We start from the raw sequence: 1153433 nt of genomic DNA on the forward strand, positions 1-1153433 counted from the left end.
CCCTGCTGAGCAAGGAGCCCGATGTGGGACTCAATCCCAGGACTCTGGGATCATGACCCGGGCCGAAGGCAGCCACTTAACCAACTGAGCCACCCAAGCGTCCCTCCTTGAGGAATTTATATAAAATTGAGCACTGGGTGTCACACGCAATTGTGTGTGACCTTTATAAGAATTGAGGAATTCTTATAAAATTGAATCTTTGTAAGAACAAGAATGCAGCTCTAGAAGCAATTTAAATCCCACTTTTTTTTTCTTTAACCACCAATCCCCAGACCCTCCCCTATTCATCTCAAAAGGCCTGCAGAGGTCATAAAAGATGTGGTCTTAGGAAACCAGTGTCCTTCTTGGAGGAACTTGCATCCTTTCCATGGGCCCCTGAGATGTCAATATTCTCTCTGGTTGCCCCTAAGAACTCTTAACTAGGCCCATCTCTTTGAAGTGCAAACTTCAGGGAGTTTATTCTTATCAAAAGAAAAACTGGGGGGGGGTAGGGAAAAGCCTATTTGGAAGACTTAGATGAATTTTCTCAAGTGTCTTGCCCACAAATATTAGTAAAAAAACTTTTGCCTTCTCAGCAGTTAATTTAACTTATTCCAGCTTCCAGGAACATAATTTGGACTCAACTGTTCTTTCAAAAACTAGTGACTTTTGTATTGTACCTGGCTCATGGCTAAAATTTTACAACAAAAGCCATAAGATCTCTGTTGGGTCTGCCTGTGTTTTTATGTACACTTGTGTATGTGTGTATGTATGAGATCAACGTGTGACATTTTTCTACCTCTGGATGGTATGGCTAAAATTAATTTGGAAAAGAGCTCCATTTAATTGGCTTCAAGAAAAATAAGCACTTATCAAATTAAGTATCCCTAAAACTCAGAAGTACAAAAATGAACCCAAATGTTTTTCAAGTTCACATGATCGAAGATAAATCTTCAGTAAATAAAAGCTAGTTTGTGGGTTTAATTAAAACAAACCTGTCTTTAGAGCTGTCAGCAACAAATATTAAACTCTTGTTCTACCTAGTTGTCCTGAAGGTCAAATAAGCTCATGTTATCCCTGTAACAGAATTTTTCAGCGAGAGAGAGAATTTAGGATGATGGTTAGCTGTTTAATGGCGCATGGAATTTTCATGAGTAATCTAAGCTTAATTACTAAGAAAAAGTGAATAAAGTAGATGTAAATAAAAGCTTATAAATGAACTTTTCTATTATTATGTTCAGCTAGCCAACATATAGTACATCATTAGTTTTTGATGTAGCGTTCAACAATTCATTAGTTGCGTGTGACACCCAGTGCTCATCACAACACTTGCCCTCCTTAATACCCATCACCCGGTTACCCCATCCCCCCATCCCCCTCCCTTCTGTAACCCTCAATTTGGTTCCCAGAGTCCAGAGTCTCTCATGGTTTGTCTCCCTCTCTGATTTCTCCCTCTTCAGTCTTCCCTCCCTTCCCCTGTGGTCCTCTGTGCTATTCCTTATGTTCCACATAGGAGTGAAACCATATGATAACTGTCTTTCTCTGCTTGACTTACTTCACTTAGCATAATTCCCTCCAGTTCCATCCATGTCGATGCACATGGTAGGTATTCATCCTTCCTGATGGCTGAGTAATATTCCATTATACATATATACTGCATCTTCTTTATCCATTCATCTCGGCTCCTTCCAGTTTGGCTATTGTGGATATTACTGCTATGAACATTGGGGTGCATGTGCCCCTTCTTTTCACTACATCTGTATCTTTGGGGTAAACACCTAGTAGTGCAATTGCTGGGTCATAGGGCAGCTCTATTTTTAATTTTTTGAGGAACATCCACAATGTTTTCCAAAGTGGCTGTACCAACTTGCATTCCCACCAACAGTGTAAGAGAGTTCCCCTTTCTCCACAACCTCTCCAACATTTGCTGTCTCTTGCCCTGTCAATTTTTGCCATTCTAATTGGTGTAAGGTGGTATCTCACTGTGGTTTTGATTTGAATTTCCCTGATGGCTAATGATGATGAACATTTTTTCATGTGTCTGTTAGCCATTTGTAGGTCTTCTTTGGAGAACTGTCCATGTCTTCTGCCCATTTTTTGACTTGATTATTTGTTTTTTGGGTGTTGAGTTTGAGAAGTTCTTTATAGATCTTGGATACCAGTTCCTTATCTGTAATGTCATTTGCAAATATCTTCTCCCATTCTGTGGGTTGCCTCTTAGTTTTGTTGACTGTTTCCTTTGCTGTGCAGAAGGTTTTTATCTTGATGAAGTCCCAAAAGTTCATTTTTGCTTTTGTTTCCCTTGCCTTTAGAGATGGGTCTTGAAAGAAGTTGCTGTAATGTACTTTTCAACAATAATTGTGCTTTATGGTAGGTGCTTTTAAAAATGTTTTCTAAACTTGTTGGTTACTTAAAAACTTAAAGTCATGCTGAGAGAAGTTAAATGATAGGTATTCATTGAATGTTGACTGCAAACAATTGTTAAACATGGGTTGGTCTACTTCGGGCTTCCGATTTACAGAGGAACTAAAGATATTTGTGCCCACGTTGGTAAACATGCCATACATTTCTAGAAGTGTATACTTCCAGGAATTAGGAAATGTTTTTATAAATTTGCCAGTAACACACAGTTCACAATTGTTTACCTAATCCTTACTAGAAATTAGGGTTTTTAAGGGTTAAGAATTCAAATATATGTAAATTAAAACTAGTAGAAATAAGGGAAACATCTCTGTATGCCAGGAAAGTAGAATGTTTTTTTAAGCAAAAAAAGTGTGAGGGATGGAGGTGCATTTCTGTTCAAAGTAAATTTGTCCCAAAGTAAATTTGGTTATTTCAGAATAGGAAAAAGGCAAATAAAGGGCGAAATGAATGGATTTAGAAAGTTGGGTGAATGGATTTAGAAAGTTGGGAAGAAAGAGAAGGAAATGGGTGGGGTAGGGAGAGAGAATCATACCTTGCATGGTCAAGCTGGCTCAAATTGAATGAATTAGTTACAAGTTTGTTTTTTTTTTTTAATAAGCTTTACTATGAATAGTGTACTTATGTAAAACTCAACCTTAAATTTTCTTTCATCCACTGAAAATAAAACTTTTCTTGGGCTATTGGTCTGCTCCTGGTAAGAGATTGTGAAGGGTTTTTCTTTACCTTTCAGGTTAATTGCCTGGACAGCAAAGATTTTGTGTCTTAACAAAATAAGTGAATGTGCTTTTATGTTGTCCTTACCAGGTCTTTGTTTACTTCAGAAAACCCATTCATCCTCAATATTCAAAGAACTAAGTTTTGTTCACAACCTAGGTAAGCTTCCATGTTTGCCCTTAAGATCTTCTCTTTTACTTTGGTTAAATAATTAGGTATTATTTCATAATAGTCTGTGATCCTATTTAGTCAAATGTTCAAACTCTGACATTTCGACAACTTCCCCAAATCAAATTCTAAGTCTTTTTTTTTTTTTTTAAACCTCAAAGTAGCTTTGAGATTTCCCACAGGGTCACTAAAAAAAAATCTCAAAGGACTTGTCTCTCATTTGGTAAAATGTTAAACTAATTAGGTTTATTTGACATGTTAAGTTACATGGGACGTGTTCTCAAATAAGAAGTGATGCTAAGCCTTCTTAGCTTATATTTGTATAGATGCATGTTCTTAATTCAAGTCTTCTAGAAATTTATGAAATTCCTAGAAATCTGGTATGTTCTGGTATAATTTTATCAGTCATAATTCTAGTTATCTCAAAATGTTGGAAGGGGAGGGGCACCTGGGTGGCTCAGTCGTTAAGTGTCTGCCTTCGGCTCAGGTCATGATCCAAGGGTTCTGAGATCAAGCCCCGCATCGGGCTCCCTGCTCAGTGGGAAGCCTGCTTCTCCCTCTCCCACTCCCCCTGCTTGTGTTCCCGCTCTCACTGGGTCTCTGTCAAATAAATAAAATCTTTAAAAAAAAAAATGTTGGAAGGGGAGCAGAAAGTCTTTGGCAAAATATTATTTTAGGCTAATTTTTAAGAAATAGCAGACCTAGAAAAATCTCTGAAAACTGAGTAGAAATTACCCTTTTCTAAGAAACATATACATTTATAGGTAAAATCTCCAATTGTAAGAGGGTCTTCCTCTTTGTACCAGAAGAGGAGGTCTTTAAATCTCTGGAAACTCTTATCAATGGAGAAGGGAAAGACTTAAAACTGCATAACAACCTACCCTTGTTTTCCATGCTCTTCATGGTAACCTCCCATAACTGGCCCTCCCCAACAACATTTTTTTTTTTTTTGTCTTCAACTGGAGATGCTATTTAAGGTGGTGGGTTGGGCCATTTCAGGGAGCCACTCAGTTTTCCCAAGTATCTCCCATTTATACAGGTTGTTACTAAACTTCTGTTTGTTTCTCTTCTGCCAATCTGTCTCTTACCATAGGGTAGTCTCAGACAAAAACCTAGAAGGAAATGTAGAGGGAAAATTATTTTTCCTCTCACTCAGTGATGTGTCACAGAAACAAAATTTCCTTGTCAATCCCATTATAACAAACTCTCATCAGATTTGTAACCATGGGCATTTTTAAGTCGTTTTGGTCATTTACAGATACTCTTGTACTTTTATGGTTTTGCAAAAGTAAGATTCATGGGAAGGACTTTACTAAGTGCCCTTGACCACTGACCCTACTGATAAGTCACAAAGTGTCACATGTTGGGTGATTACTTCACAAAAGACTCCACCTGACATCAGGTCCTGTGCAAAAGCTGGAGACCTCAAAATAAAATTGACTAGTAAAAGAGGAGTAGCCAACATCAAAGTAGACCGCTTCCTTCCAACTCATTGGATCAAGGACATTTCTTTGCCTTCCTTCTTCCCTCTTTGACAGTATTTTCCTAATTTTTATACCATGAAGATCTTTAGGATTCTTTTGTTCATCTTTCATCCTGCTCTGGACTGGAAAGATAATGCCATTGTTCACTAATCTCAGGCCATTCCCAAGGGGGGTAATCCAACCTCCAAATGACTGTTAGATCTGCCACAATGCTGGTGATCCTGTGGTTCTGTCAGAAACTTCCCCCTGATTTCCAATGCCTCAGTTTCTCTGGAACAAACTCAGCCCCCTCTTGATCACATCAGACTCCCTAACACTAGGTGTCCATTTCCCTGTCCCTAGTTAACCTCACATCTCAAAAAACTTGCTTCTGGGCTCTGTACTAAGAAAGGGACAAGGCAAGGATAACAGAAATAAAACCACTTTTTGGTCTATAGACCTTTAAATTTTATTGGCCTCCATAGCGGTTACATTTCCAGTCCTGAGCCACAGACTCAAATGAATTACCAGGAGGCATTCATGATTCAACATTCACTTCCCTTGGCAGACCCCTACTCCTTTGGCTAGGAGTACGTACAGATGATGCTAGCATTAGGAACCTCTCCTTACCTCTTGAAGATACTGCAGAACCTGCTTCTCAAAAAATAGCTGCCCAACAAAAATTCCTAGACTCTGGCAAAAGCTGTTTTTTTTTTTGCTTTGTAAACAGTACAGTTTTATACAAATATAAAGTTATGCACCTTCAAAAGCTATCACTCCAATAAAGACACTTATTCAATTAAACATCTTTAAAAAATTTTTAATAACGTATAAATACATTCCACAAAATAATCTGCTGGTTAAAAGACACCAACAAAGTTTATAGAACCTACAACAGAATTTATAGACTCCTACAACTGCTTGTAGATTGTGACATATATTAAGAAATACCATTAATACAAAGGCATGATTTATAATATCCCCATTATAGCGAGAAAAAAAATAGATTCATACAATAAAATGTCTTTTAGGCACTTATTATGCCAAGTATTTAAATGATTATTCTATGACATAAGAATAATACTCTTGTAGTGATAAAAGATAGATTTCATTAGGCCAAGGCCCACTGAAGAGCTTCCAGGAAGTTCTAAAGTAAAATCTGGCTTTCCCTTCCAAAAAATAAATAGAACAGCAGCAATCTCTAAGGAATCCCCCAACCATAAACTGTGAAAATTCCATTTACATTAATTGGGCCTTAAGGACATGAGTTATTACAAATAAAAATAAAATTTACAAACTAGTTAACCACTGGCCCAAATTTGTTTTTTACCTGCCTGTGAGTGACTAAGATAAGACGTTTTGTCGCGAAGTATACGTTAAGGTGTAAAATTAACAATTATCTCTAACTTACACGTGAGCCAAAGTGCTCACTCTTCCCATGGAAGCAAAACTTTCTTCTGACAATAATCTACAGAAATAATATGTACACACCTAGATTTCTGAGACAGACCGAGATCATCCTCCTATATTCTACGGATCCAAATGCAAAGGTCTCCATTACGTATGTACATGAACGCACTTTCAGTAATTTGGGATATACGGACATTACAGGACTACGTGCGTACATGTATAAACCAGGAACCAATTTTGACAATGTTCCTGGCCACACCATACTTTCAAGCCCCAAAATGCCAGAAAGAGAATAAAAACTTGATATGAAAACTAAACTTTCCATTTTTTTTAAAGTAAATTTTAAACCGGAAAAACAAACCCAACACTCCTCTTTGCAATATGTACTGAGTTCCAAAAGCCTCAGAGTCAAGAATCTCTTCAGCTGTTCCCCAGTGCAACAGGACACATGAGCTTGCTCTCACTCTCTTCAGGAAGTCTGCTCATCTCCGGTGTTTTGTTTTAAAAACTGCTCTCCGAGATAAGATGTAGCCATGTTGGTCGAATTCTTCCTGCTGCCCACTTTGCACCTGATGTAACCTTACAGGTCGGCACCTTATAGCACCACACCCATGATAACCACAACCACTTCGCTCTGAAGGAGAGGAGTGCGCTGAAGGCGAATATCACCCACAGCACTGGACAGGCAGTAACCAAAAAATCCTTGATTCAGCCTCGGAAACAGGTTTACTCTCTTGAGCGGATGCCTTCCTGGACTGAAACAGTGGCTTTTTCCATCTTCATCCATGTGATTCCACCAACGCAGACCAACCATGAGTCTACCTGTGACATTTTCCATCTTCATCCATGTGATTCCACCAACGCAGACCAACCATGAGTCTACCTGTGACATTCTTGACAGCCCAAAAGTCACACAACAAGATAATTGTCACCATACAGGCAATAAAGCCGCTGCTGAACAATTCACAAAGAAGATAGACTACAACTGCACTGACTCGAAAGAGTAAATGGAAAAATGATGCCACTGGGTGTCTGATCTTGGATTTTTTTGGTCTGTTAGTGGTCTCCTCTTCTGCATCAAACAGGGAAACATCCTCCGTGTCATCATTACCAACCTGCTGCAACATGACGGCCCTGCACCAGCCCCACTTCTGGGAGCCACCCAAAGCTGTTCTTGATAATAGGATAGTTTTTGATTATCTCTTAGCAGAGCCAGGAGGAGTCTGTGCTATGGCCAGCACCACTTGATTCACTTAGGTGGACTCTTCCGGCAAAGCCAAGGCTCAGCTATACAAGATCACTGAACCAGCCAGTTGTCTTTAAGGGACTCCTTCAACGAAGGTTTCTCTTTCACTTGATTCTGATTGGTTTGGATCTTGGGGACCATGGTCCCAAACTACACTCTAGATTGTGGGGATTATCCTCCTTATAATCTTATAATAATCATAGTAGTCGCCCTGGTGAGCTGTATTAAGAATACTGTCTTTATGCTTATCAATTGACCATGGAAATTGAGCTAGCCAGCCCAGAAGAGCATGGCTGAGAGTCTTCATTTCTTATTCCTTTTGTTGTTCAAATAAGACCAATGATATCCACTTGCCATTTCCCTCCTACATGGGACAAGACACGGGAGATGTTTGTCCTCAGCTCCACGGGATGTGCACTCCATCTAATGATGTTTTTGATTGAGGGGGAAAAAAAAAAAAAGGAAAATAATGCTTAAGTGACACGGTGGATGAGCAATGCTTTCTGTGGATGATCCTGATTGAGAGAGGTAAAAGTAAAAGGATTTCTATCTAAAATAGTACTGGAGGAATGAAATGGATCATCTCACACATATACCCTCAGAAGTATGAAACTGAAGAACTGAGAGACTGATTCCCTGTAAATTCCTGATTTACAGCAGACCAAGACTTATCTCCTGACCAGTGAACACCCACCAAGACTCTCTCCCCATCCTCAAGCCAATGAACTTAGTGCTTAGACTCTGGCTGGACTTCCTCCTCTTTGTACTCCTTGCCCATACATATGTCCTGCCCCAAGCCCTCAGTGGACTTGCCAGTAGCTTGCTACAGCATGCATTTCCAAATTGCAATTCCTCTGCTATTCCTGAAAAAAACTCAATTTCTGGTAATTTGAGTTTGCCTCAGTGTACCTATTTAGGGTGACAAAGTTATAGAAGTCAAATTCGAACTAGCTTGAACAAAATACAAAATTCACTTATAGACACAACTGGGAAGTACAGGGCTGGAACTAGGATTCAAGAACAGCTGACTGGTTTGAAAAATCAGCCCTTCGCAGTGCCAGACTCATGCGGTCCAACTTAGCCAATGTAGCAGACGATAGCTCTTCTCTTCCTGACATCGGTTTGGCCAATCTGAGTATCTGGGAGAGACAGAGTATAAGAGTCCCCAAAGGATGGGATGGAGGCATGCTATGTCAAGGTAAATAACACAGTCAAAAAACTAAGAGCCTACTGGAAAAGTGAAGAGTAAATACATTGCTGTATTTCACAATGTTGTTGCTATGGGAGCCCAGAAGAATGAGGGACCAAATCTTTGTTTTAAAAAGTCAACCTGGGGCACCTGAGTGACTCAGTTGGTTAGGTGACTGCCTTCGGCTCAGGTCGTGATCCCGGGGTTCTGGGATCGAGCCCCACATTGGGCTCCCTGCTCCGTGGGAAGCCTGCTTCTCCCTCTCCCACTCCCTCTGCTTGTGTTCCCTCTCTTGCTGTGTCTCTGTCAAATAAATAAATAAAATCTTAAAAAACAACAACCAAAAAACTAACCAACCAACCAAGAGTCAATCTTCCATGATTAATATACGTGTTACATCATCTGAGTAAATCCACAGAATCCTTAGACCTTTATACCTCATTTCTCTTCAGCACAGCATCTCCTCATAAAAACTCTACAGCTTTTTAAAAATTTTTATTTATTTGACAGAGAGAGACACAGCGAGAGGGGGAACACAAGCAGGGGGAGCGGGAGAAGGAGAAGCAGGCTTCCCGCCGAGCAGGGAGCTTGATGTGGGGCTCGATCCCAGGACCCTAGGATCATGACCCGAGCCAAAGACAGACGCTTAATGACAGAGCCACCCAGGCACCCCCAAACTCTACAGTTTGACCTTCTACCTCCTACTTTCACTCCCAATAGCCACTCCTTCATCTTGAGAAGACTTATTCTAACTTTTAAATGAACAGTATTTTCTAGTTAGAATACTTGCCCAAAATAGGTTGAGATTTTTCAATTGTGTTCCTGTATGCATTATCATCATTAAGATTTCAAATGGGGAGGCGGTGGGACAGGTGAGAAGAAGCAGGAAAATTAAATTCCAGTTTAAAAAGCAAACTTCAGGCATCCTCATTCTGAAATGCCTTTTAAGTACATGCAAAATTTCAGATACTTAAACTGGAGGACACTTAAAAATATTTAAATATTGAGACATTCCTTCATAGAATCCTGAAGAGGAAAAAATACAAGTGAAAAGCCCTGGGGCGCCTGGGTGGCTCAGTTGGTTAAGCGACTGCCTTCGGCTCAGGTCATGATCCTGGAGTCCCGGGATCGAGTCCCGCATCGGGCTCCCTGCTCGGCAGGGAGTCTGCTTCTCCCTCTGACCCTCCCCCATCTCATGCTCAATCTCTCTCTGTCTCATTCTCTCTCTCAAATAAATAAATAAAATCTTAAAAAAAAAAAAAAAAAAAAGAAAAGCCCTGATATTAAAAATAAACATAACTAAACATGCATAAAGGTTGACTCATTCAGGTAAATTCCTCAGAGGCCAATTGGTATTTCCATGGCTGGGGACAACAGAAAAAAAAAAACAAACTATTTTTGAGGACGCCCAAAGCCGATTACCTATGACCAGCACAGAAACATAAAAGGTGAACATAGGCTTTTAAAAAGGAACTTTGGTTTCCAAAGAAAACATCTTTTTAGGTGTATCAGAAGTATTTAGGAAAAATAGGTTGTACATCAATGCTGATCTCAACTCAGGAAGGGAAACAAGTCATTTAAAATGCACTATTCGTGGCTCCCTTAAAAAGGGGGAAAGGTTCTGAGGAGGGAGGGATTCAAACCCCACATTGGGCACCCACTGCACTGGGGCCCTGCACCAGGAAGATGAGCTCTCATCATGTCTGGCTTTGGAAATCAGCAGGACTTCACTTGGAGAGCCAGAAGGCTATAGGAAACGGAGGCATAGAAATTTTCACCAGCAATGGAAGCACTGGCAGGAGCCGTTTTCCCTGTCCTCCTTCAGTGTAGCTGGCCTCATGCTGGCAGCTACAGTTCTGACATTCTTTATCTACGTTGCTAGCACCACTCACCCAGCTTCAGTGTTCCCCTGCTGACTTGCCACACCCAACCCATCTGCACAGCAAGGGCCCCCCAGTGCTGCGCCCACCCCACCATGCCCAGCCAACAGCTTCAGCTTAGACCAGTGCCCCTTCAAATTGTCTCCTGCCCCAAGGAGGAAGAGGCCAGCCCCACCACCAGCATGCCCACAACAGCTGCAGCCAAGTTTTGCAGCCAGTCACACCAGGGCTAACCCCACCCACTAGCATGCCTGCAGCAGCTGCAGCAAAGCCCCTCAGCCAGCTGCGCTGGGGGCCAGCCCTGCCCACCAGTGCACCCACAGCAGTCATGGCCCGGCCACAACAGGAGAGTGCATGCAGTCTCTGCAGTAGATATCCCTGGAGCACCTTGTCCTGGGGGCTGGGGGATTGCATTTCTGGGACCCATAGGATGCCTTCTACCTAAGACCACGGACTTCAAGACCAGGAGATGTGGTTGATTTACTTAATAGATAGCAACAAACCCAGGGAGTCAGACAAAATGAGGAGATAGGAATATGCTCCAAATGAAAGAACAAGACAAAAACCTCAGAAAAAGAATGAAATGAAGTGGTGATAAGCAATAAAGAGTTAAAAATAATGGTCATTAAAGATGCTCACTCACCATGGGAGAAGAGTGAATGAACTCAGGGAGAACTTCAACAGAGATAGAAAGTATTAAGAAGAACTAATCAGAACCGAAGAATAACAGCAATGAAGAATAAGCTCAAAGGACTCAACAGTAGACTAAAGGGCTCAGAAGAATGGATCAGAGATCTGGAAGACAGGGTGTGGAAATCATCCAAACTGAACAGCAAAAGGAAAAAAAAAATTAAAATGAGGATAGGTTAAGAGAGACCTCAGGGAGAACATCGAGTGTACCAACATTTGCACTATTGCAGTACTGCATTATGTAGGGGTCCTGGAAGGAAAGTCAGAAAGGGGAAGAAAACTTGTTTTAAGAAATAGTAGCTGAAAACTTCCCTAACTTTGGGAAGAAAACAGACATCCAGGTCCAGGAACAGAGCTCAAGAGAAGAGAAACCCAAAAAAGTTCACACCAAGACACATAATAATGATGTCAAAAAATTAATATATAGAGAATCCTAAAAGAAGCAAGAGAAAAGCAAGTAGTTACATATAAGCTAACACCCTAAGACTATGAGCTCATTTTTCAGCAGAAGCTCTGCAGCTACAAGTGGCAGGATATACTCAAAGTGCTGAAAGAAAAAACTTACAACCCAAAATACTCTACCCAGCAAAGTTATCACTTGAAACTGAAGGAGTTTCCTAGACAAACAAAAAAACTAAAGGAGTTCATTCACCACTAAACTGGCCCTACAAAAAATGTTAAGAGAACTTCTTTAAGCAAAAAAGGCTGTAAATAGAAGTGAGAAAATTATGAAAGAATAAATTTCCCTGGTAAAAACAAACATATAGTGAAGGTAGTAGATCAACTGCTTATAAAGCGAGTGAGCAGTAAAGTCAACGATATCTATAATAATAAGGCAGGGGATACACAATATATTTAAAATATGGATGTAAAATAGGACAATACATACATAAATCATGGAGATGAGGGAGTAAAATTGTAGCGCTTTTAGTATGTTTTGGAATTAAGCAAACTTCAACTTAAAAAAAGACTGCTATATACATAGGGTGTTATCTAGGAATCTCATGGTAACCACAAACCAAAAACCTCTAATAGATACCTAAAAAATAAAGAGAAAGGAATCCAAGCATAACGCTAAAGGCTATCAATACTTTTATCAGACAAGATGGACTTTAAAACAAAGACTCTATCAGGAAGCAAAGAAGGGTAGTACATAATGACAAAGTGAGCAATACAACAAGAGGATGCGACAATTGCAAATATCTCTGCACCCAACAGAGGAACACCTAAATATATAAAGGAAATATTAACAGACATAAAGGGAGAAAATGTGGGTAATAATAGTAGGGGAGTTCAACATCATTTACATCAATGCACGGGTCATCCAGACAGAAAATCAACAAGGAAACAGTGGCTATTAATGACACACTAGATCAAATGGATTTAACAGAAAATACAGAACATTCCATCCCAAAACAGCACAATACACCTTTTTTTCAAGTGCACATGGGGTTCTCCAGGACAGATAACATGTCAGGCCACAAAACAAGTCTCAAAAAATTTAAGATATGGAAATCATATGGAGTCTCTTTTTTAACCACAATGCTCTAAAACTAAAATAAAAAAAAAACTAGAAAAAATACAAACACATGAAGTTAAACAACATGCTACTAAACAACCAATGGGTCAATGAAGAAATCGAAAAGGCAGTATTAAAAACACCTGAAGACAAATGAAAACGGAAACACAAAGTTCCAAAATCTTTGGGACAGAGCAAAAACAGTTCAAAGAGGGAAGTTTATAGCAATTTAGGCCTACCTCAACAAACAAGAAAAATCTCGAATAAACCTGATTGTACACATAAAGGAGCTAGAAAAAGCAGCCCCAAATTAGAAGGAAATATTACCTATCAAAGCAGAAATAAATGAAATGGAGACTAAAAAACAATGAAATGATCCATGGAACTAAGAGTTGGTTCTTTGAAAAGATAAACAAAATTGACCAAAGCTAAACAAAATTGATCAAACTTTAGGCAGATGCATGAAACACACACACACACACACCCTTAACAGAACTCAAAATCAGAAATGAAAGAGAAGTTACAACCTAAGTACAAACAACAGAAATATAAAAGATTGCATGAGACTATGAAAAATTATACATCAACAAATTGGACAACCTAGAAGAAATGGATAAATTCCTAGAGACATACAATCTTTCAAGACTGAATCAGAAAGAAATGAAAAATCTGAACAGACCAATTAGTAGTAATGCAACTGAATGCATAATAAAAATCAAAACCAAAACCCAACAAAAAAAAGCCAAAGACCAGAACTGTTCATGGTTGGATTCTACCAAACATTTAAAAAGTTATTATCCGGTCTTCCCAAACTACTCAAAAAAAAAAAAAGAGGAACACTTCCAAATTCATTCATTACCCTGATACCAAAACCAGACAAAAGCACTACAAAAAAAGTTACACACCAACATCCCTGATGAACACAGATGCAAAAATCCTCAACAAAATAATAGCAAGCCAAATTCAACATTATACTCAAAGATTCATTCACCACAATCCAGTGGGATTTATTTCAAGGATGTGGGGATGTTTCAGTAGTCGCCAATCAATGTGATACATCACATTCACAAAATGAAGACTAAAAATCATACAATCATCTCAGTAGCTTCCAAAAAAAAATCTTTGACAAAATTGAGCATTCATTTATGATTAAAAAAAAACAAACTTAACAAAGTGGATATAGAGGAAACATACCTCAACATACTAAAAGCCTACACATAACAAACCCGGAGCTGACATCATACTCAATGGTGAAAAGCTGAAAGCTTTTCCTCTAAGATCAGGAACAAAACAAGGATGTTCACTCTCATCACTTTGATTCAACACAGTGCTGGAAGTCCTAGTCACAGCCATCAGTCAACAAAAAGAAATAAAAGGCATCCAAACCGGTAAGGAAGAAGTAAAACTGTCACTATTTGCATTTAACATGATACTATACATAGAAAACCCTAAAGACGCCACAAAAAAGAAAACAAAAACCAAAAACCTATTAGAACTAATAAAGGAATTCAGTAAACTTGCAGAATATAAAATTAACATACAAAGAAATGTGTTGCATTTCTATACACTAATAATCAAAGGGAAATTAAGAAAACAATTCCATTTATAATTGCATCAAAAAGAATAAAATATCTAGGAATAAATTTAACCAAGGAAGTGAAAGACTTGTACTCTGAAAACTCTAAGACAATGATGAAAGAAATTAAAGACATAAACAGAAAGATAGCCCATGCTCGTGGATTGGAAGAATTAATCTTATTAAAATGTCCATCTTGGGGGCACCTGGGTGGCTCAGTCGTTTAAGCGTCTGCCTTCAGCTCAGGTCACAATCTCAGGGTCCTGGGACCGAGCCCTTTATCGGGAGTCTGCTTCTCCCTCTCACTCTCCCTTGGTGTTTCTCTCTCTCTCTCGCTCTTTTTCAAATAAATAAATAATAAATTTAAAAAAATGCATCTTACTCAAAGCAATCTACAGATTCAATGCAACCCCTTTGAAACACCAATAGCATTTTTCACAGAACTAGAATAACACTAAAATTTGTATGGAATCACATAAAACTCCAATTAGCCAAAGCAATCATAAGAATAACAAAGAGGAAAGCATCACACACCCATTTCAAACTATAACTACAAAACTGTGGTAATCAAAACACTATGGTCCTGGCACAAAAACAGGCCGCACAGACCAATGGAACAGAACTGTAAGCCCAGAAATAAACCCATGCTTAGATGGTCAATTAATTTACGACAAAAAGAGGCAAGAATATACAATGCGGAAAAGACCATCTTTTCAATAAATGGTGCTGAGATAACTGGACAGCTGAATGCAAAGGAATAAATCTGGACCATACACAAAAATAAATTCAAAATGGATTAAAGACCTAAATCTAAGACCTGAAACCATACAACTCCTAAAAGAAAACAGGCAGTAAACTCTTAGACAATAGTCTTAGCAATATATCTATTAATCTGCCTCCACAGGCAAGAGCGACAAAAGCAAAAACAACTGGGACTACATCAAACTAAAAAGCTTTTGCACAGTGAAGGAAACCATCAACAGCACAAAAAGATAGCATCTGAATGGGAGAAGGTATTTGCCAATGATATACCTGGTAAGGGTTAATATCCAAAATATATAAAGAACTCCTACAACTCAAATCACTACAATTTGATTAAAAATGGGCCGAGGACCTGAAAAGAAAAATATTTTCTCAGAGAAGACATACAAGATGGCCACGAGACACATGAAAAGATGCTCAACGTCACTGATCATCAGGGAAATGCAAGTCAAAACCACAATGAGAGATCACTTTACATCTATCAGACTGGCCAAAGTCAAAAAGACAAGACGTAACAAGTGTTGGTGAGGACGTGGACAAAAAGGGACCCTCATGTACAGTTAGTGAGAATGTCAACTGGTGCAGCCAGTATGGAAAACAGGAGGAGGTTTTCTCAAAAAATTAAAAATAGAAATACCATATGATCCAGCAACTACAATTCTGGTTACTCAAAGTAGACGAAAACAGACTAATTCAAAAACATATGTGCACCCCTATGTTCATGGCAGCATTATTTACAATGGTCAAGGAATGAAAACAACCTAAGTGTCCAGTGACTGATGAATGGATAAAGAAGATGGGTATACATATACAATGCAGTAGTACTCATCAAGAAAAAAAGAATGAAATCTTGCTATTTGTGACCACATAGTTGGACATAGAGGATATTAGGCTAAGTGAAATAAACAAGATAAATACAAATACCGTAGGAGTGCACTTATATATGGCATCTAAGAAATAAATGAACACAACAAAAAATAAACAGACTCATAAATATGGAGAACAAATTGGAGGTTGCTGGAGGGGATGGTGGTGGGAGAATGGGCCAAGTAGATGAAGGGGATTTACAAGTGGAAATTTCCAGTTATAAAATAAATTAAGTCATGGGGATGTAAAGTATAGCAGAAGAATACAGTCAATATTGTAGTAACTGTGTATGGTGATCAATGGTAACTACACATCGCAGTGAGCATTTTGTAACGTATACAGATGTCCAATCACTATTCGTACAACTGAACAGCATGAAATGTCAACTATTGTTCAATTGAAATAAATATCCCTTAAAAGAATCCATTTAATCATTAGTCTCAGAAAAAACAAAAACAAAAACAAAAACAAAAATGGGGGAAATTAGCTGGAATCTTGGCTAGCATAAACACAATATGATGAAATTATATAATGAACACATCCTAGAACATAATAAAAGTTTAGAAAAGTTGTAAACAACTTAGCACTTCCTCTATGGGAGACCCCTGTCTGGTTTCTTTTGAGTTGTCTTCGTTTGTCAAATGTGTATATAATTATTGTGTATTTCAATGCGCAGACGATCTAAAATCTGCCAGAAGAGCTAGGGGAAAACTCCAATACAGACAAGGCACAGAAACCTTTGAAGGGACTGAGTGGGGAGGTATTATAATAGGGCTGGTATCCGGCTGCTTGAGGAAAATGGAGAAATCTGCAAACATTTGATGGTTCACAGCTTAAAAATGCAAAGAAGGTATAGGACCCTAAGGTTTTTCCTAGGATTAACAGAAAGCAAGCATACTTCCTTGGGTAAATATGGTTGTTTTGAGCTAGTATCGGAAGAAAACCTGCTTGCTAGGAGTCTCCAGGGGGTGTATTGTTTCTGCCTGAGAACACAAAGGTGTCTTTTAGAATAAGCAAAACCGAGTTTGGTTTGGCGTGTGTATCATCATTCTAAGAGCTGTGGCCCTTTAAATCCTGCTCTCCTGTGTACAAACTTAGTTTAATGTTAGTTTCACTTAATAAAGATTTTTTACTTTTATAGAAAAACTGTAACAGAATGGATGATGGGCTAGATTCACCCTCCAATTTTTTATGCTCAGTGGAGCCATAATTTAACCCTGCCAGTTCTCGTTGCATACTGAGCATCTCCACCAAAACACCCATTATCCCAGAGGCAAGGAGGGAACAAAACAAAACAAAACAACTTTCTGCAGAGGCTCTACCCAAGACACGACTGTCCCTGTTGAGGGGACTGCCTTTTGCAGGAGAAAACAGAGTATTTACCATTAGTATCTGAACATCTCACCTACACAGAAATGAGAAGGTCAAAGTGACCACACTACACGGGAATCCTCCCATTATAAAGGGATTACAGGATCCCTTTGAAGTAGCATCTTCTCAGAAGTTTGCTTATAAATTAAATAACAAAGGAAAGCGTTGCTGATCAAATACCCATTAGTATTTTAGGTTTGTGTTTGTCATACATTCTAAGTATTTTAAAATAGATATTTAACCTAAAAGGTTACCCTAAAATCTTGTCTAAACCACTCACCTGGTAGCTCCTAACCAACAGGCTGAGTACCTAGAAAGAAACGCCGCCTTAGCCATACCAGGCTGGCAAAGCCCGAATCTATCACATTCACTGGGACTTAAGAATAGGGATGAGCATTTCAAAAATTGAGCCTTCAAAAGACATTTATTTTAATTTTTTAAAAATGCAATCCAATGAGCAATACCTCTCATTTTTTTTTTAAAGATTTTATTTATTTATTTGACAGCGAGAGACACAGCGAGAGAAGGAACACAAGCAGGGGGAGTGGGAGAGGGAGAAGCAGGCTTCCTGCAGAGCAAGGAGCCCGATGCGGGGCTCGATCCCAGGATCCTGGGATCATGACCTGAGCCGAAGGCAGATGCTTAACAACTGAGCCACCCAGGTGCCCCAATACCTCTCATATTTAAAGCTTGCCTTCAAGAAATACTTAGATAGGAAAAAGCCTGGAGCAGAGATCAGCAAACATTTTACGTAGAGGGCCAGATCGCAAATATTTTAGGCTTTGCAGGCAGTACGGTCCCTGCCACAAATGTTTAACTCCGTCATTGTGTGACAGCAACCACAGACGATATGTAAATGAACGAACGGCTGTGTCCCAATAAAACTTTATTTATAAACCATGGAATGTGAATTTCATGTAAGTTTAAGGTGTCTGGTAGCACATTCTTTTTGATTTGTCCGACCATTTAAAACTGTGGAAACCATTCTTAGCTTGCCGGATTCATAAAAAACAGGCTGTGGGTCGGGTTGGACCAGGGGCCAGAGTTTGCCAACACCAGGCGCGGGTGCGTGCACGCGCGCGCGCGCACACACACACACACACACACACACACACACACACACTTCAAACTCTTTCTATAAACAAAGGCTGACATCAGAAAACTGTACCCACCCACGAGGGAGAAATGGGGTTGTAACTCCTTTTATTAACTGAAGGCTATATTAACTCCAGGGCTGGGGGATGGAAGGAATAAGTATTTGTTGAAAACCTAGCACGGTGACAGGTGCGATCCTTAAGCCTTTCCGATTTTATCCGAACAACACTAGGAGAGGTTACTTAAACACGTACGCTTTTCCTAGAGGGGGAAAGAGACTCAGAGAGATGAACTGCTTTGCCTAGACCTGGTTCCCAGGGAGGATTTGAACCTGGGTCCGTCTTCAGAAAACATGTAGTTTTCCAGGGAGGAGTGGAGCTGATGGGGAAGATGGGAGGAGAAGAGCTGCCCTGAGAAGATGGGGAAAATAACAAACAAAACAAAACCAAACCAAACCTCAGCAAGCAGGAGCTTTGGGGCTGCCGGGAACAGAGCTGGCTTGGGCTGGAGCATGGATCAGAGAGTGAGCATTCACTGTTCTGCTACGTAGCAGCCCCAGAGACCACCCCCCCATCAACCCAAACTGACTGGACAGTGTGACCCCAGATGGGCCCATGGTGCTGGGGCTAGCTGTCCTGAAGCGGACCGCTAAAAATTGAATTTAATTAGGGCCAGACCATACAGCAAATCAGCCCCCAGACAAGAGCTACAGCTTTACCACTGCTGTTCCAAGAGACAGTGTTTATATGGACTTCTGGCATTTCTTTTTTTCCCCCTTTTAACAAATACATAATCCCTGTGTAGACACTTGAGAAAAATATAAATAAGGACTATGAATTAAAAATTGTCCATCCAAATAATCACAGTTCACATTTTTGGGTAATATCCTTTAAGTTTTTCCGGCCTTTTATCTACAGGTTTTGAAGTGGGGACTACATTATTCACACGGCTTTTTGCGCCAAACGTATCGCAGACATGTTTCTATGTCATTTCCCAAAGGCAAATCTACAAGATGCCCAAGATGCCCCCCAGAACAAAGCAGAAGACCGTAATCAAAAAGGCTTGTGCAAATCTTCGCTGTGTTGGCGCCCCAGGTGTTAACGATACTTATCAGACCAGAGCGAGGTTTGCAAAGAGCTCCAGTGGAGAAACCTGTTCACGTTGCCAGAGAATCTCAAACTTACATAATCACGGGATCCTTCTGGAACATAACATTTGGGAAATTGATATTCTACAGAATATCCTTGGTCAAAAGCTGTTCTACATCATTTCTAATGGTGCCTAATATTCTGTTATTTAAATGATCCATTATGAACTATTATAAACAATACCACCATGTCCAGTTCTGCAACTAAATCTCTGCACACATTCATGGTAATTCCTTGGACATGCAATTGCTTTGTCAAGGATGTGAACATTATAGTTTTCTTTTTTCAGAAATGGGTATTGTCATTAAAATTTTCTTTGGTTCACGTAAGAACTTGAATGCTACTTTCCCTTTAACTTTACTTCATTAGTAATTAATACTGAGACACTGAATCAGGCAAGTCTCTACTAGATGCTTAATATTCCATGTCTACACTAAGACCAACATGAAAAAGCAATTGAAACTCTCATATACTCCTGGTGAAAATACAAATTGGTACTTTGCAAAACCGTTGGCACACTTGACGTGTTAGTTTTCTAGCTGTATAACCAATTACCACAAACTTAGTGGCTTAAAACAAAACCGTTGTTAACTCACAGTTCTGTAGATCCGTCTGACACAGGGTGGCTGGGTTATCTGCTCCCGCACAAGGCTGAAATGGAGGTGTTCGGAGGACTGAGTCCTTAGCTGGAGCCCTCGGGGAGAGGTCCACATTCTAGCTCCTTCAGGTTGTTGGCAAAATTCAGGTCCTTGAGGTCCTGTTTCCTTACTGGTGGCCAGTTGAGAGCCACCCTCAGTTCCTAGAGGCCACCCTGCAGGCCTTGTAGTGGACCCCCGGATCATCAAGCCAGGAACAATGCAGCAAGGATCCCTTATGCCTCAAACCTCTCTGATGCTCTCTTCTGCTCCCAGCAGCAGAGGAACTCTCTGCATTTAAAGTGGCTGGTGTGATGAGGCCCACCTGGCTATCTCTCTATCATAAAACCCACCTGGATAATATCCCTGTCATTAAGGCATGGAATCTGGCTGGGGGGGAGGGGGGGCACGTTTGGTATTCTGCCTGCCTCCTTCTATGACTGAGTTCCAGTCCCAGATACATACCCAACAGAAATGCATACATAATGTTCTCCAAAATGCATGCACAGGAGGCTAAGAGAAACACAACTCATAGTAGCCAAAATCTGGAGAAATTCTTTAACAACAGTAACGGTGTCTTTTTATAATTGAATATACAAATGAGCATGAACAAACTGCCACTACTTAGAGTAACCCAAATGAACCTCTCGCACACAGTGTGGAGTAACCAGGTCAGTGTTTATGGGACTAAGTGGAGGCAAACCTAACCCAGCCCAGGAAGTCACAGAAAGCTTCCCGGGGAAGGTACAGCTTTCACCGCAAAGAATTAGAGGGAGTGATGGGGGAAGAGAGGGCAGGACTGGCTCTACAATTGAAAGAATAATAGGAACCGAAGTAACATAGCTGTAAAAATTATGAGCAGATGGGTATAATGAATGACAGCAAAGTGGGGGTGGGCGGGAAATGACGTGCCTAGAGAAGTGGACAAGCATCAGAACATGGAGAACCTTGCAGGCCACATTAAGAAGACTGACCTCGGGGCGCTGGGTGGCTTAGTTGGTTGAGCATCTGACTCTCGATTTTGGCTCAGGTCATGATCTCAGGGTGTTGAGATCGAGCCCCATGTTGGCTCCACGCTGGGTATGTAGCCTGCTTAATATTCTCTCTCTCCCTCTGCCCCTTCCCCACTCCGTCTCCTGTGCTCTCTCTCTAAAAAAAAACAAAGAAGAAGACTGACCTTAATCCTGTTGCTGATGGCGACACGGGAGGTCCTTACAAAAGGAAGGATATGGACATATTTACAGCTGGGATCATGACACTGCAAAGTGGAAGGTGAAATTTCAAGAGGAAAATGAGGACACTAGGTTAGTTAGGAGGCTGTTCAAGGAGTACAGGTTAAGAGATGGGAACCTGAGTTGCTGGAGTGAAGAGGGGCAGGGACAATATTAGAAGCGTAGATGCCTTGTATCCACCTCTCTTCCCAAAATCTCTTCTTAAAGCCTTGTGAACGTTTTTGTAGTTTTGAATCCTATTAGCTCTCAGAAGACATATGCCAATCTGAATTCCCACTGGCAATATGCCCATCTCCCTCAATTCTTGACAGAATGGGTGCTTTTAAAAAAATTTCACCACTTGCATAGGCAAATAACTGTACCTCACTATTTTATATTGTATTTTTGATCGAAAGCATTAACATTTTTAAAATGTTCATTGACTGTCATTTTGTAAACTATCAATTCATGTCACTTGTTAGATTTTTCTAAATGTGTTCATTTCTTCATACTGACTTGTAAGAAGTTACACGTTAACGATGCTAACCCTTTTGAAGTGCATTTTTCCATATCCACACCTTTTGATTTTGTTTAGGCTAATTTTTCATTTATAATAGTTTCATACGATTAAGTAGTCAAATCTATTCATTTTTCTATTATTAGTTTCTACCTTTAGGTTTACGCATTTGAGTTCTTACCCAATCATGATTCGTGAGTCTTTACCTATATTTTCTTTAGGGGCTTTAGTCATTTTATTTAAATCTTTAATTGATATAGGATTTACGTTGGTATATAGTATACTGTATCTTAATTTTTTTGCAGATAATCATTTGGCTAAGCAAAATGGATAATTCATGCTTTCCCTGTTGATTTGGAATGCCACTCTTATAAAATACATTAAATCCTTGTGTCTTCAAAACTGGCTGTAATTCATGGTAGGCCAAATTCCCCTACATCACTTGTCTTTTACAAAATATTCTCAACTGTTCTTGCAAGTAAGAGTTAAATTAGCTTCATATAGTGAACTGAAATGTTTCTCGCCGTTTTCTATGCTCTATGTTCTAACAGTGTAAAATCTTAAAGGAGATATTGGTTCCTTAAAGGTTTGAAAGATTTTGCTTATAAGATTTTCCAGGTGCTGAAATTCTCTGACATTTGTCAACTTCTTTTACAGTTTTTGGTCCGTATAATTGTACCACCCATTAAACTGTTCTTTGGGGTGCCTGGCTGGCTCAGTCCATAGAGCATGTGACTCTTGATCTCAGGGTTGAGCCCCACATTGGGTGCAGAGATTACCTAAAAATAACATCTTAAAAAAAAAACAGGCAAACCTTCTTTTACTAAAAGAGCCATTTAATCAAAATGTCCAAAAAAATATTAACGTGTTATACCTATAGCTAATTTCTCTTTTCATTCATAATAGGAATTCAGATTTTTTCTTGTTTGGCTTTGTCAAAAGTGTCTATTTTATTGGTCTTTTCAAAGATCCACCTCTGGGGTTAAATATCAATCCCATTTTAATTTTATTCTCTCCTCATGCTTTTCCTAGATTTTTTTTTCTTTTCACTTTTTGGCTTCTGAATTGATTGTTTGGTTTATTTTTATTTTGTTCATGGATTTAAGCATATAAGGCTCTAAGTTTTACTTGAGGTAGCGTTTTGGGTTTTTTTTTTTTTTTTTGGATATATAATTTCCCCTATTTTTATTGTCTTAAACTGTGATTATAATTTGTATTTTCTCTTTGATCTATGAATTGACAGTATTTTAATTTCCACTATTTTAAAAAAATTATCCTTTTGCTATGAATTGCTCACTTTATTGCCTGGCGGTCAGAAAATGTAGTCTACAATGTGTGACTTATAGTCTTATTATCTCCTATCTTTTTGTCCAAGTTCCATGGATGTTTGAAAAGAATATGCGTATTATAAAAATACTTTTTCTCTTCCTTGGGTAAAACAGCGATTTTCCTGAAATCTTCCTGCTGTATTTTTGCATTTTTTGCTTTGCATATTTTGATGGACTGTCACTAGGCACTGTTAGATCTTCAATAGAGAACGCACCCATAGAAAGTAATTTTTTCCTTAAATTCTATTCTTTCCTGATATCATTATGACTACTCTTGAATTGTTTTGTGGACCCTTTGCCTTGTTTGTCTTTACCGATCACTCTGTTTAACCAATGTCGTTTCATTTTCAGGTGAGCGTCTAGTGAAATGCATGGGCGGGCGTGCACACACACACAGGACTTCAGCTTTTGATCCAAACTGAAAATCTAACTTTAAATAAGGACATTTCGGTGACGCGTGGATTCCATTTTTCTTCTTATGTTGTCTGTTTCTTGTGTCTCCCTTCTTTTGCTGTGCACTGATCCAGGCTGCCTTGTTTGTTTTCACTTTCTACAAACTGTGGAAGACTTGACTATACTTCCCCTTTACGTCTTTCGCTTCCCGATTATTCCTCCCCTTACCCAACCAGATGTCTATCTTCACCATTTGCATGTAACGGCTCTCAAAAGCCACCAATAACTTCAGATTCCTAAATGCAGTGAACACTTCCCTTTTCTCTAGCACTAGTCTTACTACACCCTCCCCGTGACATTCAACACAACTGATTACTCTGCCCTCCCCCTCTGCCCCTTATTCTATGACCCTGCCCTTTTCCAGATTTTGTCTATCTGGATATTGTTGTCTTTCTGTCCTCCCCTCCTCCCTCTTTCTTCTCTCTCCCCCTCCGCCCCCTCCCCACTAGGCGCTAACCCTCCCCTTCCCATCTATATTCTACCACCGGTTATTTCATCCGCTGTGCCTTCAGTTACTATCAAATATGACTGATTTCTAAATCTCCAGTCCAGATCACTTTTTTGAGCCCTAAACTAATATATACCATCATTCTCTTGACGTTTCTGTGCGATGTCTGATGGACACATCACCCTGACATGTCCAAACATGAGTCCACGACTTTTCCCTCATGCTGACCCTCTCTTTTCCTCCATCTGATCAAATTGCATTAACAGTGACCTGCTTGTTGCTCAGGCCATAAGCTGAGGGCCATTACTGGATCTTTCTATCCTTTACCCCTGACCCCTAACATTACTAAGTCCAAATGATTCTGCCTCTGATGTATTTTTTTGGAATTGGTTGCCTCTTCCCACCACCACTGCTAACAACTTGGTCCAAATGACCATCACCTCCTGCTTGGACAAATACAAAGGCCTCCTTGCTAGTCTCCCAGCTCCATTCTTGCCTCCCTAAAATCCATTTTCCACCCAGCACCAGAAAGAGCTTGCTGAAATACATATCTGAATATAGCATTCTTCTGCTTTAAACCTTCCCAAAGATTCCTTTGCCTTTAGAATCAAAATCAAAGACCATAAAATAACCTGAAGTACAAGGCCCCCCGCATAATCTGGCCCCTGCCAAGCACCCCAAGTTCCCATTCCTTTCCTTCTCTCTGTTTAATTCCAGCCACCCCACCTTCCTTGGGTTCCTCCAAAGTCCTGGTCACATTCTGCTGAATTCGTCCCACTTGGTCTCCTCATTCCTCCACCTTTGCAGGCCTGGCTCCTCCATGTCATCCAGGTCCCAGCTCAAATGTTTAAGGACCCTCAAGGAGACTCAGTCTAAAGTCGCCTTTCCCCCACACCTAAGTCATGTGACTATTTTCATCATGCTTATCACTATCTGAAATTATACGGAAAATTTGTTTACTTGTTTATGTGTCTCCATCCACTGGCGTATAGACCCCCTGAATGCATAAAGCTTGTCTGTTTTTCTTCAGCTTTGTGTCCTCAGTGACAACCATGGCTGGCATTAATAGGCGCTCAATAAAATGGGTCAAATGAAAATGACTCGATCAATCCTGCTGCCCCGATGCAGGCATAGAATGATGGAGGACTGGATTCAGCAGATCCAATGCTGTCTATACCACGTATCAGATGTGTCTTTTAGCAAGTTATCTGACCCTCAGTTTCTTCATCTGAAATACGTGGATAACAAAAGCATCTACTGTAAGGGGATGTACAGAGCTGCTGTATGCATTAAATGAGAAGAAAGACCTAAACACTTGGCACTGTGACTGGCATATAGTAAGTGCTTAATAAATTGTAGCTAGCTGGTATATATCTGTATAAATTACTCACACACACACACACACACACACGCACACACATTTGGGTGTTCACCTTCATTTGGTTTAATGGTTCTACTGTCCTGCCTTTGAAACCTCAACTTGTGTGTTCTTATCAATATCGTACCTCAGGAGGAGAATCTGAGTCCTTAACATCCTCTGCTCAGTTCCTAGCCCCCACCCCAGCACGGTTATGAGCTTTTATAAACCTCTTTAAATGATTTACCTGAAAATATATTTCTCTCCAGTATCATACAGCGGTTTCAAGCAGCCTACATTCCATCTACTTCCTCAGAGGTCTGTCTGTGAATAGTAAATACACACAGGTCTATATAAATATCGCACGTGTTGAAAGACGTAGAGTAAAATCACCTTTGGACTTACCATAAAAAAATCCTGTGAGCCCAGGTTAAAGAAGCAACCCCCATTACAGCAAGATACGCCCCTTTTACAACACATAATGGCAGGGACAATTCAATCTTTGTCATTTATTACTTTTATTTGGACAACATATATACATATGTACAAAATACCTACTGTCAGAATCCTCTTTTATAATTTCATTTGATTTACAAAAACGGGACAGCAAAATAACTTAGGTCACTAATACTGTACAAAAATAAAACTGATTAAACAGTTGTAAAGATCAGTATCTTACAGTGTTACAGATCATTCACCTGTTGTGAAAGAACATCTCAATCTATCCAGAGTGATGAGCGCTGTGCTAAATCTACCTGCAAACTGACAACTAATCAATTTCTGTAATATGGCTACCAAATATAATTCTCAAAAGAAGCATGATGTAGAGCTAGACCTTAAAGCCAGGGCATCATTCCATAGTGGTGAAGGGCTTTCTTCTTCCCTAACCAAGGAGAGGAGTTATCTTAACTCTAAAACTATTAAATTTTCCAGAATATGACAACTACTTACAGTATTAGATAAAACAACTCTTCTTTCTCTTTAAACACCTGCAATAGTCTTTCAAAAAATTCAGTTTGGTTAAAAAAGTAAACAAAAATTACTATCCTGCATTTGGATTTTTATAAGGTAAATCCATGGTCTTTTTAATATAAAAAGTAATTGCTTCATAGTTTTAGTGTTCAATGAACTCTAGTAGTCCTATTTGAACCATATCTTGATAGAGTACATCTAATTAGAATGCTGGTTCCTGTTTTGTGACATTTTAAAACAGGATTTATCACGAAGAATAAAAAGCCTTGAGTTTATACGTTACGTTACTCTAACATATAAGAGAATATCAAATGTGTGTTCAACAACTTGAAAAGGCAAGTAACAACTTTTTTTGGGGAAGTAAATGGTGCATTGTTTTTTTTTTTTTTTTTTTAAACAAGTTGCTGCGTTTATATCCATCTAAGTAAGTGCTGAACAAAAGCCACATATAGATTTACTCCTGAAACTACAAAGATTGTCTTTCACTGACTTTGCTTGGTTTTCCTTCATTTCTTTCTGTGAGGGGAAGATGAGTTTGTCCAAGTTAGTGGGTTGCTAGGCAACCCCAAACTCCTCACTCACTAAAAGGCAGCGTGCAGAGGATCACAAGCAGGACCGTTCCATGAGCTCAGTAAGAAATAGACAGCCTAACCTATTTCGTATGGAAGAACAGATGTCCTTAAAACTTATTTTGGACACAGAAATTAAAATTTGGTTTAAAATAAGCGTTTCAAAAATCTGAAACAGAGGTAGAAAGTGTTCTTTATTTTTCCTGACATGTTTTCCCGTGAGAAAACACTTTCCCTTTTATCTCAATGGACTGTTCCCAGTCCCTAATGTTAAAAGCAGTTCTCTTTATAGAACTACTAATACGACTACGTTGGTTAAACAAACAAAAAAGAAAAACACCGTGCTAGTGATGGCTATCGTATTGGAAGTCGGAGTCAGCCGTGCCCCACGTCTGCTGTGGGAGCCCACACTGGTTCTGAACCTGGCAACGCGCATGTGTCAGGTGAAGTAACGAGTTCACTGACGGGGAGGCACCCTAAGTTTACCCGACACAGCTTACAGCACATGTATAAACGAGAGTGCACCATAGCTCCCTGTTTTAAATAGCAGATAAAATTGCCAGAAAGCATTATTTCTGACAAAAGAAAATGTAAACATTTCTCCCACGATCACTGCTGACTCCCTTTACTTGAGGTTTCTTCTTCGCTATGAAAACAGTTCATTTTTTTCTGACCACGTGCAGGCCAAAATTAAGTTTTCAGGTAAATGGCATTTTATGGATGTAGTGGTTTAGGCCATTGTAGACACCTGGATACAAGATATATAGTGGTGAGGCTTCTGATGTCAAAGATACAGTGATGTGTCTTCATTCACACGCATTCCGTGTGCCTTCGTTCTCCAAAAGGGACAATTTCGAAGTCACCTTGGAAATCATCATGGTATTTTCCCTTGGGACTCACTACTTAACAGGGATACATTTTTCTTTTCATGTGTCAGCTTCCTTTTCCTTTTTACATAACTCTTGCACCTGTCAGTGGGAGTTTGGAGGAACACGGGAAGGAGACCAACACACTTTTTCTTCACAAAGTCGGTGTTTCCAGAGAAGTTACTGTTACGCACCCATTCAAATAAAACCCAACAGAGTCAAAACCCTCTCCGTTCGTGGCATTAGAACAGTAAGGTGATGTTAACTAAAAGGATCGGAAAATTTGGAAAAGTTAATAGAGTTAAAATTCTGTTTGTTCTTTTTGAATTTTTTTAAAAAAATACTACCCTCCTTCTCCTTCAGCATCTGTCACATATATTCTGCCCTCCCATCTCTGCCATGATTTCATAGGGAAAAGTGTATACTACATAAAAAAAAAAAAAAAAAAAGCAGATTATAACGTGGTTCCAAACAGAATGTCTGCTTCTATCCTTAAAGCACGTATTTAACTTATTCATCCTCTGCATTAGAAAATAAAAGTGCAGCTTATGTTCAAAAAGTACAATTCATACAAAGCAAGGTTTAAAAGTTCTGTACTTAGTGTAACCTTTTAGAGGTTTGCCTTGATTAGTATAAATTCAGACTGCTTACCCATTGACTATAAGTAACTTTGTTTTCAAGTCTTTAGATGACAGATCATGCTGGAGTAGATGTGCTCTTGCTTGCATAAAGACAGCTGTGCTATGGCGTGTTTTTTGTTGGTTTTTGTGGGTTTTTTGTTTTTTTGTGTTTTTTTTTTTTTGTTTTTGTTTTTTATCTCAAAGGTTAACGTGATTCAAGAGAGTGGTTTTGCTAAAGAAACCGAAGCACACTCGTCATTTACACCGAAAAGGTAAGAAAACAATTCTGAGAGACAGCAAGCAGAAAGGGCCCCGAATCACCGTGTGACGCCACAGGTCCGCTCACCGGGTCAGACGTATGTACACCAGTGTTGAAGCTGTAAAATTCCACGCGCCCCCCTCCCCGCCGCCGCCGCCGCCGGCTTGGCCTGGCCTCCCTCCCCCCACCCCACCCCCAACCCCCCAAAAAAATAAAGGAGAGAGAGAGAAAAAGAAAGTATTCGCCTTCCCTCCAACAGTCAGAGACGGTTCCGAGCTGCCTCTGCACGGGGACCAAGTGTGGACTTTGATCTCAGGCTACGATGTGCTTTTTAGAAAACGCTGCGGGCGCAGGAACGCGGCGGCGGCCGGGGGGCCGGGGGGCAGGGGGGCAGCGGGCAGGGCCCCGCGGGCCCGCAGCGCGCCCCCTCGCGGCCGGCCGCGTCCCCGGGCGCCGGGAGCAGTTCGGGCGGGCGGGCGCGGCCGGCGCCTCACAAGGGGTGCGCCAGCGCCTTTTTCGAGCGCTTGATCATACTGGGGTGGAACTCGGTGTGGCGCCGGGCGTGCTTGGTGAGGTGGTCGCTCCTCATGAAGCGCTTCTCGCACAGCGGGCAGCGGAACTGCTTCTCGCCCGTGTGCGTCCGGTAGTGGCGCGTCAGCTCGTCCGAGCGCGAGAACTTTTTAAGGCAGTCTGGCCACGTGCAGGGGAAGGGCCGCTCACCTGCGGGGAGGGGGGCGAGACAGGACGCGGGTGAGACAGCAGGGTCGCAGGACGCGCCAACCATCCCCGGGACCCGCACGACACGGCCCCGCAGGCGAGGCCCGTGGGCTGAGGGCGTGTCCCCCCCACCCCCAGCACCCCCGCATCCCTGGGCTGGCGTCCTGACCCCCGGGACCTCAGGACGGGACTGCATGTGGGGACAGAGTGTTCGCAGAGGACACCGAGGGAGGCCTCGGAGGGAACCCGCGCTGCGGACTCCTTCCTCTTGGACTCTCGCCTCCCACGCTGAGAAACACATTTCGGTCCCCCCCCCCCCCACCTCCCAGTGGCACCTAACAGACTAACAGATACCATGAGGAAGTTTCCCAGAATCATGTTCTCCAAGCAAAGGAACTTGCTCCTTTATACCCAGTGGATCCCCGAGAGCCTTGGCAATTATCATCATCACCGGGGGGTGGGGAGGTGGGGGGCTTATTCTACATGGCGGCTGGTTGCACAGCTTCTCCCAGAGAGTCAGGAACCTCGGCCCTTTGCTGGATTTGCTGGCGCCGCAGGACTGAGGCAGCGAGTCCAACCGACCTCTCACCTGGAGCAGGTGTTTCCCCTCGAGCTCCCGAGTGCTGTGGCCACCGAGCCTCCGTCAGGGCCGGTCTGGTGACAGGGAGGCCGGCACCCGACAAGAAAGCCTGCTTGTTCCTGAGCATCTTGGTAACAAACACTTTTAGAGACATGGAATGTGCTTCCCTGTTGAAGGCCATATTTTATAAGTCATATTGTCTTCATTTTTATTATTACTATTATTATTCTTAATCTCTATGCCCAACGCAGGGCTCAAACCCCGGGATCAAGAGTCCCATCCTCTTCCGGCTTAGCCAGTCAGGCGCCCCCAGTCATAGTGTCTTATACTAAAAAATACATTTGTTCCCTCTGCCTCATAATAATCCTTTAGATATCTGAGGAGAGCTATCCTGTCTTTCTCTAGTCTGTTCACACTAAGCAGTCCCAGCTTCTTCCATATGTCTCATAAAAGAATTAGCATGATTCTCAAATAGTAAGAGCTAAGGGCTTCACAGTGCACTATCCGGCCGATTTCTCACAGGACGCCCCATGGAGGTGGCCCATTTCACAGATGAGGAAACAGGCTTAGCGCTTCCTGGTGTTTCCAGCAGCCCCTCCTTTGCGGTCGCTCTCCTCAGACTCAGCATATTGTCTCCATGTCCCACTTCATTAAAATGCAGCTAAGCCTCACCCTCCAGACGTGATCAGGTTAGCACTGGGGGCCTCCTGGCCCCTGCCGGGGCGGGACAGCGCCCGTGGCCACGTTTGCCGGACCCACACACAAGCTGAAAGGCACCATGAGCTGTTTAAGATGAGAGAGTCTTGGGTGCCCCTCTTGTGAGCGCCTGCCTGCCTACTTCCCACCTCGTTCAAGCACAGCCCAAAGCAGCTGCTACACAGACCCAGGGCACACGGGTCCTGCCTTCCACAGAACTCTCCAGACACCCCTTTGGTAGGTGTGAGGAGTGCATGTTTTCTCACTCCCGTCCCCACCTTCCTGGAACCCAGAGACTCAAAAGGCTGAGGGCTGTCCAGTGTGACGCGTCTGAGTCATCCAAATATTATTCATCCTTTCCCCCCGGCTTCTCCTACCCTGTGCCAGAGATGGAGAAATGCTGATAATAACAACAACACCAAGCCCATGTCATCTCCGTGACAGTCCACACATGGCTAAGGTTTTATCCGCTATTCTCTCAGCAGCGTAACGGTCATCACGCCCTGAACAATCCCCTCCTGGGATGAGGACAGTATCATGTCTGATTTTTGTGCTACTTATATCGCCAAGCATTTAGTAAATGCCTAAGTGTGTGTGCGTGTGTGTGTGCGTGTGTGTGTATGTACAGCTGAGTTCACTCACATGACCAAAGCCTGCTCGGAAGTTCCCAGATCACTGGGGAAGGCAGCTCCTGCCTCTTCCAGAATTACACTGCAGCCAAAGTCCTCTTAATCCCAGTGAAAGGTTTATGGGAGAAATGTTCTCTTAAACATGTGATGTTAAAAAATACAATGAAGGGTTAGAATTCATACAGCGATGAATTATAAAACCAAACCAAAGCAAAGCAAGCCAAACAGAACAACCCTCAGTGCTCTCTCCGTACTGGAGCCGTATCTCCACTGCTTTGTGATTTGGTGGTGAGAAAAGTGACGAAAAGGAAAGGCTCAGTGTTTTCTCGGTGCTTGTCAGGACTAAAACTCATCAGAGGGATTTTTCTTGGAGGAGTGGTAATGTGGTTTAGCTTACTCACTGGCACATGTTTCTTTCAAGTGAGTCACGAGAGGAGGTTAATTTATTGGAATGGATCTGTGTCCACTGCGGGAAAAATGGATCAGAAGACCACTCTGCTATGCTCTGGATTGGAAAAAGAAAGAAGTCACTCCCTCTGTTTTAAAAAGATGCCTTTATGGAAGGGATAGTCAATGGAAAATGAGCACGAAGCCTAAATCAGCTGTGCGTACAGAACTATTAAGTATTTATGCTTACGATTTATGTATGTTTCAAGTGAATTCACCTTCAGTCTGGCTTATGGCTGTCTTGTCTTCACTGCTTCTCATGCCTGTCACCGTGTGATTGTTCTCTTGCTTCTAACCCAGATGCTGCCATTGACGTCGAATCTTTATCCCTGTTTCAGAGAAGAGCGGGCCACCTACTGAGCCCAGAGCAAATCCGAGCCAACACAGCAGCCTTTGTTAGACTCACGTAACTTGTATAATTCCACCTTACAATTCCTAAGCATTTAAAAAAAGACCTACTTGGAAGTGAATTCTTAGTGTAGAAGCTCCAGGATCATTTTGATTCTTCTTGGATCCTTTGGAAAAACATTAGGAGCTTTGAGTCAGTGATTTAAATCAGGGGTTTAGCAAACTACAGCCCACAGGCCAAATCTGACCTGCCATCTATTTTTGTAAAGTCTGCGAGCTTAAAATGGTATAAACAGCATTCTTACTTTGGTTTTTACCAAATAGTTGGGGGGAGAAAGTTGGCTGACCCATGATCTCGCCCTGAAGATTTGAACTTGTACCTGATGTACACCAGAGTTTGCAAATCCAGATGGCTTCAGGAGCCAGACACATAGTGAAGATGGGTGAAATGCCAGGTGCATTTGATCACGGGTTGTAATGGAGTCATGGCCAACCGGATACTGCTCTGCTCCCTCACAGGCATTCAGATTCAACACCGTATAAAGCATTGTGCCGGCCAAACAATGTGTGTGTGCAGGAAGCCTGGATTCTTCTTGGGGACTTAGAATTTGTAGCCCTTTGAGACCACCCACCTCTTTAACCCACTGAAGAGTCTGCATACAACCTACTTGGGGATACATTTCGGCATGTTCGTTAATAATAGACACATAATAAGGCATTATCTAAAAAATGATACATGTTTTGTACCTAAGAAAGTATGGAATGGAGAAATCCTATGTAGAGAAGGAACACAATTTAAGGCTGAATGGGACCAGAGATCGTGGGCAGAGGAGGAAAAGAGGGGTCTTGGAGAAGCTGTGGCTGGCCCTTCATCCTACAGCCAAGGGGAAACCAAGTCAGGCCTTTCAGCTCCGGGCTAAAGCCCACAAAAGAACAGTTAACCTTCTTCGCACCGAACAAATCACAGGGCACAGCAACTATCAATTAAAGAATCTTTAAACTTGTCTTTAGTATTAATGAGAGCGTTACCGTCCTCCAGGGGAGGGGGCGGGGGAAGAACAGGCATGTACTCGTGTTTTATTTCTGGCCTTTATAGGAAAACATACCCAGAGGCAGAGACACAATAAACTCTTGCTTTACTGGAGCAGAGCTGTTAACGGCACAAGTTCCTCCGCCTTCTCCTTATTTATACACCGCTCCCCTCCCCTTCCGGCAACGAGCTAAGCACCTCTCGCTGACAGCCTCGGCTTCCAGTATAAAATTAACTGGATCAAACCGGCTACTGAATACCGCACCTGGTGTGTAAGAGACTCTCTTTGCAGAGACAGGTCAGGCCTCCAGAAGTCTCCTGGGCCTCCGAGGGGTTCAAGAGGAGCGGAGTAGAGCCCGCGGGCTATGCGCTTGCCTACTTAGTACAAAGGACAGCTCATTGCTTTCAAGAAGGAGCCTCCACTCTACTCCGTGATTAGCCGACATCACCAAGTGGTGAGTTCTCCATACAGAGGGAGAAAGAGGACAGTGTGGGCATTGCCAGCTGGTGATACTCAGCCTTGTCCAGGCTTCCTTGAGTTCAGACAGACTGTCATTGAGATACTGGCCCAGGGTCTGGGAGACCTATGGTCTCAACACACCTGCTTTCCCACCTGGCTTTTCTCCCCTTGCCTTCCACAGTTCCATGGAAGAGCCTAAAATGGGCTAAACTTAATCAAGGTAGGAAGGTTAAAAATACAAACTCTGAACCTCCCATGGCTTCCAGCAAAAGTAACTCCATCTCGTAAAACAGATCTAAGGGTGTGAGGCCTCCTTTGCCGAACAGAACTCCAAAAATGCCAATTAGGAATCACAGCTTCTTGCAGATGGACAAAATCAGGGCCGCTTCTTGAGGATAAAATAGTGGGGTTTGATCGTAAAAAAGCAACTAGGATTCCAGAGATAAAAGGATAATCTGATATTACAAAATCATATTGATATGATTCCCTCTTTTAACAGACTAATATACCCACCCCCCCCTACACATTTTCCCTTGAAAAATGCAAAATAGTGTTTGATAAAACTCAACATCCAGCCCTAATAAAAGCTTTTAGGAAAATAGAAGAAAAATTCCTTAACAGGCTAGAAAAATATAGATCCGAAACCTTTCCCCAGCAAGGTCAATAGTAAAATAAAGGTAGCATTCTATTAAAGTCAAGCTCGAGGCATGAATGGACACTGTCCCCATCGCTATCGCTACTTAATGTTGTTCAGGAAATGTTAGTGAGTGCAATTAGATAACAAAATAAGAAGTAAATCACTGGTAGGGGAAGGTGATAAAAGAATTATCTGCAGTTGATACAACTTCCTATCTGGAAAATTGAAGAGAAATACCTAAAAAAACTAATATAATTTTTAAAAATGCATTCTCAGGTATAAATACACAAAAGAGCAATGGTTTTCTTATATGCTAACCACCGCCAGTCAGGGTGAGCCTAGAGATAAAGGTTCAGGACCTGCATGAAGAAAATCATCAGACCCTGATATAAAAGAAAATGAATAAATGGAACACTTGCCATGTTCTTGGATGATAAGACTCAGTGGTGTGAATATGGCAATGCTGTACAAATTTGTCGATGAAATTAACACATACCATAGAAATTCTTTTTTCTTTAACTTGACAAAACTATTCTGAAGTGATTTTGGAAGAATAAATACACTTGACTTGCCAAGAAAATTTTGCAATAGAACAACAGTAAGTGAACACTTGTGATACCAGTTATTACAATGTATGATTAAAGCTGCAATAATTAAGATAGTGCGAGACCGGCACAGGAAAAGACAACTCGGTGGAACAGAGTCAAGTCTGAAAATAAACCCAAGACTCGATAGGGATGGGGTGTTTCAAATTAGTGAAGAAATGAATGTGTAATTCAGTAAATGGCATAGACATCTGAAAAATTAAATCTGGATCTCTACCTTATACCATTCCCTTCAATAAATCCCAGAGGAGCTATATACATAAATGTAAAAAATAAAACCACAGAGGTGAGAGAAAATATAGGTGACTGTTTTTAGAACCCTGGAGTGGGGAGAGACTGTCTAAACATGAAACTAAAGGCAAAATCCTATTGGAAGAATAGTTGTGAAACACATAAAAAAATTTTAAACCTCTGCATAGTAAAAATATACGTAAGTGAAAAAGTGTAAGAGTCAGATGGTGAACTAATAAAGGAAATTGCAGCATAAGACAAAAGGTTAAAATCTGTAATACAAAAAGGACACTTACAAATCAAAATTAATAACCCAATTTAATAAAATTGGGCAAGGATGCAAATAGGTAATTTGTAAAATAAGAAATACTAATGGCCAATAAATAAATATATGAAAATATATTTAATCTCACAAGTAATCAAAACAGGCCAATTAAGACACTAATGAAATATATACCAGGCTGGTAAAAATGTTAAAAACTATGTGCACATGGAGCATCTGCGTGGCTCAGTCGGTTGAGCATCTGACTCTTGATCTCAGGGTCATGAGTTCAAGCCCCCTGTTGGGCTCCATGCCGGGCGTGGAGCCTACTTAAAAAAGAAAGAAAGAAAAAAGTTTGTACATAGATCCATCATTGGTGGAGGCATGAGGAAACAGACCTCTACTGCATAGGTGGGACTTATAATTGATCTAGGGCTATCTGGCAAGATAATCGTCTAGGAATTATTTTTGGTAATAATTAGATAGGAACACAAAAGTGTACAGGGATACCAGCATTGTTCATAAAAGCTAAAATTTGGTAACAACTTAACTAACAATAGAGAACCAGTTTGATACATTGTAGTGTATCCATACAGTGGAATAATGTGTACTTGTTACAAAGGTACTAGATTGTTACAGAATGAAATGGAAAAATGTTAGCAATATACCACTATGTGAAAAGAGCAGTGTAAGATCGACTGTATATGTATGTATGTGCAACATCTATGGAGAGAAAAAATCCTGCAAGAATATATATAAAATATGAACAGTAGCCATCTACAGGTGGGGGTGGGGATAAAGAGTAACACTTTCTTTCTGTAATTTTCCTGTATTTTCTGATTTTTTTAAAAACAGTTAAGTACAAATTTCTTTTATGAGAACAAGAGTCTTACACAAAACAAAGGAAACTGATGCATTTGAGTTTAAACTTTTCCACATATGGGTTGATCGCTGACCAAGAATATATTCTACGTGGAGAATGGGGGGCCAGGTATTTACTTTCTATTGAGAAATAACACTCTGGTGTCCAAGACCAAAGAAAGGAGTATCATTCTGTTTCCTTCTCAAATTGTTAGAAAGTAAGAAACTTTCAGAACATACTTCATCTCTTTCCTCACTCCTCCTTCACCCCTCCCCTCCTACTTCTTCTGTATATGAAAGGAAAATGGCCCCTACAAGGACAGACAGAAATCTCCCTTCAGAGTTACACAGGCAATAATGGCAAGGCTGCCCCACCGAGGGGTGAGTTCCCTGGGAAGCAGGGAAGTGCGTGCAGAGGTGCAAAGCCCAGGGTGCAATACAGCGTTCATGGATGAGGCTGGTGGGACACATAGCTACACAGACCAGCCCCGACCCTAGGACTTCAGCATCCCTACCCCGTTGTCCATTATCATCGGTCCTTGTTCCTATAGGAGAGCAACGCTGACCTTCAGGTACAGAATGTGAGCCTTTGCTCTCTTCTTTTTCATGTCCATGACCCTCATGGAGCACCATGCACTTGACAAAGGAGGTATGCAGGCCATCCTTGGGAGCAGACAATTCTACACTTCCCTGCATAAACCGTTCCAGTTAACTATGACCTCAAAAACCAAGAAATCAAAAGTCAAAAGAAAAATCAAAAGTCTTCTGTTTGCCAGAAATATTGCGACCTGCACATGCAGATGCTCTGAAAAAATAAAAACATTTTATCGGCTCTGGAAGAATCATCCTGCCTCAATGTCATCCCCATTATATTGCCACTTGCTCTTGGCCCCTCTCTGAACCTCTTTTGTGATTTGGTTTCTTTTTATATTTTATTTGTTGATACAACAGAGTCAGTTCAGAGTTTGAATGTGTGATTTTACTTCCTGGCCCCTGTGTTTATCTGTGGAAGGCAGCTTGTCCCATTCTTTAGGTTCTGAGCGGGGAAGTGGGGGCGTGTCTGTAACATCTGTCACGGAGCACTGGACGTTGGTGTCTAGGAAGCAAGCCTCTCTGAATATTGTTTGTGTGTCCCCGACCTCAGCTGATCTGGGGAGTTAGCTCATGTGCTGGGACCTCAGAAGGAGAGACGGGGGACACCAGATTCTGGACTCTGGGTTCTCAACCTAGCGAGAGAAAAGTCCTGATGTCTCAGTCATATGGCCCCATCGCAGCAACTCTGATTTGGTAGAGGTGGAGTGACCTCTCCACAAGCACACAGCTAGGTCTGGGCTCAGATTAGCTGACTCCCATGCCCACGCTCTTCCTGTCCATCCCAGACTACGCTGCTTCTGCCCAGTTGTTTGTGGGAAAGAGAAATAATAAATGAACTTGCTAAACATTGAGCAGGATATAAATGTTTAATGGCAAAACTATCCTGAGAACATAGATTCTCTGAATCTTTGCATTTTGGGTGACTTTGATAACCATCAAATTAAAACCTGTCAAGCCTGGCAGATAAAGCCAACTCAGAGGGCAGACGACTTGTCCAAGGACACGCTTGGATGAGAACCGGTTTTCAAATGCCTCCTTCAGTTTGGAGCATGAGACAAGATTAGATGAGAAAGAAGACAAAGGCCCTAACTCATTGGGGTTATAGCCTCATAGCCTCCTACCACAGGTTTCTCTCATTCTCTTACTCCCGGGTTCTTCTTCCCAGATGGATTGGCTTCGGGAGGGCATTTACAGTTTAAAACAGATTGTGCTGCTGAGCTTTAGAGTTTTAAAAATGGAAAGCAGAGCACGGAAGTCCTTAAACTTGAAGTCTCTTGATTGGCCCGCGCTTCCTACCGAGACCTGAGCTACAGAGAGACTAGAGGGGCTGAGTTTAGAGAACATGCGTAGAGGTCCCTAAGAAATGCCCTGCGTTCTGTACTGTCCTGTTAGTAACAGGTGTGGGCAGTCCCAGGGGATGGCCACTGTTGCCTAGCCTAGAGCCTGCACCAGCCCCTCTGGGGAAGTTCCATCCCCCCCCCGCCCAACACACCAGGGCACCTGACTGACTGAGTCAGGCAGCCACACTGGAGGAGGGTGTCTGAGCATGCCTCGCAGCCTCACCTTTCCAAATGTAGGGTGGGGAAAGGGACTGGGTGCTCTTGAGCCCAGGACCACACGGCTGGGAGAATGCCCCAGGGGTCCTGAGTCACAGACTGCAAGGTTCTACCACCTGGAGCCACTGTCCAGAGGCCCTCTTGAGCAGAGGATGCCAGCACACGAGGACCAAGACCTAAGCTAGTGCATGACACCCCAGGGGAGACCATCAAGGTCAAAGGATAGTGTGCAACATCAACAGGCTTCCCATGATGCCAAAAAGAAAAGAGGTGGACTTCTTGCCTACCAAATACTAGATCATTCCCAGGAGAAAGAAAGGTAAAGGGAGGGGGAGAGAGAACTCTGATTTTGCAAACATTTACCTAAAGAAGAATACAATTCAATAGAAAAGCGACAGAGAGACCTTAACAGGACTCAAGATAAAATTTCTCCATCAACAGCCCAAAGTGATGGGGGTGGGGGGCGAGGGGGGAGGAACACAGGGCATGCTCAAGAACTCAGCTCTGGTTACAGACATTTACATCTTTGCACACCCCAGGCTTATGGCTGGGAAATTTGTGCCCGATGCACACGGTTGCTTTACAAGGGCCACTGAGACTTCTGGCCTCCTTTGCAAACACAAGGATCACCTTTCCATTTGCACACTTAGGTACAATTATATGTAGCATCCGCAGCCCCCACTCTGGACAACCGTGATCCACAGAGCTGACGCCTTTGGCTCGGATCAAGCAATGGGCAAAAGACAAAAGTACAGGAGACGACACTGCTGTCTGGTTTGAAAAATGCCTGCTCTGCCTGCCAGCCGGGCTGTGGCCCTCACAGTGGCTCAGAGTGACTGGTGATGCTTCTCCAGCACGTGGTGTCAGCATTTGCCCTCTGGGCTCAACCTCCTTACACCGCTGGACCCAGTGTAAGGTTGTGATGACCACACGCCATGTGGGCCACCGTCAAATAGTATTTCAAGCTTTAATGGGATGAGCCATGGATTCCTATGGCCTGGTGTTTGTCACCAAAGACCACAAAGCTTGACAGGGCTGGCTGTCCGACCTTCCGCAAGCAGCCCCCCGCCTGGCCCCCCCAGCCCTCCTAGGGCAGGCATTCCCGGGCGGGCATTTGCCATGTGGAAGCCGGCAGGACATCGAGGAGAAATGACTCAGGTTGGAGGGGCAGAGCCCATGTTTCTTTACGCCGGGAACCCCCGCTTCAGAGGGATAATGCTCACTAGACAAGCATTTAGGGGCTGGCCACGGGGACGATTTGTAACACGACCGAGGAAAAGCTGGCTGTTTTGTTGTCATTCTGCTTATTTTCATGAAAACGGCAGTGGTACAAAACTACTGTAGAATTATGGCAGCACAGGAGTTTAAGTCATTTTTCTGTGTTTTTGTAAGTTATTTTTAAGAGCTAATTTTTGCCTCACAATTTATTAGGGTGTTGTTGTTGGGCATGACGCACACCGAATGGACTCCGGAATCCCAACGGGAACTGTCCTATAAACAGCCCATCTTTGCAAAGATGAGGCCTTTCTCTGTTCACACCCAGGGTGACAAACATTCATGTAAACACAATTCATTTCTCTGGGCATTAAAATGGACAGACAACTGGAATTAAGACCATGTGAATGGTGCTGCTTATCACACTGTTGTTGTTAACCTCATCCCATGAGAGGCTTTGGGTACTGGCTTCTAGAATGTCCACTGAAGAGGTATGAGGTATGAGCCTGAGCACAAGAAATGCATGTTGAAATCATCTATCTTCTGCCAAGACCATTTAGTACATGCACTGGTGGCCTATCTTTTAGGATGAACTCCAGAGATAGCTCTGAGTCCTTTCTCTTCAAAGAGGAGGGGGGGGAAATGTCGTCATACTAATCTGTCTCTCATTTTGTCAAACCTCTGCTTTTTGGAACATCTTGTCTATAGTTCTACGTGGGCAGATAGAGGGGGTATCCGCTGGCTTTGCCGGTCTAGCATCCATTGCTTCTTTTGGGTAATAAATAGCACGCTTGAATTTCCTTGTGGAAATTACCCCTTCCCCACTCTGAGTCTATGTAATTCTCGGGGGGAGAGGTGACCCCAGACCCCAAGCCCAGAGGTTCGATATGACCTAGCCATGCCACAGTGACTGAGTTGTGGGACAGGCACAAACTTCTAATTCAGTTATGAAGACTGAAGCCCGAGACTTTTGCCGGAATCATTAGGAAAGGAGAACTTTCTTTCCTTGCTGAATTGGCAGGCTGGGAGTCGGCCGCTGCCGCGGTCACCTTACCACCATCCAGAGACAGGCTGCCCACGAATGAAGCCAAAGCAAAGGACAGCAGAGCCGAGCCAGGGAGAGAGCCACACTCCAAGTCCCCGAATCCAGAGCTACCTCGGATGGGTGGGTAATTTGAACCAATAAAGTTCTATTTTTTTACTGAGCCGGTCCAAGTTTGGATTCAGTTGCTTGCAACCAAGAGTCCTGACTAACACAGCTGTGGACCCAGAACTGGCGTCTTTTTCGATGGGAAGGAAGCAGGTTCTGAATAGCTCTTGGAAAATATAGGATAGGTTTGGTCAGAGTCCAAGATTGCTGTAGATATTCTTAACCAAGGTTCATCAAAACCAGCCACGCACCAGAGTTAGAACACAAGAGCAGAGAACAAAGGGCCCGTGGCTTTGGGGCCAAGTCCAGGAGAGGCATGCAAGACAGGGTGTCTTCCCACTGGTGGACCCCAAGGGGTCCAGGTCAACAACAATTCATGCATAACTCCAGGTAGTTAGAAACACACTAGGAAAATTCCAGAGTAACATTGGACTAAGATAACTGACTCCAAGTTAAATTCCTCCCATAAAATAAGAGTACTTTCCTATCTCATAGGACTTCCATGAGTTTGTATGTGACAATGTACGTAAACCATTTGGCTTAGAAGTTGGCATGTAATAAATGCTGGATGTTATTGCTATTTCTATTATTATTATCACTACTAATATTAATGATTTTCCATTATTACTATTATTCACAATGTTCACAATGCCTGCTTTCAACATCTAGCACAGCCCTCGGCCTGTAACAGTCACTCAATAAATAAATATTCTTTCAAGGAATGAGCTGTTGCTGGACTGCTCCATCATTGTAAACAAAAATTCTAGGATCCTCAAGGGCTTCTGGGCAACACCTATAAATTATTTTTAATTATAATTCTTGGTGTATGGGGACACTGTCCGAAATGCTTTAAACGCCTCATCTGAATTAGTCTCAGAACAACTTCAGTTGAGTCACTGAACTCCATTTTACAGATGGGAACACTGAGGCTCAAAGAGTTTTCACCATAGGAGGTGGCAGAGGCGGGACTGGAGCCCCACCGAAGCCCAAGCTCCGACTGCTCTTGCTACTGAAACAAAGGCCTCCCCTGGAGATGCCCTGCCTGCGACCTCCTTAGAGTGGGCTGGCCTCCCCATCACACACTCTTCTGACTGCCTCACCAAAGCTGGTCCCCTGCAAGGGAAAGCTGGGGAAACCTTCTTTTCCCTCCCTTTGAAACAAGATGATCTATAACATTCTTTCCAGTTCTGAAATGTCTGCAAAGCTTTTGTCAGTTGCCTGCCCCGCCGGTTCCCACTTTGGTTCCAGTTGACTCTGGGATGCACTCACTTCCAAAACGACAGAGACTCGCCTTGGAAAAATGTTCACACTTTGTTTGATATAAAATACTGCTGCCTGCATTTCAAATCCTTGCCATTAATTTTGCAGGGCTTAAGCTCCTCTCTCTTTATTTTCATCCATGTAAATAATGTCCTCGATTTTTAAAAAGGCTCAATCAGGGATGAATTCCACTCTCCTGTTCAAATTTGTGATCATTCTCCATTTTATTTATAAAAAAAACAAAAACAAAAACGCGAACACCCAGTGGCCCCAGGCTTAGCCCGTGAGCTAGCTGGTTCTTGCAGCTCTAGAATCCTTGGATTTCAGATCCAGATGTTCATTCACAGCTCAGGAGTCCAGAGGCTAACAGACCTCCGGAGGCACCCAGATTCAAAGGGAAGCCTGTGGGTGCGCCTTCGTAAACGCGGGTTCGGAGCACAAACAGAGATGAATGCCTTGGAAGATCCCACACATAAAAAATGGATGCACCTCACTCCCTTGGCGGGGGGCATTCTCCATGAATAACAATGTGAGTCCTATTATTTGCTGAGGGGATTGCTTGAGGCCAGGGTAAGACAAACGTTTACTCTTGGCCTTAATGCACCAAAAAGGTATTAAAGTTTCAGGAGGGCTCCAGGAAGGGTGGGGTAGGAAATCTCCCTGGCACTTGGCCTTGGGCTGGTTCACAGTAAGCTGCTCCCATAATAAAAGGGCAGAGGTCCCCGGGATGACTCCACCTCTGCCCTTTTGCTTGGTTAATTTGGTTACTGCGAAGCAGCTCTTTAAACCAGGGTTTTAAGAATGTTAACCATAGATTGGAATTCTTGGGAGACCGTGGGGGTGGGGGGTGGGGAAAGAATTCAGATCAAAGAATTGCAAAGAATTCACAATGAGGGAAGGTGTCTACGTGGGCCGAGCTCGGGCCTTTAGCACGTCTTCAACAGCCCTTCAGAGTCTGGGGCGCCCTCTTGTGTTGACCTCCTCTACAGGCAAAATGATGGATGTGATAACCCTTCAAGGTCACTTCCAAGCTCCAAATTCTCGTGATACGGACAGCTGCCGCCACCAAGGGCTCCGATCTAGGCCTAGGCCTGTGACTAGCTTCCCAACAAAAAGTGGGGCGGAGCGAAACCCAGGATTGCTCAGAGACCACTGCAGAGGATCCCATTTCTTTCCTTTTAACCATCTGTGGGGTTTTTTTTCCCTTCCTGTCGCCCCTCCTTTTTGCATGTTGCATAGAAACAGAAAGTGCCTTTGTACCAATTACTAGGCACTAATTTACGTTCTTCAGTAGGCGCTGGGCTTGCTGGAGAAACATCAGGATAAGGTGGGAGGGTCGGATGTGGGGGAGGCCTGGAGGGCTGCAAGCTCTTTCTCCAAGCCTGAGAACAGCCAAGGGGAGGAGAAAAAAACAACCCGAAAAATTTGGAAGTCAAGACTAACGAAAACGACAAAGCTGGTTCTGTCTTGTTTGTTTGTTTAAATCAAGAATGCTAGTGACCCTAAGGCATTCAGAAATCACATTGATGGCCTAGAAAGCCGACTCTAACCAGCACACACCAGGTTGTTTCAGAGGCTCCTGGAAGAGTGAATACTGGAACCCATCCACCCACTTTTCTTCCCAATGAACTTCTTAAGAAAGACCATTGTCAGCCGCTTTCTCAATAGGTCATATGATAGTTCTCCCTGGGAAGTTCGAGCTGGGAGTTTCCCACAGACATTGCAGAATGACTAGTTCTTGGGATAAGCGTCAACAATTGAGACAAGAATGTAAATCTGACCCTTATGTTCAGAATCCAAGTATTCATTTCCCTCAGGTTACATCTTTGCATCTGAAGGTAATGGGGTGTTGCCATCAAAACAGCTCTACATTTGCTCCACGACCTCCTCCCCAACCCCAGGCCCCAGTTGTCCCCTCCCCTCTCCTCACCACTCTTCCAAGATCCGAGGGGGAAAGAGGGGAATAATGTTTTCATCCTGTAGTTCTACTCTGCATGTATCTTCTGTCGTGAAACAGCCTTGCCAGCAGCCGAAGATTGTCTAAGGCAACCCCACTTTGTCTCTGTGAGAATAGGGGAAGTGAGGAAGAGGAGCCACGAGTCCTACCTCGGAGACTGGCAACAAAGAGCAGCTGGGTCCCCTGAGAGGCCTAATTCCCCAGGGCTGATCCCAGCAGCCAGCTGGGGCTTGGGCAGCTGGGGCCATCATTCTTCGGAGTAGAGGGGGTTTTAGCCTCTTGTCTGTAACCCAGAAGCACTCCCTTCTTCCATCCTTGTGACCTTAGAAACCTCACATCCTCTACAGCTAGAGGCCATTTGCAGCTCTTTGCCTTCTTCTCGAATGCAGATTGTCGTTCCCCCCCCCAACAAGACACCATGCATGAGGTGGTGTTTAGACCGTCTCACTGGGGAGTGGGGTGGATATTGCCCCAAGGGGGCAAAAATCTGATCTTTGGCAGGTGAAAAAAGTCTTAGCTATCGCCGTGGTTTGTGGTCTTTAAAAGGGGTACATATACAAATAGCTCTACAGTATTCCCGTGGCATTAAAATGTCATGGGAGGGAAGGACAATTATGGGGAAAAAATGTCTGAAGTCTCCTTAGGGGAGAGAAAACGGGGGGTGGGGGGGTGGAATAAAGTAGAAAAACAATTACCTGTGCGAGCAAGCCCCACTCAGGCTAAGCTGTAAATCTATTTTGGATGAACCGTGTCAGGTTATGAAATACAACAATCCACATCACTTGGGGAGCCCTATGGAAAAAAGAACAGGGCAGAGAGAATGTCTCCTCAAGGACCCACACGCAGGGCCTCCCTTCTACTTAGGAAGAGAAGAGAAAGTGGCGGAGACTGGACACCGGCTAATGAATAGCCTGCTTGGAGACCACTTGTGAGCTGAGGCCCCCAGTCTGGGGCCTGCAGCCAAAGCGAGACCTTGCCCTGTCCCTGAACCCCTGCCTCCCAGGTAACGGAATGGGTCCTTTCTCACACCTCTGAGGGTCACTAGACTCTCCTGAATCAAACAGTGGACTCTAAAGCTTTTTGCAGTAATTAAAGGAGAGGAGTACAAGAGGCTCAGGGCAGGCCTGGCACCTGTATTAGCAAAATTTTAAACCTTTGGTCTCAGGGAGGGAACATCCTGGCTGAATGGACATTTCTAAAGAGGCCAGAAAACCTGTTTCCAGGGTTAGAGGAGACCTTCCACGGTGAGGGCCCTCCAGATCCCTTCTGCCACATAGTCTCAAGTATCCAGGGAAATGTGCAAGCAGGGGAAGAAGAAACGGAAGCAATCACTCTTGGGGGTTTTGCAACCCTGTGTCTCCTTAATTTTACACAAACGTCCTTATGCTCTGTTTAAAAAAAAAAAAAAGCGTTGTTTTTAAAACTTTTTCTGTGGAACTGGAGTGATATAACCAGTGTCCTCAACCTCAACCCCGTTGTCCCCACTTGGGGAGAGCTGACTTGAGCCCTTCTAAAAAGAAAGAAAAATGTGACTTGGCACGGGAGTAAAGCCTAGGGTCTCTATCATTGGGATGTCAGCCTAGCATGAGTCTACACCAGCTGGCTCTGAAGAGTTTGATCTGGAATTTGGATGTCGTTGTTTCCTTCCCCCAAAGATACACCCGCCCCCGTATATACATAACTGTGCAAGGTGACCACATAGTCAGCAAACAGGATAAACTTTTTTCTTTTTTTTTTTAGTGCTCATGGGGGGTTGAGGAGATGTTGGTGTGGCAGGAGGCCTGCAGAGTGAGCATGTATTTGTGGAGCCAGTTTGGGGTACATGCTCTGAGGTGGGGGAGGAGTGTGTGGGTGTGGATGTGGGGGCTGTGAGGGGACCTCTGTGTGCACGTGCACACGGGCACGTAGGTGATGGTGGTGATGTGGGCGTGGGTCTGTGGGGGGTGTGACAGGATAAACTTCAAACTGCTTGCATTTAAAAAATATATATATATGTTCCATGTGTTTTCAAGCAAAGTACTGTAATGGGTCTAATTGTTAAGCTGAAACGTTACCATAAATACCCTCTAAAGTGTCCCAAAAGTCTGGAAATGAGAAAGAATGTATGTGTGGCATTTTTCAGATTAACCGTAGATCCGTTGCTTAAAGGTTAGAAGCACATTACTGGGGAAGAATATCTGACCCAGAGGCTGAAGAAAAGCAAATTGAGCATAGTATTATAAAATGCAAACTGACGTACTACTTAAAAATAAGTTTATCCTGGTTCCTGATTTGGAGGAATCCCGCTCTATTACACACAAACTGTAAGATCCAGAATTTCCTGAGGGCTTTCTGTACGTGGAATCCTATATTAGGTGCTTTGTGTATGTTATTTAATCTTTGCACAAGAACCTATGAGGAGGTTCAGTGATAATAGCCTACCCAGTGGATTAAGAAACTGAGGGTCAAACGAAGAGGGGGTAGTAAACTTACATGCCAACAGAGATGATGTAAATGATTAAAATAATAAAGGACACTGCCCTGTAAAAAATGATCAGTTCAAGCCAGTTGTTGCTGGGTAGGAATTCAGGCCCAGTACTGCCCAATCGATCGATTTTTCCAGAGAAGCCAGAACTCTGGATTCGTGCCGAATCTTCAGATTTTCAGATGTTGGTAACTAATTACATTTTCTATTAACTCTGTGTTGGCCATGCCAAACAGATTTGTGAAGCCGACCCAGCGGCAGGCCTCTAGTTTGCAAACTTGGAATTGAAGTACCTTGAAGTTTCTCCCACCTGGGAAACAAGAGGACAAAGGAGAACCCAACTCAAAATCATTGTTTTCTCTTAGGACACGACAGACGTAGCAGCACTGGCTTAAATGCAATTTTGTTTAAATGACTCAACTTCTTAAAGCCCCTCGGTCTACGGTCTACGGAAGTGGGCGCTGGAGGAGGCTCTAGGAGATGAGCAAGCAGCAGGAAGGACTCTTATTGGGCCATACTGAGCAGGGGGGTGTGGCTGGAATTTAGCTGTTAAAATCTTCACAGAATACAGACATTCCAAAGGCTATCTCAGGTCCACCTTCTGGATTTAATACCAGCAAAAAGAAAAACAACAACAGCAACAACAACAACAACAACAACAACAACAAACCCCAGGAAGCTCCTTACCTCATCTCCCCCCCTCCCCAAGACAATCTACCTTGAAGCCGAATCTGCAACTTCCAAATGCACAAGACCTCTAAGTCTCTTATTTAAAGAGGATCCTTGACACATACCTTCTTCAGTAGGAGTGTGCTTCCCACAATATTTACAGAGGCCAAGGTTTTTGTTCAACCGTGTCCTGGTGTTACAGAGCCCCCAAACATAAACAAGACACCTGCTATCACCCTATCACTAGTTTCAAAAGACTGACTGTAGCATTTAAAATGGGATTAACGTTTCCCTCGGGTTTCCACTCCTGCCTGTGTAAAAGGTTCTCCAGAGCAGCTGAGCCGGCTTGCCTTATGGAGAATTAAAGAGCACCACGCATGCACGCACACATAAGCAGCCATTTCTATAAATGCCCGAGAAAAATCACTCAGCTGAATGGTTCAGAACTCCAGGAATCTTTTTTCTAAGACAGAAAGACTCCGGTAGCTCCCACAGAAACCCTGCAGGCCTCCCGGGCCGCCCGACCAGGCAGCTCCCTGAAGGAGAAAGTGCCTTTGCTCAAGGTGGCAGTGAGTGTCATTGTGAGCCACTGAACTTGGGGAACATGGCTGACAAGGCCAGGCCCGCCCAACAGCTGCTGGTGAGTAACACCCTCGGGTTAATACACCCCTGCTTACCCCGGGGGAGTCACGCTAAAGGTCAAATCCCCCAATTCGGGCACACATTTGCCTTCCGATGGCCTTACAGATGCAAACTTCCAGCTCTGCTGTTTGAGGGCAGCTTTAGATGACACCCCCAAACAGAACCTGATCGTGCATTAACCACGCAGGAAACTCCATTGCAGTCCTGGGCCAGCAGGCGCCTCCACAAGAAGCACTGTCCAAAGGAAATAAAATCCGAAATGCAGTTACGTGGCCTTGCTTTTCAAAAGCAAAACCAAACCAAACCAACCAATGATCATTTTAAAACCACAGGCCCTGGGCCTCATCTTAAAAGTACCTACAATCACACCCCAAAAAGACAATACTTGGCAAAGGAACTCCAACGGCCTCTTCAATACGGTGTCAGAGGGTGGAAGGAAAATAAGTTCCATGAAAGGATCAGGTCCTGTGCTTCTTATCAGAATAGCAGTTGTAGAAGAGCCTTACTAAAGATGGTGAGATAGCAGGGCCCAGCCCTTTCCAACTTTTTCTCAGTTATGTTAAACAGAACCAACAGAATTGGCTGACCAAGGTCTCTGTAAGCCTCCAAAGCCCGTTTTTATACTGCATATGTCTTCCTGGCCACATTCCTTGGGCCAACGCTGGCCTTTTGGTCTCCCTGGGAGAGACCCTTCCAGGAGGTCTCCAGGCCCACGTTCTCTACCGAGCGTTGACCTCAGGCAAGGACCACACCTCCCCGCTAACTATTCAGGGTAGAGGGTGCCACCAATCATGTGTGTGTGTGGGGGGCGGGGGGAATCTGCCTTGGAATCGCATTAAAAAGGCTAACTAGTCATGAAGTTAACCCACCAACCATCACTTGATCAAATTCCTCTGCCGCCTGAACCAGTGTTATTTTAAACCTCCCTGGGGACTCTTGGCCAAATTTAAAACCACCTTGGCAAGCCCTGAAAAGTAGCAAGCATACAGCTAAACGAGTCCTTAGTCATCCCTAAAAGGTTCCACGTGAAGTGTGCCGCTTCGCCCCAGGTTTTGGCCATTTCGCTGCAATCCCTCAAGAGAATCAAATAAAAGATACGCCATCTGACCTCCCCAATGCAGCACCTGCCCAGGTGGGGTGGCCCCACGGTCGCGGGGTGCGGGAGTCCTGGGGGCGGGGCGGGGCGGGCCGGGGTGGGGGGTGCGGCACCACTCCCCGCGCAGCCACGCACGGGCGCTGGCACTCCGCGTTCACTCTGCCTGCCAGGTTCATGCTCTCCATGGCTTCTAGAGACTGGAGACAATTAAGGAGAGAGGGAGCGTTCCGTCTCTACACGGCTCAATCATTTAAAGAGTTAAAACAGCATCTTATCCAAAATGTTGGCACCCCTGAGGCCGAGCGTGGTGTCCTTAACGCCCAGAAAGACTGCCCGGCCAAAGGTTAACTAACCCCAGAGCTCGGTGGGAGAGGGAGACGCCGCTAACCTGTATGCACTCTGTAATGGGCTTTGAGATGGGAGGATTTTCCATAGACTTTCCCACAGCCACTGTAGGGGCACTTGTGCCTCTTTTCGGAGGCGTGTTTCCCCTTCGCAGCCACTCCAGGGTGGAGGAGGGAGAGCGGGCTGGGCGCGCTGCCAGGATCCTGTCTCTCCTCCGGGCTGTGAGAAGGACTCGACCCAGATTCGGTGGTCACGTCGCTGTCGGATCCCATATCCTCATCCGGACTCTCCAGACTGTCGCTGCACACCGAGGGGGTCTGGATGGGTCGGTACTTGTTCAGGTCCAACAAGCTCTTGGCGATGGTGACCAGCGTGCAGTAATCCTTCCAGGTGTCCCCCGGGTCACCGTGCTCCTTGGTCACCTCGCGCTCAGGTAGTCGCAGTCGCTCGGTGTCCGGAGCGCCCCCATGCTCCGGCACCGCAGCGCGGTTCGAAATAGAAACCAGACACTGGGCAGCCACGAAGTCCATGTAGGCGGCCGCGGACATGGTGCGGGCGACAGCAGCCCCGGCGGCGCGGCCAAACTTGGCGGTGGCTGCGGAGGTTCGGCTCGCCCTGCCCTGGCCTCGGACGACGAGCGCGGCGCGGCGCGGCGGCCAAGGGGGCGGGGGCGCGGGGCGCTTCCGACTCGCAGGAGCGCGAGGCGACCTCAGCCCCTCATCTTTACGTAACCGGCAGCGCCTCCGCACGCAGCATCCACGGCCCCGGGCTCCGCCGCGCTGCCGCCGCTCGCCGCCGCCCGCGCCCCGCGCCCGGCGCGATCCCCCCGACGAGCGCGCCGGCCGCTCCGAGCCGGCTCCCTTGGAAAGACGCCACACGTGGCGGCCGCAAGTTTATTCGCTTGAAAACGCCCCCGAGGCGCTGGGAGAGGAAACTGCAAGAGAGGTACACGCCCTCGGCCGCCTCTCCGTCGAGCCAAAGCCCCAGGACATTCACCCGACCACCCCGACGCGGGTGGCGAGGGCCGGACCGAGCGCCAGGTCTAAGAGACACTTTTCCCCCAGTCCACCGACGCCTTCTGAGCCCCTGCTTTTGCCGGTCCGCACCGTTCCGGCATTCTCTTGCTCAGTAACAATTTCGCAGAATCCCATCACGTCACGATCCAAACCCCCTCCAATTGGCCAGTGGGGAGGGTGATTCAACTCTGTTTACTTTCTCCCCCTGCCAGTCAGAACGGCCTTTCGGTGGAGAGGTGCGTCTAGAACTGAGGCGTGCGGCCAATCCGACTGTTCCGTTTCGCTGCCTCGTGCTACCCCTACAGCCTCGAACGCTGACATTTAAAAGGGTAACAGCCGGGAGGCTGCAAGGGAGTCGCGGCTCATCCTCGGGAGCGCCTCTCGGTCCGGTAGCCGCTCCGGGCCTCCTGGCTCGCGTTCCCGCCCGCGGAGCCGTGGGGACACACCTTCCCCAGTCACTTGCGTTCGTTCTCGTGACAAAAGAAAACTTCAGGTTCGGTTTTCCAGCTTGCAAACAGTTAAGTGACTTCCTGCAAACGCTAGAGTCCCAGCAACCAGCCTTCCAATCAAAAGTAAGTTGGTTGATGTCACTGACATTGGCCCAGCCAATCAGAAGGGCGTTCCGAAAGCAAGCGCTCCACATTTGTAAACGCCAAGAGCTGTAGTGAAACTGGACACATCCTTGTGTTTTGTGTGGCTGGTAGTAAAAGTGACATATGTATGGAAGGGCAGGGGTGATGAGTAAATAAAATGCGAGTCAATACCTTAAGAAAAAAACAAACCTAAACTGAATATGTCAGGCCAAGTTGCCCAAGAATAAACACAAATGAGAAAGCATCATTTCATTTTTTTTCAGTTTGGGGATGCAGCATACTTCGGGGCAGATTTTTAATAATCCTTCTATCTAGTGCATTGACTATGACTAATTCATCAGAAAAATGTAGAGCTCGTAAAAGTTCCTATTAAACCAGACTTTTTTAATGGCTCACTATTCCTACAGGGAAACACCCCATCTTTGCTTCTGTGATAACTTTTCATTCCTCTCCTTCCCTAGTGCAATTTATTCTAGGCAAGTTATTTTAGTTCTGTTTTGAAGCTACTGTAACCCACCTTCAATTAAATGGAGACAAAAATTTGTATGATTTTTTAATTTTTTTACACTTTAACAAACATAGTTTTTATTTTTATTTTTAAAAAAGATTTTATTTATTTATTTGACACAGAGAGAGACAGCGAGAGAGGGAGCACAAGCAGGGGGAGTGGGAGAAGGAGAAGCAGGCTTCCCGCTGAGCAGAGAGCCCGATGCGGGGCTTGATCCCAGGACCCTAGGATCATGACCTGAGCCGAAGGCAGATGCTTAACCAACTGAGCCACCCAGGCACCCCAACAAACAAAATTTTTGAAAAGAGAGAGTGACTGATAAAAGGTTAATTCTTCTGGAAGATGTAACAATTCAGGATATGCATATGCATATTAATAGGCACAAATATATAAAGCAAACATTCATGAAAATAAAAAGAAAATAAACAAATGCAAAATGTGTATGATTTTTAAAAAGACACCATTTTCTTTCCACTGACCCCCAGATGGATTTCAGGGCTTGTTTCCCTTCCCTTATTTTACAGATGTGAAGACTGAGACACAGAGATGTGACTTGTCTATCTTATCAGGTAGATAGTGACAGAGCTCAATTCAAACCATAAATCTAATGATTCCAAGCCCTTTGGGCTTTACAACAACCAAACTCTTTGATTTTGTGAAATATTAACTGTGCTAAATAGATTCTTAAGAACTGGAACAAGCCAGAGATCCTTAGCTATTGAATATTGTGGCATTATTTGATCAATGATTAGCATGGGTCTTGGAGTCTGATTAACTCATTTTGTCTCTCCCTCTGAATGAATGATGGGTTGTTTTCCAACATGATAGCTGAGAAAAGAATCTAGGGCTAATGTCTCTTGCGAACGGTGGACACAATTGGTTAAAAATACATTGATTTTCCTAATTGGGTGTGAGAGGTACCTACCTCTATGTGATGCAGACCCGCTGAGGTCCAGCCATGGCCCCCACTGGCTGTTAGCCTTTGGTTACGGTTTGGGAAAGTTACACCAATTTCCCGGTCTTTAGAGAGGTCTTTAGAGTTCCAAATGAGCCCTCTCAGTTTGAAGGCCAGTATAGTTCATTTTGACTTTGCCTTTGAAGTGGTACAGGAAGATACAGCCGTAGGTTGACTATATGGAAAAGCGAAGTATGGAAAAGGGGTGGCGGTCAACTGAGAATATTATTATCACCATCACCATCATGGTAAAGTAGGTACATCATGGTATGTAAAAGTGAAGCCGTCTTAAAGTTCTTGTATGCCTTAATTTTAGAAAAGAATTCACTGAAGCACAGGGGAGTTTGCCTACTTCATAATTTTTCTGGGACAAACTCTGTCCCCACGGATACATGATCATTTAGAAATTGCACCTTTGCTTGCTTCTTTAAGGTCCAGCACAAATACCAATGGGATCTCTCCAGGGTCTCTGTGATCACCTCCTGCACAGTCTCTTGAACTTGCATTGCAACGCGCATTGCACTGGGCACCTCCAGATTGCCCTAGAGTTAATTAACATTGGGGTATTCTAGAAAAGAAGGGAAATCTGTATCTTTCCTTGGACATTGTAATCCAGGAACTTGAATGAATCAATCATCATAGGTGTTTTTAAAAATATAAACTTTCCCCTCCCTTCCTTCTTGCCCTCTTCTCTTTTATTAATTACCTTTAATTTAATTTTGTTTGGACTGCACATAAACCCTGAATTCTTCCAACTCATTCATTTCACAGTTACAGAAGAAAGTAATAAAAGAAAACCGAGATTTCATGCACACGAGTTTCTCTCACATATTTATAAATGTATCTGCTGCTTGACTTGATTTAGAATAGCTTTTTAAACCCAGAAATTCTAGAACTATAGAATACCTTCCCCTTTATCTCTTTTGCCACTCATTCCTTCTCCAGATCCTTATGTTTCAGTCAGGGAGCTAGGCCTGGGGGAGTACAGAAATGAAAAGACAGTCTATCCTCGATGAGACTTATATGTTAAAAACAAATTATATATACCACAAAATAACATATATCACAAGTAATAATTGCTACATCAGGATTTTGTGTGTGTGTAACAACAAGCTCCCCTTGCTCTATTGGGATGTGTGTTATAATAGTTCTTTGATTAAAATCAGCTTACACTGTTTTGCCAGCATGTAGTTGTCCCAATTAAATTCTGGCAACATAAATTATCCCAAATTAATATGAATCATTCCTAATTACAATGAATAATTTACCAGTAAAGTATATATTATGCCACATAAATATGAGAGGTCTGTTTTCCCCCAATTTATGTAAATACACATTTCAAATCCACACAAACCAACTGGGAGGAGCATGGGAATTCAGACTGTAACTGTGCTTCTAGATTATAAGTATGTGTTTTCCTCTCTAAATTCTGTCTAAGGCTTGGCTTTATTATCCAAGTTCTCAAGAACAACCGTTTATGGGCCTGTAGCTAGAAGTCTTATTTTCTGTGCATCCTAAAATAATTATCATTATCACCTCTAGAAGAGGTAGTGCCTACCCTGAGCTGATTCTTTGAGCATGTGTTTAGGCCAGCTTGGGGCAGAGAAGGGGCCTCCTGGGCCTGAGATGAGCAGCATGACCCTAGGCACCCTCTTAGAGTTATTTCCTTATCTGTGAATGAAGGGCATTAGATGAATACATCTCCCTAGTCCCTTACAAACTCCAAATACTCTTGGGATTCCCCCCACCACCCCCCCCCAAAAAAAATCATAGGAAAAAAACTGAGCAAGACTTGGGTTCTTTAAACACCATCTCATCTGCTGTGCATCTACAAACAGGTCTTTATGGCAATGAAGGTCAGAATGTCTTAAATCAATATTTAAGGATAGCAGGCACAATATAAACTTGTCCGGAATCCCTTAAATCCTTTCTTCCTTAATTTCATAGTCTTGCTTTTTCTCTCTTCAAGCTAGCTTGTGCAAATTTTCCACCCTAACCCCAGCAGAGGTATCTCCAGGCGAATGCAGCCCATTCCCAGTCCCCTTCCCTGGAGATTTTAATCCAAACTGAACCCTGCGCAGAGTTTCCCCAACTCTCTGGGTGGAGCTTACCACCTGGGGCTTAATCTAAAAAACTTATTGCCCAATCTCATCTTTGCCCAAGACCCGGAGAGGTTTAGGTTAGAACTCTGGCTTTTCTCACTATTTCCTGCTGGGAGGCGTGGACGGTGCTGGGCAGAGCTGCCAGCCTCCAGGCGGGAAGGAAGGAGGAGAACAGATGGCCCACTGGGGGTAGGGGATCACGTGTCGGACCTCACTCTGGGCTGGATCCAGACTTCTTTCAGGACCCAGGTCCTTCGGCTTCAGCGAGTTCACCTAGGCACACAGCATATATCTGGGGGCAAAGTAGCGTTCACTTTAGTGAAAGCTGGGGAATTAGGGGAAAGTGGTGAGTTTGGGGAGGAGGAGGCGGGCCGCTTAAGGGATCGGGGCTCCCAGCAAAGGCAGTGTTCTGGATTTGAAATACAATCAGGTAAAGACCTATCTGCCAAAACGCCTGTGGCCATAACGTCAGTTAACACGCAGGGCCTGCGGGGGGGGGGGGCCTCCGGCCCGCGCGAAAACTTGCACAACGCCCTACTTTGCTCTCGCTGCACTTAGCAGCCTTCCGCAAAAACTCCAGGCCTCTCCTTTGCCGAGCAGAAAGGCCACACGTTCATGCATATGCAGGAGGATAAGTTTAGCTAGCAGCCCCCCGCGCGCGGAGAGGCCCTGCGCGGCGCACCGTGCATCACCCGCGCTCGGGGGCGGGCGCTCAGCTCCCGCCGCCGACTGGCGGGCGGCGCGCCCCGGCCTGGCATCGCCCTTTTAAAAAGTCTTCCGCAGGCGGCCGCCGCAGCAGCAGCCGGAGGAGCCGAGTTCATCTGAGGACAGCCCCAGTTCTCAGAAATCCCTTCCCTGCTGGAACATCAAGCTCCCTTTACTGCAGTTGAACAAACTGCCCTAGATTGGGGGATGAGGAACCCGCCCCAAACTCGTGCAAGGAGCTCCGGGCGCCCGCGCCCACGTGAGCTAACCTTGAAATTAGCCCCCGCACCCCGGCGGGAGGTGGGGAAGGCTGGCGGGGGTGAGAGTGGGCGGGGGCCGGCTGTTGGCCCCTAGAGGCCCGAGCCCCAGGGTTTGCGTCCTCCGCTGGCGTGTACCGCCCCCACCACCCTGTTTCATAACTCTATTGGGTTGCATTTTTTTTGTTCTTTTTAACTCTTCGGAGTAGCATAGGGGTGTGTGCGTGTGTGTGTGTGTTGGCGGGGGTTGGGGAGTGGATAGAGGCACCTTCCCCATCCCCCGCGCCCGCGAAGAGGAGGAAAACCTGCCCTGCGGTCTCCCCTGGGATCACTGCGGAGTAGGGTGTCGGGATGACATCAGCTTCTAAACATAGCCCGCACCGCACCCCAACTCTGAGCGCTGCGAGCAGGGCTGGGGCGGGAGCAAGGGGAGCGCAGGGAGGCGGGTGCTGCTGTCCGCGGGCTGGGCGGGCCGGCCGGCGAAGCTGTGCGGGAGGAGATGACTTTGCAGGAATCCTGCTCGCAGGAGTTTGCAAGCAGTCTCACCCGCGATGGTCGGGCTATGGGGTTAGGAAACATTCCTGCCATTCCGCGCTCTCTCCTGCCCCACAAAAGCCACAGACACACGTGCGCACGCACGCAGCCCCGGGATCTAAGGTGTCTTTATTTATATAAATCAACCCAACCCCCAGCCGTAGCGCCCCGGTGGGTCTGCCCGGGGGCATCCACGCCCTCCAGCCTCGCGCCTGCCTTGGGGTTAAGCCCGCGAGGGGGTCGGCGCGGCCCTCCCGGTGAGTCAGATGGGCTGTGTTTCCTGTGGTTGTTGTGGAACAGTTTGTCCTTTTTACCAACCCCCCCCCCCGCCCGGTCTCCACCCCCTTGGTAAATATAGCGCTCACGTTTCATCATCTCTTTGTCCAACGAGCGCCAGACACCCCGGCCCGCGGCCCCCGCCGCCTCCCTCCTCCTCCCGGCTCGCGGTTACCTCGCATAACCCCGCGCGGGCAGGCGGCGGGCAGCAGCTTGCCCCGCGGCCCCCGCCAGCCCGGCACCCCATCGCTTCCCGGGGCGGTACACTCCCACCCCCCCTCCTGTCCCCACCCCTGCTGCCAATTCCCGCTCAAGTTGTGCCCCCAAGCCGCCGTCCCACCCCTCTGGTCCGCTGTCCTGGGGACCGGGTCAGGATCTGTGTAGGTGCTGGGAGGTAGACACCCCTTCTTCCCAGCCCCAGGCGTCACCCCGCGCTCTGGCCAGTACTGGGTCCTCCACTTACTCAACCTCCCCTCTCCCAAGGCCACCCCTTGTTCCCCTCCTGAGCGCAGGTGACGAGCTGCTGAGACAGTCTGATTCACAGACAGCTAAAGCAGCGACGCGTACTTGGGGGTGGGCGCTTCATGAACGTCTCCTTCCCACCCGCTCACCCCAGAGGGGAGTGGGCTGGAGGGGCGGGAAAAGCGAGGTGGGTGGATAACAGCCGAGAAGTGCGTGCTTACCCTTCCCTCTCTCCCTTCCCCTCCCTGTTTCATTTGCACACACACAGCCACCCACCGGGGACCGGAGGCGGCTGGTGTTCTCTGAACGCAGGGAACTGGCTCTCTCTGTGGTCTCCTGTTTACTTCCCTCCTCCTCTTCCCCCCCTTCCTCCTCGCCCCCACCACCCCTCGCTGCCTCCCGCCCCCGAGCAGCTGGGAAACCTGCAGCAAAACACTGCAGTCATGAGATTTCCCTGGACCCGAGCTGTGGCCTGGGTTTGCCCTGCCCTGCCCTGCCCTGCCTTGCCCTTCCCTGCCTTGCCCTGCCCTGCCTTGCCCTGCCCTGCCTTGCCCTGCCCTGCCTTGCCCTGTGTCCACTTGGGGCACTTGGTCCTGGAAAGAAAGGCTCTTGGGGCTCCCCATCCAGGAAGGTGGGAGAGGTGACAGCCTCCCCCCTCGCTCCCTTTTCCTCTCCCCTCCCCCCGCCTCTGGCACCAGATACCATCCTGTGGGGGCCCTGCCTGGCTGCCTTTTTGGCCAGGGCTCTGGGCCACCCCCATGAGCGGCCACCTGTCCGGGGAGGGGTAGTGAGAGAACCGGCAGTGTGTAAGGACTCTGTATCCAGGATGCTGCGGGGCTGGCTTATTTGCCATCACAACCTGTCCTGCTCATGCCAGGGTGCCCGAAGTTCCCTGCCGACCAAGGTTTTCAGGCAGAGCCCCCAAAACCTGCTCCCAGGGACACACCCTCTCCTTATGGAGTCTGGCAAAACCTTCCCTTGCAAAGCTTGCTTCCCAGCAGGGAAGAATTCAGCCTCTCTTCCTAAGTAAGCTGAATGAACAAAGAGCTCTGAGGAGGCCTGGAGGGTGAGCTCTGGGGGCCGCCCGCCTGAAGTTCCCCCCCATTTAAAAACCACCTCTTCACCACAGCTCTCGGCTCCACTACCATGGTTACCAGCTCCTTGTCCTTCGGCAGCACAAACGTTGCACAGAGGCGGAAACAAACAGGGGCATTTGAAGGGTTCTTTTAAATCTCCCAAACACAGCCTTCGTGTTCGGGTAGTGGAGAAGAGAGAATGCAAGTCCTGACAGTTCCCTGGTTGCCTTCCGACCCCATGACCCTGAATCAGTCCCTCACCCTAATTGGCCTCTCAGCTGTCAGAGGAGGGAGAGGAGCTGACTGAGCTACTAGAGAGTGGAATTCAGAACAGAACAGGTCCACCCACGCTGGTGAATCTTACTCAAGTCAGACTCTTCTCCCCTCTCCACCCAGCCTTAACCCCCCAGCTGCTACCCCCAGCAGACTACGCCAGCCCCTTCTGAGGCATCTCTTGTGGATTCGCTCTCCTTCCAGGAGATTCTAGCGCCTGCCTCAGAGTCCTCCACTTCCATCCCACCCCTGGTCATGTTTTCGGGGAATTTAGCAGCCTTGCGGAATAATGACCTATCTGGAACCCCAGTCCCTACACTGCAACCCTTTCCCCCTCCACCTTGGAACTTTGTCATGTGGATACCCTGGACCTTCTTTACCCTCTAAATAACAGCACCACCTCTGCTCTTTTCATCTCAAGCCGCCCTGTGCCTGACCAACACATCTCTCCCTTCCACCTTATTTATTCTAATAACTGCACTTGGATCATCCTTTGACCTTATTTTGACCTTCAACCTACTTTTTCACTGTTCATCGTCGCCCTTATAGTCTCACATCCCTCCTCTCCAGCTTAGATTTCGTGGTCTCTGTCACTATATCATCCATACACCCCTCACTGTCTTCTTCCTGGGACCATCCACCTGGCAAAACCCTGATTCTGTCCAGCTTCACACACTGGACAGAACCAACAGGGCTGTCACCACTAACTTTACGATCATAAATCTCAAGTGGGCTCTCAACACTGCCCTTCTGCCTTTCCCTACTCTGTTTACTCTCTCACACTCTGAATGACACTGCACCTTCTGTCCTCAGCTATCCCACACCTCTCCCCTTCCTCGCTCTGAGCTGAAAACCTTGCTGCTTAATCTCTGACAAAATAAAAGCCGCCTCATCTTCCCAGCACCATAGCTTCCATCCCACCCGCCTCTCTGCCCTGACCCTGCCTTCCTTCCTCTCACACGGAGGTAGTATCCCTGCCCTTATCTACAGCAGACCCTTCCACTTGGAACCACCGTCCCTCTCTGTCTCGACTATTAATGACTCCTCCTGGAATTATCCCCTCATCTCCTGCTCATCAGTTGTCCCCCTCTCCTAAATAATTCATGTGGACCCAAAAACATGGTGCACTCCCTCCTTTTTTTTAAGAGAGAGAGAGTATCCATGCCCAAGCAGCAGGGGGGGTGGGGCAGAGGGAGAGGGAGAGAGAGAATCTTAAATAGCAGGCTTCATGCTCAGTACAGAGCCCAATGTGGGGCTCGATCTCATGACCCTGAGACCACGACCTGAGCCGAAATCAGGAGTCCAATGGCTAACCAACTGAGGTTCCCAGGTGCCCCCTTCCTTTCTTATTATGTCTTTGTACGTATCTCCTTAGCCCCAAATTCCCCTCCATTATTACTCCTTTTGCCACTTTCTCTTGGCTGCAAACATCTCAAAGTTGCCTGCGTGTCTACACCTCCTATTCTCTCTTGATCTCATGCCAATCTGACTTTCACCATCCTTTTGCCATCAAAACTGCTATTGTCAAGGTCACGAATGAGCTCCATTCTCCCAAATCCATTGGCTAGGCATTTCATTTCCTGCAACTTAAAGCAAAGAAGACTAAGGAGTGGGCAGTAAAGTAAGAGGAAAGTAGAAAAAATATGCCATCTTAGAAGCAAAGGGAAGACATTGTTTCAGGGAAAAGAGTTTAATTCTTCATCTCCTTTGCTGGTTTCAGTTCTCCTGACCTTTGGATCTTTTCTACACCTACACTCGCTCTCTTGGCGATGTAATCCTTACCTTCTAGCTGCCAATGACTCTCAATTTTTTTTTTTAAGATTTTATTTATTGATTTTTGAGAGAGAAAGAGCAAGCACACGAGCTGGGGGGAAGGGGCAGAGGGAGAAGCAGACTCCCTGCTGAGCAGGGAACCTGATGCGGGGACTCAATCCCAGAACCCTGGGATCACGACCTGAGCCGAAGGCAGATGCTTAACCGACTGAGCCACCCAGGCAGCCCTGCCTTTCAGATTTTTATCTTCAGTCTAGACCTCACTCCTGAATTCCACACTTGACTATCCAACTGTCTATTCATCATTTCCACTTGAATATCTAGCAGCCATCTCAAACTTAACATATTCAAACAGAACTATTGGCTCCCCACAATGGCTCCTTCCCATCTTTGTTAAAGGCATTCCTGTGCTTCTGGTTGCTCAGGCCAGAAACCGAAGAGTTATCCTTCATTCTGCTCTTTAATCTATACCCCACGGCTAAGCCATCAGGAATCCTGTCAGCTGTATTTTCCAAATATATCCAGAACCTGGCACTTGTCACTTTCACGACCACCTTCGTCTCTCGGGTTGCCTTCTAGCTGCTCTCCGAGCTCCCGCCGAGCCCTGGCTTCTTTTTTTCTCAACCCAACTGCCAGAGAGCTCTCCTTGACATCCGTGTCAGGTCACGTCACTCCTCTGCTCAGACCTCCGCAGTGCTTCCCATCTCACTCGGAGTAACTATCCAAGTCCTTATCTGTGCTCTTTCTTCTACCTGGAACCTCTTCTCCAAGCGGGTTCTGCATGGGGCACCTGGGTGGCTCAGTCAGTTGAGCGTCTGCCTTTGGCTCAGGTCATGATCCTGGGGTCCTGGGATGGAGCCTCACGTGGGGCTCCCTGCTCAGCGGGAAGCCTGCTTCTCCCTCTCCCTCTACCCCAACCCCACGGCTCGTGCTCTCTCTCTCTCTCTCAAATGAATAAATAAAATCTATAAAAAACAAAAGAGGGTCTGCATGGCTCACTCCCTCACCCTCTTCAAGTCTTTGCTCCCCTGTCCCCTTCTAAAAGTGGTCTACCTACCCTGCCTGTTCTATTTAGAGAACCGTGATTGCTCATTCCCACATTTTCTTTTTTTCCCATGGCACTTATATTCTGACATGCTACACAGTCTGCTTACTTATGACCTTTGTCGTTTATTGTCTGTCTCCTGCTAAATACAAACTGGTGTGTTGGCCCTTGTATTTTTTTTTTTAAAGATTTTATTTATTTATTTATTTATTTGAGAGAGAGAGAGAGAGCATGAGTCCGGGGCAGAGACAGGGAGAGGGAGAAGCAGACTCCCTGCTGAGCAGGGAGCCCGATGCGGGACTCGATCCCGGGACTCCAGGATCATGACCTGAGCCGAAGGCAGTCGCTTTACCAACTGAGCCACCCAGGCGCCCCCTTGTATTTTATTTTTATTATTTTTTATTTTTTGGCTGATGTAGTCTTCGTGCCTAGAACAGTGCCTGGCAGACAATAAACTTTCAGTAAAATTTGCTGAGTGTTGAGTAAACGGGGGATCAACAACTACAGTTTTTTTTTGAATGCTGCCTATGTGCCAGGCACTCCAACGTGCACTGTGTGGTCTTGGCACTCCTGGATGACAGATGAAGAAATTAAGGTTTAGAGACGGCAAATGACAAAGCCAAGCTCCCACCGTAGCCAAGCTAGGATTTGAGCTCAGGACTCTTGAGTCCAGAGCTCATGTTCCTAAGCTCTCCATTATTGTGCCCCGCAAATAAGCAAGCCGTAAGACCAAGAGTGAGTTCCTTCTGCTGTGGCTGCAGTCCAGCTGTGGACAAGCACATTGGCTTGTGACATCTCCAGAGGTCACCTGTGTGTGGGGAAGCAAGATGGGTCCCCCAGGTTCCTTCCCCTACTCCAGACTCATGCTGAAGGAAAGGTGAGGGTGATGGGCAAGGACATGACCCTGTATTTGGCTTGCCCTAGAGTATTTTGGCTACTTGTGAAAACGTTGGGCATATTTGTAGAAAAGAGACAGCATGCTGCAATAGATTTGTTTCTTGCTCACAATATATTTTAAACAAGGATTGGTTGGGGTCTCTATTAATTTAAGACCCAGGTTGATGGAACAGCCACCATTTGGAACATTCAAGTCATGATTTCTACTTACATCTCCTATGTCACGTTCCCAGCCATAAGGAGAACAGAAAGCAAAATCTTTCTAGGTGCCCAGAAGGCCAAGAGCTAGAAATATTTCTTGGGTCTATGTCCAGTATGACTGAGTAAGCTTTTATTGGACCGATCCTCTTAGAGATGACAGTGATAAACTCTGGACAAAAATGTAAAAAACAATTACGTGAGGTCCCTGGAGAGTGAACAAAAGCAGGCAGATAGTGGAAGGGAGTTGGCATATGGAAGACAGAAATGACATGAAGAGAATGTCCTGTTTATTACGGCTTTTGAACTGAGGGTAGATCCTAATTCGTACCATTTAAAATGGTTAAAATAGAGGCAGCTGGGTGGCTCAATGGGTTAAGCCTCTGCCTTCGGCTCAGGTCATGATGGTGGGATCCTGGGAATGAGCGTTGCATCGGACTCCCTGCTCAGCGGGGAGTTTTCTTCTCCCTCTCCCTCTGCCCCTCCCTCCCACTCAGTCTTTCTCTCTCAAATAAATAAATAAATAAAATCTTTAAAAATAAAATAAAATAAAATGGATAAAATATTGATAGAAAGCTAACAGCTTTATTAGCTTGAAGAGCCACAGGATAAGTTTTGGGGTGCTCACATGCTGGAAAGTAAGGGAATAAATTCCAGAAAAGAGCTAGAGAGGAAGGGTTCCAAATTCTGGGCATAATAAACTCTGTCCAAATCTCAGGCTGATCCCATATGGATGCATAAGACGACATAAGTGAACCTAGTCACAAACATCTCTACATTTTTTTTAGAGAGAGAGTGCATGCGCACAAGCCTGGGGGGAGGAACAGAGAGAGAGAGAGAGAATCATAAGCAGACTCCACGCTTAGCGCAGAGCCCACCGTGGGTCTCGATCTCATGACCCTGAGATCACGACCTGAGCCAAAATCAAGAGTCAGACACTAGACTGAGCCACCCAGGTGTTCTGCCTCTCTACATTTAGGAAAAATAAAAGTGAGATCAGGCTGTACTTTTTAAAATCTCATTTTCAGCTAACAATTTTCTGTGAAATTTTTCCATACTCCGCATTACATTCTTCTACCTTATTATTTAAAAAGATAATTTATCTTTTGAATAAGTAAACATTCACATGGTTCAGTTAAAAAAGTATAAAAGGCTATATAAGAAAAATCTCTTTCTCAACCCTGCCCCTTTTGTTGTTACCTTTTTCAGAAGCAACCAAATATTACCCTCCCACGCCCTCACCTGCCCTTTTTTGGGGATAAAATCCTTCCTGAGATATTTTATGTATATCCAAGCAAATACATAACTCTTGCTCACATTATACACAAATGGTTAATATCAAGACAGTGCTCTGTGGCTTACTTTATTTTTTAAAAGGATTTATTTATTTGTTTTAGAAAGAGAGAGAGAGCATGAGCAGGAGGGACTGAGGGAGAAAGAGAGAGAATCTCAAGCAGACTCTGCACTGAGCACGGAGCCTGAGGAGGGGCTCCATCTTATGACCCTGAGATCAGGACCTGAGCAGAAACCAAGAGTCTGATGTTCAACTGACTGCGCCATCTAGGCACCCCTGTACCTTACTTTATTAACCTCATAATGTGTTTTGACGATCACTACAGATCAATATATATATATTCCTCATGTTTAAGGGCTGCCATAGAATTCTGATATAAGGGACGCCTGGATGGCTCAGTTGGTTAAGCATCTGCCTTCGGTTCAGGTCATGATCATGATCCCAGGGCACTGAGCCCCGCGATGAGCTCCTCGTTCAGCAGGGAGCCTGCTTCTCCCTCTGCCTGCCGACCTCTGCTTGTGCTCTCTCTCTCTCTCTCTGACAAATAAAATCTTAAAAAAAAAGGAATTCTGATATAAATGTACCTTAATTTATTTAACAAGTCCCCTGCTGCTCAGCATTTAGGTTACTGTGAGTCTTTTGGAATTTCAAGAATTATTACCATAAATAACCTTCTTTCACATTGGGACAATGCAGCCGTAGGATAAAGTTCTTGAAATGAAGTGCCGGATTAAAAGATACCTGCATTTGTAATTTTGGGAGATGTCAAACAGCTTCCCCCGACTTTGTACAAGTAAGTGTACAGAAGTGCCTGTTATTCCACATCCTCGTCAACGAGTTGGTTGAAAACATGTTTGATCTTTGCCAATGTGATTGATAAAAATGATATTTCAGGGGGCTTTTAATTTTCAACCTCTCGCTATAGGTGGGGTTGAGTATCTTTTCACATGATGGAGAGCTTTTGATATTTCTTTTTTTATCCATAGCTATTACCCCTTTTCTTTAAAACCATAAGCTTTCTCCCTAAAGACTCTTTCTATATTAGGACATTAGCCTTCTATCTGTGAGTATGGATCACAGATATTTTCCCCAACCTGTCACTTGCTTTTTAACTTTACTTATTGTGTTTGTGCCACGCAGGGGTTTTTATGTTATTATTGTTGTATTTTTCAGTTTTCCATACTTCTAGATGTTATTTCATAATTAGAAAGCCCTTCCATATTATGATGAAATAATTGTCTCATGGCTTCCTCTCATGTGTTTATGATCTTACTGATCTATTAAAAATTTTTTCTGGTGTCATTTGTGAAGCATGTACCCCGTTTTAATTTTTTTCCAAGTGATATTCAGTTGTTCTGGTCCCACGTGTTGATTTTATTTTTTTACGTGTACAGTCTTGTCATCTCAAAATACGGTTTTTCTTCTTCTTTTCTGAGCTTTATGCCTTTTCTTTTTTTTTTTTTTTTTTTTTACCTCATCGTACTTACCAAAACCTCTAGCAAAATGTTGGCTAAAGTAGGGAGAGTGGCTATCTTTGCCTTGTTCTTGATCTTACACGTGAGCAAATAGGTAAATGATGGGCCGGCTCTGCATTGCCAGATTACTCTCCACAAAGTTGATACCAATTTCAACTGCTCTGCCGTGCTTGGAGTTGCCTAGGAAACCGTAACCATTAAGTATGATGTTAGCTGTAGGTTGAAGATGCCCTTTATCACATTTAGAAAGTACCCTTCTATTCCTAGTTTGCTGAGGGTTTTTATCATAAATTTTGACAAGTGCTTTTTCTGTATGTATGGGGATGATCGTATGTTTTATTTTTTGGTTTTTTTTGGCCTTTATTCTGTTAATGTAGTGAATTACATTAATTTATTTTTGACCCTGAAGTCAACCTTGCATTTCTGGAGTAAACCCTACTTGGTCATGACTTATTATCCTTTTTATATATTGCTTGATTCTATTTGCTAATACTTGGTTAAGGAATTTTATATTATGTTCATGAGGGATATTGATCTGTAACTGCCTTTCTTGTAGCATCCTTGCTATGTATTGATTTGAGATACCGCTTTAGCCGTATACTAAATTTCTGTTCATTTTCGAGTCCATTTCTGGGTTTTTATATTATATTCTGTTCCATTATTATTTGCCTTTCTTATCTTATTCTTGTTAATGGGTGCATTGTTGGATATTTAGGGATTAGGTTATTTCCAGTGTCCTGCTATTACAGAAAACACTGTAATGAACAGTATTTTGGCTAGATCTTTTCCGACTCCTTGATTATACCCTTAGTGTAAATCCTTAGAAGTTGAATAACTGGGTCAGTGGATAGATGGAAGCAGAGAAGTATACAAATGCTTTCTTCCTTCGTGCCTTCCAGTGGCCCCTCCCATCCCACTCATGCCTCCCATTGACTGAACTTAAGCAGAAGCAAGATGGCAAAGAAATCTGGAAAAGTCGTTTGCAGGATCCAGCTCCAACTGAGACAGAACAGCAGGGCCAGTATCCAAGGACATTGGATCTGTGCAGCTCTAAGGAGCCCCGTCCTTAGAGAAGCCCCCTGCTGTCCCTGTCTTGAAATGTGAAATACTTTCCGAGCAAGGGGCCTTGCATTTTTGTTTTGCACGGGCCTTGCAAATTATGTGATTGGTCCTGCCAAGCAGAGCACGGAGGGACAAGAATGGAGCTGAGAGGAAAATGCCAGGGCTGCTACATTGCCAAATTGCTCTTCACAAAGTTTATGCCAGTTTGAGTTACTTGCCAATGTAGGGAGTTGCCTGGGAAACCACAAATTCGTTATGGTGTTGATAAGGAAGTTCGCAAGAATTCCCCTCAACAGTCTCTAGCAGTAGCAAAAACAAGAGCAGATAAGTCAACAAATTGGTCCTCGGCTCTTCCAACTCAGGGAGTCTGATTAGAAACCCTCCCTGTGCTCCAATGTGTCATTTCCCCCCCACACCCCTAAAGGAGGAAATGGATCTGACTGGTGAGTATATATATTGGTTGTCACGAAATTCATATATTATTGCTTTGTTTTTGTATATCTGGTCTATCCTTAAATTTATCTTTTATTGTTCTTTCTATAACTTACTGGTGCAGAGGAAATGATGGGTCAGTCAGCAGCACTTGGGGGTCGGGTTTCTAGACCTGCTTGTGGAAGCAGACAGCAGTCCTCACATTGGCTCTGAAGAACCCACCAACAGAAAGGGAATGGGGAAGCTGTTCAGAGAAGGGTCTTGAGATTTGGGGAGGGTAGTTACATTACAGCGAGGATCAGAGTGTGGCCCTGTCCCTGGGGAGGTAGGGAGGTGACCCTGAGAGGAAGAAGAGGCAAATCATAGGGAGCCCAGACCTGTGTTCCAGCCCTTTAGGGATCAAGAAGAGCCCACTTTGGGGGGGCGCCTGGGTGGCTCAGATGGTTAAGTGGCTGCCTTCGGCTCAGGTCATGATCCCAGAGTCCTGGGATGGAGCCTGCTTCTCCCTCTCTCTCTGCCTCTCACCCTGCTTATGGTCTCTCTCTCTCTGTATCTCTGTGTCTCAAATGAATAAATAAAATCTTTAAAAAAAAAAAAAGAAGAGCCTACTTTGGGATAAGGCCCTTTCAGATATCCCTACCCTATGCCTACCACCATTGTTGAAAACGTCCTTCTTAACGACCTATTTCCTGAGTTAAAGCCCAGAGGTAACTTGCTGCAGTTACTCATGAAGGAAGCAGTTCATTCATTCATTCATTCATTCTTCAATAGATTGGGCCTCCACTATATGCCAGCACTGGATTGGTAGTAGGGATATAATGCTGACTAGGACACCCAGGACCCCGCCTTCTCAGTCCTACAGCCCACAAGGGGAGGAAACTAATCAGTTGCAATACAGTGTGATTAGCGCTGGGCCAGGGGAATTAAAGGGTGCTATGAAAGAAAATATAACATGGGTCCCTCACCCTGTCAGAGCATCAGGGAGGGACAGAGAACAAAGCTGAGGGGGAGTTAGGTAGGAAGGTGGGTCAATGGCTAAAGGGATGTTCTAGGAAAGGGAATAGCAAGTATAGAGTCCAGAGGTGAGAGATTAAGCTCCTATAAGAAACTGAAAGAAGCGGTGGGGGGTGGGAGGGATGGGGTGGCTGGGTGATGGACATTGGGGAGGGTATGTGCTATGGTGAGCACTGTGAATTGTGTAAGACCGATGAATCACAGACCTGTACCCCTGAAACAAATAACACATTATATGTTAAAAAAGAAAAAAAAGAAAGAAAAAGAAGATAGTAGGAAGGGAAAAATGAAGGGGGGGAAATCGGAGGGGGAGACGAACCATGAGAGACTATGGACTCTGAGAAACAAACTGAGGGTTCTGGTGGGGGGGATGGATTAGCCTGGTGATGGGTATTAAAGAGGGCACGTATTGAATGGAACACTGGGTGTCATATGCAAACAATGAATCATGGAACACTACATCAAATAAATAAATAAATAAATTAATTAATTAATTAAAAAAAAAAAAGTAGGGGGAAAAAAAAGAAACTGAAAGAAGTTCAGCATGGGGAGGCCCCACTGGGAAAGAGGGTGTGAGTCACTTCTTCACGGGCTTTGAATATCCATAGGGCCTTGATCCTAAGGGCAACAGCAAGCCCTTCAGGTCTTTAGCCTGGAAGGAGACATAGATTTGTACTTTAAGAATACCTCTCTGTTTACAGAGTGAGTCCGAGGTGTCCGTGGAGCTGTCCAGCAGACATCTGGAGGACTCCTCACCTTGAATTACTTCATTACAGATTAACAACCAAGCTTGCAAATTACTAAGGGGATAAGATACAAGTACCTTTGCTTTGCTCAAGGAGGAAGGATGAAGCAAAAGCCTTGAACGGTCTCCAACCTTGAAATCACATGTCAACTGAGAACTCCCCTTCTCCTTGTTGCGCCAAACTCCCTGCACCTTCTCTAGAGCGTTCATCTCACTTGCTACTGCTAAGTTGTCCATTTACCCATCAGTGTCTCTTATTGGATTACAAGCTGGAGGCAGGATCGGGGTTCAATTCATCTTTGGCTTTCTAGTGCCTCCTAGGATTCCCTGAACAGAGTATACTCATCTCCCACTCAGTGACTTTAAAATGGACTAAAAATTCTGCTACTAAGTGAAAAGCTGTTATGTGAAAAAACAAACAAACCTCTATTCATTTTAGTGGGAAAAACTGTGTTGTATCCCATCCTGAGATGCCAACAATTTTCACAGGTAGAACAATATATCCATTGAACAATGGCAACAAATTAAAGACTAAGCACAATTTGGGGCACCTGGGGGGCTCAGTCAGTAGAGCACGTGACTCTTGATCTTGGGGTCTTGAGTTTGAGCTCCATGTTGGGTGTAGAGATTACTTACTTAAAAAAAAATAAGCACAGGGGCCCATGGGTGGTGGCTCAGTCATTAAGCGTCTGCCTTCGGCTCAGGTCATGATCCCAGGGTCCTGGGATAGAGCCCCGTATTGGGCTCTCTGCTCGGCAGGAAGCCTGCTTCTCCCTCTCCCTCTCCCCCTGCTTATGTTCCCTCTCTCGCTGTGTCTCTCTCTGTCAAATAAATAAAATAAAATCTTTTAAAAAATTAAAAAATAAGCACAATTTGGAAGTTTAATCAATACAGTTTCTACAGAAAACCAATGTATTAAAACTTTCTTGTACTTTTTTTTTTTTTTTAAACTTTTGGTGACTTCTGCATTCACACTGGGTTAAAAATAAAATGACGGCCCAGAAAAATATTTCCAGGGTAACATAAAAGTTAAACATGCGTGTGCTTGGGAATACATGGAAATAGTGTGTGCACCCACAGGACACAGAGTCATAGATGCTGCCCTTCCTCAGTCCTCTCATGGGGCATATGTACACACAACAAAATGTTTTGGGTTCATAACAACATGGCTTACAATTCAAATTTGTTCCAAGTAATATTCCCTGCAATAAACTGTTGTGTCAAGAAAATTGGTGAGTGGTCTTTGTCTGAAACCCCGATGAAGAAATAGTACTTGTTCATTATTTAGTGAGTTTTTGAGTAAAAGAGTTATTATACATATATATAAGAGAAAGAAGTCACAAGTGGTATGACTTTCAAGAGGTGTTACAGTGAAAAGTTGCTAATGCATAAAAGAAAGATGCATGAAGGATGAATGAATGGATGGATGCATGGTAAGGCCCTCTGGTATGGTCAGAAGGAACCCTTATTGTGTGAGACAAGCCTGAGAACACTGGGGAGCACACAATGATAGTGGAGCTGATGAGAAACCCAAGCAGAAGCCAGTGTAGAAAGCAATATTCTGGAAGAATGCTAGCTACCCTTTATTGATCATTTGGTATATGCTATGTGTAATGACAAAATGATCTCTCCTGGAGACCTTGGCTTTGCAGAGAGCCCAAGCATATGGTCTAATTTTCTCACCCTCAGGACCTTGCTCTGCATGCCAGCCCAGAAGGCCTTCATCTGGTCTGGGTGGCAAACTTGAGCATGGAGTCCCTTCAAGTTTCCAGTCCACTCTGTGGAAAGATCCTCATTTGTTTTGACCACTGGGAATTCTCTCTTCTTCCGCAAGGTGACACCATGGCCTGTACTCTGTGTGGACTTGGAAACCAGCTGAGCCGCCATGTTGATTCTAGTCTGTCAGGTTGGCCTGGATGCTGCAGCTTCCTTGGTCCAGGGCTGCATTGGGCAGTTAGCACACGGCAGGCATGACTTTCCTCCTCCTCACACCCAGCAAAACCATCACCCTTCACCTCTGCTCCTACTGCCTCAACTTAAAACAATCTGGAATAGAGAACTGTTTCTTGCATTTACCATCTACCTGGCATATGCATTCCTTGAAATGTAGGTATCTTATTCTCTCCTTTCTTCCCCTTCCTCCTCCTCAGGTTTTGCATTTGCTTCTCTGGTTTCCATACATGACTTTATATTTTCACGGTGTGTCCATTTTGCTCTCTCTGCCCTGTCCCAGTGCTCCATTTGTTCTGATCTCTCTTTCTTTCCCCTGTATTTCTGCGAATTTATCCTCTCTGTAGCTTCCCACTAATATATGTGAAGATCAGCAAGAGGTTTTCGTCCCACAGACCAATGGAAAAACTGTAGGGAGCTCTGAGCGAGAGCATTATGTGCACAGAAGCGGAAGAACATAATAAATTGCAAAAACAATTTCAGCATTATCAGATCTTAAATCTCAGGAGACGGTGGCCATTGAAATCCCATACATCTAACTTCAATTTTATTCAAGGTTTTCTTAAGCTCTCAGTTCTAAGGCATTCTATTAAACAAGTCTGTGTTTCCGGCAGCTCAGAGATTAGCAGGAGTTGGGGCAAAGACTGTGTAGAAAGTGAACGCAAGTGTTCTCCAAGGGGTCTGCAATGATTATAGGAACCTTCCTCAGTTGTCTTCAGCCAGCTCTTGGTTTCCAGCTTCTTGAGTCTGGTGTTTATAGTTGAAAAGGTTGTGACTTCTCCCATGGAGGCACCTTCTGTGTTGCAAGGTCTATAACAGGGTTTTGGATTTGACTGGAGACTAAGAGAAATCAACGGACCTGAGAAAGTTGTATCTTGGCGTTAGGCTGATTTCAATAAATTATAAAGGGAACTGGCCATGCTGAGTGAGGCCACCCATTCAGCCCAAGTTATATGAACAGGGGTTTAAGATGTCAGCGCTCTCATGGTTCACATTACCGTGTGGATCTCGATGGAAATTTTACTCAACACAACCACTTAAAGGGGAATATCATGTCTGAGTTATTTTGAAAAGGCAGAGTGTCTTCTCTTAACACTTTTATACTTGCGGTGTTTTCTAAGCAGCTCTGTCACCTGAAATGGAGGCAAACATTATCGCTCTCATGTCATGGGTGAAGAGATGGTGCATAGGCATTAATCGACTCTCACCTTGCAGGGCAATGGCTGAGTCATTCAGGGTCACGGGTCTCCTTTCTGCTGCTTATTCTATAGGACAGCATCACCTCGTGGTCAGCGAGTTAAGTCCTGGGCTCCCCTATGGATGGAGGCAGTCTGTTGGTGACCTTGAGTGACTTTCACATTCTCTCTGGATGCCTGTTTTCTTGCTGGGAGTCTAGATAACACACCCATACGTCTGATTGTATCTTTTTTTTTTTTTTTTTTAATTAGGAATGACAGATTGCCAGTGAATCAGAGGTGAGGGAGTGAAATCCCATACATCTAACTTAAATTTTATTCAAGGCTTTCTTAGGCATTCTATTAAACAAGTCTGTGTTTCCAGCAGCTCAGAGAGTAGCAGGAGTTAGGGTAAAGACAGTGTAGAAAGCAAATATAAGTGTTCTCCTAGGGGTCTGCAATGATTATAGGAATCTTCCTTTGGATCACTGAGCAATTATCTTCAGCCAGCTCTTGGTTTCCAGCTTCTTGAGTCTGGTGTTTATAGTTGAAAAGGTTTGTGACTTCTCCCATGCACAGAATATCCAGGTTAGGAAGGACCTAGAAAGGGCAGTTGGCTTAATGGTCCTGAGATTTTGCCTTATAGGAGAACTCATGAAGGAGTTCAAGATTACAGCTTTCTGAGGCCCATCCCCCTGAAATGGAAAACACCAATATGAGGACCAGGATTCTGTATTTAAAAAAATCACTCCAGGTAGTCTGGTGCAGGTTTAGAAACCGTGGCTTACGTGGAACCATTTCCAGTGCCTGGGGCAGGACGCACGCTCTGGAGCTGCTGAGGGGATAGATGAACACTTCAAATAAATAGGCCATGGATGAGAAAAGCAACCCCCTTCAAAGCAATTGAGTGGGGAGGAGGTGCTGGGAACCCCTGGACTCCATTTTTACCAGTAAGTCCTTGAGCTTAAGTATGGAAGCTGGAAAAAGCCCCTTCTGGAGCGGGCTCAGTGTGAGCCAGCTCACACTTGACCTTGGGCAAGCCATGGCCCATCTCCTGGCCTCAGTTTCCTGTCTGTAACATGGGAGTGTGGGCTTGTTGATCTCTAAGTTGCTTCTACGACACCTGGGCACTTACCTATTGCCCTTTTTGATGCGGACATGCTGCAATTCTAAATGTTCTCCATTATTTTAATTTTTCAATAGAATGCTTTATGGACCCAGTGCTTGTTGCGTTGAACCTGTTTTCAGTCTTCCCTTGCCCCCCAGAGCAGTGCGACTGCCCACAGAACTCAGAGCATTCCAAGATGATTCTTTGCCCTCTTAGGCTGGAAGAGCAACCCCCAAGAAGGTGAGATCTAGGGAAGAGAGACAGACGTCTAGATTGCAAAGGCATGTGGAAGAAAAGGTGGTTTGGTTGGGAGGGAGGGACGTATCCTACCAGACATCTCTGCTCCAGGGGAGGGTAATTCCACCTGCTGCCTGCTACTTCAGAAGGGGACCAGAGAAGGCTCCATCAACTGGCAAAGACTGAGCGTTTTCCAGTGGTCATGCTCACCTTGCCCTGAGTCTTGGCCGCTGCTGGCAGGGGAGACATGTAACAGTTATTGTAGCTGGGGCGGGTGTTGGCTGCTCAGGCTCCAGCCTGGCCCACGACAGGAGGCTCAGCAAGGCGAGGCTGCATGAGGAGTTGCATCTCGCCGGCCAGAAATGATCAAGTGTTCACCACGACTGGAAAGGAACCAAAAGCGAAGAGTTTTGGTAAGAGAGCCAATGCCGAGGAGCCAAGTAATAAGTTTTATTGGGCTGTTGTTAGGGTCAATTAAATTCAGTGGAGGGACATTTACTGAGTACCTCCTATGGGTCAGAAACTGAGCAAGGCTTTAGGAATTCAAAGATAAACAGGGCATGGTCCCTTCTTTAGGTGTTTATAATCTGGTAAAGAAGTTCTCTAGAGGAAGAGATATCATGTGTCTTTCTAGCGGTGACAACACAGCGGGGGGGGGGGGGGGTGGGGGTGGAGCTTACAGGGTCTCAGGAAACAGGAGAGAAAGGCAGAGGAGGTGACATCTGAGTAGGACTTTGCTAGAAGAAGGGAGTAGACAGGCTTCTTGGCCGAGGAGACAAAATTAGCAAAGACAAGAAGGTGTGTAAGAGCATGGTGCCTTTGGGAATGGAGAGCAGGTTGGAGGCGTGAAGGGCAAGAGGTACACACAGGGGAGAGGGGGTTGGAGAGGGACAGTTTCAGATTTCAGACCTACCTAGGGAGCTGGGCTTAGTCTGTGTGTGGATGTGCGAGTGTGTGCGTGTGTGTGTGTGTGTGTGTGTAAGGGCTTTAGCAAGTGGATTTGTGTTTAAGAAATACTGTCCTAGAGGAAACATGGAGCACGAGTGGGCAGAGGGCAGGAATGGAGCCAGGGGACATATCAGGAAGTTAGTGAGGAGAAAGGCAGGGGTAGAGAGGACAGGTCATCTTGTGTCTGGATGTGGCCAGTATGTGAAAGGGAGGTGCGAAGAATCATTCTTGGTTTTCTGGCTTGATCAAGGGACTCCAGAGTTGCTGCTGCCCCCCACCCTGCCTCGGCCCCTTCTCCAAGTCTGTATCACTTGGGCTGGTGGCATCCTTTTCTCTGCTTCTCTAACAGTCATTCCAGATAACTTGGAAACTGGTGGCTGAGTGACACACTTTAAGAAACAGGGAGTTCTTAGAGGTGCCCCTCGGAGGAAAGTACTTAAAAATAAACTTTGGCAAAACTCTTTTAAGAACTGTGTATTATTTAGGACTATTAATCTTGAAAACAAATACATTCATATAAAGGTGAACCATTACCCGCATACTGAAACGTACAACCAAATTAGAAATGCACAACTCTGTGATGGATCCCAGAGCAAACCTCAGTGTGACCATCACGCTGGGCTGGCGATGTGGGCAATGCTACCAGTACCCCAGAAGGAAGCCCCCTTCACCCCATCAGCCACCTTCTCTTGTTCAGACACCCTCCCCTCTGCCTCGCCCCCCCCCCACCAAACCCAGGAGAACCACATCCTCATGAAAGCACTAGAAAAGAAACCACACATTTACAAATGAATTAAATAAATAAACAAATAACAAAGCCCATCTTCCTTATTTTCCCTTTTCCAGTGTAGCTTAGTTTCTCCTCATCTTAGTCTGACTGACTTGGGGGCGGGGGGTTGGTTCCTGAAATGGTCGTTTGGTTCCGTCCCTACACTAGTAACAGAACCATGATCCGGGCCGTCCCCTTGTCTGCGTCTGTATGAGCTGAGCTGCTGTCTTCATCAATTAGTCATCTCTGTCACTTTTCATAGCTTATATAGCTGTGAGTTTACAGAAAGTCCATTTATCTTGACAGAGGCATTCGCTCTTGTGTCAACAATGGTGAGTACAGCCCGGACCATTTTCAGGGAGGGAGGGAGGAGGAGAAAGGATGAATCGTTGTGCCTGGACTCTTCACATTTCCTTACTTTAGGTTCTGGGTGTCTTTATAGGCTTGAGGAGCTATGTATCCATCACCCTTTCTAGAGCGGCTCCTTCTTCAACTGGCCCTTAGGCTCACAGGCTTCAGCCCATTCTGGTAGCCACGCGTCCATTCATCACAGGAGGGAGTTGTGTGTGGAAAGAGGGTCTACCTAGAGGAAAAAGTGGATGGCCCAGATGTTTGATCCACTGGGGTGAGCTCAGGAGAGGCGCTCGGGCAACCGAGCCAGGCATGAGGGGGATTTGGGAAGACCCACCAATTGGCAAGGAGCCATCAGCCTCCTTCTCCCTTTGCCATCCCGAAGGCAGGGTGGGGGCCAACCTCTCCAAGTTCACCTCAAGGTTTACGAGGGTCAGCATGTTTGTGCTGGCCTTGACATTTTCACAAATTGCTCCTGGTTGTTTTTATTAGTTTTAGTCCAGCTGCTTCTCCAAGGCCCTTCTGGCAGCCGGGCCTTCCAGGCCAGCTTGGGCTTGGACTCTCTCCTTAATTGACTCAAGTCATGAAAAGGTACCATCTGCTTTGAACCCTTGCCTGTTCCAATGCCGGACAAATCCCAGGCAGGCACCATAGGAAAAGCAGTAATGAGGCTCACACCTCCAAGTGGACGGCGCCCCTCCGCCCCCCACCTCCCACCTCTGTCTGGTCAGGTGTTAAGTGCAGAGGTGAAGTGCAAGCCCAAGGTGGGGGACAGGGCTGATAAGTAAACAGGGCCCTAGAATGTCCTTCCTCCTGGGTCCTAAGTGACGCCAGCCTTGGGAAGAGATTTCACAGCAATCCTGTCAAAACTCCGCAGTTAATAGCATCATGATGACCTAAATAAATTCACAGATATCAGTTACTGCCTGTGTTTTCACTTCACACAGACCCTCCCCAGAGGTGCCTCAGCTGGGGAAGTACTTGGGAAAAGGCCTCAGGGAGAATTTTCCTGTGAAGCTATTAGTTTTATCCCACTTCCTAGAGAGAAAATAAGAAAAAAACCAAAAACCAAAACAAAAAACAAAACCGAAGGAGGGTTAGGAAGGAGGGCCACGGTCACCATGATGTAGCTGATGTGTAATTGCTGTTGAAACGCTTTCTCGTTTCCTATTTATTATTTAAAAGAGATACCAAGGGCAGTGTGAACGGAGCAAAATATTTATTGACTTTCGAGAACCGTCCCCCAATAGTGACTTTTTAAAAAACTTACATCAACTGTAGTGTGAAATTGACTTCTCTCTCCTCCAGTACAGTGTGTCATCAGAGTGTCTTTCTTTGATAAATTTTGATACTTGAAAATAGACCCAAGTTCAAGCATACCTCAGAAAGTGATATGTTAAAGAGGGGCTCCAGTAGGCTGCCATTTGTTTATCGGGAGAGACGAGTCACTACCAGAAATCAGAGAGCAGCATGTTTACCACAGCTTGGAAAGATGGACTCAGAATGTACCCCTAGTGCAGGGCATGGTAGATGGGGAGTGGTGGGCAGAGGGAGGGAGAAGCCATAAAGCAAAACAGTTTAAGAGCCGTATCAACCAAAAGCTATGTGTAGACCTTGTTTGGATCCTGATTTGGACAAACCCAACTAACTATAAAACAAACAGACAAACAAAACCTGAGACAATTGGGGGAAATAAGACAGTGACTGGATATTTGATGACCTTAAGAAATTATTTTTTTAAATGGCATTGCGATGTTTTTTTTTTAAAAGTTATCTTCTTATCTTTTAGAGATATGTACTGAAGTATTTACAGATGAAATGATATAATGTCTGAAATTTGTTTCAAAATAACCCAAAGGGTCAGGGTGGGGGTTAAGTGTATGGCAAGGGAGGGGAGGCAAGAGATGAAATAAAATTGGCCTTGAACTGGTAACTGTTGAAGATAAGAGATGCTTACAAGAGTTCTGGGTTTATTGTATTATTTTCTCTACTTCTCTATGATGAATATTTCCGTGATGCAAAGTTACAAGTGAAGGACTTCAATGACTCTTGTCTCTGTTAGCTTTTCTTTATAGGGGAAGGAAAAGGTAGTAAGAATCCCCTCTCCAATGGGGCATACAATTTTTACCTTTGTTAAATTTATAATCAAAGAAATCCCAATGGGCTCTTTCTAATCTTCTGAATCTTTGATTATATGATTCTGTAAAATTGTGATGAATTGACGTACTAGTCACAATAATCACCAGTGCTGTCCCCACACTGGGGTTGGAGAGAGGCAGAAAAGCAAGGGACTACTTCCCACTGGGAAATAGCTGGTTTTTTACTTGCACGAAGTCAGGGACCTGGTCTGAATGGTTATAATGGGGTGGGGTGATGTGGGACAAGACAATGCTAGGGTTTGGGCACTTCTATAAATGTGGGTGGGGAGAGTAGTTACGGTTTGTGTGATACAGCTCATTTAAATTTAAATTAAATTTTATTTTATTTTTTAAGATTTTATCTATTTTTTTGAGAGGGAGGAGAGAGCATGAGTGGGGTGGAGGGGCAGAAGCAGAGGGAGAAGCAGACTCCCTGCTGAGCTCGGAGCCCCACTCTGGGCTTGACCCCAGAACCCTGAGATCATGACCTGAGCTGAAGGTAGATGCTTAACCGACTGAGCCACCCACCCCCTCCTTTTTTTTAAGATCTGATAAAACTCATTTTAAAGAAACTGTATCCTAGACGCAAAAATAACTTATACCTTAGAGTGGATTTCCAAAGCTATCACCACTGTATTTGTTATCTGTGCCGTGTAACAAATTCCCCAATGTTCAGTGGCTGAAAACCACTAACGTTTATTATCTTACGGTTTCTCTGTAAGGTGGTTCTGGCTCTGAGTCTCTCTTGAGGCTGCAGTCAGGCATTGTCTGGGGCTGTCCTCATTTGAGGGCTTAAGGGAGGATCTGCTTCTGCTTGCATTCACGAGGCTGTTGGCAGGCCTCAAATCTGTTTCCAAATTCACACCTGTGGGTCTCTCCGCAAGGCTGCCTCATGATGTGGCAGCCAGCTTCTCCTAGAGCAAGTAAACCAAGAGAACATGAGAGAGAGCATCACGCGGAAGCCACAGTCTTTTTGTAACATAATCGTGGAAGTGGTAACTCATCACTTTTGCTGTATTCCATTATTTATAAGTGAGTCACTAAATCCAGCAAGGGTGACCAGCTCATCCTCATTCTCCTGGGAGCTTTCCTACGTTAACACCGAATGTGCCATATCTTGGGAATCCCCTTGGTGCTGGGCAAACCAGAAGGACTTGTCACCCCGAATCTAGTCTATGCTCAGGGGAGGGAATTCCACAAGGGCATGAAGACCAAAGGGTGGGGATCACTGAGAGTCACCTTGGAGGCTGGCTACCATAGCAACATTTCTCAGATTTACTTCTCTTCATTACTGAAAAGTCAGGCCTATGAGCCACTTTGTGATTTATAAAATATAAGTCTCAGTTTTTAAATGACAGAATGAGTCATGTTAAAGTGAATGGAATAAATATATAAACCAAATTTAGAAACAGAACTTCATTTGAGGTGGGTTAATGAGATTTATTATATCCATATATACTTTTTTTCCTATCTAGTCATTATTTCAAGGCAAATATTTTTTTTTTTTAAAGATTTTATTTATTTATTTATTTGAGAGAGAGAGAGTGAGAGAGAGAAAGAGCACAAGAGGGGGGAGCGGGAGAGGGAGAAGCAGACTCCCTGCTGAGCAGGGAGCCCGATGCGGGACTCGATCCCGGGACTCCAGGATCATGACCTGAGCCGAAGGCAGTCGCTTAACCAACTGAGCCACCCAGGCGCCCTCAAGGCAAATATTGAAGTGGGTATACCAGTTCCGTCTTTTGCTTTGATTTCTAGGATTTCTGGCTAGATTTATGACCTAATTTTTAAAGAAAAGTTAACTTTTGAACTATAAAATATGCTTTATTTTAGACTATTTAGAATCTATAGAAGAATGATATGAAGCAGAAAGAAAAACAACTGAAGATTTTTGCTTATTTCTGTATATGTTGGTGCTTTGTGTTTAATCTTGTAGTACATTTTCTATCTTTTCACAAATTCTTGATTCATGTGCTTTTTTTTTAGGGCTACCGTAGTTTTCTAAATAAGGTGATGCATCATGATTTTCTTTACATTTTCTCTATGGCTGGATATTTTAATTATTTTGAATTTTGGAGCATTTTGTAACAATTTTAACCCATGTTTGACCATTTTGACTCTCAGAAGAAAAGTCCATTCATTCATTCATTCATTCAAGTGATCATTATTTATGAAGCACCTACTATGCATCATGGTGAGGACTGGTGACCTAATAGGATGAGGAGTCTGAGAGAGGGGACTGACCTGGCAGCAGATAGCCCCCATTCCCCTCTGCTAAGTCATCCTCTATATAGGGCAGACTTTGCCTTTGTTGAGGGCCTTGTCATCATTCAGTCTTGCCCATCACTGGGTGGGTAGGTCTGCCCTATTCTGCAATTCAGTATTACAAAGCTCATTATTGCTACACCCCAAAGCCACATCTTCCCACCCAGTCTTTATGACTCATGTCTTAGTCAGTTCAGGCTGCTATAACAAAAAATATCATAAACTGGGTGGCTTAAACAACAAACACCTATTTCTTACAGGGCTGGAGGCTGGGAAGCCCAAGGACAGGGTCCAGCATGGTCAGGTTCTGATTAGGGCCCCATCCTGGTTTGCAGATGGCTGACTCTCCCTATGTTCTCACACAGTGGAGAGCAGATCTGCTCTCGTGTCTCTTCTTATAAAGACACCAATCCATCATGAGGGTGGAGCCCCTCCCAAGGCCTCATCTCCAAATACCATCCCACTGGGGGTTAGAGTTTCAACATGTGAATTTGGGGGACACACATTCAGTCCACTGAACTGTAATAAAGATGGTCCTTTCGTCTTTTTCTGCCTGACTCCTGTGATGGTTCCAAACTTGGGTGAGGAAAGGACTTCCTCAAGTATCAGTGGCTAAGGTCCAGTGTTTGGGGGTGGGGGTGGGGCTGATCTGGCCGTAAGGCCGAGGGACAAGCAGATAGTTTCTTTCGTTCAGGCCTTTACCAGTTTTCACGGAACAAATTGTTTCCTTTCTTTGTGCACCTGCATCCCAGCCCGGCCTGGCCTTTCCTGTGGGGGATGCGGCTCCCTTCCCTGCATGAGGTGAACCCTCTGCTGTTTTAGCTGCTGACAGACCCTTTTTTCCAGCCTCCTCCATCTGGTAACTGGCGGGGGAGCAGAACTTTAGGAATGGAGAGCAAGAAGAGAGGGCAGAAGTACTCCAAATAGTAGCCTTCCAGGCGGTACCCAGCCTCATCCTTCTCAAATGCAAACTGACCCTTCTTCAACCAAGCAGACGCACTGAGAAGCAAGTTTCATTAGAATGAAATCTCTCTCAGGAGGCAGCTTGGTTCCTCAGCAAATAAAACTCTTCATGAGCCAACCCCAACAGCTGACCAGGCCAGTCTGAATACATACATACATACATACATTTATATAAAATACATACATGCTAAATAAATGCAATAAAGCTATATATAATATATACGATAACATACAATAATGCTGTATTTACACACATCTTAGGATTTAACGCTACAGATGGATACGTATACACACAAAGAAGCATGTGAACACACACACACTTGCCGCATATAACAGAACAACATTGCCCCCAAGCCTTTAAGTTCTAAGTCAATAAACACAAGGAAGGGACTGTTTCCATGCTTCTGCCGTCCTCAGGGTTAGCTCTTTGAATCACGCCTCTCTTCCAACTAGGGATTTAAATTCCTTGGAAAGACAGTATATGGAGGGCAAGAAGTCAAGGACCTGGTCCTTCTTCTGACCCAATCCCTGGCTGTGTGACCTGGAGACGCACCCTCCTGCTTTGCTGCCTGAATTTCAGGGCAGTTAGTGGGGTAGAGGGTTTCTGTGTATTGGCTTTCTAGCTCCTTCTGTAGGTGTATACAAGTAGCCAATGATTTGTCAGTGGCCAGAGGAAGATATGACGGGAGAGAGAGGTGGTGAGGTTTGAAGAGACAGGAAATAGGGTAGCCCTCATCCACCGGAGAGTGGTAGAGTATGCAATTGGGAAAGGATGGGGATCCAGACATTTCAGCTGAATGCATCGCGTATCTCATTAACTGTTGCAAGAATGATGTAGATGACTGTAGTCCATTTTTGCGCCCTTTAAAAGAAAGGTTTTATAGGTGTCACAGTGCCGGGTACTTTATTGGGGGATGTGAGGACCACAGTGGTGGACCAGCTATTGACCCCTCCCCGTGTCTCGCCAACAACTCTGGCAAGGGAGCTTGCCTGCAGGCTCTGGGGAAATCGCTGCCTGCAAGTGGGACCGGCCAGATGCCATGGCACTTGATAAACTGGAAAACGATATCTCAACCTTTCTATTTAAGTCAAGTATTTACCAGACACATTCTTTCAGGAGAGCCCCCATATGATTCATGTTTGGTTCTCTCACCTGGCCTCTCCCACAGAAGGTATGATAAATATTTATTGAATGTATTGGCATATGTTATTTATAAAACCCTTTGCTTGGATTGTGGTTAGGGAGGTAGGGACAAATTTAGAGAAGCTTTTGTGCTCACTACAACTCCGGGCCAGAAAGGCATGACTCGAGATGCTCAATCTGGGTTTAAGTATTTACCTTGGTCCCCCGTATTTTTTGTTTTCTAGTTCTTCCTCACTCAAGCACTTCCCCTCCCTTCCCCCCACGCCCACCTGCAGGCTGTCACCTGCTTTGGAGGCCTCAGAGATCAGCTCACGAGAGTTTGCCCTGACACACACACACACACACACACACACACACACACAGTGATTTCTGCTCTAGATACTGACTTTTTGGTATTTCCTGCTGGAGCTCTGTCTGGGTGGAGTTCCATTTGGAAGTGCCAGAGTTTTCCTGTTTGTGCAGTTGATTTTCAAAACCTTAAATAAACTCTGTTGTGATGTGTTCAGAATCATAACAACTCAACAGCTATTTATTAAGTACCTACTACGAGGCTGGCGCTCTTCAAGGGGCTGGGTAGCCGGTGGTGACCTCAGGAGACACCACGTTCAGAGAGCTTTCGGTCAGGTCCAGGACACTGATTAGTAAACAGGCACTTGCCCTCCACGTGGTGAGGGCCATGAAGGATAAAGTCCAGGGTGCTGGGATGAGAGGTGGGGTGCAAATAGCAGGGGCAGCGAACCCAGGCTCAGCCTGACAGGGCTTGGGGGGGCGTTGTGGGTATGCCAGCAGAGAGCCAAATCCAGCTAAACTGCACCCAAAATATGAGAAACTAAATTTTGCAGAATCTTTTCTCATTTATCTGCAAGTCGATGACTCCCCTTCGTTTGCAAGGAAACTTTCCCGAGCCTTTTTTTTCAATAGCTTGAGGATCTCAACTCCCTCTGCATCTGCTGCAAGTTAACACAGGGGCACCCCGTCTCCTGAAGTCAGAGACAGGGACCCAGACAGCCTGCTGGAGCGGAGGGAAGGCCTGGGGCTGGGTGAAATGTTGCATTTCCTGCTCAGGAGGAACAGGGAGAGGTGGGGTCAGGCGGGGAAAGTGAAGGGCTCCCAAGCTTCCAACAACTCGGGTCTTTATAGGGAAAAACTTCATTATTTCAAGTGAAGTGAATTTTAGGCATGTCCGGCAGGCCCATCTCTAGTCAAACACCAGGTAGGCAACAAAAGTATATTCCAGAGCCACTGGATGTAAATGACTTGTGTAGTTTCTCTTTTTAGAGTTCTCCGGGCCATTGTTCCCCTCCATTCGTGCAAATAATAAAGACCAACTTCTTGCCAAAAGAAAAAAAATAGGGTGTGGGATGGAAAACAATACAAAGGATTCTGTGTGTCTGGCCAGACGGAGTTCCCTGTGATTAGTCTTGGATCTAACTTTTGATCTCTTGGTCAGGCAATAAAATGACTATTTATTTAATTTTAAAAGAACTTTTTAAAGGTGTGATTTACATGCAATAAAACGCACCCATTTTAAGTATAGCATTCTGTGGGTTCTGACAAATGTGTGCCTGAATGCCATGTCTCCACCACAAAGACAGGGACCTTGTGTAACCCCCCAAGTTCCCTTAGGGCTTTCTGCAGTTACCCCGGCCCCAGGCAACCAGTGACCCACTTTCTGTCACCAAAGGTTAATTTGGCCTGCTTCAGAATTTCCAATAAATGGAATCACACCGTAGTATTCTTTTGTGTCTAGCTATTTCAACCGGGATCATGTTTTTGAGATTCATTCTTGTTGTTCATATATCCTCAGTTCATTCCTTTTTATTTAAAAGGCCGATTTTTTTGAAGGAGCCAACAAATGTTCCATGGACCACTCAGGAAGAGGAGCAGATCGAGGAGGTCCCTCCGGTCTACAAGTTGTATCAACTTGCCGAAAGTGTAGACCCGAGGACTGCGTCAGGTTGGTCCAGATCACATTTAAGAAGCAGCCAGACACGTGAATTTCTGAGCTGCAGGAGCCCAGGAGGACAGGGAGTGATGAAGCCTCAGTGAATGACAGGACGTATGAGAGAGAATGACAGGACTATTTGTTCGGTTCCGTTATGAGCTCAGCAAAATGTGACAATCCTGGGAAATATAAATATGTATTGCTGTATTTATATGTGCGTTTGTCTCAGGAGAGCCGGCAGGAGTGGTGGGTGGCAGAGTGGGGTCCTGCAGGACTGGAGTGGGCAGAGATTACCGGGTAAAGTGTAGGCCATGGCAGTTGTGTAGCCGATACATAAGAAGTACAATGAGAGCTAATATTTCCTGAGCACTCCCTAGGCACCTGGCACTGTGCACCGTTCCTTATACTCACTGCATCCTATGAGGCAAATGCCTTTGTCTCTGCCCGTGTCCCTTATCATATTCTTTTTAAAAGGATTTTATTTATTTATTTGATGGGGGGTGGGGGGCGACAAGCAGGGGGAGCAGCAGAGGGAGAGGGAGAAGCAGACTCCCTGCTGAGTAGAGAGCCCGATGCGGGACTCGATCCCAGGACCCCGGGATCATGACCTGAGCTGAAGGCAGACGCTTACCGACTGAGCCACCCAGGCACTCCCCCTTCCCATATTCCTGCGAGCTGTGTGCCCCCAGCAGCCAGTGTGGTGGTGGCTCCGTGTTGGGGGATAGTCCTTGAGCCACTGGAACTACCTTGCATCCCAGCCTGGAGAGCAGAAGTGCCTGGGACCTACAGGTAACCAAACAGGGCAGGGGACAAGCACCCCAGATCCCTGTGTCACCAACCTTATCTCTAGTTCTCTGGTCCATGGCATTTTGCTTGACTCAGCATTGCTTGGCCTCCTTCCCTTCCCTTTTTCTCAACTTTTTTTTTTTTTTTTTTTTTGAGAGAAGGAGAGAGGGCAGCAGGGGCAGAAAGAGAATCATAAGCAGTCTCCATGCCCAGCGTGGAGGGGCCAGTCACTGGGCTCAATCTCATGACCCTGAGATCACGACCTGAGCTGAGAGAGCGAAGAGTCCAACGCTTAAGGGACGGAGCCACCCAGGTGTCCCTACTCAACTTCTGAAGCAGTGGTTCCTGGGGCTTCTTCCTAATAAATCACGTTCACGTGAATCCTCCTTTCGGGGTCTGCTGCTGGGGACCCCAACCTTAGACAAAGTACTGTTGCTACAGTTGTTTTACAAATAATGAAACTGAGATTCTCTCTCTCTCTTTCTCTCTCTCTCTCTCACACACACACACACACCCAGCTAGATCTGTCAGACAAAAATCTGAACTTCACTTTCTTAGGCAGCTTTCCCTGACTCCCCATCCACTGGAAGTTCCCTGCTTATGTTCTCAGGATCATCCTTTGTAGCGCCAATTTCCAGTTCTCAGTTTGCAATGATCTGTTTGATTATTTCACCCGTGACCATTTCCCTTGCTAGACTGTAGGTTCCAGGAGGTCAGCACCCTATCCCCACCCTATCCCCACCTATCCCCAGCACCCTAGCAGAGTTTCTAGAACACAGTAATTGCTCAATAAATTTTTACTGAACGAATGATTTGAAGTTTCTTTAATTTTCTCACAGGTGCTCACTGGCCTTCCGGATACTCCTCAGCCTCTGCATGGGCCAGAAATGCATAATATATAACCCACAGGGGTGACACAAGGCCTCCCACCCACTTCCATTCTTCTGGGTATTTAGGGCAAGGTGACATTACTTTGCTCCGGGGGGACCGAAATTTAGCATCAACTATGGAGCTGAATCCAGAGGTGAGCCTGGAAGGCTGGGTAAAATTTGAATGGATTATTAGCAGGAAATTTGAATACTATTTTAATGAAATATGATGCCATTTAAGTACATACACTTTGTGAACTAAATGCACATTCTTGGATCCCTGTCCTCATCAAAAGCACACTTAGTTCCCGAGTTCTCATTAGGAAGCTGATAAGCATCCTATTTCTTTCTATTCCAGCAATGATGATTCCCCAGCTATATAAAATTTACAAACTGCTTTGGAAGCATCTGTGGAGAAAGGTGCCATATGAATGTATGAGATTATTGAAATAGATGCTGATTGAGAGATTTCCCAGGTGGATAGTTAAAATATACCCGGGCACCCACATACACTCATACCCCACACTCAGAGTACTTTCCGCTCTGATCAGCAGGGATAAATTTTCCTACTTGACAGTTGACTGTAAATCAAGAAGTGTGTTTTAATACTCACCAGCTTTCTGCTGCCGTGTGCGGCTGTCTCAGGCAATCCTTCAACTCCCGGGACACAGGACCTGAAGGATCGTGGCACTTTCCCTTCATTGCTCATGGAGAGGTGGTGCTCAGCAGTAAGGTAAATACCGGCATGCTGTACGTGAGCGCTGAATATAAATAAGTCAGGATAGCCTTAGAAAAGCTCACCTCTGGATCCACCATTTTTCTTATCAATAGGTAATGGAATAAGAAATCATGAGTTTCCCAGGTTTTTACCAACTCAAAACAAAATACTTTTGTAACAGTATAAAAGCTGGAGAGTATGTGACAGTCAATAAATGCTGAGTAAATAATTTTGAAGGTAAACACATGCCCTTATTTCCACAAACCCTGATTACTGGACTAGATAACTGAACTTGCTCCTCTTGACTTTATCCCTCATAATCCTGCCCATTAATGTTTGCTTGGAGGAGTTCAAATAAACCAGGCTCTTCCACACCCCAGTACCTTTGCACATGCTACCTTTTGTGCCTGGACTGGAATGCTTTCCATTAATCTAGTTTAGACATAATTCACTCTCTTGAGTCCTCAGGTTATAAGCCTTGACCGCAGCCATTCTGATGGCACTGAATTATCCAGACTTACATTATTGTGGAGTTGGGGGTATGAGGTTTTGAAGTCATTCCTCTTCCCAGAATGTGGTTGTGATTATACCTAGTGACTAAAATTTTCAGGTCTTTTGCCCATTTCCAGACTTGGGGTATATTGGTGCTTATCTTACCCTTGAAGTTATGTGGTTATGTGTGCCCTTTTAATTTGCTTTGCCCAATGAAAGGTAAACAGAACTGAGCCCCTTTGGGGAAGAAGCTTTCAGAGGAAGAAGCATTAAGAGCTGATCACGCTGTCTTCCCCTCAACACAGTGACTGGCAGTGTGAGAGGTATCTGGGGGATTGTTCACCAGTCTGGGGTCTTGGGTAAGGGTCCAGCTGATTCACAATGGGCACGTGGTGTGAGCAAGCAGTCAACCATGGTTGTGTTGTACCAGCTCGATTCAAAGGTTATTTGAATAATTAATTACATCAATAAAGTGGTATGATAGCACAACCTGTCCTATCCAGACTGTAAGTTCCTTGCGGGCAGCACCTGTGCACAAGTGACCTTTCTGTCCCCGAGAGAACATAGCACAATGCCCCCTGGACATTCGAAAACTTTTGCTGATTGAGTATATATACTGAGATAAGGTACACATAGGAGACTGGAGAGTAGGACTTGGTGTCAGGACTTCAACCTGAGACGCTGGCCTCTGGAAATCCTAAAGAAATGCACCAGATGATTCCAACAGTATTCCACTAAGATCTTCACAAGCGAGGAGGCAGAAGAGCATAATGATAGGAACCTGGGCTCTCACGCTGGACTGGCCTGGGTTTAAGGGCAAACTCCACCAGGTACTTGGCTGCATGACTGTGAGCCCATTATTTCAGCTGTTTGAGTCGGGAATAACATCACTACCTACTATATAGGATTATTGTGGGGATTAAATGAGGGAACGTATGTAAAGCGCCTGGCACATAATGAATGGACAACCAACGTCATTCTCTTAGGCTCTCCTCCCATCAAATGTGTGTGGGTTGTATGAAATCTTGCTTAATTCTCTGGGAACTACTTCCCTTCATTTACTCCCTCTGAGATCTTGGTCACTTGCCTAGTCCTTGAATTTATTTAGCTTGGTCTACCTCAGATCCCTGGGGTTTTGCTTTTACTGCCCCATGCACACTCTGGTATTCTGAGAAATTCCATCTGCAACTGGCTGGAGTTGGCAGTTGCACTTGGCAAAGGACTCCAGTGGTGGTGGGGTGGGGTGGGGGGGCGGAATTTTAGTGACCTGCTGTCTGCTGCCAAAATTTTAAACAGGGCCCTCGACGTGGTGGGTATAGTCAGGGAGGTGATCCTTGTGGGGCAGAAAGAATTGAGGGTGTCATGGTGACCAGTTCCAAGGAAGCCCCACCTTGGGCCCTGGCTCTCATAGCAGATGATTCTTCTATTGAACCCTGGGATCCTATCCAGGATGGTAGCAGGGACATCTGTGAATTTATCAGTGACTGACTCCTTCCGTAGGTTGGGGCTTTGTTTTTTTTTTTTTTTTTTTTTAAGATTTTATTTATTTGTGAGAGAGACAATGAGAGACAGAGAGCATGAGAGGGAGGAGGGTCAGAGGGAGAAGCAGACTCCCTGTTGAGCAGGGAGCCTGATGTGGGACTCGATCCCGAGACTCCAGGATCATAACCTGAGCCGAAGGCAGTCACTTAACCAACTGAGCCACCCAGGCGCCCAGGTTGGGGCTTTGTATGGTGCCCGAGGGCTTGTGTTTTCTTGAACTCCCAGCCTAGTGAGCCTTGTGTTTTCAGGTTCATGTGTTGTCCCCGACTGAGTCCTTGAGACTACCTCTGTCCACGTCCCCCTACCCCGCCTCCCCATGAGGCAGCGGCAGGGTGAGGTAGCATGTCCAACCACCCCAAAGGTGCTTGTGTAACTTGTTTTTCAAAGTCTTGGCAGGAGCCGCAGTGCTGAAGTGAGAAATGGTGTTTACATTCTAGAAGAGCAATCCCGAGAAATGTCCTGCATCAGGGCTGTTCCCAACCAATCCCTGCTCCCTAGCAGCTTCTTTCTCTCTGGGATGGCTTGGGACCTAGAAGGAAGGAGCCTGAGCGTGAAGAGGGTAGGCTATGAGGAAGCATTCATCAAGCCCCAGGGCTCTGCCGCCCCCTTGTAAGCTGCCCTCCCTTGAAAGGCGAGGAGGCATCTTGAGAACAAGGCTTTTGTTACCCCAGTGTTTGGTGCAGCGGCTCGCACTGAGCGCCGTGCTAGGTGCCCGTGCTCAGTAGACATTCATTAAGTCAATCATGGTGCAAATGTGTAGGCAAGAAAACATTTGAGAGGACACACTGGTGGAAGTTCTAAACTGATTCCAGTTACCAGCTTTCTCCGAACGGTACTTCCACTACTAATGACAATCATTACTGTTTATTATCTAGTCGATGCCATGCAAAGGCGTATATGATTTCCTCAAATTCTACAACAGTCAATAGTTCTACAAAATAGGTAGTCCTTGTTCCCCTTCATAGCCAAGGAGGGGACACAGACTCATGGGCACAAAGTGTGGGGATCTTGCCCGAGGGTCACGGACAGTAAACAACCAGGATTCAAAGCCTCTGGCCAGCACCAAAGCCCCCGCTTTTCCACTTTCCATTTTTCCACACTGCCCCTCACCCCTGCTGGCTTCTGCCTCCTGCAGCAGCACAAGAAAGAGGGACCTCCAAGTCCCCCCCCCCCCCCCAGCACTGCCATTCCCCTGCTGTGGGCAGCTATGCATTCTTGTCGTCATTCCTTCCTCTAGCAAATGGGCTTGAATTCAGCATGAAAAGCACACCGGGGAAGCAGCCCCATTCCAGACGTCTGCACTTAATACTGAGGAACACCCAGCCATATTCAGGCTTTCTGCTATCTCTGTCTCCAGAAACCCTCCCCCCCCCCAACATCCTTCCCTCCCTTGCCACCTTCACAGTGTGGACACACACGATTTCCCTCTTTTCTTCCTCTTCTGATTGGCTTCGAGGCTAGGTTTTCCCTTCACTAGAAAAATCCTGCTACAGCTATTATTCTATGGACGGTCCCTGGTACCATATACGCACTAATTAAATATTTACTGAATCGCATGCTAACTTCCAGACGAAAGAAGAAAAAACGGGGATCCAGAAGAAAACGGAAAAGCTTAGAAGGTGGGGTTGGGGGTGCAGCAGCCCCCCCCCCCCCTACAGATGCAGCGGGGCGGATTCAGAGTTAATGCTGTCTTTTGATTACAGTAACATCCAAACAGGCAGAAAAGCTCCAGTCAAAGCCAGAGCAGAAGTGAACACGCAGGGGCTTGTTTTCTTGGAAATGTTCAGCTGTAATTACTCTCCCCAAAGAAATATCCAAACAACTTCCTTGACCCGCTGGGGGGAGTGGGGGGAAGAAGGAACGATCGGGCGGAGGAGCAGCTCTGCGGCCTCGGGCTCCCGGGGCGGGCGTGCGTGCGCGGGAGCCTGCGGTGCGCATGTGCGCGCGGCGGCACCTCGGGGACCGGCCGCGGGGCGCCTTTGACAGCCGCTCTATTCAAACGCCGGCCGTGGGTTGGCGGCCCGGTGCCTGCCGCCGCCGCGGCAGAGATCATGCTGTTGATTTTGTTTTACAGAGAGGCAGCCCAGCCTGTTGTGCAGAGTACAGAATGTTCTCTCCTGTGAACTGAGCTTGAACTTCTCCAGCCCACTTTGTCTGAGGAATCACACAAGACACAGAGGGGAAAAGGCAGGGAAGATAACCCCCGAATTGTTGAAATCCTTGTGTTCTCTCTGGTTTTGGCCCAGATCGGTTGCTTTTCACTACGCATCATGAAAAATCCCAAGCATTACAGTTCTTGGAAGAACAAAAGGCCTGTGATGTCCTTTGTCTAACCAGGGCACGGGCTTCAACATTGGAAATTAACAAGTCTGTCACTCTCTCTCCTTTGATACTTTTCTTTCTCATTTCTTATTTTCTTTCCTCCCTTTTTCTTCCTCCTCTCTTCCCTTCCTTCCCATCCCCCCCTCCCTCCCTCTCACCATCTCTCTCTCTCTCTCCCTCCCTCTGGTTTTCTTTCTTCCCTTTAAGGCATTAAAGGAACAAGGACAACAAAAGCCATTTTTCCTGTAAGGGAGAGAAAGGCTGCCTGTGCCTGTAACTTCTGTTTCAGTTGTTCAGGCTATCATGATTTTACAAATAGTGTTCCCCAATTTGTTGTATGGCCTGAGAGAATTGACAGCGAGGGCTTTGGGTTGATGGCCTTCATTAAATCACCCACTTGAGAAGCTGCCAATGCTTGGTAGAGTGGTTTGAAATTTCTCTTTGAAAACAATCTTTGCCTCGTCTTAGGGCCCACTCTCCAGTTTGGAGGCACTCTGATCAACAGTTGAGGGGGTCTGCTTGGAGGATCTGAGCATGAGACCTCTATAGGACAGGCAGTTTTCCAACTTATTATTTTTAATAGCAATGGATTCCTTTCTTTGTACTCTTATTTACCCCAAACTCACTGGTAAGGCAGAAGAGCACAACCTTGTGTGAGTCATGGATTTGAAGTGTGAGCTGGGGGTCTGAGTCGCCCACTTGTGAGTGTACATATGATACTGGGCAAGCCGTGTCTTTTAAAACTCGCCTGGTGAGAGGGGCACAAAGCTGGTCTCGTGTACACGTACATCATTTGTAAGTGTCGAGTGCGATACTGGGACATCACCGGAAGAGATTCTCCTCTTGAGTTTGCAGGTGTATCGCCTGCCTCTTAACTGGGGACCCACCGTCTGATGGATCTTGCTCACTGATGGAAACTGCGAGATTCCTATAAGAGGGTCTACTGAGATGGTTCCAGTTCCCTGGACAGTCCATGTGACTTTATGACCTTTTTTATTTTTTTTAAAGCTAACATGCCATCAGAATATTGGTTAATTCATTCATTCATTCCATAAAATGCTACTGAATACTGGCAATGTTTAAGTTACTGGGTGGGATCGAGATAAGGATCTCCCTTATTGGGAGATAAGGAAGACATATTCATTGCCATCAAAGAGTTTATTGTCCAGCGGGAGAGGCAGAAATACACACATACATACACATATAATACTTAAGTATTCCTTATAATACGAATGAGGTCAATACATGTTCAATGGAGGGACAAGTTATAAAATGTGAAGGTAGAGTATTAGAGGAACAAGATGAGGATTCTAATAAGTGAAAGTTGAGCCAAGTGCAGTCTAGAGAGCAGAATACAGAAATCACAAAAATAGATGGTCTTTGTGGTTAATAGGATTGTGTAGTATATTTGGGTATCAATGAGTAGTTCTTTTGGCTGAGCAGTTGACGCTTGAGGATGTAGGAAGGAACAAAAAAATACATTGAGCCTAGATTGGGGATGTCTACTTCCCCCTCTTATGCCTCATTCTTCCTGAGTTTGTATGAAGCCTCAGAATCCTACCCAACACAATTCTCTAAGAAGCCACCATCAATCAGTCAGTCTTTGGCACTTGAAATAAAACCACTTGTCAGAGTCAGGGAAGATGGCAGAGTAGAAGGATCCCGAGGTTACACCCTCCCAGAGATACACCAAGGCAATAACTACACATACTGCAATTCACTCTAAAAACCACCTGAAGATTGGAAGAACACATCTTCCACAGCTGGAGTCATAAAGAGAAGGCCATATCAAAATGTCGGGAGAAAAAGAGATGCAGTTGGGAACCAAACACCCAGCACACCTACCTGCAAAGTGGGAAGGAAAACACAAGCACGGAGGAGGGAGGGGATCAAGCCCTAGGGTCCTGTGTTGAGAAGATGAGTACCCATCTGGCTTTGAAAATCAATAGTAGAGGGGCGCCTGGGTGGCTCAGTCGTTAAGCGTCTGCCTTCGGCTCAGGTCATGGTCCCAGGGTCCTGGGATCGAGCCCCACATGGGGCTCCCCGCTCAGCGGGAGGCCTGCTTCTCTCTCTCCCACTCCCCCTGATTGTGTTCCCTCTCTCGCTGTGTCTCTATCAAATAAATAAATAAAATCTTAAAAAAAAAAAAAAAAAAAGATGAAAATCAATAGTAGAGCTTAACTCTGGGGAGACAGAGGGCTATAGGAAACCCAGTCCCCACCCTTAAAGAGCCAGCAGGCTTTATTGCCCAGCCCGAGATTCAGCACAAAAGTAGCAGTTTAAAAAATGCCTGGGTTATACATAAGGAGATTCGTTGGCTAATTTTAGGATCTGTGCCAGAGGGACAGGGATCTGTAGGAGCTTTCTGTAGGAACGGAAGTGTTGGTGAGTGCCATTTTCTTGCCCTCCTTTAGCATAGATAGCTGAAAATTTGTAGGAGCCAGCTCTGACACTCTCCATTTACCTGGCTAGCACTGCTCACCCCGCCCTGCTTGTCCCTTGTGGATCCACCCTGGCAGGCTCCCCTCCGAAGCTGCTCCCACCCTGCCACATCTGGTGGGCAGCCTCAGTCGGGTCTGATGCCCCTCCAAAGCAGAATACCCATTCCTTTCAAGTACATGTGGAATATTCTCTGGGGTAGATCACATGCTAGGCCACAAAACAAGTCTCAATACGTTTAAGACTGAAATCACGTCAAGCATCTTTTCTGATTCCAACAGTATGAAATGGGAAATCAATTGCAAGAAAAAAAAATCTGGAAAAACACAAACACACAGAGGCTAAACAACATGTTACTAAACAAACAATGGGTCAATAGAGAAATCCAAGAGGAAACAAATAATATCAGGAGACAAAAGAAAATGCAAACACTACAGCTCAAAATCTTTGGGACACAGCAAAAGCAGTTCTAAGAGGGAAGTTTATAGAAGAAACAAGAAAAACCTAAAATAAATAATCTAACTTTATGTCTAAAGACCAACAACAACAAAAAAGAATAAACAAAACCCAAAGTTAGTAGGAGGAAGGAAAAAGAGAAGTCAGAGGGGAAACAAATGAACTAGAGAGTTAAAAAAAAAAAAAAAAAGAAATGGAGCTAAGAGGTGGTTCTTTGAAAAGATAAAGTTGACAAACCTTTAGCCAAATTCATCAGGAAGAAAGGAGAGGACTTGAATAAAGAAAATCAGGAATGAAGGAGAACTTACAATTGACACCAAAGAAACACAAAGGAGGATGAGAGACTACTACAGAAAATTATATGCCAATAAATTGGACAACCAGAAGAAATGGATAAATCCCTAGAAGTATACAATCTTCTAAGACTGAATACTGAAGAAATATAAAATCTGAACAGACAAAATTCTATCAGTAATCAAAAAACTCAACACACAGAAGTCCAGGACCAAGTAGCTTCATAGGTGAATTCTAGCAAACATTTAGAGAAAAGTTAATATCTATCCTTCTCAAGCTATTCCAAAAATTAGAAGAGGAGGGAATGCTTTTGAATTCATCCTATGTGGCCAGCATTACCCTGATACTGATCCTATAAGCACTACAAAAAAAGAAAATTACAGACCAACATCCTGGATGAATATAGATACAAAAATCTTCAACAAATTATTAGCAAACCAAATTAGAAAGTACATCAAAAGGATTATTCACCACGATCAAATGGGATTATCCCAGGAATACAAGGATGGTTTGTATCCACAAACCAATCATCATGATCCACCACATTAACAAAACGAAGGATAAAAATCATATGATCATCTCAATAGGTGCAGGAAAAGCATTTGACAAAATTTAACATCCATTCATGATAAAAGACTCTCAACAAAGTGGTACAAAAAACCCATACCTCAACATAATAAAGGCCATGCTGACAAACCCACAGCTAACAAGGTACTCAATGGTGAAAAGCTGAAATCTTTTCTTCTAAAATCAAGAGCAAGACAGGGTGTCCACTCTCACCACTTTTATTTAACAGTATGGAAGTCCTATCCACACCAATCAAATAAAAAAAGAAATAAAAGGCATCTAAATTGGTAAGGAAGGAGTAAAACTGACACTATTTGCAGATGATATGGTGTTCTACTTAGAAAACCCTAAAGACTCCAGCAAAAACTATTAAAACTAATAAATGAATTCAGTAAAGTTGCAGGATACAAAATTAATATACAGGAATCTGTTGTTTCTATACACCAATAACGTAATAGCAGAAAGGGAAATGAGAAAACAAATCCCATTTACAATCGCATCAAAAAGAGTAAAAAACCTAGAAATAAACTTAACCAAGTACATGAAAGATCTGTACTCTGAAAACTATAAGGCACTGATGAAAGAGATTAAATGTGACACAAATAAATGGAAAGGTATACCATGCTTGTGGATTGGAAGAATTAATATTGTTAAAATGTCCATACTACCCAAAGCAATCTATAGATTCAGTGCAATCCCTATTAAAATACCAATAGTATTTTTCACAGAACTGGAACAAAAAAATCCTAAAGTGTATATGGAACCACAAGGAAAGCTTTTTACCTTTCTTTTTATAAAGAGCAGATGATACACTGAGTTTCCGATAGGCTAAATTTGAGGGGAAAGAGAATGGAGAGAATTCCAGCCATCATTTGGAAATAAAGATCTGGAGTTAAGAGCTAAAAAAGTATTTCAAAATTCAGCCACACAGAGGAACCAATGGAAGTGCTGAGAGTAGATGTTATCACCTAGAAAGAGAGCTATGCAGGTCATTTACAGGCCTGTGGGGGGGAAAAGGGCCCGGTTAGACCTTGAGAGGTACTTATATTAATGAACACCAGAGGAAGAGCATTCTAGAAATAATTCAAATTCCTAACAATATGGGGGACCATCTAGTTCTCCACTCCTGTATCTGATTTTTCTTTAATACAGAACAATGACTGGGGGTGCTTGGCTGGCTCAGTTGATAGAGCGTACAACTCTTGATCTCAGGGCCGTGAGTTCGAGACTCATAGGATAGAGTTTACTTAATTAAAAAAAAAAAAAAAGTTGGGATGCCTGGGTGGCTCAGTTGGTTGGTCCAACTCTTGATTTCGGTTCAGGTCATGATCTCAGGGTCGTGGGATCAAGCCCCACATTGGGCTCCACACTCAGTGGGCAGTCTGCTTGGGATTCTCTCTCTCCCTCTCCCTCTGCCCCTCCCCCCACTTGCATGTGTGCTCTCTCTAAATAAACAGTCTTAAAAAAAAAAAAAAAAAGAACGATGACTTCTTTAATACAGAATCTGTCTGGTGCCTGTCTGAGAATGAAAGAAAATAGGTAATTTTCTCCTGCATATCTTTTAAGGCAGTATTTCAACTCTTGATGGTTGACCATGACCCACAGTGAGAAATACAAGTTGCATACGCATATAGAATTATGTATCTAAGACAAAGGGCTTTTTGAAACAATATCTACCTATTTCTTCTACAACTGATGCTATTTTCTATTCTATTCTATTCCAGTAAGAAAAAAAAAATGCTAGCTGGGTCCCACGGAGTTGATATCACAAGAGACACTGGGATTAAGGGCCGTGGTTTCTGGAAGTCCACTCTCCCTCTAGCGGTTAGCATCTTTCAGGAGTGACCAGAGCTTGTTAGTCTTAGCTCAGCCTGAAGACCCATGCAGAAGAACTTAACTCCGTCTCCAAAGGCCCCTCTTTCTGGAGGAATTTTTAGCTTTCGGAGGAAGTCTAGGTGAGTTCTACCCAAAGGGCTGCTTATGTTGTTCCCAGATGCAAATAATAATAATGACAGGCATTGAATCAAGCACTTTACATACATTATTAACCATTCTCATAACAAGCCTCTGAGGGAAATGTAATTATTACCTCCATTATACAGATGAGAAATATCAGAGCTAAGAGAGAATTTGCCCATGATCTGCCCGTGAATGGAAAACTGAGATTCAAACTCAGCTGGCTTGCCGAATGGTCACAATAAGCTGTATCTTCCTTGGTTTACTCGATGTCATCCCCCTCAGTCCCTCAGCAAGGCTGGGTCTGTTTTCACAGTACTCTTTATTTCTTCTCTCAGTGTGGCTTCCGTGCCTTTAAAAATTTCTTGAATATAACTGAGTATCTGACATGCATTCGAGAAGCAGAGGCAGGAAAAGAAGACAGCCAGAGAGAAAGGGTAAGGGAGCTGTGGGGCAGGTTGATGAATGCCCTTTTGAGGCTGGGCTGGAAAAGGCTGTCTGAAGGGGTAGAGGACAGGCCCTCATCACCTTGACCTCCCTGCCTGTCTTTGCCCTGACCATCCTCCACCCCCACATCTCCACCAGGCTTATCTCTCCCAAACAGCTGTCATCATCACTCTCCTATCTGGTGCTTCTGCTGACACGGCCCACTCACCCTGACCCGAACTGAAACCCTTCCTCTCTCCCTTCAATGCCAATGCAGGGTCTCCTCTTTACGTGGCCATCCCAGACTTGGAACTGGCCCTGCCCTACCTACCGTCCTCACTCCTGACCCATGACTTCCCCCTATGCAGCTCAGCCTGGCAGGTTTTCTCTCTGCCCCTGGATGCATGGGGCTTGTCCGATCTCAGTGCCCAGGGTCATGTTGGGTCCCTGCCTGGAATGCACCTCTTCCTTCCCCCTCTATCTCTACCCATCCTTGAAGACTCTGTTCCGATCTGGCCTCTGCCCTGATGGCTTCCCCTGATCTCTTCTTTTATCTTAGCCTCTTTGCTTTTGTATCCTCCACTGAGGAATATTACCAAACACTGTAGAATATTTAAATGGTCCCTGTTTCTACCCTCAACCAAATTCATTCACTCATTCATTTATTTATTTTTAAAGATTTACTTATTTTATTTTTTTTAAAGATTTTATTTATTTATTTGTCAGAGAGAGAGAGTAAAGCAGGGGGAGCAGCAGAGGGAGAAGCAGGCTCCCCACCAAGCAGGGAACCCGATGCAGGACTCGATCCCAGGACCCTGGATCATGACCTGAGCTGAAGGCAGACACTTCACCGACTGAGGCACCTAGGTGTCCCAAGATTTACTTATTTTAGAGGGAGACAGAGTGAGTGCATGTGTGAGCAGTGGGAGGGGGGGAGGGAGTCTCAAGCAGACTCCCTGCTGAGGAGCCGGACACGGGGCTCAATCTCACGACCCTGAGATCATGAACTGAGCTGAAACCTAAGAGTCAGACACTTAACCAGTTCAGCCACCCAGGCACCCCTTCACTCATTCATTTTAAAATTATTGATTGAATTGCCTATTAAGTTTTAGATGCAGGAAAATCTATGACAGTGAAGGTAAGAAGAGGTATCATGACTCCAGGATTCGCAAACAGGGCCAGCTCAGTGCAGGGAAGAGCTATAGGATCAGGGTTGGACCCCCCATGTTCAAAGAGGAGGGGGCATGTGACAGAGGGTGGGCTAGTGAGAGAATTGTACTGTCCCGGTCACAGATACTGATTCAGAGATGGTGTGCCCCTGGCTAGGCCAGTGGGAAATCAGTCCCAGGTTCTTGCTTGAACTATCTGGGGATGCTAAGCTGGTGGAACATGAGCCAGGAGCTTCTAGCAATTATTACTGCCCCCACTTGTAGGGTGCCTGTCTGAAGGTGAAACCGACATGGAGGACATCCGAGTTGAGGGATTCTGGATGACACCTTTTAAGCACTTGGATCCAACCACTACTGTACCAGAAAGCCATTAAAATCTTTCTTGCTTAGGCTGGTTTCTGTTGAGATTCAGTAATGTGCCATTCCAAGAGCTCTAACTATTATGGTGCATCCTTTGGGATCCATGGTCCGTAGTGATGTACAAGCGGAGAACAGCTCACGGCATAGCTCCCTGGCATCTGCCCTTGAACTGCTCACCGGCTCTAACTAGCCTAGCTTCATTCCCATTCCAGCTCAGATTGGGTTGAGGGTCAGATTAAAGTGAGTCAATTGACTTCACACAGCTCTCTCATAGAGGAGCACCACCTTCTCCCCAGCATCAGATCCTTCCCATGGCTCCTGGCCCGGCGCTAAGAGCCTTCAACTGCTGAGTGAATTCCTGGAGCTACTGTGCTGCCTCGTGTTGGCCCACTGGTGTCAATAGTTGGGTTTATATCTCTGCAAATGGTAGAGGTGATCCTCTATCATCTGATAGGCTAGGCATATCTCGAAATGTGATGGGATCCTCATGTTGAGCAAGAGTTATAGAAATGAGCCTGTAAGTCTACAGGGGGCTTATAAACTATAAGTGGCGGTGATACAGTGAGAACCAGGAAAGAAAAAGAGTAGTCTTCATTTTAGTAATGCCTGTGGGTGAGTGCTGGCTACTGGGGGTGTGCTTTATCTGTTCTCTGAGAAGGTCTTATCAATCGATCAGCATATATTTAATAAGCACCAACTAGAAATTAGAGCCAGACCTTGCCAGGCATCCTCCATAGCTCTAAGCCAATATCTGCCTAATAGACACCTTTGGTGATTAATAATGCTTTATAGCCTCGACGTTATGTAGAGACAAAGATCGAACACAAGGAGAACAAACTCTTGGCTCCCAACACAGTGCTCATCTCCACCCCTGGGTCAAGGGATGACTAAGTACTCCTGAGAATATTTTCACAGAGCAGGTTATACTTTGCACTAAATCACTGCCTTACCTTCAGTGTCCTGAGGCCGCCCAAGCGGACTTCCCGTGCCTGTGTCTAATCTCTGGCCAAGGTCACACGTGGACACACCCTTGGCTGAGGCCCGAGTTGGAGCTTCTCCAGCTGAAGGTGTCTCTCTTGCTTAAGTGCTTCTGCCTGGTGAATAGTTGGAACATTTCAGGCGCCCTTTCTGGCCCCTTTTAGGTAAGGTCTTCTGCAGTCCAGTCATAAAATAATGGTCTTCTGCAAAGGAGTCCAATAAATAGCTCCTGTTAGAGGTACGTTCAGAAGTAAGGCCACCCACCGGTCTGCATGTGAGATGGTGGGTAATGGGCAATCCTACCAGAGACTATGATTTAATTAAAACCTGTTAGGAGTAGGACTTCCCATTCAGCTCGGTCCTATTAAGAAAGCTCAGACTCCCTTCAGAGACAGAACACCACCTCCCCTCCCGCCAAGATCCAGGGAATCACTAGACTTTAAAGATCTGGTAACAGCTGTATTTTTCCTATAGCCGAGAGTTGGGAAGTATTTCACCCACGTGCTTTCCTTCACTGAAGCTGGGTAGTCATTGGTTTTGGGGCACATGCTAATGCAGTGGGTCTCCTGGGCAGCGGCTCTCAGCCTGGAGGTCACATTAGAAAACTGGGGATTTTAGGGGTGCCTGGCTGGCTCAGTCAGAACATGCGACTCTTGGTCTCAGGGTTCTAAGTTTGAGCCGCACATTGGTTGTGGAGATTACTTAAAAAATAAAATCTTAAAAAAAAAAAAAAAGAAACCCGGGGATTTAAAAAACTACTCATGTCTGCCCCACCCCCTCCCTACCCCACCGAGAGTCTGAGTTATGTGGTCTGGGGTGCATCTGGCATCAGGATTGAAAAATCTTGCCAGCTATTTATAATGTGCTGTAGTTGTGTGATCTGACCATGCGCAGAAGAAAAAAGAAAAGGCTAAATCCAGCGTTTGTTTATAAAGGTTATCATTGCTTAGGATTTACTTTTTATATGCCACAGAATATGACTTTGTATTAAAGAAATTGGGAAAAAAACTTTTTTTTTTTTTTTTGACTATAGTTGGGGGGAGGAAAAGTCTCCACCTTGCACGTCCCATAGGATTGTGGTGAAGCCCTACGTGAGCTTATGCAGTAGCGGGGGTGGGGGGGAGAGGGGCAGTGCTCTGTAAACCAGGATTTGCAGCCTTGCACACTTTCCCGGGGTGGGGATGGGGTCAGGCAGCTAATGCTGGAGGAGATGAGCAGGATACAGAACAACAAGGAGCTATAGGCCTGCCGTGAGACAGGAGTCCTACCAGCTCAAGGCGTGACATTGACTCAGGGGTGGCTGATTGGCGCCATTTTTTTTTTGAGAAGACATACATAAGGATTTGTTTACCAAATCTCTCACTTTTAAGAACACTGTCTGGGCACCTGGGTGGCTCAGTCTGTTAAGCGTCTGACTCTTGATTTCGGTTTGGTTCATGATCTCAGAGTGGTGAGGTTGAGCCCAATGTGGGGCTCTGCACTCAGTGGGGAGTCTGCTGGAGATTCTCTCCTTCTCCCTCCCCCTCTGCTCCTTCTCGAGCTCTCTCAAAATAAAAAAATAAATCTTAGAAAAAAAAAACAAAACCACTGAGTGCTAAAAAGCACATCTGGGGAGTAGACACATGGATCCCATACTGTCTTTAAAAGTCACCTTAGTTCCTTCCCATACTCACAAGACAGCTTGTAATCCTGTCTCAAGTGTGGAGACACACTGAAATTCTTCAAATAAAAAAGAAACATCAAAAAATTCCAAGAGTAATCAGCGTCCTTGATTCTGTCCTCTTTAGTTTGTAGACACACACACTGAGGCCCAAAAAGTTAGAGGGATATGCCCAGGGTCACATGGTCAAGTAGTGGTTACAAGACATTATTGAACATTCTTGATCTAACTCAAACATCTAGTCCCTACTTGTTTCTTCTCAACAGAATTCCAGTTTGGGCATCTGTCCTTCCCAATGTGACTTAGGGATACCCAATGTGACACCATTTCCAGCACCAGGGTAGATCCTGGTTAGTCTAATGTAAAGCATTCTCCTGGTAACTGCTATAGATCCAGTGGTGACTATGGCCTACGGTGGCCCAGGCAGACTGAAGGGGAGGACTTGTGTCCCACGCTTGGGGGAGAAGACTCTCTTTCCTGCACGTCGCCTCCGTTCCCAGTGGGAGCCATCAGGGGTCTATCTGATGCAGGTGTCCAAGCACAATCAGAGCACTGAACTTCTAATAAGTGAAGTGTCCTCATTGTACGACTCGATTACCCCACCATTCCCAGCAGGCGAGGCGACTCCACTGGGCATCTGGAAAAGGGAACATTTCTAACTTTTCCAGGCTGCCGTGTAGAGCTGGTCAGTAGCCACAGAACTGCGCTGGGGGAATTTCTGTGGCTGTCTTCAGCAGGTGAACCTTAGGCTGGTCCCCAGGGCTGTGAATGGCATCTGCATGTGGAAAATGAGATAGGAGAGGAAGAAAGTACCTGAACTAGCCAAGATATTTCAGGTGTAAGAAATAGATGATGCATTTCAAGCTGCCTAAATAATAAAAGAACTATATTGGCTCAAGTAAATAAAAAGTCCTTGGGTGTGTGACTCAATCTATAGGCTCAAATGATGTCATTAGGACCTTGCCTCTAGTCACTTCTTGCCTGTCCTATCACCCACATTGGCTTTATTCTCACATTCCACATGGGCTTAGTTGAGAGCCAACAACTCTAGACACAACTTCACCCCGGCCCAAGACCAGCGGAAAGGAGGTGAACCCCTTCCTGTCTCAGGGCCCTGGTGGATCGCAGGGCTCTCATTGGCTCTGGTGGATCACATGGCCATTTCTGCACCAGTCGCTGCGGTGGTGGTCTCAAGGGCCAGGCCTGAGTTGCGGGTCTCTCTCTCCCTGGAAAGAATGTTGACTGTGAAGGGCAGCAGATCCCCAGAGGAAAATTACTGTTCTGTCAACCAGAAGACAGGCAAATCAGTGCTGGCTGCCTAGCTCAGTAACTAGAAGCTTTTCCAAATGTGTAGGTTTTGTTGGGTTTATATTGTGCACAGAGCAGAGAATTTGAAATCAGAGGAGGTCTCAGCCCACAGAAGTTCACTGGGGAGGGATTCCCTTATGCAGTTTGCCTCTGGGGTCCTTCTGAGGATCGAATGAGATCCTGTAGAGCAAAGTACTTTCTAAAATGTTAAAGGCTAAACCCAAATGAGGGATTGTTGTTGTTTGTCATTACTGTTGCTGTCTTTTCTGAGTTTCCCCCACTCATGCTCTGAATATGATGTAATGCGATTTCAGGCAAGACAGAAGGAGTAAATGCTTCAGTAGCAGCTAGAAGGAATTTGGCCAAGGTGGCTGTAAGCCTACACGACATCTTTCAGAGAATCAGAAATAGACCCCTCCTTCCACCTCTGGGTGATGCAGTTCCCAGGGAACATGGCTTGACAAATGGGTAGAATCTTTGTGCAAAGAAAAAATGACCCCTTCCCCTAGGTAGACACACCCGCATGCTAGCTGGCATGGCTTGGTGAGCGGAAAACATACTGGATTTCGGCTGTTGCTGCCCCCTTGGCAGGAAGGTGACCAGGCAGGGGTGGGGAGTTCTATGCAGTGCACAACCTGCACAGCTGTACTCTGTGGCCCTGACGTTGGTGATGAACCATCGAGCAGATTGAACTCCGGAAGCCTAACTCCTCCTTTTCCTGGCAAAGTTCGTCTAAGCCTTTAAGACCATTTATCATCTTCCTCTTTTCTGAGCATTTTCACTTCATGCTGAATGCAGCAGTCTGGGCTCTTTTAGTTAATTACCCACTGGCGATTCAGAATCGGCCGGCCTTTTCAGATGCTCACTGCACACCATTCCAACGGCAGGGAAGCGACTCCTTCCTTTCTAACCACGCTGATGAGTGATGGTGCAGAGCGTGGCTCTAAATGAACCCTTTAAAATGAACACAGTGCAATCGGCACTCCACAGTCGGCTGTCGCTGGAAAGTCAGACGCCGATTTCTCTGAAACGCCCAGGAAGAAGGGATGAAAAGCACAGGCAGCTTCACCTAGACTGACCACCACTGTTTGCTGTTCTAAATCCCTCTGGCAACAGCAACTCCAGAAAGAAATGATTTGAACTAGATCCAGAGCCCAGGATGTGATACAGTAGCTTTTGTGTTAGAGAGTCTTCCTCTTCTTAAAAGATTATCCTTCTCTTGTGTGACAGATGGATAGTGAGAGCCAACAGGAACTTGCAATGTTGTCGCCCCTTTTGCTTCATCCTTGGCATCTTCTGGGACATCTGAAATGGTAGAGACTTCTCAACATGACGTGAGCCAGGATTAACCCATCGCCATGACGCCAGGGCTGTGGTTTAGTGAACCGAGTCTCAGCGCAAAGTGCACCTGGGTCTCTTTGGTCTGGAGAGCACCCACCTTTGCCTGACACCGCTGTTCTTCCTTCATCCCTCTTCTGGGACCCAGAAAAGAGTCTGCTACTTACCTGCAATTTCCTGTATCCCTGCTTTTACTTCCTGCTCCCTCCCAGTTGGTGGTTTTTCTGATTGTCCTCTGCTCCCCATAGATCCATTCTCTGCCTTTCTTGCCCCTGCTGGGCTCCTTGCTCCCAGGTTTCTAGTCGGGAGGCACGGCGGGTGACTGGAAGGTGTCCATCTGTTTCCTGTGGGGACACTAACTGATGCAGCCTTCATCCTCGCCACTCTTCTGGAGTATCTCCCCGGATGGTCACCAGGGACACCAAGAGAACTCCCCAGCCCATCTCTTTAGCCACCTGCGCCCGGGTTAATTCTTCTTCTTGATCCTCGTCCCTCCTTTAGTCTCCTGGAGGCTATTCCATCCTCCTTCCCTTCTACCTTTCTGCTCACTGTTGGACGAGAACCATCATAGTCGTTTCTTAAGTGGGCCCTCTTATTTCCACTCCATCCTGCCTCATCTAGAATATCAGCGATAAAAAAATAACCTCCCTAGATACAGGCCTCCAGTTATGAAGTGAATAAATCACAGGGATGAAAGGTACGGCATTGGAAATATAGCCAGTGGTATTGTGGTAGAGTTGTAGAGGAAGATGATAAATGGTCTTAAAGGCTTAGACGAACTTTGCCAGGAAAAGGAGGAGTTAGGCTTCCGGAGTTCAATCTGCTCGATGGTTCATCACCAACGTCAGGGCCACAGAGTACAGCTGTGTAGGTTGTGCACTGCATAGAACTCCCCACCCCTGCCTGGTCACCTTCCTGCCAAGGGGGCAGCAACAGCCGAAATCCCGTATGTTTTCCGCTCACCAAGCCATGCCAGCTAGCATGCGGGTGTGTCTACCTAGGGGAAGGGGTCATTTTTTCTTTGCACAAATGGCAGCCACACTCGCCATGAGCACAGCGTGACATAGAGAAATGCTCTATCACTGTTGTACACCTGAAACTCATGTAACAATGTGTTACATTAGTAACATACAACTGTACTTTTAAAGATTTTATTTATTTGAGAGAGAGAGAGAGAGAGAGCAGGGGGAGAGGGGCAGAGAGGGACAAAGAGTTTCAAGCAGACTCTCTGCTGAGCGCCGAGCCCGATGTGGGACTCAGTTCCAGGACGCTGAGCTCACGACATGAGCTGAAACCAAGAGTTGGCTGCTTAACTGACTGTGTCACCCAGGCGCCCCCATACAACTCTGTTTTTAAAAAATCTTCCCCAAACACCTAAAACCAATTTATGGAGCAGTCTCACTCAGGATAGGGAAGTTCCGGGGGTGCCCGGGTGGCTCGGTTGGTTAAGCATCTGCCTTCGGCTCAGGTCATGATCCCAGGGTCCTGGAAGCCTGCATCAGGCTCCTTGCTCGGTGGAGAGCCTGCTTCTCCTTCTCCCTCTCTCTCTCTCAAATAAATAAATAATCTTTATTTAAAAAAAAAAAAGGATAGGGAGATTCCTGATAGCCTCCCTTTACCCCTTTTGACGAGTCCTCCACCCTGCTCCGTCCTGCTCTGAGCCCTGAACGAATCAAAGAGCTCCCTCGCCCGCTACCTTCCCGTTGGGTTCAGCCAGTCGGGAAGCACTGGCAGGAAAGCAGAGGACAGGAGGGAGAGGAGGTTGGGGTATCTCTCTCCTGGGCTGCCTCCCCAGTGGGCAGAGGGTTGGCAGTGGCCATGCATCTCTCGCATAGACCACGGCTGCTGTCAGATGGCCCCCCTACCATAGCTCCTTCTCCCCTTCAGGTCTTGGGCGGATAAGGTCTCCCCACTGGCTGCTAGCCTTCACCTGTTCACCCCTTTGTACATAGTCCTGTCCTATTAAACTCTCCTGAATGACCTTCATTTGAGGGTGACTTCTGCTTCCTGCTAGGACCCCAACTGACTGTTCTGGGGCCCCAATCACCGCCTTCAGCCAAATCCAGTAGACTCCCCCTTCTTGTCACGTCGGGAGCTCGTACAGCATTCTGGTCACCCCAATTTATTACAGCTTAGCCCAGTCTGGTTAGAAATTTAATCTCCTCTCTAATTTAACTCTCATTTCTTGGCCTCCCCTCAAGGATAGGGACAGGAGGAGGAAGGCGTGGTAGAGCCTTTCATGTCTTCTCCTTCTACCAGGCGTTCAGTAGATGTTGGGGGAGGAGGAAGAGGGAAAAATCTGTTTCCCCGTCTAGCTACTGAGACAGTTTTGTCTTTCTTGTCCATAAAAAGTCACTGGCTGACACCGAGGGCCCGGTGAGGCTGTCTAAGGGGCAAGAGTCCAAATGCTGATTCTTCCAGGATGGGTGAGGTTATTTTGTGGTAACAAGCCACCCCTGAATCTGAATAACTCAGATCAGCAAAGCCTGACTTCTCTCTATGCTGCATGTCCACCCCCATCAGTGGACGCTCTGCTCACCAGATCCCTCAGGGACTCAGGCTGATGGGCAGCCCGTCTCCAACATCGGTGCTCGACCAGCAGGACAAGCACTCACAGAAGGTCCTGCCTCAGGACTGAAATGTCCGAGCCGGAAGTGACTTACACTTGCACGCACGTCACTGGCCGGAACTAGTCACATGACTCCGCTCAATTGGAAAGGGGCCAGGAAATGCAAACTTTCCACCTGCCCAGAAGGGGTGGTCTGAGATACTCGCGAACAGTACGGATACTACCACCGGGCACATGCGTGAGTTCTTCAGAAGATTCTGCCTGGCCTTGTTCTCTGGCAGGGGACATCAGGACTCCAGCCTGCACACGGCTGACCCCTGCCTCCCATCGCTGAAGGCGCACTCCCTGGCACACTGCTTCCGGGTCTCTACTCCTCACAGGCAACCCCCCGGGAGATAACTGACAAGCTATCTGAAGCTCAGCTGCTATGTTTTTTTAAACAAAATTATTGTGCTCAAATATGCTTACCATGAAATTTACCAATTGCATTATTTTAATGTATACAATTTAGTAATACTTACTACATTCACAGTGTTGTGCAACCATCACCACTACCTCATTCCAGAACATTTCCATCCCCCCAAAAGGAAACCCTATACCCATTAAGCAGTTACTTTTTATTTCTACCCTCTTTCCAGTCCTGGCAATCCTTAATTTGCTTTCTATGAAATTGCCTATTCTGGATATTACATATAAATGGAATCATATGATCTAGGTCTTTGAGCACAGCTACTCTCTGAGGTGTCCCCGTGACCCATGGGAATCTCATCCACCATAGTTGTACCAAACACTGGCCAGGCAGGTGCCCCACAGATGCTTCCTCTTTCCACCTGTCACTCTGGGTTCCTTCTTCCTGGCTCAGAGGGAGAGAAGCACCCTGATTGTCTAAGCAGGGAATGGACTGTTCTCAGCCCCTCCGGGTGCATCTTCATGGGAATCCCTTCCTGACACAGGTAGGGGGTGGGATGGAGAAGGCACATCCCCGATGCACAGAGAAAAAGCCACTGTATTCACTGGCCAGTGTCTCCTGATTCCCACTGCCTCCCTGGCAGAAAGTGCTTACCTAGCTTGAAGTGGGCAGATTACAGTGGAAGCACAGATAATAAGTCCTGGGGGAGTGTGGCATCTGGCCCCATTTTCCCCCTCTATTCCTGACCATATGTGCTATTTAGCTGCTGTCGTTTTCACCAGCAGGCCCCAGTGCCAACCTGCCACAGGAAGGTCCTATTTGATGTCTCCTTACACATCATTTTGATAATGTTCCTCCCCCACGCAGCAGCTTTCCATGTCTCTCTCTTATGAATGGATCAATCCCAAACTCTTGACTTGGCATTCAAGGCTCTTGACAAATTAGTTCCAATTTAGCTTTCTTTCCCACTGCCCCCAACACAAAACTCCTTTCAGGCTGGCCTTCTCAACTCACTGCCTCCAGAATGGGCTTGCTCCGTTTGGGTTGGGGTCCTTTACTCTGCCATCCCCACCTGGAATGTGCTTTCTTTCTTCCTGGATGGGAGGCTCTTTGCATTGTCTCTTCGCGGCCTTCCTGGGCCTCCAGCCTCTTCTTCTCTTGTGGGGTTGGGGCGCGGGGTGAGTTCACTGACCCACTGATTGTGGTCAGCATGAAGGCTGACCCACCCATCCCCTCATGCCATGTGTCTTCAATAAGGGAAACCAGCAGAGCCAGACAGTAGGGGGATTAGCCAAGGCCACAGAACCCAAACCTTTTTCCTGGCTGGTGAGTGCGAGTTTAGGAATGAGTGAGGAAGGGGACTCTGGATAGCTCCTCCATCTTCCAGGGACACCTGCCCGGGTTCACGCAGGGACTGGGCATCAAGAAGAGATGGCCCTACATGTTCTGCTTGGGGTCCTTTCAGGTTGAGCCCGAAGTACATTCGGTTGTGGCCAGGTTTGGGGGGAGGGATGGGGGAAAGGGAGAGCAGGGAGGGAGCAAGAAAGGCAAATTGGGGAGGGAAGATAAGGCAGAAACAGAGAGAAAGGGCAAGTAAATGTAGGGGAAGGGTGGGGGATTTAGGATTTAGGTATCCCAAACCTTGGTGAGAAATGGGATCTTTCTCATCTTGCTGAAGGGACGAGACCGTGGTCATTGGCTCCTACTGTTTCTAGGTTTTTCCCCACTCCTCCTCCCCTCACCCAGGACACACCATCATCCTGTTCTCAAGCCACCTGCCTTAACAGTCCAAAGCAGCCCCAGCCCAGAGTGTATTCCTTCTTGGCAAAGTCCTCCCTGTGCTGTGCCCAGCTTTGTTTTTGTGTTTCTGGTTTAGTTTAGATCAGTGGGAGAAGCTGACTTGTGCCTTGGAAGAATTATTCCAGGAGCTGGACAAATGCCCAGAGGGACAGAGCCATGGTCATAACCCCAGTGCCGCCTGACCTTTCTCAGGATGGCCTAGAGCCACCCGGACACCAGAAGTTTCCCTCGGCCGTGCAGGCACCTGGAAGAGGGCAGGCCCACTGCCTGCTGCTCCAGGCCCTGAGGGTATTCTTCTTCCTTTTTGGGTGCCCAGCTAGGCCCTCCCTAGCTCCGGCCAGACCAGCAACATTCTGTTGAAGAACTCTGACTCTTGCAAATCCTTGCTCCCTTAAAAGTGAAGGCAGAGCCTATGGGCACAAGGAGTTATCCAGAAAGTTGGTAATACTGGAGCTTTGCTAAAGCCTGACGTGGCGTGAGTCCAGGTGAGGGGTCCCGCTGCTGAACTCTGCTGTGTCCACCCTTAGCTCCGTGTGCATTCTCCTTCGTGAAGACATCGCTCCTGGACGATTGCATCAACTCTGGAAAGACGCCTGGCCTGCAGACTCTCCCCTCCATTCGATCTGTGGCTGTAGGATTCATTTTGCTAAAGGCCGTCTCTTAGCTTGTCATTCTTCCCCTCAAAAACCTTGAGTGGCTCCCACTGCCCATGGAATGAATAACCGATTTGTGCCATCAGGCTTTTTTTTTTTTTTTTTTTTTTAAAGATTTTATTTATTTATTTGACAGAGAGAGAGACAGCGAGAGAGGGAACACAAGCAGGGGGAGTGGGAGAGGGAGAAGCAGGCTTCCCGCCGAGCAGGGAGCCCGATGCGGGGCTCGATCCCAGGACCCTGAGATCATGACCTGAGCCAAAGGCAGTCGCTTAACCAACTGAGCCACCCAGGCGCCCCGCCATCAGGCTTTTTGTGCTTCCTCCAGAGAATACAAACGATAAGCTTTGCCGCTCCTCCCTGGGGGCAGGCCTGGGAGCTGCGGAGCAGTGAGGATCAATATGCCGGGATCCTGTCACCTGCCCGTCTCCTAGTTCCAGTCCCAGGGGATGCCGCTTGGAGTGTTGGTCCTGGGATGATCCTGCCTCTTTAGCCAAACATCCTTTACACTTGGGGTTCCTTCTTATCCTAGGCTTGCCATCAGGTCTTCTAATAATATTTGCTTACACGATCTGGAAAAGGAAGGTTCTAGATGAATCTCCAGGTTTGCAGGTAACAAGAAGCCGGTGATGCCGAGTTCTTGGCTTGCAGGCTCTCTCACTTTTCCTCCCTGACCCATGGCAGATGTGACTAATCCATTTCTGCCCTTGGAGCCCAGCTGAGGCCTCAAAGTGCCTCTGAACGCTACTCTGGCAGCCAGTACCCATCGATTGAATTTGGCAACTGAGAGGGAAACCTATTTGCTATCCCTACACACACTTCTTCCAGTGAATGAAACTCTAAACCTTCTCAAGATTGGATGTAAGAAGACAAACAGGCCACTAAAGTGGACTCACCGTGGCAAGGGCAGGGCTCATGATTGTGTGATAATTACATTGAGATTTAACCGAAGTTTTTTTTTTTTTTTTCCTCATTCCGTGGTACCCCTAGCCCTTCCCTGAATTCAGGCTAAAGACATTCTGCTTTTATTCTCTTAGAGAGCGAATGACTCAGCAAAAATGCAGAGAGAGCTAAGAGTCTAAACAGACTTTTGAAACTCCTGGCAGAGATGGTAATTCAAGGGGGGGGGGGGGGGAGAAAAAAACAAGAAAAGCATTTGACGTTCAAAAGCTTAAGTTTTGGAGTTTCAAAAGGATGGCTCCAAAGGGGAGCTCAGGGCACTGGGAACACAGGAGGAGTAGAAAAAGAAATGAAAGCAGGCAAACAGGGAAAAGCAGCCCCGGAATGGAGGTTGGAGACTGGGGAGGAGAGATTCTGGGGAGCAGGGAGTCTCTGACAAGGGCTCCTGGGGCCTGCAAGTCCCTGGGTCACGTCTGGAGGAATAATGGCTCCCCAGCAAGGCTTGGGAAATTGAGGCCAAAGGGGACCTGTACCCCTCTTTCCTGGGGTGAGCCCAAGGAAGGGCCCAGCATGGTGTGGAAGGTGGAGAGCCTCAGACAAACCCTCTGGGTTTCTTGAAGCCCAGGGGAGTGTGAGAAGCACAGGCAGGATCCCGAGCTTCTGAGAGCCCCGAGGATGCAGCAAAGAGAGAGGGAGGGGACACAAGGAGGAACCAGAATAACAGGGCAGAAGACAGTGAGGGTGGGGACCCCTCTGTGATACCAGCGTGGTAGATGATGACACAGAGGGCCCAGGAACCCCACTTCCCCTGGCATCTGGGGACACATGAGGAAACAATCATCTACAGGGATCCTAAGTTTGGGGAGACAAAATTTCTGCTATTGAGCAGAATAGGAGCTGAAAAGGAAACTTCAGTTTAATCATAGGAAAGCAAAGAAAGTTACTTCGTGGGCACATTTTAGCTGATATTTGTATGCACTGCACATGGAAAGGCGCTCCCCAGGGGTGCCTGGGTGGCTCAGGCGCTTAAGCATCTGCCTTTGGTTCATGTCATGATCTCGGGGTCTTGGGATGGAGCCCCGCATCAGGCTCCCTGCTCAGCGGGGGGCGGGGGGGGGCGGCTTCTCCCTCTCCCCCCAATCGTGCTCGCTCTCTAATAACTAAATGAATTAATAAAAAAGAAAGGCATTTCCCAGACTGTAATTAGGAGGTGACGTTTTCTGGCTCTTGACTGTGGCCTGGGAAGTGTATTGGTCGTCCCTTCTTGGAAGCATCCAGTTCCCTGACAGGCCCCCCCAATATCTGGAGTAGTGGGTGGGGATCTGGACAGTGCACTCCAAAAAGGACCTACAGTCTGGAAGAAGATTCAGGGTGGGTGGTCCTGAGAGAAGGAGGAAGCTGGTGGGGTGGTGCTGACATGCATCGCAGCTGTGTGATTATGACTGAGGCCTAGAAAGCACGTGGCTAATAGGAGGTCTCATCAGAATCATCAGGGGTGAGGGCTGGGCCCCCTGGGTTGTGTGTGAAGTCCCAGAGCACTAAAGATCATGAGCTGGACCAACTACACAGGATTGGAGGGAAGATATTGTGGAATCACAGAAGAGAATAGATTCTGGGCCTATTAGACCTGTAAGAATATAAATAATAAAAATAAAAGTAATTTCAAAGAAAGGGTTAGTTTAGAGTTTCTTAACCTCAGCACTATTGGCATTGTGAATCAGGTAATCCTTTGTTGTCCTGTGCATTGTAAGAGGTCTAGCAGCATCCTTGGCCTCTACCTACTAGAGGACGGGAGCACCTTGACCCCTGCCCCAACCCCAGTTGTTCAGATGTTGCCATATGTCTCCTGCCGGGGGAGGGGGGAGGGAAATCACCCCCAGTCGAGAACACTGGGTTAGTTTCACATTCTCAAAGGATGCATATGGAATGGGGTCATGCAAAAGGGAAGTGGGGTCTTCGTAGTCAAGTCAGTCTGGAAATGCTGAGTGAAAATGAGCTAAACAGAGCATTGTTTGTAGGACTTCCCAGGCCTGCAAGATGCCAACGGACACATTAAATCTCCAAGGGGGAGCGTGTCAGATTAGCACGCATTCAGTACACACTGGGCTTCGCTACGTTAGACACATTCAGGCCTATAAAACAGGAATGTTAATAAATACGTCCTTAGCACTTTACAGATGAAGTGTCTGCCCAATAGATTTTGTTTTTGCCTTTTCACAATCATCTGAGGTCAGTCTAATTATTCCTTCATTTATTTTTTAAGATTTTATTTATTTGACAGAGAGAGACACAGCCAGAGAGGGAACACAAGCAGGGGGAGTAGGAGAAGGAGAAGCAGGTTTCCCTCGGAGCAGAGAGTCTGATGTGGGGTTTGATCCCAGGACCCTGGGATCATGACCTGAGCTGAAGGCAGACGCTTATCGACAGAGCCACCCAGGTGCCCCTAATTATTCCTTCTTATGGGAGAACCAGGACTCAGAGAATTAAAGTATTTTTCCATGGCCACACAACCAAACATGGGGAGACCGGTTTTTAGATTCTCCATTCCATGTTCTTAGTACGGTTCCAGACTGCCTCATGGGCACACCCGGTGCTTCTGAAATTCACTTTCTGCCACAAAGTTTCTCCTCGCTCTCGGGGACACGGACAATCTTCTATTTAGAGTTCTCTCGAGAGACATTGTTCACTGGGTCTGCATTTACAGAGGCAAATGGGAGGCTCAATGGGAAAATATTGGCTATCTTTGGTACAAGGCAGTTTCTTTTGTTTTACAATTCTTAAGTAAAACTTTTTTCTTCTTTCTGAAAATGAAAAGTCTGTCGTTGCATTGTTTTATGTTTTCCTTGCTTGCCAGGAAGCTCAGATCCAAAATTTCTATCTTGTCTGACAGTGTTCTTTCTTCTTGGTTCTATTATTATTTACAGCATATACTTTTATACATTTTGTATGCAGCCTCAAACACATATAATAAATGGAAACTTTGCAAAATATTCACCCCTCAAAAAAAAAAAAACAAAAAACAAACCAACCCTCAATGCTTAAAAATGGTCCCATCTGCTTTTATTTTGTAATCATGGTGAAATGCCTATGTGTGGATCGCAGCCAGAAGGGGTTACATTTGGGTGAAAGATAAGTGGCCATCCCTATGGGTTTCATCTAAGTGATGTATCATCTGATAGGAGAATCTGGGTTTACAAAGCCTTTGCATAATCATTATCTTATTTGATCTCATCAACCAGCCTGAGAGTCAGAACAGGTATCACTAATTACTATTCTCATCTGACTGCTGATGAGTAAACAAACCCAGGCTCAAATATTTTTAGAGGACTTATTTTTTGCTTTCTAATGTTTCTGGCCCAGAGTAGCTAATGGAAGAATTCAGAGGTAGAGCTGGGTCTTTGGTCTCCACGTGGGATGTTGGACCTGAGCAGCGGTGGCAAATCTGTAGTACCTGTAATTGACGCATCCCCCGCCCCCCCCCCAACTACCCCCACATACAAGCCCAGGGTCCAAGAGGTGGCAGTACAGATCTGATCTAAGCTCTCTTCCCATTGAGCTCAACCATTGACGGAGTCCTCCCCACAGTGCCCCAAACATGCATTACCAGTAACACAATGCAAGATATCCCACGATGGACATATTTTAGAATTCTGTGAAACTCAAAGATCCTCAAAGTGTATGACTATACACAAGACTAGAAAGATGAGATTATAGGGGCACCCGGGTGGCTCATTCAGAGAGTCTGCCAGAGATTCTTTCCCTCTGCCCAGCGCCCCCACCCCTGCGCGTGAGCACACGTGTGCTAAGATGAATAAGTAAATCTTAAAAAAGGAAACCTGAGATTATAAGACATGATGGATTTTGTCTGTCGCATCGTCATGGCCATTTGAAATGTAGCAGTATATGAGTCAGCTAGTCTAGCCGCCATAATGAAATACCACAGCCGGGGGGGGGCGGGCTGGGGTGGGGGGTTGAACAACAGAGACTTAATTCTCACCGTTCTGGGGGCCAGAAGTCCGAGTCCAAGGTGCTGACTAATTTGGTTTCTGGACAACCCTCTTCCTGGCCTGCAGATGGGCCACTTCCTCACTGTGCGCTCCCTTGGCCGGTCCTGGGTGTGGGCTCGGAGTGAGCACGAGAGAGCGAGCACCCGAGAACGAGAAAGCTGGAGGCCGCTCTTCCTCTTTTATAAGGGCCACAGTCCTACTGCATTAGGGCCCCAGCTTTGTGAGCTAATTTAGCCTTAATGACCTGAGCCAGGCCCCCTCTCCAAATATGGTCACAAGGGGGAGGGGGAGGGCGGCAGCCCATGAATTTGGTGAGGGGGCACAATTCAGTCCACAGCAAGCAGACGTGTCATTTGGGAGTAAGCTTAATTCCCAAGGTTTAGTCCAGTTTGGATGGGGCGAACTTTTAAATCAGCCATTACTAATGGGCTAAAAATAGCATGCACGAAACACCTGGAGCAAATACTAGACCTTTTACAAGGTTCGGTCGCTTCAGCTGTAACTGCACTGAATTCCCTTTCAGCTGATGTTCGGAGTCCTGCACTCACGGTCACTTCAAATCTGGCTCTAGGTCCCAAATTGGAACACGGGCTGGCAGCCCAGGACCGTAGGTAGAGACAGCTGTTCTGAGGAAGAGGGAAAAATGTCTTGCAGTTTTAGAGAATGGCTCCAGCAGAACCCAGTTCTCTGTCTTCACGGACACCATGATCGCAGGGCTTTTGGTTTAAAAAAAAAAAAATCATGATCTTCTCTGAAGTGTCACCTTTTGTCTGACTTGCAGTATAAATTAAGGGCAATTAAAATCAACACCCTCCTCGGTGCATGGGGTGGTTTTTCAGTAAATTTGCTTCCTTTGCTATCTGGTCACGGATGATGTGAGGTCTCTGTCATCTTGGGTGAATAAAATAGTGACATCCCAGCTTCGTGCTCTTCATCTAAGGGTGATGTGTTATTTAAGGCCATGCTCCTATTCTTTTTGACTCCATTTCCTTCATTTCCTATGAACTTGCTAGAAGGATGGCCCAATGATAAAGGAATCTTCGGATCATTGATTGACAATCATGCACCATCCTCTTTCCCATCTCTCTCTCTCTCAAGGATAAGGGATCCAGAGCCTCGCATGATAAAGCCACAAAAGGAACCAAATTATGCTGAGCAAAAAATAAATTCTTTTCCTGAGAATTTCCCAGGAGTTTGGGTATTTTTGACTCTTGCTCACTAAATATGGAAAGATTGAGACACCACGAGAAGCAGGGGAGCTGTTCTGCTTTTTTTAGTCCTTCTGTTAAGAAATCATTTCATGTCTTTGATGCCGTGTTTACAGTGCCTCAGAAGTCCCCTCCCTGTAGAAAAGTCAGAGCCCTCTGCATGGTCACAGTTTCTGGAGATGTTCTCTGGCTTTTATTTTTGTATAAAGGATAAAGCTCCACAAATGATCATTTCTATTTCCTGGTGGTCTGATGGCTGCCCAACATAGGGAAATTAAGCAAATGGCATCTTTTATCTTGAAGGAGTGTTCTCTTTGCCTCCCATTCAGCACTGGCTCCCAGTGTTCTCTGAATTCATTCAGTGGGTGTGTCAGTGGAACTGCCGGGTGGGGGGCAGGAAGTACTTGGGTACCAGGGCTAGGGAGGGAATTTTGTACTGCCCTCGTCATGTGTAGGATGCCTTTCTGCGAAGGAACAGATAGATCGGGAACTTCAGTTAACGGGGGTTTATTTTAAGGATACGATTGTGGAAGTCAAGAAGAGGGGCAATGGCTCAGCTTCCCTGAACATGAATGCATTTTTCAAGGAGCATTAAGACTCATTCAGAGTTTTAGTGCTTTGATGGTAGTATTGGTCCAAGAGCAACCTGGGAACCGGCCATCCTGCTGGCTCTGTGTCACATCTTCCCCTGGTGTCATTATGAGTTTCTCTATTTTTTGTGGTCCATGCACAATGGTCTTTAGAATTAAGGGTTTGGTCAGATTCTTCTCCTTGTTCTTCCTGTTTCGCTAAGAGTTCAGAATTGGCCTTGTATTTTCTGTCGGGTTATCTCTCCCTTAGGGTTGTGAGCAACCACTGATGTTCATTGTCTGGATATATCAATTCATTACTGTTGAAAATTGGTCGTATTCTGATTTTATCATTCTTTATTGGCCGGGAGACAGCTATGGAGAGAAACTTTCCATGTCAACCGTTTGGTTGTCCTGACATACAGTTCCTTCAGAAAGCAGAGTAAATGCTTGATTCTGTCCTACTTATTAGTTTTCAAGATTTCCCTGAGTAGCCTATGGAGATGTTCTGCATTCCTATAGAGTCGTATTTTTAACTGTGTTCATGGACTATCTAGACCTTACCAGTGTTCAGGACTGCACAGGGAAAAACAAGACCCTTTTAGAAGAACTTCTTGTGCACTGTTAGTGCAAATGTCAATCGTTGGAACCACTTTGAAAGGCCATTTGGACAAAATCTAGAAAAGATGAAAGTATGTTTGCTCCAACCCAGCAATTTTTTTTCTAGAGAAACTCTTAATGTTGCAGGCATACAACATTATTTATAATAGTAGGTATAAAAAAACCCACCTTAAATGTCCATCAAAAGGAGAATGACTAAATAAATTATTATATATTCAAGTGATAAAACAGATCAATATATAGCAATATAGATTTCAAAAACATAATATTGAATAAAAAACAGACTATAGAATGAATATGGTATAACCTATCATTTGTGTAAGATTAAAATCTACAAAACAATACTGTGTGCTGTTTATGGCTACATAAATAGATTGTAACAGTAATAAAACATGAACAAAACCCTTCTTTCTCTGAGCTCCCTGGGAAGAGAGAACTGTACTTTGTAAATGGAACTGTTTTTATATTATTTTCCTCTGTTTCTCTGCCCATTGCCCTGCCTTGCCTTCCGGTTTTCCCCTAGGATTTAGATTTGATTGACTAGTCTGATTGATATTTCCACTTGGACTCATCCTTGCCAAGGCATGCCGGGAAATGAGTGCTGGGTAGCGAGGCACCTTGGGGGTGCTTGGTAGCGAGGCACCTTGGGGGTTCTGGGTAGCGAGGCACCTTGGGGGTGCTGGGTAGCGAGGCACCTTGGGGGTTCTGGGTAGCGAGGCCGCGGTGGTTTCTGCAACCTTCCAGAGGAAGACTATTTCTTGTGTAAACATGTCAGATCTGTAAAAAGTACAGGAAATCAGCTCCCGAAATTGTGAAATATCAGTTGCACGACTCCGTGCTCTGTGACAGTATAAAGTGCAAATTTTCATCATCGTAGGAGCCACGAACAAAGAGAAACAGAGCCCTGGGCGGTATGAGGCAGGAGCCACAGTGTTTGGGGTTGGGAGAAACAGTCTTGCGGTCTGAGAAACGAGACTGTGGGTTACGGGATGCAAGCTCGCTTTTTTGTTAAAATTGTTTTGGAAAATGTTTTTTTTGTTTTTTGTTTTTTGTTTTGGTTGAATTTTTATTGGGGAAAAACGCACTGTTTAAAAATGGTTAAACATTTAAGGATTGGGAGATTTCACATTAAAAAAAAAAAATCCAGATTTTGGGCTCTCTTGAAAAATCCGAAGGTTGGGCACCTCGGGGCCCGCTGTGTGGTGTGGTAGGGAGCCGTCCCCTGTAGGGGGAGCATGCGCTCTCCTGCTAACTGCGGTCCCCTTATTTCTGTCCCCTGCCTGCTCTATTATCAGATCAGTAATGCCTACTTTAGGGCAGCAGATAAGGGCATTTGCATTTCTCCCCTTGCCACAGTTTCCTTCCTTCAAACATTTTAGTCATGGGTTTCACCATATTCAAATGGAAACCAAGAGCCCTTGCAAGTCCGGGGCGGGGCGGGGGGGGGGGGGGAGTGCCTAGGGCCCCACCACCTTCCTCAGGCCTTGTTCTCTTTGGGGGTTGGGCAATGTGACTCGATTAAAACGCGAGTCGGAAGATCCTCGAGACCCTGGTTCCTCATTGGCAGGACTGTGGCCTTAGTGCTTGCTCTTGGTCCTACATGGCCACGAAAGATAGCAGAGTGCACCAGACTGCCAAAAATACATTGTACAATTCTGAATGCAGACCGCACTCTATTATTTATAACACCCACAGCAACGATTCCTAAAGAACTCAGTCTAATTAAGAATTCCTGCTCATTATCTAGTGAGAAAATAGATGGGGATGACTCCCAGACTCCATCCCTGCCTATGGCATGGGGTGGGGGTGGGAGGGCGAGGGCTCCCCAGATGGGAGAAAGAGAGGCTCAACGGCAGGTTCAAATAGGTCATTTAATCAAAAGGACTCATTTCCTCAGGGCAACCTCGCAGAAAACTGCGTGCTCAGTGCCGTGGGCAGAAGTGGGTTCAGATGAGTCAGTGTGGATTGAGACTCAAATATAATAGCCACTGCCGGCCTAAACAGAACACATGCAAACCCTAGCTGGGATGTTTCCATCAGGAGGACACGTGCATGACGTGAGCCAGGGGATGTCGGGAAGGGGTGACCTGAGGGATACCCACCACCACCACCGCCGCCATTTTGCAAAATTCACTTTCCATCTCTGCTTCCTTACCTGCCTGATGTCCCATCGCTAGAGAGCCATATCTTGGTATTCAGACACGTCCCTAGGCATGGTCTCTTTTTATATAAATATCTTTGGGAGAAGCTTTAAAAAAGCTTTTTAAAATAGGGTTACTGTCTGTACCAGCCTCTTCCTTACCCATGAGTTCATGCCCAAGCTGACATATCAGTGGTCACCAACAGTGGGGCTCCTCCAACTCCAGATTTATTGGTCTCTGTAGTAGTTCTCAGTGTATGTTCCTAGGACACCTGCGGGTCCTGAGGTGGGTCTGTGAAGTCAGAACTATTTTCATAGTAATATGAAGACAGTATTTGCCTTTTAAACTCTCAGTTTTCCAGAGGCTACAGGACATGTGATATTACAACAGATCGAATCAGAAGCAGACAGGAGGATCCAGCTGTCTTCTAATAAGTCAGACGCTGAAGAGCTTTGCAAACACACAAAACAATGCCATTCTCCTTGCTAGTTTTTTTGATTGTTTATTTTGGAGCTCTTTGGAATTGTCTATAATTTTGAGGAGCGCAAAGCATCCTGAGATCAAAATATTTGAGAACCGCTGTCATGCGCAGTGCCTAGCCATCTTCATTGGGATGTGGGCTGAGTTGCTTTTTCTCTGAGATAGCTAGCTGAGAAAGGCCCTGGGCATGGGAGTCAGGTGGGGAGAAAGGTGGGTTCTACCCATTGAGGACAGACTTAGACCCAAGAAGGTAGCAGGAGGGGCCTCAGGGAGAGGAGAGGGCATGGAGAGGGGAGTCGGGAAGTGCTAGGAACAAAAGTTTCTCCACGCCCAGGACTGGGAGTCGGATATTATGGTGTAGTGGTGGGAACCAAGACCTGCTTTGGAAGACTCGTTTTAGCAAAACCACTTAGGAATGGTGTGATCTGGGCAGGGTATTCCTCTTCGTTGGCTCTTGGTTGGACCAAATCAAGATTTTCAACCTAGTATGATGATAAAATCGTAGATAGTAATACATAGAGCAGTAATGAAAGATAAAATAACAGACAAAAGAGCAAAGTTTAGAAATATTGATTTAATAAAAAATTAAGGCATATTGGCATTGTTTCCTATCATAAGGCTGCTCTACTTATCTGAGTTCTGATGTGCTTTCTTGAATGGGAGCACAGTGAGCCCAGAATGGGTTTGCCCAGGAACTGTAAGTCACCACAGCTGAGGAGAGAGGCAAAGAGCCATTGAAACTAGATGATTTAGTAGGGTTCTCTTTCAGCTTAAAGTCTCTAGAGGTCTAACACAGGGTTTGGTGGCTCTCCTGTTGGCATGTGTCATCAAAGAACAGAGGAGAGACCACTTGGAAGGAGGGTCAAGAGTTACCAGACTTTCTGGCCACAAGGACCTGGGATTTCTCAACTCTGTCACCTGATATTTGTGTGTTCTTGAGCAAGAGATAGAATCTCTTTGTAAAAATGGGATAATACTGCCCACCATCTAGGGCTGTCATATGTCATATGCAATTTGACATATGTCAAATTGGCTGGCTCGTAGCCAGCAGTCGATAAAACCATTGGGTGAGAGTCGATAAAACCATTGGGGGAGCAGCACATGCTCGTGTTACCTAAGTATCACCCCATAGGTTGCTCACCAATTGTAAAGGTGGAATATAACTTTACGTTGGAGAGATCTAGTGGTCAGACCGGGCACCACTGTTCCTAGTGGAAATACGTGGCATTATGTGCCTCCAGGGGTGAGGCAAAAGTATGTAAAATACTTGTGATGTGTTCTTGCCAAATATGTTTAAGCTGAATCTGCTAAAACCTTTAGACCAAACTTCCAGTGTGTGGGAAATAAAGGGTAGAGAGGAGCATGAACAGGACACGAGGAAATAATCACACACATTCAGAATGTGGGGCATTCTGCAGGACAATTAGCCTGGACTCTTTAAAATCAATGTCATGAAATATAAGTGTGTGCTAGGGGAGCATTCTAGACTAAAAGGCTAAAGACATCGGTCAACCAAATGCAGTGATTTGGAAAATAAAAGTTGGCCACAGAAGTAAATTTAGAAACAATCGGGGAAATTTGAACATGAACTGGATATTAGGTGACATTAAGGATTATTGCTAATTTTCTCAGGCACGATAATGGTATTGTGGTTATGGAGGAGAATATCATTTTTCTTAGGAGATAAATTTTGAAGTATGCAGAAGTGAAGTGTCCCAGTTATCACAACTTACTTTCCTATAGCTTTGGAAAAAATATATATAGAGATAAAGCAAATAGAGCAAAATGTCAAGAATCATTGCACGTAGGCAGAGGGTATAAAAGTGTTCATCATCCTATTCTTTCAACGGCTCTGTATGTTTGAGAATTTTCATAATTAAGAGGGAAAAAAGAGAGAGGGGGACTCAGGAGTTGGTACTAGACTTCCCGCTAAGAGATGGTAATCGTTGTATTACCTGTTTGTGGACCAGCAGCCCATACTGGTTAAAAAAAAAAAAAAAAAAAAGGAGATAAAGCCTGTTCACTTAGACTTTACAATGTGACAGAGAGGAAATCTAGCTATATGTCAGTCCCTTAAAGTCACAATGAGAAGTCCCTGTGCTGGGATGGGGGCGACTTTTTGGGCAGCAGATAGTCCTCCCTGAGGTGGAGGCGGGGAGCCTGATCTCAAGACCGATTGAGGTAATTGACAGGACTATTAACTAATCTTCATTTGTAGGTGGAGTTTACAGTGGGAGAATCTTTGGTTTGCAGGAGACTTGGAGATGTGCAGGCTGTTCGCGTTGCCTTCATCGGAAATAGGTTGACTTATTTAATTCAGGATCTTATGGTCTCGAGTTCAGTGCATAGGCTCAGCAACTGTGGAGGAGGACAGGTGGGAGCCTGCCGTTTGCATCATGGCTCATCCAGCTGTCAGCCCGATTTCTTCTGCAGACAGATGTTTGAGAATGACTGTGTATGCTTTTTGTTTTGCCAGGCTGTGTGAAGTCTCAGAGCTTTAGACCTGGAGAGACGTTTGATTCTTAACCTGGAGCTCGTAGATTCTTCCTTTGGTGACTGTGCATGGGCTTCCGGGATTCCGTGGATGCCTTTCAACAGTCTCCTGTATCAACCTTTCTTCCCTGGGAAAGGTTCCTATCTTTCAACAGATTCCAATAAGTGGTTATAACTTGAGAAATTTAAGAGCCACTGATCTGGTCCAACCTCTACACCCCACATAGCAGACAGAAAAAAAATGAGAGAACAAATTAGGAAAAAAAAAAACAGTTATTGAAATTTTTGGAATGTCTGTATACTTTAAAGAACTGACCTGGTTTTCTGACACTGCAGACTGAGCTAATGGGCCAGTAAAATCGGTTGAATGAAATAGAGCCACTGGGGAAATTTTGCTGTCAGCATAGAAACCCCAAATAGCAGAGACAAGTCTGGTTGAAATCCCCAAGAAGGCAACATAATTTGGGAGCAGCCTCTGCAGTCTCTAGAAGCCAGTGACATGGGGGAGATCAGTTGGATTCTTTTGCATGAATTACATTTGAGCTCTGAGAAAGAGAATATAATGGAGAAATATTAATGTCGACAAATTCTGTTGCTCCACCCACTTTCTTCTCCACCTGGCCCCTCCAACCCATTTTTAAAAAATGTGGGTCCCTTGGCAGAACTGAGTTCTGGCAGAACTGAGAACCAAGAAAGCTCAGTTTTCTTTCTGAAACAGAGAATGTCCTCTATTTGATGAAGCATTGTTGTGCTTACCCAATAAGCAAGATAAAAACAGAAAAGATTCTTTAAATTAAACATTGAGAGTGATAGGGGCATATCAAGGAGTTCGAGAATCGTTATAACCAAGCCATTTAAGTACTTTTATCTTATTTTTATTTTTAATTTTTAAATTCAAGTATAATTAACCTGGTTTTAAGTTAGTTTCAGGTGTACAATATCATGATTCAGCAATTCTAGACAGGACTCAGTACTCATCACGGTAAGTGATCCCTCTCACCTGTTTCACCCACCCTCCCCTCTGGTGACCACCAGTTTGTTCTCTATACCATTAAAGGAATATTTGAAAGGCTCCAAGGGCCTGGGTGCCAGATGGAGGGTCTGGTGTGTCCTGAAGCTGCCTCTGTCCCTGTTGTGAGTGGCTCCTGGTCATGCAGGAAGCTTCCCTCTGCCTCCCATCTCATTTCTGCCATCTTCCCTAGCTGTCAGCAACTCCTGAGCATCCAGTGACCCAGTGGATCTCCCTGTTAGCAGCATCTTCCCACAACTGCACTGACTTTCATGCCAAGTTCAAAATGTCCTTTACGGGACATCTGTTGGACTTTATATACGTTTCTCCTAGATTGGGAGGTCACTGAGGGCATATTCAGACATGCCACAATGGGGAAAAATACCTTGGTGGGCCAAGTGTCTATGACCATGGTCTCCAAAATACCTTTCAGCCTAGATCCAGTACTCTAGAAAAGGTCCCATCTGTCTTCTACCTCAGACTTATTCCCACTTCCCACAGCTTGGCCAAAGAACCATCATCATTCATATGTTCAGCCATTCAACTCATCACTCGTTTGTTTTGTAATTCATTTATGTGTCCACTCATGTATCTGGTAAATGTTGACTGGCTCACAAGTGGAATATACGATTTCTCACCCCCCTCCCCAACACCCAGCAGAATATTTCTAGGATCCACATTTGAGAAACAAAATCTCAGAGTCATCTTCCATGTTCCCCTTTCCATTGGGCCGTTTCTATCCTCACCCTATTGTGTGTGTCCTACTTGATTTCTCCTGCTGCATTTAACTCCATCCATGGCCCTTTAACCCCATCAGCAAGTCCTGCCCCTCTTCCACTTTGGCTTCTATCATTTCCCCTTCCGGGTCATCTTTACCTCTCACCCAGATCAAATTTTCTGGACTTGCCCTGTCCTTTTATGACATGTTGACATATCTGTAGCCATATTGAATTACTTACCTGTTTTCTGGTGCTTTCTTGTCTCTTCATTCCATTGTGACTTTTTTTTTGATCATGCTATACTTTTTGCCTGTAATCCTTCCACCTCTCTCCCTTCTCTGCCTTTCAAAATCCCACTCATCCTTTAAGGCTGAGATATTTGAGCTCAAAGGTCTGTCACCCCTCCTGAGAACTCCCCCTGCCCCAAACTTTCCTTCAACCCTGCTCTCCAGTTATTGCAAATTTGATTGCATATTTCAAAAAGCACACTCTGTGCTCCAGAAGGCTTTGTTTATGTAATTTATTCCTGGTGCCTTGAAAACTCTGATTTGTATAGTGACATATCTGTTTCGGTTGGACTGGGAGCTCGCTGAGGTCAGAGACTGTCTATTCGTTTATTTCCTGATTCATTCCATGTGCAGGCACTGAACTAGGCACCAGACACTGCGTGAAGGTGCTCATGGTTTATCTGGAGAGACAAACAAGTCAACCTACCACCATCAAGTAGGGTGACAATTGACGGAGGATACATGTAAGGCTTGACACATGGTCAAGAAAGGAGAGTTTATTATGGTGAATTAGAGAAGGCTTCACGCAGGTAGAGCTGGTTGAGTTCTGACTTGAAGGATATATTGCCTTATTTCATTAATTCCGAGTACACATTTTCCCCCCACATTTTGAAACCAGAATGTGTCTTTTGATCATGTATACATATAATGTGGCAGTGTTGCTTTTCCACCCCAACACCGATACTAATTTGGCAGTGTGTCTTATGGTCTGTGGCAGCTTAGTATTAAGATAGGGTACTTAGATTCTTGTAGTTGCACATAACAGATACCAACCTGATTTTAAATAAAAGTGTGTGTATGGAAGGTGTGTGAGTTCCCTATTGCTGCTCTAAGAAATCACCACAAATGCAGCGGCTTTCAACAACACAAATTTATTCTCTTACAGTTCTGGAGATCAGAAGTAAAAATGAGTCTTGAGGGGCTAAGATCAAGATGTCAGCAGGTCTGGTTCCTTCTAGAGACCAGGCGAGGAATCCATTCCTTGTCTTCTTCAGCTTCTAGAGGCTGCCTGCATTCATTCCTCAGCACCTGGTCCCTTCCCTCATCTTCAGCATAAATCACTTCAATCTTTTCTTCCCTTGTCACAACACCTGCTCTCTGACTCTGACCCTCCTCCTCCCTCTTATAAAGACCTTTGTAATTACATTGGGTCTACCTGGATAATCCAAGATTATCTGCCTATCTCAACAACCTTAATTTATCACATCTGCAAAGTCTCTTTTGCCATATATGGTAACAGGTCCTGGGGGTGAGGATGTGGGCATCTTTGGGAGGTCATTACTTAGCTTACAACATGGGGAATTTATTTAAAGGATACTGATATGCTTTTAAACCCCAATGACGGGACTATGGTTATGTCTCAGAAGGAGTCTAGAATTTCTGTTTCCCGTATCTGCTCCTGTCTCTGTGTCTGTATTCCTTTCTCATGGCAGACTGATTTTCTCTGCAACTCAGCTATCTGCAGGAACCTGATTGTCAAGAATTCCTGAGCCTGTAAGTTATGGTTTCACTATCCAGAGACTGCCACCCCCATTTTTGTTCCAAATTCCTAAGGAAAAAGCTCTGACTGGCACTCTTGGGTCCATGTTACCCTTTGCCAAAGATCTAGCCAAAACTGTGGTGGTAGGCAAAGGGTACAGCTCTTCCACAATGTACAAAATGGCTGCCAGCAAGGAAGCATCTCAAGGGATGCTCAGCTGGGTATACACTAGAACACAGTCTTCCATAAAGGATGACTAGTTGTTCACCAGGGAATTGAGTAAGAGGGTGACATTTCAAATAAAATGTGCTGGCACTCGGTCAAGTGTTTTTCCAAGAGTGAGTCTCCATGAAATATTTGTTGAATTAGGTTGAGTTGTAAAACTTCTTCAGTGTCTTCATCCGTGGAGTTTTATTACCTCTTGCCTGGAATCCTGTAGTCAGTCCCACGGCACTTCTCCCTCCCCGGCCAGGTCACATTTTTGCCCAGAATTCTTTAGTCACTTTGAGAATAAAGTCCAAACTCCAATCTGGATTCATGTGTAAAATGATGAGCACTCCCCCGCCCCCGCATCTGGGACAGGAGAATAATAATGCTGATTTCATAGATGTGTTGAGAAGATGAAGTGGATATAAAGGATTGTGATACTTTCCCACGAATCTCCAGTGTGAGTCCTCTGACCTGATCAGGTTGGCTTCTAACTGTTTTCCAAGCAGGCCTTAATTATTCTCATGGCTACAGCTTTGTTTTCCTACAGCCTTGGAAATAAACGCCCGCTTCTCACCTCCTGTCTTCCCCAGCCCCCTCTATTCTGTTAGGCCCTGCTAGGCTACAGATGTTCATTCTTTACTCTTAACTGAAAAGCAACTCTTGTTTGTTCTATGCAGTCTCAGAGCGGATTATGTAGTCCAGGTTCCTCCCCAAATGTGGGAAACCATCCACACACTGCCTTCCTGGCGGCCATTTTGCTTCCACATGAACACTTTCAGTGTTGATGAGCTAAATTTGGGCCGCTCATCCCGATTTCTTCAACAGCTCTAATTAAATAACTACACCATGTAATTATCTTTTTAGTCATGACAGTCTTGCCCTTTTAATAAAATTTTCAGTTCTTCCAGGGGAACAAAGTAGCTGCTCAAAAGACATTGGTTGTATTTCTGCCTAAAATGACAATTTCACGACATTAGTAGTTAAACTATTGCTACCACTTTTCTTTTCTTTCAAATTTACCATTCCTTGGAGGAGACATGTTGCCTTTCCAGGGCTTGTGATTATTGTGATGATGTCTAGAACAGATGTCTGAGCAGAAAGAAGGCAAAGGTGTCTGTTGATCCTCGAACCAACTTTTCTTGGGCCACTTTAGAGTGTTCTTCAACAATATTTGAATTTTTGGAAAAAAAAAAAAGAAAAACTTCTGCAACACAACTTCTACTCCTTCCTCTGTATTCTTTCAATCTTTACTATTCACATACGAATATATCCACATCTATATCCCTGGTTTAATTTTGACAAAAATTGGGATTAGACCCTATATGTTGCTCTGCATTTCCTTTTAAAAAGACTTGACAAGCAGAGAAAGACAATTATCATATGGTTTCACTTATATGTGGAATATAAGCAATAGCACGGAGGACCATAGGGGTGGGGAGGGAAAACTGAAGGGGGAGAAATCAGAGAGGGAGATGAACCACGAGAGACTACGGACTCTGGGGAAACAAACTGAGGGTTTCAGAGGGGAGGGGTGTGGGAGGGATGGGGTAGCCAAGTGATGGGTATTGAGGAGGGCACGTGTTGTGATGAGCACTGGGTGTTAACACGCAACTAATTAATTGTTGAACGTTGCATCAAAAACCAATGCTGTACTATACAGTGGCTAACTGAACATAATAGAAAAATAAAAAAAAAAAATAAAAAGACTTGACAATATACCAATGGCACCTTCTCATGTCAATATACAAAGATTTAATTATTGTTAATGGCTCCACGGTATGACATAATTGGTCTATTTTTTTCTCCTACTGATCAGTACATATATTGTTTCCAACTGATTCCTCAATTCTAATTTCTCTACTTTGAAAGATATTAAAAAGATAAATGACCACCACACCCTTACTCATAAATTCACCTAGTATTAAGGGTTGAATTTTGTCTCCCCCACTGTTTCTATGTTGAAATCCTAGCCCCTTGAACCTCAGAATGTGAACTTTGGTTAATAGGGTCATTCCAGATATAACTAGTTCAGATGAGATTGCACTGGAATAGAGTGAGTGCCATAAAAGAGTAAATTTGGACACAGCACACAGGGGGAGTGTGTGATGCTTCTATAAGCCAAGGAATGCCAAAGATTGCCAGAAAATCACCAGAAGCTAGGAGAGAGGCATTGAATAGATTCTCACAGCCCTCAGAAGGAACCAGCCCTGCCAACACTTTGATCTTGGACTTCTGGCTTCCAGGACTATAAGACAAAAAATTTCTGTTATGTAAGCCACCTAATTTGTGGTATTTTTTTTAAGGTAGCCCTGGCAAACTAAACTAGTCTTCAATAAAATTGGTGTTTAGTGCATGAGATGAAGAATACTGTTGCAACGGTTCATGATTTTGAGTAAAGGCCTTTCTACTGTGACTGTATTGTGTCATAAGATAATGACTATGATATAGCACAAGGCTTCTGAGAGATACTGAAACTATAAGAAAGTAGTGTGGCGATTGTTGGGCAGAGACCAAGGTAACAACCAGAGATCAGGGGAGGGAAAAAAAGGAGTAATTCCTGAGAACTTTCCACTGTTAAGGATGTGTAATCTAGGCCTTTATACAACAAGCCGTGTTCTGGCTCTTAATCAAATAGGGTAATGTCAACAAGTAAGTAATGACAAATTACTTTTAAATCTAAATTAACTTTTAAATTTAGCCCTAGAGAATTCATCTTTTTCAACCTTCATCAATCTCTCCTTCAAGGAAGCTCTATGCAGCTCTAAATCTGAGATTTTGATAGCAAAGGATGGTGGGCCTGATTTTCCAAGAAATCTGAGGGCACGTGGTTGAAGATTGTGTGTTACATAAATGTGCATATTTATAAACATGATACATTCCTATGCCAGCCATTCCATTTTCAAAAAATTGACTAGACAGAGCCAATGGGAACGGTACAGATGAAGAGACTAGTTGGAGCAAAGCCTCATTCACAAAACTGGGGTCAATGCTGGAGATTCCATGGAGCTGCCTGGGAGTTCTAACCAGGATGAAGCACTGTAACATTTGAAGGCTGGTCAAATTAGTGTTCCCCTTACCTGAAATTCCTCCTTGTGTCTTATTAAACCCTCCCTGTTCCTTAGACACATCCCAGGGTAGCCTTTTCCACAGGCTACCAGTTTGCAACTTCTGCTCTGCAAGTTAACTGATGGGGCCGTAGGCAATTATCTCTGCATACCCCAACCCTTCTTGGCATGAAGATGGTGGAGATCAAGTGATGGCAAATAAATGCACAAGGAAACCCAAGTCATGTTTTAAACTACTGAGTTTTTTTCTTTTTATTGCAAAACATTTGTTACAGAAATTTCAGAAAGTTTTTCCCATGGTATCTGCCAACTTCTGCTTCGAATTATGTATCTAAACAAACAAGCTCAAAGTGCATTGTGAATCCAATAATAGACCTTTAAAAAAGAACAATTCCTCTAAGGATTTATATATATTTATAATGTCGATAGATATGCCAACTGTGGTCTATCCACACACAAAGAAGGAAAAGATGTATATATATATTTAACAAACCCAATTTCAAAATTGTTGTATTTATAGGAATTCATTTAAAAATGATATTTGAATAATTTCCCCCATTATAAACTATGGTTAGAATGCTTACAAATGAGAGTCTAAGTCCTAGATTATGAAATGACTATGAGTACAGTATACTGTGTGGACTGTTTTGCACAGCAGAAACAGCAATATAAACTCAAGTTAGACGCTGTAGTGACAAGAAGCAGATAAGCCTTGATACAATGCTATGGTACTCTTCTTCCATATGTCCCTCACAAAGATCCTGCCTTTGGGTCCAGAAAGATGCAGCTAGCAAATACACATGCATCTCTCACTCAGGAGAGCAGGAATAACCCTGAATAGGGTGAGTTCCTCTCCGCCCCCACCTCCGTTCTCGGTGTATTTCTTGTATACACTCACTAAGTCAGGATCAAGAACATGATCCTGGTTGGCCCTAAATCAGAGGTCCCAAACTATTGCTATTGGGACTGAATGCTGTTGGCAGACATGTTTGTTTGGCTAGCAGAGTGTTTACAAATCAGAATGTGAATGTTTTTGTCGTGGGACACGCGTTCTCTCATGCCCTACAAACCCTACCTCTTCCTGTTGTCTTTCCTGAGTCCAATGGGCACATTTGTGTCTTGGATCCAGCCCCTGCATGTACTTGAGCTTGCAGCCCCCCCATCTAGATGCAGATGGATGGTTCTTATGATACGTGGGGAGCTGGGGTGAAGACATGAGGGACTCTCTTGGGGTTCAGACAGGCAAAGAATTGGACGGGTCCGACACAAACACCAGCTGAGTTTGGGGTAAGGGGTAGAGTGCGGGGAGGGAGGAGCCTAGGTTAGTGGGAAGACGAGGGCTGGACAAAGTCTGAAAGCTTGACTTTTTCCAAGGGGCCACTGTTTCAGATTACTGCACCAGGCTCCGTGGGGTACTGAGGTCATAGGACCAAGGGTCTGTGGGTCTGGCAAAAAGCATGTTGTGCTGGGTTAAGAGAAAGGAAGAAAGTTAAGGGGGTGAAGAAGGCTGCACATCCAGGTGCAAAGCTGAACTTCCCTCTGTGACCCAATGCTCTGGGCAGCCTGCCTGTTCCTGAGGAACGCCTGGGTCAAGGTTGGTCCCGATGCTCTGCAGATAGCCCACGGACTTGTGGCCCTACATGCCCTTTTCACTTCCCAGCACATAAACACTGTGCAAACAGGCAAGGGGCTGAGGCCTAAGGGGGCTGGCAGACGAGGGAACTTAGGGAAGGGAAAATTCACCTCACTCTTACTGCCAGGTGGATTACGTGGCCACCAAAATCCTTTCTTGGACGGACATATAGAAATCGTCGTGTCTTGATGTCATTAGCAGCGACCAGTACAAGGAACTCATCAGAGAAAAGGTAACAAAATGATCTTCTCGAGTGAATTAAAAAAGAAAAGGAAAAAAAATCTTGTTTTCCTTAAATCAGAACCAAGCCCTGCTTTGGTTGACTCTGATCTGGGGAAAGAGAATGTTTGACATGGAAAGGGAAGAGAAAGCTTAGGCCAGCACAGGCTGAGAGAAGTTTTCTCTCCAGGTTGGAAGAGTAGTCATTTATAAGACTATGCAAAGTGGCTCCTCTCTTTTCCAAATGTTGAATAAATGGCTTCTGATAATGACATGGTGGTTTCTTTAAAGGGCAAGCTCTTCAGAGTCACCCAGTTCTTGATCAGACCCCCAGTCACCCACCCCTCACTCTCCCCCGGACCAGGCTCACGCACAAGGTAGAAAAGCCACCAGGTAGGAGGGAAGTCACGTGCATCATTGGGCCACTCATTCATAATGATCTGTGGCTTTCTGCACTGTCCGAATGGACTTCTCACTCTCCTCTCTGGTTTTGCAATTTGCACCCAGTGGCCCTAAAGAATCAGAAACGTGTCTTTCCTATATCACAGATGCACCAACACCTGCATGGGTGTTAGCCAGTCATCTCTGGGTCCCCTAGCTACACACCCTGTGGTTAATACTTTATTTCATATTATTTGTTCGGAGCTTAAAAAAAGATTAAAAAAAAACCCTTGGTTATTTTTTAGTTTTTAATTTTTAAAAATCGAACATAATCCCCAAACAGTGTAAGAAGCCCAATGACGTGAGCGAATTCCTAGCTGGGTTAAGCGTTACAGCAGGCAATAGTCAAATGTTAAGTGCCTTTAAAAAGTCAAAAGAAACGCATAAAGCAGTGCATGCATTTTGTTGCCACAAAATTAAGACTGGATTTGGAGAGGGATTACTTCGTTTAAGTTACATTGCTATTGTTAAAGAATAGTGAGTCATAATGCAATATCTAGAACATATATAACCACCTACACAGTAGCATCACTTTATCTAGAAACAAACATATCAGTTACTAAATGAACATATCTATAAAATACTGTACACTGCTTCTGCAGGGGGTTAGCAGATGTAAACAAACAGCTAATTCAACTGGAGTTTAAAATATTATTTTAAGTTCATTTGTCAGAGTCTTTCGCATCACATGCCAGTTCGTCTTTCGCAAAACACAACTCGCCTACCACAGCTCACGGGGCTGGTTAGAGGATGTACATCGGCTTATACAAGTATTTCCTCATGGGCTAGAGGACTGTGAAAACCATAAAGCAGATCGGGAACAAAAGTGCTCATTTTGCGAGGATGCTGAATAACATGGAATTGGGAACATACTTAATCCTTGCAACATGTGCTTCTTTATTGAATGTTACAGATTGGTCAATGATTATAAAGTTGTCCTGTAACGTTCATTAATACAACCACATGCTACAACTATGCTGGGTGAAACATGGGTTACATATATGTGTACATGTGTTTTATAATACAGCATTGCTCGACACATCAAATGGTACAGTCTACAGATAGCACATGATGGATGACTGGATAATACTGATTACCAAGATAGAAGTTAAACAGCCCAAACACTCGGGAAGATTGGACTGTGTAGCCTCAGAAAGTCGAATTAATGTACTATCCAGTTATCTACCATAATATTATCTATAGAAACCATCTTTTAGAATATATTTGAAACATTCAGAAGAAACACACTGTGTGTTTTTACAAGTATATTTTTCCCATTGGATTATTCATATATATATGTGTGTGTGCGTGTATATATATATATTTATATATTTTTTAAAGGGGGACTTTCAAAGTGCTAAATATATATCCTAGACCTGGAAGCTTAGACTTAAAAGGAAAGCCAGTTCTGGTAAAGTGCTGTATTCTGCCTGCTAATACGCCTTCTGGCTTGGAGAAATATACGAACTAGCCATGACAATTGTGTCCAAGATTTCCAGCTCCTCATTCAAATCCATCCAGGAGGAAGTTTCTAACTATAAGTATGTGGGTCAATCAGGGAATTTCCATGGCCATTTTCATAAAACACCCTTGATTTTTTTTTTTTTCAAAAGGAACAAGCGACTTAGAACGAATCATTATGTATAGTAGCATGTAAAAATTGGCACCTCAGAAGCAGATGATGGAACCAAAGCGATTACTTCTGTGAGCTCTCTATGACTTTATTTACGTTCCTCAATAATGTGCTGCTCATGAGCTGCTTAATTCACAGAGACAGGTAATTAACGTCTCCTTGATCAGGGACAGGATGGAATAAATGAGCTGAACATAAGCTTGACTGCACAAGGCCACTGAATCAAGGCCACAGTGGGGTGCAGAGAACCCAGAAATGGGAAGAAATGGGTTGAAAGAGAATACACACGTATGTGCATAGGAAAGAAATGGCTCACGAGAATTGCACGGTTTACATTTAACGTCATTTAGATTTGGCTTATATATTTTGCACACTTCATGAAAGATGTAAGAGCTTCGTTTTCCTGTACAACCAAAGAACCAGGCAGTCACAAGGTCAGGACTGGTAAGGACTGCGTTTCCCTGGTCCTGTTCTGTTCTCTCCAGAAATCGTGATGAATGGAAACACTTGTGCACATAATTTCTTTCCCTCATTTTCCGTCCGGTCCAGAATGGGGCCCTAGAGGTGCTGTGATGTCCTGCTCTGTGGTCAAAGAATAATGGCTTCACCTCCTCCTTGGATTCCTCTACAGACTCACTCAGAGAGCCTTCTGGCTTTTTAAATCATCAAACATTAGGATACAAGGACATCAAACTAGCAAAATATAATCTAAGGGACGAAAAGAACAAAATCCTGGTTCCAACTCTGGTGCTGAGACTTGGCCTTCCTGAGAATCACAGAGAAATGGTCTCAAATGTAAAGTGCCTATTACAACTGTATTAATTATGAACAAACATGGTTCCTCTTCCTCATTATCAAGCAACATGGAACCAGGGGTACATGAACCCTTTCAAGTTACATTGCAACTCTGCATGTATGTATATTTTTTTTCTGGGGAGGGGGCCCAGAGCTTTCATAAGATTCTCACTGAGATGCATGACTCAAGGAAGTAAAAGGGCAACTGATTTATTCTCAGACCAAAGGCATGTTTGCTGAAAGGGAAACAGTCAATGTGGGGCTCAATAAAAAATGTAAGCATTTCTAGAGCAATTACACATGAGGGAGTCTGGTTGCTTATGTCCGATTCACCCAAATACCAAAGAGTGAAAAGGAATTCTTTAATTCTTTATATGTGGCCTCATAACTATTTCTATATCCAAAAGGCTTGTTCAGAGGGGCAGAGGGGTTAATAAAAAAACAAAAACAAACTTAAAGGCTAGAGCTTTTGTCCACGTTATTTACTTGATTTCACATTATGAGAAAATCTGGAGCTCACAATGACAACTCAACAGGAGAACCACATAGTATTTTGGGGGCCAAGAACATTAGGTCATTGTCCTTAAAGATTTTATTCTTTTGAAAATCAGTGACGCAAGTAGGAATCGGAAGATTTGAGGGTCAATATTTCTTTGTTCTCCTTCAAATCCAGATTCTGACCTAGTAGTGGACATCTGTATTAAAGAGTCCGTAATACTATCTGGTTTAGAATCACATGTCTAATTCAGATTGTACTTAGCGTAATCAACTTTGTGCGGAAGAAACCAGACTAAATAAGATGTCATTGCAGCAAGTGTTTCCGGACAGAAAACAAGCAGAGGGCAGGAAGCCAGTCATTTTGGCAACTTTAGTTTGGTACAAGGAAGAGTTAAGGTCACAGGGATTTAAAAAAAAACATAATTTCAACATCTGTCAAAAATCCAACATGACCGAATGAACTCTTTCAATGGAACTCCTTGAATATGAAAATATCCTGATTATACCTCGCGGTGATAGAAAAGAAATCTTAAGAAAGCTCTATTTATGCCTGTTTATATACTATATATAAACATGTCTCCATGTGAATGCATATATATGTATATAAGCAGCATATACTATAGAAGTCTTTATGTAGTTTATTTGCTTTCTACTTGAGTCTACTGTATCATTTTTATAGCTCTGTATATAAGAAAAATATTCATGGTATGCCTGCAACTGATGGCTTTGGGTTGATACCAAATTCCCAGTCAATTCTCAGGTTATTTATGATTTGAAACTTCCTTAAAAAGTACTTTGGAACATTTCCATAAAAAAGATACCAGCCCTTGAAAAACTCCAATGAAATTTATGCTGAGCTCAGATTAAACGGCAAAACTCTAGGTATGAAAATATCCATGTGTGAGCAGATCTTCATATACAAAATGGTCATGTGATGAGTGGTGTGAAGAATTTCCAGGTACATCTTGGAGATGTTCAGAAGACATGGTGGAGCCATGCAAATGATGACAATCACACAGCAGCATGACACATGACACGGATGGTGAGAACGTAACAGTATACCACATGGCAATTTTAGGTGACTTCTGCCCACTGCATATATTTTTTTCTTTTAGTTCACTATCACATATTCAGTGAGTGACTTGATTGATGACAGGTGAGATACAAAATAAATTAAAAAATATAAAATTATTTAATTACATTCATCCTGAGCTTGCTCGACTATACTCGAATGCCCACTGTATATAATAAACCACTTGACATTTGTTTTTAGCCTCAATTCTTCTTTCATTTTGATTGCAATACAAAAAGGCATTTCTTTTCCCTTTATTTTCTTCAAGAAAGATAAACAGTTGTGGCACCAGAAGTGAATATATAAGAGACAGGTGAACTATGACTGTTACCTTGTTTTTTCTTTATAATGATCAATTACAGAAGTGTTGGCATGAGAAGGATGTGGGACGTTAGGTAGAACTGCTTGCTGCCGGCTTATACTGAATAAAAAGGATGCTCTTCATCAGTCACCAGTGATGGAGCCAATGTGAAAAGAAAACAGAATTGAAGTTTAGAATATCTCATTTGTATGCTGGCTACTTTATTTTATCTTATTTTGCAATTTAGCCCTGTATCCTAAAACTCTTGATAATGGTCAGAAATGGAAAGATGCCTCCTGGCATGGAGAGTGCTCGAAACCCCTTCATTCCCAGAGCTCATGGCTTTCTGAAGTCACCAGACATACACATTCACCACAGCCCTTCTTCTCCCTCTCTTCCCTCCCTACCCATCAAGAGTGAACGTGACTTAAAGCCCCTGTGTTTGGCACTGGGCTAGGCAAAGTGCTTTCTCAATCTGTGGCCCAGAAGTCACCTTTGAGTTAACACCTCCCAAGGCATCGCTTGTTTTGCTCAGCTAAGAATAAAGCAGGTACGTTTCAAGGAAGGGGAACAGGTGGGGTTCGGGGAGAATTTTAGGGCTGGATTCTTGAGCCTCCTGCAATGCTTATTAAGAAGGTTTAGTTGTGCTTGCTTTCAAAGCTGTGGAAGGCAGATGTTCTGGACAGTCTCCTCATGGACAGGCTGTCCCCTCGTCCCTCCGGCTTGGAGGACTTACTCCTCTGGAAGGGATTTCGCAGGCTTGCTGTGTTCCGCTGCCTGTCGAGTCTGTCACTGATGGAGAAGCTCTTCCTGGTGTGTGCATATGGCACACTTGGCTCCTCTGCTGAGTAGCTGTTGGCACGCTCTATCTTGGGAACCGTGATGTTGTTGGACAGCGTTCTGTCCGAGTTATCACCCTCCTGGGAGGGTATCGTGATGGTGGCTCTCCGGCCTTTGGCCTCGTTCTCCTCGCTGTCAGAGCTGGGGTGACTCAGTTCTGCTTCTCGCTCGGGATGGCAGCAGGACGAATCCTCCACTTTGCCTCCAAGACCACCAGGGAAGGTGGCCCTGTCAGCAAGCGCTTGAGGGGCATTGACGCACCTTGTGTCGATACAGTCTGTAATACTTGTGTATTCTGCTGTTTTCACGGGCACCCCAAAATTGGCGTAGTAGCTCCTCGAAGGAGAAAACATAAAGCTATGAGATTTCACGATGGGGGCCTCTTCTAGAAGAAAGGGTGTGGTGGCTAGGTAGCGGCTGCTTTTGGAACGCTCAATGCTCTGGTACATTGGAGGCTCAGTGTCCCAGGGGTTTTGGCATTCTGGGAGGTGGGTGTAGTCTGAAGAAAAAGATCTAGTGTCCATGGAGGTGATGTCCTCAAAGTCAATGCTCCGGCTTGGAGGTCTGTCTGTGGGTGCAAGAGTTGCATAGGCACTACTTGAAGGAGCTGTGGAAGGTGCTGGAGCCGAAAAGCCGGGCTCACCCAGCCCAAGGATGTTCATGGAATTGTCCAGAGGGTCTATATCACAGTGCAGTTCATCCATGGCAGAGACATAGATGTCTATACACGAAGACGGTCTTCTGGAGTCAGGAACGATGGCCAAGGTGTTTGCAGGGGCTGCAGGAGCTTTGGACTCTTTTGCTACTGAGTGGGAGCTAGTAGCCCGGTGTAGGCTCAGGGACCTTTCTTTAAAAAGACTCTCCAACTTTTCTATACCACCTTTGTCTTTCATATTGACTGAATAGAAAGAATGGCTTCTCATACGGGGCATTAGGGTTGGAGAAGTTGGGGACATGGTCTCCTCACCTGCAGGGTCTATACTCTCTTGGAGCTTGAAGGTGTTCCCCTCCTGGCTGTTGAAGCTGCTCTGGCGCACGATGTAGGCGGCGTCTGTGCAGTCGGACGAGGTCCGGGAGCGGATTTTGTTGGACTCAGCCCGCTCCAGACCTGTCAGGCGCTCTAGGGCTGTGGCCATGCGCCCGATGAGGTCCTCGAGCTGTGCCAGCCGGATGTCCACGGTCTGGAGCGAGGCCTTCATGCAGTGCTCTCTCTCGTTGACTTCCTCCAGCCGCATGGACATGTTCTCCACCCTGGGAGAGAAACAGAATGAGGGTCACGCAAGGCCGGGTTCCTCTCTGGAGAATCTAAATCGTTTTGAGCTGGAAGAGGCCTGAGAGATGATCTAATCCAGTGGTATTTATCTACCAAACCCCTTTCCACTCAGTAAAATTTAATGCACAATCCCAATAAACACCAAAGTTGACTAGTTCTTATTGAAGTGGAGTGGGGCCACAGCACCTCATGACTTAGCTGGGAACTGGGGCGGGGTTTAATGAACTAACCAAGTATTAGGGCGTCGGCTTACTCAGTCACCACCAAAATGAGAATGTTGCCTTTTGATGGCTTTACTCAGAAGTGCACAACAGAATTTTAGAAGGCAGCTTTTCTTGTGGCAGTGTCCACGAGACTGAGGAAGACTTGGAGTATGGACTGGGGTTATTTTTACTCTGCATTTATTTATTTTTTAGAAGATTTTATTTATTTATTTATTTGACACAGAGAGAGAGAGAGAGAGTGTGCAAGCAGGGGGAGCAGCAGAGGGAGAGGGAGAAGCAGGCTCCCCGCTGAGCAGGGAACTGGACTTGGGGCTTGATCTCAGGACCCTGGGATCAGGACCCGAGCCAAAGGCAGAAGCTTAACCAACTGAGCCACCCAGGTGACCCTATTTTGCATTTATATAATAATCTTTCTTTTTGTTGTTGCTGTTCACAATAATCTTTTTAAAATTTAGCGCCTCCAAAGGAATTAATACAGTCCTGTCACTGAGGCACCTGGAGGTGATCTAATTTAACCCAAGACTTTCATTAATAAAGGAAAAGCAAACATCAAGGAATTTAACCAAGTTTATATAAAGTAATTTGTGGTAAACCCTAGAGTGTGTATCAACAAGTAAATTTTGCTACTCTTCTCTCTCTTTCTCTCTGTGTCTCTCTGGATAGCTGGTCACAGATGCCTTCTTTTACAGTTATTTCTAGATGTCTTCACCCTCCCCACTGGTAATTCTCAAGGGCGTGATCTGTCTCATATTCCTTTTTCCATTGCCATGCTGCCAGGTGTCACCAACAGTTCACCTAGACAATCGCGGTTATGAACTTGATTCCAATGGTCTAGTACGCTGCCTGGATATTTATTTACAAAGACAGAGTCCACATATTCAAAATAAAATTGTGGGGCGCTGGGGTGGCTCAGTCAGCTAAGCGACTGCCTTCGGCTCAGGTCATGATCCCAGGGTCCTGGGATGGAGCCCCGCATCGGGCTCCTTGCTCCGCGGGAAGCCTGCTTCTCCCTCTCCCACTCCCCCTGCTTGTGTTCCCTCTCTCGCTGTGTCTCTCTCTGTCGAATAAATAAAATCTTTAAAAAAATAAAAAAATAAAAAATAAATAAAAGTAAAATAAAATAAAATTGTGCCACAGCTTTCACTTGACTGGGAAAGGAGAAACGAGAGCCAAGCTTTGCTTTGACCTTCAACTTTCACTGTGAAATGCCCCAAGGCAAATCTTCGGGAGGCTCTACAGGAGATCCATTCACAACCTTTCTGGAGAGGCTGAAGATAAAGATACTTTTCCGATACTCCCAGTGTGCACAGTGAGGCCCTGACGGCTGACCCTTCAAAGGAACATGCCGGCGGGTATAGAATGTGCTTTATGAACAACGGAACAATGGTGGGAATTGGAGCTGGGTCCCCCCAGCTCTTGTGATGGGGGCAAGGGGGGTGGTGGCGGCAATATGTTAAAAGTAGCAACACCTCCATCAGAGAAGAATACACGTTTCAGTGCCCCAAGGAGGAATAAGAGGCATGTGGTTCCCCTCTCTGAGGACCTGAAGGTCTTTTTTTTTTTTTTTTTTAAGATTTTATTTATTTATTTGACAGAGAGAGAGAGAGAGCATAAGCAGGGGGGAGCGGCAGAGGGAGAGGGAGAAGAAGCAGGCTCCCCGCTGAGCAGGGAGCCCGATGCGGGACTTGATCCCAGGACTCTGGGATCCTGACCCAAGCTGAAGGCAGACGCTTAACCGACTGAGCCACCCAGGCGCCCCAGACCTTTAGGCTTTAAAAAACAAAAACAAAAACAAACAAACAAAACCACTCTTGTGGCCAGAGTGGGTGTGTGTGATTCTCTGGCCTCAGGCCACATTTCTGCCTCTATCAGCAATAGCCCTTCTACCCCCCAACTCCCTCCACCCACTCTGCTCTTTTATCTTTCAGGTTCCCTTCACCCAGCCAGAGGTCTGGACTGCCCTCATGAGCCCTGCCTTGGAGACTTGCTCCTGATGCTCCAGAACACAGCACTTTCCAGGGTCCGGGAACATTCCGCCACCACGCCCAGGTGTATTCCTAAAGGACTTGTAAATAGAGCAATTCTGTATCTGGCAAACGCAATGCTCTTCACCCAGCTAACGCAGCTGATTCAGGAGGAAAATAGAACTTTCCCCTGTTTCAGTTCATTTTGTGGTATAAACATAGCCTGAGAAACAAACTACTTAACAATAGTAAGTTTGTGTGTCTTATAGACTCACGATTCACTTTGTCACCATGTAGTCTATGCAATTTGGTTTTGCAAGTACTGCAGTTTCATTTTTTGCAATGCAATAAGCTTTGGGCAAGTGGGTAAAATACGTCCTCATTAAAGTCAGGAGCAGGAGAGATGCATTTTTGTAGAACGAGACTTTCCCTTTTGGATGCTCTAGGCACTGGGTCCTCCTAGTTGTTTAGTGTTGGCAGAGTCAAAAAGGGCAGGATCGTTTTCTTCCTCCCTCTTCTTCCTTTCCTGGAACCTGGTATATACAAGGTTGGTATGGAAAGAGCTAAAGATGCTCTTTTAGCATAACTGCCTGTGATCATGGGTCTGAACACTATAAAGTATCTCCCTGCTCTGTGGGGAGCTCCCTCCCTGCGTCCCACCTGCCTTCAGCCCAAGGATCCAACACTGCAGAGAAAAGTAGCAGATGAGAGGCAGAGCTAAGGCACCATGAGGCAATGAAGAATTAGGAGCCGGTCGTGGATAGTAAACAAGACAGAAACTAAGGAGCCCAGCGGGATGGGAAGAACAGAGAGGTGGTACAAGGGGAAAGAGGGTTTTCAAGGAAAGCAAAAAGGTGCCCAGGGGGAACCTCAAGAGCAAAGGAAAGGAGCATGGCCCCGGGGAATGGAACAGTGGGAGGTGGTGGGGAAGACAGCTAGAACAGGACCAAGGAGCTATTCTTCACCGAATCTCTCCTCAGTGGGTTCTCCTGTGGGCTCTGAGGTGTTTTGAAATGTAAGACTTGGGTGGGGGGGGGGGCAGGGAGAGGGGGGTATGGGCTGTTTCATTCATCTTCTCCCAGATTTCTGGATGTGTTTAACCACCAAACTGTATGATCATTTAGGTCATGAATATAACTGTAGAGGTTTAATACAGGAGTTATAAAGGAAGAAAAGATCTTGGAATCGAATTTACATAGGTTTTTTCGATAAACAGAGTGCCTCCCTTAATCTTAAAACATTTCTTTGAGAAGTGATTGTACATGGGTGTGCGTCACCGATATAAATAGGTGTGAGGGACAAACCGAGAGTTTTGGGTCACGATTACAGTCACTAGTTGCTGACTCTGGTCAAACCACTCAGGAGATAAAACGGAGGTAAGAATGGTAAGAATTTATGAATCAATAGGAAGTCTCAAGGAGAGAGATACAGGAAGTCACTAAGTAAGGAAAAAAAGAGGGACCATGGAAAGGAAGATGCTGTGCGGGAAGAACACTCTATTTTTCTTTCCCTTTTTCATGTCTCTGGGCTTCACAGGGCTTATTCAGCATCACTCAGGAGGCAAGCACAAGGGGGACACAACGGGGTCCTGGAAGGATGTGAGATGTCTCCTGTCCCTGGATGCCCAAGAAAGGGACAGCCAGGACCCCACCAGAGGGCACGAAATGGGTTGGTGAAAAGCCCAGGGAAGAAGACAGCCAGCCTGTAATGGCCAATATGATGAAGAAAAGGGCATTCACAAGAAGATGCCAATGACACAGAAAATTTCAGCTTCAAAATGCAATTTCTTAAGAACTGTTATTTTCTACAAGTTCATTTTCTTTCCTGATAACCTCAAAATGTGGTTAAAGGAAATGCAGTAAAAGAAAAACGAGGATTGGCAGGCCATGCCTGTTTTATTTATTTATTTATTTATTTGATAAAGAGAGAGAAAGAGAGAGAGGGCGCACAAGCAGGGGGAGCAGCAGAGGGAGAGGGAAAAGTCCCACATTGGGCTCTCTACTGGGCAGGGAGCCCAATGTGGGACTCAATCCCAGGACCCCGGGATCATGACCTGAGCCGAAGGCAGATGCCTAACCGACTGAGCCACCCAGGTGCCCCACCATGCCTGTTTTAAATCTCAAATAAAATAAGATGACAACTGAGAGGGAGGCAAATCCTAAGAGACTCTTAACTCTAGGGAACAAACTGAGGGTCGCTGGAGGGGAGGTGGGTGGGGGGCTGGGGTAACTGGGGGATGGGCAGTAAGGAGGGCACATGATGGAATGAGCGCTGGGTGTTATATGCAACTGACAAATCACTAAATTCTACCTCTGAAACTAATAATATACTATATGTTAATTAAATTGAATTTAAATTAAAAAATATTCCCCGGAGGGCTAGCAATAGGATGGCTACAGGAGGAAGGGCAAACACAATCCCATATCACACGAACCAATCACAGGGCCTCTTGTGGGGGGACAGGGTATGCTTACACAGGTTTTCAAATGAAAGGCAATGATGCAGAACAAATAAAGCAAACTCTTGCGTATCCACAGACTGGTATCTAATTTGTGAATTATTTAAGTCCCTTAGGGTCACCTTCCCTTCCCTTTGGGCCAGTCATCCTTCTCCTCGTCATTCTGGGAAGAAAAAGGGAGCGCAATTTAAATCCAACTCAGTCAGTGGAGATACCAAAGATCAGCACTGGAAAAAGATATGGTTGGGAGGTGGGTGAAGTTCTTTTTTGGCTTATACTGGTTTTTGTTACTTATAAGACTCATATATCCTAAGTTATTCTTGTCTCCCTTTGTTATGAAAATTAGAAGTTGAATACACTATTAATAGTCACATGACTATTCTTTTTTTTGGATCTAGGTGAAGAGCAAAAAGGGCACAAAGCCCTTTGGCTCAGGAAAGATAATGTTAGATAAATGATGCTAGAAACAATGTATATCCTATTTGCTTAAATTGTTCCTGGAGAGAAGAAAATTCAAACTGCAACTTCTTCTGACAAGTGGAACTTGACAGGTGGGGTGATGGGGAGGATGATCTGGAAGCTGTAAGTCAGGGGTCTGAGAGCTAAACGCCTACAGGGAGGGCAGATTGAGGAGGTAGGTGAAGTAGGGAAGGCTGTGAGGACAGAAGCAGGGATTCTGTGGCAGCCGAGGACATGCCCAGGCCAGAGGCATTCAGAATGGATTTTAACAATCACTGCGAGCCTAACCCAACGGCGCTCTGTGGGCAGATGTTGCCCACGAGCCACCAGGTTTAAATGAGTTAAAGAAACCAGAAAAGAACTTGCAGCTGTGATCACCAGAAAACGTAGGCAACCCTTAAAAACCAGTGGGAAAATAAAAAAGAAATGCCAGGAGACTGGAGATAGGAAAAGGTTTTTCTTATATGAGAAGTTCCTGAGTTCTAGGAATTATATGAGTTCGACGTAAATTCTAGACAGCATTATGGAATAGCTCAGTACCTTTTGAGTACTTTAAAAAGATAGGTGCAGGGGCGCCTGGGTGGCTCAGTCGTTAAGCGTCTGCCTTCAGCTCAGGTCGTGATCCCAGAGTCCTGGGATCGAGCCCCACATCGGGCTCCCTGCTCCGCGGGGAAGCCTGCTTCTCCCTCTCCTACTCTCCCTGCTTGTGTTCCCTCTCTCACTATGTCTCTCTCTGTCAAATAAATAAATAAAATCTTTAAAAAAAAAATAAAAAGATAGGTTCATTAACAGGAGACTTTATGGGCACAATATTCATCTTATCTTGATAATCCAGACCAATACAGTAACGCAGATGCATCATGTTTTGATGGAGTACATTATGATTTTAGCAGGGAGGTTGACACCCTGGGCTGAGGGGAGAAACGTGGATACCTGGCTGGTTATTAACCAAAGGGGAGGTGGTAGAACAGGGGCCAATGCTGTCATGGAAGCTATTTTTGGAGTCATGCCAATGTCTTGGTTCTGTCTTGAGATAAAATGAAAAAGATAAATATATATATAAAATGGGAAAAAGAAGGATTTTTCAGAATCGATTCTTATGAGGTGTTAATGATCTCCCGAATATTGTATTGCGCTCTTTAGATACCATTTGGGTACAAAAATATGACTTAGGAATGATGCATTTAAGTTGACAATTATGGAAGTATCTTTGTATTTCTAAAAAGGGTTCTGCAAGTAAAACTTATATAAATAAGTTATGTTTTACACGCAGTGGCAGGGAGAGGAGCGTGGGGCTCACTATGTAAAGAAACCTTTTTCCCAAGTCTTCTAGCAGGGCAGAGCCAGCTCTTAATTTTTCTGATCTCAAATCCCTGTATTGGGGCTGTCTAACATGAAGGGAGAATTATAGAATACCCTATATACTATGTGTATAGTTAATTATGTAAATTAAACATATGTACCTATCCAAATGTGTATGTATATTATCTATTATTATCTATCATTTATTATCTCTATTATTTATATATTTATTGAATGTAAATAGGACAGGTGATTTCACCTGACACTCCACTCAGAAAGGCGATGTCCTAGAGAATGCGTGAGACGGATAATATGGATCCTCTATTTCATTGGTTGATCTTTGTTCCCTGATGCACCTTGTGGTGTTTCTGTTTTGTGGAGTGCAATTCTAGTGTTTAAAGATTTATTTTTTGGTACACTTGCAAATCAAAACAAACCACCACCACCACCACCAACAACAACAAAAATCAAACCCCAAACACAGACAGAAGCAACAGAAGTAGGATGACGCCTGGGCTTAGATTCACTTCTCTGGCACCTGGGCTTGGTTGTGAACTTGTCCTGGTCCTCCAGCCCCCTGTTCCTCCAGAAAGCCAGCTCATGCGGAAGACAGAGGAAGGGGGTGCCTATGATCTGTCCAGAATTTCTGGGAATTGCTCACCTAGGTCATCATCCTTGAGGGCACAGCTCTGTAACCACCCCAAGAGGAAGAGGGTCTCGGGAAAGGGGTCTCCTGGAAGTGTTTGCAGGTGGGGGGTGAGAGGCTCAGGTGAAGGTGCTATATATAGTTCCTTCCTGTTTCTATCCAGTTCCAAGGAATTGGTGACATGGTCACAAAACGTTCACAGGTGCTGGTGTCTGTACGTCTCATTCCAGTTCCCCAGAGAGGTGAAGGCTTCCTTGCATCTCAACACTCCTTCCCCCTCCCTTTCTTTGCTCCCAGGTCTGTAGCTTTCTGAGGTCAAAAAGCATTGCAAAGTCTCTTGTACATATGCTTTGGAAATATGTTTGAGCAATAGGCAATGTGTCCATGTAGCACAATTTTCTGGAAAACACATGGCTATATGTCCATTAATAAATAGCTTTTTCAAGGCCTCAGAATGAGAGATTTTTAGATTTATAGCTCCTCTTCCTCTGTTTGCCAGAAAATTGCTTCACATCATATCACCCTAGAATGCTCTACTGTGCAATGACAGATGTGCATAGAATGTGTGCACAGCTTTAAACTTTGTTAATATTGGCTGAGTACCAATGGATACAATCACTCAATGGCATGTGTGTATATACCTGCTTATCTAGACTGCATTCTTTAAAGAAATGAAGAGCCAGGGACAGAAGAATGCCACTTGTGTAATTTCTACAGAGCCACTAGAAAGTGTACGAAGTGGGTGAGCAGATAAAATGTCATTTCTTGAAAACTCGAGGTCACTGACTCATATCTTAGAAGTCTAAATCATATCAACTGAAGGCATCAATATAATGCCTTTTCCCACTATTTATAATAGTGCCATCTTCATATCTCAAAGGCTTACAATTTAAAGTTACATCAATGCTTTGTAATAGTCTGCACGTTCTTTACCACAGTGGTTCCCAAATGCTGGGTTTTGAACATGCCAGCCCAGAATGAAGTTTTTATTAGTCTACAGCCAAATGAGAAAAATCAGAAAATGTAAATTCCTTTGCATTAAGCTAGATTTATTACATTTCCAGGATTCTCTTCTTTATATTTTAGGATTTTTTTTTTCTTATAGTCTTACTGGTCCACAAAACTATTTGGCCAGTGAGATCTAAAAGTATATCACCACTGGGTAGAAGAATCTGCTTCTCTTCCTTTGCTTTTATCTTGTTCTATAAAAAGAATAAAACAAAATAATTCTGAAAAAAATCCCTCACCCATTATTGTAACTAATTCACACGTCTCTCGCTGCTGTTGATTCAGAAGGCACTGGACACCCATATAAACCACATACGAGGACTGTTCTACTCCTCCTGAAAAGATGCCCAGAGATCTACATGAAACACCAACCTGCTGGAGACCCTTGCATTGGGCTGAGTCTCTCATGGTTGGTGTCTGGGCTGGAACATTCCAATTTCTAGTCTGAGCCAGCAAGCCCTGTCCTAGACTCAACAACCTAGTGTACAGGAGAGTGGGTGCTACTGCCTCCTGGAGAAGTCCAGGATCTATAAGTATGGGATTTTGGTCTGTAAATGCTTCAGACAATGTTCCATTCTCTCATAAGCTTAGACAATAAGAATAAACACAAGGGGGATCTCTGTTTTGGGGGACTGTGCAAACAAAAACAATCAATAAGGCATGCCACGACAAAAAACATCCTTGTGAGAGGCACGTGCCCATGGAACGTACCTTTCTGAAGTCACCCGTATCCTCTCATCATTGGACGAGTTGAATCGATCATCCTTTTCTCTGAAATATTCCTCTATGCACTGTTCTTCGAAATCGTGTACTTTCTTGAGCTCATCATCAGTTATGAACAGTTCTGTGGAAAAAAAGGGAGAGATATAAGACAGGAAGGATAAGCAATGGCATCAGATCTGTGGGCCTAATGACATTCCTCATTTAATCAAGGTTAAGAAAAGGGGCTGAGATTCTTTACGAAGTCGCAAGCTAAATCCAAACCCAGTTGGGCAACCTCTGTCACTGTCCTCCTCCCGTGCGTTAGACTCACTATGGAGCCCTGAAGTTGTCCTCAGTGTATCTGGTTCACTGCAGGGACTGGTTAGATTATACATACTGTAAGGCTGAGAAAGGAGCTAAATCAAAGAAAAAGCAGGTTACTCAAAAGTTCAATTTCTGGTTTGCGGAGTGAGGCAGACACCCACAGCTGAGGCTGGAAAGCCACATCCCCCCCCCCAGCGCCCTCTAAAGTTGGTAGCACCCACAGGACCCAGTTCGGCTCCAGAGAAAGAAGTCTGCTGCAGGGAGGGGTGGTGTGCTGGGAAGAGGTTCTGCTTTCCTGATAAACTATTCAGAGGTAGCTGCTTCTCTCTACATTGTCTCACCTTTCCCCCTCTTCCTGCCTTGAACATGAATGTGATGACTGGGAACACAGCAGCTATTTTGCTACCACGAGGTAAGACAGTGCAATAACGAATAGCGGAACCTAAAAACAGGACTCGGGGTCTTTGACTTCAGGGAGCCATTGCTGAGCTCTGGACCCTCTTCATTTTTTATTACTTGAGAAAAATAGAACTTTATTGATTTGTGTTGTTGTTAGTCTGGTTTTCTGTTACTATCAGGGAGAGTAATTCATTAGTGATACACTGTAGGAAGAGCCTAGTGGAAATTTGAACCTTTTTCCCTCGAAGCTTTCTATTTGCCTAGACTTGTGTTTTTGGTGGAAACAGTGAATTCTGGAATTCCTGGCCCTCTTCAACTCTCTAGTTTTAATGTCTAGAACGAAGTTGGGCATTGCTTTGTCAGGGAAGTTGTTAAAAGCTTCAGACTTCGAGAAGCAGTTGAGGAAGTGGCTTTGGTTTGAGCTTTAGAGCACTAGTGATCACCGAGAGGTACCTCCTGGGCCACAATCCCAGAGGCTTTGGTTCAGTAGATTTAGTATAGGCGGTCTATTTGACACACTTTGAGAAACCACAGGAGCTTGCTTGTACGGGGCTTGATTCTCAGTGGTTCTTAACTGTGGGTGGGGTAGTGAGGGACATTTAGGGACCTGCAGGAGCTACTGGTATTCAATGTGTGGAGGCCGGATGTGCTAAATCTTCTGCAACGTGTGGGACAATCCCACACACTGAAGAATTATTCCACCCCAAAGCCAATAGAGCCTCCTTTTAGAAACACTGGGTAGAATGTGGATGGTGGAGCGTTTTCTGTTTTTCCTTTGACTAATAGAGAGCAGGGCTGGTTTCCTCATGAAGTCATACATGACTTCCTAAGACTTGGGGAATGTTTAAGACCCCCAAAAAATGATAGCTCCAGAAATGATCATGGAGAATCAAACTTAGTCACCTGCAACCCAACTCAACCCAGGTAATGATGTCTGCCTTATATATAATGTAGCGTCGGGAGCACATTAATACGGTGCATATATTTTGTGGTGGGGCCTCTCTGGATGGCACGAAGTTTAGAACCTGTGAAGGTGCTAAAACAGCTCTGCCGGAGGACTGGTTTTATTCCCTAAGAAAGATGTGAGGCTACGAATGCTCCATTTCAGCCTCTCATGTCTTTTCAGCACTGTTTCCCATGGAAGCGCACCCTCCAGGGCCCTCCCGAGTGTTCAGAGCTGTCAGCAGTCTGCGGGATGCCAGAGGAACCAGGTGGGCACGGGGTCCTACATGACTGTCTGCAGGAGGTAGTAGGAATTCCTACTTTGTGGTGGCCCAGGGCTGTCACCCGAAGCTTACTCAGGCCATAGTCCCTCTCATCTGGGTCGCTCTCGTGTTTTCTCCATCGGCAACACAGATGCTGGAATATCATGGTCATGTGGCTAAAGATGATCAGAGGCGGGGGCAGAACTGGCCTTTCATGGAAAGTCATGATGAGCTGATACCTCTGAAACTTCCACACTTGGTTGGATATTGATTTTACCTCAAAGAATGTATTGCTGAAATAGAGATGAGAGAGAATCAAGTGAGAAGCTCCACTCCTTTCTGAGGCACCAGAGCCTGCCCTCCCCCAGCCTCCCACTCCATCCCCAGTCCTCTGAGGAAGGACCCACTTACTTAAACACCGCGATGAGCAGGTTGACCAGCAGGATGTTCGCCACTAAAAGGTAGCAGGCCATGATGGCCGGCACAATCCAGGCTCCCGTCTTGCAGGGAGGCAACTGGATTATTTTGCCATCCTCCCGGGTCTCATTCTGTCCACAGGGAGCTAAAAGAAGCAACAGAAGCAAGAAATGAGAAACCGTGGTTCTCTGATAAAAAAAAAAAAGGGGGGGGGACTGATTTGAATGAGAGAGGGTTTTTTTAGATGGAGGAAAAAGACAGCCATCTCAAAACAAACAGAAAAAAAACAAAAGAATTCTTAAAAAAGCCAAAATAGAAAAATGAAAGCTTTGTGAATATCCCAAGGGATACCAGAGGGGAGCTGGTTTGGTCTGTCTCCTGAGTTGTCACAGGACATGAAAGAGGTGTTAGGACCCCTGCTTGCTCATGCTGTCCCTTGCCCCCGACACTCACTGAAGGATACTTGCTGTCATGAGGAAGCCTGGTGAGGGCTTTCCTGGGGAGAGGCTAGGGGTCACTGCCCCAGCAAGTTACTTCCAAAATGTGCTATGGAGGTCGCAGCCTCCAGGCAGCTGTAAGAGCTATGGCAGGGGGATTATTGATTGGAATTAACACCAGGGCAGCAGTTAATTGCTGAGGGAAACAACCCAGGGGCTCCGAGCTAACGATCTGCTGTCTCAGCGTGGAAGGCATAAAACAGGGCAGCGCCTTGGGAAGTATTTGGAGGGCTTGTCGCTCAGTGCCCCTGATGGATGGCATTTCGCCGGGAGGCCAATGAGAGGTGAGCTGGGACCCTGAAGACCTTAGTTACCTGCCTTCTTCCAGTAGCACTTCCATTCCCAAAATGTGCTTTTCAAGGGCCCAGGGCACGAAACCCCACTGCACTGAATAAATGGGCAAGTGGGGAGGGGCGGGGGAAGAAATTTCTGGAGGTGGGGGTGAGGAGGGAGGTGATGTGTGGGACTGGGGAAGGGTGAGTAATGTGCTAATTAGGCCTGCTTGGAGTTTCCAGGTAAATTAGCGGAAAGGCAAATCCTTGACAGAGCTCCTTAGTGCTGCACAGAGAACGTGGCCGGGGAGTGAGATCACGCCCCGAGGTGAGCGGGGAGAGGTGAGGTCGCTCTCCCTCTCCAGCTGCCGGATGTTGGCCTTCGAAGGCGGCCTGTCTGTGCGAAGCGGGTGGGGCATGCAGTGGTCTCAACAGTCACTACAGGCAGCTTTTGAAGATCTGCCAGGAAGGTTTGCAATGTTGGCCCAGAATCTCGGCTGGAGTATCTGGCAAGGGAGGTCCATTCCCTTCTCAAGAGCTAACGTTGCTGTGCGGTGCACTCCATTATGGTTCGCAACCCTGGCTGCACTGGGGAGCTTTTAAACACGCCAATGCCCCGTTCCACTCCCAGACAACTGAATCCGAATCTCTGAGGGTGGCCCAGGCAAGGGTAGATATTTCTTTTAAAACTTCCCAGGTGCCACTCAGGAGAGTCCACTGAGCTAGACTCAGGCTGGCAAGCGTATGCTCTCAAGTCCAAAAATGCACGTTCTTAGCCTAAGAGGGGTTTAATAATGTCAGGACACTAAGAGCTTGTTTTTTATGGCCAGAAAAGATGCTTCCTTTGGATCAGCCTGCAAGGCGATTGTGTGCTGGAGTCAGGTGAGTTCCAACAGCAGGCATCGTTGTTATTGGAGGTTGGGGCACTAAACAAGAGAGTCCTCTGGAAGGCGCTGATCATTTACTCCCTTGGAAGGAAAACCCAGTGATGGAGGACACCACGTGTTTCAGGATGAAGTCTGAACCCTGACGGTGGCTGGCCCCGTGTCATCTCTTGCCACTTCCTACCCCTCCCTCAGCATACAAACTGGACTGAGTCTCTTGAGGTTCCTAGAAATGTCATGCTCTCTCTTCCTTCCTGATTTTCAGCCATGCTTCTTTTGCTTCCAGAAGGCCCCTCTGAAACCTCGCTCCCACTCCCATGCTCCACCCGGGTACATCCTGTTCAGTTTTCAATGTTCACTCTGGAGCTTTCTGGAGCCCACCCAGCTCACTTTCTGGCCCTTTCCAGCCAAGACTGGGGTACGTATTGACAGAGACTCTCTGCCTGGCTAAGCTCTGCTCAGGCTCTTTTTTCAGCTGGGCCTGGACTCTTGTCTCTTCATTGTCAGTTTCAGCAAGAATCCTGCTACGCCAGTTTGGCTAGAATTCCCACCCTTAATAACTCATCACCATCAATATCTGGTCCATTTTCTCATCCTCCACCATTCCCCAGCCTGTGTCTTGATCACCTTTGGCCAGCCCTCGCCAAGAAGCGGGTTTGGCTGGTAGGGCCAGATCCCCCTTACCCTGGTATTTCCTCTTCCTGATTTTCCATCTACTGACCTACCCATAGATTTCCAGTTTCCCTGGCTGCATTCAGAGCGGGGCCGATCTCTCTCTCCTATCGCGAACTGCCATTGTAGTAGCTCCGCCCTCTTGAATAAAATCTTCCTTGCCATCTTCCCCAGGAAATGCTGGTCCCGGTTCTTTACCTGGGATCCTCATAAGTGAAGGACAGTAGAGACTGGGGAAAGCATAGCATGTACCAGGCTCTGCTCTGGGCACCTCACGAGGGGTGACATGCCTTACCCAAGATCACACAGCTAATGAGGGATAATGCCAGAACCATTCAAACATTCATCCAAAAAATACTAAGTTCTTGCTACGGGCCAGCGCAACTGGAACTGGAGATGCGGTGATGAATGACGAAGTGAGTCCTGTCTTCTCTCTGGCCCCACAGCCTGTAAGTACTCTGATTTATCTCATGTGGCCTTTCCAAGGTAGTAATACATAATAATAGTAGTGACCACCTAGTGCATGCTTAAATATCAGGCCCTGTGCTATGAGCTTTACTTATATCACCTTATTTGAATCGTGACAACATTTTGACACAATAGATATACTTATCCTCATTTTACAGACGAAGAACGGAGGCTCAGAGAGCTTTAGGATCCCTGTCAGGATCTCAGAGACAGAAAGAACAGAGTCAGGAGGTCCATGAAAGCCTTCTTGACTACGCAGTTCCCACTATGCCTCTGAAGAAAGGGCCAACATAGGGTGGAGGGGAGTCTTTCTATTATAAACAAATGCAGACACAAGCTGATAGACATCGGAATTTTTTTTGTTTCCATCAACATGAATAATGGCCTGAGCTGTTCAGACGAGGTAACAAATGTATCGAACACTGAAATTCGGAGTGTGAAGAAAGAAATTTGATTCACATTATAGGTATCAGATGTAGGCACCCACGTTGCAAAGATTAAGATGCATGCCCTTTTGATTTCATCCTATAATATATGGGGAAAAGAAACTTTTTTTTTTTAAAGATTTTATTTATTTATTTGACAGAGAGAGACACAGTGAGAGAGGGAACACAAGCAGGGGGAGTGGGAGAGGGAGAAGCAAGCTTCCCGTGGAGCAGGGAGCCCGATGCGGGGCTCGATCCCAGGACCTGGGATCATGACCTGAGCCGAAGGCAGACGCTTAACGACTGAGCCACCCAGGCGCCCCGAAACATTTTTTTTTTTAATGTACACACTACCTTTTCCCCAAAGAGTAACAGAAATTTAAAATGAAACATTAAGCAGTGTTTGATACAATCAGCGTCATCCTTAAAAATATGATGAAGAAGGATATTTCTCCAAGATTGTCCCTTCCCCTCCTGTCTGAAGAAACATCTCAAAAGCTTATTCCAGATCACAGGCAATGGAATAAAGAGCTTAGCTGAGTGTATGACTACATTTATCCTATATTTTTTTTTAAAGAAAGGATTTTCAACTAAAAATCCATCTTGAGAAGATAACAGGACAAAGAGGATTTCGCCACCTCCTTTCGAAAATCCATACAGTTTGCCAGAGGATTTAGAATTCCATTAGCTCAGCTCCTATGGCTTACTCCAAGGATGAATTAGATTTAGATGGCTCTGCTCTTTTCTCACACAACGCTTTTTTTGGGCAAGATAACTAGAGATGCCTTCCTTCGTATGGCTACATCCTTCTAGAAGTTCCTGATCTAAACGTCTTAGATGGTGGTGGAGCCAGACAGGAGTTTTCTTTATGGAAGTGTGGGGCAACTTTTTGTTTCTTTCAAGAGGGCTACCATCTTGTCGCCCAGTAATGGAGAACAGGAAGAGCAGGCGTAATAGAAAACCAGGGAAGCTCCAACTTTGTAGAGTCAAAAGCACCACCTGCCTTTGACTTCTTTTGTGGGTCATTTCTTTTCCCTCCCCCTAGCCAAACTGCTAGGTAAGAAGCAAAGTAGTAGTGACGTAGCACAAAGGTAACCGTCAGGAAGGAGCGAGAGGAGGTCTCAGTTTCTCCATCTGTGAATGGAGGGACCAGGACCATGGCTATTCCCTACAGCATGGGACACACACAACTACTCAGGAAGTCCGAGACGATTTTAGAATACAGGGGCAGGGCACTAAATAACACTGAATCGGAGAGTGAGAAACTGATGACCTTTTCAAATCCGCTTTGATCTCCTTGACGCCATCACAGAGAATACGTCAGTTTGGGGATAATATTTCTGTAACACTTCCTTCGTGTTTGCTAAACTCCCTTGTTAGTGAAAATTGGGCAGGCTGAAGGCTCAAACAACTGGACAGAATTTCATAACAACGTGGCTGTCATTCTGTTTATTTTATGGTTATCTTCTGTTTCTATCAAATCATACTGATTTTTCAACTTATGGCCGTGACAATACATTTTCAAAAATAATTTAGGTTTGAAAAAGAAGCCAGTATCTCTAAAACCATCAAAGAGTAGAACGCATTTCTACAAAACAATGAATGGTTTATGTGACTAACAATTGAAAAATGCTGGACTAGATGATTTCCAAGCCCATCTAGCCCTGTTATTCTATTATTCTGTGTTTCTGTGACGAGGAGCAAAAGACCAGAATAACTCTCAGACTGGATCATCTATCCCTGGAGCTAACTGTAGGTCACTTGTTCTTTCCACTCCTGGCACAAAAGCAATCAAATAATTAGCACCCACTGCCTGACATGGAACCCAGCCACCATCGGGGAGTGGGGGGCACCAACGACAAAGGCTTTGACTCTTCAGGGTTTCTGGTCTACTTGCTATTTGCACACATGTTCAGCCTTGAGCTACTTAAAAAGCACTATTAAACTGAATACGCCTCATTTTTTCATCCGGTGAATTAGAAAGCAGAATGTCACAAGCCTAGGTAGGTCATGTGTGAGTTGTGGGTGGGGGCAGGGCATGCATTATGGGGAAAAATTCAATTCCCTCTGTTGTCTTGGTTCTGTGGTCTTGCTATTCTATACATGGTTTACCTGGAGACAAAACTGTCATTTTTTTGCTGTTATTTGAGAAGCTTCCTTGGTAATTCATTCTTTGGGATCGGTAATTAGTATCAGGAAGATTCTGGGCAAGTCTTGCTGGGGCAGGATGTAGCCTGTCACACATGTCCGTGAGTTTGTTGCCATGACACACTGGATCAACTGTATTAATAGCTCCAGTTTCTCTCCTCCCCCCATATCCAAGCTCCTTTGCCATACGATTTGGAAGTTTCTCTCACTAAGCAGGTAGAAATTATTTCTTTGCTCCTTGATTCTGGGTTTGCCCATGTGAGTGTCTTTGGCCAATGGGATATTAGCAAATGTGATCCATACAGAAGCTAGGAAAAACCCTTGAGTGTTTCTGTTTCCACTCTTCCACCCCAGTCATAACCATGAGGAACATGCCCTAGCTAGCTTGCTGGAGGATGAAACACATGGGCCTCTGATTCCAGTCATTTCTGTTGTTGGAGCTCAGGCTGTTCTGGATCAGCTGACAGCCAGCTGAGTCCCTGGCACGTGACCAAGCCCAGCCAAGACCAGGAGAACTGTCCAGCCAACTCACATCCTCCTGAGCTTGATACATGCTTACAGCTTTAAGCCACCACCTTCTGGGGTGGTGTGTCCCATAGCTTTATCAATAGGTAATGTCCATATCCATGGCCAACAGATAATGTCAATATATACCTGATACACACACTCAACTTCCTTTGCACTGCTCACAGCTAGGACAGGCAGCCTGCCTTTCAAGGTGGACAAAGCCCTAAGTTCTTCACTACCACCCCCTCCCCCCCGCCCCTCCCAGTTTGAGGCCATTCCCATCATTACCCAAAGAGGAGCAAATTCACTGAATGACCAATGACTAATCAGACTCTGTCTTTAGAACTTAAACTGAGGTGCAGGAACTTTAGGGAGAGGATGCCAGGACTTCACTGAAAGATCACTGGAGTCAGGCCAAAGTTAGATCATGTCAAAGGAAAGCAAGCCATCGGAAGAGAAGGAGCAGGAGTGAGGGGAGGAAGGAAAGGGGAGAGACAGGGAGATGACTGATTGACTGAGGCTGGAGGGAAGTGGTGAGAAAAGCAGACGAGAGCGGTCATGTCTTCAGAGTCTTGCTCCCCCAAACCACTTCCAGTTTCATTTCCAGTCAGCTCACGTCATGCTTTGTTTCCTGTCTTTGAATGTCTCTGAGGTTTCCTCTTATACACTGATGGTTGGTCTTTCTCCATTTATTCTAGTTTGAGTGGGTTTTGTTTTCTCACAATTACCATTTTTCTCTCATTGAGGACAGTCATTAACACCTTAGAGAGAATCAGCGTCTGGGGCTAGAAGTTTCATCAGAGGGGACAATGATCCAGAGCACTGGGAATTCATGGCAGTTAGGGAGGGGGCTCAGGGAAAGGTTTGGAAGGACAGAAATAAAAAGCATTTAACTTACAATTTTACTGAGGGCTCACCTCACTCCTTTTGATATTTGCCTAAAAAACTAGGATTAGATGAGCTTTTTTCTTCTTCAGACCAAAACAAAAGCCTGAGAAAAAGTCAAATAAATGATTTACTCTCCCAGATCTATGTGCCACCATCCATCCCCACTGTCATTCTTGACTGGGAGTTTCCTGTCCCAGCTCCTCATGTGGCAACAATATCCCCTCCCCTTCCATCACAGATGTGGGGAGCTTGAATCCATTCTCACTGCCTTAACCGGGGAAGGTTTCCCCAGTGGGTCCACCCCACCGTAGCCATCATGCCACAGGAATATGCTTCTTGTTTTTGTTTGAAAAGGGATTGCGTGATTTTTCAGAAACCCACACATCTATTCCATAAGGTGTCTGAAGAGGGAAGAGCCAGGCTCTTCTTCAAGAGGGAGTGTCTTATCAAAAGAACCAGCAATCTTCCTGCAGGGCTTTCTGTGCCGAGAAGGATCAGTCCAGAGAGCCGGACTGTTCATGTCTCTGTGTGGATGTACATCACGGACACGAAGCTAGGCCGGCTCCACAAAAATGATCCATGGCTCCCGCCGATTCCCATGGGATCGTGCCCCCGGAGTTACATGACTTCAAGGGAAACAATCAATGTGGCCCCTAATACTCAGTAAAGCATTTACAAGCAGACACGAGTTCCTGCTGACATTCTTTACGAATTCCCTGGTAAGCAACAACGCAAGAGACGCATTTATACTCACAGATCATGCGCCTGGCTCTGTGTGCTGGCACATTTCCCTCGTGTGGCCCGCGGTCCCTTCCTGCCCGGGCTCTGTTCACCGCACCCCCGCTCCTGTTACCTTAAGGCCAGGCTGCCCCCTGGTCTCTGTTTACTGTTAAAACGTGAGCTTTTCACACTGCTACGGGTGCTCCTCAAACAGCAGAGAATCCAGATCATAGTTGGTGCACGTTCTGCTTAAACTTAAACTCCCCGGGGGCGGGCTCACCGGTTCCCATCGCTTGCTTCCACGTTGTGAGTACTAGCCCAGCTGTATACTGCATCTAACAGCATTGTGATTCTGGTACACAGTTGGGGGCAGCACACCTACATATAGTAGATTAACAACTTTTTTCTCTCCCAGGGCAACACTGACGCACGCCCGTTACAATCAACACTTTCACCTTAAACGAGAGATCTGTTAAAAATAAGAAACTCGGGTGCGGGTCAAGTGGAGACGCAAGGTGGGGGGACAGAGAAGTGCAGGATGGGAAAAGCATTCTGCTGTTAATCATGGTTTGAATATTGTAAATGAGCACATTGGCGTACATTTCCCATTCGGGGATCTACCTGTAACGGATCCATCTTACTAAGTCATGTTCTGTAGTCCCTGGACACAAGGCACTGACCGTGGGTGGGCTCAGTCTGAGTCCTAGATTGGGTATTTTGCCATCTGTGTACTACTGAGTAGGTCAATTCCTGTATCTGAGCCTCAGTGTCCTCACGTCTAAGCCTGACGTCATTTAATAGTAGAAATAATATTAATAATGATGATGCACGTCCAGCTTCCCTCATCATTCATTCAAGCACTTACAGAGTCTCTAGCCTGTTCTGAGGGCTTAGGGTACACCAGCGATGGCACACCAGAGACCCCTGCCCTTCCACAGCCTGCGCCTGGAAAGGGGGCGTGGGGGGGCAGTGGGGGGGCAGAAAATAAACAATAGCATAATAAATGAGTAAACGAAGTGGTGTGTAGGTGATAAGCAATGTGGAAGAAAAAAGGGCAAGGCAAGGGCAGGGCAAGAAGGATCAGGAGGGCGTGTGGGTGGCTGGGAGCCATACTGAGAAGGAGATGTGGGAGCAGATGAGGGGGTTGGCCAAGAGGCTTTCTGGCCACAGGGTGCTTGAGGCAGCAGGCACAGCCCGTGCAAAGGCCCTGGGGTCGTCGCGTGCCTACTGCATTCTGTGAGCCACATGCGCGTTCTTGTGTGTGAAGTAGTGCAGGGGACTGGAGCTGAAGAAGAAGGAAGAGTACTGAGGGGTGGAGGGAGGGCATTATGTGGGGCATTGGGCAGGACCTCCCAGGATCCAGTCAGAGAGTGATAAGGTGCTATTACTTACTGTCATCCTTCTTGGCTCTAAAGAACCAGTAATTCCCCTTCACCCAGTTTAGCTCCTGCCTGATGGTTTCTTGTCCTACTAAATAAGCCCTCTCTTCATGGCTTCTGTTTTTTTCTCAACAGCTCCCTGATGCCCTTAAATGAAATCCGGACCAAACCCCTGTCCCCAGGTGGGAGGGCTGAAGCCGGCTGAATTTTGGTCCTGCGCACTCTGCAACAGGGACTCTCGGACTCCCCTCTGCAACCCCCTGCCAGAGAGCAACGGGGTGCTCATCAAAACCTGTGCCCACAATCCCACCCACGTGAAGAGCTGTCCTGCCTTTACTGACCAAACAGCCGCCTGCTTAGGGAGAGCTGATTTCTAATCCGACTTGAGCGAAATCACCTTTTCTAGACAGAAGAAACGTTCACGTTGTGAGCCTGGGGGAGGGAACAGGGTTCCCACCGATGGCTTCGGAACACAAACCCGCCTTTTCTGGTTGCAGCGAAACCCCTTAGCCGCAGCTGCTTAGTGCCAATGGCTGTACCCCCCAACAAGCTCAGGGACAGGCGGACCCCCTCGATTCCTCAAGTGTCTTAACCTTTCCTGGTGCAGGACTCCCAACCAAAAGCTGTGGCCAGCGGTTAGTCTGAAAAATGCGTGGACAGTTGTACTCAGCGGTGTGCGCAGCTCTCGCACGGTTTATGAAGAGAAAGGGTGGATTTAAGTTCACAGTTCCCAAAGACAGGAAGGTTGTGATTGCTTCTGTAAGTGAAAGAGAGGGTTTTGTAGCGACTGTATTTTCCTCTCAGACCTGGGTACTCCCCACCCCACCCACGGATGGGGCTGTTTTCGCAAATGAACTGCTGAGTTGACTGTTGCTTAGCGTGCTGGAGGATAAGATGACTTCACTTTGTCACTGCACAAAGCACAAACCACCACTGATGTGACAGCTAACCTGTATTTGTGTTTTTTTTAAAAACACGGCCACCCCATTTTTTAACAAGTTTATGCTTCTCGCAGCTCCACTCCAAATAACCCCGGGTGGTGGCATTTCCCGTAGCCAGACCTTCGGGAGAATCTGAACGTTAAATTACAAGCGGAGTTGGGCTTCCCCACTCTATCCCTTGCCTAACGATGAAGCAAAGGGTGTTCTCTGGGCTTTCTGGTGGACGAGCTTGTGGGCTACAAACGTGGGGAGTTTATAACTGAATGTTCTTTCTTTCCCCATATATTGTACACCACTGAGTCAAAGGAGAATGATGAACATGCAGGCTCTGTGCTGCCCGCTCGGTGATGACACATACACACGTGTGTGTGAGCGCAGCCACACCCGGGAACAGAGGAGTGAGGGGAGCTAAAAGAGAGTTGTGGGGTCAAGTTCAGCTTGACTGCTAAGTTAGCTAGCAAGATACAGAGGAGCCGATCCCCTGTGTGCATTAATGTCTGACCTGGCTACAATCAAAACCCAGTGAGAGATGCAGTGCTACTTAAGGCAAGAGAAAACCAATGTCCGATGGAATGAGAGCGATCATTGTTCCAGGGGGCCACAAGAGGATACGCCAACGTGCACAGACATAAGGCGGATGTTCATCTATGGCCTTTCAAAGAACAGGGTTGATATGGGTCTGATGAAACAAGTTTCAAACTCAGGTACAGCAAGGATTTAGAATTATATAGCAAACAAACTGTAGTTAGAACCATCTCGGAGATTCTATGTCAGATTCTATGCCAAATGCTTTCACATATATTAGCTCATTTAATCATCGTAATAACAAATACGTTTATAAAAAAGATATTAAGGTTACAGAGGCTGAATGTTAAGACAACATGGTGAAAATCCTCCAAGAAACACTTGAGGATTTCTCATCTGTTCATTTACTTTTTAAAATTCCATTTGACAATTAATAAAACACTTGCTATATCCCAGGAATTATTCTGCATGCTTTATAGATTTCAGCTCCTAAAAAAATATGAGAAAAAAAAATATAAGGTAGTGTCTTAGTGAGGTCAAACTGTCCTAACAAAATGCCACGGACTGGGGGGGCTTACACAACAGATATTAACTTCTCCCAACTCTGGAGGCTGGGAAGCCTAAGACCGAGGTGCCAGGTGAATCAGTTCTCCAGTGAGAGCCCTCTCTCTGGTTTGCAGATGGCCATTTTCTCATCGTGTCCTCAAATGGTAGAGAGGAAGCAAGCCTTCCCCTATCTCTTATTAAATGGGCACTAATCTCATCATGAGGGTCCCTCTCATCTCTAAACCTAATTACCTTCTGAGGGTCTCCTCACAGTCATGCTGGGGGTTAGGGATTCAACACATACATTTTGGGAGAAATAATTAAGTCCATAACAGGTAGGTACTATTATGTCCATTTTACAGATAAGTAAACTGAGACACAAATAGGAAGTCACTTGCTCAATGGCACATGGCTAGTAAGAGGCCTCAAGAGCCTGTATTCAAACCTAAGACATTCTATCATCTTAGCTACCATACTGTTTCATTTCTCTATGTTAAAGTTGAATGTCCAGACATCTTCATATAGACTTTCCTTGTGTTTCATTCTTTTGTCTGGGTCAGGGGCCCCAAAGGGTGATGTCCATAGGGAATACTCTGTATAAAGACTTCTGAGAGTAAGTTTGAGCATAAGTAATTTTTGGCCAACATGCTTACTTTAGAACCACATCTCTGTGGATAATACATTCAATGTAAATGGAAAATATAGATTGATCACCACAAATATAGTGCAAGAAATTACAAAGCCCAGTTTTCATTTTATTGACTGTCCACTGTTGCTTTTGGAAATGAGTAAACTGATATTTTTTTGCAAGAGGCATGAACAATTAGTTCCTGGCCAGGATGTGCCATTCATAGAGTGTTGGACAAGCTGCTTCATCTTGTAGGCTTGAAGACTCGATTTCAGTCCTCTTCAGGTCTCCCTTATCCAAGTCACCTGTGTAAACAGGCTGTTTTTAACCCCTGGACACAGAGATCTCCCCACTTCACTAGGAGGTGCAGATGGGCCCAAGCATAAGCACTGGGCTTAGGCATAGCTGTTCGCACCCACTGTGACTGATGGCTTCATTTAGCATCATGGTGTTGGGTTTGCAGTAGGATCTCTGTTGGGAAGAGGCCGAGGAAGGGCCTCAAATAATGTATGATCAATGAACAAAGCCAAATCTTGTTTTGCTGTGTGTCATGAACAATTAGCCTATTCCTTCACGTTACTAGGTGAGCGAAGGAACTGGTTATATCCATGGTTGCCATGGATATGCACTGCTCCAACTGATCCCAGATCACAATATGATGTGGAGTTGAGGAATATCAAGCAAAGGGATCCGGCTTTACCAACCGGTGGAAGTGTGGGAGCATCTGAGATCAATTGAGATGTTCACAGTCATGTTTTGTGCTTCAGGATCGGAGAGAATTGCCATCATTATGACAGGTATACAGGGCCCAGTGGGCAGAGCGGTGCCAATAATATATTCATTGTGGTGCTCTTTTCATTTAATTAATTAAGTTTTCATATGAATGCATGGATTTTTTGGGTACCTGTGCCTTGTTCAGGTCTGTCTCTAGTCTAAGTTGTATTTCCACACAACTGACCCAGAATATTGATCCATGAACAATGGTACTTAATTTGTTCTATTTTGAGATTTGAAGAGGTAAAACCAAGGAGGTTTCCATCTTTGTGTAAATTTGGCAGTCTGAATTACTTAGTGCTCAAGACTGGAGTTACTTTAGAGTCTGGAACCCTTCATTTGTGTAGAATCTTCTTGCTAGGCAATCCACAGCTAGCTTAATTTAACATATGGTATACATGTAAAAATAATGGAATTACATTTCTTAAAATTATGTAGTACAGATTTTTGTTGTTGTTGTTGTTGTTGCTAATTTGGATTCAGTTGGCAGTTCACATTAGTAAAGGTTTAGGTCATATTATGCAATGACATTGTAAAAAGTTAATTTGCCAGACAGGCAACATTTGGCTATTTTCTTTCTTCTCCGCCTAAGAGAATCCTGGTGTAAATTAAGTTGATTAAGTATTGGGCCATTCTGACATGACCACCTCACTGTTGGATATAGTAGATCCAAGCACCAAATGTCCATGGGATGTCCAGCAAGTCATTTAAGAGTAGAGAGAAGCCAGCCAATTGCAAATAAAGTACTGGATTCCAAATAGCTCCAGCACAGCAATGCTGCTTCCAGTCTCTCAACATTCTCCTCTTTTGCTCCATTGTCTTTTATTCTCTTTTATTTCCATGCTGATTTTTTGAAGAGATTCTGAGGTCAATTTTCTGTTCCCCCAGAATAAAAATGCCATTCGTTTTGAGCTGGCCAGAAGATCCAATGTCCCCCTCCTGCATGTCCTAACAAATGCAAAGCCCTTGACATCTGCTTTGAGGTTTGACAGGGAAAGCCTCTTCTCTCCAGATTCTCAAACTGTTGTGAAAGCTGATCTCCGTCAATGCTGCCATACTGCATCTAGAAACACTCGAGAGGCAGAGGGCCCTGGACCCATGCTCTGGACCCAGCAGGCTGGGTTCAAATCCCAGCTCTGCCATTTGTTAGCTGGGCAACCAATAGCAGGCCACTGAGGCTCTCTGGGCCTCACTTTCCTCTACTGTAAGTTGGGTGATAATCACACCTACCTCAAGAGCGTTGCTGCAAAGGGACATGAGTTGTTGATCCACAGAGAGCTTTAGATAGTGCCCAATACATAGTGAGCACTCAGTAAATGTCAGCCATTTCTGTAAGAGGCCCTCTGGCTGAGAGGGCCCCAGCCCAGGTTCCTGAGCCAGCTGCCAGGTCTCAAAGTCCAGCTCCAACTCTCGAGTAGCTGTGCACCTGAGGCAAGTTACTTATTAGGTCAAGCCATGTGACCGGTTTCTACAGAAATGGCAATGTCACAGGGTTCAATCTAGTATGTGCAAGATATTCTTTGTGTCTCAGTTCACTTGTCCATTAAAACCAGGGGCCATAACCCCACCTTCTAGGGTTATTATGGGGAGTAAAGGAGGGTGCATTCACAAACATGTGGGACAGCGCTTGATATATAGAGAGCCTCCTTAAGTATGTGCTCTTATTATTTGTGTCACATCTCACATCTCATTACCGCTTGACACAAACTGTCCCCAAGAAGAGCCTGCTTAGTAATCATTCTTTTTGCTTCTGTCACTCCACCTTTCTGGCTCTTGTGCAATGCCCGTCTTGTCCTTCAAGGCTTGGTCTCAGTCCGTCCAACTGCCCTGCCCCCACCCCCCCCCATTCCCTCCATTGCTACCACGCCTTCCAGCATTTGTATCTTACCAAGGACATGATGGTTTCCCATTAGCCACCTGTGTTTCCCGTGCTATCTTTGTCTTCTTCACATATTGACCCTAGGGTGTGAGGGTCTAGGGAGGACATGACATTTCTTCTACGTTGTGTCTTTCCAAGGGGTGATTATTTTCTATCTTTAGAAAAAATCCTTCCATTCTATCCAAGTGTGGGACCTCCTAGAGTCGTCCTATATATGTGTGTTTTTAAACAGACTTAAAAAATAATTAAAATAACTTTAGACTTATAGAAAAGTTGCAAAGCTAGTACGGAGAATTCCCAAATGCCCTTTACCCAGTGTCCTCTAATGTTAAAATCGTCTGCAACCATTTTACATTTGCCAAAACGAAGACATCTACATGGGTCCACTTCTATTAACCAAACTTCAGACTTGATCCAACATTTTACTTGTTTTCCACTAAAGTCCTTTCTCTCTCACAGAATCTTATTCAGGACCCTATGTTGCATTTGGTCATTCTGTCCCCTTAGTCTCCTCTGGTTTGTGACAGTTCTTAGTCTTCCTTGTTTTTCATGACCTTGACAGTCTTGAGGAATCCCAGTCCAGCATTTTGCAGAGTGTCACTTGATTTGAGTTTATCTGTTTTTTTTCCCCCTAATGATTAGACTGGGGTTATGGACTTTTGGGAGGAACACCAGAAACGTCAAATGTCCTTCTCATATTATTTTGGGAGTATATGATACCAACATGACTTCTCATTGGTGACGCCAACCTTGATACCTCTGTGGGTCTACAATTTCTACACAGAATTCTGCATGTTAAAGTTACTGAGAGACCAACCAAACACTCATAGTAAGTAGCTACATTGCCCAAATCATAGCATGTTGAAGCACTGAACAGGCTTGTTTGGTTGTTCTCAACCTTATCAGACCCAACACCTTTTTTTAAATAATAAATATTTTCAAATGCCTTGTTTACTATTCTGAGAAAAAAAATTTATAGATGTATAATTTATCTGTACTCATGATCAATGAGTACAGAAAAATCAACATAATGTCCTAATTTTAATATAAAGGGACAATACAAGGAAAATGACATGTAATAAAATAATAAACATTTCCATACATAAATGCTCAGGTCTGACTATTCTACAAGCCCTAGTGATGTGGTCAGATGCTTACACCTATATGAAGGCCATTCACAAATGAGACAGACACAAATGTACGGACTGATCAAGGACTCAAGGGCAATGAGCGGCACTGTCATTGGTGAGCTGATTTTCTCAAGGGGTAAACCACCCTCAGGAAAGCTCCAAAGCCAACAAAATAACCATCACCCTCAATTTTCATGGTGTTTCATTCCTGGGAAAATTCACTGCTTACGAAAACCATGCAAAAATATTGTGCCCTCAAAAGTACAATGGAGTTAGGCTCCGATAATCATAACCAGGTTTTCCACTTACATGTGTGTGTGCTGGAACAGTGCAAAGCTGTGTGGGGCAGAGAACAATGCTCGATTGTGGAAATGTCCTGTGCATTGTAGGACACGGGCCTTCCTCGGACTCCCCCTACCACATGCCAGTGGTGTACCCGAATCAGAGAGGGCAAACAGTCACACTCCTCGAATTTCAAGATAAAATTTCCAAACTATGGGGGCCATGTTGTCCCATTTAAGACCACCACTGATAGTCGATGTTCAATGGCTTCTATTCATACCTAGGAGCTGGGCTCGGGTCCGTGTAGCCAGCACAGGAGGGCAAAACTTAGCCTGGAAGTCAGGTCTGCCAGTTCCTAACCTGCATAATCTGGTGCTTGTTGAACCCCCAACAGGACCCACTGGTAACTCTTGGATTGACGCTGGTTGATCAAATCATGCAACTCACATCACCTACACACACACCTATGCACACACCTACACGCATGCCTACACGCACCCCACCATCATCACCACAACTCACCTAACCCTTCAAAGACTTTCCATTAAATATAGGAGAATATTCATTTCTTTACATTGACTGAAAAGGCCTTGCTCAACTTGACCCTCATTTGCCCCTTCAGCTTTATTTCATGTAATTTCTTCCCCCTTGCATGTTAAGCTTCTACCATGCTGGTCTCTCAGTTACTGGCAAGAGTTAATTCCTTCCTGCTACAGGGCCTTGGCACATACTATCCCCCACTCCCTGGCTCCTTTCCTACTTGTTGCCTGGCAAACTCCTTCTTACTCTGCATAGCATAGCTTAAAAGTCACTTATTCAGAAAGCCCTTCCCTGAGTCTCCTTGTTTAGATGTTCTAGTTTCTTCTATTTCTTGAACATACACTTATCAGAGCTTACGATTAAGTATTCGTGTAATTCTGTGTTTGAATCTGATGCCTCCACCAGGCTCCCCAAGAGGCAGGAGCTTCACTGGCCTTCCTCATTATTGTAGTCCCAGCACATAGCCTAGGGCCTGGAACAGAGGAGGTTCTAAATCTTTGCAAACTCACGAAGGGACAAATAATTGCATCAGGTGTGTAGAATGACTCTCGGGTTGGTTAGAAGGCAGACACAATAGGGCACACAAAATCACGGCTTTTCATGACGGGCAGTAGCAATGGAACCTTGGTTCTGCTTTGCGGGGAAGACAGAGAGGCATGCTATTTGAGACCATTTCTTTTGGCTTCATTGTTTCAATGGGCTTGGTTTCAAAAGGACACCATCGCATAGAGGAGGCTGGGAGGTACCTCTGTTTAGATAACTCAAAGCTCCTGCATCTATCTGGAGCTAGCTTCCCTGCTAGAAGGAACTGGAGGTTCAACTAATAGCTTTGCAAGCTTCGGCTTTATAAGACTCAACTCTACGGGTACCCCTGGTACACTTCTTCCTTCCCCGGGTATTACCAATATCATCCTATCTCTGAATAGTCCTTGATATCCTGCCTTTTAAAGTGCAAGTTTTGTTTCATTCTTCCCCAAACTTCAGTCCTTTGGGCATCGCTTTCATTAATTTGGCACATCTGCACATCACCAGTGCTATTATTTATTAATGTTTTTCTTTGAACCCATCACGCCCTGACATTGATGCAGATTTTAGTTTCAAAACACACACTAATATGCATGAACTCCTGTATTGCTGGGGCTTGTTATATTCATTTGGGAAGGACTGCTCTTTTTCTTCACCGTGTTCCTGTGGGGGAGGCACACCAAAGCAGACCTCCTTACTGTCCTTAATTTGCTAAGAATCCTGATGAACAGAGAGGTCTGCAGACTTGTTCAAGGTCACAGAGTTATCAGCGCTGACAGAACTGGGATTCAGAGTGTCTGGCTCCCGTCTCTGTCCTGGGCTGTCCCTGTCACATGAACTCAAACCATTCTTAACCGAGTTCTCCACACACACCAGGCACTCCATAAATGTGAATTGTGATGGGACTAATGATCACTCCTCAAAGCAGACTCTTCTGTCAGGCTTTTCCCCTGAGAATGTCGTATCCAGTACATGCTGCTGGTACCTGGGGAATCAACACCTTTTAGCTGGCTCTTCCCAATTTGTAAAATTTGGAGCCATCTGTGAGCCATGTCTCATTTACAAATGCTTCATTCTTCTTATTTACATTACTGGGATGTTCACAGTTTTGATGATGAATGCTATCCTCACATCCTCAGAGGACTCAGGTAAATCTCCTCTTGGGAGGGATGATGTATTTTTCATGTGAGTGTCTAATTCATCGTGATGGTGCTTCTGAGAGTAGTCAAGGCATCACCATTCCAGGGCCATAGGAAACCTTCAGTGAGGCCCCAGGATGGATCCAACACTGGAGGGAGCTCCCCTCCTGACTCTGGAAGCCACTGACTTCTGGAAGATTCCCTGCCCTCCTGTCAGCATAGGGTGGTGTGCTGTTTCCTAAACTATGGCAGAGCTGCCGATCCTGTTTTTAAATTCAGTCCATAATTTAGAATTAAGTCACACGCTGGATCCCAGGAATTCCACCATGACATGTTACACCGACTTGAGCTGCTTTCGACCTTAAACTCCAATCACACTGGTATTCTTTCTGATCCTCGCTGAATGCATCTACATAATTCCAACCGCATGGCATGGGTCCTTGCTGTTCCCTCTGACTGGAACATTCCCTCCCCAGTTCTTGCCAAACCTATTTTCATCATTCATGTTTCAACTCAATCTTATCTCTTCAAGGCCTTTCCCTGACCATCCTATGTGAAACTGCACCCTCAACTCCTCACACCAATGACCCCCTTGTCTATTACTTGGACTTACTTTCTTTATGGGATTTATTATGACCCCCAAATAGCTTATTTATTTGTTTACTAATGGCCCATCTCCCTCTTGCCCCCAGTAGGATATAAGTCCCACAAAAGAAGAGATCTCTTGCTTACTACTTTCTCTCCAGTGCCAACTAAGGCACTCGATAGGTTGTTGTTAAGTACATAAACTCAGGACTGGGGTCCAGTCCCCATAGTAAGATGCAGGGAAAAGGAAGGACTGTGGGATCAGCTGGCTGCAGCCTTCTGTTTTCATGGAGAAATAAGAACACAGACTTAGGAGTTCAACAGGCCTGGGCTCCAGCTCCACCTCTGTCTCCCTGGCCATGTGCCAGCAGCAAGTTATTTCATTTCGGCTCTTCATGCGCATCCGCAGTAAACCAGGATTCAGGACTCTGCTCCGGGATATCATGTGCCTGGGCCTGTGCCAACCCCGGTACTGGGATCTCAACAAATGTTAATTGACTTTCCTTCCCTTACAAATGCCAGAAGAAACCCATGAAGCTCATGACAGCCCTTGTAACGCACTTGACAGCTAATAAAGAACTCGGGCGTCCTTACGTTTGGTACAATCGACGTAAGTATAACTACCATACATTTTTCACAAAGCAGTGACATTTTCGATACTTGGTTATCTTATGCAGACTCCTGAGAGGGGGTAGAGCCTTAGATCCACTGAAAAGAAGCAAGTCTTTTAGTGCATGACCTATTTGAGAGAGGTGTCCCTCCCCTGTATATTCAATTACTTGCTGTATAATAGAACCGTATGCACCACACATAGTTTGGTAGCTGAACACTATGTTCCTCAGGTGGCATAAGTGACTTTGAAGTACCTGTCAGCAACTGGCTTTCCTGGAAGCGTACTGCAACTACTCAGTTCACAGTGACATTTTGCTTCGGAAGCCCTTGTTCAGAATATTAAAAAGGGCACGCAGCAGACTTCATTCCTTCGCTTCGAGGACTGTGATTTTGTAAAGTTGGACCCCGTGGTCTACTCAGGAGAGAGTCACTGGCTCCAGCAAATGTTTAAAGATGGTTTTGAAGTGGGTCCAGTGGTGCTCAAGTTGGTCAGTAACTATCACTATGGAGTCCGATCACGGGCAGTGTGGTTCTCCTTCCCGCTTCGTCCCAGATGATGATCTGGACTGATTGAACTGGACAATGTCACAGGACATCTGAGGTCACGCAAACCACTTTTTCTGTTAGTGCAGGATGGTGCTTTCCTGTTTTTTTAAAAAAAGTCATTGACTTTTCTCAGATATATACTTGGGAAGGGAAGAGTTGAAGTTTCCTAGACCTTGCCTAGATCAGCAACATTTTTGGTGAATTCTGAATGATCAGTCAGGCCTCTGGGTTCTTCTCATTCTTCACTGCAATGGCAGTTGGCTTTATTCTATCCAAAACTGGTGCCCAAGAGCAGGAGATGGGACCTACGGGTGCTTGCCAAAGGTGGTTTGTCACGTTGGTCATTGTGATGCCATCATTGCGTGATGTCCAACTTGGTCTTTGGTCTGAAGAGAATGAGCAGAGCAGAGGGGGATGTGGAACTCTGTAAGGGATGGCACATGGGGGCCAGTGCACTTTGTTCCTGGCTTCAGGTTGTGAGGACTCGGGATCTTTTTGGATTTGTTTTCGAGGACTTTGCAGATGTCGAGAGCAACTCTGTTGTGACATTTTTTTTTTTTTTTTTTGAGAAGCAATAAGAAGTTGAATTTTGGATTCTGATAGACAAGGTTTGCTCAAGCTCAGCACTACTGACATTTTGGGTTGGCTAATTCTTTCTTGGGAGGGCCATCCTGTGCATCCCAAGATGTGTAGTAGCATCCCTGGCCTCTATCATTAGATGCTGCTAGCCCCTCCAAGTTGTGACAACTGAAAATACTTCTAGGCAGCCGAATGTCCCCTCGGGGCAGGGGGCGGGGTGAAACTGCCCCTGGGGGAGAACCTGTGGGGTAGACCTTCGCTGTGGGAGATTGCATGGTCACATGAAAACTTGGAATATTCCAGCTTCTCTTGGCTGTCCTGGGGCTTTAAGACCTTTGAGTTTCCTGGAAAATAGATTTCTGATAGACCTGCAGACAGGCAAAGGAGGAACTAAAGGAAAAGGTTTGAGTGAGTGGTACCCGAATGCACTTGATTCCTCTTCTCTCTCTTCTTCCCTCTCGTCTGCACCTGTTAGTCTTCTTTTTTTTTTTTTTTAAGATTTTATTTATTTGACAGAGAGAAACACAGCGAAAGAGGGAACACAAGCAGGCGGAGTGGGAGAGGGAGAAGCAGGCTCCCCGGTGAGCAGGGAGCCCGATGCGGGGCTCGATCCCAGGACTCCGGGATCATGACCTGAGCTGAAGGCAGACGCTTAACGACTGAGCCACCCAGGCACCCCGCACCTGTTAGTCCTCTAGCAGTGAAGGGTGGGGGGGTGGCGCAGATGAGGGGCACCCTGGCTGAACTGGACAAGCTGGAGCTGGGGAGCCCAGTGCCTGCAGACTAAACGGGGAGGGCCTGAGGATTTTCGAACTTCAAGCCGGGCATCAGCGATTTACTGCCGGCAGGGTGAAAGACAGTTTCTGGAGGCAGGCCGGGCATTGGCCAGGGCCCTTGGCAAAACTGCCGTGTAGGCAAAGCTGTTTTTGCCACCACCTCTCTTTGTGAGCCTCGCCCACGCCCTGTCTCACTTTCTCTGCCCTCCAGGCACATGGTCGCCTGAGCCTGTGGGGTCCTCTGGCTGTTCAAAGTCGGCCTCCCCGGCCTGAGTCATCTGCTTTATTACCTGCCCCATTCTAACTCTCCTTACCCGGATGCTGATTTCAGCTACTTCGGGGGTTAAGATTAAAGACTCAAATACCTCACACTAAGCGGAGAAGAGTCAGTAGGTTTAACCTACTGATTCGTTGAAGCTTGCTACTCCCCTTCTAGAAGACACTTGGAAACAAAGGACTTTCCCGTGGCTCCTCTAGTTTCCCTGAAGTGAGCATCCTGCTTGTGTCTTTTCCCAGCCAGTCTCCCCGCCTGGCGAGCACAGCCTACACAATCCATAAACTGGAGAATTAACTTACACAGGGGCTCCACACAAGGTGAGCTGTGAGTTTCCCATCAAAAAAATGACCCAAATTCCTGAGCCTGGCCAACAAAGCCCTTTACAATCCCCCTTTCTCACCTCTTCTCCATTCATTCACTCAAACTTGGTGAAAAAGATGGGACACAGATCCTGGTACCCAACTCTCCAAAAATGCATATTGTCCAGTGGGGGCTACACAAAGCAAACCAGACAAAAATGATATAACGTCACGTGTTGGCCCAGGTTAGGTCAAGGAGGCCTGGGAGCACCGTGCAGGGGGTACTAACCCCAATGGCTGGTCCAGGGAGGCAGTCTCTCGGCTATCTCAGTATGCCTGTACTGGACACACCTTGTTACCTCTTTCTAGCTTTGTACCTGACAGTCCCTCTGTCTAAATGCCCTCCCCTCTCCTGTCTGGAAAACTCTTCATGATCCGGCTTATCTGCTACCCCCAGGAGAATTTCTCTGACCATACTTTGTCCTCTCTTGCTTTGCTTTGCTTTGCCATGTCTCCCCCTGCTCACCCTCAAATGTGTTCTTTTCTTTAGGCTTAAACATCCATTCTATGGAAATACGTATCATGGTGATTTGCAGTGATGTGTTTACTTGTCCGTCTTCCCCAGTACACTTTTTTCAAAGCTGAGGCAACGAAGTATATCTCTTTTTAACCCCCAGCTCCTAGCACAGTGCCTGGCACACAGAAAGTCTCAGTAAACGTCACTGTGTGAATGAGCTCATTCAAACTAGAATCTGGAAGATGTGATTACAGGTTGCCTGCTTTATTCTCTTTTATCTTACATCGTGAGATTTCTACACAGAAGAGTCCATAAAACATATATGTCTGGTATAAAATGAAAACCCATGTAACCACAACCCAGGTCAAGAAATTGCTCCCCTCTATTCTTAACTCCTCAGTGGGTGTCATCTACTCCAATTGAGTGTGTCACGAAGACAAGGACTCAAAATTCCATATCTGACCTGCAGTTATTGGGGTCTCCAGCAGAGCATGTCCTCAGCTTGAACCTCAGGCCCGAGATTCCAGATACCACAAACTTGGCTAAAAGCCAAGCAGTTCAGTCAAACATCACTTGGCAGACATGGCCTGAAATCTAGCCAGAGGAAGCTATTCGCTCCACTGGACAGTATCTTGTACGAGATCTTGAGCACCTTACTCTCCCCCTACATATCGAGGCTGCAGGTTTATTTGGACTCTGTCACATCTGAGAAAAAACAATGAACATGTGAGCCTATCTGCTAATAGTTAACCTGCGTGGAGATCGGTCTATTTTTTGGTGGCTGTTAATACGGATCAGCTAAAATCTGGCCATGTTATCAGAAGGGGTGTACTCTGCTCTGCTTTGAGTAGAAAGCAGCCATCTGCCTCACTGCATTTGGTCAGAACACTGTGCCTTTGGGAAGGACTGCAGTTCCAGGAGGCATGGCAACCCCCTTCCGCACAGCACAGCTCCAAGCTGCCAGGGCTCTCCGCACGGGGCTCATCCAGTCCCACTGCGGGGCCGCCCAGCCCTCTCTTCCTTCCCCAGCTGCCCTCAGCGAGCAAGGGCTGGCCGGCCTGCCTTCTTCCATTCCTCCTCTTTCCCTTTATCCCTCCCTTTCCCTTTCCCTTCCTTCCTTTCTTCCCTTCCTTACAGCTGTCCAGCAATAATTCCTACACAAAGACTAGAATAAGAACTTGTTCAGTAAATATTCCTTGAGCCTGGCTATAATTCTTTTCTTGAACATAAATTCAGCTAATTTCACTTTTCCTTTTGTGTGTGTGTGTGCGTGTGTGTGTGTGTTTGTGTGTGTGATGCATGAATCCACTATCACTGTATTTAACTTAACTCAAAACAATTTTGGGGGTAAAGCAGATAACAACCTTATCTCTTTCTATTCCTTGCTTCACGGGGTTTAATTTGTGCATGATTTTCTGAGCATCTACTATGGGACAGATACAATCTGAGAGGCTGAGGCTACAGCAGGGAGCGAGGCAGAGGTGGTCTCTTTTCTCATGGGGCTGGCATTTTAAAGGGTTTTTGTATTCTAGAACTGAGCTGTCCAATGTGGTAGCCACTAACAACATGCAGCTATTTAAATTAATTAAAATTAAATAAAATTTAATATTCACTGTCTTCGTACTGGCCACATTTCAAGGGCTCGCTAACAACACGTGACTAGCAACTAGGTACTGGACAGTGCCGATCTAGACCAGTCCCATCACTGCAGAAGACTCTACTGAACAAGGCTATTCTGGAGGAATTTGCCAGACCCACTACCAAGAAATCCCCATAGCAATACTATGAGATGATTTATTATGATACCAGATCACGATTCCTTTATATACAACCCACCCTTTGAAACATGGAGCTTATGCCCTGCATGTCTGGAGCCAGTGAGTTTATTTTTATTTTGAGCATCCTGTTTTACTTACAAGACAGCTAAATCAGTGTGGCGGAATAGCCTTTTGAAATACTCATTTTTTCCCTCTTGTCTTTCAAGCAGGTATTGGCTCTGTATCAGAGAAGGAGGGGCTGTAGGTCAGAATCCAGAAATAGCCTTTGAGTCTCTGGTTGCTTTTATGGTCCAAATGTACAAGCTCAGGACCTTTGAGCATTTGTAGAAGGGGCAACAGAAAGGAGGATTTGGGGAATAGGTAAAAATGTCTTGGCAGAAGCAGGACTGGAGGAGAGGAGAGAGAAATGTTTGTCTGTGCACATAGGTGAGGGGGCTTGAGAGGGAATGCCAACTTGCATGTGCATTGTGGGCTCAGGCTGCATGGTTTTCCTGGCCGTTCTCTTGTGGACAGCGGGATCCCAGAGGGATACAGTGTCTAGGATTTGGGACAGTGGGGAGACATCATAAATCCACTAGACCTGAAGGGTCAAACTGACTGGGATGATGGACATTTTAGCAGCTAACTGTGTGCTAATTCCACTACGTCCTGTCCCCACTCCCACCTTAACCCGCCTCTGGGAAGGTAATGAGGGTTGAGCCTCAGGTTGTGATTTTCCTCCGGCTTATGGGGATGCATGTTCAAAACAGAAATCAGTGGAGTTATAATAAAAAATAAAGCTGATTTCCTGGCAGCATCTGCATCTGTGGTCTGGGAGCCATACCCACGCCTCAAGCAGTGTGGTTTCCTTGTACACTAACTCAACAACCACAGACCTCATCCCCTTTGGTCTGTTGTACTTGATTTGGTAAGGTAACATTTCTCCTGGAAGAAATAAAGGCATAAAGCAGTGTCACCTTCTGTATTTGGATAAAACATCAAATAGGAAATTGATTCCATCCTGGAGCTCTGGTTTCACAAGTTCATCCATGGAAGTAAGGGGGAAGGAAGCCAAAGCCATTGCAGAACTGGATGGTTTCAATGAAGAGTTAGCAAACTATTGCCCACAGGCCAAATCTGGCTTGCCTCCTGTTTTGGTAAATAAAGTTTTATTGGAACACAGCCACACCCATTAGTTTATTTATTGTTGCGTTGTGGAGTTACAATGTAGACTGTATGGCTCTCAGTACCACCTGACCTTTTATAGAAAAAGTCTGCTGACCCTTTGGCTCAGATTATAACCTCCTGAAAGACTAAGACAGTGTCTATACATCTCCTGTTTCCTGGCAGGGCCTGCCTGGTGGAGGAGCAGGTGCAGAGCAGGGATCTGAGAAATATGGTGGAAAAGATTCTAAGACTGAAATAAACTTTCCTGCTTCAAGAATGACCTCCTTAATGGACTCCTGGATACATAATTCCTTGAGTTACAGCATCAACTTCAAGTGTTAAAGAAGGACAAGGTGGAAATCAGTCTCTGTCATCTGTAATGAAAGAGATAATCTTGTTGCCTTGTTACAACAGATGACCAGATTGACTGTCTGCTTTGTATATAATCTGGGTGCCCATGGTCTCCTGCTCTGCCCTGCAAGGCAGGGTCCTGAAGCCTCCAATACACATGGCCTGTGTGCCTTTCTTAGGTGGAGTTCTTCCAGGAGTGACCCTCTGCAAAGGATTCACATGAAAGTGATTTGTTAAGGCCGTGCTCCAAAAGAGAAACCAGACAGAAGAAAGGGGAGGAAACAGAATAAGTAGTGGGGAAAAAAAGAAAAAAAAAAAAACAAGGTGCAATTTCAGATGAAGTCCAAGCCTTAGCCTGATCCTTCTGGGATCTTTGGAGTACGAATTGCACTTCACATTCAAGAAGCGACTATGTAGTCCTAAAGATAGTAGCTTTTCCACTAAAGCCAAGAGTCAAGGGAACTGGGCTTTTATGCCCTGTCATCCTTTCTTCCCCAGCAGGCAGCATGAGAGTATGGAGGCCCTGGAGGTACAAAAACTCTCAGGCACTTTAGGCTCTTTGGGTGGTGAGGAGGCACCTGCAGCTCAAGGGTGAAGTTCATAGCTAAGAGCCCTTAGCATCAAAGCACACAGAAACCAGACGATACGAACAGAACTTTGGTAAAGGGGAAGCGGGGGGATCTGGGTAAGGGGACTAACAGTATTTGCTACTTGCCAGACTGCATGTCTTCTCCACAAATGCTTACATGTGATTTGGAATTATATGCCATTTTGAATCATCCATGCCATTTCTATGATATGGGCCCTCCAGTATATAGCAGAATCTTCTTCCTCTTTTCCCTCATCCTTTTCCTTTTTCTTCAAAAGAAATTTTGGAGGGGGAAACAAACAAACAAAAAAGCCACTTTTTGTTCAGGGTCTCCTTTGTTATGATTAAAAAGATAAAATGTTCAAAATTCACTTTAAGACTGTATTATTTCTCCTGTAACATCTCCAAGGGGAAATAAATCCCTGAAGTTCTCTACCCACTCTGTAGAATGGCATTTCTCTTATTTGACCCAAGTGTACAACTTTCATACTTCAATGGATCCTTGGCTTGAGTACACTGGGATTTGGGGACCCATGTCATATGCACTTTCTCTGCAGAGAGATTCATTTGGGGAGTTCACAGACTCCAGACATAGTTGCTTTCATCTTTCGGCGCAAAGAGTCCTCATCTTCCTGATCTGTCCTCAAATTACAGCTTTTCATTCACTCCCTCGATAAGTCTGGCTGCTCTTCTCTGGCTCAATGCATGTATGTCTTTCTTGAGAGACAGTGACCAGCACCATCCTCAGTGTCCAGGTACAGATTTGCCACAGCTCCAGATCAGGTAAAAATAGCCCCCCCCCTTTTTTTTGCTTTTAATGCTATTCTAGACAACGTTCAGCATCGCTTTGTGTTGAGTTATACACCACGCAGGTGTCTCCAGTATTCAATCTACAGTGATTACCTTTTCCTACCTGTAGTCAATTGCATCTGGCTAGAGGACAGACTATTATTGGTTTTTTGTTCGTTTTGATTTTTTTAATTTTTTAATTTTTTAAAAAATATTTTATTTTTGAGTAATCTCTACACCCAACATGGGGCTTGAACTCACAACTCCATTATCAAGAGTTGTATGCTCTTCCCACTAAGCCAGCCAGGTGCCCCAGACTATTACTGGTTTTTAATGACTATTTTCATCTTAAACATGCTCTTAGTAAACCTTTCTGCTACTTTTCTGCTGGCACAAAACATGAACTCTTTCTGTCCTTCACTGTTGGCTTAGTATTCAGCATTGCCAGAGACTAGTTTTTTCTCTGTATCTTACAGAATCCCCTTCTATTTTTGCATGTGCTAAAGAGGACAAATTCCACCAGAGTTTTAAAGAAAACCCTACTGATTTGCTTCTATGTGGAGGGATACATACTTTTTATATCTCTTGTCCCCAGTGATAAGTCATCTCCCCAGAGGTGACAAAATAGTCTCCACAGCTAGATGGGAAGCTAACTTTTCTCTCCCAAGTAAACTTTTTGGGAAATGGTTTAGAGCTTTTTTGAGAAAGTTTCAAAAATTTTAAATATATCCCATCTGCTGATGCTTTATTTTCCACGGGGTTATGTAGGACTGCTTGGAGTATTTGTGGTAGAGTAGAAAAAGCATGGGCTTTGGAGTCATGCAAACCTACCATGTACCAAAGGCACTCTGTTTTAACAGAGTTACAACTCTGTTACAACAGAGGCTGAAAATGGCCAGGACGGGCCAAGCACTACATTTAATTATAGGCAAGAAAAATGGAATACTCCAGGGTGAAAATAAGAGCTCATTCTTGTGAAAGGTAACGAATGATGATGCTTCCCTCGTATCACAGGCGACTGCTAATTTCAAAAGGAGGGCCTCCCCCAAGACAGGAGAATTCACCAAGCCATCTGGGGTGGTTCCTCTTTAGAATCTGGTTGTTCTGTGTCACTACATGAAGTTTCCACTTTCATCCATTGAGAGTATCAGAACGATTTGTCTTCAACACAATCTTGGAAACCTGAGCAAAAGTTGCTCTAGACTGCCTATGAGGCCAAGCTGCCATTAGGCTAATTTGGGCCCTTATACTACTAGGGCTCTAGTCTTTGGCTGCCTCAAAACTCTACATAGTTATTCCCATCCTACTTCTCTTACCTACCATCCTCGATTCCTACAGTGCAAGTTCCTCTGGTCAACTATCCTCCCCTATGCTCCTGTCCTCATGTGATGTTGGGCTCTCTGGCCACTGAATTTTCCCATTTCTCCCTTTCCTCCCTTTCCCCGGAGCCTTCTGGAACACCCTTGTCATTGAAACACACACTCCTCTACCTTCTCAGACTTCTACAAGCCCAGTCCCCATTCTCTTGCCTTAACTAAATCCCACTTTGCAGAAAGACACCCCTTCCCTGTAACCTCCTCAAATGAAAACTGCACATTCTTGTACATCCACCATTGCGGTTCCCATAAGTAATGTCTGCATTGTCACTGATACTTTGCCTCTTCCGACCTCTTGCTTTTCACTCTTGTACAAGAAGCCCTTTCTCCTTTGAGTTTCAGGTAATTCTGATCAAAGTCTTTCTGTCCGCTCTCTCTCCTGTCACTACAGACACTTCGATAGCTGCAGTGACAAACACAGAAGAACCTAGCTTCAAGATGCTTGACCTCAATTCCAGCATATCCTGGAATCCAGCATTCCTGGATTCTGGACCTTATCATTCTGGACCTTATCATTCTCCTAAGTTGTTCTACCTCTGCACTCCGAATACCAATTTATCATTCTCTGACCACAACATCTTGTCATCACACCTCTCAGGATCCTTAGTTCTCAAAGCACTTGGTGCTCAGGCCAGGACTCTCATCCTTTGATTGTTCCTTCTTCCTCCTAGGCACTTACCAATATTATACCTTAATTTTCTTCTCCTTCCATCTCAGACCTCCTAATGCATAACTTTAAACCCCTGTAAGCATCTTCAAAAGACCTAGTCTCCTTTCTTTCTGCCATACCGGCACAGCAGCGCCTCAATCTTGGATTAATCCAACTATTTGTTGTTCTCGATCTGGGCTGCTGAGTCTTGACTGAGAAAACAGAAAACCCAACTATGCAAATAGGTGGCCCTAAGCAATCCTTTGATGCGTACTTAGTGACTTCCCTGAGTGGTGATTACAAAACATTACTCTTTCTCTTAAAGCCCCGTTTCATTGATCCTCCTCCTGCCCTTGTCACCATCACATGGACACAACACCTCTCTCTCTCTCTTCCCTAGTAAATGCTTTGCCTTGCTGCTCATTTACTCTTTTTTAAAAAATTTTATTTTATTATGTTATGTTAATCACCATACATTAAATCATTAGTTTTTGATGTAGTGTTCCATGATTCATTGTTTGCGTATAACACCCAGTGCTCCATTCAGTACGTACCCTCTTTAACACCCATCACCAGGCTAACCCATCCTCCCACCTACCTCCCCCCTAGAACCCTCAGTTTGTTTCTCAGAGTCCATAGTCTCTAATGGTTCATCTCCCCCTCCAATTCCCCCCCCCTTCATTTTTCCCTTCCTACTATCTTCTTCTTTTTTAAAAATATATAATGTATTATTTGTTTCAGAGGTACAGGTCTGTGATTCATCAGCTGCTCATTTACTCTTAAATCACTGTAGTTTGTTTTTGCATTCACTCCTGAAATGAAAATTCTCTGGCCAACATTACCGCTGACTTCCTAAAGGTCTAGCTGAATGAACTTTTTCTAAATATTCAGCTAATTGTAGTTCTTTCTTGCTTTTGCTACTGTTGATTCCTCCACTCTACTGTTCTGCTCTGGCCTCCTCTCTCTACTTGTGCTCCCTGGCAAGCTCACCCACTTGCGTGGCTTTAACTGGAATTATATTTTTGATCCCCAGATCTGTATCTCCAGGCCAGGTCTTTCTACTTAGCTCCAGAGATCCACGCACAAAATAGCCTCCTTCATGGTTTTCCTGGAATTCCCATGGGAACCTCAAACTTAATCTGACCCCAACTGAATAAATCCACCTCTCCTCATAGTTCTTCTTCCTAGGTTCTCTATCTCACTAAATGACATCATTCTTTCAACTGAGCCAGAAACCTTAGAGTGACCTTCAACTTCTCCATCTCAAATCCTTATCCACTTCCCCATTACCACCCTGTGCACCATCTGACTTCTGCCCTGGTCCTTCTGATTTGATCTTCTTAAAGTCTCAGGCTGCCTATCTTCTCCATCCCAACTGCTACTGCATTAGCTAGTGCGCTCTCACCTCCCATCTTTATATTTTTGTTTGAGAGCTCTGATAAAACATGTCAGATCATGGTACTACGCTGAACATGGAGCATAAGTCTTCCAAGATCTACACTCCTCTCTCTTCAGACCCATCTGTCCCTGCTTCCTGCTTCCTGCCTCTCACCCTACAGTCAGCCATATTAAACTACCTGCTGCGCCTGGAACTGTCCATGCTGAGTCTCAGTTTGGAATGCCATTCTTCTCCTTTACACCCCCTGCTCCCATCTGCCCAGCAAATATCTGCTCATATTTCAGGTCTCAGCTCAACCTTCCCATTCTTTGCAAGACTTCATCTGTTGTGCCCCTAAGAACCGATTACTTTTCTTTGGGGGCTCCATCTCCACATATCTATTGTCAATGTCAGTTTGCCGCTATTGGACCGTAAACTTCCTCAAAGACAATATCTCTGACATGTGCATCTCTTTACCTCGTGCCTGGCTCATAGTAGGATCAAAATAAATATCCGCTGAATGAAGACTGAATGGATTAAAAATGGAGCCCAACCTATGAGCAAAGGCTAAATGAATATTGTGACAGTGAAACAAATGTTGATCACTATAGCGTACTGAATCATCACAAAGGCTTGTCTGCAGATAGCTCTGCTGTTTGTAAACTCACTAAGTCTCAGTTTGCATTAGCAAACAAGTTGGGTGGGTATTCTCTAGAATGTAAGCTGACTTCCAGGGACAGAAAAAAGGGGGTGGTGCCTTCTGCTGGCTTGCTTCCTTAGCAATCTGTGAAAACAAAACCCAGCAAAAACAATTCTCCATTTCCCAAAAGTTGGCCCTGGCTCAAGTTTTTCTTTTCCAAAATACTTTTTTTGGTCAGGCAACACTCCCCACGCTATGGCTGTTAGGCATTAGTGTGCTCGGAATCCATTAGAGAAGGTCAGTCCTGAATACCAAACAGCTGCAGAGCCCCGAGTTTCCAGGAGTCTAAGGATCGAAAGGCATAACAATAGCCAGCTTCTCTGTTCATGCTGTTCTAAGGTTTGCCATAAGCAGGTACATTTTAGAGACCTTGAGCTATCTTAACTTCCACACGTGAAGTGAGGAACAAATAATTTGAGACAGAAAAGTAATACGAGGCAATGTTTTAGCTTTACATGTACATACAGGCTCCTTGTTTCCTGACAAAAACAATGCTTCCGATCTAGTCAACATCACAGACACCTTAAGGGTATGAAAGAGCAAGGTTTTTGTTTGTTTGTTTTTTAAATAGCAAAACTTTTGTACTAAATAAAGAAATAAAATAGAGCAACACCAAACCAAACTGCAACAAAAGTAAGCCCTCTCACTCCAGGTTACATATTAATTTCAGATGGAAAGCCCTATAGACCGTAAGAGAAAAAAAAAAAAATTTGACCCATGCATTAAGCAGATTGGATAGTTAATTTGGACCAAGGGGAACAACCAAATAATATCAAGTGGTTATGGTAGAAAGTAAGTTTTGGACATTCTGCTTTCATATTAGTACCCAAACTTGTAAAAATACTCAGAGCAGCAGAAAGAAGGACTAAATTTAGACCCTGATTTAATGCATTCAAGAGCGTGATTCATTTTTCCCCTGTGCGGGTACAGCCTGGGTAATCTGAGTGTATGGCAGGAAACACAAGGATGCCCTGTGAATAAAGGGAAGTCTCATTCATTCAGAGGCTCAAGGAAGCTAGAGACACCCCATCTTCTCGGCCAACAAAGGTGTATATCTAGGTACCTCATCCACCATGGAACCACATTTCTCAACTGGAAAGAGGCCCTCTAATTTTAGCTTTGCCCTGGCCTTGGCATGAGTGTGCTGGAAATTTATTCTGTTGCTCCTTTTCTCTAAATGGTTTTTTCCTCACTCAGGCTCCAGTGGGATCCTGACCAGCTCTCAGATGCCACGCAACATGGGTCACCTTAATGAGACACTTAAAAGGATGTCATCATTTGGTAGCAATGCATTTAGGAAGCTGGGGCCCAAGTCACTGAACAGTAACCCATAGATTGGGCTGTAGAGGGCTGCTGTTATATATAACTTAAACATCAACCCAACGACAACGGCAAGGTCATTTCTCATTAGTTCATCAGGGTGCTAGGCAAAACATCCCGGCAGAGCAGACCATGACTGTCCCTTCCCAGTTTCATCATCCACTGCTGCCAATCACGATCTTGCACTCACATCTGCTCCTGACACAAAGCAAATCTTTTAGCCTCTACAGATCATTGAGACTCATGCCAGACTATCATTTGTGTTAATCTAACCTAGTTTAGAGGTGAAAACCCCCTAAACTATTTTGTGATTTTACAGTGACTCCATTCTTTCTTATTTCTTTGGCTTTCAGTCTTTAAGCACATTTGGAAAGTAACCTCAGAAGTCTCATTCCAGGTTTTTTGGCCTTACTGAAAGTCTCTGGGTTTAGGACAAACTACAAGAAAAAAAATGGGGAGTGTATATAAAAAATCTGTCGTTCAGTAACACTGCCTCCCGGAAGTGAGGGCATTATAGCTGTCCTCCCATCTGAGGTGGAAGACAGATGTTACTAACCCACCCCTTGGGTCCTGTTACCCATCCATGTACATTCATCCCAAGAAAGATTCTTTCCCCAAACATGAAATGGGTTCAGCAGTTTTGCAGTTCAAAACAGAAAGAGTTCGATATGGAGCACGTGCATCGCATTAGAAATGAGTCGCTCTGAGAAGGTGTGTGTGAATGAGCAGCACCGAAGAGGCCCCCACAGGGCCACATCCACAGGATGGGACTGGCAGACCCTGGGCAGGGCCGCGGGTCCAGGTGGACATGAGATCCCATCAGCCTGAACACATGCTTCACAAACCAGCCCAGACACGGCACAGAAAGGAGGCAAGACACCGTAGGGCAGCGTCAATGATTTGTACCTTTCTCAAATAGCTCGGTTCTTGGGTCTCCCAGGCAATTCTGTGTGGCTAGGTGGGGCAGTCACCTAATGGCCCTTGGGCCTGTCCAGTGCCATAACATGAAAATCAAATTATTTCCAAGATAGGGATGGATGTTCAATGACCTTGGCCAAATGTAATGACAGATTTGGGGGCAGCCTCCTATACCCATTTGAGAAAGGACAAATGCTCTTTAGCACTCTAAACAGCAAACTGGCTGATTTAGCTTAGAACAGTGGCTACCATTGCAGCCAATTTCGGAAAGTCAAGAAGGAAGGTAAGTGGGGGAAGGGTGTCACGAAGGTTGCATCCATCCAAGGCTGGGTCAGTTCTATATTGAGATTTGGGGTAGAAATTTATTCTCACACACATAGAGCACCACAGATCTAATGAACAATAAGGGATATCTATTTTCATACTTCACTCACACAAAACACCTCTCTTCCATCTCTGGGGGTGGGGGTGGGGTTCCAGTTCTAAACTACAATCAGCCCTTCTTTTAAAATAACAATAATAAATCCTCTTATTCAGCCAGATGGTGGTGTCTGTTGCACTAGGTTGGGCTCATAGTACAACATCAATAAATGGCCACTTGTAGAGGGACAGACAGAATCCCATTTATAAAACACACCTACACTTCCTGCATTCTCCCCTCCCAAAATGTTGCACTGTCAAAACACCCATGGGGGCTTAATCTCATTTTGGGGAAGAAAGGAAAACTAAAAAAGGCAAAATAATGTACGTGGAAAGCAATTTCTTGGGGGGAAATAATACATTTAATCTTTGAGGAGAATGATCATAGATGGGCTTTTAAGTTGTTTTGCCTTTAGGGACCATTTGAAAGGACGATCCCCAAAGGGTTTTCCCCAGGCCCTGGAAAGCTGTCTCGGTGAAGGCTGCACATTGCCAACCAAAGATCTTACAACCAGGAGATGGAGTTAAAATTCTTCCTCAGTGAGGTTGGCCAAGTTTCCTGAAATGAATATTTGTTCCAATTAGGTGTTCCAAAAAGGCTTCTTGCCTCAGATGACTCATTTTAAGAAAGGTAGTTGTTCAGAATCCATCACAGGAGGGAGAATGACATATTAATGTGTCCTGTTGCCAGTGTGCACATACTCCTCACAGGTCCAGAGGGCTCATGCTCTGTGGTGCTTGCTCCTTATTTCCTTGGTGTCAGTCCTACCTGGGGTTGGCTGGGGAGGAGGCGGGTCCTGACTGGTCTCTGCTGCTGTGCTTCACAAACTATACTCCCTGGTTATGTAACCCCGATCCATGACCACAGTCCAGGGCTCAGATGGCTGGCTTGTCAGCAAAAAACGTTTCAAAAATGTTAATTCGACAATGTTGGAGGGATGTTATTTCTAGAGCTAAACTCCTCGGGGAAAATGAGAAAGAGTTGCTTTAGGGATTTAGCTCTTCCATACTGGAAGGTACTTCTTTCCTGATGCTTTCTTCCCAAATAATTTCCCAAAGCCTGGCGCACCCTGACATTTGGTCCAAATAAAATGCTGGAATAGACTCCTCGGATACAACTACCTCCAAACTCTGTATAAGAGGGTGTTTATTATAGAGAATTGGCATCTATTAGGGCATGAAACATTGGGGGGCCTGCTGGTGCTCGCTCCTCACACTGAATCATTTCATGATATAGATACTTTTTTTTTTTCTGGCGTTTACAGCAAGCAACTCAGTTTATAACCTAAGGCATTTTCCATACTTCCAGGCAATGAATACTAGTTTCTTTTGAGTCTCAATAGCACATAATTTAAGACAGTGGGAAAAGGAGCTGAAGAATAGTTTCCATTGCAAGGAAAACACCATGCAGATGTTTGCCCTCTTGAATTCTGATGGCAAAATAGAGAATTGTTTATTTGTTCTGAAGTCAAACCCAAGGAATTTAGTTTTTACAGGCTGGGGGCTGGGGTAGGGTGGGGAGTAATGACATAATATTTTAATAATATTGAAATATTCAACACATGGCCCTAGGATTTAGAATCCCCAAATAATTTAGATCTTTTTATATGGTTCTTGATCAAATTTGGGACGTCAGATATCGATTTGTGTCACAGAAAGGACATACCTGCAGAAACACCTGAGGACTACTTTATGAAAATTGTATATTCGCCTTCTGTAATTGTTTTTTTTCTTCCAAGATAGCAAGCTAGGAATCGGTCCTCTATCTTGAGCCATTTATTGAGAACAAACAAATGAACTCGGAAAAGACATGACCCAATTGAAGTTCAATACCTGACTTTGGTGTATGAGAATCATAAACTTGCTTACGGTCTATCTGGTCCGCAAACACTTCCCCATAAATCATCCAATAGGGCATGTAGAAGATGTTCTTGGCCAATTTCCATGATGGCTCTTCATTGGGAAAGAGAATGGCTTGCCTGGCGACCCCAAAACTCATCAGTACCACCAGCATAATGATGACAAAGTACATCATGTCTATCATCTGGAAGGGTGGGGAAGCAGAGGGAGAAACAAAAGAAGATCCATATGACTGAATGTTCCTATGACACCAACATTGATGGAGACCTTTGAAGGAGGATCAGTTTTAATATTACTGCTAAGGGGTATACAGATAGACACCTGGGTCCAAGTAAGAAAGAGAACACTTGGTCTGTTGAAGCAATTTCCACAGAACTTTATCAGTAACTCAAAAATCATTTTTAAAAAAGCACACATAGTATGGGACCCCCTCATTTTTCATTGTTGTCTGTGCCACCTAGTCAAGAATAGGCATGGGAGTCACATGAAGCTCGGGTCTCGCTACGAATCCAGTACTAACTTTGTCTCTGTTCCTGGGAAGGGCAAATGTCCTCCTTGGGTCTCTTTCTTCTTAGCAAAATTGAAATTGGGATAATTGAACTATTTCAAGAACTATTGCAATGCTGTAAATTCCCTAAGTTGGAAGGGCTAATGAAGAGTTGGAATGCTCAAGAAAATAATCATTTGCGAACAAAGGAGGACAACCCAAATATCCATCATATACCTTCTTATTCTTGTGGCGCCACCTCATTGTCTGGTGTTCTACCACAAACCAGTCCCTCAGAGAACCATTCTTTCTGTATTTAATTCTCTTGTAGCATATCCTATCAGTTATGGATGGTGTTTTTGTGGGCAGTATAATCAGGTTGTCTAATGGCCCATTTCTGTGTCTGCTGTTGAAACGTTGGATTTTCATCTTGACATGTTTATAAAATTCTCTTGACTGCATTTGAGCACAACGTTCCTCTTGATTCCTTTCTTTTTTGCTTGTTTTCATGATACATATTATCTGGGATCTGTTTCTCATATGCCAAATTACTTTCCTTTTATCACCAAAAATAGATGGGGATGTAATAACTATTATTTTGCCTGGCCAGAACCCATTGCCTCCTTCTTTTAGAAGCAGTTCCCACCCATTTTGGCCACAAAGATAGGTGCCTTTTCCAGGCTAGGTTAATCATGGTACCTCACCCTCTGGCAACAGTGATAGGAGGTAGGCATGTGACATAAGACGGGCCAATCAGAATCTTTTCTTCGGATTTTTTTTCAACTGAAGCTGAGAGAGAGAAGCTCCCTTTCTTTTTCCGTAATGATATGAATTCAGAGTGTCTGAGGCTGAGGCTCCCACTAGTGAAACTGATGAGGAGTGAATGAAGCAGATATTCCAGACAGAGAGAGAGTATGTCCTGACAGTGGTTGAGGGCCTGATTGCAATAGCCCTTAAGGGCGGTTTCATTTTGCCCTTCTAGAAGTCAATATATCCCTCCTGTGCTTAAGCTAGTTGGAGACTGGCTTCTATCCCTCATATCAAACCATCTAATACAAAAGACGACCTTCTCTTGGATATCAAACTTCCTGAAGGGATACCCGTTCACGAAGAAACACTAATGATAATTTTATCAATGATGATAAAGGCTTTAAATTTGCTTTAAAATTTAATTTTAAAAGAATATATTCCACGGTGCCTGTTACTAGAATTAAAACACCAGAGCCTTCCTGTTTGTCTGAGGACACTGGGGGACTCAATATATTTTAGGTCAATTAATCAACCGTCAAGGCAACTTCCAAACCCAGCTGTCAAGTATCGTCTGACCTTGAGACTCAAGAGGAATCTCTCAAAACTTGACGTTCATTCATATTTGTTCACTGTTCTTAAAAATATACGCTACTTAGTTGGTTATTCCTTTCACAGCATAGCGGCCTCAGAACTCTCTTAAAAGTGAGTAAGCCAGCTGTGTTGAAACAGTTTTATAGGAAACATAGGCCTGTTGCTCATCCTCTATTTTGTAAAATTCTTTCATCCTTTATTTACAGAAAGTTTTATCAATGAAAAAACACTAATGGGTCCTTCATGTTGTGTATTTGGATTGATTAAAAGGTGGGTGGGAAGAGGAAGGTATGTACTCTTGAAATTTAGGAGCCAGTCTGACCCAAGCAAACTCAGCCAGTACACACAGCAACTGCTATAATTTAATTTCTCAGGGCTGTTTTCATTCAGATTGAGTCTGCTATCCACCCAAAGGGCCAAAACAACCAAAGACAAGAAAGATTCTTCCCGGGGTGCCTGGGTGGCTCAGTCGTGAAGTGTCTGCCTTCGGCTCAGGTCATGATCCCAGGGTCCTGGGATCGAGCCCCACATCGGGCTCCCTGCTCAGCGGGAAGCCTGCTTCTCCCTCTCCCACTCCCCCTGCTTGTGTTCCCTCTCTCACTGTCTCTCTCTCTGTAAAATAAATAAAATCTTAAAAAAAAAAAGAAAGATTCTTCCCACTCAACTTCATAGATTTCAAAAAAGTCTTCCACACAAATACTAAAATCTGCTAGAGTGCAGAAACAGAACATTATTAGTAAAAACTAGGGCTGGGGACCTCTGTTTTTATAGCTAAGTCATCCAGTTGGTTCAATATGAAGAGAGCTGATTCTGTCTCACTCCTGTAAATACCCATTGGTTGCCGAACAGGTGTTAGACCACCAGAGTTTTTATCTTGACTCTGCTAGTAAAAATAGCTTAGGTGGTCATGTGCAAGTTACTTAATCTTGTTTTTTTTTTTTTTTCTTCTTCATTTTCAAAATGCGGATAATAAAGACAATAACAATGCATGTTAATTTCATAAGGATTAAATGCGGTAATACGTGAAGCAATGTGGGTAGATCTCTGTAAATGTTAATGTATTGTTATTTTTAGCATTGGATGGTCAGCCTGTGAAATCAGACCCATACAAGCTGGAATCCTGCCTTTGTTCTTTGCCCAGTTTCAGTTTATTCAATTGCCAAACGAAGATACTAAAAGCCGTTTCATGGGGTTGTAGTGACGATGACATGTCTGACATGCTGTTTGGCACAGAGTAAATGATAGCTATTATTATTGTTGTTTTTATTCTGCATTATATAAGTGAGCTTAGTACTAGGCATTGCATTGAGTACTAGGAATTGCATTGAGAAGTGAAATATGGAGGAAAGGGGTCAGGATTCCAGTAACTGATCCTGGATTTAACGATCATTTGGAATCCTAGTGGATCAGCATTGTGTCCAGGTATCTTAGCAGCTGTCTGTCTATCCCTTACCACAGGCCACAGTGAGTTACTTGGCTGTTTAGTACCGAATAGGGGCTCTCCAATGTTGTGGGGCTTTCAGAATAATCACATCTGGGCATATTTTGTTAAGTTTCCTGCCTGGCAGTCCATCTGGCTCACTGATAAATTCTATAGGCATATTTTACCTACCTTCTGGATCAGTGACTCAATTATTGAACTAAGTATCTTAAAAGCTCCATGAAAGAGAACAAAGCCACCAAATACACTCATTTTCTACTTATTCTTGACTGATAAGTGAAGTCATTCATCAGTTGGAAGGTAGAGAAAATGCAGTACATCTCTCTTGCTCACTCCATAGTAAGGTTTCATTCAAGTCAAAACTGGGGATAATTATGCCATTATTAAAATGATAGACGGGGATTTTACAATAAGCTTGCTGTTTTAGTGTGACTTTAGATATTTCAAGTATTTCAATGCCACCCAACCTTTTTCAAGTAATATATTTGGCTGGCTTGAGACTTCAGATCTTATTTATTGAAGCAAAACAAGGCAACCAATCAATTAGAAAAAACAAGCCATCAGATTATGTAATTGTCTACTCTGGTGGTTCTCAACAGAGAGCAATTGCGTCCTCAGGGGACCTATGGAAATGTCTGGAGATGTTTTTGTTGTCATGAGTGTGTGTGTGTGTGTGTGTGTGTGTGTGCGCGCATCTACCCTACTGGCATTAGTGGGTAGAAGTCAGTGATGCTGTTAAATATCCTATGATGAATAGGATGGCCCCCACAACAAAGAATTATCTAATCTGAAATATCAGTAGGGTCCAGGTTGAGAAAACTTAGCCTAATTTTGCAGCTGTTATAATTCTTCACTTTCATTGGGTTCATTTGAAAATACATTTGAGAATCTCATGGAAGCTTGTCCTAACTGTCCAGGAAATTCATACACTCATGTATTTTTTATATATAAATTGGGTGGAGGGTCCACGAATCCTTTCTCCTAAATCTCTCCCAAAGACTCTAAGTTGAAAGTCTCTGCTTTTAGACATCCAAATCTTCACCACAATCTCAAATTCACTACTAAAACACAGAGAAGATTATTTAACAGGCTGTTCAACAGAGTAAGATACACATTTTTTTATCTAGTCAAAAATCCCAATTGAACTGGGATTCGGTTTTGGGTAAATAATTCAGGCTTGTTGAATTCAAATTTTCCTCTCTAGAATGGGCTTGGTGATATTTCCCTTAAGCAATACTGGTGTTATAAATCTCAAGCTCTTGTACAAAAGGGTTAAGAATAGAGCAGACTAACCAGGCTCACCAATCCCCCCACCCCTTTTTTATTATACTTTAACAAACATAAAACTGTTCGAACATAAATATATAAATATAACAGATGCCATTTATTAACTACCTACTGTGAGCCTACTATTAGCTATTTAGCATGTTATTTCTAATCATCACAACAACCTTGCAAGATACAACCTTGCATTTATTATAATTACTTTAAATGAGTAAACTAAGTCTTAAAGAGGTTAAATAAATTGCTCAAGGTCTCACAACCCCTTCCTTTTGGATTCAAATTCTCCTCTTGGCATGTGTTTGTCAGTGCTTTTGTAGGAAGAGTCTTGATTATTTAAGATTCATTTCAGTAGAGTTATATATGCACATACACACTAATAATAATAACAACAAATATTGATTTGCTGACCTAAAGGTCAGCAGCGATGATGTATATAGTAAAACTTGACTGAGAATGATAAAGGACATCTATTGACTAATGGTTGGTTTTCCACAGCTCACAAGTAGAAGTGGAGTGGAGGTTATTAGCCCAGAGGTTTTTCAGTAAGAGTTACCATGGTAGGAGGGAGGTATTTCGCTTTTCCACGTATGCCCTGTAAAGGTGAAGTAAGAGACACTTACTCAAATTCAACCTAGCTCAACTCAGCTAAAGTAGATTCTTTTTCTTTCCTTTGTGTAGGGAAAGGCATTTTTCAAGCACTTTATTAAAAAAAAGCAGCAGCAGCAATGTTACAAATTGAAAAATCTGTTAAAAATTTGGAGTGGACACCCACTCCTCCTCTAAGATCCAGCTAAAATGTAACCTCCATGGGAAGCCTTCCCTGACCTACACTGTCTTTTCTATGCTCCTTTATACTTTATATGCATCTCTATCACAGCATTCTCACACCGTATGGTAATTACTTCTCTTTCTCTCATCTTTGATCTCATGGAATGAGCTCCTTTATATACCCAACTCCTACTCCAATGCTTAGCACAAAATAGATGATCTGTGATTGTTTTTCAGTAAGTAAATGGGTGAGTGATGGTTGATTTTCCAGTGATGTATATAGATGTAGTCAAACTCCCAAACACTCAAAAGGAATGAAAAAAAATAAAGCACCCCCAGGGCCATCTCAGACCATCACAGCAGGCCCAAATGAATTATTTTCCTCTTCCTGTTATTGCCACTCCTCCTCTACAGATTTATAACGTGGAATCAGAGGACCCTGCTTACCATTTTTCCAATCATCATTACATATGGGCCCAAATACTTGTTCACGCCGAAGATGTCTAGTAGACGGATGTACCAATAAATGATGTTCACACAATAGATGACCCTCCCGTCACTCCTGAAGGGCTGGTCTTGGAGACGAAGGATCATTCCGACGGAGAACAAAAGGATGGCTATTAGGTCTGTGACATTCCAGTATTCCTGCAGCCACACCTTCACTTTCTGTAGCAACTTCCCTGGTTCTGACATCAGAATCTAAAAGGCAGGAAAGAGAATGGGCTTAGGTCTGATTTCAGTCTATGTTTTCAGTCCAGTTGGAAAATGCCTGGTCTGTCAGCTGACCTCAGTAGCTTGTTTTGTTTAGCTGGGTCTACTTGAATACGTGCATGCTAGGAATATACAACTGAGCTAAACTTAGGCCACGTAGATACAAACATTCCAGAGGCAAATATAAGCAAGAAGTTTGCTCCTTTGGGTTGCCTTACCATTCTAAGACACGCATTAGGGTTTTGCTATAAAATTACTGCTCCTAATATGCTGTAAATCTCTGAAATTCTGCTCCATCTCGGTGCCACCATATTGAGTTCCTCAGATCCCCAGGGAGGACTACTTCAGTCTTCTCTTCCCATCCAGAGAATTGCATCAATATCACCTCTATTTCTAAATACAATCTGATCCAACCACTTCTCACCACTACCCACTGCTGCCACTCTATTCTAAGTCCTATCACGTCAACCAGATGATTGCAACATCTTCTAACTGGTATCTCTGCCACCACTGTTGCCCACCCTTCCTCAATCCATTCTCTGAGCAGCACACAGAATGAGCTTTAAAAACTGAAGCCATGATCTGGGTGGTGATTACCCAGTTGTACAGGTAGACAGAAACTCATCAAGCTGGACCCTTACGAGTTGTTCCTTTTCTTACAGGTACATTATACCACATCTAAAAAAGCGAGAGACTTGAGAGATGCATGAGCAAGAATAACAACAACAAAAACTAAAGCACATTGTGGTAAGTGAATATTTGCATCGTCCGATGGCTTCTAATACAAATAGAGAAAGATCCAAACTCCTTCCTGTGGCCTCATTTCCCATCCCACCATATTCTTGCCATTCCACACCTGCAGACACAGTGGTTTACACTTCAGCATAACAAGTCCATTCTACACTCAGGATATTTGCACTTGTTCCTTCTCTTGGGCATTTTCTTCTCCCAGATTTTTACATGTTTGGCTCCGCCTCATCCTCAAGATCTCTGCTCTAATGTCCCCTTCTTAGGAAGACCTTCTTTGACTAGCCTACATGCAGGGGCCTCCCCATCCCCAACTAATATAATACCCTTATGTTTTGAAGATTTTATCACTATATGAAATCAACTTCTGTATGCATGTAAATATGTTGTATGTGTCTGTCTACCTAATTATCATCTCCACTAGACTGTAAACTCTGAGGGCAGACCCTTTGTTCCTCAGGGCCTGTGACGTAATAGATTCTCAATAAATGTTTGTTGACTGACTGCTACATAGACACCTACCTCACAGGAATTCTCCCCTCCCTCCTCTATCATAAGCTGCTGGGTGGGGCTCTGACTGACCTTAAATCTAAAGGGGCTTTTCTGCTGCCACACATAGGCTCTATGAAGTGCACAGTTGGATGGTGGGAGTTACCACCCGTCCCACAGCACAGCTTGCTGGGTGGATGTGAGGAGCCAGGAAGGCTAGGAGGGAGGCCTAGTGAGACTGATAGCTGGGCTACCTTCACGAATCCTCTGTGTTTACCCTGAGACTTCCGTCCCTTCGAGCCATCACCAGACCCCCTTTCCCAGCCCAGGACCTCCTCTCAAAGGAGAGGAAAGCAAGGACAGGGGGCAGATCTAATCTGCAGCTATTTATTTGAATCCTCGTGTCGCCTCTCCTGGCTTACCTTGGCCTGAAATATTAAGGAAGGGAGGTCTTAGGACGAGGGGTTGGAGTGCTGCCCAAGACACCAGAGCCAGCTGGTAGCCTCATGCTTCCTCGTCCGCAGTGCTGTATTCCTAAACCCTAGCCCATGGTTTCTTCAACTTGAGCATGCATCAGAATCACCTGGAGGGCTGGCGCAAGCAGATGGCTGTGCCCTACGTCTGGAGAGGCTGCTTCGGTGTGCCTGGCGTGGGGCTCGAGAGTTTACATTTCTAACGAGTTCCCAGGTAAAGCTGGTGACAACAGGTTGAGGGCCACTGTCCTACCCGTCAGGGATTTCCGCACCTGCTGCCGTCCTGGTGGCTTCTCACCGGGCTCCATCTTAAGGAGGAAAAACTCCGTGTGTGTGGGCAAAGGGGGGGATGGGAAATGACTTGGGAGTTTTTCTAACCCTGAGTCCACACTTTCCTACACCTAACTGGACAACACAGAGGTTGATAGCTTCATTTTTTAACCGGCGGAAATATTTTTGTGAAATCTCAACATAAAAGAGACGAGGGCTGAGCGGCTGCGGGGAAACAGAAGCAGAGACCCCGGCGCTGGAACTTCTCCAACAGGCCCTGAGGGGGCGTGGCGGCGGAGGGGGCGTGGCGGCGGAGGGGGCGTGGCGGCGGAGGGGGCGTGGCGGCGAGCCGCGGCCCCGCCGCGCCGTCGCGGGGTTGCGGGGAGGAGGGTCCGGGCGGGAGGACGTCCGCCCACGCGCGCTGTAAACAGGTCCGGGCTCTTGAGGGATCCCCGCGGCTTGCTTTGGTGACTGCGCGCAGAAGTATGTGGTGCTGGGAATGGGAGGGCCGCGTGTGAAACCACAAAGCCCTACTTGTATATGGGAAGGCCGGGAAGCCTACAGACTTTTCCACGTTTCCAGGATCTTGCGTGCCCGCGCGCTGCGGGAGGCGCGGAGGCGGGACCTGTGGGGTCCTCAGCCTCGGGGCGGTTGAGCATCTGGGCTGGGTCCAGGGACGCCGGGCGGGGGCGGCCGCCTCGCCAGGCCGAGAGGAACAGGTCGGACAGGAAGGTGGTCAGCGCCTCCCTGCTCGGCCTCCTCGGACGCCGGGACTCGGGGGCTGACCCCCTGCTGACCCGAGCCTGCAGAGCCCTGCCCTGTCCGCTGTTACATGCCGCCTCAGGAGAAATGGATATCCAGGCCGGGAGGTTCCTGGCAGCCCGCCTGCTTGGCAGCCTCTTCCAGAACAGTCCGTGGAGTACAGACTGCTCCCTGTCTTCTTCCAGTCTGGTCCCTGGAGGGATTCCAGTCTCCCTGCCCAAGACTTTTCCCTTTTCTGCTTATCATGGGGAAGGAACATGCATCAGGGCGTTAAGTCGCGGGAGAGGAGCTCCTACTGAGCAGCGCAGAGCCCTTAGCAGTAGGAGGCCTCAGTTCTCAGAGAGCGACGCAAAGACCACAGCAAATTGATTACAGTTGTTGAGTTCACAAATGGGAAGTCCACAGCCCTGGTCAGGAAGTAGAAGGCGCTGTGAATAGGAAGACCTAAGGGTAGACGATCAAGTAGAACAAGGCCAGGCAAGGCATCATCCATTAAAAAAAAAAAAAAACAAGAATAAAAAAAATCCAGTCTCATAGAATGGGACTAGTGTACCCCTCCAAACTCTCAGGATGGGGGCATGCCGATTAGAATTTAAGTATCCGCAAAGCAGTTTAAAAGCCCAAAAGAAGGGCTCTAAATATATTTGAAAAATTTTGGGGGGGTGATCCCCATATGATGGCATCTAATAGATTCTGCATCCCTTTTTTTCTGGAAGAGAACATTCGAGAGCTATAACCTAAGATACTGAGGGTCTTTTCACCTGTCTTGGTAATGAAGGCAAGGGTGAATTTATAAATTTGTAGGAATCCTTTTTTTCTGTGGAGCCCGATATCTATTTTCCCACTCACTGTAGTATAATGAGTAGGATTGTTCCAGAGCTCCTGAGGGTGCAGTGGACTTGACGGAGAGTAATTCTTCCAGAAAAGACCTTGCCTGCTGACTGTAGTTCCAGGGGGAAATGCAAAAGAATCATCACACAGCACGAGCCAGCCTTCCCTCCAGCCTAGGGAATGGGAATTTGTGGGGCACGTTGAGCAGGGTTGCAGAGCCCTCTGGTGGACCATTGCTGGAGCACATTCATTTTAGCAGCTCACATTCTGAAGGCCCCTGAGACTGGCTTTGACTTCAAGCAAGTCCTATGGGAGTGGGGTTACGATAGCTCCTTTTACAAGATGGGGATTAGGGGGAGAAGAGGGGTACCCACACCCTCAACCTGAAGGACAAGAAATCTCTTCATTTCACCTCAGTGATGCCTAGCGCTGGTGGAAAGGCTGGTGCTGAGCAGGTGCATAATAAATGTTGAGAAGGAATAAACCAGAGGATAAATTAATGAATGAGAGCATAGTTCCTCCTCCCAGACTGCTGAAACGCATTTGAAGAATCAGAGGTATTGGATGACAGTGTCCAAAGAGACCCAGAGTAAAGGGTTGCAGTGGGAGTTAAAAGTGGGAAAATGGAACAATTTGAGAAGTCCTGTTTATAGAGTTGACGAAAGAGAGGCGTAAACAGTGTCGAAGACAACTGGAGGGTTTCTTGGGGCAAGAGCTCTGTGGGCAAAAGCTAGAGCAAACCCTAAGCATACACGGAGTGGCAACCTCTAGACGCACACACTGTGATGCTTCCCCAGGTTGTCAGCGGCCCTCAAGGCCAAGTCTGTTATTTCTATGGCAGCATTAGACAACCCAGTTTCTGGCTTAATTTGGATCCCTAGCAGCCACCTCTCCCTTCCACCCACAAGTGTAACTAACCACCGTCTTTCTCCAATGTTCTCTTTTACAAAAGTAGTTACCTCTCTCATCTTTTCTATTCCCAGGGTGAATATATAGGAAATGACGATCCATTCCTGCGTGGAAGGCCAGCGCTCCATCTTCACTAACACGATATAGTTGAAGAGCATCAAGTATCCGATGTACGCCAGCTGTAAGGAAACACAATATATAGCACACTCTGGCTCCGAAGACCCAGGGGCCCTGCACTCGGGCAAGGCCACTGCCCCGCAGGACAGAACAAGGTCAGCAAGCAGGACGCAGAATTCATGACGGAATTAACCTCAAAGCTTTCAACTAGTCAAATAATAATTTAAAAAAGACTGTAATAATAGAAATCATATGATATGCTGTCTTCCTTTTGACCCTTACATGTGTCTCTGGGTCCCAGTACTTTGCTTATACCTCTGTGTCATGATGCATCATTTTGTTTCGCAATTACCCACTTTCTCGTGTCTTTCTGGCTAAAAAGGGAACCTCTTCTCTCAGGGCAGTTCTTGCTCATGCCTGAGCCTCAGGTTCCTGAACTAGGGCACACAGTGGATTTGTGCCTAATGGACGCCAGGTAGATTAAATGTCTGTAGGAAGGAAAGGAAGACACATTCTGTACTTGTAAACCAGTCAAACCAATGTAAAAATAGACTGGACTTTATCTCGAAGTCCCACTTGAATTCTTTTCTGATATCATGTCTTCTTCTTTTTTTTTTTTCCTCCTACCTTAATGTGTTTGGCTTGGTGGGACCCTGGGAGGGTTTTATCTATTTTCCATTGCATCACCTCCCCACCCTATCCAAGTTGGGATATTCCTCCCTGGTTTCTGCTTCTTCGAAAGAATACAAGAGAAGATAAAGCGATGTATAGAAAGGAATGGGTCTGTGTGGCCAGCCGTGGCTTGGAGTGGGGTATAATCCTCACGAGGCTCGAATCCTGGTTGAATGCTGACAGGACTGGCTGAAGTGCTAGGTGTCCGAGGAAAACTCAGGGCTCACGTTTGGTGACTGTCACTGGAAGATTCAGCTATGTCTCAACGAGTAGGGTGGAGTGGAGGAGGGCTGGTGAGGTTCTTGCACAGGGGACCGAGGAACCTTTGGAGAAAAAGGCCCCCTCAGGGAAATGGCATATAAGCTCAGCCTTTTATAGGCAATGCTTCGAGCTGACTAAGGCGCCTGCTGGCTTTGGGGGCCTTCGGGGCTGTGAGTGGGAACTGAGAGTGAGTTTATTCCTATCTGCACTCTTCAGAGCCCACATAGCAAAGAACAGGACACGGTGTGGGCAAAGAGGTTGAGGCCTTGGAGGTATGGTGTAGCTTTGGCGCCCTGGTGGGCAGCTTAGCAGGCGGAGAAAGGTGCAGCCGGGCTGGGAGACAGAAGGGGAACTGGCAGCCCTACAGAGCTAAAGACAAGCTGCATTCTCTGCTACTGGGGCCACTCACTCTCTCTCGTCCTTTCTTTCCTTTTTCAATAAAAGGGATACATAGATTCTTAATAGGAGTCAAAGGTATTTTTAAAGACCCTATTAACGTTGGTGCATTTACAGACACAACCCTATAATTTCTCATCTCTGGCAAGGTGAGCGGATGTCAGAGTTCCACGAGATTAGGTGCGGAAGCTGTGGAGAGGCCGGAGGGCCAGGAGGGCTCATTCTCCACCTCACGGATGCGCTTTTGTACGCCCACCCCTTCAGGGACTGTCATTCTGTTCCACACCTCAGGTCCCACTCCTCCCCTTCAGGATCATTAGCACCCTCTGCAAACCTCACTTGAGAAGTCAGCTCTACTTAAAATCACGTAGGATGGTGTTTAAAATCTAACTTGGTTCATGTGGTTCCTGTTTTCCATTATACACTGGCATCCCACTCTCTGGTCCCCGTGAGTATTTCTCAAGACACAGTGGACTTTGATGGCTAAACTCTAAAACATATTCTCAGCCTCCTTCCGGCCTGAAATCCTTCTTTCTGGTTGCTTCTTTTTGTTTGTTGGATCCCATTCCATTGCTTCTAGGAGAAACCAATCTCCTTAACTGCCCTGGTGTTTATTATTTTACCCAATTCATTGCAACACATTCCAAAGCATTATCTTCTCTTGTCACATGTAGGCGCAGTGAGACCCACACATTCTCCCAGAACCTCGGCATTTTAGCATTTAACTCCTCCAACCTGCCTCTGTCCTCCGAATACGGGTCTAGCGTATTCTTTTGGTGGAAGGAATGTACACACCCAAGTCCGTGAAATTGGGATTTAAATCCTAGCTCAGGTCCTTCCAAGCGGTATCATTTTGTGTAAATCACGTCACCTGCCTGGGCCTCCAATCCTGTGATGATAGCTGCTGACCTTACAGAGCTTTGGGGAGGATTGGGGGGAGAGTGGGGGGAACAATGTGTGTCTCCTTCCTGACAGTAGAGGCCCAATGAATGGTGGCTACTGTTATTATTTGCCTCTTTTTTTCAAGAAACTTCTATTCCTCTTGTCTCCTCTTAACCTCACTCCTTGCTTCCTTTTGATCCCATTAACTAGTCATACCTCTCCTTTTCTAAACTACCCTCCTTATTGTTTATGCTTCTTCCATGATCAGCCTGTTCTTTAGATCCCAGTTACTCTATAATGCTTTTCCTTCCATAATCAGGCTACAATATAACATTTTGGGACAACTCTCAAAATATGGACTTCCAAAAATACGGCTTTAAACGTGTTTAAATGGCACGACAGAGGACTGGCGGCTGTCTGGGAGGCGACCTATCTTAGAACTCACCAACATTCATGGGGTCTTTGCTGCAGATCACCTTAATGTGACATGCTTTCATGTTGTGTGTGTGTGTGTGTGTGTGTAGACACGTACACACATATCTTCTGTAAGCTTTAACAAGCTCTGTGTAGAATGTCAAAGCTTTGAACAGAAACATAACCTTATGACTCTTATTGAAGTCAGTGGGAATCCTATAAGGGTTTGTATTTTATTGGCTTCTATATTCTTTGTATAAATTTTCCATTGACCAAGATGCACAACTCCTAAACTATGCAATGCAAGCCCCACAGCCCGAGGCAGGTTGCGTGGATCCCTGGGGGGCCTTTGCCCACGGCTGCTGGAGAGTGGAGGGGACACGTGGCATTGAAATGGAGGAAGGAGTTTGTCCCTGCTGGAGGAGCCCAGAGCACGTCCCTTGCGCTCTGACTTGGGTCCTCTTTTATACCTTGAATTGGCATCCTCTCCAACTGGGCACTTGAAATGGCTTTCATCGCAAACCAGGTCTGGGAGCCAGTTGGATCCCTGCCTCCTTTCTTCTTGGAACAGAAGAGGACCCAACCTGCTCTTCCGGAAGCTTGCTAAGATATTAGAAGTGAGGTTATGCGGAATTGAGGTGTGTCCTATCTTTCAGAAACTTGGGAGCATAGAAGGGGATATTTTTTGAAATCAGAGTGGGAAATAATCTTACAGAAAAGAACACAACCGCAAGCCAAGGGGACCTTTGCTCTAAAGCTGAATTCTACTGTTAAGCCTCTCTGGGGACTTAAAAATTGGGTGCTCCTCGTCTCGGCGTACTTCCTTGAGGCCTGGGCTTTGCAAATGCATAAACGTGGATTTCTGAAAGTCATGTAAACACAACCGAACAGGACTGGGGCGTCCTGTCTACAGTCAGCTGTGCAGAAGGGAGCTGGACACACAGGCTCCCCTTCTCAGAGGCAGCTTCACGACCTGCGACTAATGATACAAGGAAAGCAGTGTGTCCCAAGCTTCCCGAACCACAGGACTCACTCGGGCAGCTTGTTAAACCTAGAGCCTCCTCATCTCCTCCTTGGAGATTTGATTTAATGGGTCTGTGATGGGGCCAGGATTTGCATTTCTAACAAGATTCTTTATCATCATAGAATTTTGGGAAAATACTGGGCTAAAAACTGAGCCCTCTGTCTGGGGCAGTGGTTCTCAACCCTGGCTACCCATTACAACTACCTAGGAGCTTTGAAATATCCCGATGCTTGGGCTGTGCCCCAGACCAATGATGTCAGAATCGCTGAGAAGAGAACCCAGGTGCCTTTACAAAAATAGATGAAGACAGAGATTAAATAGAACCCAGGTGTTTTTTTCTTTTTAAAGTACTCCAGGTGGTTCCAATGTGTAGCCGAAGACTGAAAACCACTGTCCAGGGCATTGGTTTAAAAGCATCCTTGGGGTGCCTGGGTGGCTCAGTCGTTGAGTGTCTGCCTTCGGCTCAGGTCATGATCCCGGCCGGGGTCCTGGGATGGAGGCCCGCATCGGGCTCCCTGCTCGGCGGGAGGCCTGCTTCTCCCTCTCCCACTCCCCCTGCTGTGTTCCCTCTCTCTCTGTCTCTCTGTCAAAATGAATAAATGAAATCTTAAAAAAACAACAACAACAACAATAAAAGCATCCTTGGCTAACAAATTGCTATAGCTGAATAAATGGGGACCAAGGGAATCAAGGAAATAAAGTTAATACTGAACAAAGATCAAGGGAAAAAAGAGATGTTTTGGAAGGATAAGAGAAGGGAGTCCTGTATTTGTAAAGGTGATAGATAATTCTCGATACTATTGCTTCTCCTGGTTCCTTTACGCTCTAGGTCAGGAGTTAGCAAACTTCTTCTGTAAACGACCAGAAAGTCAATTTTTGAGACTTTGTGGGTCTGGCAATCTTTATGGCAAGTAATTGACTCAACGCTTGTAGCACAAAAGCAGCCAGATTATAGGTAAACAAGTGAAATTGGTTGTGTTCCAATAAAACTTTATGGACACTGCAGTGTGAATTTCATATAATTTTCATGTGTCATAAAGTGTTCTTCCTTTGATTTTATTTTCAATTCTTTAAAAATGTAAAAACCATTTGTAGCTCACAGTCCACAATAATGGGCCTGGATTTGGGACTGGATTCGCCCTGTGGGAATGTAGTTTGCAGAGTCCTGTTCTAGGCGGGGACAATTGAGGCAGCCTGGTATAAGAGGAAGGACAGGAATGGGTGTAAAATGCAGTAAAATTATTATCTTGATAAAACTGTTAGTTTAAGGAAAGTATATGTAAAGCACTTACAACAGTGCCTCACAGTAGGTGTTCAAAGAATGGGATATTATCATTATTGAGTGGATGGATGAATAAAAAACACTATCACTGTGCAATGTGACTAGCCTCGGAATAAAAACAGTTACATTTATATTGTGCTTACATGTTCCAAGCACTGTTCTAAGTGCTTTACATATTTTAACACATTTAATCTTTCCTAAATCCTACAAATTAGGTACTATTATTATCCCTATCTTAAGGAATCTGGGCACAGAGTGCTCAAGTAGCTAGTTTGAGGTCACACAATAATACTGAGAGGCACAGACAGGATTTCTGTTCAGCCTGTCTTACCCCAAAGTCCATGCTGGTCACCACTAACTTGTTTACTGCAAGGTAAAAATCGTATATATGTAAAATACATAAAATTATTTTTGCAAGTCTTAATTCTTTCAGAGGAGTATTTTTTTGTAATATTCATATATTTGAGTTTTTACTTCACTGAAAAAATCTGATAATTATATTTTGATTATATCCTCTTCCAAGACCATAGTTGAAAGCAGTAGTTTTCAGCTGGTGGCAGCGTCAGCCCATAAGGGGACATGTGGCCATATCTGGAGACATTGTGGTTGTTACGCTCGGGGGCTGGAGACTGCTACTGGCATCTAGTGGACAGAGGCCAAGGCTGCTGCTGAACATGCCACGATGCATAGGACAGTCCTCCTTCACCAGGAATCATTCTGCCCAACACGTCAATAGTGCTGAGGTTCCGAAAGCCTGATTAAAAGCCGGCATTAAGTGTTAGCATACAGAACCACGCAGAACAAGACCTCAGCTAGTCATCTGAGTCATCTTGGCCTCAGACTCGGATTTTCCTTTGCTGACTCAGGTGACTGGTGCGTATGTAGCTGGTTGTGAGAAAGGCCAAAAATACAGACGCCCGTCCTTCCCCTGGGACAGTGCCACCGTGGCTGGGAGACCTGGGCCTGAGCTGACCTGGGCCCGAGCTGACCTTCGGCTTAAAATACCATGAAACGTAGAAGTAGAAAACCAACAGTCGAGCCATTTCTACCATATCCAGAGGCTATTTCAGGGACCGTCTTTCATCTCGAGGGCAGAAAACTCTTGTGTGGTGGGCACTGGACTGTCTTTACTGTGACTGTAGGTTACTGTGAGTGGTTTTTGCTGCTTTGGTTGGCATGTTGTTTAATTGTGTCTGAGCAAGAAAGGTTGTTTGATGACACTCCCAGGTTGGCAGTAGTCACACACTTAGACTACCCCCCCCTTTAGTGGTGTTACTTTTAACACTCTGCTCAGCCCTTACCTTTCACGTGTTCCCCAAACTCAGGATTGGCATCAAAAATGGGCAACTCTGATCCAGCGCTCATCCATCCAGAACACAGAAGTGTTTTAGAAAATGACATCTATTTTCCTGCTAGACTAGACTCATACTCATCTCACCTCTATTTCTGTCAGTTCTCACTTCTACCATTTCCTTTATTTTCTGCAAGGAGGAGAAACGCAGACACTGTGGAAGCTGCCTCGCAAATTCCACACATCTTGCAGAACATTGGGAAAAGCTTTCATTCCTGCCTGTGCGATCCTTACATTGTGACTCACAGAGGAAACCGGGTAGGTGCACGAGAACCTGACCTTGACTCTCTGTGGTCATCCATGAGGAAGACGAGAAAGGAAGATGCTTACCGTGTAGAACCAGAACTTCACGATGGGTGCGTTGTAGAATTCATAGATTTTCCTGCCCAGGGGGATTAGCCGGTGTCTGCTCTGAACTTCCTCTTCATCCTTCTTTCTGGAAGACTCCCCATTGTTTCGTCCCAACATGGCCTACAGTGGAAGAGAATCAATACCATCATGGCAGGGCTCTGGGGAACAGGCAGTTTAATGTGCTCATTTTACAAATCAGGAATGCATGCTCATAGAGCTAGAGAGTTTTGTCCAAGGTCCCCAGAGATTCAGAGGCTGTGCCTTCCCTAAGGGTGCATTTGCATTATATATAGAATCAAAGGTTTTTGCCTGGGATGGAAGGCCTTAGGGCTAGCTCTTGATTACTCTCTTTTCTTCTACCCTGGGAGCTCTGGAAGATGTCCATGATGGAAGATACCCAGAGTTCTGAGAGGGAGAAAAATTATAGCCCGGAAAGGCCAAGAATCTGTCTTTTCTTTCCAGCCCCTCTCCCCATATATGTAATGAGACAGGAAGATCTGGATATGAATTCTGTCTTCACTCATGCTAATGACTCTTAAGTAAAAAATACACTGGACCAGTAATACCTAACTTACCCAAATGTTATGAGTGTTCCAGAGGCTAAGTTATCTGAAGTGCCTAGGGCTTAGTTAGGTGAGAAACATCTCCTCAACCCTTAGGCATAAACCTTGGTTCCTTGATTTCAAACCCCATAAATCCTGAATTACTGCTGGTATTAGTTTCATGGCAATTCCTAGGCATACCACCTTCCTCTGTGTGGGACAGTCAGCCAAGTGGGACTAGGAGAAGCAGGGCCTGACCTGGAGAGGCCTCATCTCCAAGCTGTTGGAAGTTTCTTTACAAACAGAATTGTTTCCTTCTCACTCATGGCAACAGCAGCAGCAAAAACAGTGATTAAACATCACAAAAAAGGCAGAATTTGAGGAAAGGCAAATGCATGCCTGTCTGGGCAGCAAGTGACAGGATAAGTGTCCCAAAGATGGCTGAAGATCCTATTGGTGAAGAGTTCCAGACTTTGGGTCACTCAGAAGGATGACTGAATCCTCTCTTGGATACTCAGAATCCATGGCACCTTGGGAAAATCTTTTAACCTCTCTGAATTATCTTTAAATTGGAGGTAATAATAACATCTTTTATAGGATTGGTCCATAAATCAATAAGCATCTGGCACTTAATAAGTGCTCAGTATATTCTAGCTAGTGTTTACAATGAACTGAGACTTCCTTGGATATTCTTGACTGAAATGATCTAGTTGGGAATCTCTCACCAGAAAAAAGAAAAGTGTTATCAGGGGTCTAATATAGCATAATTTATTGGCTGTCCTTCCCTTCCTTCCTTCCTTCCTCACCCTCTCCCTCCTTCCTTCCCTTCCTTCCTTCCTTCCTTTTCTTCCTTCCTTCCTTCCTCTGTCTGTCTCTCTCTTTCTTTCTCTCTCTTTCTTTCTTTCTTCCTTCCTTCCTTCCTTCCTTCCTTCCTTTCTTTCTTTCATTAGGTTCCATGCCCAGCATGGAGCCCAACATGGGGCCCAAACTCACAACTCTGAGATCAAGACCTGAGCTGAGATCAAGAGTTGGATGCTTAACCGACTGAGCCACTCAGGTGTGCTGGCTTTAATTCTTTCAATATTACTCTAAAGCAAGGTTAGTTCTACAGTGTTTGGGAGATTTTATTTATTTTTATTATTTTATTTTATTTAAATTCAATTTGTTAACATATAGTGTATTATTAGTTTCAGAGGTAGAGTTCAGTGATTCATCAGTTGTGTGTAACACCCAGCGCTCATTCCATCAAGTGCCGTCCTTAATGCCCATCACCCAGTTACCCCATCCCCCACTTACCTCCCCTCCAGCAACCCTCAGTTTGTTCCCTATAGTTAAGGCTCTTATGTTTTACCTCCCTCTGTTTTTGTCTTATTTTATTTTTCCTTCCCTTCCCCTATGATCCGCTGTTTTGTTTCTTAAATTCCACATATGAATGAAATCATATAATAATTGTCTTTCTCTGATTGACTTATTTCACTTAGCATAATACCCTCTAGTGCCAACTATATTGTTGCAAATGGTAAGACTTTTTTTTTTTTTTTTTTTGAGGGAAATGAGATTTTTATTAAGTGTAAGAACACGGCAAATCCTTCTAACTGCTCAGAGACTGACAAGGATTTGGGACAAGAAAAAGGACTGGGATACAGGTTTACAGTTGAGAGATCTAACTATAGAAATAATTTGTTTATCTTGAATTTGAGAACAGATAATTCTGGTTTCAAACCACCTTACTCAAGACATACATATGTAAGTTTCAACTACTTTTGTCATTGCCTCAACTATCCACCTACTCAAATATATAACAATCACAGATGATGAACCTGTAATTAATGGGATTTCTGGAGAAGGTAACAAGGTAATTTCCATTCCTATATGGACTCTCTGGCTAGACAGTTACCTTGACTTAATGAATAGGTAAGATCCCATTTGATGGCCTATCCAAGTCTTCCTTTTGATCGGTGAGCTGGGTCAACCTTCATGATGGATATAGCACATTAAACTTCTATAAATACTGACCACTGACCTCAAGAAACTCTGAAGTTCCATGGTATTTATCCTTCTATAATTTATAATTTATGTAACATAATTATCCTGCTTCTGTTCTACTTCTTTATCTGCTCAATAATACAGTACCATTTGGGGACATAATAGGATGTTAGTAAAGGCAGCTTGGGGAGTTTTAGGCATCTTGGAGAGTGACATCTTGGGGTAACCTCTAGGGACAGCGGCTTCCCCAACAAAGTTGAAACAATGCCCTGGGTCCATGGACAGGCTGAGACTTTAGGAGGCAGAGTGCAAACACACTTATCTGGCAATGCGTAACACAAAAACAAAAACACCACAGCCTGTTTTGCCTTTATAATTCTTTTTTTTTTTTTTTTTTTTTTTTAAAGATTTTATTTATTTATTTGAGAGAGAGAGCACATGAGAGGGGGGAGGGTCAGAGGGAGGAGCAGACTCCCTGCAGAGCAGGGAGCCCGATGCAGGACTCGATCCCGGGACTCCAGGATCATGACCTGAGCCAAAGGCAGTCGCTTAACCAACTGAGCCACCCAGGCGCCCTTGCCTTTATAATTCTGATACATTCCCAAGTGAATGCTTTTTTTTAAAAGCTTTTCTTTTGTGGGTTTAAGGAAAGCATTTTTGAAATTTCATTAATTCCAGCCTAAGCAGCTTAACTCACTGATTTTCTTGATTTCTCTTCCCAGTAGCCAAACATTTCCTTTGACTACATTCCTTTAGCAGAATGTAATAGGGTCAAATACAGGCAAAACTGCACAATATGGATTGGAGAATTTTTTGCTGGCTGGACACAGATGTCAAGTCTGGGAAAGATCTATGAAAGGCTATCAAGATGAAACTGAGACTCATATTTTGTATATAACTTTGGAAGGGCCACGGGAAAACATCCCAGTCCAAGAAAGGAGATGTTGGCTAAACACGGACGTCCAGATATCGTTCCTATGAAAAGAGTGGAGGTGTCAACGGGCTGCATTCTCCAATCCTCCCTGGGGTGAGTGAAGACCAGTGATCCAGCAGTGACAGAATTGTCACTGGGGTCAAAGGAAGCTCCACCTTAAAGGTATCTGCTGTCCAGCCCTGACTTTATCAGCCCACAAGTCCCTTCTTCCATTCCTCCTAGTTCTTTCTGCCTGTGGGGAAGAAGGCCAGGCAGCACTGCTCATGGGCTGGCTTTCACTTGGGTTCTCAGTGAACAACAGCAGGGCTGACTCTCTGGGAAGCAGACTTTGGACCAGATCCTCAAAGCTCTACCCAGAGCAGGAGAAGGAGCTGCTTCCTTTGTTTTCTTGCTTGAGACCCAACCAGAAAGAATGCTGATTCAGCACCAGGCCGCCTTCATAGGATCCTTCCTGAGCCTTCAAGCCATGTTATACTTGACGTAGGAGGCCCATGCATTATTTTTGGATTCTTTCTGCTATATGGTAGACAGAACCAACTGAATACCTACATTTGAGACCAAGAAGGAATTCTCTGCATCCCTGAGCCTACAGGCCTCCAAGCATGACCAGTGGGATCTCCATGCCTGGGTTCTAATCCTGGCCTTGCAACTAATTAGCTGGGTAACTTTGGGCAATTTAACTTCTCTGAGTCTCAGCTTCCTCATCTGTAAAATGGGATGATAATAATAGTACCTACCTCATGGGATTGTGTGAGGATTCCATGAGTAAGCACACGTCAAACATTTGTCACTATCATCACAATATTTGCAAACATTTATCAAGGCTTACTGTGTGCCAGGCCCTGGTCTAGAGAATTTACATGTACACTTTTTAAACTGAAAAACCACCTGTGAGCTAGACAATGTTCTTATTCCCATGATAGAGGTTAAGCAACTGTGCCCCAGGTCCCACCATGAGTGGCAGGAGGCTCAGGGCAGGATTCTAGCTCCAGGGTGTATACTCTTTACCCCTCTACTGAAGTGTTCAGTAAAGATTTGGTATTATTACTACTAATGTTTCTGTTAATGCTTAAAATATCATTCCCTATCCTTGAAGGATTCAGAGGCCAACACTATGGTAAAATCTTTACAGAAGACAGTCATCTGATCCTATCACAGAGGCAAGCAGACTTGTCCACTCATTTTTATAAGAATCCTGAAATGGAAAACAAACTTAACTCTGTGAGTCAAACACTGTGAATGATTAATCAATCAAAAGAGTCGTCAGATGCCTATGCCCTGCTGTACTTGGGGTTGGGATTGTTTCCTTTAGGAAGGAAATATTGTTGATCTGGAAGAAAAACAATTCACAGGGTGGTCCCACTAGGATAATAATGCGAAGAGCCTTTTGTCACCCGGGCAAAACCAATTTTTGTTTTCTCTCCTTACAGGTTTTTTGGGTCATCACAGTCATGGTGGGGAAGGTGGGGGATATCAAGGAAGGCCTATGGAGTTGTTACTTGATGTCTCCAAAACTCTGAAGCCCTGTCTGTCCCTTTAATGGCATGTGATATTTTTAGACTTTGGGTACAATCCAGTAGCAGTCATGCTGCTCAGGCGGGGGCTGTGGGAAGCTGTCCCATGCCCAGCTGCCCCGTTCTCCCTGCAGAACAAAGCATCCACGTTCTATAATTATACCAGGGAGAGCTAATAAAAGCCTTCCATACAAACCTCAAAATTCAATTAATCCTGTGTTTGTGAGCCTGACCCTGAAGACAGAAAAAGGCGTAGCATCTGATCCCCAGCACAGTTCGAGCCCAGGGAAGCTGGCTCCTCCCACCACATAAATGCCTTTGCCTCCTTTGTAGGCGCAGACTGCCCTCTCACCTGCTTGTGTATAAAGCATTGCCTGTTTGGAAAGCTGAGGGTGCCTTGCTTTTGAATTTCCCTGGGTTGTCCTGTGCCACCGACTCTGGCTGAAGGATTTTGCACAGAAATAGGCCCTATGGTTATGCTATTTATGCACAGAGAAGACACTTTTATAATACCCGGTCTCAGTACTTCAACGAAGCACCTGGTTGGAGGGTGAGCTCGGGAGTGACTGAGACTTAAGCCGTAGCATCGGGACAAGTGGGTTAGGGTTGCTGCCCGTGGACCATGACCGTGTAGTTTTCCTTACTGTCAGTTCCATGTCCTCTTCATCTTTTTCCTTCGTGGGCTTCTCTGGCTCTTCCGGCTCCTTCTCTTGAAGGTGGATTTCCTGGGCCTGAGACATATAGGGCATGTCGTCTTTGTTCTTGAACTCCAAGCTGAGAATTGAAGGAGGAAGTAGAATTCCCAGAATTACCTAAAGTAATAATAATGATAATAATAATAATCACATTTAAAGGATTAAGATTAGGGCAGGTTTTTTTTTCAGAATCAGAGTGGCCTAGGGTGGGGGGGGGCGTGTACGCATGCGTGTGTGCTGTGTGTGCCCCAAGCGAGGACCTGCATATGTTACTGCCCAGGGGGTCACTCTTGCCCGTCTGAGAACTGTCACACACAGCGGTAGCTCAGCCCGATTTTGGAGAAACAGAGCATCTTGCTCAAATACATCTTACTCAGTTAACATCCACTTGGCATGGGGGAAACTGAGGAAAGTGACAGACCCTGCCCGAGGCAAAAGTGGGAAAGAACCCAGATTCTCCTTTAGCCATTAGCACTTGGCTTTGTGAAATCAATTCATACGTACGTCCGCTGGCATTTATTTGCTAACATGTCAAGTGGAGCTGATTATGCATCATCTTGTTATCCCTGTAAAAAATGCTGTCCCCAGTTCACCTTGAGAAAGTCCATGTGGGAAAGCATGTTTTCATTGCCGATGACTCCCCTGGCATCTGTTACTATAGCGCGCGCACACAGACACACACACCCGTGGGTTCAGTATTTGCCATGAGAACCCCCCTATACAAAGACTCCAGGAAGCTCAGCACTGTGTTCCTCTCATGTATAAACGACATGCTTCCACCTCCTTGTGATGCTAATAAATACATGGGCCCTTCTCCTGAGAGGACGATCTCATTCTGCCTTTGAATGATAATTCAGGCATGTGACTTGTGCCCTCTCGATCTTCTCCTGCCTCTCCTCTCAGTCACTAAACTGGTTCTGCTACACAAGGCTGCTGAATGCGAGCCTTCTTGAAGAAACCGCATCAAGGTGAGGGGCTCAGAGAGATCCCGAACAGTAAGTGAAAATGATCCTCAAGTAATGAGGCAGGGACAGCCTGTGCTTGAATGCCCACGGGGACTCCGGAGCAGCCAAGAGAAAAGGGAGGGTGGTGACCCTGAAGCTGGGGTGCCTGGCAGGCCTGGGAAGGCTCAGGTGGCATGCTGGCAGCCTTCAGGGGACATGACACCCTGTCCTCGGAGCTGAGAGCCAGGCTTGGCGGTCACTAGTGGTGTGGCTGTGGAGCGCCCACGACCCACGTCATGGAGTCCTTCTGTGACTCTGGGCCAAGAGCCCACGGGAAGGGTGGCATGGGGGAGGGGTGCTGGTTCCATCAGGGTGGCCTCAGCAAAATGCTCTGGTCTGATGGCCCTTCTGCTTTGGGCTGACCACAGAGTTACCTAGATCAGGTAGCTCCAGGTAATATGAGCTTGACTTCCGTTGTCAGAGCCACAAAGTCTAGACAGAGAAAGCATTTGCAAACACTCTTTCAATCTTTCCCTCCCATTTTTTTCTTTCTCTGTACTTCTTTCAGTTTAATGTCTTCCTTGTGAAACACTATAGAAAACAAAGAAGCAAAGCCACATGTCATCCTACGTCTTGTACTTTCGAGCCCATAGGTAACCACTACAAACAACTTATGGTGTATCCTTCCTGGTTACTTAACAAAATTATGTACAAATATAACTATGCACATACATGCTTAAAAAAACATATATGGACTCAGGCTCTATGTAACTGGTCTACAACTTGTTTTTCTTCACTTAAGAATAGATTGGGATGATCTAGCAACATCTTTACGTATAAATCCATCTCCTTTTTATTTCAGTTTAAAACATTTCTCAAGCATAGCTGCTAAGAGCCAGTGTCTCTATGACAAGGTACAAAGGAGGGCCAAGACATTCAGGCTCAGGCGGTGGTGACGGGTTGCCCAGTAAGGGGTTCTCGGTGCAGCATGGCTTATGCCAGAGCAAATCGTACCTCCTATAGCACCTCGGTGTGCCCATCACCTCTGGATCTTCTGCAAAATACTAACGCCTGGGCATGCCATCTCTAGAGGTTCTGACTTAGCAGAATTTGGGGTAGGCCCTAGTCTCTATATGAAAAAAAACAACCCACTCTAGAGACCCTAGAGAAGATTCTGATACATAGTTGGGGCTTAAAACCAGCCTCCTGAGACAAGAGAATGCCCAGTCCCACTGCAGACTTGGCTTGGTGAGCTCCAAACCAACCCTCTGGTCCTCCTAGCCAATGGGGCCTTCTGGGCGTGCTGACCTTGAGGCCTGAGTTCTTGCGCATCCGGAGCCGGCCCATCCACATATCTGTGAGCAGCATCTGGCTGCACGTGTGCGCAATGAAGTCGCGGTGCTTGGCGGCCACAGCTAGCTGCAGGCAGGTGGCGTTGCTCCAGTTCTTCAGTTCATACGTCAGCAGCTTCATGGCCAGCTGCTCATCCTGCTTGTAAGACTGGTCTAGGAGCTCCACAGCCAGCTGGCCGAAGTCCCTGGAAGACAGAATGCAAGGAGGTGTCTTTTGGCCATCTTGGAGACTTAGATGATGAAAGCGGGGACCCAGTGGCCAAGCCACGGGAGGTGGTTACTGTGCGGTCTCGTTGTTTTGTACAGGGTCTAGTCTGTTCTTTCGTTCAGCTAGTTGACATCGACTAAGCATCTACTATGTGCTGGGGGCGTAAGTCAAGCAGGACCTGGTCCTGGTACTCAAGGCCCCCAATTCAAGGCTATGGATGGGGGAGGCAGACCAAAAATACCAACGATTAGAGTGCAGTAGGTCTTCTTAATGGGACAGACCTCGGTTCATATTGGAGTTTTATCAACCCCAAAGTGTGTGATCTTGGACAAGTTATTTAATTCTCCCAGTCTCATTTTCTTCAGCTTTAAAATATGCACAGTAAGAGGACCTACCTCTTGAGGCAGTTGAGAGGATGAAATAAAAATCTATGTATCTCTGTGTACTTCTATATCTAGCACCGTGTGCCACAAATGCTAATTATTCGTGCCCACCCTCTGTGTGAGGCGATACTACCTCCACTTAAGGGTTTGGGTAGCTAGGACCCTCCAGCATTTGAGGCCCGCCTTCTCTCCTGGTCCCCCGACCACCCCGCCTGCTGGGCTGGCCAACCTGGAGTTGTGGTTCAGCTCCTGGGAGATGTCGTCCACCATGTCATTCTCCGAAGCCTCGTGAGCCATGGCTTTGCAGAGCTTACAGGCCACCAGGGCCTTGGCCATGGCCTCCTCACCATGCTGCCAGAAGAACAGGGCCATCTTCTGCCTCTTCATCAGGACGGCCCACACCATCAGCTCATGGAAAGGGAAAGGGAAGTGGTTGATCTCAGGGTCGTCCAAGTCAATGTCCACCTCTTCTTCTCGCTTCTTGGTGGTCTTTCTTCCTCGCCTTAAGGGGACATCATCCTGTAATTTTAAGGAAAAAACATAGAGGTGGAGTTAGAAATGAATCAGTTAAATTTTTAAAATAGTTATTTATTGTATATCTATTATGGGTCCTGTTCTGGGATTGACAGAGAAATGAACTAGCCTATCCTAGCTCCTATCCCAAAAGCCCTCATGCCTAACTTTAAAACAAGTTATAAAACAAGTTATAATGAGTGTATAAGCACAGCCCTATGGGAACATGCCAGTGTTATACTTAATTTTTTAAAATGGGTCATTCCCTTCCTCTCTTCTCTTCTCTTCTTTCTTTTTTTTCTTTCCTTCCTTCCTTTCTTCTTTCCTCCCTCCCTCCCTTCCTTCCTTCCTCCCTCCCTCCCTTCCTCCCTTCCTCCCTCCCTCCTTTCACTTTTGTCCATTTTTTTCCTACAGGTAAGGCTATTTGTGCCTCATGATGGATAGCGCTGCCCTTTTCTCTGAAAGGACAAGGACATCCTATTCTTGCAGGTGCATACACGACAATACCCACACAAACAAAATATGGAAAATGGGAAACAGATGATCTGTCTCCAGTTTCTACATACCTCTTAGGTGCATTTGTGAAGTATTTCTGGCCTTTGGATCTGTTGCCAGTTGTAAACACCCATGAATAGATTTCACTCACTGGAATTTATATGCTTCCTTGGTTTTCAAGTTAGTATTTCAAATAAGATTTATTTTCTTACTTGTAATGCTAATGCAACCTCATGGTGGAATTTTCAAAGCTACTGTAACTTGTCCCCCCCCCCTTCAATACTGGAAAAAAATTCCCTTCTTTATTTTAGAATCATGTACTAAGCCTTACCAATTAAATGAACATATATATGTATATACATATATATATTTAAAATGTAAAATAAAGAGAACAAATAATTGACATTAATAATTTGGGCATATACTTACCTCCATTCCCAGTAGTTTCAAGGCTTTGGGCTGTTTAAAAAAAATGTTATACATAAAGTTAGATCTTTCTTTATAGAGGTAAGAAAAGAATCCTATTATATCTTAACCAGGTAATAGAAGAACTCTCTTGTACCATACAGCATTTATTCATTTCACTAAATAAAACACCACAAGAGGAACCCATTTATAGAAATTCTAGGAGAATTAGGGATTTGGTGATTTTGGTGAATCACAGAGAATCAGAACTCCAGAGAGGCATAATGAGATTGCGAAGGGTAGAGCCTGCAGGTTTGTAATCTCTTTCATGGACCAAAATTTCTTCCATCTTTCCAGAAACGTCCTGGTTGGCTGACATCTCCATGACCTCCAGCACTTGGCTGAGCCATAAAATGTTCAGTCAAACCATAAGATGTTTCTCAAACCTCTGAAGGGCCTCTACTACCTGGAGACTTGGAATACTACGATTCAGTATGTGTTCAGAGGCTTCATGCCGGCCATCTCCCTATGTAGCTCTCCAGTAAAGCAAGGGTGTGTGGGGCTACGGAGGCATGTGCTGACCGTGGCAGAAGGTGCTCAATGACACGGAAAGTGTCAGCACATACAGTGGCATCATTGGTCATGCTGGGAATGTGCAAAATAGCCACAGGCCAAGACGGAGAGAGAAGGCAACTCAGCGAATTACAGAACTTGATTTATATCTAAGAAGTGGAGATACGAAATTACATCTCAGGGGTCAGGAATTCCAGTTCTGTGTTCTAAGCGTTACAGAATGGTTGAGTGCTATCTTGGAAGTTGTTCGGGTAACTAATAAGGTTACAGCACTTACCATTCCTCCAAATTTTATTTTGGAATAAAACAAAAGTAGGAATAGCCTGAACCTTGTCTCTCTCCCTTTCTTTCCCTTTTAGCTTCTAAAGTGACCACCAGTTTGAAATTTGTGTGATTTTTTTTTCTCCTTATTTATACTTTTTGGTGTTTTCAAAGTGGTCTTCGAGCCCCATCAAATACTTTCATCATCAGAAGATCAGCTGTGTTAAAAGTAGAAATCATGCCCACTACCAGCTAGAGTAACAGTTCTCAAAATGTGGTCCAGGAACCATGTGATCCTTTCTGGGGCTCTGTGAAGTCAAGGGTGTTTTCCTAAGACTACTAAGATGCTATTTGGTTTTGACACCGTGTTAACATTTTGCAGTGATGGTGCAAAGACAGTGGTGAGCAAACTGCTGAGGGCCTTAGCAGGAAAGAAGAAGGCAGGGACACCAAACTTTACTAGTTGTCATTAGATCCCACTGTTATGCATTTGAAGTTTAAAGACAAACAAAAAACCAGTTGTACTTAAGCCTTTGATGAGGCCTAAGAAAAAATATTAACTTTATTAAATCTCTACCCTCGATACTAAAAAATGTCTTTTGACTATTTTGAGGGATGAAATGGGAAATGTGCATAAAGCACTTCTGCTACATACTGAACCAGGACGGGTTGTCCTGAGGACAAACATGCAGTTATTTGGATTATGGCCACACTGTTTCATGGGCGATTGACTTGAAGGAACGACTGGCAGACAAACCATGGTTTACTTAGACTTGGACATTTGGCAGACATTTTTGGAAATGGCCGAAGTGAGGCTGTTGTTTCAAGGAAAATAACTGGTGGTATCTGTTGCCAATGACAAAATTTTCCAAGCAGAAATTAGAAAAAATTAGAATTTTTGAAAACTTGCATATCCTTTCCCCCACGACCTGGACAGTTTTTCAGAAGTTAAAGACTTTTCTGATGAAATTGGAGGTGATATTAATGAAGGTGAGTTTTTGAAATTGTTTAATGAAATGTGTCAACCATCAGATCTACATAACTCAACAAACCAGTATTCTACAATGACCAGTCTACCATGTTCCAAGATCCATATGAAGTGTAAGCTCAATCAATGCATTTTAAAGTAGCAGAGTATGAAAAGTTTATTGACGTTATTTCAGATTTTGTGTTGCAACTAATCTTTAAGAAATTGCGAACTGAGTTTTGATGTATGTAGCATCAAAAAAGAGTATCTATAATGATCTGTAAAGATTTTATTAAAATACTCCTTCCTTTATATACATATGTATATGAAACATATATGTCATATTTGTCACATATTTGTGTGAAGTCAGATTTTCTTTGTATATTTCAACCAAAACATCTGGCAGACTGAGTGCAGAAGTAGATATGAGAATCTAGCTTTCTTCCATTAAGCCAGATATTACAGAAATATGCAAAAAATGTAGAACAATGATACTCTTACCACCAATTTTTGTTTTTGAAAATATAGTTATTTTTCACAAACATGTCATTTATGTTAACATGTAATGGGCTTCTTACATTAATTTAAAATGAATTAATATTAATTAATAAATATTGTTAAGTCTTTAATTTCTAACACGATAATAGTGATCGATAGAACTCCCATAAATAAGAGCTTTTTGGGGTCGTCAATAATTTTTTAAAAGTATAAATAGATCCCAATACCAAAAACCTTGAAAACGACTGAGGTAGATAAGATTAATTTGAATTTAATTATTATTCCCTGATCATTAAGGCTCACTCCCAGTGCCAGTTTCTGATTTTAACTGGACCTAGTGAGGAAAAGAAAGGATGTATCACCCAATACATTGCTTTTTTTTTTTTTAATGGATTTGATGGCAGAAGGAAGAGGTGGGTGGGCCAGTTGCCTTCTTATCTGATCTCCCCCTTGGAGATAAGGAGGCCACCTCCCCAATGTGTCCCGCCCTAGTCCTCCCAGGAGTCCAGAAAAGGGAACTTGCTGCAAAACTTACCCTCTTGGGGCCAAAGAGATTGTGATAAAGCGTCCGGAAGCGCTTGCGCGTGTAGTTGCAGCGATAAGCCCCGCCCATCAGGTACTCGATCACCAGGCCGATGTCAATCAGGCTGATTCTATAGTCTGGGGGCAGGTTCCCCTATGAGGGAAGAACGAAACACACACACACACACACAAACAAATCCAAAAGACAGCGTGGTTTACTAGGGATTCGATGCCATGTGTTCTGTAACTATTTTAGAGTACAAAAAAATGAATTAAGAAACATATGAATGTAGTATTATGCTGGTTAATTAATTCACCTTAAAATAGATCCAACCGAAACCTGGATATTCTCGCTTGGAAAGAAGACATAAGTTAAATAAGAAGATGCAGTAATCGTCGGCAATAACAGAAAATCAAAATATTTATTCAAGTCTTCAGCTGGGGAGAAAAAAACACCAGTGTAGCAGAAAAAACACAAGGCTTGACATGGCAAATGCTCTGAGTCCCAGCCGCTAGCAACTCGGTTCCCCAAGCGTTCCCTGGGCCCCCTCCCAGCTCTGCTCTGCCTCTGACCCAGGCTTGTTACCACTCTCCTGCTGATCATTTACTTCTTCCCACTCACTAAATGAAGACTCCTTCCAGAAGATGATTGTTATTACCAGGACCTACATCAGGTGGGATATGCTTAGAGTTCCTTGGCAAAACCTCTATTAACAATGAAAAAAAAAATGAGCACTTTTTTCATAAAAGGAGAGTGGATGGATGTCAGGGTGAAGTCATTTATGAGCACCCCTTGTGGTTAAAGAGAAAGGAGGTGGCATGAGAAGAGATTTTATTGAGGGAATATTTGTTTTCCTGGAATTAAGGAGGTTTTGGATATTTTCTTTCAAAGAGAATAGTGTTTCTTAAACACTATTGTGTTTAAGAGAGTGATAGGGTAAGTTTTAGCTGCTTGCATATATACATGCAAAAACACAAGAGGTTTTAACATTGTCTACTCATTACTGGTTTCGACATCAAAAGGGCGCTCCGATGCTGTGTGAGATCTCTGCCACTTCACAGAAGCGGCTCATAGCCATGGTGGTGGCTTTCCACCTTTGGTGGCATCAGAATCACCTGGCGAACTTGGTGACAGCACAAAAGACTGGCTTCAATGTATGGGCTTCTACGAGCTTTATCAGCTCCCCAGGTGATTCTGAGATACGATGAAGTTTGTACTAAATAAGGTGGGTCAGGTGGGCTCACATGGCAGAATCGGAAAATTCATGGTGTATAAACATTGTCATTAGGAAATGAGCTTCACTTGTTTTTGCGGAACCAAGGGTACGTTTTCAGTTATCCTTACTCAGCTTTGCTATGGCCAACAGCATCCATTTGAAGGGGATTCAGGGTTAGAGGAGGCCCACTGTATCCTTCCATCAAACCTATAGCTTTGATGGTGTTATTGATCTTTGTATTCCCAGGTGCCTTTTTATAGTGACTGGTGTGTGGTAGGCATTCAGGATGTGAATGAGTAAAACAGTGCCATTCATTGATGTGGTTGGGATCAAGTCTCAGTTTCAGGTTTCTCAGTACTGTTTTCTTGTCAGTAACACAACTAACTAGCCACAGTCTATGAGTTGTCGTGTTTGGGATAGCCCCATGTCACTGTGGAAACTTGACTTGAAATACGCCGATCGCTCTGTCGGTATTTTCAGTGGGGTAGGAACGAAGGGATAGCAGTTCATGCACCAGCCTAAGCATAGGAGATCCTAGTGCTACCCTCTAGACTTGCTTGCTGCCCCTGACCAGTTCCTACCCATCAGGTTCTACCTCTCCCTTGGCTTGGGGCACAAAGCAGGCTCGGGGGACCTTATTTGAGCCAGCTGAGCACAATGGGACAGTGGGAAGGCGGTTGGTCGCATTTGTGGTGGAAGCACCTTGAGGCAGAGAACCCCTCCCATCCTTGAGCTTGGCTCATCAGAACCCCCGCCGAAACGTCCTTTCATAAAAATGGCCTTATTCTCCTGCCCGCCATGCTCAGAATTTCACAATCTCCTCTGAGGACCAGCTCATCAGTCTAATGGAACTGGCAAGGGGAAGCTCCCTGCGGGCCATCAGAAAAGGCCACCTGCCTGACCTCTTTATGCAAAGTGTGGCAAAAACAGAGAAAAGGGAACTTAGAGAAAGTTTGAAGATGGTAACTGTTCATGGATTGCCCTTTCCATAAACATGAAACAGTTTAAAAATATTCCTCATGCAACTGCTTTTCTCCACTGTTTGGGGGCAGGTGAACAAGGCTGCAAGTTTCTGTCTCGATGGGCTGTACCCGACGGTTAGGCAGGCCTCTTATTTCAAGAGTAGAGGAGCCTGAGAGGCTGGACACGCGTGGGTCGGCCTCCTCTCTTCTGCATTTGGCTCCCATAAGGATGACCTGCAGAGGAGGCCCTGCATTTGTGTTATTTTCCTGGGCACTGTGAGGCAGGCAGGGGAAAGAACACTGGCCGAGAATCAACTGCCCTGGGTTTCTTTCTGTCTGTCCTTCATAAATCAACCAGTTTCCCTCAGCCTCAGTTTTCTTCCCTGTACCAGGGGTGGAGCTCGATGGCCTCTATGGTCTATGATGCTCAAGTACCAGGTTGCAGAAACATCCCTACAAGATTTAGTGTGATGCTGTCGAAAAGCAGGATGGCAAGTCTACAAATTTGTGCCCATTTTCAATCCTGTAAGAATTTTCTAAATTTAAAACACACGAGTAACAGCGAACCTAACCCCTATAGATTTTCTTTTGAGACACCAATGTGTGAACATCAGTTTGAATTCTAAGAACAAGACACCAATATTGCCTGAAGACCAATAGTGAGTGGCGATAATTATGCTTTTGGATTGTCTAAAGGAGTGGGGGTTATCAGGAAAGTGATCATGGTAAAATGCAAAATAATAAAAATTTGAGAGGGGCAAAGAAAACGTTTTTTGCAAATGATTTTATTCATAAAGGGCTATTAGGTTTATATACTACCAAAGAAGATGCTGGAATCTTTTTTTGTAGGAACTTCTCATGTAAAGCTTATTTTGAAGTGACTTATACAGGATCTGGTCTCAAGCCAGAGAAGGGATTCAATGAACCTTCTGGGTTCTGCCCAGCTTGGAGCGAAGGCCTTAAAGGAACTGGCCTGCCTTCTGTTTGACCACAAGGGGACGATGTTCACCTGACCAAAGCCAATGGCGGTTCCACCAGCATTTACCTGCCTGTTCTGTTTTATATGTGTAAGAAAGCGATGTAAATGAATATAGCAGATTGGAGGATTTGGAAATCAGGAGAGAGTCAGAGTCAGATGCCCTTGTTAAAGTGATATCTGGAGGAGGGAGAGCTTACTTTACCAAGTAATGTGTTTGAAAGCCTGCAAGACTGATTGCTCTGTTTTGTTTTGTTTTGTTTTTTAACCCCCCAGAGGCTTTGAAAGCACAGAAATTAAGGGAAATTAGTTTCACAATTTTTACTAGGAAGAATGGAAATCTTTTGGGGAGGAAGAAATAGCTTTCATAAAATTAATAAAATCAGGTACAATTTGAGCCTTTTGTGATATCTCTGTCCTGGATGACTCTGAAGGGGTTGGGAGCACTGGGGTATGTCTGACGTGCCGGACTGACGGCCTTGGCCACCTGTGACCTTAGATGTCAAAGACGCAGAGAACAGCCTGCAGTATGACCCCGCAGTGGAAAGAGCACTGGGCTGCACTGTGGTCCTAGCTCTGCCTTTCTGTGACCCTGGGCAGATCATTTCTTTACTCTGTGCCTCAGTTTACACTCTGAAAACAGGCACTTTGGACAGAGTTACTTCGAAAGATCATGTCTATTTCTAAAGGTCCAATTGTCTGACCACTACCTGGAGGGCAGCTCTTATTTCTATGCTGCCCGGGCACTGGGCAAAGATTATTGTCCAGAGTGTGCAGGGTTGACGTAGTTTCTACTCATTGCCCCTGAAATGTGGTTAGTGGAGCTGAGGGCTCAGAGACAGGGACCGGTAAAGGGCTAGACAGGAATGGTGTTGTGCACATCACATCCACCTCCTTTGGAAAAAGCAGAGAGAGTGAACAGCACCTCACATACCACAGGTAATGTCCAAAAACCTTCTGGAGGAGTCTTCCTTCGCTTGGGTGCTTTTCAAATAGGAAGCCAACGACGACACTGGAGTAATGCTCCTTCTGTCATTTCTGTTCTTCCCTCCTCCCTCTTTTGGTAATTACTTTGGTAATTGGTAATGCCTGAACACTTATGTCCCCTTTCATGCCTCAACAACACATTGCAAGCCATGTGACTCAAACCATTTGATCCACAGAGTGAAACAGAGAACTTTGGCTCCATCAGTAAATACAAACTGACAACCTGAAAATGTTGTCCCCTTTTCTCATGCCATGAGCTACTTCTCTGAAGCTAAGTTTTAATCCATGCCATCCTAAAGATGACTTTTAATTAAAAGAGTAGTTTAAATGCATGTATTGGATCTGCTCTTCTGAATATACTCTTTTTCAGAAGTCAGCTCATGATATCACTATCAGATTTCAGCTGTTTAGGAAACACATTTTGTGGAAACTTATTAACAAGCCTTCAAAACAAAATTGCTTCCTTCCGGTGTATGTAGGGTGTAAAATGATTGCTGGTTGTTGGGTTTACCAAGGAAGGGTGGGCAAAAGTCTATTTTGGTGAAAGTTCAAGGAAAAGAGGACATTCCGCAATGTTCAGCTTGGTTATAGACCAGGCAATCTTTTAAAAAATAAAAATGCTTTTGCAAATCTGCATGAATTTGGCAGATGGGATTATCAAAATGTCCTTTCTTTATCCAAAGAGTGTCTTAAATTCTTCCCCCACCCTTTCATTCTGCCAAAGCTCTGGGTCTTAATTCCCATGTGAATGAATTTTAAACTATCATAACTTCACAGCTATTTCTATATAATACTCAACTATCACCCTCCCTTGGTGGGAGATGATAGTACAGGTCATCTGAAGTATTAGCACATTTAAGTTAAGAAAGAAAAACTAGTACTTTAAAACATATAGAGGCACAAATCGAGCAGACAGTTAGCTTCTAAAAATAGCAAGTTAGATTTCACGGAAAAGCAGACAGACTCGGGCTGCTCTGGATTAATGTCGCGTTGGTGCATCCAATGGATTTATGCAGGAAAGCAGTTCCAGGAACTGGGCTGGACTCTCTCATTTTAAATTTCTGATTGATGCTGTATAACCAACTTTTTACCTCCTTGCTCCTAGATTGTTCCCTTGAAATTACTAATTTGAGATTCAGTTCTCCAAACTCAGTTCTGTTGATATCAAGGGAGAGTAGGACTTGGAGATAATCATGCTGTTAACGTGGGACCGTTTGATGATTCCTAAATGCATTGCCTGGATTCCTAAGAGTTACTTGCATTTGATTTTCCAGATATATCATCGAACACTATGTTTAAGGTTCAGAACTATGATCCTAACATAGGAGTAGCATTTTGTACCAGGGCTCATCACTTACTGGTTAATATTTTTTTGTCACAGATCACATCAACTAATAGGTAACATAAAGTCCTACAATCATAAAGCACAAAGCACATGCTAATTATCAAGTTCCTTAATTTTGAAAATTGCTTAAACTGCCCAAGATTTTCTTAGCATTTTAAACCTAGCTTTTGTAGACTTTGCGTATCGCATTGGCCTAAATTTCTGGAAGTCATCTGAAACCACCTGAGGAAGATGAGAACCAATGTTAATTTCTCTCATTTACTTTTTTTTTTTTTAGGTTTTATTTTTTTATTTGAGAGAGAGAGAGCGAGAGAGAGCATGAGTGGGGGGAGAGGCAGATGGAGAGGGAGAAGCAGGCTCCCCGCTGAGCGGGGAGCCCAACTCGGGGCTCGATCCCAGGACCCTGAGATCATGACGTGAGCCGAAGGCAGTCACTTAACTAACTGAGCCACCTAGGCACCCCTCTCCCATTTACTTCTTGAGAAAACACAAAAACCCCTCATTTTTAGCTCCCTTCATCCATATTACATAAAACGTAGAGACTTCCAGCTCCTTTGGCTCCCATTGTTATACCTTTTTGTTGTCCAAGTCAGAGGCTCAGCTTTATCATAGAAGTAAACAGGAGTCTGCTTTTCCTGTTCCTCTCTCTTCCCAAGGGAAGAAACGAAAAACAGGCTGTCTGTTTCTCCCCACCTTATTGGCAGTCTCTTTTCCCAGGTAAAAGGATAAATTGTTCCTAAGCCAGTTCAGAACTATACTGGGTCATCTGTAATCACTTTTTCCAGTTACTAATTCAGTACCTAAGTGAATCCTTATGTATTTCTGTTCCAATATTTGGATCACACTTGAAAGAAAAATAAGACCAATCCTAATACTCCTTCCTCCCAAATCCTTACCATCCCATTCTTTCTCGTTAGTTTATATTACTTTTGAAGTACATCTTTAGCTAAGAAGTTTAAAAAAAAAACCTTACTTTAAAAATACATGCCTTCTAATGCAAGTGACATGAGCCAATGTAAGAGGCAGGCGAAGGGGATTTCAGAAGGGAGAAGATGATATTGCAAAGCAGAGCTGTACAAGGAAGAGAACCTAAGAGGAGGGATTTTGATCATTTATATTCAATGAAATCTAACTGCAAAAATCCCTTTGAAAATCAGGCAAGATATTGAGAAACTAGGGGATGAAGGTGAATCAGTGACTTTATTTGAAGGCTCAAATTGGCCACTGGCTGAGATTGAGGGACAAAGGCATAGTTGTCTCCTCAGCAAGCCTCACAATTCCTGCAGTGACACGGACTAGCTCAAGGTGATGGGGGAGGGGATAATATCTTCTTTATCATTTAAAAACTCTCAGGACATTTTATTGTACATGAGCGACAAATATCATGGCAAAGAATCCACATTAGATGTACACACTTAATCTTTTGAGATCCTTCCCCCTAGTTTCCAGGCAATTCTAAGCCAGGATAAATTACACAATATTGGAAGGCTTGAGGGTAAGGGAAAGGGCTCTGTTGAGGGCAGATGTGCTTCTGGCTCGAAATGGGGCCGATCAGGGAAAGAGGAGATCTTGGTAAAGTGGTGGTTGGGTTGGATGTGTAGATTGCACAGCGTTTGTTTCTCTTGCTTTGAAAGAACACCAGGCTTCACTCGCTCACACAGATGAAAAATCCTTCAGTAAGGTTGTGTAGAGACGAGAGGAAAGTTTCCAAGAGCCAACAGAAGGTTTTTGTTTGTTTTTTTTACCCTTTACTCATTACTGGTAAAGGTCTAGTTGGTTAGTAGGAACATTCTAAGCAGCCCCAGGACTTTTACTTGGCCTTTCCTGACGCATGGCATCAGGAAACACCTAAGGGAAGTTCTAGACAATGACTCCATATGAGATGAAGGAGTCGTACTCTATTTTTGACCTTACTTTGTAGCTTCCTCTGAGTAGGTCCTACAGGCTTTGGTGAGTGGTGGGTGGGTGTGGATACGTATGTGTAGGGGGTGGGAAAAGTGCCCCCATCTATTTCCTCCTTTGGAGTTAAAAACAGCAGTCTCTGGGAATGCTGTCAAGGATTTGGAATGAAGTTACCTCTGAGAGAGATCAAATGGAGCAAAAAAACAAGCACTTAGCTAAGATTAAACATAGCTTCCCTGCACCTCACTCGTCTCATCTATAAACGGGAATCATACTATATAATAATGATAATAAAAGAGTAATTCAACTTCATAGAATTGTCATGAAGATGAAACGAGCTGCGACATACAGCAGGCTTAGATTAGTGCCACGCACCTGGTCGTCACTAAAATTTTATTATTGTTAATCAAAGGATCTGAGTTTGAATTCTGCCTCTTCCCTAACCACGTACTACAGTTCTCACCTCCTTACATTTCAGCCTCTGTATCTGTAAAATGGGAACAATTCTCCTTGATCCAAACCTCTTGCCTTCCCGCCCCACCCCATCAATTAGATGATAACGTGAAAAAACCTACTGGAAAAAATAAAGTGTTAGAAGAATGGAATGCACACACGTGTTTTTGTCTCTGATGCCCTGAGACTTTTTGAGCTACGCTTCCTGTGCTCTGCATAACGTTAGAAGTGACAGTGACGCATGGCATCAGGAGCTAGGACATGAAGATACCTCCTATGGTTAGTCAGACAACATGGAAACTAGCCCCCCAAACAGTGAGGGGCATATGGAAGAAAACGGGCAATGGCAGAAATCCACGCAGCGTGGCGCAAAGCTATCCAAAAACATTACGCATTCTGCTATCCAAAAGCATTATGTCCCATGAAAGCGTCTAAAACCACAGAGACGGGAGGTAAAACCGCAGCTGCATTGTAAGCAGAGTCATCGTTAAAAGGCGACATACACACAGTGTCCTGAAATGAGGGAGCTCGGGGAGACAGGAACGCTCTGGCAGCTCATGCAAAACAGAGGCGCTTTCTAATCACAGGAAGCAGTCAAGACAGGGCCTCCGACCTGCAGTCGAGAGGGTTCTTACCTTTTTGACATCCCTGACCAAGTGGTACAATGTGTTTGAGGGCCCATGTCTCTGAAAACAATAAAGAAGAATCAAATGGTTTTGCTGGTCAGGGGCTCTCATTGGTAAGGCAAGAAGGATCTGGAAGGAAGGGTTCTGGCCGGTGGAGGGACAGTTCTTTAAGATGAACCTTGTTGTAGTTGCTCAGTTGTACCTGTCTTTTCTAAACCAACACGCTGGCAGATTTTTGGATTGTGGTTCCTCGAGAAAAAGCGTTTGAGATTCTAGGTTCAAACTTTGTAAAGGAGGTTGTCAACCTGTGGACAGCTGGGCCCAAACATCATGAAAGGGGCTAGTTTTGAGGCAGGGTGGAGATAAAAGGGGCCAATTTAGAGCACTGGAAATACACTTTGGCACATGGCTGATTGCAACCTGTTTATTACCCATAACAAATGAGAAATTGTCTAAAACAGGTTGGCAAAGTTTTCTGTGAATGGCCAAAGTGTCAATATTTTAGACTTTGTGGGTCATATACTTTTCACTGCAACCGTTCGACTCTGCCATTGTGCAAAAGCAGCTGGAGACAATATGTCAACAAGTGAGCCTGCCCGTGTATCAATAAAACTTTATTTATGGACACCAAAAGAGAATCAAATGTCATATAATTTTAATATGTCGCAAAATATCATTCTCCTATTGATTTTTTGCAATCATTAAAAAATGTTTAAAAAACCTTTTTAGCTTGCAGGCCATACAAGAACAGGCAGTGGGCTGGATTTGACTCTTTGGTAGCAGTTTGTTCAAATCTAGTCTAAAGAAAAAGCCACAGGCTCTTGGAAGGAAAAGAGAGGCTAATGTGAAATGACTTGCTATCCCTGTCATCTTTCGGGAATAGGAATGCTAGATAAAATACAGGATACCCAGTTAAATTTGAATTTCAGATAAATAAGAAATAATTTTTAGTATGAGTATATTCCAAATATTTCATGGGACATGCTCATATTAGAAATTACTCATTGTCTACCTGGGATTCAAATTTAACTGGGCATCCTGTATTTTTATTTGCAAAATCTGGTGACCCTATTGGAGAATATCAAATAGGGATGGCAAATCCTTCAGCAGTGTGGGAACAGATTCAGGTATGGAGACGAATCCTAAGTATCACCTCAACTCCCTGCCCATTCATGCGACATCCTTCTCAGAATTCTTTTTCCACTGAGGAATGCAGTCTGATATAGGGATTGAACACACAAACTCTGGAGTCAGAATGCCTGGCTCCACACCCGGCTCTGCTGCCTACCAGCTATGACCATGTGCAAGCTCCTTATTATTACTGAGACCATTTGCAGTCCCATAATCCTTCTTGACAGAGTTCTCTGGGGAACCACCACCAGTTGATTTGGGTGATGAAATCTATTGGCCTTTCTTGATCTAGAACTTTCCTACTTCCTTCTTTCCAATCATTGGAATAAATACATTACCTTGATTCTCTGATATGCAAGTCATTAAACTCTGTGTTTTATTTTATTTATTTTACTGAAAACCCCATTTTCCCTAGCTTTATTGAGATATAATTAAATAAGACATTGTGTAAGTTGAAGGTGTATGATGTGATTTGTTTATCACAATTAGGTTAGTTAACACATCCTTCACTTAACATAATTACCATTTTGTTGTTGATTATGGTGAAAACATTAAAGCTCTAATCTCACAGCAACTTTCAATTATACAATACGGTGTTGTTAACTATAGACTCCATGCTGTACGTTAGATCCCTGGAATTTATTAGTCTTGTAACTGAAAGTTTATACCCTTTGGCTAACATCTCCCATTTTCCCCACCCTTCAGCCCCAAATATTTTGAGGATCCTCCAAACTGTGTTTTTATAGCTGGCTCCCTTTTCAAATATTAGTTGACTGTATACGCATGTGTTTATTGCTGAGCTTCTGACTCTGTTCTATTGGTCTATGTGACTATTTTTATGCCAATACCATACTGTCTTGATTACTATAGCTTTGTGAAGTAGTTTGAAATCAGGAAAGGTGACACCTCTACCTTTGTTCTTTCTCAATATTGCTTTGGATATTTAGAGTCTTTTGTAGTTCCATGTGAATCTTAGGATTGTGTTTTCTATTTCCATGAAAAAATGCCACTGGCATTTTGAAAGGGATTGTATTGAATCTATAAAAGGCTTTGGGTGATATGGACAAGTTAACATTATTAACACTTCTAATCCATGAACATGGGATATCTTTCCATTTATTTGTGTCTTCTTCAATTTCTTTAATCAATGTCTTATAATTTTTGCTTTATAGATTTTTACTTCTTGGTGAAATTTATCTCTAAGTATTTTATAGTTTTTGATGCTTTCGTAAATGGGATTGTTTTATTCTCTTTTCAGATTGTTCATTGTTAGTGTATAGACATTCAACTCCTTTTCATATGTTGATTTTGTATCATGAAACTCTACTGGATTCATTTATTAGTTCTAACAGTTTTGTGTGTGTGTGTGTGTGTGAAGTCTTTAGGATTTTCTATATACAAAATCATGTTATCAGCAAAGACAATTTTACTTCTTCTTTTCCAAATTGGGTGCCTGTTTTTCCCTGCCTCCCTCCCTATTGAGATGATATGAGTTTTGTCTTTCATTCTATTAATGTGATGTGCATTTATTGATTTGCATATATTGAGCCATCCTTGCATTTAGGGATGGAATCCCATTTGGTCATGGTGTATGATCTTTTCAATGTGCTGTTGAATTTCAATTGCTAGTATTTGGTTGAGAATTTTTGTACCTATATTCATCAGGGATATTGGCCTGTAGTTTTATTTTCTTATAGTGTCTCACTTTGGTGTTGGTGTACTGCTGGCCTCCTAAAATAAATTTGGGAGTATTGCCTCTTCAAGTTTTTTGAAAAGTTGGACAAGAATTGGGGTTAGTTCTTTAAATGTTTGGTAAGATGCCCCTGTGAAGCCACCTACTCCTGGGCTTTTCTTGTCAGGAGGTTTTTGATTACTGATTCCATCTCCTTACTTGTTATTGGTCTGTTAAAATTTTTCTATTTCTTCATGATTCAGATTTGGTCAGTTGCATGTTTCTGGGAATTTATCCATTTCACCTAGGGCTAATTATTGATCTTTTGGTGGGGATAGAAACTGGGACCTCCTACTCTATCATTTTTAGTCTATTCGTACTGAAAGTGTCACTATGCAGAAGCAAGAAAAATCTGCGGAGGAAACAGACACCTGGAGCTGCTCTGCTAAACTGTTTTCTAGTTCCAGCAGCAGGAAGGAGAGAGAGCCAGTGTGGTACCACCTAACACCCACCACTGGCTGGAGGAAAGGTCAATAAGCTCTATCTCATTAGAGCTGTGGGTGGTGGACAGAGAAGCAGTTCCAAATGAGGGGAAGAATAACCTCTACGACGGAAGTGTTGGTTCAGTACTGGCTTTCTTCTTTACTTAGGAGTTTTGTGACCTTGAATAAACCAATTCACTTCTTGGCCTTTGTTTTCCTACCTGTAAAATGCAGGAAAACAATACCTACTCTTTCTTTTAATATTCCAAGTAAAAATTTATTGATCTTGATTAAGAAGTCTTACATATTTAATACTGCTTCTAATGTATCATAGGAATTACTTCCCAAAAATGCTAATCACAGCTGGACTGAAAGAGTATTTGGGAAATGTAGCAACGTTGTTTTTATGTAAGTATAAACCACATTATAGTCTACTGGAGATCCAAAGGGATGTGCCTTTGTGGAATTCAAAACAAAAGAACAAGCAGTGAATGCTATTGAGGTAGGTCCAGAACCTTTGGGAAGAAAGATTTCTTAACCTTCCTGAATTGTACTCTCCAAGCAGCCTGTTCCCTCTTGAAGTTTCCAATATCTACTCTTTAAACGTCATTGGATTTTAGTGAGTATCAGCTCCGAGCCAACATACTTAACTCACTGAATACTATAAACAACTTCCTAAATAGCTTTTCTTTATGATTACTCCTTGGTATCCCTAGTAAATGAAGTAGCAAATTATTACAAAACAACACAAAAAATATTTTGGGGTAACTCCAAGCAAGGGGTATTGTACATTTTATTCTATTATAGAGGAAAAGGAATGAATGTCATAGCTCTGAGGATAACAAGATGGTGCGAGATAGTTAATCGGTCTCCTTTGATACTTTGAATTAAATCAATTCTCCTCTGCTGATTGCCTCAAATGCCCTCTGGGCTTACAGCATACACTGTGTTCTAATTTTCAGAGCCTCGTGGGTTTGTGTAAGAATCTGAGAATGTTAGCTTTTGGTGTGATCGTGTAACTCTCCCCCTTAGATGCTGACAACTGAGCAGTTAAAACAAGTGGAATCTTGGTGACTTGGCATTGTTGTCTAAAGGTCTAAGGGAACATTTGTGAAAAATGATCCATGCATTTGGAGGGGAGGGAAGAGACTCACAGGCATGTGGGGGGCGGGCAGGAGAAGGTAAAACAAACAAACAAAAAAAACCACAGAGAAAATAAAAAGTGCCTTAGCTTGGTCCTACCGTATTGTACAATTCCTCTAGTCTGGAGATGGTGAGAAAGCGGTGCATGCTTACTCCATTCTCTATGAGTAATTTCACAAAATCCACTCTGTCCAGAACTAGGGCATCCAACATGGCTTGCTCCAAAGACCCCACCTGCAAATCAAGTCACTGAGTTAGTCTGCCCCAGGTTCTAGGGATGCAGTTCCTTGGTGTTCACCCGAACAGTTTAGACATGCCTTTGACATCTGGTAAACCTTCAGCACATCCAAGAACATGCTAGCAAGACTGTTCCCAACTCCACTTTTGGGACAGCCACAATCTCGCTTGTGTTTTGGGACCTGTCTTTGCAAATAGAATTCAAAGTTTTCTAGTTCCAAAAGCATTTCCTCCTTGACTCCTTTTTTCTCTTCTGGATCCTAGGAAGATGCAGGGTATACAAGAATTTTCCTTGTATTCTCTGACCAAACTTCTGCAGTACTAGTGAAGTGCCAAAATGGGTGCTTTGCTGTCCTCCTTTTCATCTTCCTGAGGCTCTGAATTAGATCCCTGCTACCTTGAAAAGAGGGACCCCAGCAAAAAATATACAGTAGGCCCTTCTTTATTTTAATTAAGTGTTAGACTACCTTGCTTCTGCCTCACCCATTTCTATGCAGAGATGCAGCAACTATTTGGGTTCTTTGGTCTGTTTACCAGGGTTTTATTCAATTCATTTCACGAAAATTTCCCAGTGTCTAGACTCCTTGACAAATCTTTCCACACTAGCCATCCACTAGCAGCACTAAATAAAGACAGGGGCTTCATGGGGGGTTGGGGGGGCAGCAGCTCTCTGCGGGAAAGACAGGGTTAAAGAAGACCTGTCCGTGCGGGTATTGCCCTTTAGTTATTCCAGCACAGAAATCAAATCTCAGACTGCTGGCTGCATCCTAGGGATCTAGGCACCAACCACCCAATAGCCAATTTTCCGAGTTTTTAATTTTGGTAGTGTCGGTCGAGGGAAACAAACCAAGAACAGTTATATAAAGCTTTGGTTCCCTCTCTGTGGTGCTTGGGAATAGGGAGGACCTGTGCTCAGCCACCAGGACCAGATGGTACCTGCACGCGGGAGCTTGCTAATCCTGCATCCTGAGGTGTGATGGGGCCATACGCTAGCATGGGGCACCGCCGCTCGGGCGCAGCAAACTCAGAGACAACCAGAAACAAACCGCTAGCTCTACACCTTCCTTCACTTGCACGAACACACTTTTGTCTTCTGTGTTTTCTCAGACGTATGGAAGAGATGGCATCATTTGCAGCTGAACGTTGCCATCAGAGGCCACCCGGAGATGGGAACTGTCTGGAATGTTTGCAGTTGTGCTTTGTCATGGCGTCAACCAGGTGGCAGTGTTTTCCTAAATATGAGAAAGGGGCCCGAGCCCGAGGAGGGCTACCAGGGAGGGAACATCTGCATCCTAGAGAAGAGGCAGCAGCTTCTCCAAGCTGCTCTCGGACGGAGACTTCTTAAGCAAATACCCTTGCCCAAGCAAGTGGGCTTTGCAGGGGTGGTGACATATACTCTACCGGCCACTGCTGCCCATAAATAAAGATCTGGCTGCGAGCGATGTCCACTCTGTTCCAGGCTAGAGCTAAGCTCAGCTGGTCTGGGGCCGAGGCATTTGTTCCTGTGCAGACAAGGAGGAGGAAAGAGTGGGAGAGAGAAAGCAACGATGAGTTATTATACCAAGAAGACCTACTCCACGATTCTCCCATCAACACCCCCTCTTCCTGAAGAGTAGACTCAGCTGGGCAACAGGGCTTCTCAGACAGGGCACTACTGGCATTTGGGGGCAGGATAATTCTCTCTTGTGGGGGCTGTCCTGCACATTGTGGATTATTTAGCAGCATCCCTGAACTCAACCCAGTAGATGCCCATGACACCCCGACCCAAGTCATGACAATCCAGAATGTCTCCAGACATTGCCAGATGCCTCCAGGAGGAAGGAAAGAGACAAAATCAGCTCACTGAAGACCACTGCTCAGCACTGTTGCTAGTCCACATGTGGCCCGTGGAGCTGAAGCTGCAGCAGCACCTGGGCGCTTGCTAGAAATGCAGATGCTCAGGCCCCACCCTAGATCTGCTAAATCAGAATCCGTATTTTAACAAGGTCTCAGATGGTTCATGCGCACATTCAAGTTTGAGAAGCAGGACTCTGTAACACGTGTTGTTTGTGCTGGCTGATCGCTGGTGCGAAGCGTTGTTCCAAATGTGTGTTGCACGGGGCTGTGCCCTCGTCAACTAGTGAGCCAGCTTGGCCAGTCTATGAAAAAGAGTTAAGATCTTTTAAGAGAAAGGCAAACAAGTGGCTTAGGGTTTTTTTTTTTTTTTTGATTGGTGGGTAGAAGCCACTGGAATAAATTTTCAGTTTCCTGTTATTCTCCAGACTCTGTGGCTAGATCTGTGTGGTTCACGGGTGGCTATTTAAATCTAAATTAATCAAAATGAAATACAACAAAAACTTTAATTCTCCCATCACACTAGCCACGTTTTGAATGCTCAGGAGCCGTATGTGGCTGGTGGTCTCTGACTTGGAGAGTGCAGATTCAGAACAGTTCCATCACCATCGAAGGTTCTGTTGGAAAGGGGCTGGTCTAGATCAATGCATCCTGTCAATAAATGTGACCTGCCAAGCAGCTGGGTGTGAGGCCTTAGAACGGCAGGTGGAGAGAACACTGGGCTACAGTCAGGGGACCCAAGTCTGCCATTTTACAGCTGTGTGACTTTGGTCCTCTCTGTATTACTGTTCTGTCACCTTGTGAAATGGGGACAATAAGAATGATCCTGTTTACTGGCTGGGATGGGAAACTAGAATGAGATCATATAAATGAATTCACATGTGAACTGGGTTTTTGCAGTTAACACCCTTGGTACCCTGACCAGGAGCCATCCCTAAATATTTGCCTGACCCCATGCTGCTAGATGTCCCACCAGCAGGGGAGCAGGGTATAGAGACAGCGCTCTTACCTGCCTCAGAGTTTTTGGACATCTACTGTGTGCTAGGCAACATATTAGGCACTTGCACATGTTATCATATGTAATGTCCCAAACAATCCTGGGAAATGGGTCTTATTGTCTCCGTTTGACAGATGAAGATACTGAGGTCCAGAGAGGTTAAAAACCAAACAGCTACTAACAGAAAGGAAACAGAAGAGGCATTTATCATGCCAGACGTGAGATTCAGCCCCAGTGTTTTCCCTTCATTCCACCTCTGCTGATTCCGATGTTTGTGAGGGAGGGGTGGCTAGCAAATGCTAGTACTACCCATCTTTCTGGATTCTTCAGCAGTGGAGGCTCGAAGCAATGAGCTGCAGATAGGGTTGCTGGTGATGAAGCAGGGATTCACAAAGTCTGTTGCACATTAGAATCACCCGGGCAGCTTTTAAAACATCCCTATGCCCAGATTGCACCCCAAAACAACCACATCCCATTGGTAGGGTGGGAGCCAGGTTTTGATAGCTTTAAAAATCTCCAGGTGTTTTCAATGTGCCCCAGAGCTTGGGAACCACTGTGCTACATGATTCCGTCTGCTGCCTCCCCTTGACTCTTCCTTCTTGGCTCTGAGACATTTAAAGTTAAGAACTGGGTGAGCAAAATGCTCTCTAGACAGCACCTCTCAAATTTGAGCATGCATAGGAATAACCCGGAGAGCTTTTTAAAACACAGAGTCTTGGGCCCTACCTCCAGAGAATCAGATTTAGTAGGTCTGGGGTGGGACCTAAGTTTCCGCATTTCTAATCTCCCAGGTGGTGCTGGTGCTGATGATCTGAGACTTTCATTTGAATAACAAAGACCCTAGAGAGCTGTGTGCCACTTTTTCCTCACAGGGCAGAGGGCATTTTGATTCTGGTGTCTACACATTGATGGGTTCGGTATAAACCACATACTTGTAGTAAATTAATTAGTGTTTGGGATGATGAATATTAATTCAGTTTACATAAGGATTTTTCTTTTAAAAATTATTTATCACCCCAGGTGATAACATCAGAAACCACAAACTAATATCAGGGTAACTGGTGTAAACAAGTGATAAATAGGAACATGTCAAAACGTACAGTCATCATTTTGATTTTTTTTTTTTTTTAAGGAAAGAAAGGGAAGGCTCACTGGGGATGCGTTTGGAAAGCTAGCACTTTATACTTTGCTCCCTTAGCAGCTCTATTGGTCATTGCTGACCTGTTGTAATGGTTTAATCATTCACTTTGCCATTGTATGCCACAAATTTGTATGTCACCCAGTCAAAAGTAGCAGCACAAATATGAACAAGAACAAAGCAGGAAGCAGCTATTGGGGTCAATGTGAGTTACCTGAATGTAATTACATTAAGTGTCAAGTGAAATCGCAAAGCCAGTGTGTCTTGACTTCTCAAAAATTGAAAATACATCACTCAAAAGTGATCCTGGGTGACAGTTTGGATCAGAGGTTCTCAACTTGGGTGACCAACCATCCCAGCTGCCCAGGAGAGTCAGGCTGTTAGCACTGTCAGTCCTGGAAGACCTGTCAGTCCTGCACCAACCTGGATGGCTGGTCACCCTATGTGACACTGTGGTTGCATGCTGGAATTTGCCTGAAGAGCTTGAAATATACTTGTGCTTGGGAGCCATCGCAGAGATTCTGGTTTCACTGGTCCTGGGCATTGCAGTTTTTAAAAGCTCCCCAAGAGCTTTTAAGAACAAGAGGTCCCTAACCTTATCTTCACATTAGAATCATGAAGACAAGGTGAAGAACCTTGAATCTAGATAATATATGATAATAACATAATATGATAGATAATATATCATTCACTTATTCCCCTGGTTATTCATTTATTTACACATTAAAAAAATCCAGATTTCATGCCTTCTCTTATGGCAGGCACTATGCCAGTCTGAGGACCAAGGTGAGTAGGACAGAGTCCATTGTCTTGAGAGGTTACATTCTAGAGGAAGAGCTAGGTCAGTAAGTAAATACATCATCTCATGCAGTCATTCATTTATCTGCTCAACAGATATTGAATACCTTCTATGGCAGGAATTGTTTTATCATTGAACATCCATCCAATGCTGAGGAAGATAGCTAAGGTCACTCTGTACAGAGCTTACTACTTACTTCTACCCATGGAGGGGCAGCACTCAGAAAGTAAAGGAATAAGCAAACAAAAATAAGGAACTGTGTACTTTCTGATTGTGTAAGTGCTGTGAAGGAGCAGAGTCTTTCCTGAGAGACGTGGGACCTGTGTCTAGAGGAACACTTTGAGTCATTCCAACTCAATGTGGCGACACCATTCTGGCTACCCAGCCTCACATGATCCAATCAGCTGGAGTGATCTGCTGGCCAGGATGCCCTCCTGAAACCAGGGCTGGATACGAAGCCATTGGATAACATCATAGATACAAGTCTGGGTGTCCTTTGGGGCATCTGGTTGGTCCTGTGAGGCAAAGAGAGGGTTGGAAAATGCCCTGAAGTATTGAAATGGGTCTGGGAATCCATGAAGATCCTGGTTTGGCCTAAGGGTACACCATCCATATGAAACTGTGGCCCTGGCTGATGCCAGATCCCAGGTGGGCATGGAGAAGGCCTTTTAAAGTACTGGCTTCAAGGTGGTACTGATAATGACCCGGGTAGGGGTGGAGCTGCTCTGTTAGGATAAATGGGCAGGAGACCTCCCTGAGAATAACATTTGAACTGGGACCTAAACAATTAGAAAAAGCCATCATGTGAAGATCTTGGCAGGGGGCAGGAGCGGGGGAGCATTCCAGGAAGAGGGAACATCAAATATAAAGGCCCTGATGTGGGAATGAATACAAATAGGTATAAGACATAAAAAAATAGAGTTTTAATATTTCCTCTTTTTGCAGGAGGTCAGGGAAGATTTAAGTGCATAGATAATAGTTTTAAGGGAGGGATTAGTTCACTAGGCAAATGAGATGAAGAAAAGCATTGTAGCAAAAGGAACAGCCTATGCAAGGATTGGGAGAGTTAAATAGCCCAGTGAGTTTGGGAAATTCATGGGAAGACACTGAGGGAGAATCAGTGCTTGAGGTATATGTGAGTTAGAAGCAGAGAGAGATGAAACCAGAATGGAAGGACTTGAACATGATGTTGGAGGAGTTTCCCTTTATTCTGAAGACGTGGGGAAACCACTGGAACACCTCATTTCAGAAATAATGCAGTCAAATGACATATGAGATAAAGGGCTAGTGTCCAAAATCTATAAAGAACTTATCAAACTCAACACCCAAAGAACAAATAATCCAATCAAGAAATGGGCAGAAGACATGAACAGACATTTCTGCAAAGAAGACATCCAAATGGCCAACAGACACAGGAAGAAGTGCTCAACATCACTCGGCATCAGGGAAATACAAATCAAAACCTCAATGAGATACCGCCTCACACCTGTCAGAATGGCTAAAATTAACAAGTCAGGAAACGACGGATGTTGGCGAGGATGCGAAGAAAGGGGAACCCTTCTACATTGTTGGTGGGAATGCAAGCTGGTGCAGCCACTCTGGAAAACAGTATGGAGGTTCCTCAGAAAGTTGAAAATAGAGCTGCCTTACAGTTGTTTGAACTGTACTTTGCCTTACAGAAAGTTGAAAATAGAGCAGCAATTGCACTACTGGGTATTCACCACAAAGATACAAATGTAGTGATCTGAAGGGTCACGGGCACCCCAATGTTTATAGCAGCAATGTCCACAATAGCCAAACTATGGAAAGAACCTACATGTCCATCGACAGATGAATGGATAAAGAAGATGTGGTGTATATATACACAATGGAATATTATGCAGCCATCAAAAAATGAAATCTTGCCATTTGCAACAATGTGGATGGAACTAGAGGGTATTATGCTAAGTGAAATAAGTCAATCAGAGAAAGACAATTATCATATGATCTCACTGATATGTGGAATTTGACAAACAAGGCAGAGGATCATAGGGGAAGGGAGGGAAAAATGAAACAAGATGAAACCGGAGGGGGAGACAAACCATAAGAGACTCTTAATCTCAGGAAACAAACTGAGGGTTGCTGGAGTGGTGGGGGGTGGGAGGGATGGGGTGGCTGGTGATGGACATTGGGGAGGGTATGTGCTATGGTGAGCTCTGTGACTTGTGTAAGACTGATGAATCACAGACCTGTACCCCTGGAACAAATAATACATTATATGTTAAAAAAAAAAAAAAGAAAAATAATGCAGTCAGATGCATTCTTAGAAAAATTCCTATGGCAGCAGTGTGAAGGGTAGGTAGGGAGGGACATTGGACTGGAGGGAGGAAGAGCAATATGGAAAGTTTTGCCATATTCTAGGAAAGGGATAATAATCTGAAGGGGCAGCTGTGATGGAGGGATATTTAGAAAGCACAGTTGATAGCTTTAGGTAAGAGATTTAAAGTGGGGAGCAAGAGAAGTCAAAAGTGGTCTCCTAACTCTAGGTTGGGAACCCAGGTACATAATGACCAACTGAGATTGGCAATGCAAGATAAAAACAAGTTTTGGGGGACAGCAAAATTGCATTCTTGAATATATTGAGCTTAAAATGCCTGTGGTATATCCATCCCAGTGGGAATGACCAGAGGCCACTGGATATTGAGATGTGGGGCAGAGGAAGGGTGAGTCTGGAGACAGAGATTTGGAAAATATTACCATGAAGGTGATAAGAAGAGAGCAGAGGATGGATCATTGAATAACACCAATATTTAAAAGCTATGAAAGTAAGGCAAATCTTTAGAAAGCAATCACACACAAACACATACAGAAAACAGAGAGATAGGAAGAGAACCTGGAGATCATGGTGCCCTAAACTATGGGAAGAGAGACTTTTAAGAAAGAGGGGGTGCTTATTAAGTCCAAAGCTGCAAAGACGGCAAGTAAAGAAGATAGGCTTTCCTTCTTTTTTTTTTTAAGATTACTTATTTTAGAAAGAGCGAGAGAGAGTGGGAGTGGGGTGGGGAGAAGGGGCAGAGGGCAAGGGAGAGAGAGAATCTCAAGCAGACTCCACACTTAGTGCAGAGCCCTGGATGCTGGGGCTAGATCCCAGGACCCCAAGATCATGACCTGAGCCAAAATCAAGAGCTGGACGCTTAACCAACTGAACCATCCAGGCGCCCCAATTGGCTTTCCTTCTTTACAGCTCTTTTTATTACAAGGGACCAGCTTATGTATCTATTAGTTTATTATTTATTTCCTTCTCCAGAGTGTAAACCTCAAGAGGCCAGGGAGTTAGTCTACTTTATTCACTGTTGTATTCTGAGTTCAGAACAGTGCCTGGCACATAATGGGTGCTCAATAACCATTTGTTGAATGAATGAATGAACCCCAAAGTGTGCATTGGATTTGGCAATTAAGAAGTCTTTGACGATGTTAGTGTGTGCACCTTTAGTAGAGTATGAGAATAAAAGCATGTCTGCAATCTCTTCCCTCAAGGAAAATGCAATCTAATAAGAATGGAGGTGGGATGGGTAAAGGGAGAGCTAGGACAAGTCTACAAATCACTCTATCAAAGAACAAAGTGGTTAAGTGCTATAGAAGCTATGTGCATAAGCCCAGAACATTTCCTTGTCAGCTATGTCACTTTGAGGAGGAAATAGCCTTTGATTCTAGTAGGGAAGGATGGTGGAGATTTGAACAAATGGAGTGTGTGGTAGGCTGAATGATGCCCCCACCCCTCAAAGTTGTGCATGTCCTGATCCTGGGAACCAGTGAAGATGTTACTTTATATGGCAAAGGAGACTTTGCAAATGTGATTAAGAATTTTGAGACAAGGAGGTTATACTGGTTTATCTGGTGGGCTCAATGCAATATAATCACAAGGGTCCTTATAAGGGGGAGACAAAGGGATTCAAAGTAGTCCTAGGACATGTGAAGATGAAAGCATCGGTCGGACCGATGCAAGCAAGGAGCCACAAGTCAAGGAATGTGGACAACCTCCAGAAGCTGAAAAAGGCAAGGAAATGATTCTCCCCTGAAGTTTCAGAAGGAATATAACCTTGCTGACACCTTAATTTTAGACTTCCAGCCTCTAAAATTTTAAGAGAATGAATTTTTTTTCTTTTGTTTTAAGCCACTAAGTTTGTGGTAATTTCTAAGTAAAAGAAAACTAACACTATTAGCCATTAAAAATACTATTGTAGGTAAACCATCAAGACAAGAAGGTAAAATGGAGTTGAGAAAGCACGAGTATTTAACATGTTGGCTGTAGTGCAGTGTAGGATTCTCAAACTTTAATGTGCATATGATTCATTTGGGAATCTTGCTTAAATGGTGACTCTGATTCAGTTGGTCTGGGGTGGGACTCCTATTTCTATTTCTTTAGACAGCACTCATTACTACTGCGAGCAATGATTAATCTTGTGCATGTACCCTTGCTCCCTTTTCTCTCCTCCACCATTCGATTTTAGAATATACCATTATATTTTTAGTGTTTCACTTGGTTCTGTTAAATATGCTTACATTTCTATTACTAATATTTGAATTGTCAGTCTTAAATTATATTCCTTATTTTAGGCAAAAGGTACAGATGTTATAATGAGTCAAAAAGCCTACCACCTCTACCTCCATCCTTTCTCCTCTTAATTGCTTTTTGTTGTTGTGTTATTTCTACCTTGGAAAGCAGGAAACACTTAAATTCCTTTCTGTTACTCAAAGTCCCATTTTTGTTTTTCTCTTAGTTCTGTTAGATTCTAGTATCAATGCTTACAATTAGTAATTTTGCCAGAATGTACCCAACCATCTCTTGGTTGGTAGGTTGCATCTTCTCTAGTAGTTTTTCCAAGAGGAACTCATGGGAACAATATTGTCAGAGTTCTAGAATGTTCTAAACTTTTTTTTTAAGTAGTCGTTATAGTTGAATGACATTGTCTCAGTATAAAAATCTGTTGATCTATTATCTCCTGGCATTGAATGTTACTGTGAAAAGGTCTGTAGACAACTTGATTTTTTAATCTCATGAAAGACTTGATCATTTTTGCCTGGTGGCCCAAAGTAGTCTTTATTTTTCTTTGAGGTTCAGTAACTTTACTAGGATGTTTCTAGGTGTTGAGGATTCTGAATCAGTTTAACCTGGCACAAGGTGGCCCTTTTAATATTTAGATCAAAGTTTCAAAACTTATTTGATGAAAAAATTCTTAAGTTATGTGTTCTGATCCATTACTTTGCTTTTCTTCTTTGGAGATACCAGTTATGCTTATGTTGGATCTCCATTTTCAGTCTTCTATAAATATAATTTCTCCTTAATCCTAATTAACTCTTTATTTATGTTTCAATTTTATTTCTGTTCACTTTCCTCATTTCTATCCTCTGTGCCCTGCACTAGGTTTTTCACAATGCATGTTTGATCTTGCACCCTTTCTCAAGTCTGCAATTTTGTGCTGATTTCAGTTTCCTCCTTGACTTCATTCCTGAGTGCTACGCACATTTTATCTCCTCTTGCTGCCTCACCTACTCTTACCTGAATTTTGGTATTCCAACTTGGAAGTATTACTTCATAGATTAAGTGCTTCACTGAGATTTAACTTTTTTTTTAAAGTTCATGGTAAAATATTTATTCATAACATTCATCTGTTCTCTGGAAACATTTTTATAGAGTATTCTTCTGTGCATACATTTTGCCCTTTTGTTATTTTTTTCTTAGAATGTATCTATATGCTAATTGCTTTTTTATTATTTATCATCTAGTGAGTTGGGTTATAATGGGCCCAGGATAGCTTTCCAGGCTACTTATTATTCACAACTGGAAGGCTTCTCAGCTCCCACAAAGACAAGCTCCTTGCTGCAAACAGGACTTAACTGTATAATTCTATATGTAGCCAACTGCCTCTATTTCTAGGTACAAAGTCAGGATCAGGGTTCACCATCGAACTCACTCTGGTTCTTGCACATGCTGTTCCAGGCAAAGGAGAGAACTTTGCACCTTACGGCCTTCCTCACATCTAGGAATTACATTTCCGTGCTTTCTGAGGATTGCTGCTGCTAGTTCCTCTCTCCTCAGCTTTTACTCTTTCCTCCCACAGAGCTCTTGCATTTACAAATATTTTGGAATATTTCCCAGTTTTTACCAAAAATAGAGTTTTCTTGTTTTTTTCCTTCCCTTTTCATTACTGGTTTTTGAAGCTTTCTAGAAGAAGAGACTGATGAATTTGTGTTGCCATGTTTGCACTGGACATCCTGAAGGATTCTGTAGGTAGAAGAGTGTTTTTGATCAGACCTTTTCATTAGTAGTGTTCCTCTAATTGAAGTATTGAGGATGGACAGGGATACGCCTATAAGAAGCAGGGAAGATCCTGTAAGAAGCCACTGCAATTAATCAGGTCAAATGTCCTGAAGGGTCTACTGGTGCTAAGCAAGGAGGAAAAGAAGGGATAGACGTATGAGATACTGTGGGGCAAAAATGCCCCCAATTAGTAAGAATTTGCTTGAACAAAGGGAGGAAAAATGTGATGGAGATTTCGAGGCTGGAGAACTCCACAGACACGGGCTGTATGAACATAACTGGGGAACTCAGGTAGAAATCAACTTTTTGGGGAAAGATGACTTTTTTTTTTAAATATATGTAGATTTCAAGATAATTTGTTTGAATTTGGGGTGCATAGTGACACCCAAGGGACCTGTCCAGTAGGCAATTAGAAAAGGGGGCAGGGAGGGAAGCGGGAGCTGGAGATATAACTGGAGGTCATTTGTACAGACATGATATTAAAGCCATGGTATTTTATAATTTTGACAGAGGGCAGAGTTGAGAAGTAAGAATGTCTGATGAAGGAGACAAAGGAGCAGTCAGAAATGTAGAACACTCAGTACCTCTGATACCAAGGAAAGGTAAAAATAAATACGATTACTGTCATTTATTGAAAGCCAATCGCATACTAGGTATTTTACATTTATTATCTCATTTAATACTCACAAAAACCCTGTACAGTGAATATCTTTATCCCCACTTTGAGGATCAGAAAACAGAGGCTCAGAGAGATGGAGTAACTTGTAGAACCAGGCTTTAAACTGAGGCCTTCTCTCAGGCTAGAAAAGAATTGCAGTAAGAAGGAGATAAAGTCGGGGCGCCTGAGTGGCTCAGTGGGTTGGGCGTCTGCGTTAGGCTCAGGTCATGATCCCAGGGTCCTGGGATGGAGCCCCACATCAGGCTCCCTGCTCAGTGGGGAGCCTGCTTCTTCCTCTCCCCGTGCCCTTCCCTGCCACGCTTGCTCTCTCTTGCTCTATCTCAAATAAATAAATAAAAATCTTTAAAAAAAAGGAGATAAACACTGTCAAAAGTTTCTGAATGTTCAAGAATAATAATAACCATTGGGATTGGAAGAGTATTTGGGGTCTTCAGGAGTACTGAAAGCTGTGTGAGAAAAGTGGACGGGGTCAAATGGGGAATACAAAACTTTGCAGAGTGAGCCAGTGAGCCCAGAAGTCAGAGTAGGTGGACGGTAAGGACAGTTGGTGGAAAGGCAGACCGCCTTTCAGAGCCGGGAGGTTAAGAAGGGAAAAGCAGATGCTTCCTGGAGGGTCTTGGTGGAGAGGGGCCAAGGTTTCCTGTGACAGAGAGCCTGACTATGTTGAGAGCGGAAGGGAAAGAGCAATCAGAGAGGGAAGTACAAGTATATGGTGGATGAGATCCTGAAGCCCGGAGGCCAGGGAGCAGTCAGCCAGCAAAGAAGAGATGTGAGGCTGAGTGGAGAAACTAATATTCCTGAGGGGGGGGGGAAAGGGAGCCTGGATGAAGCTAAATACTGAAAGTGAAGTAAGAGAGGTTACCACCTGCTGAGAGTGAGCAGGAGTGAGGAGCTGAAGAGAATGTTGGAACGTGGAGAACGTGCCACAGGCTGAGGCCTTAAGAAGGAGGGGGTCCACGTGAAGTAAGACCTCCCAACTATGACATAGCACCAAAGGCACATATTGCAGGGAATGTTTATTTAGGGACCTGAGATTCAGTGTTTGAGGAAAGATTTTTTTGTTTTGGTTTTATTTTTTTAATACCCTGAGGGTCACTAAATACTTCGGTGGCTTGTAAATGGAGTTGTGGACTCCCTTTGAGAGAGCTGCTAAATAAAAATGTCAGGTGTGTCATCTGACCTTGATAGTTCAAGTATGGTCCTGCGTGATGGACTGGGGTGGTGGAGGGGGCAGGATTTGCAGACCTTGCAATGTCCGTAGTGGTGCCATGATCGTCTGATCCGTAGGATGATGCCACCTATCTCTATATTAGTTGAGAAACATTTCTTTTTGTGGGGGTCTTTGGACCTTTCCGTGTTTTATCTGAGGAATCTTGTCTGGATTATATATGCATCCTAGGGATTCTGCTCATTTCCATCAATTTACTTTGTTTGTAGATGTTGCGCCGAAATGCGATAGGGTCTCAGTCAATGAAAACCTCACCATCCATTCATTTAAAGACATCACATTCTCTTCCTATATGAAAACCACAAAGGTGGAAAGGAACTAGCTGAAGGGCCCTGTCACGTGACTGGGTTGCTAGGAGACAGCTTCAGTGGTCCCCCAGAACAGAGCCGCCCACCTACCCCGGTGAGCCTCTCTTAGGGATGTGGCTGCTACATCGAGAAAAACCAAATTAAAGGCTTGAAACATGCACATAAAAAAGTAGATGAGGTCTGTGTATAATTTATTCTTTGCTCTATTTTCTTGCCCTGAATGATAACTATCTCCTTTTGGTAAAAAATAACTTTAGGTAGATTCCCAGGAGAAGGTTAAAAGGAATCAGGAAAAATTGGATTAACTTTAGCTGGAAGAAATTCACACTTGGTTTGTAAGAGACAAAACAGGCGCTGAGTGGAAAGAGCCCTTTGCAGGAGGATAGGGTTTTCTTTCTCGGTTTATCTTTAGGAAATAAGATAATAAAACTAATATTTCTTTCATGCTTAGCTTGTGACAGGCACTGCTTCTAAGTGCTCATGTATTAAATTCTCACAACAAACTATGAGGTGCCGTTACCCCCATTTTGCAAACAAGGAAACTGAAGCACAGAAACTTGTCCAAGGTAAGGTAGCCAGGAAGGGCCAGAGGCAAGCTTCAAACAAAGGCAGTCTGATTTTAGAGCTGAATTTTTTTCTTTTTTAATTCATAGGAACTTAGAAAATTTTACTGAACTCGTGATACAAACAAAGGGAAGTAGGCAAACAGGCTTTTGTGTTCTCTATCATAAAACAACCCACATTGCATGAATGAAGGAAGCCAGAATATTCTCTAATGCCCTATCATTAGGGCCAAAATTGATAAAATGAGATCTAAAATTCACTTATCAGCTTAATTATTTTTTATCTTTATTTTTTGTCAGCCAAGCCATTTGGGCTTGGAGATCGATCGATTGATTGATTTATCTGGTTTTATTATTTAAAAACATTTATAAGTGCATCTAAAATAGGATGCAGTTCAAAAGGTACAGTTTGTCAATAAACTTTAAGGAACTTATTGATTGGATACAATGATGTACACCTGTTTGGGCAATATGAGCCCTGTCTGGATATTCCTAGATCCTGTTTATTTGAAGGTTCTGATTTTCATGATTGATAAGATTTTTATTAAGTTTTTAAACTTAATGAAGTTTAAAGTGGGAATGCAAACTGGTGCAGCCACTGTGGAAAACTGTATGGAGGTTCCTCAAAAAATTAAAAATAGAACTACCCTATGATCCAGTAATCACACTATTGGGTATTTACCCAAAGAATACAAAAACACTAATTTGAAAGGATACATGCACCCTAATGCTTATTGTAGCATTATGTACAATAGCCAAATTATGGAAGGAGCTCAAGTGTCCATTGATAGATGAATGGATAAAGAAGATGTGGTATATATGTGATGGAACACGACTCAGCCATAAAAAGAATGAAATCTTGCCATTTGCAATGATACGGCAGGAGCTAGAGAGTATCATGCTAAATGAGGTAAGTCAGAGAAAGACAAATACTATAGGATTTCATTCATATGTGGAATTTAAGGATTAATAAGATTTTTTAAAAGTATCTATTTTATTTTATTTTTTGTTATCTTCTTAACTTTAAATTCCTCTGAAAAAGTAATTGGCATACTATTTATTTGTCTTTCTTCAGGCTGTTATTTGACATCACAAGTTGGCACTCTGAGAGGCATTTCAAATGTTGCCTCTATAATAAAATTTTCCTGAAAACTGGGGATCCCCTTGGTTTGCACCTTTTTAGTGTTTTATTTACTTTTTATTATGATGTGTACTTCTACCATATTTTAAGACTTTGAGGACTTGTACAACTTAAGATAATGCCTTGTAGGTGTTCTGGGGATTAACTTCTGATACTAAGACTGACGCATAGTGGCCTATTGAATGAGTTACTAGCCTGGCAGCAGCTTCTTGGTTCGATTCATATCTGTGTCAGGTTACCCTTTGGGGGTAGGGGTGGGGTAAGTGTGAAGTAGGGGCCCTAAGGACTTTTTTTGCATCGAAGAGAAAGGGCTTATTTAGTTCCTGTGGGGGCTTGGGGAGGTTACTTATCGTCAGACTTAGCTGCTTCTTACATAAAATGAGGTTAATAATATCTCCCTCCAGGGATTGCTTTGAAGGTTAAATAGAAATGTAGATGGAAAAACTGCTTTCTTAAATTAAAGCACTGTGCAAATATTTTCAGTATCTTACTATTCCCAACACTGAATTTGCCAGATTAATAATAATTTAATAAATCTATCCAGTTATAATGCCATCGGCAGGCAGATGCTCCTTGATGGAGAACAATTATCAGCCAGACTATTACTACAGTTTCTACTGTGGTCAATGTGAGTGATCAGGCGTCATTGAATTTTTTAAAAGGAATACTTACTACGTAGTAAAACAGGAATTCTCAGAATTAAGTGCTGACACTCCCTAAATTACCCAGGGCTTAGGCGCACGTCAGAATCGCTGCAGGGCTTGGGGAGTGGTCCTCTGATAGAGCTTGGGGAATCAATCAAATGCTACCTTCTACTGAGGTTTTCTCTTCAGACATTCCCTTAGGTGAGCGGAAGCTTGTAGGTGCTGATATAAACAAGAAGAGGTCCGTTTGTTACAACTCAGCAAGAGGCTGAGTTTAGATAGAAATGATCTCTTTGAAATGTAAGAATGGGCGATGGTTTTGTAGGAATGTAAACTGAGATACTGGGTGTTTTCCATATAATCTATAACCACATTCAATTAGGGAAGTGCCTCTGGCCCTTCCCCAGGCTGCCTGGTGTAACAGAACATCACTCCTGTGCATGACACTTGCTGCAACCTGCTGCGGGGTTCCTGCACCTTCTCTGGCCCGTCAGAGGTGACCTGAGGCTCTGCGGGGACTGACTTCTCTCAACCTTGTTCCCTGCCTGGAGTAAAAGCTGAACTCTTTCTCGCCTGGGTCCCTACATTTCCTAGACACTGAATCTAGCGGTGGGAGGAGGTGGTGATTAAACTTTGTTTTGTTTTTCTCGAGGTGGGAGGAGGTGGTGATTAAACTTTGTTTTGTTTTTCTCCAATTTATTGGGTCTGTGTTTTCTGTGTAAGGTCTCATTCACTTTGAAAAACAGTTCGTTTCATTTCAGAGTTAGGGTGCAAGACTTTTATGGACCAACACTCCACAAAAACCTTACAAAGTCTGCTTGTCTATGTGATGATATTTGCCAAGAGTTTCTACAGGAAATATTGCTACTATTTCTTTGTGTCCTAATAACATATGCAAGCAAAAAGGACAAATGAAATTATATGGCTTATGATTAATAACATTGTGGAGCACTATGCTATTTCCTTCCTTTTGCCAACCTAGCTAAATGGATGAGTCCTCTTTATTGTGCCCTTTCTGCAATAAAAGAAGCCAATACTTCACAATGTCTCCCATTAACATGTTAAAAAAATTTTTTATAAAAGTGTTCCTGTGTTATGCACAATATGCAAAACTGAGAAACGTTATCAACTTAAGACAGAGGGAATAAAAGGAAAAAAAATTCTACTGGGTTATCCTGCTTGCTTGTGATATGACAAAAATGAATTCATTTACATGGATGAGTAAGTAAAATATTTGCATCTTCCATATTGTGATTTTTAGCAGGATTATATAGAAATGTACACTCTGGAGTTCTGGCAAATTTTCTGGAATTACTGCATTGATGATTTCCTATCTTCTGTTCTCTCTTCCTTTGTCTTTAACTCATTCTGTCTCTTTCGTTGAGAACCAGGTAATCCATTTTGTACTTCATTTTTACTAAGGTTATACATGCACAGATTTTAGAGTCATCTATTCCAACAAGATTTGTTATAAAATCACAAATCTCATCATCCCAGGCCTCTTTACCCAGAGGCAAGCACTTCCCTTCTTGTAGCTGATTCTTTTGGTCCTCCACTGTAGCTAGTCTTTGAAGAACGAGATAGCTCCCAGCATTCACACTGAATCTGGGCTGCTCTTGCAACGGCATGTGCCCCTGGAATGCAGCAGAAATGACACGATGCCGATTCCAGGCTTGACTGAGTCTTAGGAAGACGGTCTGGTAGCTCCTGCTTTTGCCTGCTATGTTGGGTGCACAAGGTGTCCCCGAGTCTGGTCCTCCAGGGATTGCCAACACTTCCCTCCTGTGCTAGAGCGCCCGCTTCCCGTATTCCACGTCTCCTCTTTCGGTTGTTGTTGTTTTTGGTTTCCTCTTTCATTTTGGGAGTGCATACCCTCCAGCAATTTCCAAAGAAATAGTTCATGGGTAGTAAACGTTTGGATAACTCATGTCCGACAATGTCTATTCTACCTTCGCGAGTGGCTGGTAGATTACGCAGAGAATTCTAGATTGCAAATAAATGTTCTTCAGAATTCTTAAGGCATTGCACAATCGATTTCTACATTGTTGTTTAGAAGTCTAAAGCATTCTGGCTCCTTTGCATGAGACCTGTTTTTCTCTTTGGAAGCTCACAGGAGAATTTTATATATATGTACATATATGTATATATGTGTATCTATATAGGTATGTGCGTGTGTATATATGTATATATGTATGTATATGTTTTATATATGTATATATAAAATTATATATATTTATAATACCATATAATATTCTGTAATATAATTTATGAACTCTATAAATATTATATTAAAATATATTAAATATAATTTATAAATATAATATTTATAATATATTAAACTATATGTAATATAATATATATATGTATTTGGTTTCCCATGTTCTGCAATATTACAATACAACTTGATAGGGGTTTATTTTTACCATTGTTCTGGGCATTCAATGGGACCTTATAATCTAGAAATGTGTGTTCCAGAGTTCTGGGACATTTTCTGGAATTATTGCATTGATGATTATATAATCATCATATATATTTTCATATACATATTCACACATATTCATATATATTCACATATATTCTTAGATATTCACATATATTCACAGATATATACACATATACATATATAAGATGCCTACCATATGTCAAGCATTTTTCTAGGTGTTAGGATACAAAGACAAAGAAGACGTAATCCTTTTGCTCCAGAAACTTCCTATGGAAGGTGGGTCTGTAATCAGGATGATCACACTTCCCAGTTTACCTGGATATTCTTGGTTTATTCTAGTTTTTCTGGCATAATTATTAATACTGCTCACTTTCATGGCCAAAAAAGTCTCAGTTTGGAGATAAATTATCTGATAACCATTCCACAGAGTTGTTGCAAAGATTAGATGATAAAATTTATGTGAAAATGCTTTGTGAATTGTAAAACGTACAAATAACAGGATGAAAAGATTTAAGTTCTTTTATTTCTTTCTCCTACTGAGCCAAAAATGTCTACAATTGCTCTCTACCTTGCTCTCTGTTACTGCTCTAAGATCTACTTGGATTTGTAAGAAAATAAACTTGCCGGAAAATTAATTTCATTTTAAGGCAGCTTAGCACGTTCTCAACCAGTTTCAAGATGAAACTCCTGTTTGTGGATTGTTTTAGATCCTTACATGTATGCTTGAGGTTTATTTATTGGTTGCTTGTTGTTTGCAGATTTATGGGTCCTTTCGAATTTAACATTTTCTGATTCTGTTGCATTTTGGACATAGGGACATGCCAGTTCCCTAGGAATTTTTAAAGCCTATTTGAGAAGGAAAAGGTATAAAAATACTAGTTGTTAGGTGTTTACCATAAAGAAGGCAGAGTGCCTGCCCTCGAGGAGCTCCCAGTGTCAATGTCTCAGGTGTCCCTTATGTCCCTCCACATGACAGAGCTGTGATTTTCTTTTGCACAGGGAAGGGAACTGAGGCACATATATAGAGGTTAAGTAACCTAGTTAATAAATACCACAGCCAGGAAAGCGCTAGGATCTAAGTATATATCTAATCTGATTCTAAAGCCTGTTGATCATTCCTTCATGAGTTTAACAATAGTTTTTTTTTTTTTTTTTTTTTTTTTTAGTTTTTGAATACTGATGACGTGCGAGGCACTGTGTTGGTGTGTTCATGGCGGTGAGTAAAACAGAGCTGGTCTTTGTTCTCATATCTAGCTTGGCATCATCATCATCATCAGTCAGGCCATCATTTATTAAACAGATTTTTCCAGGTACTGGGTTCAATGCTTTACTTGCATTATCGATGAAAATGGTGACAACGGCTGTGAGAGAGAAATTATAATCCTTTGGGTTTTATAGATTAGGAAACCGAGCTTCAGTGAGGGGAAGCTGTTTGATCAACAGGGAAGAGTGATGGTTTGCATATGGGTGTCATTGTCACTATGATCAGGACCTTTGCTGGGCAGTCCTGCTGTGGCCGGTAGCCCACTGAGGGGCTGGGGTGGCAGTGCAGGAGCCCAGTGGGGAAAGCCTGGGGCAACTTGGCCTTTATGGAATCATTTTTTCTAAGGAATAGACTTTAGTCTTGGGAAAAAATGGTAAGAATGTAATTTCCTTGGGGCGCCTGGGTGGCTCAGTCGTTAAGCGTCTGCCTTCGGCTCAGGTCATGATCTCAGGGTCCTGGAATCAAGTCCTGCGTCAGGCTCCCTGCTCAGCGGGAAGCCTGCTTCTCCCTCTCCCACTCCCCCTGCTTGTGTTCCCTCTCTCGCTGTGTTTCTGTCAAATAAATAAATAAAATATTAAAAAAAAAGAAAGAATGTAATTTCCTTTAAAATTTTTGGCAGATAGACTCAAGTACAGACTATGAAAATTGAAAAAGGTAATAGTGATTATAATAATACATAATCATTGTGTAGTAAAAAATATTAATAAGCTATATATTTAGGTCTACCTGAAGTAAACCTTATGAGTATGGCTTGGGTGAATATCTGGACCCTAATTAGTATTCATTTGACCTAGTTTCTATTTTTTGCCTCCAGAATGAAGAATTTATTCCTGATATACAGATTTTGAGGCATTTGCATTTGAGGCAAATCTGACATACTTTGACCCTCAGTACTTCTTTTCATACAACTTCAGAGAAGTATATATATTTTTAGTTGCTTTTGGCTTACTGGCACTCTCCTTCTCTACTTCGTGGCTACAGAATCTTTTGAGGGGTGGGGGAGGGGACCCATAATTCTGTGACTTGGGTGGAGCTGAACCCCCCTCCCATTTCATGGTTACAGGCATTCTCCCGTGGCCTTTGCCACAGGGATGAATTCAGGGATGGGCACTGATCTAAGGCAAGCATCTGCAAGTCCTCCCTGGGTCCCTTCTGCTCTAGTTACCCACAATTTAACGGGGATTTACTTAGCTGGTTGGGTATGAGCCTCGCACTGCTGATGGCCATTCTATGCAACAGGTAAACAGACTCATGTCTGAGAGATGGAGGACAGACCCTGATAACATCATTTGAGCCCTGGATCCCACTTTGCCTGAACTCAGTTTACCCTTCAACTTCCATGTCATGTAAACCCACAAACCCATCTTATTTATTTTTGCTTGAGCTCATTTGAATTGTGTTTCTGTGACTTGTCACCAAAAAGCTTCCTGGTTGAAACCCTATTCCACTGGTGGTCTAATCTTTAAAAATAAAACAAGGGTCAGATCACACTGATTCTTGCCATCACATTTGGAGAAATTGTGGGCATTCTGGTTTCGTCACTAAGATATTGTGTGGGCAGCCAAGGTCATCTGGCAGCTAAGTGCTCAGAGAGTTTTAAGGAAGCAGATGTCTTGATCTATAAAGGGTTTGGGGGGCCCATGCCAGGACTCTACCTGCTTCTGGTCAATCTGCTCTGTGACATCTAAGTTAAAGATTTGACAAAAGGGGGCAAAATGAGCCATCAGGAAACAGGTGCCCATGGGGAAGCCTGATTGACAAGTCAAAGGACAGAAGGAAGACCAAACGTGGCCTCACGCAGAGAAGGATTGAACACTTTTGGAAAGAATCTTCATTGTAAAAATTACCTAGTGACTTTTGTCTCTAACTGATATATTTCACTGCTCTCCCTTGTGTACCTCCCCCCCATGCCCTTTTAAGCTTAAAATAAAGTGACCATGCCACACATTTTGACCTTGTCAATCTCTTTGGATAAAATTTCATCTACTTCCATTTGTGTAATATTTAATAACTATGGTAACTTTGCATCTCATATAAGTGATGAAAGTGTCAACATGAATGTCTCTCTCTCTTTTTTTTTTTTTGGCCATATTAAGGCTATCTAAACAATTCTAGGTTAAAAAAATATTATTAAAAGGAAAGCAATAAAAAAAAGGGAAAGCAATCATGCATATGTTGTTTTAAGCTGCCTACACACAAGAAAGAGGGATGGGACAGATTGAACATTTAATCAGAAATAATTTTTTATCCTCAAAGCAAGGCCATAATTAATTCCCATTAAATCTATTCATTAATCATCTGAGATCAAGCATGGTAGCTTCTCAGTAAACACTTCTGGATGCTAGTTGCTTTTGCGATCTACCGGGTACATAGAATTATCGGACATACACTACTTCAGAATAATGCCACAGTTTTGTTTTACTAGGATTAATTAAGTCATTTAAAAACTAAGATGAGTTATTTAGCAAGACTAATTGCCTTTTGATGTCAGGGCTAGTTTGTGATAATAATTGATTTTCTGGTTAATAGAGTCAGAGGGGCATGCACTCAGAAGTGGTTTCAAAACATTAAAATATATTGTTGTTTTTTTTTTATATTTTATCCGCTTCCATTTCAAGTTTAGTTGTTTGTAAAGGTATAATTTTAAAGGAAAATGGTTCAGAACATAGTGATTTTCATTGTTTTGTATGATCTAATCAACAGCATTCTTGAAAATGTTCTAAAGTTAGAACATACTGGCTCTTTGTTTGGCATTTCATTTTTTCAAACTCCTTCCCTCATAGTTTCAAGAAAATTACAGATGTGTATCTTAAAAAGAAGTTGTCGCCCTCCACTTACAAGTATCATAAGTAATTAATTAGTTTATTAATTATCGATAGGATTAATTTTGTCTGAAGAGCCGAAACATAAAAAAAAAGGGAAGAACTAGATAATTTTCTCTGAAATGACTGTGTAAGTCCATAGGGAAATTGGATTTCATACAAATTGCTTCGTATTAGTCCTGCATTCATATATCTCCTGCTTAGATTCCCCAGTGAGATTTCTAATCATTTCTTATAGTGATCAGCTATTATCCACGCCTATCTGATTTATATAGACACTTTAAATATTAAATACTGCCTGTACCTAGTCCAGTACTTTGATTACATATGTACCTGACTTTCACAGCTAATTCCATAAGATGCTTTCTCCTTTTTTGTCATTTTGACATGACATGAAAGGTTTTCTTGGTGACAGTATGTTTCCTGCTCAGCTCCAAAATATATGATAGCACAGCTATCCTAATTTTTCCTTAAAACCTTAAAAAAAAAACCATGAAAGTCTATACTTCATTCAGATTTTCTTAGTTTTAAACCTAATACTCTTTCTTTTTTTCTGCTTGAGGATCCCATCCAGGAAGCCACATTACATGTGGTCATTATGCCTCCTTAGGCTCCTCTAGTCTGTGACAATTTCTCAAACTACCTTTGTTTTTGATGACCTTGGCAGTTTTGAGGAGGAACATAGAGTTTTGCAGGCCCTTGGAGCTTTTAAAAAATGCTTTCCAGAAAAAAGAAGTAAGCAATAAATGTCTTTTCCTGTGCCACAGAAGAACGTCTTTACCAGTGCAGGTTAAACCCAAAGAAAAAGAATGTCTTGCTTATGGAGGATAGCGATCGCCAGCCACATACTCTACTTTAGTACATGCATAGAAATGAAAGGGTACACACCCCCATGATTTGACTTCTGAGGTGCACAAGAGAGGACTTAAAAATTGGAAGTAATTATACCCACAGAGAGGGTCAAGGGACCCTGCTATGAGCAGATGTTTTCTGGCTTTATGAGCCTGGAGCAGGGGGCGCTGAAGCAAGGGGCATGAGCACGTTGGCTAGGAAAAGGTGACTCAGAGCAGGTTGGTAAACACTGGATAGTTTACGAAGGTAAGTCTGGGGTTGTTTCCAGTGAAGCTTCTGGTTGCTATGACTTGGACAGGGCCAGGCTGAGAAGGAGGCAGACAGAGGGGAACTAGGTGACTTCCCTAGATTTTTTAGTACTTTTTCCCCTAGAACCACTCAAAGTGTCTGAAATCCAAAAATATTCATGGCACCAGGCCTCCTCTGAGTAGGGAAGTCTGATTTAGCAATAAAAATACAAGACTCCCAGTTAAGGTTGAATTTCAGATAAATAATAAACAGCTTTTTCAGTATAAGTATGTCCCAGGCAATGTTTGGGACATGCTTATGCTAAAAATGTATTTGTTGTTTATCTGAATAGTCAACATCCTGCATTTTCTCTGCATTTTCCTGGGGTCCCCTTGGGTATGTGTGGCGGGGGAGAGGAGAGAGCAGAAAAGGAGAAGCGTTGTAGGTTGGACAGTTTCTAGCCTCAGACCACCACTCTCGGAGAGCAGTTACCTTAACATGAAAGACAGATGTGATATCGTGTATTCTCAAAAGCTACCCCAGGTCAGCCTTTGAAGAACCTATGAGCCTCTAAGACCTCTGGAACGACATTCTTTTTATCTCCTTCTTTCTTCATTTTTGAACAGATACCCAATAAGTCTGTGTCCTATAAACAGTATTCTTTAATATATACAGATACTGAAGAAAATTGAACCCAATGGGATCAGAAACAAGGGGTCAGCAAAGGTAGAATTTCCCTATGGCCACCTGGTTCCTAACACATCCTTTTTTTTTTTTTTTCTTTGCGGGGCTCTGGATTTATGGACTAGTGTTTAGTCTCACGGCTTTCTCCCCCTCCTCCTATCTAATTTCTAGTTTTTTCAGATGATGGCAAGAATAAAAACTTGACTATAAAAAATCCCTCATGCATGGCATAATTGAAAACTAAGTATAATTGTAAAAGTTAAGTGTTAAACCACGTTACATGCCCTGGCACAATTTAAAAAAATACATAAGCATAATTTAACAAACTAAAGAATTTGAAACTGATAGAAGTATGCTCTTGGCCTCCAAGAAAGTCAGCAAAAGGATTAAGCTTGACATCCTTCACACATCAACTGGGTTAAAATCAGAGAGCATTTAAAAGCCTTTGCAAAATAGAGATGACACATCATAATCTTTTAATGGCAGAAATTCCCATTAGCATCAACTGTTGCATAAATAATATTCGTTATAGTGATTAGAAATGTTAATTTCTTAGAGCAATCATAATTTCCTTTAATCTACTATGGCAGTGTTTTTTAAACCCCAGGTTATGACCCATTAGTGGGTCATGAAATCAATTTAGTGGGATATAATCAGCATTAAAGAGAATAGAATAGAATAGAAAATATCCAATTTCATTGCATACAATGTAAATATAATTTCATGTGCTTTAACTTCAGCTTTCTAAAAACATAAGTATAACTACTTGGTTACAATATAAAATGTATTTCATATGGTCTGTCATGCAGTCAGGACACAATATATCCTATATTATAACAAATAAATTCTATGATCTAAAGGTGAAACACAAATTTAAGTCACAAATTGGTGAAAACAGAAGAAAATATTTACAGTAGAAGATATTGTGATGGCTTATATGTGTTTAACCAAATAACAGGGCCACTTCTCCATTTGCTGAGTTCTGGTTCAAGGTGATAAATGTGGAGTTCTACTTCTTATTATCAATGCAATTAGGGATGCCTTGGTGGTTTACATAAGTGAGGGCTATGGGGGCAGCCTCTCTCTACTACTTCCTGGTCAGCTTATCTTGGGCATGTAACTGAATTGTTCTGTGTCTCGATTTCCTTACTGATAAGATGAGCCTTGTAATGAACTGGTCATCAAATTTGTAAAGATTAAATGAATTTATACACAGAATGTATCTAACACAGCGTTTGGCACTTAGCAAGTCTTCAATAAGTGTTAGTTAGTGGCTTTATTACTTTTTCTTATTTTCGTGTAAGAATAGCCAGCATTAGAGAATTTCTTGCCTCAAACTTTTAATTTTCTCTCTGACAATCGGAGAACGGAGGCCAAAGTGTGCTTTGTGGTTCCTCCCACACATGGTCCCATGCATGAACTCTTCTTCATGTCTTTGTCAGTTCACTGGAATGAAATGCTTCAGAGCAAAGGTTCTCAACCCGGGACACATGATACACCTTGCAGCATTGTGAATTTCTGAGATGTGATTGGGATTTTGAACGAATGTGCAAATACACCTTTGGGGGATACATGGAGGGGATCAATGGCTGCTAGAGTCACGGGGGCCCATATGTGGTGCAGTGAAGAGTTAGATGGACCTAGATCTAAATTCAGGCTTATTAATTAGCATGGTAACCCTGAGTAAATTACTTAAATCTTGTAGCTCCACTTACCTGTCCGTAGAATGGGGATTAAAGATAGCTGCTACACAATACAGTTGCTGTAATAATTAACGTTCATAGTATTTGTAAAAAGCTTAGCATCAGGCATAATGGCTGCCACAGAATGGGTATTCAAGGAAGTATTAATAGTGGAAAAAGGGTAGGGAGACTGGAAAATAGAACACAATGGTTGCTATTCTGAATTTCAATTTTGGAATGTTAAGTCTACCACTGAATCATTAAGTAATCATTCATTCAGTAATCCATTCCTTCATTTATTCAACAAAAATTGACTGGATGCTGCCATGTGTAAGGGATTATGTGAGGTGCTGAGGTGTGTCTTATCCACGAATGGAAAAGACACATTCTCTGTCCTCACAGAGCTTACGATCCAGGAAGGCTTGCCAACAGGCAGTCACCAACCTTGTGATAAATGGGGCAGCAGGTAAAGTATGGGGCTCGGGAGAACGAGGGTGATATCTCGAACTCAGAACCACATTCAACAAGATTTGTGGTTTGGTTTCATCTTATAGTTCTAGTTTTCAGTTCAGTGCTTAAAAGAGATAACTTCCTTTTGTTTATTTAATGCTGAATGTTATGGGTCAAATGTATAGACCTATTAAGGGACATTAAGGGCAGAATTTGATCTGTGGAGCCCAGAGGAAACTGCTCTTCTCTTGAATATGGCTCCAAGGATGAGCATATGTAGTGAGACCTCTTGACAGCAAAGGGACTAGAGAACAGGACAAACATCCACCTTCAAGGAAAATCATAAAATCCAGGGCATTTCTATTTTTGCCTGGACTTCAAGGAAACTTAGAGCTAAATTTAATGTTCCATTACAACAAGTATAGTAGCCTATTTTTTTGTTTGTTTATTTCTTCCTCCTTTCCTCTCAATGATTTTGATTTTCCATTTTTAATGCATTATGATATCTCTATATCTATCTATCATCTATGCCATATTAAATGGTTTTTGAAAGTAGACAGGGTAATAATTGTTAAATAACTTCAGTAACTTAGTGTCTTACATATTACATTAGCCTTTTACTTTGTATATTTTTATGACTCAATGGACATGACCAAATTGTAATATATTTAAACTTTATGAAATTGAGTCATACTTTGACAGCTCTATCTATCACAGAAGAATTTCATAGCAGGAACAATGTCTTCCAGGAGAAGTCCTTATGTTATTAATAATTGGATGTCACAGTATCATTTGGGATTATATCTACTGTTAGGAGACAAAGTTGCTGTGTTAACCCATTTAAATTATTTTTGCACTCTCTCGACACAGAAAAACTCTTTTACCTTTGAGCAAAGCTGTCAGGATAGCTAAATCAATGTCCTGGTGTCCTTCTGATCCCATCCGAAATACCGTAATCTGCAATTTGAGACAAGGTGACCATTAGCAATGCATGTTTTTCCCCAAGAGAAATTCAGTCAAAGAGACCATATCTGAACACAGACTATCTTAATATCTACAAGGTAGATTCTTCACCACAGGGAAAGCAGACAGAGCCAGAATTCGGCTAGAGGGTTCTGCAGTTCATTAAGAGGAAGATGTCTCATAGCCTCCTAACAGAGACCACCTCACATAATTGCATTGATTATGTTTACAATGACGAGAAACAATGAAGGAAAATGTCCTCTTCTATCGTTTCAGTTTGAAAATTAAAACTTGCTGGATTTACAAAAAATGTGTAAGCTGTGATGTAAACTATGAGTTGAGAAATTGTTTAAAAGTAGCTAGTTTAGTATGCCCTTCAGTAAGTGGTCCTACCGTGTCTGTCTGTGTATGTGTGTGTGCGCATGTGTGTGTGTGTGTGTGTGTGCATGCGTACGATAAAACCATCACCACACTTACTCCTCAGCAATATTTACGAAGGGTTTCGACATTGTGATGACTCTAGATCCTTCAGTCCTCTCACTAACCTTGAACCCTCTTGAACCCTCTTACACTGCTGGTGGGAATGCAAGCTGGTGCAGCCACTCTGGAACACAATATGGAGGTTCCTCAAAAAGTTGCAAATAGAGCTACCATATGACCCAACAATTGCACTACTGGGTATTTACCCAAAGGATACAAACACAGTGATCCGAAGGGGCACGTGCACCCCAATGTTTATAGCAGCAATGTCCATAATAGCCAAACTATGGAAAGAGCCCAGATGTCCATCGACAGATGAATGGATAAAGAAGATGTGGTATATATACACAATGGAATATTATGCAGCCATCAAAAGGAATGAAATCTTGCCATTTGCAACTGTGACTAGAACTAGAGGGTATTATGCTCAGCGAAATATGTCAGTCAGAGAAAGGCAATTATCATATGATTTCACTCATATATGGAATTTAAGAAACAAAACAGATGAACATAAGGGAAGGGAAGGAAAAATGAAATAAGAGGAAAACAGAGAGGGAGACAAACCATAAGAGATGTTGAACTCTAGGGAACAAACTGAGGGTTGCTGGAGGGGAGGTTGGTGGGGGGATGGGATATCTGGGTGATGGGCATTAAGGAGGACACATGATAGAATGAGCACTGGGTGTTATATACAACTGATGAATCTCTAAATTCTACCTCTGAAACTGATAATACACTATATGTTAATAAAATTGAATTTAAATAAAAAAAAATAACCTTGAACTCCCTTGAAAATAACTTAGCAATTATTTCCAGGTTGTAAGAAGGGGAAAGCAGATAATACAATAACATCTTCCTTTTGGTAATCCAGGGGAGAAAAGTATTCTCCAGGAATGAATAACAAGAAGGAGAGTAAAGATAGAGCAATGAAGGATTAATACAAAGTCCCAAAATAATGTGGAACAATAACAAAGATCTCTTCTCCAAGTCAGAGGGAAGCCAAAAGGTTATTTGAATATCTACACGGAATTACTATTTTTCTCAGCTGCTTTAGGCTTCAGGTTTCTCTAGCTGTAAAATGAGAAAATAATAGTGCTTGCCTGTTTCCAACTACCTAGGAAGTAAACTTTATAGCATTTGCTAATGTATAATTCTAAGTTTTGCCAGTATGAGGGAGAGAATAGACAGACTCAGAGACTGTTAAACTATCAGTTGCCTTAGAAATCTAGTCCACTACCCGAAGTAACTTGCTTAAGGTCACAAAATGAGTTAGTTAGGAGAGTTGTGATTAGAACTCAAGAGCTCTCATGTTCTTGTCTTGTGCCTTAAACACAGGGACGAAGAGAGGGGAAGAAAGATCATACAAACATCTGATTTGTGAGCTGCTTAATTCTTTCGGATCCTGATTGTTTATGTCCTGAGGTCAGAATGTGCAATGAGTATAAAGCAGAGACTGTAGACTGAAATGCCTTCGTAGGCATTTGAACTTAAAAACATGAAAAATAGAGAGAGCCAAACAAAATCTATCTACACACTGTGTTTGGCTCATGGGCCAAAGTTGTGGTAAGGACCATTGGGTGGAGGCGTGCCCCAGCTCTGTTAGATTTGCACTGAAATCTGCTTCTGCATGGCTATAGGTTTGGCTGAAGGGCCAACAGAACATCCTCCCAAATGGCTATTGATGCCGCCACAAAATCTACTTGGAAGAAGAGAGGCATCTCTTCGCGGTTCTGAACTCAGGAACAGGTGCGTGAATTGGGAAGACAATCTGAGGTCCACAGGATTAAGAACCAGGGAGCAGAAGTGGAACTTGGCCAACCCTACAGATTAACTCTGAGCAGGCCAGCTATAGTCTGAAAGGTATCATTGTGTCCTTAGCTGGGAGCAAGCCTAGGAGAACCAGGATAATATGTGAGCTCATTGTTTTAGAAGAATTTAAAACTTAGGCATCAGAGTTCCTTAAACACGGGACCTACTTGTTCTGTAGATGCCTTCGTTTTATTGCCTGATTAGAGAACACATTTCTTATGCAAATTTTTCTGAGGCAGGAAATAGAAAAATTTACCCTGAAATATAACATTATTAAGCCTTCCTAGGAAGAGATTTGAGGAGGGGGGAAGGAAGGTGTAAAGTGTAGGGTTTCTAAAGGATTTGGGACAAGAGGCAGTGGAGACATAGATCTGTGTTTATTTTTTTTTAAGATTTATTTATTTATTTGAGAGAGAGAGAGGGAAGGAGCCGACGGGCAGGGAGAGAGAGAATCTCAAGCAGACTCAACGCTGAGTGCAGAGCTGGACACGGGGCTCGATCCAATGACCCTAAGATCAGGACCTGAGCCGAAATCGAGTTGGATGTTTAATGGATGGAACCACCCAGGAGCCACCCAGGCGCCCCCCTGTGTTTTTATTTGTCAAGGAGCCTGAAGTGGAATTGTATGCCAGGGCTTCATAGTTCTTCTGGGAAACTGATGTGGAGGGAATGGCTGTCCATCTGTCCATGCCTCTATTCAAGATGAGAAGGAAGTACTAAGAAGAGGCTGGAGGATCCAAAAACAAAATTTATCTCATAATTTTGCCTTGAGCTGACCTGAGATACCTATTCCCATCACTACTCTAAAACTTTTTTATTTGAAATTTAAAACATTTTAAAATCTCAATTACACCATGTATATAGCTAACCTCAGGGGGAAAAAGGTCAAATAAAATAAAATCAGAGCCATTCTACCAACCCCAAGTTTGGCAGAGATGCAGAAAATCAGGTATTCTTAAATATTCTTTGTGGGGCTGTGAATCAAAAGAATAGTTTTGGAGTATGATAGGTTGATAAAAAATTCATTGGTATTGATGTATGATTCTTTAACAACACTAATATTTTATTTAGGGCCTTTACAACTATGTTTGGAAATGAGGTTGGTACATGTCATCAATCTTGCTTCATTTTAGTATTAGAGTTGCACTAACTTTTCAGTATGAATTGGAAAGTCTTTTTTTATTTACTTATGCCCCAGAACTGTTTATATAACAAAAGAATAGATCGCTGATCACCTTTATAAATTTTCCAGCAATTATTGATCAATTTAGATTTTCTGCCTTTTCCTGAGTCAGTTTCATGTATTTTCCTGTGTAATCAAATATTTCATCTAGATTTTCAAGTTCATGGGTACACAGTTATATGCAGAATTTGCTCTCTTTTTTTTTTAAGGTTTTATTTATTTATTTGACAGAGAGAGAGACAGCGAGAGAGGGAACACAAGCAGGGGGAGTGGGAGGAGAAGCAGTCTTCCCGCTGAGCAGAGAGCCCCATGTGGGGCTCGATCCCAGGACCCCGGGATCATGACCTGAGCCAAAGGCAGATGCTTAACAACTAAGCCACCCGGCTGCCCCCAGAATTCTCTTATTATTTTAAAAATCTCCTTTATGTCTAGAATTACATGGATTTTTTTATTCTTTATTTTTAACTTAATCAAAATCATGATCATTTCAAAGAACCAGGTTTTCATTTTATTGATCAATATTATTATTTATAATTTGAAGTGATTATTTTCTGCTTTTATCATTATCCATTCATTTCTTCTGTTTTTGCTTCCTTAGCCATTCTTCTCCTAGAATTTTAAGTTGATGTGGTGGTCACGTTATTTTTATTCTTTCTTGTTTCCTAATAAATGCATTTAAGATTATGTATCTCACATGTTTTTATATGCATTATGTCATTTTCTTTCATTTTAAAATTGTTTTTAATATTAGAATGTGTGTGGTATTTGTAACATTTTGTAAACATGCTATTTTGCTTTAAAAAAAGTGTGTCTATTTGCTGGGTACAGAGTTTTAGGTACAGATTACACGTACTTTTTATTCAAATACTCTACATATTTACTTATTTCTGAGAGGCATGTTAAAATCTCCTATTATGAGTACACACTTCACAGTTACTCCTTCAAAGTAAATAGTCTTCGCTTTGCATGTTTTGAAGCTTTAAAAAAATGTATAGAGGTTCATGACAGTCTGTTCTTGGTGGGTTGCAGTTTTTATCAACATAAAATCTCTCCCCTTCCTATTTAATGTTGTTGCTTTGTATTATATTTTATATTAATATTTATAGTGATATAATTAATTAATATAATTATAATTAATATAATATTGATATTTATATTTTAATTGCCATGTATACTCTTATGGGGGATTAGAATGTGTCTGATGTATTATTTTATCTGTGCATTTGTGGGGGTTTTTTGGTCACTTTTTGGTGGTCATTTTGTTTCAGCTGTGTATCTTATAAACAGCAAGATACATTTTTTTTTTAACTGAATCAGAATATCTTTCTCTTAAAGGTAAAAAAGAATCCAGCTAGGTTTAATATGATTACTGATTTCTTTCATCTTTTTTTCCATCTTATTTTATGTTTTCTATTTTCTAGACTTTATCATTTCCCTTTTACCTTTCTTTTCCTTTAAAAATATATTTCCTCAGATAATATATGCACATGGCAAAAAAAAAAAAATCCCAACAACATCAAGAAATATGTGGTGAAAATGAAGGGTATCATTTCTCTCCCCAGTTTTCCAGCACCTCTCAACAAAGACAAGCAGTATGACCGGTTTTGGAGATGTTCTACGCATAAATAAACAGAAAGGCACACATCTCTCCCTTTTAACACGAGTGGTAGTGAGCTTTACACATTAGTATGCTTCACTTTTTTTCCTTGGCCATCTATCCTGGAGACCATTCCACTCAGCCGTGAAGAGTGCTTGCTTCATTGTTTGTTGACTGCCAAATGTTTCATTATATGCATGGACTATGATTTATTTAACCAGTCTTCTACTAATGAACATTGGGGTGGCTCCCTATCTCTGGTCATGATAAACACCATTGCAGGGAATGCACATGGAATGCACATGGCTGAGTCTATCTGTAGAACACTCCTATTTCCTGCCTTTGTTTATTCTGATCCTGTATGGTAATTGAAATAATTTTTAACGTCACAGTATATATATTTTTCTCCTAAAATAATTTGCAAGCTCTAATTTTTGTTTTTGTTTTTGTAAGTAGCCTCCACACCCAGCATGGAGCCCAATGCAAGGCTTGAACTCATGACCCTGAGATTAACACCTGAGCTGAGATCAAGAGTCAGATGCTTAACCAACTAAGCCACCCAGGTGCCCTTGCAAATTCTAGTCTCTATACCTGCTTTTAATATTCCAGAAACTACTCAAAATTTCTTGTCTCCTAGCATGGTATCTTTTTTCATCTTCTTCTGTGCTAAGCATTGATAGGGATTTGTTTCAAAAATATATATATTTTTTGTTATTTTTGCCTTTTTTTGTATTTGAGGGGCAGGAAGGGAGAGACGCACATACACTCATTCTATCAAATCTCATTAATGTAGCCTTTAATAGAAAAAAATTTTAATTATGTAGAAGTTATTTAGTTATTTTGATTGATTGATTTAGTAAATAAAGCTTGATTTTCCTTTATCATAAAATTGGTATTTTCAACATGTACCCTAAAAGTAACTCTTGGATTTGTTTGACATGGTTGCTTATTTTGTCAAAACGCTATGAAATATAGGAAGATTAAATGTTCTTCAAGATTTGGGGATGCCTGGGTGGCTCAGTTGGTTAAACGTCTGCCTTTGGCTCAGGTCACGATCCCAGGGTCCTGGGATCGAGCCCCACATCGGGATCCCTGCTTGGTGGGGAGCCTGCTTTTCCCTCTCCCACTTCCCCCTTCTTGTGTTCCCTCTCTCGCTATGTCTCTATCTGCCAAATAAATAAATAAAATCTTAAAAAAAAAAAAAGTTCTTCAAGATTTGAAAGAACAAACCTCAAATATTTTGTTAAAAAACACAATGTTCCCCCAAATTCAGGTTGACATTTTCTATCTTCAGCTCACTTGTGGACAAATGGCCTTAGCCCAGATGCAATTCTGATTCTCAGACTGAAGGGAGGCTAAGTCTTTCCAAATGACAAGATGCTCGTATTTTCCGCCCTTGAACTTGCCTGCCAAGCAGCTCTTCTGCTTACGTTCTCGCTCTCACTTTGCACCCCGTTCAAAGTTCGGGAGTCAGGGTGTCGTATCTGTCACCCGCACCCCCTGCAAACGAGGGAGTTGTGGAACACAGATTCATTGAGTGTCTCTGTGCCAGGCACCATGGAGATGCTGGGAACAGAGCAGTGAACAGAGCTGACAAACAATTCCTGCCTTCCCAGAGCCTACCTCCTTCTAGTGCATTCTACACAGGAGAGGCAGAGGGAAGTGAGTAAGTATATGGTATGTCCAGGTGCCTCACGGCCTCCTCCTCCTTCTCAGTCCTCACTGTCACCGCCATTATTCAGCCTGCAGACTTGGAACTATTCAGGAATTTCTTTACTGGTCCTCCCCATGCTGGTCCTTCCATTTCTATTCCCCATGCTGCTACCCAAGCAATCTTCCTGATTATATCACGCTCCTTTACTAAAATTTTTTAGTGGCTTCCATTGCTAAAAATGTTTAAAAAAAAAAAAGATTTTACTTACTTATTTGAGAGAAAGAGAGAGAGTGCGCGAGCATGAGTTGGGGAGGGGCAGAGGGAGAGGAAGAGGGAGAGGCAGACTCCCCACTGAGCAGGGGGCTTGAGGACAACAGGGCTGCATCCCAGTACCCTGAGATCACGATCTGAGCCGAAGTCAGATGCTTCACCGACTGAGCCACCCAGGCACCCCCATTGCTAAAAATTCTTAGCAGGGTATTCAAGGAATGCCAGTACCACACGCCTGTCTAGTTCTTTAGTTTTATCTCTTGCTGATGCATGGTCACAACTGCACCCTTGCTGCTACTCCCCCCACCACAGCCACAGCCCCAAACACCTCATGCCCCAGTTGTGCTGAGCAACTTGCTCCTTTAAGGACCCCCAGCGTTGTTTCTATCCTCTTAGCCTTTGTCTATTCAGTCCCCTTTTTTTTTTTTTTTTTTTTTTTGGAGTGCCCTTCCCTCTGCTTGCAGAACAAACCACAAGCCTTTCATCTGCCACGTGCCACTGAGGAAGCCTTTGTAGAACGGGGATAGAACCCTCACTTCTCCCTGTGCCTCTTGCACACTCTAGGAAGCTATCCAGCACTCTGCTTTAGCCCTCCCTTCCCCTTATTTGTACACGTCTCTGTCTCTGTATAAAAGAGAAGTCTGTTTGCAGACAGGATCACTAGCTTGTCCTTGCTCAGTATTGTTTGCTGAGCGGATGGATTGTTACCAAATCACTGTGTTAAGGAAACTGGTAAGTGAAAAAGTAGCACAGTTCACGTGGAATGCTAACAGCTAAAGTGAATGGCCACGTTAGGCTATACGCCAAGCGCATATTTCAAGTGTTAACTGTCAGTTTAATTAAGAGTCTACTGGACACTGTATTATTGCTAAGCACTTAGTCAAACATGTGATAGAAACTGGGCTGCCCGAGTTTTAGAAATTGTTTGAGGCTTATTATGAATGTGACGTTTTTGAGATACACGTAGCACCGATTAACCCAGAAGTATGTTTCACCAAAGTGTCTGAAACTTTGGTGCCATGTAGATTAAACCATGTATAGAAAAAGGTTCAAAGCAGGAATGTATTATAGAAAAATGACAAAATCCCAGAAGTATAAAAATGATTTGGGAGAAGTAATTTTATATTTGTAGATGGTCTGGTTCATCTTCTGGGCAACAAACAAGTATATTCACCACTTAAATAATAAAATGGAGTATATGTGGCTGAATTAATCATGGACTTTCCCCTTCTAAAACCCAGCAGGTCCTGGAGTGGAACAAGATGAAGGTACAGAAAAACATATTGGAAAAATTAAACTGACTCCTTTTCAAGGTGTCTATTAATTAGCTTAATTTGTGATTTGTATTTATGTGGGAGCTGGCAATCAGTCTGTGAAAATTGACATGGAGATTGAGGCAAGCTTTTGAAAATGAAAATAACCATGATATTAAGCTGAAAAATATCTGTAAGTTGCAAGGACACTTTGGCTCCATCTATCAAAAATAGAAAGGAACATTCCACAATCATTTCATGCTGTGTTAGCTATGTAAGAGACGATACCTGGGTTTGACAAGTTGTTTGGAACATGTCAGAGAATTTTAGAGAAACACTAAAGCTACACAATAGATAATCAGCAAAATTTTTATGATTCTGTAGGAATTTAGAAGAGTCCACCTATAATAATGTTAACCAATAGCTTTGAGGACATTAACATGCTACATCTGAAACTTCCTTAAAAGAACTGTCTCTGAAATGTTTCCTATTTACTCATTCAATTTCTTAATAAAATCTGGAGATGTGTCTCCTGAGGACAGGAGTAGGGAGAGAGGGAGATGATTAGACCCAGAAGTCATTCAATCATCACAACGTGATGACTTTTAAAAACCACCAGCAATTTGTTTCCTGAGATTAAGAATTCCTCATATCAGTGAGGTCATATGATACATGTCTTTCTCTGTTTGACTTATTTCGCTCAGCATAATACCCTCCAGTTCCATCCACGTCGTTGCAAATGGCAAGATCTTATTCCTTTTGATGGCTGCATAATATTCCATTGTGTATATATACCACATCTTCTTTATCCATTCATCTGTTGATGGACATCTTGGCTCTTTCCACAGTTTGGCTATTGTGGACATTGCTGCTATAAACATCGGGGTGCACGTAGCCTTTCAGGTCCCTACTTTTGTATCTTTGGGGTAAATACCCAGTAGTGCAATTGCTGGATCATATGGTAGCTCTATTTTCAACTTTTTGAGGATCTGCATGGAGCACTGGGTGTTATGCACAAACAATGAATCATGGAACACTATATCTAAAACTAATGATGTAATGTATGGGGATTAACATAACAATAAAAAAAATTAAAAAAAAAAAAAAAAAACCACCAGCAAGGGGGCGCCTGGGTGGCTCAGTCAGTAAAGTGGTGGACTCTTGATTTCAGCTCATGTCATGATCTCTGGGTTATGAGATTGAGCGCTGAGTGGGGCTTCTTGCTCAGCAAGAAGTCTGTTTGAAATTCTCTCCCTCTGCCCGCCCCCCTCCCCCGCTCGCGTGCATGCTCTCTCTCTAAAATAAATAAATCTTTAAGAAAATCACCAGCTAAGCAGACTAGTTCCCTGATGAAATATTAATATTCAAAATAATTTGAAACAATTGAGTGATGAATAGGAAATGCAAAAATCTATGTTCATCAAGATGCAGAATGATACAAGACCCCTAATAAGGATCTAAACAGGAATTGTGGTGGGTAACAAAAGGCCTTTGAGCAGACACTGGCTTCAGTTTTCACTTTGGCACAGCTAAAGGTCACTTGGGACAGGGAAGACAACGATGCAACTTGATGAATAGGATCCTATGCACCTAAAACATACTCCCATTTTATTTCCACCATCTGCGAAAAAGAACTCCCCTTGGTTGACAAAATTTTTTTCCTTTCTTTTTTTAAAGATTTATTTATTTGAGAAAGAGAGAGAGAGAGTGAGCAGGGGGAGGGGAAGAGGGATAGAATCTTCAAGCTGACTCTGTGTTGACCACGGGGCTGACACAGGGCTCAATCTCAGGACCCTGAGATCATGACCTGAGCCGAAATCAGGAGTTAGACACTTAACCGACTGAGCCACTTAGGCGTTCCTGGTTGACAAAGTTCTTAAATGTAATATTGTGCCAAAGGTGCTGGCTTGGAAATGCACATGCTGATTTATATGGAGGAGGGGAGGAAATCAGAGGAAATTCAAACACATCTGGAAATGAGCAAACCAAAGATCAGCAGAAAGTGAGTCAAAATTTTTGTGAGAAAATTAATACCAAGTAAGTATACTTATTTGTTATGGAGTTCCATATAAACTATATATTGACTCTCCGTGTAATATTTTTGGAAAAGATTCACAGTCTCATATTGAAGTGGCTGAATAAAAAGCAATGTTATGGAGATAGAAATTGGATGAATTACTGTAAGTCTAGGATGCCCTACTTTCAAAACACTCAGATGTATGAATTTACACATCGAATAAAATATGCAATTATTTGACTTTTGAAAGGATATTTTATTACACATTGGATTTGCCAGTGTATTGATTGATTTGATTTGCCAGTTTATTTTAAAGGTGTGTTCTCTCTACTTTTGGAACACAATTCAGTTTAGGTTGCTTTTAGTAGATTAAAGCACACCCACATTACCATAACGCCATGCTCTCTCAAGGGACCTTCATGCATGCACAACTGGGCAATTACCTGAGTGCCAGAGAATGGAGGAGGTTTTGCTCTTTTGACTCTAACCCTTGACTCCCCTTTCTCTTTTTCCCACTGTAATTAAGAACACTAGTGTTTGTTTCTCCCTTTAAGAAATACAATTCAGAGGTCAGAAGCCCACTGGTGCCAATATGAGAAATAATTTTTTTCTTATTATAGAAGCATCGCATGACCATGCATGACTGTCATGAAAAATTATAGAAAGTTTAGAAAAAGTCAAATGAGAAATAATTTCCAAAATCCCAAGTTCTACCCAAAGATAACTATTAATGATACCTTGGTATATTTCCTTCAAGTCTCCTTTTCTTTTTTCTCCCCATAGGCACAGTATATATATGTGTGTGTGTTGGGGGGTGGGCATATTTGTGAAGTACTAGTTTGTATTCTCATTTTCTTTTCCATTAGCCTGATAACTAAGCACTTTCCTGTATTATTGGGAACTCTTCTAAAAGCATAATGTCCAGTATCTATAGAATATTCTGTCCAATAGATGTGAATAGCTCACTTAATCAATACCTTCTTTGTTGGACATTTATATTGTGTCTAAATGTCTGATATAAATAACAGTGGGATGAATATCATTTAAAACCTGATCTGGGGCGCCTGGGTGGCTCAGTTGATTAAGCGACTGCCTTTGGCTCAGGTCATGATCCTGGAGTCCCAGGATCGAGTCCTGCATCCGGCTCCCTGCTCAGCGGGGAGTCTGCTTCTCCCTCTGACCCTCCCCCCTCTCATGTGCTCTCTCTCTATCATTCTCTCTCTCAAATAAATAAATAAAATCTTTAAAAAAAAAACAACAAACCTGATCTGTATGTGGCATTCTGTCCTTAGGATAGATTCCCAAAAGCTTGGATCCCTTGTCACAAATTGTCTCACAGCTAGAAATGAGTATTTCAGTACATAAGGGAGTTGAAGTAAAACAGAAACAGAAAGCAAAAACCCCCAAACCCAAAACAAAACAACAAAAAACACTCGTGTTGTTCTTAAACCAGATTTGCTGTAATGGCATCCAACCCAGTCAGTGAAGGTGCTGGACAGAGGGAGACAACTCTCACCAAGCTCGTTGTACAAAGGGGCAATGGGAAACCGGCACACTCCATGTTCACAGTGCAGCCTTCTGATCTGGAGACACAGGAGCTCTGAGCGGGATCAGCTCTTGTCTGCCATCTTTTTGCAACACTACCGACAACCGGCTCTTGTTTGTGGGAAAAGGGGTCTTGAAAAACAAAACGACCTCATCACTTTCTCCTACTTTCCCTTTCCTGATGTTTCCTTTAGCCCTTAGCTTGCTGCCTTGGTCTCAGGGCAGTGCTGGCTTAAATAACTGGAAGGTGCAAATGAAATCATTTGGTGAACATGAGCTTTGGAGACTTATTCTTTTTTTGTTTTTTTGCTCTTCAGCATGTTCAGTCATGTCACAGTAAGGAAATCGTTAAATATGAGTCAGGAACTCAACCAAGGCTTCCTGGATCATGACTGACATATCCTTCCCGGTCTGAGGAACACTTTGCGATCCTAAGGTGACACGTAGGGAGGACAGAAAAAGCAGCCCAGCTGATTTTGTGATGAGGGCAAAAAATGGGAACAGGCTAAATTCCTCATCTATTAATTCTTTGGAGAAATTTCAGCAGGGCTCTTTAGGGGGTTGGAACTATATGACAGCCTGTCATCTACTGTCTCCTGCTTTCAGTTCTTTTCCTGACAATTGACATTACCTCTTTCATTAGTTATATAACCATGTGATGTATCTCACCGGGTGCCAACATGACAGATCCTACAGGTCCAGCAATAACATTTCTAGAAGCTTCTTTATATATCTCATGGCTTTGGCTAGCAGAATCAAGAATATTTGTCATCTACCATCTTGTCAGCCATATACAGATGGGTGAAAATTCAATTTGACCTGAAGTATTATTTTCTGTCTCAGGAAGGGCATTATTGGATTCATGTGCGTTTTCTTATATATTTTTAAAAAAATAATTAGAAATCTCTCTAAGGAGAATATGTAGGACCACAGATGGTTCTCAAAGGCCAACACCATACGGGCTTCTTATTGGGGCTGTAATAACTTTTAGGGGTTATTTTGGTGACTTTATTTTTTTTCATCATTACAAGATAGCATTATATCTTTTTTCTGACTTCCCTATTATATTTATCAAGACACCACATATTTCTGTGATCTCCCACAGGAGAGAATGCCAGGAAAGCAACATAAAGTGCGACAGATGGTGGGGCTATCTTGTGACCCTTCTTAAGCCAGTCTAGTTCCCCCAGCAATGATCTTGTCAGTTGCCCGTGTTGGTAGACAGATGCCCTCGGTGCAGCCGTCTGGGCACCTGCCTGTGGGAATGCTTTCAGATTCCTGGGATTTCTTTGTACGGCTGACAGGATGAGGTTAGTTTCATACGGCAGATGTCACATGTCAAAAGGATCTTGGCCTAATCACCTCACTTCTCTGAATCTTGATTTTACCATCTACAAAAGAAATAATAGCTTTGACTAGGTGATCATTGGGGCTCTTTTTAGCCTTATAGAGATCACAGAATTTCTTTCTTCATGAACAAAATGGCAGAAAATCTGCACTGGGGGCATCTAATAGGTTTGGCTTCCTATCTGATACATTAATTCCCTCAAGAACATCCCTAAGAAGGGACCTTGGTTTTTGTGCATGGTACCATATGAAAACCTCGTGGGTTTTTTTTTTTTTTTTTTTGCTGTCTCACTCTCATCTGTTTATTAGCTTTGGGCAAATTACCTTTTTTTTATTATTGAGATGTAACTGACGTATAATGGCTTATACATTACAGGTGTATAGTGTGTTGATTTGATACATTTATATATTGCAATATGATCACCACTCTAGCATTAGCTAACGATATGATCCAGCAATCCCACTTCTGAGTATACATCCAAAAGAAAGGAAGACAGGATGTTAAAAAGATACCTGCATTCCTGTGTTCACTGCAGCATTATTCCCAATAGCCAAGATACAGAAGCAACCTAAGTGTCTGTCAACAGATGAGTGGATGATAACACACACACTGGAATATTATTCAGCCTTGAGAAAGAAGGAAATCCTGCCATTTGTGACAACATGGATGGGCCTTGAGGACATGATGCTAAGTGAGATAAGTCAGACAGAGAACGACAAAGACTGTATGATATCATTTACATTTGGAATCTAAAAAAGCCAAACTCATAGAAACAAATGACCATATTTAAAACATTCTCCTTTTAGGTCGTCGATCCACAGCACCATAATCTCTGTTCCATGCCCTGAATGCCATATTGGTGATACTTACACGCCCAGCTCTTGTGCCCCTGGAATTAGTGATAACCTTTCCTCTGTTCTGGAAAAAGCTGATACTCCCAGGGTAACAAACCCTTTACTGTGAACCCTGGGACTTCCTGGTCTAGCCCCTGAGTATGTTCTACACGCCCCCCACAGCCCTCCCGACGCCGACACAGTTTATGGTCTGGCTCAGAGAGGACAGGCTGTGTACGAGAGCCGAGCTTTAGAATCCTTCGGACTCAGAAGTGAATCACGCCAGCTGATAGATGGGCAACCTTAGGTTACTGCTGAGGTGCTCTTGCAAATCTCTGAGCTTCAGATTCTTTCTGTGCAAAGAGTAGGGATAGCTCCTTGTCTCAGAATTATTGCAAAACTTTCTGTGGGATCATCTTTTAAAATCATATAGCACAGTTTCTAGTATCTTGTATGGGCTTAATAATTGCTAATTCCCTTGCCATGTGCTAAGCTGGGCATGCTCCCTGGGCCTGCTCCCTCTCCCACGGCAGTTTGTCCTGTCTCTTCTTTGTCCTGTCTCTTCTCTCTGATGATGCGTCTGGTCCCTTCAGCTTTGCCTGACTATCTGCCCCTTGCCCTCTCAGGCACCGTTCAAGTATCATCTCTTGTGAGCCCATCTTGATTCAAGCAGCCTTCCCTGGGGTTAGGGGTCTGTCCTCTGTACTGACCCCTCTGTCACGGCACTGACACTATACTATAAACCATGTCACCATCTGTGACCGCAATACGACTAAGGTTGTTTGTTGTGTATTTACAACGTGCCAAACGCTGCGCAAAGCAGTTCACAGACAGACTTTGGCCGACCCACAAAAATCATCTATCATCTAGTTTCTATGATGATTCCCATTGCCCAGATGATGACTTGGAGGCCAGGGAGGTTAGATGCCATTTGGAAGGCCACGCGGTCAGGAAAAGTTGGGGTGCGTTCAGAGCCAGGCGGTCTGGTTTGAGGGCACGGTCTCCTGTTTTCTTGTCTCCCTCCTTCAATAGTCTCTGATTTCTTGGAAGGCGAGGGCCCTTCTTCCATCTCTACATTCCTGTTACCCAGTAGTGTGCTTGCCATGTTGTGGGTGTCCGATGAATGTGGAATGAATCCTTCATTCCAAGTTCAAATCTGGCCTGTGGTTTTCAGATGGGGACCATGCATGACAAAGGCTCTCTCCTTGACCAAAGTTTAGCCCGGCTTCTCTGAACCCTCTTCTCTACCAGGCTCCAACCTTTAGGCTTCCATGTTCACCTTAACATTGCCCTGTTTTAGCAAGAATCCTCCACCCTCAGTATCTGATCATTCTCCATATTTGGCCAAATTCCTTATCCTCCACCATCCCCCAGTGCTATCTGAGCACCCTGGCCTGCCTTTAGCAAGAACCTTGTTAGGTCTCTTTTGCAAGAATCCTCCTACTCTCTTAGTCATTTCCCATCCCCTCCCTCTACTCCTCCCTTTACTCCTTGACTATAAATTCCCACTCCCCTCCCTCTACTCCTCCCTCCCCCTCCCTCTACTCCTTGACTATAAATTCCCACTTTTCTTTTTCTATTCAGAGTTGGGCCCAATCTCTCTTTTCTGCTACAAACCCCAGTGCATAGCTCCTTGAATAAAGGCTTTCTTACTGTTTTTAACAAGTGTCAGAATATTTTTTTCTTTAACATATCTGAGATTGAACTGTCCTCACTGGATTCCAGAAAGGCAGGGCTGGGGTCTTAGATGCTCAGCCTCTGGGTTTGGGTGTCTATGTATCTCTGCATTGTCTGTCATCCAGCGACAAGTCAGGTTTCCACCTAATATTCATCCCCAGTCTCACCAGTAAAGACAAGATAAGCTCAGCCCTATATTCTAAGGGCACCCAGGTCCTAAAGGATTAGGACTCATTTCATGTGTACCCTTGTATGCTAATCAGAAGCAAAACTGATGCTGCCATTTGGTCAAGAATGTCCCCATGTGGTCATAAGAACCTATACTAAATTAAATTCATAGCCTGAGTGAGAGGGTAAAGAAAGAAAACCTTCTGAGTGGCTTTGTGGTTGAGTACACAAACCACATGATGGAAGGACCCCTGTTGGAAGGACATGTTGGGCCAATGTTGGGGTGTCCTGGAGTACGTGTCTGACCCAAGATAATCCTGAATTTTATGTGTTTGTTTGAATGAATGTATTCGAAAGCATCTGCAAGTGGAGATACAAGAAGGTATAATGATTCTTGCCTTAAACAATGGTAGTTAAGAGAGAAAATCACAAAGATCATCTACTGAGAGTCAGACCTTCTCTAGACCCTCCTCTCGTTTAAGTTTGCATGCCAGCCCAGGGCTGCTCTCCTCTCCTGGTTCCTGTGTGCTTGGCTGACGGTCCCAGGGGCAGAGAAAATCCCTTGTTTATGTACACAGTGTCCCGCCTGGGGACGCTGCCTTTTTTCTCTCTTCCTTTCTGCAGGTCTTGATTTCAATGTGTGCTCTCTCCACAGCTTTTTTCTATGGATGCTCGAGAAGAATAAGAAGCAAGAGCCTCCTTTGTTATATGACAAGAATGAAAATACAAAGGGAAACAAAAAGCAGCTCCGATAGGTTTTCCCCTTAAACCAGCCTGGCAAATTAAAAATAAAGCTGGCGGGAGAATGCAAGGCCTCCCCTGCATTTTCTGGCCCGACAATGGCAGGACATGACATTTGTTCAATGGCAAAAGGGAGTATGAGTCCAGGGCCCATCTACTGTCATATTCTACCAACCTACAGTGAACCTCGTTTTGAAGAGTTTTCTATTCTTTCAAACTCCGATGGGGTTGATTCGAGGAAAGCACAATTCAGTTTATCAGCTCCATTGTTTGCCTCCAAACCCAAGTAATCTCTTCTCCTTGGGCCAATATGGACACACAGCCTTGTATCCTTCCATTTTACAGTTGATTTCATTCACCTTGTTGCTCATTGCACAAGCCATAGCTGTTAACTATCCCAGGGTCAAATTCTTAGCATAATAAATTGAGGCCAAGGGGGTGTCTGGCCACCCCCTCCCCCCCCCCCAAAATATGCAGGCCAAGATGTTAGTACTATTGACTTCTCAGATCATGACTGTTTAGGAAGGATAACTTTTGTCCCAAGTAGAACAATTCTTTCCTCCCTGTCTCCCTAAGAGTTGGTTTACTGTTTCTTATCATATGTTCCAGGTCATATGCACATATGTCCAATGGGAAAACATTTGGGGAAGAAATAGAGATTCAAAGATGCTCAAAATCAGGATGCTGTGATGAGCACCATGAGAAAATCCTAACTAGGCTCAGGATATAAAGACGAAGGAGAAAGGTCATTTCTGGCTGGTGTGACCCAAGAAGACTTCAAGGAGGAGGCCAGGATTTGGTCTGAACATCGTGGGGTAGTTTGAATTTCAGTAGGGAAGTGTGGTGGTGGGAGGAGCAGGAAGAAGAAAATGGTAAGAGAAAATAAGATAAAAGTTAACATTAAAACATTACATACAAATATTCAGTTTGGCTGGAGCCCTGGGTGAAGGGAACGTGACTCATGAAGCAAGCCTAGAAGGGAAGGTTGAGGCCAAGCTATGAATGATCTTCAGGCCCTAAGGAATTTGGACAGAATTCAGTACACACGAGGCCTGGTGCCAAGCACCTTATACCTGTTACCTTGTTAATCCTCACATCAATCCTATGAGGCTCAGAGATTAAACTGATTACTCGGAGCACTTAGCTGGAACATGACTGTCAAGATTGGATCTCAGGTCTGTGCAGCTCTAAAGGCTGTACCCCTAGCTTCTCTAAGCCATCTTGCTGAAGTCAAACGCTATCAGGCACAAATTAATCTCGGGGTGGGGATTGGAGTTGGGGCCCAGCTTCAGAGCTGTTGCAGCAGGCTTGAGATGGATAACAAGGGCCTGGATTAGTAGGTGGCTGTATGATGGGGAGGAGGCACGCACGAGGGGCATCAAGGAGAATCCCAAGGTGGGCTGACCTTCAGGGGTCAAGAATCAGGGAGGAAGCAAAGATGATTTAGATTTTCAGCCTTGGTGCTGACAGCATGGGGCTGCTCTTAACAGAGACAGAAACCAGGATGATTTGGGGGAAGGTGAGGAGTTTATCCATCATTTCTATCCTTTTTGACTCAAAAGCTGAGCGGAGGCCCAGGGCTGACCCCGCCAGGCAGGGGGTGACTCGAACAGCGCTCTGCCCTGCATTGAAACCCAAACTATTAGAGTCTCTGCTGCCCACATGCAGTCCAGACCTCTGCGCTGGTGAGCAAAAAGAATGACCTCTTTGTTAAAGTGCCTCTCTCTAGAGCTACACCACAGCCCTGGGGAGGTTCTGAAGAGAGCCTCTGAATTTGGCAGACCTTAGAGGCTGTCAATAGCTTTTAAGGGTATTATTGCCCCAGAGCCATGTGTGTGTATGTGGAGAACCCCAAGACTAAGAAAACAGAATCTCTCATCAAATTGCTCTCTTTTGCTCTGCAAAATTAGAGGGAGGTTTTATACATACCCGCTTGCCTATCATGGCAATAGGAAGATATGTGCACACACGTGTGTGCGTGCGCACACACACACGCAGTGGTTTTTATGAGTCATGTGACCAGGGACATATTAAATATGCCAACCATTGTCCCAGAAGGCAACTTGGTACCAGCTTGAGTGTGTTTCTCTTGGATGGCAGAATGTACATTTTAACCAGCATTGCCCTTCCCACAAAGAACCCTCAGAAAAATGTTTGACTTTGTAATTACCATGTCAGTCAAATACCAGTATTTTTTCCACACACCGATTGTCCAGTTACACAATGATGTCTATCCTATTTAGAGACATAAAAGAATGAAGTGTGCCACAGAAGAGAATTTTCTAGTTAAGTATGGATTATCCCTTACTGCCAAGTGAAAACATGTTAATTCTCCTGGGTGGAATTTTCTACAACGAAATGGACACATTTGTCTTCTTAGACAACATTAAATACAATGAAAATTCACTTTTTTTTTTCTTCTGGCATGATTTAGTGGTGTTCTCGTTGACAAGAGAGGTAGGGCCATTTGGCCCTATCTAAATGGCCCAGCTTCTCACGTTTAGAGACCCTGTATCTGCTGTTTATAGATTCTGGACACTCGGTCTGACTAACCTTCTGACAGTGCTCATTCATTATGCCTCCCCACTTTCTGGCTGCAAAGGGCAGGACGACCAAGCTAAGCTGGAGCAGGAGCGTGGTGATTTCTACGGCATTTAGTGCCTATGACCATGTGGGATTTCGTGCACAGATTGTCTGATCTCAATGCTGACATTCAGATAAGTCTTTTTTTTTTTTCATTTCTTATTTCCTGGTTCACAGTAGTTGACATTTCTGTATAAGAGATCTTTCGATAAATTAGGTATTATCATTTTTTTTTTTTTTTAGCAGGCAAATTTTCTAATTAATTTTATTTCAGCTCCTCCGACTACTCCCTGCTTAGGGAGGAAGGATATTGAACATCTCTAGACTCTTAAGGGGAGCAGCTGCTAAGTGAAATCAGCACCTCTGCCTAAGGTGGGAACGGAAGTGAGCCCTTCCTGGTAATAACAGCCGCTAGGCTGTGCAGGCGCGTCTCTAAGCGTTCTGTACGTGTGACTCTCGTGGGTTCTTCCCGCAGACCCTCAGTGTCATCATTCCTGTGTTCCAGGAGAGATACCTGAGGCTAATTGAAAGTCACAGAGTTGGCATTCCCAGGCCGTGCTCTCAGACACGACCCGGTTGAAGACCTCCCCACTCATTCTGCCGGATGGCTCATTAGAATTTCCAGGCTTCTATGGAGGGACAGAAGCAGGAATGGCAGCCACACTGAGGGCACAGGTCGTGTTCCATCGTTGATGCCCATGGCCACTGCTTGCATGTAAGTAAAGATCTGCTGGAAGAAGGGGTGGGGCAGCAGAGCCCTGCAGGTGCCATAGGAGGCCTGATGGCTCTCAGGCCCCCTGACCAGCTGCCCTGTCACAGGAGCCTCATTTCCCCTTGTTGGGTGCCATGCAGTCATCTACTCAGTGGGCTGGAAGGAAAAGAAAAGCCCAGCAGAAAGAAATAATCATGGCAGTTGGCCCGTCTCCCTAGTGCTCTCTAAAGGTCTGAATTCATCTCCTATTTCCTGGAAAACCACCAACTCAGAGGAGAGGGTAAGAAGAACGTGATTACAAAGAAAGAGACACGGCTACCACCCAGCCTTGAACTTCCTCTCTACTGTTTTGGCAAGAGCACCTGTTGATTGGTTAGATCATCCAAACAGATTCTATCTATCACTGATCAGCAGCTCCTTTGGACGTTGCTTTTTTGAATAGAGAATTCCCTAGATGCCCAGCAGGAGAACTAGCATGGAATAAAGCAAGCTGCTGAAGAAAGTCAAATTCCCAAAAATAGGCACAGGAGGATGGCATGAAAAGGTGCATATTTTTAGCTAGCAATTATAAAGCTCCTGCATTTAATTGAGGTGACAGTGGTGCAAAGTAGAATGTAATTATTTTCTGTCCAGCACCTGTCTTTGAGTCTGCCGCTCTGCTATTCACTTCTGGACGTCGGTGAGAGATGCTTCTCTGCTTTTTTAACCTCTTCCTTATCAGCCCATTGCAACGAAACATCACATAGCTTGAAAGTTATGTATGCATAGACGCATGGGAACATTCAAGGAACAGTGAAATGCTGAGTCCCTCTCTCATACAAACCCTGCATTTCTTTTGGTTATATTTTCAGCCTCCTCCTCTCTTTCCCTCTTCATTCCTTCTCTCCCTTCCTTCTTCCCTTCCTTCCAAAAATATTAAGGCACTGTACAATATACACACATATAAATTTAAAGGCTCCTAGCTAATATGTGCATACACACATATTAATCATATTTAATATATTGTATTCTATATAAATATATTAATAATATAAGTAATAACTAATTATCAATAATTAATGTATACATATATACACATATTTACTGGGAGCCTTTAGTGAAAATATTAACTAGGAATCTTTAAATCTTAACTCTTTAAAATCTTTAAATTAAATCTTTAAATTAACCAGGGCATAGTCACCTCCACGGTGACCTACTTAGAGGCTACTAGTTGATATGTGTTAGAAATACACACACAGATATTACATATGATATATTCACGCATACCTACATATGCCTAGGAATATATCTCTATTATCTACATCTGTTTATATTTATGTACTGTGCCTGCCTTTGGGATCACTTGCTCTTTATCTCATGTTTTGGATAATTGAGTACATACAACTCAATCAACACTTTACTAAAGCTTAACGATACTGTGATTCTACAGAGATATTTATTTCTATGGAATAGGAATGATATAGATTAGGTAAAGCTCAGTCCCAAGTTTAGAACCTTAAAAACTGCAATGTTATTAGTTAAAAGAATATAGTTTTCACAAGATAAGAAGAATGTACCTAAGAGATATATATATATTTTTTCTGGCCATTGTGGTACAAAACAAGAAACAATAGGATATATTAACAGCTTAGTGAAGCTAAAGTTAGCCATGGGGAAAAATTATAAAATTATAAATTTACCATGGGGTAAAATGGACAATTCTAATTCCTTGAAAGGAAACCAGGTTTTATATTTATTTATCATCTAGAAAAGAAAAACCTAGTTTTTATTAGGTAGTAGAGTCTGTTTGAGAGCATGACACTACTGTGTCTCTTCATAATTATACTGTCAATCTGAAAGGGTAGGTAAGGCCAAGTTCATGGACACCATAACTCCATGAGCCTAAGACCTGATAGAAGTGAGACAGGCTGTCCCTAAAATAAATCAGGCAATAGGAAGATTTTTTTTTCAAAAGAAATATCATGTGAGTGACAAATCCTTTACTTACTCAAGACACTATCTTATCAAGTATCACTCACCAACTTTTAAAAAAGGCCACCTAGGATCAGTCGGTTAAGCATCCAACTCTTGATCTCAGCTCAGGATTTGATCTCAGGGTCATGAGTTCAAGCCCTGGGTTTGGCTCCACCCTGGGCATGGAGCCTATATAAAAAAAAAAAAGGAAAAAAAAGCCACCTAATGCATGACCACCATGTCACTAGGAACGAACAAGGAAGACAGCCCACAGCCACCAGCATCCCTGGTACTGCAAAGAAAGGAGGAGGCTCGTGAACATTTTCCAGGTTGCTGGGTGTTTTGAGTCTGTCTGTCAGGCTAGTTCAATTTCTCCAAGAATTCCCAGATGTGACAGGCAGTCAACAGCTTTGCTGGGTATGACAAGTTTCATTTCAAAGAGTCCAGCTTGTAATTTCAAGTAGGACAGCTGCTGTTAGAGGTCCAGTCAACTCAAGGTTTTGACCGCTTCCAAGCACTACTTCGTTGAACACACTCCACAATGACAGAACCACCCAGGCCAATGTGGCAAAGGCTGGGGGAAGGAACTCGAAAGTCCCTTAAAGCAAAAGGATATTTTAGCAGCTTTCTGAAACAAGCATTCTACATGTACCTTTTCATACTGAAGGATCCTAGACTTTCTGATATGCAAGAGGAAAGGAGGTATTTCTGGAACTGGGATGGAATCCAGGGGGAAGACTTCATCTTTATCACTCATAACTTACTTATGCTGACTTTGAAAGAATTTTGGATGCGCCTGCTTTCACTCCAGCTCAAATTTTAGTTGGGTTTTACCTACAGTTTTTAAATGATCGGGTTTTTACCTTTTACAAATATTTGACTAGATGTCAATCCCAAGAAGTTAAAAAAATGGCATTCCACGTTTTACACTGACACACATCTAATACACACATTATATAGACACATAAAACACATACACTAACTACACACATGGAATTTTCCAGAATCTTTCCTATTTCAAATATTCCACCCAGATGGTAGCTCACATCCAAGGCCATCTAGTCTAGATTTTAGTACTCAAACTATGGTTTCTGGACCCATATGATCCACTGTGTTCACTTGTTCTAAGAGTGACATTCAGATTGGATTTAGTAGATATTTTCTGAACACCTTCTCCAGTTGCAGGGTTGGTGTTTCAATTCAATATTTAGTGAAATCAGAGGACCTTTATTACGTGGGATATGGCATATTATTTTTTCCTGATTGGCCTCACCAATGCATGATGGAGGGATCGCAACACTCTTGACTGAAATATTTGATGCATAGAACATTTTAGAGAAATGAATTTTTATAAGTTTCAATATAGAATACTTATTATTGGGGTACCTGGGTGGTTCAGTCATTACGTGTCTGCCTTCGGCTCCGGTCATGATCCCAGGATCCTGGGATCGAGCCCCGCATCCGGCTCCCTGCTCAGCGGGAAGCCTGTTTCTCCCTCTCCCACTCCCCCTGTTTGTGTTCCCTCTCTCACTGTGTCTCTCTCTGTCAAATAAATAAATAAAATCTTTTAAAAAATTTTAAAAAGAATACTTATTATTATATAACATAATTTTGTTATGACTCTATTTTATCATAACATAACATGTTATAGATAATATAATAAAAGATAACCATATAATATTTTGGGCCACTTAATGGGCTCTGTGGCCTTGAGCATGTCATCTGTTTTACAAATGATGATACCGACAACACTATGAATCACTAAATTCTACCTCTGAAATGAATAATAGACTATATGTTAATTAAATGGAATTTAAATAAAAAGATTGCCTTCATAGGTTGTTGTGAGAAAAGTGAATTAATATGTATAACACAGCCAGAAAAGACCACGACATATTCTTGGAGAAACTGAACTAGCTTGAATAGATGGGCACAAAAAAAACCAAGCCACCTGGAAAATGTAAGTATTCAGTAAATGCTGCTGCTATTACTGTCATTTAAAGCCCTGATTTCCTCATCGGTACCTTGAATGGGTAGATTTAATCTTGATTGTCCCTAAAGTTTCTTTCTCTTGCTGTGGTGTCCTTTAACTTCCTAGGGAGTGACCCATATCCTAGATGAGTGGGCCATTGTAGCAAATAGAAGCATAAAAATAACTATTCTGTCTCTATGCTTTTTTTTTTTTTTTTTAAATAATGCCAGAATGATGAAATGATCAGCCCCAGGTAATTCCCCCCGGGGGCTTAACTATTTGGCTTAACTTTGAATGCTTTGGGAATCCAGAAGGAGAGACACCCCACTCAGCCTTCACAGAGAGCAGAACAGCTTGTCAATTGGTTGTTGTAGCTCCCTGGAGGTTCATTCTGACACGGCAATTTTATGTTATAAATTCAGGAGAATGTTTGGACAGGCTGAGGGCCAGTTGTTCCAGCAACTGCTACTGTAAATCCTTCATTCCCCAAGCAGGTGCTCTCTTTCTCAAGTGTCCTCCTATGCAGAAGAAACGCTGGTCCTGGGGGCTGTAAACTCCTTAAAATTAGGCTTTGAGCTAGCTGAGTATGGCCTCTCCTAAAAACGGTATTTTTTCCTTACGTTTCCCAGTATTTTGCCTCCACCCAACTTGAGGGCTATATTTTTTGCTTCCAAATGCATAGAAAAAGTATTAAAAAAAAATAATGGTGAGAGACGCAGCAGTTAAGAATATATGGGTGTTTTCGTTTGTTTGTTTTAGAGAACTGTCCAGAAAAGAAAAAAATACTATTCATCAGTAGTTCAATTTCAGGGGAGTTTTACAAAACGAACCACTTCTTTTTTTTTTTTTTTTTTAAAGATTTTATTTATTTATTTGACAGAGAGAGAGATAGCGAGAGCAGGAACACAAGCAGGGGGAGTGGGAGAGGGAGAAGCAGGCTTCCCGCCGAGCAGGGAGCCCGATGTGGGACTCGATCCCAGGACCCTGGGATCATGACCTGAGCCGAAGGCAGACGCTTAACGACTGAGCCACCCAGGCGCCCCAAAACGAACCACTTCTGATCAGGTGTAGATTTATTGGTAACACTGCTTGCAAAACAATTCAAAGGGAAAAGAAAGACAAAAAGAGAAATAGAGCCTACGTGAGAGGAGGCGTCAAGAGGGATTCTCTTTGGTGGTTCTAGTTGGTTTCTACCACCGTCCCTGACATAGCCTTTGCTGCACGTGAAGAATAACACCAAACCATGACTATTCAATAATAGGTCATTGTTTCGTTGGTCACTACCTGGTATGGAGGTAACCTTGCTGGTTGTCTTATACTCAGCAAACAGGAGACTTACAATGGGACTTTCTCCGGGGCCAACATTAGAGCCACATTCATGGAGAATGCAAATTCAATCAAGGTAAGACTGGTAGGAATACATCAGTGAAAGATTGCATTTATCAGTGATGTCAAGTCCAGCCTGGGTCTTCATATTTCTTTTTGTCACACGATTTCTTCTTGTCCTGTGGCTCCTTCACACGGACTGCATATGCAGGGGACAAAGGTTCTCTAGGAGGCTTTGACTAAGGTCAAATCCCGCCATGTCTAAAAATCCATGACACTCTCTAACTCGGCAAATCGCCCAACAAAATGTTTGGACGTTACATGAATTAAAATTAATTATATAAACTTCCCGAGTGAAAAGGGTCCAGTAGTAAGGGCCATTTCTGCATTATCATATTTAACAATCATCCTTTGTTCAAATGCTGGAATATTGTGCATTTTTCAGTAGGTGCTCATAAACAGCATTCATGTGCAATCTTAATGGTGAGGAAGGTTTTGTTAAGGTGACGTAGGATTGGCCTGCTACTAAATCCAAAGTGTTTTAAAGTGTTTCAGTAGAGTTCATAACACTGCTAATTCATAATATTGATAATAGGATGACCACAAAGTTAATTCTTGTCCAGGCAGACACCTTACAGAAAGCGGGTTTGAGAATCATGGCGGAGAGGGGAGGATTGGTAGCACTAACTCTGGTATCCTTATAACCAGATACCTGCTATTTTCTAAAAGTATGGGTAGCAGGGCTTAGGTACATGATCCATGTCTTTCCCTGAGTTTAAAACTCAACCTAATGTTTTTAGTGGGGGAATCCCACTATCAAATAATGAAAGATTTTACCTCAAAAATGTATGTTTATGAGTTACATGAAACAATGCAAGTGTTTTAATGCTAAATGAAAAATCTCGTTGTACAAATATATACATGATTACGACGGTGTGTAAAACAAATCTAAAAACTCACATATAGGAAAAAAAAACACCTTAGAAGGAAATTTAACAAAAGTCATTGTGCTTGTGGGGCTGTGGGCAATATTTTTCCTCCTTTTATTTTGTGGTAGTCTCTAAATTGATAATAAACATATTTTTAATCAGCACGCATTGCTTTTACAATGGAAAAAATGAACTGGATCAAAGCTACGTTCATACTCAGGTTCAAGATGATTGTTCCTGAGAGCTGTGAAATTAACCTCAAGTATGGAAGAAGATTCTGACCTTGTAAATGAATGACGGGACCCAAGAGAGGCAGTGCTGGCTGGGACCCAGAGGTCATTTAGATTGTGTATTCCATCTAATCAAGTCATTGGAAGGTGAGATTTTTAGGCTGGAGAGTTAAAAGCCAGTCCTTCTTACATTAGCCGAGAGAGGTGGAAAGTACTCAAGACGTTTATTCAAACAAGTCTGGATTCAAATCTTGAGGCTGTTACTTAACCCTACCTGTCACTTGGACAAATCATTTAAACTCTCTCAGCTTTAAAGAGGAAAGATGACAATAATACCTAGTTGTTAAGGTGGTTTTTGATTTAAACGAGAGAGGGAGAGAGAGAGAGAAGGGGAGATAGAGAGAGGGGGAGAGAGAGAGAGAAGGGGGGAGGGAATATGTATATTTTTCCTAGTATCTCATAAGCACCCAATAAATGGCAGCTTTTAAACATTATTATTTGAATCTCTTTGATTTCTCAGTGGTCCCCAGGCCAAAAGAATTTCAATGCCATTTCTCTCAGGTTTAGAAGAGAATGAAGATAATTACCAAAATCTCTGTCCTGCGTGCATCTTCCAATACTGAAGAGGGTAAATATTTAAGGTCATGGAATTTTTTATGGACGAGAGTTATTGTGATACCTGTCCTCCTCCGGTCTCCTCATTTTTTTTAAATTGCAAGATTCCTCAAAAACATTTTTTATTCTCACTCGTTTCTACTTCTCACAAGTGTCATTCTTTCTTGAATGCACTGCATTTGGGATTTTCTTCTATACCACCACTGAAACCACACTCCTCAAGGTCACCAGCGAAATCCATCTTGCTAAATCTGGTGGCTGATCTTTAATCCTGGTGGTACTTGATATATGAGCACAAGGCCATTCCCTCCTCTGTTCCATGTATTTGTTATTTCTTTACTATCTCTCCTCCACTGGCATGTAGGCTGTTTGAGGATCGGTACTGCTCTAACCCCAGCCCCGTGAATACTTCTGGGCACGTGGCAGACACTCAAGAAATGAATGAAAAACTGCAAACATAGTTTGTTGAACAGAAGAGTATTGCAGGTAACACAGAGACTCTAGCTTGCTCTGGGTGATTTAGAAGGGGACTCTAAATGGAATGTGAATGAGTGTTCCCACCTGAAGCCCACCCCGTGGACACCATGAGCATTTCCTGAATACATTCTGGACTTCTGTTCCATGCTCATCATTTATGGGCATGTGTGATGATTTGGCTTTAAAAAAAAAAAGATGCATTTCCTGCCTGGATTTTCCCGCAGTGAGCTTTCTGCATATGCCCATGATGATTTGTGTACCACGTGTGCTGTGCCTGGCATCTGCTCTGCTTCCCGCCCCTTTGTGTGCCCGTGCCCACAGGGCATCTGGGAGTTTGCCGGCGTGTTGTAAGGAGGTTGGAAAATTCTCCTCTCTGAGCTCTCTGGCTTCCCCTACTGGGGCTGAGAAAGCTACCAAGTACTGCTAGGCTGGCAGAGCGACAACATCACCCCACACAAGGAGCTAAAAGAGCTGCAGTGGGGATGGAGAACTTTGGAGGACCAATGAGAGAGGAAGACAGAGATTACGGCTCATGGATGGCAGATGGTGGAGGTCTGGTTAGAAATCAGGTTGTCGAGAAACATTTTGTCTTAGGCAGAGCTGGAACATTGGCATTTAATGCCACACAAGGGCCAATGACAGGTCCTGACAATCTTGGGCTCTACTGGTGTCAGGATGGGGTCCTCTCCTTCATCGTCCTGCCCCCGTTTTGGTCCATAATGGAACCTGCAAGTTGGCTCTCGTGAGTCCTGAGTTTGGGATGCCAGTGGGTGTGTTATCTGGGCACTGTGTCCTATTCCAGAGTATTCCACCATTGCAGGGGCATCTCTCTGTAGGTGCAAGGATTGAGGATGTGCATTGAGGCGCTGGAAATATAGGTATTAAGAGAGGAGATTTCCAGAGAGCCATGGAAAAGGAACTTGCTGTTCAAAGTGACTTCCTGACTTCACTGTTTCCAGAAAGCGCTCTCTCTGGCAGGAATGACTACTGTGTTTCCTGCCAGGGAATGTGCATGTTTTTGGCAATGTGAAATGGGAACATGGGTAGAAAGAATGAACGCATACAAGGAGCGGAAGAAAGATAAATGAGAAGCATTGTTGTCCAAGTCTTTGGAAAGTTACTCATCCTCCCTGATACTGTCTTTTTTTTTTTTTTTCCACAGAGAAAGTGTCATAGAGTGAGAAAAGCAAAAGCTTTGGAATTAGACACATCTGTGCTTGAATCCTGGCTGTTTCAGTTATGATATTGGCTTAGGCAAGAAACTTAATTTCTCAAGCCTTAGTTTCTTAATCTGTGAAATTGGAGAAATAACACCTATCACATAGTGTTATTTTGAGTTTTAAATGAAATATATGTGCAAAGTGCCTAGCATAGGGTCTGGAATAGAGTCCTCCCTAAATAGTAGTTGAAAAAAAAAAGGGCAGGGGGAGAAAATACAGCATCAGATATGGTAGACCTGGGCTTGCTTTATTTATCAATTTATTCGGCAGATATTTAAATCGAGCATCTGCTTTGTATCTAGAGACGTGTGACATGCTGGACAAGAACATGTCTTCCTAGAGGTTAAAAGTGCAGATAGACAAAAACACATGCAAATATGAATAAATGAGAGAAGTGCACCAAGTACCATCACAAAACAAACAGTAGTGTGAACGGGGGAACAGCTTTATATAGGGTGGTCAGGGAAGGCTTCCTGGAGGAGGGGAGGTTCAAGCTGAGAATGAAAAATGGTAAGAGCCAGCCATGTGAAGACTGGAGGGAAAGAGTTTCAGGCAGAAGGAAGGGTACAAGCCAACGTCCGAGACCAAAGAAACCCAAAGTTGCTGAGATGAGAGACCAGGGCCAGAGTAAGGAAAGAGACACACGTGTTAAGTATTGGCAGTCATTCCCAGGGAAAACTTCTCTTTAGGGTCTACTATTTCCCCCTGCCCCCCCCCCCAAATGCCACTTTGTAATAATGAGATTTCTCCTTTGGTTACGAGTCTGTCCTCTATGGGTTTGGAAACAAAATGATGCTCCTTTGTTGAAGTCAGGTGGTCTGCTTCTATTCGAATCATTGGCATTTGATTGTTAGTGTTGTTAGATGACAGAATGGTGTGCTTTTGTGAATGTTCTGTTGTTTTCCACGAGAACCACTGGCTCCATGGCACAAGTCGTCTGGCTCTCTCCACGGGGGGAGATGAAAGGACTCACACTCTGGGGCTGGCTGGAATCTCCTGGAGGAAGTTGTGTTTCTCCCCTGCCCCAGGGCCCTGTGGGGGTTAGCATGCTGCCAGGAAAACTCCAGCTTTATTTCTTGGGCCCCAAGTCAGCCTGCCTCCACCTGAGGCTGAGAGGGGCAAGCTCCCTCTCCTCTGGGCAGAAACTGCCCATCCTCCCCCTGGAACGAGGTTGGTGGGAAGCGGCAAGGGAACTTTATTTCATTCACACCAGATGTAGGGTGGTTATCTTTGTTTTTCTGTTTTTTTTTTTTTTTTTTTTTTTTTGTAGGCTTTAATTGACTTTATTTTTCTTGTATAAAGTATGTGGTGGCCACAGCGGGAGCCTGGGTCCTCTGCACGGAGACTCTGGTGTGTGGGTCATTATAAGATGGTCAGCAAATCTGATAGGGCGACTATCGGATGGTGAATGCAGTCTGTTTCCAGAGTCAGGGTGAGCTAGCTGTAAGTCTTGGGAATGGCGTCAGAAGTGGCCTCGGTGAAGTAGCCCAGGGTGGCAGTGCGGTCCCTGGCTGAGAGGGGCAGTCGTCTCTACCGACCCCCGTCAGTAGCTTCTCGGGCACAGGGGCTGAGGCAAGGCCAGTGCCCCTGGGGTCAGGGGTGAGGCGCCCCAGCACAGAGCCACAGCGGCTGGTCACCTTGCATGGGACAGTGTGGGGCTTGTCGATCTTGTTCCCCAAGTAGCCTCGCCACACTGGTAGATGGAAAGCTTGTCTGGAATCATGGCCCCACGGATGGCAGTGGCAACCTCTTTGGATCACTTAACACCCAGACCACCGTGTCCATAGTCATCTCCGATGGCAACAGATACCTTGAACCTGGTCCACTGGCCAGCACGGGTCTGCTTTTGCACCAGCATAGTCTTCAAAACCTCATCCTTGAGGGATGCCCCCAGGAAAAGTCAATGATCTCAGATTCCTTGATGGGCAGGGAGAAGAAACAGATCTCCTCCAGGGACTTGATCTTCATGTCCTTGACCAGGCAGCTCAGCTTGGTGACAGGCATCCATTTCTTGTCTTTGGCCTACAGAGAAGCCACTGTGGTCTCCCATTCCATCACCCCTGGGACCCCCAGGCCCACCCACAACCTCGGTGCCATCTGACACTTGGTGTTTTCTTGAGAAGAAGCAGGGCAGTTGTCTTTGAATGGATGGTGGGCAGTGGGTGGGAGGGTAGGAGGAGGCCCGATCACACCACTTACTAGCTGAGTGATCTCAAGTCAGTAAAAGCAGGGAGGATATTCTCTGTCTCTTAATGTTGTGGGGAAGATAAAATTACAAAGCAACTGGTAAATTAGGGATTAATTTACTCCTCCTCTTCTACTTCCTGCCTTTCCTTCTCTTCTCTTCTGTCCCTCCTCTGTTCCCTCCTTTCTGTCCTTGATCATTGACTGTCTCATCGCAGGCACGTGCAGAGCCCTCAGGATGGTAGTGAAGCCCCCACAGTCCTTCTGACCGCTTGTCAGAAGTCATGGCCAAGTGCTTGGAGAAGAATGTGATCACAGCACAGATGGTTCCCAACTTATGATGGTTCAATTTACAATTTTTCGGTTTGACTCTGGTGTGAAAGTGATTTGCATTCAGTAGAAACCGGGCTTCAAATTTTGAATTTGGATCATTCCAGGCTAGTGATATGTGTTAGGACACTTTCTTGTGATGCTGGGCAGTGGCAGCCGCAGCTCCTGGTCAACCCCGCAGTCATGAGTGTCAACAACCGATACACTGACAACCATTCTGTAGCCATACAGACATTCTGTTTTTCACGTTCAGTACGGTATTCCAGAAATTACATGAGATACCCAACACTTTACTATAAAATAGGCTTTGCGTTCGATGACTTTGTCTAACTGTAGGCTACCATGTTCTAAGCATGTGTTATGGTGGGCTCCACTAAGCTATGATGTTCAGTAGGTTAGCTGTATTAAATGCATTTTCGACTTAACAATATTTTCGTCTTATGATGGGTTTATCAGGACATAACCCCGCTGTGAGTTGAGGAAGATCTGAATTTAAAATCAAGTTGGTTGTGGCCAATTTCACCTAATTATGCTTTTTTCTCTGTTCCAGCCCCCCACTAGGCCTGTTCTTAATATATCATGACACTTCATTTGGTAGCATCTTTGGAAAATGAGGAGTTTCATATAAGTGAAACCTTAATTTGTTTTCCAGAAAACTTAAGCCCATCTCCTTGTGACAAATTATACCAGAACTTCTCTAGGCTCAAAGGCACAGAAGGAAATAGGATGTGTAAGTGGTATGGTGCAGAAGCAAGAATTTCCTTCTATGAGAAAGTCCCACCTGGAGAACTGTCCACATCTTTCACATTCAGGCCACGTCCCAGCCCAATGACACGAGCCTCCAGGGGTGGGATCCAGGTGCCTGTTGTTTTTAAAGCTCCGCAGGTGATTCTAACTCGTGGCCCATGTTGAAACCGCTGCTGTGTGGTTTCTTAACACCCTGAACCTCTATGTTTCTGTGGGTTATGTGTCTATGTTTCTATGAATTAAAAAGAGGGAGGAGGAGGAGCAGGAGAAGAAGGAGGAAACTACAATGGTGTGGCCACCAGAGGCCAATGCCATGGTCCACAAGGATGGGGGTAGGGAAGTGTGAGTCACGTCATTATGGAAATGAAGAAGACAGACCAGCTCCAGAGGGAGCCTGAGCTCTGGCCGCAGCTGATCACAAACCGTGGAAGTGGGCAGGAGAATAAAGAAAACGCAAGAGAGAAAAAGGCCAGATGAGAAAGAGAAAAAAAAGCAAATCCGATTTACAAGAAAGAAGGAGATTGGCAGGCAGGACATTTAAATTCTCTTTGAGGGAGAAAATAACTAAGTAAAGCAGATAAAAATCAAAGATAAATGATAGAGATGATAGTGGCAGTGATCATTTTTATGCAGTGTATGTTTGTCCTCCCCGATTAGGATAATTTTCTCCGGTCAAGGTTTAGGTTTGGTGAAGGCAGAAAATAAATTGGGAGAATGGTCTATTGGGCGACACATGATCAGCATCAGGCTAATGGCCCCAGGGCTGAAACCTTGGGATTTGATGAATGTATTCATTGCCTGGGCATCATACCTAATAAGAAGAAGCATAAATACTAGTATAGATGGAAATGTGGGTGAATGAGTTCAAATGACAGGAGGTACTGTATACACATTGATTAGCACGGAAGAGAGAGCAGAGAGTATCTGGCTCTTGGACACCTGGTTTACAAATAACCTGCGCTCGTCAATGGCCTCTCTAGCTCCTTCCCATTTAATTTCCCCTCGGCCCTCCTGCCAACACCGTGGGTCCAAACCACAACAAAACATACAGGTTTGAGTACATTCTGTGGGATTGAAGCAATGGAAGGAAATACGTTGGGAACCACCTGTGTCCTTTGGAGCTGTAGTTTTCAAACTGTAGTTCTACAGTCTTTGGTCAAATGAAGTGTTACTGGGAAGGGCTAGAGAACTCAGATAAATTTAAAACAGAGAAAGGGTAAGCCAGCGTCTGTTACGCTTTTTCTCCTTGCATTTGGCCATGAAGGAGATGCTGGAAGAAGCAGAGCTTAGAAAAGATGTGAATATGAGAGGTGACATGAGATTTCCAAATAAGACTGGACAATCTATGTGATAGCTCAGCCCTTCTGACCCCCCCCACCCCGTATTTCCCCCTTCACTTGTTATACTGCCTTAGAATCCCCTAATCAATAATTCCTTCGGTTCCAGGGTGCCTGGGTGGCTCAGTCGGTCAGACCTGCCTTTGGCTCAGGTCATGATCCCAGGGTCCTGGGGATTGAGCCCCGTGTTGGGCTCCCTTCTCAGTGGGGAGTCTGCTTCTCCCTCTGCCTCGACCCCTGCTCTTGCTCTCTCTCACTCTCTCTCTCAAATAAATAAATAAAATCTTAAAAAAAAATTCCTTCGGCTCCATATGCATCCTCCGTCAGAAGCTTAAGTTGGTTACAGAGACCAAAGGGCTCTCAGTCCCACATCCATGAATATGAATTCAATAATACTGGCCTCCAGATTCCCAGGTAAGCTCATCTGCAGTAAGATCATGGCATTGTACCAGTTGGGAGATGGGCAATGCTAGAGGAATGAGACGGGGAAATTCTATTCGGGTGTCCAAAGAGGCTTTGTTGGGGGCAGGGGGTGGGGTGGGCTCTGGGAGCAATGTTGCAGAGAAAGAGGGAACAGGTTCTAAAATGTTAATACATTAACAATTTTGTCGAGGGTCAATCCTGTCCCAGAGGAGGGGATGACAATCTTTTTCTTTGCAACTACACTTCTTGGTTTCCTGTTCTCAGTTTCATTATAGCAAACCAGAAGTTTGCTGTATTATTTACATGACTTTATGAGACAGTGGGTTCTGGGCTGTAAATAGATCTTTGGATCACAGCCCATTTACAAGCTGCTGGCTTCCTGAAATGCATGATTGACTGTTTATCATGGAAGAGATTACATCTACAAAAACTGTTAATGAGAAATATGGAGGTGCACACATTTCAACAGTGCTCAGAGGTTAAATGTTCATCCAGATGGGGTATCTCTGAGGGACTAGAAGGAATGTAAGGCAGTGTTTATGGCTCCTGTGATCCAAACTTAGTTGTTGCCATGAAAAGGCATCTACTACAGTGGTTCTTAACTCTCTGGAGTGATTCATCCCGGGGGAATCTGAGAATTGGATGCATTCTTCCCATAATATGCTTATATGTACAAAATTTTGCATATATTTTCAGGGGATTCACAGAACTTAATGAAGACTTATTGCTTTTCTTAGACATGAGGCTAAGAACTCTTACTCTATTGAATTCAGGGAAAACACTAGTCCATGTATTCCTTTTTGTGGATAGTAATATTCCTATTTGAGAATCGGCTGTAGGGTAGGGGTGGAGAACCCATCCCAGTGCTTCTAGAAACTAGTGCATTTAACATTTGAAAAGAGGATTCAAGAGCTTGTACAAAATACAGAAAGATGTATAAGGCATGGTGTTTCTCCTCAAGGAAAATTAGATTTGGTTAGATTGGAGTATAAAAGTAGTTGTGGCTGGAAAGGTAGACCAGATCCAGACCAGAAAGGGCCTTGAAAGCTACATTAAGGAGATGAAACTTAATTCTGAAGGCCAGTATGTTCCAACCTAATAGTCTTTCTGGTACAGTCCTCACTATTTCGCCATTTCTATATACCAACACTACAATCAGATTGTTTTCTTCAACTTGAGTCCCCTTTACAATTTGTGTTTATTTAGACTTACTATTCAAGGTTTTGTGTTTTGTTGTCATTATTTGTAATCTATATGCAAATTAATACATGCCTCTTAAAAATACTGATTTGCCTTCCTCCTGAAATAATCTCATATGCAATCAGTATTCCTCACTTTGGCAAACACTGCTAAGGACAGTGGGGGTTTCTGATTGGGGGGGAGGTTGTGTTAGGAGAGTTGCTCTTTAAGACGTGTCATTCCACAGTCAAGTGTCAGCTGGAACGGAGGGGCTGGTGGTGTGGCCAAGCAAAGCCCATTGGTCAAGGCAAACACGGTGAGACCCTGGCCTAGGAGGCAGAGTGGGAATACATACTGGAGGTAATATGTGAAGTCTCTGAAACTCAGTTTAGAAAGGCTATGTTAGAATTGACACTCAAGCCAATTGTTAGGTAAATTCTTTAGTAAGTCATCTCTTAAAGGGAATGCAATAATATGTTTATTTCTTGTATATTTATATTTTATTTACTGTACTGTTTTATTTTTCTCAGGAAAAGAGTATTTTCTGTGTTTTTCTATTGCCTCGAATCCACTGATAATGTTTGGTGACTATGGCTGGGAAAGGTCAGGGGCATTTCTGTTGGTTCTGAGAGAGTCTGAGACCTTGATAGTGAGAATGGAAGTCAAGTGGGCATTTTCTGTACACTTCTGTGGACTCCTCCATTTTGTTTCATTTTTCTGGTTAGCTGAAAAATAGATATAATTCTCACCCCATTGTTGTGCAGTTCAAATGACACAGGGATGCAACAGAACTTTGTCTATTATAAGGTGTTCTTCTACATTATATAAGATGAAAGATGTTAGCATCATTATTAGCTGTCCTGGCAAGGAATTGTGTAAATGACATTTCCTTCAAATTTCTTTTTTATTTCAGTGAATATTTTCCGGGAAGAACGTAGAGTAAGTCAATCTCCAAATGGGGGGCTTCTAGTTAGTCTCATTAAAATAGTATCCTGGACAAGAATAATTTCAGTTTGCCCTTGATGAGAAGTATCATGTGGCCTGGTCATCGTGCTTACATTTTCCTTGTAGGCATATGATGGCCGCTACATAGGGGCATAAAGGGCATTCCAGAAATACCAACCAACGGTGTATTCTTTTTGTTCCAGGAATCTTGAAGTCTAATAAATATTTGTTCAGATTACTCCAGAAATGAGAGAGAAATGGGTTCCTACTTCAAAGTCATTTTTAACATGGTCATACCTGGTATTTAGAATATGTTGACATATGGTGGGAAGTGCTCAGTCCTTGCAGAAAGATGCTCTTGGTTCAAGTTCTAAAGTTGCTACTAACTAGCTGCATGACTCTGGGCCTGTCACATAAGTCCTTGAGTTTTGGTTTCCCTCTATAACATGGAGATACTAATAGTGACCTTAGCAAGGTTCATTGTTGTATCAAATAAGATGACATGAAGATGATCTTTGTTAAATATGAAGCACTATATAGACATCATCACCACTGTCGGCATCATTGTTACAATGAAAGTATCTATTGAGTGTTTATTATGTTATCTGCATCCATTAACTTATTCAACTCTTATAATTAATCTCATAAATGCAATTATTATTATCTGGAGGAAAAAACAAAGGCATCTAGAGATTAAATAGTCTGTGGAATGCCATGCATTAAATAGCAAATCTGGGATTTGAAGCCAAGCAAATGGATTCTAAAACCTGCATCATCCTTATTCCTAGGAAGTGATATTCTAATCATCTAAAAGAGTTTCAGAACTTTCAAAAATCAACCTGCACCCCACTGTGTGTTGAGAACACAATATGGAGAACATTTTTAAGGGAGCAGTACTTCTTCTGCATCTTTTTCCCATGATCTCATTTAAAATATTTAGATTTAAATTATGTTAAGATGACATTTAGATGAATTTAAAAGGAGTTAGGTACAATTCAGCATCTATCTCAAAGAGCATTTCTATTTCTCTCCAAACATTGTGTTGGAGAGAACTGTTTTTTAAACTGGATACATGACTCTATGACTTTCAGCCATTTGGCCTAAAAAGCCTTTTCCTTTGCAGCTCGAAGAGTGTTCTTCCCTCATGACCTTAGGAGTCTACTGTGCTTGTTTGGGCATTGGTGTTCAACAGGGAAGACATTGGGAGGTTACGTCTGTGTTTCCTCTTGTCTGTACTCTCTGTCCATTAAGATGAGCAAAGAGGGGAGCTGGAATGTAAAGGTGGGATGACAAGTCTCTGAGGTCAAATTGTGCCTCACTGACAATTTTAGCGAGGACTACGAAAACACAAGGGCAAGAGTAGACATCTGTGCTTACACTCGAGTTAGTCTCTGTAGTTACTCATAGAATAAATGTAATTAGAGTGAGAAGTCATCCAGTGCTTCCTAGAAGCCACACACCATGCCAACATTCTTTACCCATGCTAGAATGCTGAATTCTCTCAGTAACTCAGGGCCATAGAGTAACTGGGGTCTTCAAGAACATTTCTTACACGATGCTGAGACCCTAACCTGCCAAGTAACACTCAGCCACCGGCCCATGGTATTAAGAGTCTGACAAGCATCAAATTTTCCAAGCAAGGAACATCTTGGACTTTGTGGTCCTTCCCTGGATATAATAGGCCTGTTGGCAAAAAGAGAAGAAACCTCTTTGTTTAGAAGTCATGTTTGCTTGGTTTTTATGAATCTGTGAAAAGATGGGTAGAAAGTTGCCCCTCAGTTTCCCAAATGTGGCAGAGATTGTGATGGAATATGAGCATACACGTTAACTATGTCCTCATAAGGAAACACATGTCCCTGCACTGAAGGTAGCAGTCTTGGGCCTCCAGAGTCTCATCGGTAGGGCACAGACAACACTCCTCTGTTGCCCTCCCTAGTATCTCTGGGAGATTCACCAGTTCTGGAGCCTGGGACTGTCAAACAAGAAAAGGAAGCCGTGTGAGTGACATCTGGATACTGCTCAGCCTCGTCCTCAGCAGGGTATGGATGGAGGGCATGTGAGACCCTCGGGCCAATCTTGATCTTTTGGTCTATTGTGATATTTGTCTCATTGTGTTCCTTTAACATTTTTTTAAAAAGATTTTTTTATTATTTATTTGACAGAGAGAGAAAGCACAAACATGGGGAGCAGAAGGGGGAGAAGCAGGCTTCCTGCTGAGCAGGGAGCCCGATGTGGGGCTCGATCCCAAGACCCTGAGATCATGACCTAAGCCGAAGGCTTTACTGACTGAGCCACCCAGGCGCCCCTCATTGTGTTTCTTAAAAAAAAAAAAAAAAAAAAAGGATCAAAGTATAATCTGTACCAAGAGGAGGAAGTATGGCCAATCCTAGAACACATGGGTATTATTAGCACTCCCCTTAAAGCGGATGGTCCTGGGGCTTCATGGAGTTAAGTCACTTGAATGATGAAGCCAGAATTGGGATCCCGGTTTGTCTGCTTCTAGAGCTTGCTAACCACCACATGAGCATACTGCCCATAACTGAAGCAGATGGTCCTGAATCAAACCTGAGTCCATAAACCAAATCTATGACTCCCTAAGGAGATGTAACACTGCATTAGTGGAGATTTTAAGGCAATTTAATGGATATTAAATACGTATCTCTCCTCTAATGTATATTCCTCTGAATTCATTCATTTGCTCGTCTATTAAATAAAGATTTATCGAGTGTTTGCTACGTATATGCTGTGCTACTGAGGGATAAGGGATGAGTGAGTGCAGGGAAAACAGAATAATGAATTAGACACAGATTCCGCTCTCAGGAGCTTACATGAGAAGCCAGAGATATACGTAAATGACTTAAGGTATAAATGATGAGCACCACAAGACAGTTGCAGATAAAGGAGTGCAGTGTATTCTAGGGGTGTGTGTGGGTGTGTGTGGGTGTGAACGCGTGCGTGCACACGTGTGCATTCATGGGCACGTATGTGTTGGCAATTGGTTATGGCGAATGAGAGAGCTCTAGGTTTGAACAAATGCAGGGAAGCAGGCAATAAAAAAATAACTGCAAGAAGACTGGTTTAGTTAGCATGAAAGGTCCATAAAAAAGTGGTGGAATTTAAGACCGGAAATAGAAGCAACGCGTTACACCTTCCATGCAGAGAGCGATGCCATTGGTTCTGTGCTTTGGTAGGAAGTAGCTGGCATTACTGAGCAGCAGGGGCCAGGAAACCACAGCTTGTGGCCACATTTGGCCCATGGGCTGTTTTTCGATGGCCAGTAAGTAGGGAATGGCTTTGAGATTTTGAAGCATTGTTTAAAAACAAATAAGCACATAAACAAAGAAACTATGTGACAGAGACATTCTGCAGCACACAAAACCTGAACGTTTGCCAACCCCTCGGCGTATAGAACAGATTGCTGGAGGGTACTGGATTAGGGGAGACCAAATTACTGGGGGACAGCAATAGTCTAGACAAGGAAGACGAGGAGGGTGTGGGTGACAGCGTGAAGTCTGGAAACTCAGGAGCCTGGAGGGAGACAAAGCTGGATATTTGTGCACTTGGGAGTTGTCTCAAAATGAGACCTGAAATTCGAATAGTGAATGAAAGGGGAAAGAGCCAAGGATTGATCTTTGATAAGTGTCTGTTTATAGAGTGGGGAGGAAGAAGAGGAACGAGCAAGCCCGCTGAGCTAATATCATTGCTTCCATTTGTTCCATTAGCACATGCTCTATGCCCTTGGCCGATCTTTGCCTCAAGGTGCCCTCCTCCAGTGAGAACGTGACGATACAGAGATGCTCCCGCTTCGGCTGCTAGGACAGAACAGGGAGCTACTCCTTCAGTTTCGCCTCTCAGGCTATGTGTCCATCATCTTCCAAATACAGCTCGATCCCAGGTCCCCTCTAATTCTCCCCAAGCTGCCTCTTCTCTGTGTCCCTGTGGCATCCCTGGAAGCTTCTTGATTGATGAGGTTTAAGGACAAATCAGTTTATTTCTCCCCTCCCCCCATACATCCTGAATTGATGGACCAGATAAGCGTCCTTAATAGTCTAGTTGCAAAGTTTGCTTCTACACTTTAGAATCACTACCACACAGGAGAGCTAGCTGTAGGAAAGGAAGCAGGACGCTCGTGTGGCCATACCATAAAGACTGTGACATGTACTGCAAAGGCCCCCAAGAGGCCACCAGGAGACTACCAAGGTTTATAGCAATTGTAGGGAGCAGGAGAAGCGACTGATGTCTCTGGAGGCCTATCTGAGTAAGAGCCAGACGACTCCACTTTGGGAGGGTATGGAGAAGCACCAGGCCCACGAGCAGAGGGGCGGGTAAGTGAGAGGACCCAGGCAAGCAAAGAGGGGAAACAGTCTGGACTCTCTGTGAGGCACAGGGCAGAGAAAACTGCACTCAGCTACACTCTGCCTCCATGGAGTTTGAACTCCGACGAGCAAATTATGGAGAAGCTTGGTGTTCAAGTTTGAGATGAATGAAGTGATGGTGGTGAGTGGAGGAGGGAGGGCAGCTGTGTTTGCAGGGATGTGTGTGTGGATTTTAAAGTCTTGGATTTGGGAGCAGCGTACGTTCTGGATGCAGCCATGATTCCCAGGTGTGACTGACAGGGGGCGGCAAGGTGGCCCCTGTGGGGACCAGCAGCTGAGAGAGGACAGCAGATGGGAGGAGACGTCAGCGTGGAAATGGAAGGTGGCAAATGAGTCTCTAGACTTTCTAGGAAATTTACAGGACTGCTGAAATGGGTAGTTCTGGTAAGTTTTCATGGTTGGCATTGGGGAAACTGTTAGCACGCGGTCAACAGGAAATCCGTCCTACATGCAGCAGGCTCCGGGGTTCATGCACCTCTTTGGAGCTGGAGGAAGTGTTTGAACTGAATCTCCTTGCGGGTACCAGCAGTCGTGGCTGTGAACCCCATCTGTGCCCTGGGTTCTCTATATATACAAGGTGGCCAGACTACCTGGGTCTATGGACACTCAAGGATTAGAGATGGAAACTTTCACACCAAACCTGGAAGGGGCTGAAGGTTCTCACAGAGGTCATGCGGATGCTTTCTGGACATGGGTCTTGCTTACTGGAATCAAGTCCTGTTTTCCTAAATGTTCAGTTTCTCAAACTCAGAAACTGCCTCCTTCCCCTGCTCCCCTCCCTCCTGGGAGTCTCAGTGAGCCTGCCACAGTCCTGGGCACAGGGACACCATCATGAGCAAGAGGGCTCCAGACCACGCCTGGAGGAGCTGAGGGTCTGGTCGGGGAACTGGCTGAGAGCGACTCACTCCAGCCCCTCCCTACCCTATCTGCCTCCCTGTGGTTGAACCTTTCAGGGTCTGGTCCTGGCAGCCCTCTGAAGGAGAAGTGCCCCGCCCCCCCGGAGTCCCCAAAGATAATCATTCCAGGATGCCCACGCAGACTTGAGGTGGTTCAAAGCCTGAGTGAGGCTTCTGCTCAGGTTTAAGCTGCTCTTTTAACTTCCCCTGTCAGCAGGCAGGCTCAAGTGACCTCTGAGGATAGTCTCTGCTTGCTGAGGTGGGCAGGGAATCCGCTCAGAGGGGGTTCAGTGAGACAATATCTGATAAGAGCGTTTCCCACAGCGATGAAATACCGCAGTGTTGAGTCCTGCCTCCTCATTTACTAATCAAGTCCGTTTGCATCTCCTCGTCTGTCAGGTGAGGATAATGATCCTACCTCTCTCCTTGGGACGTTTGTAAAGATGGCAGCAGTTAATACATGTAAAGATTTAGCATGCTGCCTGGCACATGGCAAGTACTCGTTAAATGTTAACTCATGTTATTTCTGTTCACTCTAACAGAAGGTCTCTGTGATGATGCCACATTTGCAAGACACTTGCACCAGATGTAAGAAATATTTCAGTAGTTATTGGAGGACACTTCAGAAGCTACAGAAGTTTCCAGCATTCCGTGGGCACGTCCCTCCCTTTTCTACCTGCATGGATTAGCATGTGAGCATAGCAGTCCTGTGTCACTAAGATATGTGACAATAAGCCCATCAGTGATTCCCTACTCCCAAGCAAAGGGAAGCCCTGAAGGGAAGTATTTTCCAGGAAGAAACCTATTTTCTCTCCTCAACTCATTTGGTGGAGGCAATCGGAAGCATTGGGGTGAGCTTCAAGAGGGTGCTGAGGCCCGGCTGCACACACTTCATTAAATCTGGGCAGAAAAAGTAGTGTCTTAGCTACTGAGGGGAGGAGGCTACAGGAGCCAATGGAAACTGAGGAACGTTGCGAGCTTGGCTGGAATAAAGAGCAGTTGGTGTGTGATTCAAGAAAATGTTTCGATGGACAAAGGGAATATGGAGGGGACTCTGCCACTCATGGGAAACACTATTTACATACCAATTCCTTCTTCTTCATGCACTCCATGAGGATGATGAACAGATGCTGGGCTTGGGTCCGAGTGTATGTGAAAGTCTTCTGGATGGTCACCAGCAGCTGGTCTCTCAGAGATTCATTGATAAGTCTGCAATTAGAAACAATGTCAACCACAGGTCAACCCAGCTCCTCTTCAGTACATGTTCCTGAGAAATATTCTAGAACACAGGAAAGCACTGTGGGGATTGATTTTAAACAGGAGTTATTTCTTCCTGTATTTTTCTGGCCACGGTTATTTCAACTGCGATAATTAAAAAAAAAAAGTGCACTTAAAAATAAATCCATTTTAATGTCTCAGAACCTAAAAGAGTAGTCAGAAGATGAATTTCGTTCTTTTTTTTCTTTTTCTCTTTTTTTCTTTTATATGGCATGTGTCTAATACCCTGTTCCTCAAATGCCGTTATCAAAGAAAGCCTTACTCATTAGCATCCTGGTAAAAATTTACTGCATTACTTATATGAAGATTTAAATTTCAACTTCATCTCTAATTGTGGGGGAAAAGCTTCCATCTCAGTAATTTGAGCACCAATGAGGAGCAATGGGACTTATGTTTCTTCTAAGACCATTTCCTGTAGGTGGTAACTTATCTGACCTATGATTCAGGTCATCATTTATGTCAAGCATTGGCTGTGTTACAGCCAAAAAGAGTCTGATTGACAGGAGGTCTAATATGGACTATTTCAGTAAGAGAGAGCTTTTGTGCTATAGAAGAATGAGGGAAAGCAAGGGAGGTACATGATACCCAACCACTGCCCTGTTGCCTCTCGAAGCCGAACCAGCTAACTTTTAACTCCGCCCTCACTAAATGACCTGGTGAGAACTGGGTTATCTTTATTAGCCATCAGGGGATGAAAAATCACTTTACTGTTCATAGATTCTGTCCAAAATCAGGAAGATAAAACTTCTTTCAAGGACCAGCGACAAAATTACCATACTTTGCCTAGCATTTTATGGTCTTATCATTTTTCCCCCATATTTGAAGAACCAGAAACTCTTATCTACAACAGTAAAATATAATTATTTCATTTGGTGCTCATGGGAACCCAGTAGGCAAAAGGTCTGTACAATTTAAAAGGGAAGGGTATTTTAGCTGGAAAGAGCCAGATGCTTAAGGTCATCAGCAATTAAGTGGCAGAGCTAAAACCAGAATCTAGGTCTTCTGATTCCTTGTCCAGTACTCTTTCGTTACACCACTGTCTCTCATTACACCAAGTGCACTATACCTTGGCCTCTCTTCCTCACTGTGGCTACTTGAGAAGCAAATTATAACATAGGCTTTAATGTGAAAGCATAATGAATTTTGTTGCTTCAAAGAAAGCAAGATGGGAGGCTTGAGGATATCCTTCTGTGCCCCAGGATTGTGTGAAGATCACCTGAACCCACTAGGTTGGACAATATGGTTCCCTAAGCTTTGAGGAGGGTGCATTCCTCATGACAGAATTATACCAAGGGTCCTGGAATGTCATGCAGCTCGATGGAGGATTGGGTTACACCTTCTGCCCTCCAGGAAGGTTTATATCATGAATAGTTAGAAAAAGAGAATGATCCAGATGACGTTGAAAAATAATACCAGATCCTCTCAAGATTACTAAATTATTCTGGACGACTCTGTGGCCTTAGGTGTAAACCAATCTGAAACCATTCATTCACTTACTCGTTCATTCAACAATTGCCTAGTGATGTCTATTTCGTGCCAGAGACTGTAGTGCCTGCCAGGGCTACAGGGATAGATGAGAGACACACTCTCCCAGCCTTCAAGAGCTTACACAATGGTGGAGTAGGAAGATTGGAACTAGCAATTTAACTGTGATTGGTAGTGGTAAAGAAGTAGAGAACTTGTGACAGTTGAATATAATCTAATCTAGGTGGTACATGGAAGACTCCTCTGAGGAAGTGCTGTTAATCTGAGACTTGAAGAATAAATGAGCATTAGCACAGGGGCGGGGGGGAAGCTAAGTAAGAGCATTCTTGGCAGATGAAATAGTGTGAAAAGATGAAAAGCCCAGTTTTGAGAAAATAAGGTCAGTATGCCTAGAACATGGAGAACAAAAGAAAGAGTGGAACAAGATGGCGCTGCAAAAGGGGTGAGTAAAGACAAGATCATGGGGGACTTTTGAGATGGTTAGAGACTTTGGATTTTATCCCACAGGTAGTGAGAAGCCGCTGGAGAGTGACATGATCCCATTTGTGTTGCCAAATTTCCTGAAGGGTCAAGACGTGAGCACTCTACTTGACAGGCAACCCATGTGGATGGGTGTAGAGGGTTTTGCAATATTGAGTATACATAAATGTTGTACATGATTAACAACACGAGAAGAGACTCTCCTCATTAGCCACTTGATAGATCCAATCATTCATCTGCAGGTGTTTAATTTTGATAACAGCTCGAGATTTGTTTTCCATTGCTAACCATCTGTAGTGAAATGCCAGTTCCCTGAGGTCATTAACTGTTTGAGGGATCTGTCTGTTATTTGTACGTCGTCTATCACTTTGTAAAAATTGAGAAATCATGTGAAACTTAGTTTATTGTGAGCTTTGTTAGTGAGGAGAGCTGAAAGACATTGAAGATGTCTTTATACTAAAAAGTATAAGATCTTTATTTTGCAACTGAATGAAGTTGTGCCTTTGGTTAAATCATTTAGCAACAAACACCCAGAATTCTACTTCTAGAAGTACAAGGATTCTCTAGATTGGTGTTTTCTAAAGTGTGGGGTGCCAATCACTGATAGAGCAGAGTGGTTTTAGGTGAGACAAAGATGATTTAGTCTTTCCAAAGCATTAAGTTATACTCATTAAACATTAAATAACTATTATTCTGGCTTTAGTTCTTTTACTATCCTGATTGCATCAAGAGGAAAATCACATTTTTGATGTTTCTTTGGTTTTATTAGCTCATGAGCATTTGTAAATCTCCCCCTTTTGGCAAAGAAATAACAGGTATTAGGTCCCATGCTTTTTGCAGAAAGAGTTTAAGAACTTTTAAAAGAAGATCCTGTAAAGCTTTGATGTGTTCAGAGCACATCATGGTTTAGGACATACAATGGGATCATATCATTTGATTTTCACATCAATCTGAGAGAGAAGTAGGTATTAATTCCATTTTGCAGAAGAGGAGGCTGTGGCCAAAGAGACCAAATGATTTGTACAAGACCGAATGAGGTTGATGATCTTGGTGCTTGAGCTGAGTCTGCTGAATTCAGCCTTCCATTGTGGTGCTGCTTTTCCTGTTTGAAACCTCTAAATATGTCTTTTAGTTTCCTAATCATCTGCACTGGAAGTAGAAATTTAAGTATATTTGTTTTAGGAAATTGCTCTTCCTTTTTGTGATAGAACATCTGAAGGGAATCTGAAGATACGGGGAAGAGTGAGGACAATGGCAAAGTGCATTTAGTATGTTGAAGATTCTATCGCTTCTGATTTCCTCACAAGTATTTGCTAAGCTGAATGAGATGTTTTCTGTTTGGCACAAAGACTTCCCCTGTCTTCTCTAAGGACCCTTTCTTACTTTGTGACCATATTCTGTAGGATATTGGGAAGCCTGCTTTCTTGAAATTATTGCTTTCCTAGCTCTTCCCGTTTTTTTTTTCCTGCACAACACTGGAAGGATTTAAAAATCTTGACCGTGATATTTAATCACCAGCAAAAAATAGAAATAAGCCCATTTTAGATTTCTTTTTATGGCACAAGAATAGTGACTGAGAATTTCTTGACATCAAAACATGGTCAGAGTATTATATAAAATTTTCGTTTTAGAATTGGGTCTTTGACAAAATGGTGCCTATTTACAGAAACTTAATTTGTGGCTCCATATGGACCAATGCTATTTTTGGTATACCTCAAATTAGAATGTTTCTTGATTTAGGAAGGGTAGTCATTGAAGTGAGGAAAATCTCCATACTATGGCATTTGTGTTTCCATTTAAATGCTGAACTTTGATCTGGAGCTTTTTGGATGAGTCACAGAAGTATCTGAAATAGGTCAACGTTCATCCAGTGCTCAGAGTAACCAAAGGAACTTCCCACACTTGGCTACTCTCATTCTGTTCAAAGGCTAGCAATACAACCCACGTGTGCACACTTTTCTCGGAATGACTTTAATTACCTGCCATATCAGAGTTTTGTTCCTCGATTTAAAAATTAGAAAATGCATTTAGAATTCAATGGGACGCGAAGAGCTAGACTTAGGTTAATGGCTTTCATCAAGGAGCGAAGCCCTTCTCCTGCCCTCCACACATGCTCTCAGTTCATTTATTCAGATACAATATGAGAAAATTTTACCTATATAAATAAAGATCATTAATAGTACCGCAATTTGGTACTTAAAAGACATCATTTCCCAGAGAATCTCTAATGCTCTAAAGAAAAATAAAATTTTGTCATTTGCTTCATGCCAAAGCAAATTACTACATGTAACCTCAGGAGACAGAAAGGTTACATGTCTTGCCTAAGGGTCACAGAGAATGGCATTTTTCTTCTCCTCATCCTCTCCCCCTCCTCCTCCTCCCATCCCCCTCCTCCTCCATTTCCTCCCTCTCCTCTTCCTCCTCCTTCTTCTCCTCCTTCTTCTTGGTTAGTAAAAGTTACCCCTTCCTCCCAAATGCTATGACTGTGGGGTCACAAGTAACAGCACGATTCTTCCCGGAGAGGGAACCCACATTGTGGATAAAAACCATCACAGTCACCAGGGTTAGGCTGCCTGGAACAAAGCTGTCACTTGCTAGCTATATGATCTCGTGTGAGCTGTTTAGTCTTTCCATGTCATGTTTTTCATGTATGTAAAATGAGAATTATAAGAGTGCTTATCTCATAGACTTGTGAATATTTAATGAGTTAATCTTTGTAGAGGGCCTGATGCGTAGCAAGGTCTATGCAAGCATTTGTGTTATTAAAACACAGTCCCACACAGCTCCTGGCTCACTGACATTCCTTCTTGTTCAGTAGCATGGCCAGTGGCTGGGGTCTTTGTGTGCAATACAGAGCTCTCTCCTGGGACCAACGGTGCTCTGCATCCTTGCTCAGCCCAACAGTACAAGGCCACTCCCAATCCAAGCTGGAGAAAGAACTTTCCCATTTCAGAGAGGCCAGGGATCACCAGTTCTTTCTTATGTTTGGGAAAGAGGGATACATAGCAGATTTAGGAGGCTTCATTATCTGTGAAACCTTGCAAACCCCCCATGCAGTCTTCTGCACATCTATTTATTTATTCATTCAAAGAACAATACTGGTGCCTACTATGGGCCAGGCACTCTGCTAGGGGTAGAGAGATGAACAATATTTAGTTCTAGCCTCAAGGAACTCATAGGGCTGCAAGCTACATATTTTGGTAATAATAGGTAACACACCCTCAAACTTAGTGATGTAACAGAGCATTTTTTTTTTTAATTGTGTTGATTTTGTGGGTCAGGAATTGAGGCAGAGCACAGTGGGGATGACTCATGGCTGCTCCGTGAGAGCTGGGTCCTCAGCTGGACAGGATGGAATGGCTGTATGTCTGGGGCTCCATTCTTCTCTACGTGGCATCTGTTGGGGATGCAAGGACTTCTTTGCTCCTTTGTCTGGTACCCAGCCTGGGATGGCTGAGAGAACTGAGGACTGGCTCATTGTTCTTTCTGGTGGTTGCACAGTGGATGGACTTTGTACACAGCAGCTGGCTTCTCTCAAATTGAGGATTCCAAGAGTGTGTTTGAAGAGGCCCAGGCAAAAACTTCAAGACTTCCTCTGATTTAACCTCACAAGTCCCAGAATGTCATTTCCTTACATTCAATTAATCAAGCATGTCTAAGAGTAGCCTGGGTTCAAGAGGAGGGAGGGACTCCATCTCTTGGTGGAAGGAAAGCAGGAATATACAGAGAAGGAATATATTGATGGTGGTCATCTTGGAGACCAGCAAATCCATCAAGGGATGAGACATTATAAAGCATCAGTCTTTTCCACAGTTTAATGATAAACAGCCTCAGCTGTCTTACTCTTTGCATTTTTTCTTTTAATAGCAGATTATGAAAATCACCATTTTCCTTAAAAGTGATAGTCTAACCACTCAGAAGTATTTTCAAAATGTTATTACTGATTTGAAGCATAGAACCTGCAAATATTTTCTCTTTTGCCTCAGCGGCCTATTTACATTTATTAGCATATACTATGTACCAGGTATTTCTTTTAAGCCTTGGGCATCGGCCGGAGCCTTTTTTCCATGGATACCATCATCATACTTTGTCCCTATTAAATGCAGCATGCAAGGGACATCTTCAGTCAAATGTGTGCATGCTTGGGTCAGCCTTAATGCCCAGCTTAAGTCACCACCAAAAACAGTGGGGTGTTTTCTTGGTGCCATCATCTTGCCTTGAGGTCTGTTTAGAGAAGAAAAGCAACAACAAGCACCTGCCAAAAGCTAGAGAGAAATTTTGACTTACTAATGTATTGTTCCAGTTTATTGGGGTGGGAGTGGCAGAGGGAGAAAGAGAGAGGGAATCTTAAGTAGGCTCCATGCCCAGCACAGGGCCCGATGAGGGGCTCGATCTCATGACCCCAAGATCATGACCTGAGATGAAATCAAGAGTCAGACGCTTAACTGACTGAGCCACACAGGCACCCCCAGTTTACATTATTCTTGATCTACCTTTGTTTGGGCCCTCCTCATATCTTACTCAGATGGTACCAATAGACTACTAATTGCTTTCTTTTCTATCCTCCTTTAATCCATTCCACATATTTGATTGAATGCTTGTTCTACAAAGCAAAGATGATTCCATCACATCCTTCTTAAAACCCTGCAGTAGCTTCTTACCACCAGTAAGATAACATTTCAACTTCTGATTTTTCTGGAGTTTGTATGTTGCTCATCTGAAAATTCAGCTGAGGGATTTGAACTTTGGAATAAATTAATTGATACAATTTAGGAGCCACCATTTTGTAGATGAAGAGTCTGGAACCTGCAGTGGGAAGTTAACTTGCTAAAGATTATATACCTGAAAGCATCAGAGCCAAACTTAGAGGACAAGAGAGTCAGGAAGGAAGAATCTTTGATAATGAACTACACTAACCTAAATATGTAGGCTCAACTCAGTGTGGTTATGTAAAGTTAGTGATTTGTTGTTTAATGACAAGATACAAGTGGAGATTTCTTCTGTTTTACCCCTGAGACAGGATGTTCTTTATCTTATGTGTGAGAAGACTGAGACTGAGTAACGTGGTTCCAAGGATCCAATATTTCCCCAGAATTACTCCCCAGCTTCTCAGATGCCCAAAGTTCCTTTTAATTAATTGAGAGGCCAACAAATATTTTGCTCAACAATTGGAAGCCCTAAGAGCAACTCTTAGGTTAAGTGATGTGAATGGGACCGAGGGAAGTGACCATTAGATGGGATGGGATGGGGAGGGACTTACTTTGCCCAGCTTTTTACTGAAGATCAACTCCAGATACAAATGCCTTCTATCAGCTAAGACCTGTGAAAATAGTACCTCTAATCTTGTCTTAATATGTAGCTTAGAAAAGTGGTTCACCTGGGCTTTTCCTAAGGGTTCTATCTAGTAATGCAAGGTAGTGAGAATGATCTTGGAGAAGCTGCCTGTAATCGGGAAGGATGCACACTTGTGGATGCAATCTGTTCAAAAAATTTCATTTACCACTACCCACAGAGGGAGCATTTCTTATTTTTGTTCACTTTCTCCTTATTTTTTTTTTTTACTTTTTTTAACTCCACTCTAGAATCTTGAGCTAGATATGGTAAAACAGAAGGCGCAGATACACATACAAAAGGAAACAGAAGGGGGGGTGATGTAGGGGGGTTGAGCGTTGTAAGGAGGGGCACTCAGTACCTATTATAAGATAAGATTTGGGCTGGGCATTTTATGTGTGGCATTTCATGAAGACAGATTAATCCAAGAAAATCCTAACTAGATTAACTCCTTGGATGCATGGATGATGACACGTGATATTACTTATGTATTCTCTTTTCTCAGTCTTCATCAGGGACCAAGGTGCTGAAGATAGAAGCTTTTCTACTATCCCCTTACCTTGATTCCCTTCACCCTTCTCTTTTCCCATAGCATATCACTTTCTAAAGTATTATACAATGTGCTTATTAAGTTAATTACTTATTATCTATCTGATCCTGCCAAAATGTAAGTTCTGTGACCACATTTTTGTCTATTTTCTCGACAGGTGTATTTTTGCCAGTGTCTAGAAGAGTGCCTGAAACATAGTAGGTTTTCAAAAAATATTTGTTGAGGGGTGCCTGGGTGGCTGGGTCAGTTAAGTGTTTGACTCTCGATTTCAGCTCAGGTCATGATCTCAGGGTTGTGACACTGAGCCCCACATCGGGCTCCATGCTCAGCGGGGTTCTGCTTGAGATTCTCTCTCTCCCTCTCCCTTAGCCCCTCCCCCAGCTCATGCGCTCTCTCACTCACTCTCACTCTAAAATAAATAAATCTTCAAAAAAATATCTGTTGAATGATTGAACACACAATGTCGGTTGGATGAAAGAATGTAATTTAAAAAACGAAGGGAACAATGTCCAATAACATTGAAAATCCGTCAGACGCTCAAGGGGTCCCCGAGTGGTGGAGCTCAGCTACATAAATACTACAGCTATGTTCTCCAATATGGGAGCTGTTAGCCACATGTGGCAATTCAAATTTAAATTAAGTACAGCTAAATAAATTTAAAATTCAAATCCTTAGTCACAGTAGCCACAGTTCAAGTGCTCAGTGGCTATCTGACTGGGCAGATAGAGGACATTTCCATCATCACAGAAAGTTCTATTGGAAAGCAGTGCTCTTGAGGCAGACAGGGCTGCCAAGCTCTTTACCTTGGGCAGAAACTAGCAGGACATGTAGGTGAAAAAATCCTCAGCAGTGTTGGCTGTGTCTCTGTAATTTCTCTCCTTTCCTTCTTTTGGGTATGAACATACCCAAGAGTGAAAACTGTTATGTGTTGCCAAAGCATACAGGGACGGCCACATGGTCAGGTAGCTTCTCTGCTGCCAAAATTAAAGGGGAAAACACATCCTCTGTGTTCATTCCAAGTGTAATCCCATCAATGACCATTGCATGTAGCCAGGCAGGAGGAATAGTGGGATTTTTATTGTTTTAGGTCCTCCATAAAAGACAGAATCAGAGCTGGACTTAGATGTATGAGCTTCTTGGGCAGGCAAAAGCATTGGCACCTCTTTAACCGACATATTTTAAAGGTTGGTCTAACATTTATTCAGAGGAGAAGTTCACCTGCATGTGAGAGAAGGGGGGAAGCTGGAAGCTGTTGTTAACAATCACTCAGCTCTGGGGCAAGCAAGCCTCCTGCAGTTACTGGTCTCATCTTCCGAGAGGCAATACGGTGTAGCTGCTAGGAGCGTAGTTTCCAGCCCCAATGTCCTTGGACAGACCACTCCCTAGTGGTGATGTCGAGCAAACTTCTTAATCTTTCTGTCCTCAATTTCCTTATTTATAAAATGGGAATAATTATCATAGCTACCCCAGAGAGTGGATGACAGACTGTATTTAGATCAGGTTCTTGCATGCAGAAGCTTTAAAAAATATTCAATTTTTCAAGTATGCTTTTGGGAAGAGGGTCAGAGGTGTGGGGGGAAAGGGTGAGGTAAATCTCAACTCTCTCTCAAAGTAATTTGTCAAAGATTCCTTCTAACCCCATAGTCTACTCTATGAGATGTGGGAGCAAGTATAATTTTATTTTTTTCAGATGGATTAGTGATGGACTAATTCCTCGCAGTTTTTAAATTATTCTTTCTTATAAATTATCCATGGACAACTGCTCAGTTAATCTGTCCCTCAGTCCAGCTTCAAACAGTACCCCACAACAAAGAGCCTCTTGTTTTTGATATCCTATGTATTATGCCTGTAGGGAAAGACTCATATTGTCAGACAGTTTAGACTGATGTGCTTCACAGTGTTGATGAAACATTGACTATTTCCCAGACATCTTTTAGGCAGATAAATTTCTTATTTTGCCCTTGGCTTCATAATTCAATGTGCTATTTGCTGACTGCCTGGTAGTGATATATGGGGTTATCTATAACACTTGGTCTTTACTCCAGAATAAAAGTAGCCATCCATGGCATGTTGACTGTACATTTCTTTCTTTGCATCATTGTTAATCCACCACAGAAATCTTTCCCCTGAGCCCATATGTGGCCTCAGACTCATTCTCAACACAACATTCTAGGACGCTGGTACCAACGGATTGTTGTTGACACTCAAGATGAAAACTATTTGTCATGCCTGCATTAGAGATAATAAAATCTTAAATATACTATAAAATGATGAATACCAAGGATATCACAGGATTGAAGAACTCCAAATTTTAGGTTTGTCTCCAAGACACTGAACTAGGACTTCCGTGAACTTAAAGGAATTGATTTTTTACTGCTTACTTTAGGGATCACTGCTTGTGGATACTTGATTTGCACTGAATATCTCCAGAAAACACAATAAATATGTATATCAACTCTAGGACAGTTGTCCAGCAATTATGACAGCTAAAGAGAAAGCTTACTGAAGCTGAGAGGAGACTTTTCTTGACAACAGTAGTACAGACGTGAGTTAACCTTGGAATGCTACTTTAATGCATCTTTAGTGTGTCTCTGGTGGAAGAAGCTTTTATAGCAGGTGGTCACTGCTGTATTCAGTTTTTATGAATCCTGTGGTCCATAATCAACAATGAGAATTGCATGGGGAATCTAATGGAAATCTATTAAGAACACTGCAAACATTATCTATTATTAATGATACCACCGGGTGAGATGTTAATCCACTCTATTTCTAGAAGCTGCAGGTTCTCGTGTCAGCCAGGATGATTCAAAATTCATCTCCTCTAAGGTAGAGGGATTAAATACCAGGGCATTTTATTATCTGAGGCTCCCTCAGATACATTTTAAACGTATTTGTGGATTTTAAAGTCCTCACGACTTCTTTTCACGAGAGAAAGAAGCTGTCTTGTAGAAGCGGGTAAGGAAATGTACATGTACACCTCCTGCTAAGACAGAGAAGCTTACGGCAGCAGTGGGGAGGACAAATCAGTTTGGTTGTCTGGTGAATGGAAGGTTCGTTGAGATGGCCCTAGGGAGAGGCTGGGGCCAGAATGCAAAGGGTCTTTAGTCCAAGCAAAGAAATGTGGACTTGACCTGTGGATTAATGGTCTTTAACTGGGTTCCACAAAGAAGCCCCTAGAATTTTGAGGAGGTGCTCCAAAGCTGCCTCAGAGCTGCCTTAGTGGGTGAGAGCCAGGCACAGAGAGGGAGGCTCTAGACCAGTGGCTCTCAAATTATGGTCCCTGGACCAACAGCATCCACATCTCCTGGGTACTTGTTGGAAGCACAAATCACCTGGCCAATTAGACCGAACTAGAAAATCTGAGATGGAGCCCAGCTATCTGATTTTTAATAAGCCCTCCAGGTGATTCTGATGCAAGATAAACACTTGAGAACCACTGGTCTAGGCCTTCCACCCCAGCTTCACCAGACTAAACATGTATGTATCTTGTCTGTCTCATATATTGCACTTCTGAGGTTTCATATGAGAAGGGACCCAAGGGCTTTCAAAGAGTGAAAATCAATGATACAGGCAAGTGGGAAATTGGGACTCTTAAAGGGTTGTCCCCTGCAACTATAGAGTCTAAGGAAAATGAGCCAGGACCTTCTAATGCTGAACATAGTGGCTGTGATGACTGCCAGTGGTGTCTCCAACAGCAGAGAGAGCCGTCATTCAAACTAGCACCATTTGGGGTCTAAATACGTCTACGTTTCTCTTTCTCTTTCCCTTTTGAAATTGGTCATCCATTTTGACCTAGTCAGAAAATCGTTTTCAAAAAAAAGAAGGAAGTGAACTGAACGCCCTTAAGAAATCCATGTAAATAAAAATATGAACAGAGAAATCTACCAGTCCTGTCAAAGTGAGTATTTCTGCGGCATAGCTTTCTCTTCAAGGGAGGGATTTTCAAGTCTAACAGATGTTTGGAACCAAGAACAGCTGTGATCAAGAAATAAATGAGGTGATTCATGCTAAATAAACTTTTCAAGTCAACTGGGTTCCAGAGACAAAAGTTGGCAGCAGGTACAAAGTGCTTGTGGTAAGAAGCTGGTGTGCCCAGCATGAGCATGACACGCAGAAAGTGAGGAAGCTCTTTCTGAAAACATCAGGGAAGTGTGAAGATAAAGCTCATTTGTATACATTTAAAAAGAGTTTCTGAAAGTGTGGTCCATGGACCACTCTGGTTGGAATCACCAGAATTTTTTGTTTTTTTAAGATTTATTATTTTAGAGAGCGAGCCAGTGAGCAGGGGGAGGGGCAGAGGAAGAGGGAGAAACAGAATCTCAAGTAGACTCCTTGCTGAGGGTGGAGCTCTATGGAGGGCTCGATCCCAAAACCCTGAGATTGTGACCTGAGCTGAAATCAAGAGTCTGATGCTTAACTGACTGAGCCACCCAGGCACCCCGGCATCACTGGGATTTTGGTTTCAAGGACAGTTTCCTGCACCCCAGCCCAGGTACACTGAATCAGGATTATTCAGGGGAATCTGTGTCTCCTAACGCATTCTCAGGCATCCTGAAGTGTGATAACTGCATGCCTATTTTCAGTGTTTTCTGTGTAACAGGTGGTCAAGAAGTTAGCTAAGCAAATCTCAGAGGAACGTAGCTAACCCATCCTTTGAAGTCTTCACTTGGCATTGATAGGCTGTCTAAAAGTCATGGGCAGTGGTTCTCCGAAAAGGATTGCTTTATCATAATGGATTACTCGGCTCTGTGTTTTTTTCTGATGTTTGCTGTTTATATTCAAGGCCACACTTTCCCAACTTGGAGCTGAGCAATTCTAAAGCAAATTTAATCAATGTGGAGAACTGACTGACCAATTGAGATCAGTAAAACTTTTCCCCTCACTAGTACTTTCTTCCATGAACGCTAGCTAGGTAATTGTTTTAAAGTCAATGCTTTGTTCTCTCCACGCTGACACAACATGGAGGGATCAAGTAGCTGTATTTTATTTTGAATAACTGAAGCTACTCCAGCCTTGTGGAACTTGGGAGACAATGACACAGGTATCTATATAGCAGTATCTTTAATACATTCCATGGAGGGAAAAACTGCAATGTAAAAATTGCAAAACTGTAATTAAATAATTACAGGCATTAGTGTATGTATATATATATATATATATATATATATATACACTAATTATATATATAATTAATTTTATTAAATTAATTTGTCATTTAAATTGATTTCATTAAATTAAAATATAGAAATTCAATATATAAATATATAATATAAAATATAATTAATATAATATTAATATGTAAAATATAATATTAATATATTAATATATTTAAATTATACTTATAATATATTCACATATTATATTAATATATTTTAATTAGTTATATAAATGTATAATTAATGTTATATGTTATAATATATACTTAAATATATATAAATTTGAGTATATATAAATTCAATGTAATAATATGTACACACACCTACAAACACACTATCTCATAAAATTATCTTTTACTGACTTTCCTTCAATACTATGCAGACTGATTCTTTGTTTTTCTATGTTGAGTTACGTAAAAGAGGGTCAGAGATTAGCTTTTTCTTGGTCATTCAGGCTGATCCTCAGTTTGGATCCAGTTTTTGAAAAGGAGAACAGGAGCAACAGAGTCACTATATTGCTATTTTGTGGGTAATTAACATACGCTGTTCCACTGAATAGATTCTTGGGAAGAATGCCACACTCAAGTACTTTGTCCTCTGGGCTCTTGAAACACTTTGTACGTTTATCGCAGCACACGTGACCTCCTAGTTATCTGTATTCAAGCCTGTGTTTTAATCTCCATTATAGACTCTCGGACAGGGCTGTGTCTTGCTCATTCTCCAGCAGGCCCATGCATAGAGTAGGCTAAATGTTAACTTAGAAAACAGTTTACAAAAACAACACTTTTTATAAATAAAGCCCCCAATAGCCTTTGTCTGCACAAGACATTTCCAACTTTCTTTCCTTCCTTCTGGGGAAGGAAACAGAATCAAGTTTTGACATGCTAATTTCTTATAGAAAATCTAGAAAAGAGACAAGGTAAGATGAAATTAATGGAAACTGAAATGGACACTTGAAGTCAGCATGCTTGATACTTGTTTCCTTCTTTCTCACTTGACATTTCAATTATGTCTAAATCATACTGGGATACAAACCACTGAGATCAATTACTTCCTTTCAGCAGATCTCATAGAGACAAATTGATAGAGCTGTGACATCCTTCATCCTTAGATGGGAATCTCACGCAGCAGAAGAAAGCATTAGTAACCATTGCATAGAGTGAAATGCCCTAGGGAATACAGACTACCACCTGGATTTCTAAAACGGCTAATTTTCTGGCGACTTCCTCCTGATTTTGGTCATTTTGATGTATACTTGGAGAGCAACACACTTTTGTTACATCTGTGCTAGGATACAGTGATATAATGTGAAGCCATGCAACATATTTTTCCTTATCCATCTCCACTTTGTCTTCCATTTATGCCTTTACCTCAGCTAATCAAAAAATGTAGGGACCTTTATTAAGCTCCCTTTAAACAGGGAAAATGAGATTTCTTTATTTGATTTATTTGATTTTTTAAAATCTATTCCTGTCCTCAAGATCAGGCCATTCCTCAGTATTTCTCCACAATATCTAATACAAATTCCACTGACACATAAGAATGGGAAGAGTCTACTGGTGTTTGGCCCCATTGATAACTTCCCAAAAGTTATCAACAGACTACTTAAGATCTTTAAGGCTTTCTGCTACCACAGGTTCTGCTTCTCGTCCTGGGCTCTCTAAAAGTGGTAAATCCATATAATAACTTATGGGGGAAAAGACACCAAAATAAATATAAGGCTCGGCAATAAAATCCAGATGAATGAGCTGCATCATCTCAGAATGCACATTCATTCAGATGTTTTTTCACGCTGACGTTTTTTCATCCGTGCGGCACTTTCTCACTGACTGGTAAATGAGGAGCTAGACCACGTTTCTCTGCAATCTGAAACTTAGATTATGAATTTTCAAGCAGTCTCTGACTTCGACTGCAGGCACCTATCACCTGAAAGGTATCCCTGACAATGGGTGATGTTGGTCGGCTTGCTCGGTCAGCAGCAAAAAGCAGAATGTCGGTATTTGAAAATGTAGGTAATCAAATCTAATGCCCCTTGGGTGGCATTAATCTGTTTCTGTTTGCAGTATTTAGTCATGCATGATTCAGAAAAGAAAATTTGATAAGATTTTTAAGGAATGAAATTAGTTAGGGAGAGTGACTTGTGACTCATTTTAAACTTCGACTGATGAGAAATAGAAACTCTAGTACAACAATAAGGGAAAGAGTTTGGCCATTTCTTCTGGGGGGCTTGTGCCATGGAGCAGAGACAGGAGAAGGCAAAGGTAAGAATTTAATTGCAAATGCCTCCTAGTTTATCCAAACCCATTTGTGTTGGGATAGATGCAGCCTGTCTTCCCCTACCTCAAGTAGTCTCATCTACAAAAGTTAATTAGTTTTGCCAATTATAGTTTGCTTCCAAAGTGATGCCCTTTCAAATTCATATTCTTGGAAGATGGTTAATAACAGGGAATATAAAGGCAAAATATCAAGTGCACAAAAGTTAAAATAGAAGGTGTGTAAATTTCATTCACTTCTTTAAGATTATAAAATGAAAAGCTTTAGAGCTGAATATACACATTTACGAGTCCTTGGACCTGTATTATTTATTTAACCACCTGTAAATGAGTTTAAAACATTTTAAAGCATATTTAAATTACCAAAATAACCAAAAAGTAAAAATCAATGATTCCAAACTCTGATTCAGGTTTTGTAAACAAGGTGTGTGTGTTTTCTATAATCAATTTTATATGTACAATTATATCCCTTTATTTATATAGGTTTGTTTATATGAACATATAGTTATACATTTATATTTATTTGTAGTGAAACATGTCCCAACTCTGTTTGACTTTTTGGGAATCAAAGAAGAAATTCTTGGTGAATGAAGTCTGGGATGGGTTCATCTTTTTTTTTTTTTTTTTTTTTTTAAAGCATAAAGAAAACACACTCCTGCAAAATAATGTTCTTTGGAAATGCTTTTTTAAATCGGCTGCACATGTGTGGCTAGACAACTTCTTAGTCAAGCTAAGTAAACATGATTAATTCTGGCAGTAATTCAGATGACACAGACAAATGTCATGAATTCACTGGATCAGGATAAATTTATAATTGCTTTCCTGGAGCAAGAGTTTACTTTTATCGTAACAGCCTATAAAATAAATAAATATAGATTCTTATATTTGGATTGGCAATAACAAAGCTTCTCTTGAAGTTTCTACTTTCTTAATCACGGTTTCTAAATGTTTCTTAAAATATTTAAAGTTTTAATTTCAATGATTCCCAAGGGAAGAAATTATATCTCAATTCTTTATCTTCACGCTAGTTAATTCTTTGATAATCAACCATGGTTTATATATTTGCACAGATCCCATATAGATTGTGCTTTTGCATATTTTGATCATAAAATAGTCAGAACTAAAACAAAACTTTGGTTTTAAAGCGAAAATTGCTAATTAAAGTTAAAAGGGCATGGTATTTCTGACTCTTAATTTGGGACTGGACTGGGGAAAGGAAAAAAAATCTACATGACACCTGAAACTAATATTATACTGTGTGTTAACTGGAATTTAAATAAAAACTTTAAAAAAACTTAAGAAAAAGAAAGGGGAAAGAGAAAAGGAACCCACGTTGGTCAGCCTGGACATTGGTTTACAACCAGGAATGCATTGATTTTATCTTTTTGGGAATGCATGAAATAATACAGAAAATTAAGAAATTATAAGCAAAGGGGAAGCTAAAGAGAACTTAAGTGCACTTATATTCAAACAACAGTATCATTGAAGTACTACATAAAAAGCATGAAGGCACATACCACAAAATCCATTTCAGCAAATTTTTATAATAGACCAGAAAAAATCCTGGCCTGGGATCACGGGCAAGCACATAATTGCTCTGTGTATCTCTGTCCCCTCGGTTAAATAATATAGAGACCCTGCCCCTCCGCCCAAGCTCTAAAATGTGTAATATTTCCCATGTATAAAAAACAGAATCAGGAAGAGCAACTAATCAAACACTAACATTTTCAAAGTATACAACCCACAATAAGGACAAAAAGGAGGCCCTGGGTCGAGACCTTCATTGTGTACAGACCTAGAAAACCTGAAATACTGAGATGAACAGCTCACTTTTCCAGGAATTTTCTGAAAAGGAAATGTGCATTCTGAATGCAACCTTGTATCTACTTTGTGGAAACACAATAAAATAATTACAAGCACTGGGAAGCCAAAAAGTAAGCCAAAGCAAAAAACTGTATAAATTCTTCAGTTATGTTTGAAAAAGGAATACGTTACTATATTTAAATTGAAGAGAACTATGGCTTAATTTTTAATAAAAGCAAAGCACAGTTGAGGATCCTGAGCTCTGGTTAGTAACCAACATGGAGGCATTTGGGCAAATGTTCTTTTCAGTTTTTTAGCTAGAGAATGGACCAATATTTACAATGAAAGGAGAAGATAAAAGTCATTTAAATTTGCCAGGAAGCAAACTCCAATTTCATGCTTAGGAATATCAGTTTTTTGTTTTTGTTTTTGTTTTCATATCAAAAGCTTTCATCAGGGGACCTGAAATCACTGTTACTGTTTGCAGTGTTACTTGGAGGGCCCGTGACTCTCCTATATTTAGGTCCATACACTTCCCCGGGCAGGGTGCCTGTGTTAATGGCTACCTGGCCATGACAGGTGGGGCAGGGAGTGTCCGGTAGTCCGCAAGCTCACCGGTCACTCACTATTATCATTACACGCTTGTCTACTTACTAGACTTCCTAGGAGCTATTTGAGGGTAGGAAGAGTTGGTGTGCTTTTTCCCATCTTGGTGCGTGGCCCCCAGTAGGCACTTTGTGTATGTTTGTAAAATGGGATGAATAAAAGATCTCATCTCCTTTGGGGCTCCTTTCTCTCACCAGGTTCATGGGTTAGGAGAATTGATTAGGTGAGGAAGTTCCTTATTTAAAAAGTTAATGACCAGGGGTGCCTGGCTGGCTCAGTCAGAAGAGCGGGCAACTCTTAATTTTGGGGTCATGACTTCGAGTCCCATGTTGGGTGTAGAGATTACTTAAATAAATAAAAACTTTTTAAAAAGTTAAAAAAATAAAAATTCAATGACTCCTCCTGAGTTTTCCTTCTTAAACTCATTCACACCTTGGGATGAATTACTTTGATCTAATAATATGCACGAGGGCTTGGATTTTACCATTCACTGGGTGGGACCTCAGATTGGCAGGGAAGGTTGGGAAGAGAAGTCCTCCTTGGGGTTGGGGCTTCGGACTGTTGAAAATAGCAGTAGGGGATAGACAGACCAAGGAAAATGCATGGGGGTGGGGGTGGAATCCAGTAAGAGTGTACAGAGTGGTTAGAGGCTCTGCTTTCTGAGCTGATCTAGAAGGATTTCACAGCACAGGCCACCCAAAGTTTTGGCAAAAATTTGGCCTTTGTAAACATACAGCAGTTTGGTGAAGCTGGTGTTTGGAAACTGAGCCTGGAAGCTGCACATCCCAGCTTCTCCCAAAGTACGCACATGAACCATAGAGTCCGGATTCACTGTGCTTTATGTGTTCGAACCCAGTCCCTGCTTCTCCTCAGTGGGAAGAGCAGAAGAGAGAAGAAATGAAGAGAAAGGATACCAAGTGCTATGACCCCTCCTTCCCTTTTGTCTTCCTTATTAGTCTAGTCTAGTGGGGCTTTCATAGAATTTCTCACTTCATAGGACATCTAGAATATATTCCCCTGCTCTTCCCCACCACCTTCCCAGACCAAACGTCTCCATCAACTGATACCATCTTCCTGAGCTTGGAACACAGCTTTGTACTCAAAGGTCTCTTATAGGGCCTGGCAAATTACCTACCCGCCTTCTTCTGAATATTTATGCCCAAATGCCAGGATGTCAGATGCCCGTCCACTCCCATCACAGACAACAACAGGCACGGGAGGGGTGTCTCGAAGGTACTCCAAGACAATCGAGATCACATTGGGTCCTCCTTCCACAATGAGTGCCACCACCGGAACTCCTTGACCGATTCCTGCATTAAAAAAGGAAAAAAAAAGGGAAAAAGAGAGAAAAGAACACAAAGCCAGCAAACCAAAGAAACAAAAAGGGAAACAAAAAGCACAAACTAAAATTACTGAGCACGGGGGAGATCACAACATATGAAGGGATAAAATGTGGAGCAAAAGTTGTACAGAAAATCCTTTCACAGAATCTTCCCACCAAAGTCTATCTGATTTTGCCCTCTCCTCAGAGTTCCCGGGGTGCTGGGGCCGGTGAAGGGACCCACTGCTGTACTTTACTGGAGGTGGGGTGCATAGGGTGAGGAAGGAGAGGAAGGAAGGTTAGTAGATCAAGCCTTGAGCCAGCAACCGAAAGACTGGAAGCCAAGTGTGACCTTAAGCAAGTCTCCTATGTACCCAGTGGTTCAGTTTCTTACGTGAAAAATGGGAATTTAAAGCAGGCCAGATCCCTGGTGTCATCACAGTGCTAAGAAAACATCTGAACGGTTCACTTTATTAAAGACTATCAAAATCAGCTGGGGGCATATATGTACTTGTTGAGTCAACTACTGGCTACATTAGGGGTCTATCTATATCTGACCATAAATGATCCGCTTGATTAAGGGTTCTTAACAGCATAACAGTCATGATAAAGAACCCAAGAGACATGGCATCTGCCATCTGCCGCCTGCCATTACTGCGTCCTTCACCACTGAGCAAGGCACCAGGCACATGGTGGGTGGTCCGGAAACAGTGGTTGAATTCAGTTGTTGAATTCTGGGGTGTCACAGACCTTTAAAAGTATTTAAGTTATTAATGGTAAGCTAGAAGACCTAAAAATTGCCCTAACATCAGTACTCATGTGGGGTTCAACCTAACATATTAAAGATGACTATTAAAAACGAATGTCCATGAGAGACACGATGAAAAAGAAATGAAGTTCATTTTCAAGTGACCTCTCAAGTGTCATCATGGTTCATTGGATAACATCTTGTGTTCATTTTGGTATCACGCTGCATTTTCTCGCTCTTCACCTTCCCAGAATAGTTAAGAAATTGAGCAGTACCATAAAAATGAGATGGTTTTGTACAGAGCAGTTATCTTAAAAAAGAAATAATCAAGATTCTGTACCACTTCTGTAAATACGAACTAAAAAAAAAAAAAAAAGCCTTTAGTCATCTCAGTTTTTCCCTTTCCCCTTCCTGCTGTGGTTTTTTTTCTTTTATCCAGAAACTGCTGCCCTGTGAGAAATAATAGTATGAGGTTTGGTTTCTTGCTCCATTAGTAAGAGATTGTATTTGACTTGGGGGCCCTGTTATCCTTCTACAGTATTATCAGTATCCTGGGGGCTTCTCTTTTCTAAGTCAGTGTTTTTGATGATTTGATTTTCGTCTTAAAGGAATGGCCCAAAATGTCAGTTACACAAAAATGGGTGCTGTTTTTAAATCAACATTTTAAAAATGTAAGAAAATGACAATTGTGGGTCCCAAGATTTCTTTTTGTGCTCCAGAGGGAATTAGAAGAGAGGGATGACCCGTGGTGCCATTCGATGTTTCTGTGGATGGAAAAGGTTTGAGAATTCCTCCTTCAAATCCAAGGGGAGGGAAGAGAAAGATCAGTGCTGCTCCGCTTTGGCTCAAAGGCCCTTAATGATTCAGACAAAATGTCCCTTTAAAACTCTATTTACATGTCTATGAAGGAGACATTTTCCCCACTGCTGATCATGAGGATTAAGTAAATTCTGTTGAAAGGCTCTTTGAAAATTAAGGGCTAACTTGAAATGTTAATACAGCACACTGCTTTTGGAAGAGAACTTGCTGACATAGGAAATACCCACCCCTACGTGGATTTGTATTTTAACATGCCTTGGAAAAGGGTCTCTTTTCCAATGTTTAAAATTATTTTATGAGGTATTTCCCAAAGAACTATGCTATTTAATTTTTCACTTTTCCTTGCGCTAGTACGTGCTATTGTATTGCTTCATATCAAGGAACAGTACGCTGTGTTTGCTGTTTTATACCAAATGATTTATTTAGACTCATTCTAGGATCTTCCAAGAGAGGCATTTGCCAAATTCTGATCTTGGGCACTGATTCTGTCAGTGGAATCTTTACTCCAAATCACAGACCAATAGTAATCCACTCAACGTTCTCATGGAGAAAGAAGTCTTAGAAGGGGCCTTCTAGAATTTCCAATCATCTACAATCTACCAGACAATAGGCAAGATGGCTGGAAACATCTCTTCCCTTTGAAAGGATACATAGGTGCAAAGGATCAATTTTCAGAGCATGACTTGAGAGCAATAAACTGTCAAATGATTTCATATCAATGTATTTATCAATGTACCAAATTGTTGTAACCCCTAGAAACAGAGAAACATTTTAGATGATCAAATTTCCTATATTTAGAATGAAGCCATTATCAATTACAAGGATGAGAACAACTATATTAACTCATATTATTATTATAATATTATGACCCAGTGCTAAAAATTGGATGAAGTATCAAGATAGAATCTCCCTTTTCAAAAGTCCTGAATATATCTGGTCTCCAAATTCTCTTCCATTTCCTACACTGATAATACATGGAAATTTGTTCCATAGACAACAAAAGCTCTTATAGTCTGAAATAATGTACTTTTGAATTTCTTAGTTATGGGAGGTAGAGAATGAGGCTATATCTAAAAATATCATGCTTTATGTAAACTAAACCTGCCAGAATATGATAACATTAAGTCTTCCTGTCAAGACACACACACACACACCCCACCTTTGTTTCTGAGAAAGGAAAATGATATCAAATAATCAGTGATGAACAAAAGCAGTGGTTCTTAGCCTATTTTTTGGAGACAAGGGTCTCTGAATACTTTTGTGAGTCTGATGAAAGCTAGTGACCCCTTCTCCAGAAAAATACACATATGGATAGTCAAAAAATGTGTCTATGCAATTTCAAGGGTTTATGGATCTTTGAGAGAGATTCATGAAAAACCTATGAATGGACCCTTACAGAACTCCACCCTAAATGAAGCACATTGTTACAGCTGCAAAGAGCATCAGCTTGCCTTATTTTATGAAGCTCACTGACACCTGTGAGAGAAGTTCTAGAATGGGTTTTCAAACGAAACTCTGTGCCCAAGGGAACTATATCATACTACTGCTGTCCAGTTAGATTGACTGGCTAAACTTCCACAGAAAACACTGTAGGATATCACCCTTCCCTTCATTCTCTCTCGTTTTTCTTTATTTCTTCTGTTCACACTTTAGTTCCTAAGTTACATTTTGGACACAGGATATTAAAAATACCCTAGAGAAAGTCACAAATATAAAAGTTAGACTCTGTAGTGTATGACCTCATTAGTAAAGAAAAAGCTTCTTAAATTATCAAGAACAGGACATTTTCTATTAATGACATAAAGAAAACATTTTTCTTTCTGGGATCCACTACATACTCAGCTCGATTCACATGGCTCACTACTATTTTCTTTATGCCCATAACAAAATTAATATAAATTCCTTTGAAGATAATCACAAATTTATACCATACTCAGCTAAACCTACTAGCCATTCACAAAAAAAAAAAAAAAAATAGTTCAGATTTATAGTTTTAAAAAACATAACCTCTATTATTCAGGAAACTTTTTTCATTTTATCTAAAGCCCTCAGGGACTTTTTTTTTTTTTTTTTTGTGAATACATTTCCTGTGCTTTTGGGGAAAAATAGGTTAATTCCTTAGTTGATCGCAATAATTTTTCATTTTCTACCATAACCAAAGGCTTTCAGTAGTTCTCAGAGATTTCCATTAGAATTTAATTTTAGAGTAATGTGGAGTTGCTTAAGCAGGAAGAGGCAAGATGCTTGCCACACGCTTGAGCTTTTGCAATGCTGGAGCTAGAAGCATAGTCTCCAAAACTGTGGGCTTGGGTAATGGATTTAACAGCTACATTCTAGAACATTCCAAGTTGAGCTAGGGCTTTCAAATTACAAACTGTACCCCCAATTCATTGTTCTTTGCAGAAGATAACCCCTTGGACTTTTGTTACATTTTGTTCTGACTGCTATGTCCTTTAGCTTGGGCTCCCAATGAGGCAGAAAGTGCCAAAATTGGCTTAAGCAAAAACTGGGTTGGGTGTTGTGAGGAAGGGAGGTGGCAGGAATAGGAGAAGGTCTTAAAATTCCAAAAGCCCTCCCGCCCCCCACCTTCTTTCTTTCTGCTGACTTGAGATCATAATCTATGATCAGTTCGGGCACTTGTGAAAACATTCAGTCTGTTTGTAGTGAAACACCTGGATAACATGAGCATTTTGATCAAACTAAATGAACACTTTGGTTTTATGTCAACATCACCATATATGATCTAAAATGACTATGGGCCTAAGGAATAATTTATTTTCTGTTGGGAAATGGTTCATATTTACATGAAGATGGAGCATAGAAGGTTGATCTTAGGTAGGTCATAATGATGTAGGCTAGAGATCATGTGATTATTATAGTAGAAGCCATTTGGAAAGGAGGGTTCAAACTTTCTGTGAGAGATGGCTTCCTGAAGATCTTAATGCATTCAAGACTGAGTCCATCAATGGTGGGTGGGCATTTCTGTCAAGTCCCTGAAATTGTGCCGCAATAACAACACAGTTAATTCACTGGCCTTGCCACCTCTGGGATTATGTGATTCTTGATGATTTGGAAGTTTGTGTGGAGAATTCACATGCATTGAAATTATGCATATGGTAGGACTTCACCAGTATATTTTATGTTTCACAATTTTAAAGTTACATAATTAAAATTGGCATAAAATTTTAAAGCATTGAACATGTCCCCTTCATCCAACTTCTCACTTCAATCATCTGGTCTTTGGTTCGATGGCTGGCTTCTACCAACAGAACACTGGTCACTATCTCCTGTATTTGGACTACAGAAGGAAGCCATAGAAACTCAGCAACTGCCTTAAGATTTTGCATTCTTCAAACAGAACCTTGCACAGACTTGGGGGACATTAGCAATTACTATAGTGATGGGAAGAGAAGCAGTAAGCTGTTTGCCTCATTTTAATGGATACCAATTTGCTACCTACTTGAGAAGTAATGGCTGAAGTTTGCATAATACAGAGCGTTCAACAGATAGAGATTCTTGATGCTCTTATCTATTTAGTGAATCTCTTCTATGTTCAGAGAAACTGTGGACAGATTGATAAAAAGTACGTAAATCTGGTAATCACTTGTGTTCAACTGACAACACTCGACACTATTCTTGTTTATTAAGTTTAAGGTGCTTCTTATCATTAGGAAGATTCATAACACTTGAATATTCAGGTACGACTATAGAATATTATTGTCCACAAAGAGAATATTTTAATATGCTGTACTTTGTGAAAGGGAACACAACTGGAAATAGTTGAGCTACCAAGGAACAGAGCAAGCCCAAGAAAATATCTAGGGAATGACATAAGAAAACATTTTTTCTTCTTCTGAAAAGATCTTTTCAGTCTCCTGTGGAAGCAGATGTTTTGGATATTGCCTTCATGTTTAGAGGTAAAATATACTATCTATTCAAGACGACACAACTATAACCGGAATGTGGCTGGCCTTATTTGGAAATGGGTAAGAAACCCAATTATCTGTTGGTGAATCTCGGTGATGTAACAATTGGTAAATGCCAAAACCTGCAAACCACTCCTGTGCGTCATTGTAATTACTATACCTTTTTGCCACTATAATTCTGCACCTAAATTGATGCTTAGGAAAGCATTTGGAGATATAAAGTACCACACAAACTCTTAGGCAGCAAAAATAAAGCCACACACAACAAGATGCTTCACTTCTGGATACTTATGGTTCTCGAGTGGGAAGGAAATTCCTGGAAAGATGGCTGGGGTCTTTCCCGGTGGTTGGGACTTCCCAACATATAAATTTCCAATTCCTTTTAGGACTAGGCAGGGGGAAAATAATGTGAATTTCTTAAATGTCCTTTCCTATTCACCAGTTCCTATGGCAATTCCCTTACTGATATTTAACGTAATGGGTCCCCTCCCTATACAATCCTTCCTGTTTACAGCTAATGCCAATAAGCCATGTGTATTTTATCTTGCCATTTAAAATCTCAGCAAATTTGGCTGGAGACAGGCGGTTGTTAAGACACTAAAGATACAGAGTTCGAATTGATGGGAAAGCCTCTCTCAGTGATAAATGACTGAGAGCTGATGGTGTAGCCTTTCTTTTCCTGGGGACAGAGAATGCAGAATCTATCAAATTAATATGGCAAAACCCTTCTTGTCCAGCTTGTTTTCAATACTGTTGCACTAATCTATTTTGTGCATTATCAATGCCACCAGTATTTTCATAGGAATGCTGTACTAGCTCCCACCAGCTGGCTTTCATTTTGGAGATAGTTTTGCTTCGATTTTCTGTCTGGCCATCAGAGGGCAAAGGACAGCCTGGGAGGGTGGATGAGTGGATTAAGTGAGGTATCCTGTAGACCAGCCACGGTACGCTGTGGCACGTGTACTAGAAATACCTGTCATGTCCTCCATGTCCACACTCCCCTGTCAGAGAATTGACCCGTTCACAGAAGGTTGGCCTTATTTGGCTTCTTTCAAAGCTGGTTGGACTAGAGGTGGATTGCAGACCTGCAGTGGGCCACATTTGCCTTCCTGGAATTAGAGTGGAAATCCCTAGGTCTGGAGTGAATAACCGGAAAGTGGGTTGGTGGGGAGTGAAGCTTCCATGAGCCGTGGCTCTTTTTTTAAAAGCCCATGCCAATGAATCATGAAGGGTGTTTAAGCAAGCAGAGAAGAGTGTATGCAGGGAGAAAGGAAGGGGCAGAGGGTACCCTGGAAAAGAGATTATGTGACCTGAGTGAGGGGAATGAAAGGGTGTGTGGTGTGTGTGTGTGTGTGAGAGAGAGAGAGAGACAGAGAGAGAGGGAGGGAGAGATTTATAATTAGTCATTATTTATAAAACACTTAGAGTTTGGCACTTGAGAACCATATTGTTAAGCAAGCACAAATATAAAGATTCTTATTTATATTTATTAAGCTTATAAAAGATTTCTACTTTAAATATATGTAAATATTCATGAGGATGAAAGAAAAATAAATGCATTTCATATGTTTAAATCAAAAGGATGCTCTGACAAATAACCTGAAACACGTTTTTCCAAAGTTTGAATGTTCTCTCACGCAGACCAATAATATGCTTAGGAAGACAAATTTTTTTATCTTGTATCCAAAAGGCTAAAACTTTCTGGTTTGGGGTAGGTGACTCTTTCTGGAGGGGGGTTAGGTGACTTCTTGTATTACTCCCCAAATGCCTTCTACCCTGGGCCTCTCCTCAACCAGCTTGGAAAGCCTTTCGAGTTCTGTGGGTTGGACAAAGATGTAGATGCCAAATAACAAAAACCCATAAACCAACTCCAAGTATATTATATGCTAATAAAGTAACTTGGCCTTTGACTTAGTCAATGGGAAACAGTTATTCCCTTATGGCCAACCAGCTCTGATTGAAATATCCTGCTATTAACATTCGCTTATTACCAGGACATGCAAGTAACATTCTCTGTGAATCGTTTCAATAGAAAGGGAACGGCCAATCCCAGGGGCTGTGGTGCAAGTATTATTTTCATAAAAGGAAAGAGCCAGTGTTTTCTTTGAGGCCATTGTTTGCGGGCTGAATGTCTTAATGTAACTGATCTAAGTCTACAAGAAAAGTCACCCAAACAAAGCTAGAGTCTTCTTACTTTCTACTCTGTTCAAAACCCCCACATCAAAAGGCATCCCTTGCCTTCTCAAATGTAAGGTAATCAGAGTGGTTCTAACTCATTTTACTTTATAATACTTTGCCTATCCTCCCCGATAAATGTGCCAGGATCTAGGTCCACGGCCCATACAAGTTCGTTTGGCTTCTGGGTGGAATTAGTAGGCAGCAGAGCAGGCCAGGGAATTATGGATTTAACAAAACATGGAAAGACCTGGCCCCCAGGGCAGGACAGAGGTGGGAGGAGAGGGAGACGGTAGGAAAGACCAATGTTGCGGGTAATGGCAAAATAGTGGCATGTGTATTAATTTGCCCTTCTAAAAAAACAAAAACAAAAACAAAAACAAAAACCTTTCTGTATTAGTTGAGACAGGCTGCAATTACTTCTTCCTGCCCCAGATGTGAAAAGGTCTTTTTTCTCTTTAGGGAATGTTCTTTTTGACTTACTCTCTGTGAGGAACTCATACTCATCCTGCAGTTCTCAGGTTCAAAGACAAGTCTTCCTGGGCCCCCTCCCCCTTGCCCCACAGGGCAGAATTAACCATTCTCACTTGTGTTTCCTCACAGCATTTGCTTTTTTTAAAAGCGCATGCCAATGAATATATTTTATAACTTTGTCCATCAATTACTCTGTTATAAATAAAAACATTCTCATAGCACCTTTCATCCCGAAGTTTTAGCTCATTAATGACATGTTTAGGCACCTCTTTTCTCTATTAGGTAGGTTTATCTTTGTATTCCCTGCACACCATACAGAGCTCTACACAGGGTAGATACTCACTAAAACTTGGGGTACAGAAGGAAGGCGGGAAGGCAGGGCACTGCATTACCATCAAGTATCTCCTGATTTCTTAAATGACAATATAATTATTTCCACATTAAGTTTTTGATGTTTTCTGACATAAGCAATTTCCCCCTCAATCAACTGGCCTGAGTTCCAGGGCACTGAGATCTGATCTAAATTCTCATGAAATCAGGAATTATTCCAAATGCCCGGTTTCTATGCTCACTGGTATGCTCATTCCTGTGGACTAGCAGAACTGCATCCTGATTTCCCTGCCTCCACAATGATCACCACCAGCTAGTTACCATCATAAACACAGTCTTCTCTATAGCCATCTTTAGTGGGTTCCCCCCGTTGCTCATAGACAAAATCTCACATCTTTCACGTGACAGGCAAGGCTCCTCATGTTCTGGTCCTAGCCTCCATCTGCAGCCTAATCTCCCTCCAGAACCTTCTGTTCACCCTAATTCTAGTCTCATCAGACTATCATCATGATCTGCCATCTAGGATTCCTAGACATCCTAATTTTTAGAGGGAAATATCTCTCCCTACTCCTGGTTTCATGAAGAAGAATGAGGTCTCCCAGTTTCTCCAGGGGCCCTGTGCCCAAAGCTGTGTGTGCTGGGGTGGGGGGTGAAGGCTCCTTGTGGGATGCTATCTGATTTGAGGGAGCCCCTAGGCCCACTTGACTAACAGACTTAAAGCCACATCTGCTAACTTGCCCGACAACAAAAACTGGTATTTTGAGTCCCGTCAAGTACTTTTTTTATTTCTCAAATTGTTCAGAATTTGGATGAGGAAGACAGGTGCTATGTATTGTGGTCCCTCAGAGAACCCCCAACTCCATCTTCAAAGTCCAGTCTAAATGTTACTAATTCCTGAGGCACTTCCTAGCTCCCTTGGGTAGTATTACTCATTCATTCCTTTGTAGTCCATTGTTGATTTGTTTTTCTTTTACATAGCTTTTGGCAGTTATTTTATTCTGTCTTGCTTTAAGGAAAATTTTACCCACTAGATTTTAAGTTTCTTGGGACAGGACCCTCTTAGGCAACATCCTGGTTTCCAAAGTGCTTCACACATAGAAGATAGTTTAAATACTTGTGAAATAAAACAAAATTAAAATGCACAATGTCTGGGGTCTAGACCTTGGGACCAGCACAGCTGAAGGGACAGGAATAAATTGGTGGTTATAAAGGGACTGAGTGCCTTATCGCAATACTATTGATGTGTCCGGCTGACAGAGATGATAACCATAAATGGTTCAAAAGTGGCCTCATGTTGGCTTTTCCTAGGCCTTAACTAACGGGACTCAGCAGTAGTCAGAGACCTAGAGAAGAAGAAGCTGAGTCACCCAGGTGGGTGCTCACATTTCACTTGGTCCATTTGGATTAGGTCTGGACGAGTCCAGATTCTTAGTGACTCAAAGAGCCAATTTGGTTCAGCTGTCTTGTACTTTTAAATTGAAGGCTCATTGTTTCTCAGAATTGCACCCAGCTGGAGTGACAACGTGTTCTGGTCATGGAGGGGGAAAGACGTAAATAGAGGTTTACATTCTTCCCTTTGCTGGAACAATATCCACGAAAGCTATTACTTCCTCCAGATGAAATGAATAGGGAACTACATGACTAAAATGGCAACCTAATTCTGTTCCCTCTGAGGTGATTGATATGATTCAGACACTAAGGTGCTGTAGGCTAGGAGTGACCTTCATTCACCACCAAGGTTATTAAAGTAACTGACTGCCCTATCATATATGAGACAAAGGGAGTGTTCTAATTATTTGGGATCTAGTAATGGCATTTAGTCCAATTTCTGACCAGCAGTTGGGAGAAATGATAAATTTATATTTATCTGGGCATCTTTTCTAAAAGACAGTGTGTCAAGTCTAATCAAATCTTTATTGTGACTAAATGCTCAGTGAGAAATATGAATGACAACGTCACAAAGAACCTTCTTTCCCCTGGTTTCAAGTTCCGGTGTGGATGGAGGTCTATTAGGGTAATGCATCTAGCCCCTTGTCCTTCCCTTACTCCTCTCCACATATAAAATTGAGCAACTTGATCGGTGGTGACTAATGTCTGGCCATGTTTCTCAGTTAGAATAAATCTACTCAAAGTCTTCCACTGAAGAGAATTTAGCTTCTTTCTTCCTTTTCCTCCACGGACCAGTGCCAGTCAGTGCTGTTAGTAAAGGTGTGTTTTGTAGACACAAATTTCTTCTCTGGTTGGCTGTCTGGAGGCTCAAGTGAGTAGGCAAACCCCTTTGGCTCTCACACTAAGTCATTATTTCCAACAACTTCACCATTAATAAAAATGATATTTTGATCTCCATCTGCCTGACTCTGGTGTCCAACTCTCAGTCAATTTCAATCTTGTCCCATCAAGGGTGATGTATAATTTATTGGGCTTTCTCAAGCTCCAACATCACGAATTACAATACTGTCATTTCTCTTTCTGGCCTTCGCTTTGCAGCAGAGCATCTAACAAACTTGAGCCTCTGGTTCAAACCTGTGAACGTGAAATTATTTTTCAAGTGCAAATATGGCCTTCTCTGAAAGACAGTTTTTTTATTTATGTTTTTATAGCTCCTCCAAGGGAAACAACAGTTAACAATACACTAAAAAAAACCTAGTTATAAATGGAGCCCAAACAAGGTCGCTTATGAATTTCTGAGTTGCAGCGAACGATCTCATGTAGTGAAGTCCGCTCAGCCAAAAGGCTGAAGGCAGTTTCTTTTTCTCTTAGGGGAAGGAGCAGGTGTTGAGCACCTACCAGAAATGGCAGCCTCCAGGCAGGTTGCACTGGCTGACTCAGTCTGCTCAACAACCCTATGATAGAGATATTACTATCCCCATTTTATAGTTAAATAAACTGAGGCCTAGAGAATAAACTGCCTATCTGAACTGGGTTTCCCAAACAGGGGCCTGTTAGGAAATGCAGAGTCTGGACACTGTACTCTTCTGGGTTATCTCTCACAGGGGTGACCGTATGATTTAGCATTCAAACACCAGGACACTCTTGCAAGGGAAGGGGCCATCAATCCTTAATAGTTTTCTTGGGATGACAGGTATAAGCCAGAACTATCTGGTCCGGGACAAACCAGTACATAGGATCACTCTAAGTTTCTCATGTCTTAGCGTCTCAAACTCGTTTCTGGAAGATTTTAAACATGGATGCCACCCTCAGATATTTAGAAAGGGGCCCGAGTCGGCTGGCTGTTCCTTTGCTACATCTCTTCCTGGCTTAATAAGGCCAAGACTCACTGCTGCCCCTCTGTGATTCCCTGGGATCAGGTTTCCAGCTCCTTCTAAACCACAGCTATTCATTATCAGAGATATTCCTTCCTGTGAGGTACTCAGAGGGATGAAGCTCCAGGGAAGGATTCGATCATTAAGCAAGGGAAAATAGCATCTACAATCTGGCAGCACTGCATAAATCCTGGAGGGGGAAAATATCGATTTAAAGTTTTTCTCATTCTAGCATATCCTTGATGGTGCCGAAAATAAATCACTTCTACTCTTCTCTCTTATAAATAAATGCCTCATTACATGCTATCACTTAAACACATTGGAGTGCTGGGATGAAGAATCGGCAGACAGTCATGGCCCAGGGGCATCCAATGGTACTTTGGGTCCTTAATCACTCACTCATTATCCTACTCTGTCATGTTTGTGTGAAACAGCCACTTGGCTTCTTCCTACTCTGCCACCAAGAATCCTTTGACTGCAATAGTAATCATCCTAGAAAGGGCATGACCCTAATGTTATATATAAGAAAGTGGCCCTCTAGGAACTGTTCTTAAAACCCTAATGCTAATGTACAAAGAACCAGTTTGTGCACTGAAAATTATCACCGAGAGGGGTGTGTAGAAATGCCCATGTCAAGTTCTTAGCTCTTCTGATCAGTGTCTGCTCTAACGCATGGCTTTTGAGTGTAGCATGCATCAGAATGACCCAAAGCTTCTAAGTAGGTCTAAAATGGGACTTGAGAATGTGCGTTTCTAACAAGTTCCCAAGTTCCTATTGCTGCTGGTCCACAGACTACACTTTGAGAACCACCGCCCCAGCATTAAGCTATAAGTAGAGGAGACTTCCGTCGATGAAAAGAAGTGAAATCCAAGATGTGTCCCCTGCAGTAACTTAAGATGAGAGCCCATGGAGTAGGACTGAAACACCCATGTTATGTTTCCAGCAGTCTATCTTAAAGTCCAAACTAGGAGTCAGCAAACTTTTTCTGCAAAAGGCCAGATAGTAAGTATTTTCAGCTTTGCAGGCCAGACAGCCTCTGTTGTAAGCCCTCAACTCTGCCACTGTGGCATGAAGGCAGCCATAGATGGTACACAGAAGAATGAGCATGGATGTGGCCGTGTTCCAATAAAGCTTTATTTACAAAGATAGATGGCATGCTGGATTTGGCTCACAGTCTGTAGTTTGCCAACCTTTGGGTCTAACTATTGTGATAAAAATGATTCCTATGAGGCAACATCTGTTAGTTGGCCAAGACTGAGTATGTCCATGATCAATGAGAAACTAACCAAGCTGGAAATCTGACCTTGTAAGCCAAGCAGTGACATCCAGTTTCGTTGTATACGATTGAGAAAACATGGCCGTTACTGGAAGATATTTGCTCGTCTTGTCGTTCAGCCACTAGAACCAACTATTTAAAGATGAACGGCTCCCCACTTTATCCTATTTCAGTAGGGGTCTCACTGTACTGCTGAATATTATTTACCTATATTGAATGTATTCTCTCCTTGGTACTTTGCCTAATAAGTTTCTGTGTAGCATGATCATTTGTTGAGTTACTAATTAATTCCCATTTTGTTTTCCATTTTTTCTCTTTCTCCTTATTTCCAAAAGGGCCCACTGGGCTGTCTTTCCTTAGGGAAAGTTGGCATTGTTGGCCTGAGGGTGAACTCACTGAATGGCTTTTGTTAAGAACCTGAGCTCACCAATGTCTTGAAGAGAAAGAGGAGAAGCCAAGTGTCTCTGATAGGGAGAAGTGGGAGCTGATGACACAGGAAGAAGGGACTCACAGCCTCCCTGACTGTCAGTTCCCACGTCTCTTCTGACTTGACCCAGTTGGCCATTCCTTCCTCTTGGAAATATGTCCTTCACTTGGCTTCCAGACAGCTCCCTCTCCTTACCTTGTGAGTTGCTCCTTCTTCATCTTTGCTGCTCCCCTCTCATTTCCCTGACCTCTGGTAGATGGACTGTCTTAGGAATCAGTTCTTGGTCCTCTGCTGTCCCCTACTGTCTCTCCTCACACACTCCCTGGATGATCCCACCCACCAGCATGGTCTCATACACTGGCTACACATGGACAACTTCCATATTTACATCTCCAGACCGAGTATCTCCACTGAAATTTAGTCTCGCACAACTGTGCTCCTCTCAACATTGCCACATGGGCTGTGAGATGCCTCAGATCGGACATGCCCAAAGGTAAGCTCCTCATATCATCTCATACCTGCCATTCCCATCCCCACAGCCTCAACACAGTCTTCTAGCTGGGCAGCCCCCCAAAATTGGAGTCATCCTAGACTCATCTTTTCCTTTTCACAACCTGTAGCTAATTTAATGGTAAATCTTGCCTGTTCTGCCTTCAAATTATAGCCTGAATGATATACTTCTCACCTCTTCAACTGCTACCACCCCTAGTCTAAGCACCACCAGCTTTTGCCTGGATTATTGCCATGGCCTCTTGACTGGTGTTTCTGCTTTCACACCCACTCCCTGGGAGGCCTACTCAACTCAGTAGGTAAGGTGATGCTGTTGAAACATACAAGAACACTTATTCCTTTGCTCAAAACTCTGCAAGCTACTATTTCATATAGGGAGAATGCAGAAGTCAAAGTTCTTACTGTCCTCACTGGATCTGGCCCTTGTTCCTTCCCCAGACTCCATTCCTGCTCCTCTCCTCCCTGTTCTATCCACATGGCCACGCAGGCCTCCTGATGTTTTCCAATCATGTTGCCTATATTCCTGCCTCAGGGCCTTTTCATTGCTGTGCCGGAAACGGTCTTCCCCAAGATGTCCCATAACTTGCTCCCTCACTTCCTAAGGTCCTCACTCAAATGTCTCCTTTCCAGCGAGGCCTTCACCTGTTTGTTTAAAATTGCAGCTCCTTCCTCCACTCCCTTTTTTGACTTACTTCTAATCTCCCTAACACTTATCACTATGTAATACGCTATATGTTTTGCTTATTTATTTCCTGTTTCCTTCCACCCAGATGCAAGCTCCAGGAGGGTGCAATGAGCATGGACACCTGGCCTGAAGGGGTTCGCTGTGAGGTGTACCCTGGGACTCTGCTCAGCACTGGAGCTCCCAAGCCTTCTGCCTGGTCTGGGAGGGACCACGCGGGCTGGGGCAGTTATGGCAGCAATGGTTACCTTGGCTGAGGGAAAGTACGAGGCCCCTTCCCAATTTCCCAGGTACGCTATCAGCCTGAGAGAGAGAGCAGGCAGGGGGAGAGAGAGGGAGAAGACGGGAAAGGAGGGAGGAAGGGGAGAGGTGGGAGGGGGGCAGAAAGAGGGGAGAGAGAGAGAGCACGAGAGGGGGAAGGAGAGAGAGACCTAATAAAGACTGAGATTGAATTCACCAAAACTAGATGGAAAGAGGGCTTGGAATTGGATTTATTTGAATTAAGGAAAATTTTTATTACATGACATTTCCTACATGCCTAAGTTTATGAGCCATAATTCATACTCACTACCACGGTTCTTATTACTTGAATAATGGAAAGAAGTAAGTCGACAGAACAAGACAAATCCTGCTCGGTGCATGCCATGAAAACTGAGTCCAGGGACAGAAATACAAGGGTGAGGAGAACTTTCTATCTCTCCCCCAACTCCTGATGTGGGCACGCCATGCTTAATTGTCTCTTTCAGAATCTCCCCCATGATTTCCTAATAAATTCTGATATGCACCTGAGCCAGTCCTCACTTCCTATGTGGAAGAAATGCTGCTAATGAGGAGAGGTTCAGCTCAGATTTGTTTGATGACCAGAAAAGCTGACTCTTCAGTCCTCACGCCCCCGGTTGAGCAAAGGCGCACCTGTTTTTTTTTTTCATCCTCCCTCGCTCCAGCAGGAATTGCCCACAGAACCCCGTGTGGATGCCAAGACGCCAAGGCTCATTAGCCAACAAGCGCTGTTGATTCCTCTGCCTGAGATTTAGGACCTCAGTGTTTCCCTGCAGGGCCGTGGCATGTGGAACTCCACGCAGCTTTTGAAATCTGGCATCCTTGTGGAACAGGGACAGCCTGTTCATTGAGGGGAAGAGCTGCTTGTTTGTTTCAGCTCTGGATGCCAAAAAAGAAAAGAAAAAAAATCAACTGTTTGCCTATTTGGCTGGTATTAGGGCATAACATCTCTATTTTCCTCTTTTTTTTTTTTTTTTTTTTCTTCCTTAGGGGTTAATATCTTTTGCTGAGGGTTCAAGGTTAAAAGATTTGTATTCTGTCACAATATCTGACAATTTTATTACTAACACCTTGGGAGCCCTATTTCTAGTCACTTTTCAAGCCTATCTGAAATCGACTTCACTTCCGTAGCCATCAGTTTCAATGGTTTGAAATGATCCAAATAATATTTGAAGGGAGAAGAATATTATTTTAAATTCTGGGAAGGGGCTTGGAGGGGTCCTATGACAAATTCCCTAGCCTTACAAGCAAATTAAAATCTCAGCCCACTTTTTTTTTTTAGACCCCTAGAGAATGAGATACCTTATTCTCTCTAAATATATCCCACTGTAAAATCGTTGATTATGGCAGAAAAGTACTCGGTCAGCACAAGTTCTGCCATTTATTTCATGTTTGCCTAACTTTCTAAAGTTAGCTATGCATTTCTACTGAATGGTTGATCCTAATCTAGACTGAAAAGCAGCCACGGGCAATTATCACTTTAAATAAGTGGGGGAAAATCAATACTTATTTCTTTTTCTGTGCAAATGGAAATAATGAAGCCACCATGGCATAGGCTGGTACAAAAATTACACATCCTTCAACTGAGTTCGTATGATGGCAACGATTTAACAAGAATCACGAGTCAACAGGAACACATTCAAATTTCTAGGACAAATGCTTTCATGCCCATGACAGTCGGAAGTCTTCACGATGGTCTTTGCCTGTACGTGTTCCTATTCGTTTCTCTTCCCTAAGTCTGTCTATGTGTTATTGCTTTATTACGTGTCCTTCCTTTGTAGCTTTCAACATCTAAGCTCCTCTATTACATTTTTACGTCAGGCTGGAAACCAGAGCTAAAAATAAGGCCAGAAAAACATGGACTGATGTTTACAATAAACATTTATTGAGCACCTACCTGCACGTACCAGGCACTGTGCTAGGGTTGCCGGATGACAAAGATGAGTAGGACTCAGGCTTTGCTCGCAAGGAGCTCACAATCTACAGGTGACGGAGGGGACGGTGCAGGCAGACAGATAAGCACTCTGCCGGAAGAGACAGAGCCTCTTACACAGAGACTTACACAGGGCACTGTGGCAACAGGAGTTATGGGGCAAATAATTGAGCCTACAAGAATCACAGTGTGCATGCGTGCATGTGTGTGTGTGTGTGTTATGATAAGATTTCACAGAAGAGAAGATTTTCAAGCGAGGCTTGGAATGTAGCTTTCTGTCAATAACTAGAGTTGGAAGAGGTTGGAATTTCAGCAAATGTCAAAACAGGAGGAAAACACATCTGACGAGGTATGTCGCTATATCATTTATAGGAAACTGCAAGTAGCTTGGAATGGGTGGAGCAGAAGATCCACATGCATGATGAAAGGAGAAACTAGAAAAACAACAGGTGAAAAGATACGGAAAGACACTCCTTTAGCAGTGAAACCGGGAAGAGGTTGGGTCGCATTAAGAAGGTCTATGTTATCATGAGAGTAGCCTATTAGATCTGACCAAAAACAGCAGATTTTGCTGACATTGAGACCAAAATGCCAACTATTTGCAATACAAATCTTTCGAATCTGAAAAGAGATCTCAGCGTGCTTCCTGGAATGTAAAAGCACCTAGGAGATCTTATCGGAATGGAATGGTGGACTGTTTACAGGAGCCGCCCCAGTCCCTGAACAAGTCATTCTAATGCATAAAGAAGCGCGTTCCCAACAGAGAAAAGGCTCCTAGCTTGAACTGGAAAGTAAGTCAGATAAACAAGATAGGCAGCTACCTAGAAACAGGTTTCGCTAACGTTAGTTCTACTCCCCCAACATTATTCGTTTGACTCCATTACTGTCTTGATTGACAAAGTGACTTTTTAGTACCAAGCATGACAAACATTTCAGTGACAGCCAACTTGTATCAGGCCATTTCAAGAGATGAAGAGAGGGCAGATGTTTACACTGCATTGTCTTCGTCACACAACCTATTCTTTTTAGAAGGAAAATTCTTTAAGAGGTAGGGAAAACTTCAAACAACATGTTCAGCTGAGAGCCTCTGAGAAATGGCTGGTCATTAGAGTCCAAAGTTAACGGGTCATGAATTTGATATTTGTATTTTGCATGGTCTTTTACTTGATTGGTTGAGTCTACAGGTAGTAGAAAGTCCAAACAGGTTAGAGCATCCACAGAAGGCAATGAAATGTCCCTGATACACATGTAACCCACCCAGAGGAAGTTTAACATCCTTTTCAAGTCATGTGGTTTGAACCCAGGGCTGTCAGTCTATGGGAATATAAATTCATTATTTCTTACTTCCAGGTCTCCCTGGATGAAGTTCTGCTATCACCCTTAATCCACGGAACTGTTATTGATCTCATGGAACAGTTATGGGCTCAATGATGGAAATTTTCATGTCATGGTTACCCCAATGCATTTGAAGATGGTGCAATGATCAAAAAAGATGCCAGTGATGACAATTGAACGTCCCTTTGCCTTCCCAGCCTCCTTCATATATTCTCAGGCATAGGATGACAAAGGGAAGTCCACGAGTCACATGAAGAAAGACTGTAGCCATGGGTACACGATCAGGAGCTTCTGTTTCTCTTCACCCCATCCTCCATGCCATCACCCTACTCTATTTCCTCCTCATTGTTGCTCCTGTGAATTCCTCCACCATCTTGCCACTAAGCACTGTCCTCTGCCCAAAGTTCTGTTGCTGATGAATTCCAAATGAACCAATGTCCTACCCGTGTGTGACATGGAGTTTGTGTTCAAATAGTTGTTGAATGAAGTAATGACCCCCAAACCCTCCAAGGTAACAAGATTTTAGGGAAGTGTCTTTTTGAATGATATAAGGCCTCCTTATGTGGGGTGAAAAGAGCAAGCGTTCTGGAATCACATCAGCCTGGCTTGTGCCACGCTGTGCCACTAACTGGATTTAGAACAAGGGCTTAAATTCTCTGTAATGCTGTGTCATCAACTATATAAAAGGAAGATAATAATCCCTACCTTGAAGGGTTGCTGTGAGTATTAAGAGACAGTACATATGAATGCCTAGCATAGTGCCTGGAACATACCAGGGCCTCAAGAAATGCTTATCTCCCTCCTCCCTGTCTTATTCTTATGTCGGATTTTAGGATGAGAAATAATAGCGAGTAACTAATCTCTGATGTGGCTGGAAGTCTTAGAAAGAGATAAGCAGCAGTCATAGGGAGAGAGAGTGTTAGGAATTTTTAAAGGAAACGAATGGTTTTATGGTTAGTTTTCTTGGTTGGGGTTTAAGAGGAGATTCATGTTGTCCATTAATTATACTTACCAATTGGGTCTAATTGGCAACTACCCCAAAATGAATAAAACAAGCGGGAGTCAAGAGAGAAAAACGGCAGGCATCCTGTCAAAAAATAAAATCTTTGAAATTTCTACAACCCGATGGTTGAATATACATTTCATTAAAGCAGATGGACTCACCCAACTTATAAATGTGTACATGTGATGGAAATCTAAGTTGCATATTCAGACTTTCACAAAGCATCAAACAGCCCTTTGTACCAGCTCTACCGTGTCTCATCACTCTTTCACTTGTTGGGGTCCTTCAAATCAGCGTCCCCTTTGCTGGAGAAAGCAACCCTTATTATTCTGTTTTAGCCTAGGTGACTGCTCTGGTGGTCAAAGAGTTAAACGAGGCACTCTGTGTTGAGTACTTGTAAGCATGCTTAGCCCTTAAGTAAATCCTCAAGAAACACTAGCTGTTGTTATAGTGATTCTAATAATAATCATGAATTTGGTTCTGTGTTTTCCAAGACTGAGCAGAACTGGATTGTCCCCTCTCTCCTTTTAAAAATGCTTTTCTGTTTTTTTGGGGGATATGCATCCTGTTTTCAGGTGATTGACTTACTTTTGACTTAAATGGAATATCCCCCACCCCCACCCCCCCACCCCCCTGCACCACTGGCTAATGTACTTAATTTCTTTTCCTTTTAAAGAGTAATTGAAACCAATGTTGACATGTCACTCAACATGCATATTATTTACTGAAAAGATTGCCCCATTTCTCACTCTTTTCTTTCTCTTATTGCCAAGAACATGACTAATTAGATACAGCCGTATATATATTATCTACCCATATCATCTATCTACTGCTTCCTTCCTTCCTTCGATGTATGTATGCATCTATCTATATACAGAAGAAGTCACCAAAGCCATTCCATTATAATAGGTTTCCTTACTAATTTGGCTATACTATCCCAAACTGGGAGGTAAATTTAATTGTAACCTCATGCCTCTGGAGTTGTTAATTGACTAAAGAAGCTAGCTTGGGTTGAGATGATTCAGTATCTCATTTCAAATCTAGGCCTCAGAGGAGAATCCCACAAACAGCTGTTTCTGCTCCTCTTTGTTCCTTCCCTAGAAACAACATGTACGGAAGCCCCCCCAGATCCTCAAGTTATGTCTTCTGGCCCTAGCTTCGTAGGATCAAGCCAGACTTCTAGAGCAGCCTCAACTGGGGGCGGTGGTTGGGCAGAGGGTAGCTGGTCGGTGAGAGACGCAGTAGGGTCTTACCCACTTTTATGGAATATTACTTGGTGAGTCCTCATTGCCCACAACCTGGCCAAGCTGCCTTGTCATAAAAATGTATTCAGTGGGGAAAAGACAAAGCAATATCCCTCCAAGCACAAAATGCAAAGGGTTGGTTCCTCTAGATTCTTAATAGGTTGTAAAATAATAAGCCAAGAGTAACTACTGTGTACTTTCCAGAAAGTTACCAATTAGCATGTTCCTGAGAACATAGATTCAACTTGGGAGCCTATGCCTCCCCAGGCCGCTCTACCACTGTGTACAACAATTAGACTGCTGGCTAAATACTGTGAGCAAAGCCCCAAATAGACAACAACACAAGCATCTGTTTACGGAACCAAGCACAAAACTGGCTTAGCTCTGTCTTCCCTGCAGAGTGAACAGCACCCTGGTATTTTCAGTTTGTTTTTTTTTTTCCTTCCAGTTACCAAACCCTAACGAACAAAAGTGAAAACGACATTTTAGTGAAGATAAACCAGATTTGTTGGAGATTTGTTGCATGGTTGAAAATGGAAATGTCTAGACATCTGGCATCTGTTGACTGTGACCCCAATTGTCTCATTATTTCCTTGATTACCCTTCTGGGCACGGTGGAAAAAGTGGTCTCAAAGGGGAAAATAGGGAAATAAAGGGCCAAGGATTGTGCTTCCAATGAGGTTGATGCCCTAAGTACGCTGCTTTCGTTCCTTGCTGAGGTGCATGGAGAAACTTTCCTAATTTGAGTTCTCTGGTGTGTTGGCGTTAAATAGAGTAAGAAAAGTACCTCCCAAACTAACACAGTGACTATGCTGAGCCGCAGACTAGAAGTGTAGTGTTTTGAGCTGAGATCTGTGCCAGCTAATGCACCATATGAAAAGAGGTAGGATGCGTGACTGTTTCCAATGGGGGGGCTTTCCTATCTGGAAAATGAGGCCAATGAACTAGGTGAAATATACATATATATATATATATAATAGTGTATATGTGTATAGTGTATATGTATATGGTTATACAGACCCCATGAGCATGAGTAGCTTTGCACCTGCCCTATCTGTATGTCTCTATATATGTAATTATATCCCAGTTATCATATATTATTCTATAGTTTATCTTTACATCCCCATCGAGGAGTATCTAGAAAAAGAAAACAATGAAACATACATGTCTTTTCCTTATGATTTTGTTATTTGCATTTCCTAAAAAACTAACCCAGTTCACGTGTAGACCTTGTTTATATTTGCAGCTAAAATAATGCAACCAGATAGGATAAACAATTTAATGAGAGTAGAACAAATTCAGTTAGACCTCATGCTAGGCCCTCAGTTTCTGGATGTTGAAAGCTTTTACCTACGCGGCTTGCAATCCATTGCTCACATTCTACCCCGCAAAATCTTACTTAAAATACCTCTGCTGAGTAGCCCCTTGAACATTCCACCTAGAAATACTCTTTGGCTGAATTCCTGTTGTATTTCATGTCACTAAAGGGCACTTAACACTTGCTGCTTATTGTAATGCAGCTCTTTGTCTCCTGAGTGGAAACAGCCTGCTGGTGGGGGCTCTGAGGCAGGCGGACTTCTTGGGTCGGCCTCTTCCTGCCAGTCTGACGTTGGGGCCATCACTTGACCTCAGTTTTCTTTTTGGTCAGTGGGGATAATAAATGGTACTCACTTCCTAGGGTTGTCATAAGGAGTAAATCATATTTCTTGCAAAGTGTTTAGAATAGCACTCAATTAAACACTAGTTATTGTTCACTTATTTGTAAAACTCGAAGTTCTTCGGGCGCACAACTATGCCTTATTTCTCTTGCAACCCCTGTGGTGCTTTGTAATGTTACAGGTGCACAAGGCAATACTGGCAGGGCCATGGAAATACCGTCAAGGGGAAATGTAACAGGCAGAGCAATCACTATTTATTGTAAATGACAGATATTTGCAGTTCTCATTTTGCTACATTTTGAAAAACTGAAGAACTTTAAGCCTGTGTTTTGGCTCCATAGGAAGCATCTTAAAGGGACAGTGGAATAAAGAATATTGTGGGAGCCACTTTTCCACAGTGAGCGCCACGGATGATCTCCAACACGATAAACGGTTGTTGAATGAGCCATTGTGTGACCCAGCTCCATCTCAGGGAGGAGGACCCTGGGAGAGGGGAGCTGGGTTTTGGGATGGCCAGGAGCATAATGAAGGGAAAATGAACAATTCCAACTTTGCTGAACTGTACTCACAGTAGAGATATAAAAGTAGGACATTTTCAGGAGCCCCATTATATTAGGATGTCTTGCTATGGCTAAGGCTTGGGAATAAATTTAGGTTGTTTTGTCATTCACTAAGTCCCAATAGGGAAGATTATTTTGCTTCTGATTTCAGCTACTGTCAAAGGTAGGCATCAAATCTGTTACATTGGTCTCATATATATATATTTTAATTTTATTTATTTGAGAGAGAGCAAGTGAGAGAGAGAGAGAGACCAGGAGCAGGGGGAGGGGCAGAGGGAGAGAGAGAGAAGCAGACTCCCCGCTGAGCAGGGATCCTGATGCGGGGCTGGATTCCAGGACCCCAAGATCATGACCTGAGCTGAAGGCAGACACTTAACCGACTCAGTCACCCAGGCACCCTGGACTCATAATTTTTATACACATCCTTTATATATGATTGGACAATATTATTTTCTATTATGTGTCCTTAACAAGCCTCTTCTCTTAGGTTTCCTGACTTGACTCTTTCCTCTTGTCTTAGAGGAAGCAGAGGATCGCCAGCAGGCTGAGTGAGTGAGAGAAAACATGGCGGGGCTGGCTCCTTACCCAGAGGTCAAGAATGATGTACATACACCTGAGGGAGGAAGATTCTGAACTTACATATTACATGGATAGGCTGACTACTTCCAAAGGTTGTCTTCTTCCCTCCTTCTCTCCCCCTGTCCATTTCTCTTCCCCTCCTTCCTTCCTTCCTTCCTTCCTCACATCCCCTTCCCTTTCCTCCTCTCCCGTCTCCTTCCCTCTTTCCTTCCTTCCACTACAAAAGCTGTATTTGCTCATTGTAAAAAAACAACATTGAGAAGTACTTAAAAGGTATACGTGGAACACATCAGTTCTCATCCTACCTCCCCCACCTCAGGTTTCACTCCCTAGAAGCTACGACTGATAATTATTCACCTGTCTCCTTTCAGATATTTTACAAGTATATACATATATATATATTTTCAAATTTTTATAAACATAAATGTAATCATAAACACACAGTTGTACTGTTTTACAACAGGCTTTTTCACTTAAGAAAAAAATACCCTTGGGTATCTTTCCATATGAGCCCAAACAGAGCTAGTACATTATTTATAACTTCAGAGTATTTCACTATATGTTAATATAAAATTTAATTAGTCACTTACTCGTGAATCTTTGGGTCAAAAATACTGTAATAAATATGAATAGAATTCTTAGAAGTAAAAATATATGACTAAAAGGTATGCACATTTAAAATTTAATAGGGGTAGCCAAATTGTCTTCCAAATAAGGTTGCCCATATTTGCACACACCATAATGCATATTTCTATGTATATTTCTTGACAGTAGATGTTTGTAAACTTTGTTTTTTGCCAACTGATAGGTTGAAAACATTTCATTGTCTTAATTTTCATTTCTTTAATTTTGAGTAAGGAAATTTGTACTTTCTTCCCTGTGATCTTCCTGTTGATATATTTTGCCCATTTTCTTAGAGAATTTTTCTTTTTCTTTGGATTTGATGTCCTTTGTTTATTATGGAAATTAGCCCTCTGTCATAGTTGTATCTAGTTGCTTTGCTTTGCCATTTGTTTTTTGAACTAGTATTTTCTTTTTTTTTTAATTTTTATTTATTTATTTTTTTTAAGATTTTATTTATTTGACAGAGAGAGAGACAGCGAGAGAGGGAACACAAGCAGGGGGAGTGGGAGAGGGAGAAGCAGGCTTCCCGCTGAGCAGGGAGCCCAATGCGGGGCTCGATCCCAGGACCCTGGTATCATGACCTAAGCTGAAGGCAGACGCTTAACGACTGAGCCACCCAGGTGCCCCTGAACTAGTATTTTCTAATGGGGCTTCTAAGCATTGAATTTGTTTTCTAAAGCAACTTAGCTTGTGTGAATGGATGAGTCATAACAGCTCCGAGTTTGGTATTATTAAAAGAAGGGAAAAGAAACAAGGGAAAATAACAGTTTCACATATGGAGTATCCAGAGAGGAAAGGTGAGGTTTGTTTTCAAATCACCTGCCTGTGGTTTCATTAAATCTGTAAGGCATTAGATCCTCGTACCTCTATTCATTTAGAAGGGAAATTCCAACTGTCTACAGCTCTACCTTTGGGGTTTTATTGAATAACACAAGCTAAAATCAAAAGAAAAACTAACTACGGTTGGATGAACAAGGACATGTGTATCTCGGTCTCTAAAACAAGGTGACCCAATTCACCATTTATTCCAAGAAGCTTCATGAATTAATCTTTTTATAACTGTCAGTGTCAGCAAATACTCTCAACTCTGTATTTACTGACATTCGAAACATTTTAAGAGCCCTTCAGCTGTATCTTGCCAAATTATTAATCACTTAGGGGTTATTAAAACATGGAATTGACATATTGGATAATTGGCATAAGAAAGATTTCAATCCCTGAGAAACTCATCTGCTCATCTGGCCTCCTCAAATGTTTCCTCAACAGAGTGGGGGGATATCTTATGCCCTAAGTCATCTCCTTTGTCCTTTTCTCTCAACAGGGCTGAAGTCCTGTTGGAACCTACGGCTTTGAGAGGCTGACCAATCTTCATCCTCCTGCCTATCACCAAGATTATGGTCATGTGTTGGTCACATGAGAATTATTTTCCAGGATTTATCTTTGAAGCATTTGTATCAAGAGTACAGCATTATGGAAACATGGAATCTTTCTTATTTATTTTTAATATTTTGGGATTTAAAATGTTACCAAATGATGTGCAACGAAATATGTGACTCCATTAAGGATCCATTATGGGATGCACATGCATTATGCATAGCACAGCATATGCAGTTACTTTGAGGCTTAGGGGATCTATCTGAGTTAGTTACCTTAAGATGTTAACAAAACCAGAATGGTCTAAGATAATCTATATAATTTTATACATCTTGTCTCAATCCAGTTTCAACAGATATTGCAATTTCCAGAGCCAGTGCAAGACTCTGCAACTACCGATCACTGAAAGACTCACAGGTAGAGAGTGAAAGAGTGTGGTATAAAGCATGCGCTACAGGAACTATTTATGGACAAGGCTCCCCAATGAACAAACTGGAACCATAATAGGCAAATCTCATTTATGAGTGGCAGATAGGTTTTTTCTCATGTGACAACTCTAGCCATTCCTTAACAATAATCCAGAACGCTAAGCTGAAAAGATATGGCAAAAACTGCTGGCTATATGCCGATCTCTCTTTTTCCCTTCCTTCATAGTGATGGGATTTTAGCTCCTGATGTATTTGTCCAGGAATAAAGACTACATTTTCAAATCCCCCTTTAGCTAGGTGTGAACGTGTGACCAAATATTGCCACATGGGATGGAAGTCAAAATGGTGTGTATGACTTCCTCATGGTGACTTTAAAGGGAAAGGGTATGACTTTTTCCCTTGCTCCTTTATCCTGATGCTTTCCGGCTAGAAGGTAGATGAGATGGACCATGAAGACAGGGATGGGAGGAGCAAAAGAAAGAAGGAAACTGAGTCCTCAATACTGTGAGGCCACTACATTAAATCTGGACACCTGTTCAGAATAACATGTACATAAGGAATAAACTCTTGTCTCCTTTAGGCGTCCAGTGTTTTGAGTCCCTGTTACAGCAGCAGAACCTGTGTCCTAATGAATGAAAAATGGTTCTGAGCTGAATCAAGGCTCAGTGGGAAAAGTCATGCTAGCTTTGCAATGCCCCAGCTATGGGCAAGGGACACAATGGGCTCCGGCCAACTCTAATCTCTTACTGTATGGAGAGCTAACCTACTCCAAAATGGAAGACTCTCAAAAAACCCTTTCATGTCACTCATACATTACAGCTTTCCTTGGCCATATGCCCGTCTCCCTCTCTGTGCTATTGTTAACCACTTCAGGCTTAACCTCTGTGTATTTGGTACAAATACAAAGAAATGAGACTGACTTAATAATCATAATAAAAATAAAATAAGTAATATGTGTAGTATTTAGGATATACCATTTATTTTTATGTAAATGACTTAAAAAAATCCTTTAAAATAGCCTCCTGGAAAACTATATGCTTATTTCAATGATGCTGTCATTACTAAAATATTTTTGGAATTTTTTTGAAGTTGTAAATCCATATGTTTCTTATAATAATAGGACTGGATCAAATCCCTTAAATTTCTTTCATGCCAAACCAGCAACTCTTTATTGAGCACTTACTATGCATAACATTGTTAGGTTGGGTGTCAGAGAGGTTGGTAATCAATTAAGGATCTCAATGGTACTCTTCAGACAATCCATGTTAAATTTCCTGGGTAAGATGACTTCACAATTCAACAACAAAATAATATATATAAGGGGTCTACTATAGTCCAGGGAAATGAGAAATATACACCAGAAATGGAATGTGAATTTTTAAAAAGCTCTGCTTCATGGAGTTTTATATCATGAATTTATTCATTCACTCAAGATTTATATTCCTGCCCTCCTCCCTTACTTCCCCCAAATTCTCAGTAATTTATAGATTAAAAATTAGAGTTCTGTTTGTATTCAATTTTGAACTCTTTATTCTACTAGAACCTTGATTTATTAAAATATGCCCTGTGCAATGCATTGTACTGAGTAGGCTGTCCGGGGGACTCTGGGTACAGAACCCCTCTCTGCCTCTGCCCCCGTATCAGTGAATAACTGTGGACTGGAGGATTTCTCTGAGTACCAGGGACTCTGACAGGAGAGCTCCTAGCGTTAAGCACATTTCTGGAGTCACTGAGCCTGAAACATAAAGCCGTGGTGCTCAGAGCAGGTGCTGCTGAATTGGAAATACTGATCTGATTTACTTCATGAGTCAGTTCTGCCTGTTAAGCAAGTCGGTGTGTCTCTTCAAATGAAAACCAGCTTCCTAATAGCCATTAGGGCAGAAAGGTCAACTCAAGTCCATTTACAGTTTTCAAATATGCCAAGAGCGTGGATTTAGACAATGAGTTTGGTACTCACCCCGCAGAGAACAGACACAGAGCAAATGAAGTCAGATAGGAGGAAGAACTTCCCAACAGCAAGTGATGTTAGGATTGGAAGGGCTGACATCCAGCCAATGCTGTTGGTTTAGGAAACCAACGTCTTCACCAGTTGTTAAAGATTTTAAATCTCACTGCTGGCTTGCTATGGCTGCCTCTTCTGTTGTCTTAGGTATGAGTATTGTGGGTGTGGTCTTGACAAATCAGGTGTGGGCTATTGGAAAGATTTGGGAAAAAAAAAAACAAACAAACCCAAACAAACAAAAAGAAAACTCAAGGAAACATACTTGGAGTAGCGTTTCCTGAGGGATGTGATTGGCCTTTGGGCCAGGCAGGTCTTCATGTGAAACTGTTCTGCCCAAGGCAGAATATTAACCTTCCTGCCTCCTCTCTTATGTCATTCAGGAGCACAAGAAATCATGTCAACCCCGAGGCCCCCTGGTATTTTTAAATGCCCCCTAGGGGAGGCAGGGTCACCCTACTCGTAAACCACTACAGCCATGTTTAAGAATTATCACCCAAAATGGTGGTAAAGGAAGTAGGATATCAATGATGCAGTCATGAGTACTTATTTCTGACAATGAAAATTTCATGGAAACAAAATGCTTTAAATTGATGTGTGTCATGTCATAGAGATGGGTTAATTTTTAAAATGAAATCCCTTAGGGGCGCCTGCGTGGCTCAGTCAGTTAAGTGGCTGTCATGGTCCCGGGGTCCTGGGATAGAGCCCCATGTTGGGCTCCCTGCTCAGCGGGGAGCCTGCTTCTCCCTCACCCTCTGCCTGCCACTCTGCCTACTCGTGCTCTCTCTCTATCTCTCTGTCAAAAATAAATGAATGAAATCTTTTAAACAAAATAAAATAAATAAAATAAAATCCCTTGGAGCCATGTGGACTTCACCGGTATTGACTCAATCTGTGCATTAGAATGTTCCTGTGGCTCAGGTATCCTATAACTCAGTGAAAAGGGGATATATTTGCTTCCACAGTAAGGCATAATTCATTAGGGATGACATCCTGTACTGTTGGAAGACATTATTCTCAGTATTATTTTTGTTAGTTTGGGTGAGTAAGCATACAATCATATATAAAGAGGTGTGTTGGCTTAGGGACTGCATAATAAAACATATATTTTTTCCTAGAGAATTCTAAATATCAGTATCTTCAAAGACCAAATGTGATTATGCTTTATGAATTCTGCCATCATTTCTTCCACTTGTTTACTCAGAAATACCAAGCCCATTTTAAGCTGCTGCTTTAGAAGAAGTACTACTCTCCGTGTCTTCATCAGACGAGGCTACACTCAAATGTCAGTCCTTACCCTGGGGCAGAGAAAATGTGGAGAATCAAATTCTCTTTCAAGCAAACCCCGACAGTAGCAAAAGTACTGGTTATGGAAATCTAAACCTACCCGGACACCCCCATTAATTAATATAGCAAAATAAACGTAGACTGGATTTAGTCTGACATAGGGACATAATCCCGTAGACTGGATTTAGTCTGACATAGATTTCACCTCATAGTATGGAGATGACAAAGTCAGAAATTTCTAGCCTCATAACGAAATTTCCTACAACCTATGTTGATGTTCACAATATAATTAGATATGCAGTCTGAATAAAACTTTGCATTTGGGCCAACCTAAAATAAAATTCAAACAACAAAGGAGTAACATTTTAATCAAATAGAGCCCAAAGATAACTAGATTCCTGTCCTCTCCCTTCAATCCCCTTTTTGAATAAAGTGGTAACTTACAAGAAGAAAATTTAAAGCGTGAGATATATTCTGGGCTGATTCACATTTAGCCCAAGTTCTAACACCTCCACCAAATACAGTAGTCAACAATCCTAACTGACAGTCACCATGATTGCTCTAGGACACCGGAATAGCTTGAATCTCTAAAGAAAGATTACATTTTCTCCATTATGCTCTATTTATTCAGGTAGGAGGAACAACTGCAGGGTAGAATATATTTTTGACAATATATAAAAAGACAAAAGAGTTTGCTGGCTATCGCTGTAATGGTTAAGATTTTAAATCAATTACTCTTTAACAAATCATGTTCACAGAGGATTGATGGTAAGTTCCAGAACATAATTTTGAGCCCTCATTTTTCCTCTTTGGACCTTTTCAGTAACTATAGACATATATGGTTCCTCCTTAATGAGCAGAGCCAGGTCTGATTTGTGGTATACTATATATATATATATATATCACTATATATATATATATATATATAGTGATGAATACCCTTGACTCTCATAGGCTTTAATGAGAGGGTCTGGGGGTCTGGTCTCAGGTTGGGACCCATGGCAGCCAGGCCCTGTCAACACAGGACATGGTTTCCCGCGGGGGGACCACTGTACCACCAAGAAGGCGGGAAGAGAACCAGTTGTTTCTGGATGGCCACGTGCCAGAATCCTTTCATATGTTGACTTGTATGTCAACTCATTTAATCAGGGTTCACAGATCCAGAAACAGAGTCTAAGAGAAATGCTTTAATACTGGAATATTTATGGATGAAATGATATGCCATCTGGATTTCCTTCAAAATTATCCAGAGAAGGATGTAGGTGGCTATATAGAGAGAGATTCTAAGCTTGGCCATGGGCTGGTAAATGTAGAGACTGGGTGACAGTCATGGTGGGTTATTATAATATTCTCCAACTTTTTTGTATGTGAAATTTTTTAATAATAAAAACGTACGCACAAGATACGCTTAGGATTTTAAAGTCCCACAAGGCTGCTTATATGCTACTTTCTAGAGCAGCTCCTTGGCAGTCTTTCAGCTCATATATATTTCCTGAGCAGCTACTATGTTCCCAGCAATGTGCTAAGTTGCCTCAATTTATGTGAATATGTGAACAGCAATAAAATAAATATGAGGAATTTTTGATTATGTACCTTTTTTTATTTAAATAGTTCGAACGTAGTATATGGTGCTTGGCAATATTCATGAAAGGTGTGGGTCACCTTTGATAATTCTCTTAATCACTTCCCTGCACCTCAGTCTGATCTTTGAGATGAATGACTTTATGTTCTTGTGAATGTCAGCCACACCATTGCTTTCATCCACAGACACTGATAACACTCCTGGGATATAGGTATATAGGTTTACAGAGTACATACAGCCTCACTCCCTTGCCTCTCTCTTCCTCTTACTTGCCAGGCAAAATCCCAACAGGCACTTAACCCATTTCTGTGTCTGTTCTACTACTCGAGCTGAACATGGCTGCAAAGAAAACACACAAGCCTAGTGATCCATGCCTCTCGAAATTCACAACCACAAATACCCGGTGGGACCAGGGTGCTGTGGGGTAATGCTACATTTCCCTGGTCCGGTCATTCTCCCTGTCTCTCCATTAACTATTGTTCCTTTTGCTCCCTAATCTCCTCTCCCTCCTCCCCTTCCACATTCTTTGCTGATGACCTCCCGTACTCTTTTCTTTATAAAGAAACTATCTACAGAGAAGTACCTGATCATCCCAGCAGAAAACGTTCCATCCTACCCACGTCTGTGCCCATATGCTCTGCCCTCCCTCCTGCTATGCAGGATGAAGCTGTCCACGTCCTACGGCCGAGCTCTTTATCTGTGCACTGAATCTCATCACCTCCCTCTCTCTTAGGGACTTCGTCCCAATTCCCCAGAGATCCCCCACTTTTTTTTCCTGCAAAAGCTTACCCCTCTGGGGCTCTCCCTAGCCCCCCTGTTTTAAGAATATACCAGTGTTGCTAAGAATGGCCTTGCAGCTTTCACTTGATGTGTCTACTCCTTACCCTGAATGCCCAATTCATTAGCAAGTCCTCTTGAGTTCTACCTGCACAATATATCTTAGGACCAATATTATATGATTTATATGAGGCACCTGGAACAGGTGAATTCGTAAAGATATCAAGTAGAATAGTGGTTATCCGGGGCTGAAGGGGGGGAGGAACAGGGAGTTAGAGTTTAATGGGGACAGAATTTCAGTGTGGGATGATGAAAACGTTCTGGGGATGGACGGTGGTGATGGTCGCACAACAATGTATATGGACTTAATACCACTGAACTGTATGCTTAAAAATGGTTCAAACGGTAACTTTTATGTTATGTATATTTTATATTTAAAAAAAAGCCCAGTTAAGAAAATATCTATGCTTATATTTGAATCCGACCACGTTTTACTTCCCCTATCGCTGCCATTCTATTTCAAACCGCTCATGCCCACCTGCATTATTGCAACGGCCTCCCAACACATCTCCCTGCTCGAAAGCTTGCCCCCCACCTCAGTCTGGTCTCTGCACACAGCAGCAGAGTGATGTTTTAAACCGGAAAGGAGATCCTGTAATTTGCCAGATCACAATTCTGTTAGAATAAAACCTAGCCCTCTACAAATGTCTTGCTCTTTCTTGAACACCCGGGGCTTTTGTCCCTACTTTCGCTCCCTTCCAGAATGTTCTCTCCACAGTGGGCTCCCTGACTTCATTGAGGTCTCTGCTTCCGTGTCACCTGCTCTACGCCAGCCTCTCGACGCGTAGGTGCGCATGCGTGCAAACCGCGCACGCAGGTCCAGTCCTCTACCTTCCCCTGCTCTCTTTTTCTTAACAGTTCTTTTCACTACCAGACATCATATATTTATTTGTTTCCTTATTTACCTATTACTCTACCCCTCTAGAGTTAAGGTCAATGAATTTCGTAGACCTCAGCCATGACTGGTCTGTAACAGCAGTTCAAGAAATACCTGCATCCTAAAAGGCATACTTGGAGCTGTTGGAGGCTGTGCGTGTTAAATGTGAAGTTTTGTAAGTGGCAGATGGAAGAGTGTTCCAAAGCAGGTCACTGCGCATGCCCAAAAGGGTTCTCCTTTAAAAACCAAGTCCTTCAGGGACCAGGGACAATACTTGAGAAGGGGCTGGTGACAGCAGGAATGAGTGGGGCACGGGGGAGAGACGAGATAATGGAGGCCAGGGTGCAGAGACAAATCAAAGGCACTGGTGCTTGTGATTCATTATCACTCATAATTGGCATTTTGATGAGAAAGGGTTGAAAGGTCTCCCGAACAGGATTCACTTAATATTTAAGGAAAGTATCCTTCAGACGATTATGTCATTTAAGTAAGAAACAGACGTGAAAGACTACCGTGGTAGGCAGGGCACCCCTAAGTGGTGAGGAGGAATGGCACTTTAGGAAAACGCTGAGCGCAGTCCCAGCACCCCTGGTGTCCTCCGAGGCGGAATGGGTGATGAGCCCTGTTAATTGTGGTGTGGTGTCTCATTTTTGAGAGACCACGCTGGGGCCCAAAATTGAGTTCCACCTTCGTGTTTTAGATTTCTTTAACTTTTGAAGAGGGAACTACAAAAGTAAATGAGGTTTTTAGAATCAGTTTTATTTTTAATAGGAAGAACCACATTACTGCTAATTGTGATATAATGAAAAGAAATAGTGTCCACCCTGGACAGTAGAGTTGCTGTTCCAAGGTACTGATCGGGGATTGATTGCATTACAGGTTTGTATTCTTACTTCCGCTGTTTCTTGTTATAACCGGGTCAACTTTACCCCTTGTTAGTCCTGTTCTGGAGGCTTCTGTGTTCTCAGTGGGCACTTTGCTGTTAACTAAATTGAGGCCTCAAGGTCCTGCTCTACTTTGGGAACTCCTTGGGACACTCCTTAAGCTCTGAACACCTTGTTGCCCCTTCCCTGCTTTTTGGGGTGAATGCAGCAAAAAGACAAGGAGACCTAATGACTCACGAGTGGCTCACTTGGAGGGTAATCTTGGTTTGCCTGGGACTGAGGGGACCCAGGGACATGGGACTTTCAATGAAGAGACAGTCTCAGGCACCTGGGACAAGTTGATCACCCTCTCAGGTTAAGCTTAGGGACAGAACCGGTGTAAAAGCTAACTCATGGCATCTTTCACTACAGCTTGTGAGCAAACTGCTGACCCTGACCCTTTTTACTTCCTGTGACCTCAGAGATCTCCTCTGGGTGTCTTTAACCTTTTCTTCCCATTTAATTATTTTTACTCAATGGGAGCCTGTGGGTTTCTGCAAATCCTCAAATAAGTATCTCGAAGCATGTAGGAAAATTATGTTTATAAATTATGATAATTCCAATGACCATGTGGTTCCCCTGCCCCCACCTCGTTCCAACTACTGTCATTTAACCCACTGGGGCTCATCCCTTACCCCAGACCTAATCCTGTTTGTGGACTTGGAGCAGTTCAAGAGTCTCTACCCTGCCTCTCTGACCTTGTGTATCAGCTCTGTACCCGGTGCATGCTTCTCCCCTACCTTTTTTACCCTAGACCCTTGACTGGGTCCCCACTTGTCAATGTTTTTGTGTGCTGCTACCTGCCTTGGTAATCTAGCAAGGGTTCACTGTCTCTATGAATGGCATGAGGCCTGTGCAGGGGGTCCCAGCAACTCCAGCATCCCTGACCAGCCTTGGCCCGCTCTCCGACTCCATGCTTCTGGGCTCTGTGCCTCACTGTGGCAAGGTCATTATATGGGGGCCTCTCCCCCCTCCCCCCCACTGCAGGGCTGTCCACACATATAGCACCTCTGGGAGCTTTACAGGAAGGTGCCCCTCCAGGCAGATAAATTACAAAAAGATGTTCCCTCTAGGATGACCAGTTAGAAAAAAAGCAACCTGTCCTTGGACAGCCTGTAAGGCACGGAGCTTGGCAGACAGAGCCTTGGAGGGGTTTTAACCCCCCTGGCACCCCTGAGCCGGGTGTATAACTTACACCACCACATACCTAGCTCTTCTCCTCACTACTAACCGGCCCGGCTGCCACCGGCGCCTAGCCCAATGCCAGGCTTTGCTGGTCTGGACAGGTTTCGCCTCATCAGCACCCTGAATCTGACCCTGAATTTGCTCTTTGTCTGTCCTGCTCCCGTCCTGCATCTTTCAGGTCACTCCCATTGAGGTTCTCATTCTTAACCTGATGGTGTATAAAAAGTCAAAATCTAATAGATATCACTCATAACATAACATTTGCCCTTTCTATCCACTATTGTAATACAATTCAATTTTAGTATTACGAAACCTACTACCTATTGGTTATAATGCTTTGTTACATTTGATCTCTGCCGATTTCTGGATAGATTTTCTAGTCTTTTCTATTTTTTTTTCTTTCCAAAAGATGTCTAGCTTGGGATAATCCTGTTTTCTCTTTCCAAAGACAGTTGGGGATTCTAGGATAGAAGACAGTTTCCTAATACAACTTGGACTTCAGGCCTAGGCCAAAATGTACTATTCCAGACATCTCTGTGAAAAAGATAAAATAGTAGTAGCTCCTAAAAGTTGGGACCACAACAGGTATAAGAAAGAGAAGTTGTGGTCTGATAGGGCGAACATTCCAGTTCTAAGGGAGGTGGCTCTGGCAGGCAAAACCCACCCCAGACAGTTACAGAGAAAAGAATAGAGAGCAACCATTTGGACAAGCTGAATCACAGCACACTGAGCTTTTGGAAACTTATCTAGCCAAAGAGAATCTTTTGTTATTTAGAATTGCAGGCTTTGAAAGTTGGATCAATTAGATCCAAGTTGTCCTGATGAGACATACAATTACCCCTAAAGTTTGAGCCTGCCACGGATCCTCCTCAAGGGTTACTTGGTGGAAACAAATTGAAATCACTGTGAGGAGAGATGGTAGATGACTTTCATACCTCTGTTACATTTAAATGCAAGCCACTTAGTGATTTGGGGAGCACTGCTGTTTTCACAGTGTTACCTTTTCATAGTTAATTGTGGGCACAATAAATACAGCATAGAACACATGAATACTTAAGAGGTAATTTCAGTATAACCGCCACAGATATGTATTATGTAGTGTGCATAAACATGCACATATATCTAAATATATATATATTTAAAGACAATGAATAAATACACACATAGAATTAAATATAAAATTAAAGTTTATGAAGATGTTTACACAGAGTACTTTTGTTTAGAGAATGCCAGTTGCCTTGAAATTCCTAACCATAGGCAGATCTATGCTAAGATCAAAACATATGTATATATAAAATTTCTGGCCAACAAAAGTAGCTTAACAAATAGAAACAATTTCTCTAGGGTGCCTTTCCTCCTTAGAGTACTGTGTAAAGGATGTAGGAAAAGTCTGGAAAGAAAAACATATCTGCTTGCATACACCCCAGATGGGGTTGAGTTTCTTGCATATGACAAATGAGCGCTAGGCCACTAATCACGCAATCCCTCATCTTATGTGTCCAGTCCTCCTCCCCCAGATGACTTCCTCAGGTTCTAACCACTGGCCCAGCAGACTCATAATGATCCCTGTTTGAAACTTGCTCAAGTTCTTATAATATTGCCACACGGTATACTTGTAGTTACTCACTTTCCACAGGCTTCCTATGAGGCCCGGCAGTGGGAACAGTAGCCTACTTACTTGTGTTTATCTTCTGGAGAGAAATATGCTTTTCCAGTTGTCTCCTCAGCTTCACTTCGGCTCCATATTTCCCGGTGGTCCCGTTGTCGGCCAGAATGAAGTGGGAATGCATGCTGTTGAGAACAGTGAGCTTGCTCATGGGATTGGACATGGTCTGATATGGCCGGACGACCTGCAGGATTTCAAAAGGAAGAGGCGGAAGTCAGAAGAAAAAGAGCAAAATATGAAAAGGAGAACCAGCCAGAGAGGAAACAGAGAGAAGGATAAATCAATTCTCCGCTACAGTGAAAACAGAGTTTACATCCTCCTCCTAATAGCACTGTAGGTAGCAAGTTTTATGGTCAATGTTCCCCAGTCACAGCAAGATTATACTTAAAGAGTAATGTGTTCATTTATATGCTGAGTTGATACAGAAGCTAGAGTTTGTACTCTCATCATACTCAAAAACTGACATGTGAAGGATTGTGTCATTGTGAGGTCGATCTTTCATTTGCTGATGAACCACAATTAATTTTAACATTTACTCATTTTGTTTTCTCTTTCTCTTCTCCACGATGTCCATACTCCAATGGGCACAGCAGAGCAATCATGGTTCTGGAGTAGGGTTGGGGAGGGGGTGGGGGCCAGGGTGATCTTTTCAGTCAAGCCCATTCAGTCATCTGAAGGTCTGTTAATTCAAAAATCAACACTGTTCTTATTAGACACCTTATTTAAGTGGAAATGTTGAATGTCAAACACGTGTCTCATGAGATGAGCGTGAATCAAAATGTTCATCTCTGTCTTTGTTTGTTGTTGCATTATTTTAATTTCGTGGTGAATTATACTACCCCAAACAGAGTAAGTCTTTCAGATTTTTGATATCAAAAGAAAAGCAAAACCTCTTGTGAGTTTGAGTTGCTAGTTCTAGTTGCTTTATAGACATTATCTGTATTCCTTGCAACAATCCTTGCAAGGTGGGTGCTCTCATGCTTATCTCATAGATGGAGAAACGGAACTGGAGGTAAAAAGGTTTTTCAAGAGTTTCTTACACACAAAATCAGAATTAACACCCAGGTCTGATTCCAAAATCTTTGCATGTCCCCCTCCCCACACTGCTTAGACACGATGGAAACAAGACGTTTTAGAAATCTACTCCTAAAATATTTAGGTAGAGACTTCACTCATGACTATGAAAAGGAATATTCAACAAGCTCACTGTTACAAAGTCCAGTACAGTTATCCCTGTACTGAATCATCAGAATTGACAAGACAGAAATAAATGCTACTGGGTTTTTATTTCTGTGCCTTTGTGCGGTGTGTACATTCATTATGGAGTTGAGATGCTCTCGTTCATGTTCAGTATGTAATAACTCACCATGAAAAGCTGTAGTAAGATTGGGTAGTTTGTTAAAGAAATTACAAAGTGATTTAGTAAGGGCAGTCTTTAATAGTACAGACCTCATAAAAGTCATTTTTTAGATCTTGATTCCAATTTCAAAATCCATTTCTATGTGCCTGGCACACAGAATCTACTCAATACATAGTGAATGAGTGAACAGGAAAACTTGAGACAGGCATGCTTTTGTTCAAAATTGGAAAAAAAAAAAAAAAGAGCCCTCTCTTTTCTGAATTGCTTGGGAGTTGACCTAATCTAAATTTAAAATGTATAATTTTGAGCTTTTGAAATATCCTTCATTCCTTTTAATGTATGTCTTATTTGTTAATGTAGCATTAATATAACATTAATTCATAGCTTCATCTTAGTTGACTCTTAGTGATAAAGGAAGCTCATAACTTTTTGATTATTGTTTCCAGTAATGGATGGGATTTTTTCCAGTAATGGAGCAGTATTCAATTACTCCTTTGTCTGGATGAGTGCATGAGAGTCCCCCAAAATACAGAGACAGTGGTTTGCTAACTCCATCCTGAGTTCTTTATCACTGGAAGAGTGGGTCGCTTGTGGTTGAAATTCCCATTTTGTTGTTACTCATTTTTGATCATAAAACATTCATTCTATAGCAGAGTGCAAGTTAATAAATATTAATGCTTTGTTGAAAGAGGCTTAGCAGGAGGACTTTCTCCTATCCTTAAAGTGCCTTGGCATTGTGCTTTTGGACAAAAGAAAATACTTTAGTTACTCTTCTCTATTTTCTGAGTAGGTCCCCAAGGCTCCATGCCAAGGAGGAGGAAGACCCAAAATATTTCTTTAAGAGGCAGGGACAGTGGATTTTCTAGAAGTTAAATGATGCATGACAGTGAATCCCGGACACTTGTTCTAGCTGAGACATAAGAACACATTTTCTAATTCCTGGGAACCTAATTAAAGACCATCAGTGAACTTGAAATTTTCAAATGAATAAGGTAATGAAAATAATTCTGGGCCAACTGACATACTTACCACAATCTGAGAATAACAGAACATCATTAAATCATCTAACTATATTCTATATGTTTCCTCCACCCCAGGATTCTAAGGACAGTGGGGCATCAGTCTTCTGAGTTTTGATCTTTTCTTGTGAAATATGGCACACCAGCTCTTTGGAAATACTGTTCCTTTGAATCAGTCATGGCAAGAGGGTCAAGTTTACAGTATCACTCATGAATTTTAATTTCTTCATCTTACTGCTCCCCATTTCGTTTGATCTTATATGAAGGTAAGTTAAAGGTGGTCATATTTGGCAGAGATTTTGTCTGCTGCATAATAGGGGATATACATCTGAAAAGTAAGTAAAATGCCCTAATTTATTTTCCTGTCATCACTGGAGGAAGATCTGCTGAATCCTTGAGAATCCTGAACATATGAGTCATGGAAATCTGTCTGAATCCCATTAGTTCTGTCAGTGGCTGTGTAAATCTGAGGCCCACATTTTTAATCTGTAAAAGGGATATGAGAACACCACTTACCTCATGGCGGTTAGATGAGATTATAGGTGCAAAGTACCTGGCACTTTGCCTGGTTCATGGCAGGCAATCTATAAATGTGAATTCCTTCTCAAGTTTGGCTTTATTTTACCAACTATAAACTGATTTTACCATTGCAAACTAGTGACCAAAATGACAAGATGACAGACTTATCACGGACTTTTTTTTCCACAAGAGATTTGAATCAATCAGTTTAAGTAAAGAAAAAAAAATTAGCAATCAGTTGGCAAAACACACGTGTTTTTACTCCATCACCTCCTCTCAGGCCACTTAAGAGGGCAATGCTCCGGAATTATTGGTGGATTAACTGCAAAGTTGGAAAGACCTTCCCAAATGCTTCAGGAGGAATGCGTGTTGGTCTAAATTGCCTACAAAATCCACTTAATATTCTTCATAACAAACATACCAGCAGTCTCTTCTTGTTTGAGTTATAATTTGCATATCTACAAAAGACTTGCTGATCTTCCTGTTAATGCTTCTCAAATAGGAAATAAAAAAAACAATGTCTTTGTGTCACATGAATACAAATGAATTCTTCCCTCTGACAAAATTTTAGAGGTAATGTATCCACTTGCATTGTTAAGAGCTCATAAAAAAGGGCTTTTTTTGGAAACGTGTGTGCGTGCGCGTGTGGGTGTGCGCGTGCGTGCGCGTGTGCGTGTGTGTGCACGTGAGTGCACAGCCACACAACTGTGACATGTTCAGGGCATGTAGGCATGTTAGACGGCTCTAGCATGTTTCTCAGCCACTGTTTTTTGAGAGAATCAAGCCCTAATGCCCATACATAATGGATCACCTCTCCTAAGAATATAGGATGGTCCAGGTTATGTATCATCTTTGAGGGAATTAAGAAGAGCGTCGCTCAAATAATTTTCCGTGTTCATATTTCAGATGTGGAATCTGGGTCGATGAAGGTTGAATAGCATCTGAGAGGTCTACATATCATGTGACCTTTCATGATTGGTAAAAACGGAATTATATGTACCTAGAAGGGAAATTTGCTTAGAAACAGATTTTAGATACCTTGAACTCTTCGGGTATCATGGGCCAGAATACTTCTAAGTAATGACATTTTGCCCCTTTCTTGTCCCTCAAGGGGAGATGGGAGAATTCTGCACTCTTTAATACATCTGCACCACTTTATACTGGCTGATTGGTAAAATTCTGGTTCCAAGGCCTCTGTCTATCTTGACTCTGAAACAAAGAGGCAATGAAGTAGAAGCTGCTTAAGAAATTAATGAAGGTGGGGGCGCCTGGGTGGCTCTGTCGGGTAAGAGCTGACTCTTGGTTTCAGCTCAGGTCGTGATCTCAGGGTTGTGGGATCGAGCCCCAAGTCGGGCTCTGCAATCAGTGGGGAGTCTGCTTCTCTCCCTCTCCCTCTGCCCCGCCCCCCACACTTTCTCTCTCTCTCTCTAAAGTAAATAAATAAAAATCTTAAAAAAAAAAAGAGATTAATGAAGGTGAAGGCCCTTGATGTACTTGTCGGGTCATTATCGTTGCCAGGAGGGGACTGATCTAGAGACACATGGAAAATCTGAACATTCTTTATGTGCTGGTGTTGGTGTGCTGCATTTTTTACCTATGGATGGGCTTAAGTGGATCATTTGGCAGCTGATCTAAGATACCTGCTTGAGTTTTCCTAGCTATTTTCATGCATGTTCTGGTCTCACTCAGGAGTACTTAGTGGGCAGTCAGGAGATTGGGGGGGTGGTTCTAGTTCCTCCAGCTACTAATTTGTGACCGTGGGCAAGTCTTTCAACTCATTCCTTCCTTCCTCTATTCACGCATAAGAAGTCAATCAGAGAAATACATGTATCATATGGCCTCACTGATATGGGAATTCTTAATCTCAGGAAACAAACTGAGGGTTGCTGGAGGGGTGGGGGGTGGGAGGGATGGGGTAGCTGGGTGATAGACATTGGGGAGGGTATCACAGACCTGTACCTCTGAAACAAATAATACATTATATGTTAAAAAAAAAAAAAGAAGAAGAAGAAGATAGCAGGAGGGGAAGATTGAAGGGGGGGAAATCGGAGGGGGAGACGAACCATGAGAGACAATGGACTCTGAAAAACAAACTGAGGGCTCTAGAGGGGAGGGGGGTGGGAGGATGGGTCAGCCTGGTGATGGGTATTAAAGAGGGCATGTTCTGCATGGAGCACTGGGTGTTATACACAAATAACGAATCATGGAACACTACATCAAAAACTAACGATGTAATGTATGGTGATTAACATAACATAAAAAAAAAAAAGAATGTCTTGAGGAAATGTATGTGATGAGTATTGTGCTGGCTTGAGGAGACATAATCTTGCATCTAGGTAGTCTTTCACTAAATGTTCAAGTTACACAGATTGAAAGAAACTTCTCGGACGGTAGTTTCTCATCTATAAAGTAGAGGACTTGACTAGTTTCTGAGGGCTTTCTACTTCTAAGATTGAGTCGGGACAGCCTGTGTTGAAAAGTACATTTGCTTCTTCCAAGTTAGTGCAGAAAAAGGCCACAAAGGTGGTTCACTCCTGTCCTGGGGTCTCTTCCCTTTTCTAGTGCTTTCTACAAGGCAAGGGCAAGTTGGTTCATCTGCAACTCCTTTCCTGAACAGAACTGAATTGAGCTAAATTGGGTTTTTGAGTCATCAATCACAGGCCTTTGGCAATCCCTGAACTTAGGACCCGGTGAGGTGTATATCAGTATGCCCCTGGCAAGTAGCAGGCTAGGGGAACACCAAATCATTCTTTCCCTCCTAATAGCACCATGGTTTTAATTTAGGCAGGAAGAAGATGAGGATTTATTGATCACTTAGTATATGCCAGGCACTATGATAAACACTTCCCCATGGATTAATCCGTTCCAAGCTTATTTTATAGGCAAAACTATCGATGCTCAGAGAAGTGAAGTCTTTTGGTCAAACATGTCCCACAAACACTCTTTCCTTTAAATCTACAGAGCACGTAGGTCTTAAACTCCTTTAGAGGCTGGGAGACATTTAGAGGGAAGACGAGCTGAGCACTAAAATCCCTGTGAGAGCTGATCAGATTATTTCCAGATGAGTCATCTAGAACTGTAGAGTATGCAGAGGTCAGGACAGGCAGAAGCAGGAGGCAAGATGGGGTTTGTACTTTGGAGAAAGAGACACAAAAAGGATGGGCAAGGTTCTCTTAGGATCAGTCATGCATTTCTGGGAGAGATGAGGGGATATTGCTGAGACGTGGGCAGCACCCTCTGTGTCTGAGAACAAGGAACAAGGGGACTGAGAGGAGGAGATGAAAACCGAACAGAGAAAGGCACCGTGTGTCCTCACAAGCTTAGCGAGGCCTGTGCCAGCAGAGGGACTGAGCAGGTTATTTCCCATTCAGCCAGCTCAGCTGCACATCTAGGTATAAAGCAGGGTCATATGAAGCCCAGATGCTGCCTCTGAGCCCAGCAATCCAAACAAGAAACCAGCAAACCCCTGCATCCATCCCAAAGAGTGCCCGGGTACCTCAGCTGCAAAATCCACGCTAAAATCCACCGGTGAACAATTATGTCTTTCTGCAGCATTCTGAAAACGTGTCCCACAACTCATGGGCTGGCAGAGGGTTACACTGTCCTCATTTCAGGCTCACCTCCCTTTGCCCCATCCTGAGGGAATCCATGGACTGTCCAGGTTAAGGACCTACTTACAGTGGAAAAAGGCCCTTAAGTTCTACAAGGGGTCACTCGCTTTAGAAATCACCACGTATCAGTGGGGTGGTTTTAAAATACGTTAGAAAATTCTTCGAAAATCTTCCCTTCCAGTCTGCAGTCTTCAGTGACTCACTTCTAAGAAAGAGAATAAAACAGAAGTGATGGTGTGTTGACTTGCAAAACTAGGTCATAAAAGGGTTCCTTTTAGCTCTCTTGGATCACTTACTCTGGGGGAAGCCAGCTGCCATCATAAAGCAGCCTTCTGGAGAGGTCCACATGGGGAGGAACTCCTACCAAGAGGAGCCATATGAATAAGTCATCTTGGAAGAAGGTACCGTATCTCCATTCGATCCTTTAGATGATGCAGCCCCAACTGATATCTTGACTGTGACCTTAAAAGAGACCCACGCCAGAACCACACAGATAAGCTGCTGATAAATTTCTGACCCACAGAAACTGTGACACAGTCAGTGTTGTGTCAAGCCATTAAGTTTTGGGGTAATTTGTTACACAGCAGTATATAACACAATAGTGTATTATTGCTATCTTGAGACTTCAAAATGTATTCTCTCCCCTCTATTCTGGATTCACTGGTGCATCGTGATTCTGTGACTTCTAATGCCTCCCTGCATCCTTCCTGTTCTCCCCTGGGGCTATCGCCATCCTCCACTCTCTCACTGCCCATGTCTGACCCCTCACACCATCCTTCCTCATTGGGCAGATGGCCTGACTCCCACACCTACACACCTGGCAGTCGGGTGATCCAAAGCAGGTTGTTCTCTGTGTCTCAGCGTCTCCTTAAGTCAATGGAGATTAATAATAATAATAACCACCTCATTGGAGGTACTGTAAATATTAGATGAGATATAAAACGCATGGCACAATGCACATATGAACTCAGATAAATGATCGCTGCTATGACTACGGAGAAGTCGTATTGCATCATAGGTAAGGATGTGGTCTTGGGAGCTGGATGGTGTAGGCTGAAATCCCAGCTAAGTGACTTATTAGTCATGTAACATTGGGCAACTCACTTAATCTTTCTGTGTTTAGTTTTACCATCAGAGACGCGGAAGGATGGCAGTGAGACTAAAAACAACTGAAGACACGGAAGGACAGCAGTGAGACTAAACAACTTCTGAATGCCATTATGAGAATTAAGTGAGCATCTATGATGTGTGCTGAAACGTATTAAGCTCAACAAAAGTGTTGCTATTTTGATTATTGTTGTTGTTATTTATTATTATTATTTCAGTGATAAATGATAAAACCTCCAGGCTGAAACTTCAATATCGTGCCACCAACCCTTTGCAATACATACTCTTTCCTCTTCTCCTTCAGTTATAAGGATACAGATGGTTCCTCTCTCCTTTAGCTCTGGACCCCATCACCTCAGGGCCACTCTAGGACTTATTTCATTGATTCTATTCTCACTATCCCTACTTTCTCCCCTATCATCAACACAGAAACAAACTCAAGTCCCTTCCTTCTTGGAGAAAAAGTCCTCAAATTACGGCTCCCTTCAGCTACTCACTTCTTGTCACAGCCAAACTACTAAAAGGTTGGTTTCTCCTGGCCATCTCTACTTTTTCACTTCTCCCTCTTTAACCCATTGAATTGTGACCTGCCCCTTCATCATTCTTCTGAGATCGTTTTGACTAGTGATGCCAATGATATCTGTTTTGATAAACAGAACAAACACTTCCAAGGGGTGCCTGGGTGGCTCAGTCATTAAGCGTCTGCCTTCGGCTCAGGTCATGGTCCCAGGGTCCTGGGATCGGGCCCCGCATGGGGCTCCCTGCTCCGCGGGAAGCCTGCTTCTCCCTCTCCCACTCCCCGTGCTTGTGCTCCCTCTCTCGCTGTGTCTCTCTCTGTCAAATAAGTAAAATCTTTAAAAAAAAAAAAAAGAACCAACACTTCCAAGTCCTCATCCTCCTCAGTCTCTCAGGTGTACCGGGCATTGCCCTTCACTCCATTCTTCTGAAGCACACTGTTGCCTTGGCTTCCACAACACTCTCTGGTTTTGTTTCTACCTCTTGGCCCTTTTTTTGTCTTCTTTGCATGCTGTTTTTCCTCTGCTCAACCATTAAATGTTGGATACCATCAGGATCCAGGTGTAGGCCTTCCTTTTCCTCACTCCACACATACTCCCCTGGCGAGCCCATCCACCACAATGGCTTTAATTGTCATCTATAGGCAGATGTCACCCGAGTCTGACTATATAGCCAGATCTTGCTCCTGAGAGTCCACCTCATAAACTTACTGTCCTGCTGGACATTTTCACATAGATCTCTCAAAGCAACTTTGAAATCAACATGTCCAAATCCAAACTCAACACCAGCTTCATTGAAACTGCATTCCCTATGTCACTAATGCAGCCCAGGATTGGAATGTGGTCCAGGGTTAGCTAGAGTTGGCTCCTATATGACTGTTAACAGACTTGGGTGAGTCCCCTTGTCTCTGAACTTCTCCTCTCACATCCTCTGGAAATATCTTATACAACCTAGTCATGGAAGTCCAATAAAGTCCATGCAAGAACAATTACCGGGAAGTTTTCTGAGCTTACAATATGAGGTCATACTTGGCTTGCTTTAGAAATAAGTGACAAATACACTGAGTTGATAACTACATGAGAATTATCAATCAGGTGCGTTATTAAACTTGATTTTTCTTGGCTTGAAATATAAAGATGGCATCAAAAGAATACTTTCCAATTAAATATAAGAACTCTTAAAGGTTATAAAATTCTGAGAATAAATCTACGGTTTAGGGGAAAATAGAAGATAAGATATCATTGAATGTCATGATAATTTAATAACCACATAAGATGATGTGTTGGAAATCTTCCCAAATACAATTTTCATCCTCAAGTGAAAATGAAAAGTGCTTTTTCTTATGATCATGCCTGAGTTTTTAATTTGGCATGTGTTTTGTTAGTCTAGATTTGGGAAATGACAAATTATAAAGGTTTTAGGAACTGCTCAATTACCTAAAACAATTCTGGTCAGACTGTTTTCCAAAGTAGGGAAATCTAAGGCTACAATGAGTCATGTAAAAATTGTAATTCAATGGAAGTTCTTTCCTGACTTTACAATGGGGATACTTTCATCATCTATCCAGATCAAGATTCTCTAGGGACAAAGAAAAGGGTTCTGGTCATTCTCATAGTCTATTTTTTAGTTCAGTTTACAGGCATGAGATATTTGCCAGTATCTCAACTAACAATAAAAACATCATTAAATATTTTCTTCTATATTACTTGGCAACCTACTAGTTAAGTGTATGAGCCTTGAAGATAGTGGATCTTGGTTTTAGCCCTTATTTGGTTTCCTTACATAATAATACCTCATAAGGCTAATATATACAATCTCAGAGAGCTTCCTCAAATAGGAGCTCAATGATTATAATTACTATTATTATGATTATGCTCATACAAGTTGTATAAAGATAGAGCATGTGTTTTTATAGTTCACTCAGAGATGAAGGAACAAACTCTTACAGAGTTTTAGGTCACAGGTAAGTACCTCATGTTCATGCAAAGTATTATATTAGTGGTTGACAAGAAACAAAGAAAACAACTGAATCTATTTCTGAGGAACTTTTACCTAAACTGGGGAAGAGGATGGTTGTAGGAGAATTATAATCAGAGATATGACATTATGGGTGAAGTTAGTCATGGAAGACATCTTAGTGGAAGTGAGCCTTGAGCTCAGTTTGACTGAAGAGTAGATTATGGGTTGTAAGAAAAGAACAGGGCAGTAGGAATCATACGGATAAATTACAGAGGAGTAGTAAAACTTGACAGTTGAACAATATTCATTTTCACGTGTAATGGCAAAACAAAAATTATTACCATCTCAGTATTCATAACATTATTTCTCACCAAATTCTGGTGTTTTGATCTATTAACTGGAGGTTTGATTGAATAAAGTAGAAGATATTTAAATTTAAAGAATCAAGGCTAGTTCATTACCCAGTTGGGTGGATCATGCGTCTCTCAAAGGGGTTACAGAAAAGTCTGTTCTCATTTCATTCTTCTTTATCCCCATATCCAACATGTAGAAGCTTCACCATCCACCTCCCACCTTGAGTTGCTACATAAGTAAATAGTTTTGTATTTAGATGGTTGATTAAAAAATGCCTTCATTATAGTTACTAAAGTATGATCAAACTTAGGGGCATGTGTGGAGATGAAATTGTGGTAAAGTTGTGAACTAGGTAAGATGTATCATTGCATTTTTTTTCCTGTAACATTAGTTTTCTGCATAGCCTGAATCTCGTCATGCCCAATCTGTCTTCATCGATATTTCCTGAGCACCTGCTACACGTGAGGCTCTAAGTTGAACTCTGAGAAGCCAAAGATACATGCCCTGTATCTTTAAAGTCTCACCTAAAGTCTAGCTAAGAGATAAGAGCTGAAGGGAGGTAGGTACTTCAGAATATCTAGAAGCAGACCCAAGGGAAAGTTAGTTTTTCTTTTTTATGTGTAGGACTAGTCTTTGCCTTTATAGTGCCCTTCCAAAGGGACAATCAATGCTAGGATGAACAGTAACTGCTGTGTCTACCACTTCTACCAATAAAGTAACTATAGAACTGAATTGAATGTTCAGTTTCTGAAAGTGCTCATCTCAGAGTCATCCCCACAGAAATAAAAGGATCTTTATATTCTATCAGTTTGGAAAAAATCTACTGTAATATAATATTAAGCATAAGAAACGGAGCCTTTCTTTGATCCTTATATTTTTATTTCAAGTAAGTGTCTTAGATTTCCCTTGACATTTATTTTGTCCCGCTTCAACCTTATTCTGGAATACAGACATAGACCAGACCAAAAATACAACTTTTTTTTTTTTTAAATGAATGCATTTTGATAGAACTCTGAAGTGGTAAAAATTTTTAATAATACGTTAGTTTTTTTTTCCTCTGCTACCTGATGTCTGATGCTCTAAGGTTTATTTTCTTGATGTTTATTACATGTAAGTTTGGTTATATAAAATGGAAGGAAAAGGACAGAAGGCGCTAAATTAGGCTATGAAAGTTCTTATAACTACTTAAGAAGTTTATCAGATAACACTTCTACTTCAATGATTTTTAGGGGGACTTTCAAATGTGACCACTAATATTGTATTCAAATACTTCTTTTTGTGACAACTTAGCACCATATTCCTTTTTAATTATAACAGAATAGTAAACACATATAAAAATTTCCCTCAAACTATGTCATCTACCCTGTACACCAAAAACAGCACTTTGGTCCAAGTAATTTACAACGTGAAAAACAAATTCCGTTGCTGTACAAGGGCCTGAGAAACCCTATGCATATCCCAACTCCCCAGTTTGACGGGGCGGGGGATGAGGGGCGGGCTGTACTAGAGTGGTTGAAATTCAATAGATTTCGGTCAAAGATTTATTAAGAAAGTAAAATACAACTGTTTTTCCTGTGCTCTTTACAATTTGTCAATGTCAATCTTTTTTTCGATGGTCTCTCTGCAGGTTCACTTGGATCTTTGTGGGCCACGGTTTACCTCTAAGAGCCCCCTGTTGAGCAGGGAGAAGGAATGTGCACATTTTACTGAACATGAGTGCTTCCTTTTGCCCTCTGCGTGGGGAACGAGACTATTTTTTTTATTGGGAAGTCAGACAATGCGACTAAGCCCCACTGGCATAGGCCTATGTAAGTTCCTATTGACATAAAACTGGGAACAAATATGGGTAGAAAGAAAATAAGAGTAAAAAGGAGAAGCGCAAGAGGAGGTGAAATCAGAGGAAAGGAGCTCAAACTGGAGGAAGATGAATCAGGGGTTATTCTTCCAACTCAGCAAGGCAAGTAAACGTAACATAAGTACTGTCTTTCTGCACTCACATAGAATTTACAAGACACACAAAATGACACAAAAAGGCAGTAGGTCAACATTCTCGGCAAATGTTTAGGCAATTGAGGTAATTATTTGGTTACTCTATCTTGAATGAAGAAATCTTCAGCTTCCATTTATTCATAGTTCATCTGAATAAGAAAGTTCCAAAGTGGCTTTTCCCCCCACCAAAAAAAAACTGACTAGGGCACCTGAGTGGCTCAGTTGGTTAAGTGACTGCCTTTGGCTCAGGTCATGATCCTGGAGTCCTGGGATCAAGTCCCGCATCGGGCTCCCTGCTCAGCAGGGTGTCTGCTTCTCCCTCTGACCCTCCCCTCTCTCATGCTCTCTCTATCTCATTCTCTCTCTCAAATAAATAAATAAAATCTTAAGAAAAAACTGAATAAATGTAACTTAGGTTTACAATAGAGATCCTGAAGCAATGAACATTTTAAAATGACTTCTGAATCATCACAACACTTTTAAATAATTAAGTCATTTATTAATAAAGTGCACTTGTAGTTCACCATCAACTTCAAAGCCAGCTTGGAATCTGAGGCAAGCATTAACCCAAATATATTTCATCAAAGACTAGTTCCAGATACTCTAAAAAAATTAGCAATGCTTGTTTTTCCAGTCAGTTCTATGTATCACTTTGGAAATTGCTGCTTGAGATAATCAATGATGTAAATCAGTGATATAAAACAGCCAGTAAATTTTAGTTAAGAGACTGTTACACTGATAAAATTAATATCTCTTATTTTCTTAATTTCTCTTAATTTCTTACTCCATGTTTTCTAGATAAATTAGTGTTTCTACAGGTAATTGTGTAGCATTGATAAGGACGCTTCTTATCCACTTAAAGATCCTGAAGGATTTAAAGAGTGTTTTATTGCATTTCATGATGTTTGATTTTTTTTTATTCAAAGTATTTTTGCATTGTATTAAAAACTGTAGAGACTGTGTTGGGTTAAGATAAGATGGTTTCACTGTATTGCTGCACAGTAGAAGAAGTTAAGACCAGTTAATTCTCCAGCTCTTTGAATTTTTGGCTCAGAGAGACCTCATGGAACTTGGAAAAACTACTGAGCACATTTGTTATACCCTACGGCAGGCCTTGATTGGGAAGGGAAGAGTATATTGACCTTATGTAGAGGTGCAATGATCAATAATTAATTATTAAAATTACCAGGGGAAAAAAGCAGTGAATAAAGTATGGCCATTATATATAGTTTAACTACAATTCCTATCAATTGGAATTTTGAGAAGTGTTATATAGGGGAAAAAGTCTGGTGGTTAGTAGGTGAGAAAACCCTCTAAAGGAGGTTGGGGATAACCTGTCTGTGGTAAACAAAACAAAACAAAACAAAACAAAAACAAGACTCTAGAAGAAACAGAAGGAAGATGATGACTCAGAAAAAATAAAATAAGTTCTCTCTGGCAAAAACTGACTGATCAATCAGTGTGTGGCTCTGGACCTGAGAGAAGGAAAGAGAGGTCGGCACCTTGTTGAATTTGTTACCTGGGGTTAATTAATCTCAACCGAACTGTGCCAACAACACTTGTAAGATTTGATGGGTGAGGAAAGACCACTGCTTGATTCAAACCAAGAGGGTAGTTAGTAAGTCTTACTTAGGATTTTTTCTGATCATAAGAATTGATGGAGTTTATATAGGTAGATTTTGGGAAATACATGGTCTTCAAATAAACTATTCCTCAGATAAATTTCATTTTGGGAGGTGGGGACCAAAAGAGTACTATAATATGTATATTTTGAATTCTAATTTTATTTTACTCTTTTGATAGCACCTTTAGGAGAAGTCACAGACAGGCGCAGTTTCTAGGACTTACATCTCTTCCAATCAGGTCCTCTTGGTTTTCCACAATTCCCCAGGGGGCGATGCCTATGGTACATATCTTCCCTCGAGACTTGGATGCATGGTCCTTTAAGGCATCTCCAACATGGCGAATAACACCTAAGAGAAAAAGAAGTATTACCCTTTCTTTTAAAGCAATTACTCTCCATTGTTCTAAAGGAAATTGTGATAAATGTGTCTCGCAAGATTAAATGCACTGAATATAAAATTTTGACACATTTCTACACAAATGTTCAGAAGAGAACATAAATCTGTGGCTCTAATGTCAGATACATTTGCGGGACTTGTATATGAACTCTAGCAATGCACTTCTTTTTTCTTTTCTTTTTTTTTTTTAAGATTTTATTTATTCATTTGACAGAGAGAGAGAGATAGTGAGAGCAGGACCACAAGCAGGGGGAGTGGGAGAGGGAGAAGCAGGCCTCCCGCTGAGCAGGGAGCCCGATGCAGGGCTCGATCCCTGAGATCATGGACCTGAGATCATGACCTGAGCTGAAGGCAGACGCCCAACAACTGAGCCACCCAGGTGCCCCTCTAGCAATGCATTTCTCATTCGACTTTAAGTTCTTTTTTTCCTAAGGAAAAAAAATTAAAAAGCATCCAATGTTTTAAAAAACAAAACAAAATAAATACAATTCTTTAAACTTAGGGAATCTTTTTCTTGTACTATAAGCATAATGATTTTAGTATGGCTAAGAACCAATACCATGAGTATATCCTATAAAAAGCACCGTATAGAATATTATACGAAATCTACACCAGAGTTTGTGTATGAGTTAGGGTCATTCAAATAGAGTAGTTACTTAGATCAGATTTTGTTAAACTTGATTTCATCTTCCTATTTATTGACACGTAATGAGGAGACCCTACTTGTAAAGAAAGCCTTGGCATATTCTATGGAAAATTTATGTTGAAAATATATAAATACAGCTTTTTAGCTTCATTATTCTAATTTGTTTTCCTCTTCTGTCATAATGACCTTCCCCATCACCGTGGCCTTCCTCACCAGTTAAAAGTGAAAAAACTCATTTATAAGATGGTAGGGAACCTATCTCTTATAGTTTAATAAAGACAAATTGCATTTAAAGAAGATGCAACTTCTAATCCATTAACCCCCCCTCTGAAGTAATCATTTTTATAGACGCAAAATATATTCTCTAAGAAAAGCTGTGTCCACTTATCACAATTCCACCCATTTCTCAAGGAAAAATTCACACCTAGTGCCATCTCCTATAGGAAAGCTGAGTTGGATTTGATTTTTTTCTCCCTTTGAGCAGGATTGCAGTTTGCGTATCTTGAATTGCTATGTTATGTAACATATTCTTCTGTGAGTCACAATCACACGTGAGGGTAAAACTCCTTGTGGGGCAGGTTGGGGGGCCGGCGTCTTACGTCACCTTTGCATGTCTGAGGTGCTAGCACAGAGTCAGGGCCCCAACACCGCACGGAACTAAGCACACAAAATGCACCCGGCAATTTAATCATGGGAGAGGAGACACATGTGTGAATCACGCCATTCTGAAATATTCATAAGATCAAACAGAAAGACCCTCCTTTAAAAAAAAAATCAAATAAAAGAGTGTAAACAGCACTAATCCATACTGAGCCATGCTGGCGGTGTTGATTAGAATATCAATTTCACTTGGGAGCTTTTCTAGGGGTCTTCTAAGATGAAGTAATGGTAAAAAAAAAAAAAAGCAAATACAAGAGTTAAGCTGGGAATATCAGTGTTCATCCCCCCCATTTATATGCAAAACTCCTTTCAGGGCCCATTAGGGACAAGTTTAACTTCATGGTATGCCCTCCATCATCCACAATCCTACCTTTACCTCTGACCTAATCTGAGACGCCACCATTAGAACCTCACTTTGGGTATTGGATTGAATGCTAGCCTGGGGCGAGGCAGAGATGAACTCTTTGGTTTACAGTATTCATGCTGTTACTTCTTCCTTTGATACTGGGTGCATTTCATAAAAGAAGAAAGGTAATAAAGAACGTTCCGAGTTCCCAGAAACAGAAGATTGTTAAGAGTTTCTTTTGAACCTTTAGAAACCTCCGAGTGGGTCTGTAGATGAGGTGCAGGGGAATGCCAGGAAAACACAAGACCAAATAATCACGCGTGAATGAGGTCGCTACACTGAATGAAAGCTGGAGCCTAAAGCCTGAACAGCCACTGAAAGATAATAGCTCTGTAGATATTTGATTATTACCAAATAAACAGTAAAGAGCTGACTGAGCAGGTCATTCTAAGATCATGTCAGTTTACAGACTGAGTTAGGAATCCACCGAACAATGATGAGCATGCGCAGTCTGCAGCGTTCGCTGCTGAAATGCGCTTACGGAGTCGCATGCTGGATGTTCACAAATTCTAGGTATTGGGGAGAATTCTGAGTGCAGGTCTTGCTCAAATATTACCCAAACTGCACACAAATGAATAAACAATCTTGAGATAACATCTTATTTAAAATTAGTTGGCTAGGGTCATGCCCAGACTGTTCCCCAGCTCCAAATGTGTGCGGGCTGCACACACTTAGAGCCTTGAACCAAGTTTAAATGAACTTACTGCAGTATTCCTGGTGCATTTCCAATCGGCACTTCTGACTCAGGCTGGGGAAATACGTCAAAGCAATTTAGAGGCATCCATTCCATTATCAGTTGCACATTAATAATCTGCTGCATGTAAGCATTTAACTGTAAGTGGGTTTGTGAGAATTGATTTGACAGCCTACCTGTATCACAATATAGAGAAACTCATTTGGCAGGAGAAAAAATTGTTTGGAAATCAGAGTGTGATGTGTCTTCTATTGGTGCAGAGTTGATTTAATAAATTATGTTAAATAATAAACACACAATACTCCAGACTTTGCTGTCACAATTTATGTTCCAGATGTAATGGGCATTTTACGAAAATTAAAGCTATTTGCCTCAAACTTAAAATCACTTAAAGATCAGACACAGAGCTTCCAATTTAGAGCAAAGGTTATTCTTTAAAAAATTACTGGATGCTTATCTGGCAACCTGAGGTATTGAAAATATCTGTGAAATTCCATTAGTCATGTTTACAAATTCTGTAGAGTCAAGTATTAAATAGCCCAACCTGTTTCGCAGGTGTGTGTAATTCTTCCTGGTTGAGAACTACCTGTATGGTTATCATGTTGGTCATGAAGGGCAGAAGTATCAGAGGATGGAGAACCAGTGAATATAGACACACGGGGATGAGAGATGAGGTGGGAGAATACAAATATACTTAGCTTTAGGAGAAAATGGTCTTAGTTACAACATTCTTGTGGCCTTAGGTTGCCTTTCTCTGTCCCACTTCCAATTACCTGTGTTAACCCCTCCCGTGAATATCCACGCTCCAGTTGTCATGGCCGCTTTGATGAGACCCTTCCCAAAGACTTGCTTGAGTTTTGGTTGGAGTTCAAAGTTCTGTAGGCCCCCGTGCACGGAGATGAGAAGCTTGGGAAGCTCCAGCTGCCATTCCTTGGTCATCAGGTGCAGAAGGAGATCAGGTTTTGTATCAAAGGATACTCGCACATACTGGAAGAAGAAGGGTCACCAGTTAGGGAGACAGGGCAGGGCTGCTAGGGGTGGGGGGGCCTTATCTTTACTGACTGGAACGTGCAGTACTTGAAGAAAACCTCTCATATGAAATCTGATTTTTGAAAAAAGGCAAATCATTTTCTTTACCAAGAGAGTCTTCATTTGATGAAGGGATTCACCATTTTTAAAGGTTTTCTTGAAATTGTGATTTATTACAAACTTTAAAATGGTTTGATTTTCTAAAATGCAATGCAAGCCAACTTTTCCCAGTTATACCAACTGGGCCTGAATATCACTGTTTCTGTGACCCTGATACTTTGAGCAGTTTTGAAAAATTCTGCAGTTCTACCTAATGTAATGAGAATTTTAAAGCAAGGTAACAACTGACTACATTTATTTAATCTATAATAACTGCATACTAAATATTTCTTAAAGAAGACAAGTGACAAAAGGCATGCCAATCATTCTTGTAGAATAATCGAAAAAAATTAAAGTGTATATCAGATTTCAAGGTATTAGCAGATGCACCTGGAAATAAGTATACTAAGTATATATAAATGAAATGCCATAAATACATACAATGATAAACATGTATATAATCACATACATACTTATTTAGGTCTCAGTTTAATTATATAAAGACTTCCATCTTTATCTGGAAACAATTAAATTACTGGGCAAATATATTTGAAAGCCTTTTGAAATGCATTGCTGAGTGGGCATGAAAAGAGCCAATATTCAGATTCCCAAACAAAGTAGAAGCTGGAACCTCAGGAGACAAGGAAGGACCAAAGCAGGCTTTGGACTTGAGGGTTTCTCCTAAACCCTGGCAGATGTGGGCACCTGCTTTACTGGCTTTATGCAGTACGGACAAATTTAATGGAGGAACCCCATGTAAGCTGGGATACTTCAAAGGGCTCCATTCTCAAGTGTAAGGAAGAAAAAAGGGAGCAAAAGTCTGATGTACAGAAGAAGAGAGCAAGGAAGCCTGCCTGCTTCTACCTTGGTTCTGAGTGGATGGGGAAAAAAATTCCCCTCTGATTATTTATAAACCAGGGGGCCCTCACAAAGGCTTTGATCCACATTCACACTATCAGTGTGGCTTGAAAAACACCAAAGTACTTGATTTAAAATGGTTCTGGCTGGGTAATGGCTCCAGATAATCAGCATAAGCAAATGCAAATCCTCTGTGGAGGAAAGAGCCCTCAATCCGGAGCTCAGATAGTTTCCATGGGAAAATAAACATTTCATAGAAAAAAAATAAAATCACGTCTTACATAAGGAAATCCAGCAGTATGAATGAGAACCAAAAGAAATAACAGGAAGCAGAATAAGATCCTCAAAGATACTGAAATATTCAGAGAATATAAAATAGCTATATTTAATATGTTAAAAACACAAATGAGATTATTGAATGTATCAGTAAGGAACAATAGGCTATGGGGAATGACTAATACTTTTTAAAATTATTATTAACATACAATGTATTATTTGTTTCAGGGGTACAGATCTGTGATTCATCAGTCTTACACAATTCACAGCGCTCCCCATAGCACATACCCTCCCCAATGTCCATCACCCAGCCACCCCATCCCTCCCACCCTCCTCCATCCAGCAACCCTCACATTGTTTCCTGAGATTAAGAGTCTCTTATGGTTTGTCTCCCTCTCTGGTTTCATCTTGTTTCATTTTTCCCTCCCTTCCCCTATGATCCTCTGTCTTGTTTGTCAAATTCCTCATATCAGTGAGATCATATAATTGTCTTTCTCTGATTCACTTATTTCGCTTAGCATAATACCCTCTAGTTCCATCCACGTCATTGCAAATGGCAAGATTTCATTTTTTTTTTAAAAGATTTTATTTATTTATTTGACAGAGAGAGACACAGCGAGAGAGGGAACACAAGCAGGAGGAGTGGGAGAGGGAGAGGGAGAAGCAGGCTTCCCGCGGAGCAGGGAGCCCGATGCGGGGCTCGATCCCAGGACGCTGGGATCGTGACCTGAGCCGAAGGCAGACGCTTAACGACTGAGCCACCCAGGCGCCCCAAGATTTCATTTTTTGATGGCTGCATAATATTCCATTGTATATATATACCACATCTTCTTTATCCATTTATCTGTTGATAGACATGTAGGCTCTTTCCATAGTTTGGCTATTGTGGACATTGCTGCTATAAACATTGGGGTGCCCATGCCCCTTCAGATCGCTACATTTGTATCTTTGGGGTAAATACCCAGTAGTGCAATTGCTGGGTCATAGGGTAGCTCTATTTTCAACTTTTTGAGGAACCTCCATACTGTTTTCCTGAGTGGCTGCACCAGTTCACATTCCCACCAACAGTGTAAGAGGATTCCCCTTTCTCCGCATCCTTGCCAACATCTGTCATTTTCTGACTTGTTAATTTTAGTCATTCTGACTGGTGTGAGGTGGTATGACCAATACTTTTGAAAAAGAATCAAAAGCAACTTCAAGAAATAAAAAAATAATAATTTAAAGAAAAATACAATAGAAAAATTAAGCTACAGATTAGACAACGCTAATGAATAGATCCAGAGAAATCGACCAGATGCAGCCTAGAAAGACAAAGGAATTAAAAACGGAAGCAAAATTGAAAACCTTGGAGAAGATGATCTGAATTCTAGATGGAAGTAAAAGAGATAATGGGCAAGAAGCAATACTCGAACAGATGCTGGCTAGGAATTTCTTAGAAATGTTGAAAGATACAGATTCTCAGATCCAGGAATGTCAATGAATCCCAAGCAGGATAAATAAAAACAAACACCACTCAGAGACACCTCACAGAGAACACCAAAGGGAAGGAAATAAAAAAACCTTCAAAAGCTGCCAGAAAATAAGACAAATCCCCTACAAAGAAACAGTCATTTAAGACAGAAGGTCTATTCCTCAACAGCAAAAATGGATGCCACAAGCCAGTGTCTTCAATGTGCCAAGGGGAACTGTCAGGGTAAAATTCTATATTCAGCGAAAATATATCTTCCAAAAATGAGAGCAAATTATAGACATTTTCAGACTACCCAAACTGAAAATTTATCTCTAGCAGACTTTCCTGAAGGAAATTTTAAAATACATATATAGCAGGGAGAAATTACATGATCCCAAATGGATAATCTGGGATACAAGAAAGAATCACAAACAAAGATATTAGCAAATACACGGTAAATCTAAAAAAGCACTGGGTGTAGAATATAAATGATGATAATGTCTAATTTATGGTGGGAAGGTACAGAACTAAAGCACTGGACAATACAGCATTTAACTGGGTGGAAGTTATCAGGATGAAAGCATTCTAAAGTCTGTATGTTGCGTGGGAGAGAAGAGAAAGGTACTGATTAACTCTGGAATTTGTTAGGTATTAATGTTGAGGTAGCGTAACCACAGAAAGAACAGAACAGCATGTAACCACACCAACATATGCTTTTGGATGTATAAACAAATAAGGTTATGCAGGAGGTGACAATTTATTGGAATATTTTTGGATCTAGGAGACCCCGTTGTTGCAAAAACCTCAGAAATTACGTCAATTCTTTTGTTAAAATGCTTTTTAAATATATTTAGTTGAAATGAGAGGCAAAGTAGAAGAAAAAATGAAAGCAGCTTGACAACATTAACTGCATCATCAAGAAATACCAAAGAGCTAAAGTTTCCTATATACGTGTATACTAGAAATCCAAAGAGGTGTTGGAATCTAATAAGCTGGTTCTGTGTTAATTTAATCTATGCAGCAACAATCAATTTCAGAATGGAAAGGGTAAGGGTTGGCAATTTTAGCTAAGTGCATTATACCAACAGAATTTAACTAGAGCTCACAAGATGAGAAGTGGCAAATTTTGTGCACAAACTTTCATGCAGAGGGCAAGAACTTTCCAATACGTATCCACAGAAATTTTCAATAACAATGTGCATTTTTGTGCCACGCAAGGAGCCTTGGGGCTGAAGAGTGGGCATTGCAGTGGTAGAAGCAAGCACAATGTTTCTTAAATAAAGGCTATGTTATTCTCTCTCTCTATTGTTAAATTTATTAACTCATTGAGTGACTCTAAGAAAAACATCTAGATAATAGATGCTATAAGATGAAAGAATAAAATGTTTTCTGTGCCTGTGCACTGTAGTTAAAATTTGGCGGCCCTGCTGAATTGAATTTATGACATTTTGACTAATTTCAGAAAGGGATATTTAGTGAAATAAATTAGGGCTGGGACTCCCAAGGCTTCCAAACTATACAAACCAAAAATGCTTAGTGTGGGAGATGGTAAAAAAAAAAAAAAAATTGCTTTTTAAGTGACTGTTCTCTCCTTTACCCTCTTATACCTTCAAAAAAGAAAAAAAGAACCCCAGGAAAGTGACCAAAAAAAAAAAAAAAAAAAAATCTACAGAATGTGTTAAAATTCCTTTTGAAGCAGCCTAATCTTTTTCCTAGTTAAGAAAAGCTTGCTCGTGATCACAGAACTCTTGTTACTCTGAGTGCTCTAGTAGGGAATGAATGACCTTGGATCACCTTGTCCCCAGCTCTGTCTTACAGATGGGGAAACAGAGGCACTTGCTGTCCAGTCTGTGTAAGGTCACATTGCTGGTGGGCCCTCTTCACATATTTCTCTCTGCTCTCAATTTCTTAATTCTATTGAGAACCGCCCCCCCCAAGCCCCAAACCAAGACCTTTTTGTATTTACTATGCCCCAGCACATACATTATCATGACTCCTCCCGGTAATGAGGAGGTTGGTATCATCCACATTTCACTGCTGGGGGACAGAAAGGATCCATCAGGTTCTCAAGTTCAACTGATAGTTAGTGGTAATGACAGGATCCATAGCCCAGGTTTGCTGACTCCAGAGTCCTTGCTCTTGACCTCAAAGTAAAAATGCCCCTCTCTTCTTCTCCTTTTCTTTCACCTATAAGCAGTCTCAAAGTTCTAATGATCCATCAGCCTCCAAAAGGCTTCTCAACCCCATACCCTCACCAAGACATCAACAGACAGAGTTCTTTCTCCCATTCCTTTTTGATCCCACTATTTCTCAGTTCCAAGTGTTACATTATATGTAAACTCTCATTCTGCCTGTCCTGGTCCTCCCTGCTTTGGCTTGACCCCACCTAGAGGTGTTTCCCCACTTCTCTCTGTATTTGGCTAATGCTGTTCCCTAAGTTGTAGGCTACCCAGTTCCTCCCTTTCTCGTCTACAGAAATCATTCTCATCTATCAAAGGCTTTTACTGACTTTTCCTGAGAATCCAAGCTCATATCGATGCAGCATAACTCTTGACCTAACCCAACTGGATTTTTTTTTCCCCCTGTTGTTTCTTGTACTTGTCAGTTCTATCTGCCCATGTCACAGGATCTTTGAGGGCAGGGACCATGTTTGACCTGATCGTGATTTTTGATAAAACCTTCATATTGGCTATGAAGTAGTCAATCCTAGAAATGGAATGGAACTTAGAAGTATCTTAGCAATCATGGGAACTAGAAATCATTAAGTTCAATTCTTCTGCTTTACAGGGAAAGACAGGGAGAGCCAGGGAAAGTGAGTGACTGGGACCTCCAAACTAGCTGTCTAATCATCAACCACTCATCTAGTTCATGATTAAAGCTACTGTTGCACTGGAAACTCTCGGTGGAGCCGTGTTTCTCAGAATTTAATGTACACAACTCACCTGGGGACCTTGTCAAAAATGCAGGTTCTGATCTAGTAGGCCTGGGGTGGGGCTCATGGTTTTGCATTTCTGACTAGCTCCCCAGGGACCGCATGAGAAGCAAAGATTACAACTCTTCCCCAGACCAAAGATTCTAAGCGGTGTCTTGTGTTTCTCATTGGGCCAAAGGATAGAAAGAACACTCAATATTTTACATGAAACTCACAGAGAGGAATGGGGGAGATACCGGAGGAATTACTTAGGCGACAATAAATAAGAAAACACAGCTATTTTCAGCTACCCAAATTATCTCCAATGACCTAAATCCCTTGGAGAATAAAAGGCAAGATTTTTTTTTTAAAGGAAGAATTTAAATGAATCCATTAATTGTTTTTGTTATTGTTATGGTTTAGTAACTCAAATGATTTGGGGGATAAGAGGCTAATTAAAACAAAGGGATAAAATGACATTTGACAATGATCTGAAGATGTCAATTTTTAAATTATATTCTTATACCCATAAAAAGCAGGTTAGTCAGGAACTCTCCAGATGCTTGTAATGTAACAGCTAACTCATGTGCCGAATCAGCAGCTTCAAGGTCATAAATGGCTGTCCCCAGAGCTAATAAGCGGTCAATGTGATTTGAAATTAGGAGCTATTTTGGTTGTCAAGATAAGCAGTTTTGACCGTCTACCTGTGAGCTCATTGATTGCTAAGGGATCACCTTACAAATAACAAGAAATCTTCCTGATGGGTATGCTACATTTTGTCACCTGGGCAGTACCCTGATGTGGCGAAGTGTGCTTCCATTTATAGATTTTCCAGTCATGAGCAGCATCACACTCTGGCATCAGGCACAGGCCCTGTGAGTCATTTGGCCAATTTGCACACCTTCTCTTATGAAATGGGGGTGATCCCGACCACCTCACAGGACACTGGGAGGACCAAACTGTGGAAAATCCCCTGGTATGGCAGAAAAACCAATACATGAAAATTGAATGAAGGTTACAAACACTCACCTTAGAAATGACTTCTGCGTACAACAGGATCCAAATAACTTGCCTTTAACTCTTTTGTGGATAGGTTAAAGGAGCACTTTGTTTCTCAGCTCTGAGTTATCTGGGGGAGTGACTGGTGCCGGTGTTTATCTATATAAAAGTACCTGTTGAGAGCAAAAATGCTACCTTTGCCCTGGGCTGCCTCACCCATCCTTCACCCTTAGTTCCTCAATTTATAATTTCTAGAGATAAACTGAGCTCGAATAAGTTGCCCATGCCTAGAATAATCTCCTTTTCCTTTCTATCCTTAGCGCCCCCGCTGGGTAGTGGAAAGCCTGTGTGATGAGCTAATGACATCCAGAACAGCACTTCAAGAATGTTCTATATAAAATAGGGATTCACTCTGGTTGAAATTGTCCTATTGGATCTGTTCTTAGGTGCTTTGGAGGCCAATGCATACAGCATGATTTTCACAAAGAACACACATTTTGAGTTCCAAACCACAAACTTGTGAGACTCTGATAGAAAACTAGGGATTTCTTCTGCTCAAATGGCACAGGGCTTCGGTAGCTGCTGCTTGAGTTTTTGTTCTGCCTGATGCTAAATGTCTTTCTGTGTAGCAGGTGACTTCACCGGAGGTTTTTCTAAAGCCACTCTTACTGCTTTGTCAGTAGAAACGTTACTATTCACTTATCAAAACAGGACTTGACTTTACCCATGGGCCTCCCTTTGTGGGTCACAGGTGTGTCAGAGACTAGACGATATGATTTTGACTTTATAACTAACCCAGGGTGGGCAAAAGCTCTGTGCGCGCGCGCGCGCGCATGTGTGGGTGACACAGAGAGAGAGAGAGAGAGAGAGAGAGAGATTGTCATTACAACTTAGGACAGGCTGGGGTTGTTTAATTAAAATATAATAAAAATTCTGGACTGGATTGGAACTCTGAACTTGAGAGTTGGTGGAATAATTTGGCTCTCATAATGAATGAGTCACCTCTTCAGCCCTAAATTTTTATTCCGGTAACTTTGCCCGGCTTTTTAAATGAAAATGTAAAAGAACTGCAGAATGATAAATCTGGCTACGCTCCTGGAAACGGTAAATCCTCTTCCTAATACTGTGAAGCTGTCTTTAATTCCTGGAAATTATCAGTTGGTATTTGTAAGTAGTGCTTGTTTGGAGTAATGGTAATAGCACTGCTAACTCTATTTGAATGCTTATTTTGAATGCTTTGCTTCCGAGGCTGTAGGGGGACATTCGGCCCATTTTCCTTTATGTTGAGAAATGTGATAAGCATCATTTCACTTTTTAAATTCTTTGTAGCCACATTTTTAAGTGAGTACTTTTAATTAAAACTGTGGCCAAGGATGACACGTCATATCAGACTGCTAAGACAATTTTGCTGGTACCAGCTTTCTAAGTCCCTGGAGTTTCTAGTTTTGCAGCAAGAGTTTAATACTTATGGTGGTTTCATGCACGTAAAAGTTCCCTAGAAGGAAACTACTTGGAGAGCAAATGTGTGGTGTCACTGGTGATCGCATTCCTAGTTTGTTGACCCACAAAACTTTGGAAATGAAAAATGCCATTGCAATTTAGTCTATATTGTTTTTGTGATTCCTCAGTGTTAGATACCAGGTACTTCCAGGTGACAGTTGCTGGCTGAGAAGCCAAAGCTAAAGGTTTAGAAATATCAAACTCCACTGAGCATATAAATAGGTCATAGGGGGGGTACTCTCTGCATTTTCTGCCGGAATTATTTAGCATAAAATTTTCGAGAGGCAAAGAGATGGGAATTTTCTAAAGGCAAGATGGGTTTCTTCCCTTCCTTTCCTTAGGTCTATGATTGGGACCAGAAATTTAAGTGATAAATTCTAGTTTTATTCTCAGTTTCAGAAGGGCCTCCCAAAGGTACTGCTAATTCAGTGGCCTAAAGATTAAAAGGTAGAAAGTAGGAATCAATGGAACAAATACCAAACCCCTCAAATACCTTACCATACTTATGGAAAGCTGCTTAGTTAGCCAATGTCTAGGGATTAGCTGTTTTATTTTGTGAAATGGGATTCATTTAGTTTCGTATTTGGTATGTGTCAGTCAGTGATGAAACCCAGATTAAATTTGCATAATTCAAAGAAAGACAATTTAAAAAAAGATCAAATTCAATCCCATAGCATTTTAAGAGTGTAAGATTGTAGATGACGTGCTGCCAACAGACTCCCTACCCTCAATCCTCCCACTGATAATTCTCAGAGTAGAAGGCTTTCATCCCGGCAGACTCGATGGTTAGAGCTTTAAGTGTGACAATGAGGCAGAGGAACAATTACCTAAATTATATAAAAACTATAATAAGGGGCTCAACCTGATCTAATAAACAGAGTGAATAGCAAGGGAAAACCTGAAGATAATTATATGAATGACTTGAGAGGTTTAAATACAAGTCCTTAATTAGGTTATACTTACCTGGTCCACAAGTCAGCTCAGCATTAATTGGAAGAGACGATTAGTAGCAAATAAGATTCTGTATAATCAAGTCCAGCACTGTCCCCTCTTCTAAAGAACTTACAGCCGTAGCCCCAGATAAGGAAGAGTCTTTGAGAGAGAGCCCAGGGTCTGCTGCGGGGCCATCTTGCGACTGCTCTCTAAGTCAGTTTTAAAAAGTCACCTAGAACTCACACTAATAAGACAATGTCTAACCCAGAGCTTTAGTATCTTACTATCTTCTTCCTTGGTCCTCATGTTCTAACTTTTATGAGGCACCTGAATGAACTGCCAGGTCCTCCAATAGCCCAGGAATGGCATTTGGGGCAGGCCAATTTGGTAGGACGTGGCTTAGTGCTGAGAAGAGAAGGGAGTGAGGATCCTTCACTCACTGTCAGCTACCAGGGTGTCTCCTGCCCGGGTCATGATTTCTTTGCAAAGTGAGAGAGATGCTGGATCCATTGCTACCACACTTTCCCAGGCTTGTCGAGCCTGGGAATTGAGGACAGAATACCACAAAGTGCTGGGGAAAGCTCAGAAAATGGTTCCATTAACCTAGGATGTAATTTTACAAAGACCTCCTCCTGCTCGTAGCTTTTGAGTTTAATTAACCTCATCAAATAATAGTAATTTTCTAATTCTACTGAAAAGTTTTCAAAGCCCTTACAAGACAGTGAGAAATATAATAGTAATTAGCTTCCCTTCAAAACATCTCCTATAGTCTATACCAAGCATACACGACAGAGAAGAAACAGAACTGATGGTGAGTCCTGAGGAACTTGGGTTCAAGAATTTATCTTTGTCATTACATAACCAAGTATCTCTCAGAAAAGAATTGAACTTCTCTGGGCTCCGGTCTTCTCGTCTATAAAACAGGTAGAGAGATTGAGATGATTTAGTCCTTTTTAAGCCTGGCTGAATAGAATAACCTGGCTCATTTTTAAAATACTTCAAATGCCCAGGTTCCATCTCAGACCAGCGAGGGAGACTCTCTGGCAATGATTCTTGGCCACGGGTATCTGTAGAAGTGCACGGGTCATTGTGATCCTCCAAGCAGAGAACCACTGCATCACTCCCTCCAGTGTCTTTGGTGACCAAAGCTCTGTGGTGTCCCTAGGTGAAGACACACGGACATAACGTTTCTGAGCAGATAAGGTTTCCCCATGGCCCACCACATTTTAATAAAGATTATCTTTTCTCCAACTGAACCTTCTACCATACTCCAGTGAATTCTGCCTCACATTGTGTCCAGACCACAATGGCATTTTGAAGACCCAAGTGCCTCATCTTGGGCGGTCTTGAAGGTAAAAATTAATGTTATGTATATATTTTTTTCTCTTTTTTTTTTTTAATAATAAAGGTCAAAATTAATCTGCCCTCTAGAGCTCTTTGCTCACTTTGCTAAAAATCATCTCAACTTCCAAATATTCTTGTCAGGAACAGGGATCAAAGACAGTAAGTTATTGACCTGTTTCCCTTCAATCGTGGTGAATATTTAACCCTGCCTTCCCCATCTGAAGACTAACATTCTTTAACAGACAGTAGTTGCTGATTTTTTCCTTTGTCCAAACTGCATGCCAGTTTGTTGGGGAGGGCAAGAAGTAAGGGAGGCCCAGGTTGGCACAAAACCACCACCCTGCCTGATAAAACCAGACATCTGACCTGTTGTCAGCTCCGCCCCTTGGTCTAGACAGGAGAATCAGAATCATTCAAGGCCAGGTATTCAAAGTGGACAAAATGCTCATTGTCTCTGAATAGCGGGGACTCTCACTAGCTAAATATTTGGTTGTACACACCCCCCAAAAAAAGAAAGAAAGAAGAAAAAGAAAGAAAGAAAGAAAGAAAGAAAGGGAAAGGAAAGGAAAGGAAAGGAAGGAAGGAAGGAAGGAAGGAAGGAAGGAAGGAAGGAAGGAAGAAAGAAAGAAAGAAAGGGAAAGGAAAGGAAAGGAAAGAAGGAAAGGAAAGGAAAGGAAAGGAAAGAAAGAAAGAAAAAGAAAGAAAGAAAAAGAAAGAAAGAAAGAAAGAAAGAAAGAAAGAAAGAAAGAAAGAAAGAAAGAAAGAAAGAAAACTGGTCCTCGTTTGGCTGATTAGACTCTGAAAGAAAGGTTTTTCCTCGTAGTGTCTGCTCTGAGACCATCGAGGACATGAGAGACCTAATCTCAGGGCCCACTTCACGGTCACACTGCTCAGAAAGGCAGTGCTTAGAGTTTAATGCTCTGCACTTGCTGTCTTGAAATCCTTAACAGTTTTATCCTTGAATCTGTGTTTTGTACATGAAGTCTGATGAAGTCTGATGGGACGGTAGAGCATGCACAGAGGGCTTGGGGCCTCAGTTCACATGTGGTCCACGGTCCCCATTTCCCACCTCCTCCTGCTGCCTCCCTGGGACAGGGGATCTCAGCCACCTGCTCTCATCTCTGGTGTCCCAGCCAGTCGAGCCTCTCCACCCCAATCTCGCCTGGGGAAGAAACAGGGTTTGTGCTCCATCATCACCCTCCATCACTGACTGGGACCTGGGTGCAGGCGAGGGGAGGGGCAGGGTTAGATGTATTTCCTGTAGCATTTCAGGACAGAGCAAGGAAGTAGCTCTCCCTGCCTTAGGCTAGTCATGCTGTGGAGTGTTTCCTAGGTGACTTGGTGGAAAGATTCACCCACAACAGATCCCGAGCACGTCCCACCACGGAGACAGCCATTCCCTGGATTGTTGCCTGTCTACTGTGAGTTGGGGCTGTCAGCCGTGGCAACGGGGGACTGCCTTCCCTGCCCCAGCTGGGGGCCTACATTTTCATTTTACACTGGGATCTAAAATCATGTAGCTGATCTTTCCTAACCTGATTGCCGACAGATAGTTCTGGGTTTTGTAGAGCTACGTGAGGCTTGGGGAGGGCTATCAAAGTTCGATGTCATATGTATTCACACTTCCAGAGGAGAGGGAAAGATTTGCCTCTTCAAGTTTTTCCTCTGCTGCTAAATGTCATAATATACATATATCATATATCAGCTGTGCGACGTGGGGCACAAAGCTCGCGGGCACCAAACACCCTATGACGTCACTGGGTGTACCACTCCACAATGATCATTGCCTAATAAGCCACTTCCTCATCTGTGGGACTTTCTCTCTTTTGGGGGCGCACTTCATTCTCAACATTATCATAGTCTCATCTCCAATGAAGAACTTTGGCCCCTCATGGGTCCATTTCCATCCCTTTGCTTTTTCTTTTCTTTCTTTCTTTCTTTCTTTTTTTTTTTTTGCAGCACTTTTCTTAAAGAATGAACTTACATGACTTTTAATTAATGCATGGTTCCAGAGGATCCCCAGTGTATATGGTTCAATCCCATACTGTGAATGGGAATTGTGCTGAGCTGGGGACTCTTAATGACTTTGTGTAGGGGAATACATCCCTTGGGTGGATGAGGACATTGCCAAATTTCCATTGCCCTTGGTTCTGCACAGGCCAAGACCCCACCCCATCACCTTTTCCCCCCAGGCCTTACAGGGGGTTGCTCATAGCATCCTCTTCTTCCCAATACACTGCTCAAAATTGTTTTTACTCTAATGTATAGCTCAGTATTGATTTTCTTAGGGGAAAACTATGAGAATAGCTCGGTCAGCCATTCGTGGTGAAGAAAATCCTGCAGGAGTGAGGGAATAGAGGGAAAGGGGAGGAGAGATGAAAGGGGAGAGAGGTGGCTTTTTTGCACATTTTTAGTCTGTGACTAGTGTGAAGTGACTTCCCTTGCATTTTGCAGTAAGCTTCTCTAAGCAAAATTTCCTCTCCAAACTCGGAAAACTTCGTGAGCCTCAGAGCAGTCACCTCCAACTGCCTCACCCTCAACTAACTCTCTCTGTTAGAAGCAAGCTTGTTGAAATATAGCATTTCTAGAATTTCCAAAAACATATGGTATACTTTCCTCCTGGAAAAAAATCTGTCGGCCAAGTAGGGAGAGGTTCATGATGAAAGCTGAAATTTAGAAGCAACAACTCTTAGAAGTAAAATCTGTATTATTTCCTAAAGCCTCCGTTCCAAACAAAACGCTTTTCATATGGAGCTCTTCTACTGAGAACTTTATTGAACACAGCTGCCTGGAGCAAAAGCACTCACTTTAGATGGCAAGATCTCTGTTAGAACAGTCTGGGTTGATCATTTCTACCTTGAATTAAAAGAATGCTAGTTACCAATAGAACCAAACAGAAACCTAAAGGTAAGATTTTTTTTTTCCCTTTTTTTTTCTTTTTTACCAAAGGAGACAGAAAAACATGCCCCAAGGGATGAGACCCAGAGAGTAACATAATAAACAGTGGATCACTATAGAAAGCTACTTGTTACTATTAATAATAACAATAGTCACCACATCCGATAATCATACTAATTATTTAAAAAATCCCGGGAGGAATTTTCTTTTCCCCATTCTATAGAGGAGAGCAGAGATGCATAGGGCCAAGGTCATCAGAGCCCCTTGCCCAGCCTGGATCTGGCAGAGGTGGGACTGAGCCCAAAGGCTCAATCTCCAGCTCTTCACCTCTCCTTTACAGGACGTGAGAAAGAATTTGGGAAGCGACTGAATGGGTTTCTGATTACCATGGCTTTGTTGGAATGGCCACCTCCTTGGAACTCAATGGTCCCAAAAGCATCCGTCGGGCTGAGTTGAGTGTGCTTGCTGATGGACCACTTCTCGGACTGGATGTCATTTCGGGAGAGGCGACTCTCATTTTTCTCATTCTGAAGAACGGAGATACTGGGAGTGAGGCCCACATGCTGGCCGATCAGACGCCCACAGCAACACCTGCGTCAGAGGAGGTCAAAGTGAATCCCTGTATCTGCCATTATTGGAACACCCACTTAGGGCAACCTGCCAGAGATGTCGACAGACCGTAGCCAGTCAGCTCTCAGGCAGAATCCCACAATGTGGCTATATCAGGCAAATAGTGAACTCAGGATTTACTGGACATACAAATTGTCTTTTCTGCTCCTCCTCATTTTCCTTTAGCTGGATAAGCTATAACATGCCTCCCAGCCTTCTCCACCCACCCCTTTCAGACCTGCCATATTGTTCTGGATCGGAACCTGTGAACAAAAGCCCTATAGATTTTTTTTTTAAGATTTTATTTATTTATTTGACAGAGAGAGACACAGTGAGAGAGGGAACACAAGCAGGGGGAGTAGGAGAGGGAGAAGCAGGCTTCCCCCTGAGCAGGGAGCCCGATGCGGGGCTCGATCCCAGGACCCTGGGATCATGACCTGAGCCGAAGGCAGACGCTTAATGACTGAGCCACCCAGGCGCCCCCCTATAGATTTTTCTACTTCTTACTCCTCCCATCTATCAAATCTTGCATGAAAGCCACTGCACAGCTTTGAAGGAAGAATCTTAACATGCACATTTAAATAAGAACGCTCACTCATATGTGAGTCACCTAACTTGTCTTTCCTCAATTGACATGCACTGTCAAATATCCAAGTCTGAGAATAAAAATCTACAGCTTAAGTGTTCCCAAAGAAACGATGAAAATATTATTCACAAGATATTTGAAAACAAAATTCACTCCTCACATCATGAAAATGTCCTTCATACTTTTCCACTACCACTATTATTAGTAATAATACCGATACATATCCTTCATACTTTACTTTTACCACTATTATAACTATTAATAATAATATTGATACACACTTCATACTTTACTAGTACCACTATTATAACTATTAATAATAATATTGATACACAGTTATCAGTTATTAAATACTAACGATGTCACATTCATTTTATGAGTAAAATATTGCAGTTTTGAAGGTTAGGAAATTTGCTCAAGGTTACACAGCTAGTCTATATGACTCTACAGCCTGTATTTTAAAATTGCTTGATTATGTTGCCTTTTCATAAAGGCATTTCCATATGTTACCACATCCCAAATGCTTCCTACTTTATACGCTGTTAATTTTTAAGGCAAAATCAGGGAGGTAAGTAGGATACTAAAGGTAAGGTGAGTAGGATACTAAAAATGTGCTTGGACGGGAATCTGAAGGTCAGCAGTCTAATTAGTAATCTGCTAGGAGTCTTTTATTTAAAAAGCTCTTTTTCATTTTAGCAGAGAATGTTGGTACAAACTAAGCATTTTGATGAAATGCTTAAAAGGGAACATCAGTAACCATACTAAAAATACATATAACCCACTTATAGACAGTGATTGATTCCTTCCCAATGGGTTGTCTGTTATTTTGTACAGGCTGTTAGAGAATTAACTGCAGGCATGGCATATTATGTGGGGTATACATATAATATTGCTGCAGAGATGTCCAGCAAAGATTAAAAGAAATGATCTTTAACGTTGGTTCCCTTGCAATGGAGAGTGATTACTATTGTAGTTTTGTTCCCGTAACTGCTACTCTGTGGTCTCACTTCATTATAGAAACGGCAAGATTACCTATGGGGGTCTTTGGTGCTGGGTATGATGTGAACACATTCTCTTTTATAAAATGCTCTTTCTATCCAGGATTTCTGAGCCTGAAAAAAAAAAAGAAGAAGAAGAAGAAAGGTGAACATAACCTCCAAGTATTTTTGCATAGGAAACAAAATTTCATAATCACGTAATAGACTAGTATCTCATAAACCGAACTGAAATTGTGGTTACTTCACACATAGACACTGCATATAACAAAATCAAGTGCTGCCAGAAGTTGTTGATTAGGTCAACATTATAATATCAAGTCAAAGAAAATGACCATAATAAAAAAAATGTTAGTGATGGAACCATATACAAATTCTTAATGATTTTTGAAGGCAGAAAAACAATGCTTTATGGAGGAAATGAAAAACACAGAGCAGTAGGTTTATATCCCTGTAAATAACAAATATTCAGTGCTGGGGGGAAATACATGTAAGTAAGCATGAAGTTCTCATGGCTAACACTTCCATTTGATTTTCCTTGTAGAAAGAAAGAGAAACTGGGGAGCCTGGGTGGCTCAGTCAGTTGAGCATCCAGCTCTTGATTTTGGCTCAGCTCATGATCTCAGGGTCGTGAGATCAAGCCCTGAGGCCAGCTCTGTGCTTATTGGGGAATGTGCTTGAGATTCTCTCTCTCCCTCTCACTCTGCCCCTCCTCCCACCTCTCTTGCTAAAAAAAAAGAAAGAAAGAAAGAAAGAAAGAAAGAAAGAAAGAGAAATGGTAAGAGAATTATACAATTCAAGAGCTCTAATCCATCATGATGCTTTTTCTAAGATCCTAATTAGCAGTGCTTAAATACAGAAGGAAAAAAAGGAAATGGAAGCATAAGGAAGATAAATGTCTTTATCATAGTCCAGAACTTCACAGGTAATGCCTTTGGAAGGAAGGAAGATAGCACTTTTTCTTTTCCTTTCTTTTCTCTTTTAATTCCACATGTCTTTAAGCACAGGAAGCACAGCTTCTTAGAATGGGCATTGTTGGGACTGTCCACCAGGAAGTCCGGCCACTGAGATTGGGTTCCCTGAAGGATAAAGGAAGCTCCCGCAAACTGTACCATCTTTGTTCCAAAGCACAGTGTACATCCCATAGCCGTTACCCCTTTCTTTGCCAGCTTTTGAAAAAGTAGATGAGCCTCCCATGAGATCCTACAAGCTACTCAGAAGATTCCTTTTCTAAGCATTTAAGACAGAAGTTGTTAGAGCATCCTGTAAAGTTATTTCCATATGGTATCATCTTTTCTTTAACACAGTATCAGGACTAAATTTATGCCCTTAAAATATACAGGGCCATAAAAAAAATAAAATAAATAAAATATACAGGGCCAAAGTGCAACTTAGCAGTTTACTTGGCCTCAGTGACCAGTGTTAACTGTTACAAGCCCCTATATGTTGGCTGTAATTAATACTGACTCTGCCAAGGACCCAAACATCTATATAAACTGTGTGAGGGTCTGGTTTGCTTTCAACCCTTAGTCTCCCACCTCTCTCCTCTCTCATGATGGAGTCTATGCAAGCCTGTAGCCCAGAAGGCAGAAGTGATCTCGTATGACAAAGAACATTGTCATAGTAGCAACATGAGGGATGCTTGCACTTCTCAGTGTTTATGCACTATCCATACAAAGAGGAGCACTTAGGCCGTCTCCGAGATCCCTGGGTCCAGGTGGCCCTCTGCACCCTCAAACCACAAAGGTAACGTTTGCCATTCTGTTTGTCAGCTGGGCATGAAGAAAGCCCCCGTGTGATTCACAAAGATTTTTCTTCTCAAATATATAGGAAAAGCTAGTGGCTGCATCTTAGCAACAGAAATGAGCTGAGCAGCGTAGATAACCAGGCTTTATCTTTGTGAAAAGCCTGTAAGTTAGACTATTCATAGGCTGTGATTTTTCCTAGACACTGAATACTTTCATTGATAACATCTCTTGGCAGAGAGACGGTAAAAATATTCCTCACTGGACATTTGAAACCAACTTTCCCTACACCTTGGGGAGCAGGAAAGGGAGAATGCACTTTCCTTTCTTCTTTGTGGCCCACTTTGGCTAGAATTCAGAAGGATCTTTTGGGGAAGGATCTGCAAATTTTGGGGAGTGCCAACCAATATTCCCTGAGAGAAAGAAGGCATGGCAGTATTACGGATAGAGTGAGAGGTTTGCCGTTAGAAAAAGTGGCATGAGTGGGACTCTATGGGCTGGACAAAGTCACATAATTTTTGTGGTCCTCAGTTTTTCTCATCTATAAAATGGGCACAATAATAATAATAGCTGACACACCAAGTTGTTATCATTATTATTTGGGTACCATGTTTCAATTCAAGAAAAGGGACCCGTGCTGGGTTGGTTTTGGTACTAAAAGTTCAGATGCAGGTTCACACAAGAGCACTATGAACCTGCTATAATAGACCTGACCCAGTTTGATTTCTCTTTGCATTGGGGATCATAGGCTCCAAGAAGGCCTAGTTGGCCACTAAAAATGGTATATAGATAAGTTATTTAATATCCCTGAGTCTTTTCTATAAAACGAGGATAATCATAGCCACCTCAGAACACTGTTGTATTTACCAAAGCACATGATTCAGGGAGAGCACCTGGAACTCAGTAGGCGCTCAATATTTAGCATTTACGAAGGGCTCCTCATGTGCCTGGAAATGTGCCATATATGTATTATCTCCATGGATCCTCATAAGGACCCCATGAGGGAGGTACTACTATTATATCCATTTTACCATTGAAGAAATGAGGCAGAGAGATGCAGCAAGTACATTTTAAAGCCAGAGTTTGAACTTGCATAGTCTGACTAGAGTTCACACTCTTACCCACTCTGCTAAACTGCCTTTCCAAATTACATATTATTAATATTAATACCATATTATTAATACTAAATACCCAGTGCCATCTGGGCATGCCTGGGAATGCCTTGGTTTTTGGACAGAGTTGGACTCCTAGAGGCATGCCTTAGACCCAGTTCATACTTGCATTTTTCCCTCCTCTTCCCTCCCTCCTGTCCCCACACATGGAGTAAAACATATTCTTCTGTGTTCTACCTCTCTCCTTAGGATAAAGGATTGGGGTGGGACATTAGGAAGACATTGTAATAGGAGCAAGAAGTAAAAGAAGGTGGATCATTATAAGAGCTCTAACAAAGAAATGTGATTCCAACAGGATTCCTAACTTGAGAATCTGGGGGACCATGACAGATGAATTAGACTTTCCAAGGACACCTTGATTATTTGTCTCACTCATGGATCCCAGTTTTGACTTGGAAGACCCTGGAAGTTTTAGTCAGAATTACTACATAGAGAGATTCCCAACTTGTTAGTTTTTAAAAATAAAGTAACTTGACTTGTTTCAGTTTAGCAACTTAATTACCTTCTTGAAGGTGAAAATCCTACCTCACTGTTAGTGAAAGGAATGAAGATCAATTTCCATTTCTTATTACCAGCAGATTAACCATTTCCCTTGCAAAGGCATGAAAAATTGGGAGGGGGTGGGGAAGGAATGTAATATAAAAAAATCTTTCCAACATTCATAATTGAATTGAATTCTCTCTGTTTTTGAGAGAAGTACAATACATAATAGAAAGAGTGCATGTATAACACATGAATTAGAAATTCTACAAAATATCATGCATAATTGATTATGCTCTACTGTGGGCTTTGCTGTATTGTGCTTTTATTCAGGTCTTCAGTGTGGGTAGATACTAGATTTTTAAAATTATTTTCTTGAAGAGGGCAAATTTGATGTATAATCATGGTTTAACTTGTTCCCCAAACTAATTCCCTTTTCTTTTGTCCAAAGGCTTTGAACTGCTCTGCGTGAGCTTCATCCTTGGCTTCAATATCCAAATAAGTTAGCTCAGAATGGCTATTCTTGTTGTTAGAAAGCATGAAATAGTTTTGACATGCCATGTTTCTTACTGACCCTTTAATTCTCTTCTAATGCAAAACTTCAATGGACAGGGTGCTCTCAAATCTTTTCTTTTTAAATATGCTTCAGAAGTCTCATGTACTCAGAAAAGATGGCTTCCATCAGACCTTAGAAAATCACTTTGTACATTCTTCTCTAAAGGTAGAACGGCCACATCACCATGACTGAGTTTGTGAAGGGCTATTTTCTTTCTTGTCTTTCTGCATTATCAGTCATGTGTGATGTGTAATAGGGAAGTGGTTTCAAAGGCTAATAATTAAAGGACTTCGTATTGAAAACAAAAATGAGGACATTCATATTTTGAACAAAGTATAATGATTACCCTCAAAGAATAAAGTACTAATTTTGCAAGTAAAATGTACAGTCAATAAAGGATACAAATGATAGAAACAGACAAACAAAAGCTGTAAGTATTGCCTCTGAAGGGAAAAAAAAATTAGGTTATTTCATTTAGTCAGGTTTCACTTCTTTTTCACAAAGATTCTGCTACAAACATTAGTTCCCCCAATTACTCTGATGCTTCGTACTCCCGGCTCCCCACCAGCTACAGGATCAAGAACTTCTCCAGGCAGGAATGGTTTACAAGTACATACATCGACTATGTACTAAATCTGTCTCCAGAAAGTCTTGGAAAGCGCTACTGCAATCCACCCTTTAGAAACATAACTTAACAGAACAACAACAACCCAGACCAGTAATCACAAGATTAGAGAGAGAAAAAAAGAATCCACTAAATCTATAGAACGAACCAAGTGAAGTTTCACTATGTTCCTTATTTTGAGACTCTCTTGTTTCAAATGTACACTCTATCTTAATCGGAACAAAACACCGAAGACCCAAAGGTACTGAACGCCTGTATTCCTTTTTGACTTTAGCTTTCCTTCAGCATCAACCTGGGCATTCCTTTGGTCTTCCCCCGATCCACTGCTGGGAGCTTGAACAAGAAGAAAACGAGCCAAAATCATTTTACCTGAGCACTGACTCTGGGTGGTGGCAAAGGCAGTCCCACGAGCAGGTCCTGTTGCTTTCATTTTGCTGTGTCTGGGGCTGGTCATCCCGTTAATAATGCTCTTATGACCGCCCACTGGAAAAAAAGCCACTTGCCCAGCTCTTCCCCCAAGAGACGTTTCAAGTAAGCAATGAACTTGGGCAGATTAGCCCCTTGGAATGTGCCGCTTTGGGATTAGCCTCACTAAGAATCCCATGGACATTCCCTTGCAGCCCTCAAACACTGCTTGATTTGAACATCTAATCTGACGCCAGAAGAAAAACAAATCCCCGGAGAGATCGGATTTAATTGGCACAAGTCCTGACAGGCTCTCCCCGCTTTCCTTTTTCCATTTTCAGAGAGAAGGTTTCTGAAAAGTGTGATAAGGTGTTCTGAGTTTTGCAAAGTTCAACTCGGGAAAGCAAACCCTTCTAAGGAAACTGTGTTAATGCTCCGAGTGGTTCGAACACACAAGGGGCATTGTTCCTGCCTCCCCAAAGAATGGAATGACAGTGTTTCTTTAAAGAGGAACTGCTCACAGCTCTGCACGTTTCACAAAGAATAGTTTGGTCCCTGAACATGAGCCCAAGCAGAATAAAGTGGGACTAGGCCAATGGCTTTCCACAACTTCTAAAGTGTCAATAAATGATAAAATTTGTCTGATTGCACTTCTCATCCTTGGCCCCTCCCTTGCAATTGCAAATGTGAGATCGGAAACCTACACTCTCCCGTTTCCCCGTGAAAAAGAGAGGAGTAGTGAGCATTCCAGAATACGGACTCGGACTGAAAGCAGCTCACACCAGGATGGTTTTTGACCTGCGGTGGCCCAACTGGGAGCTTCTGGCTCACACAAAAGGGGCTCTTTCAAACATCACCCAAGGGTGAGTTTTTCAGATAACAGTAGTTCTTACCTACGTAAGTGAACAAATTGGGAGGGAAAAGAGCTCCAATTTCAACAAGGCAAGAATACTTTGTAAAAAGTAAATATATAAGCATTTCATCTCCAAAGGACTGCTGTCTCCCCACCGACAGAAGTCAGAGCAGAGAGGGGGTATTTATGGTCAACCACCTGAGCTGTAAATCTTTGAGGGCAGGGCCACTTTGATCTTCATTTTTCCTGAAAATACCTAGTAGGCATTACATGAACGCTCGCAGGGAGTCATAGCATAACCAGAGGACTTATCCCAAACTTGGATGGAATCCTTCACCTTCTCCTTGCCTCTCTGCTGTTTCCAAGACTGATCTCCTTCAAACTCTGGTCTGTCACATACAGAGGTTCACCAGACACAAAAATCAATAAATTGCTTCAAATGACCTTCAACCGAGGAAGCAGTACATGCAAGTGGAACAGCAGATGGGAGCTTTAGCATTAAACACATGATGGAGAAGTCCCTGCACTTGTCTTCAGGAGTTTGGCTACAGAATGGTATGGAGTGACAGCCTCGATAATGTCCATCCCCACTTTTCATGTAGTGGGAACACTCCCATGCATTCTATTCTCAGGGAATCACCAGAGATGTGAGCATACAAAGATGTTCATTGCAGCTTTATTTATAATACAGAAAAATTGAAACAAAAGGCCATCAATGGGACGCTAATTAAACTATGGCACTTGCCATTTGATGATGATCAGAATCGAGTTTCAGAAGACTAATTACATAGAGAAATACGTATCTTCACGTTCTTATGTGTGAAAAGCGGGCATTAAATAGTAAGTGAATAATAACTAGATTTTTAAAATACCTACAGACATAATAGGTGGGAACTATACTAAAGCAGAGACTGTGGCTAATTTTTATTTTCTTCCTTTTGTTTTTCTGTATTTTCCTAAGTTTTTTTTCCTGTAATCATATATTTGTAGTCATAAAACTATATTCTTTGTGATCAGAAGGTTTCCTTAAGCTGTGAAGCTTAAGATAACAGGAAGCCACTGGGATGAGCAGTTCAGGAAGTGACTTAGGAAGAATTCAGCCAAAAGAGAGAGTGCCTGGCTGGTTTAGTCAGTAGAGTGTGCAACCCTTGATCTCTGGGTCATGAGTGTGAGCCCTACATTGGGTGTAGAGATTACTTTTAAAAATAGAGAAGGCTCAGTGGAGAACATGTGGAAAGAAAATTATATTCTATAATGTTCTGGGTGAGTCTTCTAGAGTCTGAAGGAGGGGTGGGGGAAGGGAACAGAGAAGAGAAGGAGAAAGACCAGATGTAGGAGGGAGAGAAGGGAGAGGAGGGGGAGAAGGAGGAAGGAGAAGAGGAGGACGGTTGGCGGGCAGGCAAGGACCTGAGAGACATGGGGCTGGTAGTCTGTAGGCTCTCTGTGTGACTAAATAAATTGGTTACAGATGATCCCTCCGATACAAGAAATACTTGAAAAATTCAGCTTTCTTCAACCTCCTTCCTCACCAGATACTACTTCAAGCCTTCATCTGACTTACTTTAAATCTTGAGTTCACTCACATTCATACTGAGCATTTTAAATACTGCCCCCATATTTTTCTTAATTCTATTCTCTCTAGTCTTACTCATTTTCCCCCCTTTTTGCTTACTTTTCCTTTATAGAGAGAAATATTTGACAGGGACAAGAATATGAGGCATCTTCCGTGAACTTTAGACCAAAGACAAAAAAATTATCACCAGAACCATGAGCAGTTTTGTTTAAGAGAAAGGGAGGCCCCAGGTAAAGTCAGACCGTGATGCTTTCACATGCGGTCACAGATGATCTTCAGGACCCTTTGATTCGAGAAGGTAATTAGTTCCAAAGAGACTTGTAGCTCTGGGCCACACCGTCCACATGGATCTTTTTAAAATCTTGTGCATCACCCAACAACGCAACTCCTGACAGGATATATTTCCAGCCTGTTTCAGCTGTAGTTTAGAGAGAATATAATTTGAATACTAACAAGAGGAAACCACAAGGGTAATGCTGACTCTGGTTGTTCTTTACATGGTGGCAGATTTACCTTATTCTCCTAATCCATCATTAAAGAAAAAAAAAATCACACTCGAATAGAATATACTAAAAACTTTCCACTGGTACCTAACTCAATTTTAAAAATGGAAATCAGATTTTCTACACGTAAAAACTAGGTTTTAAAATGGAAAAACGCATATTTCACTGTTATAAAGATGTCCAAAGCATTTTTTTTCTGTGATGTCCACATTTGATGACAACAGCGACAAAGAGCATGAAACAGAGGAGTCAGCAAACATTTTCTCTCAAGGGCCAGATGGCAAATCATTTAGGCTCTTTGTGGGCCATATAATCTCTGTTGTGCCATTTAACTCTGCTGTTGTAACACCAGAGAAGTCATGGGCGACACGCAACCCAACGAGCATGGCTGTGTTCCATTGAAACGGGCAGCGGGCTGGGACTGGTGTGTGCTGGTCAGCCCCTGGTATAGGAAAAGGGGGTCTGCATGATGGCGCTGCAGGGGAGGAGTGGTGGCCGAAGATCCAGGCTTTCATGGCACCATTCCTTGCAATTCCTGGCTCTTCCTTGAGCATGTCAGGCAAGTTCTCACCCAGGTGCCTTTGCTCTTATTTCTTCTACCTGGACAGCTTCATCCTCAGATATCCCACAACTTGCTCCCTGAGCACATTGGGGGCCGCTAAGAGGCTTTCCTCGACCAGCTGCCTCAAGGCACACTGTGTCTTTCTCACAGCCCTTCACAGTATGGGGCGGTATGGCACCTCCTTGCATCATTATTTGTCTATTGTCTCCGTCGGCCACTAGAATGTGAGTGCTTGAGGGCAGTGATTTCGTTTTGTGATTTCTGTTGCCCCAGCACCTAGAACTGTGTTTGGGACATCATAGGCATACATAAGGATGTAGGCACATCATTTGACATACTTGCACATCAGTTCCTCACCTGTAAGATGACAGCAGCAGATGGACTTGTGTTTCCTAAAGGGGGATTTTAGGGTAGTAACTTGATGGGCATTTTTAATAGTTGGGCTTATGTTAAAATATAATATACAAGCAGTGGTTAACCCTGCAACTTCACAAATGCTATTGCTTGGGGACTTACATTTTCCCTTTTGGGGTCGTGAAAAAATATTTAATAAATTAGAGTAAAAACCATTTGTAGGTAAGAGAAAAATGACGTATCACAAAACAGACTGAAGGTGGGGAAACACAGGACCAATCCTCTTAAATGTTCCTTGTTTTTATTCTAATGCCTGAAAATAAATATATGGTGGGTTCTAATAGTCAGAGTTGCAGTTGACCTATAAAGTGAAAAACAATGCCTGAGAAACATCATAAAGCTAGCTGCCACCAGCATGTTCTTCCTAAAATAATTGATTCGGCCGCCATCCCTTGGTCAGTTCCCTTCCATGGCTCCCCAACCCCAGCACCATCAGGTCACCATCAGGCATTTAAACCTTTAGGATCTGGTCCTGGATGTATCTTAGTCAAATCTTTCAATTTTCCTCCAAATCTTTGAACACATTATGCTCCAGTAAACTAAATTATTGATTGTTCTCCTGTGTACCAGGCTGTTCCAGACTTCTCAACCTTTTTTTTGTTTTTTTTGTTTTGTTTTGTTTTTTTGCTTTTTGTTTTCATTTGCTTTTATTTATTTATTTATTTATTTATTTATTTTTATTATGTTATGTTAGTCACCATACAATACATCATTAGTTTTTTTTTTTAATTTTTTTTTTAAGATTTTATTTATTTGCGAGAGAGACAATGAGAGACAGAGAGCATGAGAGGGAGGAGGGTCAGAGGGAGAAGCAGACTCCCCGCTGAGCAGGGAGCCCGATGTGGGACTCGATCCCGGGACTCTAGGATCATGACCTGAGCCGAAGGCAGTCGCTTAACCAACTGAGCCACCCAGGTGCCCAATACATCATTAGTTTTTGATGTAGTGTTCCATGATTCACTATTTGCATATTACACCCAGAGCTCATTGCAACACATGCCCTCCTTAATACCCATCACCGGGCTAACCCATCCCCCCACACCCCTCCCCTCTAAAACCCTCAGTTTGTTTCCCAGAGTCCATAGTCTCTCATGGTTCGTCTCCCCCTCCGATTTCCCCCCTTCATTTTTCCCTTCCTTCTCCTAATGTCCTCCATGCTATTCCTTATGTTCCACAAATAAGTGAAACCATATGATAATTGACTTTCTCTGCTTCACTTATTTCACTTAGCATAATCTCCTCCAGTCCCATCCCCGTTGATGCAAAAGTTGGGTATTCATCCTTTCTGATGGCTGAGTAATATTCCATTGTATATATGGACCACATCTTCTTTATCCAGTCATCTACTGAAGAGCATCTCAGCTCTTTCCACAGTTTGGCTATTGTGGACATTGCTGCTATGAACACTGGGGTGCATATGGCCCTTCTTTTCACTACATCTGTATCTTTGGGATAAATACCTAGTAGTGCAATTGCTGGGTCAGAGGGTTGCTCTATTTTTAATTTTTTGAGGAACCTCCACACTGTTTTCCAAAGTGACTGTACCAACTTGCAAAAATGGACAAGGCAAGAAACAACAAATGTTGGAGAGGTTGTGGAGAAAGGGGAACCCTCTTACACTGTTGATGGGAAGGCAAGTTGGTACAGCCATTCTGGAAACCAGTGTGGAGGCTCCTCAAAAAATTAAAAACATACTTCTCAACCTTTGAAGAAGCTGTCCCATTTGCCTGGAATGCTAAGTTCTAGCATCTGTACTTAGTAAGTGCCTCTTTGTTCTTCCAGACTCTGGACAAAATACCGTGTTCTCTACGAGGCTTGGCTGGCCAGTGCCAGACACAGTGAATCATCACAACTACCAGTCCACTTCTGTACCTTGCCCATACTTCCAGTAGGGGAAAAGTCATCCAAGGTCATAATGGTTTATTTTCACATCGAAATTTATAATCAACCATTGTCAATACTCAATGCTCTGGGTCTCTTACGGTGCTGCCTCACCTAGAACATGTCCCTTCTTCTTTCTATTTGTTACCCTGGTTTCTATGGGACTATGAATTCCTCATTTTTAATAAATCATCTTTGGGGGATTTGTGGACTGAAATTATTTGTACGGAAATTCACTTTATAGCCTCTACACTTAAATCATATACAACTTAACATAAAGCTAAATTGTATCTTATCACCAGATTGGGAAAAGATTCAATAAGTTATGCTTTACAATTAAAAATAAAACCCATTTTTTATCAATGGGTCATGCTGTATAAATTATAATGCATTCAGAATTCTTAGGTAGAGGTAACATGAATATATATATATATATATATATATATATATATATATATATGAATGTTAATCTCAAAGGCATTTTCATAAACCATTTAAAAATATACTTCCACGTTTCTTTGGAAAACTGTTTCTTCAGCATAAAGCAGCTAATCACTACTTGGCAATAACATATATTTATAAAGAATTGTACGGTTCACAGAATGCTTTCACAAATAGCATTTCATGAAATATTCACAGTAACTCTGTAAGGCAGGTATTATAAAATTCCATTACCCAAATAAAAAACCAGAGCTTACAGAGGTTACACATGAGCCATCAGCTTAGCCTGAGAGGCTCCAAGCCCCGTGATTCCTTTCACTAGGGTACAGAGAACCCTGCATCCTTTTACACTGTGACTGGTTTTAGGGGTGCTAAATGATCTTTTTCTTCTTCATAGTGGAATAAGTGCACTTTAATCATCCTGATCTTAATAAAATATACACACGGCATTCAGCCTAATAGACTGCTGAAGCAACGCATGATGATGTAGGTCTCTATTTCAAAAGCATCCTGGTTAGAGTCCAGGATTGACCATTTGTTTGAATGTAATAGCTGATTTCATACCTGGTCACATAAACACTTAAAAGCCACATACATACTCTTAGGGACTTTACTGCCTTCAGGGACCAAAAAACAGAACTACAGTAGTGCCGACCCTATTTCAAGGTAACGGTAGGATAAACTTCACCCAGAGAAGGAGAAACTACAAGAAAAAATTATGACCAACAAAACTATGAGAATGAGGTCTGACCCACTCCACAGGAGCCAGGAAGTTTAAAATGCTGAGTCATTTGTTAGAAATAGCTGTGTAATAGTATGGGTGCACAACCAGTGACAGGCTGGGGGGCTGGGGGGAGGGAGGGAGTGGTGGTTTCTATATTCCTGGAGGCTGCCCCCATGGGAAATACAACTTTATTTTCTGTCCAGTAAATGAGGAGTGGGGGCCAGGTGATGTCCTCCTCTACACTCTTAATTCTGTTTACTTTTCACTACTCATTCCTGCACTCTTCTTTGTCAGGAGCCAAAGAAAGAGGCTGTCGTGAAATGGAAACATTTTGTGTTAATGTAGAAATGGGGAATTTATGTGACAAACTGTATCATAGATTCAGAGGCTAGTCTCCATTTTGTTTACCTCTCTTGCCCTGGAAGGACCAAGATGTTGAGAAGAGGGTGAGGATGGATTCGTAGTTACACTTGTATTTGTATAGAGTTCCCACATCAGGATTCACTGCTAAGGAAACCAGGGTCCCTTTCCCTCTCCTTCCCTCCTGCTCTCTCTCTCTTTCTCTCTCTCGATATATAAATAAATACATAGATACATAAAATTTATGATATATCCAAATATATATTCATATTTCTGTATTTCCATTTTTATATTGATAATAAAGACATAATATATTCTATATTCTATGTTACTATTTTTATACTGTACTCATACTTTTATATTTGTTTTTAATTTTACATATTTTATTTATAAAATATATTTCATAACATTAAAGATATATTTATAAGATTATATAACATTTACATATACTTCTAAATATTTGTATATATACACATTTTTCAATTATTTTTAGTTCCTTTATCATCAGTCCTAGCTACTTTAAAGTCTTCTGGTTTATTTGAGATACTGATTTATCTTAATCAAGGAGTGATTTCAATTCTCAGGTCAAACTCTGTACCCTCACAAGGGACAGACTTAAATCTGGCTGTGGGATTTTATTTCTGAAGCCCTGATTTTCTTTATCTATTCAAAGCTCTTATAAGGCAGAGCCTGGTAGAAAAGTCTGACTGGTCAGGAGTCCTGAGATACACATCCCAGCCACGGCTTGTTGAAAACTACGCATGAGACCTTGGGGAAATGACTTCATCTTGGTGACCTCTTAGGTCATCCCCAGTTCTTAGAGCTGAGGATTCAGGGAATCAGAACCCAACAACTCTGCCCTCATTAGTGTGTAGAGAGTACGTGCAGAGGCATTTTGAAATGAGGTGTTTTTGTTTTAATTTTTACAAATTCTTGGAATCATTATTCTTTTGATAACAAACAAAAATGTAGCAGAGCACGAGGTTTTGTGCCTACCAAGACAAAGTACATAAGGAGATTTGAATTAATAAATAATCCCTGAAAGAATTCTCACTAGATGCCAACCATTCTTAAGAAAGCCCCTGGTGTAGCAATCTGGCACACACGGGAAGTTCTAATTCTGTTTCAATAAGATTCCAAGTATTATTAAGACATTATTACAATTAGTTAATAAGTTGACATTTCTAAGTTCGGTCACTGAGAGAGTTTTCAAGACCAGAACTTGGTGTTCTCTTGCTCTCCTCTACCACCAAATGATGAATCAAATCTTGGTGATCATTCAGGTCAGACTACGCAGAGACTGCCAATGATTGGTACTTCTTCTTTTTTTTAAAACCTAGCAATCAAGAATTATTTAACTGGAGAGGCTGAGATCAAATCAATCCCATTTTTATCATCAGAAGCAAGTTATAAGCAAACAGGTCCAGCGATGTAAATGCGAAGCTATTCCTATTACTCTCTGGAAATGAAAAATTAGTAGATATTAAGTTAATGCAGTGTAAATGTATTTCTGTCTGATAGCCGTCTTTCTCTGTCAAATTACTAGATTGTTAGGTAGGAAATAAAACCATCCACATAAATTCAGCCTCTGGTTATGTTGTACTGAAGTTTTAAGACAGTTCAAGGTCATTAGGCCTAGCTTCAAAATCCTGTCAATGTCTTCCCTTACATATTCACTACCAACCTAAGTTCTATCTTTTTGATTTATTCTTATCTTAGTATAATATAAAATCTCTGTGGAAGATTTTAGGTCCTGGAAGACACAGATACATGTATTAGTTTTCTCTAAATATATTGATTTAAATTTGATGCACATGGAAATGAACACAAATTCAAAAGTAGGTGTAAAAACAGTAGGTAATGAGAAATACAGATTTAATCTCCAATTTGTGTGCCATTGAATGGCAACGTGATTTTTTTTTTCTCCTCTATTTTCTTACCACCTCACCTTACTAATGTAGAGAATTCTCCTCTTTTTTTTTTTTTTTGGTTTTATTTATTTATGTGAGAGAGAGAGAGAGTGAGCACAGAGGGAGAGTGAGAGGGAGAAGCAGACTCCACACCGAGCAGGGAGCCCGAAGCGGAGCTCAATCCCAGAACCCTGAGATCATGATCTGAGCCCAAGGCAGATGCTTAACCGACTGAGCCACCCAGGCGCCCCAAGAATTCCCATCTTTGAATGTTTGATACCAAAATGAATTTCCGATAGCACTATTCTTCTGAAAGAAGTTATGCTAATAAATCTATTTCAAAAAACATACTGTGGGGGCACCTGGGTGGCTCAGTCGTTAAGTGTCTGCCTTCAGCTCAGGTCATGATCCCAGGGTCCTGGGATTGAGTCCCACATTGGGCTCTCTGCTCAGCAGGAGGCCTGCTTCTCCCTCTCCCACTCCCCCTGCTTGTGTTCCCTCTCTTGCCATCTCTCTCTCTGTCAAATAAATAAATAAAAACAAAACATACTGTGGTAGCTTCCTAATTTGTCCCCCCAGTTCACTGTCCATCCAGCAATAATCTTTTTTTCCCTCTTATTTAAGAGACTTTGTTAGAGCAGTTTTAGGTTTGAAGAAAAATTGAGCGGAAGTACAGAGAGTTCTCCTATATTCCCTCCCTCTCCTCTTCCCATGGTTTCCTTCTTATTTAACGTCTTGCATTGGTGTGCTACATTTGTTCCAACTTATGAACTGACATTGATACATTTTCATTCAGTTAAATCCACAGTTTATATCAGGGTTCCTGCTTTGTGTTGTACAGTTCTCTGAGTTTTGCCAAATGCATAGTAGCATGATTCTATCATTGTGGCATCATATGGAAGAGTTTTAGTGATGACCATTTAAAATAACGGATTAGTTGCGGCACCTGGGTGGCTCAGTTGGTTAAGCATCTGACTCTTGGTTTTGGCTCAGGTCATGATCTCGTGAGATCGAGCCCTGCATCAGGCCTTGCACTGGGCATGGAGCCTGCTTAAAATGCTCTCTCTCCCTCTGCCCTGCTCCCCCTACACACTCTCTCTCATCATCATCATCATCATAATAATAATAATAATATTAAAAATAATAATGAATTAGCTCATGGCATCCCATCTCCCTGGCCCCAAAAATCATCCAGTGATTTCTCACTACTTCTAGAAGAAAATTTAGATTCCTCAACTGGTCCCAAGCTTTGCATACTTTTCACATCCCCGCTCACTACCTGCAGCCACACCAACCTTCTTTCAGATCTGTGATTGCTCCAGATAAAGAGACAGAAGAGTAAAAATGTCATAATATAAGTTAGTCTTAAATTTGAATTAGTTTTTGAGGAACTATAAACAGATAATACTCATGACCTGAGTGGAGGAGGTTGTGGATGATTCGATGTTTCAAATGTAAATTTTCATAAGTAGCAATTCTCTACAGATTGATTTAATTTGATAATGTCATCTATCCTAAGATTCCTATTGGCACATGAAGGATACATGCGATAACTATTTTGGAAGTACAGTCAGGTCATTAATCACTGAGAAATCATGGAGCAGAAACCAAGTACCCTGTTTCACTGATCAACTTAAACTCCAAACCCTAAGTTTGCAAGAGATCTTCAGTCCTTTCTCCAACAGTTAGTAAAAAACTAACTCCTCTCTGGTGAACGATACCTTGTTTCTAGCTCATGATATAACTGCAAAGGAAAGTCATAAAACACACACACACTCACATGAAATTCCTGACTCTGGACTGCTATCCCTGTATTAAAATATGGTATGTGACCATTCATTAAAACTGTCACTTCAGGTAAAGGCATGTAATAGACTGTAGTACTAGTTGATTTTCACACACACACACACACTCACACACAATAATACTGTGTTTCTTCTGTTCAAATAGGTATTTCTTTTTCCTTTTCCTTTTTGAGTACCACGTGTCATACTGAGGTGTGCATTATTGTTAAATACTGAGTCTACCCGAGGTCACAATAAATGAAGAACAATGATGAAGTATAGGACACATATGAACACACACGTGTGTATGTATTTTGTCCCATCTCAAATCCCAGGGTAAGTTATTTGAAAGTGAATTATTATGAGAGAGGGCATGCATTTCACAAATGTACAAATCTAATACTCCACAAGAGAGAACCAGGTAGAGAAAACATTTCTCTATGCTAACAGTTCTAATGCAGAAGTCTTTAAACAACCATTAAGAATAAAATGTAAACAAAAGCTTAGTTGTGGACTTGCTAATTGTACTTCATTAAAGCTGATGCTACCTGGAGCTCTGACTCTTAACCATTGCATGGAGAATCTGAAAATGGGCCATCAGAGTTGCATTCACTTATTTTTTAATTAATTTACATCAGCATTCAAGAACATCTGTTGAACACTGACCACGTGCAAAACTGTTTTAGTTGCAGAGGAACTACAAAACTTTACAAAGACCCTGTATCTGCTTTTTGGTTTATGCTGTGTGCTAGAACAATGCTTCTCAAGAGATCTGCGGTGAAGGATCATTATTTTAAAAAACGTTCAATCCATTACAAACTGATAGTTTTGTAAAATGCCACGAAATGATGCACTGGGACTTTGTGGCTAATGGTAAACTGCTATAGGAATTTTGGAATGTTTATTCTCAGCTTTTGCACCTCTCTCGTCATTCACAAACAGGTTGTGGGCCAGCACCAGTTCACGGACCCGAAGGCCCCACCCAATGTGCAGCCCGCGAACCAGCAGCATCTGCAAGCATCCGGGAACTTGTTAGAAATGCAGATTCCTCGGCCCCACTCCAGACCCCTCGAACGTGCACCTGAGCTTTAGGAAGATCTCCAGGTGATTCCTTTACATTAAAGCTGGAAAAGCGCTGTTCTGAAGGGAAATCCATTAGATGGATGAAAAGCTACAATAGGGGTGCCTGGGTGGCTCAGTTGCGTAAGCATCTGACTCTTGGTTTTGGCTTAGGTCATGATCTCAGGGTCCTGAGACTGAGTCCCGCGTGGGCTCTGCGTCCAACGGGGGAGTCCGCTTGAGATTCTCTCTCTCCCCCTCTCTCTGCCCCTCCTCCCACTCGTGCTCTCTCTCTCCCAAATAATCCTAAAAAAGAAAGAAAGAAAGAAAGAAAGAAAGAAAGAAAGAAAGAAAGAAAGAAAGAAAGAAAGAAAGAAAGGAAGGAAGAAAAGCTACAATAACGTAAAAGAATAGCAATAGTAGCAGATTTATAGCCCTTACAATATGCATATATACACTGGTCTGATTATTTCCTTATGTTAACTAATTTGAACCTAACAAGCCTGTGAAGTAAGTGCTTTTATCGTGCTCGTTTTGCAGACAGGGACAATGAGGCAGTAGAAGTCAGGCTCCTTGTTCAATGTCACACAGCTAGGGAGCAGAAAGCAGGCACACGGACTAGCATAAGTGATGTAAGAGACATAGAGACAGACTGAGCGGGGATGTTCAGAGGAGGGAAGGGTCACTTTTGGCCAAGAGAGGAACTGGGGCTGGGTCTGGAGGACCGCTGGTTCTCTTAGCATCGGGGAGGCACTTAAATGATTTTTGTTGCATTTCTTTGAATTAATTGACTTTTGTCCTTCAATATTTCTCTAACTTCAGGGAGGTGATTTCAATTTAATGAGCTCTTCTTAGGCGTTCTACTTTTTAAGATATAGCTTTAATTTTCCTTTCCTCTCCTCTTCCCATCTCTACAATGGAAAGTGTTTGCTCCCCTGAGCTTACAAGCACTTTGTTCCTTCCCTGCCTGTTAATGCTTTCTATCCTTCTTGACGGTATGCAGTTATTCTATATCCTCGTGCTCATTTAGGGCTGGGGCCATTATCTACTTACCTTTTTACTCTTTTCCCTAACCCCAGTGCCTGGTACCTAATAGACCCTCAAGAAACATTTGTTAAAATAATGGATAATATTACACAGTTATCAAGAAAAAGATCAAGCGACTGTGGATGAAGCATGCTTTAAGATATTCATTAATGGAACACCTCGCTCTTCTATCTTCCTAACCTGTTCTGCACCAGTGGAACTGTTGAGCCTGAAATACTGGGCCAAATGTACCTGTCAGTCTTAAGGCTTCGCTACTGAAGTGGCTGAGTGATTACGCGGGGTCACGTGTCCGCGCATGCCGTGCATGCACCCAAGCACGTGGTGGTTTTTTTTTTTTATGTTGTTGGAATCTGGTAGACACACTCCAAGTTCTGCTTTCACCAATTCTACATTACAGAAAACATGCTGGAAAGCACTGAAAAGAGAGAAATATATTAAAATGTATCAAATCTCCACCCTTCCTTTGATTGGCATTATAGCTTATTTGCACATTCGAAGGACAGTGGGTCCATGCTATCATTCTTTTTTTTTTTTTTTTTTAAGATTTTATTTATTTATTCATGAGAGAGCGAGAGAGAAAGGCAGAGGGAGAAGCAGGCTCCCAAGGAGCAGGGAGCCCGATGTGGGACTCGATCCCAGGACCCTGAGATCATGACCTGAGCCGAAGGCAGACGTTTAACCATCTGAGCCACCCAGGCGCCCTCCATGCTATCATTCTTGAATGCATGGGCCTCCAAATCAATATTTTGGAAACCTTAGGAAGGCTTCTGATTGCCATGTTATTTTGAAGGTACACAAAGTCTTTTCTTAGTGTCAACAGATGTCATTATTTAAATTCAGCTGTTTGTTAAGTAGTATAATTGCCCATCGATTATGTTTTCCCACTGAATTTTAGATCATGTTATACCACTCCTTTGCTCAAAAATTTTCAAGTCTTACAAAATAGGGGCTGATGGTAGATGATCCGAAAAATAATTTTAGTCAGTGTCATTCAAAATAACAGAGATCAGGACTTTTATTTCTTAGGTAGCCTTTAAATGAGGGTCCTTGCTAGCTTCTGTTCTATCCAAAAAAGAAAGTTCTGCATTTTCTATGCTAAAAAAATGAAATTGCTCCACAAGAATCCCAAATGCCTGGATGTTAGTCGGTATTTGCAATGTGTGGAGTTCCGTGTGCCCTGGACAGGTTTAAATGATAAATGAGTCCATAGATTGAGGACAACATCCTGAAGTGCTTTGTTCAGCTTAATTCTATGGCCCCGTTTCTTTGTATTCTTAGATGCACAATTCCTACCCACATCTGTACTGCTCTGCCCATTATTTAACACTTCAGGCCTAATTGATGAGTTCCTCAAGACACTGTTACTATCAACTTGAGCTTTTGTGCCAGACATCAATACAAGTAATTTGGAGAATATCTACGTGAATGCTAAACCACTCAGTTAGTGATTCTGTTCTTACAGTCCTCTCTTACCTGGACTGCTCAGAAAGAGAGAGAGAGAGAGAGAAAGAGAGAGAGAGATGCAATGATAGCCTGCTTGTGTTTCTGATTATGACGAGGAAAGCACTCCATTGCCTCAGTTTCTCCTTTTGCAAACTTAAAGCATACTGCCTATCTCTTACTACCTCCCACGGTACTGTGGTCTGACTTGATAACATGCTGACAGCTTTGGATTCTCTTGAGTATCATATGAAGACTTATTAGCTACAGTGCTAGCTTGTTGTATGCAAAATAAAACATTCCGTTAAACTTTCTTTGTATAACAGGTGGCTGAATTTAAGCAGTTTTAAATGACATTCTTGTTTGTCTTATACCTAAATGTCAATTTTCTTTGGATTAAAAGGCACTCTATAAATTAACGTGACTAAAAAAAAAAAGTACACACACACACACACACCCAATGGGAATTTTTCTGAGCTTAAGTAACATGGAATTTGATTACACAGTGCTTTTTGGGGCTCAGCTACATCAGGCTGTAGACACCAGGCAGGCTGATTATGACTCAAGCATTGTTTCAACGTGATTTTGCAAAGGATTTCATTTAATGCAGATTAGTAACTTTATTAAGCTGTTGATAATTGAAGCCTCTTAGGTTTGATAAGTACCATCCAGCAAGGTAGATTAGTGGGGTTTAATTTGTTGCTCTCAAATAGCAAACAAAGACTTAGCAGAATAATTACATCTCCTCAGTGGGCTAATAAAAGGCGACATCACAATGGTGCTTTGGGCCATTTCTGCATTTCTGCAGTTTCCTTTGGAGCCCGGCCTTTAGAGTTCTGTGCATTTCTCTCAAGCGACACCCAAACCTACCACCTGTAAATCACTTCACTTCAAGAGCAATTACAGATGTAGTCACATGAAACGTGAGCCCTGAACTCAAATATTCACTTCAGAGCAGGCTGTCTTCTACCTTAGTCATAACTTTTCCCTAAAATTTTTCATCCATCCCCTTGTCCAGATTGTAAGTCCCTCGAGGGCAGAGGCCAGGTCTCTCATATGATTCCTTAGCAACTGGTACAGCATCTGACTGTTGTGACACTCAGTCTGTGCACCAAATTAAGGAATTATTTATTTTTTTTTAAAGATTTTATTTATTTATTTGACAGAGAGAGAGAGAGAACAAGTAGGCAGAGAGGCAGGCAGAGGCAGAGGGAGAAGCAGGCTTCCCGCTGAGCAGGGAGCCCGATGCGGGGCTCGATCCCAGGACCCTGGGACCATGACCTGAGCCGAAGGCAGCGGCTTAACCGACTGAGCCACCCAGGTGCCCCCAAATTAGGGAATTATTTTAAATAATTATAAAGTATGCTTGCAGGGGCGCCTGGGTGGCTCAGTCGTTAAGCGTCTGCCTTCGGCTCAGGTCATGATCCCAGCGTCCTGGGATCGAGCCCCTCATCGGGCTCCCTGCTCAGCGGGAAGCCTGCTTTTCCCTCTCCCACTCCCCCTGCTTGTGTTCCCTCTCTCGCTGTGTCTCTCTCTGTCAAATAAATAAATAAAATCTTTAAAAAAAAATAAATAAATAAAAAAAAAAATAAAGTATGCTTGCAAATAACATTATCACCAAACTTTCAAATTCCAGGAAGTTAGTCTTAGAGGGGGTGTCAAGTTGCTGTTTTAGCCAAAAGACTGAATCAACAGAGGAAAGAGATTGTATCAATGAGTGAAATGATGATTTATTATCTGATAGATTCTTGGCCACACAGAGCATTTAGCCCGAGTCAGCTGGCTAAACAGATTAACTTAGTGTGTTAACATGACCCAGTCCTGACTTCTGTTGATTTGGTGGCATGCGTGAAGAGAAAGAGTCCTTATTCCGCTGGACTGCTGGTCTACCATATTTCTAATGGGGTCACCAGCCAGACAGTGGAAAATGCTACATTGGGGAAGCTGACATAAATAACATTTCTTAACAGGAAATGCCAAAGCTGTTTGAAATGGCTGGAAATGAATTTCTAAAGTCAGTTTTTTTTTTTCTTTTTTTCCCCTCTTCTATCCCTGAATATTAGAACATCAGCAAGACTGCAGGTGTGGAGACTCAGGCCTCAGGGTCGGATACTGGATTTTTTCTCCATTGCCTTTTCAGGCAGTTTACTTTTTCAGAGTGACACCCCAAACCTCAAACTTGGCAAGCAATGCTAAGTATTCTGGGAGATACCACTTTCCTTAAAATTAATTTAAAACTCAATCCCACTTCCTTGTCTCCCACTTCATTCTCTAGATCGCATGAGGTCTACATTGAATTATTATAAAGTTATCCCTTAAAGATTCTACCAAGTGACTTAGCAAGGATGCTTGGCTGTAGGTCATGGAAACTCATTATGATAGCATAAAGAGCAAAGGAGAATGAAACCTGAGTGAGTAGTGACTTTTTTGCAGACTGCAGACCTTGTAAGCCATGGACCCAATTCCCAAAGGCAACATCCCTAGACATGTATGTTTCCTGTACCACAGAACAGAACAGAATGGTAAGAAACTTCAAAAGGATACATATGTAAGAGTGCTAAAGGCAGGAGTTAGAGTCAAGTGTTTACACCAGTATACTTCCTAGAGCTCTCAGTCAGTGCCTTTCTGTCCACATGTAGCCACTTTTATTATGATACTACCTCCTGGCCCAGCCCCACTGGTCAGAGCGGAACAGATCAGTGGACCAGTGATGGCGCCTGACTCCACAACAAAAAACTGTTAGGTGGGCCACTCCCTTTGACTTATGCATTAGCCCCCAAAGAGAAGCTGATCATTCGTATTCCTTTTCTTGGAAATCCGAACTTAGAGACTTGGAAAAAAATGAGCCAGGAACCATGGGGAACTAATGCAGGGAAGTCTTGAGGGAGAGAAAGTTCCAAAAAGGCAACAACACCTGTGGCTAAGTAGAAACTGGAGGAGGGGAACATATGCATCATCAGAGTCCTCTATAGGACCCGTGGAGTTAGAAGCAGAAATGCTGTGTCTGAGAGAGAAACCAGGTAGCCTACAGAAGACAGAGAGATGAAGGGAAAAGTCCTGCTTCCTGATCTTTTTCCCATTTCAATTCCAGTCGATTTCTATGCTCACAGTAATTTTTTCTCTCCTGAAGTAACTTAAGTGTATTCTTACTAGTGCAGCTAGGAGAGGTACCAGTAAAATCAAATAAGCCAAAAGATACCAAAAAAACCTTATTTCTTCATAGGTCACAGATCCAGCTCTCAAGGGCAGCATCTCATTTGATCTACCTGAGTGCCATGGCGGAAGAAACTGACATTCAGAGAGCGGATACGACTTGCTCAAGGTCACATCACTAGCAACTAGCAAAGCCAGGATTCAAGCCAACGATTCTGACCCAGACACATCATACTCACCGCTCTGTGTGGAAGGCAGAGTTGGCTGGCTTCTAAGATGAGAGTATTTTCATCTCTGGAAAGGGGTTAATTTGAAGGACAAGTACAAAAAAGCTGATACATTCTGTTTGTACCAGCGGCAGGATCCGAGTTGTTATTTTGCATTTGGAATCACAGTGTTCACTCTGACATCCATGGGTCTTGGCTGTCCCAACATTTCACTTAATGGGACGAATCTAAAGGAACGTGACTTTCAACATTTGGGCAGTTACTTTCTGGACTGTATTGGAAAACATAGTTTAAGGATCTCAAGAAATATAGGGACAGATATTTATAGTGAAATCCATCCCCTTTGGGCTCCATCCTTTGCCGTTGTTGACAACAAAGGGCTTCCCTGGGTGTCTTTCTGTATTCGGGCATGGTTTACAGTGATCTCTTGCAGGGACGGTGCCCAAATGCAAACTCATCAAGTTGCTTTCTGACAACTCGTTTTGTATGTTCTTTCTGTATTACAAAAGCTGTGCTGATTCAGTGAGGGCCTTCTGGGAAATAGTTATACAAGAAGAAGAAAATACCCATTACCTCTAATCCCGACTCCCACTCGGAGAGAACTCTGGTAACATGTTGGCATATGTTCTTGGTAGAAAAGTCTAGGATAGCCCAGAAGCCTGCAAGACAAATGTCTGATTTCCCCCTGGGACGCGGTGACCCAGGGAGAGCATGCAGAACTGAATTAACCATTCATCTGAGAATGTGCTGACCAGGCATGTGAGTGGCAGGACTAGCAATGGCCCCAGCATGGGACAAAGTGTGCATGTGAAATGTGAAGGTGTGCCTTCTTTCAGGAGAGATGCGGTATTCATACAAATACCCCAAATAGTTCCTATATACAGAAGACACATCTATACCTTTGTTTTTGCAACATCTTAACTGTGTTTGCTCTATGTCCCTGCTTCACAAGCTGGGGGACATGTATTCTTCTAATTTGAGTGATTCAAAAAAATCAGGGCAATCTGGGAGATAATCATAAGCATCCTTGACGTGTTAGAAAACAAGTTTAGGAATCAAGGATTTGAGGGGGAACTCCTGCTGAAAAATTATCCCAGGAGCTTGTGAAAAATGTGCATGCTGGTCTCTTGCTCATGGATTCTGCACCTGTCAGTAAGGTGCGGTCTCCAGCATCTCAGTTTTTAAGTAACAACCACAGACGATTCTGTGAACGACTCTCTGAGATACACTGCTAATGTTTCCTCTTGGTCACTGGCTGGGGTCTGAGTTCCTCAAAGTTGTCTACTTAGGATTCCTTGCAATGCACCAAACCCTCTTTTGCTGCCTTACTGTAGTCTTGTCATCCCGCTCCAATACTGTGACTGGAATTTTCTTGCAGGCCTCTCTGCCCTCAGCCCCCTCTCTCTCTTCCATCTTCCCTGGTACCATAGAAATATCTTCTGAAACCAGAGTTTCTCAACCCCGGTACTACTGGCATTTGAGGCTGAATAATTCTTTGTTGTGGGGTGCTGTCCTATCCTTGTAGGGGGCTTAGCAACATCCATGGCCTCTACCCACTAGAAAACAGTAGCATCCCCAACCCCAGTTACAACAACCACAGCTGTCTCCAGTCATTGCAAAATGTCCCTTTGGGGCAAAATTGACCTTGGTTGAAAACCACAGTTCGCAAACCTTAGGGAAGAATGGGCTGGTCTCCTCTATTGTATAAATGTTTTACCACGGTGTTCAAGCACCTGTGTGACTTATCTCCAAACCACACTTCCAGCCTTGTCTACTGTTAAACTCCTCAGTGACCCTCACTCTTCACCAAACTAAGCCATTCACACCTCTGTACATTTGCTTCTCCTTTTTCTCAGGCCTTGAGTATCCTTTTCTATTTCTGCTTGCTTTCCCAGGAAAACCTGACTCCTTCAAAGCTTAGCTCAAAATTCCTCTTCTCCAAAGTTTTTCTTGATTTTTTCCTAGTTATGTCAACTCCCTCCTTGAGTACCACATGTTCCCCTGTGCCTCTATTTAGAACTTACTCAAACTTGTCCTGCAACCAAAGTTTTGCCCATCTCTTTCCCTTGGATTGCAAAGACCAGACCTTATTTCTGCCCAGGTCACTATCACCTAGCATAGGGAAAGCACAAGTTGGCCCTTAATAATATCTGTGCAAATAAATAAAAATGTGACATATAAAGCCCACCAAAGAAAGTTAACATTTTTTTTTAAATCCATATGTTGTAACTGACTCGCCAGGAATAATGGAAATAAAACTAAATGTGTGTACTATAGACCTGCAGCATTATGCTTAGAGCCAGGGTATTAGCCATCAACATGTCAGAACAGTGAAGTGGCATTAAGTCCTTAACTAGACTTATGTGAAAACTAGTAAGAACAGGTGACCAAACTACCCATAAGCAGCGTCTATGAAGTAAAACCACACCCCGCCCCCAAACCAGCCCATAAGCCATTTTCACTTTAGTACTTTTCCTTTCCTTTAATAGATATAAATTATACCTCAAGTCATCTTTGAAAAGGACTGATTCAGGCAGGTGCTGTGTTAGTACCTTGGGTGGAATTGTTACAAAGAGAACTCCCGAGGAGTCCTAGGTTTTAGGAATTACTCTATTATTGGTTTAACAATTGCAGTAATTCACAGCAATTAACTTGTCTTACGTTTTCCCCTCACTGCCTTGTGCCCTTTCTTGCTGTTGCGTAACAGATGCATCCGGTCCACACCTACCATCCAGTCTCAGCCTCAGGTCTAAAGCACTTATTTCTACCACCTTAACTACCTGGAATTCAGAGGGAGATGGAGACCAGGGCTTCAGGGGGGGTGGGGTGGGGACTACTGAGGAAGAAATGATGGTGGTGGGAGAGGTCCTCTGAGAGCTTTTGTTTTCATTTATAAGGTGTCAACATTTATAACTGATAGTCTGGAGGAAATAAAACCAAAAACAAAGGTTAAGAGGCCCTTCCTTCCTCATGAAAATCTATAATTCTGCCTAGAGTTTACCAGTATGTCCTATGCCATTTGGATTTCTTTAAACACATCACCCGCGTCTAGCTGGTTGGGTTCCTGCTTAGAAAGAGAGAGGGCCGAGAACAGGAATTCAGGTGACTTAATTTAGGTTGGTCCAGGCCTTATTAAGTCCAAATTGTGGCCCATCTACATACGGTCTTCTTCCTAACTTCGGTGCTGAAGTTACAAAAGGAAAGTGGAAGACGATTTATGTTCTGGAAAGATCTTCGAAGAGCTCATTGTTCACTGACAAAATGATTCCTGACTATATTGTTCCTCATCTGAAGTGCTAATAAAACAGTGGGAAACAATATAAGGATCGTAAGTATAAAAAAGGCTTCCTGTTCTATTTTTAAAGAGCATTCTGGAATGGATACGTGATGCAAACCTTACAGGCATAATTTCACGCTATGACATTTATGTCAGTATAAAATGCCTTCTTTTGATGAGTTATTATAGAAGAGAGTTTCCCTGGAAATCTGGAATGACAAGAAGAAACTCGGTCAGGGAACTATAAGTTTCCTATGCCTGTAGTTATGAGTCTTATTTATGTCTCAGGGGAGTGAGGCACTCATACAAATCTTGTATTTTCTTGCCGTCTGGTTATCTGTTTTTCAACATCCGCTTTTTAAGTTATCAACCCACTTATTTCTTGTCACCAGATGCTGGTTTGGTCCATTTTACCTCTGTGCCGTAACACACGTATGTAGACTCACATGTGCGCGAAGACTTAAATTTGGTCTGAGGCAGAGATATTACGAGAGTCTATCAAACACCACGTATCTTTCCCATAACCATCACCCGATGAAAAATAATGTCAACAATTGTGCAACTGCAGTATGACAAGTGTGAATACCCTAATTGGTCAATTGGACCAGAATGATGAGTTGCTTTTTTTTTTTTTTTAAACCAATGTCACTTCTAATCTATTACAACAGTAATGAACAGCCGGGCAGCCTATTTCCCACGGATATCTTCAAAGCTCTACAGATTGCCATTTGAACCATTCTTTAATTGCATTTGGCACAGACTGTAGTATGCTCCATAGAACCAAGAAGGCGTATTAACTAGATTTGGCTATCCCTAAGTCACTATAATGATGAGGCTTTCTATGTCTGAAGGAAGCTTAGCTTCAGTCTTTACTATCAACTGTTGTAACCAACTAACACATAGTAGTTGCCTGAAAATCTGAATTTTTAAGACAATGTATTCACTTTTTAAGATTTTTTTATTGGGTTAATAGGCATTAAGAGTATTTTTTGCTTGTGTGTGTGTGTGTGTGTGTGTGTGTGTGTGGTTTGTCCAATCTTGGATATAAAATTTTCTGGATAATTAAGACAAAATTGGAAATACTTGATCCAATAGTATATATACTTTTCTCAAAAGTTTATCTTTTATTCATTAGGGGATCTTGTTTTTGAATTTATTTTGTCATTGACAGACACATATTTTGCTTTCACTTTGTCTATTGTCTTATCACCATTGCTAATGTATAATCCATACCATTTAAAAAAAATGTCTGTGATAATTGGGAGGGCTAGCTGTACAATATCCTCCTCCTGAGCCAGTGATGATTCCCTAACCATTTCCATTTGGCTACTTCAGCTCAGTAGACACACTGACTTGACTCCAGGGCGTAGAGAATAGCAAGGAGGCATGGCTCCCTTCAGGCTGACTTTCGTCTACGTTAAGAGGTGATGATGTACATTTGGAATAAGGTGATCATGTACATTTTAGAGTGCTCATTCACAGCACTTCTGATCAAACATGGAAGATTGAATATGTGCATTTTTCCTGGTTCCTCTCAAATATTCTCCTAAAATGACAGTAAAGGCATATCCCCCAAGGACAAGAGCATGGAGAAGAAGGTGGCAATTCATGATGGATGCCAACAGGATTTTGAAAGCTTTAAGTGGATGAGTGGTAACTGGTAGACCTGACTGGGATTGTTCTAAGATTAAGTGACTGGAAAGCGTGGCATAAGCCAACAAGAAACAGGCTGGTTCACGCGGCTGAATCTCAGATAGGCTCAGGGATGGAGGCAGCAGGTATTTTTGAAGGCTGAAAAGTGGTTAGATTGTAGGGTCAAATCCATATGAACAATTGGTTTAGTCTTTAAGACAAGCAGCCAAATTTCCTCTTCCACTCTACATAGCCAGGAAAATGACCCTTTTCTATACAGGTAGAAAACCAGAGGTTTATTCTTTTGAAAAGTTGAACCTCCTGAGGCACAGCTGAGAGAAGGCATAAGGCACCAGATTGGAAACAAAAAGATCAAGCAAAAGTCTTCAAAAGGGCCACTGAGAGCCCCCAGTTTCCTTGCCTCTCTCAGCTGCTAGAACATGAGGAACGCGGCTGAGTATCTTCCCCACGACCCCCGCCCACGCTTACCCCACCCTGCACACATCTTCAGGTACAACACTGGAGGACTTTTCTTTGGAAACACTAAAGAGCACCAAACAAGGACCTAATGGTCTTGGCTTTGGGGGCTCTCTCAACAAAATTTGGGGACCTTACTGAACAGGTCACCAGGTGGTAAGTCCTACCTCAGGACAAAGAATTCCCAGTTTACACTTCAGTGCCTCACTTTAAGATATAATAATAACCAAATGTTTCTAGGACTTGAGGAAAACCTCTAACATGAAAGACAGAGATTTAAAAAAAAAGTTTTGAAAAACTATATTTAGAAATTAACTCTTCGCGGGGGTAGAGGATTTACTGTTTTAGTCAAAAGCGTAGTATACATTACCAAAAGTGGAATGAACCAACAATATTCAATGTCTTTCAGAGAAAGAAGCCCCTATTACAGTAAGAATGTGAAACTAGGTATCTGTGAAATGCTAGGAATATCTAGAAACAGGATAATTCTCCTAGATCAACACTTTCTTCCTTTAAGTTAATGGGGTCAGACCTTGAGTTTTGTGATTAAAAATAAAGCCAATTTCTGGGATTTTAATACATTGGGAATATTTTTAGCTGATTTACTGACACTGTGCCACTTTTTATTTTTAAAATAATTGTCTTGAAAGAAATACTGTGGTTCGATTCAATTTTTGTTACTTCAGTTTTTTGTGCTTTTGGAATTTAAAAAAAAGTCTCAAATTAATACATTTTTCTTTCTACCTTGGAGTCAAGCTTTATACCTGCCTGTTTGACCTCAAAAAAAAAAAAAAAAAAAAAAAGAGGATCAACAAATTAGCCAATCTGCAAGCGTTTATGAAAAACTATCATGTTCAAGATTGGTTAAAACCAGTTCTAAGGGAATCTATACTTGAATGCAGTTTAAGGATTTTCAGTTAAAGAGGCTATTCTAATTCTTAATCAATATGAGGATGTAAGTGGTTAATACTGGCAATTATTATTTTAATCATACATATGCCACAGGTGGAAAAGGAAGTAATTTGAACAATAAAAAACTGCTATAGTTTCCTTGTTCCGTTTGTTACTTACCTGAACATGTCTGGGAACGTCACTTAGTGACATGACCAAATATGCTTTTAAATAAGATTGAGACAATATGCCAGCTGCTTAACTACTTGCGACATGAAATGGCATTTTGTTTTTTTTAAAGATTTAATTTATTTATTTGAGAGAAAGAGAGAGAGAGAGCGGGGGAGGGGCAGAGGGAGAAGCATGCCCGCTGCTGAGCGGAGAGCCCAACGTGGGGCTTGATCCCAGGACTCTGGGATCATGACTTGAGCTGAAGGCAGACATTTAACAGACTGAGCCACCCGGGCGCCCCCATGAGATGGCATTTTAAACAGGCACAAAGCACCATCCCTCTACAGCCTATTCTATAAAAGAGGCAACACCATGATCTCTTTCCCCAGAGCATGGTCTCCTGTACTGGATGGCTATTATATCAAGGTGCAGGTCCTGTCTGAGACAGCAGTAACACATTTGCTCACGAAACTACTCCCCTTAAGTCCTCCAAATTGGAAGGACCGCATAATGCAGAAATTTGCTTGGTGAGGTCACATGGACCATGCTCAGGGCTGGGGTCAGAGAGCTGGCTTCGTCACAAGGAACCTTGGGCAGAAACCAGAACACTCAGAGCCCCAATTTTCTCATGCATAAAAAGGAAGCCTGTTTGCTTCATAGGGCTTTTGCTAGGCTCAGATGAATACATGATGTGAATGGGTACTATACAAGAAACTCTTTCCCTAATGCTAAAGTACCATAAAGATACAAGTTATAATGATATGACTACTAATACAAATAATGGCATAACATAAATACCATGAAGCCCCATGGTGACCATCAACTTTTTAGTTGTATCTTGATAACTTTGGGATTGAAAGTATACCTCTTAGACTTGGAATGGTTAGGGCTCTGTAGTCTTATTTTTTGGAAAAGGAAAACTGAAATGTATGCACCTAGAGTCATGTTAGTGTGGTAGTAAAGCACCCCCCACCCCAAATCCCACACGTGGTCAGATTAAAGGGCTAATGGCAATTAAAGATCGACACACAGTGAATAAGATTAATATTAGAAAAGGATTACATCCAAAAAGATTTACATCAAAGGATTCTTTCTCTTTTCTCCCAAAGAAGGCCTGGGACATGAAAGAAGTCCTTATGCAAAGCATTTTAAGCCTCTCAGTTATTTTTAAAGAAGTGGAAAAATATGAGGAGGTAAGCACAATTTTTTTTCTACTGGAAAATAGCAGAAATTATAATACGCTTAAGGCATGACTCCACATACGGGAAATCATACTACACTGGAAGGCAATGGAACTGCGGGTTGCCAATAGAGGCTCTGAAGATGGTCATGGATGTCCAGGAACTTGAAAATCTTGTTTGGAAGAGTTAGAGGACAGCATGTACAGTAGATAGAATGAAAAGGTGTCTAAAGTCATCCCACCACCTTTCAACACCAACAAGTTTTTTTTTAAATGTGCTTCTTGTTGAGCTACAAGATACAAGTTTTCTTATATGGCATTATGTACAAATGCAGGAGACACATGTCTGTGTTTGTACATACACAGTCATCTAATTATGATGTGTAGCCAGAGAACACACACACATACACACACACATGCACATGCGTGGGGGTTCTGGGTTCTGGGTGCTTTTATCATAAACAATCAGGAATACGATCTAAGACCACAATAAAAAGTAAGATATGCAGACAACTACTAGAGGAAAAATTTGCTTTGCTTTGCTTAAAAGTTGGGAAGTAATTTCCCATTAAATTGCATGCCCCTAACTTATAAGCGAAGAAAGAGTATCATAGCGCCAGAATGGCAAAGAACTTTAGAGATCAAGGAGCCTGGGAAGGTGCAAGGACCTGTGATTTTTTTCCTTTCAGAGCTGTTCTGAAGCTCAAATGCAATGTCTGTGAAAACACTTTGGGGACTGTTACATAAGCCAACAAAAAGGCACATTTTCTGTGGAGCTGTCCAATGGCTCTGCCATCTGGGAGCAGAGTCAAACTTAGGACCCAGCCAAGGTTTGCCTGAGGCTATGGGGTAAATGGATACCTGGGTGAGCGGGACCCTGGGACATCACATGGGCTTTCTGGGACTGCTTCACCCTGGTTTGCTATATTCAGTGTTTATATCTCATGGAATATCTCTGTATATATCAAGGTCTATGCCTTTGGTCCAAAGACCAGGGTTACTCTCATCCCTTTCTATCAACAAATGTTCCTTGAGCACCTACCATGTCCCAGACACTGTTGTAGGCACCTAGTTGTACAGAGCTGATCAAGAGTATTGAAGATAAGAATAAAATACAAGGTTATGAGCACTTGCGAATTCTGTAAAGAATAGAAAATAAGGCACTGGGTGTCTCTGGGGCCCAGATCTCTGTTTGGGCTGTCACAGGAAATTGTCCCAGTATTACTAACAATTATGTAACACTTGACAGTTTGCTACATAAATGTTACTAGTATCATGACAATACCACTTCTCACAACAGACCTTCTTGAGGGCTCATGTCTCTAAGAAGCTTACATCTGATTGCCACACTGATTCTAACAGGACCTACTAAAGGACTTGGATGCTGCTGCTAGGTCTGTGAATATGAGGTGAGCAAAAGAGCACAAGTTTAAAAGTCAGACAACAGCTAGTTTGAGTGCTGGCTTTAATGGGTGCTGGGGCCAGGACCTGGGAAGATCCTTAACTCTTCAGAGCCTCTATTGGCAACCCGCAGAGATGACAAGGGTCCTTATTTATCAGGTGTACTGAACATCAGATGAGATCTTGTCCGTGAAAGCACTGGGCAAAGTGTCAAGTGCGATATAAGCATTAAGTAGTGGTATGACAATTCTGTATGCCATTCCAAACACACACAGATCTGTGCTCAGACTCTGCTGCATTTTATGTTCTTTATAGAATTCTCAAGTGTGCACCACCCCGAATTTTGTTCTCATGTTTCATGCATATTAACTTTTCAGAAGATTTTTTTAAGTCCTTAAAATTTCCTACCACTGGGCAGGACCACGCATCCCATTCCAACGATGCACATCTATCTACAAAATAGCTTACATCACTGAAAATCTAGAGGAGCATGTTAACTGGCCCAAGCTATCTGAAAGGAAACTATGTCACTAATAACTGCATAGAATCCCAACTTTTCTTTCTTTTCCTTCCCATCTGATATTTTCATTAGAATTAACCTAATACAACAAGCAGATCGATTAAAGGTGACCTGTGGCAACTCCCAATATCTATGACAAGACGAATGGATTACAGAAAATTCCCAGTATATGTGAGTGAAGAGAATTCCTTTAGATAATTTTCTACATTGTAGTACATTTTCAAACACCATTTTCAAGGAATTTCCTGTGCCACAAGCCATTTTGAGGGAAACGGCACTGAGAATATATTGTATAGAAGGACCTCAAAAATTAAATGATACTGATAATTTACAAAAAGAGACTACCAACTAACCCTCAAAACACCCCCAAAACCCAAGGGGTAATTGGCATAAGGAACACATCTGGAAGAGAGAGCAAATTTGACTAGAGACAGCACAAGTATTAGATAAGTCTTGGGTGCACAGTATGACTCTACAGTCTGGTAGAAAGTGGTGATTTAATCTTACAAATGTAGTCAGCGAAACTGATCACTGGAAGGCTGACACCCTTCAAAATATATTGAGGGTCTGGGTGAGTTTTCGACTTCAGCTACACATATTGATTACATTAAGCAGATAACCGCCAAATCTTTGATTTCTTTTATGAGATACAGTCACAGAAAATAAAGAACCAGATGCTAGAAGACAAAAGAATTCCAAAGTGAACGTGCATGAATTATTATACAAAAAAAGCAGTAATCAATTTGTGAACTTGTAGAGACAATGAGTACTTTCAATAACAAAAGAAACAAAAAAAATACAGCTGCTTAATCACGACTGAGGCTCACTGTGCAGTGAGATACTTTAACATTTATTAATAAAAGCCTCAAAATTCATTGTATATCACTCTTGGATTAGGTTAGGCAGATTTTAATTAAAAGATTACCTCTGACAAATAACAATAAAGACATTTATAGGGACTAATGCCTCGACCAAGAGATTTATGTCTTTTTAAAACCAATTTCTCTAGTTTACGGTAGTTTTTTATGTGACGGAGCAGTGCAAAGAATTGCCTCGCACCACGGAGCCCTTTAGAGCAAAGCAGACATTCTGACTAATCTTTTTGACAGGTGAGAAAACCAAGGTGCAGCAGGGATAGTGAATATCAGGGCTGGAACTAGATCCAGATTTTCCAACCATTCCTTGTAGAGATCTTTGACTATATTGGATAGTTGCTCCAAAAAGCTTGAAAAAGTCTAGGCTGAAGTTTTGAAGAGGAGATTGTTTTCCCAGAGGCAGGCTCCTAGAAAAAATTATAAAATCTATAGGTAGATGTCTCCACTTAGGAGAGGGCAGTGATTACATTTAGTGAAGGGAAGAAGCAGAGTATGGTAATGGATTGTAAATTAAGCAAACAATGGCTTCTAAATTATGCTCATGCCCTAGAAGACAAATCTCTATACTGCTGTGCACCAGCTCACTGGCCATTAATAGTATCTCTTGTGAAGGTCAAGGAGGGGCAGCCTGGTAAATTATAGCAAGGCTCAAGCTGTCTGGGCAGTTGTCATTAAACCATAGATAATTAACAGTTCAAGATAAAATAAAGCGTTAACTCCAATTTCTGGAGCTTTCCTAGCTCTGGAGATACCCCTGCCCGAATGAGATCCCTGACAAGTGCTAGGTGCTAAGCAACCCGTTAGTACAGTCTTTATTTTGGCCTTGTGGGAACCTAAACTCTCACTCAGCAACTCACTGGAAGTTTCAGAGTAAATGTTTTTGAAAGGTTTTCTTGGTTTTTCTCTACTTCTACCAATCTGAAAGCAGACGGAGGATAGCAGAAGCTTGGGATAGAATTTGAGCTGGACAAGTCTCTCGAAGCAAAACCCTTCCTGGGAATGAAGGCGATCCAAATGGCTCTGGGAAATGTGTGCCTAACTGGCGAGCTTGTTACCAACGTGGAGCTTGGACAACAGAAATCAACGTGCTCCGTAGGAAGCAGCCAGGGAAAAGAGCTGAAGCCAGGACCAGTGGCTGCCTAAAGTACTGAAAGAACCTGAAATGTGATGTTACAGACAGAAGGGAGCAGGGCATGGAAGCCTCTAGGAAAAGGCTGAGAGATATCTGTAGAACTGGGATGGAAAAGCAATAGAGCAGACCAAAGTGGAAAGAGGGAAAGAGAGCTTTCATTTTCTCAGATAACCCAAACGACCATCCTTGATTGTAAACTTGCACCACATTTTGTTATAGCCTTAAAAGATGACTTGCCATTCCTGCAGGTAATCCTACAGTTAGAGTTTATGTATGAAAACATGGTCTCTCCGGCAAATCTGACCATATCCTTCAAATAGATCCTCACTGCCTGAAGATTTGTGCCCAAACTTCTTATGGCTTTCTGAGCCCTTTTCGTCTCTATCCTTACTCATTTCTTACTTAGTCTCCCCTTCACACCTCACACTTGAGCCACAAAACTACATCTGAGATCCTGAGCTGCTTATATCGGTTTATGTCCCTTGGGTTTTTTTGTACTATACCCTCCACCCAAACCACCAAAGTTCTTGTCCCCTCCCCTGGCCTCTTAGGGATCTGCTGTTTGGAAAACTCAACTGAATCACGAGGCCGTCTATAAAGCTTTTTCTTACCTATATCTGAGGGAGACCTGATCACCCATTGTTTTGTGCCCCAAAGCACCCCACAGATGCCTAGACCATAGTAATGATTACACTTTATGGCATCTGCTTAACTGTTTATCTCCACCAGACTGTGAACTCCTCCAGGTTAGGAACCCTCTCTGCTTTATTACCATAGAAATAGTTCTTAGCACTGTGCTTGCATAGAGAAGTCACTTAATGTTTGAAGAATGAATGAATGAATGGGTCAATCAACCAACCACTGGATAAATGTATACTTGAAGACATTGGTCTTAATTATACTATTGTGGCATTATAATTGCTTTAAAGTATCCATAAAGAATGTAAGGACAGACACTGTATAAACCCTCATTATCCTTTCCTTTCTTGGACAAAAGAGACATTTTAGAGAATCTCAGGGTTGAAAGTGCCTTAAAAATAAATCCATCAAGATAGAAAAATCAAGTTCCAACTATGGGAATTATAACTTTAATGGCATAGATATAATCAAACATAGTAGAGGTCAAGAAATAGATCTCTAGAAAATCAAGTGAATGAGGTGCAAGTGTGGGTCATTGTTTAGAGACTTCTTGCAGAGATCAAGAAAGCTAAAAGAAAGAAAAAAAAAACAGTAACGGAGTTTGGAACTTATTTGGAATATAAATAAGGAATAAAAGAAAAAAATAGACCACAGCATTATAGAAATACATTATGAAAATTAAAAGAGAATCAAGTAATTACATACTTCACCTCAAAAGGCATATTCTATAACTTACAGCACAAAACTAGGAAGTATCCACAAATATCTTTTATTTATTTTTTTAAAGATTATTTATTTATTTCAGAGACAGAGAGAGAGCAGAGCTAGCGAGAATACGAGTTGGGGGGGGCGCGGGTTGGGCAGAGGGAGAAGCAGGCTCCCCACTGAGAACAGGGAGCCTGATGCAGGGCTCCATTCCAGGACCCTGGGATCCTGACCTGAGCTGAAGCCAACACTTAACGGACTGAACCACCCCGGTGCCCCTCCACAAATATCTATTAATAAGAATCTCTGGTCTTTTCCCACTTTAAGTGGATGGTTCCCTTGGACCAACCTTTACACACACACTCTTCCCATTTTTCTCCTAGCCAAAGTTACTACACAACCTGACGGTAGGGCAGGCCTTCTGCTTCCACCCTAAATCATGCTGATGGTCCAGACTCAAAGGACTGAAAATGATGAGAGCAGCATCAGCCTAGAGGAAGAATCTGTCTGGTCTCAGAGGCAGCTATAGTCAAAATACTTTCGTGAGGGCAATAGTTTCCTTCTGGGCCAGAGACACTTTGAACACTTATGTTTTGGAGGTTTATACAGAGCTTTCAAAACTGTGTTCTGTATTTGCAGTGGGATAGAGAGGGCAACTCACCCCGCCCCCTCATCTGTTTTCAAGAGAAATTCCTGATTGGTTTGCCTTAACACTGTGCTTTGTTTCAGCACTATTTCTATACTGCCTTGTTCCAGAAGGAACAGGAACAGCCTAAAATGAAAGGGGTATGGAAAAGAAAGAAAAAGTGGGGGGAGGACCTAAAATGTAAATAGGAAGTAGGTGAAAGTGCATAGGGTAATGACCTACACAACGGTTATAGGTGTGGCTGTGATCACAAAAAATTAAAACCAAGGGAAACACCCTTCATCACTAAACTCAGAGGGGACAGTAGATTAAGGACCCCTGAAGCATTTCCAAATAACAGAGAGCCAGTTCTTGGACAGAAAAATCCCCATGAGGCAGCTCCAAATATTGCCAAGTAACACGGAAGGCCAGACATTCTCGGAGGTACATTCCTTAATCTGATGGCTTATCTTGTGTGAGTAACTTATGAAGATATTACATTCACCTTTTCTATCTTGACAAGGTAGGTTAAATGTGACTTAGGTTAGCAACATGTCTATAGTGGTAAACCATTTTATGGAATTTGAAATACACTGTGGAAAGAATATACTCAGGAATTTTATTTTATATCCAGAAATAAATTCATTAAATACCTATAAAATTTAAGCATTCAAAAAAAATTGTTTACCTTGGGAGGAGCAGAAATACATGCAGCTATGAACAATCATGAGACTTGGACAATCGGAAGCATTAATGTTTTGATGTTATTTAATGGCCCAAAAGAATAGAGAGAAGTTGAGTTTTGTTTTCAAGTTATTAATTTCCAAATTATTAACAATTGATTAATGTCCCCCGAGGATGGCTTCTGATAGGAGAGGACACGAGAGCTCATAGGTAAAAGTGTTGTGTAAACTTTTAACCAGCGGATAAATGTCCATTGCCATCATTATGCATCTACTAAATATTGTGCTTGTTGCTACAATTAGGATGACACTGACTGCCACCTGTGGCCACACAAAGCAAGGTTTATGCGCTGACATTCTGGTTCTTTGGCGGTTGGGGTGCAGTCATATAGAACATGAGGGTCAACACTGAATATCATACAGCTGTAATTATATTACGTAACTCTCCTTTTACTAAGCCTGCTTCTCTGCAACGTGGCTAGCTGATAAGGATCCAAATTCACCACACCTGCAAATGAATGATACATAGGAAAGGCAGGATCAGAAAAGTCTGAAGTGCAAATACGCATTATCTTGCAAGGTCTGTCATGGCTGCCACTCTGGTTTAGGCAAGTCCCTTCATCTCTTCACGCCCCATACTCAGCAAAGCCATGGTTATGCTTGACCTTATCACTCTCAAGATCTGGGATGCGTCATCTCTTTTGTGCTTGATGCTTATTGTACTCATTTAATAAATGCTGATGATTGAATGGGAACCAATTAAGATTTATTTTGTTACTCTGAAGGCCAAAGCATTTTAATTTGGAGGAAGATAAGAGAGGGACACAGATTTCAGATTTTGTACAAGAGACACAAATTCTTTGCATCTGTTTGAGACAAGTTAGGGTCGCTTTGGTTTTCCTCCCAATCTTTCATCTATTATTTGAATAAGAATCATGTTAATTGCTTTTTTCTTCTTCCAGAGAAGCTACAATGAGCTAAACACAGGCCATTCACTCAGTGATTCAATTTTTGTGGACACACTCAGCCCCAGGCACCATGTGCAGGGTGCTGGGGATCCCTGAAGAATGTCACAGTGCTTGATGCCTAATACATCCTTGATGAATGAATGAATACATGAATGAATGAATGACCTCTGACTTGCACATAATACTGTTTTGGGGAAAAGAAAGTTGTTGGCTTGGATCTCATCAGAATAAGTCACAGAACCCTTTCCCAGAGCTCACAGTTGTGCCATAAATAGAGCGACATAACCCTATTCCTGCCTCTGGTTTATAGTCTGGTGTAAAGGTTGCCCCAGACACATACGATTCCATAATACAAGGATGTACTCTGCTGTAGATGTGAAAGAGAAGGCAAAGGGGACGGGGGATGTGAAGATGTTATCCATGTAGATGGCCGGGGGGGAAATTACGGCCAGAGCTCTTTCCCAGGAAATAATTCAGAAACCAAATCCAGTACAAAGGAAAGATGACTCCGTGTTGGTTTGTACCTTACTGTCCTTTCCTGTGTTGAAACATTAACATTTTCAGATATAATGGGTCTTTTTTCCAGGTCATGAAGCACAAACAATGTGCCGGAGGCCTGAACAAAGTTGGCTCATCAGCAGGGCTTTGCACTTAAAACAAAGATCAGAGTTTTCCTGGCTATTTAAATGAGAGTTGGGCATTAATACACAGAGAGAGATGACTGACAAGTTTGGTTGTGGGGATTAGCTTCATTGTATGGAAATGCCAAGTTGGCATCCCTACGCCAACATTCTCCATCTCGTAAAGTGTGAATGGTGGCTTCTGCCCACCTCTCTAAAAAAGATAATTTCCCTTAAAATACTCTGTTTAAAGTGTTCTTGGGATTTTTTTTTTTTTATGGAATTGGGTAAAAAGAAAGGGATCACAATTAGGAATCACGTATTTTTTTTTCTTGACAGGGGCACTGAAAGAAATTTTGTTGAGTTTATCACTAAAAAGTGAAAAAGAAAAATGCTGAATATGAAACACTGAGAGGTGATTTAAGTTAAATTTTACTGTAGAGTATTTTTTCACTTTATTGGCTAGGACTACTAGGATCTAATTTACCATAGTTTTGGCTGTATCTCTTGCAAATAGCGGGGTTCTCACATATAAGAGGTAATAAATGAGTTTATTTAACTGTTTTTAATTAAGCATTCATCGTGTGTACGTAAAAAGAGAAAGGAGAAAATGTTTTCTCTGAGGTAAAGAATTACATAGAATTTGAAGTTGTCATATATTTTCTTTTTTGTTTATTTGAAATTAATTAACACAAATAAAGATTAATTAATACAAATAAAGATTCCTTACTTTTCTGGCAAACATGACTATCCATAACACAGCCCCAAGCCATAATAATAATTGTTGATCGAATACTTGCCTAATAAGAAAAAAACTAAGAAAGTTTCTGAGAAGTTACTTCTGTCTAATCAAAGAAGCACAACTTAGATGTTGGTTCTGGACCCGCTCCTCTAATTCACTACCTTTACCAACAGGTGTGTGAACGTGGTTTCCAAAAGCATAGCAGATTAGAAGCAGTCTGGGGAGGGGTATGAAGAAGGGGGATAAGGAAGGATCTCAAAGGCAGATAAGAAGTAACTTCAGAAAACAGAGCAACCTGGGCTACCTAAGGATGAGGTAAATGGCCAACATATATTAATGGACGTGAAGCAGTGCTGACTTTCAGCATAAAATGTCACAAAATGATGCCCCTTTCAAGGAAGGACTAAATTGGATTTGTTGTACTGAGTTTGGGAAGACAGGGTAATCATTTAGAATATTTTCTCTTCAAAGGTGTTGAAGTAAAATTTTACTAACTTAATGACATCTTTAAAGAGGAGCAAAGGGGGTCTTCTCACTGAACATTCGCTTCTTCGGATATTAACAAAATCTGAAAGGAGCTTTTCTAAAATTTTTGTTTATATTCTGAAGCCTGAATTTCCTTATAGATGGGGAAGCTTTCTTTCTAATGGTCCCCAAGTCTCATCACATCTGCTTCACTCAGTGTGGTTTAATGCAGCAGGTAAGCAAACACTCAACGGTTCTGGCAGGTTTCAATATATGCGGGGGAGATGCCAGTAATCCTAAAAAGCCATCTCCTGGGCATCAATAATAAATAGATATGGCTCCTGCCAATCATTAATTATCCATTTTCCTCCACTAGAATGTCTAAGCCTACAAATGTAATGTAGGTCACATTCCGGAGTACTATTTCCAAATCTATGCCTTTCATAGCATTATTCCTGCAAGATGTTGCTTAATAGACATCTGAAGTTAAGTATGTCTGAGATTGTACACACTATAATCTCCTTCTGGAGATACCCAATACACAATACATATTAACATAACAAAAGAGCATAAATATTTCAGTAAAGAAAGCTGTTTAATTCTTAAGTCAACATTTTCAAAACTAATTAAAAGTCCCTCTTCCCTTTATGTAGAGACCAGTAGTAACTGCGAACGTCTTGCAGAAGATACCAAAGTACCTATGCTAGAATTTTCACTGTCATTAAAACCAACCGAGGGGAATGGCCTCTATTTAGCTGTAATTATGCCATTTTTCTCTCAATAAAGTGAATTTGATTACTCTGAGGAGTAACCTACCACCGTACAAAGAGACCAACAGATTTACTGCTATAAATAGATGCAACAGCACTTTGTGAATACCTGGAAATTAGACGTGCAATGAATAACCGTTTGTCATCTCTATAGCTAATAAATATGCTCAAGAGATAACCCATTATAAGAATTAAAAGGCAAGTCACATGATAGAAGATATTCGTAATACATCTAATCAATTAAGAGTTTGTATCAATAAATACAAATCAATAGTCCAGGTCCTCTAAAAAACCAACCCTGAGGGAAAGCTAATGAGATACTGCTTTATTGGAACATAAGAAGTCCAGGGCAGCAAGAGTGAGGGAGATAGGGAAGAGAGGTAGGGAAGAAGGGAAGGCACATACCTAGCTACCCAGAACTTGCTAGACTGCTCAGTCTCCCTATAAGACATAGGGACAGGACACAAATACCTAGGTCAGAAGAGTATATGGCAAGGAGGGAAGGGGAAGAATTTGTATGCCGGTTTTCTTCTAGCTCTGGTCTCTCATTGTCAAAGTACTCCGCACTAGGGCATTAACTGTTTTACATTTCTAGGTTAGGTCACCTGCCTTTCCAGGTAGCCCTAGGGAGGTGGTGGGAGACGTAGACTCTCCATAGTCTTATAGGTTGGGCTTGGGAGCCAGAACTGCTGTAGCTCCAGCATGGTGGGCATGAGGAAGACCATGCTAATGACCAGCTCCTCAGGCTGGGGGAGCCCTAAGCAGCCTGCGGCATAGGAAAGGAGACCACAGCACTGGCCACTTAGGCAGTCCGTTGAGCAAGCAGCTAAGGGTCCAAGAGTGGGGGTTAGAAGGACTGCGTTAATTGGGGGAGGGCATAGAAATTGGGTCCAACACACAATCTAATGAAAAGTTGGCAAAGTACTTGATGAGATCCTTTGAAGTAATCCAAATGGCCAATAAACATATTAAAATGTATTCAGGAAAATGAAAAGTGGAACCACAATGAAATACTGAAATACTGGTACATTCCCACCTAATGGCTGTAAGTAAAAAGACCAACAATATGACATATTGGTGATGAGGCAAGAATGAAATTCTTGAATGCTGGGCGGGGCATACATTGCTATAAGTTGGAGTGTAAACTGATAGAACGACCTCGAATTTCTTACTAATGTTGAATATATGCATACCCTAGGATCCAGCCATCCTGCTCCCAGGCAAATAGCAACAGGAACACATACACGTGTTCAGAAAAAAGACATGTAGATGAACGTGTATGGTATCATTAGTTAGAGTAGCCTTAAGCTGGAAACAATCCAAATTTCTATTCATTGTGGAAGAGATAAGTGAATTGTGGCATGCTCACACAATGAAATACTACGTGGCAGTGAGAAAGAATCAACTCCTCCTATGTGCACCCATGTGGGTGAATCTCATTAACATAATGTTAAGTGGAAATTCATATACCAAAGAATACCTTATTCCATACATATCTATGTGCAGATTGATGAAAGATTTTCTGAACTAGGACTCTGAAGAACCTACGCATCTTTCTCTTTGCATGCACTACATTCCTTTAGAATCTATTCTTGGCAAAAGGAATTTAATGCTGAATAAACACCACCTCTCCAAATCCTGTCCTCAGACACACACACATGTCCCCATGCATTACGTTATTATGGTAGACTTGGACAATCCAATGTGTTAGGCCTCAAAAAGAAGTTCAATTGGTGTGCTGAAAATGCACAGTTCTGTAAATTTCCTAAAAATTACTGCAGGACGCACCTAAAATAAATTAATTTAATGTTCTGTGAATTATACTTCGATAAAGCTATTCACAAAAGGAGTTTACATAACACAAAGTGAGTCTACATTTTTGCATCTGTGTGTTTTCTGCAGATACTCTACCTGCTGTTATTCGAAAATACATAATCCTTTCCTCTGATTACCATGTTTTCTACTCAGTCATGGCTTTCAGAACTTATTACAACTCCTTTAACTTAGCTTGTGGCTAAACCCTCACACACTGATACTCCACTGGTGAGAAAATTTCATTTCAAAAAATGGTTAAGGGAAGCGGCCAGCTCATTTTATTTGATTTTGGTTATTGCTGTGGAGCTAAGTGGTCTCACGCTTGTTTTCCCTCCACATATTGAGGCTGGACCTCCAAAGAGGTTCTTTTTCAAAAGGAGATCTTGCAGGTAAGTAGCAGGTTATATAGAACGTAATGTTTGGATGCTGAGGAAAGAGAAGAGACTCCGTAAGCACGTTGCACAGCTCATCGGCTATAAGCTCATCTGCCACAGGGCTCCTGATTGGCTTATCAGAAATCGTGCCCACACCGAGGGCAAAAGTGACTGGCCTTCCTGACTTTGGCTTCCTAAATGGCGTAGGCTAGCAGACCTATCAGAAACTACGGTGGGTCTCCGGGGACAATTCACTGCATCCTACAAATGGCTCGGTTGGTTCATTCCTTTGAAAAGCTGGGTAAACGAGCTGATGAAAACAAAGCCTAGAAAACCCGAAGGGAAACGTGACTTAAGGCAACTAAGTTTTCATCCCCATGGCATTTCACACTTTTCAGTACATGTTCATATTTACTACTGCAATTATGCAGGCTTGTCCTACGTTAAGATGATGGAAGGGGTACAAAGAGAAGATGAAATGTGTCGGGATTCCAAGCCAGGGTTGGAGCATTTGCTTCCTAGACTGCTGCAGGGGGTTCTTAAACATATTTAAGTTTTTTTTTCTCCCTGATAACATTAATTCATGTTAATTGTAGCCAACTATGGAACATGGAGAAAATACAAAGAAGAAGAAAAAAAACCCATCATCATCACTTGTCAGTGATGAGAATTGAGTCTCTTTTGCCCAAGAGATGACTGCAAAGTAATATAGCTGATATAAAGGGAAAGATGCTTCAGTTCTCAGGGTCGTGAGTTAGAAAAAAAATTTTTTTTTCAGTGTGTGCATAGATCCATATCTCCTATGAGTCCTTCTTGCCAGATGTCAAATCCACTTCCTGAGAATTTCCTTTAGGCAAGACCCTGGAAAGCTGGTAAGTCACTCTTCAAGTTTGATACCTCTAACCAGTTTATTGATCAAGCTGGGCCTAATAATGTGCAAGCACGGAAGTAACTTGATTTTACTTCTTTCCTTTAAACCAGTGGTTCTCATGAGAGACTATGGCCTCTGAGAAACAAACTGAGGGTTCTAGAGCGGAGGGGGGTGGGAGGATGGGTTAGCCTGGTGATGGGTATTAAAGAGGGCACGTACTGCATGGAGCACTGGGTGTTATACGCAAACAATGAATCATGGAACACTACATCAAAAACTAATGATGTAATGTATGGTGATTAACATAACATAATAAAAAACAAACAAAAAAACCAGTGGTTCTCATTGAAGAGTGATTCTGCACCCCACCTCAGAGAACATTTAACAGCCTGGAGACATTTTTGGGTGTCACTTCTGGGGACCAGGGGTGCTTGTGAACATCCTCCAATAACAGAAATAACCACTCCGGACATTCTGTTGAGTGTCCATTAATATCTTTTTTCCTTCCTTGATTCCTTTTCTTTTTCCTCCCAAAATTATAATCACACTGGCCATCCGCTTTCATACCCTATATCCTAAATATTTCCTTAAATCAGGAAACTTCAAAATATGATATTTAATGCTGCATAATACTCTATCATGTGATTTATTTATTCCTTCCTGATAATCATTCATTGTATTTCCAGTATTTCAACGTCATAAACAATGTTGGTATGAACATTTTTTTTTTTTAAAGATTTCATTTATTTATTTGAGAGAGAGAATGAGAGAGAGAGAGCACATGAGAGGGGGGAGGGTCAGAGGGAGAAGCAGACTCCCTGCCGAGCAGGGAGCCCGATGCGGGACTCGATCCCGGGACTCCAGGATCATGACCTGAGCCGAAGGCAATCGCTCAACCAACTGAGCCACCCAGGCGCCCTGGTATGAACATTTTTGACCATAAACCTATTTCCATGTCTCTAATGATTTTCTTTGGATGGATTCTTAGAAGTACAATTACTGAGTCAAACTAAATGAATGTTTTTAAAGCTTTTCCTCTTGTTGCCAAATTACTTTTTCAATTAACACTGCTCTCTCTGGCAGTGTATTAGAGTGCTCATCAGCCCCATGCTGTTTCCATCACTTCTTGCTCAGTTAAAATTTGACTAAATGCTAACACTAATACTTATATCTTATAGCTAGCTCTAATGTGACGTACAGGGTATTAAGTACTTTGGCAACCATTCTCTCAGCTGACTAATGGGAGGCAGGAAGTTTAGGTACCATTTCCCTCCCCTCCCAACCCCCCCACCAGACACACATAAGGAACTCTTTATTTCATTCATTCATTCATTCATTCATTCATTTCATTCAATGGCTTTGTTTTGATTACCACCCCTCCAGCAATTTTACAGCTGAGGATGAGGAAGAGGGTTTGAGCCAGCTTATGGCCACACATCTATGAAACAGAAGTCCTGGGATTTGAACCCAGCCATGCTGACATCACAGCCTGGACTCCTAACCCCTATTTACTCTGCATCTCTAACTCCCTCCCAAGGCACTCTTATTTTAAAGAAGCGATTTCCTCAAGGACACGCGGATTAAAAAAAGAAGACAAAATAAGATGAAGAAGGCTGAACCAGGATAAGAAGCCTACTTTCATTCTGTGCACTTTCTACTCAGTCATGAGGCCTCATTATCACTGAGATGACAACTGCTACTTTGTTATGTGAATTACTTGAATACAAACATGCACAGATTTGAGCTAATCAAGGATTTTGGCCTTCAGATTCTCCAATATTTGGCTAACAAGTGTTTCCCTACCTGCCCCTTTCCAGCAGATGGTGCTGTTTTTCCAACATTTAAATTTGCTACATAGCAACTTTTGATTTGAGCAGGCTTGCTTAAGGGTGTTCAATGAAGTCTACTTTGCATATGGATATTATTGAAATTGCTCACAAGCCCCAACTGAACCTGAAAATGAGAAGCATATTTCAAACACAAAACCAGTCTTTGCTCAGTATTGATGGAAAAATACGTTTTTGAGAGTGCTAAGGGCAAATAAATGATGAATCACCACCCGACAGCAATGACCTATTAAACCAGACCCTTTTCCTAGAGACACAAAGGTAAATGTTTTGGGGAGGCTATATAGGAATCCCGGGTGGGTCTCAAACAGAGCAGCTATAGAAAGATTAGGAGTCATTTTACAGATTCTATACTGTTTCTATGGTAGATATCACAGTACAAGTGTTGGTGGAATATGGATTAGATGGTGGGGAGAGGGGTGGTGGAGAGCAGCATCAGCAGTGTCTCATCTTCCAAAATAATTTAATGTTAAGATGGATGGAAAAGCACAATATCTCCTTTCAGCCAGCCCAATGGAGACAAATTTCTCACTGTCAATACAAGTTAGACATTCCCTTAAACACAATTAGGGCTTGGAGGAGAACAGCGCCTTTCCTGGGTTCAGAAATTGTTTACAATGTAGAAATGAAGCCAGACTGATTCCTCTCAAAAGAGCATCAGTTTCGGCGAGAGCTCAGTTTCAGTGAGGCATCTTATGATCTGCTCATAACTAGGAAATAAAAAGGTGTGTTTGAAAAAAATCCAAAACACCTCCAACCACCTTTAAAACGAAAGTACAATCTGCGTATCTCAACCAACTACTCTTAATCCACACAGAAAAGTCCATGTCTCAGGAAGACCGAAGACGATCCATAGGTTGCTGGTGAAGAGACTGATAATCAATGGTATGGACAAGAAGATGACCTATAATGGTTTCCTTCCCAAAATTGTAATTTGACAAGAAATGGAAATAAACTAAAAATCTGAGTTTGTGTGACCTTCATTCAGAGTGCGGTGTCCCCAAGACTCAAGTGAGACAGAGCAGCATTTGTAAAGTATTTCAGGTCCAGCCCAAACTAACATACTTGTGAAGTTATCTGTATTTATTTGTAAAGATTTAGGGCTATATAAATCAGAGATACTAACATATGAAGCCTAATCTTTTGCAGAATCTCAAGACTGCATGTGATTCCATGGAGAGATTCACCAAAAAATGAAAAAGTAGGCTCTCCCAAAAAGAAGTGGCATTGGAAAAGGAGGCAGGATGATACCAAAGGTAAACTTTCTTTTTTAGATCTTAAAACGTCCCAGAAAAAAGCCACAACTTTTTCTTCACCTATTACTCCTTCAAAGAAACACGACAGCACTTTCTAATTCAACTCACAACCCAGTCCGGGGCTTTAATAATAGAAGTTAACAAGCAGAACCACTTCTCTATGCCCATTATTTGAAATTTGCTATAATTTACTTAGTCTTCTGCGTATCTATCTGATGCACTTGGCTGTGTTGGTCCTGCACGCACTGTAACTGGTAGGAAATCATCTCGGGGCTGGGTGTGCATAGGGAAGGTATCTTAAAGACTGCATTTTCAAAGGTGTCTGCAACCTTGCAGATTTGAGATCACAGATATCCACAACGCAGAACATGTCAGCTAGATCTTCCAATCAGAGGAGACCTGTGTTGACAACTCTCCCCATGGCAGGCATTGGGTTTAATCAGAAAATTTCCAGCTTAAAGGTTGAATGCTAGCCTCAAAATGCACCATATAGAAGGAAATTCCATTTCAAATAACATGCAACTTTATTCTAGAATTCTCCATGACTGTCACAATTGAAGGGCTCAGTCTTACTGATCATGGTTTTATATTACACGTTATTACCAACATACTGAAATGTTTTTCTGTTTATCATCACTGTAACTGAATTTATTGCCCTCTAGTGCTCTTTTCATGGGAAGCTTTCATGGAAAGTTCTCTTATGCAGAAGCCAGAGGGAGAGTGTCTCCTTACCTTTTATGGAAATTTACATTTCCTTTCATAGTATTTTGGTGTTTTTTTTTTAAGATTTTTTTATTCATTTATTTGACAGAGAGAGACACAGTGAGGGAGGGAACACAAGCAGGGGGAGTGGGAGGGGGAGAAGCAGGCTTCCCGCTGAGCAGGCTTCCCGATGCGGGGCTCAATCCCAGGACCCTGGGATCATGACCTGAGCCGAAGGCAGACGCTTAACGACTGAGCCACCCAGGCGCCCCCATACTATTATGTTCTGCCATGGGGAGGTAAAAACACGTTAAGCTACAGATAAGGCGCTATTGAATGCTCCCTGAATGACACTGGCAAACGCCATCCACAAAGCAATTGTCCGACAGCTATGGAGAAATTTCAGGAAATTCACAGCATCAGAAAAGGTAAAGAAGTTTTATTGCAACTAGCAAAGGCCTAAAGGCATCCAAATCTTCCAGTTTAATTCTGTAAATTAGAAAAGTACATTAGGGTTTTCTGAGAGAGAGAGAGAGAGAATATGTTTTATTACATCCTTCCTTGTGTTGCCAGCTTCCAATGACTGGGTTAATGATCTTTGCTATTCACAAGTATTTTCTGAATATTTTTCTCCCATATTCTTTCTTCTTTCAGTGTTTCTCCAAGGTTGGGACACAAAGAGTCTGAAGTTCCCATTTACAAAAAAGGGAGATGTGGCAAAATCACAGCAGCTTATAGGTCCTGCCAGCAGGAATGATTTAGGGCAAAACTCTGAGACCAGCACAATCAACCAGGTCTCTCTTTTGCTTTTGGGTATCACCCACTGCCCCCTAAATTTAAGCTGCCTCCTCCCCATTTTCAGGTCAGGAGCAGCTTCTTCACCTCTCATGAATTACTAGTTTCTAATAGCATTTATAGGCAGCATTTATTTTTTATTAATAACTTCTCTGAGAAATCTCTTATTTCCAAGATAATGAGCATACTGCCTGGAAGTGTAGAAGCTATTTTAGAGACCTTCATTCTTTCTGAGTTCTCATGACTTCAAACTAATTGCCCCCATCTTTGCAGGCCATCTGAATATTTAGCTAGTAAGGCAATATGGGAAGAGCATGGGTTTTGGGGTCAGAGAGAGAGATCTGGGATCAGTTGCCATTTCTGTAACTTACTAGGTATGTGAAAAGGGAAGCTTTAATGTCTTGGAGGCTCAGTTTCCTCATCTATGGACTGCCAGGATTGCAAGCTAATGCTTTGTGAGAAGCATCTGGCCTTGTCTGAACAGACCATGTCCCTCACTCCTTTTAAAAAAATTGCCTTCTCTCTTCAATTTATGCTAAAAGAGTGATCCTAGGGACAGTCAGACGTAATGCAGGTGATCTGGACCCTCTGGCCACATTGACAGAGCAACATGGACACGTGATCCCAAGGGAACCCATCTAGGGATTAAGTACAGCCCATTATGGTGTCTTTCTTGAGAATTTAACCCAAAAGACACACACAAAATATATAGTTGAGACAATACAGAGCACAGGAACTCTGTGATATTGACTATCAACATGGGCTTGCCCCTCCGGATGCTTCATTGTATCTCGCAGCTGAACATTTTCAACTGGATCCAAAGGAAAGATGACAAACCTGAGCCATTGATGACATGGAGGAATAGAAACCAGGAGGTTCTGAGAAACATGATCACGGAGAGAAGTGGGAGGACAAAGCAGGTGTGTGGAGAGAGGATGGAGCAGGGTATCACACAACCTCATGAGAGACCTGGTTTACCTTTGCTTCTTGCCCTTGGTTATCTCAGAATTTGTCCTGACAATGAACCACCTACCACAGAATCTAGCCGGAATAGGGTTCTATAGCTTGCAACTAAGTTGTCCCTAAAAAGGCCCTAGGTTCCCGTTCTGGCACAGCACCATGTGAGATGTGAGTTACTAATTCTTAGTTGGCCAACCAACTGTGGCTTCCTCTATGGTCTCAGGAAGACTACGGTCCCAGGAAGACTATGGGAGAAGGGAGTCGACATTCTCATAGTTGTTCTAGTCATTTTCAAAAAGAGTGGAAAGTCTCTTGGTTTATTTAGTTAGCAGCTGATAAATAACAATGGTCTTCAAACATTGCCTTCTTTTTTGCCTCATCTCTGAAATGTAATTCCTCCTCATACTTTTTCATGTCTTTGGAGTCTAAGCCGCGTGATCAGTTGCGTTTTACAAAAATCACACATTCTGGGTGGTCTTTGAGGACAGTTCTATCCAAAATCACATGTTTACTGGGTCCTAGATGAGTCTCTTTACAGCTGATCTTGAAAACCAGAAAATCTATCCTTAACATGGACAGAGAAAAATTGCTTCTCCCAAAAGGGAAACCTTATGCACTGTTGGCAGGAATGTAAATTGGTGGTATAGCCACTGTGGAAAAGAGTATGGAGGTTCCCTTAAAAATTAAAAATAGAAATACCAGGGCGCCTGGGTGGCTCAGTTGGTTAAGCGACTGCCTTCAGCTCAGGTCGTGATCCTGGAGTCCTGGGATCGAGTCCCACATCGGGCTCCCTGCTCAGCAGGGGGCCTGCTTCTCCCTCTGACCCTCTTCCCTCTCGTGCTCTCTGTCTCTCATTCTCTCTCTCTCAAATAAATAAATAAAAAATCTTAAAAAAAAAAAAATAGAAATACCATATGATCTACTAATTCCACTAGTGGGTATTTACCCAAAGAAAATGAAAACACTAATTTAAAAGGTCCCTATGTTTACTGCAGTGTTATTGACAATAGCCAAGATAGGGAAACAACCCAAGTGCCCATTGTTAGGCAGATGGGTAAAGAAGATGTGCAATGCATATATATTTCACTATATATATATATAGTGAAATATTACTCAGCCATAAAAGAGAATGGGATCTTTCCATCTGTGACAACATGGATGGACCTAGAGGGTATTATGCTAAATGAAATAAGCCAAATACCATATGATTCCACTTATATATGGAATCTATAAAAACAAAACAAAACAAATGAATAAACAAAACACAGAAACAGACCCATAAATACATAGAACAACTGATGGTTGCCAGAGGGGAGGGAGGTGAAGGGATGGGCAAAATGGGTGAAAGAGGAGTGGGAGGTTCAGGCTTCCACTTATGGAAAGAGTATGTCATGAGGACAAAAGGCACAGTATGGGGAGTAGAGTCAGTGGTATTGTTATAGTGTCCGATGGTGACAGATGGCAGCCACACCTGTGGTGAGCACAGCATAACTTGCAGAGTTGTGAATTACTATGCTGTAAACCAGAAACTAATGTAACATTGTGTGGCAACAATACTCCAAAAAAAAAATGGCTTCTCCTACAGCTTCTGGCACAGGGCCCTTACCTTAACCAACAGCTTCTCTTAAGTGCTTGAACAGAGAGTTTTTTCTGTTTTGTTTTTTAGGACACTTTTGCAATCCTCTTTCCCAACCCCTTACTCTAGCCTCCCTTCCCTGTATAGAATTAGAATTAACTCTCAAAATGTCAGCTCTTTAGCCTGCCAGCTAGAAGATAAAGAAAATGTGAAATCTTAAGTGTCAACCACCGGATGGACACAGTGTGATTTGTTCCTCACAACATTTTTTATGAGGTAGATATTCTGTTCCCGTTTTACCTCTGCAACTGAGGCTCTTTCCTCTTTTCTGGAAGAAGACAAAGTACATATTGTAAATGGTGGAGGTGGGAGGCAGTATCTTGAGCTTCCCACAGTTTTACTTTCTATATCCATCCATGGGGGGAGGGGAGAAATGAAGCGATCTACAGGAGACAATGAAGAGTGGGGGCGGGGTGGGAAAAAACAATAGATAGAAATACAGTCACGTTTGTGGGGTGCCTGGGTGGCTCAGTTGTTAAGCGTCTGCCTTCGGCTCAGGTCATGATCCCAGGGTCCTGGGATCGAGCCCCGCATTGGGCTCCCTGCTCCGCGGGGGGCCTGCTTCTCCCTCTCCCACTCCCCCTGCTTGTGTTCCCTCTCTGGCTGTCTTTCTCTCTGTCAAATAAATAAAACCTTAAAAAAAAAAAAAAACTTAAAAAAAAAAGAAATACAGTCACGTTTGTAAAGTTCCTGACGTATTGCCTTACACGGAGAGCAAACAGTAAATGAGGGCTACTTCTTATCATCATTTTCAAAACTGCCGTTCAAGAATTTGTCCATGTTGTTACTTCATGCAGATGCGGTAAGGTCCCATGTGAGGATTCAGCAGTGCCAGGAAGACCGTGTATCTGGGTGAATGTTTCTATTTCCTTTTATTACCTTCTGCTTACAATTGTTTTTTGATTATTTAAAAAGTGTAACTTGGGGCGCCTGGGTGGCTCAGTCGTTAAGCATCTGCCTTCGGCTCAGGTCATGATCCCAGGGTCCTGGGATCAAGCCCCACATCGGGCTCCCTGCTCGGCGGGAAGCCTGCTTCTCCCTCTCCCACTCCCCTTGCTTGTGTTCCTGCTCTCGCTATCTCTCTCTCTCTGTCAAATAAATAAATAAAATCTTAAAAAAAAAAATAAAAAAAATAAAAAGTGTAACTTGTATGTCATTGGCCTATGTATTTAAATCTTAACACTTAAGCCACATTATGATTTGAGCCCACAATAGATAAAAAATTACCGACAGAGCAGAGCATCACATATTCTTACTAATGTATGCTAGCAGTTGCTACAGAATGAAATGCAGGATTACCGAGGAATGAGGATGTCCTGGAACAGGATTGCATGGCTGTTTTCTTGTAAGGAAATATGATTTAAACTCCATTAACTTAAATATCTAAAGTCATTTCCATAAACACTTCAGCAAAGGCCAGAAGAATTCATTTTCAATATTCATTAAAAACAAGACCAAATCTTGTGTTTAGCTGAGATGTGGGGCTCAAGAGACCAGAAGAAGCCGGGTAGAGGAAAATGGCTGAGGAGAAGTATAGTACACATAGTCCCCTGCATCTAATGCAATAACCCAACTGAGAAGATGCAGGTAACCTTGAACGCTGGGGCTCCAGTGTTACCATGTCCTCCAAGCTCTGGATTGGATAAAGGAGCGTACTATTGACTTTTTTCCAAAAAAGTCATTTTTCAGTTTTTGAATGTAACCAATTTGTTTCCTACCTTTATGAGTTATATAAGAATAATGATAAGCAATGTGACTTTGGGTAGACAATGTTCAGCATCTGCAGAAACTCATGTTCCATAGGGTGCTTTGCGTAACAATCACTGTCCTTACAGTAAATGCATTTATACGCATGTGTAAGTTATAAGTTTCAAGAATAATTTTAAATGTGTAATTTGCATTGGGAAACAACCTATGAGTAAATTTTAGAAACTCTTATTTCCTAAAGAATCCAAGAAACAAAAATGCAAAGGTTATGTAATTTTAAGACACTGTATTCAAATGTATTAAGAGAATGCATAAAGAAAATATGTCCGTAATAATGAAAAATAAGAATGGCTTCATAAATGTGAACTCTTGATGGTTAAAGCTGAACAGAGACAGAACCCGGAAAATAGAGCTATATCCAAAGATTATACCTCCTGGCTTTCAACTGGCAACAATAAAATGAAGTTTGAAAAAAAAATTCATTTAAACAAGTGAAACACAGGACCAAACACCATTTCAGTCTTTTTTTCTTTGCTTTTTTCAGAGTAGAAGAAGGATCAACAAGAAATGGAAAAATGAACTCTCTGGGGAAAGATATTATTTTCTCCAAATGACACATCTTTTAGGATTTTCACCAGTGCTTTTTGGATTAGCGGAAAACTTTAAAATCACAATTTTATGATAAATCTTGCAGTTTTCCTATCACATACGTTTGTATGTTTCTAGATTAATGAGCATATAATCGAACGTTCTCCTCAGTGCATCAACTCTAACTAAACTCGGCCCCTGAAATTAAGTCATATAATCACATTCCCTGGTTTCTGTCATTTTCCCAACCTGCTGGACGCTAAAGGATTTTCTCTTGCCTGTCCAAAACAAGTATTTGTCAACTTCTTTTTATAAGTGCACCCAAGTCCTTGGAATACACAGGACAGGATCAGCGTGTGCTGAGTCCTGGACAGACTCAGGAATAACAAACAAGGACATGAAGGATAAATGTGCAGCATGGAAGGATGATGGGAAGATTTGGCAAGAAAAATGTAATATTTGATGATTCCAGGATCAGGCCTGGGAAAAGCTTGGGAGCACTTTGGGTTTGCTTTATGAGTTTAAGTGACCGTTATGGGGAAAAATTGGTTTGGGAATCCGCTACACTTGGGTTCGAATCCCAGTTGTGCCATGAGCAAGTGATTTAGCCTTTAGCCTCAGTGTCCTCAGCACTGAAAGGGAATAAAATATGATCTCATAGGGCTGTGAAGATTAAAGCAGGCAATATATATATGCATATATATAATGTGCATAGCACCTGGAATACATTAAGTACAACTTGCAAAGCTAGTATGACGGTGAATTTGGGCTAGGTAACTACTCTTAGTATGCGTTTCCTCAACTTCCTCATCCTAAAAATGAGGACTGAATAATGCCTAGGACCACAGACTCATGGAGCTGTATGTAAAATGCCTACAACAATAAAATTTCCCTTTCCCTCAGAACAAAAGTTGAATGAGGTGGGCTGTGGAGGTACAGCCCTAGGTGATTTAATGCCCTGCTCTGCAACTACAGCATTCTCTCCATCTCAGCCCTTTCTGTCCCTCTCCACACCCACTGCTTGTCTCATTAACTCATTAACTCCCACTCACCCAGCTCAAATATTCTGCGAAGACTTCCCAAATTCTCCAGGTAGTTGGTTTTCCCCTCTTCTCTAGGCTTACAGCACTCTGAGACTTTGGAGCATATCTCGATTTTAATACTTACTGGATTGTATTGACTTTATCTGTTAATGGGTTTGACTTCCACACCGGACTGTGAGCACCCCGGGGGAGAACTCAATTCATTTTGGGGATGGCATCAGTGTCTACCATGGTGCCAGAGGATCATGGCGTTCAACAAGCATGAGGTGACATCAAGAAAGAATGCTGGGGGCGCGCCTGGGTGGCTCAGTCGTTCAGTGTCTGCCTTCAGCTCGGGTCATGATCCCAGGGTCCTGGGATCGAGCCCCGCCTCGGGCTCCCTGCTCATTAAGGAGTCTGCTTCTCCCTCTCCCACTCCCCTTGCTTGTGTTCCCTCTCTCGCTGCGTCTCTCTCTGTCAAATAAATAAATAATCTTTTTTTAAAAAAAAAGGAATGAGTGCTGGGGATATTTTAAATAACAAGGCTGGCTTGCACAATTATCTAACATGTATCTCGTAATATTACAAAATAATGCCATCAAAACAGGAAGCTGTTCACTCTTTACAGGTGACCTGCAAATATGCCTACCTTCTGAGCTGCACATATTGAAAATGCAACAGATTATCCTGTCTTTCTGCATCTACTCTGCCCCCTTCCCTCAGTGATGTGTTCTATATATTTGTGCGGATCACTGAGCACCAGGAACCCCGACAAACTAGCTATATCTCATAATTAGTCTGATTCCAAGAATAGATTGACATCTACATGGTGGTATCTGGAAAAGACTTAAACAAAATCTTGTTTATATTTGTAAATTTAAAAAGAGGAAAGAGGTTTCTTTCCCCTCGCCTGATACATGCTCTGCATCGTATCTTCTGCTATGCTGTTCGCTGGGATCAGTTCCCCATTTTCAAATTTGCTCTCATGTGCTTCAAAGCTGCAAGGCTTAGGAAAAGGAGTATTGGTGGTCCAGTAAGTGCTGGAAAAAAACAAGTCTGCAAATACTTGTGTATTTATACACATTCCTTTCTTCAAACACTTTCTGGTAATGCCAAGGACACCTGGCATTGCTTAGCAATAGGATTCACTTTGGCCCCAAAACATGCAAGAGAGAGCTTTCTTGGGGCAATGGTTCCATAGAAGTAACTTTATAATTTACAGTTTGTAAGGCTTTTACAGTTAATCGTATGGCATAAATGTACTGTGAGTTCAATAAGCATAGCCAGTTAACGCATAAAGAAATGACTAAATGGACTATCTTTAGATGTGAACAATAGTATTGCTCACTTTGATTCAATTTTCAGGGATTTCTGAAACAAAATAAAACATAACAAAAACTTAAGTCCATTCGGTATATTTTATTATGAAGACCTGGCAGCCATGGAGAGAGAGAGAGAGAGAAGTATGTCCGTCCTCTGCTAAGCTTCAGCTAAGAGTGGGGTTCTGTACTTTATAGCCTCTGATAAAATGCTTCATTATTTACTCTTTAGAATCAGATAAGGAAACCAGGCTGAACTGGTAGAAATGGGAAAGCTCAGCTGGAGAGCAAGTGTTTTATTCTGACACCACTATGGGTTAGTAGCGGAAAGGCAAACAGCACCGACCACGGTTTGATCACTACCAATAGTGGATGTTTTGGGTAATGGTTCAGCTGAACTGGAAACTACCATCTTTATCCTCAGGGGCTCTGGGAGCTTCTGTTTCACATGAACCTCCTATGCTTAGAGTACTTCTGACTCAGTAAATAGATTTTTCGTTAGGACTCAATGGGACACACTCTCTGCTCAGAAGAAAAGCTGTCCCTGTGTAGGTGATGGTGACTAAGACCAAGCTCATTCTGACTCAGCTCATATGACTCCAGGCTTTGGCATCCTGAAGAGTAAATTCAAATATGATTTCTCTGCTCTAACTCGTATTTATCAAGAACTTGCAGACTCTCAAGATCCCAGACCATACAAAAGATACATGGCTTATCACCCCTTTTCAATCTCTGCTATCTCATACACCTTCCGAAGCAAATCAGCCCAAGGTTCAATACTAACACAATGAGGAAATGTGCCATGAACTAAAAAGAATTTTAAAGGAACAATGTTATACATTTTGATGCAACTTCCCCACATGGCAAGAGTTGAGATAACTTCGTAATTGTATATTTCAAAATGAAATAAATTTTTCAAAGTGGTTAGTTAAAAGGAGACAGATAGGCATAGAAACAGGCACTGAGCTTGGAATTAGATTTAGGTTCTATTCTCTAGTTTCCCTTGGTAGTTTGGCCACAAACTAGCATCTTTGGGCGAATCTCTTAGCTACTTCTCCTTCAGTGCATCACCACACCCCCATGAAAAGATTTATTTATGATTCTAAAATCAATCCTTTGAGGATCTAGATTGTAAGATGCTGTAGTGGAAACAGTAAACATGGCAATATTTTAGAATATTTCATTTCATTCTTGCTGAAATAACTTTGTAACACATTCTAGACAGAAGTATCCAGTTACTGAGACAATACAAATTTCCCTGTGGAAGAGGAAGGAAAGGCAAGGCAAGGCAAGGCACAATATTTTAATTGACTGCCATTCTTGGGTTAAAATAAATTAAACATATTTTTAAGTAGCATATTCATTGATTCTTTAGTGTGGAAATCTCACCAGGAAAGCAGCCTCAAAATGCGCCTGACTGAAAATGTGGCCATCATTGAACAGAGATTTGAATGCTTACTGGGTAGATTGTGAAATCATTCCAAGTTCCTGAGGTATGGCGGTTCCAGAAATTATATTTGTGATTTCTTGTGATTCTCCTACATCCTGAAGAAATCAGATGAGGCCCAGGCTAGATTCTCAGACTAAAAGCTAGCAATGTTTTGGGAGGGGGTTGCTTCTGAAGAACTCCTGTTCTGAATATTGACCTCTTAGTTGGTTTCTGAGAATATGTTCTCTAATTTCCTAGGAGGACTTTCTCCTCTTAGTGTCCCAGTATATTCTGTCAAGGAAGCAGAAGTCGGAGGCCTACTTTTAGGACTCTCACATCTGCTGGGATGGGGACTAGGACGTGGGGCTGCATCACTGTAAGGGCAAGGGTGCTGGGTACGCAGGCTGGGGCAGAGCAGACTACAGGGCTCAAAGTTTTTGTCAAGAGCTTTGAGTTGGTAGGTGAGGTTGCTTCTAACACTCCAGACATCTGGGTAGATTCTGAAGAACAAATTTCAGCCACATCATCTCTCCTTCCTCAGGTCCTTTTCCCTTCTCAGTTCACCGAGCCCCGAGCCTGCTCTCTTTAGGGTCACCAACGACTCTTTGTTTGCTTAAAGTTGTTCCTCTGTACCAAAATTCTCACCAAAGCTATTGTCTCTCTTGATGATAGAACCTTTGCAAGTGAGCAAGAGGTTCCACCTACTATTGCTGCTAATTACCCAACTGCCCCTGAAACTGCTCTCAGCTGTGGATAGTAACGCCTCCCTTTCTCTCATATATGTTAATTATTCAGTAAGATTAATGACTTCTCACTCTGATTTCAGCAGGAGAGCAAATATTAGTCAGCCCAATTGCTTAGAGCAGTACAGGATCTGAATAGCAGCAGGGAGATTTACCTAATATGCTTCAAGGAACAGTTTCTTGAGATAAATCAACAAACTCCTAATTGCATTATAGTGATCGGACATGCCCACAAGGGTTGATTTTGCCAGCAAACAATTGGAAAGAGAAATTTCCTAAGATAAATCCAATTAAAATTTATATTGAGAGATAGAAGAGGAAATCTGAAGGAGAGATAGCTCCGTGTTCTGATTGAGTGCTGAATTATGAACTCGAGTTGCTACAACCTTTCCCAAGCATCTCTGTTCACTTTTTCCTCTGGCCCCGGGGCATCCTTCTCCTCCATGTACCCATCTATTAAGGTAAAATTAATTAATCCTGCTAATGACATAAGATGCTGCTTCTTGAAGCGTGAAGGTGGCATGGATACAGAGTGTGAAAGTCCTTTGGAATTCAGCTTGCTGAAGCATAGTCTCCATTATAATTACAGTACCCTACTTTCCAGCTCAAGAAGCTAGAGTGAGGAATCATTATTTAAAACACACAACACTGGCGCTCAGTTGGGTGGCTTTAACCTCCTGCAGTGCACTTAGAATTCCTGCAGGTGCCGGAACCCTTGTATGAGGCCTTTGGAGCTATTTCCTGAGGAATTCTAGCCAGAAAATATGTGCCAGCCACTGTTAAAAAAAAAAAAAAAAAAAGCACATGACATGTGTTAACTTATTTAAGAGTTCTTACCACCTTTTGAGTTAGATCCAGTCATTATCTCCAGCTTATGGATGAGGAGACTTACCCACAGAAAGATAAAACATTCTGCTCAAGTTCTCTATGAAGTGGCAAAGCTGGGGGGTGAGCTTACATTTTTCATCATCAAGTGATAGTATCCCTTTAAGCTTATTTGAAAACTCATTAGGGCTCCCCTGGAATATAAAGACATGATTGGAGGGTAATTGGTAGAGAATGGAGACAAGAAAGTGGCTCAGTCTCAACTTCTTAGTCTTGCTGGTCCATCGTTTCAAAATTTCTTGAGCACCTACTGTGTGCTAAGTGCGATGCTAGGTGATGGGATGTTCCTTGCCATTATGGGGGCTCTCAGGATATTGGGGAACAAAGAAGGTCACAACAAAGGAAGTAAACAAAAAACGTGTGTGTGTGTGTGTGTGTGTGTGTGTATAACAGTGTATAAGAAAGAAATCATCATGAAGCAAATAGAACACCAAGGCATGGACTTATTCCCATGAAGTCATTAGAAAAGGCCTCTCTAGGGAGGATGCAGTTGGGCTAAGATGGAAGGGGAAAAAGTGGGGGGCCAGGATGGGGAGTGGAGAGAAGGGGAGTGCTAGATGCTGAGGGAGCACCATGCCCGGGCTTGAGGAGAGAAGGAGCTAGCTCATATCTGAGTAAGTGAAGGATGGCCAGCGTTGGGGCGTCTTAATGAGGGACAAAACTGACTCTCTTTTTAGATAGCATTACAGCTGAAGCATTTACTTAAGATTCCTCTTTGAAATGATGAACACTTTGTGATTTCTAATAGTTTGCACCTAAAGAATGCAAGAATAGAATCTGAAAATCATTCTGGAGCGTAAAGCAAAATCTGAGTGTAAAGTAAAGGGTATCAGTGTGGCATCTGCCCTGGGCTGAGCGGTGACACCATGTCCTGCAGATTTTGTTAATGCACAGGCCGATGCAGAAAAGCAAGAGGCATTTTACTGAAAGTGGCAAAATACCAGCTTCCAATTCACACTGTGAAAGACCCAGAGGGATTGCGTTGTGCCAAATGAGCATCTGATCAGATTTTGTTCCCCTGAATCTCAGTCTCCTTCTGGGAACTCATTGGACTCTGGAAAAATAAGTATGATTACTGTTTATCTTGATTCTTCAATTCAGCAAGTAGTTTCCACCCCCAAATCATTACTTAAAAAAAAAACAAAAAACAGTGTCTTTATCAATTCCAAAAACAATCAGTAGAGGCTCTTGGAAATCTTGTAAAATATTTTGCTCTAAACCTGTAGGTTTTTTCCTATAAAATCTTCCTATGTATGCTTTTCAACTTCTCTTTAGATGCCATTTGCTTTTCATGTGTGAGACAAATGGGTCACACAGCTCAGGTTAGCCAACATTAGCAGGAACAACTGACCACCCTTTGACTGAGATACTTTCCAGAAACAGACCTCTGAAAAAGTAGAGACAATCTTCCTTCCCAAACCTCTACCCTAACACCATTTCTTCTGCTATTCTTTTTAGAGCTTACCTTGAGAATCTCAAACAAACACTTACATGTTCATGTACACACACACACACACACACAGAGTTGAATTAACCATTTAGGTGTAGTAGGGAGTCTCAAACAAAGCAGAGATTGACAAACACATTTAGGCCAAAAATGCATGGGAGTCCAAGAAGAGAGCCAAAGGAAAATGATGGCAAGATTTAGAAAGAAGAGGTAAGCATCCCAGGATCAACAAGCACGTTGGCACACGGACATGTAATTTATAAATCAACTCTGGCTCTTAGAGATCAAAACAGTGCTTGGAAATTTCACTGAGCAAGGCTTCTTTTCTTTATCAGTGATCATATGATATTTTTTTTTATCTTCTTCAGCAATGAGTATCAGTTCTATGTAGCATATGCCTTCCATACTTTCTATCTCTACAGGTATTGCATTCTAAGTTCAGAAGCAAAGACTTTGGGGTCAGACTGGGTTGAGCCTTGGCTCCACCATTTGGAGCTCTACTTAAGGCTCCACCATTGCCTTCGGGGAAACTACTAACCTCTGCAGATCATCTGTAATATGGATGGTTTTGACCAGTGGCTTTCAAACTTTGGTGGAGAGCTAATAAAGAACACAGAAGTCAAGCTCATTAAAGGATGCTAGGGTCTGGGCATTTGTAGGTTCATCAAGTTCCCCAGGCAATTCTGATACTCACTGATTTGGGAGATTAAAGATGAGCTAATTTAACAAGCACCTGGGCATCTACAAATGTTTCCTAACTGGGATTTTGTGGTAAAATAGAAAGGGGATTTGTCTTTGGAGTCTAAGACTGACTTCCTTGGTGGGTTCTACTTCCTACTAAGTTTGGCTAAGTCACTCAACTTGTGTGACCCACAATGTACTCATTTGTTAGATAGGGATAGTAATTCCCACATTGAGGGGTCATGAATTTAATGAGATCAGGTGGCTCACAGGAGGTGATTCATGGATGCTGGCGAAAGCAGAATCTCTTCCTACATTTGTGTTTACCCATTTAGAACCGTCTAGACACAAAACTTGTGTAGATTTGGCTCCGTGAAAATGCCTTCAAGAATTTTCCAATAGATTACACATTTCTTGAATATAGAAATTGAATATATGTTTGTCACTGACTGCATTTACCCATGAAACTGAGTTCAATTTCTGACACAGAACACTTTAATTATGTAATATGCAATTCCTGTCAAACTTGTTGGTTTCTTACATCCACTCAATTCCCTGAGTTGACCTTCCAGAATGACTGACTGGTAACATGTTTTGTTTTGTTGGGTTAGAAGTTATTTTTATTAACAATGTGCATCTCCTCTTCTGATCCAAATCATAGCTAACCACAAACATGGGTCAGGGTTATGGAACTACGCTTCTGAGCTAAGTCTTTCTCTCCCTTCATTAAATTAAGAAAATGTTATCATTTGGTTAAAAGATTTTGTGTGGATTTCAAGGTCTCCAAAGTGTCTGATATTGAATAATAATTGTATTGGGTATTAGTCATTATGATGATGATGATGATTTTAAAGTAATTTTTTTTATATATATATAAAAGGGGACTTCATAGGGTTACACAGGCAACAGAGAAGCAAGCTGGGTCTGGCCTCGGCTCTAGCTGGCGGTACAAAGAAGGAAGTAGTAGGAGGGCTGGAGGGAGATGAATGGAGCCAGAGAAAACAAGCAGCAGCATCATTAATGACCACCCTGCTTGAATAATCCCTCTTCCAATCAGCAAAAAGGAAGCCACAAGCCCAAGTGAGCAACAGCCTTGGAACAAGGATGTGTTTCTCTGGTGTTTCTTTATTTTGTTCTCTGACTTCTGAGTGGGCTTTCGACCACAGAGCCCACATCCTTCCCTTTCATTTCCATGCCCCCAAATTTCTCTCATTTTCTTATTCCTTTCCTTTGTCTCCTTTTTTTCTGATCTCTTTATTCTTCAATGAATGAGGTAACGAGTCAAGAGTTATTCCAGATTCTTCCTATGAAGACTTCCCCTTTCCTCCTCTACAAACGCCCCGCATGCCTGAAGGGGTTCAGTGTGGATGATAATGTCATTTGATACCAAGTGAAATTCCTCCATGCAGAGAGTGTACAATAGCAGGGGAAACTTGATTTAGAGACATTTAGGAAAATAGCACAATTTAAGATTTCCCTTAGGACTTCCCAAAGATTTCTTGATTCAAATGGCCAGAAGGACAGCATTAATCCCCTGATTTTTAAATTTTCAACAGGGATCGTTTGTGGTTTGCAAGGAAATGTTTCTGCTCATTTATGTTTTGTAGGCTGTATTTTCTCCTCTTGCATAGAAATAGATTGATTAGATGCTCACAGGGAAAAAAAAATGACAACACATAAAAGCTTCAGTAAAACTGAGTGATCAGAGACCTACGTATGTGTGTCCATGTTTTACATTAAACTTAAGGCATCAACAGAAGCAAGTGTTGTCATTTTTAAGGCCACATTCAATTGTGTTTTGCTTGTAAAGGTATCATGTCTAATTAAAATTCTCTCTGGGAGTAGAGCATGAGCACAGGTATTTTTTAAAAGCTCCTTGGTGATACTTATGTGCAGCCAGAGTGGAGAAATATTATTTACAAGGAAGGGAGAAGTTAGAGGAGATCCTGCCTCGAATTTCTCAGGATGAAACGGAGCCCCTGCCCAGCTCTGCAAGTTCTTTTCTAACCCATCATTCTGTTTCAGCGCTTTTTTTCCATAACATTACTACCATTTCAATTACCTTTATAGCCTTGTGTGTTAGTTGTGTATGGCCCCTCTCCTCTCTCAAGAACGGAAGCTCCAGTGAACCCGGAACAATATTTGGCATAGGGTAGTTCCTCTATTATTTATTTATCAAATAGATGAATTTAAATCCATTACACATCAGCTTTTTCATCTTGCAATGAGCAAAATACTGCTACCTACCCAACTGGATTGCTGTGACGATCCAGTGAAGTTGTGTCTACATAAACTAAAGTGGATGGTGTGAAATGCCATGAAATGTTATCCTTACTACTACACTATCTAACCCAAAACATTTCCCCAAATAGTTCCTGGCTCATAATTTCCAACATCAGATTCCCTCAATTCACTTTTGGCTGACTATTGTTAAAATGTAAATTGCTTACCTTGGTGGAATAATATTAATTAGGTGAGTTCTTGTCACTTAGCAACCATTAGCAACTCTAAAATATAGAACAAGTTAATTTTGAAATAAATGTAAAATTGAGGGACATTCTGTCATATTCAGGCAGGGCAGCCCTAGTTTGTAGAAAGAACTGGCTAGGAGGATGGAGAGGGGGAGAAAAATGGGACAAGGTGTGGAGGACATGGGGTCCCAAGGGGACCAGAAAAGGAGAGAGAAGTATATGAGAGACAAACTTTGTTGACCCTGAATTGGGATGGTCTAGGGTCAGCTATGATAAGAAAGGTAGAACAGTTAAGCTTTTTGTCAACGTTAAGTCCCTTGTGGGCTAGATGACCACCATATATATATATAAGTAGACCCCACGTCCAACATGGGGCTTGAACTCACGACCCTGAGATCAAGAGTCACACACTCTTCCGACTGAGCCAGCCAGGCGCCCCAGTGACTGCCATATATTACTACAATTTAATCCTTAATACAACAGGACTCTTGATGTATTGTTATCCCAATTTTAGAAGAGGGGAAATGATAGTTCACAGATGTTTAGTTCCTAGAGAAGCAGCAAGAGTATAGTGGTGGAGAGACAGGTTGGGTTAGAAACCCAGCTCTAACACGTACCAGCCGTGGGACCTTCGGCAAGTTACTTACGTGCCCACACATCAGTTTCCTCTTCTGTAAGGCAGGGATGATAATGACTGTAACTACCATCTAGGGTAGTTAGGGTGATTAATTGCATTACCATTTACAAAGCACTCAGAATACTGACACAGAGTGGGTACTGTCCAATCATACATAAGGATGCACAGCTAGTGATTGTAGAGAAGCAGAACTTTTATAAAGCTTGTAAAATTTGTATGTATCTTGATGGATGTCACACACTGAACACACATGCAACCAGCATCCAGACCATGACACGGAACATTGTCTCCACCCAAAAGCTGCCCTCATGCTCCCCTTCCCGTCCCATCACCCTCCCTCCTCCAGATTAATCCACAGTCTGACCTCTCACACACAGCACAGGTGTTCCTGTTTTTGTAACTTACATAAAAGGAATGCATACCCTTTTTATCTGATCTCTTCCACCAAACATTATATTTATGAGATGCATTCATGTTGCTGTGTATAGATAAAAATCCTTTATTCTTCTTTCTGTATGGTACTAGAAATTTACCAATTTATATATCCAATTCACTGTAGATAGGCATTTGAGTAGTTCCTAGATTTAAGCTACTATCAATCGTTGCACTATAAACATTCTCCCAATGCTCTTTGGTGAGCACGTGTACACATTTTTATGTGTTACATGCTTACGAGTGAAATTTCTAGCTCACCAGGTATGAACACAGTCAGCTTTAGACTAGGCTGTAAAACAAAGTGGCTGTACAAGAGACAGCCCATCCAGAGTGAAAGGGAGTCTACTTCTTTGTCTTTTCTACTACAGCTATTCTGGAGGGGGCAGAGAAGCACCTCCTTGTGATTTTACTTTGCATTTCCTTGATGACTAACACAATCGAACACCTGTTTATTGGGCACTTGGATCTCTTCCTCTGTGAAGTAATGCCAAGATTTACACTAAACTTAGGTTTTTCTAGGTCAAAAGCCTGTGGTTTCTCTGCATCCCCCACTTTTTCTAAAAAAAAACTCTCCCTCCAAAGGTTTTCAGAGACTTCTAAGTCCTGATTTAGAAACTGAAGGTATTCACTATTTTTATTTTGTGTTCACATTTTTTCCCCTTTTGTAATTTAGAGAATTATCTTCTGGTAATGGCGGGGAAGGAAGGGGGTCTTCCATAAAAGACATTTTTGCTCTTCCTTTTGTTGCCATTCAAAGCAGGATTAAAAAATTATCTCAGTTCTGCAGGCCAGCTCAGAGCACACAATAAAGGAAGCTGACCTACTTTTGGAGGCTCCATGACACCATTTTTAGTCACTGCAAGGTGCTTTGACAACATTTATATCTGAAACAGAGCCAGGTGTGTGAGTGGGGAAGCACGTTTGGTCTATGTTGAGAACAATGAAAATACAGAAAGCCTGTGAGTATTTTGCAGGGCAATGCAGGATTGCAGTTTGGGGTTTTAAGTTTTACTTTCATTGTTCACACATAGAGGTATCCCTAAGTTTCCCTCACTTCCTGCAAAGTTTTTTTTGGCAGGGATGCTAAGCAGAGAAAAGTTGCTATTGTAAGATGTATCACTTGTAAAACACCCTGTTTTAGCTTTTATTTGTATTTACAACAGTGCGCAGGACTACCACGTGCTTTCTTAACATCACCTGATTTTTTAAAAATACTTTATTTATTTGAGAGAGAGAGCACAAGCATGGGGGGGGAGAGGGAGAGGGAGAAACAGACTCCCTGATGCGGGGCTCAATCGCAGGACCCTGGGATCATGACCTGAGCCGAAGGCAGATGCTTAACCGACTGAGCCACCCAGGCACCCTTAACTTCACTTGATTTTATAAACAACAGCATTAGTATCATCCAGGATACAGCTCCCATATTTATTTATTTATTCATATATATATATGTTTTAAGTAATTGTTTTATATATGTTTCACATATAACCATATGCTTTTTAATATATATAAACATATATATTCACATATATATATATATATAATATATATGTTTTTTGTTTTTTTTTAGGTAGGCTCCATGAGCCCAACACGGGGCTTGGAACTCATAACCCTGAGATCATGACCTGAGCTGAGATCAAGAGTCGGACGCTTAACTGACTGAACCCCCAGGCACTCCTCCCCCAGCTCCTACATTTTCATTCTCACCCTCAAAAGCCAACTTTTTAAAAACTTTTCATATAAAACACTAAATTGTTCTTCATTCTCATAAAAGGATTCCAACCAATGAATTTATTTTCTTGGCTTATGGCCAAATCACAGACAGTTTTTCTTCTGATGTGAAAGAAACTTCTTCCTCAAGAAGTCTTCTCAAATATAAATTATTTAAAATGATTTTTTTTTTTTTAGCTTGGGAAATTTGGGTCGGGAGGTACATTTTTAATCACCTGTGCCAATCTGAACATTGCTGAAAGCAAAATATACTTTAAGGGTTCCAACTGGATGCATTCAGCCCTATTCTGATCTTTCCTTGTCTTTCTCTGTAATGAAACACTAAGCTTGAAAAACAAAGAGCCCTTTGATGACTGCAGTAAGTTCTTAGAGTGTGGCATGCTCTTTGGTTTCGGTACATCTATGAAGAATTGAGACTGTGACCAGCAGTCTGGGCTGTAGGTTAAAAATGAATGAAGCCATTAACAATTGCAAAGACTGTCTTCTAAAACACGGCCTGGGCAGAAGAGAGGCTATTAAACAAACAGCACCCTCATTAGGAATTTAGAATCAGCAAACAGGATTTCCGCTGTTCCCGGCAGTTGGTATTCCGGCCACTATTCATGGTAGGTGGCTGGTCCAAAAAGTAGTCCCCGCTCTTGGTGAACTCCCAACATGACATTGGACCCAGGGTCACCTTGGACATGGATTTTCCTGGTAATTAATGCAGGAAGATGCTAAGTTTTTTGCTTCAAAGTTTTAATCATATTGTATCTTTACTACAAACAGGTCTGCTGTTTTGTTGATTCTGGAATTTTTTTCTACATTGTGTTTTTCGGGAGAGAGTGCCCTCAGCTTAAATTTTCATGACATTTCCTTGACTCAGCAATTACACTTAAATTTGTTCATTCAATTAGTATTTCCCACTACAGCCTGAGCAGGGAAATAAACCCTGGACAAATAGTGTTCTATGAAATAGGCATGATCTATGGATTCATGGAGCTCATAGTCCACTGAGGGTGAGGGAGGGGGCAATAAATAGGTAGACTATCAGACATCTATTTTATGAGAATGTCAATGCTTTAAAGGCAATAAATTATGTGCAATGATAGTGAATATCCACAGTGGGGATCCAGTTGGAACAGTTATGGAAGAAATTTCTGAGTTTGTAGAACTAACAGAAGGCACATGTGGCAGGAGCATAGCGTCCAAAGGCAAGAGAAGAACAAGTTGTAAGTGGGGATTTATCATAATGCAATCACTGGACAATTGTACAAGGACGATTGCAGAAAGCTATTTATCATGGCATTATTTATCATACTGGAAAACTGAAAAAAATAAGTCTCATGTCTAACAATAAGGGGATTAGTCAATAGATTAAGGCTTATACTTATAATTCAAAGGTATTCCTTATTAAAAATATGATTGGAGATGGATGATAGCGGTGTCGAATGGTTCTGAAGATAGCTCCTGGAACAAAACTGCCTCTGTCCAAACTGAGGTTCAGTCACTTAGTAGCTGTGTGACCTTGGGCAAGTTACACAACTTCTCTGTGCTTTAGTTATCTTATATGTACAATGAGGAAAATAACCTAAGATAGGGCTGTTTTGAAATTTAGATGAGTCAATATATGTAAAGGAATTTAAAAAATGTCTTTGCATGTTGCATATTGTTATCATCATTTACTGACTTAGAAAGCTGGCCATTAATTTTAGCAGGGAGCCTGCTTCTCCCTCTCCATCTGCCTCTCCCCCTGCTCATGCTCTCTCTCTCACACATAAATCAAAATTAAAAAAAAAAAAAAAGTGGGCATTAAGGAGAGCACGTGATGTGATGAGCATGGGCATTATATGCAACTTATGAATCATTGAACACTACATCAAAACTAATTATGTACTATATGTTGGCTAATTGAATTTAAAAAAAAAAAAGTGCTTTCCAGGGGCGCCTGGATGGCTCAGTCAGTTAAGCGTCTGACTCTTGATTTCAGCTCGGGTCATGATCTCAGGGTCGTGAGATGGAGTCCTGCGTCAGGCTCCATACTGGGCACAGAGTCTGCTTGGGATTCTCTCTCTCCCTCTTCCCCTTGGCCCCCAGCTGGTGCTCTCTCTCTCCTTCTCTACCCCACTAAAAAAAAAAAGGTGCTTTCCAATGTGCTAAGCATTATGTCAAGCACTGGGGATACAGTGATAACTAACATGACATTTTCCCCTCGTAATAGCTTACAATCTAGCTGAGATACACAAAAAAGTAATAGGTATATAAAGTCCTTTGGGTGCCAGAAGTGGTCCCATGTGTCTGAAAGTTCTCATGAAGGATGTGATTCATCAGGTGAGCCTGGGAAAATAGGAAGGGACAGATGGAATGGTTTAGGTGGGGGTGGCGCGGTGTTCTAAGAAGATGCGGCTATGTGTGGACAGCATGGGATGGACGTGCAGAACTACGGGGGTTTCCATATGGCTTCAGCCTCAGGGAGAGGGAGGAAGTGAGCCTGAAGAGCTTGGAAGAGGTGAGATTCTGGAAGGAATTCTCTGCCATGTCAGGGAGTTTGAACTTAATCCTAAAGATAATGGGGGGCGCCCAGCTTGCTCAGTTGGTAGAGCACGTGCCTCTTGATCTTGGGGTCATGAGTTTGAGCCTCACGTTGGGTATAGAGATTACTTAAAAAAAATTTTTTTTAAATCTTAAAAAAAAATTCCAAAAGATAATGAATGCAGAGCCAATGGAAGATACTAAGGAAATATAATGATGATCAGATGTGTGTTCACAGGAGTTATTTTTCTTAAAAATGACGTAAGTTTCTGGAAGAGATTCAACATTCTTTCATTTCTAGTGGTAAGAATCGTCTCCTTCATCTGAGACATGGGAGTCAGTGCCCGGTCAAGGTAGTCCGCTTTTCTTTCCCATGCCTGAGCCACAGGGCCAACTGATTCCCACTGATGGAGTCCATGTGCAACTTGCAAGCTCCCAGACACTAATTTGGCACTGCAACTTGGAAGAATGCTAATGCAATTCACTTTGGCATGACTGATGAGATGTTCATACCTTGTTTACTTAGATTTGAAGAAAAATGATTTGGAAAGCTCTGTGCAGTCATGATCTTTCTCTTAAATGGAGATGGCAAAGTCTGAACAGAGCTGTAGTTTCTAGCAAAACCCTCTAAAGCTGCCTTATTTAAACAATTTAGAAAGTGTTTAAGGAGCACAATGGCTTTCTTTTTAAGTAGTGCCACAGTATTGATGCATTTAAACTCACAGCAGAACATGATTTGTGGCCTCAAAAAACCTTTTCAGAAATCTCTATTTGCTCTTAACAGAGAGCTGTCACAAGCTCATGGTGCTACTTTTCAAGTAACTAGAATACATTTTTGACTTGATCCATCAAACCTAGATGGGCAAACCTCCACAATATTTTCATGGGTTTGGGTCTTGTATGAGTCGTGTGCACCTGACAGTGTCACTGAAGAAAAAAACATGGTTGAGGATAGATAAAACCGAGACCGCCTAGTATTACACGGATTGCATGAGAGTCCTCTGGAAAATGCGCCTCTTTCAAGAAACAGGATTCTTTGAGTTGAGGCACCGGGAATGGAGGTCGCTCCACAGTTAATGGGCAGATGGGTTCTGAGGCAAATGGAATTAACCAAAATGAAGAGCAGAGGAGAAAGCCGACATGATGGCCTATGCGTTCATTGAAATTAAGAATCTGAAAAGGCCCATTCACTCTCACCCATCCTTTCCAGTCTACCTGTAGTCTTTCATATAGCACTTCAACCTTGCTGGTTTGCTTGATTTGTTTTTCAATTATTCAACCTTCAAGGCTTCCTGATCTCTTATAGGAAAATATTCTGATTCAATCAACTTAGCTTGGGGAAAACAACTGTTAGATTTCATATCTTAAGAGTCAGCTTTTGTAGATGGTCAACAAATAATTATATTTGAATGCGTGGGGAGATAGAATGTCAACAAATAATGATGATTAAAAAAAAGAGGACGGTGACAGCATTCTATTATTCTGTAAGTAATAACATGGACTAGAGGAGTTTGCTTTAAATGTCAAAATACGTATTGTGCATATAAAAGATGAAGGAAAATAGAAGTACAACATGAAGAGGTAAACTAAATCTTTTAAAATGTACTAACCCTCTGTTCAGTCTTATCCTATTACATTCCTGGCTCTTCTTCACAAAACACACTGTATAAATCATATTGTACCATGATGATACTTTTAGAATTTGAGAAATAGAACAGAACTAGTTAAGTGTTATTGTTTACATAACCCAGGGGCAGCAACACTCATTGATAACATTTCTATTACAGTCTGTTCTTGAGTGTCTCTCCAATAACTTCCAGAGAAATACAGATTTTTGCAGAGTGAAAGGAATGTGTTCTGGAAGGCCCTCTTGTTCTTTCCTGTTTTCTATTACCGTTCAACATGCCAAGTATTTTGGTAATGAGGATCGAATTCTATTTAAACAAACCAACTAATAAGCATTCAAAAAAAAAAAAAAACCATAAATTGTGTCACTGCATTTCAGCGTTCTAGAATTTGTGATCCATTGAACAAAACTTCATCCTGGACATCAAGGCTGTTTCATTTGGTGGAAGTGGCTGTTCTAGGGCAGACCAAAATGTTCAAGGTCAGGAGGCTCCTGGGATCCATGAACCAAGAAGTCTTGGATCCTCCAGAAAACAAATGCAATTCCCTGAATAGAAAAAGGCCATTCTCCTAATCATCCACAAGCCCATGTTTCTTCCTTAAAAGATCTGCTCACTGTCTTTCAACTAAGACTCTCATATTTGATGTACTCATAGCACTAATGAAAACACATTTTTCTTGAGCAGCAAAATTTTATTGCTCATCTTACAGCCTGAACCCATAGCCAGGGGATATCTTGCTCCTACAACTGCAATTATGTTGAATTCTTAAATGGTGTGTTAGGACATGTTTTTATGGGTGAAATTCATAATCCAGCTCTTAATAGGCACTTTGGTAATGACCAAAAAGATTTGCTAGCGAGATGTCACAAAAAATTAAATGAGCAGTTTCTAATAATTGTTTACATGGCATAAGCAGAAGACTCTTGACACTGGGAAAGAGATAATATAGAAAATGTACAATTATTTAGCTCATTTCAGGCACACTAATTGTTTTGAGCACTTGTGATGGACCAGGCTTTCTGACAGGCTCCAGGAATTTGGAGATGAATGAGACATGGCCAATTCTGGGAGGAGTTTAAAATATAGTCTCCTGAAGGGTAAGTAAAAATTCACCTGGAAGACTGAATAAGGACGTGAGGGAGGATGAAGAAAGACAGGAATCTAGACAGAGTGCTGGGGGGAAATGACAGCAGTTTACTGAGTCTGCCGTGAAGAAAGCCTGTGGGAGGTCACTGGGAGCTGATTCTGGAGAGGGAAATAGGAACCAGTTGCTGACAGGCCTAGTGGAGCCATGTGAAAGATTCTGGACTTTATTCAGAAAATAGGGAGAGTTGGGCGCCTGGGTGGCTCAGTTGGTTAAGCGACTGCCTTCAGCTCAGGTCATGATCCTGGAGTCCTGGGATCGAGTCCCGCATCGGGCTCCCCGCTCAGCGGGGAGTCGGCTTCTCCCTCTGACTCTCCCCCTCTCATGCTCTCTCTCAAATAAATAAATAAATCTTAAAAAAAAAAAAAAAAAAGAAAATAGGGAGAGCCACTGAAGGAATTTTTAAGCAGGGAAGTGACAAAACCGATTAGAATCCTCAAAGAAATGGCAGAGCATTCAAGCCATTTTTCTGTAGCTATGCCAAGTAGTGACAAAAATGGTTTCTCTACTGACCCAAATAACATAAAAATAGACTGAAAACGAGGTGCTTCTTTTCTGGTTATACAGGTATACGGACTAAAGTCAAATGATGGGGCCGTAGCTGTGAGACACCAAATGTTTCATGCTCCATTGCCACTCAACAGAACTTCTATAATCTCTTTTCTTTTCCGATGGGGGGCGGGGAGGTTTGCCTGAGAATGGACCATGTCATGGTTATTGAATTTTTCAAAGTGCTTTTGCTTTTCAGGGTCATCTAACCAACGGAGGCTCCAGTGAGAAGGCTGTCATCTTAAAACCTATGACTGGGGTGTGGGGCCCACAGACATTCTTTCAAAGTGAAGAATGAACTAATTATCCCTGGGGAAGATTATTGTGGATAATATTTTTCTTCTAGTTCCCCCCCCAAAAAAATAAGTTAGAGTAAGAACACACTATTTCCAGAAAAATCTGTGATATTGTCAAGCATTTTACACATTTCATCATGAACACATACTCTTTAGAAACCAGGAAATCTATTTTTTGAGAATCCTGAGGGTTGAGAAAACAGTTTTAGACATGTAGTTTTTGACCACCTCTTAGCTGCCTAAGAATGGGCCTTGTATGGAAAACACTTTTTTACCAAAAAAAAAAAAAAAAAAATCCTCACAGCCTGTGCTGGACTTACCATCTAGGCAAGACTATCTTTCTCTGTTTCAGACTCACAGATTCAGTGTGTACTCCTCCGCCCAGCATAAGCGTTTGTGGCATACGGCACCTGGTTTGTGTCACATGGCCCCATTGCTGTATCTGTCCTCTGCAGGAAGGAGAGTGGGGGTCCCTCATTCAGTGGCAAAACTGGGGGATAGGCAGTCCAATGGCCCTACATTGGCTGCTGGGAAGGACTCACTGGCCATGTGGGACCAACATCCATTACCGAAGCTGCTACTGCTCTGTGTGAGTTAAGCATTATTTCTTCAAGTGTTTGACTGCGTCGTTTTCCTTGGTGACTTTGATACCAAGATGCTGTGGGCAGAAGTGTTCAAACTTCTACTGATAAGAGGCAACATATGTCAATTGTTCAACATGGATTGTATGCTAACATTCTTAGAAATTATTTTGTAGGCAATAAAAATGGCATTATTCAATATGGAGTAAGATGACTATAGAATGTGACCAAGAATCTGGGTCATAAACTAGCCATTGCTCCCCAGGTCTCAAAGGAAATTTCTGGACACATAATGTCCAAGCTCTAGTGCAGAACTCCCAGGGACCTGGGAGGGGCCCTAGGTTCAACCCCTATGGCTTAAACAAGGTTGGCTGAAAAGACCAAAGGCTTGGGCAGACTGAGGGGGCCACCGTGCCCAAGCCCAAATCTCAGACCCCACCATGCCACTGCAAAGACTCTCATACAGAGCCAGCCCAAGAGCTCAAAGAGAAAGATCAAAGAAACGTGTTCTGCGATGCCTACTGCAGATTTAGTCTAGAAAAGCTTGCGTAGGTCTTCTGAGGCTGGGGTCATCAGGAATATCCCTGAAGAAATAGCATCCTACAAAGAAACAGAGAGAAAAGGCTAGGCTTCTTCCAGAAGAAAAGGGACCATCTCCACTCTGGTCACATGGGGACAAAGGTCAGAGGGAAACCAAAGACAAAGAGGGCGCTAGCTACTTCTCTCTAGTGTACTGCAAGAAAATCCATGTAGACTAAGAGAGACTGTGACAGTCCCTCTTCTTCCTTCCTTCTCTGCTCAGGACAGTGAAACATTTCCTGTTACTCCTACAGCTCAACGACCGATATAAAATCCTTCAGCATGTCTACCAGACCTCTTCAGTGGAGGAGTGAAATGCCTTGATCCTGATCCAGTTCTGTTAAAGGATCAGATATAAGTGTGTAGAGGTATGTGAGAGGGAATGAGGGGTTTCTGTGTCTACTAGACCCCCCAAATTGCAGTGAAATCCTATTTCTTGTCTCTAAGACTCATCTTTACACTATTAACAGCAATGACTGGAAGGCAAGTCTCACTTTGACGTGTGCCTTTCACGTCGCTGTTGTTCTTTTAAAAGCTCTTAAGTTAATGGTGCATCCCAAGCACTGGAAACTTGGAATTGGGGAAGTAGTATAACGTCCAAGAGCATGGGAATCAAGTCTAGTTTCACACGCTCAAATGATCCTGAGTTAATCTTTGAAATCCTTGGTTTGTAACTTTGGTCTTTTCATGTGTTATTAAAGAAATGGCTTTGAAGGGAAGGATCAACTTGGGGTGTTAGTCTGTCTACTGTCAACTGCACATCACTCCTCATCCTTGGGGAGAAGCCCGGGACTCCCACTTCTTGGGATCTCTTGTCAGCTAGGTTCCCACATGAGCTCTGCCCATGGGACTCACCTGCAGGAAATCTGGAGAGAAGAGGAGGAGGAGGAGGAACAGCCTGCAGCCTGCAGCCTCCAGCCATAGACAGGAAAGCATGACAGACATCTATGGAAGATTTTGCCAGGGGCTTTTTAGGGGAGCGCCTGTGACTCACTTGGGAGTTGGAGGTGATGGAGATCATTAGCACTAGCTCTTCGATGTTTCCTGCATTTGCAAAGTTCCTGAAAACCAGGAGCATTTCCTACTCCCCCACCACCTTTGCTCCTGCGGCCCTTCCAACAGTTCTATCAGCCTCTAATTCCCTGTACTGCATTCTTTCCTGCTCGAAATGCTTAGAGTGACTGAAAACAAGTGACAATCACGTTCTTCTTCCTATGTAACACTCCTCTGCTTTCAGCTAACAGATTCTTTTAACAGCTACGGGGTAGCCTTTTTAGAAGCTGTTTCTGTGTTACAAAAGACATTACAGGAAGACTGAGGACTATTCTTTGGCCTTATTTAGTTCCCTTGTCTCATGCACTTACTTTTATTTATACTTCATGCTCCTGTCTGTAGATACTCTCCACTTACCCACGTGGCTGTATAACAATAATAGCAGTAGCAATTAACATCTCTCTAGTTCTCAACACTTTTTAATGCACACTTAATATATGCTATCTCATTTGATCTTCATGGTAATTTTATCACTTGAATGGAATGGCATTATATTTTCCTATTTTATACGTGGAAAATTTGAGACCCAGAGAGGTTAAGTGATTCATTTGAGGCCACCTAGAAAAGCAGGGAATGTGCTAGGACTAGACTTCAAGATTTTTGACCACTACTATTCTAGCGAGTCTGATAGTATTCTACTATCTCATCAAGTTAAGATGGCAACTCTTGCATGTAACTTTCCTGATCTGGGAAATTTCCTAGAGTTTAAGCCTTATGAACTCTTGAGTTACCACGTTTCTTTTGTGTGAATACACTTCAAGTCTTTGTCAGTGCTTTGAATCTCGTTCTTCAAATTAATTTAACAAGCTCAATGGGTAACTGCACGATCATTGGGGGGGCAGCTCTATGATTGCTATTTGGCATCAAATATATTTGGTATACTGACAAAGTATAATAATAATGAGAGTGACAATATATCATTATCTCTGACAACCTTTCAGTGGCTAATACCAATTAGTCAAGTGGTCTAATATCTACTGAATGAGTTTTCATATTGGAGAAACTCCCAAGATTCTAATTGGACTATTTGACAATGTCACTTAAAGGGCACCCAACTGAGAATCAGAGGGACAGAATTTCTTGCTTACTCAAACATAAACTTTTCAGAATAAAAATAAAGGAGTTGGGTAATATCAAGAGTAACAGACCACAGGCAATACTGAACGTATGAATAAATGGAGAATCTGGATAGTTCTTAGGATTTTTTTTAGTTTTTTAAAGATTTTTTTAAAAGATTATTTATTTATTTATTTGAAAGAGAGAGATAGAGAGTGAAAGAGATCACGAGAGTAGGGTGAGGGGCAGAGGGAGAAGCAGACCCCCGCTGAGCAAGGAGCCCGATGCGGGAACTCGATCCCAGGCCCCTGAGGTCATGACCTGAGCCAAAGGCAGATGCTTAACTGACTGAGCCACTCATGTGTGTCTCTTAGGATTTTTTTAATCATGTAAATAAAAATAGCTAAGACTCTACTAAGAGAAATATACATTTTTAACTTCAGAAAGCATTAGTTTCAATTACTAAATTCAACATTTCCATCTAAGGGTAGTAAATTTTAAATGTAAAAAATAAGGAAAAATATATAAACTGCAATATGTCAGCAAGGCAAATAGAAGAGTGGCAGCCAGCTCCTAAAGCAAAGGGAGAGATGTTGAAAATCTGTAGGAACGTAGTGTTGACTAAAGACATGGCTGGATGTGCACGTGCTGATGAGCGTATCATGCCTCAATGAATGAAAGTTTGCATGGTTTTACTTCTTACATTAAAAATTCTCCTAAATTTTGAAGTTTTATTTTTAAAGCAAATGCTTTGTAAGTAGACTTGTGTACAATCGCAACGACAAAGTCAGCTTCGGAACAGAACACGTGACCTAATAAGTTTAGAACCAATAATCACTTAGGAAGAACCGACTGTGTGTTACCCAGTAGCCCAGGTGGTATCAGCATTGAGGTGGAAAAGTGTTCTGGGGTCAACAGGACCAAATTCAAACTCAAGCTCTGCCACCCAGTGGTTGTGGAACAATCATGTATTTGGGTAATTTCTTGTAAGTGTTCACATCTGTGAACCTCATAGTTTGTTTTGAAAGGTATATGAAATGGAATAGGTATTTAAATTATTTCGCAGAGTGCCTGGCTCACAGTTGGCCATAAATGCTCATTCCTCTCAGTTTCCATAAATGTCACAATAATTCCAGCACTCTACCCAGCAGCTGCCCTGCTCTATCTTCCCCAGACATCATCCGGTCTGTGGTGCCCACATAGACACAATCAGTAAGAAGAGGCAGAGCTTTTCACATTTAGGAAACAGACTTTCTTCTCCTACCGTGTCAAATTCCCCCTGGTTCTTCAGCACTCTTGCCAATCTTTAGCCTCTGTAAAGGAATATCATGTAAGAAAAGAGAGTGCTTTGCCTTTAGAACAAACTTCTCTGGAGATATTCTCTGGGCGCCCAAGGAAGAGGGTTTAACCACCAGAAAATCAGGAATAGCATGCAGGAGACACGTAACTAGACGTGCAGCCTTGCAACTTCCAGATGAAGTATAGAAAGGGACACTGGGTGGCCGGAGGTCCCTGACTTGAGGTCACTTTCCCCTTGGGGTCTCTCCTGATTACCACTGTAGCTACTACCTGATTTCAGTGACGCCAAAGCAGTGGTCCCCTTTGTCCTACACCCCGAGCATGGGAGACAGGGACAAAAAGAGTAGGTTGCTACTGCTTTGCAGTTTGTTTGGTTTTGTTCTATAAGGTAAAGGACTCTTTAAAGGTAGCAAACATGTGCATGAAGTCACTAGAGGTCACCTCCCTTGATCATAATAAACCTCTCAGTAATTTTTAAGCACAAATGCCTTACTGTATCATGCAGTCATTATTTGTTTATGAAAATGTTTCTCTCAATCTAGTGTACCTCTAATGCCCTATACCCTGTTTCAATAAATGCTTGTTATAATTTAATGCAAGAATATAACAATAATGACGATCACAATGATAAGTGTAGCCCTTGACTTGTCCTCTTTGGGACCCCCACATTCTAAAGTCTGAGTACTCCCGATGGCTAAAGGGTAAAATGTTCTTGAATGAAAGAAATGGGAAAGATAGCTTTTTTTTTCTTTTTTGAGGAAAAAGAACCAAGTGAAAAAGAGAGGCGTGTTCATTTGGCAGCAAAGGAAGACATTCTCCTTAAAAAGCAGCCCTCTGCCAAGTTTTTAGCTTCTGTTTGTTGTTGCTTAAAAGGTAAACACAATTAAGAAAGAAAATACCGAGTCTTTAAAAACACAGCTGAGTATTTATGTTTTCCCTCAGAGACTTCTGGGCTTATTTCTGACGATCTTTCTTTGCTACTGAACATCGTAATAGTTAAAAGCCACCAAAATAATCTGCTGCATGTTCTGCGTTGGAAAGAGGAGACCGTGAACATTTTGTACCGTCCATCCCTCTCGGATCGTGTCATAATTCTTCCAAGTCTGAACGCCAACATTATAATTTCCTCTCCCATTGCTGAGTGCACACACTTTTGTTCTGAAAATTCCATGTTATCAAGTCGTAGGGTACAGCTATCTGATCCCATCTTAATTGCTTTACCCTAGATAAGCAACTATACTGGTAATAGGGCCCCCTAATGAGTTAACAAACCATTTGGGCTTGCTAACTCCTGAACTATCTGAGTTTGTGTACCCGGGGAGGCAACTCCAGCCCTCGCTCCCATTAGTGAGAATTCCCCTAAAAAATCTCTTGGTCTGTTGCACGTCTGCTCACTCATTTGATTCTTGGGTTTTGTTTTTCTCCTAATTTCACACCACGTGGCGCCATAGCTATCCCAAGTTTTGACAGAGGAATAGCTGAGTCAAAACTCACAGCATGTGACAACTTATTTTAAGTTGTGGACAACATGGAAAGGGAAAGCAACAGAGAGTTCATGCACAGCGTCTCAACTCTGCTGTGAACATCATTCAGGCTTCTTCTGAATCAGACCAGTTCTCCTGGCGGCCAGCACGTGATCGTCCCTACCACCAATAAAAACTCTCTCTCCGGGAGGTCACTACAGCTTGCGGAATTGTCCAGCATTGACTACTTTATCTCTTTAACTAGAAACCCCTTTGGGAACCCCCGGGAAGTTTGTCTGGAGAGGTCATTCCCAGCTCTCTGAATAGCCCCTATTTCTGAGCATGGCAGTGATTCCTCAGAAACCAAAATATGTGCCTATGACTCCTATTCTAGCATATTGGGAGGCAGGAAGGGTCACAGTCCTCCTCAGGGGGCTGCTTTTCCATGGCGAAGCAAATACCACTTGGAGTAAGTAAAGACTGTGTTCACAAGTACAAATGTAGGCGGGCATGTGGGCACTGCCTTGCTCCCATGTGACAAACACACAGACAAGCAAGCACACCACACCACACCACACTTACACCGTCCAATGATAGATTCAGCAACCTCTGCTTTGGTCTCCCTGTCTCTACACGTCTCTTCACAGGGCTCTGCCTTTTACTCTGTGCTTTGCTCGTGTCACTCCCCACAATTAAACATTCAGTGGTTTTGAGTCATGCAGGATAAACTTCAAAGCCTCTTGCTTAAAAAGCTCCTCAACATGGCGCTGACCATAAGTGACAGGAGGATGGCCCCCCCCCACATGTCTAGGTCGTCTTCCCGGAACCCGCGAGTATGTCACCTCACCTGGGCAAAAAAAGGACTTTGCGGATGTGATTGAGTTAATTTAGACCTGAGGAGATAATCTTGGATTTTTCCAGTGGGCACAAGGCAACCACAGGACCCTTACGAGAGGAAGGCAGGAGGGTCCTAGTCAGGGAAGATGTGATGTTGGAGAAATGTGTTCTGAAGATGGAGGATGGGGCCGCCAGCCAAGAAATGCAGGTGGCTTCTAGTAGCTGGGGAAGTCATGCAAAGAGCTTCTTCCCAGAGCCTCCAGAAGGAACGAGGTTCTGCCGACACCTTGATTTTAGCCGTAAGACCCATTTTGGACACAACTGTTAGATAATATATTTGTTACCCAAAGCCAGCAAGTCTGCGGAAATCTGTTACAGGAGCAAGGGCACACACCTTGTACCTTCTCTCCCCTCATCTTCCTGAATCCCTGTGAGAGCCATGTTTTATCAGCCAATTGTTTTACAGTCTCACTGCAGATTCTGTTCATTCTCCAGGGTCACCTTCAATTCCGCCTCTTTTACGACCAAGGGATTCCTGCTTTCTCGGGACATCTCTAGTACTTATTCTGAAACCACCCCGATGTCCTCTTACTTACAGGTAGTACCATAACATTTCTACTACGACTTTGAATGAATATTTACCTTCCTGTGACTATACTTTTGTCCTCCTCCCCAGCTGAATTTTAAGGACTCTGTAGATGGGGCTTAGGTCATATTATTTTCTTGTTTTACCCACAGTTCCTAGGGTCATATCATGCACAAAGAAAGCACTAAATAGGTATTTGTTAGGTGTTTTTTTGTTTTTTGTTTTTTTTTGTCAACAGAGACATATGAAATAATGCTCTAAGATTTATTATAAAATGTGCAAATAGCCCTTCTTAGCAGCAACTTCATAGGATTAAACCTGGCAATGGGTTTTCACAGAGGCTCTCGAGAATTCTAAAGCTGCATCACAGGATGATTCTGTAGGGCTGTGATTACTGGTCAGTAATGGAAAATAAAGCAACAGGTACAAGTATTACAAAGATAAAAAGAAGAGAAAGGTAGTACAACCAGAAAGGCACTCAAATCCCCCAAAGCTCTTCCCAGACAGACTGAAATGCTCTAGTGCATAAGTAACACAATAAAAATAGATTTGGGCTTTAAATTTTAGGGCTTTCAATGAGGCATTTATATGGCCTGTGTCCTCCAAGCTCTGTTCAGCGCGAGACACTGAGGACATTTCCTAGTAAGGATACAGAGGACTGTGTAATGGACTTTCCCATTATTTTTCCAACCAAGACCTTCTCCAGTGGTAAGCTGAACTCTACAACCAACAGCATCTCCTAAACAATTGCGGTAAAAAAAAAAAAAATGACAGGATCTGTTTGTACCGGGGCTCGGCCTATCAGCAGCGAGTCCACATTCTGGAGACCAACAGCCTACGTTGAAATCCTAACTCCATCTCTTAGTGGTTAGGTCAACTTTCAAGACTCTCTGGCCTCAGTTCCTCATCTCTACAATGGGAATAATATGAATACCTTCCTCATTTGGCTGCAGTGAGGGTCAAATGAGATAAAGCATGGGAGGTGATCAGTAGAGTGCCCAGCCCGTAATGAGGCTTCATGAGAGATTACTTGTGATTATTGTTCTATCTGGAAACCTGCTTGGGTCACTTCTATAAATCTTCCAAGGCACAGACCAACCGAGTGTGTTTGGAGATGAATGCAGCAGGAAGAGCTATTGCCCAGGAGAGAACGGCATAGAGAAGAATTAATGGCAGGATCAAGGGCCGTGTTTTAGTGGTAGACCTCGAGCCAAGGTCAGGTCTATCCAGCGTTTCCACAACCACTGCCATCCTTGTCACTAGCACTTCCATATGTGTACGCACTGCTTGTGAGCACAGAACTAGGGAGGGTAAAACACTCAGCTTTTCCAGCACCTGGACTTCCATCCAGCCCCTCACACGTTGCATAGCCCCCACATAGTTATCATGATCACAGTGTAAGGTACGCAACATTCCCCCCCATTTTACAGACATAGGAGTGTGCCTCAGTGTAGGAAGCCAGACACCCCACAGTGCATCTAGTTTGATTTCATATGTATAAAGGTTTTAAAAGAGTACAACACAAAATTTTAGTGTGAAACCTAAGTCAAGAAAGTGGTTACTGTGGAGAGGAGAAAGGGGAAGCCATTGGAAGTGCCCCCAATCCCCCAGGGGGGATTCTGATGGGCTGGCAACAGCCCATGTCTTGGTTTGGGGGGTGGCTACACAGATTTCTTTTGGTGATAATTCACTGAGCTACACAGCCATATTTTGTGCATTTTTTAAGTGTGCTGTATTTCAACGAAAATGCTTACAAAAATGAGGCTCTGAAGTTCACGTGGAAAACCTTGGAAGGGTATGGATTCCTATCTGTGTTTCTCAGACGGGGCACGAAAATGTACAGTCTTCCCCAAGCTCTGCTGTCTTCAAAGAGGGCGAATAAAAAATGAGTCTTCTGCATCAATAGTAGGCTATGCTGTGGTCCAGAACCTTCTGTCTGGGGTCAGAAAGAAATGTTTTAAAGCAAGATTCTTTTGTTGTTTTCTAACTAAGGAAGGATATTCAAGAGCTTATCATCTTTATTTATTTATTTTTTTCCTTGCAAACTGAGTTTTCTCTGGTAATGTTTTCTTTGAGTTAGAATGGTTTCTAACCTTTAAAACTGAGGCATCAGCCCCAGTAAAAGCCTGGTCTGGAACAGCTGGTTTGGCCTCTAGGAAATTTCTATTGTCTGGAGAGTCCAGGGACCCGAGTCAGTAAAATAAGGATAAATAGATCATTAAAACTGAATAGACAGGCCAGTAATTTGTGACAAAGTCATATAAGCAATTCGAAAAGGAAAAAAAAAGTCTTGTCAAGAAATGATGCTAAGGAGCACCTGGGTGGCTCAGCCAGTTAAGCGTCTGCCTTTCGGCTCAGGTCATGATCTCAGGGTCCTGGGATCGAGCCCCGCATCGGGCTCCCTGCTCAGTGGGGAGTCTGCTTCTCTCTCTGTCTCCCTCCTCTGCCCCTCCCCACCACTTGTTCTCCTTCTCTCTCTCAGATAAATACATAAAATCTTAAAAAAAAAAAAAGAAATGATGCTAAACAGCTGGATATTTGTACAGAAAAAAGAACACCTCAACTCCTATCTTACAGCATACAGAAAAATTAATTCAAGATGGATCAGAGTTTTATTAAACCCCAAAACTATAAAGTTTCTAAAAAATGTAAGAAAACATCTGATGGAGTAGGCAAAGACTTAAATTGGTCAAAAATGGCACTTATCTTAAAATGAGAAATTTGATCAATTTGAGTTAATTAAAATTAAAAGTTTCTGCTCCTTAAAAGACAACAATAAGAAAAATGAAAAGTGAGAAAATTTTTGCCACATACATATCTAACAAAGGATCTGAATCCAGAATATATTTCTAAAAGTCCCACAAATCAATAATCCAAAGATAAACAGTCTAATATTTTTAATAGGCAAAATAAAGGATATGCACTTTATAAAAAAATAATGGATGAGTCAATAAGCACCTAAGAATATGTTCGACAACCGTTGGTCCTGACAGTAACTACATTCACAGTGAGATATCAGGATACCCTCATGAGAATAGCTAAAAGAGTATTAGGTAACATCAATCGTTGGCAAGGATGGAGAGCAACCGGAAAAATACATAAATTTTGTGGTGCTTTGCTGGCATATCAGTGAATACAAATCAGTTTAATGCAATGATTTCTCACAGGAAGGTGAAACTTCTGCTCACTTACAGCGGCCATGTTGAAGTAGTACCTCCTTCCTGGATATTTGTCATCATTTGTCTTCATTTTTATTCTTATTATTTATCCCAACTTTGACTTTATATATTTTTTCAGGGTTTTTGGCCTATCTCTCCTACTAGATCACAAACCCTACGAGGGCAGAGTGCGTACCCAGCACCAGGTACAGAGAAGAAGCTCAAGGAAGAAATTCTGAGTGAATGGATATTTAAACTAATGCATGAATTAACAGAGCAGAAATAGAATGACAATAATTTAAAAATTATGACGCATTCTGGTAAATGGCAGAAGCACTTTTCTAAAGTCAAGGCAATAATCTTGCTGACTGCTATTTGTTTCCTTGTGGTTCTTCATTCTGGTTTATTTACCAATAAGACTAGTCTGGACAGCAAGTGTTTATTGAGCGGTTACTACATTCAAGGGCCTGTATGTGGGGTGGGAATAATCTGGTTGAGGAGCTCATAGACAGATCTCCAGTTATATTCTGAACCAATGTGAATTATAATAATAATTTGAATTTGGGACACAGGGATGATTCCTTACCTTGACTCATTTTCCTCAGTCACAACTTGGATTTGAATAATGATATTGTAATTAAGGACAGGGCTTTAAAGAAATCATTCTTTGCATTCCAAAGATCCTGCTTAGCGGTTTAGTTCTGTTTTCATAAATTGCAAGATTGTCAAAATCAAATCTTTTCTGACTCTTTTTTATTATATGAAATAGAAATTTGCATCAATCTTTATTTCTCTGCCTAATTTTAATTCTCTGTCTATAATACGATGAACACTACACTGAAGTTGTTTTTAGTGTAGTAAATTAGCATCTGACACCATCTCTTTATACCTCTACCCCACTGTTGCTGATCTTACTACTCTGTAATTCTTTAACTCACTCATCCCCACCCTCAGTCTGACACCTAGCTTCTCCAAGGATAGCTAGTGTCATGCCCTCAAGCTATCTTTTTTTTCCCCTGAAATTCACAGTGGAAGTGGTTAATGGGCATTTTCTTTTACCACAGATAACATTTCCATCAGTGCATTAGTCAGAAGGCCAAAGAGCATCTCGTTTGCAAGAGCAGCACTGAGCATATTTATGAGATTTTACATTGAGTAAACATTGTACTTTGATTTTACAACTTCAATAAAAGGGGCCCTGGTAACAAATAATGTGATAAATTTCAATTAGGAATGCTGCATTTCATCACTTTTTAAAAAGTGATCTTGAATAGAAACTCATAGTTTTCAATATAGTTGGAAAGAGCTGAAGGTCAAAAATAATCAAGGACTCATACAGGGCAGAGAATCATCATCATCTTTTGCAGCTGTATTTTCACAAAAAGATGAGAATTTAAATGGAAATCCATGTCCAAGTTTAGAGGACTCAAACTTATATCTATTCCGGATAAATGAAATTTTTATAATTGTAAACTCAGGATTGAATCATAGTGCCAACAAAAAAAACAAGAAGTAAGAAGGAAAATAAAGAAAAAAAAAAAATAGAAGCAGCTTCTCTGTGTGCAATTTTTCTGGAACTCTAAGGAAGAATGCTGCCGTTTCTTTTACAACTGTGGTTTTCTCACAAATTTCACTCTAATCCTATTCAACTCCATCAAATGTGGGACATTTTAATTCTGCATAATTCTAGTTTCTTAGAGACGACTGCGAAAACCCAGTTCCTTGGGGACAGTCAGTGCTAAGACAGGTCAGAGAACAGAGGGATCCCTGTGGGCAAGAGGGGAGGGAGTGTTGGGAAGATTTTGTAAAAGAGAGCAATCTTGACGAGGGTTTGAGTGGGGTGAATTGGATGGTAAGACAGAACTCTAAAAATGCTTTTTATTAAAAAAAATATATATATATCCAAGGGGCGCCTGGGTGGCTCAGTCGGTTAAGCATCTGCCTTTGGCTCAGGTCATGATCCCAGTGTCCTGGGATCGAGTCCCACATTGGGCTCCCTGCTCAGCGGGGAGCCTGCTTCTCCCTCTGCCTGCCGTTCCCCCTGCTTGTACTCTCTCTCTCTCTCTCTGACAAATAAATAAATAAAATCTTAAAAAAAAAAAAAATCCAAGTAGACAAAACCCATGGGTAGAAGGAGAAGCTAGTGTCAGACACATTTTCTGACCCAAAGAAACTGTTTACTTTGTGAACATACACTATAATTAAGCAAAATAACACGGGTGATCATGTCCTTTATACAAGCATGCAAAGGACTTGCATGTATGTTAGCATTTCTCAAAGTCTGTTCCATGGAACCTGTAGATGTTAAAAGATAAATTCCGGATAAAGAGGTTCTATGGTCAAAATATTTGGAAACCCCCAAGGCTAACACATAAAATTCTCTTGGGATATTTCAAGTGTCTAGTAGTCCCTACACTGCATCCTGGAAAATGCTGGTTCACATTATGCCATGTGGACTCCATGGAAACCAAGCTAGTGTCATTATCCCATTATCTGTCTCTCTCTCTCTCTCTCTAGTATCTATCTATCTATCTATCTATCTGTCTATCTATCTATCTATCTATCATCTATCTATCTATCTATCTGTCTCCCTCTATCTATCTAGCAGCTAGCTAGCTAGTTATCTTCTTAGAGTAGTGCCTGATACGTAGTAAAGAGTAAATATTACCACTACTACTATTATTACTATTCCACGGTGATATAAGTAGCATATGGTAAGGCTTATATTTGAAACCAGGTTTGTGGGTCTCTACACTAAGCAGTAAATTCAACATCCATGTAGACAATTAAAGATATACATTGAGTGATAGAGCATGAGCTTCAGCATCAGACAGAGCTGTATCTAATGCCAGTAGAACAGATCATTTATTGTACAACGTGAGTCAGTTAGCTAACCTCTCCAAACCTCAATTCCTTCACTGATGACAGGAGGATGTGAGGACCTGGACTGCAGGGCTGTTATGAATATGTGAGCTGATTCATGTAAAATGTTCCTATCACAATGATTCTGACAAAATGGTGATCTTCACTAATGAAACTGAATGATGCCCATTAGGGTCATATGGAGGAAGAGGGTGGCTAAAACCCAGCACCCTGAATCCAAATTCTGAGCATCTTATACTACAACAAAGGTGCACCAGAATTCCTTTTAAGCAAAAGACAATTCAAGTCTATGAAGGCTGCCGGTCACTCCTGTCAGATCCCTGTGCTCATTTGTTATCATTTAAGGCACTCCAAAGAGAGTTGGTACAGCCAATGGGCCCTTTGTTGCTGGGGAAGCATAGCAATCTCCTAAACCGGGTCTGGTCCCCTCTTTTCTGCCCTGCTCTTCTCTCTCTGTAGTGATTTCTTTCTCCTGTTTGAGCTCACATAATTGTCCTGAACAGCATTTGCTCATCATCTTACGTTCTATTTTCCTTGCAGTAAACTATAAAAGATGGAAGCTAGAAAGACGGTGGGGGCAGGGGGATGAGGCTAAAGGGAATGCTTCTGAGTAGCAAAGCTCATCTTAATGGCAAATGACTGGCAAACAACGCACTGGCTAGAAAGAAGCTTAGCACTTGGGAAACATCCTTGTCTTTAGCCTCATCATCACCGGCCTGGCTGAGTGGTCTCAGCAAAAGAGAACATTTGAAGGGCGGCTTATCGCCTACATAGAGATCTTGTATTTCCACAATATGGCACTTAGAACTAAGAAAAGAAAAACCAAAACTGAAAATAGGAATTTTTTTCTCTAATTCATTTGGCAACGAAACCAGACCTAAACTGATACAAAGCTATTTAGAGTTTTCATCCCCCTTTGTGTTATATTCATTTGCTGTTGTGTCTGATTATGGCATGCTGCCTCAAACCCTACCAGGGTATTATATAACATATGGTACATCTACCGTAATACTTTTCTAAGATATGAAAAAGACTGAATTACAAAACGTAGGTAGCTCCAATGGAATGTAGCTCTGTAGAGCCCAAATATCATAACTTTGTGTATTTAAAAGTGGGTTTCTTTCCCCCTTCCACAGATTAATGTCTCCACAACCCCCACCCCCAACATCTCCAGATGACCGACCCCTTCTGCCACCTCAGTTGTTGGCCACACGCAGAAATAGTTGAAGCTCATCATCCTAAGTGGTTTTGGTCTCCCCTTCTGGTGTCTTTCTTTTATTCATTTGGTGATTCTTATTTTTTTGCTTTTCAGGTACCCGGCCTCTCTACCCCCAGGACCAGTCTCCATCCATTACTTTACCAACTTGCCTGGAATCATGGTGTGAAAAATGGTACCAGAACTGTTACCGAGACAACTGTCTTTTGGGGGGGAAATAAATTCTTGCGGGGAAGAAAGGGAGGAACTCAAGTAAGGAAATGAAGACATTAAGCTGTGCTGCATGAGGAAATGAGAGAAATTTGTGTTTTGGTTCTTGAGAGGCCTGGAGAGAAGAGCAGGAGAGACAAAGGACCAAGTTGAAGAAAAGAACAATTTAGGAAGGGGATTATAATGGGGATAATTAACAGTGAAACATCCCTCAGCCAAAATAACTTTGAAGGTTAGAGATATCTAAAATGTGATTTTAGGTTGTTCATCTGATACATGATGTGACTACTAAAATTTTTGTGACATCTATGCCATGGATGTTTGTGAAAGAGGAGTTTGGGTATATGTGTGTGTGTCTCCGTGTGTGCATACAAATCAAGGAAGGGCTTGGTTTTCCTCTGTGTCAGTGTGAGAACGGGGACACTCTGCACTAAAAGGCCACGTATAGCCCAGACAGAAGTACCATCAAAGCATCCGTATCTCTGTATATAGAAAAAAATAGTTCAAAATGGATTCAGTATATTCACAGCGTTGTGCATCCTTTCACAAATTCCAGAACATTCTCACTACCCCCAAAAGAAACCCTGTACCAGTTAGTTAGAAGTCAGTGTTCATTCCCCTCCTTCCCCGAGCCCCTGTCAAACCCTAATCTACATTCTGTCTATATAGAGTTGCCTCTATGAATACTTCATATAAACTGAATCATACTATATGTGGCCTTTTATGTCTGGTTTCTTTCACTTTACCATGACGCCATCCAGATTCATTTATGTTGTAGCATGTATCACAAGTCTATTCCTTTTTATGGCTGAATAACATTCCATGGTATGGTATTCCACATCAATTGATGGGCCTTTGGACTGTTTACATTTTCTATAATGAATAATACTGATATCAACATCCATATACAAGTTTTTGTGTGAGAACATACATTTTCCGTTCTCTTGGGTATACACCTAGGATAAGAATTGCTAAGGGATATGGTAATTCTGTATTTCTAAAAGATGAACTTTATGGTATGTGAATTCTCTCTCTACAAAGCTGCTGAGTAGCTTTAAAAAGAGCTTCAGTGCTCCAGGAATTTTTTAGGTTTTTGAAGAGATCTTTGGACCTGTACCATTGCAGATGTGTTTTGTTTTTTTTTTTCCCCTCCATCTCCAGGGGCAGAGAGACCCTGGATGATATCGGCTCACATCTGTAAGTAAGGTTTCATCTAGTGTCATTCAGCTGGACGCCCAGTGTGATCCACCATTATTATTGTTTCCTATGAAAACTCTGCTATCTAAAAGATGGGAAGCGTGGATGGAGGTTACACATGACTTCTGCCTTCTCACGTCCTGATTTGGAATCTAATCCCTACATAAGCTATAAGCATCCTCTTGCTCCCTCGTCACTGATGTGTGATATTTGTATAATACCTTTGGTTTTTAAAGCACCTTGGCATTTATACTTTTGATAATAATGATTATTTCCAATGTAAAAATACAAACACTGGGGTCTAAATCAGATTTTAAGAGACACAGGCAGGAAGCAACCCCAGAATTTGAGTCTGCTGCATGACAGCTAAGAGTCCCCTTTACACCATACTATGTACAACCACTTCCCAACTCAAAGGGCTGATTGATCACATCAGGGACAGGTTGTAGGGAGTTAATATTAGCAGGGGCCTCTCCTTCTTAGTCTTCTTATCATGCTGACAAGGCCACTGCTTACTCTGCTTACTTTAGCTGAGTTAATCTAAGTACAAGGAGTTCCCATTCAGTTGTGAATGCATTTAATTTCTAGTAGAAGTGACTCATGCAAGTGTACTCCTCCTTATGTGGTCCTCCCATTGGTTTGTGCCCACCTGACATCTCAAACCTTATCAACTATACCTACACGGGAAAGTAGTAACTGTCAGGCAACTAATATTGGGCACATTATGAGACACTTACATTTTTCTGAGCTTATCTATGTATTTAGGTCCCTCTCACTAACCTCAAATGTACAGATTTTTTTTAAATTTAAATTCAGATAAAATTTACAGCATTTTAAGAATAAGAAATAAAAATACTACACTTAAGGGATCTGATTGTTGGCATCTCTTCCCAGTTCCATATTGTGACGTCCTGTTGGGAGCATTAAATCAGCCACAGTGTGAGTATTTACACCAGGGGAACCGACAAATGATACAAATTAGGGTCTCCATCCATTCCCCTGACCTGGGTATTAAACATCATCCATCTGGTTATTAAACACTTACTGCACACCACTGGGTGAAAACTATCTCCCACTGGAAAGAATTTAAAAACCCAGACTAACATCACTGGAAAAGGACTACTAATTATAACAAAGACATCACTGAACACAGTTTTTAAATAAAGTTCTATAAATCACGCAACACAGACCTGGTCAGTTGCAAAGACATGGTAAAATTCCTCACCAATGGACAAAGAATTTTATTAAAGGGGTTGATGCCTAAAAGGATAATAGTTCCCAGTAAGTTAAAGGAGTTATTATTCACAAAATGCCCAGCATAGACTCAGTGAGGTACATAGGTGTACTAGATAAATAAAAAGGAATGATACAGATGTTATTAACTGCCTACCAACCAAAGGAATCAGCAGACTAATCTTGAAAAGTATTCCAGTCATCAGGGTTTGAAAGCAAATTCCTTCTCTTTGTGCAGCATGATCAATTTACCGAAGCTTTTCACATGCACTATTCTTTTTGAATGATATTAACTATTCCCAGACATAAATGAGAAAGATTTGTGTGTGTGTGTGTGTGTGTGTGTGTGTTTGTTTTTAACAAGAGAATTGTGAAATTCAGGGAAGGTTAATAAATGTTCATAAAGACAAAAATTCAAAATTGATCGCAATTCCACGAGAATGAGAGACCATCCGTGTCTGTTAAAGAAACTCCAGCAACGTGGGACGCCTTGGCGGCTCAGTCGGTTGAGCGTCTGCCTTGGGCTCAAGTAATGATCCGAGGGTCCTGGGATCGAGTCCCGCCTCCGGCTCCCTGCTCAGCGGGGAGTCTGCTTCTCCCTCTGCCTGGCACTCTCCCTGTTTGTGCTCTCCCCCTTCTCTCTCTCCTCTCTCTCTCTCTGACAAATAAATAAATACAATCTTAAAAAAAAAAAAAAAAAGAAACTCCAGCAACAGAATTGTTGAGCCATTTCGTTGTATCAAGGTACTCCTATTTCAAAATGTGCCTTCAAGAGTAAGAAATAAGAGATGAATTTAGGATTCTGTTGGGAAAAGAGCTTGTTTACTTGCACCCCAGCCATTCCTAGGAAATACCTCGTGGAAAAACCTACAAAGTTATGCACATCTTAATGCGCCTCTTGGAACACATACAGAATACCACCCAGGGCTTTAAGCCAGAGGGTATTTTATTCCTATCAGTAAAAACTAGGTGTGTATACATACACTTATCTAACATCAAGTAGTCACAATTTCTGAGGAAGTTTCTCGAATCTGTTGCAGGGGATCAACGCCATGCAAGCCCTTTGGCCCAGGGAACCTCTCAGGGACGACTTCCCACTTGCTGGAAGGCAGCTGCAGCTCAAAGGTTAAAGACGCTGTATTCAGCTGTGTTAGCATCACCCGGGAGCTTACTCCAGCTAGCCGCCTGCCCTATGTTGGCCAGCCTTCCTCTCAGGAGCCAGCATGATATCATGGACGGAACAGAGTCTTTGGAATCAGATAAGCTGGGGTTAAATTCTGAGTCCGTCATCTTCTAGCTATACAACTTTGGGCACGTGACCTAACTTCTCTGTGCCTAGGGTCCTCATCTGTAAGAACATGGACATCTTCATGAGCTTCAAGGTTCCTTGAAGATCATTTAACCAAATGATCAGGCACAGTACCTAGGACACATGTCCTAGTTTCCCCTCTTTCCATCCCTCCTCCCCCAAGCCTGATCTCCAGTCCCAGCCTGAGACTGAATCCAGGGGGTCTCTTTCACTGTGTCCAGCACACAATTTCAGTACAATTACTTAGTGAGAGGCCATCTCCTTCCAGGGCAGAGCCCACAAGCCATGGCGAGATTCCCCGGACAAGAAGAAGGAGAGCACAGATAGGCTCACATTCTTGGCGAAGAACAACTCAGCAGGAGACATTGGTCAAGAAGGAGCGAGGTGAATTAAATATTATCCTGTGAGCCCAAACCGCAGGGAGTGAAGAGTTTGTCCCCTGGGAAGGTAAACACAGACCAGGGAAGCTCAACTTCTTCCAAGGAGGTCACCACAGCTGGTGATTTCTTAACGAGATTCACAAACAGCCACACACAAGGAAAGTTCTCAGGACACCAGGGCCCTGGGCAGAATGTCCAAAGTACAAGTTCAAGTCAAGAGATTCAAAAGCATCCTAGCTCATCCCAGACGGCAAATGTTCTCAAAGCACGGGATCCAGCCACAGGGACATGAACAGAAAAGGTTTCTAAATCAGACGGTTCCTGGAGATTCCTAAGTACGCTACAATTTGCAAGCAGCTTCTAAAGAAGTTCATTTCTTTGAAAGTGCTTATGTCTTTAAAAAGGTAGTGTATGCAACGGTAAAGGGCATGGAATCCGAGAATCAGATTGTCTTTAATGCCTGCCTCCTTCCCTTAGAAGCTGTGCAGCCTTGGGCAAGTCAACTTAACCTCTGGGCCTGACTTTTCTCCTCTGGAAGTGTATGAATAAGAGTCTCTGCCTCCCTGGATTATGGTGAGGATTGAATGAGATAATGCACTGTGTACTGCGATCTAACGGGTGCTTTGTCAACAAGGTATTAATACCAAAAACTCCTTGCCTGAGAACGAAGGGCCCTCGGTCCTGCTGCTGCTGAGCACTCGGCAAATCTCTGAACGATCCTTCTGAATTGCGATTTTCTCATTTGTGAATCACCCTAATGTGATTCTCCTTTAATTACAGAGCTTTTTTTTTTTTTTAAAGAAGGCGAAGAAAAGCAAGGCACGGCATTACTTTAAGGATGAAGGGCAAAAAAACATTTAAGAAATACATCTGAATACTAGGAATCGAAAACCCATTCTGCCTGTGTGTTGGGGAGAAACGGGGTGTGTCAGCGACCCCCCCCCCCCACTATCTACGGCACAGCTTTGACTAATGAGCACACGTGAAATAAAAAAACATCCTGGATGCTTCTCAGGCCTGCTGCTTGCTTAGATATTTCTGCCTAGTGATGGAGGCAAATGCAATTCAGCTTGCTGAGTGTAGGAAAAACCAGCCCCAGGCCCACCTGACTATCTTTCAGTATAGAATGTATTTTGCTCTTTTGCAGTCCGTTGACATTGCTCAGAAAAAAAATCCCTTTATGGGTTTCTCCCTTTCCAAAACGTGGGTTCGTTCTCTTTTCAAGAGAGATCTCTTTTCAAGAGATATCTTCAAACAAGATAAACAATCTTGTTTATTTAGTTGCAGCTACAACAGAGACACAGCGAGGCCTTCAGAAACATCAGCATGCCTGCCATTTCCATGCTTCTGTTTGCAAGATAAATTCCTGAAACCCTGCCTTCACCAGGGAGTATTGTAGCTCCTGTCACGAGGTAAGGCATTTAGCTTAGCGTTCATTTCCCATCAGCATAATTTAAACAACTTCATAAAATATAAATGGCATGAAATGGAAATGAACTTGTTTCGGTGGCAGGTGCCTCTGTTGGACGGGAGGAAGTTAGTGCCATGGTTACAAGCTCACTGGGTACCCTGCCAGGGCCTTCGACATAAAACACCGAGGCTGGACGCCACCCATATTCTAGGGAAATGAACACAATTGCTCCAGAATGGTACAATGATACCTTTTCCACAAATGTCAGAGAGATTCCCCCCCCCCACCCCCACAGGGAAGAAAGGAAATCAGAAGATTGAGTATTACTGTCCTGGCAGTGATCGTGAGATGAGTTATCTCAAGGAAAGACTTTTCTAGAGCAGGAAAGAAGTTCTAACCAATATAACTACTTCTAAGGGAAGGCTGTGTCCTGCTTCTTGATACCAGTGATAGGTCAAGACACAGAGTCCCCTTTGGGACACGTGATTAGTCTTTTCCGCCCAAGCCTTTCGAGTGGTTCTTCTTACCTCCTGTTACATTTCTCTGGGTCATGCCATTGCTCATTCTTGGGAGACGGAGGGCGAGGGGCAGGGGGCGGGGATTTCATTCATTCATTTATAAAATATTTGCATTTTCCTATGTGCCATGGATTTTCTACTCACAACGAATACAAAGATGAATAGGCAAATCGCTAGGTTTCTAATTTTTAACTTCAGTCAGCTTATGGCATTCTGAGGCATCTCTATGAAACATCTAATAACTAGTAAAATCATAGCCTTTGTCTAAAGAATTGTCCCAGGTCTCTTTTGTATCTGACCGGATCAGTGGAATCAGGTAAGCTAGACTGCGCTGAAATGTGGAATTCTCTACTTCTCTTACTTAACGCTTAAAGACTGTCAACACTTTGGTTTGGGCTGCCTTTTGAAGGAAGCTGTCTCCCCATCTCACACTAAATCTGAGTTCTTGACCTCCCCCCCCAACAAGCCTACTCCCCTCCCCCCCCCCCAACCCGTTTAGCCTTCCCTATCACAGGGGATGGCCACTCCATTTCCCTGACTTATTGGGCTGAATCCTTTAAGTGGGTCCTGGACTCTTCTCTTTCTCCGACACTTCACGTCCAGTCTGTCACGAAATCTCAATTGTCTCTACCTTCCAAATGCATCTGGAATCTGATCTCTGCTCCCTACCTCTCTGCCACCTCCCTGGCTCGAACTACCATCTTGTGCCCACATTATGACAGAGCTTCCTATAAAGTCCCTCCTTCTACCTTTGCCATCCTATAGTCCATTCTCAACAGGCAGTTTAAAATGCAAGTCAGATCATGTAGGTCCCCTTCCCAAATGCTTGTAATGAGGCTGTCATCAATATGGTCAGAGTAAGAGCCAAAATCTTCATAAAGACTGAGGTCTGGTCCCTGGCTTGACCTCTTCCACCCCCCTCCCTGACCCCACTGTGTCATACCAGCAGCCTCTTTGCTGGCCCTGAACACATCTGCTGTGCTCTGACATAATGGCATTGTGCTTGAATTACCTTTTGCCTCTGTTCCTTTGCCTAGAAGGTTCTTCCCCCTGGTATCTTCATGGCTGACTTCATTTCTTTTAGGTCTTTGCTCAAAAGTTACCTTATCCCTGAGATCTACCCTAACCACCCTAAAATTGTAACCTTCTGCCCTTTCTCATTCACCCAGCACAACCGTCCTCTTTACCTGCTTGGTCTTCTTCCCCCACCACATTTACCACTTTCTCACCTACCATGAAACTTATCTCTGTCTTGTGTTTAATATCTGATGCCCTCATGGGTTGTGCTATGTAACTGCTTCTTGCCCAAGAGCTGTGAGAAGTTAAATGTGTCACTTCCAGGTTAAAGCATTTAATTGCTGGTGTGAGGCATTCTAGAACTCTCTTGTCTTCTGCATGGAGATCAGCAATGTTTGTGGATGGTGTATTTGATCCCCGAGTTATTCCAGTGAGAACCCTCCCACCTTCACCACTCTATCAAACTATGACAGACATAAGGCATGAGCAAGAAATAAGCCTTGTTGTCTTGCCATTGAGACTTGGGGGTTGTTTGAGAGCACAGCACTATCTAAACTACCCTAATCGATGCGTGGAAGATGGAGAAATTACTTCCCCAGTGTCACACAGCCAGGAAGTCCAGACATTCCTCTATGACACATAACAAATTTCTGAAGGTATGTTGGAAACACAATGGCCTGAAAGTCAAACAATACATTTGCAGGCTTTACGCTGAGGACCAGTCCCAAGGAACTAAAGCAATTTATAAAACCCTACATGTGACCTGTGCAGAGTGGTCTGAAGAAGACCTCCTTCTTCAGATTCAGGCAACTCGGCACAGGAGGGGTTGCCCCCAGCAGGGTTACCAGCTGTCTGTGCATTTCCCTTTCCCACTGGAGAGGAAACCACTCCCAGTAAATACCAGGAGAATCTCCCTAACAAGCTGCCTCAGGGGCTGGACAGACCAGCACAATCATTTTCCACTTTGGCGTGCATCAGAATCGTCCAAAGGGCTTGTTAAAACACGAGCCGCTGGGCCCCACGCCAGTGGGTGTGGAACGGGCCTGAGAATTTGTATTTCTTACACCTTTCCACACGATTCTTGATGAAACCGGTCCAGGGACTACACTTGAGAACCATTAACAACAATGAGCAGACCAAGTATCAACTCAAAAAAACAAACCAAAACAAAAAAACAAGTATAGGAGAGAAAATATTTTGGGTAAGAATTTCCAAATCTCCAAATTTCCAAATCAGATCAGTCATCACAAAAAACAGAACTTTCTTAAACCACTTTTATGGTTTGGGGTTAGGGAAGTACGCATCCCCTTGCTCAGGACACTCCTGGTTCACACCCACTGTTCCAGCATTTGTGTGTCAACGGGCCCTTTCTTGCATTCTTGCTAGTGTTGAGGTCTGGGTAAGTTACACGACTGTTCTGTTTAGGCCTGTTTACATTTTTGTACATTTGACTTACGTATGAGAAATTGTTATATGATGGTTTAGCGCCTCAAAGGTCTTACCTTTTTTTTAAGATTTATTTATTTAAGAGAGAGAGAGTACAAGCACGAGTCAGGGAAGAACAGAGGGAGAGAATCCTCAAGCAGACTCCTCGCTGAGCACAGAGCCCCACACAGAGCTCCATCTCACAACCCTGAGATCATGACCTGAACCGAAACCAAGAGTCAGAGGCTTAACTGACTGAGCCACCCAGGTGGCGCCCCTAGGGCCTCAAAGGTCTTAATCCCACCCAGGTTGTCATTCTGTGGGGAGAAAGATACCTGTGGTCCCAGCTGAGGGAACAACTCTGGGCCCTGGTTCCTGACCTCAGGACTTCTGCTGATTTCATGGGGGTTACAGGGTAAGGATGGAGGTGGGAGGGGTGGGTGTCGAGCAAGGGCTCCCTCCCCTCCCCCTTACTGGCCAGCATCCTGCAAGAGCTAGGGATCAGCCTGGCTCACTGATATATGCAATACAAAATCCAGCACAGAGAAAACTTCTGGGGTGGTGAGGTATATAATGTAGAAAAAACAATGACTGTCAGAAAAATGAAGATCTCAATATGCGCCCCTCTCCCCCACAGTAATGGGAATAGGACCAGAATTAATCTTCCTGCTAACTGGCCACTGCCATTATTCTCCCAGCTGGCTTTCAAGCCTCCAAGAAGGCAAACACGTGCTTTTTGCCAACCTTGTTAATACTCTTCATAGAGGTTCACGTTGCTGGATTGGAGTATCTGAGGACGAAAGAGGGTGAGTCTGCAAGGGGGCATTTACTCCCCACCTGAGAAGCCCCACAGGGACCACCCTCTTTCTGAGACAGAGGGAAGGATTCCTTGATATAAATTACGGTGTGGGTGTGTCGGCTCAGGGACGAGAACAAAGCTTTGTCCTTCTACCGCCTTTTAATAGCATCTAATTACTTCCAGGTTTCTAGACAGTGTCACAACACAGTGATTAAGGCAGTGGGAGAGGCACTTTTTCAGCTAGGCTGTTACATACCTACTTTAAAAAAAAAATTATTGAAGTTTAGTTGACATGCATTATATGAGTTTCAGGTGTACACCATAGTGATTTGACAATTCTATACATTATTCAACGCTCACCACGAGCGGCTACTTCTTGATAACTGCGGGAGTCCTTACTTGAAGCAATTTATCTGAGTTGAATGCTGCACCTAAAAATGCATACAGATGACTACGGCTTTAGTTCAGCGGAACTTCTATAGAGTGAAAGATGTGCACCTAACTGGCCGCACAGCCTTTCAATATTCCAGGCTGCTAGCTAACTGGATCCCACACTTGTCCTGCACAATTCAGATCATGCAGTATTGCTGTATCTGGTGTCAGGTAAACAGAAGTTCACGAAAGGCGGAGAGGGAAAGTCGAGGGGGGAAGCCAGCTGGAAGCATAAACGAAAAGAGGCAGAAGACATGTGTCACCCCCACATTAAGAGAAACAGCAGAATTTACCGGTATTTACTAGGTACTTGCTTTATATAAACACTCTGCTTATTGTAAACGCAGTTAAATGGATAATTTCTGCCTTGTGGGAGTTGTATTCTATCACGGATGACCTAAATTCAGCCAACACTCTTTTCACAACTGCCACCACCCCCACACAGCCAGAGACGGTTCTGGTGGCCATAGCCAAAGACAGCACGCTGGGTGCTGTCAACAACAGAAGTTCTCGTGATTCTGAAGGACCACTAGTCCAAGGTCAAGGTTCAAGCAGGGTTCAGTTTCTAGTGAGGACTCTTTCCTTGACTTGCAGATAGCCACCTTCCTGCATGTCTTCAGGTGGTGGCAGGGAGTGAGAGGTGGGGGTTTAGGGGGAAGGTGGGATCTCACTCTTCCCTCTTCCTATAAGCCACAGCCCTTTCAAATTCGGGCTGCACCCATCGGACCTCATTTAACCTTTATTCCCTCCTAATGACCGTATTTCCAAATACAGTCACATTGGGGGTTAGGGCTTCAACCAATGAGTTGGCAGGAGCGCAATTCAGTCCACAGCATTCCACACACACGGCACGCTAAGCCAAGAGCTAATGGGATGGGGAGACCACTGGTGATCAAACATTTACATTGAGGATAAGCTTCTTGAAGCGGGCCCACGGTATGCTCTGGGAGGCGTGCTGACAGTCTGCTGGAGGGAGAGGTCAGTGTGAGCTCTCTCCATTGAGCCAGGAAAGGCTTTCTAGAGAACTGGGGATTTCTGGTGCTCTCTGGGGGGCAGAAAAGACAGATTTAAGTGATAACAGGGAGGATAATAATTCGAGTGGCAGCAAGCAGCATGAGCGGGATCAGAATTAGAAGAAAGAAAGAGACACGGAGAGGCCCGTCGGGGAGGGTTTTCCTATTTTCCCTTTGCTTTTCTAAAGTGGTTTTTAAGTGGTTTGCCTTTGTGCTCCTAACGTAGGAAGCTCATCAACACCAGCTGTGTGTAGGTGTTCACTTTTCTTTTACTCCCTCTGTGCACTTCTATCTGATGCTCCCTGGGGGTCTGTCTCCCTGCTTCATTTTCTTATGTTATTTCCAACTCTCTCCAGGCTGCCTGATTTACTCACCCTCTATCCTTACTCATCTAGTTCCAACCCCGTTGCTTCCCACCCCCAATTAATTTGTTTAGTAGCATCCTGGCCCCTGCTAATACATATCCCCCTCAGCGGCCTTACCTTGATCTTCTCTCTAAAAAAGTGGGCACAGGGGCACCTGGGTGGCTCAGTGGGTTAAGCGTCTGACTCTTGATTTTAGCTCAGGTCATGATCTCAGGGTAGTGAGATCGAGCCCTGTGTCCGGCTCCACACTCAGCGGGGAGTCTGCTTGAGATTCTCTCCCTTCCTCTCTTTCTGTTCCTCCCCCTGCTTGCACATGTGCACACATTTGCTCTCTTTCTCTCTAAAATAAATAAATAAATCCTTAAAAAAATAAATTTAAAAAAGTGGGCACAGGTGATTAAAAATCAAGCAAACTCTTTTTTAAATGTGAGAACCCCATCTTTGGGTGCATTCTGCTGACTTGGCCGGAATGTAAGCTAAATGTTGTTTCACCACGGAGATAGGCACATGACTGTATCCTACTCTCCTTTTCCCACGTTTGCCTACATTTTAGGAGCCAGGAAGCACACAGTATATTCATTTGTTTTAAGAAATCTATCTCACACGCACAAAAAGATGAATACAAATACGTGAGGTGATAGACATGTTAATTTGCTAGATGGGGGGAGGGGACACATTCACAATATATACATCTATCAAATCACCACCATCTATATTTTAAATCGCTTATAATTTTATTTGTCAATCATACTTAGATAAAGCTGAATTTTTTTTAAAAAAAAGAACACAAAACAGAAACATAAAGGAATTTCAGTGCATGCATACACACACAAACACACACACTTGCACGAGCACACACATGCCCAAGAATGCCTCTTTCCAGGGCACCTGGGTGGCTCAGTCAATTAAGCATCTGATTCTTGATTTCAGCTCAGATCATGATCTCGGGTTCATGAGCTCGAGTCCCCAGTTGGGCTCCATGCTCAATGTGGAGTCTGCTTGAGATTCTCTCTCTCTCTCCTTCTGCTCCTTCCCTGCTTGCGCTCTCTCTCTCTCTTTCAAAAAAAACAAAAAATGAATGTGTCTTTTCTTGGTGATTGGGACTCTCAGGAGCCACATCAAAGCAGTTGCTTCCAAATTAGCATGAGCTCTGATGAGCCTAGAGTCTGTCAGGTCTCTCCTTTCCCACCCCGCACAGACCTGTTCACTTCTACTGAGAAAATGACAGTGTGATTTGGTCCAGAGCTTTGGAAGTCTTGATTTTAGGGCCCTAGTGTATTAAAACAGTACTGCTCTCTCCTCTGCAGCCTTATACCACAGAATGGCTTGAAAATGGGAGAGTAAAAGCACCATTAGAGCGATCTCTTTGATTTAGGCCACGGTCTTCAGAAAGTTTCCTAATAAATTATGAATATGACCTCTGGGAGTACATGATTAACCCATCAGCAAAGATTGTTTTTGTTGCTTTGCTTGGAAAGGAGATGGAAGATGTGTCATGTTGGGGAGGTGGGGTTGTCTGGCAAGGTCTGAGAAGGCAAAGTAAAGAGAGACAGTTATAGGACAACTGGGAATTTCCTGGAGATCACTTCTGCTGACATCACAATATCGCCTGAGAAGGTCCTGCCTGGCTTCTCGTCCTGGCACCATCCCTCCCTAGCAGAGGGACCTCCAGCAAGTCCCGAGGCTCCAGAAACCTTAGTTTCCCAGTTTCCCTGTACAACCCCATATTCTTGGGTCAATTTACTGTTACAAAAATACATTCAAGATTTAAACCTCAAATGGGCCTTCAACTATGCCTGGAATTTTTTCCATCATTTCCTGCGTAAACTGCATCTCCCACTTTCCACAGTGACTACTGGAAACATTTCTAATCTCACTTCATATTACTCAGAAGATCAAAGCTTTCCAAAGGAACCCTCATAAAAATAACACACCCACTGACCTACACAACAATCCTCATCTTCTCTCTTGTTAGATTAAAGGAGTTATTCCTTCTATCATTTAAGCTTTTGCTCTCTCTCCTCAGGATCATGACATGGTTATTTATTTTCCTCTCCCATTTAGTCAACCAAACCCTTTCAAATAGACCCTTCAACATTTTTTTTTAATTTTTAAAAAAGATTTTATTTATTTATTTGCCAGAGAGAGTGAGCACAAGCAGGGGGAAGCAGCAGGGAGAGGGAGAAGCAGCTCCCTGCTGAGCAAAAGCCTGATGTGGAACTTGATCCCAGGAGCCTGGGATCATGACCAGAGCCAAAGGCAGACGCTTAACTGACTGAGCCACACAGGTGTCCCCCTGTCAACATTTAAATATGTGCAAACTTGGGCTCAGCTGGTTAAGCATCCGACTCTTGATTTTGGCTCAGGTCATGATCTCAGAGTCCTGAGATTGAGCCCTGCGTCAGGCTCCATGCTGGCGTGAAGCCTGCTTAGGATTCTCTCTCTTGCTCTCTCTGCCCCTCCCCCACCCACCACTCGCACATGCTCTCTCTAAAAAAATTAAAATAAAAATAAATAAATAAATAAATAAATGCAAACTTTATGTCTTCAAGTAACGCTTTCTGATCCTCACATTCTACTCCAGCTCCCAGTACATTTTCATGTTCTCTAAACTTTCAGTCTTCCTTTATCTCTCTTCCTACTCCACCTCCACGAGTCTGGAATCCTGGCCAACACACACCCATTTTGCTAACTCACTCGGCTCTCAGCATTAGATGGTGTCAGTCCCTTCCTTCTGAAACCTCCCTTCCCTTGATGCCCATGATCCCACTACCCTAGTTTTTCCCTTATCCCTCTATTATCTCTTCACACTCTTTTCTAGGCTGATGCTGCTTTTTCCTTCAGGATCAGTTCTAATATTTCATATCTTCTCACTTTATACCTTTTGCTAGGCAACTTTACCCACCCTCTATAGCTTAGACCCTTCAGACCAGCATATCTAAGTGCCGACTTGACATGTGGACTTCAAGGCTGCAAACACATCAAACCCACCCTATCCAAGATCCATTTTCTCTCACTACAGCATTTTCTCTCTCATTGAAAGATATATCTGTGGAAATAAAAAAGATCACCCAAATGAGAGCAAGTAAAGACTACAATTCACTCTTGAACAATGCAAGGGTAAGGGGCACTGAACCCCCGTGCAGTTGAAAATCTGTGCATAACTTCTGACTCCTCCCCAAACTTAACTACTAATAGCCTACCATTGACCAGAAGCCTTACCTATAACATAAACGGTTGGTTAACACATATTTTGAATATACACTATATACTGTTTTATAATAAACTAAGCTAGAAGAAAGAAAATGTTAAGAAAATCAGAAGAAAGAAAAAATATATTTACAGGGGTGTAGTGTATGTATTGAAAAAAGAATCCACATGTAAGTGTATCCATGCAGTTCAAATTGATGTTGTTCAAGGGTCAACTGTACTTATTAATAGTAAGGGAATCAGCCACCATTATTGGTGTTTGGCAGAGACTCAAAGGCAGGCAGAGGAGTAAGAATGTTTCATAGTGGAGGAGAATAAAAAAAAGGCTTCAAGTATGCCCTGATTAGAGGCTGTTGGCATGGGGAAATGTAGGCGAGCTAACTAGACGTGGGCGTCCTATGTGATTGGTTAGGGTGCCTATTTAGCTTTCTCCAGTTGGTGCTATATTGGAAGTGGAGGCAAAAATTAGGAAAGATGTTAGTTGTTAATCAAGCCTGGGCCATTTGGGGCCAATTGTTACAGGGATTATTGTTTGTTTCCTAAACGGGTTGCTAGAACCAGTTGTCTGATTTCCTGGACTGGTACTCTATATATAGTAGGTTAGCTTCCTGGGCTGGTTGCTGCAGGATCAGAATTCTGCTGGGTCAGAATTCTATTTTATATATAGTCTTCCCATTGCCCATTTGTATATATAGTCTCTCAACTCCATCTGTCCAGCTGTGTAAACCAGAAGCTAAGGAGGCAATATAGCACGATGATAAGAATATGAGTTCTGGAATCACACTGTTTATTTCCTAGGTCCAGCACACATGAGCTGTGCACACTGGATAAGGTACTTAAGTTTTATTTTAATTTTAATTTACTTAAACTAAAAATCAGGAGAACGAGAGACTTACCCAAGTCTGACACAGTTATTGCCTCCCAAAAGCCACTACCCACACTTTTCTTTTTTTTTAATTTTTTATTGTTATGTTAATCACCACACATTACATTGGTTTTTGATGTAGTGTTCCATGATTCATTGTTTGTGCATAACGCCCAGTGCTCCATGCAGAACGTGCCCTCTTTAATACCCATCACCAGGCTAACCCATCCTCCCACCCCCCTCCCCTCTAGAACCCTCAGTTTGTTTTTCAGAGTCCATCGTCTCTCATGGTTCATCTCCCCCTCCGATTTTCCCCCCTTCATTCTTCCCCTCCTGCTATCTTCTTTTTTTTTCTTCTTAACATATATTGCATTATTTGCTTCAGAGGTACAGATCTGTGATTCAACAGTCTTGCACAATTCACAGCGCTTACCAGAACACATACCCTCCCCAGTGTCTATCACCCAGTCACCCCACCCCTCCCACCCCATCCCCCACTCCAGCAACCCTCAGTTTGTTTCCTGAGATTAAGAATTCCTCATATCAGTGAGGTCATATGATACATGTCTTTCTCTGATTGACTTATTTCGCTCAGCATAATACCCTCCAGTTCCATCCACGTCGTTGCAAATGGCAAGATCTCATTCCTTTTGATGGCTGCATAATATTCCATTGTATATATATACCACTTCTTCTTTATCCATTCATCTGTGGATGGACATCTTGGCTCTTTCCACAATTGGGCTATTGTGGACATTGCTGCTATAAACATCGGGGTGCACAAACCCCTTTGGATCCCTACATTTGTATCTTTGGGGTAAATACCCAGTAGTGCAATTGCTAGATCATATGGTAGCTCTATTTTCAACTTTTTGAAGAACCTCCATACTGTTTTCCAGAGTGGTTGCACCAGCTTGCATTCCCATCAACAGTGTAGGAGGGTTCCCCTTTCTCTGCATCCCCGCCAACATCTGTCATTTCCTGACTTGTTAATTTTAGCCATTCTGACTGGTGTGAGGTGGTATCTCATTGAGGTTTTGATTTGGATTTCCCTGATGCCGAGCGATGTTGAGCACTTTTTCATGGGTCTGTTGGCCATTTGGATGTCTTCTTTGGAAAAATGTCTGTTCATGTCTTCTGCCCACTTCTTGATTGGATTCTTTGTTCTTTGGGTGTTGAGTTTGATAAGTTCTTTATAGATTTTGGATACTAGCCCTTTATCTGCTATGTCATTTACAAATATCTTCTCCCATTCTGTCGGTTGTCTTTTGGTTTTGTTGACTGTTTCTTTTGCTATGCAAAAGGTTTTATCTTGATGAAGTCCCAATAGTTCATTTTTGCCCTTGCTTCCCTCGCCTTTGGTGATGTTTCTAGGAAGAAGTTGCTGCGGCTGAGGTCGAAGAGGTTGCTGCCTATGTTCTCCTTTAGGATTTTGATGGACTCCTGTCTACCCACACTTTTCTAAAAGTGTTAGCAGCATTATCTAGTAGCTATGTGCTTGGTCCAAGGATAATCAGGAATGGCACATTATAAGTAACAGAGCCTAAAATGAGAATTTGATTGAAAGAAGAAAAGAGATGGGGTTGCTGAGAACTCTAAGATTCCAAGTTAATAAGCTTTCAATGTCAAAATGTTTGGATTGGTTATTGCCTTATTACTTTAGAATGAAGACAATTTTACTAACAAGGCTGATACTAAAATAAGGAAAATTCAGCCTGTTCTTCTGTGTTAGCTTCAGCCTTGCAGAATTCAGTATAGTCTTTTAAGAGTCAAACTTGCAAAGAGAAGCTCTTTGTGCCAATAGCTGGAAATTTAAATCAACTAAGACTTCTATAATTTGAAACCTTGTAGTGTTAAAATACATTAATTCTCACCTCGAATTAGTGTAAACCCACAGACAGAGGTAGGAAATACACTGTTGAGAAAACTATGCACCCCCGCCCCACCCAACCCTGCTGCATCTTCCAAGCATCTCCTCTTAGTTATTTTCTGCTTGATGAAGGAGAAAAGTAATGGCAAAGACAAGCTTAAAAGAGGTGCTTTCCCATACTACTAAAGATACTATTTCATATTTTAACTGGAGCCATTAAAACAAAAGCTACTGGGAGTAGCCGAAGAGATGGACAAATGACCAGAAGACAGATATTTCCAAGGATTACACACAAGGAGATTGTTGGCTCTGATCTTACAATATGGAGCAGATGGCTCCATGGTGGATGGCTAAAACTGTGTGGCTCAAAAGGACATTCTACCCAATACATATACAGATATCACTCCGAAAGATAACAGATAAGAAAGATCTTAAGGCAGAACCAGGAAGACCAGACTGGCTGAATGACCTCTACCAGAGTGGAGAGTTCTCAACTTTCCTGTAAAATGAAATATGATATATGCCATTTTTCATCATCTGTGTCACTTCTCATCTTTCCCTTCTTCTGAAAAGTACTTTTAACTGTAGCCATCCACTTACTTCTTTGACATAGCAATCTGGTATAAATGGGGTTGAACAACTTGTCTTCTACAGTTTGAGGACCTGAACATGAGAAATCATTTCCAGACCTGATGCGGGGGAATACTGTCTCACCAGGGACCCCAGCAGAATAAATAACTGCTGAGGATTTAAAATCTTCTTCATAGGAGAGGAGGCAAGTGTATTTTATGTAGACACGCCATTTCTTCGATGAGTGTGTGGGGTGATGGATGTTATGGGCCTTGGGCAGTAACGGAGGTGGACTCTGGCAGATGCTGCTGGCAGCCAATTCAACAGTCATTCTCATTCTGTCTCCTCTCCCTCACTGCTTCCTCCCTGATAAAATATTATGTCCATGTATAAACTGATCATGTGCTTAGTGCAACTTGAGTCTCATTTCAGCCCTATGGTAAATCGTAATTAGTCTGAGCCAATCTTGGCAATTCCATTTCCTTACCAGCAATTGTTTTAAGAATGAGTATGTGATACAATTCTGGCTAATAAGATAGAATAATAAATAGGCTGAGAGGTTTCCAGAAATATTTTTCTTGCCTTTAAAAAAACTAACAAAAGGGAACTTACTCAACTTGATAAATATTTATAAAAAATCTACAGCTAACATCATACTTACTAGTGAGAAAATCAAACCTTTCCCACTAAGATCAGCAAAAATGTCCCTTCTGACCACTCCTCTTCAATATCATATTTAAAGTTCTAACTAATGCAATAAAAAAATGAAATAAGAGATATATAAATTGGGGAGGAAAACATAAACCTACCTTTTTAGATAACATGATCATAAATGATTATAGCAAGGTTACAGGATATAAGATTAATACACAAAAGTGAATTACTGTCCTATATACTAGCAATGAAAGAGTGAAATTAAAAATTTTAAAGACCATTCATTTTAGCATCCAAAAAAAGGAAATGCCTAGGTATAAGTCAAAGAAAATATGTATAAGATCTCCATCAAGAAAGTTATAAAACTCTGATGAAAGAAATCAAAGACAAACTAAATACCCATTTTGCCCACTTCCCCACCCACCTTTCCTTCTGGGAACCATCAGTTTGTTCTCTGTATTTATAGGTCTGATTTCTCCTTTCTGTTTGTTTATTCATTTGTTTGGTTTTTTAGGTTCCACATATAAGTGAAATCACATAATAATTGTCTTTCTTGGTCTGATGTATTTCACTTAGCATAATACCCTCTGGGTCCATTCATGTTGTTGCAAGTGATAAGACTTCATCCTTTTTTATGGCCACAAATACTCCAGTGTATTTGTGTGTGTGTGTGAATGTGTGTGTGTATACACACATCTTCCTTATCAATTTGTCTATAGATGGACACTTAGATCTCTTTTATATATTGGCTATTGTAAAGTGCTGCAGGAAACATAGGAGTGCATTTATCTTTTTGAATTAGTGGGAGAAGGGGACTGAGAGATACTAGCTTCCAATTATAGAATAAAGAAATCACAGGAGTAAAAGGCACAGCATAGAAAATATAGTCAATGATATTGTAATAGAGCTGTGTGATGACAGATAGTAACTACACTTGTAGCGAGCATAGCTTAACTTACAGACTTGTCAAATCACTATGTTGTATACCTGAAACCAATAGAACATTGTGGCTCAACTATACTCAAATTAAAAAAAAAAGATTTAAGGAAAAAAAGACAAGTTAAATAAGTAGAGAGATACTCATGGAGATAAAGATATAATATTGTTGAGAGGTCAGTTTTTCCCAACTTGATTTATACATTCAATGTAATCCTGATAAAAATCCCCACAAGTTATTTTGTGGATGTTGACAAACTGGTACTGAAGTTTATATGGAGAGGCAAAACCCCCAGAATAGCCAACACAATATTGAGGGAGAAGGACAAAGCAGAAAGAAGGACACTGCTGGACTCCAAGACTAACTATACACAGTGATCAGAACAGTGTGGTATTGGTAAAGAACAGACACATTGTTCAATAGAACAGAATAGAGAACCAAGAAATAGACCCACATAAATATAGTCAAGTGATCTTTGACAAAGGAACAAAGATAATACAATGGGGAAAGATAATGTCTTCAACAAATGGTGCTAGAACAACTGAATATCCAATTGCAAATAATAAATCTAGACATGGACTCTAGAAGATTCACAAAAATTAAAATGGACCAAAGATCTAACTGTAAAATACAAAACTATAAAATTCCTAGAAGAGACCATAGGAGAAAACTTCGATGACCCTGGGTTTGGTGATGGCTTTGTAGATACAATACCAAAAGCACGATCCATGAAAGAAATAATTGATAAAGTGGACCTAATTAAATGACAAACTTCTGCTCTGAGAAAGACAATGTCAAGAGAATGAGAAAGGAAGTCACAGACTGGGAGAAAATATTTGCAAAAGACATATCTGAGGGCGCCTGGGTGGCTCAGTTGGTTAAGCAACTGCCTTCGGCTCAGGTCATGATCCTGGAGTCCCAGGATCGAGTCCCGCATTGGGCTCCCTGTTCAGTGGGGAGTCTGCTTCTCCCTCTGACCCTCCCCCCTCTCATGCTCTATCTCATTCTCTCTCTCAAATAAATAAATAGAATCTTTAAAAAAAAAAAAAGACATATCTGATAAAGAACTGTTATCCAAGACTTCCAGGGAAGGTGGCAGAGTAAGAGGACTCTAAGCGCATCTTGTCCCATGGATACAACTAGATAACACACATCAGTTTAAGTAACCCAGAGAATGACCCAAAGACTGTCAGAACAGACTCCCCACAGCTAAATGAAGAGAAGAGGCCACCCTCAAGAGTGTAGGAAGGGTGGAGATGCAGCGGGGAGTTAAACCCTATGGGTCTGGCCACCAGAGGAAGGGGCCCATGGGCGTGGAGGGGGAGAGAAATAGACTATCATACTGGGGAGTCCACATAGGGAAGGTGAATTCCCATAACATCTGGCTTTGAAAACCAGAGGGGCCAAATTTCATTAGTTCTTACAACCAGTGGGAATTAACGCCTGGAACTTCAAAAATCATCAGGCTTGCTCTGGGAGAGTGGAAATGCAATAGGAAACTGAGTCCCCACCCTTAGAGAGACAGCATAACAAATAGCCCATGGAGATACAGCACAGAAGCCCAGTTTGAAAACCGCCTGGGGTGTACAGGAAGGAGATTTATTTATTTATTTATATTTATTTATAAATTATTTTTAGAGAGAGCACTTGCATGAGTGGGGGTCGGGGAGGAGGGGCAGAAGGAGAGGAAGAGAGAGAAAAGCAGGTTCCATGTCCAGAGCAGAGCGGGATGCGGGGCTCGATCTCATGACCCTGAGATGATGACTAGAGCCAAAATCAAGAGTCAGAGGCTTAACCAACTGAGCCACCCAGATGCTCCCAGGAAGGAGATTTATTTACTAATCTCGGAGCATGGACTGGAGGGACAGGGATCTTTGCAAGACTTCTCCAGGAAAAAAGGAGCTGGTGGACGCCATTTCCCTCCCCAGCTCCCCAGCCTAAACATGCAGACACCTACAGGAATCAGCACAGCCCCCCACTCTCCACCTATCTTGCTTAATGGTGCACCTGTGCACGTAAGTGGATCCACCCCCCTCCAACTCACCTGACCTGGTAGGAATTTTCCAGGTCGCTGCAAGTCCGTCCCACAGAGGACCAGCACAGACCTTGTTCTCCTTGGATCTGACCCCTCCAATATGCCCATGGCCAGGGCCCAACCAAAGCACTGCCACAAGCCTGGCAGTGTGTGAGCAACCCTGACAGGGGCAGGCCCAACTCCAAGGGGAAGGGGAATGAAGGGTGAAGGGAAGGGGAGTGAGGGGAAGATAACCACACACACACCAGTCCCACTGTGGTGCTGCCCACCAATGAAAGCTTCTCAGGGGATAGCACAGGGAAAGTGCCCTGCAGTTCAGTGCTTCAGCATCTCTGGCAAATGCCTTGACTGACTCACCTGGACGGGTCATCCAAACAGAAAATCAACAAGGCAATAAGTGGCTTTGAATGACACATTGGACCAGATGGATCTAACAGACATTTTCAGAACATTCAATCCTAAAACAGCAGAATACATGTTCTTTTCAAGAACACATGGGACATTCTCCAGAATGATCACATGTTAGGCCACAAAACAAGTCTCAACAAATTAAAAAAGATCAAAGACATACCATGCATCTTTTCTGACCACAATGTTGTGAAACTAGAAATCAACTGCAACAGAAAATCTGGAAAGAACACAAATACATGGGGGTTAAATAACATGCTACTAAACAATGAAGGGGCCAACCAAGAAATCAAAGAGGAAATCAAATCAAAGAGGAAATAAAAAAAATACATAGAGACAAAAGAAAATGAAAACACAATGGTCCAAAATCTTTGGGACACAGCAAAAGCTGTTCTAAGACAGAAATTTGTAGCAATATAGGCCTACCTGAAGAAACAAGAAAAATCTCAAACCACCTAACCTTATACCTAAAGGAGCTAGAAAAAGAACAAACAAAACCCAAAACCAGTAGAAGGAAGGAGATAATAAAGATTAGAGCAGAAATTAAAAACAAACAAACAAACAAAAAAACAGACCAATGAAACCAGGAGCAGGTTCTTTGAAAAGATCAACAAAATTGACCAACCTTTAGCCAGATTCATTTTAGGACTCTAAAAAACAAAACGATAAATGAAAGAGGAGAAATACCACCACAGAAATACAAGAGACTATAAGAGAGTATTACGAAAAATTATATGCCAACAAACAGGACAACCTAGAAGAAATGTATACATTCCTAGAAACATATAACCTCCCAAAACTGAATCAGGAAGAAATAGAAAATTTGAACAGACCTATTACCAGCAAAGAAATTGAATCAGTAATCAAAAAATTCCCAACAAACAAAAGTCCAGGATCAGATGGCTTCACAGGTGAATTCCACCAAACTTTTAAAGAAGAGTTAATACCTAATCTTCTCAAACTACACCAAAAAGTAAAAGAGGAAGGAGAGCTTCCAAATTCATTCTATGAGGCCAGAATTACCTTGGTTCCAAAACTACATAATGAACCTGCAAAAAAAGAGAATTACAGGCCGAGATCTCTGATGAACGCAGATGCAAAAATCCTCAAAAAAAAATCATACAAAATATTAGCAAACCAAATTTAACAATGCATTGAAAAAATCATTCCCCACAATCAAGTGGGATTTATTCCTGGGATGCAAGCGTAGTTCAATATTTGCAAATCAATGTGTTATGTCACATCGATAAGAAAAAAGGATTAAAAACCATATCATCATTTCAATAGATACAGAAAAGGCATTTGACAAATAAGAAAACAACCCAATTAAAAAATAGGTCAAAGACTTTAATAGACACCTCACCAAAGAGGATACACAGGTTGCAAATAGGCATATGAAAAGATGCTCCACTTCATATGTCAGCAAGGAAATGCAAATTAAAACAATAATGAAATAACACAACACACCTCTAAGAATCGTCAAAAATCATAACACTGACAATAGCAAATACTGGTGAGGATGTAGAGCAACAGGAATGCTCATTCACTACTTGCAAGACAGTTTGGCAGGATCTTACAAAACTAAATACATTCTTACCATACCATCCAGCAATCATGCTCCTTGGCATTTACCCAAAGGAGTTGAAAACTTATATCCATGCACAAACCTGCACACAAATGTTCACAGCAACTTTATTCACAATTGTCAAAACTTTGATGCACCTGAAATGTCCTTTAGTAGGTGAATAAACTGTGGAACATCCACATAATGGAGTGTTACTCAGTGATAAAAATGAGCTATCAAGCCATGAAAAAACAGAGTGATCTTAAATGCATATTACTAAGTGAAAGATACCAATCTAAAAAGGATAGATATTGCATAATTCTAACTATATGACATTCTTGAAAAGTCAAAACTATGGAGACAATGAAATATCAGTGGGTATCAGGAACTGGGGGTACGAGGATGAGTAGGTGGAGCACAAAGGATTTTCAGGGCAGGGAGACTATTCTGTATGACACGATAAAGGTCTATATACATTACTATACATTTTTCCAAACTCAAAGAATGTACAACACCATGAGTGAACTATAATACAAACTACAGACTTTGAGTAATCACGATGTGTCAACATAGGTTCATCAATTGCAACAAATGTACCTCTCCTGTAGGAGATGCTGTTGGTGGGGTAGGCGGTGCATGTGTCGGGGAAGGAGGTATAAGGGATATCTCTGTACCCTCCTCTCAATTTTGCTGCAAACCTAAACTGCTCTTAAAAAAATTAGGTCTTTAAAAAGAAAGTATAGTTGAGCAAATAGATATCCAACATTCTTGGAAAGAAAGACTTAATATCAAATGAAGGTCAATTCTCCCAAGTTCATTCACATATGTGACACAATTCCAATGAAAACACCAGTCAGTCTTTTTCTGAAGTCAGATAAGTCCACCACAGAGCTTATTTGGAAAAATTAGCAAGCAAAAATTTCCAGGAAAACTTAAAAACGCAATGTTGGGGATGGCTAACGGATATTAAAATATTATATAAGCTTCTACAATTAAAATAGTATGCAATGATGTAATGAGGAGAGAGACAAATCCATAGAACAGGAAAGAAAATGTAGAAATAGACCCAAGGACAGATGAAAATTTAGAATATGATAAGTACAACATCTCATATCAGTGATGTGAGGGGAAATAAGGTTACCAAGTTTTGACAATGGAGAGAAAACAGGGAAAAAGATAAAACGGGATGAACTGCTCACACAGTACACCAAGACTAATTCCACATAAGAACAAAGAACTGATTATAAAAAAAATTTCTCACACAAGTGCTTTCATTAATTAATTATGAGAAAAAAACCCCACTAAGTTTGATTACATAAAAGTAAAAACTTTTGCCTGACAAAAAGCGTCAGAAGTAAAATAAAATGCCAAGTGACAAAAATGAGAAAAGTATTTGCAAATTAAATCATAAAGAACTGTAACCTGTAATATATAAAGGCCTTCCCAAAATTAAGACTAACAAGCCAACAGAAAAATGAGCACATGATAAGACCAGAGCTCACAGAATAAATGGCCCTAATCATAGGAGAGGATGTTCTGCAATGTTTCTAATAAGGTAAATGCAAAATTAAATATAATGTGATTCCACTTGTCACCTCTCAGATTGTCAAAAACCCAAAGGCTGACAATTACCATCACTGGTCAGGCTATCACCAAGCAAACATTCATATGTTGCTCGCGGGAAGACAAAGAGGTACAGCATACCACCGTGGGGGAAATCTGGTACGGCCTGCTACAGCTGCCATGTGTTTACCATTTAACAAAGCAATCTTTCTTCTGGAAATCAGTTGTGAAGATACACTGGAAAAAATATGAAAGGACGTATGAGCAGCTTACTCAATATAACACTCCTTGTAACAGCAAAAGGCTAGAATGTACCCAAATGTCTATCAATAAAGGACTAGTCGAATAAGCTATGGGACAGCCACAAATGGAGTGCTAGGCAGCTATAAAAAGAAGTGAGGAAGACCTTTTATATGAGTGATCTTCAGGATATATTGTTAAGTGATAAAAATATATGGGCAGAACAATGTGTACTGCATGCTACCTTTATAAAAGAAGGGATATGCATCTACATATTTGCTTCTGTTTCCATAAAGACACAATGTAACGATAACCCCCAAACTAGAACAGATACTTACTAAAGAAGAAGGAAGGTAACAGAAGGAGACAGAGGTGGCAAGTTTTTCCTTCTGGATTTAGCTGGGTGAGTAGTGATGACCGGAGCTGCTGCAGCCAGCTTGCAACCATGATGGGAGCTACGTAAAGAATTGTCACAATGGGGGCAGAGCAAGATGGCAGAGGAGTAGGAGACCTGGATTTTGTCTGGTCCCAGGAATTCAGCTGGATAGGGATCAAACCATTCTGAACACCTACGAACTCAACAGATCAAAGAAAAGAATAGCAGCAACTCTCTGAACAGAAAAGCGACCACCTTCTGGAAGGTCTTTTCTGATTTGTTTAGAGTATATTTTCTGGGGACGTTGTTACCCTGTTAGCATTTTGTTCTCTCATTCATCTATTCTCCTCTGGACAAAATGACAAGACGGAAAAAATCACCTCAACAAAAAGAACAAGAGGCAGTACTGACTGCCAGGGACCTACTCAATACGGACATTAGTACGATGTTGGAACTAGAGTTCAGAATGATGATTTTAAAGATACTAGCTGGGCTTGAAAAAAGCATGGAAGTTATTAGAGAAACCCTTTCTGGAGAAATAAAAGAACTAAAATCTAACCAAGTCGAAATCAAAAAGGCTATTAATGAGGTGCAATCAAAAATGGAGGCTCTAACTGCTAGGATAAATGAGGCAGAAGAGAGAACTAGTGATATAGAAGACCAAATGATGGAGAATAAAGAAGCTGAGAAAAACAGAGATAAACAACTACTGGATCACGAGGGCAGAATTCGAGAGATAAGCGATACCATAAGACGAAACAACATTAGAATAATTGGGATCCCAGAAGAAGATGAAAGAGAGAGGGGGGCAGAAGGTATATTGGAGCAAATTATAGCAGAGAACTTCCCTAATTGGGGGAAGGAAAGAGGCATTAAAATCCAGGAGACACAGAGAACCCCTCTCAAAATCAATAAAAATAGCTCAACACCCCAACATCTAATAGTAAAACTTACAAGTCTCAGAGACAAAGAGAAAATCCTGAAAGCAGCTCGGGAGAAGAGCTATGTAACCTACAATGGTAGAAACTATCCACAGAGACCTGGCAGGCCAGAAAGGACTGGCATGATATATTCAGAGCACTAAATGAGAAAAATATGCAGCTAAGAATACTATATCCAGCTAGGCTGTCATTGAAAATAGAAGGAGAGATAAAAAGCTTCCAGGACAAACAAAAACTAAAGGACTTTGCGAACACAAAACCAGCCCTACAAGAAATACTGAAAGGGGTCCTCTAAGCAAAGAGAGAGCCTAAAAGCAACACAGACCAAAAAGGAACACAGACAATATACAGTAACAGTCACCTTACAGGCAACACAATGGCACTAAATTCATATCTTTCAATAGTTACCCTGAATGTAAATGGGTTAAATGCCCCAATCAAAGGACACAGGCTATCAGATTGGATAAAAAAAACAAGACCCATCGATATGCTGTCTGCAAGAGACTCATTTTAGACCCAAAGACACCCCCAGATTGAAAGTGAGGGGGTAGAAAACCATTTACCATGCTAATGGACACCAAAAGAAAGCTGGGGTGGCAATCCTTATATCAGACAAATTAGATCTTAAACCAAAGACTATAATAAGAGATGAGGAAGGACACTATATCATACTTAAAGGGTCTATCCAACAAGAAGATCTAACAATTGTAAATATCTATGCCCCTAACATGGGAGCAGCCAATTATATAAGCCAATTAATAACAAAAGCAAAGAAACACATCGACAACAATACAATAATAGTGGGGGACTTTAACAACCCCCTCACTGAAATGTACAGATCATCTAAGCAAAAGATCAACAAGGAAATAAAGACTTTAAATGACACACTGGCCAAATGGACTTCACAGATATGTTCAGAACATTCCATCCCAAAGCAACAGAATACACATTCTTCTCTAGTACCCATGGAACATTCTCCAGAATAGATCACATCCTAGGTCACAAATCAGGACTCAACCAGTACCAAAAGATTGGGATCATTCCCTGCATATTTTCAGACCACAATGCTTTGAAACTAGAACTCAATCACAAGAGGAAAGTCAGAAAGAACTCAAATACATGGAGGCTAAAGACCATCCTACTAAATGAATGGGTCAACCAGGAAATTAAAGAAGAATTTAAAAAATTCATGGAAACCAATGAAAATGAAAACACAACTGTTCAAAATCTTTGGGATACAGCAAAGGCAGTTCTAAGAGGAAAGTATATAGTGATACAAGCCTTTCTCAAGAAACAAGAAAGGTCTCAAATACACAACCTAACCCTACACCTAAAGGAGCTGGAGAAAGAACAGCAAATAAAGCCTAAACCCAGCAGGAGAAGAGAAATAATAAAGATCAGAGCAGAAATCAATTAAATAGAAACCAAAAGAACAGTAGAACAGATCAACGAAACAAGGAGCTGGTTCTTTGAAAGAATTAACAAGATTGATAAACCCCTGACCAGACTTATCAAAAAGAAAAGAGAAATGACCCAAATCAACAAAATCATGAATGAAAGAGGAGAGATCACAAGCAACACCAAAGAAATACAAACAATTATAAGAACATATTATGAGCAACTCTATGCCAGCAAATTAGACAACCTGGAAGAAATGGATGCATTCCTAGAGATGTATCAACTACCAAAACTGAACCAGGAAGAAATAGAAAACCTGAACAGACCTATAACCACTAAGGAAATTGAAGCAGTCATCAAAAATCTCCCAACAAACAAAAGCCCAGGGCCAGATGGCTTCCCAGGGGAATTCTCCAAACATTTAAAGAAGAATTAATACCTATTCTTCTGAAACTGTTCCAAAAAATAGAAATGGAAGGAAAACTTCCAAACTCATTTTATGAGGCCACCATTACCTTGATCCCAAAACCAGACAAAGACCCCATCAAAAAGGAGAATTACAGACCAGTATCCCTGATGAACATGGATGCAAAAATTCTCACCAAAATACTAGCCAACAGGATCCAATAGTACATTAAAAGGATTATTCACCACGACCAAGTGGGATTTATCCCTGGGTTGCAAGGTTGGTTCAACATCCACAAATCAATCAATGTGATACACTACATTAATAAAAGAAAGAACAAGAACCATATGATCCTCTCAATAGATGCAGAAAAAGCATCTGACAAAGTACAGCATCCTTTCTTGATCAAAACTCTTCAGAGTATAGGCATAGAGGATACATACCTCAATATCATAAAAGCCATCTATGAAAAACCCACAGCAAATATCATTCTCAATGGGGAAAAACTGAGAGCTTTCCCCCTAAGGTCAGGAACGCGGCAGGGATGTCCACTATCACCACTGCTATTCAACATAGTATTGGAAGTCCTAGCCACAGCAATCAGACAACAAAAAGAAATCAAAGGCATCCAAATCGGCAAAGAAGAAGTCAAACTCTCACTCTTTGCAGATGATATGACACTTTATGTGGAAAACCCAAAAGACTCCACCCCAAAACTGCTAGAACTCCTACAGGAATTCAGTAAAGTGGCAGGATATAAAATCAATGCACAGAAATCAGTGGCATTCCTATACACCAACAAGAAGACAGAAGAAAGAAATTAAGGAGTCGATCCCATTTACAATTGCACCCAAAACCATAAGATACCTAGGAATACATCTAACCAAAGAGGCAAAGAATCTGTACTCAGAAAACTATAAAATACTCATGAAAGAAATTGAGGAAGACATAAAGAAATGGAAAAACATTCCAAGCTCATGGATTGGAGGAACAAATATTGTGAAAATGTCAATGCTACCTAGAGCAATCTACACATTCAATGCAATCCCCATCAAAATACCATCAACTTTTTTCAAAGAAATGGAACAAATAATCCTAAAATTTGTATGGAACCAGGAAAGACCCCAAAAAGCCAGAGGAATGTTGAAAAAGAAAAGCAAAGCCGGTGGCATCACAATTCCAGACTTCCAGCTCTATTACAAAGCTGTCATCATCAAGACAGTATCGTACTGGCACAAAAACAGACACATAGATCAATGGAACAGAATAGAGAGCCCAGAAATGGACCCTCAGCTCTACGGTCAACTAATCTTCAACAAAGCAGGAAAGAATGTCCAATGGAAAAAAGACAGTCTCTTCAACAAATGGTGTTGGGAAAATTGGACAGCCACATGCAGAAGAATGAAACTGGACCATTTCCTTACACCACACACAAAAATAGACTCCAGATGGTTGAAAGACCTCAATGTAAGACAGGAGTCCATCAAAATCCTAAAGGAGAACACAGGCAGCAACCTCTTTGACCTCAGCCACAGCAACTTCTTCCTAGAAACGTCACCAAAGGCAAGGGAAGCAAGGGCAAAAATGAACTATTGGGACTTCATCAAGATAAAAAGCTTTTGCAAAGCAAAGGAAACAGTCAACAAAACCAAAAGACAACCGACAGAATGGGAGAAGATATTTGCAAATGACATATCAGATAAAGGGCTAGTATCCAAAATCTATAAAGAACTTCTTAAACTCAACACCCAATGAACAAATGATCCAATCAAGAAGTGGGCAGAAGACATGAACAGACATTTTTCCAAAGAAGACATCCAAATGGCCAACAGACACATGAAAAAGTGCTCAACATCACTCGGCATCAGGGAAATCCAAATCAAAACCTCAATGAGATACCACCTCACACCAGTCAGAATGGCTAAAATTAACAAGTCAGGAAATGACAGATGTTGGCGGGGATGCGGAGAAAGGGGAACTTCCCCTCCTACACTGTTGGTGGGAATGCAAGCTGGTGCAGCCACTCTGGAAAACAGTATGGAGGTTCCTCAAAAAGTTGAAAATAGAGCTACCATACAATCCAGCAATTGCACTACTGGGTATTTACCCCAAAGATACAAATGTAGGGATCCGAAGGGGTACGTGCACCCCGATGTTTATAGCAGCAATGTCCACAATAGCCCAACTGTGGAAAGAGCCAAGATGTCCGTCGACAGATGAATGGATAAAGAAGATGTGGTGTATATATATATACAATGGAATATTATGCAGCCATCAAAAAGAATGAGATCTTGCCATTTGCAACGACGTGGATGGAACTGGAGGGTGTTATGCTGAGCGAAATAAGTCAATCAGAGAAAGACATGTATCATATGACCTCACTGATATGAGGAATTCTTAATTTCAGGAAACAAACTGAGGGTTGTTGGAGTGGTGGGGGTGGGAGGGATGTGGTGGCTGGGTGATAGACATTGGGGAGGGTATGTGCTATGGTGAGCGCTGTGAATTGTGCAAGACTGTTGAATCACAGATCTGTACCTTTGAAGCAAATAATACATTATATGTTAAAACAAAAAAAGAAGAAGAAGATAGCAGGAGGGGAAGAATGAATGGGGGGAAATCGGAGGGGGAGACGAACCATGACAGACTATGGACTCTGAAAAACTGAGGGTTCTAGAGGGGAGGGGGGTGGGAGGATGGGTTAGCCTGGTGATGGGTATTAAAGAGGGCACGTTATGCGTGGAGCACTGGGTGTTATACGCAAATAATGAATCATGGAACACTACATCAAAAACTAACGATGTAATGTATGGTGATTAACATAACATAATTAAAAAAAAAAAGAATTGTCACAGTATTCACTGATGATGACAGAGTGGATACAGAATGACTCTCGGTCCCACATGATAGAGCTGATGAATTCATTCAACATCAAAACTACCCTACCTGCTGACTATTATTCTGCAACATAGTAACATTTCTTTGACCAGAAGCCAAAATATACTGATAATGCTATTATCTAGGTGTTATGAAAAATAAGGTAATTCATGAAAAAAGGTGTTTACCACCACATTTCATATGGTAAACATTTAATAAATATTAGCTGAAATTATTATCCACCTCCCTATTTTCCAACCTATCACCAAATTCTTCCTATCATCATCATCTCCTCAGTATCATTGACATCTTTTCTCTCCATGCTTGCTGCTATTAGTTACTATAACATCTCTTCTGCACTGCTCCGGAGCCCCTTCATTGCTTATCTGATCATATAATGAACCTGCCTTTCCGCTCCTACCCAACTAAAAACCTAATGGCTTCACTCTTGGGATCAAGATCAAAATCTTTAGCACGGCCTACAACAGTCCTCCACAGGAGGACTCCACGCATAACGTGCCCTCTTTAATACCCATCACCAGGCTAACCCATCCTCCCATCCTCTGCTTAAGTCTTCAGCCACCTTGTTATCTATTACTCTTTCCCTTGCTCTCTGTATTCCAATCATGCTTGACTTATTTCAGTTCTTTGAATGAACTTTGCTCCTTCCTAACATAGGGCCTTTGCATGTGCTGTCCCCACCATTTGGAAGGCAACCACCCCTCCTCTTTTGCTGAATTTGCTCCTACTCATTCTTCAAGCTAAAGCATTGCTTCAGGGAAGCCTTTCCAAAATCCCCTGTCCAAATCAAGTTCTCTTGTTATATGCTTTCATGGAAAGTTTCTTTCCTTTTATATTTACTAGACATTGTTAGTGTGATCTCAACAAGAGAGAGATTTCTTGTCCATTCTGACACAAATACATGGCAGATTATTCCTTCTTCTTCACTTCGCATTCAAAAGGAAGGGGGCTGTCAATTTAGCACATTGTTTCCTCAAAGATTTCTTGACTACTCAAGAAATAAACATTTTAGTCCCTACAGGACGCATAGCAGAGTAGTGCAGGGAATGTGAACTTTAGAGTTAGACCGTCATTTGGAACTCTGCTCCTGCTCCTGATGAGCTCTATAACCCCGGGAGCCTCAGAACTTTTCCCTATACAATCTGGGCAATGCACGTTGTAAGGATTTGCCATTATTTGCGTATCAGGCTGATTACCTAGTACCTAGATGCTATTATGGGAATTCCTCCTCTCTTCGTTATTACACCCTTCCTTTGTTTAAAGTCTGTTTCCAGGCCAATCCTCAGAAATTTTCCCCAAAATACCTCCACCCATGGTTCAACTTCTTGCTTATTTCTAGATGCATGAGTCCCCCTCAAGGATCCCTGTAACTACTCTCTCAAGGCACAGTAATGCTCTGTAGCCCTTAGGCGCTTAATAAATACTGGTTATGTGCTGTTTGCATTTCTCAAACCCACCTTATTTGTGCTCAAAGTGCCTTTGATTTGGAAAATCCTCTTTTGGAACCAGGAAAAAACTTCAGAAAGTGGCCTTTTAAAAACTGTTCTCGGGGTGCCTGGGTGGCTCAGTAGGTTAAGCGTTTGCTTTCGGCTCAGGTCATGATCCCAGGGTCCTGGGATCGAGCCCCACATCAGGCTCCCTGCTCCCTCTCCTTCTGCTCCTCCCCCTGCTTGTGCTCTCTCTCTCAAATAAGTAAATAAAATCTTTAAAAAAAATTGAAAAAAATGTTCTCTTATGACCTCATACTTTATCTGTCATTGGCACTGGTATCCACACTATTTTTTTTTTTGTATCAACCTGACATCTTAAAAATAAATGAGAATAACGTTTACAGTAAGTAGAAAGGAGATGAGATGCAGTGTGAAAATAGAAGCTTCCTTTGCTGTTTTTCTGATTTGCTACCCCCAGGATTAACTTCCCCTTAAAAACTTACAAAATAAAGCTCCTGTGCATATCACACATAATCCGTTTGGGCAGGCGCAATAGTGTTAATACGCTGTTGTGTTTGATGGGTCATTTTTCTTGCCTGATCCTTGTTAGAAGCTATGACTCAGACCCTGGTCTTGGACCTGGATTCCAAAACAGTGAATGCAGGTAAGTCACGTCTCTTCATTTGTAAAGGAGAGCATGCTGCCTCGAGATGCAAGATCCCACAGGGACAGGGATTTTGTTCATTGCCTATCTCCGCTTTTAGAGGGGGGTGGCACTTCATGCCTCCTGGAAAAGGCAGGAAACAGATTCCCTGGGGCCTCCAGGAAGCAACAGCCCTTCTGACACCTTGATTTTAGCCACTTATGACCCCTTTTAAACTTCCAATGTCCAGAATTGTAAAAGAATAGACTGCATTGTTTCAAGCCACTAAATTTGTCATCATTTGTCACAGCAACAATAGGAAAGTAATGTCCGGTGCCTAGGTGTCTCAGTCGTTAAGCGTCTGCCTTCAGCTCAGGTCATGATCCCAGGGTCCTGGGATCGAGTCCCACATTGGGTTCCCTGCTCGGCAGGAAGCCTGCTTCTCCCTCTCCCACTCCCCCTGCTTGTGTTCCTGCTCTCGCTGTCTCTCTCTGTCAAATAAATAAACAAAAAATCTTAAAAAAATAAAAATTAAAAAAAAAAAAAAAAAAGAAAGTAATGTCATCCACTGTCTCATTTACCCCACAGAATATGGGGTCATGTGGAGCTTCCTGCATCTCCATCCCAGTTTCCAGCTTTCTGTTGTTGGGTTATCTCAAATTAAATATACTTTAAGATGCAGATGTTAATAATACCCAGCAGATGACATGGAGTGCCGCAGGAACAGATGGGGGAAAAGAAAGAAAAAGAAAAGGACATGAGATCACAAAGAAGGTCTAACTATGGCATTATTATCTATAGGAGTTAGGGCCAGCTGTACCGTGGCAGCAGCTGTTGGGGCCAGTACCAGACATTCCTTAGATGGAAAATGTCAAGGGTAACCCAGATACCCAGTGCTAGCTAATTTAAAGGGACTTCTGCTGGAGGATGTCTGGGAAAGAATTTTTTCTTAAAGAGAGATGGGTGAAGAAAGGACCTTTCCTTCTGTTCCTGTTTGGCGTGCTTGATGTGAGGGCATGCCACATACAACTCTTGCAGCCATTTTGGGACCATGAGGAAAAGACCGAGAGAATTTTGGAGAGGGCAATCCAGTGTTCTTACAGCACTGAGCCTCTGAATCAGCCATGGGGAATGCACATTTCTAAACCTCATTTTAAATAGGCAATGGAATTTCTATATTAATTTTTAGTCAGAAATTTATCCTATCACTTGTGGTCAAAAGCATTATAACCAAAATGCTACATTAAAAAATAAAGCTTGGGGGCACCTGGATGGCTCAGTTGGTTAAGCCTCTGACTCTTGGTTTTGGCTCGGGTCATGATCTCAGGGTCCTAGAACAGAGCCCTGCATCCGGCTCCACGTGCAGCAGGGAGTCGGCTTCTCTGCCTCTCCCTCTGCTTCTCTCCCTACTCATGTGCTCTCTCTAAAATAATCTTTAAAAAAATAAAAATAAATAATAAAAATAAAATTGATAACGTTTGGCTTCTAAATCCATCTCAAGTACTTGTTAGTCATCTCAGCTCAGAAGTCAAGTGTTTTCTGAGAACTGACTTTTCACTGCTATATTGGGGGGCATAAAAATGGCCCAGATATGATCCTTGTACTCACGAAACTTATAACCTATCAGGGGAAGAGAAACATTCTGTTTGCAGAGATTCTAGCCACAGAATACACAAATCTTTAAAAAGGGAGGGGGAGGGGAACTCCAAGAGCCAAGAGTTTGGAGAGAGAATGAGCCACTGAAACAGGTATATTGAATACCCAGGTGTACCACAGGCAGGATGGAGCGAGAGAATTTAAACCAACAATAAAGCTGACAAAAATTTCAGTCTGCTTTTTATCATACACGAGCAATTCTAAATAATTTCAATGATCAAATATTCCTCCTGGAAGAAATACTTTTTGAGTCCAAGTTCTAGATAATTCTTTGGTTGCAACTGGGTTTTAGTAATATATACGTTTGCCTTGAGATTCGTATCTTTTTATTATTTATACTTTAATAAACATACAGGATTGATTATACATTCATTTCGAGAGCAAATTTGTTATGATTCAGAACCATCTGCTTTGAGATATCTTCCCCTTGAATGACCTAAGTCAAATCAGATAATTTCCACCTGAGGTCACTACTGTTGTCCCACTTCAGAAACCTAGAAACCTAGGGTGACTGGCCTTTGGAAGTTAAATCTGCCTCTTTCTTTAGCATTTATGATTTCCCAAAAATGTAGACCGACAGAATACAGGCAGGTGTGCAAAAACAGATGTTTAATCTAGTAGACTCTCTTCAGATCTCTGGTATTAGAAAAAAAAGACTAACACCTCAGAAGACCACAGGTCACACTTACCCTTCAAGGAGAATCATTTAGCCAATGGTGGATCAATATCTTCTAATAGAGCGTTCTGGATGATGGAAATGTTCCGTATGTCTGCTGTATCTTTCCAATATGGTAGCCTCCAGCCACATGTTGTGCAGAGGCATTGGAATTATAACGAGTGTAACCGAGAAACTAGATTTTCTATTTACTTTTACCTAATTTCTATTTACATTTAATTTATTGAAGAGTACAGAAACAGATCATAGGTCTCCTTAATCTCTTCCACAGATGAATGAATGGATAAAAAAGATGTGGTATATATGTATACAATAGAGTGTTATTCAATCTAAATGGATAAAAAAATAAGATACATACATATGTATGTATATACACATGATAGAATATTATTCAGCTATAAAAAAGGAAATCCTGCCATTTGTGACCATGTGGATAAACCTATAGGTCATTATGCTAAGTGAAATAAGTCAGAGAAAGACAAATACTGTATGATCTCACTTGTATGTGGAATCTAAAACACAGAACAAAATCAAACTCACAGATACAGAGAACAGATTGGTAGCTGCCAGAAGTTGGGGGATGAAGGAGTGGGGTGCTGGGGAAGGAGTGAAATCAGTGAAGGTGGAAAAAATTTTTAATTACAAAAAAAAAAAAAAAATGCAAGGGTTTGCAAACTTTGTTGATGCAAGCCTAGCAAAAATTCCCAGTTTCCTTATCAACAAAACTAAAAATGCTATTTTAGCTTCCATGAAAGCAGTTTCTGAGAGATGTTGTTTAAAATAATGGTGGGAACACATGTGGACACTTGCCTTTTATTTTTAAATCCTCAGCTCATTTCTTCTTTCTTTCTATGCCTTTTTTTCATACTTGTTCAAACTGAGTGGTATTACTCAGCTCAAACATCACCATCTCTGTAACCAACCCCCGCCCCAGTCAGTGAGGGATAGAAATCCAATTCAAGAAGCTTAAGAGAAAAGTGGAACTGTATTATATGTCCATTAAATTCAAGGGAAATCATGTGGACTCAGCAAAAACAACACAATAACAATGATGGTATAAGAACGGCAACAAACAAGAACTGATATGTTTTGTTTAAATACAAAACAGCCCTTAAACTTAAGTCAAATATCTGAACTCATGCTTAACTGAAGAAAGTATGATCTGTTCTATCCCTTTATCTGGTTGGTGAAGATAATTTTGACTTCATGTAACTTTTGTGTCTCCTGTTGAATTTTGGGCACAGTGAGATGAGTAAGATGTGACTTCGATGTACCCTATTTGATGTAGATAGGAGTTGAAATATACCCAATTTTTGGGGGAATTCTGCTTCATTCTTCCATTTCTTGTGCCCTTTTCTTTCTGAGGTCTCTAAAATCTGTTACTTTCCCCAACATTTCATAAATATTATTTCTGATGTGTTATTAGTTTATTGCCATAGAGATTATGTCCTAATGACTAATTCTAGTGTTTTTTGAAACTTGAAAGCCAGAGACAAGTATATATGGTACATCAACTGTCACTAACAAGTCAGAATTTGTGTTCACACATATTTGATTCTATGTGGGTAAACACACACACATAAATTACTGTATTTGTGAACAATGAAAACTCTTTGGGAATAGAACTTGTGAAAAGAGGATCAAAGAAGTTCTTATTGCCATTATTATCATATTGAAGATATAATCATGCATACACAGTATATTATTAATCTAGTAATCTATCAGCTGGAACTTTCCATTAAGTAATCTCTGCATACCAATAGAACAAAGATTAATTATCTGTTGGACTGTGAAAAGTCTTTGAAGTGCTAAAAAATTTTTAACACTATATTAAAATACTCATGTATTTTAAAGTATATGAAAAATTTTTCATGAATAAGTAATGTTATGCATGTTATATAAATAACTAATCAAAAAGTACTCCAACTATGAGTATTGGTTCCCAAATGCCAGACCTGGGATTAGTGCATTCACTGACAAATCTGTTATCATTCCATGGAGAAGTTAGAAAAATAAGGACATAAATGATTGTGTTTTATTCTGTAATGACATTTTTCTAGATTTTTTGGGTATTAAAATATCTGTTCTTAAAGTAGGCGAATTTACACTAGCCACTGAGATTCTTTCAACTCTAGACCAAGAGAATCAGAATGTCTTGGAGGAGCACCTAGAAATTAACATCTTTAACAAGTTTTCTATTGATTCAAATACATCCTAATGTTGAGAACCACTAGTATGGAGTCAAACATACAGACTTTGAATCCAGACACTCAAAAATTTGAAACTTTGCCTTGCTGTTTTCTGAGTGACCTAAGATGCTTTACTTAAAGTCTCTACGCCTTCATTATCTCACCTATAAATTGGAAGGGCTGTTAGAAGAGAAAATGTTAATCAGTGTGACGTTTCCAATAGCACCTGATCTAGAATAGAAACCCAAGGACACCAGTTCTTTTCCAAACCCTGTAGATATATCTAAGTATCTACCATGCTTTATCTTGCATATGTATGTTTTGATAGACAGAACTGTAAGATGGTCCCCCAAAATTCCTGATCACTGATTATTGAATCAAACACAAATCTAGGTACTACTGTGAAGGACTTTTAGTCTCAAATCTGTTGATCTTAAGAAGATTATTCTGGTGGGCCTGGCCTGATCACATGAGCCTTTTATTTTATTTTATTTTATTTTTTATTTATTTATTGAGAGCAAAGTGGCTTTACTCAGCTACAAGCTGAAAGCTTTTAATGACCAGAAAATGTCCTTAAGTTTTGTTCTTGACTTTTGCAGTTTAAGTTGATCAGAGCATATGTTCTTTTTTTTTTTTTTTTAAAGATTTTATTTATTTTTTTGACAGAGAGAGACATAGCGAGAGCAGGAACACAAGCAAGGGGAGTGGGAGAGGAAGAAGCAGGCTTCCCGCAGAGCAGGGAGCCCGATGTGAGACTTGATCCCAGGACCCTGGGATCATGACCTGAGCCGAAGGCAGACGCTTAACGACTGAGCCACCCAGGCGCCCCATATGTTCTATTTTTATGTTTAGGCTTATACCTGGTGATCTGTGTTAGTTCTACCGTTTAATTAGGGTATAGCCTTTCTTTTGGGTTAAATAACTTTTATTTCAAAGGTTTTAATGTACTCTAGCTTGTTCCCCTATGAGATGACACCTCGTGACATTTCCTGGATCTTTGTTATGGAGGTTGCTTTCTTTTTATTTATTTATTTATTTATTGTTTATTTATTTATTTATTTGAGTATAGTTGACACATGATGTTACATTAGTTTCAGGTTACAACATAGTGATTTGACAAGTTTCTACATTATGCTATGCTCACCCCAAGTGTCCCATTACAGCACTATTATATTATCATTGACTGTATTCCTTCTGCTCTGCTTTTTATTCCTGTGACTTACTCATTCCCTAAGTGGAGGCCTGTATCTCCTCTCCCCCTCACCCATTTACCCAACCCCTTACTCCCTTCCCTCTGGCAACCATCAGTTTGTTCTCTGTATTTATAGTTCTGATTCTGCTTTATTCATCTTTTTAGATTCCATTTATGAGTGGGGTCATATGGCACTTGTCTTTCTCTGACTTATGGCATGATATCATCCTTTTTAATGGCTGCATGATATTCCATTGTGTGTGCATGTGTGTGCACGCACATACGTGTGTGTATACATACACATACCACACCTTCCTTATTTATCTATTGATGGACTCTTAACTTGTTTCCATGTCTTGACTATTGGAATTAATGCTGCAATAAACATAGAGGTACATATCTCTTTTTGATTTAGTGTTTTTGCTTTCCCCAGGTAAATACCCAATAGAATTACTGGATCATATTGTATTTCTATTTTTAATGTTTTGAGGATCCTCCACACTGTTTTCTACAAGTGGCCATACCAATATATATTCCCATCAATAGTGCACAAGAGTTCCTTTTCTTCCACATCTTCACCAAGCCTTACTCCTTGTTTTTTTGATTCTAGCCATTCTAGTAGGTGTGAGGTGATATCTAATAGTGGTTTTGATTTATATTTCCCTGATCATTAGTGATGTTGAGCATCTTTTTACCTGTCTGTTGGGCATCTGTATGTCTTTTTTTTTTTTTTTTTTGAAAAATGTATATTCAGGTCCTTTGCCCATTTTTTAATTGCATTTTTTTTTATGTTGAGTGCGTAAGTTGTTAAAATGTCCGTATTACCCAAAGCCACCTATTGACTGAATGCAATCCCTATCAAAATACCAATAGCATTTTTCACAAAATTAGAACAATAATCCTAAAATTTGTATGGAATCACAAAATACTCCGGATAGCCAAAGCCATCTTGAGAAAGAAGAAAAAAGCTGGAGGAATCACAAAATCCGGTTTCAAGATATACCACAAAGCTGTAGTAGTCAAAACAGTATGGAATTGGCACAAAAATAGACACACAGATCAACAGAACAGAATAGAGACACCAGAAATGAACCCATGATTATATGGTCAATTAATCTATGAGAAAGGTGGTAAGAATATACAATGGGGGAAAAGCCAGTCTCTTCAATACATAGTGCTGGGAAAACCGGACAGCTGCATGCAAAAGAGTAAAACTGGTTCCTGACGCTTCCTAACACTATACACAAAAATACACTCAAAATGGATTACAGAACTGAGCGTGAGACCTGAAACCATAAAAATCCTAGAAGAGAACATAGGCGGTAATTTCTCTGACATGGACCACAGCAACAGTTTTCTAGATATATCTCCTGAGGCAAGGGAAACAAAAGCAAAAGTAAACTATTGGGACCACCTCAAAATAAAAAGCTTCTGCACAACAAAGGCAAACATCAACAAAACAAAAACACAACTTACTTTGTGGGAGAAGATATTTGCAGATGATGTATCTGATAAGGGGTTAGTATCTAAAATATGTAAGGAACTTAGACAACGCACATGGGCCCTTTCAAAGCACTGGAGGAGTCAGCGAGATGCACTCAGGCAGGCCTGGAAGAAAGTCAACATCCCTGTTGTGAACTGCATGGGGCCACATGGTGTGGCCTTGAAGAGTGGCCTGTAGTTGCTAAGATCAGTCCCCAACTGACAGCCCACAAAGGGAACCTCAGTCCTACAAGTGCATGGAAATGAACCTGAAGGAGCTTGGAGGAGATCTTCCCCTAGTTGAGTCTCTGGATGAGGATGCAGCTGGCTGATAGCTTGATCTCAACTCTGCCATACCCTGAGCTGAGAACCCAGTTATGCTGTGTCAGACTTCGGATCTACCCAATACTCAGACAGTGAGTATTGTTCTAAGTCTCTGGGTTTGTGACAATTTGTTACACGGCAATAGAAGAAAATATCTACAGTGTAATTGTGCTATATGATTACATTTTTAAAAGGTAACATTATTTGAAGAACAAATTCTTCCTCTTGCCTTTTCTGCCACCCACCTATGCTTGTATCTATAATACAAATGCGAAGTGACAGTTCTTGTCTTCCAAGGGACAAACGGAAGGAAAAACAACGTATCTACTATTGTGACGTATCACGGAGGGCTACATAAATGCACATCTCTTTCACTCCATCTTGTTTAGTTTGTTATAAATGCCCTACAGTGAAATAACCTTCCCATCTTGCCCACAGGCTTAGCTAAGAGTGTAGAAGAAACAGCAACTGAACTTTTAACTTGGAGAAACAGCAATCCCCAAAGGTTTACAACCATGAAGAGCTTTCTCCCCGATTACTGTTGTTGACTTTTTGTTTCCTTAGTCCTTCTCTATTGCTGGGGGGAAGGGATTGGCACTTTTTGCCCTTCTGACCTGGACCAAGATCAAGACTTTCTTTGAAAATCTTCAGGCTTCGGTAATAACAGTAAGCTTTGTATGTTGTTCAAACTCAATCCCAGTTGGTTTGGATTGTTTAAACGAGGAACTTAGATTAGTAACTGTATCTTTTAATGTGTTTCAAATAAAAATAAATCATCTTTAGTCTCCCTGAAGTCTGATCTAATAGAAGCCTAATGATCTCTTTCCTTCTTTTTATAGCCTAAAGCGACTCTATGTAGCCATTTCCACTGGTGTAGGAAGCATGTGCATTTCCCACATAGATAACAGCACCTCCCATTTACTGAGCAATTGTATGCCAGACCCCACTGTGGGCACTTTAGGTGTATTGATTTAACTCTGATAACATCTCTCTGAGAAAAGTGCCTCAGGTTCTAACCTTGTGCCTCTTATACAATGAGGAAACTACAGAGAGTATTTAAATAACTTCCCCCAAATCACATGGCTAGTAAGTGGAGGGGCTGGGAACCCAGAAATTCTGGCTCTCGAGTTGTGTATTTAGTGCCTTTTCTATTTTGAGATGAGAGGTTATTATTCCTCTCAGTCCCCAGATCCACTGCTTGCAAAGTGCAGCATTCAGCAGAAGACGCAGGACCTTCATGTCAAAGCATGTTTTCTCTGCTTGGAGAGGCAAAATGCACAGGTGTGAGACAAGGAAACATCTTTAGAAACGGTGATCGAGTCCAAACCTTTCTCTCTTCTTCACCACTGCTACTGGCAATAAAAATGAAGAATAAGAAAGCCTACTTTAAAGCTTCTGCCTAGAGCCTCGAAAATTCAATAAGGCGCCATAAAACAGACAGTACAATTTAAGAGTTTCTAACAAGATAGAAGCTTTCAGTTCAAGTTATGAGACAAATGGGTCTTGAAAGGTGACTCCCTGGATCCCTGTTCCTTTATCACATGTTCTTGGGTCTAAAACACTCTGTGCTCAGGTTGAAATGAAGGAAGGCACAATCCATTCCTCTCGGTCCTGATGTCACTGATGTCAGGATGTTCAACTGTGTGTTTGTGTGTGTACATATTTAAAAACAAAACAAAGCCATAACATGCACAAAAGGGATTTCTTTTCCGGGAAAAACATATTTTAGGATTACTCAGTTTTCTTCCCACCATGTTCCAAACGAGCTCTGGAAATAGAATGAGCACAATGTATCTCTCCAGCAATACTGTGTTTCTGAAGCTTGCCTATCTTCAAGTTCTATAAATTACATTATACCTTAAATGAGGTAAGGGGGGTGCCTATTTGTAGGAGATCTGCAATGAATCATTTCTGATACGAATAATTGCCCTTTAAATGTCCTAAATTAGAAGTGAATATGTGCCACGTTGGTTTAAAGGAACTGCTCAACTCAGGCATCCTCCTCCCTCATGGGAACTCTGCTGATGGATTTCTAACCGCATTCCCTGTGTTCAGCCTCATGGCACCTGCTCTTACTCCTTCCCACCACAAGTTCATCCCCTGTGTCACCTCGAGCAGGGTCCATCAACTTGGATTTTAAGAAAATCTGTATTTTCACATTTAGCATTTCTTTCTGTCAAGAATGGAGATGACAAGCCGCAATATTCTTTGTCGTAGTGGTGACCTTTGTCACCAAACAAAATCACAAACACTTTCCTATCTAATTATAGCTGCAATAAATATTCCCAACTATCATGTATGCTCACCACCACTCAAAATTATCATAGTTATTAGACTTGTTGCTAGATCTTATTATTTAATACCTTTAATACAGAAGTACATACATTGCTATATCAAAAATTTGTGTTTTTTTCTATATTTGGATCACTGTATTTTAATGTAATTGGTCTCCTTTGAAATTCTAGGTGTCTATGATTATTATTATTTTTTAATCCTGAGAAGGGATCTTTTGGCCTTCCCAGACTGCTAAAAGGGAGTCCCTGGCATGCACACACCAGAATTAAGAACCTCCGCTCTGGATCTTTCTAAAATAAAGTTCTCATAATGTTATGCCCTTAAACTTCCTTAATGGTAGCAGGTCATCTGCCTAACAGAGTTCAAATCCTCTGTGGTTCACAGAAGGCCTTCCATGATCTATTCTCCCTCCACTGCCTTGCCACCTGTGTGCTGAGCCTTGTACTCTGTATTTCATCTCTTCCAAACTGTTTCAAGCTCCCAGATGCACTGAACCGTCACAATTCTCTTTTGTCCATGGGTGCAGTTCTCTCTGATCAAAAAAAAAAAGAAGAAAAAAAAGTCTCTCCCTAACTGCTAGTAAGTTCCTACTCATTCTGCAAGACCCAGCTCAAGGTCACCCCCTCCTTGAGACACTGACATAACATCTCTTCATCCCGTCCAGACTTGGGAGAGTCCTATGTTCCTCTGCTCCGCCCCTATTCCTGCCACCTGCATTACAGCACCTGCCACAGGGCATCATGGTTGTGTGCGTATAGGTCTCTTTAAGGGGCTGTGAATCTGGGAGCTCTTTGACCCGTCTGTTTTCCAATGAAGCCCAGCACATTGTAGGCCTTTTATGCACCTGAGCTTGACTACTGTCCACAAGGGGTACATGAAAAAATAAATTTCAAATTGGCCCCAAAGCTGGTTCTACGGCAAGTGTAGGATTCTCAGTTGAGGTGAAGTGGGACTAATTTGTCTTGCTGATAGCTTCTTTGTGAAGCACAACTGTTAAATGCCAAATATGAGTGCTGAATTCTCCCAGCCCCTCTGGGTGGATCAATTTATATCTTCAGAATGCTCCTAAGGAAACTTCTCTGGTAAAAGAGCCACAGTCAACAGCTTAACTCTTTGTGATATCTCCAGGTGGTATCTCCTCCTGAAAAATTACATTCCTCTTTATGTACATAATTTGTTCATCTGCTCATTCACTCATTCAGCAAATATTTCTAAGAGTCTACGACCTGCCAGGGACTGTCGGGGGTGGGGGGGAACTCAGCAGTGAATGAGTCAAACCCTGCCCCTGCTCTCACGAAGCTTACGATATAGGGCAGTGCTGTCCACTGGAACTTTCTGTGATGATAGAAATGCATATATGCACTGTCCAATATGGTAACCACTAGCTGTATGTGGAAACAGCCATATATTGGCGGCGGGCACTATACTGTCTGCAATGCGTGGTAGAACGAGTAAGTGAACAAACGCCTAACAACCAGAAAAACAAGAAATCCCCCAGACGTTGAGAAATGCCAAGGCTAAGAATTAAGTAGGCCAATGCAGAGTCAATGGGGTGTCAGAAAAAGTTTCTTTGAGGAGGTGGCATTTGAGCCGAGAGTTGAATATCAAGGAAGATTCTGTTACGGGAAGAAACGGACAAAGAAAATTCTAGGCAGAGGGAGCAAACAAGTACAAACCTGTAGGAGAGATGTGCTTTGATTGTTTGAAGGATACAAAGGGCAATGTGCCTCAAGTAGGACATGAAGTCAGGGGAGGGCTGATGCCACTTTGCAGGGATCTGTAAACCAGTGTAAGGAGTTCAGATTTGTTTTCCAAGAGCAAAGGGAAGTCATTGGAGGGGTTTCAATAAGGGGACAGCAGGATCTTATCCACATTTCATAAAGCTCATGTGATGCCTATGTGAAGAATGGCTTGCAGAATGGAAGCCAGGAGTCCAGTCAGAATGATCACAGTAACCCAGGTGTGAGGGGATGGCAGTTCTGGATTAGGGTCATGGTTGTGGAGGTAGAGAGGAGTGAATAGAATCAGTATATATTCTACAAGTGAAGTCAACAAAATTTTCTGGACTGATGAAGAGAGGGGATCAAGAGCAACTCTTATATTTGGGGCTTCAGCAATGGCATGGATCATGCTACTGACTGGGATGTGATTGGAGAAGGAGCAGATTGGGGGTGAGAAATGGAGAGTTCAGTTTTGAATATGCCAAGTGTAATACCTATTAGATGTCCGAGTGGAAATGTGATGTCTGGAGTTCTGAGGAAATCAGGACTGGGAATGTGGATCTGGGACTTAACTATTAGAGATGGTTTTTGAAGCTGAAGGGCTTCAAAAAGAAAAGAGAAAGCTTTTTGTGCAACATGCCTAAGAAATTTACGCAGGTGTATGCAACCCCAAAGCTGGTGATCTTCCTTCCCATGGTTCCATGACTGTGCTTGAGAACTACCTGACTTTGGCTTTATCCCTTCTTACTCTTGTTCATTTCTCTAATGTTCCCTAAAAATAGTCTTTTAATTTAACTCTTTTTTTTTTTTTTAATCGGAAAGTACTCTTTCCTGAAACTGGTTTTGCCTTCTGCTCTAAGACAGGCAAGTATTCAATTTGATTTGGGCAAAAAAAAATCCAAACACTTGGATCATAGCTACATTCCTGCTGACTCTACTTTCACTGCGAATTCTATTTAATAAACCTCCAGCCACTCTGGATGTAAGAAACAAAGAGACGGTAGATGATTTATTTATCCCTGCTGATCAATTAGAAACATGCCTCCAGCCCAGTATGGTCATCTCCAAAACCCCCTTTTCTGTTTTCTGCAGAGCATGTTCTCCATTTCGCTTTGTATCCGCACCAGTGATTCACTGGATCCATGCAGACACTCCTAATGAGCCCCCACTGCCAAGGCACATGTGGGGGACTTCAGCAGGACTCAGCATGTAGGTTTCTGTGGTACCTGCTCCCTTTTCTGTGTGTCTGTGTGTGTGTACAATCTCATCAGCATTTTCCTGCCTTACGCTTGGCTGAAACGTAGTCTACAAATCTTTATAGAGCAACACATGGATGCTGACCCTTTCTTAAACAGTCAGCATTTTCTCAGGTTAGAGGATCTAATTAACTCACTTTGAACTCTCCTCATCAGGGTTTTGGATTAATTCAAAAATACATTTAAAATCAGCAGTTCAAGCAATTTTTCTCTCGCTCAAGGCAGATGAGAAGTAGAGAAGGATCACTTGCTTTTAACTCTTGCCTTTCCTAAAGTGTACGTGTTAGATGATTACTTTTTTTTTTTTTTCAATTCTCAACAATGTAATCTCCAAACCCAACACACTGGATCTATTTTTCTTTATACCTCCTTTTCTTTTTGGCATTTATCATCCCCGCACATCAAGTGCTTGTATCAATTAGGAAAGACATCTGGCAGGACTTTTGGACATTTTTCCTCCATTAGGCTGTGGCAGAATGTGCTAGAGAAAGGGAGCTGTTGCTTGCCCAGCCATTGGTAATGCCACAACAAGAGCCATTTGTCTTAATTAGCTCTGTCAGAGGTTCCTAGCATCCTTCCAGATGTGTGGGCAAGATGGCAAATAAACTCAGTATTCCACACTCTTAAAAATCAATTGCTCAAAATAAATCCCTGCAAAGCCCAGCTGCTGCCTGCCTCCATACATTCCCATTCACACCCGGGCTTAGGTTTCTGGACTTACTTACTTAACTGTCCTGCCTTGGTGTCTCAACTTTCATTTCTAATTGCCACCACTTCAGACAATTTCAGGAAGAAACTTTCATCTTGTTGCTTTTTCCTCTGTAATTCGCTGGATCCATTAGCTCTGTGTGTCTCTTTACCGTAATGCAGAATGCATTTGTTGAAATTGGCTGGGTCTTGTTTACCCCAGTGGACTCAGAACGGCTTAAGGGCAATTACTGTCTCATTCACTTTTATAATCACAGAATCTGCTGTCATATACACCTAAGGCACTATATCGTTGAATTAACAAAAGGTCTTTCTTAACCATTTCAGATAAAAAACCAATGATATCCTCTCCTCAAAAAAATTGACCACATATCTGTAGAGACAAAATTCTGCCTATCATTTTAAGGAGCTAGGGACTTTGATCTACAGATGTGAACTCAGCTTGCTCGGTCTACCTAGAGGGTGAAGTCTTAGGTGGTGAAATACTTGGATCCAAAATAGGTGGAGTTCATGGGAAATCTGGTTTTAAAAAAATGCTTTCTCCTTGTTTCCTGTTCTAGAATGACACCAAAGGACTCATACCACCTAGGTCTACTACAGACAAATTCTGATAGTCAAGCCAAGTGAACAAGGAACCCAGGAACATTTGTTATGTTGGCTTATGAAGGACTGCACAAAGTAGGATGGTAAATATAGGGTCCCACCTTACAGTTACATCCCATGGCCATGGCAATCGGATCGTACCTGATGCTAACAGTGAATCACTGGCTGAGTCACAGTATTAAATCACACTAATTTCGCACCTTTAGTTCAGCTCACTGGGTCATTTCTAATGCACTGAATACTATCTGGTTTAACAGTTTATTTGGAATTTCACTTTTTCCTTTCACTTTAACAGCGGCTTTAAGCTTTCTTTCATTGGGTTTGCTAACTATCTGATGAGATTTCCTCCAAAGTTTTAACACTGATCACCTTGTGTGTCAAAGTAGCTAAAAATGTTAATTAAATTTGTTCTGGTGCTCTTTGGCATGTATGACCACACAGATGTGGAAACTACTTTTTTGGGTCTCAGGAGTTTAGAGTAGGGCTTGCCATTCTTTTTACAAGTGAGAGCAACCTTCTAATCAGTCATGAATATCCCTTTACTAGGGGTTTATGAGTCCTGTTTTGTTTTGTTTTCCTCCTGTGGGTAGTATTGGGGCTTCTTCTGCCCTAATTCTCTTTAATGCTCTATTGACTATGGTTTGTTGTTTTCATCTAAGAAGGACTAGATGGACAACATACTTTCCAACAGACCTCAAAACTGTTTTTATAACTTTAGGAATGTATTCCCCCTTCTTTTCTTCTCCTCCCTGTCTGTGTTGCTTTTTTTTTTTTTAAGATTTTATTTATTTATTTGACAGAGAGATAGAGAGAGAGCACAAGTAGGCAGAGTGGCAGGCAGAGGGAGAGGGAGAAGCAGGCTCTCTGCTGAGCAGGGAGCCGGACATGGGCTCGATCCCAGGACCCCAGGATCATGACCTGAGCTGAAGGCAGCCGCCCAACCGACTGAGCCACCCAGGCACCCGTGTTGCTTTTTTTAATTAATTAATTTTTTAATACTCATTCATCTTAATACTTTTCTTCAGTTTTCTTCGGCCTTTTCAAAATCGGAGTTTCCCACATTCTTTCCCGGACTATCATTTCAAGTATTTTTGGAATCTAGTAAATCAGGGTAGAGGACTTCCCCAAACCTTTCACTTTTCCCTTGAAAAGGTAAAATGGCTTCTTCCTCAGGGCCCACCACTGTTGTCTCATTCCAGATGATCTTCGTAACACAAGCTCGCTGTAGGTGATTTGACAAGTCTTTCAGTTCAGGCTTCCTGGGTATCAATGTTAACTATAATCCACTGTGGATTTCTACTAGAAATTTCACTTTTTTATTTTTTTATTTTTTTGCATTTCTTCGATGAACTTGTGTGCCCTGTCTGATCTGCTTGTGTGTCTACTTTCTTGAAAGTGATAGTAATTTACAAAATCTCCACACTTCTTTAGTACCCGCTAAACAACATCCAACAGGATCTCTCAAGCCTCGCCACAGAATACCCCACATCCCACAGCACACAGCCCACACGGTAACAAGAAATACCTGGTCCATATGCCTTCGAGCCTGTTCCTATTGTTCTTGAGGTATGGCTGTTGCTGAAAAATTCCATTTTAAATTTTTTTCTCCATTTATATACTCCATACACTATGTTTCAATTGTATTTCGCTGGTTTAGGTTTTTTCTTATCCTGATGTAACCTCTGTCATAGAATTTTATTTCTATCACTACCACTATTTTTAAATTGTACAGTATCCTTTCCCTCTCTCCCATTCTGTTTACACTGTTGCTATGAGAAGGATACATTATTTACTCTTAGAACTGGGATGACAACTCTGTGAAACACACAATTTCACAAGTGTGGTTTTCAAGGCCTAGAACTGCATTTCCATCTGTTTTAAAATAATGGTCTTTGCATCCTCTTAAAATGTAGCTTTCCACCTTCTCATCTCCTGTCATGCTACACAGTGCATGCACCTTTTTCACACTTTTCATCATTTTTTGTTGTTGTTACATACTTGCCAGAAAGACACTGTGGTTGAGGGTAGCCACATTTAAAAGGCATGGGTCTAGCAAAGCCCCCTATTGTTGTCTTACTGACAGTCACTGTCTCCTTTAAGCTCCTTGGTCCCTTCCAATTTCACCTCAAATGGTTTTCCTTTTTTTCTTCAATTCCGGTTGCCTTCCGGGGCATGCTGGAATGAAAGCACTCGGCGAAGATGAGTCAGAATCTCTGGCCCGGCTCCCACAGGGCCTCCCTAGAAAGAATGATGAAGGCACTGACCTAGTAATATGCCGCCCATCACATCTGAAGAAGATTGCATATGTGCTTTCAACTGAATTGACTTTCCCAGATGTGTGAATAGGGGCCAATCTTTGGATGTCCACACTTTCTTGCTGGGACTCATTCAGGCAATAGTAGTTCATGCCAGAATTCAGCATCATACTTACAATTTACCAGGACAGGGCACAGTAGTTCCTTGATGTGACAGTGATCAGAAATAATAAGCAGAAGGGATGATCCTACCCTGGACGAATCCAGAAGAGGAAAACAGAGACACCTTTCCTTCTTTTCAAATGCAGAAGGTTAAGAGTTCAGGAGGTAACATCAGGTGAAGTGAATGACTGAGAACTCCAGTATAATTATTCCTCCATAACGATGCTTCTGGAGAACGCTTGGCGACCACATGTAGTATCATGAATTTGGCATACTTTAACGGCCCGTTATTTTTGGCAAGGTGGCATTTTAAGTTTTTGTTCCCTAATTGCAGAATGGACAAGCGCAGTGTTTAACTCCCGTGGATGCAGGATTATTTTTATTCTCCAGCACCTCCCAATGTCACACTAGAAAAAGGTACAACATTTTCTGGGCACTCCTCCTACAGAGGGTCTAAAATATCCACATGGGGTAGCATTCCTACTGCTTTCAGGAGCATCTGAAACAATCCACCAGGATAGTCAGCAGGAGTCACTTGGGGCAAAATGTGTTCTTTCTCTCTGTCCTCAGCATTCAGGCCGTTTTTAAAGTTAAAGCCCTGTGCAGAGAGAGGGGCCATACCAAGCCTTTAGTTTCATATACTGCGACAGCCTGGTGTTTTTCTGATCTCACTTATCCTGAGAAAGCTGTCAGGGATGGCCCCTGCAGAGACAGCTGACCTAAATTATGACTTCTTTCAGGGAAGGGAAACCCCTTTAGGACAAACAGGAAGTGATCTTTCAGCATAATGTATTCCCATTGGGAGCAAGTAAACAGTTTACTGTTCAGTTCAAAGCAGTTATTCAAGACACATAAGTTAGTTTTGGCTCAATGTGACCCTAAAATCAAGTCAAATGGAATGAGTTTACAATTCAGAGCCTTAAGATTCTGTCTGGCTGAACACTGGGGTTGAAGTGTTGAATTCCATCTCATCTTAGTTATTATTTTTTCTTTAGCCACTTCCAAAATACTGCTAAATTCTGGAAATAAAGAAAAGTGCTAAATTGGTTTTCAGATCCATGAGCGGGCTTTCTTGGTGCAAAAATAATCCCCTGAGGTATACTGTTAAGTGAAAAATAAATTTTAAGTGTATACACACAACTGAAAGAAATTTTTCTCCATCTAACTGAGATCTTGAGAAATTCAGATTTGGCTTCATAATTTATTTGACTTTGCTCTGCCAATTAATAGTGAAACTTACCTAGTTTTATTACCTTTAGAGCTAGTTAAACACAGTTCACTGATTAAGTAGCATCATCATCTACCATCATAAAGGAAAGGGATCTTGCCCTTTACTTCATTAACTAAGACCCCTCACGTAGTTAAGAAGCTGACAATAAAATGTGCATCTGTCATCTAGTTCATAGTGGGGACACACTGTGAAACATCAGGTGGGCTGTTCTTCCCATTGTTTTCACTAGTATGCATAGATAACAATCTTCACAGAATCAAGATACACTGCAGTCACTCTGTCCTCCAATCTACAGTCGTATCACTCCTGTAGAAGAAATACTTGTCTGATAAGTTTTGTTTCTTCACCCTAATGCCAGCTAGATAACAAAACATCTTTTCTTATTAGAAGGGTCCCAACCAATTACATGCAGGATACAAAGTGAGAGTTTGGCAGCTGAATTTCCTCTGTTCTACCTAATTGCCTTCCATTTTGATCAAAGATTGGTGTAGAATATACGGGGTCAGTGTCTGGTGGATGGGTTATTGAGTAAATTCTGATTAGGGTTTTGGAACCCAGAAGCCCATTCCAAGTCACTCCAGTCCTGGGAACCAGGAGCCCAGACTGTGATAGGTGGTGTGGTCTGATAATGCCTGAGTGTCCCCCAAAGTAAGCCCAATGTAGGGTTATAGGTCTATAACCAACTCAAAAGTCACTGTGCCTTCTGATTCCGTTTATAAACCTGAGGATAACAAACACAGAGATAGATTGAGAAAAAGCCATCATTCTCCCTCAGGTCTTTTATTTTTGTTTTATTAAGGTCATTTTAAGCTTCACTCTATCTCACCAAACCTAAGATTTCTGGTATCTCATACTTCTAATATCAGAAGTTTCAATATTCCTACTGATCCAAATTCATTCTGAACAGGCATGCGGAGTTACTTCTAAATGTCTTTGTACCATACAATGTCCATTAAGGTGTGTGTTGGGGGTGGGGTGGGGAGCCAGGCACAATAGGGGCATTGTAAGAAATAAAACCAAACATTCTCCTCTCCTCTTTTCCCCTGTAAAAACATCAAGTCCCTAACCTTGAAAGATTAGTCTTTTTGAAGTTGAACCAAAGCAAAAAAAAAGAAAAAAAAAAGGCGGGGGCCATTCTAAATGGAAGGGGGAAGGTACTGTTAATCCCCACGTGTCCAGGCAGCTATCTCAATTTCTAACCCAAGAGGGAGGATGAGTGAGACACATGGCATCTATTGTGTGGTGACAGCAACTTGAAACTTAATCACATCTATTTTGCTGTTGCTGTTCAGTTGGCAGGGGTATATGTGAAAGAGGTGGGAGCTGCCCAGGATGGTTGCGCAGAACCATAAAGAACAAAGGAAATACCTTTGGGATGGCTCTTGGGCCACGGAGCAGGTATCAGGTCTTGGGTTGCCCCCCTGTGGTTGCCATGCCAACACAGATGGCAGAACTGAGCAGTAGGGGGAGGGGCGAGTGGAAAAAAAAAAAATGCGATCTTTTTTCTTACTAGTCCCATTTTCCTTTTCTGTGTTGTAGCCATACTGGCCTTCTCTTAGTTCCCAAATGTGCCATGTTTCTTTCTTGCTTTTGTTCTTTACACAAGCTGTCCCCTGTGCTTACAACACCTTCTCATCCACCCATTTGCCTAATTTTTTTTTAAAGATTTTATTTGAGAGAGAGAGAGAGAAAGAGAGCATGAGCAGGGAGGGGCAGAGGGAGAGGACAGAGAGAATCTGAAGCCAACCCCTCACTGAGTGTGAAGCCCAACGCGGGGCTTGATCCCACAACCATAAGATCACGACCTGAGCCGAGATCAAGAGTCTGACGCTTAACCGACTGAGCCACCCAGGTGCCCCGCCTAGTTAATTCTTACCCATCCTTCAGAGTTCATTTTGACATCACTTCATCAAGGAAGCATTCCTTGACTCTATTTACTAGGTAATTTCATGTGCTGCACACTATAAGCAATCATCAGTTGCTAAAAATACTTCTTTAGATTGAAACTGGAGCCAATGGTTTTAGCTTTTGAACTTTAAAGAGGAATGTCAGTCTCCAGGAAACTAATACAAGGGACCACATTTCTTTTTAATGAGAGCTCTCAGAGGAAACGAAAACCAACTTCTTGGACACACAACATAATTATCCTACATTCACGTTTTCACTAAAACTTGGTCCGGTATGTTGATCATTTTTCTCCTTTGATTCTTTTCTCCTTCTATTACATATGTCTATTCTTTAGGAACCTCATTAGGTTCTTTTGTCCTCTACCATACCTCAAATATAACAGGCATCAGTGAATGTTTATTTGGTTAGGATGACCAATTTTTACCTTTAAACATTTTTAAAATATAAGTCTAAATTTCAATGAATTACAAAATAAAGACATAGCTCTACTTTAAATTATCTTTCATTCTTGACCTCTCTTTTATCTCTCACATTTTTATTTGAATAATTTCAAATCTGCTTTTGAGTTGAATAGTACACTGAGCACCTATATACCTTTATCTATCTACATATATTCTTTAGAACTCTTTGAATACAAGTTGCAGATATCATGACACCTCATCCCTAAATACTTCAGCATGTACCTTGTTTACATTGAACAGAAACATCCTCCTATACAACCACAATACCCATATCACGACTAAGAATTTAACACTGAAAAGTGTGATTTAACATGCAGTCCATATTCGAGTTTTCCAAAAATGTCTTTAATAACTGCTGTTGTTGGATCCAGGACTCAATCAAAAATTAATTACTGCATTTGGTTGCCAAGTCTCTCCAGTGTCTTTTAATCTAGAACAGGTCCACTGCCTTGTATATTTCTCTTTTTCTGGTCATTCGATACACTGACATTTTTAAAGCGTCCTGCAGTCTGATATCTTGTGTGATTTTCCACAGTTTGCTCTGTGTGATTGTAGCTTCAAGGCTAGATTCAGTGTGAACTTTTTTAATCCTTTGAGTCTTGCTTTTTTTCCCACTTGACGGTATATCCTGGAAATCACTGTATCACAGTTCAGGACATTTTCCTCATTCTGTGTGTCTTTATGTGTATAGTACTTTGCTGTGCAAAGGTCACTCAAGCATTCTTCTGTGGACGGACATTTGTGTTGTTTCCAGTATCTCATTACAACCAACAGTGGTGCAATAAAGAAATTTGTGTATATGTTTGTTTGTATTTGTTAAGGTGTAATTCCAGGGTAAATTACTAAAATTGAAATTGCTGGGTCAAAGGGTAAATGAATACTTATGTTGTGTAGATATAAAATTAAATTCCCCTCCATAGGTGTGGTTCCATCTTGCACTCCTACTGACAATATAGACTCTTGTTAATAGAGCGTGTTGCCAATCTTTTGAGTTTTTATCAATCTGATGGATGAGAAGTAGATCTCACTATAGTTTGATTTACATTATTCTTTTGGATAAAATTTGGTATCTTTTTATTTGAGAGACTATTTGCATTATATTTTCTGTCAACTGTGTCTTTTTCCCATTTATTATCAGGTTTTTGGTATTTCTTTTCCTATCATTTTTAAGAAGTTCTTTATTAGGAAGATTAGCCCTTTATCTGTGTTATATTTGCAGGTATCTTCTCTAAATTTTTTTATTTGGTTTCAAATCTCATGTTTTTTTAATGCAAGAGGTTTTTTACTTTTATATACTGAAATTTATAAGCTTCTTTATTTAACTGCATCTTGCTTGAGTCATAACAAAAAGGCTTTTCATATAGGGATCATATAAGAATTCACCCACGTTTTCTTCTAGTAGTTGTGTGGTTTCATTTTTTTTTACACTTGACCTCTGACCCATTTGAAGTTTACTCTGCTACATGGTGTGAGGTATGGATTCAATTTTTTGTTTTCCCAACACTATTTATTAAAAAGACTATCTTTACCCCCAGTGACTAGAGATACCACTTTTTCATATACTGTATTTCCATATGTGTGTTTGTTTCTTGATTTTCTATTCCATTCTTTGGTTTGTGTGTCTATTTATACGCCACATTGTTTTAAATACAGAAGTTTATAGTTTGCTTTAATATCCGGTAGGGTCAGTCCTTCCATTACTGCTGGTATTTTTCAGCATTTTCTTAGCTATTATATATGTTAATTTTTCCATAAGAACTTAGCATTAACTTGTCTATTGCCAGGAAGAACAAAACCTATTGTTTTGGAAAGTATTGCTTTTCTGTGTTAACTTGTTCACTTCGACTTTTGTGTCTTTTATGAGCGCTTTGAAGTTTTCCTCATTGTTTTGGCACATTTCTTGAAGTTTCTCCTTCCATTATTCTTTCTAATAGCTTTTGTTTGTATGCATGAAAGCTAATAATATTTATGTTTGTTTTATATTCTGATACCTTACTGGATTCTTTTATGATTTCCCTTGTCTTCATTATGGAGACTCTAAGACTTTTATAGATATCATATTAATAAATACAGATAATTTTTATTTCTTTCCCAATTCTTATGACTGTATATTTACTCTTGCTTGATCTCATTGGCTAATACATCCAGTGCAATATTTAACAGTAGTAGGGTATTCTTGATGTTAATGTGAACACCTCATGTTTCCTTAGTGGTACTGGGTTTGGCATATATATTTACACACATACATGTACATACATGTAATATGTGTATATACATATGTATTTATACACATGCATACATATGTGGGTCTACATATGAAAAGGGAGAGAGAGAAGAGAAAAAGAAGAGTCATACTGAAGAAGGATCCATTAATTGCTATTTTGATTTCTCTTTTAACTCAGGAATGGGTGGAAAATTTTAATAAATGCCTTTTGAATGGAGGAAATTATATGATTTTTCTCCTTAGATCTATGGCTATGGTAAATTTTATTAGTGGATTTCCTTTCCTGAACCAACTTGAATTTCTGGGATAAAACTTTCTTGGTTGTAAAAAAGTTTTTAGGTGCTATTAGGTTTTATTTATGATATTTGCATTTATATTCATATGTGAGACCAAACTATTGCTTTCCCTGTTGTCCTGTCTTTGTAATATTTAGAAATTGATGCTATACTTATTTCATAAGAATACTTTGGGCCCATTTGCTGTTTGTATTTCTGGGCTGTGAAACAATATAGGTACATTTGGGATGATCAAGCCTTTGAAGGTTTAGTAGAATTTGCTTGTGAAAATAGCTAAAGGAGCATTTTTTTGTGAGGTACTTTGATAACTACTTCTATTTTATGGAAATTGGTCTGTTTTTTTTTTTTAATCTCTCAGGGTCAATTTTGGCAAATTGTATTATTTTAGGCAATTATCCATTTCAGCTAGATTCTTAATCTATTTGCATAGAGTAGTGCAAAATATCTTAATTTTAAAATTTTCTTGATTTCAAGGTGTTTACCATTGCCATTATTAAATAGTGTCCCCATTATCATGACACTTAGAATTTTATCTCACATTTGTTCTCCGTTCTCAATAGATAAAACCAAAGCTTTCCTTGTGAACACAGGCTAAGCAAAAAGAAAGCCAATGAACCAGAGTTGTGTTGTTTAATTCACTAAAGACTTCTGTCATATCTTCCTTTTGAATGAAATATTCATCTGTCACACTGAGGAGCAGGTTTTGGGTGGATCCCTGGATACAGCTTCCTTTGGCCTCATAAAAATATATCATAAGAGAGGTAAAGAAATTCTGAAGACATTACCAACCACGCATATATTGCAGATCTTCCTAGTTTCCCTTTTTAAAATTGTGGTAAAATATACATAACCTAAAATTTATCTTTCTAACCATTTTACAGTATATACTTCAATGGCATTAAGTACAACCACACTGTTCTACAACCATCACCAACATCCATCTCTAGAACTTCTTTCATCTTTCCAAACTAAAACCCTGTACTTAATAAAATTTAGTAAGTCTCCATTCCCCCCCTCTACCCCCTGCCCCTGGTAATCACTATTCTACTCTTTCTCTATGTGACTTTGACAACTCTAAGTACTTTATATAAATAGAATCATATAATATTTGAGCTTTTGGGTTGGCTTATTTCATGTAGCACAATGTCTTCAAGGTTCATCCACATGGGAGCATGTGTCAGAATGTCATTCATTTTTAAGGCTGAATAATATTCCATTGTGTGCATATACCACATTGTGTTTATCCATTCATCTGTCCACGGATAGCTGAGTTGCTTCCACCTTTTGCTATTATGAATAATCCTGCTATGAACATAGCGGCACAAATACCTGTTTAAAGTCCTGTTTTCAATTCTTTTGAGTATATACACAGAGTGGAATTGGTGAATCATATGGCAATTCAATTTTTAATTTTCTGGGGCACCATCATACTGCTCTCCACAGCAGCGGTATTATTTTATATTTCCATCAACAGTGGAAAGGGTGCCAATTTCTCTGTATCTCACCAACCCTTTTTATCTTCTGGATTTTTGTGTTGTTTGTTTTTTTAATAATAGTCATCCTGGTGGGTATGAAAGGGTATCTCATTGTGGAACATGCTTTTTGTGCTTCTGTTGTTATAGTTCAGTATTCTATTATTGTTATATTCCATTACGCTGTAAGCACAAGATTCAGATGCAATCAATTGAACCGAATGGGGCCACTACGTGCCAGATATTGTGTGAGATACTCTTACAAAGATTTTCATATTCAGCGCATATAGAAAACCCAGCTAGTTTACTTCTTATGTAAATAAATCAAAGAAACTTTCCAAAGTGTGCCCAAGGAGACCTGGATAAAGCAGCCTTGACAGATCTCTGCTCTGCTAGGTTTCCTGGTCTCCTTAAATAAATTTCTTAACCTTCTAAATAAGAAAGGAGAGGAAAAGGGACATAAAAAATATGGGACAAACAGAAAACAAATAGTATGATGGCATATTTAAACCCTAAGATGCACATAAGTATATAAAATATAAACAGACAAAAATGTAAGGGCTAATTTAAAGAGTACCCTGAATCAGAAAAAAACAAGCAAGCAAGCAAATAAAAAACCACCAAAAAATTCCCCCAAGGAACCAAGAAAGAACTATATGCTGATTATAAAAAACATTATCATAAATATAAGAATATAAAAGATTTCAAATAGAAAGGTGGAAAATATATATTTATAAACATGAAGCAAAGAAAGATATGCTAATATCAGACAGGACAGGCTTTAAAGGAAGAAGCATTATTATAAATAAAGAAGGTTATTTCAAAATAACCAAAGATCAGTTCACATAGCATTAAGGTGCATATACTTAATTATAAAGCCTTACTTTATAAAGCAAAAATCGATAGACCCAAAAAAAGAAATTCCATAATAGTGAAAAATTATAACATATTTTTCTCCTGATAAAATAAGTGGGAAAAATATCATCAAGTAATAGAAAACAACTAACAGACTTGACCTAACTGACATACAGAGAACTCTACACCCAAAAATTGTTAAACATATATTCTTTCTAAATGCTAAAAAGAATGTCTGACAAAATTGTTCATATTCTGGGCCATAAAACAAGTCTTAAAAAGTTTTAAAAAATGAAATCAAGTAAAAAGCTTTTGCCCAGTGAAGGAAACTATCAACAAAACAGAAAGGTAACCTACTGAATGGAGAAGATGTTGCAAATGACATACTGATAAGGAGTCAATATCCAAAATATACAAAGAATTTACACAACTCAGCACCAGAAAAACAATCTGGCTAAAAAATGGGCAGAGGATCTGAATAGACATTTTTCCAAAGAAGACATACAGATGCCAACAGACACACGAAGAGATGCTCAACATTGCTCGGCATCAGGGAAATGCAAATCAAAACCACAATGAGATATCACCTCATACCTTCCAGAAAGGCTAGAATCAAAAAGCTGAGAAATAACAAGTGTTGGCAAAGATATGGAGAAAAAGAAACTCTTGTGGGGAGTCTGCTTCTCCCTCTCCTCCCTGCTCATGCTCTCTGTCTTTCTCTCTCAAATAAATAAATAAAATCTTTAAAAAAAAAGAAAAAGAAACTCTTGTGTACTGTTAGGAATGAAATTGGTGCAGACACTATGGAAAACAGCGGAGAGTTTCTTCAAAAAATTAAAAATAGAATAACCATATGATCCAGTGATTCCACTACTGGCTATCAAGGAAAACAAAAACTACTTCACTAATGTGTACCCCTATGTATACAATAGCCAACATACAAAAGCAACCCAAGTGTCCATCAATAGATGAATACATAAACATGAGGTATCTGTGTGCACACACACACACACACACACACACACACACATATATATAATGGGTTATTACTGAGCGGTAGAAAAGAATGAGATCTTGCCAGATATGGATGGATCTAGCAGGTCTTACATCAAGTGAAATAAGTCAGTCAGAGAAAGACAAATACCACATGATTTCATTTATACGTGGAATCTAAAAAACAAATGAATGGGGTACCTGGGTGGCTCAGTCCGTAAAGCATCTGCCTTTGGCTCAGGTCATGGTCCCAGGGTCCTGGGATCAAGCCCCACATTGGGCTCCCTGCTCCGCGGGAAGCCTGCTTCTCCCTCTCCCACTCCCCCTGCTTGTGTTCCCTCTCTCGCTGTGTCTCTCTCTGTCAAATAAATAAATAAAATCTTTAAAAAATAATAAAAAAATAAAAAACAAATGAATGAAAAAAAAAAAAAGAAGAAATAGACCCATAAATACAGAGAACAAACTGATGGTTGCCAGTGGGGAGGGAGAGAGGGATGGGGATAGGCAAAATGGGTAAAGCAGAGTGGGAGATACAGGTTTGCAGTGACGGAATAAGTAAGTCATGGCATTGAAAGATACGGCATAGGGAATATAGTCAATAGTATTGTAATACTGTTGTATGGTGAAAGATCGTAGCTACTACACTTGTGGTAAGTACAACATAATGTATAAACTTGTCCAATCACTATGATGTACACCTGAGACTAAGGTAACATTGTGTGTCAATAATACTTCAATTTTTGAAAAAATTAAAAATAAATAAGTAAGGGGCGCCTGGGTGGCTCAGTTGGTTAAGCAACTGCCTTCGCCTCAGGTCATGATCCTGGAGTCCCGGGATCGAGTCCCGCATCAGACTCCCTGCTCAGCGGGGAGTTGGCTTCTCTCTCTGACCCTCCCCCTTCTCATGCTTACTCATTTTCTCTCTCTCAAATAAATAAAATCTTTAAAATAAATAAATAAATAAGTAAAAGGGGCACATGAACTCATGCAGAATTTTTTTTCCAATCAAGTGGAATTACAATAGATTTCAATAATGAAAAGATAAGTGAATAATATTCAATGTTTGAAAGCTGAACAATACACTTCCGAAGAACTCGAGTCAAATATAAAATCAAAATGAAATTATAAAATATTTTAGGATGAATTATAATGAAATCATAATATAATGTGAAGGATATATTTAAAGTTTAGAGAGAAAATTTACAGCCTTGGTTGAATATATTAGAAAAGAAAAAAGCCTGAAAATTGATGATCCAAACTTCTATCTCAAGAAGCTGAAAAAAGAACAAATGAAATCAAGTAAAATAAAGAAGATAATAAAGATAAGAACACAGATTAATGAAATAAGAAACAAACATAAAGTAGAATAAAGAAGCCAAAAGGTGGTTTTTCAGAAAGTACTAATAAAATAAGGTCGAGGGGTGGGTGGAGGGCATGCACAAGCCCAAAACCAATGTTGTAAATGTAAAAGTGGTCATTATTCTACAACCAATAAACACTGAAAACACAAAAAGAGTATACTGTGATCATTTTTATGCCAATAAACTTGAAAATTCAGATGCAAAGGGCAAGTTTCTAGAAAAATAAAACACCAAAGATGATACAAGAAAAACAGTAAAATATCAAAATCCTTCATCTTTCTTAAGAAATGAAAGCCATAATTTAAAACCCCCTTACAAAGGAAACTACTGGCCTAGATGAAAATTGTTGCCAATATTTAAGGAAACATGACGCCAATCTTAACCAAATACTTCTGGAGGACAGAAACAGAGCATATCTTCCAAATTATTATGACAACAACCAAACCTGATACTGAGTACTGATAAGAACCCTATGAGAAAGATAAATTACAAGCTAATGGCTTTCAAAATCTTAGCTTAAAACATGCTAAATAAAAATTAAGTAAATCTAAGCCCAGCGATATATAAAAAGGATTACAACCAAGTCATATTTATTTTAGGAACGTAAGGATGATTTAAGATTTAAAATTGGATTATTTTGCAACATTAAAAAAAGGTGATTGATAAAATTCATATGATTATTTCAAAAATGCATATAAAGAACTAGGAATAAGGATATCTTTAATAGGATAAGGTGTAACTAAAAAAAAAAAAAAAACCTATAGGAAATATATTCTTTTTTTTTTTTTTTTTTTTTTTTTAAAGATTTTATTTATTCATTTATTTGAGAGAGTGAGAGAGAGAGAGAGCACATGAGAGGGGGGAAGGTCAGAGGGAGAAGCAGACTCCCTGCCGAGCAGGGAGCCCGATGCGGGACTCGATCCCGGGACTCCAGGATCATGACCTGAGCCGAAGGCAGTCGCTTAACCAACTGAGCCACCCAGGCGCCCCGGAAATATATTCTTAATGGTAAATACTGGAAGCTTCCTTCTAGAGTCCTGGCACAAGAATGAGATGTCTGTTACCACCACTTCTATTCAATATTTTATTGAAGACCCTGGACAATGTAATAAAGCAAGAAAATAAAATAAAAAGAATGGAAAGGAACGAATAAAACTGTCTTTTAACTAAAAATGCAGAAGGATTATAGCAAATACAAAAGAATTTACAAGTAAGTTTTTAGAATTAATAAATGAAATTATTCGGGTCATTGACTAAAATGTCAATATACAAAAAAATCAATTTATTTCTATACATCACTGACACAAAATGAAAGTTTTATAAGTTCCTGTTTTAATCAAAAATCTTCAAATATCTAGTAATATTTTTAACAAAAGAAGTAAAAGAAGTGCAAGTACCCAGAAAACTACAAAAATGTTTAAAGGTTTTTAAAGAATTAAATAATGGGGGGGGATTTATACCAGATCCATGGATTGGAATATTAATATTGTAAAGATGTCATATCTTTGAAATTAATCTATAGATTAAAATGAAATGTACTCTGATTATAGAATTTTTTGGAAATTCAAAGACCCAAGAATAGCCAATATAATCATAATCTGGAAGACTTAACCACATTTCAAGAATTAGTACAGAGCTAGAGTGTGTCAATACAGAGTGTGCAAAGACAGACAAATAGAACAATGCAACAGAATAGTAGGTGTAGAAACAGACCCACACATATATGGACAATTGATTAATGACTAAGGTTTTACTGCAGAACTTTGGGGAAGGGATGGTCTTTTAAAGAAATGGAACCAAATTAGTTGCATACTCGTGTGGAAAAAAATAAGACTCCTACTTCACACCATACACAATTTATTTCACATGCATTGTTGATCTAAATATGAAAGGTAAAATAAAGCTTCTAGAGCAAACTAGTAGGCAATACTTTTGTAATCTTGAGATAGGCAAATATGTTTTAAAGGGGGTAAATAACACTAATCCAAACAGAAAAAATTGATAGATTAGACAACATGAAGAGTTTGTGCTTATCCAGACAGTTTTGTGAAAATGAAAAGCAAAGTCACAGGACAACTAATCTGCAATACATAGTAACAACAATGAGTTCACATTCAGAATAGATAAAAGAACTAGCCAAAAAACATATGAAAAGGTATTCAACCCCATTAGTCACGAGGAAAATGCAAATTAAAACCAGAATGAGATAAAAACATCTATCCGCCAATCTGGATAAAATTAAAATAACTCTCAGGACCAAATGTTGGTGGTGGAGATGATCAAGCAGAATTCTCATACATGCTGCTGAGACTATATAATAGCAAAACTTAGGAATACTGTTTATCAGTATCTATTAAACTTGAAAATACCCATATTCTATAAAACGGTAAATGCACTCCTAACACACGCCCAACAGAAAGAGGTGAAAGACTGTTTAAGCAACATATTCACAGTAGCCAAAAAACCCCAAATACTTGTAAGAGCTGGAATAAAGACATTGTGGTATTTTAATTAAAAAAAAACAAAAACACAACACTTGACAACAACAAAAATAAAAGAACTGCTGTTGCATACAATCACTTGGGTATTTCTCACAAACTTAATCTTAAGTAAAAGAAGCTAGACCAAAAAATTAATATTGTACCTCTCAATTTATATAAAATTGAAAATCAGGTAAAACAAGTATATAGTGTTTGAAGTCAGGATAATGATTATCCTTGGTGAAGGACTTGTGACTGGGGTGGTATATAACAAGATTTGGGGGGGGCTGGTAATGTTCTATTTACTGTGAAAATTTATTTTACAGTTATAATCTGCACTTTTAATATACGCACGTACTTCAATAAAAAATTTATTCCAAATGATTAACAATATGCATTCAAGTGTGAAGTAATATGAAATGTGACTTAATTTTGAGCAATTGGTGGGGATGGTCTATTTCACCTTAGTATTAGGAACATATGTATTGGAATGGCCCATGCATTGTTACTGGCACGGTATAGAAATTTACAACTGAATAGTCACAGTTTTAAAACGTTGAAAATGTTGAATGATGTTCAATTCTTCAAATCCAAGTGCAGACAAATAAGACAATTATCATTATAAAAGAGAATGCAAAAGTTGAAAAGTTTGACAATGTTTAGGACAAAGAATTGAGGTCAAAGAGTTGGGGGAATGATGCTGTCATCTTACAAAGTGGGGAGTCAAGAGATGAAGGTTCAAGTATGTCTTTTGAAGATGCATAGGTGGCTAGTGAACAAACTAAAAACAGTTGTTTAACTGTAGGAGAAGGAGAGAGAAAGAGGGAAGGGGAGCTGATTTCAGTGAGCCAAGATCTTGTATGTCATAGCAGAAAAAAATGCATAATATCAAAAATTGATAAATCAAGAGGTAGCAATCTTATTTAGAGATAAAGAGTCAACAGCCAAAAATAACCTAAAAGCAACTAGTCTATAGTTGTTGCCTTCTAGAGGTTGGCATAGGATGTGAGTAGAGCAGAGACTGCTGCTTTTCATTATAAAGTAACAGTATAAATATAAAACTATTAAAGCAAACTTGCAAAAGAATAAAGTGGAAGGAATCACTCTACCCAAAATCAAGTCTTACTGGATAGCTACATTAACCAAGACAGTGTTGTATTTGTAGAGGACTGTGCGCATAGATTAATGAAACTGAATAGAGAATACACAAACAGTCCACACAAATACATCCAACTGCCTTTTGGAAAGGGTGCAAAAGCAATTCATCAGGAAGAATAGTTTTCTCAAGAGATAATACTAGAACAATTGGAATCCACAGACAAAATGAGTAAATAAATAGTTTAACTTTGACCTAAACCTTACACTTCATACAAAAATAACTCAAAATAGATCACAGGCCTAAATGTAAACCATAAAACATCGAAGTTTTAGAAAAGAAAACGGAGAAAAATCTTTGAAATCTAAGGATGGGCAAAGAATTCTTAGTCTTGACACAAAAAGCATGGTCCATGAAAGAAAAAAAATCATTTGAGGACCTTATCAAAATTAAAAAAAAATTTTGTTCTGCACAAGAGCCCATTAACAAGTCAAAAAGACAAGATACAAAATTGGAGAAAATATTTGTAAACCTCATATCCAGCAAAAGACAATTAACTGGAATATGCAAAGAACTCTCAAAACTCAATGGTAAAAAAAAAAAAAAAAAAAACAACTGAACAATCCAGTTAGAAGATCGGCAAAAGACATGGACAGACATCGCACAGAAGAAAAATACAGATGGCAAATAAGCATATGAAAAGATGTTCAACATCATCAGACATCAGAAAAACACAAATGAAAACCCCAATAAGCTATTACTATACGCCTGTTGGAAAGGCTAAAATACAAAATAGTGGCAGCACTAAATGCTGGTGAGGATGGAGAGAAACCTCAGTCACCCATATATTGCTGGTGGGAACATAAAATCGTAGTCACTCTAGGAACCACTGTGGGAGTTTATTACAAAAGTAAAGATTGACTACCATATAACCCAACAATTGCACTCTTGAGCAGTTATCCTAGAAAAATGAAAACTTATGTTCACACAAAATCTGTGCATGAATGTTCATAGCAACTTTACTCACAACAGACCAAAGTGGACATGACCCAAGTGTCTTTGCGTAAGTGAATTGTTAAACTGTGGACGATGATCCAACAATAAAAAGAAACACATTTTTGATACATGCAGCAATTTGGAAGAGTCTCCAGGGGATGATGCTGAGTTAAGAAAAAGCCAGTCCCCCAAAGTTACATACTGCATGATTTCATTTATATTAAACATTCAGAAAGACAACAATTTAGAGATGGGGAATGGATTAGTTACTGCTAGGGGCAGGGAAGGGGAGGTGTGGGAGGGAGATCACAAAGAATCCTTGTAATGGAACTCTTCTGTATCTTGACTGTAGTGTAGACACATGAACACACATGTGAAAAATTCTATAAAATGAAATACACACACACACACACACACACACGCACGAGTACAAATAAACCTTGGGTGATCTGAATGAGATTAGTGAATTGCCCAATGTCAATTTCTTGGTTACGATATTACATTATGGTCTTACAAGATGTTACTACTGGGGCAAACTGTTTAAAGGATGCATAGGACCTCTCCCTTTTTCTCACAAGTATATGTAAGATTATATTTATCTCAAAATAAAAAAGTTTTAAAAAAATTTTTTTTAAATTTTAAGTAGGTTCCATGTCCAACCTGAGGCTTGAACTCCCAACCCTGAGATCAAGAGTCACATGTTTACCAACTGAGCCAGCCAGGTGCCCCAAAATAGAATTCTAAAAGTTTTAATCAAATCAACACAAAAATATCTCCTCAATAATCTCACAGGAAAAAATATGTATATACATCTATGTATATGTACACAGAAAGATAGATATAGATACCTCACACACACATTAGGACAGAGAGGCAAAATATGAAGAACTGAGCCATTATCAGGTTCTGGAAATGAAAGAACAAATTGAATATAATAATATCAGAGAAGTAGAAGTACCAGCTAAGACTGAACCTGAAGGGCTCCTGGGTGGCTCAGTCAGTTGAGTCCAGCTCTTGATTTCGGCTCAGGTCATGATCTCGGGGTTGTGAGATCCAGCCCAACATCTGGCTCTGTGCTCAGCGCAGAGTCTGCTTGTCCCTCTCCCTCTGCTCCTCACCCCCCACCCCACGGTGCATGTGCACGTGCACTCTCTCTCAAATAAATAAATAAATACAATCTTAGGGGAAAAAAAGGCTGAACCTGAGATTTAAACAAGGAGGAAGCAAGCTTTTCCTAACCAGGGTTGAAAATCCAGGGAAGGTATATATCATGGTGCCTTCTTGAACAGAATACATCACCAGCCAAAATACACAGCGGAGTGTAGTTGTTGAGCGTGAGTTCTAAAACGGACTGCCTGAGGCCGGACATCAACTCTGTCAGTTATGAGCAGTCCTGACTCTGGGAAAGTTCCTGAAACATCTGCATGCCTCAGTTTACTCTTAATACATGGGTCCCAGAAGGTTATCATGAAGACTAGAGAGGGTAATGTATATAAAAATCGTAGAAATTTGCGTGGGATTCAGTCAGCTAGTTGTGTCATTGCTCGACCAGAGAGGGCGTTTATCATATATGACAACAGAAGCTATCATTTTTCTATTTTTTATTAATCATTTACTGGGTTTTGAAGCTTCCACTCTCTGAGCTCATCCCACAGTGTCTAAGGGGAATTGCTACCTATCCACCTCTGATTTCTAAAGCCATTTATTTGAAAGCAGGCCAGTGCAGCACAGTATTGTGTAGCCCGGCTGCTTACCCATCCAGGTACACACAATCCTACTTGGAGAGAAAAACCGGTTCATCAATACATCTCACTAGAACCAGTCCCCCTTCTCCTGGCTCTCATTTCCAACATATCTTTGTTTTAGTCCAGCGCAAATCAGAGGTAATTCTGCAGTTTCTTCACCCTCTTGGCACCAAGCAATCTGTTTATTCTTTGCCAAAGCATAAATGCAACACTCATTCCTCAAAGGGAAGCTCTAATCATCATTTCCTAGCCCTGCTGACAAATTTTTTCCTTATTTTGCAACCCCATTCACTGATGAAGATTGACAGACGGTAGTGATCGAGACAGATGACGGCCGAGAGAATTCCACTCTGTGAGAGCATGAGCTTTACTGGCAAGAATACATGATTCATGGAAGAAAAGAAATACGTATGTTTTTTCAATTTATGGGCATGAGCTATAAGGGACTCGTTATCTTCTAATGAACCATAATATGAGCACTCCTAGGGAAAATACTATGTTGGCAGTATAGGCACATCTCTTCTTTAATAAGTACAAGCACGGACTTGGCGACCATCACTTTGGCATATCACACATAACACGTAGCCATGGAAACACCAAAAAACCACACAGAGGGAACATCAGAATACAGTCCATTGTGTGGCTCCTGTTAACGTCGCTAAAAGAGATTTTGTCATAGGCAATGGTTGCCCTCTCTGTCAGTAACTTCAGAAATTTAGGCATGTGAGTTTATCGTTTCTACTTTCCCTTAATGAAATCCCCTTAGAAACCTACCATTCACACACTTAACTGTTCGGAGCCTCCTTTTTTTGTTAATATTAACAAATGTCATCTTTGGAGATGACCGGTTCCATATGTTTAATGCTTGCTCTGCATGTGGTTCTATCACTTTTTCAATTTGATTTCTTAAATCCAACCCCCTTTAAGAGTTCTGTGTTCCAGAATTTGGCTCAAAGAGCCACCTCCATCTTCTTTATACTCCCCGGAATGTATCGGCCTGGTGTGTGTTCAGTCCTCACCTTCTCAAGTCAAGCATACATCCATCCCCTGATCATTTTAGGTCACCCCTACTGAACCTCCTCCATACTCTCCTTTCTTTTTGTATAAGGTCAGGCACCAGAAACATACATTGGACAAGAGCATAGAATGATTAGACACATAATCTGAACCAGATTTTCAATTTTTCTCTCTGGAACTTGTCCTGAAGTTTATCAGCTTTGCAGAGACATGGATGAGTGGGAAAGCACCACCGCCTACAGAACACTACACTTTGGGAAACAGTCAACAATCTCTTCAAGATGCAATAATCCTCTTCCTGGAACGGTTTTCTGCAAACGTATTACCTTTCCCCATGAAAGCACATCTACCATGTCTTACCGGGTCTTTTTGAAATGGTCCTTATTATTGTGGCAACTCATTCCCTGGATAAGATTAGCATCATCTCTAAATAGAAAGACTGGAACTTTCCTCTTTTAAAAGGATCACTTAAGCGTATCCTTATTTGCTTTTCTCCATCTATCTTTTAATCATTCTCTTTTGCTTTGAAGTTAGTCTTCTATCCAGTTCTTTCTACCCAATTTCCTATCCAAGTTCTATAGTCATCTTTTCTTAAAGTATGAAAATTAATCAAAAGATATTTTTGAAGCCTAAGTATCAAGAAAGATTGGCTCTGTATGGCACATCTACACAATTCCTTTGTATTACATAGGCACTAAGATAATGTATACAAAAATTAATAGTAAGGCATGATCTTTCTGGTATATTGTTAGTTAGAAAAGGTTATAAAAGTCTATGCATAATATCATCCCACTAAAAAAATAAAGCATGTGCCTAAGAAAATGCTGGAAGAACATCCATCAAATAACAGTAGTTATTTCTGAGTGGGAAATATGGCCAATATCCATCCATAAATCAAATAAAAATAGGTTGAAATCAGTACTGTTTTAAATATGTATTTTAAAAATATGCATCTTAAATAAAAATATCTAACTAATCAGATTTTAAAGGTCATCTAGCCTTATTCTTACAAAGTTCTTAATGTTGTAAGCTATGATATCATTATTGTTATGTGTTGGTATATTATCCTAATCTCCCGGGGACTAAAATAAATAGGTAGATTCAAGTTTTATTTGCAAAATAATTTTTATGCACAAAATAAACTGTATTTACAAAGGAAACTTATTATATTTAAATACTAAAATATCAAATTTTGTTGTTAAAATATTAAATTGCTAATAGAATAAAATATTCAAGCTTTTATTAATACATTAAATATCAATATCGGTGTCTATTAACTATGGTAATTTCAAACTAGTGATGAATGTATTATGTTAAGATATCTCTAACACCTGTAGAGTGATAAGAAAATATCTGAATTTAATTGGTGACAAAGTCATAGATATTGCTAACACTACTGTGGTTTGTTGTCTACATTTATAATTGGAGAAACTGATACATTTCAGTTAGGGGTTAGTGAATATGAAGAGGTATATATTTTTTCCTATCCAAGTTCAAAGACCTTATGAATTTAATCCTTGAATGCTTTGGGAGTCTATGGATTCCAGGTAAAGAACTTCTGAACTATAGCAAGACAAAAACATTCTCATAAAGAGAAAGTAAAAAAATACTTACAGAAATCAGCTTAATATTAATAAAAAAGATTATTTAGTGTGTTCTATATATTCACAAATTTCTAATGCCAAAGATATAGAAAATTCAGTATTGAATAAAAACTACATATTGAAAGATGACCAAATTAATATATTTAAATTATAGCAATAAAAAGTTCAAGATTTACCCATTCAAAATTCTACTACTGCATGAAGATATGATAAAGGAAGAAAAATATCATAATAAAGTTTAGACTATTTAAGCTTAAGGAATAAAAGAATAAAATCAATAGATTTTTCAATACATGTAATCCTGAGAACAGTCCTTCAGGCATTATAAAGTCTTTATGAACCAAAGTATATAAGGATGCATTTTAAGAGACCTTCAGCAAGAAACCACATTAAGTCACTTCAGACCCTTACAGAGCTATGAGTTTAAATGTCAGTATTATAGATATTGATCATAAATAATAGACAACTGAATTCAGAAAAGAATCTTTAGAAGGAAAATCAGAGTAGAAGTAGGGCTACGGCATTGCTTTAGTGAGTCATTCTTATCGTTTGAGTCATGTACCAGGATATACACTGATCTCTTAACTACAAGGAGCTACTCTAGGGGTCTCCATACCTGAAATGACATTTTTTGAAGCTTTCTTTAAAGACAAGAATGTCTGATTCCCTTTCCCTTTATACTGATTGCATATCTATAAATAGAGTGTAAGATCTCTTAGGACACAGAAACTAAATGTTAATGAGTGTTCACGGTGGTTATTTTAGGCCCAAGAGATGGATTCTTATTTTTGATTATAGTTTCTAAAGTTTATTCAATGAACATATACTTCTTTTAGAGTTATTAAAATTATTTAAAAATAATTTACCATCAATTCATTTTTAGAGATGACAGAGACATCTATTTGGTAATAGTTCTATTTTTCCCTTATGACAAAATCCTCAATTTTAATGCTGGTTAGAGATTGCCCAAATAGCATACAGGTTTTTCTTGGCTAATCAGGCTAAATGGCATTTTAAGAACACTAAACATTATTTTAGTACAGACAAGATTATTCATTTTGGAATCCAGCGTGACACCACTAGCTTGGACGTAAAGAATAAATGTATTAAGTTGTAATAGCAAATTCGTGAATTCAACACCCAGGAAACAGTCAATGCTATTTGGTAGTTCTACCTGCATTACAGAGACTGAATGAATATCAAGCTATTTTTTTCCCGAGACTTTAATTCTTGCATTTATTATGCTGATATTGACATGAAACTTTTGAAAAGAAATGCAGGCACAGAGTATATTTACCGGTCACCGAGGAAATTACAGGAGTCAAATGGTGAATCGTTGAACTCCTGCAGTTTTTGGATTTCAGCATCTCGGTAGTCTTTCTTAGATTATATCTGGGGCTCCTACTACTCCCCACTGCTGCAAACTCATTAAGTCATATGGTCTCATTAAATGTCTGGAAGTTTAACACAATTTTAACATTAGAATTCTCACTTTACAGCTGAAAAAAACACGACAGCTAACAAGAACTTGGGAGAAATGCTCACTTATTCTTTCAACTCAGACATATACACTGAATGCCAACCAAATTATTAAGTACTAGAAATAGAAAGCTGTGCAGGACCGACACAGTCTTTGCCCTTTCAAAGCCTGAAATCAGATGTCCATAGTAGTAAGAGAGCAGAATTATGTCAATGTGATTTGAGTCTGAATTTTGGCTCCACCTCATATTTCTCTCTAAATTTTTCTAAGCTTCAATTTCTTCATTTATAAACACGGGATAGTGATAACTCCTATGTGAAGTTGCTGTGAAAAATTATACAACATATCTGAAGTACCAAGTGAAGCATTCAGTACAATAATGGTACTTAAGAAAAGTCAGATTCCTGGCACAAAGTAGATACTTAAAAAAGCATACTCACTATTGTTATTTTTGTGGTTGTTGGCATTTTTAATAAATTTTTAAAAGTATCATGTTAAGTTATATTCAACTAGGGCCTTGGCATTTCCAATGTTTGGTATCATGGGAGATTTACACACTCTATTTTCACATGTAAAAACTTGATGGTCAAGGTTGGAGACACTGTGTTAATCCCACCCTAAATGTGTTTAGCCAGGTTCTTTCATAAAATCTATTTCATGAACCATAATTGGAAAACCACTGAAATTTGACACTTGCTACTTATTGACAGTAGATGGAAGATAGTGGGACCCACCTTTGATGTATTTACTAATATCGGGGTTTTAAAACATAGACATCAGGTTACAAATCCACCATTAACTTCAGCATATTACTGAAATACAGTCTAAATATTGCAGAAGTGAACAAGCTAATATGACAGAAGAAGAATAAAATTGTAAAAGTGAGGAAGACAGTTATTCTAAGTCTATATAAATGTAAATAATATTTTATTAACAAGGGATGATATAAAAGTATGCATAATGAAAAGATCTGGACCCATAGGTTGCAAAAGCAATCTCCTGTGTCCAATTAACCTTGAGTCTGAGCATTTTATTTTCTTATGAGAAAAGGCATGCTAGATTGCTTAGCCATCAATTCTGTATCATTAAATCCCATCAAGGATGAATGTACCTCTAACTTTTTTTCGACTTGACGAAAGACTTAAATTGTGTAGGTTTTGGAAAATATTTGTTGATTAGAGGAAAACAATTTCTTGAGTGTGGAACCAGGTCCATGGCTATTTATACCTCAAGGGTTCTCAGTATATAGTCATTAACTGTATTTCCAGAATATGTAAGGAAGTAACCGTCCCCCCTCTCAGAAGCATTAAATGTAACCTTTTTGAATTACAGTCTATTACGTCCTGGACTCCATCTACCTATCAATTCATCATAGTCTCATTTACCTTGATTAAAACCCCCTGCTTCACTTAGTGCCAACTATTGATCATAAGCAGAGTTAAACAATCAGATCTATTTCCTTCGGATGCTTTGAGCACCCATCTGATATTCAGTGATGAGTCATCTCCCCATCTCAAGCAAGTTGGGGCTTCCAGTCTCTGGAGTGAGAAGGGGCTGAAGAAAAGGGGTCCTAGAATGCTGTACAGCCAAAGAGCCAGAATGAGTTGTTCTAAGAATCAGGTTGTACCAAGAGCAAGGGTCCCTGGGACACAGCTGACTTTACTATCTTCAAAGCAGTAACTCTACAGTTGACCTTCCTCTTCCTTCCTCGCGGTGGTCATGCCCCAGCTCTGCTTGGAATAGTAGTGATCCAGTCAGCACTCAGCTTGGTCAGTAAGTCTGACTCATTGGCAAACTGATAGAAGGTTTGGTGAGAGCTTCATGTTTACAGAGATCATTTATCAACTGAATGTATTTCACTAACATGAGCTTATTCACAAGAGGCAGCAACCCTCACTGTTCTAGTCCATTGACTGAAATATAGGGAAAAGAAAGATAAATATATCATTCTACGTATTTAGATGATTTTATACTGGGTCACCTGTATATAGGATTCACAAGTGGGGTCTCGGAGATATAAGGATAAGTGGTATATGAGGGTGCGGTGTGCACTGGTTTGCTTGAGTTGGTTTTCAGTGGAAGAGCTGACTGTGCATCTATTCCCAACTCTGCACTCAGTGATGTAACCTTCATAGCTTGAAACTGGCCGCGATGGAGTCTTGACATCATGGAAATTAACAATGCTACCGATCAGAGCATCTGTGTATTTCTGTTTTCAGAGAGCTGTTGTGTTAAATAAATATCAGCACACCACTCAGTGTGTGTCTGTATGCGTGTGCATGGACATACATTCTGGAAATTTAATTTCTGGAAAATTAATCAAAATAACTTTAAAGACTGCTCTAGCTCACCCAGGCATTGAAAAAATGATCATATAGATGTTTTAATAGCTATGAACCTCAACTCTATTTCCTATTTCCTTTTGCTTATTCATTTTTGTATAGAGGCAAGTTGTTAACAGTGGACGAATCTCAACCTGTTGAGAATTCAGCCCAATTCTTTACTTTAGTAGGCCAACCCTTCTTTTGAACTTAACTAGAGTTATTCCAAAGCTTTTACTTTTAAGCTCATTTATTTTTTTTTTTAAAGATTTTTATTTATTTGACAGAGAGAGACAACACAAGCAGGGGAAGTGGGAGAGGGAGAAGCAGGCCTCCCGTGGAGCAGAGAGCCTGATGTGGGGCTCAATCCCAGGACCCTGGGATCATGACCTGAGCCGAAGGCAGACGCTTAACGACTGAGCCACCCAGGCACCCCAAGCTCATTTATTTTTCTTGATTAGTAGAAACTTGGTTAACAACCACTCAGCTAACTGCACCCATCAAGTAACAGGCAATTCATAGAGTGTAGACTGATCAGGAAGAGAAAGGTGAAACCTTTATTTGAAAACTTCACAATCTAACAAAAAAACAGTAACAACAGCAAGCCAGAAACTACTGTAAGAGACTTAGTATATTTCTAGAACAGGCGCTAGGAGACACAAATTTGCTGATTCCTATATTGCATAAAAACATAATATAAAATTTTACTCTTTCATCAAATTTTATGGAGGTCCATTATAGTTAAGATCTCTTCAAGAAAAAACTCACAGCCTCTACCCTTGAAGAACTCAACATCTACTGGAGGTCAGATCATAAACTATATTGAATATTTTTTACACAGAGATAAGGAGAAGATGTTTTATAAAGAATCTATTTTAATTATATTTATTCTCTCCCATGTTAAAACTCAACTTGGTGATGCAAATATGAGCTTTTTAGCAATCTGGGGATTTCGTTTTTCAGTTTTAGTAAGAGACAAAACCAAAATTATCACCAACCCTAACTTTGTGGTCTGGGAAGGGTGGGTTTCAGACTGGATTTTTAGTCCCCAGCTTCTAAGCAGTTAAGGGGTTTCCCCCTTTTGCCACATCACATTTTCACAAAAATGGACATTAATATATTAACCCTTAGTTGGTTGGAGGAGTCAGCTAAATATAATACCTTATTCCCTAACCAAACCAGCAACCTGAAGAGTAGCTATAATTGCTTCTTATGTAGATGACAGAAAGCAATTTCGGTGACTGCTTTACTTAATTAGGATGCATGAAGCATGGACCTCCAGGTCACATCTCTGTAAATTATGCCTCTTCAATTTGCTTGAAAAAGCACTTATGTCTCAGGCACCTTGACACAGTTTTCAGTAAGACCATAGCAACTCGGGGCAACCACATTTCACTTATTTTGTGGATATATTATCTGCACTGCCTTCTGGTTTTTCCACAGAGCCCTGTTCATTTAATTATTTATTTCTACTTGCTGGGCATTAACTGGAAAATTATCAGTGAAATGACTTCATTACACATTTGTTGGCACAATATGTTGGAAGGAATGGGTGAATCCACAAGGGAACTCCCTCAATTTACTTTGCCTGAGGAGAGCTCTTCAAAACAGAAGTTGCTGGCCCCTTGCCCAGATGAAGAGGTGTTTTGAAAGAAGGCTAAGTTTGCATTCGTCTGAAGCAAAGTAGCTGCCTACCTTTCTGAAGCCACTTAGGGCACCACAGGGAACTGGACAACTCCTCTGTACCACGGGGATGGCACCGGGTGGGTCAGTAGGAGTTGAAGACCAATAGATACTTAAATACACATAAAGACACATTCCAAAGACAAACACAAATTGGCCATTTTTAAATTATGCCAAATTTAGGACAACCCACTCCAATGTGACTGCAAGCATTTATTAAGCATCTACGAAGGCAAGAAGCTATGATAGAGATAGCAAGAAATATCAGACCTAGTTGCTATACTCAAATAGTTCATGACCAATAACAGTAGCAACAGCAGAAGCATCAGCAATAACACAAAACTTTAAAAGGCATCCCGTGTGACAAGGTCTACTATATTATGTATAACTCTACATTTACTTCCTTTTCTCTTAAGGTATCGAGAGTTAACCGTACCTTGAACATCCAGCCTTGATCAATTCTTATTATGATTATTTCCAACTTCTTTTTTTTTTAAATTTTTTTATTGTTATGTTAATCCCCATACATTACATCATTAGTTTTAGATATAGTGTTCCATGATTCATTGTTTGTGCATAACACCCAGTGCTCCATGCAGAACGTGCCCTCCTCAATACCCATCACCAGGCTAACCCATCCTCCCACCCCCCTCCCCTCTAGAACCCTCAGTTTCTTTTTCAGAGTCCATCGTCTCTCATGGTTCTTCTCCCCCTCCGATTTCCCCCCCTTCATTCTTCCCCTCCTGCTATCTTCTTCTTTTTTTTTTTTTCTTAACATATATTGCATTATTTGTTTCAGAGGTACAGATCTGAGATTCAACAGTCTTGCACAATTCACAGCGCTTACCAGAGCACATACCCTCCCCAGTGTCCATCACCCAGTCACCCCATCCCTCCCACCCCCCACCACTCCAGCAACCCTCAGTTTGTTTCCTGAGATTAAGAATTCCTCATATCAGTGAGGTCATATGATACATGTCTTTCTCTGTCTGACTTATTTCGCTCAGCATAATACCCTCCAGTTCCATCCACGTCGTTGCAAATGGCAAGATCTCATTCCTTTTGATTTCCAACTTCTGATAGTGAGAAGAGTTTCAATACCTGGATACTTAGGTATTCAAGACTAGACTAATTTAACCAATTAGTAGCCACTGCCTCAACCTCAGAGTAAGTCTTGGTATCCTGGGACGTATCATGTTTAAAGTCTGAATATATAATACGAATCCAGTGTTTTGACTGGATTTTTAATTTTGCTGGGTGGAATCCAAGAGTTTCCTAAAAGTCAGTGTGGCTTTGTGTGTTCACGAACGTTTGTATGTGTACATATGTGTGCGGATACTGTGTGGCTTCAAATGGGACAAGCTCATACATCCGTGTTTGTGCGCACGCGTACCCATCCACTGAGCACAACTCTTCCAGTGTGGAGTTACAAGACTGTACTTCTTGCTTATTCAAATCTTGCCATTTAGTTGACTGTGTGCTGTGTGGTTCACTTCATTTCTCAGCTAACAGCGTGCAGAACTTTGGTACAATGCCGCCGGCCCTCGCAGAAACCTCTCAGTGAAATTTATCACATCAGATCTGATCAGTAATGTACAAGAGCCCATAATACAAGCCAACCTGCTGCTCTTCCCTCCTGCCCACTCACCGTTCCACCCAGTGTGGATGCCACAGGAGAATCCTAATCAAGAGACACCTGATAATAACATCAGTGCTTCTAGAAAATGGCATTTATGCATTCAAATAAATGGTGCAGTCTATCATTCTTGCAGCTAAAGCTCTTGCATGCTTTTTTTCTTTTTTTGTCTTCTTCAGTCAAAATATAGTAGGGCTTACTGATTACAAGGGAACAGAGGTCTAAGAATTGATTTTAATGACCCTACTCAATTTTCAACAGTCTTAGACAGCTTAGCAAGATAAAAGCTGGAGTGACAAAGTATAAAGTGTTTTCAAACAGATTTGCATTGTTCAGGGCCATGGGTCATTTTATTTTTGGGGGAGTTGGAAGGGAAGTGCATCTTAGTGTATATTAGGATTTGAGAACACTTACCCGCTAACAAATGTAGTTCTGGAGAATGATAGAGTTTGAAGAAACCTGAGATGCCTCTTGTCTTCAAGTTCAGATTCCAATTTTACAGATAAAAAATTAGAAGTTCAGAGAGGGGAGATAATTTATTCAATGTCATAAAGCAAGTAAATAAAGGGGCACCTGAACTCATTTCTACTAGCCTTCAGTCCAGTAATTTTTTGCATTACATTATGTTTATCATATACCTGCTTCAACGATTCCCCTCCCCTCCCCACATTCCTTCCTCCCTCTCTCCTTCCCTCCCTTCTTGTCTCTCCGATATCCCTCCCTCCTCGCTCTCTTGCTTCTTTCTCTTTCATCTACCTAACCATCCATCTATTTAACAATTATTTGTTGAGTATCTATTATGTGCCAGGCATAGCGTTAGGGACTAGGGATTCGGTGGGTTCCTGAATGGGCACACGGACATGTCAGGAAAAGCCTTCTAAGGAAGTCCCATTTACAGTGAGACCTGAAGAAAGCCTGTCGTGGAATGGGAGACTATAACATTCTGGGCAGAGGAAATCGTTTGTGCTAATGTCCCACGGCAGAAACCTGCTCAAAGAGGCCATGAGGGGGATCTCGGCAGAACTGACACACCAGGCAAAGGCAAAAGATTATTTTTTGACTCTGGCCTCAAAGTTATGGCCCCAGTCCCCAGCCCCACATTCCCTCTAGAATATTTTCATTCCCGTATAGTGTTTAAATCTTGACCTAATCAATCAGGAAAAAAGATGCTGGTACTGTAACCATGCACGGTGGTCTTTTTCTTACCCACGTGTCCCTGCACCCTTGTGCAAGCCTGTGTGGTCAGTGTGGTATACGGATTCTGGACTCTGACATCAGAGGAGTCAGAGAATCTAATTCAGACTCTGAACTTCCTGGGGCTTTGGTCTTGAGCAAATCTTTCTATGGCTAAGCTTCAGCTTTCTCATGTGCAGAATTAAAATTCAAAACTATCATCCAGGAGGTAGGAAACCAGCAGGTTATACATGTAAAGAGCCCAGCACAGTGCCAGGCATATTAAGAACTCAACAAACACCCAAAACATTCAATGAGTGGGTCAAAAGGTATATAATATTTTTAAAGTAAATGTTTTAAATCATACTATCAGTAGATGCTCTTTAATGATACAGTGGGTTTACAGAAATGTAAATCTATACCCTCTAACTAGATATTGCCAGGGATGACAGAATGTTCTATTTCAAGAGAACATATTGGGACTGGAAATGCCAGATGTGGACACATAAGTGGGAAACATGGATGAGCCTCTTGGGCCATAGGTACGGTCAACTCTGTTCAAGACTGTTCTCACTAACACAGATACACAAAAAACAGACCCCAGCCCTCAGCATTCAAGAGTAAGACTCGTCAACACTGGAAATGGAATGAAAAGCACTAAACTCCATCTCAGTTTTGTCTCCTGTAAATGGGGATAGTACTTCACGGGGTGGCTTTGGATTAAATGAGAATATATAGAACATATTAGTATATCTTGTACCTGGAGCATCATATGTGATAAGCGGATATTACACTTTTTTATTCAGGGTATATGAAGGTCCTATTTCAAAGTGCGATGTTTGAAATGCTAATACTTGATAATTTGATTTTAACGGTAATAACAAAAAAGTGGCCAAACTTTTTTCTTTGTCCAATCCATCTCATAGAGGTTATGAGAATTCCTTTTTTGCCTTCATTTTCAAGGAAGGGGAAAAGAGAGCAAGAGCCTCTGTGTAGGGAAGAGAAGGCCTGTGCCTGTTTCAGACAAGAGTTTTAAGGCTTCTCAGTCTTTCAGTGATATACAAACAAGTTTACTGCTTGAATAAAAGCAAAAGACAAATTTTTCATGTCTTTCTGCAGAAGTACATCCTGGCAGCCAGAGCTGGAGTTCTTCATAAGAAACAGTTTATCCCAAAGCATATACTATTTCTCAGTTTATTTTAAAGATGCACGTTAGTGAACGAAGCTTTCTCTCTAACAGAAGCTTTGGAATGCGTCGCTGTCCATCAGCCTGGTAATGCTGCCCGTACCTTCTCAGCAGGACTAGCCCCTAGGCATTAACAGTCACAGCTGGGGCTTAGAGAAGTTTTTCCAAGCTTTCTATAAAACATTTTGATTTCAGGGTGGCATTTTATAAACTGGAGTTATTCACAAAGAGTAGCATATCTCCCTGAATACAGTCTTTAAAACTTGCTCTTGATGTGGAATTTTAGAAGTCACCATTAGGGAACCATCAGGGTAATAACTGATTCAGAAAGAATCACCAAGGGATGCTAAAGCTAGTATAAGTTTTTCGTAACAGGGTATTTTTACATAGTTGCAAAGTGAAGCAGAGGAGAACAGGAGAAACCTAGTAGGTACCACTTTAACCCAGATGAAAATTAGCACCTGCAATGAGAAAGAGACATCAGGTGCCTCCAGATGTGATGCACTGGTATGAACCCAATGATACTTCTGTGGCAAAAACACATAACCCGAATGCCATCCTGAGACGAGAGCAGACTGACTCAAATATTGAGAGTCGCTAAAATAACTGGCCCGTGCTCTTCAAAACTGTCAAGGTCATGAAGGACAAGGGAATTAGGTAATATTGTATTTGTTCTAATTTCCTGAATTAGATCCTTGCACTCCTGTTACAAAAGAGAACATTCCCATTTGGGGGAAATACACCGAAGTAGTTAAGGGTAAAGATGGATCTGTAATGCTATGGGGTAACCATTATTATTCCAATTTTAGAGCTCAGGAAACAGGATCGAAAGACGATTTTTAGTTGTCTGGCTTTGTCTTTTCCCTACTTATTTCCTAAAGTACGTACCTTAGAATACTGAGGAGGTTATTTGGGGAAAAAAAGGGGGGGGTTGGGGGGGAGAGAATACGATGATCAAATACACTGAGGACAGACTGCATTAAATGAAATTAGGCTAGCTTCTACTGTGCTATTTTATGTTGCTATTCTTCGATATGCATGTAACTATGCAGCATTCCCTACTTAATGTGCACCATGCCATTCAACAGCTACTTTCAGAAAAGTGTTGCTATTTTATGTAATTTTGTCTTGACGCTCAGATAGATAATATTTGCTTGAAGAATGGGATGTGCCTTATACTTCAGTCTCCTTCCCGTCTTTGAGCCCATAGTGGGTATTCAAGAAATATCCCATGATCACTGGTAGGGCACAGGTAACCCCCTATAAGGTCTTCTTTCTTCTTACAGTATTCCTTAGTTCTCCCTGAATTTTCATTCCTCCAATTTCCTGTAACCAAGCTAATATTTACATGAAAACTAACTGACCTTTGAATGTCCTGAAGCTGACTTGTAAGCATTAATAGAAACTCCAGCCTTCCGACAGCCTTTGATTACATTTGTGTAACTCTTCATCCTCCTCTTACCCAGGTAAGGGTCAATTTTTGCAAACAGCAGAGTCCTTAAAGGGTTTTGAATGAGAGAGGAAAAATTTAATTTAAATAAGCATTACATACCTGGCAGTTGGGAAAAATGAAAGGGCCATAAGCAGTACATCAGGAAGCACCACGGTGTGTTAAATTATAGGTAATAAAATCATAGTGTCATAAAGAAAACCACTGCACAGACTTTGAAATGACTTTTCTAAACTGCAAGAGTTGCATTCATTTGTATTGCCCAGGATTACACGTGAGCATGACTGCATTTGGTGGCGAGCAGACACGGTCTGCCAACTTATTGCAGTTTTATAAGAAACAGACATTTTTATATCTTTGCAAAACAGATCTTGAGCTTTAGCACACAAATGTAAGAAGGCACGCATTGCTGCATTTTTCAGACTAAAGTGATGTCTCACACAGTCCCCGCCACCCCCGATCCTTTAATAGCTAAACCCTCTGCAGAGAGCCTCAAACCTTGCTACATCCCAATTTTGATAGGGGGTGTATACACAACTGGTATATTTTGGATAGAAGATGGAATGTGGGGGCAGTTTCTGGGGAGAAGAGATGAAGGAGTTCAGAAGAGGTGAGTGACTATATTGAAGGTTACTTTATGAAGTCTTAGCTACCACAGCAAGGAGAAAGAAATGCCTACTGGCTATCTTCAATGCAGAGAGAGCTCCTCAGGACCTAATGCATGTAAGTTGCGGTGCTGGGTGCTGTGGAAGGGAAGGTTAGTCCCCAGATGTATGGCCTTTTGCCATCTTCTTTTTATAAGCAACTATTTTGATCTTGCCTCCATTTGCTGCACAGACATCTGGACTATCATTTATTCTCTTATTCTCTTACAGTTGTTACAATCTTCCATCACTCTATTACAGTGGTTCTCAAAGTGTGGTCCCTTGGAGTAGCAACATCAGCATCAGCTGGAAATCTGTTAGCAGAGGCAATTGTCTGGCCTCACTGTAGATCTACAGAATCGGTAGCTTTGGCAGGAGGTGCTTAGGGAGGTGAAGTGAGCAGCATTCTGTGTTGTAACAAGCCCTCCAATGGATTCCAATGCACACTACAGTCAGAACCACTGCCCTCTTGGAAACCACATTCACAAAGTTCAGTAATGACTTCCGATTCACCAAATCTAGTGGTCTTTCCTCCGATTGGATCCTTCTCTACCTCTGTAAGCACCACACTCAGTCCACATTTCACATTACTGCTTGAGACTTCCTCCTCCTCTGTTTCCTGTGGTTTTGTACTACCCTGACTCTCTTCACCTCCCATCGTTCCTTGATCTCTTTCATTGACTCTTTTTTTTCCCCATTATCTGGCATTCTCTCCAGTTAAATCTCCCCTCCTTTCACTTTCTACAATCTCCCATGAGGACCTGAGTCATCTCGATGATCTCAAGTATTTATTTAATTACAGGAGTTTTAGAATTGTGTTTTTTATCCAAGTCTCTGTATTATTCTTCAAGTTTGTGCTCCAAATCGCTTGCAGGGAAATGTCATCCCCATGTCCCATGGCCTCTTGAAAGGAAGACATGGAAACCCAAACACCCCGTCCTCACCACCCCCAATGCAGCTGCTCTTCAGCTCTCCTAGTTCTCTCTCAACTCTCAGACAACACTTAAGAGACTCAGACTCATTCCATGGTTTTAATTCACTCCATGACTGAGTATTCGCCAAGTCTTGTTGAGCCTCTGTACTTTCTTTCCGCCACATTGGCATTTCCGCCACTTTCCCAGTAGACCAACTTCTAGTCTTTTTTCACTTGGTTTTTCTTTTCTAGAAATTGCTACTAAGTTAATTTTCTCAATGCTATTAAGATAGTTATTTCTCAATAATGTATCATCATAAAGCCATTCAATGATTCTGTGATATCTGCCACTGCCTTCCACATAAAATCCTCATTCATTATCTTGACACATGGCATTATTTATTATATGACTCCTAACTTTCTTTCCAGGCTTAGTTCATACCACTCCTTGTTATGCTCCAGCCAAGCTGGGAGACTCTCCATTGAAGAGTCTCTAGGCTTACTATTTTTATATTTCTGTAACTCTACCTTTTAACACTCTCACCCAACATGTAGTATCATCTCAGTCCTCTTCCATGTCTCCTTCCTAGGTGTCCCCCACCTGGACATTATCTTTCCCCTATTTTCACCTCCTTTATACCTCCCTCATGGCAGGTGACACATCTGAAGTTTACAATAGTAACACATACAATGCCTTCTCTTCTTGGCCAGATTGTAACCTCCTTGAAGACAGATACTGAGCTGGCCTTTAAGGTTTTCTTCCTCACTTCAGTAACTAGTGCACAATTTGTCACGGGAAAGATGTTTAATAAATATTTGTGTGCTGAGTTCTGGGGACAATGAATAGCTAATAGTCCATAAAATCAGGAGTTCTAAAATCAAATAATTGGGGGAAATCTGACAAACAAAAATAAACAGCGTTCTTGTCTGTACAACTTTCTAGGTCTTTCCACTTACTAATGTGTGACTTTCCAGAATGGTCTTCAGCCCAAGGTATTTCCTACATTTCTATTTGCATAACACTCTTTTATCACCGAGCATCGTGTAGGAATAACATTGCTGACGAACTCATGCTGGGGAACACTGGGAGCTTTTAAATAAGAAACTAAAGGCAATTTTAATATTCACGACCTCCAAAATGGAAAAAAAAAAACAAATTAGCTAGCCCGTAAAATGGCAAGAAAGGGGGCACTTCCATTTCAAGCATCCAAAATATCATCTCCTTCACAATGTCCTCTCCCAAGAGGATTTCCTAGACTACCAGTTATTTGTTGCCTGTTTTTAGCTCCATCCCCCACCACCTACCACCCACCCCTCTTTTCTATTCTCACTTTGTGAGACACTTTTTTTCTGGAGGCATCTTCTTAACAATCCCAGTGAGGTGGAAAAGAGAAAATTAACTACACACTCACAACTCTCAGGCCCTTATAATTTAAAATGGATTTACCACAACTTCAAAGTGTTGCTAAAGCAACATATATATTAAATCGATATTTGCATGTGGGCACAGAATAAGAAACTGATTAGAATGGAATGAATATTCCATCTGGACTTTGATATTTCATAGTTGTGGTCCGTTTTTTTTTTTTTTTTGCCATGACATTTACTTAAGAAATGTTCAAGATAATAATTTAAAATAATAAGCACCAAATACCGCATGAGTTCCACCCATACCCCAAAATAATCTTACCCTTGTAATCCTTAAGAATTGCCCCTCATTGTATCTTGAACAGAAAATACAAGCTGCGGGCGCCTGGGTGGCTCAGTTGGTTAAGCAACTGCCTTCGGCTCAGGTCATGATCCTGGAGTCCCGGGATCGAGTCCCACATAGGGCTCCCTGCTCGGCGGGGAGTCTGCTTCTCCCTCTGATCCTCCTCCTCTCATGCTTTCTGTCTCCCATTCTCTCTCAGATAAATAAATAAAATCTTTAAAAAAAAAAAAAAGAAAATACAAGCTGCATTTGCAATGTTTTTGAGGATGAATTCCTCAGGACTGTTCCTTTAGGGAAAGAAAAGAGTGTGTGTGTGTGTGTGTGTGTGTGTATGTTTGTGTAAAATAAATTTAATAAAATGTTTTCCCAATAGATGGAGAGGGTCCCAAATTAATTCCATATATGGATATCTCCCTGGCAACTTGGAATCAAGATAATTGGATTAGTAGGAATTACTATATACTGATTAGGTAGATATATAAATAGGTTATACTCTTTGATCATTCATGGACCTTTATTTTTATATTATCCCAGTTCTTGTTGGTTTTCTTCTATACATTCAAAGGCTCTAGTCTGAACTGATCATCAGGTAAGAAAATTTTAATAATTCTTTTTTCTGAAATTCTTATGAAATATTTTACTTGAATGTGTCAGAATCAAGATCCTTCATTAAGAATTTAGACGTGACACAAATAGGATTAAAAAGAATTCAACTGATGGGTTGATATCGTGCAGGGATTGAAATATTCTGGTAGAAAGGAAACTGTCCCAAACTGCTGCAACTTTGATTATCCTCTAGATAAGATAAACACTGCTCATTTGATTATTTCACTTGAAAAATATCTGGAGAAGATGCAACCTGGTCTGCTGGTTCACCACATGCAAGAAGTCCTTCTTTCATGATCAGAGAAGGCTAGCAATGGTTCAATCCAATGGTTCAATCTACCTCACAGTCAGAATTATACAACTGCAAGTTTATACATATGCAGTCACCATAGAAAATCTCTGCCTTCAAAATGCAAGCCTACTGGTTGCATCCTTCTAGAACAAAAGCATGTTAAGGGCAGAGAATTTGACTCTCTCATTCACCAATGATTCACCAATGCTTTACATTGTGCCTGACGTGGTAGGTGCTTAAAAAGTCTGTTGAACAAATGAATGATTCCATCTTTTCTGCTCTGCTCATATCATTATTCAACTCTAATAAATATTTAATCTAAGATGATACTGACACTTCAAAAAACAAAGGAGAAGAGTAGTATTTTCATCATCCCATCCCACATGTAGCTGAGATCAATGTTCTACTCAAAACAGGTGCTTGATATATTTTTTAAACGAAAGGATAGCTAAAACTATCTTTTAACTTTTTAGAGCATTTAGTTTTGAATTACCTATGTCATTTTATGCCAAAGAAATAAGTGACTAAACTGCTCAAGAGGTTGGCCTTCACTTAGGAGCACGGAAAATGGCCTCAAATCCTCTTGTCTTTGGGAGTACCTCACTCACGGCCATTTACAAAGTACCCAACCCTTCCCCAGCAGGCCTGCTGGGCAGTGCATGCTTTCGGCAACAATCCTGTGATTCACATCTACCATATAAATCAGGAGAATACCTATTTGTTTCTGTTCCCTCTCTGGGTACTTTGTTCATCGCTCCAGCCAAGGCGGCCAGCCTTGTCTCACTTCCCTCATTGGGTTCTGTGATTTGAATACTGTGTTTTACTTGTGTTTAGAATCTGAGCCTTGTCCTAAAAAGGATGTGAACAGTTGCAGACAATCAAACTCATGCATAGAAACTGGAGGTGACTGAAAAGCAGTGTCTAATTCTTGAGACTGCCTCAGAGAGCAAAACTCTCACTTTGGTGCTGATATGGGAGGAATGGGAAGATGGATTTCTGTGGGGGTATGAAATAACTGAAGGGACTGGAAATCACTCATTGCTAATGTAAAAAGGACATAGGATTTTCCATCAGGAGCCTGAGCCCTGCTCCATTCTTGCCTGCATTAGCCATTATGAGATGAAAGCAGATGGAAATTATTCATTCCCTCCAAACTCACGTTCTTAAAATGCCATCTTATGAAACAGCTTCACCACAATCTTTCACTTCCAGGGTAATAGGACGAATGTGTCTTCCTCCAGAGCAGTCTGAGGATCCTCACTTTCTTTACCGTATCTTTGCTGCACTAACATTTTCGGCACCATCCTTGGTCATGTGTCACGGGTGTTATAGGTGACTCCATCTCTTATTCCAGAAATCAATGCTGCCCCGTATGTTAACTAACTAAAATTTAAATTAAAAATAATAAGTGACTCCAGCTCACTTATCTTTTTATCCCGAAGCACGCTCTGAGTCCTCCCACCCCAAGGCTGTTCTGACCTGCCTTAGCAGCTCGATCCTCTGCAGACACACAGCTCCTGTTTTGGACCCAATGATAGCCACGTCAGTCCAAACACTCGGAGTCATGGCCATAGAGTTAAGAACCCATCTTTCAGCACATGAGAAAACTATCTAATAATGCTCTGACATTGTCCATATCTGAAATGTAGGTTTTAGTCCCTAAAACAAGAAATCAAACCAGAAATTAACCAACTCCTGTTTGGTTCATGAGAAGAAGAGGAAAGGGTGTCTCCAAGGAGCCCACATCGGTAAGGGGGCATGTGTGTTGCTAAGGTTTGGGAGGGGAAGGGAAGAAATGGCTAAATAAGAAGGTTCTTTTTTTTTTTTTTTAAAGATTTTTTCATTTATTTGCCAGAGAGAGAGAGAGAGTGAGCGAGAGGAGGAACACAGGCAGGCAGAGGGAGAAGCAGGCTCCCCGCTGAGCAGGGAGCCCGATGCGGGACTCGATCTCAGGACTCTCGGATCATGACCTGAGCTGAAGGCAGACGCTTAACCGACTGAGCCACCCAGGCGTCCCTAAATAAGAAGGTTCTTAAAGAGACTGACACCTTGCCTGGTCATTATGGGTACACAGCATTGGTTGTGTTGGGCTACACTCTTTGAAGGCAGAGGAGGCACTGAGGTATGATGGGCACTGAGGTATGATGGGGAAAAAAAAAAGTTCTAGAGTCCCAGGGGCAAAGATTAAAGTCTCATTTCCTTCACTTTCCAGCTCTATGAGTCTGGGCAAGTTACCTCACTCTCTGAGACTCAGTTCCCTCATCTGTGACCCTGGGGTTAATAAAATCTTTTACACAACATTGTGCCTATAATCAGCAATACAATGTACTGTATACTTAAAATTTTGTTAAGCGTGGATCTCATGTTAAGTGCTCTTGTCACAACCAAAAAAAAAAAAAAAAGCACAAAACCCAACTAAACAAAAAAACACTCCAGGTTATTTTGAGATTTAAATAAAATAACACAAAGTGGAATAACAACTGGGGTTGGAACACAAAAAGTGCTCAAAAGCTTTATTAATTGTATTCCACAAAGTCCCCCCTCAGCATCACACACATAATAGGAAACAACGCAGACAGGAAATTGTTCTATGGGGATTGTGACTCTTTCATCATTGTTTTGCTGGCATGGAGCATGGTGCTTGGGACCTAAGAAGCTCTCAACTAAAATTTATGCATATGAATGAAATGTGTCAATTATTTTTTTATGAGACTCATGTAGGTCTCACAAAACACACCTTAGTAACAGAGAATTTTAAAAATAAATAGAAATAAAGTACAATTTGTACCTTTAAGAAGGGCAGTGATAAGGTACAATGTTGGTTACAGAAAAGGAAGCGTTTCTCAGATGCGTCCTGGAGTCCCTGCCATGTCAGACAGGAAAAACAGGAAAACCACAGTAAAGGAGGAAGAAAAAAAGGACACATAGAAAACAAAAGACATATCTTGGGTTATTAAAATGTAATTATTACTGTATAATTCAATAAGAAAAATTATGTCTTATTTGACATCAGGTATATTTTACCACACAGAAAGTCCTGTCTTAACATACTACCTGTTGACCAGAAGTGTCACTTTCTTAAAACACACTTCTGTTTACATATCATACCCAAGTGTATCCACAACTCTGATGTACATGGATTATTCAGACTTTTCTTTTACTCGTCTGCACTTGCAAATGGGCCCATGCCAACAGAACACAGGTCGGCCGCCATACTGAAAGAACTAATATGAACTCAAAGTTGGTCTTCACAGAAGAGGGAGGGCTTCAGAAAAATGTATAATTCCGTGAGGGCACTGATAAGATGGGATGGGGAAAGGCCTGGTGTGTTGACTGAACAGCAATGACCATTGAAGAAATGGACTTCATTTCATGAGAAATGAGTCTCTCACATCCATAGGCTTTAGTATCCTTATCTATAAAACAAGAGATTTAGACCCGGCCAGTGCTTTGCAAACTGTCTCTACTGGTCCCTAGGGAGTTTCGGTATGGTGGGGGTATGACTGGGCTGGGCTTTGGGACTCTTCTTCAATCTGGGTAGCTTCTTTTTTTTTTTATCTGTTTTAATTATCAGCTTGCCATAGCAGACTTTCTTTGAACAAAGTATTATACTATAAAAAATCTGCTAGGTTGGTGGGCTAAGCAAATTAATTGGTTTGCATTCATTCAGCAGGCCTTTGAGCCTCAGAGACTAAAAATGTTTAAGTGCTTTGCAGTTTACTAAATGCACTGAATCACACGCACAGTCTTGCTTCAACATTGCTGTGAGGTCGATGTTACCATTCCCCTCCATTTTGAAGATTAGGAAGCTAAGGCTTGTTGAAGTCAACCACAGACCTAAAGATACACAGTTAGTTAGTCACAGAGCTGACACAAGAGCACAAGTATTCTGGTCCCAAGGGCAGTATCCCTCCCTTGGACAGCCTCACCCACGTAGGGGACTCTCCCACTCAGATGGTACTATACCTCAGAGGGGAGAAAGGGGAGAGAGGCAGACTGTTTACTCTTATTCTGCATTGCAAATATGCCCTAAGTATTGAGGCCAATATGTTATTTGGCTGTTTCTTTTCTCTGTCACCATGGATTATCGCAGAACACACAGTTTGGGTGTTCACTTCCATCATCATTATCTAGGGGATAGGAGGAAAAACTTAATTATCATTTAATTTCATCCCCATTAGTATTCAAGTCTAGCATGTCCTACCTGATTCTGTACTACTTCTCCTAATCAAATGTATGACTGACCTTGGAATAACCAAGTCAGAAGGAGAAGAAAGCTGGGCAAGGTGAAAGAGAAAGTATAGAGTTGGTTCTGTATCATGGGCAGAGTGAAAATTTAGGGCACAGTGTAGCTTCATGTTAAAGAAACATGTTAATATGTTTGTTGCACTTATTATTATTCCCATTTCATAGCAGGGAAATGAAATAACTTTAAAAAAACTTGGCCGGGGCACCTGGGTGGCTCAGTCTGTTGATTGTCTGCCTCTTGGTTTTGGCTCAGGTCATGATTTCAGGGTCGTGAGATCAAGCCCTGCGTTGGGCTCCATACTAAGCATGGAGTCTGCTTGAGATTCTCTCTCTCTCCCTCTCCCTCTGCCCACCCCCCTACACACTCTCTCTCTCCCCCCTCCCTCTCTAGAATAAATAAAATCTTTAAAAACAAAAAAACAAAACAAAACAAAAAAAAACACCCCAAACTTTGGACCAAAGTCACACGGGTAGTAAATAGCAGATGAAGGATGCATAGTCTCATCCAAGTAGATGTTTAATATGAAGTTAAAATTAAGCTACAGTAAAGAGGCATGAGCTCCTTAATCCAAATCAAGCAAAATTAAAAGTATTGTACTTAGAACCCAGATCTATTCCTTGGATGCCCATAGGGATGAATCTTGGAATAGCAGCTGGGCTTCGGGTAGTAATTCTTAGGAGCCAATAGGAGCTTCCTGAATTGCCATGTTGAGAAAGGATTCTGAGGTCTTGACCCACACCAGTATGAAAAAGTGCCATGTTCGATTAGTTATGTCTAAGGAGAGTTATGCCCCGCAAGAGGGAGCGGGGACATGAGTGCTCCATATTTCATGAGCTTTACTCTACCTACTGAAATCAGAAAATAACTAATGCTCGTCGCAAATACTTTACAGCAATTCTTAACCATGACAGTCATACTAAGAGATTTCTTCTACTTCTATTCACTAGCTGAACCAAAAACCATCACTATCTAGACAATCCTATAATTCCAAGTATCTAGGAATTTTCTGCCAATGGCCAAGGTACCATCATCTGCTTTCTTCAGTACGCAAGCAAAACACAACTCATTTTCACCAGATAAAATAAACTTCCCATAAGTCCACATGAGACATTATTTATCTTTTTGACTGAAACGACCATCAGCAGCTCTATTTTCATGGCAAAAAACAAAAACAAAAACAAAAACAAAACGACAAAACATTTACACCCACCCAAAGTGGTTTTGGTAACTCTCTTGGCACCAATGGTGCACAAGAAATTCTATCATCTGCAAACCAATGTGACTCTTTCATAGAACCACGCTAGAGGAAAAAAAAAATTTTGAGCAGAGAGAGGAGGAGGAAGTTGTCGGCCTAGCAGTAGATGCTTAGAATCTTGCCATTAACAACCTGAAGGGACTTCAGGATCATTAATTTCAAGTCCCTGCCGAAGAAAAGTGTGATGGAAGGCTGAGGCACAATGCCCTCAGCAGACGTCTGTGCAAGCCTGGGTCTCTCACGCTAACTCATTCTGCCTGATTATCTTCACGTACACAGAGCTGCCCAGCTCATTTCCCATCACATTCATTTAAGTGCTTCTTAAGTCACAGTGATTTTGAAGAAGACGTGTCCCCGAAGTGACAAGATTTATTGCTAAATACCCACGCAGAGTTTGTGGCCTTGAGAATGGAAGGCCCTCTCTCAAGGTTATGGGGGCAGAGGATGAGCGCTGACTTGTTTACTGTGTATGAAACACAAGATGATAAAAGAGGTACAGACGCCGTAATTCCACAGCCCAATTTTGACCAATGTGTGTTATTTTTCGGCTCTGCTGGAGATTAGCGAGGTCTTCTGACAATGTGAAAACATTTTAAAATTTCTGTTTAAGTATCGCATTGCTTCTCAGTGACAGGGCCTTGGCGACCGAAGGTCCTTTCTAGTGTCTACTCTGCCTCCTTACACTCCCCAGTCAGGATGCCCCCAGCAGACGTGAGCCAGACTAAGCTACATCATGATGGACATCTGTCCAGCAGGCCACCCCCACCATGGGGTAGAACTACAAAAATCATTAATACAGAATATTGGCCAAACCTCACAAAATGGGGTGAAGGCTCGTCAGACACTGGAGTGAGAGAGCTTCCAGCTGACTCAAGAGCTTCAGAGTCAAAGAGAACTTGTGGAAGAATCGTTGAATTTTAGAGCTGGAAGAGGCCTTACAGTGGTGGCATTAAAACCCTTAAGTTCACTTAGTGGGCTTAAATCTTAGCTCTGGGCCAATGCTAGCTGTGCTGTCCACGTCGACATATGTATGCCTTTAGCATGCTCTGAGCCCTGAACCCCGACTAGCTGTTACAATCTCCAGCAGCCTCTTCAGGTCAGAGATGAGGAACTTGGTCAAAAAAGGTGAAGTGGCTTGACCAAGACAACCCAGTCAGTTGTATGGAGGCTAAGGGAACAGAATGGTCCTCAGGAGGGGCAGTAGCCTGCTTTATGGACTGGCTTGAGACATTTTCCCCATTCAGCGTTCTGCATCTTTGGTTATTCAGGATGCCCGCTAGGAAACTCTATTCCCTCTTGTAGGAGGCCACACACCAGCAATGTTCTTTCATAGCACAAACTCATCAAGTTCACAGAAGTAGTTTATTCCGCCCTTGAGGCAGACTGAGGTAGTTGTGAAATAAAATGGAATTTAATTCAGCTCGGGGGGGGGGGGTAAGTCCATACAGTAGCACTAGGTACCATGTTGCTTTTTTATTTTCATGTTATGCTTTCTCTGAAACCATCCATTCTATCCATTCATTCATCAAACATTCATTGAGTATCTCCTCTGAGGCTAACACTGTGCTAGATCTTATGAGTAATAAAAGGATATATTCCGTTGATATCTCCATGGTCCCAGTGATAAAATAGCTCACAATCTTACTAATGGAAATGCTCAAAGGTCTCACTGGTAGATCTGCAGCAGCAGGGACTGGGAGTGGGGCAAGTAAACCCACCTCCATCAGTGACTTTGGGAAAGCCCCTTCACCTCCTCAGCCCCCACCTCCATTCTATAAAATGAGGATAATAACAGTATCTTCTAATGATTTCTTATACAGTTATTGTGATGATTTAAAGAAAAATGATACACATACAGCATGACACACAATGCTTGGCAGCTAGCAAGCACTCAGTAAACGTTAGCTATATTTGTATCTCAAGCAGTGAGTTGAGAATACATTTGGAGATTCCAATTCAGCTGAAACCTAAGTGAGGAGGTGAGGCATTGTTTAATTACACTGATTAGGTTGTGCTTCAACTACTTGGGAGGGAGCCTGCTGACTAAAAATTTGCTATTGCAGGTGGTGGGTTGAACAGAGTTACATTTGAAGAAACTTAATCAGGCAAGTGGATGGATTGGAGAGCACAGAGAATAAAGTCAAGGAGACTAGTAATAAAAATAATAATCTTGGCAAGAGTTAGTGGGAACTTAAGGTAAAGTCAGTGCAAAAGATATAGAAAATAACAAAAAGGCAGTCTAAGGATAATTAGACACCACTGGTGATGGAGAATAAAATAGAGAAAATTAGAGGTGTCTGCAAGATTTAAAATATAGCACCTAGAAAAGGAGACAATTCCGGATGAGCAAGAGAATCAAGAGGGGGAAAGACAAGGTTTCCAATTTCCTATTTTTCAGCATGTGTTTATATATCCAGGATTTGTGAGTGGCCAAATAATGTTCCACACACACCCTTTCTTATATCTAAATGAAACATTTTTCCAAAAGCGCAGCGTTAGCTGGATCAGAATTCAAATGCACGCATGCCCAGGCACTATCAGCTACAGCTTTGCGGTACTGGCCTGATACAGTATAGACAACCCAGCCTTGCTGCGTGCTCCCTTAAAGGAATTGATGATGTCGAAGGAAGTCATAAGAGTTCAGATCTTCACACCAATTTCTTGAAGACAGTTTCACATGTATTGGTGCTGCTACAGTTCAAGGTGAGTGTGTCCTTCTGATTCACAAATGAATGTTGATTGGAATGAGTGATTTGGAAGTAATCCAGAATAGTTTCTGTTCCCAACAGAGAACAAGAGTTGAAGGAGAGTACCTCTTTCTCAACCTCTTCTCAACCCAACATCTAAAAATCCACTCCTTTTCCCATATACCATTTATAGAAATAACCCTTATAGCTTTATCGGTCATGCATTGAGAGCCTATTGTATGCTGGGCATTGGATAAAGCACTCCAGATCACATCTCCTCTTATTTCCTTAGTTTACCTATCAGGAAATTATCCCCGTTTTACAGAAGAATGGACTGAGACCTATATAAGCAAACTTGTCCATGGCTGCTCAAGTAGCTAGCGTCAGAGCCACGATTCAAATCAAGTTCAAAGGAGTCTTAGAAGAACTTATGTTGGGGGTGAAATTTTTTGCAGACTAGAAAATCGAGACTAGAACTGCGGAAGAATATATTATGTTCCAGTGTTTACAAAGTACTCATTAGCTGTGAATGGAAATTAACATCAATCCCAGTGTGCAGCCTCTTGCAATTTTTTCATATGTTCAAAGGAAATCTAATTTTATTAGTTTCCAAACTTCAGAATAGCATGATTATTTGACTCTAATTCTTAGGATGCAGTGCAAAGACACAGATAATTAGGTACTCTTCATGGAGATGAAGATGAAGCTTGTGGTCTAGTCAGTGGGTCACACTGAATTTTTCCTTTCCAGGAGCAGTTAATGGGCATACGTTTGGACTGAGTTTTATCTCTCAAAATTCACATGTTGAAGTCCTAACTCTTCGTACCACAGAATGTGACTACATCTGGAGATAGGGTCTTACAGAGATAAGGTAAAATGAGGTCATGAGGGCGGGCCCTACTTCAATATGGACGCTGTCTTGACAAGAAGAAGAAATTCGGACAGAGGCACAGAAGGAAGACCACGTGAAGACCCGGAGATAAGGCCGTCTACAAGAAAGGAAAGAGGCCTCAGAAGAAACCAACCCTGCCAACACCTTGACCTCAGACATCTATCCTCCAGAAGAGGAGACAGTACATTTCTGTTGTTTAAGCCACTCCATCTGTGGTACTTTGTCATGGCAGCCCTAGCAAACTTAAGGGCGGCTTGGAGTCATCCACACTCCAGAACCTGGGCTCCCTTGTGAGGAAAATCATATCAGCATATTGATTGAGATGGATAAAATGCTGAGAAGAAATGCTTTGGAGGCCCCAGAGTGTTCTCTTTTAGGTTTCAAAAAAAAAAACAGAGGAAGGGGACAAAAGATTCGAGCTGCAGTGACACTGTCATTTTAAGCCTCCCGACACCCACATGATGAGCTCATGAGGCCCTTTACAGAGACTGGGTTTCCATGCCCTTCTCGGTGCTTCTGCACCTGAGCAGGGGGTCCCTGCCACTTTCCCCCTTCCTCTGAAGGGTGGGAGGCTGTCAGCCCTTCCCCTCTGCACCTTCCCCTGAAAATCTTTCATGACACTTTCCGTTCCATTGAGTCTCCTCTTGCACAGAGTGGAGGCTGGCCTCAGCCTGATGGTTGTCCTCCCCTTCTGCTTTTGTATGTGAAGCTACTCAGATAATGAAGTGCTCTCAACAGGCTCAGCTAAACTACTGTTTAGTTATACTGATGCAATCTCCTGGATTTAATGCATTTGCTGTCCCTATGTCTCGCTGCTGGATCTCTACTTTTGTTCCCAGGTATGCCATTTTTTTTCTAACAGACCTAACATACTAAAGGCAATAATTTCTATTTATGGAGTTTCTATGATGTGGCCAGCACTTCGTATTATTAGCTCTAATCCTCAAACCTGTCCTGAAGGTTAAATACGAACACTTCCATTTTACGGATGAGAAATATAAGACTTTAAAGAGGCCATAAAGGAGGTGATGTCTGAACAAGGTCCTGACAGTAAAACCCAGCTTTTTCTCACCTGACCCATGTTTTCTAATTGTTGTCATTCCCATGTCACTGACACGACACTGATCATATCTGCCTACTGTCCGTACTTTTATTTATTTAACATTTTTCTTCAGAGTTTTACCTTAATGTCATTTTAAGCAATATGCAATAACTGTATTTTTATATAGCTTAACGCAATAGCTATAGTCCTTAAATATTCATTAAAATGAATTCAACATTACATTTTACATGAATAGGCACTAAAACAAATAAGCACATTAGTCGAATAAAATAGGAACATCCTTGTAGAATCTAAAATTGCCCTGTGTCACCCCTGGTATAGATACCATGCTCTTTGAAACACTGCACTGCAAACTGATACCACTTATGAACAGAATGGACCTAGGGCAGGGCCCAGCACAAGCCTTGATGTTTTCCCAGAAGCTGCTAGCCATATGTTTTAAGCAAGTTGTACAGCCACCTGGCAGTATCTTAAAATCTAGAGCTTTGCCTGATGGGTATTGCAGACTTACACTTTTTTATTTTATTTTTTTAACTAGGCTCCCACCCAGTGCAGAGCCCAAAGCAGAGCTTGAACTCACGACCCTGAGATCAAGACCTGCGTGGAGATCAAGAGTCGGAGGCTTCACCGACTGAGCCACCCAGGCTCCCTGACTCTTACTATTTTTGGAGTAATCGGCTCCACTCTCATCTCCTCCTGTCGATTCTGCAGCCCCACAGTCCCTGTTGATACTGATATGGGGATCAGGAAACCAAAGGAGGGACCGACGCCTAGTTGTAGAGCAACTGGCTTTATAGGCCGATTAAGTGCAAGCAGTTTTTGGAGAGGTCAGCCTCCTGTCAGGCAAAGGGAACAGATTTCAGGCAAGTGGGATACAGTTGGTCCACCTGCTGAATCTTGTGCCCGTTTCCCAAAATATCTCCCTCTCCGCCTGTCGTTGAAGTCTGAAGTTCTGCTGTAATAAATACGTTTCTATGCCGTGTGTGGGAAATTTCAAGAGCCGTGTATTAGCTTATAAGTAACCTGCAGGAAAAAGAACACTCTAAGTCCTTATTTCCTATACTCTGCTAGTGGCTTTGGGTGGCAGGAGGGAACCTGTGAACAGAAGGGCTGGACTAGGCTTGGGGGATGGGTATGTTAAAGGCTAATGAAAACGGAGTAGGAGCCTGTTGAAGAGAAGTGCCTCCCTCCCTCCCTCCCTCCAGGCTCCTGGACAGAGTTCCTCCCTTTCCCCACCGTCCCTCTGATCTAGGGTTTTCCTGTGTTGTCACAGGACCCCCACCAGGACCAGGAGCTGCTCTAACAGGGTCCAGGCGCCCTGCTTGCAAGGGGAGTATATACAATCCGTGCAAACAAGTCAGCGTGGTCTATTTTTTAAAAGGAATACAATCTTAGACCACATTAACACGAAAGCGGTTTCCGGATCAAGGGAGCTAACGTTCTCCCTGTGTTGGACCCTAGTCAGAGCAAACGTGTGGTGCTGGGTCCTGGCATCACGCTTCAAGCATACTGCCTGTGAAAGTTAATTTTATGGCCGCTTGGCGAGACAAGAGCATCCAGTTACTGCACCAAACAGTAACTCGGGTGTGGCCGTGAAGGTATTTCGTAGATGTGCTGAACACCTACAATCGGTTGACTTTCAGCAGTTTACCATCAATAATTCAGGGAAGGGCGGGGCAGGGGGGCTCCTCCAATCAAGCGAAGGCCTGAAGAGCAAAAACGTGTTTCCCAGGCAGAAGAAATTCTGCCTCAAGTTCTGCCTGAGTTCCCAGCCTGCCAGGGCCTGCTCTACAGATTTTGGACTTGGCAGCCAGAGATAATACCATAAACCAATTCCTTAAAATAAAAAATTAAAAAAAAAAAACAACCCAACATCTATCCCATTGGGTTCTGCTTCTCTGGAGAACTGTGACGGATCCGCAGCCCATTTGGAGCCTGTGTGCAGAAAGACAGCCCAGGGCAAGGCGTCTGGAAAGCAGGGGGCCTGGAAACTCCAGTACTACACATACTTCATCTGGAAGGAGGAGGTCCGAGCGTGATCAGACAGCTGTCTGCGTACATTTAAAAGGCTGAAATGTGGAAGAGGGATCAGATTTGTTCTGTGTTGCCCCAGAAACCAGAATTTTGGCTCTAAGGTTAGAGGTAACAGCAGGCAAATTTGGGATCAATAGACACAAGAGTCCGCTAACCTTTTGAGCTGCATCAGCTCCCAAGGGATGGGATTTCCCACAGAACTGTGATATGTGGAGGAAAATGAGAATAAGGAGTCCTTGACTAGGTGACAGGAAAGAGCTCAGATTCAGCATGGATTCATTTACCAAGGGCTTCCTGTGTGTCAGGCGCTGTGCTCAGTACTTCATACATTCGATTTCACCACATCATCCTTCTAACTCCTAGGGTGGCCTTAGCGTATCCTCACTTTAAAGACAGGAAAAATAACACTGGGGAGGGTATGTACTATGGGGAGCGCTGTGAATTGCGTAAGACTGATGAATCACAGCCCTGTACCCCTGAAACAAATAATACATTATATGTTCATAAGAAATTTAAAAAAACAAATTAAAAAAAAAAGGAAAAATAAGGCTCTTGGAAATCCAGTAACTGGTCCAAAGTCATCCACCAAGTAGAGAAGCAATAGGTTTCAAACCAAGGTCCACCTGACGCCCAAGGCTCCCCTGTGTGGACACACTGGGCTTCCCTGTGACAGTAGGACTCTTAATCGCATGCGTGAGCCACAGGCCGTTGTCTTTTCAACCCTTAGCACATGCATCCTAACTAGACGTTCAGCGGCCTTCAGTCCAATGGGGTGAGGAGAATTTCTCTGCGATATAGCCATGCCTTATTTGCCAAAGCAGTGAAAGTGAAAGAAATATATTCTTTCATTAAACAAGTACCGGCTGGCCACAGGCACTAGTTATCTCGAAAGGCAGCTACAGACAACACAGGGATGGCCTCGATCCCATCAGGAAACTCACATCCAGCAGGAAAGGCAAATATTAAATTAAAATGTATTAAGTATTTAATGACAAATGTCATCACTGCTGAGAAGGAGAAGAAATGCATACTCTGAGAATGAGTAAAAAGTGGATCTTCTTCCTAACTGGAGGGTTAGGGAAGACCCTCAATAAGGGGGTGCCAGGGTGGGAGCTGAAGTAAGCGCACGCTTAGCCGGGGGGCAGTGCAGAGCAAGGGCCTGAAATAGGAAACAAGTCAGAGCACAGCAAGAGCTCAAATACGACCAGTGTGGCTAACTTTTTCTTAACAAAAAAGGCAGGGGACCACTTCCACAGAATATGGAACTGTTTTAAATGAGTGAGTAAGGACAGAGATAACTTGGTGGCTTGGGACACCCCAGTCATAGTCAAGTGCAGCTGTGTCTGAGGCTTGGGCGGTGTGTAGAAAAAGTCAACAGGGCAGACTGGAGAGATCGCCATCCCTAGGAAGTCCTCCCTGCAAGGTGGGCCCCTTGCTGGCATCAGGAAACTTGGACATTCAGAAGGTTCCCACCATTCCCACGACCAGTAAGAGTGGCTCAGTGTGCCTAAACTGTCTGTGGGAGCACTATGGTTTATGCTGAGCACCTGCGTTCTTTCGGTTGTCTGGAATGGGGTAGGCAGAGGATGCCTACATCACCAACCCCCAATAAAAACCCTGAGCACTGAGCACCTAATGAGCCTTCCTGGTAGACACCGTTTCATACATATGGTCACACCTCTGAGAGGGATCAGCACACGCTGTGTGACTCTCCAGGGAGGGCTCGGGAAGCTTGAACTTGGTCTCTTACAGACTTCATCCCACACATCTTTGTTCTATGGCTGAGTTGGCTTTGTGTCCTTTCTTTGTGATAAATCTTACCATGAGTACAACTGTATGAGTTCTGTGAGTGTTGCTAGGGAATCACCAGCATGGCGGGAGGTTGGTCTTGGGAACCCCTGACACAGGGTGTGACCTTGCTGACTCCCCCAAAGTGGCCATGGAATCAGGAGTTCCCCTCTGACGGCACAATTCCTTATTGAGGTGGGCTGAAATGGTCTCCTTGCTTCTGGGGACCTCCAGCCTCTGTAGCTACTTCATTACTTTAAGGTCTAGAAATATCTGCAGTGATCCACAGCTGTGCAATGAAAATTTAAAGACAAACACCAACTTTCAGGGAAGATTCATAATAAATACTAAACAACCACCTGCAATCCCCAGTCCCACAGCCCTGGGTTTGCCAGGAACATGCCACCTTACCGTTGGGAGCTCAGAAAGCCAATTTTGTAATGCTCTATAGCTTTAATCTATCTGCCCTTTATTAAAATACAGGATGTACCAATGAGTCCAATAAGGTGGTCTTAAGGGCATTTCATTTTTATATCTTTATATTTAGCTTGGCAATGTTACTGTCTTAATAGCTTCTTTTTTTATGCTTTCAACTTCTTATTCAAGACCAAGGAAAATTAGTCATTTCTTGCACTTTACATTCTGCTAATTGCAAGATCTAGCAATATAAACATACTAGAAACCACACAAAAGCAAATTTTATAAAATATAAGCCACTTCACTACAGCCAGGGGAAAACGCTTAAAGCTGTTGATTTTGCTTACCAAATACTTTTGTTTGGGTAAACGAAAATTCAATATACTTACTCTTACATTCCCAGAAAAAAAACAGCAGTAAAATATTGACAAGATAAGAACTGGCATGGAAGACAAATCTTACTTTCTAAAGTAAACAATCAAACAACACTACTGCTATTCTATCTCTGGAATCCAGCCATTCTGGCCACATCTTCAAAGCAGGTTCACATTCCTATCATAGGACTTACCCTCCTCCCATAAACTGCCACTTGGGAGAGTCCTAAAGCTCTTAAATCTGGTATCTCTGGGGAGCCTGGTTCCTATGGAGATTCGCACTGACGCTAATCAATAAAATGTCCTCACCTTTGCTGAGTACAGTCAGAATTCTTTTATAAAATCAATAAATATTTACCTGGTACCCACTTCATGCAAGGCATGCACTGTGCCCTGAAGGTGACATAGTCCTTGATATCTACACACTGTCAGCCCTAGATATGTAATCACATGTTTCAATACAATAAAATAATAGAAAAGATGGTGTTGTTAAATATCAAATGCAGACTAATAGTATGAACTTAGAAAGGAAAGAACCCTCTGCGGATATAAAAGTCTTTCCAGGAAGAATCAAAACTGAAATATGAGGATTGGTGGATTCAATGCTTTGAGGTAGGAGAACATCTGTGATAGAGGTGATTATGTACATAAGTGCACATTCTGGAGACAATGAGTAGATTGGGGTGGCTGAGGGGAGAGCGTGTTTAAAGAAACAATGCAGAGGCACCTAGGTGCCTCAGTCGGTGAAGCCTCCGACTCTTGATTTTGGCTCAGGTCATGACCTCAGGGTCGTGAGATCAGGCCCTGCCTTGGGCTCTGTGCTGGGCATGGATCCAGCTTGAGATTCTCTCTCTCCCTCTCCCTCTACCCCTCCCCACCCCAGTAGCTCTTTCCTCTCTTCAATGAATGAATGAGTGAATGAATGAATGAAATAATGTAACATAAGAATGGATAGGTACACTGGAGCCAGCCTGAGAACAGCCTAGAATGCAGTCTAAAAGTTTGGCTTTCCATGTGCAAGCAATAGTGGACCACTGAAAGTATCTGTGGAGCAGAGAACTTCTGCATTCAAGGTGACACTTGTGGATGCTTAATTTGGGGGTGTGGCATTAAAAAAAAGGACAAAATGGGAGACAGGTATGGAAGAGGTCCTAAGTCATTGAAATGAAGATCTGGAAAAGTCCTGGATTGGAGAGAGCTGGAAAGCATGCCTACGGAAATGAGAAGAGCTCAAATTGGGATGAAAAAAGGAAAAAAAGACATAGACATGATAGGCCAAATGAGGAAATAACCAATAAGCAGTGGAAACTCTTATGATATGGAGCCGCCATAAAAGAAGCTTTAAAAAGTTGGGTTTAATACTCCCATATGGGCTGCACTTTACCATAATTGCAACAAAATAAGGATAATTACTGATTTGTTATTCTTTTCTTTTCTTTTTTAAGATTTTATTTATTTATTTGACAGAGACAGTAAGAGAGCACAGGCAGGGGGAGAGGGAGAAGCAGGTTCCCTGCTAAGCAAGGAGCCCGATGCGATGTGGCTCGGCTGGATCCCAGGACCCTGAGATCATGACCTGAGCCAAAGGCAGACGCTTACCCACTTAAACGACTGAGCCAGCCAGGCGCCCCTATTGTTATTCTTTTCTAACCCATAAACTTTTACAGGCTGGGACTGTGTCTCAAGTGCCTGGGGGTAGGGCATGACATATTGTAATTGTTCAAAAACTAGAGTTAATATGTAGGCATATTAGAAAGAGAAAATAATTTGAGAAAAAAAAATCTGGGAAATCTAGTTTTAAACAAAGAGAATTAGAGGCCAATGACCAGTACGAGTTGCTTGCTTATAAACGTGCTTTCCTATAATTAGGTGACAGGGCTTGTAAGCAGTTTATATACAGATCTTTCAGAATATTTTGTGGATGTCACTTGTCCAAATCCCTGTAATGATGAACCATGCTATAAAACTGACTTTTATTGGAAAAGGTAATAGTCACTGAAGATTCTCAAAGCTAATGGATGGAGAAAACATGTTCAAGGGGGAATATCAAGTAAGGGTGATTTTTTTCATGCTCAATTATTGAAAATGCCTCTAACTGGCTTAAAGTTCTTTTAGCATTATATTTCTTTGAAGCCCCATTCCCTCTTAAGCCTCTGTAGCCTTGAAATCATTCTGCATACAAGTACAAAATTAATCCTTCTTAAATACCACTTTGATGAGGGAGTGAATGAATGAATGAGAGCTCAGAATCCTGGGAGATTTTAGAAACCATCTGTGCTGTTTCTAACTGGCTAAGTAATGTGGTCAAATCACAATCGCAGAAATCTGTGACTCAGTTGTTCATCCTGCATTTCTCAACAATGGGGTCACTAACATGGTCTGAATACTTTGAGGGCATATCATTAAGTAAATTTGTTTTAAAAAAAAAATTGTAAGTATCTATTGATGCTCATAGGAAAAAAATTCACTTACCTAAAAAGCATTCACTTATGGTCTCAACTACCTAAAGTAATCCTGGAACCCAGGAGATTGAGCAAAGTAGCCAAAATTCATAGAACATGTTTGTGACAGGCATGCTGGGAAGAGTAAGGAAGCATACTTGGAAGCGGCCTATTAAGGAAGAGATCACAAATTCAAGGACAGACACACAAAATAACCCGGGACAGGAGGCTGGAATTTAAGTGCAGAGAAACTACCGCATACTCATCAATTCTTTTCAAAAATAATCAGTTGTGTGTACAATGGTGACTGCCCCACCCCCCAGCCACCCCAAAGTATAGGGCTTTGTTTCAAAGGGACAGTTTCGTGCATTTAAGAACTGTTCCTACCCACGTGTTTAAAGTTAGAGACAGTAAACTATGACACCTTCAAATTATAAAACTCGGTCTTCTGGGAAAAAAAAAACATTCATTCAAGTGAAATATTTTATATCCTGATGACAGCAATATCTAAACAAGACTTGACTTTGTAACCTCTATTATTAAAATATTGGAAAACCTGCCTAGGACAGAGCTTGACACTTTAGAAACGTTAGGTTGCCCGAGAAACTAACATACGGTCTGATTTTCATACCAAGAAATGCAATCCTAAGAGATGAATTCCATGCACTTTCCAAGAAATTGCCCATTAACGTGAGACTCTAAATTGTAACAAACTGTATGACACAGGCCTTCCTGGTCATAAATGATGGATTCTAAAACTGTTTTGTAAATGGGGTCTTGGCAGATGGGGTGCAGACTTTGAGGTGTGCTAATACTGTATTGTGACAGGAACAGAGAGGGCCTCCGACAGCCTGATACGCAGAGCAGGGTCACATTTCAGGCTGTTGTTTAATTAACAACTCGGAGTTTTGGCATTATAGACACACACTGATGAATCATCGCTGACTAGCAGTGAAGGCTATTGCATATGAAATTATTTTTTTTTTCCTAAAGTGGGAAATCATGGCTGAACACAATTTATTCTTCGGACCACTCTTTCTTACGTGGTCCATCTGAAAGGTTTCCACCCTGCCCATCCCTCCTGGTCCCTGTTCCCCCTTTTCATCCCCTCTCTTTACAGTATCCAGTCTTTGCTCACCTGGCTGTATCCAAAAGCTAACTGCTGCAATCCACCCAATTCATAGTGTTGTACCGATAAAATATGGAGAAGGTCTGTCTCCTTCAGTGATTTTAGGGGTTGGTGCTATGGCTCCATATTTCGACCCATGAAGGCATTCAAGCTATTCTGTCAGCCCTTGAAATCCCCACAGTACAAGAGCACTCTGAAGACAGGCAAGAATATACCCCCAAGGCCCAAGACCTGACAGTAAATGTCTGCAGAAGTCAAGGAAGCCTTTCAATGGTTTGAGACAAGAAGGAGGCGATGAATCTCTAGGTTGCTTATACTGTGTATAGTATTTTTAAAATAATATTTATTTTCTTTTTGACTATCAAAGTAGCAGATGTCTTTTGTAGAACATTTGGAATCCAGATCAGTGCCAAGTGAAAGTAAAATCACACGTATTGGAGGATCAAGAGATAATCACTGTTGACATCTGAGTACATAACCATCTAGTCTTTTATCACTGAAAACATCTCAGTGGTGTTTCTTCATTTTAGGGCTTATGTTCAAGTGCAGAAATTAGCAGGCACAGAGCCAAGACTCTATTATGTTTCATAAAAACATGGATAGGTAAAAGCTTTGGTCGCTACTCTTGAAGTTGGCATTAGTCATCATTTCCCAGAAAGAAATGGCCCTAATGTAATAATGAGGAGAGTGGGCTTGTGGGGCCAAACTGCTGGGGTTGGAATACCAGCAAATGAATTAATTTCTGTGTACTTCACTTTCCTCATAAATAAAATGGAGAGGGCAACAAGAGTGTTATGGAATGATTATGAGAACCAACTGAGTTAATATGTAAAGTACTTAGGACAGTCATGAGCACCAAGTAAGTGGTCAACTAACACTTTCAATCATAAAGACCATGGGACTTGGTAATGGTATATTTATTCACTGCCAAGGGCTCATACTGGGGGCCACCTTTATAGATGATTTTCAAAGTCCTGGAGACATCAATGACCACATATTAAGATTCCCATATTCCAGTCCCATCCCTGCTGCAAGTAATTATGTGACCTTGATAAATCACTGCAGTCCTTTGGATCCTTGCTTCATCATTGGGAAAATGAAGGTGCTAGGCTACACTGGTGGATCTGAATCATTTTGAGGAGACTAGAAACTCCTTTGACAAAGCATTCTGTTTGGGACTTCAGATGTCCACCGACCCCTGGAAGATCAAGGGTCTCTTCTAGGGGCCTCAGATGAAACAACCTTATGTTATATGATCTCTGATGGGTCCTGAAGCTCTGATATTCTGCGGCGGTTGGTTCCATAAAAAGGTCCCATTCTTATGATTTCTGACCCCTGACTATTGTGGAAACAAGAAAAAGGTGAAAGGTAAAAGGTAAATTCAGGAAGCAACTCTTCCTCACTGAAGATTTTTCTGGTTTCTGCCTTATTGGAGATTGTTAAGAGTTTCCTAATTAAATCTCTGGCACATACTTTCAATTCCTGGTACGCTCAGGATCTGGGAATCTAACACCTTATTTATATGCTAATTTGGTACAGAGAACTGTGGTCTTTCTCAATCCCAAAGGCACAAGAGGTATTCAGCCCTTATGCTTTGCTGCACCCACTGGAGCCTAAGGCAGCCTGTGCAAAGTGCCCTGCAGAACAAGGCCTGGCCCAAAGCACTACCATGGAACCAGATGGCAGTGGGATCTGGGAATGCTGCTGACTACCAACATGACGCCCTACACAAATAATGTGGGCCTCCAGAGACCATCTACAGCTGTGGGCTAAAGTGTGGTGCAGGGCTCACTGCCCCCAAGTCATCTGGGGTATAGGCTCAAGATGATGATTGCCAAACAGGACATCTAGACACCATTCTACATTAATGGCCGTGCTAGGGTTGGGCTCCCTTAATAGATGTGTTCCAGCAAATCACCCCAGACGTGCTGATGAGAACTTATGAGAGCAGAGCCTGGGAATCTGCATTTTCAAACGCATCGCCGGATTCTCTTGTATGTTGAAGTTGAGAACCTCTGGCATAGAAAAACTTATTTGTGAGCATACAGAGGAAGAAGATTTTTCTTAAGAATACCCAGTATTTAGGGGCGCCGGGGTGGCTCAGTCATTAAGTGTGTCTGCCTTCGGCTCAGGTCATGATCCCAGGGTCCTGGGATCAAGTCCCACATCGGGCTCCCTGCTCGGCAGGAAGCCTGCTTCTCCCTCTCCCACTCTCCCTGCTTGTGTTCCTGCTCTCGCTATCTCTCTGTCAAATAAATAAATAAATAAATAAATAAATAAATAAATAAAAAATAAGAATACCCAGTATTTAAGAACCGATATTACTGCTTCCACGGGGTGGGAGAATAGGAATCCATCTCTCAAGACTCTAAGAGAGAGATCACCACGGAAGCACAGAGAAGCTCCCAGGGCTTTGGTTACCTCTGCAAATTCAGGCTAATATTCCCTACCTTAAGAGTAGTTGAGGATATTAGAGCAGTTGAGTACATAATTCCCCTTGTGTTAAATAAATCTGACACAACCACACAGTAGAAAAGCATGCAGCCCTATAAAAGAATGAGGAAACAGTTTATATATTTGTATCAAAAACTAAGATATCTTATGTGAGAAATGCAAAGTACAGAGCAGGATATATAGAACTTATATGCTCTTTCCCATAAGAAAGGCAGGGGAATATGTACTTGCATTTATACATTAAGAAAGTAATAAAAATGGTTAGCAGCAGGGATCACAGGGTGGGAACAGACGGGTAGATAGGAACGGGAGGATCCCAAATTAATTTTTTTAAAAGCATGCCCTTTAGTCTCTTCCTGTAACATAAATTCATTCTAATCAAAGAAAAAGTGAATTTAAAGCCACCAGCCTAGCAATTTAATATGCCAAGTTATCATTCTTCTGTTTTAGATTTTAATGGGTGTTGACCATGACATTATTCTATTTCGCTCTAACTGTTGCCAAAACTCTCATCACCCAAATCAACTTGCAAATTAAGGGGGGACGTATCTGGATGAGGAGCTATTATTAAAATGTATTAGTTATTTGTTCCTGAAATGGGAGGGGGAAATGTCCTAGATCAGCAGAAAACAAACAGGAGAAGTCTGTAACCTACAGGTGAGCTTATTTGTGCAGTGGGATTTCTCCATCGATTGTGAGGCACTTTGTCTACCCATCAGGTCATGAATGATGCATGGTGCTACAAGAGGTTCGGCTACAAAGCTCTCCTCTGCTGATTGAAACAGAGAAAACTGGGAGAAAAGCACAAACAGGTCTTCACTTTGCTTTTGCCTCCGCACCAGCTTATGGAACAAACCCACTACAATTTCTGTAAGCTTTGTTCCCTGGATTCTCTTGGGCCAGATTTCTTATCAGATGTATTTTCTTTAAAAAAAAAAAATCAAAACAACACAAAACCAGAGCAAGATATTTTAGAAGAACAACATTTGCAGAACTCTAAGTTGCCGAATGGTCCCTGCCAACAACAACATATTCACTTAAAAAAAAATGCTGACGTTTGCAAAGGGAGAGAGGATAAGAAGAGATATGCAAATCTGGAATTATCTTTGCAGTCTAGTTACTACCTCTTTGTAACACAAATATAAGTCTTTGTCTCTATAGTTAGAATAAACAGAAATCTCATTTTCCCCCGATCCTGGAGAAGGGCTAGAGATTTTTCCAACTCAGCTGATCAGCTTTTAAAATACAGACTTTTATATATACCAAGACCATAACTGTTGCTTTAAAAGATTTCTCTTCAGCTCTAAAATTGATGTAACTCTATGTTGGTGAGGGTCCAGAGAAAAAATTGAATGGGCAAGGTAGGACCTCGGAGAGGGTAATGGAATCTAGGTCAGCTTCAGTAGGAGAGACAGTGGGACTCGTGAATGTTCTTTACTTTGGGGGGAGTCAGAGACCCCCTTGATTGTGTCCCAGTATGTTTTCCTTTCAGCAGGAGAACCTCATCCCTGCACCTGCCTGGTTAGAAGGTTCACTAGTTTTGTAGATAATTTTGCTGTATGAGTGAGTTTGGACCAGTAAGATAAGAGTATCAGTAATGTAGGCCATTTCTGGGCCATCTCCTTGCCTTGGACTACCTGTTTCTCCCTTCCTTGGAAAGAGGCAACATTCAAAGCCATGTTTTGAGGATAGCAGAGCTGTTTGCTTGTCTTGAACTATTACATGAAAGAGAAATATACCTTATGCCTTAACTAACAAAGATGGCTTGGCTTGATATAGGAGAGCGTTTTAGGAAATGAGCTTAGCTATGGGTAATCAACAACGAATCAAGTAAAAGGTGAGAGATTATTAGAAAGTTGAATCCACAGGAATATGATGATGAAAATGAAATGAGTAATATTAAACTACTCAGGAAAACCTCTCTTCGGAAATTGACTATAGGGAACTGTAACCGAGACTCTACATCCATTGTTTATAGGTTCCTAATTAAGCAAGACCAAATTAGTGCATTCTAGCTACAGCTTTATCCATAGAGTCTGTGCTATAGGGATGAGAGATGCAAATCAGGGCTTATCTGTAAGAGAATGGGCTTTAGCACCATAATGACCAGGGTTTGACTCCAACTCTGCCACTTACTTAAAATGAAAGATGTTGGGAGATTCATTTAACTCCTCTGAACCTATAATGCAAGGGGAGACACAGATACCTGCCCATTGCAAAGGACGTGGCTTAGAGCTTCTAGCAGCGGACCTCATTCATACCAAGGAAATCAATAAATGTCAGATGTATTTATCTGTCTTCTATTCCTTTGAGGAATATCACAGACATCTTAGTGCCAGGAAAGAAAAAAAAAAGGAGGTAAGGGGAAAGAGTAAGAAATGGAATTTGAATGTTTTTAGTACTGGATCTCTTGATTGGGTAAGGCTAACCTCTTAATTAGGTTAAGTAATCCTCAGGACTCTAAGACATAATTTCAGAGAGAAACTGAGTGAAACTACTATCATAGAATACATGCCTATCTGATTTCTTTATAGAGGGAAACCCGAACATTTCAGATCTAGTTTCCAGCAGTTTATGGAATGCCTTCATTTATGACAACCTTTTACATAGTTCTAGATTTCTCTATTTGCTATTATAGCTGGTGAGTATCAGGACCACATTTTGCTTTCAGATCATCAGTTAATTTTTTTTAAGTTAAGGTAGTTAAATTTACCATTATTTCTACAAAGCATTTTACCAAGTATTTGCCCATTTCTTGTCCCCCCCCAGACTATGTCTGTCCATCCCCCATCTCTTCAATAGCTAATACTTATTAAGAACCTACCAAGGCGCCAGACTCCCTTCTAAGGCACTTAATGTATATTAACTCATTTAAACCTCACATTAACCCTTGGAGGCAGGTGCCATTATTATCCCATTCTGCAGATGAGAAGCCACAGCTGATAGCTGGATTCACCTGTTGCCCAAGATCACACAGGTCGTTGAGTGGCAGAGCCAAGAACAAGACACAGGCAGGATTACTCCAGAGCCCATGCACTTACACGGTCTCTTCAAGGTCTCATGATACGTTGCAAAAACTAAAACTATACACAGCATTAGGTATAGAAACCAGAGAAAACAAAACTATGAACAGAAGACCAAACAGGGAAAGCCGAGTAACAAGGATGAGGATGGAGGGTGGCAGAGAGGTGAGACCCAACAGCCAAAAATGTAAGCTTAATGCAAGATCCTGAATTGGGGCCAAAATCATACCTCTGAACTTCTCGGGAGGTTGAGGCAAAAAGGAAAACAGGATTTAGGGTGTGGTTTTCACTATATGGCAAAGGGAAGACTACTAGTTTTGAAGAAGAAACCTACTATATGACTGTATTCCCAGCCCTTCAGTTAGTTTCCCTGCGCTGAGCTTGAGGACGTAGGGAGGTCTCATGAGCGAGGAGCCAGCCCCTGACACTATCCCCCAGCTACTTCAGTTGTGCCAGCCAGAGATGTAGCTTCAACTAATGCCCCTATTCCAACAAGCCCATATATGTTTTCTTGGTAACAAGTTGTCATGCCTTTTCCCATTCCACTCCACAGACGTTCAATGAACATTAAACCAATTTGTTTAGCAAATCTTATTTCTTCTGTCACATAATATTAAAGCGCAGAGTTTTGCTTTTCAAACTAGTAGCTTATATATAGCAGGAACTCCATGATATGCATGAATGAAATATTATTCAGTTTTTTTTTAAACCCAGAAAAAAATATTGCTGAGATAATGCTGAAAAAGTAATGCTTAATTTTCTAGTGATACAAAGACGTTTATGATTATCTTGATGTTATTTCCCTAAGTAGCTATTAGAAAGCTGGAAAATCACTGATCAAAGGAAAAGAATATGCATCTATCATGTAACACTGCTCTAATTTAAACTTTCTTTGCTAGACCCGTTTTCCTTTTCTGTAAAAATGAATCTTTTGATTGTATTAAATCAGGGCTTTTACATGAATAACTTTAAAATCTACACAAATAGATTTTCTCTATCCAACAGAGAGCCCAGTAGCAGCATGATTATGGTTAACAATATAATTCAACAGCCTGCAATTAATTCTATTTTCGTAGCTATCCAAACAGGTAAGGTGTACATGGTTAGCTGTTAAATTATTGTCTAAATATTACACGGTATTTTCCTAGGCATGAGGTAAGCAATCTGTGCAGCGGACTCTTGCAGCTTTTACTCTAACTGGTATGTGAATAAGCCATTTAGGAGGAGAGAATTTCCTGGCATGGATATTTATTTACTCCTGTTCATATAAATTTTTTGTGTGTGTTTTAAAGATTTTTTAAAATTTATTTATTTGAGAGCGCGCGCGTGCGCACAAGCAGGGGGAGCAGGAGAAGCAGGCTCCCTGCTGAGCAAGGAGCCCGATGTGGGGCTCCATCCCAGGACCCCGGGATCATGACCTGAGCCAAAGGTAGAAGATTTAACCAAATGAGCCACCCGGGTGCCCCTTTTTGTGTCTTTTAAAGTAGCAATGAATATGGCTTTTGGTCACACCACTATTGGACTTTGGGTAGTTGTGAGTTTTGGTGTTTCTCGACCCTGTGATGTCACTGACAAACACTGGCAGCGGGCTCCAGCAGCAGATGACCTGTTTCAAAACCCCGCTTCCCCTCCTCAGCAAGTGACTGACCATCTTCCTGCTCCAGTGGCTTCAGAGCTAAAATGGTAACAACGTAACTTTCTCCCTCACAGGGTTGTAAGGATTAAAGGAGAGGATACTTACTCTAAGACACATTAAAAGAGATGACACTTGTTCTAAGACACATTGTATGTCTTAGAATAAAGTCATAGTAGTCATAGTCACAGAATAGTACAGAGAGTCTCAGTTATTACTGTTGTCATTATCACTAAAAAAAAAAAAAAAAAAAAAAGCAGAGACTTGCCGAGTTCTGGATAGAATTCAGAAGGACATCATTGTGGTAATTTAAAACTAACCATTACCAGGGAGAGGCTAACTGGAAATGACCTATTTAATTCAGGAAAACACATTTTGCTATAAATAGTGGGGGTAAAAAGTTTGAATGATCCGGGAAAAATGAAATTTCATGTCAAAAAACTAAGTTTTAATTCCATCAATGTGCTGATTCTTAGAATGAGTTTCTAAGGATACATGGCTCTACTGTTTTTATTTTGTTTTGTTTTTGTTTTTGGTGGATGGGAATGTAGCTAAGTTTCCTAACAAATTCGCATGATATGTCATAGTGCTATTATTCGGATAGCCATTTTGGCAAAAAATACCTATTTTTGCAAAGGTTTATCTCAATGTTTTGATATTTGAATAATTCACTTCTGAAGAACCACTCCTGTACTCATCCTCAGATTTCTTCAATTCTTGATTCAGCTAACTCAATCAGATTATCATTTGTTTTGTGGCTTTGCACAAGATTCGGGCCATTCCCCAACATTGCCATCAGTGAAATTCCATATACGAAAGGATTTTCAATTTCACTTAATCAGTTTTCATTACATTTTCGTCAGTGTTTAAAGAGACAAGACATCAAGTGGGAAGGTTGTTTGAATGGGGGCTAATTTTAAAAGTGGTCAATTCATTTGAAATATTTACATGATATGGTCATCTTTGCTTTCCCTGTGCAACATTGTTCCCATAGAGATTTGGATAAGACATGCTTAGGAAAAAACCACCCCCTCTCCTATACCATTTGATAGATTTAAGTATACATCTGTTTTATCTTTAAAAATCTACAAGACTTCCACGTGATGAGCCCAGCTAATGCTTCAAAAAGCCATCTAGTAAGCGACTTGTGTGTCATAAGTAAACCATAAGTCATAGGTGTAACTAAAATAATTTTTTATGGGGCGCCTGGGTGGCTCAGTCATTGGGCGTCTGCCTTTGGCTCAGGTCATGATCCCAGGGTCCTGAGATTGAGCCCCGCATTAGGCTCCCTGTTCCGTGGGAAGGCTGCTTCTCCCTCTCCCACTCCCCCTGCTTGTGTTCCCTCTCTCGCTGTGTCTCTCTCTGTCAAATAAATAAATAAAATCTTTTTTTTTTTTTAAAGATTTTTTTTTTTTTTTTTTTTTTTTTATTTGAGAGAGAGAGAATGAGAGAGAGCGAGTACATGACAGGGGGGAGGGTCAGAGGGAGAAGCAGACTCCCTGCCGAGCAGGGAGCCCGATGCGGGACTCGATCCAGGGACTCCAGGATCATGACCTGAGCCGAAGGCAGTCGCTTAACCAACTGAGCCACCCAGGCGCCCATAAATAAAATCTTTAAAAAAAATTTTTTTGTGCTTTAAGGAAAACTATAATTCTTTTGGCTTAAGTTTTATAACTGGATCTCTCAGAATAGAAATATTGTATGCTATTTTTAGTTGTGATGTTCAACTGAATGGAGATTCTTAAGAGTACATATTAACTAGCAACAAGATAAGTTGTCTCTATAATGTAAAACTAAACAGGACACAGATGAAAATCACCAGCCACAGTAAAAGGAATGAAACTTTAGCCTCAATCCTTCATTTTGGTTTTTGTTTTATTGTTTAACTGAGATACTGAGATAGGGAAACCAAAGGACTCCATAAAAATCTGCTTTTTGCTCCTTTTCCTGCTTCCATTCTCACTAAGGCACCCCACTTTACACATGCCTCAGAATGCAAATTGAGTATGTCCTCCTTGTAAGGGACAAGGAGTTAATTATTTTTTTTAGGGTAGACGACATTTAAGGAAGGACCAGGTGAGAATGAAGCTATCGTAGGCATATTCCAGAGCACGGCGCTAGATAGCTCAACATCAAGGCCCCCTGGCTCCAAGGAATGACACCTGGGCCCTCACCTTTGTTCTAACCAGTTCCTCGAAGCCTGAGGGGACACGTATACCAGACCACGATCCTTAATACAAAGCTCCGGACTCCGAACAAAGACGAGACTCCCTTCTTCCCTTTCTGAGTCTCCCGGACACTCCATCTGTCCCTGCACTCTCTATATACCTTCATTAAACGGCTTTCACCTGCTGCGGGCTCGCATTTGAGTTCTATCCTGAGCGCAACCAGGGACCCTCTTGGCTGATCCCGCAGGACCCCTTCTGGGTTCTTGGACCCATTCTGCCAGCATCAGTATCACTTATATACAATAAAGTGCCAACTGTATATTTATGCAAAAGAAACTACCAAAATTTTACAAATGACTGGAATGTCGGTGCTCAGGGAAGGATTCATCTAGTGGTGTGTTGAAATTGGTTTATACTGACTCAGGAGAGCTGCTTATCCAGGTTTCAGGAAACTTGCAAGCCAGGTGTTCAACTGCCAACAGTGTGAAATCAGCCACGGGAGAGTCTTTACATCACAAAATTAGTAAAGGCTACCAATAAAGGATTTGGTTTTTTTTTCCAGAGCTGGTTGTTAAGGATTCACTAGCACATCACTGAATCTTCTAATAAAAACAATGGGCTAATTTGCTATTGGATCAAGGAGCCATCCTTGGGAAGAGGAGAAAAGCTTTTATCTGCTCTCAGATTCCTGGACAGGGTGGAGGGTTCTCTGCAGCAACCATGATCTGGGAAGGAGGGCAGCTACAGACACAAGGAAAAGCCTTTTGGGGGTCACTGAAGATCTTTACTCTGGGCTCTTAGCATCCTCTACTGCTAGGACAATGAACAACACCCTCTCTCTCCCCATTGTGAAGAGGTTTGATAATACGGGCATCTTTTCCTCCACCAGAAATCAAGGAGAGGAAGGGAGCTAAGTTGGGAAAGAAGAGCTGGAGAGAGGTTACTGTTGCCTCCTCAAACTCATGTAAATCCAGACAAGGTTCCCAAAACTTCTGCCTGGAAAGCTTACAAGTATGTCAGTGTTTGAGCGCCATCCTGAAACCAGTGAATCCCATCTGAAGATGGAGCATGGGCATGAGGTACAGTGTGACTGAAAATCACTTATCGGGATCACTGAATAGAGCAAAACCCAGAATATAATCTCAGACAGCAGGGATCTACCTTATTTACTATCCTGACCCCAGGAGCAGAGGATTCACAACCTGTACTTTTCCAAAAAGAGAAGGCACTTTCTGGAGATAGAAACAGGCATTCCATACACTACAGACTAAACAAGGTTTGGCCTAAACAAAGGTTTCCTATACCATCAACAGGTGTCCACAGTCTTCTCTCCCTATCACCCAAGGCTATGTCGTCCAACCCTGTGGTGGTGCTTGATCCTGGCTGCGTATCAGAATCGCCCATAGACCTTACACACAGGGGCAGGAGAACACCAATTCCTGGGCTCCGCCTTTGGACATCCTGTATCGAATCTCCACTACTGGTGCCAGGAATCTGCATTTCCACAATTTCCAGGCGACACTGAAGTGCTCCCAGGTTTGAGAACCACTGGTGTAAAGCAAGCATTGCCAAAGCCCACCCTCGTTCCAGAGACCAGCCGAGGGTCTGGGAGAAACATCAGGAGCCATTGGGCAGTTTGCACAATGTCCGATGCTGGGCTTCATCACCTGGCTCTTCGTCATAGGGGCCTCAGTTCCACTGCAGGACACCCCTTTCATTCTTCTTTCCACTCTTTATTCCAACTCCTTTCCCCTCATGAAAACCTCTCCCACTGACCCATTTCCATGAATCACAAAAAAGGCAGTCAAAGGACAAAACAGTAAAAGTCAGGATAGACTAGTTAACTCCTAAAGCCCCTTAAAGTTTCCAGAGAAACAACCAGCACCCTTCAGAATCCCCAAAGATCTTTTCTCCTTCTTCTACCAACACCTGGTGGTCTTCAATTGAGGGTAAGCTACTGCTTTAAATTGGTTGTTTTTATCTTTTGTGGAATTACCTATTTTTACAATATTGTTGCCTTCTTTAATCACAGATGTACAATTTTTCTGCTACATTGTGCCTAAGATACACTGTCATATGACGGTTTCAGAATTGAAATAATTTATGCCAAGGTTTCTGGGAGGAAAGGTATTCTGAGTTCCAATGGACTTAACCAACTTTTCAATTTTGGAATTCAACCCATGGTTAAACAGGGAGTAGCCTGTAAATCAGTCAGTTTGTCCTGAATTGTGATAAATCCTATCGGCCGAAGCAGAAATATATTTGAGGTACAAAAGCGTCCTGTGAACATCAGTGCCCTCTCCACCAGCACCATCCCTATCTTAAAATTTCTCACCTGCACTCCTATAACACCTGCCCCCACTAGTGGACTGGAGATCTCTGAAAGATAAGACAAGCCTGCAACCATACTCACCCATACACACCCTCCTGCCCAGATCCTCGGGCTCCTTCCCATCCACCTACCATTGCTCAACACACACTCTGACAAACTTGAACTAAAGTACCCATTGTTTTTAGATTCTTAAAATTACCATCTCCTTGGGTGCCTGGGTGGCTCAGTCAGTTAAGTGTCTGCCTTCAGCTTAAGGTCATGATCCCAGGGTCCAGGGATCAAGTCCCACGTTGGGCTCCCACTCAGCAGGGACTCTGCTTCTCTCTCTACCCCTCCCCCATTTGTGCGCACTCTCTCTCTCTCTCTCTCTCATGCTCTCTCTCAAATAAAATCTTCAAAAATAAATTAATATCTATGCTTTTAGTATGTTGTAACATTTTAATTCAATTCATAGTCACCTGTTTGGGTTTCATATTTGTCTTTTTTTTTCCCCCTATTCCAATGCTAGCCAGTCACACAAACTCCTTTTGGTTTAGAAACCCTTATCAAAGTTGTAAATGCATGTCTGTTTTGAGCCAGTAACCCCCCCTCCAGAAAATCATCTTATACACTCATGTGAGCATGTGGGCAAAAACATACTAATGAGATGTTTTTTTACACTGTTGTTTGTAATTGCAAAAATCTAGGAATCATCCTCTTTGGATGACTCGTTACACAAATTAAGGAACGTCTTTGAAATGGAAATATATATAGATGCTGAAAAGTGAGACAGATCTATTTGTGCTGATACGTAACTGTCTCCTAGATATAATTTTAGGTGAAAAAAAAAAGATGCAGGATACTATGTAAAGTTTCTTCCCATACGCATAAACACACACTTTCATTTATAAATAGCAAATTTCTAGAAAGACACACCAGGAATATTTTAACAGTAACTGCATCTTGGGAAAGAGAATTTAGAATTAATTATTGGTAATGAGACATCGTATTATTTTTCATTGAATGCTGTCTTGTACTCTTTAAAAGTTTTGCCATGGCTGGTATTACTTTATTATTAATTTTTTAAAAACAGAAACTACCATCACTGAAAAGTTTTAAAGTATTTAGACTTACATGTGTACATGTAAGTATAACATTTTGTTACATAAGAGTTTGCAATGTTAAAGGGATTACCAAAAACTATCTTCCCCTAACCATCTTGCTTCTTTAAATATATGAGAGGATTTCCGCACTGTTCCCTCGGGTTGGCTTCTGTCCCAAGGAACCTGTACCAGGTTCTGGGGAAAGGTGTGCTGTATGTAATAAAGACAAAGCCAAAGGAAAATTGGATCACAGGGGGAGTGTGACCTTAGTAAGTCAAGTCACCTCTCCAGGCCTCCTCCTTCTCTTTGCTCAAGTGTCCGAGTGGGAAGAATACTTTCTAAAGTCCCTTTCAGTTTGCACGTTCAGACCTGGACCATTCGGAGATGAGCTGGAAAAGTAAATCGTTCTTTATTAAAAATGCGCATGAGTCTTCCTGATGGAATGTAGTGCTTGGTTATGCAAAATTGCACTCAGCTGCTCCCTCTCCAGCTGGTTTTCTCAGTGGGTCCATTGGCCCTGAAGACTCTGCCATCATGGTGCACGTCCTCCTCCATTGGATTGGGAAAGCTGGTCTACCCTGAAATGGACTCTTGTGGTTCTCTGCTTACCTTAGGCATGTTTCTAAGGACACAGAAGAGACTCTGCCCTCTTAAGATTTGCAATCTAGTCATTGGGATGAGACAGCCACCACCACCTCAAAGGATGCCATCTCCCCAATAGTGGCCAGAGCAAGAAGGGGCTTCAGCCATACTTTCCGTCAGCTCTGACTTCTAAGCCAAACCAAGTAAGTATGTATTAAGAGCCAGCTTCACAGACTGGCAAGCAGTGTAGTTGCTCAGGCCCCCTACTCAGAAGGGGGCCCTGCCCTTGGGGTTTAATACTCCGCAGATGCTATCTTGAAATTCTTAATTTTATTTTGAATTTGTATTCTGTGAGGTCCAATGGGACAACAGAGAATTCTCTTGGGTTTTGGAGTCAAGGCTAAGCTGCAGTCCCATCTCTCAGTGCCCCTTGGGACAGATTCTTGGTCAGCCCCAATCTCAACCCCACCCAGCAATTGCCCCCCTTCCCTCTCTCTCCTTCAGGGGTTCTCAGTGCATTCACCCAGTGAGTATCCCCATAGCTCAGGGAGCGCAACATTAAACAGCAAATAAAAATCACCACGACCTGGTGAAAGAGAGACCACAGAAGAAAGGAATAAACTTTTGCCTGTGTTTTGACTAAGGGGCCCACATTTTTATTTTGCATGAGGCCTAGCAAATTATGTAGCTGGCATGCAAGTCCTTAAAGTTCCTCCTTCCACAGGGATGGCTAATCCTAAACTCCTTCTACATACACACTGTGGGGTCGATCTTTTCCTGAAAAGGGAAGACCGGAGAGCAGAAGTTGAGGGGAGAGGATGGAGATGCCAGGTTTGCTGGAGGCAGGACTATACCTTCCAGCTCTGACCTCAGTGGGTCCAGGCCACGAACTCTACCCTCAGCTTTCCAGATGTGAAACCGAACTGGTTTTTATCAAACCAAAATTTACTGTGCCTTCAAGCATATAAAGGGGAACAATGCCTATAATGTATTTAAAAACTACCTGGAAGGGCACCTGGGTGGCTCAGTCGGTTAAGCACCTGCCTTTGGATCAGGTCATGATCCCGGGGTCCTGGGATCTGGCTCCCTGCTCAGTGGGGAGTCTGTTTCTGCCTCTTCCTCTGCCTCTCCGCCCACCTTCATTTTTTCTATTAAGTAAATAAAAACTTTAAAAAATAAAGGTTCCAAGAACAAAAGTTTTTGAGGGACTCGGTCATCAGGGAAAGATTTGTAAGGTGCCAAGACAAAGATTAAGTTTACTGAAAATTTGTACAGCATTGCTAAGAAGGCAACTGTGAGCTTCATATAAAAGCTTTCATTAGAGGGCACCTGGGTGGCTCAGTTGGTTAAGCGACTGCCTTCGGCTCAGGTCATGATCCCGGAGTACTGGGATCAAGTCCCACATTGGGCTCCCGGCTCAGCGGGGAGCCTGCTTCTCCCTCTGACCCTCTCCCCTCTCATGCTGTTTCGCGCTCATAAATAAATACATAAATACATAAATACATAAATACATAAATAAAAGCTTTCATTAGAAACGATCTTTGGTATACTACCTAGATGGAAATGCTTTATGTTGTTATTTGAAAACACACACACGTGCACACACATAGGGGACCACTAAGAAATAAGAGACTTAGTTTAACTATATCCTTTGTAAGGTATTTCTTAAATGATTACTGGTGGTTTTTCCAATCTCCCGGAGTCTTGATTTGGTATTAAGCAGTTCTAATGAAAGTGTGCAAACATCTGTCTTTTATTCTGGCTCTTTCCTTAGCTACACTACCACCCTGGTTTACAATTTAGAATGACTCCGAATAAGATAAAAGCCACATCTGCCTATTCATCAATCTTTTCTTTTTCTACAAGCAGAACCTTATATCCCTGTACAGATGTAACATCAACTGATGTTTTAAAATAATTCCTGTTGGAAAGAATGCAGAAAAAGTGCTTCGATCTGGCCGTGAATGTTTATATGTTATAGGGTTCCTAAAATACCAATTAGGTAACTGTGTGTTCAATTAATAGTTGCATACTATCAACTAAGCCCAGCACCAATCTCAAGGATCATGGAAATATATCAAATGTACAAGGGTAATTCCCTTAGCATTTACTGATAATCGTTTGGGTACTTTGGATTTAATTACAAGCACTCATTCCTAAAAGGGCCAAATAGCTGATACTGAAAATAAAAGTCAGGAAACCATTTGAATGATGTCAATTTTCCTGACATTGATGGAATATCACCTTATTTTATTTTTCTTTTGGAATGTCATCTTATTAACAAGGCTGTCTAAGTTTACTGTTCTGCAGTGTCTTCTCATGTGATTCCTACTAACATGAGCAAAGAGAGAAGGGCTGTAAGGTAAGTTAGAGTTGCCTTCTCACCTCATTCTAGGTAAAGGAAATTTATGTTTGGTTTCAAGACATAAGTCACAGACACTATTGAATGATAGCTCACAAGGTGCCTTAACTTCTCAGAACTTCCCTTTCATCCTGTGTATAAAGACAAAGGGAGCTAGAAATACTCTGTCCAATGCCTTCCCGCTCTAATGGTCTATGATTCTATCGTTAGTGGATTATGTGATCTTACAGGCCTGATCCCCTGTCAAATCAGCAGAGAGGGAACAGTTTGTTACTGAAATTAAACAATGGCCCTCATCAAGAAAAAGATGCTGAAAGGTTAATAATGTAACCACTGAGAGTGGTTTTGCTGGGAATAGTACCTCTGTAGGGGTAGGGGCAAGAAAAGTCACATAAAAACACAAGGAGCTAAATTTTACTTCTCTTGTAAGGGACTTTGGAATAGCAGGAAGGAATTAAAAAGGCAGGAATAGGGCCAATAACATCGAGGACGACAATTTGAAAAAGTCTTTATATGGAAATTTCATGTGGAAATTTCTAGCTTGTCCTGAATAGGGAAAATTTGCAAATATCTCTATGTGTGTGTTCTGAAGAATAGCCTTCATTTAGATGATACAATATGACAGGTAATGCATTTCACAGAATCTAATGAGCATTTAAAAGAGGTATGAATCTGAATTCCAAGCAAATCCCTTGGAATATACAGGGAATGAAGTGGCTGAGTGATTGTATGAGTTGGAAATAATTTCATAAAATTGTAATCAATGTCAGGCTGGTAATAATAGTTACCATTTATTGAGTGCGCACCATGGATCAGGAACTATGCTGGATGATTTATGTATATCATCTCATCTAATACAGCATCACAGAGAAACAATTTAATATCTGAAACAAATGTTCAGAAAGGCAAGCAACATGATCAAGGTCACAAGGTTGGTAGCTGGGAAATTGAAAGCCAAGCCATACTGAATGAAAGGTCATGTTCTTTCCCATCGTCCACCTTGCCTCTGCATTTTATTGGGTGAGCTAATCTTAAGAGCCACATACTCTGAAATTGTCAACACCACAACTCTCTGATGGCACACTGCATTGCTTTCGATGGATGAGAAAGTATAAAGGAGTAAATGTAGCCCTTATTTTTTTTTAAAGATTTTACTTATTTATTTGAGGCAGAGAGTGAGAGGGAGAGAGCGCATGAGTGGGGTGAGGGGCAGAGGGAGAAGCAGACTCTCCACTGAGCAGGGAGTCTGACATAGTGCTCAATCCCAAGACTCCGGGATCATGACCTGAGCAGAAGGCTTAACCAACTGAGCCACCCAGGCACCCCTGTAGCCCTTATTTTTAATGACTATTACTCTACACATGATTTGTTTTTTAAAATACTAGACCTGTACATTGAAGGGTGTGTGTGTGTGTGTGTATTTACATGCACACCCCACTATATCAATACGGTATACACCATACCAGGGCAATGTATATACAACTGGCATATACAACATATATTCTTTATATATGTATGCTTACATATGTTTTTAGTATGTACATGTATATATTTAGCATATCTGTGTCTGTGTATATATACAGATATATATGTATGTGTATACAGATATATTTTATATATATATATATATATATATATAAATATATATATATAAAACTTTTAACCAACTTTTCCTTTGAAGTGGAGGTAAGACATGTATTAAAACCAGTCAATCCTCCGGCATAGGATGTTCAAAGAATGCAATTATCTTAGCAGGGGAATCTTGAAGTACAGTGATATGGACCCAGTCTATGTGGAAGGAAGCAATTCTACAGGGGAAAAATTTTTTTGAAAGAAGAAGAAAGCAAACCAGTATTTGACTGAAGGCCTACAATGCGCTAATGTTGTGATAGGTGCTTCCTAAATATCTCCTTTCTTTCTCATGGGTGACAAATAATGCTGACTGTAGCTGAGTAGATATTCTTGACTGGATAGGCAAAGAGAGTGTACACTAATTGTAACAATGGACCGCACAGCATACTTTTAAAACAAACTGCTCTAAGAATCTGTGATTGTACATGGCTTCATGTAGGCCCTCAATAATGAATTGGTAACAACATGAAGGGAGCTTGTCAATGAATGAGCAAGTGTTCTAGGACACCTACTTCTTGGTTTTAAAAAGAAGAGATTCTAATTTTCTTTTCCTCCTCTTCTCAGCAACCTTAAGCATGAGTGGTTAAGTCTGGATTATCCTAGCGGACCACTGACAAAGTCATTCTCAGAGGTAGGTGCTCATCACCCATCAGAGATGTCCTTTCTCTACCTCAGACCAAAAATCTAACCTAGGTCAAAGTGATGAAGACCCAAGAGTTATTATGCGTATCCTGTCAGGGTTAAGTGACAGCTTCAGCCTCAGGGAGACTAAGGTCTTCTTTTTCTAGTTGGCCTGGTTGACTGAAAGATCTCATTGCAGTGCTACATTTCTATGCGAATCAGCCTTCCTTTCCCCTTATGGAAATTGAAAATGGTGGCCGAGCAGCAAAGAATCCAGTTGACCACTGGAAGAGTAGGCAGGAAAAGAGATAGGAAATGCTACAAATGTCTATTACAGTGATACTAACTTAGTATTCTAGGCAGCGCCCGGGCTAGGTTAGGTGACTGAGATACCATCTCATGCACTTACATGACCAGCAGAATGAGCACCTCCTTTAAATTTACACCCTATGCACCTCACATGCTTTTCCATAGTCCCAGCCTTTATTGGAAGGAGAGTTACGTCTGGACATTTCCTTTCCTTACGAAATTACCAAATTTCCTCCTACTTATCAATTCACTGGCCATTAATTCTGATGCCTGGTTCTTGAAAACTTTTGAACACCTTGGCTTATTTCTTCTTTTCCTTGCCTCAAAAACTTTCATTACATGCCTGGGCAATTAAACCAAGACCCTCACCTCTCACCAAGAACGTTTGATCCAAATCTGGTTTTGCAGCCTTATCTCATACCCTGTCTCCACTCCTACATCCCATCTGTGCCAAAAAGTAGCTTTTAACCTTGCTGTTTTCATCCTTATGACAAGGACACATCTTCCTCTTGAAAGTGCCCTTCACTATACTGCTTATATGTGCAATGCTTACACCGTATACTTCAAAGCTTGATTCAAATGCCCTTTCCTCTGGGAGGACTTTTATGTCCCACCCATAGCAATTAATTTTTTCCTTCCTTGTTCTACCACTTCCTTTGTTCACAATAATAACTGAGCACGGATGTCAGTGCTCCTTTTACAAAAACATTATGTGCAGCTGTATCTGTTCTATGATCACCCTTTGGTCTCCTGGAGGGAAGAGCCTATTTCACTTGTCTCTGTACTCCCATAGGATCCAGCAATGAATGGCACACGGTGGGGCCTCAATCCATTTGCACCTCACTGCATGACTGAGTACATTCTTTAGTAAAGTAAGTGTACATGGATTAATAAGCTTTTGGGGAGAGCAAGCAAGCAAGCGAGCGCAAGCTCATTTCTTTTTTAATCAGCAAAGTAGATTTTAAACATAGGCTGTTGAACGTTCAGGCCAATTCTACTGGGTATAAAGACTAGGAAAACACTTATAACTAATAAATGACTTCAGGGTGAGGACATGGTGTAATTGTATTTTGAAAATTACAATCTGCCTGCCTACAAAGCAAATAAGTACTAGAAGCGCAAATATTTAAAAAGCTCAAAAAATGTGAACATGATGTTCTTTGGATTCATATGGTGACACGAAGAAACTAGGTCTATGGCAGTCCATCTGCTTTAACTCTTATACTGTTATTCATTTTTTTAATCAAGGGTTTACTGTGTGTCTCCATCGTCCTTCATATTGGGCTAGGGGCTAGAAATAGAAAGCGGACAGGAAACCGTCAGTGAGGTCTTGTCAACAATGAAATACAGTTACACGTGTCAGTGACTCCACAGCCTGTTGTGGAAGAACAGACAAGCACTGGTAGAGGGACGCACGTGGGAACCCAAGTTATGTAAAGGACAGGACGCTTGGTTATACCAAAAAAGAGAAAATGGATTGTAGGATGGAAGCTGTTCAAACAGATTTTGGAGGTTGAGTGGGACTGCTCCAGACAGCAAGGGAGGAACTGTCTTCTATGAAGTGGGAAGAGAAATACAGAGACTTCTGAATGGGCCTGATGTATCCTAAGATGTACTAAATCATATTTTAAAGATTGACATAAAATATCTTTGGAAGCCAAGATAATCTCTATATAGAATCTAATAATAGTTTATTATACAAACTAAGCTATAGTTACTTAGTTACCCAAATGTCTCCAAATGTATCAACAATGTTTCTCTCTGGTTCTAGATTCAAGCTAACTACTAGTACTTAATTTTAGAAAGTCCAAAATTGCCCATGCTAACTGAAAAGCCAACTAACGTTTCTGGATATAAGCAGCAGAATTTCTTTTCTTTTCCTTTTTTTTTTAGAGAGAGAGAATGAGAGACAGAGAGCACGAGAGGGAAGAGGGGCAGAGGGAGAAGCAGACTCCCCGCTGAGCAGGGAGCCCGATGGGACTCGATCCCAGGACTCCAGGATCATGACCTGAGCCGAAGACAGTCGCTTAACCAACTGAGCCACCCAGGCGCCCCTAAGCAGCAGAATTTCTTTTTCTTTTTTTTTTTTTAAAGATTTTATTTATTTATTCATGAGAGACAGAGAGAGAGAGAGGCAGAGGAAGAAGCAGGTTCCCAAGGAGCAGGGAGCCCGATGTGGGACTCGATCCCAGGACCCTGGGATCATGACCTGAGCCGAAGGCAGATGCTTAACCATCTGAGCCACCCAGGCGCCCAGCAGCAGAATTTCAAAGGCAAAATGAGGTTTCCTCATTCTTAATTCACCTAAGGTAACATAATTAGCAGGTGGATTTTGGGGATTTCATTTCTGGCTCTAAAATTCTCTAACACCACTTCACCCAGTGTTCCTCTCTTTGAAAGATTCTTCATGCTCTTTTTTTTTTTTTTTTTTAAGATTTTATTTATTTATTTGAGAGAGAGAGAATGAGAGACAAATAGCAAGAGAGGGAAGAGGGTCAGAGGGATAAGCAGACCCCCAGCTGAGCAGGGAGCCCGATGTGGGACTTGATCCTGGGACTCCAGGATCATGACCTGAGCTGAAGGCAGTCGCTTAACCAACTGAGCCACCCGGGCGCCCTCTTCATGCTCTTTTGACTTTAGAAGTCACTCCATCCAAACTTGCTATCTGCACTGTGCATGGAGACCAGATGATAAAATCCAGGGGTGGAAAGAGAGTGGGAAGAAGGTATAATGGAAACTGGAGGGGGAAGGACACAGCTTCTGAGACATTGCTCTGATCTTTCTCTAGTAAATTCTCTCTCTGAAAAATGCTCCAGGCTGTGTACCAGAGTAGAAGACAACCTCAAATATCAAGCCACCCTTGCAAATCACTGTATACACACACACACACACACACACACACACACACACACACACACAATGTATGTATATCTGGTTATGTACATTACATTATACATTCGAACATTAGCTGATACATATGTATACTTTCTATATAACTATAAAATCAGTTTTGGAAAAGTATTTTATAGCTCTAAACATGCTATATAAGAGCATACATGCAAGGGGTGCCTGGGTGGCTCAGTTGGTTAAGCGTCTGCCTTCAGCTCAGGTCATGATCCCAGAGTCCTGGGATTGAGCCCCATGTTGGGCTTCTTTGCTCAATGGAGAGTCTGCTTCTCCCTCTCCCTCTGCCCCTCCCTCTCTCCATGATCTCTCTCTTTTTCTCAAATAAATAAAATCTTTAAAAAAGAGCATGCATGCAAGAATACATACATACAGTACGTATTTTTTCTTTACATAGCATTTCTATCTCCATATAGCTTATACAGATCATCTGCTTAGGAAGAGATAGGAGATAGTAACAGACTCTTATGTGTGCATCATCTGCATCTTCCTATTTCTATCTAAATAGAGACATCTAAATACTTCCTAGCCAGAGATTCATTTAGGACTTTTTTTCTCAGACGCATAAAGTGATATTTGAACAATCATGTGAAAAAAATACAAAGTAGGCATAAAATTATGCCATAAATATCATAGAATGAAATGGGGTCTTTGAAGTCGCATAAGGTACCATCTGCTTAATGCAGTAATTTACCACCGGTAACTATGGTCCTCAGTTCTCTGTTGCAGATGCCCAGGGACAGGATCCTGTGTGTCACCAGCCAGCAGCCCTAAGCATCTGCTGTGTGCAAGGCTAATGGAGGCCTCCCGCAGGGTTCATGGACGAAGCTAGCAAAGAACTTGTCCTCAGAGAGCTTATGGGCTGGGCTCAGAGAGAAGAACTCCACATTAGTAAAGGACAGCACATGGCAGGAGTGATGAGTGTCTTAGGAACAGCACAGTCTTAGTGCTGTCAGAGTTACTGGAAGGTACTGTAACTGATGGCAGTGGTGAAGGGACTTAAGCAAGGCCTCGTAGAATAAATGGCATTTTGACCTTTCAAGGACAGGGTGTATTTAGATATGGAAAGGGTGAAGGAGTATTCTAAACAGAAGGAACAGTGCATCCCAAAGGGTAATTGCTAACATCTTTGCTTAGCTGCAAACCGTCTCCCTGAAACATCCAGCAACCATCCCAAGCAGGGTAAGTATAATTCTCTATCTATGAGCTGGTTCTCCTAAGTAGGATGCTACGGACTGAACGTTTCTGTCCCCTAAAAATTCGTATGTCAAAATCCCAATCTCAAGGTGATGGTATTTGGAGATGGGGTCTTTGGGGAGTCATGAGGCCGTGAGGGGGGAGCCCACATGAGGGGATTAGTGCCCTCATATGAAGACACACAAGAGAGCCCGCTTCCTCTCTCTCTCTGCTACGTGAGACACAGTAAGTAGACTGCCATCTGCGAACTAGGAAGAGGGCCTCACCAGAAACCTGCCAGCACCCTGATCTCAGACTTGAAGCCTCCAGAACTGTGAGGAATGTTTGTTGTGTAAGCCACCCAGGCTATGGTGATTTGTTACAACAGCCTAAGAAAGACATAGGAGAAGCCATCATGTTCCTTTTCCTTGATAGAAACCTTCTCATCAGCCAATTTTCAGGCTCATCAGCATCCTGGCCATCCTGCACACCACACCCTCATGTTTCTGAAGATTGCCCCTGCAGTCTGCCTCCTAGGCTGTAACACTGCCCTTCTACTCGCCCTGGACTGACCATTGCTTCCCTTGCTGTGGGTCGTCTCTGTGCATGGAAGAAGCTGAGGGCACAGGTTAAATCACTGTCTCTCAAACCTACCAAAGGTTAAGGCAAGCTGTACTACTCACTCATTCTGCCAGTGATTTAACTTGGCCAATCCTCAGTGTCCTCATTTGCAAAACGAGGGTAACAAGTAGCTACCTTCAAGGGGTTGCCATGGGTTTACTATGAGCTTTATGTGAGGATTAAAAGTATTCAGTATCATGCCAGACATATAGCAAGGACCTAATGAATGTTAGGTAGTATTAGTAGCACATTCATATGTAACGATTTTAAAAGCTCCAATAAAACTTTCAGATTCTTGATTTCTATCTCTATCAGGAAATTTTCAAACATCCCCCCCACCCTTTTTTTCTTTTAATAAGTCATAAAAAATTACTGTCATTTTCTACCTTCTAAATTAATTTTTGTTTAATGGCTACTGACCCTACCTTTGGATTCTGGCTCAGTAGGGAACTCCTTGAAACATCTAAGTAGGAAAACACTACGCTTGCCATTCCCTTGCAGACAGAACATCTCCTTCTTTGGCATGGTGATAGCTTTCATTAAGAAAATTGAGTTGATTGTGGTAAACGATAGATAGAGAAGGTCAAATGTCTCTTTATGGCTTCTGTAATAGACATCTACTGTTTCTGCTCCCAGAATTCGTCTCACCCCACTTCTGGTAATGGAAAATTAAACTTCCGGGGTACCATCCCTCTTCTCTCAGTTTTGGCCTCCATTCTTCAGCTGGTGAATCTATCCCAGTTTGGAGCTGGAAGGTGTAATGTTGGCCTACGCTGCTCAGAGCACGACGCTCCCCTTGCAACAAGACTGGTTTGAATTTGCCATAGGACCCAATCAGAGCCTGGGAAACACAGTGATGTGAGTCCAGACTTGCTGCAGTCATTTTGAACCTCAAGATGAGACCATGCAGAGGACAGAAGTAACCCAGAAGCAACATAATAAAAAGATGGAAGAAGAGAAACCAAATACTAGCAACACTGTCTACTTGAAACTGAACAGCTAACTCCTGGAGCTTACAGTTAGAGGACCCGATCAAGCTACTTCGTGCTTCCAATTGGTTGGGATTGGATTTTTGTCATTTTCTGCTCACAAAAAAAGCAAAGCTGATCCAAATGAAATCACTAGTTCCATGTATCACTAAAGAAAATCAAGGATATAAAAACCCTACAAAAGCCCAGTTTCCGAGCATCTTCCAGTATCAGAAAACCCATAGAAATAAGGAGTCGTAGCTACTGTGGTCAGAATGAATATGAGGGGTAAAGAATTGTGTGTGCACGCCCCCAATTTGAAGTATCGTAATAACCTTGGTTTCTAGGTATCCAAGCATGAGCATGTATTATTTATATCTCTATACATCTACACATCTATGCATCTGTCGTACCACTAGATCAATCACATCTGCCTGTAGGTACTGTCACATCAGTTTAGTGTTCTTCATTCTTTTTTTTTTTTTTTTTTTTTAGTGTTCTTCATTCTGACGGATGGTCAATCTCTTTTAGAGATCATGTCTTACTCATCTGCAAGGTTCTAGCCCAAAATCTGACATAGGTACTCAATAAATGCAATAATAAAATGAATTATCATAAGAATCTGGGGAAAAAAATTCCCTGGATAAAGTGTTCTTTTTGCAAATAGAAATCATTGCATTGGACTAAACAATCTAGCTGAAGAGAAGGAAAGGCAGGGCTACTGATGTTTAAGAAACTGGAGCACCCTTTAGGCCAGGCTGCCATTCACATAGGTTCACTACAGTGGGAACGGCGCCCCCTGGAGTTGTGCCGTGGAGACACCTGAGCAAGGCTTCTCAACTACACACAGTAAAACAACACTGATTATCTCTCTTCATGATAAACATGAGACGTGGATTTACTGAAACTTAAATGTGATTTCTCACAAATATGTTTCCCTAATGGCAGTAAGACTAACTTCTTCACTTACCAAGTATAGATTTTTCTGCTTTCCCTTCTTAATATATTATAAGCTATAAAACACACTGGCTTTGAAATTTCAGGATCTGATTCGGAAGATACCCACATATAATGTCAGTGGTGTTTCTGTAACTGTAATACTATATTGACTGTAATAGTGACTTAAGAGTAACACAGACAAAATATTTCATTTCTTTCTGCTCTGATTCTAAATTTCTAAATCTTTAAGACCAATATGGCTGCACTCATCTGTATTGAGAAAATCAAATGTCCTCTGCTCTTTGGTTTTTATTATAATGTATCTTTTATATTAAACACTGGGATACATTTATGGATGGTGTAACATAAACATTAATTTATTTAAAAATATTTGGTTGCTTCCATGTACCAAGCACTGTGCTGGGCGCTAGCAATGCAAGTAAGAAAAGACAAGGTGCTTCTTCTGGTAGAAACAATCTCTGACAGACGTTTAGGATTAAAAAATTGAATCTTCTTTCAAGCCTGCATATTCTCATTACATTAGCTTGACTGCATCTCTATTTCTTTTCCACTTTTTACGTGCTGTGCTTTATTGTGTTAGAGAATCCCTATTGTTCCATGGAAGAGGAGAGCTGAGTAAGATGAACGCAGGAGGAAGGAATCAATTAGTAGTTAAGGGCACCGAGCAAGATCAAATGTCAGCTACCATTTACCACCAACTACGAGCTGAGTCACATCTAGCACTCTAAGTTGTACATACAAAGGGTGATCTTCTGTCATAGGGCTGTTGGGAAGATCAAAAAGCTACGTGTATGAAAGACAAAAAGCACAGTGCCAGTCACACCATAATTTTTCTGTGCTACATTAGGTAATACAAAGGCGCATTCTAAAAATCAAATCTGCCTCTGGTTTAACCACTTATATCACTGAAGAATAAAAAGACCCATCCTCCAAATATAGACATTCAACTTAGCAAAATGACACTGCTCTCACTGGATATAGTCAGGGTTTACATCTAGGGCCACGAAAAGGATGATAACCACAAAGCTCTCCAGGTTGGGACGTACATACAGCTCTAGAAAGGTCTGAAGGGCCTCTTAGCAAAACCCATCCAAAACAACTACTTTGTATTCCTAAGAGGAACTGTACCATCCCCACCGATGACTATCTACAATATAGACTGTAATCCAAGCCCTGGGAAATGCCTTGGCTTTTATCTGGAGTAGTGCTCAAAGAACATATTACTATTTCCCTTTTGTGCTTCTTGAACTGAGTTTCTGATTACATTTGCCTGTTAAAATTTATGTGAACAAAAACTCTCCTGTCTTCACTAACAAAAGATCTGCTTATTAAATGAGTAGAGAAGGGGTCCAACTTACTCCACCACCATGCATAGAAGCTAGAACCATTTTCCAGATGCCATGCTTTTTCTTCTCTCATGAAAGAACATGGAATGGGGGAGGGGATGCCATGGGGCACAAGCCTTTCAACTGTTTCTTATGAGCCCCTAACCACAAACTAAAACAGGTAGAAGAGAAAATTAACTCTGCCAACCCAGGAGAAGTTGAGAATTTTCTATTTAAGTTTATTTTCTACAAATAGTTATAAGGTTATTTCCATTGCTTCCCAAATACCTACCAATGATATGGAGTGGACACTTGAGATTTTCATCAGAAGAACTTCTCAAGGAATTACAATTCTCCTCTTCCACTTTCAGATCAGTCATAAAAATCAAGGTGGGCCTGTGGTTTTCTTTTCTGGGAACCAGCCTGGCTTTATCCAGTTAAGAGTTAAACAAAGACATTTATTCAAGCAAGATAACTTCCCAATATTAGCTTTCATGCCTCTGGAGGACCAAATTTGATTTTAAGTGAAGTTCATGTTGCTAAATCGTAAGTTCAGTTGCTCCCTCCTAAAAATAGATCAGTGGTCAGAAAAAAATGGAAATTCCAAAAAATAAAAATAAAAAATGTTATACATGTTACGCTTCTATCCAGAATCAAGACAGGCACACAGGGTGGTAGCTTCTTTCTGCAACTGATTTTTGTATCTAGTTGCTTTTCTCTTTATGACTAAAAATCGCTGGAACTACTCTGCTAGGATCTGAAGGACAAAGAGAATCATGTCCATGGTTGAACTTCTAAGTGAAAATCATGAGAAGAACCTGAGTCATGAAACCTCAGACGAAGCAAAGCACAAAGTGCATAGGACCTTGCCTCTGGGCGATACGGAACTCTTCCAGAGGCGGAGAGAGTGAGAATGGGACCCAGCAGGCGGGAAGTCTGCAGGATCCCCTGCCGACCGCTGCAACCCCATCCTCTGTGTGTGCACACACTCAATGTAGTAAAACCGTGAAGAAAGTACAAGGAGCTACCACAGCAATGGCAGAGCTCATGTGCCTGGGTGCTGCAGTTATTATCTGTGCACAAATAATCCTTCATAATTAAATGTTAACTTTCAGATCCGTCGGTGGTCTGAATTTAGGTTTCTGCAAATTTTGTGAGCACTATCTGGGACTATTGGAGAAAAAATATGGATGCAGATTCAAACATAATCAGACTCTTGTCTCCAGACCAGTTGCTGGAGTGATCTGTTTGATGATATGACAGCACTCAGTTCATTGGTCACATGTATAAGTGGGGCTCAAAGTAGCCAGTGCTTCAGAGGAGGAGGTAGGGGGGAGAAACCAATTCCTGTGACCTATTTGGCCAGAGCCCAGGTAACATTAGCAATTTCTGTGTCCTTCCTGATTCTGGCAGCTTTTACGGTTTGTTGTCAAAAAGACTGAAGCGCGGATTTGCTTTATAATGTTTGTACCTTTTTACGAAAAGCCTCCATGCTCATTGAAAAACTTTGAAAACACTCAAAACACATAGAAAATATAAATTGTCTGTAATTTTGTCATGTAGTGATATTAACACTTTCGGATACATATACATACATAAGTGGTCGACATTTTATTATTTTACTTTTTTTTTTAAAGATTTTATTTATTTGACAGAGAGAGCGAGAGCACAAGCAGGGGGAGTGGCAGAGGGAGAGGGAGAAGCAGAGTCCCTGCTGAGGGGCTCGATCCCAGGATCCTGGGATCATGACCTGAGCCAAAGGCCGACGCTTAACCCACTGAGTCACCCAGGCGCCTCCTGACCAACACTTTATGTACGCATACACACTCACATCTGTACACACACATATACGTAGTTTAAGGTAGGGCATGTGTTTAACTACCATGCCTATATACTGTTTACACTTAATTTATGTAGACAAAAGATATTTATGTGTAAATACATATTTTTTAGTTCCTGGGTTCTTCTAAAGTCTTCTGAGCTTAAAACTCACCATGGTGAACTTTCTGACACTTTCAATTCTCCTTATTCTTATTGGGACCACTGAATTTCTCCGGAAAGCAAATACACACCCCAAAGGAAAAACACATTTCCCATTATTCAAGCTCACACACCTCTACATTTTAGGGTCTAAAAATAGCTGTGAACAGAAGTCCAAGTGCCCAACAGTGCCATGTAGAAGGGAAATGATTATCCCAATATCATAGGTGACAAAATAAGCAATTATGGTTTTGAAAGACATTGCCAACAGATGAAATATTTCTGATAGATGCTGGGGCCAAAGGGTACTTTGAATGTAACTAGCAGCTGCCAAGTATCACAGATGGTATGCAGTTAGAGGTGTAGGGAAAGGAAGGGAAAGATGCAGATAGGAAAGCTCCTAAAACCATCCAGGACTCTCATGAGGATCCTGCTATAAAGAAGAAAGAAAGATGATGCAAAAACTCAGCCAATACCAGCATGGCCTCTTGGATGCATGCTTATGCCAGGGCCGTACTATGTACCAAAGGCTCAGCACTCAACATTGGAACATGTGTCATAGACTTACTTATCTCCGATTAGCCTCTGTACCAGGGCCATGGACCATGCCAGGTGTCCTCACTCGACTAACACAATCCCAAACCCAAAAGTCATGAAAGCAACAACTAAAAATAAAGAAGTCAATGCTTCTCAGTGGGAACCTAGCGGTAACCCAAGATTAATTGATTTAGTGTGTCGGAGTTAAGGAAGTCTGTTTTCACATCATCAGTTAGCTAGCGACCCTGAGGGAGAGATAAAGGAGCGGATACGTGTGGGGAAACAAACCAAGCCGGGCTGCCTGGCTGCTCATGCTGGTGTTTTCTGGTTTCATGAAACCACCTTCGCACCCTCCTCAAGCCAGCCACACTTTTCATAATGCTGGTTGCTCATGGGCAAATGCGCTGGTGGATGCTCCCCTGTTCCCCAAACCTCATTAAACAGATTCTCATTACAGGTGATCTTAGGAACATCGCTCAGACTTTCTGGACCACGGGCTAAGGGTTACAGTCAGACCAGATGAACTGTTATGTTGTTCTCCGCTCTAGAATTCCAGGTAATTCCAGTTTCCTCAACCATACCGGTCTGGAAATTGTAAATGTGTGGATATAAGTGTGGCATAGTTCTCTACCTCTAACGTCAACCTAAAGGATTGCTCATTTTTCTCAAGTCTTTTCCAAAGAGGTCTTTGAGTCCCCTGGAGAGGTCAGTGGCCGGTGAAAGCTCACAGGTGACAGCACCATCATTTGGGAAGTGATCCCCACGCCTCCCTAGCCAGCCCTACTTCCTCCTCTCCCGGAGCGTGAGCCTGGTGCTGCCGGCGGGGCCAAGCTGGGCTGCTCAGGTGAGGGGGCAGTGCTTGGTTCCCAGGCCACAGGCATCACACCACCCTACCGAATACAGAGCAATGTTACCTCACGCTTCCAACATCTCAGGCACTCTAGAGCAAAAGAGCTCCCGGGCTCCCCACTATATTTAATTTATAATCCCCGTCTCCTGAAATGAACAGGGTGGGCACAAGGCTGCACTAAACCCCCCTCCTCGCCAGCGGAGGGCCTTTTTAATGATCCAAGCTCACCTGCGACTGTACCCGTAGACGCAGTCTTTCCCCAAATGCCTGTGGCAAGCCCCCTGCGCCAGCAATACTCCTGCCAGGATAGAAGATGCAACGCGGGCTCTACCTGATCCATGCTACGTTTGTGTTAGGACCCCAAGGTCCCTTTCATTCATTCAGCACCAAATAAGAGCTAATATTGACTGAGCATTTACCGTGTATAAGACCCTCAGTGCTTTAAGTGTGTTACCTTATGTGATCTTCGTAACAACCGAAGGAGGTATCATTTCCTTTACAGATGAGGAAACTGAGGTCTACAGAAATTAATTTGCCCAAAGTGTGCAGTGACTTGAGATGAGACTTGGGCATATATAATGCCTATGGCATTCTGCATCCTTGTGGATGTATACTGACCCTGTTACAGGCTGGACAGTAGGTTGTAGTCTCTCTCATTATTTTTAACACTGGGAGAAGTTAAATATGCCTTTATTTTAGAAGTTTTACCTGACCTAGCAGAACCTCAGATCTCACTGGCCACACTTCAAGGGATTGCTATATTTCTCTTTCATCATGTTTTATAAAAATTATTTCTGGCTTTCTATTCTTTTTTTAATAGATTTTGAGAGAGAGAGAGAGAGAGAGTGAGCAAGCATGAGCAGGGTGAGGGGCAGAGGGAGAAGCAGACTACCCACTGAGAAGGAAGACTGATACGGGGCTGGATCCCAGGACTCCAGGATCATTACTGGAGCCAAAAGCGGATGCTTAATTGAGTGAGCCACCCAGGTGCCCTGACTTTCAATTCTTAATTTTCATCTCTCCAACTTTAATTCCTTTGATTAAAAAGTCCGTCCAGATATTTGACTACATTGAACCAGGAATCTTATTAGCAACTGAGAGAGAATCAGAGACACCAAGTCAATGTCTTTATCTTTTGTGCATATATCTTTTGTGAATATCAAATCCTAGCTCAGTTCCAAGTGTTCTCTGAGCCTAGTTCCTCTAACTATAAATGAGCAGAATACTAACCCCGCCACCCCACCCTGCAGGTATACGGTGGGGATTAAATGAGACAACATATCTAAAGTACACAACATGCTACCTGGCACACAGCCATCATTTCCTAAATCTTTACCACAATTACGTTGGAGGACTAATAAGAGTCTCCAAACTCCTTTCCATCTTCATCGAAACCATTGTACTTTTAATCCATCTTCCTTCTGTCTTAGAAGATGAAGTGTCATTCCTTACATATTCACTTATTCAACAAATTTTATGTGCCCACTATTAGATTTCTCCTCTCCAAGAAAAACTCTGCCTCTGATTCTGACTCATCTTGTCTTCTTAAATCATGCTTCAAGTTTAAATCTCCTTTTCTCTTTTTGTTTTCACTTATGTGTCTAAAAGCTAAATATACCTTTCACCTGGGGCCATGTTACCATCTGGAGCCCACCTTCTCTGTGTCCTCTCCTCCACTGCTTAGAGTATATCCACTGCCTCTACCTCTGCTTACTCATGTACTCATCCATTCAGGAAACATATGAGCATCTGTGACTTCAGTGTAGGTGTTACGATCTCTGCTCTTGAGATGGTTGTAGGTGTTTTTGTTCCTTGAGCACCCTACCATAGCTCCTCAATGGGTCACCCTCGATCCTCCAAATCACTCAAACCAAGGGTCTTTTCTCAATCCTCACTGACTTCCTCACTTCAAGGAAGCTAATGTAACAAAATCTGCAGAAACAGTCTCAACCAGTTGCTGAATGTTTCTAATGACTGAAGGGAGGGTTGGCTTGTACGTGTTTGCGTAACTGAGGACAGACATAGAAGACAGAAGTGGGAATGTAGGTAAGGTGGGATGAGTAATTTCCAGGGAACTCATGCAAACTCAGCTAAGGAAATGAAAAAATTGGCAGAGGGTATGTTGTCAAAGATGAATACTGCAAAAACATCTTCCATCAGATGCAATTTGCATTCATTTGTATGAATTTCTTCAAGGTAATGAACACCCAAGACATCTCTTCCCGAGAGGAAGACAGGCGAGTGCTGTAAATGCGCTCTTTGTGGGCCTTCTGACCCAGTTTAGTGACTAGTTTAATATTCAAAGGGCAGATGTGTTCTCTTCACTTTAGAAAGTTTGATGCTCAAAACAATTTAGGTCATTGGCTCTTGAGGCAGCATTTCCCTTGTGAGGAAGCTACATTTAAGCGTCCATCTTTTGTATTATTGATAAGAAATTGGTAAGGGCCCGCAAAGTCCAACAGTTTTCTGGGCTGTTTGGAAGAAGCTATTAGATCAAGACTGTTCCAGCTTTCCTATTTAGAGGGATGTGTGTGTCCTTTGAACACCAGATCTGTGAAAGAAGAGTTTTAGCACGGATTGTTCTTTTCAAATACATTTCAATCATCTCCTCCACACCAAAGCAAAATCAGAAATGACATTACAGACACATTAAGTTTTTGGTTCAAAACATGAACATTTTCATTTTGGTAGTGAGTGGAATGTACTCCTTTACCGGTGAAGAAAACAAAGCCCGTCCCTTATTCTTCCATCTTCCTTCCCATGAAGTACAAAGAGCCGCCCATCCTTGAATCAACTGCCATTGTTTCAATGTTGGTCGACCTCCACTTAAGATTTCTGAGAGATGGGGAGTGAATTTTTATTCATTGTGTTCTCAGCGCCTAGTTCAGATTCTGCCACACAGATTTCTGTAATTATTTGTCAAATACATTTTCCCCTAAAAACATTTTAGAAACAATTTCAGATGTAAAATCCAAATTACTGAGCATTGCACATGAAGCCCTTCTCACTTCCTGTCCTAGTTCCTGTCACATTGCTTACATTCCCCTTGAGCCTACTTTACTCAGCTACACTGATCAACTTCAAATCACCCAACAGGGCATCCCCATTCACACCATGATGCTTTTGCACATACCCACTTTTTCCATCTGGAATGTTCATTCCCTCCTTTGCTAATCAACTTTTAAGATTCGTATAACCCCAACATAACCCATTTTACGACGTTTTTTTCCTCAGGCAAAATTATTTTGTACACTCTTCTATCTGGAATAGTTTTATGGTATGTTTTATTAGAAAGCATTATGATTAATTGCTTATGTCCATTTTTACCATTAGTTGGTCAGATCCTAGAATGTATAAATTATGACATTTTCATCTTGGTATTGCTAATGCCCAGCATGGAGCTTAGAACATGGGAAATGCTCAAAAATATTTATTGAATTAAATTGATTTCTAGTTCTAAGCCCAACACATATACTTTACTTTGCCCCTTTCTGATTAACTAGTACATATTTCCCCCCCTTACCAATATTTTAATACAATTCTAGAGGTAGCTTAAAAAATTTTTTCAAAATTAGTCATAGAAGTCAAATCCTCTTTAAAATAAGAGGGCCAGTAAATGTACTTACGTAAATAAGTAAAAAAGGTAACAGCTTTGATCATTTAAAAATACTTATCCCTAGTAAATCACACGCTGAATTGCACTGTTTGAAGTTTTCTCAAACACCTGTACTATTTTTTTCTATTGAATCCTGATTGTAACCAAGGTAAATACTCCAATTAAGTTTTATTATAAAATGAGAATTATTAAAAAAGCAAAAGTGGAATAGGAATCTTAGAATAAAGTGGCAAGTATCTTCTCTCTTATTACTTGAGTATCCAATGAAAACTAATGTATCCACCTGCTGAAATCAAAAAAGGACTATGTATTTGAGAAGTCTGCCAAATAAGGTCTGAGATTTCAGGAGCCAAAGTTGAAAAAGAATTATGAAATACTGACACAGAAACTTGTGTCACTGTGATCTTTGAAATTTACTTACAAGGGACATAAAAAAACAACAACAAAAAACCCCACAAACACAAAAATAATGCCACAAACACAAAGATCTAGCTAACCACGGAAACCTGGAAGCCAGTAAATCCGTGAAAAGACCACACTAAGTGGTCTAAGTATAATTAAGTAAGGAACTACACATGAGGTTGGGGAGATAGCGTATACCCAGAAAGATAGCCTTGTCTTCTCTTCAGCTCTATGACGGCTAACCATACTCATTGTACAAGTGGGTATCACCAGCACTCAGTATGACATCTTATGCATAGAACGCATCTGAAAAGTTTGGTGGAATCAGTGAATCCATGGCTCAATTAACAACAGGCTATGTCCTCTTTCTGAAATGTGGACACTCTCCACCTAAACCAAGGTCCATGGAGTAACTGTAGCGGAGAACAATCAGACCCATTCGGCATCTCTTCAAGGGTGACCATTACCACTAATATGGACACATCCTTAGTGTTGCAGCCAACATTTTATAAAATTTTCTTATGTTAACTTCAGCTGGATTAAATTTATAGCCTGTCACACCCTGATATTCCCAAGCCACAAGGCTAATTTGTTTTTATTTAAAATTTATAGTAGGAGCACCTGGGTGGCTCAGTTGGTTAAGCATCTGCCTTTGGCTCAAGTCATGGTGCTGGCATCCTGCGATTGAGCCCCATGTCTGCTCCCTGCTCAGCAGGGAACTCACTTCTCCCTCTGTCTCTGCCCCTCCCCCCTGCTCAGGCTCTCTCTCTCCCCCTCAAATACGTTAAAAAAAAAAAAAAAACCTTTAAAATTTATAGTATTATATTTCCAAGCAGCAAAAACATACTGAGTGCTTCTCTTGTGGCAGGTACTATTCTCAGCTCTTTACTTAAAAAACATGTATATAGGGGCACCTGGGTGGCTCGTCGGTTAAGCATCTGCCTTCGGCTCAGGTCATGATCCCAGGGTCCTGGGATCAAGCCGCGCATCGGGCTCCCTGCTCTGCGGGAACCCTGCTTCTCCCTCTCCTGCTCCCCCTGCTTGTGTTCCCTCTCTTGGCTGTCTCTCTCTCTGCCAAATAAATAAATAAAATCTTTTTAAAAAATGTATACAACTCATTTATTTCTCCCACCTGCATTGCAAAGTAATATTACTATCCCTATCTTATGTAATGTCTCTTTATCACAATTTCATCTGAAAACTGGACATAATACCTCATTAAAGATTAAATGACATGGTATAAATTATGTGTCTTGGTTTCTAGATAAAAGTTCATTTTCTTCCCCTTTCGACTTTACCCATTTTTTTTGCTCTTGTTCTAGCTTTAAGAAAATACTGTTGATGTGAAATTTAGTATCACATTAGTTATCAGAAAAATGAAAATTATAATACATTGAGAGAGTAAAACTATACACCCATCAGAAGGGCTAAAATTTAAAAACTAAGACAATGTTCACTTTGGTGAGAACATGCAGCAGTTGAACTCTCATACGCTGTGTTAAAAGGAGCACAGAAGAGTATGACCATTCTGAAAAATGGATAGTTTCTACTAAAGGCAAGCATATGCCTACCCTAGAAGCTAGCAATCCAATTCTTACTATAAAAACAAGACACATGAGCGCATATGTTCACAAGAATGTTCACAGCAACTTTATTTGTAGGAGCTCAGAATGAGAAATAAGCCAAATGTCCATAAACAGGAAAGACGACAAATCAGTTATGCTGTATTCATACAATGTGCTATTACACAAAATGACAGATAAAACAAAATGGATGAATCTCAGAAAGATTATGTAGAATAGAAGAACCCAGACACAAGAATACATCTGTCTGGGGGCGCCTGGGTGGCTCAGTCGTTAAGCGTCTGCCTTCGGCTCAGGTCATGATCCCAGGGTCCTGGGATCGAGCCCCATATCGGGCTCCCTGCTCCGCGGGAAGCCTGCTTCTCCCTCTCCCACTCCCCCTGCTTGTGTTCCCTCTCTCACTGTGTCTCTCTCTGTCAAATAAATAAAATCTTTAAAAAAAAAAAAAAAAAAAAAGAATACATCTGTCTGATTCCACCTATTCACAAGTTCTTCTTCAGGCAAGATGAATAATAGAATGATAAAAGCCTGACAGTGGTTGCCCCAGGTGGTGGTTACCCCAGGTGGTGGTTACCTCAGGTGGTGGTTACCCCAGGTGGTGGTTACCTCAGGTGGTGGTTACCCCAGGTGGTGGTTGCCCCAGGTGGTGGTTACCCCAGGTGGTGGTTACCTCAGGTGGTGGTTACCCCAGGTGGTGGTTACCTCAGGTGGTGGTTACCCCAGGTGGTGGTTACCTCAGGTGGTGGTTACCCCAGGTGGTGGTTACCTCAGGTGGTGGTTGCCCCAGGTGGTGGTTACCTCAGGTGGTGGTTACCCCAGGTGGTGGTTACCCCAGGTGGTGGTTACCTCAGGTGGTGGTTGCCCCAGGTGGTGGTTACCCCAGGTGGTGGTTGCCCCAGGTGGTGGTTACCCCAGGTGGTGGTTGCCCCAGGTGGTGGTTACCTCAGGTGGTGGTTGCCCCAGGTGGTGGTTACCCCAGGTGGTGGTTGCCCCAGGTGGTGGTTACCCCAGGTGGTGGTTACCTCAGGTGGTGGTTACCTCAGGTGGTGGTTGCCCCAGGTGGTGGTTACCCCAGGTGGTGGTTGCCCCAGGTGGTGGTTACCCCAGGTGGTGGTTGCCCCAGGTGGTGGTTACCCCAGGTGGTGGTTACCTCAGGTGGTGGTTACCCCAGGTGGTGGTTACCTCAGGTGGTGGTTACCCCAGGTGGTGGTTACCTCAGGTGGTGGTTACCCCAGGTGGTGGTTGTTGTATTAACTGGGAAGGGCACCAGGGAACTTTTGAGGGTAAAGTAAATTGATATATCTTGATATGGATGGTGGTCACATAAGTGATTTGATTTATAACAAAATTACTGAGCTTATGAGTTTTACTGTATGTACGTTTACCTCAATTTAACCAAGTTTTCTCGATGACGTTCAACGGTTTGTTTTAGTTCACCTGTTAGGAATTTTCATAGGATGGTGAAACACAACCATCCCAGAGAAGTCAGTTTAAATTTAAACAGTCTTGACTCTAAAGTTCATTTGTTTGTTGTGTGAGGACACATGCGAATACATGTTCACTCCTCCTCAGCGTACAGCACTACTAACAACAGCAAAGTGAGCTCGCCGTTCCCTTTGCCTAACATCTCATAGCCGTCGGGAACAAGAGAACAAGCTCTGTTCTGTGCCACAGTCGCTATTTACTAGGGTTCTCAAAAGGCCATTCTATCACTCTGGATGAAGACATTTTAAAATATATAAAACAGGGGGTGCCTGGCTCGCTCAGTCCGAAGAGCACGCAACTCAATCTCAGGTCAGGAGTCCGAGCCCCACATTGGTTGTAGAGAATACTTAAATAAAAACTTCTTAAAAATAAACAGAATGTATTCAACGGAACGAAACACTTGTCCATGATGGGGGCAGCTTGCAAAGGTGTGTGGATGTGGAAAATGAGTTTGCCACGGGCACCAAAAACAAAAAACAAAACAAAAAAAGGAAAAGCAGAGCCAGGGTCCCACCTACAGTGTAACTCTCTCAAGAATGCATCCTGTGGCTGCAAAACCATTCTGCATTAAGGCCTAACGAATCTGGGCTGGCCTCTGCGTGTGCACAGCTGACGACAGGGGGCCGATCTACACAGCTCTTTGAGGTAGTGGGTGAGGGGGCGGCGGCATTGCAGTTCACCTTGAGCAGCCTCGACTGGGCAGACTGTGGAGCATGAGCTGTACCCCAGAGCAACATAAATACACCCCACACCCGCCACCCGAAGGAGGCCCACTTCTTGTCCCGGCATTCCCTTCACTCTTCGCGCTTCAGCTTCCCTCCATGCGCCAGACTCCCTAGGATGCCTCCCTGCCTTTGTATATGCCACCCTACTTATCTGGAACATGCTTTCTATCTCAACTTTCCCTAGGGATCCCCTTCAATGCCTCGTTCTAGTAACTCCCCGGCTCTATTTGGTGCCCCTTATCTAGGCTCATCACATCTAGGCTCATCACTATGAAAACATCTGTGAAGCCATAGGGTCATTTCCAATTTGCTTGTCTGTCTCCCTAACTCCATTATTACGTCCTTTTGATGGGGGCCTAGTATTTTTTTCATCCTGGAATTTCTAATACCTTTGGTAGTTTGACACAAAGCAATAGATGATTATAGAATAAATGGGTTAAGCATGAATAAATGGAGGAGAAAAGCTACTTTTGTATTCTTGTTTTGATATGTAAATTGCTGTGCACTTAAAAACAAAATACTCACTCTAACAGCATTCGATCTGTATCAATTTTCCCCCTCAAAAGAATGTCCACAGAAACAGGAATACTCTGATTAAAACATTAATCTTTTACTGAATTCCTTTAAGTGTGGTTAATTTAAAAAAAATCCTAAAACTTTTCTCATATTCAGTTTACTATCTTATTGCTACTTCTAAACAATGTGTTGTTCTGCTTTCTTTTCTCAGGGATATAGATTTGGGATGGTGCCATTTTATTAAGCCAGAAGAGCTGACAGACCCCATTAAAAGTTCCATACAACCTTTTAGCAGTCATGAAACCATGAACAAGGGAGAACTCAAGGAGGCATTTGAGGGGACATAGGAGCCCATCAGGCCATCTTGCAGGGGCACTCGAAAAGCATTTCTTCTGGATTTCAATGTATTCCTCCCATGGAGGAGCGCTTACTGTTTTTCCAGGTTCATTAAGCCTCTTTCTCAGAAATACGGTTTATGGCACTCCAAAATCAAGTTCTATAGTTGGGAGTCCATCTCCTCCTGTTATATATTAGCAAAAGGTGCAGACTAGTTGGTTAGCTTCACTTGCAGAGTGAAATCTTTTAGTTTTAGATGAATTGCAGTACCTTTTAGGCCTGGGTGGCTTCCAGATTCATTAAGCTATTATGTATCTAGGGGATCCCTGCTAACTGAATTAGTGAAACATTGTGCCTACATCCATGCTAAAGAGAATCTGTTCCGGCCCCACATCACCTACTAGAAGAATGGGTCTAGGCGGCCATATATTTATCTGGTGATTCAATTTCCCTACCCACAGCTATGTAAGCAAGGGTGACCATCTGTCCAAACCTGAGTCAGTCAGATTCCATAGGAGAGTGAGAGAGACAACCTGGTGAGATATAAGGAATGCAACTGTAAGATCATGTAGTACAGACACTATGGCAAGTCTTAGTAAAATACAGAGTAATAGAAAAAACTGGTCTACAAAGAAAAACACGAGTATAGAGTAGATGGGCAAGAGAAGCTGAAATGAGACTCCAGGGCCCCATACACAGAAGCCTGCCATCCCCGTGTTATCTGGCCTTATTTCCATTCCAGTTGCTGAGTATCTTAGAGATTAGCCTTAGAGAAAAAAAATTATTTAAGCTAGTGTGAGTGGATTTCTGTTGCTAGCAAGCAAACTACATCTGAAAGAGCAATTTTAATATAACTATAATAATGACTTAGGTGATGGTTAATTGTTATCAACTTGTGCGTGCCACAGTGCCTAGAATATATATGGTTCAACATTATTCTGGATATTTTTGTGAAGGTGTTCTGGATGATAATTAATAACTTCAATCAGTGATCTTTCAGAAAAGCACATTGACCTTCATAATGTAAGTGGGCTTCATCTAACAGCTGAAGGCCTGAATGCAACAAAGGTTGACCTTCCCGCAAGGAAGAAGGAATTCTCTCGAAGACTGCCTTTGGACTTGGTCTGCAACACTGGTTATTCCTGGATCTACAGCAGACAGCCGTTGGACTCAAAATGCCAGTCTCTCCTGAGTCTCCAGTTTGCCAGTCTCCACCATCAGAGATTTTGGACTTCCTGAGACTGCATAGTCACATGAGTCAGTTCCTTACAATCAGATTACTCTCCCTCCCTCTGCCTCATATATATAGATATAGATTCACATACTTACGCACACACATACACATCCTGTTGGCTCTATTTCTCTGGAGAACCCTTACTAATACAATGTGCAATAACTACAAATTGTAATTAGTTGCACATAAATAAATACGTATTCCCTAAGTCCAAATTATTACAAAAGACATCTTGAATTCTGTTCATCTGCATTGCACCATTTCTGTTTTATTAGATTGAAAAGAAGAGACTCAGATTTACTGAACACCAACTAGAGTGTATGCCCAAACCAATCACGTTGATTTCCAAAGAAATAGAAGGCAGTATTTTTACTTAACTCACAACTAAGAAAACAAAGATTCAGAGAACTTTTGTATCTTGTCAACGATCATTCTGAGGCTATGCCATGTAATTCTTTTTGTTGTCAAGTACTTAAATGATGTATTTGTTTGTATAACCAGTACAAAAGAAAACTCGATGGTCTAGTTGGGCCTCGGATGAAGAGAGAGTAATGGAGGGCAGATACAAGATGCAGAGGACTGCAAAGGATGGAATCCTGAATTTGGAATCAGAAAAGCCCACTAGTATGTGGCTTAATCTTCCTGGGCTATATTTTTTCTTTTTTCAGCTAAAAAGGAGAATAATTGTTTACTATACTTTGCAGGGTTGCTGTGAATTTCAGTTCCTTTGATGTAAAGCAAGGTACTCTGCAAATTGAAAAGAACTTTGCGAATGTTACATTTTAAAACCATTTCACTTTCCTTCTCTGTGCATTTCAATAGAGTTCGTGAAAAATGACATCTTTTGTAGGACTGGAGCATTCCTTTTTCTCAGAGCAATAGAAAACAAGGACCCCCCTACAAACATTTGCTAAATGTGAGCTACATCGAGAGACAGCAAGCCCACCACACACCACTCCCCAATAAGCATTACGTTACGTTATTATACTTAATGAACCATTTACTCCCAGCTCTTTCAGGTATTAAGGTAGTTTTAAAATAACTAAGGACACACAATGACTTTCTCTCATCCCTACTTAATCCGAGAACATGAGACCTGTAAGGGACCTTAACTGTCACGTCGTAGTCGGCCAACTGCCGCCCACAAGCCAAGTACCACCTGCTCTCTGTGTACAGCCGGTTAGCAAGGAAGAGTTTTACATTTAAAAACGGTTGAAAACAACAATAATAGTATTTTATGACATGTGACAATTATATGAAATTCAACTATCAGTCTTAGTCTGCTCAAGCTTCTGTAACAAAATACCACAGTCCGGGTGGCTTATAAAAAGCAGCAATGTGGGGCGCCTGGGTGGCTCAGTCAGTTAAGCGTCTGCCTTCAGCTCGGGTCGTGATCCCGGGGTCCTGGGATCGAGCCCTGCATCAGGCTCCCTGCTCAGTGGGGAGCCTGCTTCTCCCTCTCCCTCTGCCTGCCACTCTGCCTACTTGAGAGAGCATCTCTCTCTGTTTCTTTCTCTGTCAAATGAATAAAATCTTTAAAAAAAAAAAAAAAAAAAAAGCACCAATGTATTGCTCACAGTTCTAGAGGGAAAAGTTCAAGATCAATTTAACAGCATGGTCAGGTGAGGGCCCTCTCTTAGGTCAGAGACTTCTTGTATCCTCACATGATGGAAGAGGCTAGGGAGCCTCTTTTACAAGTCACTAATCCCATTCATAAGGTTCCACCTTCAAGACTTAAGTACTTCCCAAAGTCCTCACCTACTAATATCATCACCTTTGGGGATCAGGATTTCAAAGCATGAATCTTCGCCATATGAACATTCAGACCATTGCACGGTGTTCCCAGTAAGCTGTATTGGAACATAGCTACATTTATTTATGTATTGTGTATGTCTGCTTTCTCAAGCTACAATGGCAGAGTTGAAGAGCTGTGACAGAGACTCTATGACCTACAAAGCCATTTACAATGTGGCCTTTTATAGAAAAAGTTTGCCAACCATGATCTAACCCAATCTTGTCATTTTACAGATGAGAAAACTAAAGCATCGAAAGATAAAACTACTTATTCTCGGTAATTCAGCTAGCTTATTATTTAATGCAGAATCAAGGCTAAAATCCAGTTTTTCTGTCCATTTTTTGATCATGAATTTAATGACTGAAAAATTAGCTGTCATTTTACTTATCTTTTTTATGGCATTAATTTTATTTGAATATAGTTGACACACCAGGTTATATTAGTTTCAGGTACACAACATAGCTGTATGTTATGCTACTCATCTTTAAATTATATAGCTTCCTTGTGCTAATTATTCGATTTATCTTAAAATCTTTGATTGCTCACATGAACTAACTTCATACAAAAAATTCACCTTGAAGTAAAATACTTTCATGTGTTCACTGAAATGGATTTGCTATCTTATTATTCTTAAATAGCTCTAAGTAGAAGTTATTGTAGAACAAAATGATGATAAAAATTAAATATTTCACTTGATACATCAATCAAATGAAAATATGCTCTGCTTTTAAATTACAAAGAAATAATATATGGAACATTCAAACACTTTCAGACAAATTGGACACATTGAATTTTCTTACAAGAGATGATTGACAATAAGATTGAGAAAATAATTCCTTAGTCTTTCTATGTTTAGTGAATAGAACTCGACCAGTTAATTTCCCAAATGTAAGCTGAATTTCAGTCTTTTGTAAAATAAAAAAGAAAGGGTGTCTAAAGTTAAAGCATCCCCTTCACATCACCAGAAGGTCTCTATTGGGTATCCGGTGAAATCAATTACCTACCCAGCTCTTAATGTTTAAAACATTGGTTCTCAACTGGGGGTGATTTTGTCCCCTGAAGGATAGTTGGCAATGTATGGACATATGTTTGGTTGTCACAATGGGATATGGGAGGAAGATGCTCCTGGAATCTAGTGAATAAATTCAAACATATTGCTAAATATCCTACAATGCACAAGAGAGCCTCCACAGCGAAGATTTATCCAGGCCAAAATGTCAGTGGTGCCGTAGTTGAGGAACCCTGTTTTAAAGGGAAATCACTGGGCTAGCCCAAAGCACTCAACAATTACAAATTAAACCTCCAGAGCTTAAATATCAAGCCATCATTCATTCCTGAACCAGCACTATAGAGCAAATGTGTTTTTATGGGTGCCTGTATAATAGTTCATTCTTTTAAACATTTTTATTCATTTCTTTCTCCCAGCAAATAGATGGATAAGCATGGAAATGATGCAAAAAAAAAAAAAAAATTATTTACCTTCCTTCCAGCTACTTCTTTGTTGATCTTAACCAGCCAGTACTACAATAATTTTTCTAATGATTCTGGTATCTTTCCTGAGAAATTTATTTTGACTTTGATTTATTTCTTCCCAGTAGGAAACTGATAAACTAAGACTTCTATTTTAATTCTCTCCATAATAGCTGATAAAGTAAAATAACTTAATGCTAACAGAAAAACAAATTCTAAGTCACATTTACCTTTAAATTGAAATGTCAAGATGCTTCAATAGGATTATATCTACATAGTTATCTCTCGACACTTGCAAAAGCCACATTTAAAGAAAGCAAGGGGCATCTAGGTGGCTCATTCAGTCAAGTGTGTGACTCTTGATTTCGGCTCAGGTCATAATCGCAGGGTCATGTGATAGAGCCCTGCATTGGGCTCTGTGCTGGGTGTGGAGGCTGCTTAAGATTCTCTCCTTTTGCCCTTCCCCTCTCAATCACACTCTCTCGCACTCGTGCTCTCTCTCTCTCTCTCTCTTTCTCAAAAAAATAAAAGAATGGCCCAGCAAGACAACTATGTAGTATTTCTTCTAATAATACTTTCTCTAATTCAACAACATTATTAAAGGTAATATGTTAAAGTCTCTTAGATCACAAAATTAAGGAATGCCCTTTCTCCAACATAATCAATAGATGAGGTAATTACAATCTCTCACTTTCTCTTTCAACAAATATTTTCAAAGCAGGTATCTGGTGCTACCTATTTACAGTTTCTTTCTTGAGTATGTAATTTTATTCTGCATCACTTTTACCGAGTATTAATTATTGGTTCAATTCTTTAACTAATCATCCAATTTGGGGAACATACGAAGTATACTCACTCAAGCTCAAAGTTTTCTTTAATTAGACAAAAATGCCAAGACCCTGTAATAGCATTTGATTCTTTTGCGTAATAACTTCAGAGAACTGCATCCAGAGCACAGTCATCTATTCAGACATTTACCTAGTCAAGTGTAATTCATCTAGCACTCAAAATATTCTAAGCTCTTTGCCAAATGCACACACCAAATTGTCTAAAATGATTCTCATGAGGTGAAAGAACTAATATTACAACATGCTAAAAGCAAAGATAGAAATACTCACTGATTTTTATAGACATGCATAAAAGGAGAACCTAATCTGGTTTTGGGGATTCGGGGAAATTCTTCCTAAATTCATCCAGCTCACCTGAGTTCAGTATTAAAATATGGGCAGGAGTTAGGTAGGAGGCGTGACTCAGATTTCCCAGGCAGTGGAAATAGCTTGTGTAAAAAGCCCACCTACAAGGAATTTCAAGGTTTGAGGAAGGAAAGACAAAATATAAAGGTAAAGAAGTAGGCAAGGGATTGATCACTGAGGATGTTATATACCATACCCAGGAGGTTAGATTTTAGTCTACAGGAGAAAAGGAACCACTGAAGAATGTCAAATATGGCAGCATCCTACTTTTACTTGCATTTTAAGTGGACCATTCTGGTGACAGTAGGAGGGATCAATCTGAAGTAGACAACTATAGTATTTTGGATCCAAGAATAAGAGATTAATCTTGGGAACTATGAATAGACAGAAGGAGTAGAGACATATTTATGAGGAAACCTGGCAGAACTAGTTGGCTGATTATGGAAGGGATGGGAGCCAACAAAGTAAAAGGCATAAGCCCAGGTTTTCTAGTTCAGACAACTTGGTGAATGGGTGATACTAATAAATGGGAGAAAGTATGGAGAAGCAGCAGATGCAAGGGAGCTTGAGTAATTCGGCAATGGCAGAATGATCAGGGCAAATATTGGACTTAGTGCTTTCTTTGCTGCAGAGTTTTTCTGCCTCCAAACCATGTACGTACATCATTTCTTTACGTAAACAAGAAAGAGGTTGATGTGCCATGCTTTACTTTTTTAAAGAGATTTCTTTTAGAGAGAAAGCAACTGTGGGGGGTGCGGGGCGGGAGGGGCAGAGGAAGAGGGAGAGAGAGAGAGCATCCTCAAGCAGAGTCCCCACTGAGTGCAGAGCCCAAAGCAGGCCTCGATCCCACAACCCTGAGATCATGACCTGAGCCGAAATCAAGAGTCAGACGCTTAACCCACTGAGCCACTGAGGCGCCCTGCCATGTTTTCTTTTAATACAGGATACCACTTATCTACCATACATTTCTAGCACCTAAACTAGCTCCCTGCGTGATCCCTTAAGAGACAATTATGAAAGTTATCCAATACTCTGTGAGCACGGGGACTTTTAAGATACGGAAACATCATGGGCCTATATACACTTAGAGAGAGATATTGTGTGTTCAATTTTCAACAATAAAAATCAGATACTGAGGTGTGGTCATGCCAAAGGCATAATAAGCCAGTGTGTCTCTTTACTTAAGTGTCACACTTCAGAAGACATAGTCTCCAAATATTACAATGCATAAGGTTCATCTGTATTGCTTGTTTAAATGCAGATTCTCAAGGTCTTCCCAGGGGTTTATCTTAGTAGGTTTGGGCAGAATCCCAAGAAATTGATTCTGTAACAGGGAGTCTTGGAGCACACTTTGAGAAACACTTCAAGGGTTCATTTGGTGCATACATCTTCCTCCAAGGCAATTTAATATAGAAGATGTTGCTGTTAAGAGATTTATAAATAGAATCAATTCCTTCCTTCCTTCCTTCCTTCCCACCTATTTATCCATCCATCCACTCTTGAAAAATCTTTAATTATTTGGGGGAGAAGAAGTAAAAGTTATCAATGCTATCCCGAAACTCAATTCCTATGCACGTGCCTCTGAAAATGGAAGTAGAGAGCAGCCACCGGTTGGTGAATTTCCAAATGCTTTTAAAAATAAATTATGTGTGATAAACGTACAAATTCAATATCCCTCTCCTAGAGATTTTGTTATGCCTGCCCCCACCCCACCATAGCAGTTATACTACTGTATCTTTCTCATATGCTCAAGAGCCAAGAAAATTTTGTTCAGCTCAGCTCTCCTTATTTAATAATATTAGGCATCATTTAAGAAAAATTTCAAGTATAAAACGAATTTACATTTTGAATGTGTTTTTCCAAATGAAAGCCCAGAATGTTCTCTTTCTCCCCTCCCCATTCTGGTCCAGAATCTCTTCCTGCATTAGTTTTTGAAGGCTGTAGGGTACAGTGGGCAAGAGTAGTTTGGAGCAACTCCACCACTGTAGGCATTGGTTATGGCTGCTTTGGCCTTGGCCCCCAAGTAAGTAGGCCACTGCTCACTTGGTATAACCACCTTCCATTGGAATCAAAGGAACATGCACTTGAGTGACCTCTGCAATCCCAAGGGCACAGGTGAATGATAAAGGGGGCATAGATACGATATTGCAGAATTTTTACCCTACACACCATCTTTGGGAGCTCAGGTTCACAAATCTCCAGGTGAATTCAACAGAATAGAAACACCTGAAATTGTATGTCACATGACCGAAAACAACTCGGGGAAATAATATATAAACAAAACAGAGAGAGAGGGACAACCATTCCTCCAGATTATTTTGTCATCTACAAATCAAAACAGGGCAGCTGAACTCAATTTACTTCTTTACCTGTAAATGACCGCTCATGATTAAATTTTGGAAACCTGAACTGTTTACTTAAAACCTTTTGCTCTCACTGTTTACTATCACAAAATCTGTTCTGCCCAGATGCCAGCATAAGAAAGGGCATTTAATCTAGTTTCCCTCCAGCTCAGCTGAATCTATGTCAGCTCTTCTCCATGTGTGGTCCTTCTAAGAGCTGTTCACATCACAATCACTGAAGAGCTCGTTAAAATGCAAATTCCCAGGCCCACCACCTACCTACTGAATAAGCACCCCTGGGGATGGCCTTGGATATCTGCTGGGGTCACAAGCTCCCAGGTGACTCCTAAGCATCTTCAGGATTCCACATACTTGCATTGTTTGTTTATTCTTCAATAAACATTTATTGAATACTTTTTTTTTTTTTTTTTTTGGTCAGCCAGAGCTTTTAAAACTCCTTTTCATGTCAGTAAGAGAGAGGGAGAAAGGATAAGATCTAGTTGTCTGCAGATGAGCCTGGAGCCAGCTGATGTTACCGCAACAAGATGCGGGAGGGGAGGATGAAAATCCACTGCTGGAGAGGCACTGTTCTCTTTACCTACCGGAAGTCCTACCTACAAGGAAGGCAGAACCCTTTCCCTTGAGAAAGACCTTGCCCCGTATTACTGGGACTCCACAAGTCATCCCGGAGCCAGGTGGCCCTGCACTCAGACTCCCAGCCACATCCTCCCTCTTTCCCCAGCGACCACACACTTCCAGTCTTTTTTTCCGTAACAGAGGGCACCAGAAGACAGAGCTCTCCAGAGAGACAGGAGGGTTTCTTGTTGCCTCAGGAATTTCCGTCAGGCTGCCCGAGGAACATTTCACAAAAAGGCAAGTCACATGGTGACTGCTCAGCAGCCTGAATCAAGCCACCATCTGAAACACACCGGACAGATTTTCTCTCTCCCGTGTTTCAGTTTGAGCACATTTTCTTTTCTTTTTTCTCTGCTTTCTCTCATTTTCTTAAAGGGAATCTGAGGCTGGCTTGCTGAGATGAAAAGACATGTTTCTTTATTAGAAGCCCTTAACATTTTTCCTGATAATACACTATGTTGGCCTACAAGCAATTGATTCTTCAAGGGTCTCATCTTTAAGGCACCTAGAATTGGCCCCTAAGATACTCCCTGACCTTGCTCGCCAAGGTTCACCGACACATCTAGATAGAACACGAGTGTGTTTTCTCTCCGGTGGTGGAAACTTACCTGCTACTCACTAGCAGGTGGCTCAGGAGGGCCTCGTGCTGGCAAAGCAAAAAACTTTGGTTTATTGACATTCCTCTATGTGCCACATAAAAATTCAGGATTTCAGATGTGAAAAGGAGATTTTGGAAGTCTTAAATTTAAAACATACATTGAAATGAATCTCAACCTGTTTCCTACAAGTTCGAGACCATCAAAGGGAAGTCAGTTTCCGGAATGCCTAGCATCAACTGTAGAAGCAGAGAGACTCAATTCATCTTGTCATGAGGATCTCACTATGCTTCAGGGACAGTATCATGGACACTGGTTACCATTACAAGGAATCATAGAAATAGAAAACCTTAGTAATTGAGCAGAACTTATGCTCATCTTGTAGCCTACCTTGATCACTACTCTCAATAATTCCCCTTTTGTTACCCAGTTCACTTTCATTAATCCTTTGGATAATAATAGGAAACGGAGGAGAAAAGTGAGCTTTTTAACTAGATTCCAAAAAATTGGGAGTTTACTATGCATACAATCTAAAAAAATTAGAAGAGATATTCCTGATTGCATATTATTTACTTCAAAGAGTCCTGTGATCAAGTATTCACTGGGGCTCATACTCACCAATGACATGGAATTACTTCATTTTTTCCTCAATCCCCCTGGAATAACTGACATACCCTTTCCAACTCAAGAAAGAGAAACCACAAAATGAGAAGTTCTATCCTTCCTTCTCAAGACTTTTCTTTATTCTCAGACAGGGGGACCTCTAACCAACTAGCTACAAAGATCAAAACTCAGAACTTAGCCTAAATTCTTCCCTTCACCACAGTTAATCAAGTTAACAAAGCTCTGTTTATTTTAGCTCCATTCCTACTGCCTTAGCCCACATCTTCATCAATTCTCTGGGCCTCCAATTTCACCTCTAAGCTTTCGATCCTACCATCTTCTACCCATTCTAGAGAGTACAGCCAGAGCAATCTATTTAATACCTGAATCTGGAAGTCACCTCCCTGCTAACATCCCTTTGATCATACTCCATAGTTTTCAGGATAATTGTCAAACGTCTTAGCTTAGCAGCTAAGGCCCTATATGATTTTAAATGCTGCTGAATGTTCTAGTCCTCTTCTATTTGAATATCCAATCCAGTTGAACTATTTTTAGCCTCAAGAGATTATGTTCTTTCATACCCACAGAGGATGGTAGCCTTTACCACATGGAATCTTAGCACTGGATACAAGTCAAGACCTAACCTCTTCATTTTAAAGAAGAGGACACCAAGTTACAGAGAGGTTAAGTAATTTACCCAAGGTCACACAGGTGGTTAGGAACACAACAGAATTAGGATCCAGTGTTTAGATCTAACTCTCCAGAATATAATTTCTTTAATCTATTTTGACATTGCTCCAAGTACAAAATCAGACTCCTTCTCAGTATACAACTTGGAAAATCCTAAAATGATAGGTCTTGGTCTTGACAGACAAACTGGCTTAAATGTTTGTATCTAAAATCTGTTCAAAGTACAGAGCTTCCCCTTCCCTTAGTGCAACCCATTTTCAGAAGCCTTCTCTTCAGTAAGTCCACTGAGACTTCAATACAAACAAAGCTCTCCGCCCTAAAATTAACCTTCAAATTCATCATAAGTTACCAAAATAAAAATTTCCCAAATAAAACAATGGCAGAGGGCAGACCTAATAATGAATATGAAATATGCTAAGAACATTCTGTCACTGAAATAAACTTGACTTCTTGTGATTAGCAAGATGAAATCTTAAAACACTTAAGAATGAAGCAAAGGACAACCGAAGAGAAATAGTTTGGACAGGGTCCCATTTGAAATGGATCCGTTTGAAAACAGCCTCTGTCTTTTGGCTATCATTATCATGAGCCTGTCCAAAAATTCATTTTCGAGTGTTATTTCCAAATGCAATCCCAAATTCAAAATGTGAGTTGGTTGGCATGTTCAAAATTTGCTCTGAGATGGACAAAGCAACAAATGAGATGTTTTCAGAATGAATAATAAGTATATTCCAACATTCATTCATTGAGTTTAATTCATGCTTCAGATGCCAGCCTTCCGCTTCTAATTCCTTAGTATCCTGTTTCTATTAGGAAATAGAGAAAACAGGATTATAAAGCCATTTCTAAATATTAACATGGTGCTGAAATAAGGTAGCCAAGAAACATACATTCTCAAGGAGAGGGCAGCGAGGGAAATTGGCTTGAGCCCAGTCTGTGAGAAATGGTGAGTGATCTGGGGTTAGCTAAATCTGACCATACCATCACACCCTCTACTGCATTACTGACAAGTCAGAGCACTGGAAAAAAAAAACATATCAGAAAGATGCTTGGAACGGGACCAAAAATTACCTGTTGAGCGGGAGAATTGGGTCTGTTAGCTTATGATTTCAATAGACTCAGGGATGCCCAGAGAAGCCATCCACTAAATTACCATGGTGGTGACAGTGTGGGAGAGGGAGAATAGGAGACTGGGAAGGGAGGGAGGGAAATAGGAAAGAACAGTAAGAATCACAGTTATTAAGTATTTAATTTATAAACTAAGCCAGGAAGAACACAGACCAAAAGATGCAAATGATTACTCAGGAACTTCCAATTTACTTGAAATATAAAAGCAGGGCAAGAATACGTAGGGATTAGCAAAGCAGATAAGACAGCAGTAATCCAAAGGGGGAAAAAACTACACGACATTCACATCCAGAATGTTGCTGATGTAAAACTGATACACAAAAGTAGCTTTCCTTTCTTTTTAAGTCTTGCTGAAAGAATCTGGTATCACTTTTTTTTTAAAGGGTTTGAAATATGTTCACTATCTGAAGTTTCCTAGGACAGGTATGCTCTTTCAAAAATACAGATGTCATTTACAAAGAAACTTCTCTAGTAAGACACATCCTGTCTTTCATGTATTGAGAGAATTGGAAGGATCCTCATCAGTATACTTTATTAGATGACTTGTTATAAAGCACCATGTTAAAAAAGCATGGTGGGTGTCAACTGTATACCAATCACAGTATTGACAGTAGTTTCCATTTAAAAAGACAACAGCTGTTCTCAGAATAAGTAATCTACTTCAAATAGATACTTCTCTGCTGGTTTTGTGACTAGGAAATGATGAATAACGTTTTCCATTAAAAAAAAACTAGAGCATTAATGAATAATATATTGAGAGTGCTATGCACATACCTGTTAAGAACGTCATTATGTAAGTTAAAAAGGCTTATTTGGGGGGTAGGGGCAATGAATGACTTTAAGTGAAAAATGGTTCTCATTGCACATGGGATTGCTAGAGTCAATTTTCTCAGTCCTCGTTAGATTTGCCAAGACATCCTTTGCCCCAGACCCTTGATTCAATAGTGATGCTAGAGGAAAATTTACATTCATTTGTTTCGTTCCCTGGCCCCATTCTTTCTCATGCCCTATCACACACGTTGTTCCTATACAGCAAAAACACTTCTATCCAAGGACACTTCTCTCCCACTCCTTATTCCCAAATTGGCTTTTCCTCCTCAATACTCTCTTAGGGAAGCAAACCATCGCCATGACAACAATATGATGGGGGTTTGAACAGGACATGGGGCAGCCTTTGTCAAAGTTAACATGGGGTTTTAGTTGAACAGGATAAGGAAAACTCAGATACTGGGTAATGCTCTCTTGTGAGGAGCCACTTAGTTGTGCAACTAATTGTCCACATCAAACTTAAACCAACCAAACCAGAGCCTCAGAAAAAAAAAAAAAAAATGCTGCAAGTGTCATTTATTCAGGACTAATTCTTTAATCCTTCACTATGGTCAATTAGGCTCAATATCCAGTGGTCATTAAATCACAGTATCATATTAATATGGAAAAGAGAATAAAGAACTTTGCTTTGCCTTTTTAACTTCACATGGATGTGGGACATCCAGAGATACGTACTTTTCCCAAAAAAGTGTTAGCACATTCTCTTTTCTAGGAAAAAATACTTGTTTTCTGCACCTTTTAAATTTTATATCTATTTTCTTCCCCATTAGATAGATGATGAAGGTGAATTATATTGGAGTTGTGGGGACTTTTTCAGTATCTTTAATGTATTTGCTTCTAGAAAGAGGAGTGCTGCAAACACAAGGTGACAATTCTAAGCTCAGGTGTAGTACCATTCTTTTGTGTAACTCAGAGCCGGAGCTCAAGGCATACGTTCAATATATATTTAACAACACTTTCCCACTACTGGCTTCACTTAGGAGACTAAAATTATCATGCCTTTCTAAAAACAAGGACACCAAAGAAGTCACAATCTGATGAGATTCATTCTTTGTCTTTACCTGAGTGACCACCTAAGGACACAAGGCTTTTAAAATAGTGAGGAGAATCCTTTGTTCTCTCAGGTTCCATTTAAAGGGAAAGTGGGTCGAAGGGCTTCCCCAGGGAGGGGGAAAAAAAAAAACCCAAAGAACCAAACACCCAGGAGTAAGAGATTTCACTCCCACTACGGTTCCCACCCTCCCAAAGAATTTAATTAATTCTATTTTAGGGATGTTTAGGGCGGGGGGCCGAGGGGAGCGAGCACTCAGGCAGCCCATTCTTTGCCACCATAATCTCATTCTCAAATGTGGCTCAGACCATCTCTCCTCCCTGACACCATGGGGTGGTGATGGACCGCTGAGATCCTCTCCCAGCCTTGGGCAATGGAGCCAGCACCGTAAGCGTTTGTGCTCCTCAAAAGGTGTGTCCCAGCCCAAGTGCGAAGTTGGGTATTTAGACCTGAAAAGCACAATCAGAGCCATTCAAAGCAGCAAGTTACAGTACCTTAAGAAGTCTGACAGATGGGAGAAAGGCTGCGTGGCACAGCTTCCGGATGGTCCAGTTTAGGGGACGAGGAGCATCAGTTTGATTCATGACCCCTTCCAAATTCCACCGGGAAAACCAAAAACTGCAAACCTGAGCAATGCCTAGAAAATAAATGGTCCCCCACTGCCTTGGCATCCCATGGTCATCTCCACACCTGCAAATTCCATCACGGCAGAGGCTTCCTGGAACTTGGGAGATTAGTCAAGTGGCGTTGCCTGAGCCACTGAACCTTCTTAAGAAAGCCACCTCCCCTCTCCCTGCAGCCGTGCTCATGCATACCAAACGTGGCTGAATGGAGGCACAGTGCCGGCTGCTTCGGGGAGGGGATGCACGGTTTTGAGGGAGAAGGACAGCCTGCACGAACCAGCCTGTGGTCGCAGTCAGAGCAGCCTGCTCCGAATGCGCGCTCCCTCTCCGGCTCTCCTCCCAGGGAACGCAAGTCAGGCACTGGGGGAGCACCCGGGCCATTTGCTCTGTTCTCGCTTGCTTTGGGGAGGGGGGGAGCCAGGAGGGGAGCAAGAGGGAAAAATCAATAAAGCCAGAACGAGCAACTTGCACTTTCTTGCACAAAGCATCTTTGAGGGGCTGGAAACTGGCACAAGGGGAGGGGCTAGGACACAGAGGGAGAAAGGATGCCTCCAAATGATAAGATAAACACTCGCCTTTTGATTTATGTGACATAATAAATGGAGAGCTGTTGTAAAATGGATCTACAGTCAAAGGGATCTCTGTCGTGTTCCGGGATTTTTATTAAATGTGATAGAAGGTCCTCACCCTGGTATAGACATTATATAGATGACGGATAGGCGGACTGACAGAGAGAAGCGAACTAACACACAGCCGCTGGGAGCGGCGAGTTATTCCTTTCATAGAAAGCAGTGCAAACTAACGTATGTTGGGCTTACCTTTTAGAAATGGCAGTTTCTAAACTGGGGCTTATATCTCCCTGGAAAGCCACTTGATACTCTTTCTCTGCAACAGAAATTTAACCCTCAAGGTGCCACATAGGATGCTTTCCATTAAAGATCGAGTTTCCTCAAGTGGGGATACCCACCCCCATCATTTTCTAAGGACGGCTTTAAGAGTGAGAGAGAGAGTGGCTGAGTTAGCATGATTCCGGCACCTGTGGTGAAAGAGAGAATAAAGGAGAACTTTCCATCTGAAGGTAGAAACTGGATAATTTCACTTAAAGTGGTGAAGTTCTGGTGTTGGCAAGAGGAAGGTCAAGTCACAACCCAGTGTGAACTCCCGCCCTCCCCGCCCCCCACCAGGCATCAGACCTTGGTGGGTGTAGTTGACCCTTGGCTGCCCAGGAGAATCCCCACATCCTTATAGCATTGCCATCTTCCAGATTTTTCCTAAGTCCCTCCCCATAACTACTCTGATTTTCCATTTCTAATGACCTCGAGGAGATTAGTAAATCCTAGCCCCACAGCTTACGCATTCCAAAGCAGAATCGAGAGAGGGGAGAGCAGATGTGACACACTGGGACCCTGCTGTAATTCAGATTTGGGGACAACTTGAATCCTCCCTGGAGTGTAATAAATACCTGACACACTGCATTACAACACTATTTCCCTCACGACGATCCTGTGTTAGGGAGCTAAGGACACTTGCAGAAAATCTCATCTATTGGTGGAATCCAGACCACTGACTTGCCTTGTAAAAAATTCAGTGTCTGAGTCTCTTCTACTCAACAATTTCACTTTAAAAGATTCCCCCACACAGTTGGTTCATTTTCTGCCACCATTCTATTTCCACAAAAGATTAAGGATAGCTTTGAAATAATAACAGCTCACACGCATTGTGGTCAGCACTCTGAATGCATTACCAAAGTTCCTGTCAACAGCACCCTATCAAGTAGATGCTATGGTCATATCCCCACTTCAAAGGACTTGAGAAATTAGTAACAGGCCTAAAATACATAACTAGTAAAACCAGAATTTAGATGGAAAACGGTCTATTAGACTACAAAGACAAGTGTTCTCTTCTTTCTTTCATAATTATGGGAACCCAGCAATAAAGCCAGTGCCTCAGTTTTCTGGCGATTCAACTATACAAGAGCTGAGCTAAAAGCCCTTGAAGAAGAAATGCTCCACATTTCTTCCAGATCATTGCTTTGCTGTGATGTTGATGCAATAGTAAGCAACATAAATTCTAGAATCAGGCTGCATGGTTCCAGTTCTAATTCTGACCCTGGCCTTGGGCAATCTGCTCACCTACTCTGGGCTTTAGAGTCTTCATGTGTAAACCGAGATACAAACAAAACCGCACACCTGAGGTTATTCTGAGGACTGAATGAGCGGCTATCAGCCAAGTACTCAGAACAGCGCCCGGCACAGACTGAGTCCCTTCCACCATGATTGATCTTCTAGGCAGCTTGTGTTGATGTTGAGGTAGGAGCCCGCTGATCATTTCCATTAAGTGTGCACCAGTGTGTGCACTTCTAGGACCAGATAATGAAGCTGAGCAAGGCAGATTAAACCTGGCTGTTTCCCATGAGTTAACCGTGAGTTTCACAAATGGGGTAAAGAGGAAGGTGGGAGCCTATGGGGTCAGTATGGGTTTCCTCATGCTACACTGCAGGGTGGCGTTTGGCAGAATGCAAGATGTTGCCTTTAGTGAAGCTCCAAGGCTCCAGGCTCTCTGAGCTATTAAATGCCACACGGTGGTTCCCTTGTAGTTGTGAGAAGTCCGCCCCAAGAAAATGCTGAAACACGCAGTTGCCTCTCCCCTTGCCCCCTCACTGTTCCAAACTGTTAAAGGACCCCCACACAAATGCCAGCATCATTCTGAAAACACACAGCCTTTGATCCTCCTAGCCCCTTTAATTTTTAGCGAATAACTTTAGTCAAAGAGAATAGTTAGGAACCCTGCAGAACAGCAAAGGAGGAGGACTCTCAGCTCTCTCTAATGGCAATTAGAGAGAAGCACAGAACCTCTGGAGAATTGCTTTGGAGACTACACCGCAAGAGAGGTATAAATCAAAGAGGGAAGGCAGTGCGAGAGAGGAGGGTTTTCTTCCATCATTGGAGTAGTTTGGGCCAGAATGGTCTGCTATCAAAACATCTCAAAGCCGGGTTTTCAGGATCAGGCCCCCTTCAAGAAACTAAATTTTCTCATGGAATGATACCTTCTCCCGGGTTGGAGAGAGAAGTCTAATGAGGGAAGAGCTGAGAGGAGCAAGTCCAGCACTGGATGTTAGAGTCTCAGAAATCCAAAATGCTTGTGTACCAATTTTATGAATGTGGATGTTTACAAATGTACAGAAGAAATTCTAGCAGGCTTAAAAATCTGATGTGACCACATTAGCTTTCAGGATCCTAACAAATAGTAAACCCAACATAGCAAATCTCTGCACTCTGAAGTCTGCCTTTGCACAAACTAATTCTCTTTCATGCTACATAAGCCCACTTCCCAGTGATCATCTCTGCATTTTATTTCCTATGTAAATGATGCTAAATTTAAGAATCATGGTAAGATTTGAGCTGTCTCATGGTTGACAATGAGCCACAGTACAGACATTCTGCATCCCTTCCTTTTGAAAACCAAGTTCCTTCTCTTTAAAAAAAAAAAAAAACTCACGGCACCCTCAAGGTACCACTTTGCACACTATCTTCCTTTACACCCTTTAAATATAAAGGGACCTGACCCATGATCTGAGACAACAGAAAGGAAAGGACCCGGGCAGTTCAGTGTTCCAAAGCCTCCTATACCCAATGCTCAAAGACAAAACAAAACAAAAAAACTCCAATTTTTCACAGTACAACACTGAAATTCATAGTTATCTGGACATTAATTGAGCAGCTATTTTCAGGCTCTAACAGTGAACTAACGTAGACAAGTGCAGAAAAGTAACATGCAAGCATCCAAGGGAAATGTAGGAAGAAGCCTAACGGTCAAACCTTTGCAGATAACTCCATTTGCCACAATATTCTGTAACCTCAATATTAACTTCCTGCTTGCTTTCCGACTGGCCTCAGCTATTAGCTTTGTTGCATTTGATAGTTCACCATTTTTATCAGAAAATCATTCATGTTGTCAACTCTGGCAATTTAACATTCTTATAAAAAAAAACAACACATGCTTTTCCCATTTCTTCCCTTTAACTACACTCAAATACAGCTATAATATTGTTAGGAATTTCTAGATGCTTCTACAATATTTTCCAAAATAGCAAATCTCTTTATAGATTCCGTTGATACTCAAGAGTCCTTAACTTACTTCCAAATGTATGTTCTTCCAATAGATGAAATAACTTTTTTTCTACTGAAGGTATTTTTCTTCTTGGCATCTTTTATAGGTAATAGATTCTAAAGTACACTAAAATCTATTAAAATAAATGGCTCGCATTTATAGCTTCAAGGGCATTTATTTTGTGTAAAAGGACGAGATCTCAGAATCAGAACAGTTTCCTTCTCTGTTCCCCCCCTACCCTGCCCCCAGTACCGGGATCTCTCCCCACTTCCCTGCCTGCTGTCCACCCTCCGCACGGGCACCTGCAGTGATGGGGAGTGGGTGAGGCTCTGAAGCAGCCCATTCCATGGTTGGACAGCTCTAGCTGACAGGAAGTGCCCCACCCCCACCCCGAGTAACTTCCAAGGCAAGTCTTCCAGAGAATGGCTCTCCAAATGTACAAATGGACAAGCTCCCCTGAAACCTCCTCTCCACATGGACATCTCGGACATGCTGGAGTGCAGTCACTAAGAAACTCTCTTAGGGTCATTGTCTACATTACGTTATAAAGGTACTTTCCATATCGTAGTGTCTAATCCTCTTAAATGCCTTCAATTACTTCTCATAATGGTCCTTCTGAGAGCTTTAAGTAACAGCGGATACACACACAGACACACACGGACTCTTCCCCCAATCTCCGAAGTGAGTGTGGCCAAACAGAAGCTCTGTTGCAAAGTGGCCTCCGTGGTACCCAACGCCTGCAATGTTGTGTGTAATTTACTTTTTTGACCCCGACTCATCAGGGAGGTTGTGGTGAGCCCTGGCTAAGGAGAAGCCCATGCTCATATCAAGTCATGGGTAGAGATTGGACCATCTGTGCTTCCTCCTCTGTATCTTTACCTGCCCACTTTGAAGTCAGACAGACTCATTTCAAACTCAAGTCCCCCCTCTCACTAGCTGTCTGGTTCTGGGCCAGTTACACAACCACTCAGCCTTGTTTTCTACGTGGTAAAATGGGGTCTACAATAGTTCCCCCCCTTGAGGTCTTCATCAAAATAAAAAACAATTAGCACAATGCTTATAGGGTAAACATACATTTAAATGGAGTTACGGTTACGATGATGATGGTTATTTCTTCCATTGACACCACGGGCCTAGCGCTTAAGAGCCCAAGCCATACGTCCAGTGGCCTGGATCTGAATGCCCTTTACCATGTACATGTCGCTTTGAGCAGTTTCTTAAGCTCACCATGCTTTAGTTTCTTCATCTGCGAACTGGGGATAATTATACTCCCTAGGTCAGAGGAATACTGCGAAGCTGATTAGCTAAGATGCACAGAGCCCTTAAAGAGAAACTAGTGCATGGTTAAAGTTCAAAAAGTATTAGCAATTGAAACTACCAATATGAAGTCCTATGTACTGTCTTTCCCCCAAGCCACTGCTCTAGGACAACCAAAGCAAAAACACAACATCTCCATGCCCTCCTTTGCTTCCTTCAGGAAGAAGATAAGCTGCAAAGAACACGAGAGGAAAAGCACATGGAGCTTTGCCTATGGCTCTCCTCTCTGCAGCTGAAGGGATCATATATTCCATTAAAAGAGTACAAAACTTTAATATAAAAATGTTTCACTTTGGAAAACCCTAAGGCATATAAGCAGCTTCTGTCTCACCAAAAATAGAAAGCCTACACATACACACACAGACACACGTAAAATGTATAACAAATATTCAAAGGCCAAAAGCTAAAATACATCCTCATTCAAGCTTTGAAAATCTAAAACTTCCATTTACAAAGGGGATAATTTTTTGTAGGATTCTGAAATTTTAATGAGTCCATAGAGGCTTGTTAAAAATATAAGAATTTGAGAGATGCATTTCTAAACCACTTAATATATGCTTCTTCTAATATCTGCAATGCTATTCATTAGCGTAGATGTTCTCTACTGTGAGCCCAGACCTCTCTCTTTCTCTCTCTCTCTCTCTCTCTCTCACACACACACACACACACACACACACACGCGCGTATATATATACATGCACGGAATATAGATATTTTAGATAACTTTGCATTATGAAACCAAGAATCTGACCAACTTGGTAAGGAACTCATGAACCTTTTGGGAAAAGGATTTTAAGCCTTGAGTCTCCAGTTACTGTTTGAATAAACCGTGTAAGTTAGAGGGAAGCTCAGCATTTCACTACTCATGGGACAGGAGCGTAAGACAGATCTTTTGGTCAATGGATGCTCAAGACACAAGTTCAAACTTAAGCCTCACATATACCTTTCTCAGACACCATCTGACTCTCACCCATGAGAGCCAAGAGCCTGCCCCAGCCACACACCCCTTTCTGCATCTGGGCTTTTTTTTTTTTTTAAGATTTTATTTATTTATTTGACAGAGAGAGCAAGAGAGCAAAAGCAGGGGGAATGTTAGAGGGAGAGGGAGAAGCAGGCTCCCCACCAAGCAGGGAGCCCCATGTGGGGCTTGATCCCAGGATGCTGGGATTGTGACCTGAGCCGAAGGCAGACGCTTAACCATCTGAGCCACCCAGGCGCCCCTGCATCTGGGCTTCTGAAATAAATGGCTCGCACTGGGTTGAACCATAAGGTACACTCACCTGGGAAACAGAAACATGCTGGGATTTGGAAAATCCTCAGAGTGGTAGCTCTGCACGGTAGAGAATATTAATGAAGAAAGCTAAGGAAACCGTACTTGCCATCTATTTTGATCATCCTTCCATAAAATGTATGACTGTTAATGTTTACTCCAATATCATTTTTAACAACTGGGTGAGCTGTTCTTTTTCTTTTGACTAATAGTAGCGGCAGGAATTAGATGACTTTAGTTTTTCGGAGAGGTTGGTCTAGTTTTTGTTTTGTTTCTCTCATGAGGCGGCACGACATCAATGCAAACAACATGCATTTTGAAATCAGGAAGAACTGGGTTTGAATCCATGTTATGTCACTGGGCAATTCAAATAACCTTCATGAATCTTTATCTTAAAAGAAACATAATGACTAATTACAACAATGGTAAGATGATGATTAGTAACTGAACGCATACCATGTGCTAAATGTGCTAAGCTTTCTTTAAAAAAAAAAAAAAAGATTTTATTTATTTATTTGACAGAGAGAGACATAGTGAGAGAGGGAACACAAGCAGGGGGAGTGGGAGAGGGAGAAGCAGGCTTCCCGTGGAGCAGGGAGCCCGATGCGGGGCCCGATCCCAGGATCATGACCTGAGCCCAAGGCAGACGCTTAATGACTGAGCCACCCAGGTGCCCCTGTGCTAAGCTTTCTAAAGGCATAGCTCTTTTAGTTCTTGCCACAAACCTATTTTGTTTGCAGACAATTTTTGCAGCATTATGATCTTCATATTCTTAGTATGGGTAATAGATGAGGTAATACTCTCAGGGAACCACAGACTCAAAGAGGTTAAGAAACTTGCAGGTCACACAGCTGGTAAATGGACTTGAATCCAGGTCTATGATTTTGTACTCTGTGCGCATCTGATTCTATAATCTGCTCCCTTACCCACTACCATGTGCTGCTTCCCATTAAAAAATTTTTAAAAAAAGAAAGAACAAAGACTTCCACAAGTTTCCTGTGGCTTTACAAAAGCAAGGTAGTATTTGATCACTAACACAATCTAAAAAGAGAAAAAGCAACTCAATGCATCTAACCTTAATATCAAAATCCTGCAGAGCACAGAAGAACCAAGGGTCTCCCCATGGCTCTGAGTTTCCACACTCCCCTACTCTCTACTTCCATCTGGCTGGGGCAGCCTGCCCTGGGCCAGAAGCTCAGGCCTCTTGCTGAGACAATATTTATCCTTCCTCATTTAGTATGCCAATATATAACACCAATGCCTGGGACACCGTATTTAATAAGTGGAAAAATGAATGTTCCTGAAGGACTCACATGATTCTCGCAAATGAGTTAAATTCTTTATACATGCGAACTCATTTAATTCTCACTACTATCCTACTTTTATACCCACCTGCATTTTCTAGATGAGGAAACGGAGACACAGAAAGTTTAAATACTTGCCCAAGTTCATGCAGGAAGTTCCAAAGCTATGGTTTTAATTCAAATATAAACTCTTGATATATTGTATACTGCCTTAGAATATATCAATGAAAAATAAAATCTATTTTTAAGGCAACTTAGTTTCAGATACTTTAGTTAGATATCTAATAAAACCACGATCTATCATTCTTCATGACTGAAAGACCATATTCTCAAATATTTATTAGGGCAATAGGAGGTTGCAATCACACAGAAGATGCACTTGGCCAGAAAACGCGGTAACCATCATGGTAAGTAAATACCAAAGGTATCTGTGTAACATATAAAAAATTAGGATGATTCTTCAAGGTTATGTGACCCTTCCATGAAATATGCAAAACATCTGGGGAGAAAATTATCAAAACTCTACTACTGACCTGAAGCTGCTGTTAGAAAATGAAGGTACCAAAGAATTTGATTTAAAATAACTCCTCAAATTGGCTAATAAATCAGATTCTGACTGCTATTATTTTAAATCCAGCCAAAACCACCCACAGGAGCCTAAATGATACATGTGCTGGCATTGGGTATCTGGCTCACTGAATTGGGAACCCCAGGCGGGGAGCCTTCCCCATTAAAAAGTGGACAGATTAACAGAGGGAAGACTACAGTGTTCTATAGTACCTGGCATTATCCCGAAGGGAAAATCTTGATAAATTATTGTCTTAGGAAATAATCGCTAAATAAAACTTTAATGTATTTTTTCCTTGCATTTTAATTAAATTCTTTGCAAATAAACTGCTGGCAACAGATGCGAGGATGATCAGTTCTGTTTTATGAAAACATCCAGGATTAAAACCTATCAAGTCACTCTCATAAATAAAACCATCCAATTCTCCCTATGGAGTTAGGGCATCCCTGTTGCAGCTCTTGAACTCATCAGAACTTGTAACTATTTAATTGGTTGGTTGGTTTATTTTTGGTCTTCCTCTCCTACGTGAATATAATTTCCATTAAGGCAATTATCAACTATATCTCAGGTCTACAGAATATCTAGAACATGATGGAAACAACCAAAATTTGGTTGGTTGAACAAATAATGAATAAATAAATTAGGCATGAATGACCCAGACATGTTTGTTGTATCCTTTCTTGCAAGTCATTTAAAGCTACTTCCTAGTGTCTCGTGCTTGTCTGCAAACCGGTTTGAACTCTTCCTGGTTTTTCAATGTCTTTTTGTTCCCCCAAATCTTAACTCCATTGCCTTGAAAAGTCAAAGAATTGCTTATTAGGTAACAAAAGATTCACAAAAGGAGGAGGATGTTCTTACACTCTAACCTACTAGTAGAAACAATGCTCTCAACACAGAGGGATTTGGAAAAGAAAGCAAAAGAAGAAAAAAGTATGGATATCAGAACTTGGATCTGAAAATAACTCATGCTAGAGAATTCTATCAATTACCCCTTGTGGTGAAATGTTCTCAAACATCTGGCCCATTTCTCAGCAATCTCCCTGATGGCAATTCATTAAGGGCTTAACCTAATGTCAGAAATCACGGAGACAAATCTCCTTTTCAAGGATAGGAAGACCGACCTACACATCCACAACCTTAATTAGACTCATAATGACAATAAAACCAGAAACTGATGCTCATGCCTCACAAAGTGGTTTAATAAGCATATTCTGATTTGTTACCCATCACGATGCTGAAGTATGGGTAAGGAAAGTGTTACTGTTAACCTCACTTTACAGATGAGCAAACTAAGAATCAGAAAATAATGACTTGTCTAAGATCTCCAGACTCAGTAATATTGTTCTCCTCATTATGCCCATGGCCCACCTCTTCATCCCAGGGTTAATTTTTGGAATGAACCACACAATGAGTATTCTTGCAGAATATATTCTTTAGAACAAAATACAGCAGCATGGATCAATCTTAAAATCATACGGAAGTTCTGGAGAAGACAGAACAACAGTGACAGAAAGCAGAGCGGTGGCTGTCAGGAATTATTTGGGGGGATGAAACTGACTGCTGTCATTCATGACATGAGGAACTTTTAAGGGTGATGGAAATGTTTTCTATCTTGAAAGCAATGGCAGTTACTCAACTGTAATGTAATTCCTGCAATGTATCCAACTATACAGTCAAAATTTGTGGATTTTCTGTACATAAGAAGGCTGGGGAAAACTTTTACTGTTTTTTTTTTTTTTTCTGATTGTGAAAGAACTTTTGAATATAGAAAATTTTTCAATTCATACAAGTATAAAGAAATAAAAATTACCTTTAATTCCATTACTCATAAATAACCATTGATGAGATTATTGGAAATTCCATCAGATATTTTAGGAATCATGCTTTACCTACAGCTTAATAAGATTATGATATCATGAAATAATCTTCACGTTATTGAATATTCTGATTATATGGAATTCTGTGTGTTATTCACTGCAAGATAATCCACCTGCTTCCATTTTTATTGTTATAAATAATGCTATTATGAATATACTTGATCATACATTTTTGTGCACAGCTCTGATTATTTCCTTAAGATACAACTTAGGATGAAGGATAATTGGCTCGTAAGTCATGAATATTTTTTCAGGCTCTTGATAGGTACTTCCAAACTGCTATCCAGAAATGTACCATTTTACATGCTCCTCAGCAATATATAAAATATAGTCTCTATTACTAAATCATTGACAAAACTAGTCATATCATTAATTTAAATTAACTTTTGGCCAAGTTGATCACAGAAAAAGAAACATCGTGCACTGATTTGGTAACTTATAAAGCTCCATTTTTCCGGTGGCCATTTGTAATTCTTCTAGTAAAGCCCTTCTTCTTGTATTAGCTTTTTATTTTTCTTATGAATTCATAACCGCTCTTTTATACTAAGGGTATTAATTCACAGTCATAGGAGTTGCTAGTATTTTTACAATTTTCCATTTGTCTATTTTGTTAGTTAGAAGAAATTTTGAACATTTATACATTCTAACCTAGCAATCATTTCCTTTGTATCTCCCACTATAGTTGCTATACTAAAGGAAGGCCATTGCCGACTCACACTCAGATCAACACCCATTTATATATTCTCATAGCTGTTCTGTGGTCAGGGCTCTCAACACCATCTTTGCTCCATTCTCCTTCCTTCATGACCTCATCAGTTTGCCTACTACCTATGAAAGCATGTGCTTGTGTGTGCTTATCTCTATTTCTCTCCCTCTCTTTCATTGTATTTTAAATATTTTGACTAAAATTTCCTTGCTGATACTTAACCAAACTGCAATCCTCTCTTACTCTCTTTATTATAGTCCCATCCAAATGGTGTGATAAAATTCCTTAAACAGCAACTGTGAATACAGGGATCTACTGTTCCATGATACCATCTACAATCTGTTCTAAATGAGGCCTGTTGCTTTGTATTTTCAAATATTATTAAGGGCTTCTTCTTTCTCACAAACACTCTCTCCATAGAGTAAAGAATCCAACTGCCTTGGAATCTCGGTCATCTCCGTCTCTGATAGATGCAATCCTGCAGCATTCAAAGTGGCAGTGATCTCTCCCACAGAATGTACAGGAAGCAGCAATGAGTGAATTGAATGCTATCTTACTGGCCAGCCCCTGAATAAAGGAATCCAAGCCACTGGAGACTTGGAAGATCAGAGCCAATAGCTTGAACTAAGCTCTTTGGACTGGTAGCCAGAAAATAGAGAACTTCTGTTTCTTAGAGCTGTCAACCTGGCCCCAAACCAGTTGGGGGAAAATCCAATTTGAAAACACACTAAACCCTCACAACAGTAAAGACGGGCAAGAAGCAAACAGACAAAGAGTAAGTCAACAAAAGGAACACATCATAAATATACCTCCTAAGAGCATACTTACCTAAACCCCAACATTCTGGAATTATTAGGAGAATCTTCAGCATCCTTGAATGACAAGTGACTCCTCAAGCATTCATCTGGAGCCAAACCTTATTTTTGGACTCAGAAGGTCATCTGCTGTTGGCAGCTTGTCCATACACTGGACAGCAAATTCTCCGCCACCCTTCACCTCTCTGGTTCCCCTCTTTCAACAAATTCTGCCATCTGTTATCTCTAGTTCATCGAGGGGGTAGGGCAGAGAGAAGGGCAGAAGCCATGGAGACATGATTACACAGAATGGGAGTAGTATGGAGGCCAAGGCAGCTGGATTCTTCTTCCTGTGTAGCACTAAGTAGCAGTGTGAACTTTACCACGGCACCTCACTCCTCTGGGCCTCAGGAGGATGGTATAAAGTAAGAGCGATGTTGATGCTCTGGTGAGTTCTTTCCAGAGCTAACATTTCCGATTTTAAGACTTATGCCTTCCTAGATTGTTTCCATCCATTTTCAGGGTAGTACAAATGAAGCATCTCTAGCATTATCTATTAAGAAGAAGAAGTGAATAATGCCTAATATATACCATAGATATTTATCTAATATTTACCATTGTCTAATATTTACCTATAACAGGACAGCCTAAGAGGTTAAATTCATCTCTCAAGCCACATGGAATGGAATCATAGATATAAATGGAGACTTTTGCATCCTTCAGGAGTTTACGCTATGAAACATCTGGACCAGATATACCTCAGCATATGGTTATCTTCAGGCAAAAAAAAAAAAATATTAGCAAATTTTAGATGTGCTTTATTTTTCTCAGAGTGAAATAGAGTCATGTGTCAAAAGCTATTAATATAGAAGACAAATATTATTGTTTGCTGAGGAATTACATAAACATATTTCTCTAGGCCTAGAATTTGTTTGATGCCATACTCACAAATTGATCATGAATTTAAGATTTTTGCACATTTATGAAGACAACGTTTAAAGGTGATTTAATTAACACTGACTGCACTAATTGGACATATTGGTTAATCCAACCAACTCCTTCTGAATCTCTGCTATGTGTCCAACACTATGCCAGTTTCTGAGGATAAAAGAGATTAAACTATAATCCACCTGGAACCTAGTTCCTGGGGAGTTTTACTCTTCAACCCTACTTACTTTTCAGTCTTTCCCAACTCTATACCTTAGTCTCCTTGAGAGAAGTTCTAATAAATATATTATCATCTTCCTTAGATCATTTCCAGTAGTATTATGGTATGCCTAATGACATTCAAATGTCCATTATACAACAGGGACCAGGTAGGTGCTCCTAGCTTTGCTCCTTAATCCAGGGCTAGATGAGGAGATGCACAAAATGCTGAAGAGCACAGGAGAGGGAGTACCCGTGGGTGGTCTCACAGTATGGCGTACAGGAAGACATGTAATTTCTAAGCTACTACTGGGAGCACAGATTTTTGTCAATTTAGCCAGAGAAAAGAATTCTAGATAGAACAGCCCTTGGTAAAGGGAAGGAAGGAAGAGGGCCCATGGTACCTTTTGAAGACAGGAAGTAGTTTTGTATGGCAAAAGAACAGGCTGGGGGTAGACGGTGATAGTTTCAACTAAGACGCTTGAACGGTATCATTAAAGGGGATGGGGTGGGGGCAGTCCGGAAGTTCCAAAGCCTGGGAGTAAGTGTGATTAGTGTAGACAATGGATCACAGTGGAGGATGTGTAGCCAATGGATCATGGTAGGGGATGACTCAAGGAAGGAAAACAAATAGTAATTCTTTTTTTTTTTTTTTTTTTGTGGTTGACAACATATTTTTCTTTAACCTCTAGACTCAATGGTAAAATTTTCTTAGAGTTGAGACCAACCTAATGCTCCAAGCATGAGCTTAATAATGCAAAATTATTTATGTTGTGACTATTCCTTAAAACTAATAAAAAAAGTATTGAAATTCACACAAAAGAGACAAAAAAAGGATATTACTTCAAAGAAATAAAGATTAAGTGTCATGATTTTCGTGGTTTAAGATTAAGACAAAAATCTATTATGTTTGAGCTAGCTTCTTCCCTGTACCAAGAACATCAAATAAAAATCTAAGAGTCTAATAAATACCAAGCGAACAGATTACCTTAAATACTTTAGTAAATACTTAGGACAAGCTTGTCTGAGCATAACTAACATGAAGAAATGACAACTGAGTTTGGAAGTTTCATTAGTGGGATTATACACAATATATTTGGCAATGGTGTCAATAAACTTAGGTAAAATGGCTGAGCAATTCCAATTATTTTAATCTTTTTTCTTCTTGAAAAAAAGATGGCTCTTCCCTTATTTCTCTTTAATTTTCCACACGGAATAGCACATGACTTTGAGCTGTAATCCTCACCAGCTCCTTATTTTGAGAGGTCACTGAAGGTCTCATATGCAAAAGATTCAAGAGTTCTTCAAAATGTCCAAAAGGAAGCTTCAGGCTTAGATAATACTTTCCAACTATTACTTTTAGGAAAGTAACATTTTTCTATTATTTAAGTAGTTAAAATACATGGTTAAGTAACTTCTGCAAGTAGAAATAGACAATGGAACTTTGGAAAGAGGAACTAATCCCCCCGTTCTCTGTGGGAGGTATGACCCCCTATGGATGCCTGAAATTGTGGATAGTACCGAACCCCACCTACTATGTTTGTTCCTATACACACATACCTACGATAAAATTTAATGTATAAATTAGCCACAGTAAGAGATTAACACTAATAAAACAGAAAACTTATAACAATATACTGTAATCAACTTTGTGTGAATGTGGTCTCTCTCAAAATATCAAATGTACTCTACACATCCTTCTTGTGATGATACAAGATAACAAAATGCCTATGTGATAAGATGAAGTGAGGGGAACAATGTAGGCACTGTGACGTCACATTAGACTACTGTTGACCTTCTGACACTATGTTGGAAGGAGGATTATCTGCTGCCAGACAGCAGATGACCACAAGCCACAGTAACTGAAACCGCAAAAAACAAAATCGTGGCTAAGGGGGGAGTGGGGGGTGGGGAGACTACTGTATTAGGAATCAAGAAAAACCATAAAGGAAACATGCCAACAAAACCTCCTTTCTCAAATTCACACACCTGGTTCCACATCAAAGTCTCCTTAACTTCTTTCTCTACCCAGCCTTCCCTCTCTGTTTTTACTTGCTCCCAGGCATCTGGTGCTTTTCTGTTTCCTGGTGGATCCTGTGCAAATACTAAGGATGCTCAAACTCAGGGCATAGACACCAAAGCAGTGCATAAATTTTTTTTTAACTTACTTTCAGGTTTTAAATGAAAAATTTGTTATCCAAATGGTTTTTCAGTATTCATATGAGTTTCTAATTCAAAATCAGCATTTTCTGTCCATTCTTTGTTTTCTGTTTATTTAAAAATATTAGAACGAACCACTGAATTGTATACTTCAAATTGGTGAATTTTATCGATGTAAATTGTATCTCAATAAAGGTCTTTTAAAACATGAACCAGATTATAATAAGTAAACAATAATAGGTCTGGGTTATAGTCCCATTTTCCCTAATATTTCAACTATTTATTAGGTGGAATTCATAAGATTTCTCCAGTTAGAGTCTCTCTTTTCTCTAATTTGTCCTCTGACTCCTTCAGTATATTAATGACATATATTTCAAAGTCATGTACATTTCTGCTTGCTGCAACACAGAAATTGATTTTTAGGGGAACCTCAGTGGCTCAATCAATTGAACAGCCGACTCTGTTTCAGCCCAGGTTGTGATCTCGGGTCCTGAGATCAAACCCCACCTTGGGCTTCATGCTCAGCAGGGAGTCTGCTCAAGATTCTCTCTCTCTCCCTCTGCCCTTCCCGAACTTGCACCTGTGTGTACTCTTTGTCTTTCTAAAATAATTAAAATATTTTTTAAAGAATTATTTTTAAAACATGATTTGTTTTTCCACTTACAAACATGAACAATATTGTTCCCAAAGGCTCCCGACTTGGCAAGTTACACTAGTATATAACTTGTATAACAGAAAGTCTTGTGATTAGTATGTTCAAAGGGGTTTCTTGTAGATTTTATTACTTTCTAGCTTTTTTTCCTCTCCTTTGCAGATTTGCATTTTGTTTGTTTACTCCTAGGTATTCTTAATTCCCTGAATACATGCTATTTTATCTTCCCCAAATGCTGTCTGCTCTCGCCACAACTCATGTTGTAACTGAAACAAGGGACGTCCTCCAAGATTAAATTGATGACAACAGCATATCAGATTTTTCCCCATTAGCTGAATAGGCCACATAGAAATGGCCGTGTGGCAAGGTACTTATCCCAAGAGGTTTTCTGCCATGAAAATTTTATAAGTTGTGAAGCTCTAAAGTAAAATTCACGTTAATTCCTGAGGATATATTAAAAATAATTAAAACAAAAACTTCCACTCATCTTAACTGATATTTTAGAAAAACCACGGTTTATATTTCAGTTCTGAAAACAGGTATGAACACCTTCTCTTGGCTGGAATCTGCACAAAAACAGAGTGGGAATAGGATCAAAGAAAAGGCAGGAATGGAGATAATATGTAAAGGATAATAACAGTGTCTGAGTTTGTAAATAATTTATTAAAAAAAATTAAGTGGTAAGAAGTAGCCTATTTTACCATGGAAAAGCTTAACTTAATTGGAATATTTCTCTTAAGTGCCGTCCAAGGTAGTCACAGTAATACTGAATATCAAGGATGTGCTATCCTGGGTGGGGGCGCCCAGGTGGCACAGTCAGTGAAGCATCTGACAGGTTAGTTTCGGCTCAGGTCATGATCTCAGGGTTCCGGGACTGAGCCCCACGTTGGGCTCCAGGCTCACTGTGGACTCTGCTTGGGATTCTCTCTCTCCCTCTCCCCCTCGCACTCGTGTGGTCTCTCTCTCTCTCTCTCTCTCTCAAATGAATAAACTCTTAGAAAATATGTACCAAATCTGTGCCAGGCATGGCGTGAACCAGGAATAATCCTTGTAACAACAGCGACACATCCTCTTGGCTGGCGCCCCAACTGCCACGCACCACCTCTTTCTTACTTGTCCTTCTGCTAGAAAAACTAAGATTCGGATGCTTGTTTTCTAAGCCTGCCTTCCCATCAGTTCTGGTCAAAAAGGGAAAGAAAGAACGTGGGGCTTGGGGGAAAGACTTCCCTTCCTGAAAAACGAGAAAGGCACCCAGTTCTCTGGCAGTCCCCTCACCAAGCCACTTACTGTCCCCTCCACTTATTCCCTACCTTTGGGATGCTGTCATTTGAGGAAGGAAGGCCTGGAACTGCAGCAATCAACTTGAAACCCTGAGTGAGAGGCCCCAAGGCAGACAGACCTGGTAACCCAGTGGCCTCACGTCCTGAGCTGTTGAGCTCCCCGAGAATCTGTTATCTCCAGCATTTCTAGTTATACGAGATAACTAGATCCCTTTATTATTTAACAGGGTTTCTATTACTTGCAGCTTGATGCTTCAGTATAAACAGCTCTAGGGAGCAAATTATGGATGAAGAGACGGAAGGAGAGAAAAGCTAACCTCCTCCAAGCCATACAGGTTGGAAGTGGCAGAGACATGGTCACAACCCAAGCACTTTGTCAGCAGTGTTTTAAGTATCTGCTCTACGCTGTCTTTCATTTACGAATGAAATAGTGCGGGATTTGAAAGTAGAGTCTACTCTGCTTGCTTTCTTTATTTTCCTAATTTGTTCCAATTCAACCCCTTCTTCTCTCGCCCACTTCCTTAATACAGCATCCTGACAACTCACCACATTTGGTCCTTTATCCCATCCTCAAATAATGTCTGTTAAGATTTTAATGTCATGGTACCTTTCAAGCCAAGAGGCATATAACTTTCAATGATTGCCCTAAATTAACATTTCATCCATCCATCCACCCACCCAAACATGTGCTGAGTTTCTATGTGCCCGGCCTTGAGATATAAGTAGCAAGGGCAAAGATAAACAGGACTAGTGCTTAACAGTTGAGTCATAAGTGTACTTATAGAGAAAAATACTATTAATTTATAAATTAATATATGCATAAATATATCACAGTGACCAGCACAATATAAACAAACAAGCTATGATTTTAGCAGAGGAATAAAGCAACTGGCTCTGCCTGGGGATATCTGAGGGGTTCACAGGGTGAGTGCTTGAGGTAGACTGTATCATGCAAATTTAATAGTCTCTATCCTCAGAAGTAGGCAGATAAAACTCCTGATGTTCAATTCACTTGTCATGTGTTCATTCATGTTAAAATACTGAGATTATGCATATCCTAGGTTTACCTTTTTATGTTTACAAGAACCAAAACCAAGTACATTGAACGTGATATTTAACTTTACATGTAAAATTAAAATTTCCACAAAAACCCTAAGATGGCTAGACTGTTGGCATGTTCCTAAAGTATTATCAAATGCACTTGACTTCAGAAATTTTTCTAACTAGCACCTACTTGAGTGAGATTCTGATATCCTGGCACAACTTACAAACATTTGAACATTTAATATAAATACACAAAAATACTGAAATTCATATAGAAGCTGGATTTTAATGTTCAAAAAGATTGTAACAAGTGGTGAACATTTAGTTTTTAATTTGGGGATGGCTGTAACTGTCCTTTGACTTCTGATTCTGATTTTTTTTTTTTACTGATAATTTCAAAGTAGATCTTTCTTAATTCATCTTTTTGTTATAAGTTATGCTTTTTCCCCATTCATTATTAAGTTATAGGGGCTTTTCAAACACAAACCTATAATATTCTGAGTTAATGAGGTTACATGTGCATCTGATTGTCTGGATCTGTAGCAAAACATGACAATGTTTGAAGTATATCTCTGAGGCTTCAAACAATGGAATTAATAGTATTACTACCACTTACAATAAATTTATTACATTGCATATGTTGATAACATTTTTTACATACCACTTTCACTCATGTTTGTAATTCGGATAGTTGCTGTCTTACAAAATCCCAATTACTTTGGAATGGCCTTTTGATTTCCCATGAAATGAAGTTTCTTCCACCATAGCCCCTCTAATACCATGTTACCAAACATCTTCTGTTTCGATTGTTCCTGGAATTCTATTCACTTGGCCTGTAATATAACCAAGCTCCTTGTCCATGAAGGATGTCATCAAAAACACTAGTTTATATCTGAATGTCTTCAAAACTGAGCGGAAAGGGTTTTTATCACAACTAAAGTGTTTCTATCTTCATCTTTACTTCTGTTATATTAAAATTTTTTAAATGTTGAGAATGCTTAAGTCAATAACACTAAGTTTGGAGTCCAGAGGGCAGAATACTCTATCCTCTGTTTGTGACTCTGGAGTAGGCCTCAGTCTCTCTGGACCTCCTGTTTCCTGTTTCTCAAGACAGGGGCTTGAGCTGGGTCAATTCTTGACAGGGCATGTCTCCAAAATGCCTCTGCACGTGGTGGCCACTTGTTCTGAAATATCTGAGGTTGGGTTCTTCTCCCAAACAAACCTTGCAACAAGAATGTGAGTGCAAGCAGTTTGTTTGGTAGCTACCCCAGCAAATGGCAGGTAAGTGGGAATTGAGGCTGGTTAGGGAAAGACAATGGATGTTACTAAGTCACCACAATGAGCACCTGGAGCTTCTATCCCAGATGCTTTGGGACCCACAGTAGAACTTTCTCCCCAGAGTGATCCCATCAAAAGGCTGAAGGAAGCACAGGATTTGTACACCAACTCCTGTCAGTCACTGGTTGAGGGCTACGGAGAGGGAAGGGTGCTATTCACAGCATGTCCATCCTGCCACGCAGGGCTCCAGCTGCTAGAGGACGTTCTCAAGCAGAGATGCAGATGGGAGCAGTTTCAAGTTGGGCCAGTATGCACTGAAGTTCGCTGAAGGGATATGGGTGGTCCCTGATGGGTCGCTACACCACAGGTCACTGCCCCTTTCCCAATATCTACCCAGAAGACCATCCTCTGGACTAGCTCAACTGTCACGTCATCTGTGAACAGCTTCCGTGACTCCTGGGCTCTGCTGTACCACGTGCTTTCATTATAGGAATGGTCACATCGTGTACCTATCTCCCTGTTAAACTCCAAGTTCTATCTCTACCTTGTAGTCCACCTCCATCTACTTGACCGATGTTGTTGGATAAGCCTGTGGTTCTTCTGTGTAATTGTACCCTTTGCCAAGCCATCCCCTCACTCATTTCTCTAAGGAATCAGACCTTACAGAAGTTCCTATAGTTGCTTGGGCCAAATAAATAGCTATCCCTATCTGCAATTCTTAAACTACTTGGACATCTAAATAGTTGAGTAGTTGATGCTGACATTTTAATGTTGCTATCAAATTCGTAATATCGAAAACCTGGTGCGCCAAGAAGTTTAAAGTTCATTCAGCAGTGGCAGCTCCAACAAGCATATATTGGATGTCTACCTAATACGTTTAAAGCACTGTACTGCTTAGGACTTTTCCAGTATTCTATACATTATATATATAATTATACTTATTAATACTAAATTATAATATATAATTATATATTATTGATGTTATATAATATACAATAACTATATGATATATATAATTTAACCTGAGATCAGATCTAATGTTTAAATTGTACTATTAAAATCAGATTATCAGAAAACCACCAACCAAGCTATTTTGAGCATAGTCACTTTAACAAAGGTAACATCCCCAAATTTACTTTTCACTGATAACTTATAAAAAGAAGCTTGTCGAGCAATTTATATTAAAGTTGTCTCTTCTGCTTATGTGCAGATGCATTCTTCATGCACTGTCAGATTGTTACTTTATAGAAATAGTACACAGTCTTCAAAGCAGTTGTGTATTTTTCCACTGTTAGAACTTTGCCCCATTAGCTATTACACTGGTTAATAGAGCTGCATTTTAAACATATTCTAAATGACTTTATTTCTTTTTATGTTGGTCAGTTCTGAAATGCATGTTTTCTCTATGTTTCAACAAAATATCCCTTACTTTATGGCCATGCCCATGGAAAAGAAGAAATACAAAAAATTATTAAGAGAGTTCTAAATTTCATTTCTTTTTCAATTTATTATTACCCAGGATTGAGTCTATGTATCTGGCAGCAGTATATTTTATCCAAGGAAATTACTTTAAAAAGACTCATCTGATTACTTAATTTTAGTTCTACCCAATCTTGGCCTATTACACACACACACACACACACAGCACAGAACAAAACTACCTTTCCCAAATCCTTTCATCCAACTCTCTGCTCATGGGCACCCTGACCTGGATCTGGTTCCAGCTACCCCTCCATGCATTTCTTCTCCTTCCTTCTTGGGTTTCAGTCAATTCAGTTAGTTTTTTGCTTCTAGTCCCTTCTTAATAATTGTTACAGTACTCTTGAAATAGGCAGTGCACACAGTGAGATTTGGGGACTTTTTTTTAGGGGGAGCCAAGGTTTCACTTTTTCCACCCTCTGGGTCAATTAGATTTCTATGAGCTCCCTAGTGGGTTTGTCTAACACATTATAACAAGCATTATTCTGAGAGTTATATATAAACCCTACTTGATACATCAGGAGGAGAAAGGAAAAACAGCAAAAGTCAACACAGACCGCTGATCAGTCCTTTTGACACACAGTTTAAACTGTGCCCTTTGGCAACAAAAAAATTCAAAACAATTAAGCAACAATATGCTTAATAAAATAAACCTAGTGAAAAAGAAAATGAACCTCAATCAAACAGCGGTATTTTTGGTTAAACTACATTACACGCTAAAAATAGTTTGTAATAAATTGATGAAGCTTCTGCATGTATGTATCCATGACAACTCAGGTTTATATTTTTGAGTTTCAAATAGCTATGCCACCAGAAGTATGTAAATTATTTAAAATGTTGTAATAAGGGGCGCCTGGGTGGCTCAGTCATTAACCGTCTGCCTTCAGCTCAGGTCATGATCCCAGGGTCCTGGGATGGAGCCCCACATCGGGCTCTCTGGTCAGTGGCAAGCCTGCTTCTCCACTCTCCCACTCTCTCTGTCAAATAAATAAATAAAATCTTTAAAAAAAAAAATGTTGTAATAAGATAAAATGATTTGTTTCCATAAATATCCACTAGCAAATAGTCCAACAAAAAACTTCAGGGCGAATCGCAAAGTATGAAATGTTTTGAGTATTGTTAGAGAAATTAGAAAAGCTATTTATTATCATAATTGTAACGAAGAACAAGAGGCAAGGGGTCACATACCCTTCAGACTATGGTGAAGTCAGAGGATAGGAACATAAGAGAAAATATGCATGCTACCTAAGCTAGCAGATGGAACTCCATTTGGAAGTCGGCTAGAGTCACTTCCCTGGAGCTGATAGACGCGAGCGGAAAACTGCCGTTGAAGAAAGAGTCAATGTATCCAGGCAAGGGCTTCTGCTAACTCTTTTCTTTTTCCAGTAAGAGGTGTAAGCCCCTTTAGAAATGAGACTTTAAGAATGGATTCTGGAATATTCTGTCAGTGAGAAAGCAGCCAATACCACACCGTTAGATTGTGTTTACTCAGAGCCCGCTGAAAGCCCTAGTCAACAGTGATGAATTCTGGAGGCGCCCTGCAGGAGAACTGAATTTCTGGGAAAGAAAATATCGATAATATGAAGAATGGATAAAACAGGCATTCCAAAGTCTATATTGTCATGTAGAATCCTAATTTTTCTTTTGTATAATGGAAAAGAAAAGCATACTGCTGTTGTGATGTACAGAAAATGAAGCATTGAAAGAAACAGGTCTTAAAATATGGAATTTAGGGGCGCCTGGGTGGCTCAGCTGGTTATGTCTGACTCTTGATTTTGGCTCAGGTCAGGATCTCAGGGTTGTGAGATCGAGCTCTGCATCAGGTTCTGTGCTGGGCATGGAGCCTGCTTCAGATTCTCTCTCTCCTTCTCCCACTGCCCCTTCCCCCTGCCCTCTCTAAAAAGATATGCGCATATATATATATATATATATAATTTAAATTTCAGATTAAAGTTTTCCAATAGTATCTAAAAATGTCTTTTAAAAAAGGAAACTCTTATAAACTAATTGGAATAAAACATGAAAATTAAGAGGATGCTAAAGTATAAAATTAAACATTTTCATTCCTCCCCTGATGCCAGATTATATTTCTCAGTGCATCAAGTCTAACAAAAAATTCGGAAGAAAAAGTCTGCCTAATAGCATGGTTCTTTATGAAGACATATGGAGGCCAATCTGATGTACTCTGATACTAAGGTAGCTGCTATTTACTCTTTCAGGCACGTCTGCTATTTAGATCAATTCTCCACTTGCAGACAACATGAATAAACACTTCTTGTCTTTGTGTATTTGGGGGATTGGAAGAAAAGATGACCAAACCATCTTTCGTCTTCTAGAGACGTATTCAGAAGTTCCTTAATATGTTGCAGCTTTACCGAGATATAATTGACATACAACATTGTCTGAGGTTCGTTATCACACCTGTCACCTCACACAATAGGCTCTGTGTATATGTATGTGTGTGCTGGGAACATTAATATCTACTTTCTTGTGGGGGCGCCTGGGTGGCTCAGTTGGTTAAGCGTCTGCCTTCGACTCAGGTCATGATCCCAGGGTCCTGGGATCGAGCCTCACATCAGGCTCCCTGCTCAGCGGAGAGTCTGCTTCTCCCTCTCCCTCTGCACCCCACCCCCCAATTGTTCTCTCTCAAATAAATAAAATCTTTTTTTTAAAGATGTACTTTCTTGTCAACTCTACTAAATAGAGATCTAGTTTCTCTGAAAAGTTACTAGATCAAGTGTGAAAAGTTACAAAAAAGCATTAAGTATGGCCACCATACTGTACAGTAGATCCCCAGAACTTATTCATCATCTTTTTCTGTTAAAACAAAAGCTTACTGAGGTGTAATTGACATACAAAGAACTGCACATATTTAATGTGTACAGTTGGTTGAGTTTGGATATATGCAAGCAGTCATGATACCATTATCCATGACACCATTACTAATACCCCAATCCAGGTAATGCAATATTATCTCATAGCTGAAAGTTGATACCCTTTGACCAACTTCTCCCCATTTCTCCCATCCTCTAGCCCCTGGCACCCACCATTCTACTCTCTGATTCTAGGAGTTTGGCTATTTTACATACCTCATATATATGGAATTACACAGTATTTGTCCTTCTGCATTGATTTCCTTTGCATAGAAGGTCTTCAAGGTTTACCCCTGTTGTCACACATTGCCGGTAATATTCCCTTGTATTTATATACCATAACAGAAATTGCATCCGAGAATGAAGTGAAGTAGAGGCAAGCAGAACTGAGAGACAAAAAGAAACCTGGTAACATTTTCTGAGCCCCTGAATCTAGCCTGTCCAAAACCAGTAATACCAACTTGGACCTGCCGGTGTGGGAGCCGAATGTTCCTTTTTGGCTCAAACCAGTTTGAATACAGTTTTTGTCACTGCAACCCACAGAGACAGGATACAACATTTTCAACAAAGAAATAGCTCCACGGTTTCCCAATGTAGTATTAGAGTTCACAAACAGGAAATTTCTTAAAGAATTCTCCTTGCAAAGGATTATGATATTACAGATCAGAAGTTTCCCTTGCCCATCCCAATCCTCCACCATATCCATTTTTAGCAGTTGAGTTTGTATCCTCAGAACTGCTTTTTCTTCATGTTTACAAAGAGAAGATGGGTGACAGATGAATGGATAAAGAAGATGTGGTATGTATATACAATGGAATATTATGCAGCCATCAAAAACCCGAAATCTTGCCATTTGCAACGCTGTGGATGGAACTGGAGGGTATTATGCTGAGCGAAATAAGTCAATCAGAGAAAGACATGTATCATATGATCTCACTGATATGAGGAATTCTTAATCTCAGGAAACAAACGGAGGGTTGCTAGAGTGGTGGGGGGTGGGAGGGATGGGGCTGCTGGGTGACAGACATTGGGGAGGGTATGTGCTATGGTGAGCGCTGTGAATTGTGCAAGACTGTTGAATCACAGATCTGTACCTCTGAAACAAATAATACATTATATGTTAAAAAAAAAAAAAAAAGAAGAAGATAGCAGGAGGGGAAGAATGAAGGGGGGGACATCGGAGGGGGAGACAAACCATGAGAGACTATGGACTCAGAGACAAACTGAGGGTTCTAGAGGGGAGGGGGGTGGGAGGATGGGTTAGTCTGGTGATGGGTATTAAAGAGGGCATGTTCTGCATGGAGCACTGGGTGTTATACACAAATAATGAATCATGGAACACTACATCAAAAACTAATGATGTAATGTAAGGTGATTAACATAATAAAAAAAGCAAAGAGAAGATGGGGAGGGGGGCCAATGGGTAGATATATGAAGGAATGAGAGCCTCTTCTAGAGGTATCAATGTGGAAATGATAGATCTATGAGTGCGGGTAAATGAATAGACTGTTATCTTGCATATGGTTCTAAATAATTGAATCATTTTATGTACGGTTTTGTTTTCTGCATCTTGCTCCACTTGCTCATCAATATGTTGTAGTGCTCCATCAGGTATCAGCGGACATTGATCCACCTGCTTTAAATGCTATGAAATAGCTTCATTGAGGTCAATGCATCATCAGGTCTATCCATTAGGAAAATCAATACCTATTTGAATTTTTTCTTTTATAATTCTACACAATGATACAATAAACATCCAACTCCAGGTCTCTCAAACTCAGCACCTGACTTCTATGTGCCCTAGATGGCATTGTTGGTGGTAGGAAATGAGGCAACACCCGTGTCCTTAGACTCTTGAAAGAACACGCTTTCTCCTGAAGATCTCAGCAGCTGGTAGCCTTGCATAATTTGTTAATATTCCCTCATTGAACAAACATTTGTTACATTACTGTCTCAGGCACAGCAATGTCCCTAATCCTCAAACAGAAAAATGGAATGAACTTGCTTCCTGCCTTTAAGGAACTCACAATTTATTACACACAGTAATTATGAGGAATATATACCATATACACATAATTATTGACAATTATTCTGTGCCAGGCACTTGGCTAAGTCCTTTACCTACAATGCCACATTTAGTCTTCGTAAAGACCCTTCACATCATTCTTGTCTTACAGATCCAATTAAAAGCCTGATGTCACACAGCTAATAAGGCTCAGAGGTGCAGTTTGACCCTTATCCCTCTGTCTACAAATACCAAGTTTATAAACATGTCATAAAGTGCACCTAGAATGAAAATGTTTATGTTCTCTGGTATTGGGTGAGCACTGCTTAGAAGGGAAACGGGTAGACAGAAGGCCACGCCACAGGCCTCACCTACTAGGGAGGCCACAGAATTTGGGAAATGGAAGTTGGATGCTTAAGAAGCCCTAAGGCCAGGAAATGCCAAACACACCAGAGCTCCTATTTAGTTCTGGGTACTTCGCACAGTTCCCATGGAGTTGGTCTCTGTAGACCATCGCTCCCATTGACTCTCAGTGCTCCTCTACACCTTTGTTTCCTCAATTCACAGTATTCAGCAAATGTTTGTTGAATAAAAGAATAAACATATGTAATATACTGGGTGCCTGTGTGGCTCAGTTAAGCGTCTGCCTTCGGCTCAGGTCATGATCTCAGCGTCCTGGGATCGAGTCCCACATCGGGCTCTCTGTTCAGCAGGGAATCTGCTTCTCCCTCGTGCTCTCCCTTTGTGCTCTCCCTTTCTCTCTCTCTCTCAAAAAAAAAAAAAAAACCTAAAAAAAAAAAAAAAGGTAACATACTTCTAGGTGTGTCTTAGAAAACAGAAAAGCCTAGAAATTACTGTGAGGTTTCATAGTGTACTGAAAGGCATGGGTTAATTTGCCCCTGTTTTAAAATTGCTATGTGTTAAAAATAGAACTTGGAACCTTTAGAACAAATTTCATAGAGAAAGTATGTGAACTATAACTGGCCAGAGTCCAGATAACCATTTCTCTTTAGTATTAAAATATAATACACACGCCTATCATTAAACACTCCTACCAGTACCACCCCCCACACCAGTACCACCCCCCACACCACAAATTCCAATGAAATTTGGACTGGCTGGGAGAGGTTAATGGAAACCAAACTCAACTGTTCTGGCTCCTAAGAGAACTCTTTCCCAGGGCTTCTCTGAAGTGCTATGCCCACACTTGACAGAAACCCTCAAGAGATCTGGATTGTGTACTCAGTGATTTTTTTTAAACTGATCTCCACTACGAATGGAAATCAGGTTAAGATTGCATTTTGGAATTCAGCCTATTTCAAGTGTGCTAATCACATAACAGCCTGAAAAAATAACCGTTTGCTGCCCAACCTTTGCTGATTCAAATTCTCACAGACAGAAAATGCTGCCTCTGGACAAAGGTAGGTACTCAGCTCCTAAATCAGACCTGCTGAAGCAGCAGCAGCATGGTGAGCAGGGGCCTCCCAAGAGGCACTCACTATATGGCACTTTCTGACCATTTCATTTTCCAGCGATCTAGAATATTCTCCCTCTCCTCTCTACCTTGACATAAATCTATCCAGCTCAAGAATCACCTCATCATGGGGCGCCTGGGTGGCTCAGTCGGTTAAGCATCTGCCTTCGGCTCAGGTCATGATCCCAGGGTCCCGGGATCGAGCCCCGCATCGGGCTCCCTGCTCAGCTGGGAGTCTGCTTCTCCCTGTCCCTCTGCCCTGCCCCACCCCGCTTGTGCTCTCTGTGTGTCAAATAAATAAATAAAATCTTTAAAAAAAATCACCTCATCAAGAAGCCTGCTTTGAAAAATCTAGTCAACAATGTTCCCTCCTTCCTTTCACTAACAGGTTTCATTTGGGACTTAATTACTAATTCCCAAATGGGGATGATAGGAACTGGGAGAACACAATTGTCTGAAGTTTAAAAATCTTCTCAAGTGATTATGACATAGCTGTTCTCCCATTTTAGAAAAACTGTTATAGGCTTAAGTACCAAATATTGCTTGAGTCCTTAGGAGATAAACCTCAAGAACCAAATTTTTTCATCAGCTAAAATGACCACATAATGTTAAAAAAAATATTAGACCTCTTTAATTACTAGAATACTTCCAAAACAAATTATACATTTGCCTGAATTTTTATAATTAACACTGAAAGTAATTTACATTTTTCTGAACACCCTGAGACATTATAATGTATACCATTATTATGCGATATGCCGCAATAATGTTTTCAGATACAACTGAGGTATATGGAATGTTGTTTTGAAAGGCTTCACTTTTGAGGGTTTCATTTATATTTTTCTGATTTTTAAAAATCTCCTCTCTTGTTCTTCTGTCAACTGTTCACAGAATTCTCCAGAGCAGAATATACAACAATCACATTGTAGAGCAATGTCTGAGAAGATCTTAGGAAAAGCATGAACCAAGAATTTCATACCCAGCTAAGCAATTGCTTAAGTATGGAGCCCAAAGAAAAGTATTTTTCAACTATAAGAACTCAGAGAATATTGTTCCAAGAAAGCTTTCTTGAAACAGTTTAAAACTTCTTGCAGTTTGAGGATACATTCCAGTTGAAGAAGAGAAAAATGGAGTAAGATAAGCAGTATCAGGGGCTTCTGAAGCCATTTAATCCTAGAATAAAGAAAAAAAAAATCAAAACTGTGGTCATTGTGATAATTGAATCATAAAATGTAGAAATAGAACTACCAAAACTTTAATGAGAAGGAGATGGTAGTTGATTATATACTGATAGTCTTTTCAGAACTGGGGATTCAAAAGTTACCATAGATAGTGGGTGAATTAAGTAATAGAAATAGAGGTATAGTCAAAAATATAAATAAAAGTATCAGTATTAATAAAAAATATCATCACTCTAAACTGTGAAAGGAAAGACAGGAGGGAAGGCAAGTGAGAGGAAGGGGAAGTTTAGTAACTTAACCACCACATACAGAGGAGAGCCAACACATCTTGTCTAAATAAATAGGAGCACACACAGCACAGAAAATAATGACAGAATTAGGCCAAACTGGTCTTCTAATTATAAAAATATCCTTCTCTGTTGAATTATATTCTCGAAAGCAGAAAAACTACATGTACTAAATACACATGTAAGAGATACACTTAAAAGAAGGTGACTACGGATGGTTGAAAATAAAAGGGTGAACAAAGGTTTTCCAGGAAAGGTAAATAAAAGGAGTAAAGGTTATGAATTAATACCAAACAGGTCAATTCAGGGCCATAAACACTAAACAAAAACAAAGAAGGCATTCTGTGATGATTAAGAATGCAACCCATGGAAGATTTAACAGTTACGACATCTGTGAATAAAACAGTTTAGCACTAAAATTCATAAAGCAAAAACTACAGGAAACACAGGAGATATAGACAGAATCCTATCAAACATAGAGGATTCAATTCCTTCTTCCCAGCTCACAAAAAAGCAAATGGACTAGAAATAACCAAGGCAGCTTAGGCCTAAAGAGCAAGATTAATAAGGTAACTGATACAGATTTATATAACCCACAAACCAAGACAATAACTCCTTTTGAAGTAATGATGTAATAGCCACAAAATATTAAGTTGTAAGCCACATAAAAAAACTCAATAAATCTCCTCAAAATATAATAGTATAGGCACATGAGTTAAAGAGGAAATATAAAATTACAGAATACTTAGAAAATACATACAATAAAAATTCTTTTAAAAATGTTAAGAAAGAGCTAAAGCAAGATTAAGGAGAAAATGTATAGTCTTAAATATTTGTAGAACCATGAAAAATGAAATTACTAAAAGATTTATCCAATCTTACCCAAGAAAGTTGAAAAAGAGCAGCAAAATGAAAGTAAGCAATGCAGAGAGAAATGGTAAAGAAAAAAGGAAAAGCAGCTAATTAGAATACAGAACTGTTGAAAATTAATTTTAAAACACAAGAGATCCTTTTCTTAAAAAATACAGTTGAATAGGTAAGCAACAAACACAACCAAGAAAGAAAATGGGAGGCACGTGCCTACACAAGGTGAAAGGAAATAATCTCAAGAACTGAGGAAGTGAAAATAAGAGACTGCCACTTTTCTCAGCAATTTGAAAATGAGCTTGAATATCTGTATGAAATGTATGGTTCACTAGGAAAATATAATTTGCAAAAACTGAGCTAGAGCAGGGGAGAGACAAATAAGCAGCACACTGAGGATTTTTAGGGCAATGAAAATACTTTGTGTGATATTATAATGATGGATACATGTCATTGTACATCCGTCCAAACCCAATAAATATACAGCATAAGAGTGAGCCCTAAGGTGAGCTATGGACTCTGGGTGATTATGACGTGTCCATGTAGGTTCCTCCTTGGTTTAAAAAAAACAAAAAACAAAAGTTACCATTCTGATGAGTGATGTTGATAAGGAGGGAGGCTACAGTGTGTGGGGGCAGAGCATTATATGGGGAATCTCTATACTTTCCTCTCAATTTCTTTGTAAACAGAAAACTGCTCTAAAAAATAAAGTATAAAAAACACTGACCTACATGATCCCAGGGTCCTGGGATCGAGTCCCACATCGGGTTCCCTGCTCCTTGGGAGCCTGCCTCTTTCTCTCTCTCTCTCTCTCTCTCTGTCTCTCATGAATAAATAAATAAAATCTTTAAAAAAAAAAAAAAACACTGACCTAGAATGGCAGAATCTATAAATATCTCAGTTGGTGAAAATAAAACTGAGGAAATGCTAGGACAGTGATTCCCCCCACTCCGACCATCCCACCATCCCACGCCACCACTACCTTATACCTTTGAAAAAGTACCAGTCTCAGGTAATTCCCGGGTGAAAAGAACTGTAAGGAGCAAATAGCTCCAACACTGCATCTTCCAATACTATTGAAATAGTTCTAGAGCAGAGAGAAAGAAAAAAAATCCCCTAAATTAGGGCGCCTGGGTGGCTCAGTTGGTTAAGCGACTGCCTTCGGCTCAGGTCATGATCCCAGGGTCCTGGGATCGAGTCCCACATCGGGCTCCCTGCTCCGCGGGGAGCCTGCTTCTCCCTCTCCCACTCCCCCTGCTTGTGTTCCCTCTCTCGCTGTGTCTCTCTCTGTCAAATAAATAAATAAAATCTTTAAAAAAAAAAAAAAAAAAATCCCCTAAATTATTTAAAATGAAGCCAGTATAATATGGATGCCAAAGTCCAATGAAACAGTCTCCCAATAAAACCACTAACCAATAGCACTTCAGAAAACTGATAGACACCTTAAATACAGCTGCAACCTATTTGTTTAGACCTACACCAAGCTATTTAATTCATACGGAAAAATAAATGTGCAAAAAAGGGAAATTTTTATTAAAGAACTCTGATTAAGAGGAGATAGAGTGAAAACTTATTATAAGTCATATAAGTCTACTGCTATTAAAATATTGTGGTCCTGATGCATAAAAACATAGATCAATGAATGGAGTCTAGACAAAAATCCAACTACATACATATGGGACTTTAGACTAGGATGTAAGTGGCATGTTGAACCAGTAGGGAAATGGGACTGAAAGGTGTTGAGACAATTGGGAAGCCACCTAGGAAAAACCAAAGATAAATACCTAGCTCATATCAAATAAATTTTACATAAAACCATTAGAAACAAATAAGAGTAACTCTGTGTATATACGTGTGTGTGTGTGTGTGTGTGTGTGTGTGTGTGTGTGTATCTGTTTGCCGGGAGAAATAGTCAAAGATTAGTACGTAAAAAAAATTAATTTCTTTCAAAGCAAAACACATCACAAAAATGCCACAAGATAAATGACAAATGAGGAAAATATTTGCAAGTCCTATCAAAAAGGCATTTTCTTCCAACATGGGAAGATTTTCAACAATTCTGAAAATTACCAACTCTCCAAGATAACATGGACAGAAAAGACAGGGAGAGTTCAAAGCAAATGAAATAGATATAACCTCAAATGCTCTTATTTGTAACAAAGTCTGTGTAAATTAAAAGTATACAGACACTATTTTTCATCTACCAGATTGGTGAGGATCTAAAAGCTTGATACACGTATGTGACGAATTATGTATCTTCTCACACTCCCGGTGGGAGTATAAATAACAAATCTATAAAGGACAATTTGGCCACCGTTGTCAAAAATTTAAAAATTGGTGCACCTGGGTGGCTCAGTGGGTTCAGCGTCTGACTCTTGGTTTTGGCTCAGGTCCCGGCATGGAGCCCCCAAGAGGCACCGCACTGAGTGGGAAGTCTACTGGAGATTTTATCCCCCTTTCTGTCTTCCTCTACGCCTCCCTCTACTCACATACATGCGCTCTCTCTCTGAAATTAATCTTTAAAAAAATTTTAAAAATTGTACAGACCCCAGGGCCTACCACTTTTACCTAGGAATTCATCCTGCACAGTACTAACACATTAGCTCAATGGCACGCACACCAATATTCTTTACATCCTCATTTATAAAGGCAAAAGTTTGTAAACAACATAAATTTCCATCCCTAGGAAAATGGTTACCTACATTGTGTAAATTCAAATAAAAGGATATTTGGAAGCTCTTACAAAGAATGAGGCAATCCTATATGTACAAATATGGAATGAGCTCCAAGTGAAAAAAAGCAAGGTAGATAACGGTGAGTAACGCCTATTTCCATTACTGCAAAAACATTTGCCAAGCTCTCAGTGAAGGTTGTAAGTTTTTTACTTCAATATCTGCCATCAACAAGTGAAAAATGTACATTATAAAAACCATACCTGGATAGATCTGTCTTTCCTTTCAGAAGAGGTGTAAGAACTATGGCTTCTTGTTCAATCAATTTATATGTCATAGCTGATTTTATGATCATGAGAGTTTTTAAAATCTCGATGCATGTTATAAACAACCAGAAGTGCATGTCCTTAATCACAGATAAAACTGTAAACTCCTTGTTGATAAGAATTTCATCACCTTCAACTTGCTCTGTTATAAACTGTGAGAGAAATGATCCTGAAATTTACTGCATGAGTATCTTGAGGATTTATTCTCCAAGTCAAGGCCATCACCACTAGAAACTAAGTCACTTTAGAGGATGTATGTTGTTTCTTCTCAAGAAAGGCGCTGCATGTTGATTGCCTTGCACTTTGCTTCTAAGGACTTAAGGACCTGACAAATTCCTTTATAATTATTCTTGTAACTTAAGTGAGTAAATCATCATTACTGACAGGTTTCAACCTCAAGGAAATCGGCAAATGGAAGAGCAAATACAGCTCTGACCAAAAAATAAGTTTCATTTTCCGTTCAACTGGATCATTAATGTCCAATAAAAATAATAGAAATAAAGGAGAAATTTTTTAGTTATGAATTTCACCCCATCATATTTCAAGTGAACTGAAATAAAGAAAGAAAAGCCAGTAAGAGACAAAATATACACATAGCCTGTCCTAATACTGGAGTGACCATCACTGGCTCTTCCTCGCCTATTACTGCCCAAGAAAATTGAAGCCGTTCGTGAGTAGAATCAGGACTCAATACTCCTTTATTAGCTCATTATCCTATTGAGGACAGAGATTTGAACTCTCAAAATGATAACAAGCTCTTCAATTAGGTAACTTTTAGATGATGGTGTACATTCATTTCACCTCTTCAAAGGTTAGGACCTATTCCAGGGGCACCCGGATGGTTTAGTCGGTTAAGCGGCTGCCTTCAGGTTATGATCCCAAGATCCTGGGATCGAGCCCCATGTCTGGCTCCCTGCTCAGTGGGGAGCCTGCTTCTCCCTCTCCCTTTACCCCTTCCCCCCTCTTTCTTGCACGTGCTCTCTCTCAAATAAATCAAATCTTGGGGCTCCTGGATGGCTCAGTTTGTTAAGCATCAATCGGCTCAGGTCATGCTCCCAGGACCGAGCCCTGCGTTGGGCTCCCTGCTCAGTGGGGGGTTTGCTTCTCCCTCCCTCTGCCTCTTCCCCAGCTTGTGTATGCTCTTGCGTGCACTCTCTCTCTTTCAAATAAATAAAATCTTAAAAAATAAAATCTTAAACAAAGATCAGGACCTATTTCTTATCAGGCATAGGGCTTGGTAGACACCAAGAATGAAACAGTGCCCTCACTCTGCAGAAAATCTGGTAGAAAATATGTTGATCAAGTAGTCAGCATCATGTTAAATCTAGAGAACTGAGAAGGAGCCCCAAATTGCCATAATGACCAATATCTACCATTTATACAGTCATAGCAGCATTTCGTTGGAATCTTTGTAACACCCGTGAGGCTGGTATCATCAGAACAGTCACTGGCAACACTGAGCTTGGAAGGGATACCGTTAGTTCACCTTGGTCCTGTGTCTAGATGCTAGTAGGTATTAGTAACGATGCTTGTCACATAGTCGTTTCCTATTTTAATTACTCCTTCTTGCTAACTAGGTGCTAAGCTCAATGCATATGCTATCAATATGTAAATGTCACACCACTGTAAATGGCATTAGAACTTTTAATTTTTTTAAAGCATTTGTACTCTCTTAACATTGGTGCCTTGGGACGCACCCCTGCTGACTCTACTTTTATCTTAAGGTAATTTTGCAGGTGATCCAAAGGAGGGTCAGGGATGTCCTGTCACTTGCCCCGGGGCCCTGACTTGAAGCAGTAGAATGAGACTTGCATCCCGGGTGACTGGACTCTGAAGTCCCCACTTTTTCACTACTACATCTCCCAGAAGGAAAAGGAATTCTCTACAGCCAAATGTGACCCAACAAGTACAGGAAGCACCTTCATTTTTTTCTTGTACTTCAGCAACCTCGCTTCCTGGCACATAACCTAACTTAGGGTACCTCCCCACAAACTCCTTTACTGTTGTGTAATCTGAGGTGTATACAGCCATCTTTCCATAAGGCCGATTTGACAACATCAGGAGATTTATTTGGCGCTCGGAGAGTGAACCTGGAGGGAGATGCAATAGCAACATTCAACTCTTAAGCGGCACAACACTTCATAGTTTATAATCCCGGAGTTCTCCAAATAAATGTAATTCGAGCGTAGGTATGCCTGAAGAAAAACAAGTTTCAAATTGTCACTTCAAATACCTGCATACGCTTTAGATCTCTTATCCAGGGATATTTTGCATTTATAATATACATATACCCTCATTATTTTTAAAACATATATTTTCGGGATTTTTAAGTATGAAGCAAGTTGATTTTTCTAGAATAAACACAAGACGCCCACAGCGAGCCATCACGGGCATTAGCCAGGAAGGCACAGCACGCGCTACGCTGCCGTCATCAAGGGAAGCCGGAGTTCCAGAGTCACTTCTTTCTGGGCTTCACTTTCTGTGATGTAAAATGAAGTGACTGAGCTAAATGATATGTAAGGCTTCTTCACAATTAAAGATACCTTGAGTCCACTGTTACCTTGCAAGCCAACGAACTTCAGTCGGTAGCAGGTCAAAATATATCTGCATGGAATGAAACCCAACTGTCCTTCCCTTCCTTCAAAATAATCTAACTGAAGCAAGCTTCCTCATCCCACAATCATCATCAAGCCATTTTTACTTAAGATGTAAACTTTCTATTATTCTAGGAATTGGTACCTGGCTTGGGTAGTTTCTAGAAACTGCCATCAGGAATAAGCACACAAAGGCTAAGACCCTCTGCTATGAGGTATTTTCATTACTCCGTACTGTCCAACTTCCTATCTCTTGGGAAAAAGGGAATTTGGGGGAGAAAAAGGAATTTTTCCCAGATTTTCTCCAAAGAATATTATGCCCAGGTTGGAAACCACTGTCACCAAAGGAAAGAATAATATTGTTTAGAATTCAACACCCAAGATTCCCTTCAAGCTGGTATAAACTACAATTATATCTAGCGTTACTAATGATATGAACTCATCCAAAAATCATTATCTTGGTTTTTTTTGTTTTTTGCTGGGTAGTCTAAAAACTGAGGCTTGCTACATGCTAAAGGGGTTAGTTTACTGGAAAACATAACTGATATTTTTCCAGATACAGTATTACCCTCAAATGAGTCACCATCCCAGCTATAACAAAGGCCTTATCAAATAACCTTAATTTTAAACTGAATATAGAATACCTCTATTTGTGCACTAGCTGTGTTCTCTTTTCAATTATCTAGAAAATGATCCATAGAATTTGTGTTCAAAGTTAGGACAGATGAGCTAACCAAAAATCTGTCCTAAATTTTTGCTTTCATTCATTCATTCAAGAGGCATTTATTTAAGACTTATTAGGTGCCAAACTCCACTCCCTGTGCGAGGGATACACACGTTAAAAGGAGACAGACAAGATCTCTGTTCACATTTCTGCGAGGACACCAACAATAAACAAATAAAAATAGTATTTCAGAAAATTAAAGGTTTTTAAAGAAAAAAAAATTTTAAATATGATAAACAATTGCGGGGGTTGGGGGAGTTATTTTGGGAACATTCATAGGCAGTCTCTCTGAAGGAACATTAGAGTAGAAACCTTAATCAAGAGAGGAAACCACTGAGGCAAAGCTTCTCAGTACTGTAGGCCAACTGCAAAGACCCTGAGGCTCAAGTGAGCTTGGCTCATTCTGGGTTTAAACTTTTGTACCTCATGCATCTGAATGTGTTTTTTATTACAACTACTTAGTAGTTCAAATGTATTAAAAACTAAACTTGAAAAAAACTTGAAGCTTTTCCACTGAATTCTGTTGTCCTAGAAGACATGGTTTGCTCTAAATAAGTGCACCTGTAAGTGGCTATGCATTAACATCAATTACAGAGCAATTAAAAATACCAGTGCCCAGGGCCCACCCAAGATCAATTGGATCAGAATCTCAGTATATTTTAAAATTCCCCAGATAACTCTAATACATAAGGGGAACTGAAAGCCGTCATTCTAAGTTAATCTGGAAAATGCCATATTCTAGAAACCAAACTGTGTTTTGGGGTCCTTCACTCTAATGATCAATCTTAGGTTGACTTTTGTTATTTCAGGTATATTGGGAGTTTGAGAAAGGCCATAATGTGTGCTGGCTGAGGATGTGAGTCCTGGAGTCAGATCATTCCTCTCATCGGGAATGAATACTCTCGTTCTAGAGAGTATTGCGCAAGTCATTGACTTCTTTGAGTGTTTCTTTCTCTTTACAAATTATGAGATACCGCTGGTGTCTACATGACTGTTCACCAGCTGATACATATATACAACGCTTATCACTGCACCAAGTATGCGGGAACTGGTAAGTACCAACTATAATTATTAATAATTAATTGAAGAGCCTAGTCTCTTTACTTTAAAAAAGAAACAAATATAATTTCTTGTTCTCAAGATTCACTTTTAATGCTTTAAATGGGAAGAACTAGTTGTGATTAGGTTGCTACCCATATAATACCATATAATTATTTTGATAAATGCCTTCAAATTATGAGTAACACAAAAATGTAGTTCTATTTCTAAATTACTCACCACCATACTTAAGAAAACTTGCTATAAGCGTTCTTCAGGATCCTCAGGAGACTTGTACATTTATTTTTAATACAGGATAAGGGACAACTTTTACCCTCTTGAAAATTTGCAGACTCTTATGAAAGAATGCTCAATGTCACTTGTGAATGCATTCCAAATTGCTTTGAAAAGAAAAATGATTATAGCTTGATGTGATAATGGGCATCTTCATGACGACCATTATCCAAGACCAAATCACTTGAAAGTGCTTAAATTATAACCCTTGTTGTACAGAGGTGTCCATGAGATTGTGTCTAAGAGTGTCCAAGTCCAGTATAATTTCCATAAAGCAGACTTGATTAAATATTTAAATGCTCCACTTCTGCTTTCTTCCCACACACGGATGAGGGCTTCCCTGACTGTAATAATCCACACTGAATACTTAGTGACCTTCTTAGACTCTAGGTTTATTTTCCAAACATTAATAAAAGATGAAAAGCAGTACATTATCAACAAAAACCATAACACCTACACAATGTTGAGGGAACATTTTGGTTTGCTGAGCTAACAAATGTTACAGTTCTGAAGGCAAAGAATATTTTTGCCTAAACAAATGGCAAAGTATCACCACTATACTTTGTGTGTGTGTGTGCGTGTGTGTGTGTGTATCAGTATTACATCTCTCTCTCTATATATATGTGTGTGTGTGTGTATGTATATATATATAAGACACAAATTATCATGAATATGTCTCTATAATGCTATCTAAACATCTTTAAAAGTATTACTTTTTTGAAGATTTGAGAGAGAGAAAGTGTGCATGAGTGCACACGTGAGTGAGCAGAGGGGCAGAGGGAGAGGGGGAGGGAGAATCTCAAGCAGAGCCCTGGCTAAACACAGAGCCTGATGGGGTGCTCCATCTCACAACCCTGAGATCATGACCTGAGCTGAAATCAAGAGCTGGATGCTTCACTGACTAAGCCACCCAGGCGCCCCTGTAAGTATTACTTTTTATTCTGGAAAATTTTAAAGGCTATAGCCATCAATTTCAAAAGATGTTAATCTCTACAATTTTCTGTCCTACAATCACCTGAAGATACAGAGAGCATCATTTCTTTAACTCTTGCCTCTTTCACAGTATGAGCAGGATGAAGTTAAACCAATGATACTCTCTAAGTAATCTTATTAAATACAACGAGGATATCAAAAACTTCAAGTCAAAGCAAAGCCATTCTAATTTTCCATCGGTATGTACTTTTTGCAGAAACTCACAACTCTGATCAAGTTCAGTAATTAGCCACGCTCGTGGTCTAAAGATGCTTTGTTGCATCATTATTGTGTTTAAGTACTGCAGGAGGGCAAAAACTATAGATTTGTGATGGCCTCACATTTAATTGACACTTGAGATCTGAGTGCAGATGGTAAATAATAAAATGAATTGGGTTAGAATATACTTTTATTCTTCTTTTGTGAATCAGAGGAATCAAGTAGTTCAGTAAGGGACAATGTAAGCCGAGGAGCACATAGACAGATTGCTGAAACTGGAATAATTAAATTATGCAAAAACCACGAGGACAGACTGTCAAAAAATTTCTGCATTTGGCGCTACAGAACACTTGACTGGGTGAAATGAGGTTAATACAACTTGCCATTCAAGACTGGTAATAAACTTTTCTTCTTCCAACCTAATTATCATACCATACCTTGAGTTATATTACATGTAATCTTAAAGTATGACACAGAGTAGACTATTAATACTTGATATAGAAACATGCTTCGCCAACCACACAAAGAAAAGGTCCTACTATATTCAACTAACAAAAACTGCAAGCTTACTCAGTCTAAAATATATCCTTATTCAATTCTGTCAAAAGCTCTGCAGAGGACATGTGATTATCCTCAATTTATAGATCAGGAAATGTAAGCTCAAAACTGCATGGTAACTTGACCAGAGTCATACCAATCATGAGGGGCAAAGCTAGGATTTGAATACAGGACTTTCATACCCTTACTACCTTCCACAGTCTAGAATGTTGTATCAGGTCAAGGTGAACACACAGTAGCTATCAACCTACTAACAATTTATTCCCTCTACCAGACTCTAGTTACATACAGTTTGCAGTCAAATGCTCTACCACTGAGCTATACCCCCTCTAGTTACATACAGTTTGAAGAGAGTTAAAAAGAAGATGACAGTTTAATTGTGTGCAAATACAAAGAACTTGGGGGTCAAAGCAAAACCAATACTACAGCACAAGAACATATAAACTGTGCAGCTTGAACAAAATTTTTTAATCTCTGTAAGCTTCAGGTAACTCTTCTTTAGAATTTGAATGAAAGTATCTCTTTTATAGAGTCATCATGAGGATAAGAAATAAGTATAGTGCACACAACAGTGAACACATGAGCCATACGAGGCCATTAACACACTCAGGCACACACAAACGTGTTTTCTATACCCTTGCTGTAGATAGAGTCACATGGAAAAAATAAGGCTTGGCTAGACCATCTGTGGTCAGAAGTTAGAAGAGGGAATTCAACTACCAATGTGTGGAATCAAATATATCGAAATGCATACTTCATTGTTTGCCCGAAGAAAACAAATGTATGTTAAAAAAAAAATTCTTAACACACGTAAAAGCTACAAACATATTTTTCTCCCCATGCTTTGTTTTTTAAAAAGCTATTTTGTAACAGCCCTCTTTCTTTCAAACACATTCCCTTTGAATACCCTTGGTGTAAAAACCCTTTCCAAGAAAATAACTCACACCTGCTGTGTCTAATGCAACACGGGTAGGTCTCCATCAAAGGGAACACATAACAATCTGAAATATTGCCTCCTTTCTATTTGAAGTCTAGTAAAATCATCTCCATTTCAGAGATCTATGAGGTTGAGTCAAAAATTCAAAATACAATAGAAAGAAACTAAGTTGATTCCTTTCTACTGATAAGAATAGATGAATCACCACATCCCTTCCAGGGGAAAGCTGTAGCAGAACATGTTTTCTTTGAGATTCCAGAACCTTGGAACTACAGAGTGTTTGGGGGAAGTTGGCAGAGGGAACAAGAAATACCATAAATCTTCTCTTACACCCTCCAGGCCCCACCCCCACCCCTACTCCCCCACACCACATACCACGTTACTTCTCGGCTTCTTCTACTTCTCTCCTCTGCACTTAGCTCCAGTAATAGACATCCATGTCATTTCTTGAACACACCAGGCACAATTTTGTCTCATCACTCTCTTGCTGGAACATTCTCCCCTAAGATATCTGAATGGTTCTCTCCCTGATCCCCTTCAAGTCTTCGCTCAGAGGTCCCTTTCTCAATGAATTATGCTTGGACTACCCAATTTAACATGTTAACTTGCAACCTACAAGGCACAACAGTCCCCCTTACCCTGCTTTTTTTTCCCCTTTATTTTTGTAGCACATAATCATTCTCTAAAATCCTAATTCTTCTATTATGATTATTGTTTATCATTTGTCTCTCTCTACTTGCACATTGTAAGTATTCAACACCTGTTGAATTCAAAGCACGTTCTTCCATATAAGGACATTTCCTTACCTTGCATCATGTCACTTCTGCCCCAACACAAGAAGATTACACTTAATTATACATATGAAATTGAACTGGCCATAATTTTGTGGTTATGTATTGTTACTAGGCAAACTATTAGACAATAAGTGTTGTGCTTTGTAGACAATGGTACTTAACTACTCCCAACTCAATGCAAATCCATTCAGTCTGGTGAAATTTGAGGTTTCCTACTTGGTGAAAATTTATTGAGCAATGAGGCGATTCTCGAAACCCAATATTCCCCTTAAAAACTTAGGTAAAATTCTATCACTCTTCCCCAACATAATAAATGAAACGTTTGCTTTCTGACTTACTGGTCTTGGTTTTGTAAATATGCTTCAATTAAGTTTTAATGTTTCGTTAGGAGGAAGTTTCAACTGCTTTCATGGAATCCAAGCCCTCCTCCATCTTCTGGTTATCTCTGGTTTGGCCTCATCTTCTACCCTGTCCCAACACAACATCCTTCACTCCAGAAATAACCAAACCTGATTTCAGAGCCAACCTACTTGAGCTCCATGGACTCTATGACCCCCTGAACCTGTGGTTAACATTTGTGTTTATGAGTATGTGCATGCTCTTTGAGAGAGGACTCTATCAGATTGTCAAGGGGTCCACAATCTCACGGAGATCAAGCAACACTCACTCTACTTCCTATTCTCTATTGTGTTATATCCTTAAACTTACCTTTGGCTTTGCAGAGAATACCTTAGGGGCCTTGGTGGGTCAGAAATCCTCTAAAATGGTCACACTAAAAAGTAAGAACAGTTTCAAGAATGCACTCAAAATGCCATCACTGAGAACCTGCTTAGTATCTGGTACTATGCTAAGGAAGAAGTGAAGAAGGGAGCCTCTGATGAGTCAAACTCTAGAGAAAAGTGGGGTTATTTGGGGGGAAGGTTTAGACTTTCAGAAAGATACTACATTCCAGGAAAATTATTTCAAAAGGAGACAGTTATTTTTGCTTTTGTCTCCCTTGCCTCCAGAGACATGTCTAGTAAGAAGTTGCTGTGGCCGAGGTCACAGAGGTTGCAGCCTGTGTTCTCCTCAAGGATTTTGATGGATTCCTATCTCACATTTAGGTCTTTCATCCATTTTGGGTTTATTTTTGTGTATGGTGTAAAGAAGTGGTCCTGTTTCATTCTTCTACCTGTGGCTGTCCAATTTTCCCAACACCATTGATTGAAGAGAGAGTCTTTTTTCCATTGGATATTTTTTTTCTGCTCTGTCAAAGATTAGTTGGCCATAGAGTTGAGGGTCCATTTCTGGGCTCTCTATTCTGTTCCACTGATTTATGTGTCTGTTTTTGTGCTGCTACCGTACTGTCTTGATGATGACAGCTTTGTAATACAGCTTGAAGTCTGGTATTGTGATGCCATGAGCTCTGGTTTTCTTTTTCAACATTCCTTTGGCTATTTGGAGTCTTCTCTGGTTCCATACCAATTTTAGAATTGTTTATTCCAGCTCTGTGAAAAATGATGGTGTTATTTTGATAGAAATCTTGCCACTTGCAACCATGTGGATGGAACTAGAGGGTAATATGCTAAGCAAAATAAGTCAGGCAGAGAAAGACAAATACCATATGATTTCACTCATATGTGGAATTTAAGAAACAATACAGATGAACACAGAGGAAGGGAAGCAACCATGAGATAAAAACAGAGAGGGAGGCAAACCATAAGAGACTCTTAACTCTAGGAAACAAACTGAGGGTTGCTGGAGGGAAGGTGGGGAAGGGGATAGGGTAACAGGGTGATGGGCATTAAGGTGAGGGTACATGATCAAATGAGCAGTGGGTGTTATATGCAAGTGATGAATCACTAAATTCTACCCCTGAAACAAATAATACACTATATGTTAACTAACTTGAATTTAAATTTTTAAAGGGAGATGTTTAGTAATTTAAAACATTGTACAGAGAAGAGTGAAACACCTAAAGGTTTGCTATATTCAAATTACTGAGTATATGCAGATGCCAAAGGTCTGTGAAAGCACCCTTATTCAAAGGAAAGAGCTACTTTGGGGATTAGAGTAAGATTAGTTCATAATAAAATATAAATACCTCTACTTTCTGCTAACCCACACTTCTCTTATCTACCATAACAACTGACAGTTATGACAATGGACAAAGGACAGGAAAACACTGTAGACTGAATCATTTAGACTACAATTTTTTTGTTCCACGTATTTTATTATATTCTTTTTCAATAAAACAGGCATACTTTATATAGCATAAATAGCTTTACACAGTATTAACTGAAACATTTAATTAGCAAGAATGTAACTGCTCTCCAAATATGCAGAATTTGAAAATAGAAATGAAATTACATAAATGGAATTGTTCAGAGGAATCATTTGAATTTTTTAATGAAGAAAAATTCTGCTGGTATCTTCATTTTCTTACTTCATTCATTTATATATTAATCATTCATTCAATAAACACTTGCTGATTACTGACTGTGTACTGGGCTAGGTTTGGGGGGACATACAATTAATAGAGTTTGACCAAACTTTTTAGTGTAAGAGGCAGAAAAGTCAACAGACTATTCCAGAAGGGTATGGTAAGGTAGAAATGTTTATGTATAGCCTTCCTCCCAAAGGAAGAACATCCATGTCAGGTGGGGGGTAGGGGTCAGAGAAAGTTTCTTTGGGAAGGTGATGCTTTATGTAGGTCTTACAAACAGGCTTTAAGAATATACATGGCACATTTAGAAAATGTCATGTTTGCTATTTCTGAAAAACGGATACATGCAGGAAAGGATAAATGTTAGAGAGCTAAGCAGGAGCCAGGTTATAAGGGCCTTATGTTGACAATAATTAGAGGACACTTCATTCAAAAAGGAATGGTCATCTAATGACAACTTTTACCCGGAGAAGTGACACAATCAGAGCAGAAAGAAAATGATCACTGAGGAACAGTTCTGGTGATGTGGGGGAGAGGAGAGGCAGACCTGCACTCACAGGAGCAGTGGTGCTAAGGAACGGAAAGGGGGTGGGCAGACAGTGGTTGATGTTGACTTGAGAGATGGAAATGGTAGGATTTGGTGGCTGAATGGACAGAACAAGGCTGACTGAGAAGGCTTTGTGTCGTGAGTACCATTTATCAGATAGGCAATGTCAGAAAGCACAATTTGGAGAAGAATGATGGCAAGTTTGAATTGCTTGTGAAATAAACAAATTGAGGTAACAATTAGACAGTTAGGTGTCTGGAGATCAGCGGAGAGGCCAAAACAAGAGATTATAAAGTTGGGGATGGTCAGTATAGATGCCTCCATTAGCATCACAGACGCAGAGAAGTACACTTACAGATGTAAAGGAAGAACCCAGAGGGTCAAAGGCTCAGTCCCAGAGAAAGACGCTATCAAAGGGAGTAAGTGGCTGAAGAGAGATTTGTCAAGGTGGCAGAGGTAACATCTGGAAAAGAGACCATAAATCCTGGAAAGGAAGATTCTGGAAACCAAACATACTGTAAGTAGTAGAGAATTGTCAACATGGCAAATAAGCAGTAAGATTATCAAGAAATATAATGACAGAAATATAGCTACTTGATTTGGCCATATGGAGGTCAATGGTCACTGTGCATAGAGAAATTTCATTAGAGAGTCAAAATCCATCCCTAAGCTAGGTAGTAACCCTAACCCTAATCCTAACCCCACTGGTGTGTTTATCTATAATACACACACTAAAAAGTCCAGGTTTATATTATGAGCAAGACAGGTACACAGGCCATATGTAATCACAGAAAGTCTGAAAACAGGAGTGCCAGATGACCTAGAGTTTTCTGCTTCTGCCACTCCCAGAAGAACCACTCAAAGGACTAGTTGAACTAAGGTCCAGAAGTGTCAGTCAGGACTGTTTCCATTAAGTCACACATGCCAACCAGAACAAGCTCAAGTACAAAGCAGCCTGGAAGAGCTCATGGCATCAAAGGATGAACTCAACAACCAGGAAGGCAGGACCCAGGGCAGCCTCAGGGTACCTCCCAAGAGGTAATTCACCATTTCATCAACTGGCTGAATGGGCACTGTCTTCTGAAACCCCATTCACCAACCAGTTCATCGAACTTACTTGCTGCTTTTAACAATTTGAAATGGTTTACAGAAATCTGTATTAGCTGGGGTAGGGGTAAGAGCTCCTGAAAAAATTTAGGCTGTGCTTTAATGGACCAATTTTCTTTATTTTCTCCCTCCATAGTAGTATTGTCAAAAGAGTTCAATTTGTCCCAGCTACGCCTGGTTAGAGCTGAAGGGAGCTGGCCCAGGAAGGGGTAGAGGCAGCAGACCCACAGCTGGATGAGAGCAGAGGCAGCGTGCATCCCAGCTGGAGCTGTGGATGAAATGAAGGGGAAATGGGTTGGGGCAGATGAGAGCCAGAGGCGGAGACGGAAGGGGGTGGGTGGTAAGTGAAAACAGGAATGAGAGCTAAGTTCCAAAAAGCATCTGTTTAAAGCTAGGAGAGGATCACCCTTAATTTTAAGAAGATGCAAAGTGAGAACAATGAACGGCATTGTTCTGCATTTTATTTTCCTATCAACAAGACCAGAAGTGCTAGATAGCATCTGAGACTAGATAACCAGAGGTTTTGAACTTTTTGTTTTTGTTTCTGAACATATAATACATTCTGGGACACTTACTAAATAACTGCTTTGACTCTTCGGAAGGAATTGCTTTAATATTCTCAATTCTTTCATGAGTCATCTTTGTGCTTATATTTAAATCCATAAAGTTTCATATTCACTAAGTTCAACAATAACTTATGAAGTTGCATGCATAGGTAGTAATAATCTGATTTTTTCAAACAAAATAATCCACCAAAATTGAAATTTAATAGATTCCCTCACATACCAAATCAGACTGAGCGAATTATCCTCGTGTCTAATTAGCTTTACCAACAACACCTGTTCACAGTGATGCCATATGTTTATGACAAGAACAATCAGTATAGATGAGCCTCAGAAGGCTGCCTGGGTTCCAACCCCAGCTTTACCACTTATCAAATGTGTGACCTCAGGAAGTTACTTAACCACTCTGCATCTAGTTTCACAAGCCAACATTGCAGCAATAATAATGACCTCATAGGGTTTGTGAGGATTCAATGCATTAATACATATAATGCTTTCAGGACAGGGACTGACCTGCAGTGAAGTACCATTTAAGTGTTTGCTATTATCATTCTTGTTATTTTTTTAAAAGATTTATTTATTTGAGAGAGAGACTGAGAGCTCGCGTGAGTGGGGGGGGAGGGGTAGAGAGAGAAAGAATCTCAAGCAGACTCCATGCAGCGCACAGAGCCCAATGCAGGGCTTGATCTCACGACCCTGAGATCATGACCTGAGCCGAAACCAGGAGTGGGACACTCAACCGACTGAGCCACCCAGGCATCCCTGTTCTTGTTATTTTTATTGTTACTTATTTTCATCCCTACAAACTACCCTTATAAGACTTGATTTCTGTCTCAAAGTAGCTTAAAATTCATGCAAGAGAGAGAAACTATCGTGCGTGTACACAGACGCACACAAACATTCTAAGGGCACGTTAAGTGGAACCGCATATGTTGCAGGAAATGTAGGAAACTGGGTTAACGTACCAGGTGTGTTCCCCGTTCGCCAACCCTCTATTCCCCAAGCCACAGAAGAAAGAACCTGACGCGCAGCCTTAGATCCCACAGGTATGCATGCTTTGTGGTGAGAGTTTACTCATCCCTGTCCCAACTGTAACAGGCAAGAAGAGTTTGTTTCTAGAGCCAGCATTTCAGGGGAGGAGGAGACTCACCGAACAGCAGTTGGTCAGGGAACCTGGCAGGTTGATTCCTGAGCTGGAACTGAGCACAGTGACCAAGTTCTTAGGTGAGGTTAACACCTGTCCCCTGGAATGTGGGGCAAACGTGGTATGCATTTCTGGGCTGGAGCTGAAGGCAGAAAGCCCTTCAGAGTAGTCTATGTCAGCAGGTCTGAAAAGGATTAAGCCCATTATATTTGTGATGAAGAACAGAGGTCAGGCCCCTTCTAAGGTGCCAGAGGCCATCGGTGGGCACAAAAGAGAACTCCTGTGATTCATCTGGCCCCAAAGGAAGGAACAAGGAGGACAGAGGAAGGCAGAGACAAATGAGAAAGCACCCTCCACAAGAAGGAACTGGAAACATGGTCTCCTGGAAGGAGGGGATTCTAGCTGTCCTTCTCTCTAGTAGTTTTGAGGAACAGTAGTCACCAACAGAAGGATGAACAAAGCCCTCGCTACCCCCAATGACTTTCCCCCACAAATGCGAAGCACCTACAGAAACCATTCCCTCAGAGCATAAATAGGACCAGAAAGAACCAGAGCAGCTTAGTTACAATAAGCTCTGCTTCCACTATTCCTCTCACTCCTCTTTCAAGAGACTAGACCTTGAAAAGGAAAAAAGAATGATAATCTAGAAACCAGGCCCTCCTACTCTCCAAAGTCCAAGTGGCCAAGATCACAGCTTACGCCTGGACAAAGAGAAGAGAACTTTGAATTAGACATGACACTGGAGTTTCAACAGGATTAGATTAATTATAATGACCCAAAGTGACCAGAAAGTTATGGTATCTGGTTAAAATGGACCAGAAGGAAATTCAACTTAAAAGGATGAAAGCTGTGACTAAGGAAATAAAAAATAATGTTTCTGTGTTGGCATATTCTTTTGAAAGTGTTCTGAAGAGAAAAATAAAAAGACTGGCAGGTCATCAATGCAGAGGCTAAAAAGTCAAACTTCAGTCTATCTTTGATGATATCAAAGTATATTTAGCCATATCATTAAGCATAAAATATCTGGAAGTTGACTAAGAGAGTGACAAAGTAAAATAATGGGTTGCACAGAATGAAATCTCATACAAAGGACTTGGAATCATTCACTGGGAACTGATTAAAGACATTATAGCATATCAAATGACCTGGAAATATCACGGGTACTGTCAATACCATTTCAATTTCTTACCATTTTTTTAGAAAAATGAGGTAAATGGCAGGAGGAATTTCAAAAATTCCATTTACTATTCCATTCTCCTATCTAGCAAGTATCAGTAGAGTTGGTCTCTAGATCTTAGAGACCAACTGGTCCACAGATAAAGAGTTACCAAAACAAAACAAAAAGAATGAATGAAAAAAAAAAAGCCCAAAATTTCAAAAATTTGAATCAAGATAAGTATGTGATATAGTACAATTCAAAATTAAAACATTACTTGGGCTAGTCATCAGTGGTTGGCTGTGGAACAACATCCAGATAATTTTGAAAAAGATGTCTTCATTTCAGCCCAACCTACTTCAGATAGGTAATTTCCCTATTTACCTATTTCTATCACATGGGTTTCCTTAAGATCAGTGGGTATTATATAAAGATATTATCTTTTATTTTAAATTCACTGTCTGGGCACCTGGGTGGCTCAGTCAGTTAAGCATCCAACTCTCGATTTCAGCTCAGGTCATGATCTCAGGGTCATGAGATTGAGTCCTGTGTTGGGCTCCACACTGAGCATGGAGCCTGCTTAAGATTCTTTCTCTCCCTCTCTCTCCAGTTGTGCATGTGCTTGCTCTAAAAAAAAAGAAATGAAAAAAAAAAAAAGTAATAAAAATAAGATAAAATAAATTTCATGGTTACTTCCTTCGGTATCCCCAAATTTTATACTAGGAGACTTGAAAAACACAAGAGTGAACTGACCAGAGTAATACCTAACTTTGTCCATAAAACCAACCACACAACCAAGTATCTCCTGCACCACAACCCCACCAAAAAAAGGAAAACAAACACAATTCTTTCTCTCATGACGTATTTCATTTTGGAATCTTTATAGATATCACTTTTCCACATAGTGACAATGCATTCCTGAATTCAACAAGTCTCTATCCCATGCAAAGATTAATTTAGTAGAACCTAATTAGCAGTTTTCGGAATCCTGAGAACCATAGGCTCATGGTTGAAGTTCCAATTAAGACTCCCCAGTAATGTCACCCCTTGCACAACTTGAGTGTTTCTTTTTTAATGTTTTCCCTGCTGAGCTATGAGAGATTTACCCAACTTTCCCATTAACCAATTATGGAGGGAATCATGACAACATAATTAAAAAAAAAAAAAAATCTAGCACCATTCTAGTTGCATTACGCAGAAGAAAAAAAATTGAGAAATTAGAAAGGTTAAGTGGAGGGTAGGATGTGGGAGAACAGAAGAAATGAAGCAATCGTTTTTATTAGGTACACAGTTATCTTACCAGCGGCGGTATAATACCATGACAAATAGACTGCTAAGGAATTGTTTTTGCTGAAGCTGAAAATAAGTGCACTATGATATAACTTCATCTAGAGGAAAAACTGTTATTATCATTTTGCAAAGAATACAAAAACGGATTGCCAAAAATGTTCCTTTAATGAGCAAGCAAACCAAATTAAAAACTACCACCCATCACTGTACTCTCTTTAGTGGTATTTATTTGCCGGGCTTTGAAGACACCAGACACTTCGGTTTCCAAGGGGCATACAGGCTACATTGACTCTGAACATGCTACTTATCTGCTGTCTCTCCTTGTGGTCTATTTTTCACTCATTTGTACTTTTTAATATTGGAGGGGAAATGAGGACAGATTTTATACTATCTTCCCTCTCTCAGTCTAGCCCCCTGAATGGGTGGAGAGGGCAAGGGAGCAGTGAGCATTGTGTGAACATGCAGAGTGGTAGGGGGGTTTAGTCAGAACCCCCACTTTACCATTATTCACAACTCCAGCATCTCCGATGCCTTTAACCCTGACCTTCTTCTCACACGGATTATCCTGTGCCACTGGCAATGAGTTACTTCCTGGGATGTTGGTAAAATTTTAACCATAAAATCATTCTTTTCAATTTTCAACAATCACAAACGTCCATGCCTACAAGAAGGAAGTGTCTTGAAAGAGTGAAGATGCCTGGTTAGAGTTCCAGGCACACTTCTGGTTTGCATTTGATATATAAGAATGTGCTCCAAGGGGAAGAATGAAGGGGGGAAATCGGAGGGGGAGATGAACCATGAGAGACGATGGACTCCGAGAAACAAACTGAGGGTTCTAAAGGGGAAAGGGGTGGGAGGATGGGTTAGCCTGGTGATGGGTATTAAAGAGGGCACGTTCTGCATGGAGCACTGGGTGTTATATGCAAATAATGAATCATGGAACATTACATCAAAAACTAATGATGTAATGTATGGTGATTAACATAATAAAAAAATTGAAAAAAAAAAGAATGTGCTCCCATGACATGAAAAAATAAGCTAGCTTCTAGTTTTTGCTTGAAATAAGCTGAGCTCTCCAGACATCTTTCGTTTTCCTATAATTGACCAAGCCATGGATGCAAGGAAGTATTTTCCCACTACAAGAGCATGCAATGAAAGAGCAGAGATGAATGAATGTAGCATGCCCTGGGCCTCCACATCCAAGAAACAATAGGGATGGCGGGGACTGTGGCCTGTGGGAAGTGGATATCTGTACAAATGAAGATTGGCTACTAAGTCCTTACTGAGTTTTCCCATGTTGTCAAAGTGGATCACCGGTTGGATTTTTTTTTTTTTTAAGAAAACCGGGAATCCTTAATTTTTATGTTCAACTTTCCAATTTTCATATGTTGACTGAAAAATAATTTTTCCAAGTAGTGCACTGTCCAAATAAAACAGATCTGCAGGTCAAATATGACCTTCAAGTCTCCAGTTTGCAAGGCTTGCTCTTCATGTTCACCAGTGGCTGGAAACAGGACCCCCAAAATTTATTCTGTGTCAGAGGAGATTGGGAAATGAAGCCTTGGAAAGTAAGAGTATGTAGGTGAATATTATTTATATGCAATAGATAAATGATGGGCAGAATATGGCTAAGCATACAGATCAGGGGTGGGTCCAGAAAGCCAACTGAAAACTATGGATAGGAGAAAAACTATTTAGAGGAAAGTGCTCTATTCAGTGATTTCGTTTCAGTTAAACAAACAGATTTGATTCCTCACTGACTTTATTAAAACTATAATTTTCCCCCCATTGGGTTGGAAGGCAGGGAAAAGAAATACATGGTGACAGAAAAAATCCAAATTCAATCTATATCGCTGAATTTCTAATTTTTGGAGGCAGCTATGGAAGAGAATGGTGAGATGTGCACAATGGAATTAGAGGGAAAAGACCCTGGAGGAGAAATTCAAGGTGGTGGACTTTTGAAAAGGTTCCCCTAGTATTCTTTCTATGAAGTTAATGGGTTGAGGGGTGAGGTGATAGTGGCCAATGCACCAGGTTACAGCAGACAGAGAATGCAAAGATAAAGCGGCAGGGAGCTGAGAGGATCACAAGTATACAAGGCTGAAGAAATGGAAACTCCAGTATTTTGGATCAAGGACAAAGGTGGGGAGAAAGTCTGGGCCACTAAAGCCTGTAAGTCAGGATATGTAGCAACACCCTGAGTTAAGCCTAGATCTTTCATCTTCAAATATGCATTTTACAAAGAAGTTCTTCTATTCGGCTTCATTTCTTTTTCATTGATAAAATAAGCCTTTATTCTGTACTTACTATGGGCCAGGAATTAAGTCACAGTTTCTGTCTCTAAAAATACAATGTGTTACGGGACAAACATAAATAGAAGCAGACCTGTAATGGAGAAAAACATTGGGTTCTCTGGGGGAAGTACCCAAGGCTGATATATACTGCTGTTCAAGCTGTGAACTGCACAAATGCAGGAGGTTCGATTCACGTAGAGCGGAAGTAAATGGTGTTCCCTGGAACTGTGTGATGTGGCAGTGTCACTACCTGAGACTAGTTTGGTGCCACAGAATGCTTTTTGGAGGAAATCACTCCTGGACTAAGTCTCAAAAGCTCCTGGACTGAGTTAAAAAGTAGAATTTAGCCATACAGAAATTGGTTGGGAGAGAGAGGGAGGAAAGGGAATAGGAAAGATCTCGTTTCTATAGAGGAACTTGAGAAAATAAAACATAAACGTCCTTAATAATTTCATCATTGCCATGCTTAAAGGACATTTGCCACCAAATAAATGGTGAGTCATAGATTTAACTGGGAGGCCTGAGACAGAAACAATCAAAGCTTTCTCATTGTAGCCCAGATTTACTGAACGTGATGTGCATAAAGGAATTCTCCAAACAGAATATCTGAACAGATTTCTTCTCATTGAACCGGAATGGACTGATTCAGGATACAGCCTAAGGAAACTCAAAATTAAAGATGGCGTCAAGTATAGCAAGGATACGACGCATGGTCAAGAGATCTCTGAAGGCCAAAGGCATTTTGTAACTAGTGAAGTAAATGGGGGCATGAGCAGAACACCATGACAACGTGGAAAAGCCACGTGGATATGAGAAGGAAAGATATAGCTAGTAGGGTTTTTTTTCCTTCAACCATCATGTCTCCCTCCTTGGAATACCTTCTGACCGGGCCACCCACTTGTCAATGATGCCCTACTTGCCTTTCTGATGTTTTATTCTCTCTTCATACTAGACTTTACATGTCTCCTCTCATAACTCTCCATTTTCCACAGTGCCTTGAGCATGAACCTGTGCCACGAATACATATGGATGATGCATAGGAAGAGAACACCATAGCACCAGAGACTGCTTTAAGATCTGTGAATTGTACCACCACCATGTGCAACAGCCAACACACAATCTTTATGACTGCCATCGGTGTGTAGGATCCTTCGAATTTCCCAGCAACAATCTAGCCACACTGAAAAGGATTAGCGAGCAAAGCAGACATTCCTCAATGTTTTATAGTATAATTGGAGAGGGCATTTTACCTTTCTCCAAGCACACTTTATGAATCCCTACTGGACGTGTTCCTTTTCCTCCAGTCCCTTCACACAGCCTCCTACTGGGGCTTCCCATTTTCTGGGAATATACTGGGGCAGTATATTTACCATTTGCCCTGATCTCTCTTCTATGCCCTCAATACTTCTACCTCTTTCTCGTGCATTGAACATTGCCCCGGAATCTCCAAACGTCTGTACACATACTTAGCAGTTCAATTAAAAAAAATTCTCCTGTTCTGAACATCTATTTTCCTTACAAAAGCATTATAAGCAACTTTCCTAATTACAGAATAATATGGACAACTAGAGAAAGAAATGATACAAGAGGTATACTTTGAACTTTGGGAGTTCAGGGCATGCTATCCCAAGATACGGCACCTTATGAGTGTTTGAGAAAACAGTAGAAGCAGGAAGGTCACTGAGACCTTCCCACATAACTTCTCCCCTGAAACAGGTCATAAAAACCTCATGTGAGGTACCACGTTTACCTCATACCCTTTGACCTATTATACCACGTGACCACACACTCTTCATCACACCTACCATTAAAAATACTTAGGTTTAACTATTTCTTCAGGTCTCCATTTCCTGGTGAAGGTTCCCATGTCACAGAAAACTTAAGTTCATGTGTAAGCTTTTCTCCTGTTGACTGTCTTTGCCAGTTTAATTTCCAGAAGTATCCAGGGACCCTAAGAGGATAGAGGGAAACTTTCTCCTGCCCTACAGAACACATATGAAAAGGCAGTTTATTTACCTTCTAAGTCTTCTATTTGGTAGTGAAGGAAAAAACAAGCTGTACTTACAAGAGTGCTGTTCCTAAAAATGTAGTTGGCAAGGGCTGCCCCTGCCTCTGGGAGGAGAGTGAGCCATGGCTAGGTATTGATGGAGGTGTCTGGCTTCTTTCTGGAAAATTCTATGGGGGGGAGGGGGCAGCAGGGAGACAGATCACTACCTGCCAGTAAAAAAAACCTTTGGAGACAAGCATGTTACAAATCATCCAAACGTTTTTTTTTTCCCCACCGCCATCTAAGGTAAGATTATGACATTGAAAAGGCTGCAGGATAGCTTGAGTCAACTTTTAATTTGTTTTTAGATATATTACCTAGGAAGACCAATTTATTTCTTGAAATTACTATTCTTACTTGTGAGCTTTTACTTGTACAAAGACAAGTTTGATAAGCAAATAACTGACAAGATCTGGGCATTGCTTTGTATTATAACTTGCTAAAAATAAAGTCATTCCGCATTCACCGCACTCCCAGATAAACCCAATCTCAATCATCATCTGCAATCCAATGTACTTTCTATGAAGGAAAATATTTCAAAATCTGTAGAAGTGTTAACTGACTAGGCATGTGATTATTTGAGCACCAAACCAAAAGAGTATGTTTCTATTATGTCATATTTTTTCCTCAAAAATTTAAATAAAATAAATTTGGAAATGAAAAGGCATCTGGGGAAGGAAAGCCAAAGGAGAAAGGTCTTGGGGAAATGTAACTGATTACAATGTAGGCAAGCTAAAATGGAAAACATCGTAGGAAAATTGAGTTGCCATGTCCAGCAGGTCTCTGAAAATGGAGTTGTAATTTTGAAGAGAGATTTGTGTGGAGGTGTATTTTGGGGCATCATGAAAATACAGTTGAAATGAAAATGCAGTTGATGGTTGAAATTGGGGAATGCCGGGCAAAAACCCAGCAGGGAAAACTATCAAGGATAAACTTTAAGATTTTATTTATTTATTTAAGAGACAGAGTGTGAGAGAGAGAGAGAGAGCACAAACAGGGGGAGTGGGAGAGGGAGAAGCAGGCTTCCCATTGAGCAGGGAGCCCGATGCGAGGCTCAATCCCAGGACCCCGGGATCATGACCTGAGCTGAAGGCGGACGCTTAACCAACTGAACCACCCAGGTGCCCAAGGATGAACTTGTTAACAACATTCCTCTTTTGAGACTGAAGGGTGAAAATGAAGCCATCAGATAAGAGGGGGAGAATCAGAGCAGGGCTGTCGGACAGAAGGCAGGTTTAGCAAGGTTAGCAGCCAGAGTCCACATACTCTTGCAGGGACAGAGGACAGGTAGGAGGGGAGTCAGAGAGGAAAGCCAGGCCATGCACAAGCTGTCTGGTTGTCTTATTTTCAGAGAGTGAGAGCCAATCCTTGGACAAGTAGTGCAGGAGGAGCTGGGGCTCTCGGGAGCAAAGGGGAGCCTGAAGGGCCTCGAAGCAGCCACGTTCTGGAACCGGAGGGCTGGGGAGAAGAGCACCGATGGGAAGGAGGAGACAGATGGAGGTGAACATGACCAAAGAGGCCAAGCCGCTCCCGCCAGACTGAAACTATGTCTGCCATCAGTGTGGAAGTGAGGGAAGGCAGGACTCGTCGTCAGAGATGAGGAAGGAGGTCACAAGTAGCCTCTGGGACAGTTCGCTCAGGGTTGCACAAGAGAGCAGTAAATCGGCCAGTGGGGCTACATTAATAACCAAACTAAAGTTGTGCGAACGTGTAATAGGCTTGGCATGTGTGATTCTAGGCTTCTCCCCCAGTGAGCCCAGCAGCTGAGCCCAGCAGCTGAGGAGCGGAAGAGCAGAGAGCACGAGCTGAGACCGGTGCAAGTGTTACGGTGCATATGGGAAGCTAGGAGGCAGAGCACAGGACAAGGGAACGGTGAGTGGGGAAAAGAAAGCTCCAATATAATGAAGATTGGAGGCCCAGGAGAGGGAGGTGGATGATGAGCTGGAAGGCAGCCAGTGATGTTGGGGGTGGCAGACAGGCTGGAGTGGGGACGTGTCTCGGTGGTGACAGGCGGGCGGTGCGGGGGCAGTGTGAGAGACTAAGGATGGGAGAGAGATCTCTGAGACAAAGAGGGGCTAGCTGTACTCAGTGCTGGGCTGCTGGGGAATGACTGTACCATCAAAGACAGCATAAAGCCAGGTGAGGGAGGAATCGGATTGGCTTCTGACATCGAAATCAAAATGGTAAAGGACATGAATAGACGAGGCATTAAAAACCCAAGCCAGGAGCAGAAATACGGGAAGATATGAAAAGCAATCTGTGATTTCATGGCATGCCCACAAGACAGGCTTCTCAAACACACAGAGTACCCAAGTTTTCACACACACAGACAGGATTCCTATCATTCACGCATTAGGAAAAACCTAGCTTTTCCCCACACCCAAATACTCAATTTCAAGAAGACCCAACTAATATTCCAAATGTCCCCAAAGTTATTCAACCCACACCACAACCTTCACGGAGTATTTAGATTTTCAGCTCTTGCTTCCTCTGACCTTGAGACTAGCACCCAGATGCTTAGTTTTTAGTCCTGTGGAAGTATCATAAAGGGTGAGAGCCTACACTGACTTTTATGAGGTTTTCATTTCATCTGCCTTGCTTTCCTTAGGCTTCAGGAGGATTGTGGTTTTGTACCACAATAGGAAGGATAGTTTAAAACAAAAATGCTTCTAATGACCCTGCCTTTGCTAAAAGAAGATGTTTTATAGTCAACCAAGATCTGATCTTAAACTCAGTAGGAGTGTAAGACTCATTCAACTTGGTACTTCTGGGAATTTATTTTCCTCTAGATTAAGAGTTTTATCACACAGCAGCACTGTTCAAAGAATGCAATAAACCGACACAATGACAGATGTAGCCATGAGTAATATGTGACTTACAAGGTATCCCTGCATTTGAATTGCCAAGACTACACTTCAAGGAGGAATTCTTATGCACATGTTATCCATATTTACAACTTCAAATACAATAGAATGGAACATATTACAGAAGTGGGTACATACCTTCAATTGGTTTTATTTTAGGTAGAAACATAATGTTTCTCATAGTAGTTTAATGGAACAACATCTGAATCGAGGGTGCACATCAAGGCAATTTAAAATGAAAGGAGGGATTGGGGAACCTGGTGGCTCAGTTGATTGAGGGTCTGACTCTTGATCTCGGCTCAGGTCTTGACCTCAGGGTCGAGAGGTTAAGCCCTGTGTTGGGGTCCACGCTGGGCGTGGAGCCTACTTTAAAAAAAAAAAAGAAAGGAGGGCAAAAGAAATGGTAACTACATGACGGGATGGAGGTGGTAGCTTATGCTATGATAGTAATCATTCTGCAACACACACAAGTATCAAATCAACATGCTGCATACCTTGCAACTACACAGTGTTATATGTCAGTTAGATCTCCATAAAGCTGGAAAAGTAAAATGAAAGGGGGAGTAAAAACAAAATACAATTTCACTCTAAGATGACGGGCAATTTTATTTTTTGTTCAAATTAATCATTATTTATTATTACTCAATAAGGCCCCTGCCAAACAAGAGTTCAGACTTGTCCAAATCTGAGACTTTTAAGATTCAATAAATCTATGGCATAGGTTGGCAAACAATTATTTTTTAAGACAATGCATTTTCTATTGTGGAAACATCTAAGGCTGTATTTCTTTTAGGATATTATCTTTGTGGTACTGGTATTTAGAAGATAGGATTTGAAGGAATAATTACTAAAGAATGGGCAAGTTATGAGAAGATACTATGGCTGAAGAGAAAATACCAATTTTGTAATATTCATACCATTTCTAAGAATATTTTCCAACAAAATAGAAGTCTCAAATATTACAACATCCATAACACTATCAGAATCATCAGCCTTTTATCCTTTCTGTTCCAATCTGTTGTTAAAAATGTCTGCTTCCTTTGCTCTGAAACCCCGACAGGCAAGGGATGCTTGTCTTACTTCAGAGGATTTACTTCTATGAAGTCAAGGTAATTAATCCATTTTATTCCCTCAGCGACACTCCAGCTGCCATAGAACCTAGATTCTAAAAATTAACTTTTTAACTTTTGTTCAAAAACATTTTTAAGAGAACAGATTCAACTTTTATTAAATAAAATTTCATGCCTTAGAATGATAAACTGGATAAAGGGGAATTTCCATGGGATATCCAACTTGGTTTTCCCTAGTTCTTTTATCCCAGTATTTCACCTGCTTTCAAGAAGTTGGCAACCCCTCGTAGGATGAAAAGTTAGCTCCGCTCCAATGTGAGATCCTGGGCTGGTCTAGTCAGACTGAGCAGGAAAGACTTGATCGGAGGAGCCGATTGTTAAAAGGGGCAGCAAAATGGGTGAAGGGGAGTGGGAGACACAGGCTTCCAGTCATGGAATAAGTCATGAGGCTGAAAGGTACAGCAAAGAGAATAGAGTCAATGTATTGTACTCGAGTTGTATGGAGACAGACAGTAGCTATGCTTGCGGTGAGTAGAGCATAATGTAGAAATTGTGGAATCACTAAGTTGTACACCTGAAACTAATGTAACGTTGTGTGTCAACTACACTCAAATTAAAAAGGGTGGGGGAGGGGACAAGAAAAGGCAAGAGGCAGCACCATCTGTGATCCTCAAGAGAAGTAACAGTCACCAGACAGACATCCGTTTGTCCGACAAAATAGTAAAGCTTTCACTACATCCAACTATAAGCAGTCTCCCCACACTCCTGTTGCATGTTCTTGACTTTGCTTTATTAGAAATCAAGTCCAAATTCATATTAAGTGAACAAAATGGGGAATTCGCTATTTTTGATTTTTATCAGTTTAGATAATTCTGAACAAATCTTTTAAAAAAATGCAATCTGCTTAGTAAATCCTGAAACTGTAAAACAAGTTGGTCCTGAGCCAGGCAAGGCAATGAGGAAACCAGACTCTATGCTTTTTCTGAAGGGCAGGATATGGACTCAGCTGAGGATAGCTGTGATCTATTGTGATCTAGAAGCACTTTGCTTGTTGTACCAATGAAACATAACCAACCTATATTCCCGTTTGGGGAATTTTCCATTAGGGAATATTTTTTCACAAACACCTCACGTAAACACAATTTTAAACTCATAATCAGACTTCCTAATCCAATCTGCATCCCAAAATAGAAAGTAAATTTTAGTGGTTCACCTGCCAATAGCAGCAGGACTCACCATATGGCATTAATGTGTCTGGGATGCTGGTGTTCCTCATTGCAGGAAATTGCTTTGTTGGAACTACCATGTTGGAAATAATCTCTCTCTCAGAAGAATGTAAAAGATTTTACAGGACACAATAAGGGGGAGAGCCTTACCATCCATCTTTCTTAGCAAGGGACATCATTCCTAATGTACGTGCAGTTCAGTTCATCTGAAAAGGACTTTAACCTGCACATAATTCCCTAAGGTGTGGGTCACGGCCTGACCCCATTTCTAGAAAGAAACCTGTACCTTTGTCACTTCTGTACTTAGTGAGAAATGTGAGTTGCAGTACCCCACACGGGAATCCATAACAGACATTTTAAGGTCAAATTAATTTCTGAAAACGTGCCCTATTGGATAGAAGAGGAGGCAGCGTGGCTCTTTGGTTCCCTAAGAAACTAGCAGTGCGTTTGCTGTGGGGATGTGTGGAGCATGTCCTAAGGCCACAGGCTCTCTCTCTTGCTTAAGAAATTCTGAAAATTTTCACCAAAATGAAAAGCATGCATCATAAGGCATTTCTCTCATGTATAAAGCAAGTTTGAACAATGTGACCCCAGTCAAAATGCCCTAAAATCCCAAGATTAAGAAGTTAAGAGTAAATAAAAGACGAATAGTCATTGTAAAGAGTCCCCACACCACCTCCCTCCCAAAACTCTGGCATATTGAATCTTCTAATTATAGAATAAAAGTACTATTTAAAGTTTTGGCCTTTCAGTCCTGTGAGAATTAAGTTGCCAGGATAAAAGCAAAGGGTTCATGAAGGCTCCACCGTGTTTATTTTAATCATGGTAATGTGAGCACAGGGTGTTCACAAGACTGCCCTTACTTGAGGACTCGGATGCTTCAGAAGTTAGATTCATTTCTATTAAAATTAATTTAACTCTGTTTTTTTTTTTCTTTAAACTCTGCCTCTTTTTAATACTCCTTCTTTATAGAGCAAGGAAGACGTGTGATCTTCCGGAGGACAAAGGAACTATGCCCGTCATTCACCATTCAGACTCTCCAAGGTTCTCTTTGAAATTGTGTGGAAACTGATCTCATATTATCTCAGCCTCCAACTGCTTTGAACCCTATTAGGAAAAGTATGTAAGCCTTTTTTAAGTCGAACTTCTGTTTTAATCAAAATACCTGTTTTATTTTTAAGAAGAATGGAGTCAGAAACTGCTATTTTCTCTTGATTTAGAGAAAACCTATTCTTCAAACAACAAGATGATAAACCCGGCCCTCAGGTCAACTATATTAAAAATATAGCAGCAAACAGGAAATGCATAGCTTAAATAATAAAAGAATGATAAAAGGAATACACGGCATTTATTAAACAGCTTATCATCAGACGCTGTGTGAAATACTATGAAGTATTTTACAATCATTCTCTTGTTTAATCTTCTCTGAGGTAAATACTGTAATTATTGCATTTCTACAGATCAGTTTTTCTCTTTAAAACTTACACAAATGATGTCAACTTTACCATGTCCTTTAGCAACAGGAGGTCTTTTTTCCCTTCTTTATAACTCTCTCGGCTATACACTCATTCACATGTAACTGTTGTAACTCAACCACCTGGCGAGTTACCTTAGATATTACTTTTGTGCAAAAGTCTGCCCCGAAAACTTTTAAGATCATCTCCCATAGTGTAAAGCACAGGTTTAAGATGACCCCCTTTGTGTTTCCTAAACTACCTGCATCATAATCATCTGGTGAGTTCGTAAAAACACAAATTCCACAGCAACTCCATAAATACAGAATCAGAAGCCTGGGAATCTGCATGTTTGACAAGTGCCACAGACCATTTTTTAAAAGCACAATGAATGATCAGAAAAATGGCCTCTGCATGATGCATGCTCCAAAATATTTTTTCATGTCGTTCTCAGCTTTAAAAAAACAAACAAACATATGAACCATATTTTGCCAGACCCACACAAGTACTTAACACTCACTTGGAAGTATGTGTTGGATAGACATTTTTCTCTCCTAAAACTAGTACCAAGTACACAGTATTTTCAGAGATGTTTCTTAAGTCAAAGTCACAGCAGAGATTATTAGGAAAGGGAACAATCATTGGTGTGGATGTGTGTGTGAGAGGAATACTGCTGATCCGCCAGGCTGCCATCACGAGATGCACATTTCCCACCCCAACTGAATTGCTCTCCTCAAATGACAGCCATGGAGGAAAGCTGCCTTCCAGGGTTCCGAGGCCATGAAAAGAATCTGGCTTCCTCTGAGTCATTAAGTAATTTGATATGGCCAAGTAAAATCTGATAATTATTTTTTTTATTATGACGAGTAGGACCTCAATGAAGAAAATAGTCCTAACTTCAGGTACATCTAGCAAAAACATACATGAGTCTATTTGTCCTAAAAAGATTTTTTTTTTTTACTTTAAGATCTTATTTGATGGAATTAAGCATAATAAAAGACAAAATAGTGTAATGGCTTACTTATATGCCCAAAAGTACTCACTGCTGCAAAATTTAAAAGCACATCAAGGAAGGGAATGAAATAACACATTCCCCAAATGGCATAAGAAAGACACCAATCTGGTTATATAGAGACAGATGGTATGTACAGGCAAGGCAATAAATAGGGGTTTTGGTATCCTAGACACATGTACTTTATCGGACTAGCCATCATCCACTATGAGGGTGAGACCTAAAATCAAACCAATGTTTGTGATCCAAAACTTCCTAAAATGCATCCCAGTTAGATCAGCACAGTGGACGTACCCTGCAAGGTTGAACCTACTAAATTTACTGTAGTTTCTGGTACTCAGCACCAACTGTTCATCCTCAGCCACACTCTGTAAGGATAGTTAAAGTAGCAGAACAGAGAAGAGAAACCTCTTGCTGGAATCAGATCTTCCTCTTGGAAGTCCTCCTCAGTGTGGTGATGCTGGAGGCAGTTCTATCTCTAGCCATCCGGTCCCTTTCAAAGTGCCTTTGCTCTTCGACTCTTCAATTTCCTGTCTTATTACAATTATCAGCTCCTTCTCTTACAAATGCATCTGAAAACAGCCCTAGACAAGCACAGTTGCACTGCAGAATATTTTTCCTTATTATATACAAACCTATTGTCTTCTAAGCCTTGCTGATTAATTTCATGCAAATTCCACAATTTAAGTAGGATTTATTTAGAACACTTTCCCATCCAAACAGACGTGGCTAGGAAAATCTCCCCCTCTGGATCTTCCATCATATCACTGTAGCTGGTAACACTATTTACTGAGCACACTAATAACATGAACGATGTAAGTGGTCTAATTTTCTCCACATCCTCCCTTCTTTAACAAGTTTGCCTATCCCAGTTTAACCTATGGGGGCATTTGAATGAAAAACTGTTAGTATGTTTCCCCTATGAGGAACACAGGCTAAGGAACAGAAGAGAACACAGTTTATGGCTTTAAGGTCTTAACTCATAAGCCCACCACTGAACACAGTATGGATAATTCAACAGCAATTCACTCAGGACCCCGCTGACAAATAGTGAGCAATGGTATTGTAGCTTTGCCTCATCTTCTCTCACACCCTTGTCAGGAAATGTCAACTCCTGCCATTAGTTCAGCCACCATCAGGACAGGTTTTTAGTGAGAAAGGCAGCCGGCTTTTTCATGTAACTCTCCAGAAGGAGCTTGTGGGGATTCTCATCTGGATGTCGCCAGTATGTGGATGTTAGAGAAGTCAAGAACACCACCTGCAAAAAGCTATTGCTATTACTCAAGAATAATCGATCCCATATCATATGGGAATAAACCAGAGGGTAACTGGTGATATCAATCCATGCCAGGACCTGAGATGGGGGCTTCAAGTGGTCCAGTTGGCCCAATGATCACTCTTAGGGTCTCAAATCTACACTGATGGAAGAAATGAAAGAAATGAAAAGAAATGTTTACTTGTTGATTGTAATCATTTAAATGATATTACAGTTCTTGTGAACTGGCTTGTCACTTATTACTTTTCTTTTTAAAATTACTGAAGTCCTGAAAAATCAATGTGGTCTGGGCCTCTCTTGACATCTGCTCGTCCTCAATTCATTCCGTAACTGTTTTCTGCAGTGGTGCCATTTGGGCAGATTCCGTGTTTGCACTGAGCAGGCAGACAATATTCTTGTTGTGAGGCATGAACCTAGAACTAGCCTTGGGCAAAATCATGAAGGAGGCAAAACTTCGCATTAGGCAGTCTCAACCTTTGCCTTTTCTTCTGTCTCCTTGACTCATTCTTTCTCCTAATGCTCACTTCCGTCTCCGACCCTGCTCTCAGGCAAGGATCTGACAACTTTTCCATGCTTATCCAAACTGAACTCCATATGTTGCTTACTCCCGATGAATTTGCATGTAAGTCTTATTTCTCACTGATGAAGAGGTTTGATTCATTCTTATAAAAAACGGGGAGATAATTAAGAAGTAGGCTATCAAGACTCAAATTTGAAGAGTAAATTCAAGACACAGGATGACTGGACTAAGAATTGCTGGTCTTAATGAGCAGATATGCAAGTACATGCATTGATGAGCAAAGTGCATATTCAGAGAAACCAAGCAACTTTTCTAAGATTGTGCTCTTGGGTCAACTACAGGGAACTCCGTGGGGCAGAAAAGTTGCCGTGGGGAATCTACAACCTATGGTAATAAACCCTGTGTGCAACTGGTATATGAAAGGAAAGAGGAGACTTTACGAAAGCCATCAGTTTGGAGCAACCCCGGGTACAGAACTTAGCACAACCCTAGCTGCTTCATGTTCACCCTTTCTCCCTGCTCTTCACCACTGCAAAGTGTAATACTGTCCCCGGACCGAAAGCAGACTTCAACCTGCAGGAATTCCATAGATATCTGCATTTTCACCTAGAGTAGCCAAAAAAACAAAAAACAAAACAAAACAAAAAACCAAAAAACCAAAAAACCCAAACAGAACAGAAACAACAAAGTTTGTTTTGGAAGTAGAGAAACCCTCTTCGTTTCCGACTTAGCCCTTGGGTCAGGTGGAGTATAAAGCTAGTCACGGATAAAGACCGAACTCTTCTTCCTCAGACACTAAGGATGGACGGACTTTGGACAAAGCTGCTCACGGAGCCATCTCCTGTCCTGCACAACTCCTAGAGAGGTACTGCTCGAAAACTCACATTTAAGCATCTGTTCCGCGCCAAGCTCTGTGCTCCATGTTTTATACGTGGTCTCACTTCATAACCTTGCTATGAGGTACCAGTCTAAGTGTTTCACAGATCAAGACTCTGAGGCTCACAGAGACAAGGGAATTCTTTCCGGGTCTCACTGACCACTCTGAGTATCAAGAGCACTTTGCAGAGACTAGAGCTTGTGCACGTGAGAAGCATCATAATCACGCATTTGTGGGAAAATCATTCTAAGTAAATATTTTAGTTCCCAGATTATGTACTTTACTAACAACATTGTAGAGATTAGCTAACCAATAAATGTAAATTACTTGTACACCATCAACTTAGAAAAATCTAAGTACTCATTATTAAGGCCACCAAGCCTCTATTTCTCAAATTCACACCCTCTCTGCTCTTAGACTATATACTTTGTAAGGGCAAGTTCTAGCTCTACTTAAACTTTTTATCCCCAACGTATTTAGTTTGCAAATTATCATCTGGAAAGGCAACTGATTTATGTCCCGCAATAGACTATGTCTGAAAAAGTTCACAAATAAATCATGACAATCTGCAGTCAGCCCAGACCAAGATTAGGGACAAAATATGTTAGAATTTTACAACAATTTGTAACATTCCTAATTAGGAATATATTAGCAGCAGAATTTGCTAGTAATTATTCTATTTAGCTCCTTAAAGAATAGATTTGAATGTCTATAAAACCTTTAAGCTTTGGGGTGCCTGGGTGGCTCAGTCGTTAAGCATCTGCCTTCGGCTCAGGTCATGATCCCAGGGTCCTGGGATCAAGCCCCACATCGGGCTCCCTGCTCGGCGGGAAGCCTGCTTCTCCCTCTCCCACTCCCCCTGCTTGTGTTCCCTCTCTCGCTGTGTCTCTGTCAAATAAATAAATAAAATCTTAAAAAAAAAAAAAAAAAAACCTTTAAGCTTTTCTCATACTTATTGTGGTCAGACGGATGCTGTGCACAGGAAGGTGAGCTAGCAAGAGTCTAACGATCTCATTATGCCTCAACTGGATCTATGAGCAAATCTGAGACTACCACAGGGGTTTAAACATATTTCATAAGCATATTTTCCCCTATCAGTTAAGAACTCTTCTTAGAAATCATCTATAATAGTGTATAATACTTTATCAGGTGAACACACATAATTCTGGGCTAGTTTTAATTAAAAGATAAGCCTGAATTATAATTACTGGCCTATTTGCATACCAATAATTAGCTTATGAAATCTTTAATAGGAGCTCTACACAGCAGATTAAGCAAGCTTTTGGCTATCTTTTAACAGTACTATTGTGCTTGGCAAATTTCTTCATAGATCAGATAAAGTTAAACTTTAGTTCACTCTAGGTTAAATAGTCCCTCATTTCTAATTAGTCAATTTACATTGAAGAGGTTTTATGCTGGCACCATTATCTTTGTTTCTACATAGTTTGCTCCAACTGAATCATCTTTCGACACATAGTTTACAGCTTCCTCCAGGAAATTCCTGCTCACAACGCCAACATCTCGCTCGCCTTGTTTACCACCGCATCCTCCTGGGTACTCAGCACTAAGCAAAGGCCTACAAGCTGCGAGAATGGAGGGGACGAAGGAAAGACGTGTGCTGTCATCCCAACCAGACCTATGCACATGGCACCACTCACTCCAAGAAATTTCTGGGAAACTAGAGCAGGGAGACCGGGATTCATGAAACCAGAAAACACAGAATCATCTCAGAGATAACTGTAACAAAGTCAAGTGATTTTTTAAAACCTAAAGTTCATTTTTATTAAAATACATGTTTAGGAAATGAAAAACTCAAAAGAATATTGAGAATAATAAAGAATCCTGAACAAAATAAATTTAAAAGCTCCCTTTCCTCCTTCCCCATTACCCAAAGCTTCGCACTCCTAATTTTATTATTTCGACCTTTTCCAATAATCTATGATTATACATAGGCATATACTTTTTACGTCACAAAAAGAACATACTTCTTACATTATTTTGCAATACTCTTCTCTGTAAATCTACTTTCTCTTTTCATGTCACAACATAAAGTTATGTCTTTGTTCATTTTAAGTTAACCAGTGTTCAATTATATATCTATATCATAATTCACTATTTAACACTTGTCTTCATCAACATTTAGGCTATTTTTTCCTATTACAAACTGCAATAAACATCCTCGTACCCACCTTCCTTTGGCCACAAATATATGTATATCTATATGGTAAGTTTCTAGATTAAGAAGGGCTAAATATCGTGCACAATTTTAATTTTAGTGGGAAATGTCAAAGGTCATACCAGTTTATGTTCCTGGCAGCACTGTGTGAGAGAGCACGCTCTCCCATATTCTTGCCAAACCCCACTATCATCATCTTAATCTTTTCCAATCTGATTAGGAAAAGGGAAATTTTTAATTAAAAACCTCATATGCACATGACAGCAGTGCCCACTCCCAGAGTCGCCGTGCATAAGCTGACTATGCCCCCAGATGGGTTTTTATCACTGTAATCACAGTGTACAAGCAATTATATTTCCCCTTCTTGTTTCATCTTCCAGATGATCCTTTCAATGCCATGTGACATTGATGATTATGATGCTGCAGAGTAGAAACACTGAATTGTAGCCAGATGAGCCCTGGGAGACAGGGCTTAGAACAGCCCAGGAGCTGGGGAGAAAGCAAAGGTCTCTCACACACTCACAGCTCTAGGCTCTAGGCAGACATCCCAGCACTGCCCCTCCCCCACGCTCCCAGGTCATGATGGAATGCGTGACCCAGGAGCCACCATGTTGCCTCACCTGCACATAAATCCAAAACACCACGCACTAGCTTTGCACCAATGAACAAGTTACTTTGCTTTTTTTCTTCTGTAAAATGCAGATAATAACTAAGATTCATCTCTTAAAACTGATGTGTAAACATTAGATTCCATGATGCATTTCAAGTAATAGGCACAGTGCTTGGCACACAGTAAATGTACAAAATTGGCATTTTTATATTACTGTGCATTCTGTGCATGGGTCCGTTAAGAAAAAAAAGAAGGACCCATTTTTCCAATTCGAGAAATGAAGACACAGATTGTTCTCATCCCCAAGCCCTAAACATGTAATCCCAGAACTGGTTTTAAATTCATCTGTGCCAACACTACTTCAATAAAGATGCTTCTCAAAGCCACTCCATCAGCAGTAGCCTCTCTGGTGTCCCGGGTTTCTGGGATAAAGGTCAGCCAGTCCACACTCCACCTTCTTGAAACTCTTTCCAAGCTCCTCTGTTTACTTGGTTCACTGTGCTTGAGAAGTACAGCTTCCCTTCACTTCATAAGCAACATATTCAGCTTGTTGTTTCAGATGCTGAGCAGAAGCCTCTTCCTCAAACAGCATTTATGGTATATTTGGTTAAAAACTCTAAGGGTAACATACTCTAAAATTCACCTTCTCCTATCCCCTCAAAAGTTTCCATCTCCAGTATAAGCTAGGTATCATGAAAGGAAGCAGTCTTGAGAAATGAAAAATAAAAGCTTACTGTTACCTCAAGTCGTATTATCCTCCCCCCCCCAAAAAAAAGAGAGAAAAAGCTTTATTTTCGAGTGGAGGATTACTGTAGGTTAGTTCATATGAAAACCTGTTGTTCCTGCCATGTAAGTCAATCACAACAGGAATGTAAATTTAATTTGGGTCCACCCAAGTGTGTATTTCAAAATTACCTATGTGTTACGTAGGGTACTAATGCACATGCACAAACTCCCCAACCTGACATGTGGATGATTTACGGGCAGGTAAGATTATTTGCATTCTGGAACTTTCCCAGCTTTCTTGTTTCAGTTACACTCACTTCCAACCTCCACTCTACCTGGCCCTCCATGGCTCCCTGATAGCCCCTACTTATTCAGGTCTCTGTACCTGTGACCAAGCTACCCCTGCTGCCTAAAAATACTTTGTCCTTTCCACCCCTCACGTAGCAAACTCCTACTCATCCTGCAAGGCCCAAGCCAAATGTCTCTTCCATCCATTTGCCCTTCTTCCTCCCTCCCTCTTCCTTCAACACTCTGCATATGTCTCAAGTAAGCTCTTGCCACATGTATCATAATTTATCTGTTTATCTCTGCCCCTTCATAGGGATCCTAGGTCTTTCGAGAATATATACCTAGGATGTGCTTTTTAAGTCTTTTACATCCAAGACCTTACATATTGCCTATACAGCTTTTTCCGTTCACATGCACTATTCATATAAAAATTCACCTGCAGTCCATGGTGACTCCAAAAGACTTTGCAAAACCACCAGAGGCTTGGCTTTCCATCCTTTCAGTAGATTTTGGTGTCATATTTATACATTTTAAGTTACCAGTTGGTTTCCCCAGTGGCTGTCAGAGATGTAAGGATTTGAAAGAGCAAACCAAACACCTTGCCTTTGGCCTTGACTTTGTGTTACAACTCTACGGGCTTCGCTGTGTCAACAGTTTAGTATAAAGAGCCCGAGCGGTAGCAAATGTCAGCCAGGGTAGCAGTGGTGCTGAAATGCCCGAGCTGGGATGCACGGCGTCTGACACGCTGAACACAGCAGCTCAGTCCATTCTGCCCCTAAGCAGCGGCACAAATGCCCACGGACGAGGCACTCAATTAGCATCTGCTGAGTGAAGGCCAGCCCTTTTCAGATCCTCGCCAATTAAGGTATTCCCTCTCATAGCCAAGTATCATGCTCAAGTTTTTGCCAGAGTCAGAGCAATTACCTCAAAGACAACCATCTTTCCACATTTGATAATTTATCAAGTCTCTGAGAACATACAAGTCTTCCAGGCATCAGAGGCCACTCTAGGAGGAGGGATGGGTAGGATAATGAAGGGCAGGATAAAGGAAATGTTCAATTTTGTATAGACACTTCATAAACTCCTGGAGATGTCATAAATTCCATAAATTTATGACAAATTTATGAGACGTGTTTCCTTATGAAATAGGACGGAAGTACAGAGAACCACAACGTCACTTATCCCAGGATGTCAGGCTTTGAAAGCTAACCAACTGGCTGCCTTACCCCTCTGCTCTAGTCCACTTTACACAGCCACTGGGATCAAACTACTGTGGGCAGAAACCTGTGAAGGGTCTTGTATGACCTATAGAAAGAATATGCCCAATTTCCCTGAAAGACATTCACAGTGTCCCACCTAAGCACCCTGAAGAAATCTCCTATTCCGCTAAATGTAAGCTCCGTTCAGGGAAAAGCAACTCTCACCTTCTGAGCTCTTACTGTATATATACACCAGGCACCGTGTTCAGTAGCGGAGGTCCATTTACTCATTGGTCCTTACAAGAGATGGCCTGCCAGGGAGACATCACCTCTTGGATTAGAGATGAGCAAATCGAAACCTAAAATGATAACGTAACTCTTCCAAGCCCACACAGCTAGAAAACAATGTAGCTAGAATTTGCATACTCATTCCCAACCCTCTTAAACCTGAAGGTATATTTTTTAAAGATTTCATTTATTTGAGAGAGAGAGAGATCGTGCACACACGTGCGTGCATGTGTGCAAGCAGGGGGAGAAATTCTCAAGCAGACTCCATGCTGAGTGTGGAGCCCCACATGGGGCTCGATCTCACAACCCTGAGATCAGACCCGAGCCGAAACATAGAGTCAGATGCTCAACCAACTGTACCCCCCAGGCGCCCCTAAACCTCCAGGTTTATATTGAACAGGTCTGTAATTTCTGACTTCAACCCTTTTCTCTACCCTCAGTGGCCAGCATGGTGCTCAGTATGTAACAGTCGCTCAATAAACTTTTGTTGAATAAATAAAACAGGATCCTGTGGGTTCCGCATGTTCACTTGCTTCTTGGCTATAACGACAAAGCCCACCCACTCTTTCTTCAGCTCAAGTTCATATTCTCCCGTAATGCTCTCCACCACTGGCCTTTCCAGCTCATTTCTGTGTCTCTGTAATTCATGGTTACTTCCTTGCCACATTTATGTTTTTGTTGCTCTTGTTTTTCACTTATTTTTATTCACATGGTCTCATTCATTCTTAAATTGAATACACCACGTGCCTGAATGTCTGCCCCCCTCACCCCCACCCACGGACGGCTGATACAGGCATTTTCTGTGCTGGATTGTATTATACTTGCCTGTAACACTATGAGATTGAAAATTCTTTGGGAGCACTATTGTTTTGACAACTTGGAGCTGATCTCTTTCCAATATAAAGTTTATCTCTTCTGTTGTGGACCCATTATTTTTTTTTTTAATTTCCTTAAATTTAACAATTTTCTGACCCTAGCACATCATCAAAGATCAGAGCTGAAGCGTGAATTCAGCCACTGGGGACCCCTGCCTCAGGGTAATATAATATCTATGGGGCTCCTTACCTTTCCTTTCTTATTATCTGGAGAGCTGAAGAGAAGGTGCCCTTTGGCTGCTTTACTCCCTTACATAGAAATGAATCTAACATTCTAATAGACCTGTTACTTTTTTTGCCCTGCCTTTTGAGGAGTGGAATCAAGAAAGAAAAAAGAAAAATGTATCTCATATGTGGTAACCTTTATTTCTAAGCTTAAGGAAGGCAGTGTCTTAAATCTTTAGGTAAATATAGCAAAAGCACACATTATTGAACAAGAAATCCAAAAGGTATCACTGTGATTCTCCTTTTTATAGCATTTTTAATGTTCTCTTCTTCCAAATCTAGGCTTCTGAGGAGGTGGGGGGTGAGGAGGAAACAGGCATCAAGTTTTCCTCTCTGACAGCAATTTGGCAATTTAAGGTCCAAACTTAAGGATGCTAATAAGTGAATGGAAATTCTGTTAAGGAAATTTACAACAGGTGCGTGTGTGCATGTGTGTGTGTGTGTGTAGCTTTAAGTTGACTTTAGGTCAATCACCCTGAACGAATTTCTAAGTAGGTAACGCATTAAGGATTGATGGAATGTGTGTTGCACACAGAAACAGTGACACCCCCTTCTTTCATTTCATTAATAAGAAGCTGTTTAGAATAGGCACCAGCCATCACTTTCAAGAATATTGTAACAGATATATTTATTTTTTAAACACCACAAAATAGTGTTCTGTTCTTATTTGTTCTATTTGTGGTTTATTTATTTGATTTCACAACTTCTTGGTCTTAACTCTTTTTCTTTGTTTTTAAATACTTTATTTCAGAGAGTAGCAAGATAACAGAAAGAAGAAAATAGAAGTCACCCATACTCCCATCCCCAATGGCATATTTTAAAATCTGTCACCCTTTGTCCCGGTTCATGTGCATATTCAGTATTTGCAATTCTACCTGATGGTGACGGATGGAGTTTGATAGTCTACGCTTTCTAGTAAATGTCATGTGTATTTTGCCACATTCTCTCCTTCATCCCCATACACTGACTTATTGCGATGCTGTCACCCGCCCCTAACTTCAGCTACAACCATCTTAATACATCTGGTTTCCTAATTGACACCTAGCAATTAAATTCCTGCTAAATCAAATGAATACCAGATTAAGAGATTTTCCTCTTTCCTTAAATTTTATATAACAATACTTAAAACTTCTATGTATTTCCAAAGAAAACTAATATATGCACAGAAAATTAAACCATTCTTTATGCACACAGGTACAACTGCGCAGCACTCTTTGCAATAAAGCAGAACAGACTGTAAGTTAGGTCTCGGTGTGCACTTCAAAAGAGGATTCAGTCAATGACCCTTTTAACAGAATCTTGTTATCGAATTCTCCGGCATGGACTTCACGGAGATCTCAAGTTGCTATTTCTAATACTTTCCAACTTTTGCCTTGTGCTTGCTCTGAGCATCTTTACAGGTATAGAGCAGGCTATGTATCAGCCTCATGGAGAAGACTAATGGGCTCAGGTACTCACTTGGACAATCGGTGATTGTCAGTACAGGAAACAGCATTTTTTGTTGTCACACTTGAGTAAGAATCATCAGCTAGACTGCTTACTTGTTTGTACCCTTATTGGTAAGATGAACCGAATGATAGTTAACTTCATAGATGTGTTATGGGGATTAAGCAAGTAAAATTATGTAAATAGCTTTAAAGTGTGTCTGATATATGGTAGGTATGAGAAAGAAGTTCTCCAAGCAAGGTAGTAAATATTGAATAGTGCATTTTTTGGTACAAGGGACGTTCCCACATTAGCAATTCAGAGCGTGGTATGCCCAATGCACTGACTGTATGAAATTGGTGTCAAGTACTGAAAGCCAGGTCGCAACTTGGTAGCCTGCAGGTTGGTCCGCAGAAATGTTTCACTTGGACAGCATCCGGGTATAACTGGTGCTGCTTCTCTGGGTGATACTGACTCATACACACTCTCTAGAGAAACAGAGAAGCTTTGGAGCAGGACAGCGCTGTTTCCAATGCTGGGTGCACCACTTATGGGGTCATACTGGGCATATGTATTAACCTTTCTTGGCTTCTTTCTCCCTTATCTACAAATCTGGAAAATACCCTCATCGTAGGACCATTATGGTTAGCTGGCCACGCATATTTAGCATGGTTGTGATCCCCCTTTTCCTTCTAACGGGTCTCTGTAACTTGTAGCCAAATCCCCTAGGCTTCATTTTGTATCAAAATGCAAGACATAAATTCCAGTCTATTTTTAACTTTTAGTTGCTCATTTGTTTCTATAGCTCAAATTAGGTCTTGGAAGCTCAGTAAGAGCTGTGTAAAACTGAGTATTAATGGTATTAGGCAGAATTACCCTGGAGACAGATTGTCTGGGTTGAAACCCCGGCTCTGCTATTGACTGGACTGTGTGCTCTCAAGCATGTTGCTTGACCTCTCTGTGCCAGTTTCTTCATTTATGGAACAGCAAGTAGAGTTGTTACTACCTCTTAAGATTGTCGTGAGGGTTACGTGAGTTAATATACCTCTGGTACTTTGGACAGTGCCCGGCACAATGTGAGGAGCTTTCTGCAAGTATCAGCCATCATCAACCATCATCATCTTAAATGCCAATCCAGTGCCACAGAGAGCAATAGAATCGTAGCAATCCCATTTCAAACGTGCGAGTGCAAATGAAGGAAAAAGATTGCTTCTGGGAAAATACACACGAGTCTTTCTTTTCAAAACTTAACAAAAAAACTTAACAAAAAGAACAAAACACCTACTCATTGAAGTCAAATGAACTTAACGTGTTCTTCACTGAATTTGCTTGTATTTTAGGAGTGTCCATGCCAAAAAGCAGCGCTTTTTCCTAGTAGAGTATTCAAGAGTGGGGCTGGACAGAAGGGGTAAAAGGAGATGGAACGGTGCCCATGCCATGTTTATTGGGCGAAAACTTTTTAAATACAATTATATGCAATGCTACATGAAGTGTTGAAACACATTAGGGATTGTTTGAGAACACAGACAAAATAAAAGCTGTATTTACTAATTACGCGCTTTCCTGAAAAAAAAATACACTGATATTCGTTGAACTATTATACTATGTAGTCAGAAAGAGATTAGCGCCAGAATTACTCATCCTTCCCAAATTTACATTTTGTGTAGTAGTAAAAGTGATTCATTCACACCATTAATAAATGTCTCCCGCCTAAGAATGTCATCAGAATGAACAAGATGAATCGTCTGCTGGTAGTTTTATGCGAAAGGACAGAAATCCCTGTGTTTGTACACTACGATTTGAGGAAAAATACAAGTGTGAAAGAGTCACCTCAGGGGACGAAAATAAGCAAATGAAGCATTGGTTTCCATTCTAAGAACATTCTTTGGGAATTTGAAAGGAAAATGGAGTTTTATAATGAGGGATAATAGATGGCTGGGATAAAAAGAAACCTTACCAAGTAAAGAAAATACAGAGGTTTGTAAAATGCTTTGCCGGACAAAAATGATTTATAATGTACTAAATGGGTTCTCTAACTTACCTCAAGGAATGAATAATTCATGAACCCAAAACTACCCCGCACAGCCTTCCTGGGAAGGTCCTCTTTTCAGCAACTCAAGTGGGTACAGAAGCTGAACAAGGAGACTAAAAGGTAGCTCCTAGTAGAAAATCAAGTGTTCATCTTTTCTTTCCATGCTACACACCTGGACACTAAGAATATGTTTTTCCTGAAAACTTCATGGAACAGCCAGTTTCTACTAAAATTGCTCTTTCTTAAAGAAATGGATTAAGACACTATAAAAATACCTAACATTCTACTAGCAATTACTGACCTAATTTCTGGGATAAATAATACATCTCTTATATATTTCACTTTTTTAAATGAAAAAATACATACTGCATTTCTCCAATAGTACGCCCAATTAAGTCAAATTGGCCGCATTTCCTAAAAGTGATTTTTGACAGAAGAGATAAATGTGAGGTATTCAACATATATTTTGTAATAGACACTGCACATCATTTGGTTAATTCTTCACCAGTGTGAAATTTGGCACTTTCTAGGGTGGTACTATAAACTTTCCATATAGTAATGGACAGTGTTCTCTCTGAATTAGTTATTGTTCAAAATGAGAATGAACTTTAAAGTATTTTAAAACAGGCCACATAAAACCACTTGCTCTTTTTTAATGCTTTTAACAGATCTTTACTGCCCTTTTGAAAAATCAATATAAAAGAACATAAAGAGCTGACATATGTCAAGCTTTTTTTCATCAGTTCCCCAATACAGCTTAACTAAACTTTTCTACTGCTTCCTTAATTGCTCCAAAATTACACTGGTCCATTCTTTCATGGGACTTGTTTCCTCTCAAAGCCTACCTTTCTTTCTTTCTTTTTTCTTTCTTTTTTTTGAGAAGGAGAAAAAGCACTTTATTTTTTTTTTTTCACAATTTACTACATTTACTTCTCAACATCTATACTCATGTTCTACACATATATTTTTTTAAGGCAGTGGTTTTTCTTTTTCTTTTTTTTTTTTAAGCCTATCTTTCTTAAGTCCACATTTGACTAATGGAGTAAGGCGTCTTATATTAAAGGGGTGAGGAGGAAGGAGGGCAGTTGGCAAAATAGTGAAGGGCCAGAATTATTTCCGATTTGTTCTTCCCTGTCTAGCCCTGAAAAGCAAGAAGAAAAGATCCTAAAAAGACAATTAACTTTGTGCAGGTGTTTTGCTAAAACAACAGGGCAGACAGGACACAAGCAGATTTAAAGCCAATTATTTTTATCTGGCACGCCTATCTAACCAGGAATTGACATTCACCTTAGCTAGAACTGACCACTGAATAATGGTGCAAAAAAATGGTGCAAAAAAATAATAATGGTGCAAAAATACTGCTGGGGTAAAGGGAGAGGGAGGAATACAACTTGTCATTGCAGTTTTAAGTTTTCATTTTGAACAGTTCACACACACACACACACACAGAGAGAAAGAGAGAGAGAGAGAGAGTCAATAATTTAGGTATTAAAAAGCTTTTGAAACATTGAAACAAACACTTTGACTTTTATCCTTTACCCCCAAAACTGGAATAAAAGTCAGTTGAAAATATTCCTGCAGTGGAAGATTGGCAAACATTTGGTGGTGAAGGGGGTGGTAGTGTTAGGAATAAATAGTTCAAATTGTTCTAGGAAGGCCTAATTTGGTTTGCATTAATTAACACTGACTGTGAGGTCAGGTTCCAAGGAAGAATCAAGAATTTCAGTCTTTGTAGTCAGTTGAAATCAGAGCATCCTATTTATATTAATGTCACCAAGGCTTATACAAGAAGTTAACATGTAATTTTTAAATTATCTAATCACAATTATGTACTATCACAAGAATAGATCTCATGGTCAAAATATCTCTAGATATTTGTGATATCTGCTAATGAGACACTATAATTCTCCCTTTTTTTGTCCCATTTTCCAAGGTAAAAAACCCGAAATGGCCAGGGAAATATAAACATAAATATAACCTTCTATGATTTAAAACTTATAGTTGAGTTTGTTGCATCTGGGAACCCTAGTAAACCTAAAATGCAAATCTCAAGACTTTTAGTAGTGGTCCATGAATCTACTTACTTGTGAAGAATTTCAGTGAATATAGACATCTTAGCTCTTCCATACACAACATACATCATGAAACTTCAATCCTTTTAATTGTTCACATACCATTGCCAGAAACTGAATTCAGGAGGATATTATAATGGAAAAGAGTAATTAGCAAATTGATGCCCCTTTTCTATTCTGCATCATATGGCTTCTTGGCCTTTTGGCTGAGATCGAGGTATTCTGCATCACGATTGTTAAAACTAACTGCTTTTAAGATTTTTTTATTTATTTGAGAGAGAGGGAGTGTGTGTGCATGCATGTGTGTGTGTATGGGGGGGTGGGAAACAGATGGAAAGGGAGAGAGAATCCCAAGCAAACTCCACACTGAGTACAGAGATCATGACCTGAGCCGAAACCAAGAGTTGCTCAACTGACTGAGCCACCCAGGCACCCCTATCTGCTTGTTTTTTAAGAAATAAGTTTGTAATTTCTCTATAAACATTAGGAAGTGAATGTTTGCATTCCCATAAGCAAAATTTAGTTTGTAATTTTAAACTCTCAGATGAGGAAGGCAGTTTCCAGAGTAATTTTATGAATTTAAACATGTAACCAAGGAAAAGGGGCTTTAAAGTAGAGAGACACACACACATACAGAGAGAGAGAGAGAGAAGAAAGTTTCCTTGGAGAACTTATTGTCTTCTCTAACATGAATATAAAATCTCTTATTGGGTAAAAGAAAAACAAACTTTTCAACATATTTCCAAGCAGAAAACTATCAAGTAGTGGAGCCCATGTCATTTGCTCCCTAACATCTGCCAGATATGGTGGGTGTACGAAGAACATCAGTGAGCTTGGCAAAATCCAGGAGAGGAAAGAGCACCTGCTGAGAGGGAACTCTCCATGGTAGGGGCGCAAACTACCACCCCCAGCCTAAAGCAGCCCACTGTCCGTTTCCGTGTAGCCTAGGAGTAACAGTTTTTACACTCTAAAATGGTTGAAAAGAATTCAAAGGACATTTCCTGACACATGAAAAGTCCATGAAATATAAATGTCAGCATCCATCAATAAAGTTTTAATGGAACAGAGCCATGGATACTCCTGGTATCTCTCTGACACAGGTGTGCATCTGTGACAGAGACCATGTGCATGGTGCACAGATCCTAAAATAGGCCCTAGCTACCCCATTAACAGAAAAAGTTTGCAAGCCAGTGAACTGGATATTTGCTTTTATTCTTTCCTTGGTTTGTTCTGTTTGATCTCAGGATAAAGAACTTCTAAAGATGCTTTAGAGTGGTATCATGAGTCACAAAACTTATTTTATCTGCTTGAGTTCACTCCTCTAAGGAAGGGATATAACACCAAATGGAAAACATTAATTTTTTTTTAATTAATCTCCCTAGGTCTTTTTTTTTTTTTTTTTACAGATTTTATTTATTTGTCAAAGAGACACAGGGAGAGAGAGAGCAAGGGCACACAAGCGGCGGGGGGGGGGGGGGGCAGAGGGAAAAAGCAGGCTCCCTGCCTAGCAAGGAACCCAATGTGGGACTCGATCCCAGTACCCTGGGATCTGAGCTGAAGGCAGACACTTAACCAACTGAGCCACCTGGGCATCCCAGAAAACATCAATTCTTAAGGCTACTGGAGGGGAGGTACTTTCAAGAGATATTACAAAAATCCCCAATTTTAAAATTCTGACCAGAAGTCTAAGACATAGCCCCTCATTTCCATTAAGTAAGTACTTCTTTTATAAAGAAATGATCCCATCCATTCACTATGTCTAAGTCAAGAGTATCTGGTTTTTTTCTGATACAATACACACACACACACACACACACACACACACACACACACACAACTTGTTCACCATTGGCAGAGCCCGGTGTAGACTTATATTTACTTTGAAAATTCAAGTGCAAAGCTTCTTGTGTTGTGATCTTTTTGATCTTTTCATCAAATGCTTCACTTTCTGCCTCCAAGTTAAAATAAAAAGGAAACTTACTTGGGATATGATATTCGTTCCCTTAACTACTATCTCAAAACTCATAGTTTCTTAAAAGATACCAAAAAAAAAAAAAAAAAGTAATTACATAATAGTCTTGGTTGGAGAAAATGCCTCCAACTCATTCAACTTTTACAAAGAAGGTATTAGGCAGGCTGTCAGCATCCCCAGAATGAGCAGACAGAGAGAACTGGGAAGCAAGTTTTGTTGGAAAGGACCAAGAGTTTTAAGAATGGAACCTGAATCACAGCTTAATGTATCAGATATATCAGAATTTCCAGGCATTTCAAAAATGTATGACTTTATTATCTATCCACCCCTGCTCAAAAAAGAAACTTTTAAAACTGTAAGCTCCATGAGGATAGGAAAAATGTCTTATTCACACTTAACACGAACACCCAACTAAAAGTTGTGGTTCATAAAGTGTTTGTTAAATACCAATATCCCTGAACATGACTACTCGCATTTTCTCTGGAAAGCAACTTTAAAGAAAAAAAACTGAATTATTTTATGAAGACGTTGAAAATGGCTTGCTTATGGAGGAGATTCTGAACAAGAACTCATGGTATAGCATGCAAATAGCCAACGGTAAAAACAATTATTGTTTCATGGCATACGTTCCTATGACTGCAATAGGCATTTCCCATAGTCTCATCTGTGAAAGCTGGCAAAGTTAAGTTAGACTGGGGGAAGGGGGAGGCTCTGCTTCGCAATTCACCTTTGCTCAAGATCACAAGTTTAATGTGAGGGAATTCTATAATTCCATAGATCCTAACTCCTCTTATTTTTCAGCTTAAGGGATTCCTTCCAGAAGCACTCAGACTTTAAAAAAACACTGAACTTCTCTTAACTAAATGCATTCTTGGACCACTACCGGTGGATGAACTAATTTCTTGACATCTGTGGGAGTCCAAATTAAGGCCATTATTAAGAAATTGGCAAATTTGGGAGGGAGATTTACTTAAGTACGAAGTAAAATTGAGTGAAATTTCTAGAGTACCTAGTTCCACCTTGAGAAGGAATTGCAGATTTTTCTTTGCTGGTGGTTTTAATTGTAGTTTTAATTGTATAAGGCACTTGCTTATTTGCTTTTTTAAAAGAGTTTTCCATGGCTTTCCTTCTTCTTAATTTTTAATGCCAGGATGAACAGACATTTCAGTATAAAACAGAGGAGGTCAATATCACTAAGTAGCAGGGAAACCATCAAAAAGTTACTTACACCAGATGGAGATGTTTCCCTCCAGTGGGCCCAGAGGAGTAGAGATGGACGCACAGGTTAGAGCGAAAGATGGAGAAGAGCTAAGAGGCCAGAGCCAGCAGAGATTTGCAAAAAAAGGGTCCAGTGTGTGTTTAACATGAAAGCTAAAAGCTTAAGGGGAACTAGACTTGATTATAACTGAAGTATAAAATTGCTGACAGAAGTTTGCTTCCAACGAAGGGGGCTTATAAAAATTCTGGCTTGTTTTTTTAACAGATGTGATTACATTAAATGAGAATTACTACAAACAGTTAAATTGTAACACTAATAATTTTTCTACTCATGTGCATGCATCTTAAAATGAATTGATCTCACAGATACCTATCTAACAGATTAAAATAGATTCAGAGATATGTATGCTTATGTGTCTCTTATGTCTGCCTAGTTCTTGGTGAGGGTTAAAGGAATCAGATTATAAATCACTTTCACACTGTCATTACCTAAAAGGGCTAATGCAGTTATTATACTTTAATCTACATAAAATAATACAATGTAGCTCTTTACTTTGGCAGAAGGTTGGGAATTTAACTTAGGGCTTTGTGTTCACATTTCTGTACATAGGTCCATAATGACTTTTAAGACACCTGCATAAGGACAGAAAGGTAGCTCATTTGTTATTTATTCTGTAAGGCTGAGTAAAAAGTGAAAAGCTAAGCTAAGAGCACGTTCTCATTGAACTCAGTATACTACCTGGCATATTCAGATCTCATGAGACTCTCTTCCCTGTAAACTTCTTTTAAAAAGGGATGACTCTCTGTCCACACTTCTGTATGTTAATAGCACTTGGCACGTAATAGGTGCTCAATACATATTTGCAGCATTGAAAGAGTATCCATTTTCTAGGCTTATCCCTTAGGAAAGGGCAAGTATTTGCACACTGACCCCCAAGAAAATTTACTTCATCAAAATATCCAATGAAAATACCCTAGCAGTAATCTGTGAAATGAGCCTCCTTCATGCCTATTCAGGGGCCCTCTCTTAGAACTTTCTCTAGACTGTGTGATGAAGCACATGGTCACATATTTAGCAAAGCTGAGCCATGGCACTTTTGCAGGCACTAAGATATACATGTGGTGGGAGGTGGGGAGGGAAGCAAGGGATGTCTCAGGTCTGTCCTCTAGGATCGAGCTAAGGGTGAGGCAAGGTAGTCTTCTACTCAGCCACTTCCATCACTTCCCTGCGAAGCCAGGATTTATGTCCAGGTATTTAGCATAATATCATTCTTACAGGGAACACAAGAAAAATTTATCAATTCATGTAATTTAATAAAATACTAGGGCAAGACAAATGGAAACCTTTTGACATCTAAAGGCTTAATGCATGCAAGGTTTTGAAGTCTGGATTGAAACCCATCTCTCCTGATTAAATCCAATGTTTTTTTGTTTGTTTGTTTTGCCAGATCATTCTGCTTCAGAGAAAGCCAGACTGTCTCCTTGGGAACCAAACCAGCAAACTTGGAGTTATGGTCTTAAAGCCTTATGCAATACTGCATCCTGGCCACAGTGTCCCCTCCAGGGCCCTCCTGCTGGGCCTCTACTTGACAGCAGCCTGGGCATCTGGAAGAATTCAGGGGCCTCTTCTGTCACCCAGCTCATTACCCTGAAGGGGCCAGGACCTGGAAAAGAAGGAACCACCGCTTCTGTCCAAACAGCTCTTTGCCAAACTGCAAATCAATTCACTGGAATCACAGGCTGTTGGAATTATTTATAAATAATTTTTTCCAGTAAGAAGAAGAGGGCTTTGTTTAACTGATTTTTACCGTATGATAATAGCAAAATTTGATTAAAGGCAAAATATAAGGGATATGTCGTTATTTGTATTTTAACTTAATGTCAGTCTGGTTCTTGCTGTAACTCTTCCCATCCACGTGACCCCAGCGGGTCCTGCACATGGAATTTTGGGAAGTGGAGCAGGGCATGTTATTTGTCTCGTTCATTCCTCTCCACCCCAAATATACAGACAACAACATCAATAACAACTTCCTCTTATGTAGCACTTCTTACATGACAGGCACTGCAAATATTGACTCATTTAATTCAAGTAACATAACCAACACAATGTATAAACTTTTTTCACCTTTTTCAGATGACTAAATTCAAGCACAGAATGATGGTTAAGTAACTTGACCAAGGTCACACAGCTAGTGAGTAGTAGTGCCAGGATTTGCACCCAGTAATAATCACTAAGTTATACTATAGGTCTTCATCTATGAAACCTGCCAAGGATCATCACCAAGAGTGAATTTTAATTTTCTGTCACAGACAGTGAAGTCCTTCATCTGCCTATCTGATGGGGCTGATCTCTTTTGGCCCTTCTTATAGACACTTACCCATTTACTCATTCATCCGATACCCCTACTATACACAAGTCACTGCTTAGAGTCAAGGATACAAAGATGCACGAGGACAATGTTATAGTCAAGTGGGAAAGGCAGGCCCATATTCCAAGTGCTACATCATCAATTCAAAATGCTACTGGAGCACAGAAGTCTGGGAGACTGCTTGCCAAGGGAAGGAGCCTTTTACATAGTGAATGATCATTTAACCAACTCTAACACAGGATGAGAAACATATTGACTGGTGGTTTCATGGCCATATTATGATCATGTTCCTATTTTCCAGTAAGAAAAGGCTGCATTTTATTTCTTTGCAGTGGATTTATTTAGACTAGCCAAGCTTTCAGAAAAGCTCGGTGAGAGGGGTCATGGTTTTTTTGTGGTTTTGTTTTTTGCTTTTTTGCATGGGTCTCAATCGCTTTCACTTTCAGCAACTTCTGAAATATTATGAGCATCCATACAACATCACCACCTTGACACACAAAAAAACCCCACATCTGTGTATTCTCTAATTCTCATATAGTAGACAAATTCCTGATACTCTTTATAGCTAGCTCCGTGTATTTAAATCTACACCTTAAGTTTTTAAGGGATAAGTTTAACCAGCCTCATCATTCTTAAAATATTTAGATCATTGACAGGAAAGAGTATCTGCCACCCAAAAAACCAATAAAATTGTCCTGAATTCAGAAAAAGAAAACTGTTTCCATTTGCTCCTATCTCAGGATAACTAAAAACTGCATACTCATACATTGAACTTTCCTCCACATTTCTTTTTTTTTTTTTTTAAAGATTTTTTATTTATTTATTTGAGAGAGAGAGAATGAGAGAGAGCAAGCACATGAGAGGGGGGAGGGTCAGAGGGAAAAGCAGACTCCTTGCCGAGCAGGGAGCCTGATGCGGGACTCGATCCCGGGACTCCAGGATCATGACCTGAGCCGAAGGCAGTCGCTTAACCAACTGAGCCACCCAGGCGCCCCCTCCACATTTCTAACACAAGGACATAAGCATGTGCTACAGGATACCATACAGATTGTTCTAGAATCACAGACACCGTGTCTTAGATATTAATGTAGTGTGAACAATGTTAGTCTGGGAAGATGGGAACCAGGGAATCTTGGGTGAATTTAGGCAGATTTCCCAACAGAGATTAGATCAAAGCATCAACAGAAAATGTGGGACAACGGATATCCATCGGGAGTTTAAGAATGCAGCATATGGGCAGCCGTCAACGATCTTCACTGCCTGATACAGTACACACAACTGGGTATGTATACTCAAACCTACATTTTTCTAGGATTGATTTTTATCATCTCAGAATGGACTATATTCCCTTTCACTCCTCCCCCTCAATTAAAACCTCTAAAACCATTAAGCCAAGAGGTTTCACTGGTTAGAAAGAGATTGATATGGGGTCCCCATTGTTTTAGAATTATTATATATAGTTATGCTGGTTGACTATAAAATAAAATGTACACATGAAGTTCCCTGTTTAAAAGCCCCTTCGGTATTGTTTTTCAAATAATTGGACTCAAAAGGGTCAACGCTACCTCAAAAACTAATGATGTACTGTATGGTGACTAACATAACATAATAAAATTAAATTAAAAACAAAAGTCAACTGTGACCTAAGAGGGATTACTAATCCACACATTACACCAGCCACCCTATGCCAAGGCCATATCTAGACTATGGGATATTAGGATATCCAGTCCTGGGGATAACAGAAGAACAGTTAGCAGGTGTTAGTCCCTTCTTTGACCACTGTGCTTAATACTTACACATAATGTTTAACTTTTCAAAGTCCGATTCTTTTGTGCTCACTTTACCAACTGACCTACATAGGCAAGTTAAGGAAGAAAAACTGATCCCAGACCACATGTTCTGAATAGCCTTTAATTTATTAGCTACCTCAAAGGCCAAGTGAAATTTTCTTAGCTTGGGCGCCTGGGTGGCTCAGTTGGTTAAGCAACTGCCTTCAGCTCAGGTCAGGATCCTGGAGTCCCTGGATCGAGTCCCGCATCGGGATCCCTGCTCAGCGGGGAGTCTGCTTCTCCCTCTGACCCTCCCCGCTCTCATGCGTGCGCGCGCTCTCTCTCTCTAATAAATAAATAAATAAATAATCTTTAAAAAAAAAAAAGAAAAGAAAAGAAATTTTCTTAGCTTATGCCCTGTTCTGAGATTTCAACTTACACCTTCAGACATCCCAGACCTTCATGGGAAGCCAAACAACTTAGCAAAAAAAGCCTATGAGCTCTGGTCTCAGGCCCCAGGCCCAATCCCAGCTCTGCCTCCATCAACAATGTTCCTTTGAGCGCATAACTTAGCCTAAGTCACTGTCTCCTTATAAGATGGAGTTAGGAACACTTCACAGGTTCTTAAGAGTAAATGAGAAAACGTGTGTCTGACACAGGGTATTTCATGCAAAGATGTATGACCACCCTCCAATCAAAAAGTGCTCTCAAGGAAAAAAACCAACTTTCTGGCACCACCTCATGCCCATAGCACAACCTTCTGTATCAAAGCACTTTGCTTTATCATACTCTGTCTTGTACGAAAATTAGCTGCTGTTCTGACTCTGTCGTGGGGGCCTTTACTCCAAGACAGTCGTACAATGTGAGAATGGTCAAACATAGAGCATTGTTGGAATCAGAGAGATGTGTGCATTTATTAATGAAAATGACTCAAGTAGAGACAGAGGTCCAAAAACCAACCAAAGTCAACATACTTGGAGGAAATAGTCGCCTATTGCTTAAAGTCTAGATCAACTGTCCATCAGCTCTGGCTCATCAGCCAAATCTGAGCTGCCCTTGTCCTGCACAGCTCCTGAATATAGCCACATCCATTCATCACATATTGTCTATGACCAAAACTCAAAATCATTTACTATCTGTCCATTTACTGGAAAAGTTGCTGACCTCTGCCTTAAAGCAGGACTCTATAAGAGAAGTATAACACGCTTTTAATTTTTAAATCTTATGTAATATGTGTATTACATAAACTACATAATTTTTAATTTTCCGGTAGCTTTTTTAAAAAGTAAAGGAGTTATTTTAACATTGTCATTAATCCAACATATTGAAAAGCATTACAAATGAATTATTTTTCTTTTTCCCCATACTAAGTCTTGGAAATCCCTTGTGGGTCTTGTACTTCTCTAACACATCAGGTTGGACCAGCCACATTTCCAGGGCTCAGTAGCTGCTGGTGACATATTACCATACTGATCTAAAGGTCCTAAGGACAGGGGCACCTGGGTGGCACAGTTGGTTAAGCTTCCAACTCTTGGTTTTGGCTCAGGTCATGACCTCAGGGTCCTGGGATTGAGCCCCTCATCTGGCCCCGCACTCTGCAGGGAGTCTGCTTGAGATTCTCTCTCTCCCCCTCTCTCTCGGCCCCTCTCCCTTGTGCTGTCTCAATTAATAGCTCTTTTAATTAAATAAAATCTTTAAAAAATAAATAAAGGTCCTGAGGACAGAAGTGGCTATGTGGTCAGGCTTTGGCTAGGTCACTGATACATACACACACACACACACACACACACACACAACCTCTGGGAACCCCGTCAGGCAATGGGTAACTCTGGGCCCTAGGGGAGACAAATCAGAGAACATAGGTAAGATAAATAGCAGGAAAGTTGAGCATGCATGAGGGAGAAGGATGGAGGGAAATGATAGCCCCAGAAGATGAAGCCACCCCGAGCCACAATGAGCGAGTGTGAATGCACAGCTGGAATTTAATAAAATTAAATGTCACTCTCCCTACCACTGAAATTTGAAATAATTCTTACATTTGTTATACACCCTTAGAGAAGCATTAGCTCTTCCAAGGCAAAAACCATGTTATATTCATGTTTGTATGTGATCCTGGCATCTACCATGGTGCTTGGCCCTTAGCTTGGCCTTCAAATACATTAAAGCTGGAACTAAGCCATAGACTGTTGCTAAGTAAAGAATTATTGTCTGCACGAGTCACTAAAAATAGAGTAATAAACCAGTTTTCAGTGCTGATAATAGTGTCAATCTCCCCAGGATATTTAGGGTTTAATAAGGATTAGAATCTTAAACTTGAAGAAGAAGCAAAGTTTCATTGACAAACACCAAGAATTTTTCTATTAACAGAAAGTGATTCTTTATTCTTTTGTTCGTGTGCTTTATGGGGGAGAGGGGGAGGAGGGGCAGTAAGATCTTCTCAGGGCACCCATATATACCCTTTCCAATCATTAACACAGGCTATGTTAACAAAGCAAACTAATACAAAGGTACTTATAGGCCAACTCAGCCAATTTCTGCCCCAAACCATGCATTTCTCTAGTAGACTTGGTCCCAACTGCTCATGTTCTTACTCTGGGCAGGTTAGGGCCATGATGTGCACAGCTTTCAAGACAGCAAAATCCAAAACCAGACAGAAACAGAGGACAACTTAAGACTACTGCCGAGCTTCGGAGACCGAAGGATTGCAAATGCAGGTCTGCCATTTCTCCAGCCTTGCTCCAAAGCACAGATTTCTCTTTTGGCTTTTGGGGGTTGTCTTTCTTTTGCATTTGCAAGATAAACTTCAAATTGTTCACATCACAAAAAAGTACTTATGGTGAAATAGAGAGAAAATAGGTTTACTACTTTCCGGTTTTACCAGGTTTCTGAGCCACCATTTAAGCAGTATCATCTGGCTCAATTTCCCCAATTCTGGCATGGGAAATAAAGTTCTTTCATGGACTACGACAAGCTAGTCAACACCTCCAGTGTGGACGTGTTTAAATCAGGACAGTAAAGCACTATATTCCTATATGGTGAGGATTAACTTAGCTGTATTGTGATAGGATATGAACTCTATTCAGAATCTGACAGTTATGTGTCAACGTGACTAGTCCACTTGGTGCCCAGGCATGTGTCACACATTACTCTGGCTCACTATCTACTGATCTGTGACAGTCTTTCTAGATGAAATCAACATTTAAATCAACAGGCCTGAATAAAACAGAAAGAACTGAGTAAGAATTTCTTCTGTCTCACTGCGTTGAGTCAGTAGGCTATGGGAGGCTGAATAATGGACCACCAAAGATGTCCACGCCCCTCTTTTAGAACCTATAAATATGTTAGCATACATGGCAAAAGGAACTTTGCTGATATGATGAAGTTTAGGATCTGGAGAGGGGTAGATTTGCCTGAATTTTCCAGTGGAGCCAATGTAATCACAATAGGCCTTGTAAAAGCAGGAGGATTGGGGAGAGAGATGTGCTAATGGAAGGAGAGAGAGAGAGGGAGGGAGGGAGGGAAGGTGCTACACTGCTGGGTGTGAAGACAGAAAGGACACTTGTGAGCCAAGAAATGCAGGCAGCTGCTAGAAGCTAGGAAAAACCAAGGGAACAGATTCTCCTCTAGAGCCTCCAGAAGGAATATGACACTGCCGACCCATTTTAGGATTTTTGGCCTCCAGAACTGCAAGAGAATCAGTATGTGCTTTGCAAGGCCATTAAGTTGGTGGTCATTTGTTCTAACAGCAATAGGAAATTCACACATAAACATTGTATGCATACGTTTACATTTGAAAAATAATTTAAAAATCAGAGTTCAAGGTCACATTTTATTAGTCTTTTCAAGTAGTTAAAGTATCCCAAAAGCAGTGTGTTCCTTGGGAAACTTAAAAAAATCCCTGCTAGCTACAGCTACCATCTTTGACAACTTAAAAAACGAAACTAGCCTTTGAGAACAGAAGGTTCAAGTAAGTCCCATTACCAAACAGGGCAGAGTCCAGGAAGGAAAAGGATACAGCCAACAGAGGGAATCTGAGCCTCCCATATGGAAATGAACTGGAACCAGCACTGTTTGCATCTCTTACATGGTAGTCTGGCCTGTCATAGGTACCTTATCGTACCATCACAACAACCCTCCAGGATCACACTATTAATCAGTAGATAGTGAGACCAGGAGTTGAACCGAAGCTGGTCTAACTCCAACGTTCCAACTACCAGTGTTCTACCCACCTGCCTCCCATGTATTTGCTACAAGAATATTGTCTGTTCATTTCCCTTACCCTATCCTCTCCCTGGTGCATATCCTAATGCATGCATAAATTGGATGAGTATCCAGGTACTTGTCCTTTTAAGTTGTGCCTGTCTCCCTTCCTGGCCCATCCTTAAGTTTGTGCTGCTTCTCCTTCATTGTGTTGTCTTTGCTCTTTTGCTTTGGTGGATTAACCCTCTAGTCCCCATTATCACCCCATTGTGTGCGGGGAAGGTGGAGAGCACCTTCCTTCTGTGAGAGGGCTGGCATGTGCTCTCCATCCTCAGCCTCCATCCAGGAGGGCCCTCCAAGTGTCACATGTAGCCAGGAAAAGGCCAACCCGGGTCTTCGTTTTACTATCCTGCTTTATTACTGTCCAACAGCACACACTATTCCTCATGAGAACAGCGTAAGACTACTGGATTAATGAACCTAGTAATAAGAGAAAGAAAATAAATTTTATTTCCCTTTTAAAATTCAAAAGGAGAACAAATCCATACTAACTTTATCAAAGACTCCGGTTCATTTCTTTTTGTAAAAGCTGTAATTACTTATAGCCAACAGACATCTCATTTGTCTCCAAATTACAATTTGATAGTTTCCATACCAAATACTCATATTGCAGTCAACATATCCACTTTAATTATGTGCAGAAACCTTCAACTGCTCATTTCCTGGTTTAAGTAGTCTATGCACAAATCAAAAGGCATGTTAAAATCAGAGCATCTCATTCTACTTTGCAGAGGCATTATCTCTGCCATAAAAACCACCAAAAAAAAAAAAAAACATCTTATTTAACATTCCATGGGGAACAGACCTGATAACTGTAGAAAACTATGCAAACTCTAAGAAACTACAGAAAGAATTGCCATCTTCCAGACTAAATTAAACACATGTGAACATGTGTTTAAAATTACAGTTAAATAAATTATAGATGTTTTCATTAGCATTAGAAACTCTTCCAGAATTTTTAAGAAGCCCACATTTCAAAGACGCTCGCCAAAAATTCAGTTAGGCCTTTTGAATGTCATTCTAAGCTTGGGTTTTCCCTTTGCAGTGAAGCTCCAAAATCTTTTCCTTTAATTCAGACTGAATGAGATTCCACTGACCTACTTTCAGATTCACAAGAAGGAATGTGGCTGTCTTGCAGAGTGCCTTTCTCTTTATGACATTACTTATCTATTGTTATGTAACAAATTACCCCAGACGGAGCAGTTCCCAACAACAATATACAGTGATTATTCAACTGTCTCTACAGGTCAGAAATTGGGGAGCAGCTTGGTTGGGTGGTTCTGGCTTAAGATCTCTCGTGAGGTTGCCATCCTGATGTCAGCCAGAGCTGCAGTGTGTACTTCTAGGGCTCCTCATTAATGCACCTGGCTGTTGTCAGAATGCCTCAGTTCCTTGCCCTGTGAACTTCCTTATAGGGTGGTTTGTGTGTCCTTCTAATATGGCAGCTGGCTTTTTCCACAGTGCATGATTCAAGTGAAAGCAAGATGGAAGCCACAGTATCATTTATGACCTGGCCTTGGAAGTCATCAGTATTTTCTATGGGTTACATGAATCAATTCTATTTTGTGTGAGGGAACCACACAAGGCTAAGAATGCCAGGAGGCAGGGATCATTGGGGGCCACCATCTTGGAGGCTGATTACCTCAACTATAAAATTCTGACGACTCCAGATCCATTCGTTAGCTATGACTGCCATAACACAGTTCCACAGACCGGATGGCTCAAACTAAAGTTTATTTCCTCACAGTTCCATAGCCTAGAAGTTTGAGATCAAGGTATTAATGCGGTGAGTTTTTCCTGAGACCTCTCTCTCCTTGGTTTGTAGATTGTGGTCTTCTCCCTGTGTGTTCACATAGTCTTCTGCATTTGTGTCCTAATCTTTTATTAAGATACCAGTCATATCAGATTAGGTCCCAGCCTAATGATTTCATTTTACCTCTTTCAAGACTAGATCCCCAAGTATAGTCGCATTCTGAGGTACTGAGGTTAGGCTTCAACGTATACATTCTGGTGGCACACAATTCCGTCCCTAACACCTTGTGATGCACCTTCTTCACCCCAGAGACCCTTTGTCCTTGGACTTGTAAAATCAAATATTCAAAGTCACTATTGCTTCAATAGTGAACCGGTAACTATTTCTTATCTATTTATATGTAAGTCATGGGCATTCGGGAGAAAGCTCTGAGAAGACAGAGACTGCAAATGCCCTATGAACTGAGCTCTCCCCATCTGATCTGGCCCCTGACTACCTCTCAACCTAATTCCTTCCCCTTTTTCCTGTTCATTCCACTCCCTCCTCCTTGCTCCCGTAATAGGACAGGCTCATTGCCATGCAGGACTTTTGCCCACGCTATTCTCTGTGGAATGTTCTGCTATATTGTTGCATGGCTTGTTTACTCACTTATTCAGGACTCTGCTCAAATGGCTCCTTCTCAAAGAGAACTTCCTGGACCACTCACTCTTTTTACTCTTCCTCCCTCCTCCCCAGTTAGCCTCCAAACTTTTACTCTGATTTTTTTTTTTTTAATCAAAGAACAGATCACTACTTGAAATGGCCTATTTCTGCTTCTTTATTATCACTCACACTAGCCAATGAGATCCATCATAATTGAAGCTTTATCTTGTTCACTATGTATCCCCAGAGCCTGAAAACAGTATGTATTAGACAAGCAATATGCTTATTTGTTGAAGAAATGAATAAATAACAATTAGGTTAGTTGAGGCAACCAGACTAGTAGATGAACCAGAAAAAGATGAATGAAGGTGGTATCTATGTTGTATGATCTACATCTTCCAGGGTTTTTGGTCACTAATAGGGTACTTTTTTTTTCCTTTAATTTCAGCAAATCACTTTAATCACATTGGAAATTCTAACTAAATGTTTGTTTTCCTTAGACATGTGACTGAGATGTAGATGTTCCGCAATGCTGAACTATCAAGCACACCTATGGCTGCCAATCTGGATAGGTTTCCTAGAAATTCTCCAAAACTCAAGTTCCTATACTTGCAAAGAGCTCTCTGGTGATGCGTACTCTCTGTACATTATCCAAAACTCAACCATAAAGGTAGAAAGTAATTCTTTACTCTAACAAGACATTACATAACCAAAGATCAAGCTTGCAAAATGCTTCATGACTTCCTTATTGTATATTAATTTCTTACCTGAAAATCAAACTGTGGGCCTGTAAAATAATTTTTACATATCCTGATTTGACAAAAGTTTAAATGGCTCAGCAACTCTCTATGGTCTACAGATTCATTAAGATAGGTTAATAGGCATAACCTACAAAAAAATTTCCAGAGACACAGAAATTATCTGTCTCCATTCTTGCATTTGTTATGTATTATGTGTCCCTTAGCTGGGATTTTGAGGATCTGATTTCTAGTGTTAGAGTCACAAGCATGTGTGGAGTGTGGTAAGGCATTTAAATTCTCTGGACATTCATTTCCTCATTTATAAATCAAGGAGTGACTGTCCAATGTGTATTGTTTCTTTTGATTCTAAAGCCCTATCATTTACTTCTCTTCATCCTCTCCCTTCTATCTCCCCCCTCCCCTTATTTATAAAGGGAAACACAAGGTAGGTGGACAAGTTTAGGAAAAGCAGTTTTTAAGTAAATAATTTGATTTCAGTTAGGAATCAAAAGGTTGCATCTAGAGATGAATTAAATTATTACATTTCAGGTCATAAAGGGTCATACAATACACACCACAGACTGAAAGAAATAATGCACCACTCTGCTAATATCTGTTAAAATAAACACAGGTGTTCTTCAATTAACTCTAATGACTTTCATAATTTGACCTCTCCACATACAAGACACCCTAGTCACAAACGCTAAGTCCCCTCAGGACAGAAGCAGGAGAATATGTGTCCTATATAACAGTTATCTAACTAGGATGCTCAAAAATTGTTCACAATAGGTCAGTTTGTTTCTCACTACCTCAAGTTTTATGTACAACTTGTTTTCATATGTTTTGAGCAAGAAATTAAATAAAATCCATATATTTCACTTTGAACATCTCTACTGTGGTGGAGTTGAAAATTTACATCATTGTGTAATATTGGATAGGGAGAGACGATTGCCTGAGGTCTCAGGTCATGATCCCAGGGTTCTGGGATCGAGCCCCACTTCAGGCTCCCTGCTCAGCGGGGAGCCTACTTCTCCCTCTCCTTCTGCTCCTCCCACCCATTCGCCCCTCCCCCAAATAAACAATATCTTTTTTTAAAAAGTTGCTAAATGTTGAAGTAGCTGGATTCTGAGCTGTACAAGGAATGGGTACTATTAGGCTGTGTGGTTTTGACTCATATAATTCACTCTATTCAGTCTTGTTAGTAGACTCTTGAATCAAATGTTATTTTTATCTGAATGAGGTGATGATAATACAAGCATAGTTCTAGAGCATGTCCAATAGGACTTCAACATTTTTCTAGATCCTATCCTTTAGAAATATTTCCCTTTTGACATTTTCAATAGTCTTTTTTTTTTTTTTTAATCTAGGCACATCATTTCAAACACCTCCTTTATTTTCTTACAAGCTTGCTGGGGGGAGAGAGTGTGGACAGCAGTAGAAAGCCCACATTTTATACTTCTATTTAATAGGTGGTCTGGAAGATGAATTCCATTTTAAAATCTTTAGGCATTCCTGGTAAGATTTAAATTTTTTTTTGGTAATTTTGACCCCATTTTCAACATAAACATGAATCTCCCGAGCAAAACATTGGAAGACTCAAAAAGTGATTGGCAGATTTTTCACCTTCATATTCCCCCTCAGAATATCTGTGAAGTACCTATCAAATTTTATACCTATGAAATTTCTAATGGCTCATTGCAATGAAGGATTAGCAGATATTCAACATGTTTTTCAAGGTACCATCTCTACATTCCCATAATGCAACTGAATCAAGAAAAAAGCAGTAGTAGCATTTAATTATTGGGATGTCCATTTTCTCCTCAGTAAATCTACTTTAACTCTATCACACATGGATCATGAACAATGGCTGCCACCAAAGATGATGCCTAATATTTTGGTGAGTAAGCCTGGTTTCCTTCTCCACATCATTCCCTAACTCAAGTGAAATGGCAATCGTCTCTCCCTATCCAATATTACACAATGATGTAAATTTTCAACTCCACCACAGTAGAGATGTTCAAAGTGAAATGAGGCTCTGGTGTCCATCTTTCTTGGGCCGAGCCCTCAGTTAATTTTAGCTACCTCCCCCTCCCATCTCTCTCAGGTCTCTGTTCTCCTCAGGGCCCCAATGCTCCAGTATGTGTGGACTTAGGATGAAATGAAGGTACTAGGAAGATAAAATTGGGTCTACACATCTTTCTTCTTCAGGGGCCATTTACTTATAAACTCAATGTATCTCTCCTCAGTAGAACTTTAAGCAATAAGCCTATGTGAAAGTTGTCAAGAAAACTTAGAAAAATGGAGATCTTAAAAAAAAAAAAAGAAAAGAAAAAAGGAGATCTTCTTGGTGCTACTCAAAAACCAAATCACACTAACTATCATCTACTCTTCAACGTGGAAGGGTATTTGGGCTTTCTCTCTCCATAGTAGATCTCAAGAGTATTGCTATTACTTTTGAAGAACACTTTTTGAAAAACTGCCAACCGTCATTCTAAGAGGTATCAATATCCTCTTTGATATGGCCCTCTACCAGCTCTGCCTATGGTCACCACAATACAAAGTGGTATAAAAGATCTCAGACTGGACTATTCCAAAAGTGTTTATTATTGTTTTGGATCAAATGCACCTCTCTTCTTGGGGTGGTCTTCCCTGCCTCCTTCCCTTGAAGAAAAAATTTTAAAAACCTAGTGATACAAATACAATGTAGTATTTTTAACATTTTATGCAGTAAAATTTAGCAACATTAATACATTTTTATGGATAGCATTTCCTATGTCAGAATAAAACAGGTTCACTACAATTATTGGTATGTTTTGAAAAATTTCTCACAGATAAACATTTTAAAATGCACATCTTTTGCAATTCAAGTATCTTTAGCATACTTCTGAATTGCTAAAATATCAAGCTACATTCACTATAATTCGATATTCCATAGGAAAATATATAACCACATTGATCCATGAATTTGTCATTCAAAACTCATCAAATGAGTATTCTGAAGAAAGTAAATGTCACTAAAAAGTAGCAAAAAAAAAAAAAAATCAAAACAAAATCACCTTTCTACATCCAAAGTCATGAATCCAAACAGGGATTATATCAATTATAGGAAATATTTGTCTGTTTCCTTTGATACAAACTCAGAATATAATTTAAGAGGAAATGTAATATACTCATTCATTCTTTAGCATGGTAATATACCATGCATTTCTTAGAATGAGTAATTTTTGGATGACCTTTTATTCTTCCTAGTTAAATAGGGATGAGGAAAATATATTTTCATGCAATTTATTGACTCCAAGTCCTTAAGTATACCAAAAATAAAAGTTATGCATTGAAACTATTTTATCACCATGACAGAGCCTCATGAATTGGAGTTTTCAAAAGCTATTTTGCCTACTTAGATCTTTGTTAGAAGAGGGATTTCATTGTATTTAGAAAATGGAATTAATTAGAATTTATTCACATTTGCTACCTAAGAATTTATTCACTTGAAAGCTTTCATTCTTTTGTCAGGGATTAACTGAAGAGAACTTTGTAGCACCTAAATATAGCTTAGGGAAATAATTTAGTGCATCTTGAAAATCATTACATAAATGTAAAGATTCTCTCCCACTGGTACCGGATGAGCCCTACATCCATGTACCACTTTTTGCACCTGTTTCAGATTATCAAAATTCTATTTTGTAAATTTAAACATAATTTTCTAGGACACTGAGTCATTATTTTTATTTTTTTAATATTTTATTTATTTGAGAGAGAAAATGAGAGAGAGAGAGCACATGAGAGGGGGGAGGGTCAGAGGGAGAAGCAGACTCCCCGCTGAGCAGGGAGCCCAATGCGGGACTCGATCCCGGGACTCCAGGATCATGACCTGAGCTGAAGGCAGTTGCTTAACCAACTGAGCCACCCAGGCACCCCATTATTTTGATTTTTAATGGAAATTTTAAATTGTTATAATCTTCAAAATGACAATCAAGACAGATTGGCCAGATTACTACTTCCGGGAGGGCAGGATATGTCATATTCATCTTTTCATCCCCGGCACCCCACTTACCAGAGTGAGCAATAAACATGAGTTGTCTTCAGTGAGTGAAAGAATAAGCACACTGTAAATCTAGCCATGACTATCGGCCAATGGGATACATTATCACCACCATCTGGCCTTAGTTAACTCCTTTAACATCCTATATCCAAGTCTACAGTGATTCTAACACAGATAATTTATGCAAGTGTCAATACAGCTTTAAATGTTTGCATTAAATACCCAGCATTAAACAACAACAACAACAACAACAAATATATCTTTTCTTGTTTGGAGCAAAGACAGAAATTTGAAAACAATTTCTGTCTAAGACTTACACAAAAACAATTTTAGTGTTTCAAGTCAATTCGGAAAAGAGGAAAAACAAGAAAGGGAGAGAAAAACAACATTCTGGAGGAAAAGCACAATGGAACAGTCTGTAGACTACCCATTGCAGGATTAGTCTGCTAAAAAGAATTCATAGGGTGGTATCTAGGTCATGCCAGGAATAAAATTTTAATTGAACTGTTTTGGCTTCTAGAATACCCAATTTTTTATGTTGAAAATTCCCTATAATGTGGATTGTGCTTTATGAGTTGATCATTAGAACTCTTCTGAACATTGTGTCCTTTTTCAACTATTTTTCTTTCCAAAGACAAAAAGCTTTTAAAATGCTGAGTTACTTGGCTTCCAAGAGAAATGCAAATGGAGGACAATACCTCAAAATCACCACTTCTTTGTAGGGTATAAAGTTAACAGCAGAATACATCACTTCACCTAAATGCAAAGTCCTTTGAGTATACCTTGAACCTCAGGTAATCACACACTGAGCCAGTTCCCATTTCACACCTTTAAAATTAACATCTTTTCCAGGGGTAAGGTGGCAAAGCTATTAGAGCTCTTCTTGTTCACGTTCTTTGTAGTTCCTTTCTCTACAGCTCTGGTGGCCTTCTTAGTTGTAGCTAGCCAAAAATTCAATTGGTTCAACACTTCAAAAATAATTCTGGATTGAAATTGGGGTTTGTCTAATAATGTTTTTTTAACAGAATATATTGGAACTCTATTATGTAACATAGCAACACTTCATAAGCTTGCGGATATGACATCTATGAAATTTAAACTCATCTTGCAAAACAACAGAAATCCTGGCAATAAAGGTCATATGCGCACACTCACTTTAAAATTAAAGGCTGAAAAGGCTGAAAGGCTTCTGCATGTTACAGAAGGCCAGGCAAGGGGTGTTTGTGGTAATGATAGCAGGAGAGCAGCGGCCATAGGAATAGGAATAGTACTAATGATGTCTATAATGATGTCATTATAAAGGTGACATTAATATTAGCATCCGTAATATCCCTGGTAATAGTAGTGATAATTACAGAGACTTTGTCAGGTTCTGGATTGAATGCCAAAGAAACCAAGTTTTATTTTTTTTAAAAGATTTACTTATTTGACAGAGAGAGAGAGACAGCAAGAGAGGGAATACAAGCAGGGGGGAGTGGGAGAGGGAGAAGCAGGCTTCCCGCGGAGCAGGGAGCCCAATGCAGGGCTCAATCCCAGGACCCTGGGATCATGACCTGAGCTGAAGGCAGACGCTTAACGACTGAGCCACCCAGGTGCCCCAAAACCAAGTGATTTCGTACTGCCCACTGGGCACCAGCTCCCATTGCCCTCCTTCTTGCCCCAGAGCCTTTGCACCTGCTCTTCCCACTACCTCGAGCTCTCATGCTCTACCCTTCATGTGGAGATACCCTACTGCTCGCTCTCTGCAATATCATTTCACCACTCTTATTGCCTTTGGCATAACTTGTAACTTTTCTGTTTAAGTCTCAACTGTCTGTCTCTCTGACAGATGTAAACTTCATGAGGGCAGGAATCCTGTCTGTTTTCACGTAAAGTTGTGCCGGATCCACTGTACGTACTTGGGAAAAATATTTTGAACAAATGAACGGAAGCATAAATATTACTGCTACTGGGAGCTTATATTTGCTGAGCATTTTCTAAGAACCAGACAAAGTACTGTGATTACATGATCATAACTGATATATACTATCAGCTTGTAAGGGAGCAAAGTGTTAATGGTCGCAATTTTATAGCCTGTAGGAGAGGCAGAGCTTAGGGAAGATGACAAATGGAGACCCACACATTCGGAGTCTCAATTCTCAAAAGTTATAAACACGCTAATAAACCATTATATAAAATATGCTCTCTAATCTTATCTTAGCAATATACTTTCGTAAAAACATGTTCAATCAGGCTTGAATTCCCCAGATTCCACAACAGGGACACAGAGACATAGAAACAGATCATTCTGGATCCCCACCCTCCAGTCTACTTCCCTTATCTCTCACCCTGGCCGTGTCCCACCCTGTAAGGGACATTATGTGCACAGTCTGTGGAAATCCCAGCCTGCAGGTCTAAGCTCAGTCCACCCCCACCAAACAGCTACCCCTGCGGAACACTTTGTTCCCCATAGAGTGGCCACAGCAAGACAGGCTGAGCAAAGAGGCCTGGCAAGGTCCTGCAAGTAGGTACAAGGTCATCTGGACAGAAGGTCTCAGGAATCCAGAGCTTGTTCTAGAAGCAGAGATACAGCCTCCAGGTAAGCACATCCCCTTGGCAGCATAAACGCTTCATCTTGTGAAGACGGGCTTGGCCAGAGCAGAGCTTCTCAAAGAAGCAATCCCTTTGACCGGACTCTAAAAATCAAAGACTCCAAAGTTTACGTCTCCAAAGAGTGAGTAGCAGAGTCTGACTCTTTTGCAGCCATTCTGATTCCAGGACTCATGCTTTTGACCACTCTGACAACCTTGCTCCCACCCCAGTCAACATATAAAACGATGCTTGTAATGCAGACTGAGGTAAATCGTTCAAGCCACCCCAAGCCCTGCCATGCTGCCTTGAATGCTAAGAGGATCAAGGTTTAGACACATCAAAAATCCACTTGAGGCAAACCAGTGCACTGAGCATGAGAACATTGAGCACTGTGCTTTACTTTTCCTTATAAATTCCATAAAATTATAAAGATCACATCAAAGCATAAACCAGACTATTTGAGCATAGGTCATTTTATCCCGGCAAATGTGGTTGAGTTTTGCCAGGATAAAATGTGTAGAACACTCTACTAAGTGCTTGGGGAAATGGAATGGACATGGCTACAGAGATAAACAGGATATAGTTACCATCTTCAAAAGGAGTGTCATCCAATGGGGAAAATGCAGATTCGCCACTGCATACAGTAAAACACAGGGTAAGTGAAGCGATTTGGCAGCCCTAAAAGGAATTTAGATTAGGAATACAATGTTTCTTTAATTCTGACTGAAGAATCGGGATTCTAAGAAAATCCAGATAGCATTCAAAGTGGATCCTGAAAGCTAAGTAGGACTTGAACAGGTCGCTGGGGGAGACATTCTGAGTTGACAAAACAGCAGGAACAGAGACATGACAATCAGTGATTGCTCCATCACCGGCAAGTCCAGAGCGGGTAGATCAAAGAATATTTGGTGAGAAGAGTTTGGGAAAATGGTCTGTGTCAGACTGAGGAAGATTCTGGATGAAATCTGAAGGCATCTGAATTTTATCTTTAGGTCACACAAGGCACTGAGTGAATGTTTCCGAGGCGAGGAATCACACAACTCCAACTGTTTTAGGAACACAACTGAAGGAATTTGTAAGGAGAATATGTCAGTAGTGCAAAGGATGTGCAGGTAAGGGAAACTTTTAACAGTGCAGTAGTGGTGAAAATGCAAAGAATTGGATAGAATTACGGGCAAGGTGAATGAACGGCAGTAGGTAATCACTTGATAACAGCCCCTTGGAGGGGGGGGCGGGCGATGATGGGAAAGGGTCTAGCCTGGACAACTAAAAAGGATAGTAGCCAATGGTTCAGGGGACAGCAACAGAAGTTATTAATACAGGGGGTTGGAGTTTACGTTGGAAAAGAGGAGGGTCTCACCTACCGCAGGTAGGGGAGGAATGGACAAGAGATTGACAGAAGAGAAGTACTAAGGTTATTTGATGAAGTTAATAAAGAAGGTCTTGCATTTTCTCAGTGAAGCAGAAGTGCAAGGTCATCAGTTGAGAAAGAAGAGATTGGAATATGGCCAACGGTTTTAAGTACTGTTTTTGAAATTTTCTAAATTATGTAATGGGACTTGGTTAAGGGTTGAGAAATGGATGGCTGGATAATGTGGATCCTTATTGGGTTGCATAATGTACCCTTTACTGGATCCACTGATAGGCAGACAAGTAATTCAGTGACCATTCTAATACTCTTAACAGTTTTTACAAGAATGTTTCATCTTCTTCTCTAGGGTTTGTTGATTTTTAATTTTCTCAGTATTTGTATTTTGGAATACAATTAGAAAAGTCATGTTTTCATCAAGTCTGCAAACCAGACTGATCACATTTTGGATTTGTGAATGGATGAGATCAATGAGAACAAAAGCAAAACAGTCAACAGAGCATCGTATACAAACTACATGGAATTACTTAAGCACTTTTCAGCACATGCTTCTGGAAAATGAGATGTTTCACCAAGCCCTTCAGTCTGGGCCCTGATATATAATGGATTGAGATTTTAACTAAAAGAGAGAAAAATCAACAATGCTTTTAACGAAAAGCACCCAGAATTGAATTGGCTCTATTTAATAGCCATTTATACAAATAACTAGTTTCACAAAACTGACACTCGCCTACAATTTTATCAACCTACTTTCAGAGCGTGAATAATAACAGGATTTATTTTGCCATCTCAAAATTGGCCTCTGTAAATTCACACAGTTCTAATTTATCTACCCTAATATCAGGAAGATTTAGTGGTAAGACACTTTAATTAGTGCTCTCTCGGTACTTGGTAGTTAGTTGCTACCATTTTAGCCTCTTTAGGTTTTATGTACACCCTGTAATTCTCGCATACTGCAAAGCAAATATAGATTACTAAAAGGTTACCTCTCAGAATACTTAATAAAGCTAAAATATATATATATATATATATATATATATATATATAGCAAAATAGAAACAATTTCAAATGCCAGACTATTACACAACTAGATTCAAGGAACATATCTACCGAGCTCCAAGAATTGAAAACTACGTGAGCAAGAGACAACAGGGGCAGTAGGGAGGGATGGGGGAGGGATACCAGAGAGGAAGAGTCAATAGAAATTGGCAACTCACTGCATGTGGGGGTCAAGGGAGGGGTCAAAGTCAAATCCAAAATGTCCTGCCTGGGTGACGTGGAGAAGGACTGGGATGACAAGACTCAAAGAGTCAGGAGGAAAAAACAAACAAACAACAACAACAAAAAAAAACAAAAAAAACCCAAAGCACTGGCAGAGGGACTATGACTAGAAGACAGAAATATTCCACACTCAAATACGGGAGCAATGGGGAGCCTCTGAGATGACAAAGGGAGTCTCATTTGATGGGATTCCTATGAGCTGACCGACATCTTCTCAGGGATACAAGGCCAACAGCTCAGAGTGAGAAACAGCTGCTGTGCAGATGAGCTGGTGGGACGACAGATTCCTTTCTCCTGCCTAGTTGTTAATGATGGCCTAGAACAACCACTCATGACATAAATAGGATGAGTAGCCAATTATGAGTGAGGGTTTAAAACAAGGAGGCCCGGAACCCCAAACCTCTGTAATAAATACTATAATGACAGCAAGAGTGAAGGTTTCAAAGTAGGTGTTATTAGTGAAATATTTGAACATAAAGGAGACCAGCTTTACCCACTTGGCAGCCCAATCTCAAAGGCTGATGGACTATCACTCCCAAAAGATCCATGATCTAAGACCATTAAAACACTGCAATTTTAAGCAAATGCTCATTCTTATCTGATTACTGAATCTGTTCAAGCTCTCCTACACCTCCAACAATTGAGAGAAAGTCAGGGCATCAGAAATTACTGGTTGTTTACCCAAAGCCCTTTCAACTCTTCTTGGGTGCATTCCGTTGCAAAATTCTCCCCTCCACTCTGTGACTCAGTCAACTAAATAGTCTCAGCAAGCACGGAAATCAAATTGTTTTGCCACGGACTGGTTTAGAATGGAGTATATAACTTCTGGCCAATGTGACCTGAGGGAGTTGGCTACAGGGCCTCTGAGTACGATTAGACACTGTCTTACTGGCCCCCCCACTCTGGACATCCTGGTGTTTGAATGTGACTTATGGAAATATATAATCATCTTGTGACCACGGGGGTGGGGACAAGCCAGAAGACAGAGCTGATACGAGCTGGGAACAGTATAAGGCAAGACAGGATATCTGTCAGAGTCTATATTAACCAACCCTGGAAAACCTCATACCTCAGTCAACCTTTTCATAGGAGATAAAAAACATCTGTCTTATATTTCACTTTGAGTTTTGGGGGGTTTTTTGTTGTTACTTGGAGCAAATTCCATCTTAACTGATTTAAAGGGGGGCGGAGGAGAGATAAAGTCCCTATTCTCATCTAATTACCAATTTCTTTCATTGTCTGATTGACTCTCCCATTCAGCCAAGGTACTTGTAACAGAGCGCTGGTGTAAGTGTTAAAAGGTATGTCAATAATTGTTTATACACTTACACAGCTCCCCAAGGTTGTCAAACTCCCTGAACACCAACATTTTCTAAGAGCCCTCAAGATCAGAAATCTAAATTCTGTGTATTGTGGAAAGAAGAGAGCTTTATAGTACAAAGTACAAAGAAAACCATTTGAGGACACACAGATAAAAATCTTCATGAAGGAAGAATATGAAAACAAATTTATTTCAAAGCAGATAATCTTTAATGAGCTTTAAGATGCCCATGATTTGCTTTTTAAACAGTAGGCAATGAAAACGAGGTTTCGTGTAGAATATACCGTGACTTAAAAAATAGCATTTGCAAAAACTGCTTCATTTCATTTGCAAACTGTTAATAGCCAAATTAATCTGGAGCATCTTTACAGTGCTCTGCGTGAGTGTCCCCCTCAAAGTAGGATTCCCCAAAGCTTGGTTTTATAAGTTAATGAGGAAATATCCAAATTCAGAGAAAAAGTTACCAGTCCTTAAGAAAAAAATACACATTCAAAAGGTTCAATTTGCCTGCAAATACTATAAAACCAAATATTATAAAACCAAATACTATAAAACCAAACAGTACATTGGAGCTTTGATGTGGCTGTACATTTTAACCTAAATCTTTAAAAACAAACCATAGGGGTTTTTTATAAGCAAAGGAGGTATAAATATTCTGTTTTACTATAAAGAGTACAGGTTAAAGCTCCCTATATGGAATCATGGTATAATAGTTCAACAACATGGTATTACTGTGCAAGCTAGTAAATAAACAAAACCATCACACACTCACATACACAAACATTTTGTCCATTATATATATATAATTTTCTGATATTTTAAAAATCCTTTGCAGCTTTCCATTTCCTTTAAAATAGAAGAAAAATTTCTTTAAAGTATAGTTTTAATGAGGAAAATGAGAAATTTTCACAGTGATTATTATTTAAAGAAACCTCTTAAGGACCTCTTTAGGAACCCTTCTACATGACCGGTATTGCAGGTGGGAATGCGTGATAGCAAAGAACTGCGGGGAGAAGGGCAATGCAGATCAGAAATACACAGTCAGGAGGAGTGGGTCAAGAATTTTTGAAAACGATGGAGAGATGCCATCAAGTGGCTGAAGAAAGAATTCTTCCTCAAGTGGGGAATGGTTTTCCCAAACACTGCCATCTGGTGGCCGATACTGGAAATCATTTTAGACTGATAAAACTATACAGTGTGAATATTGATTTTCACATCGTCCATAATTTAAGGCTTGACAACTCTCTATGACCATTACCAGAGGAAACCCCGTTGACAACCTTTATTATGCCATTTACACTAATGACAGATTTCTAAGAAATATTAATGACTGATAGACTATCACTCTCAATTCTATGAGAGAGGGGGACAATGTTTAAAATTATTCCATCTGGCTTAATAAATGATTTTTAGTGAATTTTTCCATGATAAATTCAAATTGAGTAGATTTTTGCAACTCTATTTAAACTTGAAGCTCTAGGTTTAGTTAGCTCATCAGATTTTTATTTTTCTTTCCAATCCAGCCTACTAGTAGGATCATAGTTTTTTGTTTTTGCTCTCATTTTTGCTCTTTTGCTTTTTTCCTGAAATAGAGTTCATAGATCAACTGATTAACTCATTTCCATCTTCAAAAAAATATTTGACAATCTTTATCAAACTGGTCTGTAATGGTGAGCAAAATATACATAACCCTGCCCTCACGAAGATTATAATCTAGTGTAGGTCATGAGCATTTGTAGAGAGGTGTTTGTTGATTCTTTCAAAATATATGCATTAAGCATACACTTTTCTTAAGCTGTGTTCAGGAATATATTAGCTAAAAAAAAAAAAAAACAGACAAGGATTCCTACTCTCGAGGAACACTTTGAAACACAGAGGAGGAAGTGAATAGTGTGTGTAATAGGGACCTTTCCCAGGCAAGTGACATTCAAGCTGTGATGTGAAGCATGAAAAGGAGCCGGTAGAGGGGAGGACAGGAGGGAAGAGCAATGGGAAGAGAACTGCAGGTGCTTATGCCAAGACCCAGAGATGGGCAAAGGCAGAAGAGCTGAAACACGCTGAACAAGGTGCACAGTGCTAGGACTTGAGGTCGGGGGGTTGAGGGGGTGGCAGCTCATCACAGCTTCTCCTAGGTCCTGGGAAGGAGTCGGACTTCTAGTTTATGAGCAATGTAAAGTCAAGGAAAGGATTCAATCACAGGAATAACAATTTGATTTGTTTTCAAAAGATCAGTATAACTGCCGTTGGGCAGGTGCGTGGAGGGTTGGAAGGGACGGAAATCTCACATTTTAAGAGAAAGTTTCCTTTTACTTTTGTTTCTAAAAAGGAAAGTGGATTTGTTAACAATCTGTTGAAGCCACATCACAGCTTTCTAGCAGCTTCATGAATGCTAGTGGAGAACACTTTTTGACCTGCATATGTTCCTGGTAGATATTCCGGCGCTCAGGAAGCAAGAACAGGTGATGCTTCACGAGTTTTAATTCACTTTCTCCTCTGCACTCTCCCTTCACAGCACTCACCTCACCTCCCCGGGAATTAACAGGTATTTTGCATTCATCTTTCCTCCAAGACTATAAATGCTCTAAAAAAAAGTGTATTTTCTCCCTGCAATCTCAGAATACTCCCCTTTGTATTTAGCAACTTCACTGTAAATATTTAAATAAAAATTGAAGTATAATACTAATTCATTGTACCATGGAATTTTAATTCTTCAAGTTAGAATCTTCACCTCCCTAAAGGACAATGTAGATCCAAGCTAACTTATCTGGCGTTATGTTTAAGTTTTCTAATTATGGACACCTGAGGTAGAATACATGATTTTTTAAAAGATTTTATTTATTTATTAGAGAGAAAGAGAGATAGAGAGAGCACAAGCAGGGGGAGCGGCAGAGGGAGAGGGAGAAGCAGGCTCCCCGCAGAGCAGGGAGCCCGATGCGGGACTCCATCCCAGCACCCTAGGATAATGACCTGAGCCGAAGGCAGACACGTAACTGACTGAGCCACCCAGGCGCCCCAGAATACATGATTCTTTATAAAAATCTGCTTTTCAGTTCTTCAGACAAGGGGAATACAGCATATTAGTGTGATGAGATAGTTTTTCTTGAGCATTTAGGTCATATTCTAGTTTCTGTTAATTTTCTTTAAAGCCGGGATACCTGTTTACCTGACACTGATTTTGCTTTTCTCTTATTTCTGATAACGATGAAAATTTTTAATACTAATGACCTCTGTCTCAGGGTCCTCCCTCATCAAAACAGAATAGTGTAAAAATCACTCAGCAGGACCTTTTTTCAGCAAAAAAAAATTGTGCAGTTTTTATTGGGAATTTTTAGTAACTAAAATTAATGACTTTTCTTCATCTATAGAGCCATGTGGGGCCTTGTCTTCCAGGGAGTGGATCTAACACATGAGAAACGATTCTGAAACAGTGCAGAAATCCCTTTCATTACACAACTCCCCTGAGTTCATCAACTCCAAATTTGATTCTGCATCCTTTGGGCTCCCATGGCACCAGGGACTTACCTCTAGAGAATCACACTCCAACTCTATACAGTAATGGTTTATTTCATACATCTGTCTTCCTTATTAAAATATAAGATAGTGAGGGCAGTTTCTTATTTGGCTTTGTATCCCCAGCATCTGATTCACTGTAAGACGCTCAACTCATGATGAATAAAGAAAAAGGGCTGAAAGACTGAAAGATTTCCTGACTCAAAGACAAGTTTTTACTTCACAGCGAGAAACCACACATTACATGTCAGGTAATTCTCAACCAGGGGCAATTTAGACCTCCAGGGGACATATGCCAATATCTGGAGACATTTTTAGTTGTCACAGCTGAGAGGTGGGTTTTGCTACTGTCATTTAGCTGATAGAGATCAATAATGTTGCTCAACACCATGCAATCAATGCACAGGGCCACCATCTACAACAAAGCATCATATGACCCAGAATACTAGGAGAGCCAAGGTAGGGACATCCACACCTTTAGATTAAGATTTCAATTACTCTTAACATGTATTAAAATGGGACACCAGCCCCAATTTATCCTACTAGAAATTGCTTTGGTTTTACCCAAAGTCTTATGATCTACCAAAACAGTATTCTGAAGAGGTTGAATGCAACAACATTTTTGCATTCTGGCCCTGTAGATCTTTAGATGGTTTGTAAAAGCTTCATGTGCACATGGTGCTGAAATACAAGATGGCGACCAAACTTGAGCATTCTCTGCATAGGCAAAACCATTTACAGCACGTAAGCAAACCTGTATCTAGCTTATTTCATGATAATAAGCAAAACTTAGGTCTCTTTCTTCTAAATGACCTCTGACAATCACAGAAGGCAATCACAAAACCTAAGCCATCTTCCTAAAATGGTTTAAGATAATCACTTCTAACCCATCTTCTTCCTCCTGGAAACCCCCGTTGTAATAACCAATCATTGCCAAGGTTAAACAATTTCCTCATTTTCACCTTACAAGCCATCTTGTAACATCAGGCCTCAGAGCTTTGTAAAAGCAGTTTTGGGTCTGAAAGCTCCCAGTTCGTGGACTCTTATGCACACAATAACCTCTTACTAAATACTTTTTACTGATCTGATTTTAATTTTTATTGAAAATGGTAAGATCGAATCTCATGCAGCCTTTCAAGTGTAGAGGAGGTAAAGGCAAGGAGAGATGATCAACTCTCCCTCCTTACCTCTCGTTCAGGCAAGGTTCGCTGAAGTTTCCACAATATCATCAGAAGAGCGACCCTACCTCTTTCATAGATCACACTCATTCCAGCAAAGCCACATCCAGTGTTGGATTATGCTGGTTTCTATGGCCGTGGAACTGTGTCCATCCTCTTTAGCCAGTCCACCTGAGTCCACACACACACACACACACACACACACACACACAAAAGTGAAGTCTCTACAGTTACCATCAATCCATTGCTGGGCCTGCTCTGAACAAACACAATCAGAACCTACTATTGTGGCCATCTCTGCTGATGTCTGTCTTCCCACTGCCACCTATCTAAAATATCTGGCTTCTCAAATAATACATTATATGTTAAAAAAAAAAAGAAGAAGAAGATAGCAGGACGGGAAGAATGAAGGGGCGGAAATCGGAGGGGGAGACGAACCATGACAGACTATAGACTCTGAAAAACAAACTGAGGGTTCTAGAGGGGAGGGGGCTGGGGGGATGGGTTAGCCTAGTGATGGGTATTAAAGAGGGCACGTTCTGCATGGAGCACTGGGTGTTATGCACAAACAATGAATCATGGAACACTACATCAAAAACTAATGATGTAATGTATGGTGATTAACATAATAAAAAAATAAATAAATAAAATATCTGGCTTCCATAAATGGTGAAGAGGTCTGTTGTTTTTTAAACTGTTTTTTTAAATGCTCACTTTGAAGGAAATACTGACTGGTTAGTCAATTTGAGGTCTCCTAAAGTAGGAAACAAAAATAAATGAAAATGAAATAAGGCTTTCAAAGAATCCACCATCACACCCATTGGCTAGCCAAGCATCCACCCACGCTGCCTGAGTCTACAACCACTACCCATCTCTTCCTAACTCATTCCTGGATACCCTCTCCATGTAGCGCTCTGCTAAAAAGACCTCCTGACATGAAACATGTAAAAATAAATTAAAAGACATATGCTACACACAAATTGAAGATAAAAGAAAAGCTTGACAGTATTATTTTGCCTGATGATCTTTAAACATGGGTAAAAACATATCTTTGCAACCTACAAAGTGTATGTTTGATTCTTGTGACCTTGGGAAAGTCTTTTATCCTGTGTTCCAGTATTATTTTTTTATGTGTAATAATATGGGTTCTATATGCCTCTTAATTATAAAACCTATCATGTTATTGCCTGAGTAAATTCATTCTCTGAATATCCTTCCTCCTGGGATAGAGCTGACTCTGCTGTTTGCTTCTTATAGACAGCTGTTGCCACAATTATCTTTTCAAAAATGAATGATCTACAGCCAACCAGAGTGAGTGGTTAAATCAAAAGGAAAAAAAAAAAACCTATTTATTGTTTCTCCTTTCATCTCCTTCCAAGATCTGAGATGTGACATATTCAATAATGATCTCAGCCCCTCGGAAGGCCATTCTGCTCCTCTTCTCTTTTATTCAGAGATAAGGTAACCACAAAAGCAGAAAAGAGAGAAGGTAGGAAGTAACCTTCAAAGTTACAAATGCTCATCATTTGATTTGAGGCCATCTCTTTTAGCAGACAATGAAGTTGAAATGCAGATGCCATTCCTGCTGATAAAGATTTCATGTCTGAAGTTACAGTGTATTAATTAGTAAACACAGTCTTGCCTCTGTGATTTCATTACAGTCCCAACTTAATGGCACTGTTGCTCTCGCTTCTGACAACAGGGTATCAATTCACCTCCAACAGTAGCACAATTCCTTTTCTTGCTGGCCACAACTATGTGCCAGGTGCCAGGACACAAGATTAAAGAGCACTGACTATTAAGGAATTCCCAGTTGGGCACAGAAGGGGGTCTATGCACAAATACTTTATTTTTAAGAAAGTGGGATGAGAACTCCAAGAGACATCGGTGCCAGGGAGGTATCCTTAGAGAAAGAGATCCTCTGCTTGGGTGGGTCAGGGAAAGTTTTCCAAAGGAGGTGTTATTTGCACCCCATCTTGAAAGACAAGTTCATCAAGCAAGAGAAGGTAGGGGGAAACGTTTCGGGTCAAAAGAACAGTGTGTGCAAAACACACAGGACAATATATATGATGTTGGATGTAGATGCATAGAGTCTGACAGGGGCCAGAACAGAAGTTGTGGAAGAACAGATGCCGTCCGTGTGTAGAGCTGAGGTGATAGCAGCGGGCTGACTACCGAGGCTCTTAGAAAGTATGTTAAGGAATTTCTGCCGTATCTTATAGGTCACTGTGAATTGTAAGGGTTTCAAGAGGCAAATAAATTCATCTTTCATAAAGTGTATTCCAGAAAACACCAGTTCCTCTTTTGGTGGACTTCCAAAAAACTAAAAAGAATTAAAAAATAAAGATTTACTGGGTCATGATCCCAGTATCCTGGGATCGAGCCCCACATCGGGCTCCTGGCTCAGCGAGGAGCCTGCTTCTCCCTCTCCCTCTGCCTCTCTCCCTGCTCATGCTTTCTCTCTCTCTCTGTATCTCTGTGTCTCAAATGAATAAATAAAAAATCTTTAAAAAACAAATAAATAAAGATTCTGGTAAGTTTTAGGAGAGATTATATAAGGTAACAGCTTTTTAGATAACCATGATGTGTAAATCCCAAAAGCTCTGATAAGTCTTACAATAAAGAGTCCTGTTTAACATGATTTAACCCAGAATGTCCCTAATGTAACATTTTTAACATTCTGCAGAATGAGTGTTTGCAGAGCAATATGGGAAATGTCTGCTCCTGTAATTAGATTTGCATTTTAGAAGAACTGTCTTGAGGCCATCTTCTTGAGTATTCTAGCAGATGCATTTGAAGGGGAAACAGGTAGGAAAGGGCTATAACAGTACTGGTGAAGGTGAGGAGGCCTTCAGATAACCCGACAACAGAAGAGATGAGCTCTTACATAAAGGATCTTTAGAGGAGAGACTTCAGAAACCATGGTAACTGTCTGGATCGGGGGGTGGGGGCACCATGTAAGAAAGGAGGAGAAGACGATGGACCCCAAGTTGTCAAACAGGGCAACTTAGTAGATGGGGCATCATCTGACAGAAGAGGGAAATAGGCAAAGCAGGTTGGGGGCAAAATAATGATTTCAGTGCTGGTGCAATGCAGAGCTACGCATGGGCTCCATGGTTGTTCAATCAAAATGGGTTGTGAGGACTACAATATTACATATAAAATATTTTTTCAATATAATAGCAAAGGTATGGGTCTGATCAAGCTATTTAAAACATTTTCTTTATATTTTTTTTAAAAAGATTTATTTGACAGAGAGAGACACAGCGAGAGAGGGAACACAAGCAGGGGGAGTGGGAGAGGGAGAAGCAGGCTTCCCGCGGAGCAGGGAGCCCGATGCGGGGCTCGATCCCAGGACCTGGGATCATGACCTGAGCCGAAGGCAGACGCTCAATGACTGAGCCACCCAGGCACCCTTTTTCTTTACATATTTATATATATAAATATAAACTGAGTTTATGTACAGCAAGAGAAGTTGTGTATTTATAGCAGTCATAAGGGAAATACTTTCAAAAAACCTGTAATCACAGATCAGTGCCTCCTCGTACTAAGTGTGCACTTGCATGCATACTGATTTTTTAAGCTGAGACCAGCAGAGTGCTGGAGGCTCTTTTGATAATGTCATTTGTCAGTCAAGACTCTTCCATTATAGCTAGTATCTTGGTAACTAAATAGTTTTAATTTTCTTTCAGTGGTCTGATTACTTTACTTCCTGAGAATAAAGTGATTTTGTTATTAACTACCTCAAATTAGGGGAAGGGTAATTTGGTCACTATGTGTTAACTGCTCTGTAGGATGATTTGCTTACACCCATTTCCTAAGTATTTATACCTCAAGAACTACGTCTGAAGATTTCACCATTTAAAAGCATCAGGACATACATTTCCAAAAATTTTATTTTATTAACACCGCAAGTGGTATTGCTCATTAAAGCAAAAGCAGATGAATGATTAAAACTATGACAACGAAAATATGATAGGGCCTAAGTCCTCACAGTCACATTTTCTAGGTATATTACATCGCAACTAGTAACATACCAGTAGATAGCACTCTGAGCTCTTCGCACATAGTGACTCATTTAATTCCGACCGTAACAGTAGGAAATGGGTGTGGCTATTAACCCCACTTTATAGGTGGGGAAACTGTAATTTAGTAGGGTGTTCAAGTTCTGAGCCCCTGATCCTCCAGCGGTCCCTTATTTGCATTTGCCCAGCAGTGACCTTTCAAGCTTATGCCCCCGCTGTCCCCATGGATTCTATTTATTTTAAGGAGCACAGCTATCCATCATCTGGATTTTGTACATTGAGAGTAAGTTTCCTCTTAGCTCTTATTTTCCTATTCAAAAATAAATCACTTAGAACATTAAGTTGGTAGTCACCTTCTAGGATTTTCATTTTTAATTTCTATTGCGTGAAGCAATGTTCTTATTGTTAATATGTCAATCCTCCAAAACATACCGACACATTAAATTAAAATCTTCCCCTATGATTGCTGAACACCAAGTACTGTGGTAATTACTTTACATGCATCTATCATATTTAATCTTCCCAACATCAACAGAGTATATTACATATAAGCAATCTGAGATCCCAAGGCATAAATAAATTTCCCTAGTCTCAGCACCCTGAAAATTGTCCTCTTAAAAATTATACTCTACTTACTTTTCAGGGAATTATGATGGATTGATAAGTTTAATTTCTGGATGATAATAAGTTGAATACCTGACCTCCTCAATTTTATCTGAACACTATATTTGTAAGAATGTCAACGGCCTTAAGGGAAATTGGAAAAAACTAAAATCAAGATAATCACACAATTTACAGTAACTACCATTAATTTTTTCTCTTCTAAAACTTATCATCCTGATTTTACTTATTATAGTATAGTTCTCATTCGTAATGGCTACATCTTCTTTCATGTCATTGGTATTATAACATAGTTAACCTCCCTCCATTGATCTGCATTTAGTTCGCTCACAATTACCTATTTTTTTACAAGTTACAATGACCAAATGTGTACACATGTTTTTCCCCCTCTTTTGGGTTCTTCTATGAAATCAAGTTTCAAAAACAAGCAGATGACTGATAGTGCAGCCAAAAGACTACTTTGCTTGAAATTTACATTCAAGACCATGAGAAGGAAAGGAAAGTCAATGAAGTCTTCTGGGCCCATAACAGTATCTTTCATCTTTCAGTTCTTCTGGCCATCGTTCGTGGAGCTCATCACAGATCTCCAAGGAATGGTCAGTTAACACGGTCTATGTTGGCGATGACACATTCCTTAGGCTAAGTGATCTTGGCTAGATAGCACTTAAATTGCTCTCTCCAGAGAAGCAAGGCTAGCTGTCAATTTGGACAGAATCACAGTGGGACCAGAAGGAAGGTGTACAAGGGCCACAGAACCAGCCGAGGAAAGAACCACCCCAGATCTCAAATACACAACCCTCTCCCCAATTCTCATTTGAACCAACCCCTACCCCTTGGTCTAGCCCACACAATGTCATCACCTTGGACCTAATTAAGATTCTGAAGTACAAAAGGAAGGAAAAGTGACAAGGAAAAGGGTCATGAGCTGAGGAAGAAAACCACACTATGGAATGGTGTGCTCCTTCTAGAAGCTGGAGAGAATTAATATTGACAATAGTGGAGTTTAACTCCTCTATCTTCCCTACTTACTGCCTGATATGCCCAGGAAACACAAGTGGATGATGTTTCAGTAACCACATGAAGTGACCCAAAGGAAAGTCCCCAAATCAGCATAGGAATCGCCTCCTCTCAGAAGAAAGTAACAGATAAGGCTTCACCACATGCAGGGTCTAAGAGCTTTACACACAGTCACTTATTTGATACTTAAAAAACCCCTGTAAGCTGGGAACCACTCTGACCCATCTTGCAGATGAGGAAACAGACAAGGAAAGTTTGGTTGACTTACTCAAGACTGCCCTTGAACAGAGCCTACGTAAGAATCCAGTGAAGTGAACTTCAGATCTTCACAGAAACCCATACCATAAGCTTCATTTCTGCCTTCCTTTTTCCTCACATTATAAAAGTATTTCATCTTCCATTCTCTGTATCCCAAAGCAGAGTATTTCTAGGATAAGGCATATTTTGGAAATCTACTTAATGCCAAATTATTTTTAAAAAGCCTTAGAAGTGTGTTTGCATGTGGGTGTATCACTTCTCATTAATGCTGGAGAAAAGAATGTGTACATCTTACCACAAGGTGTCTTAAAGAAATACACTTAAATTTGGATGACAGCAGAGAAAGGTATTTTTATGAGTACAAAACACCCACTCTGTGCTCTTAAATCCAAGTGTGGGATTTTTAGTATTATAAAATGGATTAAGGGAAAAAATGAATTGGAGCTTTTGTAACACAAGGAAAATAAGTCAGAGTGGATACGGCCACTCTCGTATCACTTACAAAATATATCACACATTTTCAAAATAATCTAATTATCATTTTGTAGTTTTAAATTGTCTTTGAGCATAATAATGTCCTGTAGTAGTCCCACAGAATACCTCGCCTATCTTTTTGACAGTAATTTATAAAGATTTATTTACTCCTTTGAGAGAGAGCACGAGCTCATGCACAAGTGGGGGGAGGGAGAGGGACAAGCAGACTCCCCACTGAGTATGGAGCCTGATGCGAGGCACGATCCCAGGATCCTGAGATCATGACCTGAGCCAAAATCAAGAGTCGGCCACTCAACCAACTGAGCCACCCAGGCGCCCCAACTGACAGTAATTTAAATTGTTTGTGTAGATGATCAAATTTGTTTCTCTCACATCCTTTAAAAGAGACTCATCTGGATAAAAGATGGAACCATAAATTAGGAAGACTGAGTTTTAAAAATCTTTGGAAAGGATGACATTTGGGATGCGGGAGTGAGTGTGCATGCCCAACAGTGGTCGCTTTATTGTGTCAGCAGAATCTACAACATCAAGTTAAGCAAAGTTCATCCTTGATTCCAGTTTTACTAACTTTATTTCCCAGTGCCTCTCCACCCCCATCATTTGTTTTCAAACATCTGTTTTCAAACGATGCTCAAGCCTCTTTTCATTGTTTTCACTCCTCCATGGTAAGTAGCCTAGGACCCTTCATACGTCTGTTATAAGTCTCAAGCACAATGGACAATTCCCCTTGATATTAGTAACATGAACATCTTTGGTATATTCATTTTCCTTTCTAATACCCAACAATTGGCTGGGTTATTGGACTATTTCCTGTGGATGCAGTCCTTCCCTCAACTGTAACCTCATTTAACCCGAGACTATTCTCTCTTTCATGAAGTCCACTGCAGCCCAAACCAGAAAGCTAAGATGTTTCTGCTAGTTCCTTACTATTGTCATGTTCTAGTTCACCCCTTTGGATTCCCACACACAGTGGTAGTAAACTGAAGCTTGTCTGGGCTCTTGCCTTGATTTTACCCAGCACCCACATTTATAGGACTCTGGGTACCGAAACCCGGAGAATCATTTATTTAAATATGTCCCCAAAAAGTGTCAAAATAAAGTTCAGGGGCTATGAATATTGACTAATCTCGTAATTTTTCTGTCATGAGGGAATGATGAAATAGTTTGAACCTTGATGTTCTAGCAAGAAAAGACAAAACCATTTCTTTTTAATATTTGGTACATAGGGGGCATCACTCTATTTACATTTTCTTCTCTTTTCTTTTCCTGTGCTTTTGCTCCCCATTAATTCTCCCCTTTTCTAATTCTCACCTTAAGTAGCAAAATAAGCACAGAAGCTTCAGTACAGTTTTAGTGTGTTCCAGGTTTTCAACAGAAAACACAATTTTATTCCTTTGAATACCACATCTTTCTCTTCCCCCTAAAAAGAAGTCCTGCCAAATGACAAGTTAATTTTAAAATTCCACGATTCAAACTTAAAAAAAAAAGTTAACCCTGATAGTCATTTATGGTGGATTCATCAAGTGTCCTAGGACCTATTTCATCAACTGGAACGAACTGACCCCCTTTACCCCCCATCCTACTGGTCCTGCCCCTCCTTCTCCTCCCCAGGTCCCATCCTCATTACTTGACTAACCTTATCCTTTAAGACTAAATTTAAATGTCACTTCCTCAGAAAAGCCTCCTAAGAACCCCCACATTCCCACCTACCATGATAAGCTCTTATACCCTAGAATAGTACTTTATGGCACTTACCAAAAATACAGTAAACAAATTATTGAAGTAATTACACCTGTCTTCCCTTCTAGATTAGAAGGATCATGAGGGCAAGATCTGCCTCTGTTTCATTCATCACTGTACCTCCAACACCCAGGATGGTGGCTGCCCATAGGGAGTGCCCAACCGATGGTTGGGGAATAAAGGAATGCACAAATAAATGGATAATTTCCCCCAAAGACTCTGTACTGCAGTTCCTGCCTGTTACTGCCCCAGACCACAGAGAGATTCTGAAGTCCCAAGGAGGCTCTTTACTCAGATGATTCTTCATCTCTGCCCTCCCTGCTCAGATGACCTTAAACTCCACAGCCCACACCTCACTTCAAATGCCAAGGCTCACTCACTCTCATGGTGTGATTATTTTTTAGAATGCCCAGAGATGCAAACAGGCATTTGCTTACTGCCACATAATCTAAATGAACATGACAGAAGACAGATTTCTAACATTTTTGGTAATACTCCCAGTGGGTGATAAATGAGAACAATCACCGCATAAGTCAATCAAACCTCAGATCCTCCTGACTGTTGCTACCATAGCTTCCAGGGTGTATGGACAAGACAGACATGACTTTCTATCTCAGTGTATTTAAAGTCCCTTGAAATCAGTCAACCAGAAGTTGTTCCTGTTCTTGAAGTTGTTACAAGTTCTGATGACCAAATGACATGGAAGCAAATGTGCTGGGAAACACTGCAATACTTTACATTGATTATTAAAAGGGTTTTGAGCCGAGTGGCTAAGATCAACAACATTTATTGAGTCTATGACATATCAAAGACTATGAATCGGGTTGTGTCATTGAACAGTTATGGTACTTTCAACTAAATGCTCTTAAATGGAGACCTCAACGTCCTAGCATGGGTTTGTGGTGGGAATAGGAATTATATTTGTCCATAGTAATCAGAGAAGGCTTCTCAGTAGAAGGGTTATTTGCATGAGCTTTGAAAAAAATAAGGTTGGAGGACATTTCAGGCAAAGCAAACCACATGTGTAAAGCAGTGAAGATAAGAAAGTACATGGTCTACTTGTTGGTGAGTAACACCATCAGGTTCAGGGTGTGGGCACAGGTGGAGGGTCAATCAAAACATTTTTGAATTCTATTATGTAGGTACATTCCTACTATTAAAAATACTTTGAATTATAAAAACACTCAGAGTTTAATAGATACATATCTGAAGAGCCAATATGTTATATCCAAGGCTCTAAAAAGCTCAAGTATTCCTTTTCTTGTGTAAAAAGAAGAGATAGGAACACCACATCAAAACCATTAGACCTGGAGAAAAGGTTAATTTTGCATACATGATTGGAAACAGAGACTATGAATAATTTTCTGTGCTACATTCCATTACCGTTGAAATATTTCAAGGGGCATGGCAGGGAGCATGGCAGGTATTTAAGAGTAAGACTGAATACATTCCTCCAAAGTCAGTGAACCATGGCCAGAATCTCAGCACCTACACAGAGCAGCAAAGCAGAATAATCTCATTTCAAATAAAAGGCTGCATTTTCTCTGGAGGTTGGAACCACCTTATAAAGGGCAAGACTCATCATTGGCCAGTGAGCTGGAGGGGTGAAACATGGGTCAAAAGAAAAGCTCTTCTTTCATGTCTGAAGTGAATTTTCTAAAAATGAGTTAAAACCTGCCTTTTAACAGCATGAAAGGAACTGGGAAAATTGGAGTGAACGACACTCTATCTGGCAAGTAACAGGAGCATCGTCAACTGCTTGAGCAGAGAAGCAACTTGATCCTTGAAATGTTTATAAAATACCTCCTAGGTATATTCTTGCCTGAAACTCCCTGTGGATTTTTAGTTCCTGTAAATGGCCAGGATCAAAAGAAGAGCCTCTTTTATGAGGACAGAACAGGAGGTCAGAGCTGCTATAGAGAAGTTGACACTTTATGTTTAAATCCCTGGATCACTTTTGTTCTATTGCTCAACGGAATAGAATAAATACTTGCACATCTCTATAGGAGTTTGCACAATATGACCATCAAGGGTAAAAGTTAATCTTCTTAGTCTAACTCATTCTCTTTAGCATTACACATTCTCGGGTCCAATTCAGTTGTTAGGATTATACTTTTGTTCCCCATATGGTCATGGAGTTTTTATTACTCCTCTGCTTAAAAGCTTCAGTTTCTCCCCACACTCAAAATATATTCCAAACCCCGGTAAGGTCCTACGTAATCTGGCCCTTGCTTATTGGACTCATCCCATATGATTCTCCTTCTTGTTCAATGTAGCCACCTGTCGATTCCTTGAAAACCCAAGGGTTTCCCTGCCTCAGGGTCATTGGTTCCCCCCCAATTAAAATGCCCTACACCCTCAAGTATTCACCCAACAGACTGTTTCACATTATTCTGGTCTCAGTTCAGCTATCCCTTCCGGTGGTAGCCAGCATCCAAGATGCCCCCTGAAGATCCTCACCTCCTGGTATTCATACCCCTACGGCAGTCTCCTCCCGCACTGCAGCAGCATTCATATGTGTGGCCAACAGAATAGAAGGGACGTCATGTGATTTCCAAGGCTAAGAAAATGTATTGCTGCTCTGCTTTGCTCTCTTGGATCATTTGTTTTGGGGGAAACCAGTCAACATGTCATGAGAACAATTACACAGCCCTTATGGAAATATCTATCTGGAAGCCAACTGAAATGTCCTTTCAACAGTCATGAGAGTACATTCTCCAACCCCAGTCAAGCTTTCGTATGACTGCAATCCCCTTAGAGACTCTCAGACAGAACTGCCTCTGTCATTACTGAAATCTTGTGCGACAAAAATCACGTGACAGAGTAAATATGTTTTAAGCTGTTAGGTTTGGGGTCATTTGTTACAAAGCAGTAACTCTTACACATTCTCATACTGGTCTCCCCTGACACCCAAACCAAGAAAACCCTGGGCCTGTCACATATTATGAAATTGTTTAGTGTTATCTTAGTCCTTGTACTTATGCATACCTTGTTCATTTCGTTCTTTTTTTGTTATTGCTTTTTTTTCCCTCCACTGGAATGTAAGTTTCTTGAAAGCAGAAACTTAGTCTGCCTAATTCATCAATGTTTATCCCCAGAATTGGGTCAGCTAGAGTAGATGCTTAATACATACTTGTTGGAAAAATAACTAAATACTCTGAAAATTTGATTTCACTTATTCTCCACAGCATACATGAGATTTGCTAATTGGATCCCTCTCCCAACCAACGTGGTGCTCATCAGCCTCCAGATTCTGCACAAGAGCCAGGAAATATCTTGTACACACCAAGGAGGAGGAATCAGGGGTCTCAGGTGTCCCTCAAGCGAAACTTCATGTTCTCAACTGCAGAAAGGATAGCGTTGTATTGTTTGTTTGTTTGTTGAGTGATAACCACTACATAGGGAAGATTTTAGGACAGAGAATATGAAAATCTAGTAGAAATGAACATGATGTAGAAAAGGACTTTTTTTTTTTTTAAGCAAGAACTGGTAAAAATATTAGAAGTTCAGAGTTAAGGTAGAAGAGATGACCCCTGAGGAAAAAAGGAGAAAGAAAAGTATAAATGAGATGGAAAAGCAATTACAATATATGTCATCTCGTTTCCTTCAGACCAGCTAAAAATATACACATGTGAGTTGTCCAAAGCAGTTTTAAGAGCCAAGGAAGGGAAAACTGCTCTATAGCCAGCTACTTCTTTGTTAAATAAAACATTAAAGTTTCTACATAGGTACATGGGTTTAAGACTTCACAAGCAGACAGTAGTTATGCCATATATACCATTCCGTGACCAAAAATAGAGATAAAAAAAAAATCCATACGCATCCAGCATGCACATCCACACACCTAGCATGTATTTTTATGTGGTTTCTTCTGAAGATTCAGTGGGGAAAACCGGATCTGTGTCTTGGCTTCATTTCAGAAAGCTCATTCAGCTCCTCTGGCTGAGGTCCTGCCATTCGTACCAAGTCTCAGCTGCACAAAGTGCTTAATCCCAGCTCTCAGTGGGAGGCAACATTATACCTACACGCATCCTCACATACCTGCACACAGCCTCACACACCTGCAATGCATTCCTGACGGTGCAACTTTCCACTCAGAAGACATGAAGGAAAGGGGTGCGCAGGACTGTGGTGGGGGATAAAAAGGATAAAGATCAATGCATTCTCCCTTCCTGGGGGGCCAAACTACCGGTTCCTGTCCTTCCTCTCGTGAGGAACAGATCAGTACTACTTACTCTAGGCTTCTGTGCCGGATGGATAGCCTGAGACATAATTTTGGGTAACAGAGGGAATACCTCTTAAATCAAACCTCGGAAGAGCTGTGCTTCAAAGGCATCCTAGAAATCAACCCTGCAGGTGGCAAATTGAAATGAGTGCGCATCCTATTCACACAGTGCCTGGGTGTAAGGGAAGTGTTTGGGGTTTTCCTACATTGTTTTTTTCCTTTTCGATCATTAAGATATCAAGAAAATAGAAGCGGCACAGAAAGAAACCAACACTTTTAAAAGGTGATTACAATTTCACATAGCTAGATTCTAAGCAAAAATAATTTTTGTCAAGTCAAGAAAACCCATAAATTTGTATATTTCTGTGAAGGGCATAAAATAAGTGAAAGTCTATTTGGCAATATACTGCACACAGCCCAAATAAGCCAGTATGTACTAACCACATTTGCTAGAGAAATTCATGCTATGTATTTCTGTACTTAGATATTAGCTCACTTAATTTTTTCACTCATTCATGGACCTGCTCATTTCTTAAGTATTTAAGCAACTTGAGAGTTAAAAAGATGAAATAGACTCAGGTTTGTATCTATGAAGCTTAAATGTGGATGTATCCACTAGACCAGCCTCACATGCCTATGCACAGTGTATTCCTGGAGGATGCTACTGTGAAATTAACCCATTTGTAATAAAACCATATAAATTCTTCGTAAATTTTTTTGGGATGCCTGGGTGGCTCAGTCAGTTAAGCATCTGCCTTCAGCTCAGGTCATGATCCCAGGGTGCTGGGATCGAGCCCCGCATCGGGCTCCCTGCTCTGCGGGGAGCCTGCTTCTCCCTCTGCCTGCCCCTCTGCCGACTTGTACTTGTGCTCTCTGTCAAATAAAATCTTAAAAAAAAAAGTCCTTCGTAAATTTCTATATAATTTTATCATTTCGCATGATCATGTTATATATTCATAATTATGCTCTATGTGAAGAGCTAAAATGTAGGATTCTAGTAAGGTAAAAGGAGCCAGAATCTAAAAATGTACATGGAATTATAGAAATTGTACTGAAGCAAGTTTGATTCTTTAACAATTCTATAGGACCAGAATTCTCAAGTTCAAGTAAGATGTCAAATTTTGGCTTCTTCTATGTCCCCCTTTGCCATCAGAGGTCAGTCCAATTCCATCTACACAGTTTTCAACAGTGACGACTAGAGCCAAGCCGAAATTGCTTCATGTGGTATTGACAAAAAACAGGACATTGTTTGATGGACCCGACCTCTCACTGCCAGTCTTGTTGTCCTGTCTTCTTTCTTTCATCTTTTGCCACGGGAACAGGGTGTTCGCACTGTCAGGCAAAGTTGGTCTCATTAAGTGGTAACTCAATAAGGTAGCACTGTGCCCTGTATTTCCCTGTTAGGGTTGTCATTCAGGATGTCAGCAAGGTCATTTCATCAAAAAGAAGGCTTTATATGGTTCTGGGAGCTTTACATTGTTTGCTATTAGTCTATTCCCTAAAGTGCCAATTAAGCATGCTGTGCCCTTAACTGGTTTTGAATTCTTGGGGGAGATAATGCAACTCTAAAACTCATTTCACTTTTCAGCATCTTTCTAGTGTTTGTTCTTGGCACAAAGCCTGGCTTACTGCGCTTTAAATACATGTCTGCTGGGCATGATGAAATATGCCCTCCGCCCGCCCTGAACTCCATGGTAGGAGCCTCCCAATATCCCAGTTACATCCTACATACTCTTCTCCAAGACCCTCCCTCCTGAGATATCCTGTGTCTCCATTCCAGTTCCTGACAACACAGAGTCTGCCATTCCTTGCCTCTGAGGAAGTACTTAAGAATAACCTACGTCTGTGGAGAAAAATCCATGCATTTCTTCATCTGTTAGCAATAGTTTCTGTGTAACACGCACTCCCTCTCCCTCTCAAGCTGTGAGCTCAACATCTGCCCCAACCCCTGGCTCACCTGCACTCCAGGCTGCTCCCAGGGGCTCAGCCCCTTTCACGGTCACAGAGTGGTGCCAGAAAGAGGGTGCCTCGAATTTGACTTCACAAGTCTCCAAGTGGATTTCAAAAGACACATGCCTACTTTAGAGAAAGCCTTCTTTGTGTAAGGACCAGCACTGAGAGTTCTATTTTTATTTGGGACAGAACGGAGTGATTTTACTGAGTAAGACTTGAGAATAAGACAGCTGGATAGTACTTTTGTCCCATCTCCCCATCACTTCTATGTACCACCCCGTAAGGGGAAAGAGCAATAGGTCTTGCCTACATATAAGGGGGCACTTCAGGGGTCCTGCAAATACCCGGCCACCTTTGGCTTCTCCAGGAAATGCTACTAAGACTGCTAGTAAATCTGTGGTCACTGTCTTGCTCTCTAATAGGGAGACTTTTTACAAAGATTACCCACTGAAAGACCCAGAAAGTGCTCTCAGGAAATGGACAATGTTTTCTGTACTGGAAGACATATCATTTTCTTCAATCTATTCACTATACAGTGGGCATGTACCTGTGTCCACAAACTTAGGTATCCAGGAGCTGTTTTTCTCTGATACAAACTTAAAGTAAAAATTTCTAATATGCTTTGCAGCAGGAACAACCTTAAGTTGGAATCCTTTCCTTGGTCTTCAGGGATTTATCTCAGTTCTTAGGGGCTTACATGTTAAGACCTAATGCAGACAGGGGAAGCCCATCTGATTCTCCGTGTTGAGATACTGAAAGTATCTCCTTTGAATTTGCAAAGAAAAGCAAAGATGCTTGCTATCTCCGCTTCCAATCATCATTGTTTTGGAGTTCCTAGCCAACACAGTAAGGCAAGGAAAAAATGAAGATGTGAGGATGGGGGGGGGATTCTTTATTCATCATGATAGGATTATGTTTGTAGATGATAAAAAAAATAATCTGCCAGTAAGTTATTATGACTCTTTACACAATTAGCAAGGCTTGTCATAAAAATCTGTGCACAAGACATGTGAATTTCTCTTCATCTACAACAAATTTTAGAAAATGAAAATTAAAAAAAAAACATTTATAATAGTATAAAAATTGTATGCAGACTCTGGTGAAATTATAATTTATTTAAAGATAATTTAAATATTTTGGTGATTATTAAAATAACTTAATAAATGGAAACGTACATGCATTGGAATACTCAATATTGCAAAAATGTTATTTGATCACAAACTGATCTATAAATTCCAGTCAAAATTCCATCTGTGCATGCGTATTTTATACATGATGCTTGACAAACTGATTCTAAAATATGTAGGGAATTTCAAAGTTCCCAGATTTGCCAATAACCTAATGAGGAAGAGGATTATCATGGAACTTGACCAATAGATACTACACTATTATAAAGTCATGTTCACAAAGACAGCCAGGTATTGGAACAAGGACTGACAAATAGAACAACTAAACAAAAGAGAGAGCCCAGAAATAGAATGAGAACTACATAATCAAACCAGATGACTGAGGTCATAATGCAGATCAGGGGAGAAAAGATGAACATTTTAAAATAAAGCGTACTGGGGCAACTGACTACCTATTTGGGAAAAATTCCTTTTCTAGCCATACATGTAAATCAATCCCTGATGAACTGAGCACTTAAATGTAGAAGACAAAATTTTAGAAGGAATTTTGGCAATTTTATCTTGGGAGGGTAGAAATTAGTAAAGGCATAAAATAGGCAAATTATGAAGAGTAAAATTGGTAAATGCAATTACATAAAAAATGAGAACTTCTATCCTCAAAAGCCATCATGGAGAAAAATATAAGCTACAAATTTACAAAGACACGACACTAATAAAGGGTTACTGTGCAGTATATATAAAGAACTCTGAGTAAGACAAAGTCAAACACTACTGAAAAATGGTAAGAAGAAATGAACATGAATTTCATAAAAGGGAGAAAAACAGATGACCCAAAACATACTGAAAAATATTAACTCTTCCAGTGATCAAGGAAACATACAGTGAAATCGTAATGAGATACAATTCACACCCACAAGGTCGGCAAAACTGTAAATGTAGTAATGATAGTAAATATTGCCATGAACATACAACAAAGAGGTTTCGCATCCACTGAAAAGAGGTATGGAAATGGATACTGCTTTGGAAAATCATGGAGGGAAGCCACACAGGTGCCTACTTTATGATGCAGGAATTTCATTACTAGATATTTATCCTGGAAAAAAAGTCTTGCACATGTGCCCCAGGAAATAGGCGTAAGAGTATTTACCATTACGCTACTTATAATAGCAATAAAACTGGAAAACCCCTATGTACACCTCCAAAGGAAAAATAAGTTGTGATCAATCCCTCCCATGGAATACTCTAATACCATGGCAAAGTCTGAACTTAAGGTTGTATTCATCACACAGGCTAAGTCTCAAAAATACATTAAACAATAAAATCAAATTGCCAAAGAAATCCATAGTATGCTTTTATATAATTGCCAAAATCACAAAAACAGACAAATCTGAATATAGTATTTAGAAATTCCTACAAAGGTTGTTTTTAAAAAGTTTAGAAAAGCAAGGAATAATTAACAATATTCAGGATAATGGTCCCCCTCTGAAGGGCTACATAGGAAAAAAAGACAGTAACATGGAAACAGCATATATACTCTTACATTGGGTGAAGTATATACAGATATGGATTTCTTTATTGTTCTAGATCTGCATAGGTTTCCCTGTGCTTTTTCACGCGCAGTCTATATCCTGCAATAAAAATCTGTGTATTTTGGTTTTTTAAAAAAGAGTTTATAAAAGAAGTTTAGGAACTATTTATAGTTCATGTAAAACATAATATGCATGAGTATAAAGCTTTGGAAAAACCAATGTAATAAACTGAAGAAGCATGAATGGATTTGGTTATTTTTAACACTGATTTAGAAAAAATATGGACAATAAAGAATAGTATATGGTAGGAAATCTAAAAGTTCCTATTATCAGGTAAAATGCAGAGCATCTCTCCAAGTAGAAAATGCCTATGGTAGAGGATGAATATAATGAAAGGACTCTTGTAGTGCCATGTATTTTCAACAAACATCTAACCTATATTTAAATAAAACGTTGAGTAAAATATTAAAATAGGAAAACACTTCATCACAGTTTAACACCACATACACATGAAATCAGCACCATACTCACAGATGGCTTTCAGGAAAAGAGCATGCAGAGACAAAGTCAGAAACTAGAAATGAAAGGCAGGAGGTTATTTTAAAAATATAAGAAGGAAAATGAATGAAAAGGTGAAAAAAAAGATCTAACGAGAGTATAGGATAACAGTGCAATTGTGCAATAAAGCACATTTTGTTCTGGTGTTCCTGCTAGTTTCATCGGCGCTCAGTGGGGGAGGCTGCTCAAGCGTACGTCACACAGCATTAAGCTGTAAAAATAGCCACTATTCCTTGATCCACGGGTAACTCTTGCTCAATTAGTTCAATTCAGATAAAAGCAATGTTAGCTGGGTGTTTATCGTGAGGCAACCTGTGTCCTGGATCCTAGCACCTGCAAGTAAACAAAATTTGGTTACAGCTGGGAGGTGGAAAAATTAGCAATCCCAGCAGAGACCATAGATTCCATGGCAGAAGTACCCACCATGTCCCACCGAAGCACAGCACTGTAGCACTGAACCCAAGCTGTCCCACAGGGGCTGATGCCTGAGCTCAATCTAGAAGGAGTTAGGGAAGGGTATGACCACCACCGTTTGAGAACCAGAACAAAAGCAGTAGGTACGCAATCAGTTAACACCAGAACATGACTGAGTCATTTTAATACTCTAAGGAGAAATAAAGTGCTTATTTTCAAAGAAACACAATTCTTTTATTTTATTTTATATTTTATTATTATTTTGTTTTGTTATGTTAATCACCATACATTACATCATTAGTTTTTGTTGTAGTGTTCCATGATTCATTGCGTATAACACCCAGTGCTCCATGCAGTACGTGCCCTCTTTAATACCCATCACCGGGCTAACCCATCCCCCCACCCCCCTCCCATCTAGAACCCTCAGTTTGTTTCTCAGAGTCCATAGTCTCTCATGATTGGTCTCCGCTTCTGATTCCCCCCCTTCATTTTTCAATCAGAGAAAGACATGTATCACATGACCTCACTGATATGAGGAATTCTTAATCTCAGGAAATAAACTGAGGGTTGCTAGAGTGGTTGGAGGGATGGGGTGGCTAGGTGATAGACATTGGGGAGGGTATGTGCTATGGTGAGTGCTGTGAATTGTGCAAGACTGTTGAATCACAGATCTGTACCTCTGAAACAAGTGAAGAAGAAAGAAGAAGAAAGAAGAAAGAAAAAAGAAGAAAGAAGAAGAAGATAGAAAGAAAGAAACACAATTCTTAAACCAGGGAACAAATACAGGGTACTAGACACACACACGGGCAAAATAAAGTGCAGATGACACTCTCTATCATCTGGCGGGCAGTACCAACTCTTTAATTCTGACCTCAGAAGCACAAACTGTTTAGGTTGAACTCTATGTAACTGTCAATTTTTTTCCATGTTGGATGGACACAAACAGCAATAGCATTAAGGCTCAACCTGATATAAAAGAACAGGCAGATTTGACCAGAAACAAGAACCTAGAAACACATGACAGAGGAATAATGAATACTTACTAGTATATCCCTATGCAACATACATAGAAAGCTTTCCTATCAATAAGGAAGGTCCAGCCTCAAGGAGAAAAATAGGTAACGATAAGCAGCAGCAAGGGACGAGGGAAATGCCCATGGCTAAAAAGCAAGCTCAGACATCGTCCATCTCAATGGTAAGCAGAGAAATGAGCATTAAAGTAATAATAAGATACTATTTTTTGGTCATCAGATTGAAAAAGACTACATTTCTCAAGTTCTCTCTTCACCGAACTGATCCTGCTTAGGCGTGTGCATACGCACGCACGCATATGCGCGTGTGCGCGCGCGCGCGCACACACACACACACACACACACACACACACAGCAACAACCCCCAATGACCACTTATGCTCCTTTTGTTTTCTTCCAGTAAAATTGCTGAAGAATACCCTGTAGTGGAAATGAAAGGAAGTAACTTAATTTCTTTAACAGAGCAGCTTTACTACAAATATTTCCTTTGGCCCAGCTACTAAGCTCAAAATGTTCACACAGGCAGAGGAGGACAACCCCTTCCTGTGAAAGTATCAAGAGCTGGAGTGATACCCACTGGGTAAAAAATATACTATGAAGAAAAGAAAAGCCCAAATATGGAGAGTTATACAACAGAGCTCAAAGGTATGTTGGCTCACAGAGTTTTGCCAAGACAATAGAGGGTGTAGTTCAATATTTGTCCATCTGGCACTTTTGAAAAAAATTTTTGAAAGAGAAAGTGTATCTAGATTTACAAGAAAAAATGTTTTATTTAGGTGAAAAAAAAAATGGAAATCATATCTTTTTTTTTTCCCCCAAAGCATGTGTGTTTGTGGCAAGGATCTCAGAACAGGGTCAAACCACCGAGGTGGTCCGGGATGATGTGGGGGGACGAATAGGGGCTCTATTGCATCCTAGGTACAACAGCATGGGAACACTTGGAAGTATGATTCCCCCAGGGTGCTCAGAGAGCAACCTCTGAAGAAGGGAGTCTAGGTGGTGTGACTCTGTGTAGACGTGGACAGGTCATTTGGGGAGCAATGCTGATACGTACTTTGTCAAATGTACCAACACTAAGCACAGATAGAAACGGCTCCCTGGTTTTTTGAGAGAGTTGAGAAAGTAATAATGAAATCCCTTAAGAGGTTAACATGCAGCTTGCTATAAGAAACAGATTCAGGCCACCTAGTATTCCAATTGCAACTCAACGTCACAGACACCTTTATGCAGATTGTTAAGGTGCCAGATTCTGTTCGCCTGGGCTTAAGGCCTCTGTGCATGCTGTTCAGTGGCCTCAAATGCAACCCTCCTCTCACACAAATACTCATATACACAAGCATGTCAATTAAAAGACTGATTTCTTCCTCTCTTCTGAGCTCAGCTTAAATGATGCATTTTCAAGGAGGAATTCACAGAGTATCATTGGTCAAGTAATTTCCATTATTCTCACTCAAGTCATTTCCATTATTCTCTCCTTCAACGTCCTGTTTGCTTCCTTCATAGAACTCATCAGATTCACTTGAGGGGTGTTGGGTGCTTTTGTCCTTTTTTCCTTATCAAGATGGTAAGCTCCATCAGGCAAGGAGCATGTCAGTCTTAATCACCTCTATGCGCCCAGCACCGGCACAGTGCCTGACATAGAATACTTTCTCAATCGGTATCGGTGGAAATGACCAATAAATACATTGGGGAAGAGGACGCCGCCACAGACAAAAGCAGGACCCCAAAAGTGAAGGTGAGAGGTCTACCGATGTGCTAAAGGTCTACCCTGGCTGGTTGTAACCTCACAAGATTAACTCACATCAGAGAAGGGGCCAAGAAGGCAGCAACAATTCAGGGCACAAGGGTCAAGGGAAAGGTGAACTTCAACAGTGACAGGGACACCATTTGAATGACTATTACGAAGAATACATAAACACCCGGAGATACTTACGGTGTCAGGGAAAGTGGCCACCTACCTCCTCGACTCACCTACACCTACCACACTCTCCATTTTGTTGACCTATTTTGCTTGGGGTAATAAATTTCCAGAGAACACTGTTCTGCCCACCACCATCTCCCCATGTCTAGTATCTGGTACAGAATGCACTCAGTATTTAATGATTGAATGAGTTCTGCTGGTGGGGGTTTGGGAAAAAATGTTTTATAATGGTCACTGTGATGTTCTCTCCATTTTGCTGTCCTCTCCTAAACTGTCCATGTATGCTTTTTCTATTGTTTTTAAAATTTGTCTGATTCCTGAGCTATCTTATTATTCCTTGTTGAAGTCCTGAAAAGGTCAGGCAACAGTCACTCTCTAGTGTACACGAACATGCTCAACAACAGTAAGGTCCATCTAGAAGTGAAAATGCTCATTATCCAGAGCACTGTGCACACATTATCTTCTGATGTGTAGGATTCACAGTCCTGTGTCTATTCCTTCTGGTTTAATGCACTCATCTGTCCCCTGCCCCATCAAGGTCTTCTGATAGGCAGTATTTTGGGGAGCCAGGCTACCTGGGTAGGAGCCCTGGTCTGCCACTTGCCACCTAGCTGACCCTGGATGACTCCCAGCCAGTTTACTTAACCTTTGTGGCCCTTAGCACCAGCCTCAATGGGCTGTTGTAACGATAAAGGAAAATAATCCATGAGGAGAGAAAGCACTGTGATGATACATGTACCAGTGACCAATACACTATAAAAACCAAACAAAAAAGCTAGCTATTACCTTACATTTTAAATTGAAATAATTTGGGAGGTGGAGCAAGATGGCAGAGGAGAAGGAGACCTAAATTTCATCTGGTCCCAGGAATTCAGCTGGATAGGGATCAAACCATTCTGAACACCTACGAACTCAACAGGAGATCGAAGAAAAGAATAGCAGCAACTCTCTGAACAGAAAAGCGACCACTTTCTGGAAGGTAGGATGTGTGGAGAAGTGAATCCAAGGCGATATTCGGGAGGATAGATGGCGGGGGAGGGGGCCTCCGTCGGCCGCTTCTGGCAAGTGATAGAGCCGCGGAGCACAAAATCGGAAATTTTAGGAGTCTGCTCCGCTGAGGGACGTCACTCCAGTGGCTAAGCGGGGGGTGGAACCCTCGTGGGACAGTGTGGTCTCAGGACCCTCGGGGTCACAGAAAGACTGGGGGTGCCTGAGTGCGGCAGAGCTCCCAGGGATCGGAGTGGGAAGCTGGCTGCAGAGACGGAGCCGAGGCGCGGGCTCTCAGCTCGGGGTTGCCATAAACCGTGATCCCCGGCACAGTCGGGCCACTGCTCCTCCAGCAGGGACCACACAAGGAGCAGATCCGAGGAGACTCCCCTTCCTCCCCCGGGAGGAGCGGCGCGGGTGCGCACCACAGGGATCTGCTGGGTTTGGAGACTCCACCCGGGCTCGGGTGCCAGAGATAGAAATGCTCGGTCACAGGCCGGGTGAGCACGGAGTGTGGCCGGAGACCGGGGAGACGGGAGTGATTGACTGCTTTTCTCTGGGGGTGCACTGAGGAGCGGGGCCCCAAGTTCTCTGCTCCTCTGGGTGGAGATTGGGAGGCTGCCATTTTCACTCTCTGCCTCCAAAGCTGTACGGAAAGCTTGCAGGGAACAAAAGCTCCCGAGAGCAAACCCGAGCAGATTACTTAGGCCGGACCTGCAAGGGGGGGGCAATACCGCCTCCGGCAAAGACATTTGGGAACCATGGCAACAGGCCCCTCCCCCAGAAGATCAGCGAGAACAGCCAGCCAAGACCAAGTTTACCGATCAATGAGAACGGCAGAACTCCAGCACTAGTGGAATACAGCACAGAATTCATGGCTGTTATTTGCAATGATGTGGATGGAACTGGAAGGTGTTATGCTGAGCAAAATAAGTCAATCAGAGAAAGACATGTATCATATGACCTCACTGATATGAGGAATTCTTAATCTCAGGAAACAAACTGAGGGTTGCTGGAGTGGTGGGGGGTGGGAGGGATGGGGTGGCTGGGTGACAGACATTGGGGAGGGTATGTGCTATGGTGAGCTCTGAATTGTGCAAGACTGTTGAATCACAGATCTGTACCTCTGAAATAAATAATACAATATATGTTTAAAAAAAAAAAAAAGGAAGAAGAAGAAGAAGATAGCAGGAGGGGAAGAATGAAGGGGGGAAATCGGAGGGGGAGACGAACCATGAGACAGATGGACTCTGAAAAACAAACTGAGGGTTCTAGAGGGGAGGGGGGTGGGAGGATAGGTTAGCCTGGTGATGGGTATTAAAGAGAGCATGTTCTGCATGGAGAACTGGGTGTTATATGCAAACAATGAATCATGGAACACTACATCAAAAACTAATGATGTAATGTATGGTGATTAACATAACAATAAAAAATAAAAAAAGAATTCATGGCTGTTTTCCCATGATTCTTTAGTCTTTCAAAGTTAATTTTAACTTTTTTTCTTTTTCTTTTTTTTTGAATTTTTCTTTTTCCCTTTTTCAACCAATATCTTATCAATCCCTTTTTTTTTAAATCTTTTTTAATTTTCATTTTTAGAGTCATATTCTATCCCTTCATTGCAGTTAACCTTATTTTTGGTATACATATATAAGTTGTTCTCTCTTTAAAATTTTGGGATACAGTTTCTTCTTACAGACCAAAATATACCCTAAATCTCTAGTGTATGCCTTTGTTCTAGTCTTCTGCCTGATCACATTCTCTTTTTTTTCAATTTCTCTTCTTTTTTCAACCAACTTATCAATTCTTTTTATAAACTCTTTTATAATTTTCATCTTTACAATCATATTCCATCCCTTCAACATATTTACCCTTATTTTTGTACATATATAAGTTTTTCTTTCTTTAAAATTTTGAGAGGCACTTTCTTCTAACAGACCAAGATATGCCTAAAATCTAGTATGTGGCACTGATCTATTCACCAACCTGATCATATTTGATCATACCCTTTTTTTCTTTTTCTTTTTTTCCCCCTTCCCTTTCTTTTCCCCCAGTTTCAGGTCTCTCCTGATCTGTTTAGTGTATATTTTTCTGGGGTCCTTGTTACCTTGTTAGCATTTTGTTCTCTCGTTCATCTATTCTCATCTGGACAAAATGACAAGACGGAAAACTCACCTCAAAAAAAGGAACAAGACGCACTACCAACTGCCAGGGACCTAATCAATATGGACATTAGTAAGATGTCAGAACAAGAGTTCAGAATGACGATTATAAAGATACTAGCTGGGCTTGAAAAAAACATGGAAGTTATTAGAGAAACCCTTTCTGGAGAAATAATAGAACTAAAATCTAACCAAGTTGAAATCAAAAAGGCTATTAAAGAGGTGCAATCAAAAATGGAGGCTCTAACTGCTAGGATAAATGAGGCAGAAGAAAGAACTAGTGATATAGAAGACCAAATGATGGAGAATAAAGAAGCTGAGGAAAAGAGAGATAAACAACTACTAGATCACGAGGGCAGAATTCGAGAGATAAGTGATACCACAAGAGGAAACAATATTAGAGTGATTGGGATGCCAGAAGAAGAGGAAAGAGAGAGAGGAGCAGAAGGTATATTGGAGCAAATTATAGCAGAGAACTTCCCTAATTGGGGGAAGGAAAGAGGCATCAAAATCCAGGAGGCACAGAGAACCCCCCCACAAAATCAATAAAAATAGGTCAACACCCCAACAAAACTTACAAGTCTCAGAGACAAAGAGAAAATCCTGAAAGCAGCTCAGGACAAGAGGTCTATAACCTACAGTCTAATGAAACATTAGATTGGCAACAGACCTATCCAGAGACCTGGCAGGCCAGGTGGACTGGCATGATATATTCAGAGCACTAAACAAGAAAAATATGCAGCCAAGAATACTATATGCAGCTAGGCTGTCATTGAAAATAGAAGGAGAGATAAAAACCTTCCAGGACAAACAAAAACTAAAAGAATCTGCAAACACGAAACCAGCCCTACAAGAAATATTGAAAGGGGTCCTGTAAGCAAAGAGAGAGCATAAAAGTAACAGAGACCAGAAAGGAACACAGACAATATACAGTAACAGTCACCTTACAGGCAATACAATGGCACTAAATTCATATCTTTCAATAGTTACCCTGAATGTAAATGGGCTAAATGCCCCAATCAAAAGACACAGCCTATCAGATTGGATAAAAAAACAAGATCCATCGATATGCTGTCTGCAAAAGACTCATTTTAGACCCAAGGGCACCCCCAGATTGAAAGTGAAGGGGTGGAAAACCATTTACCATGCTAATGGACACCAAAAGAAAGCTGGGGTGGCAATCCTTGTATCAGACAAATTAGATCTTAAACCAAAGACTATAGTAAGAGATGAGGAAGGACACTATATCATACTTAAAGGGTCTATCCAACAAGAAGACCTAACAATTGTAAATATCTATGCCCCTAACATGGGAGCAACCAATTATATAAGCCAATTAATAACAAAAGCAAAGAAACACACTGATAACAATACAATAATAGTGGGGGACTTTAACACCCCCCTTACTGAAATGGACAGATCATCTAAGCAAAAGATCCACAAGGAAATAAAGACTTTAAATGACACACTGGACCAAATGGACTTCACAGATATATTCAGAACATTCCATCCCAAAGCAACAGAATACACATTCTTCTCTAATGTCCATGGAACATTCTCCAGAATAGATCACATCCTAGGTCACAAATCAGGTCTCAACCGGTACCAAAAGATTGGGATCATTCCCTGCCTATTTTCAGACCACAGTGCTTTGAAACTAGAACTCAATCACAAGAGGAAAGTCTGAAAGAACTTAAATACATGGAGGCTAACGAGCATCCTACTAAAGAATGAATGGGTCACCCAGGAAATTAAAGAAGAATTTTAAAAATTCATGGAAACTAATGAAAATGAAAACACAACTGTTCAAAATCTTTGGGATGCAGCAAAGGCAGTCCTGAGAGGAAAGTATATAGCAATACAAGCCTTTCTCAAGAAACAAGAAAGGTCTCAAATATACAACCTAACCCTACAACTAAAGGAGCTGGAGAAAGAACAGCAAATAAAGCCCAAACCCAGCAGAAGAGATATAGTAAAGATTAGAGCAGAAATCAATGAAATAGAAACTAAAAGAACAGTAGAACAGATCAACGAACCTAGGAGCTGGTTCTTCGAAAGAATTAACAACACTGATAAACCCCTGGCCAGACTTATCAAAAAGAAAAGAGAAATGACCCAAATCAACAAAATCATGAATGAAAGAGGAGAGATCACAAACAACACCAAAGAAATACAAACAACTATAAGAACATAATATGAGCAACTCTATGCCAGCAAATTAGGTAATCTAGAAGAAATGGATGTATTCCTAGAGATGTATCAACTATCAAAACTGAACCAGGAAGAAATAGAAAACCTGAACAGACCCATAACCACTAAGGAAATTGAAGCAGTAATCAAAAATCTCCCAACAAACAAGAGCCCAGGGCCAGATGGCTTCCCAGGGGAATTCTACCAAACATTTCAAGAAGAATTAATACCTATTCTTCTGAAACTGTTCCAAAACATAGAAATGGAAGGAAAACTTCCAAACTCGTTTTATGAGGCCACCATTACCTTGACCCCAAAATCAGACAAAGACCCCATCAAAAAGGAGAATTACAGACCAATATCCCTGATGAACATGGATGCAAAAATTCTAGCAAAAAAACACTAGCCAATAGGATCCAACAGTACATTAAAAGGATTATTCACCACAACCAAGTGGGATTTATCCCTAGGCTGCAAGGTTGGTTCAACATCTGCAAATCAATCAATGTGATATAATATATTAATAAAAGAAAGAACAAGAACCATATGATCCTCTCAATAGATGCAGAAAAAGCATTTGACAAAGTACAGCATCCTTTCTTGATTAAAACTCTTCACAGTGTAGGGATACAGGGTACATACCTCAATATCATAAAAGCCATCTATGAAAAGCCCACAGCGAATATCATTCTCAATGGGAAAAACTGAAAGCTTTCCCCCTAAGGTCAGGAACACGGCAGGGATGTCCACTCTCACCACTGCTATTCAACATAGTACTAGAAGTCCTAGCCATAGCAGTCAGACAACAAAAAGAAATAAAAGGCATCCAAATCAGCAAAGAAGAAGTCAAACTCTCACTCTTTGCAGATGATATGATACTTTGTGTGGGAAACACAAAAGACTCCACCCCAAAATTGCTAGAACTCATACAGGAATTCAGTAAAGTGGAAGGATATAAAATCAGTGCACAGAAATCAGTTGCATTTATATACACCAACAACAAGACAGAAGAAAAAGAAATTAAGGAGTCGATCCCATTTACAATTGCAACCAAAACCATAAGATACCTAGGAATAAATATAACCAAAGAGGCAAAGAATCTGTACTCAGAAAACTATAAAATACTCATGAAAGAAATTGAGGAAGACACAAAGAAATGGAAAAACGTTCCATGCTCATGGATGGGAAGAAAAAATATTGTGAAGGTGTCAATGCTACTTAGAGCAATCTACACATTCAATGCAATCCCCATCAAAATACCATCCACTTTTTTCAAAGAAATGGAACAAATAATCCTTAAATTTGTATGGAACCAGAAAAGTTCCCGAATAGCCAGAGGAATGTTGAAAAAGAAAAGCAAAGCTGGCAGCATCACAATTCCAGACTTCAAGCTCTATTACAAAGCTCTAATCATCAAGACAATATGGTACTGGCACAAAAACAGACACATACATCAATGAAACAGAATAGAGAGCCCAGAAATGGACCCTCATCTCTATGGTCAACTAATCTTTGACAAAGCAGGGAAGAATGTCCAATGGAAAAAAGACAGTCTCTTCAACAAATGGTGTTGGGAAAATTGGACAGCCACATGCAGAAGAATGAAACTGGACCATTTCCTTGCACCATACACAAAAATAAACTCAAAATGGTTGAAAGACCTAAATGTGAGACAGGAGTCCATCAACATCCTAGAGAAGAACACAGGCAGCAACCTCTTCAACTTCAGCCACAGCCACTTCTTCCTAGAAACATCGCCAAAGGCAAGGGAAGCAAGGGCAAAAATGAACTATTGCGACTTCATCAAGACAAAAAGCTTTTGCACAGCAAAGAAACAGTCAACAAAACCAAAAGACAACCAACAGAATGGGAGAAGATATTTGCAAATGACATATCAGATAAAGGGCTAGTATCCAAAATCTATAAAGAACTTATCAAACTCAACACCCAAAGAACAAAGAATCCAATCAAGAAATGGGCAGAAGACATGAACAGACATTTTTCCAAAGAAGACATCCAAATGGCCAACAGACACATGAAAAAGTGCTCAACATCGCTCAGCATCAGGGAAATCCAAATCAAAACCTCAATGAAATACCACCTCACACCAGTCAGAATGGCTAAAATTAACAAGTCAGGATGCAGAGAAAGGGGAACCCTCCTACACTGTTGGTGGGAATGCAAGCTGGTGCAGCCACTCTGGAAAACAGTATGGAGGTTCCTCAAAAGGTTGAAAATAGAGGTACCATATGACCCAGCAATTGCACTACTGGGTATTTACCCCAAAGATACAAATGTAGGGACCCGAAGGGGTACGTGCACCCCAGTGTTTATAGCAGCAATGTCCACAATAGCCAAACTATGGAAAGAGCCAAGATGTCCATCAACGGATGAATGGATAAAGAAGATGTGTATACACACACACACACACACACACACACACACACACACACACACACAATGGAATATTATGTAGCCATCAAAAAACCCGAAATCGTGCCATTTGCAGCGACGTGGATGGAACTAGAGGGTATTATGCTAAGCGAAATAATTCAATCAGAGAAAGACATGTATCATATGATCTCACTGATATGAGGAATTCTTAATCTCAGGAAACAAACAGAGTTGCTGGAGTGGTGGCGGGTGGGAGGGATGGGGTGGCTGGGTGATGGACATTGGGGAGGGTATGTGCTATGGAGAGTGCTGTGAATTGTGTAAGACTGATGAATCACAGACCTGTACCTCTGAAACAAATAATACATTATATGTTTTAAAAAAAAAGAAGATAGAAGGAAGGGAAAAATGAAGGGGGGGAAATCGGAGGGGGAGACGAACCATGAGAGACTATGGACTCTGAAAAACAAACTGAAGGTTCTAGAGGGGAGGAGTGGGGAGGATGGGTTAGCCTGGTGATGGGTATTAAAGAGGGCATGTTCTGCATGGAGCACTGGGTGTTATATGCAAACAATGAATCATGGAACACTACATCAAAATAAATAATTTTTAAAAATAAAATAAATTGAAATGATTTTATTTTTGCAAAGATAAATTAATTTATTTCTGTCTAAAAATAGCTAGTGACTCAGGTTAACAGTCTGGTGCTGCTCATACATCACGTAGCTTGCCTCAATGTTCATGGAGATCAAGAAGTTCAACATAACGTTTTCTTTAAAATCAGCCATCCTTATATGTGTAGGACACCTGGAAAACACAACTCTTTATCAGAGGAGTCCAAACAAGATGGCCTTACATGTTGTCTTCTGTTTTTTTTACTCTACACATCTAATTCTGATAAACTATGCCATTGTATTAGCATAGGATTCTTTTGAATGGCAAGACGGCGCATTTCTGAGGATAAACATGCTTTATGTGAAAAACCCTACCCACAAATTCAACTATCTGAAAGAAGAAACATCTATACATCATTATTTCGGAGTTTTTTGGTATAGAAAATCCTGTGACGTAAGTTTAACTTTACTTATAACTCTTCATTCTTACAAAAAAGCTTGTAAGGGAGAAAACCACGAAACTATCTCCTTTCATGTCAGGCAACAGTTAAATATGGAGTTCTTGCGTTGTTTCAAGTATGGACTTCTTAATGCCCTGGTTTTGAGAGGAGAGTATCTTTGAGTGTATGCTTTTGCACTTCAAGACTAAATCAGTGTCCTCGTTCCACTTGGCAGATACGCCTTTCAGTTGGCTCATCTCTAGGCCGATTTGCGAATTCCAAAATTTCCTAATTGTAAGACTCACGTTTTTCTGTAGTTACCACCAATAAATAAGGAAAACTGAACCTACTGACCACTAAAATACTCTCTTCAGGTTAATGAAGACAAAGTTATTCAGGAAACGTGCCTAACTTGGTACCCTACTCCATTATGATTTTGTAGGTTAAAGACTAACGTGCTCTATGTAACTTGGTGCATACATTTCTGAACTCAGCTGGGAAATCAAAGAATATTCAGTCTAGGAAATGCTGTAAAAGCTGGATTAGTTACTATGAAAGAATTGTGAATTAAGTCTGGATTTTGTATTGGGCTTAAAATGTACCTACAACTTATTTTGGACAAAATTCTAATAAACTAAAAAGATTTATTTCCCACACATTATTCTTAATTTCTCTTTTATTTAAAATCAGCAAACACAGATTCAGTAAATTCTGAGACAGAGCTACCTTAAGTAGGACAGAAGAGGAAACCTAGTTGTGTTTATATGTTTGCATATTTGGTAAGAGTTCAAATATTTTGCGTTTTTTTTTAAAAGGGGACTCTCAACTGGATAAGCTTTCAGCCCCACTGAAAGCATACCTAATCCTGCCTGCGTATGTATCATTTTTCTGAGAATTAGAAGTAACTCAGTTTTTCCAGACCTGCTGTTCAATTTACCTGCATACTTACCATCGTCCACTAGAGGGCCCTAGCTACATAATGTAAAGAGAACCTCTGTGGCTCTTTCTCTCTGTTCCTTTTTTGTGTACCCAGACAAGCAAGGGAAGCACTGAGCAAACAGGGAAACTCTCAGAACTGAAAAGCTGCCTATTAGTTCGGAGTGCTTCCATCAAGAGACTGATAGGGCAGAAATGTCCTGCTCTGCCCCACAGCTGCCAACCTTGTACTTGGCAAACTCGGAGGGAAGCAAAGCCCAGCATGCCCTTCTGTTTAACAAAGTTGAATGAAAGGCCATTTCATCCCAGGGCTACTCCGTCAAAATCAAATAATGCTGAAGCTGTGTGGTCCAAGCCACTCAAGTGCTCAGACATCACATGAGGCTTTCTTTGCTGAGAACGAGTGCCGCCCCCACCAGCTTCTGCACACATTTAGCTTGCTCCTGTGGTTTCTGTGGCCTAACTTCCCAGCTGGGGTTTGCACCAAATTTCAAATTCAAGCCTCGCAGAGTACTGCCACATAGACTTCCTTTGACAATCACTCTGCAGGTGCAAATTAACCTATTATGCCCTGTAATTTCAAAAGAGTAATAGATCCATTTTACAGAAGCAAAAAAAGATTTACAGTGCCACAGCACAAAATTATTCGTATTTGTTTGTAACTTTCCTCCAAGCCCTTATCTCTTCCAATGCTTACTTCCTCCCACGCAAAAAGCCTTGTTTCAGAAGAGTAGCATTTCCAGAGACCCGGGAGCCACAAGATCAAGGGCTTCAGAGGAGAAGGTAATGACAGTTTAAATAGTGTCCCCTAAGTTCCTAAGAATTCCTTTTCATGAGCTCCCCACAGAAGGCAGCAAAGTGTGGTAAACCCCAAACTCTGTAATGAGACTGTCATCAGATCAGAAATAGGAGTTTTATAACTTCCAATCAACTTGTTGATAAATCATGATTAACAGTTCAGGAACCTCACATTAGACAACAGTATTTCAAATTAAGCTGAGCCAAGGGAGGGCATGTAATTTATTCAGATTTCCAATCTGTTTATTACAAGCAGCCAGAATCTTGCTGTGATCTGCCCTTCATGTACAAAGCTCATTTTGCAGAATCTGTCTTCCTTCGAGAGGGAAAATCTCTTCCCAGAGAATCCAGCCCATGAATGTATTTATTCTTTATTACCTAACTAATCAAACCAGCTTTCTTGGTCACTTGAGCCCAAAGGAGTTACGATGCGTGTGGAAGGCTAGGCCAGGAAAAGACATTTATTGGCATCAGTAGCTTGAGCAAAGGAACAGCAAGTTCATAGGGGAGAAGACAAAATGAAATAGAAGTCAACATGGTAAATTCTATTCAAATTCCCCTGGAATACTGATAACATAAATTACACGTCAAATGATGTAGCCCTGGTCTGCTTCTCAGATTTCATCTAATTCCACTCTACACCTTGTTTGTTATGTTCCAGCTACACTGGCCTTCTTCCTGGTTCTCAAAATGCCAACCTCTTTCCCCCCACTTGCAGTACTGTTTCTTTTACATCCAAAGATGCCTGGCTTTGTTCATTGTTTCAGGCTCAAAGACCACCTCATCTAAAGGCCTTCTCTGATTGCTGTAGCCAAAGTGGTCCTCCCATCCGACAACCCTCACGACTCCATCCCACTTACCACCATTTATAATCCTTCTTCATTTACTTGTTCATTTTCCTGTGTCTCTCAAGCCCATACAATTCCAGGAGACTAGGTCCTCCTATCTCTTCTCACTGATGTGCATAACCCTAAAGCCTAAACTTTTAAGTGGGTTTTTTTCCCCCCCTTTGGTATTCAGTGAATACTTGTGAAGTGAATGAATGAGGGACAAGATTATTCTCAAAAACTTTATATTAAATAATTAACCAAAGAAAAGTATATCAGGAAACCCATCTTCCGGGAATTTACATCTCATTTGAGAAATAAAGAGTGTAAGGAAAATAATGCCTGGATGTATTGCATAAATGCCAAGAGAGAGAATTATAGGTAAGTGTTCAGGAAAGAAACAATGACTTGCTTTTCCTTACTGAGTGTCAGGAATCTTGAAATATATACCAAAGTGCTATGGTAGCTGCAAAGAATTTTTACACTGGACCGTCACTGTAACGTTGGCGCAGAGGCTCTACTTGTGTATGGAACAGAGAAAACCATCTGGGTACAAAAATCCGTATGTGCTTTTGGTAATAGATATTTCATGAATGCTCAGCAACTTCAGAAAAGCAGGAAGAGGACAAGTGTAGGTTCTCAATTTGGGGGGGGTGGTTTGCATAGAGAAAGAGGTCTTCAAAATTCTACTTCTGGACTTTGAGACACAAAAAGGCTAAAATGACAGAATCATGGAACGTGGGGTCATTTACTCAGAAAAAAATAAGATCTGGCCTATTAATATTCTACTCCAGCCATGCACTATGTACCCAACTGAATAAGCTCTTATTTCTTCCAGGAGCTATATGAGACAGATGTGTTTATTATTTTCATTAAACCCGTTTAATAAATGAGAGAAGGATAGTTAAGCAAGGCACCCAATATCACATATGTACTAAGAGCTGGGATTTGACCTCTAGAAGCAGGTCCTATAGGCAAGGTCACATTTCTGAGGAATCTTCAGCCAGTTTGCCCAGACATTTTCATGTACTGCCCAAGACAGATACCGATGGCCCTGCACTTCAACTTCCTGCAAGTTTATTATTAAAGGGGTTTATTCTTTGTTGGCTGGGTGGAAATTTTCTAACATGTGCTACTTCCTTAAAGTGAAGCGTTTTTTCTTCCCCTTCATATTCCTTGCTCTAAATCTGGTATTTTATTTAAATTATGCCATTAAACAAAGAGATACCTTAAAGAGTGGAGAAGACATCTTGGCACAGGAACAAGTTCTAAATCCATAATGCAGTCTACGGTATGTGCTATTTTCTGTATGTGGAGGCAACGTTGTTTCATTGTTAGCAAAATTAAAATGTACTGATACTATTTATCCATAGCAGTAAATTGTTTCCTGTGTATTTGTATCTATCTACACATGTATGCACATATATCCAGACATATGTATACATATACGCAGCCAAAAATAAGGCTCATCTACACCTAACAGAAAGTTCTCTATGCACACATGGCTCCCAATAGAATGACAGACTAGTTTTAAACACACACACACACACACACACACAACACTGTAACACAAAACTAAAAGTGATGGATTAAAAAAATAATTTTAATGCAGGGCTGAGATGGTGCAGAAATGAAGAAAATTTTTGGAAGACAGAAATGGCAAGAAAGAATGAATCCGCAGAGGTAGAACATCACTGAAGTCCGTGTTCACTCCGGGAGCACTGGCCAATCCACAACTACCCAGATCCTGTTTTTTTTCCAGGCTGCATGAGCAGAAAATAAGAGAAAAAAAGCTTAAGGCCCAAGCAGATGGAAAGTCAGACAGAAGACGTGCATACAGGACGTTGGAATCCCTCAAGTGTCTGAGTTGGAAAAATTCTCCTGAGAAGACTGACATTGGGCATGAGGCCCTCTTGATCTTCACTCAAGACAGGAATGGTGAGAAACCTTCTCCCTGAGACTTTCTAACCCCAGGTCCAGTTGTGTTTTGGGAGAACACAATTTGTACAGCCTAAGTGGCTCCAGGATCCCCTAGTGTACACGTTTAAAGAGCTAATGGATGGGTAGCATCCGTAGCACCACATACAAAGCAAACCCAAATCCTCTCTGGAGGAACACTGTACAACAAAGCCTGAAAGAATTTCCACAGGTAAAATTCCAAGGAACATAAGCTCATATGGAAAAAATTCACACAACAGGTAAGCAAACAGTAGGCTAGAGTCAGAAAATGCAAATTGTGGGATTAGCCCTGCAAAACCCACAAATATTAATATCTATAAATGCTTTAAATGAATAAATAGAAGATGATCCTCAAAGTGTATAAAAGGGAAAGAGACCCAAAATGGACCATGAAATTTCAAAAAAGAAAGCAATAAACTTCTAGAGAGAAAACTTCTAAAAGAAATCACAACCTTAATGAGTTTAACAGACTAGGTACAAATGAAGAAAAATATGTGAACTTAACTAGATCTGAAGAAATTATTTTAACGTAGCACTGAGAGGCAAAACATAAAAGAGAGGCTAAAAGAACAAACATGAGAAAGTACAACACAGATTTAGTCAAAATTCACAAAGGGGAGGAAAGACAAAATGGAACAGAGGCAATATTTGAAGAGATATTGACGTCGTATTTCTAATACACTGATACACATATTTCAAAAGTTCAAGATGTCCTATGAATAAATAAAGAGACGTCCCTACTTAAATATGTCATGGTGAAATTTCAGAGCACCAAAAAGAAGAAAAAGATAATTAAAATGGCAAAAAGACCTACAAATGAAAGGATTTTCATTTTCATTTACATTGAATGAATTTTTTTTTTTTTACTGGCAAGAGACCAGTAGTTGGAATAGTACTTTCAAAATATGGAGAGAAAAAGTCAACCAAGAATTTTACATCCAGTGGAACAAATGTAGAACACAGGTATTTTCAGATCAATAGAAAGAGTTTAGAATCAAAAGACACTTTAAAGGTCCTTCTAAAGGATGTATGTCAGAAAAAAGATAATGATTTCAAAAGGAATATGTAAGATTCAAGAAATTAACAAGGGAAATTTGCAAACATATGAGTAAAACTGTATAAAACTAAAATAATACATGCCTTATTTGTAGAGTTAAAAGAATCAAGATATTGCTAAACTCCAGGACTATTCTACAAATCAGGAAAAAAATAATATGCGTAAAGTCATTCTAAAATCCTTATATTATTTGGGAGGATGGTAAAATATGCAAGAACATTAGACTTTGCTAAATTAAATATACTCTTTAAAATATATTGGGCCTAAAAGAATGCACATAGCACATATAAGTTCTATACTCATAGAAAATGGAATGAGGAAAAATTCTGGGGGAAAAAAAGGCAAGCAAATTAAAGAATAGAAAACAAATATGTTAGAAATGAAGACAAATGTATTAGAAATACCTGATGTAAATCAATCAGATTTATTCAAAAAAGATTAAATCCAAATATGTGCTGTTTGCAAACACATAAAAAAAATTACAAGAAAATGGCAGTAAAAGATATATTAGCCAAAAACTACCTGAACCAACCTAGAGTAGTATGTTATTACTAATCATAATAGATTCCGCAGGCAAAAATCTTAGCAGAGGTATGAGTATGTCACTGTTTATAAATTGCTTAATTTATCAAGAATGTGTATCTGCTCCAAATTTCTATGCCCCTAATAACCTCAGAAATACACAAAGAAAAAATGTAAATACAAGAAACAATGACAAATCTGCCATTATAGTAAGAGGTTCTCATATACCTCAATAATTGATATTATAATGCAGTAAAAATCAAAGTAGTGAAAACAGCAAAAATTTGAACATAATTAGAAGCTTGATCTGATGGACAAATAAAATCCTGCAATCAGTAATTGCACACTGTGTATTCTTCCCAGGTTCACAGGGGGCATTTGGAAAAACTGACCACAATGTAGGACATATGGTAGATCTCACTGTATTTCAGAAAATCATTATCCTATAGATCATGTTCTCTCACCACAAACAAGTTATAAGCAAGTAATAGAAAAGTTACGAGGTGGATGACCAGAGCAGGTAGAATCAGGAGGAGGAAGACAGAAAATAAAAATTTAAAAAACACGCTTTTAAATGGCACATGTATAAACTACAGAATAAGAATTAAAAAAGAAATGCTTACAACTCAAAGAATGAGGATAAAAAATACAATATAGCAAAACCCAGGAAGAAAAGTATAGGATGCATACACACATAAACATAGATGGCTAAAATAGGCTAAGGAATCAATTTAAGAAGTGGAAAAAAGGAGAACCATTTTTTTTTTAAAGGTGGCAGTAGGAAACAATATAATTGAAAGCATAAACAGAAAAGAGAAAATAGAAAACAAAGATCAATAGAGAAGATTAGTGAAATTAACATTTAATAGTTAATAAAATTAATCTCAAAAAGGACTGATTTTTTTTTTTTAAGGCACAAGTAATACCGGAATAAAATTAACATTTTAAAAGAACATTACAAACTACAACATAAAAAGAAAGTGGAAAGGACAATGTCCTAGAATGTGTAAATGACTAGTACAGACTCAAGAAAAGAGAAAATTTGAATAATTCTAACATTTTAAAAATTAAGTCCATTTTTAAAAATCTTTCAGGGAAACATCATACCCAGACCATTGTATACGCAAGTCCTACAAATCCTGAAGGAATCAATAACCTCAATATACTACTATTATTCTTAAATAGAAAAGGAGAAAGCAATCTCCAAATACCTGAATCTAACCTTGACACTAAAATCAAATAAGCAAATAGCAGTAAAGAAAAATATCAGACCAATCTTATTTATAAATATATATATGTAATTGATATGTATCTAAAATAGCATGCATATCAAACACAGCAATGCACACAAAAGCTATTAAGGAGGGCAGGAGTTATGATGAGCATGGGGTTTATACACAACTAATGCATCGTTGAACACTACATCATAAACTAAGGATGTACTATATGTTGGCTAACTGAACATAATAAAAAAAATATATATTATGACCACACTGGTTTTATCTCAAGAATGTAAACTTCATTGAATACTGGAAATCAGAACTGTAACTCATCATATTAATAGTTCAAAGGAAGAAAATCTTCGTATCAATTTATTTGGTAAAAGCACGCTCTAAAATTCAGCAAAAGTTTCTAATAATTTTTTTCCTAATAATTTTTTAAAAACTAGAAATCAAAGAACCTTATCTTAAAACAGCTATCTACAAAAAACAGAATTAACATCTTATTCAGTGCTGAAATAGTGAAATCATTTACTTTGAAATTACTCCAAAAAAAAAAATGCCCTGTGTCACTTCTATTCAACATTACCTTTGATGTTGGAATCAGTGCACTAAGTCAAGAAAGAAGATAACATACAAATGGTTTGTAAATGAAGAAATGAGATTTTCACTGTTCATGGATGACACTGTATGTGCAGGAAGATAAGCATTCCCAAATTATTACAGTTAATAAAAACAGTAAATTACTTTTCTATAGAACAAACCTTTATATTGTTTATAAATAAAATTAAGGTTCCTGAGGATAATTCTAATATAAATATAGGCAAATCCTTATGTATAAACTACAATTTTTTTTCACTGAAAGATGCTAAAAGATAGCTAAATAAATGGAGGGCTATACTATGTCCGTGGATAAAAATACCCCATGTTATAAAGTTATCGGCCCCCTCTCCCAAATTGACCTGTACTTTCAATGCAATTCCAATAGCATCTTTTATAGGACTTGAGAGATTAATTCTAAACATTTTTGTGTATGAGTTAAGGGTCAAGAAAATGATGAAATTATTTGTCCTATCAGTTATTAAGATTTATTATAAAGCTAAAGCTATTTTAAAACTATGAAATTGTCTCAGGAACGAATAGGTCAATGAAACAGGACAGTCAAAGCTCAGCAAAAGACTTGTGTATATATGAAGACTGGATATAGCACAGACCGGGTAATGCACATCTGTGGGCAATGGATACATTTTTCAATGAGTTATGCTGGAATAATTACACATCCATACCCAAAACAATACAAAATTGATTCCCTCCTTGGACTTTACAAAAATCTACTCAAGGACTTACATTAGGGGTTTTTTAAAAATGTAGGAGATTGTCTTTGGCATCAAAGACGTGGCATTAAAATGGAGAATGTTTTACGTACCAATTCAAAAAGTAAAAAGGAAAATAGTCATCAATTCAACTCTGCCAACTGTAAAAATTCTGTTTATAAAGAGGAACCATGACATGACAATCCAAAAACTGTGAGAAAACATTTGTTGTACATATGACAGACATAAGAGTATATAGAATATGTAAGAGGAGCTTCTATAAATCAGTAAGATAAATACCCACAATCCAAGAGAAAACAAACATGAACATTTCCTAGAAGAGAAAATGGGAATGCCAAATCAGTGTATGGAAGTGTCTCAGTTTCTTTAGTAAGCAAGGAAATGCAAATCAAAAACTTAAGGAGATACCATTTCACACCTGCCAGACTGGCAAAACTTGAAAAACCTGACAATCTTCTTGACAATGTTCAGAAAGATAGAAAGCTTCATGAATTTTCATGTCCAACAGGAGGGAAATGTAAATTGATATAATCGCTTTGGAAAACAAGTAGGTATTGCACAGTAGAGTTTAAGAATATCCTATGACAGAGTAATACCAATTCAAGATACAAACCTTTAAAAAAAAAAAACTCTTGCACATGTGTTCTAGCAGACATAAGCAATTATCCACAGCAACACTGTTCCTAATAGCAAAAACCTGTCAACAATTCAAATATCCATCAGCAAGATGAAGTAAATTGTGACTTATTCACACAATGGAATTCTGTACTGAAGTGAGCGTGACTACATCACAGTTATATTCATCAGCAGGGATGAATCTCAAACACAGAACCTAAAGTGAAAACGCACGTCGCCAAACATGTACGATAGCATCCCATTTGTTTTTTGTTTTTTTAAGTTTTCTTTTTTTTTATTTATTTGACAGAGAGATAGAGAGCACAAGTAGGCAGAGTGGCAGTCAGAGGGAGAGAGAGAAGCAGGCTTCCTGCTGAGTGGGGAGCCCGACGTGGGGCTCGATCCCAGGACTCTGGGATCATGACCTGAGCTGAAGGCAGCTGCTTAACCAACTGAGCCACCCAGGCGCCCCCAACAGCATCCCATTTGTATGAAATGAAAAAAATAGGCAAAAGTAAACTTAAGTTGCTTAGGGATATCAAGAAACTCAAGGGAATATTACTAAATTCAATGCAATCCCCTCTGTAAGTGGAGGGGAACATACAAGGAGTATCAATGGTACTGAACATGTTCTGTTTGTACAACCTGGAGAGGAAAAATAGCGATGTTCATTTAACTGTCTTTCTTAAAACTCTTACATATACTCCTGTTGCACACACTTTTGTATGTATGCTCTATTTCATAATACTTTTCAATATGTACAATTGTATCCGTAATATAGGTACCTGAATAGGAGAGTCTTCCTAATTTATTCTGCAAGTAACATGAAATTCAGAAGGTTAGAGCAGGCGTTAGATATAAAAAGTCAGATAATGATGGTAGTACTTTCAAAGTTTGGGAATAAAAGTTTAAAATATTAGAGAGTTGAAGCTGACTGAGTGGAATACTACAGAATGAGAACCCAAATGGTCAATCTTAAAATAAGCGGGGGAAAAAAAAAATAGATGATTAGCTATAAAAAAGATTTTAAATGATTATAGGAGAGTGAATTAACTCCATCATGGTATCACAATCTGTTGTGGTTTCCTTCTTTTTTAAAAGGTATTATCATTTATTCATATGAAGTACAAAAATATATCTATTGTCTCCTAAAACTTAAATGCTGGTTATAATCCCCCATAGAACTTGGGTGCTATAGTGAGAGAAATCCTTGGACCAAAGGCCCTAAGATCCAGCCTACAGTCTTGACTCTGCTTCATTGCACCCTCCAGATTTTAGAAGAGTCTCTTGAGCCTCTTCGTTGGGACCTTTGAGGTGTTAACAATGGGAAAATGTGGCAGTGGCATAGAAATACTCCGAAATGCTAAGGGCAAATCCTCAGCACCTTCCACATACTAAGCACTGAACTTGTATGCTTTATGCATAAATTCTCTTTTAACCTTCAAAACAAGCCAGTGAGGTGGGTACTATCAAGCTGTTAAGCAAAACTGCATTCAGTTATTAAACAGTGAAACAGAAATAGTTACTCTATACCAGTGAACAAGGCCTGCATGGTCCCTACACCTATGCAGCTTTCAATTAATTCTAGGAGGAGGATGGGAAAATGAACACAAACATAACAATCAGACAGAATGTGTTGGAGGCTACTTTTACCTAGGGTGATGGAGGATTGTCTTTCTGAGGTCACATTTGACTCAGAATAAAATGAAGAAACTGGGCTTATAAAGATCTGGGGAAGGAATATTGCCAGCAAAAGAAACATCAAATACAAAAAAAAAAAAGGAAAGAACAAGCTTTGTGTGTCTGGTTAGGAAGACAAAAGCACTGGGAATGAAGCAGATGAAATTAGGCAGGCAGGTACTGATGGTGAAGATCATGGTTAGGTGTCTGGGTTTTATTCTAATGCCCTGGGGTCCTAGGCAATAATCTGATGTAGGTTTGTTTGTTTGTTTGTTTGTTTAAGATTTATTTATTTCAGAGAAAGATTAGGGATGGGGGCAAGGGAAAGGGAAAGCAGACTACCCCCGACCCCACTGAGGGGAGAGCCTGACACAGGGCTTGATCACCGGGAGATCATGACCTGAGCTGAAACCGAGTCAGCCACCTAACCAAAGGAGCCACCCAGGCGCCCCCTGATGTAGGATTTTAAGTTAGCACTCTAGTTGTTACTGATAAAAGGACTATGGTGGACCACAAGTCACTAGAGGGTTATTGCAGGATCCCAGGGAAGAGACATTGATGGCTTGCAGAGGAATGACAACAGTAACTATCTCTAAAGAACTAGTTTTGAGATAGATTTTGAAGGTAGAGAGGAAAGTAACTTAACTGTCCTCCTAAGTTTGGGGCCCGAACTATTGGCTGAGGGGTAACGCCATTTACTGAGACAGAAAACATGGTGGAGAGAAGGTTTAAAGAGAGGAAAATGAACAATGCACAAACATGGGATGAGAATCTTCCCATTCCTTCTCCATATCTCCAGAAGAGAAATCTGTAGCTTCCTTCAGTAATCCTCCTCCTCCTCCTCCTCATCATCATCATCAGAGCAGGAGTAGCAACATTTTTGAGAATTGATTATGTACCAGGTCCTGGTCCTGATCTGACCCTGAAGATGTACATGGTATCATGTCCGTTTAATTAATAGTAAACAAAGCACTGGTTTCTTAATCTGTATCAGGTCTCCAGGTTAAGTGGCAAAAGCAGGGTTTGAATCTTGAATCCAGACAGTCTGGTTCCATTTCTTTACTTTTGACTACTTGACTGCTCAATTTATGGTTTACTTAGCACCCCCAGAATGCAACTGACCCCTACATATAATTACAGGTGAATGGTATAGCTCGGTAGACTCAAAGAGAAGATGACTAACTCCTCTAGTCTTTTTTTTTTTTTTTTTTTTTTTGAAACAGAGCCTCAAAACATTTGCAGTTGAAATTTATATATACTCCTGAGTTATGTTATGGGAATGAACTATGTCACCAAAATAAATTTCCTTTAGGAAACTGAGTCAAATACATCTGCCTTTACTGAAGCATACCTTGAGTCTTTAATGTAATGTATATTATGAATCTCTGAGAGGAATAGAGGATGTATTACATGCTGAACTTACTGCAACTAGAAATCCTTAGTTTGTTTTTGTTGCTTGTTCTGCATGACCTCAGGAAGCATCACAGACCCAGCTGGATCAATCTACCAGATCAGAAAGCTCATGCACCAAGATAAGCCCCAGGGGTAGGAGTTTATGGTCCTGCTGACGGTAAAATTTGATCCCCCAAATTGTCATGGAACAAGAAAGGAAATTAGAAATAGCCCAATCAAGTGTTTTGTTGTTGTTCTTGCATGGATGAGGAGATCTGGGTTCCCAGTCTTAAGTTTGTTCAGCATCAGTATGCTTAATAATGGTCCCTGACTAACCCTGAGACATCATCTACTCCTTATTTTTAGTTCTGCTTTTCTCAATATTAGGAATTCAGAGCCTAAACAGATGCCCCATCACTACTTGGCCAGGGCCCAGGACCAGACTGCAGGTAGCGACATGGGCAAGACCTTCTAATGTCACATCTATGGTGTCTCTCCACTTCTCTCTAGCTCAAAACAGGCCCCCTTCAGAGAACTTGCGTCACTACGCAAATGTGCTTTCACCTGCAGAATAAATTTAAGTATTTTTATAGAACCCTCCCTTTTAAGGAGAAAGAGGACACAGAATCAGAAAAGATGGGAACAAGAACCAATTCAAATTAGAACCCACATTGTCCTACTTTCCTAGGAAAAGCAAACAACTCAGTGTTGTATTCCTCCCACTTCCACAAATGTAATACCAGATAAATATTCACCCAAAGAAAAGGAATAAAAACACTACTGCATTTGAATTCTTAAGGTCTTCCTCGAACCCAAATAATTTTTCTACTCAAGACAAGTACTTCCTAATGCACACCTTCTGAATTGATGAAAATCACGGATTTGCTTGCAGAGGAAAGGAAAGGCTGGTAAGACCCAAGAGGGTTGTCCTTTGAGTTTCCACATTGCCACTAACCAGATGAAATCCTTAAGTGAGTCAACAAACACTAGGACTTTTTTTTTTTTTTAAGGAGGTTCCACACCTAGCGTGGAGCCCAACATGGGGCTTGAACCCATGACCCTGAAACCAAGACCTGAGCTGAGATCAAGAGTTGGATGCTCAACCAACTGAGCCACCCAAGCGCCCCAACAAACACTAGGATGCTTAAGACTACTGGCGTTCTCAGATTCTAAGTGGGATGTGTTTTGATTCAGATGTTAATTTTACAAGTAAAAACCATGTATTTAATCACCAAAACTTGACTGAACACTTGCCACGTACCATGTAATATGGTTAAGTGCCAGTACACGCTAATTTCATTTCAGCAATTTTCTTAATGCCTCTTAGGTACTAATATTATCCTAATCGTATAAAGGAGGGCATTGAAACCTTAGAAATCTTAAACGAATGGTAAGATTCCCTCCAGCTTGCATTCCCACCAACAGTATAGGAGGGTTCCCCTCTCTCTGCATCCCCGCCAACATCTGTCGTTTCCTGACTTGTTAATTTTATCCATTCTAACTGGTGTGAGGTGGTATCTCATTGAGGTTTTGATTTGGATTTCCCTGATGCGGAGCGATAAACCATTCCTATTGCATGGGAGTGCTTAACAAGTGTTGAAATTAACAGGTCACCAGCCCTGTTGACCCTTAAGAAAGAATTTGACAATTGTTAAGGCGAAGGGACTTGCTCAAGGTCTCACAATGAGTTAGGGACAAAAGCAAACCAAGAATGTCATCACCCATCCCCAATTAACATTTATGTAAAACGAAGTTTACAGGTACATAAGAAATATAAGTTTTGATAAATATACCATAGTTATATAAAATATTAACTTGGGGGGAAGCTAGATGAATGGCATCTGGAAGTTCCTTATAATATCTTTACAACTCATCTATAAATCTAAAATTATATGAAAATGAAAGTTTAAAAGGCACAAAAAATATAAAAAGAGGAAGGGAAGAAAAAGAACAGGGAAGAAGAATAAAAAATGGAGGAGGTAGGACACAGGAGAGAGAGAAAAAGAATGCAAAAGGAAGGAAGGAAGGAAAGAAGGAAGATTAGGGGACTGGAGAAACTATCCCAGTTTGCCAACGACATCACTGTTGAACTCCTAGTTTTAGTGCAAAATTTGCTTCTCAGTTCCAGAAAAATCAACGATGACTTTCCAAGTAGGAAGCTGTTACAGTTGAAAAATAAATCTAGTATTTTCCACTGGGTGGCTCAGATGGCAAGCCATCCCCCAAATTGTCTTGCACATATTTATAAACACGGAAACAGAAAAGAAAATTTGTGAAAATATAACCATTAAAAGAATCTAGGCATGGGGGCAAAGATCATCCAAGTTTAAAAGGATTTATTAGACTACAATGTGACAGAGAGAAAACAGGGTAAAAATTCACAAGAAAGGCTCATTTATATGGGAGAGATTTGGTAGGAGTCTTTCTAGGAAAGTCTAACAAAATTAGCGAGGCAGCTGTCCCATCAGCCTCCATGTGCTATTTCGCATACATAGAGAGGAAATGGAATCTCTAACTGAAAATTATCCCTCTCTGTGCTTGAAGCTATTCAGACGCAGGACATCACTGATACTGTCCTTATTTCATGGCTCTTAAGGATAAAAGGATCTCTATAACGGTGAAATATTATTAATCATAAGTCAACCAAAGGAACAGTATCTTACACATTAACTTTATAAAAAATTACATATATTCTCATGGGTGGTCACAACACACTTTCAAAAATGCATGAAGCTGGGAGCTGGTTTTAATGGCTCGGTCATGGAAGCCCAGAACCAGAAGGCCTATTAATGGGCTAGCAAATCATTTAATTGGATTCTTTCTCCATTCAGTTGTAAAGTATGTGCATTTCTGAGCTCACACAAAGGTCTCCTTATTGCATTCCTAATGATTCTATTTTGTCCAAATGTAGAGTGAGGGTGTAAGTCTTACCCACTTAACCACAACTTACGACAACAGACCTTTCAGCTAAGTACAGTTAAATCGAAATGACTGCCTGAATGACGAATAGGGGAAGGCTTTTGTTTGTATCAATATCCTTTAAGGACAAACATAAAGTTGATATAAGAAATAGCTCAGAAGTTCATAGGAGAAGGGAGGGAAAACTGAATGGGAAGAAATCAGAGCGCGCCAAACCATGAGAGACACTTGACTCCAGGACACAAACTGAGGGTTGTGGAAGGCAGGTGGGTGGGGGGAATGGGGTCACCGGGTGATGGGCATTAAGGAGGGCACATGATGTGATGAGCCCTGGGTATTATATGCAACTAAATGAATCATTGAACTTTACATCTGAAACTAATGATATACTATATGTGGGCTAATTGAATTTAAATAAAAATAAAAAATAAAGTTTTAAATAGAATTCTAAGTCAGGAATTTTCTCCACCTCCTAGTTTAGAATTTTTAACTCAAAGTCAGTCTTTACAATATAAAAGTCTATTAAGAAAAGCCCTGCCAGTTTTCCAAATTCTGTAATTAATCTAGATGATATAGTTCAAAGAATATTTTTTTTCTTACGAAGTGGGGGGGAAAAAAAAAAGAACCTAAAGCCAATGATGCCCCCAAAAGATATGTGGGATTTCAGAGCTTAGAATGATACTTGCTACTCAATCATGTTCTCAGGATCAGATTTGGGCCCTCAATCAAGCCTTAAATGGCATCTCGAAATCAATTTCATATGACTAATACATATTCAAAAGCTAGTAGGTACTAGATTCCACACTACTCAACAGAGGCTCCCTGTTACCATGCTTGCATGCCATCACCAAATGAGTATGTATAGAGCACTTCCTACCTATACAATATTTTAAATACAAGAAGAAATAAAGGAAAAAACAGCATACCTGTCATCAGGGAATAGTCTCACGGCAGCATGTGCCAAAAACGTTTTAGTTTAGTGCGGACATCCGATTTCACATAAGAGATCGTGTTTTAAGATTTTACTTATCTGAGAGAGCAAGAACAAACCCACGCAAGAGAGCATGAGTGGGGGGAGGGGCAGAGGGACAAGCAGACACACCTGAGCCAGGAGCCCGACACACAGGGCTCAATCCCAGGGCCCAGAGATCATGACCTGAGCCGAAGGCAAATGCGTAGCCTACTGAGCCACGCCCGCGCCCCTAGGAGATCAGGTCTTATCCATGTTTATTTTCTGAGCCTGTGGTGCAGCACCCTGCCACAGGCACCCATGGGATATTTGGGGAAACTGAATCACTGAGTATTTTTTTCCCACCTTGTAGAGAAGGCAACATGAAAATCTAAGAGAAATCTTTCGATTTCTAAAATAATTCTCAGGAGGGGAAAATATATGTTGGTTCCTTGTTATTCCCACCTCCCAAGAGTAACTGAATTTGGCCAAACTAGTGTGTTCAATTGTTCTCAAAATCATTTACACTGAATTTTAGAGTCACATACTGAGTCAATATATAAGAATAAATGTTTATATTTTATGGCAAATCACCTACTGTGCATCTGATGGGAAGAGATTATAAAAAGACAATTTTTGTGTTTGGCAAGAGGTATAGGGACAGACAGTTTTAAATTCCAATTTGGCCACATGCCAGTTCTTTCATTACTTTAAGAATTTCCTACCTAATAGGGACTAAATAAAACATCATATACATACGAGCATTAGTGTAGTGCCTGGCACACGGTAGAAGCTTCATAAATATTAATTCCCTTTATGTTTCCGTAGAAACATGGATTTGCTCTCAAGGGGTTTTCTCAATAGTTAGAAAATCTGATCAATTATTCTCCCTACAAATTCTGCGTTGAATGAACGTTATTGAAATAGCTTCTGTGTTTATGCCCCCCCCCCCCCCGCTTTAGTTAGAACCATTAGAGGTAATTGCCATAGCTTTGGCAATAACAGAGCAAACTCCAAATGTCTCCATAAAACAAAACAAAAAAGATGTACAATTTAGTGTCACAAATCAACCCCTACACAGGTTTTTAAATTGTTTCCTATGTAACTGTAGTTTTAAAAATCTACACAGTTAAACTTTAGTTACTTAAATCACACAGATTAAAAGTCATTGGTTTTAATAGGTCTGGGATCATATAAGTTTAACAAATACTAGTAAATATTCTTTGCATTCTCACTACCTATTCTTATGGTTAAATCGAAGGGCCAACAGACTATTTGAGTAAGTGGGGCTATTTAATATCAAAGTCCAAAAACCACCAAAATTTTCTATGGAACACTACCGGACAGAACTATTAATGCAAGACTTGCAACACAGAAGCTAATTTGAAGTAACAGTATCAAGGAATTCTGAATTTTATTGCCTTCTTTCTCCTTAACCCTAGTCCACGCACCCTGAAGTTGAGATTTCCTTTGGTTCAAAAGAAAGTCAAAATCCAGCAGAGAAAAATAACACCCTATTTTTGATTTCTAAAATAGGTTCTTAATGTCGATTTCAGGGACAACACTTGTGAGAACAGAAGCTTTTATTTGTAAGAGCCAGGCATTGTTGACAGGTTGGATGTATGAGGCCCAATGAGTCAAAGGTGGAAGACTCAGCAGAAAGATGACCAATATCAACTGTAAAATATGTAATACTTTTTATTGAAGTATACTTGACATATAATCTTGTAGTAGCTTCAGGTGCAGTTATTTGACAATTCTGTACCTTACACACAATGCTCACCATAGTAAGAATAGTCCCCATCTGTCACCATAGAATGTTATTACAATACTATGTTCCCCATGCTGTACTTTTCATTCCCGTGACTTATAGTTGGGAGTTTGTAGCTCTTAATCACCTTCATCTATTTTGCATCCTTCCAAACCATCCCCAAACTAGAACCAGATTGTTCTACTTATGCTTTTTTGTTGTTTGTTTTTTACATTCTACAGATAAATAAAAATCGTGACCTGAGTGGAAGGCAGACACTTAACTGACTGAGCCACCCAGGCGCCCCCAAAATAATTCATTTTCTTTATACAATTGAGAGTCTTTATGTAAGGCAACAAGTCCAGAATAGCTTTCTACTGCCCTCCTTCCTTTCCTTTTCTTGGGAAAAGGGATGGTGAGGTTGGATGGGGTGTGGTGCGCAGGGTGGGCTCTGGGCTCCCTCTGGCCCATGTAGGTGAGGACACGAGATTTACTCAGCCTCTGCTACTATCTCTGTAGTCTGTAATCGCCTCAGGCCTCAAAGTTCAGGAACTCTGTACACATCATTAAATTTCACTGTAGGCAGCAGATACTCTCCCAGAGCCCCAGATGTGGAGCTAGGGCACAAAACTCTTCTACTTTCAGGTTTCCCTTCAGTCTATCTGGAGTTTCTCTGTGGTATAAGCAGTGCCTTAATGTTAACTTCTCCCTGTATGATCTCTTCAACCTGCAGTACAGTTGTAAGGGGATTTTCTAAAAAACTTTTTTGGTACTTGGCAAAAATAAACTATTGAAACTATATTATACCACAATAAAAAGCTTTTGTACAGTTAAGGAAATGATGAACAAACTGAAATACTGAATGGGAGATACTTGCAAATGGTATATTTGGTTAAGTGTTGATATCCAAAGTACATAAAGAACTTCTGCAATTCAACACCAGAACCACAATAATCTGACTAAAAATGGGCAGAAGACCTGGATTAACATTTTGCCAAAGAAGACTTATAGACAGCCAACAGACACATAATTAATGATGTTGAGTATCTTTTAATCAGGGAACTACAAGTCAAAACCACAACGAGCTAATCTCCTCTCACCAGTCAGAAAGGCAAGTGTCAAAGAGAGAAAATAACAAGTGGTGAGGTTGTGGAGAAAAGGGAATCCCACTGTTGGTGGGAATGTGAGTTGATTAAACCACGTGAAAAGATATGGTACACACACACACACACACACATACAAAATGGGATATTACTGAGCTATAAAAAAGAATGAGATCTTGTCATTTGCCATGACATGGATGGACCTAGAGAATATTATGGTAAGTGAAATAAATCAGAAAGACCAATGCCGTAAGATTTTATATATCTGTAGAATGTGGTCAATAATTTGGACTCTATACATTCCCTCAACCACCCTTCAACAGAATGACTAGGAGGAGGAACCCCCAAAATAGGAAAGACTCAGAGATTATGACTCATGCCACAGATTTAGAAATGGATTCAGATATAACCAAGATGTCGAGATGGAATTCAGGATAGCAATTGTGAAGACAATAGCTAGAATGGAGAAATTGATTAATGGCAACATAGAGTCTCTAAGGGCAGAAATGAAAGCTGAATTGGCAGAACTTAAAAATGCTATCAAAGAGATCCAATCTAATCTAGATAATCTAACAACTAGGGTAAGTGAGACAGAAGAACAAATCAGTGACCTGGAAGACCATTTAATAGATAAAAAGGGAAAAGAGGAGGCCAAGGAAAAACAACTCAGAATCCATGAAAATAGAATCAGAGAAGTAAGTGACACCATGAAACGCTCCAATGTCAGAATTATTGGAATCCCAGAGAGGGTAGAGAGAGAGGACTAGAAGATATATTTGAGCAAATCAGAGCTGAGAACTTCCCTAACCTGGGGAATGAAACAAACATTCACGTCCTAGAGGCAGAGAGGACCCCTCCCAAGATCAAGGAAAACAGGCCAACACCCCAGCATGTAATAGTAAAACTTGGAAATCTTAGAACCAAGGAAACCATCTTAAGGGCAGTTAGGGGGAAGAGATTCCTTATGTACAGAGGGAGGAACATCAGAATAACGTCAGACCTATCCACAGAGACCTGGCAAGCCAGAAAGGCCTGGCAAGACATATTCAGGGTACTAAAAGAGAAGAACATGCAGCCAAGAATACTTTATCCAAAAAGGCTGTCATTTAGAATGGGTGGAGAGATGCAGAGCTTCCAAGACTGGCAGAAGCTGAAAGAATATGTGACCACTAAGCTGGCCCTGCAAGAAATATTAAGGGGGGGTCTATAAAAGGAGAAAGACCCCAAGACTGATATACAACAGAAATTTACAGGGACATTCTATAAAAACAAGGTCTTCACAGGCAACATGATGACAATTAATTCATATCTTTCAATAATCACTCTCAACATGAATGGCCTAAATGCTCCCATAAAAAGGCAGAGCGTTGCAGATTGGATAAAAAGACAGGACCCATCCATATGCTGTCTACAAGAGACTCATTTTGAACCTAAAGATGCATCCAGACTGAAAGTGAAGGGATGGAGATCCATCTTCCATGCCAACGGACCTCAAAAGAAAGCTGGGGTAGCAATTTTTATATCAGACAAATTAGATTTTAAGCTAAAGTCTGTAATTAGAGACACAGAAGGACACTATATCATTCTTAAAGGGTCTACACAACAAGAAGATCTAACAATTGTAAATATCTATGCCCCCAGCATGGGAGCAGATATCTACATAAGCCAACTGTTAACCAAAATAAAGAGTCATATTGATAACAATACATTAATTGTAGGAGACCTCAATACTCCACTCTCAGCAATAGACAGATCATCTAAGCAGAAAATCAACAAAGAAACAACAGCTTTGAATGACACACTGAACCAGATGGACCTCATAGATATATACAGAACATTCCACCCTAAAATAACAGAATACTGATTCTTCTCAAGCGCACATGGAACTTTCTCCAGAATAGACCACATACTGGATCACAAATCAGGTCTCAACCGATACCAAAAGATTGAGATTATTCCCTGCATATTCTCAGACCATAATGCTTTAAAAGTGTAACTCAATCACAAGAAAAAATTTGGAAGAAATTCAAACACTTGGAAGCTAAAGACCACTCTGTTCAAGAATGTTTGGGTCAACCAGGAAATCAAAGAGGAACTTAAACATTCATGGAAACCAATGAGAACGAAAACACATCAGTCAGAAACCTATGGGATACTGCAAAGGCAGTCCTAAGGGGGAAATATATAGCCATCCAAGCCTCACTCAAAAAAAAAAATAGAAAAATCCCCAATTCACCAACTAACTACACCTTAAAGAACTAGAGAAAAAGCAACAAACGATGCCTAAGCCACACATTAGAAGAGAAATAATTAAGATTAGAGCAGAGATCAATGAATTAGAAACCAAAAACACAGTAGATCAGATCAACGATACTAGAAGCTTGTTCTTTGAAAGAATTAATAAGATCGATAAACCACTGGCCAGACTTATCCAAAAGAAAAGAGAAAGGACCCAAATTAATAAAATTATGAATGAAAGGGGAGAGATCACAACTAACACCAAGGAAATAGAAACAATTATTAGAAATTATCATCAACAACTATATGCCACTAAACTGAGCAATCTGGATGAAATGGATGCCCTCCTGGAAACCTATAAACTACCAAGACTGAAACAGGAAGAAATTGACAACCTGAATAGGCCAATAACCAGTAATGAGATTGAAACAGTGATCAAAAACCTCCCAAAAGGGGAGAGGAGCAAGACGGCAGAGAAGTAGGAGACCTAAATTTCGTCTGGTCCCAGGAATTCAGCTAGATAGGTATCAAACCATTCTGAACACCTACAAACTCACCAGCAGAGCTAAGAAAAGAATAAGAGCAACTCTCTGAACAGAAAAGGGACCACTTTCTGGAAGGTAGGACGTGCAGAGAAGTGAATCCGAGGCGATATTTGGGAAGACAGACGGCGGGGGAAGGGGCCTCCAACAGCCACTACCGGCAAGTGATAGAGCAGCAGAGCACAAAATCGGAAAATTTAGGAGTCTGCTCTGCTGAGGGATGTCGCTCCAGTGGCTAAGTGGGGGGTGGAACCCACTCAGTGACAGTGTGGTCTCAGGACCCTCGGGGTCACAGAAAGACCAGGAGTGCCTGAGTGCAGCGGAGGTCCCAGGGATCGGAGCAGGGAGGCCGGGTGCAGAGATGGAGCCGAGGAGCGGGCTCTCAGCTCGGGGTTGCAATAAACTATGATCTGCAGCACAGTTGGGCCACTGCTCCTCCAGCAGGGACCCAACAAGCGGCAGATCCAGGGAGACTCCCCTTCCTCCCCCGGGAGGAGCGGCGCAGGAGGGCACCGCAGGGATCTGCTGGGTTTGGAGACTCCACATGCGGTCCTGCGCCAGAGATAGAAACGCTTGGTCACAGGCCCGGTGAGCACGGAGTGCGGCCGGAGACCGGGGAGACGGGAGTGATTGACTGCTTTTCTCTGGGGGCTCACTGAGGAGCGGGGCCCCGAGTTCTCTGCTCCTCCGGGTGGAGATTGGGAGGCTGCCATTTTCATTCTCGTCCTCCAAAGCTGGACGGAAAGCTTGCGGGGAACAAAAGCTCCCAAGAGCAAACCCGAGCAGATTACTTAGCCCAGACCCAGCAAGGGCAGGGCAATACCGCCTCCGGCAAAGACATTTCGGAACCACGGCAACAGGACCCTCCCTCAGAAGATCAGCGAGAACAGCCAGCCAAGACCAAGTTTACCGATCAATGAGAACGGCAGAATGCCAGCGCTAGGGGAATACAGCACATAGAATTCATGGCTGTTTACCCATGATTCTTTAGTCTTTCAAAGTTAATTTTTTTAATTTCCTTTTGTTTTTTTTTTTGAATTGTTATTTTTCCCTTTTTCAACCAACATCTTATCAATCCCTTTTTGAAAAAATCTTTTTTATTTTTCAGAGTCATATTCTGTCCCTTCATAGAAGTTAACTTTATTTTTGGTAAATATATATATATGTTGTTCTCTCTTTAAAATTTTGGGATACAGTTTCTTCTAACAGACCAAAATATACCCTAAATCTCTAGTGTATGGCTTTGTTCTAGTCTCCTGCCTGATCACATTCTCTCCCTTTTTTTTTTAAAATCGTCTTCTTTTTTCAACCAACTTCTTATCAATTCCTTTTATAAAATCTTTTATAATTTTCATCTTTCCACTCATATTCCATCCCTTCATCGTATTTACCCTTATTTTTGTACATATATAAGTTTTTCTCTTCAAAATTTTGGGAGGCACTTTCTTCTAACAGACCAAAATACACCCAAAATCTAGTGTGTGGTACTGATCTATGCACCAGCCTGATCATATTTGATCATATTCTGTTTTTTGTTTGTTTGTTTTTTATCTTTTCCTTTTCTTTTTTTTCTTTTTTCTTTCTTTCCCTTTCTTTTCCCCTGGGGTTTCAGGTCTCTTCTGATTTGTTTAGCATTTATTTTTCTGGGGTCATTGTTACCCTGTTAGAATTTTGTTCTCTCATTCATCTATTCTCCTCTGGACAAAATGACAAGATGGAAAAAATCACCTCAAAAAAAAAAAAAAAAGAACAAGATGCAGTACCAACTGCCAGGGACCTAATCAACACGGACATTAGTAAGATGTCAGAACTAGAGTTCAGAATGACAATTATAAAGACACTAGCTGGGCTTGAAAAAAGCATGGAAGATATTAGAGAAACCCTTTCTGGAGAAATAAAAGAACTAAAATCTAACCAAGTCGAAATCAAAAAGGCTATTAATGAGGTGCAATCAAAAATGGAGGCTATGACTGCTAGGATTAATGAGGCAGAAGAGAGAATTAGGGATATAAAGAGCAAATGATGGAAAATAAAGAAGCTGAGAAAAAGAGAGATAAACAACTACTGGATCACGAGGGCAGAATCCGAGAGATAAGTGATACCATAAGACAAAACAACATTAGGATAATTGGGATCCCAGAAGAAGAAGAAAGAGAGAGAGGGGCAGAAGATATATTGGAGCAAATTATAGCAGAGAACTTCCCTAATTTGGGGAAGGAAAGAGGCATCAAAATCCAGGAGGCACAGAGAACCCCCCCTCAAAATCAATAAAAATAGGTCAACACCCCGACATCTAACAGTAAAACTTACAGGTCTCAGAGACAAAGAGAAAATCCTGAAAGCAGCTCAGGATAAGAGATCTGTAACCTACAATGGTAGAAACATTAGACTGGCAACAGACCTATCCACAGAGACCTGGCAGGCCAGAAAGGACTGGCATGATATATTCAGAGCACTAAATGAGAAAAATATGCAGCCAAGAATACTATATGCAGCTAGGCTGTCATTGAAAATAGAAGGAGAGATAAAAAGCTTCCAGGACAAACAAAAACTAAAGGAATTTGCAAACATGAAACCATCCCTACAAGAAATATTGAAAGGGATCCTCTAAGCAAAGAGAGAGCCTAAAAGTAACATAGACCAGAAAGGAACACAGACAATATACAGTAACAGTCACCTTACAGGCAATACAATGGCACTAAATTCATATCTTTCAATAGTTACCCTGAATGTAAATGGGCTGAATGACGCAATCAAAAGACACAGCCTATCAGATTGGATAAAAAAACAAGACCCATCAACATGCTGTCTGCAAGAGACTCATTTTAGACCCAAAGACACCCCCAGATTGAAAGTGAGGGGGTGGAAACCATTTACCATACTAATGGACACCAAAAGAAAGTTGGGGTAGCAATCCTTGTATCAGACAAATTAGATCTTAAACCAAAGACTATAATAAGAGATGAGGAAGGACACTATATCATACGTAAAGGGTCTATCCAACAAGAAGATCTAACAATTGTAAATATCTATGCCCCTAACATGGGAGCAGACAATTATATAAGCCAATTAATAACAAAAGCAAAGAAACACATCAACAACAATACAATAATAGTGAGGGACTTTAACACCCCCCTCACTGAAATGGGCAGATCATCTAGGCAAAAGATCAACAAGGAAATAAAGATTTTAAATGACACACTGGACCAAATGGACTTCACAGATATATTCAGAACATTCCATCCCAAAGCAACAGAATACACATTCTTCTCTAATGTCCATGGAACATTCTCCAGAATAGATCACATCCTAGGTCACAAATCAGGTCTCGACTGGTATCAGAAGATTGGGATCATTCCCTGCCTATTTTCAGACCACAGCGCTTTGAAACTAGAACTCGATCACAAGAGGAAAGTTGGAAAGAACTCAAATACATGGAGGCTAAAGAGCATCCTACTAAAGAATGAATGGGTCACCCAGGAAATTAAAGAATTAAAAAAATTCACGGAAACAAATGAAAATGAAAACACAATTGTTCAAAATCTTTGGGAGGCAGCATAGGCAGTCCTAAGAGGAAAGTATATAGCAATACAAGCCTTTCTCAAAAACAAGAAAGGTCTCAAATACACTACCTAACCCTACACCTAAAGGAGCTAGAGAAAAAACAGGAAATAAAGCCTAAACCCAGCAGGAGAAGAGAAACAGTAAAGATCAGAGCAGAAATCAATTAAATAGAAACTAAAAGAACAGTAGAACAGATCAACGAAACTAGGAGCTGGTTCTTTGAAAGAATTAACAAGACTGATGAACCCCTGGCCAGACTTATCAAAAAGAAAAGAGAAATGACCCAAATCAACAAAATCATGAATGAAAGAGGAGAGATCACAACCAACACCAAAGAAACACAAACAATTATAAGAACATATTATGAGAACTCTATGCCAGCAAATTAGATAATATGGAAGAAATGGATGCATTCCTAGAGATGTATCAACTATCAAAACTGAACCAGGAAGAAATAGAAAACCTGAACAGACCTATAACCACTAAGGAAATTGAAGCAGTCATCAAAAATCTCCCAACAAACAAAAGCCCAGGGCCAGATGGCTTCCCAGGGGAATTCTACCAAAAAACAGAAATGGAAGGAAAACTTCCAAACTCATTTTATGAGGCCACCATTGCCTTGATCCCAAAACCAGACAAAGACCCCATCAAAAAGGAGGACTACAGACCAATATCCCTGATGAACATGGATGCAAAAATTCTCCCCAAAATACTAGCCAATAGGATCCAACAGTATATTTAAAGGATTATTCACTACGACCAAGTGGGATTTATCCCTGGGCTGCAAGGTTGGTTCAACATCCGCAAATCAATCAACGTGATACAATACATTAACAAAAGAAAGAACAAGAACCATATGATCCTCTCAATAGATGCAGAAAAAGCATTTGACAAAGTACAGCATCCTTTCTTGATCAAAATTCTTCACAGTGTAGGGATAGAGGGTACATACCTCAATATCATAAAAGCCATCTATGAAAAGTCCACAGCAAATATCATTCTCAATGGGAAAAACTGAAAGCTTTCCCCCTAAGGTCAGGAACACGGCAGGGATGTCCACTCTCACCACTGCTATTCAACATAGTACTAGAAGTCCTAGCCATAGCAGTCAGACAACAAAAAGAAATAAAAGGCATCCAAATCAGCAAAGAAGAAGTCAAACTCTCACTCTCTGCAGATGATATGATACTTTATGTGGAAAACCCAAAAGATTCCACCCCAAAAATGTTAGAACTCAAAGAGGAATTCAGTAAAGTGGCAGGATATAAAATCAATACACAGAAATCAGTTGCATTCCTATACACCAACCACAAGACAGAAGAAAGAGAAATTAAGGAGTCGATCCCATTTACAATTGCATCCAAAACCATAAGATACCTAGGAAGAAATCTAACCAAAGAGGCAAAGGATCTGTACTCAGAAAACTATAAAATACTCATGAAAGAAATTGAGGAAGACACAAAGAAATGGAAAAACGTTCCATGCTCATGGATTGGAAGAACAAATATTGTGAACATGTCAATGCTACCTAGAGCAATCTACACATTCAATGCAATCCCCATCAAAATACCAGCCACTTTTTTCAAAGAAATGGAACAAATAATCCTTAAATTTGTATGGAACCAGAAAAGACCCCAGACAGCCAGAGGAATGTTGAAAAAGGAAAGCAAAGCTGTCAGCATCACAATTCCAGACTTCAAGCTCTATTACAAAGCTCTAATCATCAAGACAATATGGTACTGGCACAAAAACAGACACATAGATCAGTGGAACAGAATAGAGAGCCCAGAAATGGACCCTCATCTCTATGGTCAACTAATCTTTGACAAAGCAGGAAAGAATGTCCAATGGAAAAAAGACAGTCTCTTCAACAAATGGTGTTGGGAAAATTGGACAGCCACATGCAGAAGAATGAAACTGGACCATTTCCTTACACCACACACAAAAATAGACTCAAAATGGTTGAAAGACCTAAATGTGAGACAGGAGTCCATCAAAATCCTAAAGGAGAACACAGGCAGCAACCTCTTCGACCTCAGCTGCAGCAACTTCTTCCAAGAAACATCGCCAAAGGCAAGGGAAACAAGGGCAAAAATGAACTACTGGAACTTCATCAAGATAAAAAGCTTTTGCACAGCAAAGAAACAGTCAACAAAACCAAAAGACAACCGACAGAATGGGAGAAGATATTTGCAAATGACATAGCAGATAAAGGGCTAGTACCCAAAGTCTATGAAGAACTTATCAAACTCAACACCCAAAGAACAAAGAATCCAATCAAGAAACGGGCAGAAGACATGAACAGACATTTTTCCAAAGAAGACATCCAAATGGCCAACAGACCCATGAAAAAGTGCTCAACATCGCTCGGCATCAGGGAAATCCCAATCAAAACCTCAATGAGATACCACCTCACACCAGTCAGAATGGCTAAAATTAACAAGTCAGGAAATGACAGATGTTGGCGGGGATGCGGAGAGAGGGGAACCCTCCTACACTGTTGGTGGGAATGCAAACTAGTGCAGCCACTCTGGAAAACAGTATAGAGATTCCTCAAAAAGTTGAAAATAGAGCTACCATATGACCCAGCAATTGCACTACTGGGTATTTACCCCAAAGATGCAAATGTGGGGATCCAAAGGGGTACGTGCACCTCAATGTTTATAGCAGAAATGTCCACAATAGCCAAACTATGGAAAGAGCCAAGATGTCCATCGACAGATGAATGGATAAAGAAGATGTGTTATATATATACAATGGAATATTGTGCAGCCATCAAAAGGAATGAAATCTTGCTATTTGCAACGACGTAGATGGAACTGGAGGCTATTATGTTGAGCGAAGTAAGTCAATCAGAGAAAGATATGTATCATATGATCTCACTGATATGAGGAATTCTTAATCTCAGGAAACAAACTGAGGGTTGCTGGAGTGATGGGGCTGGCGGGAGGGATAGGGTGGCTGGGTGATAGGCACTGGGGAGGGTATGTGCTATGGTGAGTGCTGTGAATTGTGTAAGATTGTTGAATCACAGACCTGTACCTCTGAAACAAATAATACATTATATGTTAAAAAAAAAAAAAAGAAAGAAGAAGATAGCAGGAAGGGAAAAATGAAGGGGGGAATATCGGAGGGGGAGATGAACCATGAGAGACTATGGACTCTGAGAAACAAACTGAGGGTTCTAGAGGGGAGGGGGGTGGGGAGGTGGGTTATCCTGGTGATGGGTATTAAAGAGGACACGTAGTGAATGGAGCACTGGGTGTTATACGCAAACAATGAATCATGGAACACTACATCAAAAACTAATGATGTAATATATGGTGATTAACACAACATAATTAAAAAAAAAAAACCCTCCCAAAAAACAAGATTCCATGGCCTGATGGATTCCCTGGGGAATTCTACCAAACATTCAAAGAAGAAATAATACCTATTCTACTGAAGCTGTTTCAAAAAATAGAAACAGAAGGAAAGCTTCCAGACTCATCCTATGAGGCCAAGCAATATCTTAATCCCCAAACCAGGCAAATACCCCATCAAAAAGGGGAATTTCAGAGCGATATCCCTGATGAATATGGATTCCAAAATGCTCAACAAAATCCTAGCTAATAGGATCCAACAATACATTAAAAGGATCATCCACCATGACCAAGTGGGATTTATCCCTGGGATGCAAGGTGGTTCAACATTCACAAATCAATCAATGTGATAGTATATATTAATAAGAGGAGAGAAAAGAACCATATGGTCCTCTCAATTGATGCAGAAAAAGCATTTGACAAAATACAGCATCCTTTCATGACTAAAACTCTTCAGAGTATAGGGATAGAGGGAACATTCCTCAAGTTCAAAAAAAGTCCATCTTTGAAAAACCCACAGTGAATATCATCCTCAATGGGGAAAAGCTGAGAGCCTTTCCCTTAAGATCAGAAACACATCAAGGATGCCCACTCTCGCCATTATTGTTCAACACAGTACTAGAAGTCCTAGCAACAGCAATCAGACAACAAAAAAGAAATAAAAGGTATTCAAATTGGCAAAGAAGAAGTCAAACTCTCTCTCTTTGCGGATGACATGATACTTTATGTGGAAAACCCAAAACACTCCACCCCCAAATTACTAGAACTCATACAGCAATTCAGTCATGTGGCAGGATACAAAATCAAGGCAGAGAAATCAGTTGCTTTCTTATACACTAACAATGCAACTGTAGAAAGAGAAATTAGAGAATCGATTCCATTTACAATAGCACCAAAAACCAAAAGATACCTCGGAATAAACCTACCCGAAGAGGTAAAGGATCTATACTCTAGGAACTACAGAAAACTCATGAAAGAAACTGAAGAAGACACAAAAAGATGGAAAAACATTCCATGCTCATGGATCAGAAAAATAAATATTGTTAAAATGTCTATGCTGCCCAGAGCAATCTCTACCTTCAACGCCATCCTGATCAAAATTCCAATGACATTTTTCAAAGTGCTGGAACAAACAATCCTAAAATTTGTGTGGAATCAGAAAAGACCCTGAATCGCCAAGGAAATGTTGAAAAAGAAAAACAAAGCTGGGGGCATCACGTTGCCGATTTCAAGCTATATTACAAAGCAGTGTTCACCAAGACAGCATGGTACTGGCACAAAAAGACATATAGACCAATGGAACAGAATAGAGAGCCCAGATATGGACCCTCAACCCTACGGTCAAATAATCTTCGACAAAGCAGGAAAAAATATGCAATGGGAAAAAGACAGTCTCTTCAATAAATGGTGCTGGGAAAATTGGACAGCCACATGCAGTAGAATGAAACTCGACCATTCTCTAACACCATACACAAAGATAAACTCAAAATGGATGAAAAACCTCAATGTGAGACAGGACACCATCAATATCCTAGAGGAGAACATAGGCAGTAACATCTTTGACATTGGCCACAGCAACTTCTTTCAAGGTACATCTCCAAAGGCTAGTGAAACAAAAGCAAAAATGAACTTTTGGGACTTCATCAAGATAAAAAGCTTCTGCACAGCAAAGGGAACAGTCAACAAAACAAAGAGGCAACCCACAGAATGGGAGAAGATATTTGCAAATGACACTATAGATAAATGGCTGATATCCAAGATCTATAAAGAACTTCTCAAACTCAACACCCAAAAAACAAATAATCAAGTCAAAAAATGGGCAGAAGACATGAACAGACATAGAAGAAGAAGAAGACATTTCCAAAGAAGACATACAAATGGCTAACAAACACATGAAAAAATGTTCATCATCATTAGGGAAATTCAAATCAAAACCACATTGAGATACCACCTTACACCGGTTAGAATGGCAAAAATTGACGAGGCAAGAAATAACAAATGTTGGAGAGGTTGTGGAGAAAGGGGAACCCTCTTACACTGTTGGTGGGAATGCAAGTTGGTACAGCCACTCTGGAAAACAGTGTGGAGGTTCCTCAAAAAATTAAAAATAGAGCTACCCTATGACCCAGCAATTGCACTCCTGGGTAGTTACCCCAAAGACACAGATGTAGGGAAAAGAAGGGCCATATGCACCCCAATGTTCATAGCAGCAATGTCCGCAATAGCCAAACTGTGGAAAGAGCCGAAATGCCCTTCAACAGATGAATGGATAAAGAAGATGTGGTCCATATATATAATGGAGTATTACTGAGCCATCAGAAAGGATGAATACCCAACTTTTACATCAACATGGATGGGACTGGAGGAGCTAATGCTAAGTGAAATAAGTCAAGCACAGAAAGTCAATTTCTGTGGAAATTTCACGTATTTGTGGAACATAAGGAATAGCACAGAGGACATTAGGAGAAGGAAGGGAAAAATGAAGGAGGGGAAATCGGAGGGAGAGATGAACCATGAGAGACTCTGAGAAACAAACTGAGGGTTCTAGAGGGGAGGGAGTGGCGGGATGGGTTAGCCCGGTGATGGGTATTAAGGAGGGCACGTACTGCACGGAGCACTGGATGTTATACGAAAACAATGAATCGTGGATCACTACATCAAAAACTAATGATGTATTGTATGGTGACTAACATAACATAATAAAATTAAATTAAAGAAGAAAATAAAGTTTAAAAAAAAAGTTCTTTCCCCCACTATCAACAGAAATGGAAGCTTAGGACCAAATTGAGTGCAACTGTAGGGAAAAAAAAGTCAGATTTCTGTGTATCTGCATCCTGTAGTGCAAATTCTAAGACTACAATGTTTTTCTCGTTTTTCTAGATGCCAACTTTGAACACTGGCAGAACAGAAGCAAAAATACTTAAGAATCTCAAGACAGAAGAAAAGAGCTGGCAAGAAAGCAGAGAAGATGAGAGGGCCATCCTAATGCCGGTAGTCATAATCCCATGCATTTCTTGGCACTTGATTGTTTTTAAGTCTTGAGCTCATTAGTGAGAAGAGAGGTCTCTGAGGAGGAGAGGAGAAGCATGGTCAACTTTACAGGAGAAAACTCATCTCTTACCTAGAATTAGGCAAAATTAAATCTAAGAGCTAGTTTGTTTCACTTGCTTATTAAAATATAAAAAGGTACAAAAAATTAAATTCTATTTTCAAGACCCCAAGAGACAAGGTAGACTACAGAGGTTTTTATGTTATTTTTCAATGGTGTTTTAACAGAAAAACTTAAGGAAACTATGTGTTATGTTCATTATATTGCATTGATTCAAGGTTTGTTTCTGTGAATTATAAACAAAAACCCTCCTCTCAGACCTCTACAGAAAACACTCATATAAACATTCCTGTGAACACCGGGACATACACATCTTGAGGACCAATGTAGAAAATTCCTAACCTGAAGCAACTGCACACAAAACTGATGCAACAAATTGTGCTTCCCATACTTTGAATGAGTTGTCTAGGGAGCTATGTAATTACAGGATAATTTTCGTTTTATAGTCAAGGTAACAAGTGGACTTGTTAGATGAACACACCAAGATAAGAGTAATCAGAGTTCTCCAGGTGTGGTTTTGGTGGTTTTTCACCTGGACTTTATTTCTTTCAAATGAGCACCGGCTTTGAAAACCTGGCAGTCGCTTGCTCTGTGTGCCCACCTCGTTCCAAGGAGGGTAAAGTTCCAAAAGCCCTTTTTTGTACAGCGAGAGAAGTCAGCCATACAAGGACGGATGTAAGCTGTAAATAAGCATAGTCTCACAAGGCATCAGCCACATGATAATTAGAAAGAAGATTTACAAAACTTCAAAGAAACCCAACCTAGCTTTTATTGTGAAGGCAATCCTTTCATGAAATCAAGTTCCACTTCTTTTTTTTTTTTTTTTTTTAAGATTTTATTTATTTATTTGAGAGAGAGAGAATGAGAGACAGAGCACATGAGAGGGAGGAGGGTCAGAGGGAGAAGCAGACTCCCTGCCGAGCAGGGAGCCCGATGCGGGACTCGATCCCGGGACTCCAGGATCATGACCTGAGCCGAAGGCAGTCGCTTAACCAACTGAGCCACCCAGGCGCCCTCAAGTTCCACTTCTAATTAAGCTTAAACAAATTACTTCCCAGACTCCACACTGAAAATAGTGTCTAAGAGACACATCATGCCTCCTTGTAAATACAAAATATAGGACTAAAAATTAGGTCAGTAGTTACATTTGCATAAGTTGTTTTTAAGAAGGGGGATCCGGCCTGTGATGTTATCTCTTGAGGAAGTATGTCAAGAAGTACACAAGTAATGTAGACATGTAGTGACTCCATGTGTAGATCAAAGAAAGTTCTGTGGTATAGTGACATTGGGTTTAGTTCTGTGGCTTGGGTCAATCTCTAGTTTTGATTAGGGCATCCTTTCCCTACATATAGGATTCCAAGAGCCTCTGAGACATCATCATCACCACAAAAAAATAGTCCCTACTTCTAGAGAACTTTATAGCAGGTGGTATGCTAGGGACTTGGCCTTATCTCATTTGACGCTTAGAATATTCTTGTGAGACAAGAATTATTCTAACATTTTACAGGTAAGAAAAAAGAAGGTGGGAGAGAGAGCAAGTAATTAGCCCAAACCTACTGAGCTAGTAATAATAATACCAATCTGTCTGTGAAGGTCTTGCTGCTCTCTCTTTACACTCGCAAGAGAGGCACGGACAGGTGCTGAGCAGAAACCACTGTACATATGTATTTTAAAAGTTTTAATTATTATTAAAATATATACAGAACGCTTCCAGAGAAGAAAGCCAAGAGCCAAGATTTGGAAACTCCTAAGATTCATTGAGCCAGAGAATGATCTTCAGACACTTGGGTAAGAATAACCTTTCCAGGAATGGCAAGCCTCATAAAATAAAGACTGCATTTATCATACCAGGGGAGTATAATGCAGAAAACTGCCCACATAGATCTAATTTATTTTAGGCCTGCTGATGTTGTGGTTGCTATTTTTCTACAAATTAAGGGTCTGGTAAATAAAATTACAGGAAAATGTAGTGGAAAATGTCAGCAAAGACAGAGCTCTTTGAAGCCGACTGATCTAGTTAGAAGTGGCTAGATTGACAAGTTTTGATACAAATATTATCGTTTTGTTTGTACAGAATTAAGTTGCCATATAGTTTAATGGACTCCAAAACAACTAAGAGTACAACTCCCCCAAATACTGTAGTCTACAAAGAAGGGTTCGCAGTGGATTTAAGGCTTACATAGCCTGCTAGGCAAGCCGAGATTAATGAAATAGCAACAGCCAAGCTCAGAGACAAGGCAACATCTACCCACAGCAGTCAGGCTATCTGGAGTTGTACATGGTCATCATCGAGAACAGCCGTCTTCCAAGTATGGTCCTAGAACCAAGTATGGTCCTAGCATCCACATCACATGAGAACTTGTTATAAATGCAAATTGGGGGTGCTCCCAACACAACCTACTCAATCAAACTCTACGGGTGGGATGCAGGAATCCCCAAGAAGCTTTCCTGTTGATTCTGACCTAGGCCAAAATTTGAGAACCACTGATTCTGGAAGATTTTAAAATAAAACAATACCAGGGCTCCACCTGGAGCATTAGTTTCAATTAGTCTGGGTTGGGACCCAGGCCTTTGGCCTCCCACTCCAAAGATGCCTACAATTCTCTATTGTCTCACACCCATAGTTGAGGACCACTGGCCTGTTAAGATTTGTTTCAAATGACGTTAATACACATAGTATCCCTCCCAGAAAACACAGAAAAAATATCTGGGCTGAAGTGAATGTGCTAATGATTTCCCTCTGAGTAATTCTGACCTCTAGAGAGTTCAATTACTGGGACCAGGCCTGACAAATGGCAGCTGGAGTCAGGAATATCAGAATAACAAGGCAATCATGAACCTCTTCCAGGATGATTCAAGTATCTTTGAAAATAACATTACATATATATAAAGACAAAGAAAAGAGAAACCCAACTTTCAACCAGATGATCCAAGCCCATGTGCTTGGACTATGAGGTACGGGTTCCTGGCATGCTGGCAGGGGTGACGAGCGCAGAAAGAGCCTCCACTGATCGCCCTGGAAAGCTTTCCCAAAAAGGATCGCAAGCGGCTCCTAAAACTGTCGGTTAATAGAACCCAAACATCAGTGGAAGCCTTATGAAATACCTTGTAACTTTTATGTGGCATTTATGTCTTATTTTATTCTAAGAAGCCCTGTAACAAATAGGCTGCAAGAGCGCCACATCCCACTAACTCGGAGACAAAGGTACAAAAACAGGTTAGCAGGAAAAATGAGGACTGCAGATTCAAGGCCCGAAGATCTGAAATGCGATGCCCAACACAAGAGCATCAGCATCACCCGAGAACTTGTTAGAAATGCAAATTCTCAGGTCCCATTTCACCCCTACTCATCAGAAGCTCTGGGGGTGGGCCCAGCAAGCTGTGTTGTAGCAAATCCTCCATGTGAGTCTGATGTCCCCTGAAGTGTGAGGACCACAGCTCTCTGGATGTAACTTTTGCTCTTCTGTCTAGCCACCCAAAAGAGAACATATTTTTCTTCCTGAATTCTTCCTAAAAAGCAACCTGGTACAAAGGTAAGTATGGAAGATTAAGGGACCTGTTTAGATCATGAAGCCAGCAAGAGGCAGACGTGGTTTCCACGTCAAGCCACACAGGGGTCAATACAAAGATCTGTTCCAAGACTCAAACGGATGTTGGTCCATTTGTTCCTAGAGTTCCCATCTTCCCTCGAACCTTACAAACCTGGCCAGCGTCTATGGAACCTGCCCCGCCAGGGTAAGAGACAATCTAGTGTTACTCTAGAAGGTCCCTCATTATCAAATCTGTGGCTAATAATCTAACTCTGATCACGTGCCTTAACTCTAACACCTTAACCTTATTTTTGAGACCAAATATTTTTTCTAACTGAATCCCCAGCCTATTTTATAGCCAGTGACTGATTCCTGCTCACATGATACAGTAAGGGTCGAGGGATCATGGGGCCTCCATCAACAGAGCTTAAAAAATATGAATGGCCACTCTACCAGCCAGATTTCATCTGTCAGCAGAAAAAGCCCACAGATGTGTTCTTTGGCTTGTCATGTGGATACAGAGTCTTAAAAAATCTAATTGCCGATGTTTAAATACCGAGCGACTTCACATGCCAACCTAAATCTGTCTTCATCTGAAATATCTGAAACTGCAACAAGGACTGGGTGTGGGACCCTGTGTGGTGACCACAGGCCAGGGTTGAAGAGCCGCTTGCATTACTGTGGCCTACAAATGTTAACTGTCCTTTATTATCACCCTAGCTCTATGTCTTCATACTTTAAGTAGAAAGTCAAGTATTTTTGTGCCAAGTCTCTATCAAAATTGGGCAAACAAAACATAGCCCCAAATGGCCATGTGTTTTACACAGAAAAAAAAAATTTCTTTGGTCCAGGTACAAACGATTCCTAACATGTGGACTACGTAAGCAGAGTGTTTGCTTTGAAAAAATGCCACCGAAGACACTATTATGGGGGGGAAAAAAAAAAACCCACACACACCTGGCCAGCTTCATTCATTTCACTACCTATCAGGACCCCCCAGATATTTTTATCTGCAACCCTCGTTCTATGAAATAACTCTTAGACCACGGGTATTTCATTAGGGCACTGGTTCTCAACAGTGGCCGCATGTAAGTAATCTCGTGGGGAAATGTTCCGGTACTCATGCCTGGGATCCAACCCCAGAGATCCTATTTTAATTGTTCTCTGCCATGGCCTGGATGTCAGTAATTTTTAAGCACTCGAAGACGCTGCTCACGTGCAGATGGGGTTGAGAATCATTCTACAGAATACAGGAGGAGGATGTACAATGTGAGTTCTGAGATTCCAAGTTTTAAAGAGCTGGTGTTACCCTGCTTTCTCCCCCTACATAGGTCCCAGGGTCTGTTCTTCGCAGCCTTTACCTTATATACCCTATTTCTTTTGGAAATTTCTTTTCCCAATCATGGCTTATTCCTGATCAGGATTTTTTTTTTTCCTGTTCTCTCTAATTGCAAGGAGGACATGTGAGAAAGGTGACTCATGTATGCTACGTTTTCCCAGTCAGCATTTCAAGCTGGTGGTTTAATCCTCCTGTAGTGTTTTATGGTGGACAGGAATAGAACGGATGTTTGACTCTCTTTCATATATGTCGTTGTTTTAAGTGCACAGTCTCTCAAGCAAAAATGCAGATGGGAAATGGCCTGGCTCTGCTATTTGCTAACTATTTATCTTAAGCTTATTTGGTTGGTTATAGTTTAAAAGGTGGGAAAGAAACATTTTGGCTACTGAGACCAAATCATAATCCTGCAGTCTAAATTCTGGACTGAACAGGAAATCCCTATAGATTCGTTAGCTTTTCTAGAATATGCTGAACTATCTCTCCTCGCTTATCTGAGTTCTTGCTAGCCAGGCAGCAAATGATTGTGATTGGCACCCCACAGCAGAGCATTCCTGCCAGAATTGAATGAGGAGCATCCCTGCGGATGTTTTTGTTTAATTTCCCTATTTCATATTTTATTAAGTGATAGACATAGCCAATATAGTTTTTTTATACCTCAATTTATTCTTCATATTAAAAAACATCAATTATATGCAAATTCACTATTCTAACAGATCTACAAATCTGTCTAAATATATAGTTTTAAAACCTTGAAGTATCTGTTTAAGGAGAATATGGAAATACCCTTGTAGTGTCATTGTTACTATCTGTAAAAATATTCTTTTGACATTACTAGAGAACAATTTACCTGAGCCTGCATATATTATTCACGATTTAGTTTGCTTCCAATTTTTTTACAAGAATAAATGCTGCCATGCTAAAGATTTTGTGTGTCTTTAAGCCAATGATTCTATCTTGACCTTCACTGGGATCAATCCAGAATGCCAGAGTGAGATTACTGGGTTAAAGGCTGTGAACAAGTTTTGTGAGTATTGACCATCTTCAAAGTTAGTTTTATGTGGCTGACTTCAGCAATACATGTGATGGGTGGTTTAATGGCAACCTTACCAAGAGAAACCATTTTCTCCTTTCCTATTCTCTTTTTCCTTTTTCTTTTAATTTCTTCCTAACCGGTTCTTTCATCTTTCTCTGTTTTCATGTTTATTTACCAATATTGTTCCTCTTTTCTGATTTTTACATTTGACTTGGACTTTTATCTAGTTAACCAAATGCTTTCAACATTACATATTTAAATATGTTAATATTTATATGTAAGTACATATGTTTATATGTTAATGTAAGTATATATCTTGTCCTTTGAATATCTTTATTTGCTCTTAATGTTGTTCAAGTATTCTATGTAATTACCTAATTTTGGATGTTGGGGGGCTGCCTATCTTTTGAAAAATATCTATTTAAGTTTCTCTTTTAAATTTCTCCTAGCAGTTCTAAAATTAGATTTTTGTCCTCTAAGAGCTATATTCAATTTTATTTATTTACATATTATAATTTAATTCTTTGGAAATTATCATAGCGAATGGTATAAATAGTGCATCCAACTAAATGTGCCCCCCAAACTGCCAACCATTTATTCTCAACTATTTATATAGTCCATCTTTCCTTTTTGGGAGGACTGTGGGGGGGCAGGGGGACCGCTGGATTAAGCAGAGAATGTATTATAATTAGATTTAATCAGTCATTACCAATTTTCCAAGAACTCGTGTTTCATCTTTTATAACAGTGTCATTTGAAAGATCAGTTTTGGATGTACTGACATATTTATCAACTTTAGTTTTTCCACTAAAAGTATGTCTGTTTCTTCACCTTTGCTTTTTATTACCTAAGTTTCCTAAGAAATGCACATCCTCTCTGCAGATTCTTAGCTATTTCATACATATCTGCTCTTTTTATGAGCTGATTTTTTTCATTATCATTTCTAAATGAGTACTTCTGAGGCATTTTGTTGTTTACTTCTATTCATCTATTTTACTGAAGACTTTTATTAATTTATTTTTAATTGTATGTGAGTTTTCCTGGTTATTCTGATACTGATATTGTAGGGTCTATATTATATTGCATTTGTCAAACCATCCAAAACATTAATAGTCTCACGCTAAAATAATCACGATAAACCTATTCGCATTTTATATAAATTGTTTTTAGCTCGACAGAAACACGTTACTTTGGAATACATGTTAACTATGTCAAGAAAGTGTATTTTGAGTGGTTCATATGAATTTGTGGTAATATTAAATACTTTTTTCCCCATCTATTAACATAACCCTATTGGTTTCCACTGGTTGGCAGTTTTGATCTCTTGCATTAGTGAACTTATTACTACTGAATAAATTCTAGGATAAATCTGAGATATCTGAGTAGGCTTATTCTTTTACTGTATTGTCCAACATTTCTATTATAGGTTTTTAGGTCTCCAAAACAATAGATATGTTTCAGGCTTAGAGTTTTTTATGTTTTGTGTGATTACCCCTTGAAAATATTTACATCTGACTTTTACTGATTTCAGTAAGTAACTGCTTAAGGTTTAAGTAAGTTCCAAATAGATTCTAACATCCTGCCCTTCCCAAAATCATTAAAAATAAATTCTATTTGTAATCTATGTGAAAATATAATTAAGAAATATTTCTTTAAAACAATTGTTTTCACACATTGTCACTGCCTAAGTATAGAGGGTTAGCTGAGATTTTCTCAGCATGAATCCAGGAGAGCTGAGGAGAAGATTAATAAGGTTGCTTACACATCTAATTTAAACATCAATTTGTGATTACTACATTTATCTGGTCTTCCTAGCAATTCAGGCAGAATGCAGTTGTCATAACTACTTAATGATTAGTTATCACTTCATTAAAATGCCTGTCCTAAAAGTAGTATTTAACAACCTTAAAGGACCTCATCATTTTCTTTTCCAGGGCCAGTGGAAATTAGGTAGGACTTGGTCTGGCTCAGAATCAAAATTATTTTACACTTCAGCAAACAAAGTAATGGGGGGCTTTGATATAAACAGTACTGCTGTGCTCTCTAATTGAAGCTCAGAGACAGATCATGAAACCACAGAAGGAGAAAACCCAAGTAAACTTTCCTGAGAAGAAATATAAACCAATGTGCTTCAGGTGAAAAAAGGACTCCCCATCCTTAGTAATAGTACATCATGAAGCCGATTCTAATGCACTGAAAGGTAGCGTTAGAATTACGCTGTCTTCCTCCTTGAAGGACATCATAACAGAAGATTCACTGGGACTTTAATGAGCTGTCAGAGTTTTCCACTGAGTAGGAACTTGCCCTTGTCTGGCCCATGTTTCAAGCTGCTGCTACATATTCCAAGGCATGCTAGGAGCCACCTGAAGAAACAGGACTTGGTGTAAGACAAATTAACACCGCTATCTGAAACTCGCTTTTAATCTTTTCATGTCCATTGAGGTGTGTAGCTTCTCCAGATTGTTTTTCCTTTTCAAAAGGGACTCACATCCAACAATCTTGTCTATTGCCCATTTTCCTGGAGCAATGTTATTTATTTAGCACACCTAGGCTTTGAGGTGAGTTTCCTCAATATTCTACTGTTAGGTTGGTATTCATGGTACAATTTCCATTTGCTTCATAGATGTTCTTAATACAAACAGGCTCGAAGTAATATAGTAAACATTTCATATGTTTTCTCCAGAAAAATATTAACACCATAGTTACATTTTTAACGCTAACACAATGGACATGTCTCGAAAGAGATTGTTAAAGGTGAGTGAATTCATTTTACTTAGTAGACCTATGTGAACTATCCCAGCCATCACTATAACCACTGATCACTCAAAAATAAAGTATGCTTTGCAAATCCAACACACCTGCCTATTCCCAATTCTGGATCTCCAGTTATTTTCTTCATCTTACATTTTGCTGGAATTCTGAAATAATGTGCACTTGAATAACATGCCCAGGGAGCCACGTGAATATTGAATCTATCGATTCCAGTTTCTTACAATGACATACTTTCCACAAACTCTATGTTGATGTGTTAATTCACAACAGAAATGCATTATGAACACATGGCAGAGTTGACAAAAAATGACCGCAAACAAGATTCTGGCAGCTGGCTACATACAGTTGACCCTTGAACAACATGGGTTTGAACTACATGGATCCACTTATACATGGATTTTCATTAGATCAATACAGTACAGTACTATAAATATTTTCTTTTTTTTAAGATTTATTTGAGAGAGAAAGAGAGCACAAGTAGGAGCAACAGGGAGAGGGAGAGAACAATCTCAAGCAGACTCTGCGCTGAGTGCAGAGCCCAACACAGGGCTCAATCTCAGGAACCTGAGATCACTACCTGAGCCGAAACCAAGAGTTGGACACTTAACCAACTGCACCACCCAGGTGCCCCAAATGTGTTTTCTCTTTATGGTTTTCTTAACCTTTTTTTTCCCTCTATCTTTATTGTAAGAATACAGTATATAATACACGCAACATACAAAATGTGTGCTACTGTTACCAGCAGGCCTTCCAGTCAACAGTAGGCTATTAGTAAAGTTTTGGGGTAGTCAGAAGCTATAGATTTTTGACTGTGCAGAGGGTCAGCATCCCTAACCCCTGAGCTGTTCCAAGGTCAACTATCTCTTTTATTTTTAAAAATTCATTTGTGGGGTTTGAAATTGAATGAAGGATTTATGTTGTCCTTTAGCACATTTATGAGGTTTGTGAAAGAAATTTATAGTGGAGAACAAACCTTCAAAAAGAACTTACCTTTCATAAAGGAATGTAACACATACTGAGGTGGTTAGCAAAAATGCTGAACTACTGATATTTGTAAACCATCAAAATAAAATATCAAATTAAAATTCAGAACCTTGGTAACCTATCATTCAATGTTACAGGGAAAGAACCAGCAAGTCCACAGAATAGGACAGAACCCTAGGTCAAGTATGGCAATCTCTGAAATTGAGGTAAGAATACTTAACTGGAATTCATCATAACCTATCTTATGTTATTATTTTCAGATAGAGATCTTTCTCTACTGAACTAAAAGTCAGGAAAATGAACCCATAGTAAAATAAAACAAATCTGAAATATACCATCTTAGAAATAGATAGCAACATTTCATAAAGGACGATTTAGTGACAGTATGTTACAATAACCTTAAACAATCTAGAGAAAGGAATGGTAGGGTAAAAACAGTTAAGGGGAAATCTGGGCAAAGTCTCTGGTTATTATAATAGAAAAATCCTAGCAGGGGAGGGGACAAAGTGTAAATTATCAGGCTCTCCTAACTGGAAAGAAATATCTGTTAATATTCAATTCCCATTACTCTAATTTCATAGCCTCCCAACAAGTTTCTTTACTGTAATTTGGCCACCAGAGTACATCTACTCACCCAAAGGGAGTGTCTTTTCCAGTTAACTGATCCAGTTTTTGTACTAAATGTAACTTCCACTGTAAATTAATGAGTGGGCATTAAGACTTACAGATCAGTCTCTTGTGACTTTAGCTAATATGAATCAATCTTTTAGGCTTTTTAACTGCCTGCTGAATAGATATGCTCTGAGATTTCAAGCACAGAACAATATCCTAAATAACACTCTTTACCAAAATCTGGGCACCAAGACTCAACCTGAAATAGCTTAAAGTATTTATCTTTACACCAGAACCCACCAAGACATAAAGTAACCATTTCAAATCGGATATTGATTTAACTTTCCAATCTGCTCCTCAACTGAGTTTTATCCTTAAATAGAACTTCCTACAAAAATTATCCTAGAATTGTGGTGAATGAATTCCATAATGTTACACTTCTCTTTTTTTAGCTCTTTTTCATCATATGATTTTTTGGGCAGTGACTTTAAAGGAAATACAAACACACACACAAATATAACCTAGTATCATTCTAGTATTTTCTCTCATATCCATTCTTGGAGAAATAGCTTAAAACTTGTGCACTAATATAGTGAAGCCAAATTGCAAGTATATTTTTTGGTAAATTCATCTTTTTCAAAACTACATAAGCTCTGAGATTTTAGATCTAATTTCAACATCAGAGAAACATGGTCTACAAGAACACAATTATTTTGTAGAGAATGTATCATACTTATTAGAATAGGGGTTATCAAGATCTCTACCTATTATTAGTTGCAGAAGTATTATCTCTTCCAGACAGTGTGGTGTTGGCAAAAGAAGAGACAAACAGATCAATAGAACAGAATAGAGAACCCAGAATAGACTTGCATAAATAGTGGATATTTGACGAGAGAAAAGACAATACAGTGGAGAAAAGATGGTCTTTTCAAGAAATGGTACTCGAACTGGACATCCACATGCAATGAAACTGGACACAGATGTTATACTGTACACAAAAATTATAGACCACCAAGATTCAAAAGTAGGATAGCAAGTAACATAGAATAAAATCTAGAGGACCTTGAGTATGGTGATGACCTTTAGATACAACACCAAAGGCGTTGATCTATAGAAGAAGTAATGGAGTAGCTGGGCTTCATTAAAATTATAAACTTACGTTATGTGAAATACACTGTCAAGAGAATGAGAAGACAAGCTGCAGACTTGGACTAGCATCCAAAATATACAAAGAACTCTTAAATTCAACAAGAAAACCCAATTTAAAGGTGAGCCAAAGATCTGAACAGCAACTTATCAAAGGAGATATATTGATAACAAATATATGAAAAGAGGCAGTGCATTATACATGTACTCCCATTAAAATAGCCAAAATCTCAGACCCGGACAATACTAAATGTTGATGAGGGTGTGGGACAACAGGTATTCTTTCACTGTTGGTAAAAATATTAAATCATTTAGCTACTTTAGAAGACAATTCTGCAATTTCTTATTAAGTCAGATATACTCTTTACATACAATCCAGCAATTGTGCTCCTTGGTCTTACCCAAAGGAGTTGAAAACTTCTGTGTGCACAAAAACCTGCACGCTTTTATAGCAGCTTTATTCCTAATTGCTAACACTTGGAAGCAACCAAGATGACCTTTGGTAAGTGAACAGGTAAACCGTGGTGCATCCAGACAAGGGACTATTACTCAGCACAAAAGAAGCTATCAAGCCGTGAAACGATATGGAGGAATCTTAAATGCATATGACTAAGTGAAAGAAGCCAATCTGAAAAGCCTACATACTGTTTGATTCCAACTACAGGACATTCTGAAGAAGGCAAAACTGTGTAGATGGTAAGGGGAAAAAGTAACAAACAGTAGCTGCCAGGGGTTAATGAAGAGAAAAATGACCTGGTGGAGCACAGAAGATTTGGGAGGCAGTCAAACTCTTCTGTAGGATACTCAAATGGTGGATACGTATCATTATCAGTATGTCCAAACCTATAGAAAGTACTATCACCAAGAGTGAACCGAAATGTAGATTTTGGACTCGGAGTAATAATGCTGTGTCAGTGTAGGCTCATCGATTGTACCAAACATGGGATGTGTGCGGATGTTGACTGGGGTTGGGGGTTGGTGAGGAGCACATCTAGGGGCAGGAGGTATACAGGAATATGGCCACTTTATACTCTTTCTGTTCAACTCGGCTATAAACCTCAAACTGCTCTTGAAAAGGCAGTTAAAAGAAATGAAACACTAAAACTTTGTCAAGTAATATCATTAGGAGTTTATATAACCTAAGTTATTGCTTACTGATATGAATCCCCAAATCTAGTACTTTAATAGCTTTAAAAGGATGAGCTGATACTTGATAGCTGGTTTTTAATTTCTAAATAAACTGCTTCTTTAGACAGGAAATCAAAGGATGTTACAAAAAGGAGAACATAGCAAATGCATTAAGATTCATATTGCACTTAAAGATTATATAATTAATATAGAAATGTTCCACAAGTAAATACATTGTGGTATCTAAAACATGTTCCTTACAGGATTCCTGATAGGCCTTTTCTTGATTTAGCAAAGGTGACAGATTTGGGTTATCTAACTTTCTAATTATTTTTTCCTGTTGCTAAGATAACCTGATATTTAGGTGCATAGTCACTACCTTATTCCTACTGGCTTTCCTCTCAACAGAAGGCTCACTGGATCAATTAACCTGCAACAATGATAAGTCCTATCTGGCCAGAAGGATCTTTTGTTTCCTCCCTAGTCACTGAAAATGCTCACAAGCTTCTGCTTTTCCTTTTCATCATAGAACCTGATTTGTTTTTCTGGTTGTAAATAGTCCAAGAATATAATGAAGCAGAAAAAAGCATCAGCAATAAACCAGAACTCCCCAGGCAACCACTGTTAACATTTTAGCCATTTTGTTTAGAATTTTTATGGATTTTCATAATTAAAAAAAATATCATATCCCTAACTTCCCATCTTGTTCTTTATTTAAACATTTTCCTGTTGCCAGGCAATAGGATTTTACAATGAACACCTTTTCACAGGAAAGCCTGCCTCCATTTTAAGCACCCTTGCATGTGGTTTTCTCAATACCTTATTGGTCTTAAATATAATTCAAATATACCTGTGATAGATAGACCATGAACGCCATTATATTTTTCTTTATCACACACACACAAAAAAATGTCAGATATATTTGGATCACTGTTATCCAACGATTTCCCAAGTCTCACACCTCCTTTATTCCTCATTAGTGGGGTTTTTTTTGTTTGTTTTTGTTTTTGGGTGGTTTTTTTTTTTGCCCCTTTCAGTAGCCTATGTGTAATTTTTTTTATTCTCTGGTTTCAGCTACAGTCCACGTTATTGAAGTTCTTTTAAAATTATTAACAGTTATTTTGCCCTTCTATCCTACCCTAATAACCCCTGATGAGTCTAAGGAGGGGAGGAATAGACAAGATGTGAGCTGAGGTACAACCAGGCCCCGTCACCGCACGCCCAGCATGGCCGATGTCCTAGTCCAGCTATTCCCACACCTGGAGAGTGATACCTTAGGTTGGGGTGAATGGATCGTACAACCAGAAGAACGAGAAAGCCTCCGGGATTTGAAGACTTTTCTGCTTTGGGGGCCCTGGGATGCTCTGGGAAATCCTGTGGATTGGTCCAGGTCAGAGGTTTTGAACAGATGCCACCTGCTTTCTCCTTTCAGCACCCAGTGCCTTCTATTTGAGGGGAGAAGTCAGAAAAATGGGTCTCCAGCTTCAGGAGGCGGCATGGAGGCAATAGCAAGAACGGAGCTTTAGAGCCAAGTCTACGTGAGTCCAGTCAGGCTACACTGCTTAGGGTACGTTTGACTTTGCACAGGTTCTTCGCTGCTCTGAGTCTTGATATTTCTCTGCTGGATGATTAACTCAAAGAGCTGTGGCAATGTGTGTGAAACACGCAGCCGTGCACCTGACACACGGCAGGTGTTTACTAAGCATTCATTTCCTGCCCTGTCCTAGACCACCTCTACTTCCCTCCATCTTTCCTCTGGCTCCTCCTGACTCAGGGAAGAGTGAGATCCATTAAACCCTGGATTCTTTCTAGGTTGTCCAACCCACTCCTGGAAGTAGAACTAGAATTACACACATCAACACAGTGTTCATTTACAATCACAAGTGAACTTTTAGAAATACCTGACTTATGCAATAGAACAGTTTGGTCTATTTTTATGTAAAACCAGTTACTGCTTTTATGAAGGTGTTGGGAGACAGGCATTTTTCAAATTCTATACATTTGAAGCAGAGGAATTTTCTAAATCATGCAAAATTATCTTCCCAGTCTGTGCAGATCTCTGCTTTCCTCACCTGTCACTGATCTTGAAGCTTCCGCTCTCAATTTCAAACTACAATTAATTTTAAGACAATCAAATCCAGCTATGCTTGCAGCTATTAGATTCACTTGAATATTCAATCCAGCTCATTAAAATCAATTTAAGAAAAATACAGTTTAAAAGGATTCTGTAAGAAATTAAAGGCATTTAATTAACTAAAACAGGCTATTATCTAGCCATGTTTTAAAATGATTTTTAAAATGTCATCTGCCTTTCCTTATCAACTTAGTTTTGCAAAGGTTGGAATTTTTTTTTTTTTTTTTTTTGCTAATTTAAAAGCAAGAACTAAACCCTGCCCTTCTGCTGACATTCACATATCATAGTCTTATCTGTTTAAATAGAAAACATCTTCTAAGAAAATATCTGCTCCCTAGTTTATTTGGTCTATAGTTCTCATCATTCTCCTATGGATCCTAAGTAGGCCGTAATCAAGAAACTCAAAGTTTAATAACTGTATGAACCTAGCTCTATTTTACCTTAATAGTTTAATGCACATAAATGTTTGCCTAAAATTTTAAGTACCTAAATGGAGTTGCATCTGCCACCCAGATTGAGAAACAGCGGACCAAAAGGGCTTATTAGTGTGGTTAGTTTAAATACTGAACGAACGAAGAGGATCAGTATGTGCAAAGTGTGGCAACTGGTAAATTAAAAGTGTTATCCTAATAGCTACTTCTATTATTTTTTCATTTGTGGATTCTTCTGTTGAAAACCACACCAACTGACACCCTCCAAAACACATCCATTAATTCAATCTCCTGTCCTTGGTTTTAGTTCCTCCTCTTGTGTTTCAACCACATGGTGGGCACAGTGGCCTCCCAAAGAGGTCTAGATCCTAATCCTTGGAAGCTGTGACTGGGTTACCGTCCATTACAGAGTGGACTCTGCAGATGTGATCAAGATTGAGTACCTTGAGAAAGAATTACCCAGAATCATGCAGGTGAATCCAACTTCATCACCTGAGTCCTTAGAAGAATCTTTCTGGCTGAGTTAAGAGCCAGAGAGAGGTCGCAGCGAGCTGCAGGCTTACTGTCTTTGAAGACAGGGAGGAGGGCATGGGCCAAGGAATGCAGGGCGGACCTTTAGAAGCCACAAAGGGCAAAGAAAGGGATCCCCCCCCAGAGCCTCCCTATTCCCAGAAGGGAATACCTCCTTGTTGACACTGATTTTACCCCTGCGAGGCCCACATCAGACTGACCTACAGAGGCTAAAGAGATTACATTTTATTGTTTCAGCCACTCAAGTTGTGGGACTCTGTTATGACAGCAATAAGAAACCGATACAACCCACAAGATTAAATCACATTTTAAAGGAAAAAAATCTTGTGGGCCAAGTGACTGGTTTGCTTTTCAGATGCATCAGGTCATCCACAGCATTGTGATTGCACTTTTAAAGGCTTTTTTTTTTTCTATTAAGACAATTTGTACATATTGAATCCTCAACTTCTTGAGGCATGAAAGATTTGAGGTTCTACATGAACCATATTCCCTGTGCTACCTTTTTTTTTTTTTAGAAAGAGAGGGAGACAGAAGGCCGAGGGGCAGTAGGGCAAAGGGAGAGAAAAAGGGGGCAGGGGGAGGGAGAGAGAGTCTTAAGCAGACTCCATGCCCAGGGCAGAGCCTGGTGTGGGGCTGATCTCACAACCTGAGCTGAAATCAGGAGTCCGATGCTTAACCAACTGAGGCACCCCAGCACCCCTGGTTTCTGTCATTCTATTTTGCTCCCTCCCCCAGATGTCAAGAATGACATCTCAGTGACCCAGATACATTCTGACCTGTCATAGGTTTTCACTGTGGCACACGTGAATGCAAAACATGAATGCGTGAAGAAGAGATCAGTTCTTTCCAGTAGAAACCATGAATACTTTGGCCAGAATGATAACCACGCTTTGTGAAGAGGTGATGACTGATAAAAACAATTTTTGTGTTTTCTATAGGGCCAAGAAAATAAATTATTCAAAATATTTTAAAAAGCCCTGCCATTTTATTAAAATTAAATTAGCCAATACATAGTACATCATTAGTTTTTGATGTAGTGTTCAATGATTCATTAGTTGTGTATAACACCCAGGGCTCATCACATCACGTGCCCTCCTCAATGCCCATCACCCAGCTACCCCATCCCCCCACCCACCTGCCCTCCAGCAACCTCAGTTTGTTCCCCAGAGTCAAGAGTCTCTCATGAAAAACCCTGTCATTTTAATTATATTTACCTTTTGAACTGCTATTCTCATTCATTCTTATACTTAATGAAATACTTTTGTTTTTAAGTATTTCGAAGTTATCAAAAACAGCACTGATTATGTTCATTAAGTTTGGCCCATCTATGACCAAATGCTTGAAATACAAAAACGTATTGTTTAAGTACATCCAGGAAAAACTGTTAAGCAGAATGTTGGGCTTCAACTTTTAAAATACATTGGGAAAAACTGAAGTGTTGTCCGTGATGTCTACTAACACAGATTTCGTGCTAATTCAAAAATATGTTTGCTCATTATTGAAATCCAAGTTATGAAAAAGTAGTCAAATGAGAAGTTTTAAAAAGATATTATGTAATAGAGGCTTAACTCCAAATGTAATCATGTTCCATTAATCTATCATTTTTCATAACTAGAATGATATCTCCTTTAAAAATCTAAAATCCTGACTTGTTCTAAGTTTGGACAGGACTCACACAACTCTACGTTGATGACGAGGTTCTACAACATGTAATTCAAGAACGTCTGAATGGTAACATTTTTTTTCAGTAACCGTTCACAACATATACATCTCGCTTTCAACCAACATGTTACTATCTGAGCGCATCTTCCGCACTAGCTTGGGTTGTCAGAAGGAAAAGATGGTCTGTTAGAGTGGCAGTTGTTTTGAACAAGCCATCAGCCATCAACCAACTAGCTCTAATACTAGAGGTAACTTTTCTAAGATACGTTGTCCTTTAACTTTGGTTCCCTCACCTCTAAAATAACAATCATAGAAAGTCAGAGTTAGAAGTAACGTTAAAATGGATTTTTTGACTCACTTTTTATGTCGTGCTCACCCCAAGTGCAGCTACCATCTGTCACCATACAGCACAACTACAATACCATCGGCTCTTTATGTTTTACTTAGTTTTTTTAAAATTTGACATAATGGAAGTAAAATAAGCTTTACATATTGAAAGTACATAATGTGTTTAGTTTTCACATTTGAAACCATCACTACGATCAACATAATGAATGTTATCTCCTAAAGTCTCCCCCTGCCCCTTGGTCATCCTCCCTAGGTACCCCCAACAACCACTGAACTGCTTTCCATTTCTCATCGATGAGTACTGTGCCTCACATTTGTTGTTGATGTCCATGTAACGAACTCAGCGGGTAAATCAGGAGCTGGGACTCATAATCATCTCTATACCCAAATACTACATGCACATTACAATGTATTATTAGTTTAATACTACTACTTAGAAATGTTAACCTCAACCTCAGATATTCCAATACCTTGGCAACAAGCAAATGGCCCTTAGGGGTCAGTCAGGCTGGGGATTTGACTGCATAGAATGGGAAGGAAATTTTGAGCAGGGGAGGAACATAAATTCCCCCGGGCCACCACTGTTCCCCTTGAGACGTCTGAAAAGGAAGTATTACAAAAATCCTCATACGAGAGGACTTTTGTGCTTATTTTAAGATTTGTGCTACTCTGATTAAAACATGATCATGGATCAGTTGAAAGAACTTCCAGTAAAACTTCAGAAGGATAGGGATTTGGGTGAGGAGGGCAGGGGGATGGGCAGGCGTCTTCTGGGCCCCAGTCATCCTACAAGAGAAGATACTCTTAATCTTCCCTCAAATGTGAAAGGTCCATTAAGAACAGGAGCAAGATAAAAAGGGGGCAAATAAAATTCTAGGATAGCAAAGCTAATCCTAGAATTTTATTTCCTGTAATTCTGATGTTGTGAATGTATTTGCAGTATTAGTATTTCTGTTACAGAACCTGAACTGGATCGCCCGACGGAAGAACCAAGTGGCACTCGGGAGATCTTGGAGGATAGGTGGTTTATTTAAGGCTGGCGGGCTCAGAGGAGAGTGATCTCCAAAGGTCTGAGCCCCGAGCACAAAGGGGGCAATTTATACACTTCTACTTCCGCATACTGGGCACTCTTGGCGCATGCGGGAAGTGGGGCAGGGAGAAGAACCCGGATTGGTGCAAGGGGGAAGCAGAGCAGGGAGAAGATCCCAGAAGGGCCCCGGGGCAGGGGCTGGGACTCCCTTGCTGGCTCAGTCAGCCATCTTAGGACACATATTTTTCCTTATCATTTCCTATGGTCCAAGCACTGAGCAAATGCTCACGAAACAATTCTCTGCTTATCACAAGAGTCTCCACAACTAGATCAGACCAACACAGATTTGTGTAGAAATAAGAGAATCAGGGTTCATCAGAGAGGAGAGAAAAATAATTCTCTTGGCATTATCTTTCATGCTCTACATCACTAACTAGTCTTTTCCTCGCTCTTCCCAGTAAAACCTAACCCTGGCTATTCCTCGTGGCTCTGTTGCAGGTTTAACTTCCTCGACCTACTGTATAATGCTGTAACTTCTCTCAGCTCAGCAGTCATCCCTCTTCACCCCCACTTCCTGACAACCTCATCCACTCCCATGTCTTGAATTGCCACCTATACATGATGACTCACACCTCCAGCCCAAACTTTCACTCCTAACTCTAGAGGTACATAGTCACTAAGCTACTTGAAAAATCCTATTAACTGTTCCAAAGCCCTCTCAAAATCAACATGCCAAAAATAAACTTTTAATCTTCTTCCCAATCAAGATTCTCTTCCATAATTCCCTGTCTCAGTGAGTGATTCATCCAGCCACTCATGCATAGGAGCCATCCTTGATATTTCCTTCACCCTCATCCCCCTCCCATATTTAAGCCATCATCAGTTGTCTTTACTCTCTAAACATAATCTTTCTCTTAAATTGGTCTGCTTCTATCCATTTACACTGATTTTGTCCTAATCCAAGTTGCCATCACAGACAGCTGCAGTAACTCCCCAGCAAGTCATCCCATACCTTCCCAACCTCTCTTATTCATTCTCTGCAATGCAGTCAGAGGATCTTTCAAAACACAAACCAGCCCCTCTTGCTCCTCAGCTTCTGAAACACAATCACCAACATCTTTTAGACTACCTATTAAACATCTCTTGATTATATCCACCTTTCCCCAAACCCAAAGCCACTAAACTAGATTGACATATCTTATCTCTTGCCTAGATTATACCAACCACCTTGAAACTGGACGCTATCTTCAGTCTTTGCCTCACTTAGAAATACAAACCAATCATCCTGAAGCAAAAGATTATACTGCTCTCATTTAACTACATAGTTGAAATCATACAAACAGAAAAACCAGTAACATAAAATTATGAATACACATAAATGACATTTTCATCTTACGAGGCATTCATATGAGGTTTCCCAGTTTTAGAATATGTCATAAGACACCAACAACACAAAAATAGTTGAAATTTTGCACATTTGCTGAACAAGATATAAAGTGTATTGCATACATGTTTCATAGACTAAATGACAATAGTTACCATGAAAAGAACTTCCCGGTCAATATTGTCTACTAGACAAGAGAGATTAAATGTGTCTATGAGCTGCTGAGGGGTCTGAGCTAGGAATATGAGCTGTAAAGAGACAAGTTTTTATCCAGAAAGGCTTTATTGAGTAGCTAGTCCATGCACATTTATTTGGTAAGCAACTTTTAGCACATACAGACTTATAAGTAGTCCTTCACTACTCTCAAGGTGCTCATCATCTTCTTGAAATGAAACTAATTTATGAGTAAAAGTTTAAAAGCACGTGACCAGAAGTTATCACAGAAGGAAATAAGTAAGGGAGAAGAGAGATTAAGAGGTGCATAAAAACTTTATGCAAAGTCAACAGAAATACAAGAATTACATTTTAATAATAAAAGTTGTAGGTGAAGTAACCTACGGGTTTAGGCAAGAGCTTTGACTTAAAGCTTTTATGGGATAAATTTTGGTTGAATAGACAACTTGGTTTTTTCGTTTTGTTTTTTTTTTTTTTTTTTTGCAATGGTGAGTAATAATGGTATGCTGTTATACTTAATCAAGTTTGAGATTCCATTATATGTTCCTTCAATATTTTAGATCATTAAAATCAGTTGTGAGTCTTTTGACCATAAGCCATCTGGGAGGTCAAGAGAGACCCTACTGGTGTGTTAAATGAATGTTGACAGGGAAATTTTGCACGGATAATTCACATGTGAACAAACCACCCAGTGTTTCATCCAATTAGAGGATAATATCATTGTCAGGATAAACATATTGTTATTTGAAATATTTCTTGTAGGATTAGAGTAAATTCTCTTAAACAAGAATTCATTAAGTATCTGCATGTGTAACTAGCTATCAGACTGATATATTATCCAGGAAATGACATCACAGCCAGTCATATTGCCCCAGGTCATACCTGAGTTAGACTATGCCATCCTGTTCTGTGAAAGTGAGGGGGCAACAAGGAAAATGTCAAGTCCTATCTCATGAACATTCTGGGAGCAAGGATGAGTCACCTTTTCCCAACTTCTAATTTATGGGGTCAGTAGAGACTGTTAAAGAAATAAACTTACATTGTACAGACATGTAGCCCAGGATTTCATGTAAAAGCACCACCATCAACTAGCTAATTTTGTGTGGGTGTTTTTTGTTCTTGTTTTTGTTTTGTTTTGTTTTTATCATCTCAGCTAATCTCCAAGTTCAGATATATTTTCAATGTGAGTTGCATGATTAAGCAGTTCTCCCTAGATCCCATCATTTCCAAAGTAAAACTTAAGGTAGAGTATAAATTAAATACATGGACTTGATAAAAAATAAGTGGTTATTTCAAGTTAAATGCAATAGTTCAGCTATTAAAATGTTTGCCAACAACAAAATGCCACTTTTATTCACCTTTTTGCAGTATTTCTAAATCTTTTTTGCCCTTTGTAATGAGAAAGGTGATCCATTCTAAATGTCAAGATGTGATGGCGTATTTAATATTTCAACATTTCAGAACACAGCTTTTTTTTTCTCCTATTCAGTTCAAACTAATTCATCCTATTTTCACATGCTAGGTATTTAAACACAGTGCAGTCTCTGTTCTTCAGAGACACCATTTCATTAGCCTCTGTCTTCTAGCACAATTCAGCCTCAAGTCCTGAAAATGAGTTGGAGTGAATTTAAAGTAGAATAGCTGTAGTCTCAGGAATACCAGCTGCCAAATACCTCAACTTACCCAGTAACCATGAACCCCAATAGTTCCTTCTTGCTACAGAACTCTTGACACTTTACCTAACAGTGTCACATATGTTGTTCTATTTAATCTTCACAGTCTACTTTGAAGGAAGTAGCATTGTCTTCTTTTTTCCAGATGACAAAATTTACATGAATGTTATCCAAGCTTACCAAACTAGGAAGGGCTTTACCAAATATGGTTCACTGTCTGCACCCTTCCCCACCCAAGACTGCTAAATGGATTAGACATGTATATTTGACCCTAAACCAACAACCCAGGAGATGGTCTTGAGAATGTGAACCAAGACAGACTGTTGTCAGTTGGATGTAGACTTTAGAAACGAAAGCCCATGCTCTGGTCTGACGGACGAGGAAATGATCTATCTAAGCCATTTCCAATATGAGCAAGCCAAAGAAACTAGTTAAGAAAATAAAACTACGTTGACATACTAAGATTAGAGAGAATATAACATGAAGGGAACCATGCAGCCTAGAAGACAGAAAGGGATCTCATAACTAGTTTTCCAGTTTTGATCCCCATGAGGTCTGATGAGACCGTACTTCCTGACCTTGTACGACAACTCAGTTGACTACTGGAGACTTACAATAAACCCTTTTGCTTAGGCTCGTCTGCGTGGGCTCTGTCACAACCAAAACTGCCTTGACTAAAAAACAGTAGTAGACACCTGATTTGAATCATGATGCTCTTTATCCCTAGTGTTCTTTGTCATGTGTCACATTGTAAATCTTTTTTTTCTTTATGGAATTCATTTGTTTTTTTTTTTTTTTTTTTAAAGATTTTATTTATTTATTTGACAGAGAGAGAGACAGCGAGAGAGGGAACACAAGCAGGGGGAGTGGGAAAGGGAGAAGCAGGCTTCCTGCCGAGCCGGGAGCCCGATGTGGGACTCGATCCCGGGACTCCAGGATCATGACCTGAGCCGAAGGCAGTCGCTTAACCAACTGAGCCACCCAGGCGCCCCTGGAATTCATTTGTTTGACCCTTTAAATAGAGTGTCCATGTGCTCACCAGTAGGTCTTTCTATTCTCTATATATAGACTTACTGTTACTTTGTAAATGTAATGGAGTTGTTATAAATGGAAATCATTAGAAAATTGGTTAATAAAAAAATACATAAATGTAATGATTAGAAATCATAGGTCTCTTGAATTGGTACACAATTATCAGTATTTTCTATAACTGAAATCAAAAAGGCAGACCCTTCTTTAGCCCAAAGTCTTAAAACAGGTTTTTACATGTCTGTGAAACAAGACTAATGTCAACAGAAGCCAATTTCTACATTTAGAGCCAACGTATAAGAAAGGGTGCTGACAGGTCTTCAAGCACCACACGTCATCTTTGCGGGCAGCTGGGCTATCTGTGACCTTTTTTCACATACATGTTTGTTGAACCCTCACAACCGCCCTGATGAGGTAAGTGTTCCCCCATTTCCTAGGTGATCAAATTGAGGCTGTTGAGTCTAGTCACAGAGATTTTATGTTATAAAACTAAGAATTGAAGGGATCATCATGTAACTTCAAATCCAGTTTTGCCTATAGGTGAGAGAAAGGAAAAGACTTTTTTTTTTTTTTAAGATTTTATTCATTTATTTTGAGAGCGAGAGAGCAGGAACAAGCATGAGTGGGGCAGAGGGAGAGAGGGGGGGAGAGAGAGAGAATATCTCAAACAGACTCCCCGCTGAGCACAGAGCCTGACACAGGCTCAGTTTCATGACCTGGAACGAAATCAAGAGTTGGACGCTCAACCGACTGAGCCACCCAAACGCCCGGGAAAAGACACATTTTAAAGAACTGCCTTTCACATCATAAGTTTCTTAGTGAATGAAAGAACTGCTTAGGTTAAGGGCAAGAATCAGAGCAATAACCAAGTCAACAAACACACAACTTCCCTTCTTTCTTCTCTAAGATGCTGGCCATATTCTCTTTTTCTTTTTTTTTTTAAGATTTTATATTTATTTATTTGACAGAGAGAGACACAGCAAGAGAGGGAACACAAGCAGGGGGAGTGGGCGAGGGAAAAGCATGCTTCCCGCTGAGCAGGGAGCCCGATGTGGGGCTTGATCCTAGGACCCTAGGATCATGACCTGAGCCGAAGGCAGATGCTTAACAACTGAGCCACCCAGGCACCCCTTTCATTCATTCTTTCTTTGCTTAGGTTTTAAAAGCCTTAAAATACAAACATTGAGCATCCTTCCTTAAGACTGTTGGGCAGGAGCACAGGTAGTGACTGAACAGTGTTACCTTAATAAAATATATTCCCAAGAACCACGATATTTGTTTATAATAGGTCAGTAGGAATCCTGGAAATTCAAATCTGAAGAGCCAGGAATCTCTTTCATAGAAGGTTTCCATTTTACAGATAAAGAAACTAAGGCTTTCCCCAAATGACTAGCAGGTTGGCAATGTTTATCAGGTACTCTTTGTATTAGGATTCTTTAGCTCCATCTCTTGGATAGCACAGAATATGTATTTCATTCATCTTTGCATGAACAGTACCCAACAACTTACTGGTTCAACCTGAGAATGCTGTAAGCATCAGCTGAATGAGTAAAGAACTCAAAAAAATCCAACTCAAACTTTTCAGGCATGAATTAAAAGTAGATGACTGCTGTTTTAATGCAATCTTTACCATGGTCGGGACATCATTGCGCCTTCCTGATTGGCTTGCAAAGCAGCCCAAGGATACTCTTTTAAACAGGGAAGATGAACAGGAGAGACTGGAGACAGCTGCAGCTTCCTCAGGCCCATAAATACCTTCCTATTCTCAGCAACTCGGAGCCCTGGTAATGGGTGAGGGTCCCCTCTCATGACTTTCTCTGACCCAGAAGACAAAAAAAAGAACAGGGCCAGCATGGCTGATGTGACTCCCAAGCCCTGGTTCTCTGGAGTTCTCACTCCAAGTACAAAACACACTGGTTAGGAATTCATCTGTCATGACGACATCAGGATTGTGTCTCTAGATAAGGGTACATGAGCTACTCATTATATGTGCAGAGCCTCTACTCCTACAGAAAACTCTCCTGTGTTATAGATCTGAGTTCACGACACTTAGACTGGTTGTTAGGACTGCTGTTTGGAGTTACGCTGCTTTTGTACTTTCCCTGGGCGCTGGTCTCTGCTTCCTTGTGGTACTGAGACTGAATGCCTTAGCTTTTATTGGAGAGAAGCTAAAGATACAATGTCAAGTTAGGATTTTGTTCGGATGTTCTAAGGGCCGAAAGATCATTGAAAGGAGGTGAGCTGTGGAGAGCAAGGGACAACCATCCAAAGCTAGTACTTCTGGGGAGGCCTAAGAACCTAGCACGCTGGAGCAGGCTGATCGGCCACACCATATACTCTGCCTCACCCAGCTAAGGGACCCTCCAGCAGAGACACAGGGGCTTTCGGGGGATACAGAAGTCTTTTATCTGCAACAGGAGTCACATTGACTGCATTTGAGACAAAATTCATCAGATAAATATGAAATACGAGATTAACACTACAACCATATGCAACAGCACAGAACAAATCACCTACTGGCTTTCAAACCAAAAGCATGAGGCAATGATACAGTGAATGAGCCAGTGTTTCATATGCTGTATCTATGTATCTGGAACAAAATACACTGTTCTTAGGTTCTTTCAACCCTTCTTTTCTCTCTCCAACCACCTCTGAATTCCCTTCCAAAGTTGGCTTTGCTTCTGATACAATCTGTGCCTACTAGCACTTTTCTGAGAAGTTCTGTCAATGTTTTAAAAATGTTGTAATGTATTGGGGCGCCTGGGTGGCTCAGTTGGTTAAGCGACTGCCTTGGGCTCAGGTCATGGTCCTGGAGTCCCGGGATCGAGCCCCGCATCGGGCTCCCTGCTCAGCAGGGGGTCTGCTTCTCCCTCTGACCCTCCCCCCTCTCATGTGCTCTCTCTCTCTCTCTCATTCTCGCTCTCTCAAATAAGTAAATAAATAAATCTTTAAAAAAAATAAAATAAAAATGTTGTAATGTATTAATCATTATATCTTGCCGACTTCCAAAAAGGCTGTAAGGGGAATTCCTTCGTGTCAGCTATGTGTAGTATTTAACATTAAGTAGCACAACAGGAATGCAGCCCTTCAAGTAACCAGTTCTGCTGCCCTGAAGCTGTGCTTTGAAGCTCCTCCCCAGCACTGCAGGGCTGAATTCTTTTGGGGAAATGATGATGAGCCTCTGGAATCAAAAAGAGTGGGCCTGAGTATAGATGGCATTAGCCAAAGAAAAGATCTACTGCTTTTCTGAGAAAAAAAAAAATACCCAAGTGACCAGTATGAAGAAGCCAGAGAGTCCCCAGTCCTCTGGCTGTGCTCTCTGGTTTCTCTTTCATCTTTGCTCCATCCCAAGGAGCTGAACCTGTCCCCCCTTTGTCACTAGGGTGTCCTACTAGGACACTTCATCTTTCATCCTGATTCTCTCCCACCTTCTCTCTGCCCATCAAACCATGGGGTACAATGACCAGAAGCTCAACACATGACTGAAGTGGGGTCTGAGATGTTCAGCCAAGAGAGAAATGGTCTTTGCTAATTTACTAATATACAGGAACTAATTAACCACAAGAATCTAAAGACTGCCCATCACTATACTCTCCAGGTGACTGCCACTAGGTCTCACGTTAGCATGTCTACATTCCTCCATGATTGCTATTGGAACAGAATGGGATCAAATAATTAAGGGTTAAATTCCAGAGGCATTTGAAAGATTTCTTTAAAAATGAAAAACTGTTACATATCAAGTACCCATGTTCAAGCAATCAGTGTTAAATTCTCATCATACTTGAGAAGCATGGACCATTGCTATAGATTGAAAAACTATTGTTAATGAAAGTATTCCAGCATCCCACGAAAGTGTGTTGTTGTTGTTGTTGTTGTTTTGTTTTTACTTTGTCTCCCAATTCTGAAGAAAGCCTCAGTGGAAAATAGTCTGGGATACTGATTTCCCCTGCCAGAATCTATCCCTAGCCCATTAAGACAAGTCATTTAAGGTCTTTTGGTAGAGTTCCTCATCTTTCCAATGCATACAGTAATACTCATTATAACACTGTAGCTTGTCATGATAAATTCATATCTACGATCACATATATGAAGCTGCTTTCAAAATACAAAGGACTATTCAGTTGATTTTTATTGTGTTTCCTGTACTGCATTTGTATTTTAACTGTTACCATCACTGTTGTCAGACAAAGAAATGCATCCTTATCACCATGCACCAGCGGCTAACACCTTCCACACTCACACATGGACGACCCTGAATGCCAGCAACTGTATTTTGTACAATTACACTTGCTAATGTGACTCTGAGCATACAGAATATAGTTTTAATTATGTGATGATTCTTCAGTATTTTAATTGGTCAAGAAGAGTGTAGTGTCCCAAAGCCATAGAGCCGAGCTGAGCCTTGGGGATGTAGCAAAGGGCTCAAAGAAGCCAAGAAGATGTGGCTACCACTATAGAATCTCCACAGGTTTCAGAAATTGGAGATCTGAATAAAACTGAAATTGGGTAAAAGGGGGCAAGGGTTTAAAAGAGGTGTTGAAAATCATTGCCACAGGTAATCAAAATATGCAACCATGAAGACAAATCAATATTCATCTTAGATGTCTTACATCAAACCATTTATCTCAATTCTACAGCAGGCTTCCTCTACATTTTTCCTGCATTTTTTCCTGAAAGAAAAAGGTACATGCAGGACTCCAGAATTTGGAGGTGGGGACAATGAACAGTCTCCCAACAACAAGGCAAAAAAAAAAAAAAAAAAGTTTATAATTCCTGAATTCTATTAAAGGAACATGCCTGAGCAGCTGGTGTGTGCTGAGCACCCAGTAACTCAAACATAAGTACTCATAGACATTTGTACAAACAAATATAGAAAGTTTCTTGGAAGCATCATAGTCCAAGTTTCAATTTGAAGCAATTATGGGATGTGAGTTGGCAGACCAAAAAAAAAAAAAAGAGCAAAAAAGGACCCAAATTTAGAAACACAATAGGAGAATGCTAACCCTTCAGAAACCACAGCCTGGTAGGAGATATAGCCTACTTTCCAAGTAGGAGCTATAGCCTACTTTTCCAAGCACTTAAACATCCTTAATGTACAGTCCTGGGGCACCTTTCATGCAGGCAACGCTCACGTTTGTCCCATCCCCCATAGGAACAGCTCACTCACACTGGCTAATGACAGCCATAATTGCAGTCTGAATTTGTGGAAAACGAAATTGCAGAATTTTTTTATGTTATGTAGTTTAATTACTTTTGAGAAAATACAGTAACTCAGGCTAACAAAAGGTTTTCAATTTGGTGTGGGACTACTTTCATTAGAGAAAGAACTTCATCATTGTATTAATTCATACATAAGTAGCATTGCCAAAATGGAGTATCTTATGCTAATCAGCTGCACTAAAAAGATAATGAATATTATTTATTGAATGTGAACCATTTACCAGGTATTATACTAATGATCACAAAATGCCTGAAAGGTTAGAGTTTATTATCGTCTATTTGTTCTAATACTGAGGAAATCCTTAATATGGTATAGTAGAGCACAGAAAACATTTCTCATTTCTCCAGCTGAGAGAAGCAGCAACAAAGGTGACAGGTATCTCAAAGGCTAATGCCAAGGCATGCGCTAAAGGTTGCAGTAGAGACAAGGATGTGGTGGGGGAAGTGTCAAAGGAAGGAAAACCATCCCAACAGCTGGTCCATCCAAACAGGCTGAAGGATGATGCTACCGTGCACCTGCGCATTTTGAGCACTGCGCGCTGTTGGAGGGCAACGTTCATGTGCAGTCTTGGCAAATGGCACGGTCTGCAGGGATACGGTACATAGCCTTTGAGGCCTTAGTATCTGTCCTGAATGAGATGGTTGGAATCAGAATAAGACGCAAAAGGCACCAGATGGCAGGGAGAAAGACACAAGCAGTTGAGGGAGGCAAAGCCTACAGACATCAGTGAGAAACCAGAGTCTTTCCTCGTAGGGTCCCTACAGCCTCAGGTGTGGCAGGAGCTAACAGAGGTGGAAACCCGGCCTAGATAGAGCCTCCATTTTTCTTAAAGGATTTGCCTGAGAAGCAGGACAAAGTCCTTATCTTTAAATGGCTAGGAGATCTTGGACAACTTAGTTCAACTCCTGGAATCTCCATTTTCATCTATAAAATTAAAATTAGAACTCTGAGATAGTATATATAGTTTTATGTGATTTGATTTTACAAAACACTAATTGTTTGGAAGATTTTGAGGATAACCCTAAGTGAGTGTTCATTATAATCCAATCAAAACATGTTTAAATTAGGTAAACTTTCAGATGAATTTGCAAAATTTTATTATACAACGGAAACTCAAAAAGGTTACACTGAGGTCTCAGAATGTTTGTCTAAGATACTGAAACTTTTTATTAATGCTCAGGTAGCAAGCTAGCCACATGTCCTTTTTGCCTCATAGTAACTATCCTTCATATTGATTTAGGTTATAACATAGGTTTATAACAAATATGGCTAACTAATATTTGATTTACTAATATTGTTACTGCACAAAGCTACAATTCTCTACTAAACTGTACACAGTGGGGGCAGGCAGGAACAACCTCACACGAGGAACCCCAGTAGCCCACTAGATACTAGGCATGCTTTATATTTACTATTTAAATTATATGTTTAAAATAGGGAAAATCGTGGTAAATATGCTAAATATTTACATGGGTTATTGTGCAGTGTTTAAGATAAACTGACATGGTGTGGTCAGGGAACAGAAAATTCTGGCTAACTGAATAGAGCTGTCAAATAATATATCTGGGTAACTGACAATCTCCTCACCTTGACAACTATACTATGGATATTCACATCTTGGAGGATTAAAAAAGATACAAATTTTGATGTGTAATATCCTGAAGTATCTTAAATCTTATAGCTATTATCAAAAGCAAGGTTTTCTTCTGGAAATCTTCTGAAGTCCCTTTACCTAACCCAAAGGAAAATTAGTCTACATCATTGGTTCTCCCTATGTTTTCCAGTAGGGAAACCCTTTGTTCAAGTGCATTCTTACACAATATTCCAATTAAGCTGAAAGTAGTATTTTATTAATGTAAGTTCACCTAAAATAATTTAATTATAAAGTCAATCAAATGAAAATACATTCTATTCTGATGTGTCAAAAAATGTGAAATCATGGGATGGAAAGTTACAGTGTCAGTTCTGCTTCTTCAGTGCTATTCCTGTGACTCCATGTGCTTATACGGTCTCCACAGGTCAGAGAAAGGGAGGGGTTTACAACTATGGAACAAATATTCCTACAAAAGGATGGTAGCCATGACATGAAGAAGGGAGCACAAACTGAGCTGCATCAAGAGTCCCAGCAGGGAACCTAAACAGGTGAAGGGGACTGGACAAGGTCTGCTATGGAGCAGAGAGTTCATGACCAACTCACAGGGAGCCAGTCACAGCTCAAGGAAACTCACAGCTGCTGGGCAACAGAACAGTGAGCTCCAGATGATTCTACAGTGGTTCCCAAGGGCACTCACACCCTCGGATAAATCCCCTCTCCTGGAGCATGGACCAGACCTAGTAACTTATTTACAATGGAAAAACAACAATAACACAGTCAAAGCGTCAGGATGGCATTTCCAAGATTAGTTTACAAAAGATTCTGACTTGGGGTCTTGCTATGACTCTTATTGGCTCTCATTTTTGTTCTGATAAAATAAAATGCCATGTGATGAGCTGCCTTCTAGAGAGACCCATGTGAACAGGAACCAAGGGGGGCCTTTAACCAGCCTCCCCGAAGGAAGTGAATCTTTCCAACAACCTGGACAGTGAGTTTGGATGATCCTCTCCCACTCAATTACTCAAATGGCGGTAATTCCAGAGGACACCTAAAGTGCAGCTTTGTGAGAGATCTTGAGTCAGAGGACCCAGTTAAGCTGCACCTGGATTCCTGACCAATAGATAATGAGATCAGGAATATTGTTTCAAGCAGTAGATAGCTAATGAAGAATGTCAAATTTTCTCATTTTTCTAAAGCACCTGGAAATCCAGATTCATGTGTATGAAATCTCTCAGCTTTTTATTTTTAAGTTGAAAACCATTTAATAGATCAATATGTAGCCACATCTAAAGATAAAAGGGGTTAGAAATTTCTCGTTTCTCATTGATACACTAACGGGGAAAATGCCAGAAATCATCATCAAAAGTGAACACACATTGATAAATATGTGGAATGAGAAAGAAGTCCTCGACAGTAAAATATACTAAAAAGTATTTCTTCTTGTCATCAAGTTGAATCTGACAACAGAACTGGTATACTGAAAGATAAGATGTTTCTGTTGCAAATAGGTATGACAATCAGTAATAAAATGAGAGGAAAAAATTGTAACTGAGTATTCGGCAGAAAGAGACCTTGAATCAATCAAAGCTTTAATATTAAGTCTGCTTAACATTTTGCTCATGTGTTTCTACCGAATGGTAATAAGCAAGCAGCCAAGTAAACCCAAGGGATTATTTTCTCCTTCCTTAAAAAACTTGAAAAACTATACTACAGTTAATATTCGTGAGTTGCTAACTGCTAGGAAAAAGAGGCTGATTTCTAATACAGAAATGTACTCAGGGATAGAAGTCATACTAAAATATTTTAAAATAAAAGTTTCTATAAATTTGTGCCACAAAATTACCATAACCTCATCTGCTCTATTATAGATGATGGTTAATCTTGTCTTACTCAACATTTCATCTATCACTTCCATGAGAATGAATCCCAAATATGCATTTCTACCCCTGTCCACATCCCTAAGCTACAATCCTTTATCACCAATTGATTCTCTTAGCTTTCCTTCTTATTCCACAGTCCTTTCTCTGCAATCTCCTCCCCCTACACTACTTGACCATAGTTTCATTCCATTACCAAATCTGATTAAACAAATAACATCTAACCTAAGTATCTTAAACATTGCTTCCTTTAGCTCTCCCGAAGAAGGATAGTGGTTCAAGCCCTCACCAACTAACACACTAATTGCTATGTTATTTTCTTCTGTTCGCATCTTTTTCTTTCCAACGACTTCCCCATTATCCACTTACACTACACATCTATACCAATAAAGAGCTCTTTGAAAAAAATGTCAGTCATTGATGATGAGACAGAATTTTGCCCCGCATTGCAAAATGCAATTACCACCAAATTTGTAACTGCCATAATGGAATGAAATGAGCAAGGAGATATTAGGAAGGAGATAGTGGATAACCAAAAGTTACAGATAAAAGCAACTGCAATCAATTTTAATGACCTGCAAGTATTAATAATGTTGCAGACATAAGACATGATCTTGGCTCACTGAGGACCTGAGGTCAGCTCTCCTCCTCGCAAGATTTGCTATTTCAAATAGATTAGTTATCATAGACTGCAGTAAACCTAGACTCTCTCCTAAAACCCTAGGGAGAACTTGGGCAAATCATACACTTTTAGATTACATTTTATTTCAATTTATCAGAAGACTTATACAAAGCGATTACTAAGAAAATACTACTTCATGGAGTAGCCGCTCTTTAGTGGTTAAATTCTCATATATGGAGCACTTAAAATAGAACATACCTTTATAATCTTCCCAGTATGACTCACACCAAACACTATTAGCTGCGCATGAAAATATCTCATGGCTGATATGAAACAATTCTGAAGACAATTGCCAAAATTAAATTCACCAGGTTTTTTTTCCATTTAAAGTAAGAGAAAGAAAACTACGTTAGTGTGATATTATGCCTGCAGGACCAATAAACTGGGTTAAAGAATAAGCAAATAATCTTTTTTAATAAGTTTTTCCTCTTACAAATTTTAGCATATATATTTTCCAAGTCTTCAACTTAATTTTATAAACATGAGAAATATATGAGTAAGGTTTAATATCAAGCACAAGCTATTAGAATCTATCATTTAGAAACACGTTTTGGGCTTCAATACTAAGTATCTTTCACCCTGCTAAAAGTAGGAAGATATGCTGCTCTTTGAGTTTAGATTCTGTACATAAACAGCATAAACACAGCAGACAGGTTTCCTCAAGTCAGGAAAATCACGGGGTCAGTGAGAATTAGTCCAGGAGAAAATATTCAAGATGGTTGTACCTCCAACCTACCAATTTATAAAAATTAAAAAAAAAATAAAAAATTTTTAAAAAACTATTTGTTTAGTACCACACTCTAAAAATACTACCATGTGTTTTCTAAAAAGCTGGCTTTGAAAATACCAAGAAAAGAATCAAACTCCTTTCTCCTATCAGACTTCTGAATCCAGGTAATGGCACAGTTGTCCGTATCAGACTGTACTGTATCATGCCAATAAAAAAATTCCAGGCAAAATATTTAAATATTTTTGAATGTGTGTACCTTTGGTTATAGAATGACCAAAAGTAGATAAAACTAGAAATAATCCATCCCTTGAAAGATGCAAAGGACATTGAATGAGATCGACATGTATACAGCCATTCTTCTGAGAGCGCTATCTGTTCTTTCCAGAGCAAGGGCTAGGAAAAAAAAATCTTAATGGACTGAAGGATCAGATGTCAGAGTCTGGGGTGACCAGAAAAACTATAAATCAAGGAAGACACTCCCTGAAGGAAGGGAGCCACAAAGTAGGGAGTCCCAAAATCTGCATATAATTCTCTCAAAATGTTTTGATGCCTCCTAACTGCACATGTTCAAGGCAAGACTCCACACAACCCAGGGGGGAAATATCTAGAAAGCTGAAAGAGCTGACTAGAGACTTCAGCAGCTGCTTCTCACATTAATTCAGGAGCATAGTATACACCTTGATCATTCCTATGAAGCTCTCAGTTTGAGTTAAAAAGAAGAGGGATTTCAAAACAGATATGAAAACTATAGAAGTAACCAATGGAAATTCTAGAGCTAAAGAAAAAGCAATACCTGAAATATAATATTTGATTGTGAAAGTCTTTGGCAAAATTAAACACCTACATCTAATAAAACCCATTTTCAACAGGAATGGTGGGGAGCTTGGGTGGTTCAGTCGGTTAAGCATTCAACTCTTGATTTCGGCTCAAATCATGATCTCAGGATCATGGGATCGAGCCCCACACTGTGCTCTGTGCTAAGCATGGAGCCTGCTTAAGACTCTCTGTCCCTCTCCCTCTGCCCTCCCCTCATTTGCTCTCTTGAGCACACACCCTCTCTCTCTCTCATAAATAAAATCTTTACAAAAATAGACCTTAAGCATATGAAAAGATAAACAACTTTACCCATAAGAAAAATGCAAATTAACACTATGCTCCAACACTACTTCTCATCCATCAGATATGTTGGCAAGGCTGTGGAAACAGGCACATTCAAATATTGCTAGCTGTAATGGAAAGTGGGCCCAAATTTATGGAGGAACCTGGTGATATCAAAAGAAAAACACTTATCCTTTTCCTCTTCCCTTCAGCAATCCTTATCCTGAAGCTACACCTCCAAAAGTATGAAAACACAAGTGCACAAGGTTATTCATTGCAGCATTTATCATTGCAGAAGCACTGGAAACTACTAATAAGACCAAATTTAGAAGATTGGTGGAATCAACTGAGACATCCACACAATTGAGTGCTATGTGTCTGTAAAACAGAGTAAGCTCCATGAATTGATATGGAATGGTTTCCAAGACGTGTTTAGGGAAAAGGCACAGATGTGGAACTCCTCCCATTCATTGCCGATGGAAATGCAAAAACGTTCTTACAAAGTTTCTTACAAAGCTAAAGATGGGCTTATACAATACAGCAATGCAATCCCAGGTATTTTTAACCAAAGGAGTTGAAAACTATGTCCGTATAAAAACCTATACATTGACATTCACAGCAATATTCAATTACTATGAATTGGAAACAATCAAGTTCTCTTTTAATAGGTAAATTTTAAAAATTCATGTAATGAAATATTTAGTGACAAATGAGCTATCAAGCTATGAAAACACACTAAGTTCTTAAATGCCTATTTCTAAGTCCATAAAATTTTTTTAAAGTAGTATCTATGGCATTCTACCTTTTGTGTAAGAAAAAAAGCAAAAGAAGATATATCTATTTTTCAAAAGAAAACAAGAATCAACCAGAGAATAAACTTATTTCCTATAGAGGCTTAGAGTTAGGGTTAGTGCAAGAGAAGTTATAGGGTATCATTTTTTTGTAGGATTTTGACTTCTGTAAGCATATTAATGTCCTACAGATGTAGAATATAAAATTAAACCAAGAATAAGGAAAATCTTGGGGGGCGCCTGGGTGGCTCAGTTGGTTAAGCGACTGCCTTCGGCTCAGGTCATGATCCTGGAGTCCCGGGATCGAGTCCCGCATCGGGCTCCCTGCTCAGTGGGGAGTCTGCTTCTCCCTCTGACCCTCCTCCCTCTCATGCTCTCTGTCTCTCATTCTCTCTCAAATAAATAAATAAAAAAATCTTTAAAAAAAAAAAAAAAGAATAAGGAAAATCTTGGAATTGAATGCAAAGGAATGTACCAAATTTTACTTCAAAACAATGCTACTGAAGAGGAAAAACTAGTCCAAGGAGCTTTTCATCACAGTGTTTACTACATACCTTCAGTGTAGGTGTGGGGAGAGTATTCAAACCAATCTTGAACTTTTTAGTAGGTTGTTTTTCACAAGGGTATTGGGCAAGAATTCTGGATTTTATGTGTATATTTAACAATAAATAAATGTGTGGATATTATTGGGAGCTAAGACATTCACATAGAAGAAAGAATATTCAAATACAGAAAGGAAAAAAAGCACAGAAGAACCTTGTGGGATTAGCTTGGAACTGGATTTTAACAAATTTATATGGGATTTGGGTTCAAAGAGGTCAGTGTAGGAAGATCCTGAACTCCCTCTCTCCCATAGATACAACATATATGCAACTACATAGGGAATAATTTCCTCTGGAAAAGACTAAGAAACTGTATAAACGGAGCCTCTATGACAAAGGAAAGGACAGCATTCTGACAGGAGAGGCACAGACATCATCTCACCAAAACAAAACAAAACACCCAGGTGCAATGATTCACAATTGAGAGGAATCTCACTCAAAAATACTCAACTTTTCCCTAAGGAGTGAGGATTTGTAGGTCACATCAGACAATCGGACACCCCAACCCTTAGATCCTGCATGAGAGACACAAACTCTAAATGCTGGGCTTTGAAAAACAATGGAGATTAGATGCAGGAAAACCACAGATCTGTAGGGAAAGGAAAAAATACTCCTTAAGGACTTATGCACAGACTCACTCCCCTAGAACTCAGCACAAAAATGCCAGTTTGAAAAGGGCCTGGACCATATTGCAGATGGGCACACAGAGGACACCCTTGAGCACCTAGATCTAGCAGTCAGAAGAGACTACAATTCCGTTCTTCACATAACAGGTTGTACACAAGGCCACCCCATGATTGGGAGAGGCAGTTGATTTACCTAACACACAGAAACACAGAAGAGTCCAGCAAAATGAGGAGACAGAGGAATACAGTCCAAATGAAGAACAAGACATCAGAAAAAGACATTAAATGAAGATTAGCCATCTACCTGATTAAGAGTTCAAAGTCATCATCAGGTGGTTCTAGTTCAAATTGGTGTCTTAGGAAGACTCTGAACTCACCTCCTCCATGGAACACACCAAACTAAGAGAACAATTCCTCCTGAAGAACAAAGATGACTAAACCAAAGATAGAACAGCAAGAGACACAGAAATACAGTAAAAGGGGAAGCCCCATCCCCAACACTGCAGATGGTGGTGGGGAGGGTAGTACTAAGGGACTGAAAAACAATCCCTCTGTCCTTGAGCAAAAACAAACAAACAAATGAACCAATAACAACAACAAAAAAACACTATAGTTTAAGAAGATAAAAAGATAACTAGCACATAAAACAGTCAACACTAGAATTCTGCCAAATGGTGCAGGAGCTGCAGGAAAGCTCTCCAGGTCAGAGGGACTGGAGAACACCAGTTTACATTCACACCCCATCTTAAACACCTAGACTGGAGCAGGATCCAGACTCCACAACAGGTGAGTCTGGTCATCTCAGCAAGCTGGCTACTTCAGCAAGCTCAGGGTGCCCAGGCCTACACCAGCCATAGTCATGCCAGAGCACAGAAAAGAGGCCAGGGTTTAAAAGGGTCAAGGGCTATGGGAACGCTCTCCCCCCCAACCACCTTAAAAGCCCAGACCAGAGCAGAGTCTGGATGCCATAAGGGACAAGTTTGGATGCCATAACTGGAGGGTCCCAGCACCATAATGAATGGGTCTAGACTCCCTAACTGGTAGGTCTGGTCCTCACAGGGAACTTGCAACCTCAGCAATCTCAGGGTCCTCAAGCCCATACCAGCTGCCCTAAGATGCTGGGGCACCAAAAACCAGCAGCCATGGTTTTGTGGGGGTTTGTTTTACTTTTTTTTTTTTACTTTTAAAGATTTATTTTCTCCTGTTTTTGTTTTTATTTTTTCCTTTCTTATACTTTTTTTTTTTCTTTCACTAAAAAGCCACAGCTTAAAAGAAAAACTAGCATAGGAAGCCATGGCTCCAGCCAGCCAGCAAGTCACCAAGCACACACACTATTCACAAGACACTATTCACAAGACCATTCACAAGACATACAGGACACCATTCACAAGACCACTATTTCAAGCTTAGGAGAAGTAGCCATCTTGCCTAATCCACAGAAACACACACAGGAAGTCAAGCAAAATGGGAAGATAAAAGAATATACTCCAGAAGAATGAGGGGAAAAAAAACTTCAGAAACAGAGCTACATGGAACAGACATAATATGCCTGATAAAGAATTTGAAGTAATGATCATGAAGATCACTAGGCTTGAAAACAGAAGAACTCAATGAGACCTTCAGTAAATAGAAAATATTAAAATATTGAAAACAACCAAGCAGAGTTAAATGTAACTTAAAAAACACTAGAGGGAATCAACCGCAGATTACAGGATGCAGAAGAATGTATCAGCAATCTGGAAGACAGGGTAATGGAAAACACAGAAGCTGAATAGCAAAAAGAGTAAACAATTTTTTTAGGATCAGGATAAATTAAGAGATCTCTTGGAAAACATCAAGCACACATTCCCATTATAGGTTCCAGAAAAAGTCAAAGAAAACTTAATTGAATAATAACTGACAACTTCCCTAACCAAGGGAAGGAAATAGACATCCAAGTCCAAGAAACAGAGTTCCAAACAAGATGAATCCAAGGAAGTCCACACCATGGCACGTAATTAAAATGTCAAGGTTTTTTCTTTTTTTAAGATTTTATTTTTTTGACAGAGAGACAGAGAGAGAGGGAACACAAGCGGGGGGGGGGGGATGGGAGAGGGAGAAGCAGGCTTCCTGCCAGCAGGGAGCCCAATGTAGGGCTTGATCCCAAGACCCTGGGATCATGAGCCAAAGGCAGATGCTTAATGACTGAGCCACCCAGGCACCCCTAAAATGTCAAAGGTTAAAGAAAAATATAGAACCTTAAAAGCATCAAGAGAAAAACAGCAACAAAAAAGTTACCTATGAGGAAAAACCTATAAAGCTATCAGCTGATTTTTCAGCACAAACTTTCCAAGCCATAAGAGAATGGCAGGGTATATTCAAAGTGCTGAAAGGAAAAAACCTACAACCAAGAATATTCTACCCAATAAGATTATCTCTCCCTCGAATCTCAAGCATAAACATTTTCCAGACAAACAAAAGATAAAGGAGTTTATCACCACTAAACCAGCCTTACAAGAAATGTTAAAGGGACTTCTTTAAGTAGAAAAGAAATGGCCATAATTAGACATAAGAAAACCATGATGTAAAATAAACCGAAGATGTAAAATATGACAACATATACATAAAATGTGGAGAAGGGAGTCAAGAGGAAAGAAGGGGAAAAAGAAGGATTTCTTCTTTTTCTAGTCAGAACAGATTTGAACTTAAATAACCAAGTTAATATGGATTATTTACTTAGGATATTATATATGAACCTCACAGTAACTACACACCCCAAATCTATGGTAAATACTCAAAAATTAAAGAGAAAGCCAAATAAAACCCAATGAATACTCATCTATCACAAAGAGAGCAAAAAGGAAGAACTACAAAAACAGCCAGAAAACAAATTCTTAAAAAAACAAGTATATACCTGTCAATAATTACTTTAAATGTAAATGGCCTAAATGCTCCAATCAAAAGGCATGGAGTGGCAGAATGGATTAAAAAGAAAAAAAAAAAGACATCTATATGCTGCCTACAAGAGACTCACCTTAGATCTAAAGATGCATACAAACTGAAAGTGAAGGGATGGAAAAACATTCACCATGCAAATGGAAGTGGAAAAAAAAAAGCTAGAGTTGCAATACTTAGACAAGATAGATTTTAAAACTGGGGCGCCTGGGTGGCTCAGTTGGTTAAGCGACTGCCTTCGGCTCAGGTCATGATCCTGGAGTCCTTGGATCGAGTCCCGCATCGGGCTCCCTGCTCGGCAGGGAGTCTGCTTCTCCCTCTGACCCTCCCCGCTCTCATGTGCTCTCTCTCATTCTCTCCCTCTCAAATAAATAAATAAAATCTTTAAAAAAAAAAAAAAAGATAGATTTTAAAACAAAGACTGTAATGAAAGACAATGAAGGGCGTTACATAATGATAAAATGATCAATCCAACAAGAGGATATCACATTTTAAGTATCTACACACCCAACCCTGGATCACCTAAATACATAAATCAAATATTAATGAACATTAAGAGAGAAATTGATGGTAATAGAACATGGGACTTTAACACTCCATTCACATCGATGGATAAATCATCCAGAAAGAGTTATCAGTAAGGAAACAATCTTTGAAGGACACAATGGACCAGGTGGACATAACATATCAGAACATTCTATCCAAAAACAGAATACACACTCTTTAGGGCACATGAAACATTCTTCAGAAGAGATCACATATTAAATTTATTGAGGCTTGTTTTATGTCTTAAGAAGACTGAAATAATGCCATGCATCTTTTCTGACCACAACACTATGAAACTAGAAACCACAAGGAAAAAAGCCTGGAAAAAAAGCACCAACATCTAGAGACCAAACAGTATGATACTAAACAACCAGAGGGTCAATGAAGAAATCAAAGAAAAAAAAATACATGGAGACAAATGAAAAGGAAAGTAACAGTCCAAATTCTCTGGGACACTGAGAAAGCAGTTTTAAAAGGGGAAGATAGAGCAATGCAGGCCTACCTTAACAAAAACCTCAAACTATCTAACCACACCTAAAGTAACTAGGAAAAAAAAAAAAGAACAAACAAAACCCAAGGTGAGTCAAAGGAAATAAAGATCAGAGCAGAAATAAATGATGTAGAGACAAAAAACCAAAACAATGAAACCAAGAGCTGGTTTTTTGAAAGGACGCAAATAAACAACATCAGAAATGAGAGGGCAAGTAACAACTAACACTACAGAAATACAAATGCTTCTATTACTATAAAAAATAAGCAAACAAACTGGGTAACTTAGAAGAAATCGATAAATTCCTGGAAACCTACAATCTTCTAAAACTGAACCAGGAAGAAATAGAAAATCTCAGACCAGTTGCAAATAACTCCATTTTATTGGTAACCAAAACCCTCCCAAAAAATAAAAGTCCAGGACCAGATGGATTCACAGGTGAATTCTACCAGACATTTAAAGAACACTTAATACCTATTCTCCTCAAACCATTCAAAAAAATAGAAGGAAAGCTTTCAAATACTTTCTATGATGCCAGCATTACCCTGATACCAAAACCAGACAAAGATGCCACTAAAAAAGGAGAACTATAGACCAATATCCTTGACATATATAGATGCAAAAATCCTCAAGAATTAACAAACCAAATCCAACAATATGTTAAAAAGATCTTTCACCATGATCAGGTGGGATTTATTCCTGGGATACAAGTGTGGTTGGATATTTGCAAATACATCCATTCCTAATAAAAACTCTGAATAAAATAGGGATAGAGAGAACATACCTCAACGCAATGAAGGCCGTGCATGAAAAATCCATAGCTAACATCCTCAGTGGTGAAAAACAGAGCTTTCCCTGGAAGGCCAGAAACAAGACAAGGATGTCCACTCTTGCCACTTTTATTCAACATAGTACTTGAAGTCCTAGCCACAGCAAATCAAACAAGGAAAAGAAGTAAGAGGCATCCATATTGGTAAAGAAGTTAAATTGTCACTATTTGCAGATGATGACACAATAGTCTATATAGAAAACCCTAAAGACTCCACCAAAAAACTGGAAGAAGCGAATTCAGCAAAGTGGCAAGATATAGAATTAGCACTCAGAAATCAGTACCATTCCTGTACATTAACAATGTTTCAAAGAGAAATTTTTTTTTTACATTTTTTTATTGTTATGTTAATCCCCATACATTACATCATTAGTTTTAGATATAGTGTTCCATGATTCATTGTTTGTGCATAACACCCAGTGCTCCATGCAGAACGTGCCCTCCCCAATACCCATCACCAGGCTAACCCATCCTTCCACCCCCCTCCCCTCTAGAACCCTCAGTTTGTTTTTCAGAGTCCATCGTCTCTCATGGTTCTTCTCCCCCTCCGATTTCCCCCCCTTCATTCTTCCCCTCCTGCTACATTCTTCTTCTTCTTTTTTTCTTTCTTAACATATATTGCATTATTTGTTTCAGAGGTACAGATCTGAGATTCAACAGTCTTGCACAGTTCACAGCGCTTACCAGAGCACATACCCTCCCCAGTGTCCATCACCCAGTCACCCCATCCCTCCCACCCCAACCCCCACTCCAGCAACCCTCAGTTTGTTTCCTGAGATTAAGGATTCCTCATATCAGTGAGGTCATATGATACATGTCTTTCTCTGTTTGACTTATTTCGCTCAGCATAATACCCTCCAGTTCCATCCACGTCGTTGCAAATGGCAAGATCTCATTCCTTTTGATGGCTGCATAATATTCCATTGTATATATATACCACATCTTCTTTATCCATTCATCTGTCGATGGACATCTTGGCTCTTTCCACAGTTTGGCTATTGTGGACATTGCTGCTATAAACATCGAGATGCACGTACCCTTTCGGATCCCTACTTTTGTATCTTTGGGGTAAATACCCAGTAGTGCAATTGCTGGATCATATGGTAGCTCTATTTTCAACTTTTTGAGGAACCTCCATACTGTTTTCCAGAGTGGCTGCACCAGCTTGCATTCCCACCAACAGTGTAGGAGGGTTCCCCTTTCTCCGCATCCCCGCCAACATCTGTCATTTCCTGACTTGTTCATTTTAGCCATTCTGACTGGTGTGAGGTGGTATCTCATTGAGGTTTTGATTTGGATTTCCCTGATGCCGAGCAATATTGAACACTTTTTCATGTGTCTGTTGGCCATTTGGATGTCTTCTTTGGAAAAATGTGTGTTCATGTCTTCTGCCCATTTCTTGATTGGATTCTTTGTTCTTTGGGTGTTGAGTTTGATGAGTTCTTTATAGATTTTGGATACTAGCCCTCAAAGAGAAATTTTTAAAAACAATTTACAATTGCACCAAAAAGAAAATATTTAGAAATGAACTTGACCAAGGAGGTGAAAGACCTCAACTCTGAAAACTATAAAACACTGATGAAAGAAATTGAAGGTGACACAAATGGAAAGATATTCTGTGTTCATAGATTGAAAGAATTAATATTGTTAAAGTATCTGTATTACCCAAAGCCATCTACAGATTCAATGCAATCCCTATCAAAATACCAACAGCATTTTTTCACAAAACTAAAACAAATACTAAACATTTGTATGGAACCAGAGAAGACCCCAAAGAGCTAAAGCAATCCTGAGGAAGAAGAATGAAGCTAGAAGTATCAAAATTCTAGATTTCAAGATATACTAAAGGCTGCAGTAGTCAAAACAGTATGGTACTGGCACAAAAACAGACACATAGTTCAATGAACAGAATAGAGACACAATAAGTAAACCCATATTTATATGGCCAATTAATCTACAGCAAAGGATCCAAGAATAAGCAATGGGAAAAAGACAGTCTCTTCAACAAATGGTGCTGGGAAAATTGGAAAACTACCTGTACTCAGACTACTTTTGAACACCATACACAAACTAAACTCAAAATGAATTACAGACCGAAATGTGAGGCCTGAAATCATAATCCTAGAAGAAAACAAAGTAATTTCTCTGACATCGACCATAGCATCATCTTTCTAGATATGTCTCCTAAGACAGGGGAAAGAAAAAAAAAAAAGAGCAAAAATGAACTATTGTTACTACATCAGAATAAAGCTTTTGCCCAGTAAAGGAAACCAACAAAACAAAAAGACAACCTACTGAATGGGAGAAGATATTTGCAAATGATATATCCGATAAAGGGTTAGTAGCCAAATTATATAAATAACTTACACAACACCACACAAAAACCCCCACAATCTGATTAAAAATGGGCAACAGATGGCCGAAAGACATATAAAAAGATGCTCAACATCACTAATCATCAGGGAAATGCAAATCAAAACCACATTATCACCTCACAACAGTGAGAATGGCTAAAATCAAGACAAGACGCAAATGTTGGTGAGAATGTGGAGAAAAAGGAACCCTCATGCACTGTTGGTGGGAATGTCAATTGGTCCAGCCACTGTGGTAAACAGTATGAAGGTTCCACAAGAAGTTAAAAGAACTTACACAGAAGAAACCCCATAGAATTACCATATGATGCAATAATTCCACGACTGGTATTTATCCAGGGGAAACGAAAACACTAACTCAAAGCAGTACATCCATCCCTGTGTTTATTGGAGCATTATTTACTATAGTCAAGACATGGAAGAAACCTAAGTGTCCATCAATAGATAAATGAATATGGAAAACTTTATGTATAATGGAAAATTATACAGCCACTAAAAAAAGGAGGAGATTGTGCCATTTGTGACAACATGGATGGACCCAGAGGGTATTGTGCTAATAAGTCAGAGAAAGACAAATACCATATGACTCTACTCCTAAATGGAATCTTAAGAAAACAAAGCGAATCAGAAGTATAAATACAGAGAACCAATGGTTGCCAGAGGGGAAAGAGATGGGTGGTTGGGCAAATGGGTTAAGGGGAGAGAGAGACACAGGCCTCTAGTTACGGAATGAGTTGTTCATAAGAATAAAAAGAACAGGGGTGTCTGGGTAGCTCAGTCATTAAGTGTCTGCCTTCGGCTCAGGTCATGATTCTGGGGTTCTGGGATTGAGCCCCATGTCGGGCTTCCTGCTCTGCAGGGAGTCTGCCTCTCCCTCTGTCTGCTGCTCCCCCTGCTTGTGCACTCTCGTGCTCGCTCTCTGTCAAATAATAAAATCTTTAAAAAAATAAAAACATAAGGAATCCAGTCAATGATATTGAAATAGCAATGTAACAGGACAGATGGTAGCTATACCTGTGAACCTAGCATCAGGTAGAAACTTATGAAATCACCAAGTTGTACACCTGAAACTAATGTAACACTATCAACTATACTCAAAACAAGTGAACACACACACACACACAAACCAAAGTAATGGTCATAAAAATGTTCAAACTTCGGAGAAGAACTGATGAGCACCATGAAATCCTCAAATAGATTTAAAAAAAAAAAATCTAAGTTCCTAACAGAAGTGAGAACTGAAGTGAAAAATACAGTAGAGGGGTTCAACAACTGACTAGATGAAGCAGAAAATCTGATCAGCAAAGTGGAAGACAAAATAGAACCTGCACAGACAAAGCAACAAAAAGAAAAATTTAAATTAAAGTAACTTAAGGGACCTTTGGAACACCAAGCAGACCAACATTCCCATTCTAACAGTCCCAGAAGGAGAAGACTGGGCCAGAAGATTTTTGAAGAAATAATGACTGCAAACTTCCCTAACCTGGGGAAGCAACAGGCATCCAGGTCAAGGAAACAAACAATTCCACATGACATGAATCCAAGGCACGTTATCATTACAATGACACAAGTTCAAGATACAGAGAATTACAAGCAGCAAGAGAAGAATTTACACGAGAGGAAACCCCATAAGGCTATCAGCAGATTTTTCAGCAGAAACTCTGCAAGCCACAGGAGTGTGGCATCACGTGTTCCAAGTGCTAAAAGAAAAGCAGGTCCAAGCCAACAAGGGTATCATCCGGAATTGGAGAGATGAAGAGCTGTCCAGATAGGCAAAAACCAAAGGAATTTATTGCCACTAAATTGGCCCTACAAGAAATGTCAAGGGGGACTTCTCTCAACTGAAAAGAATTGGCACTAATTAACAACAGCAACAAATATGAAAGTAAAAATCTCGTTGGAAAAGGTAAATATGCAGTAAGAGCAGAGGATCACTTATAAAGCTAGCACAACTGCTAAAAGACACCAATAGTACAATTAATAAAACCTGCAATAATTAAGGGGTGCATAAAAACGTAAATGTGACATCAAAAATATAAAACGGGAGAAGGAGAAAAAAGTTGTAGTTTTGGAAAGTGTTCAAAATTAAGCTGCTGTCAACTCAAAACTGGTCACCTATCCAAGTGATACCATGTTAACTGAAGAATTTGAACAAGTTTCTATCTGCAAAAATGACAAAACGTTTTCTTGATTATTTTGAGGATTAAGTGAACTATACTGTTTGTGAAAGTGCTTAGTACAACATCAACTACCCCAAAGAAAGCAGTAGAGAATTTTGCTGCCCTAAGATATTCAATCACAAGTAACAGACAAATTTGCCTAATGAATACAGAGACTTGATGAAGTGTAGCAATGATTTGTTAATAAGCCGCAAACCCTTTTCTGGGTAATCTCTGAATCATCACAAACATTTATTTGAATTACCATCACCCTGACTCACTGCAGTGTGTTTTACTTTTTTTTTTTTTTTTTGCAGTGTGTTTAACTTTTAAATCCCTGATACCATTAGGGCAGAAATAAGGAGAATGTCATTTTTTTTTTAAGGCCCTTGAACTCCATCTCAGTAATCAGAACGAATGGTAAGTTTTATATTTCTCTTTTGTGACATTTCCTTCAAAAAGCTACTGAAGATCAGTTAGGTTAGCCGATATAGGAGATCACAAGTAAATATTCTATTTTTTTAAACCCCACCTTCTCAGCCTTCAGGTACATTATACATTTGAGAATATCAACTGGCTTTATATAAAAGCCAGAAAAGGCTTTGTTACTTTGAAGATTGCCTGCTCCAACAGGAGAACTTCAGAGTGGAGAAAAAAGTAATATGAATATAGAAATACATCTTTTATCAGTATTATGATGGCTCTGAAACAGTCTGTCTAGTACCCTAGAATCAAAATAAAATCTACAGCAGTATTTGACTTGAGGAAAATTATAAAGCTACAGGTGTTCAATATCAAGACCTTGTACTCTTTGGAAGGCTCAGTCGATCAGAGGTTATCAGGTGGAGAAGATGAAACCCCCACCATAAAGCTTAACAGAAATGTACATCTCCCCAGGCATCACCAAAGTTTAACAGTGAGAATTAGCAATTCCCATTCTAGAAAACCAGTTGAGACAAATTCCACTAAGGAGACCTCAGCATAGTGTTCTATAAATGGTCTCCCTAACTGGAGACTGACCTTAGGTTTTGGTGGTGGAGGTGGTGGTTTAAGGAGGCTCCACGCCCAACATCGAGCCCAACACAGGGCTTGAACTCACGACCCTGAGATCAAGACCTGAGCTGAGATCAGGAGTGGGACGCTTAACCGATTGAGCCACCCAGGAGCCCCATGTTAGGTTTTTAAAACCCCAAGACATTCTACTTCACTAGAATCTTGAATCTTTTTAAAGTCTGCTCCCAAATTCCTTTTAAAGTTAACAAACACCCTTTCTTATGCATTTAAGCATAATTACTATCAATAATGATTTTAATGTCTTTTCCTTTGACTAATTTTCTTCCTAAAACATGTTTGTAAGGAGGCCTCTAAAGCAATTCACTCATGCTATGTAATCTTTACCCCTCCATGATTTTTTTTTTCCCTTTCCTACATAGAGAGGACACGTTCATCTCCTCCTTGAATAGACTGTCCACTCTTCATGACAGGGAGGAGTCACGTGTGCGAACCTGGAGTCCATCACCCCTCCCAATATTATTTATATTGTAGTTCTAGAGAAGGACCTCAAAACCTGCTTGGAAGCTGAAGAATTTTTACTCTGACTTAAGGGTTTTCACTTTTCTCTTCAAAGCATGTATGTGTGTGTGTGTGTATATGTATACACACACTCCTAAATTGTGATTTTCTTCCACATACTGATAATTACTCTGTATCTATCAACAGGTTAGAGAATATATTAAATTGATTCCTTTTTTCCATCTTCCTATTTATGATTTGTCCTGTCTGCAGTGGTCATGATGAGGTCTATTCAAAAATAATTTATGTATTATATGAAGAGAATAAGTTACAATTTGCAGTGCTTCCATCTGTCTAATGTATTCTGTGTCAACTGGCAGATCATAACACTAGAACCATAGGCAATTATGAAGAAACTTTCACAGAAATTCTTCAATGGCACTATTTCCAAACCCTGCACTACTCTGGTCAGGTTCCAGACTTCTAGTTCATCAATGCGCCAATGAAAATTCATGTCCTGGAACTGCAAACAAGTCTGCAGCTGTGGTCTGACCAGTCCCTGAGTAGAATAGGCCATTATCTCCCTTGGCTGTGGAATTATACTTCTATTAATGCAGCCGTCAGTTTACTTTTTCCTTTTCCCCACATAATTGAACTGTTGACTCACATTAGAACACTAGTGTAATCTAAAATCCCGACATGTTTTTCCCACATGGAAATTTGCCAAATATACTTGACCCAATCTACTGCCTTTTCATTGATTCTTTTAATTTTTCCATTCATTCTAGAGTTCAATTTTATTTTGTTGATTTGGATTTCTCCTTCAAGTGTATTAAATTACCAGCTCTGTCATCTAGCTTCCGAGTCATTTTCTAAGCTTTGTGTCACTCAAATTTAATAAGCATTATTTTAGTCATACAGCAGAAAGAATATGTCTTCTGGTGAAAACACTGGAAACATCAATGATAACGGGTGTGGGAGGTATTTGGGGGGAGAGGATCCTAGTTCCACATACACCACAGTGATTAGGCCATATTGACATCTACCTTCAAGCTCATGAAACAAATATCTTTATGACTCTCCGGAAATTAGGAATGGCTAAAAACAAGGGCTTTTTAAAATTCAGAATTTGACACTGAAAAGGCCAAGAGTGTGACAGGATCTGATTGGGTGACCTTTTCTTACAATAAGTCATTCTTTTAAAGGTGAACCTGCCGAGCCGTCCTAAAGAAGTGGATATGAAAATATTTTCCTGCAGATAGCTACCAATTCATTTGGCCCCTTCAATAAACTCACTGGAGCAAGAAAGTACTGGATTATGGAATAAAATCAGAGCTTCAGCTTTATTATGGTTAACCAACTACTCTCCATTTAGAAAGTCATCATTAGTTCTAATTTTAGGCACCCATTTTTCAAGCTGTAACTGGATTCACACAGCAAAATTGTTATTGAAATGTTTTCTCTTTCATTTTCTTTCAGAAATAATGGTTGTATAACTTAGAAGATCCCTGAAAATGGAAGGAGACAGCTATAAATAGCAAAGACTGAATAATTTAAATTATATGTATGATTAGTCAAAGAACTTGACATTTAGATTGTTTCCAATTTAAATGTCTATCAACAGGAGAATGAATAAATAAATCATGGTCTTTTTCTATAGTGAAATACTATAAAGCAATGAAAATGAAGGAGTGATATATATATATATATATATATATATTTAATCAACAGTCATCTTCAAAATGTAACACTGGGCAAGAATGTTCTGGAAAGATACATATAGGAAGCTAGGATTTAAATGTTTTAAAATGTCCAAATTACTCTGTGTTTTTAGGATATACCTAAAATTTTTTTTAAATGCCCTATATGTTATTTTCTATGTAGGTATATAACCCTAAAACATATAGGTGGATATTTAAAACATTTAAATTGAAAAACAATGGAAATTCAACACCAAGTTCAATAAGAAGTCCTATGGGTGGTGGGGAGGTGATTACAAAGTAAGGAGAAGGAAACGGAGTAGGGAACAGTTTAAGTTAATAGTGTATATATAGGGACGCCTGGGTGGCTCAGTCATTAAGTGTCTGCCTTTGGTTCAGGTCATGATCCCAGGGTCCTGGGATCGAGCCCCACATCAGGCTCCCTGCTCGGCGGGAAGCCTGCTTCTCCCTCTTCCACTCCCCCTGCTTGTGTTCCCTCTCTCACTGTGTCTCTCTCTGTCAAATAAATCTTTAAAAAAAAATAGTGTATATATAGATGATCATTTTTTATCTTTTATGTATTAGAAAAATTCTGTAATACAAGAGAATATTTACAATTTCTTAAAAACAAGAATTTCTCCCATGAGTACTCTGAAAGTAACTCAAATACTGTGTAACTTCAGGTATTTTTTCCCACTACATTGAACAGTGAATTCTTTTTTTCTAGAAAACAGCAGAGATAGGTCACTGATACCATGGAAAAGTGATCCTGTTTATATTCTTTATGGTTATTTACAGACAGAAAGGGGATATTCCACCACAGCATTTGGCCTAAGAAGTTGATACGAAGTATCTACAAATGCCATTGCATTACTAACACATTTATCACATGGTTCACGAGGAAGGCACAAAAATTCATGAAGTGAATCTTATTCATCCCATGACGTATATCTGCCACAAGTCCTTGAGAATTAGATATTCCCCAAAATACAGTTTAATGAGAGGGAAACCGGTCCCACCATGTCACTTCAGCATCTCCTCGAACTTATGCCCCCAGCTAGCCCCAGCCTCTCCCTGACTGCTCCCCAGAAAGTACAGCTGGTCTGTCTGTCTCAGACACCAGCCAAGTCCACCAGGGCAGGAGGCTCCCTCGGAAATGGTCATCTTTCATATCCAACCAGGCTCTCTTCCTGCCCTCTTCCAAAATGTTTCAGGTTCTCCAGCAGGGGCCTCACGACCACCCCGCCTGCCTATGAGACTCCTAGAGTGAAAACCACCCAAAATTCAAGGTTCAAAACCAGCCTGGCATTCACACCACTCTGCACTATAAACACCCAGCCCCCAAGCCACACCTACCAAGTCAGAATCTCAAGTGATGCTGAAAGCAGCCCCGTCAGCGCCAGTCCAAAGTTGAAGAGCAAGCTCTGGATTCTTCACACTGGTTTTTTTCTGCTAGGAACATTCTTCTTCACCTACTGCCTTCTACTTTCACCTGGTATTCAGCTTTTAAGTTATAGTTTGAGTGTTATTTCTTCTAGGTTGACCTCCCTACACACATGTTCTTAACTACCTGGTCCTTTAGCAGCATTTCTGTCTAAATGCAGCTGAACTCCCTACGTTGTTCTACTACACTGAGGACACTCAAGGCAGGAACTGGACTTCTGATCACAATTCTATCCTTAGTATCTGGAACAATGCCCGGCATTCAGTAAGTGCAAAGTCAATGTTCAGTCAATGAATGGACACATAGATGTAAGCAAGGTCTCAGGCCATTATAGAGCCCTGGCTTTACTCCCCACCTGATGTCTATGTATTCATCCAGGGTGGCATTATGATGCAGGGGTTAGAAGCAAAGACTCAACAATCAGGATGCCTTCCATTAGTTGTGTTACTTTGGGCAATTATTTTAACCTTCTGTGGGTTTTTTTTTTCCCTCTAGGACTGTATGAAAATTAAATGCACAGAGAACAGAACAGTATCAACAAAGACTTATGATTATACTCAATAAATATTTAGTGTACTTTTTTTATGTTCCTGGTATAGTTCTGATACCAAACCTGAGATAACCCTCTTATGAACACTTGGCGGTTTTATGAAAGCCTTCCCCCTAATGTTGAAAACTCCTTATTCTCCATGAACAACTGACCACATATATTGATGAACAGAAAGTTGCAAATGTCCTTAACCCTGTGTTCTAGCTAGAAAAGAGCTTAGGAAAGGTCTGTTTTGATAACAAAGAAGAGGAGTGACTTGCCTGAGCCTTAAGTGGTTGGTGACAAAGCTTGGCCTAGAACCCAGCTCCTCCATCTTGTGGACTTTCTACTCTATTTATGGCCTCTCATTTTCATTGACCGTTGACTTCCTTTGGATCTACGCCATTCTTCATACACCACAACTGTAGCCCTTCTCGCTCATTTCCACATTCTCCACCCTCTTTACTCCTGAAATATTTTGTCCCTTTATATTGACATTGGAGATTCTGATGAAGGGTCTCATCATCACCAACCCCCAACCCCTCCAAACTACAGGAGACAGGCAATGGAGAGACATAGAGTCAAGCAGCAAAAGGCCACAGAGAAGGGTCCAGTTACAAGCAGATTCATCCTGTAATAAGAGATGGCCCTTAGGGAAAGGTGTTTTCAGATGCCCCCATCTCAGCGACCATTTTGCCAGTTGGCAGATCCCAAGCACTCTCAACAACCCAACTACCTACCTCACTAGTTAGGTACACAGTATTCTTGAGATGTTGCTACTACTTTGATCTTTGGATCCTGGATCATCCTTTATATTAGAGTCTTGACCCAAATCCCATGGATTTGACTCATGGATACTTTAAACAAGCTTCTGAGGGGGCCTGCTTAACCCCAGAGACATTAAGCATGCATTTCCCACAGCTTATCTATCCAAACAGAATTCACCCCAACCTACAGAATTTAAACACAAAGCAATTTTTAAAAACACCTATTAACCAGAGATATACATTGTCAACTTTTTCTATCAATCCTGCACTTTTCCATCAATTTATACACACACACACACAAAAAAAACATCGTTTGTAACCAAATTATGTTCTTTGTAGTAAATGTTCAACCTGAGACACCCTGGTACCCAAAGGTCTTATTTTTAGGTTATCCTCTGTCCCCATCACCAGCAAGAGAATATTCACATCCTATACAAAATGCTCCAGTTAGGTAGAAGGATTTGGTTTGTAGGTCCATCCCTATGGTCACAAAAGCTGATTCACTTCCTTCCATGAGGTGGCAGAGATAAGATATGCAGGGGTCTCAAACCACTGAGACTATAAATATCCTTGAGGCTACTTTCCCAAATAGTAGCTGTTATTCGAACACTCTTTTCTAGGTCAGACTATTTGCTTTATGTTCATAATCAAGCGTGTCTTAATTCTTGGAGCTGCTAACCTTTCTTAAACTCCTAGCAAATTCTGCAAAGAAGGGTCTCCCATTTCCAATGTCAAAGGGCAATGTAGCCATCATCATGCTCTTTACCATCTGTTTCCACATCTCTTCCTTTCCAACCTCATGGTCCAACTGTGCTTTACAGTCCCTGTTGTGAGTTGGGTTGACCCCCCCCCCCAAAAGAGATATGTCCAAATTCTAATCCCTAATACCTGTGAATGTGACTTTACTTGGAAAAAGGGTCTTTGCAGATTTAAGTTAAAATGAAGTCAGACCAGATTAAGACAGGCACTAATCCAATGACTGGTCTCCTTATAAGACAGAAATCCTGAGACTGACATGGATGGACTCATACAGCCAAGAACCCCACATGAAAACAGAGGCAGAGACATGCCAAGGATGGTTGATGACCACCAGAAGCTAGCATAGAGGCATGCAACAGATTCTTATGGAGGCCTTCAAGAGAAGCCAATCCTACCAAACACCTGGATTTGGGATTTCCAGCCCAGATCTGTGAGAATAACTTTGTTGTCTTAAGTCACCCAGTTTGTTTTAGTTTCCTATGGCTGCCAGGACAAAGTCCCCTTGTGGCTACTTGAAGTTCTGTGACTATTTCTCTCCAATAAGCTATAAGTACATGTATTACAAGCAAAAACAATTCACTGATGTGAGACCCTCCCATGCTTTCCCTCTGGCTTGTGTCTCTAATAACCTACAATGGACATGGACACATAACATGAGCTACAACCAAACCTTTGTTACTGCAGACTACTGATCATCGGGGTATTTTCACCGCAGCATAATACAGTCTTATCCTGGTTTTTCCAGGGGCTATAACTTCATTCCTTCAAAGGACCTAATACACTGGAAAATAATTAAGATTTTTAATAAAAAAAATCTTATAACAACATCCAAATAATCTAAATCACGCCACTTAGAAAAAGCACACTTCAGGAAGAACAAACCTGCCAAGTAGTTGTTGATTAGGGATTTCCTCCAGGAATGAAAACACACTGAAGCCTAATCATAAAATTTCAAGCTATAACCAGCAGGTGGGTCCCTCTGCCACACTTGAAATCATGCCAAGGAAGTGATTATCTGTTCAGCCAATGGGAACAGCTACACTGACTGTGGCCCAGAATATCATGTACACTGAACTGTGTGTGTGTGTTGGGGGGGGTGGTCTGTGGCCACAGAAACTCAGAGGTTAATGTCTCTAAGATGGTAGAACAGGCAAGTGATGACAGAACACTTGAATTCACATCTCAGCTCCTTCCCTCCTTTAGTTAGGCCTCTGGTTTCACAACTCTAAAATGGGGATGATTTCATTAGGATGCTCTGGGAAGCCGAGGAGACAGTCCATGGGATCCACCTGAGTCAGGGTCTGGTACACAGTAAGTTCTCGGTACTAGCAATGGTTATTAAGAACATAACTTTTTGACTTGGTAACATACAACCTAGAGACTTCTACCATGTTCTGTTTAGTATACATATTTAGTTCTGAATCTTTCTCACGTTCTTCTGTACTCCTACCTGAGCTGGGAGGCTAGTGGTAGAGCAGGAACGAAGACACAATGGGTCCAAATGGGACAAAAAATTCTCCCAGAGCAGCTCTCAATGGTGTGAGGGCACCCATGAAAAGAAACTGAAAAAGGGACAGCGGGATGTGTATGAATAGAGAACCCACCCTCCAGCAAATACCTGCATTTAGAGGTAACACAGCATTAGGTTTTCCGGGGCGGGGGGGGGGGGGGGGGGGGGGGCGGCGCGGAGAGACGCTAAAAAAAAAAAAAAAAATCACAGAGTTGCCATGGATTTCTTTCATTCTTTTTCTAACGCGGTAAGCTTCACTTCTTGTGGCAGTACCAATATTCTTAAGAAGCAAATGGCCCATGTTAAAAATATAATTTCATGTCCTTTATCTTCATCCTGAAGTGGGAATAGTTCTTAAGAACCACGTTCACATTCTTTAAGTGCCATTAGCTGAAGTTGTGACAAGTGTCACTTGATGAACCCTAGCTCAGAAGTTCCAAAAACAAAGATAAGCAGACACATTTTATTGTACAGAAATTCACAGCAAATCTCTGTCACAGACAGCACTCCTCTCCCCTTGCTTTGGCATGAACTTACGTCCACCAACATTTCCTGGTCCAGTCTAAGAACAGCATGCATGTGTCAGATGTTTGGCTGGAATTAGGAACGTTGTCATGTCCCACACCAAAATTAACTGTCCTTCTCTGAAATTCAAATCATGCCCTCAGTTCACTGGGACTAAGTTCAAAGCAGGCCTAACTGCTTCACACTCGAGTGATCTGCCATCCTCAAAGGAAATGCATTTTTTAATTATACAGAGAGACCCATAGTCAAATAGCTATTCAGTTCTAAAGCTTTTTGCCATGAATCTGTGATGAAGGAAAGGGATTCCAAGAGCACTTGGAAAGCATAGGAGAGAGAATACCGCACGTTGCAAACAAATTTCAGTTTGTCAAAATGGGCTAGGTCACTCATTCTATGTTTCTATCCCAGATCTTAGTGCAAGAAGGGCCTTGGGGAATAGGAAAAAGTGCAGAAACAAGTCAACAGCCCAGTGGACATGGAATATTTATTGTATTTTAAAAGAATACAGTAGTTCCCCCAACTGAACCTAATTACTGACTAGAAAGTAACGGGCATTTTACCTTCAATTAAATTCAATAAAGCTCAGGTTCAAATTTCACTTTTGGCCAAGTAGTCTGGAAGTTCAGTAAACACCCCCATCAACTTACTTTGTTATCAAGCACTATCATTCCCCATGTTTGTTTTAAATAACTCCCTCATTGGGAGGGTTTGAAGAGACCAAGGTTATGGGCTCAATCCTTACATGAATCTGTTACCCGTACATCACTTCCAAAAAAAAAAAAAAAAATCACACTGTTAAGCCTTAGACAAGTTTTTAGAAGTGCTTATTATTTGTCTGACAGGGCCAAGCAAGATCTATGGCTAAACCAACACGGTCCATCACCAATACTGGACAAACTGAAGACGTCTACACTATTGATTGTGGGTTCAAAGGTAATTTCCAAAAATCAAAGGCTGTGAGCATATCCATTTGCTCAAGCTTTCTGTTCTCTTCAGACTAAATGGGCCTTGAGCCTAAAGGCTTCGCAGTGTATTGACAACCCCACTAATCACAAGACATTTCAAATTTCAAACCCTAAATAGAAAGCTACCAGTAAGAATACAAAATAGGGGGTAGCCAGAAAAATCAAGAGCAAGCAGAAAACAAGGTAAGGTCAAAGTGGAGGTCAGCAGAAATTTTAAGGTTGTGATGGGACAGCTCTCTTCTCCCAAGTAGCTCATCATAGGGAAGTACATAAAAAAATGACATGTGAATTATTTTTCCCCCCATGGAAGAAGTTTAATACAGAGAATCAATTTTTCAAAGAAGGAAAAAAGGGAAGACTTTCCCTGTCATATGTTGAGTCCTATAATAAATCCACAGAGTTCATAATAGCACAGTTCTGGAACTATTAGAATGAGGAAATCTAATAAAAAAAATACAGAAACACAGCATTTACATGAAAACTTAGTATATGTCAATTTGAAAATGAGTTATTTAGCAAATAATGCTGGGAAAATTAGCTCTCTCTATGGAAGAATATAAAATTAGATTCCTACCACATAGCATATTCAAAAGTTAAGTCCAAAATAGACCAAAGACATAAACGTAGAAGGGAGAAAAAAAAAAACATCATGAAAACTACTAGAAGAAAATGTAAGAGAATAGATGTACAACCTCAGGATCAAAAAATTTTCTTCAAAGAGACCCATAAAGCCTAAATCATTAACCGAATAATTTGTAGGTTAAGCTTTACAGAAATTGCATGAATTTGGCGATTATCAGGGCTCACAATACGAAGATGCTTTGCTGAAGGGATGAACAGGCACAGTCTCTAATTCCCAAATTTTTTGCCAGCAGCCATCACAACTAAAGGTTTTTTAAGTTTTTCTAAAGATGGAGGACATTTACACCTCAAATTCAATTAACTCTACTGACCAAATTCAAGAATTTGGTCATACCTGTTTTGATGTTATGGGGCCTCATTGAGCCTTGAAACCAAGGCTAGGTGTCATTTATCTAAATATTCAGAACCAAAGTCAGGGGAGGATTATAGAAATTACCCTGTTCCACCCAGAGTGAGAATGAGGGAAGAGCAATCAGTATGTACAAGAGGCTTACAGCTTGAATATGAGGCAATGGCCATTAGAATTTACACAATCCATTTGGTTAAGATTCAAATAATGGCTAATAAGGTAAAGGGCAAACATATGTTTTTGGTCAGTATATATGATCTGCATCCATGTGCTTCTGACTACATCCATGGGGAAAAAAAAAAATTTCTCCAGTGGAAGTCACTGAAACCATGACAGAAAATTCTGAGATACATCCAAATAAATGCCTGTTGTTCTAAAATATAAATTTGAAACCCACTGCATTCATCTTAGTTTAATTACTAATGGCAAATATGGTTAACCTCTCTGTTATTATGCCAGTATTTTTAAGGGTTTTTATTTGGGGGGGCGTGTGGGCCCTCTGTTTTCTTAATTTTCTTTTGGGGCACATATTCCACCCAGATTTTAAGATGTTCCTGGATCTTCACATTAGGCAGAAAACCTTGTTATTTTCAGGACTCAGGCTAATAGAAGGGGCACACAGGTAGTATTTGATTCCCAGGCCAAAGTGCCAAGGTCAGTTATGAATGCTGCTAAGTTTAATCAAGAATTACCCTTGATTTCCCTCATAACAGAAATGCCTATAATGCCTTACTGTCTCAATCCATTTCAGAACTCTTCATAGGTATTTCCATAGATGGGTTCTTTCACAGAAACCTTCGCAGTTTAGGGTCTTCAAGACCCAACCTAATATCGTTAACACCCCTATTTAATAGCTCACACTAAGGAGAAAAACACTCTGTATAAAGCCTTTAAAAGGGAAACAAACCTGACTTTGGATTATGAATACCTGTGTTATCTTTTCAGCTCCAATAGTTAGTTCATCAATTGGCTTATTTTCAATGGAACACTTTAAGAGAATGCTTCTGTTGCTAAAAGCAACTTTTTAAATTCCCATGTTGTCAATTTCTGGCTGCTTTAATTCATTTCTATGGCTGATTACTACCCATCTTATTTTCAGATCTACTCTTGATCAGACAGTACAAGAAATACACGGTTTGGTTTTGTTTTTTTACCTACTTCTTGTTTTCCCCCATTAAAAAAAAAAAAAAGCTATTCTTTTGAAATAATTAAAATGCTTAAAATGTGGGGCACCTTGGTGGCTCAGTCGTTGAGCGTCTGCCTTCAGCTCAGGTCATGATCCCAGGGTCCTGGGATCGAGCCCCGAGTTGGGCTCCCTGCTCGGCAGGAAGCCTGCTTCTCCCTTTCCCACTCCCCCTGCTTGTGTTCCCTCTCTAGCTGTCTCTCTCTCTCTCTGTCAAATAAATAAAATCTTTAAAAAAAAAATGCTTAAAATGTGGCTGTGATTTTTTTCTAAATCCATCTTTCTTCCCTCTAAATCCAATTTTATATGGGCTATTTTAGGGCATATTAGCAAGGCTACTCTAAGAATGATCCTGAGGAACAAAGCTGCTCAAATTTTGAGATGAGCCAGCAGTCTGTGTTGCCATCAGAAAAATCACAGTCACAATTGAGGATCTTAACTCACATGCCAGTGCTCAAATGAGTGTGGAGATAAAACTGCCCCTTGCCTCCAACAGCAGTTCCCTAGAAATAGGCTGAAGCAGATGGACCTCTGTTTTGCAATCCATGGTTTCGTTTTCACTGACAAAGCTAAGAACTTCAGGAAGAAATGCACAACTAGAGGGGCAGCACAGCAGAGTGGTTACAGATAAACGCTTTGGAGTTCAATACAGACACAGGATAGCATGATGCTCATGATTAGGTTTCTGAAACGAGACCATGTGTTCACATCCCACCTGTGTGACCTTGGGTTTCAGATACTTCAACGCCCAGTGATTCAATTTCCCCGACAATAAAATGGAGTTAAGGGTGGCCATCCATACAGCTGCTGCACAGATCCCAGTAGGAGGATCTACAACGTAACATGCATTAGAGCAGGAATTTAGGGCTTTGCTTATTGCTACATTCTAGCACCTAGAATAGGACTTGACACTTAAGATTCGATGTTAAAGAATGAACAACGCAGATGGAAAATGGCTGGCACATAGCTAAAATAATTACTTTCATCATTTTCATTCCTACATCATATTTGCCTCATCTTTACTTCCCAGCTGTGAGACCATTAAGATAGTTATTTAACTTTCTACTGGATTTTAGAAAGCACTATGAGAGAGTGATAAATGTCCTGGTCTCAATCAGGAATCACTCAACCATATATAATTTTATTTTGGACAAGTCTCTACTATCTTGGTCATCAATGAACTGACAGAATAGTATGACAAATATGATAATTTTGTTATTAATATTTCTGAGTCCAAAGATGAGAACTGAACAGTGAAAATGTTAAGAACCTCAGAAGGTTGTTATTTTAAAGTGGATTCCAGTGAAATTTAGTCAGATATTTTACAATAAGGTGTTGGATTAGATATTATACTTGGGTGTTAAAAGGTAAAGACTCAATTTCTAGATTTCTAAGTTTCTAAATTATTCTAATCCCTATATAGATAACCACAGACCAAATATTAAGTGAACTCACTTTTTAAAGATTTGTTTATTTGACAGAGAGAGCGAGCACAAGCAGGGGGAGTGGCAAGCAGAGGGAGAAGCAGGCTCCGCACTGAGCAGGGAGCCTGATGCGGGACTCGATCCCAGGACCCTGGGATCATGACCTGAGCCAAAGGCAGACACTTTACCAACTGAGGCACCCAGGTGCCCCTGAACTCACTTTTTAAAAAGGTGCTCTCACAAGCTTACATTCTAGTAGGGGATTCCTAAGTAAGAGAGTATCATATACTAACCCCTGGAGAGAAACTCTTACCTAATTCCAAAGAGACAATGCTATATAATCAGAGACTATTTGTAGTTTCTATAATCTACAACAATTTTAACTTCTAATTTCAAATATCATCCTTTCTGTTAACAGTGGAGTTAACAGCAAATGCTCCAGAATAATCAAGAAGATTGCCAAAATGTTGAAAATTGTGGAATCTAGATTAGATAGGTGGGGGAAGTTTATGATGTTTTTCCCCTTTGTGTATATCAGAAATTCCAAAGTTAAAAATTAGGCATTAACAAATCTTAACTACCATCTAACTTTGACATAGGCTTTGCATTTCCAAGAAGTAATGGCTAGGGGAGGACAATAAATGTCCCGACGAGGTCTTTAGAGACCTTGGCACGCTAAGTTTCATGTGCAAAGATCTCCAGGAAAAGGAAAGGGACAAGGTAGAGACCGATAAAGCAAAGGGACTGGAAACATGTCTCCAAAAATGCCACCTCCCTGAGGCTGAAGTATTGATGGCAGCAGGGACCGGTTCATGGGCAGTCCTTGGGGCTGACCATAACCCAAACTGTGACCCAGTAGTAGCCCCACAGGAGTTTTACAGCTGAGGGAGTCAGGTACGGCCAGCTGGCTGGAAGAGAGAACGACGGTTTCTCGTGCACCTTTGTTTGGTTGTATCTAAAGATCAGTGTTTTCCCCACATTGTATATTTATGTCATGTCCCCTTGGCACTACCACAGCAATGGAGAAATTTCTGGCATGTAAAAAATGGCTTTGTTTCTAGTGCCTAATGAATTTTTCCATATGAAATTCTTCTAGATTTTCTGTCTCCACTACAACCTCTGCCAAAAAGATGGCATTAAACCAGATTTATTACAATTGGAGGACTAGTCATTTTTCCCTGATCAGTTTCAAATATTTGAAAAATAAAACCCCGCCATTTTTTTTTAACCTGCAGCCCAAGAGACGCAAATGTGCAAAATGAGATGAAAGAGATTATAGAATCACAGAATGTTCCAACTGAAGTCTCTTCATCTTACAGGTAAGAGACCCAAGGCTCAGCTTGAGGGTGATTTGCTTTAAGACCACTGCACCTCACTTAATGCCACACTGGAGTGGGCGGTCAGGCTGAGTCCCGGCTAGTACTCTATTGCATTAATCATGCCCACAGTGAGGCCACACCACAAGGATATATGGGTGACTAGAGAAATTTCAGGCAGGGTTCCTCCATCCCCGCATGGTTCACAGCACATCTTTCACTGCACAAGTTTAAGGTTTCCTTATGTGGAAATAATTACACAACTAATTTCCCTGGGGGGTGGGGGGGGTGGGGGGGGAGAGAGATGCACCTGGAGCCATTCACAAGTCAGCTCAGAACAAAGGATATTGACCTTGGAGAGAGGAAGGTGCAGTGAATAGGAAGTCCAGGAGGTTGGCCTCAGGGCCTTCTTCAGAACCCCAAGGAGAGTTGTGGTACCTGAAATTATGACTGTGTCAAAGGGAAACTCCACCTTCCCCTGTGGTGGCCCTGAAGGACAGTACATTGTTACTCTTGGCTAGTAAAGGAAATTTCAGCAAGGGTAGCCACGTGCTCACCCACTCTGAAAATCTAAGAGTTGAAGCTGAAGCTTTCAAGCAGCCAACATTCAGGAGGGTATTTTTAACATCATTGCCTGTCTCTGGGACTATAGGTAAACTTTCTGAACATAATAGGTAACAATTCTGGTAACTTGTAATTAAATAACTTTTCTAACATAATGAATTAGATCTCAAGTTTTAAATTAAACAGTACCTATGCCTACTAAAGCTGAGTGACTTGGGAACATACATTATAACTAGTTCATGCATGCAGGAGATTTATTCTAGAACTTGTAGAGATAAAATAACCATCTTAGGAATTAAAGTTAGCAGGCATGGATTTGGGCAAGCATACTGGCATTTCATTGGGATTGCTTAAGAGCTAACAGTAAATCCTTTCATTTGAAATAAGCAAACGAACTAAACAAGCAAAATCATCTTCTGGGCAATACTATGGCAACAAGAAGGCTTGCTAATGCTCAGGTTGACAAATCAGAACTGTTCTTTTTATTTGTTTTACTACCTGTACTACTCCAGAGGGACCGTTCCAATCAAATTTTCACATGGCAAAATTTCTGCATGTGGGCTCTGCTGGATCCCCAGTTACCCCTGGAGAGTTAGGAGTATATTATGAGAAACACCGCTAAAGTAAGAGGATACTTGCTCTTACTCCCAGGCCAATAACATCATTCCACCATTTCTAAGGGTGATCATGGACTTAGTAATTTTGTCTTAAGTCTTGCTTATACTAGACAAGTAAGTAGTCTACCTACCAATGGACTTGAAATTGTGCTTTTATGTTCCAAACCAAATTGAGAGATTATAATTACTACTCTTAAATATAAGATTATCACTGAGCTCTTGCTCTAAGAATGTAGTATGGGCTTTGTATTATCTTAATGGACCCTGAAATCACTGTCAGGTGGCTATTACTATAATCATTATTCTAACTATTAATCATCATTGCGGCTTAGTGATATTAACTTGTCTAAGCTAATACGTAGCAGAGCCACAACTAGAACATAATCAGGGTAACTCTGAAATCCAAATCCCCAGCCTCCACAAAGACTACTTCCCATGCAGATGCCCATACATGCTGCTTAAATGTGAAGTGGAAATGCTTTCCACAGAATCTGAAGTGAGAGGTTATTAAATACTCTTAGTTTTATAAAATTCATTTTTTAATTAAAGGAATAAAAACTAGAACTCCAAAAGTGTGCTTCAGAAAACTACATAGTAATGGAATACGCTAAAATGTTGACACAGGTTCTTGCATCCATAAGGAACATACAAAATTCACTCCATAAAACTAACGTCATCTATATTCACTACTGATTGCAAGCCCATTGCAATGACAATCACCATCTTCCCTGGCACGAGGTAATTTTATCCTGAAAAAGGTACCTACGCCATGTCATGAATAAGGGAGCCAAATTCCCTCAAATGCCTTTTGGTAGGCTACTTGCTCACCCTATTGCAGATGTTTAAGCTGATAAATGGCTTTCAGATCCTGTCCAAGAGTCCTGAAAGATTAACAAAATAGTATCTGTTAGACAACAGCTACTATATGCTGATGCTTTAGACCTCATTTAAACAAATGAGAAGAGAAAACTCAAGGCTGGCATAGTTTAGTAACCTGTCCAGGGACACACAGTTTATTGAACAGCAGGGGTGGGATTTGAACCCAAGCCCCCATCATTCCAGTACCATTTAATTTTCATGTCACTAGGCTGCCACATACCACATAGAGTGTAGTTCTACATCTTAGTATTTTCAACTTCATTAGTAGTTGTTTGAAAAAACTCTTCCGTCCCTAGCCATCTACAGAAAATACATTTGCCAGAACTAAAAGTTGGGAAGCACAACGTACATGTGTGCTTTGTAAAGTGTCTATGCTAACTTCTCATTCATCAGATCTCTGCTTACATCACACTTCCTCTGGGAATTCTTCCTTGCTCCCTGAACAGGAGGCCCCTGACTCATGTCCCCATCACTCCTGTGCACTACCAAATCACATCCTGATAGACTTCAGTGCTAAATGAATCTACCACCCCACCGGCCTAAGTTCTGTGAGGGTAGATCCTGAACACGTTTTAGAGCCCACTGTGTCCCCAGGCCCAGCACATAATAAATGCACCCAAATATTTATGAAATAGACAGAGTTTGCTACACTTGTGGTATTTGAGTTCATTTGGACTTTGGAAGCTATTTGTTAATGGCAATCCAAAAAAAAAAAACTGGTAAGACTGAAGACGTAGGACTATCTCACAACAGTATGAAGAGACTGCTCTCTCTAGGGAGTAGGACCATAAAAAAATTAAGTGTTAGACCCCCATATACAAAGAGGATGGTCATTCTCAGGGCAGCCTTACTATTTCTATTCACCCTTATTAGGTTCTATCAATTCCAAAACCGGGTTTAAGACTAATTCTTGAACCATTCATTTAAGGAAACTTCAACATTCAAAGATAATAGACACATGCAGCCATCGTTTGTCTGTGCCTAATTAAATGGGATTTCTTCAGGACATTTTCAACCACTAATTGGTCGGTGCAAAACGTGTGTGTGTGTGTGTGTGTGTGTGTCTGTATTGAGATTATATTAACACGTCTGCCATCAGCAGCATCAGGGAGAAAGGGATGGTCATTAAGGGAAGGTTGGCTAATTTGTTTGCTTATCGCTGAACCCAACTGGTTATTCCAAATGACTGTAAAGGATCATAAATCCTCTTAAAGTTTAATGTGAGGTTCAGACCTAACTGGGAGAAGAGATTTTTAAATCTTCACAATCCTAAGAGAGAGGAGGTGGTAAGGATCCCATGGCTAAGACAATAAAAGAGTATTTATATCTGCAGTATTTATATCTGCAGCTTCAGAGTAGTGGGTCTCATTAAATAAAAGGTCTTTTATCATCCTGGGTGACTGAAGTCACTGACCCAGGGCACGGAGAGTGACGACAGAGAAGTCTACAATCAAGGAAACCATGAACTGTGAATCACGAAAGATTTACTCAGACACAGAAATACATCCCTTTTCTTTTTAACTGAATAATCACACGAATGTTCACAAGCATCCGCCTGGGGGAAGAGAATCTATTTTTCAGAAAGGAAATAAGATACAATCTTGTTTCTCATTAGAATTTGCTCACCTTAACAATGCAGACCTACAGACAAAAAGAAAGGCCTGGTATTAAGGACACCAGGGCAAAAGGGAAAAACAAGACCAAAAAAAAAAAAAAAGGAAAAAACAAGCTACAGAAGGGAAAAAAAAAAGCTTACTAATCAAGGACTTAAGAGTGGCAGAGCTCATTTCTCCTCAAGGTCACTGTAGACAACAGACAATGTAGACAGAAGGCAAAGCCCCCTTTCCCTCCTCTGTTCCTTTTCACTTCATTTACTAATCACTTAATCAGATTTTTTTTTTTAAGATTTTAGAGAAAGAGTGGGGGTGGGGGGTGGTGCTGAGGGAGAGAATCCCCAGCAGATTCCTGTTGAGCATGGAGCCCAAAAGGGGCTCGCTCGATCCCAGGACCAAGATCAAGCCCTGAGCCGAAATCAAGAGTAGGACACTCAACAGACTGAGCCACCACTCAGGTGCCCCTAAGAAATCACCTTCTTAGATTCTAAAAATTTCCCAGATACAAACATTAACTGGGCTAGCTGCACAGACTAGATAACAACCTATGGATTATGACTTTAGGGATTCTGAAGGGTGTGGCTCGGCCAAGACTGGCCTAAGAGCTCGTGTTGTCTGCCATTTATTTAATTAGGATCCCTCCTTGTTATATTGCAGATGGGAAAGTTCCACCATGATGTAATAAAAGATGAAGGATTTGGAGCCAAACAAGCCTGGATTGTGACCTGTTTCCACCACTTCCTACTATGACACTTTAATCTCATTAATTGTTCTGAACCCAGCTTCCTCAACTGTGTAATTGGGGATAATGTCCGACCCTCACTCAATATGTAACACCTATTGTTCTAGTTATGGGGGATACAGTGGCAAACAAAGGGCATACTCTCATGGGGTTACCACTCTAGTTGATGTGTCCAAATATAAGCAAATATAAGAATAAGTATTGGCTTAATGTCAGTGATAAATGATGTGAAATAAAATGGAATAGAAAAAAAGGGGACAAAGATGGACAGAGATGGGAGCCATGTTAGATAGGAGGGCCTTTTAGAGGTTACACTTGAGCTGAATCATCAATAAAAGGAGGTAAAGGCTGCCCAAAGAATTTCAGAGATTAATAAAGTTTATGATGATCAAAGGACCTAGTAAAGTACACGCTTAGTACCTCAAAAGCACTCGTACAAAAATTGATACGTACAAAAATTTGAGTTCCTTTCTTTTCTATCGTTAAGGCCCAAGTTATTAAAACACTGAAGTGTTATTACTTGTACAAGAGTACCCACAAGCACCTTACCGTGGGCAGCTTTCTCCTACTATGGTTTCCTTGGAAAACGGGAGAAATGGAGTTAGAGCTTAAAGGAATGACACCTTGGGACAGCTCCAGGGAAGGGACTAGGGAGGTACGCGGGGCTTGGGACACACACTGACCTAAGTGAAGGACCATGTGAAGCCCTCTGCGGCCCTCCAGGCAGCTTGGGGGCTCAAGGCACAAGCAACAGAATAGGTTGAGGTGAGAGAAGAAAATCTGGGTCTCCACACCTAAGGCTGCCTATGTGACCTGCTTGCTTAGGGCTTGACCTTGTAGAACCACTGTGATGGTCTTTAGAGTTTAAGGACACACTTCAGTGTTATCTTAAAATATCTCCCCCAAGAGAGCATTCTTCTCATAATTTATTCCATAGGGCAGTGGGTCTTAAGAGTCCCCCTGCCACTGAGAGATTTTAAGCATGTTTTTATTATGTGAGAGATCAGAAAAATAAATTCAGTCATTTCAATGCAGATTACTCTAATAGAAATAATTTGGCAGTGATGAATCTGCATATTCAGAAATTTGAACGTCGTTATAAATTCAAATGGATTTCTTATAGATGCGATTCCTCCAATAGAAAGAAGTTGAAGACTTCAAGGCAAATGAGCCTATTTAATTGATGCTTTGAAAGTGCCAGGGAGACAGAGGGCATTAACTTGTCTATGATGAATAGAATTAATAAGGAATTTTTTAGATTTTTAGGACTCTTGTTCAAACAAGATGATAAACAAAACAAAATGATTCTAAGAAAAGCATTCAATATAATCTCTGAATCAAATTTTCTTCCTTAAAACAATAGCTTGAAAAATCTGGTGATATTAGTAATGTTTTACCCCAGGCTAAGAGCACAATTTGAAAAGGCTGGATATAAACAACTCAAAGAGACCACGCACAGGAAAGCATTTTGGCAAGTCTTGCCTTGTAACAGCTGATCCGCCTGGCATGTGCGCTTCTGTCCCAGATGCTGGCACCAAAGCCCTTAAATCCTCGAGAGAACTCCCTGAGGGAGATTTTCTTATTGTCTCCAATTTGTGTATCAGGCCATGGAGATTTACTATGTAAAACGTAGACCTCTTGGTGCACTTCAGCAAAAGTTAACATCATCAACTTTTTTAATTCTCTTGTTTAGGAACAAAGTCACGTTCTTGAAAAATAGTGGCAGGAGGAAAAAGAAGGCCTGAGCTCGAGTACAGGGTCCCCACTTTCTCCCAGCCTCTTTTCTCAGCCAGAAAGATCTAATCCAGGTCAAGAGCTGCCAAAACCATCAAATAAGAGGATGAAGACAAAAGAACTCTGAACCAAAGAACAAGGCCTCGGGAATTAGCCAGGTCCCCATCCTGCTCAATGACTGGCAGAACACCCCTGCGGAAATGGTCCCCTCTCTCGGGAATATATGCAGCTAGTGTCTGCATAGGTCCTAGTTCAGTTCCTCTTAGGGTGGTTGTGGTAGCTTTTTTGCCACCCTCCTAACTCCTGATGGAGACTTTTCCCTACTTCAGAGGTCTTAAACACCTCGTCTTTCAACTTGCTGTTATAGGGTCTTCCTAAGTAGGTATCTACGTCAGGCTCACTGACTGAAGACAAATCAGTAACTGGAAACAGACCTGCAACCACTTAAGAGAGGACCAAGATTTTAGATGAGCCACAGTGACCTTAAAATAAATTTCTTTGGTAAAATGTGATGGGACTCCCAGCAGTGCTATTCCCTTTGATTGGGAGTACAACTGTAGAAGCTGATTTGGACCCTCTGATTACTTGTTTCACAGCTGCAGAATGTGTCCATTAGCTCAAGGGAGCTAATGCCACCCTGAAATTTTCACTAACAGAGTGACTGGAAAATTCTCAGGCAGCTGGCCAAACTCCAAGCCTGAATTCCTATGTGAATCCTAGTGACAGCAAAGAAACTTTTATCCCAAAGCCTGTTGGGGGGGGGGGAGTTCCACAATGTGGGGGGGGGGGGCGTGTAACTGCCTTTTTTCCAGTAGATGAAAAGCCCCCTGAGAGCAGGGACCATGTCTCTTATTCAATCATGTTTGCCCAACAGACAGCAAAAGGGCTAGCATATAGCGACACGCTCTGAAATATGTTTGAGGGAATGAACAGACCTGCAATAAAATGAGAGGTTCTAAGCAGAGCCCCTCAAAGTCCATAAATGGAGTCTGGGCTTGGGGGAGAAGGGAGGAAGCAAAGTAGAGGTATTTTTATGATTGGAGACCCACAGCTACTCCAGGGTAATTCACAAATACATGAATTTACTTACTATCATTTATACCAGAACTTGTTCCAGTGAAACTTAGAGACACAGATCATAGGATTTCTTAAAGCTCTCAATATGCCTTAAGTACTTCTGTGTGTCCTGGAATTTCCTGCTTAATAGCATTCATCAAATCACTGAGTGTTACAACCTACTACAACGGATGGTGTATTTCCATTGCATACAGCAGACAAGATCTGCACCTTTAGCAAGTGTATATTAAGAGCTGCCACCAAATACACACGTGGCCCTGTGTACTTCAAACTGCATTCTTCATTTAACGGTCTCCCTTCCTCTTTTTTCTATTACTCTTCATCTTTTCATTTTCCTTTTTTTTTTTTTAATTTATTTATTTTTGAGAGAGAGGGAATGACAGAGAGAGAGAGAAGGAGAAGGGTGAGGGTCAGAGGGAGAAGCAGACTCCCCGCTAAGCAGGGAGCCTGACGCGGGACTCGATCCCGGGACTCCAGGATCATGACCTGAGCCGAAGGCAGTCGCTTAACCAACTGAGCCACCCAGGTGCCCCTCATTTTCCTTTTTAAAGGAAAGTTCAGTCAATAGCTCAATTAGCTAGTTAATATATTAAGTTTTCAAGTTAGCTGGTTATGTAGGTAATGCTTTTTAGCAGTAGTCACTAAGATGGTCTAGTGGTAGCCCGAAAATAATAAATCTATAGAATCATATCTTTAAATATATCCTCCTCTAAAGTTTTTTAAATTCCCTATTTGTAGACTTAGGTAGTGTTGACCAATAACCCACTGTCCTCTGCATAAGTAAAATAAGGCAGTCAGACAATTTTTTTAAAAATCAATTCCTTAACTTTAAAGAGAAAATTTTGAGCTAAAAGAGGTTTAAGAATTACTAGTTTGACTAACTGAAGCCATTTCATCATCAGGAACCATAACACAACAAAAGAGTCTTAATTGCCGGTCACACCAAAGACCTGCTTTGGAAAAAGCAGCACAGTATGAGGGCCATCAAGTTACCTGCCTTCATACAGGCTAGGTCCAAAGCTATTTTCTTTAGCTCTCACTGATGCCTTCTATTCTAATGGAAACTAATTTTTTCAGGAATTGTCCCCTTCCCCTACCCCACCCAAAAACCCAAATGGGTTTATGGTACAGCTTGCATAGGCAAATCATTAAGTCCCTTTAACAATTTGCAACAAAGTTACCCTTGTAACTTCAAGCTAAGAGAAAAAGGGTAGTAAGTTCTAAAGACAGTTTGCAACTGTAGTACAAATCAACATTTTTTAAAATAAAGGAACTTCATTTACTCAAACTTTAAAAAAAAAACCTCACTTTATTATCTCCTACACCTAGCGTATTGCTTTGAGAAGATTCAAATTCCTCACCAGAAACTACAAATGCGCTACATGCATCTGTTTTAGTAATACCCCACATACCCATTTTTTTTTAAATCTCACTTCACCCTGCCTAACAATGGAGTTAATCTTCATTGTAGAAATTGTGAGCTTTATATCCAAATAAAGGATACCAGATTTTGAGTTAAAGTTTCTGGTTACCTGCAATTACTCTAGAACATTTTTACTACCTAAATGCTAATATGGCATATTAATTTCTACTCTGCCTCTTAAGTTGTTAAACCATTTGTTGGGATGTAGAAAGATCATGACTCACCAGTTACTGTTATAGCTCCTAAAACACTGGGCATTCAACACTTGTTTTCTTGGGCCAAAAGTTTTCACTAAATGAAATTTAACCAGCAATTTTAATAACATTTAATCAACAATTTTAATATTACATATTAATTTTATGGTTTTTTAAAGCTCGAAGCATTGAACAAAGTTTTCCTGGTTTTCTACAAAGTCTATTTAATTAGGACCCTAATCAGAGCTCCAAATATTCACCAATATCACTATTCAGCTAAAATGAGCTTGATCTTCCATTATTCTATGTGTATGAGTAGTAAAGTTTTCAAACAGAATATGTACTGCTTAACATGTATTATTTATAGTACTTTTGTTATCCAGTTATCTCTAGCCTTACTATAATTGCACATAATGGTTTTAGTGATTTACTGTTCTGAAATGTTTGCTATCACACCTAAGTTTAGGTAATAATGTTTTGGCTCTGATTTATGAAAAGGATGTGTTTATTTATTTATTTGACAGAGAGAGACAGTGAGAGAGGAAACACAAGGAGGGGGAGTGGGAGAGGGAGAAGCAGGCTTCCCGACGAGCAGGGAGCCTGATGAGGGGCTAGATCCCAGGACCCTGGGATCATGACCTGAGCCAAAGGCAGATGCTTAACGACTGAGCCACCCAGGCGCCCCAAAAAAGGATGTGTTTTCTATATGTTCCATAACTAGACAAATACTAAACAAGTCAGGCAACCTGTAATAATAGACTCCAAATCCCCCCAATTTCACATAAAAATATATATGAAAATAGGATATAGGACAAACAGGGGCACCTGGGTGGTTCAGTTGGTTAAGCATCTGCCTTCGGCTCAGGTCATGATCCCAGGGTCCTGGGATGGAGCCCCGCATCAGGCTCCCTGCTCGGTGAGCCTGCTTCTCCCTCTCCCTCTGCTGCTCCCCTGCTTCTGTTCCCTCTGTGTGTGTCAAATAAATAGTCTTTAAAAAAAAAAATAAAGATATAGGACAAACAGAACTCCCCAAAACACAAAGGTCAAAAAGGAAATCACAGTGGAAATTTTAAAATGGAAAAACTGGTAATAACAACTGGACATACCAAAATATGTAGGGAAAAAAATAAATGTGCCTGGGGGGAATAGAGTCTTAAATACATAAATTGTAAAAGCTAAGATCAGGAATAACTAAAATGAGTTAACTATCCATCTTAAGGGGGAAAAAAAAAACAAACCACACACAAATTAACCCCCCCAAAACAGGGGGAAAAATAGTGAAAGTAAGAACAGATAAATGAAATGGGGGGGAAACACACAAGAGAAATGAAATGTTTTTTTTTTCTGAAACGACCACTAATACTGATCAAAAGGGATATTCCTCTATTTAAAAATAGTAAGATTATGAACTTTATGCCAACATACTTGCACATATAGATAAAAGGACGTTTTTGTGTGTTTTTTTTTAATCCACTTAGAAAAGCTGAACGAAGATGGACAGTCTGCTAGTGCTGTATCTAGAGGCCCAGTGCTTGGAAGGATCTGGAAGGGGATCTCTGACTTGCTGGTGGTAGTCCATTTCTGGACTGAGGTTATGGTTAGACAGGTATGTTTGTGAATATTCAATTTCTGAGCTTATTAATTTGTGTACTTTTTCCTGTACGGAATGCTATAATAAACCATTTCTTTCAAAAAGAAAGTTACATACCTAGATACTTCCTGACAAGACTACAGTTTCTGCCTAGTGACAACATGGAAACACCCCCAAATTATCAAAACTTTAGAATATATCTATAATAATGCCCTTGAGTGGACATCTTCTATTTTCTAAGAAAAACTTTTTAACAAACGAGGTTTAATTTAAAAAAATTAACTCCCTTGGCTAGGATCTAAGCATGTCCAGCCTTTATATTATATACCATTATAGAATTATGTACTATTGAGTAATATATAACGTACACAACCATCTCAAACACAATGGTACAGTTTAGAAGTAACGTCTTAAAATTCTAGCAATAGTAAAATTGGAATTGCTATATGCCATAAGCTTGAAGATAAAATTAAAAAGCACAATTTTTAAGTGCTAAAAATCAGTGGTGTCTTATTTTTTAAACTCGATGTTGCATCACAAATTTATAACTACCTTGACTGAAAAGACCATGTTTCTGTTTGTAGAACACTTAAATCATTTTTCAACTTTAGACAAACATAAAACATCAAGTAGCCTATGCAGAAGATATATAGGCTTAGGGGCACCTGGATAGCTCAGTTGGTTAAGGGTCTGACACTTGATTTCAGCTCAGGTCATGATCTCAGGGTTGTGAGATCGAGCCTGGCATTGGACTCTGCACTCAGCAGAGTCTGCTTGATATTCTCTCTCTCCCTCTCCTCCCCCCAACCACTTACATGCTCACACAGTCATGCGTTCTCACACTTAAAAAAATATATATATATGCTTTATCTTTATGATTCATGACAGAATGCATCTGCATTGTTCAACTAAGTCTTATGCAGATATAAAATACTGAAGAGTATTTGGAACAATACTTAAATACTATCAGTTTTTGTAGAATAAGGATCTACAGATTGGTCAGGTTTGTGGAAGCATTAGTTTTCACTGCTTTCACAATCCTTCAACACAGCCAATTGACTAAAACATGTAGATTCAAGTAGTCTTGATTTAAGATATTAACACCCAACATTCCCTGCATTAGAAGGGACCCTAGTTTTTCCTCAGTGTGTCTTGGTTCTTTGCCTAGGGAAATTCTTCCTTCTTGAAAAAGGCTACCAAAATGTCACTGATGTTCTTTGAGCTTGATACAAGTCATGGGCTGTTTTAGTCCCAAGAGATAATCCCAACATATGTACCTGGCACATGAGGGAACACACACATGCAATATTCCAGAAATACTTTTAAAGATTTTTTTTTTTTTTAGTGGGAGTGCGGGGAGGCAGAAAGAGGGAAAGAGAGCATCCCCAGCAGACTCCCTGCTGAGCCTAGAGCCAGACACAGGGCTCAATCCTAGGACCCCAAGATCATGACCCAAGCCAAAACCAAGAGTCCAACAACTGACTGAGTCACCCAGATGCCCCCCCATCTGTAAATATTTTAGATCATGCCCAAGGTTATGAGAAATTTTGTATGGTTTTTTTTTTTTAATATTACAGAAGAGTTGGGCTTCCTCCTCCTCTAATAATACCACAATTAAGAAAAGTTTAAACTTGGTTTCATCTTTGTCAGTCATTTCCTAAGGAGGGAGGCAGGTTATCTTGATTCTGGAGCAACAGTAACCAACTGAAGTCCATGGGGCTGGATCATGGATCAATCTCTCTAATGCACGGGTCTCCAGAGAAAGAAACTTCATTGGCAGAGAACTCAGAAACCAGTATAGCCAATATCTAATATTATATAGGAATATAAGGCATAACCACTACCCTTAAGCCTCATGCGAATGGAATGCTATCAGACGACCTCACACAGCGTGAAAGAGAATATTGTATTTTATGGTAAGGCCTAGAACTCACACATCAAAAAATACTAGAAAACAGGGAGAACTTTTTGAAACAATCAAGATTGAATTGAGTCTTAAAGAGCTAGTAATATTCAGATGCGGGAACAGAGAAGAGAATGTTCCCAGACCTATGGTGAACATAAGGAAAATCAGAGGTAGAAGAGAACAAGTGAGCACATCCCTGGAGACCACAGAGTGGTGGGAACTAAGTCTCCCAAGTAGAGCAAAGCAAGAACCTGGCCATTTCACTGACTGGGAATGCCCTGTATGTACCCTCATGCAGTTACTAAGCGGGATTCTAGGCAACTGCCAAGTTCAAAGTTGAAAAAACTTTGGTTGCTGGAGAGAAAAACAGATGACACTCAAGTATTATTACTAGCGACCAGGCACTGGGTGTGTGTATTTGGCAGCACACCAATGGTAACAACATAATGATGTAGCCACCACCAACCACTAAGATTACTCAAAAAACAAGAAACTTAAGACGTGAAGGCATGCGTGTATTTCAGAGCCCATGCAGTTCATTATGCTACAGAGTGTTCTCTAGTATTGGGAGTGGCTTAGTTTTCAGAGAAAGGAATCACTCTTATTTGTCCTCAACACCTGGAGAAGGGCCTGGGTTCAGTAAATGTTGAGTGATTCTACAGTTCTGAAGCATCTCGTTTCTGCTTGGACCTGACCTCACAGTGCTGACAAACTCACAGAAGACAGAAGTTAACCGTAACAATCTATCGTGATTCCTGCCGAGGCTGAGGGAATGAATAAATGCTTGCCATTTAACACAGCTAAGGTATGTGAAATTGTGGTATTGGTTAGGAATACGGCTTTAGTGTAATTTCATTTTGAATCCCATCCCTGGTATTTATTAGCTGCACGGCTCTGTACAAGCAACATAATTTCTCAAAACTTCAGTTTATTCAGCCATAAAATGAGAATACCTAGGAGTTACAGGTTCCCATTCAAGTAAAATCACGTATGTAAAGCCTTAGTGCTGTTTCTGACTTGGGTAAGCACTCAACTGCTATCCTTATTGGGTTAGAAGTGGTGGCATCCTGTGATCTAATACACCCACGTTTTTGTGCCACTAGACACAAGCATCAACAAGTGTGAACATGAACAAATGTCTACCTTTATTGTTCATGTGTGCGTAATCACCACATCAGTCCGTGAATTTAAAGAAACCAATTCATATTTCCTGTAGACTTGGAATATGGAATCTTTTTTACAAGTTGATGAGAAGCTAAGATTGGATACCTCGTGGAGCCAGTCTAAGGATTCAGTTATCCAATGGAGTCCTTGAAAGTAAATACTTTTTTTTTTTTTTTTACCTAGCGGAAAAGGAGTCATAGACTAGAAAAAAATCAATGAGACTTCTAATTAAACTTTAAAAATGGTTACTTTTCTAACACTTCATAAAAAAAACCAACTGAGGGGGGCGCCTGGGTGGCTCAGTCCTTAAGCGTCTGCCTTCGGCTCAGGTCATGATCCCAGGGTCCTGGGATCGAGCCCCGCGTCGGGCTCCCTGCTCCGCGGGGGGCCTGCTTCTCCCTCTCCCACTCCCCCTGCTTGTGTTCCCTCTCTCGCTGTATCTCTCTCTCTGTCAAATAAATAAATAAAATCTTTAAAAAAAAAAAAAAACCAACTGAGGGACACCTGGGTGGCTCAGTCGGCTGGGCGTCCGACTCTTGATTTTGGCTCCAGTCATAATCTCAGGGTTATGGGATTGGGCCCCATGTCAGGCTCCACACTCAGCATGGAGTCCGCTTGAGATTCTCTCTCCCTCTCCCTCTGCCTCTCTGCCCACTCGCATTCTAAATAAATAGAATCTTAAAAAAAAAAAAAAAAACCAACTGACTGTTTTACTGATAGACAGAAGGACAGGACTACTTCATTCATAGGATTTACAGTGTGTCAGCTACAGGTAAAAAGCCTTTCCATTCATTGTTTTATTCTGTGTTTTTTTTTTTTCACAAATAAACAGGCACAAATATGTTAATCAAAATCCTACTACTAGAAAAGGATAAAAATCAAGATTTAAATTCATGTTTGTTGACCCTAAGTACAGTGGTATTTACAATTAAATTTAAGCAGTGAGAGTAAGAGGTCTACACACAAGGCTACAGGAGAGAGAATAGAAAACGCTTGCCTTGTGTAGACCCAGTGAAAATACCAGATGATCCCTGTATCAGAGATATTCTAATTCTTCTTGTTTGGTAATACTGAAAAACAAAAACAAACTTCCAAACATAAAACTCTTATCTGTAAAGCCATAGTTTCTGCAGTTCATCACATATTACTTTTTATGTCTTCCAGTGCCTCAAACATAAATTCTTCTCCATTAGATGACCAGCTCTCTGAAGGTTACATTTTATACTTCCTTTTTCTACCTTTATTCAGGAGTATATGAATTTTACTCATCCACTCACTAAGATAGTCTTAGTTTATAATGTCTTGTCTGAAAGCTAAGTATTAAAATAGTATCTGATCATCCTTTTCAGGTCTGTGATACTGAACTTTAGAAAAGGGGACTGCATTATTCAGCTCACTTTGTATAAATCCCAAACAATATTGCATATGGTATATGGACACTGAATAAATGATCAAAAATGGAACTCATTAAACAAAAATACTTCAATATTCTACATTCTTCAATGTTTTTATGGAGTGTAACAAGATTTCTAACCTTTTACATCAATACTTACATCAATATTTACCCAAACTAATACATACACATATGTATATATACATGTATGCATAGGATATTTTTACTTTTATTTTTTTATTTTTTTTTAATTTTTATTGTTATGTTAATCACCATACATTACATCATTAGTTTTTGACGTAGTGTTCCATGATTGTTTGTGCATAACACCCAGTGCTCCATGCAGAACGTGCCCTCTTTAATACCCATCACCAAGCTAACCCATGCTCCCACCCCCCTCCCCTCTAGAACCCTGTTCGTTTTTCAGAGTCCATCGTCTCTCATGGTTCATCTCCCCCTCCGATTTCCCCCCCTTCATTCTTCCCCTCCTGCTATCTTTTTTTTTTAACATATATTGTATTATTTGTTTCAGAGGTACAGATCTGTGATTCAACAGTCTTGCACAATTCACAGCGCTCACCATAGCACATACCCTCCCCAATGTCTATCATCCAGCCTCCCCATCCCTCCCACCCCCCACCACTCCAGCAACCCTCAGTTTGTTTCCTGAGATTAAGAATTCCTCATATCAGTGAGATATGATACATGTCTTTCTCTGATTGACTTATTTCGCTCAGCATAACACCCTCCAGTTCCATCCACGTCATTGCAAATGGCAAGATCTCATTCCTTTTGATGGCTGCATAATATTGCATAGGATATTTGTAGATCAAAAAAATGTTCATTCTTCGAAAAACGTGTCATTACTTGTGATGCTGGGGAGCTTGTGTTTGGCCCACCAAATCCATCATCCCCCCATTTCCCTGTTGTGTGCCCTGGTAGATGGGCCTTGAGGGACTTTGTTTACTTAGGTCTTGGTCTTCTCGGTTCTGTTGGGTTCAGCCAGTGGGCGACACCAACAGGAAACTGAGAAGGGTGGAGAGAGTAGTTGGTGAGAGAGTGGTGGGTGGAGAGAGCAGTATTCCCCTGCTCCTGCTCGGTTAGGCTGCTCCAAGTGAGTCAGCTGTGTCCCTGTACCAAAGGCAGTGGCTCCTATCGAGTGACTCTCCCCCACAGGCATTCTCCTCCTTCCTCCTGTCCCATTTAGTCTAACTGCTCCCAGCCAGTACCAGTCCTGAGTATACTATCCCTTCCTTACTTTTCCCAAAACCCCATTTACAGTTTTGTAAGTTATACATTTCTCCACTAACACAAACAGATTAATCTTACCAGGCAGATCTCAAAAAATGATTATACAAGCATCTGCCCATGAAACAAAAACAAAATGTGTTCGAGAAGTGTTTTAAACCTTAGGCATAAGGCCAGCATTTGTTCCTAGGGCTGAACCGATCCCTTACTAATACTTTGAATATGCATCCTTAATTATGCACACAACACACTAAAAGGCATGGTCCATCTCCCTGGTCCTCATGTTTAATTAGAGATTTCAAAACATAGCAATAAGGAAATTTCACCAAAAGCTGTTACAAATTAAAGCATGGGAGGAACTTGAGTAGTAATTAGTTTTGAGCATCCTTCTATTCTATGACTGTTGTTATAAATTCTATCATCTTTTAGATGCAACAGGAATAAAGCTTTAATACATTATGCATTCTGGTGGTTGATTTATGTTCAGAAACATTACAAAGTTTAAATAACTCGTTATTTCACATTTGGAGGCAGGGCTCCCTGAAATGAACACTGAAATTTAAAAGTAAATTTGAAAAAAATCTCCATTCTTTGGGTGCTTCATTTCAGATATGTTGCCAAAGGAGTTATTTCTAAGTCAATAACCCCTCTTAACACAAATATTCAAGAATGTCATGTTCTCAAAAATACAGGAATAAATGGAATCCCTTATTTTGAATTTTTTTTTTAAGATACGAAAAATATTGATTTGGTAAGCATTTTCATCTAAATCAATCCAATAGGCTTTGAAACAAAAATCTCATGAGCATACATTTCCCCATTCACATTGCAGTCGTCATGGAGACCAATCTGACACATTTGATGGTGTAACCTACACATCTTTCTAGCCCCGAAAATTCCGTTGTTGCCATGGAAACTGCCAGTCACTAGCCTTTCTATTCCTCGACGCTCCCATAGATATCACTGAAATTTCAGCTATGATTTTCCTAACCTTTAGCAGTCTTAGGGCTTTCTGGCAAGGCCAGAAAGAAAAACAAAAACTCTTGATTGTACCTAAGTGTAACAATTTATTTCAGTCAAATGTTATGGCATGAACACCATGTTAGTAATAATTTTAATAGAATCCCAGGTGAGCCTTAAAACGATTCAGCAGTTCAAAATTCTAAAGAGATTTCTAATGTCATAAAATGCACTAATTCCTAAGTTAATAAAAATCTCTCAAGTAATAGAGGAAAAGTTACTTAACTAATAGACTTTGAAGTCCATCGCTTTCGGCAAAAAGGTAACCAAGAAATAAGATGTGGAATCTCTAAGATAACTCAATGGGGACATGATTACACATTTGCCCCTTCAGTATTCTCAGCCTATCAATCTAGACAACCAATTTCTGAAATTAAGTTATTTAATAACTTAAGAAAAAAGTAAACTGTATATGAAACATGGTAGCCAACATGATCCATATGCATACATCTAAAACTGGTAACCCACAGGGTCAATTAGATTTCTAGAACTCAATTGGCCTGGCATATTCCATTTAAAAATCAGGAGCAGCCCCAGATTCAGATTCCCAGCTTCTCTTAAGACACTGAAGTATCTGGGGTGCCTCGGTGGCCCAGTCGGTTAAGCATCTGCCTTCGGCTCAGGTCATGATCCAAGGGTCCTGGGATTGAGCCCCATGTGGGGCTACCTATTCAGTGGGGAGTCTGCTGCTCCCTCTGCCTCTGCCCCTACACCCTGCCCTCTCCCTCCCACCCCCCTCTTAAAAAAGACACTGGGATATCTGAAAACATGAAGTCTGTACTTCTACATGGTTACTCTCTGGCTTAGCACAATCCCTGCCATTCCCAACTGCATTACCCCCAGACTATGGCACTCATTCCAATGACATGACTAGTCCCTATCTACAATAAAAACATGTGTCACACTAGAAAATGTGATCCTTAGATTATGCAGGTATTAAGTCCATAAGAAATAGTGATTGGCTGGATGTGGAAATTACAAGATAAAGAATGGAACTAAGAATGACTGAGATTTCTTGGTTGGAGAAAGGGATAAGTGTGGTGGGCAAATCCCTGGAATAAAGTAGACGATGACAAGGCGCCTGGGTGGCTCAGTCGGTTAAGCATCAGACTCTTGGTTTCATCTTGGGTAATGATCTCATGGGTGGTGGGATCAAGCCCTGCACAAGGGGTCCACGCTCAGTGGGGAGTCTGCTGAAGATTCTCTCCCTCTGCCCCTCCCCCCCATATTGTGTGTGTACATGCTCTAAAAATAATTAAGTCTTTTAAAAAATACAAGAAGATACATTTAGAGGGACTAAGGAAACAGCATTAATGAAAATCTGGAAATGTTGGCTTTGTAGTAGCTGTGTAAGATCAAGGTACAAACACAGCAGGGAGTCAATATTGGGGGAATGTATATATAACTTGCATTAATTTTCATGCTATTATTGATGGTAATTTCTAAAAAATTAATACTACATAGTAGTGTTCATTATAGGATACTAGATCCCTCATACTTGACTTGTAAGCTTAAGCTCAAAATATTGATAGCAATAACTTTAATGAGTCTTCAAAAGCCTAGGAAATGATCTGTCTGAAGAAAATAACAATGTTCCACAGTACCAGTCTGATTCTTAGTTTTCCATACGATTTAACTGAGACATATACACGGAGCACAAACATCTACTTTTCTAGTAAAAGCATGTTCTTCCCCACTGGCATGGAGAGCTACAGCTGAGTAATTATCAGAATATTGGAAAATGTACTTGTATGCAGCTTCTCTGCAGGGAGGACATTTACTCAACTGATTAATTCCCCCCACTCATTCAAGTTATCGAACAGGTCAAAAAGAGTTGGGTTACAGTTGGTCATCAAGAGGATGTAATGGCCAGTTGGCCAGGAAGCTAGCCCCAGGCAATCCGAGGCTCCTTACACCCTCTCCCCTGTCCTTGAAATGTATATTCTACCTATTATACCCACGCTAGCAGTTTTGCAAGGACACAGCCTTGAGACAGTAAGAGGTTGAGACCATTTGGGCTGAACATGTAACTAAGTCACTTAAGGGCTTTATAGAAAGCCTTAAGATTCTGGCAGGCAGTTACTAACATTGACTCGTCTGGTAGCTGTGCCCATGACAGGGCTTGTTCATAAGCTCTGTTGCTGAGTAAGTCCACCCCTACCTACCCATCTGCAGTGCTCTGCTTCCTTTGGTCGCTCTCCTTACCCTCCATGTAAGAGGGCCAGTTTCAAATTTCACCCAGGAACCCCGAGGTTGTGGGCCACTAAGTTGAGGCAAATGCTCTTGGCAAAGAAAGAGACTATAAATAGATCAATGATTTAGGAGCTTATAAGAAGAAAACTGCACTCAGTATTTTAAAACTTAGGTTGTCTCTGTAAAGAGAGCAATGTCTTCCCTGATTCTGGATAGTGAGCCAGGTAAGCAGCTTCCTCAACAGCCTCAAGAACCACTGAATTGGAGACCACCAGATACCAGAAGCTACCAATCGCCAAACATGATGGTTTCTGAATTCTATATCCTCATGGTCCCAAAATCAGAGATGAGAACCTGAGCTCTAATTCAATAGCATCAGATTATCTGTGGGTTCTCACTCAGAAAAATTTAGTGTTGGCAAATCCACTGATGACCTGAAGATCTTCAATACCACCCTTTTTTTTTTTTTTAAAGCCAAGAACCATGGTATTTCACACCCATATATCAAACCTATGAAGAGGTTTAACTAAAGGAAATAAATTAAGACTGACTCTTTACAAGGAATATTAATGCCATAATTTTTCAAATTAAATATTTGGTATTTATACACCTCACTTTTAGTTGGCAGGAGGGGGAAAGAAGGGGACATCCTTTGAAAATGTTTTTTATGGTTTTAATATTACTTATTAAAATATGTATATTACATGAAAAGTGAAATAATTTAGCTAAGGCTTCAGCAATGCCTGACGTGTAATAAGCACTACAAAATTTAGCACTACTTTAACTTTAAAATTTGTATTAGCACCAAAATGCATATTCAGAAAAATATGCACAGATAAAAGCTCACAGATGCATATACACAGAACTCCGCTCTTTGGATAAAATATCCTACTTTAGACACTATGATGTGTCATGCTTTTCTAATCCACCATAGATTTAATGTGGAAATGTATTCACAAACATACTTTTCTCTTCTCCAATAACTTTTCGACTGCCTGCCAAACAATATTCTTTGGATAGCTCCGGTTCTAAGAAGTTGAAGGGTTCTTTTCCTATCTTCAAAGAAACCACAGTAATCAAAGGCTCATTAGATTTCTGTGCCACTGTCCAGAAGATTCAGGCAGCACCCATCTTATGTAGCCAAATTCAAGGGTTGGGGGCAGGGGGCGAGATGGGGGGAAGGGGAGACACACCACCAGTTCCAGGAGAAGAGCCAGTAGGGAAAAACCTTGCCTTTGCCTTCAGATTTGTCTCTCCTTACTTCCTCCAGTCTCACACAAACATAGGCATATGAAGTTTAGGGCCATAAAGTTAAAGATCATCATCTTTTTCCAAAAAAAAAAAACAAGTACATACTCTGGCTAATTACTTCTGTCTGAGAGAGTCAAATTACATCTACAAAAAAAAAAAGGACTTAAAAATTGAAAAAGAAAAATTTGCCACAAATTCCTCCCCACCAAAGTTCGGAGCTGAAGTCTTGGAGTACATGCAGGCCATCTGCTGTATTACGTTGGCCTGGTATGTGGGGTGCACGCAGGTAAGCCGGGGACAGTGTGAAAAGTACCTTAGGAACATGTAAGTCATCTGATGCTGAAGCAGAAATTAAGCCATGCTCCTGTCAGGTCTACCTACTTTAGCCTCGAGAGTAGTTGGCACAGTAAATTAGGGCCCTGCACACACATTTTGGTAGCCTCTCCATTCTCTAACAGCTCTGCATAGACCAGGCAAGGGGAACGTTAGCTTCAGAGCAAACTCATTTCAAACTCAAGAACAAAAGAATTTGTGTCTCCAATTTTCTTTATGTGGGTCCAGCACCTCAGGAAAGAGTACTCACAGTTTGAAGAAATGTACATTTGCAGTCTGGAGCGCAAAGAACAGAGTATTTTTCCAGAGAAAGCAAGAGGAGAATTCTGAGGACTTTAACTAATGGGCATAGGTTTGGCCACTTGAAAAATAGCATCTCCTGCTGGAAGAATTACAGCCAAACAGCTTCTTTGAGTGAAAAACAGAACAGAATCAAATATAATGGGATACAAGATAATCTCATCCCCGTGTAACATTCAAATAACCCATCTAGAAAATTATTTAACAGTATTGGTGAGAGAAGACATATGCACATATATTCATCTACATTCTCCTTTCAAAAGACAGATGGATAGATCTCAATGGCACTTAGAATAAAACAGGAGGTGAAATTATTAGGAGCCCATTTAAGTGAAGAAAGGAAAGGAGAAGGGGAAAGAGGAAGGAAGACGGAACGAATGTACTTTGTTAAGTTCATTATGCACACATACACTGGAAATTTGAATAACTTTCGTCATCTGAGTTAACAATTGATCTGGGCTCTTATAATCTGAACAGCACATCTATTTCTAGGAATTCTCCAAATTTCACCTTAAGTCACTTGCAAATCTTTAAGTTCTGACAATTCTAAACATAAAGCCCCACATCCTTGGTTTGGCTAAATGCAGGATTCTCCTTTCTACCAGCTCCATTAATAAAGGCTAGTAGTCCCCTCCTTTGGACACATCTTATAGCTGAAAAATGACCTTAAGGAGGTCACCTAACACTCTTGGTCCATCCTGGTTGTGCACGTGCCACTCTAGGTCTAGACTAAGTAGATTTGTTCATCATGGACTCTGCAAATACCAAGCACTACACTTCTATGCACCAGGTACCACGCTTGGCTCTGTAGGGACAATGAATGAAACTGCAATTTTAAATCTAGTGAAGGAAGAGATATTAAGTACATGATTGCCTTTTCAAAGCAATTGTGGGAAGTGCTACCAAGGACAAAGAAGCCCAGGGAACCGGGAGATGTGTCCCCCTGAGTATGAGGAAGACTGCAGTTCAAGCAAAGATTGAAAGACAACGTGATGTTGTTGGCTGGAACAAAGGGAGCAGACCAAAGAGATAAAGATGTTGAACCCAAGACCAGAGATACCAGGCAACCCAAGTCAGTAGAATATGAAAAAAGCAAACATTCCCCATAGCCTTGAGGATTATAAATTACCCTCATTTGTCACCAACTTTCTCCCTAAAACCATCCCTTCCTGAACATTAAAGGGAAGGAAACCGACATGAGCATCGATTACATACTAGGTGCCATCTTTGGCCTCTTGATAGTTATTAGCTTATTTGATCCTCCCAACAAACCTGGGAGAAGGAGGTGATTGTCTATTTTATACAAAGAAAATAAAAGCTAAAAAAAAACAAACTTATCTGAACTTAATTTCTGGTTCTGGACAACAGATTCCACAATGATACTCAGCAACTACAATTATCTCCTTTTATCTCCTTGTTTCTTGGAATATTAGTAAAATATATAAAATGACTCTTATGAAATATTTTCTCAAAAATTTTTCCTATTTAAATGTAGGTTAATAATTATTGCTCATATATTCAGATTAAAGTCTCTTCTTAAAATTCTAATTTTTAAAGATAATAGTCAAGTGTTATTAAATGTTATTGGAATTTTCCACATGGAGAATGTGAAATAGACTTTTATGCATACTAAAAATCTATCTTAGGAAGTTTCATAAATTTGCAAATAAAAAATCAAGTTTGATTGTAATGTTGAACCATCTGAAATTGTTAATACTCAACCATTTGAATCAACAAAAATAATTTCATGCAGTTCAACCTAGTATTTGTTTCATTCATGCTGAATGTATGGCATTCGCATGAGCATGGAAAAGATTATAGAACACTTCTAACTCCTTCAGCCTGCTGAAGGGACGAGGTATAAACTGTTAAGCATTTGAGCAAATTTTATCTTTAAACCCAGGTATTTTAAAGCAGTATGTAATTTCCAACTGAAGGGCATAAAACAGTAAGCTCAGAGATAGAAGATAATTTAAAGACAAGACATCTCCAAGGGCTAGAGGGACTTGGGGAAAACCTTAAAAATTCAGGAGAATGTGATGGGGCTCAGAGGGATGGCCAATTCAAATGCCGATGAGGGCCTGGGTAGAACCAAAAAGAAAAGCTATTAAGAGTAGGACAACAGGGGCACCTGGGTGGCTCAGTCGTTAAGCGTCTGCCTTCAGCTCGGGTCATGATCCCAGGGTCCTGGGATCGAGCCCCACATCAGGCTCCCTCCCTGTTCCGTAGGAAGCCTGCTTCTCCCTCTCCCACTCCCCCTGCTTGTGTTCCCTCTCTTGCTGTGTCTCTCTCTGTCAAATAAATAAATAAAATGTTTAAAAAAAAAAAAGAGTAGGACAACAGAAATTAAGGGCACTGTAGTGAACTAGATAAAGTGTGTGTGCCTTGCATTCAGACATTCAAATTTACTTTAAAAACAAACACTGTACTTACTAAACAAAACACATCTTCAGAAGTGAAAGTTTTGAGACTGATGGTCTGTGAACTCTGGTTAGAGAAAAAATTAAGCAAGCCTATCAGAAGAACATAAAAGGCAGAGAGGTGAAGACAAGGACAATCAAGGCACTTGCCAGATACAAAAGCAGAGGCCAGTTTATTAGCACAAAGGCTGCTCAGAAGGAGAAGGGAGAAGGTAAGCCCAGAAAGAAGGTCAGCCAAGGTCGGAAAGGCCATCAACATAAGACTAACAAGTTTAAACTAGATGGCTTGAATTTTCCTAGATGTGTCTGGGCTTGGTATCAGTCTTTATTCCTATTAGTCCATTTTCAAAGCCTGTTGCTGCATTTTTTTCCCCTTTCGTCTATTTCCCATTCATTTTTGGGATCTAGCTTTAACAAGCCTGCCACACATCCCTCAGTCAGAGGGAGCCATCACCACTTTCTTCAAGTTCACTAGGACCTTTCATCTCTCAAGACTTACAGAACCTTCTATCCAGCATTGTAGTTAGCCATGTCTATCTTGGTTTTCCTACTAAGCGGAGTTTGAGAAACTGTATCTAAATCACATTTGTACCCTGTATAACATAGAAAAATGGCACTGAAGACCTGGAAACTGAATCATTATTCCACTGAAAGCACTCTACCCTTCAGGAAGTAGGGAAACCATTAAATGTTTTAGAGTACATGTGTAATGCGATCAAAGTAATGTTTTGGAAAGCTATTTGGTAGGAACATAGAACAATATAGAAAGAAGACCAGAAATCTAGGTCATGAATTATTGGCCTGGATCAGGGCACTAGTACCTACATGGAAGGTGTGATTGGTTTTCTGGGAAGAAGTAGGGCATCACGGTTCTAAAGGGCCAGTGAGATGAACAAGTCAAAGATGACTGGGAAGTTCTGTGTGAGGGGATTAAAATAATATAGTAAGAAAAGCAGAGACTGATTCAGGCCAAGGGAGAGAGAAGTAAGTTGACCTTAGATCTGTTCAGGTTTCTATGGCAATAAAACCACCCAGAGGAAGCACAGAATTAAGTTTGAGAGAGAACACCTCTTTCTGGGTGTTTCTCCAGATACTAAATGGCATAATATAGAATAAATCACTCCAATTATGAGAAAAATATCTATTTTCATTCTCACATCCCAGAACTTGGCTTAGGTTAAAAAGAATAAAACAGAGGGGAGAGTAACAGGGCAAGAACCGAAAAGGGAGGGGCGCCTGGGTGGCTCAGTTGGTTAAGCGACTGCCTTCGGCTCAGGTCATGATCCTGGAGTCCCTGGATCGAGTCCCGCATCGGGCTCCCTGCTCGGCAGGGAGTCTGCTTCGTCCTCTGACCCTATCCCCTCTCATGTGTTCTCTCTCTCTCATTCTCTCTCTCTCAAATAAATAAATAAAATCTTTAAAAAAAAAAAAAAGAACCGAAAAGGGAAATGCTGCCAAGAGCTACTTAGGGGTGCTTGTTGGGGGCAGAGTTGCAGTACAAGCCTAATTTAAGAATGCAACATACCCCTTCCAACTCCACAGAGCCAGCTCCATCGATAATTCAGTTCTGGTACAACAGTCTGGAATAAACTCTAGACAGCCGTGGAGTACAGAACAGTTGGCAAGAGTACAACACACAGCGTATTCAGTACCACCGAGACCACCACCAAGTGACAGACCTCTCAATACAATTCTTTTCTTGACTTTTCCCCACATTTGAGACCATTTATGTTGAAAAAATAGGATTTCATAATCCAAGGTCTATATTCTTTCAGGAGATCCTTAAATAGTCTTCAAGTTATCTAGAAGTTTTCTGTATGTGCATATATGCCTTTTTCTGAAGGGAGACCTACAGATTTCCTTTGATCCTCAGAGATTTGGGATATAAGAAATTAGAAACCATTGCCGAAGGATAAAGTCAATGATACCTACTTACCATGTTAAATAAATCCTGACAATTCTCATAGAAAAAATATATACAACTGACTCAACCACTCATATTAATATCCTTTTATTGCTGCATAAGAGATATCCTTATAAAGACTTAAAATTATGAAACTATTTTACATGCATTAAAGGAATAAATGCAGGAAACTAAATTGTATATATCATAGGATTTCAACCATAGAAAATGTATTTTGGGGGGGAAAAAAGTCCCTCATCAAGGATCTCAATTTTAGGGGTACCTGGATGGCTCAGTCGGTTAAGGGTCCGACTCTTGATTTCAGCTCTGGTTATGATCTCAGGGTCCTGAGATCGAGCTCTGTGTCAGCTCTGCACTGAGCGTGGAGCCTGCTTAAGATTCTCTCTCCTTCTCCCTCTGCACCGCCCCCACCCTCTTGCTCATACATACTCTCTCACTCAAAAAAGATAAATTCTAGATTTTTGAGATGTGTTCTCCGAATTGTTATAGCATGTACTATTAGGTTTAATTTGTATGTTTGCATGTAATTTATAAAGACACATGGAGATTAAACATCCAAGATTAAACACGAAGATACTTTGTCTATGTGGGTTTAACAGACAGCCAAAAATGACCCACTCTGATTTTTCTGGATACCCACCAATTTGAGAAAATTCTTTTGTTGGTGCCTATATTGTCCTCATATCCCAGGCTTTTTGATTATGTATGATCTCCTTATCTCACAGTACAGATTTCCCCCTCTCTAATCCATAATAAGGTTCCTCCCAGGTAATAGAAACTCTACTTTAGAAATAATTTGAAGAGAAAAATCTGACCTGTCCTTTAGAAGTATACAAGTCTGCACCTTCTAAAATTGTCAGTAAACCTCCACCTCCTTGGCATCATAAATGCTGTACCTGAGAATGCCAAAATCAGGACCATCCCTAGGAGGATGGCATGTTCCAGCAGTGGTTCCCAACCAAGGGTAGTAGGGCACCCAAGCTACTGTTTTGGACCTGTGTGGGGTACTGTGATTATCACTGTAACCAGGGGCTACTACTGTCATTTAGAACACAAGAGCCAGGGATGCTCAACAGCCAACCACAAGAGCAGTCCCTCATAATAAAGAGCTGTACTGCCAAAATGCCAATAGCATCTCTATTGAGAAAGATGGAGCCTTTTGCCTGTGTTCTGCCCACCCTTTTTTCTTCTGCAGGCCTCAAGTCCAAACCCATCTGTTCTAGGGAACCTTCCCCAAGCACCTCATTGCATCCCTTCTATTTTCTTCTCTTGTATTCATATGGTACTAAATCATGTGGTTTCTTATAGGAGAATTTAAAAGCTTCATATATAAATGCTTTGCTCTCCTCAACAGAGGTATTAGCTCTCAAAGGCATGGTCCTCTAGGAAAATTTTGAATACAATTATCTAGGAAAATGCTAAGGACTCTGAACAAGCCAGGACAGATAGTATAGAAAAAGGTCAGATATTGTAATAGCTTTAGACTTTCTAGGGAGAGTCATTGAACAAAACAAAACAGAACGACAACAAGAAAACAAAACAAAACAAAAAACCCACGTACATGCTGAGCTGAAGTTAACCTTAACTTAGAACTTGACAGCAGCAGCACTGTGCCCCAGCAATACTGGTACCCAAGTGGAAGATCACATAATATTCCTCTTTCTGATTTTTCCAGTTGCTAGCAAATTAATGAAAGCTTACTTCATCATTCTGATTAGACATCTTAGCTAAGGTCTTAAAACTCTAGTTCATTCTTTATCATGATCAAAAGCACTTATTACGGAAGAGGACCTACAAATGGCTAAAAGACACATGAAAAAATGCTCAGCATCACTCGGCATCAGGGAAATACAAATCAAAACCACAATGAGCTACCATCTCACACCTGTCAGAATGGCTAAAATTAAGTCAGGAAACAACAGCTGTTGGCGAGGATGCGGAGAAAGGGGAACCCTCTTGCACTGTTGGTGGGAATGCAAGCTGGTGCAGCCACTCTGGAAAACAGTATGGAGGTTCCTCAAAAAGTTGAAAATAGAGCTATCCTACGACCCAGCAATTGCACTACTAGGTATTTATCCAAAGGATACAAAAGTAGGGATTCGAAGAGGCACATGTAACCCCAGTGTTTATAGCAGCAATGTCCACAACAGCCAAACTATGGAAAGAGCCCAGATGCCCATCAACACATTAAATGGATAAAGAAGAGGTGGTATACACACACACACACACACACACACACACACACACACACACACAATGGAATATTACTCAGCCATCAAAAAGAATAAACCTTGTCATTGGCAATAATGTGGATGGAACTAGAGGGTATTATGCTAAACAAAATGATTCAGAGAAAGACAACCACCATAGGATTTCACTCATATGTAGAATTTAAGAAATTAAGAAATTAAACAGAGGAACATAGGGGAAGGTAAGGAAAATAGAAAACCAGAGGCAAATCATAAGACTCTTAAATATAGGTAACAAACAGGGTAGCTGGAGGGAAAATGGGTGGGGAGATGGGGTAGCTGGGTGAAGGGCATTAAGGAGGGCATGTGATATAATGAGCACTGGGTGCTATATGCAACTGATGAATCACTAAACTCTACCCTGAAACCAACACCACACTATGTTAACTTGAATTTAAATATTTTTTAAAAAGCATTTATTAGGTTCATATGCTGGGAAACTTCATACCAATTAAAACCCAAGTTTATTTTTTAGTGGTTTCCCACAGATGGTGATCAGGATATAGTCAATGATACTGTAAATGATACAATAAAAAAAAAAAAAGCAAAATTTTACTATGTGTAGAAATAAAGAACTTAATTTTATGGGACCTAGTATGATGGTGGTGAGGGAGAAAGAGCCTTGAAGCAAAAGATGGTAACAAAAAATTACACTCTTTGTAAAAGGTATGGTGGGATGCCCTTCTTTATCCAGTTAAGTGAAGATTTAGTGGGAGAGATGGAATTACAGAATTAATGTAAATACCTAGGAATTTATAATCTGAAAGCAGGGGAACAATTTCTGTTGGGTATGAATTCAGGGAATGAACAAGGGTAGGAGTGGAGACAAAAAAAAAAAAAATAAGGTGAAGGAAATGCTCAGGAAAAGGACCTGGAAAAGCTAAAATGGAGAAAAGGGAGAATAAAAGTAAAAAAAATAAATAAATAAGAGGACTACTTTGAAAAAGAGTTTGGGCAATTTTGTCTTAATTCCATGATCAATGGGCAACTACTAAGACCATAAAAGGATTCAAGCAATCAAGTGACAAATGATTTTTTAAGTTGTTTTCTGCTCTGGCTCCTGATATTTAAAATTTATCACAGATTTAGCAGATACACCTTCTCTATATTCAAGTTCATCAACTATTGTTTTAAATATTCTTGATGTGCACATGGTTGTAGATCACCTACATATAATTATCAAAGCACTATTTAACATTTTTATATAATGTTTAAAAGTCCAGAGAGTGACAGTTTGGTCTTATACACTGTAATCACAGTTTATAAAAACAGTAATTTCATTTTCATTTAAAGCAATAGGTTTGTTGCAATGGAATAGAGTATTTAAAGGTCAGAGGGCCCCTCAGGGGACCTCAATAGACATTTTTCCGATGACGTACAGATGGCCAATAGACACATGAAAGTATGTTCAACATTACGAATCAGGGATATATGAACTAAAGCCAAAATGAGGTATCACACCTGTTAGAAGTGCTAAAATCAGAAAGAAATTACAAGTGTTGACAAGGATGTAGAGATAAAGGAACCCTCGTGCACTGTTGGTGGGAATGGAACTTGGTACAGCCAGTGTGGAAAACAGTATGGAGTTTCCTCCAAAAATTAAAGATAGAAATATCATATAATCCAGTGGTTCCACTACTCAGTATTTACCCAAAAAAACAAAACAAAACCCACTAATTTGAAAAGATACGTGCACTCCTATGTTTACTGCAGCATTATTTACAATGCCCAAGACATGAAAGCAACCCAAGTGTCCATCAATAGATGAACAGATAAAGATGCGGTTCATATATATGTACAATGTAGTATTACACAGCTGTAAAGAAGACTAAGATCTTGCCATTTGCAACCATTATGTATGGACTTAGAGGCTATTAAGTGAATTAAGTCAGAAATACAAGTAACAGATTTCACTTATACGTGGAATCAAAAACATGAACACAAAAGCAAGATCAGACCTATAAGTACAGGACTGATGGTTGACAGAGGGAAGGGAGAGGCACAAAATGGGTAAAATGGAGTGGGAGATACAAGCTTCCAGTTATGGAATGAATAGGTCATGGGAATAAAAGGAACAACACAGGGAATATAGTCAATGATACTGTAATAGTGTTGTATAGGGACAGATGGTAGCTATACTGGTGGGAAGTGTAACAACATATAGAGATGTTGAATCACTATGTTGTACACCTGAAACTATGTAACTGTCAACTATACTCAAGAGTTTTCCAATCAGACAGCCATAGTTGTACATGTGAGTAGTCCTCTTATACTTGGGAAATCCCAATCATAGGAGTAACCGCTCAGGAGAAACAAGGTTTTAAGAACTGTATCTAGGAAAAACAGTCCATCTTTGGAACAAAATCCCTAAGGCAAAAAAATAGAGACACAGTTGAATGAAGAAAATATACAAGGTTAAATTTTTTGTCACTCTTTATATTCATACTTAACTATGTTAATTTTTTAGGCAGGAAAAAATAAAGCCTATCACGAAAAAAGTGTTTCCAACAGAGAATTCAGTAACATTAACATAGCACCATAAGATATTTCCACATAAAGAACACAGATGGTGATCAGGATAAAACCATGTCCCTCCAATGGTGATATGTATTTCCCTTTAGATAAGGAGCATTTTTTTCTTTTGTTCATAAAGCATGATGTTCCAGTTCTACTCTATTCTCAGGCTTAATACCTGTAAGTGTAAGCCCCTTTCTCAGCCTTTGCTTTTTCCTTTTTATACGCTATAGAATTTCTGAAATCAAATAATCTTATGAGCCATATCTTCACGGATTCTTGACACCCTATGGTCTGTTATTACAGCATCACAGTGAAGTTGAATTAAACCTAAGAAAAATGCAAACTTCACACAGGAAGAATTGGTACTCCTCCACCCCATCAAGGTTCTCCTTGGGCACATTCTTTCCAAAGCAGAAGGAATGCCCAAGAATTAACACTCTGGCATTAAACCCCTGACCACCTAAATCAGAGGCCTGAAATGAAATTTTGGAAGAAGATAATGCAATTTGAAATGCAGCCACTAAACTTGTGAGTCTAATATTACAATACACACATTCAGAACTAACTTTTACATCATTAAAAATAGAAAGATGGGGGATCTATATTCTAGAACATGGAGTCCATCAAGCCTCATTGAGCCCACATTCTAAATTAAGTTGACAAAAATGGCTTTCAAACGTGGATCTGAACCTTGTCTGATAAAGGGAATGGATCCTTTACCCAGCCAAACTTGCAGCCCAATCATTGGGATTTTCGACCATAACATGCACCCTCACAGCAACTTTATCCAGTGTATCGAAAATAGACTGTCCACTCATTTACTCTGCAACCACATATTAAGTCCTCTACAGGCGTCGAATGCCGGCAAAGACACAGCTGCTTCACAATACCTCCGTTTAATTATACTTGCTTCTCAAGTAGTTTTTATTTCTGTTTTACAAATTCAAAGATCTCTCCTTTGAAAAGGTTTCCTTTAGGCTAGGTAGAATGGAGGGGGAAAGCCAGTTTCAGGTCCCAGCTGCATCTTTGTTAAACTGCTTACTCAGAGTAATGGGCTAAGTTTCATATTAAATAAGATTCCTAAAGGGCCCTATTTATCCCACAAGGTTGTTATAAATGGATAAATGAAGGGCTGTATGTACTTCACATCCGTAAGTCACTAGAGAACTGGAAAGTGATAAATGTAAAGAAACGTTCCTCCTAAAATTAAGGCCACTGAGTGAAAAGGAAATTATCCACAAATGTTAGGAAATATTTCATGAATGATGCAAACCTTAAGCTTCTTTTACCCATTAAACAAAGAAAAACCCCTCAAAATTGATATTAAGGGCATTAACAGTATCCACAATCTGTCTTTAAATAGAAAGGCTTTGGCCATATTATTTGCTCCTAAATCAGTATTTTTAAAAATATATACAGAAGTATTTGTGTTCACAAAGCTTCATAGCAATTTTATAGGGGAAAATGTGGTAACAACCTAAATGCACAGAAATAGGATGTTTAAAATAACATAGTAGGGGGATGTTTTAAATAACATAGAATTCAAAGATGGAAGGTAATGAAGCCATTAACAGCCATGACTTTGAAGACTAATGTAGAAATAATCACCATGGATTGAGCTTGTCAATGCCTAGCATACGCAGAATTTTCATGATTCTAGGAGCAAAGTCTATTTCATGGAGCTTAGAGTCTAAGTAGAAATAACTAGATAGAAAACTGGATTTCATCCAGTCAGTGATTATTTTTATATATTAAATATATATTGAAAAAGACAGCAAGGAATCTATAAAATGAGAACAGTTATCTTCAGATAATTAGAAAATAGATGACAGGGCGCCTGGGTGGCTCATTTGGTTAAGTGTCTGACTCTTGATTTCAGCTCAGGTCTTGATCTCCGGGTCGTGAGATTGAGCCCCGCGTTGGGCTCCATGCTTAGCAAGGAGTCTAAGAAAAGGTTTCTAATTTTCATTAGTAAAACCAAACACACATTAAGAATCAGTAATGTAGCCAGCAACTTCTGCTTTCATGAGATTTAGTTCCATTTAACTGAAACAAGTGGGCATGGGATAGGAGGAAGAGGAGAACAGGATCAGATCAGGGTAGGCTGATGTAGTTAAGAGTATCTCAGAGGTCATCCAGGATTCATAGGAGCAGACTACTGATTAAAGGGCATGCAGATGGAGGACATGGTTTTTGCAGTTTCAGGGGACAGTAAATTCAGCTGGTGGGGGTTTTTAACTTTGAGAGATCTTGGACATAAAAAAATTGTACATATTTAAGGTATACAACTCAATGTTTTGATATATGCATACATTGAGAAAAGCTATCAAGCTAAATAACTTATCACTTCTATATAGTTACCATCGTGTGTGTGTGTGTGTGTGTGTGTATGAGAAGACTTAAGGTCTACCTCTTAGCAAATCAAGTATACAGTATTAAGTCCTCTTTATTATCACCGTGCTCATGGTGACATTAGATTTCCAGAACCCATTCCTCTTGTGTAACTTTGTACCCTGATTCTCCTCTTCCTACCTGCTAACTGCCATTCTATTCTATTTCTTAGAAGTTAAGACCTCTGCACGCTCAGGTTCATTGCAGCATTATTCACAAGAGCCAAGATACGAAAATAGTGTTTTAAGTTAGGTAAAGGAGGGTGGGTGGAGGAATCAAGGGTTGGGTAGACAGGATAGAGCTTGATGTTAGAAGTCTAAAAAGCCAAGAGTTTGCTCTTTATGTAAACAGCAGGGGTTCACTGAATATTCTGGAATAATGATATTCTGAAAGCAGAATGAACAGGTAGGGGAGTTAGAGAGTAGAGAATGGACCATGAGCTAGGAGGCAGAGGTGAGGAGCTGAACTCCAGTGGTGGCAAAAGAATGGAGAGGAAGCAAAGCACCTGCTTGCCATTTCAAAGGAAATGAAACCGATTCCTTTGGCTCTGTCAAAATAAAGCTCAGACTCAAATCTGACCACATACAACTGAATAATGGAGGAATTTTTTCAAATAAATTACTTATCTACCTGAAGAGCCTTAGGCAGAGGCAAAAATTGAAATTCCCAAAGTTATTATCCACCCATTCTCATGGGTTACCAGGAGAAAGACCATTCTTAAAAAGCACACCATAAATGATCATTGTGTAATAGTAAAGTGATGGCTGGCCTACATATCAGAGTAGTTTCTGCCAACTTTCAGCCAGCAAAGTTGAAATGGAGAGAGAAGTAAACATTCAAACAAAACGTCATCAATTACTTATGACAAATTAGAATCAACAGCACGTCTACATAGCTTGTCACTTTGCTGCTTACATATGCCAAAATAAATTTAAACCCAAAGCTATTTTAGATCAGATTCATTTTTGTGTGGCAAGACAATTTAATGAAAACATGAAAAGATGCTATAAAATCTTCCTGTTTTAGTCAATAAGTATATAGAATATCCTGAAATTGAAGAAACAAGGTCTTAAATTGGACCATTTTCTATCACCTGGTTTATCCTCTCTTCCAGATCAATTGTTCTTTAGTAATGTGGATAACCCCTATCCTCCATACTCAGGTATGTTGAAGATGACCTAAGGTCTTATATGGGTGTAGCAAAGGTCTATAATGTTATTTCCATCTATTTGACAGTTATTTCTGAAGTATACAATCAACATCCCCTTCCCAATTATCTTTCCCTCTATCACTAAATTTAAAAGTTTACATTTAAAATTCACTTAACCGAATCATCCCATTTCTAAGAAACAAAGGAACAGTTTATATTTGTTTCATTTCAATGGCTTCTACTGTTTTGCAGGGAAAATACTTATTTTAAAGCAAACATAAAGGTGTTTTATGCCTATTTTGGCTTATCTGATGCAGAGACCCCACGCCTTTCCTAACAATGATCCACCTTGCTTTGGCCTCAGTTTGAACCTTCCACTAATCTTACTCGTTTAAACCCAATTTTTTAAAGAGCACTTGAATCACAAAGCTAGTGCATAGCATCCTGTTGATGAATTCATCCATTCACTCAAAATTAATAAGCCTTCTCTACCCTTGGAAAGGGTGTAAAAAGTTGAAGATGCAATCCATGCTCTCAAAGTTCTCAGTCTAATGGGGGAGGGAGGGAGGGAGAGAGAGAAAGAGAAAGAGAAAATTTCCCAGGTGCAGAGAGTGCTTAGTTACAGGTAGTGAACAGCTAAAGGCTCACCTAGAAGGGCACCCACCTCCCACTTCAGACTGGGAGCTTTAAGAGAATTTTCTAGGAAAGGGGTTGGCAAACTATATGCCTGCAGGTCAAATCCAGCTCGACATTTAAAAAAAAGAAAGAAAGAAAGAAAAAGGTTTGCTGGAGCACAAGCACAAGTATTCCTTTGATCACGGTCTAGGACTGCTTTCACAGTACAAGGGCAGAAATGCTAGGCACCACATGGACCTCAAAGCCTAAGACAGTTTCGACTGGGACCTTTGCAAAGTAACCTCGCCAACTCATGTTCTAGAGAAAGGGGAGATGAATGATTTGGAGCTCGAGTTTGGCCATCCCAAGTAAGTGCACAGATGGCAAATAACAAAAATAACAGTTATTTCTGCAAACTGTGTAGCTTAGAGTGGCTACAGCACAAAGTGTGTCTGGGGAATGAGAAGAAATATGGCCAGAGGGATAACCATGGACTGGATTCGAAAGCACTTCATGCTTAGGTAGTTGAAAATTACATGCCCATAATGACTAACATTTTTTAAGTGTTTGCTATATGCCAGGACTACAAGCTTTCACATTCGGTAGCTCATTTACTCTTTGTAACTGTCATATGAAGGAAGACTGACCTTCATTTGTTAAGTGAGCAAGCAGATGCAGAGAATCATAGTGAGATCACATTGCTACTGAGTGACAGGGGAGGGGTTCAAACCCAGGCAGTGTGACTCTTAAGCTCTATTCCATTCATAAGGCAAATAAAAAGTAGTTATCACCACCAAGTCCTTGGGAGATAATACCGAAAAAGGTAGGACCAAAAGGCATCCTCATTGGTGAAGAAGCCTAAACAGTCACTACTTGCACGTGACAGGATACTATACAAAGAAAATCCTAAAGATTCTACCAATAATGACTAGTAATGAATTCAGTAAAGTTGCAGGATACAATATTCACAGAAATTGGTAGCATTTCTTTGTACTAACGAAGACGATGAAGAAAAACATTTACAATTGCGTCAAAAACCATAAAATACCCAGGAATAAACTCGAGGTAAAAGACCTGCACTCAGAGAACTAAAATATTGAAGAAATTGAGGACACAAACAAATGCAAAGATATTCCATGCTTATGGATTGGAAGAATATTGTTAGAAAGTCCATACCAACTAAAGCAATCTACAGATTCAGTGCAATCTATATCAAAATACCAAAAGCATTTTACACAAAACTACAATACTGTAATTTGTGTGGAACCACAGAAGGCCCTGAATAGGCAAAGCAATCTTAAAGAAGCTGTAGTACTCCAAACAGTATGGTACTGGCACAAAAATAGACACATAGATCAACAGAACAGAATCAAGACCCCAGAAATAAACCCACATTTATATGGTCAATTGATCTATGACAAAAGAGACAAGAAAATACAACAGGGAAAAGATCATGTCTACAATAAACAGTGCTGGGAAAACCAGACAGCTACATGTGAAAGAATATAACTAGACCACCTTTTAACACTATACACAAAAATACTCAACATGGATTAGAGATCCTAATATGAGACCTGAAACCATAAAAATCCTAGAAGAGAGCACAGGGAGTAGTTTCTAACATAGGTCATAGCAACATTTTTTCTACATCTGTCTCCTAAGGCAAAGGAAACAAGAGCAAAAATAAACTATGGGACTGCAGAAGATTAAAAACTGCTGCCCAGCTAAGGAAACCATCAACAAGAAAGGCTACTGAATGGGAAAAGATATTTGCAAATAATCTATCTGAGAAGAGGTTAATTTCCTCCAAAATATTTAAAGGTCTTCTACAACTCCACACCAAAAAAAAAAAAAAAAACCAATCCGATTAAAAAAATGGGCAGAGGATATGAATAGACACTCTTCCAAAGACATATGCCATTAGTCACATGAAAAGATGTCCAACCTCACTAGTCAGAAAAATGCAAGTCACAACCACAGTATCACCTTACACCTGTTAGAATAGCTAAAATCAGAAAGAAACAGCAAGTGTTGGCAAGGAAGTAGAGAAAAAAGACCCCTCCTACACTGTTGGTGGAAATGCAAATTGGTGCAGCCACTGTTAAAAACAGTATGGAGGGGCCCAAATTAAAAATAGAAATAGCAGGGGCTCCTGGGTGGCTCAGTTGGTTAAGCGTCGGCCTCCAGCTCAGGTCATGATCCCAAGTCCTGGGATCGAGCCCCACATCGGGCTCCCAGCTCAGTGGGGAGTCTGCTTCTCTCTCTCCCTCTGCTGCTCCCCCTGCTTGTGCTTTCTCACTCTGAGTCAAATAAATAAAATCTTTATTTAAAAAAAAATTATTATAAAAAAATAAAAACAGAAATACCATTTGATCTACTAATTCCACCATTGGGTATTTACCCCAAGAAGATGAAAACCCAGACTTGAAAAGATATGTGCCCCTTCATTTATTGCAGCATTATTTGCAATAGCTAAGATATGGAAGCAACCTAAGTGTCCATCAATAGCATATAGAAGAGAGGTAGTACATATACGATGGAATATTATTCAGCCATAAAAAAAGGATGGGATCTTGCCATTTGCAACAACATGGATGGACATAGAGGGTATTATGCTAAGTGAAATAAGTCAGACTAAGACAAATACCATGAATCCACTCTCAAGTGAAATCTTAAAAAAAAAAAATGAACAAAAAGCAGGATCAGACCTATAAATATAGAGAACTGATGGCTGCCAGATGGGAGTGGGAGATTGGGCAAAATGGGTGAAGGGGAGTGGGAGATACAGGCTTCCAGTTATGGAAAAAGTCACGGGAATAAAAGGCACAGCATAAGGAATATAGTCAATGGTATTATAATAGCATTGTATGGTGACAGATGGTAGCTACACTTGCAGTGAGCACAGCATAATGCAAAAACTTGTCAAATCACTACATTGTACACCTGAAATTAATATAACATTGTGTGTCAACTATGCTCAAAAACAAAAAAAGCAGCTAGGACCTATGGAAGCCCAGAGGCCACCACAATATAAAGAAGATGAGGATTTTCTTAAGGAAACACGGATATAAGACTTAAAGGCATTTAGAACACGTCAACAAGTCGATGCTTCCTAATGTCCAATCAGCAATATTTCCCCTTTCAAAATCCTGAAAACATAGGTATAGGGAATTCTGACATATGGAGGCTGAGCAAGCCAATGAGAAGAGCAGCGTTTTAGAATTAAAAATGTAATTTTTGTCCTACTAATGAAACCTCCTACAAGTTCAGGAAGGTACACAAGATACTAGTTACTCAGAGCCTTGGTATTATCCATAAAATAAGGGCTATAATACACACATCCCAAGGCGACGGAGGATGATTAAAAACATCTAAGTTCCTAGCACCTTGCCTAACATAGAGCAGCTCAATAAAGCTTGTTATTATCATTGAATTTTTAAAGAGAAATTAGTATCCAACACATAAGAGAAATAAACAGGTGTCTCATAATTGTTGCATTAATAGATTTTCACTAGGAAGTGAATTTAGCAACTGTCGACCTTACTCAGATTCATTTCCACTTAACAGCATAACATGGGAATCTTTTTAGGATTTGAAATTATTCCCGGTATCTTTCTCTTACTCATCTCTCCCTTTCCCCACAATTTAATTATTTCCCAATTTCTTTCAAATCTACCTAACATAATCTTAACGGCTGTCCTTCTCGTGCCTCGGGTCAGTTAAACCCTGGTCATCTCTTGACTGGACTAGTGCTATCACCTTCTGACTGCTTTTGCTTCCTCAAATCTTTTTCACTCTTCTAGCCCATTCTCAGAACTAGCTGATGGAATCTTAAAAGGAGGACACTAGTCCTCTTACATCCTCCCCATTGCATGGAGGATTCGGCCTGGACTTCACAAGCCACAAGCACCATCCTCCCTGGCTTTCATCCAACCTCCCTGCCTCAATTTCTGCCACTTCCCCACAAACCAGGCTCCTCGACCCTAGTCTTGTTTGACACCTAGAACATTCTAGACCTAGACTGAGTATCTCCTGTACTTCAAGGCCCCCCTCTACCTTACTCAAGCAGAATTGGTCCATGGACCCCTCCAGTTCCTGCGGTCCTTCCCATAGATCTACATTTTGGTGTTCCTACTTTGTACTGTTATCAATATGCACGTGTCACACCTAAGCTGTGGTTCTCTCTAAAGCAGGGATTCGGTCTCATTTGACTTCACATCTTCAACACCTTGCATATTTCTTGCTTGATACTAATTACCAATAAATATTTGTGGACTAGTAAATTAAGTGATAATTATTCCTTGTCTGATTGCCTTCACAGGTTCTTCCATCATATAAAAACAACTTAATTCTGAGTTTAGCAGAATTTAGCACTTCCTTATCTAATAGATGTATGGCCCTGTCCTGTGCCCAAGGGGATATACAAATGTCAAGAAGAAATAGAATCTTTTCTCCTGTGCTAAATTCCACGAATTTAGAACAAGGCATAAGTATCATTAGACACCTGGTTTAGATTAGGTAAAGATACAAACTAGCTACCACATCCTTCCAACTCCCAAACGTATTTCACTAGTAATAGAGAATTAGGTTTTCTTTTACGTGTGAAGAAGATCTTATCCTGAAACTTCAGCTACATACATAGATTTTTTTTTTCTTTTTGCCAATGTTGTATGAATCGATAGGGGTCTTCTACCATTAGGAACAGAAGACAAAAATAAACCACTCTAACCACCATAAATTAAAGTTCTGTTAGAAAATTTGCTTACATATTGAAATCTAATTATAATTGCTTTATAATAAAATGCCATTTTATAAATTTCTTCTCTTCCTAATGGTTCTTTTTCACAGTGCTCTTTTAAAAAAACAAAACAAAACAAAAAAAACTGTCTTTATTCCCTGTACCAGGGCTACTTCAAAGCACAGTTATAAATAGTTAGCAGATGATAATACATAGTCAAGATGAAAACATATTTTAAAGGATGCCAAAGGCTAAGAAAACATCTAGGTACTTATTCTTCATTGCCTTACATCTAAGTACAGAACATTCAAAGTAATAGAGTAAGAACAAGAAAGAGATAAAGCCTTCCATCATTGAATATAACGTTATTTGTGAAGACAATAAAAAGTTGGTAAATAGCTCCCTTTATGAGAAGCTCCAGCCCTGTATTTTGTTTACTAGTATCCCTAGTGCCTTGGACAATGCCCGGGATACATGGAATGCTTCATATCTGTTGGGTAAATGAAACAAGAAATGAGTGTAGAGCAATGTAAAAAGGAAAACCATGTAGTCTGAGATACTTCTACAGAAAAAAGAAATAAACGTGAAAAGTTGGCCAAGATTTCCCTCAAGAAATAAGAGGACAGTGAGAAATACTGGTAAGGGGAGATCTCCAAGGGAAGAAGCCATCTGAAAGTTAACTTAAACTTCATCTCAGTATTGAGCCAAGGCCAGCCTTCCTAAATAAGGAAGCCATTTATAGCAGTTTATCAAGAGAAAAATACAACACTAATGTCCTTTTTTTATATATATAATAGAGCAAATGGAAATTCTGTCCATGGAGTAGGGAGTGGGGGAAGATCAGTGGGGCCGAAGTTAGATCTTTAGAGATTTAGAGGACCCTGAAATCAACCCAACCCGACCCAAAGATGTTGTTTTACCACCTTTGTTACAATCAGAGCATCTCTGTCACTGCCTTTATGAACTAGAACAAGTAGTTTCCATTGGCTTAGGGGGACTTTCTTCTGGGGTATTGAGTTCTCTTGGAAAACAGAGATGATCGTATTGCTGGAGGGATCAAGGATTCAACTCAGACAACACGATGGTCTACAGTCAAGAACTCAGACTATAGGGATGCGGGTTTAGAGCAATGATTAGGTTTGATATAGGGGATTCAAGAGCCAGTGTGGGGTTTTCAAGAAGTTCTGATCCCCACTGAAGGAGAAAAACTGGTTGGGATGTGCATGGAGTATGGACTATGTATTAATTTGGATCAGTGGGGAGTGAAGTGGTGGTTTCAATTCCATCAAGCTGGTTATTTTCTCCATAAATGGTTTTACATCTAGTTCAAAACCTGAAAAATCAATAAACCAGATTATTGAACAGTATGTGCCAGTCCCCAGGGTTTTGTACAATTTATCTAATTTAACCCTCAACTTCTGAGATATGATCTTTATAGATAACATATTAGATAATACTATAGATAACCTTCTCAAGGTCATAAAATTAGTCATGATTTGTATGCATGTGGTCAGCCCCCCAAAATAAACCTTTAACAAGTCTATCAGTATTATAACCTCTTTGTATTTGTTCAGTGGTCAAATAGTGCTTCCTGGGCATGTTCACCTCTTCCCTGGCTCTTACACAGTCTGTTCACTTTCCACACACTCTTTTGTACTTCATATCCATCTGTGGACACTTCTCTAAAAATGGCTTCTAAGAATAACCCTCTGTGTGATGGAAATTAAGGAGTGCACTTGTTATGATGAGCACAGGAGATGTATGGAACTACTGAATTACTATATTGTACACCTGGAGCTAATGTAACACGGCATGTTAACTTGAATTAAAAGCGTAAGAATAACCCTCTGCTTTGTAATAATCACAAGGCTAAACTGAAACATAATTTTTACATAATGCAATTAGAAGTTTAGGCTTCATTTGTCCCACTGTATTTCAACTGTTATTTCTTCACAATGTATAGGGTAGCTCCAACCTCTCCAATAGGCTGCACGTTCTGCAGTCTACAAAGCTAAAAGATAGGGAGATCTAAAAATGATGATACCATTTGAGGTCAGATGCCAGCATCTAAGTAAGACCATGGAAATGAAATTTTAATAGGATGGATTTTTTTTTTCCTACATCAATGCCTTATTACAAGAATCAGTTCATCATCCTAATAGGCTGTTGTGAAACAGACTTGATATCCCCACTCTATGAACAGCTTCTTCATTGATTACCTTTTAACTTCCTTCCAAAAGGAAAATAGAAGGGGGCTATACTAGACAAGCTTGAAGAAAAATTAAGATGCCCTTATTTTCTGAACCAATACTTTTAGAAGGCTTACTCTACCAGATGATCTGTATATGACAATCACACTTTCTAAGTCAAAAATGTAATATTCAACAGATACAGTGGTTCACAACAGGACTGTAAATTTTTTTTTTAAGATTTTACCTATTTGAGAGAGAGAGTGGGAGCAGGGCGGAGGGCAGAGGCAGAAGCAGACTCCCCGCTGAGCAGGGAGCCCAATGCGGGACTCAATCCCAGGACCCTGAGATCATGACTCAAGCCGAAGGCAGACACCCAACCAACTGAGCCACCCAGGTGTCCAGGACTGAAAATTTTAAGTTGGTATTGTCAGGGCAATTCTCGGCTGTAGGATACATGCCATAATACACACATAGGTCTCCTGCTCTAAGTCTCTGCTATCATGCTAGAGACAAAACACTAACTCATGAAGCAGAGAAAACGAAGATTCTTCTTCTGATTATGAATGACAACAGTATCTTAGGCAACAGAAATAGTCTGTTTGAATAAATATACTTAAACTATACGATGTGTAGTAAAGACCATATGTGCTTTGAAGTGACAGCAAAAAGAGCAATGTAATTAGAATAGCAAGTTTTTTGGGTTGTTTTGGTTTTTGTTTTGGTTTTTTTTTTTAAGATCTTTGTAGTAGCCTGCATAATGGCACCCAAATATAGGAGGTCCTAATTCATTTCTGGAACCTGTAATTATTACTTTATTTGGAAAAACGGTCTTTGTAGGGTGGAGTTAAGCATCTTGAGATGGGAAGGTTATCCTGGATTATCTGGGTGGGTCCTCAGTGAAATCAGTGACTATAGAAGAGGGCAGAGGCCAATCTGACACAGACAGAAGAGAAGGCAACAGGACCATGGAAATAGAGACTGATGTGGCTATGAGCCAAGGAATGCCTATAACCACCACAAGCTCCAGGAGCCAAGAAAAGATACTCTTCTCAAGCCTCTGCAGGGAGTGTGGTCCTGTGACCCCTTGATTTCAACTAATAATACTAACTTCAGGTTTCTGACAACTTCCACGACTATGAGAGAATAAATTTCTGTCGTCTTCAACTATCAAGTTCATGGTTGTTCGCCACAGGTAACTAAAATGGTCATGATTCTGTCAATACAGCATTATTGTCTATTATTCTTCAAATACATAAACACATTTTTCTGTTCATCTCAATCTGTTAAAAACCCATGAAAATCTTTTTCATACATTATGAATAGAAGGGGGATACTGACCCATGCTTTAAGGAGGTAGACCCTCAAGTAAGTTTCAGAACGGTTTTTAAAAATTGCGAACAAACAGGGGTGCCTGGGTGGCTCAGTTGGTTAAGCCTCCAACTCCTGATTTTGGCTCTGGTCATGATTGGAGAAAACTGCGATGGGTGTGGAGCCTACTTGGGAAGCTCACACACACGCTCTCTCTCTCTCCTTCTGCTCCTCCTCCGCTCACCACCAGGGGAAAAAAAAAAAAGGCAAACAGACTTTAAGCAGTCATAAACCTCAGCTGTTTGCACAGCCATTAAACTCTTAATATTGAAATGGATCCCAGCTTAGAAAGTGCTTCACCTCCCTTCTGTTGCTGCCTTATTGGGAGAGTTTCCTGTACCCCTCCCCAGTAGCTGAGAGACAGAGGTCCTCATCTCTAACAGCCTCTATTTAGGGTGCAAGGATTTTCATAAACACTAAAAATTAAGAAGCATTAGAAGAGTGAAAATCTGAAGAAAGTGGGAAGATTGTTTCCAAACAACTTACTCTGAAATTGCATTAAAGGAATGGATGGTAGAAAAATATTGAATTTCTATTGCCTGAGGCCTTGGGAGAAACACACTTTTTAATAATCCTGTTATAATATCCCAAGGACTTTTGTTAAAGTATTACTTTCCATTAGTTGACAGTAGGCTGAGAACTGCCCTTCCCAATAAATTTTTTATAGGCTTTTATTTCACAAAGAAAAAGAAGGACTTACGCATTTTACCTAAAGAATCAAAGAATTATTTAGGATTTCAACGTCAATGAATAATTTAGATCAATGTAAATCAATATAATTTAAAACAGGTGTTATAAGAGAAGTTAAACACAGTAATGTGGCTTTTATAAGTTTTAGGAGAAATAATCAAATATGGACAAAGATTTAAAAATTATGATCATTTAATCTTACCATTTGCAACAACATAGATGGATCTAGAGAGTATAATGCCACGTGAAGCCAGAGGAAGACAAATACTGTATGATTTCACTCAGAAGTGGAATTTAAGAAACAAAAGCTTTAAAAAAAAAAAAAAAAAAGACTGAAATACAGATGACAAACTAGTGGTTACCAGAGGGGAGATGGGTGGGGGGATGGGTGAAATAGGTGATGGGGAGTAAGAATACACTTACAGTGATGAGCACTGAGTAATGTATAGAACTGTCAAATCACTGTATTATACACCTAAAACTAATATAACACTGTTAATTATACTTGAATGAAAATAGTAGCACCTGGGGATAAAAAAAAATCAGTTTAGGTTGGTGGTAATTTCTTACCATCTATGAGGTTTTTTTTTTTTTTTGCTATTTTAACATTTCTCCCCAAATAGCACAAGCTAATTAAAGATAAGAGCTTATCTAACTCTTGTTCCATAATTAAAATATTGTTTATCATCAGTAAAATATGTACTTCATTTCCTTGGATAATTTCCCCATCCTAGATCATTTGATAGATGGTAATTTTTAAGATTCTCAAAGAACTATACTTTTTTTTTAGAACTATACTCTTTAAAAATGTAACTATTAAGTGCCTTATGATATTTTCATTATAATTAAAATATTTCAAATATGCCTTATAAAAGGTCTTTTTAGGGGTGGCTGGGTAGTGCAGTTGGTTAAGCAACCAACTCTCGGTTTAGACTCAGGTCGTGATCTCAGGGTCATGGGATCAAGCCCCATGTGGGGCTCCATGCTCAGCGCAGAGTCTGCTTGAGATTCTCTCCCTCTGCCCCTCCTGCTCACGCATTCTCTAATTTTAAGGAAAAAAAAAAGTCTTTTAAGAACAGTATCCACCTGTATTTTTGTCAGTGATATTGAAGTACAATACAATAAAATACACCCCTTTTAAGTGTTTCAAGGAGTTTTAACGATTATACACCTGTGAAACTACCTCCCTAAGATATACAGTATTTCTTACACCAAGAGGTTTTATTGTGTCTTTTTCCCAGATGACGGAACATTCACCCCCAGCCCTAGGCAATCACTGATCTGTCACTCTAAGCCGGTTTTACCTGTATTTTCATGTACATGGAACCATACGATGTGTATTCTTGTGCCTGACTTTTTTCATTCAACATCTTTGGGACCTCACCATACAGCTGTATATACCCATTCATCCTTTTACTGCCGAGTATTCCATTATATGGATACACTACACCTTATCCATCCACCTATTAACGGACATTTGGCCAGTTTGGGGCTCTTACAGCTAATATTTTCTATGAATATTCATAGGATGGTCTTTGTGTGGGGATATATTTTCATGGGGGAACACCGGGGATGTATTTTAAGTGTTTAATTTTATGAGAAACGGTCCAGCTGTTTTCTAAAGTGTTCAGAAGTGTCTATACCGGCTTATGTTCTCACCACATATGGGAGTTTCAACTGCTCTACCTCCCTGATAAGACTGACAGTACCCAGTGTCAATTTTAGCCGCTCCATTTGGTGTGTATCTGCACCCCACTGTGGTTTGGATTTGTATTTCCCTAATATTGAGCATTGGCCATTTATAGATCTTCTTTCGTGAGATCCCTTTTCAAAGTCCTTGGGGAGCAGGGACTATACCTTTTGTTGAAAGATAGATACCTACACTCTTGCACAGTGCCTGTCCCATGGGCACTCAAATGGTGACCGAATGTCTGTTAGGATTATGTGATCACACTTTGGAATACCAAGACCTCAGTGTCCTCATCTAAATTAGTGTGTAAAGAACCTACAAGCAGCAAGTACTGGGGGCACCTGGCTGGCTCAGTCAGTTAAGCGTCTGCCGTAGGCTCAGGTCATGATTCCAGAGTCTTGGGACCCAGCCAGGAGTCAAGCTCTGTGCTCAGCGGGGAGGTGGCTTGGGATGCTCTTCTCCCTCTGCCCCTCCCCCCACACTTGTGCACACAAACACGCTCTCAAAAATCTTAAAAATTAAAAAATAAATAAAAAATTATAATAGTACTGCCAGTAGGTTTGCCATCATGGAAAAGACAGGAAGCAAGGCAATTCTAGACGAAGGAACCTGGAAGCTCAGCAATTCTCAGCAGATACAATCTCATCAAGACAAGCTTCTGTTGAGGGCAAGGAACGTGGCCACCCTCCAAAAAGGGAGCCTCTATCGATGCTTTAGGTCTCACACCTGCCCTGACGACCAAGTGTTGGTGGGCCCCTCACTACCATCCGAGCCGACGGTATCTAGGGTATTCATGTGTTAGGAAAGGAAAAAAGGTCCAGAACTAATAATCTCCACTAATGACCTCAGAAGTTAAAGCTCTCAACCTATAAAACTCCACCGAGAATGGACCCTACCCCCGTACTGAAAGGGATTCCTGAAAGGCTCTAACAATGCACTTCGTGTGCATACGTGCTTTGAAAGCCATAAGGCACCTAGAAAATATTAACATTTCATTGCAAGCCTATTAACTTAGAGAGGAAATCTTTGAAAACACACAGTAGATGCAAACCTAAGGAAAATAAAACTGAAAAGCACTCATAAAATGTATAATGTTGGGTTTTGCTTTATAGGTTCTGCTCATCCTCACACACCCTTTACTTCCTAAGGCAATTTTTCTTGCAGAATAACTTTCTGGACTAATAAAAGGCCTTATTGATAGGATTTAATCATAATGATAGTAAGATGTTGATCTTTGTTCTGACTTCTATTAAAGAGCATTTCCCCACCCAAGGACCCAGAAATCAAATGACTATTCAAGGTTTCAAGGTTGAGAGATTAAGATATAAAAAATACACCCTATTTTCTAGTGGTGTTTTTGTTTGCCAAGTGGTTGGCTTCTGTTGGTCTGAGGAATTTAGTTCTCAGAAAATTTCTGAGCAAACTGAAGGGGTATCAAGCCAGTTAATTTCTTTTGGCTATAAATCTTAATGTGCTTAGATTCTTATAAGTAATAGCAAAAGAGAAAACATTCACAAAGGACTTATAACCAGAAATACAGGACACAAGATGTTTCCCTAAAAGTTCTGGAATAATGTGAACATAATGCATGCCATTGAACTGTATACTTAAAAGTGTAAAATATACATGAAATATTACCATTTTAGCACCAAAAATTTCAGTATTAAGTTCCAATATAAATAGAGTTTGGCTTATCTCCTTCCCATAATAAAAGTTCCACTATTTCTGTTCCATAAGTCATAAGGACAACTGTGCTCCTAGATAGGAGTTCAGATGCATATGTTGGGTCTAATTCTGACATTCTGAACATTAAAGCTTCAGCAGTTCAATGAAACCCAAGACTATTCTATCCAATCATGAAGGTACTAGTAGTCAACCAATCAAAGACCAACTGGTTATATATTTGACCTGTAAAATGTTCTACTACAGCTTGTTTTAAATAAAAATTCTCATTGTTTCCATATTGAAAATCTTCATCATTAGCTGCTCTCTTTCACTCCCATTACTCTTCATGAGGAGGAGAGAACAGTAGGGATCGGAGACATCATGGGGTGGGTGGTGTGGGTGCAAAGCCTGGAAAGGAAGGGACAGGCAAAGAAGAGATGAAAGATCAAAGGAAAACACAGAGAACAAAATGCTGCAGATGCTTTCTCCATGGACCACTTACCCCCTCAAAGAGTCTCCTACTTGTGACCAAGTTCATTTTATACAAACTTCTCCCTTCTTTATGATGTGTAGAGCAAATGCATAAAACATACTCTGAAGGGAGTAATAAATGTATCAAGCATCACAGAGCTAGGATGATACAACCACCACCTTATGAAGGAACCAGGACTATTCTAACACACAGTAAGGAAATAATGAAAAATCCTAGAGTAGATGCAGGACAATGGGACATATCATTGATACAATTATAAGCAGACATGACAAGCAATGCCATACATTACTGAGAGCATATATTATTATGGGCAATGGTTTTCCACCCTCTTGACTCAGGGGACCCTTCTGCCTTTGAGATCCCTCAAGCTCTATTCGCTACTGACCTAGTGGCAAAGGGCTGGACTCCTTGACCACAGGCCCAGTTTCCCAGGGATTCCCAATTGACCCTTGATGAAAACCTAGGGTTTCACCAAATAGAGTTTGAAAATCACTGTCCCCTTACACTGTACAGACAAGAGGATTTGTCAGCTTTTATCTAGTAAGTATACCTCCAAAGATTTCTAAAGGAGCTAAAAACATTCCATCATCACAGAAATTAAAGAGGGACTCTAAATGAGACACATTTGGCTGAACCCATGTCATATCGCTATACTTGGTTTCTTAGAAACCGTTAGTTTTTGGAAATTATTCAGCTGATAATTAAGACACACGGATAGCTATTTCCCAGTATCTCTAAACCTTCGAGACAAGTAAGATACCTTTGTATTCAGTGGAGATTTAAGAGTTTTCAAACTATCAGCTCACCACACATCCCCAGTAAGATAGAGGACCTCTGACGTGCTCCCCAGGCATATTGCCACATTAAGATGGACTATCTACAATGCAAAACCTGCTGTCTAAATCTCAGCCCAGTCAACTCAAATGCATTCCATGATGAGCCCCGATACAGGGGATTCTTCAGTCTTGCCCAGGTCCTAGCACTTTTGTTTCAGTCTGCCATCGCTTGTTCACCAAAGCAAAGACCCTCGAGTAAACCTCCATTTCCCTGGTGCGAGCAACTTGCTTTCATGAACATTAAATTCACTTCTCAGGTTTGTAGCAGATGTTCGCTTTGACAGGTAACTCTAAAAACATTAGACCTAAACAGCAAAGATTCAAAATGGCCAGAAAAAAAAAATCCTTAAATAGCAATTTTTTTATGAACTACCCTTTAAGAACCCATCCAAATTTGCCATTTTTGTTTAAGAGTGATCCTTTTGAGACTACCTGGGAATGTGACCACAATCCAGGAGATGCAAACCCTCCATCTAAACGATGAAGAAACTGGGCATTTTCCGAATAGCCATACCTTGGTTTTCTTGATTTATAGGCACCATTCTCTACAGAACAGGCTTCCAGAAGTAAGGCCTGGCACCATGAAAACAGGTTAAGTTTGTTTTCTCTCAATATTCATGCTCCTTACTGAAATTCTGTGGATAGGAAACATTATGTTTTTCTATGTTCTATGTTTTCTAGAAACAGAAGACAATATACATTATACCTATGAAACTTCACTCTGAAGAAACCTAGAAGGATGATCGAGGATATTAACCTTCTCAAGAGACAGTTTCACCTAATCCACTTAATGTTTCTCTGCTAGATCTGACAGTTTATTTCTTCTTAAATCTCAGCCTCAGCCCCCAATTTCATAACCAAGAAAAGTGCAATTTTCTTAACAAGGCTAAAGTTATTCAAGTATCAACCATGCCTTCCCGTAAATAACCTACTTCCTTCGTCTGCTTTTCCTCCAAATTCAGTCATGTTTCCACCTCGTCTGGGACAAGTTGACAAAAGGGGTTGAACGAAATCAGACTGGCTGAGCTTCCAGACCCTGCCCATGGCAGTGAGCACAATTGGACAGTTTTCCAACTTTCCAGGTCTGCCTTTTGCCTTCCACCCAGAGTTGAAGTCACCCGAGTTCTTTTTTTTTTTTTTAAGATTGTATTTATTTATTTATTTGACATAGAGAGACACAGCGAGAGAGGGAACACAAGCAGGGGGAGTGGGAGAGGGAGAAGCAGGCTTCCCGCAGAGCAGAGAGCCTGATGCGGGGCTCAATCCCAGGACCCTGGGATCATGACCTGAGCCGAAGGCAGACGCTTAACAACTGAGCCACACAGGTGCCCCTCACCTGAGTTCTGAAGGAGGTCTTACATACTACCGTCAACTTTACAAGGTCATGAGGTTGCTTACAGATCGTTCCATACACAGTGTTTTGTGAAATGAGATTCCTCCACTGTTTTATACTCCGAGTCCGCAGCCCTAAGTCTTGATTTGCATTTGTGTGTTTATACTGTTCAGGGAACAGCCATTTTGTACCTTGCGGCAAACCATCTACCAAGTCTTAAGATCTGGGTTCAAATTCATTTTTTCTCCTCGACAACACTGCAGGAAACTCTTATAGATGGCACCTCCTGTTCTCTTCCCCTCGGGTAAGCCAAGGAGAGAAACAAAGTATCCAAGACAGGTTATATAATGCAAATATAAGCAGTGCCATAAGGCAGGGAGGGCATAGTTCCTTCCAATATTATGGACAGTGACAGGTTTACCCTGGCGTCCTCTTCTTCTCAGAATCCATCCTTTTGCACAGCTTGACACATCCCTCCAGCGGGCTCTACAACTATGTTTTATAGGTGTCCCTCTTGCTCCATGATCATCCCCTCCCTCTGTGTGGGATCATTTCCATCAGGACACAAACAAGCTGTAGTACTGTTCATCTCAAAGACAGAAAGAAGTACCTTGACTGCATATGCCCTCCAGGGTTCCATCCCATTTTTCAGCCCCTGTACATTCAACTTCTCAGAACACCAAGTACACACACCATCTCCACCACCTCACCCCACTCCTCAGCCCACTCTAAGCTGGCTTTGGTCCCTGTTCCTGCAATGAAAGGGCTCTTAGCAAATACACCAGGAATCTAAATTGCTGAATACAGTAGGATATTAAGTGTCATCATTTTTCTTGCTATTCAACCCTCTCGGTGACTTTCCTCCTGAAGGACCCTCCTCCCCATGCCGCTGGGACATAATTACCTGCGTGCATCTCTAGTTCTTTCGGTTTCCCTCAATAGCTCTTCTACTAAGTAAATCCACAGGCGCTTTTCCTAAGCCCCTTTCTGGCTCTATGCACGGCCATCTTCATTAACAACCTGCATTCCCAGGGCTTTAATACCATCTATAAACTGGTAACATCTAAGGGATCTCTAGCTCCCACCTTTCCTCTCGATTTGTCACATATATTCAATTTGATACCATCTCAAAATCTACATGTTCAAAACTGGACTTCTGACTTTCCTCCAAAGCCTGATTGCCTCCACATCTTCATGATTTCTGTGACTATTACCAACCACCCAGTTGCCCAAACCAGAAACCTGGGATCCATTCTTGATTCACTGGTCTCTCGTTACACTCACACGCATCCCAGCTGCAGACCCCATTGCTTCTACCACCAAAATACATTAGAAAGTCCCTTTCTTCCCATCACCATTGCCACCGAGCTGGTCCAGGCCATGAGCTTTTTTTAAAGATTTGAGAGAGAGAGAGAGAAAGCCGGAGGAGCGGCAGAGGGAGAGGGACAAGCAGACTCCCCGATGAGCAGGTGAGGCCGACTCGGGGCTCGATCCCAGGACCCTGAGATCATGACCTGAGCCGAAGGCAGCCGCTTAACCGACTAAACACCCAGGTGCCCCAGAGCATTTCTTACCATGTTTTCCCACAACAGCCTCTCACTTCCTCCCTTGTCCCTCTGAACTATTCTCTACAAACCATCCAGAACCAGATTTAGCAAAATCTACCTCCTCACATCATTTCCCTGCTCAGAACTCTCCTTCAATGGTCTCCTATTGTGCTTAGAATAAAACCCAGACTTCTTCCCATGACCCACAAGGGGCTCCGTATCTGGCCCCAGGTCACCCCCCCAATTTCATCTCCTAGCACTCTATACCCCCATTCTCTACAGCCTACTGGCCTTCTTTTAGTCCCTCAAACACATCAAGGTCCCTCCTGTTTAAGAGGCTGTCCTCTCTACCTATTTGTTCCCTAAATGGGACTGTTCCCTAAATGGGACTTTCCTCCACCTGAGATTTGTAGCAACTTAGACGTCACCTTTTCCGGGAGACTTTTCTTGGCCTTCCTCCCAAATCATACACCACATGCCAGCGATTTCCTTTACCTGCATTTTGTGTTTCATAGAAGTTTCCATCACCTTGTTTAGCGACTGCATCTCCCACTAGACTGTGACCTGCCCAAGGACAGGGAGGAGCCTGGCACCTAGGACGCCACATTGCACTTTATAAGCAATCAACAAACATCTCTTTAACAACTTAGTTTTATAAGGCGGTGAGAAGTGACCCAACTACAGTGGGGAGATCAGTCAGCTCTCCAGCCCTGCCAAGGCTTTTTTTTTAGGTTTTGTGTTTTGTTTTGTTTTTTAATTGCTGTCTGCCCTATGCCATGCACTACCACAATTTTCAAACTGCACAGTTAGCAAACTGCACATATCAAGAAACTGAGGGACAAAAGCAAGTCACTCACGACGATACAGAGCGTCAGGGTCAGAATTCAAATCTGACTCCAACTCCAGATCTTTTGAATCCCTTTGATTAACCCAGAGCTGGCTTCACGGGCAAGAGACCTATTTTAGCCACACAGGGCCCATGCTTTTTTAATGCGCTGGAATTGCCATCTCGAAATCTTTAATAGTTTCCGAACAGGGGCCTTGCATTTTCATTTTGCGCTGGGCCCCACAAGTTACCGAGCCGTTCCTGACTCTACCACAGGTTTTGTTGTGAAGAGCTACCTCAATTTATTCCTAGTAGTTTGGCATTTCTTACAAGGCAGAATTTTGGATCTAAGGAAACAGTGATTTACCACTGTATTCACAGCTGTAAGGCATTTAGTAGTGTTAAGGAAAAGAAATTTCCAGACCTAATCCCAGAGGTAACTATTTCTTTTTCTATCTCGAGAAACGTCTGCTTATCTCCTTTTTATATGTCTGCCATTAAGTCTGAGCTCATTCTTGAAGAAAGTATTTCCTTCCCACCTTGACTCTTTTTAATCCCATGAAACTAAATTATTTTCAAAATTCTTCATCTAGAACCCAATCAAAGGCTTTTTGGTTAATCCATAATTCACAAATCCCCCCCCCCCCCCCAGTTTTTTAAGAACACAGAATATAGGGCGCCTTGGTGGCTCAGTTGGTTAAACAGCTGCCTTCGGCTCAGGTCATGATCCTGGAGTCCCTGGATCGAGTCCCGCATCGGGCTCCCTGCTCGGCAGGGAGTCTGCTTCTCCCTCTGACCCTCCCGATCCTCCCCCCTCTCATGTGCTCTCTCTCTCAGTCTCTCTCTCTCAAATAAATAAATAAAATCTTTCAAAAAAAAAAAAAAACACAGAATATAGTGCCAGGCAGCCTGATTTCTAGGACATTGTGCAAATTCCTTAATATCTCTGTGTCTTAGTTTCCTCATCAGTAAAATGGGTACAATGAGGTTATTATAAGGAACAAATCATTCAATATACAGAAGCTTCACGGGGCAGGTTCTGGCACATTAAGTTCAATATGTGTAACCATTAACATTCCCACATCACGGCTCTTTGCAGTTGAATGTGCAAATCCACACTGACCTTTCTCCTAGATCCTAAACCCAAGAGCCCATGTCATCCTGCCTTCAACAAAGCATCTTGCTGTCCGTCTCCTGATTTTCTGCAATGTTTCACAGTCTCTCCTATAAGGCCTAGAGTTGTTTTTAACTTCCTGTGTCATTCTCTAGTTGTTCTGTGTCCCCCATTTCATGGTGTAAATGGAACATTGTAGACAGGTTTGGAGGCAGACGGTCCCGGGTTCGAATGTTTATCTCCCTTGCCTCTCCTCCTGGCTTCCTTTGTTCCAGTGTCTCTGGCCTTCTTGTTCCTCAAACCCTCCTCTGCTTCAGCACACTTGAACTTGTTCTCTCTGCCTGGAACATTCCTCCCCAGGTATCTCCAGGGCTTTCTCCCTACTCCATCCTGACATCCGTCTGATAGCACCAATCTGAAAGGCTTTCCCCGTAGCTAAAATAGTGCCCCTCTTCATGCTCTACCCTCCCATCTTGCTTTGTTTTTCCTCATCATCTTTATAATCACTAGACATTTTATTATATATATTTATTTGCTTGTTTGTGTCTCTTCTGTCAGCCCTCACTAGCATATAAGCTCCTGGAGAGCTCGAATTTGGTAAAATGGAAATGACGCTTACCTCATCAGGTTGTTGTGTGGACTGAATGAGATAACATGTATAAAATATAAAACCTTTATAAATATAAAAGAAGTCTAACAAAATGCTGAGCATACAGCAAATGTTCATTTCCGCTCTTTTCTCATGATAACAAATGAAGAGGGTGGGCACGTTTTGCTTCTCTTATAATCCCTGCAAACACTGTCATCCCCTCACTGTGTCCCTGAGACCTGAGAAGAACGAATGCAAGCTCTTCAATGTTACCGTCATTATTTAGGTTTGCAGCAAAAGTCAGCATGTCCTAATTAGCTTTTAAATATACTCGCTTGTGAAAATATGGGCATATACTTCCTATGTGTACACAGAGTAAGATTAACTAGGAGTGCTTGTGAAAAGAGATGTTTGTTAATTAAGTGATTTCTCTAGTCAATCATCAACTCATTTTCATTCACCCATTGTTATTGAACAACTCTATTCCTGAACTTAATGCACTTCCTTGCCTTAGTAAGTAGGAAAGACGGAAGAGAAATCCATCTTTCTCTTATGTCTGAGTACAACATCTTGGCTGAGGGTCATTGTCACGGACATTGGCTCCCTGTTGATATAACTGAAGATACTGAAGACTTAGCATGTTGACCCAAACTTACTCTGACCCGAAGACACACCTAGGTAATTACTCTCTCAAATTAAACTCTCAATAAAAGCTCTTATCTAGCTCTTGTCACATTTTTTCTAACAAAAAATTGCACACACACTTGCACACACAAAGCCTATTGAGCAAGGATCCTATTCTCAAGTTTCACTCAAATTTAAAGTTTTCTAGATCTAGTTTTGATTGGCATCCCATAATTAAATAGCCAGCTTATTTAAAATCTGAAAGGATAACTAAAAAATTCAACACATTAAAAATAATAAAGGAAATAGTCTTAAAATTATGTGAATACAAACTTATTGCCCTATTCTCACCCAACAACAGTGAGAGAAGTAGCATCAAAAATAAATTACCTGTTTTTGTTTTTCCCCTCAACAGTTTATTCCTGGAACTAGGCTTGTTTGCAGGGCTGCTAACAATATTGTTTAATTACTTTCATTATTTCCTACTGCCCTGACTTAGTCTCACCATCCATAGTGACCTTTATTTTTTTTAAGGATTTTATTTATTTATTCACAAGAGACAGAGAGAGAGAGGCAGAGCCTGAGGGAGCCCAATGCAGGACTCCATCCCAGGACCCTGGGAGCAAGACCCGAGCCAAAAGCAGACACGTAACTGACTGAGCCACCCAGGCATCCCCCATAGTGACCTTTAAGCAACCCCCACAAATCACCTTTGTGAGGGAAAAGAAGTACATAAACTTTGTTTATGCTCTTTTAATTATCTCTAACTCAAAAGTCAGCAGGGTATTGAAAAAAAAAAAATTAAAGACTGATTGCATCTGAATTCTATCTCTACCACTTCCCAGCTACCCTGGTTAAAACTAACTTAACTTCTCTGAAATTTAGTTCCTTCATCTGTGCTCTGGGCATCTGCATAAAACCTACCTCAGAAAGATGTCAAGAAGATTGCGTAAGAGATCATTGTAAGTGCCTGGTATTTAAAAAAATACCGAAATGATGCTCGCTTTCCTCTCCTTCTTCATCCTTTTTCTGTCCAGCATATGAAACACCTAAGTCTAGAGCTCTTTCACTATGCTCTTTCCCTGGCTCCACACCCACGTATTGAGTTTCCATAACATTCCAGGCACTGAGCAAGATCTGGGACCACACTAATGAACAAAATGCAATTCTTATCCTGAAGGAGATCCTAAACCAAAGGACTAGATTACACTCTAATCATGTCTAAGGCTATGTTTGATAATCAGACATTTTCCCTAGGAAGAAGAAATAATGCCCAGCCTTCCAAAGGTTTTACAATGTGTATGATTCACGAACTATACAGTAATACAATATCCTGTGAATTACCTCACTGCTGAGATCAATACAGTCCTGTGATGTTATCACACCAGCCTACTTGTCTGTCTCCATCGGTGGACCCAAAGGCACCAGTCACATAAGGCACGGTATGGTTGAAAAAAAAAAAAAATTGTTTCCCTCCCCCAACTGTACTTAACAAGTAATGAGACAAAAGTAAGACTTAGCCATTATTTATCGCTGGTTCCTTCTGCATTCATTTTTCATAGTCTGTTTATTTGGAGTATGTGGTCTTCATAACATGAATTAAGCTCTTGTTTTAGTTACTGTTACCAGTGCATTCTACAGTTACATCCAATAACTTGGTGCACCTCTTAAACAATGAGCTCTTTTTGTAGCTATAACCCAAATCATTCCCACTTTGTCCTAGGCTCTGGTAATTTGAATCATTATTGTTTATCTTTTAAAGAAAACTAATTTCATTTAGTGCTGGGGCAGGGTAATAATTTTAAATGCTTAAAAACTCATATTTATTTCCCACAAAATGGCAGCCAATAACTCAGAACAACGGAAAGCAATTTTTTTCTTTCCAAGTTTTTATTTAAATTCCAGCTAGTTAGCATACAGTGAGGAAAGCAACTTTAAAGTTGACTGTTGTGTTCAAAATGTGTCTTTACATGGAGATAACTTTGTGATATAAAGTCAAAAGGAATGAGAATAGTACTTTGAAAGGGGCACCTGCTCTGGGCAGTGGGTTGGTGACAACAGATGTCCATCAGGCCCATTTCTGCTACAACCCCTCAGTAATCCCTGAAGGACTTCCATTTTGACAGACTTTTATTGGCATCCCATAATTAAATAGCCAGCTTATTTAAAATCTGAAAGGATAACTAAAAAATTCAACACATTAAAAATAATAAAGGAAATAGTCTTAAAATTATGTGAATACAAACTTATTGCCCTATTCTCACCCAACAACAAAATTAAGTGAATAGAGTTTACATACCAATGACCTTATACTTCATTACCTATACAAGTTGTAATAACTACTACTAATAATAATACCAACAACATACCACATAGCTATAACCAGAGTAAAACCCTTAGGAATGACAAAGGAAAATGTTTCTATCTTGAATCAAGATCCAAATCTTTTCTTTTTATCTTGGCCCTTTTGCCTTGCTACGGACCTAGTCTTCAGCTTACTCTAATTCCTGTTCCTTGCTTCCCTGGTACTTTTTTGCAGCCACTAATAATAGATTGAGTAGAATTTTTGAGCTTTCGATACCCAACCACTTGCATAGTCTCCATCAGTTGTATATCTACAAATACATCTGTTTATTTTTCCCTAATTCTGAACATGTGCTAGAATGTCAAGCTCAAAACATTCCCCAGATGCACAAATGACTGCTATAGAGACTTAACCCAAGAATACCAGCTCAGAACGATTCTCTCCCCCACCCCTCTCTGATGTTTGACAGGAAGACAGCAGCTCCAGGCCTGAGTTTCTCTCACTCCTTAGCTCTCTGCTCTCCCAATTTAGAGGCCTCAGTGCACCTTGGAAATTTCCCAATTTCACCATTGAATGTCTTCTATCCTCTGAGACAAATGTTTCTGGGAAAACAACCTGCTTGCTGCTTCCCTAAAGTTTGATAGTTTAATTGTTCATTGTCCAATTTGGTATGGCTCAGGCAATCACTGTCTAGTGCTCTAGAAAATTATCATCAAAGTATTGTTTTAAAGATGTAATATTTCCTTCAAAATAAGAGACCTTCAGTTATATTTCCAGTAATTTTGTTTTCCACATCAAAATTTGTTTGTTTTTTAGGGATATTACAATATGTAAGTGTATCATATTAACACGTTATACCCCTTAAACTTACACAATGTTATATGTCCAATATATTAAAAAAAAAAAAAGAAATAGGCATGATCTTAAAAAGACTCAACTTCTCACCTTATTTAACCTTAGCATTTGAAGACATTCTCTATTGCTGTGCCCTCACTTAGTGCTAATTATTTGCCCTTCTTTCTTGCCTATTAACAGTAGTTTGTAATAATTATCTATTGTTATAATGATTGTCTATTGAGTACAGGAGACAAGCACTTATATGAAAAATCAGATGTCTTCAAATAACAGGAAAAAAAAAAACAGTAAGAGCCCTATTTTAAAAGTAGTTGTGATTCAAACTTTTAAGTGGAGGGTTATTTTCATTCATTAAGAAGAAAAAAATCAATAAAACATTTTAAAATTAGTAAAAAATTGTTTTCTGCCACATCTATATAGAAAAGATTAAATAAGAATATCCCCCAAATTACTTTACCTGGGAAGCTTCAATTTGGTGAATCAGAAACTGAAAATACCATCCTTTGTTTGTTGATTGTTCCAACCAATTGATTTTCTCACTGATTTGACCAGTCTTACCAAGCTTTTTAGCAGACTAATAATAAAATTAAGGCAATCTTAATATACTTATAATACGAATAATTGTTATAACATAACATTTACTTATAATTGCTAACTATATACTCAATATGCTTGTATCATGTTATACACCAAATTATAATTTCATCCCTCCCACCATCATAAGTCTTCCAGAGTTTTATTCACATTTCTTTCTCCTGTAGCATTTGAGGTTTTATACAGAGTGGGTGCTCATTAAAATGTATGTCAAAACAAATCATTCGTATTCCGAAATCTACTGAATATCCACTGGTAAGGAAAGGTAATTTCCATGTCTACAATCATCATTATAAACTCAACCCTCAGAAAGCAAAAGAATATAAGTTTTGGTTATGCAGGGTGAATTAATTCTGGAGATCAAATGTGCAGCATGGCGACTATAGTTAATAGTACTCTATGGTATTTTTGAAATTTGCTAAGAGAGCAGATATCAACTGTTCTCACCACACAAACAAAAAAGCGGTGACTATGTGAGGTGATGGATATGTTCATTAGCTTGATTGTTATAATCATTTCACAAGGTATACTACATCAAACATCCCATTGTACACCTTAGATATATATAATTTTTATTTGTTAATTATAGCTCATAAAGCTTGGGGGGGGGAAGAATACAGTGAATCTTCATCTACTCTGTTCTTTTGTTTGCCCACAGAATCTCATTCCAAAGAGATGAGCATTTATCATGAACTTAAAGGCACCTTAGAGAGGGTCTTTCACCACCATTTTGCAATTTTGTCCAGTAAAGATTTAACAAACCAAATAGCAACATCTCGATGCCTGTAACAGGCAAAATAATGGCCTCCCAAGGAGGTCCACATCCTACTCCCCAGAACCTATGAATATGTTACTTTACATGGCAAAGAGGAATTAATGTTGCAGATGTAATTAAGTTTGTTAATCACCTAACCTTAAAGTAAAGAGATTGTTCTGGATTATCCAGGTGGGTCCAATGTAATCATTTGAGTCCTTAGAAGTCAAAGAAGGAGGCAGAAGGGAGGGTCAAAGAAAGCAACATAATGATAGAACTAGGATCAATGAGATGTAACTGTACTGACTTTAAAGAAAAAAGACAGGGCAGGAGCCAAGGAATTGAGGTATCTTCTAGAATCTAGAAAAGGCAAGTAAATGCATTCTCTCCTTAGAAACCAGAAATGAACACAGCTGACACTTTGATTTTAGTCTAGTGAAACCCACGTCAGACTTCTGAACTCTGTATGATCATAAATTCATATTGCTGTGAGCCACTAAATTTGTGGTAACTTTTATGGCAGCAGTAGAAACCCAACACAATGCCCAGGACTTTCTTTTTAGTGCTGAAAGCAAAAACTTTAATATAGAAATAACTTGACAATATATTTTTACACATTCTATTTCTTAATGAGAGTTTAATTGGCCTCCACAATAAATAGACCAAATATTTTCTCATAGTTAACTGAACACATGACCCAATTAAAATCTAAGGCCTGACAGTAAACCTAAAGATCAATGCCAATACATAGTTCCTATTATTATTGGTTCAACTTTTTTAAAAACTATCTCAAGCATTTATCTTGACTTCACTGTATGAACTATAACTCAGAATAAGTGAATAGTTGATGATGGGGGTTCCTATTTATAAAAATATTTGAGCTATTAAATGAAAAAGGAAAGACAGAATTGTAATATCACCATTTTGCAATACCCTAATGAAGCAATGGATCTTAGCCAGGAATCCATTAACTCTAGTCAAGGGCCTGATCCAGTCCATTGCCCCTTTTCTTAGCCTGTGAGCTAAGAACTATTTGTTTCATTTTCAAGTGATTAAGAAAATCAAAAGAATAATATTCGTGGCATAAATAATTATACTAAATTCTGATTTCAGTGTTTTATGAAGAAAGTGGTTTTGGAACACAGCCATGCCCATTTACTTACACAATGTCTATGACTGCTTTTAAACAGTAACAGCAGAGGTGAGTAGTTGTAAGAGATGTTATGGTGTGCAAAACCTGAAATATTTACTCTTTGGCCCTCTGCATAAAAAATTTGCCAACCCCCACTCTAAGCGATTATCATCAATGGTAGCTAATACCTGAAATAAGAGGCAAACAGAATACCTATGTGGAAAAAATCAAAACTGATCTAGGCTCCTGCTCAAACTGTCAAGTCATAGGGAATACAAGGGACAGAGGAACACATAAGATGGCACTATTGGGATGTATTTAGCAGAATATAGAATGTGGGAAAATCTACAGGACAAATAAATTTATTTGACAAATGATCTTCAACAAGAAAAAAAAAGATCAGGAAGAGAAACTTACAGATGAAAAACCAAGCAATTGTAATGTGCCAATTACAACTGTATTCTGATTCAAACAAACTGTGGGTAAAAAACAGAATTATGACATCATTAAGGAAAATGTGATCTTAATATATATGGGCATTAGGAAATTATTAATTTGTTTACATTTTATAACCATGTTATAGTTTTGTTTTAATAAGGAGTCCTTATCTTGCAAATATTTTTTAGAAGAAATAATATGACATCTGGGATTTGCCTGCAAATAATCTAGTGGGGAGGGAAGAAATAGAAAATAGAGGTACAAATGAAGCAAAATTGTCATGATTTGATAATTGTTGAAGCTGGATTATGGGTATATGTGGTTATTATACTATTCCCTCTCCTATTGTACATGGTTGAATTTTCCTTAATAAAAGGATTAAAAAAAATCCTTTCTCAAAGGTCTTGAGGTTCATGAAGAGAATAATTCGGTAACCATAATTTGTTTCAAAACCCAATGATACAGAACCTGATGATAAAAATGCCAAAAGCAAAGAGTATCTTATATTTTTCAATATGGTAGAAATTTCATATTTCATCTCTAAAAAGGTCAGTGAATTCACCTTCAGTAAAAACATTGAGTAACGGACACTTCAAGGACCAGGACCTACTGTGGAAAACAAACATCTTGGAGAAAATAAGCTGATTTTATTTTCTAAAATACTTTCCAAACAAGAAGCCCAATACAATCATCAGCCTTATATGACTTCTTGACTGTAACCAACAACATTCTAATCCCAAAAGAACTGAAGACCACAAAAAACACTTTCCCATCAAGCAAACGCAACTTTGGTTTTGGTATTTGTTGTAACACCTCTATTTAATACCAGGAGTTAGGTAACTATTTCCATTTAGCAAGTATCTCTTGCCAGAAGCTGTACTAGCTACACAATACATTTAACTTTCACAATTCATCCTGGAGACAGGGATTACCAGCCTCATTTTATGATGAAGGCACTGAGACACAGAAAGATTAAGTTGCAAAGTCAGTTAATGACCTGAGACAGACTTAAAATCAAGTCTGTCTGATGTGAATGCCAATATAATCTCAAAGCAAAAGGACAGTGCCACTACCCTTCAGCCCCTTGCAAATTTTGATTCTGTTCAGAGGTTAGGATCTAGACAAGCTTGACCTTTCTCTGGTGCAAAACAACTACAAAGGAGGCCCTGGTCCTTATGTCTTCCAAAAAGCAAGGTCAGTTCCTGAATTTTTATCTTGTCAAAAAATATTTGCAAGAACCAGAGACAAGTACAAAGATGGTAACTGAATATTGTTTGTAATTGCAAAAAAAAAAAAGGAAAGAAAGGAAGAAACTAAATTTTTGATAGTAGAGAAATGAATAAATTACTTGTGGTACAAACACATACTAAAATAAAAGGCAACATTTATATATAACCATATATCTCCAAAAATATAATGTTGAGTGAAGAAAGCAAATTGCAAAAGAAGATATGTCTCACAATTCATGTAAAATGTTTAGACACACAGAACCATACTATTTACACATTCTATGAGTACATATATATATACTAAAGGTATCTAAAAAACTATATGAGAAGAATGAACCTCAAGTTCATAATATTTCTGACCTTTGGAGAAGGAATCAAGAGAATGGTAGGGGAGTATTTTAACTGTGCCTATAATATTTTACTTCTTTTAAAAAGATATGAAGAAAATATGCCAAATTATTAACCTCGGTTTAATATGTATTATGAGTATGTGGAATCTTTTCATAATATTTTCTGTGATTTTTCTTTTTTTCTATTTTCAGACAATTTAAATTTTAAATAAAAATAGATACTTTTTCTTTATATAAAAAGAAGACAAAGACTTGAGTGAATCTTACACTCAGTGGGAAAGGAAAAAGGAATTCTCCTGATAGAATTCAGGAGAAAAGAGACCTAGAAATATAATTCAGCTAAGGCCACACAACTAATGATGGACAGAGCCAAGATTCCAATCTAGATCTGGTTGATTCCAAAGCACCATATTATTCTCAAGATCAATTTGGATTTTCCATACGACTCCCAAAGTAGAGATGACCTGCATTCAAACTGCACCTCCTCCTCAGAATGCTTATCATTAGAGCCCTCCCTCCTAATCTCACTGTTGTGAAGTTCATTCCCAAGGAAGTCCTAGAAAAATCAACCTTCAGGGAGGACAAAAACCTACCTGGTTATTAGCATGAATGTATTCCCTTTTGTGTGACTATTTCGGGGTTGAAGTTCTGGGATTCTAGAGAGGTATTTGTAATGAATATGCAATCTCATGACACTGAACACATGGATTGGCAGTTTGATGGTCAACTCTGAACTTAGATAACTATCTTCCGAAGAGCTAAAGTAGTGATTTCCACCTTTTTGAAATCTGTCTGAGAATTTTCCCACATTCCTTGAGGTATTTAGAGAGGTCAAAGGGAGATACAAAGTTATATTTCAGCAATCTCTGAATTACTAACAAAAGTTTTCATAAAAATACATTCTTTTTGCATAACTCGTAAATTAATTTACCAACATTATAGACTAAATATGTACTAAATAAAACCTGCAAAAGAATTACCAATCAAATCCAGTGTGCACCAGGCAAGTTCATTAGACAAAGAGAGGACAGAGCCGGGATTAAAAACAAGCAAAAAATAGGTCTTCAACTCTCCCGTAAAACAAATCCCAACTCCTCCAAGGCTATGGATTAGATTCACTGCTATTCTTTCTTCCTACTTGTTTAAACCCTTTAATAGGTTCTTCTTCCAACAAATAAACATGTTCAAATCTCTCCCATCTTGCCACACAAGAAAAAGGAAAGAAAAATTCTTCTGCCTCTATTTCTCTTTGCTCTCATAGCCAAGAACTTAAAGTCTACCTCATATTAATGAGAAAATACCATGTCTATTAATGTATTTATTAACTGGTCAGTTCATGCACTGAACAAACACTTGAGGACTTGCTATACACCAGGCGCTGTTCGAGGCATCCGGATAAATCAGTGACCCAAACAAAGATCCCTACCTTCGTGGAGCTTATATTCTAGCTGAAGTCAGGCAACGCATAATAAGTTACGTGATGTGCTTAGAGAGTGCCTGGCACATACTAAGTGTATTTGCTCTTGATGTGGTTACTTCTCTGTCTCATCTGCCTTGGCTTCGACTCACTGCATTCAGGCATCCACCCTCATGAATCAGTTGAAATGACTGAGAAAGATACTATTGCCCTTTTTCCAAACTGCCAAATCCACACAACTCTTTCTCTTCCTCACCTTTTGAGAATCAGGCATCAAGTGGAGGAAGCTTCTTATCTAAATTTCTCATTACCATCCCTTAACGGGCATTCACTACTTTAACCTTTACTCCATTGTATTCTGACCATAAAGCTGGACTGCGTATATCTCTGTCTGGTTGCTTTGCAGATCCCTGTCTTGTATGAAGCCATCAGTTCTATTAGGAAAGTTGTCCAGTACCTACCATGGTGTCTAACACTTGCTAGATACTCAATGAATGTCAGGTGAATAAAAGTTGGTTTCAGGGCGCCTGGGTGGCTCAGTTGGTTAAGCGACTGCCTTCGGCTCAGGTCATGATCCTGGAGTCCCAGGATCAAGTCCCGCATCAGGCTCCCTGCTCAGCAGGGAGTCTGCTTCTCCCTCTCCCGCTCCCCCCTCTTGTGCTCTCTCTCTCTCTCACTCTCTCTCTCTCAAATAAATAAATAAAATCTTTAAAAAAAAAAAAGTTTGTTTCAATGCTGTTCTCTATCATCCTTGGGTTTTTGCTCCACCAGTCCTCGTTGGGCTTTGCAAATGAAAGAAACAAAAAGTAAAGCCAATGCACAGAACACCACAGCTGGTTGAGACAAATGAATATAATGTGTTGCTACTATTTATAAATGATTTTTAATGATTCAATTGTTTTTCAAGATCTCAATAAATAATGGCAGGAGGAAATGTTCTAATATATTTTGGAATAACTGAAAACACATTTAACCATCACCATACAAGGATCTTTTCCTCCTCAAGACTTAAAATATTTGAATTACTCACTGGCCACCAAATACATTTGTGGTCCTCAAATTAAAGTTGAAACTAAATTTATTTCACTATTCACTGTGATCAATGAGAACAAGCTTCTTAGTTGTTAATTACTAGAAAAAAGATAACATTTCGGAAATGCTTAAACAAAATAAACCATTATCAGAAAATGGTTTTCTTCCCATCAAAAATGCACAATAACAAGAAAATACATCTGTACTCCTGAGTGATACAACACTGTCCCCTTGTATTTTTTTTAACACAGTGAGTAAAAAGCAGACAAAAATCAACCTGTCAAGAAATGGTTTACTCAGTAATGGACTAGCCCTGCAGGGGATTCATTCTGCTTTCACCAGGAGAGCACTTTGCGTAACAAGAACAAACCATTAAGGGTTTAATGACACTGCAATCGCATATCAGAACACTGAAAAAGGGGCAAGGATCCTTTTCACCAACCTGCTGCAGTTTCCACCACAGCCACCACGAGAATTACCATCCTCATCATCCTTCAAATGGGCAACTGGTTGGGAGATGGGTTTTTCTGACTTTAGCCCTGCCTTTGACTCAGCTTTTCCTTCTTATAAGATCTTGAAGGACCCAGCTTTTGGCAGGAGTAACCGGAAGGCACTTACTAGGCCCAGAAGGGACAAGTCGGCCTCAGGACCAGAGGCAGATTTGTTCCTGGAATCCCTCCCTGCCCACATCACCTCTCAAACAGCTGTAGGAAGACTGAATTTGGTACCCAGCTGTACCAGACTGGTCTACTTTGCAGCATGGCTGTTTCTATACACTCTCAGCTGCCCACTTGTCTGCACAAGGCGTGATGTTCTGTGGTTGGCACCTGCTGATTAGGGTAATTATAGCATTAGTGGAAGCAAGCATGCCATCTAAGGTTGAAAAACAACTCTAATTACAACTCCATCATTTTACTCCCTCAGAACTCTTTCCTTTTTTTTTTTTTTTTTTTTTTTTTGCCTTTTACACAGAGCTTACTTGGAGATTAAATGAAATCTGCATCTATTTGAAAACAAGCCCTGAAATAGTTGTGGGACTAGAGGAGGAAATCACCTTTCAAAATTAAAAATATTACAGGCTGAGGTGAACATGTGATATTTGTAACACCAGACAGCACTTGCTGAATCACCTTTCAGTAGATTTCCCATGTATTTTTGTGTGGATAGAATTAAAACAAGTAATAGGAATAATAAGAATAATACTTCAAGGAGAAATATGAAATCCAGATAGTATTGAATAAAGGCAAAGAAGTTTTAAAATCCTTTTACGCCTACTGACCAATTTAACAGTGGCATTATGTAAAATATTAATGTCCAGAAACCCAATTTCATATCCACAATGCAAATATGTAACTTTTATATTAATATAACTATAAAATTGGTATCAAATTCTTTTACTAGTTTACCGAAAAAACACCCCACCGGTTTTTTTTTGTATTTTTTTTAAGATTTTATTTATTTATTTGAGAGAGAGAATGAGAGACAGAGAGCACGAGAGGGAAGAGGGGCAGAGGGAGAAGCAGACCCCCCGCTGAGCAGGGAGCCCGATGTGGGACTCGATCCTGGGACTCCAGGATCATGACCTGAGCCGAAGGCAGTCGCTTAACCAACTGAGCCACCCAGGCGCCCCAAAACACCCCACCGTTTTTAGATTTAAAAAATAATCTATGACCCACAGTCAAGGGGGAACAGATTCCAAGGAATGAATATGATTAAATCCTACTTCACTTTATCAGAATTGTATGATTTGGGGTATAATTTGAGTACTGTAGATTACTGAATTAAACCGTGCATTATCAACTATGAAGCCTAAAAATAAGGGGAAAGAAGAAGGTTGCTTGGGGAAAAAATCTTTTCAAATCAGCAAGGACTGATGAGTTAGAAACATCCACTCTTGTAGCCCAGAACTTGGAAACAGGGCCTTTAAATACCACTTTTAGGACCCAGATCAGCTGCCCCTTCCTCTCACTATTGTACCGAGTAGGGCTGCTTCTGCCTGGTGCCAGAATAGAAGCAGGCCCCAGGGAGTTGAGGCAAGGATGACACATACTGTCCTGCCCTGGGCCTGCCACAGTCCACGAAGAACATCACTAGACCATCTTCTGAGTGCTAAAGAGATTGCCAGAAATGTGACTTTTTGATTTCTCATACTGACATCAAAATCATGGGTCCAGCCCAATCTCTAAGCTTTCTGTAAGAAAATGCCAACATATCTCGTGATAAGTAGATAGGAAATCTAATTACCAAGGTTGATTCAAATAGACCTCCCCTACCCTTGATACATAAAAACACCATGACTCAGATCATAGAAGAAAAGAATTTCTGGATAATCAAGAATATGGCAGCCCTCTGCTTGCTGGAAGAAAATCTCCCCCATTATCTATGATGTATGTGTGCTTTGTTGTTAGTGAAAATGAAAACGAATGTAGTCATTCCCACTGGGGACAGAGTCATGGACTGTCATTGTTCCCTGGGAGGGACTTGAACTGGAAGTGATTTCAAGACTCTGACTATAGCAGAAAAGACAGTAACAAAGGCCACATCACTAAACAACTATATAATCATTTTACATTCTCAAAAGAAAGATGAAAGAAGGATCTAAGAATGCTCCCATGTTTTATTATTAACTACCTTTTTCCACATTTATCTACTTTGTCTTCAAAGAAAGAAAAAAATTCTCCTACCATTTTTATTACGATGATGCCACAACATTTCTGAGTACAACACAAAATGAATAAGATCCAGAGTCACATCACAGAATATCTTATTTATTCAGAAGAATAAATAAAAAGCAGCATTAATCATATTAACTGCTTTAATCACTTCCTTTAATCTCTGTAATTTAAGCTATTTTTTTTTACATAAAACACAATGGAAGTTGAAAATAGCACCAACTCACCTTAAGAGGCAGAAAAAAAAAATCTTCCCTTGAAGATTAAAAACTTTTATCAGCATGTCTGCTGCAAGCCTTATTATTTCCTCCCTCTTGTTTGCCTAAGTAAGTTGGGTGTATCACTTACAGATGAAGTATAAAGTCTTTGTTAACAACTAATGGAATCAAACCTTGATTAAAAACCACCATCCCAGCTCTAAAATTTACAAAATCTCATTACCTTTGTTTAAAATATTCTGGTAATTCAAATCATGGCTAGGAGCACTTACTAGATTTTTAAAACAAAATCGATATCAAACAGATTATGCAATGTGAGAATAAGCACAGGCTTTTGCCATGACTGGTTTTTAACTGAATTACTAATGTTTCAATTAACAAGTACTACAGAGAAATATAACACCATCATTACCCTTAGTAAACAGGAGGACACAGTTACTTTTCCAGATGTCTTCTGTTGTCATGGTATCCTATTATGCCCTTTCTCTCTCATATTTTTATTCTAAGTAACAGACCTGTAAGTTACTGAGCCTAACCTATGGTTATATGAAGATTTTATATGTTCCTGAGACTCTGCACACACCTGTTGAACAGAATCAAAGAAGCAGCATAAGAAGTTATTTAGAATAATACTTTCTATTAAAAGGGGGATAAAATTCTTAGTTCACGTAGTTGATGAAAACCAGAAGTCATCAATTCCTATCTTCAGAATAATATTCTCCTTTTTAAAATATTAAATTTACCTTTATTTGAAAATGATATTGCAACACCTGAAATAAAATTAATCGCATTTTAAGTGTACTATATCCATCTTTAGATAGAAAAAAAAACTTATCACGACACTAAATATTAGGAAAAAATATTTCAAATTTAACAACATTTTCTGCTAGCTTTTGTGAACAGCAAACAAAATAAACATACCAAAAATTTTACATGTTTATATTTCATTCTACTGAAGTAAGGTTTTAAACATCCTGCTTTTTACAGATTAATTTTTTTCCTTTAGTGATGATCTCTTGAAAACAGAAGAAGGTACCACTATTCATGTTATGAGATACAATGCTTTTGTACCACCCTTTTAAAAAATTAATTCAGCTTCTCTTCTATACAATACAATATCTGCTGTCAACTCCTCTGAATGTAAAACATAGGTACACACACCAGCACACACACACGCTGATGTTCTTAATGATGTCTCCTAAGTTGAAGTGCTGTACCCTTGTTCCCTAGGAGCAACAGGAGGGCTCTGCACTCTCTTCTGGAACAGTTCTTTCCCTCTAGGCTAAAGGAAAACAGATAATATTTAAATACTAAAAATGCATATGCAGCTAAAGTTTTTTATCAACTGTACTTCTCTACACACATACGATGCCTATATTAATTTCACTTGAGTGCTTTTATCGCACTAATTAGACATTGAAGAGGAGCTGACGCATGGGAAAACTGTTTTCTGAACGCTGTGTGTGTTAACAGTAGGATTATAAGCACCTGGGATATTCTCGCTATTCTCTGCATGCAAATAACATTCTGCAAACAATTAAACGCATCCATTAACATAGTGGGGGTGTGGGATGAAAAAGAGCAAGTGTTAAGAGAGTGAAAAATGGCATGCCCTTCCTATGCCGCCCTCATTCAGCGGATGCCGAGTACCTTCGAACACGCTGCACAGACAGACCCTCGGGACGCAGAGGAGTCACAACAGTGCACTCGGCAACATCTCGCACACTCTGTTAATTGCAAAACTCCCTAACGATCTGACAGTGAGCCCCTCGCCTCTCGAACATTTTCTCCATTTTTTGCAAAGATACCACAGATGTCAGGAGACCCTCCCCTCTCTGAAGAAAGGGAAATCGTTCCTTCTTGCCCCTCCTCACAGCCCCCAACACTTTCATTAGAAGCAGCTCCACAAGTTCCCAGGCTCGAGCCCCTAAGGAGGCAAGTTCAGCACCATGGAAAGGGCTCGAGTCGCGGGCGGAGGGAGGAGGAGACCTAGGGGTTCTCCCCGGGCCACTCACCGGCGTCTGTTGCGATGGGAGTCCCGAGCGCTTGGTGGATCCCTGCTTGGAACTTAACCTTTTCCACGACTCGGCAAACCTGCCCCGGCTGGCGCTCCGGCTGCGCCTGCGGCTCTCGGCGCTGTCGTCGCGGTCCGAGCAGCCCCGCTCCATCTCCACCGCATCCCTCCACTTCTTCCCCATGCTAAATTCGCCTCGCTCTGCCAGGCAACACCCGGGCGCCGAGCTCTCACTCCCTCCTCTCGCCTCCGGCTCTCACTCCAGCCTGCGCGCAGCTCTCTGTTGGCGCCGCCTTTGCCTCCGCTGGTTCCTGCCACAACCCTGCGCTCCCTTATCGCCGCCGCCACCAGGCTGCGCTTGCGCCCGCCATTGGCTGAGCTGTCGGCTGGGGCTGCGAGCGCCACCTGCGCCCGAGCCAGCTTCCTTTTGCGCCCCCAAATTGCTCTCCACCCCGCAGGCGCCGCCTTCTCTGGGGGGCACACGGCCCACGCCTGGGGCTATTGATGCGCCCCTGGGGAGCTACCTCCAGTCACCCCACCCCGCCCAGTCCAGTTCCCCAGGCCTGGGGACCAGCCACACCCCACCCCGAGCTGCAGGTGCAAGCCTATGTTCCCACACTGGGAGACTCCAGTTGACTTGGAGAAAGACAAGGAAGCATGCAACTTTGCCTTCCTTCCTTTTCTCTTTCTTCCCTTTCTCCTCTTTGCAGCAACAACTGCCTCCTAAGTATCCTTGGGGGGAGCAGAGCTTCATCTCCTTGTCAGATGCCACACTAATTCCTTCTCACGCTTGCTCGGATTAGCCCGCCGGTTCTCAAACTTGGCTGCACATTGGAGTTACTTAATTTTTTTTTTATGCTGATATTCTTCAGAGTCCAATTTAATTGGTCTGGCTGGGGCCTGGGAATTAGGATCTTTAAAATCTCTCCAGTTGATTTTTGCTGCTCTAACCGCAATTAAGTGTCTTGGGCAACCTGTACTATGGGGACAGGGCAGAGGAGAGTCTTTGGAAGGGAAGAGAGGGTGGATGCTTCTTAAATCCATTCATTTTTCTCTCGGGGGTAGGAGTGGGGTATTCAGTTTACCCTCGTACTCCAGAGGCCAGGATGATGATACAGCAGTTAATGCAGTGAGGATGATGTGTGATCTCCTGTGTGTTGAATATTCTTTGACACCCCCACTTCATCCTTGGCTCATCTGTCTGCCTTCTCCTCATTAGAAGGAAATCCATGCAGTCTCTCCTCAGTTTTGTGTCAGTTATTTTACCAGACTGAGCTGTCCCTGTGTTCAAGAATTTCCTTGATCAGATAAGAGAGAGCCAATGGGGGTGTCACAAATTTACAAAAGCTGAAACAATGACCTTACTCCTTATTAAAGGGAAGAAGACCTAAAACCCTCCTGGATGAAAAGAGCTCTCTGGTTGCTTATCTGTTGCAATGGCAACAGACATATTTTCATTTCTTTCCGAAATGGAGCATTCTCTCTCCAATTTGAATAAGGCCAGGTCCTTCCAGGAGGAAAAGGTAGAAAGGGATTAAGAGGGAAGGGGAGAGGGTGAGAAATGCTGTAGGAAAATTTGTTGTGGTGCCAGTTGTGAAAATCATAATCTGGGTTGTCAGTGGTCGGTCTGATTAAGCAGAGGCTTTGGAATTGACTAGTTCTCATGAATGGAATAGAGAGCTCTAAAATCCCACAGCTGTACACTTGTGTGTAGTGCTACATTAATATTAATCCTGTCATTTTAAGCAAAGGGATTCACAGGGCACACTTCCTACCTTTTTAAACAACCCTCTGTGTCCAGAAATCACACACCCATATTAAACAAAATGAAGCTCTAAACAATGTTTGCAACACACAATGTCATTTAATGAGAAAACCACAGGCTCCATTTTGCATTTCCTCGCTCCCTATCTAAGCTCATGGATTTGAAACTATTAGTGACATTTCATGGAAATACAATAATTCGGTCCAGATTTCTCCCCCTCACAAAAATGAATCAAAATGATTATGCATAGTTTACAGATTAGACAGGTATGAGAGCTAAATGCCAATTAGGGAGTAGAAAAAAAGTCAGCAAATTAGGACTTAAAGTAGTTATTTGCCTTTTCCTTTGGTTGTCAACAAAGGGGAATATAAGTGAAAACTTCCTAGGAGATGAAAAGCCTGTGTGCTAACCTGGATGCTTGAAAGTTCATTCTTTTGCTATAATGGTAAAAGCCCTGTAAAGGAGCTAAGAGGGGCTTTCACAGATGTATCAAGGCACATAATCCAAGAACACTCACTTCACGAAGCCACAAGACCCTGGTTCACCCACATTAGCCCATTAAGGGGGAAATAACACTGCTGTCAAGAATATCTATCATGGCGGTGCCTGGGTGGCTCAGATGGTTAAGTGTCTTCCTTGGGCTCAGGTCATGATCCCAGGGTCCTGGGATCAAGCCCCACGTCAGGCTCCCTGCTCAGCGGGGAGTCCGCTTCTCCCTTTCCCTCTGCCTCTCCCCCTGCTTGTGCATGCTCTCTCTCTCTCAAATGAATAAATAAAATCTTTTAAAAAATAAAATAAATAAAATGAAATAAAAAGAATATCTATCATGAACGACAGCACCAGGACATCCATGAGTATTCAGAGCCCTGGTAAGTTTTTTAGATATATTTAGAAAAATTCAGTGAGTAGTGATTGTATATGTTATTTTTTTTACCTGTTTGGTCTAAAAATGAGCCTTGTATTGCTGTTATCTTAAGGCTGTGTTTTAAAGCCTTGTTAGAAGATGATCTCTGCATTTCATTTTTGCATTTGACAAGTACAAGAAAAAATATCTGGGAACTGCACAAGAGGCTAAACTAGATGTGATTATAGACAAGCAAAATATTGATCCTTTCCTCTTCTGATGTTCATTTGTCTTTTCCCAAATTTTCTAATAACTAGGAACTGGAAAACTACATTGAAAGTCTATCATTTTTCTTACAAGTTATCAGAGAACGGCAGCATCAAAGCTAAGAACACATTTAAAATCACCAGCACTGAAATTCTGGAATCAAGGCTAGAAGCCATTTCCAGAGTAACTTAACTTTACTGGAAGAGTCACTGCAATTGCAAAGGTGAGTGTAAATACATCAAAAAACTACTGGGAAGTGTACCATAAACCTTTTTTTTCCTCCATGGTTTCTATGCATTAAATTAAGGCAAAAATTACTTATATTGTTATATAATAGATATTCTACATAAAATAAAAATGCAAATATATAAATCTTTATGTACAAATCAATCCAAATATAATATAGTGAAATGTTCTGAAAAGTGAGCTTTAAATATATCAAGAAAATATCAAATGCCAACAGTCTTTCATTAGCCCTACACATTCTATGAACCTTACATGATCCTACCAGCCTGTCGCATGTGTTGAGTGTATAATCAGAAGAAACTCTCTCCAAAACCCATTTGCTCTATGTCAGATGGTCATGAACTTTACTGCAAAAGAGTTAATAGGAAATATCTTTTCCCTTAGTTATTCCAGGACATGGAAACCCATGGGCATACCCAGAGACTAACATGATCAAGCAAAGTACAAGAGGGGAGGGTAAACATAGAGAAAGTGTTGAAAACTGAAAAGCCATGTTTGTTCCAAAATCTTTCTTTGCAGAATAAGAGAATATCAACTATATTTCATCTATTTTAACACTCCCAATTTTTCACATTTTAACACTCTCAAATCAGGATGCTTTTGAAAATGGAGCATATCTGGGGCGCCTGGGTGGCTCAGTCGTTAAGCGTCTGCCTTCGGCTCAGGTCATGATCCCAGGGTCCTGGGATCGAGCCCCACATCAGGCTCCCTGCTCTGCGGGAAGCCTGCTTCTCCCTCTCCCATTCCCCCTGCTTGTGTTCCCTCTCTCGCTGTGTCTCTCTCTGTCAAATAAATAAATAAAATCTTAAAAAAAAAAAGAAAGAAAATGGAGCATATCTCAGCTTCAGTATAATATGTTATACGGAATCATAGAGTTGAATGGTGAGTTACATGCTTACAGATCTGACCTTAGAAACCCAACAAGCTGTCATTCACCCTTTGCCTACACATTCAGCATTAGATATCTGCTTTCTTATAAGCAGGACATTTCCTTATTAAACAATTTTAAGCATTAGGAAGCCCATCTTTATAAACTAAGCTGAAATCCATGCCTCCACCTTTATTTTAAACTCTGGAGCCACACTAATTTAACATATGTGCTCTTCCAAGTGATAGTCATCAGGTATTTGAAGATGGCCTTTACAACTCCCCTAGAATATCTCTTCTCTTAAGCCAAATGATGTCTAATTCCTTCTGTCACGTCCTTACACACGTGGGGAAGCAAAGTCTGAATTGGCACTCTTGCGTACTAAGAGAGATTTTTAAATGTGACTGTTAAATGAATTTGGGGCCAAGTGCTTTGTGAATTCACTAAAAGCATAGCCACTGTGACTAGACTCACAGACAAGTTAGCTTCGTCAATGCCTATGAAGCTGGAGACAGGATGTAGAATCTGCATTTAGTCATGATTAGATTCCCTTCAGTAGATATGAGGGCTGAGTCTCACACAAAGCCAAACAACCGTGAGAGTTGAAACAATTATTCCTGTAACTTGAGCAAAAAATCTCCCAAGGCCCACGACTATTAATCAAGATAAGGAGCAGTAGGGTTATACTGGTTTATGCAAACTGGCCATCTACGTGGATGAAATTCTCTGGGTGATAGCTTCCTGAAAAATTATCTTTCTTCTTAATGAAAAACAATCTCGTATCTTCTCTGAAATACCTGCTGACAAGCCTCCCTGGTTACACACCCCATCACGTCCTCTCTGCAGAGGTCAACGCAGGTCAGAGAACCTAGCTACAGATCTGCTCTGTTTCCTTCCTCCTTCTCTCTCTCCCTCTTTCCCTCCTCCTCTTCTCCTCCTCCCTCCCCTTCTCCCTTCCTTCCTTCCTATTAATTTTTCTGTAGACCATAGAACAAACAAAATCCTCCAATAATCTGGGCTTCCTACACTTTAAACACTATTATGATTCATAGAAATGTGTAGTATAATACCTCTTTATTTTTCATTGATGCATTTGCATAAATGCATATGTATATAACAGTTTTCCCTCTTTCTAAATCTATATATAGTTTTCTGAAATTTTATTTCAAGATTAAGAGATAATGACTAAGGTAAATGGTATAAAAATTATGAAAGTAAATAATAATAGAATTAAAAATAACACAACCATTAAAATTGGGGAGAGAAGGAAGAGAGAATAGAACAGAGAAGGGAAGAAAGGGAGATGTAACTGAACTAAATTCCCACTTACTATAAAATAATGTATAAAATAGATGAATAAAAAAATTCATAAATACTCCCAACAGGATGAATAAAACTCTGTAGATAGAAAATTTAAGCAGACAAAAAATACCAAGATTTGCCAAGGATGTGGAACAACTAGAACTCTCACATACCACTGGTAGAAGAATACTGGTGTGACCACTTTGGAAAACTACTTGGCACTATCCACTAACACTAATGATATGCCTACGGTGATTTTGCAATTCTACTCCAAGGTATATACCCAACAGAAATGTATGCATGTGTTCAATAAAAGACTGCAAGAGGGCACCTGGGTGGCTCGGTCGGTTAAGCATCTGCCTTTGGCTCCCGTCATGATCCCAGGGTCCTGGGATTGAGCCCCACATCAGACTCCCTGCTTGGTGGGGAGTCAGCTTCTCCCTCTCCCTCTGCCCCTCCCCCCTGCTTGTGCACTCTCTCTCGCTCTCTCTCTCTCTCTCTCTCAGGCTCTTTCCCTCAAATAAATAAATAAAATCTTAAAATAAAATAAAAGGCTGCAAGAATATTCGTAGCAGCACTGTTTGTGAAAGTCCTAAACTAGAAACTACACAAATGTCCATCAAGGGCAAAATGGATACATAAATTATGGTATATTGAGACAATGGAATACTATTCAGCAGTGAGAGTGAATGAACCACTATTACATGCAAAACTGTGGGTGATGTAACAGCAATAACATGGTATGGACAAGACAGCTATTTTCAAAAAAGAACAAAGTAGAAAAAAACATAGAAGTTGGCTTTCCCAGATTGTTCTGCCATCACCATTTAGATCTGTCTCTATTTTCAAGAAATAAAACTGATAATTAGATCCTACATGCTAGATGTAATTTATGCAAAAAGGTAACTTAGAAGTTCAATTACTAGTAACATTTCAAAGAAAAGACTTTATCCTTATACCAAAAAATAGTAAATAAATATAACCTGTTTAAGTTCAAATAAGATTAAGAAGATGTGGTTCGTATATACAATTGAATATCACTCAGGCATCAGAAAGGATGAATACCTACCATTTACATCGACATGGATGGAACTGGAGAGGATTATGCTAAGTGAAATAAGTCAATCAGAGAAAGATAATTGTCATATGGTTTCACTCATAGGTGGAATATAAGAAATAGTGCAGAAGACCATAGGGGAAGGGAGGGAAAACTGAATGGGAAGAAATCAGAGAGGGAGCCAAACCATGAGAGACTCTGGACTCTGGGAAACAAACTGAGGGTTACAGAAGGGAGGGGGGGTGGGGGATGGAGTAACCGGGTGATGGGTATTAAGGAAGGCACGTGTGGCAATGAGCACTGGGTGTTATATGCAACTGATGAATCATCAAACACTACATCAAAAACTAAAGATGTACTATATGTTGGCTAACTGAATTTAAATTTTTAAAAAAAGGAAGATAAATTCCAAGTAGATGAATTTTTCAATGTTAAAAAGAGCCTCAAAAAAAAAAAAAAGATGTTTAAGCTTAGCTGACTTTTCAACTGGTAGAAGATCCCGTTATCCTTAGGAGGAACAAAGAAATTGGTTGTTACCCATTTAGAAAGGCTAAATTTTTCCTCAAACTCCTTTTCTGGCATCATAGATGCCTGGACTTCTACCTTTACAATTTCATTAGTTTTGCTTCTTTAAAAAGGCAACTCCTTCTACAATCAGTAATCCTTAAAATTTGTCCCTCATTATCCACCTTTCTGAGGTCAGGATTTTTAGTTGTGTAGCAAGAACTCTAGGATATTGGTAGAGAAGGACATATAACACAGCCGTGTCAAGGAGAGAGGCAGAATCCAGTGCCTGGGGGTTTCTAAAGGTAAACTATTGTTTCCTGACTGCTCTTGAGTTACAACACAAAACAGAAGGCAATCATTTGTGCTAAAGTCCAATTATTTCTGTTTGTCCAGTATAAATGGCAGGTAAACATCAAAGATCATTTTATTTTTTTTTATTTTTTTTTAATTGTTATGTTAATCCCCATACATTACATCATTAGTTTTAGATATAGTGTTCCATGATTCATTGTTTGTGCATAACACCCAGTGCTCCATGCAGAACGTGCCCTCCTCAATACCCATCACCAGGCTAACCCATCCTCCCAACCCCCTCCCCTCTAGAACCCTCAGTTTGTTTTTCAGAGTCCATCGTCTCTCATGGTTCTTCTCCCCCTCCGATTTCCCCCCCTTCATTCTTCCCCTCCTGCTACATTCTTCTTCTTCTTTTTTTCTTTCTTAACATATATTGCATTATTTGTTTCAGAGGTACAGATCTGAGATTCAACAGTCTTGCACAGTTCACAGCGCTTACCAGAACACATACCCTCCCCAGTGCATCAAAGATCATTTTAAAAAGGAACGCACAGTTTTAGAGGAAGGGGCTAACCATTAGGAGAAAGTTATTTTTTTCTTCTTTTTTTATTTTTAAGAAAGTATGAATTTCTCAAAGTACCATGCAGGTCAAGAAAAATATTCAGCAGCGTCCCAAACAAGTTAGAGCTAAGCACTTAGGCGCACTTCATTTCCTAAATGTAAGTGCATTAAATGGCCTTATGAAACTAACTTTTAAACTGTCCATTTGAACAATTTTGTGCAATTTTGTCCTTTTGTGCAAAAGTACAAACAGGAACACCTGGTCCATTACAAAATAAAGTGAAAGGGGGACAAGGAAGTGACCATGAAAAATTCCTCCATCTCTTAGAGTCACAATTCCTATTCATGCTGGAAAAGAAATGTGATTTTGAATCTGAGCATATTAGAGTCCTATCAAGCATTTTTCACTACTCAAAACAAAACAAATTTGTGCATGTTTCCCTCCAAAGCACAAAGGTGAATGAAGTGAAAGCAATTAGTTAAACAAGAAGCAGCAGCTTAGTTACCTTTCCATCTTGGATGTACTGTCAAAACTCCTTTCCTCATGCAAAATCCTTACTGGAGCTTAAAAAGTCTGAAGGCAGAGACTTAATGAACTAACTAAAATCTTCAAGTGCTTCACGTGTCTCCTTTGACTTCTACAAAAGAAGCAAAGCCAACAATACGCTAAAAATGAGACAGGCTATTGTCAATGCGATGTAGTCCGCTAAAATTAACTTTGCCTGCTGAATGGGGTCTTGAGACATTCAGCAGAGATTCCAATACCTACTATGACTGTTCGGATTAAAAGAGGTTTGTAGGGGCAGCTGGGTGGCACAGTCAGCTAAGCATCTGACTCTGGTGTCGGCTCAGGTATCATCATCTCAGGATGCTGAGATACAGGGCTCCACGCTCAACGTGGAGTCTGCTTGAGTTTCTCTCTCCCTCTCCCTCTGACCCTCCCCACCTCTCCCTCTCTCTCTTTCAAATAAATACATCTTTAAAAAATCAAAAATTAAAAAATAAAAAGATGGTTTGTATTAAACTGAATTTTAGAGGAAATCCCTTGTGCCAGATCATGTAGTTATGCCCATTACTTAGAAAAGAAAGCTGATCTGATTGGCTGAAATATAGGATGCATGCTATGACAGTAAGAAAGCTTAGCAAAGTTGTATGACCAGATTGGTGTCATAGAAACAAAACTCTTTAGGATGTTGAAAGCATAAGAAGATGTAAAGTGATGCCAAGGCGGTTAAAATAAAAACTTAACCAAAATGAGAAAGGCAAATGGGAAAGCCATACTCCTTCTAAACTCTTCTTTCTTTGAAAGCTTTATAGATAAATGTTTATTTTATCTAAAGGTGAAAATTAAGTGGTTTTTAAGATTCCTGCCAACACAATGCCTCAGTCTTTGGTGATTGGTTAATCAGCTTTACTTCTTGTGCCTACCAGTATTTTCCAACCAGACCCAACATGGAGCCCTGGCAAACACATGAAATGGTCCTATTCATTGATAAAGATCCCGTTGGATGTTACACACTGCTCACTTGTGTGAACAACTTTGCAAGCTGGTTGAAAATTTCTGTCTAACCAGCCCTGCAACAGTGATATGCCCTGGCCAGCTGGATTTCAAATGTTACAAATATCTGTGATTTTTAAAAGGCGATCTCAGAATCTTAACTTCTTGACTGTGTCTGTGATGAAACTTAACTTGAAGATAATGCGTAACAAAAAACTCTATGTGTCTGCCATGACCACTTTCTTTCCAAAAGTTTTTTATGGTATGAAGTGAACACACTGATCATGATGGTGGCAGTAACATTAGTTCTAAGTGTCACCAATTTATTCATATAATATTTCATAAGGGTTCCTGGAGGTCCAGGGAATATGTTGAAAAGAATACAAAAGAAAAGGAAAGACAGTAAAAGTATGCAAGTAGGAATAGAACATGAGAAACTAAAAACTAGTAACAGTGGTATTAAAATGGTTAACATTTATTAAGCATTCACCGTGTCAGGCATTGTCTACCTCCAGGGATTAATTCATTTAATTCTCACAATGACCCCATTTTACAGATGAGGAAATTGAGACAAAAGAGGTTAAAGAAACTGCTTAAGACTACATAGCGAGATAGCAGCAGACCCTAGACTTCGACCCCAGGAGTCTGGCTCCAGAGCCCATGCACTTTATTATTATGTCATTATATGCAAGAAAGCAGACAGAGGGAGGAAATAATTATCATAACCACCTGATGGCGGGACTGCTTCCTTTGTGCCACGCTCTGTGCTAAGTGTCTCAAATGAGATCACTGATCTCTGAAACTCTATGAAGAAGGAAATATTCTCATTTTTTCAGATGAGAAAAACAGAGACTCACACAAGGTAATAACATGACCCCAATTACTCAACTTTTAAGTTGCAGCATTGAGACTAATCTCCAGTCTGCCTGACCTCTTCACAATTACAGCCTATAAACAAATAATAACCAATATTTATTGAGTATTTTCTATATAATTAGGTCCAGTGCAAAGTACTACTGAGCACATACTTCTCAGTTCAACCTTTCATCTATATTAAAGATTAAAAACTGTGGTTTAGAGAGTCTAAGCAACTTTCCCAGGACACACAGGCAATAATTGAGAGAATCCTGACTCCATTTCTGTGTATCTGACCCTTGAGCCTAGGGACACACCCTTACACTTTATTTTTAGTACATTCAACCATTATACTACTAATTTAGTTTAAATTTTAAAAAACATAACTGTTGCTATTAAAATAATGGATTGTCATTGTTGGTTCAGGAATTAAAGTTGCGGGATGGTGATGAGGTTCTCTAGTTTCTCGGGGATTCTCTTAGGCAATATTATTTTTCTCACAGGGGAGTTGTGAGAATCCAGTCAGTTAATATGAGTAAAGCATTTTACTCGATATCTGGCACATTCTTAGCTGCCTTCCCTCCCTCTACAGGTAGGTGCCTTCCGGTGGCTAGAACTTACTGTTACTATTATATTGTTGTTACTATTATAACATGTAATCAATATAAAATTAATACTGAGACATTTTACATTATGTTTTGTACTAAGTCTTTGAAATCCAGTGTGCATTTACATTTACAGCATAACTCAATTTAGATTAGCTACGTTTCAAGTGTTTGATAATCACATATGGCGAGTGGCTACCTTATCATACAACAGAATCACCATAAAATACCATCTCAATAATTGTGATTGACTTCAGAAAACACCAAATAAAAACATCAAGTAGGTGTTTTCAAGCTGGTGGTGGTTGAGGAGGGAGATTAGATAATAGTTTGAAAACCTCTGGGAGGTTATAGGTCATCTACGTGGAAGAGAAGTTGAATTATATGTAACCCCCATACATTTGCCCACAATTTCATGAAGTCCATGGCCCCAGGCTAAAGAACACTATCTAAATGATTTGTTTGAGAGATCATCTCTGGAGAATGACAAAGGAATGTGCCCACATACTATGAGATACCTACTGGCTTTGCACAAAATGTGGGACAGGAGCAGTGGTGGTGGTCTTCTGCCCCTGGTAGCTCATTCTCATACCCAGTCGGTTGTGTGGAATTCATCTAGCTTGGCCAACTTAAAGCATTCTAAATTCTTCCTAAATGTCAGAAGAATTCATCATTGGCCTGAACTTATTTAATTAGGCATCGAAATGTTTGGCTCAGTGCATGTTTTATGTATGAAAGACTCGTTGAATCTGACTCTTACTTTGGGCTCCTGTCTTCACTCTTCCTTATCACTTAAACAGGATTGGGTCTTACCCATTTTTGAAGTGCAACAACTCAAAATTCAAAATATTCTGAACTTATATCTTATGCTTCTGCTTATCTTTTTAAAAAGATAGGTACACAGAGTGTTAATTCTATTTGTCAAACCAGCCATCAAATATTTACTTATTCTTTCTCAGGAGCATCTGCCCTCCATCAATTTCTTATTAATTTGACAGAGTAAATGATTATTTCTAAGTGCGGAGGCACCTTTGAGACTTTCATTGTTTACAAAGGACTTTATACTAACTGGTGGTGCATTTTTCAGTGACTTAATGAGCAGATAACTCAGGCACAATGTTTATTACCTTGGAGAGAAAAAGGAAAGTATTTAAGCCACCCAGTCTATTCCTTTATATTTTAGTTTATTATAACCTCTATGTGTGTGTGTGTGAGAGAGAGACAGAGAGAGGATATGAAAGAGAGATTTCCTTTTCCATTTGTAATATTTGTAATTAGCCCCAAAACTAGAGTCTTTGGCTTTCTTGTAAAATCTCCCTTTGAAAAGCCAATCATTTTTTTCCAGATGTATTTAATTCCCTTTACCCTAGGATATCTCCTAGCTATAGGAGTTTACAGCTGAACATTTACATAGAATTTTAGAAAGAGAAACGGTGATCTCAACAAAGGAGAGATTCTTTTCTGTTTGAAAGAATTATATGGAGACGTGTGTGTGTGTGTGTTCCAGCCCCCAAAGTGGGCAATACATGACACATAGCATTCAAAAGTTTGATTAAGCATGGTGTCTCAGACATAACACCCCACCCACTCTCAACCCACCTCTCCTCTCTTAAAGGCTTATTATGTTTCAAGACAAACAATGTGATTTGTGAACAGATTAGAACAGCCCATGGGGAAGCCAGAGCCAAAGAGGCCACAGGGATTCTTGACTTTTCAAGGTGTATTCTAGGATTTCAGTAGAATAGATCCATCACCTTGGGCCCTTCTCTGGACCAGCCTGAGAACTCATGAGACTTTTACATTCTACTTTCTTTGAGTTCCTTGCTGCCTAGACTCTCATACTTGGGAATGTGTGTCTGTCTTTGAAGAAGGTGGTAACTTGAGGGTTATGCATGTGGACAAAGTAGAGGAGCCTGGCAAGTTCTTCCCTGAGTATTCCTGGCTTCGTGGTCCCATGGAATCGATCCTGGTTTCGTACCCAGTGCTGTTCTCTGGATGAGAAAATAGTGTACCACTTTTCGCAGCAGACATGCCATATGGCACTCATTACTTCCTCTCTCCTAAACAAAATGCCTGGAATTATAAAGCTTTTTCTCCTACTTGTAAAAGATAATGGAGGGTAGTTTTGGCATTTATTAAAAAAAAAAATACATATTATGACAATGCCTGTTGACAATTATATATTTATAATCCTCTCTTAAATTCAGAAAGTTTCTGGGGAAAATACTCCCACCATAAGATTAGCACTAAGAAATCTGGCACTGCAGCTGATCAAGTTTTCCCTTACAAGCTTACCTTTCAGAAATGACAAAAGTTTCCTAGGTGATCTTTCCCTGGACTACCACATGTTTTATCAAGAACGCGCTTTTACTTGTAGCTAAATCTTGGACTCAAGAGAGGCCAAGAAGAGTTTCACCTTTATATCAGGTCTTGTCTTTAAAAAGAAAAAAAAAAATACTGTATGCCAGAAAAATAAGTCGAAAGTACAAGATTTGAGGATCAGACAGATCTGGGTTCAGGCTGCAGCTCTTACTTGCTATCTGATTTGAGGCAAATATCTTCATTTATTTGACCCACATTGTCGTGGTGTACAATATGGTGTAATATGGACACAATAACACCTATCTAGCAGGAATATTGTAGTGATTATAAAGCACAGAATACCTTGCCTAGCATGTATAAAATGGCTAAATGATACCTATTATTTCCCAAGTTTATAATAATTACTTACTATAGGTGTACTATTTTCAGTTTATATATATTATATATATATATATATATATATATATACACACACACACACATATATATTTATTAATGTTTGGAACTAACTCAATAATTTTATTGGCATTATTCTTTTCTGTTTCATAAACAAGCCAACTCTTTCCCCTTAAATAGATTTCCTTTATTTTTAGCAAGAAATGTTATTTGCTTTTTTGCATGTGTGGCTGGAAAAAATTCAAAGAATCAGAATACATAAGAACTAAAGCATCTTTCTCTCAGTTAATTAGTCACAATACAGTAGAAACCACAATAACTTGATAGTCATGAAACCACTTTCTACACCCTGCTTCCACAAAGGGGTTTTGCAATACTGCTTGTATCATAACACTGTAGCTGCAAAAATAAAGTGAAAAAAAATAACAGATTGGAGCTACACCAAACACACACATACACGTGCGCATGCGCGTGCGCACACACACACACACACACACACCATTAATAGTAAATGAAAAGGCAGTTAGACCTTTTTAGAAAAGTAACCACAGAAATCCAAAACATCAAGGAGCCATGACAACATTTAGAAGACATAAGAAAATCATGACAATGTTTGTCACATAATTTCAACAGTGTAGCAAGGCAGAAAAACAGTAACATGTAGGGGTTTAAGAAGTTGGTGGATTTAGGGCGCCTGGGTGGCTCAGTTGGTTAAGCGACTGCCTTCGGCTCAGGTCATGATCCTGGAGTCCCTGGATCGAGTCCCGCATCAGGCTCCCTGCGCGGCAGGGAGTCTGCTTCTCCCTCTGACCCTCCCCCCTCTCATGCTCTCTCTCTCATTCTCTCTCTCTCAAATAAATAAATAAAATCTAAAAAAAAAAAAAAAAAAAAGAAGTTGGTGGATTTAGGTAGGAGTTTAAATAACCTGCATTTTGAGCTTCTATCAGAAAAAAAGGATTTAAAACTCCTATCTGTGAAATTTTGAGGGGAATAAATTGTTGACAGAGAATGGCTTAAGCCTGAGAAAGCTATTGCAACCTTGTGCAGAGTAAACTTCAAGAGGCAACCGAGCAAAATCAGTCCCTCGGTCACTTTGGTCAGGCTCCAGCTCAGGCTTGCAGGTCACAACATGAAGACCCTGAGGGATGCCCTGTAATACAGACGTGAATATAGGAAAACAAATATTCTAATTCCTCGCAGGAAGGACCCAAGGTCTATCTGCTTCAGGGAAGAGCGGAATGGAATCACACTGACATCATTAAAATACAAATGCCCTAATCTCCTAGGGTTATCAACTCATCCACTTTTTGTTTTCAATACTAAAACCTCACTCCTTGGAGAAAGGTTATCTTTGCTATGCTTTATGCAAAATTCTGTTAAATTTTTTCTTATTTTGTTCACTTTCTTATTTTGTTCAGCAGAAATTTCTGAACTGAGCTTATTTTGTTTATCCATGATTTTTTTTTTTTAAAGATTTTATTTATTTATTTGAGACAGAATGAGAGAGAGAGAGAGAGAGCACGTGAGAGGGGGGAGGGTCAGAGGGAGAAGCAGACTCCCTGCCGAGCAGGGAGCCCGATGCGGGACTCGATCCAGGCACTCCAGGATCATGACCTGAGCCGAAGGCAGTCGCTTAACCAACTGAGCCATCCAGGCGCCCCATCCATGATTTTACTTTAATATTTCAGCCTACAAAGGATAGGTTTACGCTACACTGAACACAGGAGAAGCTTCATGTAAACCAAAGGACAATACAAAAAAATAACCTTTCTGTGACTTCCTCCAAGAAAGCTAACCTTGTCCAAGTGAAAACTATGTTCTTAAACATTTTTCTAGCCAGAGGAAATACCTCCTGTCAATGAAACATGTGACAAATAATAACTGATATTTATTGAAGACTTACTGTAGATTAGGAACTACTCTCAACCTTTTAATGACTATAATCTATAAGTAATGTTAGATAAAGCTAATTATAATAGAACAGTTATTATTATATGCCAGACACTGTTCCAAGTGTTACCCCTATTAGCTCTTTAAGCCTCACAACAACCCTATGATGTAGATACAATTATTAGCCCCATATTGCAGAAGAGAAAACTAAGGCCTGAGGGGTCAAGTAACTTGCATTTGGTCATAAGTCAAGGCTTCACACCCCAAGCAGTCTGATCCCAGAGACCTCACTTTTAGCCAGGAGCTCATATTTCCTTTCTATGTCAAGATTGCCTGCTTCACACTGTTTCAAAGTGGTATGTAGGAAGTACATAAAAAGTTTTCAAGAAGTATAAGTCATAGAGATTAGAAATATATATTGGTCATCACTATAGCCCCATCACCTCCAGGAAAATTAACCCCATTGGAAACAGTCTACAGTAGAAACTCTCCGAGTGGGATCAGGCTGACACATCTTTGGAAAGACCTAAGAATTGTTTCACTATGAACAGCTGAACCTATGCCTTACTTTCTTGGAATTCCAAGTCTTTTCTGTCCAGGGGCTTTTGGGGATTCAGAAGTCTCCTTCTAAAGCAAGAGTCTGATGAAAACTTTCAATCATGAAAACATAACACTCAAAAGTGACTACAAATAATTGTGTGTGGTCTTCATGCAGCAAAGAGGTATGGTCTCCATTTGCATGGACTCCGGTTCAGTCTCCATTCAGCAATGAGGTCTGGAGTCCCTACTGTGTGCAGGGAACTCTTTCAGGTACTGAGGATTTAGAGGAATTCTAGATTTCTGCCTTACATGACCTAAGGAGGTGGTGGTAGGAGAGAAAGGCATCAGTAAAACTCAAAGGCAAGTATGAATCTCAATCCATATACTCTAGTATACAAGAAAGAGCATTTTTCTCTGTTTTTCTTTAACAGCCACCTCACCAGAAAATCTACTGGGACTTGCTTCACCTCCTTTGACTGCACTAAAATCAAAGAGATATCAGATCTCTTGAAGTTCTCTGCATTGTTGCTTCCCTGCCAAGCCCCTACTCTTTGTCAAGGCTTGGAGGCCTGAGACTTGTACTTAGTCTTTCTTACTTCCTCATGAATTCCTTTCCTTGTACACTCACCACCTTCCTGGGGCCCTGCCACAATCTGATGTACAGGTCCCCATTGTTCCAGAACCCCATGCCCGTGACTTCTGTTCCCTCTATTCCCTCTTCTTCTCCTCCTACTGCTCACCAGAGCATTCACAACTTCCCTCTCCCTTTGAGAGATCCAGCACCTTCTCTTCAATGAGCTTTGGCTCTCTCAACAAAAGGAAGCAGCCTTTGACTTCAAGCAGCTCCTGCTACAGCACTCTAAAATTTCCCCAAGGAAAAGAATTATCAAAAGTCAGGCTCCTTCTTGAAATGGAAACAAAAGTAAAACACAAATTAGTATCACAGAAAAAAATTCTTTTGCCCCCAAAAGAGCTTTTCACTAAATTGCTGAGATAGTAAGGTATAGGAACCGTGCTCTGAGATGCAGCTGCAAGAGAAGAATATAAGAGTATGTCCTGAAATAGTGACTGGAAAGTTCGAAGAATCTTTTTAAGTGAAAAAGAGGTTAGGGGAAGAGGGAATAGGCAAAGCCTCAGGATCCTTCTCCTCCCCACAAATAATCCCATTTTATTTTTTTTATAAGTTGGAATTCATGTATAATTTGCTTTTATTCTCATTATTTCTGCTGCCATTGTCCTGTACGGACTTGCCAGAAGGGTTATAGGGACTACCACTCTCTATCTATATCCATGCGCACAAACACGTGCACATGTGCTTTTTTCTGACAGTTCAACATATAGAAGTTTTCAAGAGAGAAATTGGGGAAGTAATGTTTTCTACCATTTATATCAGTTTTTATGTATAGTATATAGTATATACTTATTTCTCTATAAATATTTGTATAGTGTCAAACCACATAAGATCTATAATTAAAGTCCTTATCACCAGAGTCTTGTGGTCATGGAGCAGTTGACCACCTTGAGAATAGTGGTGGTTGTGCAAGGCTATATGCATGATAAACTTGCATAGAGCTACACACATACACACATGTTTGCATGAGTTCATGTGTCACGTGTTAAATTTGAATAAGCTCTATGGGTTGTACTAAGGTCAGTTTCTTGGTTCTGATATTGCACTATAATTGTTAACAGTGGGAGGCTGGGGAAAGGGTACAAGGGACTTCCTTGTACATTCTTTGCAACTTCCTGAGAATCTATAATTATTTCAAAATAAAGTGTTTTAAAAATTCTTGTCGGTGGCTCAGTCAATTAAACATCCTACTCTTGATTTCAGCTCAGGTCATGATCACAGTGTTGTGAGATTGAGCCCCACGCTGGGCTCCACACTAGGTGTGGAGCCTGCTTAAGATTCTTTTTCCCTCTCCCTCAGCCCCTCCCCCCTCTAAAAAAATAAATAAAAATTCTTGTCACCAAATGGCTGAAAGACCTAAATGTGAGACAGGAGTCCATCAAAATCCTAAAGGAGAACATAGGCAGCAACCTCTTCGACCTCAGCCGCAGCAACTTCTTCCTAGAAACATCGCCAAAGGCAAGGGAAGCAAGGGCAAAAATGAACTATTGGGACTTCATCAAGATAAAAAGCTTTTGCAAAGCAAAGGAAACAGTCAACAAAACCAAAAGACAACCGACAGAATGGGAGAAGATATTTGCAAATGACATATCAGATAAAGGGCTAGTATCCAAAATCTATAAAGAACTTATCAAACTCAACACCCAAAGAACAAAGAATCCAATCAAGAAATGGGCAGAAGACATGAAAAGACATTTTTCCAAAGAAGACATCCAAATAGCCAACAGACACATGAAAAAGTGCTCAACATCGCTCGGCATCAGGGAAATCCAAATCAAAACCTCAATGAGATACCACCTCACACCAGTCAGAATGGCTAAAATTAACAAGTCAGGAAATGACAGATGTTGGCAGGGATGCGGAGAAAGGGGAACCCTCCTACACTGTTGGTGGGAATGCAAGCTGGTGCAGCCACTCTGGAAAACAGTATGGAGGTTCCTCAAAAAGTTGAAAATAGGGCTACCATATGATCCAGCAACTGCACTGCTGGGTATTTACCCCAAAGATACAAATGTAGGAATCCGAAGGGGTACGTGCACTCCGATGTTTATAGCAGCAATGTCCACAATAGCCAAACTGTGAAAAGAGCCAAGATGACCATCGACAGGTGAATGGATAAAGAAGATGTGGTACATATATACAATGGAATATTATGCAGCCATCAAAAGGAATGAGATCTTGCCATTTGCAACGATGTGGATGGAACTGGAGAGTATTATGCTGAGCGAAATAAGTCAAACAGAGAAAGACATGTATCATATGACCTGATATGAGGAATTCTTAATCTCAGGAAACAAACTGAGGGTTGCTGGAGTGGGGGGTGGGGTGGGAGGGATGGGATGACTGGGTGATAGACACTGGGGAGGGTATGTGCTCTGGTAAGTGCTGTGAATTGTGCAAGACTGTTGAATCTCAGATCTGTACCTCTGAAACAAATAATGCAATATATGTTAAGAAAAAAAAAAAGAAGAAAAGAGCAAGAGGGGAAGAATGAAGGGGGGGAAATCGGAGGGGGAGATGAACCATGAGAGACGATGGACTCTGAAAAACAAACTGAGGGTTCTAGAGGGGAGGGGAGTGGGAGGATGGGTCAGCCTGGTGATGGGTATTAAAGAGGGCACGTTCTGCATGGAGCACTGGGTATTATGCACAAACAATGAATCACGGAACACTACATCAAAAACTAATGATGTAATGTATGGTGATTAACATAACAATAAAAAAAATTTTCAAAATTCTTGTCACCTTCTGTCTAAACTATTTAACCTATACATTGTGAAATGTTTTTTTTTTAACATAATAGTGTTCCTCAATAATAGAGAATTTGTTGATGCCAACTTTGACATATATATGTATATATATATTCAATATGTAAGGCATGCTGCTACACTTGAAAATAAACACTGAGGGGCGCCTGGGTGGCTCAGGCGTTAACTGTCTGCCTTCGGCTCAGGTCATGATCCCAGGGTCCCGGGATCGAGCCCCACATCGGGCTCCCTGCTCAGCAGGGAATTCTGCTTCTCCCTCTGACCCTCCCCCCCACTCATGCTCTCTCTCTCTCTCTCTCTTGCTCACTCTCTCAAGGAAATAAATAAAACCTTTTAAAAAAAAGAAAAAAGAAAAGAAACATTGAGCTTATTATTCCTTTTGGAAAGAGACAGGAGGGTTGTCTGATTAAAAGTGGCTTTAAAATTTTTATTCTTAATGTATCAATATATAGTACTAACTCTCAAGTTTTATTTTAATAATCTTTTTACAGTAAGTGAAGAATGGAAAAGTCATGGATGATTTTTTTGTACCTCAAAACTTGAGCTATTCATTGTACTAAAAAAGGCCATCACGGATAGTGATAATTGTCTTTAGAACAAACTGGAGAAAATATGACAAATATACATTTTAAAACAATGCTTGGCACTTATATATTGTTTCCCTCTTTTACTTATAGACTCAATTTTAGATCCTCCCAATAGCCAGTTGAGATAGAGTGGGGAGGCAATAGTACTAAAAGACATAAATAATCATATTTAAACAGCTCCGTGGCAGGAGCTGACAATTTATTCAGTCTTTAATGGAGCAAAGTCACCCAGTTCTTGATTTCTGATCTCCTGTCTGATGGCGGTGACGGTGCTGAGGACTATGAATGATAATGATGATGATCTATTTATTTGCATCAGGTTGTACTAGTTTATCCGAGGTTCGGTTCTGGCCTAATCCATGATGAGGTCATCAAGCATTTTAGTGCTTCAGGAAACACTTCCCACCAGCCGGATTTTTGCCGAACTTTTCAGCAAACAACTGAATACTATATAAGGTCTATTGCCCAGCCACCCCCTTCCCTGTTGCCCAGGGTTGATGGAGTGGGCCCTGAGTCATGGAGGCAGTTGGTGAGGGGGGTGGCAGCTCTACCCACCAATGATTATTTTTTTTACAATAACTGAGGGCTCTCGTTATACCTTCAACTCACAGTCTCCTTGCCTCCACAACAAGCCAGCCAATGTGGTGAGATACACATCATCAGTTTTTTACTTCTTTTCATTTTTGAAATTTGTTTGAGCTGCATTTTTTTTTTCAGGACTCTGATATCAAAGTGGAGGGGAAGGGTAAATGTGCAGGATAATGGACCTTAGTTCTTTCTCTCTCTAGCAAATGCCAGCGCCCGTGAATTGTACTACCCGAAACAGATCATTACATTCTGCTAGATAAGGGTGTAGTAAAACAAATATTGCTTATATGCCAATTGGGTTAAGCTCCAAGATTGAACTATAAACACTCTTGGCTTGTCTTTGACAAGTGAATATGTAAACACTTGCCACTCTTTTCACAAGCTATCCTTCTGAGCTTGGGAACAGGTATGAGGTACCTCTTGGATACGTTCAGGGAGTTCTTGACAGATCTGATTATGGTGTTCAATTCCCATTTACATCCCAGTTTTATCTACTTATTAAAAGTAATGCCATGCAAATCTATGACACTCGTTTTTCATCCTCACGCCTACTTGCCCCCCCTCAAATATCTCAATCTGCCACTTTGCTCAAAGGTGCAGATCTCTAGGAAGCATCTGTCATTCGTTGTAACAGGTGGATATTTATTGAATATGATAAAATTTACAGGTTATTATGTTTCTCATATATCCTGCCTTCCTCAATGGGAATAAAAATTAACTTGAAATTTTTATCAACATTTTTGTGAGGGAAGGGCTGCTTATTTATAAGCGGGTTTATTTTTTGTTTCAAGTCTTCCCACTATCTTAATCATTGCTTTCATTTTTCCTTTTTGTCAACAAGAGATCCCACCTTCTGTCCGATTTAACTATAATTAGGTTCTCTGTTTGGTAAGGTTACTGTACTTTATATTTCTGGTGTAATCTCTTAAATGGTTTAAAACTGCTACAAATAAAGTTTTAAAATACATGGCACAACATCTTTTATTCCTTTCTCAAATATCCCATTTAATCTTCTAATCTCCAAACTTACTCTACTTTGCACAAAGGTTACACTTAGTAAACACATGCTTATTTTTTAAAGTCTGTCTTTTAATAGATAAAATCATGAAGGATGCCAGTAAACATCAAAGACACACTTAAGTGTGAAACAAAGTCACAAGACTGAAGCATGCATCCTGACTTTGGGGGAGGATGGATGAAGGACCAGCCCTTGGGATAGAATAGGATCCAAGTAATTGCTTAGATTTACCATATAACAATGATGGCTTCAGAAATGAATGTGTATGAATTCTCAGAAGACATTGAGATAAAAATAAGAAGTCAGTTGTGGGAAGAGAATATACTATATGGGAAATATGAGGACTACCATAAGCCAGGCTGTGAAACTTGTGAAATTTGCCTTTTATATCTGCCCATCTTCCATTCAGCATCTCTCTATTCAGTATAGTTCAATCTCTCCCTCCCCCCCACACCCCTATCTCCCTCTATTTTTCACACACATACATATACACACCACACACAAACACACACACATACACCATAGGTGTTTCTCTAGTCACTGGGTCATCATTACTTTTTTAAACTTCATTTTTAAAGAACTGTAGACTTACAGGGTTTCAAATATAATACAGAGTGGTCCCAAGTACCTTTCACCCAGTTTCCTCCAACAGTTACATCTTGTGTAACTAAAATACAGTATCGGAGTCAAGAAATCTCCATCAATGGGCGCCTGGGTGGCTCAGATGGTTAAGCGTTGGCCTTCGGCTCAGGTCATGATCCCAGGATCCTGGAATCGAGTCCCGCATCGGGCTCCCTGCTCAGCGGGCAGCCTGCTTCTCCCTCTGCCTCTCTCTCTCTCTCTCTGTCTCTTACGAATAAATAAATAAAATCTTTAAAAAAAAAGAAGAAGAAATCTCCATCAATAAAATGTATGTTTATCATTCTATGCCATTTTACTACCTGTGTAGAGTCTTGTAACCACCACGGGAACCAGGATAGAGAACTATCAAAACTCTACGTAGCTTCCATTAAGTCCCTTTATTCTCCTCTATTCATAATACCATTGTTTTAAATATTTCCTCTACATATTTTGAGATCCACATCAATGTTTTACTTTTTGCTGAGACCATAATTCGGAAAACTCAAGAATCCATTGTATTTAACCATATTTTGGCTCTTTCCATTGTTTATTCTTCCTTCCTAATGTTCTAAGATATTCTTTATCAAAAATTTCTTTAAAAGCTATTATTTTAAGATAGCTCTGCTGGTAAAAATTCTTTATTGTGTTCCTTTGTTTCATTTATGTCCTCTTCATTTCTGACAGCAAATTTTGTGTGATATAAAATTCAGGGTTGGTAATTCTTTCAGCACTCCACAAATCCGGGCCAGTCCTTCTGGCCTCTGTAGTTTCTGATGACAATCTAATGCCATTTGAGTTGTCATTTCGACACTGTTGTTTCTCTCCCACAGCTTTCAAGATTTTTTTTTTTTTTTTTTTTTTTGCCATTAGTTTTCTAAGGTTTAATTATGATGTGTCTTAACATGGATTTCTTTGGGTTTATCCTTTTGGGGTTTGTTCAGCTTTAAAAAAGAACAGCTTTATTGAGATGTAATTCACATTACCATAAAATTCATCTATTTAAAGTGTTAAATCAATGACTTTTAATGTTCTCATTATGAATTTGCAACTATCAACACAATCTAACTTTAGAATGATTTCATCACCTACAAACTAAACCCTATACCTATTAGCAATCACTCCCCATACTGCTTCCCCGCCACCCAGCCCAGACAACCATTAATCTACTTTTTGTTTCTAGAAATTGTCTTTTCTGGACATTTCATATAAATAGAATCATGCAATATATGTTCTTTTGTGCCTGGCTTCTTTCACTTAGCATAATGCCTTCAAGGTTCATCCCTCCTATAGCATATACCAACACTTCATTTCTTTTTTTTTTGCCAAATAATATTCTGTTGTATGGATATACCACAATTATTTATCCATTCATCAGCTGATGGATATTTGGTTTGTTGCCATTTTTTATCTACAATGAGTAAAGCTGCTAGGGACATTCCTTCAAGTTTTTGTAGGCATGTATGTTTTTATTTCTCTTGGATATATACTTGCAGTGGAGTTTCTGAGTCACATAGTAACTTTTTGTCTAACATTTTGAGGAACTGAAAGATGGTTTACCAATTTACATTTATACCAGCAATATATCAAGGTCTCAAATTCTCCATATCTGTGCCAACACTTATTATCTTCTTTATCATATGCATCCTAGTGGGAGCAAAGTAATATCTCATCATGATCTTGAATTGCATTTCCACATAAATTCCACATAAATTTTACAATCAGCTTTTCCATTTCTGAAAAATGAGGCCTTTGGGATTTTGGTGTATATTGATTGCAGCAAGTCGGTAAATCAATTTAAAGAATACTGTTATCCTAATAATATTCTAATAAGACTACCAATCTGTGATTGTGAGATTTTTTTCCATTTATTAGGAATCTTCTTTAATTTCTTTCAACAATGTTTTATACTTTTTAGTGTACAAGTTTTGTATACTAAATGTGCTCCTAAGTATTTTATTTTTTGTGCTATTTTAAATGGAATTTTGTTAATTTCATTTTTTTTCAAGATTTTATTTATTTGACAGAGAGAGAGAGAGAGCACAAGTAGGCAGAGTGACAGGCAGATGGAGAGGGAGAAACAGGCTCTCTGCTGAGCAGGGAGCCAGATGTGGGGCTCGATCCCAAGACCCCAGGATCATGACCTAAGCCGAAGGCAGCCGCTTAACGGACTGAGCCACCCAGGTGCCCCCTTAATTTCATTTTTTGATTGTTTATTGCTAGTGTACAGAAATACAACTGATTCTGTATATTGATTTTGTAGCCTGTAATCATGCTGAATGTATTTACCAGTTCTAATAATTTTTAATTGAATTCCTTAGAATTTTTTACATACAAGGTCACGTCATCTGCAAATATAGATAGTTGTATTGTTTCCTTTCAATCTGGATGACTTCTGTTTCATTTCTTATGGAATTGCCCTGGTTAGAATGTCTAGTACAATGTTAAATAGTAGTGGTGGGAGCTGACATCCTTAAATCTGTCCTGATCTTAAGGGAAAGGAATCCAGTCATTGACCATTAAATATGATCCTAGCTGTAGGGGTTTTTTTTTTTCATAGATGTCCTATATCATGTTAAGGAAGTTCCTATCTATTCCTAGTTTGTTCAGTGTTTTTAATCACAAAAGAGTACTGATTTTGTCAAATGCTTTTTCTGCATCTATTGTTTTCATTGCTTCTATGACCAGAAAAAACTGATGATAATATTCATTCATTCATTCATTCATTCATCAAACTCTCCTACTCCTAAGGACCCCTTTTGTTTTTCATTTATGCCTGTAATAATTTCTTCCAGGACTGCCTGGTAATAGCTGACTCTCTGATCCTGCACACCATGTCCATAGGTAACTATCCCCAACTCTTGTCTCTGTGATTATGGATACAGGTTGTTGCCCCAGAGGTAAGGACACGGGAAGAACATTATGAAAAACAGGAGAAGGATATGGCTGTAAACCTACTTAAAAGGTAGACAAGTAGTTTATTTGAGGATCTTTCTCTAAGAGCAAACAAATAAAGGAAAATTCATTTTTATGCATACTCTGAGGACATAAGCAACTTTATGAGATGAAATGTAATATCTTCCCAACCTCATAACCATAGACTAGCCCCAGCAGACTGCAAGCACAAGCCTACCCTTTTTTAGTGTAAAAGAAGATGAGAAATATAAGAAATGAATGCAAAAGAACATAAATATATCCACAGGAAAGGATTAATTATGGATAAAGTCAGTTCTTGAAAAAAAAGTCCGGTTTAAATCCTCCCCTATTCTCCTTCACCTAGGCATGTTATTTTTTCTGAAATGAGATAAGCATCTTTTAATTCCAGAAGTATATCTTGTGAATTCTGCAAATAATTGTTACCATGGAGCTTTAAGTACCCCATAGCAAGCTAATACATTCTTGGGGCTATTGCTATTTTGGCATTTAATGTGCTTGCTCCTTCGACAGAAAAACCTAGAAGGAAAAAAAAAACAAAGCTGTCTCCACTCCTAATCCCTTTTAAACACACCGGTGTGTCTACTTGCTCTGCAGAACTGTGTTAAAAGAAAGGCTCATAGATGAGAAAAAAATTAAGAAATGATTTCTTTTTTAGAGCTTTATTTAGATGTATGCTATGCAAATCTGAGCATGGTAAAATAAAACATATAACTAAGAGATAAGTAGTAAGTCAAAAGAAGTTCTATTGTGCAATTTGTTATAGAAAATCTCAAGAAAAAAACAATGTAACAGAGCATACTGTTATTAAATTGCATATAACACCTTTCATCTGAAGCTTTTAAAACATGTTACAAATTTATCTACCCTACAAATAATCATGGGCGGGAGGAGAAAGAAGAGGAAAATAGATGTAGATCCTGGACATTTGCCCCTTTTCAATAATATCATAATTTCTTGGATGTTACAGCAGTAATCTGATCTGCCTCAAGGAAAAAAAAAAATCCCCCAAAGCTTGTCATGTTAAAGTGTAAAAATTACTATAGCTATTTTATAATGGAACTTGAGGGCAAAGGACATGAATTTTTTAAGGAGCTATCAGAAACTTAACTACTCAACAAAACTTCTCTGCAGTTTTATTATTCTTATCATTATGGATAATATCGTTGTTTTAAATTTTAATAACTTGCTCTACAGTTCAAAAAGATTTTTCAAATACATTCTTATTTAATCCTGACAATGTGTGGGATGCGGTCAGGTATTATCTTCATTGGATGGATGAAAAAACTGGAGTTTCAAGAAGTCATACCATTGGCCTAGAAGCATACACCTCATAGTAAAATGAGAAAATGGAATTTAAAACCTAGACAGTACAGCACAGGTTTGGGGGCCAGGCTGCCTGAGTTCAAATCTCAACTCTGCCCTTCACTGTCTGAATCAACTTGGGCAAGTTCCTGAATAAATCTGTGCTCAGTTTCCTCATTAAGGGAGTATAATGATGCTACCTGCTTGAAAGGATTGTTATTAAGGTTAAATAAATTTAAGATGTATAAAGCAGTATGCAGCCTATAGCAAATACTCAAAGAAGTCAGCTCTTTTTATCTTCTAACAATTCATTGTTGTTCTAGAATTTTCGGTCTTCATGTCTACATAGTCCCAAATCTCTTCTGAAGGAAACAGCCTTACCCATGGCCCCAGCTTCAGGCAGCCACTGATGGATGATGGATTAGACCAGAATATAGGCACTTGACATCAATATAGCCAACCACTGTGAACATACGAGCTGGGCCCATCCTACTCTCATGGGATTTGTCTTCTGGAAATGGGAAACAAATTAAGTAGCTTGCAGATGGGCCAAGATTGAAAGGATGTCAAGAAGAGAAGTGGCCATGAGAAGAGGTGGAGCTGGAGTTAGAAGGGAGAAAGGCATTGTAAGAGAAGGAAAGTATGTGGGTTTGACATCCCCTTGCCTCCTAACTTCTTCTCACTTCTACTCCACTTAGAGTTTTAAAATATTTTCCAATATGCTTTTCTAAAGGCATGAGGGTCAGGTATAGCCCGGATCTCAGTCCTTTCAAGACATTAGAGACCAGCTACTCTCCCTGGTAGTGTCTATGTTTCTCTGAGTCTTCTCCCCTCATCTCTCTCACCGACTGACCTCATTATTCCCTTTTTACTTACTATATACCTTTTACTTCTGAATCATAATTTCTGTCACTTCATAACTCCACCTTACCTCACAAACCCCAAGAACTTGATAAGTCTTATTAACCACTCAATTATTGCAGGAATGAATGAATAAGTTAATTTATTATGAAAGTTTATTCAAAGCAACCCATTTGTGTGGACACCAAAGACAGTGCTTGTGTGGTCTGATTACAGGGATATTGAGAAGGACCTCCTACCCTTCCTCTCGTGACTAAATCCTAAAAGATATAAAATCTTTATGGAGTTACAAAGTATTTTTTTCACAATGAGAATTAGGCCTTAAGATTTCAGAGCCACCTGGAGAATAATGTAGTTTTCAAGATTTTCTTCACGGTTATAGATGCTTTCCTGAGAGCAAATTTTGAAACGTGAATGGCATTAGAGACCCAAAGAAGAAGGCACCGTTGCAGAGAGGAAGACAGTGATAAGATAAACTGAAGGGCCCTCAAGCCACCACACACTTGCTGATCATCCTCCTCCATCTGTGGCTAAATGTGGAAATTGTCTTCCATGCAGTTGTATTTATCTAATTTCTGGAATTTTTATTAAGCTAGGTCAGAAATGTGTTACTTTTTAGCTAATAATTTAGCAAGGAATCATTTTGATATTAGAGGTTCAGTGAGGTAATAGCAACGGTTAGAGAGAAGAACCTACTTTGGCAAATTTAAGGATTCTGCAGTAACTACCCATAAAACACTTCTTACCCAAAGTATTCCCTTGGGCATGAAAAACTGACCTCCCAAGTGCCAGGGTCTCTACAGGGAATCAGGGAGGTAAAGTCGAACAGAATGGATTATAAATCATTTCTTGTTTATTATTTCACTTATCTGTTGAATACCTTTTGTAAGCAGGTCGACATGTTATTGGCTCAATTACCAGGAATGGCATGAAGAGAAGGCACCCGCCGCCAGGCTGTAAGCTTCTTAAAGCCGGAACCTGTATCTTGTATCCCCAACACTTAGCACAGTGCCTGGTTAGAGGGTTGGAATTCTTTATATGTTTTTTTCTGAGAAGAGGGAGGTATATAACAAAAGCAGACCACATTCCTGAGAATTATATGAAAAACAAAGCCCATCTGCTTACTCCAAATGGTAGAAGAGAAAAGTATCCCACCAAGTACATTTACTGAAAAGGTAATTTTCCCATGAGCTGGATCTTTTCTCGCTCTACTGATCTCCATCAGAAAATGGGCAGAGGTAGTCTCTGTGCACTGGCTGCCCATCATTCTTAACTCAGTGAGGCTTTCCACGTTATCGATTACTGTCCCGAATAGAGCTTTTGAAGGCTCATTTTCTATACCGGTGCTTTCAAAAGTGATGTTTAAGTTTACCATTTTAAAATGTTTGCAAGTCCACGACTGGGCTTTTTCTGCAAATGCAATGAGCCCCTTGGATGAATATTACATGGGAATTCAGCTAAGTGTTTGAAGAAAAGCACTCCCTGAAGAATCAAGCTAAGTTGAAGTTGCATCCATCCTTCATGTAGATGAGCTGTATGTGGCTTTTCATTGCCTCTGTTTACTTTTCAAGCATTTACACTTTAACAATTCCCAAACTGCTGTGTTTCTTAAAAAAGAATTCTCATGTGTAGGTAGCAGCTCCTTTTGCACTGTACTTAACAAATTAACACTTTCTTTAAAGAGCGAACTCATTCTTTACATCAGAGATATGAAGGATAAAGTGATAATCATGGATATTTTTAAAGATTTTTTAATAGCAAATTTTGATCCTATAAAATGATTTAAAATCTTCTCCCTCTGTAAGCATTGACTAAATAAATGAAGCACTGACTGAAAACTCAGTGTGCTGACAGACTATCAAGGAATGATCTAGAAAACTACAATGGGTTATGGAAAAACTGTGCTGTCATCACTTTCTAAAGATACCTGGATTCTCACCAATAACCTTAAAATGTTTATGAATTGGATGAAAGATCAGTTGCCTGATTTCCATTTTATTGTTACCATTTTTCAGTGTCGTACCTGGTCTATGATAATAGCTGATTACTCCTACATACACGTGCCCTTGTGCATATACGTGTCCACACACATTATACCCAGTCATGTTTCAGTAACTGGCTCTACCATGACCCACATGCTCAACTGAGAAACCTGCAAGTCACCTTTGACCCTTCCCTTTTCTCCATCTCATACATCCTATCAATCCACAAGTCCTGACAATCTCATCCATACACTTCAACCCATCCGCACCTGACTGAAGTATTACAGTCGCCTCTGATCAGATCTCCTCCACTTCCATTTTTAGTCCCTTCCAACCCACTCTGCTCACTGAAGCAGGAGTAAAGCTTCAAAGATGTAAATCTGATCATAAAATCGTCCCTGCTTCTGGGTGTTATATGCAAGTGATGAATCACTAAATTTTACCCCTGAAACTAAGACTACACTATATGTTAACTAACTTGAATTTAAATAAAATCCTGAAATGAGGCACCTGGATGGCTCAGTCAGTCGATTGCCCTACTCTTGATTTTGGCTCAGGTCGTGATCTCGGGATAGTGAGACTGAGCCCCTAGTCGGGTTCTGTGTCAGGCTCAGCTTTGGCTCACGCTGAGTGTGGAGCCTGCTTGGGATTCTCTCTCTCCCTCTGTACCCCCTCATGTGCTCTGTCTCTTAAACAAATAAATAAATAAGTCTTGAAAGAAAAAAATAAAATGTCCCTGCTTACCCCAACCAAAAAAAAAAAGCAAAAAACAAAACAAAACAAAACCCTCCCTGCTTAAAACCCATAATGACATCCCTTTCCTGTATGATAAAGTTTAAACTCTCTGCATACCTACAAAGTGCTTCATGACCTGATCTGCCCACTGCTCCAGCATCGCCTCTTTCTACTCCCTCCTTTGTCATTCTACACCCCAGCTACTCGGAGCTTTTCTCAGGGTCCTGAAGGGCTCAGTGAAAGGTATTGGTCACTTCCGGTTCTCCCTACATGTCATTCCTTTGCCTACAACACTTTTCACCCTCCTATTTGCTCTGGTAATGCCTACACAGCACTCAAGCTTCAGCTAAAATATAACTTCCTTTGGTAAATCTCTGATATTTTCCCAGATTAGGATATTGTCCCTTGTCACAGATTCCATGTCTCCTTTCACTGTATATATTTCACTGGATTGTATTCGCTTAATTAGCTGCCATCTGGACCAGATTACAAGCTGTAAAGAACTGAGGCATCCTCCTTGTCTCTTTCCACTTTAGCCCCTTCATCAAACACCCAGCAGCCACTTGAGAAATGTTACATAAGTGAATACATGCCTACCAGAATGGCTCGCCCAAAGTACAGCTTTCCCAGTAACAAAAGCTTTCTATATAGATTCAGAGAAAGATCCAACAGATTTACCCAGGCTATTACCTTTATGCCACCTCATATACTGTTTCTAGAAAATATCATATTCCCCACACCTAATCTTCACTTTCCTCCTTATTTCCTTTGCTCGTGCTGAAATGCTAGTTCTTACCATCTCTGCCTATGAAATCCTGCCCATTATTCAGTAACTAAGGACTATTCACATGTTCACTGATTATTATTTCCTTCTTCTAAAAATTCGGTTTCTTATCACTACGGGCAGTGGCTTATGCTCTCTCCTATGGCACTTCATCCATTTCTGATAATATATGCCACAATCTGCCTTGTAGTGTACTTAATTGTTTATGTTTGCTATGGTAATAACCTGTAAGTTCCTTGTAGCATAGTTACTTTTTCCAGATGAGATCCTTGGGAAGGGATCAAGCCTCTTTCATTTTGTAACCTTTCAGTAGCTAGTGTAGCACCTGAGACATTGTATAGCTAATGAGAATAGAAAACAAAGAGGTTTCAGAATCAGACAAATTTGGATGTTTGTTCTTGATCACATGACTTAATATCTGCCAACCTCGGTTTTCCCATTTCTAAAATGGGAATAAAAGGGCTACTCTGAGTTAAATGAAGTGATATTCATTCAATAAATATTGAGAATTTACTATTGTCAAGCATTAATTTATTCAATAAGTGTTAATGGAGCATCTACGGCACTGATCTTGGTGTTTGGGATGCATCAGTGAATCAAATGGACAAAGATCCCCACACTTGTGAAGCTTACATTCTAGGGGAAGAAAGAGATAATAAACACAATAAATCAGCAAATTGCATAGTATGTTAGATGATGATAAATGCTATAGGGACACGTATTGAATGGAGCACTGGGTGTTATACGCAAACAATGAATCATGGAACACCACATCAAAAACTAATGATGTGGGTGCCTGGGTGGCTCAGTTGGTTAAGCGACTGCCTTCAGCTCAGGTCATGATCCTGGAGTCCCGTGATCGAGTCCCACATCGGGCTGCCTGCTCAGCAGGGAGTCTGCTTCTCCCTCTGACCCTCCCCCCTCTCATGCTCTCTCTCTGTCTCATTCTTTCTCTCTCAAATAAATAAATAAAATCTTTAAAAAAAAAAAAAAACTAATGATGTATTGTATGGTGACTAACATAACATAATAAAATAAAATTTTTAAAAAATGCTATAGGGGAAAAAAAGCACAGGGGAGGAGGGGAGAAGTTCAGAAATGCCTGGAGTGGATGGGAGGTGGGGTCATTACAATATTAAATAAGGCAGCCAAGACAGACCTTACTGAGAAGGTAATAAAGACAAATTTGAGTAAAGACTCAAACATGAAGAAGGAAAGGGAGTGAGCTATGTGGGTACATGGGGAAAAATAGTGTTCCAGGGAAAGTGAACAGCCAATATAAAGACCTACATGCAAACATTCCAAGTTTATGGCAGGAAGAGCCACAATATCACTCGATGTGGCGAAATTAGCAAGAAGGAGAGTAGCAAGACATGAGGTCAGAGAGTCAACAAGAAGTCGCTTCTTTTTTTTTTTTTTTTTTTTAAAGATTTTATTTATTTGACAGAGAGAGACACAGCGAGAGAGGGAACACAAGCAGGGGGAGTGGGAGAGGGAGAAGCAGGCTGCCCGCTGAGCAGGGAGCCCGATGCGGGGCTCGATCCTGGGACCCTGGGATCATGACCTGAGCCGAAGGCAGACACTCAATGACTGAGCCACCCAGGTGCCCCAAGAAGTCGCTTCTTATAGGGTTTTGCAGTACTTTGTAAGTACTTTGAATTTTACTCCTAATAAAATGGGGAGACATGAAAAAAATGGGGAGACATGAGAAGTATTAAACCAAGGAGTCTGATCACCTGATTTATGTTTTAACAGGACCTGTCGGGCTACAACATCGACAATAGACGGTAGGTGCAGGTGTGAACGCATGGAGATCACTTAAGAGACAAATGACTGTAACTCAAGAGAAATTAGATAGAGGGTGTTGAATCAGGGTGATAAAATAGGTGGTAGCCAGATTCTGGATATAATTTAAAGACAGAAGTAACAGGATTTCTAACAGACTAGATGAGGGGTATAAGTGAGAGGGAAGAGTCAAAGATGGCCCTAAGACTTTTCATTTGAACAGCTGGAGGGATGTGTTTGCTATCATCTGAGATGTCGATGTAGGTTTGGGGAAAATTAGAAGTTCAGTTTCAACATGTTCACTTTGAGATGTCTACCAGACATCTGTGTGAAGGTGCTATCGGGTATATCATCAAGCTGGAGTCCAGAGTTGTCGTATGGCCTGAAGATACAGATTTGGAGTTTGGGCCAAATAAAAGGTATCCAAAGCCATAACACTGAATGATTTGTGGCAAATGAAAACCTCAGAATTCCTGCTGGCAAGCAGCTTACAGTCTAGAACCAGAACATAGTTACTGCTCACCAAATATTTGTCCTTTTCCCCAAACAGTGCTACTCAGCGTTCGCTTTGCAGAGCACTAGCATAAGCATGATCTGGGAACAGTAGTTAAAAATATGGATTTCTGGGCCTCATTCCTAATCCAATGGATTAGAAATTCTGAGTGTGGGGTCCTGGGACCATTTTAAATGAGTCTTTCATGAAACCAGAGAGGGAGACAAACCATAAGAGACTCTTAATCTCAGGAAACAAACTGAGGGTTGCTGGAGTGGAGGGGGGTGGAAGGGATGGGGCGGCTGGGTGATGGACACTGGGGAGGGTATGTGCTATGGTGAGTGCTGTGAACTGTGTAAGACTGATGAATCACAGACCTGTACCCCTGAAACAAATAATACATTATATGTTAATAAAAATTAATTAATTAATTAATTAATTAATTAAAGAAATAAAATAAGTTTTTCAGATGATTCTTCTACTTGTCATCTGAGAACCACCCTAATGGGAACTTAATAAATATTTGTTGAACTCATTCACATTCTGAAGGTTTAATTTCTACTTAATAACAATGTGACACTTTAATAACAATATATATGACACTATTGAATAACAATAATAATTTCTATTTAATATCAATGTAACTCATCAATTCAACTTGATTTTGTTTGTAATCCTAGTTGTGAGGCTGAATTTCAATCTATATCTTATAGATTAGGGCTAAAATTTCCAAGCTGTTGAGTACCATACTGTGGGTGCTCAAATGACAGGGGGCAAGAAAAAAACAACAACCCAGCTGGCTGTCTGACCCTCACTTCTATCTGTTAAGACAGGGAGAAAGCATTGAAATAGACAATGTGTCGGCAAGAGGGAAGAGAATCAGGATTCTTTTCTTTTCCTTATTCGCTCTGTCCTGAGCTCTCCACTGGAGGCAAAGCTAAATGACTTCTCAGAAGGCCTCCCAGTTATACCATCCTATGATTTCCTCCCCTGAGGCTTCTACAAGGACCACTGTGGAAAGCATCACCTAGAGCCAAGGCTGGTCACCCCAACAAACACGCCTTACTGATTTGCAGCCCTGGGCCCCCAGACACAGTGTGTAGATCAGCGGGCAATCCCAGGGGCTTCATGCAGCTCCCACCAGACACAAATAGCATGGCCACAGCCTGTCGCTGGCCTGAAAAAGAAAATGCTAACACAAAGTAAAGAGTATTTTTCCATGATGCCTGTGAATCTGTCAGCCAGGAGCACAGACCCACAGGCCTACAAAGTGGAAGATCAGAGGTGGTTTGAAATGAGGTTGATTACACGTTGCCAAAGAGTCCGTGTTAATATAACCAGCATCTCAGTCCCTGCGCTGCCAAGCTCTGTTCAACCGGAAGAATGAAGACTTTTTAATCTTCAACATCAGTTCCAACCTAATTCCAGAGCCTTATTCGTACCCGACTGGGGACAAGTTTGGCTCTTCCGGGAAGTGGATCCTAATTATCTACAAGCTTACAGAATTGCAGGCCTCCCTTCCCCTCCGCTTACCTCGCCCTGGCACATGATAGGATTCTGTTGATTAGTATTCCTATTCCCCCAAAGGACAAGAACCCTGTCCTCAGTGCCTGTTGCCTTGGCTGGGACGGGGAAGGGAAGGATAGGACAGAGCCCACCACCCTGCCTATCTTTTGCCATAGCCTCCTTTCCTGGAAGGCTGGACCCCATCCCCAGTACCTCCAGCTGATGGCTGGAAGCCTCTGCTCTATTTGCCAATCCCCTGAACCATGGTGCTATCACTCACCAGCTTTGAGCATCACCTTTTGCTGAAAATGACACTACTATATCCTCTTAGAGCAGTGGTGCTAAACTCGCACGTGCATCAGGATCCCCCTAGAGGGCTTGTGAAAACACAGATTGCCGGGCCCAACCTCAGAGTTTCTGACTTAGTATGCCTGCGTAGAGCTTGAGGACTTGCATTTTTAGTAAAATGCCCATGATAAGGGCATTATCACTGAGGACCAAGCCTTGAGAATCTCTGCAGTAAGGGACGGACTGGATCACTTGAATATGGAAGGAAGCTTATATGTGGCTTGCATTTCAAGGGATGGATAAAAAGATAGACAATCACTCAATCTAATATTTACTGAGGGCATTGTGCTAAACACTCGACATTTATCACTTCACCCTTACAACTACCCTATAATTTGTGTATTATTAATGATCCCATATTGCCCTTGGGAATTTGGGCTGAGTGGGTTCATATGGGGCAGCAGGTGGTGGAGCTGGTCCTGACTCCTCACATGTCACTTTTTTGTAACAATGACAAGTTATGTTTCTCTATATATTGTACTTCTGCTACTTCCCACTGGTCAATGCTACAGTCAGGAGCCAAAGCATGCCCCCCAGTCCTGTTCACTCACCTTCCCTCCCCCAACATCAATGCTGACAAGGTCTCAGCATGCCCCAAAGACAGACTCATGGAAACTATGACCATGTTCTGCTCTTTGAGAATTCCAGATCAATGAAATGATCAACAAACATGCCCACAATGGAAATCATTTAATTTGGTGACCATACATTAAACCATTCAATGAACCAACCTAACTTAGTATTAGCCATACCTGTATGGATTTAGTAACTGCTTCCATTGACAGACCTCTGGCATACTGTCCACCTTTGGGGCACATGCCGAGGTTCAACAGCTAAAAGGGTACACGTTCTTCATCCTGAATGCCCGGTTCCCTTGAGTGTGGAACACCCAGCCTCATCTACTGTAAGCTACACATATTTCAACCCACTAAGAGATATCAAGAAACCACATTAAAGGACAGAGGCTACTAGAGAGGCACCCAGGATGAGATGAAGGAATTTCCAGGGCAAGCAAAACACGATGGAGAGTAGAAGGCAACTCTGTCATTCCTCAAAGGAATCTACCATCATACAAATGTGTATTAAGGAACTGGGTGAAATTATTATAGTTTGAGCACAAGTGGATTTAAACACTGTAAACAGGCAACCTACATTTCCTTGAAGACAGAATCTTCCCCTACAATCTTGAATATTGTTTGCACATCCTAAAACCAAATCAAAATCTAGCAAATGGTAGGAAGGAAAGGAAAGAGAAGAAAATAGAAGAGAGGAAGGAAATTGATGTGGCCATTGGCGAGATTTTCATTAAATCCCCAAACTAGAAAAGACATTGCATCCTGCTAACCCAGCAAGCCTCCTCCTGGCCTATGCTGATGAATTACATTGTTCCTCTTTTTCAAGACTGATGTTACAAAAAAGTTTTTCTTTCTTTTGATACACCTAACTGACTTGTATTTTAGTCATTTAGACTAAAATTGTAGGTGAAGAGCCTGTCTTTATAATTTTTACTAAAAATGAAATAACATGCATTTCCAGATACATGGTAAAGCACCTCTTTTAACTTCTGCATCTCTCTGCAGCCCACCTCCGCTCTCTACTTTTCTATCACTGCAATCCCTGGAAAATGGTGATGAGAACAGAATACCAGGTGTAGGTCAATATAGTTCCCTGGAAAGAAAAGAAAAAAAAAAAAAAGAAAAAAAGAAAAAAGAAAGAAACCTTACTTCTTACTAAATGCTTGTTAGTGTGAAAGCACAATAGATTTGATATTTTTTGATAGACCAGCCTGTAGGTCAGGTCAGCCCACACTGGATGTGAATTTGTTTTCTGACCAAGTAATGAGTCATTCTAAATAAGAACATTAATTTGTTTGCACTTCTCAGGGTGACAGGATGGGGATAAGTGTATCATCTAGAAGCAATGATCGAGAGGAATCTATATGAAAAAAAAAAAAAGTTAATACACACAACCCTGCCTTATAATTTTATCCGAAATAAAGAATCAGAAATTTTAGGTCAAACGTGAAGGGAAAAAATATATTGTAATGTAGCTCTATTCTTGTCTTATTTATACCTAACATAATCAGTGGCTCCAGATCAGCATCATCACCTGGAAACTTGCTAGAAATGCAGATTCTCAGACCCCCACCCCAGACCTAACCCAGGTCAGAAACTCTGGCTGCAATCGAGACCCAGTACTCTGTGTTTTGACAAGCTTTCCGGGTGATCCTGATGCGTGCTGAAGTCTAAGAAACACTGCTTGATGAGTCCTACTTCTACAAAGAATGGCGTATCAACCTTACATGAGTTAATGAGGTGTGTGTCCCTTACCTGTCTGGCTAGCATTAGTGGCTCTATTGATTCTTGATAAAAGATGTGCAGATCACCAGGAGGTGATCTACCTAGAAAGCTCTGTGATGGAGCTGAGGCCACTGACTTCAACAATATGACCGGCCACCAGATGGCTGTTTCAGCCTTCCAACTTCATCTGACAGCATCCATGGCCCATGACTTAGGAACTCTAAGAAACATCTTCACGTGTGGGCTGCCTGCCAGCCACCTGGTTTTGATTTTGCTGTAGAATAAAAATGAAGCAATTAGCTTCCTGTTGCTAAACGGACTTCTCCTGATGCTTCTTACACATGTATTCTTCCCCTGTTGAGCCTTGCTGTGATGAATTTGGGGTTTTACTGTCCCACCCCGCATTCCACAATCTTAATAAATACAAAGATGGCTCTGTTGGAAGGATCTGAAGCTACAAACACCACACCACCCTATATCTGCCCAGATCTAATATTACAGCCTGCAAAACTCACAAAAATAAATCTCTTTCTCAAGTTCTTTCCATTTATTTATTTAGCTACTTCTCCCAGGTAGTAATGTTTTCTGATCCATCTTATGTTATGACAAACAAATAATTTTTGCTGAAGAAAAGACTGATATTTATTTCTTCAGTAGGATAGAGGATTGAGAAAGTATGGACACAAGCTTTTTTAGTCCTTTATATGTATTTCTCTATTTTTACCCATAACATACAGGGATAAAAATATCATTTATATATCATTTTGGAAATAGCTTATAAAAATATTAATTCCACAAAATATTACCCTTGGTCCTCAAATATGCATTGATTCCATCCACCTTTGGAATTGCTAGACATATCTTTTTGTCCAACATTCTTTTTAAAAGATATATTTATTTATTTTAGAGAGAGAGTAGGGGTGGGGGGCAGAGGGAAAGAGGGAATCTCAAGCAGACTCCCTGCTGAGCATGGAGCCTGAAGTGGGACTTGATTTTACAACCCTGAGATCATTACTTGAGCCAAAACCAAGAGTCAGATGCTTAACTGACTGAGCCACCCAGGAACCCCTGTCCAACATTTTTGACTCTGTCTCAGATTATGACCCTTCCTGACTTTGCAGCATATTTCTGTGCAAAGTTATAACTCTAAAGTGATGAGAATGAGGTTCATGCCTGACTATAAAATCAGCTTCAGTACCTCAATAATACTCCCCTGTACATATAACGATGTCTTTGTATGGCAAGGAAGTCATACTTCCATCGGTCTCTATGGATTCTCTGTATGTGTGTATACATGTGAGCATGCAACCCTAAGTACTTTCCACAATTCAAGTACTTTCCACGAGTGCTAAAAGTAATAACATAGCCCTACCCTTCTACTCATTGGAGAATTCATGTCATGGGTGAATTCATGTACAAGGAGAGTCTTTCCTGAGACTACTGGGCAGCTCATTTCCTGAGAATGCAGGGCTGGGAATCATCCACAATTAGTGATAGATATTTGATTAATTGAACACCTAAATGGATGAATTAAGAATATATGAATGAAACGATGAGTAAATGGAACTCTGGCAGCCAAATGTGTTGCCATGGATAGAAGCCTCCCAGGGCAATATCTTGAAACAGTTGGGTATTTTCTTGCACTTCTAACTGTTCTGCCTGGCTTTGTTATACCCACCCATGGGGCTGCCAGGGACGGCTGCTCAGAACCCTCACTTTCTCTTAAGCCCCTACCCCCTGCTGCAGTGTCTTTCCATGGCCAGCATTCCTAAGAGTAGACACAAGCATAAAATGATGTAGAGAGCTCAGAACAAATCCAGACCAAACCCAACTCCTGCCTCGGAGCCGTGAGATGCCAAGGACCAGCCAGATATGAATGTCTTCTCCCCTAGAACATTGAGGAGAATGTTACTTTCAAAGAAGAAATTTCCTTGACCTTTAGTGTTGGGTACAAAATGGAAACGGAATTGGGAGGGAGTAAAAGTAGAAAATAAAGATGCCTTCATTCTGCCATGGGACAGATTAAAAAATGAAAAAGAGAAAAAGAGCTTAAGAATGAATCATTTTACCTTCCAGCCTACTGGAAAGACACTCAGAATTTGGCTTCAGAAAGCCAAATCAAACAATTCAAACTGCATTCCCATAAAAATCTTCTGACTTTGTTTTTGTTCCTGGTGCATGAAATGGTATATAACATGTACTCTGTAGCATTTGCATGTTATAAAAATGCCTGTATTAAAAAGATCAAAATTAAGAAGTTTTAAATTACCAATTCCTTAAAACAGGAGAAACAATTATCTTGTGAATTTAAAACAATACAGCAAAATCTAGAACCCACCAGAGATACCCTATTAATATCAAGTGTCATGTCACTGAAATACTCACTTGGGGATGCTATTTCTTTTGAAATTTTTCAGAAAGGGACAGAAACCCAGATTGAGAGAGAAATTAAACAATAAACATTTTAGTTCCAAAGTTACAGAGCCGACATTCTTGAGGATGGTGGCCTTTTGACTCAACAAATCATAATGAAGTCTTGTCACCTTTACCACATGCCCATAACACTGTTGAAGTCAATGAGCAAAGAAACCATGTAAAAAGCATCTGAGAAATTAGCCGAGAGCATCAGGTGTAACAGTTACCTGGCACCCTCCATGGATTTGGGGCATGGTGTTCTCCACCTAATCTTAACACAGGCCTCATGATCCCAAGAAGAGAGGCTTTTGACAAGCTGTGACTTTTAAACTTTTTTTTAAAAATGAAATTAATCCACTTTCAGGCAGAGAAGTCCCTCTAAAATATTACTACTATTTTCATTTTCAGTTCCCAGTGAAAAATAATGCAAGACTGGTTTTCTGTGCACGTTCTTTGAAAACACATTAAGATGTGTCAACTTTTGTTGTAGACTATGGTTTCTTAAAATATATACATATAAATACCTATATACTGTACACACAACAGTTAAAAGTAGAGAGAACATTGTCATGGGAGACAGAAATCCTGAGTTTGGGTGTCAGCTCCGACACTGTGTGACAGGAGTCAATCTTTTGAGCTCTTTGAGCTTCAGTGTTCATATTTTATAGGAATGCTTCCCCTTCTTTCTTCAGTTGGTTGTTATAAGACTCTAATAGTAAGAAAACACATGAGGGATTGTTCTATATTCTATAGAAAGTATAGAAATAACAGCATTACTAGGTTTCTTTCTCACTTGTCTTCATGCTTTGTTCATGCATGAATGTCAGTCTTTTCTGCAGTACATGTGACTTTGACATTTGTCTTTTTGTTGTTGACTAAAACTTATTTAAGATTTTGACATTACAATATGTTATCAATTAATAAAATACTTTGATAAGTCCTTTGTAAAATATCTGCTTGTCTTTAAATCTAGATTTTCCTATTCTCTGTTTGCTTAATGCAGGACACTGAGATTTGTTATTATTGGTGTAGAGTAGGCTTTCTCAACCTCAACACTGTTGGCATTTGGGTAGACCGTTCTCTCTTGTGGAGACTTTCTTGTGCATTGTATGATGTTTAAGAGCACCCCTAGCTTCTACCCATTGGTTGCTGGTAACAGCCACCTGCCAAGAACCCAACTGTGACAACCAAAAATGTCTCAAGATTTGCCCAAGGGAACACCTAGAAAGCAACCTTGCCTCTGTTTGAGAACCACTGCTCTGGGAAGAGGATGTAGAAAAATGAGGGGGGAAAGATTTGATTAGGAATCAGGAACCCCAGATTCTAGTCCAACCCTCTAGTCCTGCCTCGGGCTATGCAAACTTGAGCAAGTCACTAACTTTTCTAAGTGCGGTTCCACACCTAGAGGAGGCAGCTGGACAGATTCTCTTTAAGAACCCTCCCAGCTGTAATGTTCTATAGCTTTTATTTGTTTATTTACTGACTTCCTCCATGAATGGGCTTGTCTTTTCAAGAAACTAAGATTTTGTGTCTTTTACGTTACAAGAAAGACAGCTTCAATATGATAATGTGTACTTGACAAAGGCTATTTATTTGGCTGGCATAATATTTTCACAATTCCATATTTGTGTCCCTGTTGCTGGCCCTTCACATAATCCACTGCATTTCTTTCTTTCTTTCTTTCTTTTTTTTTTTTTTCAAGATGTGAGAGGGGCGGGGGGAGGGGCAGAGGGAGAAGGAGAGGAAGAATCTCGAGCAGACTCCCTGCTGAGCGTGGAGCCTGACACAGGGCCTGATCTCACCACTCTGAGATCATGACCTGAGCCAAAAGCAAGAGCCACCCACGCCCCCCAACACATAATCCACTGCATTTCTAAGAAAAAAGGATTCCCTTTAGGTGGACCTGGAAGGAGAATGATCTCCTAGATAATCTCCTTCTTACCTCTTATTAATTGCATTCCCTTTGATCTGTAACATCCATTTGCTTCTGGCTGTGAGTCAAACTTCTAAGCAGAGATTATATTATATAATCACTTTAAACCAATTCTTCTCTCCAAATTTATGAGCCCTAGAAGAAAATATCTAAAACCAGCTTTATTGGTTGACTACAGGGACAATATGAAAGATTTAACAATTTTTTCCCCACTCAAAGAAAATGCTCAAAAATGAGAGACAGGTAATCCCCACCTTAAAGTCCTGAGGGCTATGAATTACCAACAACTATCTTATTCCAATGGCAATGGAACCCTTCCCAAATCCCACCTCAGAACTGTTAATGGAGTCTCAGTCCTTCTTTTATTCCTCTTCTCCAAGCTTGCCCTTCATTGCTATGATCCTATTCTCTGCAGGAACACTACCCATAAGGATTAGAGGGCCATAAAGTAATGAATACAGAGGTCTAAGAACATGTGACAGAGTGGTTAGAATCAATTTGGTTAAGACTACATTGTGGGTTCCACCATGTCTGAGGGAGGACTAAAGAACCTACTTTTTATTTACACCGTTTCGTCTATGGGTAACGTTGTCTATGGGTATATATTCTAAGCGCTATGACTTCTATTGATATTAAAAAGAAAAATCAATGAAGATTGAAATAATAATGGAATTGATCAAATAATAATAGAATATACATTTTGTAATTCATAAAGAAAAATTGGACTTTAGCCTACAAATAGGGTTTAAAGATGTTTGAGTAAAACAAAGATTTTCCAGATACTTCCAAAATAGCTTCTAAAAATATACCAGTGGTATATATTTAAAAAAATAAAATAAGGGGCGCCTGGGTGGCTCAGTTGGTTGAGCGACTGCCTTCAGCTCAGGTCATGATCCTGGAGTCCCGGGATCGAGTCCCACATCGGGCTCCCTGCTCAGCAGGGAGTCTGCTTCTCCCTCTGACCCTCCCCCCTCTCATGTGCTCTCTCTCTCATTCTCTCTCTCAAATAAATAAAATCTTAAAATAAAATAAAATAAAATAAAATAAAATAAAATAAAACAGGGGCACCTGGGCAGCACTGTTGGTTAAGCATCCGACTCTTGGTTTCGGCTCAGGTTGTGATCTCAGGGTTGTGAGATCGAGCCCCACATCGGGCCCCATGCTCAGCAGGGAGTCTGCTTAAGATTCTCTCTCCCTCTCCCTCTGCCCCTCCACAACCCCCCTCTCTAAAATAGATAAATAAGTCTTTTTAAAAAAGGTAAAAAGAAACAAATTCTTCCCATTTCCCCTCCATGAAAAGCTAATGTAATTTTCCTTGCTGATGTGTAATTGAAATGTTCTCAAGACCAGTTACTTACCAGTTAAGTTTCCTTCTCCAGTTTGGACCATTCCCTTAGGTTAATCTTGAGAAAGTTTGGCTTATTTCTCTAGACAATGACAATTACACCTTACTGTTTTCTTAAGATGTTCTTCATGAAACAAAGAGGCCATGCCCATTTTCAAATGGAATAACATTTATATTTTGTCCAGACTTTGACAGAATATCAAATATTGGGACTGCCAGGAGTCTTAACAAAAACTTTGCCATATTAAATAGGGACCAGCAGTGATTAGCAGTCCCTGTGAAAATGTCCCCTCCCTGGTGTTCTGGATAAAATCCACCTCAGATCTGTGACTTCTCCCAGTGGCATCAGACCTTGCTATGCACAAGTAATGTAAGGGTTGTCTGTGGGGGAGGAGTCATTCCTTGGGGTCTGCTGTACAACCTGCCTGCTCCTCCTCGTGCTTCAGCTGTTAATTATGATCTCCTCTGGCCCCTTTTAAATATAGCAGCACTACATGTGTGAATTTTACCAAAAGCAAGCATTCGTAGTATTAAAGGGTTTCCTTTGTTTCTAGATTTCTTCTCTTAAACTAATAAGAGCAGATTACATAGCACATCACAGAGAAAATAAAGATAATTTCATTTTGTTTCACCCAAGTGTGGGAGGTAAAAATAGCCCTAGATAAAATTATGAGATACAAGGGCACCTGGGTGGCTCAGTTGTTAGGCGTCTGCCTGCGGCTCAGGTCATGGTCCCAGGGTCCTGGGATCAAGCCCCTCATCGGCTCCTTGCTCAGCGGGAAGCCTGCTTCTCCCTCTCCCACTCCCCCTGCTTGTGTTCCCTCTCTTGCTATGTCTCTATCTGTCAAATAAATAAGTAAAATATTTTTTAAAAATTATGAGATACATAAATATCATTAATTCCTGCCACCCTTCTACAACCACGATGCCTCTGAAAGTGACTCCTGCCCCTAGAATATCAAGGTTCTCAATTAATCCTTGTCCTACTGGTGCAAAGAAGGGTAAGCTGATGAATGCACTCACACTGAATCATTCTGTGTGTTTTAGGATGGAACCATACAGAGTTGAAAGTGCCAAACAAAGGAATGAATTGGTAATGGTGGAATTTCAAGCCCGAATTACTTATTACTAGGGGAGATACTTTTTTTAGTGTGGGGCTTCTTACTCCCACAAATTCCACATCTAGATGACTACTCATTTCACCTCCACCTAAGATTAGCAATGGTTCCAAAATGGGAACTGTCTTCCCAGACAAGATCTAAAGCAATTTTTAAGATTTCCTCTCATCCTGCTAAACTCAGGAGCAAGATACATCAGGAGCCTATGTCAGTTTTATTCTTCCCTTCCAGACCTAAAAACTGAGTGGGATCTGAGATTGATGGCCAAGATGTTATGATTCTGGCTCATATCATCTTTTCAACTGCACAGACTCCATACTGCATTCTTTCTTGGATGGAATTGGGGCAACAACCATCACCTGGCTGGAGGGCCTCCTGGAGAAGGTAGCACCTGTGCAGGACTCTGATAGCTGGAATAACACAATTCCATGGCAGGAGAGTAGACTGGTGTTAGTAACCGCTACCAGTGATGGGAGAATACAGGCCTGAGGGTTAGAGGGTAATTCCTTGGGTACTGATCTCCAGTTTCCAAAGGAAATAAAGAGAAGATCTGGGCACTGTGGACCAGACAAATGCCTCCTGTATCCAGACTACACTAACACATACCTCACCTTCCATGAATAGGGAATTAACAGTGAAGTAGAGAATTGGAACATCCCTTCTGACCAATGAAGAAAGCCATGGAGGATATCGCCCATACCAGCCCTTCTATGCCAAGGAAATGCCAGGGAAAGTTCTGGTAAAGCACAGGTATTCCCCCCCTCATTTTGGTAACAACAACAACAAAATCTCACTGTAGAACAGACTATATCTTCCTATTGTTTTGGTTGCCTGGAGAATTTAAACCAAGTTGTTAGTTTAATTATAGCAAATAATTGAGATTTGATAGCCTGAATCTCTCAATCTTAGTTTTTTACTGCAATTGTGTTTTTAAATCTTCCTTGTTTTATTGTTTCTTAATAATATGTTATTTTTAAATCTACGTTTGTCTTAAGCCACTTCTGCTTCAATTCTTCTGTGTAATAAAACAGAAGAGGTGATGGGGGTACATGTAGATACCAAGATATTAAGATACATCATCCCTTATCTCTACGAGACAGTTCTACTCCGTATCACAAAGGTCCAATGAAGTGTACACCAAAACATGAGCTCATAACCACTTTCAAAAGAATCCCTGTAGTATTGACTAAAAATGCTGATTTTTCAGTCTAATCCAAGATAGATATGCTGAATCAGAAGCTTGGGGTGGCACCCAGGAATCTAAAGTTTTAATAAGCATCCCCAAATAAAGTTATTATCATTCAAATTACAGAAACAATGATACAAGGAAAACACCTCTTGCTCTACTTTGTAGCATGTCGTAGACAAAAGTTAAAGCAACATTAGTGTCAGGGACCTGAATTTGAACTTGGAGGACTGGTCCTGCCTTATACTACTTTCCCAGCCAAATATCACAGGCTTCCTTAATTTGAGTTTAATTAGAACTCCAGCTTCTACAAATTCTGTATTCCAACTAGTGTTATGATATTAATAAGAATGCAAGGGCTAGTTGAATGTTTTACCAATTTATGAAATGGAAATGACTCATTTCTTAACCGGTCAGTGAAGAGCATCTGTCTGTTTACAAAAAAAATTAAAGAGATAGCAATGCCCCTGGCCAGAGTATCACCCTTTCCATGGTTGGCAGGTATGAATCATCTGCCAGTGTTCTGCCCATCTCTGAAGGCAATTCACCCGAGGGAACCATACTTATGTTTCATTTGCATGATGCCACACCAAATTAGTTCCACTGATGGTGGTGGTTTGGTACTATTATATGCAAACCAAGTGGTTTTATCTCACCTGTTTTGTAAGGACAATGAACTTCTGAAATTAGAATTAACAGACTGGGACACCCTACCAAGATCTGAATATTTGTACAAATTATGCTTTCATTTTCATCCAGCATTTAGGTAATATGAGTGAGAAAAATGTTTATTTGCTGCCAGAGCCACAAACACTAAAGAATGAAATGGTATTCCAGTCAAAGCTGATTTTGTCTAATGACATTTAAAGTATTTGTAGCTAATAGAAGTATCTCAGAGTAAGAATGCCATTATCACTTAAAAATCATATAATGCTCTTACCTGCCAATCATTAATCTATTTCCATTCTCTTATCACCAACTTTGATGATCCCATGCAAAGTCATTTGGGTCTGTGCCTTGCACATTCTGCCAGAATATTCATTGTAACCTACTATACTACACTTATTTTCCTAGATCACCAGTGTGTTAAAAGTCAAACCTTGAGTAAACTTGCAGATTAGAGTTTATGAGTGTCCTTTAGAAGCTTTTCAGGTTGTTTTCAGGTTTTTCTCAAGCAGCACAATGCAATGCAGTATTCTTGGTGTAATGTGACATGCTGACCCCTAATTTAGCCAAGAGTCCTTAGGTGAACAGGTCAGCCTCTTCACAGACTAGATGATAAAAAATAATTGCAGTGACTGTTACGGTATCCTAGCTGTTAAAAAAAAAAAAAAAAAAAATCTGTGTTCTTATGTCCTTCTCTATCCCAACTTGTGCAGTTTCTATTCCACCACTCTACTAAACCAACCCATGTACTTGGCAGTTCCCTTGTAGAAGATTCAGTGTGCAAGTTGGTCTCACAAAGAATTACTGTAATCATAACTAATATTTGGGCCCCAGAAGGATGAAAAATGGAGCTGACATGAGCCCAACACACAGTGAAAAGCCAAGTTCAGTCAGACCTACAGCTGGAAGCAACTATCCATCCAAGTTCAGCCTACATCATCTGACTCCCACCCAACTCACACACGTGAGAATAAATGAAAGCTTTTAGGTTTCAGGTTTGTTACACAGCAATGGCTGACTGATACGGAAATCTTTTATGAAGTATGATGATTTGCCTAACATCAGACTTCCCAACAGCCAGGATGGAAGCCAGAAATCAATAAAACTAATATTTCCAGTGTGCTAATATAATAGTTGATCTAGAATTCTATAACCCAAAAAACCATTCTTAAATAGATGAAAAAAAGAAAAAAAAATTAAGCATTTACAGTCAACAGATGTTCACCAAAGGAACTTCAGGAAGGAAGCATATCACCTCCAGAAGGAAAGTTTGAGATTAAAGAAAGAATAGTGAGTAAAGAAATGGGAAAGTATGTAGTTATGTTTAAACAAACATGGCTGGCATAGGATACTTGTTTCTAACTAACAAGATGGTTTATCTTTTTAAAGAACAGAATTAAAATACTGGATAATAATCCTGGTGACAGTAAAGTCTCTGATGTTCTTGTAATATTTAGGAAAATGATTAAGATAGTAATGGTAGATTTTTTTTTAAATTTTTTTATTGTTATGTTAATCCCCATACATTACATCATTAGTTTTAGATATAGTGTTCCATGATTCATTGTTTGTGCATAACACCCAGTGCTCCATGCAGAACGTGCCCTCCTCAATACCCATCACCAGGCTAACCCATCCTCCCACCCCCCTCCCCTCTAGAACCCTCAGCTTGTTTTTCAGAGTCCATCGTCTCTCATGGTTCTTCTAGTAATGGTAGATTTTGTTAAGTTAAATACACATTAAGATTTTAGAAGTAATCACAAAAAGAATAGAAGCAAAATATATAACTTCTAAGCCAGTAAGAGAAAAAATTAAATAGGAAAAGCTAGTGAGCAAATAGAAACCTCAAATACATTTTAAAAGCAAGAAAGAATAATACAAAAAAATGACAAAATAAAGAACATAGAAATTCCAGAAATAGACCTACATGTATATGGAAATTTAACACATGTGGTGCTTAGACAATTGTTTATCCATAAGGCAAAAAAACTGAAATTGAGTGCCTACCTCACACCATTCACAAAAACCAATTGCCAGTGTATTGAGGACAATATAAAAGTAAAATATATGCAACATCTTTATTACTGTAAGGAGGAAAAAAATCTCTTAAACACAAAGCAAGAAACACTACCCATAAGGGAAAATGTTGAAAAATTCAACTACACTAAAAATAAGAATTTCTATTTCAAAACCTATCAAGTGGGGAAAACAAAACACAAGTCACAGTGGGAAAAAGTATTTGTAGTGCATACATGTAACAAAGGATTAATACCAAGACAAAGAACTCCCAGAAACCAGTAAGAAAAAGACAATTCAAAACTTTAAATATGTGCAGGATATGACCTGAAACTTCACACAAGAGGGAACACAGTGATTACAATATAAAATATTGTCCAGGTTTATTTATAACCAGAGCAATACAAAGTAAGATCATAGTGAGATTCAATTTTCTAGCCACCAGACTGGCAACATCAGCTGTTGCTAAAGATTCAGTAAAGACAACTCTTGCACACTGCTGTGGGAATGTAAACAGGTTACACCCCTTTGGAAAACACATTGGCAACAATCATAAAGTTGGGCGTTTACATATCAATTAGACTCCAAAGCACATCTCTTAAAAGAATCTCTTACATAGTGTAACAGTAAACTTGTATAAGAATATTCATATAGCAGTACTGACTGTCCTAAAAGGATCATTCTAGAGGAAGAGAAAATAAATGAAAAGCAATGCACAGTAATGTGGTCAAACCTTAGAAATATAGTCTTGAATGAGAAAAGCAATTTTCAGATAATTATTACATGATGTCATTTTTTAAAGCTTATACACATTTAAGCTAAATGATATAATGTATAGGGAAAAATATACATTAAGTAAAATTATACATTTTAAGAGTAAGATAATAATAAATATAAATTTCTAAATACTATTTACCTGTGGTGGGGGCAGGCAGGAGACAGAAACTCAGAGATGCAACAGGATTGGTAAGGTTCTAGCTGCTAGGTTTGTGGTAGTTTTGTGAGGGTTCCTTACACTTTACAACCTGTATGCATTTCATATATATTCTGTTTTATGTATCGAAGAAAATATCACAAACTGACTAAATTAATAGGATTCATAATACAGTGAGGCAGAGTTCTTTTACGGACTAAGCAAATAATTTAAGTGAGGCGGGCGTGTAAGGTTGGGTAAAACTGTTCAGAAGGTAATTATTAGTAATTACAGGTTGAATAAATCTTTGTGCTAAGATATGAGTTACATGCTAGACAAAGGCAAGAGTTAGGGAATGTCTACATTCTTCACAAATACACTACAAATATTGAACACTGTTAGCTCAAGAAGTGGTACATGGATATGGGCTTTGACCTGATTCAAGGTCATAGTGGGATTTGGCTTCAACCAGCATCATCTGTTAATTCACAATATATATATATAATGACCAGAGGAAAAGGGAGCTTGCTGAATATATAAGGACCCTCCTGGACCAAAGGGTTTGAGTCATATCTGGCTGAGATGCCAGCTGTGAGCCCCAAACTGTAATAATGGTTATAATGTAAATAACCAAGAACATATGAATTTTGTCATCACTGAGGAATCACTATGAAGAGTGGGAAAATATCTCACAACAGGCAATGTAATCACTTAAACCCCCCTGGGCTTTTTTTCCCCTCTTCAACTGCAAAATGAGATCAACGATAACTACCTTAGAGAATTGTTCTGAAAAGTATTTTTATAAAAAGTGAAATATACATCTACTATATGACCTAACCATTCCACTCCTAGGTATTTACCCAAGAAAAATGAAAATACTTGTCCACAAAAAGACTTGTACATGAAAGTTATAGCAGCTTATTCGTGAAAACCAAAAAAACTGGAAACAACCCAAATGTCCATCAGCAGATGAATGAATAAACAAATTGTGTGACTTCATGAAATAGAACACTACCCAGAGGGGGGTGGGGGGATGGGTCAGCCCGGTGATGGGTATTAAGGAGGGCACATATACGCAAACAAGGAATCATGGAACACTACATCAAAAACTAATGATGTACTGTATGGTGATTAATATAACATAATAAAATTAAAAAAAAAAAAAACCACTACTCAGAAATGAAAAAGAATGACCATTGATACATATGACAGCACAGAATGAAACTCAAAACAATTCTTCTGGGTGAAAGAAGCCAGGCCAAGGAAGGTCCATACAACATGACTGTGTGCATAAAAAGCTCGAGAAAATGCACTCATCTATAGTGACAGAAAGTGGATCACTGGTTGCACAGGGATGGGAGTGGGGAAAGGACTGGGGAGAGGATTGGAAAGAAGGTATTACAAAGGACAGGAGGGGAAATCTGAAGGGGGACAAATCAGAGAGGGAGACAAACCATGAAAGACTATGGACCCTGGGAAACAAACTGAGGGTTTCAGAGGGGTAGGGGTTGGGGGGAGGGGGTAACAGGGTGATGGGAATCAAGGAGGGCACATGTTGTGACGAGCACTGGGTGTCATACATAACTAATGAACCACTGAACGCATACATAACTAATGAACCGCTGAATACAGTGGCTAACTGAATATAATAAAAAAAATGAATTAAGTGTAAAATATCCTCAGAAATATGGGAACCTTATTATTTCTGCTAAGTAAAATAAACTTTAAGTCAAATTTAAAAAAAAGACAGGAGGAAACTTTTGGTGATGATGGATACTTTTGCTGTCTTGATTGTGATGATTCCACAGTTGTATACATATGCCAAAGTTCACCAAATTGTACACTCTAAATATGTAAATCTTAACTACATATCAGTTATCCCCCCAAAAAGTTATTTTAAAAAAAAAAGGCAAGTGCTGATGGGAAGGTATGATGGAACAAAGGTAAATATTACCTGCTTAGAACGGCCAGGACCAGTGCATCTCGGTCTTTAAAAGTACACACAAGTCACCTGGGAACCTTGTTAAAATACAGATTCTGATTCAGTAGGCCTGGGATGAGGCTGCCCATGCTGCTATCAAGGTAGGGGAGTGGATGGATAGATGGGTGGATGGATGGATGGATGGATGGATCGATGGATCGATGGATGGATCGATGGATGGATGGATGGATGGATGGATGGATGGATGGATGTAGGGAGGGAGGGAGGGAGGGAGGGAGGGATGGATGGATAGATGGATCGATGGATGGATGGATGGATGGATGTAGGGAGGGAGGGAGGGAGGGAGGGAGGGAGGGAGGGAGGGATGGATCGATGGATCGATGGATGGATCGATGGATGGATGGATGGATGGATGGATGGATGGATGTAGGGAGGGAGGGAGGGAGGGATGGATGGATGAATGTAGGGAGGGAGGGAGGGATGGATGGATGTAGGGAGGGAGGGATAGATGGATAGATGGATAGATGGATGGATAGATGGATGGATGGATGGATGGATGTAGGGAGGGTGGTAGGGAGGGAGGGACAGATGGATGGATGGATGGATGGATGCCCATGCTGCTATTAGTGGATCAGTGTTTGGGTAGCACAGCTCTAGAACCACTTCTCAATGTGGTTTCCATTATAATTACCTTTGGAGCTTCAAAAAATAAATAAATAAATAACTGATAACTGGAAATTCTGATTTAACTAATCTGAGGTGAGTCCTGGGAATCTGGGATATTTTTAAGTTCCTCAGTTAATTCTAACAGAGAGCCAAAGTTAAATACCACTGGTTTAGGCTGTGATTAAAGCTATACCAGATGGCATCTCCATGAGCTAAATTGTACGCAAAAGAGACACAGTCGTGTTCTGAAGAGGTTAACAGTCCTGACAATTATAATAACAGTATGCCTGAAACAGCAGACTGTTGCTTACAAAACCAAATCTGACACTTACCTATTAGGTACCCATCATACCACCCAACTCCATGGTTACAAATGAATTCTTCTTCATGGCTACCCCAGGGAACTCCAGGGTACTGCATGATTCCATTTCCTTTCTTGAAGACATTCTTCCCTTTCTTCACCCTTACGTACTCCCAGGGCCTCCCACTATCCCATCATTCCTAAGGCTCACAGTCATGGCCTAGTATCAGTGCCAACCTGATCATTTCTCCCAAGATTCCCTCTTCAGATAAAGTGGGAATTTCAGGGACTTCAGCAGGCAGGGATTGTACTAGGTACCAATCAGGATTCAGTCAGGAAAACTGCAGCCACTGTTCATTTCCCAAATTTGTAGGTAGAGACATACAAGGTCACAGGAAGTATTACGAGAACAAACAATAGAAAAACTGCTACCCATGAACGCAACCTATGATCCTTTTGTTGGAAAGTGGCTATGAATCCCCCAAACTTCTGAGGTGCTCCAACCAACTAGTTCAGCCTTCAACATGAAGTGGGTAGTACTCAAGGATTTGCCTAGAAGCTGCTAGGAACTACTTGTTCAGGCACACATCTGTCTACCACTGCCAAAGAAAAATAAATCCCCCCTCTTCTTCCTTCCTCTTCTAATCTCCCACGAGTGGCTTTCCTCGGCAGACCCTAAAGATGAACCTAATGGTGCAAATGTAGTGATCTGAAGGGGTACGTGCACCCCAATGTTTATAGCAGCAATGTCCACAATATCCAAACTATGGAAAGAGCCAAGATGTACATCAACAGATGAATGGATAAAGAAGATGTGGTATTTATATACAATGGAATATTATGCAGCCATCAAAAAAACTCTGAAATCATGCCATTTGCAACGACATGGATGGAACTAGAGAGTATTATGCTAAGTGAAATAAGTCAATCAGAGAAAGACAAGTATCATATGATCTCACTGATATGAGGAATTCTTAATCTCAGGAAACAAACTGAGGGTTGCTGGAGTGGTGGGGGTGGGAGGGATGGGGTGGCTGGGTGATAGACACTGGGGAGGGTATGTGCTATGTTGAGTGCTGTGAATTGTTTAAGACTGATGAATCACAGACCTGTACCTCTGAAACAAATAATACATTATATGTTTAAAAAAAAAGTAATAGGAAGGGAAAAATGAAGGGGGGGGGGAAATCGGAGGGGGAGATGAACCATGAGAGACTTCAGACTCTGAGAAACAAACTGAGGGGTGGGGAGTGGGGGGATGGGTTAGCCCGGTGATGGGTATTAAGGAGGGCACGTTCTGCATGGAGCACTGGGTGTTATGCACAAACAATGAATCATGGAACACTACATCAAAAACTAACGATGTAATGTATGGTGACTAACATAACACAATAAAATAAAATTAAAAAAAAAAAAAGATGAACCTAATGGTGACAGGGTTTTCAGGTAACATGGCTCCTCACATCTAGAAGATAGTGGTGGGGATACTGAGTTGGCAACATATGAGGCAGTGTATGCTGATTATTTTCCACACTTTTTTACTTACCCTGAGCCCTTGGAGACTTCCTTGCCTCTGACTGCTGGTTGAACTTGTCTAATTGGAAGTAGCAGAAAAAGTAGGAAGAGAGTGAGGCCAGGGAATTTCTTGCCCTGGGTCTCTCCCTGCCAAGTTGTCACAGGTTGGCTGTGTTCCTCTTCCGGAAGTTCGTAGCTTCTGTCAGGAGGCCCTCTTTATATAGCTACTTTGTCTAAGTAACAGGTAAATCCTCTTTCCCATCACCCCTTCAGTCCTAGGGAAGGTAAAGATACTCACTGGTTTCCCTAAACCCTAGCCACACATTTTCCTTTTATTAAATGCTCTTCAATTACTCAGTTTGAGCCTTCTGTATGTTTCATGCTAGGTCTCTGACTCACAGAATAAGGGGTTAAAAAAAAAAGGAATGAGAAAGGAAAGGAATGGGTGGGGTGAAGGGTTTTTCCCAAGAGGAGCATAAATTAAGATAAACACTCTTCCATCAGAGATGGAGGCATCAAGATTGGACATGCTAAATCTTACGGGACAGCAGCAAATTTCTCCAGAAGATAGGGTTGGTTTCATTGTTTTTGTTTGTTTGTTTGTTTTTTAAAGATTCATTTATTTATTTTAAAGAGAGAGAGTGTGAGCACCCGGGGAGGTGGGGGGGAATCTCAAGCAGATTTCCTGCTGAGCAGGGAGCTCGACTTGGGGCTCATCTCACGACCCATGAGATCATGACCTGAGCCAAAATCAAGAATTGATGGTTAACCAACTGAGCCACCCGGGGGGCCCCAATAGTGTTCATTATTTATCTTGTTTTGGTTTTCCATCTGGTCAAAAAAACATGATAAAAAAGCAAAAAGAACTGTGACTTATGTCTCCAAATTTAGGTAGCTCTATTTATGTTTCAGCTTCTACCAGATTTCTGGCAGTTAATAATTCACTTATTCCTCAGTTTCCTCTGGACTGTATACTGAGATATGGGAAAAACATAATCTGGGAAACACAAAAGCTTATTCAAAGTATAATGATTAACTTAACATTATTCAATTAAATAACACTCTAACAGCATTCCTATTCATATGCATAACATGGTATTTTATACACTGAAAACATTCAACATATGAGTATTAGAGAAATTAACATATGAATCAGCATATAAGTAAAAGAATGATGTTTGTAATTGTAATGGCTGCAAAGTACAATAAGATACTGAATTATTTTAGGAATCATCAAAGAAGGGCCAAAAATAACATGTTCCACTAATCAAGACATTTATTGTCAGAGCATCTTATTTTCTAACCATGGCTATTACAGAGAAATTGCTATATATAGAATTTTGCACTAATGAATAAAATATATTTTGGGGGCAGAAAAAGGAGACAAATATTAGCGTTCACACAAAAAAAAGTAGCTTATTTTTACAAAATGCCTTTTCTTTGGTTGTTCTGAACCATCACCTTGATTATAGAAAGTAGAGCAAACTGGCTTAGACACAGATGATGTTAAAACCCCTCTATTTAGTCATATTCCCTGAAATATTTACCACCTCTGACTCAAGTGCAGTCATCTGCCCTGACTTATGGGCTGATTAGAAACCAGCAGTAATGCCTTCAGAGTTGAATTCCTTTTATTAATTATTGATATGGATATATTTTGGTATAAAGGATCATATGCATTTGAAACCTCTCTTTGAAATGAAATATACCCAGAGTTTTTACAAGTGTTCAGACATCTTCTATTCAAATGTGTACCCTTCTTAAGAGATTTAGAAGTAGCACATATGAGTGAAAAAAAATAATCTTTTTTAGATTTTTTTTCTCTTTGGATTATGTTTTACTAGCCAGATCCTTGGATATTGAATCTCTGTTACTGGTCTTTAGTATATTTTTTCTCAACTACTTAGACCGCTCCAAAAGAACTTGCTCTAGCTTAAAAAACAACTGCTAAACTTGATGAAGGAAGTGCTATAACCTGGAGTTAGTATTACTACTACATTTTTTCAGTGGATATAAGTAGTGAGGCAAGTAGGGTCTGTGAGTCCTTTAACTTCAAGTACCAACATGTTGATGCTGTTGTAGCACAAAGTGGGAAAATGGGCAATGCAGTTTTGCCTTCAAGAAATAGACACTTATTTTCATGAAAATCAGATTTCTTCTTTAAATAATATACACATTGCCTATGACTTTGACCCACTCACTATCAGTAAGATACATGTTTGAAATGTCCAAAGATAGATAATTTGGTAGTAATCAATCATTTTGTAGTTAAGCACAGGGAAAAAATATATCAACCCAAGAAGCAAAGACTTGATGATATATTATCTTTTCTCTTGATTGAAAATTTTAAATAAAATGAAATTCTATCTGCTTGTCTGAAAAGGAGCAATATTCATGCCCAAGGAATAAAAAAATATATACTAAAGTAATCAACAATAGAAATACACTAGTAAAGAACTCATTAATTATGTTTACATATGACCTAAAAAAAAGGTAGCTTCTGGGGCCTTGGAAGGGGGTGGACAGTTGGAAGATGGGAACAGCACTGAATTTCCTGATATTTAAAGCCTTTAGATTAAAGGCGGGTCCCTTCCACCATCAAACTGATAGAAACCAGCAGTTTTACTGGCTTGATAAAGAGGATAGAGTTCAGGGTAACCACAGCAACTGGAATGTAAAGAGAGAAGTCCCAGAAAGAAGAGAACCAGAAGAGTGATAGTCCCAAATTAGGTATAAAAATTCTGCCCAAATCTCTGGCTGACCTATAAAATATTCATAAGTGGGGCAGACTCCAAGTAGCTCAGCTAAGGCTAATAAAATGGACCTGAGATTTTAGCTTCTGTCTACACAGGGGATTTGAATTCAAAGTCTGAGTTCAGTCCATTTAATTGCCCTCTGGAATAATATGGGGGAAAAAAAACTGCAATGAAATATAACAGAATGTAGAGTCTCTACAATATATAATTGCAAAGTGCTGGATACAATCCATTAATTACTAGTTTTATCAAAAATCTGAAAAGTGTGGCCCACATTCAAGGGAAAAAAGTAATCATTGGAGACAGATCTCCAAATAGCCCAGACATTAAAATGGGGGAGGGGGTGGTTTAAAGCAGCTCTTGTAACTCAAAAACTAAATATATTAAAATTATAAATCAAGACAATACACTGTCAAATAAAATTTGTTGTATCTCCTGCCTTGAGAACAATGCCTTGCTCTGACCAGAAAGACCAGATTCAAATTTAGGGTACCTCAACTCCTTGAAGGTCTAGGGCAGAATATAACAGCCAATCCCGGGAAAGCCAGGCAGCATCCTGTCTGTGTTTATGCAACCTCCTTCCCTTATCACCCCCGATTTCATTCCCACACCTCAAGGTGCCCTATATGCCCAGCTATGGACACTGCCTCCCACACTACACTTGGGGTGTGTACACCACAAATGGTCCATGCTCAAGAGGACACACTGGGGATAGGTCTAAGCAAGTAGGGGAATCTGGCTGAGAACTTTTAGTGCAGAGAATTCCAAGGCCCTGAGCACCCAGATTGTGGTATAGAAGGGGTCACAGGCTATGTGTAGGTCAACATGTCCCCTGGGCTCCTCAGGCTCTTGCCTCTTGGAAAAGCACACAGCCATAGAAAGGTCAGAATAGATCCTTTTAAGTGTGGGATGCAGGGCAAGGGCCCATTTCTGTAGGCCTTTTAAAAATGATACTGGTCATAGAAGACCTTGGGCTTTGGATTAAGACAGAGAAGTTTTCGGTTTTGGATCAAGACAGAGAATTTTCCAGCCCTGATCTTCTACTTACTAATTACATGACCTTCAGCAATTAATTTACTCTCTATGCCTCGGTATCCACATCCATAAAATGGAAATAATAAAAGTGCAAATGTTTTTGGAACAATTAAATGAGACAGTGCTCTCTGTGCACAAAATAAGCTTCTAGTCAATTTTAGCTACTATCATTATTTTTGTTTTTCTTATGTTTATTGCTATTACCACACTATTATTCCATTTCTACTGATCTGTATGATTTACGTATCCGAATGGTCTAACGTACTAGCTATTAATTTTTAAGACTTATATAACATTTGTATTAAAGAACTACTGTGGTATATGAGCTGAAAGTGAGTCTTTCAAATTCTTCTTAGCTTCTGGATACTGAAAAATGCACAGGTTCTTGCAAACAACCATAATGAATGAGAGTGTTTACATTCACTGAATGTCTGTAAAATGCCAGGCTTTGGGCATCAAAATCCACACATAGTATTTTACTGAATACTTAACAAAACTGTGGTAGGAATTTTCCCCATCTTATGGATGAGCACACTTCTGAAGTCCAGAGAAGTTTAACATGCCCATACTCACACTGGTAACAAGTAGGCATATTGAGATTCCGACCAAGCAGCCTCCATGACTTTTGACTCAAGTCATTTGAAAACTGCTACCCCTTGTTAGAAATGCCCTTTATCACACACACAGTGTAAGCAAAGTAAAGTTGTTCTGCTTTCAGATCCTTTCAGGTCATGATCTAAAGCCCATAGAAATGGGTAAATAATTCTGTGTTATAGTTCATATGATGTCTAGATATTAACTGTCTTGAAATGCACAGCATAGCTCTATTTTTTTCCTACATGCACATGGATAAGGACCAAAGACAAACTTTGGAAATTAGGAAATCGTGAGAAGAGGAGTAAGGTCAAGATGGCAACACAGGTTGTTCCTGACTTCAGCCTCCCTCAGAAGATCAACTAGCAACTATTCATAGACACCACCACTGTGAAAATCCCAGAACCTGGGGGTGCGCCTGAACCATCCCCCTGGACCACAGAGATGGAGGTCTGCATTAGAAAAGTAAGAGGGTCAGCTTCACTTTGACTGCATTGCCCCTCCCCCAGACAAGCATAGTGCCACACCAAAAAGACCACTCCCGCCCACTCTGCCCCCTGGCCTATGGTTTCTCCAGTGAGGAAAGGGAACTCAGAGTCAACAACCGGGTTCCCCAGCATTGCAGGATGTTTTCCAAGAGGCCTGCTCAGACTCACCTTGCAGGGTTCACTAGGAAAATCTGCAGAGCTCAACCACAGGTGATGAGATACAAACAGAGAAGGAAGGCAAGACTTATGAAATAGTGCTCAGATCATGGCAGTTTGCAGCAGTGCCAAAACAGAGATCCCAGCCTCTGCCAATTTGTAGAGCTAAGGAGTTGACCCCATCAGGCCAAGCTCAGACAGCAGTTCTGCCTGACTTAGATTCCCAGCCAATGAGCTGTACCAGCTGTGAAGACCACTCTTCGACCCCACCCATGCCAGGGTACAAATTTACAAATCCAACTGTGGCACGTGGCCTCCAGTACTACTCCTCAGTGAATCCTGGCCACGGACACTAGGCAGACACTGAGCACATCCTATGGCCCACCCAGGCAGGGAGCCAAGCCAGTAGCCCTGCCCAGCTGTTGAGCATAGCTTCAGGCTCCGCATAATCAGGTAGCCTGGGGGCGCCTGGGTGGCTCAGTCATTAAGCGCCTGCCTTCGGCTCAGGTCACAGTCCCAGGGTCCTGGGATTGAGCCCCACATCCGGCTCCCTACTCTGCGGGAAGCCTGCTTCTCCCTCTCCCACTCCCCCTGCTTGTGTTCCCTCTCTCTCTATGTCTCTATCTGTCAAATAAATAAATAAAATCTTAAAAAAAAAAAAAAATCAGGTAGCCTGAACAGTGAGCAGAGGTGGAGCCCAGCCTATAGTATTGCCCAGCTACTGAGCCCAGACTATAACCCCACCTAGCAGCAGCGCCTAGAACCTGCCTGATTGCTGAATACAGCCTGTGGCCTCACCCAGGCAGGGAGGCCAGCCAGTCAACCTCCCAATTTCAGAGCATGGTCTGCAGCCCCCCTCAACCAGGGAGCCCAAACACTGCCCTAACCTGACTGCAGAGCCCAGTGTCCAGCACCTCAACTGCAGGGTACAGTTGGAGGCCCCATCTGACCAGAGAACCTGGCCAGCAGCCTTGCCCAAAAGAAGAGCACAGTCAACAGCCTACCCAATCATGAACCCCAGCCTGTGGCCCTGCCTGATCACAGAGCACAGCCTGAGGCCCCGTTAGACTGAGAAACCCAGCCTGTGGCCCAGCCTGAACAGAAAGTCCAGCCAGCAGTACCAGCTGGATGAGCCTGATGCCCCACTCAACTAGTAACAATTGCAGAGCCTGCAACCCTGCCAGATTGCAGAATCCAACCAGTAGCACCACCCTGTCGGGGAACACAGCCTGCAGCCCTCCCTGACTAGAGGTGACTGAAGAGCCCAGTTAGTAGCCCCATCTAACCACAGAACACAGCCAGCAGCCCCACCTGACTAGGAGCCCCCCAGTAGCCCTACTTGAACATGGAACCCAGCCAATAGAGCCATCCAACTACAGAGCCCAGCGAGCAGCAACCTCCACCGACCTCTGAGCACAGGTAGTGACCTTGCCCAACTGGAGATCTTGATAAAGCCCTGCCTGCCCATGAACACTATGAACTGACCCATCCAGTATGCCAAGCTGAGCTGACTAGTGAAGGTCTTTCCCTTCTACAGCGAACCTACAAAGTCTGGAAGAGGAGATTGAGAATACTCAACCAAGAATACTATACCTGGAGAAGCTGTCCTTCAGATATGAAGGAGAGAGAGAGATATTCTTAAATAAAACCTGACAAAATTCATTACCACCAGACCAGCCTTAAGGAAATACTAAACGGCAATCTTCAAACTGAAATGAAAAGATGATAATGAAGATCATAAAAACACATGAAGGTGTTAAACTAACCAGTAAAGGTAAATATATAGTGAAAATCACATTCTGCAATGTTATAATGGTGGTGAGTAATCACTGACACCTCTAGTTTAAAAGTTAAAAAAAGTGGGGCACCTGGGTGGCTCAGTCATTAAGTGTCTGCCTTCGGCTCAGGTCGTGATCCCAGGGTCCTGGGATTGAGCCCCACATTGGCCTCTCTGCTCGGCCGGGAGCCTGCTTCTCCCTCTCCCACTCCCCCTGCTTGTGTTCCCTCTCTCGCTGTGTCTCTCTCTGTCAAATAAATAAAATCTTAAAAAAATAAATAAATAAATAAAAGTTAAAAAAAGTATTGAAAACAGCTATAACTACATTAATTATTTACTGGATACACAATATGAACAAAAGGAAAACTGTAACATCAACAACCTAAAATGTGAGGGGGGAGAGTAAAAAAATAAAACTTCTGTACGTTCTCAAAGTTAAGTTGTTATCAGCTTAAGACAGTATGTTGTAACTATAACATATTTCATGTAAGCCTCATGGTTACCACAGAGGAAAAACCTGTAGTAGATACACAAAAGATTATGACAAAGAAGTCAAAGCACACTGCCACAGAAAGTCATCAAATCACAAAGGAAGACAGCAAGAGAAGAAATAAGAAACAAAGGATCTATAAAACCAGAAAACAATGAATAAAAGAGCAAGTCCTTATTTACCTTGTTAATTACTTTAAATGTAAATCAATTAAATTTTCTAATGAAAAGGCAATGGCTGAATAGAAAAAAAAATCCAATGATTTGCTGCCTAAAAGAGACTGACTCTAGCTTTAAGGACATACATAGGCTGAGAGCGAAGGGATGAAAAGTTATACTCCAAAAGAATGATAACCAAAAGAAAGCAAAGATAGCCATAATTTTATCAGAAAAAAATAGACATCAAGCTGAAAATGGCCACAAGAGACTAAAAAGGTCATAATATAATGATAAAGTAGACAATTCATCAAGAATATATAACAATGCTAAATATATATGCACTCAACATCAAAGTGCCTAAATATACAAAGCAAATACTAACTACTAAAAGGAAAAATAAACAGCAATCCAATAATACCTAAGGACTTTAGTACCTCACTCTCAACAATGGAGACATCATCCAACAGAGAATCATTGAGAGAACAGCAGATCTGAACAACACTATATAAAATGGACCTAACAAATATATAAAGAACGTTCCATCCAACAGCAGAACATACACTCTTCTCAAGTGCAGATGGAATATTTTCTAAGATAGATGAAATGTTAGGCCAGAAAACAAGTATCAACAAATTCAAGGAGAGAGAAATTATATCAAGTATCTGTTCTGATGACAACGGTATGAAACTAGATCAATAAGAGGGAGAAAGCTGGAAAACCCACAAAGACATGGAAATTAAACAACATACTCCTGAATAACCAATGATTAAAGAAGAAATCAAAAGGGAAATAAAAACATCTTGAAAAAAATATCTTGAGACAAAAACAAAAATGGGAACAGCATACTAAAATTTATGAGATGCAGCAAAAACAATTCTAATAGGAAAGTTTATAGGCATACAGACATATGAAGAAAGAAAGAAAGAAAGAAAGAAAGGGAAAGAGAGAGGGAGAAAGTTAGATTCAAATAAACAATCTGACATTACACCTCAAGGAAGTAAATAAAGAACAAACTAAGTGCAAAGTTAGCAAAAGGAAGGAAATGAAGATTAGAGCAGAAATGTATGGAATAGAGAACAGGAAAACAATAGAAAAGATTAACAAAACTAAGAGTTGATTCTCTGAAAAGATAAACAAAATCGACAAGTCTTTAACTAGACTAACCAAGGAAAACAGAGAGAGGACCCAAATCAACAAAATTATAAATGAAAGAGGAAACATTACAACTGATACCACACAAATACAAAAGATCATAAGAGAGTAATAGGAACAATTATGTAACAACAAATTAGGCAATCTAGAAGAAATAGGTAAATTCCTAGAAACATATAAACTCTCAAGACTGAATCATGAAAAAATAGGAAATCTAAACAGATCAATAACAAGTAAGGTGACTCAGTACCAAAAACCTCCCAACAGAGAAAAGCCCAGGACCAGATGGTTTCACTGGTGAATTTTACCAAACACTTAAAGAGTACCAAGCCTTCTCAAACACTTCCAAAAAACTGAAGAGAAGGCAACGCTCCCAAACTCTTTTTACAAGGCCAGCATTACCCTAATACCAAAGCCAGAGAAGGACACTACAAGAAAGTATAAGCCAATATCCCTGATGAATACAGATGTAAAAATTCTCAGTAAAATACTACCAAACCAAATTCAAGAATATATTTAAAGAATCACATACCATGATCAAGTGGGATTCATCCCTGATTGCAAGGTTGGTTTAATATACACAAATCAATAAATGCAATATATCACAGTAACAGAATGAAAGATAAAAATCATACGATCATCTCAATAGATGGAGAAAAAGCATTTGACAAAATTCAACATACTTTCATAATAAAAACTCTCAATAAATTGGTTATAGAAGGAATATACCTCAATATAATAAAGACCATATATGACAAGCTCACAGCTAACCTCAAACGTAATGGTAAAAGGTTGTAAAATTTTCCTTTAAGATCAAGAACAAGACAAGGGTGCCATTTTTACCATTCCTATTCAACACAGTACTGGAAATCCTACTCAGAACACTCAGGCAAGAAAAGGAAATAAAAGGCACCCAAATTAGAAGGAAGAATCAAAATTGTCTCTGTTTGCAGATGATATGATTTTATATATAGAAACCCTAAAGACTCCACTAAAAAAATTGTTAGAATTAATCAATGAATTCAGTCAAATTGCAGGATACAAAATCAACATACAAAAATCACTAGCATTTCTATATACTAACAATAAACTATCTGAAAAAGAAATAAGATAATCCCATTCACAATAGAATAAAAAATAATAATATATAAGAATAAATTTAACCAAAGAAGTGAAAGATGTATAAACTGAAAACTATGACATTGATGAAAGAAACTGAAGACACAAATACATGGAAAATATCCCATGTTTGTGGATTGAAATAATTAATAATGTTAAAATGTTCATACTATCCAAAACCATCCTTAGATTCAATGCAATTCCTACCAAAAATTCCACGTCCATTTTTCAGAGAAATAACAATCTTAAAATTTGTATGGAATCACAGAAGACCCTGAATAGCCAAAGCAATCCTGAGAAAGAAGAACAAAGCCAAAGGCATCACAAATCCTAATTTCAAATTGTATTATAAAGCTATACTAATCAAAACAATATGGTACTGGCATTAAAAACAAACACATAGATCAACAGAACAGAAATGAGAGCCCAGAAATAAAACCACACATACACAGTCAACTAATATTTGATGAGGGGTCCAAGAAAAGATGGTTTTTTCAATTAATGACGATGGGAAATGTGGATATTCACATGCAAAAGGATGAAACTGGACCTCTACTCTACACCACTCACAAAAATTAACTCAAAATAAAGGATTATAAGGCCAGAAACCATAAAACTCCTAGAAGAAAACATAGGGGAAAAGTTCTTGGACATTGGTCTTGGTAATAATATTTTGGCTATAACACCAAAAGCACAAGCAACAAAATCAAGAATAAACTAGTGGAACTCCATCAAACTCAAAAGCTTCTGCAGTTCAACAAAATGAAGAGACAGCCTAAAGAATGGGAAAACCTATTTGCAAAATATATATCTGATGATGACTTAATATCCAAGATACATAAGAAACTCACAGAAAAGGAAACTGTTGCACACTGTTGGTGAAATCATAAATTGGTACAACCCCTATGAAAAATAGTATGGAGGTTCCTCAGAAAATTAAAAGTAGAACTAGCATATGATTTGGCAATTCCACTTCTGGGAATATATCCAAAGGAAATGAAAACATTATGTCAAAAAGATATCTGCACCCCCATGCTCATAGCAGCATGATCTACAATAGCCAATACATGGAAACAACTTAAGTGTCCACGAACAGATAAATGGAAAAAGATGTTGTGGTACACACACACACACACACACACACACACACACACACACACACACAGGAACATTATTCAGCCATAAAAAAGGAAGGAAATTCTGTCATTTGTGACAATATGGATAGACCTCCTTGAGGGCATTATGCCAAGTGAAGGAAGTCAGACAAAGAAAGACAAATGCTGTATGATCTTACTTCCATGTGGAATCCAAAAACAAGACAAAAACCCCAAATCCATAGAAAAGAGATTAGACCTATGGTCACCAGAGGTGGGGTGGGGGTGGGGGGGAGTGAAGGTGCTCAAAAGGTACAAACTTCAGTTATCAAGAGCAATAAGTACTAGGGATGTAATGTACAATATGATGACTATAATTAACACTGCTGTATGGTATGTTTGAAAGTTCTTAAGAGAGTAAATACCAAGAGTTCTCATCACAAAGAAAAAAAACTTTTTTCTTTTTGTATCTATATAAGATGATGGATACTAACTGAACTTACTGTGATAATCATTTCACAATATATATAAATCAAGTCATTATTCTGTACAGCTTAAACTTATACAATGTTGTATGTCAATTATATCTCAATAAAACAGGGGAGGAAAAAATAAAATTAGAAATTCATACAACTCCAAAGCAAAAGCAAATAAATAATTTGATTTAAAAATGGGCAAAAGACCTGAATAGATATCTTTCCAAAGAAGATATACAAATGGCCAACAGGTACAATGAAAACATGAAAAGGTGCTCAACATCACTAATTATCAGGAAACACAAATTAAAACCACAATGAGTTATCACTTCACACCTGTTAAAATAGCTGTTATCAAACAGCAAATAGACAAGAGATAATTAGTGCTGGCAAGGATATGGCAAAAAGGGATCCTTTGTGTACTGTTGGTGGGAATGTCAACTGGTGTATAGAAAACAGTATAGAGATTCCTCAAAAGGTTAAAAATAGAACTACTATATGATCCAGCAATCCCACTTCTGGGTGCTATACATATCCAATGGAAATGAATCCCTATCTTGAAGAACTCTCTGCATCCCCATGTTTATTACATTATTTACAATAGCCAAGACATAAAAACAATTAAGTGTCCATTGACAGGTGAATGATAAAGAAAATGCAGTGTTTATATATACAATGGAATATTATTCAGCCATAAAAATAAGGTAATCTGTCATTTGCAACAACATGGATGGACTTTGAGGGTATTATGCTAAGTGAAATAAGCCAGACAAAGAAAGACAAATATTGTATGGTCTCATTTATATGTAGAATCTAAAAAACAAAAACAAAAACCAATGAACTGATAGAAACCGAGAGGAGATTGGTGGTTGCCAAGGTCTGGGGCTGGAGGGGCGGGTAGGGAAAACTCATTGAAGGTTGGTCGAAGGGTCAAACTTCCAATTAAAAGATGAAAAATTTCTGAGGCTGTAACATACAACCTGGTGATTCTAGGTAACAATACTGTTTTATATACTTGAAATCTGCTAAGACAGCAAATTTTAAATGTTCTTAGCCCCCTCCCCAAATTAACAGAAAATAGTAACTATGTAAGCAATGGATTTGTGAAGTAACTTTATTGTGGTAATCAATTTGCAATACATACGTATATCAAATCATCTTGTTGTAGAGGCACCTGGGAGGCTCAGTCAGTTAAGTATCTGCCTTTGGCTCAGGTCACGATCCCAGGACTTTGGCATCGAGTCCCAGGTTGAGCTCCCTGCTCAGCAGAGAGTCTGCTTCTCCCTCTCCCTCTGCCCTTCCCCCTTCTCCTGCTTTCTGGCGCTCTCTCTCTCTCTAAAATAAATAAATAAAATCTTTTTAAAAATCGTCTCATTGTAAACCTTTAAACTTACACAATGTTATATCTCAATTATATCTCAATAAAGCTGGAAAAATAAAAAATTAAAAATAGGAAATCATGAAGAAACTACTCCAAAGAAGAAGTATGAAAAGGAATAGACAGAGGAGAGAGAAATGAGTATCCAACTCATATCAAAGTCAGTACCTTTGCAACTACGGTGCAACATATAGTAATTGTGACTTTAGCAGGGAAATAAAATGACAATTAATGCAGTATCACTCTCAACCCACCCACCCCTATCTCCCAGGACATAAGTATTTTTCAGTCAACATCTCCCTATCAACAATCTCCTGTTGCAATAATATTTGAAGAAGTCACTACTACTGGGTAGCCCGGCGAAGCAGCAGTGTAGAGAGGAAGAGGATCCTGAACACTCCAAAGTTCTGACTGTCCAGAAGTAGAGTACACTCAGTGCCTGCACTAAGTTATCTGCATTATTCTTTGTCTGCAAAACACAACAGGCCGCCATAACACATCTGATCTTCCGAGTGACTTATCTGTTACTTACAATCTAACAATTTAATACGGCTTGTCTTCTTTGTTTCTTTTTTGGTTTTTGGTTTGCATACCTTGCTAGGTCTCCTACTGCAAGAACTTTGACTCAGACAACCTTTGTACGGTTTATGGTTTCTTGGCATGCCCATTGAATAGCTGCATTGATGTTCAGAGAAAAAAACAAAAACAAACAAACAAAAAAACTAAGTGAGACAAGCACTTAGCCAAATAAGAAATCAAAAGCAACTACATCTGGTCTACTTTCCTGTTCCTCTTGGCTTTCTGATTTTCTAAGAATTCTATGTTTACTCATTTCCTTGCTTACTGGTCTATTTCCTTTCTCTCCCACCATATTTTATGCTCTAGGATAAAAGAGATCTGGTCTATTCGTTCACCACTGTGGTCTCAGAATATAATAATAGTGACCTTGGTCATAGTGAGCACTAATCACATATTGTGGAATTAAGTGAATGGATGGGTAGCTGGATGGATGGATAAACGGGCTCTATATATCATTTTCGGCATGCAGATTTTGGAGTTCCCTTAAAGTCAACCATAGGAGCATACTAGAAGGAATGTGATGTCTCAGCCAGCTGTGGTCGTGGGTGTGGCAGATGGGAATTTTTCAGATAGAGGGTATTTTAAGAACTATTTTTAGGTTTACAGGGAGTGAGAAAGAGTGGGTGGGGCTAATGACCTGACAGTGGGCACCAGCAGTCAATAGAAGCCTTATTTCAAATTACTTCAAACAACACATTTACTAAACCAACTGTGCTGATATTTGGCTTGTGAAGTCTTGAGTAATTTTTTTCTCCTTCCTACATTTTCTTAAAGTTGTTTAATGAGTATGCTTTTTGAACTGGGAGAAAAAAATGAGTCATAATCGTTCAGAGTATTCATAGAGCACCTACTACATGGTCAACTCTGTGATGGGCAGAATCAGGAAGAGAGAAAAAAGCAAAAGGCATGGTCCCTGGAAAAAAAAAAAAAAAAGGAGCTCACAATTGAATTCTAGCCTTAGAATGGTCTGAGGCTATACTTAGCTGTGGGTATTACTGACATCTCTGCAGGGCTTTCTACTCTCCTTATATCACCACTGGTCTAAAATTGATTCAAACTCCATTTGGTAGTGTAGGAGCTGCAGAACCCAGGCAAACAGCCAAGAAGTCTCTCTGATATTTGCAAAACTAAAAGGCAGACTACTCAGATTTGTAAAGAAATCTGGGACATATTATTTGCTGATCCTAGGAGTGAAGAGAGTTCTTAGAAAGGGATTACGATGATTGATGGGTTTTTTTTTTTTTTTTTTTTTGATGTGACTGCTTTTTGGTTTTAAGAAAAATATTCTTTGAAAGATAGTCTCATTTTTCAAGTGAAACTTCATGTTAATTCATGTTGAATTGGCAGTTTTAAAATCCATGGCTCATTTGATAAGAAAGCTGTTCTGTGTGTAGCAGCTGCTCTTAGAGTAGCAGAAACCCAAGGGTTTCTAGGGAATAACAGGATAATACATTGGAGAGAAGAAAATACTGTTGGAAAAAGAGCAAAGCAGCCATGACAATGAGCGTTCTGCTTGCCATTGGTGAGTGAACAATTAGATGCCAGCAACTTTAAGCTCTTGTTATTACAAGGGACAGGACATTTCTCCTGCAGCAGCCACTAACTAATGCTTCAGAAGGATACATTGATTCGGTTGGATAATAAGGCTCAAAATAGAAAGATGTGAAATATCATAAGTGATCACAAAAACAGCTATGGAGAGACCGACAGAATCCTGAGAGGTGACACTGATATAGCAGTTGGCGTCTTCCCAAATTAGGAAATGAGTCTTGGTGGAAAAAATTCTACCTGTAAAAGTAAAGCAGTAGGAAATGTAGGTCATTCTTTCCTTAGCAATGGAAGAGTCTGTTTTATACATCTCTCTCTCTCTCTCTCTCTCTCTCTCTCATGGTCCTCAAGGAAAATGAGCAGAGGTAAGGACATTTTGAAGATAATGATAGCAAATTATGAGAGCAAAATCATGCCTTTAACATAGAGGAGAAATCATGCCTTCTTGTTTGCAATGACAAGAGGATCCATCTGTGGGTCAAAAAGCAGAATCAGTCCTTTCGGGTACACCTGTGGAACTCCTTCACCTCTGTCATGCCAAGAATTCAATCTATTTTGATTTTCCTAATACTGTTAAAATGCAGGTTTTCCTATACATTAGTAGCCTGGCATTCATATTAAGCTCAAACATGGCCAATTTCAGTTAAAATAAAATTAAATTAAAAAGCCATGTTAGACTTAAAAACTAATAGCAAGTGTAAACAGAACTATGTTTTTTTCTTGTTTTAGTCTCATAAAAATGGGAGGATAATAGTTAACGATAGGATTTCACCTAAAACTTATTCTATTTTTAAAATATTAAACCCAACTAGAGGCAAGGAAGGATTGTTGTTTCATTTTGTTGTTGTCCAGCTGCTTAGTGTTTTGATTTCATTTAATTTAAAAAGAGGTTAAGAAGGGGCAATATAAGAGTTTGGATCCCTGAAATATAAACGTTGCCTTATTTGGTTGGTGCCGGGGAAACCTCTGATCACCCTAATCCCAGGAAATAAATTAGCACTTGTCAAAACAAAAATGGAGGCCTTCCTACCTCCAGAGCATCTAACTACACAGCTTCCCTCAGCGGGTTTCTAAAGAAGATATACCTATTTTCTGCCTGCAAATCTCTACCGAGAGCCCCAGTTCAAATAATTCAAATATTCTAATGTCAGCTCTTAGGGGATGTAGAAAGGAGCAGTTTTCATTTTCAGTTTCTACTGCATATTTTTTTCTCCACTCCGTCTTTTTGAGATCAGTAGACAGTCTGCAGGGTATAATCAGAAATGAATACCCATCCAAATGCAGAGAAATGCATGTTGGATTAAGGAAGCAGCACTGGGAATATCTATTGAATTCGCCAGCATTTAGCATTGTGTAATTTTTCAGTAAGGAATGTACATTAGGGAATGTGAAAGGCCAGAATTTCCGCCCCCTCAACACGCCTTTAAAAAAAAAAAAAAACACCATAAACAGAGTTCCCTTTGACTGACTTTAGAGGGGCTTCATGAATAGAAGCCAAAGGAGATCGTTGTTGGCTCCAAATTCTAACCATAAGGATTGTCCAACATTTGCATTTATTCAGCCTCACTTGAAACCTTTGGTTCTGGAAGGAAAAAAAGAACTTGACAATCTGGTTAACATCTGGTTTTCTGGCAGCAACTTAAAACTTTGCTGCAGTTCTCGGTTTTAAGGCATTGTGGAAGTCCCTGTAGATAGCGCCTCATCTTGGAAAGTTTAATGGAGCAGATGGCTCTCTTAAATAGAAAAATCTAACTGCAGGAGGCAAGCACCCAACCAGCTCCCTCAAAGGAGCAATTGTTCTCTTCCCCAGCACCCACTCTGCCAAGACCATAGGAAATCACTTTATGACTCGTTACCAACTTTAAAAAAAATAAAATAATATTTCAAAACCGAAGTCGTCAATTGTAGCTCTTTATCTTGTTTCCCAATCATCTTGGTTGACCACCATCATCTTCTATAACTCATTCTTAGAGAAATTCAAATTTCTCCCCTCTCCAGAGTCTTTAATGGGATCATTTTATTTAGTTTCATTTTCCTTCAAAACAAGGGAGCAAGCACCCTTTTAAACTTCTGTTCCTCAGACTCACCTTCTACAGTAAGATTTTTGTATATTTTTTCAATCAATTCTTTTATTTAATACAGCAACAAATCCCTCACAGTTTAGGATGTACACATCGGGAAAAGCCTCAAAATTGGATGTTCTGGAGTAAATAAATGTCTCTCTGTTCGCAACTCCCTCTAGAATCTCAAAGCAACAACTTAGCAACTGTGACTAATACCTTAAATCAACCACAAATACCCTGAGCATCATATTTTTTTTCCTAAATGAAGGTGAAGATAAGACATATTCCTCTCCACTTGATACAATAATGAAATTCTACTATCTACAGCATGAGCAAAACTATTTGTAGTCCCTTAGGAAGTCAGCTTCTAGTCATTTAAATACTTACTGAGAAACTATGTGGCAGGAACTATGCTAGTTGCTGGGCAGACAGTAGTGAATGAGACAACATGGACCCTACCTCATGCAGCTTATAGGCTACTGGTCTACCAATTGCTCAACCTTATTCTGCCATGATACCCATGGCAGATGAAACACACATTTGCACACACTCCCAGAGGTGAGGTCAAAGTTATAGGCAATTCTCACCATGCTATCCCAAACCCCACTCCTTCTGTTCCCTGTTCAAATGCAAATAAATGACAGTAACACTGTTACACACATAACTCTGAATATACTCTTCATTTTTAAAAAGGCTTCATAAACATTAGATCTTCATGATTAGTAATAAATTACTGGCAACAAATCATTTATCTGTCACAAATTAGAATAACATTCCAGGATATCTACATTGGGGTTGAGAAGCACAGTTCTCATTACTATTACTTTGGAACTGCTTTGTACGTTACAAATCAGTTTTACTCCCAACATCTCATTCAACTTTTATAACTTTTTTTTAAATCTCATGCAATTAGACAGTAGCTAATTCTCTTCCACAGTCTTCTGGCTCCAGACCACATGCCCTTACCACTAAGGCTATCCTCTGGGTAGCAAAAATATACATGGTGAAGGTTCTACAAGTATAAAAACTACAACTAAACCACTGGCATCGGAGAAAAGTGGAGGACAGAACTCTGAGGAATTTGATAGCTCAGTGTACATGCTTTATCAACCAGGTCTGGAGCATTACACATGGTGCCCAACTTGGTCCAGATTAACACATATACAAGTCAATCATGTCCTCTCTTTTGCCCACTTCTTTGTTAGAGAATGTGCCCACATCTTCCACTCAGGTCCTGAGCTAGCCTGTTCTGTGCTGAATTGACAGTAAGCTTCTCTGAGCGCTGCTAGTTGGACTGGAGGGGGTGGGGATGTGACCCAACCTAGGCCAATCAAATTCTCATTCTCTGAAATTTGAGTGTTGGATGTGTGAAGACATGTAAAGTCAGGGCTGAGGTGGCTATGTTCAAGCCATGAAATATGATGAGCAAACAGAGAAAGCCAGACTATAAAAAGAAACAGAGAAGGATAAAGTAGAAACACAGACAGAAACAGAAGTTCCAAAGAGGAAAAAAAGACAGCAAGAAAATAAATGCTTTCACTCCCTGGGCATTCTCATTTGAGTCCCTAGTCTTCCATGAGGCCACAGTTTGTAGGTCTTGTCCTTGAATTCTTAGCCACTAGGGTTTCCTTCCAGTAAATTTCCTTTTTTTCTCTTTCTTCTTCTTTTTTTTAAACTTAATTCCATTGGAGAGGATTTCTGTTTCTTATAACCAGGAAATAGTTAAGGCTATATATAATATCTGTTTTCCAGACTAGCTAGGCTAGAACCCTTTCTTTCTTTTTTTTTTTTAAGATTTTATTTATTTGTTTGACAGAGAGAAACACAGTGAGAGAGGGAACACAGGCAAGGGGAGTGGGAGAGGTAGAAGCAGGCTTCCCACTGAGCAGGGAGCCCGACACGGGGCTTGATCCCAGGACCCTGGGATCATGACCCGAGCTGAAGACAGACGCTTAATGACTGAGCCACCCAGGCACCCCTAGAACCCTTTCTTTTATTCTCAGCTTCTGAACTTTGGGAAAGACCAAAGCCATTTGGAAGTAGAGTCCAAACCCCCTCTTTTTTTTCTTTTTTTTTTAAAGATTTTATTTATTTTTTTTAACAGAGAGAGACACAGCGAGAGAGGGAACACAAGCAGGGGGAGTGGGAGAGGGAGAGAGAGAAGCAGGCTTCCCGCTGAGCAGGGAGCCCGATGCGGGGCTCGATCCTAGGACACTGGGATCATGACCTGAGCCGAAGGCAGACGCTTAATGACTGAGCCACCCAGGCGCCCTATACCCCCTCTTATGATTTAAGATAAATATGCCGTCCCAGAAAATTTTGTTGTTCTGCATGCCATAATCCCAGAAATCTATTAGTCATATTTCCTAGGTTTACAGCCTACTCCTCAAACATTTGAGATGAACCCAAATCTTTTCTTCTGATGGCTCATTCCTGTCTCGTTACCTTCTTAGTTCTAATCCTTTTCCATTTCATTCTCTCATTCTTTCCTCCTGCCAATTTCAGTAAGGAATATAGGAAACCTCTTATTCTGTCTCATATCTTTATATTTCTTCTTCTCTCATTACAACAGAATTATAGGAGTCAATATTGACTCTTGGCCAAGATAAGAAAGAATTGGCCTAGTGCATAAGATGGATGTACCTACATTATATGTTAAAAAAAAAGAAGAAGAAGAAGAAGAGGAAGAAGATAACAAGAGGGGAAGAATGAAGGGGGGGAAATCGGAGGGGAGACAAATCATGAGACGATGGACTCTGAAAAACAAACTGAGGGTTCTAGAGGGGAGGGGGTGGGAGGATGGGTTAGCCTGGGGATGGGTATTAAAGAGGGCACGTTCTGCATGGAGCACTGGGTGTTATATGCAAACAATGAATCATGGAACACTACATCAAAAACTAATGATGTAATGTATAGCGATTAACATAACATAATAAAAAAAAATAAGATGGATGTAACTATGCAGTATGTTAGTCTGGACACTTGCGGCAAAAAATAGAAGTCCTACTCAACTTGATTAAGGGAAGAGAGGAATTTATTAGCTCACATGACTGTGGGAAAGGACAGGAAAATAAATGCTGCAAGGACTCTCTCATGGTTGGAATAGGAGTAGGAGCAGTCTTCTTAAAGAAGAGGAGGTATGCCAGGAATTCTACTTCTAGCTATATACCCAAAAGAATTAAAGCAGGGTCTCGAAGTAATAGTTGTATAGCTACATACATAGCAGCATTACTGACAATACCAAAAGGTGGAAGCAACCCAAGTGTCCATTGATGGATGAATAGATAAATAGAATGTGATCTACACATGCAATGGAATATTATTCAACCTTATAAAAGTTCTGACACATGATGCAACATTAATGGACCTGGAGAACATTGTGCTAAGTCAGCCATGAAAAGACAAACACGGTGCGATTTCATTTATATGAGGTATCTAGAGTAGTCAAATTCATAAAGACAGAAAGCAGAATGGTGGTTTCCAGGGACTAGCAGGACAGGGGCAAGGGGAATTGTTTAATGGGTACAAAGTTTCAGCTCTGCAACATGAAAAGAGCTCTGGAGATTGGTTGCACAACAATATGAATGTACTTAAACTACTGAACTTAACTCTTAAAAGCGCTTAAGAGGTAAATTTTATATGAAGGGTATTTTACAATAAAAAATAAATTTAAAAATTCTTAAAAAGAAAAGGAAAGTATCATTCCCAGAAGGGTGTTGGAGTTTGTTTCAGATGAAACAATCTATGACCACTACAATCACAAATGAGGAGAAAAATTATTCATCCCCTTACTGATTGGAAACACCTTGGAGGTAGGTGAACAAAGGAACCACGGTGTTACACTAAGGAATGGAAGGAGCCTTGTCTAGACTAATTTCACACAATCAAAGTGGGCAGGAAAGAAAAACACAGCAAAGCTACCAACAACAGCTTCATGCAGATTTATGGCTTATAACTATAAGCCAGGGATCATTGTTTTAGCATATGGGAAAAAAGAGATTAGCATCATGTTTTAGCTATGAGAAAAAAGAGATTAGCATCATGTTGAAATTGTATTCAAAACTTTGATTTCTTTCATACATACTTTTTTAAAAGACTGAATAAAAAACAAATGCAGGATAGCAATGCCAAGTACAGTTGAAGACACCCATACTCTATGACTCAGTAATTTCACTCTTAGATATGCATCTTAGAGAAACTCTTACCCATAACTACCAGGCAACATGGACCAGGAATCTCTCTAGCAATGTTACTTGAAATAAGAAAAAATGAAGATCCACTCAAAATGTCCCTTGAAAGGAGGACTGAACAGCGGAGGGGTTTTTTCTTCATACAATGGAATACTATGTGGTAGTGAAAATAAATGAACTAGAGCTACCCACACTAACGTGGATGGATATTACAAGCATAATATTAACATCCCGCCTGCTCTAAAATTACTTCCAGAAACATGCAAAGTAAAGCACAGTAAAGCTTTAAAGAAAAGCGGGAGATGGTAACAACTTTCAGGATAGAAGTGGGTGATCTCTGAGTAGACAGATGGGAAGGGTAACAGAAAGGAAATGATAATTTCTTAAGCTGTTGGTGAACAACAGCTGTTTGATTTATTATTAATCTAAACTGTATATACATGTTACACATAGGCATTATACAACTTTTGGGGGGATACAGTTTATGCCAAAATCTGCTTTAGAAAGCTAAATAAAGAGAATCTTTTTCACATCTCACTGTGCTGATGCCATAGGACCAAATTATTTTTTTTAGAAGACACTGGACTCCGGTATGTGTTGGAAGTCAGCTATCCAATATTGAATGTGCAATGCACAAGGGTAGATTTTATTTTGCATTTGTCTCTTCAGAGCACTTGTGTTTGTATATTCTCTTCTGACACTTGGAAGACAGAAGAAAAAACATAATGGAAAAGATTAACAGGGAATAGAAGTTGACATTTGAATGCATTGCCCAAGAGACAGGCAGAGTTATGCATCTGCACAGTTCACAATGAAGTTTTACATGAGCAGCTGAGAAAAAATAAATAAATATAGATCTAGAGATCTGATAAAAATACGTCCTTATTTCAGTGCTTTATTGCTTGCAATGGGTGGTTCAAATCACAGCTCCTGGTGGGTTATATAAAGCCTTACCCCATGAGTGAAAATATTTCTGATTAGAACACTCTCCAGGTTACCTACTGTGTTCTGTTTATTCAGCTTATTTCAAACATTTGCAGGGGAGGGGGGCACAAAATTTACACAGAGAAAAAGGATGAAAGCTGTGACGTGGATTTCTGGTTTGACTTGGCAAATTGGAACAGGCCCATGGATATAATATCCAGATATTAAAGTTCACAGATACTAAAATTGTGTTTATCAACCAAGTAGGGTGGTAAGTCATTGCTGAAATTTTTGACATATGGTCCCGGACTTGATGACCTTTGCTGAAACTTAATATGTGTTTTTAAAAGGTCTCTACATAAGGGGATTAAAAAGTAAGCAAACCAGTGGCTTATAGCTCGTATCCAGAGTGATGGGTATCTTTACAAAATGTCCTTTATCAACCTTTCTGAGCAGCTAGAACAATTTACTGGTCATACCATTCAAAAAGGAGCATTCTCTCCCTCAATAGAAGTAGGATAGACTTAATAAATAGTCTCTGGGCATTTAAAAAAAAAAAAAAAAAACCAGACAGATAAAGGTTCCATACACAGAGAGCTATCCTCTGTTTTTTCTTTCAAAAGGAAAATATAAGTAGGAAAATATGCGGGGGATACGGTTTACACAACATCTGTTCCCTCGGAGTCTCTCTGAGGCCACAGAGAATTGTCCAAGAATATTGGATACCAAAGGGAAAACAAAATTGGTGACCTCACAACAACCAAAAATAAAGACAGAACACACACAAAATAGCATGTGTAGGAAAAATTCATTTGAAGCCCATGTTCTTTCTGGGAGGGCCACAGACATGAACAATAGCACAGGAAAAAATCACTCAGAAGAATTATATAGATGAGCTTCACTGTATAGAGCTTTTTTTTTTTTAATATCTAAGTATTGCAAAACAAAACAAAAAGCAATCCAAACATTCTCTAAAACCACAGTCCCCAATCATTAATGTGTCTGGGTTGGATTCCAAGACCTTCCTTTTGGAGTATCTCCTCAATAAAACTTATTTGACACTCAGAGAACATTGATAAATGTTTTCTAAATGTAGTTGTCCAAAGTTAAGCTCCCTAAAGTATTGTCCACCTGGAAATATATCTGTACACAGGTGACAGAGAGGACTTACTGATTTTTTTAAAGATTTTATTTATTTATTTGAGAGAGAGAGGGAGGGAAAGAGCACGAGCAGGGGGAGGGGTAGTAGAAGAGGGGGAAGCAGACTCCCAGCTGCGCAGGGAGCCTGACATGGGGCTTGATCACAGGACCTGGAGATCATGACCTGAGCTGAAGAAGGCAGACGCTTAACTGACTGAGGCACCTAGGCGTCCCCAGAGAGGGCCTTTTAAATTTAGTGAGATATATTTTATCTTTGTATGTCACACCTTACCCAAGAGAGGAACTGAAAACAGATTCTACTCAACAGAACCTTACTTTGGATAAAATGAGCTTATCCATTTGGAAGTTCTGATCAAGAGGGTGAAAACGGGAAGTAATTTCCTTTAAAATATATTAGAAATGACTCTGAAGAACAGTAGTCAGAGAAGATCAGAAAAGAAAAAAATTCCAGTCAATAAGTAATTTTAGAAATTCAGATCCTAACAGGGTTTCAATGTGATTTTTTTCATGCCAGCGTTCTACCCAGCAGAGACCTTCCCTAGAGCCTAAAAGTGCTATGGAATGGTGGAAACTAATGGGGTGGATATTTTTAATTAATGTTTTAGCTCTCCTATTGTTATTAGAACATAGAAAAATACAAGACACCTGAGCAGAAGTAGTTTAGTGACACACTGTGAAGTCTGTCTCCGTCTCAACACTCATTCTTGTTGTATCCAATTTTTCTTCAATGTTCCACTCATCTACAATCAGGACACATTCTCTTTCCTTGGTTCCCTCCATTTACCAAAAGATAAGTGCTCTAATGACCCACTATTTGATGATGGCTCTCTGCTATGCCAATTTTATAAACTACTCAATCCAAGCACTGACAGCAAACTGATTTTATTCCAAGTACCAATCCCAACTGATTGGTAATGCCTGCTGGGGCATGGACGGGCAAGGATTTTAAGGCCCTATTGAGATTTAGTGGCAAAGAGTGTTGTGCTTGATTTGCAATGTCTGCCACAGGTCAGGAGTAGGGGACAAGTAGCATCCACACCATGCATTTATCATCCTTACACCATTCTTATGTTCCTGCTCTTAAATGCTACAGCTCTGCAGCTTTCTTTTAACATATTTTCATGAGACGAGTTCTTTGCCCAAAAGCATAACTCTGAAAGGAAAGCTCAGCCCTTTCCCCATTTGAAGGAGAATATATGAAGTAGGTTCAGCTCTGCAGAACTCAATTCACCCTAAGTATAAAGCAACTGCAATGAGTTGACAAAGAAATATAAGAGTCATACTTCATATATGCTTGTTTTAAATAATGGTCCTGCAACCTAAGTGTCCATCAATAGATGAATGGATGAAAAAGATGTGGGGTGTGTGTGTGTGTGTGTGTATAATGGGATATTTTATATATGTGTGTGTGTGTGTGTGCATGTGTGTGTATATGTAATGGAATATTACACAGTCATAAAAAAAGAATAAAAAAGGAGATCTTGCCACTTGCAACAACATGGATAAACCTATATGGTATTATGCTAAATGAAATCAGTCAGACAGAAAGCCAAATACCATATGATTTCACTTATATGTGAAATCTAAAAAACAAAACAAATGAACACCTGAAACTAATGTAACATACATGTCGACTATACTTCAATAAAAATAAATTTTAACTTTATTAAAGATTTTATTTATTCACTTGAGATACAGACAGAGAGGGAGAGCATGAGCAGGGGGAGAGGCATAGGGAGAGGGAGAAGCAGGCTCCCTGCTGAGCCAGGAGCCCAATGTGGGGCTCGATCCCAGGACACTGGAACCATGACCTGAGCCAAAGGCAGACGCTTAACCATCTGAGCCACCCAGGCACCCAAAATAAATTTTAATTTAATCTTAAAATAAATAAATAAATACAGCTTCTCATCTGCTGATAGTGTCCTGGAAGAAAGCCAGCCCCAGTCTAGGCCGTGCTCTAATGTGGCAGGAGGGAGTCGTGTTAACCTTACAGGTGCGTAAAGATGGGAGGAGACATAGGCTTAGAGCATGGGATATGGTCTGGTGCCCATAAAAATGTATGTACATAAAATTTCACTTTCATGACTTTGCCTTTTGTAAATGGGGCCGCTCTAATAAAGCAAAGAGGGGGTCAGGCCAAATCGTTGCCATGAATTTAGAAGGAAATGCCCTCAGAACCAAGGAACAGCCAGATCGCCACAGAATTGTGTAGCGCTTTCAGAAGGGAGGATGACTTGCTACTCTCCCCCATCCCACCCCCTTCCCCTACTCCTTGCAATAAAGGCATTTATGAAGACAAGTGAAAATGTGGAATTGCTTCCTGTTGTAAATTTTAAATGTCATTGGCTCCCTTCTAGTATGGTCTAGAGGATAGTCTAGCCCATCCTTCTCAGGAGCTGTAAAATTTTCTTTTGGCCAAGAACTACTTTTAACTTCTGAATACATATCTAGCTCATCTTTCAGGTTCTATGGCTAAGCCTCCTCCCCCTCATGCCTTATAACCAGAATTTTTCTCCTTCTAAATTATGTTTGCTCTCATAAAAATATGAACTAGGCTAATATTACTGCAGAACCCTTTACCCATTTACTGGATAACTGAAGACCATCAGAATTCTACAGGCTCGAGATCCCCTTCTAAAGGTTAGTGGTTGGGGCGCCTGGGTGGCTCAGTCCATTGAGTGGCTGCTTTTGGCTCAGGTCATGATCCTGGGGTCTTGGGATCGAGCCCCACATCCGGCTCCCTGCTCAGCGGAGAGCCTGTTTCTCCCTCTCCATCTGCCTGTCACTCTGCCTACTTGTGCTCTCTCTCTCTGTCAAATAAATAAATAAAATCTTTAAAAATAAATAAATAAATAAATAAATAAATAAATAAATAAATAAATAAAATAAAGGTTAGTGGTGGTGAAGGCTAACAGACTTGAGAAGCACCCCATGTTTCTCTTTTCTGATCTCATTCCCTTAAACATCATAAAAACTTACACTGAATCAGATAGACAAAGCCCTTCTAATGTGTCAGTAAGCTAGGACGTTTTCTCTCCTGTTGCTTCGAAAATAGACATCCACCCTCATCCTAGAAGATCCTTAAGAAATAATTCTAATCATGATCTCAGACTCCGGGATTGAGAAAGTATTTTTTGTGAGGTGTACCCTTTTGTAATATCAGATTACTCCAAAAGGAGGATGTCTACTCCACCATCTCTACTATCAGCCCACAGCTAATTTTCAGAGCTTTACGGTGGAAGAGAGAAGGCCTCAGCTATCTGGACCTCAAGAAATGGGACGCAGGAGAGGTATTTTAAGGACAGTCATGCAGTCAGAAATCCAAGTGCTATGGTGAATTGATGGCTGCATATTTGTCACAGAGAAGGGAAGACAGGCAGAATTTAATTGCCACTCACCCAAATCCTCCAATGAGATAAATGTAAAAGGGGTCTGTTCGATAGGGAAAAGCAGGAGACAGTTAGCTTTTTTAAGAAAGAGACCAAACACATTTCTTTGACTCAGAAGTTCCTCAATGATCTTGTCACTCTACCTACTTTCTTCATCTGCTAATGCTCTCCAATACACATCACACGTGGGACACCATACTGACCTGGTTCCACTCTCTCATGACTCTGAGCCTTTGCAGATTCTGTTCCCCTAACTTAGGCAGCTGATATCCCTTGCCCCAGCTAACCACTACTCATTCAAGGACCACATTCACAGGGAAGCCTTCCTGACCTTTTTCTTTTCAGGCCTTCCCTTTATAGATGCACCCTAATGCTCTCTAATGATTTGTAGATTATTAGACACCCTTTTCTCTCTGAACTCAAAATACTGAGGGTAGGAACCATTTATCTTCTTTTCTCCAGCCCTAGCCCAGAACTAAATACCTAAAAGACCTGAAATAATATATATTGAGGGAAAAAAGTATAACTAGTGGATAAAAGAATAAATGGATAAGTAAATAGTCAAACCCAAAGGACAAGATAATGGAAGATGTTCTTACAGCGAGATGGGCAGAAACACAGAGAAGAGGGACCAGGAAACCCGTGTTGGACCTAATTCTGTGGTAAGGAGTTTGTAGAAAGAAAATTCAGTTCCTGGCAGAGCTGGGGTATTAAGCAGGGCTTCAGTCAAAGAATGACAGAGCAGAAACTGGCGTTCTCAGTAACTGGGGAAGGGGAATAAAAAGAAGTGGATCATAAAGTTAAAGGGGACAGGTGGTGTCACCCTAGGGGACAGGACAAGAAGTCAGCCATAGTAAACTCAATAATAAACAGTCATAGCAGGACCCAATGAATGGGGAACTGGCATATACGTGTGCAGATGCAGCAAGAGCAAGACTGCCTGGAGGCAGTGCTGGGGAATTATACACGCTGGGCTCTCGATGGGACCTTCACCTTTCTGAGATGAAGAGTAGGTCTACCCTCCAGAGCCTGAAGTGAAACTGCAGTTACAAATGTGTCCTGAGTATGCTCAACCTCCTGGGCCTCATGGATTTAAGGACAAACAATCAAGGAGGGCTTTAAGGCTTTTATCGTGGTTTATATAAATGTCTATCATACCCACTCCTACTAGCCCAGGATATGGTTAGTGTTTTTATTCGTACAGATATTCGTTATCACTTTCCCATTTTGGAAGCTGCCCTTCCTCTACCTCACAGAGCTTGCTTCCAACAGCACGAGGGTGAACAAGTGACCCAGACTGGCCAATCAGATCACATCATCCCTCTAAGCAAACTTGTTGTTCAAGGACGGGCACAAGATCCAGGTTTAAGGCTGATCAGCATTCCCCCATTGGCTTTTGCAGAAATTCCTAGCAGAAAGAATAATGTAAGCCTAGACTAGATCAACCAGTGGCCAGCCATCTGTGCCTCTTAATGGAAAGAGTCTTCTTGAACATTAAGCCAATGCAAAGGAAAGCAGAACATCTAGTTGTGCCTTAATCTTGGATTTCTCACTAATAGAGTAACAACACGATTTATTTTTGCTTTAACTAAGCTGTTTTGAGTTCTTCTTACCTGCCACCAGAAAAAAAAAAATTCTATCAAATATTCTCTAATAAAATAACATACAAAACATCTAGCCAAGTATCTGGCCCAGAGTGGCCCTCCTATGAGTTGTTTTTCCTCCATCCACAAATCCTGATGCCTACTTTTCTTCCTTCAGTTAAGGGTATCCTTCATCAACAATAGATCTGTATCCAGAAGTCCCTTGTGGATGGAAAAACACAAAGATTTTTAGAAATCTTTAGATTTAGAAAGGGAGTCCCCACTCTCCCCAGGAATTTATGTTTTTTTAGGTCATGAAGATCTCCATGATCAGAGTTTATCCCGGGCACCTAGATTTCATGAGGAAAAGATAAGAAACTGATTTTTCTCCTTAAACAAAATGTTCCTCCAATATTTTTATTGCTACCATGCATACATTTTCTTCTACCTTTCAACATTTTTCAAGTATTTGTTTCACCCAAAAGGGGTAATTTTCCTGATTCAATTATTTCTGTGGCCGCTGTCAGAAGTAGATGAGTTAAGATAAGTAAGAGCTCCAAATAATAATCACAGCTTCAGGATCTAGAGTTTAGTAAAAATTAACAGACTCAGAGGCAAAAGATTCTACTAACATATTCTATGCTCTGGTCTTCATTTTTAAGATAAATTTATTATATAGAGTAAATATGTAATCCCAAAAAGTTGCATTCATTTATACGGCTGAGTAAAATATATGAACATAAATAGAATGAGGCTAAATCACAATAGGAACACAATATCTGGAACCCCATTAAAATATGACCCTGTTAGAGGTTCTGTTGCACAACGTAGAACACACTGGACTTCTAAAATATGACCCTGTTGTCGGGGGTGGGGGGTGATGGGTACTAAGGAGGGCATTGTCGTGTTGAGCACTGGGTGTCATACATAAGTGATGAATCACCAAATTCTACTCCTGAAACCAACATTGCACTATATGTTAGCTAACTAGAATTTAAATAAAAATTTGAAGAAAAAAGAAAAGAGACATCAGGTAAAACAATTAGACCTAAGGAAAACCATAAAAGCAGATCAATTAGAATTAATTAAAAGCCTGGATTAAAGAAAATTCTTTAAAGTAGTAAAATTGTGGTCCAATTAATTAATTAATCATGACCCTGTTAGAAATAAGAATAATACTAAAGTAAGTTTCTTCGAACGGTAAATTTTCTTTTTTTTTAAAGATTTTATTTATTTATTTGAGAGAGTGAGCAAGTGTGAGAGAGAGAGCACGGGCAGAGGGAGAGGGAGAAGCAGACTCCCTGCTGAGCAGAGAGCCCATTGTGCGGCTTGATCCCAGGACCCTGAGATCATGACCGGAGCTGAAGGCAGTTGCCCAACTGACTGAGCCACCCAGGTGCTCCTAAATGGTAAATTTTCTTATAAAGAAAACAATCAGAACAAAATTAGAGCAGGGGAAAAAAAAAAAAAACTCTGGTGTCATAGAAATAAAATCTATAACAGTTTTAAAATAAGAATACAAGAGGCATGTAATACTAGTTACCTATATACCAGACATGTCACATGATTCTTTACAAATGAACCATAGACTAATAATATAGTAACATTATTAGCTAACCCACTACTTAATATATGCCAGGTGCTGTTCTGAGTGCTAAGTGTTCTATGTAAGTTTATTTAATCCTACCAATAACACTATGGGATAGGTACTACTATTAGTTCCATTTCACAGATGAGGAAACTAAGGTGCAGAGAAGTTAAATAACTTTTCCAAGATCACACAGCTAATTGCTTAGAAAGACATCATGGAGGGGAAAGACATGAGATAGTCCTCAAAGAATGAACAGAAATGCCACTGGGGAGGGAAAGTGCACTGAGTGATAAAACAGTGGGATTTGACCAAGTTGCCTGGAGCACAGACATCATATCACTGTAAGACCATAAGCAAGGGTGGGGCTGGGACCAACCCTTTCCTACCAGTCTGTGGCACATGGTAGATGCTTACTAAATATTTTAGAACGAATGAATTATATTAGATGTGGGGAAGTAATTGGCATTAGGGCAAAAGGGTAAATTAGAGTCAGATTTTGGAGTCTCTTTGGAGGAAGTCTAGCCTAGCAGTTAAACTCACATGTTTTCAAATCGGGTAGATCACCTCCAAATTTCAGCTCTACCACTTTTGAGTTGTAAAACCTTGAGAATACTACTCAAATTCCCTGAGCTTCTCTTTCCTTTCTCTATAAAAGGGGTCAATGGTATCTACTTCACAGGGTTATTGTGAGGATTAAATAAGATGCCTTATCTGTATAGTCCCTAGTATCTGGTAAATACTGAATGAATGGTAGCTACTTTTTCATTGGCAGGCTAAGTACTTTACATATCAGCTATTGCTTGCATGAGCCATTGAGCTATTGAAGGGGTGTAAATGATGAAGTAAGCACTCAAAGATTAAACTAAATCAGGGGTGCCTGGGTGGCTCGGTCGGTTGAGCCTGACTTTGTTTCAGCTCAGGTCATCATCTCATGGGTCCTGGGATCGAACCACAAGTCAGGTTTCACACTCAGCAGGGAGTCTGCTTTAAGATTCTCTCCCTCTGTTCCTCCCCCTACTCGCATGCATTCTCTCTCTCTCTCTCTCTCAAATAAATAAATAAAAATCTTTTAAAAAGAACATTTTTTTAAAAAGATTAATCTAAATCAGCAGAATGAAGTGAATGAGAGGGACGCAAGACTGCTTAATGTGCTATTACAATAATCCAACCATGAAATAAGTGTCTGAATCTGCTCCGTGGCAGCAGAAAGAGGAAGAAAAACTGGAACAAGACTCATGGTTATAACAATTTTCGGTAATTTCCCCTCTGTCATGTATTGGACTAACATTTCAGTTTATTAAGTAAGGACTTCCATGAGAAATAAAACCTTATCATAACTATTAAGTGGTAAATTGCTAGCAAAAAAAGAAAAAGAAGTTAGGTGAAAATCAATAAACATGAGAAGTCCTACACAAATATTAATATCTAGTGCGCCAACCCATCTTTTTCACCTGTGGGCTCATCTATTTCAATCAAATTACACTATTTACACCCACTCCTTCACCTCAGTAGCATGCAGACTTGTGGCAATTTGCGTTCCCTAACATGAATTTATTGTCCTTGGCTTTCTAATGATATATTATTTTAGAAGGTTGGATGGACTTTTGTGAAAAATTACTAGTTTGGGAGCAGAAGAAGGAAAATCATCTTCGAAAGCCTGAAGCCGCGGGAATCTGTGCCAGCATTGCAATTACAACGCAGTCGGTTTTGGGTTACCTACAGCGGCAGTATTGGTATAATTAGCTCTGTCAAATGTTAAAAAAATAATTTTGTAAATTACTCATTTAATTGTTTTCATCATGGATACAGAGACATTCTTTAATCAGGCATGAGTCAACTAATAGTTTCACAGGCTAATCTGCTGATAGGAGTTAAATTTATACCAGAATCAAAGTGCAACCTGGAAGATGCTTTTTACAAACCTTCCGACCCTGCAAGAACACTCTCAGCGCTGCAGCTTCGGCCTGAATGCCGTGTCCACGTGCGGTGCGCGACTCCTGTCAAAGTCAAACGGATTCATACAGGAGAGGGTGCCATTTGCTTACAAGAATCCACAAAAATATAAGCCGCTTTTTGTAGCTCCGTCAAGTACCAAAGATACATTAGTTTTGCTACTATGTTCAGAGATAACGGACTTTTTCAGAACCATCCAGATGTAAACTAAGAATCAGGATGGGAATTCCCAGTTGCCCGCCAACAAGTTTGCCTCCACCCGGAGTTATGTGATTACAAGTGTTTACGACAGCCCCTTTGTACAGGTGAGCAAGCCGCCTTCCCGCCATACTGTCTCTTGTTCCAAAGCAGCAGGCCCTTTTCCTGGATCTGCTTTTTTGTTTCCTTAACCTCATACTCCAAAAACTTTTTTTTTTTCCAGTTTCCAATTTCCAGTTTTAGCAAATTGGAGTTAGGGCATTACAAAGAAGAGTGTGGACATCATTCCCATCAATATATTCTCCTACGTAAACCTGATTTTATTCCTCTGTGCACTGACCAATAAGACCAAAGTCCAATTTCCTCAAGAAAATTTCAGTCACCTTCCTTTTGGTTTCATCTCCGTCATTGTATTAAGATTCACTGAAGGACAAAATAAGGCACAAAACAGCTATCTGCTAGGTACCAGGAAAAATGTGCTAATCTCAGAAATAAGGACCTAATTAGACTGATGACCATGGCCAGGGTGTAATTCTGGTATTCTTTGAACAGAAATTTACATCGTGGTTGCCAAATAGGAAACAAGAAGGGAAAAGTATATACGTTTTGGAATAAATTGGCCTTAGCAAGTTTCCCAGAAATAAGTATACTTAGACACTGACAAACCCAATCACAAATAAAGTGTCCAGGCCAGCCGGACAGGATGGTGGAGTCTCCCCTTCAGATACCTTCTCTAGCATGGGCTTCATTTACTGAGGAGTTACTGGGCCCACGGTGGTCCCACATGGGTGGGGGGAGGTGACACTTGGAAATACATAGCATCTGCTGTGGCTGACGAGTGGCTCTGAGGCAGGACACCAGGACAGTAAACATCATGAATGCTTCAGTGCAAATGCTTCAAATGGTTTTCAAAGGTTTTTGCTAACAGAATCATGAAAAACTATGTTACCACTTGTACTTTTAAGTTATCACTTAAAAATTGTTATTCGTTAAAAATGATTAATAGTTGCTATAGGTGTAACTCCTGGCACACGGTAAAATGCATATGGGCTGAATGTTTTGTTTTGTTTTGTTTCCAAAACCTTAGAGCTAAAGATTTAGCTCATTTGATTTAGGGAAAATATCTGTCACATCACCTAATAGGTAACAGGGGTCCAAACCCATCGGCCAAATCAGATTTATGTTCCATTCTAGAAAAGCCAGGTTTCATTTTCATTTTAAATGTGTGTTACTACACATGCCTATGATAACCATCTCACTTGAGATGAAGTGAGTGAGATAAGGTGAATTCCAATTATAAGATAACAAGAGAGAGAGAAGTCATATGAACTCACCATGAGTTCACTGCATAAATGATATACAGTGCCATCCCTATTGAAACTTTCTTTGACTTGCTATTGCTAGTTATTCCCTGTGGAGTCATGCATTCTCACTTGTCTGTTTATTTGGTATCCAGAAGTTTACAAACTTATGGTCATTCACCACAGTAAGAATCAAGAGAAGGAAGAGGTTTGCATTCCTTTTGTAAAATGGGAGAGGTGTGAGGGGACAGTACAATGCAGTTTTGTCCAAAATAATCCCAACACTTGTTGCCTTGGTATAATTATTAATAGTGCCCCAGTTCACTCTCAAAAGTGTTCCAGTTTGAACGACAAATTATATGGTAACCCAAGAAAGAGCAATTGTGGCGGGGTGGGGGGTAGGCGGAGAGGAATGGTGAATGTCGGGTGCATTAATATTAGTGAAAAGTACTTATGAATGTTAAGAGTCTGGGAAGTCTTCATGCACTCCCAGTGTGTGTGAACCCCAATATGAAGACAGCTGCCTTGGAACGCCATTTTACCTGACCAGAACTTTTGCTCTGAAATTTTTCTACACAGGGCCTAAAATTATAGACAACCTAAGCAAATGCCAAGGTCAATTATTTATTTAGAATCACTTGGAAAGCACTCTGTTGTCATTCCTGAGATGAAACAATACTCAAAGTCTTTTGCCAGAATCCAAGGATGTCAGGGTCATTCAAGACCCAAATACCACCCACTCAATAATGCTATCTATAAAGGCTAAGTAGGCATTCCCTACATTCTTGTTTTTCAACTGCTTCTAGGCAGAGTCCACTGCCAAAATCCACATGGATCCCCCTCCCTAGAGACCAAGGCTCCTCACCAGCACACATTGCTGGAGCTTGAGTCTCTTGTGTATGGAGAGAACATTCATCATCCCCAAGTGCCTATGCCAAAATGGAGGTAGGCAGGAAAGAAATGCTGGGAAGTCCAAACCAAAGTCAGCATATCTGGTTTGGAGTTTCTTCATGTTTGCCACAGAGCAAAATAGCCCCTTAGATGAGACGGTGATAATAGAAAAGCAACTTCAGATCCAGAATGGTCTTCCGTGACCCTACAAGTCAACACAACTTGCACATACATTGCAGCCTTCTTGTCTGTCCCAGTTCCATAGGCTGGAGCTCAAATAAATCATTATGAAACCAGACTTGAAGCATAGAAGAAATAAAAATAAACTCAAAAAAAAGAAATGTCAGTTACATTATAAAGTTGTTTGCAACAACTACACAGGGGCAGCCACCAGAAGACAAAGACCATGAAATTTTAGAAGATTGATTCTTCACACCTATTTGCAAGACTACATTGCAATATTATAACACCTTTTTCCATCTGCTCTTAGCATCACAGTGTGAAAGCTTGCAGGACCACAAGGCACAGTCCCTAGATATAATCAAAGCTATATTTGAGCTCAAAGAAAAAAAGGCCACAGTAACTGATTTTACATTAGAAAGAAATCATAAATGAAAATAGTCTGCTGATGATTCTCCACAGACTCTCTGATTTTCTGCATGCATTTATATAATTATACAGCCTCTGATTATTAATGAAAAAATGTATTTTACATGAAAATACCATTATGCCTCCATATTAGTTTAAAGTGCTGATTCTACTTGGGACTGAACAAATATTTCAAAACATCATATTTCCAAATACTTATAATGTAACTCTACATAGTTTATTCCTGGAACTACTCAAGACTTGATTCTATGGCATAGTTTTCAATGTCTACATTAGGAAGTCTATGGCATTTTGAAATCAGGAAAGGACAGTGTGTCATCAACAATTAGAACATCACTACCATAGAGAGAGCTGTATAAAAGCTGGGATATTTTTAAGATTGGGGTTGGGGGCAATGAAAAGAAGACTGTGATGACCAAGAAATGGAAGGTGGAATCCCTGACAAAAGTATGTGAAATCTAGCTATCGTCCCAGACCATAAAGTCATGAAGCAAACACATTTGCAATATAACCATAAAGTTAAATGTAACCATAAACATAAAATGTTCATTAAAGTCATACAGATGGGAGGTGTAGATCTAAGGCAGGAACAATAACAGCAGGAAGCGGCAGGTACTGTTTACATATGGTGACTGACTCCGTCTTAATCTGTAGTGTATAGTTGAAGAAACAAAACTCAGGGGCGCCTGGGTGGCTCAGTTGGTTAAGCGTCTGACTCTTGATTTCAGCTCAGGTCATGATCTCAGCGTCTTGGAATCGATCCCCATGCCTGACTCCACGCTCAGTGGGGAGTCTGCTTGAAGATTTTTCTCCTTCTCCCTCTGCCCCTCCCCCTGCTCAAGCTCTCTCTCTAAAATAAATAAATAGATCTTAACAAAAAAAAAAGAAAGAAAGAAAGAAAAAACCTCAGAAACTATCCATATATAAATGTTGGAATTAGAATTTTAACCAAGTCTGTCTGACTCACTGCTTATGCTCTGTCCACTAGGCAACACTCCCTACCCTAAGGACAAGTGAATTTTAACCAGGTATTGAAGGAATTCATGCACATGAGGAGCGAATAGGAGGCAGAAGAACAGACATATCTTGGCAAGATTAGCCTATGTGATATAGACGCTGAATGTATCTATCTTTGGTAGGTTGCAGCAGCTGATTGGCTGGACTTGTTGCTAGAGTCAAGCAGAACACACTGGGGGAGTAACAGTAACGCTGCCCTGCCTATCACAGCCAAGGTACCAGTTGGATCTCTTTCAATATCTATCCATAGCCTTGCCCACAGCCCTTGCTATGCCTTTGGAATCACCTGGGCAATTTTTTAAAGCTATAAATGTCTGAGCAAAACACCTCAGAATTCTCAATAAACGCCATCTGGAGCAGAACACAGATATTAAAGTGATTTTTAAAAATTGCTTAAGTGATTCTCATATACATCCAGGGTGGAGGCACACTGACCCCAGCATAATATTTTTCAAACCATGGTTTCAGAACTAGGGTTCTCTTGTGAGTTTTCTTCCACTTCTGATCACTACTACCACTTGTTTATCAGAAAATCCAGTTTGAGATAATGTGTGATTGAGTTCAAAGAACTGCGCAGTGTCCGGGTTCTCAGCCACCTGAACAAGTTGGGAGGTCATTCTGCCAGCACAGCTAACCAGCACCTCGCAGGGTGCGCCTTTCCTATGAGGAGGCCAAATGGTGGAAATGGTGGAAGGGATGGTCCGTGTCCAAAACACAAACAAGAAAGACACAAAAGTAGACCAGTACACCTCATCACTCCCAAGAAATCACCAATCATATGTCAAAAGTCCAGGGTGACATTTGGTCGCTCACCTCTCAAAAGAGATTTTTCTTTTTTTTTTTTTTTAAAGATTTTATTTATTTATTTGACAGAGAGAGACACAGCGAGAGAGGGAACACAAGCAGGGGGAGTGGGAGAGGGAGAAGCAGGCTTCCCCCTGAGCAGGGAGCCCGGTGTGGGGCTCAATCCCAGGACCCTGGGATCATGACCTGAGCCGAAGGCAGACGCTGAATGACTGAGCCACCCACGTGCCCCAAAAGAGATTTTTCTACAAAATGTTTGAGTGGCAGCACTCAATTCACCAAGTGTTGTCAGCTTTTCCATAAGGAAACTCTCATAATGAGGTGAATAAAAAAGAGAATAGAATTGTGTGCTTTTATGGCTTGATAGCTAAAAGACCTGAAGATTTATGCAAAGAAACACATTTAAAAGGATATATGTTTGCTTTTGCTTTTACTATCCTGAAGTCAATTATGGGAAACTCAGTTTCTATAAGCATAATACCAAAGTGATAATTTACAGATTCTGATGATATGTCTGGCTGATCAGAAATTCCATTTTTTTAAATATTTTATTTATTTATTTGAGAGAGAGAATGAGAGAGAGAGAGGGAATGAGAGGGGGGAGGGTCAGAGGGAGAAGCAGACTGCCCGCCGAGCAGGGAGCCCGACGCGGGACTCAATCCCGGGACTCCAGGATCATGACCTGAGCCGAAGGCAGTCGCCCAACCAACTGAGCCACCCAGGCACCCTAGAAATTCCATTCTTAATGCTAAAAAGAATGTAGATGGGAAAAGGTCACTAAAAGTCGTAACAGCCACAAAGGCCAAACAATGAAACATAAAGAGCAACCGCAGGTTTACCCATTTCTTGCTAAAATATTAGACTTCTTCTTCTCCCTTTTTTTTTCTTTAAGAACTTCAGCCTGCCCTTGTGGTTCTGTGGGCTGCATATCATTGACTTAATATATATAGAAAGTATTGTCCCGATGAGTGACAGACAAGGGATTGACAATCTCTTTTTTTTCTCTGAAGCTTGATAAATGTCACATGCAATGCTCTGACTGTGTTCTACTCACTTACCTTTCAAGAAAGATATTTAATTTTTTCTTAGTATTCAGTGCTCTACATTTAATAAGAAAGATCCCATCAGTGAAGGAGATTTAGCCAATTAAAGGACTCTTTTCCAGCTTCAGCTTTCCAGAGATTTCCATAATCTTTTTTAACCATATGCTTCATATGGTATATCTTAAGAAAAACTAAGATGATATTTCCCATCACTTCTCTATTGTGCTATTGTGCTATTTAGTATTAAATATTTTTTAGAAGTTCCTAACGGAACTGAACTGAAATTAAACTTGCAATTTTAATATACCACCACTAGGTGGCAAGGCTGCCTCCATCATGTAATTCAAGTCACATGGTGCCTGCCCTACCACAAATGTGGATGACTCCAGTCAGATCTTCCACAGAAAAGATAGATTTAATAACAAGTGCTGGTGAGCATGTGGAGAAAAAGGAACCTCCATACACTGTTGGTAGGAATGCAAGCTGGTGCAGCCACTGTGGGAAACAGTATAGAGGTTCCTCAAAAAATTAAAAATAGAATTACCATATGATCCAGTAATCCCACTATTGGGTATTTACCCAAAGAAAATGAAAACACTAATTTGAAAAGATATATGCACCCCTATGCTTATTGCAGCATTATTTACAATAGCTGCTTCTCATTCTTAGCCAGGTTCCTCTTAAATCTAAGCACCTCACCCAGGTTACTTACTTAAAATGCCAAGGCCTTACTTAACTTTCCCCTGTTTGTGAATTCTGTGTTTTCTTCATTTCTTTTCTAGCTCTTGAAGAAGAAATGACTTTGAGGGAAATAATTAGAGAAGCCAACCAACCAGCCCCTGGGATACCACCAGCCTTCCTGAATAGAAAGACATACAGTATTGCTGGCAACCACACCCACTGTCTATTCAACTTAAAAAAACAAACTCAAACTATCCTTTAAGTATAATACATCCACTTCTGCGATATCCTTTCCCAGATGCAAAAGCTGCAACCCAACACCATTTCCAGAGCTATTTGCTGAAAGGCCCTGAATTCTAAAACTTGAAGGCATGTTGAACAGCATTATTAAGAAGCATTCTGTCAAACACCAAACTGCTCTTACTGCTCCTTCTACCGTATTTACGGACAGGAAGGAAGAGAGCAAACCACAATATCCAAAGCCACAGACTAAAGTCAAACTAAACCCAGTGAAAAACTAATCTGAAAAATAGCTGATTCCCAATTCATTGTCCTGAAGATTAACAATAATGATGACAGGCAAACACTTCTTGAGCACATAGTACCCATAAGGACCTCTAGGGTCATCTGTTCTGATGAAATTTCCAGAACCTCCCCTTAGAACACTGCCTACCTTCTCTTCCATTTGTGTGTCTAAAATGGTACTTATTATACCATATGGTAATTGTGGGGCTGCTAAGAGTTGGGAGCTACTTGACGTTAGGAACCCCAAGATCATAACAGTTTGCTTTATCTGCTCTCCTAGAATACTACTAAATACTGTTTCCCTCATAAGTCACTCACTTCTCTATATACATCTGGCTGAGTCCATACAGTTCATTTTATTCCTAAATTTATGTATTTTAAAAGTCTCAAATTAGCAGATTTTAAGAGCTTATGCCTCTCCTCCTAGCTGTTTTTTTTTAATCTCATTCTGTTTTCAGTAGCATACCAAGATGGTGTGTGTTTTGTTTACTTTGGGGTATCTATATATTTAATTATTCCTTTGCCTTGTGAAGAGCCAAAGTTTCCCTTAAAAGAAACATCAACATAGGTACAAACGACTGACTTTTATATTATTAGATTTTAGCATTGGCTCATCTATGTAGCAATATTTCTTTGCTATGAACCAACAGCTCCAGGTCAAGATCTTCCCCACAGCCTGGAAACCATTTAGATCTCTTAGCTCAACTTCAAAAGCACAGTGTTTTAAACTGCCATTGCTAACGATCAGTCATTGTCATTACTGACAATAATGTTGAAGAACTGACCTCCTATTTTTATTACTCAGGAAATTTCCTTCCAAAACTGTTATACCTACACTCAACGATGTACGATTATTGGACCAGTCATGCTACATGTCAGCTCTGCATTAACCTGTGGTGCACTGGACAAACTAAACTTCTAGACAATCCAGTCTTAGCCATTCAGGCTAATTTCTTCCCCATGAAACCCTTTGTCAAAATGCCAAGAAAAAAAAAAAAAAAAAGATCTACTGGATGGGGGTGGGGAGTGAGACGGAGATGTACTTCACCTCAGAGGGGTGACTTCTGAGCACCTGACGCATTGACTCCCAAAACTGACCTAGAGATGCCTGTTGAAAAGACAGATCCCAGGGCCCCACCTCTGGCCATTATCCTTTTGCTCCCACTTTGATAAATACCGAGAGACAAGCTGCAAAATGAGATTTGAGCAGGAAGAAATCTACATAACTCACAAACCAAAATAGCCACCTTAAAAAAAAAAAGTGAAAAGATGTTCCAACTCCACATTCAATTTTAACTTTTCTATTTGGCATAAATTCTGTGAAAGGTAAAGTCATGGCTGACAAAAGGTAAGCAATGAAAGCCTGGCTTGAAGAAAACAGTAGTCATAGTCAGGCTGATTATGCAGCACCTATTCAACAGTTTTTGCTGAAAATTAATCATCTCTAAGAGGTTTTCTCTCCCACTGCCACCAAATTAAATGGCGCCCAGAAAACATTTTGCCTGTGAAATTTCTGCCTCTCCACAATACTGATTTCCATATTTGCCAAATTGTCAATTTAGAACTGGCAAGTTCTTTCAATGTTTACAGTTCCCCCCACCTTATCTGCCTGGGAAACGTTCCAAGACACCCAATGGATTCCTGGGCAGTAATGAGCCCTATATACACCGTGGACCCGCCCTGAGCCTTGTATATACTCTGCCTTTTCCTATACATACATACCTATGGTAAGCACAGTAGGAGATTAACAACAACTAATAATAAAATAGAACAATTATAACAATATACTATAATAAAGGTTATATGAATGTGGCCTCTCTCTCTCAAAATATCTTATGTACCATACTCACCCTTCTTCTTGGGATGATGTGAGATGATAAAATGCCCATGTGATAAGATGAAGGGAAGTGGACGATGGAGGCACCGTGACATGGATTAGGCTACTGTTGACGTTCTGACAGTAAGTCAGCAGGAGGATCGTCTGCTTCTGGGCTGCAATTGACCCCTGGTAACTGACACAGGGGAAAGCGAAATTGCACATAAAGTGGGCTACTGTACAGAGAAAGGTTTTGCTAGTGAATTTTAGCACTCATCTACTGTGCCCAAAGAGGCCAAGAAAAATTGAATCAACCAACAAAGAATACAAGGAATGAGAGAGTAATTGGGCCATTTCCCCCCACCTCTGCTCCCAAATTTCCAACTCACATCTATACATAACCTGAGGTCTATACAAGTCAAATCCTTTCAACCATGCAAGTCGGGAAGTTTTCTCCAGTCCTTTGAAGACTTATTGAAGAGAAAACGATATCCTTGGCATATGTTTTGTTTTCCTGTACTAAAACCAAACAGCATTGTTATTTTAGCAACTGTATTCAGATCGAAAGAACAACTTAAAACAGTTACTATTCTATTAGCTTCCTGAATCGTCCTCACTTGCAAGTATCTGTTCTGTGGATAGCTACATTTGGCTTTCAAAGAGTAGCTCAGGAACTTGGAGATAAAGAAAGAGAACACCTGACGCTTGGGCCTGTAAGGAATCAATTTGCTATCAAAACAATTGTAGGACAGCACCCAAATCGCAAAGATCCCTAGCTTTTCGACACTTAATCCAGGATGCTGTCAACAAATCATTCTCCTAATGGGATTAGCTTTTAAAAATGAGGGGCACCTGGGTGGCTCAGTTGGTTAAGCGTCTGCCTTCAGCTCAGGTCATGATCGAGCCCCGCATCGGCTCCCTGCTCAGTGGGGAGTCTGATTCTCCCTCTGCCCCTCCCCTCTGCTTGTGTGCTCTTTCTCTCTTTCTCAAATGAATAAATAAAATCTTTAAAAAAAAAAAAAAATGAAGGCAACTACTCCCACCAGCTCAAATAGTTTATTTAACCAAAGATGCTTGTGCTACTTGTTACGTTTATGTGATTTTAACGTCATATAGAAATCTGGGCACAGGGGCGCCTGGGTGGCTCAGTCGGTTAAGTGTCTGCCTTCAGCTCAGGTCATGATCTCGGGGTCTTGGGATCGAGTCCCACCTCAGGCTCCCTGCTCAGCGGGGAGTCTGCTTTTACCCTCTTCCTCTGCCCCTCCCCCCTGCTCATGCTCTCTCTTTCTCTCTCTCAAATAAATAAAATCTGAAAAAAACAAAAGAAATTCTGGGAACAAAGCCTCAATGGTAGTGACCATGGCCTAAACATTTGAAATAGGTTTATATTATTTCTTTTGTTTTAGAGATTATGGAATCTCCAGTAGGAAGAATTTCATGGCTAACTGCTTCATGGATTCACCTAAAAGTGGAGCTTAAGGTAGCCATGCAAAGGCCTGTTTTAAACTGTCTGAGGTATGCATGTTTTAAACATGTTCTTTAGTAACTTTCTTAAGTTTTCATCTTGTATGCATGTGTAAATTTTCCCCATGATCTGATCACACAGGACAAAATCCACACCTCCTAGGTCATACTCAACCCGATAATTACATTCTGGATGGTGATTTAACATGGAACAGAGTTTTATTCCTCAAGCACCTAATGCCCCCAATTATGATGCATTCCTTTTCTCCTCTATATTGTAAGAGGAGAGTTTAAGGAAGTTTTTATTTTTCTAAGGCTACCCAAATCCAAAGAGAAAGGGCAAATGATTACAAAATCAAAGAGAAGTAACCATGCTAGGTTTTTAATTGTGTTTACACAATTGAAATACCCTGGGGAGAGATCTTGAGCGTCCCCAACAACAACAAACTAAAATTGCATTAGATATGAAGTAGCATCTTAATATGCAAAGATATTTTCTTAGTGGTCAGTTGTAAGAACTAGCTATTAAACCAAGAGCACCAAGATGAAACTCATCAGTTTGTAAACTCAATGTGTCTGTGAGATCTTTACTGACCTAAATCCAAATTAATTTACTCTTGAAAATGTCCTCCCCCCCAAATTTGTTTTTGCTTGCAGATTCTAAGAGCCATTTCAGTTATTTATTTCTACTTTATAGGATATGTAACAAGAATCTAATAGCTATCAGAAATTACTACATAATTAAACTCTCTTATTTGATATTTTAAAATATCCCAATAACGTGTGTATTTATACAGAAAACAGTCAAATATATTTGTTTCATTAGTTTTTATGAAATGGTTTGCTCATATACCTTTCATATTTAATTTATTATTTTCTAAACAAAGTTTTTGTATTGTCTTTGACCTTGTAAAGGATGCACAGACACACACAAACATATCCAGAACTTTTGAGGCACTAAGAGAAAATATCAGGTAGTCAAACAAAATACTCTTAAGAGTCATAATCATCCACATTATGACTTATATACCTTTCTCTGTTACTTCTTTTTAATACAATAGGTGAGGTCGCCAATGACAGGTAGAGAATAGAGCTACAGAGAGAAGCCTTTAAAACCAAAACTTTTTTCAAACAACTTGGAAAGGCATAATGATGTAGAGAATGCCTTCAGCCCATCTTCCAATGATTTAAAACCTGCTGATGCCTCAAAGAAGTATTCAGAACAATATTGTGCTTGGAGGGGGTTTTATTTTATTTTTCATTTTGTACTGCATCCATCTGGAACAAATCTCCCTGGGTGTGTTACATCTTGAAATCACAATTAAAAACATTAATCGGATCTGGCCCACCAGATCACATAACCTTGGTTGCCCAGTACACTGACATTCTCTAACCAGAGCAAGGAGGGAAATTTTTGAGATTAAAAGAGTTGTTTCAGGTGTGGCTTGTGGTGTCACTGGTCCAGGAAGGAGGAAAATCTGGGTGACTAAGCAATCTTCCCCCTCTTACCACCATATCTAACCAACCTGTGTGTAATAAACACAAAGGTGACCATCACTGGAGCATCCGTCCAAAAGGAAAATAGAACCATTGATATCTTATTAGATACCTTCACTGATTAAGAAAAAAGCAAAAATTTGGGGGCGCCTGGGTGGCTCAGTTGTTAAGTGTCTGCCTTTGGCTCAGATCATGATCCCAGGGTCTTGGGATCGAGCCCCACATCGGGCTCCCTGCTCAGCGGGAAGCCTGCTTCTCCCTCTCCCACTCCCCCTGCTTGTGTTCCTTCTCTCACTTTGTCCTTCTCTGTCAAATAAATAAAATCTTTAAAAAAAAAAAAGAAAGAAAGAAAATTTAAAAAGAGGCAAGAAAGATCCCAATTCTATTGTTAGAGTATCGATGAATATAAAACTTTCAGCAGATTTTCTCTTCTTATTTAAGGAGGACCTTCATTTTTCTGATTATTAAAATATTATGCAGTTACTTTTACATAAAATAATAATCATTCATAACCCCATAATCTCACCAGATGGAGGACGGCCAGATTATCTTCCTTCTAGTATTTTTCAATGCCACCTGTTATTTAACAGAATTGCACTCCATCTCAAAAAAAGAGTTCAGCCAGCTATTTACCAACACAGAAAGAGGTCTTGAGAATTTCCCTCGGCCTCAGTTGTGGTCCACTGGGCACTGTTCACATCCCCTTCTCAGATCTCTGCTGCTAGCAGGTAGACTGATTTGCACATTTTTTTTGTATTCTTCCTATCTGCACAGTCTGGATTTCTGATGCTCTAAAGAGAAGGCGACCACCAGCCCATGCAAGGACTTTGTGTGAAGTGTGCGTGCACGCACACACACACACACACACACACACCCCAAAAAGGCACCATTCCTTTAAGGCAGTCTCCATGTGCCCTTCACTTGGGCAGAGCACAAACTGCGCAGCCCTGCTCAGAGAGCCCTGCCTGAAGAGATGGAGTACATGATAACCCCCAATTCCATGTGCACTGCTCTTGGGCTTCTCCCACACCCTCTACCCACCTGCACAGATTTACGCAGGGGTGCATGGCGTCATCAACACTGGTAATCCGCCACCCTCTCTCCACAGCTGTTGACGTGGTCTGCCATCGCGGAGAGTTTTAGAAAGAGAAATGCTAATATCTAGCAGGAACACAGACAGAGTACTTTGGTGTGGCTTCCTCAAGAGCAGCACTCAATAAGGGGACAGAAACTCAGTTCCCTGTTTGGTATAGACCATGAGGTTGTGAATTAGAAGGCAAACACACACAAAAAAGGCATAAATGGGATTTCTTCCTATTTTCTGGTCATACTGAACCTTGAGTTACTGATATTTTTCAGTCCGGTGAAATTTCTCCCAGATCCTGACAACATTGACTATCACTATTGGTCTTTGGAAGTATTATGAATTCATCTTCTAGAATGTCTTCCTAAGAATTTTAGTGTAAAGTAGGGAACTATTAAGTAGGAACTGCTAGCCAAATGCTATTTTAACCTAGTAACTGATAATTAGTTTTTCAAAATCTATCATCCATACCGATTTTATACCCCACCTAAAACCACAGGCTGGCACCACTATTGTTATATTAGAGGTAGTTGTATCAAAAGTACCTTGAGAATTTTAATAAAGACAATATTCTATGTGCTTGCAAATATACAAGTGTAATGGTACCCATCAGAGAGAAGAGTGTTCTAAATGATTTGTAAGGGAGACTCTTTACAAGGTGTTCACTTGATATATTAATGGCCTATTAAGTCTTTTTTAAATGAATCTTTATAGAACCCACTCAGCCAATATTAGTTATAATAACTGGTGTTTGCAATGCTTAAAATTAAAATGAAGGTGTAGAAATAAAGAACTTCCTTTATCCATGCCCATCATGAAGTATTCCATTGTGAAGAAGTGAAAACATCCATATTTGGGGAATAAGGAAGAGCCTGTGTTTTCAATATATAACATGAATTGTACCAAGCAAATCTTATTATACCCTCTTACTCTAAAATGAAATTTTAAATGTCAGCAAGGGAATATTTTAAAGAATTATGATTTATCCATTTAATAGAATATTATGAAGATACTTAATGATCCATGTTTAACAACAAGGAGTTTGTCATTACAAATTTTAAATTTTAAATATGAGGCTATTCAGCATTTAGCTAGGAAGTACATAGTAAATGCTCTACCATTAGGATTGTAATTCTTCCACATTCATTCGTGATATATCCAAAGAATAAAAAATCAAAAGAGGAAAAGATAATTATGTAAGTTTAATAATAGAAACTGAATTTTGTGCAAAAAAAACCCATTATATAGCTACTTAAAATAGTCAAGAGTGCTTGAAAATAATATTTTATGGGAAAAGGCAGAATATAGTTAGTATACAGTATGATCCCACTTTTTTAAAAATATGCATACTTTATACTGATAAATACACCATATTTAATAGTTCTCTCACTCTGAGACTGAGTGGTTTTTAAAACTAGTTTTGTACTTTTCTGTATCTTCTGATCTATCTACAATGAATGTGTACCATGTTTAAAATATTTGTTCTCAAAAGGGACATGTATTTTACTACAAATTAAGAAGCAAATACCTTGATGAATTTTTCAACTCCCATGGACCTTGTGAAACATATTCCAGTCAAATTTCTAATAAAATTAATTTACAAATACTAAGCTCTATCTTTGAAATTGAGTGACTTTATTTTTTAAATAAAACCTAAACCTATACCATTAGGCACCAAAATAAGAAAAAATGGGCGCATTTCACACAGAAGACAGACGACAAGCATAGCTCTTTTCCAACCACGCAAACCATATTCCGATCACCAAATTAAAACGGTTGTGACTGAATCCTCAAATGTGGGGAGCAAATAAATAAAAATGGCTTTTTGTTGATTGACTTTAAACTGTTCTTAAAGTTTCATTTCCAGAAATTCTACACACGTCCTTTAAAAACCAGAATTTCTCTTGCAGTTAGATAGGCACACATATTCACTTGCCTTTCATTGGAGAACCAACCAACGCTACAGCTCAGTACCTTGACAAGACCACCTGGAGAATGTGCCCCACCCAGGACCTCATTTGGAATTACCAGAGGAATTCCTCTGGTAATTCCAATTCCAATTCCAAATTCTGGCATGTATCCAAAATGAAAACCTACCTCAAACCTACCTTTTATGGAGCTATATCCCAGAGGCTACGAAAATGAAAATCAGGTCAACAGAAGAAAAAATACATTGAGGAGGTGAGGATTTATTGGAGGAAGAGATCAATATCTATGGTCAGCTGTGATTTAGAATTATGATGATAACAGTCATGAGTGTTTGATGTTTAACCTTTATACATTATTTAATTCAAGAGCCTCTTCACATTCCCTTTCTCTACCCCCCCTCCTCGGCAAGCCCCTTAAAACTGTCAAAATAAGATTCAAACTTGACCAAAATAATTAGGTATTAGAGAGTTCTTAATTCAATTTGTGGATTAAAACAATTCCAGGTGAAAATTAATTTTTAAGATATATTATTTTAGCCGGGGGGGGGGGGGGAACTTAGCTGAAGCAACTCATTTAGTTTGGATAACAAATGGGAAAAAATCTCAGAATAACCAAAATAGATCTTATCACACGTACAAACACTATCAACAACAATAACTAAAATGTATTCTAGGACACATTAGCAATGTCAGTTCTATCCATATAGCATATTTTTAAATTTTCTGCTGCTAAATGGAAAGGTAACATGATCAAGAAGTCATTTAAAGCACACCAAATTAAAGAAAAGTGACTTTAGAGTAAAAACCATTCACAAACCAGGCATTTAACCAATTCTGGACAAAATAGAAATTATAACTTTAAAAAATATAAGATTTTTTAATGTTCAGAAACTTTGAATATTCAAATACTATCATTCCCTTTTTCTATTGTAATCCAAAATGACAAAGTAATTTCACATTCTCTTACTGTTAAGAAAATTAATAACTGCCAAGGTACTGATAGAAACAACAAATACACATTTTTGTTTGCCCCAATCATTTGGAGTCTAAGCTATTCAAAATAATGCAATGTACATTGAAAATAATATGCTGGTTATTTTACCTACATAATATCGTTATATTTTAAGACACAACTTCAAACTTGGGGGCTAAGATTAAGCTTCATTTCATTCCAAGTACTGCAATTACTGGAGGCTTCAGAATATACCTTTGTTTCTAAGAAACTGACAATTAATAGCCAACCAATCATATTACCTCATCACTCTATTAAATAAATGTTTTTCAACTGTGCCCTTGACTCACCACCCAAAATAACAACCTAGGTGCTCCCCCACACTGTCCCATTCTCCGCAGAGAGCAGCAATGAAGACACTTAATGAGCTTTATAAAGAACTTTTCGCAATTCAGCCAAGTTTAACAGACCTAATCCTCTTCTGCAACTCCCTTCTAAAGTTTTCTAACAAATCTCCACCAAGGATCAAGCCAGGAAGAACACTTTGGTGTCCTGAATTTAAAAGGCTCCTTTGATCTCCTACAGCACTTAGCAGCTGCTTTTCTGTACACTTAAAAGAAACATGAAACTCACCAGATTTGTTTGTTTGTTTTTCATCTGGGCAACCTTCAAACACCGGAACTATAATGATTCCAGCTATCTCCTCATTTCATTCTGCCAAAGCCGAGGTGCGACAGGTGCGGGGAGAGCAGCCCCCCGGCGCTGCGCCCGTGCGCCCGTCGAGGAGGACGGAGGGGGAGGGACCTCTCCCCTAGGGCGATGGGAGAGCCCAGGCTGTGGAGCCTGCCACAGGTTGCAGCTATTGGCTTTGGCAGCTGTGTCTTCTAGCTTTGCTTCCAGTCTGGTGGTGAGTTTGCAAATGATGGCTAACTCCCCTGCTCCAAAGGGCTGCCTTCCTAGAGTAAGCTCCAGTACTCCTCTGTCAACGGCAGAGCTGAGTCAACGCTAGGAGGGAAAATTAAATTAATAGAGAATTCCTTCATCTGGTCACACCGACTGCCACCTGGAGCAAAGGAAGTCATCTCTTCGTTTTCCTAACTCGGTGATAATTACCCCAGCCCTCACCTTACGCTGCCTGTGTAGGACATCGATTATTAATACGTGCATGAAGCATTTCCTGACCCAGGTCCTATTTATAGCAGAAATCGCCTTTGTTCGCAGCGCCTTGTGGGATCAGGAGGGAAAATACCACTTACCCTGTGCAGCTTTGCCTCTCCAAGCCTCATTACTTATACTAAATATGAACTACGATGCTTCATGATAGTGACAAAGTACAATAAAACAGTTGGTGGTTCCACTGTTGTTCGCTTCTCTCTTTTATGCATGAGCAAGTGCACACCATTAAGACGAACCTGCGGAACCACCAGCATCCTGCTGGGGATGGCAAGGTGCTGCCTTCTGATGCAAGTCCCACCTGGGGAATGTGCACCATTCTCTCCAGAGATGCTGGGGATTTGCTCTGTTTTCCCACATGATGCAATGCTCCAGAAATAGAGACACAAATCACATCTGACCGATCCTTCACATTCCTGAAAATGTTTTGGAAAGTAAAATCCCCATTTCCTTTTTTTTTTTTTTTTTTTTGACCTTAGCTATGTCTTACTTCTCAATTTTACAATGAAATTTCTCAAAGGCAATACTGATTATCATACCGTGTTTCTTAAACGCCTTTCTGAACTAGTCCTTAGACCTCTTCCTGAGTTCTTAAATCAAAATCTGAGCACATGATGTGATGAGCACTGGGTGTTCTACGCGACTGATGAATTACTGAACACTACATCTGAAATTAATGATGTACTATATGTTGGCTAATTGAATTTAAATTTTGAAAAAGCAAAAAAAAAAATCTGAGCATGCTAATTTAATAGCCTTGGGGGCAGGGGAAGAGTGACAATGACAATAAATAAGTGAGCTAGATTAAAATATATGATGATAACAAGCACTTGATAGGATATCATTTGATATGATACATTTGATATGGCTAAAAATCCTGGGGGCACCTGGGTGGCTCAGTTGGTTAAGTGACTGCCTTCGGCTCAGGTCATGATCCTGGAGTCTCTGGATCGAGTCCCACATCGGGCTCCCTGCCCGGCGGGGAGTCTGCTTCGCCCTCTGACCCTATCCCCTCTCATGTGCTCTTTCTCTCTCATTCTCTCTCTCTCAAATAAATAAATAAAATCTTTAAAAAAAATAAAAAATAAAAATAAAAATCCTGTAGTAATTAATGTCAACACTAGCCTGGAGGTGTTAGCAACAAGACCCTAAAGAGGGGCGCCTGGGTGGCTCAGTCGGTTGGGCGGCTGCCTTCGGCTCAGGTCATGATCCCAGGGTCCTGGGATCGAGCCCCGCATCGGGCTCCCTGCTCCGCAGGAAGCCTGCTTCTCCCTCTCCCACTCCACTTGCTTGTGTTCCCTCTCTCGCTGTGTCTCTCTCTGTCAAATAAATAAAATCTTTAAAAAAAAAAAAAAAAAAGACCCTAAAGAGATCTTGAAGAGGCCCTCATTTCACCGAGCAGGTCCCCAAAGCTCCCAAAGGTTGCGCAGCTTGCTTGATGCCCCCACAACAAGTTCACTGGAACATAAGGAACGAAGCCAACTCTCCTACGTTCCAGAGCTGTGTTTCCATGACATCATGGTTGGTACATGCTATGTCCTGTATTCATTTTCTATTGGTGCCTAACAGATTACCACACACTTAGTGGCTTAAAATAAAACATGTTTCTTAACTCAGAGTTTGCATGGGTCAGAAGTCCAGGCACTGTGTAGCTGGATCCTCTACTTGGGGTCTCACAAAGCTGCAATCAAGATGTCCCTCGGCCCGCATTCGTAGAATTCAGCCCCTCAGGGTTGTAGGACTGGAGTCCCTGGTTTCTTCGCTGGCTGTCAGGTGGGAACACTCTCGGCTCCCAGAGGCCACCCTCAGTACCTTGCCACGTGGCCCTTTTACAGTATGGCAGCTGACTCCTCTAGGCCAGCAGGAGAATCCCTCTCCGGTCTCCTAAAACAGTCTTAGGTCAGGTAACACAATCACAGGACTAACTATCCCATCCCCTTTGCTATACGCTATTGACTAAAAGCAAGACCCAAGTTTTGCCTACATTCAAGGGAATGGGATGACACACAGTCGGGGGTCACCTTAGAATCCTGCCTACCGCAAGTATGATTTATGATTTAAGAAATAAAAGCACACACACGTACGTGCAACAGTCCTACACTGCCTAATAGCAAATGCGAAAAGACTGGCTGTATCAGTGATTTCTACTCACTAGCTACACCTTTGTCTTCGTCTATTTGGATTACTCTAACAACATGCCCCAGACTGGGTGGCTTAAACAACAAACATTTATTTCTCACAGTTCTGGAAGCTGGGAAGTCCAAGATCAGGGTACCAGCAGATTAGCATCTGGTGAGGGCACTTTTCCTGTCTTTCGCACACAGCTTCTCTCATGGTGGAAGGAGAGAGCACTCGTGTCTCTTCCTCTTTGTAGAAGGGCATTTATTCCTTCACGAGGGCCCCACTCGCAGGATCTCCTCTAGCTCTAATTACCTCCCAAAGGCCCCACCTCCAAATACCATCACACTGGTGGTTAAGGCTTCAATCTATGAATTTGGGGAGGACACATTCTGTCCATACCACCCTTCTATTTTGGCTATTTTTCTGTTTCTTTCACTCTAGTAGCCTGAGGCTATGAGGCCCTTTTTATTAGTGTTGTTCATGTTATTTCTTTAGCACTCAGTCTGTGAAAACCTTGATCGTGTACTTTCTTAAGAACCACGCTATTTTACTTGAAAGAGAAGGCAGCTAATAGGGCTGAGTCTTCTTTGGATGTCATACATTTGGAAGGTATCCAAATGATTTCACAAATAGAATTTAGCCAAGGAGGGGGAAGAAAAGAAGGCGTCAGAGATTGGAAAAAATAAATGATCTCTTGACAACCAGGGGGGAGAATTTCACTATGTGGCATGAAATCCATCCATTACTAGGACCTGGGCAAGTGTTGAATTTTTGGAAGGACCAGAAAAGCATTTTCTTAGCAGCATTTGTGATATAATTGAAAGGGGAAAAAAATAGAACTTGAGGTCTGGATTTAGGTCCTCTGTGACATTTGTCAAGTCACTGAGCCCTCTGACTCCTTCTTCAATATATATACATATGGGGATAACAATACCTTCTCAGGCTACTGATGAGAAGTAGGTGAGCAGATGAATGGGGAAATGGCATTTTAGCAATCACTTAGCATAAGGAAAATAAATTTTACTTCGGGATAAGATCAGAGTTTGGCTTTGGTAATGTTGACCACAGGCCAGGGTTGGTGCATTACTTGATTGAATCAACAGATTTATGGGATCTAGAAGTCATACATATGTTAGGCATTACTATCTAAAATTTAAAATTCATTGAAGTTGAGTATAAAAAGACAAACAATGCATAAGGGAAGAAATAAAGATGTAATCCTGTGCTTGCTCCATTCCCACCTCCGAAAGGGTGCAATATTAAGTCTAGTGTGTGCTTTTCCCTTGCACAATGTGTGTGCATGAATATATACACATAGATAGAAACATATATATATATATATGAGATTATTTACTTGTTTTAACAAAGATAGCATACTATATATATTATTCTGTGAATTGAAACTTGACAGATTATGGGCCATTCACAAGGCCCAAATTTATCCTTTTTTTCGCCCTAATTTCTGTGTGTGTGTGTGTGTGTGTGGGTATTTTTATTTGAGGATTGTACATCTGCTTTTTAGTCTAGATGTTTTTTTTCCTTGCTTTCCATCCAACATCTTTCCTTTACCTCCACCACATCACTACTCCTCCAGGGAACCCATGTTAAAATTGACATTGTATCTCTCTAATCACATACACACACACACAGTCACTTAAATGGGAGAGTTGTTATAAGAATTAGATCGTATTGCACACATTTCTTTGTTTGCTTAGTCAACAATATTTCATGGAAATCCTTCCGAGATTATTAATACAGCTCTATTTCATTTCTTTTCATAGATGCATAGCTTTCCATGCTGTGAGTTTGCCATAGTTTATTTAACTATTATGAACAACATGGGATGAATATTCTTGTATATATTTCCCTTTGGGGTTGACTTTTTATTTCCATGGAATACATTTCTATCAGCAGAATTGCTAAGTCTGCAGATATCTATATTTTTTATTTTAATTTTAGGAGGCATTGCCATGTCTCTTTCCAGAAGAAAATGTCACAGATCCTGGGCGCCTGGGTGGCTCAGTTGGTTAAGCGACTGCCTTCGGCTCAGGTCATGATCCTGGAGTACCTGGATCGAGTCCCGCATCGGGCTCCCTGCTCGGCAGGGAGTCTGCTTCTCCCTCTGACCCTCCCCCCCTCTCATGTGCTCTCTCTCATTCTCTCTCTCTCAAATAAATAAATAAAATCTTTAAAAAAAAAAAAAAAAAGAAAATGTCACAGATCCTATCATCAATGGATGAATGTATGCTTCTGTGTGTATGTGTCACCCAAGGCAGGACTTTACATTTCCATGTTTGTTTGTTCAATTTTGTCAGCCTAATACTGGTGAATTGATATATCATGTCAACTTTTCTATGTTTATTGAGCACATAATTTTTCATTTTTCTACTGGCCTGTCTTTTTCAAGTTTTAAGTGTTCTGTGTATGATTATGTATATAATCCCTTTGTCTTCTGTATTACCAATACTTTTTCCAAATCCATCATTTATTTTTGACTCTGATTATCATATCAGATACCATAATTATTTTTAACTTTTAACAAATATAACTATATTTTTCTTTTATAGATCTGAGTTTTCAGTCTTGGTTGTGAATTTCTTTCCCTCTTCTATATATAATCTAGGATTTCTTGCAAATTTTTGTTTGTATATATATTTGCATTTCCATCTTTAATCATCATAGACAACTAGTTATAGATTTCTAAGTTTATTCCAATTACTAGGACAAATTCCTAAAATCATTTAAATATTCAGTATTGGACTGATTCCTTTTTCTTCTTTCTGCGAGCCTGATAGAAATTAAGTCTGATGTCTTATCCTCATTTTCAATATTATCAAATATTTATTCCTAAAACTCCTTCACTGGATTTAGGTTAAGTGATAAAGTGTAACTCAAAATTCTTTATCCTTCCATCACATCATGGAATACCTATACTAACTGCTTCCAGGAATTCAATGCATATCAGGATAATTTGTTGAGATATTAACATATGCTTTGTTTTTCCTGCAGCACACCTTTGCTTAAACACAGGAGGTACCTCCCAGAAGTAGAAATGCTTTGACATCAATCCCCTTTCCACATTTTGTTCCTAAAGTGTCAACTTCTTGACATTATATTAGGTTGTCCCGGAGGAGGACAGAAGAAAAGGAGTGCCACTGGGTGAAAAAGAGAAGACACAGACATCTGCAGGTCTGCAGGCTGAGAACTGGAACTGTTCCATGCCTCCCATGTTGTGAAGTGCGCTAGGGCTCCCAGCTTCCCAGCATGAGCCGACAAAGCCTCCAAGCCCTGCCTCGCCTAGTGGAAGGACCATACACACGGTGGCACACGTGAACTGCCAAATATTTTGGCAATTAAGGACCTCCATTTTCTTCACCCAGCTTTAGACAAAGATATGGAATCCACGACTAAGACTGGAGGTTGAACAAACCTGACAGAAGGAAGGTTCAAAGAGATTAATACCAACATTAAGAACCATAATGTGGTCCTTATTCATACTCCCCAATTTCTTGAAATAGAAGTTACGCCAACTATAAATAATGTGTATCAGGCTTCATGCTAAGTTCTTTACACAGATGAAGTCTTATTTAATGCTGAAAGCCTTACGATGATACTGTTACTACTATGCCCTTTGTCTTTATTTTACCGATGAAGAAAATTAAATTAGCTCATCCAACAACATATTGCTCTGGAGTGGCTGAACCATAATCAAAGCCCAGGTCCAAGGTTTGGGTTTTTAACCTTTATTCTATACTGCTTCAAGATGACATACATGAAAGCATTTTGAAAACTGTAAAGATTTATATAAATTTCTTGCACAAATGCAATATAAGTTATAACTACAAATGTAGTAGGAGAATTTTTTTGATATTAAACTTCCTCGCCCACCTCTCTTGTTTGAACTTGTTGTTGTACTTTCCACCAGTAAGTAAAGCTGAGCCCTGAACACACAGCTAAGTTTCCTGGATAAAAGGAGGGCAGATACCTCCTATAACAAAGAAGTCATTGTGAGGTTTTGAGTTTCAAATAAAACATTGTTTTATACCCAGAGGAAAAATAATCCTCTAAAAGCCAAAGTGCATTAAGATTAGTCAGATCTAGGCATTAAGGTGAAAGAGGGTTATATTTTGAACTGCAAGGAAGCCCAAGTTTAGAGGACTGAGCTCAGAGAGTTTACAAAATTAAGTCATAAAGTCGAGAAGAAAGGGAAGGATTTGGAGGATGCAAGAACAGGTTTAACATGTTACGTGGGTCACTGAGACAGTTTCCAACACCCTATTTCTCTGGGCCTTGGTTGCAGAAAGTAGAATAATAGGACCCCCAAGGAGGCTTGGCAAAATAACAGGGAAAATCAGCTGAGTCTGCCTTTCCAGGGAATATCCTGGAAAGAGTGTAAGCTGCCTCAAGGGAGCCTGGCAGTTTGGGGACACGGTGCTTAGGTGATCAAAATAGAACTTACAGGTGGACCCATGGGAGCCTGAGGGACCTATATACTCTCAGGCAGTACAGAGAAAGCAGCTGAAGTTTCTCGGGCTTTCTAAAGGCCAAGATGTGAACCAGAAGAGACCCAAGTTTGAGATAAGAGAGATGCAAAATGTAAGACCCTCAAATCACTGGCATGGCAGGACCTAGACATCATCAAAGGTGCCAGCCGATGCCCCGTAAACTGGCAGGTGCCAGACAAGATGCCCACGGACAGGCAGGGCAAGCTGCATTCGCTGCAGTAGGAGCCAGGGGTCAAAAGATGGCCCCAGAGCAGATGTCCCCTCCTCATTATAAATGGCACTTAAGCCACCTAAAGTTAGACCCCTTCCCAACCTGGCACTAAATCTCCTCTGTTTCCAACACAGAGTACTTTCTATTTGGAGCCTGGCTGATACTTATACACGATTACATACTCTGAGGTACAGGAATAATATAGCTGGTAAATAGTATCCCTACTTACTTGATCTTATTCCCATTTGAGAATGTTAGTGAAACCTCCAAAGAAATCAGAACACAACCAATCTAGCTTGTTTTCTTGTAGCCAATGGCATGAACGTAGTGCTTCACGGGAGGAATGCTGATTTCCACCTTGATTGGTCAGAAAAGTCCTCAAATCACTGCCAGGGAGAAAGAGGCAATGTTTTTAAGGTCATCCCAGCATCCCAGGCTCTTGGATAGAAGATAAAGCGAGCATTTATTATTTATGGACCATCACAGCCATATCCGGTTATAAACAACGGCTGACATTCCACTGTGTCGATTTTGAATTCCGAAGAGCTGTATGGAAAAATTACATCTCAGTGTCAACTCTAATTCCTTTATTTTCTAGACCAGTAGTTTCAATTGAGCAGGTTTCACACCGATTTGAAGGAAAAAAGGAAAAAGATTTTGTTTTCTTCGTATCATTTATCTAAAAATATATGGAGGGACATTTATCTCCTCTTCAAAAATCCTCCTGTCTGGGAGTTTTCTTGGGGAGTCTGGGACTGCACATCAATGTACTGGTTTCTGAAACATTTCTGTGGACCATTCATCTGCCCATAATCCCTCCCGTTCATTTTCTCAGCCGTCCAACCTGTGTGCTTCTGTTCCTGGGGAATTCTAATTACAAGCCAGAATATCGCATTACACATGCAGGGGCCACATTTACAAACTTTCCTCAATTTTTCCTTCCTATTACAGAGTCCTTAAACTTCTGCTGATTTTTAAATAATTTCCTTTTGTAAAGTAGCTTGTTTGGAAACCCCATTGCCCAGGAAAGGCAGCCTTAAAAAAAATGATGCTTTGCCCCAAAAGTCATAGCAGCATTCAATGCATTAAGATATAATTTTTGCATTGGAACCTAGCTCTTCCATAATTGCCTATTTGCGTTTTATTATTAGAAGCCACCACACCACATTCTTGATTCTATAGGACTACATGTATAGGTGGTTGAAACTGTGCTTGGGGAGGGCAGATAGAATTGAAGGACTCTAACAAGCAGGTGGTGGTTGTGCTGGTGATTTTTAAGGACAGTGAACACATCCAGGGGCTTCAGAATATCTTCAGATGCAGGATACTTGTGAGCAAACCTCTGTAGCAAAGAATCTTCTACTAGTTCCTTCTTTACATTAAAAAATACCTGCTCAGTGAACCATATGGAATGCAAAGTGATGCTCTGATAGGTTGAAATGCTGAGCCACCTCAGAATGAAATAAGTTATGGGCAAAACAGCTTCAGGTGAAAAAATGAACACGATTCAAACTTCAGGAAAATGAGCTCTTCTTATACCTTGATTTTTGCTCATTTTTCACTGAGAGTGTGTTCCTCGGGACTCAGAATGACCCCCAACACTCTGGAAAGCCCACAGCTAGCAGCAGCACCTCAGCAAAGATGAACACTATTAGTTTATGTTGCCTGTTCATGAGATCTTTTTCTTTCTTTTTTTTTTTTTTAAAGATTTTATTTATTTATTTAATAGAGAGAGAGAGAGACAGCGTGAGAGGGAACACAAGCAGGGGGAGTGGGAGAGGGAGAAGCAGGCTTCTGGCCAAGCAGGGAGCCCGATGTGGGGCTCGATCCCAGGACCCTGAGATCATGACCTGAGCCGAAGGCAGACACTTAACCAACTGAGCCACCCAGGCGCCCCCATGAGATCTTTTTCACCTATTTTGTGAGCATCAAAGACATTGAAATAATTTGGGTTACATTCATTCTCAAAAGGTAAACATTAACATAGTCAGTCTATTTGGCCATGTGTCCATCCCAGGCTGGCTCCCAGGGATACTGGGGAAACACTTGGGTCACTCTTCCCGCAGGCTCTCAAATAAACAAACAAAAAATGAAGTTAGCAAATAAATAGCCTCTTGCATATCTGAGATATCACTCACATCTAACATTTGTTTTCCAAATATAGAGCTCATGATGTCTTTAAGGGAGAATCATATGTCAGGAATAAATGAATGACACTCAAGGGTAGTATATAATATCTCTGTTTATCCCAAAGCTTCTTACTAGGGACAAAAAATATATTGGCTTGCATATTCCTTATGTCATTGTTATGTATTCTGCTTATAATAAATGCAATAGAAGACATAAATTGGGAGCACCATTCTGTTTAATGCAACAGGGCTGAAAGCTGTGAATTTCTAAGATGCTAATTTTAAGAAAAACCCAAGTTTTTCTAATACTTGGAAGGCAAAAAGATTACTTGTATTTAAATGACTGTAAAACAGTTGTGATTATAAATTCTGTTGTCTCAAGCAAAGCAAGACAATAATATGAGATATGTAAAAGCAATAACCACTCGGCCCCAGGGAAGTTAAAGGCCAACAAGGTAGAAGAGGCTAGAATTGCTGTAAGTGGACTCTTTTTATCAGTCTCAGAAGCAAGGCTACAAGTTCAGCAGAAAAGGAGGATAAGGAAATGAAAAATCTCACTTCTAAAATTCATATTACCCCTAGTTGAAAATAATACTGTGAATTTTCAGGTCACACAGCCACATTCTTTATAAACGTCTTGGGAGTCACACCACATTGAAATTACCATGATACCAAGGTTTTGTGGGTTGAAAGAGCCTTCCATTGGAAGATGATGCCATCTTGGACTTTCACAGCTAGAGAGGAGAAGTCAATGCCTGGCTTCAAAGGCTCAAAAGATGGGGCGCCTGGGTGGCTCAGTCATTAAGTGTCTGCCTTGGGCTCAGGTCATGATCCCAGGGTCCTGGGATCGAGCCCCGCATCGGGCTCCCTGCTCAGTGGGAAGCTTCTCCCTCTCCCACTCCCCCTGCTTGTGTTCCCTCTCTCACTGTGTCTCTGTCAAATAAATAAATAAAATCTAAAAAAAAAAAAAATCAAAGCCTCAAAAGACAGGCAGCCTCTCTTGTTAGGGGCTAATGCAGCTGGTGACTTTAAGCTGAAGCCAATGCTCATTTACCATTCTGAAAACTCTAGGGCCCTTAAGAATTGTGCTAAATCTGGGCACCTGGGTGGCTCAGTTGGTTAAGCGACTGCCTTCGGCTCAGGTCATGATCCTGGAGTCCCAGGATCAAGTCCCGCATCGGCCTCTCTGCTCGGCAGGGAGTCTGCTTCTCCCTCTGACCCTCCCCCTCTCATGCTCTCTCTCTCTCTCTCTCTCTCTCTCTCTCTCTCTCTCAAATAAATAAAATCTTAAAAAAAAAAAAAAGAATTGTGCTAAATCTACTCTGCCTATGCCCTATAAATGAAACAACAAAGCATGGATGACATGACAGCACGTGTGTTTACAACAGTTTACTGAGTATTTCAAGCCCACTACTGAGACCTACTGCTCAGAAAAAAACAAAAGATTCCTTTCAAAATATTACTGCTCACTAGCAATGCACCTGCGTCAGCCTACTGTTCTGATGGAGATGTACAACAAAATTCATGTTGTTTTCATGCCTGCTAACGCAACATTCACTCAGTAGTCCATGGATCAAGGAGTAATTTTGACTTTTTAGCCTTATTATTTAAGAAATATATTTTGTAAGGCTATACTTACCATAGATAATGATTCCTCTGAGGGATCTGGTCAAATTAAGTTGAAAACCTTCTAGAAAGGATTCACCATTCTAGATGGCGTTAAGAACATTTGCAACTCATGGGAAGAGGTCAAAATATCAACATGAACAGGAGTTTCAGGAAGTCGACCTTTTATTCTATTCAGTTTGTTTAACCATTCACCTGGTATAGGACATTTTGTTTGTTTCTAGTTTGGGACTATTACAAATAAACCTGCTGTTAACCATTGCATGTGATTTTTCTCTGTGGACAAAAGTTTTCATTCACCAGGGATAAATATGCATAAATGTGATTATTAGATTATATGTTAAGGGTATATTTCATTTTTTTAAGAAAATCCCAATCATGCTCGCTTTGGCAGCACATATACTAAGAAAATCCCAATCTCCAGAGTGGCTACACTACTTCACCCATCAGCTGTCTAACAGAGATCCAGATTGTTAGCATCCTTGTTGGCATCTGGTGTTCTGTTTTTTATTTCAGCTCTTCTTTTTTTTTTTTTTTTTTTGAGAGAGAGAGAGAGAGAGCACATGAGAGGGGGGAGGGTCAGAGGGAGAAGCAGGCTCCCTGCCGAGCAGGGAGCCCGATGCGGGACTCGATCCAGGGATTCCAGGATCATGACCCGAGCCAAAGGCAGTCGCCCAACCAACTGAGCCACCCAGGCGTCCTTTCAGCTCTTCTAATAGGTGCGGAATAATATCTCATTGGGGTCTTAATTTCTGTTTCCTTAGTGACAAGGATGTTGCACATCTTTTTATGTGCTTGTTTGTCATTCGCTTACTCTCTTTGATAAAATGGCTCTTCATGTCTCTTGCCCATCTTCTTCTTTTTTTTTAATTACTATGTTCAGTTAGCCAACATATAGTACATCATTAGTTTTTGATGTAGTGTTCAAGGATGCATTAGTTGCGTATGACACCCAGTGCTCATCACAACACGTGCCCTCCTTAATACTGAATTGTTTGTTTTCTATTACTGCTGAATTTTGAGAGTTCATTACAAAGTCTGGGTATGACTCTTTTATGAGATATGTGATTTTCAAATAGTTAAAAGTAAAATACAAAACTATAAGCCTTTTGGAAGAAAACATGAGAGAAAATCCTTGGGATCTAGGGCTGGGTCAAAAGTTGTTAGAGTTGATACCAAAGGCACAATTAATAAAAGAAAAAGAAACAATAAATTTCCATCAAAATTTTAAACTCTTGCTTTGTGAAAGACTCGGTTCAGAAAGATAAGAAAATGGAATGGGAATGCTGTGAAAAGAGGTATAAGATCCCAACCGCTGTGGGTTGAATGGTGTACATTTAAATCTATGATACATTTTGAGTTAATTTTAGTAATAACATGTAAGGTTTAGCTTGAGCTTCTTTCTTTCCTTTTTTTTTTTTTTTTTTTTTTTTTTGCCTGTGGACATCTAATTGTTTTAACACCGTTTGTTTAAAAGACTATCATTTCTCCATTGAATTGCTTCTGCACACTTGTCAAAAATCAGTTGGGCATACTTATTTGGGTATATTTCTGGGCCCTCTGTTTCTTTCCATTGCTCTATGACTCTATGCCTCTGCCCATGCCGCACAATCTTGATTACCATAGTTTTACAAGAGGTCTTGACATAAAATAGAATGATTATCCCCACTTTCTTCTTACCTTTCAAAATTTTTTTTGCTATTCTAGTTCCTTTGTCTTTCCATATAAATTTTAGAATGATCTTGTCTATTTCTAAAAAAAAAAATATCTTGCTGGTTGGGGCACATAGATGGCTCGGTCAGTTGAGTGTCCAACTCTTGGTTTTCAGCTCAGGTCATGATCTTGGGGTCCTGGGATGGAGCCCCACTTTGGGCTCCATGCTTAGCACGGAGCCTGCTTGTCCCTCTCCCTCCCCTTATGCTCCTCCCCTCACTCACCACTCTTTCTTTCTCTCAAATAAATAAAATCTTTAAAATATATATATATCTTGCTGGTTAGTATGGTTTTAGGGGCTACTCATTCACGGAGTGTATATAAGACCCACTCTGAACAACGATGAGATATCAAATGTTGTAGGTTAAATGGTATACCCCCACAAGATATGATCAAATCCTCACCCCTAGTACCTCCAAATGTGACCTTATTTGGAAATAGGGCCTTTATAGAAGTAATCAAGTTAAGGTGAAATCATACTAGAGTAGGATGAGTCCTAATCCAACACCTGGTGTTCTTATAAGAAGAGGTAAAGTCCACTTCTCCCTCTGCCCCTCACCCTGCTTGTGCTCTCTCTCGCTCTCTCTCAAATAAACAAATAAAATCTTTTAAAATAAAAAGAGGTAAAGTGGGATACATAGAGAAAGAAGAAGGCCATATGAAGGCAGAGGCAGGGATTGGGGCTCTGCTGTTACAAGCCAAGGAACACCAAAGATCACCACCAGAGGCTAGAGACAGGAGGAAAAAAAAAAAAAGATCCTCCCCTAAATCCTTCAGAGGAAGAAGGGCTGTGCCAACACTTTGATTTCAGACTTCTAGTCTCCAGAATTTAAGAAGATAAAACCCTGGTTTTTTTCAAAGCCACTATATTTGTAGAACTTTGTTACAGCATCCCTAGGAAACTAAAATGCCAGGTAATGCTTGAGAAATTGAGAGAATAACTTCTATTCTTTAACATTTTCCAGTTCCCTTGCAAATAGGGTGCAGCCACGTGTCCTTAGATTCCTATGACATCTTCCTGAAACCTTATAATATGCTTTCACGTGAATAAATGCAAGTAGGCTTCTGCTTCTTGCAGCCAAAAGAAACTAAAGGGAAGATAAATGGCAACAGAAGAAGCAAGCTTGCATTTCCAACTCCAGCAGTGCCAATGATCATATCTTCCATGATTAGCACCCTATTAAAAACAGAAAGTATTAAGAAGATGAAGGTGGGGGCACCTGGGTGGCTCAGATGGTTAGGCGTCTGCCTTCGGCTCAGGTCATGATCCCAGGGTCCTGGGATCGAGTCCCGCATCAGGCTCCCTGCTCAGCGGGGAGCCTGCTTCTCCCTGCCTCTCTCTCTCTTTCATGAATAAATAAATAAAATCTTAAAAAAAAAAAAAAAAGAAGAAGATGAAGGTGGCTCCAGAGATGATAGAAGAAAGAAATTTACTTATGGCAAGAGAGCAAGCAAAGCCCCCAAATATAGTCCAAGTGTACATTTTCACTGCTGAGGAAAAAAAAACCTACAAGAAACAAGACATTCATACATGAATAAAGTAATGCTTTATTTTTGTTTATCTTCTTCTACAAAAAAATTGATTACTGATGACAAACTGAGTCTGGGTTTATACTCTGATAATAAACGATGTGTCTATAATCCACTGCCTAGTAGGGATAAGATGAATGTGTGAATCCACATGTATTAGACACTAAGAAGGTTAATTTTATCAACTTGGATGAGCCACAGTCCTGGATATTTGGTCAAATATTTTCTAAATGTTTCTGTGAGGGTATTTTTGGATGAGATTTAACATTTAAGTCAATGGACTTTGAGCAAAGCTGATTGCCTTCCATACTGTGGGTGGGCCTCATCCAACCAGTTGAAGGCCCTAAATGGAGTAAAAGACTGACCTCCCCTGAGCCAAAGGGAATTCTGCCAGCTTACAGCCTTCAGATTTGAACTGCAATATTGGCTATTTCCTGAGTCTCCAGGCTGCTGGCCTACACTGCAAATTTGGTAATTGCTGACCTCCATAATCATATTAGCCAATTCCTTAAAATAAATCTTTTTCACTCTCTCTGGAGAACTTGACTAATATAGGCACCTCCTATGTATAAGTCACTTTCACCTTAAAATTCATTAATTCATATTTTAACAAATATTAACTAAGTACCTACTATGTGCTGGACATCGTTCTAGGTGTTTAGTGTCTATAAGAAAGAAAAAAACAAAGTCCCTGCCCTCCAGAAATATTTGACTCAGCTCTATAGTCACTAAGTGGCCAAGGTGGGCTTACAAAACCAGCACTGTGACTCTAAACCTTTTGAGTTTTTCGACCATTCTCCACTGCTTCTCTTCGATGACTTGAACAACAGAAATCCATAGACCTATGGCCAGATTTTATTTCAAACCTCCCCTTAATTTTATCCATGATTGAACTTTTGAAGGATTTGATAACAAATATTCCTTGTCCTTGACCTCATTTGTGATGAAAATGCTGGTGTAGAGGAAAAAGGGAGAACAATACAAAGATCATACAAGACACCATCTACCATGACTGGGTCCATCAGCCCTAGAAACTGTGTGTGATGAGTACCCTCCACCATTAAATGACAATAATCCATAAAGAGAAAGAAGAATTTGAGTCAGGCACTCTTAAGAGCTATTACAACTTCACAATCAACTCATGGTTTTCAATCCTAGTAGTTCTCCTGTGCCACATTTAATCATTCTCCTGTCACTGTCTTTGGCTCAACACAAACACAACCATGAAAACCATAACCAGAGAATTCAACTAGCTATGCTATTTTTTTTGGTCATTTTCAGTGGTTTACCACAGAAATCAGTCAAAAATCAACCTCTTAGAAATTAAAGAAAAAAAAACCCTCTTCAAGGGAAAAGCTGTTAAAGCAAATGCAAAAAAATAAAAATAAAAATAAGCTATTTTACCCAGGGTTTCATCTTGGTGGTATTCCAAGAAACTTTATCCTACAAATCTTATGAATTAATATTGGTCAGAGCCTCTTACGCCTTCAGGGAAGTGAGCAGAAACTTCTGAAATCCCATCTCTTCCAGAAAGCATTTCTTGCCCACAAATCCGCTCATATCTTGTGCGGATATAACTGAAACATGCCACAGGGCAACATATGGACTCTGACGTGTGGCCCCAAAAAGCACTGACCAGCAACATATAAGGAACGCCTTTCCCACTGATTTCTTCGCCTAAATTTTTGTTCTTTCAAAATCTAGCTTAAATTTTAGTTCCTAATAGACACTTCCTCTGACAACTCTAGCTCAAACATAATCTTTACTCTCTCCAAACACTTATCTACAACTTTGTTTGTGTGACTTACTCTGGCTATTAATTATGTTTGTTTGTGGAGACCCCAGGATGGAAATCTAAGGTGTGTGTGGCTCTGGAGCATTTGTGTAGGGCTTATGGGATTTGCCCGGCCTGGGATCTAGATGACTGAGTGGCTGAGAAAGCTTAGGGGAAGACGTTCATGCTAAGAGAAGAGAGAATTGAGGTGCATACGTTTGGTTCAAGATTATCAGGTTCTTAGAGAAGAGATGACCATATTTTGGTGTCTGACCCTCAAATTATTCACAGCAGTCTTTAAGGATGAGTTCCTGAATCTGGAGGTGGGGACCGGAACTGCAATTAACATGAAATTAAAATGTGACAGCTCTGTTCTCTATTTGATGAGAAACTTGGCAGGAGATGGTAGTGCATTGCAACAGGGAGTAACAAAAATGGGCAAAAGATATTTTCCTCCAGACGAGGAACATTCAGGGTGCCCATCTAGAAACAACAGAGAATAAACAGCCAGGAACCCTCAGGTTTGGGGCATTGTCCAGGAGGAGAACTCGGGCTAGCAGAAATCTTCTGTGCTGTGATCTAACATGCGCTCAACAAGGTGGAACACCAAGCCGTCATGACATACAGATGGAATTACAACAGAGAGCATGTGTGAGAAATCCTTCTGCAACCCAAGAGCCTAAGAAGAACATCAGAGGGACTAAAACTTCCTCAAAGGCGCAGCACTGGAAGAAGGAAGGTAAAGAAGCCCGACAGAATGTTTTTGTTTTCCAATGCTGCTACCCTCTTGGCCAGCTTGGGTTGGCATATTTCTTCTTCTGTATTTGTATTTAAATATATTAAGTACATTCCTTAAGTGCAAGTTCCCTGCGGGTATCTACCATATGGGCTTTTAGCATCCCCCATCCTGCATGGTACTGTCTATGGAAAAACACATGTTCACACCCTTATTCTTGGTTAAAGTGAATTAAGAAATGCTTTTTCATTATAATAGTAAGAATGGCCAAGTTCTCCCTGCTTCTCTGGCTCAAATACCAGCTTTCACTGGTATTGCTTTTGCATGCAGAGGAAATGTAAGATTTGGGAGAAAATAAGCAACTGGCAGAAAATTAAAAGAGCGGACAAAGCTGAGGGAAATTAGTCTGGCATCTTATGCAAAGCCTGTATTTTGGCTGATGTTCAGCTCCATTTACTTTTTTTTTTCTCTTATTCATCTGGACTAAGATGTGTGTTCTCCCATTTCAAGAGTAAGAAACCAAGAGCGAATGGAGGGATTGTTTGAGTCACAGCAAATATCTTTTCTAAAGAAGATTATATATGTCACATACAAATTAGATTTGAAGGGAAAAATGAAGGGCAGGGGATTAGGAATTATGCCACGAAATTGGGGAAAGAAAAGATGAATTAAATAATGTGGAAGAGAGTAGTTTAATACCAAATCTATAAATCCTGACCAGTCTTACCTACATTCCACATTCTTGACGTTATTAATTGGAAGCTATCAGCACCTGGATGGGGAAGGGGCCATGAAAGGCAAGACCACAATATTTTAAAACAAAGTTGTGACACAATAGGAAATGTGCTGTGCCTCCTGAAAATGCATTTAATCCTATTGGGTTGGGAAGCTTTGAGAAAAGGAGAACGCTAGTACATTTTAAAGCAGGGCTGGTAAATTATAGCCCACAGGCCAAATTTGGCCCACCACCTGTTTCTATATGGCCCACAAACCTGGGAATGGTTTTTACATTTTTTAATGGCTGGGGGGGAAAAAAATCAAAAGAAGAAGAATATTTCATGACACGTGATGTTATGTGAAATTCAAATTACAGTGCCCATAAATAAAATTTTACAGGAACACAGTTTCACTTACTCACTTACATATTGCCTATGGATGCTTTTGTGAGCAGAGTTGAGTAATTGTGACAAGAGACTGTAGTACTCACGAAGCCAAAAATATTTGCTATCTGGCCCTTTATAGAAAGTTGGCCTCCTCTTACTTTAGAGAATGCAGTTGGATAGTAAGTTTGCTTGCTTTTCATCCTTAACATAAGGAGGGTTTTATCCACCCATATTTTTGTTGAATAGGAGTGGAGTGGGTACACCGAGTCTTATTCCCTTGGACTACTTCATAGCATATGGGTCTAAGTCAGGCCTGCTGCTCTGTGTGTATTTGCCCCTTGAAAGAAAACTCAGTCCCCCTAAAGTCTAAGGAGATTATTCTATAGTGATTTGTCTTAATCTTACTGGGTAGACAAATTACTATTTCACATGTCATCATATTTCTTCTTTTTTAAAATGCTATCAAAGAATATGGTTTATTTTGCTACATCTCACATACAACCATGTTGTCAAAAAGAACTGCTCCACCACTCTGTGTGTGTGTGTTTTTTTTAAGATTTCATTTATTTATTTGAGAGAGAGAGAGAGCACAGAGGGAGAGGGAGAGGCAGAAGCAGACTCCCCACTGATCAGAGAGCCTAATGCGGGATTCGATCCCAGGACCCTGAGATCATGACCTGAGCCGAAGGCGACACTTAACTGACTGAGCCACCCAGGTGCCCCCACTCTGTTTTCTGACATAATTGTGTCATTACTTTGGAAATACAACTACAACAGCTTTATGGGACTCGACAGACCTTCAAAACAAGAGATTAGACATGGATGTGGATCATAAGGTGGATTAGTAAAGTAAGTTGACAATGGAGTAAATCACTGATATTCTTTTAATATTTGCCCATGTTTCAATATCCACATTTTCTTTCCAAAGCCCAAATCTTTTTACCAAATTTAATATAACAGCCTCATTCTTTTAAAATCTGACTGTATATAATTGAGGAACTCTTTCTACTACTCTTGCCCTCTCAATATGATGGAGTTTTCATGTAATATTCATTCTTGGTTGTGTTTTGCTTCCTATAGACTCTTTTATTATTTATCAACTTTGGTATTTTCCATGAGCTTTCTTTTTTTCTCCCGTAAAGCTCAAATAACAGTAAATATTAATGATAACTGTTGCTCCTGGCACCATTTACCTCATTCGAAACAAGTACCCAGTTGTACTTCTTAAAATTCAGGCCCCCAAACAAAGACTCCAGAAAAAGTTTCAGAATTCTTTATTAAATGAAAAAAATTTTTAACTCTCTTGAGGAGGGACTGTAATATTGAGCTAGATATCCAGTCTCCCCACATCTGAATCCCAAATATCCAAATTATTAAAATATAGAGATGAAAAGCTATATATAGCTTTTACCATGCACAGCTATGTATGGCTTTTACTGGTTATTTATTTGGCAACAGTTGAAAGAGATTTCTTTTATCTCAATTTACCATGAGCATTGCTAAGAAAGCCTACTTTAATTTGTTTTTAATTTTAGTAGAGTTGACACACAATGTTACATTAGTTTCAGGTGTACAACATAGTGATTCAACTTCTCTATACATTATAATATGCTCACCACAAGTATAACTACCATCTGTCACAATGCAACATTATTACAATATCTTTTACTATATTCCCTATGCTGTGCCTTTTATTCCCATGGTTTATTCATTCCATAACCAGAAGGCTGTATCTCCCACTCCCCGTCACCCATTTTGCTCATCCCCAACTCCCTCCCCTCTGGCAACTATCAATTGTTCTCTGTATTTATAGGTCTGATTCTGCTTTTTGTCTGTTTATTCACTGGTTTTTTTAGACTCTATATATGAGTGAAATCATATGGTATTTGTCTTTCTCACTCTGACTTATTTCACTTAGCATAATACCCTGTAGGTCCATCCATGTTGTCACAAATGGCATTACCTCATCCTTTTTATGGCTGCATAATATTCCTCCGTGTGTGTGTGCGCACGCACATGTGTGTCCACATCATCCTTAGCTCATTCATCTATCAATGGACACTTAGTTTGCTTCCATACCTTGGCTGTTATAAATAATGCTGCAATAAACATAGGAGTGCATGTATCTTTTTGAGTTAGTGTTTTTGTTTTCTTTGGGTAAATACCCAGTGGTAGAATTATTGAATCATATGGTATTTCTATTTTTAATTTTTTGAGCAACCTCCATACTATTTTCCACAGTGGCCATATCAGTTTATATTGCCACCAGCAGTGCACAAGGGTTCCTTTTTGTCTACATCCTCACCAATATGTGTTATTTCTTGTCTTTTTTATTTTAGCCATTCTGACAGGTATAAGGTGCTATCCCATTGTGGTTTTGATTTGCATTTCCATGATAATTAGTGATGTTAAGCATCTTTTCATGTGTCTGTTGGCCATCTCTATGTTTTCTTTGGAAAAATATCTATTTGGGTCCTCTTCCCATTTAAGAAAAATTAACTTTAATAAAGTCTGACACAGTGCCTAGCATACAAAAGTCACTCAATATGTATTTTTCGAGTGAACAAAAGTAATCGTAATAAATTATTATTTAGTGGCATTTTATCTTCCCAAAGCATCTTTCCATTTTCACACTAAACCTATCTCTGAGAGATACACAGGCAGGTGTTTTCAAAGATAATACCTGTCAGACCCTCATCAAAGTCCCAAAGGGTTGTTTCATTAGACACAATCTGGTGAATATTAGAAGCTACAATTCCAAATTTCCAGCCAAGGATTAGGCTTGAATCTGTCCATTATCTAAGCAGGAAAAGAAATTGGACTTTCTAGAAGAGATCTGGGTCCTTGAGGCTACCAAATGCCCCAAAGTAACCGTTTCTATTCTGGGGAAGCTAAAAACCATACGAACATATTAATGCAACTGATGGAAAATTAGCAATATTACAAGTCGCCTCAGGATATTAATCATGAACCGTTATCAGAAATAGAGGTAGCCATGATTTTCCAGTCATGATTTCACACACACCCCTGCTTCTTAGAGAAGAATATACTCAACCAGAGTTCTGGAAAGTGCAGCTCTCTGTATAAAGGCTTCTTGCTTCACTGGTCATAGGCCATTGGTCTAGGGAAGGATATCTGACTCAAAATAGACTGTTTATATTCATTCAGTTGTGAAGAACAGGGACACTGAGTGCAGTGACCATTTGGCTTTGGTTTTGGGGGGCTGCCCAGAATCTAAATCCCCTTCTTAGGTTTGAGAAATTTCCTACCTTATGAGACACGGTGGGAGGAATAGCCCTCTTTCCACTACAGAGCCCAGAAGCACCTGACCCTGGCTTGCCCAGCCTCATTTCCAGGCAAGGAACTGGCACGTGACCTAGGCTTGACCAGTCAGAACTCCCTCCCCTGGGTGCTGAAGTGGAAGCTAGTGATGCTCAGATGCAGGGACACTAGTGAATCTGATTTCAGAAGGAGCAGGATGATGGGGCGCCTGGGTGGCTCAGTCAGTTAAGCGACTGCCTTCGGCTCAGGTCATGATCCTGGAGTCCCAGGATCGAGTCCCATATCAGGCTCCCTGCTCTGCGGGGAGTCTGCTTCTCCCTCTGACCCTCCCCCCTCTCATGCTCTCTCTCTCTCTCTCTCGTTCTCTCTAATAAATAAAATAAAATATTAAAAAAAAAAAAAAAAAAGAAGGAACAGGTTGAGCCGTGAAAGCAGCACCAGCAGAATCCAAGAGCCTCTAGCATCAGGGGGCCAAGGATGAGTCAGGTCTATCATTCAGCCCCGGTGAACTTCCCACAGGGACCAATTCTGTGGCACATTCTGTGGCTGTGGTTCTGGCTGTGGAGTCATCTGTTTCCTGCCCATTCTCCAGCCCTTCCAAACAATTCTGCATGCTATGTAATATCCTCCAGTAAGTTCCTTTCCTGCTTAAATTCGCCATGGTGGTTTCTGTTGCTTACAACAGAGAAGAGGGACTGATACGCAGAGTCCAGGTCAATTGGCTGCTGGCTTGAGACCACAAGATAGAGCAAATCAGAGACATGAAGCTACTGTTGGAGACAGCCACAATAAGCCATGTGAGAGCAGACGACAGTCCACAGTTCGCCAAGAAAAGCAGACCCCAAATACAATGAGGCTCTGGAAAAATAAAAGTCAAAGAGAGAAAAGAGACAGGCAGTTTGCACCCTATTTCCAAGTCCCAGTCCCATAAAAACAGGCCAGGCTTCATTTCCCACCTGTGGATTACCTTGAAATTCCCTGTTGTATCCTTGAAATGAATCCCTCCTTTTCTTAAAAAAGAGTTTTATTCCTTGCAACCAAATGTGTCCTGATTAAGTCAGCCAGATAAATAGCAGATCATAATAATCTGGGGACATGCGCAACAGGACGACTGGGACCCAGAGGGACTTAGAGGACAAAGCAGGAGAGGACTCTCTCTCTCTCTTTCTTCTCATAACGGAGAGTGGTGACTCTCCCTTCAGTTCAAGGGTGCTACAAGCTTCGTGTGCATGATTATTGTACTGAAACTTAAGAATCAGCAAGTTATTGGTACTACCCAGTGCGTACAAAAATCACTAGGTCATGTCTATATACTGCCCAAAGAGAACAGAGAAAGATTTAGCTAAAATGTTAACTATAAGTTGAGGGCTGAGAGAGCTCCCCGCAAAAAGGAAAACAGCTATAATACCGCACAAGGACCATCTGTCAAGATAGGCCCTTGATTACAGAGAACATGGTGGTGAGGCCTTGGAGGAACGTAGCCCAGGCTTCTGGCCATCCCTTCACATTTTCCAACTCCATCATGACTACTCCCAAATGTAGACAAAACAATCTGAGCGAGCCACCCTGAGATGGTTGAGTGCAGCTTGGGATCCTGTGGGGGATGGCACCATAGTCCACTCATTGCCCGAGAAACCAGAAAGTGCTCAGTTTCCTCCTGTCCTGGGGAGGGGGTCAGAAACCAGACAGGTAATCTGATCCCCCTCACCCCTCTGCTTTCTGATCTTTTTGGTCATTTTTCATTTTTTTCATTTTTCAGGTTAACCACGTTGGGAAACCATGAGAACCCTTCATAGAAGGTACTTTGCCTCTGTTCTTGTTCTTGGAGCACTCCTGAATGACCTTAAGCAAAGCTGCCTCTTATCAAGGAAAGCTAAGGAATGATCATTCCAGTTCTGATAATCAAAGCAAAAACACTGATGTCATGGGTAGTTCATAAGAATGACAATGACAAGACCTAAGCTTGAGCAGAGCACAAATCTCTGTTAGACAGTTCTCTCACTAATAAAAAGCTGTGGAATAACTCCAATTTGAAAATTCTGGGAATCCAAGATCAGCTGTTAAATTTTAGGAAAACTCCCATCATTTCTCTGTACGATTAACATAAAAGTAGCTCTATTTATAGCCTCAATGGTTTATTGCAAGAATCACATGAATAAATGTAGGAGGGGTTTGAGATCTATGTAGTACTAAATAGTCCCAAAGCATTATCATCATAGGGGTAGTTCTAATATTTGTAGACATACTTATCACCATTGATATCTCTAGCAAGTTATCAGAATCTAGGACCTGATCTTTTTAGATGGTAGTTAAATGAGTCTGTTTATGTAATGCACTTAGAATAGAGTTCCATGTTCAATACTCTATAAGCATGAGTTTTTTATTAGGATGATGGCATTTTATTTATTTATTTAAGAGAGACAGCACAAGCCAGCGGGGGAGGAGGGCAGGGAAGGGACAGAGGAAGAAGCAGATTCCCCGCAGAGCAGGGAGCCTGACAGGGCTCGATCCCAGGACCCTGAGATCATGACCTGAACCAAAAGCAGCTGCTTAACCGACTGAGCCACCCAGGCACCCCTAGGATGATGATTAGTAGTGGTAGTGGTTACCATGATTCTCATCACTATTTTCAGTAATGGAATGGGGGTTTTGGTTTTACTATACCACATAACTTTTTCATAATAGGAACTCAAGTGTTTGGGAAACTATCAATCCCCTAATACTATCAGCTGGGATCACATTTACCAGCATTTTATACCCAAGAAGGCAGTGTCTCACTACTCGCCCAGAGACCTGTATTCAACAAAGCTGCTGCCAACAGACCGAGGATTTCTGTTGCATTTAGTTATGACCCCTTCTCAAAGTTTGCTTTTACATCAGCCTCTCCTGAAAGCCCCAAGGCCCTATATTTCTTTTTAATTAAAATGAAAGAAATTTTTGTTTGCAGAATTTCACGGCAGCCCTAAGGCATTACAAAACTCTTATTTGGGGTGGGGGGGAGATCCCGGTGTAATAGTTAAGTAGTGGTAAAGGCAGTCAAAAAGCCTTCCCAGATCATCCTAGAACGTCTCAAAGCATAGTCTGAATACATAATAACTGATAAATTTTACAGTCCATGATAGCCGCAAAACCAAACCATATCACAGCCTGCTACAGCGAAAGGTCACTTCACGGGCGCCCCAGGGCCCAGCCATTGAAATGAGCCCCAAGTTAGCTTCACCCGATGGCAACACTAGCATTCAACTGTCACCCTCTCCTTACATTAGCATGCTGTGATTATTCCTAGCAGTGGAGCTGGGCCTCCATGGTAACGCTCTTCAGGGAGCTGGGGAAGCTCTTTAATTATTAAAATGAATAACTCTTACCAACACATTTAATTGGAAAATATTACATGTTAAAGGGGCACTAATGGAACAGCTCTGAGAACTGAGCAGGATGATAAAGGATGCTTTTTGATGTGAATTTTAGCAATACTCTCCTCATCCCGTCACACCATGTATTATTTACTTGCTTAAAAAAAAAAAGAAATCTATCATTTCATTTCTAAGTGGAGATGGAATTATTGAACCTGCAAAAGCAAAGTTTTGAATTACTCCCATGTGTTTGAGCCATTACCAACCCACAAAAAAATCAGATACTGTGAATTGTCATGTTATCTCTGACTGCTAGGAAATCAACCAAAAAATACCCTGAACATTAGATCAGCCAGTTAAAACAGACAGTCAGCATAGCTTTGCAGAGAGGTCTCTGCAATATTTCCTTTCTTGAGAAACAAAAATTTATATACTGAAAGTATTTGTCTAATTTCACCCATGGATATTCTTAAACATAGCTGCCGTATTTGCCCACTGTCATATCAATGTGTATTTCTCTCTGTGTGTTACATATTCTCAGAGAAATTAGACTTATTCCAGAGGCAGGCAGAAGAATTCAATCTTATTATTAACTTGTCACACTCAAATATAGATAATTTAAGCCCTCTGACATGTTTCCTTTAATGTTCTTAATAAAGAAAGTTTTAATCATTGAAGAAGAAGAAAGAAAAAAAAAAAAAAAACCAGGACCAGGGTTCTCATTCAATCTCTTCATTTTGAGGTTACAAGGCTCTTTCTATGAGAGAGGGAATGATAGAAACACAGGGGATAATAATATGGAAAACTAAGGAATGGAAGACACACATATTTATCTATTGGCAAGAGGCTGTGTGATCATCAGAAAATTTCACCCTTCAACTTGTAAGCATTTTCTTTGGAAGTAGGATGTTGCTGGTACTTGGCTTAAGGATTCCAAGAACTAATTAAAAAAAAAAAAAAAAGACTAAAAAAGCTACTTTGGTTCAGGGACCCTAGTTAGAGCTTTTCATACATTCGGTTTAATCAACATAAGATTTCATAAGGTTTGAGTAATGATAACCATCTCACATGCTGCCTCCAAGAACAATGATGCTAAACGTCGTCCTAAAACTCCTCCCAGGGTCACTGGCGCACCACCCGTGGGCCCCCTGAGAGTGGGACACCTCTCATGGGAGGAGTGCAAGAGGGTTCCCCTCACCTTGCCTACCCCACCCTCTGCCCATCAGCATGGATCTGCATCTGCGGGTCCTGAAATTCTCGAGCCTCGGCTCTCCTTCTCAGTATCCCACATGAGTTTGCCCCCATCGAGTTTCTGCCTAGCGATGGAAAAGCGTGACCCAACGCGATTCTCGGACGCACTTCTCAGATGGTAGAAATAGCAAACCACACTGCTGTCTCCAAATTCCCTAGCCAGCTTTCCAGATTCTCTAGCTTTCTAAAATCCCCCTTCTCGTTCCACTGGATCTGTCAGACTGCCGGGTCCCCTAATGCTGGAGGAAAATCAAAGAGCTGCTTGACTGGAAAGGGGTAATTACTATCAGTGACATTTCCATTAGGAAGTTTCCTACCGAGCTGCTCTCATCTTAATACCAAATACTCATATTAATGCCCCCCACAACTCAGGTCCTTACACTAATTTTTTAAATTAAAATTCTAATGGTTTATAATGAATGACTGCTCACTGCCAGGCTGTAAAACCAATGACTCAAGGGCACATAAAGGACATGTACGTCTATCCACCTGGACGTCCATGTGCCTGATCTTAACTGTTTGCTTTACAGCGTATGATCGGCTCCTGCAGTTTTTAGTAGTTTAATAGCTCAGGCAGCACAGAAGACATGTAGACAAACAGAGCAATGGTTTTCAAACTTGCTTTAGTGGCAACCCTACCTTCACATGAACTCTTACACTAAATAAATATAAAGTCATTATTTATTAACATCCATTCATTAGCATAAATGTAATTTACAAGTTTATATATGCAACAATTTTAAGTCAGTAAATTTGCTTTATTAAAGAAAGCAGAAATCATGATTTTTTTAAAAGATTTTATTTATTTATTTGAGAGAGAGAAAGAGCGAGCGCACAAGCAGGGGGGAGCGGCAGGCAGAGGGAGAAGCAGACTCCGCGCTGAGCAGGGAGCCTGATGTGGGATTTGATCCCAGGACCCTGAGATCATGACCTGAGCTGAAGGCAGATGCTTCACCGACTGAGCCACCCTGGCACCCAGAAATCATGATTTAAATGAAAATTATACATTAACCTCAATGCTCAATTTATTTGCATAAATTTTTTTTTGTTTCTTCACACAGATAAACTCTTCCTTACAGCTAGTCCTACGATCTCAAGATATTCTTCAAGCAGCATGCAACCGCAGAGGTCTTATTCCAAAGTCTACAGGAAATCAAGAGAACCTGGCACCCTAAGTTGGTGTGTAAGCGATCCATAATGTGTGAAAATTTTGTAATAACACACATGAGTTTTTTCTTGAAGTTTGTTTGCATGTTATTTTATTACCATTTTAATAGTTGAAATGTATCTTTAAATGGAATCTGAATCACACATTTTAAGGAATCACTACAAGGGGGGCCAGGGGCCGTGGAACTCCAGGGCTCTGCAGAGCAGTTTGAAACCCCCATAGAGGCAGATGTGATTGAAGTTGAGGGAGAAACAAAGAGATAAGGAAACAGTTAACTCGCAGAAGGCTGTGGTCGTTGCTAATGGCAACCTCTCCCTCTTAACTCCCTCAGCACTTCCTGTATCCTTATCCCAGTGCTGATTCCATCCTCCTTGCCTTGCAGGTGAGCATGCCTGGCCCCTCCAGAAGACAGTGTGCAACTGAAGGCATGGGGCTGTTGACAGGGACTGAACCAAGCTCCTCCAAAATTCGTATGCGGAAGCGCTCCCTTGCAATGTGACTGGAGTTAAGATAGGGCCTTTAAGAAGGTAATTAAATTTAATGAGGTCATAAGGGTGGGGCCCTAACCAGATAAAACTGGTGTCCTTACAAGAAGAGGATGAGACACCAGAGGGGTGTGTGTCTACACAGAGGAAAGGCCATATGGGGCATACAGCTGGAAAAGAGTCATCTACAGCCCTTAGAGAAAGGCCTCCCCGGAAACCAACCAAGCCAGCATCTTCAACTTGGACTTCTAGCCTCCAGAACTTTGAGGAAAATAAATTTCTGTTGTATAAGCCATCCACCTTGTGGTATCTTGACATGGAAGCCCAAGGAAACGAATACAATGCTGGAACAAATACGCCAGAAAAACACTGTGAGAATGAACACAATAAAGGAAATTTCTGTTTCATCATTGTGAAGTCCCCTAAATTTGATACATCACAAAATGCTCAGTAAGATCACTGTGTAAGGACTGTCAATATTCTTCTGCCTAAATAAAAGCTTTTGGCATTCAAGCCTGACGGATGGATGTCCGTGGATCTGAAGGGATCTCAGCTTCATTGAACAGCTCTCTCTCCCCAGAACTCACAGCACAGGGTTTTGTACATGCACGTTAAATTGGGGAAAGACATCTTTGGACTTCTTTAAACTAATGCATTTAGTTTTACATATTGCTTATCCTAGTTTCTTTTTCTTTACTCATGCTTTTCTCTTATACTAAGGATAGCAAAAGCTTGACACAGGTCTTGATTGCCACGTCGCATTTGGTGCCTATGATAAGTATGAACAACTGATCCTGACCCATTTCCCTCTAGGTTTAGATGTGGCTTCAGAATCCTTCTTAACACAGTTCTTCAGACAGCCGCTGTCCATCAGCAGTTATGTAAAAGGAAAATTATTTGCCACCTCTTTTATACCTTTTTTTTAATCAGATATGGTTTTAGATCTCAGTATATGATAGGAATTTCCAGTTTTAAATATTTTTATGGCATTTATTAAAGGGTAGATTTAGTGGTTGATTTTACTCTGAGCTGTTGAATTCATCAACTCCAAAGGCATCATTCATCCCCTGAGTTGTGCAATGCAAAGCCTATACAGACTCCCAGTATTCATATACTCATTTTATTTATTTATCACTTTTAACTATTTTTGAAAAAAGTTACTTTTTTAGGATATCTTTGACTCCAATAACGTTAATGACTTACATTTAAAAACAACTAATCGGCTTTTCAATTTTTTTTAAAGATTTTATTTATTTATTTGACATAGAGAGAGAGAGATCACAAGTAGGTAGAGCGGCAGGCAGAGGGAGAGGGAGAAGCAGGCTCTCCGCAAGCAGGGAGCCCAATGCCGGGCTCGATCCCAGGACCCTGGGATCATGACCTGAGCTGAAGGCAGACACTTAACCCATTGAGCCACCCAGGTGCCCCAGTTTTTCAGTATTTTAAATGCCTTTAATAATTACCAAATAAAAATATTTATTTGCACTATTTTTAAATGTTATTAAAAATAACTTACAATGGGACATCCAGTTTAGGGTGGCGGCCCCAACGTAGCCTCTCCAAACTTTTCAACAAAACATCATCAGAAATAGAAAAAGACAAGAACATAACTCATTTTCAAAATCTAAGGCTGGTATACCACCAAGTCTAGGAGGTACTTGCATTCTCCACATAGTTAATAAAAGCGATTTAAAAATCATATGGGGGGGCACCTGGGTGGCTCAGTCGGTTAAGTGTCTGACTCTGAATCTCAGCTCAGGTCTTGATCTCAGGGTCAAGACTGGGCTCCCTGCTGGGTGTGGAGCCTACTTAAAAAAAAAAAAAATCAAATCAGTATCTAGAAGCAAAAGAAGTCTTGGAGGCTGGGAAGGCAGGACCAAACATGTTAGTTCATCTGAGATTCAACTGTGGCACCAAAAGATGAAAATGATACCTAAGTAAACAGAATTAAGCCAAGGTCATCTGCATTTTCTCCTCCTTCAAGTATAATTAAGTAGGGGACAAACACTGCAAGGCCTTCTCCCTTTTAAACTTGTTCACAATGCACTCTTTTGAGGACAATGACATTTTTTCACTAGATGCTACCGTAGGTGATTTTTCTTTCTTTTTTCTTTTTTTTTTTTAGTACTTTTTTTTAAAGTAGCTTCTACGCCCAACGTGGGGCTTGAACTCACAACCCTGAGATCAAGAGTCACTTGCTCCACTAACTGAGCCGGCCTGGAGCCCCAGTGGTAGGTGAGTGGTCAAAGCTCTGCCCTTCCTCTGGGTCGTCCAGCTGCCTCTGTTTTATTCTGCAAGGCTTCTTCCTAGACCTGTTGTAGGTGGATTTGGGGGACGATTTGCCTGGGCTTGGGGTTGTCAGTGAGCAAGCTATGTACATGACGTGCGTCCTGCTCTCCGTCTACTGCCCAGCCTCAGTCAAGATCCCTATTACATACGAGCAAGCATAAGGGAGGAATATTTTAGTATTAACTGCTCTGGGCTTTCTACTCCCTCTTTTTAGATGCATTCAGGCCCTCCAGGCTATGTCTTAGGGGAAGGAAGCGCACAGAACAACAGAGAAAAGTCATGTCTCAGCTGTCTCCATATAGAGTTCTGAAATTCTTAGCATAGGTAATAAGGTGAGAAAGATGTTGCTGAGTCTCAAAAACTCAGTTTTAAGTACCAAGAGGAAAAGTTTATCTTACTAATAACAGATGGCTTGAAAAGTCAGTTCTCTGGCCCAAATTTGATTAAAAGAGCAAAGTAAAAGTAAAAAAAGTCAGACCCTGCAGTGTCCCCAACAAGTGCCCACCCTCTTGGGACAGGTCTCAAGGGAGAGACAGCAAACTCCACACTGCAGTGGGGCTTGGAAAGCAGAAAGGACCTGAACTTACTTTCCAGGAGGGGCCTCAAGACTCTTGCACATGCCTGGGGTGGTATGAGAGAAGAGCTAAAACTTTCCTGTATTCCCAAGAGGCTGCAGAAGGAGCTGGGAAAGGCTTGCCCCTCTTTCCCTCTGCCCCCCCGCCCCAAATAAATAAATGATAAAATAAAATAATAATAATACAATAATGATATTCCTGGTCAGATACGGGAGTTAAGTCGTCCCTGATAAATGCATATGTTTTGGCCACAGAAACCTAGGTAGATGCCCTTCAGACCCAATGTATCCCTTACCTCTCGCCACAGAGCTCCGAGCTCCTAAGCTAAGCAAAAGCAACTAAAGAAGATAAATTACCACTGGGCTCTCCCAAGTAGTCCTTCCAGAGTTTTGAAGATGTTATATGTACTGATTCTTAAAGCTGTTTTTAGTATCTCCTGGAGATTTAGCGTGCATGTAAAATAGCCCCAGGTGGCATTCCTAAGCAAATTATGTAAATTCACTAAGCCTCAGATTGCTCATAATCAAAATGAGGCTTACAGTATCCACCATGTAAGACGTTGTGACCCTAGCACATTTGAGAATGGCTAGCCCATTCCTCCAGTGGTTCTAAAACAAGCAGCCATTGCAGGCTAAAGTAAGCATCACATTCCTGCTGTCCGCTGAACAGAAGAAAGCTAATCACCACGGCTCACTGTACCTCTTCTTCACAAAGCAACTCCAGTGTATAGGGGGAATCAACTGCCTTCGTTTCTCAGGACTGTCCTGGTGTTAGTTTTGAAAATCCCACATACTTAAGAACCCTAGGTCCCAGGCAAACTAGAATAGTTAGTTATCCTACCTAAGTTTGAGGCACCAGATCTATGAAGCCCTCAGGGGAGCAGACATCATTCTCTATCCTCCAACTTCCACGCCAACCAGTAAACAAACATAAACCTGTATTAGCTCCCTAGTACTGCCTAACAGATTACCACGAAGTTAGTGGTTTAAAACAACACCCATTCATTAGCTCACAGCTTCTGTAGACCAGATGTCTGAGTGCATTTCAGTTGAGATCTCTGCTCAGGGTCTTCTGTGGTAGAAACCAAGGTATCAACCAGCCTGAGTTCTCATCTGAAGGCCGTGGAGGGTAATCCAATAGTAAGCTCATTGAGGCTGTTGACCTATTTCGGTTCTTTGTGGATGTAGGACTGAGGTCTTCATTATCTCGCTGGCTGTCATTTGGAGCCACTCTCCGTTCCTAGAAGCCATCTGTATTCCTTGCCATGTGGCCCCTTCCATCTTCATAGCCACCAACAGAGAGTCTCCCTCGCATCAAATACCTTTCACACTTCCAACCTGTTCAAGGAGAGCCCAGTCCCTTTCAAGGGCTCACCTGAGTAGGTCGGGTCCACCCAGGATAATTTCCTTTTCTTAAAGTCATCTGTGCCAAATAACATAACTTAATCATCATCATATTTAATGGTTTCAGCCACTCTCAAGGAGAGGAGATTATACAAGGGTGAGGGTCATTGTGGGTCATCTTAGAATTCTGCCTACCACACCCCCTTTCCCAAAGTGTATCAAAAGTTGCAAAAGATGCCTGACAAGCGCAAGGCTCAACACCTCACCGGACACATGCAGACAGTCTCATTTGAGGTTCTTTAGAATCAACCAATCCTTTCTCATGGAATGAATCTTGATTGAAGGTCTATTCTGAGTTTAGTACATGTCAAGTGCTGGACATCATGACAAACAAGAGACATGATCCCTGCCCTTGTCTGGTGGGGCAAAATGAATCCAATAATCATAAAATGTAATTGTGTCTTGGACCACTGTGAAGAATGTGAGATCCTATAAAGAGAGAATGTGACCCCATCCAGGGCACAGACTGCTGGCTACCCACCAAAATCCACTCTCACATTCTACTATAGAAGAAGGCAGAAGGCTGTCCAACTGCACTGTATTGCGCTACTTCTTGTACCCTTAGGTGTGGCCATGTGACAAAGTCCTCTCCAATGAGTACAAGGCAATCGGTACCATTTCTAGGCCTGGGCCGTTAAACTCATGGTCACTCCCATTAGTGACAATGACATGGCCCAGAGCAACCATGAGTCACATGTTGAGAACGGCAGAGCCTCGGTCAGCCTAAGTTCTTGAATGACTGACTATGTGGAAAGACTCCACCCCCACCACCAGATCCCCACTACTGCCACCACCAAAATCAGCCCAAACTGTTACATGGGAAGGAAAGAAATCTCTCTTTTGTTTGAGCCGTTACTTTTAGGTTAATTGATTCACCAATTTAGGCTTCCTCAAGTAATACGGAACTGCATACTAGCAAGCGAAACAAAACACGACAATTTCTTATTGTACATTTATGTAATGTGCCTCTCAAAGGCTTTCAGATCTAGTAGGAGATTTAATTCACTCAAAAACCCTATGAGATAAGTAATAGGGCATCTATTATTACACCCACCTGCCAGATGAGGCTCAGAAGAATTCAGTGACTCAGGGAGGTTCCCATGGCTCATTAGTCATTTCTGGGATCTCTGACTGACTCACCATTTGGATTTGGACAAGTCATCCCTTTCTTTTTTCATCCATAGGATCATTCCTGTCTTCCTACCTAAGGGGAAGAAATCCTATGGGGCTTGTCTATGAAATATTCTGGCAGAAAAACAACATAAATGTGATACTCAGTTCTATAAGTTACATATGCAGGAGAGATATAATTTGGCAAAGCCCTCCTAATTATTTACTCTTCAGTATCTTGGGTCCATTGGAAGCAGATCGATACTAAGCTATTATTGATCTTATATCTCAAATCTTAACATCTGAGCTAATCTCATCCTTGGTCTCATTCTTGGTGGGCTGCTTTTGACTTCATTTACTCATCTGTGTATGATATGTTTGTGTCTTTTCAAAATCATTCATTCACTCATGTGTTCACCAAAATTGTACTGTGAAAAAGTTGCTGTGCTAGGCAATAGGTATCCAATAGTAAACAATGCAGGCACGGTCCTCGCCCTCAAGAAGCTTACAGTCTAATCAAACCAGTAAATAGGCAATTTTATATAATTACAAATAATCATCAATGCAAAGAAGAAACTGAGCAATGAAGAGAATGAGAAGTGAAACATTCTTCTTATCTCTTTTTGCCTCTGGTTGCATAAACAATGCAGTCTACTGGGCAAGCCAGAGTTAGGATTATTCACAAATGTCTTATTTCCAAGTTGCCAAGATAGCCTATCTTCAGCTTTTGGTTGCTTGAGTAGTTTTGCTTTGCTTCTAGGAAGTTTGGAGCAACATTTGGTACCTAACTTTAGTACATGGCTGAACTAAGATTTCTTTTCTTTTTCTTTTTTTAATTATGTTATGTTAGTCACCGTACAGTACGTCATTAGTTTTTTTTTTTTTTTAAGATTTTATTTATTTATTCATGAGAGACAGAGAGAGAGACAGAGGCAGAGGGAGAAGCAGGCTCCCCGTGGAGCAGGGAGCCCGATGCGGGACTCGATCCCAGTACCCTGGGATCATGACCTGAGCCGAAGGCAGATGCTTAACCGACTGAGCCACCCAGGCGTCCCAATATTTATTTATTTATTTATTTATTTATTTATTTATTTATTTATTAAGATTTTATTTATTTGCGAGAGGGAGAATGAAAGACAGAGAGCATGAGAGGGAGGAGGATCAGAGGGAGAAGCAGACTCCCTGCTAAGCAGGGAGCCGGATGCGGGACTCGATCCCAGGACTCCAGGATCATGACCTAAGCCAAAGGCAGTCGCTTAACCAACTGAGCCACCCAGGCGCCCTATTAGTTTTTGATGTAGTGAACCATGATTCATTGTTTTCATGTAACACCCAGTGCTCCATGCAGTACGTGCCCTCCTTAATACCCATCACCGAGCTAACCCATCTCCCCACCCCCCTCCTCTCTAAAACCTTCAGTTTGTTTCTCGGAGTCCATAGTCTCTCATGGTTCGTCTCTCCCTCTGATTCCCCCCCTTTATTTTCCCTTCCTTCTCCTCCATGTCCTCCTCCTCAATGTCCTCCATGCTATTCCTTATGTTCCACAAATAAGTGAAACCATATGATAATTGACTTTCTCTGCTTGACTTATTTCACTTAGCATAATCTCCTCCAGTCCCATCCATGCTGATGTAAAAGTTGGGTATTCATCCTTTCTGATGGCTGAGTAATATTCCATTGTATATATGGACCACATCTTTATCCATTCATCTGTTGAAGGGCATCTCGGCTCTTTACACAGTTTGGCTATTGTGGATATTGCTGCTATGAACATTGGGGTGCATATGGCCCTTCTTTTCACTACATCTGTGTCTTTGGGGTAAATACCCAGGAGTGCAATTACTGCATCATAGGGTAGCTCTATTTTCAATTTTTTGAGGCACCTTCACACTGTTTTCCAAAGTGGCTGTACCAACTTGCATTCCCACCAACAGTGTAAGAGGGTTCCCCTTTCTCCACAACCTCTCCAACATTTGTTGTTTCTTGCCTCGTCAATTTTTGCCATTCTAACTGGTGTAAGGTGGTATCTCAATGTGGTTTTGATTTGAATTTCCCTGATGGCTAATGATGATGAACATTTTTTCATGTGTCTGTTAGCCATTTGTATGTCTTCTTTGGAGAACTGTCCATGTCTTCTGCCCATTTTTTGACTTGATTATTTGTTTTTTGGGTGTTGAGTTTGAGAAGTTCTTTATAGATCTTGGATACCAGCCCTTTATCTGTAGTGTCATTTGCAAATATCTTCTCCCATTCTGTGGGTTGCCTCTTTGTTTTGTTGACTGTTTCCTTTGCTGTACAGAAGCTTTTTATATTGATGAAGTCCCAAAAGTTCATTTTTGCTTTTGTTTCACTAACTTTTGGAGATGTATCTTGAAAGAAGTTGCTGTGGGTGATGTCAAAGAGGTTACTCTCTATGTTCTCCTCTAGGATTTTGATGGATTCCTGTCTCACATTGAGGTCTTTCATCCATTTTGAATTTATCTTTGTGTATGGTGTTAGAGAATGGTCGAGTTTCATTCTTCTGCATGTGGCTGTCCAATTTTCCCAGCACCATTTATTGAGGAGACTGTCTTTTTTCCATTGCATATTTTTTCCTGCTTTGTCAAAGATTATTTGACCATAGAGTTGAGGGTCCATATCTGGGCTCTCTATTCTGTTCCATTGGTCTGTATGTCTGTTTTTGTGCCAGTACCATGCTGCCTTGGTGATCACAGCTTTGTAATATAGCTTAAAATCGGGCAACATGATGCCCCCAGCTTTGTTTTTCTTTCTCAACATTTCCTTGGTGATTCGGGGTCTTTTCTGATTCCATACAAATTTTAGGATTGTTTGTTCCAGCACTTTGAAAAATGTCATTGGAATTTTGATTGGGATGGCATTGAAGGTATAGATTGCTCTGGGTAGCATAGACATTTTAACAATGTTTATTCTTCCGATACATGAGCATGGAATGTTTTTCCATCTTTTTATATCTTCTTCAATTTCTTTCATGAGTGTTCTGTAGTTCCTAGAGTATAGATCCTTTACCTCTTTGGTTAGGTTTATTCCGAGGTATCTTTTGGTTTTTGGTGCTATTGTAAATGGAATTGATTCTCTAATTTCTCTTTCTACAGTTGCATTGTTAGTGTATAAGAAAGCAACTGATTTCTGTGCATTGATTTTGTATCCTGCCACATGACTGAATTGCTGTATGAGTTCTGGTAACTTGGGGGTGGAGTCTTTTGGATTTTCCACATAAAGTATCATGTCATCTGTGAAGAGAGAGAGTTTGACTCCTTCTTTGCCAATTTGAATACCTTTTATTTCTTTTTTGTTGTCTGATTGCTGTTGCTAGGACTTCTAGTACTATGTTGAACAATAGTGGCGAGAGTGGGCATCCTTGGAATGTTCCTGACCTTAAGGGACTTTATCCTCGGGATGCAAGGGTGGTTCAACATTCGCAAATCAATCAATGTGATAGAACACATTAATAAGAGGAGAGAGAAGAACCATATGGTCCTCTCAATTGATGCAGAAAAAGCATTTGACAAAATATAGCATCCTTTCATGATTAAAACTCTTCAGAGTATAGGGATAGAGGGAACATTCCTCAAGTTCATAAAATCCATCTATGAAAAACCCACAGCAAATATCATCCTCAATGAACTAAGATTTCTAATTCAGGTATCTTCCTACTCCTACATTGTTTCTGCTTTGCTTCCTTTTTCTGGTGGAAAAGGATAAAAGGAAGGAGGGAGAAAAGGAGGGAGAAAGGGAAAAAGAAAGCATAGAGGGAAGGGAGGGAACACTGTTATAACTGAGAGCCTTGCCATTTTGTTTTGTTTTGTTAAAGATTTATTTGAGAAAGAGAGAGCATGCACGTGGGTGCACATGCACGTGAGTAGGGGGAGGGGCAGAGGGAGAGAATCTTCAAGCAGACTCCCCACTGAGTGCAGAGGACTCGATCTCATGACCCATGAGATCATGACCTGAGCCGAAACCAAGCGTCAGATGCTTAACTGATTGAGCCACCCAGGTGCCCCGAGCGTTGCTCTTTTCCACCCAACATTCTGATCATCTGTCCTCAGGCACTGACTGGGTAACCAGATGTGATATGGACCCTGAACCACCCTGGAAGGTACTTCTGTTCAAGGTCAAGGATGCCCCAGAACCATCATTTATTTTGAGAAAACTATGCCCTTGACCTGAAAGCCAAAACGGAAGTATGTGGCCCTTACACACAGTTCTGTTTCCACCAAGCCTGCTCTGTGTCCCCAAACAAGCTGGCAAAAGAACTGTTATGATCTGAGGCCCAGGGTAAGGAGAGAAACTATGTTCTGAGAGGAAAGGAGAAGAACGTTTACTGAGTGCTTATTATATACTTTATGTTATGAGTGCTTCATGACAATTCTCTCATTAAATCCTCCCAACTTTACCATTCCACTGTCTTCTCAGAGCGTCCCTCCTGCCCACATCACCTGGCCAAGAGAGGTTAGCATCTACCATCATGCTCTCCTAAAAACCTCCCTGCATCTCTCAATCCAAAAAGCAAAGGCAAGCCCCTCATATACCTAGCCTGGCCATTTTATATGCACCAATCCCCACACTTAACTAATGAAAAGCTTACCAGAAATTGGATTAACACTTTAGGCAGATCATAGGCTCAGAGGCATATGGCAATGAGAGTAAAACCATGGGCCTACACGTTTTAATCCCGGTCTTTGTTTCAATCCCTGCTTATGCATTTCCCCCTTTCTTTAAGCCTGGGAGACATAGCGCTGATGTTCTTGGCTCGCTACGCGTCAAGACACACCACCATAGAGCTGAAACCTTGGGGGAACGCAGACCCAAAACATTTGAAGAATAGAGCATATGGCTTCCTCGAAGCAGAAGAGCACGGTGACATGTGTCTTTACAAACTTAATAGGCTGTAATCTGCTACAGCTGCTATGGAACGGCCTGTCTGACTTGGCATTCAACATCCTCTGTTCATAAATTAGCTTTTCAGCTGAGTTTAGGTGTGGAAACCAGACAGCTTCTAAAGTGAAAGAGGTTTCTGGAACAGAACTAAAAAGCATATTCGGATGCTGAGCCAAGTACTCATAATATTTAGGTATTTTGTTGATTAGTAGAATCGTCATTTCTCTATCAGTCATGGAAACACCAGCACATCCATGGGGAAGCATCCCAACCTTGCATACACAGTTATTAGGGAAAATGTCATTCCTTGTCTGGGGAGAAATCTCCAGATATGTAGCTAGGGAAGGGTTCGGTCCACATCGGAGTTCTATGCTCTTCTTGACCACCACCATCTGCTTCACCTCTCACCAGGGTCTGTTTTAGATGTTTCCAGGTGCTTCTGGAGCAATGGCACATCACACCATTTTCACTCTGTTCAATGCCCTCCTGACTGGTGCATCCTCGATAGTAATGGAAGGTGAGTGGTGGCAGAAATCACATTGATCCTGCCGACCCTTGAATTCCCACCACCTCGCAGAGAACCTGACGCATTAACACATGCTCAGTGAGTGTTTGTTGAATGGACAAATAAATTCCTTTAGTCTGAGATCAGGTTTCTTCTCTCCCTTTTGCACTCACTTTCTCCAGCTGTGGCACGTGCTTCCTGGCCTCAGATTTTATTGTCCCAGATGGTTCCTCACAAAATGAATTTTCTCGGAATCCGTATTTGCTGCATACATGTGTTATCTGCAAAAGAAGTACTCTACTAATGTACCTGCAGTCAAACTGTGGGTTTGTTCATTGCAGGCTCAGCCCGAGGTGGAAGGAAGATTCCTCTTTCCTAGAGAGACAGCAAAATAACATTTTATTTTATTTTTTAAAAAGATTTTATTTATTTATTTGAGAGTGAGAGAGTGAGCATGGTGGGGAGGGGCAGAGGGAGAGAGAGAAACTCAAGTAGACCCCATGCTGAGTGTGGAGCCCAACACAGGGCTTGATCTCATGACCCTGAGATCACGACCTGAGCTGAAACCAAGCAAGAGTCGGATGCTTAACCAACTGCGCCACCCAGGCGTCCCTAGGTTTTTTTTTTTATTACCATAAAAGTAGCTACTGCTCATTGTTATGATGGGGAAAAAAAAAAAAAACAAGGTACAAAAAGTAAAAACAAGACGAATAGAAAACCTCCCCTGGTATCCGTGTCCACAGGTCACTATCCACACACTTCTATCTCACTCCCTACACTAGTTCTTCTTTCACTGTAGTTCTATAATGTAATACCTACCCCTTGAATGTTGTGGCATTTTTCCTAGGATCCTGTCACCTTTTCCCCTCTTTTCTCATCTTATGTACTGTTCCTGGCTAATCTACGTACTATCAAGGCTTCGGGTACCCTACATGTTATTCAAATGCCCTTAGCGTTGGGTTGAATTGAATTGAATTGCTCCTCTCTCCTCCTTCCCTTCAAGGCCTGGCCAACAGAGCATGCACACAAACGTCACTAGCCAAATAAAACATGCTGTTTATTAATAGCATTAGCGGAGCAGAGCTCTGGCAAAAGCTGGAATGGGAAACACAGCTCAGGCTCAAGGGACCCACTGCTTCCCAGCCTTGAACCCCGAGACTCCGCTACGCCAGGAATAAGTGAGCAATAAAGGCCAGCACTGCACAGGCAACCCCAAATCCACTTACATATCTACCCACATGGACAAGAAGCAGAGGCCTGCCTCAGCAGCCCCAACACAGAGGAACTGAGAGACGGCCATAGACAGAGCAAGCTCACTCCAAAGCTTTGCCCTGAGCTGATACAGCTTTGCAGTCGCCCCCTGGCAGGCCAGTCCGACCCACGGGGGCAGACAGAACAGCAAAAGGGAATAGCTGCTCTGCACACAAGGGGAAAGTCCTTGACTGTCTAACCTGCCAGCAGCATGCATCTGGAGAGCAGAAAAAGAAGAGGACATGTCATTAATAACACCATTCATACAGCATCTCTGCCCGCAGTAAAAGGCAGTCCATTAACTTCAAGTTCTGAGCTACTGCTGAACCTTTTCTCTCTCCCTTAGCACAGAGTAAATGAGAGATGTGACAAGAGACAAAGCATGCTCCCCAGCACTCCCCCAACTAGTCCAATTATCTATGAGCTAAAGCTACAGGGAACAGCCATTACTGCTCCCCAAAACATGCCTGGCACCTAATAGGTACTCCATAGATATTTCTTGACTAAATCAATCGAGAAATGACTCCCAAATCTGTATGTCTGGTCCAGACCCCTGTCACACGAACTCCAGTCCACTCCCCCCGAGGCTTCCTTCTTCTGTCCCATCTTAGTAAACAGAACCATCATTACCCACACGTCATTCACGTCATCATCTTCCAGCTCTCTCCACCAAGGACAGATCACCGCCAAGAGAAATTAACTTATTACCCAGTAGTCGGAGTCTCTCTCATTCTCCCTTTCATGTTTTTAACAAGAAGCAAGCAAAAAGAAATTTTGCTTATTCAAAGGAATTTTTTATGTCTAATAAACAGTCCTTGAAGACAACAAAGATTGGATTCACGTCCTCTTGCCTTCGCTGTATCCCCTTACTGGATGGATAAGTAGCCTGCAAACTTCCCTCTTCATAACTTAAAATTAATGTTTCAGGTCATTAAATCAAGTATGTAAAATTATTTTTATTTTTTTAACCACAACCCCAACCCCAAACAAGAACAAAAGCAAAAAACTTCCTTGGATATTGTGTCTGAGACATACATTTCTTAAGCAAATTAAAATTATTCTGCAACCCTTTCTCATGTTATCGTGGTTAAAACTATTTCCCATTGCCTTATTATTCCGTGTTATTTTGTTTTCTTGGCTTTAAAATTTTGGAAATCACCCTCAACTCCTGAATTACCAGTCAAGAAAAAGCACTATTTTCCCTGTGATATGAAATGTTCAAAAGAATGTTAATAACACTTTTCCCATGTAATTTTAAAACATCTCATTTCCTGTACAAGTTCTCTGAAAGTACCCAAAGCTCAAAGTATCAACATGAAAGACCCATCTCAACACCAATATCTTACCATACTTCATAGTTTTCAAAAATTTGCCAACCAGTTCTCATCTTAGCAAGAACCTAGATAATTCATTTACAGAACATCTCATAGCTCACTGGTTTGATTTTGCTAGAAATGGGTCACAAATGTGTAACATGACAAAGAATTCAAAGAAAACAATTAAGTATGGTATCAAACAGCACTTGAATTCAAAGAGAACAGGTTATGTAACCAAGGCTTGGCTGTAAAAATAAATTAACACATGAAATGTGTGGGCAGGGTAGAAATAAAATGTCACCCCTAGTCAGGGGCTATCGTAGAAGGAGACATAACATTCATTCATTTATTCCTGATTATAGAGAAGAATATGATTTCTGCCGGAAAGGACCTCAGAATGTTTATCCACTGGCTCATGAGGACACTGTCCCGCATTTTATTTTAGCTGGAATATTTGAGCAACCAAAATATTCCATTCACCAACTTACAGAAATCAGTAAATCTTACTGTATAAACTAGTTCTTGGCATTCTCAGCCATTATTCCTACTTTTTAGTATCCAGCCCGTATAAAGCTATTAAAGTAATTCTTTTCAGAATTGGGCATTTTTTCTGGGAAAGTATTTGCAATAGCTTCCTTTTAACTTATGAATTTATTCAAATTAAATATCTGCTGGCAGGATCATCTCTGGATTATGAAGTAGTTGAAAAGTTTATCTTCTATAAAGTCAGAGATTGGACTTCCAGTGGTCAATCTACCGCTTCTCCACTGGGTGGCCTTGAGTGAATCATGTTTTCTGAACTGCGAGTTTTTTATTTGTTAGGTGGAGATGATGACAACTCTTACCTCATAAGATTTTGGTGCTAATTTAATGAAATTATACATGCATGAGACAAAGACATGCAGGCACCCAATAAATGCTACTTTCAAAGAAAATGCAGATGAATAATTTCACATCTTTTTTCAAGATTTTATTTACTTATTTGTCCATATGTACCAGGAAAAGGGTAAATATGTGCAGTGCATCACATTCTTATAAATCAGTATGAAACAGAAAAAAATGGGTAAAGGATATGAACAGGTAATTCAATAAAAATGGGGTCAATACCTATACGAACAGATGTTCAGCCTCACTAGTAATCAAAGAAATGTAAATAAAACAACAGTCTGGCTATGATCAAAAAGATGGGCAAAACCCAGCCTTTGCAGTGTGCAGGCTGCTCTCATATGTGTCTGGTAAGTATACTGAATGACCAAATCTTTTTAAAGGGCTCTTTAGTGATATGTATCAAAATTTTAAATACGTATTCTCTTTTCTTGGCTACATTTATTGGGCGGGGGGAGATATTCCATGTAGGTATTATTTCCACAATTGGACAAAAAAATAAAGCTGTTTTCGTTTGTAAAATTCAAATAGTTTTTTCCCCTATTCTCAGGGAATACATTCTCTCCCAAATAAGATCTCAGACAGCCTTACAGTCACAGCGGTAATGACTACTAACATCCGTGTGGCACCTCGTAAATGGCAAAGTACGGCCGCTGACCTTAATTCTCACAACTGCTGGTCATAAATGAGAGCTGGAACTCTCATCGTTCTATTATGAATGATTATGAGCCTGGAGGCTCTTTTTATCCCCAAGTGGCATCAGGCATTGCCCCATGGACTGGAAAAAATGGAAAAGGGGCCAAAATTCAGGAACCTGGACCATCTTCTCTACTGGCCATCCCCTAGGGGGCACTCAACTGTCAGTAAGTTACTACCTGCATAGCATCTTTAGGCTCTTTTGCCTATGGTTCCTTTGCCTACTGCAATATATTGCCTAAAAGGGACTGCTTGCCATCTGTTGAATGTTAAAGAGCATCACTCCTCATTGCAACTTCGTGAAATCAGTCTTGTTCCTTAAGCTCCTTATCAGATCTGTCCATGGGATGTGAGAACTACCCCTTCCTGCCAGTAAGGCCTTAAAATTACACTCTTATCTATGACCGCATCAGAAATCGTGATGGACAAAATTAGGATGGGGCAAACTGCCCTGTAGTTATCCCAGACCCCAATCTCCACCCCCACCCACCCACCACATCACACTTGTCAGGCCACTTTCTTACGTTAGGTACCCAATATGCTTATCCTCTTCTCCTCTCACAGTTTTTCAAGAAGAGAATGGAGGGGAAAAAAACTGGCAAGCCTTCTGAAATTCATTCACACCATAGTATAAATGAGACCAACAGCAATGGCATTTCATAACCACAGGATAAAACACGTAAGGTAATATAATGAGGTTACTATACATAGGATCTCAGGGTATTCAATTCTTTGCAAAATATTTTGAGGCAAGAGGCTGTTTCTGACATCATATTGATAATGGTGGTGCCACACAACATTTGTCCGGAGGACCTAGGCCCAGATTTACGCAGATTTGGGTATCTAAAAATCGTTTATCAGTATATCTTGAAAGTTAGGGAATTTTCCTGAAATAGATTATAATCTTCTCTATGGGACCTTAAGCCTCACCAGCAATTGACTGTTAATAGTTGGTATGAGCATTAAGTTTACTTAGAATGTTCTGGAAAACCTTAAGAGACTTAGAATTTCTTTAAAGTCTTAGAATATGCTAAAGTATAGGAGTAGCAACTTTTTGGCCTGAAATAAATCATAGCAACTACTATGAGCTCTATTACAAAAGAGCTCTATTAATGAAATCTTTTATTTTCTATATCAACAAAAGGTCAAGTAAAGTACAGTGGAATCATATGGAATCAATAAGAATGACAATGTAGACATATTTGAGGGCACAGAAAGCTGTCGATGATACGTATTTTGAAGTAGGTTGAAAGAATGAATATTATGACCCCATTTTTTAAATGCATGTAACGGGGCATTATTTTCAAGGAGGAGGAATTAAGCCAATGTGTTTTCATTCTCAGTAATCCAAAGTTCCAAGTCACCCTGTGGCTCCAAAATCAAGATCCCTGTGGTGGCCTCAGATAGGTTCTACCATAGTGTAGAGAGGACACTCCTTCCAACAGTAGAAATCTATCCTGAGGCTGTCCTTCCAAAGTGGTTAAAGAAAGAATAAGGGAAAGGAGGTAAAGGATGCAGGTTTGTGCAAGCATTCTTTCTTGGGGCTGACAGCTCAGAGATGAGAAGGTGGGAGCCTATATGGTGCACAGGTTGAAGAGAATGCCTAAGAGAATGCCTAAGACAGAGGGACTTTTACCCTACCTCCTTTAAGTAACCCTGAATTGCCCCTCAGTTTTTTCTGTACTTAATAGGCATCAGACACTGTTGGAAAATCAAAAAGATATATGGTTCCCATCGTATCCCCATCTCATACACATAAAAATAAACACACACGATTATGTGTATGAGATGGGGAGAATATCACTTGCTCAGTAGAGATGACAGAAGCTGGAGCTAGATAAATAATGTGGCATGTAACTTACAGCAGGTACCCTTCCAACCTGATCTGGCAGCAAAACTTCTTCCCTCATAGTAAACACAGGCACCATCTCGCTTCAAAGCCCTGGCCACTTTTGGCCACTGGAAACCAAACAGTTCTCCAAACTAGACAAAAGACCATCTATTGATTTCAATTAGTCATTAAAAGTGCTCTGTTAAGTAGAAAGAATATGGTCAGTGACCAACCTCGAAAAAGAATCTTCCCTAAGGAAAGTCTGCTTAAGATTCTCTAACAGCAAAGCAAAAGGGAAGTTCTAGACAAAGCAACGATGATTAGCAAATAAAAAGAAGAAAAAGGTGGGTGAGGAAAATCTCATGGTTTAGGTTTCAAAACTGTCTATGTGCCATATAACACAATAACATGTTGCCAAATGCAGTCAGGCTATGGAAATCATGACCTGTAATCATTAAAAATAGAGCTTAATGTCTTTCCATTGCCCACAAATTTAAGACAGATGACAAGACTAGCCTCATCCCAGCCAAGTTAGACGGGGGCTTTGGGCTTGGGGGGGTGGGTGTTTGGTTTTTTTGTTTTTGGGGGGGGGGGGTTGCCTCTCATTATTCCCAGAGTATGATTTTCTAAGAACTAAAACCTTTACAAATATAACTAACCCTTCCAACCAACTGGAGTTGCCAATTGGTTCTGAGCCTAAGGCCATGTCCAGGGAGTTCTATAAATTTTGCATAGTGCCAAATACATAATCCTGGTTTCTAAACTTTCTCAATATGCTTTGACAATGGCAAGACAAAGTGAAAATTGTTATTTCAGTTAAAGCAATTGTTCAGTGGAGCCCAGGCTTGTGGAAATATGATGACTGCATTTAAAAATTTAGATTCTGGGGCGCCTGGGTGGCTCAGTCGTTAAGTGTCTGCCTTCGGCTCAGGTCATGATCCCAGGGTCCTGGGATTGAGTCCTGCATCAGGCTCCCTGCTCAGCGGGAAGCCTGCTTCTCCCTCTCCCACTCCCCTTGCTTGTGTTCCCTCTCTTGCTGTGTCTCTCTCTGTCAAATAAATAAATAAAATCTTTAAAAACTTAGATTCTGCCTTCTTAGGTATGACATGGACAAAGGTCCTGCATGGGGCATAACAAACAGCTTCCAAGGCCTTCTGCCTGTTGAGCAACCATGAAGATGGAAGTCAAAACTCCTGACTTTAATTCTGATACCATATTTGATTCACTTCTGCCCAAGTTTTGCTAAACATCACCATCTGATACCACTTAAATGTTTGGAAATCTTCTAATTAATGTGTTCTATGACCACATTTTCCCCTTTCTTTCTTGGAAATGCCAAAAGGCTCAGTCACCTATGTAGCTGAAGAATAACAAAAGGTGGAAAGCTACAACAGAAAATATTTCAAGTATCACTGCATGGCTGTTTAAGCCAAGCTTGGTTTTCTATGTTTTCTGCAAAATTAATATCGAAAGCAGTTTCTTTTTTTCTGGGCACATGTTCTAATGGGGAGGCAATTTCAAATGAGAAGTATTAATTGAAAACCATATAGCAATGTAGTACTATGCCTACATTGCAAAGTAAAAACAGGCAAATGAGATTTAGCACCTGCCCTTGAAAATCTGTAATTCATATGTTCAAGTTAATTGTATTTAGCACCTACTACAGAACAAAAGAGCCATGATCCCTGCCTTCATAGAATGCTCAGAATGGTGAATTGATCGATAATTAAACAAGCAATTACATGGGGTGCCTGGCTGGCTCAGTCAGTTGAGCATCTGACTTTTGATTTCAGCTCAGGTCTGTGGGATTTATCTCAGGGTTGTGGGATTGAGCCCTGCGTCAGGCTCCGCGCTCAGCACAGAGTCGGCTTGTCCCTCTCCTCCCCTCTGCTTGCACACACACACTCTCTCTCTCTCTCTCTCAAATAAATGAATAAAACATTTTTAAAAAATAGAATAAAATAAAATTTAAAAGATAATTAAACAAGCAGTTACAATGTGTCATACTAGAGAAGGTCTGGGATGGTGTGGAGGCACAAATAGATAGCTACCATGAGCTTGGAAAGGTCAAGAAAGGCTTTCCAGAGAGGGCTAAAGCCAGAACTATGAATAGACTTTTCAAGATAAAACAGGAACACTCCCAGTTTTAGAAAATATTATGCTGATGAGGATAGGTACTTGTTTATGGCTTGAATTATTCATTCACCAATTCCACAAATATTTATTGAACACACACTGTGTTTCAGGTATACAACAAAAGGGGTTCCCTTCTTAATGTTATTATACTAATAGTAATCAGTAGCATCAAAGATAATATTATCTTTATTATCTATAAGTTATAGATCATGTGTATATTAATTTTGTCTTTCATTCAGCAAATACTGGACTGAATGCCTAAGAGGATAGTTAACATTCCTCAAGTTGCTGACACGAAAAGTAGTCAAAATCAGGCAAAGCTTCTGCCCACAACTCATGTCAATTCAACTGGTTAGATAATTATTCATTGTACTTCAATTCTTTGTGCTATGGAAAATATGCTGATTTTAAAATACATAGTTAGTTTTGTCAGAGACCTATGATTCTAGTCATTCCGTTTATATGTGAATACTATCTGTGCAAAATAATATATATAATATTAAACATATGATTTTTAAAAAATGGAAAAATATATGGGAACAGTAACATACCTGGGGATGGAAACAATAATGTGGTAGTAGATGTTTAACAAGTTCTCAAGAAAACACAAAATATCTTACTTTGACTATTTCCGCTTCTGTGATATAAATAGTCGCCACCATGGCCAACTGCAAACTATCAACGTTTTACCAATTGGTTTGCAAAATTTCTGAAAATTTATCAATCAAACTTCAGGAACTGATATAAGCCAGTACTAGCACACCAGTAGGTGAGGGTAAGAAACAAAAACTCTTCTAGTTTCTTGCATTGTCCTGGATGCATTAAAAATAATAATTTTTATTAGTCTCTAACAAATAATGATACAGATTGTCATTTCTGGGTAACTATTAAAAGAAGAGTAATGTATTAATAACAAGCAACTAGAGAGAAAATGGAATAATGAGAAATATTTAATTAATTAAAGAAAATGCAAGAAAGGCGAGAAAATGAAATGTAAAATAGGTGGGGAAATAAAAAACTATAGACATAAACTAAAGTATATCAGTAATTGTATTAAGTATAAATGGACTATATACCCCAATTAAATGTCAAAGTTGTCAGGGTGGATATAATCCAAGACCTAACTACATGCTACTTAACATTCTTTAAATATAAGGATATAAAATGAATAAAAGTAAAATGATGACATTTTGCAATATATACACATCAAATCATCATGTCGTACACCTTAAACTTACACAATATTATATGGCAGTCATATCTCAATAAAGCTGAGGGGGGGAAAAAAGCAACATATATTTTAAAAAAGCAAAATAATGGAAATATACATACCACACAAATGCCAATCAATAAAAGCTCACTTAGATATAATAATACCACATAAAGTAAATTTTAAGGCAAGAAAATTACTAGAGATAAACAGAGACATTTCATAATAATAATGGGTCAACGAGGAAGATATAAAATTTTTTAAAAAGAAAAATTTTTAATTTATATTCAACAAAAAAAAAATTGATGAAATAGAAGCAACAGACAAATCCACAATTAAGTTGGAGATTTAAATCCTCCTCATGGGCGCCTGGGTGGCTCAGTTGGTTAGGTGACTGCCTTCGGCTCGGGTCATGATCCTGGAGTCTGGGGATCGAGCCCCACATCGGGCTCCCTGCTCAGCAGGGAGTCTGCTTCTCCCTCTGACCCACCCCCCTCTCATGCTCTCTCTCTCTCTCATTCTCTCTCTCAAATAAATAAATAAATAAAATAATAAATAAACCCTCCTCAGTAATTAATAGAACAAGAAGATAGTCAGTAAGATTGTAGAAGATTTTAACACTATTAACCAACTTGACCTAATTAACATTTATGCAACACCCAGCTACCAACGGCAATATATTCTTTTCAAGGGTACATAGAAACATACCAAAAAAACTGACTATATGCTGGGCCATAAAGCCAATTTCAACAAAATTTGAAATGACTAAAGTCATACAGAGAACAATCTCTTTCCACAGTTGATTTAATCATTAAATCAATATGAAAATATAGCAAGAAAACTCTACATGTTTGGAAATTAAGCAATATATTTCTAAATAACCTGTGGGCCAATGAGAAAATCAGAATGGAAATTAGAATTATTTTAACTGAATGATAGCAAAAAAATATAACATACCAAAACATGATTTGCTTCTAAAGCAGTCCATATAGAGAACTATAGCACCTTAAATGCATCTATTAGAAAAGGCTGAAGATCAGTGACCTAAAAATACATCTCCAAAAGTTAGAAAAATAAGAGCAAATTACACACAAAGAGTGAAGAAACAAGGAAATGACAAAGATACAAAAAATAATTAACGAAGTGTAAACAAATTATTCAATAGAAAAAAATTAACAAAGCCAGAAGTTGTTTCATTTTTAAAAGATTAATAATCAATAAATTCCTAGTAATTTGTATCAAGAAAAAGCAGAAAATTACAAATTACCCTTACCAGAAATAAAAAGGGGACATCACAGATTTAACAGACTTTTTTTAAAAAAAAGATGCTATTATAAATTATTTTAGGCTAATTAATTTGAAATTTTCAGTGAAACGGACAAACTCCTGGAAAAATACAATTTACCAAAACTAACATAATAAAAAACTGAAAATCTGAATAATCCTCTATCTATTAAAGAAACTGGAAGTTTAAGAACCTTTCCACACTTTCTCTCAAGATGGCAGAGGAATAGGGGAACCCTAAATCTGTCTCATCTCTTGAATACAATGAGATAGTTATCAAATCATTCTGAACACCCGAGAAATCAACTGGAAGTTTGAGAAAACAAATACTCCAACTCTACAAGTAGAAAAGCAACCACCTTTTGGAAGGTAGGAGGTGCGGAGACTTGAACCCAGGGTGATATGGCTGAGTATATGGCGTCGGAGAGGGACCCTGCTTAAGGAGGCTACCACAAAGTATTATAAGCAGCAGAGCGCAAAATCAGAACTTTTAGAAGTCGGCTACAGTGGGGGACATGCCTGGTTTAAAGGTGCTCAGTCAGTGAAGCAGGGCAGAATCCCAGGTAGGACACCATGATCTGAGGATCCCCTGGATTGTGAGAAGAACGGGTGGCACCTAAGTGCAGCATGGTTTCCAGACACAGGCAAGGGGAAGCCAGCTGAGAACAGCGAGTCTACATGCTGGCTTTCTGCTCTGTATTGCCATATACTGTGAACCACTGCACAGTTGTGTGACTGCTTTCCTCCGATGGGTCCAGAAAAAGGCAGAAGCATGGCGAGACCCTCCCTGGGAGAAACAGAGCAGGTCCACTCCTCAGGAGTCCGTAAAATTTGGAGTTTTGAAACTTAGTCACGTGCCCAAGATAAAAATGCTCAGACACAGGCAGGGTGAACACAGAGTTCCGATGGAAACCAGGGAGACAAGAGTGATTGCTCTTCTGTGAAGACTTAACTGGGGCTAAAGAGCAGTGTGCCGCCATATTAATCCCACCCATCAGGGCTGAAAGCCTTCAGGGAGCAAAACAGCACCACCTAGTGGCGTCTGGAGCCACTTACACCAAAGCCTGCCACCCTACGCACTGGAGGCGCATTACCACTAGGGCAAGTCCACCTGAGAATCAGGGCAAAAGGCCCCTCCCCCAGAAGACCAGCACAAAGAACTCCCTCCCACCAAGGTTACTGATCATAAAGGGCTGCAAAGCTTTAGCTCTAGGGGAAAATAGTATCTAGCATCCTTTATACTTTTATTTTTTAGTTTTTTATTATTTTTTTTATTTTATTTTTTCAATTCTTTATTCTTTTTTAATTTTTATATATTGTTTTTATTTTTTTTGTTTCCTTTCACTGTATTTTATTTTATTTATATATTTTTTTCTTGCTTTCTTATTTTGGGGTCTAGTTTTTTTTTTTTACGATTTTTTTTTTTAAGATTTTATTTATTTCTTTGACAGAAAGAGACACAGCGAGAGAGGGAATACAAGCAGGGGGAATGGGAGAAGCAGGCTTCCCGCGGAGCAGGGAGACCTATGCGGGGCTCCATCCCAGGACCCTGGGATCATGACCTGAGCCAAAGGCAGATGCTTAACAACTGAGCCACCCATGAGCCCAGGGTCTAGTTTCTTTTAACAAGGAGACAAAAATACAACCAGGATCTAGTTTTTTTGTGGTTTTTTTTGTAGTTGTTCTTGTTTAATTGTTTTGTTGGTTTTTTTTTTTTTTTCTTTCTTCTTTTATAATCTGGACAAAATGATGAGATGGAGAAATTCATCCCAAAGAAAGAACAGGAGGTAATACTTACAGCCAGGCATTTAATCAGTACGGATCTAAGTAAGATGTCTGAACTAGAATTTAAAACAATGATTATAAGGATACTAGCTGGGCCTGAAAAAAGCACAGAAGACACTAGAGGATCCCTTATTGTAGAGATAAAAGAACTAAAATCTAGTAAAGCCAAAATTAAAAATGCTATAACCAAGATACAGTCCCAAGTGCAGGCCATAAAAACAGAGATGAACAAAGCAGAAGATCAAATCAGTGGTATAGATTATGGAAATTATGGAAATATGGAAGATATAGATATGTATATAGATTGATATAGATATGGAAATTATGGAAAATAATGAAGCTGAAAAGAAGAGGAAAAGAAAACTATTAGATCATGAAGGTAGACTTAGGGTACTCAGTGAGTCCATAAAACAAAATAATATCCCCATTATAGGAGATCCAGAAGGAGAAGAGTGGGGAAAAGGGGCAGAAGATTTACTGGAACAAATTATAGCTGAGAACTTCCCTAATCTGGGGAAAGAAACACGCATTCAAGTCCAAGAGGCAAAGAGAACTCCCCCAAAATCGACAAAAATAGGTCAGCACCATGACAGATTATAGTGAAACTTGCAAATTACAAAGATAAAGAGAAAATCCTCACAGCAGCTTGGGACAAAAAGTCCTTAACCTACAAGGTAGACACACGAGGCTGGCAGCAGACCTGTCCAAAGAGACCTGTCAGACCAGAAAGGATTGGCATGATATATTCAATGTGCTAAATGGGAAAAATATGCAGCCAAGAATACTTTATCCAGCAAGGCTGTCATTCAGAATAGAAGGAGAGATAAAGCGTTTCCAAGACAAACAAAAACTAAAGAAATTCATGAACACTAAACCAGCCCTGCAAAAAATATTAAAAGGGGGGCGCCTGGGTGGCTCAGTTGGTTAAGCAACTGCCTTCGGCTCAGGTCATGATCCTGGAGTCCTGGGATCGAGTCCCGCATCGGTCTCCCTGCTCGGCGGGGAGTCTGCTTCTCCCTCTGACCCTACCCCCTCTCATGTTCGCTCTCTCTCTCATTCTCTCTCTCAAATAAATAAATAAAATCTTTTAAAAAAAAAAAAAGAAATATTAAAAGGGACCCTTTGAGTGGAAAGAGGCACCAAAAGTAACAAAGACTAGGAAGGAACAAAGGCAATCTACAGGAATGGCAACTTTACAGGTAATAAAATGGTACTAAATTCATATCTTTCAATAAATACTCTGAATGTAAATGGACTAAATGTGCCAATCAAAAGACACAGGGTATCAGAATGGATTAAAAAAATAGAACCCATCTATATGCTGCTTACAAGAGACTCATTTTAGACCCAAAGACACCTCCAGATTGAAATTGAGGGGGCGGAGAACAATTTATCATGCTAATGGACATCAAAAGAAAACTGGAGTAGCCATCCTTATATCAGACAAACCAGATTTTTTAAAAGATTTATTTATTTATTTAAGAGAGAGCAAGACATTATATGTTAAAAAAAAAAAAAAAAAGAAGATAGTAGGAAGGGAAAAATGAAGGGGGTGGGAATCGGAGGGGGAGACAAACCATGAGAGACTGTGGACTCTCAGAAACAAACTGAGGGTTCTAGAGGGGAAGGGGGTGAGGGGATGGGCTAGCCTGGTGATGGGTATTAAAGAGGGCACGTTCTGCATGGAGCACTGGGTGTTATACACAAACAATGAATCAGGGAACACTACATCAAAAATTAGTGATGTAATGTATGGTGATTAACATAACATAATAAAATAAAATTTAAAAAAAAGAGAGAGAGAGAGCAAAGGCATGCAAGTGGGGGGAGGGGCAGAGGGAGAGAATCTTCAAACAGACTCCCCGCTGAACTTAGAGCCTAACACAGGGCTCAATTTCATGACCCATGCAATCATGACCTGAGCCAAAACCAAGAGCCAGACACTCAACTCATGCCACCCAGACACCCTCAGACAAACTAGATTTTAAACCAAAGACTGTAATAAGAGATGAAGAAGGACACTATATCATAATACCGGGTTCTATCCAACAAGAAGATCTAACAATTGTAAATAACTATGCCCGTTAACTTGGGAGCAGCCAAATATATAAATCAATTAATAAGAAACTTAAAGAAATTCATTGATAATAATACAATAATAGTAGAAGACTTTAACACCCCATTCACAGCAATGGACAGATTATCTAAGCAGAAGATCAACAAGAAAACAAGGGTTTTGAATGACACACTGGACCAGAGGGACTTCACAGATATATTCAGAGCATTTCATCCTAAAGCAGCAGAATACTCATTCCTTTTGAGTGCATATGGAACATTCTCCAGAATACATCACATAGTGGGTCACAAATCAGGACACAACTGGTACAAAAAGAATGAGATCATACCATGCATATTTTTAGATCACAATGCTATGAAACTTGAAGTCAACCACAAGAAAAATTTGGAAGGACCACAAATACATGGAGGTTAAAGAACATCCTACTAAAGAATGAATGGGTCAACCAGGAATTTAAAGAAGAATTTAAAAAATACATGGAAGCAAATGAAAATGAAAACACAACTGTTCAAAACCTTTGGGATGAGCAAAGGCAGTCCTAAGAGGGAAGCATATAGCAATACAGGCCTTCCTCAAGAAGCAAGAAAAGTCTCAAATACACAACCTAACACCTAAAGGAGCTGGAAAAAGAACAGCAAATAAAGCCTAAATCTAGTAGGAGAAGAGATATAACAAAGATTGGAGCAGAAATCTGGGGCGCCTGGGTGGCTCAGTCGTTAAGCGTCTGCCTTCAGCTCAGGTCATGATCCCAGGGTCCTGGGATCGAGCCCCGCATCGGGCTCCCTGCTCAGCGGGAAGCCTGCTTCTCCCTCTCCCACTCCCCCTGCTTGTGTTCCCTCTCTCGCTGTGCCTCTCTCTGTCAAATAAATAAAATCTTTAAAAAAAAAAAAAAAAAGATTGGAGCAGAAATCAATGATATAGAAATTAAAAAACAAAAACAAAAACAGTAGAACATATCAAAGAAACTAGGAGCTGGTTCTTCAAAAGAATTAACAAGATTGATAAAACCCTAGCCAGACTTAGCAAAAAGAAAAGAGAAAGGACCCAAATAAATAAAATCATGAATGACAGTGGAGAGATCGCAACCAACACTGAAGAAATACAAGCAATTTTAAGAGAATAATATGAGCAATTATATGCCAATAAATTAGGCAATCTGGAAGAAATGGATAAATTCCTAGAAATATATAAACCACCAAAACTGAAACAGGAAGAAATAGAAAATCTGAACAGACTCATAACCAGCAAAGAAATAGAATCAGTAATCAAAAATCTCCCAACAAACAAGAGTCCAGGGCCAGAGGGCTTCCCAGGGGAATTCTACCAAACATTTAAAGAAGAATTAATACCTATTCTTCTGAAACTGTTCCAAAAAAAAAAAAAATGGAAGGAAAACCACCAAATTTATTCTATGAGGCCAGCACTACCTTGTTCCCAAAACCAGACAAAGACCCCACTGAAAAGGACAATTACAAAACAATATCCCTGATGAACATGGATGCAAAAAATTCTCAAGATACTAGCTAATCAGATCGAACAGTACATTAAAAAGATTATTCACCACTACCAAGTGGGATTTATTCCTGGGCTGCAGGGGTGGTTCAACATCTGCAAATCAATCAATGTGATACACCACATTAATAAAAGAAAGGATAAGAACCATATGATCTCCTCAATAGATGCAGAAAAAGCTTTCGACAAAATACAGCATCTTTCTTGATAAAATACCCTCCATCATGTAGGGATACAGGGAACATACCTCAACATCATAAAGGCCATATATGAAAGACCCACAGCTAATATCATCCTCAACAGGGGAAAAAAAGAGAGCTTTTCCCCTAAGGTCAGGAACACGACAGGGATATCTAGTCTCACAACTGTTACTCAACATAGTACTGGAAGTCCTAGCCTCAGCAATCAGACAACAAAAAGAAATAAAAGGCATCCAAATTGGCAAAGAGGTTAAACTTTCACTCCTCTCAGACAACATGATACTCTGTGTAGAAAACCTGAAAGACTCTACCAAAAAAATTGCTAGAACTGATATAGGAATTCAGCAAAACTGCAGGATATAAAGTCAGTGCACAGAAGTAGTTGCATTTCTATACACTAACAATGAGGCAGAAGAAAGAGAAATCCAGGAATCAATCCCATTTACAATTGCACCAAAAACCATAAGGTACCTAGGAATAAACCTAACCAAAGAAGTAAAGGATCTGTACTCTGAAAACTATAAAACACTTATGAACGAAATTGAGGAAGACACAAAGAAATGGAAAAACATACCATGCTCATGGATTGGAAGAACAAATATTGCTAAAATGTCTATGCCACCCAAAGAAATCTACACATTCAATGCAATTCCTATCAAAATACCACCAGCTGGGGTGCCTGCGTGGTTCAGTTGGTTAAGCATCTGCCTTCAGCTCAGGTCATGATCTCAGGGTCCTGGGATCGAGCCCCGCATCGGGCTCCCTGCTCAGCAGGAAATCTGCTTCTCCCTCTCCCTCTGCCGCTCCCACTACTTGTGCTCTCTCTCTCCCTCTCTTGCTCTGTCAAATAAATAAATAATATCTAAAAAAAAAAAAAAAATACCACCAGCATTTTTAACAGAGCTGGAACAAATAATCCTAAAATTTGTATGGAATCAGAAAAGACCCTGAATAGCTAAAAGAATATTGAAAAAGAAAACCAAAGCTAGAGGCATCACAATTCCAGACTTCGAGCTATATTACAAAGCTATAATCATCAAGACAGTATGGTACTGGCACAAAAACAGACATATAGATCAATGGAACAAATAGAGAACCCAGAAACAGACCTTCAACTCTATGGTCAACTCATCTTTGACAAAGCAGAAAAGAATATCCAATGGAAAAAAGAGAGTCTCTTCAACAAATGGTGTTGGGAAAACTGGACAGCCACATGCAGAAGAATGAAACCAGACCACATTCTTACACCATACACAAAAATAAACTCCCAATGGATGAGAAACCTAAATATGAAACAGGAATTTATCAAAATCCTAGAGGAGAACACAGACAGCAACCTCTTTGACCTTGGCCGCAGCAACTTCTTTCAAGACACGTCTCCAAAGGCAAGGGAAGCAACGGCAAAAATGAACTATTGGGACTTCATTAAGATAAAAAGCTTTTGTACAGCAAAGGAAACCGTCAACAAAACTAAAAGGCAACCTACAGAATAGGAGAAGATATTCACAAATGACATATCAGATAAAGGGTTAGTATCCAAAATCTATAAAGAACTTATCAAACTCAACACCCAAAAAACAAACAATCCAGTCAAGAAATGGGCAGAAGACATGAACAGACATTTCTCCAAAGAAGACATACAAATGGCCAACAGACACATGAAAAAATGCTCAACATCATTCAGCATCAGGGAAATACAAATCAAAACCACAATGAGGGGAGCCTGGGTGGCTCAGTCAGTTAAGCATCTGCCTTCAGCTCAGGTCATGATCCCACGGTCCTGGGATCAAGCTCTGTGTCAGGCTCCCTGCTCAGCAAGGAGTCTGCTTCTCCCTCTGCTCATTCTCATTCTGTCTCTCTCTCAAATAAATAAATAAATAAAATCTTTAAAAAGAAAAAAAAAAACCACAATGAGATACCACCTCACACCAGTCAGAATGGCTAAAATTAACAAGTCAGGAAATGACAGATGTTGGCGAGGATGCAGAGAAAGAGGAACCCTCCTACACTGTTGGTGGGAATGCAAACTGGTACGGCCACTCTGGAAAACAATATGGAGTTTCCTCAAAAAGTTAAAAATAGAGCTACCCCATCACCCAGCAATTGCACTTGATGTAATGAGCACTGGGTATTATATGCAACTGATGAATCACTTAATTCTACCCCTGAAACTAATAATACGCTATATGTTAACTAAATTTAATCTAAATAAAATAATAATAATGAAAAAAAGAATCTTTCTACAAAGAAATCTGTAGGTTCAGCTGGCTTCATCAGTGATCCTACAAATGATTAAGGAGGAAATAATGACATTATTTAATATTCCTTATTTCCAGAGAATAAATATGAAAAAACACTTTTAACTCATTCGATAAAGCCAGGATAATTTGCTTCCACAATCTGACAATACATTATAAGAAGAAAATTATAGGCTAAAGTTCCTTATAAAGAGAAATTTTAGAAAATCAAATTAGCAAATACATAAAAATTACGATACACCTTAATCAAATAAAGTTTATTTTAGGAACGTGAAGATGATTTAATGTGCTAAAATCAGTCTAAGAAATCCTTCATATTAACAACAGGAAAATCATGAAAATCTTAATAGATGCAAAAATATCACTTGATAAAATTAAAAATCCATTTATGACTTAAAACAAAAAAAGCTATTCGCAAAATGGGAACAGATGGGAACTTCCTTTATCTTATAATGAGTATCCACATAAAAGCTACAGAGCAAACATTTAGAGGATCAGTCTAAGAGGTCAATATCTGAATATTAGCAGTTCTAGAAAAAGAGAACAAGAAATAAAAAGGAAGAAATTATCAAAGCAACAATAAAGGTGCTATCACAGTATATCACCATATCACCAGTCAACAAAAAGAAAGTTTTCTATAAATTTCGAAGAGATTTCTCTTCTGTCCATTTATTGGAAGAAAAAATTTACCTTATGGAAAAGATTATGTGAAATCTTCTAGCTCATATTTGCAGGGAATCTGGACCAAAAACTAGAAGAATTTCACCTGTAAGATCTTGGACCCCTATAATTATTTCCCATTAATCCTTGATCTCCAAGGAAATGGAAGCAAACACCCCAGCTTTAAGATACTGGGGTGAGTTTTTGCAGTCTGGCCGCCTGCCTTCGCCTTACATAAGAATTTCCATTAGGAAGAGAAAGGGGTCTTAAGTCACTGACATAAATAAAACCATAAACACACATTATCTCAGGAGGAATTCCTTAAACATGAATGGCTATATTATTAACATGCAGAAGAATATTTTACAAAACTCACAAAAATATAGAGAAATTACAACAAAAGCAGTAAGATATGTTCACCCCCTACAGCCCATTTATTAAGAGATGGATGTATTTAGGGGCACACAGTTGGCTCTGTTGGTTAAGCACCCAACTCCTGATTTCGGCTTAGGTCTTGATCTCAGGGTGTGAGTTCAAGCCCCACTTTGGGCTCCACACTGGACGTGGAGCCCACGTTAAAAAAAGAAGGAGAAGAAGAAAGGGAGAGAGACAGAGAGAGAGAGATGGCTTGAACAGTATTTTCAGAAATAGACATTTTATGTAACTTTCTCTTGATAACATTTGGGATATCTTGAAACATTTGGGTTTCTCCTGAAATGGTTGAAAGTCTAGCAATATTTGCCCGAATTTTCACAAGGCAACAACTGGCTGGTGTTGGGAAGCAGCTACCTCTTTAAAACGAAGCATCCAGTTCCTCATTGGCTGTAGCAGCAAACCCTCCCCGTGTCTTCCATGAGGCCCACTTCAATCCTTTGTATTACTTGGCTGGTACTCTGGGCATATAAGTTTGTGAACTGTGTCCTATAACTATGCCACTCAAAATGCAGTCCACAGACAAGCAGAATCAGTAATACCTAGAAGCAGGGAATAAATGCAGATTCTCAGGCCCTATTACAGACCCACTGAATCAGAATCTCTAAGGGTAGCTTCCAGGAATCTGTGTCTTAACATGGTCTCTTGGGGGCGCCTGGGTGGCTCAGATGGTTAAGCGTCCACCTTCGGCTCAGGTCATGATCCCAGAGTCCTGGGATCGAGTCCCACATCGGGCTCCCTGCTCCTTGGGAGCCTGCTTCTCTCTCTCTCTCTCTCTGTCTCTCATGAATAAATGGATAAAATCTTTGGGAAAAAAAAAAAACATGGTCTCTTGGGGTGCCTAGGTGGCTCAGTTGATTACACTTCCGTCCTCAGCTCAGGTCATGATCCCAGCATCCTGGGATCAAGTCCCGTGTCGGGCTCCCTGCTCAGCTGGGAGTCTGCTTGTCCCTCTCCCTCTGCCCTGCTCATACTCTCTCTCTCTCTCTCTCTCTTTCTCTCTCTCTCTCAAATAAATAAATAAAAATCTTAAAAAAAAAAAAGGTCTCTTAATCACGTTTCTGTCCCACCTGAAACCGTATGCTAGCAATTGCTTTTAGAACTTACTATGGAAAAGCTTTGTTTCCCATTAAGAATGGGTTTGTTTTTTCTTTTCACACAAAAATATATCTTACCTTCCCTTAGCTACTAGAAAGCTCAGACATTATGTTTGTGGATCTTCCTTAGAGCGACTCTATGGTCCATCCACCAGTGTTCTGTTCCCCCTGGTCACTGCTCCTTGGTTTTTACCTCTTTCTTGTACAGCAACACTTTGGGGGTTTTTTAATATTAATGTTTTATTGATGTTTGTTTCTTTTATTTTATGTAGTTCTTGAAAGAGCCTGAAATCCATTGTAGAACAATATGAAGGTATGAGTAGATACACAATGGTTCTGAAGTCCAAGTGTCCTGGTTTTTTAAATCTTGGCTATTCCATGTATTGGCTCTGTGACCACAGACAAGTCAGTTAACAGTTCTGAGCTTTCCTAATATTTTATTTATTTTTTTTAAAGATTTTATTTATTTATTTGACAGAGAGAGAGACAGTGAGAGAGGGAACACAAGCAGGGGGAGTGGGAAAAGGAGAAGCAGGCTTACCGCCGAGCAGGGAGCCCAATGCGGGGCTCGATCCCAGGACCCTGAGATCATGACCTGAGCCGAAGGCAGTCGCTCAACCAACTGAGCCACCCAGGTGCCCCTTTCCTAATATTTTAAATGAGGGAAATATTTGTATGTCAGGATAGCACTAGCGTTAGGGTTCAGTCAGATAATTCATGAAAAGCCAATTAGCATGCCATCAGCAAACAGCAAGAATCACCAGTTAGGGATAAATTCCAGCACATAGAACAGAAGATCTACTTCAGAGATTACCAAATAAAAATTTATTGTTTCCTCAAAAAATTTCACGTCGAGGTGGTCCAAGAAAGCAACTCTTCAGCATCATCAGCTGTCCCGAGTTACTCCTTTCTTTCTCTCTGCTCTGCCAGCCTCGGTGAATGGCCCTTATCCTATGGCCTCCTTGCTGCCTCAAGATGGAAACTCTACCTCTCTCCTCATCTCAACCTTCCAATCAAAAAGCAGCACTGGAAGTGACAAGAAGAAAGAGGGGGTGGCAATATTAGGAAAGGAAGACTTTTCCAGAAATCACCTGCAAACTTCTGCTTTCTTTTCCTTGGTCAGAACTGTGTCACATAACCACTTCTAACTGCAAGAAGGTGAGTTTTTTAGCAGGGCACATTATGACTTTCTTAGTCAGGAAAAATGGAAGAAAAAATATTGTGTAGACAACAAGCTTTATCTGCCATCTAAAGACTCAATATCTGCTAATTATTTTTATTTACAAAGAAACCTAAAAGATCAATCATATATACCTAAAAAAAGTTTGTGTGTGTGTGTGTGTGTGTGTGTGTACACATCTATGTGGTCTTGAAGCTTTCCAGTTGAAAGTTCCTATGCGACCTTACATTGTTCAAGATGGTTATAAAATCACCAATATTAATAATAGCTACTGGCTATATCCAGGCACTAAAATATTTTATACATTACTACATTTTTAAAAACATTTTTTTATTAAGTAAACTCTATCCCCAATGTGGGGCTCGAACTCATAACTCTGAGATCAAGAGTCAGATGCTCTGCCTGAGCCAGCCAGGTGCCCCCATACAATATTATATTTAATCTTCACAATACTCTTAATAGCTATTAATATTTATATCCATTATATTGATGTGGAAACCTAAATGTTTCAGCGATGATAACTAGCCCAAACTTACTTAGATAATAAGTAAAAGAGTTAGGATTTGGATTCAAATCTAATGCACTTTCAAGAACCTCTCTTTTAAGGTTCCTCTTTCTAAAGATCATTTCTTTTCCTTCCAGAAAAGAATATATTACTATTTCTTAACAAAGCAATAGCCTGGCCGTTCTCACCCGCTTCATGGTTTTTTGTCCAAATATTTATCTCCTAGGCAGAATACATGTCTCATTAAAACATGGTCCATAGTTTCTCCTCACTGTCTAAACAAGGTTCCTGAATGGGTAGTTGTTTTTTTTTTTATGTTTCTTTTTCCTACCAGAAAAAAAAAAAAGAAAGAAAGAAGAGAAAAGTCTTTCGGGCATCAAAACATCCAGTCTCCCCTTAGCTCTTGCCCTTAGCCAAAGGCCACATTGCTCCTATTAGAGACACTGAAGCTCTGAGAGATACATTTTAGTAGTATTTTTGTAGAAATGCTGTAGATCTTTTTCAACACTCAGACCTAAGAATGTGAGAAAATGGCATGTGGGAAGACAAGAGTCCCTGCGGTTTATTATTTGAGAAGACAAATGGCTTTTTCACAGAAGATGAAAGATTATGAGAAAACAGCATTTGTCGCTAAACACGATTCATTGTTAGGAGGGTTAAAAAGGAATTGACGTGCCGTTGGAAGAACAAAATCCAGGAGGACCAGAGAGGGAGACCGTGGGCTACAGGGCTGTCAACCTGTGCCGACTTGCTCCTTGCTGCTGTGAAAGCAACAACAAAGCCCTGAGCCATCCAGTTACATCTTAGAGAACTGAGAAAGGTACACAGGCTGGACTCCGGATGGGAAGTAATGCTTAGAAAAAGGAAAAAAGAGCTCAAGTTTCAACCTAGTTTTCCTCCCCTATGGCCAGTTTTCCCAAAAGCATCCTTGCAAAAGATGGTTTACCCTTCTAGTCAGGAAATGAGGCATCCAGGTCCAATAACGTAGTGCTAATGGGCAGCTCATTAAAATAAAAGGATGATACTTTTTGGTCTCCCCTAAACTGGAGTTAGAATAACGGGTTGTTTCCCAACAGAGACTCAGCTAATCATCACGAATTACATTCCCAAAATAGAGGTCTTTTTGAATATTCAGACCAGATAACAAAAGACCAGACCAAGAATCTTCTTTGTTTATGTCTTCCCAAGTATTTCTCATTAGATTCCATGGAAGCTGGCAGTAGGTACTATGGATCAATGCACTCAACACCCACTTCAGGCTCTTTTTAGTACACGCCTTCATGTACTAGAAAGCTAATATCTACATAACCCAGATTCTCTTGTAAAAATACCTTTTAGAGACTTGTAATGCATAACCAACCAAAGGGAGGTAGGGAAATCAGATCTGCCCACAAGAAGAAGCATTTGGATCTCCAGGGGCAACTGCAACTAAGGTTCTACTCTGGGGCCACTAACATCATAGATGTCAAGTGGCAAGTAATAGCAACGGAAAAATGTTCATTCAAACAATCCCAAACTGGTTTAGAGCTTCTCTAAACCATGTATGATTGTGTAGTATCCAAACTTAGCTCCCTGGCCCTCTTGGGAAATATGATATGCTACTTAATGCTCTAAAATTAATCACTTTCTGTTTAAACTACTTAGAGTAGATTCTGTTATCTGCAACTAATAATACTGGCCCATATGGAAATTTGCACCAGAAATACTTGCCATGAATGGACCCTTTAAGAAAATGGTCACGGGGCGGAGCAAGATGGCGGAGGAGTAGGAGACCTGGATTTCGTCTCCTCTCAGGAATTCAGCTGGATAGGGATCAAACCATTCTGAACACCTACGAACTCAACAGGAGATCAAAGAAAAGAATAGCAACAACTCTCTGAACAGAAAAGCGACCACTTTCTGGAAGGTAGGACGTGCGGAGAAGTGAATCCGAGGCGATAGTCGGGAGGATAGACGGCGGGGGAGGGGCCTCCGTCGGCCGCTTCTGGCAAGTGATAGAGCCACGGAGCACAGAATCCGAACTTTTAGAAGTTGACTCCACTGAGGGACGTCACTCTGGTGGCTAAGTGGGGGGTGGAACCCTCATGGGACAGTGTGGTCTCAGGACCCTCGGGGTCACAGAAAGACCGGGGGTGCCTGAGTGCGGCAGAGCTCCCGGGTATCGGAGCAGGGAAGCCGGCTGCAGAGACGGAGCCCAGGCGCGGGCTCTCAGCTCGGGGTTGCCATAAACCGTGATCCGCGGCACAGTCGGGCCACTGCTCCTCCAGCAGGGACCCAACAAGCGGCAGATCCGGGGAGACTCACCTTCTTCCCCCGGGAGGAGAGGCGCGGGAGCGCACCGCAGGGATCTGCTGGGTTTGGAGACTCCACACGGGGTCGGGTGCCAGAGATAGAAACGCAGGGTCACAGGCCGGGTGAGCACGGAGTGCGGCCGGAGACCGGGGAGACAGGAGTGACTGACTGCTTTTCTCTGGGGGCGCACTGAGGAGCAGGACCCCGAGTTCTCGGCTCCTCCGGGGGGCGGAGATTGGGAGGCCGCCATTTTCACTCTCCGCCTCCAAAGCTGTACGGAAAGCTTGCAGGGAACAAAAGCTCCCGAGAGCAAACCCGAGCAGATTACTTAGCCCGGACCGGGCAAGGGCGGGGCAATTCTGCCTCCGGCAAAGACATTTGGGAACCACGGCAACAGGCCCCTCCCCCAGAAGATCAGCGAGAACAGCCAGCCAAGACCAAGTTTACCGATCAATGAGAACGGCAGAACTCCAGCGCTAGGGGAATACTGCACATAGAATTCATGGCTTTTTTACCATGATTCTTTAGTCTTTCAAAGTTAATTTTTTTTTTAACTGTCTTTTTTTCTTTCTTTTTTTTTTTGAATTTTTCTTTTTCCCTTTTTCAGCCAACATCTTATCAATCCCTTTTTTAAAAAACATTTTTATTTTTCATTTTTAGAGTCATATTCTATCCCTTCATAGTAGTTACCCATATTTTTGGCATATATATAAGTTGTTCTCTCTTTAAAATTTTGAGATAGTTTCTTCTAACAGATCAAAATACCCTAAATCTCTAGTGTATGGTTTTTTTCTACTCCCCTGCCTGATCACATTCTCTCCCTTTTCTTTTCTTTTTTTTTTTTAAATCCTCTTCTTTCTTTTTTCAAACAACTTCTTATCAATTCCTTTTATTAAATTTTTTATAATTTCCATCTTTACAGTCATATTCCATCCCTTCATCATATCAACCCTTATTTTTGTACATATATAAGTTTTTCTTTCTTTAAAATTTTGGGAGACACTTTCTTCTAACAGACCAAAATACACCCAAAATCTAGTGTGTGGCACTGATCTATAAACCAGCCTGATCATATTTGATCACATTCTGTTTTTTTTGTTTTGTTTTGTTCTGTTTTTGTTTGTTTTTATCTTTATCTTTTTCTTTTTCTTTTTTTTTTTTCTTTTTCTTTTTTCTCTCTTTCCCTTTCTTTTCCCACTGCTTCAGGTCTTTTCTGATTTGTTTAGAGTATATTTTCTGGGAACGTTGTTACCCTGCTAGCATTTTGTTCTCTCATTAATCTATTCTCCTCTGCACAAAATGACAAGATGGAAAAAATCACCTCAACAAAAAGAACAAGAGGCAGTACCAACTGCCAGGGACCTACTCAATACAGACGTTAGTACAATGTCAGATCTAGAGTTCAGAATCATCACTTTAAAGATACTAGCTGGGCTTGAAAAAAGCATGGAAGTTATTAGAGAAACCCTTTCTGGAGAAGTAAAAGAACTAAAATCTAACCAAGTAGAAATCAAAAAGGCTATTAATGAGGTGCAATCAAATATGGGGGCGCTAACTGCTAGGATAAATGAGGCAGAAGAGAGAATCAGTGAGATAGAAGACCAAATGCTGGAAAATAAAGAAGCTGAGAAAAAGAGAGATAAACAACTACTGGATCACGAGGGCAGAATTCGAGAGATAAGCGATACCATAAGACGAAACAACATTAGAATAATTGGGATCCCAGAAGAAGAAAGAGAGAGAGGGGCAGAAGGTATAATGGAGCAAATTATAGCAGAGAACTTCCCTAATTTGGGGAAGGAAACAGGCATCAAAATCCAGGAAGCACAGAGAACCCCTCTCAAAATCAATAAAAATAGGTCAACACCCCGACATCTAAGAGTAAAACTTACGAGTCTCAGAGACAAAGAGAAGATCCTGAAAGCAGCTCGGGAGAAGAGATCTGTAACCTACAATGGTAGAAACATTAGATTGGCAACAGACCTATCCACAGAGACCTGGCAGGCCAGAAAGGACTGGCAGGATATATTCAGAGCACTAAATGAGAAAAATATGCAGCCAAGAATACTATATCCAGCTAGGCTGTCATTGAAAATTGAAGGAGAGATAAAAAGCTTCCAGGACAAACAAAGACTAAAGGAATTTGCAAACACGAAACCAGCCCTACAAGAAATCTTGAAAGGGGTCCTCTAAGCAAAGAGAGCCTAAAAGCAACATAGACCAGAAAGGAACACAGACAATATATAGTAACAGTCACCTTGCAGGCAATACAATGGCATTAAATTCCTATCTTTCAATAGTCACCCTGAATGTAAATGGGTTAAATGCCCCAATCAAAAGACACAGGCTATCAGATTGGATAAAAAAACAAGACCCATCGATATGCTGTCTGCAAGAGACTCATTTTAGACCCAAAGACACCCCCAGATTGAAAGTGAGGGGGTGGAAAACCATTTACCATGCTAATGGACACCAAAAGAAAGCTGGGGTGGCAATCCTTATATCAGACAAATTAGATTTTAAACCAAAGACTGTAATAAGAGATGAGGAAGGACACTATATCCTACTTAAAAGGGTCTATCCAACAAGAAGATCTAACAATTGTAAATATCTATGCCCCTAACATGGGAGCAGCCAATTATATAAGGCAATTAATAACAAAAGCAAAGAAACACATCGACAACAATACAATAATAGTGGGGGACTTTAACACCCCCCTCACTGAAATGGACAGATCGTCTAAGCAAAAGATCAACAAGGAAATAAAGACTTTAAATGGCACACTGGACCAAATGGACTTCACAGACATATTCAGAACATTCCATCCCAAAGCAATGGAATACACATTCTTCTCTAGTGCCCATGGAACATTCTCCAGAATAGATCACATCCTAGGTCATAAATCAGGTCTCAACCGGTACCAAAAGATTGGGATCCTTCCCTGCCTATTTTCAGACCACAATGCTTTGCAACTAGAACTCAATCACAAGAGGAAAGTCGGAATGAACTCAAATACATGGAGGCTAAAGAGCATCCTACTGAAGAATGAATGGGTCAACCAGAAAATTAAAGAAGAAATAAAAAAATTCATGGAAACCAATGAAAATGAAAACACAACTGTTCAAAATCTTTGGGATGCAGCAAAGGCAGTCCTAAGAGGCAAGTATATAGCAATACAAGCCTTTCTCAAGAAACAAGAAAGGTCTCAAGTACACAACCTAACCCTACACCTAAAGGAGCTGGAGAAAGAACAGCAAATAAAGCCTAAACCCAGCAGGAGAAGAGAAATAATAAAGATCAGAGCAGAAATCAATGAAATAGAAACTAAAAGAACAGTAGAACAGATCAATGAAACTAGGAGCTGGTTCTTTGAAAGAATTAACAAGATTGATAAACCCCTGGCCAGACTTATCAAAAAGAAAAGAGAAATGACCCAAATCAACAAAATCATGAATGAAAGAGGAGAGATCACAACCAACACCAAAGAAATACAAACAATTATAAGAACATATTATGAGCAACTCTATGCCAGCAAATTCAATAACGTGGAAGAAATGGATGCATTCCTAGAGATGTATCAACTACCAAAACTGAACCAGGAAGAAATAGAAAACCTGAACAGACCTATAACCACTAAGGAAATTGAAGCAGTCATCAAAAATCTCCCAAAACACAAAAGCCCAGGGCCAGATGGCTTCCCAGGGGAATTCTACCAAACATTTAAAGAAGAATTAATACCTATTCTTCTGAAACTGTTCCAAAAAATAGAAATGGAAGGAAAACTTCCAAACTCATTTTATGAGGCCAGCACTACCTTGATCCCAAAACCAGACAAAGACCCCATCAAAAAGGAGAATTACAGACCAATATCCCTGATGAACATGGATGCAAAAATTCTCACCAAAATACTAGCCAATAGGATCCAACAGTACATTAAAAGGATTATTCACCATGACCAAGTGGGATTTATCCCTGGGCTGCAAGGTTGGTTCAACATCCGCAAATCAATCAACGTGATACAATACATTAACAAAAGAAAGAACAAGAATCATATGATCCTCTCAATAGATGCAGGAAAAAGCATTTGACAAAGTACAGCAACCTTTCTTGATCAAAACTCTTCAGAGTATAGGCATAGAGGGTACATACCTCAATATCATAAAAGCCATCTATGAAAAACCTACAGCGAATATCATTCTCAATGGGGAAAAACTGAGAGCTTTCCCCCTAAGGTCAGGAACGCGGCAGGGATGTCCACTATCACCACTGCTATTCAACATAGTATTAGAAGTCCTAGCCACAGCAATCAGACAACAAAAAGAAATAAAAGGCATCCAAATCGGCAAAGAAGTCAAACTCTCACTCTTTGCAGATGATATGATACTTTATGTGGAAAACCCCAAAGACTTCCACCCCAAAACTGCTAGAACTCATACAGGAATTCAGTAAAGTGGCAGGATATAAAATCAATGCACATAAGTCAGTGGCATTCCTACACACCAACAACAAGACAGAAGAAAGAGAAATTAAGGAGTCGATCCCATTTACAATTGCACCCAAAACCATAAGATACCTAGGAATAAATCTAACCAAAGAGGCAAAGGATCTGTACTCAGAAAACTATAAAATACTCATGAAAGAAATTGAGGAAGACACAAAGAAATGGAAAAACGTTCCATGCTCATGGATTGGAAGAACAAATATTGTGAAGATGTCAATGCTACCTAGAGCAATCTACACATTCAATGCAATCCCCATCAAAGTACCATCCACTTTTTTCAAAGAAATGGAACAAATAATCCTAAAATTTCTATGGAACCAGAAAAGACCCCAAATAGCCAGAGGAATGTTGAAAAAGAAAAGCAAAGCTGGTGGCATCACAATTCCGGACTTCCAGCCCTATTACAAAGCTGTCATCATCAAGACAGTATGGTACTGGCACAAAAACAGGCACATAGATCATGGAACAGAATAGAGAGCCCAGAAATGGACCCTCAACTCTATGGTCAACTAACCTTTGACAAAGCAGGAAAGAATGTCCAATGGAAAAAAGACAGTCTCTTCAACAAATGGTGTTGGGAAAATTGGATAGCCACATGCAGCCACATTGGAAATGAAACTGGACCATTTCCTTATACCACACACAAAAATAGACTCCAAATGGTTGAAAGACCTCAATGTGAGACAGGAGTCCATCAAAATCCTAAAGGAGAACACTGGCAGCAACCTCTTTGACCTCAGCCGCAGCAACTTCTTCCTAGAAACATCGCCAAAGGCAAGGGAAGCAAGGGCAAAAATGAACTATTGGGACTTCATCAAGATAAAAAGCTTTTGCAAAGCAAAGGAAACAGTCAACAAAACCAAAAGACAACCGACAGAATGGGAGAAGATATTTGCAAATGACATATCAGATAAAGGGCTAGTATCCAAAATCTATAAAGAACTCATCAAACTCAACACCCAAAGAACAAAGAATCCAGTCAAGAAATGGGCAGAAGACATGAAAAGACATTTTTCCAAAGAAGACATCCAAATGGCCAACAGACACATGAAAAAGTGCTCAATATCGCTCGGCATCAGGGAAATCCAAATCAAAACCTCAATGAGATACCACCTCACACCAGTCAGAATGGCTAAAATTAACAAGTCAGGAAATGACAGATGTTGGCGGGGATGCGGAGAAAGGGGAACCCTCCTACACTGTTGGTGGGAATGCAAGCTGGTGCAGCCACTCTGGAAAACAGTATGGAGGTTCCTCAAAAAGTTGAAAATAGAGCTACCATATGATCCAGCAATTGCACTACTGGGTATTTACCCCAAAGATACAAAAGTAGGGATCCAAAAGGGTACGTGCACCCCAATGTTTATAGCAGCAATGTCCACAATAGCCAAACTGCAGAAAGAGCCAAGATGTCCATCGACAGATGAATGGATAAAGAAGATGTGGTATATATATACAATGGAATATTATGCAGCAATCAAAAGGAATGAGATCTTGCCATTTGCAACGACGTGGATGGAACTGGAGGGTATTATGCTGAGCAAAATAAGTCAAACAGAGAAAGACATGTATCATATGACCTCACTGATATGAGGAATTCTTAATCTCAGGAAACAAACTGAGGGTTGCTGGAGTGGGGGGTGGGGTGGGAGGGATGGGGTGACTGGGTGATAGACACTGGGGAGGGTATGTGCTCTGGTAAGTGCTGTGTATTGTGCAAGACTGTTGAATCTCAGATCTGTACCTCTGAAACAAATGATGTAATATATGTTAAGAGAAAAAAAAAAAAGGAAGGTAGCAGGAGGGGAAGAATGAAGGGGGGGAAATCGGAGGGGTAGACGAACCATGAGAGACAATGGACTCTGAAAAACAAACTGAGGGTTCTAGAGGGGTGGGGGTGGGAGGATGGGTTAGCCTGGTGATGGGTATTGAGGAGGGCACGTTATGCATGGAGCACTGGGTGTTATGCACAAACAATGAATCATGGAACGCTACATCTAAAACTAATGATGTAACGTATGGGGATTAACATAACAATAAAAACATTAAAAAAAAAAAAGAAAAGAAAATGGTCACTTAATGTTAGTTATTATATAAGTCTGCTCAGGCTGCCATAACAAAATACCAAAGACAGGGTGGGGGTTTTGGGGGGGTTTTGTTTTTTTGCTTTTGAGACAGGGTGTTTAAACAACAGAAATTTATTTTCTCACACTCTAGAAGCTGGGAAGTCCAAGATCAAGGTGCCAGGTGATTTGGTTCCTTGGTAAGGGCCCTCTTCCTGCCTTGCAGATGGCTTCCTTCTCGCTGTTTCCTCACATGGCAAAGACAAAGAGCTCTGGTCTCTCTTCCTCTTCTTATAAAAACACTAATCCCGTCACGGGGACTCCACCTTCATGACCTCATCTAAACCTAATTACATACCAAAGACCACCCCCCCCACCAAATATCATCCACACTGGGATTAGGGCTTCAACATATGAATGGGGGTGGGGGGGTAACACAAACATTTAGTCCATAACAGTTATCTATTCTGTTTAGGTGTAAAGTCGGTTAATGCTGGTGAGCATTAGAGGTTGGGGCACTAACTGTCTAATGGGTTTCCATGAAATTCAGTGTCAACTTATCGCTATGGGCATCTTGAAGGAAAGGGGCTCCTAGCAGGCTTTGGCAGACGAAGATACTGCTATGAAAAGCTATGCTGATCAACATGGGGCATGCAATGGTTATGTGGGATGTGAAATACCTATTTCAAACTGTGCTGGAGAGCTTTAATAAAGAAAATAATAAGTTTGAGATTTTAAATTCTTGGCCAAAGTCGCAGTCAGAGAACCATGACTTGCCTAATGTGGACATTATCTCTTGCTGCTGCTGGGCAGATAGAGCTAAACAGAACTTGCAGGGTCTGATCCTATGGATTGTTAAAATACACTGTAAGTTCAATTTCAGCCTCATTTTAGAGTCTTATATGAGAATTGGAGCACTAATTTGGAAAGAGTGGAACCTCAAGAATAGGAATAGAGAAATTTGTGGAATTTGAAGACTTCATCCTCTCAAATCCCACTGAACCTCCCTTATTAGCAAAAGTAGCCTTTGCTACCCTGTCTGATAAGACTCTTGCTGTTCTACTCAAAGACCTTGCCATGTTTCTTTCTTTTTTTTTTTTTATGTTATGTTAGTCACCATACAGTACATCATTAGTTTTTGATGTAGTGTTCCATGATTCATTGTTTGCGTATAACACCCAGTGCTCCATGCAACATGTGTCCTCCTTAATACCCATCACCGGGCTAACCCATCCCCCCACTCCCCTCCCCTCTAAAACCCTCAGATTGTTTCTCGGAATCCATAGTCTCTCATGGTTTGTCTCCCCCTCCGATCCCCCCGCTTCCTTTTTCCCTTCCTTCTCCTAATGTCCTCCATGCTATTCCTTATGTTCCACAAATTAGTGAAACCATATGATAATTGACTTTCTCTGCTTGACTTATTTCACTTAGCATAATCTCCTCCAGTCCCATCCATGCTGATGTGAAATTGGGTATTCATCCTTTCTGATGGCTGAGTAATATTCCATTGTATATATGGACCACATCTTCTTTATCCATTTGTCTGTTGAAGGGCATCTCAGCTCTTTCCACAGTTTGGCTATTGTGGACATTGCTGCTATGAACATTGGGGTGCATATGGCCCTTCTTTTCACTACATCTGTGTCTTTGGGGTAAATACCCAGTAGTGCAATTGCTGGGTCATAGGATAGCTCTATTTTCAATTTTTTGAGGCACCTCCACACTGTTTTCCAAAGTGGCTGTACCAACTTGCATTCCCACCAACAGTGTAAAAGGGTTCCCCTTTCTCTACAACCTCTCCAGCATTTGTTGTTTCTTGTCTTGTCAATTTTTGCCATTCTAACTGGTGTAAGGTGGTATCTCAATGTGGTTTTGATTTGAATTTCCTTGATGGCTAATGATGATGAACATTTTTTCATGTGTCTGTTAGCCATTTGTATGTCTTCTTTTGAGAAGTGTCTGTTCATTTCTTCTGCACAATTATTGACTTGATTGTTTTGTGGGTGTTGAGTTTGAGAAGTTCTTTATAGATCTTGGATATCAGCCCTTTGTCTGTAGTATCATTTGCAAAAATCTTCTGCCATTCCGTGGGTTGCCTCTTTGTTTTGTTGACTGTTTCCTTTACTCTGCAGAAGCTTTTTATCTTAAGTCCCAAAAGTTCATTTTTGCTTTTGTTTCCCTTGCCTTTGGGGACGTGTCTTGAAAGAAGTTGCTGTGGCCGATGTTGAAGAGGTTATTGCCTATGTTCTCCTCTAGGATTTTGATGGATTCCTGTCTCACATTGAGGTCTTTCAACCATTTTTTATCTTTGCGTATGGTGTAAGAGAATGACCTTGCCATGTTTCTTTAAAAGGAGCTGTCAATTCTCTATTCCTTACCTGTCCTCTCCTTATTACCTCCAAACCTATAAAAAAGTCAGATTCCAGCATGTTTCAGGAGGCCCATTACAGACTCAGCAATAAAATTACACAGCAATAAAATTTCAAGGTATAAATTTATACCAACATAATCCTAAAGGAGATGGGTGGGGATGGATTCTGACAGTAAAAAACAGAGTTGAGGGGAAAAAAACCAATTTAAGATCAGGCTGATCTTTTTTATATAGATGCACTTAGCAGATTCTGGATTCACTATGCCGGTTTGAGTAGTTGGCAGTAACTCTGATTGCCCAACTAATTAATAAAACTCAGCCTAATGGGGCCTCTGCTAATGAAAATTGAGATCCCAGAAATTCCTTGGTGAAATGTACCTGAAGGAATCTAAAGATTGAGGATATAGGAAGATTAAAATGGATATATTGGGTGTAACCCACTTACATCAATGAAGAAAGTAGCAGGGTTTTTCAAAGTGTCCTAGTGTCTGTCTTCTCTAGGCCAGAAATGAAGATGGAAGACATAGCTGCTGAGATAAATTTCCTAATTTCAATGGGAAAGATAAAATCCTGGAGCAACAGAGGCCAAGTAACATCATTTAACTATAAGAAGCAAAGTAGGAGTAGTTACTGTGATGATAGCAAGAAATAAGTGGTAATGAGAATGATCTGACTTGCAAAAATCTCTACAGTGGCTTATAAATCTTGAAGTCCCTTAGACGAAAACTGGCAGCGCACTCACTGTCATGATCTGTATAACAGAAAACTCTAGAACTGGCAATGGACAGTTAATATTCTGTGAACCAATTCAGACTTGAGTCAGTTTGCAGCCCCAGGGCCCCTTGAATCAAGAGGAGGTTGATCCTCTTAAAGAAGGTCCCTCAAAGGTACCTTCGCTGTGGCTATTTATCAGGGGAAAGGGACATATTGATACCACTTGGAGACTCAATGAAGCTAATACTAATCTCTGGCGGCCCTGAACACCACTGCCATCTACCTGCCACAGTGGGAGCCTATGTGAATCAACTGACAAACTACTTTTGTATTGACTATCACAGAGGGCTCAGAGGATCTTTAAATCCACTCTGTGGTCATTTCCATGCACCCTGAGTTTATGATCGAAATGAAGATACCTGGAAATTAACATAAACCATCCCCCATTGGCTTCATGACCATTGAGTGAAGACTTCTGTTATGAACTGAATGTCTGTGTACCCCCCAAAATTCATATGTTGGAGCCCAAACCTCCAATATGATGTATTTGGAGGTGGGGCCCATGAGGGCAGTGCCCTCATCATAGGATCAGTGCCATTAGAAGAAGATGAAAAGATACAAGAGAGCTTGATCTCTCTCTTCCCATGAACATGAACAACAAAGAGGTCATATGAGCACACAGCAAGATGGCCACCATCTATCCGCAAGCCGGGAAGAGGGCCTTCCCTAAGAACCAAATCTGTCAACATCTTGATCCTAGACTTCCCAGCCTCCAGAACTGTGAGAAAAAAAATTGTTGTTTAAGCCATCTAGTCCATGGTATTATATCAGAGCAGCCTGAGCTAAGACAACTTCCAAAATAATAGGTTTTTTTTTTTTTTATTTGACAGAGAGAGACACAGTGAGAGAGGGAACACAAGCAGGGGGAGCGGGAGAGGGAGAAGCAGGCTTCCTGCGGAGCAGGGAGCCCGATGCGGGGCTCGATCCCAGGACCCTGAGATCATGACCTGAGCTGAAGGCAGACACTTAACAACTGAGCCACCCAGGTGCCCCCCAAAATAATAGCTTAAAAAATACTACATATATGAGAGAACCCATGAGCAAGATGGTAATACTGTTACATCTCTGTTTAACTTGCCTGTTTGACTTCTGTAAAACACAGCTGTTTCTTGGTGAATAACAGGTGACTTATCATAAACTTAATCAGATGTTAATTCCAGTGGCTGCTGCTGTTTCCAGTTGAGACAATTTACTGGAGCAGGTCAACCCAGCCCTTGGCATATGATCTGCAACTATTCATCTGAAGAATGCTTTGCTTCTCTTCCATTATGAAACCCCAGCAGCAGTTTTTTTTCCCCTAGTGGGGTCAGTGGATTGCCTACATTCTTTTGCCACAGGGCTCTATCTGACCTCTGGTTCTGTGCCATTATTTATTCTGCAGAGACTTTGTGTCACCATTCCATGGGACACCACGCTGACCCACTACTTGAACGACATGATGACAGTAACTTACAGACAGAGAGGGCCAGGTACACTAGATGCCATGCATGTTAGAACATCAGAGGTAAATTTCATGAATACTCAGATATCTGCCACTTCAGGAAAGTTCTGGAGGGACTAATGCTTTGAGACAGTTGGTGATAACACATACGACATTTTGGTATGTTGCTCCTACTCCCTCACTGAGTAATTTGTACGGGGCAGCTTTGAGTAACGCGGCAGAGCAAAAGAAGACTCTCGGCCAACTAGTTGCAGGGCAAGTGATTCTGCCAATCAGCCCTTATGAACCAACAAACTCAAAGTGTTTAAAATATCTGTCACAAATCAGGATGTTATGTGGCAACAGTGGCAAGTCTAAAAAGGATGATCACAGTGTAAGCAATCTGGAATTTGGGAAATAACCACACACTTTTTAGCAAATCACTATTTTCCTTCTAAAAAATTGTTTCTGACTTGGTCCTAGGTCCTGAGAAGATGGACAATGGGATACAAAGTAACCATGAGATCTGAAATACATGTGATAAATGGAGGTTACTGACCCACCAAGCCGTAAACTTGAGTGTGCCCAGCAGCACCTCATCATCAATGAAGTTTTATATTTAATATCAGGCTCGGGTAGATCCCGAGAGCATGAGTAAGTTGCATGAGCATGTATTTTTATATACACATTCCTAATATGTCTACTCCTGTTGTCCTGCCACATATATGAACTAATGGGAAGTTGCCTTTTAGACGTTGATAAAGTGGGGGGAAAAGTATCAGCGGGACTTACAAATAGGCTTGTTCAGCATCCTGGCATCAGCTGTAAATGGGCCACCGCATAAGTACAGCCTTAGTTAGGGGTGGCCTCAAAGAAGGGCAGGACGAAAATGTATAGAGGAGAAATGACTGAAGACTCAGATGTACAATAATTAATAGAAGGTAGAGGCTATTGGTTTTGTCCATATGGTTGTGGGCTTGGGTTTATGACAAGATATCTGGAAAGAAGTATATGTGTGATCTTTTCAGAATAAACCAAGTATTAATACATTTGTATTTAATACCCATCCAAAGTGCCCTTCTTAGAGTGTTTAACAGTAATCATGTAGACAACATGACTTATTCTGTGTATGTCAATTGATGTCTTTATCCAGATCCTTCTCAATGGGCTCATCTATCAAGTAACCATAGTGGCAGGAATAAAGTTATACACTAGTATAAGGGCATCAAGGGTCTATCTGGCTAACACCATTGATGACTGTTCAAACTTCCAGCCACAGAAACCAGCTGCTAGCACCACACCTCTGGGAGATCAGCCAGCCACTTGGTGGAGTGGAGAAACGAATTTGTCTTTTCTAGACTAGACATTTATTCTGAATATGGATTTGCCTTCCATGCCAGCCATGCTTATGCCAACATCACCACTCTGGGACTCTCCATTAAAGTAGACTAAAAAAAAAAAATACCACTTCTGACTAATGAACTCAATTTTAGAGCAAAAGAAATAAAACAATGGGGACCAGTTACAGGAGGCACTGATCTTGTGATGTTCTCAGTCACTCAAAAGCAGTTGACTCTATTGAATAGTGGAACTGCCAGTTGAAGAGTCATAACATTAGCTGGGAGTTTGGACTGCTCTTCTACAGTTTGCTCTAAACAAGTAAGTAATATATTGTGCTGTTTCTCCCATAGCCAAAATATAAGGGCCCAGGATTATATTTGTTTTCTTAGGCTGCCATCATAAAGTACCACAGATTGGGTGGCTTAAACAACCAAAATTTATTTTCTCACAGTTCTGGAGGCTTGAAGTCTGAGACCAAGGTGTCAATAGGGTTGGTCCCTACTCAGACCCATGAGGAAAGGATCTGCTCCAGATTTCTCTCATTGGCTTGTAGACGCTCTTCTCCCTGTGCCCTCATTTCATCTTTTTTCTATATGTGTCTGTGTCTGAATTTCCTCTTTTTATAAGGACACCAGTCAGTTTGGACTATGACCCAACTTAATAACCTCATTTTAACTTGATTTCCTCTATAAAGATCCTATTCCTAAATGCAGTCACAATCTCAGGGATTGGGGACTATGACTCAATGTACAAATTTTTGAGGAAGTCACAATTCAGCCCATAACAGGGACCAAAGGGGTAGAATTTGGAATGGCACTTGTCAGTGTTACCCCTGATAAACTCCTGACACAATGTTTGTTCTGGTGTCTTTGGGCTCAGCTTGTTTAGAGATCTTAGCACCTAAGGGTGAAAGAACAACTTTAGGTGACAAAATGATTGATCTAGAAAGTAAGAATCCTACCTGATCGTTCTGAGCTCCTCGGTCCACTGAATGTGTTGGTGAAAGGGCTGGGGGAATACTTTGTTGGTTGAGGTGATGGAGTCTAATAATCAAAAGGAAAAGAGATTGCTACTCCATAACGTAAGCAGAGAAGCTACATGTCTGAAATGATTCCTCTGGATCCTCTCCTAGTACCGCCATGTCCAATAGTAATAGTGAACAACTCTAGCAACCGCATAAAGACAGGTCTACTGAGGCTCAGACCCATAAGAACTAGAAGTACAGGTTATATGCTCACTGAGGGTAAAAGGAATGTAGAATGAGGAGTGAGAAAAGGAAATTGTTAAAAGGTGTTGTAGAAATGATGATCATAGCATATACTCACAGTTTCTTCCTTGCTCAAATATACTATCCTTTTTTTTTTTTAAGATTTTATTTATTTATTTGAGAGAGAGAATGAGAGAGAGAGAGCACATGAGAGGGGGGAGGGTCAGAAGGAGAAGCAGACTCCCTGCTGAGCAGGGAGCCCGATGCAGAACTCGATCCTGGGACTCTAGGATCATGACCTGAGCCGAAAGCAGTCGCTTAACCAACTGAGACACCCACGTGCCCCTATCCTTTTCTTCTTAAGAAAAATCCCTTTCTCCTACTATTTCATACATGGTGCATTCATGGTGATTAATGTAAATTTAGTTATGGGATAGCAAGACAGGGTTAAAACTAGCTAGAATAGGGATCAGCAAACTTTTACTGTAAAGGGTCCAATTTTAGCAGATATTTTAGTGAATATTTCAGACTTTGTGGGTCATATTGTATCTATAGCAATTACTCAACTCTGCCATTGGGGCAAAAAAGCAGCCATAGACAATCCATAAACAAATGAGTAGGCTATGTTCCAATAAAACTTTATTTATAACAGGGGCGCCTGGCTTGCTCAGTCCGTGGAGTGCGTGATTCTTGATCTCAGGGTTCTGAGTTTGAGCCCCACATTGGGTGTAGGGATTACTTATAAAATCTTCTAAAAAAACAAACAACAACAAAACTTTATTTACAACAAAAATGAGTGATGGACTGGATTTAACCTGGAAACTGTAGTTTGCCAAATCCTAAACTAAAGGATAAAAGTGTGCATCAAGATATTTGCAGTAACTGGTGAGACTTTGATTCTCCCCTTTGGGAAGAGGGTATGGAATCATTACATTTTGTTTTGCAGGAAAATGTTTTTGTTGTCATTGTTGTTTTGAAATTTAATTATGAGTCTTTGTAGACCCAGCTAAAGAGGTGGACTGTGGAAGGTATTACAAATTCACTCATCAATCCCTAATCCCCATCCCTTTTACCATATTTTCCTGTACAGTAGAGAGTGGAAAGCTAACACTTCACTTGTAAGAATCTGTTTCAGCTGGGGCTATACATGTGACCTAAGTTCCACCAAAAAGATACATTCATTCAAGACCTGAGAGTAGAAATGAATAAAGAGAAATAGAGCAGCCTCAGGGAGATTAGATATTCAGACAAGCACAGTGGCAGGAGTGTCTGGTTCTCTTAGTGCTAAAATGGTGGAGATTTTCCTGTGTGATCCCTAAAGCCACTGGAGGAGAACAGAAACCAGCATTAGAGGGAAAATGCACTAGAAGAGTTTTTGGCAGGATTGGAGATTTCTTCAGGCTGCACTGTTTTCAACTGAGAATCCACGGTTGGTTTACCGCCCTCCAAAAAAGAATCCTAAAAAATAATAGTTGTTATTATATGAATCTCTCCTCTTCTGAATAAGGATTCTGTTTTAATAACATTTTATTACCCAGAAACTAATATAATGCCTAACACATAGTTGGCACACATCAAATTGTAGCAAGCTGAAATGAGTGCCTCATCAATACCCAGAACAGAAATGATTATTGCCCGAAGTCTGGAGGACTCGGGTAGAGGTTATACCACGTTTCTTTTCCCTGTACCAGCCAACCTCTGGAGCTTTGGCTAGGGAAACTAATAACACAAAAACTTTAAAACGAAGACTCAAAAATGGAAGGCACAGATTTCACTGGGTTAAAACTTCACCTTTCACGAACAAAACCAGGTCTCCAGGGGTAACACGAGATGTCCACACAATGGCTGGTGTGTGTGTGTGTGGGTGGGTGCACACGTGTGTGTGAAATCATTAATTTACATTTATAGCTGGGCGCCTGGGTGGCTCAGTTGGTCAAGCAACTGCCTTCGGCTCAGGTCATGATCCCGGAGTCCTGGGATCGAGTCCCACATCGGGCTCCCGGCTCAGCGGGGAGCCTGCTTCTCCCTCTGACCCTCTCCCCTCTCATGCTGTTTCTCTGTCTCTCTCTCTTTCTCTCAAATAAATAAATAAAATCTTTAAAAAAAATTTACATTTATAGTTAATAAGAATTAATTTACACTTGCCATCTCAGCACCAAAGCCTAGATATTGGAGGGGGGGAGCATTTATGGTATATCTACTATGTATTAAGTAGTATGCATCAAATGCATTCTCTCATGTAATCCACACAACACTACAAAGTGGCTGTTATTTACTTTCACAGTCCCCATAAAATAGGTGTCATGAGAAAACGAGGAGCGAGCTTGGTGAAATAAATGGTAACAGACATTTATTAAAAAGCCACTCTCAGAACACATCCTTCTCCCCATTGCCACAGGCATTGTAAAGGCTCTTCCCTTTGCCTAGAACGTTCTGCATGCTCAATTTCAACTAATGACTATTTTTGAAAAGATTTTATTTATTTATTTATTTATTTATTTGAGAGAGAGAGAGCGAGAGAGAGCGCACAAGCCAGGGGAGAGGCAGAGGGAGAAGCAGACTCCCTGCTGAGCAGGGAGCCCGATGAGGGACTCAATCCCAGGACCCTGGGATCATGACCTGAGCCCAAGGCAGACGCTTAACCGACTGAGCCACCCAGATGCCCCGTCAACTAATGACTATTAATTCATCCTTAATTTCTCAACCTACCCATTGCTTACTCAGAAAAACCTTCCCTGGCTCCCTAGCCAGCTCAAACACTCTCATTGCTCCCTGCACTGTTTCTTCTCAACCTGTATCACAGTTTTCAGCTATTCACTGTGTGGCCATTAGATTGTCTGTCTCGTCTGCTAATGTGTAGGCTACGTAGATCTGCCGCTTCCCATCCCCAGTGCCCAGCACAGAGCCTGGCACATAGAGGCATTCAGGAAGTAGTTCCTGAATGAACAAACAAATAAATGAACGAATAAATGAATACCATGTACCAGGAGAATCGCTAAACACTTTACCTTAATTATCTCATTCAATCCTCAAAACAAACCTATAGCTTATGTCCTACTTTTGTCCACGTTTTGCAAATAAAGAAGCTGAAGGGCAGAAATAGAATAGCTTGCCTAAGTCCACATACATAGTGAGCAATAAAACTGAGATCCAAGTCTGGTGTCTATCATATTGCTATTATAGATTTCGATCGGCATCTTCAAATAGATTTTTATTGCCATTCACATGAAAGTGAAGAATAAGTCACTACAAGACAAGCAAACAATCATAAACATAGTTTTATCACATATAAAGGCTGCTAAGTGGAAGAAAACACAGTACCAGGGTCAGACTTGAGACTTTTTCATACTTTTTGTGGTAAGAAACCAAAGCTGAGCATTTCAGAAAACAAACTTACACTAGGAGGAGTTTAGAAATAGCTCAACAGATCCTACCATACACACTGAACTTCTGTAACACCACAATTTAAAACAGTAGCCATTTTAGGCTTTTGCAAGAAAGAAAAAAGTCACAAATCAGAAATTATAAATAGATGAGTAAATTATCTTCCATACTATTTCACTTTTATGGAACATTCTTTTTCATTAATTCCATCATCTGGACTATTTTACTTGCAAATGAACTTTTATTTATGAATATATGTATTTAAACATAATTTTACATGAATGCATAAATGTGGACCTTTGTTTGTTTGACTTTTGCAATCTCTTATCTTCCCTCTATATACATCAGCTCTTACTCCCACCCCAAGAGAATTCACTTTCAAAAGCTAGTCTATATCCTTTCATATATTATTTATGCTCACATAATTCTATTTAATCCTATATAAGTACTTATTCATACACATCTCACATACGGAGACAAGTTTTTTGATTATTATTTTACAAGAGGAAGTTCACATCAACTATGCTTTTCTGCATTCTGCTTTTCTCCCTCAAACCTTCATGGAAATTCCTCCAAGTTGACTGGGACTGCTCTATTTAATTCTTTTTAAATGGCTGCATAGTATTCCATGGTCTGCATATAATTTATAGTAGCTCCCCTCCCCTTATCTACACAAGATGTGTTCCAAGACCCCTAGTGGATGCCTGAAACCATGCAGAGTACCAAACCCCATATATATTGTTTTTTCCTATACACACATACTTGTGATAAAGTTTAATTTATAAATTAGGCATGGTAAGAGATTAACAACAATCACTAATAATAAATTGGAACAATTCTGACAATATACTGTAACGGAAGTTATGTGAACGTGGTCTCTCTCAAAATATGTTACTATACAGTACTCAACCTTCTTGTGATGATGCGAAATGATAAAATGCATAGGTGATGAGATGATGTGAGGTGAATGACGTAGGCACTGTGCTGTAGCATTTTGTCAGAAGGATGGTCCACTTCCGGACGCAGTTGACCTTGGGTAACTGAAAAGGCAGAAAGCAAAACCTTGGATAAGGGGGACTACTGTATTCAGTCCTGATCCTACAGATAGGAAACGTTCTTTTCCTATGGGCCACTAGAGGGCACCGTTGGAGAAGTGTCAAGTGCAGCGGAGCCTAGTTTAGGGTGGAGAGTTGGGAGACCTGTATGTTAATCAGATTTGCGTCTTCATCCTCACTGTCCTGATCAAGGTTTTGTTCATTCTCAGCTCTGGGAACCCAGAACTCGCTCACTTCCTCCAATCAGTATCTTACCATTCCACCCCCAGTGGGATGATAATAGACTCACCGGGGTTCTTTTTCAGATTCCCCACAGTTGTTCCCAGGCCCAGATGGAAAAGACTGCAGAAATATTATAATCGGCATAGGCAACAAGAACAGCTATTATCACTGCTGTCAATGTAATCACTGCAATTTATGGGGAACAAAAAATTGCCAGTAATCAGGCTAAGACCTTGACACGTTACCTCACTTTATATTTACAACAATGCTGTGAAGTAAGCACAACCGTTATCCCATTCTACAGATAAAGCATGGGGACAAAGAGAATGAACACCCAGATCCAGACCCTTAAAGAAATCCCAGGGATTTCCCTTGTGTTTGTGTATTGAGTCTGTCGCCGTGTAGCCTCTGCTGGATCTCCATGTTCAATTGCTACTTCCATCTGTCCCAACCCACACCCAATGCAAATTCCGTCCAGTTTCCCAAAGACTGCAGAGTTCCTAGGATTTTGCAGTTGCTATTGCTGCGTCCTATGTACCTTTCTCAGCTCCCCAGACCCCAACCCACCCTTCATCTGGAAGACAAATGCCTCCTTCTTCAAGGAGTCAGATCACAATTTTCCTTGTCTGGGGAGCTTCCCCAGTAGACTTAAATACCCCTTGTACCTCGAGATAATGGGAAAAGTTGCTTACTTATCTAATTCTCCCACTAGAAAGAAAGTTCTAAAGCCAAGTCTCACTGTTCCTAGTATCCCTGTGCCTGGCACAGTGGTCGGCACATGGCAGATACTCAATACATGTCCATAAATATATAAATGACTGAATGAATGAACTATCAAGGCTCTTTCTTTAAAAACTAGAGTCAAACCCAATTCTTAGCAGCATAAAATAAATACATAAAAGCCCAAAGACTTGGGTCATTTCCTTTCAGAGAGGATTTCTGTGACAAATCCATTTACCAAGCCAATCAGTCGCAAATAAAGAGCCCCTGGCTTTTGTTCTGCAGCTGAGCCTACAGGACTCCTCTGCTTGCGGATCCAGACAGTTAAAATTGAAGGAAAAGAGAATGTGCCAGGCTATTCACACATGCCTAGGGTCTGCTATTAGTTGCTGCTGAGAGATAAGATGAAAATTTTTATTAGAGTGGAAGTACTTCAGGCTCCAGAATTAGACAGCAGCTGTGAGGGGAAGGGCTGAGGAAGAAAATTCACTTTTCATCAGAAAAATTTGTGGTAAAAATGGATATTCTTTTTCTCTTTAACAACACATGCACAAACTCTTTGGTTTGGTTGGTCTTACTTTTTCCTCTTGCAAAAGGCTTGCCAGTGCTCCTGGGTAAAGACATGAAGACCCAGCAATGTGAAAGTCTTTGGGGCCACAATTAGAAACGTTCTTTCTAATGTGGTGTTTTCTCTCCTGTAAACTCCAGATACCACTAATGAGAATGCCCAATTATTACATCTGTTGACCAGGGGCAGTCCTCTTTGCTGCCCAGTAATACAACATTGTCTGGCAGCTCATTCTAATGAGAAACTGGATTATTGCAGATTCTTTGCCCATGAATACAGTCAAGAAGTCAAAGTCTACTTTGAACTTGCAACCACAAATGCGTATATTCCGAGGTATAGTTAAGATATCTTTGGAAGGGGCCTGGTGGCTCAGTTGGTTAAGCGTCCAACTAGTGATTTTGGCTCAGATCATGATCTCATGGGTCAGGAGATCCAGCCCCACATCCACCTCTAAGCTCAGTGGGGAGTCTGCTTGAGATTCTCTCCCTCTGCCCTCCCCCGCACACACATGTGCACGCACGCTCTCTCTCTCTCTCTCAAATAAATAAATAAATCTTTAAAGAAGAGAGAAAGAGAGATCTTTGGAGATTTTTCCCCCTCTCTGGCAGAAACTGGCTTTCTACTTGTGTGCAAGTTTCAAGCCTAATCAAATAGGAATACGTATATTTTTCCTCTTCATGCCCCCAAATTTTAAATGCATATTTAATATCACAGAGTCAGAAATTTGGATGGAAGCTCTAAACACAGGAAGCTCTGACACACAGACAGAACTCTACTTAACTCATCCCTGGAAGCAAACCAGCCACCCTTTTCTCAGAAATATCTCAAAGGGACATGATACACCGGTGCATCCTGCTATCTCTTGGCACAGTTCGCTTCCTTGAAACTCACATACCATTGTCTTCATTTCCTCTGCTGCTCAAGTAGGAGCTTAGTTTTTCCCACTGTCTCCAGAGTCACTGTGAGCTTTTGGACTGTAAGAAGATCTGTCTCTGGACAGGTCCCTAAACACTTTGTACTGTTTTGTGCCTGTGTCTTTGAACCTACTTTGCCATCTCCCTGGAAATCTTCTCTTTGCCTATGATCCACCCTCTCCCACACTGCGAACCCCTACTGAATCTCCAATACCCAGGTCCTTTGTGAAGAGCCTTCTTCTCATCATGCTCTGTCACTCCCCAATCTAGGATATTAATTACTAGTTCCTGAGTGCTACCAACAGCTCTTCGAAAACTGTGTGATTCAAAATGTAGTCCTTAGACCAACAGCAGTAACACGTCTTGGGAGATTACTGAAACTGGGCATTCACAGGTCCCACTCCCTTAGATCTGGGCATAGGGCCTGAGAATCTGGGTTTTAATAAGCACTGTTCCACAATGAGAATCTGGGTTTTAACAAGCTTGCTTAAATTTAAGAAGCACTGTTCCACAATAATTTAATCTCAAAAACCCTTTGGTAATTGCAGATTTAATACTCTTGACAGACCAGAAGGTTCATGACATGGAGCCATCATTTTACTGAACAAAATTAGAACAGAATTGGAGGTCATTTAATGAAAAAAAAAATTATAATAGCCCAGACTCTCCGTATCACTAAAATTATCACTCTTCATTCTTAATTACAGACATATTTTGAGGAAGGAATTATATGACAAATTTGGAAAGTCACAGATACCTCCCATGAGAATGCCATGGGTCAACGCTTTTACCTTTTAACATTATATTGGAATTATTCCTTTGCATGTTTCTCTCATATTAGCCATGAAGTCTAGATCCTTCTCTTATTCATTTCAAAATGAATGAGCACAGGCCCTGACACACAGTTAGCATTTAAGATGTTAACTAAAACAATGAATGAACGTTCACACAGAGCATTTTCTGAAACCTCATTGCCTATTTTAGAATATAGTCACCAAACTTAGTTTTGATTTGGTCTCTGAAAATATTTTCGGCTTACACTAATGTTTTTCGAACTGACATCCCTAGACAAACCAACTGCATCAGCATCGTCTGGGATGTATATCCTGTGCAGATTCCTAGACCCACCCTACAATATTGTTTCTGAACCTCCAGTTTGTGGAATCCAAAAATCCCAGGAGATTCTTATGTAGACAAAGTTAGAAAAACATTGGATTATGTGGTTACCCCAATTTGCAGCACTCTGAAATTGGTCACTAACCATAGAATAAGGAAAAACTTCCCTAACCAGAAGGCTCATTATCTAAATTCAGTATAGGAGGAGTCCTAAAGAAATAGGTAAGAAAGCAAGAATTCCATGGAGAAATTTCATTACGTAAAGATTCAAACAGTCCCATGTGTTCTATTGTATGTTTGGATTGAAATCCATACCTTTGTCAATAGTTGCTTTGGGAAGCGGGAATAGAGTTTAAGAAGTTTCTTTTGCTACCCCTTACATAAGAAACTGGTGAAATATACTCCCAGGAATTTAAATCAAGGGAAGGAAAACAAGTAGAGGAAGTAGGGGAATTGTTTTTTAAAAAGAAAAGAGAAAAGCCAAACATAGAGTTATATATTCTTCTCAAGCTTCTTCTTTCAAAAGAGTCTGATGCAAAGGCCCAGTAGACATCAGTTTACTATGGTATGATCTCAAGAGGTTGAAAATTTGGTATCTGTTCCCTGTGAGCTCTTTAACTGGAGATGTGTTCTCCTGTTCCACAATTTAAGGTAACACCTAAAATATAAATACACTAAAGGGGAGAAAAACCCACCCTGGCTTAAATTCAAAATATAATATGGGAAGACAGTGGTGAGGGTATGTAGCATTTTTAATATCCCTTATCACCCCATAAAAACAGAGCCAAACCAGCAAGCCACATACAGTATCGATAACATTAAGTAATAAGTTATTCCCAGAATTGGAGTCAGTGAGGACAACACACCAAGACTCATGTATCATTAACATCTATACAGGTAGAAGCCAAGGGAAGTAAGGGGGCATCTAGCAGATTTGAGAACAAGCTAACCCCAGAATTGCCTATATATTTTATTTATTTGAGAGAGAGAGAGAGCGTGCACACACACAGGGTGAAGAGCAGAGGGAGAAGGAGAGAATCTCAAGCAGACTCCCTGCTGAGCGCGGAGCCCAACACAGGGCTCGATCTCATGACCCTGAGATCAGGCCTGAACCAAAACCAAGAGTTGGCCACTCAACAAACTATGCCGCCCAGGCGCCATGCCAATATATATTGACTGGAAAGTGTGGGTGGCCAATTTGAGGACCGCAGCTGAATTCGAAGGGTTGTTTGCAGGTGAGTGCAATGAGATGGCAGGAAGATTTTAAGAAGCCAGATTAATGTGGGGCTTAACTGTGGAAGTGAACTTGCCAAAGTGCTCTTCCAGGACAAAGCTCTGCACTATGGAAAAACTGCAGGAGATACAATTTGACAAAGAGAAGGAGGAAGAAAAGAGAAGGTCCAAAGAAAATGGGGACGAGGAACAAAACCAGGAGAGCTCCAGAATTATGACCCCATATTTTTGAACAAAAACAATAAAACAACAGGAAGATAGAACTCTATGAAAATCAAACTAAACAAGCTATCCTGACCCATCCCTTCCCCCTAAGAGTTTAGGAAAACCAATCTCTTGGGAAAATGAGCAACGGGAAGGAATTACAGTTGAATTTTATACAACATTTTTATAAGAAAATAGAAAACTAGGCACAGGAAAATATCTCTGTAGATAATGAAAGCTCTCCAGAAAAAAAGGCCACAGGACAGATGAAAACTATAACTCAATATTTTTCAAATGAACTAATGGAGATTTTTTTCATGATAGAGTATGCAAAGAAAAAAAAAACACAAAACCGTATCAGTCAGAATGAGAAAAACTCAGAAATGAGATGATAGAACTAAGAATAAAATACAAAAAAAAATTTTAAATCATTTTAAAATGTAACATAAATCCCATCACAAAAGAAGATATCCAAATGGCCAATAATAATGTGAAAAAAATGCTCAGTGTCACTAATCACCAGAAAGTCAAATTTAAGCCACAGTAAAGTATCACTTCACGCCCCCCCACCCCTGCATTAGAACGGCTAAAATCAAAAAGACTGATGATACCAAGCATTAGCAAGGATGTGGTGACAAACTCTTATACACTGGTAATGGGAATGGAAAATGGTACAGCTGCTTTAGAAAACTGCTTAGCAGTTTATAATACAGGTAAAAATGCATCTGCCCTATGATCCAACACTTTGGCTCCAAGACTATTTTCCAAGAGAAATGAATGCATATGTTCTCAGAAAGATTTATACAAGAATGTTCATCAGAGGGGCACCTGGGTGGCTCAGATGGTTAAGCGTCTGCCTTCGGCTTAGGTCATGATCCCAGGGTCCTGGGATCGAGCCCCGCGTCGGGCTCCCTGCTCAGCGGGGGGCCTGCTTCTCCCCCTTCCTCTGCTTCTCCCCCTGCTCATATTCTCTCTCTCTGTATCTCTGTGTCTTGAATGAATAAATTAAAAAAAAAAAAAAAGAATGTTCATCAGAGCTATAATTTATAATAGCCAAAATCTGGAAACAACACAAATGTCCATCCACAGAAGAAAGAATAAATTGTGGTGTATAGATATGAACTGCCATAAGATTTTAAGAGGCTGGATATTGTAATGGATATTTTTTATTAATCTCAAAAAAACATTACTTTGAGTGGAAGATGTCAGGCATGAGAGTATATATAATTATCTTATGATCCGCTGATTTGAAACTCAAGAACAGGCAAGACCAATCTCCAGCAACAGAAGTTGGAATTTAGGAAGTAAGGGTTTTTACTGGAAAGAAGCATGAGGGAACTTTCTGGAATGATAGAAATTTCTATATCTTGATCTGCCTGATGGTTACACAGGTGTGTACATATGTGAGGCAGGAGACTGCAAGACCACTCCCAAGTTCAGTGGCTTACCGAGAGGACTCAAAGGACTCAACATAGAGTCACAAGCATGGCTATAACGTATTACCAAAAAAAAAAAAAGATGCAAAGTAAAATCAGCAAAGAGAAAAAGCACATGGGGCAAAGTTCAGAGTAAACCAGAAGCAAGAGTCTAAGAGTCCCAGTGAAGTCACACAGGATGTTGTTAATTCCTACAGCAACAAATGTGATATGTGTAAAGTGCTGTCTCCAAGTGAAACCCATTAAAGACTCAGTGCCAAGATTTTTATTGGGAACTAGTCACAAAGGTAGCTTCTGCCTAGCATGTACCAAATTACAAACTCCCAGAAGAAAAGCAAGTCTTCAGCATATACCATACTGTTCCCATGAATACACAATGAGCCACTTTTTAAAAATATTTTCTAAGTTTATTTTTTTTTAGCAATCCCTACACCAAATGTGGGGTTTGAACTCACAACCCTGAGATCAAGAGTCACATGCTCTTCCAACAGCCAGCCAGATGAGCTTATGAGCCAATGAGCCATTCTTATCAGAAAACAACACAAACCCTCTCAGATTTCAAATTCTTAGCAACCTTGCAAGCAGGTCTTTCTAAGGATAGCAGTCAAGCCTTCTCGGCTAACACTTCCCTGCACAATATGTAAAAAAAAAAAAAAAAAAAAAAAAACTCACCAAGCTATACATTTAAGATTTTGGTGTTTTACTTCATGTAGATTACATATCAGTTTTTAAAATTTAAACACATAAGTAATATGAATGACAGGCCCACAGATTCTCTTCTGTGAGCAGTTTGTCATGATAGTGAAATAAGACAATCATAAAGATTTTGGAGACCTACAAACAGGGCAAAGTAAAAAGGGGTTCTACCTCCCTCAACTTGCTAAGGCTCAGCTCTCTCTGGGGCATAATGGGTCCTGTATAATGTAATGGAAAGAACATGGACTTTGGCATCAAACTGGTCTTTTTTTTTTTTTTTTTTTAATTTATTTATTTGACAGAGAGAGAGAGAGAGAGAGAGAGAGAGAGAGGGAACACAAGCCGGGGGAGTGGGAGAGGGAGAAGCAGGCTTCCCGCGGAGCAGGGAGCCCGATGCGGGCCTCGATCCCAGGACCCCGGGATCATGACCCGAGCCGAAGGCAGACGCTTAACGACTGAGCCACCCAGGCGCCCGGCATCAAACTGGTCTTAGAATCTGGCTCCATCATTTGCTAGCTTGGTGGTAACAGTCAAGATAATTCACTTATCTGAGCTCCAGTTCATCAGCAAGCTAAGGATGGTTATTTGCCACTGAAATGTTGTAAGGATTAAATGAAATAACACATGCAGTTGGCGCTCAAAAAAAATGTCAAGTCCCTTACTACAGGAGATAAAACTCTGGAAGATAAGACATACATATGAAAAATTGTAAGGCATGAGAGAACTTGCTGAGTGCCATGAGGGTTGTTCTAAGTTTTCACTGCTATAGGAGACGGGGCAGAAAGGTTCCTGGTGGCCTGAAACAGAACTCCATGAGAAGTGACACTTGAGCGGGTGATAGAATGTGCGGTAAGATTCTGAGATTCAGAGATGAAGACGGGGGCATTTTAGGACCAGGGAAGGGTACATGCAAATCCGCAAGCTGGATTTGTCTTGGACTTTTGTCAGTCCAAACTCTGCTGAGAAAACTAGCGTTGCTTTACCTACATGACTTGCTGTGACCCAGCCATTAGGGGGATCAAACATAATGCCATGCTGAACAGGGTGATACAGTGGGTTCTTCTACTCTGGACCTAAGGCCAGTGCCATTTTTGCCTCTTGACATAGAGCAATATATAACACAGATATGACCCCAACCAGGAACACTACTGAATCCATAGGGCAAACGGTGGCTTCTATAGAAACATCAAACACATACACATCTTCCATTCATTACAGTCCCCTCAGACTCCACTCTTTTTTTTCCATTTATTCAGTAGGTATTTCTTGAGTGTGTAGTCTGGGCCAGGCATTGTGCTAGGATGAAATGTATGGGTCCCAGCCCCAAGGAGTTCAGACTAGTCAGAAAGGCCACATGTAAATGCATGGGTTACACTAGAGAACAGTAGGGGCTTTAGGGTAGAGATGAATGAAAGACCCCAGGATCACACAGGATAGGGCTGGGCCCTAGTTGGATGCATGTGGTTTCTACTTCAACAGTATTCTCACTGCTGACAGGTAAACTGAAAGATGGATCTGATAAGCCAGCTACTTTCCCAAACTGGTCAAATGAAGAAACACTGGGCTCTAGGTAAGGTCGGAGTGCCCTCTGCTGAAATAGGAAGCTGGAATCAGAAGACAAACTGTTCTAGTCTTGTTTATATTAAAAAACACTCTCTATACCCTTTTATTTGTAGAAATGAATAAATATCCTCTTTCCCTAATAATCCATCTTGAGTCTCATCGGATTCTTATGTTTATTGGTTTTGGAGGCAATAAAGGAGGACCAAGGAACATCAAACACATGTGAACATCACATGGCAAATCAGGCTCAGGCTAACTAGCATATAAAAGCTTTCCAGGTTGATTGGTGGGCTATGGAAAACCAAGGTGGGTTAGCCTAGGGCCTTTTCATAGAATGACTTCAACACTGGAGCCTCAACTCCTGGCAAGCTACCATGTGTTTTCATTCTCCCGTCCCAACATTTTATGTGGATGAAAAGAAATCCAGCCATGAAAGACATGGAGGAAACTTGCCCGTATATGACTACAGGAAAGAAGCCAACTTGAACAGTGTATGTACCATAATGATTCCAACTGCATGATGTTCTGAAAAAAGTAAAACCATTGAGACAGAAAAAGATCAGGGGTTCCCAGGGGTGAGAAGGGAGAAATGCACAGGGCAGAAATGACTCTGGTGGACACATGGCACTATACATTTGTCCAAACCCACAGAAAGCATAACACCAAGAGGGAACTGTAAGGTAAACTGTGGACTTGGGGTGATAATCGTGTGTCAACACAGGTTTATCAATAGTATCAAGTGTACCACTCTGGTGGGGGTGATGATAGTGGAGGAGGCAGCACTGGGGACAGGGAGGGATGATGTATATATGGGAACTCTCCTACTTTATGCTCAGTTTTACCGTGAACCTAAAAAATCAAGTCTATTAAAAAAACAGAAAACATGACCCCCAGCTAAGTTCATAAGGGCAGAGCTCAGGAGGCAAAACAAGTTCATAAAAAGGTAATTTGTTTTACCATCTAAAGGAGCCACAGATTGGAAGAGAGGATGTGCGTGTGAGGGAATGTATGATAGCGTGAGCTTCAAAAAATGTCACATTCTTTCTTTCCTCTTGCCCAACCTCCATACCAAGCAACGAATCCCAAAGACAATGACAATCATTACATGTGGCTTACATTGTGACTGATTCAGGAAACACTGAAACATTCACTCCGAAGTAGCAGAGACTGTAATCTCAATTAACTCACATTTTTAACGTGCATTCCAGACTGTAGAGCTCACACAGATATTTGGATTGCAGTGTGACCCCAGAGGGGGAAGTGGCCTTCTTCAGGACCCTCCTCCAGCAGCCTGGGACGGTCCAGCTCTGCTGACGGACAGTGTGCTGAGAACACAGCGCTCGTTTGCTCTTATGCAATGGGAAACGCAGTAGGAACACCATGGCTCATAAACGGGGAGGCTCTGTAATAAGGACTCATTAGCAAACAGGTTACCTTAAAGCAGCAATCGGGCGGGACTGCTAAAAGTCCGTGTCTTTCCTTTGGGCTGGATTATGTGACCTGAAGTCCTTTTTTCCACTCTGAATTAACTTCCCAAAATTGATCCCCTATTTTGAAACAGTGTGATTAATGGATTTTCAGAAATGTCCCAGGAGAAACGCTGTAGTCATTGACTTAACTGGCATTGAGAGTAAAATAATTATTAGTTTTAGAAATTTTCCTTGCCTCTTTAATTATGGAGGCTAAATATTTCGTCATTCCTGATGATTAACATGCTAGCGCACATGAAAAGGTAAGGGGGAGGTCTCTTTAAACAGGTGCTGAATGCCGTACTTGCAATAAACATCCCCAGCCACCATGAGTCCCTACATCTGGTAGAGATTTTGTAGCCACCAACATCTGGAATTTAATTTGCTACATGTAGTAGAAACCCTTTTCATTAAAAAAATAAAAAAATTCTTCTTTATTCAAAGTAATTTGCAGTCTTTTATAATCCACTCACACGCACCCCTACACACCCGCTTTGGAAAAAGAAAAAAAAAATCTCCACAATGCCTACTGTGAAGACCGTAGGAATTTTTTGGCTTTGCAAAATAGTAACTTAATGCAATTCAAGCGAGGTTATTCCAATTCCTTTTTCCTCATTTCAATGCATTGATGAGCTCTGGCCTTATAATTAAAGTGGCCTCTTATGTTATTTCAGCCTAATTATTCAATGCTGTCATCTACCTATTCCATGGCCTGTGGATTCAACAGTACCTAGGAAGGCATGGTAAGAGGTGGCAGGATGAGCGTGAGGGGTGCAGCAGCGAGTTCATTTGTGTTTATTGCATACAATGTTCTTTTCCTGTGGAAATGGGCTTTTGTGACAGTTCTTTTCCTAGTTTCGTGGATTGCCTGCCCCACTGCAAAAGGCCTATCAATAGACACCCTTACTTTCATTTGTGAGACCCCACCACCATTTCCTGGAGATAAAAGTGGCTTAGATTTCAGCACAACATAAAACATATTCCAAGACATTTCTTGAATGGAGTTAGGATATTTTTTTTTTAAGATTTTATTTATTTATTTGACAGAGAGAGACACACACACAGGGAACACAAGCACGGGGAGTGGGAGAGGGAGAAGCAGGCTTCCCGCTGAGCAGGGAGCCCGATGTGGGGCTCGATCCCAGGACCCTGGGATCATGACCTGAGCCACTCAGGCACCCCTGGAGTTAGGATATTTAAAGAAAACCTAACAGACAGACCTTAGGTAAGATGGCTCTTGCTCTTTTATGTTTTGCCATCTTCAAATATGGCGTCAACCCAGGTCCAGAAAGCAAGAAGGAACCATTCGATAATATTAGCCCCCTTGGTCAGTCTCAGTGATGGCAGGATGCCCCACAGGACAAAAGGCTAGAAGCTGACATTTAGATCCTGAATGTGTCTTTCTCAATTCTTTTGTAAACTTGGCCTATGGACAGTGTCCTGCGCCATATAAGTCAGTAAGTACTTCTCAGAATGATTTCCTCCTCCTTTGAAACATCCCGAAAGGAAAGGAAACGTTGACTCTGACTTTTCCCTCAATTACTCATACTCAGCATTTCCTACGATCACTAACACCCATCTCATTAAAAGAAAACTGTCCTCAAACAGTTACAGCTGTTACAAAAATGTTATGTTCCTTTCTTTCATCTATTTCTCCTTACAACAAATTTTCCCTTTGGGTCAAATACATCAGATTCAATCTGCTAAAGCACTCCGTTATTTTTCTAATAATTGAAATGTGAATTGATTGCCTGCAAAAAACATGTTTGGTCCAGAAAAACACATCCCTGTAGGTGGGACCTTTTGAAATGGGAAGGTTACATATGGGAAATATACAATATGGCAACAGTTTAGGTTGGTTCCCCTATGTCGGTAGCAGCTGACCTTCCAGTAGTCTTTAGCTTTAAGACGAAATGAAACCTAAAGTTGGGGGAGTAAAGGAGGACTTGTGGTGGGCTTTGTATTGTATATGAGATTGGGAACATATGTTTTTTAAGGAAAGGAAGCCTGACACAGTGAAACATTTTGACACAACAAAGGAAGGAAATTGATCTAAGGGTCTGTCTGTAATGTGCCATTTGCTGTGATCAGTCTCTCATTCAAGCCTGATCTCTGGCGTCCCTGTTTGTATTGGAGCCATTTCCTGCATGATAGTACATTCCTGTTTGACACACCATGCCTGGGAAAAGGCAGTATCACCTACCCCCACCCAGGCAGACACAAGCTGTAAGACGTCATCAGAACTCTTCCGTTTCCGTTGCTGGGCGTTGGTTATTCTGCAGGGCTTGCATCTTTCTCTACTGACTTCCTGCTCAGTTAAGGGAAAACTATCGAAGTGTCCAAAGACTTGGTTTCAAGATGAATTGGCAAAGCTTAGAAAAGGAAGACAAGAAAGAGGAGGAAATCTATTTCAAGGTCAAAGATTTTATCATCAGAATTTTGAAGCCTCGTAGACTTTATCTGTTCCTTGCTACTCAAAGTGTGATCCCTGGACCAGCAGCATCGAATTACATGGTTGCCTATTACAAATGCAAAACCTCAGACCCTACCTAAGAGCTACTAAATCAGAATCTGTATTTAAACATGATACTCAAGTAATTTGTGTGCACCCTTCAGTTTGAGAGACAAGGATCTCAACCCATTTATTTACAGACAAAGAAACAGTCTCAAGTAAGTGGCTTGTGCCAAACCATAAAGTTATACACCAGAGCAGCTATGACAAGGACCTTAATGAATACGAATGCTTCAGTTAATCTACTTTTGCCGTTATGTGAAAGGAAGACATACAGCTCAAATGCCCCAGGAGCAAAATTCCTTCAAACTCATCACCATCTTTCAACTCACAGGCCAAGCCAATTTCCCCTTATCCACCAGAGACTCTTCACTTCTGTCTTCATCATCTTGGAGTCCATTACAATCCTCCTCCTCCTGCAAACTCCTGAACTTTTTAGGCTCCTTTCTCATAGCACCTACCATGAATGAACTCAACCACCCACGTTCTCCATACCTGTACCCAAACAGCTGAGTAAACCTGGAGAAAAATCACTCCACTGAATAGGTTGCTATCACTTCACATTTAAAATCAAACCTCAGCCAAACCCTTAGCAGGGCCGATTAATCTTGCTGTTTTTCTCTAGGAGTAGCTTTTCCACCATTTTTATACCTTTTCCAATTTCCTTACACTTACCATCATGCACTCTCAAGTAAAGACTTATCTCCAACTTCAGAGGTCATAAAAGGAATTAGCCATCAAACCCCTCAATTTCCCACCACTGATTCTAAATCGACATAACTTCCTGCATCTGCCCACACTCATCTTCTCCTGGTCCCCTTTTTACAGTAGTTAAATCACCCATCTCCTAACAAAGGCTGGGTCAGAATAGATGCTGTGAAACTCATTCACTGTCCTCTTCTCTGGAAGGGACTGCCGCTCCATAGATCACCTCTCTTCCCTAAATATGCCACATGCACACATTCTTGCTTCTGAGTCCATTTCATCAGCATTCAGGTTTATTCTAGTACCTCCCTTCTTAAACAAGAAGCAAACTAGCAAAATCTTAGAGAAAACCTCTCTAATTCGATCCCTATTTCAATGCTTTCATTCATAGGTAGCTTGTAAAGTTCTCCACACATGTAGTCTGTGCTTTTTCATCTCTCATTCACTATTTTTCTAAAGATTTTATTTATTTATTTATTTATTTATTTATTTGGCAGAGAGAGAGAGAGAACAAGCAGGGGGAGCAGGGATGGAGAGGGAGAATCAGGCTCCCTCCTGAGCAGAGAGCCCGATGTGGGACTCCATCCCAGGACCCTGGGATCATGACCCGAGCTGAAGGGAGATGCTTAAGGGACTGAGCCACCCAGGCACCCCACTTATTCACTATTTTTCAGAATAACTTCATTGCTGTATGATCATTTTTTTATTTAATTAATAGGAAAAAATTAAAGAAGAAAGCAAAAAAAAAAAATTACTGGAACTCTCACAATCCCAAAATATGCATCTTTTTTCCTTTGTAACATTTTTTCATCCAAAAAGAAGATGCATAGGTAGGGGAGGAGATGTAAAATGTAAAGTGAAATTGTACTCTAAGTACAATCTTTTTAAAGTAAAATTTAATTTTTCTTGAATTTAACAGAAGAAATGTTTAGAAAATAAAATTAAGACTGACTCCCTACTTTGAACAATAAGGAAATTCGCCTTTTGTAATTCACATTTTTAGTTTCATAAGTTATATTATTATTTGAACTTTGTCAAGGTTTTTAATACTTAAAATCTGTTTTGTGATTATAAGCCTCCAAGTACTCAGTCCTGGTTTTCCATTTAAATGTATCTCATCCTGAACACTGATCATTTTTACCATAGGTTTTCCATTCCTGAGTATATTCAATACATATGTTTGGGGTATCTGGACACTGGGGAGATGAGTATGAAAAATGGGTAAGATCCCTGCACTCACAGAACTTAAATTCTAAAGGGGGAGAAAGAAAATAAGGCAAAACAAAACAAGATACTTCTCAGACTGTGTGTAATCAGTGCTATGTATGTAAGGATACCTGATGAATAAGTAGGGGAGAAAGGTATTTTAGCAAAGAAAGACGCCTCTTTAGATGTGACATGTAAGCTGAGTCCTGAATAATTCAAAAGACTCCATCACTAAAAGGCCTTAGAGGAGAAACCTTCTACATGGAAGGAACAGAAAATGCCTAAGGTGAAAATAAGTGCCGCTTGTTTAAGTACCAGAAAGAAGGTCAAGGTAGCTACAGCTTAGTGGGAGAGTAGGAGAGGAGCTTATGTGGTCAGAGAGATAGTCAGGAGTCATTTCACACAGATAATTTCAGATGATGAAATTCAAAATGCAATGTAAAAGCTTTAGAAGGTGTAAGCAAGAGGCAGGAAGAGGGATGTGAACTGACTGACATTTTTAGAAGACCAATTTGACTGCTGTGTAGAGGATGACCTGAAAGAAGAGGTGGGATGAAAAAATAGAAGCAGAAAGTCCAGTTAGGAGATAATAGTAGTAATCCAGGCAAGAGATGATGATGTGGACTAGGGCAGTAAGAGTGAAGACACGGAGAGTGACATCTTTGGGATATACATCACAAGTAAAATGGATGGAACTTCCTAGAGTGGATGGAATGACTGATGGAGGAATAAGAAAAATGGAACCAAGGACAAATTCTAATGCTTTGTTTGTTTGGTTGGTTGGCTGGTTGGTTGGTTGGTTGGTTGGTTTTGTTCTACTTGAGCAACTGGGTTAAAATTAGTGCCACTTACTGAAATGGGCAAGGCTGGAGAAGTAATAGGTTGGATTAAGAAAAGGGATCCAGGAGTGTCACATTTCAGATATCTATCAGAAATCCAGTAGACAGGAGGTATCTATGTCTAGTCTAGAGTTCAGTGGAGAGAGAAATTTAGAAGTGGTCAACATATGGGTAAAATTAACACCAGGAGGAAAATCACCACAGGTAGGCAGTGATCTTCAGTCCTCACTGTGCAACAAAATCCTTTGAGTTTTAAGAAATACTCACGCCCAGTTCTCTAACCCCAAAACAGCATATGTGAAGATTGAACATGGCACCAATGTACATAGAAAAGTGGACCCAGGACTAAGCCTTTGGATACAGTCACCTCTGGAGGTTGGGAAAAGGAGAATCCAGTAAAGAAGACCGAGAAGGAAGAGCTAGGGAGAAAGGAGAAGTAGGTGTTGTCCTAGAAGCCAAGCAAAGAAAGTGACTCATGAAGGACGGCGAGGCCACTCTGCTGCTGAGACATTGAGAAAGATGAGAATCAAGTATCTATGGAGGAGGAAGCCAAATGACCATCTGTTTATTTTTATCAGGTAAAGGGAAGCCATCAGCTAAGAAAGTGTAGGGACAGAGTGATACTAAAGGTTGTAGGAGGGAGAGGAAAGTATATAAAGATCATTTTGAAGATTTAGAGAGGAAGGAGAACACACAAAGAAAGCCAGGAAGGGTCAAATGCTCTTCTGAAAATAATGGGCATAAATTTAAAGTGGGACTGGTCATTCTGTTTGTATTATTTACTCCAACCTCATTCAGGTGCTCAAAGAAGCAGATGGTTGGATTTAATCATGGTAGGGTTTTTGTTTAGAGTTTTGTTTTATTGTTTGTTTGTTTGCCAAGTGAATATAATAAAAGAAGAGAGAGAGGCAACACAGTGAACTTATACCCTCGCTTCCTCAGGGTTGATTGCAGTGACAGCCCATAGCAGAAAAGCCTTCAATATGGGATATCTCTTGCTCTAAACCAAGCACCAGCCATACCAGAAACACTATCGTTCCAGGGAGAATTTGCCAAAAAGAGAAAATAAAACAACAACAGAAGTATTACTCCTACTTTCAAGGAGTGCATTAAGTAAAGCTAAGCTGGATACAGGGAGTGAGAGGAGAAAGGTTGATGAATTATGAAACGCGGCAGGTCATTGGGCTGATAATCCCAGTGAAGTGGAAGAATTGGTAGGATGTGGACTTGAGAGTGAGCCAGAAGCCCAGTCATGTGAGACTCTGTTCTAATTGCTTTCAAACCTTACATTTTCCTTCTGGGTGCACTCTGAAATCTTCAGCTTTCTCTCTATGGAAATCATTTGAATTTCAGCTGTGTGTACTCTGTTCTTTGTTGTCTTTAATTTATGCAAAAGTTTTGTAATGACGTTGTTTTGGTCCTTAATTTGTTCCCTTAGCTCTAAAATTTTCTGCATTTCATGCTGTTGTTTTTTACCATTCTATCCTTCAGTTCTTATTTTTTATGTTCCTGTTCTAATAAAGAATGCCTGGGGTACCTGGGTAGCTCAATCGGTTATGCAACCAACTCTTGATTTCGGCTCAGGTCATGATCTCAGGGTCATGATCTCAGGGTGGTGAGATTGGGCCCTGCGCTGGGCTCCGCACTGAGCATGGAGCCTGCTTACAATTCTCTCTCCCTCTCCTGCCCCTCCCCCCTCTAAAAAAAAATTCCTGTTCATACTTCTTTTATGACCCAAAGCACCCATGGAAATATGGATTGAACTATTCATTTGTGTTTTACCCACTATGTTCTCACTCCTTCCCTTCTTCACCCTCTCCTTCCCTTCCTTCTTTCCTTTTTTCTTTTCATTCCCTTGTTCCTTCCTCCCTCCCTTCCTTCCATCCATCCATCCTTCCTTCCTTCTACCTTGGCCCTTCCTTCCTTATCTCCTTCCCCTTACTTCCTTCAACTCCCTCTTCCTTTCTTCCCACTTCCCTTTTTTCCTTCCTTCCTTCTTCTCCATCTATCTAGCACCATGTGTTTTGTTTTTTACCCATCTTTAAGGCGGACAGCTCTAACCAAACTTCTCTTTGCTCAGACAGAATGCAAGTCAGTTCTCACTGACATCTTTGCAGCTCATTTGAGACTGCACTGTTTTCTCCCGAGTTATGGGCTAAAGAGTGAATATTGTTTTAGATTCATTTTTCCATAGTCTGTGGTGCAAAGAAAAAGGAGAGAGCTCTGCTGGGGCTCTGGGTAACCTTAATTTGAGGACACAAGTTCTTCTATTTTTTCAGAAATTTTCTTAATATCCTAAGAATTCACATCACCTAACTGTGAGTGCTGTCCCCGCTAAAACTATTCCCATGGGGCAAGGGTGCCCAGACTCTTTCCTATGCTATCTACTCACTTCATTCATCTGCTTCTCCAGAAATTTGGCAATATTCATAAAAATTTTATAAGAACTTTCACCTACTGGGGCATCTGGCTCAGTTAAGCGTCCAACTCTTGATTTTAGCTCAGGTCATGATCTTAGGGTCGTGAGATCAATTTCCTGTGTCAGGCTCCAGGCTAGGCGTGGAGCTTGCTTAAGATTATCTCTCCCTCTTCCTCTCTTATTAAAAAAAAAAAAAAAATTCACCTGCTATCTCCCCTTGTACTGCTTCTGGAAGGTGGAAGTGGGCAAGAAGCCATGCTAAGCACAGCCACCACAGAATCTCCTGATTCTCTCTATGGCTACCAGGTTCTCACAGTTAGAGAGTGAGATTATAACCATTTCCCTGCTCGCTTGCTGCCGCTGAACTCATTGCTGGTTTCTAGCATGTTTGCTGTTTGAGGAACAGAGATTTTTCTGATCCTCTTTCACACTACTGTCTAGCAGGGAAGCAGCAGAAATGGAGTCTCTGCCCTCGGAGAGCTCACATTCTAGTGGAGGAAGAAAACCAACCAAACAACCAACCTCGCAAAGACAGGAAAGTTTCACGGTATTTCAACAGAAATAAAAGGCAGGGAAAATAACATCTCTTTAGAAGTGTCTCACTAATTTTACCGTTTGCTCCGTGGATCAATGACTCACAGGAGTCCAGTCCTACAAAAGAGCACATCACAGGCAGCCCCGTGGCTTAGATGCATGGAAGCTTGACGGGAGACTGCTGTTACGTGGGCTGAGATCCCACACTTAATGGCAACACTAGGTACTTGGGATAGTCATGGAAGAAGTCACAGGTTAGACCCACTAAACCAGTTCTGTCAACTGGCTTGCAGCACGTACGGGGAAGCCCTGATCTGTAGGGTTCGCAAATTTCTGTGGTCGACTCAGACCGTGCGATTTCAAGCTACGAGCAATCTCATAACCAGCTTGAAAAGTCCTGACTATTTAACAGTGGATTCTGGGAGCAAGAGGCAAGCCTTTGAGCCTGTGACCATGAGGACGGCTGCTCTGGGACCCGAGCTGCCGTCCTCGCTTTTGGAATGGCTTTGCCTCTCTTCGTCTCTATATTGTCATTTTTATAAGAGGATCAATGGCATCTAGCTGAGGGAAGTTTGTGAAGGTTAAATCAGATAACGAGTTGTCCATAAAATCTCCCTAATTCATCAAGAACATACAGTGGAGGGTCTACTTGTGAGCTGAGCTCTGAACCAGGGATTTTGAGGAATCTCAAAATCACCGAAGACAGGTTTGCACACGTGGTCTCAGTATAACTCAGGCATGAAGGTGCGTTTCCTTCTCTCAGGTCCTATTTCTCCCACACATATGTGTCCAGTTTAAGCCACCTGAGTGTCCAGGAGTGACAACCGAGCCTCCTACTCTAGTCCTGACTCCGTGGGGACTTCGGACCAGGTATTCTGGCTTTCGTTCTGCGACCTCCTCATTTGGAAGAAGCAGCTCGTTCTCAGCACTCAGGCCTGGAGACCTCAGAGGGAAGTTTTGCACAGTAGATGGGATTAAGTAAGAATTTTACCTCCCTCCATAGCCCCTGGTCCATTATTATATGTGACCCTGAGAATCCCTCTGCTCAAAGTCTCCTAAATAGGGAAATCCACGAAGGGCACCCAGGTCGCCAGCGGCCACATCAGCCAAGGAAGACAAAGTACAGCCCGTGTCTTCCCTGGATAGCTGAGCTCTGCCCCCTGAGCAAAAACCTCCTATGGCAAGGCAGAAAGCACTAGGTCTGGATCCAGACAAAGGCCTCAGTTTTCTCATCAATAACCTGGGCATCATATACACACTTCACAGTGTCATGTAAACACCAACTCAGATCATGTATGTAAAACATTCAGTCTAGCGGCTCATTAATGTTAGCTCACATTATTGTTAAGTACATCTGCTTATGATTAAGGATCTCTTTCTAGTCTTTGAGAAGCATTACCTCATATGACTGTCTTAAAACATGTGCCTTTAAGTAAACCTCCAACTTACTATTCAGGACTTGTTTCACTGTGTTGCTATTTTTTAATTATTTCAAAAAGTCTTCTACGATCCTTTATGCTGTTTTGCCGACAGGAATTTCTTTGTGTGGTTTCGCTGTAGATGTCAGTTTTGACTGTTATAAAAATCTTATTCAAGAGTCATTTGTTCAACCTTTTTTGAAAAATCCTTTTATCTAATTTCTATTACTTCCCTTTTCTCTTTATTTTTATAATGCAGACTGCGAAGGAACCAGGGCCAGGATCTAGGGGAGGCTAGACCCATTTATTCACTTCACACACATCTGTTGAGTACATGTCTCATGCCCCTGTGCCAGGCACTACTCTACGAACTGAGGCCACAGAGAACACAAACACAGTCCTTGGCCTCAAGGACCCTAGTGATTAAGTAGAAGATACAGACAAGCCAAGTGGTAATAAATGTATGGTGTGAGAAACGCTAGATACAAAACTTCTGACGCTACAGAGCCTGTGGGTCAGAGTAAGCTACACTGGGAAGGAAGGAGACAGAGAAGCATTTTGTAGTTTGGAAGTGACAACTGAGTGACTGAGGTATAGTCAGCCAAGAAAGGGGACAAGGAAGTCCCAGACAGAGGGAACAGCACATGCATAATTACAGAACCACGACAGAGACTGGTATGCTCAGAGAACCATGTGCAGTTTGATTTTGTGAGAAATCAGGAACAGGGAATGGAGGTTCCTGAGGTGAGGCTCTGTGAGCCAGTTCAACCAGCTTATACTGCACCCTGATGGCAATGGGGAGTGATCAAAGGACCTTAATCAGGGGAATGAAGAGACCAGATCTGTTCTTGGAGAGGTTGCTTGGGAGGGATATGGAAAGACTTAAAGGGGGAGAAAGCCTGAAGATGGAGAGACCACTTAGTAGATGAGTACAACAGGCAGGAAATGAGGGAGGTCAAAGCCAAGGCAATAGCAGTGGGATGCAGAGAAGCAGAGAGCTAAAGAGACATGAAATAGCCAGATCAATAACTCTTGGTCACCATATAGATGTGGTAGGTAAGGGGGACAGAAGGATCAAAGTTGATTCTTAAACGCTTGACCTAGGCATCTAGACAGAGAGATTACAGTGGCATTCATTGACAGGAAGCACAGGGGGAAGGTGGATGTAAGGGGTAAATAGTTACCCCTTTTAGGTATCCTAGGTTGAACTGCCCATAAAATATCCAGACCAGATAGAAAGAGTGGTGCAGTAAACATGTTACAATATGTATGCGTACAAATCATTACATTGTGTGTCTTAAATTTACAGAGTGTTATCAGTGATATCTCAACAAAGCCTGTGGTGGGGGAAGTGGTGAAATAAATCTAGTTTGGAGTCTAAGAGACAGATCTAAGGAGGACATAAGTGGTAATCAAAGTCAGAGACACATGTCAAGAATGAGCAGAACGTGGGGCACCTGGGTGACTCAGTCGGTTAAGCATCTGCCTTCGGCTCAGGTCATGATCCCAGGGTCCTGGGATCGAGCCCCACATCGGGCTCCCTGCTCGGCGGGAAGCCTGCTTCTCCCTCTCCCACCCCCCACTGCTTGTGTTCCCTCACTTGCTGTGTCTCTCTCTGTCAAATAAATGAATAAAATCTTTAAAAAAAAAAAAAAAAAGAATGAGCAGAATGAGAAGAGAATGGAGGATCAAGGAAGCAAGCCTGAGGATCATAAATACCAAAAAAGAAGAGACGTGGAAAGACAAAGCCAAAGAGTTATAAAGGAAATAAGAAGAGTTGGAAATCATATTAATACTCAAGTTTCAAGACTCAGGTCAGGTACCACCTTCTCCAGAAAAGCCTTCTCTTGGTCTCCCCCCACCTCACCACCCTGTTTCTGCCGTTTGCTCATGAGCAGAGTTATAGCCCAGCACCCATGACCTTCTATTGAAGCACAATTTCCCTGTCTCCTCCATACCCCCAATCTCCAGCCTCTAAAGCTCTCAAGGACAGGGTCCAAATCTTACTCATCTCCATACCTCTGGCACCTAGGTTGGTTTCTGGTACATCCTATCTGTCCCATCAATAAATGTTCATTCAACTAAATTGAAATCATGGCAGGAAAGGCATTCAATAAGAGGAAAGAATCCACTTTATGGACTACTTCCAAGAAGCCAAGTCAAAACACGGTACTTAGCCACAGACAGTGAACTGACAATGTTCTTGGCAAGAGAACTTAGTGAACTAAGGGAGGCAGAAACCAAACCACCATGGAAGTGGATGGAGAGAGTGTCAAAAGTACCAGCAGCTTTCTCTTTTAGGGAATTTGATGGTCAAGGGTTATGTCACTGCATGTAAGAGCTGGTCGGAAAAGGATTTTCACCCTAATGTCTTCATTTAGCGACAAAGTTCTCAAAAATCAATGCTGTTAAAGGAGAAATGAATAAGCATAGTGGAAATGGGAAGGTCACGGAAAATCAAGAGGGATTTTTTTTTTTTAAGTTGGAAGATAGTGAAGCATAACTGTAGACCAAAGGGAAATAAAAACACGTGAGGAGAGAATAAAAACACCAGAGTCAGAGGCACCACTGATAAACTGATGTTCTGAGAAAGCAAAATGAGAGGAGATCCAGTGAATAGATGTAGAAGGAAGGCCACTGTTCTCACAGAAACGGACGGGAATGAAAGGAATAAAGGCTTTGGATTCAGACCCATGGGTCAGGAAGCAGAGGAGGAGAAGCTCAGGTGGGAATGCCTACTGACCTCTATTTTCCTGATTGAATGCTAGACGGCATCCTCTGCTGAGTGTGGGGCACTGCTCGGGAGCGTTAGGAGACCGGTGAAGGTGCGTGCAGTTGAGGACAAACAAGAAGTTGCTAACTGGAGAAGTGCAGGAAGGTTACCATGCGGTGTGAAAGATGCTGCCAGCTTGCTGCTTGCCAACAGCCCACTCCTGCCCCCACAGGGCCCCTGCTGCGGGACTTCCACAGGTTTGCATAACACCTGTATGAATAAAAGACCCGAGCTGACACAGGAGGATGGAGAAGGACCCTGCTGTGTGGCACTGGGTTATAAGAATTATGTTTATGAGGGAAGGAACACATTTTTTTACATACCTTTAACTCACATTCTGTAATCTAAATAAGAATACATGATGGCTTATCCTTTTAAAATCCAAGTATCCAAATATCTAAGTTCTCACCACCTACATTCAACAAAAGTTATTTCTGCCGTATTTGCATCATTTAAGAAATAAACAGGACAGTGGTGGTTACCGGGGACTGTGGAAAATGCGGAGACATTGGTCAAAGGGTACAAACTTCCAGTTACGAGATTAACAAATTCTGGGATCTAATGTACAGCGTGGTGATTATAGTGAATAATACTGCATTATAGGGATGGCCGCGTGGCTCAGTCATTAAGTGTCTGCCTTCAGCTCGGGTCATGATCCCGGGGTCCTAGGATCGAGTCCCTCATCGGGCTCCCTGCTCAGCAGGGAGCCTGCTTCTCCCTCTCCCTCTGCCCCTACTTGTGCTCTCTCTCTCTCTCTCTCTGACAAATAAGTAAAATCTTTTTAAAAAAAATATTGCATTATATACTTGAAAGTTTCTAAAGAGTAGAACTTAAATGTTCTCACCATACACACAAAATGGTAATTATGTGACAAGATGGAGGTGTGAGCTTATGCTATGGTGGTAATCATATATATGATTATCAATATGAAATCAATATATGAGTGTATCAAATCAACACATGTACTCCTTAAACTTACACAGGGTTATATGTCAATTATAGCTCAATAAAGCTAGGAAAAAAGAAAAAGAAACATGACAGGTATCATTGAAGCCTCTTAGTACCTCTTCCTTCTTCTGTCCCCAGAAATCACCAGATTCTTTCACTACGCTCTATGTTTTCATAATTTATCACCAAGGTATATTATCTATAAGCAATATTGATGTTAACATGACACTACAGTTTCCAGTAAAAGAATATTATACGGAATATATATATATACACAGTATTGTTTTGAATGTTTAAATTGTTTAAATAAGTGTCACTTCAAGGTACAAATTCAACAATTTGCTTTTTTCACTCTACTTTTTGTTTTTGAGATTGACCATATTAATACATGTAACTGAGAAATTAGATTTAGTATTATGGTTTTAAGTGAATGTTGGAAACACTAGTTAATTTTACTTCAAAAAAATCCTTTTACAGAGAGCTAGGTTTTAGTCATGCCTTTCTTAATTTAATTTTATTTTTTTAAAGAGTTTTTTTTTAATTTATTCATTTGAAAGAGAAAGCAAGTGAGAGCATGGGGGGGGAGGGGCAGAGGAGAAGGAGAAGCAAACTCCCCGCTGAGCAGGGAGCCCCATGTGGGGCTTGATCTCAGGACCCTGAGCTGAAGGCAGCCGCTTAACTGACTGAGCCACCCAGGCACTCCATGTTTTCTTAATTTTAATGAACTTTTAAAATATACTGGTTGTATTAATTGAAACAAGAACAGAAGAACACTTTATTTCTTTGTGAGAAATACAAAGATATTACAATACAATAGATATTACAAATTCTTTGACAAACATAAAATAAACAGACATTGTTTTAAGTTCACAAGTCAATCATCTTTGGATAAGAACTATTAAACAAACTCCTGCATATTATACAAAGTTCTTTGTTCTGTTTAGTAAACAGACTTAGACAGAGATAACTTTATGATAACAAAATATAAAAGAAGCATAGATTAATTTAAAGACGGTGGTTACTGGAATGGAAATACTCTAACTTTTCTGCATTATCTTTCTAATCTAAACAAATAGTGGCTTAACCCAATGTTTTGTGTTCACAAAAGCCCTTATGCCAAGGACTTCATAGAAATTTCTTATTTATCACTGAAACTGCAAACTACATGTTTTGATGATAATTTTAGCTGAGGCTACTTCCAAGTATTTGGGGTCAACAATGTTGTCTAGTAAAGAGCATTAGAGAACCTATAGGTAGAATTTATCTCCACATAGTACCAATTCATTTTAATTCTTTGCAGTATTCCATTTTATGTGAAGATCCGACATTTTTATCCACTTGCTGGTGAAAGAGTTAGGTTATTTCCAGCTTTTGATTCTCACAAGCAATGCTGCAAGACCATTCATGCCCACACCTCTGTGTACACAGATGCAAGAGTTCTGATAGGATCCTAGTAGGCAGAACTGCTGGGTCCCAGAGAATATGCATTTTTAGTTGGATATGATATGAGGACCATATCCTTATGAGATAGTATCAGATTGTTCACAAAGGAATTATCCCAGTGCACCCGCTCACCACCTGGGTGGGAGACCTCGGTCTTGTTTCTCCACATCCCCACTCACATTTAGAATTATCAGGCTTTTAAGTTTTCATGGATCTGTTGGATAAGAACCCATGTTTTAATTTGTGTCTCTTTGGTTGCAGATGAGACAAAACACTTCCCTGGGCTTCTTGGTCATGCTGGTTTCCTTTTATGTGAATTGCCTAATCATATCATTTGCAAAAATTCTCAAGGTTTTGTCCTTTTCTTTAAAGATTGGCAAGGGTTCTTAATATATTCTAGATACAAATTCCTTTTCAGTTTGACATGTTGCAAAAACTGTCTTCCAGTCTATAGATTCAGTTTTACTGTCTTCATTTGTTTACTATTCTCCTTTTCTTCCTCATTATGTTTTCTTCTTTCTTGCCTTCTGTTATACTTATAACATTTTTATATACATTTTTTTCTCCTTTGTGGTTTTAAAGCTATACATTGTTTCTATGCTTTTCATGGTTACTCAGTTTTTTGACCTACAGAGTTAGCTACAATATTTTTCTAGTGAAGTCTGGAGGAATGGTTCTCAAAGTGTGGACCCCAAAACAGTGGCCCAGTATCACCTGGTAATTGTTAGAAATGCAAATTCTCAGGTCCCACCACAGACCTAATGAATCAGAAACTCCAGGTGGGGCCCGTAACCTGTGTGTTCTTTTTTTTTTTTTTTAAAGATTTTATTTATTTATTTGAGACAGAGAGAGAGCACATGAGAGGGGTGAGGGTCATAGGGAGAAGCGCGGGACTCGATCCAGGGACTCCAGGATCATGACCTGAGCCGAAGGCAGTCGCTTAACCAACTGAGCCACCCAGGCGCCCAACCTGTGTGTTCTAAATGATTCTTAACACATGCCAAAGTTTGAGAATTATTGAACATCTCTACCCACCTCCTAAACAACCAAAGTCTTCCTTTCCTACCCAATCAAAAGACCTCAACTCCCACTTCTGCCTTTCCTGCTTCCTTGGTATTCTTATGTAGAATTTTGAGTGTGTGCACGTGTGTGTGTATGTGAATAGTGCCAATCGTTAATTAAAATAATAACATTATTTTCTGGGTTTTTGCATCCCAATTCTTAGATATCTGTTAATAGCTCTTTCACTGAGAATGTTAAGCAGCAAATTTTCCTAATGTTTTTTGAAACTGTATGGTCCTTATTTTTGAGTCATACTTTATCTGGATTTAGAATTCAATTTTTGCACTTATTTGCTATCAGCACCTTGAAAGTGTTACTTTGTTATTATCTGGCATCGGCTGCAGGTAAGAAGCCTGTTGTCCATCTAATAGGTATTTATTAGCAGGCATTCTGTCTCTCTCGTGGTTTTTAAGACTTTTCTCTCCATGCTTGGAGTTCCACAATATTACCGTTTTGTGTCTACATGTGCATCTATTTCTATTTATTCTCTTCATTATCCTTTGTGTTCATTTACATGTGAGGATTTGTGACTTCAAATCTGAAAAGTCCTCAGTCTCTCTTTGAATATTGCTTCTCACCCTCCTTCCTTTCTTCTGAACTTCCTGTTGGATATAAGCTTCTCGGTCAATCTTCCATGTCCTTCCCTTATTTCTCCATATTTTTTTTTTCTCTTCCCTCTGTACTACATTCTTGGTGACGTTCTTTTTTTTTTTTTTTTTTAAGATTTTATTTATTTATTTGAGAGAGAGAATGAGAAACAGAGAGCACGAGAGGGAAGAGGGTCAGAGGGAGAAGCAGACCCCCTGCTGAGCGGGGAGCCCGATGTGGGACTCGATCCCGGGACTCCAGGATCATGACCTGAGCCGAAGGCAGTCGCTTAACCAACTGAGCCACCCAGGCGTCCCTCTTGGTGACGTTCTAATACAATTATCGAGAGCACACTATTTTTCTTCACATGTGTCAGCCTAATGTTGATGCAACCTATTGTGTGCTTTATTTCAGTCTATGTTTTTCATGCACAAGATACCTAAGTGGCTCTATTTCATATATACTTCTTAATTCCATTTCTGCTTATTTTTGTTTGGTTAATTCTTGCTCTTTCTTTGGAAGTCCTTATTTCATTTACCACCCTGAGGATCCTAAAAACATGTACTTAAAATCTTTTTCATATTTCTCTATTATTTTCACTGTATCTAAAGTCAATTTGTCTCCAGTGGTTGGCCGTCATAGGCTAGATTTCTTCATATGTTCTGGAATTTGCACCTCAAGTTCTCTTTGATGAAATCTTTCTTTCCTTCCCTTCCAGCCAGCCCCCACTTCTAGTGGTGGACCTGTAACTGCCTCTGGCCCTCCGTGCCCTTTATGGTACTGCAGATAGTGAGGATCTGCCACTGTCTGGGGCTTGCCTCATTTTGGGGGTGTGAACTAGTACAGTGTCTTTCTTTCCTGGACACAAAGTTTCATAGACGTAGCAGCCCTAAGGAGCTTTCCAGTCTCCTTTCTTAACTAGGGGAGCCTTACTCCAGACCCTAGTTTCTAGAAGCTCCTATCTACTTTCAGACATACAGCCCAAGGGGGTCCAACCCCAACCCCAAACATAGCTTTGTCTTTTTGTTGTGTTTCTGGTATGGGAAAATGTTATTCTTTCTTGTTAATGTATCTATTTCTTTCATTTTCTCTTTATACTGTTACATGTTTGGAGCAAAGATGAAGCTTCAAAAAATAAATTTATAACGTCTCCTTGATACCCAAGGTCTGACGAGGAATCTGCTTTATTATGTTTTTAGGACCCAGGAAGGTATACAGAATGCTGTAGACTTCCAGTTTCCAGTCTGGCACATAAAGAGCTTGGAAGCTGTCATTCCATCCTAACAACGAGTTAAAAGCTGAATAAACTGAAGATCAACAACTGAACACACACAGAATCACAGCAGAAACCTCCATTGCAACCAGTACCAGGGGAGGAAACCTCAGAGTAATTGACAAATTGCTGGAGGCTCAGTGCTGAGAAGTAGACAGTGAGTATCAGAGAAAAATCCTCTCCTGCTCCCAGCAGGGGAAAAGGATCCATTTTGAAATACTCTAGAGAATTCTGTTCTTCTTAACAAGACCTGCTCTCAAGAGAGCCTAACCTGCTGGGATTTTATCAGAGCCTAACCCATTTCTGGGATGGGAACTCTCCAACCAGAGCCCACTCCCATCCTACCCCACCTAAGTGGAGGGGCAGGGGAGGAGGAAGCTTGTGTGAAGTTGATAGTGCGGAGGCACAGCCTCACTCAAAGACTGAGACCTAATCCTAGGACTAGCAAACACTTCCCCGCCCCCCCCATACCTCACCACCACATTACTAAAGATCTATTTACTGGAGTTTTTTTTTTAACCCAGTACATCATGTCTAGCTTTTAACAAAAAAGCACAAAACATGCTAAAGCAAAAACAAAAAACAAAAAAAAAAAAACCAATTTGAAGAGACAGAACAAGCATCAGAACCAGACTCAGATATGCCAGGAATGAGAACTATTATTAGGTCTATTATTATGAGACCGGGAATTTAAAACCACTGTGATTAATATGCCTGAGGCTCTAATGGAAAAAATTGAAAACATGCAAGAATAGATGGGTAACCAGAGAGATGGGAATTCTAAAAAAGAATCAAAAAGAAATGCTAATCACTGTAACAGAAATGAAAAACGCCTTCAATGAGCTTGTTTGTAGACCAGAAACGGCTGAGGAAAGAATCTCTAGGTTTGTGCAAATGTCAATAGGAACTTCAAAATCTGAAAAACAAAAAGAACGAGGACTGAATAAAAACAGAATATTGAAGGGCTGTGCACCAATTACAAGAAGTGTAACATAAGTGTAATGGGAATATCAGAAGCGGAACGATGTATAGTAATCAAGTCTGCATCTGTAGGACCAATTAAATTTCATCTTCCAAGCACTTCTCCTGGAACATAAGACAAGTACTCTCCCCGTAACTCTTTGTGAAATTTTCTCATCACTAGATCATAAGCCACCCAAGAAGAGCATCTTTGAAGTCACATCTCATGTGCAGCAGGGATCGAGGTAGGAACGGTATAGACCATCACTGTAGTGTAGTTTGAGTAAGACCTAAACAAGTGCTGACAAATGCTATCACAGATACATGGCTGGTCTAGGTAAGATTGCTGTATTCCTCCCACAGTCCCTTGGCCGTTACCTCGTGACCCTTCTCAGTGCAATGCTCTGGTCAGTCGCTTCCAATTTACTGGAGTTAGCATACAAAATCAATTGTTATCCATATTTCCTAAGCTGTGTCTGAGGAAGCTTCCTTCTATAAAACATTATTAATTGGTAAAAAAAATACTATTATTATTATTAAAATGTCAAATGAATTTGCAAATACTGAATCAAGATTATACAGTTGTTTTTTTTTTTTGTTTTTTTTTTTTTTTAAGATTTTATTTATTTATTTGACAGAGAGAGAGACAGCGAGAGAGGGAACACAAGCAGGGGGAGTGGGAGAGGGAGAAGCAGGCTTCCCGCGGAGCAGGGAGCCCGATGCGGGGCTCGATCCCAGGACCCTGGGATCCTGACCTGAGCCGAAGGCAGTCGCTTAACCGACTGAGCCACCCAGGTGCCCCTATACAGTTGTTTTTTAACTGCCAAACTTCACCATGTACGTTATTCATTTCTATTTTCCGAACTTCCTAAACCAGGAAGGAGCAGCTCATAGAATGAGTGTTCCCTGGAACAGACTTGGAGACATATGGTTCTAGAAGCATTCATGGATCCATCATGTATGGGAAGGTAGAGAAGTCTGGAGGTAAAGCAGCGGTTAGCAAATTTTCTCCATAAAAGGCCAGTTAGGAAGTATGTGGGGTTTTACAGGCCAGAAGGTCTCTCACAACTACTAACCTCTGTTATGGTAGCAAAAAAAGCAGCCATAGTCAACACTGGGTGTAGCTGCGTTCCAATAAAACTTTATTTAGGAAAAGAGGCCTGTGAGCTGTAATCGGCCTGCTGCTGCTCTAGAACACAACGATGATACTTTGACACACATACTAACTGGGTGCCCACTATGTATGCTCTGTCTCCACAAAGACGAAGCTATGTGTTGGGGGAGACCACAGAATTTAGGGCACAGACACATACAAAGTCACGAGAACGTCATAGTTTACATTTACAGGCAGTTTTTCACTTGACTTGCTTTAAAACTGCTATTTTTAGGGGCATCTGGGTGGCTCAGTCGGTTAAGCATCTGCCTTCAGCTCGGGTCATGATCCCAGGGTCCTGGGATCAAGCCCCGCATCGGGCTCCCTGCTCAGCAAGGAGTCTGCTTCTCCCTCTCCCTCTGCCCGCCCTATCCCCCTGCCCTACCTTGTGCTCTCTCTCTCTCTCACTCTCAATAAAATCTTTAAAAACTAAAATAAAATTGGTATTTTTAGTACTACCATTGCACAGAAAAGGATGCTGAGACTCAAACTTCCTCTGGTGACCATGCTGGGGAAGGAAGCTAGAAATCGAAAGTGGATAGCCACACTGCTACTACAGCATTTTTAGGTCACTTATACTTTCTGTGTCAACTTAACATTGCCTCCAATATATATTCAACCACAATAAAAAATCAGGAAAAATTAACTAATTAGCTTTTGCCTTACGTGATAGAAATAAATCCAAGCCCAGGGTGTTCTGGGTTCCCGGGCGGAATAGATTCTTGGGTTGTTCAAAGAGGCTGACTGCATCTCTTCCAACTCACTAGTCGTGGAACTCAAAACCTGGCCAGTAGGAAGGAAAGATAGAGACACCCTCTGTTCTTTTTCAGTTTTTGTTTCAAAATCCTGATGGAAGAGTTTTATTGAAATCCAACTAGCCTTTATCCTACAAAACTTTCCAAACAACGGCTCCACAGCTTGGTTCTTTTCCAGGTTCTGTTGATTCTGGTAAATCAAGCTAACCCCAGGCATGTTTGGGCTTTGTTCAAATCACCACCAGCCTCCATTTACACGCCTGTTCCCCGAGCCAGCTGTTGGGCTGCAGCATTCCGGTGTCCGCTGCCCCCCGTTACACCACGGCCTTCCCTAGGAAAAGAGAACCCCAGGACGAGTCAAGCATTTGGCATCGCCCCACTACAGAAGCAGGGAAAAGGAAGCGACTTACAATGAAAGGGGATATTGGTGCCCACGATTACTTTCTCAAGCTCTATTCCCATATCCTTTCTTTTTTTTTTTTTTTAAGATTTTATTCATTTATTTGACAGAGAGAGAGACAGCAAGAGAGGGAACACAAGCAGGGGGAGCAGGAGAGGGAGAAGCAGGCTTCCCGCCAAGCAGGGAGCCCGATGCGGGGCTCCATCCCAGGACCCTGAGATTATGACCTGAGCTGAAGGCAGACCCTTAACGACTGAGCCACCCAGGCGCCCCTCCAGTATCCTTTCTAACTGTAACCTTTTTTTATTTTGTTTTGTTTTTTAAAGATTTATTTGACAGGGAGAGACACAGCGAGAGAGGGAACACAAGCAGGGGGAATGGGAGAGGGAGAAGCAGACTCCCCACTGAGCAGGGAGCCCGATGTGGCGCTCGATCCCAGGATCCTGGGACCATGACCTGAGCCAAAGGCAGATACTTAACGACTGAGCTACCCAGGCGCCCGAATTGTAACCTTTTTGAATAAGCACTAGGAGTTAGACTGTTTCAGACAAAAGAAACCATTGAAGTCCCCATAACACTATAGACCAAGTGGCTATTGTGAAACAATTAGCATTGTGGCCAGACAGAGGGCTCCAATTTTAAAAAAGTGCTGCGTTCCTTGAAATTCCGTAGGCTTTGGCTGCCCCACTGGCCACAGACTGAGCTGCTGGATTGTTTCATGCAGCAAATGTGGCTCTCAGCCTAAGTCATTCATTTCTCTTCCTAGAATTCCTATGGAAAATTTCCTATGAAACAGATTTGAGAGAATGAATAAAGAGCTTCCCTTTGAACAATTGTCTTCCACTCCCCCAATCCCTGCCAACCCAGATGAAAGAAAAAAAAAATTATCCTCAGACTGCACAAGAGAATTTGGGCCTCCTAAGGGCTTATGAAAGCTAAAGAAAGTGGGGGCCATTCTTCAATGTGTTTAAATGAATGATCGACACGAAAGCAAATTCCTGAAATCCCGTTTCGGCTGGCATCATTCAGGATAGCCCATTCCCAAACAGAAGTATTGCGCCTACATCCACCAACAGGGATCGTCGCCACTCCTAAACATCTGTAACTTTACCTCACCCCAGAGCTCTGAAGAAGGGGAATCATTCAGGCATTTATTATTTCTGCAGAACAAGCCACACTTGACCCAACAGGGGACAAAAACAAAGCAAAGCAAATGAAATGGCAAGAAATAGGTATGATTGTTGGAAGGCAGAATACAGAGGCAGGGGATGGAGGAGAGGGTTTGTGCTTGGGACTGTGTAACGGACAGTAAAGAACACCTGCCCAGCATTGAGAACCCTGGCTTCTGTTAAATTTTAATTAAATAGGGAGCCCACTGATTAATGGGGCTCTAATGCTGTTGCAGCTTACGTAAGCAAACCAAAATCTCAGCCTACACAGACTGTTCCTGACTTCCTATGGTGTAAGATTTTCCTACTTTAGGATGGTGCAAAAGCGACATATATTCAGTAGAAACTGTACTTCGGATTTCGGATTTGGATCTTTTCCCGGCTTAGCGGCACGCAGTACCATACCCTCTCCTGAGCTGGGCGGGGGCAGCGAGCCACAGCCCCAGCTGGCCCCACAATCACCAGGGTAGATAACAGATAGGCTTACAACTGGTCTGTACCCACTCAGCCATTCTGGTTTTCATTTTCAGTGCAGTAGTCAATAAATTACATCAGATATTCAAAACGTGGCTATAAAATTGGCTTTGCGTTAGATGATTTTGCCCAACTGTAAGCTGATGTGTTCTGAGCACGATGAAGGCAGGCTAGGCTAAGCTATGGTGTTCCTCAGGTTAGGTGTACTAAATGCATTTTCAACTTAAGACGATATTGTCAACTTACAAAGGCTTTATGGAGATGTAACCCCATCTGAAGTGCAGGAGGATCTGTCTCTGCCTTGAGGTTGCAAAATCAAAACACCGATCCCAGCCAACCAGGTTTTAGGTTGTAGCCAATCAGTCATTTCCTTACCTTGCTTCCACCTTGTCTCCAGAAGAAACTCTCCCCAGCTGCTGTGGGTGGAGCGTGCCTAGTCACTTGCAGGTCGGGGCTGCTGGATTTGACTCACTTTTTGCTCAAACAAAGTCTTAAAATTTTACATGTGCCTCAGTTTATCTTTTAACAGTTCTGATGTCAGGAGTGGGAACTGAAGGAGACCCCCCCCCAACCCTCTCCAAGCGCCCCCACCGCCACCACGTGTCCCGGCAGCAGTGAGCAAGCCCACCCACCCACCTGCTGAAGCCCTTCAGCTCACTGCATTCCAGCTGGCTCTGGCGGTCGCCTCCCCATCCCAGCTTCACGGATTTTGTGAGGAGCTTTCACACTCGCCAAGCACTTCTTTCTCCAGGACTGAGTCCGGAAACTGGCCCGAGTCAGACTGGGTCCGACTTGGAAACCAGCCCGGATTTGGGTCCGACTTGGAAACCAGACCGAGTATCGGTCGGACTGAGTCTGACTTGGAAACTAATCCCGACCTGGGTCAGACTGGGTGCAACTGGGTGCAACTCGGAAATTGGAGCAAGATTGGGGTCAGACTGGGTCCAACTTAGAAAAGGGACTCTGTCAGACTTAGACTTTCTGTGTTTGATTTCCATCTTAGTAGAAGATCTCCTCCCTGATATAAAGAAGTAAATTAATAATGGGCTTGGGTGGGTGGGTCGACCTGGGTATCATTCAATTTGAAACATCGTGATTCTTTAATGTTTTGTTTTTCCAGATTTAAGGAAAGCTTTTTCTCTTTTCTCTAAGCTATCAGCAATTTTGGAAAGTATGCTTTTGTGAACAGAATTCAAACATTTGCTATTTCTCCCTACCTGAGCCCTGTGGTTCTAGAGGCCAGGAGTCCAAAATCAAGGCTGTCATTCATGTTGGTACCTTCTCGAGGCTCTGAGGGAGAACCCATTTCTTACCTCTTCTCTGCTGTGTCTGGCTGCTGGCAATCCTTGGCGTTCCTTGGCTTGTCATCTCATGACTCTAGTCCCTGTCCCCAGCTTCGCATGGCCTTTGCCCTGTATCTCTGTGCCAAATCTTCCTCCCCTTCCTCTTAGAAGGCTGCTTGCCATGGTATTTAGAGGCCATCCTAAATGTAGGGTAATCTCATCCCAGGATCCTTAACTTTATTACATCTGCAAACACCCAACTTCCAAATAAGGTCACATTCAAAGGTACTGGGGATTAAGACTTGAACAGATCTTTTGGGGGAACACGGCACAGTCCTTTTGGAAGCATGAGAACAAGGATTCCACACCCCCCTCTTTCATTCCAGGTACCGGAAACCCATAAATGAGTAAAATCAATGCAGTCCTTACCCTCAGGCTCAGACTATTCTTCACCTTCCCTCCTGCCAGTACCCCATTGGAAACGGTCTCCTAATTTTTCTCTTGGCTTCAAGTCCAACAAGTGTTACATCTGAAACAAAATTAAAAACCTATAATAGCCCAAACAGGCAAGCTCATGCTACAGTAACAACCACCATGTCTCCGTATCTTAAAACAATGGTTTATGTCTTATTTGTGTCTGTGACAAACGAGCTGAGGATCTTCTCTATGTCATTCTCACTCGAGGACAAAGGCTCATGCTTCCATAGTAGCTCAGGCAGGAAAAGGCTCAATGACAAATCAGATAGCATCTCTTAGGGTTTCTGCCCCAAAATGGCATGGGTCACGTTCACTCATTAGCCCCGGTCAATGACATAAGTTCTGTGGCCATGCCAACTTTAAGGCAGGCAGAGAAGTACAATCCTGATAGAGGCTTTGAAGTGGGAACTACTGGAAATATTCAGTGAATAGCTCTAACAGCTACCACAATCATCCTACTGTTTAAATATTTTCCATGGATACATCCACCTGCAGGGAAAAGTGTACACTCCTTAGCATGGCATCCCAGGCTCTATGTAGTGACCCCACTCTTGATTTTCAGCTTCATTTCTCCCTCCTCCATTAACACACACACTCCAGCTACACTAAATTTGACTACTCAAAATTCCCTGGTAGCGTCAGGACATTTATTCACACTGCTCCCTTTACCCGGAGCAACCTCTGCCCTTATTCTTTCTCCAAGATTCTTCTTAAAGGGCATTTCCTCTTTGAAGTCAATTCCTCAGGTCGAATTAAACCCCCCATCTGTGGTCACATTTCCTTCTTGCATATCTCATCTCTGCACTGATCTAAGCACTCGAGGAGCAAATCGTGTGCTGAGCACTGTGTTGCAATAGGGAAAAGGGCCCAGCCCCAGTCCTCCAATGCTTGTGTCACTTGTGTCGTGGGGGAGAGATCTGGGTAGAGAGCAAAGCGTGTATGAAGCCCAGAGATAAGAAAACATGTGGTGGTTTGGAGAACTGAAAATATGTACTTAGGAAATATGGGGGAAATATGTGGCCTTCACCATAAAGCGAACTGAACCATGGATCTTGAATTGGAGAACAAGAGAGTGCCTATTTCCTACTTTCATGATTCATCAAGGTGACTCCTTAATTTGGCTCCTTATCAGTCTCTAAGAGGGATATTCCTCTTTGTCTCTCTTTTTATTTTTTTAAATGTTTTATTTATTTATTCATGAGAGACAGAGAGACAGAGAGGCAGAGGCAGAGGCAGAGGGAGAAGCAGGCTCCCCATGGAGCAGGGAGCCCGATGCGGGACTCGATCCCAGGACCCTGGGATCATGACCTGAGCCGAAGGCAGACGCTTAACCATCTGAGCCACCCAGGCGCCCTCTCTTTTTTTTTTTTAAGTAAACTCTACCCCCAACATGGGGTTCAAACTCACAACCCCAAGAGCAAGAGTCGGATGCTCTACCCACTGAGCCAGCCAGACACCTCCTCCTCTTCATCTCTCAGGGCCAACTCCTATCATTATGTATTTTCTTTCTTTTTCTCTACTCAATTTCTTGCTTAATATCCTATTAGAATTCTCTTAATATAAACATTTTTCAATATTAATATTGTTTATCAAATTTCTCAGTTAGTATATCTTTTCTCTCATTTTGATCATTCCAAATCCTTTTGTTTAAGGTATATCTATAAATAGCATATAATTATTACGTTTTTTTTAAATTGAGGTATAAGTGCCATATAACCTTATATTAGTTCCAGGTGTACAACATAATGATTCGGTATTTGTATTTACTGCAAAATGATCGTCACAAATCTAGTTAACAAGTCACCATACATATTTACATGATTTTTTCTTGCGAAGAGAACTTTTAGGATCTACCTTCTTACAAATTTCACTTTTTAATCTCAAACTGATTTTTGTATCCAGTATTAGAAAAGTGAGTATAACCTGCATCTATGCATTATAATTACTGATGTATTTGGATTAATTTCTACCATCTTTGTATTTTTTTTTTTTTACTATTCATTCTTACTGCTTTTCTTCTTTCTGTTTTCATTAAATAGATCAATTTTTTAAACTTCTTTCTTTTCACTTTCCAGTTTGGAATTTATGCCTTTTGTTAATTTTTAGCATACATTCTTACACTTAAAATATGCTGACAAAGTCAAAGTTAATCAGTATCTCTTTTCCCTACTGAAAGAGATAGGACCTTGGCACAGAGTAACTTCCTCTGCCTCCCGAAGAGGCCGGACACTTGGTTCCCGGACCTGTTTTGAAAACATAAGCAGAATTGTAGTTGTTAGTTGTGCTATTAACTTAGCTCCACGTTCTGTTTTATTCCCTACTTAAGTATGTTTTATGCATCTCTTAACCTCATGCACAGTCATTGACTTGGCCTTTTTATCCCAACTCCCTGTTTACATACTGATTGTAGAAACCTAATGGGGACTGGACGGTAACATTTGTCTTGAAATTCTCTGATGTACCTGATAGAAGCAGGTCTGAAGGGTGCCTTGTTGTCCAAAAGAATGCATAGCTCGGGGCGCCTGAGTGGCTCAGTCGTTCAGCGTCTGCCTTCGGCTCAGGTCCCAGTGTTCTGGGATCGAGCCCCGCGTCAGGCTCCCTGCTCAGTGGGGAGCCTGCTTCTCCCTCTCCCACTCCCCCTGCTTGTGTTCCCTCTCTCTCTGTGTCTCTTTCTGTCAAATAAATAAATAAATAAATAAATAAATAAATCTTTAAAAAAAAAAAGAACGCATAGCTCTAGGTTGTCTCAAGCCCCGCCCCCTTAAAGGTTTCAAGAAACCCCTCACTCTCCTCTCATGTATCCACCTCCTTCACCAAACGTATATAAGCTGCCCCTGGGCTCAACATGGCAAGACAGCTTCAGGAATGATCCCTTGCCTTCCTTTGGGCTGCCCTTCTGATAATAAAACTTTCATTGCTTCAAACCCAGTGTCTCAGACATTGGCTTACCACATGTCAGGTGCACGGACAAGTTGAGTTTGGTAACAATGACTTCCAATTTATTACAAAGTGTTTTATTTCCAGGTTGTTTCCAAACACAAACACAAATATTGTTATACTTGTTATTTTACAGAAAGTACTTTTCAAAATCATGTTCCATGTTTTACTGCTCTCTTTATTCATCGTTGCTTCTCGGACCCCATAGCTTCACTCTGCAAACATTTTTCTTCATCGTCAGGTAGAGTCCCCATGGCTGTTTACAGCACCACCCTCAGAACTGGATATCTGGGACCCCGGTGTGTGACCCAGCATTTAGAGGGTTTCTCTTGCCCGCCATTCACAGTGGCCATCTTCAAGAACCAAGGAATCCAGGAGCCCAAGAAGACACACCCTTCTGGGCATGCACCTCTTGTCCTCTTCTGGACCATGTTTCAAAGATTCAGGACTCTGGACTCTCCTGTGTGGATGGCAAACTGTTAGGGGCTGGCTTTCAGTATAAGTTTCTAGTCCCAGTGAAACTTTAGCTCCTGTTCTTTGAACTAGTTCCTTCCTAGTTTCCAACATGTATACATTTTCCTTTATTCATTTTGAGCTCAGCTATGTGTGTGCGGCCGTGGGGTGAATTTGAAAAAAATACATTATCTAATAATTCTCTATGTTTTGAGTAGAAGGGTTGTTGGGGGCTAAGGGAAGCTGGATTGTGTACGTACTAAATCCACCACCTTAACCTTAATTTGACATGTAAATTAAAGTAAAATTTAAGTAAAATAAAATTTGTTGAATCACATTGATTAGTTTTAAAATGAAACTAGTGGGGCGCCTGGGTGGCTCAGTCGATTAAGCGTCTGCCTTCAGTTCAGGTCATGATCCCAGGGTCCTGGGATCGAGCTCTGCATCGGGCTCCCTGCTCAGTGGGGAGCCTGCTTCTCCCTCTGCCTGCCGCTCCCCCTGCTTGTGCGCGCTCTCTCTCTCTCTCTCTGGCAAATACATGAATAAAATATTTTTGTTAAAAAAACTATTATACATTAAGTAATCCTCTTACTGTTGCCCAAATCATACCTTGGACTAAGTATGATTAAAGCTATGGCCTAGGGCAAATTACTTTATCATTCTGCACTACAATTTCTCTTTTTATTTTTATTTTTATTTTTTTTTTTTTTAAAGATTTTATTTATTTATTTGAGAGAGAGAGAATGAGAGAGAGCGAGTACATGAGAGGGGGGGAGGGTCAGAGGGAGAAGCAGACTCCCTGCCGAGCAGGGAGCCCGATGCGGGACTCGATCCAGGGACTCCAGGATCATGACCTGAGCCGAAGGCAGTCGCTTAACCAACTGAGCCACCCAGGCGCCCTACAATTTCTCTTTTTAAAAAAAAAAAGATTTTATTTATTTATTTGAGAGACAGAGAAAGCACGAGTGGAAGAAGGGGCAGAGGGAGAGGGAGAAGCAGACTCCCCACTGAGCAGGGAGCCCAAAATGGGCTCGACATGGGGCTCAATCCCAGGACCTTGGGATCATGACCTGAGCCGAAGTCAGACACTTAACCAACTGAGCCACCCAGGCGCCCCTACAATTTCTCTTTTTAAAAAAGGAGAGTGGTGTGGGCTGCACATAGCGACTTCCTTCCAAACATTACAGCATAGAAAGAGGAGAAAACAGAATGACTTTACAAATGAGAAGCCTGACAAACACTACCTCTACCAGAGGATCAAGGTTAACATCAAAGATAAGTCATGTTGGGGCACCTGGGTGGCTCAGTTGTTAAGCGTCTGCCTTCAGCTCAGGTCATGATCCAGGGTCCTGGGATCGAGCCCCGCATCAGGCTCCCTGCTCTGTGGGAAGCCTGCTTCTCCCTCTCCCACTCCCCCTGCTTGTGTTCCCTCTCTCGTTGTGTCTCTCTCTGTCAAATAAATAAATAAAATCTTAAAAAAGAAAAAAAGATAAGCCATGTTAATAATATGTACACTTTATACAATGTGATGAGAATGGTATTTTACTTCTGTGGTGTTCTTCTCCAGTATAATTATGAGAAAAATATCGAACAGATTCCAGTGAAGGACATTCTATGAATTACCTGACCATTACAACTCAAAACTGGCAAAGTCATTAAAAATAATAAAAAAGGGAAAGTCTGAGAAACTGCTATACTTGAGAGGAGCCCAAGGAGACATGACAAATACATTTACATAGTATCCTAGATGGGATTCTAGAACAGATAAAGTACATCAGCTAAAAACTAACATAGACTGAATAAAACATAACCTCTATGTAGTTCATTAATTGTAGCAAATGTACCAACTACTCTAAGATGTTAATATATGGAAAACTAGGTGTGGGGATATATGGGAACTCTATGTACCGTACAATCTTCACAATTTTTCTATCCATCTAAAACTATTCTAAAATAAAAAGTTTATTTAAAAAGATCTTTTTAAAAAGGAAAAAAATTGGATGAGATGAGTTTTAAGAGAGTTTTTAACCTCAACATTCTGATATCTAAATATAAAATAATGAATCACTATATCTAAATATAAAATAATGAATCACTAAGGTTAGCAAGAGTAGAAGGAAATTGGATCATGCAGCTTCAACAATATGTCTGCAACCATAAATACCATGTCACCAATACTTATGTATTTGTTTGTACCTTCTCTATGTAAGGGCCAAGGGCAGGCCACCCCAAGATGGGCCACTTTGGCAGGAACGTTATTTTCAGTTAAAAGCAATCAAAACCCAGCAGATTCTGGAAAAGCTGTTTATCTCCAACCCCTCAACTGCCTGCTTACACCAGGAAGAAAGCTATTTAACAGAGATTCCTCTTTACCTACGAAACTTACCTACATGATAAGGAAACCTTTGCTCTCCAAACATCTCCTCTCACCTTCTTGTTAATGGTCTTTCTCCCCTTTGTATCCTCAGACCCCTACCCCTCTTCTTAGCTCACAGAAGCATCATGTTGCCTCATTGTCTTTGGAATTTCCATGTATGTGTGGATTCCTTGTACATATGTGATTAAATTTGATTTTCTCCTGTTAATCTGTCTCATGTCAATTTGATTCTTAGTCCAGCTACAAGGACCTTGAAGAGAAGAGTACATTGTTCCTCTCCAACAACTGACATAGTTGGTAGGATACTTTAACTCACCGGACACCGCTTGCCCCGGACACGGCTGCAGCTGAGAGGTCCTTGGGAAATCTGACAAACAGCCAGCCCAAGTTAACATTTCTTGCCATGGAAGCCTCCTGACATCTCTATATCTGTGGACTCAGATGAAGGGAGAGTAGTGAGAGTCCTTTTTCTCTCCTTGTAAATTTAGATTAGCAGGAGAAAATACTCATGGAACCAGTTCCTTGGGCCTAGTTTGGTAGAGTACTCTTTGGTTACCGATGCATTTCTTCCCAGAGATGGTCTTTGTTTTCTTTTGTCCGTGTCATTTGATGTGCACATGAGGTAAAGGCTGTTGCTAAGGGACATCTTGGAAGCCAAAGCCACAAAACCGATGGGTGCAGATTGAGCATTTTAAAGCTATTAAGTGCTCACACGTCAAGAAGACGCGCATGATGGGGTAAGTTGGTCACAGAATGGGTTACATTGACACAAGGTCACCTGCTAACCTCAAGAAAACTTCCATGCGTGAGGTACACTGTAAAACCACACACAGTCACCAACCCCGTGGCATATACCTCTTAGGTGTTAATATGGCTCCAACAGACCCAAAGCTCAGCTAAAGCTGAGCTAAAGTACATATATTTTTCCTTTTATCTTGTTCTATGTCCTAAGAGCTTGGCTTTGTGATCAATGAGAATATTCTCTTTGGTCTCCACCACCCTGAGGGTGCACTTAACTGAGGTGAACTTTGGAGTCCAAACAGACTGGGGATCCAAGTGTCTCTCGCTCTCCCTTTCTCTCTTTCTCTGCATCTGGCCATGCCAGCTCTCAGGGGTGTTTGTCGTGAGAGGTCCCAACCCACAGGAACCTTTGTCATGTCAACTTTTGTTGCTTGGTGGTGCGGAAAGTCCCATTCCAGTATTGCCATCCCAGTGTCGAAGATTAGCAGGTCTGTGGCTAGAGGCATCTCATGTTTTGGCGGGAGGCTGGAGACACTGTTTCCATTCCACCATCCCTGCCATGTGCTACAAACATCTTTACTTTCTTAGGCTAATTTTGAGAGCGAACTTTTGGATCTTGGGGCTGCTTCATCTATATGCCCTCTTTGGACACCTCTTGCATTTTGGTTAAGCCATTAAGGCATACTGGTTTGAGTCACTCTTAATAGATCCTACTCACCAATGGCCAGATGATGGATCCTTTAAATTGCCTGTATCTAAAAGAAAACTATTCTTGGAGCATCCGGGTGGCTCAGTCGTTAAGCGTCTGCCTTCGGCTCAGGTCATGATCCCAGGGTCCTGGGATCGAGCCCCGCATCGGGCTCCCTGCTCCACGGAAAGCCTGCTTCTCCCTCTCCCACTCCCCCTGCTTGTATCCCCTCTCGCTGTCTCTCTCTGTCAAATAAATAAATAAAATATTTTAAAAAATAAAAAGAAAAGAAAAATATTTTTCCGTCTTTGGAATTTCCATGCCCATGTGGATTTCCCATATATATGCTATTAAATTTGATTTTTCTATTAATCCGTCTCATGTCAATTTGATTCTCAATCCAGCTAGAAAGACTTTGAAAGAAAGAGGAAATTCTTCCTCCCCAACATCTACCAGTATTACCTTTTCTAGATGTATTTATATTGATACTTAAACATAATTCATTCACTTTAATTGGAATATACTAATCCAATCTATGAGTACACTATAATGTATTTATATGATCCCTCAATAACGAACATCCACGTTCTGCCCGATTTTTTACTCATATAAACCCAGCCATAAATATCCCCACATATTTCCTTGCACACATGAACAGGAAACTCATAGGAATATATATAATTAGGGTAGCTTACATACAAAGCTAGTTGATACTACTAAATTTGATCTCCAAAGTGTTTGTACTCACTTTCCAGCCAACAATGTCTCTAAAAGTTTCATTTCCTCTACATATTCATGAACCCTTTGAATGGTATCTCACTTTTTTAAAGATTTATTTATTTATTTTAGAGAGAACACACAGCGGGGAGGGGCAGAGTCTTAAGCAGACTCCTGGCAGGGCTCAATCTCCCAACCCTGAGATCAGGACCTGAGCTGAAACCAAGAGTTGGTCCCTTAACCGACTGTGCCACCCATGTGCCCCAATATCTCACTTTTTAATTGCATTATCCCTAAACACTAATATAGTTAGACATCTTTTTCATGTATGTATTTGCCTCTCGGGTTTCCTGTTCTGAGTTGGATTATGATCAACATTTGCCCTTTTTTCCCTTGGTTTGCCTTTATTTTTGTTAATGATTTAGAGAAGTTCTTTATATGTTTTTGCTACTAATTCTTTTTTTGGTTATACTCGTTACAAATACCTTATCCAAGTTTACGCTGTGTCCCTTGCTTTGCTTAAGATATCTTTTGTCATACAAAATGATTACATTGTAATCTAGTAAATTTTTTCCTTTTTTTTTTTACGTTTTGTTTTTTATGTTTTTTTTTTTAAGATTGATTTATTTATTTGAGAGAGGGAGTGAGGCAGGAGGGCCAGAGAGATAGGGAAAAAGAAACTTTAGCAGACTCTGCACTCAGCACAGAGCCCCACATGGGGCTCAATCTCACGACCCTGAGATCATGACCTGAGCCAAAACCAAGAGTCGGATGCTTAACCAACTGCGCCACCCAGGTGCCCCTATGTTTTTTATGTATTTAACATCTATTTCTCTCTTCCGATGTCAAAATCATATTCTTCTGTATTTTCTCTAAACGTTTTATAGTTCTACTTTTCACACTTAAATGTTTAATTCATACAGAGTTTGTTTTTTTTCGTGGTGTTTGGTAGGAATCCAACTGCATCTTTTCCCCTGGAAAACCATTGATTCTCACACTATTTATTGAATAGTTTATCCCTTATCCAGTGATTGTAATGCCATCTTTGTTACAAGTCTATTTCTGGATACTGTGATTCATTCCACGATTTAGGCTGCTTATTTAAATGCACATTTGGGGGTTTCAACCATAGATTCTAACTCAATCCATCTAGAATGGAACCCATGAATCTGCAGTTTTAACAGTAAGCTCCATGGTTCTGATGGAAACAGCCCATAAACCTCACTTTTAAAAAGAAGATTCTGGGCTTTGGAAAACAATCAAGAATGCAAAACCCAGAAGATAATATTCCGTAACAGTGATGTCTCGCCTTTGTAACTGTTCTTTTTCCATGTGGTACCTGAAACCTTAATACTCACCATTATAGCCCATTTCAAGGTAATCTCACAGAAGTGTAATCAGAGAGAAAGGCTAAACTGTTCTCTCTAAATTTACAAACTCATACCAATCAGACGGGTACATCTAAATAGCTAACTCCCCCCAAGGTCATTAGCAGTAGACTTAACTTCACCCACAAAGCAAGGTTCTACTTACCACTGATGAAGATGCTCTCCTTGACCAAAATGAGTCGGGCTCCTCTGGGTTCTTCTTCTGACTAGGCCCCTGACCTTGGGTTCATGGGACCTTTTGGCCCATTTAATCCAGTTTTAGCAGGAATCCTGCTGTGTCAGTTTAGGGAAAATCCCCCACCCTCGGCATCTTATCACACTGTCAAAAATCCTGTAAAGCCGGAATCCCCCTACTCGTGATGTTTCCTCTTAGTAATTTCCCATCACCCAATCCCCACCCTGCTCCTTGGCTACGAATGTCCATTTGTCCTTGTTGTATTCCGAATGGAGCTCCATCCACTCTCCTAGTACAAAACTCCATTATGATAACCCCTTGAATAAAGTCTACCTTAGCGTCTTTAACAAGAGTCCTGAGTATTTTTTTCTTTAACACTGTACACACCAGTAATATATTCTCTGTGTAGCCCTCACCAAGACAAAGTTCTTTAACAGGGTTGGAACCAAATTTCGTTTTTAAAATGTGAGTTTTTGAAATTTGGTGGATCTCATTCCAAATCCTCAATTATATAATTACCAAAAAAATCCATGTTTCAAAGAAACACACTTAATATAAAATTCATGTCACTTATCACAAAGTTAGACAGTCAAGTGCATTAAGGATAAACAAAACAGAAGCAGTATTTATAATTTAGATTACATGAAACATTGTGAAGAATCTGTTGTTAATAAACAACACAATGCATACTTTTTTACACACTAAAATGATACATCTGTGCATAATATGATAAAGGTCATAATGTTAAAGACTAAATTCAAGGTTGTCATGTTGAGGGCTTTTAATTAAATTCAAGTGAGATAGCATTGAAAACTGAATTCAAGGTGAAGGTCAAGTGATAAAGACTTTAATTTCATGGTTGTAGTGATGATATCAGTATAACGCATACACTCTCAGGTGTATTAGACAAAAACACACAGTAACAAGGAGGGCAGGATTTCTTTAAATTGAGCACTAGGTATTATATAAAACTGATGAATCACAGACCTGTACCCCTGAAACAAACAATACATTATGTTAATTTAATTGAATTTAAATTTTTAAAAAAGTTAATTGCTTTCTTATTAAAAATAAAACAACAAACTCAGAAACTTAGTGACGAGATTCCACTGGCTCTGACCTGCTAACTTAAGTGTAGAAATAGTTAATGGAGGGGCGCCTGGGTGGCTCAGTCGTTAAGTGTCTGCCTTCGGCTCAGGCCATGATCCCAGGGTCCTGGGATCGAGCCCCTCATCGGGCTCCCTGCTCAGCGGGAGGCCTGCTTCTCCCTCTCCCACTCCCCCTGCTTGTGTTCCCTCTCTCGCTGTGTCTCTCTCTGTCAATAAATAAATAAAAATCTTCTTTAAAAAAAAAAAAGAAATAGTTAATGGAAAAAGTTAAAAACTCTCATTCTTTATTTCCAATTACTATTCTTTAAGTCTTTCATTGGTACTTTTATGCTTCATATTAATCACTTGTCTTTTGTAAACAGATAAAGAACCCAAATAAAATGAAAAGAACCTCTCCTGTTAATTCAAATATGTAGCAAGGATACAGGTATTAAGTTGATAATTTCAAAGTTGACTATCCAAAATATCCAATAATTATACTTGTCAATAGATTCTGAATCCAATTATTTTAGATAATATCACATTAAAAATTCACAACTGAATTTTTTCACAACTGAAATCAAAAAATTATCCCATTTCAAGGAATTGGAAACAAGAGCCAGAAAACATAGATCATCAATATAATAAAATAACCCTGCCTTCACCCGCAACAATAATAATTTTGTATTTGTAACTGACCCTCTTCCTCTGGATAAAAGTGCACAGGAAACTCCTAATCCTTATGATCTCCAATCTTGTTTATATATCATCTATCTACTTGGATCCTCATTTAACCTTGCGGGCATATGTTTTCAATATAAAGCTGTAACAAAGGAAAGCTATAATTACCCAATCTCTTCCTTTCAGCTATTGAAATAAGGCGATTTACAGAAATGCAAGACACTATAAACAAAGGGATTTTCCAGTGCTCACAGAGCACAGCTTCCAGGAAGATGCTGGGATAAATATGCTTTCTTGTGGCCAAGCCCCTGCACCTGGAATCCAAATGGATTATATGTTTTTTTGGAGCCAGGTAGGGGTTACTCCTCTAGCCTGTGTTCTGAGAACATGGCTTAAGGGGGAGGAAAATCATAGTATTATCCATAACCTTCTTGAAGATGATCAGAAGGGATTCCATTCAAATACAAATGCTGGTATATTGTCAATGATATTGACCCCATTACCCAGTGACTGATTATCTGGTTGTGGATTTTCCAGATTGGTAACTTCCCCTAGGCTTTGACAGCATCAGCTTCATTTGTAGGTGAAGTATGCAGGAGAGCAAAATTCCTTCAAATCAGGTACACAAAACTTCCAGCAACACATTACTTGTAGCATTATAAACACTGTGGACTGATATTAAAATGGCATCATTGCCTAAGAGGAAACTAGTTTTAGACAGGAGGACTAATCTGACTTCGAATTCATTTAGCAAAGGCTCAGGATCCTGAGGGCTGGACATGGAATATGTGAGCAGGGGTGTGAGAGGTACAAAGAGGTCTGGGAATGTGGTCTTGCCCAGTCTGACCAGACCGCCGCAGTGGACCCCGGGGCAGTCCGGAGGAGGTGTGACAAGGAAGAAATGGGGGTGCAGAGAGACACGGGAAAGTTGGCTGCCAGAGGCGCTCATTTTCCAAGCCCTCCGCTCGGCTTCAGCTTGTCATATCAACCTAAGCTTTGAACAATTTCACCGTATGTTAGCATTTTTCCTGCTTGATAAGAAGCAAAAGGGAAATGTGGGTGAAGGACGGAGCAGGAATTAGAAATGAGTTGTTTCTAGCCCATGTGAGTGTAGGGCAGGAGGGATTGGAAGAGGCAAACTATCAGCTGAGCTGCAGTCTTCCCCCCCAGGACCAGGGAGCAGAAAGCCGCACACCACAGCTCTGGAACAGGGTGCAGACACATGGTCTCACTTCCTAGCTGCCTTTCCACATCTCGTAGCGCTAGCCCGTACCCAGCTGGCTTGCTGAGTTATAGGGCTGGCACAACAAAGGGCACAAATGCAGATTTCATGAGGACAGTCAAACTGAGTCACTGAACATGTACGTACGGCCTGGCCCAAAGTCCTGTTTTCTAGATACAAACAACTGAGTACAGAAAACGTGTTAGAACTAGACCACAGGCTTTCATAAGGACTTCTCAGGGGTTCCCAAATCTGGCATTATCTCCAAAGTCTGCTTTAAACAATACAGATTCCCTAATCCTTAGCCCTAAAACTACTAAATTAGAATTCACAGGTGTCTGGAAGTCTAAGGTTTTTGTTTTTCGTTTTTTGTAAACAAACCACCCACGCATTGTTATTGTTGATGATGAACCATGTTTGGGAGCTGTTCTCATTTAATCCCCTTTGTAATTTTACCCCAGTATCGGCAGTCCCATTTTACAGACGAGAGAGCTGAAGATCAGGACTAGGAATCCACTCAAAGTAACACACTGCTAGTGAAGACCCCTGATTGGCATCAAACCTAGCTTGGTCACCAGAAATCCACTGTATCTATAGCAATGAACTGTATTAGGCACTTCATTGTCTCAGATCCACTAACTACTCACGAAGAGCCAGTTTCTTTGGAAGACTGTGCACATGCACATTTTGGGAGGCAACCAGTTTTGGATGGTTTTTCCCTCCCCGATCAGAACTCTCTTCTTCCCTGCCGCATTGGGAGCTAACGATGCTCCTTGCCCCCTGAGATCTGCAAGATCCTACATTCTCCCACATGGGAAACCTATCTGATCTAAGCCTTCCACTCTCAGGAACTGGGTGTTTAAGACCAACAGGGGCTGGTGGGAGGAGGTGGAGTCTCCCACGGAGTGTCCCACCCTCTCTCAGCAAAGACCAATTTCATTATCCCCCAAGCCCTTCCAACCGCCTCCCACCCCCTCCATAAAGTTCATGTGTTAAAAGGCTTTCACTTACAAATCTAACTGCTTGTATGAAGTCATTCATTCTATCTTTAAAAAAAAAAAAAAATCTGCAATTGACAATCAGCGCTTCCAGGAATGTGAAATAACCAGGGTGGATACAGTTCCATCCCAAAGCAAAGAAACTATGCTTTTGTTAATCTGTGCAGCTTGATTGTAGCTGAATATACATTTTCCTTTAAACTCCTAAAACTAACAAGAACTTGCAGAAAACAAAGGATGGCTGGCACTCCATCGTGGGAATAACTAAGCCAAACAAATAATTCTAACAATGAGAATTTCAGATGATGGAGAGAGGCTTTTATCACGGGCTCCAAACCTCTGCCCCAGGAACAGTTACAGAATGTGCTGTTCACATCAGATCTGCCTTGCATCTGTCACACGAAGTTCTGGGGAAGACCACGGAGACCAGGGTTAAAAACACAATATTCAGACTTGTTCAGATGTGTTCTCTGCTGAAGGAAAGAAGTAACAGGAGCTCACTACACATTATGGGGTTCTCAAAAAAGTTCTCAGACTTTTCTTTAGAAGAAATACCTGGGGAGCTTGTTACAAAATTACATTCCCAGCTCCAACTCCCAGAGATGCCAATTCTCCAGTCTGAGTTGGGGCTGGAGATTCTCCACGTTCATCAAGCACCTCAGGTGATTCTGATGCTGGTTTTTTCCTTAACTTTCTAGTTAAAAAATTCTCAAACCTTATGAAAGTCCCAAGAAGAGAATAGTGAACACCAGCAGACCCTTCACCAAGAGCAAGGGTCAGCAAACTTCCTCAGTAAAGGAACAGAGTAAACATTTTCAGCTTTGAAGCCATGTAGACTCTGCACCCAGCTAGCTACTCAGGTCTGCCATTGGGACATCTAGTCCACACGGAAGCAAATGGGTGTGGCTGTCTTCCAGTAAGACTTCACTTACGAACACTGAACTTTAATTTTCACATCACAAAATTACGCTCTTCTTTTGACTTTTTCCAATGTGTTACCTTTAAAGGTGTAAACGCCATTCTTCGCTCAGAATTGGTACAAAACCAGTCAGGGGGCAAATCTGGCCTCTGTGTCACTTTGCCAACCCCTGAGGAAGCCAGGTGTGGTCATACAGCCTAAGCTCTTCAGAGGATGAACTTGAAATTGATGACTTTTCTTTCCCTTTTTTTCTAAGACTTTATTTATTTATTTGACACAGAGAGAGAGCACAGAGGGAGCGGGAGAAGCAGGCTCCCCGTTGAGCAGAGAGCCCAATGTGGGGCTCGATCCCAGGACCCTGGGATCACAACCCGAGCTGAAGGCAGACGCTCAACCGACTGAGCCACCCAGGCGCCCAAAATTGATGACTTTTCATATCCAGACTAATCACACTGTCCATCTTAGGAATGTTGAAAAACTGAATCTATGAGGTTGTTTTCTGACTGAC

The 1153433-nt window shown here is 40.9% G+C and overlaps 2 protein-coding genes, 3 long non-coding RNA genes and 2 pseudogenes across 32 annotated transcripts; 2 read left to right on the forward strand and 5 right to left on the reverse strand.

Annotated features, from left to right (window-relative positions):
* Window positions 1-5552: 5552 nt before the first annotated feature.
* On the reverse strand, window positions 5553-8882 carry LOC118551846 (Golgi apparatus membrane protein TVP23 homolog B pseudogene; annotated as a pseudogene).
* Window positions 8883-25949: 17067 nt separating this feature from the next.
* KLF9 (KLF transcription factor 9) lies at window positions 25950-50454 on the reverse strand. Of its 15 annotated transcripts, none has more exons than XR_013443691.1 (5): window positions 49231-50424; window positions 46444-46745; window positions 44667-44763; window positions 43945-44076; window positions 31894-32320 (listed from the first exon to the last, which is right to left on the reverse strand). XR_013443691.1 is itself a non-coding variant. In XM_036117918.2 (2 exons), exons 1-2 carry the CDS (start codon window positions 49733-49735, stop codon window positions 29227-29229), a joined length of 735 nt encoding a protein of 244 aa, XP_035973811.1. In that variant the 5' UTR covers window positions 49736-50384; the 3' UTR covers window positions 25950-29226. The 15 variants fall into 15 exon arrangements, 2 of the variants coding, with proteins under 2 accessions (XP_035973811.1, XP_077917462.1); XR_013443692.1 differs by having other exon boundaries at window positions 31894-32134; window positions 32265-32320; window positions 44667-46745; XR_013443693.1 differs by having other exon boundaries at window positions 31894-32134; window positions 44667-46745.
* A 247-nt stretch (window positions 50455-50701) lies between these two features.
* Window positions 50702-138195, forward strand: LOC118551845 (uncharacterized). 2 transcript variants are annotated; one of them, XR_013443707.1, is made up of 2 exons: window positions 50702-50775; window positions 138027-138195. It is a non-coding gene; the product is annotated as an uncharacterized LOC118551845 (long non-coding RNA). The 2 variants fall into 2 exon arrangements; XR_013443708.1 differs by lacking the exon at window positions 138027-138195 and adding an exon at window positions 67836-69108.
* On the reverse strand, window positions 69384-98456 carry LOC118551847 (uncharacterized). 2 transcript variants are annotated; one of them, XR_013443966.1, is made up of 5 exons: window positions 98216-98456; window positions 85138-85285; window positions 77264-77469; window positions 72560-72732; window positions 69384-71604 (listed from the first exon to the last, which is right to left on the reverse strand). It is a non-coding gene; the product is annotated as an uncharacterized LOC118551847 (long non-coding RNA). The 2 variants fall into 2 exon arrangements; XR_013443965.1 differs by having other exon boundaries at window positions 69384-71699.
* TRPM3 (transient receptor potential cation channel subfamily M member 3) lies at window positions 132104-625698 on the reverse strand. 8 transcript variants are annotated; one of them, XM_078061334.1, is made up of 28 exons: window positions 625185-625696; window positions 383104-383183; window positions 381263-381467; window positions 367353-367566; window positions 364001-364125; window positions 349731-349902; window positions 332905-332979; window positions 313530-313797; window positions 294518-294641; window positions 252345-252417; window positions 226806-226906; window positions 225267-225401; window positions 220749-220799; window positions 212589-212624; window positions 212285-212425; window positions 209475-209504; window positions 208267-208556; window positions 207403-207631; window positions 205100-205267; window positions 199459-199599; window positions 192780-192908; window positions 187985-188236; window positions 182226-182400; window positions 146977-147127; window positions 146659-146858; window positions 144647-144779; window positions 135569-135852; window positions 132104-133899 (listed from the first exon to the last, which is right to left on the reverse strand). In XM_078061334.1, exons 1-28 carry the CDS (start codon window positions 625359-625361, stop codon window positions 133877-133879), a joined length of 4182 nt encoding a protein of 1393 aa, XP_077917460.1. In that variant the 5' UTR covers window positions 625362-625696; the 3' UTR covers window positions 132104-133876. The 8 variants fall into 8 exon arrangements, with proteins under 8 accessions (XP_077917460.1, XP_077917454.1, XP_077917456.1 ...); XM_078061328.1 differs by having other exon boundaries at window positions 132104-135852; window positions 625185-625698; XM_078061330.1 differs by having other exon boundaries at window positions 132104-135852; window positions 313530-313704; window positions 625185-625697.
* LOC144380021 (uncharacterized) lies at window positions 190570-210857 on the forward strand. 5 transcript variants are annotated; one of them, XR_013443703.1, is made up of 5 exons: window positions 190570-190710; window positions 192804-193001; window positions 199266-199484; window positions 208965-209039; window positions 209808-210857. It is a non-coding gene; the product is annotated as an uncharacterized LOC144380021 (long non-coding RNA). The 5 variants fall into 5 exon arrangements; XR_013443702.1 differs by lacking the exon at window positions 209808-210857 and having other exon boundaries at window positions 208965-209370; XR_013443704.1 differs by lacking the exon at window positions 209808-210857 and having other exon boundaries at window positions 199266-199386; window positions 208965-209370.
* LOC118551844 (small ribosomal subunit protein uS5 pseudogene) lies at window positions 282299-283025 on the reverse strand (annotated as a pseudogene).
* Window positions 625699-1153433: the final 527735 nt, after the last annotated feature.

This window comes from Halichoerus grypus, chromosome 14 (assembly GCF_964656455.1).
Source record: "Halichoerus grypus chromosome 14, mHalGry1.hap1.1, whole genome shotgun sequence".
Lineage (NCBI taxonomy): Eukaryota > Metazoa > Chordata > Mammalia > Carnivora > Phocidae > Halichoerus > Halichoerus grypus.

What these genes read in the sequence shown, in the direction of transcription:
- KLF9 (XM_078061336.1), bottom strand. Translation starts at nt 49,735, where the DNA reads ATGTCCGCGGCCGCCTACATGGACTTCGTGGCTGCCCAGTGTCTGGTT. An exon ending in CCATTACAGAGTGCATACAG is followed by an intron (nt 49,040 to 49,230) that starts GTTAGCGGCGTC and finishes AATTGTCTCCAG; the next exon opens with TCTCTAGAAGCCATGGAGAG.
- TRPM3 (XM_078061328.1), bottom strand. Translation starts at nt 625,361, where the DNA reads ATGCCAAGGCAGTGGGGGACCATTTATTTTCTAGGCATTGCTCAGGTT. An exon ending in GCCATTCCAACAAAGCCATG is followed by an intron (nt 367,567 to 381,262) that starts GTAATCAGAAAC and finishes TTCTTCTTCCAG; the next exon opens with TATGTGCGAGTATCCTTTGA. An exon ending in CTGCTCATCGCGGTGTTTAA is followed by an intron (nt 146,859 to 146,976) that starts GTAAGTGGGTCC and finishes TCTCTATTTCAG; the next exon opens with CAATACATTCTTTGAGGTAA.